This window comes from Lithobates pipiens, unplaced genomic scaffold (assembly GCF_037356315.1).
Source record: "Lithobates pipiens isolate NorthernLeopardFrog02 unplaced genomic scaffold, aLitPip1_a1.2 Scaffold_30, whole genome shotgun sequence".
Taxonomy (NCBI): domain Eukaryota; kingdom Metazoa; phylum Chordata; class Amphibia; order Anura; family Ranidae; genus Lithobates; species Lithobates pipiens.
The window spans coordinates 90332570-91486002 of record NW_027507791.1 but is presented as its reverse complement, the minus strand read 5'-3'; the positions used below and the strand labels follow the sequence as shown (position 1 = coordinate 91486002).

The window sequence follows — 1153433 nt, the reverse complement described above, 5'->3', positions numbered from 1 at the left end:
AGTCTATTTACCAGGCATCCAAATGTGCCAACAACTAGGAACTTTCTCATAAGATCGCCTTAAGATGGTACCTCACTCCGTATAGAATTTCAAAGTTTGTACCGTCACACTCCCCAATGTGTTGGTGGGGCTATGGGGGCGTGGGGCAAATAATGCATATCTTCTGGTTATGCAAGCATTCAACAAGTTTTTGGAATAAACTGTTTCGTACGATTTCTGAAATAACTATGATAATCACTCCCCCCACGGCAGCTTTAGCGATCGTCAATATTGGCATAGACTCTTTTCCTCCTGACTGTCGCAGAATAGTCACTCATATTTTGCTAGCTGCAAGGATGCTTATAGTCAGGAAATGGAAAACAGATCTAGCGCCAAATGTATCAGAAGTCATTGACTTGGTGAAATATAATTTTACCTTCGAGCACATATTAGCATGTAGACAGGGTGCAAAATGGTCATTTGACTACCACTGGAAACTTTGGTCGTCCTGGGTAGAGCACCGCTAGATAGTTTGATCGCTAGATCGTTAGATTATGCCACTTGGCCTAGCAATTGGGTGGAGCATGAACTCCCGAGGTTGCCTATGCAGATTTCCAAGTCGAGATGTCGAGACTCATAAGTAGTTTTTAGTTATGTCACTGACTGTTATGTTTTTCTATTATTTCTCTTTCTTTATTTCCTGCATCATTTACCGTTTGCAACAAGGTCAATGTTATCTTGGAACTCCAATGGAACTGATCATTTTTGCTGATATGTACATTAAACTATTTGTAAACATGCTATAAAATCATATGTATGTGAAAACACATGTTAAGCTTCCTTGTCAACGACTTTGTTATTGTATGCACAAATTTTCAATAAAAACGCATGTAAAAAAAAAAAAATAATTGGTCTGCATTGCTGTTGTCCCAGAAGGACTCTTCTAAAGATGATGCACAAAAAAGCCTGCAAACAGTTTGCTGAAGACAAGCAGACTAAGGACATGGATTACTGGAACCATGTCCTGTGGTTTGATGAGACCAAGATAAACTTATTTGGTTCAGATGGTGTCAAGCGTGTGTGGCGGCAACCAGGTGAAGAGTACAAAGACAAGTGTGTCTTACCTACAGTCAAGCATGGCGGTGGGAGTGTCATGGTCTGGGGCTGCAGGAGTGGTTCCGGCACTGGGGAGCTACAGTTCATTGAGGGAATCATGAATGCCAACATGTACTGTCACATACTAAAGCAGAGCATGATCACCTCCCTTCGGAGACTGGGCCGCAGGGCAGTATTCCAACATAACGACCCCAAACACCTCCAAGACAACCCCTGCCTTGCTAAAGAAGCTGGGGGTAAAGGTGATGGACTGGCCAAACATGTCTCCAGACCTAAACCCTATTGAGCATCTGTGGGACATCCTCAAACAGAAGGTGGAGCGCAAGGCCTCTAACATTCACCAGCTCCGTGATGTTGTCATGGAGGAGTGGAAGAGGACTCCAGTGGCAACCTGTAAAGCTCTGGTGGAGTTCATGCCCAAGAGGGTTAAGGCAGTGCTGGAAAATAATTGTGGGCACACAAAATGTTGACTCTTTGGGCCCAGTTTGGAGTTATTTTGAAGGGACAGAAAATGTACACTGTTATACAAGCTGTGCACTCACTACTTTACATTGTAGCAAAGTGTAATTTCTTCAGTGTCGTCACATGAAAAGATCTAATAAAATATCTACAAAAATGTGAGGGATGTACTTACTTTTGTGAGATACTGTAACTAGGACATTGAAGGAAATGGCCAAAACTGGGGTCTGATGGTCTCCCAAGGGCATATTATCTTACATATATGGGCTTGCTATTGGGGCTATTGAGTGCTTACTTTACTTCTATTCAAGAAGGTGGGACGATGCCTCCTGAGGCCCTTTAAGACCTTGATCCCCAAGGATGATAAAGACCTTACTAAATGCCAACATGATAGGCTTATTTTCCTTCCTAATATAGGCACAAAGATTTTAGCTAACATCCCATATTTCTCATACATGGCTACTCCCATATTTTTCTTATGACAAATTTTCTTAAAAATGTCACTAATGTAATTAAGGTGAATCTGTCTTGTAGACTAAACTGTATACCGGACCTTAACTTACCTCCAAAGAATGATCACACCAATCCTCTTCAACTGTAAAATGCCAAAGCTTCATGGGCCAGAAGAGGCTGTGGCATTTAAGAATTAAATAACAAGAGATACCGGGATTTTTTTGTTTTATTGTCACTCCTTTGTAACCAGTCATCAATAAATTGTTATATGGACTACAGGCTCAATCTATCCATTAGACATTTGGATTATTTTCTTTTATACCCTATATATACACACACGAGCGCGCAAACGCGCACACACACACAGAGCAGTCACACTGTTTTTTTAAATTGGTGGTTCAGCATACACCTAACTACTGATATGGCAGCTCTCCTACTTAGACCCTGCACTCTGCAGTGCAGAGGATGCACTTGTGAACTGAAGAAATGCAATGGTTGAGTAAGTTATAAAGATTTTCAAACCTAAGAGAAAGTGCCATGGCTGATCCAGTCACTAGCAGATCACTGGCACTGAAGTGTCTGTGGTATGAGTAGGTGAGTAAGCACAAGTGTAGATACTAGGTACAGAAGATATCCTGAATCACCAATGTACAGGGCTCATTATGTAACAGGACTGTGGGATCCAATGGAGTATCTTGGATCTAGGGTCCCACCAATGCACAAAATAACTGGTTTGAAGCCAGGTTAAGGTACTTGCAAGTACCACAATGCACAAAAAATTAACAATTCCTCAGATTTGGTTTTTAAATTACAGTGATATTTTAGTAATGTACTGTAATTAATTTAAGGAAGTATATTAGGATGTAAACTTAAAAATGAAAACACTCTAGGGTACATACTGTATATTTATTGTGCAGGATACCAGTGATGGCTCCTGGATGTGAAATATGTGTCCCTGGTATTTGAGTTGTGGTTCCATTAAGGGGGAAATATAAAATACTTTTTTTGGAGTAGTCAGGGGTTCTCACCCATGCAACGTGAGGGGTTCTGGGGTGGTCTGGTTGGAGAGGAGAGAACTGACTTCACAAGACTGGTAAGTCCTCATTTGGCACCCAGAATTCAGAGACTTTGGGTGGGAACAAGCCTTTAACCCTCATTACAGGGACTGTGGGAGGATATCTATTGATCTATACATGCACTTACACACCTTTTTATTTATTTTTATTTTAATGGGCTGATATTATATACAGTAGTATAGATAGGCACACACAGTAGCAAAGGAGAGAAACCTGCTTCAGCAAAGCTAACACAACTACATTGTTTGGCTAAACTTTACTCCTATATGGTTTTAAGACTAAATACAAAAGCATAGTGCAATGCTAGACTATTTTAGGACAGTCTTCATACTATCTCTGGGGCCCTGTGTGTCTTGGTTGGAGCACTCAATGACTGAAGAAAAGTTTCCATTTGGCTGCATAACCTCTCCTGAAAACCTAAACGTGTCCTCTGATATAATGAATAGACTCTCATGTTGGCTCCTGGAAAACTCACAGTCACTGTGTGCTGGAAGCACACAGTCTCTGTCTCTAAAAATGGTGCATTGCCAGGGGTTATTGTTCCAAGCACCAGCACCCACAGTTCGAGATATTAGTTCTGTCCCTAGAGTCAGACAATAGAGGCATTCACAGGCTCAGACTTAGTCAGTGGTGTAGCTGGGGGGGGGGGGGGGGGCAGCTGCTGTGGTCTTCCTGAGCACAACCTTTAGGGGGGCGCAGATAGGGCTGGCGCCACCATAGTGCAAGCCAGGCAGCTGTCTTTGGGCAGCAGCACTAGGAGGAGGGGCAGTAACAGTACCCTGTTGAATATAATTCTACTCCACATTTCTTCCCTTGAGGCCTCTGCCTGCTTATGGTCTAATGAGCAGGGCCTTCTGATTCCTCCTGTATTTAATTGTATTGTAAATGTACTGTCTGTCCTCATGTTGTAAAGCACTGTGCGAACTGTTGGTGCTACATAAATCCTGTATAATAATAATGGTCTCCTTCAAGATGGCCCCACCTCTTGGTCTACAGCAAAACAACCATCCCAGATGTGTGGCTGAGGTACCTTTTATCACTCTGTCAATAACACAGGCAGGATCGATTTGTTTCAAAATATGAAAGATCGCATATGTGTATTTTATAAATAGTACTTGTGGTGAGCAGGTGGGGCCGTACAATAAAACTGCAGCGATTGTAGGCTATGGCCATTCAAGTATACACTGTACATATTCTGAGCAAGCAGTAAATAAACCTTAAAACAAGATGTCACTGGGCTGTGTAGCTGCAGGTACTGTGGAGTAATTCTCAAAGTTCACAAGAGAAGCAGTAAAACTGTTCAGGTCAGGTCACAGCCCTCTGCTCTTTCCCCTCTCCCTGTATTTTTTTCCTTTCATCCTAGGCAGGAATGAGGAGCAAAGCATCCAAGGTAGGAGAGGAGGGAAAACAAAATACTCTAGCACAGCACAGTGTAGTACTAGTATCAAAAAGTACCTTACCGCTGATATGGCTACAGAGGAAACCCGTTTGGATGACTCCATGCAAGATACTTCAGAGCAAAATGGGAACAACATGTGGTGGTCACAACACACAGGTTCACCGGCAATGTCAGCAGTCACAGTAAGCAAGGGGTGAACAAGGGAATCAACAGAAGGAGCCTTGGTGGTAATGTCAGAATGCAGGATAATGCTGGCAGGAGGGACCCTGGCTGCTGTGGGAGATGAGGTAGAGGAACTTCAGGATGCAGAGTTGTCTCAGCCTAGCGCATTATTAACAAAGGAAGGTATGTCCATTATGCTGAGCAAATAAGAACAATCTTTGAAAGTGGATATGGTGGCAATATAGGCAGGGTTAAGGAAACTGAAGAGCGATTGGATAAACATGCATGGGCAATCGCTGAGCTGCATATTCAGTTGAGATCTTTACAGAAAGCAGATAGAGTTGGGTTATAGAAAGTGGAAGACCAAAAGAACCATAGCTGCCGCAATAATTTTTGGATCCACGGGTTCCCGGTGGGAAAGACATATATACCCATTATTGGTGAGACCAAGGAGAGAGCCATTGATATTTGATAGAGCAAACAGAGCATTAAGCCCTCACAAACCAGCATTAGAAACCCCTAGAGACATAATAATCTGCTTCCATTACTATTAAGAAAAGGCAATGATTGTAGAGAAGCTGAGGAAGGTCCCTGCAGTAGATTATGGAGGAACGATACTTCAAGTATATTCAGATTTGCCCACATAGCAAGACACACAGCACTTAAGTCTCTCCTGGAGGTGATGTACACCGCTAATGTACAGTGTTACGGAACTGTCCAGCACCCAGCTTGGGTGCTTCCATCAAGATATATAACTTCCTCCAGTCTAATCCCAGAAACCAGATATTATAGCTGAGCATCCAAGACTAGTCGAGAACAGCTTAGATGCAAACTGGAACTGGACTTTATTGAAAACTCACACAAAATGTATAAACCACACAATATCAGGTGAGCCTGATCACATTATCGTATACAATATAAACTGTAAATAGGAATATAATTAACATAGCTAAGGAACAGCCAACATACACATAAAGTAAACTAATCAACATAAACATATAACGTCCCACAATGGGTCATAATAAATAGGTGACTCAATTAACAATGGAAATTCACATCTAGGCAATGTTTTGATTAATCAGGAATCCCAGACTGTCCAGCTACTACATTGGGGTACATGGAATAGAGGCCTAAGTGACCACCTCTTTCAATGAACATGTATAGTGCAGAATCAAACAAACCAGGAATAGTCTTTAGGGCAAATACAAGAAGCCAGTCCTTCATAAATGTAACAAAAAAAAGAAATATAGTAATAACAAATACCAGGGTGAATGTGGGCAGAAAAGGTCCCTTCAACCAGTGTCTGTGACATACAGTATCAATTGGGCTTTTCATCTTGACTCATAGAGAAGAAAGATGGATGAACAGCTATACTGAGGTTTCCCGAAGACCTGCAAAACCTGTAAGAGAACTGCTGTTGCACTCTGGGCGCATTTGCGCACGCATGCGCGCACAAGGGTCTGTACAAACCGCGGGCGTGCAAATGCGCGCCCTTGTGCGTGCGCGTTCGTAGGTGCGCATCCGTGCACCCTTTGGCGCCAGATGGCCTATTTAAGGGGCACGCTGAATTGTAACAGATCCTGACCGATCTTCAGCTGTTCCTGTACCCATTCCTTGTGATTCCTGCCATTGCCTGCCTGATATCTGTTGCTGAACCCCTGGCTTGTCCTGACCTTGCTTGATAATTTGGTACCTTGCTGCCCGCCTGCTTCAAAACCCGGCTATTCCTGTGATTACGCTCCCGTCTCCTGTTTTTGGCTCCAAGCTGTCATCCGGGTGTCCGCAACTTTGTTCCTGTGACCTGTTGCGACTTCCTGCATCCCCAAAGTAGCATCATCTGCCTCAAGCTTCCAGGGCTACATGTGCAGGCACTTGTGTTCCTCCTCTCCCTTGAGTCCTTCTGTCTCCATCATCAGAGGGACCCAGGTTGGAGATACAAGGGAGGCCGACCTCGTCTCTTCAGACTCTGACCAGGTATGTGACAAAACCTTTGTAGACAACTGTAACTTATGCCACCACTTAGTGTTAGTGTTATAAAGATCCCATTGTCAAATGAAAAATCCCCTTTTATGTCATTATCGTTACTAATCATACTGTGAAACCAGTGACAATTGGTGCTCCAGTTGAGAGGGGGGGCGGCAAACAATCGACCCGACCCCCCCCCCCCCCACCAGAGGGTGGTACTCACACGGTCGGGCTCTTGGCGGCGATGCAAAGCAGAGAGGTTGCTCCGAACAGGATGGCCATCTCCCAGAGCTCCTCGTACATCCTCCCTGCCCCTGGTACCGGCCAATATGATCGCTTCTCCTCTGCACCCCGAGCCCATCCTCATATAAAGCCAATAAAAGCCTCAGGCTCTTATAATGTGCTTAAAAAAACCCTTGAAATCCATGCATCCGCCACCATGCATGTAGATTAGGGGTCAGGCGCATAGATTAGAAAAAACAAAGAAAAATAACATGGCACCAAAGGTTTGGAGAGTGCCATTCACCCCTAATTGCAAAAATAAAAAGAAAAAGGTCTTCCCTGTGGTGGGGTTTTACATTTGGACAACAATATGTCTATGATATAATAAAAAGATATATATGCGAGTAGGGTTACTACAAACGCAGAAAATAGGGCAAGCTTATTATTTCAAAATATTTATTGAATAAAAAAGAGGATATAAATGACTAACATGATAGTCAAGATTTGATCTCCACTTGGCAATTAAAAACCTATATTATTGATGCACATATATAGACAACATGAACTATGTCACATAAACACCGTACATCTATATATACAATGCAACAATGACCCTGACACGTTTCAACCCTCACAGGGGTCTTCTTCAGAGAATCTGTCTATTGTGGAAGAAAAAAGACAACTATGAATAGATATAAAACAAAATTGTTCATCATACCATGTTAAGAACAATTCGCTTGTAAGCAATATATACATCTATCATCACAATGTTGTATATTTACCAATACATGTGCATCATACACCATAAAAGATGTGGTCCACAGTGGGAATCCTCATCAGGGAACACGTGTGGCTCAAAACACTCCTCTCCTGCCCTGCAAAGATGCGCCAAAGGTCACAAATTGGGCCCCAGTCACTGGCGTCCACCCCAAAAAAGGGGGAGGAAAGGAGAGGGGAAGAAGGGAGTCCAGAAGTGTGGCTTACGAGAGATCACATGTATAGGTCCACCTCCAATGTAACACACGGAGGGGAATATAGGTGTTGGTAGTCAGAGGCAGGATGGGACGCACCTGCGACAGGACGTAAAACAAACTGATTAGGCTGTTATCGACTCCAAAAGTAATGGAGAAGATCCCCCAATACTAGTAATAAGTGAGGGAACATAAAGTAGCATGCCATAATAAGTGTCCAATGAGACTGAAGCTGGTAAATAACACTGTGAGTGAGAAGAGAAGTTGAAAAGTGCACTCAATAGACAATGTAGCCACCATTGTTTTCAATGAGTGGTATCAAGGAGAAGGGAAAAGCTGAAAGAAGTACCATGAGGTGGAGAAAGGAAGTATGATGTGGTGAACAAGAGAAAACATCCAAGTATGGATGTGGTGTGAAGTGCACCAAAAGAGAAACATATGTAAATTTACCTAAATGCATCATACAATGAAGGAATTTTTTAGGAAATGGACCAAAATGCCCACAGTGCAAGTAGAGGGGAGACTGTCCGGTCCCGGCCTCAGGGGTCCAGAGTATGCTCACCCCACACCCTTAAATGGTTCGATAGGGTACAGAGGACCCAGGTCTGTGAAGAAAGTAATGGAAGCAGTAATGACCATAGTGATAAAGGAGTGTGGAAGGCAACAGGGGTCCAAAGGGTGATCCAAAGAGTGACTTACCCAGGTGTACAAAGGAATCTCAGCGACTACTGGTCTCCTTGGTGAGGATAGATAGATTACCCTCCCTCATTGTCAGATAAATATAGTGTATGGCTGAACCCACCTCAGCTGTGTCCCGTTTAACAATCGCAGATGGGCCCCACCCATTCCCTCCTCCATCCAACAAACCCGCATGGTCGCCAAATATGGCCGACCGCATGTGGTCTCCCCGGCGTTTTGGAAGTGCCATCACCGGAAGTGACGGGAATGGCAACAGTTCCGTCGCACAAGTGTGACGTCAGCACGTCACGCACATCCGCGAGAATCGCGCATGCGCGATAACGTGACGCGTCCGGAGCTGTTCCGGAATGCCACCGGCCGGGCAACGAATCCCAGGGAAGCGGGCGGTACCTACCCGCCTTAATCTCGGGAGCCTGAGCGGAGGGGCCGTTGCGCGCTCCAGTCCATCCCCCTGTCCGGCCGGGAAGCCACACAGCTGCAGTCCGCCCTCTAAGACAATGACAAAGGTCGAGGCGCCATCTAGAGGCAGGGAAAGAGAAGGCGACCATGCGGGTTTGTTGGATGAAAGAGGGAATGGGTGGGGCCCATCTGCGATTGTTAAACGGGACACAGCTGAGGTGGGTTCAGACATACACTATATTTATCTGACAATGAGGGAGGGTAATCTTTCTATCCTCACCAAGGAGACCAGTAGTCGCTGAGATTCCTTTGTACACCTGGGTAAGTCACTCTTTGGATCACCCTTTGGACCCCTGTTGCCTTCCACACTCCTTTATCACTATGGTCATTACTGCTTTCATTACTTTCTTCACAGACCTGGGTCCTCTGTACCCTATTGAACCATTTAAGGGTGTGGGGTGAGCATACTCTGGACCCCTGAGGCCGGGACCGGACAGTCTCCCCTCTACTTGCACTGTGGGCATTTTGGTCCATTTCCTAAAAAATTCCTTCATTGTATGACGCATTTAGGTAAATTTACATATGTTTCTCTTTTGGTGCACTTCACACCACATCCATACTTGGATGTTTTCTCTTGTTCACCACATCATACTTCCTTTCTCCACCTCATGGTACTTCTTTCAGCTTTTCACTTCTCCTTGATACCACTCATTGAAAACAATGGTGGCTACATTGTCTATTGAGTGCACTTTTCAACTTCTCTTCTCACCCACGGTGTTATTTACCAGCTTCAGTCTCATTGGACACTTATTATGGCATGCTACTTTATGTTCCCTCACTTATTACTAGTATTGGGGGATCTTCTCCATTACTTTTGGAGTCGATAACAGCCTAATCAGTTTGTTTTACGTCCTGTCCTGTTGCAGGTGCGTCCCATCCTGCCTCTGACTACCAACACCTATATTCCCCTCCGTGTGTTACATTGGAGGTGGACCTATACATGTGATCTCTCGTAAGCCACACTTCTGGACTCCCTTCTTCCCCTCTCCTTTCCTCCCCTTTTTTTGGGGTGGACGCCAGTGACGGGGGCCCAATTTGTGACCTTTGGCGCATCTTTGCAGGGCAGGAGAGGAACGTTTTGAGCCACACGTGTTCCCTGATGAGGATTCCCACTGTGGACCACATCTTTTATGGTGTATGATGCACATTTATTGGTAAATATACAACATTGTGATGATAGATGTATATATTGCTTACAAGCGAATTGTTCTTAACATGGCATGATGAACAATTTTGTTTTATATCTATTCATAGTTGTCTTTTTTCTTCCACAATAGACAGATTCTCTGAAGAAGACCCCTGTGAGGGTTGAAACGCGTCAGGGTCATTGTTACATTGTATATATAGATGTACGGTGTTTATGTGACATAGTTCATGTTGTCTATATATGTGCATCCATAATATATGTTTTTAATTGCCAAGTGGAGTTCAAATCTTGACTATCATGTTAGTCATTTATATCCTCTTTTTTATTCAATAAATATTTTGAAATAATAAGCTTGCCCGATTTTCTGCGTTTGTAGTAACCCTACTCGCATATATATCTTTTTATTATATCATAGACATATTGTTGTCCAAATGTAAAACCCCACCACAGGGGAGACCTTATGCTTTTTTTCAGGCGCATAGATTAGGGTGGTGGTGCCACTGCGCCTCTAATGGACTGGACGCCACTGTGTGAAACAATGTATTTAGATTTGACTTCCAGAACTTGTTTAACATCTTTTTTCTGATACAGCATCATTATTGTGTACCTGGCATTACCTTTAGTGATTTCTGTGATGTTGCAAGCTTTGTGCACTTGGCCTAGTATATCAGAGGGGCTGAGGTCTTTTGGGAGGTTGTGGCAATGAATGAAGGACCTGTGCTATCCAGGCTCTTGTGAGGGTAGCCCTATATAATGTTTAAAGGAATGTGTAGGGAGAGACCTCTAATTTAGGAGAGGGGGAAGAACGGAGCTCTTTAAGAGAAATACTGTGGGATGTATTACACACAGAGAAGATCCTCTTTCTTTCTTCCTTGTAGTTGTTTATTGAAATAAGGCTTGAGGTCAGGGAACTAGGAAATATTTTATACGTACGGGCCCTGCAGGGGTGTTTGGTTCTTGAGATGTTTCCCAGGGGCTGAATACTCTTGCAGGTTCGGTGCCCCTTTGGGGGTGTTAATCCCTCTGGGTGTATCGCACCAGGGCTTAAATTCCTATTGTGGGGAGAACCTGGAATCTGACTGGTGTCTCGGCGAAGACTTCTGGGAAGAGTGATCTAGTCATGCATGCAGGATTGGTGGTGGGTGATGTGCCTCCAGGTTTCAGTGTTGTTCTGAATGTAGCCAGAAGCTTGTGTCAGTTGTAGATTGAATTTTATTTACATATTGAGGTAAATACAAGAAAGTGATATGAAGGTGTTTATGTAGCAGATGGGAGGGGGTGCTTAGCTGTCTACATAAGGTCTCTCCTTATGGGTTTGCCCAGGTTGGGGGTAGACTGGTGGATCAGTATGTGCATTAAGGCCCCCCAAGTAAGCGGGACAATCAGGTATACCTTCAACAATTGACTCCTTACAATGGACCAGAAAATGTGTGGTGGTTAATGCACAAATGATGCCCGACCTGTACACCAAAGTGTCCAAAATGAAATTTTAGTCTAATTATAATATACAACAAGAGGTCTGTGCTGAGGGGGATTGATCTGTACTAAGGGCTCTGTACTGGGGGGGGGGGGGGGTTATCAAACTTTACTGAGGGGTCTGTGCTGGGGGAGAGATTGATCTGTACTAAGGAGTCTGTACTGGGGGGGGGGGGGGGGGGTCAGTGCTGGGGTGGTCAATCTGTACTGAGGGGTCTGAGCTGTGGGGTGATCAGTTTGTACTAAGGGGTCTGTGCTGGGGTGGGGTTGGTCTGTACTGGGGGGGGGGGTCAGTTTTTGCTCAAGGGTCTGTGCTGGCGGTCAATCTGTGCTGAGTGGTCTGTGCTGGGGGGTCCACCTGTACTATAGGATTTGTGGTAGGGGAGAGGGATTGTTTGTACTAACAGGTCTGTGCTGAGAGGTTGGTCTTTACTGAGGGGTCTGTGTTGGGGGGCTTGGTCTTTGCTGGGGGGAAGTTGGTCTATGCTAAGGGGTCTGTGCTGTGGGTGATCGATCTCTACTTAGGAGTCTGTGCTGGGGAGGTCGGTCCAGGGCAAGGGTAGGCTGGGAATGGAACTTAGAAATGCTAGGGGAGATCTGTATTGTGAGAGATATAGGCTGGGAAGGTGATTAGTAAATGGAAGGGATTTTGGTTGTACTCTGTAAAATGGCCTGTACTTTACATACTGCTGACCTCTGCACTATAGACACTTAATACACATCAATAGACTTGTATGAGTGAAACTTCAATTTACCTGCATGTATCAATTTTAGACATACATTCGCACTTACAGACAAATGTTACATACATCTAGTTTGTACAGCACAGAGTAAAATATTAAAGCTGAACTGATAAGCAAATGTCTAAATACAAGGTGCATGTGTATTATTCCTTGAATCTCTGTGTGTTTTGTTTATTTCTTTTAGATCTGTGTAGTAACTCAGTGTAAAACTTTACCTCTGTGCAGGAGCTTCCTATAATAAAGACTGGTAATCGCTGCTCTGCGCCTTCCGCAGCTATGCTACTTTTGCAACAAAATATCTGGCTGTGCAAAGGCATTTGGTGCACGCAAAGTGGATTTATATTCTTTGCAGCTATTGAGGAATATATGTAAATGAGAGTTTTTGGGCCCAGAGTTCAGCCTTTAAGGACATTATGGAGGAAGTAAACAAAAATATATTAAAAAATTACAATTAAAAACAACATCCCTGCAAACAAAAAACAAACAAAAGAAAACCATTCCTCGTTTCCCTAAGCTGCTTAAAAATGTGTGTTGCAGATCTATAAAATACATTTGGTACAAAAAGCATACAATATAGTTAGGAAAACCTAGAACAATGCTGCACAAAAAGGCTATACTGTATTAATGCTATTAGCATAGGCCACCTTTTTGATCAGTTTGCCTAGATTGCAAATTATAAAATTTAAATTGATTGCATTGCTCTCAGGTGGCAATCAAACACCTTTGGTATAAATGTGCCACATCCTACATAATCTATCAATGCTGAAATTTGGGAATAATGGACTTTGTAGGCACGTATAAAAATAATAGCACATTTTAATAGTTCACATAAAATTCATACATATACAACACATTGGGGGTTATTTACAAAAGGCAAATCCACTTTGCACTGCAGGTGCAATTGAAAGTGCACTTGGAAGTAAAGTTGCTGTAGATCCGAGGGGGACATGCAAGGAAAATAGAAAACAGCATTTTAGCTTGCATATGATTGGATGATAAAATCAGCAGAGCATCCCCTCATTTCAGATCTACCCCTTAGATTTAGAGCGACTGCACTTCCAAGTGCACTTTCAAGTGCATTTGCAGTGCACCTGTAGTGAAAAGTGGATTTGCCTTTCGTAATTAACCCCCATTGTTTATAAAAGGGGTGTGGGACACAGTGGTTTGTCCTAGAGGATATACTTGAGTCATATGCTTCCTGTGGAGCAATACTGAGAAAATGCCCACACTGAGATGTATGTATTCCTCTTGGTTGTTCCCACAGTCCTCATAGATTAAAAAGAATTGCTTGCTCTACATGTTTCGCGACCTGAACTGTCGCTTCTTCAGGAGCTTCAATATTTCTAGTTATAAAGGCATACTTTAATTAGAATACAGTACACAAATTTTTGTACCAAGATACAAGCGTGCACGTGTATACAGAACTATACATGAACTCACCAATATTATGGTGCTTAAACAAAAAGTTTCACCGCTCACCTACGCCAGGAGGATCGTGACTGCAAGATGACCCCCTCCAAGAGGAGGTTACAACTAGGGACACTGGTGCTGGGCGACAACCACAAAATAGACACGTGTCAGAATATAGGGATGTTCAAGGTAACTGAACGTAAAGAGTATTTGAATAAGAATTAACAGTTACTTCGATTAAAATTAAAATTTGAATAAGCTATAATGCTAGGTCCCATACTCACACATCGATTGATATGTAGCCACTACTGTTCACATCGCCTTCAACAGGTACCAATCTATAGAAGAAACCATAGAGTTGGTCCTCCCAGGGTCTTTAACTATGTGATGACACACTTTAACAAGTAACTTGGGCTGAGAAAGAAAGATGGTAGCTGACAAACCCAAAAATTCCTTTGTGAACGGATCCGAGATAGAAGGACTCAGTCGTAGTAATGTGTGCACATACACAAAAAGTGTGCACACATCCAACACCAGCAACACCAGAATGATGTCCTATCCTCGCTATTTGTACACTATGACTGAGCTTGGTCAGACTAGTGTCTGACGTCACTCAGCCCGGCCGCTAGTGCGCCGCGCATGTACCAATGGGCACATGCGCACTGGAACATCAGACGTGCGGGTCCCAGTTCCTGCTCTCTGCGGCAGCCGCGGTGAACCTAGGAGACACAAGTTGAAGAGTGTCTCCGTGGTTGCAGCGGGTAGATGCAATCCCTGGCTGTCCCAGGTCAGTATGACCTGGGAGAGTGGGCTGCAACCCCAATGGCTTGGGCGGGCACACATTTCGACTATGTCGATCATGGTGTCACACAGCTAATGCCCCCAGTGGCCAAAGGAACTGCGGTCAGAAATCCTGTTTACAAATGAGGGGAAACATATATTATATATTATATATATATATATATATATATATATATATATATATATATATACACAGTATTTCACAAAAATTTGTACACCCCTTACATTTTTGTAAATATTTTATTATATCTTTTCATGTGACAACACTTAAAAAAATTACACTTTGCTATAATGTAAAGTAGTGAGCGTACAGCTTGTATAACAGTGTAAATTTGCTGTCCCCTCAAAAAAACTCAACACACAGCCATTAATGTCTAAACCGCTGGCAACAAAAGTGAGTACACCCCTAAGTGAAAATGTCCAAATTGGGCCCAATTAGCCATTTTCCCTCCCCAGTGTCTTATGACTCATTAGTGTTATATGGTCTCAGATGTGAATTGGGAGCAGGTGTGTTAAATTTGGTGTTATCGCTCTCCCTCTTTCATACTGGTTACTGGAAGTTCAACATGACACCTCATGGCAAAGAACTTTCTAAGGATCTAAAAAAATGAATTGTTTCTCTACATAAACATGGCCTAATCTATAAGATGATTACCAAGGCCCTGAAACTGAGCTGCAGCACAGTGGCCAAGACCATACAGGACTTCAATTCCACTCAGAACAGGTGCTCAGCTTCATATCCAGAGGTTGTCGTTGGTTAATAGACATATGTGTGCTGCCAGCATTGTTGCAGAGGTTGAAGGGGTGGGGGGTCAGCCTGTCGGTGCTCAGACCATACGCCGCACGCTGCATCAAATTGATCTGCATGGCTTTCGTCCCAGAAGGAAGCCTCTTCTAAAGATGATGCACAAGAAAGCCCGCAAACGGTTTGCTGAAGACAAGCTTACTAAGGACTAGGGATTAGCTTAGTGTTCGAGTCGAATGCACGTTCGACTCGAACACCGTCTGTTCGCCCTTTCGGCGAATACCGAACATTATTGGCCGTTCGCTCCAAATTCGTGTGGCACTCACGGCCCACAATGCACTCGCCATCACAGTGCATTGCTGGCTCGTGATTGGCCAAGCATGCACTGTGACCCCGCATGCTTGGCCAATCACAGTGCCGGCAGCGAGGAGAGCCATAATTGGCCACAGACAGGATGCCTGTGGCCAATTATAGCTCAGGGGGTTTAGTACACGCCCCACACTATATAAGGCCGCCAGCGCAGCGGCCTTGAGTAGTGTGTTCCGGCGTGCAGGGAGAGAAGGATAGGCAGGGACAGTGTGTTCTTTTCTCAGGCATCTGCAGGAGTTAAAGTGGGTGTTGTGTGCCTCCAGCACAGTATACACCTGTATCTACCCTTTATTGCTGGTGTTCTCTAATACAGGCATCTGCAGCATTTACAGTGGGTGTTGTGTGCCTCCAGCACAATATACACCCAAAGCTACCCTTTATTACTGGTGTTTTGCAATACAGGCATCTGCAGGAGTTGAAGTGGGTGTTGTGTGCCTCCTGCACAGTATACACTACCCAATTGCTGGTTTTCCAATCTCCCTGCAGGCCATTACTATGTCTGAAAGGCCAACAAGGAGAGGCAGACAGTCACGAGCCAATAAAAGAGGGCAGGCAGGCTCTGTGTCTAGAGACAACAGTGCTGGTCGTGGACGCAGTGCATCATCATCAGCACATGGCCATGGGACCCGCTTGTCCTTATTTTCGGCAGCTGGACGCATTGAGCCGCATCATGCCAAAGACTTGGTAGAGTGGATGACCAAGCCCTCCTCATCCTCTCTCACCCACGCTCAGGGTACTAGCAAAGAAGCTGCCAACGCGTCCTCTTCCCTCGTCTCAATGTCATCAGTCACTTCTTCCCTAGACCCACCATGTCCTCCTGAGGAGTCTCCTGAACTGTTTGAGCACAGTGTTGGGTACATGCTCCAGGAGGATGCCCAGCGTTTTGAAGGCTCTGATGAGGATACCCAGTTAGAGGAAGGCAGTAGCGTGAGCGCAGAGAGAGGGGATGCTCAAGAAGGACAGCAATCTGGCAGTCATGTTCCACCAGCTGCAGCATACTGCCAGGTTTGCTCCAGTGATGAAGAGGGAGGGGATGATGAGGTCACTGACTCCACGTGGGTGCCTGATAGGAGAGAGGAGGAGGAGGAGGCACATCTCCAACGAGGCAGGATGCCCTCCGGGGGGCCAGCTTAGGGGCAGCGTTATTCCAAAAATTCTTTGGTATGGGCTTTTTTTGAAGTGAGTGAGACGCTGCTATTTGCAACATATGTCTCAAGCGTATTTCGCGTGCCCAAAACATCAGCCGCTTGGGCACCACATGCTTGACCAGACATATGTTGACCTGCCATGCAGCTCGTTGGCAAGCGTACCTTAAAGACCCACACCAAAGAACAAAGTGGACCTCTCCTTGCTCCTCATCAGCTGGGATCTCCAACCCCACTAGACCTTCAGTCCTCTCTGAAACCTGCACTGAGAGGAATGAAGGTGTAGAATTAGGTGTGTCACAGCCAAGTACTTGCGGGCACTCTGCTAACAGTACACCCATGTCTGATTGTAGCAGGCAAATTTCCCTGCCCCAGCTGCTGGACCGTCAAAAGAAGTTCACTCCCAGCCATCCACATGCTCAGCGGTTGAATGCTAGCTTGGCTAAATTGCTAGCACTTCAACTACTGCCTTTTCAGTTGTTAGACTAGGGCCCCCTTTTGTGAGTTTGTGCAATGTGCGGTTCCTCAGTGGCAGGTCCCCAAACACCACTTTTTCTCACAAAAGGCGATTCCGGCTCTCTACCGGCATGTGGAAGGCAATGTCCATGCCTCGCTGGACAGGGCGGTCAGCAGTAAGGTGCATATCACCGCTGACTCATGGTCCAGCAGGCATGGACAGGGACATTACCTATCCTTCACGGCCCATTGGGTCACTCTTCTGGCAGCTGGGAAGGATGTAGGACATGGTGCAGTAGTGTTGAAGGTGGTTCCACCACCACGCCTCCAAAATGCTACTACTGGTTGTGACACACCTCTCTCCTCCACCCCCTCCTCTTCTTCTTCCCCCATGGCCTCTTCCAGTGCTTTGTCCTTGGAACCAGCGGTGCTCAGTAGGCGTTCAAGGGGCTACACAAGTACGCAGGCAAAAAGATGCCATACCATGCTTGTGCTGGTTTGTTTGGGGGACAGGAGCCACACTGGGGCAGATATTTTGTCAGCTCTGCAACGGCAGGCCGAGAGGTGGTTGACGCCACGCCAGCTTAATCCAGAAATGTTGGTTTGCGACAATGGCACCAACCTCCTCTCTGCTCTCAACTGAGGGACTGATGGGACAACTGACCCATGTGCACTGTGTGGCTCACGTTCTTAACCTGGTGGTGCAGCAGTTCTTGGGCAGGTACCCGGGCTTACAGGATGTCCTGAGGCAGGCCAGGAAAGTCTGTGTGCATTTCCGCCGATCATTTAATGCCAGTGCTCGGCTGGCTGAGCTCCAAAAGGAGTTGAACCTGCCCAAGAACCGCCTTATATGTGACATGCCCACCAGGTGGAACTCAACGTTGGCCATGCTTCAGCGGCTACACATGCAGTAGAGGGCCATCAATGAGTACGTGTGCGACTACGGCACCAGGACAGGGTCAGGGGAGCTCGGTTTTTTTTCACCATGCCAGTGGGGCATGATCAGGGATGCATGCACTGTTCTGTCACCATTTGAGGAGGCCACGAGGATGGTGAGCAGTGACAATGCATGCATCAGTGACTCTGTACCTCTTGTCCACCTGTTGGAGTACACACTGCGTGGAATAATGGACAGGGCACTTGAGGCAGAACAGAGGCAGGAAGAGGAGGATTTCCTTGCCTCTCAAGGCCCCCTTTATCCAGACAGTGTTCCTACTGTCCCACCCATCACACAGGAAGAGGACGAGGAGGAGGAGGCTTGTGTCAGCATGGAGGTGGAGCCTAGCACTCAGCATCAGCAGCAGCAGTCTTTTAGGGATGATTTACAGTCCCAAGAAACACATGGACTTGTACGTGGCTGGGAGGAGGTGGCTGCGGATCATGTTGTCCTTAGTGACCCAGAGGACTTCGGACCGAATACCTCAGCTAACCTACGCTGCATGGCCTCCCTGATCCTACCTGCAGAAGGACCCTTGTATTCTTCTGATCAAGGAGGGGGAACAATACTGGCTGGCCACTCTCCTTGATCCACGGTACAAGGGTAAGGTTGCGGACCTTATCAGTCACTTCTTCCCTAGACCCACCATGTCCTCCTGAGGAGTCTCCTGAACTGTTTGAGCACAGTGTTGGGTACATGCTCCAGGAGGATGCCCAGCGTTTTGAAGGCTCTGATGAGGATACCCAGTTAGAGGAAGGCAGTAGCGTGAGCGCAGAGAGAGGGGATGCTCAAGAAGGACAGCAATCTGGCAGTCATGTTCCACCAGCTGCAGCATACTGCCAGGTTTGCTCCAGTGATGAAGAGGGAGGGGATGATGAGGTCACTGACTCCACGTGGGTGCCTGATAGGAGAGAGGAGGAGGAGGAGGCACATCTCCAACGAGGCAGGATGCCCCCTGGGGGGCCAGCTTAGGGGCAGCACACCGACTGAATCACACCGCAGAGCTCTGCCTGTGCAGGGCACTGCCTCTGTGCGTTATTCCAAAAATTCTTTGGTATGGGCTTTTTTTGAGGTGAGTGAGACGCTGCTATTTGCAACATATGTCTCAAGCGTATTTCACGTGCCCAAAACATCAGCCGCTTGGGCACCACATGCTTGACCAGACATATGTTGACCTGCCATGCAGCTTGTTGGCAAGCGTACCTTAAAGACCCACACCAAAGAACAAAGTGGACCTCTCCTTGCTCCTCATCAGCTGGGATCTCCAACCCCACTAGACCTTCAGTCCTCTCTGAAACCTGCACTGAGAGGAATGAAGGTGTAGAATTAGGTGTGTCACAGCCAAGTACTTGCGGGCACTCTGCTAACAGTACACCCATGTCTGATTGTAGCAGGCAAATTTCCCTGCCCCAGCTGCTGGACCGTCAAAAGAAGTTCACTCCCAGCCATCCACATGCTCAGCGGTTGAATGCTAGCTTGGCTAAATTGCTAGCACTTCAACTACTGCCTTTTCAGTTGTTAGACTAGGGCCCCCTTTTGTGAGTTTGTGCAATGTGCGGTTCCTCAGTGGCAGGTCCCCAAACACCACTTTTTCTCACAAAAGGCGATTCCGGCTCTCTACCGGCATGTGGAAGGCAATGTCCTTGCCTCGCTGGACAGGGCGGTCAGCAGTAAGGTGCATATCACCGCTGACTCATGGTCCAGCAGGCATGGACAGGGACATTACCTATCCTTCACGGCCCATTGGGTCACTCTTCTGGCAGCTGGGAAGGATGTAGGACATGGTGCAGTAGTGTTGAAGGTGGTTCCGCCACCACGCCTCCAAAATGCTACTACTGGTTGTGACACACCTCTCTCCTCCACCCCCTCCTCTTCTTCTTCCCCCATGGCCTCTTCCAGTGCTTTGTCCTTGGAACCAGCGGTGCTCCGTAGGCGTTCAAGGGGCTACACAAGTACGCAGGCAAAAAGATGCCATACCATGCTTGTGCTGGTTTGTTTGGGGGACAGGAGCCACACTGGGGCAGATATTTTGTCAGCTCTGCAACGGCAGGCCGAGAGGTGGTTGACGCCACGCCAGCCTGATCCAGAAATGGTGGTTTGCGACAATGGCACCAACCTCCTCTCTGCTCTCAACTGAGGGACTGATGGGACAACTGACCCATGTGCACTGTGTGGCTCACGTTCTTAACCTGGTGGTGCAGCAGTTCTTGGGCAGGTACCCGGGCTTACAGGATGTCCTGAGGCAGGCCAGGAAAGTCTGTGTGCATTTCCGCCGATCATTTAATGCCAGTGCTCGGCTGGCTGAGCTCCAAAAGGAGTTGAACCTGCCCAAGAACCGCCTTATATGTGACATGCCCACCAGGTGGAACTCAACGTTGGCCATGCTTCAGCGGCTACACATGCAGTAGAGGGCCATCAATGAGTACGTGTGCGACTACGGCACCAGGACAGGGTCAGGGGAGCTCGGTTTTTTTTCACCATGCCAGTGGGGCATGATCAGGGATGCATGCACTGTTCTGTCACCATTTGAGGAGGCCACGAGGATGGTGAGCAGTGACAGTGCATGCATCAGTGACTCTGTACCTCTTGTCCACCTGTTGGAGTACACACTGCGTGGAATAATGGACAGGGCACTTGAGGCAGAACAGAGGCAGGAAGAGGAGGATTTCCTTGCCTCTCAAGGCCCCCTTTATCCAGACAGTGTTCCTACTGTCCCACCCATCACACAGGAAGAGGACGAGGAGGAGGAGGCTTGTGTCAGCATGGAGGTGGAGCCTAGCACTCAGTATCAGCAGCAGCAGTCTTTTAGGGATGATTTACAGTCCCAAGAAACACATGGACTTGTACGTGGCTGGGAGGAGGTGGCTGCGGATCATGTTGTCCTTAGTGACCCAGAGGACTTCGGACCGAATACCTCAGCTAACCTACGCTGCATGGCCTCCCTGATCCTACCTGCAGAAGGACCCTTGTATTCTTCGGATCAAGGAGGGGGAACAATACTGGCTGGCCACTCTCCTTGATCCACGGTACAAGGGTAAGGTTGCGGACCTTATCTTGCCGTCGCAGAGGGAGCAGAGGATGAGACATCTCCGGGAGGCCTTGCAGAAAAGTCTGTGCAACGCGTTCCCAGAGACTGGGAGGTTACAAACTCCTGGTCCTGGACAACGTGTTGCTGAGGCTTCGGTCAGTCACAGAAGGAGCAGTGGAGAAGGTGGCCGTCTGACCGATGCGTTCAGACAATTTTTTAGTTTTAGTTTTTTTTAGTTCACAGCCCCAAGGTATGATCGGTTCCAGCAACCATCACCAGCGTCTGATTTACATGGTGCAGGAATACCTAGGGTGTCACGTACCTGGTTAGAGAGCCCCGACGTGCAGGGAGCGGCGCCTCGTAAACCACCGGCTCTCGAGCCCCTGGTGATGGAGACAGGGGTTCAGGAGCCCGGAGGACACAAGTGCCTAGCCGGATAGCAGATAGCGGATACAACTGGAACTGATGGTAACAGGAACGGCAGGTGCACCTGGCGTTGGATGTCAGTCAAGGACTGCTGGGCGGCTGGCACAAGTGGACCGGCAAGGTGGCAGAGTCAATGGGTGCCGGACTTCGGGCAGACAGGCGTAGTCAATCAGGCTGGGTCGGTAACTATCAGGCAGCGGAGGTACAGAAGCGAGAGGCAGAGGCGTGGTCAGTCAGGCAGGGTCGGCAACTATCTGGCAGCGGAGGTACAGAAGCGGGAGGCAGAGGCGTAGTCAATCAGGCAAAGGTCAAGGGCAGGCGGAATACAGGCAGAGTCCAGGAACAGGTCGGGTATAATATCAGGAACACAATCACGAACAAACAGCAGAAGTCTCAGGAACGCTGTAGACCGAACAGCGCCGAGGAGCAGGAGCTGTGGCCTTAAATAGTCTATTGGGCAACAGGATTGGTCGTACGGCCCGTTTGCGTGCCCCCGCAGGTGGCCGTGGTTACGCTCGTGACCCCGCGCACGTCCGTACGGTGCGAACGCCCGCTTGTGTCGGCGCGCACCTGCGAACGTCTGTTGGAACCTGCGTGCACCCGTGCGTGTTTGTTCGCGTCGACCCGCGTCCGAGGGCGTCGGAGATCCCGTCGTACAGGAACCCTGCAGGTACGTCTCTTCTGTACGATCGGGGTAGTGGAACGACCGTGACATTGCCCCCCCCCAAAGGGCAACCTCCGGATGCCCAACTGCATCATCCTATCAGGATGGGACCTCTTAAAGGCTTGGACTAGTTTTGCAGCATGCAGGTTGGACTCTGGTTCCCACGAGTTCTCCTCAGGGCCGTAGCCCTTCCACTTTACCAAGAACTGGATCTGGTTCCGTCTCTTCCTGCAGTCCAGGATGGACTCGACCTCGTACTCCAGTTCCCCATCAATTGTCACGGGCTCAGGAGGATTGGTATTCCGGTCAACAAAGGGATCAGGAACCGCAGGCTTCAGTAGCGAGACATGAAAGACCGGGTGTATCCTGAATGACTCCGGGAGTTTCAGCTCGACGGCCACGTCATTTAGTTTCCTTACGATGGGAAATGGACCCACAAACCTCGGGCCCAGCTTCTTGGATGGGCAGGCTAGCTTCAAATTTAGTGTGGACAACCAGACCAGGTCCCCGACCTGGAGGTCAAGTTCCCCTCTTCTCCTCTTGTCAAAGGCCTCTTTATAGCATTTCTGGGTCTTCGCCAGGGTCTCTTGAAGAAGCTTGTTATTGTTCAAAAAAAAATTAAGGTCCTCCAGGACTGCAGGTACAGAACATTCGGGGAGACTACCGGACAAAAAGGACGGATGAAAACCAAAATTTGCAAAAAATGGTGACTGTTTAGTGGCAGAATGAGTAGCATTATTATAAGCAAACTCTGCAAGCGGTAAAAGTGATGCCCAATCATCCTGAGAGAAAGAGGAGAAACAACGCAGATATTGCTCTAACGTCTGGTTGGTTCGCTCGGTCTGGCCATTGGTTTGAGGGTGATAGGCCGAGGAAAGACGGAGCTCAATCTTCAGGGCTTCACAGAGGGCTTTCCAGAACCTAGACGTAAATTGTACTCCTCTGTCAGAGGTAATGTCAGCAGGAACACCGTGGAGCCTTACTACTTCCTTAATAAAGGCCTTGGCCGTTTCTGTGGCCGACGGGGTCCCCCTCATCGGTATGAAGTGGGCCATCTTGGTAAACCTGTCTACCACTACCAGGATAGAGGAGAAGCCTTCAGAGAGAGGCAGATCCACTATAAAGTCCATAGATATCATCTTCCATGGTCTGTCCGGGATGGGTAAAGGTCTCAACAAGCCCCAAGCCCCTAATTTGCTACCTTTATTCCTGATGCAGGTGGTGCATGCCTCCACATATTCCCTGCAATGCTTCCTCATCTGGGGCCACCAGAACGTGCGCTGGAGCAAGTCCGTGGTCTTGGACACCCCAAAATGACCGGCCAATGGATGGTCGTGACAGGAACTGAGGACCGCCGTGCGGATCTCTTGGGGGACGAAGATTCGGTCCAGGTGCCAGAGAAGTCCGTCCTTGGAGGTTAAGGAGATGTCCGGTGGGATGGCTGGATCGCTGGAAGCCTGTTTAATTTGAGATAGGAGGCCTTCCTGGAGCAGAAGGAAGTTTCCTGGAGGCAGGATGGTGTCGGGGGTATGAGGTTCCACAGCTTCGTTGTACATCCGGGAAAGAGCATCAGGCTTCACATTCTTTGACCCGGGCCGGTATGTGATGTGGAACACAAATCTGGAAAAGAAAAGTGCCCACCGGGCCTGCCGAGGTTTCAATCGCTTGGCTGCTTTCAAATACTCGAGATTTTTATGGTCGGTATAGACCAGGATTGGATGAGAGGCGCCTTCAAGGAGATAGCGCCATTCCTCCAATGCTGCCTTGATCGCTAGGAGCTCCCGGTCACCGACATCGTAGTTGCGCTCGGCTTCTGAGAGTTTGCGGGAGAAGAAAGCCACCGGGTACAGAAGTGACTTGGGTCCCTGTCTCTGGGAAAGTACTGCCCCGACGGCCACTTCCGAAGCGTCCACCTCTAGGATATAAGGCAGCGAGGCGTCGGGGTGTTTGAGAATTGAGGCAGAGATAAACAGGTTCTTCAGAGTTTCGAAGGCCTCCTGAGCCCTAGGGGTCCACTGAAATTTCTGGTTCTGCTTGGTCAGCTCAGTGATGGGGGAAATAATGGAAGAAAATCCCCTGATGAATTTTCTGTAAAAGTTCGCGAATCCCACGAAGCGTTGGACCCCTTTCTTGTCCGAGGGAGCGGGCCAGTTTATGATGGCTGAAATTTTCTGTGGGTCCATCTCTATGCCGTTTACGGAGATGATCAAGCCCAGGAATTGGATACTCTGCTGTTCGAAAACGCACTTCTCCGGTTTGGCGTAAAGGCCATGGAGGCGGAGACGGGCCAGGACACTTCTCACATGCTCCCGGTGTTCAGCTAAAGAGGAAGAGAAGATTAAGATGTCATCGAGATATATAACAACAAACAAATCAAGGTACTCTCTAAAGACATCGTTAACAAAGTGTTGAAATGTAGCGGGAGCGTTACAAAGTCCAAAGGGCATAACTCGGTACTCATAATGTCCGAAGCGGGTACGGAAGGCGGTCTTCCATTCGTCGCCTTTGCGAATGCGAATGAGGTTGTACGCGCCCCGTAAGTCTAACTTGGAGAACACCTTGGCCGACCCCAGTCTCTGAAATAATTCGGGCACTAACGGTAGAGGATAACGGTTCTTAATTGTAACTTTGTTGAGTGCTCGGTAGTCCACACAGGGCCGTAAGGAATGGTCCTTCTTCTGAACAAAGAAAATCCCTGCGCCTGCTGGGGAAGTGGATGGTCGTATGAAACCCTTCTTCAGGTTATCGTCCAGGTAGGTTTTTAAAGCACCCAGCTCGGTTTCAGATAAGGGGAAGATCCTCCCGAACGGGATCTCCGCTCCCGGGAGTAGGTCAATAGGGCAATCGTATTGCCTGTGGGGAGGTAAAGTCTCTGCGCCCTTTTTACTGAATACATCTAAAAACTGGTGGTAAGCTTCGGGCACAACCCGTCGGAGCTCGGTGTCTGTTTCCATGCAGAGCAGAGAAGAAGAGGCAGGATCTGTGTTGGCGGCTGGGAAGCAGTTTTGATGACAATATGCAGACGGGAACTCTACTTCTCCAGTGAACCAGTTAATCAGAGGGTTGTGGGCCTTCAACCAGGGCATGCCCAGGATCACAGGAAACAGGGGGGATTTGATGATATCCAGACTCAGGAATTCCTGATGAGTTCCGGCTATGGTGACGAAAAGCGGGGACGTCTCCTGAGTAACGGGTCCGGATTTAAGGGAGGAGCCGTCGGCCAGAAAGATTGAAAGTCCCTTTACCCTAGGCCGAAGAGGGATGTTATTCTTCAGGGCAAAAGACAGGTCCATGAAGCCGCTGCAAGCTCCAGAGTCTATGATGGCGTCAACGCTGAGAGTCCCTCCGGAAAACTGTAGGAGAAGAGGTACAACCAGGTGAGAGATGGTGTTGGTGCTGGGCAGAATGGCAGGAGAAGCAGAAGGTGCAAGAAGGCACTTACGTGACTTGGCGGGGCAGGTGCGAACGTAATGTCCAGATTCCCCACAATAAAGGCAAAGGTTGCCAGTTCTCCGGCGTTGGCGCTCCTCGGGCGTCAAGGAAGGGCGAAGTAGACCCAGTTGCATAGGCTCCGAAGGATCCAGAGCAGGTGGAGCAGGAAGGACCGGAGGGTTGGGACTTGGAACCCGCGGCATCATCCAGACTGGGCGAGAAGTGGAAGTTGAGCGCTCTAAACGACGTTCCCTCAAACGCCTGTCAATCTGAATCGAGAGATCGATGAGGGCTTCGAGGGTTTCAGGGGTTCCCACGCGAGCCAATTCATCCTTTAATGCCTCCGAAAGTCCCATGCGGAACTGGTAGCGAAGGGCTGAGTTATTCCACTCTGTGTCGGCACTCCAACGCCTGAACTCAGACACATAGTCCTCTACTGGCCTGCGACCCTGCTGGAGTACATGCAAAGCTGCTTCTGCAGTGGCGGCGAGTTGCGGGTCCTCGTACAGTCGGGACATGGCTAGGAAGAAATCGTTCAAAGAATCCAAAGAGGGGTCCTTCCGTTCGAGGAGACGATGTGCCCAGGTCTGAGGTTCGTCGGTTAATAGAGAAATGACGAACCCCACTTTTGTTGCCTCAAGAGAAAAAGTCCGGGGTTGGAGGGCGAAAAAGAGCTCGCAGGAGTTCCGGAAGGCCCTGAACTTATTCCGGTTACCGGAGAAGCGGTCTGGTGTAGGTACCCTTGGTTCTGGCGGCAACATGACCACTGATGGTGGGCCTGGAGACCCAGAGGCAGCCGGGGCTGCGGCAGATAGGGCCTGGACCTGTTCCTCCAAACGTCCGTAGCCTTCTTGTAGGCTCTTCACGGCCTGGGTGAGGCCGGCTAGATGATGGCAGAGTTCATCCATGGGAGACGCTCCCTGCGAGGGCTCAGACATCCTGGCTGTTCGGTACTGTCACGTACCTGGTTAGAGAGCCCCGACGTGCAGGGAGCGGCGCCTCGTAAACCACCGGCTCTCGAGCCCCTGGTGATGGAGACAGGGGTTCAGGAGCCCGGAGGACACAAGTGCCTAGCCGGATAGCAGATAGCGGATACAACTGGAACTGATGGTAACAGGAACGGCAGGTGCACCTGGCGTTGGATGTCAGTCAAGGACTGCTGGGCGGCTGGCACAAGTGGACCGGCAAGGTGGCAGAGTCAATGGGTGCCGGACTTCGGGCAGACAGGCGTAGTCAATCAGGCTGGGTCGGTAACTATCAGGCAGCGGAGGTACAGAAGCGAGAGGCAGAGGCGTGGTCAGTCAGGCAGGGTCGGCAACTATCTGGCAGCGGAGGTACAGAAGCGGGAGGCAGAGGCGTAGTCAATCAGGCAAAGGTCAAGGGCAGGCGGAATACAGGCAGAGTCCAGGAACAGGTCGGGTATAATATCAGGAACACAATCACGAACAAACAGCAGAAGTCTCAGGAACGCTGTAGACCGAACAGCGCCGAGGAGCAGGAGCTGTGGCCTTAAATAGTCTATTGGGCAACAGGATTGGTCGTACGGCCCGTTTGCGTGCCCCCGCAGGTGGCCGTGGTTACGCTCGTGACCCCGCGCACGTCCGTACGGTGCGAACGCCCGCTTGTGTCGGCGCGCACCTGCGAACGTCTGTTGGAACCTGCGTGCACCCGCGCGTGTTTGTTCGCGTCGACCCGCGTCCGAGGGCGTCGGAGATCCCGTCGTACAGGAACCCTGCAGGTACGTCTCTTCTGTACGATCGGGGTAGTGGAACGACCGTGACATAGGGGCAAGGTCAGACTTGGACACCTTTCCCACCAAAAATCCTCTGGCTTACTGGGTCTTGAGGATGGATCACTGGCCAGAGCTTGAACAGTATGCAATTGAGCTACTGGCCTGCCCTGCATCCAACATTCTTTCGGAATGCACCTTCAGGCTTTGTAACCGATCACAGGGTGCGCCTGTCCACCGACTGTTGATCGACTGACCTTCATAAAGATGAATCAGTCTTGGATCACCACCAGCTACCAAGCACCTGAAGCTGATGTAACCGAACATTTTTTTTTAAAATGTCACATCCCTTCAAGACTGCCTATGCTGATGCTGAGTGACTGTCCTGTTATGTTGACTGGCTAACTTCTTCCTCCTCAATGATCCTGCTGATGGCTTGGAAGAACATTTTTGGTTCTGGGTGACGCCACCAGCCCAATTTTTCAGCCCCTGTTTAACAGGGGCATGTAATACAATTTTCGATGCAATGCTTTGCAGCAGGGCTCATTCCTGCACTCCAACTAGAGTATCTGGGAGAGGTTGCAGTGTCGTGGCACCAGCACCAGTGCCTAAGGCCCAATTTTTCAGCCCCTGTTTAACGGGGCATGTAATTACAATTCTTGATATAATATTTCACAGCAGGGCCCGTTCCTGCGCCCACCGAGAGTAACTGTGAGGACTTATTGTGTTATGGCACCAGCACCACCACCACAACCACCAAAGGCCCAATTTTTCTACCACTGTTCAACAATGGCATGTAATTACAATTCTTGATATAATCGTTCACAGCAGGGGGCTCCAGCGCCCATCAAGAGGCACTTTGAGGGCTTACAGTGTTGTGGCAACACCAACACCTTAGAGCATATAGGGCAGGCCCCTACTTTCAAACATCCAACTTACAAACGTCTCCTACTTGCAAACGGAAGGAGACAACAGGAAGTGAGATGAAAAAAGACGGACGGACAAAAAAAAATTATACAGGGGTGATAACCCTTCCCTATGTTTTCCAAAAAGCTTAAAAATAGATTTGCTGGTGCAGCATACATATGGGTTGTGACTCCGCCCCACAACCTGATTAACTATAAATCAAAGACAGACCTGGCTCGCAGCATACTCCTTTTTTTCCCTCACATGATCAGAACTGGAATCGTGAGGTATCCCTTACCGTTTATTGCCCCAGCCAGGTTCAGCCTCTCCTGGGTGGAAGTCCTTCCTGTACAGCCTCTAAATGAACTAGATGGTTGGAGCCCCATTCTGGTGATCTGGGGAGCATATTGCAGCCTCTCCTGGTGGAAAGCCTTCCTTTACAGCCTCTAAATGAGCTAGATTGTTGGAGCCCCATTCTGGTGGTCTGGGCATATTGCAGCCTCTCCTGGTGGAAGTCCTTCCTGTACAGCCTCTAAATGAGCTAGATGGTTGGAGCCCCATTCTGGTGGTGCAGGCTTCTCAAAGCTTTAAACAAGCTTTGATGTAAGTGACAGCGTTTCCTTTTTTTCTTTCCATATGCTTCTTACTTCTTTTCTCTGTGTTATGGGTGTTTGCCATTCCCAAGATGGCTGCAACAGTGCAAGTATACTCTGAGCATGAGAGGCAGGAAGTGATGCAGCCTCTGTGTTTCCTGGCTAGAGCTTTTCCAGGATGGTGATCTGAACAGGCTCAGGCACTGATATTATCAGTAATGGCAAATGTGAGTTTTAAATGGTTTTATGGCATTTTTGGCCAACAATGGTGCAGCTCTCTACTCATCATGCTGGATGCTTATGTGGTCATTGTTTGCACGTATGTTTTTCCTTTTTTATGGCTTTCACCTATGTTTTTTCCCCATCTCCTCTCAGTGTTGCTCTAGGTTCATTGTGCTCTTTATGGCATTCACCTGGGCTCTTCCTATCCCCTTTTCAATGCTTGCTCTGGGATTTCTGTGTTGGGCTCAGTTTCCACTAGTGCGACTTGTCACTGCAAAGTCGCATGACAAGCCGTACCCCATGATTTCCAATGAGTACCGTTCATATCCGTGTTCATAGACCTTAAGTATACAACAGGCATTGCTTCAAGTTGCATCAAATTTGCAGCAAAATCATGCGACTTTTGGGTCGCAATAGTGGAGACTTAGCATTATGCTGTTTTTAATTTCAGTCGGCTGCTTTGTTCTGTTTCTATGGGAAACGCTGTCCAGTCAGACCACCCATTGCATTTAAGGTATAGGGATTAGGTAAGTGGAGAAGATTGAGAAAAAGAGAGCCAATATCTATAGTCCTGTAAGGACTACAAGATGGAGGGAGCCTTCTGACGGTCAAAACAAGTCACCATCTAAGAACAAACATCCAGGCAATGTTGATTAAATCTCATCACCTCACCCCTCATTATCATTGCCCCCCGTTTACAAACATCACAAGTTACCAGCCCTAATGGTTTGTTGTGGAAAGTCATTGCCTGCCAAGCTAGTGTGTCAAATCTGCCTGGAACAAGCACTATACAGCCCTGCAAGGACCTCAAGATGAAGAGAGCCTGCTAAATGCCAGAACCGTCACTGTTCAAAGTGCAGACATACAGGCAACATTGATCAATGTCATCATCTCATCTCTCATTTTGTTTGCTCCCTGTTTACAAACACCACAGTTTACCGGCCCTAATGGTTGCTGCATTTGTGGTGGAAAGGCATTGCTTGACAAGCTACAGTGCATAAATTGCCTAGCATTTCCAACCAGAACCAGTAGGTGGTGTCCAAATAGGAACGCTTGCCATGAGAAGAAAGCGTTAAAGGGGCCACAAGCTTTGAAGATTGCCTTATAGAGACTTTTTGCAAGGGCAGGTAAGGATGCAATTGCCTGGGTTGAAGTGGAGGAAACTCTCCACAAGGTTAGAAAGTACTAATTTCCTTCACTGAACAACTGGAAGAGTTAATCCAGGAAGAGTTGAAGGGGTCAGAGAAAAATGCCCTTATAAACAGGCTGTCAAAACTGTATACCCTGGAAAAGCTGGAGGTCAACCGGCTGCCCCTTCGATGAGGGATGCATCATGACTGTAGTTGGCAAGACATGTCAAATTCAAGGAGGCTTTAGCCCGAAAATTAGATCTAGCTCTGAAGTGCTCCTACATACTGTAGCATCTGTAGGTGCTGGCACACCAGCAATAACCAGCCCATGTGCTGAATGAGTCTAATGGGAGTGGTTTCATAATTGTCAGCCAGCTGCTGCACCTGCAGGACTCCGAGGAAAGTGTCAGGGTCTGCATCCCTTTAGACGTGATTCCCTATTGGGAGTATCTTATCAAAAATGACATTTTTATTGCAGTGGATGCCAAAAAATCTGACTTTTATCTTGGTGCAGACTTCTGGGAAAATCAGTGAACCAGTCCTTCAAACAGTAAATTATGTTTCAGGGGGGTGTTCTGTACACATTTTATGTACAGAGCACCTCCAGATAGTAACGTTTTATCGCATTTTATGAAAAATTGCAGCCCTACAGATAAAAAAGAAAAAAGAAAAAGTGGAGTAACCCTTTAAATAAGCCCGTCTGGAAGAAATGAAGAGACAAGGTGGTAACAGCGTTGTAAGAGCTGAAATCGGCGACCTACTCCGTGGTGGATGTTTCAGACATCAATTGATGGTTTTTCAAGAGTGGTGTTCCCAGCGGTCACGGCAAAGAGTGCATTATGGTTGAAACCAAGCCATGGTTGGTGGATCCTTCCAAAAAAATAAAAATAATGATGCAAGACACCAGAACACAGATCCAATCTATTTGGGAGTAGACAGGATACAGCCATCTCAAGGGTGACCATTAGCAGGTCAGGGCAAATATCATCTGACAGAAACTGAAAATTCAAAGGTCCAGCATACAGGTGGCGGCTCCCAAGTAGACACCAGGAGGCAAATCCTCAAAACCGGGGAAAAGATTAGTAAACTAACTAGAGAAGTACCCAATCTTCTTTATTGAAGCCTTAAAGATCTAAGGCTCCTGTCTTAGGAGAACAGCGGAAGTGCTTTCTTAAGGGTGCACTAATCCAGGGGGTACCTGTGCGAAGCTTTGCGCACACACCTGGAGGGAAAACCTTAAGGATCAGTGGGCCATATCAGCTATATTGGCGTGACATTGGTGGAAGTTTAAGGGAGGTCCGCCTTTCTGGTACAATCATTTTTATTGAAAAAGTGTAACAGGACAAACTCATCCATGCAGGGGCATAATTCAATGAGCATAACGATCATATAACATTGACAGGTGGGAAGTCCACCTTTCAATCTCTTCCAGTCAGCCAGGCTACCGGGGGTTGATGGAAAAGTAAAAATTCTGTTCCAGTTTATACAGTGCCTTGCGAAAGTATTCGGCCCCCTTGAACTTTTCAACCTTTTGCCACATTTCAGGCTTCAAACATAAAGATATAACATTTAAATTTTTTGTGAAGAATCACCAACAAGTGGGACACAATTGTGAAGTGGAACGAAATCTATTGGATATTTTAAACTTTTTTAGTAAATAGAAAACTGAAAAGTGGTGCGTGCTAAATTATTCGGCCCCTTTACTTTCAGTGCAGCAAACTCACTCCAGAAGTTCAGCGAGGATCTCTGAATGATCCAATGTTGTCCTAAATGACTGATGGTGATAAATATAATCCACCTGTGTGTAATCAAGTCTCTGTATAAATGCACCTGCTCTGTGATAGTCGCAGGGTTCTGTTTAAAGCGCAGAGAGCATCATGAAGACCAAGGAACACACCAGGCAGGTCCGTAATACTGTTGTGGAGAAGTTTAAAGCTGGATTTGGATACAAAAATATTTCCAAAGCTTTAAACATCCCAAGGAGCACTGTGCAAGCGATCATTTTGAAATGGAAGGAGTATCAGACCACTGCAAATCTACCAAGACCTGGCCGACCCTCTAAATTTTCAGCTCAGACAAGGAGAAGACTGATCAGAGATGCAGCCAAGAGGCCCATGATCACTCTGGATGAACTGCAGAGAACTACAGCTGAGGTGGGAGAGTCTGTCCATAGGACAACAATCAGTCGTACACTGCACAAATCTGGCCTTTATGGAAGAGTGGCAAGAAGAAAGCCATTTCTCAAAGATATCCATAAAAAGTCTTGTTGTTGTGAATTCATGAAGAAATACATTTAATATTCGCTGGCAGAGATGAGGGATTTCAGTAGGCCTAAAAAAAGGTGGATGAACTATAATGTTGATATTATTGAACTGTGACCTCTTGGAGACCTTTAAAGCAAAGTACAAGATCTCACAGGTTTTTCCAAATGTTAAAAGGATTAGTTCTTTTTAAACTTTTACAAAACCTGTGTTGAAACAAGAGACTGAAACAATGGTATTTTCTGTCACCAAACAAAAAAGCTGTTTACTTATTTTGTTGGTTAGAGTGAGAATACCAAACTTGCATAAGTATTTATCGCATGGAAATAACCCTTAACTAGAAAACCCCATTGTGCGTAAGTAAAAAGACTGTTTGGACAATATACAACCATGCAAATAGCTGACACCTTATCCAACAAAACCTATTGAAGGACACAATTAAGCCATTTAATCATTTATCGGAAGCTCAGAGTTCATCTCAAAACATGCTGTAAGATTCATATACCAGTATCATCCATATTTTTCTAAGCCATTCAAATTATACATAGGTCGCAACAGAGATATTATAATGTTAGTATCTAATGATCTAAAGAACTTTGTCATAAAGAAATTATATATGAAAGTGTGATTATAACAGAAGTGTTTTAGCAACGAATTAGCATGATAAAAAAACATATAATCGTGATTATAACTGTATAAGAATTTAACCTATGTTTAGATAAACAAATATTGATTGGATACCCGAATTATACATGTATCCATATAGATAATAATTGTATGTGATATTGTTTGATATATATCTAACCTGTGTCCTTTAGAAATGGACTAAAGATTAACAGATATACATTGATATGCATATATATCACCATTTTATGCAAGTGATTTATCAAAATTATGTTAAGCGTATTTTATATTATGCCATCATTGCTGAACACTCGAGATATATTCGTTAGAACATATATAAACAACGAACGCATATTATAGAAATAAAAATATTAACTTAAAGAAATAAAACACCAAACACATGTGAGACACCTGGTGGTTGAAGGTGCTATTACCTTAAAATCACGAGACTACTGGGAAAGGTGATCATTAAGTCTGGCTGCCAATAGGAAAGGGACACATACCCTCTGGGCAGAACTTAGTATAATTTTATGATCTTTTTGTTTAAGAGGATATTTAAGAAACGAAAAAGATGGAAAAAAAAAAAGAGAGAGAAAGCTCGGAGGAGAGCTGGGGGGAGAGAGTCAGGGGGAAGCTTAGGGACCCCCCCTGAGAAGGGACACTGGAAGACTCCCAGACAGACTGACTCTCATGCACCATGCATGAATACCCATTTTTACATTCATGAAGATCCCTGCTCCTTGGAACTCGGAGGTCACACAAAGTAATTCCTCTGTAAATGATCCATGTTGAAGCCATGGCAGCCATCTTAAAATTCCTGGTAACCAACACTTCACACTAATAGCCATATTGAAAATGGGTAAATATATGTTTATCATCTATTCTATGCTCTCTTAAATATTGAATTTTTTGAATATTCTATTATTGAAAATATTTCTCCCGAATCAATAACTGTCTTTTAGATTTTTCTCTAAATTTAATTTTTCATTATAAATTTCTTTTTGCATAGATGCCAACTTTATTGACAAACAAATGTCTAATTTATTTCACATTGTTAACCACTTACTTACCTGCAGTATAGTAATGGTTGGATGTGTGAAATACAGACATTCTGTTTAATTGTCAATTATCAAAAGGTTATTGATTCTACCGAGAAGTGATAATGGTGATAATTGTGTCCAAGGTATTACTACGCCCAGTTTGAGGGTGTTTCCATTAATTGTCAAAATGATCAAGTAATGCAATCTGTATTTTAATATTTCATGTAAATATGTGTTTTCTGTCAACCAATAAATGTAGCTATTTTGTATGATCACTTGTCTCCGTGAATAAGTTTCACATGTATAGACTGTGTCATATAGATTGATTCTGTATCTTAAAAATATCTTCGTTAAAAATTACTTAGTAAATATTGTGCAGGAAAATGTCCTTAAAAAGCACAACATATATAAATGGAGGCACTGCGTGAGATAACGTCGATATTTTGTACAGGATCAGTCATAGTTACGGTGGTGACAGAAATAATATTTTGCATGAAATTATTAATTATTAACTTTTTAAAAAAAATATTTTTGCCAAGAAAAATGTCTGGTCAAAGTGAATTTTATGTTGATGGGGATTATCAAGAGTCAGCCCTTAGTGGTAATATGAGTACTCAGACAAAATGGATACAAGTACAGGAAATGTTGGATATAATGTCAAAAATTAACATGATAAATCATGCCGAAAAAAGTTTGTCTAACGAGACTGGTCTAGAAGCATGCATTGAAGGCCTTATAAACCACGCCCGTCAATTAATAAAAGACGTGTGGAACGTGGAAGGTCAAAGCGTTGAACTCACAGACAGCTCATCTGAGACAAAGGAAATAGAAAGGCCTGATCACATGCATTTTGAATTAAGCACTAACCTGATGTATCTTTATAGTGAGTTTAAACGTCAAGATACCCAACAAGAGAGTGATATCTTAGAATCCCAGTCTCATTTAATAGAAGGGGAATGTGAGCTCACGAAAAAGCTAAAGGAGATTAATGACAAGGCAGATTATTATGATGAGTCTATAGTGACAATGATGAAAGATGAAACAGAACAGATGCAAAATAATGCAATAACGCCGGACGAATGGCACCAATTAAATAAAGAGTGTAAACAATTAAGAGAGAAGAAGAGGTTTTTACAGGAAACCCTAAATAAGCAATCAGAAATAATAAACAATATAAGAGAGGAGAAGGAGAATTTTCTACAGGAAAACGAGTCTCCTGAAGAAAGTTGCCGAGTAATAGGCTGTGGAAATTTAAAAGGTTGCCGAGTAATAGGCTGTGGAAATTTAAAAAGTTGCTGAGTAATATGCAGTGGAAATTTAAAAGAAGAAACAAATCAGCTTAGGTCAGGACAGGAATCCCTAATTAAGCAACCAGAAGAATTAAAAGAACAAGGGAAGTGTATGCCCCAGGATAACGCTCAGATGCTTAACCCTGAAAGTATAGAGTCTGACAATACTCCAAAATCTGACTCTCAACCTAAATTTTGGGAGTTACATAATGAAAAAGAATTAGAAAAAGAAACCATATTCTACCCCAAGCCATCTGTAGAGCAAAGGGGGGTAAAAATTGAACCACCACATGAAAGTATGCCTAATCAGTTTTCTTTGGGATCAGAGAAAAATACAGGCACCTCTAAACAGGACGCCTCAGAAATAATAACATTTTTAAAAGATGCTGTTTAAGGAAGAGGGATCCATGTGCATTATTGACCACATTGAGACCTATGAAAATGCTTTATCAGTTTTAGGCCTAAATGATGACCAATCGAGGATTAATTTCTTACCGTGGGTATTTAAAACCAAACACCGTCCATTCTGCGAAGATGTAAAAAGTCTGTTGGGTACTGCTTGGCAAGCAATTAAAAACGCCTGTCATCTAGGATTTGTCCCACACAAAAATGTTAACGCGGCTAGAGAGGATATACACAATATCACATGTACCAGTAATCAAAGCCCCACCGAAGTTATGGCTGTGCTCAAAGGTGCTGTCCACTTAGCAGAAAAGGAGCCAAGTTATAATAAACTTGGGTTTGAACCCATGTTCTTCGAGGCCCCGCCTACCCACATAAAAGTGAATTTAGCGAAAGACTACAAAGGGGGGTGTTCACTGGAGTCTTTGGTAAAAGAGAGTAACAATTTGTACTCTATCCAACAAACTGGCGAAAACAATGGAAGGCCTGAAAGCCCTATAATGAAATTTGTGGATGAATTTTATGTATCTCCTCAATCATTACAGTCCAAAACCAAGAAAAAGAGATTGAGCCAGTAGTCCCCAGAAAGTACAGAAACCGGGTCCCACGACCCAATTCTGATCAGCCTGTAAGCAATACGGAAGCCAAAATAGATCAAATTATGGATATGTTACACGGTTTCATTGCTATACGGAATGTGAATAACACTTCTTCAAGGGGCAAATCCTGTGGCCAGCCCAAGGGCCACAGAGCCTTTTAAGCGCCTATGTTAAAATAAATCAGAGGAATGCACTGAATAAAGATATAGGAAGCAGAGATTATAACACCATGTTTTTCCCCAGGTTACACTAATGAGGATCCTGAAATCCCTACCGAGGGATTGTGGTTGTTAGATATTAATTATTCTCCTATTTTTCAGTGGTCACTTCATTCCTCTGACATAAACAGGTCGCTCCAAACAGCCCAATTTCAAGAAGTCATCAAAGACGGTAATTCCAGAGGAAGACCGAATCCTAAAGACATTAATATCAGGAGGCCTAAATGGTTTGATATTTTGGTAAAAGATGAGGAGTCACCCGCATAAGGTAGTTTGATTGCCTCAAATGACTTGTATTGACACCCCAAAGGGGGAGATTTTATCTGTTTTATTCCTCCCAAGTAGAAGGTTGACTATGATGTCAAATATTTTGTTACTGACAGTAAGTGTCACATGTCAAACTGAAATGTTTTTAATTGTTATTATTCCAGAACCGCTACAATTAAGCTAAAAAAAAAATGGTTCTGAAGAACGTGAGTCAGTCATAAATGTCTGGTATCCACAGATATTAATAAATGGCCTCATGATAATGAGCCCTGGAGCTTGGTCTCCCATAGCCAATGTGTCATACATTGTCTTGATTTCGAGAGTGTTTAGTTAAAGGACTGATAACACAATAGGAAAGAGGGGGGCTCTGAGGATGCCCAGGATACCAGCTTGACACTGAGATCTCAAACACAGATCATGTAAAAAAAACTTATATATCTTTTCTCATGGAATCCATTTTCCTTTAGAGGACTAAGATGTCCATGAGCCGGTCAACCGAACCGAGAGTCCAATGTGTGTGAAACATCCAGAGAAGGAACCGTATGGGGGATCCAGGGACACCACTGATGGCCAGTCTACATGGACAAAACCCACCAGGACGGCCAAGACTAAAGGTGCCCGGAATGATCCATTTCCCGCCAAACAACAGATGACAGCCCTGAGATGCACACATCGATCACAAACCCATTTTGTTTTTCAAAGAATTACACTCATCTGCAGGTGTCTATACCTCTTCAATATATATATCCATAATCCAGATCCATCTTCACAACTCAACTTACAAGGCCCGAGCGAAGCCATATTTCTTCAACCTGTTGCATTGGTGAAGTCTTTCAAACGACTTCCGGCATTTGAACACTTCACAAGGGGGGCTTTATTGTGAATTCATGAAGAAATACATTTAATATTCGCTGGCAGAGATGAGGGATTTCAGTAGGCCTAAAAAAAGGTGGATGAACTATAATGTTGATATTATTGAACTGTGACCTCTTGGAGACCTTTAAAGCAAAGTACAAGATCTCACAGGTTTTTCCAAATGTTAAAAGGATTAGTTCTTTTTAAACTTTTACAAAACCTGTGTTGAAACAAGAGACTGAAACAATGGTATTTTCTGTCACCAAACAAAAAAGCTGTTTACTTATTTTGTTGGTTAGAGTGAGAAGACTAAACTTGCATAAGTATTTATCGCATGGAAATAACCCTTAACTAGAAAACCCCATTGTGCGTAAGTAAAAAGACTGTTTGGACAATATACAACCATGCAAATAGCTGACACCTTATCAAACAAAACCTATTGAAGGACACAACTAAGCCATTTAATCATTTATTGGAAGCTCAGAGTTCATCTCAAATCATTCTGTAAGATTCATATACCAGTATCATCCATATTTTTCTAAGCCATTCAAATTATACATAGGTCGCAACAGAGATATTATAATGTTAGTATCTAATGATCTAAAGAACTTTGTCATAAAGAAATTATATATGAAAGTGTGATTATAAATAGAAGTGTTTTAGCAACGAATTAGCATGATAAAAAACATATAATCGTGATTATAACTGTATAAGAATTTAACCTATGTTTAGATAAACAAATATTGATTGGATACCCGAATTATACATGTATCCATATAGATAATAATTGTATGTGATATTGTTTGATATATATCTAACCTGTGTCCTTTAGAAATGGACTAAAGATTAACAGATATACATTGATATGCATATATATCACCATTTTATGCAAGTGATTTATCAAAATTATGTTAAGCGTGTTTTATATTATGCCATCATTGCTGAACACTCGAGATATATTCGTTAGAACATATATAAACAACGAACGCATATTATAGAAATAAAAATATTAACTTAAAGAAATAAAACACCAAACACATGTGAGACACCTGGTGGTTGAAGGTGCTATTACCTTAAAATCACAAGACTAATGGGGAAGGTGATCATTAAGTCTGCTTGCCAATAGGAAAGGGGCACATACCCTCTGGGCAGAACTTAGTATAATTTTATGATCTTTTTGTTTAAGAGGATATTTAAGAAACTAAAAAGATGGAAAAAAAAAAAGAGAGAGAAAGCTCGGAGGAGAGCTGGGGGGAGAGAGTCAGGGGGAAGCTTAGGGCCCCCCCCTGAGAAGGGACACTGGAAGACTCCCAGACAGACTGACCCTCATGCACCATGCATGAATACCCATTTTTACATTCATGAAGATCCCTGCTCCTTGGAACTCGGAGGTCACACAAAGTAATTCCTCTGTAAAAGGATCCATGTTGAAGCCATGGCAGCCATCTTAAAATTCCTGGTAACCAACACTCCACACTAATAGCCATATTGGAAATGGGTAAATATATGTTTATCATCTATTCTATGCTCTCTTAAATAATGAATTTTTTGAATATTCTATTATTGAAAATATTTCTCCCGAATCAATAACCGCCTTTTAGATTTTTCTCTAAATTTAATTTTTCATTATAAATTTCTTTTTGCATAGATGCCAACTTTATTGACAAACAAATGTCTAATTTATTTCACATTGTTAACCACTTACTTACCTGCAGTATAGTAACGGTTGGATGTGTGAAATACAGATATTCTGTTTAATTGTCAATTATCAAAAGGTTATTGATTCTACCGAGAAGTGATAATGGTGATAATTGTGTCCAAGGTATTACTACGCCCAGTTTGAGGGTGTTTCCATTAATTGTCAAAATGATCAAGTAATGCAATCTGTATTTTAATATTTCATGTAAATATGTGTTTTCTGTCAACCAATAAATGTAGCTATTTTGTATGATCACTCGTCTCCGTGAATACGTTTCACATGTATAGACTGTGTCATATAAATTCTGTATCTTAAAAATATCTTCGTTAAAAATTACTTAGTAAAAATTGTGCGGGAAAATGTCCTTAAAAAGCACAACATTGTCTAAAGTTTACCACAAGCCACCTGGGAGACACACCAAACATGTGGAAGAAGGTGCTCTGGTCAGATGAAACCAAAATCGAACTTTTTGCCCACAATGCAAAACGATATGTTTGGCGTAAAAGCAACACAGCTCATCACCCTCAACACACCATCCCCACTGTCAAACATGGTGGTGGCAGCATCATGGTTTGGGCCTGCTTTTCAGCAGGGACAGGGAAGATGGTTAAAATTGAGGGGAAGATGGATGCAGCCAAATACAGGACCATTCTGAATGAAAACCTGTTGGAGTCTGCAAAAGACCTGAAACTGGGACGGAGATTTATCTTCCAACAAGACAATGATCCCAAACATACAGCAAAATCTACAAAGGAATGGTTCACAAATAAACGCATCCAGGTGTTAGAATGGCCAAGTCAAAGTCCAGACCTGAATCCAATCGAGAATCTGTGGAAAGAGCTGAAAACTGCTGTTCACAAACGCTCTCCATCCAACCTCACTGAGCTCGAGCTGTTTTGCAAGGAAGAATGGGCAAGAATTTCAGTCTCTCGATGTGCAAAACTGATAGAGACATACCCCAAGCTACTTGCAGCTGTAATCGCAGCAAAAGGTGGCTCTACAAAGTATTAACGCAAGGGGGCCGAATAATTTTGCACGCCCCACTTTTCATTTTTTTATTAGTTAAAAAAGTTTCAAAAATCCAATAGATTTCGTTCCACTTCACAATTGTGTCCCACTTGTTGGTGATTCTTCACAAAAAATAAAAATGTTATATCTTTATATTTGAAGCCTGAAATGTGGCAAAAGGTTGAAAAGTTCAAGGGGGTCGAATACTTTCGCAAGGCACTGTAGCTGGATTAAAAGGGGAAAAAAAATTAAAAAATTAAGAGCAATCGTGAAGGTTCCAGTTACCCATAGGTAATCTGTGCCCAGTGCTAAAGTTAAAAAAAATTAATAAATAATAATAAAAAGATTTGACAAGCAGCACAGGAAGTTGGAGTTGTGCAAGATGGAAAACCTCCAATCAATTATAATATTCATAAATCTGGGAAACTGGATTCTCCCGTAGGTTTATCAGACACCTACTTGTCCCAATTCTTCCTCAATTCCTCTACCAGTTGAGTTCCTCCCCTTCGGTCTGTACATCTCCCCCAGGGCATTCACAAGGTCTTACTGTCTGCAATGATGATGGGAACAATTCAGTAGAACTTGCACAAGGGAATTTCCATTCTCTGATAGAGAAAGCCAAAGGTGCTTTGGTAGTGAAGTCTCTTCCAGCAGAACAGTGCTGGAGTATCCTTGGTTCTTCGTACCTGACCAATTTGTTTTCAGATGGAACATTATCGCATCAGACCCCAGCTAGAATGGTTGGGTGACTAATTTCAAAGACCAGGCTGCTTAAGGTCATGGGATATTAGACTTATGAGGAATAGTATTGAGTTTTCTTGAACTGAGTAGTGTTCAAAGCACTAGTGATGAACGAACTTACGATGGGACGTTTCGCAAACGCGAACCGCGAACGTGGACCCCATTGACTTTAATGGCAGGCGAACCATAAAAACCTCCAGGTCATATTTTCAGCCAGAAAATACTTACTAGCTGTGCACACAGTCTCACAACATGGACACTGACATAACAAAAGTATTAAGTGAATCTGGGATCGACAACGACAATTTTGACAATTCAGGAGCGCATTAAGGCCATGGAGGAGAGGCAAGGTCAGGCCATGCTATGAAGGGGGTGCAGGAGATGATCAGTGCCACAGTCAGGGCAGCGCAGTCTTGTGCCAGTGTCTCAGTGTGCCAACCTGTGCTTGAGCCCCTCCCTCTGCCCGGCCCTTACCCCCACTTATGCGGGGCTCTACTGCGGTGGCCCTGAGGGGCCAGTCCAGTGCTGATCCTCAGCCATGGTGCTGGCACTGCCTGCTGATTGGCTTCTGTGCTGCTATCTCCCTCACTGTCTGAAACCAGAACCGCGATAGAGACTGAGCACTGACACCAGCACCGTGATAGAGAGAGAGCACTGACACAAGCACCGTGATAGAGAGAGAGCACTGACACAAGCACTGTGATAGAGAGAGAGCACTGACACCAGCACCGAGATAGAGAGCACTGACACCAGCACCATGATAGAGAGCGCTGACACCAGCACCATGATAGGGAGCGCTGACACCAGAACCATGATATGGAGCGCTGACACCAGCACCGTGATAGGGAGCGCTGACACCAGCATTGTGATAGGGAGCGCTGACACCAGCACCGTGATAGGGACCGCTGACACCAGCACCGTGATAGGGACCGCTGACACCAGCACCGTGATAGGGAGCACTGACACCAGCACCGTGATAGGAAGCACTGACACCAGCACCGAGATAGGGAGCACTGACACCAGCACCGTGATAGGGAGCACTGACACCAGCACCGTGATAGGGAGCACTGACACCAGCACCGTGATAGGGAGCACTGACACCAGCACCGTGATAGGGAGGGCTGACACCAGCACCATGATAGGGGGCACTGACACCAGCCCCGAGATAGGGAGCACTGACACCAGCACCGTGATAGAGAGCACTGAGACCACACCAGCACCAAGATAGAGAGAGAGCACTGACACCAGCACAGAGAGAGAGAGCACTGACACCAGCACCGAGATAGAGAGAGAGAGAGCACTGACACCAGCACCATGATAGGGAGCACTGACACCAGCACCGTGATAGGGAGCACTGACACCAGCACCGTGATAGGGAGCACTGACACCAGCACCGAGATAGGGAGCACTGACACCAGCACCGTGATAGAGAGCACTGAGACCACACCAGCACCAAGATAGAGAGAGAGCACTGACACCAGCACCGAGAGAGAGAGAGCACTGACACCAGCACCGAGATAGAGAGAGAACACTGGCACCAACATCGTGATAGAGAGCACTGACACCACACCAGCACTGACACCAGCAACTCGCTGCGGGACCCAAAAATATGACACCGCTCAACCTCTTCAAACAGGAGGCTATGGGCATATAGTACGGTGTGCTTTTTTTGTACAAGGAAGTGAGCCAAAGGTAGAAAAAAGGTCCGTGTGCTAGATTAAATAAATCGTTTATAGAGTTATGCATATACATGGTCTACTGGTCACATGTGTTGAATTCCTCCAAGATCCATACCTCACTCATTTTTATAAATGTGAGGTAGTCAACACTGTCGTGAGCTAGGCGAGTGCGCTTATTGGTCACGATCCCCCCTGTTGCGCTTAACGTCCTTTCGGGCAGGACACTGGATGAGGGGCAAGCCAACAGTTCCATTGCAAATTGGGCAAGCTCTGGCCAGAGGTCAAGCCTGCCCCCCCAGTAGTCCAGGCGTTCATCATTTCTCAGAGCGTCCACATCGGCCGTTAACCTGATGTAGTCGGACACCTGACGGTCTAGGCGTTCCCTGATGCTGGATCCGGATGAGACCTGTGAATGGGTCGGCTGAAAGAATGATCTCATATCATAAGTCACCAACACATCTTCAAACCGCCCTCTTCTTGCAGGCGCTGTTGGATTGGTGCCCGCAACTCTTTCTCTGGGAGTGGGAAATCCTCTGCCAGCGCAAGCAAAAGCAGAATGCAGCATTTCTCAAAGCAAGGCCTGTAAGTGCTCCATTCTGACAGCCCTCTGTGATGGTGGTAACATTTCTGCCATTTTGTGTTTGTACCGAGGGTCTAAGTACGTTGCCACCCAGTACTGGTCCTTGACCTTTATGCTTTTTATACGGGGGTCCCTGTTAAAACACCGGAGCATGAAGGTCCCCATTTGCACTAAACTGGAAGCGGTGTGGTGGCCTGGCCTCCTGCTCATCATCCAGGATAATGTCGTCGTCCTCGTTCTCCTCTCCTCATCCACGAACAACAACAGGGATCCCAGAAAGGTTTAAAGCATGCTCTTCTTGCTCCTCCTCATCCGCCCCGGCACCATCCTCCTCTGACTCCTCTTCAGACTTCTGTTGTTGACTTGTCTCAGAGTAGCCCCCCTGGGAATTCATCCAGCAATGAGACTTCCTCATCTTCCTGCTCCTGCTCCTCCACGGCTTTATCAATGACACGCTCCATAAAGAAGGCATAAGGTACGATGTCACTGATGGTGCCATGGCTGCGACTGACCAGTTTGGTGATCTCATCAAATCAGAAGTCTGCATGCGTCACGCATGAGCAGCCACTGGCGCAGTGAAAAAACCAAGCTCCCCAGAACCTGTTCTGCCGCAGAGTTCGTACAGGTAGTCGTTAACTGCACGTTTCTGCTGGAGCAGCCTATCAAGCATATAGAAGGTTGACTTCAATTGCGTCGGGCAATCACAAATAAGACGTCTGACCGCAGATAGTGTCGCGGCTGAATGTCAGCCATGGCCGTGTAAGATCTTCTGAAATGGGCCGAGAAATGGGCCGAGATTTTCCTTGCCTGCCGCAAGATATCCTGGACCCCAGGGTATTTGACAACAAATCGCTGCACAACCAAGTTTAAGACGTGTGCCATGCATGGCACGTTTGTAATTTTGCCCTGTTTAAATGCGGTAAGCAGATTGGCACCATTGTCACACACCACTTTACCAACTGTCAAACTGAGCGATGTAAGCCACTGATCTGCCTATGAACGCAGAGCTGAAAGGAGTGCAGGGCCAGTGTGGCTCTTGGCTTCCAGGCACAACAGACACAGCACAGCATGGCAACGTCTCACCTGGCATGTCGAATAGGTTCTGGGGATCTTGGGCGGCGCAGCGGAAGAGATGCTAGCAGCGGAAAAGGAGGAGCCAGCCGAGGAGGAGAGGGAGGATAGAGTAGGAGGATGAAAAGAAGAGCCAGGTGTGCATGCAATCCATGGCGGTAAAACCAAATCTACACGGGTCTACTACGTGTTTGTGGTCAGATGTATCTTGGCACCGACACTGTGTGCCAGAGATACATTCACTTGCCGCTGAACATGGCCATATAGCTCTGGGATGCCCTTCTGTGAGAAATACTTCCTTCCTGGGACCTTCCATTGTGGTGTTCCAATGGCCACAAATTTTCAAAAGGCCTCCGAGTCCACCAGTTTATATGGCAGTAGTTGGCGGGCTATCAGTTCTGACAAGCCAGCAGTCAACCGTTGGGCAACAGGGTTATCCGGCAACATCATTTTTTTACGCTCGAACATTTGGCCCACGGAAGCCTGCCTTTTCCAAAAAAAGATGAGGATGGCATGATGAAAGGTGGAGTGGAGGACAATTGTGAGGAGAGAGGAGAAGGAGAAGTAGAAGATGAGGCTGGATGGTGAGAGCCTGGAGTGTGGTTTTGTGGGTTCCGTTTCTCCCACTGGGCTCGGTGATGGCAGCTCATGTGCCTTCTTAAGGCGGTCATCCCTAGGTGAGTGTTGGGCTTACCTCGACTTATGCTTTGACTGCAAAGGCTGCAGATGGCAACACTATTGTCAGTAGCGGACACGTTAAAAAAAGCCCACACTGCAGAGCCATGTGCTGGCATCCTGGGAGCGCCAGATGTGACCGTACATGGTTGATGCCTCACTCCTGATACATTAGCATTACATTCTGGTTTGTCCCTCCTGTGTAATGTAAGTTTCGCTTGCTTCTCCTCCCTATCTTCTGGTCCATATCTCCCTCTGAACTCCTCTCCTCTTCCTCTCTTGTGGGCACCCACGTGACATCACTAGACACGTCATCATCGACATCACCTTCCCCACCGCTATAATTAGAGATCTCGGAGTAGGCAGCAACACCGGGGACCAATCTCCTCCTTGGGCTGATCTGGGTACTGTCGTCACACTGCTGAGTGGCGGTTGTTGCTACCTCCTCTTCCTGATCCAATGCCAAGAGTGGCTGCGCATCGGCAATGTCTTGTGATGGATCGGAAAATGATTCCTGTGACTCAAGCGGAGGGTATATGGTGGTGGTGGTGTTGGTGGTAGTGTCTTTGGGGGTGCACACAGCAGAGTGAAGAAGAGGGTGCAGATTGAGAGGATGAGGAGGGTGCAGAAGAGTAAAGCCGCGTACACACGGGCGGACTGTCTGGCCAACTAAGTCCGTCAGACAATCCGACAGACAGTCCGTCCTACTTTTGAATGAACGAACTTGACCACACACGATGAACAGACAGTCCGTTGAAAGCTTGCGCGATGACGTGTACAGCACGTACGACGGGACTAGAAATACGACGTCCAATACACTGCAATGCAACCTTCGGCCGTGTAAATCCTTTCTGAGCATGCGCCATACTTAGTCCATCCAACTTGCCTACTCACGAGCGGACTGTCCGCTGAAACCAAAGTTGGACGGACAATATTACGGAAATTCCGAAAGACTTAGTCCGCTAGACTGTCCGCTGAAAAAGTCCGCTGAAGCCCACACACGAGCGGACTGTCCGCTGAAATGTGTTTCAGCGGACTAAGTTGGACAGACAGTCCGCCCGTGTGTACGCGGCCTAAGGCTGAGTGAGCCACTCAACCAAGTCTGGTGCGTCCTTTGATGTAATCAAACGCACCTTCTGCAATTTGCCACTTTGGCTCAAGCCTGTTGCTCCTGCCCTACCCCTACCACCCCTGCGGAAGGGCCTGCCTCTTCCTCTGCCTGTAATTTTTTAAATGACCCTGTGACAAAAGTCTCTAGAGAAGTGCAGTATATGTGGAAGAAGGTATATAACACCCCGCTTCAATCTGTCGTTTTGGGGGGGCACTGGTCTATCACACCAGTTATAATACTTTTTTCTAATTGCGTTTGTCACTCTTTGTAGTATCGCTGTAGAACCGCTCAGCAGTCACAATGCTGCACAGTGGAAATGCACTATGCTTTCTATATTTGAAAGTATTTTATATGTGTATTACACCCCTATATACTGCACACCAAATAGTACACCTATACCAGTCCTTAAAATGACCTTTGTGGACCTAATAGTAGCTAGCTAGTAGCTAGTGAATTGCAGACTGTCCCTGCTCCAAACACCAAACTGTCCTTACACTGAGAAACAACAGCTGCAGAATCGATCAGCAGCACTGCATGCAGTGCACTATAATATGTTTTCTATATTTGAAAGAAATTATATTATACATGTATTACAACCCTATATACTGTACACCTATACCAGTCCTTAAAAGGACCTTTGTGGACCTAGTAGTAGCTAGCTAGTAGCTAGTGAATTGCAGACTGTTCCTGCTCCAAAAACCAAACTGTCCCTCCCTACACTGAGAAACGACAGCTGCAGAATCGGTCAGCACTCAGCTCAGCAGCACAGCAGTGAAGTATAATATGCTTTCTATATTTGAAAGAAAATATATTTTACGTGTACAACCCTATATACTGTACACCTATACCAGTTCTTCAAAGGACCTTTGTGGACCTAGTAGCTAGTGATTTGCAGACTGTCCCTGCTCCAAACACCAAACTGTCCCTTCCTACACTGATAAAAGACAGCTGCAGAATCAGTCAGCACTCAGCAGCACAGCAGTGCACCATAATATACTTTCTATATTTGAAAGAAAGTATATTATAAGTGTATTACAACCCTATATACTGTACACCTATACCAGTCCTTAAAAGGACTTTTGTGGACCTAATAGTAATAGCTAGTGATTAAACTGACTGTTCCTGCTCCACACAGTGTCCTTTCCCTACACTGTCAAAAGACAGAAAGTAAAATGGCCGCCAGATCAGGTCTATTTATAAGGTGGGGGTATGTCCAATTGTCCATGTGCTGAAATGTCTCAATTGGCTGTTCTGTACCCCATGATGGATGTGTGATGGATCAAAGTTCTTCACAATGTAAACACATATGTCCGTCGCACGAACAGCGGCAGAAGTTGACCGGTTTGGCGAATCGCGAACTAGCAAAATTTGCCGCGAACCGACCGCCCTGCTAACCGCAAGGCCATCTCTACAAAGTACTTCTGTCATTCACTCCTTTTTGAAAGAGGAGCAAGATTTGTACTGTGCCTAGACAGCAGTGGGAGGTTAGAATTCTTATGCTGTCAGTGGAGCTTCCTGTATCAATAATTGCAAATATACTATTTTGGCTTAGGAGCTTGTGTGTGCGTGTCTCTCTCTCTCTCTTAATCTTAAGCATTGAATTACCACCGCCATTTCCAGTGATGACAGATTCACTCTCTCATGGACAGTTTTGCCATCCAGCTCCAAGAGATTACTTTTGATGGCCTGGAAGTTGAGAGGCAGTGGTTACCAAGTCAAGTATGCTCAGTGCAGGTAGTGCCTACCCTGTGTCAAACCAGAGAGGTCTTCATGAATAAGATCTACCTAGGAATATGGGAAAACGATGCAGTTCTCACACAGCAAAAGCTTGGAGTCCTTTCTCACCTAAACCAGCCAAGGTTCCACAATTCTTACAACTGGGGCTGAACTGGGGCCTAGGTTCAAATATGTTTAAAGCTCAAAGTTCAGCCTTGACTGCATTTGCAGGGGGCTAAGGAGTCCTTAATCCTTTAGTGATGCAATTCTTAAAAGGCTTGCATGAAGTTATAGGCCTCCCAGGAAACCATTGTTCCCTATGTGGAACTTGCTTATGGTCTCCATTTCTATCAAGGCCTCATTTCTGTCCTACAGAATTAACTACACTCTGCAAACCCTAAAGACCATATTTCTGGTTGCTACAACCTCTGTGAAGGATATCAGAACTGCAGGCTTTGTACTTAGGGAGCCTCACTTATCATTATACCCGGACAGAACAGAATAGTCCTAAAACTCCAGACTGCTTTTATCCATGGGGTGTCTTTCTCCTTCCAATTTAACCAGGAAGTCAATTTGCCATCTTTCTTGGTTGAGTGAGAGAACCACATCACCTGGATGTTGAGCTAATGCTGGTGACCTGCTTTGCAGCTACCTTTCCATTCAGGAAAGCTGAAATATGTTCTTGGTTCCAGTGTGGCTTAAGACAGGATCAGTCAACATCAACACATTCAGTCACCTCCTAGATTAAGACAATTAAGAGCCTACTCTCCAGGGCCTTCCTGTTTTGGAGATCTTAGGAGCACATTTTAACTAGGGCAGTGCAAGCTCTGTGGACAGCTCAGAGCTGAATGTCTCCTGAGGTTATCTCCAAGTCAGCAATATGGTCCTCCCAGGACACCTTCATTACACTTTTATAGGTGAACCCGGCTCACGACAGTAAAATTTGGAAAAATTGTGGTGCATACTTGCGCTACTGATAATTACAAATTTTTCTTGCAGCCTCCCGTATGGCGAGTTAGTCCCCATATGTATGCTGCCATGATGCACCAGGAAAACAGAAAATTGTATACTCGCCTTTCTGTAATTTTCCTTTCCTGGTGCATCTTCATGGCAGCATACAGATGCCCACCCAAATGGTGAGAGTTACAGAGAATGCTGTGAGCCGGGTCTGTCTTTGATTTATAGTTAACCAGTCCTATCAGGTTGTGGGGGCTGAGTCACAACCCATATGTATGCTGCCATGAAGATGCACTAGGAAAGGAAAATTACAGAAAGGTGAGTATACAATTTTCAGTTTTTTTGACTGGAGTTACACTTTAAAAATGTACCAGTTCAAAATTACAAATAGATTCTACTTAACACAACAAACCTACACAGTCCCTGTCTTGTTTGCACCACCTGTATACTGCTGTTCTAAGTATATATGGGGTCCCACGCCTTTCTTTTTTTAAATTTAGGTATGGGTTTTCCCTTAATATCCGTACAAGACACAAAGGGGCTGGTAATGGGCAGGGGGGCTACCCATGCAATTTTTTTCTCAATGATTTTCATCCGTATTGCCGGAACCAGACATGACATTAAAACCGCAAGCAGTTTTAAATTACTTTTTTTCCGTTAAATATGGGCTTTGAGGCTTTGCAACCCTGTTTGGCAAGATAGCACAACTGGCTTTCTGAGATGACTTCAACAGTGGGTAAATCAGCTGCACAGTGGAGAAGGTCATCAACATATTGGAGGAGAGTCACTTCCAGGTGATCCTCTTATGTGTCAAGGATGATAGCCATAGCGTTTGCAAACTAGCTTGGAGAGCTCTGTGCCCCTTTTGGCATAACTGTCTAGGTATGTTGCTGTCTTTTCGTGGGTGAATGCAAAAGGTACCAACCGGAGGAGTGTGGGTGGGCACTGAAGAGAGCGTTTGCATGGTCCACCACTGTGAGGTACTTTGCAGAAGCGATCTGAATCAGATGTCCCCTGACCATTGCCTTGTGGGCTTCCCAAGGCGACCGGAGATTCGACGGAGCCCACATTTTCCGCAAAGCAAGTTTGGATATGTGTTTGTACCTGGGTACATGTATCCTGCGTAGTCAGGAGAGATTTGTTAATCCGCCAGAGATAGGCCAGGCGGGAGAATCCAGCCAGAGAGATTCCAAGAATCAGGGGGTCATGGTCAGACCACAGAGAGGTAGAAATAATCTTATGTACCAATGGCAGGGAGCTGAGTTGCAGAAACACATGATCCATTCTACAAAAACTCTGGTGGGGGTTAGAAAAGAAGGTGAATTCCCGAGACATTGGGTGCTGCTCGCGCCACACGTCCACCAAGCCATATGATTGGAAAAGAGCGCATAACGCTTGTTCTTGGGAGGCATCGTGGGATGGAGGCACTTCTCTGAGACTACATCTGGAATTGAAAACAGAATTTGAGTCTCCCATCATAATTAGCAGGCCCTTTTGATGCCTGGTGATTAATTGAAAGGAGATGCGAGAAGAACCTCTGCTGAAATGAGTTAGGGGCGTAGTACCCAACCAAAGTGACCTCTTGATCCCACAGGGTGCCTTGCAAGAATAAAAATCTATCCGTAGGATCCGCTTTTTCCCTAGAATAGTTAAATTGGAGGTTACACTGAAAAGCCATCAGCACCCCTCTATGCTTTGCAGAAGCGGAGGCCGTAAAGAATACTGGGTAATGGGAGGACAGATATTTGGGAGATGAGGATTGGGAGAACTTCTTTTCCTGCAGACAGACCACATCAATAGATTGAGATTTTAAGTGGTGGAAGACCTTTGACCGTTTGATGGGGGAATTGAACCCATGGATATTCTGCAAGAATATTTTCAACGCATTCTGTGCCATCTTGGGGGGGGGGGGGGAACGAGATTCATATAATTATAAAAAGACAAACTGGTCAGGTACCTACCCCGATCCCATGGCGAGGCAATCCGAGCCTGAGTGGGGCGGGGGGGGGGAAGGGGGTGGAGTAAAGAGAGGGAGAAAAGAGAGAAGACACAGATTTGGCATGTAGTACACATAATCGCCACACCTGGTGGGCATTGCATCCTGACTATAGGACGCTTAGGGGGGGTGGCTCTACCACCAGCCACATGGCTTGTAATTAAATGAAATATAACAGTAATAATACCGCCCCTGCACGGGGGCTATTAAAACTATAACAAAAACAGGGAAGATGAGCTAGGCCCATCTCACGGAACCATCACCAAATTGCAATGAACATAACAAATGATGTAACTGGAAACTTTTCCCGTCAGGCATCCCCAAGCAGCGAACGCCCGAAAGGAGACTGTAGCCCCGGTCCTCAACTGTGATTCCCATGCTGGGATGCCACTGAGCCGCCAATGGTCCAAGAAAAAGGTGGACCCTGCAAGGCTCAGGGCAACAATCCAAGGGGAAGTCACCAGTATGGACCTTGACCTTCATCCCTGAGGGGGAGATAAACCAAAAATAAAACCATGACTTAAACCGGGCAAGAAGGGAACGTGGGGGGGGGAATGGAGGGATTGGGAAAAGATAAGGGGAGGGAGGTGAGGAGGAGGGAGGAAGTGGAGGAAAGGGAGGGGGAAGGGAAGGAATAGGAGGGGGAAGGGAGGGAGTAGGAGGGGGGAAAGGGAGGGAGTAGGAGGAGGGGAAGGGACGGAGTAGGAGGGGAGGGAAGGGAGGAGAGGGGAAGGAGGCCAGGGAAGGGAGGAGAGAAAGGTATTGGAATACTGGACAGGTCCCAAGTTCCTTCAGATAACCGGTATGCATAAAAGTATCAGCCTTGTATATAGCAATCCCTGGCATAGGCCCTTAAAGAAGCTGCGCCTATTTCACTTGGGATATTGTCCTTCAAAGGACATATGTCCCAGGTTAAGGCCCTTGAATTATCTGGAAAGCCTGGGCGAAAACAGTCCTCGGAGGGCCAGTCCATTAGTAAAGCACTAAGTCCCAGAAGAAGGCACATGGAGGCCTGTGAACTGAGTAAAAAATAAATAAAAAAAAAAAAAAAAAAACAGGGGGTAGGGGGGAGAGAGGTGAGGGCAATAGGGATATGGTCATAACAACCTGGTAGAAACCGAGTTTCAGCAAAAGAAAAAAAGAGTACATCAGGGGCCTGGGAAAGGCAGCTGCACAAAAAAAGAGTAGTAAATGGGCTCCCCCGTGCAGCATTCATCCTGGATCAGAGCGAGGGGATCGTGTAGGTGGCGGGTTGCCGAGTAGGGCCCGCTTTCGGTTGCTGACCGGTTCCCACACACGGCCCATTTGCCTAGAAGAGGACCGGGGACCCGGAGCCTTCTCCCGGTTGTTGGGGTTATCTGGAGGGGGGAGCAGATGTAATGCTTCAAAAGTTGCCTGGGCCTCCTCCACGGTGCGCACAGAGTAGCTCCTTCCCTGGTGAGCGAATGCAAGGTGAAAAGGAAAACCCCAGGCGTACTCAATGTGGCGTTCCAACAGGACTGAGGTGTATGGTTTCAGTTGTCTCTTTTGCACTGTGGTGGGAGCCAGATCAGTGAAGAGTTGGTACTTGTGACCCTGGAAGCATAGATCAGGCTTTTCCCGTGCTGCTTTAAGGAGTGTTTCCTTAGTGCAGTAGTACGTAAACTTGATAATAATGGGGGCCCCCCTCTTTCCTTGGCCCCAGAGCCCGATGGATCAAACTCCATGCGCTCTATGGGGATGCCTGGGATTAATTCTTGGAACAGGGCCATGGCAGTAGAGGTTAAATCCTCAAATCGTTTCGGGGAGTCCCCTAAGCCGGAGGTTCCCTCCTCTGGACCTGTTCTCAAAATCCTCTAGTTTAGGAGGGCTGCATCCAGCTCCCAGCGCAAGTCTTGCAGGTCCTGTTCATGGTGGTCTATTACCGTTGCCGCAGCCTCCATTCTGTCCTCCAGAGCATTTGTGCGGCTGCCCAGCTCACGGATGTCCTTTGTGAGATGTGTGGCCAGCTTGGAGGTGGTCGTCGACAGTTCCCCCTGCAGCATGGTTTTAAAATAAGCCAGAAGGTCAGCGTCCCTCAATGCCGGCGTTATATAGGGCTGCTGGGCTCCCTGCAGGCTCTCTGCATCTGAGCAGGCCTCGAGCTCCCCTGAGAGCGGCGGGGGTGAAGACTCCATGTCCGAGGCCTGTATGTCCGGCGGGAAGGCCGAGAGGCTCGTACGTGCAGCTTGTCTCCTCCTGGACCTCCGTGCTGTACCTGATCTGCGCCCCATATAACCAGCGGTGATTCCAGGGGGTATTGAGCCCATAAAGACGTGCCAGAACGGTGGTATCTCAGCCGGCGTGGTTGGCGGTGAAGGAGTGCGATTAGCTTGCGGCCATCTTGGTTCGCTGCTCGTGAGCGCCCCATGCCAACTCATTTTTAAAAAGCACTGCATCAGGGTATGATTATTATTTTTATTGTATTTTTATGTAAATTTGTATTCTCATTTAACTTCTGATCATACTTGTACAAACATTCATATATTGAATACATTTGTCATATATTGCCATTTGTCACATACTCTGCTGTCCCCAGCCCTTTTTCTACATACAGATATACACATTCATATTTTTTCTATTTTTCATATTTTCATATTTTTTATGGTCCATTATTACACTTATATGTGACATTACTTTGCTGCTGCTTTTTATCCACATAATTTGTTACTTATGTTTCTGTTTGCAATTTTATAGAAGATGTATTATTAGGTCTTGACACTTGACACTCTAAATACAAGTACACTGCTACTCTCTCAGCTGCTGCTACTCACTCTGGTCTCAGAAAATGGCTGAAATAGTTAAATAATACTGTTTGTTGAGCTTGGGGAGGATCTTATGATGTTATCTTAACTAAATGCTTCTAAATGCAAACGCGGTAAAACGCCGCTAAATGCAGCAAAATGGACGTTTTAAATGCCGGTTTCAAGGTGTCAAAAAAATCAAGACTTTGCCTCAGCGTACCGTGTACATGGAGCCTTAGAGGGTAGGCTGATGTTGGCTCCTCCACTAAGGTTCCTTGGCTCATCCTGCTCTCTTCTCAAGGCCTTTTCATATCATTCTGGATAGACTGGATAGAGACTTCAGTGCCTCCTACTAATTTATCCTTATTAAACTGTGCTACACTATGCCTGCTTGGCGCTTCTTTTACCTGCCCTCTTATATTACAGATTGTGGATCCCCAGCCCATTTTTCTATAGAAGCCTGCAAGCATCCACTTGTGTTAGGCAGAGCTTTACACATTTTAACATAACTCTGGGAATACGGACCTTTCTTATTGATCTAATTTTAATATTATTTTAGCTTTTGTTAATGGGGTTGGCACAGAGATAGCACTGTAATATATTGTGCTTTGTCTTAAATTACCTGGTACTGTCTAAAGTTTGGTAGATACTGGTTAGCACATATTTCTGCAGTTATAACTTTTCTGTAATTTCAGCATATTCACATAAACTTTAATAAATCAGCTCCCTAGACTCCTTTTATGTTGAATCAGTTTTATTAAGTTTCAAGTATTTTTTTTTAGCATTGAATAACCATAGGCAAGATATAACATAATTCCATTGAATGAACAAGTATACATTAGGATCAGAAGGACATTAAAAGAACATGTATCACATAAGCATAGTCAAGTTGATATCATCAAAGAGTGTAGAAATAAACCAAGTAATGGTAAATCAAGTATCCAGTAGATCACATTAAACAATGGTGTTGAAAACTGAAAAAAACAAGGCTCAACACATATGGCCTGAAAGGGTGGTGAATCTACCGGTAAGATTACTTTAATCTTAAGAAGGTAAGGGAGGAGGAGTAGAAAGGGTGGAGAAATATGAAAAGAGAAAAAGCAATAAAAAGGGGGGGGGAGGAGGGTATAAGAAAGAAAGGGAAGTGGGGGATAAGGTATATCAAGCTATTCATGATAAGGCCCAGGGGGAGCAGTAACGGCTAGAGAGGGGACCACTGGTTGATGTCAAGGTCTAGCAATAACTGAATATGCAGCAGTCAGCCAATTGCGAATTAAGCTCTTCTTGATTTGTTTGTTTGTATGACCCCGATAACATAGATAGGACTGTTAAGCAGGGTTCATTAGGGTATTTTTCCCCTGCAAGTTTGTCATACAGCTGGAGAATCTTGTCCCAAAAGGGGTTAACACATGGGCACATACCCCAAATGTGTGTCATGTTACCCCTGGAGCCTGCAAGCATCTCCATCATATGTCCGAAACATTAGGATTAAGCTTGTGTAAAACAGTGGGGCACTGATACCACATAAAGAATATACGATAATTCCATTCTTGGGCGTGAGATGAGATGGATAATTTAAAAGAAAGCGGCATTGTTTTGCCCTATTCCATATCTGGAGACAGGTTCATCGCCCTTTCCCATTTTCAAAGGAATGTTGGTGGGTTTGGATAAGTGGCCTGAATCAGTATCTGATATATCAGGGATAATGAATGCTCTGGTCTATCTGACTGGGATAACAATGACTCAAAGGCTGTATGTGGTCTTGTCAAACCGTAAATGTTCAGTATTTTGTTTATAAGGTGCGTTAGCTGAGTGTGTTCAATCCAAGCCATAGAAGAGTTGTGGCAGGAAGAGAGCAAGTCAAATAGGGAAATTGCTTTTCCAGCATGGATCAGATGTTTTAATAGAGGGGCCTCTGTCTTTTGCCAAACAAGAAATTTAGATTTAGCACAAGTCAGAGGGAAAGAGTTTATATCAAATAATGGAGTCAAGGGGTCTTGAGGACAATAAACCTTTGGTAAGGTAGCTGTCCCAAATTCGCAACGTAGTGGAAGACACTAGGGGCATTAGGTCTGTAGGAGGTCTGTGCGTCGGGTGTGTCCATGGAAGGGATGTGAGGTCAGGGGATACTCGTTCATTTTCTAATGATGTCCACAGTTTAGGGAAGGAGCCATGGTACCAATCAACTATTCTGATCAAGGATGCTGCGTGAAAGTAAAGCCATAGGTCAGGGAGAGCAATGCCTCCTCTATTTTTTCAATCACATTTTTTTTTCTTTATCATGCTTATTCCATACAAAAGAAGAAAAGTTATTTTTAAACGAATAAACAACATAAAAAAATGACCATCATTTCATTCTTAATATACATATACACCAAACAAAAGAACAACAAAGACACTAAAGATACCAAAAACCCAAAGTAAACGAACAAGAAAAACCAACAACATACATACACCTCTGTATTCATTTCCAATTGTGTTTATATTGTTCAATTCTCATCATCTTAATTTGTTATAGATCAATCTCCTCATCCCCATCCTCCCCCCTCCCCCTCACCAGCCCCTCCACATGAATCATCATACAGTAAATTACTCGAGTCAAGCCAGTAATGACATATTATAATATATTTTTGAGGGACTCCTCTATGTTTGTATGTTACTGTTTCTTTTCTTAATATATAATTTATTTTATTACCCCATTGTTTGAGTTGGTGGAGAATTAGCAATCCACTTTTGTAGAATGAGTTTGTGAGCTAGAGATAGAGATCTAGTCCACATTATATCCATCTCTACAGGTAGAATTCCATCTGAAATTATTCCAAGTAGTGATAGTTTGGGGGTATTTGTTATTTCTGTCTGTGATATTGTATTTAAGGTCAAAAATACTTTCTCCCTGTATCTATGGAGTTTGGGACAACGCTAAAGCATATGAATAAGGGAACCGTTGGATACTGAGCATCACGGACATAAAGGCGCCTCCTCTATTTTTAGGCAAAGCTAAAATATGAAAGCCAATCCTGGACTTCCTATGGCGCAATATGAAGTCCCGAGCTAGACTCTTTTAAGCCTCCCTTCAAGTTTCTACTTACCATAGTGTTATAAAAATCCCGATGTTTACATAGATCAATAGCTACAGCAGAAATGTACACAGAGAGCTGAATGAGTCACGGGGGTGACTTATTCCTAATTAAAAAATGATAACAAAGAAAAATTATAATAATATGACTCCAAAAGTAGGTTAGTTTGTCTTTAACATTATTATGCAAATCAAATAAATGAAAAACAAAATAGATGTACTGAACACATCACAACAAAACTGGAACTTCTGTATGTTTGCTACAGTTCCATAGGTTGTGAAGTGGCATGACACACATTTTAATTTACTTAATTAATTCTAGTTCTAAAGATCTCCTGATGATTCTGACCTTTAATATGTCATTAATGCATGATAATGGCTTAGGTATTTAATAATACATGAGTTCATCAAAACATCACATACTATTCCATGTTGCTGCTACAGGAACATGGTTACAGAAACACCTTTTGTTCCCAGAAAAAAAAATATTTCTTTAGAAATATGTGCAAGATATGTAGGTGAGTGGTGCATTTGACATAGTTATAGCCCTTGTTAGAAAGCACACATGCAGGTGCTATAATACTGTACAAACATAGAGAATCAATTTCACTCTTTAGTGTCCTAGTAATCGGAACACACCTGCTTGATGTAACGAAAAGGACTTAATGACAGAAATGTTTTAAATAGGTCTAGCCTAAAAATACATCAAATAGTATGCCAAGTTGTGAATCTGAAATAGATCTAGAACGTACAAATATAATTAGTGCAATGCAAACAGTTTATAAGTGCATAGCTAGCTTCATAGTTATTGAAAAATACGTTTAAAACACAATGTTAAATTGATGAAAAATACAGATAATTTATAGACGTGCATTCGTTTTCGTCCGAATGCATTTTCGTCCGAATTTCAGGTATTTTCGGAATCATTTTGACAAAAGATAATGAAAGCACAGAGTCCGAAAAACGAAAGATCCGACATAAATAAATGCTTTATTTTTGCTTTAGTTTTGACACAGTTCGATACAGATAGGAGATTCAACGTGACTCTAACAATAACAATCTGTGTTTATTGAACTTGTATCATAACGGTCCATTCATTCACTCAGAGGCAACACGACTTCCAGCACGACTTTGGGAGGCAACTTGGACACGACTTGAGTGTGAATCACAGCGCGACTTACAACACGACTTTAATGTAAAAAAAAAAAAATGCCATGGGTTCCCCTTCAAGAGCATACCAGGCCCGCGCCAAAAAAAAAGACGTGGGGGCCCCCCTCAAAATCTAAAATATGTATTTTAAGGGGAAACCCGTGCCAATTTTTTTTTTTTTTAAATGGCGTGGGGGCCCCCCTCAAAATCCATTCTAGACCCTTATCCGAGCACACAACCTGGCAGGCCACAGGAAAAGAGGGGGGACGAGAGAGCGCCCCTCCTCCTGAATTGTACCAGGCCACATGCCCTCAACATTGGGAGGGGGCTTTGAGGTAGCCCCTCAAAGCACCTTGTCCCCATGTTGATGAGGACAAGGGCCTCACCCCCACAACCCTGGCCGCTGGTTGTGAGAGTCTGCGGGCAGGGGTCTTATTGGAATCTGGAAGCCCCCTTTAACAAGGGGACCCCCAGATCCTGGCCTCCCCCCTGTGTGAAATGGTAAGGGGGTACAAAAGTACCCCTACCATTTCACCAAAAAAATCTTCTTTCTTCCGGTCTTCTTCCTTCTTCTTTTCTTCATCCTTCGGTTTCTTCCTCCATCTTCTTCCTCCGATCCGCTTCTTCTTGGTCCGGTGTTCTCGTCCAGCATCTTCCTCCGCGGCGTCTCTACTTGGTTCTCTGGCCACAACGCGCAATGGGAGGCTCCCGCTGTGTGGCGCTTCTCTTCTTCTGACAGTTCTTTTATAATGGAGGGCGGAGCCACCCGGTGACTCCGCCCCCTCTGACGCATGGAACTGTGCTCACACTTGAACGCTTCACCGTTGGTGCAGGTGCACCTGGATGTGCACCTGGGATCCCCCTCTCTCAGGCTGGATGTCCAGAGGCCTAAATCACATGGTGAAATCAACTGGGAGGCAGTACCTCTCCCTTAGGTCTGATCTCTTCTCCCGCCTCTTGCTGTCTGAAAATCCCTCAGCAAAGCAAGATGGAGTCTTTAGTTCCTCTTCTCCAGAGCATGCTGGCTCTTGTAGTTCCATACAGTTCAATCTGAATGTGAAACTTGAGTCCAGGAACTACAGACCCCTTTATGCTTTGCTTCCTGGTGGTGATCACTCTGCTGACAGGATGTGATGACACAGAGTCTTAGCTGGCACTGGAGAGAAACAGTCTCACTGCAACAATGTTGCAGAGTGTCTTCTAATACTGCAGGTAAGATAGCCTGCTACATCAGAAAGATGATAAACTGAATACGTCAAGTAATTGGGTTTTCCTAAACCTTCTGAAAAAACCAAGACACCCTCCATTTAAAAGACTTTCACTTTGAGTCCTGCATAAGTTTCATCTACTTTCTGCTAAAGCTGTACTCTTGGATACTCCCGGATAAGTAAATATCATCTAAATACAAAAAGCATGCAGAGTAGTAAGAATGCTTTAAAAAATACATATTTTAATTGTTTATTTTTAGCAATTTACAATATGCAAAGTGATCAAACAGAAGAAAAATCTAAATACAATCAATATTTGGTGTGACTACCCTTTGGCTTCAAACTAGCATCAATTTTCACACTTGCACACTGTCAGGGATTTTGTAGGATTCACGTCAGGTGTACAATTAATAGACATGTGCATTCGTTTTCGTCCGAATTTCGGGTATTTTTGTTATTGTTTTAACAAACGATAACAAACATGCAGCATCCGAAAACCGAAAGATCCGACATAAACAAATGCTTTATTTTCATTTTTGTTGCGACAACAGTTCTAGATAGATAGATATAGATAGGAAATTCAACATGACACTGACAATAGCGATCTGTGTCCATTAAACCAGTGGTCGAATGTGCCTAACCTTAGCTCTATTAGTCCAAGATTATGCTACATAGAGAGAAAAGATTCGACATAGGGAGAAAAGATTTGACATTATAGAGACAATAGCAAAAACGGTTGAATGTGCCTAACCTAACTCTATTAGTCCAAGATTATTCGACATAGAGAGAAAAGATTCAACATGAAGATTCGACGAAGCAGTCGCCACGGGCGGACATTTATGGTCAAATGCTCCACCTATAGGCTATAGAAGAATTCTAATGTTGGTTGACTAGTAATAATAATTAATAAATATAATTATTACTAGTGTCATACAACATTAGAATTCTACTATAGCTTGTAGGCGGAACATTCGCCCGGAAATGTACGACATTGTACAGTTTAGCTGCTCCGTCGAATCTTCTTAGAACATTCAACAGACACCATGAGCCTTCAATGACAGATTCAACCTTAATTATTTTGGATTTTTAGATTACATTTTTTAACGAAACAAAATAAATAAAAACTAATTTCGGGAGTAACTAAATACATTTTTTGGACGAAAACAAAATTACGAAATGAAATATTTCAGTGTGCACATGTCTAATGATTAACCAATTATACCAAGCAGGTGATAATGATCATCAATTTCATATGTAGGTTGAAACACAGTCAATACGAGGGCGCATGCGTGGAGTCTAGCGAGGCAGACATGCATCGCTATAGCTCCGCACCACTGAGGAGAGGAGAGAAAGACAAAGCAGAGTTAGCAGGCTCAAAAGGTACCCAGCCGAACCTCCTTGCCCCCCAGGAATAAACTGTGGCAGTTTGGGCTGAAATTATGGTACCGGGGGTAGCCGCTGGCAAATCTAAAATTGCGCCGGTTCCCTCATCATTCACAGCCTCAGTGCGCTCTCATAGACAGAAACTAGTCACAACAGGACTCTCCAATTGAGTCAGAAAATGAACAAATCATCTCACGAAGCTCCACACAAGCCTCCTCAGCATCCTCAGCATTATTATTACAATTTGAACGAATGCCCCATAAAGCATTGAAACAGACCTCAGAACAAATAACCAGCAGCCTAACTAAAGAAATCAGAGAGATCGGTAATCGCACTGCACCTTTAGAAATTAAAATGGATGAAATTGAAAACACAAATATGACTGAAATGGAAAATCTAAAAGAATAGAATTTAACACTCCAAGCTAAATTAGAAGGCTACGAAAATAGAGCCAGACATTCTAATCTGCGCATAAGGGGAATTCCTGAATCGGTGATTGACTTGCAAACTACAATCACAGCCTTATTTGAAGCCCTATTTTAAGAATTGTAACCAGCTATTCCAATCGAACGTTTGAAATTGGACAGAGTGCACAGAGCCCTCACAGCTAAAAAGATGGATGGATGCCCACGTGATATAATCACAAAGTTTCATTATTACAGGACAAAGGAGCAAATACTAGCAGCAGAAAGAGAAAAAAGAGATCTAAATTTCCAAGGCCCCAATTATCAAATTTTTGCTGACCTATCCCAACTTACTATGAAGTCCCAGCTAATGGAACTGCAACGTCACAACATTATGTACCAATGGGGATTTCCCTTTTCTGTCAGATTCACCTACCAAGGTACAAAATACAGGAGTACATCTGCAGATTAACTACAACAGACCCTTTTGAAGCTGAACCTGACGGAACCCACATGCAGTAATTCCTCTTCACTCAGAAGAATGGCCTCATCTTCACCTCCAAAAAGCACTCAGAAAATTTTGCGGCAAAATGGAAGTCACCATTCCCACAAGAGAAGTCGCTTTGCCCCTTCATCCTTGGACCAAGAAGACTCCATGGACTAACAACTTAAATCCTACTATCTCTTCAGTACACTCACTTAGAGCAGGGCCGTCTTTAATATTGATTGGACCCTGGGCAAAAATTTTCTTGGGCCCTCCACCCCATGCTATTTCGCTCTCCATCTGCTCTGAGACATATAATAAATAGCAGCTAGACTTAAAATCAGTTTGTATCAGATCAGGCAGCAATTGCAATTGATTGCCAGCTGTTACAGCATATCATTACTGCTTACTGACTGGTTGCTAGAGGTTACAGCACACATTACGGCTCACTGATTAGTTGCTAGAGGTTACAGCACATGATTTCTGCTTGTTAATTGGTTGCTAGAGATTACTGTATAGTAATACTGCTCACTGAATGGTTGCTAGAGGTTACAGCACATCATCTCTTCACTGCAGGGGAGCATGATACACATATGAATGCCGCTTTTATTTACATATCAATGCCGCCAGCCGCAGCTATTTACTTAGTAATGACACCACCTTCTACATATGAATGCCGGTTATTTACATGTAAACACATGGTCTGCAGGTGAGTCATCTGTACACAGCAATAGGGCAGAGCTGGGCAGCATTGGTAGCAGCACTTCACACTGAGACATCAGAACACAGCATGGGACTAAATCTTCAAGGGACAAGGGAATTTAAACGGGGATAGTTGGCAAGTATGAGGCAGCTGCTTTGGGCCCCACAACAATGACAGGGCCCAGGGCAGCTGCCCCTTTTGCCCTGCCTTAAAGATGGCCCTGACTTAGAGACTGTTCTCTAAAAAAAATTTTATGAACATAAGACTAACTGTGACCTTGTCCCAGTATTCGCATACTATATAAGATCATGTTAGTACAAGTTATATGTCTTATTAATACTGGCTCTTAATGCTTTAGACCCTAACAACACAATAGGGATGTTTTTTTATTCAGTCATTTAATTCTATCTATAATAATAGATGAATTATTACCAGCTGCATCAGTGCAGAAAAGGATCCAAGAGTAATGGGGGGGGGGGGGGGGGTTCTTCAAACTAAGTATATAATTACCACTTTTTCTTTTGAATTCATACTGATCCAATTAGTTTCAACATACTCTGAAACTTCTGAAATTATCATACTTATGTAAAAACATGTGCTTGAAATATGTGACAGTTTATTTTTGATTGTTCTAGGTTTTTAATCTTAAGTATAACAGAAACAGTAATTACTATACATATGTACATAAAAAGTATGTAAACAACTTTATAGTATCTTAATCTCCAATTTAGTACAGAATTCCAATAGGTTAAATTTCAAAATAATATAAAATAGTCATTATCCCTGCTAAAGTTCTAAATGGTACATCATTGACCGAATTAGTCAACCTTAGTTGATAAAAACATTATACAATCACCAAGGAACAACTAATACTATAAATATTAGATAACCTGCACTCCAACCATTGAGGCAACCCTTTGATGCTTTCTGTTATAAAACTTCGCTCCTAAACGTGGAAGATCCGTGTGCCCCGTTAGCCTTCCTCGTTATCCCACCCGTAATATGTGGGAGTCTGATGAAGGCATTTTTTTCCCTGATAGAGATCTTTATTATCTATCACGGGCAACTTGCAATTACTTATACTTATCGATTCAAAGAATGTATCATCTAACATTATATGTTTTTTGTTTCTTGTTCACTCCAGACTCCACTGGATTCTCCTCTACCTTTTCACTTTCTAAGTCCACACAGGTCGATCCACACAGTCAGTATGGTACAATAATTGGATAAGTTTTAGGATAAAATGTATGCTAAACTATTAAAATTAGATTTTTTTTCTTTATGCTTTTAATGCTAAAAAAGAAAGAATTTAGGCAGCAAGGACCAGATGAAAAGTTAATAGTAAAAATGGGTTATAATTCAAGGAGTGATTCTAGCAGCATCAGCATTATCTAAAAATCCATTTGAGTATGTGGGTGAGCTGAAAGACAAAATATATGTCAGCTTTCTTTGCGCTAAATTTAGTATCCACATGTGTCAAAGGTTCCCCAGCAATCTGGTTTTCAGTGGAAAGCACCCAAACATTTTAGAAAATGCACCTACTGTATATAAAGATATTTCTCTCCAACAGGAAAAGTTTTAACATGGAAGAAACAGTAAAAAAGATGGAACAGAAAGTGAGTAGATAGAATTCTGAAGTGGCTGGCAATATATTTGTAACCCAATAATCTCTGTAGATAGCGTTAAACTAAGAAATGATGACCCTAATATGAAGTTGGAGGGTTATATTTTATGAATTAGTCATTGTAAACCTATTCCTTTTTTAAATAGCAAACATGTCATGCATATTTGTTCTATGCAATGGTTTTGCTCAGAGTAGTCATCCTCATAGGGGTCTTGAGCTGACTGCAGTTCCAAGTCATAACCAACTTGAGTGGGCAAATGCTTACATTCGATGGCGTCTGGCACTTTGGAGAGGCATTCTCTTCATGGGTGAATCACGGTTTTCACTGTACAAGACAGATGGCAGACAGTGTTTATAATAAAGCAAATAAAAATCCGCGCTTAGAACAAGACAATAGGCTTGCAGCCTCCCCTACTACGCCCCCCTACTGAGGGCAAGGAAATAATTAATGACAAAAAGAATGGGGTTGTTGGCGCTACCTGTGCAACACCACAGCTCTGAGCCTATCTATTAGGATTGTGGCTTGCATGTGGATTTTCTGAACACAAGTGGAGAGTTAATAACCAGGAGTTGAAAACAGGAGTTAAGACAGGAGTCTCTAACCTCCATCCTCCCCTCCATTTTAAAGATCCCACTGCAAGGGGCAACCAGACAGCTTTCCAGAAACGTCAGGCTGACAGCAAGCCAGATTCACCGGAACCAGAGTGTTTAAAGGGGACAACCGCAACCAGGTAAGCTCGCACCTCCACTCCCCCCCCCCCCAGTGATTGTTCCAGGGACTCCGTCCGACCGCCTACGGGGGTCAGGAAGGAATTTTTGCCCCACTGGTGCATTTGGCTGCTACTGTCAGGGGGTTTTTCGCCTTCCTCTGGAACAACCATAGGTTAGCATACCCCTACCTCCGGCCTCCTTTCCATTTTTTACGCTATCCTAGGACGACTATTCCAGATCACAGCCAGACTTCTTTTCTAAGCGGAGACCTCAACCTTAAGTAAAGGCAGCTGGAACAGCCAGCAACCGAATACAACAACTCCTTCCGCATCCATATAGGCATCCCCTGATCAACTTGCGCGCTAATAGCCTCAAGCACGGCGGCAAGTCTGATACCTAGCCCCACCTCAGGATCAATACCCTGATCAGGATCATCATCTTAGGCCCATAGTACCATCAACAGCATCCACAAACCATGTGCTACTTCAAATACTCAGCTGAAGTTCTGCACAGACTAAGGAACATCAACACCACATTGCCATCTTCCATACAAAAAATACTTCAAAGAGAACAACTATTAAAAACCGGACGACAACCAGCTCCCAACCACAGGAAGACATCTACTCGACCACTACAATTAGATTGCGCCTTGATTAACGCCAGGTCTGCAGTCAAACATAGACTGGAAGTACACGACTTCATCATCGAGAACAATGTAGACTGCCTCTTCATCACCAAAAGCTGGTTAACCTCTGATTGCAACACCATCCTCACCGAATTGGTGCCGGAAAACTACAGGATCCTAACTGAACACCGGATAGGGAAAAAAGGAGGAGGCCTAGCAGTGATCTTTAAAGGTCACCTTGATCTCACTAAACCATCATCTCAGAACCCAGTGTCTTTTATGGAAACCCTGACGCTACATTTTCAACCAACACCCCATGACACCACTCATATTCTACTGTGCTACAGACCACCGGGACCAAAGTCCAATCTTCTTTCACCCCTCACGGAATCCTTTGCAATGCACACCCTAAAATTCAAAAATTTCCTGGCACTCGGAGATTTCAACCTTTGGGCAAACGAGCCTAAAGACCCCATCGCGACTGCCTGCATCAATCAACTAGAAGAACTGGGTCTACAGCAACTGATAAAGACTCCCACTCATGGGTCAGGACACACCCTGGACCTCATTTTCAAACAGAACATCGACGTCAACATACTCGACAACATAACTCTGCCATGGACGGATCACCACGCCATCAAATTCAAAATCGCTACCAACATCACCAACGCAAAACGGAAACCTGTAACAACGCACTGGACCAGATCGCATAAAAAACTGTACTCCGAAGCCTTCAAAACCACTCTGTCCAAAAAAATATCTACAATAACCTTAAACCACTCTACGGAGGAAACACTCAACTCCCTGAACAAGGCATTACTGCAATCAGCAGACTCGGTAGCACCAAAACGCAGGGCTCTCATCAGGAAGAAAAATGCTGGATGGTTTAATAGCTCCCTCTCCATACTAAAGCAAGAACGCAGAAGAGCGGAAAGAACATGGAGAAGAAATCCCACGGAGGAAAACCTATTTAACTACAAAGGTCTGACAGAGAATTATCGGAAAGCAATCTTCAAAGCCAAAAAGGACCACTTCTCATATACAATCTCAACGGCCGCAAACCAACCACGGGAACTGTTTAAACTGGTTAATCAATCAATGAATCCGGTGTGCCTAGAACCCCCAGAAAGTGAATCCCAGGATTACTGTGACAAACTGTCGGATTTTTTCATCGATAAAGTCAAAACCATGAGGGAAACAATTTGTCAGAAGAAAACATCCAACCTCAGCCAGCAAATACATAAAGAGGATGTCCGCACCAACATACCGCAACCGCCAAAATTTTCACTATCCCCAATTACCGTAGACACCGCAAAAAACATCATTAATAAACTGCGTGACAGTACCTCACCTATTGACATCATCCCCACAAAACTACTGAAAGAATGCTCCGACATCGTGGCTCCAACCATAACCCACCTCATAAACCGATCATTCCACGAAGGGATTGTTCCCAGCATCCTCAAACAAGGCATTGTCAAACCTCTACTCAAGAAACCAAACCTGGACCCTCAGGATCCAAACAACCGTAGGCCGATTACAAGCCTCAACACCATTTCTAAGATCATGGAGAAAGCTGTAGTACATCAGCTACAACTTCACCTGGATACTCACAAACTCCTGGACCCGCTGCAATCAGGCTTCCGCCCGGGTCATGGAACAGAAACAGCTCTCCTCAAGATTTGGGATGACGCCCTCGAAGCAGCAGATGACGGAGAGCCGTGTCTCCTCGTACTGCTAGACCTAAGTGCAGCGTTTGATACAGTAGATCACAATACTCTACTCGTCCGCCTCACAGAAGTAGCCGGAGTCCAAGACATAGATCTCCATTGGTTCGCGTCCTTCCTAGGAAATCGGTCACAGACAGTGAAACTAGGAAAATTCCTCTCCGAAACTCGGGCAGTCACCTGCGGAGTCCCTCAAGGCTCTCCATTGTCACCCGTTCTCTTCAACATTTACATTCGCCCACTCCTTCAAATCATCAGATGCTCAGATCTCTGCTTCCACTCTTACGCTGACGACACGCAACTTTATTTCCGGATCAATGGAAAAAAAGATCACCAACAACAACTTGAAAACTGCCTCAAATCAATAGAGGACTGGATGACCACCAACTCCCTCCAGCTGAACCAATCAAAGACAGAGCTTCTTATCTTACACCCAAATCATAAGCCCGCAACCAAAACCTCCTGGTCTCCACCAACCGTCTTTGGGCAGACTATCTCCCCAAAGACCAAAGCGAAGAGTCTCGGGGTTATTTTAGACGCACAAATGTCAATGGATGCGCAAATAGGATCTGTAGTCAGTCGATCTCACCATCTACTGCGCATGCTTCGCAGACTCATCCCTTTTATCCCAAAGAATGACAAAGCAGTGGTAGTTGGAACAATCATTAATTCAGGACTGGACTACGCAAACTCGCTTTACATAGGATTACCACAATATCAACTTGCGCGATTACAACTGATCCAAAACACGGCGGCAAGGCTGATAACAGGAAAAAAAACCTGGGAATCCATTTCTCCTTCACTGAGGAGCTTACATTGGCTAACCGTAAAAAATCGGATCACGTTCAAGACCCTTTGCCTCACCCACAAATGTGTGCATAGAGAAGCTCCGCAATACCTAATGGAGAAAATAAATCATTACACACCAAACCGCAATCTTCGATCAGCCAACAAAAACCTCCTCCTCGTGCCCAAAGCCCGGTATAAATCCAAGGGTGATCGGAGATTCGCTGTCCAAGGGCCTCTGCTATGGAATGCTCTACCAATCAACATCCGCCTGGAAGAAAATCACCTGGCTTTTAGGAAAAAACTCAAGACCTTCCTCTTTTAGCAGATGATCAAAGCTCGCCACAGCGCCTAGAGGCGATTCAGTTCGCATTGTGCGCTATATAAGTATTTCATTCATTCATTCATTCATTACCCCTGTAGTTTCTTCTGGGAAGTTTTCCTTGCATGGAACTTGTGTTTTTATATATATTTTTTGTTTTTAATCAGCTTTAACTTTTAAATAAAAACATTCCCGAATTTTGAATACTACAACCGCCTTGTCTGGATATCGGAGGGAAATAGCGGAGAAATAGGAAGGATTCTGTCTGACTGACCGGCTTTTGGAAGGATCATCTATACCTGCACACCAAGTCTGTCCTACATGCGAGATACCCCTGCAGGGGTTAGTGGAGCTGGTGAGTGGGGATCCATGAGGGGGAGCACGAAAGTCACCTGGCTACCTCTGTATTTACAAGTTTCCTATAAAGACCTTTTTTCTAATATATATATTATTTGATATATACATTTGTTTCAGCACCTATGAACTTTTGGACTGGTTATATATATTTTTGTTCTGGTTTATATGAACTCATGGTCATTGCCATTTCACCATATACTTACAGTTTTCCATTATTTATCACGTTTATTTATATTTTATAAAAACACAGGTCACTCCTTTAGTGGAGGCAGCACATATTATTTAACACTGCCGTCACTTTAATTATGGGAATTTAATCTCATTCACTGTATGCACTTTAATTTGGGTATAGTTTGTTATTAAGGGAAGTGTTACACCTATACACATTACCTATACTAACTGGAGATACACCATATATAGAGTGATCTCGGTCTTTCACTTTTCAATATATAGGTAGCGCCAACAACCCCATTCTTTTTGTCACTAAAGACAGCATGTATGGTGGCATGTGGGTGAGCGGTTTGCTGATGTCAGCGTTGTGGATCGAGTGACCCATGGTGGCGATGGGGTTATGGTATGGGCAGACGTATGCTATGGACAATAAACACAGGTGCATTTTATTGATGGAATTTTGAATGCATAGAGATACTGTGACAAGATCCTGAGACCCATTGTTGTACCATTCATCCACGACAATCACCTCATGTTGCAGCATGATAATGCACTACCCCATGTTGCAAGGATCTGTATAAAATTCCTGGAAGCTGAAAACAACCAGTTATTGCATGGCCAGCATACTCACCGGACATGTCACCCATTGAGCATGTTTGGGATGCCCTGGATCAGCGTATATGACAGTGTGTTCCACTTCCTGCCAATATCGCACAGCCTTTGAAGAGCAATGGACCAACATTCCACAGGCCACAATCAACAACCTGATCAACACTATGCAAAGGAGATGTGCTGCACTGTGTGAGGCAAATGGTGGTCACACCAGCTACTGACTGGTTTTCGGATCCCCCCCCCCCCCAATAGAGTAAAACTGCACATTTCAGAGTGGCCATATATTGTGGCCAGCCTAAAGCACACCTGTGCAATAATCAAGCTGTCTAATCAGCATCTTGATATGCCTCACCTGTGAGGTGGATGAAGGAGAAGTGCTCACTAACACAGAAGTGCTCACTAACATGGTCATTACCGGCTGCTCTGGCACCATTATGTGCTGGTGGGAAGATGACGCGGGTCTCCGTCACCTAGCGTAGGACGGGATCTCTGGCCCTGGTGGGCAGTACCCAAGCGCCTCATGGACTCAGTGTTCTGTGCTGGGCATGTCATGGCCTACTGCCTGCAGTGGTGCCGCTCGCTCAAGGGTGGGCATGTCCACCTGTTGCCAGTACTGGTCTGCACCTAGGCTGATGCCCCACCCGTTCGTTAGGGGTATTCTCCCATTGCGTCCTCCCCTTCCTTTTTCTCCTTTTCCTCCCTTACTCCAAGTACTTAAAAGCCAGCAGGTGCTAGTGCACACTCCTGTTGCCTCTTTTGCTACAACCATTCCTGCTGAGAGCAAGGATATTCACATGATAGGCCACCTATGGGGAAGGTTTTATCCATATCATTATAGGTTCTGGCCCAATGAGGATATATTTATAGTCCGTTTATGGGGTTTGGGTTTGCCTTTCTGTCTGGATTTAACATTTTAGGTCACCCTTTAAAATGTTTGACCATTAGGTTGTGTATAGTTATTGGATGTTCATGTGCATGTTGATAGATTTATTTGAACTTGATATATGCACAGATTGTATACGCATTATGTATGCATTGTTGATAGCAACTTACTGTCTTCCACCACCTATTATAGATCTAACCCACTGATTAAAGATCTAGAGAGTCACTCTCAAAGGCAATTCTCCAGGCACTCCCCTTTCAGTGCAGACTGTTCCCCTGTAACATCAACTCTAAAGTAAGCTGTTCTATACATTCTTTTACTTGTTTTACTCTTTTGTGTTCAATTTTGATACTATGGATCATTAGTGTGCATATTTATGTACATTGTTCTCTACATACCTATATTTTACTGTCTTTATTTGTAGACTAGACAAACTAGCAACAAGTTCTTATCCCTTGGCCTTACACTGTATATCTACTAAGGGAGGTGGGTTGAGGCATCGCACTGGAGAAACAACCTCCTCCTGTTTTTTTCTTTCTCCTTCCTTCTCTTTTTTCCCCCCTTTCCACCTCCATTTTCTTTTTTCTTTTTTATTTCTTCTCTTCTCTTTCTTTATTGCCCCCCCCTTTTTTTCCTACTCTTTGAATGGCTTTGGGGTCTTGTACACACCCTGTAAATGCATGTAATTTATATGTGCATACACCATCATCAATTAATTTACATATATACTTAGTGTTAGATTTTTCAACTTCTTCTTCAACCTGATGTGGACCCGGTTCCTGGTTGGGGCCTTCCCCTCTCTTGCCCCTCCTTTTTGCCGTCGCTGGGTTGGCCGTGCCCATCTCCATCCTTCGTGGACACTGTGAGGCTAGCACCATATTTTCTTGTTTTTCTCCTTTTCCCTCCTTTATTCATACAAAAATTCTTGATGTGACATACCAAGACATCTGCTTCTATATGGTCAGTAGACAATGTATTTAAAATATATATATATTGCTTATCTGAAGACAAAACTTTTGTCTAATTATATGTATGCATATATTTTGTACTTATTGTTTTTCTTTATGAATTGTAGATATTATATCATACCACCTTCTCCTGATGAAGAGGAATAATGCATGACCTTGAAACGCGTTGAGTATTACTCTGTCTATTCATACATTTTATTATATCTTTTCATGTGACAACACTGAAGAAATTACACTTTGCTAGGATGTAAAGTAGGGAGTGTACAGCTTGTATAATAGTGTACATTTGCTGTCCCCTCAAAATAATTCAACACACAGCCATTCATGTCTGAACCGATGGCAACAAAAGTGAGTACACCTCTAAGTGAAAATGTCCAAATTGGGCCCAATTAGCCATTGTCCCTCCCCGGTGTCATGTGACTCATTAGTATTATAAGGTCTCAGGTGTGAATGGGGAGCAGGTGTGTTAAATTTGGAGTTATCGCTCTCACTCTCTCATACTGGTCACTGGAAGTTCAACATGACACCTCATGGCAAAGAACTCTCTGAGGATCTAAAAAAAATAATTGTTGCTCTACATAAAGATGGCCTAGGCTATAAGAAGATTGCAAAGACCCTGAAACTGAGCTTCAGCATGGTGGCCAAGACCATACAGTGGTTTAACAGGACAGGTTCCACTCAGAACAGGCCTAGCCATGGTCGACCAAAGAAGTTGAGTGGACGTTCTCAGCGTCATATCCAGAGTTTGTGTTTAGGAAATAGACATATGAGTGCTGCCAGCATTGCTGCAGAGATTGAAGGGGTGGGGGGACAGACTGCCAGTGCTCAGACTCAGGCACACTGCATCAAATTAGTCTGCATGGCTGTCATCCCAGAAGGAAGCCTCTTCTAAAGATGTTGCACAAGCAAGCCTGCAAACAGTTTGCTGAAGACAAGCAGACTAAGGACATGGAACCAAGTCCTGTGGTCTGATGAGACCAAGATAAACTTATTTGGTTCAGATGGTGTAAAGCGTGTGTGGCGGCAACCAGGTGAGTAGTACAAAGACAAGTGTGTCTTGCCTACAGTCAAGCATGGTGGTGGGAGTGTCATGGCTTGGGGCTGCATGAGTGCTGCCATCACTGGTAGCTACAAGTCATTGAGGGAACCATGAATGCCAACATGTACTGTGACATACTGAAGCAGAGCATGATCCCCTCCCTTTGGAGACTGGGCCCAGGGCAGTATTCCAACACGATAACGACCCCATATGCACCTCCAAGACCACTGCCTTGCTAAAGAAGCTGAGGGTAAAGGTGATAGATGGGGCGTGGCTGGGATGGCGGAGTGAACAGACGTGCTAGCCGAGCTCTCCTGGAGTACGATCCATATATATATCCGTATCTGACACTTAGGATCACTTGGTGGACTCAGAGGCCTCTGGATGCCTTCCAGGACCCCGGGGACCCAGAAGAGGGGCAAAAAGAACAAATTTCCTCTGTGTACCCAGCCCGAAGCTAGCGCGGCCTCCTCTGCCCAGGGACAGGCTGTGCGCCACTGCAACATGGCGTCGCAAACGGACCACGAGGGGGACCAGATGTCGGAGCCCCAGGGGTTGCCGGAGATCCTGTCAGCAATTACTTCATGCCGCGCTGCAGTGACTGACTGTCAATCCATACTGGCCTCCAAAATCGAGGGGGTCCAGCTGGACATCGGTCTGATCCGGCAAGACTTGGACAAGATAAGGTCCAGGGTATCTGACACCGAACGGCGGGTGGGAGAGACGGAGGATGTTGTGGCAGACCACTCGGCATCTATACGTACGCTTCAAATGAAGGTAAAAGCACTTGAGTACAGGGCCGAGGATGCTGAGAACCGGAGCAGGAGGAACAACCTCCGCATTGTGGGTTTGCCTGAAGGGGCTGAAGGACGCTCTCCTGCCCGGTTCGTGGAGGGACTGCTGCGGTCCCTGCTGCCGGCAGCCTTCCTCTCTCCGTACTTTGCGGTGGAGAGGGCCCACCGGGTCCCGGACTTACATCCTCCGGTTGCTAAACTTCCGCGACCGCGACGAGCTGCTCAGGGCCACCCGTGCGGCGAAGGATCTTCCCTACGAGAACGGCCGACTTATGATGTTCCCGGACTATACTGTGGGGACCCAACGCCCAACGCCGCTCCTTTGATGCAGTAAAAGCTGCCCTGCGGAGAAAGGGACTTAAATATAGTGTCTTGTTCCCGGCCAAGCTCCGTGTGGTGGATGGCGAAACGGTCCATTTTTTTGCTAACCCTAAAGAGGCGTCTGCATGGCTGGAGACCCTTCCATAGTGGACAGTGATGGATCCCTTTCAGAGTGGATGGACATGGGGCCTGATTGTTACTATCACTAGCGGATGAGCCAGATATCCTTAACTATACTCTAACTGCACAAGGTATGGATCCTTGGACCTTTTACAATTGAAGTTGGAGCTGGCTGCCCTGTCGGTTGTTTTGTCTTAGCTGTCCATCCCCTGGCCTACTCTTAGTTCTCTGGGAGGAGCGGCACGCACTAGGAAGGACCCTTGGTGGGTGGCATCCCCCCTGCAGCCGTGACTACAGCCGAGGTGCGGGAACATATAGGAGGTGATACGAGCTCCTGTCCCCTGCATTCCGTGGCCTACCTCCTGGGATACTTCTACCTAAGTCAGACGCTGTTTCAGCCGTAAGGCTGCTACTTTACTCCACAAGCTCTGGACATAATCTGTTTTGTTTTTTCTTTTCTTTATTTTAGCCTAACTTTGTTGGCACAGTGACTATGGAATGATGCCCCATCCCAGTTACACAACCTTAACTTAGGTTACTGATTGCTGAATGTTGGGGGTTATGGGTGATAAGTGCTCCTTGTTTTTTTTTTTAGGATGCACGGGGTGGCTGTTGCTGCCCACTTTTGATGGTTTTAAAGGTTCTTTTCTGTTTTTTTTCTACTGTTTTATTGTGGTTGGTCTTTGGGGGAAGGTGGTGAGTACTTCCTCATTGAACCCGGATTTGGCTTGGATGGGAGGGGAAGGGCGACCTGCGGTTCTCGGGGGTGGCGGCACGCTGGGCCGCCGCCCATGGAGAGGCCGCTGGGGAGACCCCCTCACACATTGATTGGATGAAGGCACAATGGCACAGTGTTTAGCGGTGTCGTGGAATGTGCGGGGGCTCAACTCGGCGGTTAAGAGGTCGCTGGTCCTTAATTATCTCCGCAGATTGCGCCCGCAGGTGTGCTTTCTGCAGGAGACCCACCTAGTGGGTTCCCAGATGCTTAGCTGGAGGAGGGCATGGATAGGAGCGCATTATCATGCCACATACTCCAACTATGCAAGGGGAGTCAGTGTGCTGATTCACCGGGCGCTGCCTTTCCAGTTGCTGGATGTTAAGACTGATCCCGGAGGCAGGTATGTCCTTCTCCACGCTCTCCTCTCGGGGGTCCCTATGGTGTTGGTGGGGATTTATTTGCCTTCCCCGGCCGATATAAGGGTGTTACATGACCTAATGCAAAAGATCACTCTGTATGATGTTGACAATGTTCTTATTGCTGGTGACTTCTACATGGTGATGAATGGTGATATGGACAGGCTGCAGGCCTCGGCCCCTCAGCGGGACGATCTCTCCCGCTGGGCCTCGGTCTTCGGCCTGTCGGACCTTTGGTGCCATTTCCACCCCCCTGACAGGGAGTTTACATGTTTATCTGCCACACACCAGACTATGTCCCAGATTGATTTGGCTTTTGCCTCTTTGAGCTTGCTCCGTAGGGTGACCTCTGCTGAGATCCTCTCGCGGGGCATATCGGACCATGCTCCGGTGTCAGTGGGGATTCAGCTCTCTGGGGGGGATGGAGAGGATTTGGCGTTTGTCCAGATTCTGGGTGATGGACCCGGAGAGCCAAACGGAAATTCCTGAGGCTATGTGTACTTTTTGGCTTACTAATGGAGAATCAGCTAACCCCTTAATTGTCTGGGACACATTTAAAGCTTGGCTCAGAGGGGAATACATGACCCGAATATCTGTGTGGAAAAGGCAGGCTGGGCAGTCTCTGGGGGCGGCGGAGGAGCAGGCCAGGTTGATGGAGGCTGAATATGTGCGTCGCCCTGAGCGAGGCAGGAAACTCTAAGGCACCTCTCGTTAATTAGAGTAGACCTTACCCACAAATCCATGGTTGAAAGTGCCCAACGGGTGTTTGAGTTCGGGGACAAAAATGGGAGGCTGCTTGCATGGTTGGCCAAGGGTCAGAGCAGCATGACCCATGTCGCAAGGGTGAGGGATCATATGGGCAGGCTCCTGACGTCGCCTACTGATATTGCGATGAGATTTCTTGAGTTCTAACAGGCTCTGTACTCCTCTAGGGTGACCTATGACGATTCTCACCTGTCTCAATATTTAGACCGGATTGAGCTCCCTGTCTTGGATCCGCACAAATGTGCTGAGCTTGACAAAGATATCACCCTGGAGGAGGTGCAGGAGCCTCTAGGGTCTATGCAGTCAGGGAAAGCCCCGGAGCCTGATGGCATACCCATCGAATTTTACTCCGTGTATCAGGAATACTTAGCCCCTAGATTTACGTCTCTCGTCCAAAAGTGCTTGGAAGAGGATGCGCTTCTGGAGTCGCTGGCTGATGCGGTTGGGATATTGGTGCCCAAGCCTGGTAAGGACCCTGAGGAGTGTGCGTCTTACAGACCCATCTCCTTGATCAACGCAGATGCTAAATTGTTGTCAAAATTTTTAGCCCTTAGACTGCGAAGAGTAATAGGAGATTTGGTGCATGTGGATCAAACCGGCTTTATGCCGGACAAGGGCACTGATGTCAATATCCGCCGGATATTCCTGAATCTGACTGCTCGACATGACAACAGTGGGACGAGAGTCATAGCCTCTCTGGACGCAGAAAAGGCTTTCGACTCCATAGAGTGGAGGTACCTCTGGAAGGTACTGGAAAAATTTGGGCTGGGGCCCAAGTTCCTCCACTGGCTGAGTCTGCTGTATCGGACCCCGAGAGCATGGATTAGGGTGAACGATTCCCTCATGGGGGCTTTTCTCCTCCAGAGGGGCACCCAACAGGGCTGCCCGCTGTCTCCTAGTCTATTTGCTTTGGCTTTGGAGCCGCTGGCGGTGCTGGTTAGGGAGTCCGAGCGGATTGTCGGACTCAGGGTGGGCCCTCTGGAAGAGAAAATCTCCCTATATGCGGATGACGCCCTGCTATATTTGCATGATGCGAAGTCATCATTACAAGCTGCCCTTGAGTTATTCGATGAGTTTGGCAGGTTCTCAGGGATTTGCATTAATTGATCCAAATCATTGCTCTTCCCGTTGGATGCGCGGGCTACAAATTCTGCAACTCAGTTAGTGCTGAGGTGGGTTGAGGAGTTCACTTATCTGGGTATTAGAGTAACGAGGGACCTCCAATCGTTTCAACAATTAAATCTCCACCCCATAGTGATGCAAATGAAGGACCACTGCTCCAAGTGGACTACTCTCCCCTTAAATTTACTGGGACGCATTAGTATCATTAAAATGATCTGTTTGCCTAAATTTCTTTACATTTTCCGGAACTGTCCAGTGTGGTTGCCCCGGGCTTTTTTCAGGGAGCTGGAGGGTTGCTTTGGAGGCTTCTTATGGCGGGGCTCTGCCCCTCGGATGGCCAGGGCTACTCTGCAGCTGCCGACCAGCGGGGGAGGGCTGGCGATGCCTAATCTGCTGGTGTATTATTGGGCGGCCATGTTGGTAACGGTACGGTGGTGGCTCAAACGGTCCAGGGCGAACACGGCAGTTTGCCTGGAGGCTGCCATAATTGGTTCCCTTATGGAATTGAGCAATCTGGTGCATCGTGGGTCCTCACATCGCCCTGCCCTGCCGAGCCCCACCAAAGTTACGGTACAGATCTGGGAGGTGGCTAGGAAGCGTTTCATGGCCCATAATAGATGGTCCCCCCGCTGCCCCTTGTGGGGAAACCCATTACTTCCCCACTTCAGGACTATCCTGGACCCACAGTTGTGGGCCAGGTATGGTGTCAAGACCTTGAGGTATGTGGTTTCCAATGGGACCCTTGTCCCTTTCCGAGAATTGGCGGAGATGCATGGTATGCCTGGGGGCATGCTCTTTAGGTACTGGCAGCTACGGCATGCGTTCAGGGCGCAGTTCCGGGAACCGCCAGTTCTTGGGGTGGATGTACTGGAGGGCCTGCTAGATCAGGAGTCATTAGTGAAACCCCTCTCTGCATTGTATTCGGTGCTGATCAGTAGGGAGTCCCCTAGAATGGAAGCGTTATGGGACCAGTGGAAGGGGGACATCCCAACTTTGGATAAAGAGGCCTGGGAAGACTGCTTCGAGAGGAGTATCAGGGTTATGATATCCTCTAAGGATAGGTTAATACAAATTAAGTGTTTACATAGAGTGCACTTCACACCTCAGAGACTGCACAGAATCTATCCGAATAGATCCCCAAACTGCCCTAGATGTTGCTCCCCTGAGGGTTCGCTTTTACATATGTTTTGGGAGTGCCCACGCATATCACAGTATTGGTCTGCGGTTATGGAATGCAATAATGAGTGTCTTCAGTTGAACATTCCCCTGACAGCAGAGCTGGCTCTGTTAGCTATTCATGACGATGAACAGAGGCCCAGATACACCAAAATGCTGATCTCATTGCTGCTTTTCTATGCAAAAAAACAAATACTTATTAACTGGACCTCACCCCTCCCACCTACAAGAAGAGCTTGGAAAAAGTCCATTGATGAAGTGCTGCCAATGTATTAATTGACATATGCCAGTAGGGGATGTCCCCAGAAATTTATAAGAGTATGGCAACCTTGGGTAGGCTCGATGTAATGACTGGATGGGGGTTTCTCTTTGTCCTGTTCCCTGGGGCATCGGGTGGTAGATGTTGGGTGGGTTGTGCTGGCTGCCCCCCCTCTCTCCCCTCCCCCCTTCCCCCCCTCTTCTCCCCTCCCATCTCCCCCCCTCTCCCCTCCTATCTCCCCCCCTCTCCCCTCCTCCCTCTGCCCCCTCCTTCCCCCTCCCCTCCCTCTCTTCCCCCCTCCTTCCCCCTCCCCTCCCTCTCTTCCCCTCCTCTTGCCCCCCCCCCCCCCCCTCTCTCCCTGTCTTCCATTTGGGTTGTGTGGACCCTATTGAAGCGCAATGGATGAATCTCTGGGAGTTCAATGTGACTGTGTACACTGCTTTGTATATGTTGTAAGAAACTTTGCTATGTATTACTTGGATTTTGTACAATCTCTTTCTAATAAAGACCAACCTTTTTGTTAAAAAAAAAGGTCATGGACTGGCCAAGCATGTCTTCAGAACTAAACCCTATTGAGCATCTGTGGGGCATCCTCCAACGGAAGGTGGAGGAGTGCAAGGTCTCTAACATCCACCAGCTCTGTGATGTCGTCATGGAGGAGTGGAAGAGGACTCCAGTGGAAAAATGTGAAGCTCTGGTGAACTCCATGCCCAAGAGGCTTAGGCAGTGCTGGAAAATAATGGTAGCCACACAAAATATTGACACTTTAGGCCCCATTTGGACATTTTTCCTTAGGGGTGTACTCACTTTTGTTGCCAGCGGTTTAGACATTAATGGCTGTGTGTTGAGTTATTTTGAGGGGATAGCAAATTTACACTATTATACAGGTTGTACACTCACTACTTTACATTGCAGCAAAGTTTCATTTCTTCAGTGTTCTCACATGAAAAAATATAATAAAATATTTACAAAAATGTGAAGGGTGTACTCACTTTTGTGAGATACTGTGTATATATATATATATATATATGTGTGTGTATATATATATATATATATATATATATATATATATATATATATATATATATATATATATATATAATTTTTTGTGATATATCTGTGTTTTGATTTTCTAATTACATATATTAATCAGAACTTTCTATGATATTCAATTTACTCAGGCGCTCCCTCGAAATGCGTAGACCAGCCTACTATTGATCGCGTATATCTAAGATCTGTATTATGTGTATATTTTAATTGTGTGTTGTATGGTACATGTTATGATACCTTTTTAATGTTTATAATTTATTATTGTTCGTAATAATAACAGCGCTGCTGTAAGATTTATTTGAAGGCAGAGTATGGTTTAGAGTTTTCAGAACAATTCTATCCTGCACAAGATGCAGAGTCATGTTTCCAAAATAGTGTGGATTTTAGAATTGGATACACCAACCGATGTGTTCTTTGAATATCAACATCTTTTAAATGTAAGCCTCTCTTTAAGAGGAGGGAAGGCCTTTTCATTTATTTCTGTTTTTAGCAGAGAAGCTAATGGGAATCTTTAAATAACTGTAATTAGCAATGTCAGGGATTCCAACAATTATAATTTACAGTTTGGTATATTAACATATTTAGAACCAACCATTCAGATGCTCAGACGGTCTCAAAAGAAAAGCCATCCTAGGTCATGGGTTTTGTAGTTCTGTGTACTACCATTTTCAGCAATGAAAGAAGCTCCTGCAACACGGAGACAGTAATAGATATTAATTGGGTCATGTCTAGATAACATTTTACAGGTAGTTCATTGTTCATAGGCTGGATAATTAACCAGAAAATATCAAATCTAGTTTCAGCCTTATATAAAATAATTCTTAGATACACTGATAGATATGTGCAGGCAGATGTCCTTTCTCCCAGAGGCGAAGAATTGTGTTTTTTTGTTTCCCAGGTAGTCAGCTTGCTGACAGTATGGAAGCAATTTGCGTTCAAACTTTTTTCTCTTTCCGGAACAAAGCAGTCAGGATTATTCCCACTCTTCAGTTTGCCATTATTATAAAGTAAATTAGCAAACCTGAAAACAAAAACAAAATCACCAGTTTTATTGGATCAAGTAGTCCTGTCCTCTGGCAGAAAATCAGCTCAAGTAATTCACAAAAAAAATCCTCAGAGTCTGATGCCACGTACACACGACCAGGCTTTCCAGCAGACTAAGTCCGACGGTCTTCCCGCTGGACTTTCGGCAGAGTTCTGATGGACCTTCCGAATGAACGGACTTGCCCACAGACAAACGGACTAAGTCCGTTCCAAAGTCCATTCATTTTGAATGTGATGAAGTAAGATGGGACTAAAATAGGAAGTCAGTTGCCAATAGCTTCCCTTGCGTCGTATTTGGTCCGTCAGACCAGCATACAGACAAACAGTTTTTCCTGATAGGAATTGAGTCAGATTTGAAACATGTTCTATTTCTAGGTCCGTCTGATTTTTTTATGTAAAAAACGATCGGGTTATCCCACACATGATTGGATTGTCCGTCGGACTGATTCCATCTGACCTAGTCTGCCGAAAAGTCTGGTCGTGTGTACGCGGCATTAGAGATCAGATTAATGTGAAAGTGGAGAAAGGAGGGAGGGAGAGTGGCGCAAGGCCTAGGCTGGCCTCTCTGAAGCTCAGGCAGCAGCACTGCAGCAAGCAGCCAGGATGTCGAACTGCGTACACAACTCCTTTCACAGCCCTCTAGTCACACTGAGCTACCTTGTCTGCATATTTCACTGATGCTAGCCATAGTGTGACAGAGTATCAGAGAACCCATGTTCCCTGTTCACTCAATGTACTTCTATACCAGGGAGTAATGCCTTACTTTACTTCTGGGTGGGGTAGAGGTGCAGGAATGAACAGTAAATGCTAGTTTCTTACATCTCTATGTGGCTGCAAAAGTATATGTATGAGGCCAGTGTTTCCCAATTTTTTTTCAGTCAAAGTTTAAAAGTGTGCAAAATCATGAGGCATCCCATTTCCAAATTGTATTTATTAAGCTGAAGGACACTGACATCTGCATTGAATGATTATGTTAACCTCCCCTTCATGGCACAGAAAGCACCCCCCTTCACACAAGAGTCCCCCATTACTTTGGAGTTCTTCATTCAAATAAAAGTTCCCCTCCCCCTATTAAATCAGAATCCTTCTACTACACCAATCCCCCCGCCCTTTTATATCAGAGTCCCTTTCTTCACACCAGAGTTCCCCGCTTCACACTTTAGTCAGGCCCCTTTCACATCACAGTCAGCCCCTGTTACATCAGAGACCCCCTATACACCAGTGTCCCCTCATCACACCAAAGTCCCCTTATTACATCAGAATTCCTCTGCTTCACCTTACATTGCCTTATGACAGCACAGTCAGCCCCTATTACCTCAGAGTGCTCCTTTCCTCAGGCCTCCCTTCACAAATAAAGTCCTATTTTCAGATCCTCATAATGACTGTGGCATCATAGCAGAGCGTCGAGGTAGACCTGGAGTGAAACGGAACATTCTTTTCCGAATGTCCACTCTGAATCAACCTTGCACCATAGCAAAAAATTACTCCATGCATTCTTTTTTGGTTCCCTGCCCCAAGGAAATAAAAGATGTGGTGTGTCCCCAAGGCAACATGATGCCCCATGGCTCCTCCACTTCCTGATACTGACATCACTGTTCTTGGAGGGGGCATGACTGAACTCTGAGGGAGTGCATCCACCCTCAGCACCCTGCTAAATCCAGCCCTAGTGGGTGGATATATCCAATAATTTCCTTTCCTAGTGGGAATTCTACTTGTTGATTTTGTTAAAAGCAAACCTGGCTAAACATGAGTAGAAATTTTAACAAATTCCAGTTCAAACGATTATTCAATATTCACATGGTTAATGTTTATTTTGACTTTCACCATTTAACCAAATAAAAAAAGGTTTTGCTGGAATTTTTTTTTTAAATGCACAAATTTCAAGCCATTACTGGCGCAATCGTTCATAAAAAAAATGTGAAAAGTATAATACGTGAGAGCTCTTTATACAGGGTCAGATCCATTGATCCACCTGACCCAGATGGATTGGATTCTCAAACTGTGGACTGTGTTGCTTCTTTTGAGTAGGGCAGAATAGATCTGCCTTTTGTGAGGTTTAAAAAAGGAAGGATTCCCCCTTATCGGACTTTTAGGGCCCTGGTGATTGTTACAAATACTACATAGTAATAGTAAAAAGTAAAAAAGTATGAAAAAATATAAATGATTTTATTATACAAGAGTAAAAAATGTTAGCAAAATACATGTAAATATGATGTGTGGCTGTGCAAATGCACGCCAAATGACACAACAATGCCGTATACTACTGAAGGATTCCACACCACTGTAATGGAGAAACAGAGTCCTTATCCCACACCCAATGCCTTGCAGAATTTCTTCTTTCTTCAAGGGTGTTTTTTATATAACAAGAGGGGTGAACAATAGTCACACTAAAATGTAAACAAACAAATTTTAGAGAACAGTATGGCATACATCATGCATAGTACAAAGAGCAAAAAACTTGCTCACGATAGTAGTTGTGTCCAAGTAAACTCTCATGTTGATGAATTAAAGACCATAGAGCAGGCACAACAATTTTAAAAGCAGTGAAAATTCATCCAGGGATGCCTCAACACCCAAATCCAACTCACCACACCGACAGGTCTGAACTTGTAGGCCCAGCAAGATCGGGTAGAGGAACGCCCCCCAACGAGGTGGGTGTACCATAGGGAGATTGTATCATGTGCGGTTTGGAGTCTATGCAGAAAAAAGGGGGAGGTGGGATTATATATGTAGTATAGTAAATTGGGTAAAATGTATAATCCAAACACCCTACCAATATTTACGCCAATCCCCGCCTGCCAGCCCTCATATGACATCCTTGACTTTGTGCGGGGGTATCTGAATGATGCCTTCAGCTACAGGCATCATTCAGATATCAGCTTTTTCAGCCGGCGATTCCCTATACCAGTGATGGCGAACCTTGGCACCCCAGATGTTTTGGAACTACATTTCCCATGATGCTCCACTACACTGCAGAGTGCATGAGCATCATGGGAAATGTAGTTCCAAAACATCTGGGGTGCCAAGGTTCGCCATCACTGCCCTATACCATAAGAACAACCATAGTGGCTGTTCCGCTGCTTGATCATTCTTTCGGGAGGAGAGAGGGGGCAAACCCCCTCCCGCCACCCTCTGGTGCTTCTACCGACTCACCGCTACGATCGAAGCCAGGATCATTTTTTAAATTTTTTATTTCAGGCTTCCCAGCCTAGAGGTGAGATGTGGGGTCTTATTGACCCTATATCTCACTGTAAAGAGGACCTCTCATGCCATATTCCTATTACGAGGGATGTTTACATTCCTTGTAATAGGAATAAAAGTGATCAAAACATTTTTTTTTGGCAAAAAAGTGTCAAACTAAAATAAATAAAGTAAAATGAACAATAAAGGTGCGTGTCCAAGATGGAGATGGGAGCCGACGTCTTTTAACTCTGCGGCCTGGATCATCCATCCTGCTATCCCGCGGTGCTGGGAGCCCATCCCCCGCCCGAACACCTTCACCTCAGCTCCAAAAATCTGAAGTACAGCATGCTATTCGCCGCCAGACTTCGGGTTCAAGATGGTAAGCGGGTGAGATTCTTTACTTCACCGGAAGAGGCGTCGATTGAACAAATAAGAACAAAAACAATTATTTGAAAGTGCCCATAATGGTGTTCAAATACTTGTGAGGTATTGCCGCGATCCTCACATCGAGAGAAATAATTATAGCAAAAGATCTCCTCTGTAACTCTAAACTGGTAATCGCAAAACAAAAATTCCATGCTCATCTATAGTGATTCTTAAGTACCGTAGTTTCTCGCCATTCCAAGAGCATTTGCAATTTTAAACCATAACATGTGCGATATCTTTTTACTTGGAGTAACATCCTCTATCGCAATACCACAAAATATTGGGCTAAATTACATTTTTTCCCAAAAATTGCTTTTGAAAGGCCGCTGTGCAAATATATATATATATATATATATATATATATATATATATATAGATGTTATATATATAGATGTTTGTGGTTCTTAGTAATTCTCTAGCAAAAAATAATGATTTTAAATTGTAAACAATAACTGTCAGAAATAGGCTTGGTTCAGAAGTGGTTACCTTAACTCTTTTATTCTATCTTTAACAGAAAGCCTGAGTCATATCCCGGACCCTCCAGCGTCAGCTTCTGTCAGGAAGCAGCGGCCCATTACTCCTCAATGTATGTAGAATATGCAAGCTGCCAATATAAAGAAACAGGACACAAGGCACCATCACCATCCACACTTTACAAACAGGCATTATAAAACACATAAAAAGCTATTTAACAACCATCCATTTTTAAGTTCATACGCACACACCTCAAACTAGGGGTCGACCGATTATTGGTGTCCACTTTTTTGTAATCGTTATTATTGACAAACTTACCCAATATAGTGGTTCAAGGTGTTGTACTGGGGTGATGCTTGCAGCGGCAGACATCACCCTGTACCGTTTTTTAACAACCGATGTGGCTAAACAGCCGCTTGTCTGTTATTACAAACAGCCGGAGGGGATGTTCTCCCCAGAAGTGCAGTCGCTGTAAATCTGAGGAGAAACTCTGAACTGAGGGGAAGCTTTGCTGATTTTATCGACTAAATCGTGTACAAGCAAACATTCAGTTTTTTTATTTTCCTTGCATGTCCCCCTCAGATCTACAGTGACTGAACTTCCAAGTGCACTTGTAGTGGAAAATGTATTTTCCTTTAGTAAATAGACCCCACTGTTTGTATTGTAACCTATAATTGTTTATTCTATTACTACAATATTTGAAAATGCATCTGATCTTAGCATCCGACCGCCACTACAATCGGCCACCAGTAACTAGGGTGGAACTTAGAAAAGAGTAGCGAAAATAAAATATTTGCTATATAATGACAAGAAAAAGAAACATATGTTTCTTTAAAGCGTTTGTTAACCTAAAAAAAAAAAACCTGTTCCCTTAACAACTTAAGGAAGGACGAGCCGCCGCAGTTATATGTCGGCTGTTTGAAGAGGACCACCATTGTTATGGCAGCAGATAGCTGCCATAACCCCGGTATCTTCTTCAGCGAGCGGTCTTCTTTCAGATAAAAGTGGTCACTGCGGCGGACTTGCCGTGAGTTCACTTTTATCAGGGGCAGGAGAGGCCCACCACGCTCCAGTCGCCTCTGCCGCTTACCAGTAGCGGTGGAGACGATCAGGTCCACTTCTGCCCTCCAGTCTTAAAGGGGCTTTTTTTGGGGGGGGGGGGGATATGACAATTCTTTTTATATTAATGTTTTTATTGCATTTTAGTGTAAATATGAGATCTGAGGTCTTTTTGACCCCAGATTTCACATTAAAGAGGACCTGTCATTCTTTTTTTTCTATTACAAGATATGTTTACATTCCTTGTAATAGGAATATATGCGACACTAAATTTATTTATTTTTTAAAGGACAGTGTCAACATAAAAAATAAAAAGTAAAATAAATATTTTTATTCTAATCTCTAGAAATCTATTTCTTTGAATGCTATCATCAACATTGGCTATCTCGTTTATTTCAGATCAACAAGACCAGTCAGAGGGGAGAGTGCAGTGCAGCCCGCCTCGCTCACCTGTCCTTATTTGCGAGGGCATTGAGCTCCAGAATGAGCCAGAGCTGACCCCTGTGATTCCCCAGACTCCTGTCTTCTCCCCATGGCCATAGGAGGAGGGCACGGCCATGTTTCCCGCATCCTGCCACCATCTGATGCTGCCCCTGGTGTGCCGGACCCGGACCATAAAAACTTGCAGCCAGGCAACAGACTGACCATATGGAGATTATGTTGGCCCAGTAAACCAACAGCAGAACCAGGCAATGGGGCATTTGAGACTCTCTTTGATGGAAGCAATTTCCAGGCACAATGCTCCATTGTCTGGGAGCTCGTCTGCTAGTACTCAGAGCAGCAGAGAACCCTCTCCTTCGGAAATCTGAGGCCTAGTTCTTCCTCTGCTCCAGGACCCAAGGCAGCTCAGCTCACCTTTTTGTTAATAGTTGTATATATGTATACATGTTAAAATACATGTTTTTTTTTCTACGTTTGTGCAAATAAATAAATGCAAATCATTTTTGCCTAATAAAAGCATACTTAATGCTTATATATTGATTATTATGTGACATGGTACACTTTATTATATATCTGGTTGCTTAATAAAAACTCACACGCTATCACACATAGTAATCAACTTAAACAGTTAAAAGAACATCCTTGCCAGTTGTCACCAACAACTTCATTTAGGTTTAGCTAAGTATTATACTGCCTCGCTGACCTTAGTATTCTCTTTCTTTTTCCGCATCATTATATGTTGTAGTTCAAAGTTGCAGTAACAGAAATGGAAATAGTATTAGTCGTGATGACTAATACTATTTCCATTTCTGTTACTGAAACTTTGGACTACAACATATAATGATCTGGAAAAGTGTATAAGTGTTCTATACAGCTGTCTTGATTTTATGTTTGAAAGGAACATGCATTACTTGAGATTCCCTCTACGTAAGGATAGGTCTGATACCGGTATTGGATACGAGTAATCTTTTATCTGTGCTTGTCAATAGCAAATACCATTACCTGGCTCATGGCAACGCAATTACAGTCTTTCCTTCCTTGTCGTGGGTGCTGACTTTCCAGAGTGCCAACTTACAAGTGCCATGTTGCCAACACTGTGGCCTGGAGATTACATGAATATCTTGGTGGACTAGATATATTAGCAGAAAATTCAGAGGGTGGAAAGAAAAAACATTTTGGTGGTAGGAGTATAAAAGAATCGTAGTACCATTATAGGCCTTCATTTTCCTGTGTCTGTATGAATATTAGCAGCAGACTCAGTATCACCACTATTTCCACCACCAGTACTACAAGTATAAGCAAGCAGCCTGGTTGGCAAGCTGTATAACAAAACAACAACAGATTTAACTTAAAAAATACAAATAATGGTTTAACTACTAACTAGGAGAAAATCCAATGGTATTCTGTTTAAAGTGCACTGTTTAAATTATGAAAATGACTGGAATTATTTTATAACATTATATCTTATAAGTACATAAATACAATAGCTTGAGACAGTTTTGACACATGTCCAGGTAGTGAAACCCTAACAGGAGGCAATCCTCCAAGGTGCTTTTTGCACTCATGCGTGGTCTGTGCTTTCCTGATATATTGCATTACCATGTGCGCAGTCGCACTGACAAACGGTTTGCCTTTCACCCTCATGGTTCTGCTTATACTGAACTTAAAGGGAATGCGTTTGTATACCAGTGTTCTAGGTATTCGAGATTTGAGAAGAAGGCAGGTGGAATGGAAATAGCAGGACTATTGCAGCAGGAAAGTTTCACAAACTGAATGGTTTAAAGTTTTAATTTAAATGTACAAATTATACAGCTGTCCCATTTATTTATTATGCTACTAAATGACACAGTTGTCTCAAAAGGACAACTATTTAAATTATAATACCATGATCAGTAGCTAAAACCTTGGGCAGTAAAATAGCAGGGCAGGAGGTATGAGGTGGGACTCAGTAGGGGATCATTCCATGCCAAATCATCACAAACCAAATGGAACTTTGTTTTCAACCTGACCATCTCAGATGTTCATTAAATTTGATAGAATGGTATAGGGCAGACATGGAGTAACTACCATATCTGACATTTAAGCCCTCACGGAAATGGTCAGGATGGGACATGTGATGATTTCTGGCATGGAATGAGGGCCTTAAGGGAGATGTGGGACTGGGTCAGGGGGAGAATTGGAGATTATGTTATCATGGATGAGTATTATTTTTTTATGCAGCATCAAAGTCAAGAGCAGGGTAACCAAGCTTTGGCAAGTTGATTTTTAAAAAAGCCATTTTTTGAGCTGAGGGATCAATTGTGAGCGCTGAGGGCATAATATATTTCCTGTTACAGAAAACACCCGCTCACTCTGGACCGTGGTTGAGGGACAGAAAAGAAGCTCCTGGGCTACCGAGGACAAAGCAGGCCACACATCCTTCTTCTCATCCCAGAAACTCAAGGGATCTGTACTGGGGGCAAAGGAGGTTCCACTAGGTAAGCCCTAACTATGTCACCAGCAGTTTTTTCTTTTCTAGAGGGCTGTTCAGTGGGTCCCACCAAACTGTCAAGTGCCTCAGCCCAAAAAGCTGATGCTCTGGTGGAGTGAGCACTAGCAGCAGTGCTGCTAGTACCAGCTAACGGAGTATCATCAGACATCTCCAGCTCCTCTTCTTCTCGCTCCTCTAACTGTATTCTCATTTTCCTTTCCCTCTCATGTACCCTCTCTATAAATCTATCCCTCCAGGTGGTGAGAGTATTTCTGCAGAGTGCTATCTTGCCTTTAATTCTGGGGTCACAAATTGTGGCTAACATGAACTCGGTGCGAGAGTTGGTGAGCTCTTTTATGCGCCAACTGAGTTGCTCCTTCAGCCTCCTCAGAAGGGCATCAACTTCAGCAAGTATATTGCCACCAGGCAATCGTTCCCTATTGGAAAGGAAGGAATCAAGTTTATTTGAAAGGTGTGCAAAGAGGGGAACCACTTGGGCCAGGCTAGCACTCTTTTGGCTTAAATTATCAGTGACATCCTCAAAAGGCCTGAGCACTGTGACAACTTGGTCAATCATGACCCAGTCCTCCCTGCCTAGTGGTCTGGCAATACCAATAAAATGTTCACATGCCATTGAGTGAATTGCCCTCTGTTGCTCAAGTATACACTCTAGCACATGTAAGGTGGAGTTCTACCTCATTCCAACATCCTGTTTGAGGCAGTGCTCCACAAGGCCTGCCTTTCTCTGTTCCTGCCTGAGAAGGTGGCTATCCTTCACACTACAGTGGAAGTGACCAGCAATTTTGCGGCACGACTCTAAAAGTGCTGCTAACCTTCCACTGTTAGTGTTATCATTGAGAGCAGACCTAACGACTAGATGCAGGATGTGTGCACAGCAGCGCGCACCAACAAATCTTCCATCATGGATAGCATTGTCATGTTAGCTTCGCCATCACTGACAACAAATCCCATTTTGACATTAGTGCCTGCCTGTTCCCCTAGCCACCTCCCTATCATTTTCTGAAGTGCATTTAGAATATTCTGTGATGTGTGCTGCTGATCCATCACCTCAGCATGGAGGAGGAAGGAGTGCAATCCTGTCTTGTGCACTGTGGCAGCGGCCACAGCCCTTGAGGTTTTTCTTGACCTTGTAATTGTTTGTGGTGGTGGTTGTATATCTTGCGACTCATTGGGCTGCCACCAATGGGCAGTCAAGGACAGGAAGGCATGCTGGCCGCTTGTAGCACTCCATAAATCAGTTGTAAAGTGAACTGATTGGCCAGCAGCCTTCCCCAGCAAATCCTTCAAAACCCCAACATATGACCGGTACAGCGAGGGCACTACAGTTCTACTGAATGTGGTGCATGAAGGGACCTGGTATTGTGGTGCCACATCCTGCATCAGCTGCTTGAAGGACTCCCCTTCCACAAAACTGAAAGAAGCCCCCTCAACAGCTATAAGTTGTCCAATGAGGTGCATAAGTTTATGGGACTGCTGTTTTGACATACCCTGGTAATGTACCCCTCCAAAATGTTCAATAGTGGGCTGTATGGATTTATTTAGCATTTTACTACCTGCAGCTCCAAAAGTGGCTGTGACTTTGACATTGCTGCTGGTAATAGTGGTGGTAGATGGGGGAGCCACACCCATTTCTTCCCTCAGCACCACTGGCCTATGGTGGCTAAGCATGTGTTGCTTCATCCCAGCATTCGTGAGATGACCCAACAGTCTCCAATGGCTGACTTCTCTGCTGCATATTTTACATGTAGCTGTGCGGCCATCACCAACTGTCATGAAATGTTGCCAAATTTTAGAACGACGGGTGCTGCCACTGTGTGGTGAAGATTTTTTAGAGAGAGTAACTTACTTAATTTTGGTTGTAGCCTGGCCTGTGCACTATGCTGCAGTGATTTTGTGATAAAATGGGAGGTGGCCTCATGTCAGGGATAGTGAAGGAGGTTACTTGATTAACAGTTGTGCTGGCGGCTCTAATTTTTATGGGAGACTCAACCGAAACAGGAGAGGCAGGTGCCACTGGTGTCAGGGGAATACAACAGTGGGGAATCAAATTTAATATGGGAAGGAGAATATTCTGGCTCATAAATATTTGGTTCCTGATAGAGATTAAAAAGTAAGGTATAATCTAAATCTTCCCTCTCTGACCTTTTTTGTTTGGAGGGTGGCCTTAGCATAGCATTACTGATAGTCAAAGCATCAGAGCTAGGCCTTTTGCAGCTGCTAGATCTGCCTGAACGCTTTGGCTGAGGCACTGAAACAGGACAGGCAAGCTGCCTCATTTGCCTCCCCTTTGAAAAGGTACACCTGTGAGACCTAACACGACTACTGGAACGTTGTGTAGTACTGGTGGTGGAAGTATAACTGTCTGGGCCTGGCAATACAGATGCTGACATACATGACACAGACAATGGTGGTACAAACTCACAGGTGCTGGTAGTGGTTGTTGTTGCTGTGTCACTGCTGCTGCTGGTACCAGGAGGAGGAACCTCATGTTGAGAGCTTGAATCCATCTTGACAAAAAAATTTACTAGACTGGACTCTCTTCTGCTACTTCTCAAATATTGTCTCCCCTCCTCTGCTCTAACTCCCTTTCTCACTCAGTTACCACTAGTGGAATGTACAATGCAGTGACATTTTGCCCTAATCCAACCTCCAGCACAAAATGAATCAGCTGATTGGACTTTAAATTACTCCATGCCAGTAATCCAGCCCCCAAGGAATCAACTGATTGGCTTTAAAAACTGTAATTCTCTAATATCCGGAATAACAAATGCATTCACATTGAAATTCGTCTGAATTTTGCAACTTTCGGACATTCGGATGTATTCGAATTCGTCTGAATTTTGCAACTTTCGGACATTCGGATGCATTCAAATTTCCATTCAAAGCAATTACGAATAAAACCGAATGCGAAAAAAAATTATCTAAAATAGCGAATGGCTTTGGTGTAACTTGTTGATGCTTTAACTCGGCCTAATGCAACACCAAGTCGACTCGTGGTTTTGCATAATGAATGATTTCATTTCACTATTCGTTAAATTTAGCGGACATTCTGATGAATCAATTTCTTTCCAATTGTTAGTAGCTCACTAGGGAATAAAACAAATCGATTTGAATATAATAAAATTATTGGTTATGCGATTACGATCACAAGTTGACTTGCTGTTGCATTAGGCCACGTTAACGCATTAACGAATTATGCTGAAGGCATTCACTATTTATGATAATTTAGTTTGGATTCGGTTTTATTTGTAATTGCTTTGTTCGGAAATTCGAATGCTTCCAAATGTCCGAAAGTTGCTAAATCCGGACGAATTTTGATTTGTTACGAAACAAATTGCACAGGCCTACTTGGAATGTCTTCTTTCCAAAAAGGGGTCATTTGGGGGGTATTTGTACTTTTCTGACACCAGCACCGTGATAGAGTGATCTGACACCAGCACCGTGATAGAGTGATCTGACACCAGCACCGTGATAGAGAACACTGACATCAGCACCGTGATAGAGAGCACTGACATCAGCACCGTGACATAAAGCACTGACACCAGCACCGTGATATAGAGCACTGACACCTGCACCGTGATAGAGTGCACTGACACCAGCACCGTGATAGAGAGAACTGACATCAGCATATAGTACGATGTGCTTTTTTTGTACAAGGAAGTGACCCAAATGTAGAAAGAAGGTCTGTGTGCTCGATTAAAAAAATCGTTTATAGAGATATACATGGTCTACTGGTCACATGTGTTGAATTCCTCCGAGATCCATGCCTCATTCATTTTTATAAATGTGAGGTAGTTAACACTGTCGTGAGCTAGGTGAGTATGCTTATCGGTCACGATCCCCCCCTGCTGCGCTGAACGTCCTTTTGGACAGGACGCTGGACGAGGGGCAAGCCAACAGTTCGATTGCAAATTGGGCAAGCTCTGGCCAGAGGTCAAGCCTGCCCACCCATTAGTCCAGGGGTTCATCACTCCTCAGAGCGTCCACATCGGCCGTTAACCTGATGTAGTTGGACACCTGTCGGTCTAGGCGTTCCCTGATGCTGGATCCGGATGACACCTGTCGATGGGTCGGCTGAAAGAATGACCTCATATCAGAAGTCACCAACACATCTTCAAACCGGCCTCTTCTTGCAGGCGCTGTTGGATTGGTACCCGCAACTCCTTCTCTGGGAGTGGGAATTGCTCCTCTGCCAGCGCACGCAAAAGTAGAATGCAGCATTTCTCGAAGCAAGGCCTGGAAGTGCTCCATTCTGACAGCCCTCTGTGACGGTGGTAACATTTCCGCCATTTTGTGTTTGTACCGGGGGTCTAAGTATGTTGCCACCCAGTACTGGTCCTTGACCCTTATGCTTTTTATACGGGGGTCCCTGTTAAAACACTGGAGCATGAAGGCCCCCATTTGCACTAAACTGGAAGCGGTGTGGTGGCCTGGCTCCTGCTCATCATCCAGGATAATGTCGTCCTCTTTATTCTCCTCTCCCCATTCACGCACAACAACAGGGATCCCAGAAAGGTTTAAAGCATGCTCTTCTTGCTCCTCCTCATCCGCCCCGGCACCATCCTCCTCTGACTCCTCTTCGGACTCCTGTTGTTCACTTGTCTTAGATAGAGTAGCCCCCCCCTGGGAATTCATCCAGCATTGCGACTTCCTCATCTTCCCGCTCCTGCTCCTCCACAGCTTGATCAATGACACGCTCCATAAAGAAGGCATAAGGTACCATGTCACTGATGGCGCCATGGCTGGCCAGTTTAATGATCTCCTCAAATGGCCGCAGAAGTCTGCATGCGTCGCGCATGAGCAGCCACTGGCGCGGTGAAAAAAAACCCAGCTCCCCAGAACCTGTTCTGCCGCAGAGCTCATACAGGTAGACGTTAACTGCACGTTTCTGCTGGAGCAGCCTATCAAGCATTTAGAAGGTTGAGTTCCATCGCGTCGGGCAATCGCAAATAAGACGTCTGACCGGCAGATTGTGTCGCCGCTGAATGTCAGCAAGGCGAGCCATGGTCGTGTAAGATCTTCTGAAATGGGCCGAGATTTTCTTTGCCTGCCGCAAGATGTCCTGGACCCCAGGGTATTTGACAACGAATCGCTGCACGACCAAGTTTAAGACGTGTGCCATGCATGGCACGTGCGTAATTTTGCCCTGTTTCAATGCGCTAAGCAGATTGGCACCGTTGTCACACACCACTTTACCAACTGTCAAATTGAGCGGTGTTAGCCACTGATCTGCCTGTGAACGCAAAGCTGAAAGGAGTGCCGGGCCAGTGTGGCTCTTGGCTTCCAGGCACAACAGACACAGCACAGCATGGCAACGTCTCACCTGGCATGTCGAATAGGTTCTGGGGAGCTTGGGCGGCGCAGCGGAAGGGACGCTAGCAGCGGAAAAGGAGGAGTCAGCCGAGGAGGAGAGGGAGGAGGATGGAGTAGGAGGAGGAGGAGGAGAAGAAGAGCCAGGCCTGCATGCAATCCGTGGCGGTAAAACCAAATCTACACGGGTGCCACGGGTTACATGCTTGACGGCCGTCAGAAGGTTCACCCAGTGGGCAGTAAAAGTGATATACCTTCCCTGCCCGTGTTTGCTAGACCACGTGTCTGTGGTCAGATGTATCTTGGCACCAACACTGTGTGTCAGAGATACATTCATTTGCCACTGAACATGGCCATATAGCTCTGGGATGCCCTTCTGTGAGAAATACTTCCTTCCTGGGACCTTCCATTGTGGTGTTCCAATGGCCACAAATTTTCCAAAGGCCTCCGAGTCCACCAGTTCATATGTCAGTAGTTGGCGGGCTATCAGTTCTGACAAGCCAGCCGTCAACCGTTGGACAAGAGGGTTATCCGGCGTCATCATTTTTTTACGCTCGAACATTTGGCCCACGGAAGCCTGCCTTTTTGCAGAAAAACGTGAGCTTGGCGTGATGGAAGGTGGAGTGGAGGACAATTGTGAGGAGAGAGGAGAAGAAGTAGAAGAAGAGGCTGGATGGTGAGAGCCTGGAGTGTGGCTTTGTGTGTTCCATTGCTCCCATTGGGCTCGGTGATGGCAGCTCATGTGCCTTCTTAAGGCGTTCGTCCCTAGGTGAGTGTTGGGCTTACCGCGACTTATGCGTTGACTGCAAAGATTGCAGATGGCAACACTATTGTCAGCAGCGGACACGTTAAAAAAAGCCCACACTGCGGAGCCATGTGCCGGCATCCTGGGAGCGCCAGATGTGACCGTACATGGTCGATGCCTTGCTCCTGATACATTAGCAGTCTGCTTTGTCCCTCCTGTGCAATGTAAGTTCTTCCTGCTTCTCCTCCCTATCTGCTGGTCCATATCTCCCTCTGAACTCCCCTCCTCTTCCTCTCTTGTGGGCACCCACGTGACATCACTAGACACGTCATCATCAACGTCGCCTTCCCCACCGCTATAATTAGACATCTCGGAATAGGCAGCAACACCGGGGACCAACCTCCTCCTTGGGCCGATCTGGGTACTGTCGTCAGACTGCTGAATGGCGGTTGTTGCTACCTCCTCTTCCTGATCCAATGCCAAGAGTGGCTGCGCATCAGAAATGTCTTGATATGGATCGGAAAATAATTCCTGTGACTCAAGCGGAAGGTATGTGGTGGTGGTGGTGTTGGTGGTAGTGTCTTTGGGGGTGCACATAGCAGAAGAAGAGGGTGCAGATCGAGAGGATGAGGAGGGTGCAGAAGAGTAAGGCTGAGTGAGCCACTCAACCAAGTCTGGTGCTTCCAACCTTCTGCAATTTCCCACTTTGGCTCAAGCCTGTTGCTCCTGCCCTACCCCTACCACCCCTGCGGAAGGGCCTGCCTCTTCCTCTGCCTGTCATTTTTTAAATGACCCTGTGACAAAAGTCTCTAGAGAAGTGCAGTATGTATGTGAAAGAAGGTATATAACACCTCACTTCAATCTGTTGTTTTTGGGGGCCACTGGTCTATCACACCAGTTACAATACTTTTTTTTTGGATTGTGTTTGTCACTCTTTGTAGTATCGCTGCAGAACCGCTCAGCAGTCACAATGCTGCACAGTGGAAACGCACTATACTATGCTTTCTATATGTGCAAGTATTTTATACGTGTATTACACAACTATATACTGCACACCAAATAGTACACCTATACCAGTCCTTAAGGACCTTTGTGGAACTAGTAGCTAGTGATTAGCAGACTGTACCTCAGTCCCTACACTGATAAAGGACTGCTGCAGAATAGGGCAGCAGTCAGCAGTAGTGCACCTCAACCCTATATATTGTGGACCTATACCAGTCCTTAAGGACCTTTGTGGAACTAGTAGCTAGGGATTAGCAGACTGTACCTCACTCAACCCTATATACTGTACTACTCTATACCATACCAGTCCTTATAAGGACCTTTGTGGAACTAGTAGCTAGTGATTAGCAGACTGTACCTCACTCAACCCTATATAATGTAGTACGCTATACCTTACCAGTCCTTATAAGGACCTTTGTGGAACTAGTAGGTTGTGATTAGCAGACTGTACCTCAGTCCCTATACTGATAAAGGACTGCTGCAGAATAGGGCAGCAGTCAGCAGTAGTGCACCACAACCCTATATATTGTGGACCTATACCAGTCCTTAAGGACCTTTGTGGAACTAGTAGCTAGGGATTAGCAGACTGTACCTCAGTCCCTATACTGATAAAGGACTGCTGCAGAATAGGGCAGCAGTCAAGTATAATATTCTTTCTATATTTGGAAGAAAGAATATTATACGTGTACAACCCTATATACTGTCCTACTCCTATACCATACCAGTCCTGAAAAGGACCTTTGTGGACCTAATAGTAACAGCTAATGATTAAACTGACTGTCCCTCCCTGCTACACACAGCGTCCTGTCTCTCTCTACACTGACAAAAGACAGGCTGCTGCAACAATCACTTGCACAGCAGTGCACTCAACCCTATATCCTGTACTACACCTACACCATACCAGTCCTTAAAATGACTTTTGTGGACCTAATAGCTAGCGATTTGTGTCACTGCAGTCTCTCCCTGCTCCACACAGCAACCTCTCCCTATAGTGACAGAAGAAAGAATGTAAAATGGCCGCCGGATCGGGTATATTTATAAGTTAGGGGGAATGTCCAATTGTCCATGTGCTGAAATGTCTCAATTGGCTGTCCTGTACCCCATGATGGATGTGTCATCATGGGTCAAAGTTCTTTCACACTGTAAACACATCAGTCCACCGGGCGAACAGCGGCAATAGTCCGCCGATCGGGCGAATCGCGAACAGGCAAAATTCACCGCGAACCGACCGCCGGGCAAACAGTTCGGCCATCCCTAGTTAGAAGTTCTACAGTTGCCCAATTGGTTATTTGCTAGATGTGCATATGTATTTGTATATAGGTATAAAGCAGGCCCTTCGCGAAAGGACAGGCAAAACAAGCAATTGTTTGGGGCCCCCGAGCTGGCCTGGGGCCCCAGCCGCACCACCAGCTGCCGCTTCCTATAAGCGGCAGCCTGTAGCGTGGCTGAGCTCCTCTTCCTTCCTCCTGGAGTCCACGCGGTACAGGAGATTCAGTTTCCTGTTCCCGGCCAGATTGATAGGAAGTGCAAACATTGGGTGCTCACTTCCTTTCAGTTCGGCCGGCCGGGGACAAAAAACTGAATCTCCTGCCACGCGGTACGCGGTAGGGAGGGGACTAAAAAGAACACGGGGGGAGTAGTAAGGGGGGGGGGGGAGACGGTCATCAAGACCCATTTAGTAATCAAATATGGTAGCTTGCTGACCATAATAAAAACAATTACCATAGCTTTCTTTCCATTTTCTTTTACCATCCCATTTCCATCGTATTGCTTCTTTTTTGAATCAGGTAATATATATTAAAGCTTTTTTCAAAAATGTACAAAGCAGAGAAAAGACTCTACAGTAGAGTGTACTGTAGAGTCTTTTCTCTGCTTTGTAAAATTTTGAAAAAGGTTTAATAAATATTGCCTGATTCAAAAAAGTGCGGGGGGGGGGGGGGGGCTCCATGTCCATTTTGCTTGGGGCCCCCAAATTCCTTCAAACAGCCCTGGTCACAATTACTCAAAAACAGCCATTTAAAAATATTCTATCGCTGCCAGATTTTGTGATGTTTAAGGGTTGGTTAGCTCAAGTGTAGTGCACACCAGTAAGTACAGTCTACGCCAGATATGCCACTCTTATTAAACATCTACCGCTGGGTAATGTACTCGTACATTGAGACATTTTAAAGGGTTACTAAACCCTCATGTTTTTTTTTTTTTTAATACCAAACATGTCATACTTATTTCCACTGTGCAGTTCATTTTGCACAGAGTGGCCTTCTGGGGTCCTTTAGCGGCACTAGTAGCTCCTCCCCACATCAAGTCACCCATCAGAGAAGCGCTCTCCTATGAGACACCCGTGCGGGTGTTCTCCTGAGTCCTGGATCTGCGTCTATTGACAGAACTCGGCCCCCGCCCCCCTGGTGCCTGTGTCATTGGATTAGATTGGCAGCAGTGGAGGCCAATGGCATTGCTATCAATCTATCCAATCAGGACAGGAGACACCAGCTAGAGCTGGTGTACTCGTCCCCAGGGAGAAGAAAAATTGGTTCAGGTAAGTAAAACTGAGCCACTGGGGGGCTGCAGCACTACAGAAGGTTTTTATGCATTAAGGTGAAAAACCACAACAATTTATAATCTTTTTAAAGCCGGAGTCCGCCGGGACTCTGCGTTTTTTTAATTTTTTTAAAAGCCAGCAGCTACAAATACTGCAGCTGCTGACTTTTAAAATAGTGACACTTACCTGTCCAGCGCGCCCGCGATGTCGGCACCCGAAGCCGATCTGTAGATCGTCTCTCGGGTGCTGCCGCCACCATCTTGGGTATGGGAATCAGGAAATGGAGCCTTTCGGCTTCATTTCCCAGTTCCCTACTGCGCATGCGCGAGCCGCGCTGCGCAATAAGGACGGTCCCCGTCCACTTGCGGAAAGGGGCGGGCACTTGCGGAAAGGGGTGTAATCTACGCCCCTTTCCGCAGAGAGCTATCCCGGAAGTGGGTGCAGATACCTGTACTGTACAGGTATCTGCACCACCCTCCCCCCTGAAAGGTGCCAATTGTGGCGCCGGAGGGGGGGAGGGTTCCGATGAGCGGAAGGTCCACTTTAGGGTGGACCTCCGCTTTAAGTGGTTATATTGGGATGATGCCTCCAGTTGGTATTTTTTTTTAGAGCAAGTGGTGTACTTTTATTTAAAAACAATCCTAGCATCCAAACAGCTGCTAGGTTGCTTTTACAAGCGGCAAAAGGGAGTTCCCCCCATCCCACCTGCCTTCCCAGGCTCTCCCGTCCCACCGGGGAACCTGAGATTGCAGCCAGCAATCCTGCCAGCTTACCACAGAGCTGATCAGGGAGCCCTGATCATGTCTATGGTCTAAGAAACCGGAAGTGATGAGTATTTTGTCACTTCCAGTTTCACTGATTGTAAACAAACCATTACTGGTTCGAGAAAGGCATTGGATCATACCGATCTTGGTGTGATCCAAAGATTTTGAGGGCAGAGGAGAGAAATGGGATCTTATAGACCCCAGATGTCTCAGTACAGAGGACTAGTCACTGCCTATTTCTGTCACAAGGGATGTTTACATTCTTTATGATAACAATAAGAGTGATAAAAAAATAAAGGTACAGTCTAAAATAAATAAATAAGGTTTTTTTAAAGCACCCCTGTCCCCTGATGCATGAGCGCAAAGGCGAATGTCGCGAGGCCGCGCATAAAAATCGATTGCACCACACATGGTAGGTATTACCAGGAACTGCAGGTTGAGAGAAATAATTCTAGCACCAGACTTTCTGTGTAAATCTAAAGTGGTAACCTGTAAAGGCTTTTAACGACTTCCCGCCTAGCCTATAGCAGAATGACGGCCAGGCGGTGGTTCAGTTATCTTGACTGGGCGTCATATGACGTCCAGCAGGATAACAGCCACCGTGCGCATCGCGGCAATCGGTGGTGCGATGTGTCAGCCTGATGTGTCCAATCATGGCTGATCACAATGTAAACAGGAAGAGCCGTTGATCGGCTTTTCCTCACTCGAGTCTGACAGATGCGAGGAGAGAAGAGCAGATCGGCTGCTCTGCTGACATGGGGGGTTTGTGCTGATTGCTTATCAGCGCAGCCCCCCCTCAGATCCTGCCCAGGACCACCATCATGCAGCCCAGGACCGCCAGGATGGACATCCACACTGGACTATCAGGTATGCCCCCTAAGACCACCAGGGAATAGCAAATCTGTGCCAAGGCAGCTGCCAATCAATGCCCATTCACAATGCCTACCACTGCCAGTGGCAACATGGATGCCTATCAGTGCCGTGTATAAGTGCCCATCAGGGCCATGTATCAATGCCCATCAGTGCCCAGCAGTGCAGCCTATCAGTGCCCATCAGTGACGCCTATCAGTGCCACCCACAAGTACCCAACTTTGCAGCCTTTCAGTGCCCATCAATGTTGCCTATCAATGCCCATCAGTGCCCACCAGTGCCACCCATGAGTGCCCATCAGTGTCACCTATCAATGCTCATCAGTGCTGCATATCAATGCCACCCATCAATGCCGCCCTCAGTGCCCATCAGTGCCGCATATCAGTGCTCCTCAGTGCCTGCCAGTGCCCGCTCATTGGTGCCGCCTTATCAGTGCCTGTCAGTGGTTCCTTATCAGTGCCCATCAGTGAAGGAGAAAACTTACTTATTTACAAAATTTTATAACAAAAGCAAAAACAAAATTTTTTCAAAATTTTTTCGGTCTTTTTTTATTTGTTTAGCAAAAAATAAAAACCACAGAGGTGATCAAATACCACCAAAAGAAAGTTCTATTTGTGGAAACAAAATGATAAAAATTTTGTTTTGGTACAGTGTAGCATGACCAAGTAATTGTTATTTAAACAGTGACTGAGCAGAAAGATGAAAACATATCCACCCCTGAAGAGCAAGTCACATCTCACAAAATGCGTTGGGTGTATTAGATGTTATGTATTTCATATGTAATGTAATCTTTAACCATGTGCAAAATTGTATCGGCTTTGCCTGTGTTTGTGCTACTCTTTCATGTGTGATCATTTCTGCAATAAATGTTTTTATTGTATTTATATGTGTCAATTTCATTGGCCAATTGTGCACACCTCATACAAAGTCCCAAAGAGCGATACCCATGTTTTTAATGTACAAATACTATGCCTCTGCTAGCTCTCCTTCTGGCAGCTCCCTGCTGCTCGGCCCTCAGGCATGGGCTGTTTGTTCTATTACAGGTTACACCATGCAGACATCCACACTTCTGGCTACCACCTTGCAACCACTTGGACTCCTCGAGAGGATGGAGTCCAAATCTACCGCCAGGTTCCAGACTACAACAGGTGTCAACACCTGTGCCATCAGTGTGTCAATTGCCTCCAAAACCTTGTTCCAGGATTGTAGATTTCTCCCTCTCAAATCCCTATGAAATCTCTAGGCTCCAGGTCCCAAACCTGGTTTTACCAACCACTGAGGAAACTGCAAACCTAGTTTCCTCTGGACTAAATATGCATCCTGGAGCCCCTCTTCTGCCTAGTTTAGAATCCTGGGTGACCTAAAACTCTTTTAATCATTAAGGGGCACCACATCGTCACACATCCTTCCCTCCTCCTGGGTTTGAACCCAGAGAGCGAAACACACAAGTCCCTCCTTTTGGCATCTCTGTGCCAGCTAACATTTACGGTCCATTCTTGTTTAACCAACTTCTCTTGTCCCCATAGGAGAATGTTACTCACTGCCACCATTGGGGTCTCCCTGTAGGTCCCATTGCCACTTCGTTATGGGCTCTAATGAGACTTTCACAATTCTTTTTTTGAGTGTACTTCCTTATTCTAAAGTTTTAATGTGGTCCCTCTGGTCTTCCTATCAATCATTCTGCCTCCTTGTTTGGGGTTCCCAGGTCACAAGACTGTAGGGGGTCTACTTCTATGGCATCTGTTAGGGAAGCACCCCTCTTATGACCTATATCAGCCTCCACCAGCTGTTTTCTAGGTTTGCAACCAATTCCTCCATGTATTATTCTGTTCAATACCTCGTATGCCAGATGTCAACACCTATTTTCCCAGTGTTTGCTAGGCAGTGTCTTCAGAAGAGGGCACACTCTCAAGTGGGCGGCCATCATGCACTAGAACCCTTTCAGATACCACCTCCCCTCTTGTCAAGTCCTCTGCAGGCAGCTGTCCTACCATCTGATTGTTTCCCATGCAACCTGGGTCTCCATCCAGATCATAAACAAACAAGACCTTGTCTGACCCATTGTGCCAGTTTTCACACTCTATGTTTATTATTTGTTCCTCTATATCAGGTGTCTCATCAGTTTTGTCACCTTAACCTATTTTTGTACAGGTGATCCCAGTCTCTTTAACCACATTTGTCTGAGTTAAGCCCCATACACACTATCATATTTTCTGCTGATTTTTTCCTTCAGATTTACCAAAACCATATAATATGAGGTCAAAAGTTAGGAGTTTCAATGTGTATGCAATCAGGCAGGCCCTTGCACGACATGGGTTTGGTAAATCTGAAGACAAAAATCAGCAGAAAATCTGATAGTGTGTATGGGGCTTTATGGTAAGCATTTATGCTGTTTTTTGGTCCACGCTCCATCCTTCCATCTCAAGTGGTTTGCTGAAGTACATGTGCCCATCCCTGACACCAACAACTGACAAGCATCACCCTGGACCACAGCAGCAAGAATTCTTTCTGTCTGGCTGTCATAGGGAGAAACCTCTGCCATTTTTTAGGTTGAATTTATTCTCTATTATTACAGTATATGAAAGTCAAAACAGGGGAATATCAGGTAACAAGTGTCATCACTGTATGAAAGGTATCAAAATCATTTGAACATCTTATAAATGTTACATCAGATGTTAAGAGCAAAATATTGGAGGGGTCTGTGAGTCCTCTATCTAAAGGGCCCGGGGGGGGGGGGGGGGGTGGAGTGGTTGTGGGAGAAGGAAAAAATAGGAAGTAAAAAAGAAGGAATAATTAGGTTGAAATTAGTTGACACAATGTGGTCAATAAAAAATGTACAACTACTAGAGATCTCCACTAGACAGGTTGGCCTATAGAGAGAATAAAAAGGGAGGAGAAAGGCAGGAGGAAAGTTATTAAAAGAGCAGGAGGTGGGGGTGGAGATGGGTAAATCCAAACTCTGACATTTTTTTGAGGTTTTTAATTTCACCAAAGCATTTTACATATATCATATTTTCAAGAAGTAGCTCAGTAGCGTATCAAGAGACAACTTTCAACATTATTAATTGTGATGGAACCATCCAGTACCTAGCTTGGATGCTTCCATCGAGATATATATAGCTTCCTCCAGTCTGGACATAGCAGCCAGATATTATAGCTGAGTATCCAAGACTAGCTAACAATAGCTTAGATGCAAACTGAAACTCGCTTTATTGAAAACTCACACAGAATTTATATACCACCTAATATCAGGTGAGCCTGATCACATTATCGTATACAATATAAACTGTAATCAGGAATATAATTACCATAGCTAAGGAACAGACAACATAAACTTATATAAGTAAGCTAAGCAATAGACATGTGCACACTGAAATATTTTGTTTGCGAATTTCGGTTTCATCCGAAAAATACATTTATTTAGATACTTCTGAAATTCATTTATATTTATTTTGTTTCGTTAAAAAATGCATTTGTACGAAAATCCAAATGAATTAAGGTCAAATCTGTCAATTAAAGGCTTATGGTGTCTGTCGGATGTTATAAGAAGATTTGACAAAGCAACTAAACTGTACGACGACGCGATCGTACATTTCCGGTTGAATGTTCCACCCACAAGCTATAGTAGTTCCAAAATTCTAATTATTAATTATTATCACTAGTCAAACAACATTAGAATTCTTCTATAGCCTATAGGCGGAGCATTTGATCATAAATGTCCGCTTGCGGCGATCGTATGTTTTTAGCTGCTTTGTCGAATGGTATTATACATATTTTTGATAGTATTGAATGATACGATACTTATTTGTTTCTGTTCATGTCAAACAGTCTACCCCAACACATTGCTTAATAATTCAGATTTTCTGTTAACAAGCAAATGGACCAGATAAGATTGACTGTGTTTTTCCCTCTCTGCTAGCAATCGTAAGTGAAAGTAAGTTGGCTGTACATGTGTACTTAAGGTCTAGCTATTTTACTGCTCCTCCTCTTTGGTTACAATCGGTCAAAAAACATTTATCATCATCATTTTACTTCCCCCACCCATTCCAGCAACGACCACTAACAGCTCTTACTATTGTCTCTATAATGTAAAATCTTTTCTCTCTATGTCGAATAATCTGGGACTAATAGACTTAGGTTAGGTCCATTTGACCGCAGGTTCGATAGACACAGAGCACTATTGTCACCGTCATGTTGATTATTCTATCTACCTATATCGAACTGTTGTTGCAACGATACAAAAATATAATGGATACGTAAATAAAGCATTTTTTTTATTTCAGGTCTTTCGGATTTTGGATTCTGTGCGTTCCTTTTCGTTTAGTTAAAACTAAAATCCCAAAGTTTGGAAGAAAATTTGGACAATAATGAATTCACATGTCTACTAATCAACATAAACATATAACATCCCACAATACTTTGATAACAAGTTAACGTGGACACAATATTAATCTCATCTTCAAGGTGAGCAGACAGACAGAAACAATAGGTGACCCAATTAACAATAGGAATGCACACCTAGGGGCACACAATGGAAGAAAGACACTTAACACATAACTCCTTAAACAGATTATATCAGAAGATCCCAGAAATAGGTTGCTTTGAGCTGATGATAATAACATCTGCTCTGAGTATCACAATCTAAAACAGTCATCGCTGGTTTTGGGCATAGAAATGTATAAAATTAAAATGTATATGGGTCCCCCAGTTCCCAGAGTCTGTGTGTTTTGGGGAGAAATTGACTTGAATCAGAAACAAGACCACTCCAAGGGTCCCCCAGGCACACACTTTCCAAAGAGTAGTGTTTTTTTAAAAGCCAGGGCCCATAGTCAGTAGTCAAGAGGCCACCCTGCAGTCCTCTCCAAAAGCCTCTGTCCTGGTTAGGTCTGTCACGTTAATACATTCAGTACCAAACTATTCCTGTCTTGTCCTCCTTTGTTCAGTACAGCCTGCTATTCTGAGCTCCACCTAGTGGTGCTCCGCAGTACAGGAACGTCAAATTGTGGAGGAGACACTTCGGTATAGACCTCTTGGACATCCCAAATTTCGTGCATTCCCTTTAACATTTTTGTTACAAAATATCCTTTCGATTCTTGACCTACAGTAAGTCCTTCCTGGAGCCTTTTATGACACTGTGAACACAGACAGACTCATTCGCTGAGGATTGAGAAGTTGCAACTTTTCAAGGGACCTCCTCCCTGCTGGAGTGTCAGGGCTGGGCTCAGCTGTTCCTTCTCTGAGCTGGCCGCTCAGCTGTTGGCTAATTGCTAGCTCCTATCTCTCCACAGTGACTCATCTGTTGATGATATCCTGCTTGTCATTCCTGCCTACTTAAGCCGTCCAGCCCAGATGATCTCTGCCTTCGCCTTGGTCAACATCACAGATATGCCTATGTTCCTGTTAAAGACTTGCTTGGCTGAAATTCCTTCTGGCTCCAGATTCTGCTTGCTGTTCCAGTACGCTGATCCCTGGCTCCCTGACTTTCTGGCTTGTCTGACTATCCATTCCGGTTCGCAAACTTTGGCTATGTTTTTACTACGTTTGTTCTATTTACTTGTATTCTTAAACAAGTGTGATTCAGCTGAACTTCTGTCTTGGTCTGATTCATGGTTTCTGACATGGAGGTAACCACAGATTTTTGCTCTACCAGAACACTGCCAGGTGCTGGACCCATCTCAATTTCTCAGACTAAGCATCAGTGAGCTGCTCCCTATCATTACCAGTGATAATGTAAATTTCAAACTCCATACCGACATCATTTTTGTGGGTCACGAATAAAGTCCCTGCTGTGTGATTGCCCCTTTTCTGGATCTTTTGTCTCGCGAGGGTTAACCTCTGCAGAAACCACTGCACCCTTAGCTATATGTTCTACTGCAGATCATCCTGCTAGCACAATAAACAGTGTCCAAATTTTTTTTATACACAACAGATTTGTCTACCATTGTTATTAGGCTTTTGGGTCAACTATCCAAATCCTGATGGGCTTAGATACCAACCCATTGCGCTAGTCATTGTGAATCATGCCAGACTGTGACAATACATGTTTTCCTGCAGCAGGTTGCTATACACCACATCCATCAACTTGCTTTGGTGCTGTTTCATGCACATTTGTATTTTCAGCAGGCTTTCTTAACTTGCTATTTAACTAAACACGTTCATGTGACTGAAAAAAACATACTGGAGCACTTCAAGCTGCCTATTTGAAAATCCTTGGTGACCTAAAATCCTTTTAACACCCTTTTAACACTGTGACATGGCATCCCACTCTCACACTTTGCATACCCTTTTCCCTTTTGCAGTTATTGCCATACCCAGTGTACCCAAAACTGGATTCATGGCTTTTTGTTACATAATACTAATTGTAAATGGCTAGGTAGTGAAAACTGCTGTGCATAATAGTCTTTGGGTTACTTCTAGCTTTGCTATGCACTGTATACAGTATATGTAAAGGGAAATAAGGACATGCTCAAGGTATATGTAATGGTGGGTAATCCACAATGGCATTACTAAATGTCCCAATTAAGGTATATATTTTTTATGTACAGTTTACAATTTCATTTTATTTAATTAATAATTAGTAATTCGGTTACACCAGTCAGCTGCATGAAATACAGGTGTGAGCGGACAGACATGCACTTCTCAGTATTCCTGTCAATGCTGTGAGATCACGGTATGCACCTGTGTTTCCATGGTGGAATTATATGATAATTCCTATTATTACTGCCAATACACTTGATTTCCTTAAAGCCTCACTGAACCTTTTTTATAATTATTATGTAGTAAGGCTGCATTTGCAGAAAAAAATATGCTTTTCCTCTATGTTCTTTAAATTACTAAGGGCTACAACAAAATTTAAAATATCTTGTGCTAGGAACACGCTAGAGAACTGACTTCCGCTCTTACACACAATGCAGCAGGTCTCCAAAGATCTAACACACACCGTTTTCAGCAATTTTCACCTTTTTTTTGGCTTTTCCCCTTCCTCTTCTTTCAGGCACTTCCTGTCCACATACACTTGCTCCAGCATTGGTTGCAAATCATTTTAACTGGACCAGCTTCCTTAAAGTGAAACAGGTTTAGATTAGAATTTTTTTAATAGTTTCAACAATTAGTTAGGGGTGTGTTGGGGATATGGTTGGGGTGGGGGGAGGGTAGAGAATCCCTGGTTAAAGTAGGCCTGTAACAATAAATGTAGTCTCATTTCGTTTTCTCTACAATAGAGTTTTAACCATCTCTGGTTAACTTCTTTAGGCCAGAGCATATAGCCTTAGTATTGTGAATATGCCCCACTGGTATTAGCCACTTACTGGGCACTTAAACCCCCCCTCCTGTCCAGACCAATTTTCAGCTTTCAACGCTGATGCATTTTGAATGGCAATTGCATGGTCATACAACACCGTACCCAAATGAAATTTTTTATAATTTTTTCCCCACAAATAGAGCTTTCTTTTGGTGGTATTTGATCACCTTTGCGGTTTTGATTTATTTTCTTTATTTTTTTATATTTTGTCATAACATTTTGCAAAAAGGTAATTTTTGCTCCTTCATTGGTATACGCTGATTAGGCGGCAGTGATAGGTACCAATAGGTGGCAGTGATGGGCACTGATGGGTGGCAATAATGGGCACTGCTTACACTGATAGGTGGCACTGATTGGCACCACTAGTGAGCATTGGTAGGTGGCACTTGTGGGCATTGATTGGTGGCACGGGTGGGCACTGTGGGCACTGGCAGGTGGCAATAACAGGTGGCACTGGCAGAGGGTACTGATTGGCATAGATGAGGTGCCTGTGATGCTTCCTCTTCGGGACTGATGTCCCTTTAACATAAGCCGGTGATCGGCTTTTTTTTCTCCTCACGCTGTTAGCGTGAGAAAAAAAACGATTACCGAGCTTTTGTTTACATCATGTGATCAGCAGTCATTGGCTGACAGCTGATCACATGGTAAGGGGCCAGGACCGGCCCCTTACTTGGATCGGTGATCACCCGAGTCTCAGTGACTCAGTGATCACAGTGCGCTCCCCGCACGGCCTGCAGGGTGCATGCCTGAAGCGTGCACAGGGGAGGATGTCCTATGACGGCCTCCCGGAAATTGAGGTCCACGCTGTAGCCATCATTCAGCTATGGCCCAGATCTCAAGTAGTTAATGGAAGTACTATTTCTCTTTCAGGACCATGGAAAGTGATGACTATATTTGATTATTTAATTGGTTTGTAATGCATTTCTTTTATTATTTGCAATACAATATGATAATTTTATATATGTATATTTGTAACAGAAATATTTTATAGCCACACGTTTCCCAGGACCGCAAACCAATATAGTGAATCCCAAATCAAATGATTACAAAATGGCTTCAGCTGGCTCTCAACCAGGAAAGGAAACAACAAAGAAAGCTGGTCTAACATGTTTTATCCACGTAGGGCTTAATCATAGATATTAGTGTGCAGTCCTGGGAAATATTTGTGGCTACATAAACAGGCTTTATGTGCTCTTATCCTTGATCCAGCACCCAGCTGCTGTCTGCTGTGCCCCCTCTGATCATTTATTCAGAGTGGGGGCACTCTAATACAGGAGGTGTGTTACTGCCCAGATCATAGGTGATGAAAAAGCCAAAAAAAACAAAACTAATTTAGTTTACATACTGCAATATGGAGTTACTTAGCTCAGTGATAGTTGCATTTGTATTGAGTCCATGCAAGTCAGAACTGTGGATAAGGGTTTGCTGGCTCACATTTACTGAAAAAGGAAAACTAAAGTCCCTACAGCATGTTGCCCATACAGGGAAATTTCAACATCTAAAAACAAGAAAAGAAAATGCTGAGCCACCTGGCTCCCTATTCAGCAGTACTACTGCTCTTCTTATGGATCCCTCTGACAGTGTCAACCAACTCTTCTGGTTCTCCTGGCTCACTCAGCCTACAGTTACAGCACCCTTAGTCCACGTCACAATAGGATTACAAATGGATGCTCCTTGCATCCAATGTAATTCCAAGTGCCAGCCTGATCAGTGCAAACATGCACTTGCTGCTCCCTGCAGCACAGGCCCACTCCCTGACCTCTCAGTGAGGGTTCTTCTGATGACTTATGCTGCGTACACACGACCAGACTTTTCAAGGGACTAGGTCCAACGGTCTTTCCAACTGACTTTCCGAATGAACGGACTTGGCCACACACAATCACACCAAAGTCCGACGGATTTGAACGCGATGACGTACGACAGGACCAGAATAAGGAAGTTCATAGCCAGTAGCCAATAGCTGCCCTAGCGCCGGTTTTTGTCCGTCGGACTAGCATACACACAAACGGATTTCTCGGTCTGGCGGAAAAATTCTAAAGTCCGCCGGATTTTTGGCAAGCAAAAGTCCGATGGAGCCCACACACGATCGAATTGTCAGATGGACTTGTTCTGTCAGACCTTTGCTGTCAAAAAGTCCGGTCGTGTGTACACGGCATAACAGATTCTCCCAGTCCCCTGGGCTTGCCTAGTTGTCCCTGCTTTCTCAGTCTCCCAGTCTTACGTAACCCCCTCAACTTGCTAAGTCTGATGAGCAAGGAATCATTCAAGCATGTAGTCCCTCGAGTAGAGTACCCCTGTCCTCTTGCAGAAACACACATCCCTTCTGGCTGGTGTACACAAAACTCTTCTGATGGGTCCCTGAGCTATGGTCAGCTCCTTGTTTCCTTTGCCTTCCCACATCGTTTACTTCCCGCATCTTTTACCACTTTCTTACAATAGAATTGGATTATTGCTTCACCAGTAATATAATAATATCTCACATACTGCTCATATATTTATACACATTTTTATATTCATTTACAGATGTTTTCATTCACAAACCATGCACACAAATGGATTTTGGTGGGGCCAACTCCCCCAGTCACACTTCACCCTTCAGGATTCCCCGTTGCTTTTCCATTGTTTTTGCCACCTCTGCTCCCGTGGGAGACAATTTTCCGCAGCTTCGCTGTGGCATCCACCGCCGCACTCCACATTCATTGTTGACCTGTAAGTATGGGTGAATGTTCCATCATTCCCCCTTCCCCATCTTATATGTGTTCAGTTTACTCACTGTTCACTTCACAATTTTTTAGACATCCCTACAGCGTCTGCTCCTGATGAGTGACGGTCACGAAACGCGTCGAGCTATAGATGCTAAAATCATGGTTATACATCCAGTTGTTTGAACCAACAATGCTGCTACCTTATGTTTACAGTCAGTGACTATTTTATCACTATTGTATCGGACATCATATACAATTGTACCTTATGTTTACGTATTTATATTGCATATTATAAATTATGCAACTCAACTTTAGATGGCTTGCGGGTCTCAATGGATCTCTGTTCCAGTAATGTATTGTATTGTATGTTGTATTTATGGAATAAAATGAATTTTGTTAACCTTTAGTGCCTCCTTGCACTCCAGCTGCATGCTTCATTCAAAGTCCTAAACCCTTTCTCTCTTTTTGCTGCGCAAAAGCCAGGATGGAGGTACCTCTGACTTCTACTTCAGAGGCCTCATTTAAAGTCCCAAACTCTTTTCTTTTTCATTAGCTCCTTGTTTATACCAAGTGTGTACACCTGCACACTCACACAACCCACAGGTCTCCTTAAAGTGGGGTGCCCCTAAAAAAAAAAAAAAAAATTAAAAGTCAGCAGCTTACCTGTCCCAGAGTCCAGCGATGCGGGGGAACGAAGCCCCCCCTCGTTCCCTGTCGTGATACGCCGCACAGTCACCTGGGACACGTGACAGGTCCCAGATGACTGTACGGCGCGAGGGGAAGTGATGGGGAAGTGATGTCACCAGCCCGGGCAAGGAAGAAGGCAGATTACGAGGAACCCCCAACAGGTATTTAGAGGTGAGTAAAAAAAAAAATTTCCAATTATTTTTTAAGATTTTTAGTCACTTTTTTTATTTTTTGGTGGCAACACCACTTTAAGACCTGGACACAGGATTGGAGACTACTTCCCACCTCCGATCTCTTTGAAGCCCCCAGGCTCCAGGCCCTGATTCAGGACCATGAAACCCGGTGAAAACTGAAACCCCAGTCTTTTTCCACACAGATGCAAATCTTTCACTTTATGCAGGTAAATCTTAGGAAAAGCAATGTGAGAATCAAATTTTTCTATTCCCAACAAGTAAAGCATACGTTTAAGTGGACATGGTGGCATTTAAATTGAGAATGATCAACAGGTGTTTTTTTTGTTTTGTTTTTTGTTAATTTGAACAGTTTTCTTTGGTCTGTACAAATGTTGGTTTTGTAGCACTGCGGCAGGGCCGGTGCTACCACTAGGCGGACTAGGCAACCGCCTAGGGCGCACTGCCACCTAGGGCGCCCGGCCGCTGGTTATTTTATTCCTGCACTGTCCTTGCCATGTCAAGCAGCGTCAATACAGTGTCCCGGAATGATAGTGACAGAGTGAGCAAACACTGGGTAGCGCAGGTGCTCACTCCGCCTCCGCCTAATGCTCTACTGGCCACTGGTTGCTACAGCCGCCTGGCGTGTAACAACCAGTGATGTAATGGATGCGACTCTCTGCTCAGCACTCAAAGCGGAGGAGGAGTTATCTTCCTCCTCCTTCTCCGCGCCTAGTGCTCTCCACCACGCTGGATGACTTCCCACCTCCTCTATCTTCTGGCAAGTGGCACTGCATCTGGGCCAGGTGTCAGTGAGGGGCTCCACTCACGGCATCCCAAAGAAGAGTCTCTGCTACTTCACTTCCAGTCTCCACAGAGAACTTTACTGGGCACCTGACCCTTCACAGCACAGAGCAGCTGACACCAGCCCAGCGATGTTCCCCGATCAGTGTGATCGCACAGTGAGTGTTATTCTAGTAGGGGGGAGCAGCCAGCCTGTGCCCACACCATAAGGGGAATCGCCGGGGACACTCTGGATTGTCAGAGGGAGTTGTAGGAGTTGTATAAAGCTGTCTGTTAGATGGATGAGCCTGTGCCTCCTTGTCCGTCAATTTCTTCACCTCCCCCTCCCTAACCCACCTGCTTGGAATGCTCCATGGGGACCGTGCTAGAAGAATCATCAATCAATCTGAGAGGACCATGGAGCAGTGCTCGGGAGGGAGAGGGGAATGTACAGCTGCCAGTGTGTTTGTACATGTCTACTGCCTGTGTGTGTGCTACACTGAGACATGGGACAACACTAGCTGTGTGCAGAGAGACCCCTCCCCCACTCACAGCACGTCACAGTCCCTGACCTTTAGACCAGTCCCTCTCCTTCACCCACTACTGTGTATGGCATTGTCCCTGATTAATAGGGACAGTCCCTGTTTTATAAACCAGCCCCTCTGTCCTTTAATTGTCTTCTGTCCCTCTACCAAGTGTAACTATCATAGTTCGAATCCACTTTGGTAAGCAGTCCCTGATGTATAGAGAAGGTCCATAGACAGTCCATTAAAGAAACAGTCCTTATTATCCACTTGCTCTCCAAAAGATTTACCCCTCCTTAATGACCAGGCCATTTTTTGCAAAAAGTCACTGCGTTATTTTAACTACTATTTTAACTGCAACGCTGTAACCAAATAAAAATAAAAGATGTCCCTTTTATTCCCACAAATAGAACTTTCTTTTGGTGCTATTTGATCACCTCTGCGGCTTTTATTTTTTGTAAAATAAACAAAAAAAGAGCGACAATTTTGAAAAAGAAAAATTTTTTTTTTAAACTTTCTGCTATAAAACATCCAATAAAAAAATTGAAAAAATCTAATTTCTTCAAAGTGACACATAATGGACTACTATGCGATGCAATGTGATGCGATGCGATGCATAGTAGTCCATTATGCTTTACCTTTGCAGGGAATGAAAGAGGAAGTAACACTCATCAGGGTTTACTTCCTCTTTAATGAGATTGTATATGTGATGACAATCAAATGTAATTTTAAAATGTGTGTGAGTGTATATGTATTCTATTGACTGATCTACCAAATGTCCCCCCCGAGTCTGTATTTGATGGGCACTGGTGAGGCGGCATTGGTGAAGCGATATTGATGGGCGCTGATGAGGCGGCATTGATGGGCACTGGTGAAGCTGCATTGATGGACACTGGTGAAGCTGCATTGATGGGTGCTGGTGAGACTGCATTCATAAGCGCTGGTTAAGAAGCATTGATGGGCGCTGGTGAAGCGGCATTGATAGCCGCTGGTGAGTCTGTATTTCATGGGCACTGATGAGTCTGTATTTGATGGGTGCTGGTGAAGCGACATTGATAGCCACTGGTGAGTCTGTATGTGATGGGTGCTGGTGAAGTGGCATTGATGGGCGCTGGGGGAGCGGCATTGATAGCCGCTGGTGAGTCTGTATTTGATGGGCACTGGTGAAGCGACATTGATGGGTGCTGGTGAGTCTGTATTTGATGGGCGCTGGTGAAGCGACATTAATGGGTGCTGGTGAGTCTGTATTTGATGGGCACTGGTGAAGCGGCATTGATAGCCGCTGGTGAGTCTGTATTTGATGGGTGCTGGTGAGTCTGTATTTGATGGGCGCTGGTAAAGTGGCATTGATGGGCGCCGGTGAGTCTGTATTTGATGGGTGCTGGTGAGGCTGTATTTGATAGGCACAAGTGAGATAACATTTGATGGGCAGAGGTGAGGCTGCATTTAAAGGGCACTGGTGAAAACGTTTACAAATAAAAATCTGCTATTTTATCGTTTATAGTTTTGAATTATTTGATCTGAAAGCTGGTTTGGGGCCAAAACTGTAAAATTTCCACAATTAGCTGGTCTAGCAAAGTGTCGCATGCAAAATAGTAGTGGTCATTAAAAAGGTGGGGTGTACATGGGAAGGGCAAAGGGGGTGGAGTCAGGGGTGGGGCCAAGGGGGGCGGCAAAATGAGGTTTCGCCTAGGGTGTCAAAAATCCTTGCACCAGCCCTGCACTGCGGATATCATAAAATGTCTGCCAAAGCCATATTTGCATGCTATCTACAGATAAACATGCTCATTGTACCTATTTAGCATTTCTCAGTAAATACTGTTACATATTTCTGCTCCACTTTGCAAAATACTATGACTTTTCACGTAGTATTTTAGAGAATGAAAGCTGTATGCTTCCATCACATCAACAGTCACCATAATCCTCCCCCCTTACGTGACCTCTCTAATCTTCAACCTCCAACACACTGATCCTGATCATCCTTCCCCTCCTGCATACAAACAGCAGTGTAAATCCCTCTATGCTCTCAAGGTTTTCTATGATAAATTCACGCTGTTCCTTGTGCCTCTGTAACATACAATATAATGACAAAAGACCTAATAAAAAGTTTAGTATTTACATCTTGTGCAATCAGTCTAAAACTGAAATGTTCTGTGACCAAGACTGAATTGTGTTTGTGCGACCATAGGGAATATAAACTACAGGTCCCTAGAGCATGAGTGTAAACGTATCATTTAGCGTTAATGCTATAAATTTTCTTCATTCCCAATACTGCAGCCTTAGCATAAAATGATTTAGCTCATTTTGAAGCTTACAGATGGATGGTGCTAAAATAATTGTTTCATCTCTAAACAATTTAATTGAAAATCACACCATGAGACTTTGGGGGTTATTTACTAAAAGAAACTCCACTTTGTACTGCAAGTGCATTTGAAAGTGCACTTGGAAGTGGAGTCTCTGTAGATCTGAGGGGGACATGCAAGGAAAATAAAAAACAGCTTTTTAACTTGCACACAATTGGATGATAAAATCAGCAGAGCTTCCACTCATTTCAGATCTACCCCTTAGATTTAGAGTGACTGCCCTTCTAAGTGCATTTTCAGTGCACTTTCAAGTGCACTTGCAGTGCAAAATGGATTTGCCTTTCGTAAATAACCCTCTTTGAGTTTTCCAGAACCTGGGCAATTTCACTGGCTAAGGACACTTAGCATAAAGAGAGAATTTGGGACTTTATAAGAAGCAAATGGTAACATAGCATGGACCAATTGTATGATTGTATGGTTTTATTACATATGAATCACATAATAGAAAGATAACATAGTAACATGTGGGTACATGACAACAACATGATAAAAGGGAACCGCCAGACTCTAAAATCAAAAGTTCACATATTGTATCAGGTCCATGGCAGCTTGGTATAAAAACAATATAATATATGGAGAGGGTCATTGATAGCTCATCTCTGCAACTAGTTACTTTGTACAGTACCACGAACTCGAGCACGTACATGTCAGAACACCCTATGCTGAAAATCAGAAGCAATTGCAGTAGAAATAGATTTGTCTCATCTACAAGCGATATCCACACAATTTGATTTTAGATGGACGAATTCATATATAAGTTATTTAGAAACAAAAATGTCAAAAAAGCTAAATGAATTGTTTGAACTTAACTATATCCCATTGGTAAGACAGATTAAAAGTGATCTTCAAAAATGGGACAAAGAGATCTTTATGTGGTTTGGGAGAACCAATATTATTAAGATGAATGTGATGCCAAGACTTCTATACTTAATACAAACTATACCGATTAAGATCCCTCCAAGCTTTTTTAAGGATCTTAGATCAAGATTTATGAAGTTCATCTGGGCTGGGAAACCAGCAAGAGTACGTCAAGATATCTTAGTACTCCCCAAAGGAAAAGGAGGGTTAGGACTCCCAGACCCAATAAAATACCAGGAAGCTTCACATTTAGCTAGAGTAATGGAATGGTGTAGGCTCAAAAACGAAAAACCGTGGATACAGACAGAACAAGCAGCGATAGATATCCCATTGGAAGGACTAGTGTGGATCCCAGATACAGAAGTGCCAGCAGGAGTGAGAAAACATCCAACACTAGGTGAGACATTACGAACAACTAAAAGAGTATTTTGAAAAACATCTATTTCAAGAATTCCCAGTCCGCTCCTCCCCATCCTGGGTACCCCAGCATTTGAACCGGGAATAACGGATCCAAAATTCAAAACAATACGAGACAGAGGTATGGGCAGAATTTGTCATTTCTCGGTAGGTAATCGGTTAATCACAAAAAAAGATATTGAAAAAGAAATGACATTAGAGTTAGATCCCTTCAGAGTGAGGCAATTGGAAGCCTTTATTAGATCTAAATCAAAAGTATGTGTAGAAATAAGGGTACTGACTGAGTTTGAAGAGATCTGTTTGAAAGGAGATGAACTGAGACATTTGATGTCTTATTTTTATAGTATGTTAATAGAACAGGAGACTCCACAAGAACTTCCTTTTCTTCAGGCCTGGAAAAGATTTAGGTAATACGTTCTCCCCAGAACAAAAGGATAAGATGTTGCTGTTTAATCAAAAGGCCTCGATGGCAAGCAGATATCAAGAAGGGGAATATAAGATCCTTACTAGGTGGTATAGAACACCAAAAGTGCTACATCAAATTTACCCCCAGATATCAGAGACATGTTGGAGATGTCATGGAGTGGAGGGAACATTATTACATATTTTTTGGGAATGTCCAAAAATTAGAGTGTTCTGGGAGATGGTAGCTGATAGTATTGTAATGATAACAGGAATTGACCTTGGAGATAAACCGGCAACTTTTTTGTTGCTGGATATTCCAATGACAATAGAAAGATTCAAAAATTCTTTGCTGAGACACCTATTGATAGCAGCAAGGGCATGTATTCCACCTCTGTGGAAAAAAAGCAACCCTCCAGCTAGAGCACAGTGGTTTTTGAGAATTGCAGAAATCCAACAAATGGAAAATTTGACAATGAGAGATCAAGATGAGAAATATCAGAAGATTTGGGCAACATATCTAAATTGTAGAGAAAGTATGATGCAAAACATTTGAAATATGGTAGAGCTGGCGGATTGTGGGGGGGGGGGGGGTGAAGGGGATTATTATTATGAAAATTTCCTTTTTTTGGGGGAGGGAAGGGTGAGGGATGGGGGAGGATGATGTGGAATTGAGCTATAGATTGAAATATTGTAAGATATAGCTGTTAAAGAAGTTCTAGGTATATAACGAAATGTAATGTGAAATTTATGGAAAGAAAAGATGGAAAAATAAAGAATTAAAAAAAAAAAGAACACCCTATGCTGTTATTAAGTTTTTACTGGTTAAATCTCTGTTCTAACAACACATGTATGTCACAATGCTCAGACTATGTACAACTGCCTCATGATAACTTTAATAAAACTTTATTTGGAAACACAATATAATATAAATGAAGCCATCTATACAGCTTGATGCCTCCAATAACCTCAAAATTTCAGGGGCAGATGCGCAAATCGGTATCTATAAACATATCAGAACTTCACCTATTTACACAACATTTCTACATATCTCATTAATAGTACATATCTATAATCACATGCACATCCTATTTTTTTAGTTAGTTCACCGCCTCAGCTCCGTGGACTGATGATATCCTTTTTCCCCCAGTCGGTCCCAGCCCATGGCGCTGTCACCTACACTCACAGTTTATCTGTAAGTTACCTATGGGTGATTCATTGTTATCACTCTAATTATCTAAAGCAATCTTTCTCTCACTCTCCCTCCCTTCCTTGGCCAGTTATAGTAATACATTTTACAAAATGTTTATAGATACTGATTTGCACATCTGCTCCTGAAGATTGGAGGTTATACATGAAATGTTTCGAGTTATATAAATACCTTCATTATGATTTTTTAAATTCAAGAGTGTTATCTAATCAACTTATAATATTATGTTGTTTTTATTGGCCTATACCAAGCTGTCATGGACCTGATACAATTTGTGAACATAAATTTTAGAGTCTGTCGGTTTCCTTTATGATAGCTAGACATGTGCAGACTGAAATATTTTGTTTCGGAATTTAGTTTTCGTCTGAAAAATAAATTTATTTAGTTACTACCGAAATTTGTTTTTATTTATTTAGTTTCTCGTTAAATTGCATTCGCCAGAAAATCCAAATGAATTACGGTCGAATCTGTCATTGAAGGCTTATGGTGTCTGTCAGAATGTTTAAAGAAGATTCGACGGAGCAGCAAAACTCACTTATGATGCTGCAATCATACATTTCCGGTCGAATATTTCGACTACAAGCTATAGTAGGATTATAATGTTGTACGTCTTCTATGTTTTTTTTTAAAGGCTATTTGCATTGCACACAGGGCATTAGCATTAAGAAAAAAAAATGCGTGGGAGTCCCCCGAAATTCCATACAAGGCCCTTATCCATGCACGCAACCTGGCAGGCCGCAGGAAAAGAGGGGTGGATGAGAGAGTGCCCCCCCTCCTGAACCGTACCAGGCCACATGCCCTAAACATTGGGAGGGTGCTTTTTTAGGTAGCCCCTCAAAGCACCTTGTCCCCATCCTTACAACCCTGGCCGGTGCTTGTGGAGGTCTGTGGGCGGGAGACTTATCGGAATTTGGAAGCCCCCTTTAACAAGGGGACCCCCAAATCTCGGCCTCCCCCCGTGTGAAATGGTAAGGGGGTACAAAAGTACCCCTACCATTTCACCAAAAAAGTGACAAAAAGTGTTAAAAATGACAGGAGACAGTCTTTGACAGTTCCTTTATTAAAGTCTTTCATCTTCTTTCTTCTGGTCTTCTTCCTTCTTCTTTTTTTCATCCTTTGGTTTCTTTCCCCATCTTCTTCTTCCTCCGATCCTCTTCTTCCTCTGATGCACTTCTTCTTGGTCCGGTGTTCTCGTCCGGCATCTTCCTCCACGGCGTCTCTTCTTGGTTCACGGGCCGCTCCGCGCAATGGGAGGCTCCCGCTGTGTGACGCTTCTCTTCTTCTGACAGTTATTTTATAACGGAGATGCCATATCCTATCTGTATCGAACTGTGTCAAAACAAAAATAAAGCATTCATTTAGGTCGGATCTTTTGTTTTTCGGACTCTGTGCTTTCGTTATCGTTTGTCAAAACGATAACGAAAATACCTGAAATTCGGACGAAAATGCATTCGGATGAAAACAAATGCACATGTCTAATGATAGCAGAAATAAAACACTCCTCTGGGATCCCCCTGCCAACTAGACAGAATTCAGAGCGCACATCTTGATCTAGTTCAGGAGGGCATAGAGGCATACAGTGCAAGCACATATATACGTGCAAGCGGTACACATCTATATACATGTATGCGCACATGCACAAACTCTATGTGCACGTGCCCAAACTGTAGCCGAAGGAAGAAGACTAATTCTGCACAGTATAAATACACGGGCTGCACAGACCCATATAAAAAATCCATGTATATACATTAAAAAACACAGAACGTGTGTTCATACATATAATATGTGCAGAACAAAGCAAACAAGACACGTAAATTGATAAAATATCGAATGAATCAAACGGTATAAAAATTTATTAAAATTAAAAGAAAATCAATTAAAATCTTATCCAAATCTAAAGTAATAATAATAATGGCAATATCTTCATTAAAAATTTGTGATTACTAGAGAGATGATGATGTTACAAGAAAAAAATATTTGTATATGTACACACGTACATTAAGCCATAGCAGGTATCAGAGTATGTGACCATACTCCACCACAAGGGGGGGATGGAAAGGGGGAGGACAGAAGAAAAATCTTTGGGGTTCAGGGGAGGGGTTGGGGAGTCTCTCCTGACTACTTGATGACATAGAATAATATTTATTACTAAAGGAGGGGCAAGAAGTACACTTTTCCCAGAAAAAAAAAAATATGTTTAGCATTTCGTCCCAGTGTTTATTCATATTCATGTTATTACGCAATTTTATGTATTTCAGGATGTTCGTTAAGACCTCCAGGAGTAAGACTCCCAAGGGTGAAGATCCAGTAGGCTACGCAAACAACATGGAGTGTGTTCCAGACACAGGAACAGGCCACGAGGATAGCTGATAAATGGCAACATGGAGGAGAGAACCTCCATATTCAGGTGGTGTATGGAGCTGGCAACCAGCATTGCTGTGGGACAGTGCTTCTGGTCTCCCCTGGTGGTGGCGTGTGACGGTGACCGGCAATACAGGCTGAGCCTCATGCAATAATAATCAGGGAACTACTGTGGCCATCTGGTCCCTTACCTTTCCACAATACTTTTCCACACTACTGGTATCTAGATTGTGTGTATTTCATGCATGAATGCCATTGTTTATACCATTTTCTGCAATTAACACCAATTAACATCAGTCCACAGACACAGATTGTTGCTAACTTGTAACAACATGTCAAATACGTTGCCCCCTCTGTACGAATTTAATCAACTTTATAAGTCGATTGTTCACCTATGTGGGTCTTACTACTACTATTATTTAGTGGGTGTCATCCTTTGGTGGGTGGTGTCTCTGGATCCCTTTGGGAGGTGCCTTTTTGAATGCATATTGGTGCATATGTGTATATATATATATATATATATATATATATATGTATATATATATATATATATATATATATGGGAAGCTGAAGGAGGCAACACTGCTAGGCTCTGAGGAAGAAGGTAATCCTTCGAAACACATGAGCCAGCAGTGGCCTCTGAAATCTCCTCTGTTACCATCTGGAGACTGTTGTCATTTAGACCAATTGCTGTCATCTGAAGATTATTTGTATTGTGAGTTTTCTTCCATACATTTGTGAGTAATTTTTTTACTTAACCACTTCAATACAGGGTATTTATACACCCTTCCTTCCCAGACCAATTTTTAGCTTTCAGCGCTCTCACACTTTGAATGCCAATTACTCAGTCATGCAACACTGTACCCAAACAAAATTTTTATCATTTTTTTCATACAAATAGAGCTTTCTTTTGGTGGTATTTAATCATTACTGGGTTTTTTATTTTTTGTGACATAAGTGAAAAAAGAGGGAAAATTTTGAAAAAAAAAACACTTTTTTTTGTTTCTGATACAATTTTGCAAATACCGTATTTATCGGCGTATAACACGCACCCCAAGTTTAGGGGGGCATTTAAGAGAAAAAAACTTTTAGGAGGGAAGTTTAAGGAAAAAAACTTACATTTAAATGCCCATCAGTGCAGCCTTGTCAGTGTCATTTACAGCCTTCCATTGCAGCCTTGTCAGTCACTTGCAGCCTTGCATTTAGCCTCGTCAGTCATTTGCAGCCTTGCATTTAGTCTCGTCAGTCATTTGCAGTCTTTTCTGTGGCTTTGTCATTTAAAAATGGTGCCGGCTATTTTCGGCCGCAGTCGGCTATTTTTGGCTGTTCTCGGCTATTTTCGGCCACAGTCGGCCATTCTCAGCGGCTCTCAGCTTTCCGAAAGTCGCCGAGAACAGCCAAGTGAGGCCGAAAATAACCGAGAATGGCCGAAAATAGCCGAGAAGCCGCAGAGAGCGGCAGAAAGGGTTAAAAATTGTGGAGGATCAGCGTATAACACGCACCCCCACTTTCCCCCTGATTTTAGGGGAAAAAAGTGGGTGTTATACGCCGATAAATACGGTAATTTGCAACATTGGCAAAAGGAATGTTGGGACTTTATATGAAGTGCAGCTAAGAAAATAAAGATTAAAATCACGTGATCATGGGCTCCAAAAATATAAACATTACGTCAAAAAATAACATAGTAGTATGGTTCAATAGAATCTGAGTAATTTAATTATACATGATAATGACATATTGCATAGCAAAAAATATAAAATAATAATACAGAATGGAAGTTATCGTAATAGAAAAAATTCATGAAAACATGATTATGTTGATAATGGTAAAATATAAAACCAGTCTATTGGTAATAGAAACATTGGTACACGGTAATGTAATTATATTAATTCATAAACAACAATCATGTAAACAGTAAAAAAGATAGATAAAGTAAATGAAAAATAAAAAATAAAAAGTGATAATAAAATTAATATCACTAATTGCAGAGTCTCAAGATCACATGATGTTGAAGATGTAGCATAAGGCTAAGGCTCTACGCCTTTCGTGGGGACTCCCACTCATCAGGAGCAATAAACAAGTGCAACGATCTATGATAAAAGGTAAAAAATCACAAGGTGAACATTTGCTGGACAAAAAGGAAAGAAAGGCAAGAGTGTACTCAACGTTCTTACCTATAGTTACATAAAAGTATAATATAATTCAAAGTGGAGGACACCATGAGGGAAACAGAGCCTCCCCCGGAGCTGAGGCTACACAGGTAGGGCCACATCGAGGCACAGGGCAGCAGCAGGAGGAACACCAATAGTAAATGTTTGATGATGGAGTGTGTGGATACCAATAACTGTGAAAATTCTGTGGAAAGAGTGATTATGGTAAGTGTATACAACCTATCCATGTGCCCAAATTTGGTTGTAGGTTGTATACCTGATCACACCTGACGGCCTATCTCATTTCCTGAGGCTCTGAAATGTCAGGCAAATTTCAGTACAAATACCCCCCAAATTACCCCTTTTTGAAAAGTAGACAGTCCAAGGTATTTAGTAAGAGGCATGGTGAGTTTTTTGAAGTTGTAATTTTTTTCCCCACAATTCTTGGGAAAAAGAAGAATGTTTTTTTTTTTGTTTTGTTTTACAAAATTGTCAAAATAACAAGTTATTTCTCATACACAGCATATGCATACTTCCAAATACATTACATTCTGCAACTCTTCCCGAGTATGGCAATACCACATGTGTGGGACTTTTACACAGGCTGGCCACACAGAGAGGTCCAACATGCAGGGAGCACCGTCAGGGGTTCTAGAAGCATAAATGACACCTCTAATTTCCTAACAACCTATTACATTTGTGAAGGCCCTGGAGCACCAGGACAGTAGAATTACCCACAAAATAACCCCATTTTGGAAAGCAAACACCCCAAAATATATTCTATGAGGCATAATGAGTCTTTTGAACAGTTCATTTTTTTTCACAAGTCTTCGGAAAACGTGGAAAGAAAATGAAAACATTTTTTTTTTTTACACAAAGTGGTCAGTTTATAAGATATTTCTAACTCAAAGCATGTACATAGCAAAAAGTACACCCCAAAATACATTCTGCTTCTCATCCTGAGTATGGCGATACCACATGTGTGTGACTTTTACATAGCATGTCCACATACAGAGGCCCAACATGCAGGGAGCGCCATCAGGTGTTCTAGGAGCATAAATGACACCTCTAATTTCCTAACGACCTATTACATTTGTGAAGGCCTTGGAGCACCAGGACAATGGAATTACCCATGAAATGACCCCATTTTGGAAAACAAACACCCCAAAGTATATTCTATGAAGCATTATGAGTCTTTTGAACAGTTAATTTTGGCGATAGCACATGTGTGAGAATTTTACACAGCCTGGCCATATACAGAGGTCCAACATGGAAGTGGTACCTTCAGGCGTTCTAGTAGCATAAATTACACATCTCATTTCGTTCCTACCTATCACACTTTTGAAGGTCCTGGAGGACCTGGACAATGGAATTACCCACAAAATGACCCCATTTTGGAAAGCAAACACCTCAACGTGTATTCTATGAGGCATGGTCTGCAAATAGGTACTCGGGTACTCTGACGGGCTGGTGACAGGTACTCCGTTACTCTGACGGGCTGATGACAGGTACTCCGTTCCTCCGCCGGGCTGGTGACAGGTACTCGGGTACTCGGACGGGCTGGTGACAGGTACTCGGGTACTCGGACGGGCTGGTGACAGGTGCTCGGGTACTCCGGGATGGTGACAGGTACTCGGGTACTCCGACGGGATGGTGACAGGTACTCGGGTACTCCGAGGGGCTGGTGACAGGTACTCGGGTACTCCAACGGGCTGGTGACAGGTATTCGGGTACTCAGATAAACTGTGACAGATACTCAGGTACTCAGATGGGCTGTGACAGGTACTCGGGTACTCAGATGGACTGTGACAGGTACACAGATGGACTATGACAGGTACTCGGGTAATCAGATGGGCTGTGACAGGTACTCGGGTACTCAGATGGGTTGTGAAAGGTACTCAGGTACTCGGGTACTCAGATGGGTTGTGACAGGTACTCGGGAACTCGGGTACTCAGATGGGCTGTGACAGGTACTCAGGTACTCGGGTACTCAGATGAGCTGGGATAGGTACTCGGGTACTCAGATGGGCTAGGACAGGTACTCAGGTACTCAGGTACTCAGATGGGCTGGGACAGGTACTCAGGTACTCGGGTACTCAGATGGGCTGGGACAGGTACTCAGGTACTCGGGTACTCAGATGGGCTGACAGGTGCTCAGGTCCTCAGATGGGCTGTGACAGGTACTCAGGTACTCGGGTACTCAGATGGGCTGACAGGTACTCAGGTACTCAGATGGGCTGACAGGTACTCAGGTACTCAGATGGGCTGACAGGTACTCAGGTACTCAGATGGGCTGACAGGTACTCAGGTATTCAGATGGGCTAACAGGTACTCGGGTACTCTGACGGGCTGGTGACAGGTACTCCGTTGCTCTGACGGGCTGGTGACAGGTACTCGGGTACTCGGACGGGCTGGTGACAGGTGCTCGGGTACTCGGGCGGGCTGGTGACAGGTGCTCGGGTACTCTGATGTGCTGGTGACAGGTACTCGAGTACTCCGACGGGCTGGTGACAGGTACTCGGGTACTCCGAAGGGCTGGTGACAGGTACTTGGGTACTGCAATGGGCAGGTGACAGGTATTTGGATACTCAGATGAACTGTGACAGGTACTCGGGTACTCAGATGAACTGTGACAGGTACTCAGATGGACTGTGACAGGTACTCAGGTAATCAGATGGGCTGTGACAGTTACTCAGGTACTCGGGTACTCAGATGGGTTGTGACAGGTACTCAGGTATTCGGGTACTCAGATGGGCTAGGACAGGTACTCAGGTACTCAGATGGGCTGTGACAGGTACACTGGTACTCAGATGGGCTGACAGGTGCTCAGGTACTCGGATACTCAGATGGACTGTGACAGGTACTCAGGTACTCAGATGGGCTGTGACAGGTACTCAGGCACTCGGGTACTCAGATGGGCTGACAGGTACTCGGGTACTCAGATGGGCTGACAGGTGCTCAGGTACTCGGGTACTCAGATGGGCTGACAGGTGCTCAGGTACTCGGGTACTCAGATGGGCTGACAGGTACTCAGGTACTCAGATGGGCTGACAGGTACTCAGGTACTCAGATGGGCTGACAGGTGCTCAGGTACTCGGGTATTCAGATGGGCTGACAAGTACTCGGGTACTCAGATGGGCTGTGACAGGTACTCGGGTACTCAGATGGGCTGGGACAGGTAATCGGTTACTCAGATGGGCTGGGACAGGTACTCAGGTACTCAGATGGGCTGACAGGTACTCAGGCACTCGGGTACTCAGATGGGCTGACAGGTACTCAGGTACTCAGATGGGCTGACAGGTACTCAGGTACTCGGGTATTCAGATGGGCTGACAAGTACTCGGGTACTCAGATGGGCTGTGACAGGTACTCGGGTACTCAGATGGGCTGGGACAGGTAATCGGGTACTCAGATGGGCTGGGACAGGTACTCAGGTACTCGGGTACTCAGGTGGGCTGACAGGTACTCAGGTACTCAGATGGGCTGACAAGTACAAGTACTCAGGTACTCAGATGGGCTGTGACAGGTACTCGGGTACTCAGATGGACTGTGACAGGTACTCAGGTAATCAGATGGGCTGTGACAGGTACTCGGGTACTCAGATGGGCTGTGACAGGTACTCGGGTACTCAGATGGGTTGTGACAGGTACTCAGGTACTCGGGTACTCAGATGGGCTGTGACAGGTACTCGGGTACTCAGATGGGCTGGGACAGGTACTCAGGTACTCAGATGGGCTGTGACAGGTACTCAGGTAATCAGATGGGCTGTGACAGGTACTCGAGTACTCAGATGGGCTGTGACAGGTACTCGGGTACTCAGATGGGTTGTGACAGGTACTCGGGTACTCAGATGGGTTGGGACAGGTACTCAGGTACTCGGGTACTCAGATGGGCTGTGACAGGTATTCGGGTACTCAGATGGGCTGGGACAGGTACTTGGGTACTCAGATGGGCTGGGAAAGGTACTCGGGTACTCGGATGGGCTGGGACAGGTACTCGGGTACTCAGATGGGCTGGGACATGTACTCAGGTACTCGGGTACTCAGATGGGCCGGGACAGGTACTCAGATACTTGGGTACTCAGATGGGCTAGGACAGGTACTCAGGTACTCAGATGGGCTGTGACAGGTACTCAGGTACTCGGGTACTCAGATGGGCTGACAGGTGCTCAGGTACTCGGATACTCAGATGGACTGTGACAGGTACTCAGGTACTCAGATGGGCTGTGACAGGTACTCAGGTACCCGGGTACTCAGATGGGCTGACAGGTACTCAGGTACTCAGATGGGCTGACGGGTACTCAGGTACTCGGGTATTCAGATGGGCTGACAAGTACTCAGGTACTCAGATGGGCTGTGACAGGTACTCGGGTACTCAGATGGACTGTCACAGGTACTCAGGTACTCAGATTGGCTGTGACAGGTACTCGGGTACTCAGATGGGTTGTGACAGGTACTCAGGTACTCGGGTACTCAGATGGGCTTTAACAGGTACTCGGGTACTCAGGTATTCAGATGGGCTGTGACAGGTACTCGGGTACTCAGATGGGCTGGGACAGGTAATCGGGCACTCAGATGGGCTGGGACAGGTACTCAGGTACTCGGGTACTCAGATGGGCTGACAGGTACTCAGGTACTCAGATGGGCTGACATGTACTCGGGTATTCAGATGGGCTGACAAGTACAAGTACTCAGGTACTCAGATGGGTTGTGACAGGTACTCGGGTACTCAGATGGACTGTGACAGGTACTCAGGTAATCAGATGGGCTGTGACAGGTACTCAGGTACTCGGGTACTCAGATGGGTTGTGACAGGTACTCGGGTACTCAGATGGGTTGGGACAAGTACTCAGGTACTCAGATGGGCTGGGACAGGTACTCGGGTACTCAGATGGGCTGTGACAGGTACTCAAGTACTTGGGTACTCAGATGGGCTGGGAAAGGTACTCGGGTACTCGGATGGGCTGGCACAGGTACTCGGGTACTCAGATGGGCTGGGACATGTACTCAGGTACTCGGGTACTCAGATGGGCTGGGACAGGTACTCAGGTACTCGGGCACTCAGATGGACTGTGACAGGTACTCAGGTACTCAGATGGGCTGTGACAGGTACTCAGGTACTCAGATGGGCTGACAGGTACTCAGGTACTCGGGTACTCAGATGGGCTGACAGGTACTCAGATGGGCTGACAGGTACTCAGGTACTCGGGTATTCAGATGGGCTGACAAGTACTTGGGTACTCAGATGGACTGTGGTACTCAGATGGACTGTGACAGGTACTCAGGTACTCAGATGGGCTGGGACAGGTACTCAGGTACTCGGGTACTCAGATGGGTTGTGACAGGTACTCAGGTACTCGGGTACTCAGATGGGCTGGGACAAGTTCTCGGGTACTCAGATGGGCTGTGACAGGTACTCAGGTACTTGGGTACTCAGATGGGCTGTGACAGGTACTCAGTACTCGGGTACTCAGATGGGCTGGGACAGGTTCTCGGGTACTGAGATGGGCTGGGACAGGTACTCGGGTACTCAGATGGGCTGGGACAGGTACTCGGGTACTCAGATGGGCTGGGACAGGTACTCGGGTACCTGATGGGCTGTGACAGGTACTCGGGTACTCAGATGGGCTGACAGGTACTCAGGTACTTGTGTACTCAGATGGGCTGACAGGTACTCGGGTACTCAGATGGGCTGACAGGTACTCAGGTACTCAGATGGGTTGGGACAGGTACTTGGGTACTCAGATGGGCTGGGACAGGTACTCGGGTACTCAGATGGGCTTGGACAGGTACTTGGGTACCTGATGGGCTGTGACAGGTACTCGGGTACTCAGATGGGCTGACAGGTACTCAGGTACTCGGGTACTCAGATGGGCTGACAGGTACTCAGATGGGCTTTGATGGGTGATGACAGGTACTTTGATGGGTGGTGACAGGTACTTTGATGGTTGGTGACAGGTCCTCTTTATTGGGGTGGTAATCAGTGTGTGTTGGTGTGTACACTAGGCGGTAATGAGATGTTACCGCAATCTCCTCCTCACACACGATCAGTGTGTGAGGAGGAGAACCCGGTAACATCTCGTTACTGCGGTTTGTTTACATTCTGTGACCAGCTGTGATTGGATACAGCCGGTCACGTGGTAAAGAGCCAATTTCATTGGCTCTTTACTGCGATCGGGGTTGGGCTGTGTCAGGGTGACAAGCCGCATCCCCGATCGCCGCTCTGCACACGCCCTAGGCGCATGCATGAGCACTGAGAATGCACAGTACATGTGACCTGCTGTGATTGGACACGGCCGGTCACGTGTATCGCGGGGGTGGATGGGGATGAAAATCCCACAGATCGGGGATGGGCTGTGTCCGAGGGACACACCTCATGCACGATCGCCGCGCTGCAGGCACCCGGGGGCCGCAGGAGCGGTAAAATACCGAGGACGTTATATGACGCCCACCCAGGGTGGGAGATCCCATCTGTGGGCGTCATTTGACTATGGCCCGGTATTGAAGTGGTTAATTTTGAATATAATAAAATATATCCAAGGATAATGCATAAGGCTGGTGCGCCCTTTTTTTCTTTCTTCTCTTTTTGGTTCCCTTTTATCATGTTGTTAAAGTAGAGGGCCACCCTGAAAAACAAAAATACATTAAAATTTAGAAAAAAATCTGAAAAAAAGGAAATTTTTTTTTTTTAACTTACCAGAAATGCCTGTTGCTAGGCACATCGTCCTAATCTGCCTCTTCCTCCTCCACGGTGATCTTCTGTCTTCTCTCCTCCGTGTGGCATCTTCTGGGTAATGGGTCGCGCTGTGTTCTGGGAACTGTGTGTCCCAGAACACAGCACGCCCCATTCACAAAGTGCTGCGCGACTCGCGCATGCGCAGTAGGAAACGGGCAGTGAAGCCGCAAGGCTCCACTGCCTGTTTCCCTTAGCTAAAATGGCGGCGCCGGGACCCGAGAACCGAGGGACGGGTCAGCCTCGGGCGGCTGACATCACGGGCGCCCTGGCCAGGTAAGTCTGCTTATTAAAAGTCAGCAGCTACAGTGTTTGCAGCTGCTGACTTTTAAAAAATTTTTTTTAAAACCGGCCCTCCTCTTTAATGTCATGTACCCACATGTTACTATGTTACTATGTTATCTTTCTATTATGTGATTACCATGTATTAAAACCATATAATCATGCAATTGGTTCATGCTATGTTACTTTGTACATGATATAACACAATGCAATCAAGCATCTACTATTTTATACTCGCTATACACTCCCTGATCATATTGTCCAATTCAGCCGTTTGCTTCACATAAAGTCCCAAATTCTCTCTTTCTGCTAATTGCAAATAAGGATGGAGGCACTTGATGTTCCATGTCTTGGCCTCATATAAAGTCCCCTTTTTTTTCCTTAAATAACCCAATAGGGATGGAAGCATGCATTTCCGCTTACCATATCTACCTTTTCCTTGGTATTTTCCACTAACCGTTAAACTAGTAAGGTTATTACTTTATATCTCTCTTTTAGTTCCTGGCCCAATGTTTTTTTTTCCTTAGACAGGTTCTAGGGGAGTAGCTTAGTTTACCTTTACATCAATTAGTTTTGTCCCTTCCAGCTATCTCTAGGGTTGGGTGTGGGAGGTTTGGGTTATGGGTATTGGCTAGGGATCTCAGTCCCAGGAGCTACGATGTGCACTGTGTGCCCTCCCCGCCCTTGTGATGTGGGGGATCGGGCGGACGTCACATTGTCGCCATGTCCCCAGTGATGAGCATATGACATCAACCTTGGAGTTTTTGCTCCTATGCTGTATATACACCCAAGCGGCTTTCATGAGGAAATCATGGTGCCAACTGCCAAGCAGTTACTTCTGCTCAGGTGGGGACCCCTTCCTTCTAATCAGCCATCCGTATGACGTTGGTGGTTACCCATTGGCTACATTAGAGTATTTATACTCCTCCTAGCTGATCAGACTTCCCCTGTAGAGTGTTATGTCAGTGGCCAATATGCACCAGCTGGGCCATATGGGATGACATGGGACACTTAGGTAACATTGTGATTTATTTGTTTGGTTTGTTCCATACAGAACTTATTTTGGTGGCTTGGTTGCAGCCTTTTTTCACATACTCTTCTTCATTGGGCCACACTGTCACTTTCTTTGCTTACCTCTTATATCTATCAGAAGTTCACCTATTTACACAACACTTCTACCTATGGCGTTAATAGTACATACTTTGCATTTATGTAATACCATGTGATCTTCTTACCTCTAATCACATACACATCCTATTTTTCTTAGTTAATTGTTTTTATGATTGTCTCATTCTAGGTCACATGGGGTTAATCTCCCCAGGAATGTCTGTTCTTTGCTGGCTCTCAACCATCTGGCCCCTGGGGTTCACCGCCTCAGCTCCCGGGACTGATGATATCCTTTTTCCCCCAGTCTGTCCCAGCCCATGGCACTGTCACCTACACTCAGGCCGCGTACACACGGGCGGACTGTTCGCCCAACCTTGTCCGCTGAACAGTGTTTGGGCGGACAGTCCGCCCGTGTGTGGGCTTTCAGCGGACAGTTTCAGCGGACAGTTGGACGGACAAAGTCTTTCGGAAATTCCGAAAAACTGTCCGCTGAAACTGTGTTTGAGCGAACAGTCCGCCCGTGTGTAGGCTACTTTCGAAATGAGCAAACTGTTCCCGCTCGGAAAGTCCGCCCATTTCGAGCGCGTGTACAGGTAGGCGGGGCCCGCGAGGGAGACGTCGCGGGCTCCGCCGCCTGGAATGGGCTTAAAGGGGAACCCCAACGCCGAAAAAAATCGGTAGTGGGGGTTCCCCCAAAGTCCACACCAGACCCTTGTCCGAGCACGCTACCCGGCCGGCCAGGAAAGGGGGGCGAGCGAGCGCGCCCCCCCTCCTGAGCCGTACCAGGCCGCGTGCCCTCAACATGGGGGGGTGCCTTGGGGAAGGGGGGGCCGCGCGGCCCCCCCACCCCAAAGCACCTTGTCCCCATGTTGATGAGGACAAGGGCCTCTTCCCGACAACCCTGGCCGTTGGTTGTCGGGGTCTGCGGGCGGGGGGCTTATCGGAATCCGGGAGCCCCCTTTAAGAAGGGGGCCCCCGGATACCGGCCCCCCACCCTATGTGAATGAGTATGGGGTACAATGTACCCCTACCCATTCACCTGTGAAATAAAGTACAAAAAAAAACACAACACAGGGAAAAAATATTTTATTGCACAGCTCCGGGGGTCTTCCGTCTTCGGGGGTCTTCTCGCCGGACTCCTCCGCTATCTGTGTGTAGCTCTTTTACTAGCGGAGGAGTCCGGCTTTCTTCCTCCCCGCCGCCGGCCTCTTCTCCCGACTTCGGGGGTCTTGTCCCCCTCTTCGGTTCTTCTGCCGGGCCACCGCGCCTTCTTGTAGCTCTTTTGCAGGCGGTGGCCCGGTCTTCTGTCGCCGCTGCCTTCCGTTCTTCTGTCGCCGCCTTCGGTTCTTCTGCCGGGCCACCGCGCCTTCTTGTAGCTCTTTTACAGGCGGTGGCCCGGTCTTCTGTCGCCGCTGTCGTCGCCGCCGCCTTCCGTTCTTGTTCTTCTTCTTGTTGTTCTTCTTCTTCTTCTTCTCCTGGAGATGTTGACTCGACGAGCTCTCCGGCCGGAATGCCAGAGCCGCGCTGTGCGGTCACTTATATAGTGACAATGGGGCGGTGTCACATGGTATATGTCACATGGGTTGGTCACATGGGTTGATGTCACATGGGGACTATGACATCGTAAGGGGGCGGGGTCACCATGTGACCAACCCATGTGACATATACCACGTGACACCGCCCCATTGTCACTATATAAGTGACCGCACAGCGCGGCTCTGGCATTCCGGCCGGAGAGCTCGTCGAGTCAACATCTCCAGGAGAAGAAGAAGAAGAACAAGAAGAAGAACAAGAACGGAAGGCGGCGGCGACGACAGCGGCGACAGAAGACCGGGCCACCGCCTGTAAAAGAGCTACAAGAAGGCGCGGTGGCCCGGCAGAAGAACCGAAGGCGGCGACAGAAGAACAGAAGGCAGCGGCGACAGAAGACCGGGCCACCGCCTGCAAAAGAGCTACAAGAAGGCGCGGTGGCCCGGCAGAAGAACCGAAGAGGGGGACAAGACCCCCGAAGTCGGGAGAAGAGGCCGGCGGCGGGGAGGAAGAAAGCCGGACTCCTCCGCTAGTAAAAGAGCTACACACAGATAGCGGAGGAGTCCGGCGAGAAGACCCCCGAAGACGGAAGACCCCCGGAGCTGTGCAATAAAATATTTTTTCCCTGTGTTGTGTTTTTTTTGTACTTTATTTCACAGGTGAATGGGTAGGGGTACATTGTACCCCATACTCATTCACATAGGGTGGGGGGCCGGTATCCGGGGGCCCCCTTCTTAAAGGGGGCTCCCGGATTCCGATAAGCCCCCCGCCCGCAGACCCCGACAACCAACGGCCAGGGTTGTCGGGAAGAGGCCCTTGTCCTCATCAACATGGGGACAAGGTGCTTTGGGGTGGGGGGGCCGCGCGGCCCCCCCTTCCCCAAGGCACCCCCCATGTTGAGGGCACGCGGCCTGGTACGGCTCAGGAGGGGGGGCGCGCTCGCTCGCCCCCCTTTCCTGGCCGGCCGGGTAGCGTGCTCGGACAAGGGTCTGGTGTGGACTTTGGGGGAACCCCCACGCCGATTTTTTTCGTCGTTGGGGTTCCCCTTTAAGCCCATTCCAGGCGGCGGAGCCCGCGACGTCTCCTTCGCGGGCCCCGCCTACCTGTACACGCGCTCGAAATGGGCGGATTTGCCTCCTCCTTACGTGGGCGAGTCCGTTCATTTCAAAAGTTGAGCGAACTGTTTGGCAAACAGTTCGCTGAAACAGTCCGCTCGTGTGTGGGCAAGTCCGCTCATGCAAATTTTGAGCGGACTGTTTGCCGAAACTGTTTGACGAACAAGGTTGGGCAAACAGTCCGCGCGTGTGTACGCGGCCTCACAGTTTATCTGTAAGTTACCTATGGGTGATTCATTGTTATGAGCTTAATTATCTAAATCTTTTTCTCACTCCTCCCTTTCTTGGCCAGTTATATTAATTCATTTTACAATATTTTTATAGATACTGATTTGTGCATCAGCGCCTGAAGATTGAGTTATCTAACCAATTTATAATATTATGTTGTTTTTATTGGCCGATACCAAGCTGTCATGGACCTGATACAATATGTGAACAATGATTTTAAAGTCTGGCAGTTCCCTTTTATCATGTTGTTAATGTTATGTACCCACATGTTACTATGTTATCTTTCTATTTTGTGATTCATGTGTAATAAAACCATATAATCATGCAATTGGTTAATGCGATGTTACTATGTACATGATATAACACAATGCAATCAGGTTATCTACTATTTTATACCCACCATACACTCCCTGTTCATATTGTCCAATTCGGCTGTTTGCTTCACACAAAGTCCCAAATTCTCTCTTTATACTAATTTCAAATAGGGATGGAGGCATTTGACGTTCCATGTCTTGGCCTCATATAAGGTCCCAAACCTCTTTTTTCCTTAAAGGACAAGTTCACACTATGCTGTTGCTGTATTGTGCGCATTACTACAATATGTGGCAACGCATGTTGTGTGCTTTGGTGTAATGCAGTGGCATTGTGACCGAATGATACTCCAACACATCTGGCATTGGAAGTGTGTTGCGTGGCAAAACAAATCGCAGTAACACGGTAATGTGTTTGTTGTGCTCAGTGGCGGCTGGTGAAGTTTTTAGATGGGGGGGTGCCAGACCCCGCCCACCGTGACCCCGCCCATCGTGTTGGCCCCTCCCACTTCTCATAAAACACGCCCCTTATGTAATCTGAAAAAAAAATTGGCGTGGGTTCCCCCCTCCGAGGGCATACCAGGCCCTTAGGTCTGGTATGGATTCCATGGGGAACCCCCTACGCCGAAAAAACGGCGTGGGGGTCCCCCAGATCCACACCAGACCCTTATCCGAGCACGCTACCCGGCCGGCCAGGAAAGGGGGTGGGGACGAGCGCGCGGCCCCCCCCTCCTGAGCCGTACCAGGCCGCGTGCCCTCAACATGGGGGGGTGCCTTGGGGGAGGGGGCGTGCGGCCCCCCCACCCCAAAGCACCTTGTCCCCATGTTGATGAGGACAAGGGCCTCTTCCCAACAACCCTGGCCGTTGGTTGTCGGGGTCTGCGGGCGGGGGGCTTATCGGAATCCAGGAGCCCCCTTTAATAAGGGGGCCCCAGATACCGGCCCCCCCACCCTATGTGAATGAGTATGGGGTACAATGTACCCCTACCCATTTACCTGTGAAAAAAAAGTACAAAAAAAACACAACACAGGGTTAAAATATTTTATTGCACAGCTCCGGGGGTCTTCCGTCTTCGGGGGTCTTCTCGCCGGACTCCTCCGCTATCTTCTTGTAGCTCTTTTGCTAGCGGAGGAGCCCGGCTTTCTTCCTCGCCGCCGGCCTCTTCTCCCGACTTCGGGGGTCTTGTCCCCCTCTTTGCCGGGCCACCGCGCCTTCTTATAGCTCTTTTACAGGCGGTGGCCCGGCCTTCTGTCGCCGCCGCCAACCGTTCTTCTTCTTCTTCTTCTTCTCCTTCTTCTCCAGGAGATGTTGCCTCGACGATCTCCCTGGCCGGAATGCCAGGGACGCGCTGCGCTGCCACTTATATAGGGACAATGGGGCGGTGCCACATGGGTTGATGTCACATGGGTTGGTCACATGGGTTGATGTCACATGGCGACTGTGACATCAACCCATGTGACCAACCCATGTGACATCAACCCATGTGACACCGCCCCATTGTCCCTATATAAGTGGCAGCGCAGCGCGTCCCTGGCATTCCGGCCAGGGAGATCGTCGAGGCAACATCTCCTGGAGAAGAAGAAGAAGAACGGGCGGCGGCGGCGATAGAAGACCGGGCCACCGCCTGTAAAAGAGCTATAAGAAGGTGCGGTGGCCCGGCAGAAGAACCGAAGAGGGGGACAAGACCCCCGAAGTCGGAAGAAGAGGCCGGCGGCGAGGAAGAAAGCCGGGCTCCTCCGCTAGCAAAAGAGCTACAAGAAGATAGCGGAGGAGTCCGGCGAGAAGACCCCCGAAGACGGAAGACCCCCGGAGCTGTGCAATAAAATATTTTAACCCTGTGTTGTGTTTTTTTTTGTACTTTTTTTCACAGGTGAATGGGTAGGGGTACATTGTACCCCATACTCATTCACATAGGGTGGGGGGGCCGGTATCCGGGGCCCCCTTATTAAAGGGGGCTCCCGGATTCCGATAAGCCCCCCGCCCGCAGACCCCGACAACCAACGGCCAGGGTTGTCGGGAAGAGGCCCTTGTCCTCATCAACATGGGGACAAGGTGCTTTGGGGTGGGGGGGCCGAACGCCCCCCCTCCCCCAAGGCACCCCCCCATGTTGAGGGCACGCGGCCTGGTACGGCTCAGGAGGGGGGGGGGGCGCCCGCTCGTCCCCACCCCCTTTCCTGGCCGGCCGGGTAGCGTGCTCGGATAAGGGTCTGGTGTGGATCTGGGGGGGACCCCCACGCCGTTTTTTCGGCGTAGGGGGTTCCCCTTGGAATCCATACCAGACCTAAGGGCCTGGTATGCTCTCGGAGGGGGAACCCACGTCAAATTTTTTTTCAGAAATTTGGCGTGGAGTTCCCCCTTCAGAGCTCATTCTCTGATTGGCCACGGCAAAAGTCGCCTGGCCTGGGGAAACCTTTCTGGCTGTGAAAGCTTTTTGCATTCATTCAGCTAAATGCATGAACATTCTCAACAAAGTAGAAACTAGAAAGCCTTTATGCGGTGACTCACCTGTCTCACTGTCTGGCAGCTCCGCTCGGGCTAAGGAACGGAGCTGCCGACGTCACTTCCGGGTTTTGTGAAGCAGCCGAAAGCCGGAAGTGACTGCCTGTCTAAGAATGACAGTGCTCCCGCCCGTAGAATCACAGTGATTTTACGGGCGGAAGCTAGCCGGCGTTCTGCAGTGCGCCGCAAGGCGGGTTTTTAACCCGCAAATGAAGCGCCATGGATGCAATCTTGTGATTGCATCGACGTGGCGCTTCTCATAGTGCACTGTGACCGGCGCCACAGTACACTATGTCAAATTGTTAAATTACATTTTTTTTTTTTTTTTTATTTCTTAAAGGGCCCGTTTTTTTTTTTTTAACTTTTTTTTTTTTTTACACCTAGGGAGAGGGGGGGGCGGCACCCGGGCACCCCCTATGGGCGGGCCGCCACTGGTTGTGCTCCCCAAAAATAGTGGATTGTTATTAATGTAATGTTCATCATAAATCGCAAATAATTAGCACTGCTTCACACCAATGCAATAAATATGCATTGCTGCCAATTGCAGTAATTTTTGCTGTAACATGCTTTACGACAAAAACATGATGTGAACAGGCCCTAATGAAGGCTGAACACAAGGAAATACACAAAATATTTGTTCTATATGTGCTCTGTTCACACTATTTATGTGCATTGTATAAAAATGCAGCATATCTAAATTTTTATGCAACACACAAAAATGCATTGCACCTCACCACACTTTGTCACAATGTGCTGTTATGCATAAGTTTGAATAAAGTGTAATTCTGTGACATCTCAAAAAGTTTTTAAAAAGGAAAAACAATAAACACAATGCACACTAGCATGTGAGTGGGGGCTCTTTCACACTGGCGAACTCTGCCAGCGGATCCACCTGCACAGTGGGGGGGATCTCTCTGCTGATCTCCGCTGAACAGGTGGATCACAGGTCCATGTCCACACCGCTTATGCACAGTGTACATGGACATAGCCCACTTTCCACTATGGGCGGTCTGTTCACATCCTACTGTCATCCGATCCACCAGATGGATGGGGAATGGATCCTCCATCCGTCTGTTTTTTGTTGATATGATCGAATGTCGGCTGGTGTAAATGGTTACATTTACATCCACCGCCCTATAGAGGACAGTGGATGGTCCCAACAGGTCCACCTAAATAAAAGACAGGCAGACCTGAATGCACTGCCTATGTGAAAGAGCCCTTATACCAACCATATTGTGTACCTACTGACACTCCAAAGCTCAGAGAGATTTAGTATGTAATATTACTGCTCCTATATAATATGAAAGGGAAAAGGTATGTGCAGTTTTAACATGTTTACAGTTTCTTTTTAAAGCACAAATTATAAAATGCAGCCTTACATGCTATGCAATCCAAGAAAACAGTCACAAGGTCAATGCAAAATATTATTACTGGATTACAGACAGAAAATATTTTGGGTCAGGAAATGGCAGCTCCAGTCAGAGCCTTTTCACACAAGTGCTTAACTTAATGTATACATCTTCTAAAAAATAGCAATAGTTAATAAAACAAGGCTAGAACTAGATGCAATACTTACAGATGTAAAGTGAAAAAAAATAAATTCTGCACCTTGGATATGTGCTACATTACATAAAAGCTTAAGGCTTCTTTTACACTGAGGCGGGCGGGCGTTGGCAAAGCGCTGCTATTTTTAGCGCCGATTTATCGTCATTTTAGCGGTGCTATAAGGCCGAAAAATGGTTAAAACGGCCCCACTTAAACAGTGCTCATGTCACATTAACCATCCATTATTTAAATTAACGAAATTAGTGAAAAAAGTATTGGGATTGGTGGTACCTTGCCCCAGGAACTACTATCTAGCAGCGCAGTTGCAGCACCTGGTGGGGGGGTGATCAGAAGGGGGAGGGTAACTTAAATGGTAGAGCAATGTTGATAGAAGCTCCACATGAAACGCTGGTGGATGCGCTAGAGGCAAGTTCTTTTCAGTGTAAGGACCCAGACATGATGAGCAAAGTATGGAAAACTGCAAAAAAACTGATGGGATGTACAGGATGGTCAGAATACACGCCCCTGTGGGACAATAAGAATCTGCAGGAAGTATTGTTAATTGGGAAAATTAACACATGGGAGGAGAAGGGTATAACCAGGCTGAGTCAAATATACGATGGTAGAACTTTGAAAACATTCATGGATCTAAAAAGGGAATATAATATACCGCAGCAGACATTCTATCGATATTTACAGCTCCAGCACGCTCTGGGAGCACAGTTTGGCTCTCAGATACCTGAGTGGGATAAGACACCCCTACCACAGAAGATACTTAAAATTTACAAGTCTAGGGGATTTATATCCACCTTATACGAACTATTATGTAAAGGCCCCGTTAGGGAATATGGCCTGGCTAAGCAAAAGAAGAAATGGGAAGAGGACATAGGAGAAATCACAGAGGAACAGTGGAGGAGAATACTGGAGCTGGGACCATTGATATCGGTTTCTCCATCACAAAAAGTATCACATTGGATGTTGGTACATAGAGCCTATTTCACCCCTAAGAGGTTGCTCTCGTTTGGAAGGAGGACGGACGCTAACTGCCCTAGATGTCAAGGCTTTGGAGACCTCATACATATAATGTGGAGGTGTCCAAAGTTGTTTCGGTACTGGGAAGGAATAGTTTAAACTATAAATAGGATTTTTGGGACTAAGTTGGACTTGGACCCTAAAACCTGTATATTAGGATATAGGAGAACTCTGGGGGAACAGAAGAATACTCCACTTGCAGTTATACGCTGCTTATTTCAAGCACGAAAACTGATAGCACAGAAATTGCAATCTGTTAGGCCGCGTACACACGCGGGGACTGTTCGCTCAACTTTGTTTGTCAAACAGTTTCAGCGGACAGTCCGCTCAAACTTAGCATGGACGGACTTGCCCACACACGATGAACGAACAGTCCGCTGAAACCGTGCGCGATGACGTGAACGGCACGTATGACGGGACTAGAAAACGACGTCCTATACACTGCAATGCAACCTTCGGCGTGTAAATCCTTTCTGAGCATGCGCGGAACTTAGTTTGACGAACAAGCCTACACACGAGGGGACTGTTCGCTGAAACAAAGTTTCAGCGGACAGTTTTTCGGAAATTCCGAAAAACTTTGTTCAGCAGACTGTTCGCTGAAACTGTCCGCTGAAAGCCCACACACGAGCGGACTGTCCGCTGAAACACTGTTCAGCGGACAAAGTTGAGCGAACAGTCCCCGCGTGTGTACGCGGCCTTAGAGCACCACTTCTGAGTGAATGGATCATTATTAATGATCTAGTGTGGAAGGAGAAGACTGTATATATACGTAGGGGAAACCTTAGAGGATTTGAGAAAATATGGGGACCCTGGTTGAATGAAATAGGGTATCCACCTGATCAATAATAGTAGAAGAGGAAAAGGATAGATAAGTGACAAGGTAATTTAATAACTGTGATGTGAAATAATTGAAGTTAAAAAAGAATTAGATGGTGACCAACTGGGAATAAGGGAGAGATTAGAAGAAAAAAAAAATATCTTTTTTTACCACTTGCCGAACGCCTAATGCCGTGTACACCCGAGCGGACCAGAAAAGGTCCAATGGAACCATTCCGTCGGACATTCCGCTCGTGTGCGGGCTTCATCTGACTTTTTTTTCCAAAATTCTGATGGACTTAGAAATAGAACATGTTTCAAATATTTCTGCCGGAACTCCGCCGGAACCAGTTCCTATCGAGAAAACTGTTCGTCTGTATGCTGTTCTGACGGACCAAAAACAACGCATGCTCTGAAGCAAGTACGAGACGGAAGAGCTCGGTCTGGTAAAACTAGTGTTCGTATTGGAGCTAGCACATTCCTCAAGCTGCAAATTCTGTGGTCATTTAATGTAGCGCATTATTGTCTTCTTTATGATGCTAGAAGAAGGAAGTTGTTTTGCTGCTCATATTCACACAGAGTTCTCACAAACAGATTTCTGGATTATTTCTCCTGATCTCATGAATAATATTGTATTTTTCCCAGAGATCAAGACCAGCAGCAGATGACATATGTGTTCCCAGGCTGTGGTACTACACCAGCCTGTGTCTTCTGTCAGACCAGATTGAACCCAGGTCATCAATTTCTTCTCTTGGCTGAAGCCTTCCCTCCACGCTGCCCTGCAGCCTTCCCTGCAGCCTTCCTTGGAGGCTGTGGCTCTGGTGGTGGACTTGTGGCAGGAGGAGGAGGGCTTGCTCAGATATCTGGCTGGTCTCAGTTAGCTGGCCCCTCAGCCTCTTCTGAAGGGCATCAAAAATAATGCTCTCACAGAGGAGGTGTTGGCCCTTCTCCAGTTCGAGCAATCTGGTGGCTATATAGCAGCCATAGGCCTCTTCAGGCTCGAGTCCTGAGCACATTCGTAGCTTCCCTAATGAGGCACAGTGATGCCTCCTCTGTCACCGTCCCCTTCCTGGGCCTTTTTTTTGAAGGCGGGGGGGAGGCACTTGTGATTGGGTGTGGCTCCTACTGGGCCCGGCCACCTCCTGGCTGTCACAGGGCACAGCCTCCTCCTGGCTGTCACTGGGCCCGGCCTCCTCCTGCCTGCCACTTTCCACACCTTCCCCCTGGCTGATCTCATCCTGTGTATAAAAAAGGGGCATAGTTTTAGTTTTTGGTTCATCAATCATACACAATTTTCAGCTCATGACTTGCAAATTCAATGTTAATACATATAAAAGAGTATCATTCTGACCCCAGCATTTTTTTTCAAGCTGTGACAAACATTTTTGGCCACAACTGTCAATTGAAATGTATACATATTTTTTTGGATAAAATCATTAATAGGTAATCAATTATAACATCTAGTTAACGTCATTAATATTAGGGCACTAAATATGTAGAAAAATAATATACCTGGCTCCAGTTGGTCGCATCCGCTTCTTCCAGGATGGAAGGCCCAGGTTTTTCCTTGTCAGCCTCTGTTGGGGTGGAGGGAAGGGTGGAGGGAAGGCTACAGGGAAGGGTGGAGTGAAGGGTCGAAAGAGATTCCCTGGCTTCAGTCTGGTCATTAAGAAAATGCAGTTTTTGTAAGTACCACAGCTTGGGTGCATATACATCATCTGCTGATGCTCCTGATCTGAGGGAAGAATGGATCTTATTGTGCTCCTTTCTGTACATGTTCCTCAAGATCCCAATTTTAATTTCCAAAAACTTCATGTTTGCCTCTGGGATCCAAGTCTGCACAAATGCCAGAAGTTGCTCCAGCATTGCCTTCCTTACTTGTTTGTTGTAATAAAACTAGGGTTGTTACTGATTAAAATTTTCGTGTTCGATTAATCTATTTTTTTAATCGATTAATCAACTCATTTCGATTAATTATAACGCACATACAGATCCAACTACTTTTAGCTGATCTCCTTGCATTGCAATTCTGCATTAGTCAGTGGTAAATGTGGTATACACTATATACAATCACCCAACACTAGTTAGTTTCCACAATCCATGACTTAACTTCACAGTTCACACAAATACGTTTTAAATTCTAACTGTAGCACTGACGTAAGTAATTGTTGTTATTAAACTTTAAGAAAAATGTAGAAAGTTAGTTTAACTTTAGTTATAAAACTTATCTAGTATATTGACTATCAGTCACTTTATAGTAGGCAAATAGGCATCACTTTAGTCAGTCACGCAGACATACTGGAGTGTTTACATTTTGTTTTGTTTTTTACAACAATGTTAAAAACGGAGGTTATCAAATTTGCCTACACTTAGCTCACTGAATGAACCCAGTTAACCACATCCATATTGATCATCACTTTCCAGGCTGTCTGGTGACGTCAATGACATCGACGTCACCAGACTCCTCCCTCGTCCCTTTGTTAGCAGACGGAGGCCCTTGGGGAAGGGGGGAGGAGTGTGGTGACGTCCATGTCCGTGACGTCACCGGATCTGCAACGGAACTCCCTGAAGACCCGGAAGCCGGCGGAGAGGTCAATACCAATCAAAAGAAACACTAATGTTAGCCTTAACTCTCATAATCTTTTCCCAACATAGGCCTCAATCTTTAAGCAGTATAGGTCACTGATGTTGTTCGAAAATTGTTAAAAAATTACCTTTGTTTCGGACACTTGCAACTTCCATTCCTCTTTCCTCCGCGCAGGTACGGCACGTGTGAAACTCTGCTTGCGTCACCCGCCCCTGACGTTCTTTTTCGCGAATATTACCCGCCCCTTCTCTCTACGGTGCGCAGTAGGAGCAACATGACGGAGACACAGCAGGTAAATTATTCCAGTAATGAGCAAAGCCCGGAGCCCGAAACATCCGGATCTGGGAAGAGAAGATTTAAGGCCTCTAATATAGCCTTTGAAGAAATGCTGGAGATGGTGAACATCTTGCAGAGGAATGATTATAATGGGAATCATGGACCGTACACTCATCTGAATTTGCGCAAGGACAAAATCATGTCAAAAGTTGTGAAGACTCTGCATCAGAATTTTGGGGTACGATGCTCCAAAGACCAATTAAGGAAACGCTGGCCTGACCTTAAACTGAGGGAGCTTGATCAGTACAGAAGAATAAAGAAAGTGCTTCAAAAAAGTAAGTACTTGTCGTGTGTTCCTATTCTGATTATTAACTTGCATGCTGCTCTATATGCTTTTCTTTACTGTTGTACAGTTTTAAATGGCTATTTTCATGTTTGTGGACACAGTAATCGTTGGTAGGAAACATCGCTTGAAAATATATACAGTGTATTTAGTTGAAACAGGGTTTAAACAACATTTTTGTCTTGCTATTTTTTCTTATTAAAAGAAGTTTAGGGCATTGTTGTCTAGATGCCTTTGGGACTAGAATGAATAGCACACTTCATTCAATGGAATGTAAGGAGAGGACACTCAGCAGCTGTTTACACATCTGGACTCAAGAGCACTAGTTTTTATGGTAACCCACACAGGGGCTCCAGGGGATACTTGGGGTGTCTCCATCTGTGAAACTTGGCCAAAAAAGGTAAGTATTGCAGTTTGGTTAAAAGGGGATTTTAATCATGTCTTCAACTTGGATCTCTTCCCAAACAGACAATTGTACACCACTTCAAAGCAATGTTTCATATTCCTATTTCTGGTCTCAAATATCTGTGTGCCAAGTATACCTTTTGGTTCATTCTCATAGGGGAGAAAAGACTCAGAGGAAACCACTCAGAGGACACCAGGGACCCCCACATCACCATGAAGGGGAAATCGGCCCACAAGGATCTGGAGGAAAGAAAGGTGGAGGAAGTGGGCGAGATTGTCACCCAAATAGGTGAGTGTCTGACACCCCAACTTCAGGTAATCTATGTATGCCTGCATATTTATAATACGTGTTTTTTAACCAATTTTTAGGTGATGTGCTGGTTGTTGAACAGCAAGCTGAACCTTTCACAAGTGACAGCGCACAAACTCTCGACATCATGCTGTGGAATGGCGAAATAGATATTTTAAGGAAGAAATTGAATGTTATGGAACAACAAATAAAGAACATGATAGATGTGTTGGGGAGAATATAAATTGCTTTCAAATCCCATCCATTTTCCCATTTGTTGGACTGAATTTTTTTTTTTTACATTTTAAAAGCCACATTTTTAAGATGCACATGTTATGTCAACATGTGCTATCTTCCATCAGGGGATCTCAATGTAGGCGTTTTGTGGGTGCAACCCCTTCCTCATAACGCTAGTAGGTGAGAGGAAGGGATTGCAACCACAAACAAGTCTATTGATCCTCATGATGGGAGATAGCACATGTTGACATTACCCATTTGGAATCCCAATTTGTGTGCATTTTCAAAATTTGGCTTTTACAGGGGTGACATCACCCCATCTGATTTATGGCAATATCAATACATTTTTGACACTATAATGTCTGATATTGCCTTCATTTTATAGATGTTGAACTTTGTAAGTTCCAGAGTTGTGTGTATGTTATTTTTTAAAACATGCCTGCACTTATAGACCGGACCATTTTGCTGGTCAAAGACCAGACCACTTTTTGCGATTCTGCACTGCGTCGCTTTAACTGACAATTGCGTGGTCGTGCGACGTGGCTCCCAAACAAAATTGACGTCCTTTTTTTCCCACAAATAGAGCTTTCTTTTAGTGGTATTTGATCACCCCTGCAGTTTTTATTTTTCGCACTATAAACAAAAATAGAGTGACAATTTTGAAAAAAAAACATTATTTTTTACTTTTTGTTATAAAAAATATCCCCCAAAAATATATAAAAAAACATTTTTTCCCTCAGTTTAGGCCGATACGTATTCTTCTACATATTTTTGGTAAAAAAATTGCAGTAAGCGATTATTGATTGGTTTGCGCAAAAGTTATAGCGTTTACAAAATAGGGATAGTTTTATGGCATTTTTATTAATAATTTTTTTACAAGTAATGGCGGCGATCAGTGATTTTTATTGTGACTGCGACATTGCGGTGGACACATTGGACATTTTTGACACATTTTTGGGACCATTGTAATTTATACAGTAATCACTGCTATATAAATGCAGTGATTCCTGTGTAAATGACACTGGCAGTGAAGGGGTTAACCAGTGGGTGGCAGTGTAGGGGTTAAGTGTTCCTAGGGGTGTGTTACTAACTGTGGGGGGGCTGGGCTTTCATTTAGAGAACACTGATCTCTGCTCCAATCACATGGAGCAGAGATCAGCGTCACTAGTTGCTAGGCAGAATAGGGAAATGCTGTTTACATGGCATTTCCTCCATTCAGCTGTCCCGTGAGACGATCGCGGGTATGCCCGCGGCGATCGAGTCCGCGGGACCCGTGACCAGACTCACGGGGGTCCCGACCGGCGTGCTCGCGATGGCAGGGCGGCATTAGAGATTGGATGTACCTGTACGCCAATATGCCTGCCCGTGCCATTCTGCCGACGTACATCGGCATGCGCTGGTTGGGAACCGGTTAAAAAAAAAGTTTTTTTTAAACAAAAAAAAATATTGTTTTAAAAAAATATATATTTACATTTTTTTATAAACGCACATGTGAATGTGCACAGATTAAAAAGTTTGCTAATCAACAATGTGTGGCTTCTTCTCTCAATGCTCAATACCATTTACTTGGTGGTTACAGTGACAATGTGGCTTATTTACTAAAGGAAAATACACTTGGCACTACAAGTGCACTAGGAGAACCTAGGAGACAACCAAAAAGAAAAGCAAACAATAAATAAATTTCTAGATTTTATCTGATCATTTTTTTTATTAATAAAAATTAGACATTGTCTGGCACTGCAATGGCCCCTCCACCCGAAAAATAATTAACATATTTCTCCCTAACTTCACGGGCGCTTTGGGGGGGGTCAAGCCAGTACAGCCAGTATCCAGGCCCGTCAGTAGATTCTCGGTAATAAGTCTGGCCTCAGGCCCAACTGAGGCAATATAATTTCTAGAATTTTTTCTTAAAAAATTGTGCAGGATGCAGCATGCTAGGACGATATGATTAAGTTTGTAGTCCGCCATATGGATTGCTGTCAGAAACAGGGGGAACCAGCTGGCCATTATCCCGAAGGTATTCTCCACAACTCTTCTCGCTCTGGCCAGCCGGTAGTTAAAAACTCTCCTCTCCGGGGTGAGTGTACTTTGGAGGAATGACCTCATCAGGTGCTCTCCCAGACCGAAGCCTTCATCCGCAATGAAGACAAAGGGGAGTCCTTCCATGTTATCCACATCAGGTTGTAACCCCAGGCCACCACTCTGGAGACGCTGGTAGAACTCAGTCTGGGTGAAAACTCCTCCATCCGACATCCGGACATTCTTTCCCACGTCCACATACAGAAATTCAGATTATGCCAACACCACCGCCATTAACACGATACTATAAAACCCCTTATAGTTAAAATAGTATGACCCCCAAATGGGGTGGTGGCACCATATGGATGTGCTTCCCATCTATAGCCCCTCCACAGTTGGGAAAGTCCCAATGGGTGGCAAAATGGGATGCCACAGTCTGCCATTCCTGTGGCATTGAAGGAAACTGGGGAGTCAAACAAGAAAAAATATATAAAAGTACTTTTGCACATAGCATTGCAAGCACATTAGACAAAAAACATTCTTGCTCAACATCAGTAGAACATTTATTTTAAGTATTATTTAAAGACTAAAATATAAGGCCCACTTATCAGATTCCTCACCCCCTCTGATGGCCCATTGATAAAATTTAAGGGGAGGGGGGGATTAAAAATGAATTTAACCACTTTCAGACCGGACCATTTTGCTAGCTTAAGACCAGACCACTTTTTGCGATTCGGCACTGCGCCGCTTTAACTGACAATTGCGTGGTCATGTGACATGGCTGCCAAACAAAATTGACGTCCTTTTTTTCCCACAAATAGAGCTTTCTTTTGGTGGTATTTGATCACCCCTGCAGTTTTTATTTTTTGAGCTATAAACAAAAATAGAGTGACAATTTTGAAAAAAACACTTTATTTTTTACTTTTTGCTATAATAAATATCCGCCAAAAATATATAAAAACAATTTTTTTCCTCAGTTTAGGCCAATACGTATTCTTCTACATATTTTTGGTAAGAAAAATCGCAATAAGCGATTATTGATTGGTTTGCGCAAAATGTATAGCGTTTACAAAATAGGGGATAGTTTTATATTTACATTTTTATTAATAATTTTATCTTTACTAGTAATGGCGGTGATCAGCGATTTTTATTGTGACTGTGACATTATGGCGGACACATTGGACATTTTTGACATATTTTTGGGACCATTGTCATTTATACAGCAATCAGTGCTATACAAATGCACTGATTCCTGTGTAAATGAAACTGGCAGTGAAGGGGTTAACCAGGGAGTGGCAGTGTAGCGTTTAAGTGTGTCCTAGTGGCATGTTACTAACTGTGGGGGGCTGGGCTGTGTGTTAGTGAACACTGATCTCTGCTCCAATCACATGGGATCAGTATCACTTGTTGCTAGGCAGAACGGGGAGATGCTGTTTACATTGGCATCTCCCCGTTCAGCCTCCCTGTGAGACGATCGCGGGTATCCCTGCGGTGATCGTGTCCGCGGGGCCCGCAACCGGACTCACGGGGGTCCCGACCACCACATGCATGCGCCGCCGGCGGCACGCATGCGATGGCAAGGCGGCAAATACAAATGGACGTACCTGTATGCCAATTTGCCGGTCAGGAAGTGGTTAAGGATACACATACCATTTGGACACATTTTAAGGGGGGCTTATAAATTAATTTAAGGATACACGTACCATGTGGACACATTTTAAAGGGGGGGGTTATAAATTAATTTACGAATACACATACCATGTGGACACATTTTAAGGGAGGGCTTATAAATTAATTTATGGATACACATACCATTTGGACACATTTTAAGGGGGGTTTTAGGGTAAAGCACTACAATGGAGCTGACAAAATACATTGTTAAGTGACTAGACTAGGTGTATATGGGCCCAACATAGCATGCTGGGGAGGTTAGTGAAGGCAAATATGCATGAAGGACAAAAAAGGAGCATTAAAAGATTACAGCATGCATGAGGACGAAGGGAACATTCACAGCATATTGCAATTATGGTAATTAGGGATTGAGGGAAGAAATACAATACATTAGCAAACATTAAATACAATAAAATGTGATGTTAAAGGATAAATCTTACCTCAATATAGCCCTTCTGCAGGACCTGAATGATGGCAGAACAGGTCTCTGGGATAATGATCCCCAGAGCCTGGGGGGAGATGCCTGTCGAGAACTTGAGATCCTGCAGGCTTCTCCCAGTCGCCAAGTACCGTAATGTGGTGACTAGCCTCTGCTCCTAAGTGATGGCTTGCCTCATGCAGGTATCCTGCCTGCTGATATAAGGGGTCAGCAAAGCCAACAAACGGTGAAAAAAGGGGTCAGTCATCCTGAGAAAGTTCCTGAAATCATCAGGATTATTCTCACAGATCTCACGAATAGCAATGGACGAACTTCCGACGGGACGTTTCGCAAACACGAACCGCGAACGCGGCCAAAAGTTTGCGAACCACAAAGTTTGCGGCGGGCCCCATTGACTTTAATGGCAGGTGAACCTTAAAAACCTACAGGTCATACTTTCAGCCACAAAATACTTACTAGATGTGCACACATAGTCCCACCACATGGACACTGACATAACAAAAGTATTAAGTGAATCTGGGATCGACAACGACAAGCATTCTTTTTTTATCTGTGAAATTTTGACAATTCAGGAGCGCATGAAGGCCATGGAGGAGAGGAAAGGTCAGGGCAGGCTATGAAGATGGTGCAGTAGATGATCACCCGAACCGTGATAGAGAGCACTGACACCAGCACCGTGATAGAGAGCACTGACACCACACCAGCACCGTGATAGAGAGCACTGACACCAGCATAGTGATAGAGAGCACTGACACCAGCACCATGATAGAGAGCACCAGCACCATGATAGAGACTGTCCCTCAGTCCCTACACTGATAAAAGACAGCTGCAGAATCGGGCAGCAGTCACGTATAATATTCTTTCTATATTTGAAAGAAAGTAGATTATACGTGTACAACCCTATTGTCATGGATCTGCCACCTAGGGGTTAAAATAGTGCAGACTAATTTCAGTGATTGGTAACAGGCTGCCTTATTTAAACACCTCAGCAGCACTGTGTCTTTGCTGTCTATTCTGCAGCTCATACCTGTTCCAGTGACTTCCTGTTCCTGTGATCCGATCTGTTTCCTGTGTTTGACCCGGCTTGTTTGACTATGATTTGATCTCTGCTATCCTGACCCTGGCCTGCCTTGTAACCATGCTCTGCTCTACACTGCTTGATATCCTGTTGCCGAACTTTGCCTGTATCCTGACCATTCTCTGCCTGTCATCTATATCTACATCTGATCACCTGTTAACAAACCCGGCTTGTCTGACTACGTATTCAGTGTCTCCCCAGCTTACCAGCCTGCTTCCTGTTTCCTGCTGCACCAGCTGAACTGACAAGACCAAAGACGAACCAGGCACCCATACACCGCCAGGCTCTTGCGGCCACTGTTGCAGCATCGGTGGCCCTTGAGTCGGGGTTGTACGAGAGAGCCTTCCCACTGCACGTCAGGCTCATCCGGCAGGTACGTAACAGTACCAGACAGCCATGTCTGAGCCTGCAAGTGGGAAGTTGGCCATGGATGACATCTGTCAGCATCTTGCAGCCCTTACCCAAGCAGTCAAATCTCTACAGGAGGGTAATACACAACTGGAACAACGTGTACAGACTATAGCTACACCAGCAAGCACTGCTGCGCCTTCTGCCTCAGGGACTGCCACTGCAGCAACCTCAGTGGTGATGTTGCCCCCTGAACCCAGAGTTCCAGCACCAGAGAGATTTTCAGGTGACCGGGGGAAATTTCGATCCTTCCGTAATGCATGTGAACTGTATTTTGCCTTGCAACCTCGAACTTTCTCCCTTGAAGCCACCAAAGTAGGATTCATCATATCACTGCTTCAGGGTGAGCCCCAGTCCTGGGCTCATCGGATGTTGGAGAAGAATGATGTCTTGTTACAGTCAGTGTCTGCCTTCTTTGGCGCGATGGCCGAATTATACGACGACCCGCAACGGACAAGCACAGCAGAGGCTGCCCTTCATGCACTCCAGCAAGGCCGCAGAATGGCCAAAGATTACGTTACAGACTTTAGATGCTGGAGTGCAGACACACAGTGGAATGACGCAGCCCTGCAACACCAGTTCCGCTTGGGGTTTTCAGAAGGTCTGAAAGACGAATTGGCACGTGTCGGAGTCCCAAATACCCTCGAAGCCCTTATCACACTGACCATTCAAATTTACCGTCGGTTCCGTGAGTGACGATCCGAAAGATCAGCCCAGCAGCCACGTCAGGTCTGGATGATGCCATGGATCCCAGCTCCTACTCAGTCTGCACCTGTTTGCTTCACTCTAGTTCAGCCAGCTCCTGTTACTATTGCCACTGAAGCACCGGAGCCTATGCAAGTTGGCCTAATACGCCCTCCCTGTCTCCAGAGGAACGCCTGCACTGACGACAGAACAACCTCTGCCTATACTGTGGGGAAGCGGGCCACTATGTACAGTGGTGTGAAAAAGTGTTTGCCCCCTTCCTCATTTCCTGTTCCTTTGCATGTTTGTCACACTTAAGTGTTTCGGAAAATCAAACCAATTTAAACAATAGTCAAGGACAACACAAGTAAACACAAAATGCAATTTGTAAATGAAGGTGTTTATTATTAAAGGTGAAAAAAAATCCAAACCATCATGGCCCTGTATGAAAAAGTGATTGCCCCCTAAACCTAATAACTGGTTGGGCCACCCTTAGCAGCAACAACTGCAACCAAGCGTTTGCGATAACGTGCAATGAGGCTTTTACAGCGTCCTGGAGGAATTTTGGCCCACTCATCTTTGCAGAATTGTCCTAATTCAGTTACATTAGAGGGTTTTCGAGCATGAACAGCCTTTTTAAGGTCATACCACAACATCTCAATAGGATTCAGGTCAGGACTTTGGCTAGGCCACTCCAAAGTCTTCATTTTGTTTTTCTTCAGCCATTCGGTGGTGGACTTGCTGGTGTGTTTAGGATCATTGTCCTGCTGCAGAACCCAAGTTCGTTTCAGCTTGAGTACACGAACAGATGGTCGGACATTCTCCTTCAGGATCTCTTGGTAGACAGCAGAATTCATAGTTCCTTTTATCACGGCAAGTCTTCCAGGTCCTGAAGCAGCAAAACAGCCCCAGACCATCACACTACCACCACCATATTTTACTGTTGGTATAATGTTCTTTTTATGAAATGCAGTGTTCCTTCTACGCCAGATATACTTGGACACACACCTTCCAAAGAGTTCCACTTTTGTCTCATCGGTCCACAGAATGTTGTCCCAAAAGTCTTGGGGATCATCAAGATGTGTTGTGGAGAAATTGAGACGAGCTTTGATGTTCTTTTTGCTCAGCAGTGGTTTTCTCCTTGGAACTCTGCCATGCAGGCCATTTTTGCCCAGTCTTTTCCTGATGGTGGAGGCATGAACGCTGACCTTAACTGAGGCAAGTGAGGCCTGCAGTTCCTTGGACGTTGTTGTGGGGTCTTTTGTGACCTCTTGGATGAGTCGTCGCTGCGCTCTTGGGGTAATTTTGGGCGGCCGGCCACTCCTGGGAAGGTTCACCACTGTTCCATGTCTTCGACATTTGTGGATAATGGCTCTCACTGTGGTTCGCTGGATTCCCAAAGCTTTGGAAATGGCTTTATAACCCTTTCCAGACTGATAGATCTCAATTACTTTCTTTCTCAATTGTTCCTGAATTTCTTTGGGTCTCGGCATGATGTGTAGCTTTTAAGGATCTTCTGGTGGACCTTACTGTGTCAAGCAGCTCCTATTTAAGTGATGCCTTGATTGTGAACAGGTGTGGCAATAATCAGGCCTGGGTGTGGCTATAGAAATTGAACTCAGGTGTGGACAACCACAGTTATAGTATGTTTTAACAAGGGGGGCAATCACTTTTTCACACAGGGCCATGATGGTTTGGATTTTTTTCACCTTTAATAATAAACACCTTCATTTACAAATTGCATTTTGTGTTTACTTGTGTTGTCCTTGACTATTGTTTAAATTGGTTTGATGTTCCGAAGCACTTAAGTGTGACAAACATGCAAAGGAACAGGAAATGAGGAAGGGGGCAAACACTTTTTCACACCACTGTACGTTCCTGTCCAACCAAGACACGTAAGTGGCGGATGTTTTCTTCCGTTAATAACTTTTCTTCATCTACCAATGCCACCAACCTAACCCTTCCCATCTCTTTCCAGCTGCTAGAAAGGGAAGTGCCAGTTACCGCAATCATTGATTCCGGGGCCTGCAGTTGCTTCATCGATCTAACCTTTGCAACACAACAATGTATCCCCTTAAGACCTAAAGCACAAGGACTTTCTGTTTTTCTAGCTCACGGGTCATGTATCAAGTCCGGACCTGTGACCCAAGAGACATTTCCCTTACCCGTGTTGGCCTCCTCCCAACATAAGGAAATCCTAAGCCTCAATGTCATCTCTTCCCCACTATTCCCTGTTATTCTGGGCCTACCCAGGCTGCAGGTGCATAATCCATGAGTTGACTGGGCCACAGGGAGAATTGACTTCCACTCAGCCTATTGCCAGGAACACTGCCTTCCAAGAGCCCCAGCTTCTTCTACAACACTACTTTGTGTGGACTCTGAGTCTGAGGTGCGGCAAGTCTTACCTGAACCATACCATGAGTTCCTGGATGTCTTTAGTAAGCGAGGGGCTGACACTCTTCCCCCGCATTGGCCATACGACTGCCCAATTGAACTGCTTCCAGGGTCTGAAATCCCTTTTGGTAGAATCTTCCCCCTCGCTGAATGAGAACAGGAGGCACTAAAAGAATATATCCAAGAAAACTTGAAAAAGGGGTTCATCTGACCCTCTACCTCCCCAGCAGGAGCAGGAATATTTTTCATTGAGAAAAGGGACCACTCCCTACGACCTTGTGTGGACTATCGGGAGCTCAACAAAATTACAGTTAAAAACCGGTATCCTCTCCCTCTAGTACCCAAACTATTTCAGAGATTAAGGTCGGCAACCATTTTAACCAAACTAGATCTATGGGGGGCCTACAATTTAGTCCGCATCCGTCAAGGGAATCAGTGGAAGACAGCTTTTCGCACCCGATTCGGCCACTATGAATACCTGGTGATGCCCTTTGGACTATGCAATGCCCCGGCTACCTTCCAACACTTTGTCAATGACATTTTCCGAGACTTCCTGGATATATTTTTGATAGTTTACCTAGATGACATTTTGATTTTTTCCATTTCCCTAGACTCCCACCGAGATCATATTAAAAGGGGGCTGAGCCGGCTCCGCCAACACAGACTCTATGCTAAAGGTGAAAAATGAGTTTGAACGAAGCAGCATCCAATTCCTGGGACTGATAATCTCACTTGAAGGCATTAAGATGGACTTTGAAAAAGTTTATGCTATCTTAGACTGGCCTGCACCTACTGGCAAGAAGGGGGTGCAGCGTAGGATTTGCCAACTTTTACAGGAGGTTCATTAGGGGCTTCTCTGCTATCATAACCCCTATCACACAGCTGACTAAACAGAACCTCCGCTTCTATTGGACACCCGAGGCACAAGCCGAATTTGATACCTTGAAGGGACTGTTTACTTCAGCACCTGTTCTTGGTCACCCAGACCCATCTCTGCCTTATACACTCGAAGTAGACGCATCTGAAGTCACTATTGGAGCAGTCATCTCCCAAAGCCAAGGCCCTAAGGATCTGATGCATCCAGTAGCCTTTTTCTCCCACAGACTGTCTCCAGCAGAGAGAAACTATGACGTTGGGGACTGAGAATTGCTGGCCATAAAGGCGGCTTTAGAAGAATGGAGGTACCTCCCGGAGGGAGCAGTGCATCCCATATTGATCTATACTGGCCACAAAAATCTTCAGTACCTAAGGACTGCTAAACGCCTTAAGCCACGTCAAGCAAGTTGGGCCCTGTTCTTTTCCCGATTTGTTTTCCACATTACCTACCGGCCGGGCTTGAAAAATGTCAAACCAGATGCACTGTATCGTATGTTTGATGACCCCAAGGAACCACCAGTGGCAGTAACCATCTTGTCTGAAAATAACTTCTTACTTTTACAGGGCAACCTTCTCAACCGAATGAAGCAAGCTTCGACGGATGTTCCTAGCCCTCCAGGGGTCACGCTGACACTCCAGGAAGGATTGCTGTGTAACGGAAGCAAGGTATTTGTGCCTGAATGTCTATGTATAACCATTTTGGGTCTGTGTCATGATCATCCCCTAGCAGGTCATTTTGGGGTGCACAAGACGCTTGATCTCCTGAAACGCACGTTCTGGTGGCCAGACCTGGAAGAAACCTGTAAGAGATACGTAAATTCCTGTGCAATCTGCAACCGGAGCAAGGGTACAAAGAACCGAGCCTGGGGTCTACTTTGGCCACTGCCAGTCCCTGACAGACCATGGAGAATGATAGCCATGGATTTCATTGTGGAACTTCCCCCATCGGAAGGATGCACAACCATCTTCGTGGTAGTGGACCGATTGTCCAAAATGGCCCATTTCTTGCCTCTGAAGAGTACTCCCTCTGCCATGGAGACGGCTAATGTGTTTATCAGAGAGAGTTCACTTCCCGATTCTGGAAAACTCTGTGTGAAGCCCTTAAAATTGAAAGATCTTTGTCCTCTGCCTACCATCCCCAGACCAATGGACAGACAGAGAGGACCAATCAGACATTGGAGCAGTATATCCGATGCTTCACCACTTTTGTCCAGGATGACTGGGTATCGCTGCTACTACTGGCGGAGTTCGCCTACAATAATGCCACTCACTCAGCCACAGGTCAGTTACCCTTCTTTGAAAATTATGTTTTTCACCCATCCTTCTTGACCGACTTTATTCCAGAGACCACAGTTCCTGCTGTCAAAGACACAGTGGATTTCCTCAACCGCAACAATAAGTTACTTCAAGAAGTGTTTACCAAGGCACAAGCAACAAGCAAGAGGGCTTTTGACAAGAAAAGAAGGGGTGAACTGATTCTCCACCCGGGAGACCAGGTATGGCTGTCTACTATGAATCTCAGGTTGGCATGTCCCTCAAAGAAACTGGCACCTAAATTTGTGGGAACATTCCCAGTCAAGAAGAAACTCAATGAGGTTTCTTATGAATTATCTTCACCTGATTCACTTAAGATACATCCTGTCTTCCATGTTTCTCTCTTGAAACCCGCAGTCCCTGACTCTTTCCCAGATAGAGTATCCAGGCCACCAGAACCTGTGACCATCAATGGCGAAGAGGAGTACAAGGTAGAGGCCATCATAGACTGTAGGAAAAGAAGGAATCAGGTACAGTACCTAGTTAAGTGGAAAGGTTATGGCCCAGAGGATAACTCTTGGGAGGCTGAAGAGGATGTGCACGCCAGAGACTTGGTTAATGCCTTTTTTTGCAGTCATCCATAGAAGAGAGACCTGTTGGGCACCCGGAGGTTGCCCGTAAGAGGGGGGCAATGTCATGGATCTGCCACCTAGGGGTTAAAATAGTGCAGACTAATTTCAGTGATTGGTAACAGGCTGCCTTATTTAAACACCTCAACAGCACTGTGTCTTTGCTGTCTGGTCTGTAGCTCATACCTGTTCCAGTGACTTCCTGTTCCTTTGATCCGATCTGTTTCCTGTGTTTGACCCGGCTTGTTTGACTACAATTTGATCTCTCCTGACCCTGGCCTGCCTTGTAACTACGCTCTGCTCTACACTGCTTGATATCCTGTTGCCGAACTTTGCCTGTATCCTGACCATTCTCTGTCTGTCATCTATATCTACATCTGATCACCTGTTAACAAACTCGGCTTGTCTGCCTACGTATTCAGGGTCTCCCCAGCTTACCAGCCTGCTTCCTGTTTCCTGTTGCACCAGCTGAACTGACAAGACCAAAGACGAACCAGCCACCTATACACCGCCAGGCTCTTGCGGCCACTGTTGCAACATTGGTGGCCCTTGAGCCAGGGTTGTATGAGACAGCCTTCCCACTGCACGTCAGGCTCATCCGGCAGGTACGTAACACCTATATACTGTACACCTATACCAGTCCTTAAAAGGACCTTTGTGGACCTAGTAGCTAGTGATTTGCAGACTGTCCCTCAGTCCCTACACTGACAAAAGACAGCTGCAGGATCGGGCAGCAGTGCACTCAGCAATCACCAGCACTCTATATACTGTACACCTATACCAGTCCTTATAAGGACCTTTGTGGACCTAATAGTAATAGCTAGTGATTCAACTGACTGTCCCTGCTCCACACAGTGTCCTGTCCCTACACTGACAAAAGACAGCTGCAGAATCAGTCAGCAGTGCACTCAGCAATCACCAGCACAGCAGTGCACCAGAACCCTATATACTGTACACCTATACAAGTCCTTAAAATGACCTTTGTGGACCTAATAGCTAGTGATTTGTGTCACTTCAGTCTGTCCCTGCTCCACACAGCAACCTTTTCCTACACTGACAAAAGACAGAATGTAAAATGTCCGCCAGATCAGGTCTATTTATAAGGTAGGGGGAATGTCCAATTGTCCATGTGCTGAAATGTCTCAATTGGCTGTCCTGTACCCCATGATGGATGTGTCATCATGGGTCAAAGTTCTTTTACAATGTAAATGCATATGTCCGCCGGGCGAACAGCGGCAGAAGTCCGCCGGTTTGGCGAATCACGAACACGCAAGATTTGCTGTGAACCGACCGCTGGGAGAACCGCAAGGCCATCTCTACTCATGAAGCAAAGGCATGTGAGAGAATTGGTCACGCCGGAGCAACCAATTCTTCGTCCATGAACTCCTCCCCATCCTGTTCATGAACTGGGCTTGGGGTGAAGAATGAACACCAAGCCCAAGCAAAGCACGAACTCTACGATGAGTACGTACGCGCAACATGGCTTCAAAACGGTTGCCTGGTCAGAACGAACTTAACACTGAAGAACAGAAAGGCCTGTGAAGAGTGACCTGAAAATCAGCAACAAGGGAACAAGAATGCACTGAATTAACAAATGCAAACTGACTACACGCACTAAAAAGCAGAGACAAAACCCACAAGCACAAACTGAACAACAGTTAAACGATCTGAAAAAACACAAGTCTGAAAAGCGCGAATTGTCTCTCACCAAACTTCTACTAACATGAGATAAACACAAAATTAGCAGAAGGGGCCCAAAGGGTGGAGCACTCGCAATTGAACTTCCGCTTTATAGTCTCGTTGGACCTGGTGTACGTCACCGCGACTTTGGTGTGATCGTGTGTAGGCAAGTCCGTTTAGGCGAAACTCCATCGGAACTCCAGTCGAAAAGTCCTTAGTTGTCCAGTCCGACGAGAAGTCCGCTCGTGTGTACGCGGCATAACTGTAAATGTACATCATTACTTCGATGTTAAATACTGGGGTTAAGACAGCAGTTAGGTACCCCCTCCTGCCACTTCCCGATGTCTTCTTGGTTTACTGGAGCCGCCAGTAAACCCAGGAGCAACCCAGTTTGATTGGTGGTTGGTCAGGAAGCCGAGTAAGGGCAAGATAGCCCACTCGGCTCTATGCCCTTGGAGGACCAGAACGACATCTGACATCACTTCTGCGTCTCGGTATTAAAGGGGTAACTAATCTATTTACTCAGCATAACATACTCTTTCACATTATACAAAAAAATTGTGCTAACTTTACAGTTTTTTTACTTTAATTCATTAAAGTGTATTTTTTCCAAAAAATTGCGTTTGAGAGACTCCTGCGCAAATACAGTGTGACATAAAATATTGTAACAGCCACCATTTTATTCTGTAAGGTCTCTGCTAAATATATATGTGTGTGTGTGTGTGTGTGTGTGTGTGTGTGTGTGTGTGTGTGTGTGTGTGTGTGTGTGTGTGTGTGTGTGTGTGTGTGTGTGTGTGTGTGTGTGTGTGTGTCGCGGATGACATTTTGGACAAAGTGTCATACAGGTGTAAATTTAGTTTTTGCCTCAAAACAGAAGGGATTCTGAGGGTTAATTATATAGGTTGACCTTGGCATCAGTTTGGCTGGGCTATGTTAGACGTTCTGCTTGTGTGTGTGGTGAGGTACACATGACAAGCCAGAATCAGGCCTGGTTGGACTTTTTGGGTATCAGCCTTCTCGGAACCAATCAGTGGGTGTGCCGGGCCTCGCTGAGGAGTCTGGGAAGGGGTACTTAATATGTGGGGGGTCACATGTTTAGGGAGAGGAGTTTTTGAGGCCTGTGTGGTCTGTCCTGGTTCCAGGACCGGGGTATTCCTGTGGTGACAGGCAGTGCAAATGCCTGGCACCACAGGAAAGTCAGTTATCGGATTTCCTTTCCTCAGACACTGACATCGCTGAGGAAAGGAAATAGCAATAACCGGCATTTGTTTACATGTGATCAGCAGTGATTGGACACAGTTGATCACATGCTAAACAGCCGACATCATCGGCTCTTTACCACGATTAGTGATGTGCTGTGTCCGAGGAATACAGTGCACCACAGATCACTGCCCCACATGCCAAGAACAGGAAGACATCATATGACTTCCTCCCAGAACAAGAGCAGTCCCGCCTGATCGACATTCTACAATACAGTGGGCAAGAAGCAGTTAAAGGGGACATGCCCCACAAGTGCTATTGATCACGCTAGTATTAGGTGGTCATGTCCATTCGGTGAGTGCAAATCCATGTGGGGCACTGCACGCACAGCGGAATAGAGCACAAAGTTATGGGATGTATATTATTAATTTCTGTGAAGCACATTAATTGTATAAGATACTTTTTTTCACTAATTTAGTTGATTTAAATAATGGATGGTTAATGTGACACATGCGTTATAAAAAAATAAAATAAAAAAAAACTATTTAATACTACAGATGACGTGTATAAGCACCCACTATTGGTTAACCGCTTTTGGACCGCCGCACGCCTATGTATGTCCCTACTGTGGGGACGGATATCGTCGTTATGGCAGCAGCTAGCTACCATAACCCCGGTATCCCTGTGTTCGGCCAGTGGTCCAGTACAAGTTAAAAGTGGTCTCTGCGGGGCGTAGCCTGACCTTGCATGGCATAGGACGTGTATCTCCGGAGCTCCGCTGAGTAATCCTGTCTCCCACACTAATCCAGAGACACCACAATAGCAGAGGCTGTCACAATACCGCCGCCATGTAAGTGAGGAGGGGGAGGAAAATGGCGGCACCGAGGAGACGGGAGGACCGCATGAGGCGGGTGACACAGACAGGCTTCTTGAGGCTATTACACTATGCCGCACATCCCTTACATCACAAATCGAGGAAGTGCAAATGGACATCTCCTTAATGCGGCAGGACATTCAGAAACTGCGTGACCGGGTCAGAGATACTGAGGCCCGTATTAGCAGTGTGGAGGATGCTCTCCCGCCATTACAAAATTATTCTGACCACATGCAGAAACAAATAGACCTAATGCTTGCTAAGCAAGACGAAATGGAAAATCGCATATGCAGATGCAACATTCGATTGATTGGTCTTCCAGAAGGAGCAGAAGGTAAAGACCCAACAACTTTTCTGGAACAATTGCTGATAAACACATATGGCCGAGAGTCTTTCTCCCCCATGCTGGCGGTGGAACGCGCGCATCATATGCCTGCCAGACCTCCACCGCAGGGTGCACCTCCACGCACCTTTATTGCAAAGCTCTTGAACTATAAGGATAGAGATGCTGCCCTGCGTATGGCCAGGGAAAAGGGTAACATACCTGTCGGCAATACTAAAGTGGCAGTCTTTCCTGATTTTTCTGCAGAAATCCAGAAACGGCGACAGAGCTTCATGGAGGCAAAAAGATTGCTACGTGTGCAACAAGTGAAATATTCTATGCTATTCCCAGCGCGCCTCAGAGTGGAGCCCGGAGACCGGGCACTCTTCTTTGAACAACCCAGGGAGGTCATAGCATGGCTGGAACGCAGAGCGACTCAGGATAGAACTGTCTGAGAAACTGCTGGATGGGTGAGCTAAGCTCTTTTCTTTTTTTCCCTTAGCGTCCTGGAGCCATAGCATGTTACCCGATTTCCTTATCCTGCTCCACCATCGCTAGTATGCTGGCTCCGAGGCGTTCCGGGACTGGGCACATATTTGGCGTCCAGGACTTATGGGCCCTTTATACTTTGAGGTCTTCTAGACCTAGACAGAAGCTTTCCACCCCCAAGACAGAAGGAGGAAGAATTCTCACGCCTGCTGCTGGTGTCAACGTTTATGGAAGTTTTTCCTTTTTTTGGTGTCCCCACTGAGGGACTTTTTCTACATACATACCTGTTCGTTTTATTTCAAAAATGTTTTTTTTCTTTTCTCCCGGAGCAAGGGGAAATATGTTAGTCCTACGGACCAATTGCATAGGGCAGTGAAAAACTGCTCTATTGTCTGCTGGGACTTCTTATTGCAATGATGTGGTTGACCACTGGGACTGGACCTCAACTGACACTTTTGCCTCTTTACACAGGTCACCGGTGTGTACCTTTATGCAGGGTGGCCTGTCTCGTTTAGCCTTCTGGTACTGGTGGCTACAACTCTCTCTCAGGTTTATTTTCATATGTTTTTTTTCTGATTCGATGAAACTGGTTTTCCCCGACAGGAATATACCCGCACAAGTTGGGGCAGGTGCAGGGTAGGGCGGGGGGAGGGGGGTAGGTTGGTTTGGGTTTTTATGCAGAAGATTACTATAAATGTGTTGGAGAACATAATTGGACTATGTGTTGCTTTTACCGAATGTTTATTACAAATAATACATATGCAGTCCCTAGCTGTGCTTGATCGAGAACTATTGTATGTGGGTGCGATTACAGGGGAGCTTTTATGTGGAACGCTGGCTGTATTTGTTACTGTATATGACAATGCATGGCATCTGTACAATTTCTTACCTGGAACGGCAGCCTTCACATTCCTTAAGAAACAGAGGGCGGAGGTGATGGTATTGGTTGAGACACACGTGGAAGGTGGAATGCAGATGGCCCTTAAGCGCCCTTGGATTGGGTGGGCGTTTCATTCCACCTACACGTCTCACTCGAGGGGGGTTTCGGTGCTTATAGCTAAGTTTGTCCAATTTGAGCTCTGCGATGTTCTTACTGACCCGCAGGGCAGGTTTGTTTTTCTGCATGCTAAGCTGTATGGGGAACCCTACCTTATTATGGCCTTTTATATCCCCCCTCCATTCACTATGTCATTAATTGTTGAGGGACTGTCCTTTATGACCAGGCACCCAGCGATTCCTGTAATCTGGTTGGGGGATTTCAACACTACGATTAATCCTACACTGGATAGGCTCAAACCCCCCGAGTTGATGGCAGGGCAAGCAGGAACCACTAGGCTCTCCAAGCTCCTAGCCACCATTCATCTCGTAGACACTTGGAGACACAAATTCCCTCAAAAGAGAGAATACTCATGCTTCTCACCCACCCATGGTTTCCTATCGCGTATTGACTTTATATTAATATCTCAACAACTTACTCCCAGGCTCATGGAGGTAATGTTTTGCCCCAGACTACTTTCGGACCACAGCCCATACTCTGTAGTGCTTGGAGTACCCCTCAATAGGCCCCCACGGACGTGGCGGTTAAATCCGTTCTGGTTGTCACTGTTGCCAGAGGATGACACCATAGAGGCAGAGTGGATAAGGTTCTTTGGGGAAAATGACCACACGGCCTCAGTTCCAGCTGTGTGGGACACATTTAAACTGCATGCTCGTTCGGTACTGACTACCCACATTAATAGACTTAAGGCTGACTCGGCGAATGCCTTTTATAAGGCTGTGGCGGATTTAAGCTCCATAGAACACACATACATAACAGATCCATCTCCGGCGAACGCGGACGCACTCAGACTACAGTCGAGGGTAGTTTCCTAAATACAACATGAAAAGGCTCGGCAGAAACTTTTTTTTACTAAACAAAAACATTTTGAAACCGGGGAAAGAGCTGGAAAGCTGCTCGCGTATTTAGTGCATAAGGAAGATAGACCCCCGATTGTTATCTCTCTGTGTGGACAGGGAGATACGGTGATCACAGATCCTTCTGAGGTAACAGCTAGATTTCGAGACTTCTTCGCGGACTTATACACCACTACGGTATCCGACGACACTACCCCGATGGACAGATTCCTAGCACAAGTTTCCCTCCCCCAAGTAACTGAGGATCAGGTGCAGGCTCTTGAGGCTCCTCTAACTACTGATGAAATAGTATGTGCCACTGCGGAATTTGCAAGATCCAAATCCCCGGGGTCAGATGGTCTTCCCATCGAATTTTATTCCCGTTACCAAGAAATACTGGTGCCAAAGCTTCTCGCCCTCTACAAATGTCTTTTTGATACCCTGACATTACCGCCCTCTATGAGGGAAGCAACGATAGTTTTAATACCCAAACCAGGCAAAGACCCAGGTTTCCCAGAATCCTACCGCCCAATCTTCCCATTGCAAGTAGATATTAAGATTTTAGCCAAGATACTTGCTCAATTGAACGGCGTGATCCTTACCCTGATTCAGGCTGATCAAGCGGGATTCATGCCGGGTCGGAATACGTCGTTCAATCTACGCAGGCTATATATTAATCTACAGGCTACACATGAGGAAGTGGGTGAGCGGGTGGTGGTGTCGCTCGACACGGCCAAGGCATTCGACTTAGTGGAGTGGGGGTACCTGTGGAGGTGCCTGGAGGGCTATGGCTTTGGACCTAATTTTATTAGGTGGGTGAAGCTGCTGTACCAACACCCAACAGCCAAGGTGGTGGCAAATGGATGGTCCTCCCAGGCGTTTGGCCTCAGTAGGGGTACCAGGCAGGGGTGCCCACTATCCCCACTACTTTATGCTTTGGCTGCAGAACCCTTGGCGGTGTCGATCCATGCAGACCCTGAGATCAGGGGACTGACGGTGGGTCATCTGACTGAAAAAATCAGTCAATATGCAGATGACACGCTGCTATACCTAGCAGACTCTGGCCCCTCCCTCGCAAAAGCCTTACGCATGATCGAGTGGTTTGGTAGCTTTTCTGATCTTCGCATAAACTGGGGAAAATCCCAAATCTTACCCATTGACAGTTTTCCACCGTCGGAATCTCAGGCCAGTCTGCCTCTTCAGCGGGTTGGAACTATTAAGTATCTGGGTGTATATGTCTCTAGGAATCCGGCAGATTATATAGCGTTGAATATAGAACCTTTATTCCCCCTAGTTCGCACTAAAATTCAAGCCTGGTCTCGTCTCCCCCTTGGAGTTTGGGGGCACAATAATTTGATTAAAATGGTTTTATTACCTAAACTACTATATATGCTGTGGCACACCCCGGTATACTTACCGCTAAATTATTTTAATTCCCTTGAAAGTCTTCTTAGGCCCTTTGTATGGGGGACTAATAGGCATAAGCTTGCATGGCAGGCTCTGAAAAGCCCGACAGATATGGGTGGTACGGCCCTTCCCGATCTAAATCACTATTATGTTGCCTCACAATTGTCCCAACTCTTTCATGTGGACAAGACTGATAAACAACACTTTCTTACTCTTCTCTGCCCCCCTTGGGTGCAAATTGCTGATGATCCGATAGCTGCTATTTCGATAGGAGTTGGGGGCTCGACACTAGGACCAGGTAAACACTCCATGCTTTTTCACTACAGGAGAATTTGGGAACTAGCGTTAACTAAATTGAATGTAATGTCACCAAATGACTATACCCCACTTTGGCATAACAAACAATTACCAGAACTTCAAAAAATCCAGGGTGTTAAGTTATGGGTCTCAAGGGGAATATACTACATGCATCACCTGATTCACGGTGGAACTGTTAAAACGTTCCAAACACTGCAGGAGGAATTTGGTGTTCCATGCAATATGCTATTTCGGTACCTTCAGGTTCAGCACGCACTTAGGGCACAGTTTCTGCAGACACCGCCACAGCCTGCTCCCAACCCTATTATTGCAATAGTGAAGGATACAGACTCCAAAAAGCTTATTTCATGCTTCTATGGTATGCTCACGGCCCCCGTCTCGGCGAGACTAGCGTATGCTTTAAAGTCTCGTTGGGAGGACGATGTAGGTGAACTGACAGATGAGGAATGGCAGGAGGCTCTGGAAACGTGCAAGATGGTGTCCCCCAGGCTCCAAGATAGGCTTTCTCAAATTTACATAGTTCATAGAGCATACCTTACCCCCCTTAGGACCGCCAAATATAATACAAATCAATCTGTGCTATGCCTGGTATGTACCCTTGAGACGGGGACTTTTTTCCACCTTATCTGGTCTTGCCCCAAACTCCAGGAACTTTGGAAACAAATAGTATCCTTTCTACACGACGTCATGGGTTCACCCTTGGCTCTTGACCCCAAACCCTGTCTCCTAGGGATATTTCCCTAAGTACTGGATACATTTACCAAAACTTTCCTACAGGAAACCTGGTTTTCTGCTAGAAAAGTGATAGCTAGACAGTGGATGAGACCCCTTCCACCCAAGGTAGAAGATTGGAAACGGGAAGTTAATCTAACACTCCCATATAAAAAATTCATATATAAAAATAGGGGATGCCCAGCTAAATACAATAAAATCTGGGATAGTTGGTTGCAAGAGGCTGGCACTGTTATTAGGAACTTTGGAGTACTGTTGAAATGGATGACATGTCTGTGATATAACTTTGCTCAGCTATGATACCTATTGTCTATTGCGATGAAGAAATATTTCTTTATGTACTGTTATGGCTATGGTGCAGCACTTTTTGAATGTTCAGTGCTTTCTACTGTGATTGTAATCTCTGCAATATTGTTCAATAAACAACACCTGTTTAACATAAAAAAAAAGTGGTCTCTGCGGAGGATTCGCAGCGAGATCACTTTTATCTATGGCGGGAGAGGGCCCCCCCTACCTGTCACGCTTCAAAATTGCACCCGCTTATGAAATGGCGATTAACTTGTACCCTTAAAAATCTCCATAGGCGACATTTAAAAAATTCTACCAGTTACATGCTCTGCGCTACAGAGGAGGTCTAGGGCTAGAATTATCGCTCTCGCTCTACCGGAGCCGTCGGTCGCGTCTGTCCCCTGGGCTGATATGGAGACGAGTGTGGGTAAGATGGCCCCACCCGTCTCCATGACACTGCAGGGCGGAAGCGACGTCATAATGTCAATTCCACCCATAGCTCTTAAAGGGGCATTTAATTTTTTACATTTTTTTAAAAACAATTTTTTTTCTTTTTTTTTATTGTATTTTAGTGTAAATATGAGATCTGAGGTCTTTTTGACCCCAGATCTCATATTTAAGAGGCCCTGTCATGCTTTTTTCTGTTACAAGGGATGTTTACATTACTTGTAATAGGAATAAAAGTGACAGATTTTTTTTTAAAACAGTGTAAAAATAAAACGTAAAAGGTAAAATAAATAAGAATTTTTTTTTTTTAAATGTGCCCCGTCCCACCGAGCTTGCGTGCAGAAGCAAACGCATAAATGAGTAGCGCTCACATATGAAAACGGTTTACAAACTACACATGTGAGATATTGTCGCGATCGGTAGAGCGAGAGCAATAATGCTAGCCCTGGACCTCCTCTGTAGTGCAAAGCATGCAACTGGTAGAATTTTATAAATGTCGCCTATGGAGATTTTTAAGGGTAAAAGTTTGTCGCCATTTTACAAGTGGGCGCAATTTTGAAGCGTGGCAGGTTGGGTATCAATTTACTCGGCATAACATTATCTTTCACAATATAAAAAAATTGGGCTAACTTTACTGTTGTCTTATTTTTTTAATTCAAAAAAGTGTATTTTTTAAAAAAAAAGTGCGCTTGTAAGACCACTGCACAAATACGGTGTGACAGAAAGTATTGCAACAACCGTCATTTTATTCTCTAGGATGCTAGAAAAAATGTATAATGTTTGGGGGTTCTAAGTCATTTTCTAGCAAAAAACTGTTTTCAATTTGCAAACACCACATCTAAAAAAGAGGCCCGGTCTTAAAGTGGTTAAGAATAAACACTACTTGAAAAGTAATAAACAATAATCCCTACTGGCTGCGTAGATTTAAAAATCTGGAATATAAACTGATCAGATTAAAAATTCCAAGTCAATACTATAGGGGCTTTTTTACTCTTGCTTCAAAACAAGGTGTATAACACACTTTTTTTTAAAACACTCTGAATGTTAATCAAAGAACTTGTCACTTAATAAAATGGTTACCAAGTCCTGTTCACACTGTTGCATTTTCTCTTCTGCGCTTCAGGATACTCACTTTCACTTTCACCCTGCTTCAGTGCTTCTCTAAAGCCCTGCAGCGGTACAAGGGCACTAATTCAGCTTTAGCTTTACATTATTATCACTTTTTTTAATTCCGCATTTGTTCCAGGAATGCTTTGATAAGAAGCCATTGAAGTCCTGGCCTGTATAGGACAGGGACCGGTATTATCCTGGGACATCTTATATTGGGATATGTAATTAGTGGGAGACTGCTGTGTACATAATTTTATACGGATTGGAGCAGGTGAATTTTTTGTTGGTGATCAGTCAGTACTACTCTGTTTCTACTCTTTTTTTCTTTTGTATATTATTAAGTGTAACTGGTATTATGTTGACCTGATTGGCCTACCTGCCCAAGTTAGAAAGTAATCCAATGGTATGGTTTATTATTTGTGTGTCTATGGCTATTTTTTGACATATATACAATTGAAAAATTGAGGGAAGGGACAACAGAAATCAAAGGTTGTGGTATCTAACACATGCTTTTCCAGCAGAACACCTTATTATAGTTTTAATCACCAAGGTCTCTCAAAAAGTTTCCTATTTTAGACTTTATCATCACATCTTCCTTCCTCTTTGTGTTTTTATTGAGGGTCCTAAACTATTCAGGTAGAAAGTGTTAAACAGGTTCGGATAGTTTAAAAAAAAAGGCCCTGGGCTTTCTTATATTGGGATTTATATATTTTTTTTCTTCGTACAATCACAAGCTGAATCCATTATTGTGTACAAAATTCTGAAATCTTTTCCCATTTGATCTTATGGTCATTGTTCAGAAAAGAACAACCACGTAGGCCTCAAAGTGAGATTTTGGACTGAAGGTATTGTTCACCCATTGCTGGTTGGTGGAAGTATTAATATCCCAATTTTTCGGGAATTTAGTACATATATCCCTATACCTTAGACCAGACAATGAACAGTCAATAGAGAAGAGATTATGGGGTTGATTTACTAAAGGAAAATAGACTTTGCACTTTGCAAAGAGCATTTGCACTCTGCAACAGCAGTTGCACCAGAGCTTGGTAAATGAGGAGACGCTCTGCTGACTTCCATCATCCAATCATGTGCATATTTTCCTTGCATGTGATTAGGTATTCTTTGTAAAGTGAAACTTTGCCTCACTTACTAAGATCTAAGAAAGTGTGCAGTCTGTTTGTCTTTAGTAAATCAACCCCTATGTAAGAAAACAGCATACAACTCATTCAAGATGCCATATTTGGCCGATTCAATGTAGAAATGTAGATTCAATGTAGAATAGAAAATGCTGTGAAACAGCACAAAGACACCCAGAATGCTAAACTTCACACGCATTAACATACTTCAAGGGTAATAAACAATATGGGTAAATAATATTGCAAAATGGGTTTAGCCTGACCAGATGTAGTAACTGCTATACCCCATTTTGTGGCACTCTTTAACAATATGATTTATTATATAATATTGTCCTCTTGCAACCCACGATAAACCATCTCTGCCAAAGGAATAAATTCTCATTGACCGGGGCCGCTATTATAAATCACAGGGTCCCTCCCCTCAAAAAAAAATCAGTTATTTTTTTTTTTTTCAATAAAAATACACTTAAATCATTATTAGTGGACACAAACATAACTTACAAACTTCCTACTAAATTGAATTACATTACTTGACTCCTGCAATCCATATCTAGGCTCAAGTTTGAAGCCCATCCCACTTCTAGTGCAATTATCGCACACCACCCCCCCCCCCCCCCCCCATTATGTCCTCATTCTAACAACATTTTGAATTTTAACATTTTAGCTAGAAGGTAGAGAAGAGTAATGATCCTGAAGTGTCATGCAACAGCAAGCACTCCAATATGGGTAGCTCTAGAGGTGATAGAGTGTGACCTAGTTTACATAGAAATGGATTGATCTGATGGATAAACCAAAGATATCCAACCCTATATTGAAACACACTATAAAGGGTTTAAAATACCCACAGATATTCTGGAGGATTACAATTGACTTCATGGCTTTTGCTAACAACCTAGGTTTTCTTCAGCATCCTAATTTCTAGCTTTGAAGCCTGGACAATGGTAAATGTGACCCGGGTTTTTAAGCTGACCACAGCCAAAGGTGTACATTTTTCCGGTCATTACAACAAACCTTGCACTTGACATCCATGAAACCTTTACATAACGTCAAATAAAAAAAACATTTTCTAGAGCATAACATTACATTTTCAGACAGCCCTTTGCTCCTAACTGCATTTGAGCAATGATTCCAAGATAACCAGGCCTGATAACACTCATTTACATGCTCGGATATGCTGTTGTCCCCCTTGATATCTCATCTCAGCTTCCAGCATACACTCAACAATGTTATACTGATTAAGGCCGCGTACACACGGGCGGACTGTCTGCCCAACTTAGTCCGCTGAACAGTGTTTCAGCGGACAATCCGCTCGTGTGTGGGCTTCAGCGGACTTTTTCAGCGGACAGTCTGACGAACAAAGTCTTACGGAATTTCCGTAAGACAGTCCGTTCAAACTTGGTTTTGTCCGTCCAAACTTGGTCTCAGCGGACAGTCCGCTCGTGTGTAGGCAAGTTGGACGGACTAAGTATGGCGCATGCTCAGAAAGGGTTTACACGGCCGAAGGTTGCATTGCAGTGTATAGGACGTCGTTTTTCTAGTCCCGTCGTACGTGCTGTACACGTCATCACGCACGCTTTCAGCGGACTGTCTGCTCATCGTGTGTGGTCAAGTCCTTTCATGCTAATTTTGAACGGACTGTCTGTCGGATTGTCTGCCGAACTTAGTTGGGCAGACAATCCGCCCGTGTGTACGCGGCCTTAGGGACAGCTATAAATGATGAAGAATGCATTCAAATTTGGAACACAAATTTGGCTGTAGAAGCAAATTATATAGTCATGACATGATGATGTATTGTACCAGTCTGAACAACTCATGTACCTGATTTTTCTCCTTCATGTTTTTGGCATGTGGACAATTGAGAACCTTTTAGCAATACTGGACTGATATCTTCTTTATTCTTACTATACCTATGGGACAATAGATCCTCTCAATTCGCTCTTCTGTTTGTCAGACCACCTGACTTTTTCAAGGATCAATTCAAGCTTATAGTCTCCTCACTGCTGCTAAACAGACAATTTGTAAAGCCTGGAAAACACCTACTTTTTTTTCTCTTTTTCAGTAGTTGAAACCAATTGAAACCGGGTCAAGAATCACACAGCTTATGCTACAGCAGAGGGTAGAGGCAGAGAGTAGAGGCCAGGATATCCGACATGATGGAGAAGTTCTTGGCTATCTGGTACCCTTGGTTCACTCATTTATTTCGCCTTGAATCAGATGCTGGCCTACTATATCTTTTAATAATGTCTGACCATGACCATAGCTACCAATCTCCCTCCCCGTATCCTCTCTGTACAGTATATTCTCCAATGTACTCTTTTTTGTATGAATCCACATTTCTCTCTCCCTTCTTTTCCATGATCATCCCAATGATGATATGATCTGATGAGCCAATAAAATCTGTTCTTCTTATGTAAATTTTTTTCAATAATACATTAATTACTTGTTTTTCTTTTTATCTATGACCAGTTGGATTGTAGGTCAATTTCTGTTACTGTTATTCTTATAAAATGGTATAGGTTTTCATTACTGTTTTCGGTCTGTATAATATACTGTCTGAAATGAAATGTAAAACAAAACCCAATAAAAACAACTGAACCAAAGAAAATAGCAAAAAGTTTTTTTAGAAAGATAGGAAATTCCCCTTTTCAGTGGTTTTCTGTTGTGGTGACGGATAGAAGCATTTAAATCTTAACACTATGTGATTAGTTTTAGAATGAGTCATGTAAGCAGGATGCTTATCTTATCTTGAAAACTCATTTTAACTATTTTTTCTGCTCTGGAGGCACACACCAGTGGTGATTGTAATTTTCCATTTGCAGGTTTAATGTGCTGGTAAGTAGCACTGAACATATGAAAGGATCAGTACTATGCTAACAATATGGTGCTGTCGCAATTATAAGAAGCTAGTTGTTATCGATTATAAATTCTACAGATGCAAATGTACTGCCACCTGTACACTGGGCACTGGAAACTGAAATAACAGAAAAAGTATATATTCTCTCTATTTAAAAAATATAGAAGTTAATATGCAGTTATTTGTAGTCTTGGAGAAAAAAGGCTGTAGGAGATTGTATTTACAACTTTTATGCTTGGATAAACAATTAGTAGCAGTGGTCCTGCTGCCTTCTGAATGGGTGATTTTTTTGTTTGCTGTTTTTTTTTCCAATCTAAAATAGGACAGACACATTCATTAAAATGGTGCCGCCTATCAAACTTGGCATGACAAGATAAATTTGCCATGGCAATGGCATGTGTACAGCAACTTCTGACAGCATGTTATGTTTTAGGTAGGCAGTCTGTGGTGGTTTTCTTGGTTCAGTTAGACGTTTCTACTGCACCTTGCCTGCTCGCATGAAAGAGACCTCACTGCAAATCATCACCTGATTAGCGTGTGCTTTGAAGCAGTGGTGACTACACTTTCTCTTGAGACCACAGAGCACTTAAAGTGACACTAAACTCGGGTTAAAAAAATCCTATTGAATTATGTATTTCTAACTGAAAAAAGTACCTTTTATAGCTTTCTGCCTTCTCCGAATTCTATTTTTTTGTTTTTTGTTTACTGTGATCTGATTTCCTTTTAGAGGCTGTAGAATGTTGCTATAGAAAGTGTATACAAGTAGAAAAGAGTAGACTTGCCATACCAGATTGAAGCCACTCTGGACGAGTCTGGACAGGCAGCTGACAGCAGGCTTAATTATTCACATATTTGTTCACTGTAGCAAAGGTCATTGGCAGCAGTAGACTGTAGAGGTATCCAGTAAAGTAAAGGTTAATAACAGGGACAAACAGGCAAGCACAGAGGCACTGGTTAATGATGTTTAAATAAGGCAACATAAGGGTCTGGAAAGCTGCATCCCTTTGTCCAGCAACTGAGACACTATTTTAAAGTAGAGGTGCAGTGCTATGTTCCACTTCTCCATACACAAGACTCAGGCTGCTGCTGGGAGGAGAAAGTGTTATGAACCAGACATGCTGCCGGCAGACAGGTAAGTATGTAGGCATTCTAAAATGAATCTTCTTTGAGGAGAGGCCTCTGGACGTTTAGGAGCTGGTTTCACTGATTGGGATTGGTGGAACCTGCTTACTAAACATTTAAAATTAACTGAAAATGTTGGGACCTCGGAATGTTCTTCAGGCCTGTAGCCTTTCCAATGAACAAAGAAAGTTTCTGACCCTTCTGAAGTCTACGATCCTTTTGTATCTTATACTCTTCTTGTTCACCTATGAGTCCTGATGATCTGGAGGCCACTGAGTTCTGAGGTTGCACCAGTTTCAGTAAAGAGATGTAATGGGAATCTTTAAAGGACAGAGGCAATCTGAGATGGAACGAAACAAAATTGACCATCTGAGTAATCCAGTGTGGCCTACACTGGCCTACACTGTAGGTACAAACTTTTGCGATGGCAGTTTGATAGAAATGTTTTTGCTAGAAAGTCACAAGTCACTGACCTTGAACTAGATGGGTAAAGATGAACATCAGGACAGGTCTTTTCGGAGGATGCTACAGATGTTGAATTGTTATAGACATTTTTAGATGGACATCTGTGGTGGAACAAGGGACATTGAAAGACAAGTTCAAGAATGAGCAGGTCTTCAGATGGTGTTGGTAGACACAAAAATAGAGATGAACCCTGGATGAGGAATGTGGATGGTTATGATGGGCATATTCTGCCCAGAGCAAATGTGATGCTGTTAAGTATCGGATAAGACCAGAACTGTGTGGACTGCAACAGAGGAAACCCAAACGTGTATAAGTGAAATATAATGATTTATTGAGGAAAGTGAATAATATAAATACAACCACACAGTGCAATAAGTCAACCAACAGAGACCCCCAAACAACAACAGATAGATATGTACAATAAATGGGAAATACCAGGATCATAAACGATAGGCAGGCCAGGGTCATGCACGGAGGATCGGTAGATAAACAAGGGCAGTCCAGAATCAGAGATACAAGCCAGGCCAAGGTCATACACGGGGAGATCAGCAGATGGGGTAAGGAACACAGGACAGGGAGAGGATGGACGGGTCAGACTGCAGGACAGGGATCATGGTAACAGGTGGGACAGGGTAGGGACCCGGACAGGGAAACAGGATCAGAACCACGGGTCACAGGTTCAGGACGCAGGAACAGGTTCAGAATCAGGCTCAGGATCACAAGCAGCAGGTCAGGGCATAAGGAGCAATACCAAGGCAAACATATGAGTGCTTGCCAGCTATTTATAGGCCTGTGATTGGCCTCAAGTGACACCTGATTGCAGGAGGTGCTACCTGCTCCATACTGCCAGGATCCATCCGCTGGTGGACGCCAGTACTGCAGCCCAAAGATGATATAACCTCAGCAGGGAAAAGCTCTCCTGACAGCTCAAAACTGACAGGAGACACCTGCTGGTGGACCTCAGTACTGCATGCCAAAAGACAGATATTATCAACGGATGGAATATTTCCTGACAGTACCCCCCCTCAAAGGAGCGGCCTCCGGACGCTCCAACTAGCTGCTGCTGGGACAAGTCCATGGCATCAAGCTGGGCAGCAGGCGGAGTCACATTAAGCTGGATATGAAGACAGTCTAAAACATTAAACCAGGCAATGGGCATCTCAAGCTGGACAGCAGGTGAAGACATAACAGGTTTAGCAGCAGGCACATTGAACTGGGCGGCAGGCTTCGGGTCGTTGGGTTGGGCGGCAGGCTCCAGGTCATCGGCAGGGTCCGTATTGTCGGACTGGGCAGCAGTCACCTGGAACTGTGCAACAGGCACATCAAGCTGGGCAGCCGGCACAGGCACATCAAGCAGGGCAGCGGGTACATCAAGCTGGGCAGAAGGCACCGCAAGCTGGGCAGAGGGCACAGGCGCTTCAAGCTGAGCAGCGGGCACTTCAAGCTGAGCAGCGGGCACTTCAAGCTGAGCAGCGGGCACAAGCACTTCAAGCTGGTGCAGCGGGCACCGCAGGCTGGACAGCGGGCACCGGAACTTCAGGCTGGACAGCAGACAGGAACACCTCAGGCCGGGAGGCTGGCACATCAGACCGGGAGGCTGGCACATCAGACCGTGAGGCTGCAAGGCAGGCAGCGGCACGGCAGGCTGGAAGGCAGGCACCGGAATGGCAGGCTGGAAGGCAGGCACCGGAATGGCAGGCTGGAAAGCAGGCACATCAGACTGGAAGGCCTCAGACTGGAAGGCCGGGACATCAGACTGGAAGGCCTCAGACTGGAAGGCATCGGGCTGGAAGGCAGGGACATCAGACTGGAAGGCTGGGACATCGGGCTGGAAGGCATCGGGCTGGAAGGCCGGGACATCAGACTGGAAAGCATAGGACTGGAAGGCCAGGACATCAGACTGAAAGGCATCGGACTGGAAGGCCGGGACATCAGACTGAAAGGCATCGGACTGGAAGGCCGGGACATCAGACTGAAAGGCATCGGACTGGAAGGCCAGGACATCAGACTGAAAGGCATTGGACTGGAAGGCCGGGACATCAGACTGAAAGGCATCGGACTGGAAGGCCAGGACATCAGACTGAAAGGCATCAGACTGGAAGGCCGGGACATCAGACTGAAAGGCATCAGACTGGAAGGCCGGGACATCAGACTGAAAGGCATCAGACTGGAAGGCCGGGACATCAGACTGGAAGGCATCAGACTGGAAGGCCGGGACATCAGACTGGAAGGCATCAGACTGGAAGGCCGGGACATCAGACTGGAAGGCATTAGACTGGAAGGCCGGGACATCAGACTGGAAGGCCGTGACATCAGACTGGAAGGCATCAGACTGGAAGGCCGGGACATCAGACTGGAAGGCATCAGACTGGAAGGCCGGGACATCAGACTGGAAGGCATCAGACTGGAAGGCCGGGACATCAGACTGGAAGGCATCAGACTGGAAGGCCGGGACATCAGACTGGAAGGTCGGAACATCAGACTGGAAGGCATCGGACTGCAAGGCCGGGACAACAGACTGAAAGGCCTCAGACTGGAAGGCCGGGACATAAGACTGAAAGGCATCAGACTGGAAGGCCGAGACATCAGACTGAAAGGCATCAGACTGGAAGGCCGGGACATCAGACTGAAAGGCATCAGACTGGAAGGCCGGGACATCAGACTGGAAGGCATCAGACTGGAAGGCATCGGACTGGAAGGCCGGGACAGCAGACTGGAAGGCCGGGACATCAGACTGAAAGGCATCAGACTGGAAGGCCGGGACATCAGACTGGAAGGCATCAGACTGCAAGGCCGGGACATCAGACTGCAAGGCATCAGGCTGCAAGGCCGGGACATCAGACTGCAAGGTATCAGACTGCAAGGCCGGGACATCAGACTGCAAGGCATCAGACTGCAAGGCTGGGACATCAGACTGCAAGGCATCAGACTGCAAGGCCGGGACATCAGACTGCAAGGCATCAGGCTGCAAGGCCGGGACATCAGACTGCAAGGCATCAGGCTGGAAGGCCGGGACATCAGGCTGGAAGGCGTCAGGCTGGAAGGTCGGGACATCAGGCCGGAAGGCGTCAGGCTGGAATGCGGGGACATCAGGCTGGAAGGTGTCAGGCTGGAAGGCCGGGACATCAGGCTGGAAAGCGTCAGGCTGGAGCACAGGAACTCCAGGCGGAGACACTGGCTGGATAGCAGGCAGATGTTTGGCAGAATCAGGTGGGTGATCAGGTTCAGCTGGCATGCAGGCAGACTGGAGCAGGTTGGTTGGTGTGGAGGCAGGTTGCGTTACTGGCAGGATCAAATGGGTAGGAAAGAACTTCCGTCTCTTTTTAGATTTAGTTACTGAAGTCCTGTAGGTAGCTGCAGATCTATAGGTAGGGGGTGAAGCAGACTGGAGAGAAGGGTTGGAATATGGCAGGGAAGAGGTAACAATGGCTGGGGGAAGTTCTTGAGGGATAGTGGGCCACGGGAAAGAGGCAGTTGGATTAAAGACAGGATATGTGCAGCAGGAAGAAACAGGGCATTGATATTTGGTGGGGAGTAGAGTATATTGGGCTAAAACTGAGGTTGCCATAGGTGATGGAGGAAGAGACTCTTGGGCAGGCAGGCGTTTGATAGCAGAGATGGTTTGTTGTGGGCTGGCTGTGGCTGATTGCAAAATACCAGACCATGCTAAAAGTAATGGTTGTACAAACTGCGGGTTACATACTGCCTGTCTAATGCCGCGTACACACTGGCGGACTGTATGGCGTACTTAGTTCGTCATACAATCCGACGGACAGTCCATCGTACTTTCGACTGAACGGACTTGACCACACACGGATACCCAAACAGTCCGTCGAAAGCTTGCACGATGACGTGTACAGCACGTACGACGTGACTAGAAATAGGAAGTCCAATACACAGCAAAGCACCCTTCCGCCGTGTAAATCCTTTCTGGGCATGCGCCATTCTTAGTCCGTCGAACTAGCATACTGACGAGCGGATTGTCCGCTGAAACCAAAGTACGACGGACAGAATTTTGAAAAATCCGAAATACTTAGTACGCCAGACTGCACGCTGAAAAAGTCCGCTGAAGCCCACACACGAGCGGACTGTCCGCTGAAATGTGTTTCGACGGACTAAGTACGCCATACAGTCCGCCCGTGTGTACGCGGCATTACAAGGGATTGTACGGAATCAACACATTCTATTATCATCTGTTGGGAACAGGCTGTGTAATGCTCAAAAAAGTAAGGGGAATCATCTTCCAGAAGCCATACCAGTGATGTGACTTGATTAATACTGAAAGGGGAGGAAAAATCATCATGGCCCCCCAGGATGCAGGGCAGGGCCAGCTCTGTGCAGATTTTAATTAACGGCTGAACATCCCCAAACAGCATACAGCCCTGATCAACCCAGGAGTGAGCTAAATGAATGGTTTCCAACAGCTGATCACTGGTCCACTCTTTCAGTGTCTGGCGGAGATAGTCACTACTCTCTAAGCATTATAACGAATCACCTCTCAATTCATTTCAGTAAGCAACCTGAACCAAGATGGTTCCTCTGTGTAGCCACTTCTGGTCAGGGATGGCCTTGGTATTCTGTTAAGTATCGGATAAGACCAGAACTGTGTGGACTGCAACAGTGGCATCTGTGGTGGAACAAGGGACATTGAAAGACAAGTTCAAGAATGAGCAGGTCTTCAGATGGTGTTGGTAGACACAAAAATAGAGATGAACCCTGGATGAGGAATGTGGATGGTTATGATGGGCATATTCTGCCCAGAGCAAATGTGATGCTGTTAAGTATCGGATAAGACCAGAACTGTGTGGACTGCAACAGAGGAAACCCAAACGTGTATAAGTGAAATATAATGATTTATTGAGGAAAGTGAATAATATAAATACAACCACACAGTGCAATAAGTCAACCAACAGAGACCCCCAAACAACAACAGATAGATATGTACAATAAATGGGAAATACCAGGATCATAAACGATAGGCAGGCCAGGGTCATGCACGGAGGATCGGTAGATAAACAAGGGCAGTCCAGAATCAGAGATACAAGCCAGGCCAAGGTCATACACGGGGAGATCAGCAGATGGGGTAAGGAACACAGGACAGGGAGAGGATGGACGGATCAGACTGCAGGACAGGGATGATGGTAACAGGTGGGACAGGGTAGGGACCCGGACAGGGAAACAGGATCAGAACCACGGGTCACAGGTTCAGGGCGCAGGAACAGGTTCAGAATCAGGCTCAGGATCACAAGCACCAGGTCAAGGCACAAGGAACAATACCAAGGCAAACATATGAGTGCTTGCCAGCTATTTATAGGCCTGTGATTGGCCTCAAGTGACACCTGATTGCAGGAGGTGCTGCCTGCTTCATACTGCCAGGATCCATCCGCTGGTGGACGTCAGTACTGCAGCCCAAAGATGATATAACCTCAGCAGGGAAAAGCTCTCCTGACAGCTCACAACTGACAGGAGACACTTGCTGGTGGACCTCAGTACTGCACGCCAAAAGACAGATATTATCAGCGGATGGAACATTTCCTGACAGATGCCCAATGTACTTGGTTATCTGGGACAAAGTACCAGAGGAAAAGTTCTAGACACAAATTAGTCACTTCAGTCTGCCCATTAGATTGCGGGTCATAGAAACACCTAGAAGAGAGCAGATGGCTCGCCAGAACTTCTAATTCCGCGTACACACGACCGGTTTTCCCATCGGAATAAACTCCAAAGGTTTTTCCAATAGAGTTCCGCTGAAACTGTCGTGCGTACACAAGATCACACCAAAGTCCGATCGTTAAGAACGTGGTGATGTACAGCACGTACGACGGGACTAGAAAAAGGAAGTTCAATAGCCAGTAGCCAATAGCTTCTGTCTCGTACTTGTTTCAGAGCATGCGTCATTTTTGGTCCGTTGGAACAGCATACAGATGAGCGGTTTTCCCGATAGGAAATATTTTTTAAAAATATATTCTTTATTTTATTTTTTAAAACAATTATACAAATGTCTTTCTTTTGAACACACATCTTATCCCCTGTACACGCGGTCGGAGATTTTGCCAACCAAATCCGTCGGATTTTGCCCGTCGGATTTAGTCCGACGGATTGTGTCCGAAACTGTTGCATACACACGGTCGGGCCAAGTTGGCGAAAAATCCGATCTTTCAGAACGTGATGACATAATTTAGTTACGATGGGACTACATTCAGGCCAGTAGCCAATAGCTTTGATGTAGGAATTTGATCTGAGCATGCGTGGCACTTGGTCCGATGAAAATGCTCTACACATGATCGAATTAGGTCAGTCCGGCCCAGTTGGTTGGGAAATATTTCCAACATGTTGGAAAATTGGGTCGGACGGAGATTCGGACGGAATCAGTCCGATGCATACCACACACAGTCGGATTATCTGACGACACGGTCCAATAAGACTCATTCCGACAGATTCTCCGACCGTGTGTACAAGGGCTTAGACAATTCTGCTTAGCATCACATTTGACACAACTTTTCTTTCCCCCTCATCCACCCTCCCCCTGTGCCATAAATAAAAAAGAAAAAAAAGAAACGCATTGACCCCTCCCCTTATCTCACTCCCCTCCCTCTCTGTCCATTATACCCTCTAGAATTGAAGAATATCTCTCCTTTTTCAGAAATATAAGCCATTGTTTCCATATCTTTTGGTATTTTTCTTTTGTTTCTTCTATCGTGTGTATCAACTCTTCTATGATTCTAATCCGCTTGACCCTCCCAACCCATTCTTTTATTGTCGGGACCTGCTGGGTTTTCCAGTGATGAGGAATCAAAGCCTTAGCTGCGTTCAATAAGTATGGAATTAATGTTCGTTTATATTGTACAGCCCCCTTCTCTGAGTCATGGAACAAGCATACCCATGGGTGTTTTTCAATCCTTTCCCCTGTTATCAGGAATATTGTTTCTATTATTTTATCCCAGTAAGGTGTTATTTTAGGGCATTCCCACCACAGATGTTTGAAAGTCCCCAGTGCAGTACAACCCCTTCAGCAGGTAGGTGAGACATCTCCTGTAATCCTCTGTACCCTTAGGGGAGTCATATACCACCTAGCTAGTAGCTTATAGGACATTTTGATCGTTTGTAGGTCTTTTGGTAGTGAGTGGGTCATTCTAATTATTTTATTCCTATGGTCATCATTTCTTAGTGGGCCTATCTCCCTTTTCCATTTTTCAAGGTAAGCAGGATACTCATGGTCTGCCTCCTCTCTTAATATTTTATATATTTTTGATATTCTTCTCTCAAGGCTTTGAGATGACTTCAATAATTTCTCCAATGGTCTCAGATGTGTCGTACCCCATAGTGGCTATGGTAGGCCTTGTGCAAAGTGTAAGATTTGAGTGTGTCTCCATCTATCTAGTGGTTTGTGCCCCCATTCCTGTATAATTTCCCTATAAGTGCATATGCTATTCCCTTTCATCACATCCCGTAGTGTTATTTCCTCCCTATTTGCTCACCTACTAAAATATAAGCGCTCCTCCTTCCCCTGTGGAAAATAATATGTATATAATAGTGACATTAGTGGAGAATTATAATTCCATTTGTGTCTCTTATTTATTCTGTCCCAAAATTTTTATGTGTTCCTTGTTAAAGTGCTCGTACTTACTCCTAGTTCTCGAAACTGAGGTGGTATCCATATCATCTTACAAATATCCGTCATGCTCAACGTAATTTCCAACTCCGCCCAACTCTTCTCTTTCTTGTTGTGGCCAGTCAATTAATCTAGAAATCACTATTGCTTCATATTTTTTAAATTCTGGTAATGCTACTCCTCCTCTATCTTTGTCTTTCACCAAAATGCTATAAGCGATACGTGGGCTTTTACGAGCCCAAATAAACTTCACCACCAAAGATTTTAATTTGCTAAAATAGCTCTGAGGGAGGGGGACTGGAACTATTTGAAATGTGTAGATTGCCATAGGTAATATAAACATTTTGATTGTGTTTCTCTTACCCATTCATGTGAGTGCTTTATACTGTATGCTATTCAGATGGTCTTTCATTTTATTAAGAAGGGGTATATAATTAGCTTCATACAAATTGGTCATTTGGGCAGTCAATTTTATGCCCATATAACTCAATTCTCTTTCACTCCACTTGAACGGGAGATGAGCTGAGATTGCTCTCCGCTTCCGCCAAGTTCAAGTTCAAGATCTCTGACTTGGACATATTTATTTTAAAATGAGATAATCACCCGTACTGCTCTAGCTCTTTAAGGAATGTCGGGATAGTTGTTCTAGGGCTGGTTATATATAATAATAAGTCATCTGCGAACGCGGCCCCTTTATATTCTCTCCCACCAACCTGAATGCCCTGAATATCTTGATTTTTCAGGGTTGCCACCAGGAGGGGCTCCAATGTAATTATAAATAGGAGTGGTGAGAGTGGGCATCCCTGTCTCGTCCCGTTGAACAGTTCAAGGAGGCGAGACAGGGAGCCATTAACTCTAATTCTGGCCGTCGGATGGGTATAAAGTGACTTAAAGTGGTTGTATACTCTTTTTTGTAACTTTTACCTACAGGAAAGCCTATAATAAGGCTTACCTGTAGGTAAAAAAAATATCTCCTAAACCTGTATGGTTTAGGAGATATTCCCCTCGGTATGCGCCGCTGACTGCAGCGGCGCATGCGCACGAGGGGATTCTCGGCCTGAAAATCCGGCAGTGGCCGGCGGCCGGAAAGAAATCTCCAGCGCGCACGCGTGACGCTATCGCGGCTCCGGCCACTCACAACGCCGGAGCCGCGATACCCGGAAGAAACGCAGAGGGAGCATGTCAGCTCCCTCGGCGTGGATCGTGCCAGATGTCGGGGCCTCGTTCTAAGGTAAGTATTTCATAATGAGCTAGTATGCGGTGCATACTAGCTCATTATGCCTTTTGCTTTGCAGGTGTTAAAAAAAAAAAATAGCGGGTTTACTACCGCTTTAATCCATCGCTTTAATCCATCCCATCATCCTCTCACCCATCCCCAGATCCTTCAACGTATCGTACATAAACTCCCAATCGACTCTGTCAAAAGCCTTTTCGGCATCTAAAACCATGAGTACTGTGGGGGTTCCCCTCCTGGTAGCTTCCCGGATCAAAAATATGGACTTCAGGAAATTGTCTCTCCCCTCCCGTCCTTGGACAAACCCCACCTGGTCCGTACGTAACCATTTCGGGAGAAATACATCCAACCTATCTGCCATTATTTTTGCAAAAATCTTTATGTCTGTATTTAATAATGAAATTGGTCGGTAACTCTCCTGAGATGCTGGGTCCTTATCCTCTTTCAATATTAAGGTAATATGAGCAAGAAGTCACTCCTCCCGGAAGCCCTCCCCTACTCCAATTGCGTTAAAATACTCACACAATTTGGGGGCTAGATACCTTAGAAACTTCTTGTAACACAGAATGGAGTATCCATCGGGGCCTGGGCTTCCCCCGAGGGCCATATTTTTTATTGCTCTCTTGACTTCCTCTGTCTATATGGGAGCCTCTAGTGCCTCCATCTCTTCCTTCTCCCCTCTGGGGAAGTCCAGGCTCTGTAAATACTCCCTTATTGCTTCATTCCATTCTACCTTATCTCCACCTCTTGGGCTTATATTATAAAGAGCACTATAGTAAGCAGGGACATTTTCCGTGATTTCCGGAGTGGCGAATCGCATCTCCCCCCTTCTATCCCTTACCATTGGGATGAAGGTCCTGTTCTTATGTCCCTTCACTCTCCATCCATTTGCCTGACCTATTTCCCCACTGGTATCTGTCCTTGTTTATATTATGAAATGCTGACTTCCTCTCCTGTTCTACGCACTCCTCAAACTAGCTTTTTTTTAGCTGTCAGCTCTTGTCTTTCCCGAAGCCCCTTGGGTCTAGTTTTTTTCTCAAATTCCTGGATCTCCCTATATAGCTGGACTTTCTTTTTCTCCCTTTCCTTCTTTTTCCCAGCTCCAATCCCAATCAGGATCCCTCTTATGACAGCTTTATGTGTTTCCCAGAGCTTAGCTCTGGCAATTTCTACCATATCTTTCAACTCAAAAAAAATCGTCAACTCCTGCTCAATCCTACCAATCACTTCTTGGTCCTGAATGAGTGAGTCATTTAGCTTCCAAGTTCTCTCTACTCCCCTATCTACTGGTACCTCTTAGCCCACGTACACACGGTCAGAGATTTTGCCAACCAAATCCGTCGGATTTTGCCCGTATGATTTAGTCAGACGGATTGTGTCTGAAACTGTTGCATACACGCGGTCGGGCCAAGTTGTCTGATTTTGCGGTTGCCAAGAACGCGGTGACGTAAGCCGTGTACGGCAGGACTAGAAAAAGGAAGTTCAACACCACGTCCGTTTGGGCTCCTTCTGCTGATCTCGTGTTTTAGTAGAAGTTTGGTGAAAGACGATTCGCGCTTTTCAGATTAGTGATTCAGATCGCTACTGCTCTTCAGTTTCTGCTTGTCTTTGTGTATCTGATAATCAGTGCGTGCAGTCATTAAGTATTTGCTTCTCATTGTGGACTCTATCTTGGTATAGTACACTTTGAAAGGCATTTTTTATTGTCTGCTTGCTTCTGCTATTCAGGTCGTCCTTTCAGGCCTTGCTGTTTAGCGTTGCTTTCTGGTGTCCGTTCTGAACAGCCGACTGTTTTCAAAACATGTTTCGTCTACGTACTCATCGTACAGTTTGTGCTGTGCAGGGGTTCTTACTTTGACTTTGACATAAGCTAAAGGGCTTGTGTCAAAGTCAAAGTAAGAACCCCTGCACAGCACAAACTGTACGATGAGTACGTAGATGAAACATGTTTGGACGACCAAGAATTGGTTGCGCCAGCGTCACATGCCTTTGCTCCGTGAGATCCGCGAGAATAATCCTGATCATTTCTGGATTATTCTCAGGATGACGGACCCCGTTTTTCACTGTCTGCTGGCTTTGCTGTCACCTTACATCACCAGGCAGGATACCTGCATGCAGCAAGCCATCACTCCGGAGCAGAGGCTCATCGCCACGTTGCGCTACTTGGCGACAGGGAGAAGCCTTCAGGACCTCAAGTTCTCTACAGGCATCTCCCCCCAGGCTCTGGGGATCATTATTCCAGAGACCTGTTCTGCCATCATTCAGCTCCTGCAGAAGGACTATATTATGCTAAGTTTTAACCTTAAACATCACATTCTATGTATTTCATGATTGCTAATGTCTTGCATTTCTTTCCTCATTCCCTAATTACCATCATTGCAATATGCTCTAATTCATATGCTCTGCCCCTTTGTCCTCATGCAGATTTGCCTCACTAACTTCCCCACCATGCTCTTCTTGGCCCCTAAAACTATAGTCTAGTCACTTGACAATGTCTTTTGTCAGCTCCATAGTATTGCTTTCCCCTAAACACCCCCTAAAATCTCTACGAATGTGATTTGTGTGCTTCAATTCATGCAAAGTGACCTTTTTATTGTTTTTTTTGGAGTTGTGCCAAACTCATTAGTAACCCCCCTCTCCCCAAGTTACCTCAGCTGATAGCAATCTTCTTTCTGATGACTTGACCCAACCCAATACACACTCTAAATACCTTTTTCATGATAACATTTATGGAACAATTCACCAAAGCATGTAGTGTAAGGGCCTCAATACTTTCAAATGCTATTTTGATTTTTTTAACACATTAATTTTCTTGCTATGTAATAGCAGAATGTCAACATGTGCTTCCATTTTGTTATTATGACACTTCTTACCTGTCCGGTGTGCTGCCAATAGTGTAACTAAGGAGGGGCTTCACAAAGTATCACATATTATTTAGGCATTCAGCTCTCAATCAAGTGGAGAGGGTTACCTGTCCTAAACATCCCCCCTCATTTTTTAGCAATGGCAACTTGTGGCAAGTGACATGGCAGGTGGCAAGTGACGTGGCAAGTGGACAATCCACAACTTGTGGCAAGTGACATGGCAGGTGGCAAGTGATGTGGCAAGTGGACAATCCACAACTTGTGGCAAGTGACGTGGCAGGTGAAGTGGCAAGTGACGTGGAAAGTGGACAATCCACAACTTGTGGCAGGTGACGTGGCAAGTGACCTGGCAGGTGACGCGGCAAGTGACCTGGCAGGTGACGTGGCAAGTGGAAAATCAACAACTTGTGGCAGGTGACTGGCATGTGACGTGGCAAGTGGACAATCCATAACTTGTGGCAAGTGACGTGGCAAGTGGACAATCCACTTGTGGCAGGGGACGTGGCAAGTGACGTGGCAAGTGGACAATCCACTTGTGGCAGGGGATGTGGCAAGTGACGTGGCGAGTGGACAATCCACAACTTGTGTCAGGTGACGTGGCAAGTGGACAATCCACAACTTGTGGCAGGTGATGTGGCAAGTGATGTGGCAAGTGGACAATCCACTTGTGGCAGGTGACGTGGCAGGGGACGTGGCAAGGGACGTGGCAAGTGGACAATCCACAACTTGTGGCAGGTGATGTGGCAAGTGATGTGGCAAGTGGACAATCCACTTGTGGCAGGTGACGTGGCAGGGGACATGGCAAGGGACGTGGCAAGGGACGTGGCAAGTGGACAATCCACAACTTGTGGCAGGTGACGTGGCAGGTGATGTGGCAAGTGATGTGGCAGGTGATGTGACAAGTGGACAATCCACATCTTGTGGCAAGTGACGTGGCAAGTGGACAATCCAAAACTTGTGGCAGGTGACGTGGCAAGTGACGTGGCAGGTGACGTGGCAAGTGACGTGGCAAGTGGACAATCCACATCTCGTGGCAAGTGACGTGGCAGGTGATGTGGCAAGTGACGTGGCAAGTGGACAATCCACAACTTGTGGCAGGTGACGTGGCAGGTGATGTGGCAAGTGGACAATTCACATCTTGTGGCAAGTGACGTGGCAGCTGACGTGGCAAGTGACGTGGCAAGTGGACAATCCAAAACTTGTGGCAGGTGACGTGGCAAGTGACGTGACAGGTGACGTGGCAAGTGGACAATCCACAGCTTGTGGCAAGTGACATGGCAGGTGGCAAGTAATGTGGAAAGTGGACAATCCACAACTTGTGACAGGTGACGTGGCAAGTGATGTGGCAGGTGATGTGGCAAGTCACGTGGCAAGTGGAAATCCACAACTTGTGGCAGGTGATGTGGCTGGTGACGTGGCAAGTGGACAATCCACAACTTGTGGCAGGTGGCATGGCAGGTGACATGGAAAGTGGACAATCCACATCTTGTGGCAAGTGACGTGGCAGGTGATGTGGCAAGTGACGTGGCAAGTGGACAATCCACAACTTGTGGCAGGTGATGTGGCAAGTGACGTGGCAGGTGATGTGGACAATCCCTAACTTGTGGCAGGTGATGTGGCAAGTGACGTGGCAAGTGGACAATCCACAACTTGTGGCAGGTGACGTGGCAGGTGACGTGGCAAGTGGACAATCCACTTGTGGCAGGTGACGTGGCAGGGGACGTGGCAAGGGACGTGGCAAGTGGACAATCCACAACTTGTGCCAGGTGATGTGGCAAGTGATGTGGCAAGTGGACAATCCACTTGTGGCAGGTGACGTGGCAGGGGACGTGGCAAGGGACGTGGCAAGTGGACAATCCACAACTTGTGGCAGGTGATGTGGCAAGTGACGTGGCAGGTGATGTGGCAAGTCACGTGGCAAGTGGACAATCCACAACTTGTGGCAGGTGATGTGGCTGGTGACGTGGCAAGTGGACAATCCACAACTTGTGGCAGGTGGCATGGCAGGTGACATGGAAAGTGGACAATCCACATCTTGTGGCAAGTGACGTGGCAGGTGATGTGGCAAGTGACGTGGCAAGTGGACAATCCACAACTTGTGGCAGGTGATGTGGCAAGTGACGTGGCAGGTGATGTGGACAATCCCCAACTTGTGGCAGGTGACGTGGCAAGTGACGTGGCAAGTGGACAATCCACAACTTGTGGCAGGTGACGTGGCAGGTGACGTGGCAAGTGGACAATCCACAACTTGTGGCAGGTGACGTGGCAAGGGACGTGGCAGGTGATGTGGCAAGTGACGTGGCAAGTAGACAATCCACAACTTGTGGCAGGTGATGTGGCAAGTGACGTGGCAGGTGATGTGGCAAGTCACGTGGCAAGTGGACAATCCACAACTTGTGGCAGGTGATGTGGCTGGTGACGTGGCAAGTGGACAATCCACAGCTTGTGGCAGGTGGCATGGCAGATGACGTGGAAAGTGGACAATCCACATCTCGTGGCAAGTGACGTGGCAGGTGATGTGGCAAGTGACGTGGCAAGTGGACAATCCACAACTTGTGGCAGGTGATGTGGCAAGTGGACAATCCCCAACTTGTGGCAAGTGACGTGGCAAGTGACGTGGCAAGTGGACAATCCAAAACTTGTGGCAGGTGACGTGGCAAGTGACGTGGCAGGTGATGTGGCAAGTCACGTGGCAAGTGGACAATCCACAACTTGTGGCAGGTGACGTGGCAAGTGACGTGGCAGGTGATGTGGCAAGTGACATGGCAAGTAGACAATCCACAACTTGTGGCAGGTGATGTGGCAAGTGACGTGGCAGGTGATGTGGCAAGTCACGTGGCAAGTGGACAATCCACAACTTGTGGCAGGTGATGTGGCTGGTGACATGGCAAGTGGACAATCCACAGCTTGTGGCAGGTGGCATGGCAGATGACGTGGAAAGTGGACAATCCACATCTCGTGGCAAGTGACGTGGCAGGTGATGTGGCAAGTGACGTGGCAAGTGGACAATCCACAACTTGTGGCAGGTGATGTGGCAAGTGGACAATCCCCAACTTGTGGCAAGTGACGTGGCAAGTGGACAATCCAAAACTTGTGGCAAGTGATGTGGCAAGTGACGTGGCAGGTGATGTGGCAAGTCACGTGGCAAGTGGACAATCCACAACTTGTGGCAGGTGACGTGGCAGTTGGACAATCCACAACTTGTGGCAGATGACATGGCAAGTGACGTGGCAGGTGATGTGGCAAGTCACGTGGCAAGTGGACAATCCACAACTTGTGGCAGGTGCCGTGGCAAGTGACACGCTAAATACAAGTACACTGCAGCTCTCACAGCTGCTGCTACTCACTCTGGTCTCACAAAATTGCTGAAATAGTTAATTTTTGAGCTGGGGAGGGTCTATGATGTTAGCTTAACTAAACGCTTCTAGACGCAAACGCGGTAAAACGCGGTAAAACGCCGCTAAATCGCGGTAAAAATCGCGGCAAAACGCGCGTTTCTAAACGCCGGTTTCAACATGTGTCCAGCAGCGTTTGCATCTGCGTCTGGTGTGCATGAAGCCTAAAGGTTTTTACAACAAACCAAGATATTTTGGGGATCCAAAACCGAGTTTAATCATATTTATTTTTTAGTTGTTTTTTTGTGTAAACAGGCATGTATCAAAGCGTAAAATACAGAACACAGGAACTTACAAAGTTCAACTTGGAAAAGTGAAGACAATATCAGACCTGAGTATGTACAAACTGGGCTGATATTGCCTTCATCACATGGGGTGTGACCCCTGAAAAATACAAATTTGGAAGATGCACACAGTGTGTCAACATGTGCTAACTCCCATCATGGGGGATCAATGTACATGCTTTGGGGCTGCAACCCCTTCATCTCAGACACTTTCCACAAAACATGTACATTGATCCCCCATGATGGGAGATAGCGCATGTTTCCATACTCTGTGCATCTTCCAAATTTGGAATTATGCAAAATACAACATTTTTTGGATAAAAAGCAAAAATAAAACCCTATCTAGTTTTTTCCTTTTCACACTCTCCCCAAAACATCAATGATGTTCTTCATTTTATTTTTAACATCATTGATGTTTTGTTGTACAATTTCCAAATCCCTATTGCACCCCATTATCTCCCCGATCAAGATCTGGGCACTTTCACTGGTAAAACGGGAATCTTCCTCCACATCACCTAGAAAAAACAAAAACAAACACACCATGTAATCCAAATATGGTGATATACATTGATGAGCTTACCGGAAGCTGTGTTCTCCGACACTCACCTGTTGTGGTGACAATTTGGCCAACCTCCACGATCTCTCCTTCTTCCTCCTCCTCCTGCTCCTGCTCCTGCTCCTCTGTTTCTTCTTTTGGAAGTTGCCCTTCTTTGGGAGGGGTGTGGTCCCTGGTGTCCCTGGTGTCCTCATGGTCCCTGGTGTCCTCATACTTGCCGAGTCTTCTCTCCCCTATGAGAATGTAAACAAAGATTAATTAGCACACAGAGGGCATAAATAGGAATATGAAACATTGCTTTGAAGTGTTGTACAATTGTGTTTCTGGGCCGAGTTACAAGGTGAGAACATTATTGGGGCCACTTTGTTAAGCTGGAATACTTCCCTGCAGAACTATGTTTCCTACGAACGAACGAAACCATGACCTTGAAAGTGGCCATTTTAAAATGCACAACATGAAATCCAAGCACATGGAGCATGTATGCAAGCAAGAATAATCATATGAACACACGACAACACGCTTGATCCTTAGGTACTGCTCGTGCTCCCTCAGTTTCAGGTCTGACCAGCGGTTTGGGTAAGGTCCATACTTCCCATCATAGTCGGTCCTGTTCAATATGTCCACCATCTCCAACATCTCTCCAAAAGACATATTTGAGGCCTTAAATCTTGTCTTCCTGGATCGGGACGTTTCAGGCTCCGGGCTTTCCTCACCCTCCTCCTCATTAGTGGAACTATTATTTCGCACCTGCGTTCTCTCCGCCATGTGCTCTCCCCACTGTGCGGGAAGCGAAGGGGCGGGGAATAGTCTGGAAAGAACGTCAGGGGCGGGCGGAGTTTCACGCATGCGCACTGTATATAAAACGCCACACATGTGTATCGTCCGTACGATCTGGGAGGAGAGTGTGAGTCACGGACGCGGCGAATGTGGAAACGAAGGTAACATTTTTAACTTTGTGCTTCACTAGACTAGACTGCTTGTATCTAGGCCGCTGTTGGGACAAGATTAGGAGGGATTTTAATTGCATTATTAGTATTTGAGGGTTTGTCTTGTGTTGTGTCTTGCAGAAAAAATGGACCCATTCAACAATGCCAACTTTATGGGGCTTTTCCTCGAGCTCTACATGGAGATGCCCTGCCTGTGGCAGTTCCACAACAAATTTTATAATGACAGATCAAAGAGGAACGCAGCACTGGAGAAACTGCTTGCTTTGGTGCAGATCAGGGTCCCCACGGCAGACATTACATATTTGAATCGCAAAATTGTGGCCATGAAGCTTACATATTTCAGGGAGAGAAAGAAGCACCTGGAGTCCTTGAGAGCAGGAGATCTAGATGCTGTTTATTACCCCAGGATGGTGCACTTTGACAGGCTGCATTTTCTGGTAGAACAAGGGGTACCCAGGCCACCACTCAGGCCACCACTCTCCATGCTTCCTCCAAGGCATCCTTCACCCCCAGCTGAGGCTTCTGATGACCAACCTGGGCCTTCCAGGCAGCACCATGTGGTGGGGCCAAGCTTGAGACAGGTATTGCATTGTTGAACATATTTCTTGTGTTACATTTAATGATGTTAACTAGATGTTATTATTGATCAGTAAGTTGAGATTTTTCCAAGTGGTTTACATCTCAATAGACAGTAGTGACCAAAAATGATTGGGACGGGAAAGAAAAATGCTGGTGTTAGAATGATAGTCTGTTCTATTTGGTAACAGTCAAATAGCAAAAGCCAGGAGCACAAAATGTTGTGATTGATGATCAAAAAACTAAAACTATGTCCCCTTTTCATACACAGGAAGACCTCAGTTGGGGGGAGGCTGTGGCAAGTGGCAGCCAGGAGGTCCACCAACGCCCTCCTTCTCCTCCTGCCCCAGCTACAGGAGCCCAGCCACAGCCTGGAAGGATGCCTGGTGGGAAGTCCCAAAGGAAGACCAGAGAGTGATGGCCTGGGATGAGTCTGGTGTGCCAGAAGATGCAGCCTCTTCAAGATCACCATCCTGGGGACAGAAATGGCATCTGAATTTCCTGCTCTCTAGGACTTCAGGAGCAGACTTCTCTCCCTGAGATATCTACTCCTCAGGCCACCAATTTTTTTATATCTTATTTAGTCATGTCTGCCCTGGGGGCCAAAGGCTGCACCAAAGTTAAGAAGTTTCTCCAGTGCTGCGTTCCTAGTTTTATTTTCGAGCAAACAAAATAAATTTTATTTTTGTTTGATGAAATACTTGTGTAATGTGTTTTCCTTAAAAAAGTAGAGTTTATTTGTGAGCAGGCAGGTACATTTCCAAAATACAAAGTGAACTAAAGAACAAGGGGTACCAACACTAAACAACCTCCTGTAGATTAAAAAAGAAAAAAAAATATAAAAAATACAATAATGTTGTTGTTGTAAGTTTACACCCAAAAATAAAAAGTAGAAAAAAGGATAAATGACCAGTGTGATTAAAGGAGATTTTTAGGGAATCCCCCCCCCCAAAAAAAACATCCAAAAAAAACCAAAAAAAAACATTGTGTAGATGTGACTTAAACTAAAATTGTATTGCTGAAATGGTTAAAAAAGAGTAATGAAATCCGTTCGGGAGAAGAGTGTGTGACTATGAGCATCAAAAGAAGTTGGTTCTTGCAGCATTGTAAAGAACAAGAGAATGCGCTTGATGACTGATTTTTTAACATTGCAGCGTGACGAATGTGCTATATCGCTTACGAGCAGTAGTTTTACCTGAACGAGCGCTTCCGTGTCGGAATTTGAATGTGAGCATGCGTGGCACTTGGTCCGATGAAAATGCTCTACACATGATCGGATTGGGTCCGTCCGGCCCAGTTGGTCGGGAAATCTTTCCAACATGTTGGAAAATTGGGTCGGACGGAGATTCGGACGGAATCAGTCCGATGCATACCACACACAGTCGGATTATCTGACGACACGGTCCGATAAGACTCATTCTGACAGATTCTCCGACCGTGTGTACAAGGGCTAACTGTATTTCAACTGGGGCATGATCTGACAGAGTAGTAGATTTAATTTATGCCTTTTTAAGGTTTTTCACTAGTTGGTGTTCTATTAATATGTAATCTAATCTGGAGAAAGTATTATGGACAGCAGAGAAGTAGGTATAGTCCCACTCTTTTAAGTGGTTGATCCGCCATGAGTCTTGTAACTGCCAATTGGCCAGAGCTTTCTTGACTGCTCTTTGTCTCTGCTCAGACACTCGAGTTTCTCCCCCTGAGGTATCTAACCTTAAGTCAAAGATCCAGTTCAAGTCCTCTGCAACAATCAGTTTACCATCCTTAAAGTCCTCCAGTCTTTTTAGGACTTTCTTAAGAAATCTATCCGGGTTCTTATTTGGTGCATATACATTTACTATTGTGCATTTCATATTAAACAATTTACCTTCCCTCTGGGTCAGCCAAGCGCTCCTCTACTTCAAACCTAGATGTCCTATTGAAGCCAATGGCCACTCCTCTTGAGTGTGCCGATGGCGTATCTCCATAAAACCACAGTGGAAATTGAAATGAAGCTAATTTGATCCCTGAGGCATGCGTGATATACGTCTCCTGTAGACATACTACATTCGCTCCCAAAGTTGAAGTTCATTATTCATTTTGTACCTTTTTTTCTTTGTATTTAGACCCCTAACATTATACGTAATCACATTTACCGCTACCATGGATTATTACTCAGGAAAGTTCACAGACCTGTCTGCACTGACCCAGAAGGCACCTAACTGTAGGACAGAGAGGGAGTGAGGATGAAAAAAAAAAAGCTTTTCATCCTCACTCCCGATAGGAAATATTTAAAACATGTTCTATTTCTAAGTTTCTAAGTTCGTCAGAATTTTCGTAAAAAAAAAAAAAATTGATGAGGCATACACGCGATCGGAATATACGATGAAAAGCTTCCGTCTGAATTTTTCTGTCGGACATTCTGCTCGTATGTACGCAGCATAAATGTATTCAGAATCATGGTCAGAAACAATGTCTTAAGGAGATCTCATGCAGTGTGTGTATGAACAAGGCTGCCAGTTTTTTAGCTTAACTTAAGTTAAGAGGTTAACTTGATCTACTGTGACCCACAGCTGTGTGGCCAAATGAATGATGAATGTCTACGGTACAATCCTTTGAGAGGTTGGTCCATGAATTGCTGGAAATGGAAAAAGGCAGAGTAGGTTTCGGCTAGGGAACTTGGACTTGGCACAGACTTCACAAAATTGAATGTACAAAGTTAAATCTTTTCCCAGCATGGCCCACAATAAATCATTGAGATTGAGATGATAGAGAGGTTCTATGTGATGTCAGGATGCCCTACTGTACAGAAACCCCCCAAGACGGAAGACCACCAGAGCTGTCCAATAAATTATTTTAAAAACATGTGTTTCTTTACACTTTTTTTCACCAGGTGAATGGGTAGGGGTACATGGTACCCCAATACTCATTCACATAGGGTGGGGGGCCGGCATCTCCGATAAGCCCCATGCCCGCAGACCCCGACAACCAACTGCCAGGGTTGTCGGGAAGAGGCCCTTGTCCTCATCAACATGGGGACCTCCTTCCCCAAAGCACCCCCCCATGTTGAGGGCACGCGGCCTGGTACGGTTCAGGAAGTGGGGGGCCGCTCGCTCGTCCCCGATGAAAATGGACTTCCTTCGCTAGTCCCGTCTACCTGGAGTCACGTTCAAAATGAACAGACTTTTCTCCGTGTGTGGGCAAGTCCGTTCATTTCAAAAGTCCGGTCATGTGTGGGCAGGTCCACTCATTTAAAAAGTCTGGCGGACCTCCGCTGCAAAGTCCGGCAGTTTGTCCGCCGGACTAAGTCCGCCAGATAGTTCGATCGTGTGTACGCGGCATTAGTGTTTAACACCACAGGGGCAAGGCTTTGCTAATTAGGGCATAGAGCATCGTCAGAGCCCTGATTGGGCAAAGTGATGATGGCTTTGTCCAACCACAGCTCAGTGCTCATAGTCCCACCCCACACTATAAAATGTTCCTTCCCACAGGAACCTTTTTTAGTGTGTTGTTGGAGTGGAGATAGAGCAGGGCTCAGTGATAGCTAGTTAATGTATTATTGTGACTCTGAGTGTAAGGTGTTAGCGTACTGATAGTATAGTGTGAGTATAGTGTGTCAGTATAGTGTAGTATGAGAATAGTATGTCAGTATAGTGTAATGTGAGTATAGTGTGTCAGTATAGTGTGAGTGTAGTGTAAGTGTAGTGCGTTAGTGTGGGGGGTCTTCTCGCCGGACTCCTAAGCTATCTTCTGCACTTTTGCTAGCTCTTTTACTAGGGGAGGAGCCCGGCTTTCTTCTTCGTCGCCGCCGCCGTCAGGGGGTCTTCTTCCGACTTCGGGGGCCTTGTCCCCCTCTTCGGTTCTTCTTGCCGGGCCTGCGCTTTCTTCTACCAGCTCTTTTACTAGCGTTGGCCCTGTCTTCTGTCACCGCTGCCTTCTCTTCTTCTTCCTTGAGATGTTGACTCTACTCTCTGTGGCCGCAATGACAGGCACGCATTGTGCGACGACTTATATAGGGACAAGGGGCGGGGTCACAGGTGATGCTACATGGTGATCCCGCCCCCTTATGATGTCACAGTCCCAGCATCCTCCGGGACTGAAGACCGGGCCAACGTTAGTAAAAGAGCTGGAAGAAGAAAGCGGAGGCCCGGCAAGAAGACCCGAAGAGGGGGACAAGACCCCCGATGTCGGAAGAAGAGAAGGCGGCGACAGAAGACTGGGCCACCGCTAGTAAAAGAGCTATAAGAAGATAGCAGAGGCCCGGCAAGAAGAACCAAAGAGGGGGACGAGACCTCCGAAGAGGGGAACAAGACCCCCGAAGTTGGAAGAAGATCCCAGACAAACAAGAATGCCAGGCTCCTCCGCTAGTAAAAGAGCTAGCAAAAGAGCAGAAGATAGCGGAGGAGTCCGGCGAGAAGACCCCCAAGACGGAAGACCACCGGAGCTGTCCAATAAATTATTTGAAAAACGTGTTGTGTTTTTTCTTTACACTTTTTTTGACCAGGTGAATAGTTAGGGGTACATGGTACCCCAATACTCATTCACATAGGGTGGGGGCCGGTATCTGGGGGCACCCTTATTAAAGGGGGCTCCCAGATTCCGCTAAGCCCCCCCACCCCCAGACCCTGACAACCAATGGCCATGGTTGTCGGCAAGAGGCCCTTGTCCTCATCAACACCCCCCCATGTTGAGGGCACACGGCCTGGTATGGCTCAGGAGGGGGGCGCTCGCTCATCCCCACCCCCTTTCCTGACCAGCCGGGCTGCGTGCTCAGATAAGGGTCTGATATGGACTCTGGGGGGACCCCCACCCCGTTTTTTCGGCATAGGGCTTCCCCTTTAAGTCAATACCAGGTGACAGGGCTCGCGAGGTGTCAATCTCGCCGATGGAGGCGGCAACATTGACCTCCTTCGCTTGTCCCATCTACCTGGAGCCACATTCAAAATGAACGGACTTTTCTCTGTGTGTGTGTGGGCAAGTCCGTTCATTTTAAAAGTCTGGTGGACTAGCACGCAGACGGCCGGCAGTCCGGCAGACAATTTTGAGTCAAAACTTCTTTCTAAGACCGCCGGAATTTTGGAAAGGAAAAGTCTGCCGGAGCCCACACACGAGCGGATCGTCCACCGGATAGTCTGATCGTGTGTACGCGGCATAACTCTACCCTCTCCCCCAGTTGACTATGCTGCTATCCAAGGGTGTCTCTGTTGCTCCTCCATCTAGAATAGAGACATTCAAAGGCAGGAAGTGTATTACTGCCAGATCTCCAGGTGAAAATAATTTGTGAAAAAAAGCCTTAAAAGAGAAAATGAATGCAGCCACCACATTTATTAATTGGTAAGCGGCAATATATAAAATTGTTGTTTTGGCTTTAAAACTGCTTTAATCCAGCATATGTATCAGGGCCTATTGGTACCCAGGAAACTAGCCATGGCTTTGCTGAAAATGTGGACAGCTTTATAACAGTCTCTACCTCCTTTAAACCCAAGCTCAAGTAGATGTAAAGCTGCACACATTATGTTATACAAAGAGGGTTCTAAGGATTAAACATCATGTGTCCCCTTCCTTTTACTAATAGCCAATCCTTTTTTTCCAGCAGGAGATTTAAAGGCTCCTTTCAAGACTTGCCATGGATGAGGGATTAAAACTAGAGAGGATTTTATTGATAGCTCTAATGATCGTAGGTTTTTGCTTAGCTTTCTTAGTAATGCAAGGTGCTATATTAAAAACAACGTAGGGCTGTTTATATATTCACTAATATCATCATATTTCATTAGAACTCCTCAAAGTAGTATCTGTCTCTAAAATACCTGTATAATTTACTTATATTTTAAATCTCTTAAATCTCTGTAAATATATGTAGCATGGCTTTTAAATACATTGGAAGTCTTCAGTGCCCATTCACACTATTTGTTTAGTACCTGTTTCAGGTGTGTTCGTAACATGCAGTGTACATGTGTTTTTGAGGGTTTCTTATTCATTCCCTAATGCATATCAACATAGCAAACAACTCACCTGACCCTTCAAGATGACACTATGCATATATGTAAATGCCCATATGTTATTGTGCACTGTTTAATTTAAAAAATATGTCAGGATTATTTATTGGTTCGTGGACTCAGGTTAAGGGTCCATAGAATATTAATGGGTTCATGCAAAGCAACAAGTTAAAAGTCTCGGTGGGTAAGCCAGTTCCCAGATGGGGGCCCATGATACAGCTTTGCAAGTTTGGGTGGAAAGGGAAGCTCCAACTACAACCAGCCAGCTCCACCACACACTCAGCTTCCATTTTCGATCTGTCTTAGGCCCGGGCAGGAGTCTCTTGTTACACCTAAAATGGGAGGCTTCTGCTGTACCCCTGAATCCAGGTTCAGGCCTAAGGAAAGTCACTTTTCCCAACTGGAGCTCATGTGAGGCCAGGTGCACCATAGGAATTTCACCAGCCTCTGACTGACCTTAATGTGGCGTACACACGATCAGACTATCTGGTGGACAACCCGTCGGACTTTGCAGCGGAGGTCCGCCGGACTTTCCGAACGAGCGGACCTGCCCATACACGACCGGACTTTTCCGGAAGACTAGGTCCGGCGGACAATCTGCCGGACTATGGCGGGAGTCTGTCGGACTTTTGAAATGACTGACTTGCCCACATACGGAGTAAAGTCCGTTCATTTTGAACGTGGCTCCAGGTAGACGGAACTAGCGAAGGAAGTGAATGTCACCACCTCCATCGGCGAGATTGACACCTCGCTAGCCCCGTCGCCTGGTATGGATTTAAAGGGGGAAGCCCTATGCTGAAAAAACGGTGCGGGGGTCCCCCCAAAGTCCATAGCAGACCCTTATCCGAGCATGCAGCCCGGCCGGTCAGGAAAGGGGGTGGGGACGAGCGAGTGCCCCCCCTCCTGAGCCATACCAGGCGGTGTGCCCTCAACATGGGGGGGTGCTTTGGGGAAGGGGGGCCCTGCGGCCCCCCAACCCAAAGCACCTTGTCCCCATGTTGATGAGGACAAGGGACTCTTCCCGACAACCCTGGCCGCTGGTTGTCGGGGTCTGCGGGCGGGGGGCTTATCAGAATCCGGGAGCCCCCTTTAATAAGGGGCCCCCAGATTCTGGCCCCCACCCTATGTGAATAAGTATGGGGTACAATGTACCCCTACCCATTCCCCTGGGGAAAAAAAGTGTAAATAAAAAACACAACACAGGTCTTTAAAATACATTATTAGACAGCTCCGGTAGTCTTCTTCCATCTTGATGGGGTATTCTCGCCAGACTCCTCAACTATTTTCTGCTAGCTCTTTTACTAGCGGAGGAGCCCAGCTTTCTCCTTTGTCGCCGCTGCCATCCGGGGGTCTTCTTCCGACTTCGGGGGTCTTATCCCGCTCTTCGGTTCTTCTTTCCGGGCCTCCGCTTTCTTCTTCCAGCTCTTTTACTAGCGTTGGCCCGGTCTTCTGTCACTGTTGCCATTGCCGCCTTCTGCTTCTTCTTCTTCCTTCTTCCGATGTTGACACAACGCTGTCTCCGGCCATAATGCTGGGGACGCGTTGTGCGGCGACTTTTATAGGGACAAGTGGCGGTGTCACCGGGTGATGTCACATGGTGACCCTGCCCCTTATGATGTCACAGTCCCAGCATCCTCCGAGAAAGCGTTGTGTCAACATCGGAAGAAGGAAGAAGCAGAAGGTGGCGGCGACAGCGACAGAAGACAGGTCCTACGCTAGTAAAAGAGCTGGAAGAGTGTACACCACGGCTAATCTGCCGCCATCGGGCTCTTATAACACCACTTTCCACCTGGAAACCTGCCTGGATGATCGTCTGGGCTCCCCAGCAGTGCCCGAAGTGATTATTGTCCAGGGACTCTGCGGGCAACACCCGGAAGAGACTGCATCAGTCCTCTCGCGGCCGCCGCCATCTTGCTACTCCCAGGCCTCCCGGGGAATCACCACAGCCCCCGGGCTAGAGACTAATTGCTACAGAGGCTGCAGATTGTGACACTGTGCCCGGGGCCCACTGCACCAAAGAGATCCCAGCCCTTGGGCCTCACTGTCTGGCCTTTCTCTCCTGGCCTATTGGTGAGACTGCAGGGAGGCACGGCTATTGGGGAAGGTGGGCCTGTGGCGCCGGGAGGCATACCTGACTGCCCCTCAACAACTGCCCTGGACCAAGAGTGTCAGAGAAAGGGGGCATCCAGAGAAGTCCCTGTGAACCCTACCATGACCGCACTCCTCCCCGGGGGCTGTGACTTGAAGATGGCTGGGTGAAGACAGGCGCTGGGGGGACCCCCTGCCTGACCCGGACCATATGGGCCACAACACAACTACACCTGATGTGACCTTGGCATGACCACTCCCAAAAGATACAGGACAAGATCAGCAACCCGCGGTACCCACAATCGACCTTCACAGCCCGGTATTCAACGTTTCTTCAGGGGGAACCCATGCACTTCACCTAGTGTCACCGCCGATACGCCTCGGGTGCCCCAATTGGAAATAGTCCCCGCTGGGACACAGACCATCCCCGCTACACCCACATCAGATGATCTTTCAGGGACTCCGGCTGTGATCTGAGATGGGCAGCTCCTCCTCAAACCAGGGGAACCTTGATGATGACCTCCGCAGTATGCTACAAGCTCTGCCTACGAGGGCGGACATCGAGGCCCTCCCTACGAGGGCAGACATTGAAACCCTAATCCTACGGATAGAGAAGGCACATTATAGGGACATACAAGAGGTGAGGACGGAGCTGCATGCCATAGAAGACTGTGTCTCTTCAGGGGAAACCCAGCTCACTTCCTTGGAGGCCAGGGTGCAAGCACTGGAACACGCACAGGATACCCATGCGGTGGTGACGCAGGAGATGCAGCTTCATCTGGAGGAAATAGAATAACTTGCGACTGCGGGGTATCCCGGAGGCTACGGGTCAAGAAGATCTGGCAGAGACTGTTACTGCTATCTTTCACAGGCTCCTGGGCGACCTGCCTCCCTCCCTGGAAATTAACCGAGTCCACCGGGCACTGGGCCCCCAGATCCACCGATCCGACACGACCTCGCAATGTTCTGTGCCGCTTACACAGGTACGCACAGAAGGAAGCGCTTCTAAAGAGGGCATGGGATCATGGGGTCATTGACTTTGACGGAGCTCAGATTCAGATACTCCCGGAACTATCCAGGGCCACTCTACAACGCTGCGCCATGCTGAAACCGATTCTTGAAGTTGCAAGACGCCAGGGTTGCACATACAGATGGGGTTACCCCCTGACAGTCATCTTCCGCTCGGATAGCGGATCCTTTACATTACGCACACCGGCAGACCTCCCGCCCTCTTTGCTTTCCTGGGGGCAGAACCAGTCCAGGTACCAAACTGCCTGGTAAGGATCCCACACCCGGCAGGCCGTTTGGGCCCAGCGTCGGGCGGCGCCGCCCCACCAGCTCGCTCCCAGGGGCCCAGAGGTCGGTCCCGCAATACGCCCGCATCTGTGAACAGGTCACGTGAGTCATAATGGCTCCCATCAGCACTTACTATGTTGTTCTACACTGGTTGACACCTTCACCCCTCCTCCACAATGATTTCTTGTGATCTACATCCCCCCTATCAGGATTATCCCCTGCCGTGTGGCCGTCCTGGCCCCTGACGCCGCGATGGGGACATGTGAAGCGGTGCCGTGCTGTGATGGCCCTGGACGCTTCTATATGTATGTCACCATCCGGGGAGAACACGGGGTGGCTCTTGCAAAGCCCTGGTGGAGCGCTGTCGGTCCCCTGGAGGCCCGCGGCGGCCCCCACCCTCAGGGCCCTCCACGACCCATCCACATGGACCCCATGACTATTGTGCTCCTGCGGGGGGAACGGAGTGGGGTGACATAGCGGAACATGTGGGGGGATCAGGTGGGTTATTGTAGCAGGTTCTGCACTGCAGTTGGGAGGGGGCTGGGTGGTGGCTCTTGACTTTGGGATGTGGGGTGGGGGTTGTTAGGGTGGGGCCTTCTTTTCCTCCCTCCTCCGTTCCCTCCATCCCTGCCTCCCTCTCTCCCCTCCCCCCTTCTCTATTTCTCTCTCTCTGGGACCTGTTGGTGTCCCCCGGATGGGGTGGGGGGGGGGGGGATGTGCCGCATTGCTATATATGGGGAAATGTATGGGGAAATGTTTGTTTAGAGCTGTTATATGTTTTTTTCGCTCTAGTTAGCGTACTGTGTTTCCAGCCAGTGTAGTTACTTTGTAGATAACTGTGCAACATTTTAATTTGTTTAGTTATATGACATGTTAAGTGCTCATGAATCCTGGACGACCCCTATTCCTCTGCGCATATTGTCCTTCATACACAGAAGTCACTTAATTGCCCACATCTACACATACATATAGGGCCCGAGGCCCTGGGGTGGCTCTGGGAGCTCCCTGTCAGCCCGCACTGATCGCTCCCCCACTTAGGTTAATGCTTTTCATCCAGGCATTCCTGCTGGGCGTTGAAGCAGCATTTGGCTGCACTTTAGTACTCCAGCTCCGCTGGACAGTAACGGCTGAGAGCCTTCCCCTCTTAGTCGCTACCTATTTTCTGAAAAGTCTGCTCCCTATTTCTTTAACCTTTCACTTTCACACTCCGCTACTACACTCTTCCACCCTTCAGTTTTTCCCCTCCCTCTCCTCCCCCCTCCCATACCTTTTATCCTGACACGAACATGTGCTTAATATTGTTACCCTTAATGCAAAGGGACTCAATGTCCCTGAGAAGAGACGCATGCTACTAAATGATATGAAACGAAAAAACGCGGATATTTACTTGATACAGGAGACGCACTTTAGGGAGAACAGGTTCCCTATCTTGACAAACAGATTTTACCTGACAGTTTATCACTCCACATACTCGGAGGCCAAATCTAGAGGGGTCTCCATTCAAATATCAGCCAAGGTCCCATGGACTCTGATAGATTTGATGACAGACCCTGAGGGTCAGTTTTTATTTCTCAAAGGTCTGATAGGTAGTGTGAAGGTCACCATCGCTAATCTCTATGTCCCTAACAGCAGACAAGACCGGTTTGTGAAAAAACACTTGAACTTGCTACAAAACTTTACGGAAGGACAACTGATCATAGGCGGGGACCTAAACATCCCATTAATATCCGCAGAGGACAACTCTACTGGGCTGTCCTCCATCCCCCGTGGCACACGGAAGGCTGTCCAGACAGCCCTACATGCCGCACAACTGGTGGATGTTTGGCGCCTCTTCCATCCCGGTGAACGGGACTACACTTTTTTCTCTAGGCCGCACCTCGGCTATTCACGTATCGATTATTTTTTGATGCCACACAACCAACTTCAGGCGGTCAAAGGCTCCACTATTGGGTCTATCACATGGTCAGACCACGCCCCAGTTACATTACATTACGCTTTAACCGACTTTTATAGGGGGCATAAGAAGCCATGGAGATTGAATGAGAGCCTCCTCCAAGACGCCAAGGTACTAACAGATGTAACAACAGAATTATCACACTACTTTCACTCTAACAACACAGGGGACTGCGACGCGGGCCTAATTTGGGAGGCGCATAAGGCGGTGATTCGAGGGATACTGATAAAACACGGCGCACGAATCAAAAGACAAAGAACCGCTCAATTATCACACCGACTACTCCCTTAGGTAGTGAGCTGGACGTTGTACGCACTCAAATAACTGACTTCCTCCACTTTAAAGCTAAGGCAGCGCTCCACATTTCCCGTAAAAAAAATCTACGAATCAGGCAATAAATGTGGCAGACTGTTGGTGCAATCTCTGAAAGCCCAACGAACAGCTTCTTATATACCTCACGTCTTGTCTTCCTCCGGGAGGCGAGAGACGCTGCCCCGACAAATTACCAACACATTCAAGTCCTTTTACGAGACTCTATACAACCTAAACATAGCCCAGCCAAACCAGGAACATATAGCAGACTACAAAGCCTCCTCCAACATGCCCACCCTGCAGACGGAAATACGGGACACTCTAGAGTAGGGATGAGCCGAACACCCCCCGGTTCGGTTCGCACCAGAACTTTAGAACGGACCCCAAATTTGTACGAACGTTAGAACCCCATTGAAGTCTATGGGACTCGAACGTTCGAAATTAAAAGTGCTAATTTTAACGGCTTATATGTAAGATACTGTAAGATACTGTCCTAAAAAGGGTTTGGGGACCTGGCTCCTGCCCCAGGGGACATGGGTCAATGCCTAAAATGTTTTTAAAAATGGCCGTTTTGGCGGGAGCACTGATTTTAATGACGATTAAAGTGAAAAAAAAAGTGAAATATTCCTTTAAATATGGTGCCTGGCACAAAATGACATTAAACGGAAATAACACCATTTAAAACTGCTTGCGGTTTTAATGTTATATCTGGTTCCTGCAATATGGTTGAAAATCATTGAGAAAAATGGCATGGGTAGCCCTCTCTGCCTATTACCAGCCCCTTTGGGTCTTGTACGCATATTAAGGGGAACCCCGTACCCATATTAAAAAAAGGAAATGCGTGTGGCCCCCAGGCCCTATATACTCAGAACAGCAGTATACAGGCGGTGCAAACAAGACAGGGACTGTGTAGGTTTGTTGTGTTAAGTTGAATCTGTTTGTAATTTTCAACTGGTACATTTTTAAAGTGTAGCTCCAGTCAAAAAAACAATTTTTAAGCTTTTTGGAAAACATAGGGAAGGGTTATCACCCCAGTATAATTTGTTTTGTCGTCCATCTTTTTTCATCTCACTTGCTGTTGTCTCCTTCCGTTTGCAAGTAGGAGATGTTTGTAAGTTGGATGTTTGAAAGTAGGGGCCTGCCCTATATGCTCTGCAGAAATGGCGGAACAAGGTGTTGGTTTTGCCACAACATTGTAAGCCCTCAAAGTGACTCTTGGTGGGCGCTGGAGCGCCCTGCTGTGAACGATTATATCAAGAATTGTAATTACATGCCATTGTTGAACAGTGGTAGAAAAATTGACCTTTGGTGGTTGTGGTGCTGGTGCCACAACACTATAAGTCCTCACAGTTACTCTGGGTGGGCACAGGAACGGGCCCTCCTGTGAAATATTATATCAAGAATTGTAATTACATGTCCCTGTTAAACAGGGGCAGAAAAATTGGGCCTTAGGCACTGGTGCTGCTGCCACGACACTGCAACCTCTCCCATATACTCTTGTTTTAGTGCAGGAATTAGCCCTGCTGCAAAGCATTGCATCAAAAATTGTAATTAAACGCCCCTGTTGAACAGGGGCAGAGAAATTGGGCCTTAGGCACTGGTGCTGGTGCCACCACACTGAAACCTCTCCCATATACTCTAGTTTTATTGCAGGAATTAGCCCTGCTGCAAAGCATTGCATCAAAAATTGTAATTAAACGCCCCTGTTAAACAGGGGCAGAAAAATTGGGCCTTAGGCACTGGTGCTGGTGCCACCAAACTGCAACCTCTCCCATATACTCTAGTTTTATTGCAGGAATTAGCCCTGCTGCAAAGCATTGCATCAAAAATTGTAATTAAACGCCCCTGTTAAACAGGGGCAGAAAAATTGGGCTGATGGCATCACCCAGAGCCAGAAATGTTCTTCCAACATATCAGCAGAGGAGGAAGAGGATAGACAATCAACATAACAGGACAGTCACTCAGCATCAGCATAGGCAGTCTTGAAGGAATGTGATATTTCAAAAAAAATTATTCAGTTACATCAGCTTCAGGTGCTTGGTAGCTGTGGGTGATCCAAGACTGATTCATCTCGATGAAGGTCAGTCGATCAACTGATTCGGTGGACAGGCGCACCCTGTGATCGGTAACAAAGCCACCAGCAGCACTGAAGGTGTGTTCCGAAAGAACGCTGGATGCAGGACAGGCCAGTAGCTCAATTGCATACTGTGCAAGCTCTGGCCAGTGATCCAACCTCAAGACCCAGTAAGCCAGAGGATTTTCGGTGGGAAAGGTGTCCAAGTCTGACCTTGCCCCTAGGTATTCCTGCACCATGTACATCAGACGCTGGCGATGGTTGCTGGAACCGATCATACCTTGGGGCTGCGGACTAAAAAATTGTCTGAAAGCATCAGTCAGACAGCCACCTTCTCCACCGCTCCTTCTGACCGATGCCTCAGCAACACGTTGTCCAGGACCAGGAGTTTGTAACCTCCCAGTCTCTGGGAACGCGTTGCACACAGGGGCGGATCCAGGGGGGCAACGGGTCAATTGCCCCCCCCCGAGAATACCGGCAGGCTGGTTCCGCGGGTCCAATCGCGGCCGGTTCCGCGGGTACCAGCGGGCCGGTTCCGCGGGTACCAGCGGGCCGGTTCCGTGGGTCCAATCGCGGCCGGTTCCACGGGTACCAGCGGGCCGGTTCCGCGGGTCCAAACGCTGGGCCCGCGCTGAGTGGACGGTGAGGGGGGGCAGCTGGGCGGCTTAGGAGGGCTGCTGGCCAATCAGGAAGCCAGCAGGCAGGGGAGCAGGGAGATGACATCATCTCTCACTGCCCTGCATCCCTCCAGTTCCGACCTCACTGTGTAGGAAGCTGTGTGCAGCAGAGAGATTGCAGAAAAGTGATACAGTAGGTATCCGCAATGTGTGGCAGGCTACGTGGCAAGTGGCAATCCGCAATGTGTGGCAGACTACGTGGCAAGTGGCAATCCACAATGTGTGGCAGGCTACGTGGCAAGTGGCAATCCGCAATGTGTGACAGACTACGTGGCAAGTGGCAATCCACAATGTGTGGCAGACTACGTGGCAAGTGGCAATCCACAATGTGTGGCAGGTGACGTGGCAAGTGACAATCCGCAATGTGTGGCAGGTGACGTGGCAAGTGGCTATCCGCAATGTGTGGCAGGCTACGTGGCAAGTAACAATCCGCAATGTGTGGCAGGCAACATGGCAAGTGACAATCCGCAATGTGTGGCAGGTGACGTGGCAAGTGGCAATCCGCAATGTGTGGCAGGCTACGTGGCAAGTGGCAATCCGCAATGTGTGGCAGGCAACGTGGCAAGTGACAATCCGCAATGTGTGGCAGGCTACGTGGCAATCCGCATCTGGTGGCAGGCGACGTGGCAAGTGACAATCCGCAATGTGTGGCAGGCAACGTGGCAAGTGACAATCCGCAATGTGTGGCAGGTGACGTGGCAAGTGGCAATCCGCAATGTGTGGCAGGCTACGTGGCAATCCGCATCTGGTGGTAGGCGACGTGGCAAGTGACAATCCGCAATGTGTGGCAGGCAACGTGGCAAGTGACAATCCGTAATGTGTGGCAGGTGACGTGGCAAGTGGCAATCCGCAATGTGTGGCAGGCAACGTGGCAAGTGACAATCCGCAATGTGTGGCAGGTGACGTGGCAAGTGGCAATCCGCAATGTGTGGCAGGCTACGTGGCAAGTGGCAATCCACAATGTGTGGCAGGCAACGTGGCAAGTGACAATCCGCAATGTGTGGCAGGCTACGTGGCAATCCACAATGTGTGGCAGGCAACGTGGCAAGTGACAATCCGCAATGTGTGGCAGGTGACGTGGCAAGTGGCAATCCGCAATGTGTGGCAGGCTACGTGGCAATCCGCATCTGGTGGTAGGCGACGTGGCAAGTGACAATCCGCAATGTGTGGCAGGCAACGTGGCAAGTGACAATCCGTAATGTGTGGCAGGTGACGTGGCAAGTGGCAATCCGCAATGTGTGGCAGGCAACGTGGCAAGTGACAATCCGCAATGTGTGGCAGGTGACGTGGCAAGTGGCAATCCGCAATGTGTGGCAGGCTACGTGGCAAGTGGCAATCCACAATGTGTGGCAGGCAACGTGGCAAGTGACAATCCGCAATGTGTGGCAGGTGACGTGGCAAGTGACAATCCGCAATGTGTGGCAGGCTACGTGGCAAGTGGCAATCCGCAATGTGTGGCAGGCTACGTGGCAAGTGACAATCCGCAATGTGTGGCAGGTGACGTGGCAAGTAACAATCCGCATTTGGTGACAAGTGACGTGGCAAGTGACAATCCACATTTGGTGGCAGGCGACATGGCAAGTGACATCCTCAGGGCTCCCACTGATTCTGCATTATGGTGAGTTGAACCATTTAATTTTATATTACAATGTATTAATAGAAATAATGCGCTTCAATCATCCTGACACCATAACAACCATGGTGCCGTAATGATTGAAGCGCAAATACCAGCCATTTCCCATATAAATTGCCCCCAAAAAAACATATTTTATAGCAGTGCCCCTCCCGAGATTAGACTCTGGATCCGCCCCTGGTTGCACAGACCTTTCTGCAAGGCCTTCCGGAGATGTCTCATCCTCTGCTCCCTCTGCGATGGCAAGATAAGGTCAGCAACCTTACCCTTGTACCGTGGATCAAGGAGAGTGGCCAGCCAGTAATGGTCCCGCTCCTTGATCCGAAGAATACGAGGATCCTTCTGCAGGCTTTGCAGGATCAGGGAGGCCATGCAGTGTAGGTTAGCTGAGGCATTCGGTCCGGAGTCCTCTGGGTCACTAAGGGCAACATGATCCGCAGCTACCTCCTCCCAGCCACGTACAAGTCCACGTGTTTCTTGGGACTGTAAATCATCCCTACAAGACTGCTGCTGCTGATGCTGAGTGCCAGCCTCCACCTCCATGCTGACACAATCATCCTCCTCCTCCTCTTCCTCCTCCTCATCCTCTTCTTGTGTGATGGGTGGCACAGCAGGAACACTGTCTGAATAAAGGGGGCCTTGAGAGGCAAGGAAGTCCTCCTCTTCCTGCCTCTGTTCTGCCTCAAGTGCCCTGTCCATTATTCCACGCAGCGTATGCTCCAAGAGGGGGACAAGAGGTACAGTGTCACTGATGCATGCACTGTCACTGCTCACCATCCTTGTGGCCTCCTCAAACGGTGACAGGACAGTGCATGCATCCCTGATCATGCCCCACTGGCGTGGTGAGAAAAAACCGAGCTCCCCTGACCCTGTCCTGGTGCCGTAGTCGCACAGGTACTCATTGATGGCCCTCTGCTGCGTGTGCAGCCGCTGCAGCATGGCCAACGTTGAGTTCCACCTGGTGGGCATGTCACATATAAGGCGGTTCTTGGGCAGGTTCAACTCCTTTTGGAGCTCAGCCAGCCGAGCACAGGCATTAAATGATCGGCGGAAATGCAGACAGACTTTCCTGGCCTGCTTCAGGACATCCTGTAAGCCGTGGTACCTGCCCAAGAACTGCTGCACCACCAGGTTAAGGACGTGAGCTACACAGGGCACATGGGTCAGTTGTCCCTGTCGGAGGGCAGAGAGGAGGTTGGTGCCATTGTCGCAAACCACCATTCCTGGCTTAAGCTGGCGTGGCGTCAACCACCTCTCGGCCTGCCCCTGCAGAGCTGACAAAACATCCGCCCCAGTGTGGCTCCTGTCCCCCAAACAAACCAGCGCAAGCACGGCATGGCATCGTTTTGCCTGCGTACTTGCGTAGCCCCTGGAACGCCTACGGAGCACCTCTGGTTCTGAGGACAGAGCACTGGAAGAGGCCATGGAGGAAGAAGAAGAGGAGGGGGTGGAGGAGAGAGATGTGTCACAACCAATAGTAGCATTTTGGAGGCGTGGTGGCAGAACAACATCCAACACTACTGCACCTTGTCCTGCATCCTTCCCAGCTGCCAGAAGAGTGACCCAATGGGCCGTGAAAGACAGGTAACGTCCCTGTCCATGCCTGCTGGACCATGAGTCAGCGATAATATGCACCTTACCGCTGACCGCCCTGTCCAGCAAGGCAAGGACATTGCCTTCCACATGCCGGTAGAGAGCCGGAATCGCCTTCTGTGAGAAAAAGTGGCGTTTGGGGACCTGCCACTGAGGAACCGCACATTGTACAAACTCACGGAAGGGGGCTGAGTCTACCAACTGAAAAGGCAGCAGTTGAAGTGCTAGCAATTTAGCCAAGCTAGCATTCAACCGCTGGGCATGTGGATGGCTGGGAGTGAACTTCTTTCGCCGGGCCAGCAGCTGGGGCAGGTACATTTGCCTGCTATAATCGGACGTGGGTGTACTGCTAGCAGAGTGCCCGGAAGCGCTTGGCTGTGACACACCTAATTCTACACCTTCATTCATCTCAGAGCAGGTTTCAGAGAGGACTGAAGGTCTAGTGGAGTTGGAGATGCCAGCTGATGAGAAGCAAGGAGAGGTCCGCTTTGTTCTTTGGTGTGGGTCTTTGAGGTACGCTTGCCAACGAGCTGCATGGCAGGTCAACATATGTCTGGTCAAGCATGTGGTGCCCAAGCGGCTGATGTTTTGGCCACGTGAGATACGCTTGAGACATATGTTGCAAATAGCAGCGGTGCGATCTGATGCACTCGTCTCAAAAAAGGCCCACACCAAAGAACTTTTAGAATAACGCGCAGAGGCAGCGCCCTGCACAGGCGGAGCTCTGCGGTGTGATTCAGTCGGTGTGCTGCCCCTAAGCTGGCCCCCGGAGGGCATCATGCCTCGTTGGACATGTGCCTCCTCCTCCTCCTCTCTCCTACCAGGCACCCACGTGGAGTCAGTGCCCTCATCATCCCCTCCCTCTTCATCGCTGTAGCAAACCTGGCAATATGCTGCAGCTTGTGGAACATGACTGCCAGACTGCTGTCCTTCTTGAGCTTCCCCTCTCTCTGCATTCACGCTACTGCCTTCCTCTAGCTGAGTGTCATCATCAGAGGCTACAAAACACTGGGCATCCTCCTGGAGCATGTACCCAACACTGTGCTCAAAGAGTTCAGGAGACTCCTCAGGAGGACGTGGTGGGTCTAGGGAAGGAGTCACTGATGATGACATTGAGACGAGGGAAGACGATGCGTTGGCAGCTGCTTTGCTAGTACCCTGAGACTGGGTGAGAGAGGATGAGGAGGATGAAGAGGGCTTGGTCATCCACTCTACCAAGTCATTGGCATGTTGCGGTTCAACATGTCCAGCTGCTGAAAAGAAGGACAAGCGTGTCCCATGGCCACGTGCTGATGACAATGCACCGCGTCCACGACCAGCACTGTTGTCTCTAGACACAGAGTCTGCTTGCCCTCTTTTATCGGCTCGCGCCTGTCTGCCTCTCTTTGCTGGCCTTCCAGACATGGTAATGGCCTGAAGGGAGTTGGGTAAAACAGCAGTTGGGTAGTGTATATTGTGCTGGAGGCACACAACACCCACTAACTCCTGCAGATGCCTTTATTATAGAACACCAGAGATAAAGGGGTATACTGTAATGGAGTCACACAACACCCACTAAGCCCTGCAGATGCCTTTATTATAGAACACCAGAGATAAAGGGGTATACTGTAATGGAGTCACACAACACCCACTAAGCCCTGCAGATGGCTCTATTAGAGAACAGCAATAAAGGGTAGATACAGGTGTATACTGTGCTGTGCTGGAGGCACACACAACTTCCAATAACTCCTGCAGATAGCAAGTGGGCTCAAATAGAGAAGAGCTATGTAGGTGGCTATAGCGGTGTAGGCAGTGGCGGAACTACCACCATAGCGACCCGTGCGGTCGCTACGGGGCCCGCAGCTGAGGAGGGCCCGGTGAGCGGGCGGCAGGTGAGCCGCCGAGCTCCCTGTCCGCTCGGCGCTCGTACAGTCACACTGACTGTACGAGCGGACACAGCCAGGTGACTCGGCGGCGGCGGGGGGTTGTTGGGGAAGCTGCGGGGAGGCTTAGTGGGTGGCCAATCAGCGGGTGGCGGGGCAGAGAGATGACATCATCTCTCACCGCCCGGCGCCCGCCCTGCAAACTGCCAGCTCCGCTCTCACTCACTGTGCAGGCAGCAGAGATTACATCCTCTCTCTGCTGCCTGACTCAGACTGGCAAACAGAGCGACTTTAACAGGAAAGTGACAATCCGCAATGTGTGACAGGTGACATGGCAAATGGACAATCCACAATGGATGGCAGGTGACATGGCAAGTGGAAAATCCGCAATGTGTGGCAGGTGACATGGCAAATGGACAATCCGCAATGGATGGCAGGTGACATGGCAAGTGGAAAATCCACAATGTGTGGCAGGTGACGTGGCAAGTGGACAATCTGCAATGTGTAGCATGTGACGTGGCAAGGGGACAATCTGAAACTTGTGGCATGTGACGTGGCAAGGGGACAATCTGAAACTTGTGGCAGGTGACGTGGCAAATGGACAATCCGCAATGTGTGGCAGGTGACGTGGCAAGTGAACAATCCGCAATGTGTGGCAGGTCACGTGGCAAGTGGACAAACCGCAATGGGTGGCAGGTGACATGGCAAATGGACAATCCGCAGTGGGTGGCAGGTAACGTGGCAAATGGACAAACCGCAATGGGTGGCAGGTGACGTGGCAAATGGACAATCCACAATGTGTGGCAGGTGACGTGGCAAGTGGACAATCCGCAATGTGTGGCAGGTGACGTGGCAAGTGGACAATCCGCAATGTGTGGCAGGTGACGTGGCAAGTGGACAATCTGAAACTTGTGGCAGGTAACGTGGTAAATGGACAATCCGCAATGGGTGGCAGGTGACGTGGCAAATGGACAATCCGCAATGGGTGGCAGGTGACGTGGCAAATGAACAATCCACAATGTATGGCAGGTGACGTGGCAAGTGGACAATCCACAATGAGTGGCAGGTGACATGGCAAGTGGACAATTTGTAATGTGTGGCAAGTGACAATCTACAACTTGTGGCAAGTGGACAATCTGAAATGAGTGGCAGGTGATGTGGCAAGTGGACAATCCACAATGGGTGGCAGGTCACGTGGCAAGTGGACAATCCGCAATGTGTGGCAGGTGACGTGGCAAGTGGACAATCCCCAATGTGTGGCAGGTGACGTGGAAAGTGGACGATTTGCAATGTGTGGCAGGTCACGTGGCAAGTGGACAATCCACAATGGGTGGCAGGTGGACAATCCGCAACTTGTGACAAGTGACAATCTGCATCTGGTGGCAGGTGACACACTCGAGGCTCCCACTGATTCTGCATTATGGTGAGTTGAACTATTTAATTTTCTATAACAATGCAATAATAGAAATAATGTGTTTCAATCATCCTGACAGCATAACACAAATGGTGCCGTGATAATTGAAGCGCCAACATCAGCCATTGCCCCAATAAATTGCCCCCATAAAAGTATTTTCTATCAGTGCCCCTCCCGAGACTAGAATCTGGATCCGCCCCTGGGTGGGGGGGGGGGGCCCATACAACATTTTGCTATGGGGCCCTGTGATTTCTAGTTACGCCCCTGGGTGTAGGGTACAGAGCATGCAGACAGCACGCACAAGCTCCTAACACTACTGACTGCAAGCTTTATTATAAAAGATAGATCACTAGCTATATAGGTGAGGTGAATATATCGGTGTATACTGCGATCAGAGCACACAGACAACAACCACTACAGAAGAGCAAGATCGAAAATCGGCCGATAACGATCGGTGTATACTGTGTTGAAGGTACACAGAACACCCACTAACTGGTTCAGACGCCAACACACTACACAAGGCCACCGCGCTGGCGGCCTTATATAGTGCGGGGCGTGTACTACACAGCCTGAGCTATGATTGGCCACAGGCATCCTGCCTGTGGCCAATCATGGCTCTGCTCGCTGCTGGCGCTGTGATTGGCCAAGCATGCGGGGTCACAGTGCATGCTTGGCCAATCATGAGCCAGCAATGCACTGCGATGATGCAGTGCATTGTGGGCCGTGAGCGCCACACGAATTTGGCGCGAACGGCACATAACGTTCAGAATTCACCGAACGGGCGAACAGCCGATGTTCGTGTCGAACGTATGTTTTCCGCAATATATACAACACCGTCGGCCAGGGTTAGGGCTAATGGGGTAATCTCCGAACACTTTCAGATTACAAACGGTACGCAACAGGGATTCCAGCTCTCACCCCTCCTTTTCGCGTTGTCACTCGAGCCATTCCTATGCCGCATCAGATCAAATCCGAACATAACGGGAATATCGATTAAGAATACTCAATACAAAGTGTCGGCCTACGCTGACGACTTGCTATTCTCACTCTCAAACCCGGTGATATCCCTTCCCAATTTGATGCAGGAGTTTACAACCCATGGGGCGCTCTCAAACCTGAAGATTAATTTTGCGAAGTCGGAGGCAATGGGGGTAGGGATACCGACCATACAGCTCACGCACATTCAAACCAGCTTCCACTTGAAGTGGACAGACAAGGCTCTGAAGTACCTAGGTACATACATTCCCCATACGTTCTCGAAACTGTATGAACTTAATTTCCCACCACTACTGTTGGAAATAAAAACCCTTCTGACCTAATGGCAATCGGGCATGCACTCCTGGATAGGCCACTGCAACATCTTAAAGATGTCTATCCTTCCAAAAATCCTCTACCTGATGCAGGCACTACCTATACACATCCCAACCGCTTTCTTTAACCACTACAATACAGGGCACTTTCGCCCCCTTCCTTCCCAGCCCAATTTTCAGCTTTCAGCGCTCTAGCGCTTTCAGTGACAATTGCGCGGTCATGCTACACTGTACCCAAATGAAATTGTTATCATTTTGTTCGCACAAATAGAGCTTTATTTTGGTGTTATTTATTCACGACTCCGTTTTTTTTTTTTGCGATATAAGCGCAAAAATAGCGGAAATTTGGAAAAAAAACAATATTTTCTTTTTTCTATTTGAAAAGAAATCCAATAAAATCTAATTTTGTCATAAATTTAAGCCAAAATGTATTCTGCTACATGTTTTTGGTAAAAAAAATTCCGTTAAGTGTATAATAATTGGTTTGTGTGATCACGGACATATGTACGCAAATGATCATGTACATATGTGTGCAGGTGATCACGTACATATGTGTGCAGATAATCTTTGGGACATGTGATTTTAGTGGGACATATGTGGGGGACATGTTTTTATTATTAGGGACATGTGTTTTTATTATTTGGGGACATGTATGTTTTGGGGACATGTGTGTTTTGGGGACATGTGTGGGGACTGTGTTTGTACTGTGTGGTGTGTTGTGTGTTTACACTACACTGATGATCAGTGGGTAAAAAGCTGTAAAAAGCAGCCCATACTCACTGATCATCAGCCGGCTGCAGCGTTCTGCTCTCCTCTCCTCAGCGGTGACTTCCGTGTGAGGAGAGGAGAGCCGATTGCCTAGCAACCGGCTGTTTGTTTACATCACATGACGGCCGTGATTGGACACGGCCGTCATGTGATCAGGAGGGCCAATCACAGAGCCCTCCTGCCGATCTGAGATGTGCCGTGTCCGGGTGACACGAGCACATCGGGATCGCGCCGCTGCGCGGGCGCGCGCGCGCGCGATCCCGCTACTCCTGAATGACGTTCCTGACCGTCCTATCAGGAGTAGACGGCTCCCACCCGGCCGTATATATGCATTGGCCGGGTGGGAAGTGGTTAAACGGGTGCAATCTGTATTTACAGATTTTGTTTGGGCACACAAAAGGCCTAGACTCACCAATAAACTTCTTGTTCTCCCCAAATCTCATGGTGGGCTAGCTCTACCGAATATCTGAGCCTACTATCAGGCTGTACATTTGGGGAGACTCATAGATTGGTGCCGCCATCAGGGAATCAAGCTATGGGCCAAGCTGGAACAGTCCCAAAATGTGATCCCGCTACGGGGGGCGCCATGGTGCTACCCGGCACTACCAACAGAGTTAAAACGTCACCCACTGATTGGTAACTCGGCGAGAGTCTGCGCCCGGATAATATCGCAAACGTCCCTCTCCTCCCCGAATTCGCCCCTTTATCCTATAATAGGCAACCCCCTATTTACGCCGGGTCTTTACGATGGTTGTCTCAGGGGTCTAGGCGAGGCGGGCCTACATCATGCCTCCCACTACAGTTTTGCCTGGACTTCCTGAGAACTCTCCAACTAAAGCATTTCCTTTCTACGATCCCACCTCCCAATGCAGATGCCCAGATGCTTACAACCCTGGAGGTGCTATGCACTGACACGGGTGCCCTACCTTATACATGTTTGTTAACCTATAACCTTTTAAATGCTCCCTCAGTAGACTTCACACCCCCGGGATTGCTTAATTAGGAAAAAGAGCTAGCTTGCCAATTCAATGCCCCCAAGAGACAACGTATTCTCCGATTTACACACAAATCCTCAATCTGTGCCAAGATCCAGGAAACAAATTACAAAATTCTCTCACGTTGGTATAGGACCCCCTCGGTACTTCACCAGTTCTACCCGACTACACCGGATCTGTGTTGGCGCTGCCACACAGACAAGGAACCATGTTACATATCTTTTGGTCATGCCCGAAACTAACGCACTTCTGGAAAATAGTGCGTGAGACAATACAACAATTCATAGACCAGCCCATTACAGACGACCCAGCATTCTTTCTCTTACACGCCTCCAATATCCCTGAGAGGAAATACCAGAAATCAGTGATTCGCCACCTACTTGACACAGCTAAGGCCTGCATACCACTCCAATGGAAATCAGCTCTTCCGCCGACCATTGACCTCTGGCTTCGTAAGGTAGAGGACATCAGGAAAATGGAGGACCTTATCCTCACAGCACGACACAGAGAAGAGGTCTTCACTAAAACCTGGCAGGGCTGGAATATGTTTATATATTCAGCTGAGGGCCAGGCCCTGAGAGGGTCTGACAAGGACACATAATACGGCGGGTAATGACAATAGTATGTTGAGTTCAGTGGTCGTAGACATAGACCCCGTAACTGCGAATCTGATCAGATTTCTGCACATTTCATGATCGGGTGCCACACTGTTCCCCCCTTTTCCCTCCCTTCCCCCACCCCTCTCCTGCTACCTCCCACATACTTAATGCTCTCCCGCTCTTCTCCTTTCCCATCTGACCCCCCTGTTTTCTTTCTTGCTTCACCCCCCCCCCCACACCTTGGGGGTTGTATCCGAGTAGTTGCTCATTTAAAAAGGCCTTGGGAGGTGTGCCCACGAGACGGTGATAATCAACTGAATTCCGCGAAGATGGCATTTGCTGTTATTGATATTAATGTTAGAAGAGACTTGCTGTTATATCACCTGTTTTGCCTTCTACTCTGTAAGACATGTAGAACGTATGTATCTTGTTGGTCTATGTGGACCCATCTCCTGTTGTGCAAGAAAAACGGGACAAGACCCCCGATGTTGGAAGAAGACCCCGGACGGCAGCGGCGAGGAAGGAGAAAGCCGCACTCCTCCGCTAGTAAAAGAGCTAGCAGAAGATAGCGGAGGAGTCCGGCGAGAATACCCCATCAAGATGGAAGAAGACTACCGGAGCTGTCTAATAATGTATTTTAAAGACCTGTGTTGTGTTTTTTATTTACACTTTTTTTCCCCAGGGGAATGGGTAGGGGTACATTGTACCCCATACTTATTCACATAGGGTGGGGGCCAGAATCTGGGGGCCCCTTATTAAAGGGGGCTCCCGGATTCTGATAAGCTCCCCGCCCGCAGACCCCGACAACCAGCGGCCAGGGTTGTCGGGAAGAGGCCCTTGTCCTCATCAACACCGGGACAAGGTGCTTTGGGTTGGGGGGGCCGCAGGACTTCAACGCCACGGGAATGGCAGACTGTGGCCTCCCGGTTTGCCCAGCGTGGGATTTTCCTAACTGCGGAGGGGCAATCGATGGGAAGCACGTCCACATTGTCCCACCACCCCATTCGGGGTCATACTATTTTAACTATAAGGGGTTTCATAGTATCGTGTTGATGGCGGTGGTGTCAGCGACATATGAGTTTCTATATGTGGACGTGGGGAGGAATGGCCAGATGTCGGATGGAGGAGTATTTACCCGGACCGAGTTTCGAGAGTGATGGCTTGGGATTGCCACCCCCAGAGGAGAATGTCGAAGGACTGCCATTTGTCTTCATAGCAGATGAGGCTTTCGGTCTGGGTAACCATGTAATGAGGTCCTTCCCCCAGAGGACCCTCACCCCTGAGAAGAGGTTTTTTAATTACCGGCTGGCCAGAACCAAAAGAGTTGTGGAGAACGCATTTGGGATTTTGGCCAGCCGATTACGCCTGTTTCAAATGGCCATTAATATGGCGGAATACAAACTTAATACCATCGTCTTATCTTGTTGCATCCTGCATAACTTTTTGAAAAGAAACAACCCAAATTATGTGGTCACAGTTGGACCTGACGCCGGACTTCAACAAACAATGATGTCTCTGGAAGCGGCTCATCCTGGCTTGTCCCCCCAAAGCGCCCGTGAAGTGCGACAAAATTATATGCAAAATTTTTCGGGGAGGGGGCCATTGCTTTCCCAGCACATGTTGAACACATTTTACATTTAATCTGCAAAAATCTGGATTTTGATTTCCTGCTTGTGTTTCTTTTTTCTGTCTCCTAGTGCACTTGTAGTGCCAAGTGGTTTGTACATTATTATCTAAACCCATTGACACTGTAAACACCAATTTAAACACAAAAAATGGTATTGATCATTGAAAGAAGAAGCCACACATTGTTGAGTAAAAATCCTTTTTCTCCGTGTACATTCACATGTGTGCTGTAAAACATTTTTTGTAAAAAAATATAACATTTTGAGTTATCTACATATTTTTTTTTGTTTTAAGGTTACATAAACAGCCATGTTTCAAAACAGAACATACGCAACTCTGGAACTTACAAAGTTCAACATTGAAAAACTTAAAAGGCAAGATCACATATTATATTGTCCTAAATGTGTGGATCTTGCCTTCAACAGATGGGGTGAAGTCACCCCTGTAAAAGCCTAATTTTGAAGAGGCACACAAATTGGGAGTCAAACTGGGGATTTACTTGCTGATCCCATGCCTAATGTCAACATTTGCTATCTCCCATCATGGGGGATAAATGGACGTGTTTTAGGGGTGCAACACCTTCCTCTCCCCTACCTGAGTTTTGAGGAAGGGGTTGCAGGCACAAAATGCGTACATTGATATCCCCTGATTGCAGACAGCACATGTTGACATACTGTGTGCAGCTTCAAAATTAGGCTTTTTAAAAATGTTGTCAAAATTTTTTGCAAAAAAAACAAAATGGTGCCAATTTTTTGCGAAATTAAATTCTTCCAAGGACATCAATCATGTTCTTAAGTTTTACTTCAATATCCATCACTGGTGTGATTGTTCTTCCACAACCTGTACATCACCTAAAAATCTAAAAAACACACCATGTATTATAAATATGCAAGCATACATCTCTTATTACCTGAAGCTGGGGTGTCACTCACCTGTTGTGGTCTCAATCTCCACCACCTCTCCTTCCACCACATCCTCAGCTTGTGACCTCTGTTCCCCTTGTTCAGGAGGTGAGGGGTCCCTGGTGACCTCATATTTCTCGATGCTTTGCTCCCTTATGAGAATGAAACGAAAGGTATACTTAGCACACAGATATTTGAGGCAACAAATATGAATGATAAACATTGATTGGAGGTGGGGTACAATTGTCTGTTTGGGCAGAATTCCAAGCTGAAGACATGATCTATGCCCCTACTAAAGCTGGAATACTTACCTTTTTGGACCCCCAAGTATCCAATGGAGTACCTGTGTTTGACACCCTAATTAATTTGTTCTTGTGTCCCACACTAGTGCACCTGAGTCCAGATGTGTAAACAGCTGCTGACTGTCATCTCCATACATTACACTGAACCTAGTTTGCTATTCCTTCTAGGTTCAAACACATCTAGACAACAATGTCCTAAACCTCTTTTATTAAATTCAAAAATAACACTGTACACTGTATTTATTTGGGAAACAAACAATGTTTACTACAACTGATTACTGTGTGTATGAACATGAAAGTAGCCAGAAAAACACATGGCGCAGCATGCAATATTAATAATAATAGGAGCACACGACAAATACTTACTTTTTCGAAGAACTTTCTTGATCTTTCTATACTGATCCTGCTCCCTTAATTTGAGGTCCGACCAGCGTTTCCTCAATTGATCCTTGGATCATCGTACCCCAAGATTCCTGTACAGACTCTTCACAACTTTAGTCATGATCTTGGCCTTTCTCCGATTTGGGTTTGGGTATGGGCCATAAGTCCCATCATAGTCGTTCCTCCTCAAGATGTCGACCATCTCCAATATCTCAGCAAAGAACATTTTTGTGGCCTTAAATCTCCTTTTGGATCGGGACATTCCTAGTTCCGGGCTTTCCTCCTCGTTACTGCTATTATTCTGCACCTGGTGTGTCTCCGCCATGTTCCTCTCCCACTGCGACGAAACAGACGGGGCGGGGAATATTCTAGAAAGAACGTCTGGGGCGGGCGACGCGGGCGGAGTTTCACACATGCGCAGTGTATATAGAGCTTAAACACGTGCATGTCGTAACTACGCTCTGTGTGCAGAGGAAGGGGGAACGGAATTGATGAACTTTATAACGAAGGTACGATTTTAACTTTGGTGACATGAGCAGACTATACTGAATATAGATTGATGCCTATATTGGGTTTCAAGATTATCCTGAGATGAGTGTTTTTGTCTTTTGTTTGGTCTTGTTTGGTCTTGCAGAGAAAATGTATCCATTTAAAGACCAAGAATTCTTGGGCGAATTCCTGGATAAATACTGTGATATGTGCAATTTATGGGAGGTGAAAAACCAGTTATATCACAATAAAGCAACTAGGAAGGCAACGCTGGAGAAGCTGCTTGAATTTATAAAGACCTGGGCCCCCAATGCAGACATAAGGTCTCTGGAAAAGAAAATTGGTAGCTTGAGAAATACCTATAGGAATGAGTATCAGAAAGTCCAGCAATCCTTGAGGTCAGGAGCAGCAGCAGATCAGGTGTGGTACTATAACAGGATGCACTTTCTTGGTGACCAGATTGAGGGCAGGGAATCGCTTTCAACTCTTCCGGCACCCCTTCACTCCAGCCTTCCATCCAGCCTTCCATCCAGCCTTCCCTCAACCCCAGCTGAGGCTTCTGTGGTCCAACCTGGGCCTTCCATCCAGGAGGAGATTGAGGAGCCCAGTTGGAGCCAGGTATAGGATTTTTATACATATTTTTGATATGAAAATTATGGTTGTTAACTAGATGTTATTATTGATAAGAAATGAATGATTTAACAAAAAGTGTTTCACATATCAATAGACAGTCGTGGCCAAAAATGATTGGGGCAAGCATGAAAAATGCTGGGCTCCGAATGATAGTCTTTTCTATTTAGCAACATTAAATTTGCAACAGCCATGAGCTGAAAATTGTGTGTTTGATGAACAAAAAACTAAAACTATGTCCCTTTTTCATACACAGGAAGACCTCAGTCGGGACGAGGCTTTGGCAAGTGGCACACAGGAGGAGGTGGGGGAAGGTGTCAGCCAGGAGGTGGCAGGGCCCAGTAACACCCAATCTCAGGTGCCTCCCCTCCTGCTTCCATACAAAAGGCCCAGGAAGGGGACTAAAACAGAGGAGACAGCACTGGCCCTCATCAAGGAGGCTAATGACGCCCTGAAATCCCCCCTTAATGCCTATGGCATCTACATAGCCTCCAATTTACAGCAAATGGAGGAGGCTCAACGGCGCAAATGTGAAAAAATAATTTTTACAACCGTGCACAAGGGGTTGAGTGGTGAACTAACTGACGACGACCACCTGTGTGCACTCCCCCATCCTCCTCCTCCTGCCACAAGTCCACCTCCAGGGAAGGCTGCAGGGAAGGCTGCAGGGAAGGCTGAACGGAAGAAAAGAAAGTGATTGGCTGCCTTCAGTCTGGTCTGACAGAACACACAGCCTGTTGTAGTACCACAGCCTGGGTACATATGTCATCTGCTGCGGTTCCTGTTCTCTGGGATTCCTGGACCAGACTTACCTCCTTTCTATATGGACTTCTCAAGCTACCAAGTTTTTGAGCCACAAAGTTCATATGTGCCTTGGGGGCCAAAGGCTTCGCAAATTCAAGCACTTTCTCCAGCGTTGCCTTCATCTTTATGATGTTAAATAAATTGTGATTTTTTTTTTCCAGAAAATACTTGCCTATGTGTTTTTCTTCAAATCGCAAATATAAACATTTTTTTTGGTGAGTAGGCAGGTACATTTGAAAAATACAATGTCAAAATTAACAAGGGACACCAACACCAAACAGGTTTACAAATACAACATAATAATGGTGTTGTGGAAACGTGACATAAAAAAATAAAAAGGAGAGCACAAGAAAATAATACAATAATCCAAAAAATTATATTAATGAAAAAAAAGGATTTTACAAAAATATATATATATTATGTAGATCTGGCTTAAATTAAAATAAAGATTATTCAGGAGTAGGGATGAGCTGAACACCCCCTGGTTCGGTTCGCACCAGAACTTTCGAACAAACCGAAAATTTGTGCAAACTTTAGAACCCCATTGAAGTCTATGGGACTCGAACGTTCGAAATAAAAAGTGCTAATTTTATTGGCTAATATGCAAGATATTGTCCTAAAAAGGGTTTGGGGACCTGGCTCCTGCCCCAGGGGACATGGGTCAATGCCTAAAATGATTTTAAAAACGGCTGGTTTTTCGAAAGGCACTGATTTTAATGACGATTAAAGTGAAAAAAAAGTTTAATATTCCTTTAAATATCATGCCTGGGGGGTGTCTATAGTATGCCTGTGAAGTGCCACGTGTTTCCCGTGTTTAGAACAGTCCCTGCACAAAATGACATTTAACGGAAAAAAAGTAATTTAAAACTGCTTGCCGTTTTAATGTAATATCTGGTTCCGGCAATATGGATGAAAATCATTGAGAAAAATGGCATGAGTAGCCCCCCCTGCCCATTACCAGACCCTTTGGGTCTTGTATGGATATTAAGGGGAACCCCGTACCCATATTAAAAAAAGAAAAGACGTGAGGCCCCCAGGCCCTATATATGCAGAACAGCAGTATACAGGCGGTGCAAACAAGACAGGGACTGTATAGGTTTGTTGTGTTAAGTAGAATCTGTTTGTAATTTTGAACTGGTACATTTTTAAAGTGTAGCTCCAGTCAAAAAATCTATTTTTAAGCTTTTTGGAAAACATAGGGAAGGGTTATCACCCCTGTATAATTTTTTTTGACGTACTTCTTTTTTCATCACTTCCTATTGTCTCCTTCCGTTTGCAAGTAGGAGACATTTGTAAGTTGGATGTTTGAAAGTAGGGTCCTGCTCTATATGCTCTGCAGAAATGGCAAAACAAGGTGTTGGTGTTGCCACAACATTGTAAGCCCTCAAAGTGACTCTTGGTGGGCGCTGGAGCGCCCTGCTGCGAACGATTATATCAAGAATTGTAATTACATGCCATTGTTGAACAGTGGTAGAAAAATTGGGCCTTTGGTGGTTGTGGTGGTGGTGCTGGTGCTGGTGCTGGTGCTGGTGCCACAACACTATAAATCCTCGCAGTTACTCTCAGTGGGCACAGGAACAGGTCCTGCTGTGAAATATTATATCAAGAATTGTAATTACATGCCCCTGTTAAACAGGGGCTGAAAAATTGGGCCTTAGGCACTGGTGCTGGTGCCACGACACTGCAACCTCTCCCATATACTCTAGTTGTAGTGCAGGAATGAGCCCTGCTGCAAAGCATTGCATCAAAAATTGTAATTACATTCCACTGTTAAACAGGGGCTGAAAAATTGGGCCTTAGGCACTGCAACCTCTCCCATATACTCTAGTTGTAGTGCAGGAATGAGCCCTGCTGCAAAGCATTGCATCAAAAATTTTAATTACACGCCCCTGTTAAACAGGGGCTGAAAAATTGGGCTGGTGGCATCACCCAGAACCAAAAATGTTCTTCCAAGATATCAGTGGAGGAGGAAGAGGATAGACAGTCAACATAACAGGACAGCCACTCAGCATCAGCATAGGCAGTCTTGAAGGGATGTGATATTGCTGGAACCGATCATACCTTGGGGCTGCGGACTAAAAAATTGTCTGAACGCATCGGTCAGACGGCCACCCTCTCCAGCGCTCCTTTGTCCAGGACCAGGAGTATGTAACCTCCCAGTCTCTGGGAACGCGTTGCACAGACCTTTCTGCAAGGCCTCCCGGAGATGTCTCATCCTCTGCTCCCTCTGCGATGGCAAGATAAGCTCCGCAAGCTTACCCTTGTAGCGTGGATCAAGGAGAGTGGCCAGCCAGTAATGGTCCCTCTCCTTGATCCGAAGAATACGAGGATCCTTCCGCAGGCTTTGCAGGATCAGGGAGGCCATGCAGCGTAGGATAGCTGAGGCATTCGGTCCGGAGTCCTTTGGGACACTAAGGACAACATGATCCGCAGCTACCTCCTCCCAGCCACGTACAAGTCCATGGGTTTCTTGGGACTGTAAATCATCCCTACAAGACTGCTGCTGATGCTGAGTGCCAGCCTCCACCTCCATGCTGACACAATCATCCTCCTCCTCCTCCTCATCCTCTGCCTGTGTGATGGGTGGGACAGCAGGAACACTGTCTGGATAAAGGGGGCCTTGAGAGGTAAGGAAGTCCTCCTCTTCCTGCCTCTGTTCTGCCTCAAGTGCCCTGTCCATTATTCCACGCAGTGTATGCTCCAACAGGTGGACGAGAGGTACAGTGTCACTGATGCATGCACTGTCACTGCTCACCATCCTTGTGGCCTCCTCAAACGGTGACAGGACAGTGCATGCATCCGTGATCATGCCCCACTGGTGTGATGAGAAAAAAACAAGCTCCCCTGACCCTGTCCTGGTGCCGTAGTCACACAGGTACTCATTGATGGCCCTCTGCTGCATGTGCAGCTGCTGCAGCATGGCCACGTTGAGTTCCACCTGGTGGGCATGTCACATATAAGGCGGTTTCTTGGGCAGGTTCAACTCCTTTTGGAGCTCAGCCAGCCGAGCACAGGCATTAAATGATTAGCGGAAATGCACACAGACTTTCCTGGCCTGCTTCAGGACATCCTGTAAGCCTGGGTACCTGCCCAAGAACCGCTGCACCACCAGGTTAAGGACGTGAGCCACACAGGACACATGGGTCAGTTGTCCCTGTCAGAGGGCGGCGAGGAGGTTGGTGCCATTGTTGAAAACCACCAATCCTGGCTTAAGCTGGCGTGGCGTCAACCACCTCTCGGCCTGCCCCTGCAGAGCTGACAAAATATCTGCCCCAGTGTGGCTCCTGTCCCCCAAACAAACCAGTGCAAGCACAGCATGGCATTGTTTTGCCTGCGTACTTGCGTAGCCCCTTGAACGCCTACAGAGCACTGCTGGTTCCAAGGACAGAGCACTGGAAGAGGCCATGGAGGAAGAAGAAGAGGAGGGGGTGGAGGAGAGAGGTGTGTCACAACCAGTAGTAGCATTTTGGAGGCGTGGCGGTGGAACAACCTCCAACACTACTGTACCTTGTCCTGCATCCTTCCCAGCTGCCAGAAGAGTGACCCAATGGGCCGTGAAAGACAGGTAACATCCCTGTCCATGCCTGCTGGACCATGAGTCAGCGGTAATATGCACCTTACCGCTGACCGCCTTGTCCAGCAAGGCAAGGACATTGCCTTCCACATGCTGGTAGAGAGCCGGAATCGCCATCCATGAGAAAAAGTGGCGTTTGGGGACTTGCCACTGAGGAACCGCACATTGCACAAACTAACGGAAAGGGGGCCGAGTCTACCAACTGAAAAGGTAGCAGTTGAAGTGCTAGCAATTCAGCCAAGCTAGCATTCAACCGCTGGGCATATGGATGGCTGGGAGTGAACTTCTTTCTATGGTCCAGCAGCTGGGGCAGGGAAATTTGTCCGCTACAATCGGACGTGGCTGTACTGCTAGCAGAGTGCCCGCAAGCACTTGGCTGTGCCACACCTAATTCTACACCTTCATTCCTCTCAGCGCAGGTTTCAGAGAGGACTGAAGTTCTAGTGGGGTTGGAGATCCCAGCTGATGAGGAGCAAGGAGAGGTTCCGCTTTGTTCTTTGGTGTGGGCCTTTGAGGTACGCTTGCCAATGAGCTGCATGGCAGGTCAACATATGTCTGGTCAAGCATGTGGTGCCCAAGCGGCTGATGTTTTGGCCACGCGAGATACGCTTAAGACATATGTTGCAAATAGCAGCGGTGTGATCTGATGCACTCGTCTCAAAAAAGGGCCAACCCAAAGAACTTTTAGAATAACGCGCAGAGGCAGCGCCCTGCACAGGCGGAGCTCTGCGGTGTGATTCAGTCGATGTGCTGCCCCTACGCTGGCCCCCGGAGGGCATTCTGCCTTGTTGGAGATGTGCCTCCTCCTCCTCTCTCCTACCAGGCACCCACGAGGAGTCAGTGTCCTCATTATCCCCTACCTCTTCATCGCTGGAGAAAACCTGGCAGTATGCTGCAGCTTGTGGAACATGACTGCTAGATTGCTGTCCTTCTTCAGCATCCCTTCTCTCTGCACTCACGCTTCTGCCTTCCTCTAGCTGAGTATCATCATCAGAGCCTACAAAACACTGGGCATCCTCCTGGAGCATGTACCCAACACTGTGCTCAAAGAGTTCAGGGGACTCCTCAGGAGGACATGGTGAGTCTAGGGAAGGAGTCACTGATGATGACATTGAGAAAAGGGAAGAGGATGCGTTGGCAGCTGCTTTGCTAGTACCCTGAGCCTGGGTGAGAGAGAATGAGGAGGATGAAGAGGGCTTGGTCATCCACTCTACCAAGTCTTCAGCATGATGCAGCTCAACACGTCCAGCTGCCGAAAAATAAGGACAAGCGTGTCCCATGGCCACGTGCTGATGACGATGCACCGCGACCACGACCAGCACTGTTGTCTCTAGACACAGAGCCTGCTTTCCCTCTTTTATCGGCTCGTGCTTGTCTGCCTCTCCTTGTTGGCCTTCCAGACATGGTAATGGCCTGAAGGGAGATGGGGAAACCAGCAATTGGGTAGTGTATATTGTGCGGGAGGTACACAACACCCACTAACTCCTGCAGATGCCTTTATTATAGAACAACAGGAATTAAAGGGTAGATACCGGTGTATACTGTGCTGTGCTGGAGGCACACAACACCAACTAACTCCTGCAGATGGCAGATGGCTCAATTAGAGAAGAGCAAAATAGGTGGATAAAGGTGTATACTGCGCTCAGGGCACACAGACAACACCCAGAAACTCCTGCAGATGGCTGATAGCTCAATTACAGAAGAGCAATATAGCTATATAGGTGGCTAAAGGTGTATACTGCACTCAGGTCACACAGACAACACCCAGAAACTCCTTCAGATGGCCGATAGCTCAATTACAGAAGAGCAATAACGCTAAATAGGTGGATAAAGGTGTATACTGCATTAATGTCACACAGGCAACACCCAGAAACTCCTGCAGATGGCTGATAGCTCAATTACAGAAGAGCAATATAGCTATATAGGTGGATAAAGGTGTATACTGCCCTCAGGTCACACAGATAACGCCCAGAAACTCCTGCAGATGGCTGATAGCTCAATTACATAAGAGCAATATAGCTATATAGGTGGATAAAGGTGTATACTGCACTCAGGTCACACAGACAACATCCAGAAACTCCTGCAGATGTCTGATAGCTCAATTACAGAAGAGCAATATAGCTATATAGGTGGATAATGGTGTATACTGCACTCAGGTCACATAGACAACACCCAGAAACTCCTGCAGATGGCTGATAGCTCAATTACAGAAGAGCAATAACGCTATATAGGTGGATAATGCTGTATACTGCGTTGAAGGTACACAGAGAACACCCACTAACTCCTGCAGACGCCAACACACTACACAAGGCCGCTGTGCTGGCGGCCTTATATAGCGTGGGGTGTGTACTACACAGCCTGAGCTATGATTGGCCACAGGCATCCTGCCTGTGGCCAATCATGGCTCTCCTTGCTGCCGGGCGCTGTGATTGGCCAAGCATGCAGTGTCACAGTGCATGCTTGGCCAATCATGAGCCAGCAATGCACTGCGATGGAGCAGTGCATTGTGGGCCGTGAGCACCACACGAATTTGGCGCGAACGGCCGAACAGCCGGTGTTCGAGCCGAACATGCGTTTGACTCGAACACCAAGCTCATCCCTATTCAGGAGATACCTAGAAATAATAAAAAATAAGTTTGTGATAACTCTGTGTAAATATGAGCAGCAAAACAACTTCATTCTTCTAGCATTATATAAAGAAGAGAATGCGCGGCATTGAACAATTTAAAAATTTGCAGTGTGAAGAATATTTGCTATCTCCATTACGAAAGCTAGTTTTACCAGACCAAGCGGTTCCATCTCATACTGGATTCTAAACATGCGTGATTTTTGGCGTGCCGGAATTGCATACACACAATCGGAATTACCTATAGAAAATTTTTCCCTCAGGAAAAATGAGAACATGCTATAAATTTTTGGCTGGCAGGAATTCGGACAGCTAAATTCCGATGGAGCATACACACGGTCGCATTTTCCGATGAAAAGCTCTCATCGTTTTTTTTCTATCCGGAATTCCGATCGTGTGTACGCGGCATAAGTCCGCCGGACTTTTGGGAAGAAAAAGTCAGCCGGAGCCCACACACGGGCGGATTGTCCAGCGGACTCTTGCCCGCTGGATAATCCGATCGTGTGTACGCGGCATTAGAAGCATCAGGAAACTGGCATTACTCTATACCAGGGTAAGAGTCCTCACTTCTGTCAAAGACTCCACCTTCAATGTATTTTGTCACTTGTTTTGTGACTTCCTCCTCAAGATACATTTTGTGAAGTTTTTATTTGAGGAGTTTCTACCACCATCCATAATAGTAGTTTATGATACATTTTGCACTTTGTATATGTTTTATTTGAGTATTCGGATGAGACAATGATGTATATTAACCACTTGCTTACTGGGCACTTAAACACCCTTCCTGCCCAGACCAATTTTCAGCTTTCGGTGCTCTCACACTTTGAATGACAATTACTCAGTCATGCAACACTGTACCCAAATTAATTTTTTGTCCTTTTTTCCCACAAATATAGCTTTCTTTTGGTGGTATTTGATCACCTCTGGGGTTTTTATTTTTTGCGCTATAAATGAAAAAAGACCGAAAATTTTGAAAAAAAACACATATTTCTTTGTTTCTGTGACAGAATTATGCAAATTATAAATTTTTCTTCATAAATTTTGGCCACAATTTATACTGCTACATATCTTTGGTAAAAATAACCCAAATTAGTGGATATTATTTGGTCTTTGTGAAAGTTAGAGAGTCTACAGGCTGTGGTGCGAAACGCACAAAATTGATCACATCTGACGTACTGGTGGACTATCTCGCTTCTTGTGACCCGAACAAGTCAGGAAAGTACAAATACCCCCCAAATGACCCCTTTTTGGAAAGTAGACATTCCAAGGTATTTAGTAAGAGGCATAGTGAGCTTTTTGATGTTGTCATTTTTTTCCCACAATTCTTTGCAAAATTAAGATTTTTCATTTTTTTTTCTCCACAAAATTGTCATTGTAATAGGTTATTTCTCTCACATGGCATGTGTATACCACAAATGACACCCCCAAAAAAATTCTGCTACTCCTCCTGAGTATTACAATACCACATGTATGGGACTTTTTCACAGCCTGGCCACATAGAGAGGCCTAACATGCAGGTAGCGCCATCATGTATTCTAGGAACATAAATTACACATCTAACTTGTTGACTATTTATTACACTTTTGAAGCACCAGGACAATGACACGTGACACGTGACACTGATGACAGATGGCACTGATACGTGGCAATGATGACACTTATACGTGGCACTGATGACACGTGGCACTGATGACAGATGGCACTTATACGTGGCACTGATGATACGTGGCACTTATACGTGGCACTGATGACATGTGGCACTAATACGTGGCACTGAAGACACGTGGCACTAATACGTGGCACTGATGACAGATGGCACTAATACGTGGCACTAATACGTGCCACCGATGACAGATGGCACTAATACATGGCACCGATGACGCGTGACACTGATGACAGATGGCACTGATAAGTGGCATTGATGACACGTGACACTGACAACATATGGCACGTGACACTGACAGGTGGCACTGATGACAAATGGCACTGATACGTGGCACTGATGACAGATGGCACTAATACGTGGCACTGATGACAGATGGCACTATGTGGCACTGATGACACGTGGCACTGATTAGAGATGGCACTTATGCGTGGCACTGATGACAGATGGCACTGGGGACAAATGGCACTGACAACAGGTGGCACTGGGGGCAGGTGGCACTGGGGGCAGGTAGCACTGGGGGCAGGTAGAACTGGGGTGGATGGCACTGGGGTGGATGGCACTGGGGCAGGATGGCACTGGGGGAGGATGGCACTGCTGGGGGAGGATGGATGGCACTGCTGGGGGAGGATGGCACTTTTATTTTTTACTTTTTTTTTATCAAAACAAAGGAAAGCAGAAGCTGCAGCCGTTCATCACTCCCCTCTCACACTCGGTCTGTGTGAGGAGGGAGAGCGGCGCTGAGAGATGATCTCATATGTTTACATATGAGATCATCTCCCATTGGACACGCCGATCGCGCTGTAAACGGCCGCTGTGATTGGCCGTTTACAGTGATCTGTGTTTGCCTGTCCCCGGTGGACACGGCGAACACAGAACTTCCGCGATGCGCGCCCCAGCGGCACGCATTGCGGAAGTAAACATTAGGACGTCCAGGGACGGCGCGCCTGCCCTACGGCCGTCATTCGGCTATAGGGCGGGCGCGAGGTGGTTAAAAGGAGAGGTTCTCATCATTCACATATGACATACTGCGTATCAAAAAGGTTGGAATTGCACCTTCATTGCACTTCAAATGTCTTATGCATAGTCCCTAGTGTTAATCACTTTGTATGCTAACTTATGTTATTACCATGATTAATCCATTTAAATGCTAGTCTATTTACCAGCCATATTGGGTGACAATATATTAAGTTTGCCTTTACTGCCTGGTTTTGTGCCTGGATTATTTGATATAGCAATACTATAGGGCATTAAAACTTCTGCTTTTCCGGTGTCACATTTGGTACCTTTCAGGGGGGAGGGGGGTGCAGATAGCTGTCTAAGACAGGTATATGCACCCACTTCCAGGCATAGACTCTCACGGGAGTCTATGCCTCTTCCCGCCGCACTGTCTGATGGGACACACACGGATTCCAGAGACAGCAGGGACCATTTGGATTGCACTGCGTGACTCGAGCATGCACAGTAGGGAAATGGGAAGTGAAGCCGCAAGGCTTCATTTCCTGATTCCCTTACCGATGATGGTGGTGGCCGCATCCAAGGACTGAGGGACGGCTCGGCCTCAGGTATCAACATCTCTGGACCCTGGCACAGGTGAGTGTCCTTATTTTAAAAGTCAGCAGCTGCAGTATTTGTAGCTGCTGACTTTAAAAAAAAAAATTTTTGCGGGACTCCCGCTTTAAGTATTACTTTCAGTGAAGGTCAAGGCAGAGAACAGAGGACCCATCCTATCCAGAGGCTACTATGGGGACAGCACTACATTTTTCCCCACAAAACAGAGAGAATTGGAATTGAAATGCTCTTCCTGTATTTTCTTAGAATTCCTCCAGGTGCTCCTGTTTACTCCCATAATCTAAAATATACTGGTATGTAAGTCAATTACCTAAAATTGTATGCATGTGTGTTAAAGCCCAACTCTAGTGCACCTATTAGAAATGATTTCCCCTCACTTGTTGTCAGGTGTCATAGAGACAGGAATATGGTAAAACCTCCACAATGGGGTCACAGACGTAAAAAAAAATGACAGAAATAAAATGCTTTCCCCGCTGTATTTTAAACTGTAAAAATGACTAGGGATGGACTTTAAGGGCCCATTCACACTAGAATGCTGTGCAGAAAACCCACTTTCCTTTACGATTTCCTGCACCTCATTCAAATCGCACTGCTCTTGCAATCTGCAGCGGGTGCAGTGCGGTTTCAGCCCATTCAAAATGAGGAACACACAGAGCCATCCTGTACAATTCACATGCAGTTCCTAGTGGGAATAGACTATATGTCATGAAAATCGCATGAAGAGACTGACCTCCAGGTCTTCTGATTTACGATCGTCGCAGGTACGCACGATCGTATGAACGCGCATGCGTTCGTACGCAGGTGCGCGTGCGCGGGCACGTGCGCGGTCGCGTGCGTGCGTGCGTCCGTGTTGGCGCCAAACGGCCTATTTAAACTAGCCTCTGGCTAATGGTCTCTGCTGTCTGCTCTACAGCGTTATACCTGTGAGACCTGATCCGTATTGTTTGTTCTTGTTTGACCCGGGCCTGCCTGTGACCCATCTGCTATCCGCCTGCACCCGACCCCGGCTTGTTGTGACGATTCTCCTGCCTGTTCCCTTGTACTTCGTTCCTGTCTGATATCCGATCCGGCTTGCTTTGACCATCCGTCTGCTAAAGGTGAACCTGCTTATACTGAACTGTGTCATCTGCTGCAAGTAACCTGCTTGTATTGAACTGTTCACCTGCTGTAAGTGCCTGCTCATATTGAACTGCTTATCTGCTGCAAGTACCTGCTTATATTGCGCTGTTTGTCTGCTTCAAGCCACTTGTCATATTGCGCTGTTCATCTGCTTCAAGTCACCTGTCTTATTGAACTGTTCACCTGCTGCAAGTGCCTGCTCATATTGAACTGTTTATCTGCTGCAAGTACTTGTGTATATTGCACTGTTCATCTGCTACAAGTTGCCTACTTCCCTGCACTGCTTATCATCAAGTTACCTGCTCCATTGAACTGTGTTATCTGCTATAAACTACCTACTGAACTTCACCTACCCATCCTACCCATCTGTTGATCCTGCCAGGCACCTGTACCCCTCCTTACTCCTGTGTTCCCTGTTACATTGCCAGGAAACCGGTAGTGGGAGTCGTAAGGGAGGCCTCTCTCCGCAATCCGGGCTCGCTACTAGAAGGTACATGACACTATAAAAGTAATAGACTGTTAACAAGCAGGTTGTAAAAAAGATTAAAAAAATAACAAAAGAAGTGTGTATAAGTGTGTGTGTATACAAATGTGTTAAGCATAACAACTTTAAAATTTTCCACATTTTGTCACGTTACAACCAAAAATTTTAATGTATTTTATTGGGATTTTATGTGATAGACCAACATAAAGTGGCACATATTTGTGAAGTGGAAGGAAAATGATAAATGGTTTTCCAAATTGTTTACAAATAAATATCTTAAAAGTGTGGCGTTCATTTGTATTCAGCCCCCTTTAGGCTTAATGTAGATGGGACATTTTAACCACTGCTTAGTGCTTACTGGGCACTTAAACACTCCTCCTGTCCAGACCAATTTTCAGCTTTCAGTGCTCTCTTACTTTGAATAATAATTACTCAGTCATGCAACACTGTACCAAAATGATTTTTGTGTCCTTTTTTTCATACAAATAGAGCTTTCTTTTGGTGGTAATTGATCACCTCTGGGTTTTTTATTTTTTGCGCTATAAATGAAAAAAGACCAAAAATTTGGAAAAAAATAATTTCTTAATTTCTGTGATAACATTTTGCAAATTAGTAATTTTTCTTCATAAATTTGGCCACAATTTATACTGCTACATATCTTTGGTAAAAATAACCCAACATTTGTGGAAATTATTTGGACTGTGTGAAAATTTTAGAGTCTACAAGCTATGGTTCAATCATAAAAAAAAATATCACAACTGATGTACTGGCAGCCTATCTCATTTCTTGAGACCCTAACAAGCCAGGAAAGTACAAATGCCCCCCAAACTACCTCTTTTTGGAAAGTAGACATTTTAAGGTATTTAGTAAGAGGCATGGTGAGTTATTTGAAGTTGTAATTTTTTCCCACAATTCTTTGCAAAGTTAAGATTTTTTTTTTATTGTTTCACAAAATTGTCATTGTAATAGCTTATTTCTCTCACATGGCATGTGCATACCACAAATGACACCCCAAAATACATTCTGCTACTCCTCCTGAGTATAGAGATACCACATGTATGGGACTTTTCCACTGTCTGGCCACATACAGAGGCCCAACATGCAGGGAGCACCATCAGGTGTTCTAGGAGCAAAAATTACACATCTCATTTCTCAACCACATATTACACTTTTGAAGGCCCTGGAGCACCAGGACAATGGAAACACCCACAAAATGATCCCATTTTGGAAAGCTAACACCCCAACGTATAATCTATAAGGGAAAATGAGTCTTTTGAACGGTTAATTTTTTTCCAGAAGTTTTTGGTAAATGTGGAAAAAAAATGAAAACACATTTTTTTACACAAAGTTGTCTGTTTATAAGATATTTCCAACACATAGCATTTAGATAGCAAAAATTACACCCCAAAATACATTCTGCCACTCCTCCTGAGTATGGCGATACCACATGAGTGAGACTTCTACACAGCCTGGCCACATACAGAGATCGAACATGCAAGGAACTGCGTCAGGTGTACAGGGACACATAGCATGCACATACCAAGAATTACACCCCAAAATACATTATGCTGAGCAAAGTGGAAAGAAAAGATTACCTGTGATTGTAGTAGTGCAGTTGTACACAGGAGGATAGCACTGGTCCAGGCAGCAGACAGGGACTTGGTCAGCAATGGCAAACACAATTGTCCAGGCAGCAGGCAAGAATACTTTCCATATACAGTCCAGGGTCATTGCAGGCAGAGATATTGTCAGAAGTGCCAAAAATATTGGTCCTGGTAGTAGGTAGGAACATATGGTGTGGTCAGTGCGACAGGCAGAGACATAATGGCAGTAAGTCCTTCAGGCAGCAGGCAGAAGTAGGGCCTCGTTCAATGTTTTCTTCATCCAGAAAAACAATTCTGAAGCCCCTCACATATGTGAGACCCCTGTGTTGAATCCCATTAGTCCAGTAGCAGGGTACAAGATCAGTCCATGAGGCAGGCAAAAAACTTGGTCAAACAGTCTAAGATAAGTTCCAGATCAAGCAGAGGTATGTACAAAATCGTTAGGCAGAAGCATGGTCGAATAACAGTCCAGGGTCAGGCAGAGGTATGTACAGAATCGACAGACAGAAGCGTGGTCGAATAACAAGCCAGGGTCTGTTACAGAGCAGGCAGTGGCATAAGGGGTGTGAAGGTGTGTGAAGGCAGGAACTGGGGATTACATTTACCGTACTTCATTAATAATTCCCCTTCCCGCAGAGCGTACGCAGATGTGCGTACTCGGCTTCCGGGGGTTATTCCGGGATGATGCCTGCACCTGCAGGCATCATCCCGGTACCGTTTTTCACAGGGGCGATCGGCTATCCAGCCATAACAACCAATGCGGCTAAAAGCCGCTCGGCTGTTATGCCGGAGGAGCGGGAGGGGACGTCCCGCCGCCTCCCGCCGCTCTTACCGGTGCTCCCGCTCAATCAGGAGCACCGATGCACGATCGGATGCCTCTGGCTGCTGGGCGGGGACTGGAATGAAGCCGCTTACGTCATGACGTCACTTCCTGTTTACTCAGCTGCCAATGGCGCCGGTTTTAAAAAAATATACAGTATTCAGAATCGCCGATCTGAATACATTGAAGTGTAAAGGAGGGATTGGGGGTCTTTTAGACCCCCGATCCCTCCATAAAGAGTACCTGTCACCACCTATTACTGTCACAAGGGATGTTTACATTCCTTGTGACAGCAATAAAAGTGATCAAAAATTGTATTTTTATTTTTAAATAATTTATTAATTTTTAAATAAATAAAATAAATAAAAAATAAATAAATACATTTTTTAAAGCGCCCGCTGTCCCCGCAGGCTCGCGAAGCAAAGAAAACGCATACGGAAGTCGCGCCCGCATATGCAAACGGTGTTAAAATCACAAATGTGAGGTATCACCACGATCGTCAGAGCGAGATCAATAATTCTAGCACTAGATCTCCTCTGTAACTCTAACCTGATAACCGTAAAAAAAATTTAAAGCGTCGCCTATTGAGATTTTTAGGTACCGTAGTTTGTCGTCATTCCACGAGTGTGGGCAATTATAAAGTGTGACATGTTTGGTATCTATTTACTCGGCGTAACATTATCTTTCACATTATGCAAAAATTTGGCTAATTTTACTGTTTAGTTTTTTTTTAATTCATGAAAGTGTCCCTTTTCCCAAAAGTTGCGTTTAAAACACCGCTGCGCAAATACCGTGTGACATAAAATATTGCAACAATCACCATTTTATTCTCTAGAGTCTCTGCTAAAAAAAATATATATAATATTTGGGGGTTCCAAGTAATTTTCTAGCAAAAAATATGGATTTTAACTTGTAAACACCAAATGCCAAAAATAGGCTTAGTCATGAAAGGGTTAATTTATTGAAGTATGGTAACGGCGAAAACATTCACCTATGCAGAGGCCTGGTTGGGAAGGACATTGTGCACAATAATAAGATGTGTCTCTTCTGACTCCTGCTCTGGTACACACATTCACTTTTTTTTTTACGTCCATCTTGTGGCAAGGTATGGTTTGAGCATTTGGTCATTAAAGTCGACTCCCCCCATTGAACAAATTATATTCATAGATGCATTTTGGTATTTGGATGGGGCCATTCCTTCTGGGGATTTCCACAAAGGTATCATTGTGGATAGAAGACAACATGTAGACATCCCTTCTGTCCCTCCACTTCACTGCACTGTAAAAATGAAATAAAAAAAATTGATTGGGGAAAAATTCTCCGTGTCCACCCAGACTCCTGGCTGGGCAGTGAAAGGGGGAATGTTGGCTTCTTCTGAATTAGGAGGAAGCCACAAGGGGTTCTGAAGGACATAGGGAGGGCTTTCAATGGGTCCTTGCCCATTCTTGCCGAGGTACTGCAGTGCTGGTGGATGGCACTGCGGTGCTGGTGGATGCCACTGCCTTCTCACCAGATCGCCTTTGTTTGGCAGGCAGAATATCTTCCTCCTCTGAGTTACTCAGTGTTTCACTACTGAGGACTGGCTCATAATTTACGTCCGACTTAGAATTGGAGTTTGAAAGGGAATCCGAAAAAGAGAGCTCCCTGCTGCTCTTGTCGGCCTGGGAAAGTATTTGATACGCCTCCTCGGCGGAAAAGCATCTTTTGGACATGGTTGCTGGTGGTGATATAACTACACAGGTGTGTGCTAAGCCTGCACTGATGGGCACTGATGAGGCGGCACTGAGGTGGCACAGAGGGACACTGATGAGGTGGCACAGAGGGGCACTGATGAGGCGGCACAGATGTGCACTGATTACACAGATGTGCACTGATGAGGCGGAACAGATGGGCACTGATGATGCTGCACAGATGGGCACTGATGAAGCTGCACAGATGTGCACTAATGAGGCGGCACTGATTTATGGCACAGATATGCACTGATGAGGTGGCACAGATGGGCACTGATGAGGTGGCACAGATGGGCACTGATGAGGAGGAACAGATGTGCACTGATGAGGAGGAACAGATGTGCACTGATGAGGTGGCACAGATGTGCACTGAAGAGGTGGCACTGATGAGGCGACACAGAAGTGCACTAATTGCACAGATATGCACTGATGAGGTGACACAGATGGGCATTGATTGGCACAGGTGGGCACTGATGAGGTGGCACAGGTGGGCACTGATTGCAAAGATGTGCAGAGATGGCACAGATTGGCACAGGTGGGTACAGACTGACACATGTGGGCACTGATTGGCACAGATCCCAAATAGGCACTGTACTGATGGAGCACTGTTTGGGCACTGGTTTGGCACTGTAAATTGTGTTTTAACTCACTGGAGCACAGATCACTGTCAGATCCTCTCTCTCCTCACACGCGGTCTCTGTGTGAGCAGAGAGAGCCGGCAACGAGAGATGATCTCATACGTTTACATACAGATCACCTATCATTGGCCATGCAGATCGCGCTGTAATCGGCACTATGAGGGCTGTGCTGTAGCCATCATTTGGCTATGGCCCGGACTCCAAGTGGTTAAAACCTCTCCTGAACGATTAAACTTGACAGATAGTAAACAACGTTTAAAATTTTCAGTTTTGCCACATTTACATACTGCGTTTAGCCGCATTTGCGCTTAGAAGCGTTTTTTTTCTTTTTTTTGCAAATAGTAAAAAATGTAAAACGCCTGTAAACGAAGCATGGCTAAATGCGAGTTACCGTGTTTGCTTCTAAACTCAACTGCCTAGAAACTACTATAAACAACCCTGATCAGTGATCCTGGCTGGTATTTTGCTGAAGAGTAACTATAATGGAACAAGAGTGCCTAGTTTGTTTGCCCATTCTCTCTTTTTGCAGTGTTTACCTTTCTGATCTACTTTAGTCTGGTTGCCATAGTAACCTTTCAATTCTCTGTAGAGAGAATGGATTAGCCCACTCTCCCTGTCTAAATTCATTAGTTGGTTTCTCCGTGTTCCCCTCCTGTTTAGCCTAGTCCTCTGTTCTTTTTCACTCATGGAAGGCTCTGTAAGCAGTAAGTACAAGCTGGCAAACCTTGCAATAAGCATTCTGTTTATTACCTCCTTCCTTGGATAAGCACTCCACATAGAGAAGCTCTCTCTTAAAGTGGTTGTAAACCCTTACAACACACTTTGACCTACAGGTAAGCCTAGATTAAGGCTTACCTGTAGGTCCAATAAATATCTCCTAAACCTATACGGTTTAGGAGATATTTGCCCAAAGACAGGCACCACTGTCTACGGCGCATGCGCCGTAGACAGCGGCGCGCAGGCGCACTGAGCGCTGCATTTCCAAGAATGGAGCTGCCGCGCGTGTCGGCTCCCTGCGCATGCGCGGGAGTGACGTCATCACGGCTTCGCCGAATGACAGCGGCGGAGCTGCGAGACCCCACCGACAACATGGATGCGGCAGACTACAGGGGACAGCGGTGACATCGCTGGCTCCTGTGTCAGGTAAGTGACACATAATGGACTACTATGCGATGCATAGTAGTCCATTATGCTTTGCCTTTGCAGGGAATGAAAGAGGAAGTAAACTCATCAGGGTTTACTTCCTCTTTAACACCCTGCAAAATCTATAAACTCATCTACAAACTCTCTGCTGTTATTTCACAAATAAAGTTAAGAAAGTTAAAGGACTTTGTTCTGCTTTGATAGAAAGGTGAGTAAAACTATCTGGCCTTATTCATATCCTCGCATATGACAATGGTGTTGCAGAATAGTAAAAAACTGATTGCTGTGCTTTGAAAAACAGCCTAGAAAGCTCCAGCTTCACACAGTCCTTATGCTAGTTATGCCGCGTACACACGGTCGAACTGTTTGGCCGCGTACACACGGGCGGACTGTCCGCCCAACTAGGTTCGTCAAACAGTCCGTTCAAAATTAGCATGAACGGACTTGACCACACACGACGAACGAACAGTCCGCTGAAAACTTGCGTGATGACGTGAACGGCATGTACGACGGGACGAGAGATTCGAAGTCCTATACACTGCAATGCAACATTCGGCGTGTAAATCCTTTCTGAGCATGCGCGGAACTTAGTTTGACGAACAAGCCTACACACGAGCGGACTGTCCGCTCAAACCAAGTTTCAGCGGACAGTCTTACGGAAATTCCGAAAAACTTTGTTCGTCAGACTGTCCGCTGAAACTGTCCGCTGAAGCCCACACACGAGCGGACTGTCCGCTGAAACACTGTTCAGCGGACAAAGTTGGGCGAACAGTCCGCCCGTGTGTACGCGGCCTTAGACGTACTTAGTCCGTTGAAACACATTTCAGCAGACAATCCGCTCGTGTGTGGGCTTCAGCGGACTTTTTCAGCGTGCAGTCCCGAGTACTAAGAATTTTGGTTTTTCCAAAAATCTGTCCGTCGTACTTCGGTTTCAGCGGACAATACGGTCGTCAGTATGCTAGTCCGACGGACTAAGAATGGCGCATGCCCAGAAAGGATTTACAGGGCTTTGCTGTGTCTTGGACTTCCTATTTCTAGTCCCGTCGTACGTGCTGTACGTCATCGCGCAAGCTTTCGTCAGACTGTTTGTGTATCCGTGTGTGGTCAAGTCCGTTCAGTGGAAAGTACGCCGGATTGTCCGTCGGATTGTATGACGGACTAAGTACATCAAACAGTTCGATCGTGTGTACGCGGCATAACAAGCAACAGCGACAGAGCTCTCTGACAAAGGGACTGCAAGCAACCTTACAACAATTCTGTCTTTTCGTAATCCTCTCTCTGCATAGAGATACAGTGAGGAGCAGCCATCTTACCTACCCTGCGCACGCCACCATTCAGCTGCCAGGATAAGGGTCAAGCACCAGGATACCTGTGAGTTCAGCTACCTCTATGCTGACCATTGCAGGACATTGAACGGCAACATCTGAGACTGTCACCCATCGCTGACTAGGTAACAGACCGCACGCCACACACACTGGCTAAAGGCCTACACACACCAGTAGCATGGCAGAACGCAGACCCTCACTAGACACCGCACAGCACAGTGATAACTTGGACACCAAAACCATTACACAACTGCGAGAGACGCAAGAAGGCACAGTGCCTAACCCAACGACCGTGCACCGCGCCAAGTTGGAAAGGGCTTGGGTAGACACAATACTTGAAATATGTAATGCCACAGGTGCTACCAGTCAAGAAGAACAGATTATGTAAGCCATAACTCAGATTAAGCACTATCACAGACTTACTTCACCTATCTGACTAGAATGAAAAAAAACGTCAGCCTGCAAGAACGTGACCTGCAAAAAGCGATCGACCTGGAGTGAGAAGGCATTGTGGAGACCGCCATCAGGAAAGCGCAAAAAGAAAGAAAGGAGCTCCTCCTGGAGACAGTGTCACTGCGCTCTAGCACATCCAGACACTCCTCAAGGTCAGGCAAATCAGTGCAGTCAAATGCATCCATTGCAAGAGCAAGTTTTATGAAGGCTTGTGCCACCGCGGAGGCTGCACGTGCAAGAGCCAAATATGCCCAGAAAGAGGCAGTCATAAGAGCTGAGGGAGCACGGATAGAAGAGGAGGAGCAGATATGCGCTGCCAAAGCAGGCGCTGCCAAAGCAGCCGCTGCCACTGCTCGCAAAAAGGCTGAATTGGACGCAAATTTGGAAGCCCTAAGTAAGGAATAGGATGCAGCAGCCGCCATAGCCCAGGCTGAAGTCTTGGAGGCAGCTGTGCAACTAGACGGCAGGGAGCTAAAATATGACCTGGCACCACCAGAGGAGACTTCTCCCTTTTCTTTTCTTTTCAAATGTTTTTATTGAGATTTTTAGCAGAGTTAGTTAAAACAAGGGTTACAAAACAAAAAAAAAAATAATATATAGTAATAAAAGTAACATAACACAGTATAATGTAGTGACAGGGTTTACTCAGCATAATATAGCATAGAAACAAATAATCCACAATAAAGAATAAAGTAGTATTCCTAAGTATCTAATATTCATAGTCATAAAGGGACTCGAACAAGAGTAAGTCTCTTAAAATTTGTATAATAAAGTCTGTAATATAATTATTGTAAGATTTATAAATAGCGATATGGATAATGGCCACTTCTGGACCCCAAGACACCCCTCACAGGGATCTATCTGTGTCTTGGAGTACCTAGGCCAACATCCTAAAGGAAATTCAAACACAGTAGTTATCTTTTATGAAGGAAAATAAAGATCTATTCTTACTCCGCAGCTCAATTCAGATAAACAAATATGTGATATATTTGTCACTTTGCTATGAAATTATTTTTAAAGCCATCCAAAAAAAAAATATTAAAACGCACAGGAGTTCTTTCTTTTATATGATTAAAGAATCAGCATTATCTAAATTGTGGAAGTATAATTTTTGTACCATGTACTCCAAGGTTCCCATAGTTGTTGTTCCTTAATATATAGGGATTTGTCATTAGGAAATAACAATTCATAGGAGTGGTGGAGTTGGGTTAATTCTATAACTTCTGTCATAGTAGGAAGAGAGTCAGTTTTCCATTTTCTAGTTATGGATAGTCTCGCAGCTAAAAGTATATGTGTTACTACTTTACGATATTGTTTGGGAATCGTATGTAAATTCATATTCAGAATGGCTAGTTCTGGTGAAAGTTGAAGGACAATACCTGTTACGGAAGTGAGTAAATGGGAGATTGCCTGCCAGTAGTTATGTAAGCTTGGGCAGTCCCACATAATATGAAATAGGGTCCCCAATTGGGTACAATTTCTCCAGCAATTAGGTGACGAGTTCCCCTTGAATTTTGCTAGGATATGTGGAGTCAGGTATTGTCTTTGAACAATTTTTTGTGCCAGTTCCCATAGTGTAACACATGCAGTGGCCCTATATATGCTTCGTAGGGAAGCCATCCATTGTTTAATTGAAAAGTCTTGCCCCAAATCTTGTTCCCATTTAAGGAAGGAAGGTAGTTTGCTGGGTATGTTTTTTTCGAGACTTCTCCCTTTTAATCTCAGTGCAGTGAGGGCGAAATATCTGACACCAAAGACTTACTAGACCAGACAAAAGACACTGTTCCTCCAAGGGTACTAAGTGCCTGGGATATCAGCAGTCAAAGAAATCATCCAAATGCCAGTATTCTCATGACTGCACCACCACAGGCTCGCAATGTGGCTATGCTAACACAGAGATACAGCTATACACACTGGCCAGCAATCAAACACTTGCATCAAAGAGAAGGTGATTACAAGACCCTTCCAGGGAACCACGGCAGAACAAGATCAGCACACCAATCTATCAGGCCTGACCGACATGGGGAAGTATATGATCCGGCGTGACATGGTGCAGACGGGACTCACCAACTTCAATGACCGTCCGAGAATTACAGAATATGCAAGTTCACATTCAAGGACACTATTAAGAGTCTGGGCTTCTCCACCAGGGAGGAACTCAGCCTGCTGACCAAATGGCTGGGGAAAGAATCCATGGAACATGCTAAGAGGCTCAGGGCAGCCATTGTGAATCATCCCCAAGTAGGTCTGGATTTAGTATGGGAAAGGCTAGAGGAGTGCTATGGGAGCCCCGAGGCAGTCAAAGATGCATTCTTCAAGAGGGTCGACAATTTTCCCAGAGTTACTGCCAACTCGGGGATTTGCTGCAGGAGCTGCAGTCTGCAAGAACAGATCAATCCCTAACAGGCCTCAACGTCCTGGACTCCGTTCGCGGAGTGAGACCAATCTTGGAGAAGCTACCCTACAACCTCCAAGAAAGATGAATTTCACAAGGTTCCAAATACAAAAGGGAGAAGCAGGTCACCTACCCCCCCTTTCTCTTTCTTCTTGAGCTTCATTCGCAAAGCAGCCCACACAAAGAATGATCCCAGCTTAATTGTGGGTGCACAGACCACACTCAGTACAAGTAGCCTGAAGGATGAAAGACCAATGGCAAGACATGGCACTGCTAGAACATCCCTCTCGGTTCACAGGATGGACATGTTCCCCACATCCCACACAAGCTCTGACCAATCAGCCACTGGAGTCCAGAAGCAAAGAGACATAAACAAAGAATGCCCCATGCATAAAAAAACACATCCGCTTAACAAGTGTGTCGGGTTCAGGGTGAAATCCATAGAGGAATGCAAAAACTTACTACAAGAGTTGGGAGTTTGCTTTAAATGCTGTGCTTCTACAGGACATCTATCCAAGGAATGTAAAGAAGCCATAAAATCCACTGAGTGTAAGTGATAGGCATGTGACAGCTCTACACCCAGAGACATTTAAGCCTAAAACAGTCAAGGCCCCTAACCCTATAATAAGGCTGGATGGGGAGGAAGAAGAGGTTAAGACACCTCCCCCATCGGTAACATCTAAATGTACTGAGATTTGTGGAGATGGAGGCGAAGATATGCCTTGTGGCAATGCACCCAGAGGGACAACTGGAAAGAGCTGTAAGAATGTATACTATCATCAATGATCAGAGCAATCGATCATTGGTTAGATCATAATTCTTTAACCTATTCAACATACAAGATAACGCCTCCCCTTACACGCTTCGAACGTGTGTGCGGGACGAATAGAGACAACAGGGAGTAGAGTAAACGGCTACATCATATGTTCCGTGGACGGTAAGGTAAAGATACCACTCCCCACACTTATTATGTATAATCACATGGTGGAGGATAGGAGTGAAATCCTGACACCAGACGTGGCACGCCACCACCCTCATCTCAAGGCGATAGCTGACTGCATCCCATTACTAGACGAAAGTGCCCAGATCTTGCTGCTACTTGGTAGGGATATCATGAGAGCTCATAAAATCCGCAAACAACGGGATGGTGAACATGAGGACCCATGCGCCCCAAGGGTTGACCTAGGATGGGTGATAGTGGGCGAAGTATGCATTGACAGGACATGCAGGCCTGACAATGTAGAAACCCTACGTACAAACTTGCTGGAAAACGGTTGTGCATCTATCTTTAAGCCATGTCCGAACCACTTTCATGTTAAGGAGATGCTTAGGAGCAAAGGGAGAAATAGGCATGTCCTCGGAGCACAACGAGAGATTCCTGGGTTAGAGAAATGCACCGATAACCTAGGATGCACAGTGTTCCAGACTATAAGGGACAATTACAAACAAGCACCTTTGATAGAAGATAGAGAATCCCTGAGGTTGATGGACAAGGAGCTCTACAAAGACAAATCAGGTAGTTGGGACTCCCCATTACCTCCAGAAAGACTAAAAGAATGGGAAACGTGGAAGGATTCTTTGAAGTTCCTTGAACAACTTGAGATCCCACGCCCCTACTCACTGACATCTCTCACCGCTGTACACAGAAGAACTTTGTGTATTCTCGGATGCCTCAACCAAGGCAATAGCAGCGGTGGCCTACCTAGGAACTAAAGATGCAAGTGGTAAACACCATACCAGGTTCATCCTAGGTAAAGCTAAACTGGCACCACAACCCAACCATACCATACCCAGATTTGAGTTATGTGGCGCAGTATTGGCAGTAGAGTTGGTGGAAATCATTGAAAATGAAATAGACTGTAAATTAGATGCTATAAGGTTCAACACCGACAATAAAGTGGTATTAGGTTACATATGCAATACGAAAAGATTCTGTGTATATGTGGCAAATCGGGTGGAAAGGATCAGGAAGTCTACCCAATCAAAACAATGGCACTACGTGTTCACAGACCAAAACCCTGCAGATATTGCGACCAGATAAGCACATCTACAGGATACGTCATGGCTCACAGGACCAACATTCCAAACACAGGTAGATGGTATACCATCAACTCTAAATAATGACTTTCATCTCGTATATCCCAAAAGAGACCTTGAAGTAAGGCCCCAAGTGTCTTCCTGCTTGCCAGTGTATTTGGTTCTCATCGTTTTCATCGCTTTTCAAGGTGGACAGCTGTCCTGCTAGCAATAGCACACCTTAAACACATAGCTATCGCCTTCTGCCAATCGCTTGGTGAGAAAACAACCAACTGCCACAGTTGGCATATCGGAAGATTCTTTGCAATCAGGGAACCAGTCAAAAAAACACGTTCCGACCGTGGAACCAATTTCATTGGAGCATGTGAGGAATTACAAATAGACACTGAGGAAATTAAAGATGACATAATCCAAAAGTATCTGCGTAATCAAGGGTGCATGTGGATACTCAACTCTCCTCATTCCTCCCACATGGGTGGAGCATTGGAATGCATGATCAGAGTGACTCAACGCATTTTAGACTCTATGATGATGACTAATAGCTTAGCTTGACTCACCCATGAAGTGCTAACCACATTTATGGTCCAAGTGTCAGCCATTGTCAATGCAAGGCCTTTGATTCCAGTATCAACAGATCCAGAATCGCCAAGCATTCTGACCCCCAGCAATGCTCCTCACACAGAAGATAGTAGACATTCCCACTCCAGTCGGGGACTTCAATTCAAAAAACCTGTATAAACACCAATGGAGACAGGTGCAGTGCCTCGCTAGCACCTTTTGGGACCATTGGAGGTGCGAATATCTTGTGACACTTCAGGAACATCGCAAATGGCAAGCTGCCAAACAGAACATTCAAGAAGGAGATGTCTGTTAAGAGACAAGCAGGTGCCGCAAAATGAGTGGCCTATAGGTCCCATCATTAAATCCATCTCTAGCGCAGATGGGAAGGTCCTTAAAGTCTAAGTAAAAATTGGCAGACAAGGGACTGTGAAAATCTTTACAAGGCCCATTACAGAAACCATCCTTTTAATGGCCAAAGCGGACTATAACAAAGAAATGGACTGAATACCCATTCTGGGAATCTTCAAAGACATTGTGGCGCACTCAAGCAACCTGAACAGTGCACCCCGCTGGCCTCAATTGCTGGAAGGGACTTTGGAGACTTGATATTGCATTAATTTGTGTACATGATGTTATGCACTGTTGTTTTGTTTTCACATATGTACCACATAGTTAGTAATAGTGGTATCTCCAGATACCAGACGGGGAGTATCATGGAACAAGAGTCCCTAGTTTGTTTGCCCATTCTCTCTTTTTGCAGTTTTTACCTTTCTGATCTACTTTAGTGTAGCACTGACCCCCGAAGGAACTGCTGATTTAAATTGGGCCTGCACTCTACTGAGAAACCCCCCCCTTCTGAATGACTCTGTCCCCTTGGCACAGCTGTGGTGCAATAATAATACAATACAGTTTAAACAATATAATGTACCTGTGTCTATCCCTCAGGATCTTCTGGCTCCACCTGGTGGGGAAAGACAGTAAACCACACACTTGTACTCTTAAACAGAAATACTTTTACTGAAAATATAGCAAATAGGTGGTTACAGAGTTTGCACTGTCGTTCCAACGTAGAACGTCAGCACAGCAGGAATCAACAGTCAAATACAATAAACAGCATGCAGGTATGTTACTATCTAGACCTGGGAGCTCCCCTTATCTAAAGTCTAACGTGAGGCCTCACCTAATGTATTTCCTCCTTTATCTTCTTTCTTCGCTAGCTTAAATAGTTTCTCAAATAATTGTAATCCAAAGGGGTAAGTAGAGAAAGTTCATTTAGAACACTCCAGGTGTAACTCCAGAAACTTGTAATCACACTTAGATACCAAAGTGTAACGGGCCTTGGGCCTATTAAGTGTCAGTTGCTCAGTTGCACTTCGGTGGAACAACAGGTTCCAGCAAGGCCTATTAGTAAGTCTAAGTATGTGTAATAGAGTAAACGGTGGGGCGCAACCCGCTCACCAATCGGATCAGAGTTCTGAGTGATGGCTTGAGTCCTACGGCTTCAGCTTGCTTCCGCTGACTAGGCCAGATGCTCTGTGTCACTCCACTGACTGGATACGGCTCTCCGCTACTCCAACAAGCTTCTCGATCCCCATCGGTCTGATCACCAGCTCTTGGCTCTGTCCAGTCACCCAGCAAACAGTCTGGTTTTCACTCCACAGTGACTATCTAGCAATGCGTCCGAGAACCCCACACACAGTTCTGCACAGGCAGGCAACGTGGTTCCCAGAGACCTAAAATGGCTGCTGCAGTCCCTGTTATACCCTACCCAGCATGCACTGCATATCAAAGTGTTCATGGGTAGGTCACACATACTCCTGGGTAAATGAGGTCAGATGACCAAAGTAAACACAGTCACTTCCTGTTATCTTTCCACACCATAGAAAAGGAAAATAGCTAAAGTCCATTTCCAGTTTTGGTCACTAGATGCCATCCAATACTAGTGAATAACATTGTCCATAGATTTACATTGTATTTCACATTAATTGCATTAATACACAATTATATCCCCGCTACACACTCCCCCTGCTTTAACTCTTTGGTCCCCAAAGAGGCTCAAATTGCTGGCTCTATCCTGTATCTTAGCATCTATACGATCATACAGTATGAACAGAGGAGCTTCCTACCAGTTGTCATATGGTGAGGAGCTATCCTATGCACTCACAGCTGATACTACCATATCTTGTACAAATGTGCCAAGGGGTAAGGGGGGGCTGTCCCCTACTGAATCAGTAGTAGAGGGACCAGGCAGTTCAGAGTTTCTTTTGCTGACAAACTGTGATGCTTCAGAGCATTCGTCCAATGTATCATAAGTCAGTCTGCGGGGTGGGCGATTGTCTCTCTTTGCTCTTTGTACTTTCGGGGTGTCCACTTCTTTCTGACAAGTATCTTAAACCCCTCTCTCAGTGTCAGCAGGTGGAGAGTAACTAAGAGTACTGAGTTCCTCTGTAGGAAAAGTTGCTGGTACAAATTCTGGGGCCTCTGCCCTGAGAGTCCCGTTACTATCTTCCTCCACTTCTGAAGTGACATCAGCACAGCATCTACTTCTGAAGTTTCTGTAGGCCACAGCCAACTCATCTCTATTTCCTCATCTTCATTTGCAGAGGGTGCAAGCTGAGATCTGGTTGCTGGCCTACACACATCGGTGGATGTGGATGGGAGTTCCTCTTCGGCACTTATCCTGACTGCCTCAGTGAGCGGCAAGAGGGGATTCCGATGCCAGGTCTTCTCTGGCCCAGTGTTTCCTTCCGGCTTAATTTCATACACTTGGAGCCCTGGAAGTTTCCTACACACAACATAAGGCTGTGATCTCCAGTGATCAGCCAGCTTATGCTTGCCTGGGATGCCTAGATTCCTCAGCAAAACCCGGTCACCTGGTTGAAGGTCTTGGACTCTCACTTTCAGGTAAAAGTTCCTCGTGTTCCTGTTTTCTCTGGAGCTCGATGTGGCTCGGGCCTGCTTGTAAGCAATTCTCAAGTTCTTCCTCAGCCTATCCACATATCCTCTATGGGAGGTCTCTGAGGTGTGATCCAAGGAGGTTCCAAAAGCCAGATCCACTGGTAGTCGGGCTTTACGGCCGAACATCAATTGATAGGATGAATACCCAGTGGCGTCACTTTTGGTGCTGTTGTAGGCGTGGACCAGTGCAGCGATGTGTCTACTCCAGTGGGGTTTCTGCTCTGCAGTTAATGTTCCCAACATATTCAGAAGGGTCCTGTTGAACCTTTCCGGCTGAGGGTCCCCTTGTGGGTGATAAGGAGTAGCAGTCCTGGACTTCTGTATGCCTAGTAAATCCAGCAGCCTCTTTATCAATCTGCTCCCGAAGTCTCTTCCTTGGTCTGAATGTATCCTTTGAGGTAAGCCATAATGAACAAATAACTTTTCAATGAGAGTATTGGCCACTGTGGTTTCTTGCTGGTCTCTAGTGGGAAATGCCTGGGCATACCAGGTGAAGTGATCTGTCACCACTAAGATGTCCCCTTGCCCACTTAGGTCTGATTCTAAGCAGAGAAAGTCTATGCAAACTAAGCCCATTGGGGCAGCCCTCTGAGGCAATGTTTTCCATTTTATGCACCTGAGGCAGGAATAACAGTAACTCTCCACTTCTGTCCTCATGTAGGGCCAGTAGAACCTGTCCCTTACTAACTGAAGAGTCCTTTCGGCTCCTAAATGGCCATGGTGGTTGTGTAGGGCAATCTCTCTGTGCTTTTCCGGCAAGAACAACTGCCACTTCTCTTCCGGATCATCAGAGGGGCCCCTTCGGTAGACCACCCCCTGGTGCAGCTGCAACCGATCCCATTCCTTCAGTAACAGCCGGGCTTCTCCACTTGGACTCTTCTTCAGTACCTCAGACTGTTTGTGTTCCAATGCCTTTAGCACTATGCCGCACAATGGGTCTTCCTCTTGATCTCTCCTGAGATCCTTCCTGGATAGCTTGGGAATACCTTCTTGTACAACCTGGGAGACATTGCAATAGCACCTGGGGACTCCCACTGAGGACACTTCTGCTCACATAGGCAATTGGTCGCAGATGTCCTTCATGCTCCTGGTAGAGCACACCTCCTAGGCCATCTCAGCTGGCATCTACGTGTAGTTTGTAAGGCTTGGCAGGGTCGGCATAGGCTAAGACTGGAGCAGTAGTAAGGCTCCACTTAAGCTGTCTGAAGGCTTCTTCACATTCTGGAGTGCACTGATCCTGGATAGACTCTTTTTTCCTGGGCCCTTCTTTCGGCCTTGCCGACTGATCTGGGTTTTCATTGGCCTCTTCCTGATTTTTCAGAAGCTCAGTGAGTGGGTAGGCTATCTTTGTGAACCCTTCCACAAATCTTCTATAGTAGGAGCAGAATCCTAAGAATGACCTGAGTTCAGTTACGTTGGTAGGCCTGGGCCAAGAAGTGACAGCTTCTAACTTCTTGGGATCAGTCGCTACTCCCTCTTCAGACACAATGTGTCCCAGATAATTCACTGAGGGCTGATAGAACTGACATTTCTCCATAGAGAGTTTCAGGCCTTCCTCATGAAGTCGCTTCAGGCCTTTTCCAGGTGTTCTTAATGTTCTTCCAACATTCTTCCAAACACTATTATGTCATCCAGGTAGACCAGTACTTATATTATTCATGTCTCCCACGTTTTTTTCCATCAATCTCTGGAAAGTCGCTGGGGCCCCAGACAGTCCTTGTGGCATCTGGTCGAACTCGAAGAACCCCACCGGGGTGATGAAAGAAGTCTTCTCTCTATCTTCAGGGCACATGGGGATCTGATAATACCCACTTTTCAGGTCCAGCACACTGAACCACTTTGCCCCCGACAGGCTCTGCAAGGCATCTTCTATCTGGGGTGTGGTGTATTGGTCAGGAATGGTCCTCCGGTTCAGGGTCCTATAATCTTACCAGCATGCACTGCATATCAAAGTGTTCATGGGTAGGTCACACAGACTCCTGGGTAAATGAGGTCAGATGACCAAAGTAAACACAGTCACTTCCTGTTATCTTTCCACACCATAGAAAAGGAAAATAGCTAAAGTCCATTTCCAGTTTTGGTCACTAGATGCCATCCAATACTAGTGAATAACATTGTCCATAGATTTACATTGTATTTCACATTAATTGCATTAATACACAATTATATCCCCGCTACATTAGTCTGGTTGCCATAGTAACCTTTCGATTCTCTGGTAGAGAGAAAGGATTAGCCCACTCTCTCTGTCTAAATTCAGTAGTAGTTGGTTTCTCCCTGTTCCTTTCCTGTTTAGCCTAGTCTCCTGTTCTTTTTCACTCATGGAAGGCTCTGTAAGTACAAGCTGGCAAACCTTGCAATAAGCATTCTGTTTTTTCCTCCTTCCCTGGATAAGCACTCCACATTGAGAAGCTCTCTCTTAACACCCTGCAACATCTACAAACTCATCTACAAACTCTCTGCTGTTATTTCACAAATAAAGTTAAGAAAGTTAAAGGACTTTGTTGTGCTTTGATAAGAAGGCGAGTAAAGCTATCTGACCTTATTTCTATACTCGCATATGACACTGGGGTGGCAGAATAGTAATCAACATGGATGAGCAGAATATGGTGGTCGAATTAGAGCAAGGCACTTGTCTCTAAGGTACCTGTGTTATGAGAGAAATAACAGGTGGCCATGTCTAACTTCTGAGAAAGACAGTTGCCTGGCCCTGTCTGACTTTAATACTGTTGTCCCAGTGACCCTAACAGGAATGTAGTAAACACAAGACAAAGAAAAGTCAAATTTATGTGTGTTTTAGATCAGTGACTTAGAAATTGTAAAAGCCAAGCATGACGACCAGGGAGCTAGCTTTTGCAGGAGTTAAGATGATATGGCCACAGCTCATGTCCGGATATTTAAACAAGGTTTCTGTTAAAATTAGTTGAAACATTTTTCATTTATTTTTATAATTTTAAGGTTGAATTTTGTTTAGCCGCATTTGCGTTTAGAAGCATTTTTTTCTTTTTTTGCAAATAGTATAGAATTAAAAACGCCTGTAAACAGAACGTGGCTAAATGCGAGTTACCGCGTTTGCACGCATGTACAAGCTATAACAGGCATTTGGTGTTTCAAATGCCTCTGAACATCCGTCCTGAATGCATTTTTTTACATTTCAAAAAATGCTTCTAAACTCAACTGCCAGGAAACGACTAAAAAACGACTCTGTGTACCAAGTATATGCAGCCACTTGTGTCAATCAAATCCAGCCACTCGTGCCCTTCATATGCAGCCATTTGTGCCCATCAAATGTAGCCACTTATGCCCATCATATGCAGCCACTTGTGCCAATCAAATGCAGCCACTTGTGCCAATCATATGCAGCCACTTGTGCCAATCAAATGCAGCCACTTGTGCCAATCATATGCAGCCACTTGTGCCCAGTATATGCAGCCACTTGTGCCAATCAAATGCAGCCACTTGTGCCAATCATATGCAGCCACTTGTGCCCAGTATATGCAGCCACTTGTGCCCATCAAATGCACCCACTTGTGCCCATCATATGCAGCCATTTGTGCCTGTCAAATGCAGGCACTTGTGCCCATCATATGTAGCCATTTGTGCCAATCAAATGCAGTCGCTTGTGCCAATCAAATGCAGCCACTTGTGCCCAGTATATGCAGCCACCTGTGCCCAGTATATGCAGTCACTTGTGCCCAGTTTAAGTAAAATTTAGTACACCCCTCACGTTTTTGTAAATATTTTATATCTTTTCATGTGACAACACTGAAGAAATGATACTTTGCTAAAGTAGCGAGTGTATAGCATGTATAACAGTGTAAAGTGTTGCACTGTACTTTTATAGTGATGTGATCTTTCTCAAATAAAAAACATTTGTATGAGATTGACAATCCTTGGTGTGCTGGCAAATATCTACTTAAAAGAGAAATATGGTATTTTTTTTTTATCCCATAATCATACTTACCTAGGTGGATGCAGCATCGGCCCAATGATGCATCTGTCCCTCGCCACCTCTTCACTGAGAACCAAGCCACCGAACACCGCCGATCTCTCGGTTCTCTCACCTCCCCGAGCAGGGAGCTGTTGACTGTCAATCAGCAGCTCTACTGCTCTGCTCCTCCATACTCACTGGAGCGCTGAGCTGTAGAAGGGCAGGGAGCAGCCATCTCAGCGGCTCACTGAGAGGCTGAGACATCTATCAGTCCAGGCACCTGGCGGATCCAGATTCCCAGAGTTGGGATGATGCAGTGCCTGGACTGGTGACGCTGGTTAGTTATTTAGTCATTTAGGTTCTCCGTCAGGTTTTTATATAGCGTCAGGGACCCCCATATACTACCTAATAAAGGTTTTAACCCCCTGATTGCCCCCAGCTAACCCTTTCACCCCCTTTTTGCCAGTGTCACTAAGCGATCGTTTTTCTGATCGCTGCATTAGTGTCACTGGTGCCGCTAGGTAGCTAGTTATTTTTTAGGTTCACCCCCAGGTTTTTATAGTGTTAGGTACCCCCATATGCTACCTAATAAAGATTTTAACCCCCTGATTGCCCCTAGAGTTAACCCTTTCACCAGTGATCACCGTAGTGTCACTGGTGACGCTGGATAGCCAGTTAGTTATTTAGTTATTTAGGTTCCCCGTCAGGTTTTTATATAGCGTCAGGGACCCCCATATACTACCTAATAAAGGTTAACCTATAAGTGTTACGGGTGACGCTGGTTAGTTATTTTGCTTTTTATAGCATCAGGACACCCACCATTTATTACCCAATAAAGGTTTAACCCCCGATCACCCGGCGGGTAATATCAATTAGGTTTTAGGGTCAGATAGGGTCTGCGTTGCCCCAGGCAGCGCTAGGTTAGTGCCAGCACCGCTAACACCCACGCGCAAAGCATACACCTCCCGTAGTGGTATAGTATCTGAACAGATCAATATCTGATCTGATCAGATCAATACTAGCGTCCCCAGCAGGTTAGGGTTCCAAAAAACCGCAATGTTAGCGGGATCAGCCCAGATATCTGCTAGCACCTGCGTTTTTCCCCTCTGCCCAGCCCATCCAAGTGCAGTATCGAGCGATCACTGTCACTTACAAAACACTAAACACATAACTGCAGCGTTCGCAGAGTCAGGCCTGATCCCTGCGATCACTAACAGTTTTTTTTGGTAGCATTTTATATTTAAATCCTGAAGGCAGTGCTTGGTTTTCGGGGTCCCGTACGCAGCTAGGCCCCCAAAAAGTCCCCACATGTGGTATCCCCGTACTCAGCAGAAGCAGCAGAATTTATTTTGGGGTGTAATTTCACTTATGCCTATAGCATGTGTGAGCAATATATCATTTAGTGACAACTTTGTGCAAAAAAAAAAAAAAGTTAGTAATATTCCCGCAACTTGTGGCAAAATATAAACTATTTCATGGACTCAACATGCCTCTCAGTAAATAGCTTGGGGTGTCTACTTTCCAAAATGGGGTCATTTGGGGGGGGGGGGGTTGTACTATTTTGGCATTTTATGGCCTTCGAAACTGTGATAGGTAGTGAGGAGTGAAATCAAAAATTTGCACCCTTAGAAATCCTGAAGGCAGTGATTGGTTTTCGGGGTGCCGTATGCGGCTAGACTCCCAAAAAGTCCCACACATGTGGTATCCCCATACTCAGGAGAAGCAGCAGAATATATTTTGGGGTGCAATTCCACATATAACTATGGCATGTGTGAGCAATATATCATTTAGTGACAACTTTTTGTAAACTTTTTTTTTTGTCATTATTCAATCACTTGGGACAAAAAAAATATTCAATTGGTTCAACATGCCCCTCAGCAATTTCCTTGGGGTGTCTACTTTCCAAAATGGGGTCATTTGGGGGGGGGGGGGGGGTTTGTACTGCCCTGCCATTTTAGCACCTCAAGAAATTAGATAGGCAGTCATAAATTAAAAGCTGTGTAAATTCCAGAAAATGTACTCTAGTTTGTAGACGCTATAACTTTTGCGCAAACCAATAAATATTCGCTTATTGACATTTTTTTTACTAAAGACATGTGACTGAATACATTTTGGCCTAAATGTATGACTAAAATTGAGTTTATTCTATTTTTCTTATAACAAAAAGTAGAAAATATCTTTTTTTTTTCAAAATTTTCAGTCTTTTTCCTTTTATATTGAAAAAAATAAGAATCGCAGAGGCAATCAAATACCATCAAAAGAAAGCTCTATTTGTGGGAAGAAAAGGACGCAAATTTTGTTTGGGTACAACATTGCATGGCCGCGCAATTACCAGTTAAAGCAGTGCAGTGCTAAATTGTAAAAAGACCTCTGGCTGACAATTGGTCCGGGGCTTAAGTGGTTAAACATGGATTCTGTTAAAATTAGTTGAAACATTTTTCATTTATTTTTATAATTTTAAGGTTGAATTTTGTTTTGTTTGCCAAAAAAGACACTGGACCCAGAATCCATCATTTAAGATTAAAGCTGAATTCCATGCAGATTTAAAAAAAAAAACACCATTGAATGCAGGTACTGTAGCTGTTTATGAGCAGTTCAGATTTAGGCTGGGTTCACACCGCTGCGGGGGGAGAACCGGATGTGATTCGCACAGCAAATCACATCCGATCTCCGTAGCGCTGCGAGTTCAGCCATACAGATAGTATGGCTGAACTCGCAGCGGTCCCGCAGCAAACTCGCACGGGACCCTTTTTTGGGTCCGCAACGGAATCGGATCGCATGGGGGTTCACACCATGCGATCCGATTCCTGTGCGAGTCGGCAGATCGCACTGCGATATGCCGACGGATCTGGGGGTGTCATTAACATAACATTGACACCCCCAGCCGTCCGCATAGGGCAGTGTGAACTGCCGGCGGGAGGTATGCGATGCGGGAAAACGCCGCGGATTCGCGGCGTTCCCGCATCGCAGCAATGTGAACCTAGCCTAAAGGCTAGTTTTACCTGGATACATTTTGATATCTCAGTTGTGCAACTAAAATCCTGAAAGACTGAGTGATTTTATTGCATTGCATTAATATTGCATCACATTACTTTTAATGTAATCTTCTGTACAAGAAGATAGTTATTACACTAAAGAACGGTTAATCGTACATTGCTGCAACTCAATCATATAGCCAAATATAGTGACTAATTTCCTCTGCTGTATAGATGAGGAAGAAAATAAAACATAGATAATTAAACTCATTTGATTTCATTTCTGCTTATTTAGGAGGGTTTTGAGTAATATAACACCTTACAGTATACACCTACACTATTGTCTCATGAAAGAAAATCCCTTAAATATTGATTCTGCAGCTGGTAAGGTATCACTGAAATGCAACGGACACTGCCTATGGAAGTCACTGCCTTGCTGACTAGAATGTCATAAAATCTTGTAAGGGGACTGTAAGGGAGCCACACTTTAATGAAATGGTCAGTGAGGGAGCAAAACCATAGAAGAATATTAGTTGACCAACAGCAATTGCATCGCTGGCAAGTTGTTGCTAGTGACAGAATTGCTAGTGTGACATGGATCTGAAGCTACCCATACACAGGATAAGCAAAACTACACGTAGAGCCTATGAATACAGGTATAAGGGAATGGTAGTCAGATTAAGCCTTCTCAGATGCCTCCTACTCAAGCTTGCTCATGGTAACAATAGATTTTCCTAGCCAATTAATTTTGTGTCCTCCAAGAGAGCCAGCATGTGTAGTGCTCACTCTTTCCGTGGGCACAAATATTCATGGTTGCTGTATACAAACTTGCATTTTTGTATGACAGTTGCTTGTAAAAATGATCATTAAGAGGTCATATTTGGTATGTATGACTGGCCAAAGTCCTAAAGCATCAATGGAATGACAATTAATATATACTCTAGTGAATGTATAGAGTGCCAAGACCTGCCACTATCCATATCCAACAGCAACAGTGGTGTACTTTAATTCTTCCATCCTGTCCACAGGAAAAGGATAGATGTTCTTGCAAGTTGGAAAATATCCCTATGCAGTGATAAGTGCATCTGACCGCAGTAGGAGTTTATCTTTATCTTAGAGATCATGCTTACAAGCCAGCTCTAGCCCCAGCATCTTTGAACGTATATAAATAGGACCCCAACATTGGATGACACTAAACTTGAAAGCTTTGTCAAACACGTATTGAATAATATTTCTCAATGTACTTTTGCTGTCCCTAATGGCACTTAATGAAGACAAGGAATGCCTGCCAAGCTTCCCATTTGATGCATGAGTGTCTTGTGTCTAATTAACTACATAGTCAAAAAAACAAGAAATTGGAGAAAATCTGCAACAGGGACACAAACAGCAGACAAAAAAATCTGACAAGGGGTTCCTGCTTTCCTTAATTATACTAATTTAAAAAAAGCAATTTTTATTTCTCTGTGTTGCTGATGGAAAATGTCTCTCACTTTCTGTGTGGTGAAACTATTGTCACGGTCAGTCAGTGTCAATATATCGCTGACTGTATTCTCTGTAATAGAACCATGAATAGCAGTAAAATCCCGCCAGGTATTCTTATGCAATCCCAACTCCATCCAAAACTAGAAAATTGTTTTGGTTAGATATACACTTTAATATCCTCCTTGCCAACTAAAACTCCTAGTTCTTACAACTTATTTCACAGCTCCCAAAATTACTTTATGTAAATGTAGCAGTAAACTACCTGTGTTTAATTCTCTCACACAGTCTAATACCATGTGAAATCTGAAATTCTGCATATTTTACATAATGGAGCTGTGAACTCAGCAGTTAGTATTATTTCCATATCAAGAGAATTGGGTAAAAATATGTCATGTGTAATACAGTATAACTACTACATAGAATACACTGTAAGTAATGTATTTAATAATGACAGTAGCTTGCTTTTGCTGTCTCATGGGATGCCAGTCCAGTACTTACTACAGAGTTCATTTCCTCTCTAACAGGGATTCTGTCCAGCTCCACAAAATAATTGCTTGTATTTAGAAGGCTGCCATTGTGCAATCACTCTCTGTGGACCAAAATATTCAGATTTGTTTTCTCCAGGGATCAAGAGAGTATATGTGAACAAATAATTATATTCCATCCATGTCTAAAAAGTGTCATGGTGCCATGCCCCTAAAGTAATATAAATAGGAAAAAAGATGGACGGGATTTTGAGGCATGATTCAATGACAACCATTATATAATTCATAAAATTCTCCACAATTTTATTAATACAAAAGTCTTTAAAAAGAAGGACGCGTCCTGGATAGGTGAATAACTCTTTGCCCTATAACAAACATTATTTGTGTCAGGGGTTGCCCAAACAAATAGAATAAGATTTAGAATAGATAGATGGTTGCAGGCTGCTGTCACATGCACCTGATAAGTATTATCACTGGTTTATTCTATACAGTAGTGTATTTAGGTTTTGTGCTGCTATAGGCCTGACTAGCACGTGCACCCCCTAATTTAAATACAACCCACCCCTTCCTGCCAAGGACACACCACTTACTGTTTAAGACCCTCCCTGAAATTTCAGAGTGGGGTCACTAGTTCTGAGGGCCTGGGGGGCAATGGATTCCCCTCATTTGCATAGATTTCATCTCACTTTCTGGATGACTATGGGGCAGGAAGTGAAGGGAAGTCTCTGCAATGAGACAGGGATGGTAGAAAATAAACTGACAGGGGCTAAGACCCTCCCTTACTCTATCCAAAAAAAAAAATAGTTGCCTCTAGTTCTACTTTAACCACTTCCATACCAAGCACTTTTACCTCTTTCCTGTCAATGACAATTTTTAGCTTTCAGCACTGTCGCACTTTGAATGACAATTGCGCAGTCATGCAACATTGTACCCAAACTAAATTTTTATCATTTTCTTCCCACAAATAGAGCTTTCTTTTGATGGTATTTGATTACCTCTGCATTTTTTTAATATTTGCGCTATAAACTAAAAAATGTTGACCATTTAAAAAAAAAACTGATGGACACTGGCAGCACTGGATAGGCAGCACTGATGAAGAGCTACTGACAGGCATTACTGAGTGGCACTGATTGGCACTTTGATGGGGTACTGGTAGGCATTACTGATAGGGCACTGGCACTTTTTTGGCACTGTTGTGGGCACTGATTGGCACTGATATCTGTTTATTATGGGGACAGGCTGGCAGGTATTGGGCACTGATTGGCAGCTGATGGGCACCTTTTGATGGGGGCTGTGCTGATAATGTACTGATTATCAGCACAGCCCCCCTCTGACAGGGAGATCCGCCAATCGGCTCTCCTTGTCAGTGAACTGAAGAGAGACATTTACTGGAACTTCCTGGTTCACGCAATACTCAGTTGTGATTGGTAACAGCTGATCACGTGGTAAAAAGCCTCTGTCAGAGGCTTCATACTGCGATCAGAGTTGCAGTGTGTCAGACGGCGCACACCAGCACTGTTATCCTTATCAGACAACCACTTTGCCACCGTCATTCTAGTATATGGCGGGCAGCAAGTGGTTAAGCACCCATTTCTGATAATTTTATGGAGAGGAATAAGAAGATATATATATATATATATATATATATATATATATATATATATATATATATATATATATATATATATATATATATGGTGCAGCAGAACACATATAACACAGTGAGGAAGGTTTTTGGTCGAGGATGACAGAACAGTCAAAATTAGAAGCGGAATGCTGACTGCCCGCATACCGGAAGCAGTGCAGCCACTTTATGGGGGCGCTAGACTAATTTTCCTCTCAGCCCAGTCTGCTACATTAACAGTGTAGGACAAGCCGGCAGGGACTTTTTCTTTGCTGCCCCCTGCAAAGTGCTGCCCTAGGCCTGGGCCTTGTCGGCCTAGGCCAGGATACAGCGTTGATTCTATACTACACTACAATGCTTCACCTTTTCCCCCATACCCCGGAGTGGATGTTCTTTTCCACAACTTGCTCACTTTTACTATGCCCACATGTACGAGATGACTCTCATGCATTTTGGTTTCCTTATACTGCTGTATTTTATTGATCAATGTCATCCTTATTGTGGTTATCCCTGATTTTTATGTTGCTTATTAATGGAGCAGGTGTCACCGTGCTTTCTTGTTTTCTGATTGAGTTTTATTACATGAACAGTACTTGTATTATGTTTATACATTAATAAAACTTTGTTATTTTCAGAAAAAAAGAAGGGACCAATGGTCACAGCAATTGTTAAAAACAAATACCTCATCATATCCATAAATATAACAATGAATCATCAAGTCCACATTTTGAAATAAAGAGCCTGTAGATTTAACAATGAGCTTAAATACATTTCAACATTCAAATATTGATGAGTTGTGAAAATAAAAACTTTAACAGTAGACCAGAAATAATAGTACAAATCCATTATACAAAATGTAGCAGATGACATTTTGGACAAAGTGTCATTTATGTGTACATTTTTAGTTTTTTGCCTCAGAACGATAATGGGGTTCTGAGGGTTAATTATGTAGGTTAACTGTGACATCAATTTGGCTGGGCTGTGTTAGAGTTCTGCCTGGTCATGTGTACGGTGAGGTGCACATGACAGGCCAGAACCAGGCCTGGTTGGACGTTTTGGGTATCAGCTTCCTCTAAACCAATCAGTGGGTATGCTGGGCACCGCTGAGGAGTCTGGGGAAGGGTACTTAAGATGTTGAGGTCACGTGTTACGGGTGGTTCTTTCGTGAGGCCCTAGCGGTCTGTTCCTGTTTCCTGGACTGGGTAGCCCCGCGAGGGGTCCTGGTCACGGAGCGTTCGACGCTCCACAACATGCTTCTGTTGGTTACCCCCGATAGACCGCCTGGTCTGGGGTAGGGATCCGTCTGTTCCCGAGTCTCAGAAATGGCTGGTCTGAGGCACAGTAACTGAGGGAGGATTGAAAGCGTCCGGGTGTGCTTGGAGAGGCACCACAGCTCGTGAAAGTGACCGGGGGAGGACTCTTCGCAGGAGGGCCAACAAGCTGGCATCCTGGGAAGTGCCTGGTTACTGAGTTGGGAAGGACATTGACGAATCCACTTTTTTTTTTTCAGTACTCTCAAGGAGACAGAGAATGTTCCAGGTACTGAGGAAAAAGGTTCCTGATCACTTTCAGTTACAACTTGTTCAAGGTCAGAGATTTTACAGTTCTGAATCAAAGTGCTGATTGCCGCAATCTCAGGCTAAAGAATTGTTCAGCCTTGAAGCACCCAGCTGCGAGTGGCTACTCTCTGGGTGGTACTGGAGACTTTGTTATATCTGCAGTTCAAGGTGCCTGAGTTTTTCACCCCTGCCCTCTGTTCCCATACGAGACTGTGTTGTTGGATGTTACCCCTGCAAAATAAAACCTTTCAAAAGGACTTTATTGGTGTCAGCGTCCAAAGTTGTTGGGTATCAACCCTGGGAACCCCTAGACATGGAAGAACAAGCCAAGCGGAGGTAACCGGTAAGCCCAAAAAGTTAAGGCTGCCCTGCAAAGGGTTATGGCCACTACAAAAATATATATGCCACCACTCACAATGATCAAAAGGTCAAATAATTATTGAAATAGATGCATTTGCCTGGTATAATGTTTACTGGATTGAGACACAAAGGATGCCACTATTGCCACAACCATCTAAATAAAGAAAAAAATAACAATGCACAGGAAAGACTGTAATGATGAATTGTCCACAACATGGGTCAAAAACAAGTCCTTAGAGACCACCCAACCACAACGTACAGTTAAAAAGAAAAGGATGACAGACCTCGCTGGCACACATTACCGTTCTCCCAAAAGAGGGGAAAGACCCCACCCAACCACAAAGCTACCGCCCAATTTCCCTCTTGAACACGGACCTCAAAATCTTCTCCAAAATTATGAAACAGTTGCTACCGGAGTTAATTCACGCTGACCAGACAAGCTTTATTATGCGGCGGGAAGCCAGAGAAAACTCCAATAGAGCCCTCCAGCTTATTCACTGGGCACGTGCCTGCGGTCGGATGCCTCCATACCTGATTCTGTCTACAGATGTGGAGAAGGCGTTCGAACGCGTGGACTGGGATTTCCTGAACGCAGTGCTACAGGGAATGGGACTGGGCCCACATATCCTACAATGGATCTCGGCCCTTTACGTGTCTCCCACTGCCCAGGTCAAGGTGAATGGAGGCCTCTCCTCACCGTTTCCTATCCGAAACGGCACGAGACAGGGATGCCTGCTCTCGCCCCTCTTATTTGCGCTGGTTTTAGAACCATTACTGCAGAGAGTCAGAGACAATCAAAACATCAGGGGGGTGATGGCAGGTTCCCTTGAACACAAACTTTCTGCTTATGCAGACGATATACTGTTTCATGTAGTGGACCCCCAGGTCTCGTTGCCGAATCTGATGGGAGAACTAACGGCATATGGAGAGGTATCCAATTTTCGGATAAATTACTCCAAATCAGAAATATTGCCAGTCACCATTCCACCGGCCATAACGGAAGCCCTGAAAGGTTCATTTCCATTTACATGGACAAGCCCCTCCATGAAGTATTTAGTAAACATGGGCGCCGTCAATAAATTTGTTTCGTTCCGTTCTGTTATGGTTCATATTAAAATTAATTCGTACTTCGTATTTCGTGTCCAAAATTCAATTTCAATTCGTATAAAATACGAATTGTCATTAGGTTCGTTAACTTGTATGAACGTTCTTTACGATGAATAAAGGCAAAAATATACCTCAATATAACAGTCGATGCTGATGGAAGTTTTTTTAACCAAAATACGAAATTCCGTTGAAGAATTTCCTATCCGAAATACGAATTTTCGTCAGATGAGGGGCTCCCACCATCCCTGTGCTGTGCTGACTTCCTCCTGGGGATTTGTAAACAAAAGTTTGTATTTCATACAAAATTCGAATGCGTGGCAATTCGTATTTCGGATCCTCCTGAACGTACGAATTTAGGGAAATTCGTACGAATTTGAGATTCGTACGAAACTAATCGCACATGTCTAGTATTTAGGCATCCAACTCACAGACAGTCCTGATTCCCTGTACATGCACAACTACATGCCCTTACTTAAGAAGATCTCGACTGACCTATCCACATGGGACAAATCACTCTTTACCTGGGTAGGACGAACAAACATTTTGAAAATGACAATACTGCCCCGCATACTGTTTCTCCTGCAAATGATACCGATACACCTACCACAACATTTCTTCTCGGATGTACGTAGCCTTTTTATTAAGTTCGTATGGGGTGGAAAGAAGCCACGTCTGGCTATAGCAACGCTCCAAAGAACTAAGTTGAAGGGGGGCCTAGGCGTACCCAATAAACTCCAATACTACCAAGCGATCGTATTACAACGGATCTTAAACTGGAGGTTCCACACGTCCCTTAAGCTATGGGTTCCCCTGGAGAAAACGATGGCAGACAGAGACTTAGCCTATGCACCCTGGGTCCCCGCAGGGGACAGGGGGCTCTCTATATGGGTCTCCCCATTGACAGTTCACTCCCTAGAAGCATGGGATAGAGTAAACACGCGCCTAACACTGGCACCGCAAATATCCCCATTGACACCAGTGAGTGTGTACCCGTGGTTTCCCCCAGGGGAACAGATGGCCTCGCTCGGCATGTGGACGAGGGACGGGAAGGTCAGCCTGGAAAGATGGGTAGAGGGGGACTCGGTGATACCGCTTTCTACCCTGAGGGAACGATATGGTAGCTTCCCCTTCAATTTCTGGAGACACCGGCAACTAGAGACCTTCATAGCCAAATGCCACAGATAAACACAACCCCGAACTACACTGACAGACTTCGAAAACGTGTGGGCATCCACAGAGCCACTGACACACATGATTTCGGAGATGTATGGTTCGCTAGAGTTAGCCACACCCAATCCCAAGCCCCACTATATCACAGACTAGGAAAAAGACCTCCAACATGATTTCACAGAACACCAACTACTTCATCTATACCGCCTGATACACACCAGCTCAATAGACTCTAAGACCCAAGAAAATAATTATAAGATTCTATCGAGGTGGTACAGAGTGCCCGCCACTTTGTCCAGAATTTTCCCAAGCACCTCCGACATATGCTGGAGGGGATGTGGAATATTTGGTGGGAGTGCCATGTGTTAGTGCCATTTTGGACTATGGTCCGCAGACACATCTCAGATAGCCTGGGTATAGATATCCCGGCCCTACCAAAACATTTCTTGCTCCACATCCCCCCTATGCCTCTATCGCGATACAAAAGGAGCGCCAGGGCTCAAGTTCTGCTGGAACGCACGGGAACGGAGTTCCTGTACTTTTTCCACAGCAGGAACTCAGCAGTCATTAGCAGCCGTGTCCTGCAAGACTTTGAAGTATGCGAGCTGGGTGGCAGGTGCTACATCAGCAGCTGCCGACACAGCTCGCAATAGTAAGTGCCGCACACCAGAGGTGGACTGACCATTCAGGCATTGCCAGTAGGGGGCCCCATGACAGCTTCTGATTTGATCTACCTGTCAATTACAGCTAGCCGACGGGTGGATCAGGTCCCTGCTGCTAAGAGATTGTATTTAGTCAGACCTCTCGTGATGCGCTCCTCCCCGCCAGCCCCTCCTGATTTTCTGTCTCCTCATCTCCCCCCAGTCTCCTGCATACTTGTTCTGTGTGTCCCACTGAATCCCCCCTCCTCTATCTTCACTGCCACATGATGAGAGAACCCAGAGGAGGAGCACAGCTATTCTGCTCACAGGACATGCAGGGAGAGAGGTGAGCTGAGGGGGGAACATCAGTTTGGGGTGGTAAGCTGAGCACAATACCTGCCAAAGTTTAATGCCAGGAGGGAAGTTTATGTGGAAATGTGAAGGGTTGGAATAGCAGCAAGTGTGTGTTGGAGCCCTGCAGAGTTTTCAGCCCCCCTAGCTAACATACATCTCCTAAGCAGGAACACATCACTATCTCCCCAAGCATTCTGTCCAGATAATGTGCAGTTAATTGATGACCTTTCCATTTAACCCTGTGTTATCCAAACTGTTCAATGAAAATTGTAAACTCACCACATAAACACTCTATATACAAAATAAAATTCCCCAATAAAGATCAGAACATGATGTTCACATTTGCATGGAAGCACAATTGAATGAATGCTGATTATTCAGAGCATTACCGTATTTATGTTTATTGAGTATTGTTTTTTTTTAATGTACTAACAGTTAAGCTTCATACACACAATATGAAAATTGAATGAAAAATACCACTTTTGAAGCGTTCGTGCATATGAGCGTATCATTTTTTATTTTTTTTGGTGGTGGAGTGGATCTTGGGTGGGAGTTCCCATGCTTTTTTCCCCCAGGACTTGACCCCTGACGAGCGCCCTCCCCCACCTCCTCAACGCGGCCAAACGTTTAATACCACTACACTGGAAAAGCTCGCAGACTCCAAGCGAGCAGGACTGGTTGGGGAAGGTGGGTGAGATTATGGAGGCAGAAAGTTGGCTAGCCACCTGTAGAAATACCGGGGAAAATTTGAGCGCACATGGACAGCTTGGAAAACCCATGTACAGAACACAACTGTGGCATCGTCCAGTCTAGACGTTGCTCTTCTTGCTCTAGCGGATCCATTATTTGGGGGACTTGTCCAGGCGAACCTTCCGTCAACAACTACAGGCTCTATTCGAGAGTAGACATCAGTGAATCCGGTGAGACACGACGATTACGCTTCCTCCTCCCTTCCCAACTTTCTCCTCCTTTTGTTCCCCCCTCGCTACTCCCTTTATCCTACTGGTTAAATGTTTTGTTTTTGTTCTTTTGCCCCCTATCTGCTTTTTGTATCACCCGACTGGTCATTGGATTTTAGACCATCCCGGGTACTCCGAGTTCATCTTTGTTATATATATAAGGTGGGAGTCATTTGTAAAAGACCTCTTAAACTACGACAGAAGAACACTCCACCCTCCTCCAATATGGAGGAAGGGATTGCCCATGTGGACCGAATGTCTGGGACAGGAGGTGTGTTGGTCTGGGCATTATGTATGGAAATGCCTCCCTGTTGATATGTACGTCCACCTGCACTTGGACCATGTTGTATGTATACCTCACCCCTTCCCCCTCTCCCCTACTACCTGCCCCCCCCCATATCCCTCATTTAAGTTGATTTTCTGTGATGTTCTTTTTTTTGTTCAAAACTTGAAAATGAAAATAAAAATTATACAAAAAAAAAAGAAAATCACATCACATCCCTTGAAATTTTCCAAATTTTGTCATGTTACAACCAAAAACATGAATGTATTTTATTGGGATTGTATAATTGTATGAGTTGTCCTATGGACAGATTCTCCCACCTGAGCTGTGGATATCTGCAGCTCCTCTAGAGTTACAATAGGCCTCTATGCTGCTTCTCTGATGAATGCTCTCCTTGCCCAGCCTGTTAGTTTAGGTGGACAGCCATGTCTTGGTAAGTTTGCAGTTGTGCCATAGTCTTTTCATTTTTGGATAATGGATTGAACATTGCTCTGTGAGATGTTCAAAGCTTGGAATATTTTTTTATAACCTAACCCTGCTTTAAATTCTCCACAACTTTATCCCTGACCTGTCTGGTGTCTTCCTTGGCCTTCAGGATGCTGTTTGTTCACTAAAAGTCTCTAACAAACCTCAGATGGCTTCACAGAACAGCTGCATTTTTACCGAGATTAAATTAAACACAAGTGGACTCTTACTAATTAGTTGACTTCTGAAGGCAATTGGTTCCACTAGATTTTAGTTAGGTGTATCCGAGTAAAGGGGGCTGAATACAAATGCATGTCACACTTTTCACATATTTATTTGTTAAATTAAAAACCATTTATTTTTTTCCTTCAACTTCACAATTATGTGCCACTTTGTGTTGGTCTAGCACAAAAAACCCCATACATATTTGGCTGTAACATGACAAAATGTGGAATATTTCAAGGAGTGTGAATACTTTTTCAAGACACTGTATGGGCACAAAACATCATCTTACACACAGATCCATAGACCCATACTCCCAGTGACAGAATTATACCACTTACATTTTTGTAAATATTTTATCTTTTAAAGTGGAAACTGTGATATTGGGGTGTTTAGCTCAAGTGTAGCACCCGCTAGCGAGACCAATCCACACCAGAAATTCAATTTCAGGGCTTTTTGACCCACTTTTATTAAAAAAGAAAATGTCCATCAAGAATTCCCATGCAGGGGTTTCAATTTCACAGCATTAATAAATGAAAACATACCAAGCCACCTGGCTCTCTCATCAGCAGTTCCTCTGCTTGCTCTTAACAGAGTTTATGCTTTCCAGCCCCCTGGACTCACTGGCTTCCTTAGTCTTCCCGACTCTCAAGGCTGGCCAGCCTTTCCCAGTCCCTGGGCAAAGAATCCCCCGTACACGGGCTACAGTCTCCCACAGGGTAGACCACTCTCCAGATACAGGTCTATCTTCACACAGCCACAGCAAGCTGCTCACACTCCACCTTCCTCCACCCTCTGTTCTCACCAGCCCCTCATCATATGGGCTGTGGGCACCTGGGCACACAACCTGCTTGCTGTCCACAAGACCCAGACACAGGGTTGGAGATCCCATCCCACCCAAGACTCTGAGGGATCTCCAAACTACAGAGCCCCATAGGGAATTAGCAAAACCTGGAGAAAACTGTAGCTCTACACTCAGCTGGTATGCATACTCTGTGTCCACTTTAACCCTATTTTCATAGGGACAGAGCCTCGCTCTGCCACACAACACTGAAGAAATGACACTTTGCTACAATGTAAAGTAGTGAGTGTATAGCTAGTATAACAGTGTGAATTGGCTGTCCCCTCAAAATAACTCAGCACATAGCCATTAATGTCTAAACCGCTGGCAACAAAAGTGAGCACACCTCTAAGTGAAAATGCCCAAATTGGGCCCAAGTAGCCATTTTCCCTCCCCAGTGTCATGTGACTCATTAGTGTTACAAGGTCTCAGGTGTGAATGGGGAGCAGGTGTGTTAAATTTGGTGTTATCGCTCTCCCTCTCTCATACTGGTAACTGGAAGTTCAATATGGGACCTCATGGCAAAGAACTCTCTGAGGATCTAAAAAAAATAATTGTTACTCCACATAAAGATGGCCTAGGCTATAAGAAGATTACCAAGACCCTGAAACGGAGCTGCAGCACAGTGGCCAAGACCATACAGCAGTTTAACAGGATAGGTTCCACTCAGAACAGGCCCCGCCATGGTCGACCAAAGAGGTTGAGTGCACGTGCTCAGAGTCATATCCAGAGGTTGTCTTTGGGAAATAGATGTATGAGTGCTGCCAGCATTGCTGCAGAGGTTGAAGGGGTGGGGAGTCAGCCTGTCAGTGTTCAGACCATACTCCACACACTGCATAAAATTGTTCTGCATGGCTGTCATCCCAGAAGGAAGCCTCTTCTGAAAATGATGCACAAGAAAGCCTGCAACCAGTTTGCTGAAGACAAGCAGATCTGTGATCTGATGAGACCAAGATACATTTATTTGGTTCAGATGGTGTCAAGCGTGTGTGGCAGCAACCAGGTGAGAAGTACAAAGACAAGTGTGTCTTGCCTACAGTCAAGCATGGTGGTGGGAGTGCCATGGTCTGATGAGTGCTGATGAGCATGAGCAGTGCCGACACTGGGGAGCTAGAGTTCATTGAGGGAATCATGAATGCCAACATGTACCGTGACATACTGAAGCAGAGCATGATCCCCTCAAATTCAGAGACTGGGCCACAGGGCAGTATTCCAACATAATGACCCCAAACACACTTCCAAGACGACCACTGCCTTGCTAAAGAAGCTGAGGGTAAGGGTTATGGACTGGCCAAGCATGTCTCCAGACCTAAATCCTATTGAGCATGTGTGGGGCATCCTCAAATGAAAGGTGGAAGAGTGCAAGGTCTCTAACATCCACCAGTTCCGTGATGCCGTCATGGAGGAGTGGAAGAGGACTCCAGAGGCAACCTGTGAAGCTCTGGTGAACTCCATGTCCAAGAAGGTTAAGGCAGTGCTGGAAAATAATGGTGGTCAAACAAAATATTGACACTTTGGGCCCAATTTGGACATTTTCACTTAGGGGAGTTATTTTGAGGGGACAACAAATATACACTGTTATACAAGCTGTACATTCACTACTTTACATTATAGCAAAGTGTAATTTCTTCAGCGTTGTCACGTGAAAAGATATAATAAAATATTTACAAAAATATGAGGGTGTACTTACTTTTGTGGGATACTGTAACGAATATCCCCAGGTATATCCAATTCCTCATTATTATAAGTTACCTAGTTCCATCATTTATTATAAGTGCAAAATGGTCCAGAGAAAGGCAACGTCCAACAGATAGCAACAGTCAGCCAGTAAACCACAAAGAGGGGAGGACCGTGAATTCAACTGTTATTTCCAGGCTATAGAAAACACAGAAATAAAACCCAGTCAAATTACACAAATCTGACATCAAAGCAACACATGACCCATAGTAATATAAAAAAATTTTGACCAAAAAACATTTCATGACCAAAACTTTGCATACACTATACAGAAACCATTGTTTGTATTGTCCTTTTCTGTATGTCTATACTATATAATCTGAATGAATAAATGTTTTTGATTACGAAGGTTCTAATTTTGTGTGTTACTTTTCTTATTTATAATTTAGTTTGGCTCGATAATAAATAAGAGAAAAATTCAATTCTTCATTTCCATTTTTTCTTAAATATGAATATAATGAATATATTTTAAAATGATCATTGGTTTGTCTCCATTAACCATTAGAAACTGACATTTGATAAACAAACGTTTTGAAAAAATATTCTAATTGTGTATAACCACTTTTAGTCATGCAAGTGATTACGTAATTACATAATTACGTAGTTGGTCTGGTTGAAAAAAGACACAAGTCCATCCAGTTTAATCATTAAAAGGGGGAAAAAATAAAAATTTACAATCCTATACCCACAATTGATCCAGAGGAAGGCTTCTGGTTGAAGCGTGCTCTTATAAATTCTTAGTAAAGAGATTGTTTAACCAGAGGTCAAGTCCTAGGGAAAAAAGTGTGGGAACTCCCACCCAAGATCCACCCCCCCACCAAAAAAAAATAAAAAATGATACGCTCATATGCACGAATACTTCAAAAGTGGTATTTTTCATACAATTTTCGTACTGTGTGTATGAAGTTTAACTGTTAGTACATAGAAAAGAAAATCCTCAATAAACATAAGTATGGTAATTCTCTGAATAATCAGCATTCATTCAATTGTGCTTCCATGCAAATGTGAACATCATGTTCTGATCTTTATTGGGGAATGTTATTTTGTATATAGAGTGTTTATGTGGTGAGTTTACACTTTTCATTGAACAGAGTTTGGATAACACAGGGTTAAACGGAAAGGTCATAAATTAACTGCACATTATCTGGACAGAATGCTTGGGAAGATAGTGATTTGTTCCTGCTTAGGAGATGTATGTTAGCTTGGGGGGCTGCAAACTCTGCAGGGCTCCAACACACACTCGCTGCTATTCCAATCCTTCACATATTTCCACATAAACTTCCCTCCTGGCATTAAACTTTGCCAGGTATTGTGCTCAGCTTACCACCCCAAACTGAAGTTCCTACCTCAGCTCACCTCTCACCCTATGTGTCCTGCAAGCAGAATAGCTGTGCTCCTCCTCTGGGTTCTCTCATCATATGGCACTGAAGATAGAGGAGGGGGGGATTCAGCAGGACACACAGAGCAAGTATGCAGGAGACTGGGGGGGGGGGGATGAGGAGACAGAAAATCAGGAGTGGCCGGCGGGGAGGAGCACATCACGAGAGGTCTGTCTAAATACAATCTCTTAGCAGCAGGGACCTGATCTACCCATCAGCTAGCTGTGATTGACAGGTAGATCGAAAAGGAAGCCGTCATGGGGCCCCCTACTGGCAATGCCTGAATGGTCAGTCCACCCCTGGTGTGTGGCACTTACTATTGCGAGCTATGTCGGCGGCTGCTTTTGTAGTACCTGCCACACAGCTCGCATGCTTCAAAGTCTTGCAGGACGTGGCTGCTAACGGGAACTGAGTTCCTGTTGTAGAAAAAGTACAGGAACTCTTGAGCCCTGTGTTTAACCCTTTTTTATACATAGTGTCTTTTTAGATATAGGGCAAGTCAAATTTGGTAGTTTAAAAACAAGAACATTTGTCTCCGTGCACCCCTGGACTTCCTAGAAAAAAGTTTAAAAAGGTGAGATACCGTCCTATTGCACCTGTCCGACTTTGACGTTAGAGAGTGGATCCTGGTCTCATGGCCGCATGTCCTGACTTGTCGGCAGTCCTAAATATCTTGCAACAGGCCTGGAACTCTGCTATCAGTGGATCATTTATGCTTTTATCTGAGGCACAGGTGTCCCCATCAGAGATTGCCTTTCAGCCAAGGCACAGGTGTCCCTGTCAGAGATTGTCAGCTTCCTCACTGTGCAATGACCTAGCCACATTAAAGCATTCATCCCTCACTTAACCCCTTGTGAGTGCATTTCTTATGATTTTTAAAACATTTTCTGGATTTGACTTTGACTCTCCCATTTTTTTCTTATATGAAAAGTAGTTCTGGGGGTCCTGGAGGATGTTATTCCTGAGGAATTGACCACCAGGATCACAGTCTCTAGAGCATTATTTCTGGCCAGAAAGCGTATATTGATGGCATGGAAGTCAACCTTACCACCTAACACCGCCTCCTGGATAGCCCATATGGGGAATACTCTCATTATGGAAAAGTATATATACCAGCACAGGGGAAGCCCGGGCAGGTTTGAACGAATTTGGTCCCAATGGTTAGACACTCCTGGCTTGAGCCCCAGGGAGCTAGTGTTGTCCAGAATTCTACAATGTCCATAAAATGAACCTATATATGTGTGCTAAACTTAGAAATGCAATATTGTGGTGCTAGTGCTACACCTAGGCATTCATCTGGTATATGTATGCAAAGTGAAATCTCTGTCAAAAAAGAAAAGTAGTTGTTAAGTGGGGATGTTACTTTTATATAGGTTCAACAACCATTCTCATATTATTATACTGTGATTAGTAGGTTCTTGTGCATAGGGCAGCCTATTGAAATGAACGCCCTTAATAAAATGCACAGAAACAATCAAAAAAGCATGCACACTCTGTGATGGATTAGGTAAAATGCATATCTCACTATGTATATGTAGCGCACTACTCCATGGGGAGCTGCAAAGTTGTTCATTACCTTTATGTTAGCAGGTTCCGTTCTTCCTCCCCCTGCAAAGTTTCACAAAACACTAGACAGTCTTTATATTCTGTAAAGCTTTATTCTTGAACGTGAGTGGATGTTACAATTGTGTAAAGGATACAAGTTGCCTCTATTAGTTCTGGTTCCTGACTCTGATCCCTTTTGTGAACTGACCAACATCACTCTGAATAATACTGTGGGTTGTAGATTCCAAAGTCCCAGCCCTCACCGCTTAATTCCTTGACTCTTGCAATCAACCCCAATGTCAGTTCTGGAAAGTGTCTCTCACTAGGTCCTTGGACACATAGTACCTTTACGGATAAGCACCACTGGGTTGCACTACCTTTGCTCACTCCCATCGACAGTCCATGTTTCCCACAGAAGGTAGATGCCAGTTTCCGCATGGTGCAGTGCATCCCCAGCTGGGACACCCGGTTGCTCTTCCGGACTACATAGCAACACCTGTTCAGGTTATCCAGCACTGGGGTCTCTGAACCCCCAGGCCTTCAAACCCACTCCTGCTATCCGGCACTAGGGTCTCTGAACCCCCAGGCCTTCAAGCCTGCTCCTGCTGCACTCTCTACATCTTGAATTCTCTCCTCGCCCTAGGAGCATGTGACCCCCAGCTTATATGCGAGTCCTGCCCCTGCCAACACAATTTAATGATTGGTCCAGAGCTCTCCACATAAGCTACCTGCCACTCTAGTCCCAAATCCTGCTTCCTTTCCAGAACATTTCTACTGAAATGCTGAGGGGATTTCCTTGAGACAGAGTGTAGGTGGCCACACCCCCCTCTATTCTAGCACTCCCCTCTCCCAAATAAACAACCAGGCCTACAAAGTGCAAGGCCCTGGCAAAATTTACCTATCACTATTTACAAAAACCCTATTAAGCACCCACCTAAATGGGGTGGGCGCTACATTCACCCCCCTCTGAAATCACAACTGTCCTCAGTTGTGGAAGAAAGAATCCACAAACCTGAGAACTATTCTACTCTTTCTTACCCCTTAAAAAAAACATAATGAGGCATCTCTTATTCTCTTTTGGTGAAAATGTGTGTGGCATAAAAGTTACACGAGTGAATTATATAAAAGCAAAACAACATTAAATCTGGACATCACATTCAACAGTACCTAACTATAGGTCCCTATAGTTAACAGTCCATACAAGCGGAACCAGAGCACTGCTCCTGAAGGAGGAATACTCTGGTTGCCACAGGTCTTCATCTGTTTTCTTCAACCAGGATAGACAGCCGTCCCATCTGAATGTTCCTAAATGAAATAAAGAAAGATATACATCCTATTCTACAAGCTAACTACATAGAATCAAGTTGGCATGGGTACTTCTGTCAGTACTGTCACCCCCTCAAAAGAAGTCTAGAGGACTCCTGCAGGATGCAACCTGAACAGACACGCCAGAAAATATATACATATGTCCATAGGCCAAGCTACTTTCTGTTTGGCTTCTAAACAGAAGTCCTATATTTTTTTTTTCCCCCAACAAACAAAGGGGAAAATGACAGGGACAGCGCACTGTAGTGTCCATAACACTCCCTTGTTAGGCACTTGAAGCTGTAGCCCTCTATAGGCAGTCAATGTGACAACCCACCCCAATCCAGCTGCTCACTTGCAGTCTATGGATATCTTCCAGTATATCTGTGACTACCTCTCCTGCAGTCCCGTTTACAGATAACACCAGGGGTCCAGCAGTCTTTTACGGATGTCTCCTTCCCCTCTTACCGAGATGGAGTAGCTCTGGGTATGCTGTCCCACTTTAAAGACCAGGACTTTGTCCTTGTAGATTGCCCTCCCGAGCTTCCACTCTCGGTGTCCTGAAACCTGATCCACACTTCACTGTCAGGTGTCCTTTGAGGCTTGGGAATGTGTAAATAGTGCCAGACTAGATTGTTCTCCCACTGTTCCTGGGAGGCCTCAACAGTTTCCATGACCTGGTCTGGCATGTACGGGTAGTCAAAACCCCACTCCTGTGCAACTCTCCTCTGGACATCCCGTTGAAATCTGGACAATCGGGGCAATTCCTTAGGCCTTCCCTGCCCAGGCAGAACACATGGGTCCGGGGCTCGGATAGCCCGCTGTTAGTAGGTAGCTACTCAATTGTGAGGAGCATATGCTGAGAGTTGGATGGGGGGTACTGGGGGTTTTGGGAAGGTGGAGGTGCTCTCCGGAGCCCCGGTAGAAGCCCCTGCAGAGGTGGAGCTTTCCAAAAACCATGCATCCTCCTCACTAGAATCACCTTCCTCGGGAGAAGACCAGATGAACAGGTGTTCCATGGACCCATATCTGTCCAACACTTCTGGTGACCCCCAATCTATAGCCCGGTCCTTGCCTACCCTGTCCGGCTCACCCAAGGGATCCCCCTCCTGTAACTGTGGCTCCTTCCGGATGAACTCAGCAAGGGGCTTACTTGGAGTCAGCTCTTCAGGGTGGTCTTCCAGAGACTGCCCACTAACACCAACAGTCTCCAGGTCCCTGGCCAGGCCACAGGCTTCCCCCACAGGTCCTACCTGAACCTCCGGTTTCTCTGATTCCTTTGAACCAATCGGGAGCTCCTCCGCTGCAGACACAGGTGACACACGGCCCTCTCCGGGTCATCTGGACTTGAGACAGACAGAGTCCGATAGTAGGGCTGGCAAAATAATACTGTACCTTCTGCTGCACAGGTCCCAGGTGCGTCAGCTGCATCCCGCAATACCCACATCGGTCCCAGGCGCTGACTCCTACAGTAGGCCTCCGACAGCCGGGACATAGCATGCAGAGTCTCTCCATTCCTCAGATTACTCCTAGAGCCAGCCCTCCAGTGAGTTCCAGGCAAATACCAGTGTCCACGAGGACCTGGTCCTGCAGATCAGGTAACCGCTGTGTGGTGGGTGCACTCTTCTTCCACTGTGTATGTATCGTGTGGCATGCTGAACGCTGGAGTCTTTTCGTCCTGGGCATGGCTCCAATTCCTTCACTTGTTGGTCCAGCGTGAGAGGAACTGTAACCTTACATTTTCTTGATGCACCCCAGCGACACCTGATGGCAGGCACTGTAGAATCGCAGGTTAAGAAGACAGCAGTCACTGTTTCACAGTAGAAATGTCCCTTGTGATGTCCCAACTATAAGGAACCAACTTCTCTGTAGTTCCTGGCCATACCACCCCTTGTGTCCATGTTTCCCAGGGCTACAGCGACATCCACAAGCCCCAATCACATTTCCAACTGTGGTGTAGGACAATTTTTGCAGACAGGGGCAGTGTTAGTGCTATCCCCACGCCAGACACCTCTGTAAAATAATGGCACAGTGCCGCTTGCGATGGTCACGTATGACTACACAGGTTACAGTCACTGAATGCTGAGATCTGTCTTTGTGTTGCTATGGGTAACGGGTTAACAGTAAAGATAATCTCGTGAAACCTCCATGTAGCGCACTACTCCCTTGGGAGCTGCAAAGTTGTTCATTACCTTTATGTTAACATGCTCCATTCTTCCTCCCCATGCAAAGATTCACAAACACCAGACAGTGTTTATATTCTGTATAGCTTTATTCTTGAACATGAGTAGACGTTACAATTGTGTAGAGGATACAAGTTGCCTCTATTAGTTCTGGTTCCTGACTCTGATCCTGTGTATTTCCCTTTCATGAACTGACCAACATCACTCTGAATAATACTGTGGGTTGTAGATTCCAAAGTCCCAGCCCTCACCTCCTAATTCCTTGACTCTTGCAAACAACCCCAATGTCAATTCTGGAAAGTGTCTCTCACTAGGTCCTTGGATACATAGCAAGTTTACGGATAAGCACTACTGGGTTGCATCACCTTTGCTCACTCCCATTGACAGTCCATGTTTCCCACAGAAGGTTGATCCCAGTTTCCTATGTCCACTTTACACCTACTTCCTCCTCCGCATGGTCTGGTGCATCCCCGGCTGGGACACCCGGTTGCTCTTCCGGACTACATAGCAACGTGTCTGTTTGGGTTATCCAGCACTGGGGTCTCTGAACCCCCAGGCCTTCAAGCCCACTCCTGCTATTCAGCACTGGGGTCTCTGAATCCCCAGGCCTTAAAGCCTGCTCCTGCAGCGCTCTCTACATGTTGAGTTCTCTCCTCCCCCCGGAAGCATGTGACCCCCAGCTTATATGCGAGTCCTGCCCCTGCCAACACAATTTAATGATTGGTCCAGAGCTCTCCACATAAGCTGCCTGCCACTCCAGTCCCAAATCCTGCCTCCCTTCCAGAATATTTCTACTGAAAGGCTGAGGGGACTTCCTCGAGCCAGAGTGTAGGTGGCCACACACCCCTCTATTCTAGCACTCCCCTCTCCCAAATAAACAACCAGACCTACAAAGTGCAAGGCCCTGGCCAAATTTACCTATCGCTATTTACAAAAACCCTATTAAGCACCCACCTAAATGGGGTGGGCACTACATATATAAAATGCCTATTTTTCTATGTATATGTGTACGTGTAAAAGTGCTTTCTTATTCCTTTCTCAAAATGGCCCCTAGCAGCAGTCCCCTCCCATCGAATGAAGTATAACTAAGATGGACTACACCCAAAGAGGACTACACCCAGGTCTTGGAGGAAGTTACCTTATATGGACATGACCAGTCAGAAGCTACTAGTCTATGCTAATGATGCATTCCTTCACAGTACTAGCTGCCCACCTATAAAGCCCCCTGTGACCAGGAAGAATAAAGAAGTATCAAATATCTGAACACAGTCTCAGTGTGTGATTCCTCATTGTGCATGCACCAAAATTACATAGGCCTAATCAGGATGGGGACAGATACTCACCAGACGGTTGGGCTGATCCATTTCAGCTGGCGCCCAAACGTGGGGCCCCGGGTTTTGAACCAACACAGCCGATCGCAAGGACGCCAAGGTGGACCAATGCGGATGGCTGGAGACTGATCACCTCCAGAGTACGGTAAGACATACCTTACAGTACCTTACCAGTACGTGACCCATCTCCGTTGTTGGTCTATCTCTGTGTCTGATGTGGCTGCCGGCAGTCCCCAGACACAGGTCATTTCTTCCCCGGGGTCTAATTTGCATCGAACCTGTACCTGAGTATCTGTTGCTCGGTTTGTTTCTGTATATATGTGTCGCTTGTCAGAGAGAGAGAGAGAGAGACCGGGAGAGTGGGTTGGTGCACAGAGGGACTAATTTGACACGGTAACTCTCCTGCCGGTAGCAGCATGGTGTGCGCGGCACGGGGGAGGGGTGTCGGTTTATGCGTCACAGGTGGCAGCGCGGTTTGCGCGTCACGGGGGTGGTTGCGGCGTTGTGATTCTGTGAAATCCGCTCCTGAGCATCTCTCTCCTCCCGTGGCACTGATTAGTAAGTCATGTCCTAAATGTGTGCAATATTTGATTTTTTTAAAGTATGCAATGTGATGAAACTTTAGTTATGAGCCTGTCAAATTTTTTATAGTGCATATCACTGATGGGTCTAGCAAAAGAGAATTATATCAGGCAACGTAAATGTTTGAGAAGCCTGTCTGCAGCTCTGCCCTCACCCCCCACCCTTGTGTTCCAGTGGTAAGGATAGAAGTGCCCCCCCTTCAAATTCCTGTGTGAGAGACTGCATGAAAAAAGTTAACTCTTGACCAGCTATGTGTTAGGAATCTTCCCTTGTGATCAGTCAAAACTCCAGATATTCTGAGAAGCAGACAATTTATTTCTGATGTGGCCCACAACAGGGAGACATGCTTACAGGACAAAAGCTGAAGAAAGATGTCTCCCAAAAGAAAGTGTCCCGCCTCCTCATGCCCAACAAGAAAAACACCTCTATGCTTCTATTGGCTGAGAAAACATAAATAACGTTGTCATGGTACAAACTGGTACCTTTATTTTTTGGCTATTCATGTTCCTGTACATTCTTAGGCTATCATATTTAGTTAAATCTAATGATTCTACAACTTACTATGGAGTTAATTAAGACAAAACAATACAATGAGTTAATACAATAATGTGCTCAGAAGTAAGCTTTTTAACAAATCAGTTTAGGACTATTGTTTTTCTAATAGTCACAAAATAAACATTTAAAACTTTTCTAACATTCCCTCCTCTTTGTGTGACTATTTTATCTCAACACATTTCGATGATAGTCCCTGTGTTATACACTTTCGGACTGTATGTCATTAAGTTGAGCTTCAATGTCCACATAGGTCTCCTCAGAGTTAGAAAGGGTTTGATACATTGTTCTTGAGACTGCAGTTTCAATGAGTTTTTGTGAAAGTCCTCGAATACAGGGAATGCAGCAGCATCCGCAAGTGACCAAAACGGCCAAAGCCACAGCGATTGAGATCAAACATGATGTGATAAATCCAGTCCATTTACTGAACCATCCTTCAAGCCAAGTTGTGAATGGATCATTAATACCTGAGTTTTCCGCCAATTCATTCGATAGCGCAGTCAGTCCTTCCAAGGCTCTGGCCACTGTCCCTCCAGGAGCTGTATTGTTAGGGATAAAGGTACAACACATGCTACCAAACATTTTGCATACCCCTCCTCTTTCAGCTAAGACCATATCTAAAGCCATTCGGTTCTGCCAGGCCATTAGAGATGTGGGGGCTAACTGTTCTGCTAGGCCCTTCACAGCATCCCTAGTATAGTTTACAAATCGTTGTTGGTTATAATATATATAATTAATCCAGTCAACATTTTTATTTATAATCACCCACCAGAGAAGAGACTCAAACCCAGCTGTCACCTGATTCCTGGCTTTAAACTCATCTGGCACCCTGCGAGGAACCCCAATCTCATCTATGTAGATCTGAGAGTCAAATGACCCCAAGGGAGAGGTGTCCCTACGATACTGTCGGTGACTCTTAGTCCACGGGTATTCTGACAGGATTCTTAGGGGCATAGCCAGCTGGACCATAGCGCAATCCCCTTGGGCATTGACCGGTAGTCTAGCTCGCAGTTTCTTATCCCCACACATCCACCGGACATCAACTCTCTGAATGTCATGTTCAACCCAGTCACCGTTGTCCGTGTTAATCCTCTCCACACAGTAGTCATCAGGTAGTGACCCAAGATCCACCGCGCTACGGTTCCCTGGGAGTGCAAAACAAGTAAAGTTGCCCGGATAAGCGGTAACCGCTGGAGGTATCTGAGGTCTCTGTACTGGGGGAAACAACAAACTCAATGTGTGACAAGTAGAATTTGCTTCAGGTTTATAGCTCTTATTATACAATTGCAACATACATTTTAAACCTTCTGGATCTGTATTGTGCTATAGAGGAAAAGGAACTGTTGCTAAATGTGGTCTGGCTCCTGCACAAACCAAACAGTTTTCCTTTTTCAGAGTTCTAACCGTGTACCTCAACCATTCTAACCACTCATTTTTTTCTTGGTAGCCCGTCTCCAAAGCTATGGCATCTTCTATTGTTAGGTTAGTGAATCTTATAGTTTTACTCAGAACTTCTATTTTACTATGGCCTTCTTTTTCCCTTCTGAGTCTACCTTTTCCTGTTGTCTAGTTTTATTTGGTGGTAATACCTCAAGGAAAAATGTTCCTGAGGGATCAGTTCCTGACACCCATGCTCCCATGGAATACAACCGCTGATCTTCCTTCCTCGGCTCCTTTAATGTTATTAATAGTTGGTTACAGTTCTTACTATTTGTGCAGGGGGAGTTGGCCGCTTTTGTGATTATGAGTCTCTCCTTTATTCCACTATTTTTAGCCCCTGGTTGATTATACCCCCAATCTTGATGCGCTGTAGTCCACAGGGCCTGATCCCATGCTTGACATCCTGCCTTATTCCAGAGCCAGCAGATATATTTATCTGCCCATAAAAGTCCTCTAGCCCCAGTAGTATCCCCACAATCTGCAATCTGACAGAAGTCTACCAGTATAGTGCTAGTTATTCCCTCTATAAAGGTTAGATTTAATGCTTTTCCTGTTCTTTCCCAATCCAAAGGTTCCTCTACTCTTCCGTAGCGCCTACCCCCTCTTATGGATGCCTCTCCTAGAGTCACCAGTAACCCAAGGATAATTACTGTCCCTTTCATCCTAACCAGCTACAGAGTTCCAGCGGATAGGATAGGGGAGTTGGAAGGGGAGGGAGACTTCACCGGTTTGAGACAAGTCCCACCTTGTGTGAGACCTCCCTTTGTAGCCGGATTTTCTGGACCTCTTGTAGCCAACTGGCCCTACTCTGCCTGTAAAACCTTTTTACAATGGGACTGGTGAATCCAGGTAGACCTCTCTGTTATCCTTATAGCCGTGGGAGTGATGAGAAGAACTTTATACAGTCCCTCCCACTTAGGTGAGTGCCAGTGCTTTCTCTTTATTATTTTTACCAGGACCCAGTCTCCAATATGGATTTTCTCTTCTCCTTGGATTGGACCTTCTGGAATAGAACAGACTTCATTAATTTGCTTCTGTTTCAACAGATTAGACATATATTCTGATAGAGTACGTTCAGATTCTTCAGCTGGTGTTTCATTTGGCAATAAGGGTATTCTATATGGCCTTCCATATATTATTTCAAATGGGCTCAAACCTTCTTTTGTGGGTGTAATATGCATACTAGTCACCGCCAATGGCAAGCAGTACATCCAATTTTTACCAGTTTCTTCCATAGCTTTTCTCAGCTTATTTTTTAAAATTCCATTGTGTCTCTCCACCAATCCAGCTGATTGGGGGTGGTAGGCGCAATGGTTTTTTATTTGGATACCCATCACTTCTGTCAAATGTTGTATAGTTTTATTTACAAAATGGGGTCCATTATCACTGTAAATCCTTTCAGGGATTCCAAATCTAGGAATAATATCTCTTAGTAATGCTTTGGCTACAGTCTGTGCATCTGCACTTCCTGTCGGGAATGTCTCCACCCATTTAGTCAGGGCGTCTATAATTACCAAACAATATTTCTTCCCTTCACATTTGTCTAATTCAATAAAATCCATGCAAATGTGTTGGAATGGATATTGCGGTGTAGGGAACTTCCCTTTCTGTGGTCTTATACCTCCCTGAGCATTGTGTCTTGCACATATGAGACATTGAGAGCAAAAAGTTTTTGAGTAATTTGTGAATCCATAGGCTGTACATACTTTATTTAACATCTCAGTCATCCCCCTGTTTGACACATGCGTTACTCCATGTGTCAATACTGCTGCATACCTAAATAAAGATTTTGGTAATACCGGTTTCCCTTCAGGTGATGTGTAAATGTCATCAATTATTGTGCAATCCTTTGTTTTCCAATATTGTTTTTCCCCAGGGGGGCATTTTTCTGCATATCAGTAAGGACTGTATGATCTATCACTATGATTTCCTGTTCTGTCATTATTTTATGCGTTTCTTGTGCCGCTATTTTGGCAGCTTCATCTGCCCTTTTATTTCCCTTTGAGATGGGGTCCGTATATTTTGTGTGTGCTTGACATTTACAGATTGCAAGCTTTTTTGGTAACTGTATTGCATCTAGGAGTTCTAAAATGAAGTCCATATGTGAAATTGGTTTACCACTGGAGGTGACCATCCCCCTGTTTTTCCATTGTTGTGCAAAAACATGTACTGTTGAAAAGGCATATTGACTGTCAGTGTATATGGTTACAGATTTTCCTTCTGACAGTATACATGCTCTTGTCAGTGCTACAAGTTCTGCAACTTGTGCTGAATAATGTTTTGGTAGTGGCCCGCTTCCAAAATCTCATCATGTGTCACTACTGCATATCCTGTTGCATTTGTGCCATCTGGATTTTTCTTACTAGAACCATCAACAAAAAGTATCATGTCAGGGTTAGATAATGGTACATCTTTCAGATCACTTCGTGGCAGTACCTTTTCAGCGATGGCAGCAGTGCAGTCATGTTTATACCCGTCAGTAGGAAGTGGTAGTAGTGTGGATGGGTTTAATGTAGTACACCCCTGTATTGTTAAGTGAGGTTGTGTCAAGAGTATTGTCATACAGGAAAGGTGTCGTGCTGGGCTCAAATGTGATATCTTTTGTTGTAACAGGATAACAGACACTGCATGTGGTACCTTGAGAGTCAGTGTGTGATACAGCAATATAGATGCTGAGGCCTTGACTGCTTCAGCTGCAGCGACCACTGCCTGTACACAGGGTGGAAGTGCTCTAGTTACACTGTCTAATTTTGTAGAGTAGTAGGCAATCGGCCTCTGGTGGCCGCCATGTGACTGTGTAAGTACTGATGTCATGTGACCTTCCCTTGAGTCCACTGTTTGTTCAAAAGGTTTGTCATAGTTTGGTAAGGCTAACACTGATGAACTAGAAAGGACTTGTTTTAAGTCAGTAAAAGCAGTCTCTGTTTCCTCACTCCATTTTATAGCATCCTGGGGGGCCATCGGGCTCCCATATATTGCCTGTAGCAATGGGGCCGTCAGTATTGAATACCCAGGAATCCAGGCTCTACAGAAATTTGTCATACCCAGAAAGGACATCATTTGTTTCTTTGTCTTTGGTTTTGGCAGCTGGAGGAGTGCTCGTATTCTCTCCTCATCCAGGTGCCGACCTTCTTTTGAGATGTTGTACCCCAAGTATTTGACCTGCTGTTGCCACAACTGGAGTTTAGCTCTATTTACCTTATGCCCTTGATCATGGAGAAAATATAACAGAGCCATTGTATCAGCCCTACAAACCTCCTCTGTGGAAGACGCCACTAAGATATCGTCTACATAGAGGAGGAGCTGGCTTCCCCCTGGGGGTACAAACTGAGCCAAGTTTGAGGACATTGCTTGTGAAAAGATGGTAGGGGACTCACAATAGCCCTGGGGCAGTCTGGTGAAGGTGTACCTTTTTCCCCTGTAGGTGAAAGCAAACCAAAATTGATGGTCGAGGTGCACCGGAATACTAAAGAAGGCATTACTTATATCAATCACAGAAAATAATTCATTCCCTGGATCTAAATCATTCAGTAATGTGTGTGGATCTGGTACCACAGGAGCTCTTGGTATAACTGCCTGGTTAACAGCTTCGAGATCTTGTATCATTCTCCAGCCTGTAGAAGGCGGAGCCTTCTTAACAGGGAAAAGAGGAGTATTGCAAGGGCTGTCAGGACATGGAATAATCACCCCAGTTTTTAAAAGTTCATCTACTACAGGGGCTATACCCTCCTCTGCTTCCTTCTTAAGGGGGTATTGTCTTAGGTGGGGTCTGTAGTGTGATTTTGGAGTGATGGTTACTGGTTGGACTCCTTTCATGAGTCCTACATCTGCTGGACCTCTAGTCCACAGTGTCTCTGGAAGCCCATCTAACAGGTGATCCTCTTGTGCCAAGTATAATTCAGTTCCTACAGCCCACATGTGTGCTGAGGGTGTTGTAATGATTTCGTGTCCCAAGGGTTTGTGACAGAAATAACCTATCGACTTAGTTTTGTATAAATCAGGTAGGCCCACAGGAGCCCAATCTCTTAGGTCTTGACATTCCTTCACAAACTCTCCTACATCTTTCCAATCTCGGCTTTTAGGTTTAGCTAAGGATAGATGTGGGGCAATTTCTCTAAACAGAACCTGTTCCTCGGGGGGTATACAACATGCTGATACACAGAATCCCTCAACACTCCAGTAAACATTAGTTAATTGCAGGGTAACTTCCTTCTTTAAGAAAAATCTGGAGGCATAATACCTATCAGGCCCTGGTGTTCTCTTAAAATACATTGTGCAGTGAGCTCTATTTGGTGTCTGTAAATCCACTGTCCTACCTTCCATCACAGTTTCAGCATAATTAATCATTTTGTCAACAGTATCAACTGTCTCCTTGTCTTTCATATACACATCTAAGGAGTAATAGTAGTGTGTATCTTCTATTGGGTTAATGGGTCCCTGTCCTACCTGGACTGCAAACCCATTATTTTGTGCACTGACTGACATGCACATGGCTGACATTAGGTCTCTACCCAAGAGATTCACAGGGCAGACAGTAGATAAGATCACTCTGGTTGTGATCTTGACCCCTGTCTCTGGTTCCTCAATGGTGACATACTCAGACAGTAATTCCCTCACCAATTTTCCACTTACTCCTTGTACCAAAATAGATTTTGTAGATTTATCAATATGGGGCGCATCTGCAGGGTGAATTAAGGTCCTCGAGGCGCCAGAATCCACATTTTCTCTCTACCATTAACTCGACCTGTGGTAAGCTTTCAACATACCCTATCTTTTCCAGGTGGCTCACACATACTGTTTCTAGTCAATCCAATTTGTGAGGGCCTGGCCCCTCAGGGCAGTCCCTAGCCAAATGTCCCTTTTTTTCACAATCCCAACATTCCCTTCTTTCCACCCATTCTTTATTCCTCCATTGTCCTCTACCCCTTCCTCTTCCTCTAAAACTGTTCCTTCCTCTAAAACCACCTGTGCCTCTCCCTCTATGAGACCCCTCTTGTTCTGCCTCAGCAGTGTACTCTTCTGCATCCTCCTCTCCTTCATCACCCTGCACAAAAACGTTTACTTTCACATTCTTTTTTGCTTTTGTTTTCAAATACTTTTCAGAATGCTTAGCATATTGTAAAACATCTAAAACTGATGCAGTTCGGTAAGTAACCATGTTTTTAACAATGTAATCCTTATGATCCTGTTTCAATCCATTTAAAAAAGCAATCTTTAGCTGTTGCTGATATGCACTATTCACATCCTCAGCTTCGGGGAGCCCAGAGAACACTCTAAAAATCTCTCGTAATTTATTTAGGTAGTCACTGACACTTTCTTTGTCTTCTTGTACTGTCATATTTATTTTTTGCCAATCAGTCCATTGTACCCATCTAAGCTGGCATCTGTTCAGTAAGGCAGTCAACCTGTTTCCTAAGTCTGGGCTTTCTGGAGGCAATGGATCCCCCCGTCCATGTGCATTTGCTGGGGCGCAGGGGTCCCAATCCCCCTTTACCGAGGCCCAATCTGATCCTAATACTCTCCTCAGGGCTCTCTCTACTTCCACCCCATTCAATTTATAACTGTTCCGTAATCCCTCTATGTTTTCAATGAATTCAGCTGGACCTAATTTTGGATGTTTTATGTGTTCTATAGCCTTTTGTATATCACTGTCAGTCCATGGTCGAAAAACAGTCATAGTCAAGGGATATGGCTGGCCCAGTGCATCATTCTGTCCTCCCCTTGGGTTTGGGACCTCTATCAAGGGGTATTCCTCACCGTCCTCCACACCATACCTAATAGGAGGTTTACTTAGTCTCTTGGCTCCTGCTGGGGCACCTAGTGCATGAGTTATGACGTCAGTTAATGTTTCAAGGATCGATCTGTTCATCTCCAGGACTGAACTACTGTCTGGAGAGATTGAGGAAGTGGAGTTGGGGTTTTGTTCAGAGGCGGTTCCTTTGACAGGGGTGGATGTCACAGGGAAGGTGTTACTCTGGGCAGTTACTTGCACCTGAGGGGGAGGACCATTATAAGGAGGTGGTCTCTGGGTATAGCAAATGAGATCATCCTCTTTGTCCACTAGGGACAATTGGGCTTGGCAATTTCCCTTTGTTCTTCTTCCTTCTACCCTAATTCTAGCATGCTGAAGCCAATACTCCGCCATTTCCAACCCATACCTTTTTTGATCTTTAGGTCCTAACAACTTAAGCTTATCCACCAACTCCTGACACCCTTTCACAGTTAATTTACCATTAAATCCAAACTTCCTCTCCCACTTAGCACAATATTGAACAGACTTTGGGTCATTGCTATGCATACATTTCTTATCTCCTTCTAAGGGCACCTCAGGGACACAACAACAGCATAAACAAGCACAAGATATTCTCTTACAAAGGTTACTTCCCATTGTCAGTGTCTGTCTGGTCTCTCATTAACCTATAAAACACTGGAATAGTGACTCTCGGTTCACGATAACAAAAGGAATATAAGAAGAATATAAACATCAACACTCCCCACACTATAGGGAGAATTAGAAAATAATTAAAACGTATCTCAGCAGTACCGTTATTCAATGAGCTTGCAACATCAACAGAAAAGTTAAATATGAGAAAAGAGAAAGTGAACACACTGAGAAAGGAAAAAAAGTTAGCCTTGCGATCTTTTTAGATCACTTAACTAAATAGCTCTTAAATAGTCAGGCATTCAACCTCTAACGTTCGGTATACCTCAAATCTTTTTGTTATCTGTCCGGACAGCAGGCGACGTAATTTTTTACCTTAGACAACGTCCCCAAGTGTCTCTACGAGCACTGGAATAATCTAGATATTATATGATCAATACCAATGTCGGCAATTACAACACATTGAACCAGAATCAAAGAGAAAGAGAAGAAAACACTCTTAGAAAGAATTAAGAATAATTTAAATTATCTTACCTCTCAAACACCTGGATTGGATCACACAAGGTTCGGAAACAGACAGTGGAATCCAGATCTTAGGCCCCCCGCCCCTTTTTCACCAAAATACATTGAATGGGGGGTCTATTATTTTCAGTGAGCTCCAAAGTCCAATACTCACCGAAGTTTTGTCGGGGCCGTCTGATCTGAAAACCAGCGTGTTGTTTCCGGCTCAAAGGACCAAAAATGTTAGGAATCTTCCCTTGTGATCAGCCAAAACTCCAGATGTTCTGAGAAGCAGACAATTTATTTCTGATGTGGCCCACAACAGAGAGACATGCTTACAGGACAAAAGCTGAAGAAAGATGTCTCCCAAAAGAAAGTGTCCCGCCTCCTCATACCCCACAAGAAAAACACCTCTATGCTTCTATTGGCTGAGGAAACATAAATAACGTTGTCATGGTACGAACTGGTACCTTTATTTTTTGGCTATTCATGTTCCTGTACATTCTTAGGCTATCATATTTAGTTAAATCTAATGATTCTACAACTTACTATGGAGTTAATTAAGACAAAACAATACAATGAGTTAATACAATAATGTGTTTAGAAGTAAGCTTTTTAACAAATCAGTCTCAGGACTATTGTTTTTCTAATAGTCACACAATAAACATTTAAAACTTTTCTAACACTATTAAATTACTAGTATAACATGTGATGTTTAAATAAGACCTGGTTGATGTATTATTTTAGCATGCCAGAATATTAAAGGAATTATGCAGGAGAGAAATCAGAAGGAATGTTGTAGAATTATTAATGAGGATTGCTGGATGTGGGACACAAAAAGGCTGAGGATGTTTTGATTACTTTAAATGTGGCAAAGGCCATCCACAGAGAACAATGGATAGAGCAGGAGGTGCAGCAGGGGAAACTGATGTGTATCATCATCAATGCATTGACAAAAATGAACCGTTATGTGTGCTGGCTGATAATAACAAGCCACCGCCCTATAATGACTGTAACACCTGTAACTCCACTGAGCCACGCCTGCCATCACACGCCCCGTTGCTGCCCGTACCTCCGCCCACAGCCCAACACACTCCTTCCAGCGGCCATCTCAGTACACCCAGTCAAGATGCTGGAAGACTCCTTGTGACCTCTTCCGGTGGCCATCTTAGTACACCCAATCTAGATGCCAGAAGACTCCCTATGACCCCTTCCAGCAACCATCTTGGTACACCTAGTCAGAGCACCGAAGACCTACAGGCCCTATAACCTCCATCTACCCAGTCATAAGGGTGGACGGTACCTTCTACACACTTCCCCTACCGACCGGAACTCCTGACTTGCCCAACCTAGTAGGACCGTATGCCACCGCTCCAACAGGTGGAGTCCCGGCCTTTCCCCACACAACGGCAAGGCCAGATGTGAGTTTAAATTTATATACACATCCCCCGATGTCCATACCAGACACTTTCCCATCCTCTTTATGGGATGAGGAGTTAATTACTTGGAACCCCTCCACTCACCCCAATGCCACGGGCAATGCTAGTAGTTCCTAGGCCAGGGGCCAATGCACCTGTGATGTATGTCACATTCACTCCATCCCAAGCATCCACCCTGGTGACCATTATGCCAGACCCAGAAAAACAACCCATGCCCTTTTACCGTAGGTTGGCCCAGATCCAAAAAACCTACTCAGCAGCATGGAGAGATCTAGTCAGTTTAAGTGAAATAAAAGCTGGAGACGCTTACTGGCCCGTCATGGAGAAAAATCTTCATGATGCTAGGATTGTCGATGACAATACCTTTACTTCTGGTGTGGAATTCTGTGAGCAGCTGCGCGAGTAGGTAAGGGACAGACTAGTCGACCAAGCCACAAGTATCCAAGATGTTACTCAAGACAAAACGGAGTCAGTGGAAAAGTATTACAGCAGACTGTTAAAAGGTTTTCAGATTTGGGATTCACCACCCATAACAAGGCACACCGTCAGATGCTGTCTTCAGCCTTCGTGGCAGGCCTCAAGGATTCAATCCGAAAAGATCTCGCCATGGCCCATGTGTTGCCCCTAGACACCCTCCTTTTGGTAGCAAAGGGTCTAGATTCTTCTCAGATCACCAAGAAAACCACACCACTTATGGTTACAGGGACTACCCCATACACACCGAGGTCACCACCAACCTGTTTCAATTGTGGAAATCCTGGACATTACAAAGGGACTGTAAAGCGTCCAGACACCCTAGGCAGTTTCCCCCACCAGGGAACCCAAATGCACAAAATCAATATCCTCAGCAACAGTACCAACATCAGTAGCAACAAGATCAAAACCCTGGACGTTCCACCTCGGAACACCTAAATCTCCTATGCTAGGAATTGAGCAAGCCTGTGTCACTCACCCCTGTCATGGCAACCTCTTCAAAGAGCTCAGAAGGCCCATTAGCGAGGATGACCCTGCCCTTTGAGGGACATCCAACCACTTTCCTAATCCACACAGGTGCAGCCAGAAGCGTGATTAGAGAAGAGGATTTACCTGACCACTTCTACCATTCCGATATTGATATATCTTGTGTGAGTGTAGATGAAACTTCCAGAACTAACCCATTGACTCGCCCCCTACAAATTGCAAAGTACCCAGACCTTCTGGCTCAATTTGTTGTCTCTTTCACCTGTCCACTCAATCTCTTGGGAGCAGATGTATTGTCTAGACTTCAGCCTTCCATTGTCTTCTTTGAAGATGGATCTGTTACTGTCTCTTCTCTACTGAGCATTAAGGACACTTCTGCACTGTGTTCCATCCCTCTGCTAATGTCTATAGAAGAATCACCTACTACTGCAATTCCACCTGATGTGATGGACAGAATTTCATATTGTCTATAGTCCACAGGAGCTGAGGATGTAGGACAATGAAAGGTGTAGTTGAAACCTGGAGCTCCCCTGCCCCAGAAACCACAATACCCTCTAAAGTTAGCCAATCTGCAGCTATTTCAAAGCATGTCAAGGCCCTTGTGTCAAATGGAGCCCTGATACCCTGTACATCTCCATGCAACACACCTCTGTTCAGTTTGAAGAAGAGAACCACTAAGGGAGAAACAGACAAGTACAGAATGGTCCAGGATCTCTGAGCAGTTAATGAAGCTACAGTCTTAGACACACCAATTGTCTCAAACCCTCACACTCTACTTGCGGGGGTGCCTCCAACAGCAACATACTTCACAGTGGTGGACCTTGCAAACGCATTCTTCAGTGTCCTCCTTCACCCCTCCTGCTGGTACCTTTTTGCATTTACCCACAAAAAATAATATACCTGGACAGTTATGCCACAAGGGGCATAGAACTCTCCAAGCCAGTTTGCAAAAGCCATGGCTACCATACTTGACACATGGCAAAAAGACCATCCGGAAGTGATTTTCCTCCAATATGTTGATGACCTTCTCTTCTGTGCAGATGACTTACCCACTGCTGAAGCCACCTCAGAAAGGCTGTTGTGCTATCTTGCCAGCCAGCAAAGCCTCAAAACCCAAATTGCAGTGGTGCTCAACATCTGTCACTTTCCTTGGACACTGTCTGTCCCACGGAACAAGACACCTAACAAGAGACAGAGTGAAAACATTAACAAACATTCTACTGCCATGAGGCCAGAAGCCCCCTTACGATTTCCTCGCGCTGATATCCTATTGTAAAGTATGGATTTCGGAAGCCTCCTTACTGATGCAACCCCTTTATGATGCCCTGAAGTCTGACCCCTTCCAAATGTCCTCAGAGGCAATATCCAACTTCGAGGCCCTCAAACAACCCATTTCATCAGCTCTGGCTTTAGGGCTCCTAGACTATGTAAAATCGTTCAAGCTCTTTGTGTCCAAATGTCTGGGACATGCTGCGAGTGTGCTCATCCAATCACATGGCCACCACCTGCGCCCCATAGGATATTATTCCTGTCGGCTGGATGCGGTGGCAAAAGGAGGTCCATCGTGTCTGCAAACTGTCTTTGTTGCACAAGCCTTGCTTGACAAAACTCCGGACTTGGTCCTCGGACACTTCCTCATTCTGCTTGCCCCGCATGACATTGCTGCCATACTCAACCAGATCCAGTCGAAACATCTGTCCACTGCCAGATATTTGAGACTCCAATGCTCCCTCCTTCTACCGGACAACATCACTCTATGACATTGTCAAACACTGAATCCTTCCACTTCCCAAGGGGGGCATAGAGGAGGAGCTAAGTCCTGACTCGTCACCCCATGACTGCTTTGAATTAATGTGGCGGGAAACCACAAATCTCCCCACCATGAGTGAAATACTCCTAACAATTTTTGTTGATGGCTCCCGATTTGCTGATGAATGAGGCAAATACCACACAAGATACGCGGTCACTACTGAAAACACAGTTCTACGAGCTGAAGTCTTACTACCAGTGATGTCTGCACAGGAGGCAGAGCTGCAAGCACGCACAGCATGTAAACTGGCAGAGGGAAAAAGAGCCAACATTCATACAGACTCAAGATATGCTTTCGGCGTTGCCCATGACTTTGGTGTTATCTGGAAGGACAGAAGATTCCTGACAGCTGCAGGAACACCTGTAAAACACAGTTCAGCTATCAAAGACCTGATGGAAGCCTTATTTCTCCCAACCCAAGTGGCTATTCTGAAAGTAAAAGCACATGGCAAATTGAACTTGAAGGAAGCTTGAGGCAATCCCTTAGCCGATTCAGCTGCCAAACAGGCAGCCAGCAGTCCACAGAAAGTGGAAAGCAGGGTGGTAGAAGAAAACCACCCTGTACTTGCCTTACAGACTCTCCCAGTGGACAGAGTTTATCTGAAAGTACTACAGGAAGCCGCAAGTCCAGATGAGAAGGAAAGCTGGAAGCAGAGGGGAGCAACCCTCAAGGATGGACTATTCAAGTGCAACAAGAAACCTTGCTTGCCCAGGAATATGTACCCGGCTGTGATACAATGTGCACATGGAGCTGCCCAGCTGTCAAAGACTCTTATGAATTCCCTCATCAACAAATACTATGTAGCACCAGGAATCACTCCACTGACTAGCAACTTCTGTAAGTCATGCACCATTTGTGCAAAGTATACCCGGGATGCACAGAGAAAATGCTGCAGAAACACCTGGCAAAGCCCTTGTACCCTTTCCAGCGGATACAAATTGACCACATCCAAATGCCAAAGAGTGGACAATTTGAGTAAGTCTTAGTAGTTTCACACACCCTACCACCTCAAGAGTAGCGGGAAGGTAGAAAGAATGAATGGCCCACGAGACTGGTATGAGCTGGCCAGACAGTCTGCCCATTGCCCTGTTCAGCATCAGATACACACTAAGGAGAGAACATTCCCTATACCAGTGATGGCGAACCTTGGCACTCCAGATGTTTTGGAACTACATTTCCCATGATGCTTAACTACACTGCAGAGTGCAGGAGCATCATGGGAAATGTAGTTCCAAAACATCTGGGGTGCCAAGGTTCGCCATCACTGTCCTATACCCTTAAGAGATTTTGTTTGGTTCAGCCCCTAGACTTGGTTGTTATTTTCCACAACAGTTATAACTGCAGTCTGATGTGTTGACTAACTATACAGCCGTATTTTCACGAGAATTAACCCGAATAAATGTTTTCTTCCATTCCAGATCCTAAATTAGATACAGAAACACACCAACTACTGCCTGGAGATTGGGTGCTGGTAAAGAAATTCATGAGAAAACATTCCTTTGAACCCAGATATGATGGTCTCTTCCAGGTCCTGCTGATCACAACCACATCTGTTAAGTTGGCTGGGAAGAACACTTTGAGCCACGCCTCCCACTGTAAGAAAGTCCCAAACCCAGAGGACAATACATTGACTGCACCATGATGTCTATATTGTATTTACTTTTTATATCCTTTTCCTGTTAAATCTGGTGAGGAACCATCAGGTGGCTATCACTAAGAGGAGGGCTCCTGAGAGAAGTTTTAACCCACATGTGTATATAGATGCCATAGGGGTCCCAAGGGGGTCCTGGATGAGTTTAAGCTTGAGACCAATTAAAGGCAGGTTTTGAACCTCTGATTCCCATAATCACTGTCAACAAATATGTAGACTGGATAAATTACATATATTACAATCAGCAGTGGTTTGTGAATTACACCAGAGATGCCCTACAGGGGATTGCTGACTAGGGATGAGCCGAACACCCCCCGGTTCGGTTCGCACCAGAACTCTCGAACGGACCCCGCGTTCGTAACGAACGTTAGAACCCCATTGAAGTCTATGGGACTCGAACGTTCGAAATGGAAAGTGCTAATTTTAACGGCTAATATGCAAGATATTGTCCTAAAAAGGGTTTGGGGACCTGACTCCTGCCTCAGGGGACATGGGTCAATGCAAAAAAAAGTTTTAAAAATGGCCGTTTTGGCGGGAGCACTGATTTTAATGACGATTAAAGTGAAAAAAAAAAAGTGAAATATTCCTTTAAATATGGTGCCTGGGGGGTGTCTGTAGTATGCCTGTGAAGTGCCACGTGTTTCCCGTGTTTAGAACAGTCCCTGCACAAAATGACATTAAACGGAAATAACACCATTTAAAACTGCTTGCGGTTTTAATGTTATATCTGGTTCCTGCAATATGGTTGAAAATCATTCAGAAAAATGGCATGGGTAGCCCTCCCTGCTCATTACCAGCCTATTTGGGTCTTGTACGCATATTAAGGGGAACCCCGTACCCATATTAAAAAAAGGAAATGCGTGTGGCCCCCAGGCCCTATATACTCAGAACAGCAGTATACAGGCGGTGCAAACAAGACAGGGACTGTGTAGGTTTGTTGTGTTAAGTTGAATCTGTTTGTAATTTTCAACTGGTACATTTTTAAAGTGTAGCTCCAGTCAAAAAAACTATTTTTAAGCTTTTTGGAAAACATAGGGAAGGGTTATCACCCCTGTATAATTTGTTTTGTCGTCCATCTTTTTTCATCTCACTTGCTGCTGTCTGATGTTTGTAAGTTGGATGTTTGAAAGTAGGGGCCTGCCCTATATTCTCTGCAGAAATGGCGGAACAAGGTGTTGGTTTTGCAAAAACATTGTAAGCCCTCAAAGTGACTCTTGGTGGGCGCTGGAGCGCCCTGCTGTGAACAATTATATCAAGAATTGTAATTACATGCCATTGTTGAACAGTGGTAGAAAAATTGACCTTTGGTGGTTGTGGTGCTGGTGCCACAACACTATAAGTCCTCACCGTTACTCTGGGTGGGCACAGGAAGGGGCCCTCCTGTGAAATATTATATCAAGAATTGTAATTACATGTCCCTGTTAAACAGGGGCAGAAAAATTGGGCCTTAGGCACTGGTGCCATCACACTGCAACCTCTGCCATATACTCTAGTTTTATTGCAGGAATTAGCCCTGCTGCAAAGCATTGCATCAAAAATTGTACTTAAACGCCCCTGTTAAACAGGGGCAGAAAAATTGGGCCTTAGGCACTGGTGCTGGTGCCATCACACTGCAACCTCTGCCATATACTCTAGTTTTATTGCAGGAATTAGCCCTGCTGCAAAGCATTGCATCAAAAATTGTACTTAAACGCCCCTGTTAAACAGGGGCAGAAAAATTGGGCCTTATGCACTGGTGCTGGTGCCACCACACTCCAACCTCTGCCATATACTCTAGTTTTATTGCAGGAATTAGCCCTGCTGCAAAGCATTGCATCAAAAATTGTAATTAAACGCCCCTGTTAAACAGGGGCAGAAAAATTGAGCTGCTGGCATCACCCAGAACCAAAAATGTTCTTCCAACATATCAGCGGAGGAGGAAGAGGATAGACAATCAACATAACAGGACAGTCACTCAGCATCAGCATAGGCAGTCTTGAAGGGATGTGGTATTTCAAAAAAAATTATTCGGTTACATCAGCTTCAGGTGCTTGGTAGCTGTGGGTGATCCAAGACTGATTCATCTTGATGAAGGTCAGTCGATCAACTGATTCGGTGGACAGGCGCACCCTGTGATCGGTAACAAAGCCACCAGCAGCACTGAAGGTGCGTTCCGAAAGAACGCTGGATGCAGGACAGGCCAGTAGCTCAATTGCATACTGTGCAAGCTCTGGCCAGTGATCCATCCTCAAGACCCAGTAAGCCAGAGGATTTTCAGTGGGAAAGGTGTCCAAGTCTGACCTTGCCCCTAGGTATTCCTGCACCATGTAAATTAGACGCTGGCGATGGGTGCTGGAACCAATCATACCTTGGGGCTGCGGACTAAAAAATTGTCTGAAAGCATCAGTCAGACGGCCACCTTCTCCACCGCTCCTTCTGACTGATGCCTCAGCAACATGTTGTCCAGGACCAGGAGTTTGTGACCTCCCAGTCTCTGGGAACGCGTTGCACAGAGCTTTCTGCAAGGCCTCCCGGAGATGTCTCATCCTCTGCTCCCTCTGCGATGGCAAGATAAGGTTGGCAACCTTACCCTTGTACCGTGGATCAAGGAGAGTGGCCAGCCAGTAATGGTCCCTCTCCTTGATCCGAAGAATACGAGGATCCTTCCGCAGGCTTTGCAGGATCAGGGAGGCCATGCAGCGTAGGTTAGCTGAGGCATTCAGTCCGGAGTCCTCTGGGTCACTAAGGACAACATGATCCGCAGCTACCTCCTCCCAGCCACGTACAAGTCCACGTGTTTCTTGGGACTGTAAATCATCCCTATAAGACTGCTGCTGCTGATGCTGAGTGCCAGCCTCCACCTCCAGGCTGACACAATCATCCTCCTCCTCCTCTTCCTCCTCCTCACCCTCTTCCTGTGTGATGGGTGGCACAGCAGGAACACTGTCTGGATAAAGGGGGCCTTGAGAGGCAAGGAAGTCCTCCTCTTCCTGCCTCTGTTCTGCCTCAAGTGCCCTGTCCATTATTCCACGCAGCGTATGCTCCAAGAGGTGGACAAGAGGTACAGTGTCACTGATGCATGCACTGTCACTGCTCACCATCCTTGTGGCCTCCTCAAACGGTGACAGGACAGTGCATGCATCCCTGATCATGCCCCACTGGCGTGGTGAGAAAAAACCAAGCTCCCCTGACCCTGTCCTGGTGCCGTAGTCGCACAGGTACTCATTGATGGCCCTCTGCTGCGTGTGCAGCCGCTGCAGCATGGCCAATGTTGAGTTCCATCTTGTGGGCATGTCACATATAAGGCGGTTCTTGGGCAGGTTCAACTCCTTTTGGAGCTCAGCCAGCCGAGCACAGGCATTAAATGATCGGCGGAAATGCACACAGACTTTCCTGGCCTGCTTCAGGACATCATGTAAGCCGGGGTACCTGCCCAAGAACCGCTGCACCACCAGGTTAAGGACGTGAGCTACACAGGGCACAGGGGTCAGTTGTCCCTGTCGGAGGGCGGAGAGGAGGTTGGTGCCATTGTCGCAAACCACCATTCCTGGCTTAAGCTGGCGTGGCGTCAACCACCTCTCGGCCTGCCCCTGCAGAGCTGACAAAACATCCGCCCCAGTGTGGCTCCTGTCCCCCAAACAAACCAGCGCAAGCACGGCATGGCATCGTTTTGCCTGCGTACTTGCGTAGCCCCTGGAACGCCTACGGAGCACCGCTGGTTCTGAGGACAGAGCACTGGTAGAGGCCATGGAGGAAGAAGAAGAGGAGGGGGTGGAGGAGAGAGGTGTGTCACAACCAATAGTAGCATTTTGGAGGCGTGGTGGTGGAACAACCTCCAACACTACTGCACCTTGTCCTGCATCCTTCCCAGCAGCCAGAAGAGTGACCCAATGGGCCGTGAAAGACAGGTAATGTCCCTGTCCATGCCTGCTGGACCATGAGTCAGCGGTAATATGCACCTTACCGCTGACCGCCCTGTCCAGCGAGGCAAGGACATTGCCTTCCACATGCCGGTAGAGAGCCGGAATCGCCTTCCGTGAGAAAAAGTGGCGTTTGGGGACCTGCCACTGAGGAACCGCACATTGTACAAACTCACGGAAGGGGGCCGAGTCTACCAACTGAAAAGGCAGCAGTTGAAGTGCTAGCAATTTAGCCAAGCTAGCATTCAACCGCTGGGCATGTGGATGGCTGGGAGTAAATTTCTTCCGCCGGTCCAGCAGCTGGGGCAGGGACATTTGCCTGCTATAATCGGACGTGGATGTACCACTAGCAGAGTTCCCGGAAGCACTTGGCTGTGACACACCTAATTCTACACCTTCATTCCTCTCAGAGCAGGTTTCAGAGAGGACTGAAGGTCTAGTGGGGTTGGAGATGCCAGCTGATGAGGAGCAAGGAGAGGTCCGCTTTGTTCTTTGGTGTGGGTCTTTGAGGTACGCTTGCCAACGAGCTGCATGGCAGGTCAACATATGTCTGGTCAAGCATGTGGTGCCCAAGCGGCTGATGTTTTGGCCACGTGAGATACGCTTGAGACATATGTTGCAAATAGCAGCGGTGCGATCTGATGCACTCGTCTCAAAAAAGGCCCACTCCAAAGAACTTTTAGAATAACGCGCAGAGGAAGCGCTCTGCGCAGGCGGAGCTCTGCGGTGTGATTCAGTCGGTGTGCTGCCCCTAAGCTGGCCCCCGGAGGGCATCCTGCCTCGTTGGACATGTGCCTCCTCCTCCTCCTCCTCCTCCTCCTCCTCCCTCCTTCCAGGCACCCACGTGGAGTCAGTGCCCTCATCATCCCCTCCCTCTTCATCGCTGTAGCAAACCTGGCAGTATGCTGCAGTGTTAGGTGTGACCTCAACAAGTCACCTATTTGTCAGGTTATGTTACCGTTTCCCAATTGTTAGTTAGAGTTCTTATCCAAGCAAAGAGACACGGAGGTATTATTCAGTATTTCTGCTCAGAAGTCCGTCGTTAACTCTGACTGTCTCTGACTGACTCTGGCTCTGAGGCTTCTTTATTACATCTTTTATAGACAGAAAAGGGCAAACATCAGCAAATGTAAAAAAAAACAACATTTTCAAAGAAAAGACAATTCTCCGGGTGTTATCAGCTGATAAGACAATCTTCTGGGCGTAGACTGCTTTTTAGGGCTGATGCGGCCTCTTCTTGATGAGTACGTGACAATAGATGACGAATCCTTATTTTACAGAGAAGGATAGAAAAATACATGTATTTAGTAAGACATACGGTCAACCATTTTGTTTCAACATATACCTTAATCCTTACATTTCCCCCTTTGACATCACCCCTCCCTCTTGCCCTGGGTCCACCTGAACAAGTTCTAGTCGGCCTATATCCAGAGTACTCTCCCTGACCGCGAGTTGTCAGAGGGGTATACACCCATCCCCCTGGACAGTACCAACATCTAAAATTCAGGAAGAGTGGCTTTTCTGACAGATGGGTGATGTCAAGAAACTAAATCTACCTATCTTCACAAAAGTTCCATCTTTTCTGCATCATTTACCTTGGCTTTCTTGCAAAAGCACATGAGCAGTTTAAAGCATGCATAAAAGAAAAATACGAATAAGAGCACCACTATAATCGTCATTGCTGCCTTCTTAACCCAAGAGAATAACCCTGAGAAACTAAAAGTTCCACCAAACGGATCCCAGTCGCGACCAATATTTCGGGCCTTCTCTTGTAAATTCTTTACTTCCGTACGGTGTTGTGCAATGATGTCATAATAGTCAGGTACCTCAATGCTGGTGTTATGTATCCAAGTACAGCACTCATAGTCCTCAGTAGTTTCACAGAGTCCTGTCAGTGCTGCACTCATACTTTCAATTGCCAATTCATGTAATTCTAATTGTTGTCTGATGGCTCTGGTCTCCAGATTTAACTTAGTAATGTCATCAGAGTTTTTCTCCAAAACATCATTAATAATTCCTGTATAGTTATTTAGTCGTTTCATTAAGTCTATACCCCATCCTGTCCAGGACGGGAACCAAGCCCATGCCATGTCCTTCTTCAGGAATATTTCTCTTTTACTACGATACCTGAGGGGATATCTAGGGTGCATGCTAGCTTCTAATAGGTGATCACCTCGTTCATCACCTACTACTCCCATTACTGGTACTAAACTTGCGAGGTAGCACCATCCCTGAGCTCTTCTAGGTATCCAAGTATAACATTTATCCTCACAACAGATATATATATTATTTCCTAGAGCTACTGATCTTGAACTGATATCATTTCTATAACGAGAGGTGTATCCATAGAGGGATAAGTTGGATACTAACCACCTAACATTATTATCCACAATGTTAGTGAGGAAGTCAGATAATGTCTGGTGTGTGCTGGAATTACTGGGATAGAAGCTTCCATTTAATACGACAATGGACAAATTAAACTTGCTGTCTTGGCATTCTCCATTTCCTCCCGTTGTGTTCCCTAAGCTGAAACACCAATCAGGGGAAAAGGCGAGACCATTTGACTTAAACATTACTGTCTCGCTGGTATTTGTTCTAATTATGTTAATGCTACTGTTAGCAAGATCAGTATAGTTTATAGGAACTGCCATCAGTGGTATACTTGCTGTGCTGGGGTGTAATTTGCTACAAATCCAACATTTCTCATATCCTGACTTCTGGGCATAAGCATATTTAAACTTCAGTAATAACATTTTTTTAGAAAATCCTTCATCCTTGTGTATTTTATTCTGTGAGGTAACCAAACTATTAGCCAGAATTACTGAAACAATAAAAAGATACATGTTGTCATTTGCCAACTGGCTCCTTTTTACAATGAGAAGCGTGGATCCAGGTAGGTTTCCCTTCCAATTTCACTGAGGTTGCTGTAATCAATAGCACCTGGAAAGGACCTTCAAACCTTGGTTCCAGTGTCTTTCTGGTATGTTTCTTTACATACACATAGTCTCCTGGTTGTAGATCGTGAGTACCTGTGACAGAATTAGGGTCTGGAAGAGAAGAATACACACTCTTGTGGATTTTAGTCAGACGCTGTTGCAACTGTATTACATACGTAGTTAAACTATCACATTGTAATTGCATACTTTGAGGAAAATATAAACCTAATCTAGGTGCACTTCCAAACAGTATTTCATATGGGGATAACCCTGTTTTTCCTGTTGGGGTGTACCTAATAGAGAACAAAGCTAAGGGTAGGCACTCAGGCCATGGTTTGTTCAACTCCTGCATAGCTTTTTGTATTTTCAGCTTGATTGTACCATTTACTCTTTCTACTGATCCTGAACTCTGTGGGTGGTAAGGAGTATGAAAACTTTGTTGAACCCCTAACATTGCCATCACATTTTGCATTATTTCTCCTGTGAAATGTGTCCCCCTATCTGATTCTATTGTTTCTGGGAGACCAAACCTAGGTATCAGCTCAGTAATCAGTTTCTTGGCGGTGGCTTTTGCCGTAGCTGATTTCACAAGATAACTTTCGGCCAGCCTGAAAATAGGCAGATGCACACGAGAACAAATTCAAAGGGGCCGCTCTTAGGCATTTGTATGTACCGTATATACTCGAGTATAGGCCGACCCGAATATAAGCCGAGGCCCCCAATTTACCCCCAAAAAAACTGGCAAACTTATTGACTCGTGTATAAGCCGAGGGTAAGACATGCCTGTCCATCCCTGTGTGTGTGTCCGTCCATCCCTGTGTGTCCGTCCATCCCTGTGTGTCCGTCCATCCCTGTGTGTCCGTCCATCCCTGTGTGTGTGTGTCTCCATCCATCCATCCATCCCTGTGTGTGTGTGTGTATCCGTGTGTGTGTGTGTGTGTGTGTGTGTGTGTGTGTGTGTGTGTGTGTGTGTGTGTCCAGCCTACCTGTGTCCTGAGCCTTTGTCCCGAGCCTCCGTCCCGTGCCGAGCCTCCTTGCCTCCGTGCCTCGCCGCCGTGCCTCGCCGCCGTGCCTCGCCGCCGTGCCTTGCCTCCGGTCCCGTCCCGTCCCGTCCCGTGCCGTGCCGTCCTGTGCCTTGCCTCCGTCCCGTGCCCTCTTCGTTCGTCGGCGGCCATTGTAAAATTCAAAAGCTGCGCCGCCGCCTTCGCCTGTGATAGGCGGAACACTGAATTTCCCAGCAGCCTGTGTTCCGCCTATCACAGACGTCGTATCATCCTCGTCCGTAGTACGAGGATGATACGAAGTCCGTGATAGGCGGAACACAGGCTGCTGGGAAATTCAGTGTTCCGCCTATCACAGGCGAAGGGGGAGCCGGAGGCGCGGCTTTTGAATCAGAATGGCCGCTGTCTGTCTGCTCGACACGCTGATCGAGCGGGCAGACAGCGATGACTCGAGTATAAGCCGAGGGGGGCACTTTCAGCCTCAAAAAAGAGGCTGAAAATCTCGGCTTATACTCGAGTATATACGGTAGTCAATCTGCAGTCTCTGAAAGGGATATTGGGCCCGGACCTGATGTTTACGTGGGGTTTTCACTCTCTGTCCTGGGTTATTAATCAGACAGATTTGGCATGCAGCACAGTAGTTCCTTGCAGTACTACTGAATCCAGGGGCTAGCCATCCTTGGCTTACAATCCTATACATAGAATTGGAGCTGACATGAGTGGGTAAGTGAACAGCCGCTGCCATTGCGGGGTATAGAGAAGCGGGTAGACATATTTTGTCTCCTTCTCTCCATACATTGTCAAGGCCTGGTGCAGCTCCCTCCTTAACCCAACGGTCCTTCTCAATAGCCCCTGCTTGTTCCTGTAGTTCGATTAGCTGCTGCCATGTGGTTTCGGGCATACTCACCTGTACCGTGGCTAAGGTCTCAGGGCTTACTTCCCCTAGAGCTGCCTTCTTTGCAGTTAAATCTGCAAATGCGTTTCCTTTTGCCTCAGTTGTTTTTGCGCTCGTGTGTGCCGCTATCTTCATGATGGCTACTCTTATAACCTTTTGAAGATTGTTCAGGACTCTTTTGATTCCTTCACCATGTTTAACAGGTGTGCCTGCTGCTGTAAGGTAACCTCTAGCTTTCCATATGTGGCCATAATCATGTGCAACACCGTAGGCGTATGCGGAATCAGTGTAAATGTTCCCTTCTTGTCCCTCCAAGTGTTCTAGGGCTTTCTCTAGAGCGGTTAGTTCCGCTTCTTGTGCCGACATGTGTGCTGGTAGTGACTTTGCCTCAATTACCTGTGTGTCCGTTACCACAGCATAACCTGTGTGATATTTACCTTTGTCATCGGCAAATCTACTACCATCTATGTACAGTGTGTGTTCTGCATTTGCAATGGGTATGTCTGTGACATGTGGGAACCCCGTGGTTTCTTGTTCCATAAGTTGGAAACAATCGTGTTCATCAGATGTTATGTCCTGAAACGAAAGTGTGTCAGAATCCTGAGTATCTTGTGCTGTCAAATCTGTCTGTAATGGTAAAAGCTGTGCTAAGTTAAAAGAAGTGCATCGCTGAAAGGTAACATTGGGGGGTAGGAGCAAAGTGCATTGTAGACGCAGCTGCCTTGCCATTGATATGTGTTTTGGCTGGACCTGTGACAAGATGGCGTGTATGTCATGTGTGGTATGTACCACTACAGGATTGTCTAAGACAATTTCTGAGGATTTGTCAATGATAATTGACACTGCTGCAACTGCTCGTACACAGGACGGTGATCCTCTAGAGACAGGATCGAGAGCCGCCGAGAAGTATGCTACCGGCCTTTGTTTGATGTGTTGTTGTGTCAACACCCCTGTTGCGTGTCCCGTGCTTTCAGCAATGTACAAATGAAATGTTTTGGTATAATCAGGGATCCCGATCGCAGGTGCCGAAATTAGTAACCTTTTTAAGGTGCTAAAAGATTCATGACCTGCTTCTGTGAGTACATAGGGTACTATTTTCAAGCAATCATATAATGGCTGCATCAGAGAACTGGCATGTGGTATCCATTGTCTACAATATGACACCATTCCCAGAAACATACGAAGTTGCTTAAAATTGCGTGGGATATTCATTTGTCTTATGGCCTGGACTCGGTCTTCAGTGAGATGTCGAGTACCCTGGGATATACAGTGGCCCAAAAAGACAACCTTTTTCTGGCATACCTGTAACTTAGTTCTATTCACCTTGCACCCTTTTTCAGCCAGGAATTGTAACAATGAGAGAGTGGCTTTTAAACAAGTATCGTTATCCGGACAACATAACAATAGGTCATCTACATATTGCAACAATACACAAGTGTCAGACGGTAGCCATTCCCCCTATTTTTACTTTTTAAGGTTTAGTCAGTGGGGCATCGGACAAAAGACCGTCATAACCACTTATGGGTATGGTGTCACGGGACGTCATGTGTGGAGGGACTACTGAATCAGACAACAGACTGCGTGACGCTCCTGTGTCAACCAAACAAGGAATATGTTTACCTTCCACCTTCATCAACATGTGGAGCATTTTGTTCTCTGATTCAGCTAGGACTGGGGCAAGTCATGCGGTCGGATCGTCCCTATCATTGGTACGCCTCTGTCTGTAGTCCCTCGTGTCTCTGTCCGTGTTTCCTTCCTGTTCGTCTTTTATCCTTTTCCTACAGTCTCTTTTTATATGTCCCACCTTGTTGCAGTAATAACAGGTAAGAGGTTTACGGGAGGAATTCCCTCCTTCATTGACCCGGGCAACAGTGTTAACTCCCGGTGTCCTTCTGGGTTTAGTTTCTGATAAATCAGCCTCTATGCCTTGTGCTTTCTGCAACAATGTTCCTCTGTCCCGTATGGCTCTCCATTCGGGAGTACATGCCTTCAGTTTGTCACCTATTTGGGGTACTAGTCCTTCCATAAACTGTCGATTGAAAGCCCTAATGGTGACGGGTAAGGCTAAATCTAGACCTTCGTCAGCCATCATGCTTTCCATGTTGAGGTAAAATTCTGTAACAGTCTGACCTGGGGCCTGTTTTATGGGCGCTGTCGAACCCCTTTCCTGCTGTTTCCCTTGGCAAAATTCTCGTAACTGAGCTATAAACAGGGGTCTAGAGTCTATATGACGGGGATGTATTCCTGGTGGATCTGTGGTAGGATCCCCATTCGGTCTATGTGGAGCAATTTCATTCATAAATTGATTAAACATTGTCAGTGTCATTTTATGTCTACACAAATCTTCCCCATCTTGCCAAGTTGCTTCATGTGTGTCTAGTAATTGTGTCACGAATCTACAGAATGCGGCAGGTTTTGCTACGGGATCAGGAGCATTCTGTATTAATGCCATAAGAGTGTCAGCCGACCAAGGTGTCCATGTCCTCAGAACGACTTGTCGGGTCACTGTAGGTGGCTGTCCTGCTTGACCCGCATTTGGATTATTTACTTGTATTACCCTAGTCCGACTATGGACTGGAGCTACGGGCTCTGGTATTTGAGCGCCGCAATGCACACATTCCTGTGCCCAGTCTGGGTTCTGGATACCGCATACTCGGCATACCCATCCTCTTCCTCTTAAGGAAGGATAAAGTTTTGGTCTTTCATTACCTGGTGTGGTAGTGTTATAAGGAGGTGGAGTATCTCCCGTATTTACCCTATCGCCGGGAGCAGAAGGAAGACTTTTGTGTCGGACCTTCATATCCCATCCACCCTTTTCCTGACAATACTCCCATCCCTCCTCTTCAGCCCTGTTGGAAACCTTAATTAAACATTGTATTTGTGATACCCATCTGTTCTGCAATATCTCTCCCTGTCTGTCTTTCTTTATTTCTTCCCAACCTTCTACACTTAATCCATTTTCTCCATCCATCCCCAATTTCTTGAGAATCCTATTTGTGCCCTGTGCCTTATCCTTCCCATACAACATTGTAATTATGTCTTTAACAGCATAACATTTCTGAGATTCCTCCTGGGGTTTACCATGTGTCTGGCCCATTTTGACAGTCCTGCCTAGGTGGCGTTTGGATCACTTACTAAGTGTCTCGTTGCCTTCTCCTCCTAGGGTGCCAAAATACTAAAAACCTCTCCTGGATGAGATTTCTGAAATCGAATTACCTTATATGCTAGCCAACTGACAAATATTATGACCAGACTGACGGCTACAACATATACAAGCATTCCCTTTTGGTGGCCAAACACATATGACTAGATCTCCGGGCTTTGTGGAGACCTTTATTCCCTTCCCATTACCATGGAATCTCTCAGCATTCGTTTCTTATTCCTGCTTTATCGAGGCAGTCAGGACTTATACTTTCAACCCGTTTTTAGGCTCATGAATCAAAAAGCGTATATCAAACTTAAGTGTCGGACCCCCAAAGTACTCTTACGAGTTAAGGGCGCATTCCGTTACCCATTGGGATGATATATGTTTCAATTCACACCATACAAACAGGGCTTATCTCAGTCACAACAGACAGATGACAAGTAGACAGACAAGAAACAACGGTAACATAAGCCAAAATATTAAGTTCAAGACCCGCTTACTACAGAGGTTGGTTTTTACCTGAAGAACAATTCAGACAGATCAGGTGGGCACAAATCTAAGAAGCACAGAGTTTATAAGAAAATAAAGCTTTTCTTACCTGCGCAGGATTTGTCTGTGGTTCTTGATGTGCCCGACCATTTCGTTCCGTCCTTATGTTCGTTCGCCTCTTGTAGTTTCTTCAGCGAGTCCCTATTCGCGGCGCCAGAAATGTTAGGTGTGACCTCAACAAGTCACCTATTTGTCAGGTTATGTTACCGTTTCCCAATTGTTAGTTAGAGTTCTTATCCAAGCAAAGAGACACGGAGGTATTATTCAGTATTTCTGCTCAGAAGTCCGTCGTTAACTCTGACTGTCTCTGACTGACTCTGGCTCTGAGGCTTCTTTATTACATCTTTTATAGACAGAAAAGGGCAAACATCAGCAAATGTAAAAAAAAAAAACATTTTCAAAGAAAAGACAATTCTCCGGGTGTTATCAGCTGATAAGACAATCTTCTGGGCGTAGACTGCTTTTTAGGGCTGATGCGGCCTCTTCTTGATGAGTACGTGACAATAGATGACGAATCCTTATTTTACAGAGAAGGATAGAAAAATACATGTATTTAGTAAGACATACGGTCAACCATTTTGTTTCAACATATACCTTAATCCTTACATGCAGCTTGTGGAACATGACTGCCAGATTGCTGTGCTTCTTGAGCATCCTCTCTCTCTGCGTTCACGCTACTGCCTTCCTCTAGCTGAGTGTCATCATCAGAGCCCACCAAACACTGGGCATCCTCCTGGAGCATGTACCCAACACTGTGCTCAAAGAGTTCAGGAGACTCCTCAGGAGGACGTGGTGGGTCTAGGGAAGGAGTCACTGATGATGACATTGAGAGGAGGGAAGACGATGCGTTGGCAGCTGCTTTGCTACTACCCTGAGACTGGGTGAGAGAGGATGAGGAGGATGAAGAGGGCTTGGTCATCCACTCTACCAAGTCGTTGGCATGTTGCGGTTCAACATGTCCAGCTGCAGAAAAGAAGGACAAGCATGTCCCATGGCCACGTGCTGATGACAATGCACCGCGTCCACGACCAGCACTGTTGTCTCTAGACACAGAGCCTGCTTGCCCTCTTTTATCGGCTCACGCCTGTCTGTCTCTCCTTGCTGGCCTTCCAGACATGGTAATGGCCTGAAGGGAGTTGGGTAAAACAGTAGTTGGGTAGTTTATATTGTGCTGTAGGCACACAACACCCACTAACTCCTGCAGATGCCTTTTTTATAGAACAGCAGAGTTAAAGGGGTATATACAGATGTATACTGTGCTGTGCTGGAAGCACACACAACTTCCAATAACTCCTGCAGATGACAATTGGGCCCAAATAGAGAACAGCTATGTAGGTGGATTATAGCGGTATGTACTGGGTACAGAGCACGCAGACAGCATGCACTATCTCCTGAGTGACACTACTGACTGCAAGCGCTATTGTTAAAGATGGACCACTAGCTATATAGGTGAGGTGAATATCACGGTGTATACTGCGGTCAGGGCACGCAGACAATAACCAGAAAACAGCAGAGTTAAAGGGGTATATACAGATGTATACTGTGCTGTGCTGGAAGCACACACAACTTCCAATAACTCCTGCAGATGGCAATTGGGCTCAAATAGAGAACAGCTATGTAGGTGGATATAGTGGTATGTACTGGGTACAGAGCACGCAGACAGCACGCACTAACACTACTGACTGCAAGCTCTATTATTAAAGCTAGATCACTAGCTATATAGGTGAGGTGAATATAGTGGTGTATACTGCGGTCAGGGCACAGACAGTAACCACTACACAAGAGCAAGATAGTAAATCAGCCAAAAACGATTGGTGTGTAACTGTGTTGAAGGTACACAGAACACCCACTGCTTCAGATGCTAACTAACACACTACACGAGGCCGCCTCAAAGGCGGCCTTATATAGTGTGGGGCGTGCACTACACAGCCTGAGCTATGATTGGCCACAGGCAGGATGCCTGTGGCCAACCATGGCTCTCCTCGCTGCTGGCGCTGCGATTGGCCAAGCATGCGGGGTCACAGTGCATGCTTGGCCAATCGTGAGCCAGCAATGCATTGCGCCATCGCAGTGCATTGTGGGCCACACAAATTTTGCCGCGAACGGCCCAAACGTTCGGAATTCGGCGAACGCACGAACGACCAATGTTCGACTCGAACACGAAGCTCGTCCCTATACATGACATTTCAGAATAGGATGGCCCTGGACATACATCCCTGAAAACACTGGTCCAAATGGTAAGATCACCCTGGCCATAAAAAAGTTGTAAAGCCAAGAAAGAATTCAGGTATCTCAGACCCATGAGACAAATATTTTAGCTGGATAAGCGGGTGGAAAAAAAATATATATTTTAGCCCAAATAGGTATAGCTGTTTTCATAATTTTGATCATTCTCGCTCTGATGGTTTGTTGCATTTTACCTTGCCTGAAGAAGTTGGTGAAGAAAACTGTGCAAAATAGCAACCCAACCTTCTTGAACCAAGGAGGAGAGTTTGATGAGACAGATGAGAAACTCTACACTCCATTGCAGTACCTCCCTGTGAAGTACAATGCCATTAGGGACAGTATCTGACTTGCTTATGTGCAAAGTCTGTGGCAAGGTGGTGATGGAAAAGCCATCACCCATCTAACGTGCAGCACAAAAGATTTCCAAGGCACATATAGACAGATGAGTTTCGATGATTAGGGACAGTTGAAAATAGTAATTTTAAGGGGGGACTGTGATGGATTAGGTAAAATGCATAGTTCTCTATGTATATAAAATGCCTATTTTTCTATGTGTATGTGTAAAACTGCTTTCTTATTCCTTGCTCAAAATGGCCCCTAGCAGCACCCCTCCCATTGAATGAAGAATGTATAATTAAGATGGTGCCTCTGTCCAGGACTACATCCAAAGAGGACTACACCCAGGTCTTGGAGGAAGTTACCTTATATGGACTTGACCAATCAGAAGCTATGAGTCTATGCTAATGATGTATTCCTTCACAGCACTAGCCGCCCACTTATATAGCACCCTGTAACCAGGAAGAATAAAGAAGTATTACATATCTGAACACAGTCTCAGTGTATTGTTCTTTATTGTGCATGCACCAAAATTACATAGGCCTGATCAGCAGGACAAGGGGTGGGCAGGAGGGACGGCTGCCCTGGGCACTCTGGTATCATGGGCGGTGGGGGGGGCACCACAAGGAAATAGGGGGGAGGGGATTTGTGTTGGAAAGGGGGATTTGGGGGGCAGCAGGGAGTATTGTTCTAGGAGAGGAAATTTGGGGGGTATGCTAAAATGTAGGGTTGAGAAGGAATGGGGGGAAGAAGATTTGTGCTAGGAAGGATGATTGGGGCGCTTTGTGCTGGAAGGGGGATTTGCATTATTGGGAGGGGTAATCTTAGGGTTAGATCATTTGTGCATGGAGGAGTGATTTTTTTGGGGGGAGGGGGCACTTGAATTGGGGGAGATTTGGGGCATGGGGGGGTAAGATTTGTGCTGGGAGGGGGGATTTCAGCAGGGGAACAGATTTGCACTGGGAGGAGGGGGGATTTATGCTTAGGGGGTGAAAAAGATTAGTGCTCAGTTTTTTTTGATGACGCATAATGCTCATACACCTTGGGAGCGGGGGGTGCAGTTTGACATGTTTGCCCTGGGCTCTGGATGACCTTGTCCCGGCACTGCTAATCAGGATGGGGACAGATACTCACTAGATGATTGGTCTGATCCATTTCAGCTCTATCCCACCTTCTGGTGTGAATGGAGACTAAATGAAAACTTCTTTATATCTTTTTTTCTTGTTAATATATTTGTGCTATCCAGTTCTGTATTTTAAATTGTTTACCTTTAATGTAAAGCATGGTTTTCATGATTAGCACTATACACGAGTGAAAAGAATTATCTCTTTTCTTCAAGATACACTTCAGTGATTTTGCTTAAGTGCACTAATACTATGGCAGTGAAAAGCTCAAATATCTCCTTTCTCCAACATGTGGAAGAATAAAAGAATTATTTAAATGAATGGAAATATGCATTTTATTTAAACTGTGTCAGTCACCAGAGCTTACTGTGGAACAATTTCAACAAAACGATAAAAAAAATAAAAACCTTCTGACTTCCAGACCAAGCATATAGAATTACTGTATGTAGAACACCTGGTCTGTATTGTGTTCACTAATCAGCTTCACCTGTATGCCTAGAAGACCATGGTTACCAAGATTGCTGCTATTTATGTATAGGGTGGATATGAGGTCTTTGTACAGTTTTACACATGATAGAAGCACACAATAAACAAAATTCAAAAGCTTAGATCTTGCTGTTTTAGTAATGTTTGTTAACTTTTGTTTGGTAAATAAAACCATGTTCTTTTGATGAACTTAAAGGCAGAACTATGGCAAGAATAAAAAATGACATACTGTATATGATATAGGCTACCAACCGCATTTAAGGAAAAGTAAAGCCAAAGCTTTTTAGGCTCTAATTCTCATATGGATCACAGAGCTGCAGGAGTTTGTTCTGCACTTCTTTGACACATTTTCAGCTGACATCACAGAGCCAATCTAGGCTCTGAAAAGATCCCAACCATATGGTTGGGATCCACCCAGATGCCTGGACAAGCAGCTGGCAAGTTGAGACATGTACAAAAGAAAAAAATTTTTTTGCTTCATTTTGATTCGTTATTTAACTAATGTCATTTAGTTGGATATGTTGAATTCATTTAACAGCTTCAGCCCTGGAAGATTTACCCCCTTCCTGACCAGAGCACTTTTTGCGATTCGGCACTGGTAGATTTAACTGACAATTGCGTGGTCATGCAACGTTGCACCCAATTAAAATTGACGTCCTTTTTTTCCCACAAATAGAGTTGTTTTCGAATGAGGTTGAACTGTTTAGAATGTGGTTAAGATGTTTTTGAATGTGGTGAAATTCAGAAATTCGAATACGACTAGACAAAACAAATTCCAAAAACAAATTAACCACTTGCCGACCAGCCGACGCAATTGTACTGCGGCAGATTGGCATGGCTGGGAAAAACAACGTTATGTTACGTTGGTATGTTTTGGTGGTATTTGATCACCTCTGCGGTTTTTATTTTTTTAAACAAAAAAGAGCAACAATTTTGAAAAAAATGCAACAAATATCCCCTAAAAATATATATAAAAAAATGTTTTTTCCTCAGTTTAGGGCGATATGTATTATTCTACATATTTTGGTAAAAAAATCGCAATAAGCATATATTGATTGGTTTGCGCAAAAGTTATAACGTCTACAACAGAGGGGATAATTTTATGCCATTTTTATTATTATTTTTTTTTTACTAGTAATGGCAGCGATCTGTGATTTTTATTGGGGCTCTGACATTATGGTGGACACATCAGACAATTTTGACACATTTTTGGGACCACTGGCATTTATATAGTGATCAGTGCTATAAAAATTCATGAAAATGACAGATCGCTGTTCATACTCTGTATGAACAGACGATCTGCCTCTTCTCCCCTGAGAGGACCGGAAACTGTATGCTTACACACACAAAACCCAGTTCTCCATGTGTCAGCAGCAATTGTGGGAGCCTGGTGGTGATCGCGACCGCCGGGCACTCGCATCGACTCCGGGTGCGTACAGCGGCCCTAGTGGCCACAGGGAAAAGCGACGTAACATAACGTTGTTTTGCCCAGCCATATCAATCTGCCGCAGTACAACTGCGGCGGCTGGTCGGCAAGTGGTTAATTTGTTTTTGGAATTCGTTTTGTTTTGTTTATTCATATTTGAATTTCTGAATTTGACCACATTCAAAAACATTTCAGCCACATTCAAAACATCTTAACCACATTCTAAACATTTCAACCTCATTCGAAAAACATTTCAACAGATATTTTGTGACAGATGTTTTGGTGTGTGCTGGTTCACACTGAGACAGATGTTTATGGGACACTTGTTGTACAGGTAGCCCTTGTACAATGCACATATATATTTAATTTAAGCACCTGAATACTGGACAATTCTTTCCTGACCAGGCCATTTTTCAGCTTTCACATCGGATGTTGCTGGGACACTAGTAGTACAGAGGTTTTATGCAATGGTACACTGCGTGTGACAGATGTTGTGCACTGGTACACACTGAGACAGATGTTGATGGCACACTAGTCATACAGATGTTTTTGTACACTGGAACATGCCTACTGTAACAGTTGATTGGTTGCACTGATAATCTCTGACAGATGTTGATTGGACACACACTACTACTACTACTACTACTACTACTACTACAGATGTTTTTGGGTACAGGTATACTATGACAGATGTTGATGGGGTACTAGTAGTACACCTGACCTAGAGACAACATTTTAAAAAAATAATTTTTTTCATCAGCAGGAATATGATGTACTCATTTTGATTCTGTTTTCAAATTCTAATCGGTTGGAGTTAGTAACAACTGGAATATTGGATTGTTATTTCTGGCAGCTCAGGTAGCTCCTGTACAATGCACATATATGTTTCATTAAGCACCTGAATATTGGACAATTCTTTCCTGCACAGACCATTTTTCTGCTTTCACGTCAGATGTTGCTGGGACACTAGTATTATACTGGTTTTGTGCAATGGTACACTGTGACAGTTGTTTTGGTATGCTCTAGTACAGTGAGGTAGATGTTGATGGGACACTAGTTGTACAGACGTTTTTGTGCAGTATTAGTAGAAGTAGTAATTATTGTTGTTTTTCTATTCTATTCAATTATTTTCTATTCTAAGCTATGCTTTTATTTTTATTCTGTTCTAATCTATTATTTTCTATTCTATTCCAATTCAAATTTATTATATCTGTAATTCAAATTTTAGAAAAGGGCTATATTCTTTTCTATTTTATTCTATTCCTTTATTTTCTATTCAATTTTATTCTGTTCTTTTATTGTCTATTCCATTTTGTCCTGTTTTACGCTATTCTTTTCTATTCTTAGATTTTCTATTCTATTGTATTCTATTCTGTTCTTTTGTATTCTATTCATTTATTTTCTATTCTATTTTACTATTTTATTGTATTTGTAAATTCGAATTAGAATCAAATTCAAAAATGATTGGAATTTGGGGGGCGTGACCAAGATGGCGGAGTGAACGGACGTGCTATCGGAGCTCTCCTGAGGTGTAATCCGATATTTAATCCGCATCTGACACACATTCCTTGTTAGTGGGCCCGAAGCTCTCTGGATGCCTTCCAGGACCCCAGGATCCCAGAAGAGGGGCAAGAAGAATAAATTCTCCCCGTCCGTCTGGCCTGAAACTGCTGCGGCCTCCTCTGCCCAGGGCCTATCATCGCTCTTCTGCAATATGGCGTCGCAGACGGAGCACGAGGAGGTACAGCCATCAGAAGCCCCGGGTTTGTCGGAGATACTGTCGGCGATTACCTCCTGTCGAACAGTGGTCTCGGACTGCCAGTCCACCCTGGCCTCGAAGATTGAGGGGGTACAGCTAGACATTGGGCTGATCCGTCAAGATCTGGACAAGATCCGCTCGAGGGTGTCGGAGGCAGAACGGCGGGTCGGCGAAACTGAGGACGTAGTGGCTGAGCACTCGGCCTCCATTCACACGCTGCAACTAAAGGTGAAGGCCCTGGAGTATCGGGCCGAGGATGCTGAGAACCGCAGCAGAAGAAATAACCTTCGCATCGTGGGCTTGCGGGAGGGGGTGGAGGGCCGCTCTCCGGCTCGGTTCGCTGAAGGTCTGCTCCGCTCTCTGCTGCCGGAGGCTTCCCTCTCCCCGTATTTTGCAGTGGAGAGGGCCCACCGTGTGCCGCTCAGACCTGGCCCGGAGGGAGCCCCCCCCAGAACCTTCATACTCCGTCTGCTGAACTTTCGTGATAGAGATGAACTGCTCAGGGCTGCTAGAGTGGTGAAGGACCTTCCCTATGAAAACAACCGCCTTATGATGTTCCCGGATTATACAATGGAGACCCAACGGCAGTGCCGTTCATTTGATGGAGTTAAGGCGGCCTTACGTAGGAAGGGTCTGAAGTACAGCGTTCTGTTCCCGGCTAAGCTCCGTGTGGTGGATGGGGAGACGGTCCGTTTTTTTACTAATCCTAGGGATGCCGCAGCCTGGCTGGAAACTCTTCCGTAATGGGTGGCTGGAGCTTCCCAGATGCTGTATTGGCTACCCGGCCCGTTCTATAGACTGTGCCAAAAAAGACGCTGTTTTCCTGTTTGGTTTGCCTGCAGTGCTTCTATGCCCCTGTGACTTTTCTGACTATACCAGCTGCATTTGACTCTGCCTGAGTTGGGGATACGGATACCCTGTCTGGCTGCTCTTTCGGGCATTGTGAAGCTGCCTGCGTGGAGGCCACCTGTCCCCTGTAACAGTAGCTGTTGCTAGCTGCCGAGATGATACCTACTCGGACGGGTGGAGGATGTTGCACACGGGGCCTTCGGGCTCTGCATTACACACTAACTGCTTTTGTGTCAGAAGCTGCCATAGCCGCATGGCGGCTGTTCTACTTCAGAAACTCCGGACGGAACTTGGTTCTAAGGGGGGTTTTTTCCTTAGTTGTTGCTCAGTTGTTAAACCCCTTTTTTGTTTCCCCCCTTTTTTCTCTTTTTGTTTTTCTATGACTTCTTGTCTTGTCTACATACGGTGGACGAGTCCCTGGGTCAAGGTGTCCCGTCCATGGTCTGTGCCCCTAACCTAGGTTATTGCTTGCTCAAGTTGGGGTTTTATGGGACTTATGTGCTCCTTAGTGTTTGGGAAGGTGCACGGGGAGGGGGGTGGGGAGGCCCGTTGTGGCTATGTTTGTTTTGGGGTGGGGGTTCTGTGAGGGAGGGGTTTTTTCTTTTTCTTTTTTTGTTTTGGTTCTGTTTTTGTTTTTCTAAGGGTTGGTCTTTGTGGGTGACTGGGGTACGCTATGATTGGTTATTTGATGCTTGGGGGATGGGCGGGGGGACCGATCTGCGATCCCCACGGGTGTTGGCGCGATGAGCCGACGCTCGTGGGATGATGGCCGGGGGGGCCCTCTGCACATTGTTACGCTACTGGTGTTATGGCTCAGTGTGTAGTCGTGTCGTGGAATGTGCGGGGGCTCAACTCGGCGGTTAAGAGATCGCTGGTCCTTAACTACCTCCGTAGGTTGCGCCCGCAGATATGCCTTTTGCAGGAGACGCACTTGATGGGTTCTCGTGTGTTGGGCGTTCGGAGGGCGTGGATTGGGCAACATTACCATGCCACATATTCCAATTACGCGAGAGGGGTCAGTATACTAATTCATCGGTCCCTGCCGTTTCAATTATTGGATGTTAAAACTAACCCGGGTGGCAGGTATGTCCTCCTCCACGCTCTCCTATCAGAGATTCCTGTGGTAATAGTTGGTATCTATTTGCCTCCACCGGCGGATGTACAAATGCTTCATGACCTAATGCAAACAATTGTTCTATACAATGTTGACAATGTATTAATTGCTGGGGATTTCAATTTGGTGATGAATGAGGATCTGGATAGGCTGCAGGCCTCAGCCTTGGGGCGGGATGATCTCGCCCGTTGGGCTGCGGTCTTTGGCCTCTCGGACCTTTGGCGACATTTTCATCCTCCTGACAGGGAATTTATCTGCCTGTCTACCACGCATCGGACTTTGTCCGGCATAGATTTGGCGTTTGCTTCCTCTGGCTTGCTCCGCAGAGTGACCTCGGCTGAGATCCTCTCGCGGGGTATTTCAGACCATGCTCCGGTGTCGGTGGTACTGCGGCTCTCTGGGGGTGGGGGTGTACGGACTTGGCGATTGTCCAGGTTCTGGGTCATGGACCCGGAGATCCAACAGGATATGCCCGAGGCTATGTGTGCTTTTTGGCTAGCTAATGGCGACTTAGGTAATTGTTTGGTGGTCTGGGACACTTTTAAAGCTTGGCTACGGGGGGAGTATATGTCCCGTATATCTGCAAGAAGGAGACTGGCTGGGAGAGCTTTGGGGGAGATGGAGGAGCGGGCTAGACTGCGGGAGGCGGAATTCGTGCGCCGTCCGGCTGAGGCTCACTACGTGGCCTGGCAGGACGCCTTACGACACCTCTCACTGCTCAGAGTGGATCTCACGAAAAAATCTATGGTTGAGAGCGCCCAGAGGGTGTTTGAGTTCGGAGACAAGAATGGGAGACTCCTTGCATGGTTGGCCAAGGGCCAACGGGGTGTTACCCATATTGCTCGGATAAAGGATCGGTCTGGTGGACTCCTGACTTCGCCTTTGGCTATTGCAGAGAGATTTCTTGAGTTCTACCAGACTCTCTACTCCTCTAGGGTGAACTACGACGATTTGCAGCTTGATCAATATTTGGAGCGGATCTCTCTCCCGGTCTTGGAACCGGAACAGCGTGCTGCACTTGACAGAGATATCACCCTAGATGAGGTGCAGGTAGCTTTGGGTGCCATGCGCTCGGGGAAGGCCCCCGGGCCTGATGGCATACCCGTTGAACTATATTCTGTATACCAGGAGTTCCTAGCCCCTAGATTCACTTCTCTAGTCCATAAGTGTCTGGAGGCGGATGCGCTCCCGGATTCCCTAGCTGAAGCGGTGGTGGTGTTGGTGCCTAAGCCTGGTAAGGACCCGGAAGAGTGTGCGTCGTATCGGCCTATCTTTTTGATTAACGCGGATGCTAAACTGCTGGCCAAAGTGTTGGCCCTCCGCTTAAGTGGGGTCATTGAGGAGTTGATACATATGGATCAAACCGGGTTTATGCCGGGTAAGGGCACCGATGTCAACATCCGACGGCTTTTCTTAAACTTGTCTGCCCAGCACACAAACCGGGGGAACAGGGTCATAGCCTCTCTGGACGCAGAGAAGGCTTTTGACTCTGTGGAGTGGAAGTTCCTCTGGCAGATACTGCATAAGTTTGGGCTGGGTCCTAGGTTTCTCCAGTGGCTGCAATTGCTGTACAGAGCCCCGAGGGCGAGAATTCGGGTGAATGACTCTCTCACGGATTCCTTTCTCCTCCAGAGGGGCACCCGGCAGGGTTGCCCGTTGTCCCCCAGCCTTTTTGCCCTGGCTCTGGAGCCGCTGGCGGCTCTGGTCAGGCAGTCTGACCGTATAGTTGGATTTAAGGTGGGCTCTCTGGAGGAGAAGATTTCTCTGTACGCAGACGATGCGCTATTGTATCTGCAAGACGCTGAGGCTTCTTTGCAGGCTGCCCTTGAGACGTTTGACGAATTTGGTCGGTTTTCGGGTATACGGATCAATTGGTCCAAATCGGTATTATTCCCATTAGATGGCAGGGCGACGGGTCTCGAGCCTCGGCTGTCGCTGCGATGGGTTGAGGAATTTACTTACCTGGGCATTAGAGTGTCAAGGGACCTCCAATCGTACCACCGTCTGAATGTCCGCCCCCTGGTGCAGCAGCTGAGGGATCATTGTGCCAGGTGGACCTCTCTCCCTCTGAACTTATTGGGACGAATTAGTATTTTTAAAATGGTTTATCTACCCAAATTTCTCTATTTCTTTCGTAACTGTCCGGTGGGCCTGCCCCGCTCTCTCTTTAGGGAATTGGATGGTTACTTGGGAGGGTTTCTGTGGCAGGGTTCCCCCCCTAGATTGGCCAAGGCTACGTTGCAGATGCCGGTCAGTAGAGGGGGGCTGGCGATGCCCAATCTGCTGTTGTACTATTGGGCGGCTGTGCTAGTCACGGTGCGATGGTGGCTGGGGGGGAATAGGGGGAACGCTGCGGCTCGTTTGGAGGCGGTCCTGGTGAGTCCCCTGGTGGAGCTGGGGGGGGTGCTACATTCAGGAGCGATGCATCGCCCTGCACTTGCGGGTCCCACTGGGTCAGTGGTGCGGATCTGGAGGGCCGTGGTGAAGCGATTCCCTGGCTCGGGTAGGTGGTCCCCTCGCTGTCCCTTGTGGGGTAACCCGTTGCTTCCCCACTTCAGAACCATCCCGGACCCGCAGCTGTGGATTCGTTACGGTATTAGGACTCTGGGGGATGTAATTTCCAATGGGGCTCTGGTCCCTTTCCGGGGGCTGGTGGAGAGGCATGCTGTACCTGGCAGTATGCTTTTTCGGTATTGGCAGTTGCGGCATGCCTTTCGGGCGCAGTTTCCGGAACCGCCTATCCTTGAACTTGATGCACTGGAGGACCTCCTGGCTCAAGACTCACTTACAAAGCCCCTCTCGGAAGTATACGCAGTTCTGATCAATAGCTCGTCCTCTAGGTTGGAAACTTTATGGGACAAATGGAGGGGGGACATTCCAACTCTGGATAGGGAGGACTGGGAGGACTGCCTGGAGGAGAGTATTAGGCTGTTAATATCTTCTAAGGATCGGTTGATACAAACGAAGGTCTTACATAGAATACACTTTACGCCTCAGAGGCTACACAGAGTATTCCCGGACAGGTCTCCGCTCTGCCCTAGATGCCGCTCCTGTGAGGGCTCCTTCTTGCATATGTTTTGGACGTGTCCACGTATATCGCAGTATTGGTCTGCGGTGATGGACTGTATTAACGAACGGCTCCAGCTGAGTGTCCCACTGACGGCTGAGCTGGCACTCCTGGCCATACACGATGATATACAGAGACCCAGACCCACCAAAACCTTGATTTCGTTATTACTGTTCTATGCCAAGAAGCAAATCCTTCTCAAGTGGATCTCGCTTCTTCCGCCTACTAAGAGGGCCTGGGAAAAGGCTGTAGATGCTGTACTACCTATGTATAAATTGACTTATACTAGCAGGGGCTGCCCGCAAAAGTTTACGAGGGTGTGGCAACCGTGGGTGGGTTCTACAGAATAGTCGATCCTGTTTTACCTTCTGTCTATTGTCCCCTATCTGGGGGTATGACTTTGGTGTTGATATACTGACTGGTTCTGTGATTTTTCGCTCTGTTATGTGGCGTACCTTGCATCTGTATTGTATATTGTGTCATATACTGCTTGTAATTGCTTGCTTTTTTACTAATAAAGACCAACCTTTTTGTTAAAAAAAAAAAAATGATTGGAATTTGAAAACTATTCACATCTAATTATAAAAGAATTAGAAAAAATGTATTTGAATTTTGTCCGAAATTTTGTTTCATTATTTCAGATTAGTTTAAATTAGTTACTAGTTTAATTCAGATACATCCGAATTTACGAATAATGAAAAATTTGCCCGAATTTCGATTTGGTACTAAATGAACCACACATCTCCAGCGGCTCCCGCCTCCTCCTTTGCCCAATGCTCCAGTGCGTGCTGGAGGGGCAGAGCAGTGAGCAGATGAGTGACAGTCCCAGGCAATCTGCTGACTGAAGGCTGAGACTGGACCGATGCTGCATCCACCTAAGTGAGTATCGTTTTTTCCCCCTAAACCCATACTTCTCTTTTAACACAGTAGTCTTTGTTTTTCTGAGTCTCCCCATCACATAGTTCTACTGTATTGTAACGGGACAACGTGTATTGTCACCTTCTCTTTGGCGCCACATGGAGGAGTCCCCATTACTTTGGAGTCCTGCTATTACATCAGAATCCCCACACCACATCAGTACATCAGATTCCCCCTAACAAAAGAGTCCACCCATCACCCCAAAGTCCACCATTACACCAGAGTCCCCATTTCACGCTGGAGTTCCTTTCTTTACACCAGAGTTCCACCCTTCACACAAAAGTCAGCCCCATTCATGTCATAATCAGTCCCCATCACATCAGAGTCCCCCTTTACAACAGAGCCCTCAGTCCCCTTCACAAAAAATCTACCTTCAAATCTTCACCACGGCTGCAGCATAATGGAAGAGGTTGGGGGGAAGAGCAGGTCTGGACTAAAGCAGGCCTCCTCCTCTGACTGCAACCTTGGATCAACATTATTCATTTACATGGTATGGGTAGGCTGGCTGCTGGAAACATAGCAAACAATGATGCCATGCATACTGGTTGCCCCCCTGCCCCAAGGAAACAAATAGTGTGGTGTATTGCGGAGGCCGCACAGTGCACCCCGGCCCCTCCCCTTACTAATACTTACACTGGTTTTGGGGGGGCATGACTGAGCTTTGGGGGCAGGCGACCCCAGCAGCCCATAGATCCAGCTCTGCATCTTGGACATCCTGTGGGCAACCCAGCCTTCTCTACCCGGAACCCAGGTTCTCTGATCTAACCTGCAATCTCTTCCTGTTAGCCATAGTTCCATTTATTCTGCTAGACACAAGCCCATATTCGAAAGTAGTCCCCCACTGGCCCAGATTAAACAAATTGAAAATAGACATAGAAGAGATGGACTTTATAGGCACCCAAATAAAAAGACCTAATAAAATGTTTTTCTTATTTTATTAAAAATAGGTATAAAAAAGAAAAGTTGAAGTATAGTTATTATAATAACATATAAGATATAGTTAGTTTAATAGTATACCCTGTACATATAGACATTGACATCACATAGTAACCATATTCATAATCATAAGTCACGTTCAAGACCCTTTGCCTTACCCACAAATGCGTGCATAGAGAAGCTCCGCAATACCTAATGGAGAAAATAAATCATTACCCACCAAACCGCAGTCTTCGATCAGCCAACAAACACCTCCTCCTCGTGCCCAAAGCCCGGTATAAATCCAAGGGGATCGGAGATTCGCTGTCCAAGGGCCTCGGCTATGGAATGCTCTACCAATCAACATCCGTCTGGAAGAAAATCACCTGGCTTTTAAGAAAAAACTCAAGACCTTCCTCTTTTAGCAAATGATCAAAGATCGCCACAGTGCCTAGAGGCGATTCAGTTCGCATTGTGCGCTATACAAGTATTTCATTCATTCATTCAAGTCAGGAGCGGCCCCTAGAGCACTGTCTGACATGGGTATCTGGTGAGTTATGTGTCCCGAGTCTACATCCGGGTATATCAGAAATTTCAATTCAGAGGCTCGACATGTTGCGCGTGAATCACACTTCCTCAGGAGCAGCAATTTTCATGATAGTAGGAGGCTAGAAATACATAATAGATGCCACGCAGCCTGGGCAGTTGCACAGGACTCTCAGCGTTGAAGTATGTAATATAATAATATAGCCACAAAAAACACACGGGTTAAGCTTCAAAAATTATTTTTCATTAAAAAAATGACCATAAAGGCAGGGAGATGATCCCATCAATTTCTTATAGGCATAGGTGAGGGTAATATAGAACCCATCCAATATTATTGTGCCTTGTTAATAAAACAAACGTATCACCGCACAGCATCAAGTCATCACCGTTCGATTAAAAACGTCAATCTACGCTGAGAGTCCTGTGCAACTGCCCAGGCTGCGTGGCATCTATTATGTATTTCTAGCCTCCTACTATCATGAAAATTGCTGCTCCTGAGGAAGCGTGATTCACGCGCAACATGTCGAGCCTCTGAATTGAAATGTCTGATATACCCGGATGTAGACTCAGACACACAACTCACCAGACACCCATATCAGACAGTGCTCTAGGAACCGCTCCTGACTTATGATTATGAATATGGTTACTATGTGATATCAATGTCTATATGTACAGGGTATACTATTAAACTAACTGTAACTATACTTCAACTTTTCTTTTTTATACCTATTTTTGATAAAATAAGAAAAACATTTTATTAGGTCTTTTTATTTGGGTGTCTATAAAGTCCATCTCTTCTATGTCTATTTTCAATTTAGTTACTTTCGGGACGCTGGCACCCCACTACTGGTACTTTCATAGTGTCACCCTATGTTAAAGTACCCCTTTGAGAATTTAACTACATTTAGCCAGAATAAACAAAGTCCAAACCAAGCTTCTTAAAAAGATGTTCGACTTCATCAGAGAATGCTAAGTGAACAATCAGCCATGTAGGATTATGGCGGCACCACACTTGAACAAGTTGCAACAGTTCTTGCAATACTGCAAAAAAAGGAAGAGAAAGACCCATGCCCTTACAGTGGATAGAACAAATTTTCCTCAAAATGCTTTATATCTAGCTAAAACTTATTTAGGGAATCTCTCATTGCATGTGTAGTGCTACCCAGTAGGAGACGCTTAAATCAACTGGTCCTTTCCCACTACAGTGCAAAGACAGCCAGGCACACAGCAACAGTCCATTCACTTCGACTGATCAATCTACGGGTTTGCCCTTTTCCACATTTTTTTTTTCAAAGGAATTGGGGAGTTCATTTGGGGTGGTGTGGGATACTTCAAAACACTTGGACACAATTCCATGGAGGACAACTTTCTGGGAACCATGAGATATTTTGTAGACCAGATGCAGCAAGACTGGAACAGTCTATAGGTTCATGGCTTGGGACCAAGAACTATCTTTCAGAACAGAGAGGCTAGACTGAAACAGTCCATAGGTTCAGAGCTAGGGACCATGAACTAGCTTCCAGAACAGAGAGGCTAGACTGGAACTATAGGTGCAGTGCTGGGGACCATAAAGTAGCTTGCAGAGCGGATAGGAGGCTCTACTCACAGAATAATGGGATCAATAAATTAATAGGATCAGGCCCATAGGTTTAGCTTCTTGTTAGTAGCTCAGCATCCAGTCCCAGGGGTGCCAGGGGTGAGTGGCCCCCTCCTCCTTTCAGTATTATATACCCTCAGGTGAAAGAAAAGACAATCTCCAAACTATTTAACAGCTTTCCCAGCCACCAAATGGGAACATCTTCCCAGGGATTGGCTGGTCTTTTGAATTCTCCCTCACTAAACTCAAGAAATGTCTTTTAGAGGTAGGGGGAAGCAATCAAACTCTCAGCCTGTGCAGCCTTGAGCAAACCAGAATAAACAATTACTGTTCTTCTGGCTACAGCAGGAGCCAAAAACAATATTTGCCTATTAGCCTAACTTGTTGAGTGCAACACATGTATTCAGTCTCTGACACATTTCTGTAGCTTTGCATTTACTGAAATTATGTGTAACCTTTAGGTAACGTCAAGTGCCAAATAACCCCTCAAGTAAATTGACCACAACTGCTTTGAAGCTTCTCTAGTACAGTTATTTAACATGAGCATACACAAAAATGACGCCATCCCTTAAGTGGGGTTGCATATGTGAATGCCAGTGTTTTCACTGATTAAATGCCACACAGAGTATTTCCAGCAGAGAGAGAGTTATCACCAACAGCTCTGGGTTTTGTAATAACGATCAGGAAACAGGAGGACCGGCTCTCAATCACATGATCACTGTGTAAGCCTGTGGTTGGCTATCGCATTGATCATTCACTGTATAGTCCACCCATGTTCTTTTTCCTCTTGAATTGAGAAAAAGATACACTATATTTTTTCTCTTCTTGCTAGAGGAGAAAATTGTAAACAATAAAAAAGTATAAAAAAACATAAAATAGCTAGATCAGTTTTTGATTTTGGCCAGGGTTAGGGTCAAAGGTCACAATGTGGGACAAAGAGCAGGGTCAGTGTGTTTTAGGTAGGATTAAATAAAAAAACAAAATGAAAGCTATTGTTTCTGGGCCCTACTATGGGTACAACCAACAAATAACCTATGGGGTATCGCTGCAAGCGCTAGAAGTAGGAGAATTTGTTTTAGGTTGTTCTTTGGTGGTAGATCGTAATGACGGAAATAAATAAACAGTTACATTTCAAGAAAAATGGTTTTACTATTTTGGGCCAGTTTTACTTTGGTAATAAAAAAAATCAATCATGACGCTATCCAGGATCTGGATACACTAAGTAGTTGCAATGATATGTACAGTTTTACTAGCATGTAGATTTGCAAAACTTCATTCAGGTGTTAAAGCATTAATTCACCTTAATTCACATTTATAAAAAATGATACATGCACATCTTTTTTCAGGTAATAATGTGGAAAGCCATGCGGGACTCCTGCAGACTTGTCGGTGTATCTGTCTTCTCGTACTTCGTACAGGCAGACAAATACACAATGACAGGAAGAGACAATTAACTACCTCAACCACACCCTAGTAGTACATTGAGCACTACAAGCAGACAGCCACAAAGGTTGTTGGTACTCGTAGTTTATCATTCACAGAACATTAAATAAATGATGCAACTGGGTGGGCAGAACCCTGCTTAGCCGCATTTTTTAAAAATAGTGACAGTGAGCAAGGGGAGAAGATCCCCCGCTTGCTGTCACTAGATGCAGTGGATTGGGAAGATGCTGCAGGAGTGGGAACATGTTACATGTTCCACCCTAAAAAGTGACTTTGAAGCCGACATCCTTGCATGACTTCATCATGGCTTGCATATGACTTCTTTAACAGAAGATGATGTAGGTCGTAGTAAAGTTGCCCCAAAGTAGTGCAGAAAACTTTTTCTAAGTTGGCACGACTTGAGTCACACCGATTAGAACGGTTCCATTGCCATTAATGGGGCGCAACCTGTCATGTGACAAGTGTGTCATGTCTTTGTTGCAAGACAAGTCGTGTCAGTTGTAACGAGGGCTTAAAAGAGAAGTACAGCCAAAGCTTGTTTAGTTGTGCTTTGCCTATGGCTCTGGCCGCTCCTTCCACAGCCCAGCGCTCCAGTGAGCACATTGGGGGGGGCAGAGCAGAGAGCTACTGACTTACAGTCTGCAGCTCTCTGCTCATGGAGCTGTGAGAACTGACCGATCGGCAGTGTTGAATCACTCAGGTCTCAGTGTTAGAGGTGGCGGGGGACAGATGCAGCATCAAACTGATCCTCCAGATCAACAACCCAACTGATCCTCAGCATCCAAAGCTCATGTAATCTCAACCTAAAACAATGCTGAGTCCTATTGTAATATGATTCCTATTATAATGAACATATTTACTACATACACACTTTAAAAAGTTAGATGGCTTGGCTGGCAGATAGCTTTGGTGTACACATTACAGCATTTTTGTCTCATCTTCAGCTCCCTTTTAGCCTCTATTCACACTGGAGCATTGCATATGTGGGTGATTTTGGGCCCTTTTTTTGTATGTTTTTCCCATGTTTTTAGAGGTGATGCTGTACAGGAGCTCTGACAGAGCGGAATTGCACTTTTTTGGCCCCATGAACTTTTATTTTGGGAGCACATTTTTTTTGTGAGCTCCGATTGAGGTCAACAGGGAAAAAAACAACCCATTCTGCTTCCTGGGTCTGTTTACACATACTGCATAAAAATGCTTGAAAAATAGATGTGCATTACCTTCCATTGATATGTGTTAATGTGCATTCTTATGGGCGTTGACATAAGACTTTATGTGTGTTTATGCTACATTTTGCAGGTTATTTCCTCCAACATCACATCCTTTTCCTGTTTGTGGGTTGAGAGAAGGAGTGAGGAAGAAAGGAGTGAGAGACAGAGACAAACACATTTTTATTTTGGAGAGGCATTGGCAAACAGGATGTCCATTGTTACAGCTCTAATCATTGTGAGTGAGCTAGCTATAATGAGGAGTAGGAGATTTGGGCAAGCTAAACAGCACTATTGAGTGTATCTATTGCTCACACAACATGAGAGTAAAGGGTAGTTTTGGAACTTTTAGCGGGATTTATCATGTCACTCATCTATTTCTATAAACCCTGCCATTGAGACACCTCACAAGCCAGCTTTCCACTCTCTACCATGCTCTCTAAGATGGCTGCTGCATGGGTCCTTGTAAGGGGAAAAAACAATAAAAAGCTTATTTTCCTCAATCTATTTACATTGTGTTAACGTGTTTTTACAAGCATTTATGTGCGTTGTGTTGTGGCAAAATGCATTCATGTAGAACTTTAGTCCAACACACCACACTGCATATGACATCAGTGCTGTGATGTGAACAGGACATATAGAAAACAATTGTATTCTATATGCCCTTGTGGTGACCTGCCTTCTTCTAGTGCAGTAAAACATAGGTGGCTGAAGTATGTGTGAACATGGCCCAAAGGTAGGTCAGGTACCTTCTGGAGCTTCAGGCTACAGACAACCTAATCAGGGACAATGTAAAGCCTCGTACACATGATTGGATTGTTGGCCAACAAAACTGTGGAATTCTGTCTGAAGGGCGTTGGCCCAAACTTGTCTTGCATAAACACGGCCACACAATTTTCGGCCAACAATTACAAACGTAGTAACGTACTAGACGTACTATGTAGTTTTTCCACCCTTTGGACTCCTTCTGCTAATATCATGTCAGTAGAAGTTTGGCAAGTGTTGATTCGTGCTTTACTTTTCGAGTTTTTAATTTCACGCTTTTCAGTTTGTGCTTTTTAGTTTGTTTCTGAACGGCCGTTTTGTCAACCAGACATGTTGCAGAATCGGAGGAGATAACGTGTTATTTATAATTGGCCTTGGAGTTATTGCTTTGACATTATTATTTTGGTTGAATAAGGATTTGATTTGGTATATTTTCTATATTTTTGGATGCATAGAATGCACTTTTTGGTTAAATTCTATTGGCAGATAGCATGTCTAATTTTATTTTATTTTTTTAATGCACAATAAAAAAATTGTGTAGCATAATACTTGGCTATGTGTTTTACTTTAAATGGCGTTTGGGAGTAGGCAGTTACAGTTAAAAAAATACAATGTAAAATTGACAAGGGACACCGACATAGTTGTATCTTTGATCTTAAAAACTAGTGGTGTTGTGGTAACTTGCCCAAATAAAAAAAAATAAAAAAGCATAATAATATTATTCTTGATATCACTAGAAAAAAAAGTCTTTGGAAATTAGTTTGCAATAACTCCATCAGTATAACCAGCAAAGCAGCTTCATTATTATCCCATTAAATAAGAAGAGCATTGTGCGCTGCATTTGCAGATATAAATATAAATTGTGTATAATAATAATAATTTGTTTGTGCAGAAGAGGCTCATGCACCTTTTTTAGGCCGTGAGCTTTGTGTGATTTAAACAAAAATATTACAGCGCACACATGCAAAACTGACATTTACCTCCAGCAAGGCTATTTTAAAACACCTAGACATTTTCAAAAAACATTATCAAAAAATATGGGGATTTTGTCACACCATATTGCTATATGGTGCTGAAAGCCGACCTCCACCCTAAAGTGGAAGTTCCGCTCATCGGAACCCTCCCCCCCCTCCGGCGCCACAATTGGCACCTTTCAGGGGTGAGGGGATGCAGATACCTGTATAATCCAGGTATCTGCACCCACTTCCGGGAATAGCTAGCCGCAGCTAGCCACAGGTGCCCTGCCCACCCCCATTGTGTTCTGGGGACAGGGACCAGTGAAGATGCACAACGTAAATGTGCGCATGCGCAGTAGGGAACCAGGCAGTGAAGCCGCAGCGCTTCACTTCCCGATTCCCTGACAGAGGATGGCGGCGGGGGGCAGCCAAGAGACGATGCTGCCGACATCGCTGGACCCTGGAACAGGTAAGTGTCCATTTATTAAAAATCAGCAGCTGCAGTATTTGTAGCTGCTAACTTTTAATATTCTTTTTTTAAGGTGGCACTCCTCTTAAAGCCCACTTACTGCAACAACTGGTCTTATGGCAGCACCATCTTTATGCATTTTTTAGGGTGTGCCCCCCAAATATCTTGTTTGTCTTTGTGTGATTTGGTCACGCCTGTTTATGACTTGTGAAAACAGTAAAACATAAGAGTGAATGGCACTCAAACACGTGTCTCGCGTGTTTGACGCAATTTCAGTAAAATTTGGAATCGCTGGCAGAACTGCGCCGATTCTGCCTGCGATTCTAAATGGCTAGGTGTGAATGGGGCCTAAACACATTGGGGGTTTGTGTTTGCTGAGTGCGTTGGAGGTGTGAGCTGAGGTGTGAGGTGAGGGCTCTATGATGAGCTGTGATAGACAAGCCCGCTCCCCTCACCTCCAACCGCTGATCCCATCGTACACATAGGGAGGAGCGCGCACAGCGCCATCTAGCGGGCGGCCGCTCCCGCTGAACATGCACACCCCGGAGAGGGATGAGGGGGATGTTGTCTTCCATACCATAAAGCTCCATAAGAGAGCGCTCCGGCTACTGCAGCATCCTCTGTGCGGGAGGAGGAGGAGGAGGAGGGGGAAGCAGCTTGTCCTGTTTATTCTATCCATCCATCCTCAGCCAGTGTTCAGCACGCACAGGGATGGACCTGTCTCCGGGGGACCCCGTGGCTTCCTTCCCACCTCCCTCCTTCCACTGAGCAGGTGTCGGGGCTGCAGCCCATCTCTTGTGAGGATCATGTCCCGGGCTCCCCGCACATTCCTGTGACAGGGAGAGCACAGAGAGCCGAGGAAGCCGCCACTGAGGAGGAGGAGGAGAAGCGGATTCTCTGGTTGCTAAGGTAATCCCAGCTGGTCCTCTCCTGGGTTCCAATGTATGACAGCCCGGGTCCCTGATCCTTCCTATGGGGTAATCCTCCTTTGCCCATCCATTCTCCATCACCCACCATGGCAGCCATACAGATGCCAGGAGGGGGTGGGTGCTGCTTGTGCTGGAATTTATGTGGGGGGGCTGCTTTGTCTGTTTTGGGGATGGATGTTTATTTCTTCTTCCATTCATGTCACTTGTTGGGAAAGGCTGGGCTGTGTTACATGGAGGATCCTGAAATATGGCTATAGGAGCCCATCAGTGTGGATTGTCATTTGTGTCATTTGTGTTCTTTACCAGCTGCGCCTACATGGCTTACTCCAATCTATGAATGGCTGGAAGGAGGACGGCTGATGGTTGGGGGAGGCTGATGTGGATTTAGTGTGTATAGTTTTTTTTTTTTTTCCTGACAGTGAATTTGTAGTGTTTATTATGTATATGATGCCTATGTAGACTCACTCTTTGTGATCGTAAATCGTTCCATAAATCTGAATTGTTTTGGGAACGGTTGGGTGTAATCCTCCTGTTTTTAGACTATTTGTAGGGTAAAAGCAGTTTATAATCCCCGGACGTATCTTGACGTATCGGTGTAGCACATGTGAACATTTATACCATATCCATGTACACATATGTGCTAATTTTATGGACACACTAAAATATGAAAATAAACATTCAAACTGAATACATGGGATACATTCAGCATTCATAACCACATATTTTTCTATGGATAGTGCCATGGTGTAAGAAAAGTCATCCATTCTATCTACAACAGCTTGGATAGGTGACCAGTACAAGGTTGGGGCTGGACTGTGAAATGTGTATGTTTGGAGGGTTTGTCATGTTGTTTATAAATTGCATTGTATGTTACTGTGCGGGGTTGTGTATTTCATTCTGCTTGTGTTATTGCATTTTTATGCATGGATTTGTCTGTATTTTAGGTGATCACTTGTATGTGGATATTTGCATTGACATAACAGTAGGACAGTGACTATGTTGGATTTGTGTAGTGCCCTTGAAATGACGAGATTATTAAAGCAGTTAGGTGGAACAGTTAATATATTCATCTTTGGGTGTATGGATTAGGATTAATGTGTTTCCTTAGATAATTATACCATCACAACACTGGAAAATCCATTACTTTATTATTTATTTTTCATTTTGTGGATTGGATTAAATGAACACACATACTATAATAAGGTTTGGCCTTAGGTAGTGCAAATATCTCCTAAACATGCACAGTTTAGTAAATATACATACATAAATAGACAAAAACACACAAATATATCATTTGTGTCTTTTTATGTTACTGATTAGGGCTTATTTAGTATGTTATTACAAAGTGTAGTGACTGTGTACAAAGTACAGTACCCCATAGTGCCCTATTAGAAGGTAACTTTGCAATGGTTCTGGAAATTATCACAAATAGCCATCAAACGCTTTAAAAATCTCCTCAAACACCCCAGGAGCCCTGAATACAGAAGAACACTGATATGGAAATTCTGACACTTTCCAGCAGTGCTTAGAGCCGGCCTGTCCATCTCACACCTTTCTGTAGACCATTATAGTGGAAGGCCAATCAGATGGTCCAGGAGGTGAGGGAGCAAGGCTCAGCTTTTAATTTACATATCAATCTATGTCGCTGGCTTTTCTGTACATGTACACTCATCTTTTTTTACTGGAAAAATCAAAAGGAAATATGCCCTTGGGACTTTTATGAGTGGTTCTTAAAGAGGAAGTAAACCTCCGTCTTTATGCTTACCCTTAGGTAGTGCAAATATGTCCTAAACATATAGCACAGTTTAGTAAATATTTACTGTACATTCAGCCAGTGAAATCGCATGTACTCTGAAGGAATGGCCACCTGTGCCGTTTCTTCAGAGCCCTGTGCAGTGACCGGTGGCTCCCACGAGCATGTGTGGTAGGTAGGTCATCGCGGTTCCAACCAGTCACAGAGCCAGAGTCCGCGAACCCAGAAGCAAGAAGGATGAAGATGGAACCTATCTCCAGTGATGACATCGCATCTCTGGAAAGCTTCGTTTTGAGGAAAGTTTCACATAATGTGCTAGTATGCGATGCATAATAGAACATTATGCCTTTGCTTTGCAGGTAAAGTAAAAAAAGGTGCAACGGTGTACAACTGCTTTAAGAAAGGTCCAATAAGGTATTAAAAACTTACAAAATATTACTACAAAATATTTAAAAAAGAAAACAGTACTGTGGTTCAATTTAGATATTATCAATATCCACACATCAAACATGTATGTACAACATTTCACCCATAATTGGTGAAACGTGTGATTTTCAATTCAGGCTTAAAGCTTAAAGGCTTTCTATGCGTTTCATGGGGCAGCGCCCACTTCTTCAGGAGACAGCCAGATTTAATTTCTTTGTGTGTATATATCTGTGGAAAAACCATGTCATGAACAATAACGATTTGAATAGTTTGAAACTGGTGCATTTAAATTGAGAAAATACATCCTGTTATGAGAAAAGTTCCAAAATGTATATGAGGAATATACTCGCACAAACATGGAAGAAATGGAGCATACGCAAAACAATGTGGACTGGTTGAGTTATTTCATGTTACACAAGATCATTGCATTTTGCACTAACCTTAAAGAAGAACTCCATATTTTTTCCCCATGCAGTATCTAGGGGCATAAGGGAAAGCTGTACGGTCCTTCGATCCACCGGAAAATGTCACTCCCCCACATCCAGCGGTGGACTGTTCCTGCCATCCTCACGTCCTGAGCCAGTCTATGGGCGTGTCGACCTGCCACAGTATAATGATGGCGGCTGGTTGGCAAGTGGGCGTGAGGATGTCAGGAACAGTCCATATATCTGCGCTCTGCAATCCTCTAGACGAAAATGAGTAGTTAATCCTTGCAGTGCAGGCAAAGCCCCACTGCATGGGAAAATATTTCTTCCCCCGGAGTTCTTCTTTAAATAAGCCTGACAGGTATATCTAGATGATACAACTGTATTGGTGGCCGTACTTGGTTAGAAAATCGTTATACATTTTTTTTATAGGCTCGAACGTTCCACTTTCAAAATGTTTTTGGGCTCATTTTGATTTTCTCATTTTGAAAAAAAAAAAAACTGAACCGTCATGTCAGATGTAGCATGAACGATCAATTTTCTGTTATCATTAAATTACCTTGGATTTTTGAGCGTTTGGCGCTCTCATTGGTTTGTATGTGTGTGGATTGTCATCTCTGGGTCTTTTCCCTTTTTCCTAAAGGTGGTCCTTTTCTTGTGGAGTACTGCCAAACCAGAGCCAGTGTGCCCAGTGACAATTTCAGCAACTCTTAGAAAATCTGAACCCAGCACCCTGTTTGTTGTTGTGTTTAGTGACCAGTGACACACATGTTAAAGGTGCCTTTACAGTTAGTGACTGACAGCTGAAGGGAAGCAGAGGAACTTTTACATCAAGGCCAGTAAGGTGAGAAGGTCCAAGTGGGATGTCCCATCACAATCCTGATATGAGAGATGGCGACTGTTGTTGCCGCTCCTGTGATGATCAAATTTTTTAAAATGCAGTTATAGGTACCCTCAGACTTTATCTGAGCTTATATTTGTACATTTGCAGTGGCCACTATAGATTACATTTAATCTATTATTTAAGGATCATTAAAATATTAGCATGATTTGATGCACTAGATGCTGAGGGAAATAGAGAGGATTTACCTCCAAGCAAATGTTTATTTATTCACACCTGTCATGTACAGATTTCATTTTCAATATGAATGAACAGAAGAATTCCCTGCAATCTTTATAGTCTTGGCTATATTTTGGTATTTACAATGTTCAATTGGCTTATTATGTCTGCGCTGCATGAAACAAACTGTTTTTGCTTGAATTGGGCTTTTCCATTCACCGGTACATCTCTGGAAAATGCATTTATAAACATATTTCCCCAGCATATGGAAATGGTAGATGAGCTGATGTTATTTATAATTCTATTACTTTCTCTCCCCTTTTCTTTCCCTCCTCGAAATGAAATACAGTGTTCTACTTTTCACACTAGGGAAAAACCCAGTGCTTAAATAAGCATTTATCAGACTGAATACATTAACACCGATTTATTGCAAGTAATTAAAAGTCTGCCTTTTTTTATACTGATAATTTTATTTTGTGTTTCAAACATGTTAGGGTTGTAAGATGTTGGTATATTTTATTACAGCTTTTTCACAATACATATTTAGTATTAGTGTAAATATGATGCTGGGGAGGATTTCTTGAATCATAAAGGTTCTTAGTTAGGAAACTTCCATTAAACTTGGATGACCACAGCTTTATAGACTTGTGGGACACATTTACTCTAAGCATGCATAATACAAAATGTGTTTTGTGTAAAAGGTGTTGCAAGCTAATTTAAAAGGAGCCACCTGTGTTTTGTGAGCAATTGATGGAGTATTGTTGTTGTATTGTGCATACAAATATGCACTACCATTTACAGAACGTGTATTACATTCCATGGGCCAAACTGAACGTGTGCTTTGTCCATTTAGGGCAAAGCAGTAGGTTCACATTTATGTCAACCCCGCCAGCTGCTGTGACTGACCCCCATACTCAAGAGGAGCATGTCCGCCGCATAAGCTTTCCTTGCCCGGTACCAGCACGATTCAAGATCCCTTAGCCCACCCAGTTACTTGTCGAGACATCAGTGTAGGGTGGTAAAAAAACATAAGACAAGCACAAAGTGATATAAATTTAGGGGAAATCCCCTCTTCTTTTGCATAATGACACAGGGTAGGATAAACTACATTCAGTAACATGACACACAGGAAGCCTTTAGGAAGGTGTGTTAAAAATAGGAACAGAGGGGCACCAGACTGAGTTCAGTATTAATTAAAATAGTATTAAATAGATGGTCTGATGAAGAAACTGTAGCTTTGAAATGCATTACCACCCCTTGCTATTGTGAATAATCATACTTCCTGTTCCTGTGATGTCAGGTCCGTCCCGGCGCCATCTTGCTACCCTGCAGTTCACGCTGGTCACGGCCATGATCAGCTGCTCTCCATTTCCTGCTTCCTGGTTCTCAGCTCTTTTTTGCACCCTTGCAAGAGAACATCAGTGCCCCAGGCTGCTAAGGATAATAGGATGCTATATAGGATGTTCCATAAGACTCCAGGGCTGGTGATTTTCACTACATGCTGACCTCATTCATTTTAACTATGAGTTAGTACTTGTTTTTATTAAAATCATGATTAATACTGCACTCAGTCTGGTGCCCCTTTGTTCATATTTTTAACACAGGGCTCACTGCTTCACTCTAAGGGTGCTGTCTTCAGGTGCTGATCACACAAGATAACACACTATTTATGGACTTTAAACACATGGTTTAATATTTATATGTGTACAAACACAATAAATACAATTTATGTATACGTATACGTATATTCCAGTTGCTATATAAATTTATGCTATCACACCATCTAGCACCGCTGTTCACCCTTGTTTTTAGCCTTTAGGAATGGCTGCAGGAGAAATCCCCCCTCCCCTCTAGCAGCTAATCCACATATGCATATATCCCATCCCATAATAGGTTGCTCCCAAGGTAGACAGAAACAAGAGAACAATGGGATACAGCCACTTAACAATAAACATAACAAACCCCTGCCCCGCCTTAGACTATCTCGCAATGGTCTGAGACACTCCTACAATATTCTAGCAGTCAAAAAGGTGGAATATTTTATCTTCCATATATTTCTTGAGCGATATTGTTCATGAATATTAATGTCCTAAGTGAAAGTGCCCCTTCATTCTTTCAACATAAACCACACATATAGAACCCAGGATACCAGAGGTAACACAAAATGCTGAGTCCGGTGTGGTTGTACTAGGAGTCTGGTTAGGGCAAACCAGACTATGCTTCTCAAGTCACTCTGTGCCCCTTATAGAAGAAGGGTGACTTACACATAAGAGGGGCCTGGGGGGCTGGTATATGGGTTTCCAGAGCTCTCTAAGGTAAGCTGGGTTCCACGAGCCCCCTGCTGAAAGTGACTCCCATCACAGCTATCGCTCCTTCACTTCACCGCTGCTTAGTTCCACCACTGGAAGTTCCTTCTGCCCCTTGTAAAAGTGCTGGACATCTAAGCATCCAATCAAAAAGCACCAGATGAAATGTGGGAGAAAGAGCAATAGGTCACATGCTTTTCCATAACTGGAAATATTTTTCTTCACCCAAAAGTGAGCATTATGGAGCAACAGGGTAGAACTATAGGCAAAACTTTTTTTCATTTTGGATAGAGCAAGGGAGGCTTATAGCCCCCGTCTGATTTTTTTCACCACTTGTGTCCCATTGTGGAGATTTCCCTCCACTTCCTGTCTCATAGCCAAACACTAAGTGAAAGGAAATCCCTGCAAATTAAGGGAATTCTTTGGGTACCTCCAGTTCACAAGAACTAGTATCCCCATTGGAAGATTTGCCCTCTACTATTTTTCTGGGGATAACCCAAAATTTGTGATTTTCTTTTACTTTCACTTTCATTAATAATGGTAAAAACAAAATATTGAGAGGGCGAATCTCCCTAACGAGGGCAGAGAAAGCAATGAAATCTGACAAGTGTTCTAATCCCTCTCCACTCTATCCAAAACAAAACAAAAACCTTTTGCCTTTAGTTATACTTTAATGTATTACACTATGTGTTTTTGCCTTTGTGTAAAATGCATGCATGTTTTTATATCAGATTGCTTTTGTTACAGCTTTTCTGTGGCAGATATGCTTCTTTTGATGCCTCAGTGCCTCTGACAGTCTATTTATATATACAGTTAGGTACATATATATTTGGACACAGGCACAATTTTAGTTTTTATCAGGTATTTACCAAAACATGTTCAAGCTATAGTATGGTATGATCTGAAAGTGCACACTCTCAGGTTTAATTTGAGGGTATGTACATCCAAATCAGAGGAACGGTTTAGGAATTACAGCTCTTAAGAATAGCCACACCCCTTTTCAAGGGACCAAATGTAATTGGACAGTTGAATCAAAAGCTGTTTCATGGCCAGGTGGGGGCTACTCCTTAGTTATTTCTTCATCAATTAAGGCAGGTAAAAGGTCTGGAGTTGATTCTAAGTGTGGTATTTGCATTTGGATCTATTGCTGTGAACCTACATGATGCATTCAAAGGAACTGCCCATGCAAGTGAAACAGGCCATTGTAAGGCTTCAAAAATGAAACAAATCCACCAGAGAGATAGCAGCAACATTAGGAGTGGCCAAATAAACAGTTTGGTACATTTTGAGGAAAGAAGAATGCACTGGGGAGCTCAGCAACATAAAAAGGCCTGGACGTCCAGTAAAGACAACAGTGGTGGATTATCGCAGGATCCTCTCTATGGTAAAGAAAAACATATTCACAATATCCAGACAAATGAAGGACATTCTCCAGGAGGTGGGTGTATCGTCAATGTCTACAATCAAGAAAAGGCTTCACGAGAGCAAATGCAGAGGGTTCACCACAAGGTGCAAACCATTCATAAGCCAGAATAATAGAAAAGCCAGATTAGACTTTACCAAAAAACATCTAAAAAAACCGGACCAGTTCTGGAAAGGCATTTTGTAACAGAATGATGGGAAGAAAAAAGCGTGGAGAAGGTTTGGAAGAGCTCATAATCCAAAGCACACATCTGTAAAACAGTGGAGGCAGTGTGATGGCATGGGCATGCATGGCTTCCAGTGACACTAGGTCATTGGTGTTTATTGATGATGTGACAGAAGAAAGACACAGCTGGATGAATTCTGCAGTGTTTAGAGATATACTGTCAGCCCAGATTCAGCCAAATGCAGCAAAGTTTATTGGATGGCGCTTCACAGTACAGATGGACAATGATCCAAAATACATTGTAAAGGCAAGAGCTTTTGAAGGAAAAGAAGTGGAATATTCTGCAATGGTCGAGTCAGTCACCTGGTCTCAACCCAACTGAGCATGCATTTCATGTGTTAAAGGCAAAACTAGAGGCAGAAAGACCCACAGACAAAGAACAACTGAAGACAGCTGCAGTTCGAGTCTGGCAAAACATCAGAAAGGAAGAAACCCAGTCTTTAGTAATGTCCATGGGTTCCAGACTTCAGGCAGTCATTGCCAGTAACGGATTCTTAACAAAATCTTAAAAAAATTAACATTTTATTATTATTCATTTGTCCAATTGCATTTGAGCCGCTGAAAATGGGGGGGGGGGGGGGGGGCGTGCAGTTGCACTTTTCACAGGGTGGAACACCATTTTGGTTACAGTAACATAGGACCTCGGTGGACACCGGAGCACATTGGGACTTATATTTTGCACTTCTAATTATGGACTTTATCACCTTTATTAGCTACACTTTTATGTGTTTATATTGATTGATTTTTTCTTGTTTTTCTTTTCACTGGGATAAGCATTTATATATTTTTCAGTTATTTTGATATACATATTTCAGATTGTCACTTTCGATTCACCATTTTTTGTTCTTTTTTGGTTCATATACCAATATTATCCCCATCCTTTTTTGGGGTCACGCTGTACTCATCTGTTACACATGCGTGCACATATGTTTGTATATTGTTGTATTACTTTAAAAGTTATATACACATAAGTTGGGCGCTTACACTTTATATCTTTGACATTTTTCCCAGCTAAAAAGATCCCAATTTTAGCGTGTTAGCAGCCTTTAGCTTAGCTTTATTTCTCTTTTGCCGACTACTGCGCAGTATTGTTGTTTTTATATATATATATATATATATATATATATATATATATATAATTTTTATTTTTTTCAGGATAGCGCTGTAACTTGGAAAAAAGGAAATTGGAATAGTGTGCCAATAGTCGCAAATTAGGTGTGAGACTGGCTGTCAGGGTTGTAGACAGCATTTGTGTTACCTAGGTTTCTTACCTACACAGGCTTTGTGTCTAAAGGAGAAAACAGGCTTTCTGTTTTCTTAGTTTTCTTGAACCTTAGTAAGTTTTGGTCTGGGTCCTGGCCCCTAGTTGCTTTGTATTGTTTTGTGTTTAATAAAGCCTGGCAGCCAGTGTCTCACTGATTGTTAAGCTATGCTCATGTTCTTTTGTTTGGGCGCTGAAGGTTCTGTATGTGAATAGACACTAGTGGTGTTTCTGTTCTGGCCTCAATGAGAGTTGACCTGAGCAGGCCAGTGCCTACAAGACTAAGTTCAGTTCCTGTGCTAAATGAGGACCTGAGCAGACCATTTATCCAACAGGCTAAGGTTATGTTATGTGATGCTAAAAACACCTGTGTGGGCAATCTTTTCTGTAAATTAACTTTTCTCTTAAACAAAAGGGCAGGAAAGTCCTTAAAGCGAATTTTGGTGAGTGGACTAAGTCATTGAGATTCTGCCTTTTGGCTTGGAACCCTTACAATTAGTGAAGGTATGCAAAAGTCAGAAAGTGGAACTCACTTTTGCAGAAAACTGTTCATCCACACTAAAGAAGTATGTGATGAACTGTGTATGCTTTATGCTAAGGAGTCATTGACTGAACCAGCACATCATGTGTAGCAAGTGTTCTGTACTTGAAAAAGTTACAGAGAGCCGACTATGAAGTGACACTTTGCCAGTTTGCTGTAACCATTGATGTCGACTTATAAACAGTGTTCTGATATTGATGGATGCTAAAAGAAAGGACAGTGCTAAAATTATCATTTTGTAGCTGGAGTGTGTTTTAACACATGGACAAGCCCCACAGTTATGTGCACTGCAGTAATCCTTTTTTTTTCAGCAGTGACCTCAGCTACAGAGGTTGGAAATTCAGACTTTTTGACATCAGTGTTGCCTACTGATGATGTATGAGACTCGCATTACCTTTGTGGAGGTTACTGTGTGGAAATCATGGCTCATACATGCTGATACAATTTTGTTAAACTTACTGGCTTATGGGCCAAGCCCACCACAACTATGACAGGTTTTAAGCTGAGATTCTTGGAAGAACGATCTGGCACAACTGGGAAAGGAACAAACCACAAGGAAGGAAAAACCTTCTACTCTAGCAACAGGAAAGCAAGTGGGTTGCTAAAGTCAACACAAGCTCACCAAGTTGGCATGGAATAAGTGTCGGCGGTCACCCCTATCAAAGTGGAAAAGTCCCTGTTAAGCCTGCAGGAGGTGACAAGGTGCATGTATTGTCTGTGGCTCTTTCTTCTTGTAGCTTCATTAGTGTAATGACAGGTCTAAAGAAACAGAGGAGTTGTTTCATCTCCAGCACTCTCAGATAAAGAAGGCAACACCTAAAGCAGTGGCTGATAAGCTTTAAACTTAGTCAGACTGGTGATGATACTGTTTGTTGCAAAGTGGTATTGATTCTAGTTGGGGGACCCACGATGTATCTGGAATAAGCATAAGCATGTGCACGGGTGTGCTGGGTGTGCCTGGGCACCACCTAATTACCCCGTGTAGCACCGATTCCTGGTGCAAGCTGTCTCCCCCCTACAGTGCTGCCAGTTTCCCTCCTTTCCCTCCAGCTGCTGCTGGAGTAGTTTCACAGTTGATTGAGGGCGAAGGGGCCAGGTAATAATCTCATTTACCCACCCCTTCCTTTTATGAATGAACACAGCGATTGATCTGCACTGATCACTAATGTGTTCATTCTTAGCTGAAGTATAGTAAACTATGCTGCTCAGCACAAAGCACTTTGCATTCCTTCACTGTCTAATGCAGCTGAGGCTGCAGAGAAAGCGACTGGGGAATCGCTGTCCTTGGTCTATTTCTCTGTCTCAAAAGTGAGGCATCAGGGGGTCTAGATCTAGACCCTTGATATTGTACCAAAGCCCCCCCCCCCCCCCCATGGGGCTCCTACAAAAAATTGTAAACAAATACAAATATTAAAAAATAATATTGTAAATAATAAAAAAAAATGTAAAAAAATATATAAAAAAATAACAAAACAAAAAAAAACTATTGACACTGTCCACTGCCCTACTGACACCAATCTCTGCTCTATTGACGCCGTCCACTGCTCTGCTGATATACACGCATGTGTGTTTGTGCTCTGGGGTGCACACCCTAATGCAATAGGCACTAATGGGAATAAGACTTTCCTCTGTGCAGTTCTCTGTATAGTGGGGATACAGGGGTTAAAAGTGAACCTGAAAGTGGGATGTTTAATGAGGAAAAACCCTTTGTGTGTGCACATCACTTAGTCATTTATTTTCAAATGTGGTACCTGAGCCATTTAGGCAGAGTGCTGAGGTAAATATGATAGGGGAAACTACTGAGGAAAGTGTGCCACTTCCCTTAACATCTGTATCAGGTGCAATAGAGATATCACTAGAAACCTACAAGGGGTCGGGAGTGCCAGAGATAGAGGTTCTTTAGGACAACTGATTACGCTGTCATGGAGGAGAATGTTCCCTCAAAAATTGAAGCAAATATGCATGTTTTAAATAAAGAGCCATGGCCTCATGATGTTGAAATATGTTATGATGTCTGATATGACTGAAGATGTTGTGTACCAAACCTCTGGTGAGATTGTAAAGCAACTTGTTGCTGCTGAACCAGGGATGTTGATAAAATGGAGAACTTCAAGCTAAGTTGGTTATGTATAAGGCTCCCACCAGCTTGGAAGAGGTTCCTTTAAAAAATGCAACCTCAAGAGCTTCAGCAACTAAGTATTTCCACATTCTCAGTCACAGGAGAGTCCCCAGGAGGACCTTATGTGTTTGAATTCTGGGTCCCCCTTTTAGACAGACATGTTGAAGGGAATGTGATGATAAATGTATATCTCTGTGTCTCCTCCTCTGACTTTTGGGTAGGTATTGTGGAGAACCAATAATTGGAGTAAAAGCTGTACTATCTGGCACATACAAATATATGAATTAACCGTGAAGATGACCTTTATTTACAGTTGAACACACCTGCCCCAGGGGTAACGTTTTAACAATTAATGAGTTATGAATATGTGTTTGAGCCAGGAGTTCCGCTTTAATAATTAGTGCTCTGAGAAGAAGATTGAAGAAGATTGATCTGAGTGTCTTTTCTGTAGGCTATGATCAGCCCCTCCATGTCCTATGTTTGTATATAAATTAATTATTTTTAAATTAACATTGTAATAAATAATTGATTTATTGATGCAAGTAAAGAGAGCAATGGATTGTTGCATGTTCAGGTATATCATAGAGCACTCATGTAGATAATATAGCTTAGAGGGGCCTAAAGCTTTTTTTTTCCTGTGCTCTGGGCTTCTGCTCTCTGTCATATTACTTATCAGGCACAAACTATAATTATGTTTCTGTGTCACCGTCAATCTGAAATTGGAAATGCATGATGGATTATCAGTGATGTGAGCTAAACACTCTCCCAATGTTTGCAAGGCCTCAGGCACTTGCTGTTGTCTTTCTTATGAAGGGTGAGCTAAGGCTCGGTGCTGTAGGAAATCTCAGCAGCATATTACATTTACCCCCCGTCACCTTTTAAAACTGGGAAATATTGGAGATATTATATTAATGATCTTGTTGCTGGTTTACCACATGATAAGCTTTGAATGACTTGCATCTTATGTGTTTATCTTATTAATTCTTCCAAACATAGATTGTTTTGCTTGTTGCTACCAAAATTGCTTAAACACTGTAGAGCAAAGCATTTTTCTTGTTACATAGTTACATAGTAGGTGAGGTTGAAAAAAGACTCAAGTCCATCAGGACCAACCTATGTGTGTGATTATATGTCAGTATTACACTGTATATCCCTGTATGTTGCGGTCTTTCAGGTGCTTATCTAATAGTTTTTTGAAACTATCGATGCCCCCCCCCCCCCATTGAGACCACCACCTGTGGAAGGGAATTCCACATCCTTACAGTAAAGAACCCTCTACGTAGTTTAAGGTTAAACCTCTTTTCTTCTAATTTTAAGTGGCCACGTGTCTTATTAAACTCCCTTAAGCAAAAAAATGTTATCCCTATTGTGGGGTCACCAGTACAGTATTTATGAATTGGAATGTAAAGTTTAATCCATAAATATAATTATAAAATAATTATATAACAATAGAATTATATGCATAACGTTATAGGGTTACATTTGTAGCAAATACATGGACTTTAAAATTCCATATACTGTATTTTACCAATCTTTATACTGTGTCTGGGCATAATCAAATAAAATAAAAAAACATATTAACCACTTCAATACTGGGCCATAGTCAAATCAGATGGGATCTCCCATCCTGGGTGGACGTCATATGACGGCCTTGATATTTTGCCGCTCCTGCTGGCCTCCGGGGGCCCACAGCGCGGCGATCGTGGATGAGGTGTGTCCCTCGGATACAGCCCATTCCCGATCTGTGGGATTTTCATCCCCATCCACCCCCCCCGATACACATGACCTGCCGTGTCCAATCACAGCCGGTCACATGTACTGTGCATTCACAGTGCTCGTGCACGTGCCTAGAGCACATGCAGAGCGGCGATCGGGGATGCGGCTTGTCACCCTGACACAGCCCAACCCCGATCGCAGTAAAAAGCCAATGAAATTGGCTCTTTACCACGTGACCGGCTGTGTCCAATCACAGAATGTAAACAAACCGCGGTAACGAGATGTTACCAGGTTCTCCTCCTCTTACACTGATAGTGTGTGAGGAGGAGATTGCGGTAACATCTCGTTACCGCCTAGTGTACACACCACACTGATTACCCTCCCCCAATAAAGAAGACCTGTCATTACCCATCAAAGTACCTGTCATCACCCATCACAGCCCATCTGAGTACCCGAGTACCTGTCCCAGCCCATCTGAGTACCCGAGTACCTTAGTACCTGTCACAGCCCACCTGAGCACCTGAGTACCGGTCAGCCCATCTGAGTACCCGAGTACCTGAGTACCTGTCAGCCCATCTGAGTACCCGAGTACCTGAGTACCTGTCAGCCCATCTGAGTACCCGAGTACCTGTCAGCCCACAGCCCATCTGAGTACCCGAGTACCTGTCCCAGCCCATCTGAGTTCCCGAGTACCTGAGTACCTGTCACAGCCCATCTGTGTACCCGAGTACCTGTCACAGTCCATCTGATTACCCGAGTACCTGAGTATCTGTCAGCCCTTCTGAGTACCCGAGTACCTGTCAGCCCTTCTGAGTACCCGAGTACCTGTCCCAGCCCATCTGAGTACCCGAGTACCTGTCCCAGTCCATCTGAGTACCCGAGTACCTGAGTACCTGTCACAGCCCATCTGAGTACCCGAGTACCTGAGTACCTGTCACAGCCCATCTGAGTACATGAGTACCTGTCACAATCCATCTGAGTACCTGTCACGGTCCATCTGAGTATCCGAGTACATGAGCACCTGTCAGCCCATCTGAGTACCCGAGTACCTGAGCACCTGTCAGCCCTTCTGAGTACCCGAGTACCTGTCCCAGCCCATCTGAGTACCCGTGTACCTGTCCCAGCCCATCTGAGTACCCGAGTACCTGAGTACCTGTCACAGCCCATCTGAGTACCCGAGTACCTGAGTACCTGTCACAGCCCATCTGAGTACATGAGTACCTGTCACAATCCATCTGAGTACCTGTCACGGTCCATCTGAGTATCCGAGTACATGAGCACCTGTCAGCCCATCTGAGTACCCGAGTACCTGAGCACCTGTCAGCCCTTCTGAGTACCCGAGTACCTGTCCCAGCCCATCTGAGTACCCGTGTACCTGTCCCAGCCCATCTGAGTACCCGAGTACCTGAGTACCTGTCACAGCCCATCTGAGTACCCGAGTACCTGTCACAATCCATCTGAGTACCTGTCACGGTCCATCTGAGTACCTGTCACAGCCCATCTGAGTACCTGAGTACCTGTCACAGCCCGTCTGAGTACCTGAGTACCTGTCACAGTTCATCTGAGTACCTGAGTACCTGTCACAGTCTATCTGAGTATATGAGTACCTGTCACAGTTCATCTGAGTACCCAAATACCTGTCACCAGCCCGTCGAAGTACCCAAGTACCTGTCACCAGCTCGTCGGAGTACCCGAGTACCTGTCACCAGCCCGTCGAAGTACCCGAGTACCTGTCACCAGCCCGTCGGAGTAACAGAGTACCTGTCTCCAGCCCATCAGAGTACCCGAGTACCTATTTGCAGACCATGCCTCATAGAATATACGTTGGGGTGTTTGCTTTCCAAAATGTCCTGGTGCTCCACAACCTTTAAAAGTGTGATAGGTAGGAACGAAATGAGATGTGTAATTTAGGCTCCTAGAACGCCTGAAGGTACCACTTCCATGTTGGACCTCTGTATATGGCCAGGCTGTATAAAAGTCTCACAGATGTGGTATCGCAATACTCAGGAGGAGTAGCAGAATGTGTTTTGGGGTCTAATTTTTCAGGGCTTCACAAATGTAATAGGTCGTTAGGAAATTAGAGGTGTCATTTATGCTCCTAGAACACCTGACTGCACTCCCTGCATGTTGGACCTCTGTATGTGGACACGCTGTGTAAAAGTCACACACATGTGGTATCGCCATACTCAGGATGAGTAGCAGAATGTATTTTGGGGTGTAATTTTTGCTATGTACATGCTTTGAGTTAGAAATATCTTATAAACTGACCACTTTGTGTAAAAAAAAAAAATGTTTTCATTTTCTTTCCACGTTTTCTGAAGACTTGTGGAAAAAAATGAACTGTTCAAAAGACTCATTATGCCTCATAGAATAGACGTTGGGATGTTTGCTTTCCAAAACGTGGTCATTTTGTGGGTAATTCTACTGTCCTGGTGCTCCAGGGCCTTCACAAATGTAATAGGTCGTTAAGAAATTAGAGGTGTCATTTATGCTTCTAGAACCCCTGACGGTGCTCCCTGCATGTTGTACCTCTCTGTGTGGCCAGCCTGTGTAAAAGTCCCACACATGTGGTATTGCCATACTTGGGAAGAGTTGCAGAATGTATTTTGGGGTGTAATTGGAAGTATGCATATGCTTTGTATGAGAAATAACTAGTTATTATGACAATTTTGTAAAAAAAAAAATAAAAATCATTCTTCTTTTTCCCAAGAATTGTGGGAAAAAATTACAACTTCAAAAAACTCACCATGCCTCTTACTAAATACCTTGGACTGTCTACTTTTCAAAAAGGGGTCATTTGGGGGGTATTTGTACTTTCTATACATTTCAGAACCTCAAGAAATGAGATAGGCTGTCAGTGCATCAGGTGTGATCAGATGTGATAAATTTTCAATGATTTGCACCATAGCTTGTAGACTCTAAATTTCAAAGAGACTAAATAATATCCACTAATTTGGGTTATTTTTACCAAATAGATGTAGCAGTATAAATTTGGGCCCAAATTTATGAACAAAAAGTACTAAATTGCAAAATTTTATCATAGAAACTAAAAAAAGGTGTTTTTTTTCCAAAATTTTCGCTCTTTTTTCACTTATGTCGCAAAAAATAAAAAACCCAGTGGTGATGAAATACCACCAAAAGAAAGCTCTATTTATATGAAAAAAATGATAAAAATGTTGTTTGGGTACAGTGTTGTATGTCTGAGTAACTGGCATTCAAAGTGTGAGAGTGCTGAAAGCTAAAAATTGGTCTGGTAAGGAAGGGTGTATAAATGCCCTGTATTGAAGTGGTTAAATACATTTGGGTTGCATCGGCATTTTCAGCCCTGCCTCTTTCTCCCTTCTAGACCACAGAATATTTTCTGTAGTCCAGTTGAAAGGCTTGACAACACAGCTTACAATTTTAGTGCAGCAGAGATTGCGTTATTAACCCGTCACAGGAAGTTCACTGGATTTCTCATAAGATCAACGTGCATTTTCTGTATTTGCAGCATTTTTAAAGGCTAAGTTCACCTTTTAGAGTAGAATTGCACTTTTCATAATAGAATAATTTTGTAATATCGTTTCAGGCCCAGCCATCCCAGTGTTCTTACAGTACTAATTACCTTATCCACAGAAGGTTTGAAATTTCTTGTTTCTGAGTTTAAAAAAAATATTTCTGCTTGCATCACTTCCTGTAGGTCAATCCCATCATTCACTGTGCTGTTGCATCGCAGAAAAGGGTGTGATAGGACATGTATTACCAGTGTGGACCACACCTCCCTCATTAATATACCACTACCTCTTGTTTTATTTCTACCCACTTTCCAACTTCTTCCCTTAAGGTGACCATACACATTACAATCTGATTGTAAAGGCTCCCATCAGCTATATAGTACAAGAGACTGCCTAATTCGATACAAATTGAATGGATTGTTCAGGTGGGACTTCCTATTTCATGGTTCTCGCAAATCTAAAGGAAATTATACAGTCAGATGGCCAGCTTTGCACAAGTACATAGGAAGGAGTGGATGGAGACATTCAGCTGTCAGGCCTGGTTCACATCTTCACATAGCGGGAACTCATGATCTTGCATAGGCCAGCCCATTTACTTGAATAGGCTGCCCAACACGCAACGATTGCCCCAAATAAGCTCCAGAACTTTTTTAGAGTGAACCATGATGTATTTATTACCATTTTTTTTGGTGCATTTGCAGCTGGCTTTTGAAACACATGGCAAAGCGCGTATATTCTGTGCAGTTTGCCATGTGTTCGAAAGCACAAAGATGTGAATGGAGCCTCGTTGTTCTTGTGTGAACGCACCAATTTCACTTTCAGGCAACATTCATGCTTAGAGTAGTGGGAGCGCTTGTTTTTTGTCAAATTTTTCCCATGATTTCAATGGGCTGCCCTACATGTGGCAAAGTAGCTTATGGGATACACTTTGGTGTGTTGAATGAATGAATGAAATATTTGTATAGCGCACAACGCGAACTGAATCGCCTCAAGGCACTGTGAAGAGCTTGGTTGTCCATCATCTAGAAGAGGAAGGTCTTGAGTTGTTTCCTAAAGCCCAGGTGGTTTTCTTCCAGGCGGATATTGGATGGTAGAGCGTTCCATAACCAAGGTGCTGGTTGCATGTTTTTTACTGTGTGTTTTTCTGCATTTGTCGCTCATTTTTTCACTTGCCAAAATGTGTGTTTGCTTCTCTGGTTCACTGTAAATAGAGTGCCTTGAAAAAGTATTCACACCCCTTGAAATTTTCCACATTTTGTCATGTTACAACCAAAAATGTAAATGTGTTTCATTGGGATTTTATGTAATAGACCAGCACAATGTGGCACATAATTGTGAAGTGGAAGAAAAATGATAAATGGTTTTCAAGATTTAAAGTAAATATGTGAAAGGTGTGGCGTGCATTTGTATTTAGCCAATACTTTGTAGGACCATCTTTCACTGCAATTACAGCTGCAAGTCTTTTTGGGGATGTCTCTACCAGCTTTGCCCATATACAGAGTAAAAATGTTGCCCATTCTTCTTTGCAAAATAGCTCAAGCTCTGTCAGATTGGATGGAGAGCATCTGTGAGCAGCAATTTTCAAGTTTTGCCACAGATTCTTAATTGGATTTAGGTTTGGACTTTGACTGGGCCATTCTAACACATGAATATGCTTTGATCTAAACCATTCCATTGTAGCTCTGGTTGTAGAGTCCTGGTCCTGCTGGAAGATGAACCTCCCCTCAGTCTCAAGTCTTTTGCATACTCTGTTGCCCCATACACACGGTCGGACATTCCGACCACAAAAATTTTGTCCTAAACTGGTGTTGCATACACACGGTTGGACAAAGTTGTCGGAAAATCTGATCGTTTGGAACGTGATGATGTTCATTTTTTGCGACAGGACTACGTTGAGGCTAGTAGCCAATAGCTTTGGTCTCGTAATTTGATCTGATCATGTGTGGCACTTTGTCCGATCGGAATTCTCTACAAACGATCGGAAAAAGTCTGATCGGATTTTTTTGTGGGAAAATTTGAGATCCTGCGCTAGTCTGATAGAGCCCACACATGATCGGATTTTCCAACAATATAATCTGATCGGACCTTTTCCGTCTGAATTTCCGACCGCGTGTACAAGGCATAACAGGTTTTCTTCTAAGATTGCCCTGTATTTGGCTCCATCAATCTTCCCATCTACTCTGACCAGCTTTTCTGTCCCTGCTGAAGAAAAGCATCCCCACAACATGATGCTGCCACCACCATGTTTCACGGTGGGGATGGTGTGTTCAGGGTGATGTACAGTTTTAGTTTTCCACCACACTTAGCGTTTTGCTTTTAGGCCAAAAGGGTGAGTTTTGGTCTCATCTGACCAGAGCACCTTTTTCCACATGTTTGCTGTGTCCCCCCAATTGGCATCTCTCAAACTGCTAACTGGACTTCTAATGGCTTTTTTCTAACAATGGTTTCTTCTTGCCACTCTTCCATAAAGGCCAGATTTTTGGAGTGCACAACTAATAGTTGTACTGTGGACAGATTCTCCCACCTGAGCTGTGGATCTCTGCAGTTCCTCCAGAGTTACCATGAGCCTCTTGACTGCTTCTCTGAATAATGCTCTCCTTGTCTGGCCTGTCAGTTTAGGTGGCAGTTGTGCCAAACTCTTTTCATTTTCGGATGATGGATTGAACACTGCGCCAAGAGATGTTCAAAGCTCGATATTTTTTTATAACCTAACCCTGCTTTAAACTTCTCCACAACTTTATCCCTGACTTGTCTGGTGTGTTCCTTGGTCTTCATGATGCTGTTTGTTCACTAAGGTTCTCTAACAAACCTCCGGGGGCTTCACAGAACAGCTGTATTTTTACTGAGATTAAATTATGCACAGGTGGACTCTATTTACTAATTAGGTGTCTGTTGAAGGCCATTGGTGCTACTAGATTTTAGTTAGGGGTATCAAAGTAAAGGGGGCTGAATACAAATGTATGCCACACTTTTCAGATCTTTATGTGTAACAAATGTTGAAAACCATTTATCATTTTCCTTCCACTTCACAATTATGTGCCACTTTGTGTTAGTCTATCAAATAAAGTCCCAATAAAATACATTTACGTTTTCGGTTGTAACATGCCAAAATGTGGAAAATTTCAGACATCCCCTGCAGCAAAAATGCAATTTTTGGTAAGATACTCCCAGTAGGAACACGTCTAAGGGCCGGTTCACACTGCAGGCAAGGCGAGGCGACTCCGACTTGCCTCGCCGCGACCTGCCGCGACCTCAGCGGCAACTTGCAGATGACTTCTGTATAGAAGTCAATGCAAGTCGCCCCGAGGTCGCCCAAAAGTAGTACAGGAACCTTTTTTCTGAGTCGGAGCGACTCGAGTCGCTCCTCTCAGAACGGTTCCATTGTACAGAACGGGGGCGACTTGCGAGAGCGAGGCGAGGCGAGTCGTGTCGCCTCGCATCGCCCGCTGTGTGAACCGGCTCTAATGGTATGCAGACCCTGCAATTTTGCTCATTAGAGCCCTGCAGGTGCAGCAGCTGATTGATAAATATGAAACCACTCCCATACAGATTCACTCAGGACATAGACACAGACAAACACAGATGGATTTATTTAGAATAACAAAAGGTAGGAATCTGCAATAAAGTTTTGTAAAATCCTTGCAATGTACATAGATTACCCAAAGGGGAATGCTTTTTTTCTCAACAAAAATTGAGTTACTCTTTAAATACCACTAAAAGAAAGCTCTATTTGTATGATATAAATTTAATTTGTGTACAGTGTTGCATGACCGAGCAATTGCCAGTTAAAGCAGCACAGTGCTGAAAAGACTTCAGGAGGTCAATTGGTTAGCATAATAGAAAACTGTCCTTGTTGGGGAAGATTACCTAAAATGTTATTGCTTGAGTTATATGTTAGCCCACTTCTGCTGGTTGGGGAAATAGATGGACTGTCTGTAAACTTGCATGACAACAAGAACATTTATGAAGAGTTTATAGCAGAGTTCAGGAGAGGAGGTGTACACAGACTTGGCTTCCTTCCAGATGTCACTACTGTCACACTGATTAATGAGTGACTTAGCTGCATGTCTGCTCTTCCTCAAGCGGCTGCATCACATAGTGTAATGGAGATCCAGGCTCTTCAAACAGCTGCATATATAGTAAACAGTTATTCCTGTAATTATAATGACTGCAAAATCATTATTATTGATTCCTGCAAATCTTCTAGGCCCCTTATCAAGCAACCGACTCCCGGTGAAAGGCATTCATCTGGAAGCCCACATGCTTTGGATGACTTGGCTGCTTTCATTATGTACACGGTTGCCAACCGCTTTGATAAACCCCTGTTGTTTTCCTTCATAAGTGTTTTCACCTGGCAACAGAGGAAAAATCCCTGAGCTTAATGTCCCACATCATTTTGTAGTTTTAATGTAGTCTTCAAAACACTGACTTTAATTGTGTGCCATAACTAAAAGCAAGATTACAATGTGGAGTTTTATTAAATGAAACATAAATTGGCTTTAGGCGTGTTTTTTTTTCAATGGCCAGTAATTAAAACAGGTTACAAATATTGTTTTAGGGCCAGTTCACACCAGATGCAGTTCCGTTCAGTTCCGTGTGCTTTTTTTCTGCACAAAATGCACGCACAGTGTTTTCCATGTATTCCAATGGCTCTAATTTACACCATGCAGTCAGTTTTAGGTCAATTTCTGGTGCAGAAAAAATGGAACTGCACGGAACTGCATCTGGTGTGAACTGGCCCTTAGACAGTCAGAAAAATATTGCATACAAATACTTTGTATTCACTATTTGAGCTAGCAGGTATAGCATTTAGCTCCAGGCTCCTTAGTATGTTTTAGTGCTCATGCACACGGACGTTTTAAAAAACTGGCTGCAAAGCTAGCTCTGACACCTGGAAAAATCAGTGTTAAAAACTTGATTTTTACCGCGTTTTGCATTGGCGTTTTTGCGCGTTTTTTAGCGTTAAGTAGCGTTTTTTAAAGAAACACATCTCTTGGCTATAGCACTCCCGAATTTCCCACAATGCCACAGAAAACAAAGAAAATATGTTATGCGTTTATGCACATTTTTTCGCGCTTTTCCGCGATTTGCGTTTTTACAGCTCTAGCTCCGCGCCACGGAACGCACTGGTCCTGTTTTTTTTTTTACAGCTTAAAAATGCCTATGCCATTTACAGCTCAAAAATGCCTAGGTGGGCATGAAGCCATAGACTAACAATAAACTAATAGACAGCTGTTTTTAAGCTGCAAAAAAAGCTTAAAAAAACAGCTGTAAAAACGTCCGTGTGCATGAGGCCTTAAGCCTCATGCACACGAGACGCAGTTAAACGCGCGTTCAGATGCAGTTGGACAGTTTTTTCAACTGCACCTGAACTCATTCAATGTTATCCTATGTGTCCATGCACACAGTCTCGTTTTTTTCCGTTTATATGCAGTTGCGTTTAGTCTCGTTTTTCCAGAAGCAAAAAAATGCGTTCAGAAACAAAAATGTCTGCGTTTCAGACGCAAAACGCGGCAAAACGCGGTAAAACGCGGCAAAACGCCGCTACCGCGTTTAGCCGCGTTTGCGTTTATATGCGTTTTTAAAGGTGACCTTTTTTTTTACATTAAAAATCTCAAAAATGATTGCAAATGATGAAAAACCATTAGAAAAATATTTTAAACAATTGCAATTGCAAGTGGACAATCCACAACTTGTGGCAAGTGACGTGGCAAGTGGACAATCCACAACTTGTGGCAAGTGACATGGCAGGTGGCAAGTGATGTGGCAAGTGGACAATCCACAACTTGTGGCAAGTGACGTGGCAGGTGAAGTGGCAAGTGACGTGGAAAGTGGACAATAGACAACTTGTGGCAGGTGACGTGGCAAGTGACCTGGCAGGTGACGCGGCAAGTGACTTGGCAGGTGACGTGGCAAGTGGAAAATCAACAACTTGTGGCAGGTGACTGGCATGTGACGTGGCAAGTGGACAATAGACAACTTGTGGCAGGTGACGTGGCAAGTGACCTGGCAGGTGACGCGGCAAGTGACTTGGCAGGTGACGTGGCAAGTGGAAAATCAACAACTTGTGGCAGATGACTGGCATGTGACGTGGCAAGTGGACAATCCATAACTTGTGGCAGGTGACGTGGCAAGTGACGTGGCAAGTGGACAATCCACTTGTGGCAGGGGACGTGGCAAGTGACGTGGCAAGTGGACAATCCACTTGTGGAAGGTGATGTGGCAAGTGACGTGGTGAGTGGACAATCCACAACTTGTGTCAGGTGACGTGGCAAGTGGACAATCGACAACTTATGGCAGGTGATGGGGCAAGTGATGTGGCAAGTGGACAATCCACTTGTGGCAGGGGATGTGGCAAGTGACGTGGCGAGTGGACAATCCACAACTTGTGTCAGGTGACGTGGCAAGTGGACAATCCACAACTTGTGGCAGGTGATGTGGCAAGTGATGTGGCAAGTGGACAATCCACTTGTGGCAGGTGACGTGGCAGGGGACGTGGCAAGGGACGTGGCAAGTGGACAATCCACAACTTGTGGCAGGTGATGTGGCTGGTGACGTGGCAAGTGGACAATCCACAGCTTGTGGCAAGTGACGTGGCAAGTGGACAATCCACAACTTGTGGCAGGTGACGTGGCAGGTGACGTGGCAAGTGAACAATCCACAACTTGTGGCAGGTGACGTGGCAAGTGACGTGGCAGGTGATGTGGCAAGTGACGCGGCAAGTAGACAATCCACAACTTGTGGCAGGTGACGTGGCAGGTGACGTGGCAAGTGAACAATCCACAACTTGTGGCAGGTGACGTGGCAAGTGACGTGGCAGGTGATGTGGCAAGTGACGCGGCAAGTAGACAATCCACAACTTGTGGCAGGTGATGTGGCTGGTGACGTGGCAAGTGGACAATCCACAGCTTGTGGCAGGTGGCATGGCAGATGATGTGGAAAGTGGACAATCCACATCTCGTGGCAAGTGACGTGGCAGGTGATGTGGCAAGTGACGTGGCAAGTGGACAATCCACAATTTGTGGCAGGTGACGTGGCAGGTGATGTGGCAAGTGGACAATCCACAACTTGTGGCAGGTGATGTGGCAAGTGATGTGGCAGGTGATGTGACAAGTGGACAATCCACATCTTGTGGCAAGTGACGTGGCAGCTGACGTGGCAAGTGACGTGGCAGGTGACGTGGCAAGTGACATGGCAAGTGGACAATCCACATCTCGTGGCAAGTGACGTGGCCGGTGATGTGGCAAGTGACGTGGCAAGTGGACAATCCACAACTTGTGGCAGGTGATGTGGCAGGTGATGTGGCAAGTGACGTGGCAGCTGACGTGGCAAGTGGACAATCCAAAACTTGTGGCAGGTGACGTGGCAAGTGACGTGGCAGGTGACGTGGCAAGTGATGTGGCAAGTGGACAATCCACAGCATGTGGCAAGTGACGTGGCAAGTGGACAATCCACAACTTGTGGCAGGTGACGTGGCAGGTGATGTGGCAAGTGACGTGGCAGCTGACGTGGCAAGTGGACAATCCAAAACTTGTGGCAGGTGACGTGGCAAGTGACGTGGCAGGTGACGTGGCAAGTGATGTGGCAAGTGGACAATCCACAGCATGTGGCAAGTGACGTGGCAAGTGGACAATCCACAACTTGTGGCAGGTGACGTGGCAGGTGACGTGGCAAGTGAACAATCCACAACTTGTGGCAGGTGACGTGGCAAGTGACGTGGCAGGTGAAGTGGCAAGTGACGCGGCAAGTAGACAATCCACAACTTGTGGCAGGTGATGTGGCAAGTGACGTGGCAGGTGATGTGGCAAGTCACGTGGCAAGTGGACAATCCACAACTTGTGGCAGGTGATGTGGCTGGTGACGTGTCAAGTGGACAATCCACAGCTTGTGGCAGGTGGCATGGCAGATGACGTGGAAAGTGGACAATCCACATCTCGTGGCAAGTGACGTGGCAGCTGACGTGGCAAGTGACGTGGCAAGTGGACAATCCAAAACTTGTGGCAGGTGACGTGGCAAGTGATGTGGCAGGTGACGTGGCAAGTGACGTGGCAAGTGGACAATCCACAGCTTGTGGCAGGTGGCATGGCAGATGACGTGGAAAGTGGACAATCCACATCTCGTGGCAAGTGACGTGGCAGGTGATGTGGCAAGTGACGTGGCAAGTGGACAATCCACAATTTGTGGCAGGTGACGTGGCAGGTGATGTGGCAAGTGGACAATCCCCAACTTGTGGCAAGTGACGTGGCAAGTGGACAATCCACAACTTGTGGCAGGTGCCGTGGCAAGTGACACGGCAAATGCAAGTGTACAACTGCTCTCTATGCTGCTGCTGCTCACTCTGATCAAAATAGCAGAAATAGTTAAAAAAAATGCTTTGAGAGCTTGGGGAGGGTCTACATGATGTTATCTTTATAAACGCGTCTAAACGCAAACGCGTCTAAACGCGTCTAAACGCGTCTAAACGCGACATGCAAACGCTTTTTTTTAACAGAGGTTTCATCTGCGTCTCGTGTGCATGAGGCCTTAGTGTAAATAATAATGGTGCAGCGCTAAAAAAGAACACACCCACATATATATAGTTTTCAGTTATATTGTGTTAGAAAAAACTAAAATATTAAATATAAACACAATGCAACTAATATTATTATAAATTCCTATGTGTATAAATTGCTAGTGCTCTGACAGTGTCCCAGAAGAGTTGAAGCTGTTATAGCTGTAAAGAGTGGGCCAACTCAATATTGAACCCTACAGACTAATGCCCCATACACACTGTTGGACATTCTGACCACAAAATCCGTCTGATTTTTTCAGACGGATTTTTGGCCGAAACTTGTGTTGCATACACACGGTCGCAACACAAGTTTCGGCCATGGGGCATAAGACTGGGATATCAATAAAGTTCATGTGCATGTAAAGGCAGGCATCCCAATACTTTTGGTAATATAGTGTACAGTATCTCACAAAAGTATGTACACCCCTCACATTTTTGTAAATATTTTATTCTATCTTTTCATGTGACAACACTGAACAAATTATACTTTTCTACAATGTAAAGTAGTGAGTGTACAGCTTGTATAACAGTGTAAATTTGCTGTCCCCTCAAAGTAACTCAACACACAGCCATTAATGCCTAAACCGCTGGCAACAAAAGTTAGTACACCCCTACATCACAATTGTAGCTCAGCCCAACATGTTTCGTCAGTATGACATCTTCGGAGGATCAATGGTCGAGCCATGAGCACTTTGTGAATGAGCACCTGTTTTTAACAGGCACTTAATTACACGTTTGCACAGGAAGATATATTTGTGAACGGCATTCAAGGACACTATAAGAGCACTTTCAATTCTTGTGGAATTAATATGTGGTACACAAATTGGAACATTAGCACTTTATACGCATAGGAATTCATATTATTATTAATTACATTGTGTTTATATTTATTATTATTATTATTATTTTTTTTAGCATAATATTGCTATAAACTATATATGTGAGTAGGTTCTTGTTTAGCACGGCACCATTATTATTTACACTATTTGCACTATTTGAATTCCCCAAATGGGATTATAGGGAGCTTAGTAGGTTTAAAGTGTAAGTAAACCCTCCTATCGTTTTCTGTCAAGGAAGCTACCATCTTTGCCTCTGTTTAATCTACAACTGCCATGATGCTGCAAATGTGATCCGTTATGGCATCAGCCATAAGATTGTTTGACCGTTTAGTTGAGAGCACAACCAATAGGAGTGTTACATTTCCGGCACATGCCGGAAATGAAACTGTTTTATGGATGGGTTTACTTCTGCTTTAAGAAGTGAGGTTCACCAAAAGTGCAGAGTTTTGTTCTTTTTTTATCCTTAGTATGTTTACTGGTAAAAAGCCTGCTTTTCCCTGAACTCAAACACACTTGCTACAATTTACCCTAGGTTCACATTGATGTGATTTGACATGCGATTTGATGCTGGCTATTGCTGGCAATGGCACCGTCCGAATCAGTGCGACACCGACTTTGTGGCGCCACACCGATTCCAAAAAGTAGTTTCTATACTTATTTTGCCAACTTTGGTTGTGATTTCCATAGACCTCTGTGCAGGAACCCGCACAGATGTCTCTGAAATCGCCCCCTAACTCACACAATTTCAGTCCCGCTCCAATGTGAACCTAGGCTGACACATAATTGGATGAGTAATAGCAGCGACTCCTCCTTTGCTGGATGGCTAAATCTGATATTCCAGTCAGACAGTTTCTCAAAGCGTGCAGATTTTGCTGTCACTGTAGATAACCCAGTGTTTTGGTAATCCTTTTTCATGTAGCAAGTGTTTATTTGTAAAACAAATATTATATACATATATTTAAATTATAGCAACTTTTATTAAATATACAAAAACATTTTTTTTAAGCTCTTAGAAGCTATTATGAGCATTTTGTCCATCTATGTGTCCATGCACACTATTTTATGCTAGAAGCATTTTTTGAGCTTCAGTGTTTAGAAGCAGAAAAAAATAGTTTTTGTAGAGTTGTTGGGACCATTTTCCTGGCAGAACAAAATGCTAAATGCTCCTAAAAGCTACTAAAATGCTACTACAAGCCGTCACAAAAACACTATTATGATTGTTTTTCATCCAGTGTTTTTTCTAGCATTTTTTGAGCTTGTTGGAATCAGACAGGAATTATTATTATACATCTACACAGCTGTTTGTACAGCCGAACTCAGCCATAGTGATGCCAGGCAGTGTCATATGTGTGAAAACAAGGAATGTGACACAACTTGAATAGCAGGATGAGTTTCTATTCAGCCCACCTGGAATGTACGGAACTTCAAAGAGGATATGGCGCCGGCTTGTCTGCAAGAACAGAGGGACAGTTGGTGGGGCGTCCGAGATCAGGCCACGAGATAGCAATCCAGTCGGAGCAGTTGCAATTATGGGCAAACACTGCCCCCAGAGGCCAAGTATGGCAGGACTGGTAGCCTGGGGGAGGAGACGCCCCAGAGACGCTGATTGGTCTATGGGAAAGAGTAGGATGGGCTATGGGGTGTGGTATGGCTGAAGTATGTTTGACAAAAAGGGTTGTGACCTGAGCTCTGTCCCTCTGTATTCCATCAGGAGATCCAGTCATGAGGTGTGGCTGCGAAGGTCGGATAAGTATGGCTTAGATTGCACTGTGATTGTATGCTATGTATTATTGTAACTCCTGTTAATACCTTATGCACGCTGTATTATTTCCATGGGAAATAAATAAGATTTAATTGACCTTAAACGTGTATTGATTTCATAGCCAAGGGTGATAGCATTGTGATAGTAACAATAACATGTGCTTGGCTTATTGATTGATAGCTAAACTATAGGGACTAAACAAAGGAATACATAACTGATAATAATAAGAATAGAGTGTATTGATCAGTTACTTCAGAGCTCATAAAAAACACTAGTATGCATGGAGTCTCAATAAGGTGCCAAGTACTCTGTAGTCTTCTACTCCACTAAATGTTGCCAGTCTTTTGGGTTGCATGATGGGCAGCATCATTCATCCCACTTTCTCTGAGCCCAACTGTCATGCTTTAGGGTTTGCATCATCATGATGGCTTGGACCTAAAGTACTACTAAACTGAAAAGAACAAACACCCTATAATGTGAACGCCCACCACTGCTACTAGAGAAGAAGACAAAGAACCCATATCATTGCTGGACCAGCCAGAACAAACTTGTAAATAGTGATGGCCGAACGGTTCGCCCGGCGGTCGTTTCGCGGCGAATTTCCGACTTTCGCCGTCCGCGGGTTCGAACGCCTTTTTCCGTCGTTCGCCCCGGCGGACTTACGTGTTTAATGTATACAAGAACTTTAACCTTTCGTGACACGTTTATCATGTGTTACAGGACAACCAATTGAGACATGACAGCTCATGGACACTTGGACATTCCCCCTAACCTATAAATACACCCGATCCGGTGGCCATTTTACATTCTTTCTTCTGTCACTGTAGGGAAAGGATCCTGTGTGGAGTAGGGACAGAGAAAACGCTAGCTATTTGGTACACAAAAGTTCTTTTCAGGACTGGTATAGGTGTTAGGTCAGCAGCCTGAGTTTCTTTTGTCAGTTTAGATAAAGGGACAGAGCGCTGTATGCTGCTATTTTAGGGACAGCTCAGCCAGATTAGTCTTTCTTCATCATCATCATCATCATCATCATTAGCTGTTACTATCAGGTCCACAAAAGAGCTGTTCCAGCTAATCGTTCCAGCCTACTCTTTTTTGCCAATTTGTATAGGGACAGGCAGGAAGCAGTGTGTCAGGCAGTGAGGATAATTTTAAAGACTTGCTGTTACTATTAGTTCCACAAAGGTTCTTTTCAGGACTGGTATCAGTGGTACGGTAATAGGCTTGTACACGTATAATATTCTTTCTTCCAAATATAGAAAGAATATTATACTTGACTGCTGCCCTTCTGCTGCAGTCTGCTAATCATTCACAACTCACTTGTTCCACAAAGCTCTTTATCAGGACTGGTAACTTGGTCTGTCTAGGGTGCTACGGTACATAGGCTTGGGTGCGGTACAGTCTGCTGTTCTGTAAGGACCGCTATCGGTCCACAATACATAGGGTTGCCGTGCACTACTGCTGACCGCTGCCCTATACTGCAGCAGTCCTTCAGCGGTATAGGGACTGACGCACAGTCTGCTAAACACTAATACACAACCTGCTTGGTCCACAAAAGTTCTTATAAGGACTGGTAACTTGGTATAGGGTGCTACGGTACATAGGCCTGAGTGCAGTACAGTCTGCTGTTCTGTAAGGACCGCTATCGGTCCACAATACATAGGGTTGCCGTGCACTACTGCTGACCGCTGCCCTATACTGCAGCAGTCCTTCATTGGTATAGGGACTGACGTACAGTCTGCTAATCACTAACACACAACCTGCTTGGTCCACAAAAGTTCTTATAAGGACTGGTAACTTGGTATAGGGTGCTACGGTACATAGGCCTGAGTGCAGTACAGTCTGCTGTTCTGTAAGGACCGCTATCGGTCCACAATACATAGGGTTGCCGTGCACTACTGCTGACCGCTGCCCTATACTGCAGCAGTCCTTCATTGGTATAGGGACTGACGTACAGTCTGCTAATCACTAACACACAACCTGCTTGGTCCACAAAAGTTCTTATAAGGACTGGTAACTTGGTATAGGGTGCTACGGTACATAGGCCTGAGTGCGTTACAGTCTGCTGTTCTGTAAGGACCGCTATCGGTCCACAATACATAGGGTTGCCGTGCACTACTGCTGACCGCTGCCCTATACTGCAGCAGTCCTTCAGCGGTATAGGGACTGACGCACAGTCTGCTAAACACTAACACACAACCTGCTTGGTCCACAAAAGTTTTTATAAGGACTGGTAACTTGGTATAGGGTGCTACGGTACATAGGCCTGAGTGCAGTACAGTCTGCTGTTCTGTAAGGACCGCTATCGGTCCACAATACATAGGGTTGCCGTGCACTACTGCTGACCGCTGCCCTATACTGCAGCAGTCCTTCATTGGTATAGGGACTGACGTACAGTCTGCTAATCACTAACACACAACCTGCTTGGTCCACAAAAGTTCTTATAAGGACTGGTAACTTGGTATAGGGTGCTACGGTACATAGGCCTGAGTGCGTTACAGTCTGCTGTTCTGTAAGGACCGCTATCGGTCCACAATACATAGGGTTGCCGTGCACTACTGCTGACCGCTGCCCTATACTGCAGCAGTCCTTCATTGGTATAGGGACTGACGTACAGTCTGCTAATCACTAACACACAACCTGCTTGTTCCACAAAAGTTCTTATAAGGACTGGTAACTTGGTATAGGGTGCTACGGTACATAGGCCTGAGTGCGGTACAGTCTGCTGTTCTGTAAGGACCGCTATCGGTCCACAATAGATAGGGTTGACGTGCACCACTGCTGACCGCTGCCCTATACTGCAGCAGTCCTTCAGCGGTATAGGGACTGACGTACAGTCTGCTAATCACTAACACACAACCTGCTTGGTCCACAAAAGTTCTTATAAGGACTGGTAACTTGGTATAGGGTGCTACGGTACATAGGCTTGAGTGCGGTACAGTCTGCTGTTCTGTAAGGACCGCTATCGGTCCACAATACATAGGGTTGCCGTGCACTACTGCTGACCGCTGCCCTATACTGCAGCAGTCCTTCAGCGGTATAGGGACTGACGTACAGTCTGCTAAACACTAATACACAACCTGCTTGGTCCACAAAAGTTCTTATAAGGACTGGTAACTTGGTATAGGGTGCTACGGTACATAGGCTTGAGTGCGGTACAGTCTGCTGTTCTGTAAGGACCGCTATCGGTCCACAATAGATAGGGTTGACGTGCACCACTGCTGACCGCTGCCCTATACTGCAGCAGTCCTTCAGCGGTATAGGGACTGACGTACAGTCTGCTAAACACTAATACACAACCTGCTTGGTCCACAAAAGTTCTTATAAGGACTGGTAACTTGGTATAGGGTGCTACGGTACATAGGCTTGAGTGCGGTACAGTCTGCTGTTCTGTAAGGACCGCTATCGGTCCACAATAGATAGGGTTGACGTGCACCACTGCTGACCGCTCACCTATACTGCAGCAGTCCTTCAGCGGTATAGGGACTGACGTACAGTCTGCTAATCACTAACACACAACCTGCTTGTTCCACAAAAGTTCTTATAAGGACTGGTAACTTGGTATAGGGTGCTACGGTACATAGGCTTGAGTGCGGTACAGTCTGCTGTTCTGTAAGGACCGCTATCGGTCCACAATAGATAGGGTTGACGTGCACCACTGCTGACCGCTGCCCTATACTGCAGCAGTCCTTCAGCGGTATAGGGACTGACGTACAGTCTGCTAAACACTAATACACAACCTGCTTGGTCCACAAAAGTTCTTATAAGGACTGGTAACTTGGTATAGGGTGCTACGGTACATAGGCTTGAGTGCGGTACAGTCTGCTGTTCTGTAAGGACCGCTATCGGTCCACAATAGATAGGGTTGACGTGCACCACTGCTGACCGCTGCCCTATACTGCAGCAGTCCTTCAGCGGTATAGGGACTGACGTACAGTCTGCTAAACACTAATACACAACCTGCTTGGTCCACAAAAGTTCTTATAAGGACTGGTAACTTGGTATAGGGTGCTACGGTACATAGGCTTGAGTGCGGTACAGTCTGCTGTTCTGTAAGGACCGCTATCGGTCCACAATAGATAGGGTTGACGTGCACCACTGCTGACCGCTCACCTATACTGCAGCAGTCCTTCAGCGGTATAGGGACTAAGAGTTTTGTCACAGGGTCATTTAAAAAATGACATGCAGAGGAAGAGGCAGGCCCTTCCGCAGGGGTGGTAGGGGTAGGGCAGGAGCAACAGGCTTGAGCCAAAGTGGGAAGTTGCAGAAGGTGCGTTCAATTACTTTAAAGGATGCACCAGACTTGGTTGAGTGGCTCGCTCAGCCTTACTCTTCTGCACCCTCCTCATCCTCTCGATCTGCACCCTCTTCTTCACTCTCTGCTATGTGCACCCCCAAAGACACTACCACCAACAACACGACCACCACCACCACCACCACATACCTTCCGCTTGAGTCACTGGAATTATTTTCCGATCCATATCAAGAGGACATTTCTGATGCGCAGCCACTCTTGGTATTGGATCAGGAAGAGGAGGTAGCAACAAGCGCTACTCAGCAGTCTGACGCCAGTACCCAGATCAGCCCAAGGAGGAGGTTGGTCCCCGGTGTTGCTGCCTACTCTACTTATAGCGGTGGGGAAGGTGACGTTGATGATGACGTGTCTAGTGATGTCACGTGGGTGCCCACAAGAGAGGAAGAGGAGGGGAGTTCAGAGGGAGATATGGACCAGCAGATAGGGAGGAGAAGCAGCAATGACTTACATTGCACAGCAGGGACAAAGCAGACTGCAAATGTATCAGGAGCGAGTCATCGACCATGTACGGTCACATCTGGCGCTCCCAGGACACCGGCACATGGCTCCGCAGTGTGGGCTTTTTTTAACGTGTCCGCTGCTGACAATAGCGTTGCCATCTGCAATCTTTGCAGTCAACGCGTTAGTCGCGGTAAGCCCAATACTCACCTAGGGACGACCGCCTTAAGAAGGCACATGAGCAGCCATCACCGAGCCCAGTGGGAGCAACGGAACACACAAAGCCACACTGCAGGCTCTCACCGTCCAGCCTCGTCTTCTACTTCTCCTTCTCCTCTCTCCTCACAATTGTCCTCCACTCCACCTTCCATCACGCCAAGCTCACATTTTTCTGCAAAAAGGCAGGCTTCCGTGGGCCTAATGTTTGAGCGTAAAAAAATGATGACGCCGGATAACCCTCTTGCCCAACGGTTGGCGGCTGGCTTGTCAGAACTCATAGCCCGCCAACTACTGCCATATAAACTGGTGGACTCGGAGGCCTTTCGCAAATTTGTGGCCATTGGAACACCACAATGGAAGGTCCCAGGAAGGAAGTATTTCTCAGAGAAGGGCATCCCAGAGCTATATGGCCATGTTCAGCGGCAAGTGAATGTATCTCTGGCACACAGTGTCGGTGCCAAGATACATCTGACCACAGACACGTGGTCTAGCAAACACGGGCAGGGAAGGTATATCAGTTTTACTGCCCACTGGGTGAACCTTCTGACGGCCGTCAAGCATGTAACCCGTGGCACCCGTGTAGATTTGGTTTTACCGCCACGGATTGCATGCAGGCCTGACTCTTCTTCTCCTCCTCCTACTCCATCCTCCTCCCTCTCCTCCTCAGCTGCCTCCTCCTTTTCCGCTGCTAGCGTCTCTTCCACTGCACCGCCCAAGCTCCCCAGAACCTATTCCACATGCCAGGTGAGACGTTGCCATGCCGTGCTGCGTCTGTTGTGCCTGGAAGCAAAGAGCCACACTGGCCCGGCACTCCTTTCAGCTTTGCGTTCACAGGCAGATGAGTGGCTAACACCGCTCAATTTGACAGTTGGTAAAGTGGTGTGTGACAACGGTGCCAATCTGCTTAGCGCATTGAAACAGGGCAAAATCACGCACGTGCCGTGCATGGCACACGTCTTAAACTTGGTCGTGCAGCGATTCCTTGTCAAATACCCTGGGGTCCAGGACATCTTGCGGCAGGCAAGGAAAATCTCGGCCCATTTCAGAAGATCTTACACGGCCATGGCTCGCCTTGCTGACATTCAGCGGCGACACCATCTGCCGGTCAGACGTCTTATTTGCGATTGCCCGACGCGATGGAACTCAACCTTCTATATGCTTGATAGGCTGCTCCAGCAGAAACGTGCAGTTAACGTCTACCTGTATGAACTCTGCGAAAGAAACGGTTCTGGGGAGCTGGGTTTTTTTTCACCGCGCCAGTGGCTGCTCATGCGCGACACATGCAGACTTCTGCGGCCATTTGAGGAGATCACCAAACTGGTCAGTCGCAGCCATGGCGCCATCAGTGACATGGTACCTTATGCCTTCTTTCTGGAGCGTGCATTGCGTCGTGTCATTGATCAGGCTGTGGAGGAGCAGGAGCGGGAAGATGAGGAAGTCGCAATGCTGGATGAATTCCCAGGGGGGGCTACTCTATCTGAGACAAGTCAACAACAGGAGTCTGATGAGGAGTCAGAGGAGGATGGTGCCGGGGCGGATGAGCAGGAGCAAGAAGAGCATGCTTTAAACCTTTCTGGGATCCCTGTTGTGCGAGGATGGGGAGAGGAGAATGAAGAGGACGACATTATCCTGGATGATGAGCAGGAGCCAGGCCACCACACCGCTTCCACTTTAGTGCAAATGGGGGCCTTCATGCTCCAGTGTTTTAATAGGGACCCCCGTATAAAAAGCATGAGGGTCAAGGACCAGTACTGGGTGGCAACGTACTTAGACCCCCGGTACAAACACAAAATGGCGGAAATGTTACCGCCGTCGCAGAGGGCTGTCAGAATGCAGCACTTCCAGGCCTTGCTTCGAGAAATGCTGCATTCTGCTTTTGCGTGCGCTGGCAGAGGAGCAATTCCCACTCCCAGAGAAGGATTTGCGGGTACCAATCCAACAGCGCCTGCAAGAAGAGGCCGGTTTGAAGATGTGTTGGTGACTTCGGATATGAGGTCATTCTTTCAGCCGACCCATCGACAGGTGTCATCCGGATCCAGCATCAGGGAACGCCTAGACCGTCAGGTGTCCGACTACATTGGGTTAACGGCCGATGTGGACGCTCTGAGGAGTGATGAACCCCTAGACTACTGGGTGGGCAGGCTTGACCTCTGGCCAGAGCTTGCCCAATTTGCAATCGAACTGTTGGCTTGCCCCTCATCCAGTGTCCTGTCCGAAAGGACGTTCAGCGCAGCAGGGGGGATTGTGACCGATAAGCGTACTCGCCTAGCTCACCACAGTGTTAACTACCTCACATTTCTAAAAATGAATGAGGCATGGATCTCGGAGGAATTCAACACATGTGATCAGTAGACCATGTATATGTCTATAAACAATTTTTGGAATCAAGCACACAGACCTTCTTAATTCATTTGGCTCACTTCCCTGACCCAAAAAAGCACACCGTACTATATGCCCCTACCCTCCTCTTTGAAGAGGTTGAGCGGTGTCATATTTCTACTGGGGCTGCTTATTATGAGGGGTTCCCACCATCCCTGTGCTGTGCTGACTTCCTCCTGGGTGTTCTTATTATGAGGGGCTCCCACCATCCCTGTGCTGTGCTGACTTCCTCCTGGGGGTTCTTATTATGAGGGGATCACACCATCCCTGTGCTGTGCTGACTTCCTCCTGGGGCTGCTTACGGTGCTGCTGTCAGCGCTGTATGTCACGGAGCTGCTGTCAGCGCTGTATGTCACGGAGCTGCTGTCAGCGCTGTATGTCACGGAGCTGCTGTCAGCGCTGTATGTCACGGAGCTGCTGTCAGCGCTGTATGTCACGGAGCTGCTGTCAGCGCTGTATGTCACGGAGCTGCTGTCAGCGCTGTATGTCACGGAGCTGCTGTCAGCGCTGTATGTCACGGAGCTGCTGTCAGCGCTGTATGTCACGGAGCTGCTGTCAGCGCTGTATGTCACGGTGCTGCTGTCAGCGCTGTATGTCACGGAGCTGCTGTCAGCGCTGTATGTCACGGAGCTGCTGTCAGTGCTGTATGTCACGGAGCTGCTGTCAGCGCTGTATGTCACGGAGCTGCTGTCAGCGCTGTATGTCACGGAGCTGCTGTCAGCGCTGTATGTCACGGTGCTGCTGTCAGCGCTGTATGTCACGGAGCTGCTGTCAGCGCTGTATGTCACGGAGCTGCTGTCAGCGCTGTATGTCACGGAGCTGCTGTCAGCGCTGTATGTCACGGAGCTGCTGTCAGCGCTGTATGTCACGGAGCTGCTGTCAGCGCTGTATGTCACGGTGCTGATGTCAGTGCTCTGTATTACGGTGCTGCTGTCAGTGCTCTGTATCTCCTGCACCCTCTTGTTTGCCTACCCTGGTCCCTGACCTTCCCTCTCCTCCATTGCCTTCATTAGCTCCATAGTCCTGAATTGTCAGAACAATTTCCCAAATAAAAAAAAAATGCTTGTAGTTATCGATCCCAAATTCACCTCATACATGTATTATGCTATTGTCCAGGTGGTGGGACTACGTGCTACCCCCTAATAATTACCCCGTGGCCGCAAATTCGACCTAAAGGTTTGCGAAATTCGCCTCCCATTGAAGTCAATGGAGCCCGCGGCGAACGGTCGTTTTCGCGAACGTTTGTGTCCGTTCGCGTTTCGCGTTCGCGAAACGTCCCGTCGGAAGTTCGTCCATCACTACTTGTAAACATGGTATGGGCAGTGGATATAAAATGTCTACACACCTCTGTTAAAATGTCAGGTTTCTGTAAAGTAAAAAATGAGACAAAGATAAATCATTTCAGAACTTTTTCCACCTTTAATGTGACCTATAAACTGTACAACTCAGTTGAACAACAAACTGAAATCTTTTAGGTGAAGGGAAGTAAAAGTATAAAACTAAAAAAATATGGTTGCATACGTGAGCAGAACCCTTAAATTAATACTTTGTTGAAGCACCTTTTGATTTTTTTACAGTACTCTTTTTGGGTATAAGTCTATTAGCACAGCACATCTTGATTTTGCAATTAATTAATCAATTAATTTGCCCATTCTTCTTTGCAAAAACACTTCAAATCTGTCAGATTGCGAGTGTAAGCCCTTGTACACACGGTCGGAGATTCTGACAACCAAATCCGTCAGATTATGTCCGTCGGATTTTGTCCGACGGATCTTGTCCGAAACGTTTGCATACACACGGTCGGACAAATTTGTCGTAAAATCCGATCTTTCAGAACGTGATGACGTAATTTTGTTACAATGGGACTATGTTCAGGCTAGTAGCCAATAGCTTTGATGTAGGAATTTGATCTGAGCATGCGTGGCACTTTGTCTGATCGGAAATTCTCTACACATTATCGGAGTATGTCCGATCGGAGCATTTTGTCGTAAAATATTTCCGGCAAGTTGGAAAATTTGGTCTGACGAATATTCAGACGGAAACAGTCCGATGCAGACCACACACAGTCGGAATATCCGACAAAACGCTCCGATCGGACACATTCCGTCGGAATCTCCGATCGTGTGTACAAGGGCTATCTCCTATGCACAGCCCTCTTCAAATCACCTCACAGAATTTAAATCGGATTCAGGTCTGGGCTCTGTCTGGGCCATTCCAAAACTTTAATCTTCATCAGGAGAAGCTATACCTCTGTTCATTTGGATGTATGTTTTAGGTCGTTGCCATGCTGAAAGATGAAGTCTGTCTTCATGTTTAGCTTTCTAGCAGAAGCCTGAAGGTTTTGTGCCAATATTGACTGGTATTTGGAAGTGGTCATAGTTCCCGCTACCTTGACTAAGGCCCCTGTTCCATCTGAAGAAAAACAGCCCCAAAGCATGGTGCTGCCACCACCATGCTTCACTGTGGGTATGGTGTTCTTTTGGTGATGTACAGTGTTGTTTTTGCGCTAAACATATCTTTTGGAATTATGACCAAAAAGTTCAACCTTGGTTTCCTCAGACCAGATGTGTTTTTGCAAAATTTAGCCAGGTTTTGATGTTTTTATTCATACGAAAAGGTTTCCGTCTTGCCACTCTACCCCATAGCCCAGACATATGAAGAATATAGGAGATTTTTGTCACATGTACCACACAGCCAGTACTTGCCAGATATTCCTGCAGCTTCTTTAATGTTGCTGTAGGCCTCTTGGCAGCCTCCCTAACCAATTTTCTTCTCGTATTTTCATACATTTTGGGGGGTTGTCCAGTTCTTGGTAATGTCACTGTTGTGCCATATTTTCTTCACTTGATGATGACTGTCTTCACCGTGTTCCATGGTATAGCTAATGCCTTGGAAATTCTTTGGTACCCTTCTCCTGACTGATACCTTTTAACAATAAGATCCCTCTGATGCTTTGGAAGCTCTCTGCAGACCTTGGCTTTTGCTGTAGGATGCAACTAAGAAAATGTCAGGAAACACCTACTAGAACAGCTGAACTTTATTTGGGGTTAATCAGAGGCACTTTAACCACTTGCCGACCGCCGCACGACGATGTACGTCGACAGAATGGCACGGGCAGGCATAAGGGCTTACATGTACGTCCTTGCCTGCCCGCCGGTCGGGGGTCCGATCGGGCCCCCGCCCGGTGCCTGCGGCGGTCGGTATTCGTTCGGGAGCGATCCCGGACGAGGGGACGGCCATTCATTCATGGCCACCCCCTCGCGATCGCTCCCGACGAATGAAAATGTCCCGTGACATCACTTCCTCTCCTGTAATGTAAACACAGGAGAGGAAGTGATGTATTCTCTCCTCCGTGTCGGTATTTTTCGTTCCGGCACCGAGGAGAGAGCATCGGTGAGTTGCACAAGCACTACACTACACAGTAGAACATGCCAGGCACACTCACACCCCCCCTTTACCCCCCGATCACCCCCCAATTACCCCTGCCCCCCCCAGTCACAGTGACACCAATTGCTTTTTTTTTTTTTTTTTTTTTGCATTGGTGTCATTTGTGACTGTAATAACTGTTAGGGCAGTTAGGGTTAGCCCCCTTTAGTTCTAATGTGCCCCCCTAACCCCCCCAATAAAGGTTTAACCCCGTGATCACCCCCCGTCGCCAGTGTCACTAAGGCTGGGTTCACATTGCAGCGGTTTATGAGAACGAATGTGATTCGCACCGCACTGCAGTGCAAATCACATCCGATCTCTGTGCGATTCGAGTTCAGCCATACAGATAGTATGGCTGAATTCGTGTCGCACCCGCCGCACCCGCCGCAAATTCGCACGGGACCCTTTTTTTGGCCCGGAGCAGAATCGGATCGCATGGGTGTTCACACCATGCGATCCGAGTTTGCAGATCGCACTGCGATATGCGAACTGATCTGGGGGTGTCATTAACATTTCACTGACACTCCCAGCAGTTCGCATAGGGCAGTGTGAACTGCCGCCGGGAGGCATGCGATGCGGGAACCCGCCGCGGATTCATGGCGTTCCCGCATCGCTCCAGTGTGAACCCAGCCTAATAAGCGATCGTTTTTCTGATCGCTGTATTAGTGTCACAGGTGACGCTAGTTAGGCAGGTAGGTATTTAGGTTCGCCGCAGCTTTTTATAGCGCCAGGGACCCCCATATACTACCGCATAAAGCCCCCTGATTGCCCCCTAGTTAACCCTTTCACCAGTGATCACCATATAACTGTTACAGGTGACGCTGGTTGGTTAGTTATTTTTTTATAGTTTCAAGGCACCCGCCATTTATTACCTAGTCTCACTAGTGTACCCCTAAATTTAGGGGTGTCTACTTTCCAAAATGGGGTCATTTGGGGGGGGTTTGTGCCATCTTGGCATTTTATGGCCTTCAAAACTGTAACGCCCTTAGAAAGCCTGAAGGCGGTGCTTGGTTTTCGGGGCCCCGTACGCGGCTAGGCTCCCAAAAAGTCCCACATATGTGGTATCCCCGTACTCAGGAGAAGCAGCAGAATTTATTTTGGGGTGTAATTTCACATATGCCCATGGCATGCGTGAGCAATATATCATTTAGTGACAACTTTGTGAAAAAAAAAAAAAAGTTTGTAATTTTCCCGCAACTTGTGGCAAAATATAAAATATTCCATGGACTCAACATGCCTCTCAGCAAATAACTTGGGGTGTCTACTTTCTAAAATGGGGTCATTTGTGGGGGTTTTGTGCCATCTTGGCATTTTATGGCCTTCAAAACTGTAATAGGTAGTGAGGAGTGAAGTCAAATATTTACGCCCTTAGAAAACCTGAAGGCGGTTCTTGGTTTTCGGGGCCCCGTACGTGGCTAGGCTCCCAAAAAGTCCCACATATGTGGTATCCCCGTACTCAGGAGAAGCAGCAGAATTTATTTTGGGGTGTCATTTCACATATGCCCATAGCATGTGTGAGCAATATATCATTTAGTGACAACTTTGTGTAAAAAAAAAAAAAAAATTATTTTTTGTCATTATTCAATCGCTTGAGGCAAAAAAATAAAATATTCAATGGGCTCAACATGCCACTTATCAATTTCCTTAGGGTGTCTACTTTCCAAAATGGGGTCATTTGGGGGGGTTTTGTACTGCCCTGCCATTTTAGCACCTCAAGAAATGAGGCAGTCGTAAACTAAAAGCTGCGTAAATTCCAGAAAACGTACCTTAGTTTGTAGATGTGACAACTTTTGCGCAAACCAATAAATATACAATTATTGACTTTTTTTTTACCAAAGACATGTGGCTGAATACATTTTGGCCTAAATGTATGACTAAAATTGAGTTTATTGGATTTTTCTAATAACAAAAAGTAGAAAATATCATTTTTTTTCAAAATTTGCGGTCTTTTTACGTTTATATCGCAAAAAATAAAAATCGCAGAGGCAATCAAATACCATCAAAAGAAAGCTCTATTTGTGGGAAGAAAAGGACGCAAATTTTGTTTGGGTACAACATTGCATGACCGCGCAATTACCAGTTAAAGCAGCGCAGTGCCAAATTGTAAAAAGACCTCTGGTCATTTACCAGCAAAATGGTCCGGTCTGAAGGTGGTTAAATGATGGCAGGTGTGTACTGACTCCTATTTAACATGAGTTTGAATATGATTGCTTAAAGCGGTAGTAAACCCGCAATTTTTTTTTTTTTTTTTTTAAACCTGCAAAGCAAAAGGCATAATGAGCTAGTATGCACCGCATACTAGCTCATTATGAAATACTTACCTTAGAACGAGGCCCCGACATCTCGCCCGATCCACGCCGAGGGAGCCGACATGCTCCCTCGGCGTCTCTTCCGGGTATCGCGGCTCCGGCGCTGTGAGTGGCCGGAGCCGCGATATCGTCACTCCCGCGCATGCGCGCGGGAGATTTAAATCCGGCCGGACGAGCGCTGCCGGATTTTCACGGAGAGAACCCCCTTGTGCGCATGCGCCGCTGCAGTCAGCGGCGCATACCGAGGGGAAAATCTCCTAAACCGTACAGGTTTAGGAGATATTTTTTTTACCTACAGGTAAGCCTTATTATAGGCTTTCCTGTAGGTAAAAGTTAAAAAAGTGGGTATACAACCACTTTAATTCTGAACACAGCTACATCTCCATTTATAAAAGGGTGTGCACATTTATGCAACCACATTATTTTATTTTACTTGCCCTCCCCCTAAACGATTTCAGTTTGTTTTTAATTGAGTTGTAAAGTTTATAGGTCAAAGTAAAGGTGGAAAAAGTTCTGAAATAATTTATCTTTGTCTCGTTTTTTTACATCACAGAAACCTGAAATTTTAACAGGGGTGTGTAACTTTTTATATCCACTGTATATGTGGAGGAGGGATGTGGGTTTTATGGAGAACTACTGGAGTTCTGCTTTTAACACAGTATAGGAACATCACTTTAAGACCCCTTTCACACCAGGGCATTTTGCAGGCGCTATAGCGCTAGAAATAGTGCCTGCAATCCACCCTAAAGAAGCTGCACAATTATGTGTAGTGTGAAAGCCCGAGGGCTTTCACACAACAGCGGTGCGCTGGCAGGACGTCAGGAAAAAGTCCTGCCAGCAGCTTCTTTGGAGCGGTGAAGGAGCGGTGTGTTTACCGCTCCTCCACCGCTGCTCCCCATTGAAATCAATGGGGCAGCGCTGTAATACCGCCGGCAAAACGCCGCCATTGCGGCGTATTGCCGGCGGTTTTAACCCTTTCTCGGCCGCTAGTGGGGGGTAAAAATGCCCCGCTATCGGCCGAAATGCGCCGTAAATCCGGCGGTAAAACGCCGCTAAAAATAGTGGCGTTTTACCGCCCACGCTATGGGCCGTGTGGTGTGAAAGGGGTCTCAAAAGTACAGTATTAACTAAAATAAATAAATACATAAATTTGACTGAAACTATAGTTACCTTGTAGTGACCTAAAATGACATGTATGTTTATAATAGCTTCCCACTATGTAGACTGTGCTGATTGTGTATTACAAGAGAAACAATAGCAATCACAAAGTGATGGAAAATCACAAGTGGATGACTGATTCTTCTTACAATATTGCCAAGGCCAGGGCATGTCTGCACAAATGTATTACATTTTGTACTGCATGGAATAAACAAAGAAATTATTTACAAATATTTCCTTTAAGGCCTCATGCACACGAGACGCAGATGAAACCTCTGTTAAAAAAAGCTGAAACGCGCGTTTAGAAACGCGCGTTTTGCCGCGTTTGCATGTCGCGTTTAGACGCGTTTAGACGCGTTTAGACGCGTTTGCGTTTAGACGCGTTTATAAAGATAACATCATGTAGACCCTCCCCAAGCTCTCAAAGCATTTTTTTTAACTATTTCTGCTATTTTGATCAGAGTGAGCAGCAGCAGCATAGAGAGCAGTTGTACACTTGCATTTGCCGTGTCACTTGCCAGGGCACCTGCCACAAGTTGTGGATTGTCCACTTGCCACGTCACTTGCCACAAGTTGGGGATTGTCCACTTGCCACATCACCTGCCACGTCACCTGCCACAAATTGTGGATTGTCCACTTGCCACGTCACTTGCCACATCACCTGCCACGTCACTTGCCACGAGATGTGGATTGTCCACTTTCCACGTCATCTGCCATGCCACCTGCCACAAGCTGTGGATTGTCCACTTGCCACGTCACCAGCCACATCACCTGCCACAAGTTGTGGATTGTCTACTTGCCGCATCACTTGCCACATCACCTGCCACGTCACTTGCCACGTCACCTGCCACAAGTTGTGGATTGTTCACTTGCCACGTCACCTGCCACGTCACCTGCCACAAGTTGTGGATTGTCTACTTGCCGCGTCACTTGCCACATCACCTGCCACGTCACTTGCCACGTCACCTGCCACAAGTTGTGGATTGTTCACTTGCCACGTCACCTGCCACGTCACCTGCCACAAGTTGTGGATTGTCCACTTGCCACGTCACTTGCCACAAGCTGTGGATTGTCCACTTGCCACATCACTTGCCACGTCACCTGCCACGTCACTTGCCACGTCACCTGCCACGTCACCTGCCACAAGTTTTGGATTGTCCACTTGCCACGTCACTTGCCACGTCAGCTGCCACGTCACTTGCCACGAGATGTGGATTGTCCACTTTCCACGTCATCTGCCATGCCACCTGCCACAAGCTGTGGATTGTCCACTTGACACGTCACCAGCCACATCACCTGCCACAAGTTGTGGATTGTCCACTTGCCACGTGACTTGCCACATCACCTGCCACGTCACTTGCCACATCACCTGCCACAAGTTGTGGATTGTCTACTTGCCGCGTCACTTGCCACTTCACCTGCCACGTCACCTGCCACGTCACCTGCCACAAGTTGTGGATTGTCCACTTGCCACGTCACTTGCCACAAGCTGTGGATTGTCCACTTGCCACATCACTTGCCACGTCACCTGCCACGTCACTTGCCACGTCACCTGCCACAAGTTTTGGATTGTCCACTTGCCACGTCAGCTGCCACGTCACTTGCCACATCACCTGCCACGTCACCTGCCACAAGTTGTGGATTGTCCACTTGCCACGTCACTTGCCACATCACCTGCCACGTCACTTGCCACGAGATGTGGATTGTCCACTTGCCATGTCACTTGCCACGTCACCTGCCACGTCACTTGCCACGTCAGCTGCCACGTCACTTGCCACAAGATGTGGATTGTCCACTTGTCACATCACCTGCCACATCACTTGCCACATCACCTGCCACAAGTTGTGGATTGTCCACTTTCCACGTCACTTGCCACTTCACCTGCCACGTCACTTGCCACAAGTTGTGGATTGTCCACTTGCCACATCACTTGCCACCTGCCATGTCACTTGCCACAAGTTGTGGATTGTCCACTTGCCACGTCACTTGCCACAAGTTGTGGATTGTCCACTTGCAATTGCAATTGTTTAAAATATTTTTCTAATGGTTTTTCATCATTTGCAATCATTTTTGAGATTTTTAATGTAAAAAAAAAGGTCACCTTTAAAAACGCATATAAACGCAAACGCGGCTAAACGCGGTAGCGGCGTTTTGCCGCGTTTTACCGCGTTTTGCCGCGTTTTGCGTCTGAAACGCAGAAATTTTTGTTTCTGAACGCATTTTTTTGCTTCTGGAAAAACGAGATTAAACGCAACTGCATATAAACGGAAAAAAACGAGACTGTGTGCATGGACACATAGGATAACATTGAATGAGTTCAGGTGCAGTTGAAAAAACTGTCCAACTGCATCTGAACGCGCGTTTAACTGCGTCTCGTGTGCATGAGGCTTAAAGGTGTAGCTTCTAGCTATGGAAGTGAATCTCTCTGAGATTCACATCACTCACCCTCCAGTAGATCAATTTCCTTTCATTTAATAAAAACAAGGGATCACAGGTAGAAGCTGCTGACAGATATGATTTGTAAGGCCTCATGCACACGAGACGCAGTTAAACGCGTGTTCAGATGCAGTTGGACACTTTTTTCAACTGCCCCTGAACTCATTCAATGTTATCCTATGTGTCCATGCCGTTTTTATGCAGCTGCGTTTAACCTCGTTTTTCCAGAAGCCAAAAAATGGGTTCAGACGCAAAAAATTTCCACGTTTCAGACGCAAAACATGGCTAAATGTTTATATGCGTTTTTAAAGGAACCCAATTTTTTGGACCTGAAAACTCAGAAATATGATCTGAGAATTACATTTTGTGAACCGACTTTGGGGGCCCATATCTTGGGGCCAATTATTGCCAGGAACCCCAAATTCGGTATGCAGACACAGTCGAACTAGCACTACAACATATCCAATTTGAGGATCCTATCACCAAGTGACCCCGAGATAGGGGGCCCCAAAGTCGGGTTGCAAAATGTCATGCACTTTTCTGCATCAGAGATACATGGCCTCAAAGTCAACTGTGACCATCTGCGGCAAATGTAATTTGGTCATTAGGGTTGGGTGTTATGGTAAGTGGTTATCCGTTAGGGTTAGGGTTATTGTTTAGGATTAAGGGTTGGATTAGGGTTAGGGTTGTTTAGGGTTAGGGTTAGTGTAAGGGATAGGGTTAGCTGTTAGGGGTAGGGTTAGTGTTAGGGTTAGGATGAATGGTTAGGGTTAGGATTCTGGATATTTTAATAAGGCATTTAAAAATATTATACCACCATATACAGCAGCAAAGAATTAAAATTTATTAATCAGTACATATTTCACAAAAAATATATAAAAAAATTGGCCAAATAAATGTAAAACAATTATAAAAAATCTAATTAACATAGATTTGCTTTTAAATAAAACAATTTTAAACTAGAAAAAATGAATATAAACATACATTAAGATTAAAAAATAAATAATGAACTATTTTAATATTGTTTTATATTAGAAATAATGAAAACAGGTTAAAAATTGCCACAAGAAAATTTTCGAAATTGGATAATTTGCTATAAATAGACATTATTTTTTTTTAAATAAAGGACAGAGAAAAAAATTCATTTGTACATCTATAGATAAATATATTTTATAAATATATACACATACCTGATCGTTACCAACAGACGTTCCTCTGGTGACACACTGTTTCTCATATTGGTGTCCACGAATGTCAGACCAGGTCGTACTTTTTCTAAGAGCAGATCAAATGTGACAATGGACATCCGGCTAAAATTAAAAAACTTGTCGGGGTAGGTACATAGCTGCACATACATGTTTGTGAAATATCCAACGGAAATTCGCTGTCCCATCAACGGATGGGTCCAATATCGACGAGCTCTGACTCTGGACCTCTCACGAAATTTGCGACGACGTTGCTGTCTCATCAAGAGCAACATCAGGAGCATTTCCTGACATATATTCAATATGGGATCCATTTCAAAATATATACCACAGAAAGAGAGGCAAATGCAAGTGTACAACTGCTCTCTATGCTGCTGCTGCTCACTCTGATCAAAATAGCAGAAATAGTTAAAAAAACATGCATTGAGAGCTTGGGGAGGGTCTACATGATGTTATCTTTCTAAACGCTTATAAACGCAAACGCGGCTTAACGCGGCTAAACGCGGCAAAACGCGCATTTATAAACACGCATTTCAGCTTTTTTTTTTTGCAGAGTTTTCACCTGCGTCTCGTGTGCATGAGGCCTAATTGTTCATCTCTAGAAACAAGTTACAGAAATTAGGAGTTACAAAAAATTTCTTAACCTCTCTAGCAGTATGATTATTTCAGATTTTAGGTGCTGAAAGCGGTACCATTATTTTGCTTCGAAATTTGGCGTTTTATATTGTAGGCCTGTAAATTTTAGAAATAATTCACATAAATCCGTCCAAACAAGAGTCTAATAGACATCCCAGGTATGATAAAATTTGAAATATAAAATCATAAATTATAATATAATATTATATATATATATATATATATATATATATATATATATATATACAGTGCCTTGCGAAAGTTTTCGGCCCCCTTGAACTTTTCAACCTTTTACCACATTTCAGGCTTCAAACATAAAGATATAAAAATTTTATTTTTTGTGAAGAATCACCAACAAGTGGGACACAATTGTGAAGTGGAACGAAATCTATTGGATTTTTGAAACTTTTTTTAACTAATAAAAAAATGAAAAGTGGGGCGTGCAAAATTATTCGGCCCCCTTGCATTAATACTTTGTAGAGCCACCTTTTGCTGTGATTACAGCTGCAAGGGGTATGGGGTATGTCTCTATCAGTTTTGCACATCGAGAGACTGAAATTCTTGCCCATTCTTCCTTGCAAAACAGCTCAAGCTCAGTGAGGTTGGATGGAGAGCGTTTGTGAACAGCAGTTTTCAGCTCTTTCCACAGATTCTCGATTGGATTCAGGTCTGGACTTTGACTTGGCCCTTCTAACACCTGGATATGTTTATTTGTGAACCATTCCTTTGTAGATTTTGCTGTATGTTTGGGATCATTGTCTTGTTGGAAGATAAATCTCCGTCCCAGTTTCAGGTCTTTTGCAGACTCCAGCAGGTTTTCATCCAGAATGGTCCTGTATTTGGCTGCATCCATCTTCCCCTCAATTTTAACCATCTTCCCTGTCCCTGCTGAAGAAAAGCAGGCCCAAACCATGATGCTGCCACCACCATGTTTGACAGTGGGGATGGTGTGTTGAGGGTGATGAGCTGTGTTGCTTTTACGCCAAACATATCATTTTGCATTGCGGGCAAAAAGTTCGATTTTGGTTTCATCTGACCAGAGCACCTTCTTCCACATGTTTGGTGTGTCTCCCAGGTGGCTTGTGGCAAACTTTAGACGAGACTTTTTATGGATATCTTTGAGAAATGGCTTTCTTCTTGCCACTCTTCCATAAAGGCCAGATTTGTGCAGTGTACGACTGATTGTTGTCCTATGGACAGACTCTCCCACCTCAGCTGTAGTTCTCTGCAGTTCATCCAGAGTGATCATGGGCCTCTTGGCTGCATCTCTGATCAGTCTTCTCCTTGTCTGAGCTGAAAGTTTAGAGGGACGGCCAGGTCTTGGTAGATTTGCAGTGGTCTGATACTCCCATTTCAAAATGATCGCTTGCACAGTGCTCCTTGGGATGTTTAAAGCTTGGGAAATCTTTTTGTATCCAAATCCGGCTTAAACTTCTCCACAACAGTATTACGGACCTGCCTGGTGTGTTCCTTGGTCTTCATGCTGCTCTCTACGCTTTTAACAGAACCCTGAGACTATCACAGAGCAGGTGCATTTATACAGAGACTTGATTACACACAGGTGGATTCTATTTATCACCATCAGTCATTTAGGACAACATTGGATCATTCAGAGATCCTCGCTGAACTTCTGAAGTGAGTTTGCTGCACTGAAAGTAAAGGGGCCGAATAATTTTGCACGCACCACTTTTCAGTTTTTTATTTACTAAAAAAGTTTAAAATATCCAATAGATTTCGTTCCACTTCACAATTGTGTCCCACTTGTTGGTGATTCTTCACAAAAAATAAAATTTTTATATCTTTATGTTTGAAGCCTGAAATGTGGCAAAAGGTTGAAAAGTTCAAGGGGGCCGAATACTTTCGCAAGGCACTGTATGTATATATATATATATATATATATATATATATATATATATATATATTTATATATATTTATTTATTTATATATATATATGTATATGTATATATATATAAAATAAATAACTTTAAATAATTATAACAAATAATAATATAATAATAATAAAAATGATTCAATAATGTAATCATATCAAAAACACTGAAATATGCTGAGTTGCAGAATTGTCGCTGTCATTACTTTTAGTGTTTGATGACGAATTTCCTCACGAATTACTATCGCTCAATTCTGTGAGTGATTCTAATTTATTATCGCTGGTTTCTAGCTGGTCTATAACCACTTTAATGTAAACGGACATTTTTTGGTTGCTATGGACAATCTCCAGTTTCCTGGCATAAAGAACAGTATTTATAATATAAAACCATGCAGGACACTGGACAAACCACTAGGGACAAAGGGGATGTATAATTAATTGATCTGTAAGATTACTGTATCTATACTGTGTATTTTACTTTTTGAATTTGGCGCCGAACTCCATCCCCGTGCGTCGCAACGCTCGCAGGGAACGGAGCCCGGCGCTGCCATAGATCGAGCGAGGCACGGCGGCTCGCTGATCACAGTGGGGAGACATCGCTGGATCCAGGGGACAAGGTAAGTAACCCCCTACATAGATCCAACGATGCAATTCCGAGTCTGGCTCGGGAATACCGCTTATGGTAATTAAATCTCACCCCGAGCCAGACTTGGGAATACCACCAGGGAGGCTACAGCGGGAGTAAACCCGCTAACATTTTTTTTTACAGACCTGTAAGGCAAAAGGCATAATGAGCTAGTATGCACCGCATACTAGCTCATTATGAAATACTTACCTTAGAACGAGGCCCTGACATCTCACCCGATCCACACCGATGGAGCTGACATGTTCCCTCGGCATGTCTTCCGGGTATTGCGGCTCCGGCGCTGTGAGTGGCCAGAGCCGCAATGTCATCACTCCCGCACGTGCACAGGAGATTTCTTTCTGGCAAAGTCCGGCGCCTGCTGGGCTTTCAGCCGAGAATCCCCTGTGAGCATGCGCCGCTGCAGTCAGGTTTAGAAGATATATTTTTTTACCTACAGGTAAGCCTTATTATAGGCTTACCTGTAGATAAAAGTTCATAAAAAGACTATACAACCGCTAAAAGCTAACCTACTTTTCATGGTGAATAATAACTTGCCATAATTACAACTCTACATACTCTCTCCCCCCCCCCCTCTCTCTCTCTCTCTCTCTCTCTCTCTCTCTGTATATATATATATATATATATATATATATATATATATATATATATATATATATACAGTATACATATATTATGGCCTGACCGCTAAATAATACATAATGTTCTATTATACAATTGTCAATTGTTTTGCAGTAGCAGAATTATTTCTATTGGCAAGGCCTGGAAGCAGTATTTAACATTCCAATATAATATAACAGCAATAGCTAAATGTTTCTTGTAACATTGCAACAGTTCCTAACATGACAGTTTCTTGTGACATGCATCACTCTCATAACTGCTAGTCTCTTGTTCTTTACAAAAATCTCTTGTTTTGTAACAATGTAGTCTTTTGCAATGTGACAGCTCTCTTATAACATGGCAGCCTGTTGTAGCAATGGTAGCAGTATATATACATTTTAAGTAGGGTGCTCATAACACCTATTATCTTGGAACAAATGGGTGGGGCTTTTGGGGTACACAGGTGGCATCTGTGCTTCAGATAGCAACATCAGCTTTATTTGCAATGGCAATCTCACTGTCTGCATTACCCCTCTGATTAGAAGAAGCAGGGTCAGATTAAGACTATCATGGGCCTGGTGCTGAGGATTTTGCTGGGCCTTTTTATGGAAAGTAAACAGCAGCTCCACCATATGTGAAGGTAGGTGCCCACTTCCTCCATACCTCCAGCATATGTTGGAAAACCAGCATCTGATCAATGTTAGCAGCCAATGGCAGGAGGGCAGTCCCCCTGTCAAAACAAAAAAGGCACAGCGAGAGAGATCGCTGCACTAACATCACATGTATAGTACATCGGTCTCACCATTTTTTTTTCCGTTCCACCTGCTGGGTTGACAAAAGCAAATATTCTGTTGTGTACCAAGCTTAAATGAGATGAAGCATCACTTCGCAAATAATACCCAATCAGATGCAAGGCAAATAAAAAAACAGCATTTTTGCTTGCACATGATTGGATGATGGAAGTCAGCAGAGCCCCCCCCTCATTTACTAAGCTCCGGAGCAGCTGCATTTGCAGAGTCTATTTGTCTTTAGTAAATCCACCCCATGTATTCATGCACACAAAGGCATTTAGACTAAGTTTAGACATGTAGCTGGGTGGTGGTAAAAATGTGCAGTTGAATTGCATTTTTATTGCCTCCCAACTGCTCCCCCTTGAACTACAATAGGCAATGGATGGGGGTGTTTACATGCCACGAGCAGTATCTCCTTATCACATACATCTCTCTGGGTTCAGTATCGGAGACAGCTCACTCACGCGGCTCTGTTTTACTGGACATGACCACTGGCAGAATTGTCTGTGATGCCCGTATCTCTCCTCGCAGGTGATCTGTAGGTGACCTGCTGTGTGCTACCAGAGGGGAGGAGCACACCCATGAAAGAGGGCGGGGCTTCCGAGTCACATTTATACAGGAGGTGTGAGTCATCCATGCATGAGAGTATCAGGGCTTATCCATAGAAGTAGTGGGTCAGCCAGGTCTCATCGATAGAGGAGAGCAGGGCTATCACCTGGCCCAGGCAGTCACGGTGCGTGCAGAATGTAGGACTAGTCAGCGAAGATCTTTGCCGTCGGTCCATTGCTTTCCACATGGCACGGGGCCTATTCTTTTGCGCTTCTGGGACTATATTAAGGGAGGGGCCTTAAGCTGCACCTCAAATAGCTCCTATGTTTCATCCTCTGCCAGTACTCTACTCTTTTTTACTACTTTTTATAGTTCACTTTTTTGTGTATAAATGGGGTAAAGGTTTGTCAGTGACCAAAGTTATAGCAATGGTTTCCAGTGGCTAACTCAGATAAAGGTACTAAATTCTGTCTCTTGCAAAATAAGCCCTGCTTTTTCTGCCTTTGGAAAGCAAGGATCATACAGTTATTCTTCTAAATAACAACTAATGTCAAAGCTTTATAATCATATTGACAAGCAGTCCGCACACGTTTCTTCCTTAACCACTTCAATACTGGGTATTTTCATCCCCTTCCAGGCCAATTTTCAACTTTTAGTGCTGTCGCACTTTAAATTATAATTGTAACACTGTACCCATATGAAATAAAGAAAAAAATGTTTTTCTTTGTTTCTGTTATAAAAATTTTATAAACATCAAATAAGTAATTTTTCTCCTTCCCTGAAGTGCACTGATGAGGCTGTACTGATGGGCACAGATATGAGGCAGCACTGATGGGCACTGACAAGCCCTGGGTACATGGGTTGTACCTGAATGTTCCTGGGTTCAGTTTGAGGGTGGGTAACACTTTACTAAAGTTTGGGTGGCAAATCCCAACCCTATTGAAGTCAATGAATGCGGAATGCTAAAAAACATTTCCATTTTCTTGGCTAATACGCAATGGATTGTCAAACAAATGCCATGTTGCCAGTGATGTCACCCATGATACCCTGTCCTGTTTTTATCAGCTGTCATCAGCCAGAACTGTCATTCAGAATAAATGAAATGGCAGGACAAGAGGTGTATTAGTGGTCAGTAGGTTATTTTTCTTTCTGCGGGTCGTTGGGCTTTGGGCATGGTAATTGATGTGGCTCTGCACCACTGGACAATGTAATTGACAATGGATGTATAGCAATGCACTTGTTGTTTTTCTTTACTTAACCACTTCGGTACCGCGCTATTGCCAAATGACGGCATTAGCGCGGACCTACATTTCCGGGACTACGTCTATTGACGTCGTCCCGGTTACGAGGGGCGCGCGCGGCGCGCTCTGTGATCGGCGAGTCCATGAGACTCGCCTGATCACCGATCTGTGCAAGGGGTCGATCCCGACCCCTTATCACGTGATCAGCTGTCAGCCAATGACAGCTGATCATGTGATAGAACGGAGCCGGTAATCGGCTATTATTCCTCCTCGCGCTGACAGCGCGAGGAGAAAAAAAAAAAGCCGATCACCGGCGGCCGTGATCGGGACATCAGTCCCGATCACGGCCATCAATACAAGGGACCACCTGCCACCTGCCAGTGCCCACCTGCCTCCCGCAGTGCCATCCTGAAGTAAAATAAAAAGCAAAAGTAAGTGCCCCCCGTCAGTGCCCCCCGTCAGTGCCCATAGTGCCCACAGTGCCACCCACAGTGCCACCCACAGTGCCACCCCACAGTGCCACCCACAGTGCCACCCAATCTGCCTCAAAGGTGCTGCACCCCAGTGCCGCCCATCAGTGCCCAGCAGTGCCGCCCATCAGTGCCCAGCAGTGCCGCCCATCAGTGCCCAGCAGTGCCACCTATCAGAGCCACCTATCAGTGCCACCTATCAGTGCCCATCAGTCCCATCTATCTGTGGTACCTATCAGTGCCCATCCGTGCCACCCATCCGTGCCACTTATCCGTGCCACCCATCCGTGCCATCTTATCTGTGCCCATCTTTGCCCATCAGTGCCGCCTTATCTGTGCCCATCGGTGCCGCCTTATCTGTGCCTATTAGTGCCGCCTTAACTATGCCTATCAGTGCCCACCAGTGCAGCCTATCAGTGCCCACCAGTGCAGCCTATCAGTGCCCACCAATGCAGCCCATCAGTGCCCACCAATGCAGCCTATCAGTGCCGCCTAATCAGCGCACTTCAATGAAGGAGAAAAATGACCCGTTTGCTAAATTTTATAACAAACTATTAAAACATGATTTTATTTTTTTATTTTTTTGCATCTTTTTTTGTTTGTTTAGCAAAAAATAAAACTCCGAGCTGTAACTAAATACCACCAAAAGAAAGCTCTATTTGTGGGAAAAAAATGATAAAAATTTCATTTGGGTACAGTGTTGTATGCCCGCGCAATTGTCATTCAAAGTGCATCAGCGCTGAAAGCTGAAAATTGGTCTGGGACTGAGGGGGGTTTAAGTGCCCAGTAAGCAAGTGGTTAAAGGACTTGTTAAAAACTGTGTTTGCTTTTTGCACTGTACACTTTTTTGTGAATGAGTAGGAGTAGATTTTGATAGCCCCCCCTGTCTTCAGACCGGTGGAACCATTAGGCCGGAGTTGTCTAGAAATTATCCTTGTCTTTATCAACATGGCTTGGTATGGTTTAGGAGGCTTTCCAGACTGCATGCTTGGACAAGGATCAGGTGTGGATTTTTGGAGGGGACCTCACACTTTTTTTTCTTATTTTTTGCATGGGATTCCCCCTTAAAATCCATACCAGACCCGAAGGGATCCCACAATGCTTCATGTTCTGCTAATAGGCAGGAGAGACCTGTTATTCAACTGCTCCACCACCCATTCATAAAATGCAGTGCATTGTGGGTTTATGAGAAAATGAGCCTCACCCCATTCACTTAGCTCCAAAGAAAATTGTCATGCAAAATACAACATCTCTTGCAAAGTGAACCGAGTGAGTCTTTTTGGCTTTAGTAGATCAACCCTCATGTGTATGGTGCTGTATCTCAATATATATTTTTTTTATTAAATGTCAGCTTTAAGTATATAAAGCATTAACTTTTTTCCCTCACTTTCAGTACCTAACAGTGAGAGAAAATGAATCTTACAAGCAGGGCACAGACAGCAATATAAAACTGACAGGGTTTTTAACCTCTTAACACCTCTTAACACTCTGTCCAGGACATTAGATGCACTTTACCTGACCACCCACTGACGCATTTCACCATTTGTTTGTAGAGACTAAGTGGTAAAATGCTTCCTGTTGGCTGGTCTCTGGACAGGGAATAAGATCAAGGTCTTTGTTTGAATAAAGCCCCTAATGATTGGATACATCATCAATATGTGGCTGCCTTCTTTGGAAAAACTTGGAGCATGGATGACTTCCTTGCAACTAGCACCCAAGCTCTGGGAGATAGCTGGAGTGGGGTGCCTAGAGCAGAAGAATTTTGCTTGTTACATCCAGTTGAGACGAAGTTGAGAAAGAGAGAGCTTCACACACTTTTTAATAATCCTTTACTTTGCAGCCACTAGCAATAATCGCATGTAACAGGCTGGTTGCACTGATTAATCGATCAACTTGGGTACATTCACCCTGCCCATGCATGGTTTGAATCTCACCCAGGTTCAGCGGGGAATTAGGTCCCTTTCCAGCTTCTTTCAAGCAGTTCAAATCTCAGGACTGCTACCTATTGTGCTTATTACAAACCAAGAGAAAGAATTCTGATGATAAATGTTTTCACACGAGATTTACACAGTTTTCACACAAGAGTTATACATTTTTATAATTAAGTTAAAGTAGGGAAAATGTATGAATTCTGGCTGAGAGTTGTGAATCTTGTGTGAAAACATTTATAAAGTGTCAACCCCCCTTCTGAATCTTTTATGATAAATGAATACTTGGCGCTTGATCAGTGCCACTGGCTATAACCAGCAGCACTGATAAGTATATTGTGACAGGGGGAAAGTCTCCCCCCCATTAGAACACAATAGCTCAGGGAGATTAATTCCCCCATATACCTCCTGGATGTGGATGGAGGAATTCTTTCTTTTTTTTTTTTGTCCAACCATCTGGTTATATAAAAAAATAAAAAAAACGGAATCATTTAGGCTGTGTTCACACTTGAGAATGCAGCAGCTCACAGCTGGAGTCTGGTGCATCCCTGATCACCGTTTCAGGTCCAAATTCAGCCAAAATATTGGGCTGAATTTGGACCTGAGATAGACCAAAAGATGCACAGGACCCAGTGCAATTCGCACCGGAGCCACTGCGGAAATGTGTGAATCGGCTCCATAGAGAGCCAATCACAGCCTCCGGCTATGTGAATTGAATGCGAGGAAATCCGCATCCAATTTGCAGTAGTGTGAACCCAGCCTGTATATGGTGAGAAGCTGATGGGTGATTTACCACGCTTCCTTCTAAAGATCAGATTTGAGGGGACTTGAAAGTCATTTCTCTTATTTGCACCCATTTAATCTGTTAAAACAAAATGCAAGGAATAGGGATTTTTGTAATGTCTAGTGTGTTAACGCATTACCTCTGCAATAAAGTTTGCCATGGCCTGATGCTGCTCTGTACTTAAATTCAATCTGGCTTTATTGAAGGAAAGAGAGTATACAAAGCACCAATATACAGTGGTGTGAAAAAGTGTTTGCCCCCTTCCTCATTTCCTGTTCCTTTGCATGTTTGTCACACTTAAGTGTTTCGGAACATCAAACCAATTTAAACAATAGTCAAGGACAACACAAGTAAACACAAAATGCAATTTGTAAATGAAGGTGTTTATTATTAAAGGTGAAAAAAAATCCAAACCATCATGGCCCTGTGTGAAAAAGTGATTGCCCCCCTTGTTAAAACATACTATAACTGTGGTTGTCCACACCTGAGTTCAATTTCTATAGCCACACCCAGGCCTGATTATTGCCACACCTGTTCACAATCAAGGCATCACTTAAATAGGAGCTGCTTGACACAGTAAGGTCCACCAGAAGATCCTTAAAAGCTACACATCATGCCGAGACCCAAAGAAATTCAGGAACAATTGAGAAAGAAAGTAATTGAGATCTATCAGTCTGGAAAGGGTTATAAAGCCTTATAGGTTATAGATGCTGCTAGCAGGACTTTTCTTATCGCCCTGCCAGCGCACGTGAAGCGCAGTGAAATTAGCTGCTTTTTTCAGGTGCTATACAGGCGCTATTTTTAGCTCTGTAGCGCCTGAACAACGCCTCAGTGTGAAAGGGGCCTAAGAGAGCATAATGCAACTGACAAAAGGCTAACATTAAAGAAGTAAAGAATTATTGGGCCTTTCAGGGCTAAACCATCTGGTTAATGTCTACATAAATTGGCAGAACTAAAGAGTTAAAAGGCAGAGCTGCTCTGTACTTTAAAATCTATATTTTTCTTTATGCCACATAGTATGCCTTATGCTGCGTACACACGACTGGACTTTCCGGCAGACTGGGTCCGATGGAATCATTCCGTCGGATATTCCGATCATGTGTGGGATAGTCTGATCTTTTTCTTTAGAAAAATTCAGATGGACTTAGAAATAGAAGATGTTTCAAATCTGTAAGACGGACTCAATTCCTATCGGGAAAACCGTTCATCTGTATGCTGGTCCGACAGACCAAATACAACGCAAGGGCAGCTATTGGCTACTGGCTATTGAACTTCCTTTTCTAGTCCCATCGTACGTCATCACGTTCAAAACGAACAGACGTTAGTCTGTTTGTGTATGGGCAAGTCCATTCGTTCGGAAGTCCATTATATTGGGACTACAGAACGATTTGTCTTTATGTTGTAGACATACAATATGGGGTAGGCATGAGAAGGTTTTACAAAAGAAAACTGGGCAGAGGTGACGCTGTTTAGACTACAAAAATGCTTTGTGTTGTCAGCTCAGAGACTTGGGGGCTGAGTGCATTACTGGTAGATGAACAAATGTTTTTCTGTACTTGCAGGATCTGCAGGATTTGCCTTGACAAGATATCTTAACTACTGTATTTGGGAGTTTTATTATTTTATGTATCTTCCTTTCTATGTTTTGTTTAAGGTTTGATAGTTTGAATAAATTCTGAGTCTGATGTTTTTTGTGATGGTGGTGACCATTTAACTAAGATTTTTATTATTACCCTAAACTAAACCTAATTTAATATTAAATTAAGGTTAAAGTAGATAAGCATATTGCATAGCTGGGTGCCTGCAATATGAAGCAGATGTAGCTTTGAAGCTACCTGAAATATGAATGTTTTACCGCAGGAGGTGATTGCGAAGCAAAGAATGGTTGAAACAAGTTTACTAGGAATAGCATTCTGCAGATTTTGAGTCGCCTTATACATTCCACTAGTGCATGATTATTGAGAGTACCAAGCTAAGCAGACATGACAAATGTATTGTCTGTTTTCTATTGCACTGTATTTTTGTACTATATTAATATGTATATTGTGTAAAACTTTCACCTGAAAGCCAAAGCGGCCAATAGTTTTCAGAAATATGATGGAGAAGTCTAATCACCATTCAGGCCTTACTTTAGGCACAGAATTCAACCTGTATTTACCTGGGGCTACTAATCTTTGAATAATTATGTTAAGATACATCTACACAGATCAGATGTTCATTTGTAAACTATGGTCAAACTGAATGCAATTCTAGTAAGTTAAGTTCAAGTGTCAGTAAATCTGAAATTAAAAAAACACAGGTTAATGCAACATACTGTTTTGTAAATTTAAGTTTGCCTGAAGCTGCAGTTTGGCTCAGACTAATTATTTCAAAGTTCTGGTTTCTGTATTGGGTTGTAGCTGGGTTGTGCTAGTTTCCACTTGGCTGTTGGTGTAGCTGTCACCACCGGTAAGTGTTGGAAATGCAACAGGCTGAATGCATTGGGTACCCCTTTTACTCGGAAATAGCCCAGTGGGAGTGGTTCACCTGCTGTGCATTCTGGGTAGGGGTACTTAAGGTACAGTCGCCATATTTTTGGGTTTGTTATCCCAACCTCATGGCCCTCCTGGCCTGAGGTGTGTGCTGCCTGTCTCTATGTCTCGGGGCTAGCTGGCCTGAAGCTTTGTAACTGAAAGGGTGGGCCCAAAAGTCTTGGGGCCTACCGATCCAGGGGTGGTCCTGAGCTGTCTTGCCTGCGGGGAGAAGCCAAGCGACTGGAGGATCCAGGGGAGGACTTTTTCAGAATAGGACCGAGAAACAAGGCTGGTATCTCTGGAAGAGCCTGGAGACTCAGTTGGAGGACGCATCCCGGGTCACCTATCACACACAGTATCGCCGGCTCGGCTGAAGGAAACTGGTATTGTGTGACAACCCTATAATTTCTCAACAAGTTGCTGATTGTGCTTTCCTGTGGCAAAGGATTGCACAATGATTTTGTTGAATTGACAAGTCTGTGGCAGAGAATTTGTTCAAGCATCTCACCGGCTGCTAGGTCAGTGAGAGAGGCCTATCCGGTGGTTGCTAGATCTAGCCTGTGGAAGCTGTTTGTCCTCTGGATCAAGGAAATACCTCTAACCCACAATTACAAGGTACCTGAACTCCCCTTAACCCTCTATCCCTCTATTGCAAAACTTCATGTTTCTTTCAAATAAATCTTTGGAAAAAGGACTAAGTGTCGGAGCTAACATTCTTTAATCCACTTTACAATGGGACCCCTAACCCCCTAAGACGGACACAGTGAGCAGGTGAGGTAACGGTAAGCCCAACAAAAACCAGCAGCTCCTTCGAGGATTAGTGCTACATATAAATGATGCACAATAAGACCCCTTTCACACCACGCCGCCCATAGCGTCAGCAGGTCTGCTCGTTCGGACAGTCCGGCGGACTTTACAGCGGTTTGTCCGCCAGACTAAGTCCGCCGGATAGTCTGATCGTGTGTACGCGGCATTAGACTTTTAAACATCAAGATATGTTAATATTTGCAGCAGGCGTAAATGCACAGTCCTCTAACTTCTTCATAAATCATAATCTAGCACAATCGTACATGTTTATGCAGAGATCATTTTAGGCTGAATGATTTTTGAGCCTTGTAATAAACTGTCAGGTAAAATACTGCAGACAGTGGGTAAGAACTGTCAGACTATATACTGCAGACAGTGGGGAAGAACTGTCAGACTATATACTGCAGACAGTGGGGAAGAACTGTCAGGTAACATACTGCAGGCAGTGGGGAAGAGCTATCAGACTACATAGTGCAGAGAGTGGGGAAGAGCTATCAGACAACCTACTGAAGACAGTGAGAAAGAGCTGTCAGACACTATACTGCGGACAGTGGGTAAAGCCTTGTACACACGATCGGATTATTGCCCAACAAAACTGTGGACTTTTGTCCGAAAGGCGTTGGCCCAAACCTGTCTTGCATACACACGGCACGCAATTGTTGGCCAACAATCATAAACGTAGTAACGTACTACATCGTTTTTCAGCTCTTTAGCGCCACCCTTTGGGCTCCTTCTGCTAATTTCGTGTTAGTAGAAGTTTGGTGAGTGTTGATTCACGTTTTTCATTTCGCACTTTTCATTTAGCGCTTTTCAGTTCGTTTCTGAATGGCCGTTCGTCAACCAGACATGTTGCAGAATCTGAGGAGATAACATGTTATTTATTATTGCGTTACATTAAAAAAAATACAATGCAAAATTGACAAGGGACACCAACATAGTTATATCTTTGAAAACCACAGGATAATGGTGTTGTCGTAACCTGCCCCAAAAAATAAAAAAACGAAAATATTATACTTGATATCACTAGAAAAAAAAAGATTTTGAAAATTCGTTTGCAATAACTCACTCAGTATCACCAGCAAAGCAGCTTCATTTTTCCATTAAAGAAGAGATTTCATAATTTGCCATGTCATGAATGTTAATTCTCCATTACAAACGCTAGTTTACAAGACCCACCGTTTCTGGCTCGTCCTTGCTTCCAAGCATGTGTGTTTGTATTTTGGACTTTTGTCTGATGGACTTGTGTACACACGCTCAGAAAATCCGACAACAGACATTTGTCCGCGGAAAATTTTAAAACCTGCTATCCAACATTTGTCCGCAGAAAATCCGACAATTGTCCGATGGAGTGTACAAACGTTTGGATTTTCCGCCAACAGCCTGTCATCATACATTTCCCATCGGAAAATCCGATTGTGTGCACGAGGCTTAAGAGCAGTCAGACAACCTAATACAGACAGAGGGAGGAGACCAGTGAGAAATGCTCTAGTGGACAGTGTGAGGTCCGCTACGACTGAAGCTGTGCAGACACACATGAATGCAATGCACATAAGTATGACTCTGGGACCAAAAATCAACCTTTGATCACCTGTCCTTCCCCATGCCAAAGACACTTAGAAAAAAATGCATGGCAAACACACGTAAATGCTTGTGAAATGCATGCAAATGCTCTTGTGTAATGCAAGACAAACACACAAATTCTGGTGTGAATGGGCCCTAAATGTGTGTATGCATAAAATTTTTATTATTTTTGTTCTGTGTTCTAACTGGCAAAGCGCCAATTATGGATGTAATTTTCAATGGGTTTCTTGTCCCATTTGTATGTTTTTTTTTTATTTCATACACAAATTCCTGTGTATTACACTGAACACACAAACCTTTTGCAATACTAAACTAGGTCTCAGATTTCCAATGTTCTAGATAAATTATCATTACTGCAGACATTTTTAGAGCCATTTCTGTTGTAGTCAGTAGAAGCATAGACTCTCTGCCTCCTTCCATTAGATTGACTGGCCCCTGAATATTACCTTTATATGTTTAATGACTGCTTATGTTTTACATACATAAAAATATTGTAAAATACCGTAGTCAGACTGACTGTGTATTTTACTTAGGGATGCTGCATTGTTATGCATCACTTTTTAATGTTGCTAGCAGAGGTGATGAAGTGTGTAATGCAGTATTAGGTGAAAAATAATTGACTTACCGTAATTACATTGCTGGCTGTAATGATGTAATGTTATGTAGAGGATAATTACCTTCATTAATATTTTGGCAGTGTATAATATAATATGGGTTAACACCTAATTACTTTTATTTATGCATAATGATATATATGGCACAAGACAAATAACTTTAGGGCCGGTTCACACAGGGGGCGACACGAGGCGACACTACTTGGGAAGCCAAGTCGGATCCGACTTGTATCCGACTTAACAGCGCGACCTGGGGCGACTTACAAGTCGCCTCCAGGACAGGGAACTGTACAAGTGAGCTTTCACCCCTTGTGACATCATTCCTGTTCCTGTCTTCTTCCTTGTTCCTGTTTTTGACAGTCTTTCTGTGTCCAAAATGCTCTCTGTGCGTTACCTTATGTCAGCTGTCCTAACAGCTGGTTTGGCAGTACTGATGGAAGAGGAAGAAGAAGAAATGAAGCGGAGGAGGAGGATGGGAAGAAGACGTCGCTACTGGATCCATCCAATCATTGCCAATCGACATAACAGAGGGCAGTTCTGGGCTATGTATGAGAACTTGCGTAGGTTTGATGACAAGTTTTTCAAGTATACACGGATGTCGATCACAAGGCAAGTACATATGCTGTATGTCAGTGTCCACTTTCCACGTCACTTGCCACAAGTTGTGGATTGTCGATCTGCCACGTCCCTTGCCACATGTGCCATGTCACATGCCACGCAATGTGCCGCGCTTGGCACAAGACGTGCCACGAGACCTGCCACGGGTGCCACGGGAAGTGGCACGGGTGCCACGGGACCTGCCACGGGTGACACGGGACGTGCCACGGGTGACACGGGACCTGCCACGGGTGACACGGGACGTGCCACGGGTGACACAGGAAGTGCCACGGGTGCCACGGGACGTGCCACGGGACGTGCCACGGGTGACACGGGAAGTGCCACGGGTGCCACGGGACGTGCCACGGGTGACACGGGAAGTGCCACTGGTGCCACGGGTGCCACGGGACGTGCCACGGGTGACACGGGAAGTGGCACGGGTGCCACGGGACGTGCCACGGGTGACACGGGACCTGCCACGGGTGACACGGGACGTGCCACGGGTGCCACGGGACGTGCCACGGGTGACACGGGAAGTGCCACTGGTGCCACGGGTGCCACGGGACGTGCCACGGGACGTGCCACTGGTGCCACGGGTGCCACGGGACGTGCCACGGGTGACACGGGAAGTGCCATGGGTGCCACGGGACGTGCCACGGGTGCCACGGGACGTGCCACGGGTGACACGGGAAGTGCCACTGGTGCCACGGGTGCCACGGGACGTGCCACGGGACGTGCCACTGGTGCCACGGGACGTGCCACGGGACGTGCCACGGGTGACACGGGAAGTGCCACGGGTGCCACGGGACGTGCCACGGGTGCCACGGGACGTGCCACGGGTGACACGGGAAGTGCCACTGGTGCCACGGGTGCCACGGGACGTGCCACGGGACGTGCCACTGGTGCCACGGGACGTGCCACGGGTGCCACGGGACGTGCCACGGGTGACACGGGAAGTGCCACTGGTGCCACGGGTGCCACGGGATGTGCCACGGGACGTGCCACGGGTGACACGGGAAGTGCCACGGGTGCCACGGGACGTGCCACGGGTGCCACGGGTGCCACGGGACGTGCCACGGGTGCCACGGGTGCCACGGGACGTGCCACGGGTGTCACATGACTTGGCACAGATGGGACATGACAAACCAGAAGTAGTGTGTTTGCTAGCAGTAATTGTTCACAAATATGTGGCCTTAATGTCATGTTGCTAAAGCATTTTTCAAGAGTAAAATAGAGTAGTTTTCCCCTTCGACATTACCTGTCACAGGTGTCACACATTCCACACTTTGTGTATTGTCTACTTAACACATGACTTGCTACGTCACCTCACCCTAGCTAAATCCCTTCAATCGGATGATTTATATTTGGCATATTGTTGATGCGATAATGTGTGTGTGTGTGTGTGTGTGTGTGTAGATACCAGTGGTTTATATTTATTATTTTCTAACATAGATGATTAACAAAATTTTTTTGGTTTGTTGCAGTTTTGATGAATTGCTTGGTCTGGTTGACATCCATCTTGAGCGACAGAACACAACATACAGGAAGAGTATCTCAGCCATTGAAAGACTAATTATTACATTAAGGTAAACTGTCTTTCTGGTGCGCAATACACTTTGCATCCTCACAGCTCAGCGCTACAATTAGCGTGGAGGAGCAGAGCAGGATAGCTGCTGAGTGTCAGCAGCTCTCACATCTTGGAGGGGATAGAAGAGACCCATTGATGTTTGATTATTATTTTTTGTGTGAAGGAGCAGCAGATGAAGCTTTGCTCCAATGCTGCAGCCACCTAGGTAATTATTTTTGACCTAAAAAAACATAGCATGTAATTAAATGTAATATACTCAAACATACCACACATTAGCAAAACATAAACTTTTTTTAATATGAACAAAATTTTTGAAAAAAGCATCAACAAACAGTAACTTTTAAAGAAATAACATTAGCACTTTTATTCTACGAAAAATCAAGACATTAGAAAAACTATAAATTGTGGTACGATGGACCAAAATTGTCACCTTCAGTGGAAGGAATGGGGGAAGGTGTGGGTTGGACACTTTCACGTGTGGCCATTGCAGGGGTAGGAAATGGATAGGGCATGGGGGGATTTGCGCTTTGTGTGTTGTTGCCATACTCATCACAATATGGCCTATAACGAGGGGAATAGTAGGGGTGGGTTCTGGGTGGCGGGGGATTGTAATAGTTAGGGAAGGGTACAGATGGGGGTGGTGGTGGGGCAAACGCTGGAGAGGGGGCACTGGTGGCAGGCTGGTGGGCTATATTTGCCTCAAGCATATCTATAATGTTTTTCATAACATATGCCTGGCGCTCCTGCGGGATTTTTTTGAGCATTGCTGCCACCATAATACCAAATCCGCTTTCCGCACTCTCCATTTCAGTTAACTTTGTATTCATCCGCTCCATCAGTGACGCAAAACGTTCCAAGTTGTTCTGCAGTCTAATCGGTCTTCCCGATCTTCCATGGAGAGCGGGACGGTCTGGTTCCTGTCTGCCCTCAGGTTCCTCGACCTCAGCCATGCTGAGATTGGCCGCCTGGGAATCCTCAACTGTTTCAATAGAGTTTAGGCCAGGACTCTGTATTAAGGACGGAGAAGGTGCCCCTTCCTCTCCGCTGGGAGCAGTGGCCGCCGCAGCACATTGGGCCGATGTACCTGGCTGTTCCAGGTGCGGCATACTGGATTGTGTTCTGCATGAAAGATAGAATACAATTATTATAACCTTATCCAACTGTATAGTATCACTGTCCTAATATGAAAGATATTATCTTACGCTCTAAGATCCATGAACGGCCTCAGGAATTCCATCTCCTCCGCATGGATATAGGGTGCTACTCTTTTCCCCCCGGAACCACTTCGTTGGTTTAATATTTTTTTTAAGTAGCGATTGTAGCAATCGCGGAGCCCCTTCCACCTGGTTTGTAAGATGGTCACTGCAAAACATAAACAGGAACATAATCAATTCTTTTGTTTTTCAGATACCTTGCAACAGGTCATTCAATTGTAAGTCTACATTATGAGTTCATGGCTGGCAAGTCGACTATCAGCTATATCATCCGAGACACCTGCAAAGTTTTATGGGACGTGCTTAACACCATGGTGATGAAGAGGCCGACACCTGAAACATGGCGTGATATAGCAAATAAATTTTGGAGTAGGTGCAATTTTCCCAATTGCATTGGAGCTATCGATGGGAAGCATATACGTGTACAAAAGCCTGTGGGTAGCGGGAGTATGTACTTTAACTATAAAAAATATTGCTCCTTTGTACTGCTCGCCGTTACAGATTCCAACTACTGTTTCACATATGTAGACATTGGATCCTATGGAGGTAGCTGTGATGCAAGGATTTTTGGAAATTCATCCTTTGGTGAAAGACTACGGGAGAATCTACTTGGTATTCCTGAAAATTGCCCCCTTCCTGGCACAGCTGAACCTGCGCTACCCTATGTGTTTGTTGCGGATGAGGCCTTTGCATTGGGTGAACACATGATGAGGCCTTACTCTAGTAGGAACCTGTCCACTCCTAAAAGGATTTTCAACTACCGGTTAACAAGGGCAAGAAGGGTGGTTGAATGTAGTTTTGGAATTCTAGCCAATAAATGGCGCTTTCTACATACTACAATAAGCTTAAACATTGAAAATGCTATAACTGCTGTAAAAGCAGCATGCGTGCTGCACAATTTTGTCAGAGTCAGGGACGGATATTGTTTTGAGGATTCTCTACAACACGACATGGAAAGTGCACGCATCAGTGCTACAAGGGGATCCACTGATGGTGCCACAGTGCGCGATCAATTTAGATCCTATTTCAATTCACCGGATGGTGAATTGCCGTGGCAGATGGACGCCATTTCATAATCAAATTCATAAATATTTTTACACAAATGTTTTGATTTCATATCAAGTATCTTTTTGGGAATTTTTGAGTACGGTTGTTAACATGTGCTGATATGGATTATTGTTTTGTAATTAAAGTTGTCTGATATGTTTTTTGTTATTTGTTATTATATGTTCAATAAATTTCATATGTTAAAATTAGGTTGAAATTACTTTTGATGTGGTTATATTGTTCAATCATTATTGTAATAAAATTATCATAGTGCTACACATCAGTGATAGACTTCCCAATGTTGCTCCGTAATCTTGCCCTAGAGTTAATAGGCACCATTATGAACCCCAAGTGCCATGTGACCTGTAATGAGCGCCATGTAAAATGTTACATGTGGCACGTCCCGTGGCACCCGTGGCACCCGTGGCACGTCCCGTGGCACGTCCCGTGGCACCCGTGGCACGTCACGTGGCACCCGTGGCACGTCCCGTGGCACCCGTGGCACGTCCCGTGGCACCCGTGGCACGTCACGTGGCACCCGTGGCACGTCACGTGGCACCCGTGGCACGTCCCGTGGCACCCGTTGCACGTCCCGTGGCACCCGTGGCACGTCCCGTGGCACCCGTGGCACGTCCCGTGGCACCCGTGGCACGTCACGTGGCACCCGTGGCAGGTCACGTGGCACCCGTGGCACGTCCCGTGGCACCCGTGGCACGTCACGTGGCACCCGTGGCACGTCCCGTGGCACCCGTGGCACGTCACGTGGCACCCGTGGCACGTCCCGTGGCACCCGTGGCAGGTCACGTGGCACCCGTGGCACGTCCCGTGGCACCCGTGGCACGTCCCGTGGCGCACGTGGCACGTCCCGTGGCACCAGTGGCACGTCCCGTGGCACCCGTGGCACGTCACGTGGCACCCGTGGCAGGTCACGTGGCACCCGTGGCACGTCCTGTGGCACCCGTGGCACGTCACGTGGCACCCGTGGCACGTCACGTGTCACCCGTGGCACGTCCCGTGGCACCCGTGGCACGTCACGTGTCACCCGTGGCACGTCACGTGTCACACGTGGCACGTCACGTGGCACCCGTGGCACGTCACGTGGCACCCGTGGCAGGTCCCGTGGCACGTCCCGTGGCACTTCCCGTGGCACCCGTGGCACTTCCCGTGGAAGGTCCCGTGGCACGTCCCGTGGCAGCCGTGGCAGGTCACGTGGCAGCCGTGGCACGTCACGTGGCACATCAATTTGGTATTGAAACAATGCTTTTTTGAAGCAAAAACGTGGGGAATACAGTTCAGACACTATTAGAACAGTCAATTCATCTAATGTTCATGTAATTGGAGCTTTTGTTGCTCTGGTGTGATATTTTTGATGGCAGGGGGATCTAGGGAGAGGAACCAAGGACTGTTGTGAAAGGGGGCATTTATGCACCGATTCCCTGTGCAAAAGAAGACCTACAAGACCTAAATTGAACTACAAGAATCATGCATAGTGAAGGAGAAAAGAAATATAAACTTACTTTTTGCAGAGCGGTCGGCCTGTGACAAGACATCCCAGTCTTCGAAAGAGAGTCTGCAGATTTCCAGCCAGGCACTCTCTCTCTTTTGGATTAGCTGGTACGCTTTGTCTGTCTTTGCGTACAGACACCTTCTCTCCCTAACAAGGCGTATGAGGGACTCATTGTCCACTGGTTCTCTCCTGTTCATAGCAGACATTTTGCAGGACTGAGCTCTTGGTCTTTGTGAGTTGAAGATGGTCTGTGTGAGTTGAAGATAAGGGGGAAAACGAAACTAATGTGTATGGAAAGGAGGGGCTGCCTGCAGTGGGGGCTGGGTGACTTCCTGTCAAGTAGCTTGCAAGTAGCCTACAGATGAACAGGAGAGGCGACTTACATTGACATGAATGGGTACAAGTCGCCTAGAAGTCGTTTCCAAGTAGTACAGGAACCTTTTTTAAAAGTCGGAGCTACTGCAGTAGTGTATATTAAGACAGCTCCATTGACTATCATTGGTTTTAATGCAGCGCGACCTCGAGGCGACTTGGGGCGACCTAGACCGACCTGAAGTCGGATCGCAGTCGCCCGCAGTGTGAACCGGCCCTTAAGGAGCTTATACCTAAAATTCAAGTTGATGTGATGGAATCATACAACTTATTTTTAAAAATCAACTGATGTTATTAAAACACACAATTTCAATGCAGATTAGGTGACAAAAGTTATAGTGATTTATAAAAACTGCTGAAGTAGAACAGTTCCTCATTTTTTTTGAAAGAGGAAAATTTATTGACTGCAAATTGCAACAGTTAAACGTTTATAGCGTTCTGTTTTTCTGAAGTTTTTTCATATACTGTTTACTTATGTGTCTGCATCTATGGTGTCAGTTTATTCAAAGAAGTGTGCCCATGTCCTGTAGTCCATTTTGCACTTTGCTATGCAGTCCACCACCCAGTAAGAAGATCACTGCTGTGAAGTGATAAAAATGTGATAAGGCAACAAAGACCAGTTTTCGCCACCCTTTCATCCCTGCTTTTAATTGAGAGTAATGGCCAAATTAAGGCATTAATACAACAGTTTACCAGCCCCACGCTGCAAGACAAGCGACTCTGCAGTAAAGAAGAAAGATCATTCCAACAGTAAATCTGGCTCTGTCTAGAGGTCTTCAGAAATTTTCTCTGAGAACAGTACTGTGTGCTGCTATGAAAGGCTGTTGTGTCACCTTGACTCTTGCTTGTTTTAAGTAATTTAAAATGATATTGGACAAGGCTGGGCAAAATCAGGCCTGATTGTGCAAAAACTAAATTCCAATTGCTGCCTTAATTAGATTGATTGAAGAGGTAATTACATTCTCACACCTGTGACTGCATATTTTATTATCTAGTCACTTTTTGCTCTCTTGGGTATCATTCATATGTTTCTAGATCCGACAAAAAAGGTTAGATCCAAATTCATGTTAAAAAAAATACTGCAAAAAAAAAAAGAAAAATATTGTAGACAGCAAATACATTTTCACAGAACTGCAACTTTATGAGATTGTTATGTGACCCCTTTTCCAACTAATGATAATAATGTATATTTAAAAAAAAATAGCTCCCCAATTTTGCCTTAAGTTTAGTTAAAAATGTAAATATATTGCCAAATGACACCGTAGCCCTAAGGAAATTAAGAGGATCAACAGAGCTAAAGTATGGACCTTCTTAGCACATTCTGGTAACTGTCTTGCATTAATGATACCCTTTTCAAACTGAGAAGTCTTGATAACATACCAACAGACAAAGAGAAAAGACCTAGTGAAGTACCTGGTAATTATGCCCTGTGGAATTTGTCCTAGCCCTGCATTGCAGTGTGCTGCGATAAAATGCACACATGCTGCATTTTATCGCAGCCAACCGTGCCAAATCACACAGAAATATACAGCAACGCAGCACAATGCACTGCTGTACATTGTCTTGAATCAAGTGGGGCAATTTGGACAATTCAAATAAAGTTCATACAAAACAATAAAAAGGGAGCCGTGTGATGCGCTGAATCACACATCACACTGTCCCCTACTGGTAAATTGCTTCGGCAGGTGTCCAATGCAGGGTAAATTAGGCCTCATACTAAGGGGATTAGGTGCGGCAGCCATTTTTCTGGGGCATAGCAGCCTTTTTTCTTGTTTTCCCAGCAATGGACATTTTATCTAGTCTAGTGGTGGCTATTTTATGAGGGACTATTCTGGAGGCTCTGGGTGCTCTGTTTTTTCCCTCACAGACAGAGATTACAATTGTGGCCATCTTGGATTTCCCCTGGAGCTTCCCCCTCTCATGTTGAGTGGGTCTTTACTGTCTTCTGGACAGACTGGCGTGCTTTCCACATAGCCTCTGTGCCCTTCCTACGGTGTGGATGGCTTCCAGTCTCCTCTATCCAGTGCCTGTTCAGGCAGGGGAGAGTTCGGCTGGACTACCTTCCCTCTCTCTGCTTTGGCCTGGTTTGGAGTGTTTAACATTCCCGTTTGGCTAGTGGGTGATAGCCTATTAGTAAGCTTTTCCTTATAGACCTTATAGAGTCTCAGGATTACACCTCTGCACCTGACCCCTCTCCTGGAGGTGGCGAGTCCTTCTGTGCCCTCGGTCCCACTTGATGCATTGTTGCTAGTCTTGATGTCCTTTGTCTCCTCTGTGGAGGTGGCGTTTTCGGTGCAAGTTGATCAAACAATCCCTGCCCTCCTCTTTGGTTTCTTTTGAGTATGGATCCAGTTCTGCTGCCTGAGAGACCTGACAATGCAATTCCCAATCCTTCTGGATGTGTCTTCTGCTTCTGTCACTGCACACAAAAAGACACTGGTGGCCACACTTATTACTTCAGTGCAGGATACTTTGAAGATTGAGGATACCTGTGGGGCTGTGGAGGACATGGCTGTCCCCTTGAATATGCACATGTTGCCTTGTGCGGCTAAGGGTCCCCCAGCCCACTTATTTTGATAAATTTATTTACAATGATTGGGAGCACCCAAAGCCCCCTTTTGTGGCCCTGAAATGTTTTTCCATGCATTACCTGTTCGATGAACCCCTTCTGAAGACGTAGACCTCCCCTCCTGTCATGGACCTCCCCATTCCAAGGTTGAACAAGGAAATCGTGATACCAGTGGAGAAGTCTTCTTCCTTTAAGCATCCAACTGACAGGAAGGTGAAACTGGTAGCCAGCACAATGTTTACTATTGCCAGTTTGACGTTCCATCCGGCCACAACTCTGGTGTTTCAGACGCTTACTGAGTGGGCCAAGTTCCTACACCACAGTTTGGGTGGGGAGCATGTGCCCCAGCCTATGCAGTTGGTCCAGGGTCTAAATGTTGCATGTGTAGTGTGTCCTTGGATGTGGCATCTCACTTTCCAAGCTCTCCATTTTGGCTGGGGAGTTTCAGCTTCTGTTGTGGCTCAAGTGTTGGTCTGCAGACCAGATGTCCAAAAAGGTTCTGGTAAATTTGCCCTTCTAGGGTAAATGCCTATTTGGAGCTACATCATCAACCACCTTACCAGGGGGATGAATAACTTCCACTCGCAACCCAGGATGGGGAAGAAACCCATCTGCAAGTGTGGTCCTTCTTTCTCTGTGTACAAGATGCATTTTTGTCCTTCTGGATCCTCAAACAAACGATCTGAGCCCTTCAAGGTCCCCCAAATGGTACTAAGCAGTCCTTGCCTAATAAGCCTGCCAAACAGGCAGATATGTTCTCTTTAGCATGAAGGCTCATCCCCACCTAATGAGGGTGGAGAGTCACATTCACTGGTTCACAGACCTGTGGGCCTCCTGGCTTTCCAACATGAGTCTATGAACTAATTTTGTCTGGCTAAAAAAATACAATTTTGTTCCTGTGCACCAGAGAGATTCTCTCATTCCAATCTTTGTCTCTCACCATCTTGCTTGCAGGCTCTCTATGGGGCAGAACCTATTGCTCTAGGGGTTAATTGCCCCAGCTCTGGATTCAGAGAGGTTTTGGGGGTTTTATTCCAACCTCTATATGGTTTGAAAGGAAGGGTCTGTCCGGTTCTGGACCTCAAGGTCCTGAATTTTATCATGAGGGCGCAGCAGTTCAAGATGGAATCTAACCAGTCATTGGTGGTCTCCCTTCATCAGGGTGATTTCCATAGACATGAAGGATGCATACCTGCACATTCCCATCTGTGCCAGGCACCAGTGTTTCCTATGTTGTCAGAGACACACATTATCAGTTTGTGGAGCTGCCTTTTGTCCTGGTCTCCACTCCTCGAGTAGCTACCAAAGCTCTGGTTGGCCTTGCTGAGACATTAGTGGATGGCTATGATTGGTTACCTAGATTACCTGTTTCTGCGGACAGAGACTCACTCAACATTGACGGATGACGTGACAATCAAAATCCTCACTCTGCAGGAGTTCAGGTGGATCCTGAAAGTCCAGAAGTTTGCTCTGATCCCAACCAGGAGGCTGGAATATCTGGCTCTAACTCTGGACTCAGCACAGGCCAAGGTGTTCCTTGCAATGGACAAGCTCTCAAAGCTTCAATCAGGGATTACTGCTGAGGTTACTGCTGTCATGCAAGGTGGTCCTCTTTCCACACTTGCATGCAGGTTCTGGGTCTTATAGTGTCTACCCTCAAAGCAGTTCCATATATGTAGTTTCACAGGATGGTCCAGTAGAAGGAAATATTATCCAAATGGGACAAGTCCCCCAAGTTCCTGGACACCCAGATTCAGTTTTTTCCCTTGCTCGCCAGGCGGGGAAGTTGTTTCTTCCTTTTACAATGGACAATGTTCATGACAGAGGCCAGCCTGTCCAGCTGGAGGGGAGTTCTGGGGTGGAGCTTGGCCCGGGGTCGTTGGAACCTGGAGGAATCTCAGCGCCAGTCACTGTTCTGAGAATTTCAGGTGATCAGACTATGCCAGGAACAGTGAACAGAGCTTCTTCGGGCATGCCCGGTCAGGATCCAGTCGGACAATGCCACAGCAATGCCACAACCAACAAGGCGAGACAACGAATGCGATAGTGTCGCTGGAGGTCTCACGCATTCTTTGGTGGGTGGAACGTCACGTGCCAGCTCTATCCATCGTGCATATTAGGAGTGTAGAAAATTGACAGGCAGATGTTGGATCAAGGAGAGTGGTCTCTGCATCTGAACGTGTTTTGCCAGATTTGTCCGAGGTGGAGACCTTCTGGCATCCAACCTGAACAGAAAGTTGCATCGAACACTTTGGTAGTGCGATGGAGACAGTATTGTCTCATTTACACGTTCCTCTCAAGTTTCTGCCATGTCTAATGCTCAGGACAGATACTGAAGGATTCCAGTTGTTCTGGTAGCCCTGGCTTGGCCTCATTAGCCTTGGTATACTGACATGGTACAGCTGGTTGCAGACATTCCCTGGTGGCTGCCTCTTAGGGAAGATATTCTGACTGCATTACTGTTGGTGGCTTTGATGCTTTCACTATTGAAAGCCAGGTTGTGAGGGACAGAGGATTATCGGGGTCAGTGATATTTGTCATGCTGGAAGCAAAAAAATATACCTCTAGTAATATCTACCATCGTACTTGGAAGGCATACATATTGTGGTGTGAAGCAGTGCGTGTCCATCCACAAACTTTTTAGGTGACTTGGATGTGGGGTTTCTTCAACGGGTCATTGAGTAAAAGCTTGCCTTAAAGTGGTTGTAACCCCACTTTGTCATTTTCATGCAATGCCCTGTCTTCCAATATGCTGTGTGCCCCTGTGTATGTGCCTTATTAAAAAAATGCCTCTGTATACCTTATTTCCTAGAGCAGCTTGGCGCTCACGTGACCAGCCACCTCTCTCCTCTCTTGATCTGACAGCTATAGCGGGAGCATTATGGAAGACAGGGGATTGCATGAAAAGGGCAGTTATTTCTGCAGCAGGAGGGGAGGGGCACGGCAGACACTGGTACGATCTGACGGGGGAGAAGAACAGAGAAGAGCTGCGGATGATGGAGGCACGTAAACTGACCACCGTGTCAGGGCTCAGCAGCCATGATAAACTGTGGTCAGTTTACAGGGGAGAGAGCACAACCAGGCAGGATCAGCCAGGTATAGATGATAGGTGATAGAAGGGGACAAATGACACAGCACATGCACTGTTCTGTAAAACATTCTTTAAAGGAACAGGATCCGTTTTATTTTTTTATGGTAACAAACACTTTAAGTACAATTAAAAGCCAGGTTTCTGCTTTTTTAATTTTCTTCCAGCATCACCTGGTCCCCATTTTTTGATCTGTACCTTCATCTAAGGGGTTTGACATGTGGCACCTCCTGTGTGTTCACTATTACCATCGCGGTACTTGAATTTGATTCTCTTAGTCCTTCAGAAGCCTCCATTTGAAAACATCCCCTTGCTTACTCTCTGTTAGAAGGTAGCCTTTTTGGTGGCTATCACTTCTGCACGCAGTGTCGGAGCTGGCAACCTTGTCCTGTAAACAGGGATAATGGGGTTCTCTGTTCATGCCCTTTCTTTCTTCCTAGGCTGCTTTCACACTGAGGCGTTCAGGCGTTTTAGCACCTGTAAAGCGCCTGAAAACTGCCTCACCTACAGCCCCAGTGTAAAAGCCTGAGTACTGAGTGAAAAAAAACAGTGTGGGGTCCCCCCAGGTCCATAACAGGCTCTTGGGTCTGGTATGGATTCGGAGGGGACCCCCCCACACCAAAATGTAAGATGTCGTGCCCCAAAATCCATACCAGACCCTTATCCGAGCATGCAGCTTGGCATGCCAAGAAAGGGATGGGATGAGGGAGCACACTCCCCGAACCATACCAGGCCACATGCCCTCAACATAGGGGGGGGTGGGTGCTTTGGGGCAGCGGGGCTCTGTTCCCCTGCCCCAAAGCACCTTGCCCCCATGTTTATCGGAATCTGGAAGCCCCTTTTAACTAGGGGTCCCCCAGATCCCGGCCTCCCCCTATGTGAATGAGTATGGGGTACATTGTACCCCCACTCATTCACCCAAAAAAGTCCTGTAGTGTTAAAAAATACAGTAGACAGTTTTTGACAAGTCTTATTAAAAATAAAAATATCTTCTTCCCCCGCTTCTTCCTCCGGTCTTCTCCTTGTCCCGCTGCTTCTTCTTCCGCTCTCCTTTTTTCTTGTGTCTTCTTCTTCCTCTGTCGCCACTCCCGCCGACGACCCTCCTCCGATGCTGCGTCCCACTGATCTGTCCGCGCCAATGTCAACCATTTCTTAGATAATGATGGGGGCATGGCCATTGGATTACATCATTCGGAGGCCCCGCCCCTTTGTGACATCACTGCCCGGAGCATGATGGGTCCGTGATGTCACAAGAAGGCAGAGCCGGATGATGTAATCTGATTGCCATGCCCCATCTTTATCTATCTCATTCATTTATCTCATGCACATGGGGGGGGGGGGCTGGGATCTGGGGGCCCCCTTGTTAAAGGTGGCTTCCAGATTCCGATAATTCCCCCTGCAAATCCCGACATCGGGTAGATGCCCTTGTTCCCATCAACATGGGGGCAAGGTACTTTGGGGTGGGGGGGCTCAGAGCCCCCCTTACCCCAAAGCACCCATCCCCCCATGTTGAGTGCATGCGGCCTGGTATGGTTCAGGAGGGGGCCGCTCATTCGTCCCCTCCCTTTCCTGGCCTGCCGGGCTGCATTCTATGATAAGGGTCTGATATGGATTTTGGGGGGAATCCCCATGCCATTTTTGAAAACATTTTGGTGTGGGGGTCCCCTCCAAATCCATACGAGACTCAAGAGTGTGGTATGGACTTGGGGGGAGCCCACTCTGTTTATTTTTCACAATTTTTTTTAGCCGGCAATTCTTTTTTTTTACATTCAACGGGGAAGCCCACTGACAGCTGATGACTCATCGGTTGTTAAGGACAGCTTCCTGGCCCCCTCTTTAGCAACCAGCTATATACAGTGTAAAAAAACATGCAAATCATGGCAAAATCGCTGTAAAAACGTGTGTCCAAAAACGCGGCAAGCACCACAAAAAGCACCGCAGAAACGCTGAAAAGCAACATGCATATATGTGAATCGAGCCTAAGTGATTGGGTTAAAGTCACAAATCTGAAATTTCTGTACAGGGTTGTCTAATTGTTGCTGGCATAGGATCTCTTTTGGAGGATACCGAGATAAATCAAGCTGCCGCTGTGCCAATTAAATGCTGCCACTGTGCCATCAAACTCCGCCATTGTGCCATCAAATGCTGCCACTGTGCCCATCAAACACTGCCACTAAGTCATCAAATGCTGTTAGTGTGCCCATCAAATGCTGCCAGTGTGCCCATCAAATGCTGCCAGTGTGCCCATCATATGCTGCCAGTGTACCCATCAAATGCTGCCAGTGTTCCCTTGAATGCCCCCGTCTGCCAGGCACTTACCCTGTCTTGGTGGGGCAGTGGTTGACGGTGATGAGTGGGGTCCTCCATGCGTCTCCTGCCATCCTCATCTCCCATCCTCTCCTCCTGATAGGTGTCCAATAGTGGTGCCTGTCGTTTCAGCCAATCAGGTGATAGGTAACAGACCTGAGCACCTGATTGATGGAGAGGCATTTTAGTGTTAGGAAAGCTCTGCATGGCGCTTGCAGGTCACCTCTTTTGACACCTATTAGAGCCTATGGCTCTAATCAGGTGTTTCAAAAACACCCCCTGCGCCTGAAAAGGGGCTAGGTGCCGGAATAGGGGGTGGCAGCGGCGGCCATAGACAGATTCATGCAATGCATGAATCTATCTATTGGTGCTAGAGGGGTAGCAGGAAAGAGAGGGCTGCGCCCGTGTGCCCTTAATGCGCCTGCCGCCTTTGGTACACACACAGGAAAGCTTCAAGTATTTCTAATGTTAACTGTGGAATTTTATTTCATATATCATTTATTTTTATTTTATGGGGTTTTTTACCTGCAAAAGTGTGAATCATCGATGGGACCCACATTTCTCCATTTTGAGAAAATTTTTACGTGTGGTTCCTTATTTTTACAGAAAACAACTCCTCCAAAAAACATATACACTATATTACCAAAAGTATTGGAATGCTTTACACACACATGAACTTTAACCACTTTCAGACCGGACCATTTTGCTGGCTTAAGACCAGACCACTTTTTGCGATTCGGCACTGCGTCGCTTTAACTGACAATTGTGCGGCCGTGTGACGTGGCTCCCAAACAAAATTGACGTGCTTTTTTCCCCACAAATAGAGCTTTCTTTTGGTGGTATTTGATCACCCCTGTGGTTTTTATTTTTTCCGCTATAAACAAAAATAGAGCGACAATTTTGAAATAAACGCATTATTTTTTACTTTTTGTTATAATAAATATCCCCCAAAAATATATAAAAAAACATTTTTTTCCCTCAGTTTAGGCCGATACGTATTCTTCTACATATTTTTGGTAAAATAATCGCAATAAGCGATTATTGATTGGTTTGCACAAAAGTTATAGCGTTTACAAAATAGGGGATAGTTTTATGGCATTTTTATTAATAATTTTTTTTTACTAGTAATGGCGGTGATCAGCGATTTTTATTGTGACTGAGACATTATGGCGGACACATCGGACATTTTTGACACATTTTTGGGACCATTGTCATTTATACAGCAATCAATGCTATACAAATGCATTGATTCCTGTGTAAAGGACACTGGCAGTGAAGGGGTTAACCAGGGGGTGGTAGTGTAGGGGTTAAGTGTTCCTAGGGGTGTGTTACTAAGTTTGGGGGGCTGGGCTTTGTTTTAGCGAACACTGATCTCTGCTCCAATCACATGGAGCAGAGATCAGCATCACTTGTTGCTAGGGAGAACGGGGAGATGCTGTTTACAATGGCATCTCCTCGTTCAGCCGCCTTGTAAAAAAGATTGCGGGTATCCTCGGAGCATTCGAGTCCGCGGGACCCGCGACCGGACTCACGTGGGTCCTGACTGGCCGGCCGCGGCGCGCACACGATAGCAGGGCAGCATTTTAAAATTGACGTACCTGTACGCCAATATGCCTGCCCGTGCCATTCTACCGAAGTACATCGGCGTGCGCCGGTCGGAAAGTGGTTAATGGCATCTCAGTCCTAGTCTGTAGGGTTCAATATTGATTGGCCCACCCTTTGCAGCTATAACAACATCAACTCTTCTGGGTAGGCTGTCCACAAGGTTTAGGAGTGTGTCTAAGGAAATGTTTGACCATTCTTCCAGAACGCATTTGTGAGGTTAGGCACTGATGTGGACAAGAAGGCTTGGCTCGCAGTCTCCGCTCTGATTCAGCCCAAAGGTATTTTGTTGGGTTCAGGTCAGGACTCGCTCATCCATGTCTTATAGACCTTGCTTTGTGCACTGGTCCGAATCATTTGGCGGAGGGGGGACTATGGTGTGTGGTTGGGCTTGGCCCCTTAGTTCCAGTGAAGGGAACTCTTAAGGCGTCAGCATACCGAGTCATTTTGGACAATTTCATGCTCCCAAATTTGTGGGAACAGTTTGGGGACGGCCGCTTTCTGTTCCAACATGACTCCGCACCAGTGCACAAAGCAAGGTCCATAAAGACATGGATGAGTGAGTTAGGGGTGAAGGAACTTGATTGACCTGACCTCAGCCTGATAGAATACCTTTGGGATGCATTAGAGCAAAGACTGCGAATCAGGCCTTCATGTCCACATCTGTGCCTGACCTCACAAATGTGCTTCTGGAAGAATGGTCAAACATTGTTACAGACACACTCCTATGCTTTGTGGACAACCTTCCAGGAAGAGTTGAAGCTGTTATAGTTGTAAAGGGTGGGCCGACTCAATATTGAACCCTACGGACTAAGACTGGGATGCCTTTAAAATTCATGTGCGTGTAAAGGCAGGTGTCCCAATACTTTTGGTAACATAGTGTATGCTAGTATGGTAGATACATTGACAAGCTTTTGATAGCATAGAATGGAGATAAGGAGCGCCTGTGTGTGACTTTGTAGATTATTTCAACAACAATGACCTAAACCTGCATTTCTCATATGAATGGAATCATGAGGTCATCAACATTTTAGATGTGACATTGATGGGTAATTCAAAGACAGGCTAGGTGAAAAGCTTTTGCTGGTAATCACAAGCTCTTAGCTTTGATTTTGTCATCCCTCACACACTGAAAGATTGATACCTGTTGAAGAGTTTATACATGTCAGAAAGAACTACTCAACTGATGATTTGTTTGAGTTATATTCACACACATAGGTTGGACTTGATGGACTTTTTTGTGTCTTTTTTCAACCTCACCTACTATGTAACTATGAGTTAGAATGTGTGGTGGCGGGCGGCCAAAGCAATCAAAACTATTAGGTTGATATCCATTGTTGCCAATGTTACATTATTTATGGGAATTTATAGGAATCATCAAATATGTCTTTGCATACTTACCTTGCAGTTATGCTTCATATAAAGTTCCATAACCTTTTCTCCTTTGAATACATTATCAGGGATGGAGGCAGATGAACCTACCCACTCATTGCCTCATATAAAGTCCCAACTCCCTCCTCCTCCCCTCTTCCCTACTTTGTAACTCTGAGTTAGAATGTGTGGTGATAGGGAAAAGACTGAAGGAAATATGTTACACTGGTCCATAGAAAGGGGCAAACATGTAGCTTGTAATAGAGATAGGGATAGTAATTTGAGTAACAGCAAAAAGCACACTATGCCCTCATCAAAACAATGTAGACCAGCATGTCATTTTTATGACTACTTTTCCTGCTCAATTCCATGAAATCGTATTGTTAACAGACATTTATGGAATTTTCATAGTAAAAAACAGCTTTTCATCATTTTGAAAAACCATTGTTGGTTTTCCATTAGGAGGGCCCCTATTTTGGGATCATCATTAACTCCTAGCTATTATAGATTGGAATAAAAGGTTAAAAATAAAACTGGCAGTCATCCAAGGTTCATAATGTTGTGGGTTTAAAGCAGTGTTAAAACCCAAAAGCAAATATGTATTATATTGCAGCTTACAAATTTCTAGATGTGATGGCTGCATTCATTTCCTTTTTTCATTTTCTTTCTTTGCTCTATTTTCATTTAGTGATACCACCAGCAAGTCTGTTGTTTTTCAAAAGCACAAGCTCTCCAACAGAATGTAGCAGTTTACATGGATGAGACAATTGCTTAACACGGACAGGAGTGATTCAAATGAACAGCTTTTATTTATTCATCCAAAAATCTTTATCCCAAAATGAAAAAAAATCAGTTTAGTGTAGCTGATTATAAAGTGTGAGCTGGAGTTTGGTGTTGATTTGTTAGTGTATCTAAATTTTCTAATACATTTAACACTACCCCTACATACTGACAGTGCAGCTGTCTGCTGTGCCTCCTGTTCTCATTCATCCAAAATTGTGTCTCACTAACAGTGGGGATGTGTTACTGGCCAGGTCACTAGGTGAAAACAGAGGGGAAAAAGCCAAAGAAAAGAAAATTGATGTTGGCACCACATCTAATGATTGGTATTATAATATCCTAAATTGTAAGTGCCAACTAGTAGGGCCCTCTGATTCTTTCTGTATTAAATTGCATTGTAACTGTACTGTCTGCCCTCATGTTGTAAAGTGGTATGCAAACTGTTGTCACTATATACAGTGCCTTGAAACAGTATTATTAGTTGAAATTGTTCACATTGTGTCATGTTACAGCCAAAACCTAAATGTATTTTATTGGGATTTTATGTGATAAACCAACACAGTGCCACATAATTGTGAAGTGGAAGGAAAATGATAAATGATTTTCAACCATAAAAATCTGGAAAGTGTGGCATACATTTGTATTCAGCCCCCTTTACTTTGATACCCCTAACTAAAATCTAGTGGCACCAATGGCCTTCAACAGACACCTAATTAGTAAATAGAGTCCACCTGTGTGTAATTTAATCTCAGTACAAATACAGCTGCTATGTGAAGCCATCAGAGGTTTGTTAGAGAACCTTAGTGAACAAACAGCATCATCGAGACCAAGGAACATACCAGACAAGCTTTGAACATCTCATGGAGCACTGTTCAATCCATCATCCGAAAATGGAAAGAGTATGGCACAACTGCAAACCTACCAAAACACGGCCGTCCACCTAAACTGACAGGCCATCCAAGGAGAGCATTCATCAGAGAAGCAGTCAAGAGGCCCATGGTAACTTTGGAGGAGCTACAGAGATCCACAGCTCAGGTGGAAGAATCTGTCCACAAGACAACTATTAGTCACGCACTCCACATATCTGGCCTTTATGGGAGAGTGGCAAGAAGAAAACCATTGTTGAAAGAAAGCCATAAGAAGTCCCATTTTCAGTTTGCAAGAAGCCATGTGAGGGACACAGCAAACATGTGGAAGAAGGTGCTCTGGTCAGATGAGACCAAAATTGAATTTTTTGGCCTAAAAGCAGAAGCTATGTGTGGTGGAAAACGAACACTGCACATCACCCTTAACACACCATCCCCATCGTGAAACATGGTGATGCCAACATCATGTTATGGTGGATGATTTTCTTCAGCAGGGACAGGGAAGCTGGTCAGAATTGATGGGAAGATGGATGGAGCCAAATGCAGGGGCAATCTTAGAAGAAATCCTGTTAGAGTCTGCAAAAGACTTGAGACTGAGGCAGAGGTTAACCTTCCAGCAGAACAATGACCCTAAACATACAGCCAGAGCTATAATGGAATGGTTTAGATCAAAGCATATTCATGTTAGAATGGCCCAATCAAAGTCCAGACCTAAATCCAATTGAGAATCTGTGGCAAGACTTGAAAAATGCTGTTCACAGACACTCTCCATCGATCCTGAGAGAGCTTGAGCTATTTTGCAAAGAGGAATGGGCAAAAATGTCACTCTCTAGATGTGCAAAGCTGGTAGAGACATCCCCAAACAGACTTGCAGCTATAATTGCAGTGAAAGGCGGTTCTACAAAGTATTGACTCGGGGGGCTGAATACAAATGCACGCCACACTTTTCAGATATTTATTTGTAAAGAAAATTTTAAATGTAACACTTGCAGGTAATGTAGAGTTCATACTAAGAGTAAGGAGATTACATTTTCTTTCTGTAGTGTGCAGAGAGTGCACACACAGAGTTGGTAACTTACACCAGAGGTTGCTTAAGTGGGAGGTTTAGTGGATTTTTAAACTAGAGCACCTCTAGGTTCAAATCACTGCTGGGATGTCAGTCTATATCACAAGTAATTTTATTATAAAGCGGTATTAACTTAAAACCAAAAATTTTATATTTTGAATCTTATCAGTCCTTAGATGGGGTGGTTGCATTTGTTTTCTTTTTAGGATTTGTTTCCCTCTATTTTCACCTGGTGATCCGAACAGTAATACCTGTCAGTGGTACATGGTTTGTCTCAATACTCTGCTACATTTTCACGAAAGCCTATTGTGTTGAAAAACAACAGTTACTGGCTGGATCACCATCTAAAAATAAAGGAAACGAATGCAGCCATTACATCTAAGGCAGGCCATACATTATACAGTTTTTCTTCCTTTAACTAGAGGGTTAAACCAAAAAAATGGGCTGATTTCCCCATCCACACATTTGAGGTAGATGTGGGGATCACTACCACTGTGCTGTTGTGTTATTGTGGGGAGACTTCCCCGCTGTCAAAACACAATGATTAGTTTTGCTAGCTACAGCTGGTGGCACTGATTATTCAGAAAAAAACAACAGGGTAGTTAAACAGAAGTTGATCAATAGATCAACTTCTGTACAACCAGGGTGCCCATAAATGAATCAAAATTTGACCTGTCTGTGATAAACCAGCTGAATTTTGATTCCTGTATGGCTTGCTTAGGAATTGGTAAACTTTTGAGTTTAATACCGCCATAAGTTTATCATACATTTTTATTAGTAATGCTGGACTCTTCTTGTTTCTTGTTCAGGCAGATATATGAGACCTCCAGCATTTGTCTGTTGGAGCCCATGTTTTATATTTTTGTTTTAATTTCACACATGCGGTTAATTGTAATCCCTCCCTTTAGAGCACAGGGCCTGAAGAACATTTAAAAGTAATTTCTGAAATTCGACAGGTAGCAATGAGTAAAACTGGCCATACAGTGGTGTGAAAAAGTGTTTGCCCCCTTCCTCATTTCCTGTTCCTTTGCATGTTTGTCACACTTAAGTGTTTCGGAACATCAAACCAATTTAAACAATAGTCAAGGACAACACAAGTAAACACAAAATGCAATTTGTAAATGAAGGTGTTTATTATTAAAGGTGAAAAAAAATCCAAACCATCATGGCCCTGTGTGAAAAAGTGATTAAACCTAATAACTGGTTGGGCCACCCTAAGCAGCAACAACTGCAACCAAGCGTTTGCGATAACGTGCAATGAGGCTTTTACAGCGTCCTGGAGGAATTTTGGCCCACTCATCTTTGCAGAATTGTCCTAATTCAGTTTCATTAGAGGGTTTTCGAGCATTAACGGCCTTTCTAAGGTCATACCACAACATCTCAATAGGATTCAGGTCAGGACTTTGGCTAGGCCACTCCAAAGTCTTCATTTTGTTTTTCTTCAGCCATTCGGTGGTGGACTTGCTGGTGTGTTTAGGATCATTGTCCTGCTGCAGAACCCAAGTTCGTTTCAGCTTGAGTACACGAACAGATGGTCGGACATTCTCCTTCAGGTTCTCTTGGTAGACAGCAGAATTCATAGTTCCTTTTATCACGGCAAGTCTTCCAGGTCCTGAAGCAGCAAAACAGCCCCAGACCATCACACTACCACCACCATATTTTACTGTTGGTATAATGTTCTTTTTATGAAATGCAGTGTTCCTTCTACGCCAGATATACTTGGACACACACCTTCCAAAGAGTTCCACTTTTGTCTCATCGGTCCACAGAATGTTGTCCCAAAAGTCTTGGGGATCATCAAGATGTGTTGTGGAGAAATTGAGACGAGCTTTGATGTTCTTTTTGCTCAGCAGTGGTTTTCTCCTTGGAACTCTGCCATGCAGGCCATTTTTGCCCAGTCTTTTCCTGATGGTGGAGGCATGAACGCTGACCTTAACTGAGGCAAGTGAGGCCTGCAGTTCCTTGCACGTTGTTGTGGGGTCTTTTGTGACCTCTTGGATGAGTCGTCGCTCCGCTCTTGGGGTAATTTTGGGCGGCCGGCCACTCCTGGGAAGGTTCACCACTGTTCCATGTCTTCGCCATTTGTGGATAATGGCTCTCACTGTGGTTCGCTGGATTCCCAAAGCTTTGGAAATGGCTTTATAACCCTTTCCAGACTGATAGATCTCAATTACTTTCTTTCTCAATTGTTCCTGAATTTCTTTGGGTCTCGGCATGATGTGTAGCTTTTAAGGATCTTCTGGTGGACCTTACTGTGTCAAGCAGCTCCTATTTAAGTGATGCCTTGATTGTGAACAGGTGTGGCAATAATCAGGCCTGGGTGTGGCTAGAGAAATTGAACTCAGGTGTGGACAACCACAGTTATAGTATGTTTTAACAAGGGGAGCAATCACTTTTTCACACAGGGCCATGATGGTTTGGATTTTTTTTCACCTTTAATAATAAACACCTTCATTTACAAATTGCATTTTGTGTTTACTTGTGTTGTCCTTGACTATTGGTTAAATTGGTTTGATGTTCCGAAACACTTAAGTGTGACAAACATGCAAAGGAACAGGAAATGAGGAAGGGGGCAAACACTTTTTCACACCACTGTAGATGATCGAAATTTGCCGCTCAATGGGAATGTTGGGAAATCCCATTAAGTTTCCCAATCAGTGGCTGCAGCTGATCAGTGTATTCTCAAAGTGCAAAGTCCCTGATATCAAAATACAATGTCTCAATGGAGAGGATCGGAGAAAAATAAAACGCGTAATCTATGCACCTTTGGTCCTCAATGGCTAAAACATAGCATCCCTGTCAGGCTGTTATTTGGGGATCAATACTGGAGTGTCGTCTCTCCTTGTCTTTTGGCTTATTTTAAAATACTTAGATTTGAGAAAGCTTTATGATAAACCATCATCTTATGTTTGTGGGTAGCTTGCTATTCAGTTCTTACTGTTACATTGTGCCTTGTGCTTCAAGATCAGATGGTGCTTTAATTGAGGCTTTCATCTGCTGCTCCTGAAAAAGCAAATAGAGTTCCAGTGTTCAAAATTCATAACAAATGCACCTTTTTTTTTAATTATGTTAACTCTTTTACGACTGCTCGACACATAAAGTATTGTGCAAACGTTTTAGGCAGGTGTGAAGAAATGCTGTAAAGTAAGAATGCTTTAAAAAATTTATATTTTAACTGTTTATTTTTATGAATTTACAAAATGCAAAGTGAGCGAACAGAAGAAAAATTTAAATCAAATCAATATTGGGTGTAACTACCCTTTGGCTTCAAACCAGTATCGATTCTAAAGCCTCATACATACGATCGGATTGTTGGCCAACAGAGCGTCAGACTTTTGTCAAAAGGAAGTGTGCCTGGATCTTGTCTTGTATACTAACGATGCACAATTGTCGGCCAACAAATACGGACATAGTGACATACTACGTGGAATTTTAGCTCTTGAGTGCCACCCTTTGGGCACCTTCTGCTAATGTCGTGTTTGGTGAGCATTGATTCCAAGCATGCGTGCTCGTACTTTGGACTTTTGTGTGATGGACTTGATGATATGAAAATCTGACAACAGACTGTTGTTCGCCAAAAATTTACTAGCCTGCCATCCAACATTTGTTGGCCAAAAGTTGGACGGTTGTCTGAAGGAGCGTACTAAGGCTTGGATTTTAGGCCAACAGTCTGTCATCACACAATCCCCTGCCAACAGTCGAATTGTGTGTACAAGGTTTTACACTTCCACACTTTTTACACCTGCAGAAAGTCAGGGATTTTGAAGGATTAGAGTCAGGTGTATGATTGACCAATTATACCAAGCAGGTGCTAATAATCATCAATTTCATATATAGGTTGAAACAGAAACAGCTATGTAGGAGGCTCAAAACTGGGTGAAGAACAGCCAAATTCTGCTACTAAGGTGAGGTTGTGCACAAAGAAACAGGCAACATTGAGGACCATAGATGCCGTGGCCAGCCATGGAACTTAAGGTCACACGATTGCCAATCCTTCCCACAAGTGTACTGAACTATTTAAAGAGATGCTGGGGGTATTGAGAGGTAGGAAGGGGTTAATCACTGTGGCGGAAATAAAAAGCTGGCCACAAAGAGTCAGATCTTTCATCTGTGGCCATAAATATTCTTAGACCTTATACTCTTGAAAATCATTTTTGAGGCTGCACAGTCAATCCTGAACAACAAATGCAGTGGCTCTCCTGGGTCTCGCTCTCCTCATTGGCTCACAGTGAACTTAAATTCCCCGTAGAGCTACTGGAGGCCGATGAAGTCCACGTGACAGTTTTTCAGGTGGACATGATCGGAAGGTCCATGCATTCCTATGGACAGGCAGGTGTAAACAGACTTGTGTCCGACCCAGTCAGTTAATAAAAAAAAATGGAAGGGTATTTGTCCTCTTCTGTTTAGGCAGGTCAGAGGGTAGGCAAGTGTAAACTGACAGCGGAGTCTGCTTACTCCCAGCTGCCCATAGAGCAAAGTAAGCTCTGTCCATGTCCACTTAGAAATTGAGCAGACAAAATCTACCCAAAAAAAAAAACTGACCTAACACTAACCCTGGCATTGACCTAGATCAAACCATGAACTAGCTATTTTTTTTTCTTTATTTTTTTCTTTGTTTTAATTTTGTTTTTTCTCTTTATTAGACACTTGTTAAGATACAGGAAGATACAATGTATCTTTCTCTCCATTCAAAAGAAAAAGTAAATACATGGGAGGACTGCACAGTGACTAATCACTGTGATAGCCAATCAGAGGTTAACACAGCATTCAGGTCACCCGGAACCAAAAGTCCTGAATCCCGATTGCTAGTATGGTGAGGATCTGGTCTCTGTGCTGGGAGTTTGCTTTGCAGCACGCTCTCAGCACAAAGACAGGTACGCAGATATGCAGCCCCACGGATAAAGGCCCACTTCTGTGAGGCTGTATATCTGTGTGCAGTTGGCAGGAAGGGGTTAAAATGATCAACCTTTCTAAATACACACTGGCCTGATTCACTTAGGCTGGGTTTACACTATTGTGAATTGGATGCGGTTTACCTGAATCCAATTTGCATGTCAGGAGATTGTTACCAGTTTTAATGGAGCCGATTCACACATCTCCGGAAATGTTCTGGTGTGAATTGTACAGGAGTGCTGTGCATCTTTTGGTCCATTTCAGGTCTGAATTCAGACAAAAATTGTGGCTGAAATTGGACCTGAAACGATGAATGGGGATGCACCGAACCCCTGCTGTGAGCCGTTCCGTCTTGCGTTGTGAACCCAGCCTTGGGCCCCACTTACACTGTTGTGTTTTAATGCCCTTGACTCGACATGCTTAACCGCTTGCGGACCAGCCGCCGCAGTGTTACGTTATTGTACGTGATCTCGCGAGGCTTGGCTAGCAGGCATGCCACCGGGGGCACTTGCGTGCCCGCTGCAAGCTCCGTGAGTCTGACAGCGAGTCCCGCGGACTTGATGTCTGCATACCTGCGATCACCTCACGGAGAGGAAGAACGGGGAGATGCTAATGTAAACAATCATCTCCCCGTTCTGCCTAGGGACTCTGTCACTGATCAGCTCTCCCTGTGATCGGGAACGCTGATCAGTGATGTGTCACACACAGCCCAGCCCCCCCCCCCCCCCCCACAGTTAGAGTCACTCCCTAGGGCACACATAACCCCTAAAGCGCCACCTAGTGTTAACCCCTTCACTGCCAGTCACATTTACACAGTAATCAGTGCATTTTTAATCACACTGACCTCTGTATAAATGTGAAAGGTTCCCAAAATAGTGCCAAAAGTGTCCGATGTGTCCGCCATAATGTTGATCGCCGCCATTACTAGTAAAAAAAAAAATAATAAAAATGCCATAAAACTATCCCCTATTTTGTAGACGCTATAACTTTTGCGCAAACCAATCATAAACACTTATTGTGATTTTTTTTAACCAAAAACATGTAGAATACATATCGGCCTAAACTTAGGGAAAAAAAAATTTTTTTATATTTTTTTGGGGGAGATTTATTATAGCAAAAAGTAAAAAATAATGTGTTTTTTTCAAAATTGCCGCTCATTTTTTGTTTATAGCGCAAAAAATGAAAACTGCAGAAGGGATCAAATACCATCAAAAGAAAGCTCTATTTGTGGGGAAAAGGGGACGTCAATTTTGTTTGAGATCCACATTGCACGACTGTACAATTGTCAGTTAAAGCAACGCAGTGCTGAATTGCAAAAAGTGCTCTGGTCTTTGGCCAGCCAAATCCTCCGGGGCTGGAGTGGTTAAACAGGTATCTGCTCCTATCTTAAATGCAACAGTGCTGCACATTTTTAAAAGTGTTACTGGTAGATTTTTTCCTGCATTTTAGTGCATTGAGAAGCCCCTAGATATAAACGGCAATGCCAGGTAGTAACAAACCTTGGTCAATGGCTGCTAACCCTATCCACTCCAAATTCTACTTTTAAAAATGCATTGAAAACACAAATCATTGTACCTTTAAAAAGCATAAAAACACACAAAGGAACCAACATGTTGATGCATGACAATGCACCTGCCTAACACTAAAATAACTGTAGCTCTTCATACAAACACAGATCTAAATTGACCCTAAGGAAGTAAACAAGGGAAGGGATAAATTGCCATGCTCACTGAACTTCTAAATAATACTGCCAAGATATAATCTTCTTAACATCTTCCTTGAAAAAATAAAAAAAATATATATAAAAATACAAAGGCCTAATCTGTCCATCTGTAATGTGTCAAGCAAAGTGGCAAGTCAAACAGCCACCCACATATCTTGCCCCTGGAGCAAAAAAGGCAGCTTGTATGTGGGTATTTATCATTTGAAACCTGTTCACTGGCACCAGTTGTCTATGCTTCCTGGCTGTAGCCACAGCGGGCTAATCAGCACACCTGCACTGTGATAACCCTACTACAGCATGCACTATGGCTTTTTTAAATTTTACAGTTTTTTTTGCAGTTGCCATCAGTTATGTCGGTATGCACTTTGCACAGTTTCGTTCCTACTTGAGATACTCTTGCAGAATTGATAGCAGTTAAAAAGACCAAAACACATTAACAAATAAATACCAGTTTTATTGTAGGCATACCGCTGCTTAAAGTATAACTTAATGTAAAACTTTTTTTTGTTTGTTTTGGATAGAATGGAGAAGAATTAGAACACCTGTCAGATTGTAAAAGAAGGGCACAACCTTTTGGGCCCTGCTTCATGGGTCCCCCGCCTTTCCCCTCATTTAATTTACAGGTATAGGGCAAGGGGTTGGTGGGTATGCTGCCCCTTTAGGAAGATTGCAGGTTTCCCAGGTGAGTCAGGTATGGCCAATGGGAACACCTGGAAGGTGCTGGAACAGGCAGGGAGCTGTTAAAACTGGGCCACAACAGGAAATGGACCTCTTTGGATCTTCTAGTAAGTAACTGAGCAGCACTGAACACTGCGCCTCATGATGGAGTTGCTGCTGAAACAGCTTACTCAGAAATCAGAGAGCAGCAGTGGAGAGACTTGGCTGAGGAGCTGCTTGGAGCTGGGTGCCGAGCTAGGGACAGCGGAGGAGCCCAGGAGCTTTGCGGCCAGCGGCGCACCTGATGCGGTCTTACTAGCACAGGAGATGGTGTGGGTGCACGGAGGAGCCAGCACCAGCATGTCAAGAGGAGCAAGCCACCAGAAAGAAGCCAGGATGAGGAGGCGGAGCCACGAGTGTCGGAAGGCAGCATGTGTGTGCCCATATTGGAGGGTGGTGCGCACAGACAGGGCAGAAGTTGTGGGCCCATCTCCTCCTCTAGCACGGACTGAGCAGTGGGAGAGAAGAGGCAGGTCCGGCATGCATGGAGGGAGTCAGCAGGTGGCACCACCCACTACTACAGCAGTTGCTAGGCAGCCTGAATATGCAGGATCATCACCAAGAGTAGCCCCATCTGTACGAGGAGCAGTGGCAGGCCAGGGATGGCAAGATGATGTAGCAACTTTCCTGCAGAGTGTTGTGTCCAGTCCTAATTTAGTAGGTTCACTGACAAAGCTAGTGCAGTCAATGTTTAATGTTAACCATGTCAATGCTGCTAATGTGCCTGCTCTGGTGACTGTCGCCCCTCCTGCAGTGTCAGCTAATAGTTTACTGACGGAGGTGGCGGTTCAGGGGCAGATGCTGGAGGTTTACTTAAAAGAAGTGTTGCCATGTGAAATTTCTCCTCTAGGCTTTCACCTACCAGCCAGTTTGAAGGATAAAATATGGAAAGGGGATTTTGTAGAGGTTCTGTCCCTACTGCCAGCAGCAAAGGATGTCTCCTTTAGGAGTGGGGGTAGATCTGATGACAGGTCGGATTAGGACAAGCGAAATAGGCCATTCCTGCGTTCATTTTTTAATTGGCTGCAAGCTTTTTGCATTTTTGCGTGTGTGTTCGCTGAAAAGCGTCCGGAGTTATGTGGCAGCCTTTTTCAACACGTCGATCATATCCTTGAGGCTTATAAGAATTTTGGGGGGTTTGGATGGTTTCACTACGATGAATCCTTTTATCAGAAGTCAGCCACCCACCCGTCCCTGCGTTGTTGAATGAAAGATGTAGGATTGTGGTTAAACTTGATTTTGCTGCACAAAGTAAGTGGAAATAGAGCGCCGTGGGGAATCAGGCTGCGGTTCCGGCATATCGCAAAGGGTGTGTTTTGTGTTTAACGAATGCGAATGAAGCACATTGTCACAAATGTTCATTTTGTTCAGGGGGGAATTCAGTAGCAAAGTGTTATACAAAAACTGATGCTACTGCTCCAAGTCAGCGGTATATTTTTCACAAGAGCCTGCACGCCTGTGAGGCTTCAAAACATGTGCCCGTGGTTGGAGCAGTATCCAAACAGGGAGAAGGTGCTTTTCTTGCTTAAGGGTTTCGAATTTGGTTTCCTGGAATTCGAGGGTGAAAGTTGTAAGATAGTGCCCAATTTACCATCTGTTTTGGCTTTTCCTCAGGTAGTAAAGGAAAAGGTTAGGAGAAAGATTGAGGAGGACCACTTTGCGGGTCCTCTCATATCCCCCCCTTTCCGAAATTTCAGAATTTCACCTCTTGGTGTAGTCCCCAAAAAGGAGCCCAATAATTTTAGGTTAAGAAGGTGCTTTTCTTGCTTAAGGGTTTCGAATTTGGTTTCCTGGAATTCGAGGGTGAAAGTTGTAAGATAGTGCCCAATTTACCATCTGTTTTGGCTTTTCCTCAGGTAGTAAAGGAAAAGGTTAGGAGAAAGATTGAGGAGGACCACTTTGCGGGTCCTCTCATATCCCCCCCTTTCCGAAATTTCAGAATTTCACCTCTTGGTGTAGTCCCCAAAAAGGAGCCCAATAATTTTAGGTTAATTCACCACCATTCTTTTCCTCCAGGGACTTCACTAAATGATGAAATTGACAAATCTTTGTGTTCAGTATCATATTCAACATTTGAAGATGCTATTGTTAAAATTCAGATTTTTGGCAGGGGTGCTTTAATGGCGAAAGCTAACATCAAGTCCGCTTTTTGGCTATTGCTGGTTCACCCTAATGCATTCCATGTATTAGGTGGTTTTTATTTTGATGGTTTTTATTTTTTTGTTTGATAAATGCCTGCAGGCTGTGCTTTATCTGGCGCATATTTTGAGGATTTCTCTTCGTTCCTGAACTGGGTGGTCTGCTTTGAAACAGGTTGGGAGAGAATTGTCCATTATTTGGACAAATTTTTGTTTATAGGCCCCCCGGGTACTAATGTCTGTGAGGGATTGCTGCAAATTTTTACTGGAATTACAAAGTTTTTTGGAGTGCCGCTAGCAGCAGAGAAAATGTTTTTTCCAGTAGCTGTTATGGAATTTTTAGGTATCACAATTGAAACGTCGTTGTTAGAATTTCGTCTTCTGGTATCTAAGTTAGATAAGATTAGGTAGTTGATAGTGTTTTTTCTGAGAAGGAAGAAGGTCATCCTTAAGGGCATGCAGACTTTGTTGGGCCTTTTGACCTTTACATGCAGGGTGATGCCCATGGGGAGGATATTTTCCAGATGGCTATACATAGCTACGTTAGACCCGAAGTCGCCCTATTCACATATACGTCTTACAGGTCCAATTAAGGAGGACTTGTTGGTTTGGTGTCTTTTAATCCCAGGTCCTTTTTTCAAGAGGAGTTTGTGGATTCAGATGCTCTGCAACTGTTCACAGATGCAGCAGGGTCGTGAGGCTTTGCGGCCATATGGGACACGCATTGGAGTTGTGGAATCTGGTTGGAATTATGGATTGTGAAAAAAGCTACCAGAAATATCGTCTTGCTAGAGCTCTTTCCAGTTGTGGTGGCGGTTGAATTATGGGGTTCGGATTTTGCTAATAAGCGTATTTTATTACATACGGATAACCAGGGTGTGATGTTTGCAGTAAATTGCTTGTCTTTCACGTCGCTATGTGTGATAAAGCTGTTGAGGCACTTGGTGTTCCTGCGTTTGAAATATAATATTTGGCTTAAAGTGGATGTAAACCCACTCTCATCCTTTCTAAACTACTGCAATATTGGTTATCTAGAAGGATATACATGCCTCCTGCATGTATACTTATCTGTCAAATGTCTCCCCTCTGTCTGCTATGAGACCCAAAAAACTGCAGATTTTGTGGGTCGGTTTGTTTTCCAGGGCTCAGTGGGTGGAGTCGTGATGTCAGTAGACTCCCCGCCCACCTCTACACTCCCCTTATCAACATGCATTTTCTCCTGTGTATTTCTTACACTGAATTTCTGCTATGATCATTAACATCCAGTCAAATCCCAGAAAAGTCCCCACATGACTTCAGCATGCCAAATTATGCTGATTTGTGGAACAGCCAATCCTTGCAGAGCAGCAGAAGAAAGGAGTGGGAGGGAATTAAAAAATAATGCATGTGTCTTAGGCTAGTGCACGAGATATGTAAATCACCTGTCACTCACAGCAAGGGGGAGGATTTGGCAAAGTTTTTCTCTATTTGTCAAGATTTATCTCACTGAACAATCAAAGAGGATTGCTTGAAGGTGGATTAACTCTTTGTGGCAAGACTGGGCTCAAATGATAGGAAATCTTATACTCTACATTATGACATTAAAAAAAAAACATTTTGGGTTTACATCCACTTTAAGGCGAAGTTTGTACCAGGGAATTTTAATATTCTCGCTGTTTCCTTGTCTCGATTCTAGATCTCGTGGATTCGGCAACTTCTTCCTGGGGCGGATCCAGTGGGTCGTGCTTGCCCAGAACATTTATAGGCCCTGATATGATGGCTATAAGGAATTCGGCCAACCTGCTTACTTGGGCAGACTATGTGTCTGCCTGGCACAGATGGGTTCACTTTACCGGTTTGTGTCCAGAGGCCCCTTCGGGAAGTGCCATATTGGCTTTTCAATCATCGCCATCGTCGATGTTGTTGCATTTTTCATATACTCATATAGTGAAAACACTGACTGGTATATCCTTTTTCTTTAATCTCTGGAAGCTCCCAGCCCGTACGCATTTTTTTGCAGTGAAACATGCATTAAAGGCATATAGGTCGGACTCATTATGTGCCAGATGGCAGGAGGCCCATATCATGGGTAATGCTGCTGCGGTTATGTGGGGCGACTGTGAGTATCTGTGAGTCAGAATTCGAGGCAGCCCTGTTCAGAATGGCATTTATACTGGTGTTCTTCGGGGCGTTTAGGGTTCCGGAGCTGGTCCCGCCCAACAAAAGGAGTCTGGAGGGTGTACGCCTAGATCAGGTCATGGTAGGGCAGTTGGTGCTTAAAGTTTTCATTCAGCGATCCAAGAGGGATCAACTAGGCAGAGGTTATTGGCTTGCTATTCCTGCTGATCCAGTCTTTGCCTGGTTGAGATGGTTCAGCAATATCATTCTATAAAAAATGGTTATGGCTACTGCGCTATTAAGGGCAATGAATAAGGTGATCACGTTTAACAAGTGCTGCACACACCGTATGAGTCAAACAAATCTCGTAAATAGTGCACAAAATATAGATAAATATGGCGCTGCGCTCCTGCCGTGTAAATAAATAAACTAAACACCCAGAGAAATCAAACAATAATCCCTGGCATGAAATAAATTAAATATATATAAATATTACTATTTCCAAATGCATGTGATGAATATAAAAAAACGCTAAATAATCAATCATCAAATATATAAGAAGTCAAAATATGAAAAAAGAGAATACATGTATAGCTACTAATAGTAACAGTCACTATTATAAAGATATAAAGTGCAATAGTGAATAAATACACATTAAAAAAGTGCAAATGAAATTGATAGGATATAAATAAATATTGTAGTGTTTCCCAATATAAGGTGCAAAAAAAGTGTAAATTAAAGTGCAAAAGACTGAATAGCAATCAATATATAAGAAGTCCTCCAATCACTACTAAAAAGATTTCATTCATCTATGCCAAACAAGTGTCCAGTGCAAATCCTCCAAAGTGTACACCAACCGCTGTATGAGCTAAACAATTACCTTACAGGTCAAACAGCATGAACACTAATTCCTTAGTGGATGGGGAGAGAGGGAAACACAATCCAATATCGCACTGCTCCTCCTCTCCTGGCACACAATGTCCGTAGTGGCTATGGGAGAATGCTTAAAAGACAAATAAGGGGCAGTATTTTGAATAAAACGCAAAAGTTTATTTAGAAACACACAGGCTACTCACAAATTTCAAAACGGTTTACACATAAAAGCAGCAGCGAACAGTCCGCTCGTGCATATACGTCACTTCCAGTGTCCGTCTGCTATCCTACGTGTTAAGTCACTGTCACGTGACTTTGACTGGGATCAGCTGAGGGCATGAGGAAGTCGCCTAATATAGGACAACGGGATCTGCGCGCCGCCTATTTGAATAATTGACAATGTAAACAGGTGCAAACGCCAAAGAAATATATGTATCTAACTGGGACTTTTATTTAAGCTAATTTTATTATTATATTGCAGCCCAAAAAGACAAATAAAATAGGGGGAATACATTTAATGACGTCAGTTTGAAAATGCCCATATCATGACTATCTTACTGGCGGCCATTTTCTTGGAGACTAGATTTAATGTACGATAAACACATTAAAAACATTTGATAAGATAAAATAATATATACAGCTATAAAAATATTGGTTAACAATATTAACCAGAGCTGTTCCAAAGCCCCTTTATAATATGTAATTATCTAGATGGAATGAATTATATTTATAACCATACCGGGCTAGTGGCCATTTTGTCATAGCCTAAATATGCAAACACACATAAACTGGTGTCAGCAAAGAATGACCGGTCTCCACAGATATTCAGAAGGACCTAAAATAGTATATATATATTTTATGTTGTACATAGGTTAAAATTATTATTTAAAAAGCCACTTACCAAAGTATGAGTACCGTATATACTCGAGTATAGGCCGACCCGAATATAAGCCGAGGCCCCCAATTTACCCCCAAAAAAACTGGCAAACTTATTGACTCGTGTATAAGCCGAGGGTGAGACATGCCTGTCCATCCCTGTGTGTGTGTCCGTCCATCCCTGTGTGTCCGTCCATCCCTGTGTGTCCGTCCATCCCTGTGTGTCCGTCCATCCATCCCTGTGTGTGTGTGTGTCCATCCATCCATCCATCCCTGTGTGTGTGTGTCTCCATCCATCCATCCATCCATCCCTGTGTGTGTGTGTCTCCATCCATCCATCCATCCATCCCTGTGTGTGTGTGTGTCTCCATCCATCCATCCATCCCTGTGTGTGTGTGTATCCATCCATCCCTGTGTGTGTGTGTGTGTGTGTGTGTGTGTGTGTGTGTCTCCATCCATCCATCCATCCGTGTGTGTGTGTCTCCATCCGTGTGTGTGTGTGTGTGTGTGTGTGTGTGTGTGTGTGTGTGTGTGTCCAGCCTACCTGTGTCCCGAGCCTTTGTCCCGAGCCTCCGTCCCGTGTCGTGCCTTGCCTTCGTCCCGTCCCGTCCCGTCCCGTCCTGTCCCGTGCCGTGCCTTGCCTTGCCTCCGTCCGTGCCCTCTTCGTCGGCGGCCATTGTAAAATTCAAAAGCCGCGCCTCCTCCTTCGCCTGTGATAGGCGGAACACTGAATTTCCCAGCAGGCTGTGTTCCGCCTATCACGGACGTCGTATCATCCTCGTCCGTAGTACGAGGATGAGACGACGCCCGTGATAGGCGGAACACAGGCTGCTGGGAAATTCAGTGTTCCGCCTATCACAGGCGAAGGCGGAGCCGGAGGCGCGGCTTTTGAATCATAGAATGGCCGCTGTCTGTCTGCTCGACACGCTGATCGAGCGGGCAGACAGCGATGACTCGAGTATAAGCCGAGGGGGGCACTTTCAGCCTCAAAAAAGAGGCTGAAAATCTCGGCTTATACTCGAGTATATACGGTATATAAAAACAGAAAATAAAAACAGAAAAAATGTTGAATAAAACCAGAAAAAATATATAGAGATGTTATTTAAAAAAATAAATAAAAAAAATCCATTAACCCTAAGGTATCTATACTATGACACTGAGAACTAAATTTTCAGGAATATATATATATGTGTGTAAAATACCCACAAACTTCACAGAGGTATACCCTCAGGTAAAGAAATGTAATGAATCTCAATAGAAAAGTTCTATACTATCATCTCACGGCCTGATCCAAGAATTCTTCTTGCTTGCTACAGTTTCTCCGTAATCTCATTAATTGACCCTTTGGGATATTAAATAGCCAGTTTTGATGATGGCAACTTGTCATGGGAAGGTAACTATTTTTGTCCACACTCTTAAAATGTGTCTTTGTGACTAGATCTCCATTCTCTTGTATTATTTTCAAGTCCAAATATGTCACCTGGTATTCACTCGTCTCCCATGTAAGAACTATGTTTCGATCATTTCTATTAAGTTTACCGTATATACTCGAGTATAGGCCGACCCGAATATAAGCCGAGGCCCCCAATTTACCCCCAAAAAAACTGGCAAACTTATTGACTCGTGTATAAGCCGAGGGTGAGACATGCCTGTCCATCCCTGTGTGTGTGTCCGTCCATCCCTGTGTGTCCGTCCATCCCTGTGTGTCCGTCCATCCCTGTGTGTCCGTCCATCCATCCCTGTGTGTGTGTGTGTCCATCCATCCATCCATCCCTGTGTGTGTGTGTCTCCATCCATCCATCCATCCATCCCTGTGTGTGTGTGTCTCCATCCATCCACCCATCCCTGTGTGTGTCTCCATCCATCCACCCATCCCTGTGTGTGTGTGTGTGTGTATATGTGTATGTGTGTGTGTGTGTGTGTGTGTGTGTGTGTGTGTGTGTGTCCAGCCTACCTTTGTCCCGAGCCTCCGTCCCGTGCCTTGCCTCCTTGCCTCCGTTCCGTCCCGTGCCGTGCCGTGCCTTGCCGTCGTGTCGTGCCTTGCCTTGCCTCCGTCCCGTCCCGTCCCATCCCGTGCCGTGCCGTGCCGTGCCTTGCCGTGCCTTGCCTTGCCTTGCCTTGCCTTGCCTCCGTCCCGTGCCCTCTTCGGCGGCCATTGTAAAATTCAAAAGCCGCGCCTCCTCCTTCGCCTGTGATAGGCGGAACACTGAATTTCCCAGCAGCCTGTGTTCCGCCTATCACTGCCTTCGTATCATCCTCGTCCGTAGTACGAGGATGATACGATGTCCGTGATAGGCGGAACACAGGCTGCTGGGAAATTCAGTGTTCCGCCTATCACAGGCGAAGGGGGAGCCGGAGGCGCGGCTTTTGAATAGAATGGCCGCTGTCTGTCTGCTCGACACGCTGATCGAGCGGGCAGACAGCGATGACTCGAGTATAAGCCGAGGGGGGCACTTTCAGCCTCAAAAAAGAGGCTGAAAATCTCGGCTTATACTCGAGTATATACGGTACTTTGAAAATCTATCAGGCTATTCTTATCCCCTTTCCATAATATCACAATGTCATCGATGTAGCGTCTGTATATTACAAGCTCCGCGGGCATATCTGAAAAAATGGCTTCCTCTTCCCATTTTGCCATGAAAAGTCCGGCTACACTGGGTGCGAACTTTGCACCCATCGCTACGCCAGTTTTTTGGTGGTAGTAGTTATGACCAAACCAGAAATAATTATTTTTTAAACAAAAATCTACACATTTGATCAGAAACTTTCTCTGCGAGCATGGTAATTCGGAATGTCTCCTAAGACCCCATTTTACAGCTTCACAAGCTAGATACTGTTGGATTATGGTGTACAGTGAGGAGACATCCGCCATTGCCAGAATCCATGGTCCCGCTTCCTTAGCAAGTTCTTCCAAAATTTGTAGGATATGCTTCGTGTCCCTTAGGTAGACCTTAGTGTCTCTAACGGCTGGTTGTAGGAAGTAATCAATGTATGCTCCCATCCTTGCCGTGAGCGAGTCTATCCCATTTACAATAGGTCTAGGAGGGGGATTCACTTTAACTTTATGTCGTTTCGGTAGATAATAAATTATCAAAGTTCGACAGGATTCGGGAACTAGGAACTTCGCTTCCTTTTTATTCAGAATAGACTTCTTTAAACCCAAATGTACTACTAATTCCAGTTCCTTTCTCCCTTTGAACACAGGGTTCTTTGTAAGTTTAATGTACGTATCTCTGTCACTCAATAATTTTTCCATAGTCTCATTGTATTGTGTCTTTGATAAAATTACAATACCTCCCCCCTTTATCCGCCAGGCGGATCACTATGTCTTTCCGCTTACTCAATCTCTTCATCCCACATATCATAAAATTGGGTTCTTTTACTTTCTTGGTATTCAGGGCTTTTAGGTCTTCAGCTATCACTTTCTTGAATACATCCACAAATTTATTATCACTCATTTGAGGATTAAACACAGATCTATTCCTCAGAGAGCTATGTACAAATTCTTGATCCGTATCCGATTTCCGTGTCTTTATGGGGTTGCTTATCAAATATTTCTTGATATTCAAGATTCTTTACTGGGGCAAACTTCAGACCCTTATCCAATACAGCGGTCTCCTCTGCAGTTAATGGTATGCCACTTAGGTTGAATATACCCTCTCCCTTTATTCTCTTTTTCTTTTGCTCTCTCTTTCCCGATCTTCTTCCTCTCTTCTTGCCCGGACTTCTTCTCATTTCTCTTTGTTCCTCCGGTAATCTTGGAGGATACTGATCCAGACCTCTCCCTAAAAAAGGTCTATTCTCGTATGGTTCAGGGTAGTAAGTGTGATAATATCTATCATCTCTCTCTGTATATGAATAATCTCTTAATGGGGCATTTTGGTTATAGGTAGGGATCGAGTATTGATCGTAGGACCTCTGATGTGTCTGTTGGGGCCCCCAATTATCTCTTTCCCTTTAATTGTTTTCATAATAGGGTGTATGGTTTCTTACTTGGGGTCCCTGTGGGGCATAGTAAGGTACTCTAGGTATATTTCGGGTTTTTCTGGTGTGGAATAGGCTGAAATGGGGTCCATCCTAACTAATTGACTCTGCCATTTGAACACTAGATCGTTCTTAAAATCATTTGTGTCCCTGATGTATTTTTTACTCTTTTTATTCTGCACCTCTTTGTCTTTCTTTATTAAATCTTTGTTCAATTGTGTAGTGAGTGCAATGAATTCTCCAGACTCCTTATGTGTCTCGAGGCGCTTTTTTATGTCTTCTATATTTTGTTCTATTATCTTAATTTTTCTCTGCTTCCTTTTCAACAAAAATTGGAGTAGCTCAAGTCCCTTTTCATTAAAGAACCTGAACCATTCATCAATGGATTCCTGGTCTAATAGACCGTCATTGGGTGGGATGTCCCATCTTAGTCGTCTGGGGACCAGACTATCCTTTAAATACTGTTCAAAGGTAGCTGTGTCCCACCAGAGGCTAACTCTCTTCTCCATATTATGTCCCAACTTTCTCATCAAACTCCCAACATCATTATTTTTGATTTCAGAGTTTGTGACACTAAAAACTTCTTCTAAGTTTACTTTCCTTTTTTCCAAGAAAGAAAAAACATCCATAATGGCAGCGGGAGTGGATATGCTTGTTAAATAGATAAAAAATGGTTATGGCTCCTGCGCTATTAAGGGCAATGAATAAGGTGATCACGTTTAACAAGTGCTGCACACACCGTATGAGTCAAACAAATCTCATAAATAGTGCACAAAATATAGATGAATATGGTGCTGCGCTCCTGCCGTGTAAATAAATAAACTAAACACCCAGAGAAATCAAACAATAATCCCTGGCGTGAAATAATTTAAATATATATAAATATTACTGTTTCCAAATGCATGTGATGAATATAAAAAACGCTAAATAATCAATCATCAAATATATAAGAAGTCAAAATATGAAAAAAGAGAATACTACTAATAGTAACAGTCACTATTATAAAGATATAAAGTGCTCTATCATTATAAAGTGCAATGGTGAATAAATACACATTAAAAAAGTGCAAATGAAATTGATAGGATATAAATAAATATCGTAGTTCATTCCAATATAAGGTGCAAAAAAAGTGTCAATTAAAGTGCAAAAGACTGAATAGCAATCAATATATCTTCTAGATTGTAAGCTCTAACGAGCAGGGCTCTCTGATCCCTACTGTATTGATTTGTATTGTAAGTGTACTGTCTGCCCTCATATTGTAAAGCGCTGCGCAAACTGTTGGCGCTATATAAATCCTGAATAATAATAATAATATATAAGAAGTATATCATTCTATACACCCGCGGGGGTGCGGGACACTTACTGGTCCATACTGACGGTCTGCTGCTAACTAGATATCAATTTGATTTTGTATTTAAGTAATGTTTACATTTTATAGGTATGCAGGGTTATAAATTTACACCCCATTCTTTTAGGATTGGAGCTACATCGGAACCCGCCAGGAGAGATAGGTCAGAGGCTGATATCAGAGCTCTAGGTAGGTGGGAGTCCAAGCGCTATCAAGTTTATGTTCATCCTAATCTTTTTCTTTAATTTCCCAGGTAGCCCATGTTATGTATCCTGGGGCACTCCTATGTTTTCTGGGTGTGCAAGAGAGCGGCTCATCAAATTTATTCTGAGAATTTGCTATTGCCGGGTGATCAGTTCATGGTGCTGTGGAAGGGTGTGCGGGGTCTCCAGTGGCAACAACTTGATTTATTGCTGTCCAGATTGTATCACAGCTGGCCTTCCCCTTCCGTGTTGATCATACATATGGGTGGTAATGATTTGGGGAGGATGAGAACGCTAGATTTGTTATTTACTATGAAAAATGATTTATGTAGATTTGAACTGACTTCTCTGAAGACTACTATTATTTTTTCAGAAATTGTGTCACGCCTGTCTTGGCTTTATCGTAATATTTGACGGAATGACGTCTGACCTTTTCTGCCGGAAAGTCCGGTCGTGTGTATGCGGCATTACAGGCACGTTGACCTTGAAGGTGGCATTGCAGGATTGTATCACCAAGACGGGGTGTATTTATCTGAAGTCGGGCTTGACATATTCAATATGGGATTACAGCCTTGCATTGAAATGGCTGCGGGTTTGGATTAGGCCGGACTTGTTCTGCGAACTAGTGCCAGCTGGTGGTGTTTTTTCTGGTAATAAATTGCTCGAGTTCCAAAAAACTGCCATAATTTATGGTATTGGTAAATATTTCATGGTTTTTGATTAATAAAAATTGTTGACAATATTATGTTTATGGATTTCTGGTAAACCAATAAATAGAGCTGCGGCCATTTCATGCTATTATCTCTGTATTGGACTTTTATTTAGGGTGTTGGGGGTTTTGGCGGTTGGGGGGTTGTGGCCTACGGTCCCATGTAAAAGGAGAGAACAACCTTTTGGCCCCTCCTTCATGGGTCTGTGGCTGCCCCCCCCTTTTCCCCTCATTTCATTTACAGCTATAGAGTAATGGGTTGGTGGGTATGCTGCCCCTTTAAGAAGATTGCAGGTTTCACAAGTGAGTAAGATATAGCCAATGGGAACACCTGGAAGGTGCTGGAACAGACAGGGTGCTGTTAAAAGGGGGCGAGAACAGGAAATGGTCCTCTTTGGACCTTCTTGCAAGTAGATTTCCCTCCCCCTGCTTGTCACTGCACATTTATATGGTTTTTCCGCCACCCTAGAATCAGGGTGGGCGTTTTTTCTAGTAATAAATTGCTCAAGTTCCGAAAACTGGGCATAATTTGTGGTATTGGTAAATATTTCATGTTTTTTTGATTAATAAAAATGATTGACAATTATGTTCATGGATTTTTGGTAAACAATAAATAGAGCCGCGACCATTTCATGCCATTATCTGTGTATTGGTCTTTTATTTAGGGTGTTGGGGGTTTTGGTGGTTGGGGGGTTGTGGCCTGCAGTCCCATGTTATTGCTGTCTGTATCCCCATTAGAGATAATCATCCTCACTATTTATCCTGTTAACTGTTATCACTAAAAGTGAACAGGAATAATTTGGAAATCTTCCCATGGTAATACGAGTTCAGGTGACCCTGGTGACTACCAGAAATTTTTCCCAATTTTTTTCTCACTTCCTGTTGTGACTATTGAGCAGGAAGTTAAGGGAAATCTCAGGGGTTATAACCTTCCCTTACTCTATCCAAGTGATCACTTTTCAGAGGGGTGGCAAGGACTGCTGCACATGTGAATGGGCCCTTTCTGTCTCAGTGACAATGGCCACAAGGACAAATACTGTAGAGGGGTAAATCTTCCCAGAGAGGACACAGACAACAATAAAAAATTAACAGATGATTTAACTCTCCCTCATGCTAAGGAAAACTAAAACACAGTTTCATCTTTACATATACTTTCAGTTAACAATATATAGTATGTGCTGAACAAATGTATTCCTTGAAGGCCCAATTGCATCCTCAGTGAGAGATTTCATATATTTGGAGTCTTCAATACTAAAACTTGCATTGATTGTATAACCTCAAAGATATTTTAAGGCCATCAATGTAAAAAAAAAAAAAACATGAAAAGTGGCAAGTCATAGCCATATATGAGGTTATATAAGCATTCTTTTAGGTACCATTTTTAAGGTTCAGTTGCATCTTTCAAGGATATGCAGTATGTATCCACAAGTATACCATTCTCTCTAGTAATATACAAGTCTGTGAACAACCTTGATAGCACTATCAAATGGACTAAATTAAGGTCCCAATAATTAGCTCCACTTAAGTCTTTCACAATAGCATCTTCATTAATGCTGAGTGCCAGTCTATATAGATGTTGGATAGCAGCTTGCAGAGGGCTGTTCTATGGCCAAACGTGTAAACAGGTTTTGATGATCACATAATTGTGAAGGGCTTAAGTGAATCTAACAATATAAACTGTAATTGGAGCCATGTAATTGTGCCTCAACGTGCATTTTTTGGCTTAGACAGCACAGCATTCAGGATACAAAACAATACATCACATTAATTGAAATAGGTCCCATTGAAAACAGTGTCCAAGCATTTTGCCTGTAGTGAAATACAAGTGCATGAGAATTAGTGCTAACAACTTAATCCTGGCCTCTGATTTTAATTTAAATAGTTTTTCTCCCGTTATCAAACATTTATTGCTTGCCTTAAAACAGTTTCCAAGGTAAACATTTAAAGACATGGCTACTCATGTGATTTTTCTACAAATCTCACAGTGTTACAGTGTTTTCTATTTATACCTTGTAGCAGGTCTGATAGTGGGCATTGTCACAGAAGTAATAATGCATGTACCTCCATAATTGATCTTTGGAGATTTTGATTGCACAGTGGTGAAGGCAGGTACTGCATGCACGCATAGTTTTGTCCTTAGAGCATTTTTAGTTATCAAGAAGAACGATTTTACAGCCATGATGAGATTTGCTTTGGCAGCTTCTCCATGAAGATGATTATTTAGTCAGAAGAACCTTACCTGTTTTCAGAAACAATTTAGTTGAAACGAGATACATATGTAGCACACTACCCCCTTAGGAGCTGCTGAGTTGTTCATTACCTTTTGTCAGATGACCCTGCTTTCGATCCCCCATGCAATTTCAGGACACCAAACAGTAAATTCTGGGTTTTATAAGGCTTTATTCTGGGAATAAATTGGTGGGCTGTTAAATGGAGTGTATGAGATCTGAATCCAATCCAAAAAGGGTACTGATTAGTTGCCCGTAGCATTGGGTAGTTTTCTATCTCGGGCTTTAGCCCTTCCAATATGGACAGATAAGCATCACTCTGAATAATGCTGTGGATGTTGACTCCGAAGTCACAGGCCACACTGCCTATTTCCATGACTTGTGTTGTTGAACCTCCCTCAGTCCTGGAAAAGGGCTTGATACTGTGGTCCTTGGACTCACAATATTTAGTTATGGATTAGTCCTACTGGGTTGCACTTCCTTTGCTCTCTCCCAATCAACAGTCCATGTTCTACTCACAGAAAGTCGATTCCCAGTTTTCTCCATCCGCTTAGCTTCTACTTCCTCCTCCACGCTGTCCGGCGCATCCCCGCATGGGACGTAGGTCTTCCTGCAGTATTACATGAGGATCCTTCCTCCAGGGGCCAGACTTCGGCCTCCCTGGACTTGCCTCTGGCTATCCAGCCCTGGGATCTCTGAACTCCCGGGCCTTCAAGCCTCCCTCAGAGGCTCTAGGGTCTCTGAACCCCCGGGCCCCTGGTCCTGAACCTCTGGACCTCGGACTCCTTCCTGGACTGCCCCAGGACTCCCCTTCGAGCATGTGACTCCCCCTTTTATGAGAGACCTCCCATTGACCAAATAAATTAACCATTGGTCAATTCTCTCACATGGGTTTCCTGCCACTCAGGTCTCAGTCCATCCTCTCCTTCCTGCAAAATCTACTGTCAAGCAGAGGACGAGCGTAGGCGGCCACACCCCCTTCTACTCTAACACTCCCATCCCCAAATAAACAACCAGGCCTAGAAAAGAGTAAGACCCTGGATAAATTTACCTGTCTCTATAGCCTATACTATCAAAAAAACACCACTAAGAACCTACTCAAACGTAGGGGGTCGCCACACATAGGCAATATTGTTACCACTTGGTATACTTAGAACCTTGTCTATTTTTCCTCTGAATACATTGATCTAACAAAATTTCTCAAAACAGGCAACAATAACTAATATATTTTCTTCAATGGATTGTGCATTGCATTTATAATATATAATATTCTTTCACTTTTCTGCTATATTGTTTTTCATAATTATCTGTATACGTTTTTAGGACTTTGCCAAGCACAACAAAAGTGTTTAAAGTCTGGTATGTTTCTCTGTAGGCCTCTAAAACAGTACACAGGCTAAATTATAGATCTGAGATGATTGTAGTGTAGTTTATTCCCACTTGTGCTTCACTTATTACTGTAAAAGAGCCCCGCTCTCTCTTTCATTAGATGACAAATTATAGTCACTCTTTACTGCCAAAGAGATCTGCAACACTTTTGAAAACAATGCTTCTGGCCTGCTTTAGATAAAGATATAAAAAGACGCAGCACATTTGACACATAGAGATATACAGAACAGGTCTCATACAGTTACAGCAAATTATCTGTTTCCCTGGCAGTCAACCAGTGTCAGATAGTGATGCAAAAGAAAGGACAGCATCTGATTGATGTGGAATTCCCTGCCAAAAATGGAATCTTTTATAAAGGGGCCTTTCAAAGGAGGCAGTGGGCTCCTCTTGACTATCGACTGGCTAAACGCCTGGAAACCAGTTGTCTTTCAGCACAGCTGACTAGCCTGCTAGAGTGGTATTTGAGCAAGAAGAAAAATTAATTCATATCACAAAAGGCTGCAACAAACAATTGCCCATCTTACTATAGTTTAAGCATTTATTTATTTTCCTGGCAATTACATTTTGTGCACTTCACATAGAGCAGTGGGCTAGATTCTAAAAAAATATCCTAAATAAGGGTAGCTATGAAAAAAAAAATTAATCCACATATTAATTTATTAGAAATCCTGTCTTATTAACAGCCTCTTGCATCCCCCGTTACATTGGGACTGCAGAGGGAAGGTCATCATTGTCCAATTGCTCAACATGAAGAGTAGTCTGCAGAAAGGTCTCACTGCGTCATAGGCCTGGCTAAGTAAAATTGCACACTGTTATAGAAGTTCAGCTATGTATTTAACTTTTTGTCTACAGTTCAGCTTTAAAGTGCAGAAAAATAATGTTCTGTATGTTGAATAGTTTGTAATGAATTTCATTTAAAGCTGCACTTTGGGCACATATAAAATACATAAATTAATACAACATTGTAATGATTAATACATCATAAAATGTATTTTTAAGTACAAGCAGGGTAAGTACCTGAGTATGACCTGGTATGAGCCTCTTACAGTCCCTGTATAGCAGGGCTGCAGTGTGAGAGGAAGAAGGAGCACATGTGATGACAAGAAATATACTGAAAGGAGCAAGGAGCAGAGTGACAGAGAAAGGGGCTAATCATTGTGCTGCATCTCTTTTCACTGTCCAGTAGCAGTCTGGGATGTGTTCAGGATTATCTGGGCTCATATGGAGTGGATGTAATTATGTCTGCTATGAGACTGAGGACATCTAGTGGCAGAAAAAATAAAAAGTACTGCAGGGAAAATCTGTGCACTAAAGCTGAATATTGCAGCAAAAGCAGGATCTATTTTTTTTTTTCTGGAATAGGCTAGTCATTTTTATTCTGTTATTTTTGGTTGGCTGGAGTTTTATGTAGAAGACTCTTTGCATTTCAAGTGAACTTGCTTATTATGGCTGTTGTTATACAGCACTGAAACACAAAGTATAGAATACTTAATTCTTAGCCTGCCAGATGTATGCTAAAAAACCTTACTCCTGAATAGTTTTTAGAAGTCCTTGAGGAAGTGCCAGCCAGTTAATCCTTTTCCTCTCTGTTGAAGCAGCTAACTGTTACTAAGCCCATTCCACTAGGGTTTCTACACATCTTTGATTTCACAATGGCTTTGATCATGACTGACCTGAAAATGAAAGGTTGCTTCAAAGAGTTCATGAGAAGAAAGCCCAAGAATAAGAAATTAGAAAATTAGGATCTCTCATAGAAGTCAAAATGTATATATATATTAATATTTATATAGCATTACAAAAGCCCTGTTAGTTTGAACCTAAAATGTGGTAAATAGGAGATAATATATAATGCATATACATACCACCCAACTGTCCCTGATTTGGAGGGACTGTCCCTGATTTGAAGCAATGACCCTCTGTCCCTCATTCCTCCTCATTTGTCTCTCATTTTGGTCTGATCTATATAGATGTATATAAAATGCACTTCTTATCTATCTTAAAGTGTTCCCCAGTGCCAAACCTTTAATCTGATTTCTAAATTGCAGCATTTGTAAATTCCTAAAGTCAATATAAAGGAATAGTAGTGGTAAAAAAAGCACTTGTGGTTTAACCAATCTTGTTTTTTTTGTACAATTTTCCTTTAAGGGGGCAGGGCCAGTAGTGTGTCCTATGCCTGCATACTTTTGCTGATAGGTGTCCCTCATTCCCATCTCAACAAGTTGGGAGGTATGCATATATAATCAGAGGTGGGTACAAGCATATATAATCCAACATATTTTAGAAGAAGAAATAACATTTTACCACAGGGGCCCTGAATCTCCCTAATTGGGGCACAGACAGTAATAAAACCCAATGGGTGTTCTAATCCCTCTCAACTCTATCTAAAATTATTTAAAAAAAAATACTTTTGTCTTTATTTACACTTTTATCTTTTGTTTCTGGGAATATGATGTCAAATACATAGAGGAGGCTACAAGACACCAACTTCCCCTTTCTGTTTTCAGACTCTGACTGTAGCTCACCATAATGCAGTCTTCCACCTTTCCACCTCCAACACACATGCCAGGTAACTCCTGTCTGGGCATATCAATTCACTAACTACTAATCATTACATAATTCTGTTACACTTGGTGACAGAAGTGTGAAACCTGTGTAAACTCTAAGCCCTTGTACACGCGGTCGGACATTCCGACAACCAAATCCATCGGATTTTGTCCGACGGATTTTGCCTGAAACTGTTGCATACACACAGTTGGACAAAGTTGTCAGAAAATCCGATTGTACTTAACGTGATGACGTTATTTCGTTAGGACGGGACTACATTCAGGCTAGTAGCCAATAGCTTTGGTCTAGGAATTTGATCTGAGCATGCGTGGCACTTTGTCCGATCGGAATTCTCTACACATAATCGGACAAAGTCCAATCGGATCATGTTGTCGGAAAATTTTATAGCCCCGCTGGAAAACTTGGTCCAGCGGATACTCCGACGGAAACAGTCCGGGGGAGCCCACACACTGTCGGATTATCCGACAACACGGTCCTATCGGACATTGTCCATTGGAATGTCCGACCGTGTGTACAAGGGCTTATACATATACTGTACCTTAGGCAGAATGATCCTTGCATGCATGAACTCTAATGCATAAAGACTATATTAAAATAACATTGGAAACGTTAAATATATAGATTAGGTTAATTTTTGCACATTTGTTGCAAGTTTAACTAGTTGCTGACCGCCGGCCGTCAAATGACGGCCAGGCGGCGCAGCTATTGTGGCGGGAGGCCGTCATATGACGGCCTCCCGTTTAAACAGGGATGCGCGCGATCGTGCGCGCGCATCCCTGTTTCTTCGGTGGCGGCGTGTCACGGAGACACCGCTCGCCACCGAAGGGGGTGAACAGCCATTCGTTATGGCTGTTTACCACGTGATCGGCCGTGATGAAGTCACGGCCGATCACAGATGGTCACACCCCCTACGTGCACGGCGCATGCGCGCGAGCGCGCTGCGCGTGCACGTCGGTGGCGGCGTGTTCCCCGGGAACACTGCTCGTCACCGACACTGGTAAACAGCCATTGGCTGGCTGTTTACCCACGTGATCGGCTGTGATCCTTTCACAGCCGATCACTAAAATGTAAACAAACCGCGGTAACGGGATGTTACCGGGTTCTCCTCCTCACACACCGATCGTGTGTGAGGAGGAGATTGCGGTAACATCTCGTTACCGCATACAGTGTACACCAAACATACTGATTGCCCCCCCCCCCAATAAAGAGGACCTGTCACCACCCCTCATAGTACCTGTCAATCACAGTCCATCAGAGTACCTGTCACAGTCCATCAGAGTATTTGAGTACCTGTCCCAGCCCATCAGAGTACCCGAGTACCTGTCCCAGCCCATCAGAGTACCCGAGTACCTGTCCCAGCCCATCAAAGTACCTGTCCCAGCCCATCAGAGTACCCGAGTACCTGTCCCAGCCCATCAGAGTACCCGAGTACCTGTCCCAGCCCATCAGAGTACCCGAGTACCTGTCCCAGCCCATCAGAGTACCCGAGTACTTGTCCCAGCCCATCAGAGTACCCGAGTACCTGTCACAGCCCATCAGAGTACCCGAGTACCTGTCACAGTTCATCTGAGTACCCGAGTACCTGTCCCGGCCCATCAGAGTACCCGAGTACCTGTCCCGGCACATCAGAGTACCCGAGTACCTGTCACGGCACATCAGAGTACCCGAGTACCTGTCACGGCACATCAGAGTACCCGAGTACTTGTCACGGCACATCAGAGTACCCGAGTACCTGTCACGGCCCATCAGGGTACCCGAGTACCTGTCACGGCCCATCAGGATACCCGAGTACCTGTCACGGCCCATCAGGGTACCCGAGTACCTGTCACAGTCCATTAGAGTACCGAGTACCTGTCACAGTCCATTAGAGTACCGAGTACCTGTCACAGTCCATTAGAGTACCGAGTACCTGTCACAGCCCATCTGAGTACCCGAGTACCTGTCACAGTTCATCTGAGTACCTGTCACCGCCCTTCAGAGTACCCAAATACCAGTCACCAAACCATCAGAGTACCTGTCACCAGGCCATCAGAGTACCCGAGTACCTGTCACCAGGCCATCAGAGTACCCGAGTACCTGTCACCAGGCCATCAGAGTACCCGAGTACCTGTCACCAGGCCATCAGAGTACCCGAGTACCTGTCACCAGGCCATCAGAGTACCCGAGTACCTATCTCCAGCCCATCAGAGTACCCGAGTACCTATTTGCAGCCCATGTCTCATAGAATATACGTTGGGGTGTTTACTTTCCAAAATGGGGTCATTTTGTGGGTAATTTCACTGTCCTGGTGGTCCAGGACCTTCAAAAGTGTGATGGGTAGGAATGAAATAAGATGTGTCATTTATGCTCCTAGAACGCCTGAACGTACTACTTCAATGTTTGGCCCATCTATGTGGCCAGGCTGTGTAAAAGTCCTACACATGTGGTATCGCCATACTCGGGAGGAGTAGCAGAATGTATTTTGGGGTATAATTTTTGCTATATACATGCTATGTGTTAGAAATATCTTATAAATTGACAATTTTGTGTAAAAAAAAATGCGTTTTAATTTTTTTCCACATATTCCAAAAACTTCTGGAAAAAAATTAACCATTCAAAAGACTCATTATGCCTCACAGATTATACGTTGGGGTGTTAGCTTTCCAAAATGGGGTGATTTTATGGGAAATTCCATTGTCCTGGTACTCCAGGGCCTTCAAAAGTGTAATAGGTGGTTGAGAAATGAGATGCGTCATTTTTGCTCGTAGAACGTCTGAAGGTACTACATCGATGTTGGTGCTCTGTATGTGGCCAGGCTGTGTAAAAGTCTCACACATGTGGTATCGCCGTACTCGGGAAGAGTAGCAGAATGTATTTTGGGGGGTAATTTGTTGTATACATATGCTGTGTGTGAGAAATAACCTGATAATATGACAATTTAGTAAAAAAAAATAAAAAATCTTCATTTTGCAAAGAATTGTGGGAAAAAATGACAACTTAAAAAAACTCACCATGCTACTTACTTAATACCTTGGGATGTCTACTTTGTAAAAAGGGGTCATTTGGGGGGTATTTGTACTTTCCTGACTAGTTAGAGTCTCAAGAAATGAGATACACCTGATGTACTGAAGGCCTGATCAGAAGTGATGAATTTTCAGTGATTGGCACCATAGATTGTAGACTCTATAACTTTCACAAAGACCAAATAATATATACTAATGTGGGTTATTTTTACCAAAGATATGTAGCAGTATAAATTTTGGCCAAAATTTATGAAGAAAAATTACTAATTAGCAAAAATTTATGACAGAAACGAAGAAAAAGGCATTTTTTTTCACAAAATTTACGTTTTATTTTATTTATAGCACAAAAAATAAAAAACCCACTAGTGATTAAATACCACTAAAAGAAAGCTCTATTTGTGTGGAAAAAAGGACGCAAGTTTCATATGGATACTGTGTTGGATGACTGAGTAATTGTCATTCAAAGTGTGAGAGCGCTGAAAGCTGAAAATTGGTCTGGTCAAGAAGGGGGTGTAACTGCACTGTACTGAGGTGGTTAAAGAGCATTTGGCTTCACATTTCATTAGTGGGGGCAGCGGGTACAATAGGTAATCATAGGTCATAAAGTATGCTTTCCAAGTTTTTAAATTTTCAAAGGACATTGGGGGTTATTTTCTAAAGGAAAATCCACTTTGCACTGAAAGTGCACTTGGAAGTATTTTGTTTTTATCAAATTCAGAAGTGAAATGTGAGTGTGTTGGTGGCAAAGCTTATATTTCCATCATTTTAAAAGTATGCGGTTCATAGGTATGCATAGGTTAATTAGAAAGCTGCCCCCAGCAACATTATCTTTATGTACTCAACTCAGGAGCCTGTATACATGTTCTTTGACTCTGAAAGCTTTCAGTAATTTCCACAGGGCCAGAACAGCATGTGGGGGCCTCCCGATTCCATTACACAGGTGCAGGGGTGAAGCGGCCAAGGGTTTTTTCGAGTCTCATGTAGAGATTGCGCCCACTGTGGCATCAGAAGGTCTGTTATTAAAAATTGTAATGATGCTATGCAATAATGTTTGCATCTTTTATTGACTTAAACCTTAATATGCTTTTAGGAACGTGCATATGTTATATTAGAAGGTTTTCTGTGTTCAATCAATAATGAATCTTTTTTTTCAGTAATAGATTTGGCTTCTCCTTCAAAATCTCCATTAATTCATTCTTGCTGACATAGAAAATGGTTAGTTTCTACTTCCACTTTGATGCATCAATATTCAGTATATTAGCTTTACCTAAATGGTTCTGAAAACCATAGAGGAACGTAACAAAGAGCAATTGAGTAACCTTGCAAACAAAAAAGACTCAGAGTACTTGCCGAAAATAACAGAGCTATAAATATGTAGAATAAGATGCTGGCTATATCCAGCTAAAACAATATTTAACAAACCACATTTTACCAGTCTTTCTAGAAGAGCCAAGTGGCTGGAAACTTTGCATATAGTTGATAGCATTTGTACAACGTGAGCACAAGCAATCCCATGCTCTTTTTGTTTTGTGTATGGTATGACTGGAAAGAGAGGGTGCAATGTAAAGGGGGTACGGTAATCTATAGGGGGGCTGTGATGTAAAGGGACTGCAGTATAAATGGAAGCACAATAATGTAAAGGGAGGCTGTGATGTAAAGGGGTTGCTTGCAAAGTACAGAGAGGGCTGCTATGTAAAGGGGAGGGCTGTGATGTAAGGGGGGGGGGGGCTGTATTGTAAAGAGAGGTGCTGTGATACAAAGAGGGGGGCTGTGATGTAAAGGGGAGTGCTGTGGTGTAAATGGATGGACTGTGATGAAAAGGGGGCTGTCTTGTAAAGGGAAGGGGGCTGTTATGTAAATGTGGGTGCTGTAATATAAAGAGGAGGCTATGATTTAAAGATGGGTGCTGTCATGTAATGGGGGTTATAACTCAAAGAGTATTTGTAAAACAAAGTGCAGCACTAAAAAAACGTGAAGTGAATGTGTATACAAATAACTGAAAAAAGAAAAACGTATATGACATATAATATAATGAAAATTATAAAGTCCCCTATAAACCCTTAAAAGGGAAAAAAATCCAGTAATGAAAAGTCCAAACATGTAACGTCCAATAAAACGTGAGTGATGCACAAAAACAGTCTTTAAAGTGGAAGTAAACCCATTGATTTAAACAGTTAAAATAAAAGGCATGCCGGGAATGCTAACTGCACATTGGCTGTGCTCTCAGCCAAACTATCAAACCATCCAATGGCTGGTATCATAACGAATCACATGTGCAGCACCATAGCAGTTGAAGATTAAACAGAGGCAAAGATGGCAGCTTCCTTGGCTGAAAACGAAGGGGAGTTTACTTCCACTTTAAGTGAATATGCAAATAAAGATGTGTGACAAAAGGAATCCACCACCAGAAGCAATAGCCGCTTACCAGAAAACGTGGACCCACCTAGATGTACACCTGGGGTGTCAAACAGGCTTAATATGATGACCCTGAATATACAGGTTTGCAGTATGGATGTAACTTCCAGGCAATCACTCTCATAGGCGTTGGATATAGTAAATTAGAGATGCATGGAGGAATAAACCCCACCAGGAAGATATGGAAGAAGGAGAAAGGGGCACATAGTGTAATTCCGTAAGGAATGTTTTATTAAAAAGTAATATAAGAACTGCACTTACAAACTCCACATAGATAAAAGTGCTTCAAAATACAAATCAGCGGTAATAAGGGGCCCGACGCATTTTGCTTCAAAAAGCATCATCTGGGGTGTATATTTGCTTTATAACTCAAAGAGTCTGTGAGGAAAAGGGGGCTGTATTGTAAAGGGGGGACTGTGACATAAAGGGGTAATAGAGAAACAGGACACATTAATGTAAAAGGGAGGACTGTGGTGTGAAAGGGAACACAAGGATGCTGGTGTAAAGGGAGGGCTTTAATGTGAAGGGGGGGGGGGGGGGGTGGTATGGACACTGACGTGAAGGAAATGAATCTTAGCACAAACATGAGGTTCAGACTTCTGTTGGAAGAACATTTTACTGGCTGGGCCACTGTGAATTTTAATTCAATACTCTGGTATAGAATCTATTGAAATATAACTTTGCACAGTTCATAGCCACTGTTGGATCATTTGTTTCTTGGAGCTTTGAGGCATTTTGTTAATATACAATTATCTAACAGTTCTTATTTTTTTTTTTTTATTGTTCTTTTTTGTTTTCATCTAATGCCCCGTACACACGATTGGAAATTCCGCTAGCAAAAGTCCGATGAGAGCTTTTGGTCGTAAAATGCAATCCTGTTTATGCTCCATCGGACTTTTGCTGGCGGAATTTCGCCAAAAAAAAGATTGAGTGCATGTTATCAATTTTTTGGTCGGAAAAAGTGCTGATCGGAAATTCTGATCGTCTGTAGAAAATCCATCGCGCAAAATTCCTACGCATGCTCGGAAACAATTCGACACATGCTCGGAAGCATTGAACTTAATTTTCTTGGCTCGTCATAGTGTTCGTCACCATATTCTTGCCGGTCAAAAGTTCAGAGAACTTTTGTGTGACCGTGTGTAAGCAAGCCAAGCTTGAGTGGAATTCCGTCTAAAAAAACATCCAAGTTTTTTCTGGCGGAAAAGCTGCTCGTGTGTACAGGGCATAACAGTTCTGATGTTGGTCTGTACCATAGACAGCATCAGAAAATTTACTGAGCTTAGTCACTGATTAAGTGACACACTCAAGCAGAGTGGGCGCACACAGCTAAAATTTGCAGTCCTACAACTGTTATGCGCATTTTAATGTCATGCTTTGTGGAGGATGAATAGGATAATATCCTCCTTTGCTCCTCCCCCAGTTGCTACATTTAAAAGTAATTTAGGGAGGTGAGGGGAGGTGTGAAGGAGATTGATCAGCACAGATAGTATTAGACAATGGCAGAAAAGTAAAGGGCTATGATGTGCAGGAGGAAAGGGGTGTGCTAGAGAATTGACACTAACTGAAGTGTCAGTTTCCCCAGCAAGTTCACATTGGTCAACAAAAATTGCAGGAGGAAGGGGGTGTGCTAGAGAATTGACACTAACTGAAGTGTCAGTTTCCCTAGCAAGTTCACATTGTCAACAAAAATTGCACTAATGCTGCAAGTAAGCATTTATTTAAAGCAGAAGTAGTGCTAAAGCTATTTAGGCCCTATTCTGCTGTGGGGCACAGGCGTGCATTTAATTCTGCACTCCTGTGACCCGTAATCAGCCGACAGCCAGCTAAACTCTACTGACAGCTGATGTCACTCAGCCGGTTCAGCCTCTGGAGAGATCCTAACTTTAATGTTGAGATCCACCCAGATGCCTTACTGGTAGATGACTCAGCCTCTCAGTGAGCTGCTGAGAGCCTGAGCCAGCTGCTCCCGCCCCTTCCACAGCCCAGTGCTCCAGTTAATGCTGAGAGCTTGTCAGTCACCGGCCCTCTGCTCACTGAAGACTGAGAACCAAATGATTAATTACTTGTTTTTTTTTTTTTTAATGCCTGAACTTCTATTTTAACCACTTCAGCCCCAGACCATTTTGCTGGCTTAAGACCAGACCACTTTTTGCGATTCGGCACTGCGTTGCTTTAACTGAAAATTACGTGGTCGTGCGATGTGGCTCCCAAACAAAATTGACGTCCTTTTTTTTCCCCACAAATAGAGCTTTCTTTTGTGCATGTTCGATAGAATAATATCAGGTGAACTGTCATGATCGGCTCTTGAAAGCTCTATACTAACAGTCCGATTATCGTACGATCACTTCAAAATCGGTATTTTCTGTACAATATTGTGATCGTGTGTACAGGGCATTAATGTCATCTTCCGCATAATGTCTCTTATAGAAGGGGGAAGGGGAGGGAGGCCAGATGACCAAAGTGAATGGAAAATAAATTCACTGAAGATTGCTCCCTGTTGAGATGCTTTCACACTGATCAGGTTTTGATGTGCTTTTGTTCAGTTCAAGGGCCCTTTTACACTGATCAGTTAAAAAAGCGAAAGAAAATTGTCTTTAAATCCTGTGGAAATCCTCACGCTGGTCAATTGTGTTTGCTGCTTGCTGCATTTTTGCAGCATGTTTGGTGCGTGTTAAAGAGGGAGTCCACTGGAAAAAATACAGCTGCTGACTTTTAATAAATGGACACTCACCTGTCCCAAGGTCCAGCGATGTCAGCGGCTCTCGGCAGCTGCCGCCGCCATTCCGGTGAGGGAATCAAGAAGTGAAGCGTTGCGGCTTCCCTTCCCGGTTCCCTACTGTGCATGCGCGAGTCACGCAGTGCAATGGGAATGGTCCACACTGTCTCTGCGACTCGTGTGTGTCTCAGCAGACAGCGCTGCGGGACAGGAAGAAGCATAGACTCCTGTGGGAGTCTATGCCGGAAGTGGGTGCAAATACCTGTCTTAGAGGGTTCCGACGAGCGTAAGTTCCACTTTAGGGTGGAACTCTGCTTTAATGTAATACGAATGTAGCAACTCAAAACAGGTAAGTTGTGACAGGGAGAAGTTAAAACAAGTAATGGACAGAATCAGACATCACAGCCATTTAATTAACCACTTGCTTACTGGGAAATGAAGCCCCCCTCCTGCCCAGACCAATTTTCAGCTTTCAGCGCTGTCACGCTTTGAATGACAATTGCACGGTCATGCAACACTGTACCCAAATTACATTTTTATAATTTTTTTCACACAAATAGAGCTTTATTTTGGGGGTACTTAATCACCACTGGAGTTTTTATTTTTTTCTAAAAAAAGACGGAAAATTTAGAAAAAAAATAAAAAAAATTTTTCACATAAAATGTAGCAAACAGTTAATTTTTCTCCTTCATTTATATGCGCTGATGAGGTGGCACTGGTGGGTGCTGATAGGCTGCACTGGTGGGCACTGATGGGCTGCACTGACGGGCACTGATAGGCACAGATAAAGCGGCACTGATAGGCACAGATAAGGCAGCACTGATGAGGACAGATAAGGCGGTACTGATGGGCACAGATAAGATGGCACTTATGGGCCCTGATGGGTGGCACTGATAGGTGTTACTGATGGGTACCATTGATAGATGGCACTGATGGAAACTGATGGGTGGCACAGATAGGTGGCACTGATGGGCACTGGTAGGTGACACTGATGGGCACTGGTAGTTGACACTGATGGGCAGCACTGTTGATGAGCCACTGATTGGTGACATTGATAGGTGGCACTGTGGGAACTGATAGGTGGCAATGTGGGCACTGATGGTCGGCACTGTGGGCACTGCTAGGTGGTGCTGGTGGGCACTGGAAGGTGGCACTTTTGTGCACTGGTAGGTGGCACTGGCAGGTGGCACAGGTGGGCACAGATGCACTGCCGGCTGCTTTTCTTGATCGGGACCGATGTCCCTCTGACAGCAGCCGGATTACTGGCTCTGTTTACATCACATGATCAGCTGCCATTGGCTGACAGCTGATTACATGGTAAGGGGTCTGAATCGACCCCTTACTCTGATCTGTGATCCAGCGAGTCTCAAAGACTCACTGATCACAGAGTGTGCCCGCGCGTGCCCTGAAGGGGAGCGTGCAGACCACTCGAGCACGAGAGGATGTCTATTGATGCCCTTCCGGCAGTAGGTCTGCCCTGTAGCCGTCATTCGGCTATAGCGCGGATCTGAAGTGGTTAATTACTATAGGAGTAAAGGCTCACATGGCTAAGGCAGTCAACAGGAAGTGAACACAATTAAACACAATTGTGTCTTTGGGAGGACCCAAAATGGGACATACTGTATATACCGTATCTCACAAAAGTGAGTGCACCCCCTCACATTTTTGTAAATATTTTGTTATATTTTTTCATGTGCCAACACTGAAGAAATTACACTTTGTTGCAAAGTAGTAAGTGTACAGCTTGTATAATAGTGTAAATGTGCTTTTCCCTCAAAATAACTCAACACATAGCCAGTCATGTCTAAATCGCTGGCAACAAAAGTGAGTACACCCCTAAGTTAAAATGTCCAAATTAGCCCAAAGTGTCAATATTTTGTGTGGCCACCATTATTTTCCAGCACTGCATTAACCCCCTTAGGCATGTAGTTCACCAAAGCTTCACAGGTTGCCATTGGAGTCCTCTTCCACTCCTCCATGACAACATCACAGGGTTGATGTTAGAGACCTTGCGCTCCTACACCTTCCGTTTGAGGATGCCCCACAGATGCTCAATAGGGTTTAGATCTGGAGAATAGGGTTTAGGTCTGGAAATGTGCTTGGCCAGTCCATCACCTTTACTCTCAGCTTCTTTAGCAAGCCAGTGGTCATCTGGGAGGTGTGTTTGGGATCGTTATCATGTTGGAATATTGCCCCGCGGCCCAGTCTCAGAAGGGAGGGGATCATGCTCTGCTTCAGTATGTCACAGTACATGTTGGCATTCATGGTTCCCTCAATGAACTGTGGCTCCCCAGTGCCAGCAGCACTCATGCAGCCTCAGATCATGACACTCCCACCACCATGCTTGACTATAGGCAAGGTACACTTGTCTTTGTACTCACCTGGTTGCCGCCACACACGCTTGACACCATCTGAACCAAATAAGTTAGCTTGGTCTTATCAGAACACAGGACATTTCCTTTAGCCTGCTTGTTTTCAGCAAGCTGTTTACTGGCTTCCTTGTTGAACAACAGCCATGCAGACCAATTTGATGCAGCGTGCGGTGTATGGTCTAAGCACTCACAGGCCGACCCCCTCAACCCCTACAGCAATGCATGTTTATTTCCCAAAGACAACCTCTGGATATGGACGCTGAGCATGTGCACTCAACTTCTTTGGTCGACCATGGTGAGACCTTTTCTGAGTAGAACCTGTCCTGTTAAACCACTGTATGGTCTTGCCCACTGTGCTGCAGCTCAGTTTTTAGGGTCCTGGCAACCTCTTATAGCCTAGACCATCTTTATGTAGAGCAAAAATTCTTTTTTTCAGATCCTCAGAGAGTTCTTGGCCATGGGGTGCCATGTTGAACTTCTAGTGACCAGTATGTGAGAGTGAGTGCGATAACACAAAATTTAACACACTTACTCCCTATTCACACTGGAGACCTTGTAACACTAATGAGTCACATGACACCGGGCAGGGAAGATGGCTAATTGGGCCCAATTTGGACATGTTTACTTGGGGGTGTACTGCCTTTTGTTGCCGGCGGTTTAGACATTAATGGCTGTGTGTTGAGTTATTTTGAGGGGACAGCAAATTTACACTGTTATACAAGCACACTCACTACTTTACTTGGTAGCAAAGTGTAATTTCTTCAGTGTTGTCACATGAAAAGATATAATAAAATATTTACAAAAATGTGAGGGGTGTACTCACCTTTGTGAGATACTGTAAATGGCAATTAATTGATTTTGAGAAAATTCACCTGGATTAACCACTTCGCGCCCAGGCCAATTCTGACATTTCTCTCCTACATGTAAAATTCCTATTTTTTTTGCTAGAAAATTACATAGAACCCCCAAACATTATATATGTTTTTTTAGCAAAGACCCTAGAGAATACAATGGCGCTCGTTGCAACTTTTTATCTCGCACGGTATTTGCGCAGCAATTTTTCTACCACATTTTTTTCAGAAAAAAAACTGTTTCATGCGTAAAAAAAAAAAAAAAACAGTAAAGTTAGCCCAATTTGTGAAAGAGGAGGATACGCTGAGTAAATAGATACCCAATATGTCACGCTTCAAAATTGCATGCGCTCGTGGAATGGCGCCAAACTTTGGTATTTAAAAATCCCCATAGGCGACGCTTTAAATTTTTTTACTGGTTACATATTTTGGGTAACAGAGGAGGTCTAGAGCTAGAATTATTGCTCTCGCTCTAACGTTCGCGGCGATACCTCACATGTGTGGTTTGAACACCGTTTTCATATGTGGGCGGGACTTACGTATGCGTTCGCTTCTGTGTGCGAGCTCACGGGGACAGGGGAGCTTTAAATTTTTTTTTTATTGTTAATTTTATTTTTATTTTTTTAGTTTTACACTTAAAAAAAAAAATTGATGACTTTTTTTCCTATTACAAGGAATGTAAACATCCCTTGTAATAGGAATATGGCACAATCGGACATATTTACAGTGAGATATGGGGTCAATAAGACCCCATATCTCATCTCTAGGCTGGGAAGAATAAAAAATAAAAAATAAAAAAACAATCCTGGCTTCCTAGCCAGATCAGCGCCGTTAATTTGAATACAGAGGCCGGGCGTGACGTCATAACATCGCGCCCGGCCTCCAAACGATCATAGAGACTCCGGGGACGATCTGGTCCACCAGAAATCTCTATGGTAACTTGCTGGGGCCGGCGGATCCTGTGACCGACTCACAGATGGAAACGGTGAGTCGGTACAAGCACCGGAAGAGCGGCGGGAGGGGAGGGGTGTCCCCTCCCGCCGCCCGTAAGAACGATCAAGCGGCAGAACTGCCACTATGATCATTCTTATGGTGCAGGGAATCGCCGGCTGAAAACGGCAATATCTGAATGATGTCTGTGGCCTCAGGCATCATTTAGATATAACCACTGAAAGCCCATGACGTCAATAGACGTAGTATGGGCGCCAAGTGGTTAAGCCTCATAATTTTTAAAGGTACAGTAATATGGAAGAAGTGCAAACTTGGAAGTAGATAATTGCTAATGTGTGTCAAATACATAGTGACGGTCAATTGATCTGTTTATAACCAGCAGAGGAAAGGTACACACAGTTGGGGCAATTCACTGCAGAAATACAGTGCAAAATTCCTAAACACTCATAAGCCTCGTACACATGATCAGATTTTAGGATCAACGTTTGTCCGTTTTTTGTTGCATGCTACTCTCATATCAAAAGTAAAGAGGGTAACTCAGCATACAAAAGTTCTCGTACGACAGAATTCAACCTCAGAAGTGCGGTAATGTGTTGAATAGTTTTACATAGTTAGTCAGGTTGAAAAAAGACACAAGTCCATCCAGTTCAACCACAAAAAAATAAAAATAAAAATATAATAATATCATGCAATCCCATATACCCAATTCTATACCCACAGTTGATCCAGAGGAAGGCAAAAAACCCCAGCAGAGTATGAAGCAGGGGAAAAAATTCCTGATCCCCCGAGAGGCAATTTGATTTTCCCCGTATCAACTTTACCTATAAATGTTAGTACCCAGTTATATTATGTACACTTAAGAAGTAATCCAGGCCCTTCTTAAAGCAATCCACTGAGCTGGCCAGAACCACCTCTGCAGGGAGTCTATTCCACATTTTCACAGCTCTTACTGTGAAGAAACCTTTCCGTATTTGGAGATGAAATCTCTTTTCCTCTAGACGTAAAGAGTGCCCCCTTGTCCTCTTTGTTGACTGTAAAGTGAATAACTCGACACCAAGTTCACTATATGGACCCCTTATATATTTGTACATGTTGATCATATCCCACCTTAATCTCCTCTTATCAAGAGTGAATACATTTAGTTCCTCTAATTTTTCCTCATAGCTGAGTTCCTCCATGCCTCTTATCAGTTTGGTTGCCCTTCTCTGCACTTTCTCCAGTTCCCCGATATCCTTTTTGAGAACTGGTGCCCAAAACTGAACTCCATATTCCAGATGAGGTCTTACTAATGATTTGAACAGGGGCAAAATGATATCTCTCTCTCTGGAGTCCATACCTCTCTTAATACAGGAAAGGACTTTGCTCGCTTTGGAAACCGCAGCTTGGCATTGCATGCTATTATTGAGCTTATGATCTACCAAAACCCCCAAATCCTTCTCCATTACGGATTCCCCTAGTTGTACTCCCCCTAGCATGTATGATGCATGCATATGCTTAGCCCCCAAGTGCATAACTTTACATTTCTCAACATTAAACCTCATCTGCCACATAGTTGCCCAATTAGACAGAGCATTGAGGTCGGCTTGTAAATTGGAGACATCCTGTAAGGACGTTATTCCACTGCATAGCTTGGTGTCATCTGCAAAGACGGAAATGTTACTTTTGATCCCAGACCCAATATCATTTATAAAGATATTAAAAAGTAAGGGTCCCAGCACTGAACCTTGGGGTACACCACTGATAACTTTAGACCATTCAGAGTAATGGGGCCACCGCTTGCAAAAGAGCTAGAAGAAGGCGCGGTGGCCCGGCAAGAAGAACCGAAGAGGGGGACAAGACCCCCCGAAGCAAAAAGACCCCCGGCGGCAAAGAAGAAAGCCGGGCTCCTCCGCTAGTTAAAGAGCTAGCAAAAGAGCAGAAGATAGCGGAGGAGTGTTGTGGTTTGTTTTTTTTACTTTTTTTCACAGGTGAATGGATAGGGGTACATTGTACCCCATACTCATTCACATAGGGTAGGGGGCCGGGATTCAGGGGCCCCCTTATTAAAGGGGGCTCACGGATTCCGATAAGCCCCCTGCCCACAGACCCCGACAACCAACGGCCAGGGTTGTCGGGAAGAGGCCCTTGTCCTCATCAACATGGGGACAAAGTGCTTTGGGGTGGGGGGGCGCGGTCCCCCCTTCCCCAAGACACCCCCCATTTTGAGGGCACGTAGCCTGGTACGGCTCAGGAGGGGGGGCGCTTGCTCGTCCCCACCCCCTTTCCTGGCCGGCCAGATAGTGTGCTTGGATAAGGGTCTGATATGGACCTGGGGGGGACCCCCACGCTGATTTCGGCATAGGGATTCCCCTTTAAGTCCATACCAGGTGACGGGGCCAGCGATGACTCCTTCGCTGGTCCCGGCTACCTGGAGACGCGCTCAAAATGAACAAGCTTTCCTCCGCGTGTGTGGGTGAGTCCGTTCATTTCAAAAGTACGGCGGATAGTCTGGTGGACTTAGTACACCGCATTAGTCCACCGCAAAAGTACCGTGTGTGGACAGGTAGCTCGTTCGGCAAGTCCGGCGGTAAGTCCACCGGATAGTCTGCTACGCGTGTACGCGGCATAACAGGTCTATAGTTACTTGGTAAAGACTTTGTTCCTTTTTTAAATATAGGCACCACATTGGCCCTGCGCCAATCCAGTGGTGCTATTCCTGTCATTAGTCCCTAAAAATTACATACAATGGCTTTGAAATTACAGAGCTCAATTCTTTTAGGATCCGTGGGTGGATGCCATCAGGTCCAGGTGCTTTATCCACCTTTATTTTGTCCAAATATTTCTGGACCATATTACTTTTGAGCCATTGTGGATTTGGGGCTGCGTCACTACCACCCCCATTATGGACATGAGCTCCCCCATGTTCCTTTGTATAGAAATCTCTATTTGTGGAAAAAAGGGATGTCAATTTTGTTTGGGTACAACATCGCACGACCCCACAATTGTCATTTAAAGCGAATATCCTGTATATTCAGCATCTTATATTTATCTGAATTAAAAAAAATGTTTTTACAATTACATATTTTATGCCTCAATACATTTCATACCTAAAAATATAGGCAAACACTCTGCATTTCCTTTAAACAAAATTCATAAAATGTAATCAGTGAAAGAACCAAGTACAACGTCATCCAGATCTTACCTCCTCCTTCACAGAAATATGCATTTTACAAAGTACAAATGAGATTATTATCATGTCAGCCATTTGTTAAATCTGTTTTCTTTGCCTTGTCTCATGTGCTGCTCTGCATTTATTATTGCAGTGTCAGTGAAAAATCAACCATGGCTCAGTCTTCTGATTCAAGTGTTGGAGTTACAGATCCTGAGGATAACACTCCAAACATGATTGTCTACAGAAAAGTAAGTCTTTTCCTTATCATCTCTGCTGAAAATGATCAAAAACCTTGTGATAATATGATAAATATATAAAATATCATTACTATTTCAATACCAAACTCCAGAAAAAATTGAAATAGGTTTAAAAGACTTGCTTTACCTACCAAAATATATGCAATTCCCTAAAGCCAGCATTTAACCCATACACCTCTGCCACACTACATAGCTCTGAGTTTTTTTGTAACTTTTTTCTTTTGTCACCTGTATGGTCTATGAACAACCAGTCAGTTCTATTAAGTAGGAAGCTGAGATAGGCTACAGTGGTGTTATTTGCCAAGCTATGCAGTCTGTTTATGTATATATATTAAAAGACTGGCAGGACAGAACTACAAATCTTTTGGCAGGGAAAAGTTAACGTATACATTATTTCAGTCAAGTGTTTGCTTGGCTGGAGGCCCACTTTAAATACTAAATTGACCTAAAATTGATAAATGACTGGTGGTTGAATCACTTAGTGGCTTCCTAGTTCTCTTGTGTGTCCAGGCGGCCCGTTATTCCCCCAAGGGTACCTGCATTTATCCCTCTCACCTCCTCTCTGCAGTTTCAACAAAGACAACAGCCTCATTTACCATGCTTCTTTCTCTTAAAGCGGTAGTAAACCCAGTTTCAAAAAACACTTAGATTCCCGGCATGCCGGAAATACTAACTTTCACATTGGTTGTGCTTTCAACCAAACTTTCAAACCATCCAATGGCTGGTTTCATAACTGATAACACATGCAGCGTTATGGCAGTTGAAGAATCATTAGAGGCCAAGATGGCAGCTTCCTTGACTGAAAACGATAGAAGGGTTTACTTCCACTTTAAATATAAAAGGAAGAAAGTTTTGTTATTGCCATGGCTGGTGGACAGAGCTAGGAACCCAGGTGTAAAAAAAACCCTTGCTAGTAGACTTTCTAAAAATGTATTGCTATCCATAGAACCAAAGAATGAACTTTTCTTTTACTTTCAAGCCATGGTCTGGAGAAATGGCTGTTGGATTTTTAATGGGTCCTGCCTAATGCAATGAATAAATAACAAAATAGTTTTGTATGAATTTACTCTCTCATATGTTTAAGGCTCTGGCCTTCTTTTTTTCAGTTGAATGTTATAAATGAAGGCATATTGACACAAAGGAGTTTATTTGCTAAAGGCAATTGGGCTTTTCACATTGGAAGGGAAGTTGCACTTTTTAAGAGAATTTGTTCCAAAGCTTAATAAATGCGGCAAACTTTCCCTTTGCAAAAAAACACCTAATCATGTTCAAGAAAATAAGAAAACATAATTTTTGCTTGTTCATGACTGGATGATGGAAGTCAGCAAAGCTTCACTGCATTCACTAAGCTCTGGGGCTAATTCCCTTGCAAAGTGCAACTTTCCTTGCAAAGTAAACACCCCTTTTTTATTTAGTAAATCAACACCATATATGTAGGATGTAAAGCTGAATTCCAGCAATGATCTGTATTGCATACTTACATTTGTCCAGCTTGGCATGATATAAGTATGCACATTTCATGCCTGATGGGCCACTGGGAAAGCTGAAAACACTGTAATAGTCAGAGCTCCTACAGCGATGATCCCAGCTCATTCACCAGTTTTCTTCTATTGCTTTCCGCGATCTGAAGCCACCAGCCTACCTTAGGTGGGGCTCAGTATACTGGTCACATATTTTACTTTCATTTTGGTGGGCTATACCAGTCTTTTTCAACCAGTGTGCCATCTAGGCTCTCCAGGGGTGCCTTGGCAAAATGCCTAAAATGACCTAATATTGCCTGATATTGTCCTAAAATTGTTAACAAGCCAGATCAAGCCTACCTTTTTTGTTACACAAAGCCACAGGTTTTTATTGTGTAGCATTACAACCTAAGAAACCATGTAGTCTAGCTTCTGGCGCCCTAACAACCAGTGAAGTCTTAGGTTAATATAGATGTTGGGTGCCTGACAACTTCCTTGTTTGCCCCTACCTTGTCCCTCTCTGTCAGCACTAAAATCATGTTAATTAGTGAGGGAAAGAAACTGAAGGAGAAAAGAAGCGCTGAAATACTAGTCTGTACCAGTGTGCAAAGAATTAATCACCTTTAATGATGGGTGTCTTTTTCGTGTGTAGATTCCGCTGCATTATGAAAAACTATAAATTAGTTTTTTGCATTTTAAAATGGGTTGCCTCGCAATTGTGCAGAATTTTAAAGTGTGCCTTGACTGAAAAAAGGTTGAGAAACACTGGTCTATACATAAACAACTAGAATGGATAGTGAACATATCCCAGAGATGTTGTGGGCTAATATTTTGGGTTACTCAATCTTCCAGATCCTGCGCAAGGGGTTTCCTTTCTGCACAGTAACTATAGGGGGGTTCACTCGCTTGGCACTGCAACCATTCATAAGTTTTTCAATGAATACAAGGCATTCTCTGATTGAACAAGGTATAGATCCTGACATCATCACCCCTCCTCCATCTTGTCCAGTTAGAGAATAACTTGTATTGATTGAAAAAATATAATGTGTTCTATGATTGGCAACAGTGCTGCACAAGCAGCCCTTTGTATTATGTATGCAGGGGTTCCGCTCACACAGAACCCCTGCAAGACTTGGATGATTGCAGCTATCACTGTAGTAGCCCCGACTACTCCAGCCATTTCCACCTTTCCCAGCAGCCCATCAGGTAAAATATGTATACTTACATTGTGCTTGGCTGGATCAATGTATGTATGCAATATAGGTCATTCTAGGAGTTCAGCTTTAAGAAATTGATCATGTTGCAATCGTTTTCAGCTTGTGTTTTCCTCCAATTTGCAGTCGATATTTGATGTCAAATTTTGTGTTTGTTCTTGGATACTCTGCATTGAGTTATTTTTTTGAAAATTCAAACTGCTTTAATATATTCATGGACGATGGTTTTCAGAAGTATATTTTTATTCAAGTGTTAATTCTGTTGTTTGCACAGTTTGGTTAAATCTTGTCACATAATTTCATGCATCTTCTTTTGTCTTTTTTGTTTTGCTTTTGATATGAATAATCATACTTATTATACTTTATAATACTACTATACTATTATGCTTTATAGTTTATACCTATTGACTGATTTTAACTCATGTTTGTATTACATTTTTGTGCTGACTAGATTGTGTTGGTACATGCTATGATAGATGGACAAGAAGCCATCAGATTATTTACTCATCACCAGGGCATATTTCAACACATTTCAATCCTCAAACAATGTCAAATCAAGGAGTTGGCATGTGTAGTAAATCATCGCTTTTCATGTAACTGTGACAGTTTACATGGACACATCAGAACAACCATACCGATTATATATTTCAGCATGTACTGTACTGCAGTGCCCTACTTTCTCTTTGGTGACTCTTGGGGAGTGTGTGTGTGTGTGTGTGTGTGTGTGTGTGTGTGTGTGTGTGTGGTGAAACCCTTAACCGTTTCCTGACTATGGGTATTTTGTGCCTTCACTGCTAGCTGAATCACTTAGTGGCATTTTTATTTCTGTAAGAATTCCTGCAAGAAATAAAACCTGTGATTGAAACTGTCGGGGAAAAGAACTTGTCATAATGAAAAAAGGAATATCATTGCTGGTATTATGAAGTCTTGGAAACTGATAGTCTCTCTCTTCACTTCTTCTGTCCAAATGCAGATCAGGAGATTGTTTTAGAACAAGGAGCTTCTGAAATGTTTGGTCTGAACACTTATACACTTTTCTTATTAAGCTGGGCACAGATAATATGCAAATAGTATATAATTCAGATCCTGACACCCTGGTAATCAATATGTTTGGGTATCGTCTTTAGCTATGTTGGGCTGAGTATTGAAGAATGTGAGGAGCTCCTGCTGCTGACTTTCAGATCTGCTGTTTCAGAAACATCATGGCCGTTTTTGTAATGTTATAAAGGGAATTATTAAGGCCTTTACTATGTGACCATTTTAAATAATGCTTAGGTAGTGTTTAGTGATTTGCAAAGCTTTACAGAAATTATTTATTGGTGGTCCTTCAAGATGAGTCTGACCAAATGCCCATAACTCCCACTGATTAAAATAAGATCTATAGCTGGAATGCACAGTGTCATCACTTAATGGATCTTGATGAATCACTGCTGGCATGTTAATATTATTAGATTAAAAGCTCTGTTGACAGTATGATAAACCTATATGTTTATGCTCAACAACAGCCAGCCTCTTATGCAGTTTAGTTCATCATCACTATAATAAACTATGCATTGAAAAGGAATGTACTTTCTCTGTTAAATGCATAGGGGTTGATTTACTAAAAACAAAATCTGGTACAGCTCTGCATATGCCAATCAGCTTCTAGGTATTTGTATGTGTCAAACCTAAATTGAACAAGCTGAAGTTAGAAGCTGATTGGCGGATGCACAACTGCAACAGGTTTTGCACTCTCCAGTTTTAGTAAATCAACCTCATAGACTACTTAGCTTTTTGTAGTCTAAAGAGTACCATGTACAACAAGCATGACTCTTATTTTGAAAATGCTAGATGTGTGGTTTTAATATTGATTCCTTTAATTTCTGAAACACATGTATCAAAAGAACCCCACTGATGGAGGATTTTGGCTCTAGTAGGTCAAAAGTGGTTTGACAAAGTTGTATCAAAGTATGATCTTAAGGGTCCTTTCACACGGGGCGGATCAGTTCTGATCCGCCCCGTGGATGTCCGTTTGCTCAGCGGGGATCACTCCGCCGATCCCCGCTGAGCAGGGAGATGACAGGTCTGTCTCCGCACACTGTGCAGGGACGGACCTGTCACAGCGCCGCTCTCCCCTATGGGAGATCGGATGACGACGGACCGCAGTGCCCGTCGTCACCCGATCCGATCCGCAGAGGGATGGAAAAATAGCTTTTTCCTCCGTCACACTTTTTCGGATCGGAGCGGGTCGGATGTCAGCGGACATGTCACCGCTGACATCCGACGCTCCATAGAGCTCTATGGAGCACCCGTTCAGGTCCGCCTGAAAAACTGACAGGCGGGCCTGAACGGGACGTTAGTGTGAAAGGGGCCTAACGGTGGAGCTGCTTTTGTAATCATAAACAAACAATCAAGTACAAAAGTATTAAGAAACAATATGGCCTTGTTAAGATATAGCACCTCTCTATAAATGGAACCCTTATGCCGCGTACACACGATCAGACTATCCGGCCGACTTAGTCTGGCGGACAAACCGCCGAAAAGTCCGCCGGACTTTCCGAACGAGCGGACCTGCCCACACACAACCGGACTATGGTGGGAGTCCGCCGTACTTTTGAAATTAACGGGCTTGCCCACACACGGAGGAAAGTCAGTTAATTTTGAACGCGGCTCCAGGTAGCCGGGACTAGCGAAGGAAGTCAATGTCGCCACCTTCGGTGGAGAGATTGACACATTGCTGGCCCCGTCACCTGGTATGGACTTAAAGGGGAAGCCCTTTGCTGAAAAAACGGTGTGGGGATCCTCCCAAGGTCCATATGAGACCCTTATCCGAGCACGCAACCCGGCTGGTCAGGAAAGGGGATGGGGGCGAGCGAGCACCCCCCCCCCCCCCCCGAGCCGTACCAGGCCTCGTGCCCTCAACATGGGGGATGCTTTGGGGAAGGGGGGCCCTGCAGCCCCCCCACCCCAAAGCACCTTGTCCCCATGTTGATGAGGACAAGGGCCTCTCCCCGACAACCCTGGCCGTTGGTTGTCGGGGTCTGCGGGCAGGGGGCTTATCAGAATCCGTGAGCCCCTTTTAATAAGGGGGCTCCCAGATACCGGCCCCCCACCCTATGTGAACGTCGTCGCCTTCTCTTTTCTCTTTTCTTCTTCTTCCTTGAGAGGAAGAAGAAGAAAAGACAAAAGAGAAGGCGACAACGGTGACGACAGAAGACCAGGCCACTGCTAGTAAAAGAGCTGGAAGAAAGAGCGGAGGCCCGGCAAGAAGAATCGAAGAGGGGGAAAAGACCCCCGAAGTCAGAAGAAGACCCCTGGGCGGCGGCGAAGAAGAAAGCCGGGCTCCTCTGCTAGTAAAAGAGCTAGTAGAAGGTGACAGGGCCAGCAACGTGTCAATCTCGCCGCCGAAGGTGGCAACATTGACCTCCTGCGCTAGTCCTGTCTACCTGGAGCCACGTTCAAAATGAACAGACTTTTCTCCGTGTGCGGGAAAGTCAGTTAATTTCAAAAGTCCGGCGGACTAGCACACAGACGGCCGGATTGTTGAGTCAAAACTACTTTCTAAGTCCGCCGGACTTTTGGGGAAAAAAAGTCCGCCGGAGCCCACACACAGGTGGATTATCCGTCGGACTCTGGTCCACCGGATAGTCTGATCGTGTGTACGCGGCATTAGTGTTGCCACATGGGCAGCGGGAAAACTTGGGTCAGTAACAGGTGGGCTGAACAACGAGTCTCACATCTTATACACTCCTTGTTTCTGCCAGTAGCAAACACTCTCTTGACGTCTGTTAGGAGCACATTACCATTCCCAGAAAGCTATGCTCTAATTATCACATGTTCAACTTTATTAAACTGTTAGAAATTACAGGTTTTGAAGCAATGCTCCACTTCCTCATCAGGAGGAACAGGCTTACTAACATGATACTCTTTTTTTCAGCAAAGCATTTACAACATTAAAAAATGACCACCCATACTGTGCTTCAAGGTGTCCATAAATGGAAAAATTGTATAGCATATTTATTGCGTTAGACCTACAATGCCTAGTATCAATCCTTGTACGGAGTGCAAACATATCAGAAAGTTGGTAGCCTAATAGCTATTGATTGAACAGAATGATAGATACAGTTGCAGGCAAGGAGCACATTTGCATGTACATGTCATCAATACTATCCAGGTCTGTTCTCCACAAAATTCAGTTAACCATCCCCACGTGCCACGTGGTCAAACACAGGCCTAACAAGCTCTGTATATGGACATGTGATTCCTAATAATTTCCTCTCCTCATCAGAAGTTAAGAAAAAGGGACAGTATTGAATGGAAAAAAAAAAGCATGGTGGGTTTGGATAAATTGCATTGGCTATTGGGCGTGACCCAAAGTAACATGGTTAAAAAAGGTCTGAGCCTACCTTCAGTACACATTGCACACATTGCAGTACACATTGCACACATATATGGCCTTTGCACCTCCAAAATACTCCCTAACTACTGTACCACAAGTGAGAGTTTCACAGACACACATAAAGGATCGTCTTTAAAAAAAAAATTAAGAATAGAATATGGACAAAGAGCTAACACTTTCTCTGAGACTACCTTAAGAAGAACGTCATTAAAATAGTTGGAATAAACTTGTAACTAGCAGCTGTTGAGACAACTGTTGAGTATGGTACAGCAGTAAACACTTTGTTATGTACAACACAATGTATAGAGTGCAGTGGTCAGCAGTATGTGTCATAGTCCCTCTTTTATTGCTGGTCAGCAGAAGGAGAGGCTGGCCAGTGTCTGGTGTCAGTGAAAGGAAAATATGGCTGTGTCTTGGTCAATGGGAGAATAAAAAATTCAAGAGAGGAAAAATGTCTGGCATCAAGGAAGGAAAAATGCCCAAATGTTGGTGGTCAGAGGGAGGAAAAAAAATTCCCCAGTGGTTCATTGGAGAAATAAATGCCCCAGTGGTGTTCAGTAGAGGGAGAAAGGAGCATTGGTGCTCAGTAGAGGGAGAAGGGGGGGGGCATTGGTACCCTATGGAGTTGTGATGCTCTGAAACTTTAACGCCATTTGAATACCAGTGCTCTGATTGCTGCATTACTTTGTATTTTATCAGAGAGCCTTCATATTTATTTACAAGGCTTTAGGATAGGTGAAAGTCTCAAATTCAGTTGTTCCTTGTAAAAAATGAGAAATATCTCTATTATGAGATCCTAAAAATATAATAACAGTGTAATATTTATGAGCTAACATATGTTACTGTTTACTGTTTTTACAGGCAAAGTAACCAAAAATGCGATATAAAAAATAATATGGGAAAAAAACACGCAGAAATAGCAATCAACATCTTAGCAAGGGCATATGCTAGTCCCAGCAGCAACAAAAATGAGAGCAGACAGAGCCAGGAATAGTTTTCAAAGCAGGGATTTAGGTCTCTTTCCCACTGGTTGCCTATAATGGGCTCTAGATCTGTCCTTGCACAGATGGCAGCATTTTAACTACATAGCAGAAATGACAGCCTAGGAGAATGTAAACATCAAGGGGATAGGTTAACTGCAGGGTGTTGATTGAATCCAAATGACACTGAAGTGTTGATCTAACACATGGTGGCACTTGGATAGTATATGGTAGAAATAAATGGGCCACTGTCCATTGATACCTAAGGGTTTATTTTTTTTTTAAATGGTACAAAAAGTAATAAATAACTCATTTGAATTTACATTTTTTGCTCAATAGTTTTTATTGGAGTTTTAACAAAGAGCAATGCAGAAACGTACTTATACATGTATTCAAATCCACAATAAAATGTCAACTCAAGGTCCACGAGTCAGTTATAGAAGGTGAGAAAATCTGGCAGCGTTCCAACCCCATGATGCATGAGCCATATCGTAACCTAGTCCAAGGCAGAAGACTTCTGCATTTGTCTATTAAAGTAGAACTATAGACAGAACTTTTTCATTTTGGATATAGCAAAGGAGGGTGATAACCCCTGTTGGTTTATTTTTTTGCCATCTGTGCTCCTTTGGGGAGATTTACATCCACTTCCTGTCCCATAGCCAAAACAGGAAGTGAGAGGAAATCACTTCAAATTAAGGGAATCCCTTGGATCCCCCAGGTCACCAGAACTTGTGTCCCCATTGGAAGATTTCCCCTTTATTACTTTTCTAAGGACAACCCGACATTTGGGATTTTTCTTTTCACTTTTAATGATAATGGTAAACAGGATAAATAGAGAAGGTTAATCTCTCTAACTGGGGCACAGACAGCAAAAAAAAAAAAACTGACTGATGTTCTAATCCCTCTCCACTCTATCCAAAATCAAGAAAAAGTTTTGCCTTTAGTTATACTTTAGCGTACAGTAAAGATTAATCTGAAACAGACTCAAACTAGTATTAACCCTCCTGGCAGTATTCCCGAGTGTGGCTCAGGGTTACATTTCAGTACCATTAGCAGTAACCCCGAGCCACGCTAGGGATTGCATTGCAGAATCCTGGTACAGCATGCTTACCTTGTCACCAGGATCCTGCGATGCCCCCACGCTGTGTCCTCCACCGTATCATCAATTGAAAAAGTACAAAAAACATAACACATGCAGTACACTGTAATTTTACAGATTACATTACTGTATCAAATAATTTCACCTCTCTTTTGTCCCTAGTGCTATCCAGTGCCCAGCATGCACTTTTATATTATATATACGGTTCTTTCTGCCTGGAAACTTGAGATTGTCCAAGGCAACCAAAAAGTGGCCCTTTACGTCAAAAGTGGTTTTAGACCAGCTAGAAAACAGCGATAGTAAATTAGAACAATTGCAGAATTGAGCAATAGTGAATCGTGGGGAAATTAATTTTATTATTATATTATTATTTTTTTATAATTAGTTATAGTAATTTATTATATTATAATTTATGATTTCATGTTTCAAACTTTATCATACCTGGGATGTCTACTAGACTCTTGTTTGGACAGATTTAAGTGTATTATTACTAAGAATTACAGGCCTACAATATAAAACGCCAAATTCTATGCTACAGTACAAGTTTATTTTATCTACTCTAACCAAAGGGAGTGCAAGAGGAATAAGTAAGAGACCATGCACAGAAAGTGTGAGAAAGCACTACATGTGAGAAGGAAGGGGAAAAAGGGGAGGTAAGTGAAGCAAGGTAAGGGGGGTGTGGAGTAGGGATGAGCTGAATACCCCCCGGTTCGGTTCACACCAGATCATACCGAACAGGCAAAAAAGTCTATGGGACATGAACATGAAAAATCAAAAGTGCTAATTTTAAAGGCTTATATGCAAGTTATTGTCATAAAAAGTGTTTGGGGACCTGGGTCCTGCCCCAGGGGACATGTATCAATGCATTTTTTTTTTTTAATGGCCATTTTTTCGGGAGCAGTGATTTTTTTAATACTTAAAGTGAAACAATAAAAATGAAATATTCCTTTATATAACGTGCCTGGGGGGTGTCTATACTATGCATGTAAAGTGGCGCATTTTCCCGTGTTTCGAACAGTACCACAGCAAAAGGACATTTCTAAAGGAAAAATTGTCATTTAAAAGTGACCACGGCTGTAATGAATTGTCATTGAAAGGGCATGGGTCCCCCCCCCCAGTCCATTACCAGGCCCTTTGGGTCTGGTATGAATATTAAAGGGAACCCCAAAACAAAATTTTAAAAAACAAATTTCGTGAGGGACACCCTAAAATCCATACCACGCCCTTCAGGTCTGATATGAAAATTAAGGGGAACCCTGTGTTAATTAAAATAAAACATGGCGTAGGGGTCCCCACAAGGGGACCCTGTGCCAATTTTTTTTTTAAATGTCGCAGGTCCCCCCCAAAATCCATACCAGACCCTTATCTAAGCATGCAACCTTGCATGCCATAGGAAAAGAGGGGGTCAAGAGAGCGCCTCCACTGAACTGTACCAGGCCACATGCCCTCAACATGGAAAGGGTGCTTTGGAGTAGCCCCCAAAGCACCTTGTCCCCATGTTGATGCGTGGGCAAGAGTTACAACCATTATCCAAAACTCAATCACTTTACTTTCTAGTCTTGCAGAAAATGTTTTACTAGACAAGATGTGAGGGGAACTTTCCAACTGCAACATAGACACACATAAAATGCTTTTCTCTTGTAGGAGAAAGCTAAAACCCCCGTCAGATCTATTTCTTTGTCACTGTTGTAGATATCCCACCATTTTCTCTCTGGTGAAACTGTTATGGCAGGACTGAAAGTGAAGGTAAATCTTTTTAATAGAACCCTGATTAGCAGTAAAACCTAACAGTATTTTTAATCCTTCCCCCATACTATCCAAAACGATAAAAAAAATTCTTTAATTGGTGATTATTTCCCTTTACTTCCTTTTCCATAGACCCATGGGGTTTATTTACTAAAGCTGGCGATCAGGCTCACTGCTGCATAGAAACCAATCAGCTTCCAGGTTTTATTGCCAAAGCTTAATCGAACAAGCTGAGGTTAGAAGCTGATTGGTTTCTATGCAGAAGTGAGCCTGATTTTGCACTCTCCAGCTTTAGTAAAAACAAAACAAAACGGAATCTCCCCAAAGGGAAGGGAAATCTCCTCGAGAGACAAACAGGATAAGCATACAGGGTGTACAAATTGTTAAAAAGTAGTGAACCACAACCTCACATTTGGATAAGTGTCTTGGGGCATAAAAAGTCTCCACAGTTCAGTGTGCAAAGATGCCCTGGAACTTCACAGAAGCTGACAAGCGTTTAAGAAATGTACAACTTCTTAACACATTCCTACACCCTGTCTGCTTAATTTGTTTGTAGCTGGATCACCCCTGATCATCCAAGGGCCTGCGAGAACTATTGTACATTCTCCCTTTATGAGTGTATGCACTCTATGGACTAAAAGGAAACATAAGACATTACATATTATATGATGTGAACTACCTCTGTATTTGTTTATGGGAAACCTCAGCTTAAACACTTGTCATTGAAAGAGACATTCCCATTTAGTTTAACCCCCCCCCCCCCCATCTTACATCAGTAGTCTACATTTAGTAAAAGGCCATTGATGCTCCGTTCGAAGATATGAATTCTGGTGATTAGAAGGGAGCAGCAGAAACACCTTACATAAAAAGGGAAGCCTTTTATTGTGCCTATGAGCTCCAAAGTCTGCTCAGCCACAATAAAACATGTTTTCATATAGTAACAAAGCACTAATATGTACACAACCATCAAGCTTGGAAATTTTGACTGCATAAACAAAATTTTACTGCTGTTCTCTATATATGCCCAGGGTCTCTGGCAAATCTTGTAAGGAAACACAGGATAAAACCATTATAGGCATATGAAGCCTTCAAACTGCTGTTCGCCTTGCAGATCTATAAAAATAGGTAGACATTGATGTCTTTTTTTTAACCTTGTATCATCCACTATAACACAATTGAATAGGAGGGTGAAGGAAGGAATTTTTGTCTCTTTCTTTAGACAAACTATTTTGGACTCCTCTGAAGTGAATGATCACACAGTAATTATCTGAAAACTATTTAAAACAGCTTTTCATATTACCGTCTGCTTAACGCACAAAACACTCTAATTAAAAGTGCTTTTAAATTTGGTTTATAGCTTGTATAAGATTGTGGCAGTTCTTACATGTTGGGATTCACATGATCAAGCTTTTAGTGGGATAATTATGTCTTTGAAATAGTCCATGCAGAAATGCACGCAATATGTGTTTTTGTATGTCCAGATCCATAAGGAGTTTATGACAGAGCTAAAACTGCTAAGCTATTAATGTCAGCTCCATTTACTCTATTGTGCTTTTATCTGTCAGCCTAATATGCTTATTTTACAGGAAGAAGCTTTTGGTACCTCCTGGGCTGATAGCAGATGCTGAGCTTAGCTTTTACTTCAGGAGTCACATATATCCGGTCCATTTTTTCCTTTTGGGGGGTAGTAATAAATGTACAGTAAAGCCCTGTGATGAAGAACTCCAGGGCACTCGACTGCTCCACGCTGTTTGGAATTAAAATCTCCAATCTGGGGTTTCTCCTGGATTGTCGTTTTTAATGCCACTCCTCCTCTAATATGAAGTCGACAAGGCATTCATTTTTTGTTTCAATGCAAAAAAAACAAGATGAAAAAAGAAATTGCATTTTTTTCAGAAATCATCCCTCCTAATATTATGTGTGAATAGCTGCAAGTCCTGATCTTACACATTTCTTATTTTATTTAAAACTGGTTTATTAATTCTAGATGACGCTGAAGATGCTCTCAAGAGATAAATAGAAATAGATTTAGCTTTCAAGATTATAGCCTTTCTGTATGAGGTCCCACTCACTTTGTTCAGTCATTTGTTTGAAACATATGTGAAAAATGTCCTTCTTATGGAAACATGTTTGATCTTTTCACCTGGGATATCTATAAACTGTAAAACCACCACATCCTTACTTTTTTACACACTGACTGGTTTGAGTTGCATGCATCTGTAAATTCCAGAGAAAGAATCTGGATGTAGAAAATGCAAACAGAGGGTCAATCATCAAGGGTAAAAGTAGTCATGGCAACAATAAAGTGACACGATTTACCATTTCAGTCCTATGCTTGGTCTGGATTGAAAGGATTTCTATTTCAGCATTCCTGCAGTTCTGTAAGAAGGAAGATATTTTTTTTTCTTTTATATACACAAATGGCAGGATATAATATTGACTCATTACACCTGGAAAGGTGAATTTGTAAAGAAATCTAATATTTAAGATGGCTGTGTGGAATTGCTCAAATGTGGCACTTCCAAGGACGCAGCCCACTTGCCAAATTTTTGTTTAAGGGCTGTTTTTCCCACTTTTATGCAAAGAAAATTTTGTAGAAAACAACAGAATTACCATCACAGGTGTTATTCAGCAAGTACTCATTCTGCCTCCTGGTTATCCATTGCAGCACCACTTCCCTGGCATTCAGGCTTAGGCTCTCTGTCTGTTCCTCCGCAGTCTGCTCAAACCCTCTGCATACACGCACACTGCGGATCCTAGCTGCACTGCCTCACCTTGTCTCCTGGGTAGAACCCTGAGTCGCTCTCAAGCCAAATGGGCTTATGTAGAGCTACAAAACCAGTAGGTGCTTGTTGGCAAGAAAGTGTGGATCTAGTGTTGGAGGCTTTATCCCACCTAAAACCTTACAAAGCCTTCTGGGTTCCAGTACACAGACCAGGACTTGCCAAGCCTTAAGAAAAACAACAGGTTTGTTTTCTCCTTATGAGACACATACCCTGGGGCCCCTTCCTGCAATGGGTGAGTACCCTAATGCCGTGTACACACGGTCAGACTTTTCGGCAATAAAATTCTGACGGAATCTTTTCATCGGATATCCCGATTGTGTGTGGGCCTCATTAGACTTTTTTTTCCGCAAATTGTGAGGGACCTAGAAATAGAACATGTTTTAAATCTTTCTGTCAGAATCAATTCCTATCGGGAAAACCTTTTGTCTGTATGCTGTTCCGACGAACCAAAAATGACGCATGGCCAGCTACTGGCTATTGAACTTCCTTTTTCTAGTCCCATCGTCAGTTTTGTCACCGTGTTCTAGACGATCGGACTTTGGTGTGATCGTGTGTAGGCAAGACCGTTTCAGCGGAACTCTGTTGAAAAAACTTCAGAGTTTATTCTGATGGAAAAAACGGTCGTATATACACGGCATAATTGACACCAGTCCCTTTTATGACCCTGAAATAGACATGTGCATGATGAAAAAATGTGTTTAGTTTCATTTACAATCTAGTTATTTTGTTTTGTTATATTCAGTTGATTCATTCAGTTTCTATAATCGGAAATTCATTTTATGTCTTTTTCAAATTTTCTTTGAATTTAACATTTTGTTTTTAATTTGAAATGTTCGAATCGATAAATTTCGAATTGGTTGAATCAAATTTTTTTTAATAAAGCTTCATCTTGAATGTCATATAGGAAAACTGAAAATTTCGAATAAATGCTATTATAAATTATATACTATGGGGTTGATTTACTAAAGGCAAATAGACTGTGCACTTTGGAAAGTGCAATTGCACTCTGCAAGAGCAGTTGCTCCAGAGCTTAGTAAATGAGGAGGAGCTCTGCTGACTTCCATCATTCAATCATGCGCAAGAAAAAATGTATTTGTTAAAAAAATTCTCCTTGCATGTGATTGGGTATTCTTTGCAAAGTGAAGTTTTTTCCTGTTTACTAAGCTCCTGTGCTTTTGCCCTTGCGCTTTGCAAGGTGCGCAGTCTATTTGCCTTTAATAAATCAACCCCCATGTGCCTTTACCCTAGAAAGGTAAATATGTCTATTTTACATTTGTTATACTATTTAAAAAATGTCTCTCACTGGCAACAATCTGTTTTGTGATTAGCCCCGTATAGCATTTGGAAATATGCAGGTGTATTCAGGGCTAATTCATGCTAGTGCATTGGTCTGCATATTACCACAACTGTAAAACGCAGGTCAATGCAAGGGCACCTAAAAAACTTTTTTCTTTTTTTTTTGTGTTCTGTTCACACTACATCACTGCATTAAAATGTATCATGTAAAATGTAATGTGTGTAAATTGCTGGTCAACACAGTGCAATACAATGCAAGTAAAGAAAAAATTTTTTGGCTTTGTGATTTATTCTGTTCCAGGCACCCATACCAGTGGCAATCTTTGGGGGATTGGAGAGTGAGAAAAAGAGGAGTGTGTGCAGAGCAGGTGCTTTTTTGGTCAGCATTATTGATGTTGACAAATTTGTTGCCCATGTTTGGCACACAAAATCATGTACGACCCCCAGCAAAAAGATTACAAGGAAGAAAGGGCCAGAATGATTAGAGCTGTTGTGCTGGACAGTTAGTTTACCAAAAACTCTCCAAAAATTTCCAAAACTCCTTCAAAAATGAATATGTCTAACATGCATAGCATTATTATGTGCACTAAAACGTGTGTCAATGCAGGTCAAAACGTGCATCAATACAAGTCAGCACATGTTAAAACGAACATAAAATTTATGGAAATGTACATCCATTTTTCCTGCATTTAACTGAAGTCAGCATATATATATAAATATATGTATATATCTATTTATTTATAATTGGGTATACACAGCTTGCTTGCTAGAATGGGAGCAGTAATTTCTCATAAAGGAAAGCTGTAATAAACAGAGATACTACAAAAATTGTAAGGAAGGTTAAACTTTTTTTTGGAGGGGGGGCTTACTAAAACTTTAAATGTGCATCTGTAAAATGCTTTAACACTCCATCTTACTCTTTAATATGAACTTGTGACTGTGAGGATTCAAATGGTTACACATACTTAATAGACAGTAAATCAGCTGTAAAACAAGTAATTACTGACCTCTGTAGCTGCAGGCCCTTAGGAGCAATTCATCTTCAAAGTTCCCAGCAACTCAGCTTATCCTGCTCTCCTATCCCAGAACACCTGTATTTACATTAGAGATTGGAAGTCTGAAAGGTTGCTGAGTCACTGCTAGAAGGGGGGGGGGGGGGGGGGGGTAACATTTGTAGTGATTCTGCTGTGACATTTGAGGATGGATTGCTTCACACTGCCTGCACCCACCTAAGTCAGCAAGGGCTCATTTACTGTTTGTTAAGAATACATAAATTGTTGCATTTAGTAATCAGAGGAATACATACTATTTAATTGCATTCAGTTCTGTTTATTGTGTTCACCACCTGATTGCCATGTTTTCATTGTAAAACTCGTTAATTTTGTGTTTTACATGGTGTGTTTTGGAATGCTCATAAGATGTATAACCGACTTTTTAATAAATTCGATTCTAGCAAATCTGAATCTTAGAGTTTATCCATATGCTTGCTTTTATCATGCTTGGCTGCCTTTAAAGTCAGAAGGCCTGGCGTTTCACTGAGTGTGTTATGGTGTGTCCCTGTGACAAATTGGGGATGTGTTTCCCTAGCAACAAGGAAATGAGGATTTATGACGCTGTCCCTCTGAAGATTAGTATGAAAGTAAGACAATCCCAGCTCTTTAGACTAGTACAATTCTTTTCTCTATAGTAGGAGAAAATCTGCCCATTCGAAATTGACATAATACATTATTTCCAGAGACTCCCTTGGTTTGGTTACCTTCTTGGTGATTATTCAGTTGTTGAAAGTAGAAAATTAAACTACTAATGTCACACTGTAATGTCCTTCGAAAAGCCTGAGGTAGGCCAGATGGGACACTTACCACACATTTCAGTGGAGTTAGGCTCTGTTCAGACCATGCAGTTGCAATGTTTTTGTGTATTTCTGTGCATTCCTGCACATCGTATTTGAAACAGCCTATTCATTTCAATGGGCTGCCCTATGTGTGAGAAACACACAAAAGAAGTGCCTGGCCCTTTTTCAAAAATTGTGCTGCTCTGAAACCTATGGTATTTTGTTGCTGTACGTTTTAGTGCACGTGAACATGTGTGTGTTAAGTTGTGTGAGGGTGCGATTAAGAATGAATGGCACTGCCATGCACTTGCAGAAGGTGTGCTTATTTTTGTGCATTGCGGGAGAGTGCACAATTTTGCGCTGGTTCCTGCACTGCACAAGCATGAACAAAGCTTTATTCCATTGGCTTTCAATCTTGCATTGGAAAGCTGAAAGTATCAGTATTTTATCAAAGATTTTAAGCTTTCCTTATCATTGCTTATAAATACATGTATTTCTTTAAAATGTTTAGCTAATTGGGAACACTATAGACAAAATTAATGCATTTTTATAGGTGCATTTTCTCATCCAATGCTGTTCATGTATAACACACGTGTATGTGCCTTTAGCATTTGGAACTCTGGTAAACTCAAGCTGTAATTAGGCATGGGATACACCACCAATGGAAGGTAAGCTACACCAGCAGTCCATCTCAATCTGCCCAGTCTAGACAGGGCACTGTATTTGTACAAACACTGCACCATGACACATGCTTCATGGGAACTTTTGGCAACCAAATGGCCATTTCATGGGTAGGGGTAGCCAGTGCTGGGACAAGGTCATCCATCTGGTGCCCAGGGCAAAAATGGCAAAATGCGCTCCTCTCCCTCCGCCTCCCCCCCCCCTCCGTGGTAAAGAGCGACTTATAGTGGGACCCAGTGACACTAAAGCTCAGTTCACACCTAGACGTTCCGGATTGCAGATGGAGTTGCTGTGATTCTGCCCGCAATTCCCAAATTGACACACAGACACGCTTGCGATCCCACGGTACGATTTTGTGCCAATTGTCCCTCCCAACAAATTGTGACAAAATTGCGGAACGCCTGTTGCCTAAAAGAAGCTCTGGAATGCCTAGGTTCTGAATGTAGCTTAATACACTGATCAGTGCTAATAATATGCACCGACATTGTACTAATGACAATGGCTGAGAAGTAGTTAATATCTAGGGACATCCTAGGGGTTAATTGTGTGCAGCCGAAACCCCAAGCCTAGGTTCACATTGTAGCAATGCGAGAAACAGTGCAATTTCAGCACCGGCTCTCGCATCGCATCTCCCCTGCAGGCAGTTCATGCTGCCCTCTGCAAACCGCTGTGGGTGTGCATACAATGTTAATAACACCCCCAGATCGGTTTGCAGATTGTAGTGCAAACTGTGGATTCGGACAGGAATCGGATCGCATGGGTGAGAACACACGAACATGCAATCTGATTCTAGTGCAGGAAAAAAAAGTCCCTGCATCTTTTTTGTGCAAATCCAATGCGAGTTCAGCCATACAGCTGTATGGCTGAATTTGCATTGCGCAGATATTGCATGTGATCAGCAGTGTGGGTGCAAATCACATGTGATGTCTGTGTTCGCTACAGTGTAACCCTAGGCTGAAACAGGCATTGATGGGTACGTTGCGGTGCTTGTAGCTACCACCCCATTGCAGTATATATACTGCGACGGGTTGGCAAGTGGTTAATTACCAATGGTATTTGTGATATGCAGCATGAAGGGGTTAATGTGTATTGTCAGTGCTGCATTAGTTACAAGTGGCAGTTAATTAACCCCTTTATGTTGCATTAGTGACATCAGTGTTAATTAACTGCTGCAGCATGCAGGGCTTAATTAACACAGACACTTGTGCCACTAATGCAACCCAAAGGGGTTAAATAACTGCCACTTGCCACTAATGCAGCAGTGATAATACACATTAACTACCCTTCATGCATATTAAAAAAATACCATTGGATATATATAAACCGCCCCCCCCCCCAAAAAGGAGTTAACAAATCCATCTGCAGATTGCTTCCTATTGCTTGGTTACTCCTCCTCTAGATCACACTCGCTCCGGAAGCACTCTATGCTCCTTTACACACCCACCTCCCAGCCAGCCTCTCAGCGATGTCATGCCGGGACAGGATTAGGAGATGGCAGTCGGGCGGAGATTGCTCCGCCTGACAGGGAAGTGAAGGGCTCGTCCTTGCTTGTGCCGGGTGCAGAAGCGCATGGCACATCATAGCAGCTCTGACTGGCTGTGCAGTATTCTAGTGCAGCCTGTGTGTACAGTCCAGCCACTTCACCTGCGCCCCCCTTCCTCTAGTAAATTGTCCCGCCCAGGGCATCCGCCCCTTCCGCCCCTGCTTGTACCGGCCCTGGGGGTAGCTTCCTAATTTTAAAGGCTTATATGCAAGTTATTACCATAAAAATTGTTTGGGAACCCGGGTCTTGCCCCAGGGGACATGTATCAATGCAAAAAAGTTTTAAAAACGGCCTCGTTTTTCGGGAGCAGTGAGTTTAATAATGCTTAAATTGACACAATAAAAATGAAATATTCCTTTAAATATCATGCCTGGGGGTGTCCTTAGTATAGGAAAAAAGAGGCAAAATTTGCGCTACAGAATAAAAGTGAAAACCTAAAAATTATTTTTATATAGATGCTGCAGTTCAAATATATACCAAAGAGTTATATATGTGTGTGAAATAGAAAAAAGAAAAAAGAAAAAAACTGCGCAATCCCTAATATCTCATATTAGGATTTGAACTCCCCAAAATAAAGTGAAGAATAAACATGTGCAATATTACATGAGAATACCATACACATCAAACCTATTGTGTGTCATACTTAACACACCACATATAGTGATAAATCTATAACAATGACACTAAAATGATGTTATTAAATGCATAAACAGTGAGTTTCGATAATAATAATGCTCTGAATAAACACAAAAGAAATTAAAAAACGTGCATAAATGGTTAATATGTCCTCATTATAATAGTCCTTGTGGGAATACAAAGAAGCAAAATATAAGTGCCGTTGCACTCTACACCAAAAGACTTTCACGTGTCCATAAAAGAAATGCAAAGACTCTGAATCTTGTGTTAACGTAGAATAAAACGAAGTGCACCACCACCAAAAGAATAAAATTGGCTCCTTACCAGATGCCCTAGTAAGGTGGGCTTATTCAAAGATCAGGTCAAACTATGCATCACGGTTGAATCGTCCAAACCCAATTCCGCTTTGAGGCAAAACTCAAATTTATTGCAACGGGAAGGCAAAATGGTTCACCATAGAAAGGAAAAACACTCCATATAGTGTAAAACCATTTATTAAAATAAAGTAAAGGGAAAAATTGCACTTACAGAATTAAAATGAATACAGGCATATCACCGAAAGGAAGCGTCGGCCGATCGCAACACCTAAGGCGTATCCAAGTTCTGCTGTTGTTTTAGTGAGGCAAAAACATAGCGTGTCACACCGCCCTACGCGTTTCGTGATAAATCACGTCATCTTAGGGTACGGGTGACACGCCATAATGCCTCCATTTTATAGTTGAATGTGGTCCAGGCCACCTCCTCCATTTTGGCACCATAAGCCGCACTTCCGGGTGCGCACCGGAAGTGATGCGTGTACGAGTATTTATTAATTCATATCCTAATATTGTTCTCACCGCGAGGGCTAGAGAGGGACCCAAAATAGATGGAACAAACTGTTCCACCAAGCATCCGAGGCTCAGAAATCGGGCCGTGGGGACAAAAGGAACTACTCGGCCTCATGCTTACAATCGGAACCAAGCCTCGATATCATTCACCAATCAGGTGCGAGGTCAATGGTCGACGCGACGGAAGTGACACGCATCAGCGTGATCACCCGTCCTTCAAATGCGGAACTCCGTGATCACACCCCGCCCACCCGTGCAGCTCGAGGTCACGCACAGAGGCTGGTCCCTTACGTCACTCCTATACAGGAAGAACGTACGTTTCTCATGGCCAAGCCTCACTCGCGCTTCCCCCAACAGGAAGTGCATGCGCTTCACTAAGCCAAGCCTCGTTACTACTATGTGAAGAATGAAAATTAAATATACAGGCTCGTCCCCTGGTTGTGCGGGAAGCTTAACGTCCCACCCCCCGCCCACCCCCACAACGTAAAGGGGACAGAGCCACAAACTCGGATCCCCACACTATGTGTCTCCAGACGCTGGGCAAAACCAAAGGAGGAGGGGACCTGTCCTAACGTCAAACACAATTTGACAATAAAGTACATAAACTCAAGTAAAAACAAATGAGTACAATACCCAAAGCATTAAAAAAAAAGTTATAAATGTAAAATCATGCGCCACTAATAGCTTGCTATTAAAATAATCACATGCCAATCTAATTAGTCTCCCATCCTATAATAGATGGGACACCATTGGATACAAAAGTAATTTATTACTATGTGACAGACTAAAGCATAGATAATGCACTGACAGGACCCATTAAGTTAACAAGGAAAGTTATATAAACTTGTATAAAGAACCAAGTGTGCCAAGACAAATAGAAATCAAGTAATCATTGGCAAACCTCATACACCTTTTTTCACTCATACGATAGGTTAAGCGTTATTAATAAAGGCATTCACATCAGTATCTGTGTTCATGCCAAAAGGGGCATAAGTTTTTAACCTATGTATCCAAGACATTTCTAAGCGTGAGATCTCTCTCACTAGTGCACCCCCCCTCCAGTATGGTTTATATTTGTCTATCCCCATATACAGCGTGTTAGAGGGATCTCTGTCGTGTTTCTCATCATAATGTCTCGACAGGGGATGCTTGTCAAAGCCCCGTTTGATATTGGCAATGTGCTCGTTTAATCTGACTTTTAGAGCCCTTTTGGTCCTCCCTACGTATTGGAGTCCGCAAGGGCATTGTATGAGATATACGACTGCTTCCGAAGAGCAGGTGATGAATGGCTCAACCGTATATCTTCTTTGAGTGCTCGTGGAGACAAAATCAGTAATCTTAGAATTTTTGTTCACATTGCAAGAGCAAACTTGACAATTTTTGCATCTGAAAAACCCTTTGATATTTTGAAAAAAACACCTATTCCTTTCGGGGGGATCTTGCACACTGGGGGCAACCTTACTACCCAACGTAGAAGCCCCTTTAAAAATAACCCTCGGAGTGTCGGGTAGAATGGTTCCTAAGATCGAATCACTGGTCAAAACATGCCAGTGTTTACGGATCAATTGTTTGACCTTCTGGTGCTGCATTGAAAAGGTGGTGACAAAGGGCAATACCATCCTATTCTCGTTCCTAACAGTCCCCCTTTCTGTCAGCAGACTTGACCTATCTCTATTTCGTGCGTTGTGAAACGCCTCGGTTAATAGGTCTGTTGCATACCCCTTCTCCCGAAAACGCTGAGATAAAACCATGGCTTGTTCGTCAAACTTAGTAATTTCAGAGCAGTTTCTCCTTAGGCACAAAAATTGCCCCAGGGGAACGGACTTAAGCCAAGAGTCCTGATGACAACTCCCCAAGGGAATATAAGAATTTCTGTCTGTGGACTTGAAAAAAGTGGATGTGATGAAACTATCTCCACTCACTCTAATATTCAAGTCCAAGAAATTAACCCCTTCCCTACTGGCTTCATAACTGAATCTAATGCCTCTATCGTTATTATTCAGCATTTCCATGTATCCCCGGAGGTCCTGTTCCTCGCCATCCCACAGGAGGAGGACGTCATCGATGTAGCGTGCCCAAAGCACTATCTCCGATCTTCTAGGGGAATCGACCACGTCCTCCTCCCATTTGGCCATGAATAGGTTGGCCAGGCTAGGGGCATATTTTGCCCCCATAGCCACCCCTTTGTCCTGACGGAAAAATTGGTTATCGAACCAAAAGTAATGGTGCCCTGCGGCAAATACCAAAAGCTCTAAGATGAAATCTATCTGTATCTGAGTCAAATCTGAATATCGCTCCAGATAGAGTCTGACAGCTTCAAAACCCAAATTATGGGGAATAATGGTGTATAATGATTTAACATCAGCTGTCACAAGCCACAGGCCCTGTTTTGGTTTGATACTAGCCAACATGTTCAAAATTTGCTTAGTGTCCTTAACATATGATGGGATTTTCTGCACTAGCGGTTGGAGAAAGTAATCTATATACTTGCCCACCCTGCACGTTAGTCAATACCACTGACTATTGGACGTCCAGGGGGGCAAGTAACGCTCTTGTGCAGTTTGGGGAGGTAATAAATTACTGGCGTTCTCGGAGCAATGGGTATTATAAAGAGCTTCTCTTTTTCTGTGAGGATCCCTTTACGAAAACCCTCCTCTACTATCCCAATTAGCTCCTTTTTGTATTTGACCACCGGGTCCCTATCAAGGATTGTGTAGGTCTCGCTATCATCAGTGATTCGATGTAACTCCTTCAAGTAATCGCTCCTATCATGGACAGCGATCCCCCCCCTTTGTCTGCCGGCCTGATAACAAGGGACTTATTGTTACACAAGGTATCCAAACCCTTTTGTAAATCACCCTGTAATCGTGCTTTCTTGACCTCCATCTTATCTAGGTCTTTTAACACTACGTCTCTGAAGACTTTAATATTGGGGGCTAATGTCCCTGGGGGATTGAAAAGTGATGCATTGGCAAGACCAGAATGTTGAAAACCTGAGCTTGATCCATTGCCCTCTCGAATGGGGTTGCCTAACATGTACCTTTTGATGTTAAGTCTACGCACAAATTTATGCACATCCATATATGTCTGAAACTTGCTCAAACTCCTAGGTGGAGCAAATTTCAGACCCTTATCTAAGAGCCGTTTTTCAGACTCTGTAAGTTCCTGTGTGCTAAGATTAAAAATTCCCTTACCTAGGGCCTTTTTCGCTTTAACTGATTGTATGCGCCTCCCCCCTCTGACTCCTCTCTTGGTTCTATAGGCCTTTTTCGGCCTCTGTTGTCCATGGGAAAATCCCACCTACGTTTATCCCTAGGGTCATAGTTTAGCTGAGAGGGTGTGAAGCCCGGACCGTAACTACCCCCATAGGGTCTATTTGGGTGTGGTACTCGCTGGTACTTGTCCACATCCTGTCTCCCAACATTGGGAACTTCAAAATCAGACAATGGGAAAAACCGATTCTGAGTCGGTATCTCATAAGTCTGGTTCCTTCTATTATAGTAGACCGATCTTTCCTGGACAAAGCCCTGGATGGAACCCCAGGGTCCATGACTCACTGGTCCTTGATTGGAAACTCGTCTCTGACTGTTGTTATAGTGAGAATTTTTGTTATTCTTATTTTAATTTTTATTGTTATTATTAATAGGTCCCCTCCCCGGAATACCTCCTACAGGTCGTTGGGATAACCAGGAAGGGGTCCCCCCTGATGATTGCTGTGGGAGTCTACCAGAATCCACACGATTCTCCGCCCTATCCTGCGCCCCTCTCATGGGGTAATGAGTTATATTTTCAACTAGAACATCCTCAAGGAGACCTCTCGAGTTGCTATTAGGAACATTATAAGGAAGAGTGTCCATCTGTTTTTACTTGAGTTTATGTACTTTATTGTCAAATTGTGTTTGACGTTAGGACAGGTCCCCTCCTCCTTTGGTTTTGCCCAGCGTCTGGAGACACATAGTGTGGGGATCCGAGTTTGTGGCTCTGTCCCCTTTACGTTGTGGGGGTGGGCGGGGGGTGGGACGTTAAGCTTCCCGCACACCCAGGGGACGAGCCTGTATATTTAATTTTTATTCTTCACATAGTAGTAACGAGGCTTGGCTTAGTGAAGCGCATGCACTTCCTGTTGGGGGAAGCGCGAGTGAGGCTTGGCCATGAGAAACGTACGTTCTTCCTGTATAGGAGTGACGTAAGGGACCAGCCTCTGAGCGTGACCTCGAGCTGCGCGGGTGGGCGGGGCGTGATCACGGAGTTCCGCATTTGAAGGACGGGTGATCACGCTGATGCGCGTCACTTCCGTCGCGTCGACCATTGACCTCGCACCTGATTGGTGAATTATATCGAGGCTTGGTTCCGATTGTAAGCATGAGGCCGAGTAGTTCCTTTTGTCCCCACGGCCCGATTTCTGAGCCTCGGATGCTTGGTGGAACAGTTTGTTCCATCTATTTTGGGTCCCTCTCTAGCCCTCGCGGTGAGAACAATATTAGGATATGAATTAATAAATACTCGTACACGCATCACTTCCGGTGCGCACCCGGAAGTGCGGCTTATGGTGCCAAAATGGAGGAGGTGGCCTGGACCACATTCAACTATAAAATGGAGGCATTATGGCGTGTCACCCGTACCCCAAGACGACGTGATTTTTCATGAAACGCGTAGGGCGGTGTGACACGCTATGTTTTTGCCTCACTAGAACAACAGCAGAACTTGGATACGTCTTAGGTGTTGCGATCGGCCGACGCTTCCTTTCGGTGATATGCCTGTATTCATTTTAATTCTGTAAGTGCAATTTTTCCCTTTACTTTATTTTAATAAATGGTTTTACACTATATGGAGTGTTTTTCCTTTCTATGGTGAACCATTTTGCCTTCCCGTTGAAATACATCCGAGTTTTGCCTCAAAGCGGAATTGGGTTTGGACGATTCAACCGTGATGCATAGTTTGACCTGATCTTTGAATAAGCCCACCTTACTAGGGCATCTGGTAAGGAGCCAATTTTATTCTTTTGGTGGTGGTGCACTTCGTTTTATTCTACGTTGACACAAGATTCAGAGTCTTTGCATTTCTTTTATGGACACATGAAAGTCTTTTGGTGTCCTTAGTATGCCTGTAAAGTAGCACATTTTCCCTGTGTTTAGAACAATACCACAGCAAAATTACTAAAGGAAAATATTTAATGTAAACTTACTTGCAGCTGTAATGTATTGTCGGGTCCCGGCAATATAGATGTAAATTATTTAAAAAAAACATCAAGGGTTCCCCCCCGCCCATGTATGGATATTAAAGGGAACCCCACATGCAAATAAAAAAAAAAAGCGTGCAGGCCCCCCAAAATCCATACCAGGCCCTTCAGGTCTGGTATGGATATTAGGGAGAACCCTGCACCAAAATAAAAAAAATGGACCCCAAGATCCTAGCCCCCCTATGTGAATGGGTATCGGGTACATTGTACCCCTACTCATTCACCAAAAAAAGTGTCAAAATGTTAACAGTAGACAATTTGGGACAAGTCCTTTATTGAAAAAAATAAATAAACTGTCCATTCATCTTCGATCACAGCGTCCGACAACTGGATAAAAAAATAGAAAATAACTCTGCCTTCATGGGAGGTTCCCGCTAACTGAAGCCTCTTCGCTATGACAGCTGTTATATAGCTGAGGGCGGGTCCACCCGGTGATGTAAACGGGTGACTCCCGCCCCCCTCTGACGTTATGTGATGCCACGTAACGTCATGCCCCAAGGGCCAGGTAAAGGCAAATAAGGGCCACATCAGGCCCCAGGGCTGCAGTTTGGGGACTACTGTCCTACAGAGTATGGTTTATTGTAAAATACCTTTTTATATATACAGTGTATGCAAAAAATTGTGATTGTAAGGGATTAATTGTGAATGTGGAAGTGTTTTTTGAACTGAAAAAGATGACTGCTGGTCTGTGAAAATAATATTGTCTCACTTAAAAAAAAAATTCCAAATAAGCTGCGCTATAATGATCCAAAAATACTATGTGAAACTAGTAAATGAATTAAATAAATCAAAAACAACAGTTTGACAAAATATAAACAAAAAATGCATATATATGTGTTCAAATGTTAGTCCTTTTCCCTGTCAACAGAGATTCTGCTTGTAGTCTCCAACGTGTTTTATCACACCACACCAATAAAGAAAAAGTGTCATCAGAGTTGCAGAGAAAGACTTCCACCACCAACAATACTGCCGCTTACCAGCTAAACTGATCCCATCTCAGAGATCAGATGTCGCCAATATTTGAACACTCCCTCTGAACATGGACTGCATGGAGGATGTATCTCTTTAGGCGCTTAGTTCAAGTAGTTGGTATAATCCTATGGCCACACCGCTCATTGCCCAGCACATACATAAATGTGAGGAATCGCCATAGTGTAATAAAGTCATAAAATGTAATGAATTAAAAAGAATCACACTTACATCAAGTAGGAAAAGAATTTGCTTTCTAAAAAACACAACAGGTTTGCCGGCCGGCTTCGTACAACGCTGCCCGTCGCTTCCGGGTTCAGCGTAGATCGCGGTGACGTCAATACGTCGCTCCTCCCTACGCCGTTTTGTTAAAAATAACGTCTTCCAGGGGCATTTAAAAAATACCATGCCATCATCACAAATTAGACATGTGCAAATTTGTTTCATTACATATTGAGATTTGGACGAAATCTTCATTATTCAGAGATTGGGAAGCATCCGAATTTTCGAATCACAATAGTAACAAAATTTGAAATAAATAATATTGAAAACAGTTAATTAATTCATATATATTTTTTTAATTCTGATGACATGATGTGACAGTTTAGGTTTAGGCCTTTGGTATTGTTTGAAGCATCCGAAATAACGTAACGGCATTACGAATTATCCCAATTCATTTTGATCCATTTGTTTTTATTCTAGTGCATAGCGTAGCGTGAATATTCCAATAAGATTCCTTTTGTATTGAGGTTGAACTTGAGAGACCATTAGTTCCATTTGTATGTGCATGGCCTAACAAAGTCAGTTGGGCAAAAGGAAATTACTTCAACTTAATAACATAATAAATGAATATGTATTAATTTGGATACATTTACTTTATTTGAATGATAGTGGCGCGTTAGTCTTCGACTCTTAGGTAATCAGACAATTCTTTTTGCATTAACATTTTTTGGTGTTATAAAAAATGCACTACATATAAAATGGAAACGAATTACAATAAATACAGTAAGGTTACTTTTGGATGCACGCAACTGCAGTCAATATCGTCCAATCAGCTTATTCCATTTTTTTGTGTGTTGGACTAGCAGGGATGACTCAGAGTATATAAGTAATCCCCCAAAATTACCACATTAAAATTAATATAGCCAATCTTTTAAAATAACTTCCGAAAATTCAGAACAAATAATATATGAAATAAATCTGAATATAAGAACAAATCTGAATAAACAAAACAAATCTATTTTAACATAACAATTATGACAAAACTAAATGATTTACTTAAAGAATTAATCCAAAACAAAACACATTTTTCCGTTGTGCACATGTCTAATAATCATTGTCATTCAATCATAAAGCTTCCTTTAAAGAGGAAGTAAACCCTGATGAGTTTACTTCCTCTTTCATTCCCTGCAAAGGCAAAGCATAATGGACTACTATGCATCGCATAGTAGTCAATTATGTGTCACTTACCTGACACAGGAGCCAGCGATATCACCGCTGTCCCCTGTAGTCCAGCGCATCCATCTTCTCGGTGAGGTCTCGCTGCTCCGCCGCTGTCATTCGGCGAAGGCGCGATTACGTCACTCCCGCGCATGCGCACGGGAGCCGACACGCGTGGCATCTTCGTCGTTGATGATGCCACGCTCAGTGCGCCTGCTCCCCGCTGTCTACGGCGCATGCGCCATAGACAGCAGTGCCTGTCTTTCGGCAAATATCTCCTAAACCGTGTAGATTTAGGAGATATTTCTTGGACCTACAGGTAAGCCTTAATCTAGGCTTACCTGTAGGTCAAAGTGTGTTGTAAGGGTTTACAACCACTTTAAAAAACACATTTCATAGATTTATCCTGCTTCAATTTCCTTTGTGATCCTTTGCATTCAGTTGTCTAACATCTCAGAACTGCAAAGGTTGTAGACACTGAAAGATCAAATGTCTGGACATAGAATAGATAGTTATAAAATGCCAAGCAGCTGCCATGGACCAGAAAGTCCCACTCTGAGTGAGGCCTGAATGTGAGTGCATCTCTGCTCAGAACCACCAGCCCAACATATATGTTTGATACTGGCCCACAAGGAAGCAGATATCCCTCAGCCCAGTCCTCCTCTGATGCAGATTATTGTTTTCTTTACCATAGAGGTTATTAATGTCTAAACTCACACTCTCTATACCTGCAACAAGAAAATAAACATCCAGTGTAATAAATATGTTGTGATGAGGTTTTAATGTGATTTGGTCCTCTGACAATAATGAGCCAGAGGCTTAGGTATACATAACACTTCAAGAGCAAAATGTCCCTGGACTTTAAAGATTATGGCAAGTGTGAAGTACCTCAATGTGTATAAAAATTTTGCTTTCTGAATTGTCAGCTACTTGGATCTATTTGTGAACAAGACAAGCAGTGTAACAGACTGAAGAATCCCTGCACTCTAATCACCAGTTTCCTATAGATAATTATGAAATTATATGTATATGGACCAATAACAGCTTTGCAAAAGCTTCACACATTAAGTTAAGTAAAGTGACTACTGTATAATGAGCCAGAGCCAATTAATTTGAAGATGGGAAGCTGAGAAAACATTTTTCATAACCACATATTGGTAACCCCGGGGTACGGTTATCATAAAATAATTATTCACAAGGGGGTATCTGTAGCATCCGGCAATCCTTTCAGCCACATAACACCTAAGGGGATCAGATAACTAACATTAATTAATCGTCTTGCACTGTGTTACGTGTAGTCGCGTAGTTCTCTATCATAAGTATTGGAGAGTGTAAAACGTAGTTCTGAACAGATAATTTAGTACTTACCATATACCGTTGAGGTAAATTCAAAAAACCTGGAAAGCAAACTGTAACTGTAGCCAGTATTAAGTGCATATTGCATATTCTCCATAAGTGTTCCTCATCTAGTTATTGGGTTTGATAAGCTTGTGCAAAATCTCATTAAAGTGGTTGCAAAGCCATATTTTTTTCCGTTAAAATAAAAAACATGTTATACATACCTGCTCACTGTAATGATATTACATAGAACAGTCCCATACCTTCTTTTCTGGGGTCCCCCACTGGTGCGCTCTGATCTTCCTCTTCTCCAAGTTCCCCTGAGCAAGCAATGTGCTGAGGGGAACTTGTATGGGCTTGTTCCTGAGCTGGGCTGTGTGTGTCTATAGCACCTAAGTGGCCCCACCAACACCATCAGGGATTTAACAAAACTGCTTACCAAATCCTTTGACCCCACTAGTACAGGATGGTCAAAGCCCTTGTACACACGGTCGGACATTCCGACAACCAAATCCGACGGATTTTGTATGAAACTGTTGCATACACACAGTCGGACAAAGTTGTCAGAAAATCTGATCGTATTTAGCGTGATGGCGTTATTTCGTTAGGACGGGACTACGTTTAGGCTGGTAGCCAATAGCTTTGGTCTAGGAATTTGATCTGAGCATGCGTGGCACTTTGTCCGATCGGAATTCTCTACATATGATCGGACAAAGTCCGATCGGATCATGTTGTTGGAAAATTTTATAGCCCAGCTGGAAAACTGGATACTCCGACGGAAACAGTCCGATGTAGCCCACAAACTGTCGGATTACTTGACAACACGGTCCTATGGGACATTGTCCATCGGAATGTCCGACCGTGTGTATAAGGGCAAACAGTGCATATGTAGACACAACATCCAGTTGCTAACAGGGCTTTCATGATATCTCTGGTATACAGTATATGCAGCCAACAGGACAGCTTTCGCTCAAAGCACATGCACTCCAAACAGAGAGGAAAGACTCCAGATTGTGCAGATTAATAATGTTTATTTTGCATAAAACCACAGAAATAACCCACCTCTAAGCTTCAGCTGAAACTCAGTGCTTAGCCTCTAGTTCTCATCAAATGTCACTCGTCCCAATTCTGCCCTACACATTCTTGCCAATCAGCTGTCAATCAGGGGTTGAGGAGGGGATTTACTAAAGAAGATAATAATAATAAAAGTGAACCTGTTAAAAAAACTGAATTTTACAAGATTAGTTAATTGGAGTAAACCCAGCTTCAATTTATTTACTAATCTCAGTGAAAATTTATATTGAGAAATAATATAATACATTTTAATAAGCTACCCAATATTCCTACAAACCATTGTTTTGAACAGGGGGGTCTATCTAAAGCCGCGTACACACGTGGCGGACTGTCTGGCCAACTTAGTCCGTCAGACAATCCGACGGACAGTCCGTCATACTTTCGAATGAACGGACTTGCCCACACACGGCACTTTTTGAGCGGACTAATATGGCGGACTAAGTCCGCCATACTATCCGCCCTACTTTTGAAATGAACGGACTCGCCCACACACGCGGAGGAAAGTCCGCTTATTTCGAGCGGGTCTCCAGGTAGGCGGGGCCCGCGACAGAGACGTCGCTGGCCCCGCCGCCTGGTATGGACTTAAAGGGGAACCCCAACGCCGGAAAAAACGGCGTGGGGGTCCCCCCCAAGTCCACAACAGACCCTTGTCCGAGCACGCTACCCGGCCGGCCAGGAAAGGGGGGCGCTCGCTACATGGGTAGCAAAAGAGCTACAAGAAGATAGCGGAGGAGTCCGGCGAGAAGCCACCACCTATAAAAGAGCTATAAGAAGGAGCGGTGGCCCGGCAGAAGAACCGAAGAGGGGGACAAGACCCCCGAAGTCGGGAGAAGAGGCCGGCGGCGAGGAAGAAAGCCGGACTCCTCCGCTAGCAAAAAAGCTACAAGAAGATAGCGGACGAGTCCGGCGAGAAGACCCCCGAAGACGGAAGACCCCCGGAGCTGTGCAATAAAATATTTTAACCCCGTGTTGTGTTTTTTTTGTACTTTTTTTCACAGGTGAATGGGTAGGGGTACATTGTACCCCATACTCATTCACATAGGGTGGGGGGCCGGTATCCGGGGGCCCCCTTATTAAAGGGGGCTCCCGGATTCCGATAAGCCCCCCGCCCGCAGACCCCGACAACCAACGGCCAGGGTTGTCGGGAAGAGGCCCTTATCCTCATCAACATGGGGACAAGGTGCTTTGGGGTGGGGGGGCCGCGCGGCCCCCCTTCCCCAAGGCACCCCCCATGTTGAGGGCACGCGGCCTGGTACGGCTCAGGAGGGGGGGGCGCTCGCTCGCCCCCCTTTCCTGGCCGGCCGGGTAGCGTGCTCGGACAAGGGTCTGTTGTGGACTTGGGGGGGACCCCCACGCCGATTTTTTTCGGCGTTGGGGTTCCCCTTTAAGTCCATACCAGGCGGCGGGGCCAGCGTCATCTCCGTCGCGGGCCCGGCCTACCTGGAGACCCGCTCGAAATGAGCGGACTTTTCTCCGGGCGGGAAAAGTCCGCTCATTTCAAAAGTACGGCAGACTGGCACACACACGGGCGGATTGTCCGCTGAAATGCGAGTCCGACGGACTGTATTACGGAAATTCCGAAATACTTAGTCCGCCAGACTGCACGCTGAAATGTGTTTCGGCGGACTAAGTTGGACAGACAGTCCGCCCGTGTGTACGCGGCTTAACATGGCATTCTTTATAGCTAAGCAGTCTTTTCATGTGTAAGTCTTCACAACTGTGCAGTCTGTCCACAGTGGCATGTTCTGCACCAAGGTATTATAGCTGTGACCTATGACTACAGCAGTTACAGCACGTAAGGTCAGAAGCTCTGGACTTATGACATTATTCAACCACCTAATTATTCAACTACACTGTGGCACATGGTGGATGTTGTCTTGATGTTAGTAGGGTTTAATGATTTGGCAAACTGCACTAAAATCAAGGCAATATCCGCCATTTGCCACAATGTCAATCGGCAGTATTGCCAAGCTGACAGATTGAAATTTACTGTCATGACACCCAAAATTTACTGACGCAGCCATGTTTTTACTGGCATTTCCAAAAGTTACAAAATTACAGTTTTAAGTTCAAATTTCTCTATTTAGGCTACAAACGAGTACAATATGTAATTAGCAATGTGATTTAAAGTAGCTAATAAGGCAAGAAACATATTTCTTATTTTATTTTCAATATAGTAAGTAGCTCAGGGGGAGGACACAGGAGGGCAAGAAATTAGAATGGGCAGAAAACACATGAAATTGACTCTGACAGTGATACTGACAGCAGTGTGCACCAGTACAGATTACCGACATGGCACATGCTCAGGCACTGCCTCCACCAGACCCACCTGAAACACACTGTAGCAGGCACCCTAGTAGTATGGTCTCGGCTGGCCATATTGTTTACTGGCAACCTTTTCTTTTTGTTGGCATTTACTGGCAGGGGTAAATTGCCTGTTTTTTACTGCTACCAGTAAAAATACTGACGGTTGGCAACACTGTCAATCTGCTACATATTCCAAGTCCTTTTACTCTACACACCTTTTAAGAAACACACTCCTGCTATGTTTAAATATCAGCAAATTGTATGTCCAGCTGTCATTTTACTCATATATGGGGATGTTCTCTCCAATGTTATGGAGAGAACACCACAGGCTCCATTAGGTGCTCTGCCATTTATAATTAAAATGTAAAATGCATGTGCAGGGTACAGCAATTAGAGCAATATCCTGTGGTGTGTGGAGCAGATGCTGCTTCCCATTTTAAATAGGGCCCCTTGGTGTTACTGCTTCACCAAAAAATAGCTACTAGTTACCCACAGCAGGGTCAATGGGGTCCACAGCCATGGATATTAATGACCATAGAATACTGGCAGATATTCAGTGCTGTCTCTGGCTCCAGGGACCCAAGCTGCAAGTTACATCGCTTCTCAGCCTTTTGGCTAAGATCAAGTATAGTATCTCTGATTATTGTTCTTTGGAAACAGAACAGCACCCTTTTGAACAGGGGGAATTGGTTACTAATTCCTGATATAATAAAGTGGGCACTGTGAGAAGTTTCCGCTCCTCTTGCGTTAAATCTGGCCTGGTTTACCAGACTTGCCTCTGGGTGTAGACAGGACTATCTCTAACATTTTATTGTAATTTCAGATGTTGTTCCCAATATTTAAAATTTCTAGCTTTCATTAAAATAATACCTAGTAAGCTCAACATATTGGTCCTTGTTCAGACACTTCTTGTTAAGGAGTGACAATTGTCCCCCAGTCTTGCTTCTATCACATGGGCCCCAAACTGAGAGTACAAGCAATTTTGCAGAGACAAATTGCATGGGCATGTTTTACTGCTGTCACCATCAGGAACCCAGCCCAGTGCAAAGATTAGCAGCCAACACTGGAGTGAATCCATGTAGATGAGGAGTAGCTGAAAGAGGTTGGAGGAGATCAACAGCATAGATATACACAAAAGGATGAAAAGGGGAAAATATGGCTGCTAGTTAAGATACACAGGTGTTGATTTACTAAAATTGATTAGTGCAAAATCTGATGCAGTTCTGCATAGAAACCAGCTTCCAGTTTCTTTTTTTAACAAAGCTTAATTGAACAAGCTGAAGTTAGAAACTGATCGGTTACCATGCACAGCTGCACCAGATTTTGCACTCTCCAGTTTTAGTAAATCAACTCTATCTTGTATTTAAGATAACAAAATGTCATCCAGTAAGCTTTTATATTTGCTTTTGGGCAAATATTACAAAACATCCCTTAGTTTAGTTAGGTATTTAAAATATGACTAGTACATAGCTGCCAATTACTCCTGATTTGGAAGTCCCTCAGTCCCTCTTTCCTCATTTGTCCCTTGTGGTCTAATATATACCTTTCTTTAGATTTCTAAATTGTTGCGTTTGCAAATTTCAAAAGCCAGTATACATAAATAGTAGTGGTAAAAAAAATCACTTGTGGATTTACCCAATAATTTTTTGTGTATTCTCCATGTAATAGGATGTGTCAGAGGTGTGTCCTTTGCCCACTTTTTGCTAATAATCCCTGTTTCCCATCTTAGAAATTTGAGAGGTATGCTAGTATATATGCATGAAAGTGATACTTTACAGTATTCATTAAAGTGACATTAAACCTTCAGCTTTTTTCCCTTTAAAATACCAAACATGTTATACTTACCTGCTCTGTTCAATGGTAATGCACAGAGCAGCCTCCATCATCTCCTCTCCTGGGGTCCCTCAGCTGCACTCTTGGCCCCTCCCCTTCGGCAACTTCCCATGGAGGCACTTGTGTGGGCTTGCTCCTGAGCTGCTTTGTCTGTGTCCATTGACACACAAAGGGCTGCTCGGCCCTGCCCCCTGCTCTCTCACCTCAGACTTTGGCACCTACTGCTATCAATCTGTGTAGTGAGGTGGGACAGAGCTGGGACAACTGTTCTCAAGAACACCACTTTATCATGTTCAAGCTCGGGTAAGTGTAAGGGGGGTTGGGCAAACACACACAGTAGAGGAGGTTTTGGTAAACCCTTACAGACCACTTTTACCTACAGGTAAGCCTAGATTAAGGATTACCTGTAGGTGCAAGAAATATCTCCTAAACCTACACGGTTTAGGAGATATTTGCAAAAGACAGGCACCGATGTCTACGGCGCATTGAGTGTGCCATTTCTAGTGGCGATCGTGCCATTAGTGGTGGCTCCCATGCGCATGCTATGCATACTAGCTCATTATGCCTTTGTCTTGCAGGGTGTATATTTTTTTATTTTTTTCCAGAGGGTTTACTTCCTCTTTAACAACTGCTTTATTGCAATTGCAGGAAAGGGAAGTCCATGTGGGAAAAGTCACTCTATACTGTGCCACTGAAATCTTTTCTATTTTGTGTTATATCCAATGGCATATCAAGAGTTGGGTAGTGATAGCAGTTCACCCCACGTACAGGCAATAGGAGGGTATATGTTCTGTGGTTAATTTAAAAACAATGTTACAAATGACATCTTCATGCCATCTTCACTGGAAATTCTAAACAATCAGGGTATCATCACAAGCAGGCAACAGAGGCATGTTTATTGATTTACCAGATCAGAGTCCTTTGACACCGAGGTTGAACCCTCTCCTCCAACTCTGTCTACATTGTTTCAATGCCAGTGTCACTTGGCAGAACCAAAACTTAGTGAATATACTTCCATTTTTGGCTAAGGACAGTCAGGGCAACCAGTGTGTAACATATGCTCAGCTTTGCGGGGTGGGCCCTATGTTAACTGCAATGCAATTATACTTTTGAATAAATGTGTTGTTAATGAAAAGTATAAAAAAAAACCGACAGTACTTTATATTGTAAACAACAATTCATTTCATTAGCTTCTCTAAAATAAGTGATTGTTATCTATGCATAGGTCTGCAATAGATTTACCACTGGAGATGAGATACATTTTGAAGACACACTATAAGAAACTGGTCAAGGGTAGGTTTTATTCTGCTGAAAAGCTACAGTGGGGAAAATAATTATTTTATCCCCTACAGATTTTGTAAGTTTTCCCACTTACAAAGAAATGAAGGGTCTATAATTTTTATCATAGGTGTATTTTAAATGGTGGCTACAGAAGATCATTCAAATTTTTTTTTTAAATATGATACTAAATTGAGTTGCAGTTCATCGAGTAAAATAAGTATTTGATCCCAAAGCAAACATGACTTAGTACTTGGTGGAAAAACCCTTGTTGTTAAACACAGAGGTAAGACGTTTATTAAATCCTTACGATTTCTTAGCTGTCCCTTGACAACTTGAAGTTTCAGCTCCCTCCATAAATTCTCTATAGGGTTAGGGTCTGGAGAGTGGCTAGGCCACTCCATGACCTTAATGTGCTTCTTCTTGAGCTACTCCTTAGTATGATTTGGGTCATTGTCATGCTGAAAGATCCATCCATGACCTCATCTTCAGAGGGAGGAATTTATGAATTAAAGCTTAAAGCTTTCATAAATATGTCTCATAATCTGTCTCATTGCTCCCGTTAAAGTGGTTGTATAGTCAATTTTTTTACTTTTACCTACAGGAAAGCCTATAATAAGGCTTACCTGTAGGTAAAAAAAATATCTCCTAAACCTGTACAGTTTAGGAGATATTCCCCTCGCTATGCGCTGCTGACTGCAGCGGCGCATGCGCACAAGGGGATTCTCGGCTGAAAGCCCGGCAGACGCCGGACCCTGCCGGAATGAAATCTCCCACGCGCTTGCGCGGGAGTGACGATAGTGCGGCTCCGGCCACAGCGCCGGAGCCGCGATACCCGGAAGAAACGCAGAGGGAGCATATCAGCTCCCTCGGCGTGGATCGGGCCAGATGTCGGGCCTCGTTCTAAGGTAAGTATTTCATAATGAGCTAGTATGCGGTGCATACTAGCTCATTATGCCTTTTCCTTTGCAGGTGGCAAAAAAAAACAACAACACATTAGCGGGTATACAACCACTTGAAGCACTGCTGTTCTGTGCGGGTTCAGCTGAACTCACACGATTTCACTCCAACATGTCAGTCCCTATTTAGGCCACCATTCGCAGCACGAAATCGCAAAAAGCAGTACAGAAACTACTTTTTGAAATCAGTGTGGCTCCAAAAATGCAGCGCCACACCGATTAGGACAGGCCATTGCTGGCAATTGCTGCCAATTTGCATGTCGCATGTCAAATGGTACCAATGTGAACCAGGGCTAAAGATTATTACCTAACTATCATTTATTGTTCTTTTTTTTTAAGGTACATTTCTCTTGGTCACATCTACGCATCATACAGTTACATCTGATGGCTTGTGAAGGTGTCATCGCCTAACATTTTCAAGGAACAGTAGCATGATATTTTCCCTCATAAGCCATGATGCCTGGAAACTGTGTAAACAACACAGATAACTTCTGCTACATTTATGGCGAGGTTACATTTGTATCTCAAAAGTGCAGTATAACAGCAGTGGTAAAAAAGGCATGTCAACTATATTTTGGATGAGGACAAGAGTAGGGCTCCTCAATATTGTTGCATTACATGTTGCATTACATGTGCAGTTTATCTGCATCATTGGCTAAACAGGAAGAAAAAGTCTATGCCTTTCACAGTCCCAATGGTGTGGAGGGAGCATAAAAATGTTACATGAAAAAGCACAAATGAATGGAAATTTATGTTATTGATATCAATAAAAATACATGTATATTTTTATACATTTATAATGATTGGTGTGGCACCATACTCATTGCTATATCACATTTTGCAGAAAAGTTATGGAGCATAATCACACACCCCCCTCGTAATTTTGAATTATTTTGATGCAATTTTGACTTGAAGCTGTATCTTGAAAACTGGAGCCAATTAATATTCAGGACTTAATTTTCCATCAGTGATCCAATTCTGGTAAAATGTTGCTACTTTCATTTAGAGGCTTTCTCCTTGTAGACCAGTGTAATTAACAGACCATATTGTGTCCTGAAAGATCTATGCCTTACTCCATGGAAACATAAATGTGTGATTGGAAGAGGCAAGTTCTGTCATTCATATGCCCATCCTACATTCACATAACCCTTATTTCTGGAAAGAATAGTGCAAGTTCTATGAATGTAGAAGGCAAACAGAAGGGGCGGTTAAGAGGTGCCACAGGGGTCCCTGCCATAAGGTCAGAATGATTAGTTAGACCGGAGTTGGAGGGATTTTCACGCTACTGTGGAAAAAGAAATTACTTACGTCAGTGTCACAGTTTGAATTTGAAACATATTTGTGTGAACTATGAAGTTACGTCATGGATTATGGAAACTAACTAGTGTCGTATATAGTGTATACCACATTTACCACTGACTAATGCAGAGTTGCAATGCAAGGAGATCAGCTAAACATAGTTGGATCTGTATGTGCGTTATAATTAATCAAAATTAGTCGATTAATTGATTTTAAAAAATCGATTAATCGAAAAAGAAAATTTTAATCAGTAACAGCGCTAAAAAAAATGTAACTAAACTTTAGCTTTAGGTATAACTCAGGGATTTGCACCAAATGGCTAACACTCGTATGCGATATTTTAAGATGTCTTCTTGTTTTAGATAAGGGGCCAGCAACTCTGCATTTCATTTGATGATCTTATCATCTGTATACTAATAATACAGTAATACAATAATACAGTAATTATTCTTTAAAAAGATGCATTGATTTAAGTAATGGCATAGACAAGGTCTAGTTCCAATAAACTGAATCCCCAGTATGGCTTATCGGCTGTTTTCTATCATTGTTGCATGCTGTAAATGTATTTATGTTTTTGGATACATTTTATTTTGCTTGCAAATGCCTTTAAATAGATAGTTTTCTACTAGTGAAATTGCATTCACTGCCCTTTCACTATAGTGTGCTGCTCCTCGGCAGTGGAGAATCTGTATAGCTTCTTCACAATTCCACCCCTGACAGGTCAGTCACAGAATGGTGGACAGTGCTGGCTGAGAATTTGGAATAGATAAGAAATGGCAGCATCTCTTGTTACAAGCATTCTACGGTGGAGCCTGAGTTTGTAAGACTGTGGGGTACACTGGGCAGTTTAGATCAACTCTGGTGCTGATTGGACTGCCCATTCATATTTTAAAAACCTGTGCAATATCTATACCAAAGAAGGTGGAGGTGGAGGTAAAATCATGAAAAAATGAGGTTGGTACATGCATCTATTTATGTACCTTTAAGGTTTTTAGCCTACAGGTGCTAGATGGTGGACATAGGACAATCCTTCTTATAGTGCCTTCTCACAGCAGCCCCTAGTTCTGTAACTGTGTATTGCTTATTTACTATTTCACTGGCTACGGCATACAACAGTTTTTTTTAAGCAGAAAGCAGCAATGAATTATAGTTTTGTTTTTTTTATCGAAAGTAGAAATGCCCCTCTAACCCATTTCTGTGGAGTTATCCATGAAAATGTATGATGGATTTTTAGCAGAGTAAAATAATATACAGTATTTATCAGCGTATAACACGCACAGGTGTATAACACGCACCCTAATTTTAAGAGGGAAGTTTCAGGAGAAAAACAGATTTTTTAAATAAACAAATTTGAATTAAAATAAGGGTCAGTGCCCATCAATGCAGCCTGTTTAGTGCTCATCTGCAGCCTTCTTATCTCCCATCAATGCAGCCTGAACAATGCCCATCTGCAGCCCCAATGCGGCCTGATCAATGCCCATCCATCTGCAGCACATGTCATCAATGCAGCCTGATCAATGCCCATCTGCAGCACATGTCATCAATGCAGCCTGATCAGTGCCCATCTGCAGCACATCTCATCAAAGCAGCCTGATCAATGCCCATCTCCATTTCATCCAACATTGAACAGTCAAGCGTTGGGAAAATTGCCCATGGTGGGTATGAAAATGTAGTAATGTGAAGTTACCCAAGGTAAGAATGTAGACATTAGCATTCAGCAATTTGTAGCTTGACTAAGGATGAGCTTGATTTCTGAATGCTGCATTTTGCATTCCAACTCGGTGCTGCTCAAATGCATAAATATGAGCAAATACATGTGTTTGCACCAAAAGCTGTACAGGCAGGTATCCCTTTGATCGCCTCTGATGTTAACTTCTTCCCTGCCAGTGTCCTTAGTACAGTGACAATGTATATTTTTTACCGATCACTGTATTAGTGTCATTGGTCCCAAAAAGTGTCAAAGGTGTCTGATTTATCTGCCACAATATCGCAGTCACTGATCACCACCAATACTAGTAAAAAAAAGTTTGTAGATGCTATAGCTTTTGTGCAAACCAAACAGTATATGCTTATTGGTATTTTTTTGCCAAAAATATGCAGTAGAATACATATTGGGCTAAATTGATGAAGAAATTTGATTTTTTACAGATTTTTATTGGGTATGTTTTATAGCAGAAAGTAAAAAATATTTTTTTTGTATAGAGCAAAAATTAAAAACTGCAGAGGTGATCAAATACCACCAAAAGAAAGCTCTATTCGTGGGAAAAAAGGACAAACATTTGGGAACAATGTTGCTTGACAGCGCAATTATCAGTTAAAGTAACTCAGTGCTGTAAAAAAAATGGCCTGAAGTGGTTAATCAAGCCTTCCCGGTCTTCTAATGCCTGCATGGAAGCAGTGTATATGGATCGGTGCAACCTCAAAAAAAACTTGCAAGTTGTACCCAAGCCACATGCTGTAGGGGCGGCCTGTAACGTTGCTTCGTGCACTGGATCCTGCATGGGTGCTCACGTGTAAAAATGGGGCTATGTTTGGATTAATTCAAACTTTTCAAACTTGGCTCTAAATTTCAACCACTCAGAGCTCAGTCTCAGGTGGATGACCAGATGTTACATCTCACCACTAGTAGCATACTTTAATACCACCTCAGTGTAGAGCCCTTATAATATATTCAGGGGCTTCCTCACACTTTTTCTCCTTGAGGATTCATTACAAGATGGTCTACACCTAGATTACTGCATACTCCTTACTTACACGCCTACCCTATACTCTGCACACTGTTCTATGAGTACCCCGCAGGAGAATAACCTCACTTGTAGCTATGGCAGAGACCAAGTGAAAGAGAACCAATGCAAAAACACAGCTAAACATTCGCCCCATCGTAGGCCTACACAACACTGAACCTGTTGGGTGGCACAGTGGTGTAGTAGGTAGCACTCTTAGCAGTAAAAAGGGTCACTGGTTTGAATCCCAACCATGGCCTGGAGTTTGCATGTTCTCCCTGTGCCTGCGTGGGTTTCCTCTGGGTACTCCAGTTTCCTCCCACACTCCAAAGATTTGCTGGTAATTTTGGCTTCTGTCCAAAATTGGCCCTGGTAGATGAATTTGAGTTGAGGACCTTGGATTGTGGGCTCCTTGAGGGTAGGGACCAATGTGAGTGTGTGATGTATGTGTAAAGTGCTGTGTAAATTGACAGCACTATATGGCTACCTTAAATAAAAATAATATGTAATAGAGGAGCATCTTAATGAGACACAATGTATAGGGATACGGACAATATATATATATATATATATATATATATATATATATATATATATATGTATGTATGTATATCCCTATATGTGCATTCAGAAATGTAAGTGGGATTAAATTGCGTAGATTAAATGAATAAAATGCAATCATCATATAGGAAATCCAAATGGAGAAAAATGTATAATGTATACCATTAGTATACAGTGTGTAGAATGGTGTGCTAACGTGTGTAGAAAATACTGGATCCCTACACGTGCATCCAAAGTAGAGTTACATTGAATAGATTAAATAAATAAATAATAAACAAAATCAATACATTTCATCATATAAATTGGGGATATTAATAGGGATATAGAACTTTTTTATACACTGACAGTGCACTATATTACACACTCTGTATGATAAAGTCTATTAGGGTGACCTCACTAATTGATTTATTTACTGTATTTATACATCACCTGCACATTACACTGCCTGTCTTATATATTTCATACAGCACTTGAACTTTAACGTGGCTAGTGGAAAATCACTCCTGGAGGTCACTCTTCAGGTGACGGGCAGCGCCACCCACCCATTTATAAAATACCTATAATTTTGGTGCTTTATTAGTGGAGCCCCTAGGGGAGGCAGCAGCCCAGCCTTACCAAAGCATGGATACCTACGATTTATACATCCTAGCCTCTAGAGCCAACAACAAACTATCTCTGTTTGTTGCCAGAACCAAGGTTTCAACCTCATGTGCATTGATAATCCCCTGGTCTCAGTACAGGCTAATTTCTGCTTTTCCTCCAATCCTACCTTGTCTGCTCAAGAAAAAAAAAAGAAAATGAGGAAAACAGTGATATTAATTGCAACAAACTGGCCCAAAAGAACCTGTTATGCAGACATACTCAGACTTCTAGGAGATAACCCCTGACTATTTTATGGCCCTCTATTCCCTCCTGCTTCTAGGTCTCTGGCAGTTAAGCCATGGCATGGTGGCTGAAATCCATGTATTACAGGATAGAGGAGTTTATGAGTCTGTGATTCCTACCTTGTGAAAAACAAGAAAAGCTTTTTCCAGGCTATATTATTGGCTATATTATTGCACTTGGAAATCCTTTTTTGTCTGGTGTGAAAACAGGCACTCCAATCCCAAAGATTACTCTCTGGTAGATTACTCTCTGTACCACACATTCTGGCCTACATTTGAGTCTTGACCAGAAATTTGCCTTAAAGGGTAACCTCTACTTTCGAAAAAACATAACAAAAAAAATAATAATATAGTATATACAATTGCTAAACTAGTCAAATGGTATTTTGATGTTATTAAAAATCACCTTTCCTTTTCATTCTGCAGCTGAATTTTCTCTAAATTTCAATGTAATATGGCAACCTGCAGGCCTTCTGTGCTCAGTTGGTGTAGAGAATTGCACCAGAAATGTCATTTCCTGTTTGTGTGATTGGCTGTGTGATAGGCTTACTGAATTTCTCAGAAGTCTGCACTAAGATACAAGTCAAAGTTTAGGCATTCTTTGCAATAGCAACTTCATTTTGGTGAGATACTCAGGAGCCACACTCCCAAGGACACAGTAGAACAGGCATATGTTTCTTAACAAAAGCAGGTAGGACTTTGCTATAACATTTGTTAATATGCCTGTTGTGTAAGTTTGCCACCTGGTGTTTTATTTATACTTTTTCAAAGGTGGACACACAATCTTTTGCTGATGCAGCTTTTGGCTGAAAGGTTCACACTCTTGCCCACCCTTCCTAATACCAATTCATTTCTTTTGGACATCCCATAGTGTATGCTCTATCTGTGTCTTGTACTGTGTGATTAAGATAAGGGAAATTTTGACTTACCTGTACAATTCATTTCTTGAAGTACAGTACAGGCCGCAGACCACACTCTCTTTCTTTCCTTGGTTTACTCTCCTTTGCTTGCTACAAAAGTGGGGGATCACAAGGTGGGCTAGGGTTATGGAGGTCCCAGGTGGTGTCTCCTCTAAAGCTTTGCCAATATCCAATCACTTGAAGGAACACTCCTATAACCCATGGTGTATGAATACGATGCATGTGCCTTGTACTGTGTACTCTATGATATGGAATTTAAAGATAAGTCAAAATTCCTCTTTTAGTTGGCCTCTCTTTAATTAAAGTCCCAATTGTATAGTATATAATGTATAGACCCTTGTCTAGAACCTTCTCTGTAATGTCCAGCATCACAGCCATTTAGCAGTTGCTTAGCAATCAACCTTTGCATTGTATACTGTATTTGAATTCCTTCAAAACAGGCAAATTGCTATTCTACACATTTGGATTATTTTTTTATGTGCTTAATGTGAGCCCATTTAGTGTATGTGTCAAATTTCTCTAGCTTGACTTTGTTTTTCATCACTAAATGATGGAAACTGTGATATGCAATATAAATGTGAAAGTTTTCTGTACGCTGAGTAAATAGATGGTGTTACGCCGATTAAATAGATACCAAACATATCACGCTTTCTAATTGCACGCTCTCTTGGAATGGCGACACACTTCGGTACCTAAAAATCTCCATAGGCAACGCTTTCAATTTTCTTTACGGTTACCAAGTTAGGGTTACAGAGGAGGTCTAGTGCAAGAATTATTGCTCTCGCTCTGATGATCACGGCGATACGTCACATGTGGGATTTGAACACCGTTTACATATGTGGCCGCGTTTTCTTTGCTGCGCAAGCTCGCAGGGACTGGAGCGCTTTAAAAAATGTTTTCTTATTTATTTTATTTATTTTTATATTATTAAGTTGTGTTTAAAAAAAAAATTTTTTGATCACTTTTATTGTTCACACAAGGGATGTAAACATCCCTTGTGACAGGAATAGGTGGTGACAGGTACTCTTTATGGAGGGATCGGGGGTCTAAAAGACCCCCGATCCCTCCTTTGCACTTCAAAGTATTCAGATCAGATCAGTTTTCGGCGATTCTGAATACTGTATATTTTTTTAAAACAGGCGCCATTGGCAGCCGAGTAAACAGGACGTGAAGTTGTGACGTCGCTTCCGTGTTTACAATCAGGAGACTGGCACAAAGCCTTTTCCGGCTTCGTGCCAGTCTGTCCTTAGCCACCGGAAGTGGCGGATCGTCGATTGGGTCCCCCGGCAGGTTTGTTCGGAGCAGCAGGAGGGGATTGGACGTCCCCTCCCACTCCTCCGGGAAAACAGCCTTTTAGCTGCATTGTTTGTTATCTCTGGATAGCCGATCACCCGCTCTAAACAATGGTACCGGGATGATGCCTGCAGCTGTGGGCATCATCCTGGTATAACCCCCGAAAGCCAAAGCTGCCCATCTGCGTACGCTCGGTGGGAAGGGGTTAAACCCCCAAACCAAAAATGCTATATAGTGCAGCTTACCAATCATTAGATATGGTGGCTGCATCCATTTCTTTTCTTCCTTTTTTCCCACTGTGATCTGGCCAGTAACTATATTAGAGTGTCCCCACTCTGGATGAAGGAGGGGGCATCTTTGGACAGCAGCATTGTCAGTCTGGGGGGGGATGTTAGATGTACTAGAAGATTTAAATACATTACCAAATTGAAGCCAAACTCCAGGTAATATTTTATAAACTGTTATAGCAAATATTTTTTGCTGCTAATTTTAAGTGGTTTGTCTCATCTCTGTAACTGAAGCATTCTACTGGAGAGCTTGTTCTTAAAAAAAAAACAGTCTCATCAGATGAAAATAGAAGTAAGAAAGCCTAAAAACAGAAAATGAATTTCAGCCATCGCATCTAAGAATTGGCAAGCTTAAATGTAATACATGTTTGCTTTTGGGTTTAACATCACTTTAAAATGTATAAGTAACATATAAATAGATAACAGCTGAGCACAATATGCGATTCATAAGATGTAAGCTGCATTATTTTGAAAAAAAAAAAACATTATTAACAATAGCCTTTTTTAATATACAAGCTGTAATGTAGTACAATGATCTAAAGTAAGGCATCTGGGGTACAGCAAAGATTGTAAACAGATTGTAAAGATTGTAAACAGTGACTTCAAGGAAGCTCTAATTTGTTTAGGAACCTTGGGTGCTGAAGGCGGAGTTGAGCAGTTAAACTGGCACAATAAAATAGAGAACATGCAGCTGATTAGGACTGTTAAGGTGCCAATTAATCAACAAATTATGTATGAAATAATTTTCTTTTCATTTCACCCAAAAGAATTAAAACTGATAACATTAAATAATTGATTTGATATGGCATGATATCAGTCATAAAGTTATGCAGGGCTGCTGATAAGGCAGTACAACGGGTCCTGTTGTACTGGGCCCAGGCCCCATCAGCTAAACAGGGCAGCTTTCTTGTTAATTTCTGACTAAATTAATAAATGGATTTCACTAGACCACACCCTCACTCCTACCTGCTTAACGGGGCTTAAATTACCTTTCCCTAGACCCCATCTGGTTAACAGAGAGGCCCAGGAGGTGAGATCAGAGGTGGGATGTTTTTTCATTTTTGGGGTGTGAACGGATAGAGTCAGTGGGGGGGGGGAGTTTAGGTGGGGTGTAGGCATAGTTGCAGGGAGCCCATCAGGAGGGCTGTATGGGGCCCCATGATTTCTAACATCAGCCCTGAAGATATGAAAAGTATAGTACCTTTATGGCCACCTTTAGTTATCTATAGCTCAGGGTTGTGTTTGTTACATATTTTCATTTGATGTGATGCTCTAGAAGTAATAGTATACTATTACTTCTAGAGCATCACATCAAATGAAAATATGTAACAAACACCACTAATACACATAACAAATATCTTTTTTTTAACAAAAAAAGTTCCTTTATTGAACCAAAGACATGGTACAAGATCATCAAAAATGGAATTAATTGAAAACAGCTTAATTTACTGACAATGACAAAAGTAGCAGCGCTTCTTCAACATATTAGGATACAGACATCACGGATAAAATAAAGTAAATTGCCAGTGTAAAATCCATGACATATCCATATCAGAAGAGATGAATAAAAGAGTACTGCAGCCTTCAACAGTCAACCAACATGATCTATGTGGGGTAAACCACCTCCACTAGGCTGTCCATGGCTGCCTTACCCTTTCAAACTTTTTAGGACAGTTTCTGTTAATATATGTTAACTTAAATAGAGGAAGAGCAACATTAATAGAGTTTCCCTATAAACCTACAGAGGGGGAGGAACGGGAGTTCCATTTAAGAATAATTTCTCGCTTGGCATAATAAAACATATATGAAATGAGCATTTTAGTGTATCTAGACCACTGCTCACCATCTTGAATCCCTAGTAATAGTAATGTCAGTTCCGGTAAAACTGGGAGAGACAGCTGAAGGCGAGCATTCACATTTTCAACTACCGCACACCAAAATCGGGCCGCCCAAAACATATGTAGGTATGTGCCCATACCAGATAACAGATATCTTTAGCTGACAAAGAGCTGATTCATTCTTCGGAACAGGAGCCACTTTTCTCAGTCCATTTGCCAAATCTGGCAATGTGCTTCTTTAGAAAATGTGTAGAGGCATGTCTACAACATGATATGAAAGAAAGTGAATTCACAGTATTTACAGCCCTATAAACAATTGTATAATACTTCAAAAGAACTATGTGAATAACCTCACTCTGCAAACCAGGATGTTAATAAGGAAGCATCCAACAGTAGGAAAATGACACCCAAGATCAGTAAACTGGCACAGATCAGTCACTGTGCATGTGAGGGCTTACATCTATGTTGCTGATGTCACATGTGGAACCACGTGATAGACATTGTGGCAGCAGGAGAAACTAAGAAAGAACCCGCAGAGCCAGTGTGCGGTGACTGTCTACAGTAACACATAGGGGAATGGCACAAGATTGATGGTGGGGATTAGTGGATGACAGGCACAGTTGGTTCTTGGGTGAGTCCTTTGGCCACTGATGTTTGTTTCTTTTTTAACAATCTTATACACTTTAAGGCCTCATGCACACTGGGATCCTTAGGGCATAAGATCCCAGCATTTTTTGTGGGCAGAAGGCACAGGTGCGCAGTCATGCCCTGCTGCCGGCAACCTGTACAACTCTGTAAGAGACTAAAAGTTGCTGCGGCTGTATGGAATTGGGCAGTGAACTGAGTGGCACTAATGATTAAAGCAGTATTCACCCAGGGACGGATACCCACAATGCAGACTGCTTGTGTTCAGTACATTACCCCTAGGTACACACTGCCCTAAATACAATATAAAGGAAAATCTGCGCTGTGAAAACAAAAAAAGTTGTGCGGCAGCTTTCACATACAGGTAGCATAACAAACCTAAAACAACATAAAAAAATGTGTAGCACCACTTAGAGATAGAAGTGCAAATTACATAGAAAACGATGTGCAAGATCAGTCAGTTCATAAACCACTGAAAATATCACAGTGAACAATATTCCTTATGAATGGAAACTGATAAAACAATTCACCACCTTCAGAAGTGAAATCATAGACCAGTCACCAATCCCCTGTGGAGTCAACACTCACCAGAACAGATGGCTGTCCTTGCGACAGCATGTATGCCTGTGACTCATGTCAGAACTGTGTGAGTGCAAAATGTCACAATCCTCTGCGTGTAATGGTACCTCCAGACAGAACCGAGCTGAGATAAATAAAGCTCCCCAGGAGCCAGGAATAATCTCCAATAGTTACTTAGTTAGTCGTGTTGGAAAAAGATACAACTCCATCTAGTTCAACCAAAAAAAAAAAACTACTGTATATACTTGAGTATAGGTCGATCCGAATATAAGCCGAGGCCCCTAATTTACCAGGAAAAAACTGGGAAAACGTATTGACTCGTGAAGATGAGACATGCAGCAGCTACTGTTACAGCTTAAAAGAGTGGAAAAGAAGGTCAACAATGCCCATCTGCAGCTGCATACCTCCCTGTGTACCTCCCTGTGTACCTCCCTGTGTCCATTGCAGCCTACCTGTGTCCTGTGCATGCCAATCTGCAGCCTCTGTGTCCTTCTGCAGCCTCTGTGCCCTTCTGCAGCCTCTGTGTCCTTCTGCAGCTCCGTGTGCCATTGTGTGCCATTTTGCACCGATCAGCATGTATCAGCATGTCATAAAAACATGCCAGGATTCAAAAGCCGCAATTCTCCTCCTCGTCTGTGACAGACGGCGGCCATTCCACTGTTCAAAAGCCGCGCCTCCCTGTCTGTGATAGGCGGAACACTCAATTTCCCAGCAGTCAGTGTTCCGCCTATCACGGACATCCTCTCATCCTCGTCCGTAGTATGAAGATGAGCGGATGTCCGTAATAGGCGGAACACTGGCTGCTGGGAAATTGAGTGTTCCGCCTATCACAGACAGGGAGGCGCGGCTTTTGAACAGTGGAATGGCCGCTGTCTGTCTGCATGACATGCTGATCAGATAGGCAGACGGCGGTGACTCGAGTATAAGCCGAGGGGGGCACTTTCAGCCTAAAAAAAGGGGCTGAAAATCTCGGCTTATACTCGAGTATATATGGTAGGTCCTCTTTCACACTTCCTTTGAGATCACTTCTCACATAGAGACAGACACCACCTCCCCTCCATTTTCCCTGTCTTTCCAAAAGAGAACATAGCCAGGAATATTAATAGCCCAGTCATGAGAAGAACGAAGCCAAGATTCAGCAATACCAATTAGATCATAGTTCTCCTAGTGCGCCAGAGCTTCCAACTCACCTATTTTGCTTGGCAGACTTCTGGTATTGGTGAACAAACACTTTAGTGTAGTAGTTTAATAGAACAAAATGTAAAAGCTATCCACATTGAAATAAAAGCATTTTTATGCTTACGTAAAAAGCTGCTGCTGACCCAGGATCATGCATTGGCACAGCGTCAGCACTAGAGACTCCAGCCCATCTTCCATTTTGTTGAAGATACTACTTCATTAGTGCAACATGAAGCACTAATTCGGCCAAGAACTGGGGAATCAATAAAATAATATCCCCAGAGATAATTTAATGTAAAGAATGATATCATATATGCAGATAATTCACTATATATTTAAATATACACATTAAAATTCATATAAACTTAAAAAGTATATATAAAAGTATGTGACCTATAAAAAATAATATCTGTAAAAAATAGAGGGACAAAGAAAAATATATAGTATAGATAATTCTGTTTGGTGTCAATAAAGCAATTAATGTCCCAGTCAGTGTTCAGGCCAAATGGGGCATACATTTTAAGTTTGGAAATCCATTTAATCTAATCTAATTTTAAAATTTCTTGGGTTTTGTTACAACCTCTCTAATGCAGTTTGAGTTTATCAATACCCACAAAGCTAATTTCACTCAGATCCAGTTTGTGAAACCTCCTAAAATGGTCTAAAAGGCTATGATTTTTAAAGCCACGTTTTCTATTATAGATGTGTTCCCTTAGGCGCTCTCTCAATCGTCTCATGGTTCTGCCATACTGTTTACCACAAGAACATTGAAGAAGGTAAATTACATAAGTGGGATTACAAGACATGAAAGAATCTATATTATAATTTTTACTTTGTGAGGTAAATTTAGGTCACTTCCTAAATGTTTTGCCTTTAACACCACATATCATACATTTCTTACGAGGGTGAAAGCCTTTACAAAAAAGCAATGAGGCAAATAGCTTTACAAAGGAGTGTGACTGTCCCCTCAATCAACAGTGTGCAGGCTCAGAAGCGTTGCAACACCCCCGGTGATGTCAGACGCCTCTGCGAGCCACATTCGTGCCAGCCTGTGCCTGTATATGGATCCATCTCCATACACAGAGCCAGTGGACGGCTCCTACATGTACCACAAGTGATTTGGCTTCCAGCACCGTGCAGAGAGACACACCACTGCAGGACTTACCTTTCCCATGCTGACATGGTTTTACCTCTGTGTGAGTATTTATTATTTGTATTATAGTCTACACTGTTTGCACTCAGAAGGCACTCCTTCCTTTGCTTTTTCTTACATGTTTGAAGTGTGCTTCTGCTTCCTTCAAGAGGCCTGCCCTGAGCTGAGGACTGTCCATTCTTTCTGCTGGATTTTTATATCCTCCCATCCATTTTATATACTTTGTCCCTGAACCCCATGCCCAGTATTGTTTACACAGACTAGGGTTTCTGGCATCACTGATTGCTGTGTGCTCCAAATGCTTTCCCCACTTTTACGTGAAAGCCCTTAATACTGGGGAAAAAAACTGTTTAAGTGCTGGGTTAACAATGTTAGGGGCAATCTTATCCCTATGAGGAGGTGCCCTGCTGAAAACAACACAGCTTATTAAGAACAGTATTTTGCTTCAGAATGCCCCAATGGTTCTGTACGATACACTTAACCTGCCAACGTTGAGTAGATAGGTTGGTAATAAAAGGACAGAATATTATTTGATCTATATTTTCGTCCTTATTGGCCAACAATGAGGGTCTAATTGTTACACTTCTTGTACTAAATTATCCAATTCTCCCCCTTATATACTTTCTGTAAATAAACCTCTCTTTCAGAATTTGACTCTGAAAATGATTCCTGCAATTCTTTTGGTTTGTAAGAAAAACATACTATCAAACCAAAAATAATTTTGGGACATGGCAGACTATCAAATACAAAATAAATTGTTTTTGTTATGAGAGATGCGATCTGCCTTATATAGAAAAAAATCAATGGCTTCTTAACCGTCTTTACGTGAAATATTAGTGTACAAAGAAGTGACATCTGCAGTTATTAAAAATTCACCCTCCTGTACTTCAATCCCACTTAAATCATTAATCACTTGTTTGGTGTCCTTAACCACTTCAATACCAGGCACTTAAACACCTTCCTGCCCAGACCAATTTTGAGCTTTCAGCGCTGTCGCACTTTGAATGACAATTGCGCGGTCATGCTACACTGTACCCAAATGAAATTTTTATCATTTTTTTCCCACAAATAGAGCTTTCTTTTGGTGGTATTTGATCACCTCTACGGTTTTTATTTTTTGCGCTACAAATAAAAAAATACCGAAAATTTTGAAAAAAAAAATGTTTTTTTTGTTTCAGTTTCAAAACTTTGTAAATAAGTATGTTTTCTCCTTCACTGATGGGCACTGATGGGGCTACACTGATGGGCACTGATAAGGCGGCACTGATGGGCACCAATGATGTGGCACCAGTGAAGTGGCACTAATGAGGTGGCATTGATGGACACTGATAGGCGGCACTGACAGGCGGCACTGACAGGCGACACGGATGGGCGACACGGATGGGCGACACGGATGGACACTGATAGGTGGCACAAATTGGCACTGATAGCTGGCACGGATTGGCATGGATGGGCGGCACAGATGGGCATGGATAGGCGGCACAGATGGGCATGGATAGGCGGCACAGATGGGCATGGGTGGGCACTGATAGGCGGCACAGGTGGGCACTGATAGGCGGCACAGGTGGGCAATGATAGGTGGCACAGGTGGGCACTCATGGCTGCCAATCAGTGCCAAACAATAATGTATGCCAATCAGTGATGCCCATTGTGGGCACTGATTGGCATCCATTATGGGCACTGATTGGCATCCATTGTGCTGACTGGCATCCCTGGTGGTCTAGGGAGGATTACCTTTTGCTTGGCATCCCTGGTGGTCTGGTGGCGTCCCTGGTGGTCCAGTGTGGGCATCCTCGGGGGGGCTGTGCTGATAATCGATCAGCACAGACCCCCCCTGTCAGAGGAGCAGCCGATCGGCTCTCCTCTACTCGTGTCTGACAGACGCGAGTGAGGAAAAGCCGGCTCTTCCTATTTACACTGTGATCAGCCGTGATTGGACACGGCTGATCACGTGGTAAAGAGTCTCCGTCGGAGACTCTTTACCGAGATCGTAGTTGCCGGGTGTCAGACTGACACCCCGCAACAACGATCGCCGCGATGCGGGCCCCCGGGGGTGCGCAGCGGCTCATAATCCTGATCACGTCATATGACGTCCGATCAGGATTATGAAACCACTTTGCCACCATTAATTTGTAATAGGGCGGGCGGCAAGTGGTTAATGTACAAGGCAGTGTTTGTAATCAGTGGTTGGAGAAAAAAAGCCACATAGTCTCCTACCCTGGATACCAAGGAATGTAATCAACTAATAATAGGCCTCCCTGGAGGTTTTTACAAGATCTTGGTGTATTTTTGGCAAATAATAAATTCTAGGAGAACTAGGTAGTATGTAGTAAGTATTCTTTTTTTTTCTTATTTGGTATTCCTCTCTTTGTTCTGCATCTGATTTTCTTTATTAATTGCTTTTTATATTCAAGAGTGGGGTCCTTCTTTAAGGGAGTATAAATCCCAGTATCCTCTAAAATATGGTACAACTCTCTTAAATATTCATTCTTGTTTAGCAGGACAACCCCCCCTTATCAGCTGGCCGAAATCCTTTCTTTCCAATAAGCCAACTTTTCTGCTTTTTCACTCAATATCGGCAGGTTAGGCATATCATCCAGCATCATTGGGGCATTCTGAAGCAAGATACTTAATAAAATACCCCACAAGTTGTTTTCAGAAGGACACCTAATTCTTCCATTATTAAGGGCTCTCACTCATGTAATACATGTATGTTATATGGTGTTAAAGGCCAATGATGTAGGAAGTTAAATAATGTTTCCTCACTAAGTACAGATAAAGAGTATATATATATATATATATAGATTCTTTCATTTCATGTAATTCCACTTATGTTGTTTACCTTCTTCAATTTTATTTGTGGTAAACATTATGTTGGCAGAACCACAAGGCGGTCAGAGACCGCCTAAGGCAGGGGTGTCCAAACTTTTTTCAAAGAGGGCCGGATTTGATGAAGTGAACATGCGTGAGGGCCGACCATTTTGCCTGACATTCTTTGAATCGTTAAAATTCAGTCTAAGTGTGTTCGTTCAAGCTCTAATACACTGCCCAACAAGAATTCTCTTGCCTTTGTGGCTGTGTGTGGGAAGAAATGAGCTTGGGCGTATTTGTACATACTGTATTAATTGGCGTATAACACACACCTTCACTTTAAGAGGGAAGTTTCAGGAAAAAAAAAAAGTTTAAATAAAGAACTGTGAAGCAAAATAATGGTCAGTGCCCACCAATGCAGCCTAATCAGTGCACATCTGCAGACCCACCTTTGCCAGGAACACACCCACCACAGCCAGGAATGCACTCACCATAGCCAAGAATGCCCCCACCATAGCCAGGAATGCCCCCCCATAGCCAGGAATGCCCCCCCCATAGCCAGGAATGCCCCCCCATAGCAAGGAATGCCCCCACCATAGCAAGGAATGCCCCCACCATAGCCAGGAATGCCCCCACCATAGTCAGGAATTCCCCCACCATAGCCAGGAATGCAGCACCATTGCCAGGGACGCAGCACCGTTGCCAGGGACGCAGCACCATTGCCAGGGACGCAGCATCATTGCCAGGAATGCCTCCCCAAATGCCTCACCATTGCCAGGAATGCCTCCCCAAATGCCTCACCATTGCCAGGAATGCAGCACCATTGCCAGGAATGCAGCACCATTGCCAGGGACGCAGCACCATTGCCAGGGACGCAGCACCATTGCCAGGGACGCAGCACCATTGCCAGGGACGCAGCACCATTGCCTGGGACGCAGCACCATTGCCAGGAATGCCTCACCATTGCCAGGAATGCCTCCCCAAATGCCTCACCATTGCCAGGAATGCAGCACCATTGCCAGGAATGCAGCACCATTGCCAGGAATGACTCACCATTGCCAGGAACGCAGCACCATTGCCAGGGACGCAGCACCATTGCCAGGGACGCAGCACCATTGCCTGGGATGCAGCACCATTGCCAGGAATGCCTCCCCAAATGCCTCACCATTGCCAGGAATGCCTCCCCAAATGCCTCACCATTGCCAGGAATGCAGCACCATTGCCAGGAACGCAGCACCATTGCCAGGAACGCAGCACCATTGCCAGGAACGCAGCACCATTGCCAGGAACGCAGCACCATTGCCAGGAACACAGCACCATTGCCAGGAATGCACTGACGAGCGCCAAAGGAGAATCTCCTGTTTACACGGCGGCTTCTTTAATAGAAAGTCCCGCCTCCTTTGATGGACAGAACAGTTGTCCAATGGCAGTGCAGGAGAAGGACTTCCTATTACAGAGGCCGCCCGTAAACAGGAAATTCTCCTGTGTACGGCGCTCGGTCCTGTCCTCCCTGTACCTTCCGAAGCATATATATCTTTTGTGGCCCTGGCGCTGGGAGATCGTCGGGGGCCACAAAAGATATGTATGTCCAAATAACCAGGCGGGCCGTTCAAAACCGGGCCGCGGGCCGCGATTGGCCCGCGGGCCGGACTTTGGACATGCCTGGCCTAAGGGAACACACCTATAATAGAAAACATGGCTTTAAAAATCATAGCCTTTCAGACCCTTTTAGGAAGTTTCAAAAGAGGGGCCTGAGTGAAATTAGCTTTGTTGGTATTGATAAACACAAACTGCATTGTAACAAAACCCAAGCGTTTTCAAAATGAGAGATACAGTGGACTTATGAACATAAAACGTATGCCCCATTTGGCCATTGCTTTATTGACACCAAATAAAATTGTCTATACTATATATTTTTCTTTGTCTCTCTATTTTTTTATAGATGCTCTACTTTTTGGTATACGTTCCCTATAAGATCTTATTTTTATTTTTGTATACTTTACCCCATACTATTAGATTTTTGCCTAAATTGTTTACCGATTGGTCTGCTGGAAATTCTAGTTCCACGGCCACACCCACATGCTCTCCATTGTTTATATATAGCTGTCCTCCTCTAGAGGGCAGCAGGGCAATAGAAGGAGCAGCCAGCTCCAAGTGTGTAGCCTTTCACTACTGCAGCCCTGATTGACAGGATTCCAACCCTGCCTGGGTCCAATCAGATGCTGGTGACATCACTTCCTGTTCAACGGTCCATGCTGGTCAGTGTGAAGCTGCTTGGTTTCTTTGCTCCTGGAGAAACACTGTGATCCATTCCAGCTAGATGCTCAATCCTTTCCAGCTATCCGGAACAGCGGTGGGACCTACAGAACCATGTGAAATGCCAGGATTGCACTTTACTTTGACGAGCATGTATCTTCTATCATATTGCAAGTGTTTTTAATCTTATCCTATTAAAGTCATTATTTCAATACTACACTCAGGTCGGCACCTCCCCCTCCCTGTTTTTTTCTTACATGTCTTGCAGAGTTCTGGACACACTCTGAAGGGTGGCTGCCTTCCTTTTTAACCCTTAATACCCCTTTCTATGGATACTCCCTTCCCCAGGCTTTATAGCAGCCATGTTTGATGCTGTGTGTTAGATTGGCAGCTCTGCTCACCGCAAACAGAGCCTGAGTAGCTTCTAGGGTTGGTCTGCACTTTTTCGCCTGTCCTACTGTGCAAGGGAGTGCAGGAAGCTCATATAAAGACAAATGTAGGTACTTATACTACCTGCCTTTAAAATACATTTAATTTATATTAGATAACAATATTGATTGGTTCTTTTTGTATATCTGCCCGGAGTTAAGTTACATTATAATTTACAGCAACCCTTTTGGTTGCCAATGTTTACAGAGACAACTGCCAAGGATGGACCATTCAGCTTACACATAACTCACTGGCACATTATTAGTGAACAAAAACTGTTCTCCAGCCTGCCCCATATACACTTATCCCCCCACATCTTGGCTCTTGCACAGCACAGAGAAAGTTAAACTAGACCTTCAATCACAGACCACAAATCAAAGGTGCCTTTGTTCTTCCTGTGACAGTCATGTGTGACTGCACTCTGCATATATTATCAGCCGCGGGTAGGGGTTACCGAAGGAGATGAGAGCTTAGCTGCTGATTTTGAAAACAAGACATTTGCATGTCATTCACAGCAGTGTTTAGGTTGCTTAAAGTGATTATAAAGCCTAAATATTTTTTACCTTAATGCATTCCTTGCAATTAAAATATTTAGGCATCAATATCCCCCTTCACCCCCCTTTTACTTACCTGGGTCCTCATTCTAGCCAGCACTACTGTGCTTGTCTGCAGCTCTTCTCTCTCCAAACTCCCTGGTCTCATGATGAGGGTGAAGGGGGTGCTCAGGAGCCAGAAGCAGTGAGGCTCAGGAGCGAGCCTGCACAAGTGCCCCATAACTTTTCTTTTTATAAATGCAGTCTTGCCTGTGCCCATCATTGCAACGTGACCAGTTCACACCAATGTACCCTCACCAGTGCCCATCATTGCAGACTGACCGGTGCCCACCAATGCAGCCTCGCCTGTGCCCATCATTTTGGTGTGACCAGTGCCCACCAATGCAACCTTGCCTGTGCCCATCATTGCAGCCTGACCAGTGCCCACCAATGTACCCTCACAGGTGCCCATCATTACAGACTGACCAGTGCCCACCAATGCAGCCTCACCTGTGCTCATCATTGCAGCGTGACCAGTGCCCACCAATGCAGCCTTGCCTGTGCCCATCATTGCAGCGTGACCAGTGCCCACCAATGCAGCCTCGCCTGTGCCCATCATTGCAGCGTGACCAGTGCCCACCAATGCAGCCTTGCCTGTGCCCATCATTGCAGCATGACCAGTGCCCACCAATGCAGCCTTGCATGTGCCCATCATTGCAGCGTAACCAGTGCCCACCAATGCAGCCTCGTCGGTGCCCATCATTGCAGCGTGACCAGTGCCCATCAATGCAGCCTCACCTGTGCTCGTAATTGCAGCATGACCAGTGCCCATCAATGCAGCCTCGCCTGTGCCCATCATTGCACCTGTGCAGAGGAAAAGAGAGGGCTGCCGGATCATCACAGAGTGGGGATTGCCCGTTCTGTCTGTCACAGGTGCCGGGTCAGGAGGAGGGACTGTGTGTGACCACGAGCGGACAGCAATTTAAATGAAAGCTGTTACAGCGGGCAATCCCTGTGATGATCTGGCCAACCCACACTCACCATAAATAATTTTCCACTCGCAAAATGCGAGTAAGTAAGTGGAAAATTTGAGGGCTGTCTTATACCGCTGATCTAAATTTCTGATGTGCATAACTACATAGCACTGCATTTAGAGGCATAAAAAAAATGCCAGATGCCTCTAACATTTTTTGTCTGTGTGCATGAGGCCTTAAAGGAGAAGTACAGCCAAAGCTCGTTTGGCTGTACTTCTGTGGATCACAGGAGTGCAGTTCGTTCTGCACTCCTGTGACCCTTTTTTAGCAGAAAGCAGGCTGAAGCCCGCTGTCAGCTAATGTCAGAGCTGGTCTAGGCCCGGGAAGGATCACAACCATATGGCTGGGATCCTCCCCCATGCCTGGACCAGTACTTGGTTCAGCCTCTCAGTGAGCCTCTGGAGGAGGAAAAATTGGGCAAAACAATATCTGCAAAAAAATCTGTCCACACACAAGAATTCAGGTCTCTCTAAAGAAAAATAGTCAAACATCTAACAAAGTTTATCTACCCATTCAATGAAACATTAGTTAAACCAGAATTTTACACTCTGAATCAACACTGAATTTTTAATCCTTATGGTGCTAGCATTAATAAATAGATAGGAAAGTATACAATATTTGTTTTAAACTTTTTTTTTACATTTCATCAGTTACTTCCTGGTTTTCAGGCCTAGGCAAATGCAGTAATGCATCCCAGGAGTCTTCAGGAAGCGAGGAGGGCGGGGGGGTATTTTTTCTGCATGCCTGGGCTAGGCTCAGATGGATTCAAGTTAATAATTGCTACATGATTCATCTGTCCTAACTCATGATGGTCAGAAATGCTAGGGGGTGTTTTTTTTAAGTTTTGCTTTGAATATTAACTGTGAATAATTAAATGTAACAGATCGCACCACAGCTTGAGTGGATTCTGGGAGGATGTCATAAGACGCCCACTGAGAACTGCTAACCCCCTGCCTGCCTCTCATTTTACTATATGGCAGGTGGGAGCGTTGCTGCTCTAGGTGGCTGTGCTTACTACATACCTTGGACTGTCTACTATCCAAAAAGGGCTCATTTGTCGGGTATTTGTACTATACTATCCTGGCATTTTCAGGCCTTAAGGAATGAAGTCGACAGAACATCAGGATTGATCTATTTTCATATATATATATATATATATATATATATATATATATAAATTTAATTTGGGTACATATAGGGGGTAATTTACTAAGATGAATGCGCTGCACCGGTTCATACCTTATTTTCTGCGCCAAATAAATTATTAAGTGAGCGTATGAACTGGCACACGCATAAGTGCAACAGAAAATATGCTGGCACACGCGATAATAATATGCCATTGATAATAGCGCACGCCGTATTATTAACAGTCCATTTAAACTGGGCAACATGACTTCCAGTGCGACTTTGGGAGGCAACTTGGACACGACTTGAGTATGAGTCATAGCGCGACTTGGGGCGACTTACAACACAACTTTAAATCGTCCCCAGGCCAGACGACTTTTTTTTTTTTATCAAAAAGGTGTTTATTGAAGTTACCGGTATACAACAATTTCCAGTGCACATTTATATCCACTTGGTACTCAGTTGTCAAAACATATACAGGCATTACATCAACCCATGACTCCCTCTCTCCGCTCCGAAGTCGCTCAAAATTCCCCAGCGGGTATATTATTTCCGGCCGAAGCATTCCTCGTCTGCCTTTTGCTATAAATTTTACAGTAATCTGGACAGTATTAACTCGTTTGGACTTAACCCAGGTGTATCTAGCCAATGTGACCACAGGCGCTCAAACCTTCCCGGGCACCCCCTGTGTTGATAGATATATTTCTCCATAATGAGGGTTCTGCCCATATGTGTTATCCAGGTCGCCACTGCAGGGGGCTCCACAGACTTCCAGCCCAGCAAAATAAGTTTCCTGGCCTGGAATAGCGACCTGGAGACCGCCACCCTGATTGGTTCCAAGGGCACCACATCCTCCAGGACCCCTAGAATACAGCATATGGGATCCAAAGGTATCTGCGTGTGAAACACCATGTTGATAGTGTCCACTACCTCCTTCCAGGCCAGACGACTTTAATAAAAAAAAAAACGGCATGGGTTCCCCTCCAAGAGCATACCAAGCCCTTCAGGTCTGGTATGGATATTAAGGGGAACCCTGTGCCAAAAAAAAATGGTGTGGGGGTCCCCCTTAAAATCCATACCAGACCCGAACACGCAACCTGGCAGGCCGCAGGAAAAGAGGGGGGGATGAGAGAGCACCCCCTCAAACCGTACCAGGCCACATTCCCTCAACATTGGGAGGGTGCTTTGGGGTACCCAAATTGTATTTGAAGGCACAGCAAACTTGCTCAGAGAAAGTTAACTTTCCGTTCTATTTTGGGCATATTTGTTACTTGGACAGTTATAACTATACTTCCTCACATCACCCACATCACCCCCATGATATTGGCACTTCCAGCTTCCTTTAATTCTGAGTTGAATAATGCGTGCGCCATGTCTATAGCGGCGCACAGATTGCAGCCTCCCATGCACCGGCATGTTAATAGTAAATGGGGAATTGCGCTGTGTTACAGACACAAATGCTTCGTGAATACAAAAACAGCCGCTGCACATCGGCATGCGCCGCAACTCATGGTGAAAGCCGTTTGTAAATCAGCCCCATAGTGTTGCATGTCTGCACAATTGCTGTTCAAAGTTTGACAGCACTGAAAGCTGAAAATTGGCCTGGACAGGAAGGGAGTGAAAGTTTCCAGTACTGACAGTACTGAATTGGTTAATATTAATATTATTAAATAATATTTCTGGTTTGTGGTGCTCAGATACAGTTACATAGTCACATAGTAGGTGAGATTGAAAAAACACATCAAGTCCAACCTATGTGTGTGATTATATGTCAGCATTGCATTGTATATCCCTGTATGTTGCGATCGTTCAGGTGCTTATCTAATAGTCTTTTGAAACAATCTATGCTCCCCGCTGATACTACAACCTGTGGAAGGGAATTCCACATCCTTCCCACTCTTACTGTAAAGAACACTCTATGTACTGGAAAATCAAAACAAATAAGGTAACTACTACCGAACAGAGCCCTCGAAAGCAAAAAGAGTAGCAACAAAGGTCACCTACTTATAAAAAATACTCACAGACTAAACTGTAAGTAATGCCTTGCTCCAGTATGAGAATAACCTGGTCGTCTGGAAATAGTTCTCTCAGGCAGGGTTGAGGTAGAGTACCACCCATTGCCCCTGAGGGAGATGACCGGAGAAGAGACCATAGCTGCATTGGGTCACACCTACCACTAATCTTTTAATACATATATGGGTGGTAGACATCTGCCTTTCAGTGACCTCATGCACATAACATTAATAGAATCATTTTTCATATATTATATTTGCATACTTGCCAACAGTCCCTATTTTCCCTTGACAATCCCGATTTTGGCACCCTCGTCCCGATTGGAGCTAGTCCCGATTAAATTCCCGGGATTTTGCTTTTTGTCCCGGGAAAATCGGGAGTGTTTTAGCAAAAACAGCCGACGGGCTACAAGAAGATGGCTGCCGCTGCCGCCATGAGAACTAATCCCCTTGTGTTCAGTGGAGAGGGGAGATTTAGTTCTGCTTTATGATTTATTGCTGTTCAGGTTTCTGGGCTTCAGCAAAATGGCAGCCTCCAGCAAGAAGAGACAGCAGCAATGCTGGAGACAATTTACAGCACACACTAATGTTGGTAGCATAATTATTAATGTGGAATGTATGTTCCTTGCTAAAATAACATTCTTTTTTTTATCAAGTTGTTATGGGTAAAGTTCCTCATGAAATCAGAATCTTTAGAGTTCTAGTGGCTGATGCATGGTTATTTTCAGGCTGGGTTCACATATGCTGCGGTCACAGCTCACAGCAGGGGGTTCCGGTGTGTCCCCTGTTCACTGATTCAGGTGCAAATTGGGTCTGAATTTTTGCCTGAATTTGCACCTGAATCGGAACTAAAGATGCACAGGATCCTTTCCAAATATGGACAGTGGCCACCCTGGAGCTGTGTGAACCGGCTCCATTGAGAGCCGTTCACACTCTCCTGTCATGCGAATTGGATGCAGGGAAAACCTGCATCTAATTAACATATATGTGAACCCAGCCTAAGGCCGATGGTTATAATAAGGTCTGTTTTTTTGCTAAACGCGCACATATGACAAATTGTGCGCCTCAAACCATGTCACCGTCCTAGCAAATACATTAAAACTCCTACTTCTATGTAACAAGATTGAAACAATTGAATTGCTTTGTAAAGGCCAGCTCAGAAGAAAAAACTCATAGCAGTTAGAAACTCCATTGGTATTTATGATAAGTCCTCGTTCACACAAGTGTACTACAGCGTACACCTGTGCAAGTCATATAGAAACAGCCCACACATTTTGGGGCCAACACCACTCCACCATCATCGGGGCTCAAGACAGGATAAAACTTGGATGGACTAATGGATTACCTCACAGATCTGTATTAGAACTAATATTAAACTCTCCTTCATCAATTTGACAACTAGTTGAAGAGCAGCAATAAAAAATTGCATACGCATAGTAGTTGGTCAAACAACTTTCACCAAGTATAGTATGGTGAGGATGAACAGTAATTGATCAAGCAAGTGTGACTAAGTATGATGAGGATGATGATCAATGGTACAGAGCTGAAATCCTTGCATTAAAGTGGTTGCAACGATCACTGTGTAAAACAACCCATTCAGTATAAAATAGAAATGAGAGCCAAACATTTTTGTACAGATATAAAAAAATATATATATTTTTTTCCTTCTTTTTTTATAAATGATCACATATCCTCTGTTCTCAGCTGCATACTAGCTGGGGGAGGAGAAACAGCAGCACACTGATCTTCCCTATTAAAGTCTGTGCAAGGGAATGCGTCTCAGCACCAGTCTCATTATTGGAGGAGAAGAGCTTGAGTTCCCAGCACAGTTAGAGAACTTACCACGGTGTATCCTCCTGCTTAATGCGGTCAGTTATTCATAGAAAAGCAGAGGCACTGGCAGGAACACCAGGGATTTCACACAAAGGAAGTAGACATACTTTTCATAGAAAGAGAACAGGATACTTTTTATAGAAGTACATGGTACAGCAGGCACTTATCATGAATATGAAATGTTCAGGTAACAGATTCTTTAAGCAGTCCTCATGTCATAATAGGACAGAAAGTGTGTTACTGTAAGGATCACTAGGGGAAAATAAAGGATAAAATGCATGAAAATAAAAATTAATGCAGTCACTATATCTAAGCGTCCTTTCACACCGAGCCGCCCATAGAGTATAGTATATATAGTATCGGTGGTAAAACGCCGCTATTTTTAGTGGCGTTTTACCGTTGGATTTGCGGTGCATTTCGACCGATAGCGGGGCGCTTTTAACCCCAGCTAGCGGCCAAGAAAGGGTTAAAACCGCCCGCAATGTGCTGCAATAGCCACGCTGCCTCATTGATTTCAATGGGGAGCAGCGTTGGAGGAGTGGAAAACACACCGCTCCTTCACCACTCCAAAGAAGCTGCTGGCAGAACTTTTTCTGACTCCCTGCCAGCGCAACGCTCCAGTGTGAAAGCCCTCGGGCTTTCACACTGGAAACAATGGAACAGCTGTTTGAGGGCGGATTGCAGGCGGTATTTTTTGTGCTATAGTGCCTGCAAAATGCCCTCGGTGTGAAAGGTTTGTTCCTGGGTTTAGACACACTTTGCAATGTACTGATGTTTCCGTTCTTATCTTCAAAATCACAGAACATGTGGGTATAACCATGCACAGTACAAGAGAAATGAAGCACATACTTGCACACTTAATGCAGAAATGCCTTAAGAATATCTAAGTAGTACAGCTAAGTGCTTCATTAAAAAGTTATGTCAGAATTAGGCTGCAAAAAAACCTTTTTTTTCCTCAAGAGTAGAAAAGTACATCCTGTGGCCACTGCCAGCAAATAAACTTTGTTTAAGTTTAGATTTCAAAAAGTCATGTGCTGTCAATCCATCAGACCAGAATGTGTCTAAATGTCTTCCTGGTTGAGAGAAGATCAATATCTCAATGATAATGGCCCTTGGCATTCCAGTCAGTACAGTGATATTCAGCAGGCGCTGCTGTCAACTTTCTAGTTTGTCTGCATAGTGTATAGAAACTGTAGACACTCTGTCTTTGACTTTATTTCTTATTTTATTTTCCTGGAGAATAAAAGATGATATATGATTGGTCATTATGAGCAATCCTTTTGCTGCCATTTTATTTTCTCCAGGTTTTTTATAAATATGTTATTGTTATAGCAGGATGACAAAATATTATAATGTGCAATGTTTTTTAAAGTGATAACACAATATCTGTCTTATATTAAAAAAAAGTAGTGCAAGTTGTCCTGATTATGCCTCCTCCCGTCACATCTTAGTACTTATCTCTTCTTGTAACATAACATGGGTGGGAAGCAGGGCACAATACATGGGGGGGGGGGGGGGGGGGGGGCAGAAAGGAACATTGCACGGGGACCGGGAACATTACATGAGGACATCGCACATTACATGAGATTGGGGCGTGTTAAATGGGAGCAAGGCACATTAAATTGGTTCAGGGCACGTTACAAGAGAACAGGGCAGATTAAATGGGAGCAGGTGCTTTTTCATGTAAGAAAGGGCACATTGCAGGGGGGCAAGACACATTACATGAGAAAGGGGCACATTATGGAGCACACAGCAGGGCACATTACATGGGGACAGGGCACATTACATGAAAATAGGGCACATTACATGGGAACAGGGCACACTACATAAGTACAGGCCACATTAATGAGAGCACGGCACATTATGGGGGAAACAGCAGGGCACATTACATGGTGATCTCACATACAAACACCTGCCATGAACAGAAGGGAAGGAGGGGCCAGCGGGGAGCAGCATCCCACAACCAGCACTATCACAACTGCTTCCTTGTGTTGCTTTGCATGTGTTGGTAGTGAGGATGCGATCTACCCATGAGCTGCCAGCGATTAACGAGTAGATTGTAGAAGAACCTCTGAGGACCTCTTGGAAGGCGTATACAGAGCCTTGAAAAAGTATTCACACCCCTTGAAGTTTTCCACATTTTGTCATGTTACAACCAAAAACGTAAATGTATTTTATTGGGATTTTATATATTAGACCAACATAAAGTGGCACATAATTGTGAAGTGGAAGGAAAATGATAAATGGTTTTCTTTTAAATAAATAAAGATCTGAAAAGTGTGGTGTGCATTTGTATTCAGAACCACCTTTCGCTGCAATTACAGCTGCAAGTCTTTTTGGGTATGTCTCTACCAGCTTTGCACATCTGGAGAATGACATTTTTGCCCATTCTTCTTTGCAAATAAAGCTCAAGCTCTGTAACATTGGATGACGTGTGTCTGTGAACAGCAATTTTCAAGTCTTGCCACAGATTTGCAATTGGATTTAGATCTGGACTTTGACCTGGCCATTCATACACATGAATATGCTTTGATCTAAACCATTTTGTTGTAGTCCTGGCTGTATGTTTAGGGTCGTTGTCCTGCTGGAAGGTGAACCTCCGCCCCAGTCTCAAGTCTTTTGCAGACTCTAACAGGATTTTTTCTAAGATTGCCTTGTATTTGACTTCATCCATCTTCCCATCAACTCTGACCAGCTTCCCTGTCCCTCCTGAAGAACAGCATCCCCCACAACATAATGCTGCCACCACCATGTTTCAAGCTGGCGATGCTGTGTTCAGGGTGATGTGCAGTGTTAGTTTTCCGCCACACATACCGTTTTACTTTTAGACCAAAAAGTTCAAACCATTTAGACCCCTTTCACACCACACCACCGATAGCGTGGGCGGTAAAACGCCGCCATTTTTAGCAGCGTTTTACCACTGGATTTGCGGCGCATTTCGGCCGCTAGCGGGGCGCTTTTTCCCCCACTAGCGGCTGCAAAAGGGTTAAAACCGCCGGCAATATGCCGCAATAGCGGCGTTTTGCCGGCGGTATTACAGCGCTGCCCCATTGATTTCAATGGGGAGCAGCAGTGGAGGAGCGGTAAACACACCGCTCCTTCACCGCTCCAAAGAAGCTGCTGGCAAGACTTTTTTCTGACGTCCTGCCAGCGCACCGCTGTAGTGTGAAAGCCCTCAGTCTTCCACACTACAGACAATGGTGCAGCTTCTTTAGGGCGTTTTGCAGGCGATATTTCTAACGCTATAGCGCCTGCAAAACGCCCTGGTGTGAAAGGGGTCTTATTATTTGCCTTTCTCCTAACAATTATGTGCCACTTTGTGTTGGCCTATCACATAAAATCCCAATAAAATACATTTACGTTTTTACATTTACGTTTTTGGTGGAAATGTGGTACATATACTTTAAGCATTAGTGGTAGGATATAGTGGTGGTTATCCCAGAAAGCATATGTTACAAAAATATTCTAGGCATATCCTTACCTAATTATTAAAACGTTACTCCACTTTTGTTGAGAAAAAAACATTCCCCCTGTGTGATCTATGTACATTGTAAGGTTTATAACAACCTTTGTTGTAGATTCCTACCTTTTGTTATTCTGAAGAAATCCATGTGTGTTTGTCTATGCCTCTGTGCCTAGTAGGTTTAATGGGAGTGGTTTCATAATTATCAGTCAACTGTGGCAGGTGAAGAGTACTAATGAGGAAATCTGCTGGGCCTGCATTCCTTTAGACGTGTTCCCTTTAGACATGTTACTATTGGAAATATCTCACCAAAAATGACAAAATTGAAAATTGGTGAGCCAATCACACAAGCAGGAAATGATGATCCTGGGGATTGATCAGTACACACTCTGTGTACAGAACAACTCCAGGTAGCCATATTGCATTGCATTTATAGAAAATGACAGGGGCTGCAGATTGAAAAGGAAAAGGACATTTTAATAACATTCAATTAAAATATGACTTGTATCACAAGTGTAGACGCTATATTATTTTTTCTTTATTTGCTATTTTTTCCCCAAAAAAGTGTAGTTACCCTTTCATTTTTAGCTGCAGAGATATTTCAGATTTTACTTGATATGATTCATATGCTATGTTGGTATCACAATAGTCTGTGTAAACTATGCCAAGCAATATCTTTGCTATAGGCTGCTTAGTTGGGGGTTTACACCAAACAATAAGAAAGGCCTTCGACTGTTGCCATGCTTCCGCAGCATGAAAGATGTGCTTATTCAGCCCTCTGCCTGTGCTTGGTTGTCTTTTGGATATGCTTGAAAAATTACATTTTGCAAATAAACCACAGGAGCAGAACAACTTACAAGAGAGTGAAAAAAACATGTAGCTCTGACATTTTTCAAATTACGTTTTTTTTCAAAAAATGAAAATGGGAAATGCAATAACACTATCCACTTTCAATTAAATGTATTACTAGGTGTCAGTTTTAGTTTGTCTCAGTTATTCTTGCTGACACAATGCGAAAAAGGTTAAAGAGTTGTGTATTTTTAAATCTAACATTCATTAATTCAAATCTATCCAAACAATATTTACGTGAGAAGGATACATAAGAGGAAAAATAAACACACAAGATGTTAAGTAACTTTTAATCAAAAATATAGAGCTTAGTCAGAACATTCCCTCACTGCATTAAGTAGGTAAAAAATGTAATTGGCCAGACTGGGCCAGGGTGGGAAATCTCGTCAAAGCTCATGGATATCAGATTTTTCCTAATGTTTTTTATGAAGTCAAATTGTACAGTAATTAGCCTTATAGACTATTCATATGAGTTGGCATAAATGGGATCCAAGACATTGGAGAGATCAATAAACAGTGTCTTAGGAGTTTTCATTTCAACTAACGATGCTGCCCATAACACCCAATCTTTTATTTTCCACAGCTTCTAAAAAGCTTAGAAAGCTGTTTGGCTATGCTCCAGTTGAGGCAAAGTTTTTTTCTCAGACACTTTTATTAATTCTGCCTATTATGTTTTTTATTGGAGTGGGTGTAAACCCACCTTTTCATATGTAACATGTTACCATGTTACCTTTCATACAAGTGAAAATGACATATTTGCTCTCATTCAACATTACTCATCAGTGTGCAAAGGGAGTTCAAATCAACGCTCCTTCCTGGAGCTCCTCAGTGGTTTTTACATGTAAGCCCTGTGTCACATTGACACGGTGGCAGCCACAGGACAACAGTTAGCACAAGCTCTGGAGTTATAGAGATGAAAAGGGGGTACTGAGCTAATGTAAATAACTACATTAGCACATTGTCTTGTAGTCCATTTGTGGACTTCACAAGAAAGGCTGATAGTGTTGCTTATTATTTTAATGCAGTAATTTTTGCCTTGTCAGCCTACTAACAGTGGTGTAATAAAAAATTGGAAAGATGAAAATGTGCATGTTAGGGATATTTAGGGATATTTTATTTATCTTTTTATGTGACAACACTGAAGAAATTACACTTTGCTACAATGTAAAGTAGTGAGTATACAGCTTGTTGTATAACAGTGTAAATTTTCTGTCCCCTCAAAATAACTCAACACACAGCCATTAATGTCTAAACCGCTAGCAACAAAGTGAGTACACCCCTAAGTGAATATGTCCAAATTGGGCCCAATTAGCCATTTTCCCTCCTCAGTGTCATGTGACTCATTAGTGTTACAAGGCCTCAGGTGTGAATGGGGAGCAGATGTGTTAAATTTGGTGTTATCACTCTGATTCTCTTATACTGGTCATTGGAAGTGCAACATGGCACCTCATGACAATTAACTCTCTGAGGATCTGAAAAAAAATAATTGTTGCTCTACATAAAGATGGCCTAGGCTATAAGAAGATTTACAAGACCCTGAAACTCAGCTGCAGCACAGTGGCCAAGACCATGCAGCAGTTGAACAGGACACTCAGGTTCCACTCAGAACAGGCTTCGCCATGGTCGACCAAAAAAGTTGAGTATATGTGCTCAGTGTCATATCCAGAGGTTGTCGTTGGGAAATAGATGCATTGATGCTGCCAGCATTGCTACAGAGGTTGAAGGGGTGGGGGGGGTCAGCCTGTCAGTGCTCAGACCATACGCTGCACACTGCATCTAATTGGTCTGCATGGCTGTCGTCCCCAGAAGGAAGCCTCTTCTAAAGATGATGCACAAGAAAGCCCACAAACAGTTTGCTGAAGGAAAGCAGAATAAAGACATGGATTACTGCAACCATGTCCTGTGGTCTGATGAGTCCAAGATAAACTAATTTGGTTCAGATGGTGTCAAGCATATGTGGCGGCAACCAGGTGAGGAGTACAAAGACAAGTGTGTCTTGCCTACAGTCAAGCATGGTGGTGGGAGTGTCATGGTCTGGGGCTGCATGAATGCTTGTGGCACTTAGGAGCTACATTTTCTGAGGGAATCATGAATGCCCACATGTACTGTAACATACTGAAGCAGGGCATGATCCCCTCCTTCCGGAGACTGGGCTGCAGGGCAGTATTCCAACATGATAACGACCCCAAATACATCTCAAAGACGACCTTGCTAAAGAAGCTGAGGGTACAGGTGATGGACTGGCCAAGTATGTCTCCAGACCTAAACCCTATTGAGCATCTGTGGGGCATCTTCAAACAGAAGGTGGAGGAACGCAAGGTCTCTAACATCCACCAGCTCTGTGATGTCATCATGGAGGAGTGAAAGAGGACTGCAGTGGCAACCTGTGAAGCTCTGGTGAACTCCATGCCCAAGAGGGTTAAGGCAGTGCTGGAAAATAATGGTGGCCACACAAAATATTGACACTTTGGGCCCAATTTGGACATTTTCACTCAGGGGCGTACTCACTTTTGTTTCCAGCGGTTGAGTTATGTGTGTTGAGTTATTTTGAGGGAACATGCTATACACTCCCTACTTTACATTACATTGCAGCAAAGTATAATTTCTTCAGCATTGTCACATGAAATGATATAATAGAATATTTACAAAAATGTGAGGGGTTTACTCACTTTTGTGAGATACTGTATGTATATATATATATATATATATATATATATATATATATATATATATATATATATATGTATATATATATGTATATATATATATATATATATGTATATATATATGTATATATATATGTATATATATATGTATATATATATGTATATATATATATGTATATATATATGTATATATATATATATATATATATATATATATAGATATAGATATATATGTATATATATATATACGCATACATATAGTACAGTTATCTTAAACAGCTAGATCTGTGATTAGAGGGGTTCTGATTAAGCACGGGACACATATTAAAAAAGAGCGAGAGAAACAACTAAAGTTGCTCCTACAGAAGATACATGACTTGGAAAAGGAACACAAGCGAAACCCGACAACATCACTAGAAGTGGAACTGCTGACCCTTTGCAAACAAACAGTAGATCTGTTACAATACCAGGCAAAAGCTCAATTGCAAACATGTAGGAAACTCACATACGAATCGGGAACAAGTGCGGGAAACTCCTCGCCAGAACAGTTAGACAACAGAGACTCTGTGCGTATATTCCCCAAATCATCTGTCCCTCAGGACAGAGGAAAGCCTTACCCACCCAGATTGCCAATGCATTCCGGGCCTACTATTTCTCCTTATACAATCTCTCAAAACAGCTACCCAGTGACGCTGCAGTAGGGGACTACCTTATTCAATCAAATAATCCCTAAATTCTCAGAGGAAGGCGCGGCCGCATTGGAAGAACCCATCACATTGATGGAATTACAATGCGCCATCAAAAACATAAAACCGGGCAAGGCATCGGGACCAGATGGGTTCACCCTTGCATATTACCAAACCCTTTTACCAATTCTGGGCCCGCACATGCTAAAACTCTTTAACAATTTCACAGACGTCGCCTGACTCCAGAGACACTTGTTAAGTGCCCACATCTCCCTCATACCCAAAGAAGGAAAAGATCCATCTGCCTGCAGATGCTATAGGCCCATATCACTCCTAAACATAGATCTCAAACTCCTTACTAAGGTACTAGCCAACAGACTATCCCGACATATGGCAGACTTGATACATTTGGACCAGGTGGGTTTTGTCCCCACAAGAGAGGCTAGGGACAACACCACTAAGGTGCTTAACCTAATACACAGGACCTCAGTGACTAAGACAGCATGTGTTTTTCTCAGTACAGATGCCGAAAAGGCCTTTGACCGGGTGAGTTGGGAATTTATGGCCTTGGTCCTTAAACACATCGGACTTGGTAGGCACATGCTAAACTGGATCTTAAACATATATTCTATATCAACAGAGCAGGTCAAAGCCAACGGAGTCCTCTCCGACCCCTTTTTCATCTCCAATGATGCCAGACAGGGTTGCCCCTTATCGCCCCTTCTCTATGCCTTGGTACTGGAACCCTTCTTATGAACGATATGCCGAAACCCGGATATTTCAGGAATCACCATCGATCAAACTCAGTATAAGATTTCCGCATATGCTGACGATCTTTTGTTTTCCCTGACAAACCCGGTCATTTCTCTCCCAAATCTAATTAAAGAATTTCAGAGGTATGGGAACCTATCTAACCTAAAAATTTACTTTGACAAATCCACAGCTATGGGCATTAATATTCCAGCCAAAAAATGTACCCCCCTGCAGTCTAAAGTTAACTTTAAATGTTCTGACAGTCACTTTACATATTTAGGAACCAATATTCCTAGAGATTTAAAACGCATGTTTGAATTGAACTTTCCACCAATGCTGTCCAAAGTAAAGGGACTGCTCGAGGAATGGGGAAAAGGCCTACACTCATGGTTCGGGAGGTGCAACCTTCTTAAAATGTGCATCCTCCCGAAATTCCTGTATTTGTTCCAAGCACTGCCGATCAGAATACCTTCTCTATATTTCAAATATGTACACTCAATGTTCATAAAATTTATTTGGTCACACTCGAAGCATCAAGGGGGTCTAGCCCTTCCCGATGTGAAACACTACCACCAAGCAATACATCTAGGGAGGATTATTGACTGGAACAGACACGAACAAACTAAATTATGGGTTCAAGTATAGCGCACCCAGACATGACGAAACATCTGATCATAGGGCGCCACACTATACATAGGCTCACTAATAATAAAGTCCACACCCTTGACCTCCAAACAGTCCCTATCCTGGGCAATCCAACATTTGCACCAGGTCTGGATCACTCAGAGTACGACACATCATTGACAAGTGACACTGGGGGTTTCCAGCTACCATTTTGGAAAGCGATCCATCTACACCACTTCATCCACTCAATTCCAGACCCTAAACATTTTAAACGTGACCTGACAACTCTAGAGGACTATTGTAGAGATGAAGGTACATTATCCCAGGTACTTTCCAAAACATATACGTTACTCAACACCCCAGCAGAACAACCTGATCTACTGTTCATGCAGAAATGGGAAAATGACTTATGTACTTTCACAGCCATACAAAAACCAAATATTCTCCAATTCTTCCTAAAGTCATTCAGCTGCACAAAAAATTCAGGAGACAAATTATAAAATCTTAACTTGGTGGTACTATACACCTCAGTTACTGCATAGATTTTTCCCCAATAGTTCAGATAAGTGCTGGAGGTGTCAGACAGACAAAGGGACACTTCTACATATATTCTGGTCTTGCCCAGTATTACAAAATTTTTGGACGACAATTGAAAAAGTCATTCAGAAGCTGATAGATTGCATAATTCAGAAGGACAACTCCCCCCCCCCCCCCCCCGCCACCCTCCGGTGCTTCTACCGACTCACCGCTTCCATCGGTGAGTCGAACACAGGATCCGCCGGCCCCCGGATGGTGATCATAGAGATTTCTGGTGGACCAGATGGTCGACGGAGTCTCTATGATCATTCGGAGGCCAGGCGCGATGTTATGACTTTACACCCGGCCTCTGCATTCAAATAACGGCGCCGCTTTGGCTGGGAAGCCGTGATCTTTTATTTTTTATTTTTTTATTTTAGGCTTCCCAGCCTTGAGGTGAGATGTGGGGTCTTATTGACCCCATATCTCACTGTAAATAGGTCCGATCATGCCATATTCCTATTAAAAGGGATGTTTACATTCCTTGTAATAGGAATAAAAGTAATACATTTTTTTTTAAAGTGTCAAAATAAAAAAATAAAAGTAAAATTAACAATAATAAAAATAAAAATTTAAAGCGCCCGTGTCCCTGTGAGGTCGTATACAGAAGCGAACGCATATGTAAGTCCCGCCCACATATGAAAACGGTGTGCAAACCACACATGTGAGGTATCGCCGCAAACGTTAGAGCGAGAGCAATAATTATAGCTCTAGACCTCTTCTGTAACACAAAACATGTAACCAGTAAAAAAATTTAAAGCATCGCCTATGGGGATTTTTAAATATCTACTTGTTTCCAGCAGGGTAATTTTAGTTAAGGGATGCTTTGAAAGTCTTTTAGTGTGCTCATCCACACCCAAGTATCCCCGTTAAAGGGTAAGAGTAAGTATTCATGTCCCTGGGAAACCCAGAGCTTGCGTGTCCCATGTCTACACCAGTGGACTACCCTTTCTATGTGTACAGCCATACAATAAAGGGCAGGGTCTGTAAACCTCACTCTGTCTTTGAGTTTAAGCTGTGCAGGGGTTTTTTCACTGTCAGTAAGAATGTGTAACTCTCTTCCACAAGTGGTGGGAGTATTGATATTTTTAAAAGACGCTTGGACGTGTGAATCATTATTTCCCAAGAAAATAAGAAATGCTAATATAAAATACCAAAGGAAAATATTACAAAGCATATAACAAAGATCATGAATGAATGAATGAATGAATGAATGAATGAAATACTTGTATAGCGCACAATGCGAACTGAATCGCCTCTAGGCGCTGTGGCGAGCTTTGATCATCTGCTAAAACAAGAAGGTCTTGAGTTTTTTCCTAAAAGCCAGGTGATTTTCTTCCAGGCGGATGTTGATTGGTAGAGCATTCCATAGCCGAGGCCCTTGGACAGCGAATCTCCGATCCCCCTTGGATTTATACCGGGCTTTGGGCACGAGGAAGAGGTTTTTGTTGGCTGATCGAAGACTGTGGTTTGGTGTGTAATGATTTATTTTCTGCATTGGGTATTGTGGAGCTTCTCTATGCACGCATTTGTGGGTGAGGCAAAGGGTCTTGAACGTGATCCGATTTTTTACGGTTAGCCAATGTAAGCTCCTCAGCGAAGGAGAGATGGATTCCCAGGGTTTCTTTCCTGTTATCAGCCTTGCCGCCGTGTTTTGGATCAGTTGTAATCAAGTTGATATTGAGGTAATCCTATGTAAAGCGAGTTTGCGTAGTCCAGTTGTGAATTAATGATTGTTCCAACTACCACTGCTTTGTCATTCTTTGGGATAAAAGGGATGAGTCTGCAAAGCATGCGCAGCAGGTGGTGAGATCCACTGACTACTGCTCCTATTTGCGCATCCATTGACATTTGTGCGTCTAAAATAACCCCGAGACTCTTCGCTTTGGTCTTTGGGGAGATAGTCTGCCCAAAGACGGTTGGTGGAGACCAGGAGGTTTTGGTTGCGGGCTTATGATTTGGGTGTAAGATAAGAAGCTCTGTCTTTGATTCGTTCAGCTGGAGGGAGTTAGTGGTCATACAGTCCTCTATTGATTTGAGGCAGTTTTCAAGTTGTTGTTGGTGATCTTTTTTTCCATTGATCCGGAAATAAAGTTGCGTGTCGTCAGCGTAAGAGTGGAAGCAGAGATCCTTCTATGATACTTATCATAAGGCAGTCCTCTAGATATTGTCTTATCAGCTGAGCTCAAAATGGCAAAAGAGAGCCATGAGGCTAATAGAAGCAAGAAAGAGAGCCAAGAGATCGATTTCCCTTCGGTGAGCACTTTTAACCTCCAATCATACACTGTCCAGACCCAGCCCCATTGCAGCCCATCTAGGTTTCTGATGACTCAAACTAGTTAATTATATTCCTGGCCTCTAGGGGCAGTCCATGGATCATTGCTATGTGACCTGGGTCATCTTCAGTGATAGCTAGCCCTTTGATCTTCTGTAATCATCTTGGCAGCCGTTGTTCTCTTTGAAGCCTGTCGGCAGATGTGGTAATTAAGGATTTAAGGATTTCAATCGTATCACACCAGTTGGTCAGGAGCCAAGCTTCTGTTCCCATAACCCCTTCCCCGGGGCATGAATCGACACCCTGCTGGGTCAGCTTTTAACTTCCAACTTAAGTCAACTGGTTGTATCAACCAGAAAGAAAACTCCAGAAATATGATATTAAACCATGTTGCCTTCCAACAACGTGCATCTTAAAGAATACAATACACCGTGATATGGGAAATGATTACTGACACTGACATACATACACCTACACAGGTTGAACTGGATGGACTGTCATCTTTATTTAACCTTACCTAGTATATATCTATGTAATTGGGGTGTCTCTGCTAATGCAAACTGCCTTCCCCTGCCAAATAAATCTGCTGAAATCAGTCCTGATTGAGCACAAGAAAAAATAAGGGCTACGATGCACCATGCCCATGATACATACTATAAGATATGTGGCATCACCTTCATTTTAAGAACATTACAACACCAGCATCAAGAGTAAGTTAAATGTTTCAATTTTTGGGGTTGGCTCTTGGGGAGTGGGAATTGCGGAGGGAATTGAATTAAAATATTAGGTATGGGCCTGAGATGCCCATCAAAATGGGAAATTGGGAGATGACAGAGTAGATGCTGGCATAGAAACATTCAGTGCTTTTGTTGTTTCCAAATTGACTTTGAATTCTGACAAGGAGCCTTCAAAAGATACTACCTAGCTGAAAGTTACCTGTAGGACAAAACTTTCTAACAAAGCAATAGATTGGATGTTTTTCTTACATAGAAAACATCTCTGGAAATTTTGTTTGCTTTAGGCATGCAGGACATGATACTTGTCAAACGTTGCAGTTCTTACTTGATACACACACAAAGTAAGGCACAACCTGGAAATCTATTTAATGGAGTGAAATAACTAATTGTGAGAAATGTCATACTAGACAGCTTAAGATGTTTCAGGTAAACATGAAATTAATATTGTCTTGAACTTCTCAGAAGAACTTTATGGAAAAATAGAACAGCATAAAATGAGAACAGTTTCAGCAGCTGGCAACTTTGAATGGACAGCTTGAAAAAGATGTGTCTATCTATTTCTTCTCCTATACCAATTGCATTGTCTCTTTTATTATATCTAGGAATACCAAGCAACTTTGCAAGTATAAACACTTAGATCTGCCTAATATTACTGCACTCTTTCAGATGCCATTGAAAAATAACACTTTCTGCAGTCTATGATGAATCTCCAAATTCAGAACAAAACAAGCGGCCAGAAAAATTAATCAGGGACTCAATGCAGACAACTTGATGGGGAGTAAACAAGGCTGCAAACTGTTGGTTGAAGTGGTTTAGGAGGGGCCAAATTTTGTAGAGCCGAAAAATCCAGGGCCACCCCGAGGACGACAGAGTTCCTTATCATTGTAAAAAAGAAAAAGTTCCTTATCATTGAAGTGCATAAACTGCAAGATCTGATCGTATCGTGTCCTGGTCATGGAGGTAGAGAACACGGGCATATGGTGAATTGGGTCAGTGGACCAATATGAGCGCAACTCACTCTTTTTAGTTACGCTCATGAGGAGGGATAGGCCCAGAAAGGTCTTAAATTCGGAAACCGTAATAGGTTTCCAATCTCTGGCAAGGCTCAGCTGGGGATTAGCAGCGATTAATTGACCAGCATATAAATTGCTTTGGTCCACAATGGATCTATAGAGATCTTTCATGGAAAACAGCGAATATAAATCAAGTGACGTAAAATCAACTGTTTCCACCTGAATTCCAGGTTGGCCAGTGAATGGGGGAGGTACGGGTGCTGCAGAAGTGGTGGGCTCCAAATTAGGATTGGCAAATGCAGCAGGAAGGGCACTATGGGCTCAGCGGGCCTGTCTTTATCTGTCTTTATCCTGTCTTTATCTTCTTGGTGGCTGCGGGACTCTACTCGTGCTAGCCACCTCACCAGCTTGAACTGCACTTATGTGACGTCACCATGCGATACTGCAGTGCTGGATGTACAACCAGGATGTACTAGGCCGCTGGTGCTTGCAAATTCACCAGAAGGATGAGCACCACTAGTACTGGCTCTCTGCTCCATACAAGAGCCCTGCGGTTCTTGCACCTCAACGACAGCATAAGAACAATGTCGGGTACTCCTGACCTTGGTAGGGACCACAACTCTGTCGTCAGAGCTATCTGTCAGGGTGCTGCTGCTGTCTACTGGTTTGTATTCTGAGCCTGAATCTGACAGATGAGTAACTTCCTCTTCACTATCTGTCATGCTCAGAAATGTGTAGGCCCCTCACTACTGTACCTTCGATTTGACATTTTGGTCTCTAAATTTACTGGTACAGTAGTGAGACTCACAGGAAAAAGAGCTCCTGACTGTCAGCGACTGCTTCAAAGGCTACCAAAAAAACTGTAAGCGTTCGCAGGGATCAGACCTGACTCTGCGAATGCTGCAGTTATGTGTGCTATGTTTTTGTAAGTGACAGTGATCAATTGATACTGCACTTGTGTTGGTTGGGCTGGGCGGAGACGCTAAATTCAGTTGCTTGCAAGTATCTGGGCTGATCCCGATAACGCTGCATTTTTGGGAACTGCTGGGGATGCTAATATAGTTCTGATCAGATCAGATATTGATCCATTCAGACACTATACTGCTAAGGGAGGTGTATGGTGCATGCTTGGGGGTTAGCGATACTGGCACTAATCTGACGCTGCCTGGGGTGACGCAGACCCTGACTGACGCTAAACTGATGTCACCTGCCGGGTGATCAAGGGATTGACCCTTTATTGGGTAATACACGGCGGATGCCCTGGCATTATAAAATAATATCTAGCTAACCAGCGTCACCCGTGACACTAATACAGTGATCACTGATGACAGGGTGATCAAGGGGCTAAAAGTTTATTAGGGGGGTCCCTAGACCTATGCTACCCTAGCCTGCCCATATACTACCCTAGCCTGTCTATATACTACCTTAGCCTGCCACCATACTGCCCTAGCCTGCCCCTTGGAATTTAACATAATGGTATGTCCTATCATTTTGCATATAGACAAGGTGCTGTTGTATGTAAATCTGGCTTCCTGATAAATTTAATTTTAGTTTTAATTATCATTATTTAAAATAATGGCTGTGGGGGCCTTTTGGTGGGCATGAGGGGCAGCATGTCATTCTTGGACCCAGGCAGCACAATGTCTTTGGCCAGCCCTGACTCTGACCACCTCCTAGGAAAAACCTAACCCTTTACCTTGTGTCAGCAGATACCACCCCATATGGTTGACCGGTGATTCAGACTAATGCAGCAGAAAATCGAGAAAGAAGAAATTACAGTCCCGTTATTATAAATGTACTTTATCTTAAGATGAGGTAATTAATACATATCTATATATACTTTATCTTAAGCTGAAATCATACCTAGTATAAATACTCCGCTTTAACCTGAAAATACTCAATGTCACTTGCCCTTTTAAAGCTCTCTGGGCGTATTTGCCATTATTGATTGACTGTATATTGTATCATAGTTTGTAGGTTGGATGTAATATCAGTTTACAGTCAATCGATGCACAAAATTATGTTCTTGACATATTACTTAAATCTAGTTTAGAAAAAAAATAATCATGTCAATATATTAGAACCATTTGCTTGTGTCTGTAGTCTTGCTTGATCATTGATGGGAAGTATGATTTTTCCACACAGCATAATGTTCTGCTGATCATCTTGATAGAGATGGCAAAAAATGAATTCCAAAGTAATACCTGTCTGAAAAGCAGTGAGCAGCCTGACAAGGATGATTCATTGTGGATTGTTTCAGCACCAGAAGCAACATCCATAATGCATTCACAGATCAGGGGCCAGTTCAGAGGACATACAAACACAATATCAGTAAGAATATTTATATATAATTTAAAAATAATGTTTGTTTTCTTTATATATTTTAAGAAGAACCCCAGCCCAAAAAAAGGAAAAAACAAAACAATAATAATCATAGCAATATAAAATAAAAGCACATTTTGCTACAGTATTTGCCTTCCTATCAGAGAATGCCCCAGAGATAAAAGAGTATCCATCTCCATCTAAAGGGTAGCATAATTTAATCCATTTTCTCTGAGTCCAGGTCATTCTGGACCTGCCCCAGCCTGGAGCTAGATAGTAAAAGAGAAGCAGCACAGTGATAAGCTCATCCCACTGTCACTGTTCTCCTCCTAGTGATCATTATTATTAGTGTTATTATTATTATTATCATTATTTGTTTTTCTTTTTTCAACACCCATATTCTTATTTTGGTTCAGCACTCATGTTTTCTTTTCTATGTAATTATTTTGACACTCTCATTACTATTGACTGTTTGGTTTTAATTATGACCCCATGGAGGGGACATTGTATTGATGTCAGATTGACATGATACTCTTCTTATGTTCTTTCTAGCCCTGATGAAGGGGGCACATAAACGCTTTGGCTAAGGGAATGAAGTTGTATCTGGACCTCTTAACAGTGGCCTGGCACTTAAATTTCAACCCTTCTTACATTGCACTATAAGCCAAGAAGACTGTGGAGATGATCTGGGGTGTAGAAGCCGCCTGCCCAGGAACCAAATTATTTACACCAACATCAATACCTTAAGAAAACAATAGCAGTAAAATAAACCTACAGGGCCAGCGCTATCTTTCCTCAACTGTTCTCCTGTCAGCATGCATCTTGTCAGAACATTAACTTATTGGCTTTTTGTGCTGCTTCTTCATCTCACACTCCAGTCCTGCTGTACAGGGACTGTAGAACACTGATACAAGGTCAAATTGAGGTATTAAACAAGTCTCCTTTCACACGGAGGCACTTTGTAGGCACTATAACACTAAAAATAACGCCTGCAAAGCGCCCTGAAAGAGCCGCTGCTGTCTCTCCAATGTGAAAGCCCTGAGGGCTTTCACACTGGAGCGGTGCGCTGGCAGGATGCTAAAAAAAAGTCCTGCTAGCAGCATCTTTGGAGCAGTGAAGGAGCAATGTATACACTCCTTCACCGCTCCTGCCCATTGAAATCAATGGGGCAGTGCGGTTATACCACCGGCATAGCGCTGCTGCAGCAGCACTTTAACCCTTTCTTGGCCAATAGCAGGGCACTTTTACCCCCCGCTAGCACCACAAAATTGACGGTAAAGCGCCGCAAAAATTAGCAGCGCTTTACCGCCAACGCACCCACCACCCCAGTGTGAAAAGGGTCTTACACTGCTTGCATTTAAAGCTAAACTCCAAGTATATTCTTTATTGCTCAGTTACATTGGTCCATCTTGGACCAATATAAGTATGCAAATCTCATCGCAGTTGAAGGTTACAATCACTGTAGTAGTTGCACGGCATCAGGCGAAGGCAGGACCGATGAGCAGGATTATCAACATTTGATTCACTGTGGAGAAATAGGAGCTGGCAATTAGCTGACAGCTGAGTGGCCAGCTCAGAGAAGGAAGGGCTGGGCCCAGCCCTGACAGTTTTTTTACAAAATTTACGCTCTTTTTAGTTTATAGTGCAAAAAATAATAACTACATAGGTGATCAAATACCACCAAAAGAAAGCTCTATTTGTGGGGAAAAGAAGGACCTACATTTTGTTTGGGTACAATGTCGCACGGCCACGCAATTGTCAGTTAAAGCGATGCAGTGCCGTATCACAAAAAATTACCTGGTCAGGAAGGGGGAAAATCCTTCCGGGGCTGAAGTGGTTAAAAAATAAATGTAAATATGGCGTTGTGTAGTTTTAAAGCGGTAGTAAACCCGCTAATGTTTTTTTTTTTTGCCACCTGCAAAGGAAAAGGCATAATGAGCTAGTATGCACCGCATACTAGCTCATTATGAAATACTTACCTTAGAACGAGGCCCCGACATCTGGCCCGATCCACGCCGAGGGAGCTGACATGCTCCCTCTGCGTTTCTTCCAGGTATCGCGGCTCCGGCGCTGTGAGTGGGTGGAGCCGCGATATCGTCACTCCCGCGCATGCGCGCGGGAGATTTCATTCCAGCCGGTCGGCCACTGCCGGAGTTTCAGACGAGAATCCCCTTGTGCGCATGCGCCGCTGCAGTCAGCGGCGCATAGCGAGGGGAATATCTCCTAAACCGTACAGGTTTAGGAGATATTTTTTTTACCTACAGATAAGCCTTATTATAGGCTTTCCTGTAGGTAAAAGTAAAAAAAAAGAGTATACAACAACTTTAACTGACAATTGTGAGGACGTGTGACGCTGTACCCAAACAAAATTGATGTCCTTTTTTCCCATAAATAGAGCTTTCTTTTAGTGGTTAATTGATCACCTCTGCGTTTTTTATTTTTTGCGCTATAAACAAAAAAAGACAGACAATTTTGAAAAAAAGCTATATTTTAACTTTTTGCTATAATAAATATCCCCAAAAAATATATAAAAAAAACTAATTTCTTCCTCAGTTTAAAAAAAATTGCAATAAGCATACCGTATATACTCGAGTATAAGCCGAGATTTTCAGCCCCTTTTTTTAGGCTGAAAGTGCCCCCCTCGGCTTATACTCGAGTCCACTGTTCAAAAGCCGCGCCTCCCTTTCTGTGATAGGCGGAACACTCAATTTCCCAGCAGTCAGTGTTCTGCCTATCACGGACATCCTCTCATCCTCGTCCGTAGTATGAGGATGAGCGGATGTCCGTGATAGGCGGAAAACACTGACTGCTGGGAAATTGAGTGTTCCGCCTATCACAGACGAGGAGGAGAGGTGCGGCTTTTGAATCCTGGAATGGCCGCTGTATGTTTTTATGACATGCTGATCGGTGCAAAATGGCACACGGAGCTGCAGAAGGACACAGAGGCTGCAGAAGGACACAGAGGCTGCAGATTGGCACACGGAGGCTGCAGATTGGCACACGGAGGCATGCACAGGACACAGGTAGGCTGCAATGGACACAGGGAGGTACACAGGGAGGTATGCAGCTGCAGATGGGCATTGTTGACCCTCTTTTCCACTTACAGTAGCTGCTGCACGTCTCATCTTCGGCTTATACACGAGTCAATACGTTTTCCCAGTTTTTTTGTGGTAAATTAGGGGCCTCGGCTTATATTCGAGTCGACCTATACTCGAATATATACGGTATATTGTTTGGTTTAAGCAAAAGTTATAGCGTCTACAAAATAGGGGATATATTTATGGTGAATGATTATTCCTGAGCTACTCCTAACAAAGGCTATTTATATGAATAGCTGCGTACACCGATATGGACCAAAACTGTATCCACTAAAGAAGACGTATGCAGTGAATTGGTGTCGCGCTATTCTAATTCAATAAATCAAAGGGGATTGTCTAACTTCCTCCTCTGTCTAATTCCCATACAAAATAGGGCATGGATAGTTCCAAACAGACAATGTTTGAGTATATAGTAGATAATTGTGTATAGCCTGATGTTGAGAAGAGAAAAAATCAATAAACATAAAAATAAAATATATATATATAAAAAGTGTACAATGACAATCTGCAAAAACAACTACAGAGGTGCTAACACCAAACAGTGTAGTGCATACGTGAATAAGTAGAATATAGTTGTATTAGAATCTAATATAGTAACACTTATATAAAAATAAATAATATTAAAATAAATAAACGCCCGCCAGAGGCTACTTATGCATATAATACTGTAAGTGATAAACTATGTATATCTATCTATAAAATACACTTTCCCGTGTAAAAAAGTGCCAAGTGCTCATTAACAAAGTGCAGCTATTCCAATATGTTGAATCAAAACCAAGAAATATCTACTTAAATAGCATTAGAATAGTGACCATATCAAAATAAATATCGATCTATATCGTAAACAGAGTGCTGAATAGATATAAAGTGCACAGTGATAAACTATAAACGCACTACAGAGGTGCTAACACTCAGCGGTGTTGGATGATCAAAAGAATAGTAGTATAAAATATTATCTAAATAAGATGCCAGTTATATAAAAAAAATGGAAAGAATATTTACAAGAGAAAATAAACTCCAAAGACAAATGTGCATATGAAACTGCAGTACGTGGTCAGATATACTGACCAAAAGGATGAACGGGTCTAATCTATTACAGCTATATGAAAAAACCTCAATCGGTAAAGGTTTAAGTAAATAAGTAGACTGTAAAGCAAATTGGTGAACACACTACAGAGCTGGTAGAACAGAGTGTGTATATAAAGATATAATAAAACCCAAAAGTCCAAAGAGAGGGAGGGGGAGTAGTCTCTTTAGGCCTCTTTCACACGGGGCGGATCAGTAATGATCCGCCCCGTGATGATCCGCTCGCTCAGCGGGGATCGCTCCGTTGTCCCCGCTGAGCCGGCGGCGGACAGGGCGGTCTCCGCACACTGTGCAGGGACCGCCCTGTCAGCTCTCTGCTCTCCTCTATGGGGATCGGATGAGCACGGACCGTACATCCGATCCGTTCTGCAGACGGATAGAAAAGGATTTTCCTCCAGCTGCAGAATCGGACAGTAGCGGAGGCGGACGATATCGGGTGACTGCGGATGCTCATCCGCAGACACCCGCTATCCCATAAGGATGAATGTATGCCCCTATTTCATCCGCAAACGGATGGATGAAATACGGACATACCATCCGCATGTGTGAAAGGGGCCTTAAAGTGCAAAGTGGTTTTCTGTAACAGACGATGTGCATGCAGATCAAGTGGCTGCTTCCCAGTGTTTCTTCCACACAATTAAGTAAGTAATGGCCCCTTACCTTAAAGCGGGATTCCACCCTAAAGTGGAACCTCCGCTGATCGGAACCCCCCCCCTCCGGTGTCACAATTGACACCTTTCAGGGGGGAGGGGGGTGGAGATACCTTTCTACGCCATTTCCTGCCCTGCCGCGCTGTCTGCTGGGACACCCACGGGTCCCAGTGACAGCGCGGAGATTTCCTATTGCGCGGCGCAGCTCGCGCATGCGCAGTAGGGAACCGGGAAGTGAAGCCGATTCGCTTTACTTCCTGATTCCCTCACCTCGAATGGCGGCGGCAGCAGCCGAGGCCCGAGCGGTCGATCGGCCTCGGCTGCCGGCATCGCTGGAACCCGGGACAGGTGAGTGTCCATTTATTAAAAGTCAGCAGCTGTAGTATTTATAGCTGCTGGCTTTTAATATATTTTTTTTGGGCGGAATCCCTCTTTAAGGCAAGGGGACAAGAGCATTTAAGTGAGGGTCTCTTTAAGGCTCCTCTTTATGGATCCACACTCGTCCTTCACTTTCTTTGTGGGAACACTTATGGCAATCTCAGCACAGGTGCGGGTCCCTTTAAGACACCTTTCTCCAACTCCACTCTCCTCTTTCAATATGTCTCCATAGAGCCAAAATTAATTAAAGAGAGCAATACCATAGTGTAGTGTGTTTTAAAATTGCACCCAATTTTATTAGAAAATAAACACAAGGTACTCACAAAAATAGTATCTCAAAAACAGCTTGTATCCTACGAGCAGCGAACTCGTGCAGTGCAAAACAGCATAGAGCGTCCTTCCCTGTCCCTTTGCGTGATGTCACACCATGTGACTTCATCAGGGGATGCCTGATTGGTTTGAGCAAAAGTTATAGCATCTACAAAATAGGGGATATATTTATGGCATTTTTATTATTATTTTTTTTTTACTAGTAATAAGATCTTACTTTTAACTAACATATCTCTCAGTTTCCCTGTAAACTGACAGGTTCACTGTGTAAAGAACTTTGTGTTGAATGTCAACACAGAGCTCTGGGCTGTGATTGCACACAGCCAATCAGCAGGTCCCGGCTGTGAATCAATGGCTGGGACTTGCTGACAGGCTCCCGCTGTGTACAATCTTGCCATTGGCTCCCACTGTTGTCAATCTCAGCCAGTGAACTAATGGGAGGGGGGGGGACCATGGCTTTTTGTGTCTTATGGACACATTGGGACCTTGCTGCAGAAATGTTTCTGTACCCGTCCCCAGATCTGTGCCTCAATACAATCCTCTATCGGAGGTCTACAGACGATTCCTTTGACCTTGGGTTGTGCTCTGATATGCACAATTAACTGTGAGACCTTATATAGACAGTTATGTGCCTTTATAATTCATGTCCAATCAACTGAATTTACCACAAGTGGACTCTAATCAAGCTGTAGAAACATCTCAAGGATGACCAATGTCATGGCAAAGGCTGTGAATACTTATGTACATGTGATTTATTTGTTTTTTTATTTTTAATAAATTTGCAATGATTTCAAACTTCTTTTACATTGTAATTATGGGGTATTATTTGTAGAATGTTGAGGAAAATAATGAATTGAATCCATTTTGGAATAAGGCTGTAACATAATAAAATGTGGAAAAAGTGAAGCGCTGTGAATACTTTCCAGAGGCACTGTACCGTTAGTTACAGATGAGTGGCCCGGTATGCAGACTGTTTGCGTCTGCGGCTGCTAATCTGACCTTGTCTTTGCTTTTCTTGCCCCATTTCTTCAAAGATTTACACTTAGAACCTTGAGGGACAAAAGGATAAAATATCTTAAAGATATCGCAAAGATGAGATATAAAATATGTTATATATTCATTAATCTTTAGGTTCTATATAGGGATATTGTAAAGAGGCTGAGAATTATAGGTGGTTCTCATAACAAAGGTCATGCAATGGTATAGGCCTGACAACATTTTCCAAAACACTGTTCATATATGCTCCCTCTCTGCTGAGCTCTCTCTTTTCTCTGAGCATCCTCTTCAGAAGTTACCTTTAATTCTTCATAGCCGAAAGGCTTTTATTAAATTAAAATATTTATAAGGATGATATCACTTTTATCTCCCAGGGCTGCTAATTTCTGACACCATATTTTTAGCATGAAAAGCATGTTCTTTATTGCTGCAGTCTGTGTTTCAAAGGGGAAAGTAGGACAGAAACATGCACCTGGTCTACTAAGGAGACGAAACAGTTTGTTTTATGCATGCAGTAGTAAACCTGTATAAATCAGCTAAGTCCAGGATTGTCACCCCGCTCTTTTAAAATGAGAACACTCCTGAAAATGTAGCACAGGTTTTAAGTGTGTCACCCCAGGATTTTCTTCTTCATTCTTTAATCCCTTCCCGACCAGCCACTGCAGTTATACTGCGGCAGCTTGGCTCCCCTCTCCCGTTGAGCCATTGTAGCTGTACATCGGCTCTTTAAGATGCTTTAGAAGACGTGCGTGAGCACCCCAGAGCCAAAGTGTGTGCCTGGCAGGCCTGATGACCGCTGGGCACCCACGATCGCCCGTGATAGAGCGAGAATCAGGATCTGTGCATGTAAACACACAAATCCCGGTTCTCTCATGGGAGAGAAGACAGATCATGTGCTCCTACTAAGTAGGAACACAGATCAATCTCCTTCCCTATTCAGTCCCATCTCCCCCCCAAAGTTAGAGCACACCTAGGGAACACAGTTAACCCCTTGATTACCCCCTGATGTTAACCCCTTCCCTGCCAATGACATTTGTACAGTAATCAGTGGCTATTTTTAGCTCTGATCGCTGTATAAATGTCAGTGGTTCCAAAAAAAGTGTCACAAGTGTCTGATCTGTCCGCTGCAATGTCTCAGTGCTAGTAAAAAAAACAAAAACAAACAAAAAATGCCATAAATCTATCCTGGATTTTGTATACGATATAACTTGCGCAAACCAATAAATATACGCTTATTGCAATTTTTTTACTAAAAATATGTAGAAAAATACATATCAGCATAGGATATCAGTTTTGTTTGGGTACAATGTTGCAATTCTCAGTAAAAGTGACACAGTGCCGTATCACAAAAAATGGCCTTATCAGGAAGGGAGCAAATCCTTCTGGGGCTGAAGTAGTTAAACTACAGCTAGGCTTTACAAGCTGGGTTAGAACTACAGGGGATAAATCTGCTGGATAGCCCCCAGTGGATTTATATCTCAGCACCAGCTGGAATTGATTCTGACATGATCATTTTGTTCTAGTTGTCAGAAAACCTGCATATGAGAGAAGATCATTTTCCAGCAAAACTGTTTAGGTTAAGCTATTGTTATATTGGTGAAGAGAACATTATGGCTCGGTTCACACTTGTGCGATGCGGGAACCCTGCAAACCCACGGCGGTTTCCCGCCTCGCACCCGACTCGCACAGCAGTTCACACTGCCATATGCGAACTGCCTGGAGTGTCAATACATTGTTAATGACACCCCGATTTCAGCTCACATGTCGCACTGCGAACTGTCAGTTTCTGACATGAATTGGATCGCATGGGTGTTCATACATCTGATTCTGGTTGCGGACCAAATAAAGGGTCCTGTGTAACTTTGGTCTGAATGCAATGCAACATCAGTCATACTATCTGTGTGAATCACATGCAGTCTCATATGCGATCTCTCAGAACGCTGAAGTGTGAACCGACATTTAGTCAAATGAAAAACTAAACCTGTGGCATTTCATGTACATTAGTGTAGCACTAACCCCCAAAGGAGCTGCTGGTTATTTTTGGGCTTACCGTAACCTTTAGTTCCCCTTGTAACATGTCTAGGGGATGTCCCGTGGTAGATGGCCCAGTAACTTGAGACTGACAATAGATACAGTTGAATGGATTTTATTTGCAAACATCAACCATTGAACAGTCTTTTAACTTGGGATCAGAGGGTTGGAAAGGAAAACTCAGGTACTCTCAGTGTCAAAGTCTACAAACGTTAAGGAACTTGCTTACTTTGACTACATCCAGAGAATAGCCATTCGCAGCTGGATGAACACTCAGGTTGGACAGTCTCTCTCTCACAAGGCCTAGCAGCCAACAAGGTGCTTACTAAGGAACAAAGTCTTTATCACCGACGTTGTAGCAGAACACGTAGGGAAACTAAGCTGTAGAAAACTTGTAGGATACCTGGATCTTTCAGCCCACTTGGTGATATCCCCAAGACCAGATTCTCTCGGTTACTTCAGCCCTTCCAGGCTCTTGTTAAGAAACCAACCTCATGCGTGGTATTCTTGTAAAGAGTCCTCCCCTGGAATGCTCGAAGTATTCTGGGTCTCTCCTGGACAGGAGACAGCACCCATCCACCTCATAGTCCTTCCTCAGTTCCCCTGCCTTGGGCTAGCCAGCCCCGAGGCATCAAAGTCAGGTGGAACCGCACCCCAGGCCATAGCCTTCCTGGGGGCTGGTCAGGGCGACCAGGACCATAAACTCAGCACAGCATACTGGACCGGAACCCAGAACCACATGACGTCCGTGTCTTAAATACCCTCTCCCAGAGGGCACAGCAGGAGGGCCACTCCCACTGATCTGACTCCAAGAGGGAATAATTCAAGCGCCTAACCAGACCATAGTTCCACGCCTGCCACCAGAGACAGTGCCCCCTGTGGCCAGGCTGAACATCCCACAGTCCAGTCAGACTGACACAGAGCCAAATTCAGTCAAAATAGGCCCAAACCAAACTGTAGATTGGGTAAAGCTTTTAATTTTGAAAACATAGCGCATGCTCTTCAGGAGCCCGCCGCTACACTAGCAATTATTTATTTGACACATTATGTAACTTGTATAAATAATTGGAACTTGTATGGCGGAACCACAGACAAAACAGCAGAAGTTTGAAGAAAACACTCTGTTTCTTAAGTGCAAGATCCATTCAAAATAAACACCTTTTATTGGCCTTGCAACCCCGTCCATTCAATTACAGATTTCACAGCATAAATGCCAATCATTCTGTAGTCTAAGCTAAGGTAAGAAAAGTAGGAGGGTTTATTGAGATAACGTATGAAGTGTGCATACGACAGGGACAACTGCATTTCTGACAAGATCGACAGTTTTTTTGCACTTAATAAACAATTATAATTCAATGTTTCCAATCGTATTCTAACTGTATAGTAAACAGAACAAACAAGAGCAAACAAGAGAAGTTAAAGTGTTGCTAAACCCAGGACCCTGCATTCACTAAATCTGGCTTCTCCCAGTACAAAAAACATGGAAATGCAATTATTTTGGTAAATATAAATTGCTAAATACCTTTCGTTTCTCATCAGCAGTATATAGTAGTCTTATAACCTCTACCAGTGTGCGGCCAAGCACTCGTTAAAGCTTGTAGGAAGAGTTTTTAATTTTTATCCTACTTTGAGTGTCCTATGAGGTTGCATGACCTCTGAGCCTCTGTCTAAACAGTGCTAACTGGCCCTGTGCTGATCACATACACCCTCCCAAAAAAAAAAAAAAAATTCTCAAAAAACAGCAGATGGCTTGAGGACAGTAAAAGAAGGACAGGATCAGAGAAGACAGGATCAAACAGCCTTTTTACACAATGCAGAGGATTATCCCCTTAGGTTCCACAGTGACTATAGCAAGCATGCTTTACTGTGTTTACAGACTGATTTTACTGTTGTGGGTTTAGTAACACTTTAATTGTTAGTATTTACATGCACTTTAATGTTCAAAGTTAATAAGCATTTAACCACTGTAACCAGAATCACAAAAAAACACAGTCACTTCCAGCGCTAAGAGGTCTTCTGAAGTGAAACGTAATATGGACAAAGGTATCCCAAGACTGGGTGGATGCTGCCTTCCTCAGATGGGGTAATCTGATGGAAACTACAAAAAAGACAAAATACAAGGTACGCGAACCTAGTGCATTACCAATGACAATTTAATTAGTAAACATCCATAGAGAGTGGATACTCACAAAGCACAAATCTCAATTAAGCCATAAAAACACACAGTGTGTAGACATGTGCAGGACCACAGCACAGGGTATAGCTGACACATTTTGGGGGCACACCCCCTTCCTCAGAGCTAGGCAAATCAGCTGATTAGCCTAGCTCTGAGGAAGGAGGTGACCCCCCAAAATGTGTCAGCTATACCCTGTGCTGTGGTCCTGCACATGTCTACACACTGTGTGTTTTTATGGCTCAATTGAGATTTGTGCTTTGTGAGTATCCACTCTCTATGGATTTTTACTAATTAAATTGTCATTGGTAATGCATTTCCATTTTTGTCTTTACTGTAACCAGAATATTGAGTCTTTATTATTATAATTGCAGAGATTTGCTATGAAATATTTACATTTATCCCCTCTTTAATTTGATATACTTTGCCTGTGTCTGAGTTTATTGTGGAGGCAGTTGGTTTGACAGACACTGCCTTGTCAACTGCCTGACATCAAACAGTGCACACTCAAAAGCATGGTGGCCTTGTAGGAGGTCAGGCAAATGACGGGACAGCAAGAGCCTTCAGAGTGACACTTCAACTACTGACTTGAAGAGCCCAAAACATGAAAAGTAAATAAGGAAACAAATATCATTTTTGCAATAATTAAGTTTACACATGTCAGGAGCGTGTAACTATCCTATTCTTTGGCAGCTGCTGGTCTCATTCCAGCATCCTCATTTTAACTGAGCTGCACTCTCCCTGTCTGATTGTCCACATGTAGGGTGATTAATGTAGACACAGCCTTTGGGTGGAGACCAAACCTGTTTTAAGCCTGCCAAGCCCTTTGGTGTCGTGCTTGTGATAGTGTTGGCAAAACGTGCTTCAAGCTCCCTGCTTACCTGCCTTGTTTACATACCTTGACCTTTGCCTTCACCTGATCCCCACCCTGCCTGCTAGTTTGGATTTCTATGTTATCAGCCTTGGTTTGAAATTTGGATTACTCTCCAACTCTGCCTGCCTTTTGACCACCGATTTGACCCTGACTACTCTCTGAATGTTGCCTGCCTTGAGCCCAGACTGCCATTGGACCACTCTGCCAACCGCACATACCTGTTTGCTGTGCTTAACTCATGCTTGCCCTGGCATGGTAGCCAGGCATTATAGCATTGTGGATAAAACCTGGGGGCAACAGAGTACAGGTAAGCCTGTTTGCCTTACAGGAAAGAGGGCTACTATAGGAAAAGAAGAAGAGGCAGCTATGGTGCCTGACCATCAATGCCAGAGGTAGGTGTGACAGCACAGATATAATTTTCTAAGGTTTTATAATCATCATTGTTATTTCACATTCATATTGTGTATTCCATCTTGCCATATGTCTTCCCTGCTTATATATAAAACTCACAGGGAACATACAAATCTCAGTGCTTACAAATCTCAGTGCTTACACGTCCTTCTGCCCATTTTGCATGTGTTCAATCTACAAATGAACAGTCACTACTTCTTTACCTCAACTGGTTGTTCACTGGCATTACTTTTAGTTCCATGCCACATTCCAGTTAAATCACATTGTATATGAAAGTACTCAAATTCTGATTTGCACCCCCCCCCCCCTTTTTGGCTCTCCCTGAACACCCTATTTGGCCTTTCGTATCTCTGTGATGTACTACAGGCTGCACAGCAATATGTTCAACTTTGGTCTCTTCATGGTATAAATTTACAGCTTTGGGAATTGGATGTCTAAGGAGCCAATATTGGTAGGCTCATTTGCATGTCAAATGAGAGCAATCACAAAATATTAAATATGTAAACTTCATTATGCAAATAATGTTCAGTAGGGATGGGCGAATGGTTCGGACCGAACATTGGCTGTATAATTAAATGTATAACAACCAAATCATTGTGGCATTCGACTGTTTGTTTGGCCTGCTGAATGACCACAATGCACTACGCCCTCACACAGTGTATTGAAAGCCCTGATTGGCTGAAGCAATGAAAGCTTTGCCCAATCAGGGCACGGAGCACTGTCAGAGCTATGATTAGAGGCTGTCATGATGACTCTATCCAATCATGGCTCATTGCTGTTAGTCCCACACTGTAAAAGCATCCTTTCAATAGCAACCATTTTCAGTGTGATTTCGGCGTGGAGAGAGATAGAACAGGGCTCTGTTCAGTACTATTAGACAGTTAGTGTGCTATAATGTGCTATTCTGATTCTGACCATTCATCTTTACATGAGTGTGAATATAGCGATAGTTCAGTCAGTGTGAGTGTAGTGCGACCACCATTCATCTTTACATTAGTGTGAATGTAGGGATAGTTCAGGCAGTGTGAGAGTAGGTACTGTTTAACACAGTATATTTCATTGCGTTACTGCAAGTTTAACGCCATATATTTCAGTGCATTATCTTCCTTTTAACATGGTACAGTTCAGTGCGTTACTGCAAGTTTAACGCTGTATATTTCAGTGCGTTACATGCCATTTAACGGAGTACATTTCTGTACGTTAATGCATGCTTAATGCAGTATATTTCAGTGCGTTACTGCAAGTTTAACGCCATATATTTCAGTTCATTATCGTCCAATTAACGCAGTACAGTTCAATGTGTTACTGCAAATTTTAACGCTGTATATTTCAGTGTGTTATCTTCTGTTTAACGCAGTACAGTTCAGTTCGTTACAGCAAATTTAACGCTGTATATTTCAGTGTGCGCTACATGCCAATTAACGCAGTACATTTCTGTACATTAGTGCACGCTTAACGCAGTATATTTCAGTGAGTTGTCTTCCGTTTAATTTCAGTGCGCTACGTGCCGTTTAACGCAGTACATTTCTGTGTGTTAGTGATCACTTAACGCAGTATATTTCAGTGAGTTATCTTCCATTTAACTCTGTATAGTTCAGTGCATTACTGTAAGTTTAACGCTGTATATTTCAGTGTGTTATCTTCTGTTTAACGCAGTACAGTTCAGTGCGTTACAGCAAATTTAACGCTGTATATTTCAGTGTGCGCTACATGCTGGTTAACGCAATACATTTCTGTGCGTTAGTGCATGCTTAATGCAGTATATTTCAGTGAGTTGTCTTCCGTTTAATGCTGTATAGTTTAGCGCATTACTGCAAGTTTAACTCTGTATATTGCAGTGCATTACCTTCTGTTTAACACAGTACATTTCTGTGCGTTGGTGCACTGACGCGGTATATTGCATTGCGTCAGTGCAGTTTTACTGCAGTATAATATAGTGTTTCAATAAGCACCTCCCCACCCCATCATGTCTGGGAGGACAAGGAGAAGCAGATGTTTCCATGGCACTGTGAGGGGGGCCAGCAGCGTATGTGTCCACAGGAAAAGATGGATGTGGTCAGTCCTAAGGTTGGGCATAATTTCTTCTGTTTAGTGATGTTGCTTGTGCTATCCAGCCACAGCATGCAGAGGTGATGTTGGACTGGCTTACTAAATCATCCTCATCCTCCTCATTCTCCGTCAACCAAGCAGCGACTGGAGCACAGTCCACTGCAGCTGCCAGAGTGGCTAAACCTGCCTCCTTGTCGACAGCTATTCCTGCCATAGCCCCAACATCAGACATTGAGGAGTCAGCTGAGTTATTTGAACACAGCTTCAGCCACTTGCCCCTTGACGATGCATAGCCATTACTTTATTCAGATGTTGGTTCTGAGGTTGCGGTTGAAGAAGGCAGGAACATGAGCCTACAGAGAGGGGAAAACACTGGTACACAAATTGGCAGTCATGCTCCTCCAGCTGCAGCGTATTACCAAGTTGTTTCCAGTGGAGGATGGAGGAGATGATGATGAGGTCACTGATGTTTGGGTGCCCCAACGAGGCAGTCATCATGGAAGAGTATAGAGCAGCCACCCTATTCCATCACATTGTGAAGTTGTTATCTCCAGGCCCACTTCCCACAGCTCAGCTGTCTGAGCCTTTTTTAGCACATGTGCAGCTGATCAAACGTGGCAAAAACACCAGCCATTTGGGTACCACATGCTTGACAAGGCATTTAACCTCCCACCACTCAGCCCATTGGCAAGAGCACCTGAAAGGCATGCAAAAAGGCTGTAAATTTGTCCCTCCTCCTTACTTACCTCAGTTTGTCCCTGTTATACCTCATGACCTCTCAGCAGCCTCCACTGACAGGGATGATGGTATAGCGCAGGGTGTCCCAGATCTTTGCAGCACACCACCAGCTGTAGACTATAGCTGGCAAATTTCTCTGCCCCATCTGCTGCAGCAAAAAAAAAAATACAGTCACTGCCACCCACATGCGCAATGTCTAAATGTAAGCTTATCAAAGCTTCTGGCTCTCAAAATTCTGCCTTTCCGTCTGCTGTATTCTGCCCCTCTTCTGTGAATTTGCATGTGCTGTACCACAATGGCAAGTTTCCACTCGCTATTTCTCTTCACGTAAGGCCAAAGGTCAAGGTCAAATGGAAAGGCAATGTCATGGCATCGTTGGGCCAGGCAGTCTTCTGCAAAGTCCATGTTACTTTTGATAGGTGGTCCAGCAAGCATGGTCACGATATATTTTGTTCACAGCACACTGCGTAATTCTGCTTGAAACTCGGAAGGATGCAGGACAGGGCTCAGTGCTGCAGCTTGTTGTGCCTCCACGTTTCCGCACATCTATTGGTGATGATGGCAGATTTGTCAGCTCTACCCTCTCCTCCTCATCCTCCGCCTCCATGTCCTCCTCTGCTAAATTGTCCTATGAACTACAAGTACCCCCTAAGCGTTCAAGGGCCTATTCAATGAGTCAGGCTATAAGGTGCCATGCAGTGCTTCAGCTGGTGTGTCTAGAAGACAAGAACCATATCAGAGCAGAGACTCTGGCAGCTCTGCAGGGACAGGCCCAGAGGTGGTTCATGCCACACCAGCTGGAGCCAGGAATGGTGGTGTGTGATAATGGCACAAACCTCCTGTCTACCCTTAGACAGGGAAGGTTGACACATGTACCATGCCTGGCACTAGTCCTCAATTTGGTGGTGCGGCATTTCCTAAATGGGTACCTAGGATTGGAAGATCTGCTAAAGCAGGCCAGAAGAGTCTGTAGCCATTTCAAGCAGTCATACACAGCCAGTGCTCGGTTGGCTGAAATTCAGCGGTAATTCCACCTGCCCGTAAACCGCCTGAATTGTGACATGCCCACCAAGTGGAACTTGACGTTGGCAATACTGCAGCAACTGCACATGCAGCAGAGGGCCGTCAACAAGTACCTCTGTGAGTATGGCAGAACAACAGGCTCAGACCGGCTCAGCTTTTTTACCCATGACAATGCCTGCTCATTAAGGATGCATGCACCGTACTGTCACCATTTGAGGAGGCCACAAAGATGGTGAGCCGTGATAATGCATGCATCAGTGACACAATCCCTGTTGTGCTCCTGCTGCAGCAGACTCTGCCTGGCATTATGGACAGGGCACTCAAGGCAGAGCAGCAGGAGGAAGAGAAGGACTTCTTTTCCTCTCAAGGCCCTCTTTATGCAGACAACATTGTTCCTAGGCCACAGAACGCAAGAAGAGAGGGAGGAGGAAGTTTCTGGCAATTTTGGAGGCATTGAAACAGAGGAAGACATACGTCAAACAGTAAGAGATGGTTTTTCATCCGCAGAACCCTTGGGAGTGGTACGTGGCTGGGAGGAGGCAATTCCAGATACTATAATACTCAGTGACCCAAAGGAGTCTGCTTCTCATGCCTCTGCAAATTTGTGGTGCATGGGCTCCCTCATGCTTCCAAGCCTGCGAAAGGACCCAGGAATATGTGCCATAAAAGAGCAGGATCACTATTAGTTGGTAACCCTCCTTGACCACCGTTGAAAGGGGAAAGTCTCAGAACTCATCCTGTCCCCACAAAGTGCAGAAGATGAAATCTCTTGACGACACCTTAAAGAGGAGTTTATCTAATGCTTTTCCCGACTCTGGTAGGTTACAGGGTCGTGGAAAATTTAGCTTTGAGGCTTTTGTTGGTAAAGAGAGGGGCGGAGGATGAAGGCGGCTGCCTAAGTGATGCATTTCACAATTTTTTTAGTTCTCGCCACCCAGGGCTGTCAGCTTCCACATCCCATCGGTAGCATCTGAATCACTTGGTGGGTGTTTATCTAGGGGTGAAAACAGAGATGGAGAGCATCCAGAGTTCTTTCTAAATGGCCATTCAGTGCTGCTGGAGGTTTTGTTACTGATAATAGAAAGCATCTGTCCACAGACCCAAAAATGAATCAGTCCTGGATTACCAGCATCTATAAATCCCCTGATGTCAGTGTTGCTGATTTATGCCCTGTACACACGGTCGGACTTTCCGATGGAAAATGTGCGATCAAATCTTGTCGGAAAATCCGATCGTGTGTGGCTGACTTTTTCCGGTGGAATTTCCAACACACAAAGTTTGAGAACAATTTTCCGACAACAAAATCCGATTGTTTAAATTCCGATCGTGTGTAGACAATTCCGACGGACAAAGTGCCACGCATGCTCAGAGTGAATTACGAGACAAAAGCTATTGGCTACTGCCCTCTTTATAGTCCCGTCGTATGTGTTCTACGCCACCGCGTTCTGAACAAATGGATTTTCCGACAACTTTGTACAACCGTGTGTATGCAAGACAAGTTTGGGCTAAAATCCGTTGGAAAATACCTGACGAATTTTGTCGTTGGAATGTCCGACCATGTTTACAGGGCATAAGTGTTTTTGGGATGTGGAATCTCTGCAGGACTTCTAGGCTGCCAAGGTTTGTGGGTGATGATTTCATCTGGGAGAATTGTTTTGGTGTAGGTTTCATGGGCACAATTAACACTCAAATACCAATTTTTCCACACCTGTTTGACAGGTGCATATCATTTTAATTTTTGATAGCAAGACCAATTCTTGCTTTTATCAAGAGCACCTGTATAGGGATACAGTGTGAAGATGCCAAAGACACCCAAAGACCAATTTTTCCACATCTGTTTGACAGGAGCATATAAATGCAATTTTTGACAGCAAGGCCAATTCTTGCTTTCATCAAGAGTACCTGTATAAGGTTACGGGGTGAAGGCGCCACTGAAACCCAAAGACCAATTTTTCCACAACTGTTTGACAAGTTTTCAAACAGTTGAAAGACCATTTTTTCTGCACCTGTGTACCTGTTACTTCTATCCAAAGTCTGTGGAATAGACACCAGAATTTATCCAAAACATCTCTAATCTTGTTCCCAGTGCACTACATTGTAGCCCCATCATACAGACTGGCTCTGAAAGCCATTGCTTACAAAATAAAGAAAGCTTGCAGGGAAAATGTCATTTTTTTGGCTTTAACAATGCAATTATTTCTGCAGCAGCTTCTATACACAGTGCCATTTTGCAGGTATGCTTTCACTTTAAATATCAATAAATCACTGCTCATTTAGAAATTACGTTTTTTACAAACTTTTTTTTTAATTGATGCATGGCCTCTAGGGCAGTGCCTGAACCTCCATAACCATTGTATGCCCAATTGCTTGCATATAAATCTTAAAAATGTTCACTTTAGCTTTTTCACGTTCGGGTCCCATAGACTTAAATGTTGTTTGTTATTCGCAATGTTTGAAAGTTCTGGTGTCAACCGAACTGGGGGTCATTCAGCCCATCCCTAATGTTCAGTATAAGATTTATCAAATAAAATTGGTATTTATCCAATTACATATGCTTGTAAACCATTAAGAAATTGTATTGTAGCCTACATCAAGGTCAAATCCAGCTAAAACTGATTTTTCCATTAATATAATTTAATTACACGCTGGTTTCTATGTCACACAGATATTTCAGTGGTGAAACATCACCAAAAGCCTCAGTTTCATGAAACTGCTTCAGTTACATTTATTAAAATTTGAGTGCATGTGTTTTTTTTTTTTGCACTATCACTTCTATTACACACCAGGGGTAGTGGGTTCTTTTATTTATTTTTTTAACATCTTAATTTTCCCTGTATAGATATAGCCTACACTAGTTTTGCAGAAAAGCATATATTTATTAAAAGAACGTTATCTCTTCCTCTCTCTGCATTCTGGTATTTGTTTCCTTTGTTGTAGGTTCATTGCGGATTGTTAATAAGTGATCTATCACTGCTACTTTAAGATCAGCAGTAGACTTCACTTGGATAAAGTGTGAGTAGGAAGATAAGCTAAAAGTAGGTCAGCTGTGAAGATACTCTTGTGTTAGTCTAATAAAGATTCCCTTGTATGAAAAGAATGGATTTTGCGCTAAATAGAAAGATGTTTATCATTTAATAGGAATTTAGTTAACTGGAGCAATGAAATCAAATTGCTGTGTTGTGGCTCTGTTTGTAGATGACTCTTCATTCACTTGCCTTTGCTACATTTCATGCAATGATGACAGTGAATTCATTGTCCTATCGTTTGCCTCTGTTTGTGGCTCGGCCTTAAAGTGTATTTCCACTTTTGCAAAGTTATCCATCTGTAATGTTAAGCACCTTGGAGTCTGATTGTTTGTCTGGTGTATTCCTTTACGATGTGTGTGTTTGCTATGAGTTGTATTTCTTGATCAACTCTGATTATTGTCATCTGTCAATAAAAAATAAAGATTTACAAAAAATTGCAGCTTACATTTTTAGATGATCTATTCTGGGTCCTCCAGCAAGAAAAAAATGCTAGGTAGTTTTCTTTGTTTATGAGGGGGCTAGCAGGCAGATCTTCATTATCAATTTATCTGGATTTGAACCTTGTCTGCCCTAGCAAAGGGTTAAAGGTGTAGAGGCTGAGCTTCATGCATTGTATGTTGATAAGCACAGACCTGGGACAGGATCACTCTAATTAAAAAAACTTGCAGTTAGCAATGACATCGCCTGCAAAGAAACATATGAAGGATGAATAGTTTAAAAAAAAACATTAAACATGCTGTTTGTATGGGAGCACATAAAAAACATATGATGAGGTTTTCTAAAATTTCTCAGTTTTCCTCTGCTAGTCTATAACACCCCCTCCTTTTCATATGTTATAGAGATGAGGTAGAGGGTGAGATGTTCTATAGTCCAGCAGACCAAAGCTGGAGAGGGCTGACAACATTGCTTGGGATTTCAGCTCAGCAAAAGCAGTGTTGTCAGCTCAGATAGGAACTTGTGAGTACACTGAATTTCTGTCTGGTCAACGGGTATTTTGTATGCATTTACAGCCCTTTAAAGAGATTAAAAATTGGCAAATTTTGCATGCATTGCAGAGATGTGCTGAAAATGTTTTTTTGCCTAGTTCGAAACTTAAACAAAATGGAAAACAGGTTTCTAGTGGTGGTTTAGAGTTTAAAATCCAAGAATAAATATCTAGAGAATGAGTAGTTTGTCAGAGACTATCCTCCTTTCATTGATGGAGCCCCAGATATGCGTACATTTGTTTGTTGATTTTCTGTTACGTTTTGTAAAGTATGGCTTGCCACATTATTTAATATATGACTTCCCCAGTAAATAATATTGAGTTCCTGAGGCTGTTTTTATTCACCAAAATATAATATAGCATTTGGTGGTAGGAAGGCACTTCTACCAAGGATGTAAAAATTGCTTAGGGAAGTGTTGGATGTGGATGCACCATTGAACCTTAAGATATATTTTTTGAAGTCCGAATGACAAGTATTATTTTCATAAATCTCAATTGTCACTCAAATGCGAGGACTGTCCGAATTTTGGAGCCAAGAGATGCGCCTGTACCTCCTTCCTTCTTAGTTATTCCTCTTTTTGGTCTATAGACCTTGATAAACAAATTTACTGTTTAACTATCAAATGTGTTACACTACATTAAACCTGTCATCATCCACTTAGCAAATTATAGTATTTACCTATTGAAAAAGATGTTTTATAAATTAGGGGTACAATGCCTAAATGTAATTAAATTTGGGAACCTTGGGCCACCTATTTCCTCTCAAGGGATTTCGACCATCGCTTCCTAGAAATTTGCCAAGATTTATAATGTGGAACTAATCATGGACTATGAACTCCTCTGACCACCTTCTTTTGCTTCCCCTTTACTTTTTCTCTCTTTTATTCTCCAGTCCTTACCATCTTCTGGCTTTCTCAAAATCGATATTCCTCCTCTTCTCTTCAGCTTATGACGTATTGTGATTTTTCATTTTTGCTTTACCATTTCTGAAACAAGAAACTTATCCAACACAAATCTCTATGTGATTTTCGCATGTTTCTGTCATACAGCTGAAAAGCCTCCACTGCATTTGTATACTTAAATGATGTATACTCCAACATCTACTGTTACATATCAAGGTATTTTTCTCTGGATAATTCTTGAAATTCCTTACTGTATGTTCTATGTTTTCACTTGAAATAAATAAAAAGATTGAACAAGAAAAAGGTATTTAATTTAAAAAGCAATAAAGGAAGAAATTTTTCAAAGTTGACAAAAATGTAATGTATCTATAAAATAGAAACATTTATTTCCAAGGCTTTTGATTCCTCTGCTCAGTTTTAACTAAAGTCTATAGACTTTCTTCTATACAACAACAGGTCAAAGCAACCTTCCAGTGACATTGGTTCAATTTTGCTGATAAGTGTTCCTCTCTATTAGTGATGGACGAACGTTTCGCCCGGCGGTCGTTTCGCGGCGAATTTCCGACATTCGCGGTCCGCACGTTCGAACGCCTTTTTCCGTCGTTCGCCGCGGCGGACTTACGTGTTTAATGTATACAAGAACTTTAACCTTTGGTGACACGTTTATCATGTGATACAGGACAGCCAATTGAGACATGACAGCACATGGACACTTGGACATTCCCCCTAACCTATAAATACACCCGATCCGGTGGCCATTTTACATTCTTTCTTCTGTTACGATAGGGACAGGTTCCTGTGTGGAGTAGGGAGAGATAAACCACTAGCTATTTGGTACACAAAAGTTCTTTTCAGGACTGGTATAGGTGTTAGGTGTTGATAGGTTTGCTGTGCTGCTGATTCTTGCAGCAGCCTGAGTGTCTTTTGTTAGTTTAGAGAAAGGGAAAGGACGGTGTATGCTACAGGGACAGCCAGATTAGTCTTTCATCATCATCATCATCATCATCATCATTAGCTGTTACTATCAAGGTCCACAAAAGAGCTGTTCCAGTAACCACTAATCGTTCTCTTTTTTTGCCAATTTGTATAGGGACAGGAAGGAAGCAGTGTTGTCAGGCAGTGAGGGTAATTTTAAAGACTTGCTGTTATTATTAGTTCCACAAAGGTTCTTTTCAGGACTGGTATCAGTGGTACAGTAATAGGCTTGTACATGTATAATATTCTTTCTTCCAAATATAGAAAGGATATTATACTTGACTGCTGCCCTTCTGCTGCAGTCTGCTAAACATTCACAACTCACTTGTTCCACAAAAGTTCTTATAAGGACTGGTAACTTGGTATAGGGTGCTACGGTACATAGGCTTGAGTGCGGTACAGTCTGCTGTTCTGTAAGGACCGCTATCGGTCCACAATAGATAGGGTTGACGTGCACCACTGCTGACCGCTGCCCTATACTGCAGCAGTCCTTCAGCGGTATAGGGACTGACGTACAGTCTGCTCACTTCCTTGACCCAAAAAAGCACACCGTACTATATGCCCCTACCCTCCTCTTTGAAGAGGTTGAGCGGTGTCATATTTCTACTGGGGCTGCTTATGATATCCCTGTGCTGTGCTGACTTCCTCCTGGGGGTTCTTATTATGAAGGGATCACACTATCCCTGTGCTGTGCTGACTTCCTCCTGGGGGTTCTTATTATGAGGGGATCACACCATCCCTGTGCTGTGCTGACTTCCTCCTGGGGCTGCTTACGGTGCTGCTGTCAGTGCTGTATGTCACGGTGCTGCTGTCAGCGCTGTATGTCACGGTGCTGCTGTCAGCGCTGTATGTCACGGTGCTGCTGTCAGCGCTGTATGTCACGGTGCTGCTGTCAGCGCTGTATGTCACGGTGCTGCTGTCAGCGCTGTATGTCACGGTGCTGCTGTCAGCGCTGTATGTCACGGTGCTGCTGTCAGTGCTCTGTATTACGGTGCTGCTGTCAGATGCCTCTATCACGGTGCATGTGTCATTCCGGTATGTCACGCTGCTGGTGATCATCTCCTGCACCCTCTTCTTTGCCTACCCTGGTCCCTGACCTTCCCTCTCCTCCATTGCCTTCATTAGCTCCATAGTCCTGAATTGTTAGAACAATTTCCCAAATAAAATAAAAATGCTTGTAGTTATCGATCCCAAATTCACCTCATACATGTATTATGTCATTGTCCAGATGGTGGGACTACGTTTTACCCCCTAATAATTACCACGTGGCCGCAAATTCGACATGAAGGTTTGCAAAGTTCGCCTCCCATTGAAGTCAATGGGGCCCGCGGCGAACGTTCGGTTTCGCGAACGTTTGGGTCCGTTCGCATTTCGCTTTCGCGAAACGTCCCGTCGGAAGTTCGTCCATCACTACTCTCTATTCCTGTTCTGGTAAAAACTAAAAATTTGACATTTTCCCTCATTTGACTCCTATGCCAATGCCCACCCAGACAAACAGAGAGAGAAAGTAAATCTCCCAAGTAAGGACAAAAACAGGAAAAAACATGACAGGAGTTCAAATCCTTTCAACCTCTAAGCCAAACTAAAAAAGAAAAACTTTGGGCTTTAAATATACTTGAAGGAAGAGCCAGATGTTGTAATGGAGCGATGGAGGGGCAGAGCAGAGAGCTAGTGTAGTGACTAACTAGAGTGAAAACTGAGCGATCAGTGGTCTTCAACTGCTCGGTTCTTGGTTGTAGAGGTTGCATCCAGCTAGGTGAGCATGTGTTTGTTTTTTTCAAAACCTACACTTCTCTTTTAATGTCTTGCAGCATTCCATAACATCATAGAAACATCCAGTTTAAGAGACCATTTCTTCTTCATGTGTCATCAAAACATAATGCTGCAGAAAAGTCAATTTTAGATTCAGGTAGTCTAATTAGAAATTAAATTAAATTAATCCCCTGGGATGAAGAAGAAAGCTGAATGGGAAAAGATAATTAAGCCTCTTCTCTTGTATTGAGTGAAATTCATGTTTGGCTTTGGCTAGAGTTATCAACATGTCAGCAAAAGGAAAGGATAATAAGTGGTGTTGGTGTATTATTTGCCTATTATATAATTTATGTCATCTTGTAATTTATAATGCCATATAATTTCTAGACTTGCTTTATATTTATAATTGTGTATATGTGGATGCGGTGGGCCATTGATATAGTAGATGCTTACAAAGGCACCCATTCTCTGTACTAATATGGGTGTATTTATAAAGTGGCAAATCTCAAATTTTTTGATCATTTCTGATTTTTGTGCCATCAAATATTTGTTGCATTTACAAAACAGTTCTAGTTGGATTTGCTCACAAGCTTTATGATCAAGTTTTTTTTGTATCTATGAGATATCAAGGTCACATTGCCATTAAGGCAGTAATCCTATATATTCACCACCTATGACCACTTGACCCAGTCCACATTTTCCCCAAATTGAATGTTCTGAAAATGAGGTCTAACCTAGAAGATCTAATCCTTCAATTGTGTGCAAGAGTTTTGTATGTGCTTTTAATAAAAACATTCCTGGTGGATTTGCACTACTGGAGTGTTTTCTTTGTTTTGTGAACATCGGTGGTGTGATGCGGCACTGTCAGTGCAAGTGGTGGCTGTGATCCAGTTGTGAATCCTGTATGGGTATTGTACCATACGTGTGCTTACATTGTCCTCTGTGCTTTGAGGTCTAACTTTCTATAAAGCCTTTGATTCAAATGTGGTGGTGGTTTCATGAGCAGCACCATAGCAACTGAAGATTAAACAGAGGCCAAGATAGCGGCTTCCTTGACTTTAAAGGATAGGAGGATTTTGTTCCACTTTAAGTCAGGTAAATTTGAAACATTGGCAATTAATATTTTGTTGTAAGTTTTAGGCAGGTGTGAAGAAATGCTGTAAAATAAGAATGCTTAAAAAATATATATTTGAATTTCTATTTTTTATCAATTTACAAAATGCAAAGAGAGCAAATCTACATCAAATCAACATTTGGTGGGACTACCCTTTGGCTTCAAATCAGAATCAATTATTCTAGGTACACACAGTACTTCTGCACACAGTTTATGAAGGAATTCAGCAGGTGAGTTGTTCCAAACATCTTGGAGAACTAACCACAGATCTTCTGTGGATGTAGGCTGCCTCAAATCATTCTTTGTCTTCATATAATCCCAGACATACTTGATGATGTTGAGATCAGGGCTCTGTGGGACCCAAACGATCACTCCCAGGACTCCTTGTTCTTGTTTATGCGGAAGATAGCTCTTAAAGAGGAACTGCAGTCTGCTCACATAATTTGTAATAAAAACATCTTTGCCATTCTGAAGCTTCCCTCCAACCACTTTGCATATTATTTAATTTATACTGTGATTCTGTACTTGCCAAATATGCTGCAGAAATCTCCCTCCACTAAGTCTGGCTGCAGCTATAGGTCTGGCTCCAGCTGTAGGCAGCTGAAGCTGCTGCCTGTTCACTTCCTGGATTTACACACACACACACACACACACACACACACACACACACACACACACACACACACACACACACACACACACAGAGGCACACCTCCAGCTCTGCAGCTCTCGCTGGTCCTCTTATGACTCACCCCCCTCCCTTCCTGGCAAACTCTCACAAGAGTGAGAGAGAGAGTTGTGCATGATGTCATAAGCTTAGGCTAATGACCAGTCAAGAAACAGGAAGTGGGCTGTATAAGGTATTTACTGGCAGAAAAAAAATTGTTTTACTATCCAAAGTTAAAACAACAAGGGCAGAAGATTTAATAGATGGAAAGTTGAAAAAATGACTAAAGGTCTGCTTTAATGACATTGATTGCATTTTTGGGGTCGTCATCTTGCTGAGGAGGTGTGGCAATATGGATAAGCATCTTCCTGTCTTCTCATAGATAGTAGCTGCTCTGCATTCACTAGGATCTTGCCTAGGAGTGTGATGTCACCGTTGTCTAGCTTTTGCAGACAAGAGACAACAATTATGTATTTATTGACATTTTTTCCTTTACAGGTACATTTTAAAAGTACTATTTGAAAGCAATTTTTACAGGAGTATGGGGTTTGAACCAAGCATACCTTGCATTTTGCTGCAAGGTCCACTTTAATGACAGTCAGTGTAACTTAATTAGTTTTCACTTTGGTTGCTGTGGATCACATGTGTCAAACAGAAGGCCTGTGGGTGAATCAGCCCCTCCAGACCATTTCATGTGGCCCTCACACCATGTTCTCCTGCAGCTTAGGCAACCCCCTCATTTCTGCCCCACCTTGTCTCACCAGTCGGCAGCAGAGAGGAGAACAGAATTCCTCCAACACATCCTGGACTTCTCTGTGCAACTGTGGAGAGGCTCGTCTCTGCCCTCCCCCCTTCCCCATCTCAGTAGTCAGCAGCAGAGAGGAGGACAAGACTCGTCCTACAGATATTGTGGCTCTCTGTGCAGCCATAGCACCCCCTTATCCCTACTTCCCCCGGTCTCATCATTTAGCAGACTCTGGCAGCTGACTCCAGCCCTTCTCTGGTCCTCCTCCAGACCCTGCAATTTCTGCTTCCCAACTTTGGCCCTAGCTTCTTTCTGGCAGCAGCACAAGGTAATGGGGTTCTAGTGCCATGTAAGAGAGGGTAGAGGACTTTTAACTTCTGATGGTGGGTGGCTCTTGACATCTGATTTAAGGGAGGAGTGTGGTGCTCCAGACATCTAGTCTTACAGATACAACCAGTCCTTTGAGGGCAACAATAAAGCTGATGCGGACTGCAGTGAAATTGTGTTTTACACCCCTGTTGTAGTAAGTCAGTAAATAAAGAGACAGTGGTTTGTTAACCAGTTCCCGACAGGTGCACGGCGATGTAGGCAGAATTGCACGGCTGGGCAAATGGGCGTACCTGTATGTCCCTTTGAATTTGCCGCCCTGCCATCGCGTGCACATCGATAAAAATCACTGATCGCCGCTATTGCTAGTAAAAAAAAAAAAGTTAATAAAAATGGCATAAAACTATCCCCTATTTTGTAGACGCTATAACTTTTTCGCCAAACCAATCAGTAAACGCTTATTGCAATTTTATTTACCAAAAATATGTATAATACGTATCGGCCTAAACTGAGGGAAAAAAACATTTTTTTAATATATTTTTGGGGGAAATTTATTATAGCAAAAAGCAAAAAATAATGCGTTTTTTTTTTCAAAATTGTCGCTCTTTTTTTGTTTATAGCGCAAAAAATATAACCCGCAGAGGTGATCAAATACCACCAAAAGAAAGATCTATTTGTGGGAAAAAAAGATGTCAATTTTGTTTGGGAGCCACGTCACACGACCGCGCAATTGTCAGTTAAAGTGACGCAGTGCCGAATCACAAAAAGTGCTCTGGTCTTTGGCCAGCAATATGGTACGGAGCTTAAGTGGTTAAAAAGAACCTATATTTTGGTATCTCACATCCTATTTCTTAAAGATCCCTCTGATCCAACAGTTTTAAGTGGGTATACATGTTCCATTTTTAGTTCAGAACATAGGACTGGCTGTTATATGCGGAATAGACTCTACTATGCGTTGTGAATATTATGGAGGAGAAGATAATAGTTTTAGGGTTACTGCCTTCTTACATGATAAGCAGGTGTCTCAGACATGGCAATCCTGGAAGATCTTCTAAACACCTTCTTATCACGTAAGAGGATAGTGCTTTTAACCCTATTAATGTAGTGAAGATCAGTTGTGCAGTGAAATGTTGCAGCAGTGCCATGTATTTGGCAGACAATTACAGCTCCAGCTTGCTGAATACTAAGTTCATGTGTGTTCAGTTGGTAGTAAGAGCATGGAAGTGTGAGTAGAAAATAATCCTGCCAAGCTCATATACCTTGGTAAACCATGTTCAGCCATTTGGAGCACTGATTTATAAACTATGTTTTATGTGAAAATTCAGCTTGTGCAAACGGTAATGGTGGCAAATATCAAATATAAATCAAATTTCTTAGGTCATTGTAAGCAGGTGAAACCTAAATTTCAGATGAAATTACTTCTTAAAAGTCATTCTTCTTTTTGCACATATCACTAAATTTGCTCATTAATTTCAAACTATGAGCTTAAAGTGATTGTAAAGGCAGAAGGTTTTTTTATCTTAATGCAGTCTATGCATTAAGATAAAAAAGCCTTCTGTGTGCAGCAGTCCCCCTCAACCCCCTTAATACTTACCTGAGCCCCATCTCGATCCAGCAACTCTCCCTCCTCATTGGCCGAGACAGCAGCGAAGCGCCATTGGCTCCTGCTGCTGTCATCAAAGTCAGTGAGCCACTAAGGAGAGAGAGGGGGCGGGCCAGGCCACCGCTCCATGAGGCTTTTGTTGGTAAAGAGAGGGGCGGCGGATGAAGGCGGCTGCCTAAGTGATGCAGGTGTAGGTGTGTATGCGTGTATACAGTGTGTGTGTGTATATATATATATATATATATATATATATATATATATACATAGGTAGCACTATATATATATATATAGGTGATTTGGTAAACTGCCACAATGAAATTAAATGGTTCAGAATTATTTTTATTTTTGTTTTGAATAGCATAGACTAATGAAGATCTTAAGCAACAGTCAGGATCATCATTTTCCACAGGACCAATCCCCGTTGGATGTTTACCCACTGTTTAATCACAATCACAAAAAGAAAGAGTGGATGACACTAGTGTGAACACTGACTTTATTTTCTTTTACAAGGATTCTATGTCTATTTCAGGAGTTGTAGAAGTAAAATGTAAAGGATTGGTCCCTGTAAATGCCCCCCGAACAGAATGGGACAGGGAGGGCGGATGGGCCTCCTGGAGCATGGGGCAGAGTCGCCATTGTGACCCCTGACACTACACCAGTGGTGGTGGTGGGGGAAAAAAGATGTCTCAACTATGTCTGAGGTACAATGAATACAACACTGAGTACAAAGATCTTTCTAAGGAAGGAGATTCAGCCTGCTGGCAGATATTCAGGAATTAAGTACATGTGGTTGATGGACCAACTTTTAATGTCAGCAAAGATCTGAAGGAAGTGTTCATAGGCAGAATTGATGTGCAGCAATTTGCTGATCATAAGAGGTGACACTAGTTTTCTGGCCTTCAAGACTTGGCTATGAGTAAATCATATTTAGAAAGGCTCAGGATACATTTTCTTCTCAAATTCCTCACAGTTTTAGACATTTGATTATCAATTGTCAGTTAATATGCAGTGCTTATTAAGAAGAACATTCATTTATTTTTATTTCTAACTGATTCCAACCATTTTACTCTTGGGTTTTGTCTCTTATCCCTTTTTCTTGAGATTGTATTTCATTAGAACAAAGGAATAATTCATTGCCCCAGTGGATTAAACTTTCAGGCTTACTAACTTCTCTGAGTATTAGAGATCTGTCTGTATTTTTAAAGCATGACAAAGCCACAGTGCTGGATAGATGTTGCGTCTTTTAGCATCTCCAGGAGAAATATCCCCAGGCAATTCAGCAATTGCCTGGCAAGTGATGTTGTAGATAAGATGCTGTAAGAGCATATTGAAAATACTACGGCATAAACTACAGGGAGATGTTTTTAAAAGACTGGGTGTAGTACGCAGGGATATATTCATGTGTCTCTAAAGGCATTGCCGTTTTTGCTCTATGTGCAGCAGGCTTGTTTATTTGATGTTAAGCAGAATATGCAGTTGCAGTTGGATCATCTTCTGACTTCTGTATGATACACTGGCTTTATGTTCCGGGCATCCAGAATATTTTTAGTTCTTGGCAAGGCATTAAAGGATGTGTTCATATGTCTAAGGCATTTTCTTTTTTTGCATGAACAACAAGGCTGTGCAATGTCTCCATAGAGAATTATAGAGAATGTGACCTGAGTCGGACCAGTCATGATTAGATTCTAATATGCTCTAACCTGTGGAGTAGTTTCATGAAAATTTTAAGAAATAAAAAGATCCTTTAGTGTCTGTAACAGCCAATAAGATTCATACATTTATTTTGATAAGCAGTAAACTACAGAGGGATGAATGACTGGTCATTCTTGTCAATGTAGGCACTCTGCCTCACTTTGCCCCTTAGGTTCTTTTTATTTTTTGTGTAATCATCTATTGCTTCAGGAGTCAGGACCTGACATAAAATGATTTTGGTGGAATAAATTTGTGATTACATTATATTATAGCTGCAAGCAGAATATGTACTGAGCACAACATGTGAATATTTCATTAGAAATGCCTGGTGTCCAAAAGTCAAATGTTAGATTTTACTGTTTAGTGATGCAGTCAGTTTGACAGAACCTGATCTATGATTGGTTTCTTCAGGTTGTGACATATTTTTGCATTAAGATAAAAAAAAATTCTGTGCAGCAGCCCCTCTCAGTCCCCCTAATACTTACCTGTTCTCCCTTTAGATCCAGCAATGTTGCATGAGAACCACGGCTGTCTAGGACTCTCCTTCCTGATTGGCTGCACCATTGGCTCCCGCTGCTGTCATTCAAAGTCAGTGAACCGATGAGGAGAGATGGGGGTAGGGTCGATCCTCAGCTCTGTGTCTGAATGGACATACAGAGCAGCAGCTTAGCTCGGGTTTCCCCATAGTGGGCAGAAGGGAGGGGCCAGGAGCTCCGACGAGGGACCAGAGAAGAGGAGGATCTGCGCTGCTCTGTGCAAAACCACTACATAGAGCAGGTAAGTATAACATGTTTGTTATTTTTAAACAAAAAAAGCAAGACTTTAATATCACTTTAAATAATGAAAGTCTGACAGTGTTTGTCTGAGGATTTTCTATTTGCAGTTTTGTAAATTTAGCCACTTTGTAAATTGTGCTGGCTTATTATGAGTTAAATCCAACCCGGTGCATGCCACCTTGAGGATTTATCTCTTTAATTTACAGCTTACATTTTTACTATGCATCAGGAGCATGGCTATCATTATACTTCTGGTGCTCCAACTCTTGACCTTTTGGTCTCAGCTTCTGTAGCTGCAGAGTCCCATGCAGCTCCTGTGTCCACCGCTTTGCTCCTGCTGTTCAGTCATAGAGTACTTTGTATTATGTGAACCCTTTTACAAAATACAAAGCCTTCTGCATAGCTCCCAACTGTCCCTGATTTCGAGGGACTGTCCCTGATTTGGAACAAAATCCCTCTGTTCCTTTTTTTTTCTAATAGTTGTCCCTTATTCCTATCGCAAAAAAGTTGGGAGGTATGCCTTCAGTGAATGAACAGCTGAAGGGAGAGGTGGGCAGAGATGCTGCGTAAGAGAAAACTCAGCTAACCAAAACTTTACCCCGTTTGTGTTCTATATCCAATTGGTAAAGGGACCTCAAGCGCTCTTTTTGATAAGCAAGTCACAGACTCCTTTATCCTAACACAGAAAATGAATATAGTTTATGACAAAACAGTAGATGATATAGATGACCATACACATTATATAGGATGTTCCTGCCAGTCACAGATCTATGCTAGTTTAGCGGTAGGAAGTCTGGGACGATGCTCCACATTTGGTCACCTGCCTGGGCACAAAACCTTTGTGGGATAGCATCTTTAGAGTCCATTCACACAGGAGCAACTTTGGATCCGACTTGAAGTCGTCCCAAGTTGCCTCAAGTCGCGCAACATGATAAAATCAATGTAAGTGAATGAGAGCTGTCTTAGGGCCGGTTCACACTGCGAGCCGCGGCGAGGCGTCTCCGACTTCCTCGCCGCGACTTGCAGGGGGGGTCAGCGGCGACTTGCAGAGGACTTCTGCATAGAAGTCAATGCAAGTCGCCCCCGAAGTCGCCCCGAAGTAGTACAGGAACCTTTTTTCTGAGTCGGAGCGACTCGAGTCGCTCCTCTCAGAACGGTTCCATTGTACTCAATGGGGACAACTTGCGGGAGCGAGGCGAGGCGAGCCGTGTCGCCTCGCCTCGCGCCGCAGTGTGAACCGGCCCTAAATGTACACTACTGAAGTTGCTCCGACTTCAGAAAAGGTTCCTGTACTACTTCAATCCGACTTCTAGGCAACTTGTACCCATTGATTTCAATAAAAGTTGCCTCCAAGTTTGATTCCCTGTCTTAACTGAAGCAACTTTCCAGGAAGTAAAAATAGTTTTCTAGGCAAACTCCTCCCTCCCACAGAGCTGATTATTATGTGATTGACCACTGGAAAAAGTCCCCTGTCCTGGAAGCAACTTCAAGTTGCCTTGTAAGTTGCCTCAAGTCGTGCTGTGATTCATACTCAAGTCGTGTCCAAGTTGCCTTCCAAAGTCTCGCTCAAAGTCGTGTTGCCCCTGTGTGAATGGACTCTTAGTGCCGGTTCACACTACCGCGACACGACTTGCGCGCGACTTATCGACGCGACTTCGACGCGACTTCGACGCGACTTTCGACGCGACTTCGACGCGACTTAGCGCGACTTCGACGCGACTTAGCGCGATTTACAAGTCGCCTCAAGCACAGGCGACTTTGCCTATGGCCAATCAGCGCTACTCAGCTCTTGTGACATCATTGTTGTTTCCTGTCGCTTCTTCCTGCTTCCTGTCGTGTGTCTTGTCCTGTCACCACAATGTTGTCATTGCCTTATTTGATGAGAGCTGTAGTAACTGCTGGTGTGGCAGTGTTAATGGAAGAGGAGGAAGAGAGGAAGCGAAGGATGAGGATGAGAAGACGACGCCGCTACTGGATCCATCCAATTATTGCAAGTAGAGACAGTAGAGGCCAATTTTGGGCCATCTATGAAAATTTGCGTGTTTTTGAGGACAAGTTTTACAACTATACCCGGATGTCAATTGCAAGGCAAGTACATATGCTAATAGACTATTTTGTCCCATTTATTTTTTATTTTTTGAAAGATATATTTTGTAGCATTTAACGTAGAGAATAAAATGGCGAAGATTGATATTCAGCAGAATTGTTTGTCATCTACCTATGCTAAACATCAACTGGGGTGATCGGCAAGCTTGCATGTATCACATTAAAGCGGTGCGCTGGCTGGCTGGAAGGTGAAAAAAGTCCTGCTAGCCGCATCTTTGGAGCAGTGAAGGAGCGGTGTATTCACCACTCCTAACCACTCCTACCCATCAAAATCAATGGGACAGGGCCGCACAACCGCTGGCAAAGCGCCTCTGCATCGGCACTACCCTTTTTCGGGCGCTAGTGGGTGTTAAAACCACCCCGCAAGTGCCCCCAGACCACCGCTAAAACGACGGTAAAACGCAGCTAAAAATAGCAGCCTTTTACCGCCGACGGCCGCACCAGCCCAGTGTGAAAGGGGTCCTAGAGGCATCAGATTTGCATATGTTATTACATCGGTAATAGTGTAGCTACAAATGTCAGATATTTCTCATGTAGAATATATCAAATTACATTTTTTATCCATTTTACAGTTTTGATGAATTGCTTCGTCTAGTTTGCAACCATCTGGAGCGACAGAACACCTCATATAGGAGGAGCCTCTCACCTACTGAAAGATTGATTATTACGCTCAGGTAAACTATCTATTTTTTTGATGCACATTACCATTATCACATTGTTATTATATGTGCAACAATCTAGCCTGAGCTCATTTGTCTTGGCTTCTCCTACGGGTCATATGAGTGCAATTATTTTGCAATCCTGTGCCCCTTTTCAGTGCAGAGTGAACAGAAGTCCACTTTCTGCAGATATCACGAAGATTAGTTGAGACAGCGCATCATCCTTCATTCGCCAGCAGCTGGCTGGACTGATGACAGTGGCAGCCTCTCAGCAAGCTGCTATCCACCCCTCCACATTGAGCGTGGGGGATCAGAGCAGCTGAGAGACAGCACCTCCCATCTTGGGGAGAGGACAGAACAGAGACATAGACGATGTATGTTGACTCAGTTCTGTGTGAAGAAACAGCAGTGGACAGTTGCATCATTGCTGCGATGTTGCATCCACCTAGGTACGTAATTCTTCCAAATAAAAATATTGTTGAAGAAATATTGCAAAATTTATCACACCAACATCCTTTTTTTTTGAAAAAAACTTTAATAATTAGAACAATATATAACCAAATAACAACAAAACAGAACATATGTTTAATTTTAAAATCTCACAGGTTTTGGTACACTGGCTCATATGGTGAGGAGCTGGTGGAAGGCATTGGTGTAACATTAGCTGAAGTTGCTGATGTCAGTGGGGATGGAGAGGGATAGGGTATAGGTGGATGGGCAGGATTAAGGGCATGTCCATACTCATTGGAGTAGGGACGGAAGTGAGGGGGATAGTAGGGATGGGTTCTGGGTGGTGGAGGGGTTGAGTACGTGTAGTAGGGTCCGGATGGTGGTGGTGGTCCAAACATGGAAGCGGATTGAATAGGATCATTTGTAATGCTCGCTTCTATGAGATCCATCACTGATTTTTTTACATCATTTTTCCTCTCCGGCGGTACTCTTTTTAGCATTTCGGCGACCATGATTCCAAAACTATGGTCTTCCGAATGCAGCTCGTCCAATTTCTGGTTCATCCGATCAACCAGTTCCGAAAATCGTTCTAGGTTTTGTGAGTTACTGCCCCTTGCTGGTCGACTTCGTTGTTGCCGGAGTCGGAGAGGCTGAGCCGGCTGCTGACTAGTGGAAGCCTCTCCCTGGTTGCGGTCCGCTTCTTCACTTTGCTGTTGTTCCAGCAGCAAAGGATCATCCAGGGAAATGGGCAACGAGCCTTCCACTTCTTGAGAAGCTGCCTCCTCCTGTGCTGCATCCTGCCGTTCACCAGCAACTGGCCAACTTGATTGTGTTCTGCAATAAACATATAAAAGAACAGTTACCCCCTTCTTATTTGAATTGTATAGTATCACTTTACAACTATGTAAGATTTTATCTTACTCTCTCAGCTCCAGGAAAGGCCGCAGAAACTCTAGTTCATCTGCGTGAACATAGGGGACAATACGCTTTCCTCCAGATCCACTCCTGGCCTCATTCAATTTGCGTACGTAGCGCGAAAAACAGTCACGCAAACCCTTCCAACGGATTTGTAAGATTGATACTGCAAAACATAAATAGGAACATAAAATGGTTTATGTCTTTTGTCTTTCAGATACCTGGCAACCGGTCATTCCCTAGTTAGTCTACATTATGAGTTCATGTTGGGCAGATCAACGATCAGCTACATTATCCGTGACACCTGCCAAGTCATATGGGATGTGCTTAACAGCATGGTTATGAAACGGCCTACACAAGATAATTGGCGTGATATAGCAGAAATATTTTGGCGTCGGTGCAATTTCCCAAATTGCCTTGGAGCTATAGATGGGAAGCATGTGCGTGTCGTTAAGCCTGTTGGTAGTGGAAGTATGTTCTACAATTACAAAAAATATTGTTCTTTTGTACTTCTTGCTGTTGTCGATGCAAACTACTGCTTCACCTATATCGATATAGGATCCTACGGAAGTAGCTGCGATTCGCGTATTTTTGCAAATTCCTCATTTGGTGAAAGGCTACGATCTAATCAGCTAGATATTCCTGAGAACTGTCCTCTTCCTGGCACAACTGAACCCCCAATACCCTATGTGTTTGTCGCAGATGAGGCTTTTGCATTGTCGCAACACCTAATGAGGCCTTACTCCAATAGAAATCTGACAACCCGCAAGAAAGTCTTTAATTACCGGCTGACAAGGGCAAGAAGGATGGTTGAGTGCACGTTTGGAATTCTTGCCAATAAATGGCGTTTGTTACATACGCCTATCGCATTAAACATTGAAAATGCAATTACTGCTGTCAAAGCAGCTTGCGTGCTGCACAATTTTGTACGGGTACGTGACGGGTACCGTTTTGAGGATTCCCTTATGCATGACTTGGAAAGTGCACATATGACTGCTGCAAGGGGATCCTGCGATGGTGCCACTGTTCGTGAAAAGTTTGCATCATACTTTATTTCACCGGCCGGTGACTTAGAATGGCAATTGGATGCCATTTCCTAACTACATTGCTCACTGCTTTGCATCTAGAATTTGCTAATGTGTTATTACGGTTATAATGTTTTCCTGCTATGTCATCTTTATTTCATGTAATAAAAATGATATGTTGGTTATTTTTTTTTCTATAATGTAATAATAAAAGAATCATTCATTCACGATCATTCATTATTAACATTTATTAACACTAGCAGTTAGCATCAGTGAAAGAATACACAAAAGTGACGTGGCAGGTGACGTGACAGGTAACGTGGCAGGTGACGTGGCAGGTGACGTGGCAAGTGACGTGGCAGGTGACGTGGCAGGTGACGTGGCAAGTGACGTGGCAGGTGACGTGGCAGGTGACGTGGCAAGTGACGTGGCAGGTGACGTGGCAGGTGACGTGGCAGGTGACGTGGCAAGTGACGTGGCAAGTGACGTGGCAGGTGACGTGGCAAGTGACGTGGCAGGTGACGTGGCAGGTGACGTGGCAAGTGACGTGGCAGGTGACGTGGCAAGTGATGTGGCAAGTGACGTGGCAGGTGACGTGGCAGGTGACGTGGCAAGTGACGTGGCAGGTGACGTGGCAAGTGACGTGGCAAGTGACGTGGCAGGTGACGTGGCAGGTGACGTGGCAAGTGACGTGGCAGGTGACGTGGCAAGTGACGTGGCAAGTGACGTGGCAGGTGACGTGGCAAGTGACGTGGCAGGTGACGTGGCAAGTGACGTGGCAAGTGACGTGGCAGGTGACGTGGCAAGTGACGTGGCAGGTGACGTGGCAGGTGACGTGGCAAGTGACGTGGCAAGTGACGTGGCAGGTGACGTGGCAAGTGACGTGGCAGGTGACGTGGCAGGTGACGTGGCAAGTGACGTGGCAGGTGACGTGGCAAGTGACGTGGCAAGTGACGTGGCAGGTGACGTGGCAGGTGACGTGGCAAGTGACGTGGCAGGTGACGTGGCAAGTGACGTGGCAAGTGACGTGGCAGGTGACGTGGCAGGTGACGTGGCAAGTGACGTGGCAGGTGACGTGGCAAGTGACGTGGCAAGTGACGTGGCAGGTGACGTGGCAAGTGACGTGGCAGGTGACGTGGCAAGTGACGTGGCAAGTGACGTGGCAGGTGACGTGGCAAGTGACGTGGCAGGTGACGTGGCAGGTGACGTGGCAGGTGACGTGGCAAGTGACGTGGCAGGTGACGTGGCAGGTGACGTGGCAAGTAATAACACCATGAATTTAATAAAAAGGTTAAACTTACATTTGTCACTACGATCGGTCGGCAGCATTGTTTCCCAATCTTCGAAAGTCAGTCTACATATTTCTAACCAAGCACTATCCCTCTTGGATTGATCCTTGTAGTCGGGATCTTGCTTGTTATATATGCAGGGTCGCTGCCTCACATGTCTGATGAGGGATTCATTATCTACTGGCTCCCTGTGCTGCACTTCTCTGCGGCCTCGGGATGACATGTTCTTCAATCTTCTCACAATCACAATCACAATCACTTCTTTTCTTCTTCACTTCACCTACCCACACTTCACACAGGAAGTGATCAGTGTATGGGAAGGGGGAGGGATGCCATTGTGTTCTTCTTCCTGTTAAGTCGCTTGGTTACAGACAGCGATCCGACTTGTAGGCGACTTGTATTGAAATGTATGGGTACAAGTCGCCTATAAGTCGCCTTGAAGTAGTACAGGAACCTTTTTTGAAGTCGCTCCGACTTGAGTAGCGGTCATTAAGACGGCTCTCATTCATTTTAATGGAATTACTATTGTCAAGCGACTTGGGGCGACTTGCGGTCTGACAAGTCGCGTCCCAAGTCGCGGTAGTGTGAACCGGCACTTACAGTGACCAAGTCACAGGTAGCTGGATTACAAATATGCCTAAAGTTGTACTCCTATCAAAGTGGGCTTCACTTCTAAAAGAAGGAATACACTTGTCTGTTTATCTTGTCTCTGCAAAAACAGAAATTGTACCTAGGCATGGGAAGACTTCTACAGCACCGCTAAAAAGAATGATTCCAGGAGCTTTGCCACCCTATACCGATGGAGTGCCTTTTGGCTCAATTTCATGACACACAGGATCAGTTTAATTCATTATGGAGCACCTGGGTTTCCCTAAAAGAGGTCTATGGTCACAAAATATGCATTCATTTTATAACATTAGCATTGTAATAATATTAACAGTAGTGTTTTTTTTTACAATCCAATATAAGCTTACCTGAAAATGTCCCTTTGTGTTGTGGGTGCTGCCTATTTGCTAACTAACTTTTTCCATAACTTCCTGGGTTCCATGTGTGCTTTGCAACTTCACCTCTGCTGTTTAATTTCAAACTCAAAGGACTATATGTCCCAAGGTATCTTGCTGCCCACAAACAGTCGTTTCTGTACTGACGCTACCTCCTGAGAGCTCCTCACAGCAGATCTGTAGTTCAGAAGGCAGGCTCTTTGAATTCTCTGACACAGCAGTGCCTACTTAAAGGGCTAATGAATTCATGTCACAGAACTGAAGGAAGTAAATGTGTGAGGATTGTCACAAAGTTAGTATACAAACATGAAGAACATTCAGATTATTAGTAGTAGGATAGAAATAATTGACATGTCATGTGGAAATTAATATATGACTTTATATTGGCCTTTTAAGACTTTTGCGCTTTATTTTATTGATATGCATCTTCTCAAGTAGGGTATTGCAGCATTGGGCCTAGTCCTCATCTAGTTATGTTTGCATGAAGGGAGTTGGGTGTTTTATTGCACTTGAAGAAAATGTGCTTAGACTCAAAATAACAACAAATACAGCCACCGCATCTAAGGAGTGATAAACTGCAATATATTACATTTTTGTTTTTGGGTTTAGATATTCTTTAATGCCAGTGGCAGAGCTTAATTTTATTTTGATCCATGTGTGGAAAGGTTTATACTCCCTATGACAGTAGAGAAATGCATAAAGTGACTAGAATTATATTCTTATCTTATTGCCACACTAGGCCTTTCCACAAATCTGGGCCTTTCTCTTAATATGAGATATACTGCAAAACCAGCGTTTATCTGTTAAGAGGCTATTAAGCTAAAAATCTGCAAGTCAAAGCTTGCTTTTAAACATAGGGTTGTGAGGTTTGAATAGTTATAAATCAATACATACATACAACCTTAAAATAAAGAATAAAATAAATATCTGCACATTCTCAATAGTTTTGCATTGACAAATAGTTTTTCTTTGTAATGAAATTAGGACTTTGCATTTGTCTGTTATGGTTTATTCTGGTAATCTATTATTTTGTTGACCATCTGCTCAGCACTTACACTTTTACATGAATGAGTGATCTCATCGGATTCTCATGCCAGCTGTCGCTTCCTCTGCGTGTCAGTGACCAGCTCAGGAGCATTGCTGCAAGAGGGCGGTCACACCAAGGCTCATCCAGAGGGCATGCAATCTGTACGTCAAAACAGTGTGGCTGGTCACTCCTTTTAGTGACATGCATGTGGAATAATTGTAACTATTATGGACATCTTTGATCTATGCAAGGCAACTGATATCTTCAGATATTTTACTGTGCAGTTGTAACTGTAACCTTTAAATAGATCTGTATGCAATTCAGATAGATAAAAATAAATGCAAACAGATTCATGCACTGATAGGAACCTTTTTATAAACACCCATATGTCTCATCCTCAATACAACATTTGCCTTTAACCTAGTTAAGGGGGCAATTCAACCAAAAGTGATTGTAACGAAATGTATCACACTCTGATTGAGTGCTTTTGTCATATACCGCTTCCTCCCAGTGAATATAGATATCAGATATTCCTATGTAAACAAGGCATTTCCCTGTTCTGCCTAGCAACATTACAGAGATCTACTGCTCCCTGTCATTGGAAGCAGTGATCTCTGTCATGTTCTAGTGTGACAAACCCCCCCTACAGTTAGAATCACTGCCTAGGACACACTTAACCCCTTTCTCGCCCCCTAGTGTTTAACCCCTACCCTGCCAGTGTCATTTACACAGTAATCAGTGCATTTTTATAGCACTGAACGCTGTATAAATGACAATGGTCCCAAAATAGTGTCTGATGTGTCCGCCATAATGTTGCAGTCATGATAAAAATCGCAGATCGCCGCCATTAGTACTAAAATAATAATAATGCTATACATCCATGCCGTATTTTGTAGACGCTATAACTTTTGCGAAAACCAATCAATATTATTGTGATTTTTTACCAAAAATATGTAGAAGAATACATATCAGCCTAAACTGAGAAATCATTTATTTTATATATTTTTGGGGGATATTTATTATAGCAAAAAGTAGAAAATATTGCTTTTTTTTCAAAATTGTCGCACTTTTTTTGTTTATAGTGCAAAAAATAAAACTGCAGTGGTGATCAAATACCACCAAAAGAAAGCTCTATTTGTGGGAAAAAAGGATGTCAATATTATTTGGGTGCATCATTGCATGACTGTGCAATTGTCAGTTAAAGCAACACAGTGCCGTATCGCAAAAAGTGCTCTGGTCAGGAAGGGGGTAAGTCCTTCTGGGGCTGAAGTGATTAACATGAGCAAGTTATCTAATCATTTACCCAGACTTGGGGATATGACCTTTCAGGGTAGATTTGCCATCTTTTCACTCAATTTACAATACACATAAGTATAAACACATCCCCCAATAGTTTTCCTCTGACTGTGTGAGTCTGTCACAGGGATGTTTTACTTATAGATAAAACCTGTTGTGAGGGCTTTTTATGTGTGTTTGATGTTCGCATCGTTAGATCTCCCTGCCATAATTCTTGACTCTGCTCCAACAGGAATTGTGGAAAAACCTTCATAATGGCCACAGCAGATATTTAGACCCAAGAACTGGAGACAGAGATTCTCACCAAGAATCTCCAAGAGATATAGGAAAGTATCAGTTTGTTCAAATACTCAGCATTTTGAAAAAATTTAAATATCAGTTTTGGGTGGTCTGGCCCTTCAGAAGGACCAGTTTTTAACGAACCAATATATTTTTAAGCCAACCATATACAATATCTCACAAAAGTGTGTACACCCCTCACATTTGTGTAAATATTTTATTATATCTTTTCATGTGACAACACTGAAGAAATGACACGTTGCTACAATGTAAAGTAGTTAGTGTACAGCTTGTATAACAGTGTACATTTGCTGTCCCCTCAAAATAACTCAACACACAGCCATTAATGTCTAAACAACTAGCAACAAAAGTGAGTACACTCCTAAGTGAAAATGTCCAAATTGGGCCCAAAGTGTCAATATTTTGTGTAGTCGACATTATTTTTCAGCACTGCCTTAACCCTCTTGGGCATGGAGTTCACCAGCGCGTCACAGGTTGCCACTGGAGTCCTCTTTCACTCTTCCATGACGACATCACAGAGCTGGTGGATGTTGGAGATCTTGCGTACCTCCGCCTTCTGTTTGAGGATGTCCCGCAGTTGCTCAGTAGGGTTTAGGTCTGGGGACATGCTTGGCCAGTCATTCACCTTTACCCTCAGCTTCTTAAGCAAGGCAGTGGTCATCTTGGAGGTGTGTTTTGGGGTCCTTATCATGTTGGAATACTGCCCTGTAGCCCAGTTTCCGGAGGACGGGTATCATGCTTTGCTTCAGTATGTCACAGTACATGTTGACATTCATGGTTCCCTCAATGAATTGTAGCTCCTTAGTGCTGGCAGCACTCATGCAGCCCCAGACCATGACACTTCAACCAACATGCTTGACTGTAGGCAAGACACACTTGTCTTTGTACTCCTCATCTGGTTGCCACCAAACACTTTTGACACCATCTGAACCAAATAAGTTTATCTTGGTCTCATTATACGACAGGACACTGTTCCAGTAATCCATTTCATTAGTCTGCTTGTCTTCAGTAAACAGTTTTCAGGCTTTCATGTGCATCATCTTTAGAAGAGGCTTCCTTCTTGGATGACAGCCATGCAGATCAATTTGATGCAGTGTGCGGCGCATGGTCTGAGCACTGACAGGCTGAACCCCCACCCCTTCAACCTCTGCAGCAATGCTGGCAGTACTCATACATCTATTTCCCAAAGACAACCTCTGGATATGACGCTGAGCATGTGCACTCAACTTCTTTGGTCGACTGTGGCGAGGCCTGTTCTGAGTGGAACCTGTCCTGTTAAACAGCTGTATGGTCTTGGCCTCCGGGCTGCAGCTCAGTTTCAGGGTTTTGTCAATCTTCTTATAGCCTAGGCCATCTTTATGTAGAGCAACAATTCTTTTTTTCAGATCCTCAGAGAGTTCTTTGCCATGAGGTGCCATGTGACCAGTATATGAGAGTGAGAGCGATAACACCAAATTTAACACACCTGCTCCCCATTCACACCTGAGACCTTGTAACACTAGTGAGTCACATGGCACCAGGGAGGGAAAATGGCTAATTGGGCCCAATTTGGACATTTTCACTTAGGGATGTACTCACTTTTGTTGCCAGCAGTTTAGACATTAATGGCTGTGTGGCAAGTTATATTGAGTGGACAGCAAATGTACACTGTTATACAAGCTGTACATTCACTACTTTACTTTGTAGCAAAGTGTAATTTCTTCAGTGTTGTCACATGAAAAGATATAATAAAATATTTACAAAAATGTGAGGGGTGTACTCACTTTTGTGAGATACTGTACAAGGAGAGATGCTCACCCATAAACTACAATGTAGCATTCTCTGTCATATAAAATACACTTATAAAAATCTAATGGGATAACTGAAAAAACCTTTATAATAGCCAGAGTAGGTGTGCACAGAGTCGTCACTACCGCCAGGTGAACTAGTCAGCCGCTTACGGTGCACTGCTGCCTAGGGCGCAGACATGGCTGCTGGTTTCCCTACTCTCTGCCGGCTTCCTAACACTCCGCTGGCTTCCCCACCCAGTCTGCCATAAGGCTGCATCCTGCTGCTTGCTGCTGTTGTGTACGCCTCCGCAACTTGTACCTGCATATTGTGTATGTCATTTGTTCTTTTTGAGGCTGTACCCCAATAGGAACAAATGACATACACAATATGCAGTAATGAAAGTGCATGCTGATAAAACATGGTGGACATTGGGGAGGTCTCCGGGGCACTGCTGGTCTCTTCCTCTTCCTCCTCCTCTGACTTCATGTAAGGAGGGCTCCAGGACTCCCAAGGGTTTGGAACCTTGTGATAGGACCCTCTCTCAGGAAAAACAGCAGCTGAAGATGTTGCAGGTGAAGCAACATGAGCCACAGATCCTTTCAGCTCCCCCGCCATGGCAGTATCTTTAGGGGCATCCCACAAAGCCCCGGGCTGCTCCTTGAGCTCCTCACAAGGGGCTGAAGGCCCTCACACCACCATGGACTGTGGCAGTTTCTCAGGGGGTAAGGCAGATGGCTGTACCTCTGATGGTCCCAGAGAACCACTTACCTCTGCTGGGTGTGCTGCTGTAGGTGGCGGTGCCGGTGCCTCAATTGCCTCCATGGATGGCACCTCTGATGCAGGGACCCCGCTGGCACTGGGAGGACGCTCAACCCCATGGTCCATGGGGGAGCCTGGTGGGTAATATCCTCCTCCACCAGGTCCGGAGAGCCTGGGTGCTGCTCTGCATATGTTTTGGCCATGGTGGTGACCTTAGCAGAAATGGTCCATAGTGCATTATGTCTTGGCAGGGTACCAGGTAGTCACATGGAGCCTCCCAACTGGGAGCACCTCAAAGAGGAAAGTGTAGCACTCCCCATAGTAGGCCCAGGATGTGAGAGCCAATGTCAGGGCTCCACACTAAGGACATACAGAGACCAAGGTTTCTGTGATCTCAATGCGGAACACTGCCAGACCCCTCCTGGGCATGACACAAAGTCCAGTGTCCAGAGAAACATCACAGATATCAGGTGATATAAAATGGGACAGTGTCACCCAAGCTACGGGCTTTTTAAATATTTTCTACTCTTTTTTAAAGTTTTATATTTTGGGGGATTTTGAGGGGGAGGGTGTAAGTAACTGGTCTTTTCTAGGGTGCAAAATAGTCTAGCACTGTCCTTGGGTGTGCATGCTCAAAGAAAAAAAAACTTGAAAAGACAAGACAAATATATACAAATAGAGATATTCAACCATTAGATGCAACTTAGACACTGCCATGCAACAAATACACAATCCCAGAAAGAAAACAACAAATTATTCTGGGGTGTCACTAATGGCCTCTTTCACACTAAAGACACTGCTTACAAACACCACAGCCTTTTCTGTGCTACCCATTATAATATTCGTAGCCTCAGAACTCATTAGTACAGGTAAAAAGCAATAAAAAAAGTGCTCACATTAAATTTATTATTAATCAAATGGACCAAAATGTATCTAGAGAGCTGGAAACAGTTTGCCAAAAAATAGGGGGGGAGGGGGGTAATTTACTAAAGAAGTAGAGACTGTCCACTTGGCAAAGTCAATATTTGTACATAAGAGAAACCTGAGTTCACTTTGAGCAAAACTCTTTTTTTCCCTGCACTGTTAGTAAAACAAGCCAATTGCTCTTTTGGAGTTAGAATGATTATTACTGAATAGACACTTATAGTGTTAAGTTATTCTGATGTACTAGATCTAATTTTTTTTCCATTTGCTGTATGTGAATCATTTAAACGGCTTAGTAAGCTAGTTTTGGGGTTGCTCACATAGATTTTGCATCAGTGGGGTCCAGTTTTGGTCACTGGCCCAAGAATATTTAATATCTACTGTTTATGTTTTTTTTTTAAACAGTTAATAGCAGATATTAAACATTATTGGGTATTTTTCAACACCCCTGTTCTCTGATGTAGAATGAATGGTGTACATAGAAAATGATTGCTTTCAATGTGCCTTTGCAGTGACCTGCATATATCAGGTGCAAAAAATTGTAAGTCAGTGCACATGGTTTAAACAAGCCCTAAATGTTACTATTTTGAACATATGCATAAGAGAAAGGATTGTCCCTTGGACGCAGATGACTTTCCATGCTGGTTGTTTGGAATCTACAGTAGGTGAATATCTTATGGCATTGAGGGTCAATTTATCTCTCCCATTCTGTAGATTACACATGGAATCATATACAGGCATACTCCACTTTTAACCACTACAATACAGGGCACTTTCACCCCCTTCCTTCCCAGCCCAATTTTCAGCTTTCAGCGCTCTAGCGCTTTCAGTGACAATTGCGCAGTCATGCTACACTGTACCCAAATGAAATTGTTATCATTTTGTTCGCACAAATAGAGCTTTATTTTGGTGTTATTTATTCACGACTTTTTTTTGCGATATAAGCGCAAAAAAAGCGGAAATTTGGAAAAAAAACAATATTTTCTTTTTTCTATTTGAAAAGAAATCCAATAAAATCAAATTTTGTCATAAATTTAAGCCAAAATGTATTCTGCTACATGTTTTTGGTAAAAAAAATTCCGTTAAGTGTATAATAATTGGTTTGTGTGATCACAGACATATGTACGCAAATGATCATGTACATATGTGTGCAGGTGATCACGTACATATGTGTGCAGATAATCATTGGGACATGTGATTTTAGTGGGACATATGTGGGGGACATGTTTTTATTATTAGGGACATGTGTTTTTATTATTTGGGGACATGTATGTTTTGGGGACATGTGTGTTTTGGGGACATATGTGGGGACTGTGTTTGTACTGTGTGGTGTGTTGTGTGTTTACACTACACTGATGATCAGTGAGTAAAAAGCTGTAAAAAGCAGCCCATACTCACTGATCATCAGCCGGCTGCAGCGTTCTGCTCTCCTCAGCGGTGACTTCCGTGTGAGGAGAGGAGAGCCGATTGCCTAGCAACCGGCTGTTTGTTTACATCACATGACGGCCGTGATTGGACACGGCCGTCATGTGATCAGGAGGGCCAATCACAGAGCCCTCCTGCCGATCTGAGATGTGCCGTGTCCGGGTGACATGAGCACATCGGGATCGCGCCGCTGCGCGGGCACGCGCGCGCGCGATCCCGCTACTCCTGAATGACGTTCCTGAACGTCCTATCAGGAGTAGACGGCTCCCACCCGGCCGTATATATGCATTGGCCGGGTGGGAAGTGGTTAAGTACACAATGGGGTTTATTTACTAAAGCTGGAAAGTGCAAAATCAGGCTCCCTTCTGCATAGAAACCAATGAATTTCTAACCCCAGCTTGTTCAATTAAGCTTTGGTAATAAAATCTGGAAGATCATTGGTTTCTATTCAGAAGTGAGCCTGATTTTGCACTTTCCATCTTTAGTAAATAAACCCCATTGTGTACTTAAATGTGTGGTATGCCTGTACAAACTTTGCTAAAGGAGGCAATGTTTTAGCTAAAGCCATGGTCTTGGTCTACCTTGCTTGTCCTACCTAATGACCCATCACCCCTGTATGGTGGAAATAGTAAACTGCCTCAGATTGCTACTTAGCATTATGCACTATTCTGATACTGGACAAACCACGGATACTCATGCTTAGCTGGAATCTTCAACCCTAAGACCTCATTCACACAGTAGAAAAAACACAGTTATAACATTTTTTTTATTTATGGATCTGAACGCAGATGCATTGTTTTCAATGGAGACATTCACACAGGTACTTAAATATGTACTGCGTTCAGATCCGTAACCAAAAATCTGCATTAAAAAGAACAGATCTACCTGCTAATCATTTATGCCTATTGATCAGAAAAATGTTTATTACCGTGCTATGCCCATGTGAATGTAGCCGTAAACAGCATCTTCTTTTTATATTATAGTTCATATTCATAGGATTAGTTCACCTTTTCAGAAAAAATTGCACTGGGCCTTGTGAATTTGTGGTGGAAGTTGTAGGGTGTTAGTTAACCTTTTAATTTTTTCTGAAAAGGTGAACTTACATCTCAATTTTATTTTTAAATGTATCAAGCAGCTGGACAGCTCAGCATTACAGTCAATAAATCTCTCAGTTTAGCTGGTTTTATTTTCAAACTGACCAAATTGCAAAGCTAGAAAATGATCTATGACATGCATGAGAAACTAAAATGAAAGAGGTGCTGAACTAAACATTTTTTAATTATATCTTTTGAATGTTTAGTAATTGACTTTCTGTTCTAAATATATTCAACACATACACAAGATCCGAAAATAGGACGAAAAATACTGCTTTCGACACCATCGTACGATAAACGGATCGTTAGTACAGAGAATTAGAGAGCTGGACATGCACGAAATTTTTTCTCATACGATACCAGATTGTGCAATTTTCATTTAATCAGTACAGTTGTCATCCGAAAATACAATACAAATACACTAAAACACATGACATAATTTCCGATTTTTCATTCTGTCGCACTAGAATTTTCGTAACTTTAGTAAACTTTTCACGTTCGATATACGACTAGCATGAAAAAAAGAATAAAACGTACGATCTGTCGTCCGATTTGTGGATCGTGTGTACGGGGCATTACACTATATTCCTCAATAGCCACAAAGGTTCTAAATTCATTTTATGTATACCCCATGCTTGATTAAACCCTCATCCTTCTTTGTTAAAAAAAAAAAAAAAAACATTGGCATTCTCATTGTGCTGTAAATAGCTTCTGCATGTAGGGGCCCAGCAGCTCCACCCACTATCAGCTGCCTGCAGAAAACTACAGGAGAGGCGGAGACAAGACCGGCCCCCCTGCACAGGGAAAGAGAGTATCAGTGACCGGTCTTTATTACAGGAGGCTCCTGCATAGAGTTCAGGTTCAAAAGAAAACATGGCCCTGAAGACAGCATTCAATTTAAATAAAGGAAAAAACAAAGAGCCAAAATGAAGACATAAGAAAGCCTATATGTGACCAACAAAATTGTATGACATACCTTGTCCAGAGAATATATCCATCATGTATCTTAACGGCATATATCAGAGCAGCACTTCAGTAATGCATTAGGATTTGTGAAGAGAGAGTAAGATAACTGAGCTTTGCATAAAAGAGGTTTTTCTCTATCCCCAGATTATCAAGCTTCTTGGGTAAGATGGGTGACAAACCTACCAGCAGCTATGTTGTCTGTCAATCTGCTTTGTACTCTTCATTGAAAAATTGTTTGTGTTATTCTAAGTGCATTTCAGTTTCAATTCCATATGACGGCATATAACATTATAAACTCATTTCTTTTTATTACTGTCTATATTTCTTCTAGTACATCTCCTCTAACAGACATGGTGGTGTTCACCTTGTCTGTTCCAGGCTTGTTGATTCAGAGTTTAATATACCATTGTATCTGAAATTCTAAGCAGTCTCAGCTAGGGGTAGGATCCACAAACTTCACAGCATACTAATATTGAGGCATGCACAGAGATGGGCAGCATTGCTCGACCCCTCCACGGTTCTTTGTTATGCAGAATTAATACAAGGCTATCTTGAAGATAAAGCAGTGCTGTGCCATAGTTCCTTCTAGTCACAAGGCAGAACCTGAAATGAAACCACCCGTCAGGAGATGAAATTGAGTCAGAAAGTTATTTTCCATATGCAAAATAAAGAGTGGCAGACAGGAGAGATGATGGTTTAATGTAACTTCAAACCTGAATAAATTTTTTATACTATAAACCATGACATCAAACAGCAATACGCCTGTGAACAGGGACAGTAGCAAGGAGAAATAAAGAAATATAGGTTTGACACAAAAGAGATAATTTATTTATGATGTTTGCAGTATTGCCTAATTAGGCTTATGTGTGAGTGCGAAAAGCAATCGTTATACGCAGACACAGTAACCTATACCAAGTAATTGGAGTTCAGTTTTGTATGTACAACTTATGTAAAACTACACTGAGCAAAATTATAAATGAAACACTTTTGTATTTGCCCCTATTTCTCATGAGCTGAACTTAAAGATCTACGACTTTTTCTATGTACGCAAAAGACCTATTTCTCTCAAATACTGTTCACAAATCTGTCTAAGGCTGGGTTCACACTGCAGCGGTTTATGAGTGCAAATCACATCCGATCTCTGTGCGATGCGAGTTCAGCCATACAGATAGTATGGCTGAATTCGCATCGCATCCGGCCCAAACTCGCACAGGACCCTTTTTTTGGTCCGCAGTAGAATCGGATCGCATGGGTGTTCACACCATGCGATCCGATTCCTGTCCGAGTTTGCAGATCGCACTGCGATATGCGACCTGATCTGGGGGTGTCATTAAAGTTTCACTGACACTCCCAGCAGTTCGCATCGCTGCAATGTGAACCCAGCCTTAATCTGTGTTAGTGAACACTTCTCCTTTGCCGAGATAATCCATCCACCTCACAGGTGTGGCATATTAGACAGCATGATTATTGCACAGGTGTGCCTTAGGCTGGCCTGGATAAAAGGCCACTGTAAACTGCAGTTTTATCACACAGCACAATGCCACGGTGTGCAATTGTCATGCTGACTGTAAGGAAAGTCCACCAGAGCTGTTGCCCTTGATTTGAATATTTCTCTACCATAAGCTGTCTCCAAAGGCGTTTCAGAGAATTTGGCAGTACATCCAACCGGCCTCACAACCACAGACCACATGTAACCACACAAGCCTAGGTCTTCCTCATCCAACATCTTCACCCCCAAAATGGTCTGAGACCAGCCACCCAGACAGCTGCTGGAACTATCAGTTTGCATAACCAAAGAATTTCTGCACAAACCGTCTCAGGGAAGTTCATCTGCATGCTTGTTGTCCTCATAAGGGTCTCAACCTGACTGCAGTTACTCGTCGTAACCAACTTGAGCAGGCAAATGCTCACATTCAATGATGTCTGCTATGGACAATGAACACCGGTGCATTTTATTGATGGCATTTTGAATGCATAAGGATACTGTGACGAGATCCTGAGGCCCATTGTTGTGCCATTCAACCACAACCATCACCTCATGTTGCAACATGATAATGCGTGGCCCCATGTTGCAAGGATCTGTACACAATTCCAGGAAGCTGAAAACATCCCAGGTCTTGTATGACCAGCATACTCACCGGACATTGAGCATGTTTGGGATGCTCTGGATTGGCGTTTACAACAGCGTGTACCAGTTCCTGCCAATATCCAGCAACTTCGTACAGCCATTGAAGAGGAATGGACCAACATTCCACAGGCTACAATCAACAACCTGATCAGCTCTATGCGAAGGAGATGTGCTGCACTGCATGTGGCAAATGGTGGTCACACCAGAAACTGACTGTTTTTTGGACCCGCCCCCCCCCCATCCCCCCAATACAGTAAAACTGCACATTTTAGAGTGGCCTTTTATTGTGGCCAGCCTAAGGCACACATGTGCAATAATCATGCTGTCTAATTAGCATCTTGATATGCCACACCTGTGAGGTGTATGGATTATCTCGGCAAATGAGAAGTGCTCACTGACACAAATTTAGACAGATTTGTGAACAATATTTGTGAGAATTCTCCATAACTGGTGAATAAAAATATGGTGCAGCTCTGCATAGAAACCAATCTGCTTCCAGGTTTTTTTGTTAGTTTTAGTAAATCAAACTCAACAACTCTTAATACCTGGCACCACGCAACTGCTATGTGTTAATGGGAATTCTCCAAAGTGGTATTTTGCTTTACAGTTTTATATTTCCTGCATTTATAAAACTCTGTAAAATAAGGTCTCTGCAGACTTTACCTCTGTACTTTTTGTATTGTAATTATCATAGTATTTATCAAGTTCAGAACTACTACACTCTACACTGCAAAGTCCAAGCAATTATATGAATGATATTCTAAACAACTAGAGGCTGTTCAGTTATCAAATCGAATGTTCCCTTTTCATAGTGAATGTTGCTAAATAACCTGTGTTCCCTACATCATCCAAAGTTTGAGAAAAAGGTTTAGGTTATACATACACTTTAAGTAAATCAACTCTCATATATGAAGATATGTGAACTGTAAAATTAGATGAATTAAAATGTACAGCACCCCCCCCCCCCCCCCCCCATCCCCCATAGCAGGTTTTGCCAGCTTTCAAAAGTTGGCAGCTTTTTTTTTTACTATATTATTATTATTGATATCAGTCTAAAATATTTTCAGGGAAGACAAACATAAAGTCAATTGCCCCTTCCAAAAATTCTGTACGTTTACAACCCCCGAACATTCCATTGACCTTTTTGCTGAGCCTGGCATGTAGCATGTGCTTTTACAACATCTTGGGACAAGAATAAAAGTAAATGTTGTGAACTGAAAGCCTGACACCTTTAATGTCTCAGTTATTGGCTGCACATTGCTAACTGTATCAGCAAATTCATCATCACTTACCCTGAGTGACCTACTTATATAAATATTGACAGCCAAATTCTGACACTGTGTACTTTATGAGGCACTTGATGGCTCTTAAAATCATGGTGGAATTTGTATAGAGAAGCCTTGTTAACAATGTTACAAATGAAGCCAAGCAGAAACATAACTATTATTCCACTGCTATGAAGAAAACAGGTTAATGTAATAATTTTGGATTGCTGGCTTTCTTCTTGGCCTGCTTATTGCAGACTGCTGCATTCTGCTGCTAAGCATGTGTCTGACTTAGAGAACATGTTTTGATGTAATTATGATTTATAAAGCATTTGCATGATAATATCACGTCTATTTCACATTTATTTCAGGAGAGTCCAACATGACGATTCAGATATTAAAATCTAAAGGTCACTTTTGGTGCTGATGTACAGTATGTGATAATCTTGAAAATTAAATCGCTCAACCCAAGTATAAAACATTTCTAAAAAAATCTAAGAGGCCAATTATAAAAGCATAACAGAGCACAGCATTGCTGTGATCATAGCACTGCTTTTAAAGAAAAGGCAAATGTATAGTTTACAATGCTTTGCTTTGCAATGGTGCTTAGCCCTACACTTGCTTTGGAGTCCTGAAGCAAACAAATGCTAAGCACCTTTGCAAATGGCAGTACTGTGGTTAAATTTGCATCTACTTTTGCACAACATTTAATTTATTTTTTGGTACAAAATGTTGTTTGTGCTGATGGATGTAATATTTAATCTTTTGTTTTGTACCTAAAATGCTTCAAAGGGTAGAAGGTTTGTTATCTTAACCACTTTCAGACCGGATCATTTTTCTGGCTTAAGACCAGACCACTTTTTGTGATTCGGCACTGCGTCGCTTTAACTGACAATTGCGCGGTCATGCGACATGGCTCCCAAACAAAATTGACATCCTTTATTTCCCACAAATAGAGCTTTCTTTTGGTGGTATTTGATCACCCCTACGTTTTTTATTTTTTGCGCTATAAACAAAAATAGAGCGTCAATTTTGAAAAAATGCATAATTTTTTACTTTTTGTTATAATCAATATCCCCCAAAATATATAAAAAATACTTTTTTTCCCTCAGTTTAGGCTGATACGTATTCCTCTACATATTTTTGTTAAAAAAATTGCAATAAGCGATTATTGATTGGTTTGCGCAAAAGTTATAGCGTTTACAAAATAGGGGATAGTTTTATGGCATTTTTATTAATAATTTTTTTTTACTAGTAATGGCGGCGATCAGCGATTTTTATTGTGACTGCGACATTATGGCGGACACATCAGACATTTTTTACACATTTTTGGGACCATTGTCATTTATACAGCAATCACTGCTATACAAATGCAGTGATTCCTGTGTAAATTACACTGGCAGTGAAGGGGTTAACCAGTGGGTGGCAGTGTAGGGGTTAAGTGTTTCTAGGGGCGTGTTACTAACTGTGGGGGGCTGGGCTTTGTTTTAGTGAACACTGATCTTTGCTCCAATTACATGGAGCAGAGATCAGCGTCACTTGTTGCTAGGCAGAACGGGGAGATGCTGTTTACAACGGCATCTCCTCGTTCAGCCACCCCGTGAGACAATCGCAGGTATGCGCATCGCAGCGGCGTGCTCGCAATGGCAGGGCAGCATTTAAAATTGGACGTACCTGTACGCCAATATGCCTGCCCGTGCCATTCTGCCGACGTACATCGGCGTGCACCGGTCGGGAAGTGGTTAAAGTGTAACTAAACCCAGGACTCTGCATTCACTATCTGGTCTCCCACAGAACACAGAACATGGAAATGCAATTATTTCATTAAATATAAATTGTTAAATACATCGTCTCATCAGCAGTATATAGCAGTCTTGTGACCTCTGTGAGAATCCAGCTCAGCACTGTAGTGCAGGTAAAGTAGTGCAGTGCCAAACTGCAAATGGTCATAAAGGGGGTAAAATCTTCCAGAGCAAAAGTGGTTAATGCGAGTGGACAAAAACTGTCTAAGCCCTTGTACACACGGCCAGATATTCCGATGGACAATGTCCGACAGGACCGTGTTGTCAGATAATTCGACAGTGTGTGGGCTCCATCGGACCGTTTCCATCAGAATATCCGACGGACCAAGTTTGAGAGCTTGGCTATAAAATTTTCCGACAACATGATCCAATCACGTCAGTTCCGATCGTGTGTAGCCTAGTCCGACGGACAAGGTGCCACGCATGCTCACAATAAAATTCTGAGACGGAAACGCTCGCTCTGGTAAAACTACCACTCGTAATCGATATAGCACATTCATCACACTGCAATGTTAAAAATTCTTTAATGCAGCGCATTCTCTTTTTCTTTACAATGCTACAAGAATGAAGTTGTTTTGCTGCTCATATTCACACACACTTCTCCCAAGCGTATTTCTTTATTCTTTTTACTCATTTCATGAATACAATATTTTAATTCGTCACATCTCCCCAATCTTTTTTTTTTCTTTTTGCTATTAAATTTGGTGGTTGTTTTTTTTAATCAACATCTCCTTTTTTGACAGTTTGCTTATCTTTGCATTTTTTTTGGTGTGTTTTGTGTGTCAACTTACCACACCATTATTATATTTTTATTTTATTGTTTTCTTTTTTAATCTAGAGGAGGTTGTTTGGTGTTGGTGCCCCTTGTTATTCATTTGACTTTGTATTTTTGAAATGTACCTGCCTACTCACAAATAAACTGTCCTTAATGACGTAAAACACATAGGCAAGTATTTCTTCAATCAAAAAAAAACCTTTATTTAGGTGTCAAACAAATAAATAGGAAGGCAACGCTGGAGAAACTGGTCAATTTGGCGAAGCCTTTGGCCCCCAGGGCAGACATGAACTAATTTGAAAATGCAAAATTGGTGGCCTGAGGAGTACATATCTCAGGGAGAGCAGTCTGGTCCAGAAGTCCAAGAGATCAGGAAGAGCAGATGCCATCTATGTCCCCAGGCTGTGGTCCTACAAGAGGCTGCATTTTCTGTCAGACCAGACTGAACCCAGGCCATCACTCTCTGGTCTTCCTTGGGCACTTCCCTCCAGGCTTCCTTCCAAGCTGTGGCTCGGCTCCTGTAGTTGTGGCAGGAGGAGGAGGAGGAGGGCGATGGTCGACCTCCCGGCTGCCACTTGCCACAGCCTCCTCCCGGCTGTCACTTGCCACAGCCTCCTCCCGGAGGTCTTCCTGTGTATGAAAATGGGACATAGTTTTAGTTTTTTGGTCATCAATCACACAATTTTGTGCTCATGACTGTTGCAAATTGAATGTTACCAAATAGAACAGAGTATCATTCTGAGCCCAGCATTTTTCATTCTTGTCCCAATCATTTTTGGTCACTACTGTCTATTGAGATGTAAACCACTTTGTTAAATCACAACTTACTGATCAATAATAACATCTAGTTAGCATCATTAAATGTACAACAAGAAATATGTTCAACAATGCTATACCTGTCTCAAGCTGGGCCCCTCCACGTGTTGCTGCCTGGAAGGCCCAGGTTGGACATCGGAAGCCTCAGCTGGGGGTGAAGGAAGCCTTGAAGGAAGACTGTAGAGTGGTGGCCTGGGTTCCCCCTGGTCTGCCAGAAAATGCAGCCTCTCATAGTACAACATCCTGGGGACATAAATGTCATCTCGATCTCCTTAACTCAGGGATTTCTGGTGCTTCATTCGCTCCCTGAGATATATACTCTTCAGGGCACCAATTTTGCCCTTCACATAGGTCATGTCTGCCATGGGGACCATGATCTTCACCAAAGCAAGCAGTTTCTCCAGCGCTGCCTTCCTCTTTCTTAGGTCATTATAAAAGGGGTTGTTCTTCTGCCACAGGCAGGGCAGCTCCCTGAGCATATCAATGGATAGCCCCGTAAAATTTGATTCCTTGAAGGGATCCATCTTGTCTGCAAGACACAACACAAGACAAACCCTAATAATAATGCCATACTAAACTCTCCTAATCTTGTCCCAACATAGGCCTATATAGAAGCAGTATAGGCTAGTGATGTACCAAGTTAAAAATTGTACCTTGTTTGCAGGATCGGCATGTCAGCTCCTCACTCTGCTCACAGATCGTACGTACGACACACGCATCTTGCGTTTTATATACAGTGCGCATGTGTGAAACTCTGTCCGCCCCTGACATACTTTCTAGACTATTCCGCGCCCCTTCTCTTTCGGCGCAGTGGGGAGACACAGCAGGTGCGCAATAATAATTCCACTAACGAGGAGGAGGACGAGGAAAGCCCGGAGCCTGAAAGGCCTCAAATATGTCTTTTGGAGAGATGTTGGAGATGGTGGACATATTGAAGAGGAACGACTATGATGGGAAGTATGGACCTTACCCAAACCCAAATATCAGAAAGGCCAAGATCATGACTAAAGTTGTGAAGAGTCTTCAGAAGAATTTTGGGGTATGACGATCCAAGGATCAATTGAGAAAACGCTGGTCAGACCTGAAACTGAGGGAGCACGATCAGTACAGAAGGATCAAGCGAGTTCTTCAAAAAAGTAAGTAGTTGTGTGTTCATATTGTTATTATTGCTTGCATACTGCTCCATGTGCTTTAATTTAATGTTGTACAGTTTAAAATGGCCACTTTCATGTTCATGGGTCCAATCATTCGTAATAAACATCGTTCGTTAGCCCACTCCAAAAACGATGTTTTGCCAAATTGCACTTCACTACATTTGTTCACACTACAGGTAAGTATTGCAGCTTTCGAAAGTGTCAAAAATAATGTTTTCACCTTTGAACTCTGGCAAAAAACACAATTGTAGGACACTTCCAAGCAATGTTTCATATTCCTATTTCTGCCCTCTGTATGCTAAGTATTCCTTTTTTACATTCTCATAGGGGAGAGAAGACTCGGGATGTCTGAGGACACCAGGGACCCCACACCTCCCAAAGAAGGGGAAATACCAACACCAGAAGCAGAGGAGGAGGAGGAAGGAGAGATTGTTGAAATTGGCGAAATTGGCACCACAACAGTTGAGTATGGGAGACCACAGCTTCAGAACTTGCACTGTTGTTAAAAAAAGGCCCAAAAAAACAGCAAAAATACCTATGAGACACCTAAAACTAAGCCAAGCAGTAAATGAAAACAAAGATTATTGGAGTTTCAAAGAAAAATTTATTAAAATAATGCCTCTCAGACATTGTCTGGCATATCAATGGCCCCCCTACTCACAAAGTACTCCATGTATTGGTTTCTGACCTCGTGGGCGCTTTGGGGGGGCAAGCCAGAACGAGCAGCTTCAAGGGCCGTGAGGTTGACATTTTCCGGAAAGTCTGCATCTGGGCCAACTGAGACCACATAGTTTGATGAATGTTTTTCAAACAATTGTGGAGAACACAGCAGGCAAGCATAATGTGATTTAGTTTATATTCCGCCATGTGTATTGGCATCAAAAATATGCGGAACCGGCTGGCCATTATTCTGAAAGTGTTCTCCACGACTCTTCTGGCTCTGGCCAGCCGCACATTAAAGATCCTCTGATCTGGGGTGAGGGTCCTCATCGGGAAAGGCCGCATCAGGTGGTTTGACAGAGCAAACGCTTCATCCGCAACAAAAACAAATGGGAGTTATTCTACATTCTCCTCTGGAGGTGGCAAGCCCAGACTGCCACTCTGGAGACGCCAGTAGAATTCCATCCGTGCGAACACTCCACCATCCGACATCTGGCCATTTTGCCCCACGTCCACATAAAGGAAGTCATAGGTCGCTGACACCACCGCCAACAGCACGATACTATTAAACCCCTTGTAATTATAATAGTACGACCCCGAGTTGGGGGGTGGGACGATGCGGACGTGTTTCCCTTCAATTGCACCTCCACAATTGGGAAAGTCCCAACGGCTGGCAAAGTGGGAGGCCACAGTCTGCCATTCCTGTGGCGTAGAAGGAAACTGTGAAGTGAAACAAGAAAAAAAATAGTAATCTGTTGTTGATGTTGCACATCAACATTGCAAGCAGATTAGACACAAACATTTTTGGACAATATCAGTATAACATTTTGGGAAATTAGTATTTAAAGCCTAAAGTATAAGGTCCCCTTATCAGATTCATCACCCCCCCCCCCCCCTCATCTGATGGGCCATTGCAAAAAATGAGGGGGGTATGTTTTGGACAGGTAACCCTCTCCACTTCATTGAGAGTTGAATGCATAAATAATGAGTGATACTTTGGCCAGCCCCTCCTTACTTACACTATTGGCAGCCCATCGGATAGGTAATAAGTGTCATAATACAGAAAAAAAGGAACATAGGGAAGCACATTTTGACATTCTGCTATTACCTATCAAGATAATAATAGGAGAAAAAAAAACTTTCAACTGTAGAATTTTAAAGTATTGAGGCAGGCCCTTGCACTACATGCTTTAGTGAATTCATCCATAAATCTGACTAGAAAAAAGGTAGATATAGTGTGTATTGGGTTTGGCAAAGTCAGCAGATAGAGGATTGCTATCAGCTGACCTAGCAATTGGGGGGAGGGGGGTTCCTAATGAGTTTGGCCCAACCAAAAAAAAAAAAAAATGGCACTCTGCATGAATTTAAGCACACACATAACATTTTTACACATTTTAGGGGGTGTTTAGGGGAAAGAAATACTATGGAGCTGACAAAATACATTGCTAAGTGACTAGACTATAGGTTTATGGCCCCAGAAGAGCATGCTGGGGAAGTTAGTGAAGGCAAATATGTATGAAGGACAAAAAAGGAACTTGAAAAGCTTTCAGCATTCATGAGGACAAAGGGACACAGCATATCAATTAGAGCATATTGCAATGATGGTAATTAGGGAATGAGGAAAGAAATCCAATACATTAGCAATCATGAAATACATAGAATGTGATGTTAAAGGAGAAAACTTACCTTCATATAGTCCTTCTGCAGGACCTGAATGATTGCAGAACAGGTCTCTGGAATAATGATTCCCAGAGCCTGGAGGGAGATGCCTGTCGAGAACTGGAGGTACTGAAGGCTTCTCCCTGTCGCCAAGTAGCACAATGTGGTGATGAGCCTCTGCTTCGGAGTGATGGCTTGCCGCATGCAGGTATCCTGCCTGCTGATATAAGGGGACAGCAAAGCCAGAAGACGGTGAAAAACGGGGTCCGTCACCCGGAGATAATTCCTGAAATCATCAGGATTATTCTCCCGGATCTCACGGAGCAAAGGCATGTGCGAGAACTGGTCACACTGGAGCAACCAATTCTTGGTCCATGAACTCCTCCTCACCCTGTTCATGGACTGGGTTTGTGTCAAAGCTAAAAGCCCAACACCAAGCCCCTGCGCAGCACAAACTCTACGACAAGTACATACGCTTGAAAATGGTCGGCTGGTCAGAACGGCAGAAAGCACCGATAAACAGCAATGCCTGAAAGAAAGACCTGAAAACCAGAAACGAGCAGACAATAAGCAATGAACATCAAAGCGTACTATACCAAGATATAGTCCACAATGAGCAACAAATGCTAACTGACTACATGCACTGATAAGCAGATATGCACCGACAAGCAAAACTGTAGAGCAGTAACGAACTGAAGCACAAATCTGAAAAGCGCAAATCGTCTCTAACCAAACTTCTACTAACACGCGATAAACACAAGATCAGCAGAAGGAGCCCAAAGGGCGCTGGATGTGGTGCTGAACTTCCTTTTTTTAGTCCCATCGTACGCGGCTTACGTCACCGCGTTCTTGCCAACCGGAAATTCCGACAACTTAGTCCGACCGTGTGTATGCAACACCACTTCCGGACCACTTCTGGACTAAATCCGTCTGAATTTATCCAACGAATTTGGTTGTCGGAATGTCCGACCGTGTGTACAAGAGCTTAGGGGCCAACATATAAAGTCGCAGCATGGCTTTGCCACAGCCATAACATAGATTTAAAAAAAAAACACATTTATAATTTACAGTGTTGTGCTTTGCAAAAATGTTTAAAGCTTTGATTGCTTCAGGACTCTAAAGCAAGCAAAGCCGCAGTCAGATAAATTGATGGGGAAAAAAGCAGGGGGGAGGAGTGTCTGGCCATATGACGTACCAGTGTTATGCAATACTGCAGGCTGCATACCATGCTTTGCATATTATTACAGGCTAAGTAATGCAGAGAATCTTGTTGCAGTTTTTTTTTAATTATTCAGATATACATCCTCATAACTCATACTCCTAAGCGTTATGGATAGCTCCAGTTAAGAACCCCAACCTTACAGCTTCCTTATAAATGCCTCAGGTCCTTTTTACTGTAGTACTAAGGCCTTGTTTACATTGGCTTCAGCTTGTATGAGAGCTGTGTGTACAGCAAGCTTTTGTGAAGTATTCAACCAACTGTGTCTAAAAACTTTTCAGTTAAATTTTAGAAAAGATTAAACATCTGTATGGAAAAACTGACCTTCCCTTTACACAAATTACCAATAGGCTTTTAGCAAACTTCAAATACGGTAGTGCCAAGTCTCACTGAAAAGTGCTATCAGCTTGTTTAAGATGACAGTCAACACTCTTATTAAGATTGGTGTTCCAACATATCTGCTGCCAAAAGCAAGTTTCCTCTAGTACCAGTGGCATCTATTAGTAGATTGAGTGTATACTTCTATGAAGCTGTTCTGTACAGAATCTTTAGTTTCATGAGAGTACGCTTCATGCCTCGTACACACGATCAGACTATCCGGCGGACTTAGTCTGGCAGACAAACCGCCGTAAAGTCCGCCGGACTGTCCGAATGAGCGGACCTGCCCACACACCTGACTTTTCCGGCGGACGGGAAAAGTCTGTTCATTTCGAAAGTACGGCGGACCAACACACACGGCCGTATTGTCCCCCGGACTTCAGGTCCGGCGGACATATTTTGGTGCAAAACTACTTTCTTAGTCTGCTGGATTTTTGGGTAAAAAAAGTCTGCCGAAGCCCACACAGGGGGGATTGTCCAGCGGACTTTTCCACCGGATTGTTTGATCGTGTGTACGCGGCATCAGACACACAGACAATTAGACCCTTAAAATACACTATATGGCCAAATGTATTGGGACACCTGCCTTTATACGCACATAAACTTTAATGGCATCCCAGTCTTCGTCTGTAGGGTTCAATATTCAGTTGGCCCACCCTCTGCAGCCATAACAGCTTCAACTCTTTTGGGAAGGTTTAGGAGTGTGTCTATGGGAATGTTTGACCATTCTTCCAAAAGTGCATTTGTGAGGTCAGGCACTGATGTGGACGAGAAGACCTGGCTCGCAATTTACGCTTTAATTCATTCCTAAACCTTGTGGACAGCCTTCCCAGAAGAGTTGAAGCTGGTATAGCTGCAAAGGGTGAGTCAACTCAATGTTGAACCTATGGACTGGAATGCCTGTAAAGTTCATGTGTGTAAAGGCTGGCCTCACAATACTTTTGATAATATAGTGTTTGTCTAGCGTAAATTTCCAGCCATTTTCCTAATCCCAGGGAATGGCAGGGTAAAGTTGGCCATAGAAGTGAAAGACTGTACACAGCCATACTCATACAGGCACACGAAAAGCCAGTGCACAGAAGTGTTAGCATTTACATAAGTACAACAATGAGCAGCCATTAACCTGGGGGCTGTATGCATCACTTGCAACTCCACAGGCACCAGAAAACTCTGGGAAATTTATATTTTCTGTTTTCAGCCTCTCGCCATCCAAGAGGACTTAAAGTGAACATTTCCTTTACCTACTGCAGGGAAAAGTAACAGGTACTCTTCCTTCATTTAGCCTCGGAAGTGAAATAAAATACCCAACACTTCTGGTTATGGCTGAAAATGTGACTTGCTCCCCTCTTACATGTGACATCCCTGTTGCCTATGTGGTTAAAGGAAAGGTTCACTTTAAAGAAGAATGCTGGTTCAAATAAAAAAAACGTTTTTGTTGTTTCTAATGGGAAATGCTTTTGATTTGTATAATCTATGGTTGGGCACGCACAGCAATTGTTGGTCACACATCTATCTCTGGGGAAAACAAAAATCCTTCCTTGCAGTATGTCTGCCCCTTAAACTACAAGCAGTGTTACTTACCTGTTCCCCATTCCTGCAGAAGCCATCATTCTTCTCTTCACCCCTGTGCTCTGGCTTGTGTTCGGCATCCTCATTTCCAATATTGGGCTATGAGCCTTGTATTGTGGATGATGACGTCAGAGCGCATGGAGGGAGCATGTGGGAGTGGGGGATTGGATAAGTAAAAGTGATTTTTTTTTTCATTCCTTTGACTTAAATGTGTAGTTAATCCTTTAACTGTGGAGGCATCCCCATTGCAAGAAAGGATTTTTGTTTTCCCTGGGGTACAGCTTTAAGCACCTGCAAGCAATTTTTACTAGGCAGGTTTTTACAGAAAATATGCAAAAGTTGAAGGTTGTGCTCCCTGCTGTAGGAAATGTAGTGTGATTTGCTATCTTGCTATTATTTATGGTTTCAGTGTTTTCTATATTTTAATGTGACTGTGCAAATAAAAACTGCTCATGTGCTCCTAGCCTTAGTGTAGGTTATTAACAATTTTATCTCAGTTTCTGGGATGAGTGCCAGTAAGAAAATTAGCTCTACTGCTAAAGCAAATACCCATGATTATTTTGTGTTTGTAAGATGATTACGAGTCAAAGGGAGCATGCAGGGCCACCAAGCATGGGATCCTATGGAAAATCAAAGTTCACAATACAAGTTACTAATCTGAGTGTACAATCTCCTTGGATTTACCAAAACTTGTGTATTAGGAGAACTTGCACAGACTATCCCATTCAATTTGTATCCAGTCTGGTAGGCTTCTCTGTTGCATAGTTTTTGGTAGATCTAAAGAAGATTGTGCAGCCAGATTGTAATGAGAGTGGTGAACTAGTTTTTGTTTTTCTCAAAGTACATTTTTGGTTGTTATGTGGATATCTGCCTCTCTGTTCTGTAACAGCAAATATTTTGAAATGTGTTTTTATCTACAGGATCTTACAATAAATTAGTCAGATTGTTTAATTATTTTCATTTATTGCTCCTATATTATGTTTTCTTGAATAGTTCAACGTCATTGCACATAGCTCAGGTGAATAATCAATGTATTTTGCTGCCCTTGGGAACAGCTATTTTTTCCCTAATAAAGACTACAGCAAACCTTTATTTTCTCTCTTTATTTTCTGTTGTCACTAAAGATGAGACTGTAAACCTTGTGTAAGTCAGTAGAACAGCATGTACAGCGTAGAATGTGTGGTTGTAGGTCTCTGGTAAATCTAATCTACGGAAACACAGAATAACAAACAATCTGAATGGCAGGTAAATAAAGGAGCTCTAATGAATGAGTGAAGGTAAATATATCAAGTATCTTGATATATTTATTATTTCTTTGTTTTCATATTAACTTTCACATCTGAGCAAAACCGGTGCTGTTATTAAAAATCAGAGAATTTTTAAATGCATATTTAAGCAACATATGAAATGATGGGAGCACCTTAATATATAGGCAATCTGACTGCAGATGTTTCAACTCCTTCCCAGATCTAAACAAAACAAGAAATGAAATACTTTGACTGGAGCAAGGCTTTGACATAACTCCAACTCCTTCGGTCGTACTCACATGGCACTGTGGCGCATGCAGTGTGAATGAGCACCTTGTTTGTGTGGCTGGGGTGGCCTGGAGCTGCATGTAGGCAGGCCATGTTTATTATGTATGGACATAGCTGCTCATCCATATTTTGCACGCATGCAGGTGTGGGGTGACCCCAGTGCACATTGGGGTTGATCTTCTAAAACTGGAGAGTTCAAAATCTGGTGCAGCTGTGCATAGTAGCCAATCAGCATCTAATTTCAGCTTGTTCAAGCTTTGAAAAACACAATTGGGAGGCAGGAAATAGTTTCTATGCAGGGCTGCACCAGATTTGGACTCTGCAGTTTTAGTAAATCAACCCCACTGTCTGCATTTGAAGCCACTCACCCTTTTCTGCACACTGATGTGTCCCCATAGAGAAACAGAGCTGCCTCCATACAGCTCCAGGTGGCTCCAGCCACATACATAAGATGCTCATTCATGATGTACGGGCCACATCGCTTATGTGATAGAATCCTTAATCTCATTTTCTTTTCACCTTCCACTTAAGTAAATCAGGCTCTTTGTGTCTTTATTTTACCCTTTACTTGTATATAACTCCTAAATTTATTTTCGCCTATACGTGTGTATTTTTTTATTTTAATGTAAGTATCTGTCAAATGTAGCCTATTCTCTTTTTATTTATCTGTTTCCTGTAAAATAAATGGTGATCCATTCAGTTCCCTTTCTGTCCTGATGTGGTCCACACCAAACACAGAAGCAGATCTGTGCTAGCATAGTCAGTGAGCTTATCAGTTCTTCCCTCTTGGAGATACAGGATGCCATGCTGACATATAGTGTGCTTGTATCTCAGTTTGGCTGCCACATTCCCTCCCTAGCCTGCCTTTCTGACTTAAAGTGTTACTAAACCCACAACAGTAAAATCAGTGCACTGATACACTGTATATGCAATAAGGCATGTTTGTTATAGATACTGTGGAACCTAAGGGGTTAATCCTCTGTATTGTGTAAAACGGCTGCTTGATCCTGTATGCACAGATCCTCCTCTTCTCCCCCTAACTCCAGAACATATCTGGATAATACAGAGCCTTTGGAGTCAGGCTGCACATGCTCAATGTGTGTATTGCTAGAGAGTTTTTTCTTGGCAGAGTTCATGTGATCAGTACAGGGACAATCAGCACTGTCCAGACAGAGGGTTGGGGGTCCTGCAACCAGTATGAAAACCCCTCCTACAAGCTTTAACCAGACACTGATACAGGTCATGAAACTGTTATATACTGCTGATGAGAAAAGGTAATTAGCAGTTTATATTTAGTAAACTGGTTGCGTTTTCATGTTCTCTGTACTGTGGGAGACCAGATATACTGAATACAGGGCCCTGGGTTTAGTGACTGCCCAAAAAAAAGTAACAAAAAAAACCCAGATAATAAACTTTTATTTTTTTTAAAAAGTAAATGCAATTGCAGTCTTGAAACAGGCTTTAATTATAGTGTGATCACAAATAATCTAAAGTATATCTGATGACAACTTGTTTTCTTCTTTTGTTTTGAATAGACCAGGAAAGAGCTGTCAGTGTTTCTGCCATTGAGATTTTCCATAGACACAACAGCAAGTGAAAGGGTAACCTTTTCAATGTTCCAGAAATCGACTCTTAGACCCCTTTCACACTTTCACACTGGGACGTTTTTCAGGCACTAAAGAGCTAAAAATAGCGCCTGTAAAGCACCTGTAAAATGCCTCCCCTGCAGCCTTAGTGTGAAAGCCTGAGTGCTTTAACACTGGATTGGTGCGCTTGCAGAATGTTAGAAAAAGTCCTGCAACCAGCATCTTTGGAGCAGTTTAGGAGCAGTGTATATATACCGCTCCTCCACCGCCCCTGTCCATTGAAATGAATGGGCACCGCTGCCAAAGCGCCTGCAAAGCGTTTCGGCAGCGGCGCTTTTCGGGCACATTTAACCCTTTCTTCGGCCGCTAGCTGGGAGCTTTTAATCCGAAACGTGAAAAGCGCCGCTAAAACAACGTTATAAAGCACTGCTAAAACTAACTCCGCTTTACTGCTAACGCAGCCGTGCTGTGAGTGTGAAAGGGGTCTAAGAGTAATTAACACATTGCAGAAGAAGTGTTCCCATTAGAAGTTTTCCCTTCTGTTCTGGTGACAACTCAAAATGTTGGAGTTTGCATTACTTTTAGCCCCAGTGTCACAAGTGTAAATTGGAGAGGATGATTCTCCCAAGCAGAAACACTGACACCAATAAAAACATTATAGGGTTTCTAACTTTTCCCCATGCTTTACAGAATAAAGATGTACACTGGACCTTTTTACAGCTGCTCCTAGGGGCATCTGACATTTTTTTCCTGCCTCTAAGCTCCCCTGCATGTTAGCCTATGTGTCCATGCACACATAGGCCTTTAGCAGCATTTAGTGACAGGAGAGTTTAGAGGCAGGAAAAAAACATCCTGGAGCAGCAGATATTTTGGGCAGGAAAAAATGTTTGATGCACTAAATGCGCTTAGTGTTTAGGCGCATTGCTAGAGCATTAATTTCAATGGCCAGAATAAATGATTTATTCTGGCACTGTAGTTATTATTCCTCTCTTCGGGCACATCAGTGGTATACAAGGCAAATTTTGATTACATGCCATAGACTGAAGTCCATAAACAGCATCCACAGGTGCAGCAGAGAATATTTAACAGAGTTCACCTTGCTTGCGTTGTGAGAAATCCAACAAGTGGGTCTTGGAGTCTCTCCCCTCCGTGCATCACATTACCCCCCTTAGTTTTTAATTTCTGCGGATTGACCGCATTTTTCTTTTGTTTTTACACTCCAGGAAAGCCCAGAAGGACCGGAAAGAGAGAAAGGAAGGCGGGAACACAGCAGAGCGAATGGAGAAGGAAGAGAAAGGGAGAATGAAAAAGAAGGGACAAAAAAAAGGGGGGGGGTGAAAGAGTCAGTCATCTCACAAGGCATGCAGGCACATGTGGTTGTCCGAGATAAGCCCTCTTACAAGGTGTTGAGAGCTACCCTGTTATATTTCTCAGAGTATCTGAATTTGTGCCAGTAAAACCATTTTTTGGTGTATTTTTCATGCAGGCCTTTATCAGTAGCTACCAAGTCTTCCAACGCACTAATGTCCGCCACCTTTTTAAGCCATGTGGCAATTGGGGGCGGCTGTTCCTGTTTCCAGTATAGCGGGATGCATTCCCTGGCAGCTGTGACCAAAAGAGGGAGGACGGATTTCCTGTACATCCTACTGGGAATGTCGTGATGGTGGAGAAGGAAGAAGACCGGGTCCTTCGGTATCTCTCTATCGGTAAACTTTTGAATGATTCTATGAACCTCAGACCAGTAGGGTTGTATAAGGTGACATGACCAGAAGATGTGGAGGAGGGAGCCGATCTCCTCCCCACATCTCCAGCACAGATTCCAGCATTGGGGAAACATTTTGTGGATCTTCACCGGGGTGTGACACCACCGAGTGAGCACCTTGAACCCCGCTTCCTGATGTTTGGCACATATCGAGGTTTTGTAGGTGAACAGGAAGATTCTGGCCACCTGTTCCTTGGTCATCTTCGTCCCCATCTATTCTTCCCATTTTGTAATATATGGGGGTCTGCTGTCATCTGGTGGTTTTATCAGCATTTGGTATGTCTAAGGCCGCGTACACACGGGCGGATTGTCTGCCCAACTAAGTTCGTCAGACAATCCGACAGACAGTCCGTTCAACTTTTGAATGAACGGACTTGACCACACACGATGAACAGACAGTCCGCTGAAAACTTGCGCGATGACGTGTACAGCACGTACTACGGGACTAGAAAAACGACGTCCAATACACTGCAATGCAACCTTCGGCCGTGTAAATCCTTTCTGAGCATGCGCCATACTTAGTCCGTCCAACTTGCCTACACACGAGCGGACTGTCCGCTGAAACCAAGTTTGGACGGACAAAACCAAGTTTGGACGGACAAAATTACGGAAATTCCGAAAGACTAAGTCCGTCAGATTGTCCGCTGAAAAAGTCCGCTGAAGCCCACACACGAGCGGATTGTCCGCTGAAACACGGTTCAGCGGACTAAGTTGGGCAGACAATCCGCCCGTGTGTACGCGGCCAAAGAGACTGCATAGGATAGAGTAGACTTGTCCAGGCACAGCCTCTCAAAATCAGTGAGCTGTCTCTGAAACAACGATGGGGGGGATAAGGATCGTAGAAAGTGTGACAGTTGGACTCTCTGCCAGAAAGATAATCCCGCCAGGCCTATATCGTTCATAATTTGTTCTCGTCAGCCAACTTCCCCCCGAGATGAAGTCAGGCGCCTGTGATCTTCCCGTGGTTCTCAGGCCATAAAATCTGGGGTCATGCAGACCGGGCCTGAATGCTGGATTCCCCACAATGGGTAGGAGTGGCGACGGTAATGGTGCTAACAAAAAGTCCTGAAATGCCTTCAGGGCCAATCTATTCATTTCCCCCTACTGTGGGATGGTCCACGATCCGCTGGGGGATTTTTTCCTGACACCAGGGGAGGGAGTCATGCGGTATCCCTGCCAGAACTTGTTCCACCTCCACCCTCTGCTTTAATGTCCTATGAAGACACCAGTCCAGGACCCTGGTTAGGTGGCAAGCCATGTGATACAGGCTGATGTCCGGAAACGCCATGCCACCCCTGAGTTTGGGGAGTCGGAGAATAGATTGCGCCAACCGAGGTGGCTTCTGTGCCCAGAGGAATTTGACTAGGGCTCGATTCTTTGATAAAAGAGGTTGGGATCTTAATAGGAAGCGCCTGTAACTGGTATAGAAGGCGAGGGAGTATGTTCATTTTTACTATGTTGCATCTTCCAAGCCACGAAAACATGCCACCCCGCCAAGACCGCAGGTCGTTCTTAATTGTGGACAGTAACGTGCGTTTGAAAGATGGCCATTGACCTTCACCTGAGCAGAGGGGTGAGAGTATATAGCCTGGACCCAGTGGAGCATTCCGTCCCCCAGGCCTATAAAGCGCAGCATCTCTGACAGGAACATCCAGTCCACCCTGTCAAATGCTTTTTCGGCATCGGTGGAGAGAAGCATGAGGGGGGATCGGTGACTCCGGGGCAGCATAAATTAGATTTAGCGCTTTGGTCGTATTATTCCTGGCTTCCCTCAGTGGTACAAATCCAACCTGGTCAGAGTGGATGAGGTGGGGTATGTGTCTTATCAGTCGCATGGCCAATATTTTGGCGAAGATCTTTAGATCAACGTTTAAGAGAGAAATCGACCTATAATTTTGGCATAGCAGGGAGTCCTTCCCCTCCTTCGGAATCACAGCGATATGGGCTCTAAGTGTGTCTTTTGGCAAGATCCCTCCCTCGCCTGCAGTGTTATATGAGAGATTGAAGTGCAAGAGGCAGTACAGACTAATGCAGATGGATGCACCAACACTGGTCAGTAAGGGCAGAACCTTTAATTAACCACAAAGCCAGGACAGATAAGAACATGTGTTAAAGAGCAATTATACACACAGATATGAGAATGGAACTGATAGGGAAGAAATTTTGCATGTAAAATACATTATATTCCTGGGAAACTATTAGTTTCCTTACGCAGTGCAAAACATATCCATACACAAAGGGCACTGATTGTTTTTTTAGTAGGAATCATGAGACCTGAAAAGAACCCTACTGAATAGTGTTGTGGTTTAGAAATCCATGAGGGAACACATGGGGTGACAGCTATAGCAATTTCCCAGCAATTTTCCATTATGAGGGCTCAACAGCACATTTAACAGCACAGATATTCGTATGAACTGTATTAGATCAGATGATATGGCAATTCATGCCTGTGACTGTGCTGTTTATGAATGTGGCTCTGTATGTCATGGTGCAGCACTGAATTTACTGCATGTACATACAACAGGATGACTCATAGGTGTATAGTAGGCTATTAATCATACAGTGAATGGTCTTAACTGCTTTGTTCTCTCTGAATCCTTTTATTACAGTTACTTTACCAGTACAGAGAAATGTTAGTGAAAACCATTCATGGTCTAAGATTGCTGAGAGAAATCCAGTGGAGCATGGAAGCATATCCTCCTCCCCTCTCCAGTTCCTCGCTGCTGTGTTATTCTGAGCTGGTTGTCAGTCAGCCTCAGGCACCAGTCCTTGCTGCACCTTTTTTTCCAGACACATTTCAGTGCACCGAATCTTAAATTCTGCCATGTTTAAAATGCACATACTCTCAGCTGAAGAATGCCATGGAATTAAGAATACATTTAAATTAGAGAACAAATCTGATTCCATCAAGGCAAACTAGCTTTAAAATGGAACTCCATAAAAAATATTTTTTGCTGTGTGCTGAGTCCAGCTTAGTTACCTGTAATTCCTATTATACTACATCCAGAGGGTTGAGGAGGCATATCACTGTCGGCTTTAATCATCCAGCTTAGCTGCTGTGAGTTTTGCCACTCATACAGCGATGGTAGTGCGCTGCTCACTTTTCAGCTCCTCTGAAAGCTGTTGGCTTTAATCTTATGACTCGGCTGCTGTGAGTTTTGTCGCTCCCACATAGTGGGTCACTCGCTCTTCAGCTCCTTCAAAAGCCTTTAATCTGCCCATCAGTGTCATCTACCAGTGCCCATCAGTGTCACCTACCAGTGTCCATCAATGCCACCCATCAGTGCCCATCAGTAACACTTATCAGTGCCCATCAGTGCCACCCATCAGGGCCCATGAGTGCCATCTTATCAGTGGCCATCAGTGCCGTCTTACCTGTGTCCATCAGTACCGTCTTATCTGTCCCTATCAGTGCCATCTTAACTGTGCCTATCAGTGCTGCCCTATCTGTGCCTATCAGTGCCCATCAGTGCAGCATGCCAGTGCCCATCAGTGCTGCCTCATCAGCGCATATCAATGAAGGAGAAAAATTACATGTTTGCAAAATGTTTAGCAAAAAATAAAAACCCCAGTGGTCATTAAATACCACCAAAAGAAAGCTCTATTTGTGTGAAAATAAAGGATGCAAATTTCACTTGGGTGCAGTGTTGCATGACCGTGCAATTGCCATTCAAAGAATGACAGCGCTGAAAGCTGAAAATTGGTCTGGGCAGGAGGGAGGTTTAGGTGCCCAGTAAGCAATGGTTACAGTGCTTCTAAAGGCAGAAGGCTTTTTACCCTAATGCTTTTTATGCATTAAGGTAAAAAACCTTTTGGGTGCAGCTCCCCCTCAGCTGCCCTTTACTTCTCTGAGCCCTATTTAAGTCCAGCGATGTGCATGAGAGCAGCAGCTCTCCTGGGTCTCGCTCTCCTCATTGGCTCACACAGCAGCGGAGCAGTGGTTGGGAAGTGTACACATGCTGCGGCCAGAATGCTTTGCTTTATGGCAGTGGCAGGAATTATATCCCCTGTCACTCAAGTGAATGGGGCTGCTATGTAAGCATCAGAGAATAGCCTGAGGTTGTGATGCACTAGTGCGGGGTTCAAGAGATTAAAGCAAGAGGGGAGCAGGCAGATGACAGGTCAGTCTCCACTCACTGTGCAGTGAGTCCTGCTGTTCTCTATCGGGAGATTGGATGAAAACGGACCGTCTGTCCATTTTCATTCAATCTGCCAGACGAATGAAAAATAGGGTCTCCATCCATCTGGATTTCATGGACAGGATCGGATAAGATAGCAGCAGGTGTCGGCAGACATGACACTCCTGACATCCTCCGCTCCATAGGAGTGAATGGAGGCACCGATCAAGTCTGCCTGAAAAACTGAAAGCCCCTGTGAAAGGGGCCTTAAGGTACATCTGTGCTCAGTCTAAGGTATAAGTCTGATGCGTGCCTATGATAATGTTTGATCTTTATGCTGAAATTCCAAAGGGGTTGTAAACCCTTGTGTTTTTTTCACCTTAATGCATCCTATGCATTAGGGGGAAAAACCTTTTGTAATGCAGCATCCCCCCAGACCCCCCCTTTTACTTACCTGAACCTGTTCTTTCTCGCCCCAGGGACGAGCACAACAGCTCTAGCCGATGTCCCATGTCCTGATTGGATAGATTGATAGCAATGCAGCCATTGGTTCCCACTGCCGTCAATCAAATCCAAGGACGTGGGGATGGGCCTGAGTTCTGCTGTCTGTGTCATTAGATGCAGCAGCTGGTCACGAGAGTGTGCACGCATGGGTCCCTCGAAGGAGAGAGCTTCTCTGATGGGGCACTCGAGAAGAGGAGGAGCCACAAGCGCGGCTGAGGGATCCGAGAAGAGGAGGATCGGGGCCACTCTGTGCAAATCTAACTGCACAGAGGAGGTAAGTATAACATGTTTGTTATTTAAAAAAAAATAGGATTTGGTAACCCTTTAAGCCATACTCTGATCTAGCCAGACTATGTCTAGATCTGCAGAGACATTATAAATCTGATGAAGCTGCACCAATTATCTCAGCAGCTGGAAGGTATAATATTGGAAAGCACATGCTGTTAATAAAAACACATTTAACCTTTAAAAAGGCAAAGAGCAATGATGCAGTTTATCAAGGTGTTGGAAATATTTTTGTCTGAAAATAGTTATCCAGTAGAAACCAATCAGACTTAAAGGTTTTTGTTCCTGTTAAAACTACTTCTTTCTCAAATCAAGTCAATAGGAATGCAAAATCAGCTTGAAGCAGGTTGATGCAGCTTGGAAGGAAATCAAAAGCAGGTCAGAAAGAGACAAGTTAAATGCACCTGTCAATGAACTAAGAATGATTTTGGAATTATCTCAAACTGATCTTGAGCCTAAGTTCACACTGCTGTGGGATTGAAATTGTGCAAGCTCATCTGAACTCGCACAATTTCATACCGGCATGTCAGTTCTACTTCGGGGGGCGATTTCAGAGACATCTGTGCGGGTACCTGCACAGATGTCTATTGAAATTGCACCCGAAGTCACCAAATGTAGTAGAGAAACTACTTTTGGGAATCAGTCACACTAATTCGGATGGTGCCATTGCCGGCAATAGCCATGGTTTTGGCATGCGATGTCAAATCACATGCCAAATCGCAGTAATGTGAATCTAGGCTAAATGCAAATTTAAACAGGATTCATTTGCCCATTATCAAAGGCCTAAGCCACGAGACAAATACATCACTGAGTTTACAAATGTATTGACACAAACATGGAGATATTGTAAGTAAATGTAATAATGAAATTATGTAGATTTTATAATGTTGTAGCGCTACCCCCATAGGAGCTGCTAGAATACTCTCTTGCTTTTTCTCTTCAGCCAGGGCCAGGCACACAGTATTTTCCACAGCCAGGCACACACTTAGGCTAATTTCTTGATTAATCAGTGTTTTGATGTTTTATTTGAGAATTTGGATAGGGAAGGTAATGTAGTTGGATACTCCAGATACAATTAATTACAGGGAAGACAACTTCTTTAACTTGACTGTGGAATTCCTATTTGCAACAACATACATTCTTGAGCAATTCCTCTATGAGAATGACTGACTATTGCTCTTCAGGACATTAGCTTAGTTTCCTGTTAAGCATTTTGCATTTTTTTTTTTATAAATTTTGACTTGATAACTAAGTAACGTCTTTGATATACAAGTAGCGTCATGTCACAAACGAGTATAAGAGATAAGAAAGAGAGGTGCCTCTAATGCCGCGTACACACGATCAGACTATCCGGCGGACCAGAGTCTGGCGGACAATCCGCCCGTGTGTGGGCTCCGGCGGACTTTTTTCCCCCAAAAGTCCGGTGGACTTAGAAAGTAGTTTTGACTCAAAAATTCCGGCCATCATTTCTGGAAAATCGGCGATAGAAGACCAGGCCACTGCTAATAAAAGAGCTGGAAAAAGCAGTGGAGGCCTGGCAAGAAGAACCAAAGAGGGGAACAAGACCCCCGAAGAGGGGGACAAGACCCCAGAAGTCAGAAGAAGACCCCCGGGCGGTGACGAAGAAGAAAGCCTGGCAAAGTCTGGCAAGAAGAACCCCCAAGACGGAACAAGACCTCCGGAGCTGTGCAATAAATGATTTTGAAAGCTTGTGTGGTGTTTTTTTTTACATTTTTTTCACCAGGTGAATGGGTAGGGGTACATTGTACCCCATACTCATTCACATAGGGTGGGGGGCCGGTATTTGGGGGGTTCCCGGATTCCAATAAGCCCCTCGCCTGCAGATCCTGACAACCAATGGCCAGGGTTGTTGGGAAGAGGCCCTTGTCCTCATCAACAAGGGGCGACATTGATCCCCTTCGCTAGTCCCGGCTACCTGGAGCCGCTTTCAAAATGAACTGACTTTCCTCTGTGTGTGGGCAAGTCCATTCATTTCAAAAGTCCGGCGGACTCCCGCCATAATTCGGCGGTTTGTCCGCCACACCTAGTCCGCTGGAAAAGTCCGGTCGCGTGGGCAGGTCCGCTCGCTCGGTAGGCCCGCACGAAAGTCCAGCAGACCTCCGCTTCAAAGTCCGGAGGTTTGTCCGCCGGACTAAGTCCACCGGATAATCCGATCGTGTGTACGTGGCATAAGTGTAGCAATATGGTTACGTTTAATGAAGGTACAACATTTAGTAACTCACATGGTTGATGATTAAAACAATCACATCTAAGTATGCATGCATCCTGGTTAAAGCTGTCCACATAGACCATCTTCCACACCTCCATCGAGGGCATCCCTTCTATGCTACTCTCCGTGAGCACTTCAGGCCTCACTTTCAGATCTCTCTACTGCAGGGGAGTCTTCCCGTTCACGATTGCAGACTGACATCGGTGAGAGCCGGCGGAGCAGGGGATGGTCTATGTGGACAGCTTTACCCTGGATGCCTGGATACTTAGATGTGCCTGTTTTAATCATCAACCATGTGAGTTGCTAAATGTTGTACCTTCATTAAATGTAACCATATTGCTACATTTAGAGGTTCCTCTCTTCTTTTTTATACACTGTAGCTCCTGCTGGATTTTGTGTCTAATCCTCTTGTGGAGGTTGGTATTTGTGAATGGACATTTTATGGTTACACAACCTATCACATTGCTATAATCTTTTTACATGGGCTATAAACAGAAAGACCTATGAATAAATGGTTGTGGAACGAATCATATGAGTTTTCATTATTTCTTATGGGGAAATTTTTGATATACAAGTGCTTTGGATTACAACCATGTTTCCAGAAAAAAATTATGCTTGCAATCCAAGGTTTTACTGTATATACATCCTAGCAACCTTCCGAGGAGGGTGCTACAGTGTGTATAATAATGCCCCTTTACACAGTTTGCTTAGCACAAACCTTGATTTTTTTAAATTATTGTACGTTAATCAACCAGCTATGAGTAAGCACTAGCCTTAGAGCGAAACGCGTCAGCTGTTAGCATCTTTCGTTGTGATGTCATTTGCTGTGTCTTAAATATTATTTGAATAAAGCTTAGTTTTAGTATTGGAGTGCGGCCGTCCAGAGTTCTGTCATTATCCACATTATCTGCATGCTGTGGCTCACACCCGGATCCCTTCACCTGGAGCAATTATCTCTGAGTTCCCAGGACCTGCATTTGAGCGGTGGTGTATATCTCTCTTGTGATTCTCTGGACTTTTGCACACAGAACTATATGTCGTTAAATTGGCAGTAACGCACACAGAAGTAAATGGCGTTAAACTGGCAGTAACGCACACAGAACTATATGGCGTTAAACTGGCAGTAATGCACACAAAACTATATGGCGTTAAGCTGGCAGTAACACACAGAACTATATGTAGTTAAACTGGCAGTAACGCACGCAAAACGATTTGACATTAAAATGGCAGTAATGCACACAAAACAATATGACGTTAAAATGGCAGTAACACACACAGAAGTAAATGGCGTTAAACTGGCAGTAACGCACAAAACTATATGTCGTTAAACTGGCAGTAAGGCACACAGAACTATATGGCGTTAAACTGCCAGTAATGCACACAGAATTATATGGCATTAAACTGGCAGTAACGCACACAAAACTATATGGTGTTAAACTGGCAGTAATGTACACAAAACTATATGGCATTAAATGGCAGCAACGCACAAAACTATATGGCGTTAAACTGGCAGTAATGCACACAGAACTATATGGTGTTAAACTGGCAGTAACGCACACAGAACTATATGGCGTTAAACTGGCAGTAACACACAAAACTATATGGCGTTAAACTGGCAATAACACATACAGAACTAGATGGCATTAAACTGGCAGTAACACACACAGACCTATATGGCTTTAAATTGGCAGTAACGCACCCAGAACTATATGGCATTAAACTGGCAGTAACACACACAGAAGTAAATGCCGTTAAACTGGCAGTAAAGCACAAAACTATATGGCGTTAAACTGGCAGTAACACACACAGAAATACATGGCGTTAAACTGGCAGTAACACACACAGAACTATATGGACTTAAACTGGCAGTAATGCACACAGAACTATATGACGTTAAACTGGCAATAATGCACAAAACGATATGGCGTTAAACTGGCAGTAATGCACACAGAACTATATGGCATTAAACTGGCAATAATGCACAAAACTATATGGCGTTAAACTGGCAGTAATACACACAGAAGTAAATGGTGCCAAACTGTCCCTACTAGCTATACACTAACAATTACTGACACGGCCTCACTATACTACAGTGAAACTATCTGAGCTGTCCCTACTCTAGCTGCACGCTATGCAAAGCTGAATGATGGTCCTCCTCAGTACACTCACACTATCCCTAGACTGACACTGAAATAATATTCTACACTGACAATTGAAGCAAAATAGCACAGTATAGCACACTAATAGCACTGAAAAGAGCCCTGTTCTATCTCTCTCCACGCTGAAATCACACTAAAAATGGCTGCCATTGAAAGAACACTTTTATAGGTGGGGCGGGAATGAGCCATGATTGGATAAAGTCATGATGACAGTGTCCAATCATGACTCTGACAGTGCTCTGTGCCCTGTTTGGCTGAAGCTTTCACTGTTTCACCCAGTCAGGGCTTGCAATGCACTGCTCAGTGCCGCAATACATTGTGGTTGGTTCAGGGGGCTGATACAAATGGTCAAATGACCCGTTTGTTCGGCTGTTCGTTGAACGTCTGAAAAGCAAAAGTTCGGCCCAAACTTATGCTTGGACTGAACCATTCGCCCATCCATACCTAGTTAAATTAACCACTTGACAACCGCCCCATAGTCGAATGACGGGTACAGGGCGGTTTCTTAACTCCTGGGGCACGCACTCGAGAGCATCCGTGGACCCGGCGCATCACGGATCACGGTAAGCGGCCGCTCATCGCGGCTGTTTACCGCGCGATCACTCCGCCAAATGACAGAGTGATCACTTGTAATCAAACCGGTGTCATGTTATGACGCCGGTTCCTCCCTCTCCTCTCTGTAGCGATCGGTACAACGGAGGGGGAAGAGATTGGTGTCAGCAGTGCTGTGGGCTGCATCTGCAGTGCCCACATCGCTGCTCACCAAATTTAACCCCTCAATTCCCTGCCAATACTCTGCAATACCCTGCCAATACTCTGCAATACCAGCTAATACTCTGCCAATACCAGCCAATACTCTGCCAATACCAGCTAATACTCTGCAATACCAGCTAATACTCTGCAATACCCGCTAATACTCTGCAATACCAGCCAATACTCTGCAATACCAGCCAATACTCTGCCAATACCCGCCAATACTCTGCAATACCCGCCAATACTCTGCAGTACCCACCAATACTCTGCAGTACAATACCAGCCAATACTCTGCAATACCCTGCCAATACTCTGCAATACCCTGCCAATACTCTGCCATAAATTGCCATACCCGGAGATACCCTGCCATACTCGGAGATACCCTGCCATACCCAGCCATACTCGGTGATACCTTGCAATACCCAGCCATAGACCTCCGGTGCTTCTACCGACTCGCCAATATGATCAAAGCCAGAATCTTTTTTTTATTTCAGGCTTCCCAGCCTAGAGGTGAGATGTGGGGTCTTATTGACCCCATATCTCACTGTAAATAGGACCTGCCATGCCATATTCCTATTACAAGGGATGTTTACATTCCTTGTAATAGGAATAAAAGTGATCAAAAAATGTATTTTTGGGGGAAAAAATGTTAAACTAAAATAAATAAAGTAAAATGAACAATAAAAAAAATAAAAATTTAAAGCGCCCCTGTCCCCATGTGCTCGCATGCAGAAGCGAACGCATACGTAAGTCCCGCCCACATATGAAAACGGTGTTCAAACCACACATGTGAGGTATCGTTGCGAACGTTAGAGCGAGGCCAATAATTCTAGTTACCTCCTCTGTAACTCAAAACATGTAACCAGTAAAAAAGTTCAACGCTTCGCCTATGGGGATTTTTTAAGTAGCGACATTTGGCGCCATTCCACGAGCGTGTGCAATTTTGAAGAGTAACATGTTAGGTATCTATTTACGTGGCGTAACTTCATCTTTCACATTATGCAAAACTTGGGCTAACTTTACTGTTTTTTTTTTTAAGCACAAAACTGTTTTTTTTTTTTAAAACGCGTTCGAAAAATTGCAGCGCAAATACTGTGCAAGATAAAAAGTTGCAATGACCACCATTGTATTCTCCAGGGTGTTTTCTACAAAAACATATATAATGTTTTGGGGTTCTATGTAATTTTCTAGCAAATAAATTATGATTTTTACATGTAGGAGAGAAATGTCAGAATTGTCCTGGGTGCTCCAGAACGCCTGATGGCGCTCCCTGCATGTTGGGCCTCTGTATGTGGCCACGCTGTGTAAAAGTCTCACACATGTGGTATTGCTATACTGAGGAATAATAGCAGAATGTGTTTTGGGGTGTAATTTGTGGTATGCATATGCTGTGTGTGAGAAATAAACTGATAATATGACAATTTTGTGAAAAAAAGAAATAAAAATCTTGATTTTGCAAAGAACTGGGGGAAAAAATTACAACTTCAAAAAACTCATCATGCCTCTTACTAAATACCTTGGAATGTCTTCTTTCCAAAAAGTGGTCATTTGGGGGGTATTTGTACTTTTATGGCATGTTAGGGTCTCAAGAATTGAAATAGGCCGTCAGTACTTCAGGTGTGATAAATTTTCAGATATTGGCACCATAGCTTGTGGACTCTATAACTTTCACAAAGACCAAATAATATCCACCAATTTGTACTTATTTTTACCAAAGATATGTAGTGGTATAAATTTTGGCCAAAATTTATGAAGAAAAATTACTAATCTGCTAAATTTTATAACAGAAACAAAGAAAATTTCACTTTTTTACAGAATTTTCGGTCTTTTTTCTTTTATAGCACAAAATATAAAAAACTCAGCGGTGATTAAATACCACCAAAAGAAAGCTCTATTTGTGTGGAAAAAAGGGACAAAAATTTCATATGGGTACAGTGTTGCATGAGTAATTGTCGTTCAAAATGTGAGAGCACCGAAAGCTGAAAATTGGTCTGGTTATTAACCTCCCTGGCGGTACGATTATTTCGTATTTTAGGTGATAAAAGCGGTACAATTATTTTGCATGGAAATTTGGTGTTTTATATTGTAGTCCTGTAATTCTAAAGCCGCGTACACACGGGCGGACTGTCTGGCCAACTTAGTCCGTCGGATTGTCTGACAATCCGACGGACAGTCCGTCCTACTTTCGAATGAACGGACTTGACCACACACGGATGCACAAACATTCCGTCGAAAGCTTGCGCGATGACGTGTACAGCACGTACGACGGAACTAGAAATAGGAAGTCCAATACACAGCAATGCAACCTTTCGCCGTGTAAATCCTTTCTGAGCATGCGCCATACTTAGTCCGTCAAACTAGCCTACTCACGAGCGGATTGTCCGCTGAAACCGCTGAAAAAGTATGACGGACAATATTACGGAAATTCCGAAATACTTAGTCCGCCAGACTGTACGCTGAAAAAGTCCGCTGAAGCCCACACACGAGCGGACTGTCCGCTGAAATGTGTTTCGACGGACTAAGTTGGCCAGACAGTCCGCCCGTGTGTACGCGGCTTTAGGAATAACTCACTTAAATCTGTCCAGACCAGAGTCTAGCAGACATCCCGGGTATGATAATGTTTGAAAAATGAAATCATAAATTATAATATAATAAATAACTATAAATAATTGTACCAAATAATAATATAACAATAATAAAAATTATTCAATAATGTAATCAAATCAAAAACACTGAAATGTGCTCAGTTGCAGAATTGTCACTGTCATTACTTTTCAGTATTTGATGAAGGATCTCCCCACAAATCGCTATCGCTCAATTCTGCGAGTGATTACAATTTATTATCGCTGTTTTCTAGCTGGTCTAAAATCATTTTTGATGTAAAGGGACAGTTTTGGTTGTTATGAGCAATCTCCAGTTTCCAGGCATAAAGAACAGTTTTTATTATATAAAATTGCATGCAGGACACTGGGCAGACCACTAGGGACAAAGGGGATGTGAAATTATTACATACAGCAATGTAAGTTGTAAGATTACATTATATTGTATGTATAGTGAGTGTTTCACTTTTTGAATTTGGCGCCGATCTCCGTCCCCGTGCGTGATAGATCGAGCGAGACACGGCTCACTCGTACAGCGCGGGGACATCGCTGGATCCGAGTGAGAAGGTAAGTAAACGTCCTCCTGGATCCAGCAATGCGGTCCCGAGTCTGGCTTGGGGTTACCGCTTTTGGTCTAAAAATTCAACCCCGAGCCAGACTCGGGAATACGGTCCGGGGCGTTAAGGGTGTTTAAGTGCCCAGTGGTCAAGTGGTTAAGCTCTGGTTCTGTTAAAGAGCTCTGTCCAGATATTGTGCACTAAAGAGAAGGGACTTTGTTCTACCGGTTCTACTACTACTACTACTACCTAAGCATAAAGGTAGAAAGGTATTTTGGAGTATCCTACCTCTACTCTCATCCCTATTCAATTTCTCCAAAAATAAAAAAGCAACATCTCCTAGACTTAAGGGTGAATGAGCCTGTTGTGTGCCTGCCTGCGGGCCTGAAGTTGGGAAGACCTGAACAAGTAAAAATTGACTTGGAAAGTATTGAAGACAGTCAACTAGCCTGTATTTTTAGTAGAAAATCACCAATGGCAATGGTATTTTGAAGCTGGCAGCCTTTTGTTGTGTGTATGTAAAATACCTTTTTAATGCTAGGCATTATTTCATATCTTATGATGAGCCATTAAAAATTGATTTATTGCAGGGCCCTTCATGCTCCAGCTTTACATTGATGCTTGCAATTGTTGGTGAAGGCAGAAAGCAGAGTTATCACAAAAAAGTTCTCTATTCTAGTATTTAAGAGAATTTGTATGTAAGAGAATTTATTTTAAAATATAATCAGTGGTATTAGCCTTTATTATTAATGGCTCCTGTCCAATATTATTTGTTTCAGACATATACATCCTTGCTAAGCATGTGATCCTGTGCTTAGGATCTGTTTAGTAACTATTCCATTGGGTGCTTGGCATTCTCTGTGTGAACATCTCTTAGGTTTTAATACTAACCTCACAAACTCTTTAAGGTATCAGTGTGCATAATGAAAATAGATAAGGTTGGCTTGCAGCGGTGTGTAAACATATTCTTCCGTACACCCGGTTCTTGTTGCCTGGATACCTACATGAGGTGGATGTGTACATTTGCAGAAGCATGACTTGCTTTGGGAAGGTCTGGCCATCAACCAAATGTGAATTGGCAGCTGGAAGCTTTTATATTTATCCACACAACATGACTCAAATCAGATCCTTAAATCTACGTAGATAGTTTTTGCTAGGTGTGTAACATATTTATTGTAATCACAGTAGCATCTTGTTGTGCCGGATCTGTACAAATCTTTCTGTTTTAAAAGTAATGTGTATTTTGATCTCAAAGCATTGTTTATTATGCACTCTTTATTTTCTTGGTGCTCTCATCTGTGACAGTGGACAAATCGGTAAAATCCCCAAAATGGGGAAGGCAAAAGCAGAGGCCCACAGGAGAAACACATATTTGTAGAAAAACAATCAAGACTAATGACACATTAAATAAAAATATTATATATGATGTATATACATTATCCTTAGGTTATTTACCTTTTTTCCACAAAAGTTTAGAAGAGGGTGAGTGCTTTTTTGTGGAAACCCATGTATTTTCCTGATAAGGGACTTGTCATTGTATACTTTTGTCCTCTGAAGTAAACCCTAATTAAATTACATTTAGGGCTATAATGTACGTATGAATGATGCACTGGAAAACTTGCTCAGTCAAATTATTTACCGTTATTCTCATAGCATGCCAGGTTTAAAATCACCCAATTTGTAGTTGAATGAGTGTGCACCAAGCACTCAGCAGCAGCCTGTGAACAGCCATCAAAATCTGCAGCATCATTTCAATACTAGATAGCTTAACTGCCATATTTTTTCAGATGTAAAAAACAAAACAGCACCCCACCCCACCCTCTGCCTAGCCTAGAGCAAAAGAGGACACTGAGAAAGTCACGCAAAGACTCTTCACATCCACTCTTCTGGGTAAGTTGTATGCCTACATCCCCTGCATAGGCATGTGCACGCCCTTATCCCCCCTGTGAGGCATGGAATCCTCCTGCTGCCTGGGCGTGTGTCATTTACCAGCTACTTCCTTTTCTGAATGAGCACAGTGAGTAATTGGTACAGGTGACTCACTGTGTTCATTCATAACTGAAGCCTAGAAAACTGTTTACAAGGCTTCAGTTTGTGAATGAACAGGATGCCCCGCAGTACAGAGCATCTACCATTCATTCACTGCCCAGTGCAGCTGACGCTGCAGAGAAAGAGGCTGGGGAATCTATGTCCTCAGACCTTTTCTCTGTCACAAAGTGAGTCTCTTTAGACCCCTGATATTTCACTAAAGCCCCCAGTAGGGCCCCTAAAAGAATTGTAGATAAAAAATGCTGTAAAAAATAGTAAAAGATAAAAAAAACAAAAAACTACTGACACTGCTCACTGCCCAGCTGACACCAATCCCTGCACTACTGACACTGTCCACGTTTTAATACACTTTAAAATGTTTGTTTACATTCATAAGTGTGTGCTGGTCTGTATATGTGTGTATATATATATTTATATATATATATATATATATATATATATATATATATATATATATATATATATATATATATATATATATATATATATATATATATAGAGTAGCTCACACAAGTGTCCCCTTAAAATAACTCAACATGCAGCCATTAATGTGTAAACCGCTGGCGACAAAAATGAGTACACCCCTAAGTGAAAATCTCCAAATTGGGCCAAAGTGTCAAAATTTTGTGTGACCACTATTATTTTCCAGCACTGCCTTAACCCCCTTGGGCATGGAGTTCACCAGAGCTTCGCAGGTTCCCACTGGAGTTCTCTTCCACTCCTCCATGATGACATCACGGAGCTGGTGGATGTTAGAGACCTTGTGCCCCTCCACCTTCCATTTGAGGATGCCCCACAGAAGCTCAATAGGGTTTAGGTCTGGAGACATGCTTGGCTAGTCCATCACTTTTACCCTCAGTTTCTTTAGCAAGCCAGTGGTTATCTTGGAAGTTTGGGGTCCTTATCATGTTGGAATACTGCCTTGCGGCCCAGTCTCTGAAGGGAGGGGTTCAGCTCTGCTTCAGTATGTCACAGTACATGTTGGCATTCATGATTCCCTCAATGAACTGTAGCTCCTCAGTGCCAGCAGCGCTCATGCAGCTTCAAACCATGACACTCCAACCATCATGCTTGACTGGAGGCAAGACACACTTGTCTTTGTACTCCTCACCTGGTTGCCGCCACACACGCTTGACACTATCTGAACCAAATACTTTTATCTTGGTCTCATCAGACCACGGGACATGGTTCCAGTAGGCCATGTCCTTAGTCTGCTTGTCTTCAGCAAACTGTTTGCCGGCTTTCTTGTGCATCATCTTTAGAAGAGGCTTCCTTCTGGGATGACAGCCATGCAGACCAATTTGATGCAGTGTGCCGCGTATGGTCTGAGCACTGACAGGTTGATCCCCACCCCTTCAAACGCTGTAGCAATGCTGGCAATACTCATAAGTCTATTTCCCAAAGACAACCTCTGGATATGACGTTGAGCACGTGCACTCAACTTCCTTGGTCGACCATAGCGAGGCCTGTTATAAGTGGAACCTGTCCTGGTTAACCCCTGTATGGTCTTGGCCACTGTGCTGCAGCTCAGTTTCAGGGCCTTAGCAATCTTATAGCCTAGGCCATCTTTATGTAGAGCAACCACCTTTTTTTTTAGATCCTCAGAGAGTTTTTTGCTATGAGATGTTATGTTGAACTTCCAGTGACCAGTATGAGAGAGTGAGAGCGATAGCACCAAATTTAACACACCTGCTACCCATTCACACCTGAGACCTTGTAACACTAACGAGTCACATGACACTGGGGAGGGAAAATGGTTAATTGGGCCCAATTTGGACATTTTCACTTAGGGGTGTACTCATTTTTCTTGCCAGCGGATTAGACATTAATGGCTGTGTGTTGAGTTATTTTGAGGGGACAGCAAATTTGCACTGTTATACAACCTGTACACTAGTAGTGTACTCACTACTTCACATTGTAGCAAAGTGTAATTTCTTCAGTGTTGTCGCATGAAAAGGTATAATGCAATATTTACAAAAATGTGAGGGGTGTACTTACGTTTGTGAGATACTGTGTATATACACCCTACACCCTAATGCAATAGTCTGCGCACACCAAGGATTCCCTGCCATGAGCTGTAGCTCCATCCACCAGCCCCTACATTATTACTTTGTCTTGTAGTGATGCAGGAGTCAGGCAATGGAGCAACGTTGTGCAGAAGGGGATCAGGCATCTGACACACCCAGAAGTGTGTTGGATATAAAGATTATTTGCAATAAACATATAAAAAAAATCTCACATAACGACTACTGACCACCTCATGAAATAGCTATCAGATTTTCTACTGATTTTTGTCTTCAGATTTACCAAAACCATATAATATGAAGTCAAACCTTAGGAGTTTCAATTTGTATGCAATCAGGCAGGCCCTTGCACTACATGGTTTTGGTAAATCTGAAGACAAAAATCACAGGCTTCATTAAGCTTGGTAAAGCTTTTAAAGTACTATTCAACTCCAGTTTATAAATGTTGAGCACAGGAGCATTGACTGCCACTTTAAGCAAGCTGCTAGCAGGCTTCAGCAGGCTTTCAACAAGCTGCAAGAAGTGCTGAAGCCTGCTAGAAGAGTGTTTAAAGTGGCAATAAGCAATCCCATTAAGATATATGTTCAACATTTACAAACTGGAGTTGAATGGCACTTTAACAGCTTTAACAATGCTCCCACTTCCACTGTACTCAGTACACAGCTGGTAAATATGGGAAGTGACCATTGTCTTTTAGCCCCTCAATCTCATGGGCCTAGAAACAGTTTTATTCTCGGTACCCCCTGTGCCCCTCTCCCCCAGTTGGTTGTAGTTTTTTTACCTAGGTATTTAAATATAAATTGCAGACAAATAAACATATAAGGGGAGATTTACTAAAGATAGGTTCACACTAGTGCAGTCCGTGCATCCCACATTTGCTTCTGGATGGCATCCCATTAATTTGAATGGGCTACTGTGCCAGATGAACAGCACAAAAAATGTGGCCACAGCGAAACCGCATGGTCTTGTTGACCAAGCGGTTTCCCTATGGTTCCCCCACCTGCAAACGTGCTGCAGGCTGAGATGCGTGGGGGTGCCTTGCAGAATGAATGGCAGCCCCACATGTCTTGCATGTACAGTGAGATTCAGGTGCGGAAATCTATGTGATTCCTGCAACCAGAACACACAGTGTGGGCTAGTGTGAACCTAGCCTAAAAGCGGAGCACTCAGTATCAGCCGTGCAAAGTAAACAATCAGCATCTAACTTCAGCTTGTTCAATTAAAGGGATTGTAAAGTAAATTTTTTTTTTTTTTTTTAAATAACAAACATGTTATACTTACCTCCACTTTTGCACAGAGTGGCCCCGAACCTGCTCTTCTGGGGTCCCTCAGCGGCTGGGGCCCCTCAGCGGCTGTCTCTGCTTCCTCCTGCAGGTACTTCTCACGTTCATGCGAGCTCCCTCGCATGGTGAGAAGCACCTGTGGGCATGCTCCTGTGATACAGCCGGCGGCTATAGCCGCTTGCTGTATCACACGGCCCTGCCCCCCCGGCGCGCTGCGTCATTGGATTTGATTGACAGCAGTACGAGCCAATGGCTGCGCTGCTTTCAATCCATCCACTCCAGCCAATTAGCAGCCAGGTTGAGCGGCAAAGAAGACGGCAGGGGCAAGCGGGGACTTTCGAGTGGTCAGGTAAGTAAAACGGGGGGACTGGGGGCGCCGGCAATGTGAGATGTTTTTTCACCATTAAGGTGAAAAAACATTTACCTTTACAACCCCTTTAAGCTTTGATAATAAAACCTGGAAGCTCATTGCATTCTATGCAGAACTGCACCAGGTTTTGCATGCTCCAATTTTAGTAAATACCCCCATATGTATTAGTCTAATTGCAGCTACTGTTTCATTTTCTGATTATGAGCTGCATCAGTGATTGCACACTGAGCCTAGGTTCACACTTGTAAGATGCGGGAACCAGCACGATTACAGCGACAGTTCACGCATCGCATCACTTCCCTCTGTGAACCGCTGCGGGTGTCAATACATCGTTAATGACACCCCCAGATCAGGTTAACAGATCGAAGTGCGAATTGTGAACTCGCACAGGAATTGGTTTGCATAGATGAGAGCACCCATGCGATCCGATTTCAGTGTGGGGGAAAAAGAGTCTCTGCACCTTTTTTGTGTGAATTCAGTGCGAGTTCAGCCATACAACTGTGTGGCTGAACTCACATTGCACAAACATTGCATGCGATCACAAATCACATGGTATGATTTTTAAGTAATTAATTTGCATTTTATTGCATGACATAAGTATTTGATACATCAGAAAAGCAGAACTTAATATTTGGTACAGAAACCTTTGTTTGTAATTACAGAGATCACACTTTTCCTGTAGTTCTTGACCAGGTTTGCACACTCTGCAGCAGGGATTTTGGCCCACTCCTCCATACAGACCTTCTCCAGATCCTTCAGGTTTCGAGGCCGTCGCTGGGCAATATGGACTTTCAGCTCCCTCCAAAGATTTTCTATTGGGTTCAGGTCTGGAGACTGGCTAGACCACTCCAGGACCTTGAGATTCTTCTTACGGAGCCACTGCTTAGTTGCCCTGGCTGTGTGTTTCGGGTCGTTGTCATGCTGGAAGACCCAGCCACGACCCATCTTCAATGCTCTTACTGAGGGAAGGAGATTGTTAGCCAAGATCTTGCGATTCATGACCCCATCCGTCCTCTCCTCAATACGCAGTCGTCCTGTCCCCTTTGCAGAAAAGCAGCCCCAAAGAATGATGTTTTGCCACCTCCATGCTTCACGGTTGGTATGGTGTTCTTGAGGTTATACTCATCCTTCTTCTTCCTCCAAACGCGGCGAGTGGAGTTTAGACCAAATGCTCTATTTTTGTCTCATCAGACCACAGGACCTTCTACCATTCCTCCTCTGGATCATCTAGTTGGTCATTGACAAACTTCAGACGGGCCTGGACATGCGCTGGTTTGAGCAGGGGGAGCTTGCATGCGCTGCAGGATTTTAATCCATGATGGTTGTAGTGTGTTACTAATGGTTTTCTTTGAGACTATGGTCCCAGCTCTATTCAGGTCATTGATCAGGTCCTGCCGTGTAGTTCTGGGCTGATCCCTCACCTTCCTCATAATCATTGATACCCCACAAGGTGAGATCTTGCATGGAGCCATAGACCAAGGGAGATTGACCGTCATCTTGAACTTCTTCCATTTTCTAATAATTGCACCAACAGTTGTTGCCTTCTCACCAAGCTTCTTGCCTATTGTCCTGTAGCCCATCCCAGCCTTGTGCAGGTCTACAATTTTATCTATGATGTTCTTACACAGCTCTCTGGTCTTGGCCATTGTGGAGATGTTGGAGTCTTTTTGAGTGTGTATACAGGTGTCTTTTATACAGGTAATGAGTTCAAACGGGTGCAGTTAATACAGGTAATGGGTGGAGAACAGGAGGGCTTCTTAACGAAAAAATAAAAGGTCTGTGAGAGCCGGAATTCTTACTGGTTGGTAGGTGATTAAATACTTATATCATCCAATAAAATGCAAATGAATAATTTAAAAAATGTGATTTTCTAGATTTTTGTATAGAATCTGTCTCTCACAGTTAAAGAGTACCTATGATAAAAATTACAGACCTCTACATGCTTTGTAAGTAGGAAAACCTGCAAAATCGGCAGCGTATCAAATACTTGTTCTCCCCACTGTACATATCCACACACAGGCATTGCTGAATGCTAAGATTCCCTGATGTACTAATAACTATTGGATTCTAATTGGCCCATCAGTGCACCAGGGCAGTAATATATGCTCTGCCATAGGATGGCAAAGTTTATCTGTGACCCAATCTAGTGTAATTCCCTGACCTGAGCTGAAGCTAGAACCTGGACTAGCAGGTTGGAATGCTAAGAAGTTATGGCAGATTACATTTAGTACCACGCATGCCATATATCATCACAAATTTCCTTGTGTCCCTTTGTAGGTACTCTCCAAAGCTTAGGCTTACCCTTAAAGCGGTTGAAAACCCATACATATACCCACTGACATGACCAGCCGCAGATGATACATAGAGATTAAACAAACCCATCCACGTAAGTTGTGCCTGTTTATCTGGAGCCTTCTCTTCTCTACAGACTTCCAAAACACACATTTTACACACAGCATTTTACAGCCCTGAAAAGTAGGGGGAGGGGATCTAAAGTCTCACACTGCAGTGCGGAGAGCTCTTAGCCTTGATTGGAGGGAAGGTACACACCCCCTTCTTCACAATGTACTGGGACATGCAAAGTTGTTGCTGTTGATCACAGGCTGTATGCTGGAGCTCTCCTCCCTGTCATCAATTAACTCAGGAAAGTCAGGAAAAGCTGTTAGATGTAGCTGAGCAAATAACAGAGGAATGAGGCAGCGGAGAGAAATCAGAGAGGAATCAGACTCGGTGCTTTGGTGAGAGATACGTACACAGTATAGATGGGCTTTGTTAATTTTTCATGCCTGGGGTTTACATTCACTTTAAGCACTGCAGAGTACCCAGCAAATGGGGGGGTTGTGAAAACAGACAACACGTCCGCTGCCTTCCTTCCTTCCTACAATGCAGTGTTCAGAGCTCATTGGTGTAGAGATGGTGCAAAGAAAATGGCAGGGAGTTTGGAACTGGGTCTTATCCCACAATAAAATAAGAAATGTTAAAATCGCTTTAGCAATAACTTATTGATTGACCATTGAGAGATCAAGCATATCTGTCAGCAAACAGTACAAGCTTCAAAATGCTGATGTGTGAAGAGGTGCCACGTTATGTTCTATTCTGGAAATCTTTGTAACAAAGATTAGAACTGATTGCAGGACAGAACAGGGTCTCTCGCTGGTCACATTCATTAATGCAAGTTCAAAATAAAACCCCTGATTATTAAATTATCCCTTGCAATTATGATTCTGGCTACATGTACATACTTAATTAGACTATGTCAATAAAAATGTAGATGAATATTCTCTGTGAAAATGGTAAAGTGACAAGAAAAGTCAATCATTTATAAATATAGTATTTATACAGATAGTATAATTTTCAGTCTGGTTTTAACTGCTGATTATAAAATTGGCTCTATATTTCAGCTTTGCTGTTTGACTGAGATATCACTTGCATGAGTAACAGGAGAGTTTCCAGGATGACTAATGTTATGGTTCGCTTTCTCTACTGGGAAAAGCTGCACTTCTTGAAGTCTATGAAAATATGCATTAGTCATACAGAGCTGTATCCAAACAGGTTACTCAAATGTGGTTAAGTGAGGAATAGTTTAAACGCCTCACTACCACCATCACCAGTTTTCAGTGGTGTGTTTTCCATTCCCCTTTCTCTCCCCACAAATTTAAAACTAGCTGCTGTGTCCTGATATAGGTACGCTACCTTATATGTTGATACTTTGTTGTTCATGTGTTATTGAACAAGCAACAGAAATCTAAAAAAGATTAATTTGTTTTATAACTACCAAATTGTAGTGGGAAGCAATAAAAATCATTAAAATGCTCAATACACAAAAAACTAATTAAATGAAAGCCACAATCCACACCCCAACCATTTAAATGGAGGCACAAATGACCATGGGTAGAAGCAGAAGCCAAAAATTCTATTGCAGTATAGAGTTTGCTGATACGGCCCATATAACTTTAGCACGCAAAGCAAAAAAAAGAATAAGTTCCACACTAATACTTTTTAAACACAATTATTCATGTGCATATAAATCAATTTTCTCCCAAATATTGAACATTGTTTTTTGTACGGTCTTATGCTTTCTTTTGATATTATTCCAATATGTATGTTCTTGTTTTTTGTATGCTGAAAAATCATCAGATTGCCAGTTGAAATTATTTTCAATAATTCCACTCCAGTACCATGGAGCCCAGCACTATGGTCCCTTGCAATCTGTTACAATAAACTTACATTTTTGGTGAAAACCATTAGTGGCAGGTTGTTGTGGACCCTTCAGTGGCATGCAATTGTCTTTTCATACAAATGCTGATAGACTCTTTAAAGTGACATTAAAGTCTTTTTTTTTTTTTTTTGCCAAAATAAAAAATATGTTCTGCTTAGCTGTTCTGTGATATTGCACAGAACAGTCTCTTACCGCCTTTTCTGCAGTCCCCTGCCAGCGCTTTCTGCTTCTTTTTGTCCTCTGGGAGCCCACTTGAGGGGGCACCTGTGTGGGCACACTCCAGATCCGGGCTGTGTGTGTCTATAAACAAACAGCTCCAGTAAGCCCCATACCTCCTACTACTATGTCTCCCACTACTGCCTGTGTCTCCTGTTTTTTACACAGAATACATTAAGGTAAATAAACAATTAGACTTTAAAACCACAAGGAATTGTTGCCACTTGTATGTATAGCATAACACGAATTCACATACTTTACATTTAAAATTTAATTTTGGATAAGGTAAAGGGAGGGTTATAACCCTGATCATTTTTTTGCCATCTGTGTCCCATTGGGAGGATTTCCCTTCACTTCCTGTCCCATAGCCAAAACGGGAATTGAAAGAAAATCCCTCCAGGATGAGGAAATCCCTGGTTGTTCACCAGGGTCAACAGAATTAGTGTCCCTAGGACCAAGTGGTGCAGGGGATGCTAAGAGAAGTCATAGGTCTCTTTGAAGTCCTTGCTTTGTTTGGTGGCTCTTGACTGGTATGCTGTATGGTATAACAGCAGACCTGCATATCACATTTGGTATTTCTCCTTTTTTCCATAACTATATATTAAAAATGATGTTAAAAGAATTCCATCATCCCTATGTATCTGGGAAAGTTTGATCGGAAATACACACTTTCTTTAGGCCATTCCTCCAATAAATTTTGAGGGAAAACACTGAATTTCAAACATTAGGTGTAAAAGAAAATGGCATTGCCCATAGCATCCATTCAACTGTTTGAATTAATTCCCCAAACAATGATAAACAATGTATGTAAAGTGGCCTTTATGAAACTGCATAAATGCCTTTATTTCCTTCAGTCTTCTTACTTGAGCCTCAGCATTTGAAGTCTGGAAGACACAGTTGTGTACAGTGCCAATTTACTGTTCATGTGAGGAAATGCTGCATGAAATAATGGAAAATAAACACATTCTGAAAAATGGGAGGGAGAGCAACCACAATCTAATGAGTTCAATTACAAGGGTCCTTTTTACTTATAATTATCTCACAGAACACAGATGGAACAGCAGGATAAACAACATTCATTCACGGTTCGATAAGACTGCTTAATACAAGCTACACAAAATGTCAGGTGTTGCTGGTACCTTGGACAGCTCCATTAGTGCTAGGGGGAGCTCCAGTATTCTTGGAATTGCTATCCACAATCTTTGGAGACGACAGAATGTAATACACTATTTTTGTGAAATCATGGCCATTGAGTAAACTCTACAATTACTTTTCCCAGTGTTTAAAATTGACCTATCATAACATTTCAAATACATTCTCCCACCATGACTCATTTAGTAAAGGCATTAAAGAAAGGTTACATGTACACTTTTTAGTTGTGTTTATAGACCTATTTCAGTGTCAGTTTACAAAGTCAGATGTGTTTTTCTTTTACATCCATTTGTAATAACCTTGTGGTTATTTTCAAGTCACAAAAATAACTATTGAGTGGGTGTGGAGTCCTAATTTTTCTGCTTGAAATTAACCTTTTATTATATTGCTATCTTTTATTTTCCATGACTCTGTATTTTAATCTGAGGAGTCCTTTTTTTATCTCCACTTAGAAATATTGCTCTCGACAAGAAACACTTCATAAAAACATACTGTTAATGCCAGCCAACCAGTGGTGGTATTTATAGGAGTTAAAACCTGAGCGAGACTATTTTCTAATTTACTTTTATGCACAAAATATCACCCAAATCAATCATGCATGCAGTAAATTGAGCAAAATAAGTGTTAAAACAAAGAAATAACCATGCATGTAATACCATATCTGTTAGATTTTGTATCACATAACTTGATAAGCAATGGGATATAAACCGCAACAATGAAGTTCTCTTATTTGATAAGTGAGCAGGCCTAGAACACAGTTGGGTTGATTTACTAAAACTGGAGAGTGCAAAATCTGGTGCAGCTGCACATGTTAGCCAATCAGCTTCTAACTTCGGCTTCTTCAATCAAGCTTTGAAAAAAAGAATAATAATAATAAGTTGATTGGTTTCTATGTAGACCTGCACCAGATTTTGCACTCATCAGTTTTGGAAAATCAATGTGATGTTCTTGGCTAGCAAGGTGTATGTACCACAAGAATGGCTAGCCAGATTTACACATTTTTTATCAGATAAACCTAAATTATTTATTTACACATTTCCCCAGAGTTTTATTTTAAATCCATCCATGGTCAATGTAGCAGAATGTTCTAGCATATAGTATTCTCAAAAACAGTAACCACTTCCATTTATCTGACAGTGATATCGGCTATGTGATTTGCATTCTGCTTAGAATTGCACCCATTCTAACCCTACAACCAACCTCACGAATGGCAATACAGCCATCAATTAATGTTTTTTTTTTATTTTGGATAAATACATTTAACACATAAACACGCAAACAGTAGTGCTTTTAACAAGACCATTTTTTTCCTTGAACATTTGTACTGTTCAGCAAGAATTTGTTTATTAGGCATTGACTTTAAAAAAAAAAAAATACACATACAGTCTTAAAAGATGTAAACTATGTGCAAATGTCATTGAAAAAATAATTCTGCATATAGGAAAATATAGGATTGTTTGCATTTATTTCTTATTCTATCCTCAGGTTCAGATATAGGCTAACTAGGAGAAGCAATTAGCACATCATTGAAGGTGTAAAAAATAACACCTTACGTGTCATCTCTTTGTGAATGCACTGGAGATGAGAGGGAGACTGGGGAATCCCTTGTTACATAGGTTTGTAAGACAGAAAAAAAACAAAAAACAGGGACATTCACAGCAATATATGGCAGGTAGTAGTTCTAATTCATTGTCAGCATGACCAGTCCTGTTGTTGATGCTTTTATTTGCTGTGTTTAACGGTTCACACTGAGCTGCGGGAATGAAGCCGTGCGAGTTCAGTTGAACTCACGCAATTTCACTCCCGCATGTCAGACCTGATTTCGGCGGCGATTTCAGAGACATCCGTGCAGGTTTCTTCACAGATGTCAATGTAAATCTCAAAAAGTGGTATAGAAACTACTTTTTGAAATCGCATTTCAAATCGGCGGCAATTGTCAATGGCACTGTCCTAATCAGTGCGACGCCACATCTGCAGTGCTGCACCGATTTCAAAAAGTAGTTTTTGTACTACTGTTTGCGATTTCGGGCTGCAATTTACATTGACATCTGTGAAGAAACCTACACAGATGTCTCTAAAATCGTGGACGAAATCCGGACTGACATGCGGGAGTGAAATCATGCGAGCTGATCTCACACGGCTTAATTCCCGCCGCTCAGTGTGAACCTGGGCTTAAAGCAAGTACATAAGGCTCGTTTGTACACACTATAAGAAAATCGGGCAAACATTTTTGTCCAAAGAATTTTTGTACAGTGTGTACACAACTTTTGACAGCCGATTCCAAATTTCTGTGCTGAAATTCCCGAAGGGACAAACTCCAAAATTTTTCTTGTACGGGAACAAAACAAATAATTTTCGTTTAATGTGTACCGTTTTCGTGTGATTTTTGTACAAGAAAAATCAGACTACGCATGATCAGAAACAATAAACAACAAAAAAAAGCCTTTGTCGTATGAGAATATCCGTAAGAATTGTTTTATGAGTTTTCTTTCATCGATTCCGATTTGCTGTGAAAACATCGAGAAAAATGGGACGAAAGTTTGCCCGATTTTCTTATAGTGTGTACCCCACTTAAGTGAAATAAGGAGGCTGTGACTGATAATCTCTTATTTTTAATGTACTTGTTACCTGTCATGCTGATCCAAAGGCTTCAATACTAAGTTACTAATGCCAAATAAGTATGGAAGTGTGACTTCACTTGCCACTTGCTTATTCCAGGTCAGTGACTAGGAAAGTAGTTGAAGTTGGAGACAGCTAAGTATTTAGCCAAGCAATTAGCATTTTCAAAAGGCACTCAAGAATGGCAGATACCATTTATTTATTAGTACAGGATTTAAATTATGACATATGCAGTAATGTCTTTGGAAGGTATGCTGTATAAAACTCTTCACTTCTGGCAAACAGATTCTTTTTTCCCATAATTCTGTTGAAAATGAGTCATGAATTCCAATAATTTTCTCCTTCCTCAATGCTCAGTGGGAAAGCCTGCTTGATATAGACAGTCACAGTGTTAATATAAGTAAAAAACAAAAAAGAAAAAACAGTAAAAAGTAATGAGTCAAACACACAAATAGGAAATTACATTTTTTTTAGGTTTTGTACACAAACACTTTGCAGAACACTCTAACTACTGCTGTCATTACAAGGAAGCAACAGTTGAGTTTTTTTTCTACAATATCCTAGCTGGCTGCAGGCTGAAATAGAGAGGTATGTAACAATATCACATCGCAAAAAGGCATGTGTAAAAACAATATATAAAGTATGTCTTATAAGTTTTCTTGTGCAAGTAAAGCATTTCCATTAACCGCTTCAGGCCCAAAAGATTTCAACCCCTTCCTGACCAGAGCACTTTTTGCGTTTCGGCACTGCGTTGATTTAACTGACAATTTCGTGGTCGTGCGACATTGCACCCAAACAAAATTGACGTATTTTTTTTCCCCACAAATAGAGATTTCTTTTGGTGGTATTTGAACATTTCTGTGGTTTTTATTTTTTTGCGCTATAAACAAAAAAAACCCGACAATTTTGAAAAAAGCAACATTTTTTACTTTTTGCTATAATAAATATCCTCCAAAAATATATATATAAAAAACATTTTTTTCCTTAGTTCTTCTACATATTTTTGGTAAAAAAAAAATCACAATAAGCATATATTGATTGGTTTGCGCAAAAGTTATAGCGTCTACAAAATAGGGATCATTTTATGGCATTTTTATTGTTCATTTTTTTTTTACTAGTAATGGCTGCGATATGTGATTTTTATCAGGACTGCGACATTATGGCAGACACGTCGGCCAATTTTTACACATTTTTGGGACCATTGGCATTTATACAGAGATCAGTGCTATAAAAATGCATTGATTACTGTAAAAATGTCACTGGCAGGGAAGGGGTTAACACTAGGGGGCGATGAAGGGGTTAATTGTGTTCCCTAGTGTATGTTCTAACTGAAGGGGGGAGGGGACTGTGTAGGGGAGATGACAGATCGCTGTACATACTCTGTATGAACAGACAATCTGTCTCTTCTCCCCTCAGAGAACCGGAAACTGTGTGTTTAGACACATAGATCCCGGTTTTTGGTGTGCCCCGAGCGATCGCGGGAGCCAGGCGGTGATCGTGACTGCCGGACACTAGCATCGGCTTCGTGGGCGAGTAGGAGGTGTGCGCCGCCGAAGCAGCCAAAAAAGCAAGCGACATAACATGACAGCAATTCGTGCAGCCGAGCTATGTTACCACAGTTTGCACTGTGCAAAGTACAAATGCACCAGAGCTTAGTAAATCAGTAGAAGCTCTGCTGACTTCCCTCATCCAATCATGTGCAAGCAAAAATGCTGATTTCCTTGCCCTTGATTGGGTATTCTTTGCATAGTGAAGCTTTACCTCATTTACTAAGCTCTGGAGCGACTGCACTCGCAAAGTGCACAGTCTGTTTGCCTTTAGTAAATCAACCACACTGTCACCTGTCTGTTCAGGGTAAAGTGACAGTGCTTCCTGAAAGCAATCTTTTCCCTCTTCCACTCTACAATGTGCAGTTTTATCACACAGCACAATGCCACAGATGTCGCAAGTTTTGAGGGGGCGTGCAATTGGTATGCTGACTGCAAGAATGTCCATCAGAGCTGTTGCCCTTGAATTGAATGTTAATTTCTCTAACATAAGCCGTCTCCAAAGGCATTTCAGTGAATTTGGCAGTACATCCAACCAGCCTCACAACCTCCAGACCACGTGTAACCACACCAGCCCAAGACCTCCACATCCAGCATCTTCACCTCCAAGATTGTCTGAGACCAGCCACCCAGACAGCAGCTGCAACAATCGGTTTGTGAAATGAAAGAATTTCTGCACAAACTGTCAGAAACCATCTCAGGGAAGGTCATCTGCATGCTTGCCATCCTCATCGGGGTCTCAACCTGATTGTTCATCGTCGTAACTGTACCAGGCACTGTACACTGTACAGGCCAGATGGCAGACAGTGTGTATGGCATCATGTGGAAGAGCGGTTTGCTGATGTCAACATTGTGGATCGAGTGGCCCATAGTGGCGGTGGAGTTATGGTATGGGCAGGTGTATGCTATGGACAACGAACACAGGTGCATTTTATTGATGGCATTTTAAATGTACAGAGATACCATGACGAGATACTGAGGCCCATTGTTGTGCCATTCATCCACGACCATCGCTTCTTGTTGCAGCATGATAATACATGGCCCCATGTTGCAAGGATCCATATACAATTCCTAGAAGCTGAAAACATCCCAGTTCTTGCATGGCCAGCATACTCACCGGACAGACATGTCACCCATTGAGCATGTCTGGGATGCTCTGGATCGGCGTATACGACAGCGTGTTCCAGTTCCTGTCAATATGCAGCAGCTTGGCGCAGCCATTGAAAAGGAAAGGACCAACATTCCACAGGCCACAATCAACAACCTGATTAACTCTATGCGAAGGAGATGTGCTGCACTGTGTGAGGCAAATGGTCATCACACCAGCTAATGAGCCCTGGGGCTTTCACACTGGTGTGAATTGAGCCAATTTTTTAAGGCGCTATACAGGAGCTATTGTTAGCACTGTAGCACCTGAAAAACGCCTGCAGTGTGAAAGGGGTCTTAGAGTTCACCTCATGATAAATATGGGCAAACACATAATTTTATAATTTTGCTCAGTGTACGAGGAAAAGCCTAAACACTTTCAAATTGTATGCAATCAGGTAGGCCCTTGCACAACATAGTTGAAGGTAAATCTGTGTAGCCAGCTTAACTATGAGCTGTGACATTCAAAAACCTACCAACATTTGAAAATCTCAGAGCAACTCATATTCCCATAAACCATCGCTGTGACCCCATAGCTCTAGCCCGAGAGGCTGCATTTTTTAAATATCAGCATTATGTCAACACACAGAGCATTTGGAACTAAGCAGTCGCTTTCCTAAGTAAGGGCAGGTAACTGTGTGCATTATTCAAACAGTGATAACATTTCATTATTAGGTATGTTAAAAATCAGTTCCTATGATTTTGGCACATTCTAACAAAACAAAACAATGCCGTATAAAGGTTACAGTATAGCAGGTTTATGTATGAAGTGGTTTTAGTAATATGTAAAGTTTATAAATTTGGACCATTTGTAAAAAGTAAAATGAATAAAGCATATTTCTCAAACAATGTGAGTTGTACTACTGGAGTACTATGTGAGAGAGAAATGTTCGAGGAATCAATAAAGGAAAGAGGTATTGTATACCCCTTCTCCCCATCCTCCTCCCCCTTCCTATCCCTCCTCATGGTACCCCTTTGATGCGAAATATGCTAAACTACCGACCATACCCTAATTTGGTCGATATTTGCATTGTATTGACTTTTTGCCTCGTTTGGTGTACATTTGTCTTTGTTTATGTAATAGTACTGGAGTTGGCCTTTCCTGCTCCAGATGTCTTTTCCTTCTCTGTGAAGCCTTCAACTTTTACCCATATAGCTCAATAAAGATTATAAAAAAAAAAAAGAGGAAAGCCATTATAGTCACAAGAAGCTGATTCTGGTACAAAACACTTTGGATCGGTTAAAGTGATACTAAACACACAGTTTTACTAAAACTGGAGAGTAGAAATTCTGGTGCAGCTGTGCATGGTAGCCAATCAGCTTCTAACTTCAGCTTGATCAATTAGGCTTTGACAAAAAAAAATTGGAAGCTGATTTATTTCTGTCTGATGGTGTCTGCCCACCTGAGATCACACCCCCCAAGGCGCTATACAGTATGTACCATGGCATTTTTAATCTATATCGGTGTATAACTTGCACACACTATTTTCCCTCTTTCAGTCAATAAATACATAATATCAATAAACTGATTTAAAAAAATCTTATGTTTCGATTAAAAGAGAGGTGAAGCCTCCATGAATCATGTACATGTAATATCCCACCCCCATTTTATTTAGCTGGTTAATGGGCATGGAGAAGGAGGGAGGGAGTGAGTTGTCCTTACCACTGGGTATACTCCCACATGTGTGACTCTATAGTAACATGGGCTGCTCAGATGTAATAGGGAGGAAATGCTGAGCATGAAAAATCACTGAAACATGTGCATGTGCAGAGCTGCCAACACTGCTCTGCAAAATCCCTAGCTAAATTGGGGACTTGAATAGAACCAGTTTTTTTGCAGAATACAGAAAGCGACTCTTAGCCCTTGTACACGCGGTCGGACATTCCGACAGAAAATGTCCGATCGGACCGCGTTGTCGGATAATCCGACCGTGTGTGGGCTTCATCTGACTTTTTCCGTCGGAATGTCTGACCAACAAAGTTTGAGAGCTGGATATAAAATTTTCCGGCCACATGATCCATTTGTAGAGAATTGCGATCGGACAAAGTGCTACGCATGCTCAGATCAAATTCCTAGACCAAAGCTATTGGATACTAGCCTGAACGTAGTCCTGTCGTAACTAAATAACGTCATCACGTTACGAACGATCGGATTTTCCGACAACTTTGTCCGACCCTGTGTATGCAGCACCAGTTTCGGACAAAATCGGACGGATTTTGTTGTCGGAATGTCCGACCGTGTGTACAAGGGCTTATAGTGACCGAATGAGTATGACCAGCATGTAATACACTGTTTACGGTTAGTTTTTTATGATGTGGGTTTAGTGACACTTTACAGCTGAACTCAGGAAAACTGCTTAATATGCATCTGAAATACATATAGATGGACTGTTTTGCCTTTTTTAGCCAAACTTGTAACCTGGGCAGTTTTTTTTATTACTATTATATACTATACTATACTATTTCTGTTTTGCAACTAAAAAAATCTAGCTGTCCCCATGCTGTAATTGGATAATGATGCATAGGCATACACTTGGTCAGATCTCTGCTCTGTCATCCCTAAGTATTTCAGTGTGTTTATTGTTTTATTAGCACTGTGTAAATCTTTGAAGGGCTCTGGGTCCTGCTCCTCCAGTGCCAGTGTAAAGTGCTTTTGTACATCGGATTTCAGGAGGGTGATATCAAAAGTTTTGGTATTTATGCTAATCATATGTAAAATATATGCTGATTTTTCAAATGGATACTTTCATTAATAATTTAAGTTTCATTTTTGTGTATTAAATTATTTTGTATTATTGATTAAGGAGACTCTGTTGCCAGACCATTCATGTCGACAGTGGGCTTCCCATATGATTATTTGTGCATTTAATGTATTTTATGAATGCTATTTACTTGTAAAAGTTTCCATTGTGCAGACATCCACAAGCTGAGTACCTCAATCTTGGATGTGATGTCAGCAGCCACAGCTCAGAGCTGTCACTCAAGTAACACCCTATGGCAGTGATGGCGAACCTTGGCACCCCAGATGTTTTGGAACTACATTTCCCATGATGCTCTGGCACTCTGCAGTTTAGTGGAGCATCATGGGACATGTAGTCCCAAAATATCTGGGGTGCCAAGGTTCGCCAACACTGCCCTATGGTATTCCCCTTTACTCCTCCCTAGCATCTACAGAAAAGGTTATGTAGGGAGGAGAGGGAGGGGCAGAGGAGCTTGGCCAGCACTGTGAGTAATTAGACACTCTCAGAAAAGAAGAGGGCTGTGCTAGGAAACTGGCTAGTCACATTTTCTAGCAAGGTCAAAGGGAATAAATAAAAAACGGTTATGGAAAGAAAAAACACTGCAAGTAATCATTTAAAATATTTAATTCACCTGAACATACGCTGAGTCATAAATAGTGTTTGCACAAACCCACACTTTTTTTAACTAAGGTCTGGATAGCGTGAGGAAGGGTAGAACCTCTGCCAAGTTTTTAATTTTAATATTTCGTTATTGGTTTTATCATAACATGTCATAACATATTACTGATACAATAGCAGTGGGTATGTGGAATTGTTACATACTTGTAGAAGTACATATCGTACATTGAGTTGTTATATAAGATATTACAATCACATATCTTTTTATAAATTGTGTTTGCCATCTACTGTATCAGCATAATAATTCCCCTGTCAATGCCAGGGGTTGGTAATATAAAGTAAGGGATACCAAAAGGTTGAAAATACAGTTCTGAAACTAGTGCTCCTAATGGAACTTTGCGCAACCAACAAAATGATCAAAAAAAGAAAGAAACGTTTTTCCATCCATCACATTAGCCCAAATCAGAGAATTATTTCCTCATTAGGTATCGAAGTATTACCGTACTCCAGCGTAACTCTCATACCAAACCGACCATGGTTTCCACCTCAGGCCAGCCCCATGAAGCTGACCCTGTGTAGAAGCAAACATAAGCTTGTATACGCCGTGAGTGTGAGCAGTCATTATTACTTCTTGTATGGCGGAGCTACATGGTCTTTCCAGTGGCGGGTTAACACTAATCTAGAATTTAGCAGTAAAATATGAGTGACTACCGTTCTAGCTTCTATAGGGATTGGCTCAATGGTTAGTGATAGAAGAGCCAGGCCTGAATATAAGGTTTTTTAATTTTTAAAATTTGTGTGAGCAGTTGAGACACTGCCTTTCAATATTTAGCTAAAGCTGGACAAGACCCTCTGCCAAGTTTTTATTGTAGTCTTGTTGTCCAGTGATCATCTGGTACAATTTGTCAAAACAAATTCTAAAGCCCCATACACACTATCAGATTTTCTGCAGATTTTTTCCTTCAGATTTACCAAAACCATGTAGTGCAAGAGCCTGCCTGATTGCATACACATTGAAACGCCTAAGCTTTGACCTCATATTATATGGTTTTGGTAAATCTGAAGGAAAAAATCAGAAAATCTGATAGTGTGTATGGGGCTTTAAGTTTGGAGTTGTCATCGAAACAGGAGATGTGAGGAAATCTTCTGATGTAGACACCTTTTCTGGTAACAGATGTCTAAGAGGAGATACCCCATGCTTTGGAATTTTCTTTAGCTTCTTACCCAATCCCTACTCGGTCTAAAACTTAAAAAACCTTTGTCACGTACACTTAAAGGCTGCCTCATATGAAAACCAAAGTTCATTTTATTGTTAGCTGCACCAGGTAGGAGCGTGGAAAAGGCCATCTTTGTGCACTCTCAGTGGTAAAGTCAAGCTGCTACACTCCCAAAATGAATTGTGCAGTATAGCAAACTTGCTGATAAAATGAGACATTCTAGCATCTTGCACTACTACATTGACAATATAGCTCCAAAACTGTCTCAGCCTTTACAAGGCCACCAGATGGTGCCATTATCCAGAAAAATAGATAAATAATTGAGAAATTTAGTTGAGGGTGTCATCTTAGTTATGGCATTATGGTAGAAGGTTGAACATAAACTATTGCAGGGAATCCTTACCTCTTTGTTCTATACATATAGAAAATTGATATGTAATTCCACTGACCAGAGCTCACACACACACAAAAAAAAGATTTTTGGTAGAGGTTCTTTTAACCCTTTTTCCTATTTAAGATACAGTTATTCAGACCAATCTGTCTTCTGCTTCAGCTTATATTTTTTCATTTACATTCTGCCTTTCCAACCTGTCCCCCAATGGCCAGGCCCTGATTTGCATTGTAAAGGCTACTCCTTGGCTTTCAGGGTTGTATGAAGCCACTCTTGAATGCATGTTCTTGGCAAGAGAATTACTGAGGGGCATACATATGCTGCCTGTCACAATAGGAAAGGCTGACTGGGAGCCATAGAGGCAATAAGACATGCCTCAGTTTCTCTGATTGACGGTGGCTTGCACCTTGGTGGCACTTTGAATTATGAGATCTGTAGTGCCGAAGAAGGAGAATCAAGTTGATGTATATGAATGGATTAAATCAGAAGTTCAGGGACCCAGAGGTCATGTTTTGCAGCTTTAATTTCATGTGCTGTGTTGTATTTTTCAGTATAGAGTAATTAAAATCATTCACCCATCTACTTCTCTTTCCTGCCTCCCAGTGAGTGTTCTGATGTAAGGGTCTCTCTTTCTCTACCCCCCCTCCCTCTCACCCTCTCACCCTCCCCTTCTCACCCTTCCTCCCTCCCTCAGACCAGGATCCCCCAGTTTCACTCCAGTTTTCCTCTACCCACCCCTCATCTCCTACCCACTTCCCCCTTTTTACTCCCTCCTTCTCCTCTATCCCATGGTTCCCAGTCCCATCCCCCATACCCACCCCCATACCCACCCTAATTCTTTTAGGGGCTAAAGAAGAACCTCAATGCTCCATATTATTACTGTTGTTGTCTGTATGGGTGGGATGTGTACTGCACCAGTCCTTGCTGACCCTCTTCTATTCATCCCATGTGTGGCGCAGTACACATCCCACCAAAACAAGCAGCAGCAGTAAAAAGATGCTCCACTTCAGGGTTCTTCCTTAACCCTTACAAAGGGCGTAAGTGGGGCCTCGTGTCTAAATTTTGCCTAAGACTTTACAAAGCCTAGAGCCGCCTCTGATTGTCAGTGCCAAAAAGCAACAAAATGGCCTGGGTATGAAGAGGGGAAAATCTTCTGGAGGTCAAGTGGTTATTCATTTATGTAAAACCTTTATCCCAAAAGAAAAAAAAAAACTACTACAACTGCATATAATGTATTAGCTGGAGCTCAGCTTCAATTCTATAAAATCCTCCCATTCCATCTGTAACATAACAATAAGTGCCCCTGTGCCTGTGTTATATAAAAAAATATGCTGATCTGTACCTGTATCACAGCAACTCCCGGCGATAACGTGACTCCTCGGCTCTCTCCTATGCCCAGCTGACAGCTCCAGTGGGCGGGGCCGAGCACTGCCGCTGAGGAGAGGAAGAGAGGAGAAGGAGCCAAGGAGTCAGTTGATTGCCAGAAGCCGCTGTGATATAGGTACAGATCAGCATTTTTTTATATAACACAGGCACAGGGATTTTTATAGTAATTAAGATAGCAGCAGGAGGGGAGGGGGCGGGTGCTGACAAGAGCAGACAGGTGGGGGGGGGGGGGGAGTACAGAGAAGGACAGAGCATAGCTGCGGATGACAGAGGCACGTAAACTGACCACAGTGTCGGCTCTCAGCAGCCACGATAAACTGTTGTCTGTTTACAGGGGGGAGGGTATAGCCAGGCAGGATCAACCAGGTTTTTTAGGTGATAAAAGGGGCCAAATTACACAGCACAAGCACTGTGCCATATAACATGCTTTAATGGACCAGGATCTGTTTTTTGTTTTTTGTTTTTTAGGTTAACAAACGCTTTAAAGTGGAGGGCCACCCTAAAAAAATAAAAGATCATTAATATTCTTAAAAAAAAAAAATTGAAAAAAAATAAATGTTTTACCTTGTCAGAAATCCCTGTTGCTAGGCAGTCTTCCTAATCTGCCTTCTTCCTGCTCCTCGGTGACCTTCGGCCTTCTCTCCTCCTCCGCGTTGTCTTTTGGGTAATAATGCGTGCTGTGTACTGGGAACTGTGTGTTCCCTAACACAGCGTGTCCCATTCACAAAGTGCTGCGCGACTCGCGCATGCGCAGTAGGAAACGGGCAGTGAAGCCGCAAGGCTCCACTGCCTGTTTCCCTTAGTGAGGATGGCGGCGCTGGGACCCGAGAGCCGAGTGACATGTCGGCCTCGGCGGCCGACATCGCAGGCGCCCTGGAAAGGTATGTCTCCTTATTAAAAGTCAGCAGCTACTTTTTTTTTGAGCTGCTGACTTTAAAAAAAAAATAATTTTACATTTGAAACACCGCTTTAAGTCTTTCTAAATCTGCTAGTCTGACACTACCCTCCACACAGATTGATAATGCTGCTGTCCAAAGGTGTCTGCTTTATTACTTAATCCAGAATGTAGACACCCTAGATAGGAATTGTGTTACTGTATGGATCACGAGGTGAAATAAAAGAAAATCTTTAAAAAAATAAAAAATGCAACCACTACATCTAAGAATTGCTAAACTCGTTGCAGTCACATTTTTGTTTTTGGGTTTAATACCACTTTAAGTATACTTGATGAGTTATATAAAGTTGGCTATGTTTGTTATTTATAGTTGCATAGATGTCTACAGACAGACCTAATTTACATCTACAGTGCCTTGAAAAAGTATTCACACCCCTTGCATTTTTCCTAATTTTGTCTTGTTACAACCAAAATTTTATTTATTACTTTAATATATTTTCTGCATTAAAGTAAAAAATATCTCATTACTTGTACCGCCCCCTCACCTTCCTAAATATTTATCTGAGCCTGATCTTGATCCAGTGCTGTGTCTGTTTGCAGCGGCTTGCTCCTTTCTGTCTGCTCAGAGAGACAGTAGCAGGTGCCATTGAAATTATTGCAATACCATTGCACAGAGCAGGTGAGTATAACATGTTTATTATTTTAGTTTAAAAAAAAATAAGCATTACAAATGATTTAGGCTTTCCTGGTATATATTATTGAGGTTTGTTTTTCCTTGAGTCCTTTCTAACTGAGCAAAATAGTTATCAATCAGCTTATTATGTCTGTTGATCAGAAGTCAAAGAAAAAATAATGCAATTAGACAGCAAAGATGATATGAAGTGGCATAAAGCAATGGCTGTGGTTCTAGACAAATTTATGATTAAACTAATAACATTCATCTAAAGATAACCCATTTTATTTTGTCTCCCTTCCCTGACTCGTAATTAGGTATTTCCATCTTCATTTTTAACGCAGAGTAAAAGGCTGTACATTGTATAGAAAATAATTGACATATTTGGGATACTGCAGAAGCTTGAGACCTGTTAAATGTTTTAGAACTCCTGAGGTCTAATGACAGCTGATGTAGAAATTCTGACACAGAAATGACTCTAACGTTAAGCATTCAATTTAGCTTTGTATTAATGAAGCAAAAGAGAAGAAAAAATGTCAGATTGCTTAAAATATCTTAATTCAAGGTTACCAAAGTCTCTTTGTTCACTTGTTCTATAGTAAATTAAAAAATGATGTTAAAAATAATGACACAGAAGTTCCAACACTTCAAATACTCGTAAATTTTGCATATTCTTTTAAAAATGCCTTATTATTATGCAAATGTGCCGATAATTCAGATTAACAATGAGGCCATCCAAGGCACTTGGGAGAAAACCCAGTTATCCTAATAGAAAGGGAATTGATATTCTACTTAGGTATCATCAAAACACCTTTAATCAAAATGGTCCCACTTACCCAGTTCTAAGTAATTGGGACATTACCCATAAAAATGCAAAATTACTGTCACATTTCAAACAAATTTAGGTCACATCCTCATTTCTCCTTTTTAGGGTTTAATTACTCCTTATTCTTGACTGGTTTATGTAAGACATCATGTTTTTCATCTACAGTATAAATTATATGTGTATTGACATTGGATTTTTGGGCAGGCCATACAAGAATAGTGATACACCTTCAATACTACTTGTGGCAGTGCCTGTTTGATGGTATTGCTACTTACTTTTACAATAAAAGTTGGTTACTTGACTCCTGGGCAAAAATAAGCATACCCGACCCTTGGTACCACTGGGGTAGCACTAAGTAGTTGGTCAATACACAATTCTTCATGTGTTTGCTGTTTTTGTGTTGCTTATGCTCTTATCCCTGGTAGAACCCATTTTACCTAACATGCAAACTGAATGGACAGAGGTTGCCAGACCTGTCCCCTAGTGATATCTGAGCTAGCCATTTTTAGCTGTATTAGTAACAAAAAATCGAAATTCACTTTCAGGTCATTACAGAATGCAAGGGGGCACTGCTTACGTTTGGAGGAAAAGAGATTTAACTTTCACATGCAAAAATGCTTCTTTAGAGTAAGAACTGTGAAAATGTGTAATAGACCCCCTCAAGAACTAGTTCTGGTCAGCTCAGTAGGTTTTAAAAAAGAGCTGGATGCATTTCTAAATGCACAAAATATATCTAGATACTAATTAATGCCGGGGTAGTTGATCCAAGGAATATCTGATTGCCTCCTGGGGGATCAAGAAGGAATTTTTTCCCCCACTGGAGCAAATTGGATCATGCTTTAGTGCACTTTTTTGCCTTATTTTGGATTATCAAGGGGTATAGGAAATGGTATATAGAGATTTTCTATATGTATGTGTGTGTGTGTGTGTGTTCTTTTTTTCATTGGTTGAACTGGATGGACTGGTGTCTTTTCTCAACCTGACTAACTATGTATCTAGAAATGTTTACACCTCATACAATTTTATCAGTGCATGGTTTACTGAAAAGTTAAATACTTTGACAGATGTATTGCAACCCTGTCAGGGAGGAAAACACATTGAAAGAGCATAAGGTTGTGGAGGAAGCAGGTTTATACTTACAGCACGGTCTGGAATCAGACTGGGAGGCCAGTGGCTGTAGCAGTTGAGTGATTCATGAGTACTGTAGTCATCTGGAATAATACACAAACAGATTGACTAGCGGATGATGGAGGCTCACCCAAAGGCGTAGCGTCTAAGCACTAGTTGGTCTTCACCAGAGGTCTTGATGGTGAAGATGGATTTTGCTGCATGTTAATGCCAAGCCGAAGCCCTCGGTGTTGCTCCAGCAGGAAGAGAGCAAGCCGGAGTCTGGTAGCGGATAAAACAGTTAAGCACAAATGGAAGTGTAGTCAATAAACCAGGGTCAGTAACGAATAGTAGCTGGATGGAATTAGATGGAAGTGTAATAGATGAACAAGCCAAGGTTGATAACAAGTGGTGGCGAAGATAAAGACAGCTGCAGGTATGCAAAGAGCAAGATATCGGCTGCGGAGAGCACAATAATCTGGCAAACAGAAAGTGCAGAGCCATGGCTTAAATCAGGAAGTTCATGGGAGGAGCAAAGAGTTCAAGGTTCACCAGCAACAAGACAAAGTTTTCCAAAGGATCAGGCAGCATCTTAGGTGGCACAGCAAGAAGAGCTACAGCCACCTTATGTTTATTGGACTCATTTTGCATAAGTGGATTGGAAATTTCGTTGAAGGCTTGGAAAGTAATCTGCAGGATAATACTCACCTATAATTGTTCCTGAAGTGCTGGATATTCTTTAGAATTTTTACTATTTAGAGAATGTTTTGCAATTTCTAAATGAGTGCAAAGTGTTCTCTGATTGGAAACGGTGGAGAGGTGTGACGGTGACGTCACAATCTTCTCCATCATCCAATCAGAGAACACTTTGCATTCATTCAGAAAATGCTAAACATTCTTTGAATGGTGCCCATGCCGAGCGGCAGACCTCCTGTGTTCAGAATGCATCAGGCCAGCCTCTCAGCATGGGACTCGGAAGCAAGTGTAGGTCACCCGAGTAGTGGTGACTACTTCTGGGATTTCCAGCTTCTAGAGGGATCCCACAGGTATGGTATGGACCAATGTAACAATGTAATAACGTACCATATCTGGAGCTTGTGTAAAGAGAATTCCCCTTTGATATATGATGTGTAACCGGATATCATAAGAAGTGATATTATTGGCTCAGTGGAGTTTATTTACTAAAGCTGGATAGCTTAATTGAACAAGCAGAGGTTAGAAGCCGATTGGTTTCTATGCAGAAGTGAGCCTGATTTTGCACTCTCCAACTTTAGTAAATAACCCCCTATTTGTATTTGCCATTACTGTGCTTGTTAGAAATGTAGGTGGTGACAGGAAGTGAGTAAAAATCTGTAAAGGGGACACACACAGCAATATTAAGCTGATAGGAGTTCTAGCATTTCTCTGCTTCACTGAAAAAGAATACATTTATTTTATTTATTACATTTTTCTGTGCTGCTGTTGAGGATGTTCCTGCACTTCTTGACTGGTGAAAGCTTTATCGTTGGAGGAAGTGATAGAAACCTAGTTTGGCAGTGTTTGCTTTATTAATAAAATGTTTCAGCTGAACATACGACTAAATGTTTATATTTACCGTAGGTTTGTCCGTTAATTGTGTTAATGCTCTTACTTACTCTTGCAGGTTTTTTTTTATTTTATTTAAAAGGATTCCAAGGTTAACCAAGCTAAATTATGGGATAATAGCATTGTGAAAAAAATAGTAAAGAACAATCTCTATGTAGTACTGCAAGGCAGGAAGAAGAATGTATAAGGTTTAAAGCAGAACACCAGTTGAATATACCAAAATAAAAATGAATAGCCCATTAACCGTTTGCCACCCGTATAACATAGATATAAGGTGGGGCTCAGCTGTGCTAGATCGTGTACACTGGCACTGCCGAGTAGGGGGCGTGCAAGCACTGTGTCGGGGACCCAGCCATGCTCTGTTTAACACAGCAATGGTCGATCAGCGGGTGTCGGTCAATGGATTACTGCTAGCACCCGCCAATCACCATGAATTTACACAGGACAGAGCCCTACCTATGTAAACAAGGCAGAGCCCTGTCCTGTCAGCGGGGACGTAATAGATTTTCTTTCCCACAAAGCAGGGAAAGAAAATCCATTACTTGCTTTAGTAAAAGTACCTAACTCAGTACACCAAAACACTGGCTAGGCTTAGCACTGATCACTGTATTAGTGTCACTGGTTTTCAAATAGTGTCAGTTATGCCGCGTACACACGTATCAGACTATCCTGTGGACTTAGTCTGGCAGACTTTCCGCCGGACTGTCTGCCGGACTTTCCGAACGAGCTACCTGCCCACACACGGTACTTTTGCGGCGGACTAGGTACGGTGAACTAAGTCCGGCGGACTATCCGCCGTACTTTTGAAATGAACGGACTCGCCCACACACCCGGAGGAAAGTCCGCTCATTTTCAGCGCGTCTCCAGGTAGCCGGGACCAGCGAAGGAGGCGTCGCTGGCCCCGTCACCTGGTATGGACTTAAAGGGGAATCCCTACGCCAGAAAAACGGCGTGGGGGTCCCCCTCTAGGTCCATATCAGGCGCTACCCGGCCAGCCAGGAAAGGGGGTGGGGACGAGCGAGCGCCCGCCCCCCCTCCTGAGCGGCCCCCCACCCCAAAGCACCTTGTCCCCATGTTGATGAGGACAAGGGCCTCTTCCGGACAACCCTGGCCTTTGGTTGTCGGGGTCTGCGGGCGGGGGGCTTATCGGAATCCGTGAGCCCCCTTTAATAAGGGGGCCCCCGGATCCCGGCCCCCCACCCTACAATGTACCCCTACCCATTCACCTGTGAAAAAAAATGTAAAAAAAAAAACACAAAAAAATAAAATAGTTTATTGCACAGCTCCAGGGGTCTTCTTCCGTCTTCGGGGGTCTTCTCGCTGGACTCCTCCGCTATCTTCTGCTAGCTCTTTTACTTCTTCGCCGCCGCCCTCTTCTTCCGACTTTGGGGGTCTTGTCCCCCTCTTCGGGGGTCTTGTCCCCCTCTTCGGTTCTTCTTGCCGGGTCACCGCGCCTTCTTCTAGCTCTTTTAAAAGCGGTGACCCGGTCTTCTGTCGCCGCTGTCACTGTCGCCGTCTTCTGTTCTTCTCTTCTTCTCTTCTGGAGATGTTGCCTCATCGCTGTCTCCAGTCACTATGACAGGACACGCGACGTGCGGCGACTTATATAGGGACATCACCGGATAATGTCCCCGCCATTATGATGTCACAGTCCCAGCACCCCCCCATGTTGAGGGCACGCGGCCTGGTACGGCTCAGGGGGGGGGGGGGGGCGCTCGCTCGTCCCCACCCCCTTTCCTGGCCAACCAGGTAGCGTGCTATGGACCTGGGGTGGACCCCCACGCCGTTTTTTCGGCGTAGGGATTCCCCTTTTAGTCCATACCAGGTGACGGCGCCTCCTTCGCTGGTCCCGGCTACCTGGAGACGCGCTCAAAATGAGCGGACTTTTCTCTGGGTGGGAAAAGTCTGTTCATTTCAAAAGTACGGCGGACTGGCACACACACACGGCTGTACGGTCCGCCGAAATGCGAGTCCGGCGGACAGATTGGTGTGCAAAATTCTAATCTTAGTCCGCCGGACTTTTGGGTAAAAAAAGTCCGCTGGAGCCTACACACGGGCGGATTGTCTGACTTTTCCACCGGATTGTTTGATCCCTGTGTACGTGGCATTAGTGTCCGAATGTCTCCTGCAATATCGCAGTCCACCTATAAGTTGCTGATTGACGCCATTGCTAGTAATAAATAAATAAGAATTCCAGTATATATCCCATAGTTTGTAGACGATATAACTTTTGCACAGACCAATCAATATATGCTTAATGGGATTTCTTTGACCAAAAGTATGTAGCAGAGTATATATTGGCCTGAATTTATCAAGAAATTCGATTTTTTTAACTTTTTTTTAATTAGATATGCTTTATAGCAGAAAGTACAAAATATTGTTTTTTTTTTTCAAAATTGTCAGTACTTTTTTGTTTATAGCGCAAAAAAATAAAAAAGTGAGTAGTGATCAAAAAAAGGACATTTTTTGTTTGGGTACAGTGTCGCATGACCACGCAATTGTAAGTTAAAGTAACGCATGCCTTATCGCTAAAAATGGCCTGGTTATGACGGGGGGGGGAAATCTTCTGCAAATTGTTTAAAGATACAATAAAGACAGCTTTTGCTTCAAAATTTGCATTCAACCCATAGATTTCTCACACAGTACTTATTTCTGCATCTGCAAGTCCTCAGTCTCATGAACAGTATCATTCAACCGCCTTCCTTTGAGCCCAGGTCATCCTGAACTCTCTGCTCTGCATTTCCACTGACCATGTGAATACCTACCACCCGAGGGGAAAGGGGGGGCGGGGTCAGGTGGTCTTATTGCTTCCTATCAGCATGTTTCTTGTCAGCACATGAACTGGCTGGTGCCTTGTGCTTCTTCTTTTTCCCACACTCTGTACTGTAACTGTAAGAGTTACCAGGTCACATTAGGGTACCTACACTGCTTGCATTAAAAAAAAAATTGTAAGCGGAACTTTAGTCTGAAAAATAAGCCCTGATAGATCACTTTATGTTGGCCCCTTTTGCAGGAATAGTTATGGAAAACATTAAAAATAGGTGGTTATACTGTTTAAAATCCAGTAATGAACTGCCTTAATAGTTGCTCTCTATTTTCAGCACTGTGCCTAAAATCAGAACCACTAGAGGTTGATCACCTGACTGCTTTAAGATATACAGTCGCTGAAGGGGGGAAAAAGCAACAGTAAAAAAAACTAGGCAGAGAAAACACAGATTTTGGATTAAGTAAAGAAAAGAGCGGTGACAGGACGAATTCTAGTAATACAGAGATACAAAATATCATAGTTATCGGTGTAAAACACGCACTTTTTCCCCCTGAAAATAGGGGGGAAATTGCGGGTGCATGTTATACGCCGACAGTGTACCGCAGAGGGGAAGGGGGTGGGGGTTGAGTGCCACCGGAAATCACCGAGCTGTCTTCGGCTCTCCGCTCGGCTCTCACACGGCTCGCACGTCACACACATAGTCCCACCTCCACCACCAGCATTGGACCAGTGTTCTGTCTATTACAGGAGCTAGTCCAGTGCCGATGGCGGAGGCGGGACTGTGTATGTGACTGTCGACTGAGAGCCGAGTAAACAGATGATGGTGCTGTGATTTCCTATGAGAGATGGTGAGTTGCAATGATGGGGCAGATGAACGCAGAACAGGCTGCAGATGGGCACAGAACAGGCTGCAGATGGGCGCAGAACAGGCTGAACTGAAGCTGCAGATGGGCACAGATTAGGCTGCATTTAGGCTGCAGATGGACACTAATCAGGCTGCATTGATTCTCAATGACCATTATTTTGCTTCAAAGTGGTTTATTTAAAAAAAGTTTTGTTTCCTGAAACTTCCCTCTTAAATTGGGGTGCGTGTTATATGCCAATAAATACGATAGTTACATTTACAGGGATAGTGAATTATATTGTCTTCCTGGTACTCTCTCCTTTTTACCTCATTCACAAATCCGTGAACTTCATTTCTGTAAAGCATCTGTCAGCCTTGCTCTCTAACTGAGCCAAGATATACAAGCAAGGCTGGAAATTTACATATTGTCAAAAATGATGTTTTTAAGGCAAAGGAGAGGGGGCGAGTTTCCAAAAAGGAAGTGACTGCTCTGGCCCTCAATAAAATGTCAGCCTCCAGCAAGAAGAAACAAGAGCAATGCTGGAAGCAATTTACAGCACACACTAAGTTTGGTAGCATAATTACTAATGTGGAATGGGTGTTCTTTTGTTAAAGAGCATTATTTGTTATTAAACTGTTATGGGTAAAGTTCCGCTTTAATGATGTATTAACGTTTAGAGCATTGCATTAATGTGTGTCTTTTATATTTATATGCCCAAAAATGGGCTTTAAGAATGCCTCATATACGTACAGTATATAATATTTTAAAAGACTGTTTATTACCTTGTGTCTGCTTATTAGTTATTCATTGTAGTATTGTGATGATACATGATTTCATAGTGTTGCATGAATATATCTTCTATACACCTGATATACAATTGCATATTCAAGTTTACTGGAATCTTTGTGGATTGTTCAATGCCTTTGCTTAGCAAGATGTCCCAGTTTATAATCATCCATTGGGAAATATTCATCATTTTCAAGTGCGTGTGACATTCAGTTTTGTTACAGGCTAAAGCTGGAATTTTTCCCAATGCGACTTAAGCAGCTTTTTGACAGCCAAAAAAGGTTTAAGGATTTTAGTTGCCTTTTTGGGTTCTGTGCTTTGGTGCTAAGGCAGAAAATGCAGTGTCGTTATTGAATTAATTATGTTTTTATTAACTTGTGCATGTCTAGAGATTGACATGAAGCATTTTATATATATGTGATAAGACAAACCAAATAATTTCAGTCAATATAAGTTGTAGTTTAGCACTAAAGAACAGAGTCCGCTCTAAGCTATGTGCCCACATAGGTTATATTTATTTAGTTGTACCCTGAGACATAAGATCTTTCTGACCACATGGTCACAAAAAAAAGATTCATTGGAAAGGGTTAAACCCTCCATGTGAACCAGGCATTAACCTCAAACAGGCAAATTTGTGGCTACTCAAATATACACTATATCACCAAAAGTATTGGGACACCTGCCTTTACACACACATGAACTTTAATGAAATTCCAGTCTTAAGCCCTGTACACACGGGCTAAATGTTGGGAGACAACAGACGGTTGAAAAAAATGGCCGACATACGGTGTGTTGGTCTGTCCAACAGAAGCCAGCCGGCTTCTGTCGGATGTGCATGCTAGAAAACTAGCAGCCAACCGACTCCTGATCAGTGCTCTCAGTTAATGGCAGAGAGTGCTGATCGGAGTGTTCTGGCGGGGGGGACATATCCCTGTCGGAACACAACAGCTCAGCAGGGAGATCACTGGACAAACCTTGCAGTCTTTAGTCAGTAGGGTTCAATATTGAGTTGACCCATCCTTTGCAGCTATAACAGCTTCAACTCTTCTGAGAAGACTGACCACAAAGTTTAGGAGTGTGTTTATGGGAATGTTTGACCATTCTTCCAGAAGGGCATTTGTGAGATCAGGCACTGATGTAGACTAGAAGGCCTGGCTTGCAGTCTCTGCTCTAATTCTTCCCAAAGGTGTTCTATCGGGTTAAGGTCAGAACTCTGTGCAGGCCAATCAAGTTCCTCCACCCCAAACTCGCTCATTCATGTCTTTATGGACCTTGTTTGTGCACTGGTGTCATGTTGAAACAGGAAGGGGCCATCACAAAACTGTTCCAAAAAGTTGGGAGCATGAAATTGTCTTGGTATGCTGACACCTTAACCACTTTCAGACCGGACCATTTTGCTGGTAAATGACCAGAGGTCTTTTTACACTTTGGCACTGCGCTGCTTTAACTGGTAATTGCGCGGTCATGCAATGTTGTACCCAAACAAAATTTGCGTCCTTTTCTTCCCACAAATAGAGCTTTCTTTTGATGGTATTTGATTGCCTCTGCGATTTTTATTTTTTGCGATATAAACGTAAAAAGACCGCAAATTTTGAAAAAAAATGATATTTTCTACTTTTTGTTATTAGAAAAATCCAATAAACTCAATTTTAGTCATACATTTAGGCCAAAATGTATTCAGCCACATGTCTTTGGTAAAAAAAAAGTCAATAATTGTATATTTATTGGTTTGCGCAAAAGTTGTCACATCTACAAACTAAGGTACGTTTTCTGGAATTTACACAGCTTTTAGTTTACGACTGCCTATCTCATTTCTTGAGGTGCTAAATTGGCAGGGCAGTACAAAACCCCCCCAAATGACCCCATTTTGGAAAGTAGACCCCCTAAGGAAATTGATAAGAGGCATGTTGAGCCCATTGAATATTTTATTTTTTTGCCTCAAGCGATTGAATAATGACAAAAAAAAATTTTTTTTTTTTTTTTACACAAAGTTGTCACTAAATGATATATTGCTCACACATGCTATGGGCATATGTGAAATGACACCCCAAAATAAATTCTGCTGCTTCTCCTGAGTACGGGGATACCACATATGTGGGACTTTTTGGGAGCCTAGCCGCGCACGGGGCCCCGAAAACCAAGCACCGCCTTCAGGCTTTCTAAGGGCGTAAATTTTTGAGTTCACTTCTCACTACCTATTACAGTTTTGAAGGCCATAAAATGCCAAGATGGCACAAAACCCCCACAAATGACCCCATTTTAGAAAGTAGACACCCCAAGCTATTTGCTGAGAGGCATGTTGAGTTCATGGAATATTTTATATTTTGCCACAAGTTGCGGGAAAATTACAAACTTTTTTTTTTTTTTTTTTTTTTTCACAAAGTTGTCACTAAATGATATATTGCTCATGCATGCCATGGGCATATGTGAAATGACACCCCAAAATAAATTCTGCTGCTTCTCCTGAGTACGGGGATACCACATATGTGGGACTTTTTGGGAGCCTAGCCGCGTACGGGGCCCCGAAAACCAAGCACCGCCTTCAGGCTTTCTAAGGGCGTAAATTTTTGAGTTCACTTCTCACTACCTATTACAGTTTTGAAGGCCATAAAATGCCAAGATGGCACAAAACCCCCACAAATGACCCCATTTTAGAAAGTAGACACCCCAAGCTATTTGCTGAGAGGCATGTTGAGTCCATGGAATATTTTATATTTTGCCACAAGTTGCGGGAAAATTACAAACTTTTTTTTTTTTTTTTTTTTTTCACAAAGTTGTCACTAAATGACATATTGCTCACGCATGCCATGGGCATATGTGAAATGACACCCCAAAATAAATTCTGCTGCTTCTCCTGAGTACGGGGATACCACATATGTGGGACTTTTTGGGAGCCTAGCCGCGTACGGGGCCCCGAAAACCAAGCACCGCCTTCAGGCTTTCTAAGGGCGTTACAGTTTTGAAGGCCATAAAATGCCAAGATGGCACAAACCCCCCCCAAATGACCCCATTTTGGAAAGTAGACACCCCTAAATTTAGGGGTACACTAGTGAGACTAGGTAATAAATGGCGGGTGCCCTGAAACTATAAAAAAATAACTAACCAACCAGCGTCACCTGTAACAGTTATATGGTGATCACTGGTGAAAGGGTTAACTAGGGGGCAATCAGGGGGCTTTATGCGGTAGTATATGGGGGTCCCTGGCGCTATAAAAAGCTGCGGCGAACCTAAATACCTACCTGCCTAACTAGCGTCACCTGTGACACTAATACAGCGATCAGAAAAACGATCGCTTATTAGGCTGGGTTCACACTGGAGCGATGCGGGAACGCCACGAATGCGCGGCGGGTTCCCGCATCGCATGCCTCCCGGCGGCAGTTCACACTGCCCTATGCGAACTGCTGGGAGTGTCAGTGAAATGTTAATGACACCCCCAGATCAGTTCGCATATCGCAGTGCGATCTGCAAACTTGGATCGCATGGTGTGAACACCCATGCGATCCGATTCTGCTGCGGACCAAAAAAAGGGTCCCGTGCGAGTTTGCGGCGGGTGCGGCGGGTGCGACACGAATTCAGCCATACTATCTGTATAGCTGAACTCGAATCGCACAGAGATCGGATGTGATTTGCACTGCAGTGCGGTGCGAATCACATCCGTTCTCATAAACCGCTGCAATGTGAACCCAGCCTTAGTGACACTGGCGACGGGGGGTGATCACGGGGTTAAACCTTTATTGGGGGGGTTAGGGGGGTACCTTAGAACTAAAGGGGGCTAACCCTAACTGCCCTAACAGTTATTAGTCACAAATGACACCCGCCGGGTGATCAGGGGGTTAAACCTTTATTAGGTAATAAATGGCGGGTGCCCTGAAACTATAAAAAAATAACTAACCAACCAGCGTCACCTGTAACAGTTATATGGTGATCACTGGTGAAAGGGTTAACTAGGGGGCAATCAGGGGGCTTTATGCGGTAGTATATGGGGGTCCCTGGCGCTATAAAAAGCTGCGGCGAACCTAAATACCTACCTGCCTAACTAGCGTCACCTGTGACACTAATACGGCGATCAGAAAAATGATCGCTTATTAGGCTGGGTTCACACTGGAGCGATGCGGAAACGCCGCAAATCCGCGGCGGGTTCCCGCATCGCATGCCTCCCGGCGGCAGTTCACACTGCCCTATGCGGACTGCTGGGAGTGTCAGTGAAATGTTACTGACACCCCCAGATCAGTTCGCATATCGCAGTGCGATCTGCAAACTCGGATCGCATGGTGTGAACACCCATGCGATCCGATTCTGCTGCGGGCCAAAAAAAGGGTCCCGTGCGAATTTGCGGCGGGTGCGGCGGGTGCGGCGGGTGTGGCGGGTGCGGCGAATGGCTGAACTCGAATCGCACAGAGATCGGATGTGATTTGCACTGCAGTGCGGTGCGAATCACATTCGTTCTCATAAACCGCTGCAATGTGAACCCAGCCTTAGTGACACTGGCGACGGGGGGTGATCACGGGGTTAAACCTTTATTGGGGGGGTTAGGGGGGTACATTAGAACTAAAGGGGGCTAACCCTAACTGCCCTAACAGTTATTAGTCACAAATGACACCAATGCAAAAAATAAAAAAAATAAAAATGACATTGGTGTCACTGTGACTGGGGGGCAGGGGTAATTGGGGGGGTGATCGGGGGGTAAAGGGGGGGTGTGAGTGTGCCTGGCATGTTCTACTGTGTGTGTAGAGTGTTGGTGCAACTCACCGATCCGCTCTCCTCCGTGTCGGAACGAAAAATACCGACACGGAGGAGAGAATACATCACTTCCTCTCCTGTGTTTACATTACAGGAGAGGAAGTGATGTCACGTGGGATTCCTATTCGTCGGGAGCGATCGCGTGGGGGTGGCCATGAATGAATGGCTGCCCCCTCGTCCCGGATCGCTCCCGGACGAAAACCGACCGCCGCAGGCACCGGGCGGGGGCCCGATCGGGCCCCCGACCCGCGGGAGGCAAGGGACGTACATGTACGCCAATATGCCTGCCCGTGCCATGCTGTCAACGTACATCGTCGTGCGGCGGTCGGCAACTGGTTAAGAGTTCCCTTCACTGGAACTAAGGGGCCAGGCCCAACCCCTGAAAAACAACCCCACACCATAATCCCCCCTTCACCAAATGATTTTATACCAGTGCACAAAACAAGGTCCATAAAGACATGGATGAGTGAGTTTGCAGTGGAGGAACTTGACTCTCCTGAACACAGTCCTGACCCCAACCTGATAGAACACATTTGGGATGAATTAGAATGGAGACTGCAAGCCAGGCCTTCTTGCCCAACATCAGTGCCTGACCTCGCAAATGCACTTCTGGAAGTATGGTCAAACATTCCCATAAACACACTCCAAAACCTTGTTGACATCCGTTGCAGAAGATTTGAAGCTATTATAGCTGCAAAGGGTAGGCCAACTCAATATTAAACCCTACAGACAAAGACTGGGATGCCATTAAAGTTCATGTGTGTAAAGGCAGGCGTCCCAATACTTTTGGTAATATAGTGTATGTGGAGATTTCCCAGTATGGTCTGCTCACTTCCCCATCCTCCTGAAGTAAACAGGTAAAGAGGAACATTAGACCACTTAATGATTCAATCTGACTCTCTTAAAACACCCTTTACTTCACCTATGTGGTAATTAAAGTGACATTAAAGGCTTGTTTTTTATTTTTTATTACAATACCAAGCATGTTATACTTACCTGTTCTGTGCAATGGTTTTGCACAGAGCAGCCCCGATCCACATCTTCTGGGGTCCCCTGCCAGCCCTCTAAGCCCCTTCTCTTAGTCAGATGCATCCATGTGTGCTCCCTCCCGAGCCCCGCTGCTGCTTCCATTAACACAGACAGCTGTGAGACGGACTCGTCACATCATTTGATTGACACAATCTGCCCAATGAGGAGGGAGACAGCGCCTGGAGCCACTGTTCTCGTGCACTTCGCTGTATTGGATTGGTCTCAGGTAAGGGAAAGGGGGAGGGGGTTTGGAAGAAAGCTGCAGCACAGAAGGTTTTTCACCTTAATGCATAGAATACATTAAGGAGAAAAAACACATGGCTTTAGAACCACTTTAAGTATGGCACTTACATGGTGGGTGAATTATTTAGCTGCATTGATGTAAGTTGGTCAATACTTACAACCTGATAATTAAAATTTCTATTAAGTTTTAACATTAATTTTCAATATAATTAAATCTGGGGCTTCCATTAACATATACACGATAAACCAGTCATCAAGGTTCCTGATTTACTGGTTCCTATTGTAGGGTAATAGCCATTGCTGGCGTGCATGTAGACGTGAAGTGACTGCAAAGAGGCTGCATGAGTCAGCAGCACAGAGATGCAGAACAAGATGAAGAAAAAAAGGTGAAAACAAATATGTTGCTAAAATGGCAGTGGTTAGTTATGCACAATGATTTAGCAAACTAAATGCAATTCAGTTAGGGTTACCAGTTACTTATAAGGTCAAGTGGCACTGTCAGTTACATAATCAGGGAATCCAAATAAACTAACATTGTTGGTGATGTACTTCCCTATGGGGTAAATTATGTCATAACTTTGTAAGGAGACAAGGAACCAGCCCATGGACTTTTTAAGCAAGTAATGTAGAGGTAAAGTGTCCCAAGTATACTATTCTTTTCATGAATAGACAAGGTTTTTTTTGTAATAAAATAATTTTAAAATAGTTATTTTTTAACAAAAATGAGAAAAAATAAATAAACAATAGGAAGCAAATTGCTACAACCAGAAAGAGGTTACACGGCTAACTTCTTCAAATCGCTTGGAAAAGAAAATTCCCTCGTATTCTACTAGTATTCTTAGTATTTTAGCAAAGATCAGAATACTAATTTACTGTATATGGTCCTCCACAGCTCTTCCATAGTCTAACATTGCATTGGTTGTATGTGCAGATAAAGTAATTGATTTACAACTACTATGAATCAAGTTTGACATTTACAAAAAGACTCATGGATTTTATAGGTGCCAATTCACATATGAGGAACATACACACAAACTTATAAAAATATTTTTAACTATTAATAACACTATTAAAACTGGTCCATTAGTACTTTAAGTCTGGTGATAATACAGTATCCACAATAAACATATATATATATATATATATATATATATATATATATATATATATATATATATCAGCACGCACATACAGCTATTCCTTTAAAATCTGCCCTGGTTACACTTACCCTTCAGCCTCTTAAATTTAATCGAGCGGCAGAACAGGGAGGTGCCTATGTAAACAAGGCATTTCCCTGTTCTGCCTAGTGACAAGACAGAGATCTACTGCTCCCTGTCATCGGGAGCAGTAATCGATGCCATGTCCTAGATAGCCTATCCCCCCCACAGTTAGAATAACTCCCTAGAACACACTTAACCTCTTGATCGCCCCCTAGTGTTTAACCCCCTTCCCTGCCAGTGTCATTTATACAGTAATAAGTGCATTTTTATAGCACTGATTGCTGTATTAATGACAATGGTCCCAATATAGTGTCAAAAGTGTCCGATGTGTCCACCATAATGTCGCAGTCATGATACAAATCGCAGATCGCCACCATTACTATTTAAAAAAATGTAATAATAAAAATGCCATAAATCTATCCCTTATCTTTTAGATGCTGTAACTTTTGCTCAAACCAATCAATATATGCTTATTGCGATTTTTTTTGCCAAAAATATGTAGAAGAATACATATTGGCCTAAACAGAGGAAAAAATGTGTTTTTTTGTATGTTTTTGGGGGATATTTATTATAGCAAAAAGTAACAAATATAGCTTTTTTTTCAAAATTGTCGCGATTTTTTGTTTATAGTGCAAACAATGAAAACTGCAGAGGTGATCAAATACCACCAAAAGAAAACACTATTTGTGGAGGAAAAAAGGACGCCAATTTTGTTTGGGTGCAGCGTTGCATGACCGCGCGATTGTCAGTTAAAGTGACGCAGTGCCGAATCGCGAAAAGTGCTCTGGTCAGGAAGGGGGTAAATTCTTCTGGGACTAAGGCTGGGTTCACATTGCAGCGATGCGGGAACGCCGCAAATCCGTGGCGGGTTCTCGCATCGCATACCTCCCGGCGGCAGTTCACACTGCCCTATGCGAACTGCTGGGAGTGTCAGTGAAATGTTAATGACACCCCCAGATCAGTTTGCATATCGCGGTGCGATCTGCAAACTCGGACAGGAATCGGATCACATGGTGTGAACACTCATGCGATCCGATTCTGCTGCGGACCAAAAAAGGGTCCTGTGCGAGTTTGGCCCGTGTGCTATGCGAATTCAGCCATACTATCTGTATGGCCGAACTCGCATCACACAGAGATCGGATGTGATTTGCACTGCAGTGCGGTGCGAATCACATCCGGTTCTCTTAACCGCTGCAGTGTGAACCCAGCCTAAAGTGGTTAAACAATCATTTTTGGTTATTTGATCAATTCAGATCCACAGTAATCCTATGATTAGGATCAACCAACACATATTGTTTTTCCAAAAAGAGCAATAATATGATGATATAAATTTCCTTAATTCCCTTAAAACACACTTTTCATTTTGTGGATTCAGGATAAATAGGTACTCAAGTAGATGATGCAGTTATATAAGCAGTTTCACCTTTTAAATGCATCACTTTATCTAGAATAAGTGGTTTGTGCAATCATACAGTAGACTTACAAGTACTGGTGTACAAAGCCAAATCTTTATATGATTATTTTCCAAACTGTAAGAACAAATAACATATTTCCAGTTCAGATTAAAAATGTTTTTCTAACCAGTGCTGCATTACTAACACCATGATATGTGAATCAAGAAAAACAATTTCTCAACTATATTAGGTAAAGATAAATGCTAAATTAATTTTTTCTTTTGTGGAATTCCATAAGCAAGGATCAGAGTAGAAGTCAGAAATGATTGTGGCATGTAAATGTAACAGGTCTACGCAAAAAAAAAAAATCTAACACTTTTTTCCATGCACTATAACCACTTGCCGACCCCAATACATATATATGTTGCGGTTTGCAAGTGCTTTACTTGGGTTATGGCTAGTAGACATGTGCGCCGTCAATAAATTTGTTTTGTTTCGTTCAGTTCAGTTTCGTATTATAATTAATTAGTATTTTGTAATTTGTGTCCAAAGTTCAATTTGGATTCGTACGAAATACGAATTTTTGGTAGGTTTGTTAACGTTTCGTAACAATTACGAATGTTCGTGATGATGAATTTATCATTATGAGGGGCTCCCACCATCCATGTGCTGTGCTGACTTCCTGGGTTTTTTAACTTCATCATAACAAATAATCATAATTAATGAACATTCTTATTTTGTCCGATTCTGAATCTCCCATCGACTACCAGTACCAGTCTCCCACTCCCATATTAAAAAAGGGAATTTTCCCAACCCTCACTCAGCAGCAGAAGAAAACCTCTGATTGGTCAACAAAACACCAGTCACGTTTCTGTTGTAACGGAATTTGGATCCGAAATTCGTAAACTAAATTTCGTATTTCGTACAAAATTCTGAAGCATAGAAATTTGTATTTCGCCTCCTCCCAAATGTACGAATTTATGGTAATTCGTACAAATTTTCGATTCATACAAAACTAATCTCACATGTAGAAGAGAGATGTGGGGTCTTTTTTATGCTAAAGTGAGTGCATGTGGACAGAAGATGTCCATAAATAAAGGATCAAAAATGTTGGAACCTTATTTCCTTCTCATTAAAACCTTGGACAGAGGGGTGGCGGTGGACGTGGTATACTTGGATTTTGCAAAAGCGTTCGATACAGTTCCCCACACACGGCTCATGTGTAAGGTAAAGTCTACAGGTTTGGAAATATCAGTTTGTAAATGGATAGAAAATTGGCTAAAAGACAGAATTCAGAGAGTAGTGATTAATGATTCTTACTCTGAATGGTCTAAGGTTATCAGTGGTGTACCCCAAGGTTCAGTGCTGGGACCCTTACTTTTTAACATCTTTATAAATGATATTGGGTCTGGGATCAAAAGTAACATTTCTGTCTTTGCAGATGACACCAAGATATACAGTGGAATAACGTCCTTACAGGATGTCTCCAATTTACAAGCCGACCTCAATACACTGTCTAATTGGGCGACTATGTGGCAGATGAGGTTTAATGTTGATAAATGTAAAGTTATGCACTTGGGGGCTAAGAATATGCATGCATCATACATGCTAGGGGGAGTACAACTGGGGGGATCCATAGTGGAGAAGGATCTGGGGGTTTTGGTAGATCATAAGCTCAATAATAGCATGCAATGCCAAGCTGCTGTTTCCAAAGTGAGCAAAGTCCTTTCTTGTATTAAGAGAGGTATGGACTCCAGAGAGAGAGATATCATTTTGCCCCTGTTCAAATCATTAGTAAGACCTCACCTGGAATATGCAGTTCAGTTTTGGGCACCAGTTCTCAAAAAGGATATCGGGGAACTGGAGAAAGTGCAGAGAAGGGCAACCAAACTGATAAGAGGCATGAAGGAACTCAGCTATGAGGAAAGATTAGAGGAATTGAATTTATTCACTCTTGAGAAGAGGAGAATAAAGGGGGATATGATCAACATGTTCAAATATATTAGGGGTCCATATAGTGAACTTGGTGTTGAGTTGTTCTCTGTACGGTCAACCCAGAGGACAAGGGGGCACTCTTTACGTCTAGAGGAAAAGAGATTTCATCTTCAAGTACGGAAAGGTTTCTTCACAGTTAGAGCTTTGAAAATGTGGAATAGACTGCCTCCAGAGGTGGTTCTGGCCAGCTCAGTAGATTGCTTTAAGAAAGGCCTGGATACTTTCCTGAATGTACATAATATAACTGGGTGCTAACATAGGTAAAGTTGATCCAGGGAAAATCCGATCGCCTCTTGGGGGATCAGGAAGGAATTTTTTTCCCCTGCTGTAGCAAATTGGAGCATGCTCTGCTGGGTTTTTTTTTTCGCCTTCCTCTGGATCAATTGTGGGCATAAAATTGGGTATTTGGATTGTACGATTATTTTTTATTTTATTTATTTGTTTTTAAGGTTGAACTGGATGGACTTGTGTCTTTTTTCAACCTGACTAACTATGTAACTATGTAACTATGTAAGATACCATTGGGTTATACTTGACTGTTGGTTGTCTAGAGGCGGAATGGACACTGACAAACAGACAAATCAAAAGCAAGCTCCAAGTATAACCCCTCCTCTACCTCATTTTGCTAGTGTCCGAGGAGGATAGACGTCTTTACTCTAGCTCTGGTGAGAAAAGTCTAACCTATTTTTGTCCTATCCTTATTTCTTTGTTTTTGACCTCGTTGTACCTATAGCAATCTGGTCACCACTGTCCTCCTGACCCTCATCAGCACCAGCTGCCTGGGTTTGTGATTACCTGATGCATTGCCTCACACTTTGTGCCTAGTTGCTTTATTGCTGTGGGAACAATGTGCAACAAGTGACCCCTGCCCGTACTCTCCTAGTGGGTTCTGTATGTATCTATTTGGTATCCTGCAAGGGCACAGGTGCTTGTGTTCTGAAACATGGTACTCTTGTAGTTATAGGGTCTTCTTCTCCTCAGCTGTGGCAGAGCCCCCCTGTTCTCAAAGACCTCCATGTCCATTCAGGAATTTTTGACCAAATGCGCAAAGAGCCCTTTGCTCACATAGCTCTAAACACATCCCTGAACCATCCCCTAAAGAATCTGTCTCTTACATTCCTAAACCTTTAGATCAGGCAAGGCCACTGGTTCCTGGGACCATCTCTTACTCAGATTCAAAGCTATTTCTGAACAGACTGTTTTTGAGGAATTGCAGTCTCCTTCTCTCACCTCAGAATTACAGGAGGTTGTGTTGGACCTTATAAATGCAGTGTATACTACCCTGTATTTGGAGGATCAGCTAGGATTTATACCTTGACCTAAGTGTTAAGGATACCATTCAGGCAACTCCTGGGCAGTCCTCTTAGTAAGGTCTCTTTCAGTTTTTGCTGTGTTGTCCACCCATTGGTTTGACTGCTTTTGGATACCCTGGCTGCATATGTATCCCTGCCTCCTTCAATGGATTTTTGTACTTACTGTAAAATCACTTTTCTGAGTCCATTGAGAGGTACAGGTCCCACCCTTTATTTATTTTTTCATATGCCAAGGCTGGCCATATATGATACAATTTTCTAGTACAATTTTCCTTTACATTTACCAAAACCATACACTCTGGGGCCGATTTACTAAGATTCCCAGGAAATACTGGGCACTCTACATGTAATAGCACCCATTTCAGGCAAGTTCAACTAGGTGAATGTGCGAATGAAAATTAGCACTATTAGCGCTTAACGTAGTTACGTGGTAGGTGAGGTTGAAAAAAGACACAAGTCCATCAGGTCCAACCAATGCGTGTGATTTTATGTCAGTATTACATTGTATATCCCTGTATGTTGTGGTCGTTTAGGTGCCTATCTAATAGTTTTTTTAAATTATCGATGCTCCCCGCTGAAACCACTGCCCATGTAAGAGAATTCCACACCTTAAACACTCTTACAGTAAACAACCCTCTACGCAGTTTAAGGTTAAATCACTTTTCTTCAAATTTTTGTGAATGGCCATATGTCTAATTAAATTCCTTTCTGTGGAAAAGCTTTATCCCTATTGTGGGATCAGCAGTACATTATTTGTACATTGAAATCATATCCCCTCTCGAGCGTCTCTTCTCCATAGAGAATAAGTTCAGTGCTCGTAACCTTTACTCATAACTAAGGTCCTCCAGTCCCTTTATTTCGTTTTTTGTTTTGTTGCCCTTCTCTGGACTCTCTCCAGTTCCAGCACATCCTTCCTGAGGACTGGGGCGCAGAACTGGACAGCATTCTCCAGGTGCGGCCAGACCAGAGTCTTGTAGAGTGGGAGAATTATTGTTTTACAGTGGTGTGAAAAAGTGTTTGCCCCCTTCCTCATTTCCTGTTCCTTTGCATGTTTGTCACACTTAAGTGTTTCGGAACATCAAACCAATTTAAACAATAGTCAAGGACAACACAAGTAAACACAAAATGCAATTTGTAAATGAAGGTGTTTATTATTAAAGGTGAAAAAAAATCCAAACCATCATGGCCCTGTGTGAAAAAGTGATTGCCCCCCTTGTTAAAACATACTATAACTGTGGTTGTCCACACCTGAGTTCAATTTCTCTAGCCACACCCAGGCCTGATTATTGCCACACCTGTTCACAATCAAGGCATCACTTAAATAGGAGCTGCTTGACACAGTAAGGTCCACCAGAAGATCCTTAAAAGCTACACATCATGCCAAGACCCAAAGAAATTCAGGAACAATTGAGAAAGAAAGTAATTGAGATCTATCAGTCTGGAAAGGGTTATAAAGCCATTTCCAAAGCTTTGGGAATCCAGCGAACCACAGTGAGAGCCATTATCCACAAATGGCGAAGACATGGAACAGTGGTGAACCTTCCCAGGAGTGGCCGGCCGCCCAAAATTACCCCAAGAGCGCAGCGACGACTCATCCAAGAGGTCACAAAAGACCCCACAACAATGTCCAAGGAACTGCAGGCCTCACTTGCCTCAGTTAAGGTCAGCGTTCATGCCTCCACCATCAGGAAAAGACTGGGCAAAAATGGCCTGCATGGCAGAGTTCCAAGGAGAAAACCACTGCTGAGCAAAAAGAACATCAAAGCTCGTCTCAATTTCTCCACAACACATCTTGATGATCCCCAAGACTTTTGGGACAACATTCTGTGGACCGATGAGACAAAAGTGGAACTCTTTGGAAGGTGTGTGTCCAAGTATATCTGGCGTAGAAGGAACACTGCATTTCATAAAAAGAACATTATACCAACAGTAAAATATGGTGGTGGTAGTGTGATGGTCTGGGGCTGTTTTGCTGCTTCAGGACCTGGAAGACTTGCCGTGATAAAAGGAACTATGAATTCTGCTATCTACCAAGAGATCCTGAAGGAGAATGTCCGACCATCTGTTCGTGTACTCAAGCTGAAACGAATTTGGGTTCTGCAGCAGGACAATGATCCTAAACACACCAGCAAGTCCACCACCGAATGGCTGAAGAAAAACAAAATGAAGACTTTGGAGTGGCCTAGCCAAAGTCCTGACCTGAATCCTATTGAGATGTGGTATGACCTTAAAAAGGCCGTTCATGCTCGAAAACCCTCTAATGTAACTGAATTAGGACAATTCTGCAAAGATGAGTGGGCCAAAATTCCTCCAGGACGCTGTAAAAGCCTCATTGCACGTTATCGCAAACGCTTGGTTGCAGTTGTTGCTGCTAAGGGTGGCCCAACCAGTTATTAGGTTTAGGGGGCAATCACTTTTTCACACAGGGCCATGATGGTTGGATTTTTTTTCACCTTTAATAATAAACACCTTCATTTACAAATTGCATTTTGTGTTTACTTGTGTTGTCCTTGACTATTGTTTAAATTGGTTTGATGTTCCAAAACACTTAAGTGTGACAAACATGCAAAGGAACAGGAAATGAGGAAGGGGGCAAACACTTTTTCACACCACTGTATCTCTGGAGTTAATCCCCTTCTTAATGTACGCCAATATTCTATTTTATTTGCTTGCAGCAGCTAGGCATGGCATGCCATTGCTTAGCCGTGCCTTAGTAAATTCGGAATCGGCTCTAATCAGCAATTCTGCGGACCTGCAAGTGCCAATTGCTACCAAGTTATTATATAGCACTGCACTGCAATGATCCATGTATGTGAACACAGAAAACATTTTTTATGTGAGATGTGCTCTACCTCGTGTGCATCTATTGATGTACATTGCCATTAGTATTGCTAGTTTGTTTTCTTCTTTTGCTAACAAATGCAGTTATGAATGAGTATAGCAGAGTAATGTCTGCTATTCTGTAAAGTTACATGTATTGAACATTTACACTTACATATCTGTTGTATGCTATTTTTTTCAGGTTATTTTTTTTCAATTAGGCTACTTTAAAGCCTTAATTATTCATGTTCATTCTTTAATCATACTACACTATCATGCAGGTCTCAGTATACGTAGCATAATAGCTTGGTGGTCTGCTCAGATGTCTCTAAAGCACTCAAGTTATGAGTTCAAATCCCAGCGAACCCACCAGGTTGGTTTATTTTTCCAGTGTACAAGCAATTAAAATAAACAAGCAAAAAAATGTAAACTGCCTGTTAACTAGTATGTGATGTTTGGAATTCCACATCATAATTTTATTGAATACTTACATATCATTGCATGCATTTTAAAGAGTTAATATAATAGAATCGACCAAACTAAAGTGCATTGACTAATTGGTATTTGCCTATTTTCAGCATATGCTGCTGTGGCTAATTGGCATTTGCCAATTCTAAGCAATACAATCTTTTAGTATCCTTATGTGGGATTTGAACTCATGAGTCCTTCAAGGCCTGAGTCTGTCAAGGTAGAAGTGCTGACCACTAACCTATTGGACTGAGCACAATTGTACCTAGAAAATACTTGTACTAGCGTTTGATTGTTTTTAATTCTATACAATATAATTTAGCAAATGAGCCATTAATATTATGGAAATAACCATGCTCATGCTGATGTGGCATTGGCTATTAGGAGAAAAAATTGGAAAAAACGGCATAGGGTTGCCCCCCCTCGGGCAATATCAGGCCCTTCGGGCCTGGGATGGATTTTAATGGGAACTTAATGCCAAAATTTAAAAAGAAATTGGCATAGGTCCCCCCCCCCAATCCATACCAGGCCCTTTGGGTCTGGCATGGATTTTACGGAGACCTCCACACCAAAATGTAAAAATAAATCGGTGCGGGGCCCCCTAAAATCCATACCAGACCCTTATCCAAGCATGCAGCCTGGAGGTCAGGATGGGGGGGGGGCGAGTGAGCCCCCCCTCCTGAACCATGCATGGGGAGGGTGCTTTGGGGTGCCTCTTCCTGACAACCCTGGCCGGTGGTTGTCGGGGTCTGTGGGTGGCTTATCGTAATCTGAAAGGGGGCCCCCAAGATCCCAGCCCCCCCCTATGTGAATGGGTATCGGGTACATTGTAAGCGTCAAAAAATGCAAACCACAAGAGACAATTTTTGACAAATCCTTTATGAATTTTTCTTTTAAAGTGTCCCGCGATGTATATCCAATTGCCAATCACAGCGCCTGACGGTACCTGAAAAATAGAAAAAAATCAAAAAGCTCTGCCTCGATGGGAGGGCTCCCGCTGCATGTGCTCTGTGCGCTTTGACAGTTCTTTTATAGGCAAGGACGGGGCCACCCGGGTACATCACCCAGTGGCCTCAACCCCTCCGATATCATGTGATGTCATGTGACATCAGAATGGGTGGGGTCAGCCGGTTACATCACTGGCCATTGCCATAATATCACCTGTCAAAGCAAAGAGACAGCAGTTGGGCGGGAGCCCTCCCATTGAGGCAGAGAGTTTTTTTTGCTATTTTTCAGGTCCATTGGGTGTCATGATTAATGATGGATGTACATTGCTGGACAATATTTTTTTAATAAAGGGTTTGTCAAAGTCCAGACCTAAATCTAATTGAGAATCTGTGACAAGACTTGAAAATTGTTGTTCGCAGATGCTCTCCATCCAATCTGGCAGAGCTTGAGCTAGTTTGCAAAGCAGAATGGGCATAAATTTCACTCTCTAGAGGTATAAAGCTGGTAGAGACATCCCCAAAAAGACTTGTAGCTGCAATTGCAGTGAAAGGTGGCTCTATAAAGTATTGATTCAGGGGGGCTGAATACAAATGCACACCACACTTTTCAGATATTTATTTGGAAAAAAAATGAAAAACCATTTATAATTTTCTTCCACTTTACAATAGACATGCGCACACTGAAATTTTTTATTTCGGAATTTCGCTTTCTTCTGAAAAATAAATGTATTTAGTCACTCCTGAAATTTGTATTTATTTATTTTGTTTTTGTTAAAAAATACATTCATACGAAAATCCTAAATAATTAAGGTCGAATCTGTCATTGAAGGCTTATGGTGTCTGTCGAATGTTCTAAGAAGATTCGACGGAGCAGCTAAACTGTACGACGCCGCAATCGTACATTTCTGGTCGAATGTTCCGCCTACAAGCTATAGTAGAATTCTAATGTTGTATGACACTAGTAATAATTGTATTTATTAATTATTATTATTAGTCAACCAACATTAGAATTCTTCTATAGCCTATGGGCGGAGCATTTGACCATAAATGTCCACTCGCGACAACTGCTTCGTCAAATCTTCTTGTCAAATCTTTTATCTCTATGTTGAATAATCTTGGACTAATAGAGCTAAGGCTGGGCACATTCGACCACAGATTTGATGGACACATCGCTATTGTCAGCGTCATGTCAAATTTCCTATCTATATCGAACTGTTGTCACAACGAAAACAAAAATAAAGCATTTGTTTATGTCGGATCTTTCGGTTTTTGGATTCTGCACGTTTGTTATTTGTTGTTTGTTAAAACGATAACGACAATACCTAAAATTCGGACGAAAATCCATTTGGACGAAAACAAATGCACATGTCTACTTTACAATTATGTGTCAGTTTGTGTTGGTTTATCACATAAAATACCAATAAAATGCATTTACGTTTTTGGTTGTAACATGACATAATGTGGAAAATTTCAAGGGGTATGAATACTTTTTCAAGGCACTTTATCTCTTCTCAGACTTAAAGATATTTCAAGGCACTGTATGGACTGCCTAATATTGTCTTTTTTGTGGTAGATGTTTATTCTGCACTAAACATTGTTAAGTTCAACTGTGGAAGTGCCACACCTGATCTAAAGCTTAATTATCTGGCAGTGAAAATCTTTGCAATATTTTCTAATCTTGTTAAGATCCACAAGTTTGCAAAAGCATTGACTAATCCTTGGAGAAGTGCAATATAAATAATATCCTGGCCTTATCAGACAATGACGTTATGCTAATGCTCTCCTAGCCATTAACCTCTTTCCCAAATCTCATTAAGGAAATTGAGGACTTTTGGCTGGGATTCCATTTTCAAAGTCACTTGTTACAATAAAGAAGATTTCTGTATTTATATTTGCTTAGTATAATAGCTACAAAAGAAATGTATTATTTTGCTGCTACTTCTCTTGTTTTAACCACTAGGGATCCGCGCTATAGCCGAATGACGGCTACAGCGCGGACCTACTTTGCCGGGTCTATTGACGTTGTCCCGTGCACGAGCGGCCTGCGCGCCCCCTGAGGGGCGCACGCGGCGCGCTCTGTGATCGGCGAGTCTATGAGACTCGCCTGATTACGAATCGAATCAAGGGGTGAAGCCTGACCCCTTACCAAGTGATCAGCTGTCAGCCAATGACAGCTGATCATGTGACACAACGGAGTCGGTAATCGGCTATTTTTCCTCCACGCGCTGGCAGCCGATCACCGGCGGCCATGATCGGGACATCAGTCCGATCATTGCCAGCTTACCAGTGCCCACCTGCCCCCTGCCAGTACCACCTCAGTAATAAAAAAGTGCCCCCCATCAGTGCCCACAGTGCCACCCATCAGTGGCCACAGTGCCACCTATCAGTGCCCACAATCTGCCTCAACAACGGTGCTGCACCCCAGTGCCACATATCCGTGCCCATCAGTGTCATCTACCAGTGCCCATCAGTGCCGCCCATCAGTGCCCAGCAGTGCCACCTATCAGAGCCACCTATCAGTGCCCATCAGTCCCATCTATCAGTGGTACCTATCAGTGCCCCTTAGTGCCACCCATCCGTGCCACCCATCTGTGCCACCCATCCGTGCCATCTTATCTGTGCCCATCTTTGCCCATCAGTGCCGCCTTATCTGTGCCCATCAGTACTGCCTTATCTGTGCCTATCGGTGCCACCTTATCTGTGCCTATTAGTGCCGCCTTAACTATGCCTATCAGTGCCCACCAGTGCAGCCTATCAGTGCCCACCAGTGCTGCCTCATCAGCGCACTTCAATGAAGGAGAAAAATGACCTGTTTGCAAAATTTTATAACAAACTATTAAACATGATTTTTTATTTTTTTTGCATCTTTTTTTGTTTGTTTAGCAAAAATAAAACTCCCAGCTGTAATTAAATACCACCAAAAGAAAGCTCTATTTGTGGGGAAAAAAAGGATAAAAATTTCATTTGGGTACAGTGTTGTATGACCGCGCAATTGTCATTCAAAGTGCATCAGCGCTGAAAGCTGAAAATTGGTCTGGGCAGGAGGGGGGTTTAAGTGCCCAGTAAGCAAGTGGTTAAACAAGGGCTTTGTTTCAGTATATAGTGCAATACAAAGTCCAAGGGATACAGTAAGGAACAGTGAGGTGTACTTTGAATTCTGGTCACAGCTAAACCCAGCCACTTGCCTAGACCCGGACTGGAACAAAAAATAGGCCTAGGCATTTTAGACTGAGCAGCCCATTTTTTTTAAAAACCATATTAAAATAATTACAACTTCTAGTTTCTCTATGTCTTTTAGTTATAATTAGCCTGCTTCAGTCACTGTTGCCGCAGAAAGAGACCTGCAGGTGAGAACCAGGTGCATAATATATGCGATATATAAAAACCCAACAGGGGTTCTGTTGTGGAAATTATGAGCTTCGCCTATATGTAAGCAAATAATTCTGCTGCGCTAATAAGCACAATTACAGCTCTTTCCTATAATCCGAGAAAACGCGCTTGCATAAAACCAAGTAAAACACACACAAAGGCTGGTATCACGCTGGGAGGTCAGTATAGTCTTCGTGACCTAGGACTGTCCTGTTTATTTTAGGGCTGAACAGGGATAACAAAGAGAGGTGGTGGTTTCACAATCAGCCAATCAGGCACTTGTATACATTCAAAAAGATATCAGGTAGTGACGTATGTGATCGTTCACGTGCAGAGCAACATGTGCAGTTTTCTGCTGAAATGTGCACGCAAGCATCCAAGGCAATGCGCCTCGCATTGTGCCGGGTGCAAACACTGCGCACATTACTCTGATCAGAACTGTGTGCATATTCTCACCATTTACTATTGGCGTGAACCGTACTTCATGAGGTTCAGCGAGCCATGTTTTGTACGATTATACTATTGTTCCCATGTTCATGGGTCTGTTTGCCGGGAGTGTAGATGCAGTCACCATGAGGTGGCCAGTCTCTTGGTGAGGCATAAACGAACACCTCTTAAATGGCAAACGGATCTCTGCGTCCACGAGAAGGTTTCCGCAACTGTCTTTCACTGGTGTCTATATGTGCGGACACGCTCTCATGAGCGTATTGCAGCAAAACTGACACTCAGAGACATCTGACAATATACATTTATAAAAACTTCCACAACAGCCCCTCCTTTCTGTAATATGGTCCCATGTGTCCCTCAACAAGTCTTGTTCTTACACCTGGAAATGAATCAGTCTTTATAGTCCATATGAGTCCATAAAAAGAAAAACACGGATTGACTCATAGACTGTTCTTCAGGAGGGGTGACTCAAAGGGAGGATATGAAGTGGGGAGCTGTAGTGATCGCCGGTCGGTCCGGGATCCTCTGCGTCTGGTACATGGGTGGGTTGGACTTTGGGGCGTCTCATCTCAGTGAGGAAGATGTGGTCATCTGCTCGGGCCCTGTTGACTCAACCAATCAGGCAACAGGAGCACCTCATCACGGCATACAGAAGGAATAGAAACTCAAACAACACACGTATATATACCCCATACTTCCTTCAACCATGATCTGATGGAAAATAAAAAATCCCCAAAGTTTCCCAGACCCTTCAAATGATTCTAACTTTCACTAGCTATAGCTCTGGCTTTGCCTTGCAGGGATCAAATCTTATCCATATGGGACTTTGTCACTAGTATCCTCGATACTGGTACAACAGTCGTCTCCCATGAATTCACAGAAACCCCCCTCAGATACCAACAGATAATTAAGGGCCATCTTTTACTGTAATAGAAGGATCTTCATCTGTCAGTTCCTGTGAGATCTCCCTTACAGTTTCAACAGTTTAAATAAACATTCCATCCACAATGGATGAGAAATTGTTCAATTGTTTCATAAGTTCAACCCCCCACCCTGTCGAAGCAGGAAACCATGCCCAGACCAGGTCGGAGTTGGTGAGCAATTCCCTTCTAGCTCTCCCTGTCGTTCACACCTTCTCTCACGCCATTAGATCCTAATGATCGGCTGCGACGTAAGATGCTGGGAGAAGTTTCACCAGGACGCATGAACATCTTGCATTAGGGGGAATTACCTTATAAGCTGTAGAACTGAAGAGGTAGTAGGGGCCAGTCATAGTCGCACAGGGGGAATCACTCTAACGCTCACGTGGTCACGTGCATTGAGTAGTAACAGGATAGATTGAGGATTGCTCCCTCGGTCTGAACGTCACACCTTTCCTTCCAACAGATGTAATCTGGTCTAGTGGTATTATTAAAAAGGTCATGGTTTTCATTGGTAAGATTAACTATTATACCTTCCTTACAAGTGGGGGATCCTACAAAGTTATCACCTTTACCAAAACTAAAGTTGGAGCACATTTGTGAGCTACATAGTTGTCCCAATACCCATACTGGTTTTGTGAGGAAGGGACAAAAACCAGAGTTAATGGTGTCTGTTCAGTCTTTAATAGTTTTCAGTTTTCCTCATACCAATGCTGACATCAAATATATATATATATATATATATATATATATAGCATGTACTGCTGCCATTGCCGAAGTATTAAGGCTCGGTGGGGGTTTAGAGCATACCCAGCAGTTGGTCCGATTTGCCAAAGCCAACTGGAGGTGTATTTTAAACAATAAATTGGGATGCTTTTCATTGAACCCTTGCTAAAATACACTAAGCTAAAGATAAAAATAAAAAAGATACTTCTCATTCTTTGGTGTAGTTCAGCAGCTTCTTGCAGTGGCTGGCATGGATCCAGTTATCCCATTCCTCAAGCTTTAGAGAGGTTGGCGTGGCCAGCTGAACCTGGACTAGCCCAAGGTATCACCTCTAGTCTTGTCTTCAGATGTTTCTTTAACCACTTCAGTACAGTGCAGTTACACCCCCTTCCTGACCAGACCAATTTTCAGCTTTCAGCGCTCTCACAGTTTGAATGACAATTACTCGGTCATCCAACACTGTATCCATATGAAACTTGCGTCCTTTTTTCCACACAAATAGAGCTTTCTTTTAGTGGTATTTAATCACTAGTGGGTTTTTTATTTTTTGTGCTATAAATAAAATAAAACGTAAATTTTGTGAAAAAAATGCCTTTTTCTTTGTTTCTGTCATAATTTTTTGCTAATTAGTCATTTTTCTTCATACATTTTGGCCAAAATTTATACTGCTACATATCTTTGGTAAAAATAACCCACATTAGTGTATATTATTTGGTCTTTGTGAAAGTTATAGAGTCTACAATCATTTCTGATCAGGCCTTCAGTACATCAGGTGTATCTCATTTCTTGAGACACTAACAAGTCAGGAAAGTACAAATACCCCCCAAATGACCCCTTTTTACGAAGTAGACATTCCAAGGTATTAAGTAAGTAGCATGGTGAGTTTTTTTAAGTTGTAACTTTTTCCCACAATTCTTTGCAAAATTAAGATTTTTTTTATTATTTTTTTTTTTTACAAAATTGTCATATTATCAGGTTATTTCTCACACACAGCATATGCATACAACAAATTACACCCCAAAATACATTATGCTACTCTTCCCGAGTATGGCGATACCACATGTGTGAGACTTTTACACAGCCTGGCCACATACAGAGCACCAACATTGATGTAGTACCTTCAGACGGCCAATGGCTGTTTACCAGCGTCGGTGACGAGCAGTGTTCCCGGGGAACACGCCGCCACCGACGTGCACGTGCAGCGCGCTCACGATCGCGCGCATGCGCCATGCACAGTGGGGGTGTGACCATCTGTGATCGGCCGTGACTTCATCACGGCCGATCACGTGGTAAACAGCCATAACCAATGGCTGTTCACCCCCTTCGGTGGCGAGCGGTGTCTCCGTGACACGCCGCCACCGAAGAAACAGGGATGTGCGCGCACGATCACGCGCATTCCCTGTTTAAACAGGAGGCCGTCATATGACAGCCTCCCGCCGCAATAGGTGCGCCGCCTGGCCATCATTTGACAGCCGGCGGTCAGCATCAAGTTAAACAACCCAGTCACCTGGTTGGATAGAATGTAAACCGGTTATCGAGTCAGGGTCTGTAAGGGACTTGTGAACCCTGTGGTGGATTTTTTGGAGATCACGTTACAGGGACTGCACATACAACCCTGTTTTTGGTGGACTTCTGAACAAAACCTCATATGGAGATACCCCTTAAGGTAGTCTAGGGGCATTTCTGATGGAGTGGAGAGCTATGGGGAGACATTCGGGCCAGGGTTTTCCAGTATCGGCTATTGTGTGATTTTCCCTAGGTTCCTTATTTTCATAAGGTTCATAAAAATGTTGAAAACTTTTCAGGGTGGCATATTATTGCTAATATAGAAAGTTTAGTTAACCTGATTGAAACCATTAGATTAAGTCTTGCCAGCTGTTTGATCTTGATACAGGACATAAATTGGAGGTTTTGTTCTATTATAAATGGTAAGAGGGGTATAGATGGCTATCGCTTGATCTTAGCTCTTTAAATATTTGTAATGAGCATAAGTTAGGGACCCAGGCAGTTTGTTTCTTTCTATCCAAATCATTATTGTTGCGTGTAGTTTAACCTCTTGCCGACCGCTTGCCGTCAGTTGACGAAATGGCACTCCTGTGCAAATTGCCGTAGCTGTACGACGGGAGCTTTAAGGAGTATAGGGCACACGTGCGCCCGTCGCATGACGTAGGAGCCCATGCGTGTGGCTGCTGGCCACGATGGCAGTTAATGGTGAGGAGCGCGATCTGTTGTTCCTACTGCTTAGGAACAACAATCGGTCTCCTTTCCCAGGCAGCCCCATCCCCTCCACAGTTAGAATCACTCCCTAGGACACACAGTTAACCCCATTGATCACTCCCTAGTGTTAACCCCTTCCCTGCAAGTGACATTTACAGAGTAATCAATGGCTATTTATAGCTCTGATCGCTGTATAAATCAGTGGTCCCAAAATAGTGTGAAATTTGACTGATTTGTCCGCCACAATGTCGCAGTAGCAATAAAAATCGCAGATCGCAGCCATTACTAGTAAAAAAAACTAATAATAAAAATGCCATAAATCTATTCCCTATTTTGTAGACGCTATAACTTTTGCGCAAACCAATCAATATACGTTTATTGCGTTTTTTTTAACAAAAATATGTAGAAGAATACATATCGGGCTAAACAGAGGAAGACATTTGTTTTTTATATATATTTCTTGGGGATAGTTATTATAGTAAAAAGTAAAAAATATTGCATTTTTTTCTAAATAGTCTTTTTTTGTTTATAAAAAATAAAAACTGCAGAGGTGATCACATACCACCAAAAGAAAGCTCTTTTTGTGGGGAAAAAGCAGGTCAATTTTGTTTAGGTAAACGTTTAAAACGACACAGTACTGTATTGCAAAAAATGGTCAGGAAGAGGATAAATTCTTCCGGGGCTGAAGTGGTTAATGTAATGTCATTTTAGTTCACTTTTTTTTTTCTAAAATCCAGCTCTCCTTTGTACCAATATACCATTCAATGTACCTCGGTTGCAGAAAAATAGAAGCTTTCTATGATTACCTTAGCCCTTGCTGTGTTTCTTAGAAAGCTTTAGAGACTCCCTGGTATAGATTTTGGACGGAGAAACCAGTAAGACACAGGAAGAAGTTTACCAGCTCACCTCATTAGTACACACTCTTCACTCATCAACTATGGTTTCATAGCATCCCCGGCATTTCTGCACGCATGCATTTGCCTGGCTGTCTCACAGTTCCTTCAGATGGGCTCAGGTTGCATGCTAAACTCCCTGGGGTGAAAGAATGAAAGAATGGTGTGAAACACGTTAGCTGTATTGCCTACTGTATCTTATTCCCTCGCTTGCTGTATGGACTGTCATTTTTTATGGTTTTTGGATTCAAATATATGTGATTTTATTGGAGTGTGGCCATCCAGACATCTCTTCCTTACTCCATACCATCTGCTCACCTCTGTATCCCTTTCTCTGCTTACCTTTGAACCCCCTGTTTACCTTTGTACCTCAGATCTTACCTCTGTTCACCTTTGCAGCTCAAACCCTCCTGCTTTGTTCAGTTTTGCATCTCAAATCCTCTCTGTTAATTTTTACACCCGTTACCCTATTTGCCTACAACTTTTGAACGTTTCCTTTATTATGAGTTAGCTCTCTTGGCTTTGTGGCTAAATGCAGCAAGAGAATTTAGTTTTAGAAAAAAATATAAAATCTATTTTCCTATTATTTAATGGTCTGTGCAGATTAAAAATACCTAGTGCTTTCTAGGAATATTCCAGTACTTCTGCTCTACCTCAGGTGGTCCAAAATACCCAGTGTTTCTGGTAATGGGAGAGTATGTTATGTCCTCCTGCAAGATATTTCTGGGTTTGAGGGAGCATGGTGGAGGGGGTGATGTCACCACTTTCTGTATTTTCCAATACCAGCCAACATTGTAGTAAAATAGATTTGTTTTAATTTTTTTTATTGAGAATAGTAGTATAAAAAAGAGATTACAATACAATATAACCTTGAAATTTTACAATAGAATCACAGTTTAGACATATAAGATTGAGAACATATCAACACTAGAGGGTCTGTAATCCTAGATCTAAGTAACAGACATAAAATCCCAATCATAGTACAGTTGCTTATACATTTGTTTAGATACACTCCTCAGGAGTAATGGGAAGAGGTCTTCTCTAGTTCCTATAAGAACTGATTGTGTAGTTCCACATGAGCAGATTGATGAGCTTTAAAGACATGTATATTGCTGTGTGTGCTGCCCTAACACCCAGACACCCCTATCGGGCTCTAACTGTGTCCGGGTGAGGGAGCTTAGGCTCTTGACCTGCCACGTCGATATAGGGGTAGTTCACCTGTAATATGGGTTCCGACACTGAGTGTCTGTAGGATAAGAAAAATGGGTGGTAGGTGCCATGGGGGGTCAGACTGGGGAGGTGTTCAAGGAAGGTGTATTATGGGGATATCGGATAGTGGAAGCTTAGCGTCAACATCAGTCTTTAGCAGGTATGTGCATTAGGGAGGAAAAGTAGAGGTAGGTGGAGAACGTGTTTCTAGCATTTGTTAAGAATGAGTATATAGCGAATCGCGGAGTACCCCGGGCAGAGTTGCGTTTAATTAGCCTAGGGAATTATGGTAGTCGGCTGTTGTTTTAAAGTGTGTCCAGCAAGCCCATGTTTTATGAAACTTTGTAGGGTCCTCTCTAGCCTGGTAAATAGTGGCTTCCATTGCTGCAATTCTTTCTATGCGGTGAAACCATTGAAGAATCGTTGGGGGGTTAATCTGTCGCCATAGCACAGGTATGCATTGTTTGGCTGCATTGACGAGGTGAAGGGTAAGGGATATTTTGTATGCCAAAAAGGGTATGGACGTGTGATGAAGCAAATATTGAGCTGGGGTAAAATCCGGTGTGTAAGTTGTGATTTGGATGGTGAGTCCATGTACTTCCTTCCAGAAAGGTTGTAGGAGAGGGTATGCCCACCATATGTGGAGAAGGGAGCCTGGAGATTTATTACATCTCCAGCAGAGTGGGGTTATGTTTGGGTGAAATTTATGTATCTTGATCGGGGTCCTATGCCATCTTGAGTAGAGCTTATATCCGTTTTTCCTGTAGATACATTGATATAACCTTTATGAATGTGTTCAAAGATCTGCTCCCAGTCAGTGTTAGTTGTGATTGGTCTAGTGCGAGTTCCTTTTCCCAATGCTGGCTAATTGCATTAAACTTGGGGCTACAATCTGAGAACAAAAGTGCATACAAGGTTGAAATCAGATGGGTCTCTGGGGTTCTGAAGATGTGCATATGTTCTCAAAGGGTGTGTGTTCCCTGTGCCACTTGATGGGTGGTTTAGAACTGTGCAAGAAATCTCAGACCTGTAGATACTTGAAGAAGGGGAAAGGATGATCGGGAAAGCGGGAGGATAGGTTCGTGTACGTCATAAACTCTCCGTTAAGGAAGAGTTCATGAGCCCCAGTACTCGCATGCAAAAGCGGAGCGACGACCACTTGCGGTTCATCAGCAGTTTTCCCGCTGATCTGAGAGTCTGCAATTTGTCTGAAGGGAGAAAAACTCTCGCTTCCCTGGAGTCCAACAGCAAGCCTAGGTACTCCAGACACGGGGTTGGCACAATCACTGACTTTTTGAGGTTCAACAGCCACCCAAATTCTTACAGGGTCTGCATGGTGATCGCCACATCCTCCCCTAATTCTGAGGCAGAAGATGCCCTCAGGAGGAGATCGTCTAGGTATCCCACGATCACGATTCCACGTTGTTGCAGCAACGCCAAAACTGGAGCCAGTAACTTGGTAAAGACTCGGGGGGCTGATGCCAGACCAAAAGGAAGAGCTACAAACTGGTAGTGGGCTTCCCCGACTGCAAATCGCAGAAACTTTTGATGCTGAAGGCAAATGGGTATGTGCAGGTATGCATCCTGGATGTCTAAGGACGCCAGGGAGTCCCCTTGATGGAGTGCAGCGACTACTGAGCAAACTGATTCCATTCTGAACCTTTGCACTTTCACAAAGAAATTGAAGGCTTTTAGGTCCAAGATCGGATGTACCCCTTCCTTCTTGGGAACCACAAACAGATTTGAGTAGAATCGTTGGAAGCGTTCCGAGACCACAACCGGTACAATCACCCCGCTATTCAGCTATCCCTTACTGCCCCCAACAGGGCCTCCTGGCGAACCGGGGATACGGGTATGCTGGAGGGGAAGAATCTGTTTGGCAGCCAAGAGAGAAACTCTATCTTGTAGCCTGTGGAAATCAGATCGCAGACCCGTTGGTTGGATAACCGGGAGGACCCCCAGGCTCCAAACTCCCGAAGGCGACCCCCCACCCGAGACATGGGTAGGGGCAAACCTTCATGCGGTAGCACTTTTATTTGCAGGCTTGTTAGGCTTGTGGTTCCAGGGATGTTTCTGACCATCCGTGCGCATCCTGTCGGCCTGGGGACATTTTGTCAAAGCGCCGGGCGGACGAAAAAAATGTTTGTGAGCAGAAAAAGAGGGCCCTTGCCTACGGTGTGGCTCCTTGGCCTTCCTGGCCTGTGGGAATAGAATACTCTTAACATCAGTGGCATTTTTAATAATGTCATCTAATGAGGCTCCAAAGAGCTTGTCGCCAAGGAAGGGAAGATTCGTCAGGGCTTTTTTGGATTCCTGGTCAGCAGACCAGCATTTTAGCCAAATTAGGCGCCTCAGCACCACAGCTGACACTGAAGCCCTGGATAACAGAGGGAGAGTATCCAGGGCCGCGTCACAGACGTATTTAAGGCCTTGCACTAATTGGTCTGCTAGTTCCACGCAGACAGGGGAAGCCTGTTGCTCTCCCAATTTGTGGTGCAAAAGTCCTTCATTGGGTGAGTCTAATGCCGCGTACACACGGGCGGACTGTATGGCGTACTTAGTCCGTCATACAATCCGACGGACAGTCCGTCATACTTTCGACTGAACGGACTTGACCACACACGGATGCACAAACAGTCCGTCGAAAGCTTGCGCGATGACGTGTACAGCACGTACGACGGGACTAGAAATAGGAAGTCCAATACACAGCAAAGCACCCTTCCGCCGTGTAAATCCTTTCTGGGCATGCGCCATTCTTAGTCCGTCGAACTAGCATACTGACGAGCGGATTGTCCGCTGAAACCAAAGTACGACGGACAGAATTTCGAAAAATCCGAAATTCTTAGTACTCCAGACTGCACGCTGAAAAAGTCCGCTGAAGCCCACACACGAGCGGACTGTCCGCTGAAATGTGTTTCGACGGACTAAGTACGAAATACAGTCCGCCCGTGTGTACGCGGCATAAGTGGGTGTGTCCTTTACTGGGTGGGTGAGCAATCCTAACTAGGTTATTTAAGAGGGCTGCATTTCTGGCGGGTGTTCAGCCTAAGAACAGGCCTGAATCTTTCTTTACAGTTTGTATATTGGGTTACAAATAGACATGTTTGTGTGTTTTTTTAGGGGGGTGTGCATAATTACTGACCCACACCCCACTAAGGAGGTTGTTTGATGATTTCTTCTAAATCTCACATGCTAGTCTTACAACTGCTATGTAATGGTTTAAATTAAAATAAGGGTCCCTGCTAATTCATTCCTGCAGTGTACAATGTAGTTTGTGCACTGCCTTTTTGGCTTTTGTATTATTTTTTTCTGTTTTTGCTTATGATAATCCTGCCATTTTACTTTTTGGGGGTTTGGGGCGAGGACTTCTGATCACAACAAAGGTTTGTCATGGTTGTTATTAGCTTGATTTGTATCCCTACTTTTCTAATGTGATTTGTTTAATGTGTCTAATTTTTAGTGTCGTACCCTTGTAGATTCTTTTGAGCAGGGCACTTCTAACTATATTGTCAAATGCTGGAGCATCATTTCCATTTTTTGGCCAAAGTACATTAATGTAACAAATGTTTATACTAATGTTGAAATAAAAAGTTGATTGTTTTTTGCTTTATGTTTGACTATTGCAGATGCAGAATACATATTTTATAAGTGCAAACTATTCATACCCCTTCATATTTGTTTTAAATCTAGTTGCATACAAAAGTATTTGGCTGTGCACACATGCTTGTCCTTGATTAGAAAGTCTTTCTCCTGCTTCTTCTTGCCCCACTTCTTTCTCCGGTCTTCTCCTTCCCCTGCTTCTTCCTCCGGTCTTCTTATTCTTCTTCCTCCGCCGCCACTGACCTGTTGAAGATACAAAAACGACCCTCTTCCGACGCTGCAGCCCTCCCATCTGTCCACTTCCATGGCTCACATTTCATATATAACTATGGGGCGTGACCACTGGATGGCGTCATCCAGAGACCCTGCCCCTTTGTGACATCATGGACCCATCATGCCCCAGCGGTGAAGTCTCTGAATGAAGTCATCCGTTCCATTGCAGCATTGGAGGAGGTTCTCTTTTTAGAAGAAGACCAGAGGAAAAAGCAGGGAAAGGAGAAGACGGAGGAAGAATGGAGGAAGAAGCGGGGAAAGAAGACATTTTTAATAAAGGAATTGTCAAAAACTCTTTTGTGGTTTTTACTTTTCCGGTTATGGGGTACCCCATACTCATTCACATAGGGGGCAGGATCTGGGGGCCCCCTCATTAAAGGGGACTTCCAGATTTCGATAAGTCCCCCCCACCCGCAGACCCCAACAGCCACCGGCCAGGGTTGTCAAGAAGAGGCCCTTGTTCTCATCAACATGGGGACAAAGTGCTTTGGGGGGTCCCCTCCATTATTGCTGTGTCATGTACATATGTGCCACTTTACAAGCAGACTAAGGGGAACCCCCAGGCACGATATTTAAAGGACTATTTGTCAAATTGCATGACAAGTCGCAGCAATGTGAATGAGGGCTTATTGTCCAAGCTTAATTGAACATGCTGATGTTAGAAGCTGATTGGCTACCATGCACAGTTTTAGAAAATCTTCCCCAACCTGTGCTTAGCACTTGAAGCTAACCTTTAAAGTGATTCTAAATTCAAAATGTTTGTTTATCTGAATGCATTATCTGCATTGAGGTAAAAAACTCCCCACTACTTAATCTACCCATCCCCGTCACCAAACACTTACCTGAATGAATCACAAATCCACCACTGTCCCAGCTGCAGCACTGCTCTCCTCTCTTCCTGGACTCACAAGAGAGCAGCAGAAACCATAGGCATCTGCTGCTATCAGTCAACGTCTGTAAGGAGGGAGTGGGTGTATGTCTGTGGACGCACACACCCTGACTTAGACGTGTGCCTGTACAGGGGGCTCCTAAGCATCTGATTTGCTGAGGGGGCACCCACAGAAAGGAGGAGCAGACAGCGCTGGCAGGGGACTGAAAAAGGGGAGACAAGGGACCGTTCTGTGCAATAGTGCACACAGCAGGTAATATAACATCTTTTTTAATTTTATAAAAAATAAAATAACCTTTACAATCACTTTAACACTCTGTACTGACAGTCATGGAACCTGAGCAAAGCAGTGTATCTCTCTCCAAAGCTGCCATTGCTCTCTGGTGTTTCGTTCTACTGTTATCAGTATGAGTCACTTCTGAGAAGTTTTCCAGATACCTGAGATAAATTTGTGTCGGGAGGGAGAGCTCAGAACATAGCTTGTATATTCAGATCATAGTTCTGCTGTGTGGAGGGGGGTGAGTTCCTTTCCTCCAATCAGCTCTCACACACTGTAACTGCAGTCTCGCTGCCCCCTCCTTTGTGCTCCTGACATATAAAGAAATATTTTTAACACAATCTGCTCTTTTGAGGAGGTATAGAGAGGGGAATATTGTAGATAAAAAAAGTAAATCCTATGTAGGAGGATTTGTTTCATCGCTGTGTATCATCTGTGGCTGTTCACTTCACTCGGTATATATGAGGATTTACATCTACTTTATTGTATCTGAGTGAGCATGTTCTTGGTATGTTTGGTCACATATAGAAAGCCAAATACTTGTATTCATGATTCCTCTGTAACATTCTTTAAAAGAAATCACAGTTCTGAGAGATTGTAATCTATAGTCTTTCATAAAACAGGGACAATTTCCAACATAATTTCCGGCACTCTCTAAGTGCCGGTTCACACTAGCGCGATGCGAGAACCCTGCGAATCATGTGCGGGTTCCCGCATCGCTCCCGACACGCACGGCAGTTCACACTGCCATATGCGAACTGCTGGGGAGTGTCATTATATGTTAACGACACCCCCATTTCAGCTTGCGTATCGCACTGCGAACTGACAGTTCGGACATGAATCGGATCGCATATGTGTGAACACACATGCGATTCGATTCTGGTCCGAACAGAAAAAAGGGTCCTGTGCGTGTTTGGACCGAATGCGGTGCGATATCAGCCATGCTATCTGTCGCATGTAATGTGAAGAGCAGTGCGCTGCGAATTACATGCAATGTCTGGCATCGCACTAGTGTGAACCGGCACTTAAAGAAACAGTAGCTGTGTCATTTATTTTGATTTTAGAGTTCTTGTACACAGAGTATTTGTGTACAAAAATATCTGTCAATATACAGTGCATCTGGAAAGTATTCACAGTGCTTCACTTTTTCCACATTTTGTTGTGTTACAGCCTTATTCCAAAATGGATTCAATTCATAATTTTCCACAAAATTCTACAAACCATACCCCATAATGACAACGTGAAAGAAGTTTGTTTGAAATCTTTGCAAATTTATTAAAAATTAAAAATAAATCACATTTACATACAGTATCTCACAAAAGTGAGTGCACCCCTCACATTTATGTAAATATTTTATTATATCTTTTCATGCAACAACACTGAAGAAATCACACTTTGCTACAATGTAAAGTAGTGAGTGTACAGCTTGTATAACAGTGTAAATTAGCTGTCCCCTCAAAATAACTCAACACACAGCCATTAATGTCTAAACCGCTGGCAAGAAAAGTGAGTACACCCCTAAGGCCGCGTACACACGGGCGGATTGTCTGGCCAACTAAGTTCGTCAGACAATCCGACAGACAGTCCGTCCTACTTTTGAATGAACGGACTTGACCACACACGATGAACAGACAGTCCGCCGAAAGCTTGCGCGATGACGTGTACGGCACGTACGACGGGACTAGAAATTCGACATCCAATACACTGCAATGCAACCTTCGGCCGTGTAAATCCTTTCTGAGCATGTGCCATACTTAGTCCGTCGAACTAGCCTACTCACGAGCGGATTGTCCGCTGAAACCAAGTTTGGACGGACAATATTACGGAAATTCCGAAAGACTTAGTCCGCCAGACTGTCCGCCGAAAAAGTCAGCTGAAGCCCACACACGAGCGGATTGTCCGCTGAAACACGTTTCAGCGGACTAAGTTGGACGGACAATCCTCTCGTGTGTACGCGGCCTAAGTGAAAATGTCCACATTGGTCCCAAAGTGTCAATATTTTGTGTGGCCACCATTATTTTCCAGCACTGCCTTAACCTCTTGGCATAGAGTTTACCAGAGCTTCACAGGTTGCCACTGGAATCCTCTTCCACTCCTCCATGACAACATCACAGAGCTGGTGGATGTTAGAAACCTTGTGCTCCTCCACCTTCTGTTTGAGGATGCCCCGCAGATGCTCAATTGGGTTTAGGTCTGCAGACATGCTTGGCCAGTCCATCACCTTTATCCTCAGCTTCTTTAGCAAGGCAGTGGTTGTCTTGGAGGTGTGTTTGGGTCCTTATCATGTTGGAACACTGCCCTGCAGCCCAGTCTCTGAAGGGAGGGGACCGTGCAGTATGTCAAAGTACATGTTGGCATCCATGGTTCTTTCAATAAACTGTAGCTCCCCAGTGCCAGGAGCACTCATGCAGCCCCAGACCATGACACTACCATCATGCTTGACTGTAGACAAGACACATTTGTCTTTGTACTCCTCACCTGGTTGCTGCCACACACGCTTAACTCCATATGAACCAAATAAGTTTATCTTTGTTTATCTTGGTCTCATCAGACCACAGGACATATTTCCAGTAATCCATGTCCTTAGTCTGCTTGTCTTCAGCAAACTGTTTGCAGCCTTTCTTGTGCATCATCTTTAGAAGAGGCTTCTTTCTGAGATGACAGCCATGCAGACCAGTGTGATGCAGCTGCAGCGTATGATCTGAGCACTGACAGGCTTACCCTCCTCCCCTTCAACCTCTGCAGCAATGCTGGCAGCACTTACACGTCTATTTCCCAAATACAACCTCTGGATATGCGCTGAGCATGTGCACTCAACCTCTTTGGTCGAACATGGCAAGGCCTGTACTGAGTGGAACCTGTCCTGTTAAACCGCTGTATTTTGGCCACCATGCTGCAGCTCAGTTTTAGGGTCTTGGCAATCTTCTTATAGCCTAGGACATCTTTATGTAGAGCAACAATTCTTTTTTTCAGCTCTTCAGAGAGTTCTTTGCAATGAGGTGCCATTTTGAACTTCCAGTGACCAGTATGAGAGAGTGAGAGTGATAACACCAAATGTAACTCACTATCATGGCTGGGCCCAGCCCTTCCTTCTCTGAGCTTGACACTCAGCTATCGGCTAATTGCCAGCTACTATCTCTCCACAGTGACCTGTTGATGATCCTGCTCGTCGGTCCGGCCTAACTTAAGCCCTCCAGTCCAGATGATCTCTGCCTTCGCCCTGGTCCCATCTCTAGAGACGCTCTCCTGTGTTCCTGTTAAAGACTTGCTTGGCTGACATTCCTTCTGGCTCCCTGACAATTTGGCTTGTCTGACTATCCTTTCCGGTTCCTGAACTCTGGCTATGTTTTGACTATGTTTATTTTGTTTACTTTTTTTTTATTATTATTAACCACTTCGCTCCCGCGCTATAGCCAAAAGACGGCTGCAGCACGGACGCTATCTGCCGGGAGGCCATCCCTGGACGTCCTCCCTTTAACTTCCCCAGTTTAAGTTCTGTGCTGCCCGTGTCCCCCGGACATAGCCAGTCACAGATCGCTGTAAACGGCCAATCACAGCGGCCGTTTACAGCGTGATCGGCGTGCCCAATGAGAGATGATCTCATATGTAAACATATGAGATCATCTCTCAGCGCCGCTCTCCCTCCTCACAAAGACAGTGTGTAAGGAGGGAGAGATGATGAAAATGAAGAAGATGCAGTGCCCATCTGTCCCCACTGCCACCTGTCCTCACTGCCCCCACTGCCATCTGCCCCCTGTCAGTGCCATCTGCCTCCACTGCCCCCTGCCAGTGCCATCTTCCCCCACTGCCACCTGTCATCAGTGCCCACTGCCACCTGTCATCAATGCCATCTGTCCCCAGTGTCATCTGTCATCAGTGCCACCTGTCCCCAGTGCCACCTGTCCTCGGTGCTATCTGTCCCCAGTGCCATGTATAAGTGCCATCTGTCATCAGTGCCACCTGTCATCAGTGCCACGTGTCATCAGTGCCACATAGTGCCATCTGTCATCAGTGCCATATCAGTGTCACGTGTCATTAGTGCCACATTTTAGTGCCATCAGTCATCAGTGCCACGTATCAGTGCCATCTGTCATCAGTGCCACCTGTCAGTGTCACTTGCCATCTGTTATCAGTGTCACGTGTCATCAATGCCAGGTATCAGTGCCATCTGTCATCAGTGTCACGTGTCATCAGTGCCACGTATTAGTGCCATGTGTCATCAGTGCCACGTATTAGTGCCATGTGTCATCAGTGCCATGTGTCATCAGTACCACGTATAAGTGCCATCTGTCATCAGTGCCACATATTAGTGCCATCTGTCAGTGTCATGTGTCATCAGTGCCACGTATTAGTGGCATCTGTCATCACTGCCACGTATCAGTGCCATGTATCAGTGCCATCTGTCATCAGCGCCACGTCAGTGTCACGTGTCATTGTCCTGGTGCTCCAGGGCTTCAAAAGGGTAATAGGTAGTCAACAAATTAGATGTGTAATTTATGCTCCTAGAACACGTGATGGCGCTCCCTGCATGTTGGGCCTCTCTAAGTGGCCAAGCTGTGGAAAAGTCCCACACATGTGGTATCGTAATACTCAGGAGGAGTAGCAGAATTTATGTTGGGGCATTATTTGTGGTATACACATGCCACGTGAGAGAAATAACCTATCACAATGACAATTTTGTGGAAAAAATTAAAATAAAATAAAAATTCTTCATTTTGCAAAGAATTGTGGGAAAAATGACAACATCAAAAAGCTCACAATTCCTCTTACTAAATACCTTGGAATGTCTACTTTAGGTCATTTGGGGGGTATTTGTACTTTCCTGGCTTGTTCGGGTCACAAGAAATGATAGGCCACCAGTACATCAGATGTGATAAATTTTGTGTGATTCGCACCACATCTTGTAGACCAAATAATATCCACTAATTTGGGTTATTTTTACCAAAGATATGCAGCAGTATAAATTGTGGCCAAAAGTTATGAAGAAAAATTAATAATTTTAAATACCACCAAAAGAAAGCTCTATTTGTGGGAAAAAAAAGGACAAAACATTCATTTGGGTACAGTGTTGCATGACTGAGTAATTGTCATTCAAATTGTGAGAGCACCGAAAGCTGAAAATTGGTCTGGGCAGGAGGGGTGTTTAAGTGCCCAGGAGGCAAGTGGTTAAACAAATGTGATTTAACTGTACTCCTGTCTCAGTCTGATTCATGGTTTCTGACAGTAGGCAAAGGCCATGAATTCAGAGGATGCAGTCAATGCACTTGTTGGTAATATTTTTTCCAGATTGGATGAGCAGGATCACCGCATGAATCAGTTTTCCATGGCGTTACAAACACTCCTGAGTCGCACGGCTCACCTGGAATGTCCCACTGTGGCTGCTCCAGTACAACCTGTGTTGCAGGCCATCCCTTTTGCTGCTCCAGTCTCTGTACAGGCACCCGCCTCAAGTATTACCTCTATAAGGTATGTCTGGTTCCGCTTCGCTTCTACAGCGATTTAGGAATGATCCAGTCCAATGCAGAGGGTTTCTCAACCAGGTTGAGATATATTGAGATGCTGCCCCAGGCGTTTCCCACGGACAGAAGCAAAGTAGGTTTTGTGATATCTTTGCTTTCTGAGAGAGCCTTGCCCTGGGCAAATCCTCTATGGGAGATGCAAAAACCTGTTGTCTTGAGTTGCCCTGAGTTTGTAGCCTCTTTTAAAAGGGTATTTGACGTTCCGACATGCTCTGCTTCTGCTGCCAATTGCCTCATGTCCATCAAACAGAACTCTTGCTGATTATGTCATTGAATTCCATACTCTGGCAGCAGAGGTTGCTTAGAACAATGAGGCCCTCGTGGCTTTTTCTCATGATCTCTCGGATACCATCAAGGATGATATTAAATAAAAAGACAATCAGCGCAAACACATACAAATAAACTAGAAAATTGCAAGCAGAACACCCAAAGGAGCAAGTCACAAACACCTCAGTAGATCAATAAAATACAAAATGGTGCAGCACAAATGAAGTCCAATATCGATCATGTATTATTATGTAGCGATATATAATATTTAGGAGGAAACACCACGTAGTGAGGGAAGTCTTCTCTTCAGAGTGACATATCCTTCCACCAGTAAAAATATATACTCTTACCAGCTGAGATGGACCACTGAGTGCTCAGATGGTCAGAAAGGCAGGATCACACATATGATATATAAAGATCAGACTGCTACATTCCCAAATGTGGACAGGGTGTTATAAGTGTCGTCTCTTCAGTGTTGTTACATGAAAAGATATAAAACATTTACAAAAATGTGAGGGGTGTATGCACTCTTTTGAGATACTGTAAGTAATCACGACTTTGCCATGACACTCAACATTGAGCTCAGGTGCATCCTGTTTCCACTGATCATCCTTGAGATGTTTCTACGACTTGATTTGAGTCCACCTGTGGAAAATTAATTGATTGGACATGATTTGGAAAAGCACACACCTGTCCCGCAGTTAACAGTGCATGTCAGACCACAAACCAAGCTATGAAGTCCAAGGAATTGCCTTTAGACCTCTGAGACAGGATTGTATCGAGGCACAGATCCATGGAAGGGTACAGAAAAATGTCTGCGGCATTGAAGATCCCAATGAGCATAGTGCCCTCCATCATCCATAAATGGAAGAAGTTTGGAACCACCAGGACTCTTAGTATAGCGCCTGGCCAAACTGAGCGATCGGGGGAGAAATGGTCTTAGACAGGGAGGTGACCAAGAACCTGATGAGCACTGACAGAGCTCCAGCGTTTCTCTGTGGAGAGAGGAGAACCTTCCAGAAGAACAACTATCTCTGCAGCACTCCACCAATCAGGCTTGTATGGTAGAGTGGCCAGATAGAAGTCACTCCTCAGTAAAAGGCACATGACAGCCCACCTGGAGTTTGCCAAAAGGCCCCTGGAGGACTCTAGCCATGAGAACCAAAATGCCCTGGTCTGATGAATCAAACCTGGCCAATACCATCACCTACAGTGAAGTATGGTGGTGGCAGCCTCATGCTGTGGGGATCTTTTTTAGCGAAAGGAACCGGGAGACTAGTCAGGATCAAGGGATAGATGAATGCAGCAATGTAAGAGACATACTTGATGAAAACCTGCTCCAGAGCGCTCTGGATCTCTGACTGGGGCAGAGGCTCATCTTCCAACAGGACAATGAACCTAAGCACACAGACAAGATAACAAAGCAGTAGTTACTGGACAGGTCTGTGAATGTCCTTGAGGAGCCCAGCCAGAGCCTACAGTTGAACCCAATTGAACATCTACGGCGAGATCTGAAAATGGCTGTGCATCGATGCTCCCCATCCAACCTGATAAAGCTTGAGAGGTCCTGCTAAGAAGAATGGGAGAAACTTCCCAAAAATAGGTGTGCCAAGCTTGTAACATGATACTCAAAAAGACTTGAGGCTGTAATTGGTGCCAAAGGTGCTTCAACAAGTATTGACCAAAGGCTGTGAATACTTACAGTATGTACATGTGATTTTTTTAATTTATTTTTTTATTTTTAATAAATTTGCCAAGATTTCAAACAAGCTTCTTTCACATTGTCATTATGGGGTATTGTTTGTAGAACTTTGAGGAAAATAATTAATTAAATACATTTTGGAATAAGGCTGTAACATAACAAAATGTGGAACAAGTGAAGCGCTGTGAATACTTTCCAGATGCACCGAAAATGTTGAAAAAAAATTATACTGTCTGCTTTTTGTTATAAGAAAAATCCAATAAACTCAATTTTAGTCATACATTTCGGCCAAAATGTATTCAGCCACATGTCTTTGGTAAAGTAAAAAATGTCAACAAGCATATATTTATTGGTTTGCGCAGAAGTTATAGCGTCTACAAACTATTGTACATTTTCTGGAATTTATACAGCTTTTAGTTTATGACTGCCTATCTCATTTCTTGAGGTGCTAAAATGGCAGGGCAGTACAACCCCCTCCAAATGACCCCAATGAAATTGCTGAGAGGCGTGTTGAGCCCATTTAATATTAAATTTTGGGACTTTTTGGGAGCCTAGCCGCGTACGGGGCCCCGGAAAGCCAAGCACCGCCTTCAGGATTTCCAAGGGTGTACATTTTTTATTTCACTCCTCACTACCTATCATAGTTTTGAAGGCCATAAAATGCTAAGATGGCACAAAACCCCCCCAAATGACCCCATTTTGGAAAGTAGACACCCCAAGCTACTTGCTGAGAGGCATGTTGAGTCCATGAAATATTTTATATTTTGCCACAAGTTGCGGGAAAATGACAAACTTTTTTTTTTGCACAAAGCTGTCACTAAATTATATATTGCTCACACATGCCATGAGCATATGTGGAATTACACCCCAAATTACATTCTGCTTCTTCTCCTGAGTATGGGTATACCACATGTGTCCGACTTTTTGGGAGCCTAGCCACATACGGGGCCCCGAAAACCAAGCCTAGCCCTAGCCTAGGCCATCTTTATGTAGCACAACAATTTTTTCAGATACTCAGTTCTTTGCCATGTTGACCTTCCAGTGACCAGTATGAGAAAGTGAGAGCGTTAACACCAAATTCAACACACCTGCTCCCCATGCACACCTGAGACCTTGTAACACTAACGAGTCATAAGCTCTAACGAGCAGGGCCCTCTAGTCCCTCCTGATTGATTTGTATTGTAAGTGTACTGTCTGCCCTCATGTTGTAAAGCGTTACGCAAACTGTTGGCGCTATATAAATCCTGTATAATAATAATAATATGACACCAGGGAGGGAAAATGGCTAATTGGGACAAATTTGGACATTTTTACCTAGGGGTGTACTCCCTTTTGTTGCCAGCGTTTTAGACATTAATGGCTGTGTGTTGAGTTATTTTGAAGGGACAGCAAATTTAAACTGTTATACACACTGTACACTCACTACTTTACATTGTAGCAAAGTATAATTTCTTCAGTGTTGTCACATGAAAAGATATAATAAAATATTTACAAAATGTGAGGGGTGTACTCACTTTTGTGAGATACTGTATGTGCCCAGGTGAGACTTCATGAATCGGGTTTACAGCCACTTTAATATACTGCAAAGCTTGTGATAGCAATACTTTTAAAGCCCAGGCCAAGTTATTGTTCCCATTTCCCCACTTTTGTGGCCAGCCAGCTGATGATCTGTCAAGATCCTACAGCAAGGGAATTCAAGTTTGCCGTAAAAAAGATCACTACAGTCAGAGTATAGAAAAAAACATAACAGTACTCTCAAGTCTTATGTTAAACATCATCATTGCCTGGAGGGTTAATTCATGAAATCCATTAGTCTTCCACTCTTTCCTTCGGCGATTTCGCTTGTTAGAAACAGAGCACTTGTTTTTTTGGACATCGACCACCCCCCTCTGCATACCATTGACATACAATTAGAAGGGCCTGTCTCTTTTTGTTAAGGGTGCATTTATAATAAGGAAAAAAAGCCTCTCTGCCATTACCATGGAAACATCTACGTCTGGCAATGTCTGTAACGTGAAAAAGAACTTTCTGCCGCTCTGCACAATCAGTGACTCAGTGTCAGGTTATGTGAATCCGTCTCTGCTTTCTTTTGTTTCACTTTAGAATCCCAAAACCTGCAAGGAATGTTCACGTAGTCCATAACCAGGGATGCTCACTTGATACAGATTTAGTAAGTTGTTTTGTTTACACTTGGCTTTCCTGCAATAGATATTGTGCAGTCATTTTCATTCCTCTGTGAAGTAATTTGCAGTATAAATGAGCAGCTTGGATAGACAGAAATACCAGACCTCCTATGAGACATTCCCAGAGCTCCTGTGAACATGTACATACAAGCCTGAAACTCAGACGGTTTATTTAATGATACAGTGCAAGGAGCACCAGGGCATAGTAATCCATGGCTACCAATCAAAATTCTTCTTTTAGCAGCTTGGACTGGGAAGGTTAGTGAAAGCCTGTTTCTGCTTGCCTGACACTACTTTGTACCATTGTGCTTTATACCAGGTTGTCAGTTAAAGTTATTGTAAAGGACCGTTTTTTTTTTGTTTGTTTTTTTACATAACAAACATGTCACACTTACCTCCACTGTGCAGCTCGTTTTGCACAGAGTGGGCCGAACCTCGTCTTCTGGGGTCCCCCGGTGGCTCTCGTGGCTCCTCCCCACATCAGATAACCCCCTGGGAGAAGTGCTCTCCCGAAGGGGTTACCTTGCGGGTGCACTCCTGAGTCCAGCATTTGCATCCATAGACACGAATGCCAGACACGTCACTGGATTTGATTGACAGCAGCGGGAGCCAATGGCTGCACTGCTATCGATCTATCCAATCAAGAGCCGGGACCCCATGGAGAGAAGGACAGTGCATCCCCGCCGAACAGATGAAGGGGCTCAGGTAAGCAAAATGGGGAGGCATTAAGGTGAAAAAATTGTATATATAAAGTTGCGCTAAAATTACATGAAAAATGAAAGTGAGAAATCTAATACAAATCATTAAGATTACAAATCAAAAAACATCCTGTGTAAAGTTCAATCAAGAAAGAAGGAGTCTTTTGTAATCAGGGACTCTCTGTTTCCAAGAAAAACCAATGAATAGGGAAATCGATCCTTTTTACGAATTCAGTGTAATCTTCTTACAAATCCAATAGAGTGTCTCATTCACCAACAATGCAGCCTACTCACCGGAGGTTCTGACCATTTATTGATATGGTTTGCGTATTGAAAAACCTTGACATCGGACGATTCGCTGGGGAACTATAAATAAACTCCAGACGTACAGGGAGATCGGATAGCCACTCTTTACGGTGATCGAGAGAGGAAGTAGGACGTACGGAATCGTTTTAGGCTGGTTACTTCCGAATGATCCGCATCTATCCATGCGTCTAGTAGCACACCGGAACGGATTACACGCAAAAGAACCCTGCAGAGGGCTGTCTGCTCGCGCTAACGACTCCGTTGATTTGGAGTCCACCCATTGTGGTAAGAGTCAAACCTTTTTCAGCTCTGGATTTGTAAGAAGATTACACTGAATTCGTAAAAAGGATCGATTTCCCTATTCATTGGTTTTTCTTGGAAACAGAGAGTCCCTAATTACAAAAGACTCCTTCTTTCTTGATTGAACTTTACACAGGATGTTTTTTGATTTGTAATCTTAATGATTTGTATTCGATTTCTCACTTAAATTTTTCATGTAATTTTAGCGCAACTTTATATATACAATTTTTTCTGAGTTTATCCATACCTTGATATTAGATGGTTTTTAGTTGCAGCTTTTAGGTTTACCCCAAGCGCGATATTTTTGTTTTTTTCGTTTTTACAGTATTAAGGTGAAAAAACATGAGGGTTTAAAACCCCTTTAAGCCCAAAATATGCTGACATTTTAGGAACCCAGTCAAAATTTACATACTAAATGTTGATGGATTTGGGCAGTATAGACAATTACACTTATACATTGATTTGTGGGCATTTAGAACATGTGTTGCTGCTATTAATTCAGTATCATCTTACAAGCACTACTGCTTGCAGAGGCAAGTTTTTAGGCAATGCTGAAAGGGTCAGCTAGGGTTCAAACCAGTTTCTGGAAGAAGAGCTTTGACTTTATGGTGAAGGTAAGTCTTCAGCATAAAGCAGGCATACTGCATTGGGTACACTGAGGGAACCAAAGACTAGCTGCAAAAAAATGTTAGTGGATGGCCATTGAAACCATTCCAAGGGTCTGTTTCGACCGGATTTGAGCTTGTGTTGATGGCATTAGTTTGACACCAGTTTTAAACGCTTCTGGGATCATTTCATTGACAAGTGCATTTAACCTCCTTTTGACCTTCATTTGACTTGCTGCAAATGGAATTTGCATTTTCAAAAACTTGTATGAAAATGCAAAGCCTGCCTGAGGCTAACAAAAGCCAGTTGAAAAATGTATAAATATCCATGCTATGGTGTATAAATAATAAATAATCAATTAACAGTAATCAATTAATCAATAGTAGTGATGCCAATTATTATACTCAGAGCAGCTCCAAATTAATATTCTTAATAATCAATAAAATATATCCTTAATAAACAAATGTATAGTGCAATTAAATACATATAGTGCAAAATTGTGCAATAAAGTGCAAAACTGCATAAAGTCCTTTCAAAACAAAATACACGAGTAGACTCTTGCTTTTGAGGATTCAAGTGCCACACTGTGCTCCCCTCCTGGGTCCCCACTCACATGTACCAAATGAAGAGAGTGATACACATAGCGTAATATTGCTAAAATGTATTGTTAAAATCACAAAAGAAATGCACTTAAATCCTTTTCCTTAAATGCACAAAAAATCGATGCCTTGGCCTGCTGCCTGCCATCACTGAACCTTGTGTGTATGGTCCTTGCTTGATGCGTTTCACCCCTCCCACTGGGCGTCCTCAGACGCTAAGGGGGGCCCGTGACTGGCTGTCTATGTATTTACTAAATCCCGCCCACTACACCCAAACCTACTACTCTCTCCCCCTACGATGTTTATAATTGCATTTCCTGTTATCTCAGGAAGTGTAACGGTCTCCATCTTACTACTCTCCTTGGTGGGCGTCCCATATAAACATGAAGCCACATCAGCCATGCTTATACTCCCTGTGATCACTTATTCGTGCACACTGAAAGTATAGCAGCTGCCATATTGGTACTCACATTCAACCCTTCCTGCTTCCTGTATAAACAGGAAACCGTATGGATATCTTATTGGTACTTCTTATTTGATCTACTTTGCATCGTGGTTGCCATCTTGGCACTCCTGCATGTTAGACAAGATTTCTAGTGACATGAATTATAATACAGATGCTTACTACATTGTTTTCATTTGTTAGGAGGTGTATTTAGAAGTTTGAATAGTTATATATTGCAATCCCCAAATTTTGAGATCGCAGCACACACGTATACTACACGTATACACGCTCATTGCGGCCGTTTACCACGTGATCGCTCCGTCAAATGACGGAGTGATCACTTGTAAACCAACCAGCATCATGTTATGACGCCGGTTCCTCCCTCCCCCTCTCTGCACCGATCGGTACAGCGGAGGGGGAAGAGATCAGTGTCAGCAGCGCTGTGGGCTGCATCTGCAGTGCCCACATCGCTGCTCACCGAAATGTAACCCCTCAATTCCCTGCCAATACTCTGCAATGCCAGCCAATACTCTGCAATGCCAGCTAATACTCTGCATTGCCCACCAATACTCTGCAATTCCCACCAATACTCTGAAATACCCGCCAATACTCTGTAATACCAGCCAATACTCTGCAATACCAGCCAATACTCTGCAATACCCGCCAATACTCTGCAATACCCGCCAATACTCTGCAATACCCGCCAATACTCTGCAATATCCGCCAATACTCTGCAATACCAGCTAATACTCTGCAATACCCGCCAATACTCTGCAATACCAGCTAATACTCTGCAATACCCGCTAATACTCTGCAGTACCCACCAATACTCTGCAGTACCCACCAATACTCTGCAGTACAATTCCAGCCAATACTCTGCAATACCCTGCCAATACTCTGCAATACCCTGCCATAAATTGCCATACCCGGAGATACCCAGCCATACCCGGAGATACCCAGCCATACTCGGAGATACCCATCCATACTCGGAGATACCCTGCAATACCCAGCCATAGACATCCCCTCCCGCCGCCCTCCGGTGCTTCTACCAACTCGCCAATATGATCAAAGCCAGAATCTTTTTTATTTTTTTTTATTTCAGGCTTCCCAGCTTAGAGGTGAGATGTGGAGTCTTATTGACCCCATATCTCACTGTAAAGAGGACCTGTCATGCCATATTCCTATTACAAGGGATGTTTACATTCCTTGTAATAGGAATAAAAGTGATCAAAAAAAATATTTTTGGGGAAAAAAATGTCAAACTAAAATAAATAAAGTAAAATGAACAATAACATTTTTTTCTTTTTAAAGAGCCCCTGTCCCCATGCGCTCGCATGCAGAAGTGAACGCATACGTAAGTCCCGCCCACATATGAAAACAGTGTTCAAACCACACATGTGAGGTATCGCTGCGTCCTAGACCTCCTCTGTAACTCAAAACATGTAACCAGTAAAAAAAATTAAAGTGTCGCCTATGGGGATTTTTAAGTAGCGACGTTTGGTGCCATTCCACGAGCCTCTGCAATTTTGAAGAGTGACATGTTAGGTATCTATTTACTCGGCGTAACTTCATCTTTCACATTATGCAAAAATTGGGCTAACTGTACTGTGTTTTTTTTTAAGCACAAAAAGCATTCGAAAAATTGCTGCGCAAATACCGTGCGAGATAAAAAGTTGCAACGGCCACCATTGTATTCTCCAGGGTGTTTGCTAAAAAAAAATATATAATGTTTTGGGGTTCTATGTAATTTTCTAGCAAATAAATGATGATTTTTACATGTAGGAGAGAAATGTCAGAATTGTCCTGGGTGCTCCAGAACGCCTGATGACGCTCCCTGCATGTTGGGCCTCTGTATGTGGCCACACTGTGTAAAAGTCTCACACATGTGGTATCGTCGTACTCGGGAGTAATAGCAGAATGTGTTTTGGGGTGTAATTTGTGGTATGCATATGCTGTGTGTGAGAGATAAACTGATAATATGACAATTTTGTGAAAAAATTAAAAAAAGTAAAGAAAATCTTGATTTTGCAAAGAATTTTTGGAAAAAATGACAACTTCAAAAAACTCATCATGCCTCTTACTAAATACCTTGGAATGTCTTCTTTCCAAAAAGGGGTCATTTGGGGGGCTATTTGTACTTTTCTGGCATGTTAGGGTCTCAAGAATTGAAATAGGCCGTCAGTACTTCAGGTGTGATGAATTTTCAGATATTGGCACCATAGCTTGTGGACTCTATAACTTTCACAAAGACGAAATAATATCCACCAATTTGTACTTATTTTTACCAAAGATATGTAGTAGTATACATTTTTGCGAAAATTTATGAAGGAAAAATTACTAATGTGCTAAATTTTATAACAGAAACAAAAAAAAATTAATTTTTTACAGAATTTTCGGTCTTTTTTCTTTTATAGCACAAAAAATAAAAAAACGAGCGGTGATTAAATACCACCAAAAGAAAGCTCTATTTGTGTGAAAAAAAAGGACAAAAATGTCATATAGGTCCAGTGTTGCATGACTGAGTAATTGTCATTCAAAATGTGAGAGCACCGAAAGCTGAAAATTGGTCTGGTTATTAAGGGTGTTTAAGTGCCCGGTGGTCAAGTGGTTAAAGAAACAAACACTTTAAATAAATGTTAAGCAGCTTAGATATATGTTTTTTACAATGAAAATGCTACAAATGAATGCTATATTCAGTTACAGAGCTCAGCTTTTCTATCTTGTAAAAGCTTTGCTGAAGACAACACCTTGCCTTGAAAAAAAAAAACTTAATTTGGATCTTAATTTAGTGAGATTGAGGTACTTTCAGCAATCAGATCAGTAACATGCAGTATGAAATGTGAAACTAATTACTTAACATCCGTGTCTCTGTGGATCTTGCAAAGAGTGACTAGATAGGCTTTGCAAAAAGAGTTAGTGAAATTAATTCCAATGATCCATGAAGAGATTCAAAAATGATTAATAGCTACTGGTCAAATGATCATTTTATAGTTTTTCTAATTTGAAGCTTCAGTATGAACTAATAGTGAACATGTCTAAACCTTCTATTCAAATTACTCTTTTCTTCTTAATCTGAAATATGTACTTAATTTTTTCATAATATTTTTATTGAAAGTTTCATAATAATACAGAAAAAAAGTGAATAGACAAATGGAGTGTGTACATATAATCATTACAGAGAATCACACAGTGCCCCTGCCAACTGGACCATCTAGGCACTACAGAGGGCATACCAATATACAGCAGAAAGGTATTGTCAGTGACGGGAAATCAGCCAGGGGCAACCCCGGCCCAATGCCAGTAGATGACTACCGAAGATATTAAACAGTGGTGGTTTTTATTTATGTCCAGTTATAGGTTGATGATTCTCTTGTGTTTTTTGAACACTTTTTGATTATCTTTCACTATTTTCCTTCAATTGTAATTGTATGCATAAAGTAGAAGAAAAACTAAGTGGTTTAGACAGGAAAAACACCTATGGTGTCACAAATCAAGGCGTTTGGGCTTAGCCTCTGGCTACCCCAGGTCACTTAATAGATACTGGCAATCATGGAGGAGGGTAGGTGTTGGGTATCGAGGAACTGGTGTCATGGTTATGCAGTGATCTTCCTGTGTTTGCTTACCTTCCCTCATGTCTTCAGACTAAGGAGCCAGCTACTTCCACCTGGTGGTTTTTATAACCTCTCCTTTAAGCATGGCTCCACCCCAGGCCCTATCAGGGAGCCTATATAAACCTGTGCACTGCAGGGCTCAGTGCTGATCAACCATTGTGTATTCCTTTGTGTATTAGCTTCCTGTTTCCTGTCGTGTGCTCTGCTACTGATTTCCGTTACCGACCTTGGCGTGTTCTGACCATCCCTGCTTGCCTGTGACCCTGACCTATTGGCGTGTACCCGACTATTCTGTTCTGCTTGTGGCCCCGACCTTGGCTTTGTCCCTCACCATCCCTATCCTCCTGTTGCCTACTGTGGGTGTGAGCTGGGGGACCCTGGGGGTCGCGACCTGGAGCCAGTTGCAGCCAAGACCATCTTCACCACTCGAAGCTCTGGTGAACACCAGCTGGCTCTTAGACTCCGCGCCCCAGGGAATCTCACGCTCTATCCCCAGTGGGATCTGTCCCCGTCTGCAGCAGTCAGCCGTAGGGTCCACAACCTCGCGGTGCACTCCGCATCCCTACGGTGTGCACCTGTCACCTCGCCTCAAGGTGACCTGACAGTTTGATCAGCCATGGACCCAGCTGACGTGCCGCTTCCTGCAGATGATCCATTGCAGAGCTTAGTTCGGCGACTTGAGACCCAAGAATCACATCAGACACAGGTGATGCAATTCCTTCAGGATTTGGCATCCCGTTTTGAACAGGTTCAGGCCTCATTAGGACCCCCAGTTCAACAACCTCAACCACTATCTGCGACTGCACCTATCGCACCAGTCGCATCCACGCATTCATTAGTACTGCCAGCTCCGTCCCGTTTCTCTGGGGACTCCAAGGCCTGCAGGGGCTTCCTCAGCCAATGCACAATTCATTTTGAACTTCAGCCCCAAAACTTCCTGTCCGATCGGGCAAAAGTCGCATATACCATATCCCTCCTGTCTGGCGAGGCGTTGGCTTGGGCCGCCCCTCTGTGGGAACTGAATGATCCAGTGGTTTCTAGCCTGTCTGATTTCTTGAAACTTTTTCGGAATATCTTCGAGGAACCAGGTCGTGTCTCCTCAGCGGCTAGCGCTCTTTTAAGTCTCCGTCAAGAGGCCGCTTCTGTGGGACAGTATGCTCTTCAGTTCCGTATCCTCTCAGCTGAATTGAGCTGGAATAATGAGGCCCTAGTTGCAACCTTTTTACATGGCCTCTCTGATAGAGTGAAGGATGAATTAGCAGGAAGATCCCTTCCTGCTGATCTGGACAGTGTCATCACCTTGTGTAACCAGATCGATGTTCGCTTTCAGGAGAGGGCCCTGGAAAAAAGACGCCAGCACTCCCCGTTCTTTAGGCATCCTGAGTCCCCAGTCCCTTCTCCTCGATTCGAGGAGCACCCCCTGCCTACCGAGGAACCTATGCAGTTGGGCTGGACTAAGTTATCTCCCGAAGAACGCGCTAGGCGCAGAACTCTGGGCCTATGCCTCTATTGTGGGGCTAAAGGTCATTTCCGTGACACTTGTTCTCTTCGTCCGGAAAAACGCTCAGGGCTAATACATCTGGAAGGTGGAGTATTAGACCCTGAAATATCACCTTCACCGTCTCGTCTTCTCCTTTCTGTGTTGCTTCATGTCGGTGCTTCCTCTCGTTCGGTCTCAGCACATCTTGATTCCGGAGCCGCTGCCAATTTCATGGATTGGGAAACTGCATCCTCCATGAGACTTACCCTTTTGCCCCTTACAACACCATTGGTGGTCTTGGCGATTGATGGCACGGTTCTCCCAGGGGGTCCTATCCGCTTCCAGACTATTCCTGTTAAGATGTCAGTAGGGACACTCCACCAGGAGTGGATATCCTTCCTTGTCTTACCTAAGGCTTCATCTCCTATCATATTAGGTCTTCCTTGGTTTCGGCTCCATTCTCCACATGTTGACTGGTCTGCTGGACGGATCCTGGCTTGGGGTTCCTCCTATTCCTCTTCCTGTCTACTCAAGGGTACCCCAAAGGAGAGACTTCCCGTTACCACCACCCCAGTATCTTCTGCTTTTCCTGCTGTATATGGCGATCTCTGGGACGCGTCCTGCAATAGTCGGACTGGTGCACTCTCTGGGTCATGTGATACTCTGGATGAGGAGCCCACCTATGAACCTGAGTCGATCATTCGCTCCAGTTCGCATAACCATTTACCTCTGCCTGTCCCTAATCTCCCTTGGACGCACAGCCAGGCTAACTTGTCTGCAAGTTCCAGAGTCGCTATGCCTTGTGATGCGATTGAGATGGTCGCTACATCTGACAATACTAATCAGTCGGCCTCCACACCACTTATGCCAGTCCAGCCCATGCCCTATGAGCTTCCTGCTTCTTGTTCAGGACCTTCTGTGACCCAGTCTCACCCTACTACTACTATGTCCGTTCAAACCCATTTAAGAGGCTCAATCCATCCTTTGGATAGAATACCTCATTCGGCCAAGAGGGGTTTTCAATCTTTTTCTCAGGGTTCTGTTTGTGTTTCTGCTATCCAGCTTAAATCTTGCGACATGTCACCCTCTAACCAACCTGACCTCAGGGATCCACTGACCTCTGCCCAGTTTGGTGGTCCTGTGATGGATGCCCAACTCAACTTTAAGGGTGAGGGGGTCCCTGCTCAGACTCCTGATCTTCTCATGCCCTTACCCATTCCTAAAAAGCCTTTAGTCCTCAAGTCCTCTTGTCCTCTCCCTACCTCTGCTTTGGTTTCTGAGGATAATCTAAAATACGAGGTTAGTCAAGTTTTGGATTCCCGGCTCCGTAAAGGCATTCTTCAATACCTCGTACTTTGGAAAGGGTTGGGTCCTGAGGAGAGGTCTTGGATCACTGCATCTGAGGTCTTTGCTCCCTGTCTGTTAAGGAGGTTCCATCTGGAGTTTCCCTTTAAGCCTGGACCCAGGCAGGGAAGGGGGAGGCCTCGTAAGAGGGAGGGTACTGTCATGGTTATGCAGTGATCTTCCTGTGTTTGCTTACCTTCCCTCATGTCTTCAGACTAAGGAGCCAGCTACTTCCACCTGGTGGTTTTTATAACCTCTCCTTTAAGCATGGCTCCACCCCAGGCCCTATCAGGGAGCCTATATAAACCTGTGCACTGCAGGGCTCAGTGCTGATCAACCATTGTGTATTCCTTTGTGTATTAGCTTCCTGTTTCCTGTCGTGTGCTCTGCTACTGATTTCCGTTACCGACCTTGGCGTGTTCTGACCATCCCTGCTTGCCTGTGACCCTGACCTATTGGCGTGTACCCGACTATTCTGTTCTGCTTGTGGCCCCGACCTTGGCTTTGTCCCTCACCATCCCTATCCTCCTGTTGCCTACTGTGGGTGTGAGCTGGGGGACCCTGGGGGTCGCGACCTGGAGCCAGTTGCAGCCAAGACCATCTTCACCACTCGAAGCTCTGGTGAACACCAGCTGGCTCTTAGACTCCGCGCCCCAGGGAATCTCACGCTCTATCCCCAGTGGGATCTGTCCCCGTCTGCAGCAGTCAGCCGTAGGGTCCACAACCTCGCGGTGCACTCCGCATCCCTACGGTGTGCACCTGTCACCTCGCCTCAAGGTGACCTGACAACTGGACCATGAGAGAGGCATGCGGCACTGGAAAGCTGGAAGCAGTTATTGTGGCTTGGTTATGAGAGTGCAGGTAAAGAGTAAGGAATCGGGGGGTTGTGTTGGGCATCAGAAGCTAGGAGGTAAGCTTCATCGATACAGCAATTAAATCTCATATAGATACTACCAATGGCATTTGAACTTGTGCTGTTTTTATGTTGTATTATTGCATGATGCTATTCTTGAACATTCATCCTGCATTCATGTTTTTCTTATTCAATATGTTTATTGAAACGTCTTTCCAAAAAGGACACAAATTGTAGGCAAAGAATGACATCAAAGGATAAGGCCCACAACAGAGGTGGAACATAGCAAAACATCAAGAATGAATATAAAAAGGATTCAAGTGGTATACCAGTCATCTTCAACACAAATAATCGCCATATAAAGTATAAGTTCAACATAAAGATGACATTTTTTTTATAAAAGCATACAAAAATCCTACCTAATATGAGAACCTGTACTTCCCGCCACCCACTGACTAGCGAGCATGGGTCTTGAGTATACAAAGTGTTCTACAAAGAGTGTTATCAAAATAACTAATTGAAAATGAAGTGCAAATAGAAGAAGAGGACTGAAAAGGAAAAACAGAAAGGGGGAGGGAGGAAGTAGAAAGGGAAAAAAGAGACAAGGAAAGGAACAAGAAAGGGGGAAAAAAACGCTCGCCTCCTCTGCCCACAGTCCTCAGTCAGCTAGAAGTTGGAGATACTTAATCCAAGGATCCCAAACATGATCAAACTTAGCAGTCTTATCCTTCAAAACCAATTTTTGCCGCAAAAAACATAAAGTGGATTAAAGTCTGAACATGCTTGGGAGCGTTGGCAACAGACTCGTTAAGAAAAGCCACCTTGGTGTTTTTAACTATATTCATCATTGTTACAGAATAGATTAGGGAATTAACTCTTATTTAAAACCGGCGCACCTTGGTACAGGTCCACCACCTGTCAAACATCGTACCAGGTTGGCCCCATCTCCAAAAACACAGAAAGGAGGCCCCTTGATACATTTTCGAGTCTGACACCAGGTACCATATAGAGAATATCTTACACAACATCCTCCCTCTGCCAGGGCTGTATTCATGATACCCTTATATGTGCATTCATGTTTTTAGTTAAAACTGAACTTCAGGCAAACAGCTACGTACATAGATTAAATAAATGAATTAAATAAATGTGAAAAGTTTACCTGCCAAAGGATTTGTACTTTTTGTTTCCATCCAGGCTTACAGTGACCATTTTCACTAAGGGCAGGTTAATCTATCTCACTTTACTTTCTGTAAGTCTGGCTGGAACTCTGTGTTGTGCCTGTACACATGATTAAATAATTAAAGTAAATATTAAATCAATTTTTGGAGTGAAGATTCTCAATTACTTTAGAAAATCAGCCTACTAAAGGAAAGCTGCAGGAAATTAAATGGACAAGGGTAATGTGCATATTTTTGCAGCTCCTTAAAGTGGTGTTGCCACCAAAAAATAAATAAAATAGCTTGAAATTCATAAAAAAAATTTAAATTGAAAAAAAAAAATTTTACTCACCTCTAAATGCCTGTTGCTAGTGGGTCCCTTGTAGTCTGCCTTCTTCAATGCCTGGGCTGGTGACATCACTCATGCCACACAGTCATCTGGGACCTGTCACGTGTCCAAGATGACTGTGCGGCGTGTCACGGCTCCTCTTGCGCATGTGCAGTGGGTGCCAGGCTGTGAAGCCACAGCCGGGTGCCCACAGTAAGAATGCCAGCACTGCAAGCGGGGAATGGGGAACGGGGGGGGGGCTTCTTTCCCCCCCATCGCTGGACCCTGGGACAGGTAAGTGTCCGATTATTAAAAGTCAGCAGCTGCAGTATTTGTAGCTGCTGACTTTTAATTATTATTTTTAGGGGGCACCCCGCTTTAACAAGGGAAAAGTGAAGGTTGTCCTCCTTAACAGCCTTGAAGGCCACACAATTTTGTATATCTTTAAAACTTCTGCGGTGGCATGTGTGCTAAAATCTTGAATCTAGAGCTACCCAGGTTCCCACTAGTGCAACAACAGCCAGGCATACAGCGATGTTCACTCCTCTAGCTCAATAACAGTCTAAGCCCTTGTACACACGGTCAGAGAATCTGTCGGGATGAGTCTTATCGGACCGTGTCGTCAGATAATCCGACTGTGTGTGGTATGCATCGGACTGATTCCGTCCAAATCTCCGTCCGACCCAATTTTCCAACATGTTGGAAATATTTCCCGACCAACTGGGCCGGACGGACCTAATCCGATCATGTGTAGAGCATTTTCATCGGACCAAGTGCCACGCTTGCTCAGATCAAATTCCTACATCAAAGCTATTGGCTACTAGCCTGAATGTAGTCCCATCGTAACGAAATTACGTCATCACGTTCTGAAAGATCGGATTTTTCGCCAACTTGGCCCGACCGTGTGTATGCAACAATTTCGGACACAATCCGTCGGACTAAATCCGACGGGCAAAATCCGATGGATTTGGTTGGCAAAATCTCCGACCGTGTGTACGTGGGCTAAGGGTTGCCTTTTTAAAAAAAAAAGTTTATTGCAGATTAACTTGGATGGGGTTTAGGGAGCTGTGATATACTCTAGAACACCAAACAGGAATGTGAAGACACTCTTCCCTTGGCAGCAGCTTCTTAACACAGACCCCCAAGCAATGTGACATGAAGTGGGCAGCACTGGTACAACATTAGAAATGTTCCAGGTCAAACAAGCCATGAATTCAGTGTAATTGTCAGGGCTGGGCCCTTCCTTCCTCTGAGCTGGCTGCTCAGCTGTCTGCTAATTGCCAGCTCTTATCTCTCCAAAGTGACTCACCTGTTGATTATATCCTGCTCGTCGGTCCTGCCTACTCAATTTGTCCAGCCCAGATGATCTCTGGCTTCGCCTTGGTCAACATCACAAAGACTCCTGCGTTACTGTTAAAGACTTGCTTGGCTGACATTCCTTCTGGCTCCAGATCCTATTTGCTGTTCCACTACACAGATCTCTGACTTCCTGACTTTCTGGCTTGTCTGACTATCCGTTCCGGTTCCCGAACTTTGGCTATGTTTTGACTATGTTTGCTCTATTTACTTTTATTATTAAACAAGTGTGATTTAACTGTACTTCTATCTTGGTCTGATTCTCAGTTTCTGACAGTAACAAGGGGTTAACAGCAGTAATAGTCACTGAGATCCATCTCCCTTAGGTCTGTACTTACAGTATCCCCAGGGCTTGAATTTCTCCCTCAGAATCAAGCAGGCAGAATCCGCTGTAAAGCTCCCATATCAGATCCTCAGTGGCACCCCTCTTCTGGCTCCCAGAGCACTTGTAGCTGGCTAGGCCCCCCAGATAAGCACATCTGGGACCTCGATGAAATAGGTAGAACCCTCAGCAGGATGACCAGGAAGGGCTGGTAGCCTTTCTGGCTGGGAATCTCTCCTCCTGGAGAAGAACCCTGCTCACTAAAGCTCTAAACTATGCACCTCCCAACCACCATCCGGGCACACCTCCCCAGGGATTGGCTGAAGCTGCATAAATATTCAGGCTGCTTATTTCCCTCTCCCACTCTCTATGTTCTGTAAATCTCAGGAAAACAGGGGGAAGCAATCAAACTTGTAGCTTACAGAGCCCAGGGCACCCTAAAGCAATCCCATGGCACTATGCTGATTACAGGAGAGACAATTAACTAAATTTACCTAACCAGACCTAGCAGCCTAATTAGGAGGTTGCTACATACACTATAACATTACATCTTCTGGGAAAAGGGAACCCAAAACCTACATGTATTATAACAGATTAAGCCTGGGTTCACACTGATGCAAATTTGATGGGTTTGATGCGTTTAGGAACACACAGATTTGCAGGTCATGTAAAAAGCATAGTATTCCATGGCTTTGGTTCAAATCTATGTGTTGCGAATTTGGTGCAAGGACAAAGGTCCTGTGCTTGTTGACTGTGAGCATGATGCAAATTCCTATGGTGCAGTGCGAATTTTATCTTCATAGGCTTCAATTGAACTTGCAGTAAACTTGCAGCACACAGTTCACATCTCTAAATTGTGAAAAGTATTTTAACCCTCATCTAAGATGAAAAGAAAAAATCCCATGATTAAGTCTGTATGACGAAACATGTCAGGGAATGGTGTGTGAGGCATATATATTTGGTGAGTGCGTTTTCTGAAGGGAGCGGAATCACTGTGTGGTGGATAGGAAGATATTACACTGAAATCATTTTACTGAATCATTTTACTGGATTATTTTTATGGACTCTTTGTTATAAGATTTATTTATTTATTTTTCACTTGTCACAGGGTGATAATACTTTATTATTTTTGGTCACATTTATTTTTGTTATACTGAGCATTTATGTATAATTTTAATATTGTGATTTAAGCATCACTATTTTTTTCTTTTCACATTTGATGAGGGTTAAAATACTGTTCACATTTCATATTATTTAAAGTGGCAGCTCTACCAATTTGAGACATTTTGTTCTGAGGCGCAGTGGTGGAACTTCAAGTGTGGGTAGGTTGAACCATCAGTTTTACACATCGCTAAATTGTTATGCCTGCTGAAATTTGCGGTAAAATCGTGGTACATTTGCACCTGTCTACCTCAAAACACAAAGGCAAATTCACACCTTACGCAGGAGAAAAAAGCAGTTGATGATTCGCTGTAGTGTGAACCTAGGCTAAAGGTTGCTTGGGCTGTTGTTATAGCACTTGGAATGGGATTTTGGGATGTCCAGCTTAGAAGATGTTCAATGCTTGGAGCAGAATTTTCTTGGATCATAGCATATCAGGGTTACACAATTGCACAAAGCAGTATTAGCAAATTATGTAAATGTTGCCATTCTACTCAACCTTTTGATGCTTTATTTCAAGTATTAATTTAATTATAATACCTAGAGAATACTGAGGTGTAAATGAAACTATATAACATGCATGCGTATTTATTATTGACATACTGTAGACAGTACTGGTATAAATAGAGAGATATTGCATTTTTATGATTATGGAGCTATATGTTATTAGAGTTAATTGAGCAATTACGATAATCATGATTGAAGAAGCATCATTAATATATCTGAACAATCCTGTTGTAGTTTGGTATTACATTTCTGCATGGGAGAATTTAGATTAACTACATTTTAAAAGTGAATTCTTTAGATATAATTTATAATTAAGAAGAATGCATCCATGTTATTGATGTTAGGAAATTAAGAGAGTTACTGATATTATTGATTTTTTCCACGCTAAATGGAGTATGGGAAAGAATAATGAGAACCGTATCTTAATTTGAAAGATAATTGCTTTGAAAAATACTTCATATGATTTATTTTCATATTTACAGGGCTAGTGAAAAATACACTAGGAATTCCTAGTATTTTGTAAAACTGAAAGCAACACTAAACTCAAATTTTTATGAAATAAAACAATAGCAATATGTTTAAATCTAAGGAGTGTGTACCTTTCTATCTTTCCCTTCCTTTGTTTCATCTCTCAAATGCAAGCTTTTTTCTGCTATTATCAGACTTTGTGTTCTGGGGTAGCTACATTTCTACTCCATACCCCCCTTACATGGAAAGGAAAGGATGTTTTCTGTATTCCTAGTCTAATTTCAAATGAACTGTACACAATATGATAAATGATGAATCTTTGAGTCCTTCATTTCCCATTAGCGACAACTGTAAGTGGTGAAATTTATTTTAAAAGACAACTATTTTATTATTATTTATTTTTATTTCCAGCTATTTCTTCCTTCCCTGCACTTTATAAAATAGTGATAGATGTACATAAAAATATGTTTTATTTGTTCTAGGTCTTATTAGCAATACAACAATGTTTTAAAATGGGGAGTTGTTGAAATTATTGACTCTACCCAGTTAACCCTCTAACACCATTTCAATGGAAGATAATCCAATATGTGAATTACCCACACTCAGCTCTTCAAAATCATGGAAAATTATGTAGGAACCTAGCTGAATAAAGTCCGGTTAACCCACCTTGAATAAATAAACTTTCTTAGAACATTCTTTCCCTAAAAAAATTTATTAGAAATTCTACCCATCTTTGGCCAGTTTAAGAACGCAGATGGAGGAGTCACAAAAGGCTGCACTCCATTCCTGCATATTTGTTGCAGATCAGTGATTCACTAGGCAGAGAAGCCTTGCCTTAGTTCCTTATCTGATACTAAGAACCATTCATCTGCTATTTAGGACTTATGCATTTAGCGTTGATAAACCATTTTCATTCGACTAATGACCACTGATTCATGTAAAGAGCTCAGTGTAGGATCATAGGTTCCAAAAAGTTTCACGTGTTTACTCTGCTGCCAATTTAAATTTTTCTTTACTTCCTATTATTTGTTGGATAGTCAACTTTGCTTGGATCTGGACTTTCCTGTTAAATCACCATCAGATTAATTCGAGTGTAATGTTACTAGTATTGCTTCTGTTTGACATCTGTCATTTCTTTCATGTATTTTTTTGGCTTATTTCGTATTGAGTATCATAACCATATGAGGACTTTAGGCATATGACTCATAGCCTAAAAAACTTAGACAAATTACAAAATGACCTTAGGTGTATGCTGAATTACCTGTTCCTCTGAGAAAAACAACGTTTCTGAAGAACGTTGGAATAGTTTGCAGAAGCTTCACTGAGAAATATGATGTTCAGTAACATCTTTAATGTTACATGGTACACTGTTTCATTAAATTAGAATTTTTTCCAAAATCTGTCTACTCTTCAAACTGTCCATTTCCCCCTCATATTCTGACTAACTGTTAGGTACCTTGGTGGTGAGCCTGACATGGTGGAAGAAGACTTCTCTTGCGACTCTGGTTCAGGGCCCACTGGAGTGAAGACAGTGGTCCCGTGAGCGCAGCGGGGTAGGAGTGTCTGAGCCGGATGCAGCAGCTGGTGCATGTGGTAGAGATGGTGCTCCAGATGGCTGGAACTGCAGAAGCTGGCAGAACAGGAGGATGGTCAACAGCCGGGTTGAAGAAGGCGCAGGAACAGCAGCGGATCCTGGATAGAACTCAGCACACTTGGAACAAGCAGAGGGTTGGTCAGACAGGCCGGGTCGGAGCAGATAGGCAATCAGGCAGATACGGTAGGCAAGGCAAGGTCACAGGCTAGCAAAGGTTCAGCATCAGAGATAGGTAGTCCATCAACAGAGTCAGGCAGGCCGGGATCAGGGCAGGAGAGATCAGCAGAGTCAGACGTAAGCCGGGTCAATAATAGCAATCAGACAGGCAGGTAACAGAAGTCTCAGGTACAAGCTGCAGACAAACAGCGCTGAACAAGTGCAGCTGTCACCTTTAAATAGGGACACTGGCGCTAAACCACGCTAGCATGCACACGCGTGCGTGTGCAGTGCACGCACACGTGCCCACTGCACATGCACGCGCGCCTGAGATGCACACTGGCGCACACACTCGCCGATGCTTAGGTTGCCTGGCGCACGCAGATTCGCCCACACATCGTGAGCAGAGCCCTGACCCTAACCCTTTTAAAGAAAGATCTGCATACTTATCTATTTACAAGCCACTCCTGTGATCTCCCATATGTCAAGCAGGTTGGCTGCAGGGGGGGGAAGAGAGTGCTCCAAGAACAACTGGTAATGCCTGGGAGCGTGACGCCACCCATAGGCTCCAATGGCTTATCTGTTGTCAGCGCTCCCTCCTCTCCCCTGCAACTGCGCTGGCTGACACACTGTGAAAATAGGTAAGTAAATTCCTTCCTTACATAGGTTAGTTATCAAAAGTGTTAGGAGGGGGAGGGAACATTGTTAACACTAGTTCGGGTTTCACTGGAACTCCACTTTAAGAGGAACTATACCCACCTTTTCTTTACATCCAAAGATGTCACCATCTTAGCTTCTATTTAAATCTGAAGTTGACATGGTGTTGCACATGTGACCAGCTATGAAACAAGCAGTTTGAGGTCTTACAAAGTATGGTTGGCAACAGGTAAAAGCACATTGAGAAATGTGACAACGGCATGCCTTGAATGTAACTGTTTTGGTAAACAGTTAAAAACAGTGGGTTTAGTTATGCTTTAATGTAAAGATTAAAAGGGACAAACTTTGATCTGCATATTATGTCAGTCATAGCAATCTTTTTTTAATTTAAATTAATCTAAAAAGGTACGACCTTCATATGTGTTGGCTTCTGCATGCAAAGACGAGGGGATGGGGGGCGCTTTCAATTTTTTTTTTCTTTACAATGTCCCTTTAAAAAATGTTTTATCACTTTTATTCCTATCACAAGAAATGTAAACATCCCTTGTGATAGAAAGAAGACATGTCAGATGCTTTTTATGGAGACATCTGGGGTCTATAATCATATAATATCCTCTACTCTGCTGCCTATTTACCCCATTTCATTTGTGAGTAATTTTAACCTTTTAATAAAGTAGTGATTTTTAAAAACATACTATACTATGGTTGCTCTTATACTTATTCTCTGAGCTATATTGGAACATCTTGCTGGAGTATACTGTGACGGAGATCTGAGAGTGACCCCCTGAGGCCCCCCCTTCCACCCCCTTTCCTGGGACTCCTGGTATATCCAAGAGGAGGCTGCATATACGCTATATTTTATATAGCGGGAAGGTAATTACCCAGTGTGCACACTTATGCGTGGAATCACTTATGTGGAGGAAGAACCTCTGAGATATTTCCCAGCACAGAATCACTTTAGATGTTTATGTGACATCATCACAGGACTGTGTTCACGTCATTAACAGCTGGATATAGTCCAATTTTTTGCACTCAGCACTTTCTGTTTATGGAGTTTTGTTCTATAGTTCGATTATTATATGTTTTTTATTAATATTTTGTGTTACACTAAGCACTTTGCTTGCATTTTTTGCACTTTATTTTTGCTTGCTTGCATTTTTTGCACTGTAGTTTTGCATTTTTTGCACTTTATTATTGTCACTAGTTTGCGCTTACGTAGCCAGTAACTGTTTATATTTCAGTCACTTTGGTTTTGCTATGATCCACTCAGCACTTTCTGTCATAGAAGTCTGATTTATAGTTAGACCACTGTATGTGGTTTTGCACTTAGCACTATTTTTATATCATAGAGATATAAGTCGCACTTGGGATTGTGACAGTTATTATTGTGTACACACTGTTGCAGGCACTATTGATAGAAGAATTTCTACATTAGGATAATTAGGATACTACTTTACCATACTAGTTTGAATATATACCATCTGACATATCTCCATCTGAATAATTAGCTCTATAACATTTTCGTGTAAGGTCCCATTTTTTTGGAAGCGCAGCACCACCATTTTTTCTTTTAGTCTATATACATGAGCTGGTGTCTCATGAAAGTGCTTGCGGCATCCACTAAATAAGAGCATTCCTCACAAATCCCATTTAAGCGCAGGAGTCCATTGAATATTTACATTACCATAAATTCATAAAGTAAATAAAATAGCTGCTGCTGTGCAGATTATTAAAACAAACAATATAGCGCAAAATCGTGAAAATCATCATCAGGTGCTAAATATTAAATAATTGAATGAACACTAACTAGTGTAAAATGGTGCAAGATTATCATAAAGTGCAGAGTATCAAATGATCCTTTGTGTACACCTTTAAGTGTGTAGGTGTACCAATTCAGTCCTTTTTATTTTGAATAGTGATACCCATAAAAGTTCATCCATAAACAGTAAACGTGCAAAATAGTGCAAAAAGTGCTGGTGTGCAGCAATGTGACAGGCAAACCTTTCTAGGTGAAATCCACTGTGTACTCTTCGTGTGCTCCACTCAGTGCTCTCTATGCGCTTACCTCTAAATGGGTAAGAAATGCCACTCAGATATTTCTAATGATGAGCCCTCTTGAGTGTGGTAACCAGAGATGATGTCCTTAAGAGTGCTGTATTGCAATAATGGCTCCCAGTTGGTTAGTTCGCCTGTTCATCCATGGCAAATGAAAGTGGGGAATAAGCAGGAAGATCCCATAGCGTAATGTGTCTCAAATAGGTTTATTTATGTTTAAAAAATGGCTACTTACAACAATGCTGAAAACAGCAAGCAGATCAAACAATGTGCGGTGTTACAAACATCTCTATGCATCACTTCCGGTTGCTCCTTAATCCAGTAACTTCCCTATGAATTACGTCACAGGTTGTGACTTCATCAGGGGACCCCCTGATGAAGTCACGGCCTGTGACGTAATGCATAGAGGTAAGCTAATAGAGAGCACTGAGTGGAGTACACAGTGGATGTCACCTGAAAAGTTTGCCTGTCACATGTAGTGATATATTATATATAGTGGGTCGATGAATAGTTGTTAGTATAAGTACTCTTCCACGGCAACCCAGTTCTTCCAGAGAGATGCACTTTATTGACTTCCAACACAGAACAAAGTCTTGCAACAGATGACACAATCCAAGAGTAAATCTTACAAATCTAGAACATATTCAGAGCTCCATGTTCCTTAGTCCTTGGTGCCTTCATAACCACACACCCAGACAAGACTGAATGCCATGTTATATCCCCAACACATTGAATGGCTGAGAAATTTGATTGGCCCTTTCCATTAAATGCTTTGATCTCTTTCAGAGTGACAGAAGATGACCCCTAGCCATGGACAGCTGTAGTCATAAACTGCCCTAATTCGCATTCTTGCATATTAACATCAACAAGTTTCCTTCAATATGCGCAATTAGATTAACAGATACCACCTTAACAACCTTTTGGTCAACAAGCCCCCTTTGATATGTGTAATTGAGTTGGCTTGGACAAGTCACTCAGTCAACTGAAATGTACTGTATGTGTCCATATAATACCATATATATAAAATACATGGACATATATATATATATATATATATATATATACAGTGCCTTGCGAAAGTATTCGGCCCCCTTGAACTTTTCAACCTTTTGCCACATTTCAGGCTTCAAACATAAAGATATAAAATTTAAATTTTTTGTGAAGAATCACCAACAAGTGGGACACAATTGTGAAGTGGAACAAAATCTATTGGATAATTTTTTAAAAACTTTTTTAGCAAATAAAAAACTGAAAAGTGGTGCGTGCAAAATTATTCGGCCCCTTTACTTTCAGTGCAGCAAACTCACTCCAGAAGTTCAGCGAGGATCTCTGAATGATCCAATGTTATCCTAAATGACTGATGGTGATAAATAGAATCCACCTGTGTGTAATCAAGTCTCTGTATAAATGCGCCTGCTCTGCGATAGTCTCAGGGTTCTGTTGAAAGCGCAGAGAGCATCATGAAGACTAAGGAACACACCAGGCAGGTCTGTAATACTGTTGTGGAGAAGTTTAAAGCCGGATTTGGATACAAAAAGATTTCCCAAGCTTTAAACATCCCAAGGAGCACTGTGCAAGTGATCATTTTGAAATGGAAGGAGTATCAGACCACTGCAAATCTACCAAGACCTGGCCGTCCCTCTAAACTTTCAACTCAGACAAGGAGAAGACTGATCAGAGATGCAGCCAAGAGGCCCATGATCACTCTGGATGAACTGCAGAGAACTACAGCTGAGGTGGGAGAGTATGTCCATAGGACAACAATCAGTCGTACACTGCACAAATCTGGCCTTTATGGAAGAGTGGCAAGAAGAAAGCCATTTCTCAAAGATATCCATAAAAAGTTGTGTCTAAAGTTTTCCACAAGCCACCTGGGAGACACACCAAACATGTGGAAGAAGGTGCTCTGGTCAGATGAAACCAAAAATTGCAAAAAAATGCAAAACGATATGTTTGGAGTAAAAGCAACACAGCTCATCACCCTCAACACACCATCCCCACTGTCAAACATGGTGGTGGCAGCATCATGGTTTGGGCCTGATTTTCTTCAGCAGGGACAGGGAAGATGGTTAAAATTGAGGGAAAGATGGATACTGCCAAATACAGGACCATTCTGGATGAAAACCTGTTGGAGTCTGCAAAAGACCTGAAACTGGGACGGAGATTTATCTTCCAACAAGACAATGATCCCAAACATACAGCAAAATCTACAAAGGAATGGTTCACAAATAAACGTATCCAGGTGTTAGAATGGCCAAGTCAATGTCCAGACCTGAATCCAATCGAGAATCTGTGGAAAGAGCTGAAAACTGCTGTTCACAAACGCTCTCCATCCAACCTCACTGAGCTCGAGCTGTTTTGCAAGGAAGAATGGGCAAGAATTTCAGTCTCTCGATGTGCAAAACTGATAGAGACATACCCCAAGTGACTTGCAGCTGTAATCGCAGCAAAAGGTGGCTCTACAAAGTATTAACGCAAGGGGGCCGAATAATTTTGCACACCCCACTTTTCATTTTTTTATTAGTTAAAAAAGTTTAAAAAATCCAATAGATTTCGTTCCACTTCACAATTGTGTCCCACTTGTTGGTGATTCTTCACAAACAATTTAAATTTTATATCTTTATGTTTGAAGCCTGAAATGTGGCAAAAGGTTGAAAAGTTCAAGGGGGCCGAATACTTTCGCAAGGCACTGTATATATATATATATATGTATATATATAATATATAACAACATATAATATATATATATTACAACATCACATTGCTGCACACCAGCACTTTTTGCACTAATTTGCATGTTTACTGTTTAGGCCTCATGCACAGACATTTTTACAGCTGCTTTTTTGAGTGTTTTTTGCAGCTTAAAAACACCTGTCCATGTTAGCTTCATGCCCACCTAGGCGTTTTTGAGCTGTAAATGGCATAGGCGTTTTTAAGCTGTAAAAAAAAAAACAGGACTAACGCGTTCTGAGGTTCCAGCGTTAGAGCTGTAAAAATGTCAGACGCCGGCAAAAGGTGTTAAACGCAAATTAATGAGGCTTAATGCTGCGTTAAGCCTCATCTAGCGTTTCTGTCTTAATTCAAAACCAATGGTTCCCTATGGGTGCCCACTGATTTGAATAGAAGTCGTACCAGAAGTTAGATCAAGATGATCCGACTTGCGGTGTGTCTTGTGTGCTGAGAATCTTGAAGGGGAACCCCGCGGAAATAAAAAAATAAATTGCGTGAGATTCCCCACCAGGACGATACTAGGCCCTTCGGTCTGATATGGATCTTAAGGGGAACCCCCACACCGAAAAAAAAAAACTGTGTGGGGGTGCCCCCACGATCCATACCAGACCCTTATCCCAGCACGCAGCCCGGCCAGTCAGGAAAGGGGTGGGGACGAGCAAGCGCCTCCCCCCCCTCCCGAGCCATACCAGGCCGCATGCTCTCAACATGGGGGTGGGTGCTTTGGGGAAGGGGCCGCCCTGTGGCCCCCCACCCCAAAGCACCTTGTCCCCATGTTGATGAGGACAAGGGCCTCTTCCCGACAACCCTGGCCGTTGGTTGTCGGGGTCTGCGGGCGGGGGTCTTATCGGAATCCGGGAGCCCCCTTTAATAAGTGGGCCCCCAGATCTGGCCCCCACCCTATGTGAATGAGTAAGGGGTACATGGTATTTTTAAAGTAATTTACTAACCACTTCACGCCGGGAGGATGTCCTGGGATGGACTCGACTTTCCAGGGGTTATATCTGAATGATGCCTGAGGTTACATCACATCATTCAGATATCGGCATTTTCAGCCGGCGATTCCATGCACCATAAGAATGATCATAGCGGCTGTTCCGCGGCTTGATTGTTCTTACGGGTGGTGGGAGGGGAGGGGACGTCCCCCCTCCCACCGCCCTCCGGTGCTTCTACTGACTCACCACTTCCATCGGTGATTCGGACACAGGATCCGCCGGCCCCGGATAATGATCATAGAGATTTCCGGCGGACCAGATGGTCGCCGGAGTCTCTATGGTCGTTCGGAGGCCGGGCGTGATGTTATGACGCCACGCCCAGCCTCGGCATTCAAATAATGGTGCCGTCTCGGCTGGGAAGCCATGATAGTTTTTTATTTTTTATTTTAGGCTTTCCAGCCTAGAGGTGAGATGTGGGGTCTTGACTTGGGATATTGGGATATTGACCCCATCTCTCACTGTAAATAGGTCCGATCATGCCATATTCCTATTACAAGGGATGTTTACATTCCTTGTAATAGGAATAAAAGTGATCACATTTTTTATTTTTTTTAAAGTGTCTAACTAAAAAAATAAATAATAAAAAAATAAATAAAGCGCCACTGTCCCCGTGAGCTTGTACGCAGGAGCGAACACATACGTATGAAAACGGTGTGCAAACCACATGTGAGGTATTGCCGCAAACGTTAGAGCGAGAGTAATAATTCTAGCCCTAGACCTCCTCTGTAACGCAAAACATGTAACCAGTAAAAAATGTTAAAGCGTCGCCTATGGGGATTTTTAAATACCAAAGTTTGGCGCCATTCCACGAGCGTGTGCAATTTTGAAGCATGACATGTTGGGTAATAAAGGGGGCTCCCGGATTCCCAGATTCCAATAAGCCCCATGCCTGCAGACCCCGACAACCAATGGCCAGGGTTGTCGGGAAGAGGCCCTTGTCCTCATCAACATGGGGACAAGGTGCTTTGGGGTGGGGGGACCGCAGGGCCCCCCTTCCCCAAAGCACCCACCCCCATGTTGAGAGCATGCAGCCTGGTACGGCTCGGGGGGGGGGGGGGGGCGCTCGCTCGTCCCTACCCCCTTTCCTGACCGGCCGGGCTGTGTGCTGGGATAAGGGTCTGGTATGGATCGTGGGGGGGACGCTGTTTTTTTTCGGTGTGGGGGTTCCCCTTAAGATCCATACCAGACCGAAGGGCCTAGTATCGTCCTGGTGGGTAACCTCATGCAATTTATTTTTTTAATTTCCGCTGGCTTCCCCTTCTAGATTCTCAGCACACAAGTCGCACCACAAGTCGGATCATCTTGATCCAACTTCCAGTACGACTTGTATTCAAATCAATGGGCTCCCATAGGGAACCATTGGTTTTTTAATACAGACAGAGAAACGTGGCTGAAAGTTAGCGTAGCTTAACGTGCATTGAATTCAATGCAAAACACAGAAAAAAATCAAGTTTTTAACCCTGCTTTTTTCCTGGCGTCTGTACTAGCTTTACAGCCCATTTTTTAAAACGTCCGTGTGCATGAGGACTTATGGATGAACTTTTATGGGTATTGAAATGGATATTTTGATGATAGGCAACTCCTATCCTCATATTGATTAGTGGTTCCAAATTAATAACTACTGCAGTAGGGAACAGACACAAAAGATACGCTCAGCATCTTTCCAAATAACCGTTCTCCTTTATTATGAGGCATTTGAAGGCTTTTATACACATGATTACGTAGGTATCACATTAATATTACAATTGTACGTTTATGGTAACAAGGGGCGTTACATAGGCAGGCTTATTCTAATCAGAACTCGAAAGAATGCAAAACATGTACTGAAAACATTGTTAGTGCCGTGTGCACAGTGAGGGCATTGTGCAATACATGTAAAATAGAATACAATTATATACAGAACCTACAAATTTCCATTACAGTATCACTACTCAATATAAATAGGACTGAATTGCTACACCTACACACTTAAAGGTGTACACAAAGGATCATTTGATACTCGGCACTTTATGATAATCTTGCACCATTTTGTACTATTAAGTGTTCGTTCAATTATTATTTAATATTTAGCACCTGATGATGATTTTCACGATTTTGCACTATATTGTTTGTTTTAATAATCTGCACAGCAGCAGCTATTTTATTTACTTTATGCATTTATGGTAATGTGTTGTGCATTTTTTGAAAATCATTTATTTGCGTAGTTTGCACAGTAGCAGTTTGCACAGCAGCTAAATAATTGCATGCACAGCAAATAATTTATTTGCGTAGTTTGCACAGCAGCTAAATAATTGCATGCACAGCAGCAATTTGCACTAGGACTCACCATTAGTATTGGTATAATTATTGATTTATCACTTTATCTATGAGGTAGAATACATATCAAACAAAGATATTCCATCTTTGTAGTAATATATGGTATATAGTTTGCGCTGATCATCTTTTTGTGCATGGTATGCACTTTAGGTCTAGCAGCAATCTAACCAACATACCACATTCAGATACTTTTCACTTTGATAGCACGAGGGAACCCCATTTTTTCTATCATCCAGACATTACCACTTCAAGGCCATGACATCATATGGCGTCAATAGCCAGGAACTGCTTAACAACCATCAACCATTAGGAAATTAAACACCTTGGTTAGAAGTATGTAATGTACAATCTAGTTTATATAGTGAAGGAGCTTGTTATGAAGTTCATACATGGTTATTTTTTTAATTTGTTCAGCCAGCAGCAGATTCCTCCATCAACACAAATTAGGTGGATTGAGGAATCTTCCCGTTGGGACATTGTATTCTGACAGAAGCAATAGACACTGTCAGAATACACTGATCAGTAGCTGTAACTGATTGGCTGCAGCTGCTGCTCAGTAAGGACTTCTCCAACATGTTCTTTCAACAACAGTCAGTCAAACAACTGACTTCTGCCTGACGAGGTCAACCACATGCCAATCGAAACTCTTAATGTTGTTCAGTGTCTGGCAAGCTTACCGCACAGTGATGTAGTCAGTGCCAAGTTCAGTAGCACATGATATACATCATATACGTATCAGGAACACAATCCCCCCCCCCCCCCCACAATCTATTTCTAGCACAGACCCCCCCCCCCCCCCGCCTGAAATCTATCCTCTAACGCAAATCCTCTCCCCCTAAATCTCCCCTTCTAGCCCTAATCTTGTCCTGGCCAAACCCCACAACTAGGACAAATCTCCCCTCCTAGCGCTGACCCCCCCCCCCCTCCCATCCCCAACCCAAATGCGCCCTCCCAGCATAAATCCTCTCACTCTGCAAACCATTCCCCCCAGCACAAATTCTCCCCCAAATGCCACCACAAATATTCTACTCAATTCACCCACAGCTCAAGTTCTCTCCTCCACAAATCCCCCCTACCTAGCACAATCCTCCCCCAGAACAAATCCCCCACCAAATTCCTTCCATCGGGAATTAATCCTCTCCCTGGCCAAATCTCCTAAGTAACACAGAAAGTTCAGAAGTCAGGATTAAAGTGGTTTTAAAAGCAGGTTTTTTACCTTAATGTATTCTATGCATTAGGGTAAAAAAAAAAAACTTCTGCAAGCAGCTCCACCACAGCCCCCCATAAATAATTACCTGATCCCAATCTTGATCCAGGATGTGCAAGAGAGCAGTGTCTCTCTTGGCTCTCTCTCCTCGTTGGACAGAGGGGCAGCAGTGGGAGTCATTGGCGCCTGCTACTGTCGATCACAGCCAGTGAGGAAATAGTGGTGGAGGGCCTGGGCCATTCTCTGTGTGTGAATGACCACACAGAACTAGCTTGGGATCGAGCAAGTGCCCCCATAACAAGCGGCTTGCTATGGGGGCACTTGGCAGAGGGGGAAAAAGCCAAGAATGGGGGACCTGCGAAAAGGCCATTGCACATAGCAGGTAAGAACACATTTGTAAATATTTTAAAAATAGACTTTGCCTTTACAATCAGGGTTAAGTAACACACACAGTTCAGCGAAAAGGATTAAGTAAGACACAGAGTTCAGGAGTCATTTTAAGTAATGCACAGAATTCAGGAGTCAGAATTAAGTAACTCGCAGAGTTCAGTGATCAGGTCAGGAGCAAGTAACTCACAGATTGTGCTTGGTGTCCCCTACGTTCAGATTAGACCTTCTGTTTCCTGGTCATCCCTAATATCATTGAGTAATAATTGCTGTGTGCAGGTGCCATTTTGGATTGACAATTGATTTGGAGTCTGCACACTACATTGCACTATGGTGCCTGGCTCCCAGGGACACCTCTATTCCAGTGACAGACCCCAAAAAATAGTATATATACTGTATATAGGAAATTGGGAAGAATGGTAACCATAGACAATGCCCCCCTATTTCACCACCTCCTCCACTTCATAACAAACATTCAGAGGAGGAGGATCCTGTCATTCATCTGCCTTTTTAACTCACAGAACATTTTGCATTCCAAGAGAATCAAAACAAAAAGCCTGTCAGTGTCAGAGCAAGAAATATTCAAGCTGTGGCTGCATTATAAAGAAAATGAACTGTATATTTTGTTTTGATGCAACTTTAATACAGTTAAAAAATAAAATAAATTTAGTAGCGTATTTAGGCTGAAGGTTTAATGGGGTATTAATAAAAAAAAAAAGTGCAATAACCCAGAGTAACTATAGTAAGCAGTAAGTATTGTTGTTCTTTGCATGGCCTAATCACTGCCTAATTAAATGAACCTGAGAGCTACACTGTAAAAGGTAACATATTCACTTTACACTGTGTGTGCCATCGTGTGTGGGCAAGCACATGTGTAAGTGTATATGTACTGTATAGTATAGCTACCAGATGACATTCTGCTTGTAACCCCCTTGTACAGCATTTTTTGAATACAGTAATACTTTACAAATAAAAGCTAAGAGGGTAAAAGAAAAACACTAATAACAGACTGAACCCCCGACTGAACCCAGTCCAAAAAAAAAAAACATTTTCAAATAAATGTCTCTATAAGATTGGATGGTATCAGGCACCATTCAGAAATCTTTAAAGATAACATTTGATTAGTATTAATAAGCATGTTATGAATTCAAGCTATACTGAAAAATGTATAAATACATATCTGAGAGATGTTATATTTATCTTGTATAGAGCTTAGATTTAATTAAAAAAAAAAACACTACCATGGTCTTAAAAGTGGATGTAAACCCTCACATATACCCAGTGAAGTGAACAGCCTCAGATGATACACAGAGATGAAACAAATCTCCCTACATAACTTTTACATGTACATCTGCTGTCTTCAGCTTACTATTTTCTTTAAAATTCTTATATCTTGGTCAAATTTTTACTTCCTCATTCAGCAGTAGGAGTCGATTCTTGACATATACTGTGTGACAGCTGATTGGAGGGAAGGTGTATACCCTCGCTCCACATAGGCAGAAGAACAATGATACTTTCTGAGCTGTGTTGCAGCAAGACAAACTCTCTGCTAATCTATTTATAGCACCCACCCCGACAAAAATGTCAGGTTAGTTTTATCTCCTGTGTTGGAGAACTTGTCAGAAGTTATCATGCTGATAACAGAGGAACAAAACAGCATAAAGATTCAGAACTTAGGGCTTTGGAGATAAATAAACATTACAGATATATGTGCCTAAGTCAAATTTAATGAATCTGGTTTACATCCACTTTAAGACTCCTAATGTGTATTCTTGGCTGAGAACTATAGATTTTAGTGTCCTACTGCAGTATATCACAAAGGTTCCAGCAAGTATGTGGTACTAGTATGTTATATATAATGCTTTCTGATACCTTAATTATTTGTAGACACACACAGACCTTAAAATGTACAGCATGTAAGTGCAAATTGAAAATTGAAAATATTTCTCAATGTTGAATTCCTTTAAAAACAAGTACAAAAAAATATTTGTTGATCTGCCACAAGCCCGGTGTACCCAAAATTACTGTTTTTGATGACAGAATGGTACTTCTACTACAATCACCATTGTCAGCACAGCCTGCTGGACTACAGAACTCCAACAATCCTCATCCCGCTCTGTCACTCTGCACATGCTTAAATTGATTTATTTCCCAACAAAGCAATGCTGCTGCCTTGACACAGAAGAGCATATGTGTAAAGAGCAGAAGGTGTGGGTGCATGATAGGCAACAGTGATGGTGTTGGAAAGGGGCCTAAACTAATTTTCGACATAGGCAGGGATCCCTGCAGCTTGTGAGCCCCACTGTATAGACATCATTCATTAGGATGTACATTTGGAACTTCATAGGAAAAATATAGCCACAGCTTCACCCATCCCCCCATACCTCTTCCACCATTTCTCCTGAAACCCCTTCCCACTCTCTAGTCAACTTACATCCTTTCTGTTTTCCATTTTTTTATCAGAAAGCAAATATCTACTATGATGAATTGCCAATGTACAATATTATAACACTATAGAGTACTATGATGTAACATGTATTGCCTTTATTGTATGTATACTGTAAATCACCCCTTCTTTTACACTGTACACTATAAATCACAAAAATGTATCTGTTACTTAAAATACTAAACAAGAAAAGATTGAGCAAGAAAGTATAGCCATGTGTTTTTTTTTTTTCACTGAGAATAGTTTTACTTACAAAATAGAAAGGTATGCTGTGTCAATATAGGTATGTCATCATATCAATGTAACATTGGCCATAGACTTATATATGATATTATTAAGGGAAAACACTAATTCTTTATGTGAAACTGTTGTGGGTTTTTACCCTGACATAGATCCTTATTATCCGTTGGGCCGTGCTGGCCACTTGTGCTAATCTATGACTCACTTATGTTTTGTGTTTTTTCTTTTTTGTGTTATTACTGGACGTGTGTCATACTTATACTATGTTCAGAATTGAAATATAAAGAAAAAAAATTGGCCATAGCACGATCTGCCATCTCCTCTATAGGAATACTGTTGCCGGAGGGTAGCACAGCACACATACTTTTCCTGCTATGTAGTTTCCCCCAAACTGATGATTGCAGATGCCACAAAAAAAAGTTAGACTTTTGTTGAAAATAGTTGGATTGGGCAACTGCCATTATTTCGAGCACCTTTACTCACATATGGCCTTTCAAATCTACTGTCAGTAAACTCTTGAAAAAAAGTAGACAATAAAAACAGAGGGTTTCAAAATGGAGTAACTTGTTTTGTGTAATCAAAATGGGTAATATCTAATAAAATAAAATGTTGTACTTATTTTTCATACTTGATAGTCCATGAAGTGGTAACTCCTTGTTTTATTATTACAGATTGAAGATATTATCACCAGAATGCAAGATGATAAAGCTGGTGGAGTACCTATCCGAACAGTTAAAAGCTTCCTGTCGAAAATCCCAAGTGTGGTTACAGGTAAAGACATTTCCTTTGCCTTCCTTTGATGTATACATTTTTTCTAGAACACAGAAGGAACATGAAAGTTAAATCAGGTGAATACTTCCAGCAATGTTGTGGCATTTGGAAACCTCATGCTGATTGGAAAGATAAACAAATTGGCAGAGCATTCCTTGCAAGAGGTATAAGCAGTTCAGAAGTAATATAATTCTATTATAACATTTTAAATCAGAACTTGAGGCCAATATATAAATTACACCAGTTAATCTAGTTATGTATTCATTGAAGCACCATGCAATGTATACTTGAATGCAGCTAATGAAATTTGACTTGCACAAGCCTCTTATAATTCCCTGTACCAGTGGTAGCCCATTCACTGTGGGCGCGGCCCCCCCATCCATGCGCCCGGCCCCTTTCAGGACACCGGACACATAGATTCCTATAGCGGGGGGTGGTACATTCTGAAGCACCTGATTAGAGCTAGAGGCTCAAATAGGCTTCAAAACAGGATGGGCTGAGAGTGCACCCTGATCCCACCCAATTGTGTGACCATAGCGAATACATTTTCGCTATTTTCACACTAATCTTCCTCCCCGCCAATCAGGAGGCAGGACATCAGACCTGCTTCCTGATTAGCCAAAAGCGCCAGGCCACCCTATTGGATGCCTGGTGCTTAGAAAGAGGAGTGAGGAGACTTGTGCTGGGGCCACCGCTCTAAGAGGTAAGCCCCCTCGGTGCCAGAGCCGCGATTTGAGTGCAAGGGGGTGCCAGAGCTGCGATCCATGCGTGTGAAGCTGGGTGGGGGAATCCTGCAAGAGACCCGCAAACCCCGCGAGTGGAGCGGGTCAGTGCACACAGTGGCTACATTTGATGGGCACAAGTGACTGCATTTGATGGGCACAAGTGGCAGCATTTGATGGGCACAAGTAGTGGGATTTGATGGGCACAGGTGGCTGCATTTGATGGGCACAAGTGATGGCATGTCATGGGCACAGGTGGATGCATTTGATGGGCAAAGTGGCTGCATTTTATGGGCACAGATTGCTGCGTTTGATGGGCACAGGTGGTTTGCGTTTGATGGGCACAAGTGGCTGAATTTAATGGGCACAAATATCTGCGTTTGGTGGGCACAATTGACTGAGTTTGATGGGCACAGGTGGCTGCATTTGATGGGCACAAGTGGCTGCGTTTGATGGGCACAATGGTTGCGTTTGATGGGCACAAGTGGCTGCATTTGATGGGGACAATCGATACGTTTGATGGGAACAAGTGGCTGCGTTTGATGGGCACAAGTGGCTGCATTTGATGAGCACAATGGCTGCATTTGATGGTCACAATGGATGCGTTTGATAGGCACAGTAGCTGCATATGATGGCACAAGTGGCTGAATTTGATGGGCACAAGTAGATGCGTTTGATGGGCACAATGAATGCGTTTGATGGGCACAATGAATGTGTTTAATGAGCACAGGTGGCTGCATTTAATGGGCACAGGGGCTGTGTTTTATGGGCACAATGGCTGCATTTGATGGGGACAAGTGGCTGTGTTTGATGGGGACAAGTGGCTGTGCTTGATGGCCACAAGTGGCTGTGTTTTAAGGGCACAATGGCTGTGTTTGGTGGGCACAATGGATGCGTTTGATGGGCACAATGGATGCGTTTGATGGGCACACATGGCTGCATATGATGGACACACGTGGCTGCATTTGATGGGCACAGTGAGGCTGCAATTGATGGGGGGGTTGCAGTATTTTTCAGTTTGTTTGCGCCCCCCCCCCCCCAAAAAAAATTTTTTTAGAGCACCAGTCGCCACTGCCATGTACGGCATAATTTAGACCTGAAGGGAGAGGATCAGTATTTGGAGTAGGTCAGGTGTGCTACATGTACATGTACTGTATTTCTAACTAACAGGCTAATAGAAGGAGAGGGAGCAGAGGGATGGCTACTATGTATTCTGCTGGTTCTTAACCACAGGCTTCCAATCACAACAAGGTAAACATTTTACCTCCACTGTAATGCATATTGAATATTAAAGTGGTTGTTAAAGCGTCTGTCCGCGGCACGGGCATTGCAAGTGTGGGCACTTGCAGCTTCACAGCTGGGTGTGCACTGCACATTTGCGAGTTGCACTGCGTGTCTTGAATGGCTGGGCAATCTTCTGGGACCTGTGATGTGTCCCAGAAGGTTTCAGGGAGGGAGAGGGAGAAGAGAGGTTGCCTATGCGGTGTGGGTGGCAGTGGGAGCCGGGTACATGTTAAAACTAGCTACCAACCCCCCCCCCCCCCCCCCACAAAAAAAAATGAAATGCCAAATGTGGCATCTGAGGGGGTTAGGATACCTAAAAGTGGAAGTTTGAGAAAGGCTGAATAGATGAGCACTGGTGAGGCTGCATTGCTGGGCACTGGGCAGGCTGCGTAGATGAGCACTAGTGAGGCTGCATAGATGGGAACTGTTGAGACTGCATTGCTGGGCACTGGTGAGGCTGTATAGATGGGCACTGGTAAGGCTGCATAGATGAGCACAGGTGAGGCTGCATAGATGAGCACAGGTGAGGCTGCATAGATGGGCACTGATCAGACTGCATTGCTGGTCACTGGTCAGGCTGCATTGCTGGTCACTGGTCAGGCTGCATTGCTGGGCACTTGTGAGGCTGCAAAGATGGGCATTGATGAGGCTGCATAGATGGCCACTGGTGAGGCTGCATAGATGGGCACTCATGAGGCTGCATTGCTAGGCACTGGTCAGGCTGCATACATGGGCATTGGTGAGGCTGCATTGATGGGTACTGGTCAGACTGCATTGCTGGACACTGGTGAAGCTACATAGATGGGCGCTGGTGAGGCTACATAGATGAGCACTGGTGAGGCTGCATAGATGGGCACTGGTGAGGCTGCATAGATGGGCACTGGTGAGGCTGCATAGATGGGCACTGGTGAGGCTGCATAGATGGGCAAGGTCAGGCTGCATAGATGGGCACTGGTGAGGCTGCATAGATGTGCACAGCTGAGCCCTGCATTCTTTGTAGTGCACTCCTGAGCCCTGCATTCTTTATGTAGCACGCTCCTGAGTAGAAGTATCTTTTTTAATCTCATGGACAAAATATGAGAAATAACATATATATATATCCTAAATCATTCCATAAACGCATGCAACATACACTGCATATATAATTTGAGGTAAATATTCTTATAAAAGAGTTAATCTGTGGATAGTATAGGAAAGGAAAAAAGAAACGGAGAACATTGACCTGAGGTGTGCCGAGGTCACGTGGTCAGTATGCCTAAAAGGGAGCAAAAATAAACACAGTAGGATGACAACTTAACAAAGGAATTATTACAAGCTAAATTAACATTCAAAAAGCCTGGAAAACATTTCAAGCAGTGTCATAAGCCTTCCTGGTATTCAAAAATAAAGTTTTATGAATAAAGGCTGCTGTGTCAGCCCAATGGGAACCTAATCCATCACTAATTTCTGGAACCGAGGAGAAAGTATGGCACAGGCATCTGCGTCCAGGACCTGCCGGGCCCTCCTGTACCGAGGGAGTTCCAGAATCCACTAAAACCCCTGGGCCAGTAGAAGCCGCTGGAGCTGCATTAGGCTGACTTTACAACACCTCCACTCTATTACGCAACTCCTGGCAGGACATAGCTAGGGAATTTAGAGCAGTGTGGATTTTGAAACCTGAAACCTGAAACGTGTCAGGCTACTGAAGTAAATGGTAACATGTAATTTACAGTGGTGTGAAAAAGTGTTTGCCCCCTTCCTCATTTCCTGTTCCTTTGCATGTTTGTCACACTTAAGTGTTTCGGAACATCAAACCAATTTAAACAATAGTCAAGGACAACACAAGTAAACACAAAATGCAATTTGTAAATGAAGGTGTTTATTATTAAAGGTGAAAAAAAATCCAAACCATCATGGCCCTGTGTGAAAAAGTGATTGCCCCCTAAACCTAATAACTGGTTGGGCCACCCTTAGCAGCAACAACTGCAACCAAGCGTTTGCGATAACGTGCAATGAGGCTTTTACAACGTCCTGGAGGAATTTTGGCCCACTCATCTTTGCAGCATTCAGCAGTCACTGGACTGCCACTGGGAGATACACCATATCACTGGGGAGGAGACAGACCGCACCAAGTAAGATGCTCCTTCAGCCAATCAGTGCTCAGCTAACATGACACTGCACAGCTGGAAGGAAGTTATGTGTGTGCAGTGTGCCCAGCACCAGCTGATCACCTCCATCCCTCCCCTGAACACACCTTGTGATGGTGCTGTGCCTGGAGTGTAACCAGGGAAAAACACACACACCCCAACCCCCCCACCGGGATCCAGCCTCCGATCACTTCTGACAGGGGGACAGCACCTACTATTGGGGAAGGATGGACATTACCATCTAGCTATGCCTGTACTGGGGAGGGAAGCACATCACCATTGCACAGTATGTGTGCCTTGAACGACAGGATGGACCCCCCCGAGCCAACAACCCCCGCGATTGGTCTGACCCTCCCGCTGAGAACAGGCGACATGTGGACACTCCCATCGGGGAGCGATGGGGCAACAAAAGCACAAAGTAATGTCCAGGATGACCCCCCCATCTGACATTCCCCGATCGGCTGCGATCAGGCCAACTCCGCCCCCCCCCCCTGGTTGAGCTCAGGCCGGCACCTGAGCAGGATGGGTGGCATCCAATGCGGGCCCTTCATGGATGCCACCCGTCCGCACCTACTGGAACCTCAACCACCGGGAGAGGGAACCGGCGAGATTCCTGCAGCCGACTACGCTACTGCTCTGCTGGCTGAAACCGAAAAAAGAAACTTGACATAACCAAGAATGTAACAACCACCCCCAAGACTTACCTGAGACCAACCAGCCCCCCACCCCTGAAAAACACAATGTAAGAACAGGACTGATGCATGCCAGTCTATTACAATTACCAGGCCGAGTTACCTGAGATGCAACACGCAAATTAAAAATGTAAACTCAGGCCTTGAAACCTGAAACGTGTCAGGCTACTGAAGTAAATGGTAACATGTAATTTACAGTGGTGTGAAAAAGTGTTTGCCCCCTTCCTCATTTCCTGTTCCTTTGCATGTTTGTCACACTTAAGTGTTTCGGAACATCAAACCAATTTAAACAATAGTCAAGGACAACACAAGTAAACACAAAATGCAATTTGTAAATGAAGGTGTTTATTATTAAAGGTGAAAAAAAATCCAAACCATCATGGCCCTGTGTGAAAAAGTGATTGCCCCCTAAACCTAATAACTGGTTGGGCCACCCTTAGCAGCAACAACTGCAACCAAGCGTTTGCGATAACGTGCAATGAGGCTTTTACAACGTCCTGGAGGAATTTTGGCCCACTCATCTTTGCAGAATTGTCCTAATTCAGTTACATTAGAGGGTTTTCGAGCATGAACTGCCTTTTTAAGGTCATACCACAACATCTCAATAGGATTCAGGTCAGGACTTTGGCTAGGCCACTCCAAAGTCTTAATTTTGTTTTTCTTCAGCCATTCGGTGGTGGACTTGCTGGTGTGTTTAGGATCATTGTCCTGCTGCAGAACCCAAGTTCGTTTCAGCTTGAGTACACGAACAGATGGTCGGACATTCTCCTTCAGGATCTCTTGGTAGACAGCAGAATTCATAGTTCCTTTTATCACGGCAAGTCTTCCAGGTCCTGAAGCAGCAAAACAGCCCCAGACCATCACACTACCACCACCATATTTTACTATAATGTTCTTTTTATGAAATGCAGTGTTCCTTCTACGCCAGATATACTTGGACACACACCTTCCAAAGAGTTCCACTTTTGTCTCATCGGTCCACAGAATGTTGTCCCAAAAGTCTTGGGGATCATCAAGATGTGTTGTGGAGAAATTGAGATGAGCTTTGATGTTCTTTTTGCTCAGCAGTGGTTTTCTCCTTGGAACTCTGCCATGCAGGCCATTTTTGCCCAGTCTTTTCCTGATGGTGGAGGCATGAACGCTGACCTTAACTGAGGCAAGTGAGGCCTGCAGTTCCTTGGACGTTGTTGTGGGGTCTTTTGTGACCTCTTGGATGAGTCGTCGCTGCGCTCTTGGGGTAATTTTGGGCGGCCGGCCACTCCTGGGAAGGTTCACCACTGTTCCATGTCTTCGCCATTTGTGGATAATGGCTCTCACTGTGGTTCGCTGGATTCCCAAAGCTTTGGAAATGGCTTTATAGCCCTTTCCAGACTGATAGATCTCAATTACTTTCTTTCTCAATTGTTCCTGAATTTCTTTGGGTCTCGGCATGATGTGTAGCTGTTAAGGATCTTCTGGTGGACCTTACTGTGTCAAGCAGCTCCTATTTAAGTGATGCCTTGATTGTGAACAGGTGTGGCAATAATCAGGCCTGGGTGTGGCTAGAGAAATTGAACTCAGGTGTGGACAACCACAGTTATAGTATGTTTTAACAAGGGGGGGCAATCACTTTTTCACACAGGGCCATGATGGTTTGGATTTTGTTGTCCTTGACTATTGTTTAAATTGGTTTGATGTTCCGAAACACTTAAGTGTGACAAACATGCAAAGGAACAGGAAATGAGGAAGGGGGCAAACACTTTTTCACACCACTGTATGAAACAGAAAAGATGTAAACTATGTAACATGGATGAGGAGACTTGCCACTGCACAAGCCAATTAAAAACGAGCAAATCAATCTGTGCGAACCTGAAAATGAGTCAGGTAACTGCAGTGGAGACACCATGATTTAACAGTGAAGATGTGAACTCAAAATGGCGAAAACATATGAACGGTTCCCAGCAAAATTATGAAGATAGCAACCACGAACTGAGTGAAAATGACATGTAACTAGGTGAGCATTATGAACTGCGTGAGAAACGTGAGCAGACTGAGAAAAGTAACCTGCGACAGGAATATAAGCTGCGTGAAGGAACGTAACTGAATGAGAAACGTGAGTAGCGTGAGCCGATGAAACGTGAACAGCATGAGAACCGAGGCTGCATGAGAAAAGCAAACTGCATGAGAAGTGCAGGTTGCGTGTGAACATAAATTGTATGAACAATGTGATATACATGAGAAACGTGAGTAACACTGGGAAAACATGAGAAACATGGAAAAACATGAGTAGCATGGGAAAACCAAATAACATGGGAAAACGTGAGTAACCTGGGAAAATCCAAGTAACGTGAAAACATGAGTTGCGTGGGAAAACATGAGTTGTATGAGAAAAGTAAATTGCACAAGAAACGTAAATTGCATAAGAAACTTTGATGGGTGAAAACGACCAGAGAACATAAAACAGACAACCAGCCCACAAAATAACACCTCTTAATACCTGACATGTGGGTGCAGAAATGACAAATTCAATAGCGCATGAATGTGAACCTAATGACAACGACTACCCTAGTGTATGCAGTAAGTGAGCCCGAGCAACCTGCAGCGCCAAGACAGGTAATTAAAAATGAACGCTGAGGGCTGAGGTACCCACAGGCTGTGGTGGGTAGTAGTAAAGGTGTAATGATGTGCATGTATGGTAAACAAAACCTCAGCCCGTATGGATTTGTAGGCATGACAGATCCTAGATGTGAGCACTAGCTAACGGAAATGCAGCAAACAAAAGGCTACAACATGAAAAGAAGGCTACCACATGAAATGCTATGACATGAAATGCTACAATATAAAAAGCCATGGAATGAAAAGCCACGAAATGAAATGCCACAAATTAAAATGCTACACAGGAAATGCTACAAACGAAATGCTACGAATGAAAAAATATCCAAAACAAAAACCTATGATTGAAATGCTACAAATGAAAAGCTACAAAAGAAAACCTATGATCGAACTGCTACAATCGAAATGCTACTATAGAAATGCTATGAAAGAAAAGCTACGATAGAAATGCTATGAATGAAAAACTACAAACGAAAACGTATGAACGAAATGTTGTGACAGGAAATGGAAACTGACAAAGGCCTAAAGGAGGATTTATCATAATTAGAAGTAAGCATAAGTCGGACTAACAGGAAAATAAAATAAAATACATACACACACACATATATATATATATATATATATATATATATATATATATATATATATATACTAAGCTTGAGGGACCAGCATTAGTGAAGTGTCATGGATGGATAAGAAGGGCTATGTACGCTATAAGCAAGGCTGTGCTTTTAATGAGCTGAAAGGAGATTCATGAAATTAGCCTAAAGGGAAAGAATATAATAGATATATGAAGCACTAATGCCCTGTACACACGACCGGTTTTCCCGTCGGAATAAACTCTGAACGTTTTTCCGACAGCCTCTTGTATCGTACTTGCTTCAGAGCATGCGTCATTTTTGGTATGCAGACGAGCGGTTTTGCCGATGGGAATTGGTTCTATCGGAAAAATATAGAACATGTTCTCTTTCTAGGTCCGTCAGAATTTTCAACATAAAAAGTCAGATGGGGTATACACATGGTCGGAATATACAATGAAAAGCTCCTGTCAGACTTTTTCTGTTGGAAATTCCACTCATGTGTACGGGGCATTAGGATGGGCAACTAGAATGATGGCGCACTAAAGAGTTCATGGACTTAGTGAACTGGGAATAATTTAGATGGGCTTGGAATATGCGATTCACAGGAAAGGCATATATCTGTACAGTGATATAAACATGTGGAATCACATTGGCTTGGTGTATGCATTTGGTGTTCATTATTGTCAAACTGATAGGGCAATAAGTTAAGTATGTGATACCCATACATGGCAGCGACAGATCAACTGGCTTCTCTGACCCCCTCCCCTACATGCTTGTTTGCTATGGCTAAGTGCTCGCTGAGTATGCATTTAGTTGCATATCATGCATGAATAGCATTTCTTAGTGATTAGCAAGCAGAGATGCTAGGCAAAACGCAACGCAAAAATGTATGAAAAAGCAGGTCTGAAAAAGCAAATCGTATTGCAAAGCGTGCCTGAAAATAACAACCTCGTAGATGACAGGGTAAGGAGACTGACTAAAGCAAATACTGTTCTATGGGCCAACAAAGGCCGCACTGGGAGACGGCCAGTAAGAATGCTGTGTAGCCGTCTGCCCAGTGTGACAACAGCGAGTCCTCAGCATTCAGCAGTCACTGGACTGCCACTGGGAGATACACCATATCACTGGGGAGGAGACAGACCGCACCAAGTAAGATGCTCCTTCAGCCAATCAGTGCTCAGCTAACATGACACTGCACAGCTGGAAGGAAGTTATGTGTGTGCAGTGTGCCCAGCATCAGCTGATCACCTCCATCCCTCCCCTGAACACACCTTGTGATGGTGCTGTGCCTGGAGTGTAACCAGGGAAAAACACACACACCCCAACCCCCCCCCACCGGGATCCAGCCTCCGATCACTTCTGACAGGGGGACAGCGCCTACTATTGGGGAAGGATGGACATTACCATCTAGCTATGCCTGTACTGGGGAGGGAAGCACATCACCATTGCACAGTATGTGTGCCTTGAACGACAGGATGGACCCCCCCGAGCCAACAACCCCCGCGATTGGTCTGACCCTCCCGCTGAGAACAGGCGACATGTGGACACTCCCATCGGGGAGCGATGGGGCAACAAAAGCACAAAGTAATGTCCAGGATGACCCCCCCATCTGACATTCCCCGATCGGCTGCGATCAGGCCGACTCCGCCCCCCCCCCCCCCCCCCCGGTTGAGCTCAGGCCGGCACCTGAGCAGGATGGGTGGCATCCAATGCGGGCCCTTCATAGATGCCACCCGTCCGCACCTACTGGAACCTCAACCACCGGGAGAGGGAACCGGCGAGATTCCTGCAGCCGACTACGCTACTGCTCTGCTGGCTGAAACCGGAAGTGACGCGAACTGCCCTGAACCCAGAAATGACGTGTTGGCTAATGAGAGCCTATGACAACAAGGAGAGGAGGCAAAGGAGGGTAGGCTTTATGCCGTTTGACTCCTGCTACAGGCTTACACTTATCATTTGGCAATAAAAAAAACGTGTCCCCGGATTTCATTTTAAAAATCTGGTCACCTTACTCTGAGGTCATTGAACAATGTTATTGGCTTTACTGGCACTGGTGAGTTTAATGATCAGGACACTGTTGGTGGCTTATACTGAATTTGGGGACATTATGCTTGTGTGGCTAGCAACCAGGACAGTGTTCCTTCATTAGACTGTCTCTGCTGACACTGTACTGTGGCTAGCCGTCAGGACCTTGTTGCTGGCTTACACTGACTCTTGTTACATTGCACTTGTGTAATCACTGTTGTTGTCTACACTGGTCTGGTGACACTGACACCAGTGCAGCTAGTAGTCAGGCGCACTGTTGCTGGCTGCACTGGCTCTGGGGACAATATGCTAGTGTGGCGGTGATCAGGAACACTGTTACTAGATGCACTGGTCTGGGGACACTGGCACTGGTTTGGGGACAATTAGGAACACTATTGCTAGCTTACATAGGTCTGGTGACACTGGCACTGGTGTGACTAGGGATCAGGGACACTATTGCTTACACTCATCTGGTGGCGATCAGGAACACTCAGGACCGTTTTTAAGGCAGGGTAAAAGGGGAAGCTGCCCTGGGCCTCATCATTGTTTACTTACACTTTAAGTCTAACATCAGTCTGTTCTGCAAAAGTAAGCAAATTGGAGGTGGAACCCTTCTTCAAAATAACATGGTGTTACAGCACCCAGAATTTGGGTGCATGTGAATACGCACATCTCAGCAGATGCATAAGGGTGTCATTAACAATTAATGGCACTGCTGTGTATCTGCTAAAGGGCAGTATGTTTTTGTGGTGTTGGGAAAGGGATTTTGCATGTATTCCCGACACACACAAATGTGAATGCAAGCTAAATGTCTCAGTTACATTGGTGGTCAGTGTAAATCCCTCTTTACATTGGGGGTTATTGTGAATGTTCCTATTACATTAGTGGTCAGTCTAAATCCCCATTACATTGGTGGCCAGTGTAGAAACTCATTTTTTTTATTGGTAATATTGGTTAAAAAATTGAAGCATGCATTTGTGGTCAGTTTTGAATCCTCTGTTACATTGGTGGTCCATGTAGAAGCCCCTTTTAAATTGGTGGTGAGTGTGGAAATCCCCCTTTATTGGCTGTTGATGTCAAATCCCCCATTACATTGGTTGTCAGTGTAAACTCTTCATAACATTGGTGATCAGTGTACATTTCCCTTTACATTGGTGGTAAGTGCAGAATTGCCCTTACACTGGTGGTCAGTGTAAATCCCCCTTTACATTGGCGGTCAGTGTAAATCCCCCTTAACATTGGCTGTCGTGTAGAAGTGTCACCTTACATTGGTTGTCAGTGCAAATTCCCCATTATATGAAGGTCTGTATATTCCTCCTTACACTGGTGGTTGGTGTAAATGCTCTTATTACATTGGTGCCAGTGAAGAAATCCCTCTTTTCTATTGGTGGGTGGCGTAAAATACCTGTAACATGTTGGTCAGTGCAAATTCCCCCTCACATTCATGGTCAGTGTAAATACCCCCACACATTGGTGGTCATTGTAAATTCCCCATTACATTGGTAGAATCCCCCACTATATACTTGCCAAAGATTTACAGCTTTGCTCTACATGATTCAGAATTTTCCACAGTGTACTGTCTCCTAACTAATCCCATTCCCCCACCACTGTTATTGATCCTTTCAACCCCCCCCCCAGCATTTCCACTGATCACACCCCCTCCCCTCCCCCAGCATTGCCACTGACCCCAGAAGTCTTAGGATTCCTAGGAGTTGTCTGTCTATTGATGGGTCCCCTTACCTCCCCAGTCTGTGGTATGCAGGCAGTGAGGAGATGATGTGCTGTAACCTCTTGCAACCAATCCTTGAGCAGTAAGGATATGCAGTAACATCTAGGAACCAATCAGTGAGCAGTAATAATGTGCAGCAACCTCTAGCAACCAATTAGTGAGTGGTATAGATGTCTGGTTACCTCTAGCAATCAATCAGTGAGCAGTATTGAGGTACAGTAATCTCTAGCAACCAATGAAAAAGCAGAATCATGTGCTGTAACCTCTAGAAAATAAACAGTGAGCCATAATGTGTGCTGTAACCTCTAGCAACCAGTCAGTGAGCAGTAATGATACACTGTAACCTCTGGCAAACAATCACAATCGCTGCCTGATCTGATTCAGTAAACTGATTTTGAGTCTAGCTACTATTTATTGTATGTCTCATGGTATGTGGAGAGAGAAAGTGCATGGAGGGGGGCTCAAGAAAATGTTTGCCCAGGATCCAATCAATATTAAGACGGCCCTGGGAACACTTTCTGGCAGCATTGGTCTGGTGACACTGGCACTGGTATGGCTAGTTATCAGGAACATTGGTTCTGGTTTATACTGGTCTGTTGATACCGGGACTGGTGTGGCTTTTGATCAGGATCACTGTAGCCAGCCATGCATAAATGTGTCCAGTTCAGCAGGGAGCGGCTGGATTTTGATCCATGTATGGGCACCACTAGTTGAACGAATAAAACTGAATAATGTATGGGCTGCATGTGGCTGGCTTCATTAGCTCTGGTGATGTAAATATGTTGCTGGTGATCACAGGTTAGGAGCATTGTTTCCTTTCACAGCTAATCAGTGTGGCTACAAAAAGCAGCACTTGTTTACATTTGTGATTGCTGTGCTTGTTCAATCCACTTTGTTGTCTACACTGTCCAATGGACACAGTGATCTCAAAGCGCTAGAGGTTGTACATAAGCACCACAAACGGTAGGTTGATCTAAGACAGTCTCCCTTCCTCAGGAAGAAGCTGCAACAGCCGGATGAGTTATTACTCACAGATTTGAAAATGCGTTTTCTCCTCATTGTGGTGGCCAGTTCTACCATTAGATAGTGAAATTGATGGCTCTTGCTTGTGATTCCACCTTGCATGCTAGCATGGCTAGCTGGTTAACGTCCCTTTAAAGGGAACGCTCCTCCACTATGATTGCTTGCTTATAGTACACATAAGAACAAATAATATATAAATAGTGCTGAGCTTAACAACAACTCAGTAATAAATAACAGTTGTACGTTTTATACTGTGATAAAACTGGTTATATGAAATATAGACAGTGTTCAAGTAATTGTCCACCAAAGTCCATTGTGAAAAAAGTGTTCATAAAGTGAAAAAAAACAATAGAATCCAAATCCAAAGGTACTTTTGCAGACACTGGCTTCTTATAGTGCAGTGTGTACCACCTCCTGAACCACCACTTGTGCTTGTGAGTCTGCTCACCTTCATAGAGACCTCCACATTATAAGACGTTTCATGGTTTCGATGGTATAATTCTCAGCATTGCCTCAATCTGCTCCCCCATATGGACAGGGAATTCCCAAAAGTTTACTCTCACATGCGGCCACTCGATTTACTCCACTTTCTGATGGGAAATTCTCAAAGCAATCATACCAGATCAAGTCACATACTTAAACCATAAAAACCTTAAAGCTGGCATAAAGAAATCAAATATACAACTGGATCCGCTTCTTTAACCATTGCTGTAAGACCAGAGGCAAAAAACGCTGCCATTCAGTATTCAGTCGTGTATGGCCGTGGGTACTGACGTCACTCTTAGGCCGCGTACACACGGGCGGACTGTCTGTCCAACTTAGTCCGCTGAAACGTGTTTCAGCGGACAGTCCGCTCGTGTGTGGGCTTCAGCTGACTTTTTCAGCGGACAGTCTGGCGGACTAAGTCTTTCGGAATTTCCGTAATATTGTCCGTCCAACTTTGGTTTCAGCGGACAGTCCGCTCGTGAGTAGGCAAGTTGGACGGACTAAGTATGGCGCATGCTCAGAAAGGATTTACATGGCCGAAGGTTGCATTGCAGTGTATTGGACGTCGTATTTCTAGTCCCGTCGTACGTGCTGTACACGTCATCGCGCAAGCTTTCAACGGACTGTCTGTTCATCGTGTGTGGTCAAGTCTGTTCATTCAAAAGTAGGACGGACTGTCTGTCGGATTGTCTGACGGACTTAGTTGGACAGACAGTCCGCCGTGTGTACGCGGCCTTAGGCTCCACTCTGATGCGTTGAGTCCCTAGGTGGGAACTTCTTCAGAAGGTAGAGGATGTCAGCACTCTCTCGCTTACATACACAACTTGATCTCCAAGGAAACAAGTGAATCTAAACCCATGCCATTACCAATCCAATGGTCGGACCCATTGGTCGGAAACAATGGTCTCCTGATTAACATTGTGGAAATGTGGATGATGTGGCTATCTCTATAGCATTGGACCATCCATCTGGAGAGTCATCCGATCTGGATTCATTCAAACAATACCGCAGCAGTGGCATACATCAACCATCAGGGAGGAATGGGAAGTCATACTGTGGCAAGAGAGTTCGTTTGGTAGTCTTGTTGTCAGGGCAGGGATCAGCCCTTCCTTCTCAAAACTGGCTTGCTCATCTGTCGGCTAATTGCCAGCTCCTTTCTCTCCACAGTGACTGATGATATCCTGCTCATCAGTCCTGCCTGCTTACTCTGTCCAGCTGAGATGATTTCTGCCTTCGCCTTGGTCACATCTCTAGAGACGCTCTCCTGTGTTCCTGTTAAAGACTTGCTTGGCTGACATTCCTTCTGGCTCCAGATCCTGCTTGTTGTTCTACTACGCTCATCTCTGGCTCCCTGACATTTTGGCTTGTCTGACTATCCTTTCCGGTTCTTGAACTCTGGGCATTTTTTGACTATGTTTACTCGGTTTACCTTTTTATTAATAATAAACAAGTTTGATTTAGCTGTACTTCTGTCTCAGTCTGATTCATAGTTTCTGATACTTGTCCTGGACAGAACTTCATGTTTCCACTTTTTCCGCTCTATACATTTCAGGCGTAGACAATGGCAGGGGGACCTCCTCAGTTGGCCTGGGCAAGGGGGAGTGGTCCCTAATCCAACAATATTCTAGGGCTTGTGTAGTAGGTGGGGGAAGTTGGCCGTTGCCCTCATGGTTTCCAGGCTCAACAGCAAGCTGGACAGGTTTGTCTACAGGCGCAGGGATCCTTTAGCTGAAGCAGTGAATGCTCTGCTGGCTCTGTCAGATCTATGTTCTTCTCTCCCTGAAACTTCTTCCTTATCTGCTTTGCAAGATCAATATGTAGATTATTATTGGAATGAACTGACTCAGGCAGATGTTCTGTGGGCTTTGTTCGATTGCCAGGGAACAATTTGCCATCCAGCTTCTCTGGCTTTATTGACATGGCTGTTGAAGCCTTGTTTATTTTATGTCAGGAGCATCTCTAAATCTATGTTTCCTACAGTGTTATCAGCTAGAAAGGATACTTCCTGTAAGGTCTGTCATCAGACATGAAAGGCATACATGACTTAGCGTGAGTCTAAGCTTGCACGCGTGTAAAGTTTCTATATATCCTGAATCATTTCCTTCCTGCAACTGGTTCTGGACCAGCATTTACCTCTCTCTCTATACACAAGGTGGTGTTTCTCATAGGCATCACAGCACTGGCAGCTTTACCTTTCCCTTTCTGGTTTTGCACAGGAATAAGATGTGGTTCAGGCCCAGGACTTCCTTCTTGCCTAAGGTGGTTCTACCTTCACCTCAACCAGGACAGTGTCCTCCTCTTCTGGCTCTAGGTCAGGAAAAGGCATATCTTCTCCATTGTGTGGATTTATTTCTGACCGTGAGAACCTATCTCTCAGCCATTGCTTCTTCAGGGAGAATTTTTTTTTGGTATTCTGGATGAATCCTGCAAGAGTACACCAGCTTCTCCCTCCAGCATCCCTAGGTGACCCAGGCTGACCATCATCCAAATTAATGGTCTTTAGGATTGAATTCCACCCTTTACTGTCAAGGTGTACACTCCTAGAAGTGCTTTTTGGCCTTTTCAGTATCAAGCACCCTTTCCAAGTTTGCAAGGCTACCATCTGGTCTTTTATTGTTTTCTAAGTTTTGCAAGGTGCATATTCAGGTCTCCTCTGATGCAAGCGTTAGCATTGCATTCTTTAGATTTCATCTTGAGCTGCAGGGAGTTTACAGTTTAATGTTGTTTTCCTTTGGTATGTTAGCTTTTGTTGCCCACCCCTCTGTTAAACTGCCTCTGGATATCCCAACAGTCTAAGAACTGTGTCCCTCAATGGATGAAAAGCCAAATAGGATTTATGTAACCCCCCCCTTAAAATACTTTTCATGGAGCCCATCGCTGGATACAAGTCTCTTGGTTTGTGTTTTTTTTTTTTCAATACTACTTTGTTACAAATTGTGGGAAGGGTTATCCTGTGCTTGCCAATCTTTATATGTTGCTGGCGTCCATTTTTGCTGTAGACGACAATAAAGCCCAACTGTTTAAAAAGTCATGTTTCCCTCCCTAAATACAGAAAAACATAATTTTCGTTCGAAATCAGCAACCAATTTTTCAGGTTAATATAATCGACAGCTTAAAAGCACTTAGTGTGGCTCATTATAAAGGAAGCAAAATGGAACTAGAGGTAGATAGCAGTCAGTACAATGAAAATTAAAGCAAGGGTTTAGTTAGTAAACATGGGCAACGCCATCCATTCCTGCATTTTCATTAATACATTTCAAATGATTTCTCTTTTAAAGCACTGGCATCCTTGTAGAAACCTGTTCCTATTCTTTGACTGTGGAAATAGAAATGCTCTGCACACACCACTACAGCAAGCAGTCAGAAAAAGACATTCTGCATATATATAGCTCTGAAGAAACATTAGTAAGAATAAGAATCACAGCCTGACTATTTTACATGCTGTTTTCGAGGCACAAAACTGCAGCTTTCTTTGTTACCCAATTAATTCTGCTTGAGCTACACGCTGTCACGGGGACTTACTCCAACAGATAATAGCAGTGGCGTTTCTTGAAAAATGTCAAAATATCACGAGTGTTAAACTAGACGATGATACATTTCATCGTTATTTATTACAGTTCCTTCTGAAAAAGGGAAATGCTCTAGCCTGCTTTCTGCCCCGGAGCAAACAAAGGGAGGCGTCACTTGCTATTTATTCCTAATTTTATGGTACAGCGCTCACCCCACCTCTGCAGCAATCATGGTTTTAACCACACTGCATCTTTGCTAATCCTATGCTACAGGAATTTGGCTGTGACCCATTTTCAGTAGGTCTGCTCCACAAATACTGGCCCTACACAGCTAGGACTTCTTAGAAAGGCTGCACTGTAAATATCAGATGTTTTAAGTAAACATGGCTCTATGTTGTAGGTATTTCAACTGTTTAAAATAAAAAAAGGGCACAACACAGCAGACAAGTAGTGATTTTGGCAGTTTAAAGAGCAGTAAGGATTTCTACAGTGCAATAATCCATAACAGCCAATCAGAATTGTGATAACTAAGGTCAGATAAATAAAGGATACATTATGTTTTATTGCTACTTTGTGAGTTTGAATATTGCTATTTATCTTATTACATAAGCGTGTTAGAATGCAAGTGAGGTTGGTATGCTTATCAAATAATTTAATTAAGATTGAACCACTTACTGACTTTTACTTTACTTTTACTGCTACAGGGCGGCAGCTGTGTGCAGGATCACATATATATATGTAGTTGTGCACTTCTGGCTGCAGGGGGTGCTCTGCTGCTGTAATTATTTACAGCAGAACTCTGCTGTCATTATTTACAACAGAACAGAGCTCTGCCTATTTAAACAAGGCAGTTCTGTTCTGATAGGGGGAAAGAAATGGGTTCTGTGTTCCTGCAAATCAAATCTCAGGGACTATATTTTTAGAAGTACTGAGGTGCAGGAGGTTTGATAGATTTTCTTCAGGCTTAAACCTAGACTCTCCTGACTGAAGGCCTTCAAGGGAGCTAGCCAGCCCAATTCCTTGCTATTTGTTAAAACCCCAGTCCTGCAGGACACCGACCACCTAACTGGGAAAATACATCATTACTTTTTTATTAAAAGACATTTAATACCATCCCTACACGGTGGTTATCTCATATTCCGCCCGATCTCACCCAGGTTTTGCAGAACTTAGAACATATCAGCCGTATGGAAAAGCTTACAGCCATAGTCCACGATACTATGCCCCAGTTCTCTAAGATTTGGGATCTGTGGAACCGCTCCAAACTGAATACTGCTGCGTAATTCAGATTACTACTCCACGCCCTCTTACGATGAGTTTAAATGCTCAAATTAATCGACCAAACCATGTCATATAATTCTGAAAGGAAGAAATTCCCACGCCCCCGGCTCACTGAGACTTGGTTATTTGAAAGTGGCATTTACGGATCTGTACTGCAAATAACTGATAATCTTTTGAAGACATAATAAATATGCTGAACTATTATGCCCCACCCTCCTTCTCCCCCCCCCCCCCCTCCCCTTTGCTTCTCTTTTTTTTTTTTTTCTCTCTTCTCCCTTCCACCCGTCTCCCCCCCCCCCCCCCCCCCCCTTCCCTTGTTTTTGATTTGTCTCATATGTCAAACTTACTGTTTCTATGTACACTTGTACAAGTGTAAGATACTGTATTCTTGTTATATTTCTATTTTCAATAAAAAATAAAATTTGAAAAAAAAAAAAAAGAAGACATTTAATACCAGGGTTATGGCTGCAGCTAGATGCCATAACCTCTGTATAATTTTTTCCTTCAGACGTCGGTCTTTCGCATGGATAGTGGTCCCAAGCACCCCCCGATTCAGCACTGGCAGCAGCTGGGCATAGAGATGAGCGAAGGAAAGATGGCCTCCACTAATCTCTCTGTCCTAGTAGGACCGGAGTGACATTATGACATCACTTGCGGTTCCGGACACATGTAAACAAGGCCATTTTTATTTTTTAAAGCAAAAGATCAAAAACATTTTCTTCTTTTAAAGAGACATTTGGGGTCACGGTGATCACATGGCCAATCTCAACCCATCTATACCATGTGATTAGCTGTGACCAATCACAGCTAATCACAGTATTACACACTGAATGAATGGATTTCATTCAGACAAAATTGTTGCTTACAACAGTGATTATCACTGTTAATAACGATCATAGTGTGTGAAAAAAATCCTGATCACCTCCCCAGAACAGTACAGTGTTACTATGGTAACATTGTATTACTCTGGTCACAGTATGTAATATATTAAATATTTTTAAAGTTGAAAAAAAATCAAACCTTTTTTTTTTTTTGCATACTGTCATCAGTCAGTGTTCCAATAACTGCCACACCAGTTATATGATGATGCTGTACTGAACTAGTGACAATATTTAAAAAAAATAATAATAATAATTTAAATTTGAAGAAAAACTATTTTTTTGTAATTTCTTAATCACAAAGCATTTTCACCCCCTTCCTGTGCAGGCCAATTTTAAGTTTTCAGCACTGTAACATTTTGAATGACAACTGTGCGGTCATGCAACACTGTACCCAAATTACACTTTTTATTATGTTTTTTCCCACATATAGAGATTTCTTTTGGTAGTATTTGATCACCTCTGCGGTTTTTATTTTTTGCGCTATAAACAAAAGAAGAGTGACAAGTTTGAAAAAAAAACACAATATGTTTTAATTTTTGCTATAATAAATATACCAATTTAAAGCAAACAAAAAAAAATCGCAATAAGTGTATATTGATTGGTCTGCACAAAAGTTATATCACCTACAAAGTAGAGGATAGATATATGGCATTTTTATTATTATTATTTTTTTCTACTAGTAATGGCAGCGATCTGCGATTTCTATCGTGACTGTGACATTGCCGCAGACATATCGAAAACGTTTGACACTATTTTGGGACCACTGACAGTGCAGTAAATATGCACTGATTACTGTATAAATGTCATTGGCAGGGAAGGAGTTAACACTAGGGGGTGATCAAGGACTTAAATGTGTTACCTAGGGAGTGATTCTAACTGTGGGGGAGGGGAATGACTAGGGTAGTAGACCGATCGGTGTTCATACTTAGTATGAACACACGATCTGTCTCCTCTCCCCTGACAGGACGTGGATCTGTTTGTTTACACACAGATCCACAGTCCTGCTCTGTAACGAGCGATCTCGAATGCCCAGCGGACATCGCCACCTCGGCGACGTGGCGGGCGTGCGCGCCCCCTCTACCGCCAGGAAGCCGAGGACGTCATATGACGCCCGCCCAGGATGGGAGATCCAAACTAGGTAGGCAGGTAGGGAAGTGGTTAAATTTCCAAAAAATTGTGACAGAAAATTACAACTTCAAAAAACTCAAAATGCCTTTTACTAAATACTTTGGACTGTCTACTTTCCAAAAAGGGGTGATTTAGGGGGGTATTTTTACTGTCCTGACATTTTCATGCCTCAAGAAATTATATTTTCAGATATACATACCATAGTTTGTGGATTCTATTACTTTTTTACAGACTAAATAATATACACTGGTTTGGGTTATTTTCACCAAAGAAATATAACAGTATACATTTATCAAGAAAGATTATTTATTTGCAAAATTATATAACAGAATCAAATAAAATGCTTTTTTTTTTAATTCGTTTTTTTTGTTTATTTAACAGAAAATAAAAAACCCAGTGATGATTAAATACCACCATGTGATAAAAATGATAAAAGATTTCATTTGGGTACAGTGTTTCATGACCGCACAATTGTCATTCAAAGTGCGACAATGCTGAAAGAGGGGGCAAAATAGTCTGTGAATCCTCATACCCTATGGGTTGGATAATTCTGACAGATACTAAATCAAGTCTCAGCTTGTTCTCGAGGTTCGAGGTCTGTGAGTGTCCTTGAAAAGAGACGTATGCTATTACATGATTTAAAACGCGTAAAAGCAGATATTGCGTTTATTCAGGAAACCTATTTCAGAGACGAAAAACTTTACCTACTCAAAAACAGGTTTCCACAAACTCTGTAGCTAAATTAAAGGGAGTCTCCATTATGATATTAGGGAGAATGCCGTTGACGTGTCTACATACTCTTATCGATCCTAACGGACGATTCCGCCTTCTAAAAGGCACGATTGGTGGCATCAAGGTGACACTAGCCCCTTTCTATGCTCCTAATAACCAACAAGACCTCTTCATTACTCATAGACGTGACAAAAACTCCTCGAGTTTGCTGAGGGACAAATTATTACTCGAGATCATCCTCTGTTCCTCCTGGCTTCCGCAAGCAAATCGCACAAGCCCTGTACAAGACGCAGCTGGTACATGTGTGACACATATTTCATTCGGGTGAAAGTGATTACACGTTTTATTGCTCACCTCATAAACTATACTTGCGTATAAATTATTTCCTGATACCTCATTGCAAACTACGAGTGGTTTTAGACTCCTCTCTTGGCCTCATTACATGATCAGATCACTCACCCATGATTTTGTCCTATGCTTTATCTTACTCTTCAAAAACTTGGCTGTGGAGGCTAAATGAGAGCCTCCTCCAAGAAGTTCTGGCACATGTTACTAAAGAACTTTAATGCCCCGTACACACGAGAGGGATTGAGTCTGACAGACCTCCAAAGGAGTTCCGACGGAGTTCCGACGGAGTTCTGGCGGACTTTTCGACCGAACGGACTTGACCACACACCATCACACCAAACTCCGACGGAGTCGAACGTGATGACGTACGACTGGATTCGACGTAGGAAGTTCATAGACAGTAGCCAATAGCTGCCCTAGCGTCGGTTTTAGACCGTCGGAGTAGCACACACACGAGCGAATTTTTCGAAGGGGACCGGGTCCGGCGGAGTTCCGTCGGGAAAATTTGAAGCATGCTTCATTTCTAAAGTCCGTCAGACTTTTGCGAAGCTAAAGTCCGTTGCAGCCCACACACGATCGGATAGTCTGACGGACTCGGTCTGACGGACTTTGGATGTTGAAAAGTCCGCTCGTGTGTACGGGGCTTTACTTTCAAATTAATGACACCCAAGACTGCGATCCCGGGATTATCTGGGAAGCCCACAAAGTGGCTATCGGGTGTGCTTATTAAGCATGGCTCCCAAATTAAGAAACAACGCAGAGCACAATTGACCTCTCTTATTCAGGGACTACATGCATTAGAATCACGTCATAAATATTCCATGGACCAGGTGTGTTTTGTCCACTCACATGAAGTCTGGGATAACACCGTCAAAGTCCTTAATCTGTTACATTTGGCCAATGCAACTCATACCCCATGCATATTTCTAAGTACCAATGCAGAAAAGGCATTTGACGGAGTGAATTGGCATTTTCTGTTTACAGTTTTACGATACGGAGGGTTTGGAGATATGCTCAGTTGGATTTCTAGGATTTACTCCAATCTTACGGCACAGGTCAAAGCCAATGGGATTTTCTCTGAATATTTCTCAATGGGATGAGGCAGGGATGACCACTATCACCCCTTCTCTTTGCCCTATCGATTGGAACTCTTTTAATGTAAAATACACCTGCACCCAGACATTACGGACATTGACATCAGGGGGGCTCAACAGAAAGTGTCAGCTTATACCGACGACATGTTATTCTCCCTTACAAATTCTCCTATCTCACTCCCAAACATCCTTTGCAAATTTGAGACACATGGAGCATCGTCTAGTCTAAAAATGTATTTCACAAAGTCCCAAGAGATGGGAATAGGTATACCGCAACCCCTTCTTCGAACTCTGCACTAAGCTTTAAACTCAAATGGACAGACTCTGCTCTAAAATACTTAGGCACAATGATCCCCCCCCCCCCAATTCTATCACATTTTTTAACTTAATTTCATTCCACTCTTAAAGAAAATTTGTATCTTACTAGACAAATGGCATACCGGCCTCCACTCTTGGTCTGGCCAATGTAATTTCATTAAAATTAGTATCCTTCCCAAATTTCTGTAACTATTTCAGACCCTACTGATATTCATCCCTCTTCGCTACTTTAGGCAGGCCCATTCATTATTTCTGGATTTCATATTAGCTCACAAACGGCCTCGCCTTGATGGAAACTTTCACTCCCCAAACAACATCAGCACAGTGGTGTAGTGGTTAGCACTCTCACCTAGCAGTAAAAAGGGCCGCTGGTTTGAAGCCCAACCACGACACTACCTGCCTGGAGTTTGCATGTTCTCCCTGTGCCTGCGTAGGTTTCCTCCGGGTACTCCGGTTTCCTCCCACACTCCAAAGACATGCAGGTAGGTTAATTGGCTTCTGTCCAAAATTGGCCCTAGTATATGAATGGGGACCTTGAATTGTGGGCTCCTTGAGGGTAGGGACTGATGTGAGTGTGCGATGTACAGGGATAGGGACAGTTGTAGTCACTCACTCAGGTTGAACTGGATGGACTAGTGTCTTTATTCAACCTTACTAACTATGTAACTATGTAACATGGGGTGTTGGCAGTGTCGGACATACTTAAATACTACCAAGCAACTCACCTTAACAGGCCCTACTTGACAACGGTCGGTATCAGGCCTCCCATTTTTTGATATTGGATAGCTGGCCATCGATATCTTCTCTTACAAACCTGTCAGGTTTCTTTCACCTAGACTTCCAGCGAGCCCTCCAATTACATCATTTCTTACGTTCTCTGCAATCCCCAAAAATTTATGTCAACACCTTACCACTTTTGAAGAGTACTGTTCTGACAAAGGCATACTACCACTGGTACTTTCTACTACTTATAAACTGTTGATGGCACCTCCAGAAAACCAACAACCATCTTGTCTAGTTAAATGGGAGGAAGATCTAAATCGCTCTTTCACCTCAGATCAGCGGACCCACATCATTCAGTTTAAGCATAAGTCCTCTATATGCACGAAAATACAAGAAACCAACTATGACGAGATTGTATAGTACACCATCACAGTTACATAAATTCTCCCCGACTATCACAGATCACTGTTGGAAATGCCAGGAGGAGTGGGGGACATTTCTTCACATCTTTTGGTCGTGCTTCAAACTTGAAAACTTTTGGAAAAAGGTTTAAGAGATTGTGCAGAAGTTCACAAAACATCCAGTCCCTGATGACCCAGCCATTTTTCTGCCCAACGCCTCTACTATCTCAGCTAAAATGTATAAGACATCTGTCATCTGCCATCTCCTTGATGCTGCCAAAATGTGCATTCCTCTCACTTGGAAGCGTCCGAGGCCACCAACCATTGATCTTTGGCTCAAGAAGGTTGAAGACATAAACAAAATGGAGGATTTAATTCTGTCAGCATGACATCAACATGAACGCTATTTTAAAACCTGGACACTGTGGAATATGTTTGTCTTCTCTGAAGAAGGGAAGACTCTCTTTGGAAATGATACTGCTGACTTAGAGCCATTCCTGACCATTTATATGAGATCTGGCAGGATTAACTGACTAGTGTCAATGCCAGCATCACCCTCCCACATCCCTTTCTCCCACACCTCTGCCCTCACCTACCCCTCCCTTCCTGCTTCCCCCCCCCCCCCCCCCAGTCTTCTAATCCTCTCCTTTCTGTCTGCCAGGGCTAGCTTAGCCCTTCTTTCTCTGGGCTGGCTGCTCAGCTGTCGGCTAATTGCCAGCTCTCATCTCTCTCCACAGTTACCAGCTGTTCCTGATCATGCTCGTCTGACCCGCCTACTTAAAGCTATCCAGCTCACTTCATCTCTGCCTTTGCCTTGATCACATCACAAGAAACCATCTCCTGCAGTTCTGTTTAAAGATTGGCTTATGCCGCGTACACACGATCAAACAAGCGGGTGGAAAAGTCCGGCAAACTCAAGTCCGCCAAACAATCCCCCCGTGTGTAGCCTCCGGCATACTTTTTTGACCCGAAAGTACGGCGGACTTAGAATGTAGTTTTGCACTCCAATCTTCCCGCCGGACTCGCATTTCGGCTGACAATCCGGCCGTGTGTATGCCAGTCCGCTGTACTTTTAAAATGAACGGACTTTTCCCGCCCGGAGAAAAGTCTGCTCATTTCGAGCGGGTCTCCAGGTAGGCGGGGCCCGCGAAGGAGATGTCGCTGGCCCCGCCACCTGGTATGGACTTAAAGGGGAACCCCAACGCCGAAAAAAATCGGCGTGGGGGTCCCCCAAAGTCCACAACAGACCCTTGTCCGAGCACGCTACCCGGCCGGCCAGGAAAGGAGGGGCGATCGAGCGCCCCCCTCCTGAGCCATACCAGGCAGCATGCCCTCAACATGGGGGGTGCCTTAGGGAAGGGGGGGCCGCGCGGCCCCCCCACCCCAAAGCACCTTGTCCCCATGTTGATGAGGACAAGGGCCCCTTGTCCCTATATAAGTCGCAGCGCAGCGCATCCCTGGCATTGCGGCCGGAGAGAACGTCGAGTCAACATCTCCAGGAGAAGAAGAAGAAGAACGGAAGGCGGCGGCGGCAGCGGCAGAAGAACCGAAGAGGGGGGACAAGACCCCCAAAGTCAGAAGAAGAGGGCGGCGGCGAGGAAGAAAGCCGGGCTCCTCCGCTAGTAAAAGAGCTACAAGAAGATAGAGGAGGAGTCTGGCGAGAAGACCCCCGAAGACGGAAGACCCCCGGAGCTGTGCAATAAACTATTTTATCTTGTGTGTTGTGTTTTTTTTGTACTTTATTTTACAGGTGAATGGGTAGGGGTACATTGTACCCCATACTCATTCACATAGGGTGGGGGGCCGGTATCTGGGGGCCCCCTTATTAAAGGGGGCTCCCGGATTCCGATAAGCCCCTTGCCCGCAGACCCCGACAACCAACGGCCAGGGTTGTCGGGAAGAGGCCCTTGTCCTCATCAACATGGGGACAAGGTGCTTTGGGGTGGGGGGGCCGCGTGGCCCCCCTCTTCCCCAAGGCACCCCCCATGTTGAGTGCACGCGGCCTGGTACGGCTCAGGAGGGGGGGGGGGCGCTCGCTCGCCCCTCCTTTCCTGGCCGTCCGGGTAGCGTGCTCGGACAAGGGTCTGTTGTGGACTTTGGGGGGACCCCCACACCGATTTTTTTCGGCGTTGGGGTTCCCCTTTAAGTCCATACCAGGTGGCGGGGCCAGCGACGTCTCCTTCGCGGGCCCCGCCTACCTGGAGACGCGCTCGAAATGAGCGGACTTTCCTCCGTGTGCGTGGGCGAGTCCGTTCAGTAGGGCGGATAGTACGGCGGACTTAGTCGCCGTATTAGTCCGCTGAAAAAGTGCCGTGTGTGGGCAAGTAGCCCGTTCGGAAAGTCCAATGGACAGTCTGGCGGGAAGTCCGCCAGACTAAGTACGTCGGATAGACGGCTCTAAGTACGTCGGACAGACGGCTACGTGTGTACGCGGCTTTACTGACATCCCTTCTGGCTCTTTATCCTGCTTGCTGTTGCTCTACTTGGATCCCTGACTTCTAGGCCGGCTAATTACCCAATCTGGTTATTGAACTCTGGCCTGGCTGACTACTCGATCCGGTTACTGGACTCTGGCAATGCTTTGACTACGCTTTCTCTATTTACATTTTTATTTTTATTTAATAAACAAGTGTGATTTAATTGTACTTCTGTCTTGGTCTGATGCATGGTTTCTGACACTGTCCTAATCTTTCCTTCCTTCTCTTTATATATGATTTACCCTTTTCTGAAAAATGTTTAGACAGATTTGCGTGTCTACAATAATGGGCTCTACGCCTGAAATTCGCCTCCCAAATGGAGATGGAATGCAATATTTTGAAATCACTTTGACTGAACATGTTCTACTCATATTACCAATTTGGCTTATTTATCTGTTACCTTACATGATGTTATATTGTACCTTTACTTTCATACATTCTTTTGATACCATGGATTCTGTCTTTAGAGTAAAATAAAAAATTAAAAAAAAATTCTAATTATATGCTGCTTGATTATTTAAATCATGATCCATGATATTACTTTTGCTTAAAAACTGGGAGATCTTTAAAGCATATTTTAGCCAGAAATTAAATGCCCTTTACCCACATAAGGAAATGTATTCTCAATACATAGATATGGGATAAATCCTCTTTTTGGCAATCACCCCATGCATTCCTAATGATTGAAATTCTCTCTGTGCCAGTTATGGATCTATCAGCATCTGCAACATGCATACATTTATTTTTAAGCCTGAGTCATTTGGCATATTATTAGCAGGAAGTCTTGAAGCATACTCAACTGCATTTACATTTTTGTTTGAATACAAGTGATTGTAAAGTCTCGTTATTTTTTTCCTATAAAAATAACAAACATGTCATACTTACCTGTCCTGTGCAGTAGATTTGCCTAGAGCAGCCCGAATCCTCCTCTTCTCGGGTCCCTCTTTGGTGCTCCTGGTAAGGCGGTCACATTTTTAAAATTAAATGCGGGGACATATATATATATTTTTTTTTTATTGGCAAATGGTAAACTAATTTATAAGCATATTTTCATCAAATTATATATGCAGTATATGTGTTTATTGTATGATATATATGTTATTTTCCACATTTCGTCCATGAGATAAAAAAAATAAAGATACTTAGAAATGTTAAGAAGATGAGATAGAGAAAAAAAAATGTCAGTGCATATTTTGTTTTTTAGTCTTACCAAAGAATTTAGGTTCACTGATGTGTGCTGGTGAGGCTGCACTGCTATGCAGCAATGATGGGCACTGAGTTGCGAGAGGCACCAGGCAGGGGGGATCTGAAGGCAGACAGAGGCGCAGCCGAAAGGAATTCTCACTGGGTTGAGGATAGCCAATTGAGTGGAGCGCAGTCCTGGAACTTGATCCGGTATTAGCTCCATCCCCAGGAGTCAGGACAGATTTACTGGATGGATGGATGGATGGATCCAATCCAGGGACAAAACTGGGTACAGTGTCCTTAGTCCAGGGACTGTTCCCAGAAACTGGGGACGTGTGGTCACCCTATACAATGCTATGCTATGCTATGTCCATTCAGACACAAAGCTGCAGTTCTCTCTCCTGATTGGCTAACTGACTTTTATTGACAGCAGCGGGAGCCAATGACGCCCAGAATATCAACTCTGAGTGAAGGAAGGTGTATGTTTTTATCTTTCTCCTAGTTCTGTAATGCTCAAATCAGGGGCTGGAGCTTGGTGGCTCCCGAAGTGCTTTGGGAGGAAAGGAGTCTCCAACCCAGTGTTGGCCAGCAGTCTGAGTGTGCAGGTGTTAATATCCTTTATAATCTAGCACCTGGCAGCAGTTAAGGGCTCCATCTGTGAGACAGGAGGCCTCTGCACAGGGATCAGTGATGCTGCCTGGGGTAACCAGAGTGTGTATGGCTGCATGGTGCAGGTGCAGTTGGTGACAGAGCAGCAATGAGCTGGAAAAGAGCCAAGGTACAGAGTTTGTACGTGAGTTTGTACGTGAGCACTGATTGCTGTGTTTGATGGTTTGGAGGACCAAGGAGGACCAAGGCTACACACTAGAGCAACAGTGCTGCTTGAAAGAGCCACGAGGCTGAACCTCATTTATGTTCATGTTGATGGTGGAAACCTCTGCGAGGGAAACTGATTTTCTGTCTGAACGTTTCTGTTTTCTAAATAAAAGTGGACCAACAAGCCTCTAAACAGCATTTCTGCAGTGAACTAAACTTACTGGGAAGCACTACCACTGAAATAAATTAATATTAAAGTGTTACTAATCCCACAACAGTAAAATCAGTCTGTATATGCAGTAAAGCATGCTTCATAGTTAGTTAGGTTGAATAAAGACACCAGTCTATCCAGTTCAACCCGAGTGAGTGTCTACAATTGTCCCCATCCCTGTACATTGCACACTCATGTCAGTCCCCACCCTCAATGAGCCCACGATCCAAGGTCCCCATTCATATACTAGGGCCAATTTTTGACAGAAGCCAATTAACCTACCTGCATGTCTTTGGAGTGTGGGAGAAAACCAGAGTACCCGGAGGAAACCCACGCAGGCACAGGGAGAACATGCAAACTCCAGGCAGGTAGTGTCATGGTTGGGATTCGAACCAGTGACCCTTCTTACTGCTAGGTGACAGTGCTAACCACTACACCACTGTGCTGCCTGTTATACTCACTGTGTAATCTATGGTGTTAATCCTCTGCATTGTGTAAAAAGGCTGCTTGATCCGATCTTCTCTGATCCTCCCCCTTTTCCACTGTCCCCAATCCATTTCCTGATACGATAGAGCCTTTGAAGTCACTCCGCACATGCTCAGTTTGGTGTGTATTTCTAGAGAGTGTGGATCAGCACTGGGCCAAGCGGCACTGTCCGGACAGAGGGTTAGGGGTCCTGCAGCCTCATAGGATAGTCAGAGTAGAATGAAAACTCCTCCTACAAACTTTAACCAGACACTGATAGGAATCACAAGACTGCTATATACTGTTGAAGAGAAAAGATATTTAGCAGTTAATATTTACTAAAATAATTGCATTCCTTTTTTCTGTGTATTGTGGGAGACCAGATATAGTAAATGCAGAACTCTATGTTTAGTAGCACTTTGACTAGTCACCTGTCAGTCTTCTTTTGTACATACAGAGATCATAAAACAATGCATATCCCCCCAGTTTATGAAGAATGTTTTTGAAGCCCAACTGCTGTCATATTTCTGTTATGTATGAAGTGGCGAATAAGTTACAGATTTTGCCAGGTTTTTTTATTCCTATATGTGACCCCAAATCTCAAGTCCCTCAAGAAGACTTGAGGGACTTGAGATTGTCCCGCAAGTCTTGTTCCTGTGACCCCAATGCAAGAAATTAGGGAAGGGGCATTCATTATAAATGGGCATAGTTTTACAAGCGCCATATCGGTAACCTAATGCCCTACTTTAAATAAACATATAAGAGAGCTATAGTTATAGGGCCCTTTCACACGTGAGCATCTTCTGTTCCAATCAGCAGCGGATCTATCTACGGGGGCAGGGCAGATGACAGGCCCGTGTCTGCTCAGTTTATACAGAGCGGAAACTAATAGAACCTGCTTTGCTTTATGGGTCTGAAAAACTGACAAATGGACCTGATTGGATCACCTGTGTGAAAGGGCCTGTAGGGTTAAACAAAGGGTGAAACAAATAGTAAAATAAACAAAAACAAGAAAGCACTGGCAGTAACAGTAAGGATGTAAACAATCATTCTGCACATTAAAGAAAATCAGGTGAAAAATCACCACATACATAAAAATTAAGTAATAAAGTTACCTTGTGAAACATAATATGCCCAACAAGTAGATGGTGAGAATGATGTACCTAGCATAGGTAACACCCAGGTGGATTATACTGCTTGGGCAGTGGAATAGCAGGTTAGGGGCAATATATTGTCAGCTTTGGGCTGTAAAATGTCAAGCTGGCGCAATTTAGTGACAGGCTAGGGCTGTATAATGTCCGGCTTGGGCAGTATAGTGACAGGCTAGAGCTGTATAGTGGCAGGTTAGGGCAGTATAGTGTCAGGTTAAGGCAGTATAGTGTCAGACTAGAGCTGTATAGTAGCAGGTTAGCGCAGTATAGAGACAGGGCACTCAGTCACTTACAGCATGGCTGGTGATCAAGGACTCCTGGGACTGCTATCCCCGTTGCTCCTCATCCCCATCTTCAGCTGCAGGATCAGCTACAATGAAACAACTAGCATGTGGGAGGAGTGGTGGAGGCAACCACACTCCTGACCCCACCTACCAACTCCGAATGCATGGGGCGATATTGAAGAGGCAGGAGAGAGCTATAGACAGCCCCTCACTGAGCCAACTGAAGCCATGATCATCAGTTTATCCGGGCAATGCACAAATTTGCATTTACTGCATTTACTAAATAGTTGCAGTAGCATGGAAAGTCCAGCTGTACCTGCTGCAGGGATCTCAGGACACTGATCGGGACAAAGCTGAATTAAAGGATGTGACTGTCTTGCTAAATCCGGTACTGTTGCCAATTATGGGTTTGATTAAGGCCCCTTTCACACTTGGGTGGGAGCAGCGTCGGCGGTAAAATGGCAATATTTTTAGTGCCGCTTTACCATCGTTTTAGCGGCGGTATTCGATCGCTAGCGGGGCAGTTTAACCCCCCAGCTAGCGGCCGTGAAAGGGTTAAGACCACCACAAAGCAGTGCTTTGCCGGTGGTATAGCCACACTGCCCCATTGATTTCAATATACACCGCTCCTTCACCACTCGAAAGATGCTGCTAGCAGGACTTTTTTTAGACCCCTTTCACACTGGGGCACTTTGCAGGTGCTACAGCTCTAAAAATAGAGCCTGCAAAGAACCCTGAAAGAGCCACTGCTGTGTCTCCAGTGTGAAAGCTTTGAGGGCTTTCACAGTGGCGTGGTGCACTGGCAGGATGGTAAAAAAAAAATCCTGCTAGCAGCATCTTAGGAGTGGTGTATACACCACGCCTTCACCGCTCCTGCCCATTGAAATAAATGGCGCGGCGCTACTATACCGCCAGCAAAGCACTGCTGCAGCAGCACTTTGCAGTGGTTTTAACCCTTTCTTGGTCGCTAGCAGGGGGGTAAAACGGAATGCTGCCGCTAAAACTACGGTAAAGCAGCACTAAAAATAGTGGCGTTTTACTGCCGACGCCGCTCCCGCTGCAGTGTGAAAGGGGCCTTATCATCCTGCCAGCGCACTGCTCCAGTGTGAAAGCCCTCAGAGCTTTCACACTGGAGACACAGCAGCGGCTCTTTCAGGGTGCTTTGCAGGCGCTATTTTTAGCTCTGTAGCACCTGTAAAGCGCCCCAGTGTGAAAGGGGTCTTACTAATACTGGAGAGTGCAAAATCTGGGTCAGCTCTGTATAGAAACCCATCAGCTGCCAGCTTTTTTTTTTTTGTCAAAGCTTGATTATAAACAAGCTTACGTGAGAAGCTGGTTGGTTACCACACACAGCTGCACTAGATTTTGTATTTTCCAGTTTTAGTAAATCAACCCCTAAATATTTATAAAGCAGTGTATGTAACTTTCACCAAACATTCACTGGTGATGAGTCAATTGCTGTCATGTAAAACAATTGCACCAGGAAGATGCACCGTTAGCCAATGGTTGGTGAATGTCAAATCCTCTGCTTTCTAAATGTATCCTATGTCTGAAAAATAGATTAGTTTGTAACAGAAGTTTATTTGGTAACATTTTTGTTAATATATGTTTACACATACAGTACCGTATATACTCGAGTATAGGTCGATCCGAATATAAGCCGAGGCCCCTAATTTACCACAAAAAAACTGGGAAAACTTATTGACTCGTGTATAAGCCGAGGGTGAGACATGCAGCAGCTACTGTTACAGCTTAAAAGAGCATCTGCAGCTGCATACCTCCCTGTGTCCATCCCTGTGTCCCTCCCTGTGTCCATCCCTGTGTCCCATCCATCCCTGTGTCCCGTTCATCCCTGTGTCCATCCCTGTGTCCCGTCCATCCCTGTGTCCCATCCATCCCTGTGTCCCGTCCATCCCTGTGTCCCGTCCCTCCCTGTGTCTATCCCTGTGTCCCGTCCCTCCCTGTGTCCATCCCTGTGTCCCGTCCATCCCTGTGTCCATCGCAGCCTACCTGTCTCTTTGCCTTCTGCAGCCTCTGTGTGCCATGCCGCACCTCTCCTCCTCGTCTGATAGACGGCGGCCTTTCCACTGTTCAAAAGCCGCGCCTCTCTGTCTGTGATAGGCGGAACACTCAATTTCCCAGCAGTCAGTGTTCCGCCTATCACGGACATCCTCTCATCCTCGTCCGTAGTATGAGAATGAGCGGCTTTTGAATAGTGGAATGGTCGCCGTCTGCCTACCTGATCTGCGTGACTCGAGTATAAGCCGAGGGGGGCACTTTCAGCCTAAAAAAAGGGGCTGAAAATCTCGGCTTATACTCGAGTATATACGGTATATCCCTGTACTTTGACTAATGTAAAACATTCTGATACAGTTGACCATGGGGATTTTAGTGCTTGCTGTGAACATAATGATTAAGCCCAGTGGACAATTTGGAGCACTCTTAATTGATAACAATTTATTAGTGTAGGAGGAATTAGAGAGCCCCTTACTCTTTCTACTTATTTTTATTTATGTTATGTCCTTTTATTTGTATTCCTTAGATTTTTTAATGTAATATTTCATATTATCTATTTATATCTGTTAACCTTGGGACACCGTCAGATCTTTTGTTCTGCAATTTGTTCTGGATAGTATTCAAAATAAAGGTAAATGCCAGGAAATGGCAGAAATTACAACCAGCCTGTCCAATTTTACATGTGATTATTGCTAGTGTCTGTTATAGGTGTTAGCAGTTATCACTGTTCTCCCGGCAGCCAAACCCCCCCCCCCCCCCACTGGCAGAACACAAAGACACCACAGGAGGGGTTGCAGGAAAGAAAATCGCTATGGCCAGCTTTAAAATACATCTATTTACTGTTTTAACTGCCAAAGGCTTTATAACTGCATTCAATGTATTTATGCCTCTGTCGCAATGGGGGAGATTTACTAAAACTGGTGCACTCATAATCTGGTGATAAACAAAAAAAGTCCTGCGCAAAATATGCCAAAATTATAGAGTCCAAAAATTGCTAAGTGCATGACCAGAGGATATGAAAAAAAAGTGCTTTGGGGGCTATTGCATCTAGCACAGAGGGGATTACAATTGGGTTTGTGTTTGGCTATTCGCCTTGGTGCCAGGTAAGTTCTGTGTAGGATGTATAGTTGTGTAAGACGGTCAGAGAGCTCAGCCGAGACCTTTTTGCTACCCCCCCAGTGCATCCTCCCATTCGCCATCCTCCAGCTCCCCCACATCTCCGACCCAGCGCCCCCTAAGTCCAGGGGTCTGAGCTATCGCTGGGGGTCTAATTAGAAGGGTATAGAAGCTAGAAGTTAGTTTACGTGGGTCATGTCCCATTATAATGTTCATCATGTCTAGCCTCTCCACGTTGGGCGGGGCATTCAAAAACTGTGCCTGAAGAGTATGGCAGAGCTGGAGGTAGCGAAAGTGCATCCTATTCAGAAGAGCAAACTCTTCTTTTAGTTGTTGAAATGATTTCAATACCGGTCCCTGGTACATATCTGAGAGGTATCTGACCCCGTAGTGGAGCCACAGCGTATAATCAGGTAACAGCTGTAATTCGCTCAACCCAGGATTATCCCATAGTGGTGTGTGTGAATGTGTCGCAGGAAGCTTCAGTTTCCTAATTACCTCCCAAACTCTGCAGTGGTGGTAGAGCAGTTCTTTACGGTTTCCCAGGGGCCCTGCTGTGGCGTTATCCCTAAATATAATCTGGAACGGATGGGCAAGCGCACTGCCGCGCATGGGGCATATGAGTGTCAGATATCGGTCTTTGTCCTGTTTGTCTAAATGGTAAAGGTGGGACATCTGGGCTGCCAAATAGTACAAAGCAAAGTCTGGAAGGGCAGCTCCCCCCAGATCCCCAGGGCCCTTCAGCACCTGCCAAGAGAGCTTGTGGCGATTAGAGCCCCAGACGAAGGAGTTGAGCATGGCTTCAATGGATTTGAACAACCTAAGGGGCAGGTATATGGGAACATGCCAGAGGACATACAGAAATCCAGGGAGGAGAATCATTTTTATCAAATTTATGCGGCCCATTACTCCCAATGGGAGTTTGGCCGAATCTTAGCTTTCATATCCACTATCAGGGGGTCTATGTTTTGTCTAACGTAGTCTTCTGGGGATCGAGTAATTGTGACGCCTAGGTATTTTATGGCACTGACCCTGAGAAGTGGAGTGGAAGCCTGGAGCTCCGATGGAGCACCTATGTCTATAGGCAGTATCTGGGACTTCTCCCAATTAATTTTAAGCCCAGAATACGTTCCAAATGTCTGGATCGTTTTGAGAGCTGCCTGGATAGAGGGGCCTGTGTCCGCCAAATATAGCAGCATGTCATCCGCGTATAGGCTGATCCTCTCTTCCAGGGCCCCACATCTCAGCCCCCTGATGCTCGGATGCTTTCTAAAAGCTGAGGCCAGGGGTTCTACGGCAAAGGCATAGAGCAGCGGCGACAGGGGGCAGCCCTGTCTAGTGCCCCTAGAAAGGGGAAAGGAATCAGAAATTCTCCCATTGACCAAGATCCTGGCACAAGGGCCACTGTACATGAGACAAATCCATTTAATAAAGCAGGGCCCGAAGCCAAAGCATTGCAGGCATCCCCAGAGGTACCTCCATTCCACTGAATCAAACGCTTTGGCCACGTCAAGGGACACCACCGCTCTGGATCCCATTTGATCGTGATGTGCCTGCAAATTCATGTGGAGCCTTCTCAGGTTAAAGGCCATATTCTTTTTAGGCATAAACCCCGTCTGATCAGGGTGGATAAGTCCGGGGATAACTGTGTTTAGGTAGATCGCCAACACCTTGGCCAGAATCTTAATGTCAAGCTGGAGTAGGGAAATGGGGCGATATGACTCCAAATTCTTCCCAGATTTGGGGATAAGTACAATATATGCTTCACACATAGAGGGGGGGCAAAGTTTCAGATTCGAATATGTATTGGAAGAGCTCCTGGAGCCTAGGTGTTAGGGTCTCGGGGTATGTAGTATAGAATTCGAGAGGAAGGCCATCTGAACCAGGTGCCTTTGATGTGTTCAGTAGGGACATAGCCTCTGCAATGTTTTCAGTAGTGATGGGGGCCTCCAGTAACTCCACCTGGGTTTGTGTGAGTGTGGGTAGATCTAAGTCCCTTAGAAGCGCGTCTGTGCCTTCCCCAGGGTCAGTGGCTCTCGAGGAGTACAGGGATGCGAAGAACGTCCGGAACTCTCCAGCCACCGCATCAGGGTCAGTAACTAGTTCCCCACTGGGGTTGTGTAGAGAGACCACAGGTGGAGGTTTGTGGTCCAGATGAGCCAAGTAGGCCAAGAGGCGGCCGGCACGCTCTCCGCATTCATACGTCCTCTGACATAAAAAATGTTTCTTTCTGCTTTTTAAAAGTGTAGGCCGTTTACCACCCTAGACTGCAATCTGAGACGGTCTGCCGTAATGGGGGAGGGATTGCCGAGGAACTCGCGTTCATCAACAATCAATTGTTGTTCTGCTTGTAACAGTGCCCGTGATGATGTCTTTGTGTATTGGGATATCTTTTGCGCTAAGTATAGTCTGGCATGGGCCTTAAACGAGTCCCACACTATCGCGAATGGGGCTGTGTCGCGGTTTACTTGGAAAAAGAAATCCCATTCTAAACCAGCCTCCTCCAGTCCAGGGGTCACCCCCAGCCAGAAGGGGTTAAGTTTCCAAGTGTAGGATGCGGGTGGGCCCTCAAGCCTGAGCTCTATCCAGTATGGAGCATGGTCAGATAATATACGGGGTTAAATCCAACCTCTCCCAGACTGGGGAGGAGAGTGCGGGATATAAATATTAAGTCAATGCGCGACATAGTGGTATGTGACGTGGAAAAGCACGAGTATTGCCTGTCCGTGGGGAATTTGGCCCTCCAAGTATCTACCAGGGCAAGATCCAGAAAAAATTTACCAAACCTGGTGTGCCCGGGGTTCTGTGTGGCCAGGGGGGTCAGTGTGAGCCTATCCATCTCCCTGTGCGCTATATTGTTAAAGTCCCCCATCCACACCGCCGGCACAGTGGGGAATTGGGACATAAACGCTAACCCCTTGTTCAGGATGGTGAATTGAAAGGGAGGGGGTATGTATATTGCCAGCAGTAGCAGCTTCAGACTATTTATCATAGCATGCAGAAACAGGTATCTACCCTGGGGATCCGACTTAAGCAGCAAGAGTGAAAACTATGCGGATTTCGCAACTAGGAGCGCTACTCCTCTGGAATTGGTAGAGTATGGGGCCTGATATACCCAGCCCACCCAGGGTTTTTTAAGTGTCATCATGAGTTGGCCTGTCAAATGTGTCTCCACCAACACCACTATGTCTACTTTTTGAGCTTTGAGATAAGACAGGACTACGCTGCTCTTCGGCTTTGCTCTAATCCCCCTAACATTCCAGGTGAGACACTTCAGACTACCCATAACAGCAAGGGTACATAACAGTGCTTAACGGATTTCCATTTCCCCCTCCCGCCCTCCAGCTCCCTGCAGATCATGAGCATATAACATGTCACCCTCTTGTGCATAGTTTTCATCCACCATGTATCTCCTGTATTTTTACACAATAAACACCAGCGTTTTAGAACAACAGTCCAACTATAAACTGTGAACATTGCTAGAGAACATACACCAAGCTGTCCGGCACGGCCCCACCCCAACCAGTAAGCGAGGGTGACGATCCAGCGCCGGCCAGCCCAGGGAAACCAACCTTGTTCATAAGAACTATTAACATAGGTCCTGCGAGACCAGTCCAAGTTTCCACTATAAATTAAAACTAGTGGGGCAAATAATCGCTGCAAAACAGACAGCAGCGCGAGGGGTATGGCCCCCGGGTATATCCTCTGAAAGTCAGGTATAAAAAGGATACAGCATAGAGTCAAAGGTTCTGTACCCACCCCGGGTGCCATGTTGAATTTGAGCCTGCTGCGACATCAGGGGCTAGGGGGCTTAGTATGCAGGCATTTTCCCATCGGTAAGTAGGACACGGGCCAGTCCGGGTACAGGGTTAGGGGCCAGTCCGGGCGCCGAGACAAGAGGAGGGGGGGAAGAGAGAGAGGAAAAGGGGAGAGGGGGAGAACAGGTGGAACACAGGGCTGGGGACTTCCAGGGGGATGTAGGATGGGGAAGATGGATAGGAGCGGTGTCCAATAGCAGGGTGCAGACCCAATTTGGGCCCGAGCAGCACTAAACGGTGTGAGGTGGACGATGCACAGTACCTTTCAATGGGTCAGTTCATCTCCCCACCCGGGAAGACAGGATTGAAGGGGCGGTTCTTCGCAGGTCCCTCGCTGTGTAGCCAGCAGGGCTCCGCGACGATGCAACGGGGTCTCAGGCTGCGTCTCGTGCTGGTGCTGCCCTGCTCTCCAGCCTTGCAAACACCACCTCTGGGGTATCGAAGAAGTGAGCCCTGTCATCTCCCACCACCCGGAGCCTGGCCGGGAAGAGCATAGCATACAAGTAGTGGCGTACTCTCAGTTGCCGCTGGGCTTCAGTGAAAAGTGCTCGCTTCCTTTGGACCTCCGCCGAGAAGTCTGCAAAGACCTTGATTTCAGCATTCTTATAAGGGATGTTTCCCTTCAATCTCATTAAATGGAGAACTGCGTCCCGGTCGCGGAAATTCAGCATCTTGGCGATAAATGTCCTAGGTGATTCACCTTGTGGAGGAGGTCTGGCCGATAGTCGGTGGGCCCTCTCTACCACCAAGGATGAGGAGAACTCCGCCCAGCCAAAGAAGGTAATCAGCAGTTGCTCCAGAAACGTGGGGGGGTCATTCCCCTCTTCTCCCTCAGGTAAGCCAACAAAACGCAAGTTGCACCTTCGTAGGTGGTTTTCCATATCGTCTTGTTTCGCCATAACCGCTGACAGTTGGTGTTGCAGGCGCTCAGCGGTGGTTGGCAGCAGCGGCAGTTCGTCTTCCACGTGGCTAATACGGTTCGGGGCCGTCTCTGTAACTCTCTCTCTGAGCTTCTGCATATCCTGCCAGAGCAGGGATACATCCACTTTTACCTCCTCGATTTTGCCCATCAGTGCGCTCTTATGCCCCGTACACACGAGAGGACTTATGTCCGACAGACTTCCAAAGGAGTTCCGCCGGAGTTCCGCCGGAGTTCTGACAGACTTTTCGGCCGAACGGACTTGGCCACACACGATCACACTAAACTTCGACGGATTCGAACGTGATGACGTACGACTGGACTCGAATAAGGAAGTTCATAGCCAGTAGCCAATAGCTGCCCTAGCGTCGGTTTTAGTCCGTCGGAGTAGCATACACACGAGCGGGCACAAAGGGGACCGGGTCCGGCGGAGTTCCTTCGGGAAAATTTGAAGCATGCTTCATTTCTAAAGTCCGTCAGACTTTGGCGAATCAAAAGTCCGTTGCAGCCCACACACGATCGGATAGTCTGACGGACTCGGTCCTTCGGACTTTGGATGTTGAAAAGTCCGCTCGTGTGTACGGGGCATTACAGTCTAATATAGCATCCAGCACTCTGGCGTCCGGATCGGCCGCGGAGGAGGAGGGGGAGCCGGCGCCATCTTCAGCTATATTGTCCTTCCCTGCGTGGCAGTATTTGGCCAGTTTAGCGGCTTCCAGCTTTGCTTTCGATGGGGACATGTCCCCCTCGGATGCAGGATGTCAGGTAGTCCGTCTCCGTGCAAATTAGCAGCAGTGACCGCCTCAGGATAGTCATTGTTGGATGTATATCAAGCAGAGCTCTCACTCAATGCTCCTCACGCCATGTCGGTCCAGGCCACGCCCCAAACGTGAGTTCATGTGAAGGGGTCAGTTCACAATTCAAATAAAAATCAAATTATAAAGTAATAAATTCATATATATATATATATATATATATATATATATATATATATATATATATACATGCATTAAGAAGGGCATGGTGGTACATAATAACTTGCAACAGACCAATTTCTTAAAACCAAATTGACATAGTATGGGATACATCATGGTAAAGAAGTCATATAGTCAAACATATTTGTAGATGAAATTCAGGAAAATAAACACAGGTAGCATCTGGAGCTCAATGCATTTTTCATGGCTCACTGCCACTCATCAGGAGCAGATGCAGAAGAAGTATCTAAAAAGTATATGGGTAAACAATAAGTCGGACTAATTAAAGAAAAAGGAAAAGAAGGAATAATGAAACATCCACCTATACTTACAAGCTGACTATGGATATGGAGTATGGCAGCGAGCACCAAAGATGAAGTGGGGGCATCATCTAGCACGGGAGCTGAGGCGGTACAGCCCATGACACAACAGCGGGGTAGTCATGAAAGGAGACGTGTAACTGGAAGGTGGCCCCCACCATACAATCAATGGTGGTGCATTGTTGATCACCATGATATCTGTGAACAAATGTGAAATTTTGTGTATTTGTTAATGGTAAATTTCTGATAAAGAGATTAATCCTGTGCTTGTACTACAAAGTGATGAAAAGTGTGGAAGAAGAAACATACTGTGATGGTGGGTGAACCAAAATATGGATAGAAAGCAGTGTAGAAATAATCTAGCAGGGTGACAAAATAGTATTTGGTGTGCCCCAACAAAGGGGAGACTGAGTGAGGAATTGAAAAAGAACCTAAAAGGAGAATTATAGAGACAGAGAAGAACTACCATGGGTATTACCTTATATTGCTGTGTGAAAAACAATCCCAGAACAATGCACAGTTTGCCAGAAGACACAGGCCAAACAAGAGTGCAGGTTACTGAAAAGGGGAGTATAAATACTCAGCTGTGAGGGCTGATAGCCGCCAACGTTAAGCGGGCGAATGATTAGAAGGAAGGCACCCTCACCTGAGTGGGTACCGCTCGGTAATTGACGCCAAAGGAACATTACCTCATGTAAGATGCTGATGGTAACACACAAAATGACGGTGTCATGGCGTCGACATGGTCGACGTCATACGTCCAGCGTGGTGGGCGTAGAGTCGATGCGCAGCAGGATGCCCGCCTGGACCCCCAACTGCCATGGGCGCATCGCAGCTCCCAGAACTAGATAGGGCATGTACAGTATCTCACAAAAGTCAGTACACCCCTCACATTTTTGTAAATATTTTATTATATCTTTTCATGTGACAACACTGAAGAAATTATACTTTGCTACAATGTAAAGTAGTGAGTGTACAGCTTGTATAACAGTGTAAATTTGCTGTCCCCTCAAAATAACACAACACACAGCCATTAATGTCTAAACCACTGGCAAGAAAAGTGAGTACACCCCTCAGTGAAAATGTCCAAATTGGGAGCAAAGTGTCAATATTTTGTGTGGCCACCGTTATTTTCCAGCACTGCCTTAACCCTCTTGGGCATGGAGTTCACCAGAGCTTCCCAGGTTGCCACTGGAGTTCTCTTCCACTCCTCCATGATGACATCAAGGAGCTGGTGGATGATAGAGACCTTGCGCTCTTCCATCTTCCATTTAAAGAAGCCCCACAGATGCTCAATAGGGTTTAGGTCTGGAGACATGGTTGGTCAGTCCATCACCTTTACCCTCAGCTTCTTTAGCAAGGCAGTGGTCGTCTTGGAGGTGTGTTTGGGGTCGTTATCATGTTGGAATACTGCCCTGCGGCCCAGTCTCCAAAGGGAAGGGGTTATGCTCTGCTTCAGTATGTCACAGTACATGTTGGAATTCATGTTTTTTTGCATCATCTTTAGAAGTGGTTTCCTTCTGGGATGACAGCCATGCAGACCAATTCGATGCAGTGTGCGGTGTATGGTCTGAGCACTGACAGACTGACCCCCTACCCCTTCAACCTCTGCAGCAATGCTGGCAGCACTCATAAGTCTATTTCCACCTATCCAGAGGTTTTCCCTGCAGTACTTTTTCTCTCACTAAATGCCTTAAAAATCTTATGGCCAGCTTCATTTAACCACATCCTATGAGCCCATGTTCCACCCCAGCCGATGACTGGACAGTGAAGGGAGAAGCAGCTCAGGGATGAGCTTGTTTTTCTGTGGCTCTGCTTTGTCTTTCTATCAGCATGTTTCTTGTGAGTACATAAATTGATTGGCTCCTTTACTGTTTCTTCCACCTGTCACTCAGCAAAACTGGCAGGTTTAGATAAATGAAATTAGCCCCTGAGGCAGCATATAGCTTGTTAAATTTAACACATTGTAAACCAGAACATTTTAAATAGTAATGCATTTCTGAAGTTCTTGCTTAAAGTGATTGTAAAGCTTCAAATATTTTTTATTTAAATAACAAACATGTCATACTTTTCATTTTGCACAGACTTGCCCCGAACACCAACTTCTGGGGTCCCTCGGCGGCTCACAGCTCCTCCTCGCATCAAATAAGCCCCTGGGAGAAGAGCTGTCCCGGGGGGTTACCTTGCGGGCACGCTCTTGAGTCCAGCATTCGGCGTCCATAGCTGCTAAATGTATGACTCAGCCCTGCCCCCATGACGCCCTCTTCATTGGAGTTGATTGACAGCAGTGGGAGCCAATGGCTGCGCTGCTATCAATCTATCCAATCAAGCGCCGAGAACCCTGGTCAGAGGGACAGTGTGTCCACGCCACTGGAAATTCCAGGGCTCAGTTAAGTAAAACTGAGGAGCTGGGGGGGTCGTCAAGGTTAGGTGTTTTTTCACGCAAGCGTTTTTTACAACCCCTTTAAAGCTTTGTTTTATCTTTCATCATGAAGGGATTCATGATTTATTAATAAATTCAGAGCTGCATATATTAGTGTCTTGTATACCTGCCCAGAGCTCATCTTTAACAGCATTCACCTTTGGTCGTTTAACATATCAATGTGTTTTTGGAATGGCATCTTTGAAAGAAAAAATGGTAGTTATACTTTTCTTTTCAGGGAGAATAAAGGTGAAGGGTGGGGCATAACATGTCCCTAACCCCACCACCTATGGCAGTGATGGCGGACCTTGACACCCCAGATGTTTTGGAACTACATTTCCCATGATGCTCAACTACACTGCAGAGTGCATGAGCCTCATGGGAAATGTAGTTCCAAAACATCTGGGGTGCCAAGGATCTCTATCATTGACCTATGGGATTGTGGCAGATGAAGAAACTTCTAGAAGTTGTTTTAAAAAAAAAAAATACTTGCCAGTGATTGGTTCAGTAGTTGACAGTTGCCCAAAAACAGTCGCCTATAAAAAGAGAGAGGATGCGTCATTAGAGAGGCAGAATATGGTAAGAACCAGAAGACAGCACATCCCACCCTCTCATTCCTTGTCGTGGCCCTTTTTATAAGGTTTTTCCCTTTCTTAGAAAGGGGATGTTAAGTTGATTTTAAATTGGTAGCTCGAGCATCAATAGCTGAGCTGTTTGGTTATGTAAATGGTTAATACTATGTTATGAGTGTTGATTAATTGATTGAATTAATTTTTTAAGTATTTACATTCATTGGAGGGATATAATAAATAAATTATTTATTTATAACTATAATAAAAGGCCATGGACTGATCAATCCACAGGTTTGAGTCAAGAGTGATTATTTATTAAAACCCCTTTCACACGGAAGGCATTTTTCTGGCACTGGGGCAGTGCGCTTGCAGGACTTTAGAAAAAGTCCTGCAAGCAGCATCTTTGGAGTGGTGTAAACACTGCTCCTCCACCACCCCTGCCCATTGAAATGAATGGGCACCGCTGCCAAAGAGCCGAAAAGCGCAGCTAAAACCACGGTAAATCGCTAACGCGGCCATGCTGTGAGTGTGAAAGGGGTCTAAAGTTTAAGAGTTCTGACTACGATCCCTATTCAGTATTAAAGTGATTGTAAATGCTAAAAAAGTAAACCAGGTTTATACTTACACAGAACAGCCCTAAACCTCCTCTTCTCAGGTTCCCTGCTGGAGCTCCTTGCGCCTCCTTTTCCTGCAAGTGCCACTTTCTATGAAGGCTTTCATCTGGGCTTACTCCCAAACCCAGCTGTCTGCATCTTTAGACACAATATTACTTGTTGTTTTTTCATGGTGCTAATTATGGATGGTCCATGCCTGCCTGGTGTTTGCCATGTGCAATGGTGGCCCTCTTGTGAATGTTTATTACATGGTTTGTTCCACTTTTTTTGTGTAATTTGCCATTTTCATGTAGGAGCTATTTTTAATAGCTTGTTTTATCCTCTTCTACATAAACTGTGGCAGGGGGGCCGGCAGCCAAAATTACATTTTTTCCAAATAAGCTGCGCTATAATGATCCAAAAATACTATGTGAAACAGGTAAATAAATAAATAAATCAAAACAACAGTTTGACAAAAAATAAACAAAAATGCATGTGTTCAAATGTTAGTCCTTTTCCCCATCAACAGAGATTCTGCTTGTAGTCTCCACCGTGTTTTATCACACCACACCAATGAAGAAAAAGTGTCATCAGAGTTGCAGAGAAAGACTTCCACCACCAACAATACTGACGCTTACCAGCTAAACTGATCCCATCTCAGAGATCAGATGTCGCCAATATAAAAACACTCCCTCTGAACATGGACTGCATAGAGGATGTATCTCTTTAAGCGCTTAGTTCAAGTAGTTGGTATAATCCTACGGCCACACCGACATGATCAAGATCATTTGCCTGCAGCAAGTCAGTAATCGTATGATCAAATAACTCTGCCGATTTCTTATTGCATATTTGCAGGGCTATGGTGACCGTGAACTTGTTGTAAGGCAGCAGCCCATACACATCAGTTGCAGGCTAAAGGCAGTCTTTCTGGGAATTCTGCAATCCTCCTAGCAGAGTGCTGCCCTATGTTGCAAGAGAAGTGCTAGCAGACTTTGACATACCTGTACGTAATTTCAGGCACAAGGTCTGGGGCGCACGCACACGCCACTGGTGACCCGCTCCTGTTGTGATTCAGCGGATCCCGCCTGCCGGGCAGCGGTGATCAAATATCACCAAATGAAACCTCTATTTGTGGGGAAAAAAGGCATACATTTTATTTTGGTACAGTGTTGCACGACCGCGCAATTGTCAGTTAAAATAATGCAGTGCCGTATCGCATAAAATAGCCTGGTCATTAAGAGGGTAAAACCTTCCAGGGCTGAAGTGAAGCTAGGATTTTGTATATTTTTCTTTTTTGATTAACTATTGTGATTTGCTCCTTTTGTGATCTTTCTTTGACCTCTACCCTGTGTGTCTTTTAACCCTTGCACAGTGTGAGTGGGGCTTTGGGTTTATTAGTCTGTTCACTTCCATGTTGTAGTGCAGGGGTACCCAACCTTTTGAAGAGCGAGGGGCACTTAAGCGACTTGGTAACCGATCGTGGGCCACAATGAGTGGAGCAGAAGCATGACAGTTCCATGTCCACTGTGCATATGCAGAGCCAACACGGATCCAACCCACTCTACTCCCAGATAAAAGGGGATGGATTGGATTGAAGGTAAGTGGGGTGTAAACAGCCACAAGTCAATTTATATCTGTGGCTCGATAGAGGTGAACGGAGGGTCAGACCAATAGTGTCAATGGGGCCTAAGGCTGTTTTCTCAGCTGTGGTTTACCCACACAGAGGGTGCAGACAAGTTCATCTGTGGCTTTCCTGCAGGTTAGCTGTACTTTGCCATAGACTTCTATTATATCCTGCGGGTGTGGTGCACTTTCTGAAAGTGCACTAAACTTGCAGGTAATAACAGAAGTCTATGGCTCAGTGTAGATATCCCGCAGGTGTTCTGCGCTGCACCTGCGGATCAGTTTGAAAGCAGCCCAGTAACCACTGCAGAACAGATATGCCCATATATGCACTGTGATTTAAGTAATAAACTTACCTTTAATAACAGTTTTCCATTCAGGTATCGCTGGCTGTTGTCCCAGGCAGATCGCATTTGGTGTCACTCCACCTGTGATAGGAGTTGGCTCTATACAGGAAGCATCGGCTTATGCGGTTCTGCAGCCACTTGCTTCCTCTACCAGTGGCTTTTTTTTTTTTTAACAGAAGGCCTACCAGTGGATTTATTCACATCACTGATGCTCTGTGATGGTGGGCTGGCAACCCTCAATCTGGGCTCGCAAACCCGCCATCCTAGAGCAGAAGGTTGCAGGCCACATCAGAGGGCTCTGCGGGCCACTGGTTGGGCACCACTGTTGTAGTGTCTTGAGAAAGATGGACTGAGCCGTTGACAATAAAAATGCTGCTGTTTTTGATCTTCTTCCTGTGCAAGACCAGTGAGTGCCTCTAAACCAGTTTGGGATTTGTATGGATTTCTTTGTGGGTGAGCACCTGGGCGTTTAATTCAAACATAGAGTGTTGTGGCTTCTCTTGGAACTAGATGCTTGCTCTTGATTGTTCTTCTCTGGCTGGTGTATGGCTGCAGGCTGGTGTCTGGGGCTGGCCCATTGATCACATGGAATTCTAGTTCCCTGTGTACTTGATTAATAGATAACAATGCACACATTCAGGCTTTATGTAATGAAATTATGGCCCTGTGTTAGACTTGCAGCCATATTTATTATTAAGTGTTTGCTGTCAATTTGATCAGAAACTAGATATACAAGTAATAACCTTTTCCAAAATCATCTGTTATTCATGCTACAGCAGGAGCACATGGTTTTGACATGATAACTATCATTTGGTATTATTCAGTGAGTCTGTTTCTAAATCAGCGTGTTCTTGTTCTGTAAGCTACAGAGTACACGAATACTGCAATTTATAGCACTAATAGCACAATTTTATTTTATTTTATGCTTTCTTTGATACTATCTCAATAAAGACTTTCTTTTCAGCTATCCTCAGATATTTTAGACTGTACTGTTTATCCAACACTGAATGTCCCCTTTTATAAAACAGTGGCATGGTCTTACTGTGGCCATAACGCTCCTAAAAAAAGAGGGGTGGCAGGAGGAGGAGGAGGAGGAGGGACCAGTCACATGATCTGTCAAAGCAATATAATTGAGCTCTTCTTTTATCACAGAATTTTCTCTGCATGGTTGTTAAAATACAGAGTGCAGTCAACACTTCGGCATCCTGTATGCCATCCTGAAAATGCCTGATCTAACTGAGCTATCTGGCAGAGGGGCTTACAAAACCAGGCTGGCAGAACAAAATGATAAAATCCCTTAAAATGTATTTAAACTGTAAATTTAGCTGTTTGCCTGAAGTTCAGCTTTGCAGTAATAAGCTTATTGTGTTTAGTTTATTTTTTTATATAGGGAGGACATTCTTTAGCACTTTGCAGAGGTGAAAGAACCATATGTAAAGAACAGTGCACTCCAGGGAAAACTTAGATAAACCCCAGTTATACCACCAGCATATTTGCCACTTTTAAAATACAGTAAAAATCTTGTCTGTGTGTATGCACTTGACAGTGGTTTTGTGTGTTCAGTGTAATTTTGTCTCTTGGTTCTCTTGGTCAGCAAGTAAATATGATATCCCGTATCATAATTATGAGGCTAATAAGAAAAACATTTTCTACGTAGACACCATTGCTAGATCTTGTTGCTTGTTGCACACTCTAGTCTCTGATCTTCACTGACAGAAAGAAAGTATGTAACTAAAGCATGAGGCTCCTCCTTCTGACACGTTTCGTCATACAGGACTTTTCCCATCCAGCCTATGCACATCTTTGAAACCGTTTAATTGAAAGCATTTGCAGTGAGCTGCTCACCATTACTAAACTGTCAGGTAAGAGATGCGGTTTAGAATTGAGAGTGCTGCGGCCAGCATGCGCTGGGCTCTCTGCAGTGTCTCCGGAGTGGAGACAGAAGAAGGATGTATGGACAGCGCTGGACTGAGAGATCCCCCGTCGCTGGATATGATCATCCATCGCTGGACCCCGGAGACCCGTTGCTGGATAGCAAGAGTGGATTAGCACCGCTGGAATCTTTTTTTTTTTTTTTTTTAATAAAGGAATTTTTCAAAAGTGTGTTTGTCTTATTTAACCATTTTAACACTTTCTTTGTGAAATGGTAGGGGTACTTTTGTACCCCCTTACCATTTCAAACAGGGGGAGGCCGGGATCTGGGGGTCCCCTTGTTAAAGGGGGCTTCCAGATTCTGATAAGCCCCCCGCCCGCAGACCCTCACAACCAACGGCCAGGGTTGTGAGGATGAGGCCCTTGTCCTCATCAACATGGGGACAAGGTGCTTTGAGGGGTCACAGACCCCCAAAGCATCCTCCCAATGTTGAGGGTATGTGGCCTGGTACGGTTCAGGAGGGAGGGGGGCCGCTCTATCGCCCCCCCCTCTTTTCCTGCGGCCTGCCAGGTTGCATGCTCGGATAAAGGGTCAGATATGGATTTTTAGGGGGATCCCCACGTCAATTTTTTTTTAAATTTGATGCAGGGTTCCCCTTAATATCCATATCAGACCTGAAGGGTCTGGTTATGGATATTTAGGGGGACCCCCACGTCAATTTTTTTTTTTAATTTGACACGGGGTTCCCCTTAATATCCATGTCAGACCTGAAGGGCCTGGTAATTGAATTTAGGGGAACCCCCACGCTTTTTTTTTTTATCAATGAATGAATGAATTGTCGGCTAATGCAGAGAACACTCATTGAGTGTTCTCTGTATTACGGGACCCGACAATAGCCGCAAGTGATTTTAAAAGACTTTTTTTCCTGCACAAATGACACTTTGTGCAGAGACAGTTCTAAGCACCAGAAACATGCACCCCTTCACAGGCATACTATAGATACCCCCCAGCTATGAAATTTAAAGGAATATTACACTTTTATTGTTTCACTTTAATCATTATTAAAATCACTGCTCCTGAAAAAACGGCCGTTTTTAAAACTTTTTTTTGCATTGATCCATGTCCCCTGGGGCAGGACCCGGGTCCCCAAACACTTTTTAGGACAGTTACCTGCATATTACCCTTTAAAATGAGCACTTTAGATTGTGAACGTTCGAGTCCCATAGACTTTAATAGGGTTCTAAAGTTCACACGAAGTTTAGGTCTGTTCGCAGGTTCTGGTGCGAACCGAACAGGGGGGTGTTCGGCTCATCCCTATATGTGAGTTTTATGGGGAGTGAGGACCGTATTTAGAGACCCGCCCCTGCTCCCTCTCCCCCCTCCCCTTCCTCACTTTTTTTTTCTTTTTACACTGGAGGGGGAGAGGGGTGAGTTGGTGGAATCGCTCCAACTTTTAAGATTTTCCCTTTTTCCCCTATTTTGTAGACGCTATAACTTTTGCGCAAACCAATCAATATATGCTTATTCATATATATTGTAGTACGCTGTGCTATCAAAATTAAATATCCAAATGTGCTGTAAATCATCCACAATAAAGTGACAATAGTGCTTCAATATACATGCAATATTGCAAATAACGTGTATTCTCATGAAAATTATCATAACATCCTTATAGTGAAAGAATATATATAAATAAATAAAAAATATCAAACAAAAAAATTCATGTATATATTAAATATGTGAAATAAAATAAAAAGTGCTATAGTGTGCTGTGCAAACTTCACAATTTCAGTCCATAAGTGCTGCAAAATCCTTCATGAGATTCAGTGGATGTTGTGCAACCAGATTCAATAATAAAGTGCTGTGTTCACACTCCAGTGCCCCCCCTAGGTATTTGCCTTAAAGCGTGTGACCCTGCTGTTTAGGCTAGGTCAATGCATGCCTTGGAACCTAAAATGGTCCAGCAATATATCTGGAATCCTAAGTGGACTTCACATATATCTCAGTGTACCAGTGGGGTCCCTCTTGTGCCTCGATATAATAATAGAGAGATGAGGAGGACTTCATAGTGTAGTATATAAAGAACGTTTATTGAAAACACATTAAAATCCCACACAGGGTAATCACATTACCATAGCGTGTCAGAGCGCCACTCTAAAACAGCATGAAACAGCGGGATATGCCGGCCATTAACGGGCTGGGGTGCTGATCGTATTCGGCAGGTACACTGCCTAGCTTTCCGTCCTGTCCCCTTCCCCAATGCGTGTACATACAAGGGATTTTCCGTATCTTCCTCAGTGGGCAATGTGATTGGCTGGTCAATTCATATAGATCGTCAGCGGCCATTTTGTTGTGGTCTGAGGACACTCTAGTATTGAATTAATATGTTTCAATGGTAATTACATCTATGCATCTAATAGATGGATACGCATGCTGTGCTCTATTGTTTACAAAAACTCCATTTTGTTTGTGCCCTACGGTGTCCTAAATATAACATTAAACCTAGCAAATTTCTAAATATAGAAAATATTATAATAATATACACAGGACAAGTGTGAGATCAGCATCCCATACGTTAATCGACTATCCCAATGACACTATATACTATGGATCATTATAAGAATGGAAAATAAGTATACATTATGCGTATATATATATATATATTGTGCTACAATATATTTGAATTCTTTTTGCATGACTTATGACACATGTGCAACGCTAACAGCTGATTCAAAATAGGAACAGTGTTTGGTAACCCCATAGGGGCACAAAGTTAGTGGTGGCTCACAGGACATTCTACTATCAATATATGCTTATTGCGATTTTTTTTTTTACCAAAAAAATGTAGAAGAATACATATTAGTCTAAACCAGTGAATACATTTTTATTTTTATTTTTTTGGATATGTATTATAGCCGAAAGTAAAAAATATTTTTCTTTTTTCAAAGTTGTCCAAAAAAATGTAGAAGAATACATATTGGCCTAAACCGGTGAATAATTTTTTTTTTTTGGGGGTATGTATTAGACATGTGCATTTGTTTTCGTCCAAATGCATTTTCATCTGAATTTCAGGTATTTTCGTTTTCGTTTTGACAAACGATAACGAAAGCACAGAATCCGAAAACCGAAAGATCCGACATAAATAAATGCTTTATTTTTGTTTTCCTTGTTACAACAGTTCGATATAGAATAGGATATTCGACGTGACTCTGACAATAACAATCTGTGTCTATAGAACCTGTGGTCGAATGTGCCTAACTTTACCTCTATTAGTCCAAGATTATACAGAGAAAATATTCGACAGAGAAAAAAGATTTGACAGAGAGAAAAGATTCTGCAAGTTACTGTTCTAAAAAGTGTTTGGGGGCCTAAGTCCTGCCCCAGGGGACATGTATCAATGCAAAAAAAAGGTTTTAAAAACTGCCGCTTTTTCGGGAGCAGTGATTTTAATAATGAATAAAGTGAAACAATAAAAGTGTAATATTCCTTTAAATTTCGTAGCTGGGGGGTGTCTATAGTATGCCTGTGAAGGGGCGCATGTTTCTGGTGCTTAGAACTGTCCCTGCACAAAGTGTCATTTATGCAGGAAAAAAATTCCTTTAAAATCACTCGCAGCTATTATGAATTGTCGGCTCCGTAATACAGAGAACACTCATTGAAAGTCATTGATAAAATAAATAAATAAATAAATAAATAAAAAAGCGTGGGGGTCCCCCAAATTCAATTACCAGGCCCTTCAGGTCTGGTATGGATATTAAGGGGAACCCTGCGTCAAATTTTTTAAAAATTTTTTACGTGGGGTTCCCCCTAAATATCCATACCAGACCCTTCAGGTCTGGTATGGATATTAAGGGGAACCCCGCGTCAAATTTAAAAAAAAATTGACGTGGGGTCCCCCTAAAAATCCATACCAGACCCTTTATCCAAGCACGCAACCTGGCAGGCTGCAGGAAAAGAGGGGGGGACGAGAGAGCGGCCCCCCTCCCTCCTGAACCGTACCAGGCCACATGCCTTCAACATTGGGAGGATGCTTTGGGGGTCTGTGACCCCTCAAAGCACCTTGTCCCCATGTTGATGTGGAGAAGGGCCTCATCCCCACAACCCTGGCCGGTCTGCGGAGGGGGGCTTTAACAAGGGGACCCCCAGATTCCGGCCCCCCCCTGTTTGAAATGGTAAGGGGGTACAAAAGTACCCCTACCATTTCACAAAGAAAGTGTAAAAAATAGTTAAATAAGACAAACACACTTTTGAAAAATTCCTACCCATACACGGGTATGGACCCGTGGGACTTATAGCAAGATGGCATCTGCTGTAGATCAGTGATAAGGCACATTTTCACGACTCCTTGGCTAGTTCACACCTGCCCCTCCATAGAGGACAATAGAGTTTCGGTCTGATCAGAATGTTTGTGTGAAAGGGGCCTAACACTGTTCAGAGCTACTTGTCACTACTGGATACATTTAAAGTGATTCTGTTCTGATACAAATATGTGCACTAACTTGACTGACTTTTTTTTATCATTTGGCATTTTCCTGGCTGTAATACATGAGGCTGCACTACCTAGCGAGTCACTGGCTTAGAAAAAGCATTGAAGCCAGTAAAGTTAGCTCATGCCTGCATGTTTGTTTTGGGCAGTGACTCAATGTGTAGTGAAACCACAGGATGGGCATGGTAGCCAGGAAGTCCAGACTTATTCAAAAGCATGTATTAAAGTGGCCAGCTGTGATTCTTTAGTGACTTAAAAGTTATTAAACTAGGCGCAAAGCTGAACCATACACTACAATAATTAATTTAAAAGCATCACAGAAGCCTTTGAGAGAGCCTATGCCAAGACCACCTTTCTGAAAGTCAGCATTTGATATTTTCTGCCATATTCTCCTTTCCTTGTGTGCTTATGCTCTTGCATGGCAATTGGTTGTACAGGAAGTACTATCATGATAACCATATCCATATGATAATCGATATCCATAACCTGGAAGTGGAAATTCAACAGGGCTCGCAGAGATTTTCCTTATATTAACTGAATTAATATATTAATTTAGCGAAAAATATAATTTGTTCATATTTGTCTCTACTAGACTTGAAAAGGAAGATTATCTCAAATACAAGCTAGAAAATCAGTATAAGCTATATACATATGTGCTCACATTCTCCTTTACATTATGCTGTTAATACACAGTGCACTTAAATAGCATAAAAGAAGACTAATATATCATTAAAATTGACTTGACTATCAGCTGCTATCTGGTCCCTGTATCTGCTTTGTAGGCCCATTTTCACTCTATTCTACACATCAGTCTCATATGAGGACATCTCAACTGTCTTTGTAATCTTACTAATTTTGCCTGGTAATCTATCCTCTCCTTTAGTCATTGAGTTTCCCAGTGACTACAGTAATTGGATTCACTCCCACTTGTGTACTGATCTCCTCATCCCTATGGTCAGTTTTCACTTTCACCTCATCATAAACTCTTAATGCCTGCTCATTCACTAGCCCATTAGTCTCTCTTCTAGCTGTTAAGCTTTGGCCTCGCTTGCCCAGTTTGGCAGTCTTTGTTTCTCCACCCATACCATCTGTTGGGGTTGCTTTTCTATACTCATCACACCTATCGCTCTTATTTTTCCTTTCCTAACTAATTGCACAACCTTGTACACAAGACTCATCTTCCTTCTGGAGTCCTGTTTGTCGCACCTGTCTTTTGCTTATTTCTCCCCCAGTCCCATCTGTCAGTTTCATTGTGTTTTAAAGGTTAAGTTCACTTTTTTTAGGCAGCTATTCGTTTTTCATAATACATAGAAGCCTTTTGCTCGTCTCCCACTTATCTAATATATGGCAGCTTTAATCTGCACTTCTTGATTCAAAATGTAAAAAATAAAAATCATTCTGGCCCCATCACTCCTTGTGGCATCATGTGACCTCGCAGGAACCTTCATATCCCATCATGCACTGCCTTACTGGATTCCAGAATAGGATGTATGTTATTTCTGTGGACCACACCTCCCTCATTGCTATACCACCTCTTTTTTATTTCCATTTCCTACTTCTTCCTTTATGGTGGCCAAACACTGTACAATCTGATTGTACAATCTCCTTTAGACCTCCCATCAACCATTTAGTTCAAGGTCCTGTCTGATTTGATACAAATTGAATGGATTGTTCAGATGATTTCTCCTATATTATAGTTTTGGTAAATCTAAAGGAAGTTGTACAGAGCTTGTACAACCAGTTTGCATCGTGTATGACCAACTTGATACAAGTACACGGGAAGGAGAAATTAAGCTGTCAATGTTCTTCAAATCAAGGTCCAGCTCAGTGAGGGGGGCGGTGTAAACACAACAATTTAACTTTCAGGCCCCATTCACACAGCATAGTGCGAGTACACGTTTTTTGGTGTTTTTCTTGTGATGCACATAGGGCAGTCCATTAATTTTAAAATGCTTCCCTATGTGGGCCAAATGCAACATAGTAGTTCATGAAGCATTTTGGTGCGTTGTGGTTTGCACATATTTTACTGCGCATTTGTCGCACATCTTTGCATTCAACAAAATGCATGCTTGCTTCCATGTTTGTTTGGGGTGCTGTTATCAATTAATGGCACAGAAAGCACAACTAGTTCATTTTAGGTGACTAAGGGTACTTTCACACTAGGGCAGTCAGCGGTGCTAAATTTTAGCGGCGCTTTACCGCTGTTATAGCGACTGAGGAAAGGGTTAAAAGTGCCTGTGTTGCGGCGCTGCCAAAGCACTTTGCAGGGTGTTTTGGGAATGGTGTATACACCGCCCCAAAGATTCTGCTTGCAGGACTTTCTTTCCTGTCCTGCAAGCGCACTGTCCCAGTTTGAAAGCACTCAAGCTTTCACACTGAGGAGGCATGAGAGGCACTTTTCAGGTGCTTTATAGGCGTTATGTTTAGCGCTAAAATGCCTGAAAAGCATCTCAGTGTGAAAGTACCCTAAAGGTGGCCATACACTTTACAATCTGTACAAGATTTACCAAAACTACAGTTGTGCTCATAGGTTTACATACCCCGGCAGAATTTATGATTTCTTGGCCATTTTTCAGAGAATATGAATGATAACACAAAAACGTTTCTTTCACTCGTGGTTAATGTTTGGCTGAAGCCATTTATTATCAATCAACTGTGTTTACTCTTTTTAAATCATAATGACAACATAAACTACCCAAATCACCCTGATTTGATTGATTGATAATAAACGGCTGTGGCCAAACACTAACCATGAATGAAAGAAAAAGAAAAGTTTTTGCTTTATCATTCATATTCTCTGAAAAATGGCCAAGAAATCATAAATTCTGCCAGGGTATGTAAACTTATGAGCACAACTGTATATAATAGGAGGCCACACCTATTTATCCAATCACTCTGTATCAAATCAGGCAGGTCCTTGCACCAAATAATTGATGATAGATCTAAAGGAGATTGTACAATTAGACTGTATAGTGTTTGGTGAGCTTTACAGACTTATGCTTCAGTGTGTACACTCTGCCAAATAAACAGTTAATGTAAGATGAAGCTAATGTTTAGAATGATCGATCAGCAGAGGAGGACACTGGCTGTTTATTTAGTTAGAACAGTGCTCACTGGCATTGCCTACATTGGAAAAGTGTGAAATTCCAGAGGTAGGTGGGAGCAGTCCTTTGGGGGGGGGGGGGGGGTGCATTGTGTGTTAATGAGGTAAGCTGCTGTAGTACTTCCTACTAGTGGTTTTCAAGTTCTAAGGACGAGCACCAGGAAGTAATAGTGGTTTTTCTATAGAGACTGGAGATGCCTGCTCTAGAATACATAGTATATAGAGAAAGCTTTTTATTTTCTGCAATATATGTACACTAATGGCATATAGGTATATTAGGAAGCTGGAGTAAAGAAAAAAGGTAAACTTAGCCTTTAAAAGAAAAGTATGTTTTTTTTTAAGTGGATGCATCTGTCCCCTGCCTGGCTCTAAGGCTGAGAACTGAGCGATCAAACTCCACTGATCGCTCAGTTCTCACTGCTCCATGAACAGAGAGCTGGTGACTACCCCCCCCCCCCCCCCAACGCTCACTGGAGTGCTGAGAGGCTGAGCCAGATGCCAGTCAGAGCCCTTGGTTGGATCCTGACCATATGGTTGTGATCTTTCCCCAGCCTGGACCGGCTCTGTGATGCCAGCCCGCTGTCAGCTAAAAACAGGTCACAGGAGTGCAGGATGAACTGCACTCCTTTGATCCACAGAAGTACAGCCAAACGAACTTTATGTTTGTTTTTTTTTCACATTTTTTTTTCCTGTCTCATTTTTTACTTCCTCCTTCCTAGCCAGCATGGCCTTCCCTCTTCGGAGTTGTCTGGTAGTCTTGTCTTTCTAAGGCCGCGTACACACGGGCGGATTGTCTGCCCAACTTAGTCCGCTCGTGTGTGGGCTTCAGCTGACTTTTTCAGCGGACAGTCTGGCGGACTAAGTCTTTCGGAATTTCCGTAATTTTGTCCGTCCAAACTTGGTTTTGTCCGTCCAAACTTGGTTTCAGCGGACAGTCCGCTCGTGTGTAGGCAAGTTGGACGGACTAAGTATGGCGCATGCTCAGAAAGGATTTACACGGCCGAAGGTTGCATTGCAGTGTATTGGACGTCGTTTTTCTAGTCCCGTCGTACGTGCTGTACACGTCATCGCGCAAGCTTTCAGCGGACTGTCTGTTCATCGTGTGTGGTCAAGTCCGTTCATTCAAAAGTTGAACGGACTGTCTGTCGGATTGTCTGACGAACTTAGTTGGGCAGACAATCTGCCCGTGTGTACGCGGCCTTAGTCTGTTTTGTATTTTGGTATTGTTTTTTCAGCAGTCAATCTTTTTTCTTACGCCAACTCATTTGTCAGTCTTAACTGTTTATCCCATTTGTTCTGAAATTTTATAAGTTACTCATTCTGAATACCGTCCGTAAAACATTTTATTTTCACTAAGATACAATTTTTCATGACAAGCTTTTGGGGGAATGTCCCCTTCTTCAAGATCCAAGCAGTACTAAATTACAAAGTTTTAAAAGCTTGTCCCCAAAAACTTGTCCTGAAAAATTGTATGTAAGTGTAAATAAAAAAAGTATCACAGACAGTACTCAATTGTTTCTTTCGCAAGTACACTAAAACGGCTACAATCACCTGCTTATTCATTCTGTAGTTCCAAACCCCCATCTTTATTCACCCCTCTCATTTTTTATATCTGCTTTGTCATTTGCACATCTCGTCAGTGCCTTCCCATTCAGCCCTCTGTATTCTCCAGACATCCTCTATATAAATTGAATATTTCATCTAAAAGTTTTTCTATTACATTTCATTCTTGCCTCTCCTACCTAATTTAACCACCCATCATTTTTAAGTACTTTTTTGACTACTAGCATCTCATCTTTACAAACCTACTGCTCACCATGTTTTCTATAGCAGCTATCTGAGGCATATTAAACATTCTGTACACACAATCTTAGATCCTATCATCCTTGAAGTTAAACCTTAAAAAGATCCTGTTCATTCACAAGGCATCTTTATCAAATCCTACACCACCAGTTATTTAAATTCTATCTATACTAAAACAGTGCACAACATTTTCACACTTGCCAACTTTCTGCAATTACCAGGGAATTCCAGCTTTTTTTTTAGCTGTCCTGTGAAAGCTTTGTCCTGGGATCATAGCCTTTATACAACTTAATTGTACAATTTTCCTTTAGATTTACCAAAATCATAATATAAGGTCAAACCTAAATACTTTCAATTTGTAATCAGGCAGGCCCTTGCACTATATAGTTAAAGGTAAATCATTACAGTGTTGTTACAGTTGTTACAGTATTCTGAGAATTTCCGAGGCCCTAACGAAGCGGCTTAGCCCGTGAAATGCATCAGTAAATCAAGCCCGATCTCTTAGCCAGGATGGTTATACCCTGGAAAACTAGCTTGAAACTTTGATTTTAATCAATCCTGTTTCTCTTTTAAACAAACTAGTTGTCATTTTCAATAAAATTGTTGTTTATTTTTAATCATTTGGTTTAGCATGTATTAAACCCTTGAGAATACATGTAAAGTCCCACAAATTTCAATGTATTGTCTTATATGTATTGTATGGGAAGGTACTCACCTAGGGTTATAGTTATCTTACACTTTTTTTTTTTAAATTTATTTTTATTGAACGTTTTTCAACACAGTAATAACATACAAACATAAACATAAACATAACCCCCCCCCCCCCCCCCCCCCGCCCTTCCCAGCCACTCCCTCCCCCCACCCAACAAAACTCCCTCCCGTGCAGCCCGCCATTCTCCTTCTGGAGCTCAGTCTGTGATCATCGACAGTATCACACAAATAAGAAACACATTAATTGTACCGTTACTGAGTATTAGGTTACCCAAGATGGGGATGTAAGCCAACCCAGGGAATAGCACCTCCCTACCCCTCCCCTCACCCGACACACAAGGAGTACACCACCCGCCTAGCGATCAATTCACAGTGTCAGCGGCATCAAGCCAACACCTCCACACCCTCTCAAATTTGTTAGGACACCCTCTGTTGAGATAGGTGGCTTTGTATAACGGTAGAGCTTTATTAATTAAACCTTTCCAATAAGAAACCGTAGGAGGTTCGGGTTTCTTCCAACATAGCAGGATAGATTTGCGTGCATAAAACAGCGTCAGAGAGATCAGAGTCCTCTGCGCCTTTTGAGGTGCCAACTCCTCCACCAATCCAAGCAAACATACCGCAACTGTGACTGGAATTGGCATCGAAAGGACAGATTGTATAACCTGTGTCACTCCCCTCCAGAACTCCTCAATCCGCGGGCACTGCCAAAACACATGGTCAAAATCAGCTCGGTCAGCTGTGCAGCGCCAGAATCCCCCCGTCCCCGTACCGTAAATTCTAGCCAGTCTGGCTGGGGTGTAGTATACTCTATGCAGGATTTTAAACTGGATAAGTCTGTCTCTAGCCGATACTAAGGTCTGGAACGGGTATCCCCACATGTCGTCCCAATCCTCCCCTCCAAAGTCGGGTACCAAGGCACTCCACACCTCTCTACATTGTTGGACAGGTTTTGGCCTGTCCAAGAACAACATTCTGTACACAACGGAGAGAGGCTTTTTCAGGTCCTCTGTTCGCAGCACCATTTCCAGGGGCGACACTCCCAACCGCAGAGCCCCAGGACCAAACTGAGAGAGAAAAGCGTGCCGCAACTGTAGGTACCGAAAAAAATACCAATTGGGAAGATCATGTTGTTCCTTAAGCTGATCAAACGTCAAAAGCTGTCCCCCTCCCACCACATGTTTTAACTGTTTAATACCTACCCTGGCCCATATCACCGGATCCGGTATGCCCCCAAAATGTGACAATTTAGGATTGAACCATAGAGGAGTGTCAGGAGACCAGCTCCCTTCTGGCTGTTTCATCAAGGACTGCACTTTCCCCCAGGCCCGAATCATTGCCCGCATAGAGGCCGTCAGAGCTGGTGAAGCCCCTGGACCTCTATACACCAAATAGGACAGGCTCTCATATGAGCCCACAAGGGCCGCCTCCAGTACATTTGCCGAATTCCCGTCCTCCCGTGTCAGCCACCGTCCGGCGACCACCATTTGCCCAGCTAAATAATATTTAAAAAGATCCGGTAATGCCAAGCCACCTTGACCCCATGGCTCCTGCAAAACCCTGAGACCTATCCGAGGGTGCGAAGCAGCCCACAGAAAGGATCCAAAGAGACCGTTAACCCTTCGAAAAAACGAGCAAGGAATCCAAATAGGGGAATTACGTAAAAGGTAAAGGAACACAGGAAGAACCTTCATCTTGAGCAGGTTGACCCTACCAATGAGGGACAGTGGCAGATGCTTCCATGCTTCCAGCTGCACCTTAACCCTGGCCAACAAGGGGAGGAGATTCAGAGACATAAAGTCGCCCACTCGTGGTGAAACTTTCACTCCCAAGTATTTAAATTCTTGCACCCAGGCGATGGGGACCCTAGTGGTCGCCAACTCTCGTGCCTCCCCATCAATAGCCAACACGTTGGATTTCTCCCAATTAACCCGGAGCCCGGAGAACTCAGCAAATTTGTCGAGCACCCCAAAGACCGCCTCCAGAGATGGCCCTGCATCCTTCAAGAAGAGGAGCATGTCATCTGCATAGAGTGCTATACACTCCCTAATGCCCCCCACCTCCAGTGCTCCTACCCCAGGCGATAGCCTCAGGGCTATAGCCAGTGGCTCTATGGCTAAAGCAAATAAGAACGGGGACAGAGGACACCCCTGACGTGTGCCCCTGTGGACGCGGAATTGAGGTGAATAGTTATCTTACACTTATACCTCGCATTTCTTTACCTTGGATACATATAATTTGAGGTCAAACCTAAATACTTTCAATTTGTAAGCAGGCAGCGCCTTGCGCTACGTAGTTAAAGGTAAATAAAAAGCAAATTGAGCAAGAAAAGTTAATGCTGTATGTCCAGCCTTAGGGGGGCAAAGCTGGGTCCTGGTCTGAGGCTGGAGCAGCACTGAGAAGAGGAAGTAGTAAAAGAACTGGTGGGAGTGAGAGATCTGGGATTTTGCTTACCCACCTTATGCACTTAAACTATCCAAACTGTGAACACACACAAACAATCGGGCACTGGAGATCATCTTTGGGAGGTGGAAAAGAGGGACTAACTATTTTAGAATGGAAGTGGAGGGAAGGGGGGTCTATTACTCAACTTTCTTACACCAACTTCAGGTATATTTTCTCCCACTGATCAGTAGTCAATACTCACAATGACTATGGGCAGCGGTCCCATACACTATATACACAAGTTGTACATTACAGGCAGTCCCCGAGTTACAAATATCCGACTTACATATGACTTGCAGCCCATCCATAAGGGGCGTAAGGGCGCTGCCCCCCTAATCCATGTGCCCGGCCCCTAATCTACATGCAGGGTGCAAAGTCAAGCAGTGGTTCAGGCAGCAGCCTGGTCCTCTCCAGAAGTGTGACTAACTTATCCAGACTCAGCTCCCTTTTCCAGGGATGGCTCACCCGCAGCCACATCCAACGCTCCCCTGCTCAGACAGTGAAGGGAGGAGGGGAGGACAGACCAGGACTCAGTGTCTCCGGGCTCCTCCAAACACTCAGCAGTGTGGTGTTTTGTGCAGAGCCCAGCCTGCACTGTCTGTCCTAAGGTGGCAGGGTTTTGTTGGTTTTATTGACCCCCCCCCCCCCCAAAATATCACCACTGATACAACTCATACTTACAAATGGAGTGGGACACCAGGAAGTGGGAGCAAATCTACCCCTAGGTAAGAGTTATCATGGGAAAAAGGTGTCTCCACTGAAGCTTTATCACCAAATCTTGCTTCCACAACAACCCAAAATTTTCAAAATCCGATTGTCACAGGGACAGAAAGTGAGATGAAATTTTCTGAGCAGGGGAGCAGTCAACAAAGTAAATGTTACCGGGATGTTAACCCTTCCTTGTGCTATATTTAATAAAGACAGTTATTGACAGTGTCTAATGACAGAGCATAGCATCCACATCCCTAATTAATTAGAAAAAAAACAACAAAAAAGGACAGATCAGAGACCTGTCCCTTAGGACTGATTGGGATATTCAAAGATGCATGTATCTGTCAAGAGGTAAGCATATCAACACACGTTGTTTTGAAAAACATTAATTTTATTATAAAAAAAGTCGTAAGTTAAGAACAACATTTGTCATTAATCAAATGACCCAAGTTAGTAAAAACAAGGCAATTGATGCTAGGGTATATTATACAGCCAACACGTTTCACAGTTGTAGTCACTGCTTCCTCAGGGCTATATCCTAAGCATCTATATAAAGTTACAAAAAAGACATTTAACGTTAGTTCCAAGAAACTATATTTTAATTTATTACATATATCATAACAATGCAGATAATCATTGCTTACCCATGTAGTAAGTGGCGGAGAGTGAATGTAGTGCTAATAAAAAATAAAGTTGCATAGCTTTTAATATGAATACTCCAACACGGTGCAAATCCTGCAAAATAGAAGGTAAAAATACAACCAGTTGAAATGGTGGGCATACTATGTAGAAGACACATCCCTCTACACTTTAAATAGATCGCTCTATATACACACATAGGCGTACAAAGGGGCACTAGTACTTTTAACTACACATCACAAACAGGTAACAGGATAAAGGATTAGGGCATAGCTATTTTAGCATAATTTACCTTGCATTGTTAATATCTCCAAACTGGCCAAGCAGCAGTATATCGATCGATGAAAAGAAAAAGCAATCAGGAATTCCAACTGGTAGTCAAAGCCAGGGGGAAACCCCACCTGAAGTCCAAACACTGATAATCGCCCAGTACATCCGCGTACTTCCCCCCATGCCACCGCAATATGAGTCACAGAGGCTGGATGGAACATGGCTTACCTTTTAACACATGGTTCCACCCGGAAGTGGAAACCGCTCGCTGACATCACTTCCGGTGCAGAGGTCCCCTGGGTAGCGTATGCACAGCAAGATCCGAGTCGCCGGAATCCGGCGAGTCTGATAAAAGCTGTCAGCACCATCCGGCTGCCTAAAGGGAGAAGGCAGTCGATAAGTGAGGCGACCAGAAGATCTCCTCCCTATCAGGGGACATCTGTACATCGCACAATAAAACCTACATAGGAATGCTGCTCCTGTCTCCACCAATGCAGAACATCCTGGGTGCCAGCAACAAAAAAACAATAGAGAATATGTTATACATTAGTAGCCATCTTAACCACCTCGCGCCCGCCCTATAGCCGAATGACGGCTGTAGGGCAGGCGCGTTCATCCGGGAGGCCGTCCCTGGACGTCCTAATGTTTACTTCCGCAATGCGCGCCGCCGTGGGCGCGCATCGCGGAAGTTCTGTGTTCGCCGTGTCCCCCGGGGATAGGCGAACACAGATCGCTGTAAACGGCCAATCACAGCGGCCGTTTACAGCACGATTGGAGTGTCCAATGGGAGATTATCTCATATGTAAACATATGAGATCATCTCTCAGCGCCGCTCTCCCTCCTCACACAGACAGAGTGTGAGAGGGGAGAGATGAACGGCTGCAGCGGCAGCCGTTCTGCTTTCCTTTGTTTTGATAAAAAAAAAAGTGCCATCCTCCCCCAGCAGTGCCATCCATCCTCCCCCAGCAGTGCCATCCATCCTCCCCCAGCAGTGCCATCCATCCTGCCCCAGTGCCATCCACCCCAGTGCCATCCACCCCAGTTCTACCTGCCCCCAGTGCTACCTGCCCCCAGTGCTACCTGCCCCCAGTGCCACCTGTTGTCAGTGCCACCTGTTGTCAGTGCCATTTGTCCCCAGTGCCATCTGTCATCAGTGCCACGTATAAGTGCCATCTGTCATCAGTGCCACATAGTACCATCTGTCATCAGTGCCACGTATTAGTGCCATCTGTCGTCAGTGCCACGTATCAGTGCCATTTGTCATCAGTGCCACCTGTCAGTGTCACGTGTCATCAATGCCACTTATCAGTGCCATCTGTCATCAGTGTCACGCGTCATCGGTGCCATGTATTAGTGCCATCTGTCATCGGTGGCACGTATTAGTGCCACGTATTAGTGCCATCTGTCATCAGTGCCACGTATTAGTGCCACGTATTAGTGCCACGTGTCATCAGTGCCACGTATAAGTGCCACGTGTCATCAGTGCCACGTATAAGTGCCATCTGTCATCAGTGCCACATATTAGTGCCATCTGTCATCAGTGCCACGTGTCATCATTGCCACGTATCAGTGCTATCTGTCATCAGTGTCACGTGTCACGTGTCATTGTCCTGGTGCTTCAAAAGTGTAATAAATAGTCAACAAGTTAGATGTGTAATTTATGTTCCTAGAACACATGATGGCGCTACCTGCATGTTGGGCCTCTCTATGTGGCCAGGCTGTGAAAAAGTCCCACACATGTGGTATTGTAATACTCAGAAGGAGTAGCAGACTTTTTTGGGGGGTGTCATTTGTGGTATACACATGCCATGTGAGAGAAATAACCTATTGCAATGACAATTTTGTGGAGAAAAAAAAAGAAGAAAAATCTTAATTTTGCAAAGAATTGTGGGAAAAAAATGACAACATCAAAAAGCTCACTATGCCTCTTACTAAAAACTTTGGAATGTCTACTTTCCAAAAAGGGGTCATTTGGGGGGTATTTGTACTTTCCTGACTTGTTCGGGTCACAAGAAGCGAGATAGGCCACCAGTACATCAGATGTGATCAATTTTGTGCGATTCGCACCACAGCTTGTAGACTCTCTAACTTTCACAAAGACCAAATAATATCCACAAATTTGGGTTATTTTTACCAAAGATATGTAGCAGTAGAAATTGTGGCCAACATTTATGGAGAAAAATTAATAATTTGCATAATTCTGTCACAGAAACATAGAAATATGCGTTTTTTTTCAAAATTTTCGGTCTTTTTTCATTTATAGCGCAAAAAATAAAAACCCCAGAGGTGATCAAATACCACCAAAAGAAAGCTCTATTTGTGGGAAAAAAGGACAAAAAATTCATTTAGGTACAGTGTTGCATGACTGAGTAATTGTCATTCAAAGTGTGAGAGCACCGAAAGCTGAAAATTGGTCTGGGCAGGAAGGGTGTTTAAGTGCCCAGTAAGCAAGTGGTTAATACAAATAATTCTTTCAAAAAACATATCATTAAAATAACAAACGTGGTATTTAAAAAAACATAAAACAAATGTTTTTGCCTGCAGTTACACTTAAAAAATGTACCTGTTCCAACTTACATACAAAGTCAAAATAACAACAAACCTACAGAATCTTGTTTGTAACCTGGGGACTGCCTGTATACACATGTCCTTTTCTTAGTATATGCTATGTTGTACATTATACTCCTGATCCCTGCAGTGTGCACACTGTTTTGTACTAGATACTCTTGACTCCTGGGTTGCTTCACTACTGTACTCTGTATATGCTATGTTGCAAATTATACTCCTGACTCCGGCTCTGTATACACTCTGTTGCACATTATGTAAAACTAGACTTGAAGTCCTAACTAGTTTTATTATAAAGGATTGTTGCCACGTACTAAACCTTCAACCCATCAGGAGCCACAAAATACATCACAGTACTTAGCAGAATGGTCAGTGTTAAATTATGTTTTCCAAATATGTTTTGGCAAATTGGTGTGCAGTGTAATTGATTTCTATGCAGAGACTAAGGCTCGGTTCATATTGCCGCCACTTGGGATCCGAGCCTAAAAGTTGTATCTAGCTTAACAAATATGTAAATCATTTTACTAATAAACAATACTTTTTGTGCATCTGTTTCTGTCACAATTATGATAAACCTTCCTGCATATAGAGCATTTGTCTGGATGCACAACAAAAATGTTGGTCCTGGAAATTATTTTTGAAATGTTGGCAACTACGCATTTTCAGAAGCTCTTACCAAACTATCTGTGTAACCCATAAACCCATTTTTAAGCTGGGTTCACTCTGATGCAAATTTTCCCTGCATCCAATTCGCATGACAGACTGTGACCGTCTCTCAATGGAGCGGGTTTACACGTCTTCGGGGCAGCCACAGAGCGCATTGTAAAAGAGTCCTGTACGTCTTTGACTCAGTTTTGAGTCCAATTCAGGCAAAAATTCAGGCTTGATTCATCCCTGAAATGGAGAGCTGTGAGCTGCATCCAAAGACATTGTGAACCCAGCCTAAAAGTTATGTCTAAATCCAGGTGCTCATGTACAACTCAGTAAGGTTTTACAATACTAGAACATTCTAGTATTTACCAGTTTAGCTTACTTTCACCCTTTGGCTCCCTTGAACCTTGGTGAAGTATTAAGTATGCAGTAATCATATAATGTAAAGATGGGTTAATATGTAGGTTATCACCTATGATATTTACATAGAACAAAGGAAATAAAAAGGCAGACTTTATGGTACCCATACAAGACACTTATAGTAGTATATAATATAATAGTATAATATAATAGTGTATAAAATCATTACATTTTATTAATAAACAAATAATACACACTAAAAACATTATATCGTATTGTTTCCAATCACATTTAAAAAAAAGGCCTCAAAGTATTTTTTGTCCCAATCCAACATGTAATAACTATCCATACTAATGTAAAAAATAGGCAGTAGGATGTATATTTTTTTCTACACGTTTTTTGAATGAAAAATTGGCTTTATCAGGAGCATAACTGAGTCTATTAACTATGATTGTAAATTCTGTCCTAGTGTGATTCTGTTGGAACCTACAATCATAGCACCTGAGTACATAAATATGTGAAATCTTATGAGCTGCTATGTTAATCTAATTAAATTTGCCAGCACTAAACACATTTCCTAAACATCTGAATAATCAAACTAAAAATTAAAATAAGAGCAGCACTAAATACAAAGTATCCCCTGAGGGATACCGTATATAGGTGTCCGTTTAGTAAAATTTGATAAGCTGAGATCAGGATGATCTCTGCTTATCTCAGAGCATTGCAGGTTTAATATACCGAGATCAGTGCTGGAGAACTATTTTTTCTCTTCTCATCTCAGAACACAGAACGGCTGCATTGACTGCAACAGAAACGGCATGTTTAGTATACAGAGATGCCAATTTATCTCTGTGCTTCTCTTTCAAGTTCTCCTTTCTGGCTTCTCCAGCCCAGAGGTGGAGATATCAGGAGATCTCTGCCAGAGAATAGCTTTTTCCTTCTCCCGTGGCCAAAAATGAAAGTAAAAACTTTCTTAACTGCAGTGAAAAATACACCAACAGCAGGTTACAAATACATTAACTATACAATTACACACAGAGATTATATATATATGTATATATATGTATATATATATATATATATATATATATATATATATATATATATATGTATATATATATATATATATATATATATATATATATGTATATATATATATATGTATATATATATGTATATATATATATATATGTATATATATATATATATATATATATATATATATACACACACACACACACACATATATACATATATTTATATGTGTATATATATATATACATACAGATATATATATATATATATATATATCTGTGTGTGTATATATTTATATTTGTGTGTGTATATATATTTTCAAAAAACTCACGAAACGGATCGTTCCTGGGATCAGAGTCACGGATTGGATCATTTTTCGGATCAGTAAATAATAATTGGCTGAGCATGACCGGGTATCGCTGAGTATGGCTGGGTATTACCGAGTATGGCTGGGTATTGGCAAGTATTGGCTGGGTATGGCAGAGTATTGCAGAGTATTGGCAGAGTATGGCAGGGTATTGGCACGGTATGGCAGTATTGGCAGGGTATGGCAGAGGATTGGCAGAGTATTGGCACGGTATTGGCGGAGTATTGGCACGGTATTGGCAGAGTATTGACACGGTATTGGCAGAGTATTGACACGGTATTGGCAGAGTATTGACACGGTATTGGCAGAGTATTGGCATGTTATTGGCAGGGTATTGCAGAGTATTGGCAGGGTATTGGCACGGTATGGCAGTATTGGCAGGGTATGGCAGAGTATTGACAGGGTATGGCAGAGTATTGGCACGGTATGGCAGAGTATTGGCAGAGTATTGGCACGTTATTGGCACGTTATTGGCAGGGTATTGGCAGGGTATGGCAGTATTGGCAGGGTATTGGCAGGGTATGGCAGTATTGGCAGGGTATGGCAGAGTATTGACAGGGTATGGCAGACTATTGGCATGGTATGGCAGAGTATTGGCACGTTATTGGCAGGGTATTGGCAGGGTATGGCAGTATTGGCAGGGTATGGCAGAGTATTGGCACTGTATTGGCGTAGTATTGGCACGGTATTGGCAGAGTATTGTCACGGTATTGGCAGAGTATTGGCACAGTATTGGCAGAGTATTGGCATAGTATTGGCACGTTATTGGCAGGGCATGGCAGGGCATTGTAGAGTATTGGCAGGGTATTGGCACGGTATAGCACTATTGGCAGGGTATGGCAGAGTATTGACAGGGTATGGCAGACTATTGGCACGGTATTGGCAGGGAATTGCAGAGTATTGGCAGAGTATGGAGGGATGACTGTGACTGCAATTGTTACAGAGCAGCGCTGTGGACACTACAGATCCAGCCCACAGTTAGGGTTGCCATCTTTTCTTCAAGTCAAACCCGAACACTTTTGCGGCGCACAGCAATTTTTTTTATAGTATAAACTATATATATATATATTGCTATTAAATAACATTTCTAATCATATGAAGTTAAGAACAAGAGCCCCCCCTTTACATCAGAGTCCACATAGTTCCCCTTTTACATCTGAACTCGCAGAGTTCCCTTTCACTGTAATAGGGGACTCTGCAGACTCTGATGTAAGGGAGAACTCTAACATAAGGGATGCTCTAGGAACCCTGATTTAAGGAGGGACCCTGAGAACTCTGATGTACGGAGAAGACTCTGATGTAAAGGGGAAACACTGTGGCCTCTGGTGTAAAGGGGAAATCTGATGTAAGGGGTGCTCTGAGAACCCTGATTTGCCTTAGTGTACTTACTCAGAGGCAGGAGAGAGAAGGGGGGAGACTTCAGTCACAGACAGGGATAGATGGTGAGCTCACTCACCACCTCTCATCCAGATGTATCTGAGGCTGCTGAACTTCAAATTTCTGGCCCCGACTTACTTTCCTATTCTGGGGCTCAGCACCAGGGATTGGAGTGTGGGCAGACACTCCTGTGTATGTTTGGGGGGGATTGTTAGTGCTGGCTTTGGGCAGTGTTAAAGAGTGTAACAGGTACTCTCAGCTTAGACAACTGCATGCAGCAACCCGGCTGGGAGGCCATAGTCCAGTTTAAATAATGTGTCCGGGTTTCAGGCAGTCTGAAACCCGAACGCATGATTCCAAACCCGAACTGTCCGGGTGAATCCTGGACAGGTGGCAACCCTACCCACAGTGCTGCTTCTATCCGATCTCTCCCCTCCACTTTACAGAAGGGAGAGAGGAACCCACGTTTGTTTACAAGTGATCGCTCCATCATTTGACAGAGTGATCGAATCGTAAACGGCTGATGGGTGCACTAAGATAGCTGCCGCTCCAGAGCTAGGCCGAAGCCACGACCTTTCCTAAGGCCGAGACCGCGGATCGCTGCGTGTGCCGATCCGAACAGGGTGACCCATTCGAATCACGGATCAGTGACGATCTGTTGCACCCCTAATATATTATATATATATATATATATATATATATATATATATATATATATATATACATACACACAGACACACACACACACATACACTCACACAGATATACACATATATATAGGCATATATATAAAGGCAGTGTTGTGGCTACAGAAGTACAACTGATGCTGTAATTTTGACAGCTGCGCAGATGATGCATCGCTGATAACGCAAGGTGGCTGTAAAATTCAGAGCATCAGATGAGTCCAGTACGCACTGCGTTTGCATAAGTGTATATGTTAATACGCCGGTATTATTTATTTTTTATATTTATTATTATTATGTATTTATTTATTATTATTTTAATTGTTAATTTAATATTTTTAATATTAATTAATATTAATATAAATTAATTATATAATATTAATTAATTAATATTTTTATTGTTATGCTTTTTTAAAATTACTTTGAACTATTTAATATATATATTTATTGTTTTTATATGAATGGTGCATATCTGCATGACAAATAGGGTACTATCATTTCAGAATACACCATTCGCATAAGTATGCACATATGTTATGTATTAATTAGAATGTTTTACAGTTATGGGGTGTCTGTTTATTGGGTAGGGGGATTATATCTTTATTATTAACTTAATATGTGCAGTGTATGTGGAGTGCTTCGTATTTCACTTTGGGATTCTGATACTGAAATCTCCTGAGCTATTTGTGAGATTACAGAAACAGAAGCCGTTCAGGGTTCTCAGAGCGTTTGTAGATCACTTCTATTCTCAGTGGGAGAAGTGATCTACATGATATACTAAACTGCCACATGGGTGAGAACAAATATCTCTGAGAAGAGCAGAGAACTCCAGAGATGTAAAATATCAAAATATACTAAACGGACACCATAGTGCATTCAATAAATGATGTATAAATAAAGTGCAGTATGCAAAATGTTTTCTTATGTAAATCAAACAATATAATAAATGTTAAAGTGTAATATGCAGGCCTTGTCCATATAGAGTCCTTATAAAAATCAATCGATGGTGAAAAAATCGTCCCAATCAATTATATATACAAGTGCTGTGCATAGATGAGTACATAAAGAAACATGTGATTCTCATTACTGAGAACCCTTCACGTCTTTCAAACTGTAAATGCCCTCTCATTCCATATAAGGAGAGCAAGGAGTGGTACATAACTTTAAATCCGAGACTAATATTTACCTTGGCTCAAAGTGGCTTCCCTAACACACATACTGTTAAAAAGTAAATCTAGCAGTAGGAAAACTTGGAAGGTTCACTGTTAGTATGACTAAAGCAAATACCGTAATGGTGCATTACAGAGCAAAAACAATAATACAAGGAAATCCATCTGACAGGAAAATTGTTATTTTCTTTCTGGGAACAGCAACTCCTGAAGTTGTAAAAATGCTGGTGGTTGATAGAGACCTTGCGCTCCTCCACGTTCCATTTGAGGTTGCCCCACAGATGCTCAATAGGGTTTAGGTCTGGAGACATGCTTGGCCAGTCCATCACCTTTACCCTCAGCTTCTTTAGCAAAGCAGTGGTCATCTTGGAGGTGTGTTTGAGGTCGTTATCATGTTGGAATACTACCCTGCGGCCCAGTCTCCAAAGGGAGGGGATCATGCTCTTCTTCAGTATGTCACAGTACATGTTGGCATTCATGGTTCCCTCAGTGAACTGTAGCTCCCCAGTGCCGGCAACACTCATGCAGCCCCAGACCATGACACTCCAATCACCATGGGTAGGCAAGACACACTCGTCTTTGTACTCCGCACCTGGTTGCCACCACACACACTTGACACCATCTGAACCAATTACATTTATCATGGTCTTATCAGACCACAGGACATGGTTCCAGTAATCCATGTCCTTAGTCTGCTTGTCTTCACCAAACTGTTTGCAGGCTTTCTTGTGCATCATCTTTAGTAGATGCTTCCATTTGGGACGACAGCCATGTAGATCAATTTGATGCAGTGTGCGGCATATGGTCTGAGCACTGACAGGCTGATCCCCCGTCCCCCCCAAAAACCTCTGCAGCAATGCTGGCAGCACTCATACATCTATTTCCCAAAAACAACCTCTGGATATGATGCAGAGCATGTGCACTCAACTTCTTTGGTCAACCATGGTGAGGCCTGTTCTGAGCTCAGTTTCAGGGTCTTGGCAATCTTCTTATAGCCTGGGCCATCTTTATGTAGAGAAACAATTCCTTGCCATGAAGTGACATGTTGAAATTCCAGTGACCAGTATGAGAGAGTGAGAGCGATAACACCAAATTTAACACACCTGCTCCCTATTCATACCTGAGACCCTGTAACACGAATGAGTCAAGTCCAGAAAGGGAAAATGAGAGGTATTATGACATTAATTAATTTGCTGTGTGTTGAGTTATTTTGAGGGGCCAGCAAATTGACACTGTTATACAAGCTGTATACTCACTACTTTGCATTGTAGCAACGTGTAATTTCTTCAGTGTTGTCACATGAAAAGATATAATAAAATATTTACAAAAATGTGAGGGTGTACTAATTTTTGTGAGATACTGGATGAAAATTTGCTGAATCTGGAGGCAACACTGCACATAAAATGCTAAATTAAATTAGAATCCAGGGTTCTGCTTTCACCAGTTATAGTGGCCTTGAATTATCAAGCTACAACTGCACTTAAGGTGCGCTAAGTAGCACCTATGGCATCACAAAATGCTCTTTCAGTATTCAAATATTTATAGGCCCATGTCTTCGGTATGTGACCAGATGCTTGATATGATAGAAGTTCAAGATCTGTTGTTTGGTATGGAGTCCATGATTATAGACTGACCGTGTTTTTGCAATATATCCAGCATGCCCATGTTTTAGTATATTTGCCTAGCCTGCCCTGTGTGATATGTGTAAATTCCTTCATTTCAGTGATTTTATTCAGTCTTGACGAAAGGTGTTTCACTTACTTAAAGCGGACCTTCAGTCATTTTTTCAATTTTCCACACATTAAATCTTCTGCCCTTGTTGTTTTAACTTTGGATACTAAAATTTTTTTTCTATCTACCTTACACAGCCCACTTCCTGTTTCTTGTCTGGTCATTAACCTAGGCTTATGTTATCATGCACAGCTCTCTCTCTCACTCTCATGAGAGTTTGCCAAGAAGAGAGGGGGGGTGAGTCATAAGAGGGCCAATGAGAGCTGCAGGGCTGCAGAGCTGGAGATGTGCCTCTGTGTGTCTGTGTAAATCCAGGAAGTGAACAGACAGCAGCTTCAGCTACCCACAGTTAAATGATTGCAACCAGACTCAGTGAAAGGAGATATAATGCAAAGTGGTTGGAGGGAAGTTTCAGAATGGCAAAGATGTTTTTATTACAAAATGTGTGAGCAGACTGTAGTTCCTCTTTAACATAGTTGTTGCTCTAATTCCGATCGTGTGTATGCAATTCCGACACAAAAAAATCACGCATGCTCAGATTTAACTATGAGACGGAAGCTATTGGCTACTGGCTATTGAACTTCCTTTTCTAGTCCCATCGTATGTGTTGTACGTCACTGCATTCTTGGCAGTCGGAATTTATGTGTGACCGTGTGTAGGCAAGGCAGCTTGAGCGGAATTCCGTCGGGAAAACCATCAGACCTTTTTCCAACCATAAGTCCGATCATGTGTACGTGGCATGAGTTCTTTAAAATATATCTTATGAAGGCTACTTTCACACTGAGGCAGTTTTCAGGCAATTTAGCACTAAAAATAGTGCCTGTAAAGCACCTGAAAACTGCCTCTCATGCCTCTCCAGTGTGGCAGCCCGGGGGCTTTCACACTGGGCCGGTGCGCTTGCGGGGTGGGTAAAAAAGTCCTGCAAGCAGCATCTTTGAGGCGGTGTGGGAACACTGTATACAGTGCTCCTAAACTGCCCACCCATTGGAATAAATAGGCAGCACACAGGCGTTATTACCCATTCTTTGGCTGCTAGCGGGGGTTAAAAGCACCCCGCTAGCGGCAAAAAAGCATTGCTAAAATGACGGTAAGTCGCCACTAAAACTAGCGCCGCTTTACAGCTAACAGACCCACCGCCCCAGTGTGAATATACCCCAATTCTTTCTCATTTGTCATGATGGTGGACCCTTTTTATGAGTTTTATGTTAACTTGATTAGCATTACAATTTTTTCTTGTCAAAAAGATTTTATTGAACATACAATAGAGTATTTGACAATAGGTTAAGTACATAATATACAACAGAAGTAATGAAGCTCAGAGTTATATATTCAATACAATGTAAATTATATATTCAACTATAATTACTACTATAACAATAACGCATATTAATGGTATGGTTTATTAGAGGAATTAGCTTCTTAAGTAGGAAAGAGCTTCAAAATCATAATAGGAATAGATAGAGAAGAAAGGAAAGATAGGAAGAAGAAAGTAAAAGGAAGAAAGAAAGGAAGAAGAAACTAGGAAGGGAAGAAGAGAGGTCCGCAGGGTCGAGTCGAGGACCGCCATATCACTCAGAATCCATATACTGTAATCACTTACCCATTGGGTGAGCTACCATGGTAATAGAACTTCTTTGTTAAAATTTGATGGTAAATAATTCTTTATCCACGAATGCCATACTTTTTCAAATTTGATAAGCGTGTCAGCTTCAAGAGCTGCCATTTTGGCTTGCGTCATTGTGTTGTTCATCCTATTCACTACCTCATCCACAATCAATGAAGGGGATTTCCAGGCTCTTGCAAGTGTTTGTTTTGCTGCGGTGAATAAATTAACAATTAATTTAAATTGGGTGTGTGTTAGTGGGGCGTGGCCGGATGCGGGAGTGAGAGAGTGAGTGTGAAACCAGGGCGCGCTGTTCCTGTCTCCCTTCGCTTCCCCTCGATGGGAAGAAATTAGCCTGGAAACGAAAGTTGCAGCTAGCTATGCGCTGAGCCCAACACAGCGGTCCCTTCCTCACTCCGTCTGAGACTGCGGAAACTAGCCAACCCGAGCAAGCATTGTTCGTGACGCTGGAGTGAGCTGAGGGAGATCTCGCGGGCGGCCGTATTATCGCGAGTCCCTGGCTCGGCTCGACTGCGAGGTAAAAGAAGGAGTGAACCGAAGGAACCCGAGCGAGCTACTCAGCGGCTGCGGGATATCGCGAGTTACGTCAGGCAACTCAGCAGCGCGGGCCGCTTGAAAACCAAAACTGAAGGAAGCGATCGAGTGAGCAGAGGGCCAGTGGAGGAGCTTCTGAGTAGCCTAAGGCAACTGCCTAGGCCAACGGTAACACGGGAGAGAGACGTGGGGGAGAGATGAGAAAGGAGGAGGGGGCAAGAGCTGGGGAATATAAAAGCAAATGTTAAATGAACTGTACCAGCTGTGCCGTTTGCTAAGCATAACTTGCCAGGAGGATGCAGCACGCAGGCTTGTGTGCAGCGGAGGTTACTAGAGAGGTTTAGCAGCCCTGTCCCTCTTGGTGGAACCGGTGGAAATTCTCTCCCTTTCTCTCCCCCCCTATATAATCAGCTTGTCGTGTCCTTGGACCGAGGAATTGAGTCCCAGCAATTGCATAGCTCTTTACTATAATGGTGGAGAAGACAAGTGCGAGTAGGAAGTGAGAGTTGGGAAATGTCCATAGTCACTGTTGCTCTTACAAGCTAATATAACATCTCCTCCACTCCCTCCATCGGTCGCTCTGGCAAAAACTTTTCTTTCCTTTGCATGGCTAGCTGGTTGTGCTCCTGAACTGAGGACATTGTATTACATTAAACTACATCAAACTGCATTGCACTGCACTGTTTAGCAATTAACTATACGGACCATTTAAAAAGACAAGTTGCAAGGAAATAGAGCTGCCATTGTGCACCCCCCCTTCTCCTGTTAGTAAGTGGGCCCCTCCTTACCCCACTGGCCATACTCACCCCCCTCTTTTTTTTTTTTTGTCTGGAGGGGTAATTTGTGATATCTCAACAATACTATTAGCCAAGCATATATTAACCCTGCCTGTTATACCATGCTTAGCAAAAGGGCCACAGAGGACGGATCGCTTAGCGAGGGGAATCAGAAAACCCGGGCCGCCAAAGAAAAAGCGAGCCAGGCATCTGCAGTAGCAGCAGCTAAACTGGAACGCTTTGCCCATGCAACCTCTCCTACCAGAAGGGGAATCCATCAGTCATCTGGGCAAACAAGACCGCAGGGGGCTGCTCCGGATAGGAGAAGCTCCAGTCAATTAGCACCAAACCCAGGTCGATCACCCATTGGAAGTAAGATGAACGACTCGGTTCTGGTAGCAAGCAAGACAGTACATAATATAACAGCTTTAGCGGAACTCCCTATGCTAGGGAGTGGTGAACCTACACTACGCGACATACTGCAAGCAGTTAACGAATGCAAAGATTCTATTTGTGGGCTCGATAACCAGCTGAGCAGTATTAGAACTGAATTACACTCTATGAGCCAATTATTGAGTAATACAATGGAAAGAACCACGGTACTAGAAGGAAGATTAAGCATAGTTGAAGACGATCTCCTCCCATTACAGCAAAAAATTTCCGGGTTACAGAAACAAATAGCTACGCAGGCATTAAAATTAGACGAAATGGAAAATAGAAGTCGCAGAAATAACGTTCGCCTGATTGGTCTTCCAGAGGGGAGTGAGGGCCCCAACCCTATAATTTTTCTGGAAAAATGGTTTAAAGAACTTCTGGGTGATATCCCTTTTACTCCACTTTTTGCCATAGAAAGGGCTCATAGAGTCCCCTCAAGACCTCGGGCATCAGAGGAACGCATCAGGCCATTGATTTTGAAATTCGTGAACTATAATGATCGCACTATTTTGATGCGTAGGATTAGGGAATTGAGGGACATCTTTTATAAGGGGACCAGAGTGTCGTTTTACCCAGACTTTTCTCCAGACCTACAGAAGCAGAGAGCTGAGTTTATCCCTATTAAGCGAACTCTTCAAAAACATAAGCTAAGCTACGCATTGTTGTATCCTGCTCGGTTACGCATAACTGCTCTGGGTTCAACCTTTTTTTTTGGCACTCCACATGAGGTGGAAAAGTGGTTGGAGGAACATAAAAAAGAGCTTTAGCTCTCCCTAGGATTATCATGCTTGGAAAACTCGTTTTTGGAGAGGTCTCTCCTCTCCACCCTTGTTCCCCCCCCCCCCCCCTTTAATTTCATATATATATTTTTTTTTTTTTCCTCTATGGGGTCTTTGTCTTTCAAAATGAGAACTGCACAATATTCGCACGTGGAACATTTTATTAATTAGCAATATTGAATGTATAAATGGATGTAATAGTTTCAAGGAGTGTTGAGTCACTAAAGGGTCACTTATTAGCAGGGAGGGGGGTGGAAGGGTTACGGAATGAACAGAATTATATAGGATAAATTTCACCATAAATGTTCAATAGGAAGGTATTGGCGGAGTAGTATTGAGCAAAAAAGAAAAAAGAGAGAAATTTTTTTTTTCTTTTTTCTTTTTTTTTAAGGAAGAGAAGAGGGTAAAGGGATAAGGGGCGTAGGAGGAAGCAAGGGAAGGGAAGGGAAAAAGTAATAAGAAACTAAATAGCTGTGGGAGGGGAGGTATTTAGATTTCCTCTCCATGAGACTGGCACATGACTTGGATATTCACTGGGGGGGGGGGGGGGGGGAAGGGAGGCGAGGAAATATGGGCACTTATATTACACAAATGATAATGTATAAGTTTATATAAGTTTATTGGTAAGGCACTCCCTTTTTTTTTGGGAAAGTAGTTAAGTAGCTTGTATATTTATTGAGAGGAGAGGCGTTTTGATTTCCTCTCTATGAGATTGAACAATATTTGAACACCCATTGGGGGAGAGGAGGTTATGAAATACGCGAACGGGCGCATTGCACAAAATACAATATATAAGTTCATTAGCAAAGCACTATCTGGGGGTTCTCCCCCCCCCCTCCCTTTTTTTTTTTTTCTCTTTTTTTTTTTTTTTCCCTCTTTTCCTCTCCTCTGGAAAAGTTGGTTGTAACGGAAGGGTAGCTTAAGTTTATGTTATTCAAATGTTACTTAAAGAGGAGGGAGAGAGTGAGGATGAGGGAGGGAAGGCTAGGGGGCTTTTGAGTTTCTAGGTAAATCGGGGGAGAGGGGGGGGCGGGGTTGTGCGCTTTGGGTTCTGAGTGTATGGAAAGTCGGGCCACAACAGTGACCCCTAGGGGATGCCCTGATGGGCATGGGGGGGTGGGGGGAAGGGAGGGGAGGGAGAGTGGGAGGGCGGGGGGTGAGTGGGAGGGAAGCGGGGACGGAGGGGTACTTCGAGCACACACTGAGGGTATGGGAGGTTCAGGTGGAGGTGGGTGGGGGGCAGGGACCCGTCGAGGGAGGACGGGTCCCCTTCCCCCCCTCCCCCCTTCCCTGGCCGATTTAGCAACTATCGACGATCATGGGTAGTGTACATATTACTTCATGGAATGTGAGGGGGCTGGGGGATTCAAAAAAGAGAGCAGCGGTCATGTTGGAAACAGAGAGGGGAGTTCCTGGTTTCCTCTTTCTCCAAGAGACGCATTTAACCCCCAGTACAGCCCCACTGTTAAATAACCGGAAATTTCTGACATACTATCATTCCTTCCATACATCATATTCTAGGGGTGTGAGCGTCTTGGTCAGAAGGGGCACACATTTCCTGTGTAAGGAGTCCTCTATTGACGAGGAGGGGAGATTTGTTTTCTTATATGGACTGTTGGGCGGGCAGCAATATGTCCTAGCCAATATTTACATACCTCCCCCCTTCAAGTTGGAGGTTATGTATAAATTATTGGGGTTTTGCTTAGACAAACCAGGCGTTCCGTGGATAGTATTAGGGGACTAAAAACGAAACGTTGGACGGGCGCTTGGATAGGTTTCCTAAACCAGATGGGGTCAGAATAGGGCGTCTACAAGGTTTCTTATCCGAAATAGGATTAAACGATCTGTGGCGAATACGACATCCTCAGGAAAGGCAGTATTCTTGTTTTTCTAGGACCTACCACACATTATCAAGAATCGATATGGTTTTTGGGAATAAAGAGGCGGCGGAGGTGGTACAGGACATAGAATACGGGGCAAGGGGGATTTCAGATCATTCCCCCCTGTCCATGATAGTGTCTTTGGGAGCTAGACCAGGCTTAGGGGAATGGAGGATAAACCCTGGCTGGTTGGAATTAATGGGCAGCACAAGTCTCCTCCTGGATAAGATAAGGGAATTTCTCCAAATAAATAAGGGCACAGCTCCACCTGGTATAGTCTGGGATTCCCTAAAAGCTTACATCAGAGGCACACTAATACAGCAAGTAGCAATAATTAAGAGAAAAGACCGTGAACAGGAGCTAGTTATAAAAAATGAAGTCATTTTGGCGGAGAAATCATACATAGAAGCCCCATCGCCCGTTAGCCAGAAAGTATGGCTTGATAGCCAACAAGTGTACAAAATGGCTCTTTTAAAAAAGGCAGAGAACAGGCGTATATTTCAACGCCAGCATTATTTTGGCGAAGGGGAGAGGGTGGGTAGAGCCCTCTCCCTTTTGGTCCAAACTAATGGCTCCCCAACAGTAGCTCAGGTGATTAAGTCGCCAAATGGCGATCTTGTTTCTAGTCCCCCTGCGATCATGAGGGTACTTCATGATTATTATAAAAACTTATACAAATCAGCTACGCAGGGTCAAGGCAGCCCCGTTCCTGACTTCTTACTTCAACCAGCAATTCCAACACTACCAGAACAGGACAAATTGTCCCTTGAATTACCTCTTACACTGGAGGAGTTAAAAAATGCAGTAGCTGAAATGCCCAACTACAAATCCCCAGGCCCAGACGGGTTACCATCAGAAATTTACAAGCGTTATGGGGAAGTGCTATTGCCGGAACTCCTGGAGACATTGAACCAGGCATTAGAGGTGGGTGAACTACCCGCCTCGATGCTAGAGGCCAATATTATCTTAACACTTAAGGAGGGGAAGGATCAACAGGAAGTCTCATCATACCGGCCAATATCTCTGTTGTGCTCGGATGTTAAAATACTAGCCAAGGCCCTAGCAATCCGCCTAAACAAATACATCCATAAACTAGTACATCCAGACCAGTCGGGCTTCATCCCGGGTAGGGCAACCAGCACTAACATCAGAAGAGTTTTCCTCAATGTTCAAATACCCAGGGATAATGCCGGGCTGGGAGCTATTCTAGCTCTGGATGCTACTAAGGCCTTTGACAGCCTGGAATGGGGCTATCTGTGGAGAGTGTTGGAGAGGTTTGGTTTTGGCCCCTCATTTATCCAATGGATAAAATTGCTGTACAACAAACCTAGGGCCAAAATCAAGATGGCATCTGAATTTTCTGAAGCATTTCAGTTGGAGAGGGGAACAAGACAGGGGTGCCCGTTGTCCCCCCTTTTATTTGTATTAGCTATGGAGCCCCTGGCGGTCCTGGCAAGATCCCGCCCGGACATCCAGGGATTCCGACGTGGAACAGTAGAAGATAAAATTGCCCTATTTGCGGACGATGTCCTGTTTTTTATTGGAGATACAGACTCTACCCTGAATAGAGTTGTGCAGTTGATGAGGGAGTTTGGGCAACAATCCGGTCTAGAAATCAACTGGAGTAAATCAGCCCTCCTGCCATTGCCCAGACCCGGTGATCAAATGGTGTTGCCAACGATAGCGGGCCTGGAGACGGTGGCTAGGCTGAAGTACTTGGGCATTTGGATCTCTGGGGAAGTAGACCAATATGTTAACGAGAATCTAGCACCACTATTGGCGAAAATGAAGCTGAAACTTAACAGATGGTGTGGCCTCCCTCTCTCCGTGGCGGGCCGCTCCAACCTAGTAAAAATGCTTTGGCAGCCACAAATATTATATATTCTACATAATTCCCCAATTTGGATTAACCAGAAATGGTTCCAAAGAATGGATTCACTTATCCGTGATTTAATTTGGAAAAAGGGACATGCTCGGATAGGGTTACATACGTTGCAGCTCCCCGCCACGGAGGGAGGACTGGCCATACCTCATCTGGCTGCATATTTCTTGGCTGCCCAACTCCAGCATTTAGCAGGGGCGGGGCTCCAAGAGGGAGGGTCCCCAAACCATAAACTGATGATGGTGGGGGTACCCCATAAGTTATTACCTGAAGTTTTGGAGGCTAATTCATTCGCCCATAGATGCCCCACCAACGTTTTAATGAGGAAGGTATGGCAGAAAGCAAAGCAAAAGTTGGGTTATGTGGGAGTAACCGACTACACCCCCTTATGGCATAACCGCCATCTGAGTGAAGTAAACAAGATAGATAGATCTCTAGAATGGAACAGACAGGGGATCAATAGACTGGTGCACTTATATGAAGGTAATGAACTGAAATCTTTTGAAGATATTAGACAGGAATTTAATATTTCAAACAGGACGTTTTATAAATATCTACAGTTGAGACATGGAATTCAAGCCCAATATGGGTCACTCGCTATTGAGCGGACTGAAATTCCCCTGCTTCAGGGTCTTATGGTCCGAAGTCAAGCAAAAGGCCAGATCTCTCGGTTATATACGAAGATCAGAGGAAGGATCTTGAAAGGTGAGGGCCCAGCTAAGAGCAGACAGGGCTGGATAGGGAATGTAGGCCCGATAACCCAAGAACAATGGGGTGAGACGCTGGAGCAGGGGAACTTGGTCTCTATATCCCCATCCCAGCGTGTGTCCCATTTGTTCCTAATATATAGGGTATATTATACCCCCTATAAGCTGTGGAAAATGGGTAGGAAACCTAGTGATGAATGCCCCAGATGTGGGGCATCGGGAGATCTCTTCCATATGGTATGGAAATGTCCAAAATTGTATAGCTACTGGTTAGAAATAGTTCTTAAAATAAACAGGGTTTTTAAGACCACCCTGAAACCTGAGGCTAGGATTTGTCTATTGGGGATATTTGAGGAGGATAGAATTTCCCCTCTAACTAAACAGTCCGTCCTGAGCTGTTTGTACCAGGCCAGACGGCTGATAGCAATAAATTGGCAAGCCAAAAATCCCCCGTTATTTAGACAATGGGTCAACGCAATCAATTCTACAGTATGGTGTGAAAGAGCAATGTTTGTAAAACAAAACAACATAAAAAAATTTGAGATATTATGGAACCCCTGGCTGACCAGCATGGGCTACCCCCTGGATAGGTCTACTGAGAAGGCGGACTAGCACCTGCTTGGTGGGCAGGAGGTGGGGGGTCCTTTTTCCCCTCCCCCTCCCCTCCCGCTCTCTTGTGGGGAGCCCTAGGGAGGGGGGGGGTCTCTTAGCCTGCTTGTTCTCTTTATATTTTTTATTTTTTTCCCCTCCATGTTGTTTGGTGCCCATCACTATCCAGTTGTGACCGGTATGACAGGTGCCAGCAGTGTGTGCTCGAAGAGAGGTGGGGGGGTGGGTGGGTGGGACGGGGGGGGGGTTGAAAAGGAGCATGGCGCGTTTATGGTAACGGGTGTGTTGGACGCAGCTTCGCCACTGTATTACCTTGTATGCAACGAAGTTCTTTTTGTATTGTATATAATAATAATAATATTGTTACATTGTTACTTTGTACCTGAAAAATCTTTAATAAAGTAGTACCAAGTTGAAAAAAAAAAATAAAAATAAATAAAATTGGGTGTGTGTTAGAAAGTCTGGCTTTCGATTGATGAGTGCCATTGAGGGATCTGGGGTAATGGATATTCCTAACATTTTAGATGCTATAGTAAAGATCTCATTCCAATAAATTTGAGCTTTGGGACATGACCACCAAATGTGGAAATGTGTTCCTAACTCAGCGCATCCACAGTAACAATCTGATGAGTAGTTATGCACATATTTCACTATTCTAGCCGGTACAAGGTACCATCTTATTAGTACTTTATAATTCGCCTCTGCCACTAATATATTGGGAGAGGCTGTTTTGGTTGTTAACCAGACTTGATTCCATTCTGTGGTTTCCAGTGTTTGTTCTAAGACCACCTCCCATTTCTGTACATAAGCTGGTTTTACTGTTTCAAGTTTAGCTAACAATTGAACATATAAGGTCGAGATTATGCCCCTAGCATGAGGGTCGTTTTTTACAATATTTTTCAAAGTTAGTTAAATTAATTAGTGAACTGTCTGTGGTTAAAAGAGGCATAAAGACATTTTTGATCTGGAGGTACCTAAATAGTTCTGATTGCGGTATTCCATAATTATCACAGAGGGTTGGGAAAGGGATAAAGGATGAGGAATTCACAAATTTGTGCATCTGCAGCATATCGCTTCTAGCCCATGCTCTGAAAGATCTAGGAGATACCCATGCTGGGTAAAATGCAGAGTTTTTGTAAAAAGATAGTAGAGGATTATGTAATGATTGCAACTGATTTCTGAATTTGTATCTGCCCCATAGGGAAACAAAATGTTTTGTAATTGGATTACGCAACCCTCTACGAGCTCTCGGTGAGAGCCAAATCAGGTTTGCCATTGACAAGGGATCACATTCAGTAGATTCGATCGATACCCATAGAGGGGATTCTTGTAGTGCATGATATTTAGTTAATGATGCTATATGTGCTGCTCTATAATAAGATGCGAAATTAGGACAACCTAGACCTCCATTTAATTTAGGGAGGTAAAGTGTGTGTTGCTGTGTACGTGCTCTAGAAGAACCCCATATAAATGCATTTGCCTTTTTCTGTATAATTCTCAGGTAATAGGCAGGAATTGGAATTGGTAAGACTCTTAAAAGGTAAAATAATTTGGGTAAGACTGTCATTTTTATTGTGTTGATTCTTCCGAACAATGATAAAGGAAGGTGGTTCCAAGATTTCTAAATATTTGTTATATTTTTTAACATTGGAGGGTAATTAGCTGAAAAAAAGGTCCAAGAGTGTTGCAGTGAGGTGTATTCCTAGATATGGAATGGATTTATCTGCCCAGGTAAAGGGGAGACATACCTTAGCTGAACGTAATTCTAAATTTGAAAGAGATACATTTAGTGCTACACATTTCTTGGGATTAATAAAAAGGCCAGAGAACATAGCAAAGTCATCAAGTATTGGCATTCGGTTAGGCCCTGATATTTGCGGCGATGAAAGAAATAGGAGGATATCATCCGCGAATAGACAAATTTTGTGTTGAAATCCCCCTACTTCAATACCCGTTATGGTGGGATCTGATCTGATCCATTGGGCAAGTGGTTCTATAAGAAGTGCAAATAACAGGGGTGAAAGCGGACACCCCTGCCTAGTGCCCCTTTCAATATTAAAGGTATCAGATTTATAACCTGCATATTTAACATATGCTTTAGGTTTATTATATAGTGCCCTGATCCAGTTAGTAAAATTTGGGCCAAAACCCCACTTCTGTAATGTGTAATACAGGTAGGACTAGGCTATAGAATCAAAAGCCTTTTGAATATCAAGTGAGAGAAAGCAGGAGGGAATGCGACGTGTTTTGGCAATTTGTGCTAAAAGAACTGTTCGGCGTACATTATCGCCTGCTTGTCGTGTTGGCATAAAGCCAACTTGATCACGATTTATAAGTGTGCCAATGAATCTACTTATCCGGGATGCTAAGATCTTTGCAAGAATTTTGATATCAAGATTTAACATTGATATAGGTCGGTAGTTAGTACAAGAAGTATCAGCGAAATGGGGTTTGGTAATCATACATATGATCGCCAATAAGGATTTATTTTCGAGTAAATCATTGAATGCCTCTGCCAATATAGGGGAAATGGAGTCTGAAAAGGTGCGGTAGTATAATGCAGAATAACCATCTGGTCCTGGTCTTTTATTAATTTTCAATGCCCTTTTCTACTTCCTCTGCCGTGATAGGTATCTCTAGTTGTGTTTTTTGTGAAACAGTTAGTTCAGGTAGGTTAATTTCTGAGGAGAAGGAATCTGCTTTGTTTGAATTGAATGTATTTGATTCAGTGTAAAGTGTATTTAAGTGAGAACAAAATTTGTGAACGATTTTAAGGGGGTTGCTTGTATATATGTTTTTAGATAGTTTTAATCTAATTGGTTTAAATTAGTTATTTGTTGATCTGACTGCCCTCGCCAGATATGTGCCTGGTTTGTTAGATTTCAAGAAGAAAGCATGTCTGGAATGACACAGTAATTTATCAGATGATTCTGTAAGAAAAAGATCATATTCCAGGCGTGCCTTCTCTAAATAATTTTTAGTAGTTGGATTAGGATTGCTTTCGAAAGCTAAGTAAAAGGAGTTAAATTGTGTTTCTAATTTACGTGCAAGATTTCTGCGTTCTCTATTGAGTATTCCATACTGCTGCTGAAGTGTTCCCCTCAAGACCGGTTTATGTGCTTTCCACAATGTTATTGGGGACATTTCTGGGCTTTTGTTGAATGTTAAATATTCTTTCAGAGCATGTTCAATTTTGTGACAATATAAAGGGTTTTTAAGTAATATCTCTGGTAAATACCATGTTTTATCTTGTGCTTTAGGTATGGTTGATGCAATAGTTGTTAGGACTGCATTATGGTCAGACCATGGGATGGGGAATATATTTGATTAGAGAATCTCAGGTATCATTCCTGTGGTTAGGAAAATGTGGTCAATACGACTGAATGTTTGGTGAGAGTGTGAAAAGTAGGTGTAATTTCTTTTTGTTGGATTATTCTCTCTCCATGAATCAATTAAATTGTGTTTGGAAAGGAGTTGGGAGAGAGATATTTTAGAGTGGTTACGAGGTGGAGTATATGGTGTTTTGTCCAGAAATGGTAGGAGAACCTGGTTGGAATCACCACATACAATGATTGTTCCCAGTCTATGTGCATTAACTACTTGTAATAGATGTGTTAAGAATGGAATTGGCTGTTTGTTAGGTGCATAATAAGAGACCACAGTTACTTCTGTGTCCAAAATGTGTCCCATAAGGATTAGATATCTTCCTTACGGATCCTTAATTTCCGAATGAATTGTGAATGGAGTGGACTGGTGGAAAGCCACAAGAGTTCCACGTTGTTTGGTATTGGCCGAGGCAGTGAATATTTGTGGATAGGCTGAACTAAAAAATGTAGGCATTGATTTTACTGTAAAATTAGTCTCTTGCAGGCACACAATGTGTGCATTTTTTGCTTGGAATGACCTAAACACTTTAGTGCGTTTCTGTGGTACATTGAGGCCTTATACGTTCAGGGATAAAATGTTTAAGGGGGCCATGGTAGTCAATAGGCAGCACTCACCCGTTTTTCCAACCTGACGATTTCTCGACTCAACCCATATGGACTTGAAAAGGCAAAAAAGAAAGAAAAGTCCAGTGTTATCTAGATTAGGAAAGAAGGAAAAGACAGATACGTTTACATTACCTAAGCTTAATAATATAATATGAAAATGTACCCATGGTGAAGGATAAAATCCCCCAACAGGGGACAAGAGGCCCTCGTCTAGTCCCCCCATATAAAGGGGGACCAACGAAGCCGTAATCGGCTTTGCTCCAGTCTCCTCATAGTAAACACGGAAGCGACGTCATGACGTCACTTCCCGTTTACTCGGCTGCCAATGGCGCCGGTTTTAAAAAAATATACGATATTCAGAATCGCCATTTTCAGCAATCTGAATACATTGAAGTGTAAAGGAGGGGTGGGGGGTCTTTTAGACCCCCGATCCCTCCATAAAGAGTACCTGTCACCACCTATTACTGTCACAAGGGATGTTCACATTCCTTGTGACAGCAATAAAAGTGATCACATTTTTTTTTTTAAAACAATTTAGTCATTTTAAAATAAATAAAATAAATAAAAAAATAAAAAATTTTTTTTTAAAGCGCCCGCCGTCCCCGCGAGCTCGCGAAGCAAAGAAAAAGCATACGGAAGTCGCGCCCGCGTATGTAAACGGTGTTCAAATCACACATGTGAGGTATCGCCGCGATCGTCAGAGCGAGAGCAATAATTCTAGCACTAGACCTCCTCTGTAACGCTAACCTGGTAACCGTAAAAAAAAAGTTAAAGCGTCGCCTATTGAGATTTTTAGGTACCGTACTTTATCGTCAATCCTCAAGTGCGTGAGATTATAAAGTGTGACATATTTGGTATCTATTTACTCGGCATAACATTATTTTTCACATTATGCAAAAAACTTGGGCTAATTTTACTGTTTTTTTTTTTAATTCATGAAAGTGTCCCTTTTCCCAAAAAGTTGCGTTTAAAAAACCTCTGCGCAAATACTGTGTGACATAAAATATTGCAACAATCGCCATTTTATTCTCTAGAGTCTCTGCTAAAAATATATATATAATGTTTGGGGGTTCCAAGTAATTTTCTAGCAAAAAATATGGATTTTAACTTGTAAACACCAAATGGCAAAAATAGGCTTAGTCATGAAAGGGTTAAGAGTTAAACTACTGTCTATGATACTCCATTTTCTACTGACTGCAGGCTTCTTTGACCAATAGTACAAAAAAATGCATCAGTAAGTACATATTTCTCTCATTACAGATTTCCTATAATAACATGCTGTGCTGCCTTCAATCTCCAATAATCAATAGATATGATGTATATGGGTTTTTGTTTGCTGACAATGCTTACAGTATAACATGCAAGTTGGTTCCTTTTCCCTCTAACATTCAGAAGAGGGAGCTGAAATTCCCAGTCTGAAAAAGGGAATTGAGGGCTATACTGTTTTGGTTGAAGGTGAATAAAGAAAAAACTGTTCTCGACAGTAACACCTTTATTTAAATTCTATCAATAATATCCCATTCTGCACTAGAAGCATGAACAAAAAAACACTTTTTACAAAAGAGCAGTTCCACATACACTTTTCATTATAAAGTCAATTATTCCTTCTAAAACTTTCTACGGACATGTTTGTGTAGACAATACATTGGGACAGTTGGTAGGAAAAGCCTAAACTGGGGCTATGACTCAAACATTGGCAATTAAAGGCAATATACAGACAGGGCAGTGCCAATAAACAGGCAAATGTAACAAATAGACACAGCAGTGTTAATATAAAGGTAACTGTTACATATACAGACAGCCTATTGAAAAGGTACCGAAGATTTTGGTATATTGTCAACTCTATGGCAATGCACAGGTCTCTCAGGAGCATTGTGCAGGCAAATTATGACATATTCACACTGCACCAAGCAGCAAGTGCATGCCTTCTGTGTAAAATCAGCATATATATTCCACTGGCTATTTACAGACCCAGTTAATTTTCCACACTTCCACCAAAATATAGGTCTTCAAAGTCTGCTTCCCCATGTATAGCACAGAATACCCCACCTACACAGCCAGACCCTTGATATATATAGAATCATAGAACTTTACTGGCTGATGGCCTTATCCTTCATGGGCAGCTCTCAGCTATAATGGCTAATGTGCGTGAGTTTCAGCAGTATCTATACACTTCTACAGTAGTAGATGTTAATGCCAAGTCATCATTCAATCGATGGAGGGAATGGAGTTTTTACAAGAGGGGCTGAATATCTGCTAAACTATAATCTGTTGCTAAATGTCAGAGGGTTCCTGCCTCCGCACATTACAGATGTCTTTTTTGCTTGCACTCACCAAGGCACTGCTGGCACTAAGACTTGCAGGAACAAAAGGTTTTCTTCTGCCTGTTCCAAGGTTTACAACTGCCTGTTGTAAACAAATGTAAGAAGGGATTTACAAGGGGTCCCACTGTAATTGGAATGCTGTGTTTCCATATATAGCCCAATCTGGTTACAGACGGTGCCACATCCCAGAAATTGAGTGAATAAAAGCAAAAATTGGGGATTTTAAGGGGACCAAGAAGTCTCATAAAAAATTAAAAAACAAAATATTTATAATAAAAAATTAAAAAACACACAAAAAACACTGTGCGTATAAAAGCAAGATAAAGACCGGTCTATAATCAAATGTACAATCCCCAGTGAGATACATGAGCATAAAAATGAAAACACTGACGCGTATAAATTCTTGACACAAATCTTCATTGGGGGATGTATCACAGTGGTTAAATCTAAAATGTAAGTTAATTTGTCACATATACAATATATCAAGAATAACCCTAAAAGGAATAGCACAGAGGTAATTATTAGGGATGAGCCGAACAGACTTTTCCGAACACCGCGAAAGTTCGGACCCGAATAACGAACCCCATTAAAGTCATTGGGACCTGAATGTCAAATATCAAAATTGCCCATTTTGAAGGCTTATATGTAAGTAATTGGGCATATAATGGTTATAGGTTTCCAGGTCCTGCCCTGGGGGACACACATCAATAAAAAAATAGTTTGTGAAAAATTTCCCGACCAGCGCACGCCGATATACGTTGGCAGAATGGTGCTGGTGGTCAAAAGGGCGTACAGGTACATCCCCTTTAAGAAGCCGCGCTGTGTACGCATGTGCATCTGCCATGTTCCCCGTGACCGCAGGTCCCGCAAACTCGATGTCCGCCGGGTGCCCACGATCGTGTGACGGAGTGACAGCTTGAATGAGGAGATGGTTTTGTAAACAATCAATATATTATTGCGATTTTTTTTTTTTTACCAAAAATATGTAGAAGAATACATATCAGCCTAAACTGAGGAAAAATAATAGTTTTTTTATATATTTTTGGGGGATATTTATTATAGCAAAAAGTAAAACATAATGCTTTTTTTCAAAATTGTTGCTCTTTTTGTGTTTATAGTGCAAAAATTAAAAACTTCAGAGGTGATTAAATACCACCAAAAGAAAGCTCTATTTGTGCAAAAAAAAGAACGTAATTTTTTTAGGGGTAAAGTGTCGTAGGACCGTGCAATTATCAGTTATATCGACGCAGTGACGAATTGCAAAAAGTGCTCTGGTCAGGAAGGGGTAAATCCTTCCGGGGCTGAAGTAGTTAAATTAGCAGTGATTTTTTTGATTTTTAAAATGAAAGCCTAAAAATGAAAAAAACCTTCAAATATAGTGCCTAGGGGGTCCCCTTAGTCTACCTGCAAAGTGGCAGATCTGTAGCATGTCTAGAATCTGCTGCAGCAATGATTGCATTTATAAAGCCAAAAAAATGAAATTTTCCCTGCAAGCTGCCTTCATGTTGCTGAGCAGCAGCTGAGGAGCCAGTGTGTATGATGAGGCCACAATGTAATACACTGGGAATAAGATTAGAGATTTCTTGGAAACATTCTGGTGTCACTTTGATATTGTATAGAAGTTACGGGGGCGTAAAAACTGATCTTTGGTTGTCGGTGGCACCTTACCACTGTAACCCTATAGAGGTACTCTTGATGAAAGCAAGAATGATATGCACCTGTCAAACAGGTGCAGAAAAATTACTCTTTGGGTGTCGGGGGTGCCTTCCCACCGTAACCCTATAGAGGTGCTCTTGATGAAGGCAAAAAAAATTGCAATGATATGCATATAGTTGGTGTTTTTGCCACGTTTGATGTTCCTGAGACAGTTTGCTGATAGCAACAGTGCTATCTGCTACAAAAGTGCTGAAAAAGGCACAGACAGCTAAGCTTTGGGGAGTGGGCCAGGAGATAATAGCTGCAGAATGTGATGGAATAGTGTGACTGGTCTCTACTCTTTCTTGATGTCGGCCTCCTTGGGGTTGTGCCGCCTCACCTTCAGTTTCCTCCTCTGCTCTATCTGGCACCCAAGTCGCATCAGTGACCTCATCATCATCATCATCTCCATCTCCTCCATCTTCATCATTACCACTGGCGACAACTTGGCAATACGCTAAGGCTTGGGGAAAATGAATGCAATTTGTCTACCATTGTTCCTCCCTTTCTCTAGGCTCATGTTCCTGTCATCCTCAACCTCAGAACCAACATCTGAATCCAGTAATGGCTGACGCTGTAGTCAAATAACTCAGCTGACTCCTCAATGGCTGATGTTGGGGCTATGGCAGGAATAGATGTGGACAAGGAGGCAGGTTTATCCACTCTGGCAACTGTAGAGGACTGCGCACTTGTCTCTGCTTGTGTGACAGAGGATGAGGAGGTTATGTGACAGAGGATGAGGAGAAGTTTAGTAAGCCAGTCCACCACCTCCTCTGCATGCTGTGGCTGGATAGCATGAGCAAACTCACTAAACAGAGCAAATGCCCTGCCTGAGGACTGACCACCACGCCCACCTTTGCCCGTGGACACATTTTTTCCTGGCGCACTTTAATTTGAGTACTGACACTACACAGACACACTCCACGGATATAATATAATATAATGCGCCAAATGTACAGTGAACTATATGGTGTTAAACTGGCAGTAACGCACACAAAAGTAAATTGCTCTAAACTGCCAGTAACACAACAAAGCTATATGGCATCAACCGTCACTACACAGACGCTATCTAAACTGTCCCTACTCTAGCTATACACTAATGTAGAGATTACTGACACGGTCTCACTACACTGACACTATATGAGTTGTCCCTACTCTACACTAATGTATGTATGAATGACTCACTACACTACAGTAAAACTATCTGTGCTGTCCCTACTCTAGCTGCACACTATGCAAAGCTGAATGATGGTCCTCCTCACTACACTCACACTATCCCCAGACTGACACTAAATATTGTACACTGACAATTGAAGCAACACTAATTAACTAATAGCACTGAACAGAGCCCTGTTTTATCTCTCTCCACGCCGAAAGCACACTGAAGATGCCTGCTATTGAAATACTTTTATACTGTGGAGTGGGAATGAGCCATGATTGGATAAAGTCATGATAACAGTGTCCAGTCATGACTCTGACAATGCTCTGTGCCCTGATTGGCTGAAGCTTTCACTGCTTCAGCCAATCAGGGCTTGCAATGCACTGTTCTGCGCCTCAATGCATTGTGGTTGGTTCAGGGGGCCGAACAAACGGTCGAACATCTGAACAGCAAAAGTTCTGCCCAAACTTATGCTTGGGCCGAACCGTTCGCCCATCCCTAGTAATCATCAACGACTTACAAGACCAATGGTTGCATAGACATCATATTACCTGAAAACTCACCAGAGAAATAAGTTTAGGCTATTGGAGCACAAAAGACATCATGGAGTTTCCCACTAATGTCGCGTACACACAATCGGACTATCCGGCGGACTTGGTTTGGCGGACCAGAGTCCAGCGGACAATTCGCCCATGTGTGGGCTCCGGCTGACTTTTTCTTCTCAAAATAGTCAGCCGGATTCGGCAGTCCGGCAGACAATCCGCCCATCTGTGTGCTAGTCCGCCAGACTATTGAAATGAACGGACTTGCCCACACACGGAGTAAAGTCCGTTAATTTTGAACGTGGCTCCAGGTAGAAGGAACTAGCAAAGCCCAGCCGGTCGGGAAAGGGGGTGGGGACGAGTGAGCACCCCCCTCCTGAGCCATACCAGGCCACGTGCCCTCAACATGGGGGGTGCTTTGGGGAAGGGGGGCCCTTGTTCCAAAGTTGATGAGTAAAAGGGCCTCTTCCCGACAACCCTGGCCGTTGGTTGTCGGGGTCTGTGGGCGGGGGTCTTATCAGAATCCGGGAGCCCCTTTTAATAAGGCCCCCTACCCTATGTGAATGAGTATGGGGTACGACATACCCCTACCCATTCACCCAGGGAAAAAAGTGTACATAAAAAACACAACACAGGTTTTTAAAGTACTTTATTAGACAGCTCCGGGGTCTTCTTCCGTCTTCATGGGGTCTTCTCACCTGACTCCTCCGCTATCTTCTGCTGTTTTGCTAGCTCTTTTACTAGCGGAGAAGCCCGGCTTTCTCCTTCGTCGCCGCCACCGTCCAGGGGTCTTCTTCCGACTTTGGGGGTCTTCTTCCGACTTCAGGGGTCTTGTCCCCCTCCTCGGTTCTTCTTGCAAGTCCTCCGCTTTCTTCTTCCAGCTCTTTAACTTGTGTTGGCCCAGTCTTGACGCTGTCGCTGCCGCCTTCTTCTTCTTCTTCTCTTCGTACGTGGCAGATAAGCAATCTATAGAGTCTCTTAGTTCAGCTGGTTGATCATTCAAGTGTGACAAAACTGACATGCAGTGTGAAGTTCTGTTCCATAAGTCTGACAGATTGCTGGAGAACTCATCTCTAGTGGTTTCATAGTTTTCTCTGAGTTTCTGTTTGGCAATATCTGCAGAGTCTGATCCCTGTACATCTGTGGGTTCAGAGGCATGATGAATCTGTGTTGGTTCAGCCACAGAAGGGTGCTCAGAGTCTTGTCTAGACATGTTTCACATTTTTGCAAGAAATGGTACTGTCTCTTTAAGAAGACGAACAGCAGCTTAGAGAAACATTTTTTTAACATTCACATGAGGTGCAGTAAACTCGTGCAACCATGTGCTTCACAAGATGGCGGATGGAACTGAGCTTGATTGCAGATCAGGCGCACACATATACACTGCATGCTGTGGGAATTCTATTCATCTTTTGACTATTCTGACTCTGATTATTGTGTATCCCTTGTGAGACCTCTATGCCGGGCCTGTATAAGCAGATATAATCACTGAGGGCAATCCTCATCAGATTGCTTGAACTCACCAATACCGATTTCCATCCACAGATGCTTTATTCTGATCATCAGATTACAGCAGATGAAAGGATACAAACAGATGAACAGATTGTGGTATTGTGCGGTCAAAAGGTGATATTGTCCATAGCTTACAATGTACATGTGCTCTGCTACATGAGGCTTGTTACTTCATTGATGTCACAGGCGATACAAAACACAGGATGTACAAAACACAGGAAAAAGGGTGGAGCATTACATACAAAGGAAGTATGTCATATCATAATGGAAAAAATAAGCTTAAGAGAAGAATAAAAATGCCTTACCACAAAAGGTCACTAGATGGCAGCATGTGAACTAAACTTAAACCTCCATAGAAAAATGGTTATAAAAACAATATATATATATATATATAAATTCTATTCCCCGTTGGGGCAGCACACTATGCAAACTAGCACTATATGCGCATCATAATCTTACAAAACAGTGTTACACAGCTTTTATATTTTACGTCATTTATTAGCCAGGTAGAGTGGTGAGGAGCACAGTGTATGTTCTGGTACCACAATAGTCACAATATATAAGCAATTGTGGGGGGCGGATTTTAGCACAACGTCAGACAGCCTGTCAACTCTTAGTTGTGGGATACTGTGTTGCAGCAAAATGCAGAGGAGGCATGATGATTGTCTGAGAGAGTGGACTGTCTGAGAAATGCTTGCCAACTATCTGGAGACACTGCATCTCCAGTTAAGAGTACAAACATGCTAATTTTTGCTACTGCAATGGTTTGAAGAGCAATTCTTGCTGTTACCTAAGTTTGAAACTAGTTGTTAGTATTAAAATTGTTACTATGTTACTAGAGATTGCTGCATTTAAAGAGATGGCATTGCATAATTGAAACTGAAGTGCCTGCACTTTGCAAAATTATGTTAAGAAGAGAAGTATTGTTAAAGGCCCAGTGTTGTACTGATTCAAGTTACTCTGAAATATGCATCAAGGGTGAGTAGGCAACATAAACTTCTTATATTGGTTCCAATGTAGAATATGATTTAAATATAAGTAGTAAAAGTGTGCTATTTGTCATAATGCAAGTCATTTGCAATAGAGAGCTCTGATACTGTAGCTCTCTGGTGGCTTATGTCTCTTACATTCTACCATTCCAGCACTACAAGAGACGTTTCAGCATACTTTCTTGAGTGTCAGATGCTACTGTTAGTTTCCTCTTCTGACCTCTACATCACTGCTTGGTCGTTTAGTGATGAAGGGGTCGGAGAATGGAAATACTGGACACAATGGGGGACTCAGGCACCCAACATTCTCAGAAATGTTGCATGCTAAAAAGTTTTACAGAGACTGCAGTACTGGAACAAAGAAGAAAAGAGACAGAGACTGCTGAAGCAGTGAATTTAATACTACTTCTGTTGCAGGAGACTTGTCTCACAACAATTTCAAGACTGACAGGGTTTCTTAACCACTTCCCACCCAGCCAATGCACATATACGGCCGGGTTGGAGCCGTCTACTTCTGATAGGACGTTCAGGAACGTCCTTCAGAAAGAGCGGGATCGCGCACACGCGTGCCCGCGCAGCGGCGCAATCCCGATGTGCTCGTGTCACCCGGACATGGCGCATCTCAGATCGGCAGGAGGGCTCTGTGATTGGCCCTCCTGATCACATGACGGCCGTGTCCAATCACGGCCGTCATGTGATGTAAACAAACAGCCAGTTGCTAGGCAATCGGCTCCTCCTCTCCTCACACAGAAGTCATCGCTGAGGAGAGGAGAGCAGATCGCTGCAGCCGGCTGATGATCAGTGAGTTTGAGCTGTTTTTTACAGCTTTTTACTCACTGATCACCAGTCTAGTGTAAACACACAACACACCACACAGTATAAACACAGTCCCCGCATATGTCCCCAAAACACACATGTCCCCAAAACATACATGTCCCCAAATAATAAAAACACATGTCCCTAATAATAAAAACATGTCCCCCACATATGTCCCACTAAAATCACATGTCCCAATGATTATCTGTACACTTATGTCCGTCATCACCTGCACACATATGTACATGATCATTTGCATACATATGTCCGTGATCACACAAACCAATTATTATACACTTAACGGAATTCTTTTTACCTAAAACATGTAGCAGAATACATTTTGGCTTAAATTTATGACAAAATTTGATTTTATTGGATTTCTTTTAAAATAGAAAAAAGAAAATATTGTTTTTTTTCCAAATTTCCTTATATCGCAAAAAATTAAAAACGGAGTCGTGAATAAATACCACCAAAATAAAGCTCTATTTGTGCGAACAAAATGATAAAAATGTCATTTGGGTACAGTGTAGCATGACCGCGCAGTTGTCACTGAAAGCGCTAGAGCGATGAAAGCTGAAAATTGGGCTGGGAAGGAAGGGGGCGAAAGTGCCCTGTATTGAAGTGGTTAAAGCGGTTCTGCACCTTAAAAACAATATTAAAAGCCAGCAGCTACAAATATTGCAGTTGCTGACTTTTAATAAATTGACACTTACCTGTCCCAGGGTCCAGCGATGTCGGCGTCAGATGACGAGCGCTCGCTCGTCTCTCTGCTGCCCCCACCGCCACCCACTGTCAGGGAATCAGGAAGTGAAGCGTTGCGGCTTCACTGCCCGGTTCCCTACTGCGCATGTGCGAGTCACGCTGCGCGTCTCTGCTGGTCCCTGCTGTGTCCTGGGAACTGTGTGTTTCCCAGAACACAAGGAGGGGGCGGGGCATCTGCGGCAGTCTGCGGCGGTCTGTCCCGGAAGTGGGTGCAGATACCTGGATTATCCAGGTAACTGCACCCCTCTCCCCCCTGAATGGTGCCGATTGTGGCACCGGAGGGGGGGAGGGATCAGATTAGCGGAACTTCCACTTTAGGGTGGAGAACCGCTTTAAGCTCAGATTCTTCATGGTATTTTCAAAACATCAAATTTTTTCAATGATACAATCCAGCAGAAATATAATATGAAAATCCCTTCTTAATTATGGCCTCCTATCATGGTATTATTTTTACCCATAACTTCTACATGCTGCTTAGATTTCTTAGTTACTATCTCTGTTACAAATAATTTTTTTCTCCTGAGGCCACCATTCTCCAGGATCACAACATGAACTCGTACTTTGCCACTTGAAAATACTTACCTCAGGTGCATTGCTAGATACTTGAGTGTGTTTAAAATATCTGTTATAATCTGCTTTATCTTTGAATTAATACTTATCTCCCATGCTCTTTTAAAGATACTTACATTTATAGGTACTTACATTTTTTCATATTTTCAGAGATAATTAACACATGTAGTTACATTTAACTTAATAGGTAAACTAAAAAACAAATATTATTAACCATTGTTTAATAAGAATTGGTATTCCTGTACATAGCTTTTCATTACTTTTAACCACTTCAGCCCCGGAAGAATTTACCCCCTTCCTGACCAGATCACTTTTTGTGATTTGGCACTGCGTCGCTTTAACTGACAATTGCGCGGTCGTGCGACATGGCTCCCAAAAAAAATTGACGTCCTTTTTTCCCCACAAATAGAGCTTTCTTTTGGTGGAAAATATATATATATAAAAAAAAAATTTCCTCAGTTTAGGCCGATACATTTTCTTCTACATATCTTTGGTAAAAAACAATCGCAATAAGCGATTATTGATTGGTTTGCGTTATAGGGTTTACACAATAGGGGATAGTTTTATGGCATTTTTTTTTAAATGGTGGCAATCAGCGATTTTTATGGTGACTGGGACATGGCAGACACATTGGACATTTTTGACACATTTTTGGGGCCATTGTCATTTATACAGCAATCAGTGCTATACAAATGCACTGATTCCAGTGTAAATGGCTCTGGCAGTGAAAAGGTTAACCACTAGGTGACAGTGTAGGGGTTAAGTGTGTCCTAGGGGCGTGTTGCTAACTGTGGGGGGGGGGGGCTGTGTTTTACAGATCACTGATCTCTGCTCCAATCACAGGGAGCAGAGATCAGTGTCACTGTTGCTAGGCATAACAGGGAGATGCTTGTTTACTTTAGCATCTCCCCGTTCTTCCTCTCCGTGAGGCGATCGTGGGTATCCCTGCGGTGATGGCGCCCCCACCACCTCTTAAAAGGCAATGTACAGGTACATGATTTTGCCTGTACATGCCCTTCTGCCAACATATATCGGCGTGAGATGGTCAGGAATCGGTTAACCAATGTGTGTATCATCCTTTAATTGTCCGATTTGCAGCAATCAGCTTCTATTCTGTGACCACACAGTAATTGAGACCAAATTTTACAACAGAGACACTAACAGCAATTAAAGCACTGTTTTTAACAAATTGCATAGCCATACACATAACATTTGAGAGCAATTGGTGCTAGATGCAATGATGGACACCACTGCAGGGGTTAAATACTTAAGTCTAGCAGTAGAGGAATAAGGTGTGATTCTTACTTTATTCCTTACTCCAGTGGAAGGAACACCAGACCAGGATAAAAGAGACTATATTAATTTATTGATTTATACTAAAATAAATTCAATACGTTTCAAAGGTCAGAAAAAACTTCCCCTTCATTAGGGCTACAACAAAACACAGTATAATGTAAATTTAAATGCAACTGGTATAATCAAAGTCTCATGCCGCATACACACGATCGGACTATCCTCCGGACTTTCTGAACGAGCGGACCTGCCCACACACAACCAGACTTTTCCGGCGGACTAGGTACGGCAGACAAACCGCCGGACTATAGCGGGAGTCCGCCGGACTTTTGAAATGAACGGACTTGCGCACACATGGAGAACCAGGTAGACCAGACTAACGCAGGAACTCAATGTTGCTGCATCCATCGGCGAGATTCACACCTCGCTGGCCCGTCACCTGGTATGAACTTAAAGGGGAAGCCCTACGTCGAAAAAACGCAATGGGGGTCCCCTCCAAAGTCCATATCGGACCCTTATCCGAGCACGCAGCCCGGCCGGTCAGGAAGGGGGTTGGGGGCAAGCGAGCGCCCCCCCTGAGCCGTACCTGGCTGCGTGCCCTCAACATGGGGGGGTGCTTTGGGGAAGGGGGGCCCTGTGGCCCCCCACCCCAAAGCACATTGTCCCTACGTTGATGAGGACAAGGGCCTCTTCCCGACAACCCTGGCCGTTGGTTGTCGGGGTCTGCGGGTGGGGGGCTTATCGGAATCCGGGAGCCCCCTTTAATAAGGGGGCCCCCAGCTACTATGTACCCCTACCCATTCACCTGGTAAAAAAAGTGTAAATAAAAAAACAACACAAGTTTTTAAAATAATTTATTAGACATCTCCGATGGTCTTCCGTCTTGGGGGTCTTCTCGTCCGACTCCTCCGCTATCTTCTGCTAGCTCTTTTACTAGCGGAGGAGCCCGGCTTTCTTCTTCGTTGTCGCTACCTGCCATCCGGGGGTCTTCTTCCAACTTCGGGGGTCTTGTCCCCCTCTTCGGTTCTTCTTGCCGGGCCTCCGCTATCTTCCAGCTCTTTTACTAGCGGTGGCCTGGGCTTCTGTCACCACCACCTCTTCTTCCGACTTTGGGGGTCTTCTCCCCCTCTTCAGTTCTTCTTGCCGGGCCTCCGCTTTCTTCTTCCAGCTCTTTTACTAGTGATGGCCTGGTTCTGTTGCCACCGCCGCCTTTTCTTCTTCTCTTCTTCTTCCTTGAGATGTTGACTCAACGCTCTCTCTGGCCACAATGACACACACACGGACTCTGGTCCACCGGACCAAGTCCACCGAATAGTTTTATTGTGTGTACGCGGCATAAGTCTAACTATGATAAAAAAACATGGATAATATATTTAAATACATATAGGTGCATATATAAATACACATACATGTACACATGCATATAAATAAAAATGAAGGAATACCAGCAGGTAAGTGATAGTGTTTGATGGTTTAGCTGTGGAATTATTATTATCAGATGCTACATGTGTGTGTGTGTATTTATATATGCACATACATGTACACATGTACTGTATATACAATGCCTTGAAAAATATTCACACCCCTTTACATTTTTCACATTTTGTCATGTTACAACCAAAAACGTAAATGTATTTAATTGGGATTTTATGTGATAGAATAGACCAACACATAACTGTTAAGTGGAAGGAAAATGATAAATGGTTTTCAATTTTTTTACAAATAAATATCTGAAAAGTGTGGTGTGAATTTGTATTCAGCCCCCTTTACTCTGATACCCCTAACTAAAATCTAGTGGACCCAATTGCCTTCACAAATCACCTAATTAGTAAATAGAGTCCACCTGTGTGTAATTTAATCTCAGTGTAAACGTAGCTATTCTGTGAAGCCCTCAGAGGTTTGTTAGAGAACCTTAGTGAACAAACAGCATCATGGAGGCCAAGGAACACACCAGACAGGACATACATGGATAAAGTTGGGCAGACACGACAGGGATAAAGTTGTGGAGAAGTTTAAAGCAGAGTTAAGTTATAAAAAATATCCCAAGTTTTGAACATCTCACGGAGCACTGTTCAGTCCATCATCCTAAAATGGAAAGAGTATGGCACAACTGTAAACCTGCCAGACATGGCTGTCTACCTAAACTGACAGGCTTCTCATTAAGATGCTCATCTATTATATTATTATTTAATTAAGGTACCCATATAGCGCTGACAATTTTACACAGTGCTCCACACATACATCGGTCCCTACCCTCATGGAGCCCACAATCTAAGGTCCTCAACTTACATGCGACTTGTATAATCAAAGTCTAATTCTAACTCTAAGGTCCCCAACTCATATTCATATACTAGGGCCAATTTTGGACAGAAGCCAGTTAACCTACCAGCATTTCGGGAGTGCGGGAGGAAACCCATGCTGGCACAAGGAGAACATGCAAACTCCAGGCAGATAGTGTCATGGTTGGGATTCAAACCAGTGACCCTTTTTACTGCTAGGTGAGAGTGCTACCCACTGCACCACTGTGCCAGACTTAGAGCTTTAATTGCAGGGAAAGGTGGTTCTACAAAGTATTGACTCAGGGGGGCTGAATGCAAATGCACGCCACACTTTTCACATATTTATTTGTAAAAAAAATTGAAAACCATTTAACATTTTCCTTCCACTTCACAATTATGTGCCACTTTGTGTTGGTCTATCACATAAAATCCAATAAAATACATTTAGGTTTTTGGTTGTAACATGACAAAATAAAACATTGAGTTGTATGCAGAGAATTTATCCTGCCTGACAACACAACCAGTCCATTCTGTAATCTGATTTTACTGTAATGGACCTGCTGGTGAGGCTAGATCAGCCTTTTTCAACCAGGGTGCCTTGAGGTTTCTTCAGGGGTGCCTTAGCAAAATGCTTAAAAATTTCCCAAAAATTGTATACAAGGCGGCGGGTGGTGAAGCATGCCTTTTAGTTACTATTATGACCTTCTAGCTGCCAACCTCCTATAGACCAATGACATCATCAGTTGATAAGGAGGATGTCAGTCGCCTGTATAGCATCCTTGTTTGACCCTCCCTTGCCTCTTTCCATTGGCTTTGGGGTCTCGGGTCTCATTAACTGAGTGATGGAGAGAAACTGAAGAAGAAGAGAAACAATGGAATACTAGTCAATACCAGTTTGCACCTCTAAAGTTGGGACTCCTGCGTGTGTGGATGTTGCTGCAATATGTAAAACTATTTGGGGTTGTTTCAAGACTGCCCATAATTTTAAAGGGTGCCTCGAGATTCTTCATAATTTTGGAGGGTGCCTCAAGATTGTCCATAATTATAAAGCGTGCCTTTACTAAAAAAAAGGTTGAGAAACACTGGGCCAGATCACTTTCCTTGCTTTCTCCAACTTACAGCATGCCTGGTTTCTCATAGCACCCAAATGGTTTCAAACCTACCTTGAAAGTATGTATGTGACTGATGATGCAGGAAGGAGAAAGAGAAGAAGGTAAACATCAACCCCCCCCCCCCCCCCCGGACCTTCTATGGATCGATCAGTGCACATAATCTGCATGGAACTACACAGAACTCAGATAAAAGTAAACTGATGAACTTTCTGTTTTTTATACAATCATTGTGTTTACAGGATAGTAGCTCATTTGCTGAGTTCACTTGTTTGCTGAAATTGGCCTTTAATCATTTAAATAATAGTTTACTATAGTCTAATTACAGGGCTAAATGCATTTAATGCATGTAGTACAATGCATTTAATACAAATCTAAACCAGTTATAGCTTGGCTAATGGCAAACCATAGCTATGATAGAATAGGCTGATTCATTATCTGGAGAGACAATATTAATTTGGGTCTCTCCGTAGTGATGCTTTATTCCAAGAATGATCGAAAATCAAAAACAGTTTACCATTTTTTTCTGGAGTGTAGTAACAATTACACCTGTCTGCATTAATATTTCAAATCCTGTTTGAAGCATGGTCATAATACAGTTTTTCCTCTTTATTTTGTTGATTTATGTGCCCTGTGGCTTTACAGTAGCCATTCTACAGTAAGCCTCATGATGTTTGTATGTAATGCATCAATTAGTTATGAACATACCCATACACAACTTTGACTGAAAGGTTTCAGCAGCTCAGCAATGGTGTAGTAATGAAAATTTGTTTTCAATGACCAGGCTGTAACTAATGTTGTCTGCTCTTATTCTAGCAGTTTCTATTCTGAGAATAACATTAGGATGTACTCAGAAATTCTGAATGTTATGAACTGGCATGTTTTAATCTTTCTTGAGTAGATATTGATCTTGCACAAATCAAAATTACCCTGAATGGGTTGACTGTACAAGTCAAACCATTAGTGCTTTTTTGTGCTGAGCAGTAATTTCCTGTAATATGGAATATGTGCATAACTTTTGGATACCTTGACAATTTCCTTAGTGGTTTAAAGAACTGTATTAAGTCCTACTTATTCCTAAATCAGGCACACAACAATGATTAGAATTTAAAGTAACTACTTTATACATAGGTTTAAAATAAAAAAAAATATTTTTTTAAATGGATAGAAATTTGAGAGGTTATTAGCCCTGTCAGTTTTTATGAGTCCTCACTGAGTAGATTCATAGTTACATAGTTGGTAAGGTTGAATAAAGACACCAGTCCATCCAGTTCAACCTATGTGTGTATATACAGTGGGGACGGAAAGTATTCAGACCCCCTTACATTTTTCACTCTTTGTTATATTGCAGCCATTTGCTAAAATCATTTAAGTTAATTTTTTTCCTCATTAATGTACACACAGCACCCCATATTGATAGAAAAACACAGAATTGTTGACATTTTTGCAGATTTATAAAAAAAAACTGAAATATCACATAGTCCTAAATATTCAGACCCTTTGCTGTGACACTCATATTTAACTCAGGTGCTGTCCATTTCTTCTGATCATCCTTGAGATGGTTCTACACCTTCATTTGAGTCCAGCTGTGTTTGATTATACTGATTGGACTTGATTATGAAAGCCACACACCTGTCTATACAAGACCTTACAGCTCACAGTGCATGTCAAAGCAAATGAGAATCATGAGGTCGAAGGAACTGCCTGAAGAGCTCAGAGACAGAATTTTGGCAAGGCACAGATCTGGCCAAGGTTACCAAAAAATGTCTGCTGCACTTAAGGTTCCTAAGAGCACAGTGGCCTCCATAATCCTTAAATGGAAGAAGTTTGAGATGACCAGAACCCTTCCTAGAGCTGGCCAAACTCAGCTATCGGGGGAGAAGAGCCTTGGTGAGAGAGGTAAAGAAGAACCCAAAGATCACTGTGGCTGAGCTCCAGAGATGCAGTCGAGAGATGCGAGAAATTTGTAGAAAGTCGACCATCACTGCAGCCCTCTACCAGTCGGGGCTTTATTGGCAAAGTGGCCCGAAGGAAGCCTCTCCTCAGTGCAAGACACATGAAAGCCTGCATGGAGATTGCTAAAAATAAAACACCTGAAGGATTCCAAGATGGTGAGAAATAAGATTCTCTGGTCTGATGAGACCAAGATAGAACTTTTTGGCCTTAATTATAAGTGGTATGTGTGGAGAAAACCAGGCACTGCTCATCACCTGTCAAATACAGTCCCAACAGTGAAGCATAGTGGTGGCAGCATCATCAGGGGTGTTTTTCAGCTGCAGGGACAGGATGACTGGTTGCAATCAAGGGAAAAATGAATGCGGCCAAGTACAGGGATATCCTGGATGAAAACCTTCTCCAGAGTGCTCAGGACCTCAGACTGGGCCGAAGGTTTACCTTCCAACAAGACAATGACCCTAAGCACACAGCTAAAATAACAAAGGAGTGGCTTCACAACAACTCCGTGACTGTTCTTGAATGGCCCAGCCAGAGCCCTGCCTCAAACCCAATTGAGCATCTCTGGAGAGACCTTAAAATGGCTGTCCACCAACGTTTACCATCCAACCTGACAGAACTGGAGAGGATCTGCAAGGAGGACTGGCAGAGGCTCCCCAAATCCAGGTGTGAAAAACTTGTTGCATCTTTCCCAAAAAGACTCCTGGCTGTATTAGATCAAAAGGGTCTGATGTGTGATGCAAAAATGTCAACAATTCTGTGTTTTTCTGGCAATATGGTGTGCTGGGTGTACATTAATGAGGGAAAAAAATGAACTTAAATGATTTTAGCAAATGGCTGCAATATAAAAAAGAGTGAAAAATGTAAGAGGGCCTGAATGCTTTCCGCCACCACTGTATACACTGCTCAAAAAATGAAAGGAACACTTTGAAAACATATCAGATCTTAATGGGTAAAATATCATGCTGGATGTCTATACTGATATCGACCAGGTAATGAAAGGATGCCACATTGTTTGATGTAAATGAAAATGATCAACCTATAGAGGGATGAATTCAAAGACCGAAAATCAAAGTGAGAAAATTATGCAGCAGGCTAGTCTATTTTGCTGAAATTTCATTGCAGCATCTCAAAATGGTACTCAGTAGTTTGTATGGCTCCACGTGCTTGTATGCATGCCTGACAAAGTCGGGGCATACTGCTAATGAGACGACTGATCGTGTCCTGGGGTATTTCCTCCCAGATCTGGACCAGGCTATCACCAAGCTCCTGAACAGACTGAGGTGCAACCTGGTGGCATCGGATGGACCAAAACATAATGTCCCAGAGGTGTTCTATTGGATTTAGGTCAGGCAACCGTGGGGGACATTCAACGGTATCAATTCTTTCATCCTCCAAGAACTGGCTGCATACTCTCGCCATATGTGGCCGAGCATTGTCATGCACCAGGAGGAACCCAGGACACACTGCACCAGTGTAGGGTCTGACAATGTGCCCAAGGATTTCATCCTGACAATGGGACCAAAGATTTTACCTCGATACCTAATGGCAGTCAGGGTAACATTGTCTAGCCTGTAGAGGTCTGTGTGTCCCTCTATGGATATGCCCCACCAGATCATCACCGACCCACCACCAAGCCAGTCATGCTGAATGATGTTACAGGCAGCATAATATTCTCTGTGGCTTCTTCAGACCCTTTCATGTCTGTCACATGTAGTCAGGGTGAACTTCATCTGTGAAAAGCACAGGGGGCCAATTACTTACAATTTAGTAACTACATACATGTTGGAGCCAGTTGTGAAGTCGCCTCCTGAGTGGCCACTCAATCTGTTACTGTAGTTTATCTATAGATCCAACTACCCCACACTTTGTTAACTTTTTGTGGTATGCCCCTACTAGTGTATGTTGCCTTGTACAAGGAAGCTGCCTTGTTAGCCACTGCTTTCCACGCTGATACTGTTGGAGGGTTAGGTTTTTTCCAGGATAACACTATCATTTTTTTAGCATAGTAAAGTAGGATCGTCAGCAATGTATGAGTCACTCTTTTGAGGGCTAGATTGTCGACCAGGCCCAGGAGACATATGTCCACTGAGGGTAGTATAGGAATGTCTGTTACTTCAGCTATACACTCAGTCACCCCCTTACAAAACACCTGAATTGCCGAACAGTTCCAGAAGATATGCATGAAATCTGCTGTGACGGAACTGCACCACCAGCAACCGGGCAACTGAGTAGGGAACATTTTAGCCAATCTAACCAGGGTAAGGTATATGCGGTGTAAAAATTTCAATTGAATAAGCTGATCTCTAATGGATACCAATCTAGTAAAGTTGATATTCCATATATTATCCCAGTTGTCACCGTCCATCTGGTGGAATACCGCCTCCCATGCTGCTCTACACCATGGAAGGAGATTTCCACCAGAGATTCTAGATCACTCATTTTCAGATTAATGCTAGTATCTCCAAATTGGGTATGCATGTCCGAGTTGCAGATAATGAAACAAGTGAGTGTTGGGAAGGTTAAAATTAGTTTTCAGGGTGTTAAATTGTAGAAGTTTCCCATTACCCACTATATATTTTATAGTCTTAAAGAGGAAGTAAACTCTCCCACTCTAATGCTTCTTTTCATTTAGTCCATTATAATAAGTAATTATCAAACTATAGTCACTGTAATCCAGCCCAAATCGCATATTACTTACTGTTTAAAGAAACTTTAAAAATCTTGTTTCCAGGGGTTAGGCAGCGCCATCTTAAGTATTGTTTTCTGAGTCCACAGTGGAGTGTATTTCCACCCTTACATTGAGCACTTCCTGTACTGTTAACCAAGCCTCCTTCTCAATCCAACATTTCTATGGCAACCCTGCTTCCCTGTTCATAGCTGACTTGTTTTATTTCATAGTATTTACTTGTGCTGATTACCTAGTGTTTGCCTGTATGAGTCCTATCAGCTTCAGCTGATAAGACTGCAGTTATTTCTGTCCCATGCCCTGCTTTACACTGTATGTGAGGTCACATTGTCACATGGTGTGTAGGAGGAAGCTCTGAGTGATTAGCAGCCTCCTGGGAGTTATGTGTTGTGTGCCGTAGGAAGTCCTGATAACAGATAGATAAGACATAGAGCGTGTGCCATAAATCAGGGGAGAGCTAGGCATGCTCAGTGACTTCATTCTAAAGAACAAAAAGGATTACAACGATACTAAGCAAGTAAGGAGATATCTACAAGCAGTGTGTATTTGGGTTTTTTATGCTGATTTACATGGGACAAAGTTGTGGGGGAGGGTTTACAACCACTTTAATACCGTATTTGGTCCAAATAATTGGATCAGGATACTCACAGAAGTGTGCCAGTTTAGGATTTTTCCATAATGGTGTGTGAGAGGATATCTCTGAGGTGTTATTCATCTTAGTGACTACTACCTATGCTCTACTGGTTGCACGCATAGATATTGTAAGCCTGTACGGAGCACTGTTACCACAGAGCAGAGGTTGTTTCAGTGCCTCATAGGAGCCAACAACGACCACCTCTAGTGTATTGGCGATGTCATCCTTGGGAAGGCTAAACCACCTGTGTGAAAATACGAGTTGACCCACCAGGAGGTAGCAGTGAAAGTCCGGAACCGCCAGTCCGCCCTGTTTCCACAAAAGCTGCAGCACCCGGAGTTTAATTTGGGGGTGTTGCCCCTGCCATAGGAAAATTTTTACGAGCTGATCTATTTTCTTGAATACATATCTCGGTATCCAAACAGGGGAATTACGAAATATGTAAAGAAATAGAGGTAAAAATTTAATTTTCACCAAATTCACCCTGCCTATGATTGTTAAAAGTAAATTCTGCCATGCCTGTAACCTGGATTTTAATTTAATCAAAAGTGGACTGACATTCAAGGCAATAAAATCTGACACTGAGTTGGAGATTTGCAACCCCAAATATTTGATCACCTCTACTCGCTGCAGGGGACAATCTGTGAGGCCGCGTACACACGCGGGGACTGTTCGCTCAACTTTGTCCGTCAAACAGTTTCAGCGGACAGTCCGCTCAAAATTTGCATGGACGGACTTGCCCACACACGACGAACGAACAGTCCGCTGAAACCGTGCGCGATGACGTGAACGGCACGTACGACGGGACGAAAAATACGACGTCCTATACACTGCAATGCAAACTTCGGCGTGTAAATCCTTTCTGAGCATGCGCGGAACTTAGTTTGACGAACAAGCCTACACACGAGGGGACTGTTCGCTGAAACAAAGTTTCAGCGGACAGTTTTTTGGAATTTCCGAAAAACTTTGTTCAGCAGACTGTCCGCTGAAACTGTCCGCTGAAAGCCCACACACGAGCGGACTGTCCGCCGAAACACTGTTCAGCGGACAAAGTTGAGCGAACAGTCCCCGCGTGTGTACGCGGCCTGAGAATCTCGCAGCTAAAGGACGGTGTCCTGAGTGAGGGAATCTGGGATTTCCCCCAGTTGACCTTCAGGCCCGAGAATTTTGCGAAGGAATTTAAAATGGCTAAAGCTGCCGACAGGGAATTTTCTGAGTCACGTAAAAAAAGAACCATGTCGCCTCCATACAGTGCCGTTTTTTCAGTCAAACTACCCACCGTTATTCCCTGTATCTCCTCGGAGGCCCTCAATGCCGCCGACAAGGGTTAAATCATGATGGAGAAAAGAACTGGGGATAAAGGACATGCTTGGCGAGTGCCCCTACCCACCAGAAAGAACTCTGATAACATATTGTTTAGTTTTATGGCCGCCGTAGGGGAGTGGTATCTTATACCTAGTTTAATACCACTCAGTTTCCTGTACTGAAATGTTTAAATGTTCGTGTGAACTGTATTTCTTGTTATGGACATTCCCATGCTCAGTCGGTACAATTTAGCTGCAGGAGTACCAAATGTTGACTGATGTCCACACGAATAATTGTCCTTTGTAACCTGCAGTCCCCCTAACTATTCCTCCCTTCCCCAATTTCCTCCTACCCTCCCCCCCACCCCTACCCCTTACCCCATCCCTTATATTCCCCCCACAATTGCCCCACACCTTCTTTTACCTCCTTCCCCTACCTTTCCTCCCCACCAAAGTTACATCCACTAGATGCCTGATGACACAGTTGTAGTCTGTTATTTTAGTAACGGTTGTTTAAGTAAGATACCAGCTCAAAAGTAGTAACTGAGTTTAATGTTATGCTGTTGATTTGTTTTTCTCGTTTGCATTGGGGAGCTGTCACTGGTCCCTCTTTCCACGGTGCACTCACTCTTTGGCTAGCTGGCTGGCGGAGGATTGAGTGCACTGCCTGGTCGGGCAATAGAGCTCAACCTTTTAGGTATTTGTTACTCAATTGTTTGAATATTCTCCCTGTTCCTCAAAATTTTTCTTCTCTCCCCTTTTTCTTCTTATTTTCTCTTTCTTTCTCACTGTGGTCGGTCGGTTCGCATGGGCCTGATGTCCCCTTATGACGATTTACCCAGATTCCCCAGATGGTCCCCCTAAACACTCTTTCATTAAATGTTAAGGGGCTCAACTCCCCAAACAAGAGGGTTAAAGCCTTCCAGTCCTTTGCGTCTCTGAAAGCTGGAGTAGTAGCTCTTCAGGAAACACACTTTATGACGCGCTGTACTCCAAAATTCTTTAGTCCTCGCTACGCCCGTGTATTTACTTCTTCTGCTGATGCAAAACAAAGAGGGGTCCCATTAGCCTTCCATCACACCCTACCACTTACCCCCTTACTGAGATCAAGGATCCTGAGGGCCGATACATTGTCCGTGTGGGCTTGCTGCAGGACTTTGAAACTACAGTCATCTCATACTGCGCCCCTAACAATAATCAATTTTTTCTCACCTCCTACAGGTTGTAAAGACACACTGTAGAGGAACATTATACATGTGCGTGGACTCCAGCCTAATATTTCATTCACATCTCGATAAATCCCCATATCCCCCCAGAACAACATTTTCCCTCCCTACAGTTCTGCAGACAGCTCCAACAGGCCCCCTTACTTGACACCTGGAGAGAGTGTAACCCCTCTAGAAAGAACTACACATTTTATTCCTACCTACATAAATCCTTCTCTAGGATAGGCCATATGTTTGTCCCAGTAGCGTCCTCACTGATTTTGCTGCACCCCTGCATACACCCCATCGCATGGTCTAATCATTGTGCAGTAATCAGTACTGTCTCATCGTTGACCCCTCAAGATAGGGACCACACCTGGTACATTAACGATGCACACCTAACCAACAAATCCTATTGCTTTGACATCCAGCTCGCCCTTAAGGAATATCTTTTACATAATGTGACACAGGAGATTTCTCCCGTCCTTTTATTGGAATTGCATAAACCAGTGATCTGAGGTACATGTCTCCACACACCTTAAATGCAATAAAAATATTTAACTACAGCAGCTTGAAACAGAGTACCACCGCCACTTCCTCCAATTTCATTCTTCCCTTACTGAATCCAACAGAATCAACCAGAATTGGACTTACTATTAGCTGAATCAGCAGATAAGGCCATACATAGATCCAACCATACTATATACACAAAGGCCAACAAACCAGACACCTTCTTGGCTCTGCGTTTTTGTCGACCGGAACAGGTCCATAATCCCATTAGACTCAGATTGGCTAAAGATTGGCAAAATATATTAATGCATTAAAATGTTTGTTCATCAATGCCAGAAAAATGCCAAGCAAAATAGGTGAGTTGTAAACTCTGGTGCATCAGGAGAGCTATGATGTAATCAGTATTGCTGAAACTTGGCTTCATTCCTCACATGACTGGGCTATTAATATTCCTGGCTATGCATTTTCGGAAAGACAGAGTAAAAAGGAAAGGTGGAGGGGGCTGTCTGTATGTGAGAAGTGATCTCAAAGCGAGTGTGAAAGAGGACCTGGTGGATGGAGAGTGTGATGAGTCTGAAGCATTATGGGTGGAACTGCATTCATATGTGCGTAGTTCGAAGTTAATCATTGGCGTTTGTTATAGACCACGCAATGTTAATGAGGAGGTGGAGACTCAGCTCCTTGCACAGATAGAAAGGGCTGCAAGGGCTGGGACAGTGATAATAATGGGTGATTTTAACTACCCAGAAATTGACTGGAGTAATGGCACTGCTGGGACAGTTAAAGGGCAACAATTTATAAACCTATTACAGGACAATTTTATGGTCCAGTTTATTGAGGTCCCAACTAGGAATGATGCTCTGTTGGACCTGGTAATCTCAAACCATGCAGAGTGTATTACTAATGTTCAGATAAAGGAACACCTGGGTAGCAGCAACCATAACATGATTTCATTTGATGTTAGCTGTAAGCAAAAATCACATACGGGAAAAATAAAAACACCTAATTTCAAGAGAGCAAATTGTCCAAGGATGAGGGCTGCTCTCCAGGACTTAGACTGGGAAAGAATATTGGCATCAATGGGCACAGAACAGAAATGGGAATTCTTCAAAAAGACTGTTTGTGAGCTCACTGCAAAGTATATTCCCATATAAGTTTATAAGGCTAAAAATAAAACCCATGTGGCTCATGGCCAAAGTTAACAAAGCTATAAACTATAAGAAAAGACCTTTTAAAAAATAGAAAAATTAATAATTTAAATGCTACAAACAATATAACAGAATATGTAAAAAGGAAATCAAGGATGCAAAAATTTAAAACGAAAGACAGATTGCAAAAGATAGTAGGACAAACCCCCAAAAATTCTTCAAATATATTAATAGTAAAAAGTTTAAGTCTGAGTGTGTAGGCCCTTTACAAAATAATCTGGAGTGGGTGACTGGGAACAAAGAGAAGGCTAATTTATTAAATAATTTCTTCATCTCTGTGTATACAAAGGAGCATGGGGGAGTGTCAGGGCTGGCTTAGCCCTTCCTTCTCTGGGCTGGCTGCTCAGCTGTCGGGTAACCAGCTGTTCCTGATCATGCTCGTCTGACCTGCCTACTTAAAGCTGTGCAGCTCACTTCACCTTTGTCTTCGCCTTGGTCACATCACAAGAAACAATCTCCTGCGGTTCTGTTTAAAGACTGGCTTGCTTACATCCCTTATGGCTCCTTATGCTGCTTGCTGTTGCTCTACTTGGATCCCTCACTTCTGGCTTGGGTGATTACCCGATCTGGTTATTGAACTCTGTCTTTTTTCAACCTGACTAACTATGTAAGATGTACACTAAATAGTAAAAAATGATTCCTTCGCTACCATTGGCAATAGGTTAATATGAGAACTGCTGTGCCCACCGGAATGGATCAAAACCATATCCACTTTGTATTGGAGTAAGGGGTATATTGGTGTCGCGCTGTTCTAACACTAAATTATTTGTCTGGGGAGTATTTCTTTCTCCCACCTCTAAATATCTATGCGTTAAAAAAGTTATAAAAAAAAGTATATCCAGGACAGAAATAAGACAATATGCTGAACAATACAATTGATGAAATGAATCAGGTATCTAATAGTCAATAAATAATCAATCAGTTGATGACTATACTATGAACTAATATAAATCAAAATAAAGCATAAATATATTATAAACAACGTATGAAGTGCAAAGTGGTTCAAGATAAATCCAAATCAGACATAAATAGATTGTAAGACAACATCCATAAAGTGCTAAGTGCTTGTTAACCAGAAAGTGTATCCGCTAAGTTCAAAATAAGTAAACACACTGCAGAGGCAACTAGAAACAAGGTAAAAACTGAAGGTGAATAAAAATAGATGCCAAAATCTACACGTGAAAATCACATCCTAAAAAGATGTATTGATTTGGTGCAAACAGAAAAAAGTAAACGCACTGCAGAGGCAGCTAAAAATGCATAAAATAAATCAATCCAAAATCTGTGAATTAGGTATCAATACTTGTTACAGTCTTTTGGCCCCCATTAACGATCGGTAACCAGGACCAGCTCCTGATCATGTGACCACTGTGACAGCCATTCATAGTGGTCAGATAATTGCCAATCCTTCCTTAGGTGCGTTTGTGCAACAACATTTTTTTTGAGATTTTTGGCTAATTATTTTGCTTTGTGATTGCTATCCACTCCTATGCATTTCTAGAGCTATTTTGGTTACATTTGATTATTGGTTTCTTTTATCATATGGATTTAGTCAGTCTGGTGATGTTACACTGCTGATTCTTTTGTTTATTAATTTATTCAGCTTGACCACTCACCTTTCCTTACAGTCTATAAAAGATATAAATATATAAGTGTTCAATTCATAGGTGATGTGAAGAAACCAGCTTCTTTAAGTGCAAGTGCTTTTCTGTGCAAACTGTGCAATCTCCGTAAAGTGACAACTTCCAGGTGTTCTATTACTCTGTGAACACACGCTTTGGTAGGCAATGGCCCCTCACCTTATGGTAAGGAGATAACCGCATATAAATATAGGTCACTGGATCTCTTTGAAACTCTTCTCCCCAAATCCACAAAAGTAATTTCTCCTTTAAAATCTTTATCTCTCGGTGGGAGCCATTACCAATGCAGCAGCCGTTGCTTCTGTGGTTGTAGTGAGAGAGGCACACACGCTCACATATCGTGGTCGTGCCCTGTCGCACAACACTTTTGAACAAAAACTTTCATATGGCTTCTGCTTTGCTCCGAGTTCCCTTAGACCCAGACCCATCCCTTGCACTATTGAACCATGTCACATTGGACTGTACTAAAGCCCAGATCCGCTTCCTTCTCCAACTCACTACTGCGGCCGAGCAAACAATAGCTAGAGCTTGGAAAACCTCGAAACTAAACACAGTTGAAGTCAAAAATAGAATCACCCAAGCTATGATACATAGCAAAATTGAGTCCACAATTTTAGATAGAATCCCCCACACCTCAAAATTTGGCGACCCTGGATAGAGCAGTTCTTACCTCCAGATTTTGACAAAACTCTCTTGGAACCTTAGCCCCCCGACCTCTCAGGATTATAACACAACAAGACGAAGGCCTGTGCAATCCCCTCGACCACCCTCCCTTGCAGCTCTTGCTTCTCCTCTCTTTCTTCCCTTGCTCCCCTGTTCTTTCCTCCTATCTTTTACTCACTCCCCTACCAAATGTACATCATTGGTAATGTAATCTATTGGTGTAACATCTCTAAGCCCTTGTACACACGATCGGAAATTCCGACTGAATGTTTCCTATCGGACCGTTTTGTCGGATATTCCGACTGTGTGTGGTCTGCATCGGACTGTTTCCGTCGGAATATCCGATGGATCAAGTTTTCCAACTTGCCGGTAAAATTTTCCAACAAAATGCTCCTATCGGAAATACTCCGATCATGTGTAGCCTACTCCGACGGACAAAGTGCCACGCATGCTCAGATCAAATTCCTAGACCAAAGCTATTGGCTACTAGCCTGAACGTAGTCCTGTCGTAACGAAATAAGGTCATCACGTTATGTACAATCGGATTTTCCGACAACTTAGTCCGACCGTGTGTATGCAACATCACTTCCGGACCTCTTCCGGAATTAATCCTTCAGAATTACTCCGACGGATTTGGTTGTCGGAATCTCCGACTGTGTGTACAAGGGCTAACAGTCACCCAGCTTCCACCTCCACAGAGTGATTCTTCTCTTCTGTTTTTACTGCAACAATAGGCTCTCACCTCCAACGTCTTAGAACTCCTTGGAATCCGTCAACTTATAAATGCTTGCGTAACCCTGCATTATTCTGTATCCTCACAACCAAGACATTTTTCTTTGTATTTCTTGATTGCTAAACTCTTTGTATTTTATCATTGCCTTCAAATGAATACATATATTTATTGATTGTTACCAATAAAAAATTTGAATGGAAAAATGTGGCTAGGTTTTAAGACTTCTGCTCTGCTGCTTTGATAATAATCTACTTGCTATATGCCTCAAAAAACTAAAGCCACAGTAAGCCTTACCAGTAAAGTAAAGAGACAGGAACCTCAAAAAGACTGTGTATTCCAAAAATGAATACATAACCTGTCACTACACAGATAACAAAATAGTGAAAACAGTAAAAATGGCAATTGTCTATGAATCATAGTGCTTTAGCTTTTTTGTGATCCAGTTAGGTTTCAAATCAACTATGTGGACCCTTTTTTAAAACAAAAATAGCACAAATATTAAGCAAAAAGTTGAAAATGTATAAAAACAATATTGATAGTATATAACTTTGAGATAAGAGTATTTAAAAGAGAAGTATGGCCAAAGCTTGTTTGGCCATACTTCTCTTGTGGTCACAGGAGTGCGCTTACTTTTTTTCTCCTTTGACCCAGAATCAGCTGTCGTCATGGGGGAGTAGAAGAGGATTCCAGTGGCAACCTGTGAAGCTCTGGTGAACTTCATGCCTAAGGGGGTTAAGGCAGTGCTGGAAAATAATGGTGGCCACACAAAATATTGACACTTTGGGCCCAATTTGGACATTTTCACTTAGGGGTGTATTCACTTTTTTTCCCAGCACTTTAGACAATAATGGCTGCGTGTCGAGTTATTTGGAGGGGACAGCAAATGTACACTGTTATACAAGCTGTACACTCACTACTTTACATTGTAACAAAGTGTCATTGTTGTCACATGATATAATAAAATATTTACAAAAAAATGTGAGGGGTGTACTCACTTTTGTGAGATACTGTATGTTTATATGAGTACTACTATCGTGATACCTTTTTTATTTGCACTAACATCCAAAATTTCAGGACTTCTTCTTAAAGGCCCAAACAGTATCTTTTCCTAATGGAATATATTGTATTTTCTGTCTTGTGGCCCTGTAATTTTTTATAATGAACCTCAAAGAAACCCATTTTTTCATGTCAAAGAGACCGATGAAGAATAAATAAACAAAGCAAGAGCACTGTATAGTGTATCACCTAATGTCACATAATGGTTTGTTTATGTCTTTCTTTTGCTAAAGGGTGAAATAGATATTGTATTATATGAACAGCAGGCTGTATTTGCTTGTCACTAGTCCTTTAAATCACAGTAGCCTGCAGTCCTTGCTAGAGAAAGGAGGCAGAAATAAAACTTGCATCAGTTGACCTGAAAGAGCTTGTACTTTACCTTTCTATAATGAACACTTGCTGTTCATACTTCCTTGCTCCCACAAGACTTTATAGCCAAAGAGGAAGAAACCTGCTGGGCTTTGCTTTGATTGAACCCTCATTGTACTGGCCTTGACAGCCAAATAAAAGAGATATTCTTAGTAACAAATAAGAGAAAAGAGATGAGGAAGCAGAACTTCCATCAAGATGTGATACACATATAAGATGGCATTACAGTTGTTAATCTAGGCATGTATTATGTACTGGCAGTATTTTATTTAGTTAAGGCCACATTATTGTGTTGCATGAGTTTTTATTTTTGTGAGTTGCAGAGAATGGGCAGCAGCATTATTATTTCAGGAGAACAGAAGCAATTAGCTGATTAGTTTGCAGCCTAAATGATCAATTATTTCCCTGATACAGATCAGCCAGAATGTTATATGTTGCCCATACACACTCTTTTTTTGAACTATCAAAATATATTCTAACAGATTTTACATTTATGGAATATTTTGGTGGGTATCTGTCTGATATGTGTAGAATCAGTGATTCGGGAATCCAGTAAATCGTAATTCAAAAACTGTTTCAGTATTTTATTTCTATTGTATACTTCTGAAACAGTGAGATCTTTGAAATCGTATCTGCAAGGATTAATAGGCTGAGGTTTGGCATGAACCAAAATTAGTTCCCACTTTTGTTTGGGTTGGTTGTGAGGGGTTCAACCATTTAGGTGCAGTTTCACAGGAATTGGGGGTAGGAGTCATTTATAAATAGCATATCTTACCTGGATGAGTCTACATTAATATATTTAGGCAAATCTACAAATTAGCTGCAAACAAAGAACAGTTTGGAAATACCGATCCACTGGAGAATGGAGTGCACTTATAGGTTAAGTATTAGAGCACTTTTATATATATATATATATATATATATATATATATATATATATATATATATATATACTGTGAGGGGTTAGCTCGGCAGCGGGTGTGTGTGACCCCCTGGATGGGTTCACAACACAAAATCAGGCACAGCAGACAGCGTTGTAGGTGCAAACAAACAAAAGATGCGGTTTATTCATGCTACATGCAGTGAAACATATAACAGCCAAACAAAAATAAAACATGAAAATAAATCCTTGGTCAGCTTGACCTCTAATTACACACTTAGATTCCCTATCTAACAACTGAGTGCAGCCTTGTGCAGCACCAGTCCCTGTCTCTGTTGTAGAGGTTTGCCACACAGGCGTTAACTCACCGCACAGAACAAGTGTCACACTCCCCAGTCTATACAACACAAAATTGGTTCCAGGATGGAGCATCTCCCTAAGCATGCTGGGGTTTTTTGTAGAGGTCTTAATGAGCCCACTTACTTCAGCTGGGCTCATTAACTCTTCCCCTCTAATTATACAAGTCTGCATAAAGCCTGAATCTAGGGCACACATATTTCCCATCCTGGATACAACCAGGTGACTTTACCTGCATGCTGCCACATACCCCCCCCTCTTGTTTCAACCTTGGGGTTGTAACACAAGCAGTCAGACATGCATGTATCCGAGACAAAGCATCCACATTCCCCATTTTAACACCAGGGCGATGCTTAACTGTAAAGCTAAATTCTTGTAGGGCCAGGAACCACCTATTTACCCTTCTATTGGTCTCCTTGTTTTGAGCCATCCACTTTAAAGGAGCGTGATCAGTCACCAGGTCAAAGTGCCTACCTAGCAGATAGTACCGAAGGGAATCTAGAGCCCACTTCACTGCTAAACATTCCTTCTCAATTGTGGCGTAATTTACCTCATGGGACTTCAACTTCCTGCTGAGGTAAATGACTGGGTGCTCTTCCCCGTTCCAGACCTGGGATAACACTGCTCCTAACCCAACGTCTGATGCATCAGTTTGTACCACGAAGTCCTTAGAGAAGTCTGGTGAGTACAACACTGGCTGGCTACATAAGGCTGTTTTTAAGGACTGAAATGCTTCTTCAGCCTCTGGGGACCATTTAACCATGACCGACTCTTTCCCTTTTGTTAGGTTGGTGAGGGGCACAGCCTGAGAAGCAAAATGGGGAATGAATCGTCGATAATAGCCAGCGATTCCCAGAAAGGCTCGTACCTGTTTCTTGCTGTTGGGACGTGGCCAACTCTGTATGGCCTCGACTTTATTGACTTGGGGTTTTATCACCCCCCTCCCAATAGTGTACCCAAGATATTTGGCCTCCTCCTGTCCAATGGTACACTTCTTTGGATTGGCCGTAAACCCAGCTTCCCGGATAGAGTCTAGGACTGCTTGTAGTTTTGGCAAATGTGAGACCCAGTCTGTGCTATGGATAATCACATCATCCAGGTAAGCTGCAGCATATTTCTGATGGGGCCTCAGAATCTTATCCATTTTCCGCTGGAACGTTGCCGGTGCATTCTGTAACCCAAACGGCATTCTCTTATATTGGAATGCCCCATCTGGGGTTACAAACGCAGTTTTCTCCTTGGCCGACTCTGCCAGGTGGAATTTGCCAATACCCTTTGGTGAGATCAAGAGTTGTCATATATCGGCCTGTTCCCAGCCGGTCAATCAACTCATCTATACGCGGCATGGGGTAGGTGTCAAATTTTGTAACTTTATTCAATTGTCGAAAATCGTTACAAAACCGCCAGCTCCCATCAGGTTTGGGCACTAGTACGATAGGACTGGACCAGTCACTCTGGGACTCCTCTATCACACCCAATTCCAGCATCGTTTGAACCTCCCCACGTATTGCCTCCCGTCGGGCCTCTGGTATTCGATAAGGTTTTAGTTTTACCCTTTCTCCTGGCGGGGTGATAATGTCATGCTATACGCCAGATGTTTGTCCCGGCAGCTCAGAGAAAATCTCTTTGTTACGAAGTACAAACTCTTTAACCTCCTGTTGTTGGACTTTCGATAAGGTGTCTGCTATTCCAACCTCAGGAACTAAGCAATCAAGCTGTGCTTGTGACAAAGTCTCTGCGACTAGGGATTCCCTATCCCTCCAGGCTTTCAGCAGATTGACGTGATATATCTGCTCCGGCTTTCGCCTTTCTGGCTGTCTAGCCCTGTAGTTCACCTCACTAATTTTTTCAATTACTTCGTATGGACCTTGCCATTTGGCCAGAAATTTGCTTTCAACCGTAGGGACTAGCACCAAGACCCTATCCCCCGGGGAAAAAGTACGGGTCTTGGCCCCACGGTTGTACACTCTCTGCTGTGCTAACTGCGCTTGGGTCAAATGTTCCTTTACGATTGGCATTACCTGTGCAATTCTATCTTGCATCAGGGCGACATGCTCAATCACGCTCCTGTGAGGAGAACTCTCATTTTCCCAAGTTTCCTTGGCGATATCCAGCAGCCCTCTTGGGTGTCTCCCATAGAGCAACTCGAAGGGTGAGAAACCCGTAGAGGATTGGGGTACCTCCCTAATGGCAAACATCAGATAGGGTATTAGACAGTCCCAATTCTTTCCATCTCTATCCACCACCTTCTTTAACATTTGTTTTAGGGTTTTGTTGAATCTTTCAACCAACCCATCTGTTTGGGGGTGATACACAGATGTACGCAATTGTGTCACTTTGTACAACTTGCATAGTTCTTTCATAACCCTGGACATAAAGGGTGTACCTTGGTCCGTAAGCAGTTCCTTACAAATACCCACGCGGCTAAAAACAAGAGATAGCTCTTTGGCTATGGTTTTGGCCGAGGTATTTCGAAGAGGAATTGCTTCCGGATAACGGGTAGCATAGTCCAATATCACCAAAATGTACTGATGCCCCCTAGCAGACTTCATTATCGGACCTACCAAATCCATTGCGATCCTCTCAAAGGGGACCTCAATGATAGGAAGAGGTACCAGCGGGTTACGGAAATGTGGCATAGGTGCCCACTTCTGACACACAGGGCAGGAGGAACAATAATTTTCTGTTTCCTTCATGACCCCAGGCCAATAGAATCTCTGCAGTACCCTCTCTCTGTTTTTTTCGGTCCCCAGATGACCTCCCAGAATGTGCCCATGGGCCAATTCTAACACCAACTTCCTGTAAGGTTTGGGCACCACAAGTTGCTCAATGGTTTCTTCTGCCCTTTGAGCCACTCGATACAGCAGGTTCCTTTCCATAGTGAAGTACGGATAAGTGCAAGTCTTATCTGGGTTCACTAACTCGCCATCTATTTTCACCACATTTTCCCGTGCCTTTATTAGGGTGGGATCTTTTAACTGTTCTGTGGCAAAATTTTCCCTGTGAACCTCAAGATCTGAAAACTCCACAGACGGCATGTTTTCATCTGAGGATGTTGGCTCCTCCCCAGTTTCTCGAGTTTCCCCCGCCAATACCGACAAGGGAAATTCAGGAGAGTCCTCACCACTCCCAGAGGACTTCTGGTCTATAGGGGCACCAGTGGGGGGCTCAGGACAATCCCAGAGTTCCCAGAATTTTGGAAAATCCCTTCCCACAATAGCATCATGTGGTAAGTGAGACACTAACCCCACCTGATGAGAGAGGTTACCTTTGGGGGTCTCAAAAAACACTGAAGTTACAGGATACTCTCGGGTGTCCCCATGCACACAAATAACAGCCACCTTGTTCTTCCCAGAGACCTCTGTAGTAACTAATTCAGCGTTTATCAATGTTACCAGGCTACCTGAATCCAGAAACACATCAACATTTCTACCATTAATACACATTTTACATAAATGTTTCTCAGGTCCCCGAATGGCAGTGCATGCAACTGTCGCAAACAGCGACTGACGTCTCTCCCTTATAAAGTCACATTGCATAGGCTCATCTACAACTGGGCAATTGGCTGCAATATGTCCCTCTTGCCGGCAACGGTAGCAAATAATCTTTTTCGCTGCCTCTTGCAGCCTGGGCTTCCCGGGCTGCTCCCGCCAGACCTTAGGTAGAACTCCCATCCTCTCACTCTCTCCACCCTCACCCCTTGGAGTCATCTTACCCGCCACTGGGGATGATCTGGTCTTAGGATGGAAAGTCCGTGAGTCCCTGGAAGAGGTGGTCAAGTTCTCTGTAGCCAAGTACCTCTCAACCAGATCCACAAGTTTATCTGCATTTTCTGGGTCTCCATGGCTTACCCATTTTTGGATGGCAGTAGGAAGAGCTCTCAGGAAACGATCCATAACCACACGTTCCACAATGTTTGGTGCGGTCAAAATCTCTGGCTGCAGCCACTTCCTGCTCAGATGAATGAGATCATACATTTGAGATCTGGGGGGTTTTCCAACCTGAAAAGTCCAATTATGCACACGCTGAGCCCGGACGGCCAGGGTGACACCCAGCCGTGCCAATATTTCTGTTTTTAGTACCACATAGTCTTTTGCTTGGTCAGGCTCTAGGTCATAATAAGCTTTCTGCGATTCCCCAGTTAACAGAGGGGCCACCAGTCCAGCCCATTGCTCCTTAGGCCACTTTTCCCTTTCAGCAGTCCTTTCAAATGTGGTCAAAAACACCTCCGGATCATCCTCTCCAGTCATTTTTGTCAGTAAACGGCTCACACCAAAGGATGCGGTATTATTGTAACCACTTGCTTCATTGGTCTGCGGACGTTGCTGTATCAATGTCTCTATTTGCTGTTGAAAACTCTGCTCTTGCTTCTGCAACAGGTCTATGAGGCGGGCTTCAGATCGCTGCTGGGCTTCTTGCTGAGCTTCCAAACTCTGCAGGTGAGCTTTCTGCTGAGCTTCCAGACTCTGCTGCAAAGTTGCATTTGTCTGCTGCTGATTTGCATTTGTCTGCTGCTGGGCTTGTTGCTGAGCTTCCAAACTCTGCAGGTGAGCTTTCTGCTGAGCTTCCAGACTCTGCTGGTGAGCTGCAAGGCTCCTTTGTAAACCCGCATTTGTTTGCTGCTGATTTGCATTTGCTAGAGCCAGCTGTCTCAGTATCTCCTCCATGCTGGCCTTAAAAAAAAAAAAAAAAACTGCCAAAATTCTCCACCAACTGTGAGGGGTTAGCTCGGCAGCGGGTGTGTGTGACCCCCTGGATGGGTTCACAACACAAAATCAGGCACAGCAGACAGCGTTGTAGGTGCAAACAAACAAAAGATGCGGTTTATTCATGCTACATGCAGTGAAACATATAACAGCCAAACAAAAATAAAACATGAAAATAAATCCTTGGTCAGCTTGACCTCTAATTACACACTTAGATTCCCTATCTAACAACTGAGTGCAGCCTTGTGAAGCACCAGTCCCTGTCTCTGTTGTAGAGGTTTGCCACACAGGCGTTAACTCACCGCACAGAACAAGTGTCACACTCCCCAGTCTATACAACACAAAACTGGTTCCAGGATGGAGCATCTCCCTAAGCATGCTGGGGTTTTTTGTAGAGGTCTTAATGAGCCCACTTACTTCAGCTGGGCTCATTAACTCTTCCCCTCTAATTATACAAGTCTGCATAAAGCCTGAATCTAGGGCACACATATTTCCCATCCTGGATACAACCAGGTGACTTTACCTGCGTGCTGCCACAATATATATATATATATATATATATATATATATATATATATATATATATATATAAAACATTATTTGAATTTAATTTCTGATTGGATAAGAGCAGGACAATCACACTGATTTGGGGGTATCTACTGCTTTCCTCTATCTCCATTATCCTGCATTTCTAAACACAAACATTTTCAGCTCCATCCATTACATTACATCCATACATTAATGTATCTAGTACACCAATACCAACCCCCCTCAAACCAGCATTTTTCTTCATTTGAAAAAAAAAAATGTGGTAACCAATTGATGTGTTTACTTTCCAAAAAGCAAATCATTTCAGGGGTGTTTGTGCTGTTCTGGCATTTTTATTACGAGAATTAAAAAATATATATTTTTTCTCTCTTTCTACAGTAAAGAATAAAGAAACTATCCGTTATTAAATATCACCAAAAGAAAGCTCTGTCTGCCTATAAAAATTCTATGACATTCATTTGAGTTGTTTCTTGTGTGAAAAGTCAAGTCAAATATCACAGCACTAAAAATAAAAAAATGTCCTGGTAATGAAGCGGCATTACAGCCTAGTACTAAAGTGGTTAAGCAGTTAATAATCACTGGTCAGTGAACTCCAATTAGATATTGGTTTAATGTTGTTATTGCATTGATTGTTGTATATTTGCTTCAATTGATCTTGTCTTCTAATTTCTACTCAATTAATAACCCTGATTATATTTCTTCTTTTAGGAGCAGACATTGTCCAGTGGCTGATTAAGAACCTCAACATTGAAGATCCAGGTAAATAAATCTATGTAAAATAATATCCAATGAAAAAAATAGATGAAGGTAAAAAGAAAGTGCCGGGTAAATAATAATTTAGGTTTCTTGGGCCGCTGATAGGGGGGACCACTGGACAGAGAGAGGGATCAGTGTGGCAGGTCAGTTACAGGAACGATGGACTTTGCTGCACTCCCTGCAACAGCTGAGAGACGGTTTCTCCACTTTTCCCTCCTGCTGGCATTCAGCTGCTGGAGGGAGACACACACAGTGCATATTTCCTGTAATTGGCCCCTCCTATCGCCCCACCGATCCTCCTCCCTGTTCTGCTCACATCTGATCCCCCCTGACCTCTATGGTCCTAGGCTAATAAACAATTCATTGACATGGTCTCTAAAAATATTATCTGAAAACACACACAAATTACATACATTTATTAAAAGTGTAAATACTCAATACAAGTCTCATTCATAGTTGCATTGTTTAAACTGTCAATAAAAATATATGGGCTAAAGTTATTACAATATATATTATACAGTATAAACACAAATACAAAAGGGAGTTGTGAACCATGCTTAACCTGTTTAATCCGCATAACATACTGTATATGTGCACTGGAAAAAGGGTGGGCTTTAACGCCCACATGCCGCACTTATGCATTGCTGAGCAGCCGATGTTTCTATCCTGAGAGCATGTTCACTGCACTCTCCCAGCACAGTGTCAAAGCTGTTGAAAACAGCTTTTGGCCCCCATTAACGATCGGTAACCAGGACCAGCTCCTGATCATGTGACCACTGTGACAGCCATTCATAGTGGTCAGATAATTGCCAATCCTTCCTTAGGTGCGTTTGTGCAACAAAATTTTTTTTTGAGATTTTTGGCTAATTATTTTGCTTTGTGATTGCTATCCACTCCTATGCATTTCTAGAGCTATTTTGGTTACATTTGATTATTGGTTTCTTTTATCATATGGATTTAGTCAGTCTGGTGATGTTACACTGCTGATTCTTTTGTTTATTAATTTATTCAGCTTGACCACTCACCTTTCCTTACTGCAGTTAGCATCACATATTTATTTTTATTTCATTGCTTTTTGTGCGGGAACACTTTTTTATGTTTGGCAGCTTCTGTTGGTCTGCGTGGATTTTCCTTAACTGTTCACTTTGGTTTGCGCATTAGTCTGCCTTTATTTAGTAATTGTCCATTGGCAGAAGAAAGGAGACACTGGTCAAGAAGAATCAGACAGCATGACAGGAGAGATGTGCAAACCTGTCTGGATTCAGTTTAAGCTGGCTTTTGCTATTAACCGCTTCAACCCCAGAAGATTTTACCCCGTTTCTGACCAGAGCACTTTTTGCGATATGGCACTGCGTCGCTTTAACTGACAATTGCGCGGTCGTGCAACGTGGCTTCCAAACAAAATTGACGTCCTTTTTTTCCCACAAATAGATCTTTCTTTTGGTGGTATTTGATCACCCCTGCGGTTTTTATTTTTTGAGCTATAAACAAAAATAGAGCGACAATTCTGAAAAAAATGCATTCTTTTTTACATTTTGCTATCCCCAAAAAATATATAAAAAATTTGTTTCCCTCAGTTTAGGCCGATACATATTCTTCTACATATTTTTGGTAAAAAAATAAAAAATATATCGCAATAAGCATTTATTGATTGGTTTGCGCAAAAGTTATAGTGTTTACAAAATAGGGGATTATTTTATGGCATTTTTGTTAATAATTTTTTTTTCACTAGTAATGGCAGCAATCAGCGATTTTTATCGTGACTGCGACATTATGGCGGACACATCAGACATTTTTGACATGTTTTTGGGACCATCGTCATTTATACAGCAATCAGTGCTGATTCCTGTGTAAATGACACTGGCAGTGAAGGGGTTAACCACTAGGGGGCATTGTAAGGGTTAAGTGTGTCCTGGGGAGTGTTTCTAACTGTGGGGGGCATGGCTACGTGTGACACATCACTGATCTCTACTCCTGATCACAGGGAGCAGAGATCAGAGATGCTGTCACTAGGCAGAATGGGGAGATGCTTGTTTACACTAGCATCTTCCTGTTCTTCCTCTCTGTGAGGCGATCGCAGGTATCCCTGCTGCGATCGAGTCCGCGGGACCCGCGACCCAACTCATGGAGGTCCCAGCCGGCGCGGTCCCGGGTCCAGGAAAAAACAGGTATAAATGGTCATACAGTATATGGTCAATGACATTACCTGGAATCCCTGTTTTTTTTGTTTTGTTACATTCTAGCAGCTGGGGATTGGTCATTTTTGCAATAAGAATGCATCAGGAAAACATTGTCAGGTGGCAGGTTGTTATGGTGGCCGAGAACCATTGTGAGGTGGTGGGTTTTCATTGTGGATGATGGATTTGTATCGCTGGATGATGGGAATGACAATGGATTTGCATCAGGGGATATTATTTACATTTTGTCTGTCTTTTTGTCAAAATACTTGTTTTAATTCTTTATTTTAACCACTTGCCGCCCGCCCTATAGCAAATGGACGGCGGCAAAGTGGTTTCATAATCCTGACCGGACGTCATATGACGTGATCAGGATTATAAGCCGCTGCGCGCCCCCGGGGGCGCGCATCGCGGCGATCGTTGTTGCGGGGTGTCAGTCTGACACCCGGCAACTACGATCTCGGTAAAGAGTCTCCGACGGAGACTCTTTACCACGTGATCAGCCGTGTCCAATCACGGCTGATCACAGTGTAAATAGGAAAAGCCGGTGATCGGCTTTTCCTCACTCGCGTCTGTCAGACGCGAGTAGAGGAGAGCCGATCGGCTGCTCCTCTGACAGGGGGGGGCTGTGCTGATCGATTATCAGAACAGCCCCCCCGAGGATGCCCACACTGGACCACCAGGGACACCACCAGACCACCAGGGATGCCAAGGACAAGGTATGCCACCCTAGACCACCAGGGATTCTAGTCAGTGCCCATAATGGATGCCAATCAGTGCCCACAATGGGCATCACTGATTGGCATGCATTATTGATTGGCACTGATTGGCATCCATTAGTGCAATATATTATAATACAATGCCGCCTATCAGTTCCCATCTGTGCCGCCTATCAGTGACTACCCATGCCCACCTGTGCTGCCTACCCATGCCCACCTGTGCCACCTACCCATGCCCACCTGTGCCGCCTACCCATGCCCACCTGTGCCGCCTAACCCATGCCCACCTGTGCCACTTATCCATGCCCACCCATGCCAATCCGTGCCAATTTGTGCCACCTATCAGTGCCCATCCGTGTCGCCCATCATTGCCACCCATCAGTGCCGCCTATCAGTGCCACATATCGGTGTCCATCAATGCCACCTCATCAGTGCCACTTCATTGGTGCCACCTCATCGGTGCCCATGAGTGCCGCCTTATCATTGCCCATCAGTGTAACCCCATCAGTGCCCATCAGTGAAGGAGAAAACTTACTTATTTGCAAAGTTTTGAAACTGAAACAAAAAAAAACATTTTTTTTTCAAAATTTTCGGTATTTTTTTATTTGTTTAGCAAAAAATAAAAACCGTAGAGGTGATCAAATACCACCAAAAGAAAGCTCTATTTGTGGGAAAAAAATGATACAAATTTCATTTGGGTACAGTGTAGCATGACCGCGCAATTGTCATTCAAAGTGCGACAGCGCTGAAAGCTCAAAATTGGTCTGGGCAGGAAGGTGTTTAAGTGCCTGGTATTGAAGTGGTTAATCTCAAAACCAATACAGGATTGAGGCAGTTTGGTTAACAAACAAGTACCATAAAATGTCATGTCAACTAGTAGGTTGTACAAGAGTAGTCAGAAGTATGCATGCACATGGACCAATTAGTGCAAATCTAACAGCAGAAGATTAACCCCCCTGACGGTTTTCCCGAGTCTGACTCGGGGTGGATTTTTCATACCAAAAGCGGTATCCCCGAGTCAGACTCGGGACTGCATCGCTGGATCCAGGAGGAGGAATACTCACCTTCTCCCTCGGATCCAGCGTCGTCTCCCCGCTGTACGAGCGAGCCGTGTCTCGCTTGATCTATCACATCGGCGATCTCCGTGCCCTGCGAGCGTTGCGACGCACGGGCACGGAGATCGGCGCCAAATTCAAAAAGTGAAACACACAGTAAACATACAGTATAATGTAATCTTACAGATTACATTGCTGTATGTAAACATTTCACATCCCCAGTGTCCCTAGTGGTCTGCCCAGTGTCCTGCATGCAGTTTTATATAATAAAAACTGTTCTTTATACCTGGAAACTGGAGATTGTCCATAGCAACCAAAACTGTCACTGTACATCAAAAATGATTTTAGAGCAGCTAGAAAACAGCGATAATAAATTAGAATCACTCGCAGAATTGAGCGATAGCGATTTGTGGGGAGATTCGTCATCAAATACTGAAAAGTAATGACAGTGACAATTCTGCAACTGAGAAAATTTCAGTGTTTTTGATGTGATTACATTATTGAATAATTTTTATTATTGTTATATTATTATTTGGTACAATTATTTATAATTATTTCTTATATTATAATTTATGATTTCATTTTTCAAACTTTATCATACCCGGGATGTCTGCTAGACTCTGGTTTGGACAGATTTAAGAGAGTTATTCCTAAGAATTGCAGGACTACAATATAAAACGCCAAATTTTCATGCAAAATAATGGTACCGCTTTTAGCACCTAAAATCCGAAATAATCGTACCGCCAGGGAGGTTAAGAAGAGTAGCAGAAAAGTGTGGGTTGTACATGACATTCAATAAAACTATTCACAGATGATCATTGGAATGGTATTTTAATATGACAAGTACAGCATAGGTGCATTGGTGAAAAAGAGAATACTTGAGTCACAGAGGATGTATGCATTGAGATTGCAGATCAAATAAATCAAATGCACAGCTGTTGAGGAGATCCGTACAACCAACTTTTAAGTAGCCTGACAGAAACAGGTGTGAGGGGTAAGCTAAAGATAAAGGGGGGGGGGGGACTGATAATGAAAAAGAATCTATATTTAAGGGAAGCCAAGAAATTCCCATAGGGAAAATAAGGGGGTGAGAATCCATATGAGAAATGTGAGACGAGGAAAGGGGTAGAGAGTGAAAATAAGAAAAAATTGAAATAAAAATCTATCTGTAACGGAAGCCAACAAATTCCCATTGGGAAGAAAAGGGTGTAAGACAGTGGTTCTCAATCTCAGTCCTCAAGTACCCCCAACCATGTTTTCCTTCACTTCACACAGCTGCTTTAAATGAATATCAATGACATTATATTGATAAGAACTATTTTATCTAAGGGAAGTTCCCAAAACATGGCCCGTTGAGGGTACTTGAGGACGGAGTTTGAGAACGCCTGGTGTAGGAGACAATGTGTCACAGATCAGCTGCGGAGCTGATCTGTGTCTCACCTTTACTGCTGTAGGTCAGCTGGCACCTGTTGCTCCACTAGCTGGTGTTCAGCTCTGTGCACTCTGCAGCTATGGCTGTTGCCGCCCCTCACCTGTTGCCTAATATATGTTTCCTTCCTGCTACTTCCTGTCCAGCCCCTCATGTGCTTCTCTATTTAAATCCCTTTCAAACCAGCTGCTGGTTGCTTGAGCAAAATTTGTTTCTGAGCTCCCTTCGTGTAACCTGGTTTACCTGACCTCTCAAGAACTGATCTCTTGTGTACTGACCCAGCTTGTTCTGATTACGTTGTCTGCAGCCTGCCCTGACCTTGGCTCACTATCTGGCTCTCCTTTGCTTCATCCATCCATCCATCCTTGTCTAACAGTGTCTTCTGGTACTTCCCTAGTGAGCAGGGTGAACCCGGGGGTCGTGACCTGGGGTCAGCACGCAGCTAAGCCCAAACCCTCATGAGGGGCTCCCTGGTGAATACCGGCTGGCCTTAGACTCCACCCCCTGGGGGATCCCGTGTCACCTGCTAATCTGTGGGCTCACTGTAAGTAGTACCGTGACACAATGTGACTGGGGGATGGAGAGTAGAGTGAAGGGAGTCCTGACCCTCAGTAGTATGGGGGTTATGATATCCAAGAACTCTATACCTTCAGTCTCTCTTTCTGATTACAATATCAGACAAAGCCCTCTGAAAGATGCACTCAGGGAGGGGTGAGGAAGGAGGATGAATTACTCCCTTGATCTCTCAGTTGAGAGTAAAAATTTTAGTTTGAGCTATTGAACCCTGTAAACAACAGGCTTTTTCAGCAAATAATTTAGGATAGACAGGTAAACATATAAAAAAAAAGGGACAAAGGGCACCATGTGCTTGAAAATTTTAATGTAAAATATTAATGGCAGTATTACATATTTATGAAAATTTTAAAAATCAATTATTAAAAAAGTTCTTCAAAAAATTCATACACATTAATTATAAGTCCCAAATAAATATAAAGTGCTATAAGCAAAGTTGATAACCAAAGAAAATAGTGTGTCGATACAGCAGCTCAGATGATCCTATAAACGAGCAGGCTCTTCACCACTTGTGAAGACCAACAATCAAAAACTGCTTAAGAGCAATCAAAAACTGCTCGGCGGGAGGCATAGATCGTGGTATACCCGAGATGCTGTTTTATTCTTTTTACTTCTGAGTAGTTGCCTTATTTTAATAAAGTGTGTTTTTATAATACTGCACCATAATGCCACGTACACACGATCGGAGTTTCCGACAGGAAATGTTCGATGGGAGTTTGTTGTCGAAAATTCCAACCGTGTGTATGCTCCATCTGGAATTTTTTGTCTGAATTTCTGACAACAAAAATTTGAGAGCTGGTTTTCAAATTTTCTGACAACAAAATCCATTGTTGTAAATTCCGAGCATGTGTACACAATTCCGATGCACAAAATTCCATGCATGCCACGTAAAACTAGCGTTCGTTATGGAAATAGCACATTCATCATGCTGCACATTTTTTAATCTTTAATGCCGTGCATTCTCTACTTATTTATAATGCTAGAATTATGAAGTTATTTTTCTGCTGATAGTCACACAGAGTTCTCACAAACTGATTTCTTTCTTAATTCTTGTGATCTCATGAATAATATTATTTTTTTTTTTCGGCAGATCTCCATAATAATGTTTTGAATTTATTTTTATAGTGATCTTTTTTTATTTATTTTTTGTGATAATCTCTAGCTTTTTTTTTTTTAATGAAGAGCTCCATTTTTTTTTGTTTTTTGTTTATGAAGATCTCCGTTTTTTTTTTTTTTATGAAGATCACCTTTTTTATATTGATCTATTTTTTTTTTGTTTTTTTTATCAAGATCTCCTGTATTTTTTTTGATTTTTTTTCTACTGATCTCCATAATATTTTTTGTCGTTTTGTGTGTCAAGTTACCACAACACCAATATTAACTTTTATTTTTTAACCTCAAGGAGATTGGTTGGTGTTGGTGTCCCTTGTTAATTTGACATAGTATTTTTGAAATGTACATGCCTACTTATAACCAAATTGTCCTTTTTGAAGTAAAACAAATAGGCAAGTATTTGTGAAAAAAAATAGCCATTTATTATGGGTCATATCCAAATAAAAAGGAAGGCAACGCTGGATAAACTGGTCACAGGGCTCAACTATTTTACATCCAAAATTGGTAGCATGAGGCGTCTGTATAATAGTGAGCACAATCCAGTCCAGGACTCCAGGAGATCAGGAACAGCAGCAGATGACATACATGTCCCCAGGCTGTGATCTTACAACAGCCTGCGTCTTTAGTCAGACCAGACTGAACCCAGGCCATTACTCTCATGTCTTCCTTCCATACTTCCTTCCAGGCTTGCTTCCAGGCTGTGGCTTTGGTGTTGGAGTTGTGGCAGGAGGTGGAGGAGGAGGATGGTCAAACTCACAAACCTGGCTTTGGCTTGTGAGTTTGCCCCTCAATCCCTTATTTAGGGCTTGTAAGATAACTTCCTCACAGAAGAGGCGTTGGCCCTCCTCCATTCCCTGCATTTTGCAGGCTGTCATGCAGGCATAGTCCTATTGAAGATTGGAGGGGTTCTGAGGGCTGCAGTAGCCCCCCAAAATAGCCTAAGTGCTCCTTTCTCCAGGTTCCTCCCCTTCCTGTGCCTTTTTTTTTGAAGGCGGAGGGGAGGGACCTGGGATTTGGTCAGGCTACTGGGCCCGGCCACCTCCTGGCTGCCACTTATCCCCGCCACCTACTGTCTGCCACTTTCCACAGCCTTCTCCTGGCTGTGACTTTCCTGTGTATGAAAAAGAGACATATTTTTAGTTTTTGGTTCATCAATCACACACAATTTTCAGCTCATGACTGTTTCAAATTGAAAGTTAATAAATAGAAAAGACTATCACTCTGACCCCAGCATTTTTCATTCTTGTCCAAATCATTTGTGGCCACTACTGTCTATTGATATGTAAAACACTTGTTAAATCTGTAATTAGTGATCAATAATAACATCTAGTTAACATTCATTTTTTGACAAGAAATATGTTGAACAATGCTATACCTGGCTTAAGCTGGGCTCCTCCACATCTTCCTGGCTGGAAGGCCCTAGTTGGATGTTGGAAGCCTGAGCTGGGGTGGAAGGAAGCGTTGAAGGAAGACTGGAGAGTGATAGCCTGGGTTCCCTCAGGTCTGCCAGAAAATGCAGTCTGTCATAGTACCACAGCCTGAGTACATTTCATTTGCTGCAGCTCCTGATCTCTGGGAATCCTGGACCTCCTTGCACTCCCTATTATAAATGTTCCTCATGCCAACAATTGTGGCCTTCAAATAGGTGATGTCTGCCATGGGGATCTGCGGCTTCACTAATTCCAACAATGTGTGCGTTTTGTGGTTGCAACTCCTTCCTTGCAACTAAAGCAGATGAGAGGAAGGGATTGTACCCCCGAAACACGTCCATTGATCCCCCATGATGGGAGCTAGCACATGTTGACATTAGGCATGGGATCAGGAGGGAAATCCACATTTTGACTCCCAATTTGTGTGCATCTTCAAAATTTGCTTTCACAGGGGTGACATTACCCATCTGATGAAGGCAAAATCAACACAGAGTGGATATACTCATGTCTGATATTGCCTTCAATTTATCAAAGTTGAACTTAGTAAGTCCCTGAGTTGTGTATAGTTTTATGGTTTTAAAAACATACCTGGTCACCACAAAACAGGATATTTCTACTGTCAAAAAAAATAGAATTCCAAAAATATGTTGGTTCAAAAACCCTTTTCTAAACGCACATGTGAATGTGCACAGAGTAAAAAAAATTCTACTCAACAATGTGTGGCTTCTTCTTTCAATGCTCAATAGCAGTTTTTTGCTTAAGTTGGTGTTTACAGTGGCAATGGGAGTTATTTACTAAAGGCAAATACACTTTGCACTACACTTGTAGTGAGTGCAAAGTGGAGTTCCCTTTAGTAAATAACACCCACATACATACAATGTATGAAGGAGTAAAATAGTGTTATGATCACCATGTATAAATACATAAGTGGTCAATATAGAGAACTCGGTGTATATGTACTTACTAAAGGTCATTTTAAACGCATAAGGACCGCCTCCTGCACATTTACGTCAGCATAATGGCACGGCTGGGCACAATTACGTACAGGTACGTTGCTCTTTAAGTGCCCAGCCGGGCCTGAGCTCCGTGGCCGCGGGACCAGCAGACCCGATCGCCCCTGGTGTCCCGTGATCAGGTCACAGAGCTGAAGAACAAGGAGAGGTCTATGTAAACAAACCTCTCCTCATGCTTCTTACTGAGCCTGTCACTGATCGTCTGTTCCCTGTTATAGGGAAAAATGATCAGTGACGTCAGACGCTAAGCCACGCCCCCTACAGTTAAAAAACCCCACACACACTTAACCCTTCCCCGCCCCCTAGTGGTTAACTCCTTCACTGCCAGTGTCATTTACACAGGGATCAGTGAATTTAAATAGCACTGATTGCTGTATAAATGACCATGGTCCCAAAAATGTGTCAAAAATGTCCAATGTGTCCGCCATAATGTAGCAGTCACAATATAACAAAAAAAAAAATCGCTGATCGCCACCATTACTAGTAAAAAACAAATATTAATAAAAATGCTATAAAACTATCCCCTATTTTGTAAACGTTATAACTTTTGTGCAAACCAATCAATAATCGCTAATTGCGTTTTTTTTAACCAAAAATATGTAGAAGAATACGTATCGGTGTAAACTGAGGAAAAAAAATGTTTTTTTTTATATATTTTTTGGGGATATTTATTATAGCAAAAAGTAAAAAATATTGCATTTTTTCAAAATTGTCGCTCTATTTTTGTTTAAAGCGCAAAAAATAAAAACCGCAGAGGTGATCAAATACCACCAAAAGAAAGCTCTATTTGTGGGAAAAAAAGGATGCCAATTTTGTTTGGGAGCCACATCGTACGACCGAGCAATTGTCAGTTAAAGTGATGCAGTGCCGAATTGCAAAAAGGGGCCTGGTCCTTTGGCTGCAAATTGGTCCGGGGCTTAAGTGGTAGCATGTAACCTTTAAATACAGTGCCTTGCGAAAGTATTCAGCCCCCTTGAACTTTTCAACCTTTTGTCAAATTTCAGGCTTCAAACATAAAGATATAACATTTTAATTTTTTGTGAAGAATCGCCAACAAGTGGGACACAATTGTGAAGTGGAACGCAATCTATTGGATAATTTAAACTTTTTTAGCAAATAGAAAACTGAAAAGTGGTGCGTGCAAAATTATTCGGCCCCTTTACTTTCAGTGCAGCAAACTCACTCCAGAAGTTCAGCGAGGATCTCTGAATGATCCAATGTTGTCCTAAATGACTGATGGTGATAAATAGAATCCACTTGTGTGTAATCAAGTCTCTGTATAAATGCACCTGCTCTGTGATAGTCTCAGGGTTCTGTTGAAAGCGCAGAGAGCATCATGAAGACCAAGGAACACACCAGGCAGGTCCGTAATACTGTTGTGCAGAAGTTTAAAGCATGATTTGGATACAAAAAGATTTTCCAAACTTTAAACCTCCCAAGGAGCACTGTGCAAGTGATCATTTTGAAATGGAAGGAGTATCAGAACACTGCAAATCTACCAAGACCTGGCCGTCCCTCTAACCTTTTTGCTCAGACAAGGAGAAGACTGATCAGAGATGCAGCCAAGAGGCCCATGATTACTCTGGATGAACTGCAGAGAACTACAGCTGAGGTGGGAGAGTCTGTCCATAGGACAACAATCAGTCGTACACTGCACAAATCTGGCCTTTATGGAAGAGTGGCAAGAAGAAAGCCATTTCTCAAAGATATCCATAAAAAGTCTCGTCTAAAGTTTTCCACAAGCCACCTGGGAGACACACCAAACATGTGGAAGAAGGTGCTCTGGTCAGATGAAACCAAAATCTAACTTTTTGCCCACAATGCAAAACGATATGTTTGGCGTAAAAGCAACACAGCTCATCACCCTCAACACACCATCCCCACTGTCAAACATGGTAGTGGCAGCATCATGGTTTGGGCCTGCTTTTCTTCAGCAGGGACAGGGAAGATGGTTAAAATTGAGGGGAAGATGGATGCAGCCAAATACAGGACCATTCTGGATGAAAACCTGTTGGAGTCTGCAAAAGACCTGAAACTGGGACGGAGATTTATCTTCCAACAAGACAATGATCCCAAACATACAGCAAAATCTACAAAGGAATGGTTCACAAATAAACGTATCCAGGTGTTAGAATGGCCAAGTCAAAGTCCAGACCTGAATCCAATCGAGAATCTGTGGAAAGAGCTGAAAACTGCTGTTCACAAACGCTCTCCATCCAACCTCACTGAGCTTGAGCTGTTTTGCAAGGAAGAATGGGCAAGAATTTCAGTCTCTCGATGTGCAAAACTGATAGAGACATACCCCAAGCGACTTGCAGCTGTAATCGCAGTAAAAGGTGGCTCTACAAAGTATTAACGCAAGGGGGTGAATAATTTTGCACGCCTCACTTTTCATTTTTTTATTAGTTAAAAAAGTTTAAAAAATCCAATAGATTTCGTTCCACTTCACAATTGTGTCCCACTTGTTGGTGATTCTTCACAAAAAATAAAAATTTTATATCTTTATGTTTGAAGCCTGAAATGTGGCAAAAGGTTGAAAAGTTCAAGGGGGCCGAATACTTTCGCAAGGCACTGTATAGAAAGGCTGTAAACATATGGAACAGACTTCCTCAAGAACTAGTTTTGGCAAGAAAAGGCTTGGATTATTTTGTAAATGCACACTATATAACTAGATACTAATATCTTTTCCTTCTTCTGGATCAACTGTGGGTACCGTATATACTCAAGTATAGACCGACCCAAAGATAAGCCGAGGCACCTAATTTTACCACAAAAAATGGAAAAACTTATTGACTCGACGTTTTAAGCCTAGGGTGGGAAATGCAGCAGCTACCGGTAAATTTCCAAAATAAAAATAGATACCGATAATGTTTTTGTATATTTCAAGTGTAAGTGGAAAAGAGGGTCAATAAAAACAATATGGTATTAACAATAACTTTAAAAGTACAAAAACCTTAGCTTAATCAGCAACCAGGCTAAAACACAAGAGTTAAAATCCTTCAAAACTGGTTTCCTCCTCATCATCTGTATGTCCAAACAGAGCTTCAGCATTATCTGGTATGAGGTTATCAGCATTGACATTGTCAATTTGTCATCATCACTGAGTTCGCCGTCACCATCACTGCTGTCGTTCTCATACAAAGCACTGTCTTCACTGCAATTCTGTGTCGGGCTTCATCAGATTTCCAACTTTTGTCAGTCGGGTTTGACCAGATGGCATCCATTCAGGCCACATCTTTCGCAGGGGCTGCAATACAGATGTCAGCCCACCTGGAATAAAGGCCAAAGTAACTCGACTTTGCCAATTTTTTCATCAGATGTGTGGGCTCTGAACATATCCCAAACTACCAATGATGTTTTTTTCTTGAGATTGTAGGACCCACCTCTCCCCAGACCTACCTATAATACCTTAACTAAAATAAGACCACGAGACCATTATTTAATTTTGGCAAAACTTGGCCGCGGCACCTTTATTGGTTTTCAACAGTGTATTTATCATCACCATTTATTAAATCACGTAACCAGAAATTCAACCAAATCGAATTCTATCTGCTCAGTTTTTAGAACTCGAGCAGTAGCACAATTTAAATATAAATAACAGTCCCCCCCAGAATCCGGGGTGACCCAACCACATATAGGTGCTCGCGACTGGGGCGGGAGGGAGGGAGCTCCAATCTTCTTGGTGGTCCACAGTCAAAGAGGAATACCCCTTCACCTGTTAACCTTTTATAACCTCAGGAAAGCTTCCAGCACATTTCCTTAAACCAGATTGGCCCTTCCCTAAACACCTGTTTTCACCTTCTTAAAGGGGCCTCACCCAGCTAAACTAATCTTTACTGTCCAGCTAGCTGCACTCATCTGTAATAGCTGACAGGGGGGGAATTATGGGGAGTCCACAATCTTAAAAAAGTGGATGCATAATGCGTCCCCTTTTTTCATGAGATTGTAGGACCCACCTCTCCCCAGACCTACCTATAATACCTTAACTAAAATAAGACCACGAGACCATTATTTAATTTTGGCAAAACTTGGCCGCGGCACCTTTATTGGTTTTCAACAGTGTATTTATCATCACCATTTATTAAATCACGTAACCATAAATTCAACCAAACCGAATTCTATCTGCTCAGTTTTTAGAACTCGAGCAGTAGCACAATTTAAATATAAATAACAGTCCCCACAAGCCGGCCTTGACCTCAAGGACGGCCCACCCCACCTGCCGCGGCCACGGCCTCCTCTATGCTATGTTGCAGGCCTAAATTGAATATATCTAAACCCACCTCTGATAAGTGCACCCCATCAAGTCTATACAGTCCCGGATAGCCACCTTCTAAGTCTACATGCCGATAAGATAGACCCCCAAGCTGGGGCATGAATTTCTCAATTGCCCTATTAACTCTTTTCCTCATCTTTTCCATAACCCTCCCCAGGTCAGAGGAGAGCCAGGAAAGACGAGGGACTATCTCTGAGAAGACTAAAATTGTGCCCAGGAAAATAGTGCTAAAACGAAGGAGGTCCCTCTTGATCATAAAAATCAAATCTAAAGTTCTAAGGTTCCCCAAATCTTACCGCCTAAATGTATTACCAATATAGAGGGCGAGGGCCATATTTGACATAACCTGTTTAACTGAAAATAGAGTTGATACCACTGAAGTCCTCTAATGCCCTTCCAAAGTAAGTGAAAAGATTCTGGTTGTAATGACAGATTCGTTGAATAACTGCGTTGAGCCGCTCTTTTTTGCGCCCAGTATATAAACGAATGTCCCAATATCCACACCGTGTGTTGTGCACCTGGAAATTAAACAAAGAGATTAGGACGTACATATAACCGTAACATTGGGACTTCCACCTCCCCATTTCTTTAATGTCCGCATCCGGGAACCCTGACCGGCCCGCTTCAGAAGCTGCATCTATCCTAAATGAGTGTGATGAGAATGTGATTGAAATCACTCAAACCCAGCCGTTCTAAACATTTTTTGAGTACTGCATCAAATTGATATTTTGTCAGAGGCCTAAAATCTGCGTGAATCAGGAAATGCCCCATTCCCGGGGGTCTAATAGCCAAGAATTGTTTAACAGCTGCTACTGGGCACACTAATATATCCCCGAATTCCTGCAAATGGACCCACTTGCCCTTGCCACATTGATCCGTCTTGGAATATTGCAACCAAATGTGTACTCCATAGCTATCCACCACAACCTGTTCATTCCTAATACCTGAAACACCCAGTCTATTTGCAGGCACCAATTCCGAAATGCGAAATGCTCTGAAAAAGGCCAGTGTAAATGCTGTCTTGAACAGTAAAACCTCATAAGCGGAGAAACATATGACTTCAGTCATCTTACAAAGGCCACCAAGGATGTCGAGGGAGATCGGTCTTCTATCATCCGCCAAAGTTGTTGACCTCCTGTAACCCTTTAGTGCCTGTTTCAAAGAAAAATAAGAAGAACAAGGTTGCAGACCCCTCAGCTTAAAGAAAAAGGAGATACCAGCCAAAGCTTTCGTTATATAACTATATGAGTAGCTTTGCTGCATTAAACTATCCATGAAGGCTAAAAGCCTGTCTTCGGATGGTTTGTAAACACAAAAACCTCCCACACTGGCAAAGGACAGCCAACTTCTCCAGGCTGCTGAGTAATCGGCCCACGTCTTGGGCGCTAAAGACCTCTGAATGGCTTCAGATACTTCCTTCATACCACTTCCCACAGATAGTCTGGGCATGGAATGCCATCTCTGTCCGCTTCTGGGAGCAACAACCGAAAACGGTCCATCTGAAAACGAGATAAATAATCGGCTATGTTATTCAAAATCCCCGGAGTATACTTAGCCTTCAGCCAAATGTTGAATTTAAGGCACCTGAAAACCACCTGCCGAAGAACTTTAATCACTAATTCAGAACTAGATGATAAACAGTTCACTGCATACAGTACTCCTTTATTATCTGTCTTCACTAGTAAACGCTTATTCGAAAAATTTGAACCCCACAGTTCCAGAGCCACCAAGATTGGAAACAATTCCAACAAAACCACATTCTTAGTAACGCCCTGCTGCACCCATGACTCAGGCCGGCTCGCACAGCACCAATGATTCTGCCAGATAGCACCGAATCCTTTTGCGCCCGCTGCATCCGTGTCGGAAATCTGGGGCAAAAATTAAATTAGACTGAAAGAAAGACCGGCCATTATAACCCTCTAGAAACCTAAACCACACCAATAAATCCTCCTTAATCGAGACAGTCATGCGAATGTGAGCCATAGGGGATTTTTATACCTGAAATAGCCAGGTAAAGGCGTCGTGAAAAAATTCTGCCCACTGGCATAATTCTGCAGGCAAAAGCCAGAATACCAAGGAGAGACTGCATGTCCCTCAACTTGATTTTCTTCTTTTGCAGAGCTTTGGTAATCAGACCTTTCAATTTGCTAAGTTTCGCCTCGGGTAAACGAAACTCCATCATACATGTATCAATTTCAATGCCTAAAAACTCTAAGGCTCCATGCACACTGAAGCTGATAAACTGCAGTTTATTGGAGTTTGGGCGTTTTTTGTAAAAGCCCATAAACTCCACTCTATGTTAGCCTATGTGTCCATGCACACATGGACGTTTTTCAGCTTTAATGAGCAGTGGAGTTTATGGGCTTTTTTCTGAACGCCAGAAATTCGCGTTCAAAGTGCCGTTTTTCAGCACCAAAAAACGACAAACGCTGATAAACGCTCATAAACGCTTGTAAACGCTCATAAACGCTCGTTCATTAGTGTTCGGCATTCTATTTTTCAATGCATTGTGGGATTTTTGGAGTGTCCTCTGTGTATTTTTATAAAAAACGGCCATTAACGCTAACGCTGTAAAACGCTCATAAACGCTAGTATAAAACGCTGTTAAAAGCAGGTTTTTCAACCAGCGTTTTCTGCCAGCAATCTGGCGTCCAGAAATAGCTTTTTTGAGCTTCAGTGTGCATGGAGCCTAATACCTTACCAGGCAAGCGTGTCTTTTCCTCAGCCAGTGGAACACCGAATTCCCATGCAATAGCTTTAAATAACTCCAAAAATTCAGCACAATGCAAAGAGTCTGATGGTCCTACAAACAAAAAATCATCCAAATAGTGTATAACACTATCCGAACCAGATCTCACACCCAAAACCCAATGTAGAAAAAAACTCAAAATAGGCGCAAGACAGTGAACAACCCATAGGGAGACACTTGTCAAAAAAAATATTGCTTCTCAAAGAAAAACCCTAGGGAATTGAAAGCCTCCGGGGAAGCAGGCAGGAGATGAAAAGCTGATTTTATATCGGCCTTTGCCAACAAAGCCCCAGAGCCGCACCTCTTAATTATATTGATTGCATCCTCAAATGTCGCATAGGAAACGGAGCATAAGTTTTCATCAATATCATCATTCAATGAATCTCCTTTCGGGTACGACAGATGATGGATAATGCGGAAAGCATTAGGCTCACGCTTAGGAACTACTCCCAATGGGGATATCCGAAAATTAGGAAATGGCGGATGCTCAAAGGGCCCTTCTATACGCCCTTCCACCAATTCCTTACACAACTTATCCCTAACTATCTGAGGGTACAAGTCTACTGACTTTAAATTTCCCACTAATATACAGCCAACGCCTGAAAAAGAAGGTAAAGGAAAGCCTTTAGAAAAACCTTCAATGAGGAAACGTGCCCTCTCCTTGTCTGGGTAGCTGTCCAGCCATGGGCGCATTTTTTTCAGCCTCACTGGAGTGCAGGCTTTTTGAAAAAATATCCCTCTGCGCCGGACCAAGACTGGCATTCACATTCTTTTTAAAACATTTTGCTGCTGGGTGTGTACCTGCGCAAATTGAACATTCATGTCTGTATTTACAAGCCAAATTCCAACGACACTGACTTTCATTGAAAGCAAAACAACAGCCTTTTCTAAAAGCCGGATTTGCAGCGGTAAATGCAGCTGGCCTGGGTGACACCGACTTCTGAGGGAGTATCAAATTGAGCCACAAACCAACATCCTTCATTCCCCATTTTAATGCTGGGTGTATGGACAGTTTCTGGCGAAAATACTCATCATAGTAAAACCATCCCAGGCCGCCAAAGCTCCTATAAGCCTCTAATATATGGTCCAAATGTTGGAAAAGACCCCCACACAGCTCTGGGTGCTTCACCGCTAGTATGCCCGCATAGATACAGAAGTCCTGTAGCCAATTGTTAAAAGACCTGGGGATCGGCCTATGCCTATCTTCCTCACCTCTCTCTTCCCCTTTCTTATCTGATCTAATCATAAATTCCTTGTAGGAAGGGAGGAGCGAAAGTATGTCTATATATTCCCCCTTCCATATTTTATCTTTTACTGATACATTTAAATGACATCCTAATGGTGACATCTCACATGGCATAACCCCTTTCATGCATGTTTCAGGTACATTCAGTGCATTAGAAGGTGCAGCTGTGTGTAATGATTCAGGACCTGTAATGTCATCCTGCAATCCCCTATTGATATTCCCAATGTGAACTGTGAAATTATTAGGAGCAGGAGATAGCACAGCAACAGAGGGGTTAACAGGCAGCGATGCCACAGCAGAAGAGGGAGGCACAGACACCTGAAAAAGAGATTGAACCAGAGAAGACAAAGATCCTACTAACCCATTCAGAATATGAAGTTGATTTAACTCACCAGCTGCTGAAGGCTGTCCCGCATCATGCGGTGTTTCCACCTCCAGAAGTGCTGCTGGGTCTGGGGGTTGCAAGGAATACCCAACCTGGGACTGCTGAGGCACCTCAGCTCGCCGAGTGCCTTGCTGTGTTATTTCAGCTGCAAGCTGCCTTGAGAGGTGCTGCACTGGCTTTCTCCCCGTTGGTTCTGCTGCTGGCTGCTGTACTTGACTCCGCCGACCGCCTTTGTCTGCTGGTGACTGGGAGTAAGTTTGCCGTTTCTTCGAGCCGCGACGGCCCCTTGACACACCGACCGAATCTTCCGACCGTTCGCGAGGTCCGCTCTCCTCTTCGTCTGCCTCCACAGCCTGCCGAAAATGTTCGGGAGGAGCCCTTCTCCTCGTTCTTCCGCGAAGGGGTGGCTCTTTCTCTCTCCTCCCTTCGCCATTAAGACCAGCCTGCTCGCCGCCCACCGCCGAGTCTCCGCCTCCATCTTCTTCCAGCTGTACGGCTGAGTCTGACTCTAAACAGCGGCAAAGCCATTCCTCTCCTCCTGCACTGCCTGTCTTCTCCAGGAGCTGCCGTAATAAGGATTCCATTATGAGGAGAGCTCCAATCTTCTTGGTGGTCCACAGTCAAAGAGGAATACCCCTTCACCTGTTAACCTTTTATAACCTCACGAAAGCTTCCAGCACATTCCCTTAAACCTGATTGGCCCTTTCCTAAACACCTGTTTTCACCTTCTTAAAGGGGCCTCACCCAGCTAAACTAATCTTTACTGTCCAGCTAGCTGCACTCATCTGTAATAGCTGACGGGGGGGGGGGGGGATTATGGGGAGTCCACAATCTCAAGAAAGTGGACGCATACTGCGTCCCCTTTTTTCATTAAGTCCGTTCCAAATTTCTTCCAGCCATTTTTTTGTTTCGTCTTCATTCATCCAGCCTTTAATATGTGTGCGCACTGTAATTCATGGTGGGAATTTGACCTTTTTAGGTAAGGCCTTTCTTTTAAAAATAATGACAGGCCGCAGCTTAGTTCCATTAGCCAAACATGACAGAACCACTGTAAAATGTTTTTTTTTTTAAATTTCCTGTGGTTCTGAGAAAAATAGTTTTGTCTCCCAAACTTGCCACAGTTCTGTTGCTTGGAAGATCAAAGGTCATAGGTGTTTCATCTATATTTCCAATATCTCCCAGGTCATAGTTATGGATCCTTCTTTGTTTTATGATGAATGAATGAAAAGACATCACTTTTTCATCAAGGTCTTTTGGCAACGTCTGTGAAATTTTTGTTCTTTGCCACATACATAGGGCAAACCTATTCATGAAGGGGGTACACCATCCTGCTGACGCAACAACATTTTTAATGCCTGGTGCTTTTAATTTGTCATCCATATGAAGGGCACGTAAGTGAATTCTAATGCTTGTTACGCAGTAATCATTTTGACGACACTCAATAACCCATTTATGCAATTCAGTCTCTAGAACCCCATATGAAGTTGTTATCAAGCTTTTTTTTCCCTTGATATCTTTTCCAAGTCAGCTTTTATTTTCCGCCATTCCCTCACTTGTTTTTCATCAACACAAATTTCCCTACTTGCAATACTGTTATTGCTTTCTTCTGCTCTTGACACAACCTTAAAGTTTGAAACCAGCTTCTCATGACCTGCGTTTTTCGTTTGGTCCAGGATTGGAAGTATTGTGATCCATTTCTAACAGGATAAAAAAAAAAAAGACTTGTATAGTTTGAGGCCTGATCAGGCTGATGATATTACAGAATGTAATGACATGACTATTTGCATAGAGCAGCCTTAGGGCTCATAATACACATTCTACCAGTGCCCATGAAATGCAGCCTGCCAGTGCCCATCATATACAGGCTATCAGTGCCCATGAAATATGGCCTGCCAGTGCCCATCATATACAGCCTATCAGTGCCCATGAAATGCAGCCTGCCTGTGCCCATCATATACAGCCTATCAGTGCCCACGAAATACAGCCAGTCAGTGCCCATTAAAAAAAAATAAAGCCTGCCAGTGCCCATTATATACACCCTACCAGTTCCTGGTAATAAGATGTAACGATGTGTCAGGTCTGATCAGATCGCTGGTGTCAGAATCACCGTGCTGCCGCGGTAACGATGTCTCACCTCCTATGACACATGGCACAATGATTCCTAGCACTGGATCACTGTGCCGTCAATCATAAGAGGTGGTCTAGGAGGTGGGACATCGTTATGTGGCTGCACACACTGACACAACATGGGAGGGAGGGTAAACTCACAGGGGCACTAGGTTGATTCATGAGCGTCACCTAGCGGCACGGCTCGACCCTTTTTTCGCCTCCACTTCAGACATTTTTTTTCTTATGCCCCATACACACGGTCGGACATTCCGACCACAAAATCTATCGGATTTTTTCTGACGGATTTTGGCTGAAACTTGTGATTCATACACACGTTCGCACAAAGATGTCGGAAAATCCAATCATTCTGAACGAGGTGACGTCAAGCACGTATGTCGGGACTATAAACAGACCAGTTGCCAATAGCTTTCATCTCTTAGTTTATTCTACGCATGCATGGCACTTTGTTTGTCGGAATTGTCTACACACGATCGGAATTTATGCGATCGGATTTTGTTGTCGGAAAATTTTAGATCCTGCTCTCAAACTTTGTGCGTCAGAAAATCTGACGGAAAAATTCAGATGGAGCCCACACACAGTCGGATTTTCCAACAACATGATCCAATCACACATTTTCCATTTTCCAAATCCAACCGCGTGTATGGGGCATTAAGCTGACATTCACTCAAGTATAAGCCAAGGTGGGGGTTTTCAGCCATTGGGCTGAGAAACTCAGCTTATACGGTATAAGATTTTGTATATGGAGGTTTTCTCTTTGTGTGTTTTTTTTTCTTTCTTTTTTTGATTGAACTAGATGGACTTGTGTCTTTCTTCAACCATACTAAATTTACTATGGAAAACAGGACTAAACTTAGAGATACATTTTTTTCAATGTTAAGATGCTTGCAAATTTGCGTATCTTCCCCGTGGCTTCTTTCCGGTGCCGGTCCTTAGCCATCTTGATTGGCTGCCATAGGATGACATCACTCCAATGCATATCCAGGAATTCAGTCATCCCAGCACATAAGCGCAGTGCTGGAATATAAACATGTAGATTCTGCAGAAGACACTGAACCAGCAGGTGGGTTTATTATATTGCAAAAGAGACTTTGCATGTCTCTTCTGCTATAAAGAATTTACCTACCCACAGATTTTTAATATTAGACTTTAGTTCTACTTTAGACAGAGATTAACTGTGGATATGCTTGTCTTCAGATAGTAAAGATGGTTTAGCAAAGGATCAGATTAAATCCTTGAATCTTACTTAGGGGATGTTTGTGTGTAATACTTGTGACTATTGGGCCAAAGACCACCTTTTATTATGTTCCTTGGTGGACATCTATGAGACCATATGTAGATTGCAATAGAAGTAGTGGAAGATTGAGCCTGATGAACAGGCATGGCTCTCAATGTCAGGGAATGAAAATGCCAACATTCTTACTGTACACTCAGTCAAATACTGCGGTTTTATCAGAATCATCCACAGTGCTTAAAAAAATCAATATCTAAAATATGTCTTTGCAGCTCTTGCACAACCAATGGTAGCAATAAACGAATTTCTTCTGACCGGGCAAGAAAGAGCTTTCTATTAGTCTGCCTTGATTGTATATACAGAGCCTATAGGATGCATGTCTTCTACACTGATTAATCATGTCTGAAATAGATTTCTCCCTTGAGACTGCGTTATTTTATAGATTTCTCCAGTTAAAAGTACCATTAAATGTGCTTTAATGCATGCCACACCAATCGTCATCACTCTGCCTGAAGCTAGATGTACAATATAACCTATTTATCCACGAATCCTATTCTCCTTGTGAATCATCCTTTAACCGTGCATTATTTTCTTTGCAACATTTTAATTGGCATTCTTGCATACTGTATTGTTATTATAGAATGGTCACTTTAGTGCTCTAAAGTGACCAAGTCAAGCTTGTCTTAACTAGTTATGCTGTTTTTTTTTGCTACTTTATGCATTGACATACCTCCTTGGATTCATTTTGCCTGGACAGTATGGTCACCTGCTGACTTTGAAATATCCAGAGGCATCTTTATTCTTCAATAAGACACAGAAGTAGAATCCAAGGCAACTTTACTTCAGCTAATTGCAATACTGATAATGTTTTTCCAGTCTTTTGAAGTGTAAGAAGACAATGACTTTCCTAAGCCCATCTCTGCAAAGTACTAACACTGACAGAGGGAGAAGCCAACATCCTATATTAAAGAAGTTATTATTATTATTATACAGGATTTATTTAGGGCCAACAGTTTGCGCAGCACTTAACAAAATGAAGGCAGACATTACAGTACATTACAATTTGGTACAAGAGGAATCAGTGGACCTTGCTCGTTAGAGGGCTCATCACCCAAGGTCAGGAGTCAGGTAGGCTCTTTCTGTATTAATAGTTCAGGGTGTAGGCCTGTGCAGCATAAAGCTGCAAGAAAGAGACCAATGAAGTCAGAGAGTGCCAATGAGTGCCTTGATTTACATCAGACGGGATGTCTCAAAGCAGAAGGCTGTACAACCAGGCAGGCATTTTTGTTTGCTGCAAAAGTAAAGGAGACTTTGTGGTGAATCCGGGCAGAGACTGACTCGGGAGTGGCACAGTTTTGTTAGCCAGGAGGGTGAATGATTTTTGTTGAACTGATGCACCACTGACAACACCTGCGAGGGCAACTATTTTTGGATGAACTGTCTTTTGTCTAAACCGCTGGCAACAAAAGTGAGTACACCCCTAAGTAGGGTTGGGCCGAGCAGACCCCTGTTCGGTTTGTACCAGGACTTTCGAACACTGCAAAAATTCGGACCCGAATAACGAACCCCATTAAAGTCAATGGGACCCGAATGTCATAAATCAAAAGTGCCCATTTTGAAGGCTTATATGCAAATAGTTGGGCATACAATGGTTATAGGGGAATGGTTACCCTGGGGAACATGTATTAATGTATTAATAAAAAGAAAGTTTGTGAAAAACTTCATTTTTAAATGAGCAGTGATTTTTTTGATTTTTAAATTGAAAGCCTAAAAATGAAAAATTCTATCCAATATAGTGCCTGGGGTCTACCTGTAAAGTGGCAGATCTGTACCTTGTCTAGAATCTGCTGCAGCAATAATTGCATTTATAAAGCCAAAAAAAAATTTAATTTTCCCTGTAAGACTGCCTTGATTTTGCTCAGCAACAAACAGCTGGGGAGCCAGTGTGTATGATGAGGCCACAATGTAGAGCACTGGGACCAAGATTAGAGATATTTTTGGATACATTTTGGTGTCACTTTGACTTTGGATAGAAGTAACAGGTGCATAAAAATTGGCCTTTGGGTGTTGTGGCGCCTTCCCAACATAACCCTAAAGTTGTACTCTTGATGAAAGCAAGAACTGACCTTGCTGTAAAAAATTGCAATGATATACACCTGTCAAACAGGTGCAGAAAAATTGGTCTTTGCGTGTCGGTGGCGCCTTCCCAACATAACCCTAAAGAGGTACTCTTGATGAAAGCAAGAATTGACCTTGCTGTAAAAAAATTGCAATGATATGCACCTGTCAAACAGGTGCAGAAAAATTGGTCTTTGGGTGTCGGTGACGCTTTCCCACCGTAACCTTATAGAGCAGGGATATGCAAATAGCGAACCTCCAGCTGTTGCAAAACTACAAGTCCCATCATGCTTCTGCCTCTGGGTGTCATGCTTGTGGCTGTGAGAATCTTGCTATGCCTCATGGGACTTCTAGTTCTGCAAAAGCTGGAGGTCCGCTAATTGCATATCCCTGCTATAGAGGTACTCTTGATGAAGGCAAAAAAAATTGCAGCGATGTGCACCTGTCAAACAGGTGCTGAAAAATTGGTCTTTGGGTGTTAATTGTGCCAATGAAACCTATACCAAAAATATTGTTCCAGAGGAAATGATTGAACACCCTCAAAGCTAGGCAGCCTCGAAGTCCTGCAGAGATTCTACATCCCAAAAAGACCTACCGTATATACTCGAGTATAGGCCGACCCGAATATAAGCCGAGGCCCCCAATTTACCCCCAAAAAAACTGGCAAACTTATTGACTCGTGTATAAGCCGAGGGTGAGACATGCCTGTCCATCCCTGTGTGTGTGTCCGTCCATCCCTGTGTGTCCGTCCATCCCTGTGTGTCCGTCCATCCCTGTGTGTCCGTCCATCCCTGTGTGTCCGTCCATCCATCCCTGTGTGTGTGTGTGTCCATCCATCCATCCATCCCTGTGTGTGTGTGTCTCCATCCATCCATCCATCCATCCCTGTGTGTGTGTGTCTCCATCCATCCATCCATCCATCCCTGTGTGTGTGTGTCTCCATCCATCCATCCATCCATCCCTGTGTGTGTCTCCATCCATGTGTGTGTGTGTGTGTGTGTGTGTGTGTGTGTGTGTGTGTGTGTGTGTGTGTGTGTGTGTGTGTGTGTCCAGCCTACCTTTGTCCCGAGCCTCCGTCCCGTGCCTTGCCTCCTTGCCTCCGTCCCGTGCCGTGCCTTGCCTCCTTGCATCCGTCCCGTGTCGTGCCTTGCCTTGCCCCCGTCCCGTCCCGTCCCGTGCCGTGCCGTGCCTTGCCTTGCCTCCGTCCCGTGCCCTCTTCGTCGGCGGCCATTGTAAAATTCAAAAGCTGCGCCGCCGCCTTCGCCTGTGATAGGCGGAACACTGAATTTCCCAGCAGCCTGTGTTCCGCCTATCACAGACGTCGTATCATCCTCGTCCGTAGTACGAGGATGATACGATGTCCGTGATAGGCGGAACACAGGCTGCTGGGAAATTCAGTGTTCCGCCTATCACAGGCGAAGGCGGAGCCGGAGGCGCGGCTTTTGAATAGAATGGCCGCTGTCTGTCTGCTCGACACGCTGATCGAGCGGGCAGACAGCGATGACTCGAGTATAAGCCGAGGGGGGCACTTTCAGCCTCAAAAAAGAGGCTGAAAATCTCGGCTTATACTCGAGTATATACGGTAATCAGTGACATCGTCATCATAGCTGGTAATCCATGACTGATTCATTTTTATAAAAGTCAAACAGTCCATGGAGTCTGTGAACAGGCACGTTCTATGATCAGTAACAAAACCTCCTGCAGCATTGAATGCCCATTCTGAAAGCACACTGGATACAGGACAGCCCAACAACTTAATAGCATACTGGGAAAGTTCTGGCCAGTGGTCTATTCTCATGACCCAGTAAGTCAGTGGATCGTCAGCTGGAAAGCTCTCCATCTCTGTTTTGGCCCCCGAGGTAATCGTCCACCATGTGATGCAGACGCTGCTGATGGTATGTGGAAGCTCACAGCCCTGGTCGGCGAGGAGTAAAATAATCCTGAAATGCCTCACTTAGGTGGACGCCTTCTCCAATGCTCCTCTCTTGACCAACAGAAGACTCAAAACTATGTTTTCCACAACACTGTAACCTACTGGAGTCAGAAAGAACATTCAATAAAATCCTCTTTAACATGTCCTCAAGAGATTTAATCTTCTGCACTCTCTGTGGGGACGGGATGAGTTCTGAGACCTTTCCCTTATAACAGTGGTCAAGGAGGGTTGCCAACCAGTAATCATTTTTCTCCTTCATGCCACGTATTCTTGGGTCCTTTTGCAGGCTTTGAAGCATGAGGTTGCCCAAGCACCTCAAATTTGCTGAGGCTTGAGAAGCAGACTCCTCAAGGTCACTCAGGATGACATCATCTTGAACTTCCTCCTCCCAGCCACGTACTACTCCCAAGGGTCGTGGGGTTGGAAAGCCAACACTTAGAGGTTGATGCATGTCTTCCTCTTCTTCGAAGCCTAATAAAGTGCTCGAATCCTCCTCCTTATCCTCCTCCCCTCTCTCCTCCTGTGTGTTTTGTGACATAGGAATGATGGTGTCTGGATAAAGTAGGCCTTGGGAGGAAAGGAAATCCTCCTTTTTCTCCTGCTGCTCTGCCTCCTGTGCCCTGTCCATAATGCCACTCACAACACAACACAACAGGGATTGTGTCACTGATGCATGCACTGCCACGGCTCACCATCCTTGTGGCCTCCTCAAATGGTGACAATACAGTGGGGGTAGAGCTCACAGGTCTGGCATCATCACCACCAACTGTATGGAGACGTGGGGGCACAACAAGCTGTAGCACTGAGCCCTGTCCTGCATCCTTTCGAGTTGCAAGCAGCGTTACCCAGTACGCTGTGAACAAAATATATCATCCCTGCCCATGCTTGCTGGACCACGTGTCAGTAGTAAGGTGGATTTTACAGCTAGCTGCCTTGCCCAACGGTGACAGAACATTCCCTTCCACGTGATGGTAAAGAGATGGAATGGGCTTACTTGAAAACTAATAGCGATTGGGAACCTGCCATTGTGGTACAGCACATTGCGTGAATAAACAGAAGAGGGCAGAATCCACCAGGCTGAGAGGCAGAAGTTGGAGAGCCAACAGTTTTGACAAGCTTGTATTTAGATGCTGGGCATGTGGGTGGCAGAGAAATTTGCCAGCTACAGTCTACAGCTGGTGGTGTGCTTCTGGCAAATGTGCTGCTAGGACCTGGGACACCCTGTGCTATACCATCATGCCTGTCAGTGGAGGCTTCTGAAAGGTAATGACTGGGTATAGCAGGGGCAGACTGAAGTGGGTAAGGAGGAGAAGGGACAGATTTGTGCCTCTTTTGTGTGGCTTTTAGGTGCTCTTGCCAACGAGCTCAGTGGTTGGATGTTAAATGCCTTGCTAAGCATGTAGTACCCAAATGGCTGGATTTTTTGGCCACGTTTGATGTGCCTGAGACAGTTTGCAGATAGCAACAGTGCGATCTGCTGCAGATGTGCTGAAAAGGCCCAGACAGCTAAGCTTTGAGGAGTGGGCCGGGAGATAACAGCTGCAGAATGTGATGGAATAGGGTGGCTGCTCTCTACTCTTTCTTGATGTCAGCCTCTTTGGGGTTGTGCCGCCTCACCTCCAGTTTCCTCTTCTGCTCTGTCTGGCATCCAAGTCACATCAGTGACCTCATCTCCTCCATCGTCATCATTACCACTGGAGACAACTTGATAATATGCTGCAGCTGGGGGAACATGAATGCCAATTTGTCTAGCAGTGTTTTTCTCTCTCTCTAGGCTCATGTTCCTGTCATCCTCAACCTCAGAACCAACATCTGAATCCAGTAATGGCTGGGCATCAATCATCAAGGAGGATGAGGAAGGTTTAGTAAGCCAGTCCACCACCTCCCCTGCATGCTGTGTAGGGATGAGCCGAATATTATGTATATGTATATATATATTATATATATATATATATATATATATATATATATATATATATAATATATATATATATATATATATATTTATGGTCCAGAGCCCTCAGACCGATACGGATAAGGATGACAAACAAGGTTAACATAAACTCGCTTACTTGAAATGGACCTGAAAGTGTGCCCTGGTCTAACGTACGGTATGCCAAAATAAGGGGGCATACCTTAAAATGAAATGAATATGAAATGGGTGAAATGTGTACTCACTTGAGGAGTATGCTTAGAGAAATGCCCTGATAAAGGGCATGGGTGGGCGGGTATCGCGCACCGGAACCGACGAGGAAGACGGGCGGACGGCTGGTTATATACTCCACCGGGCTCCTCCCATAATTTCAGGCCACCATACTGGCCTTTCTATTTATGGTCCAGAGCCCTCAGACCGATACGGATAAGGATGACAAACAAGGTTAACATAAACTCGCTTACTTGAAATGGACCTGAAAGTGTGCCCTGGTCTAACGTACGGTATGCCAAAATAAGGGGGCAAAACATCCAGGTAGGGGTTGCACTTTGTTGAATCAAGACTGTCACTGGGTGAGTTTGACAAAGGCCTGGGCCATCTCTATTTGCAGATTGGGTATGTAACGGGCAAAACAGGAGGACTTCCATCTACCCAATTTCTTGATAACATGGACCGGGACCCCTTGGCGGGAGGCCGTAGAAGCTGCTTCGATACGGAATGAATGTCCGGAGTAGTGAGCAGGATTGAGGTGAAAGATGCCCAGGAGTATCCTGACATGCTCCATGCACTGGGCTGCGTTGAGAGTTTTCGTGTGAAAAGGCAGAAGCGGGCCAGTTCCTGGTTGGTTGGCCAAAAAGGGGCAACAAGCGGATGAGAACAGTGGCCGGGCACCAGCGGTTGTTGGTTTTATAGAAGTGTATGTCCATACCCGAGCCAAGCTGCCGCGTCTTGGAGACTGCTAAGTGTAAGATGAAATGGTCTTCGTATCGGACCAGGTGGTGCTTGTACAGCATGCGTGCTGTGAGGCTACTACAAGTAAACTGGCTTGGCCGTAAGAAGCCGTAGAAGGCCAGGTGTATGGCTGCTTGTAAATGCCACTCATGTGGAGACCGTAAGGTGAAGTGGCCAGGATATCTGACATAGTTCTAGAACATCTCCTGTGAAAGGCGGTGGTTTGGTGCCGGCCATCGGCTGGCGCTTCTGGACACTGCGCATACCAGCCCGAACGGTGTGGTAAGAAAATAAGGAGGGTACGGTAGGGCCCTGGAGGGACGTGAAATGTTGTACACCGGTCAGGTATAGCCGGATCGTATTAACGGATAACACCAACTGCGAGTGGCAGTAGGAAATGAAGGCTACGACTTGCTTGACACGGGACGTCACTGTGCTGTGATACGTGATGAAGCGATTAAAGGCCCTCCAGGCTGACTGATAGGCCTTGAGGGTATTGCGGGAAAGGGAGTGATCGATAAGTTGGGTAGCCGCTAGGAGGTGAGGGGCTAATCCAGGGTTAGTTGAGACCAGTCCGGGATAGCTGCTGATGTTGGTCCGGCTCCGGGTACCTGATCGGAAAAGAGACAAGGTTAAAGCGGGAGAGGGCGTCCGCTGCCTGATTGAACTTACCGTGGATACAGGAACAATGGATGTTGAACTGAAACAACAACAAGAGTTGGACCAGTTGACGTAGGAAGGACATAATCAACAGAGAGGACGCCTTGGCGCAGCCAGGAATTGCCAGTAACAGGGGAGGCCGGGGAGCTGCGAGCCGGAGGTGGCCAAAAAACAGCCGCAAGCCCGTGGAGGCCGCTGCGTCGGTCATCACCTGGGGCGAAAGGGAAGACACGGAGGGAATGAACAGGGAGACGCCATTCCCAGACGACAGGAATTCCTCCCGCATAGCAAGGACTGCTATTGCCGTGGGATCCAGGCTGAGGACTTGCTCTGGATCCTGTGAGAGGGACAGTAAGACCAATAGGCGTGACACAAGGCGCGACCCTGAGGGATGATGCGCATAGCGAACTCAAGATGCCGTGTAGGGACTGTAGGTGTCTTTTGGACGACTAGACTGGAGAATATGCGAGGATATAATATGCCCCTAAAGATGGCAGTTGTGATGGCGAGCGTTTGCCGTTGGCTATGGGCTGATGCCTCTGGACGCCTCGTGGTGGGGATCTTGCTGTATGGGCCGTAACGACAGATGGCTCTCCGTGCACTGTAAGGATAAGAAATGCTGAACGCTGGCTAGAAATAGCCTGGGCGTGCTACAGGAAGAAGCCAGTTGCGTGTGACAACATGATCCTGGTGCGGGACGGAAGCTGAACTCAACTGTCCTAAGGAAGAGACGGATAGACAGACAACAGTGAGTAGTTTGTAAGAAAAGCCACAGGAGACGAGTGGCCAATTAAGTGCTGCTGAAAATGACGTGTAGCCAGTTTGTGTGCCACTGAGAACGTGCTTGCCAACGAATGATTGCAAGAAGTTATGCCAAGTCGCGAGCCTTGGTATGACTAAAAGTTGCGTCTAAACATGTGCTTGCGACAATTGCCCGGGAGTTTGTCACTGGAGATGTATACGTAGTGACTGTGAGCAATTCGTGTTACCGCATGTGCACTGCGAAGACTACAGGAGTTGTGCTTGAATGCATGTTTGGATGCGTGCTTGCGATGATTGCAAGATGTTACCCAGGATGCGTGCTTGCCACGACTGCAAGATGTTATGCTAGGATGCGTGCCTGCAACGACTGCAAGGAATTATGGTAGGCTTCATGAGTAGCCAGGCCGGAAAAGACAGAAGTCCCTCCGGTCCAACCAAATCAAAATAAATAAGGTATCACACCCCCGACACACCCAATTCTACGCCCGTAGCTGATCCAGAGGAAGGCAAAAAACCCCCAACAGAGCATAGGCCAATTTGCTACAGCCGGGGAAAAAATTCCTTCCTGACCCCTCGAGAGGCAATCGGATTTTTTCCCTGGATCAACTATACCTATAAATATAAGTACCCCGTAATACAACGTACATTTAGGAAGGTATCCAGGTTTTCCCTAAAGCAATCTATTGAGCAAGCCAGAAGTGCCTGCCAGCAATGATTGCAACAAGTTGTGCCTGGACACCTGCTTGCAACGATTGCAAGAGGTCTATGCTCGAATGCGTGCTTGCCATGATTGCAAGAGGACTATGCTCGAACGCGTGCTTGTAATGAGTGCAAGAGGTCTATGCTCGAATGCGTGCTTGCAATGATCGCCAGAGGTCTATGCTCGAATGCGTGCATGCAACGATTGCAAGAGGTCTATGCTTGAATGCATGCTTGTAATGAGTGTAAGAGGTCTATGCTCGAATGCGTGCTTGTAATGATCGCGAGAGGTCTATGCTCGAATGCGTGCTTGCAGCGATTGCAAGAGGTCTATGCCCGAATGCGTGCTTGTAATGAGTGCAAGAGGTCTATGCTCGAATGCGTGCTTGCAATGATTGCAAGAGGTCTATGCTCGAATGCGTGCTTGCAACGATTGCAAGAGGTCTATGCTCGAATGCGTGCTAGTAACAAGTGCGAGAGGTCTATGCTCGAATGCGTGCTTGTAATGATTGCGAGAAGTCTACGTCTGGATGCGTGCTTGCAACGATTGCGAGAAGTCTACGCTTGGATGTGTGTTTGCAACGATTGCAAGAAGTCTACGCTTGTATGTGGAGAAAACAGCGAGACACGCCTAAACAAAGCTGTGTTTCCTCTTTTGAGGCAATCTATAATGAAATGAGGCCGAGGAGCAAGGCCCCCCGGCAGGCATCCAAACATTGAAGAATCAACTGGACCCAAGCCGGGAAGCGGTATGTGACAGTGAAATGAGAGAACCTGCCATGACAGAGATCCGGATCGCCATGCCACAACTTGCGACCGAGCACGAAACGGATTCTGGAGCATGTACTGAAATGAGGCCATTCCTGGGGCACGCCGAGACGAATTTGGTACACAGATGTGACTATTCGTACCGGAACGTGATAGGTGAAATGAAATGAAAACCCATGACAAAGACAAGAATCAGAGGACGAGCCCTTGAACCAAACAGATGAATCCTGTCTTTGGAGCATGTACTGAAATGAGGCGTAGCAGCTGGGCACACCAGAACGAATCGGTGCATAAGGAATCCGACAGGATTCGAATTGGAGCGTAATAAGTGACAGAAATGATATGCCATGACAGAGACAAGATTCAACGACTGGACTGATGGTTACGACAAAGAATCCGTCTCTGGAGCATGTACTGAAATGAGGCATAGCAGCTGGGCACACCAGAACGAATCGGTGCATAAAAGAATGCAACAGGATTCGAATTGGAGTGTAATAAGTGACAGAAATGATCTCCCATGACAGAAACAGGATTCAACGACTGGACTGTAGGTTACAAAGAATCCGTCTCTGGAGCATGTACTGAAATGAGGCGTAGCAGCTGGGCACACCAGGACGAATCGGTGCATAGAAGAATGCGACAGGATTCGACTTGGAGCGTAATAAGTGACAGAAATGGTATGCCATGACAAAGACAAGAATCAGGGACCGTGCGTGATCCTGCGAGTGACTCAGTCTCTGGAGCATGTATAGAAATGAGGCCGAACCCTGGGGCACTTCAAAGCGAATCGGTGCACCAGAGGTGCGACAAGATTCGCGCCGGAGCGTGGCTAGTGACAGAAATGACTTGAAACGGTAGAAATGAGTAGGACTGAAATGATTTGAACGAGACAACATGAGATACATAACACAACTGTATGAATGATGAGACATGTCGAACTGGGGCAGACCAACCAATACGTGCGGACTGCTTGCTTTGTCGTAACAAGCAGTCGGCTGTGAGTCGAACGATTCGACCGATACTAATAGAATGGAGCCGAACGGTTCCTGCGAACGAATCGCCTGACGTGCCATGATAGACCGAAGGTGATAACGACTACATCGAAAGTAGAAACAGTGACATGCGTACGAGAGCCACAGTAAAACATTCGAGCGGTTCGTGAGTTCAGGGAATGTTTGCATTGTAATACATAAAAAGGGGGTGCCGAAGCCCTACCTGCGACAGCCGGCCCGACGTGTAACGACAAATTCGATGGCAAGACGACACTCCGACGGCGAAACCCACGGACGCTGATGAACGGGAAGATGGTCAAGACGGAGACGAACAACGCGGGAACTCACGAACGGGCTCACTGCGTCTGGTCTAGGATAGTCGGCCCTTGATATCTGACGTATCAGGTATCGCGCACCGGAACCGACGAGGAAGACGGGCGGACGGCTGGTTATATACTCCACCGGGCTCCTCCCATAATTTCAGGCCACCATACTGGCCTTTCTATATATATATATATATATATATATATATATATATATATATATATATTTATTTATTTATTACCTCACAAAAATGAGTACACCCCTCACATTTTTGTAAATATTTTATTATAACTTTTCATGTGGCAATACTGAAGAAATGACACTTTGTTACAATGTAAAGTAGTGAGTGTACAGCTTGTATAACAGTGTAAATTTGCTGCCCCCTCAAAATAACTCAGCTATTAATGTCTAAACCGCTGGCAACAAAAGTGAGTACATCCCTAAGTGAAAATGTCAAAATTGGGCCCAATTAGCCATTTTCACTCCACGATGTCACGTGACTTGTTAGTGTTACAAGGTCTCAGGCCTGAATGGGGAGCAGGTGTGTTAAATATGGTGTTATCGCTCTCACTCTCTCATACTGGTCACTGGAAGTTCAACATGGCACCTCATGGCAAAGAACTCTCGGAGGATCTGAAAAAAAGATTTTTTGCACTACATAAAGATGGCATAGGCTATAAAAAAATTGCCAAGACCCTGAAACTGAGCTGCAGCATGGTGGCCAAGGCCATACAGCGGTTTAACAGGGCAGGTTTCACTAAGAACACGTCTCGCCATGGCCGATCAAAGAAGTTGAGTGCATGTGCTCAGCGTCATATCCAAAGGTTGTCTTTGGGAAATAGACGTATGTGAGTGCTGCCAGCATTGCTGTAGAGGTTGAAGGGGAGGGGGGTCAGCCTGTCAATGCTAAGACCATACGCCACACGCTGCATCACATTGGTCTGCATGGCTGTCATCCCAGAAGGAAGCCTCTTCTAAAGATGATGCACAAGAAAGCCTGAAAATTGTTTGCTGAAGACAAGCAGATTAAAGACGTGGATTACTGGAACTGTGGTCTGATCAGACCAAGATAAACTTATTTGGTTCACATGGTGTCAAGCGTGTGTGGCGGCAACCAGATGTGGAGTACAAACACAAGTGTGTCTTGTCTAAAGTCAAGCATGGGGGTGAGAGTGTCATGGTCTTGGGCTGCATGAGTGCTGCTGGCACTGGGGAGCTACAGTTCATTGAGGGAACCATGAATGCCAGGATGTACTGTGACATACTTAAGCAGAGCATGATCCCCTCGCTTCAGAGACTGGGGTGCAGGGCAGTATTTCAACATGATAACGACCCCAAGCACACCTCTGAGACAACCACTGCCTTGATAAAGAAGCTGAGAATAAAGGTGATGGACTGGCCAAGTATGTCTCCAGACCTAAACCCTATTGAGCATCTGTGAGGCATCCTCAAACGGAAGGTGGAGGAGCGCAAGGTCTCTAACATCCACCAGCTCGTGATGTCGTCATGGAGGAGTGGAAGAGGACTCCAGTGGCAACATGTGAAGCTCTGGTGAACTCCATGCCCAAGAGGGTAAGGCAGTGCTGGAAAATAATGGCGGCCACACAAAATATTGACATTTTGGGCCCAATGTGGACATTTTTACTTAGGGGTGCACTTGCTTTTGTTGCCAGGGGTTTAGTCATTAATGGCTGTGTGTTGAGTTATTTTGAGGGGACTTCAAATTTACACTGTTTTACTGTACACTCACTACTTTACATTGTAGCAAAGTGTAATTTCTTCAGTGTTGTCACATGAAACGATATAATAAAATATTTACAAAAATGTGAGGGGTGTACTCACTTTTGTGAGATACTGTATGTATATACATGGTCATACCATGATAAAAAGTGTATATAAAGAAAAAGTGTATCTAAAGACGGTTAACCACTTAAGCCCCTGACCATTTTGCTGACCAAAGACCAGACCGCTTTTTGCGATTCGGCACTGTGTCGCTTTAACTGACAATTGCGCGGTCATGCGATGTGGCTCCCAAACAAAATTTATGTTCTTTTTTCCCCACAAATAGAGCTTCCTTTTGGTTTTATTTGATCACCCCTGAGGTTTTTATTTTTTGGCGCTATAAACAAAAAAAGAGCAGCAATTTTTTAAAAAACGCATTCTTTTTTACATTTTACTATAATAAATATCCCCCCAAAATATATTAAAAAAAACATTTTATTTCCTCAGTTAACGCCGATACGTATTCTTCTACATATTTTTGGCACACGATGGCACAGCGGCAAATTTAAAGGGACGTACAGGTACGCCCATTTACCTGTCTGTGCCATTCTGCTGACGTACATCGGCGTGCGCCGGTCGGGAAGTGGTTAATGTTATTCCACAGAGTAAAAAGTAATTAAAATTGTGTATATATATATACACACACACAATTTATATATCAGACATACGCACGTCTGCATACATTGGAAGCATACACAATGCAACATATATCAAATAACAAAATGGGTGCTCATTCGTGTATTTGGAGAAGCACCCGACAAGTAAGCACCCACATAGCTCAGTGGGGTACGTACATAAGTACAAGAATAAAACACTAACGCAATGAAGCTGCAAAACTTCTCCTCACTGGAGTGAGTTGAGGAACGTGCAATTGCAATAGATATAGAGAAATATCCATAGAAGATGTACGAGCATATGTATGTAAGAATACAAAGAGTACAGAATTACTAAAATGCAAATGTACAGCAATACTGAGATACGACACTCATGTATTCAGTAACAACAGTGATAGAAGTCATAACAATACATAAATGCACAGCTATATGTATTTATATCTATGTATATATATTTGCATCAATGTGAAAAGTGAATTGAACTTGTGTAGCTGTATAAGTAGGCTCATGCAAAGGGAAAGCATGTGAGTATGCTAGCTTAGTAGTACAGATGATTTTATAGCAGACAGTGCAAGGTGGACCAACTGAACGGTACCAATTGTGAAGTAGTGACATGAAGTACTTTTTTGATTGAATAGTGTCTGCCTGTTTCCAGATGAGACAGGCAGATCAAACAATTGGTGGTTTGAAAGGGATAAATTGAACTGGATCCTACCTTGGTTCCGTATGGTATGTAGGTAGTTGTAGTTCATTAGTTGTTAATGTTGGTCATCTGGACCTATGGAAGTAGCAGTCATACAGGTGGATGATGACAAAAGTAGTGATCAGATTGTTAACCTTTAAAATCTAGATATGATATGGGTTAAAAGAGAATTCTATTGACAAGGAAAAGAAAGGTTTAACATAACACCATTTATTAAAAGTAGTTGAAAGTCTAGCTAACACCCAAATCTCTATCTATGGTCTTACATCAAGGAAGAAAATACTAGGTTGAAATATAATATTTACATGCAGGAATACAAAGTATATTCTCTAAGACAGTGATCTACAAGCATATTTCGTTACAAGCAACACCTTAACCATAATTACCCATCCTTACAAAGTTCCCACTCCGATGACTGGGTTCCCAAAAAGAGACCGTTACCCCCTTTGCTCGGAGTATATTCCCTTCATACTGATGCCCCATAGGCTGCCTTAACTCGAGCATGATTGGAGGGCTTACTACAAAAGTCGGCCCCCTTTCATGCAAATCCTTGTGACTATTCTGGGAAGAAGATTTAATTGGATTTCCCCAGGAACTTAGCAATTGATTATGGTTGCCTCCCTTCATTGCATACCCCAGCATGGGGTCCTTTGAAGTGAGTAGGTGTAGAACAATGGAATTTGTTCTCCATGGTTGGAGTCTCGGCCTCGCTTTGTCTGCTCTTAACAAGCACCTGGGGGGAGGCATTTTACCTGGCTTTCATAGATGCCAGCCAAATGAGATCTATTTCTAATTACAATATTTTACAGATATTAATGAAGATTTCACATAAACTCATAAGGGAACAAGATGTACCAGTATATAGATACATACATGCATAAGCACATACACACACACACATATCGGTCATAGGTTGGGATGGAGTGAGCCATCTACATAAATAACCTGCACACCGACTGGTGAAGGAGTAGCAGCTTGTATAAAATGGCTACAGGTCTGGATCGATCATTGGCTGACCCTGCAATCCATGTCAGTTTGCTGATCCTCCTGTCAGAGTGTTGTAGTGTGCTGAATCTGACTCTGTGATGGTCTCCAGCAATACAGCACTTTGGCAGCTTTCCTGTTTAAATGCAGAGCTGTGTGGGGCGGGGTGGGTGGCTCCGTGGAGAAGCCATGTGACTGACCTAGGAGAATCAGGAAGTGATTTAGATGATCACTGGAATACACGCTGTCATCTGCGTGGGCGTGGCCTCGCATTCCAACTAGATCAGGAAGTGATTCAGCTGGTCCATGAGAAGCACGCCGTCAGTCGTGTGGGTGTGGTCACTTGTTCCTTTTACCGCACCAACATCCAATAGCCAACCTTATCCTTGGTGTCCAGCCTAGGGGCCAGCCCACATGGGCGGTGACCTGCAAGGAGCTAAATCATCAATAGCTGCATGAAGCCGTGCAATGAGAGGAAGGAAGAATGGAAATAAAACTAAGACTGTAGTGTGTAAACAATACAGTATTTATCAGCCTGATTGTATGTAATATCTACTGCTGGAATGTCATTAGCCATACTAGTCTCATTGGTACCAGTGACACTGCAGATGAGAGTGAAATATGAAGTATGTTAGGCTAAACGGGCATGTAATTGCATAGGAACATGGAGATAAATAGTTCACATGGATACATACACACACAAATATCCGTGTACAAACAGATGCATCCACATACATTATATATATATATATATATATATATATATATATATATATATATATATATATATATATATATATATATATATATATATATATATATATATATATACACACATGTACACACATAAGCGTGGGGCAGACGGATCTAGGCATGTGACGGACTGGCTGGAGAGACCAGCGGGAAGGACCAGATTTGCATTATACTATCCCATGGACCTCAATGTCTTCGTTCACTCCAACAGGAGCCAAAAAACCGAGGGTGAGCATCCAGAAGGTTTATCTTCTACATAGCTTCTGGAATCTTCTTCCCGCGTCTGAGTCTTTTTTAATGGCTTCTATGTCGAATACTTGTAAACCTGTTGGAAGTCCATTGTGGCAGTCCTTAAAGTGCTGTGGGACTGAATAGTTATGTCTCCTCTTGTTTTTCATGTTGGAAGTGTTCACACTGTCATTTATGATATTGCATTTATGTTCACTAAATCTTACTCTTAGTAGTGCGTGCAACATAGAGTAGGCTGCAGGGGCAAATGATGCCATAAACCAAGTACCAGGTACCACAATTGATGAACTGATCAATTCTGTGGCTATGGCCATCGGACCTCATAACCTCTTTTTTACTGTGTGACATGAATGCCCCACGGTTCTTGACTCCACATTTATAGTACCCTTTTTGATTGAATATTGATGTCCAGGGACTGGTGGGGACCTTTGTTATGTTAAGGGCTTTGCGTATTCTGCTCGGTGCAATCAAACTTCTGAGGTCTCTAGGTTTATGGAACACAACTTCAGGTCTAGGGGGCAAGATTTGCTTTAAGATGGGGTCTTTTTTCAAAATGCTCCAATTACGTTGAATTGCTCTTTGAATATCAAAAGCTTTAGTGCTAAATTGAGTACTGAATCTGATAGAGTCACACGAGTCTTGTTTCTTGCAGGCCCCTTTGTTCTTTTGACTTGTAGTGGCATCTTTCACCATGTAATCTGAGAAATCCTCAGCATACTGTATCAAATATTTGAAGTAAGCTTGTTTAACGTGGTCTTCCTTGTATCCCTTTTCCAGGAATTTTCTTTTTAAAACAGAACCTTGCTTCTCGTAGTCACTCTTTCTGGTGCATGTTCTCTTTAGTCTACAAAATTGCCCGTATGGGATGCTATAAATCCATTTTGGGTGATGGTGGCTTTTAGCGTGGATGTAGGAATTTCCCGCACTTGGTTTAAAGTGGGTTTTGGAAAATATGTTGCCTGCCTTATCCACCTGCAGTTTAAGATCTAAAAACACAAGTGATGATTGGTCAACAACATGGGTAAATTATATACCAAATGGGTTGGAATTGCAATGTTCAAGAAAACTATTCCGATCTGTTCCAAATGATCAAGATATCATCTATATATCTTGCACAAAGAGCAAGCTTTGCCTTAAAGGGATTATTAGCCCAGATGGAATCGTCCTCCCAAAGACCTATGAACAGGTTTGCATAGCTTGGAGCAAATCTGGCTCCCATGGCTGTCCCTCTGTTTTGTCTATAGAATTCTCCCACATAGGAGAAATAGTTATTGGTCAGACAAAACTCAATAGAGTCAAAGAGAAGATGTATATTACTTTTGGATAGATAGTATTCAGCAAAGTATTTATTAAGTCATTTTTAACGAGGATATTTTTAAGATACAAAATCAATCTGACAAAATGACACAGTCTATACATGTGAAACTTATTCACGGAGACAAGTGATCATACAAAATAGTTGCATTTATTGGTTGACAAAAAACAAATATTTACATGAAATGAAAATATTGATTGTGTCACATGAACACCTTGACAATTAATGGAAGTAGTACCTTGGACGTAATATCACCATGATCCCTTCTCAGTAGAATCAATAACCTTAAGATAATTGACAATTAAACAGAGTGTCTGTGTTTCACACATTCAACCGTTACTATACTGCAGGTAAATAAATGGTTAATAAAAATAAATTAGACATTTGTTTGTCAATAAAAGTGGCGACTATGCAAAAAGAAATATATAATGAAGAATTGAATTTAGAGAAAAAAATCTAAAAAGCGGTTATTGATTCGGGAGAACGATTCTCAATAATAGAATATTCAATACATCGATATTTAACCACTTTGCGCCCGCTCCATAGCCGAAAGACGGCTACAGCGCGGACGCTACCTGCCGGGAGGGCGTCCCTGGACGTCCTCCTGTTTACTTCCGCAATGCGTGCTCCTGAGAGCACGCATCAGGAAAGTTCTGTGTTGGCGTGTCCCTTGGACACAGCCAATCACAGATCGCTGTAAACGGCCAATCACAGCGGCCATTTACAGCACGATCGACGTGTCCAATGAGAGATGATCTCATATGTAAACATATGAGATCATCTCTCAGCGCCGCTCTCCCTCCTCACACAGAGACAGCATGTGAGGAGGGAGAGATGAACGGCTGCAGCGGCCGTAAGTTGCAAAAAAAGTTAAATCCACTGCCATCTGCCCCCACTGCCACCTGTCCTTACTGCCACCTGTCCCCAGTGCCACTTGACCAACCCATGTGACATAAAGCCATGTGACACCGCCCCATTGTTCCTATATAAGTGGCCGCACAGTGCGTCCCTGGCATTCCGGCCAGAGAGATCGTCGAGGCAACATCTCCTGGAGAAGAAGAAGAAGAAGAAGAACGGAAGGCGGCGGTGACGGCGGCAACAGAAGACCGGGCCACCGCCTGTAAAAGAGCTATAAGAAGGCGCGGTGGCCCGGCAGAAGAACCGAAGAGGGGGACAAGACCCCTGAAGTCGGGAGAAGAGGCCGGCGGCGAGGAAGAAAGCCGGACTCCTCCGCTAGCAAAAGAGCTACAAGAAGATAGCGGAGGAGTCCGGCGAGAAGACCCCCGAAGACGGAAGACCCCCGGAGCTGTGCAATAAAATATTTTAACCCTGTGTTGTGTTTTTTTTGTACATTTTTTCACAGGTGAATGGGTAGGGGTACATTGTACCCCATACTCATTCACATAGGGTGGGGGGCCGGTATCCGGGGGCCCCCTTATTAAAGGGGGCTCCCGGATTCCGATAAGCCCCCCGCCCGCAGACCCCGACAACCAACGGCCAGGGTTGTCGGGAAGAGGCCCTTGTCCTCATCAACATGGGGACAAGGTGCTTTGGGGTGGGGGGGCCGCGCGGCCCCCCCTTCCCCAAGGCACCCCCCCATGTTGAGGGCACGCGGCCTGGTACGGCTCAGGAGGGGGGGCGCTCGCTCGCCCCCTTTCCTGGCCGGCCGGGTAGCGTGCTCGGACAAGGGTCTGTTGTGGACTTCGGGGGGACCCCCACGCCGTTTTTTTTCGGCGTTGGGGTTCCCCTTTAAGTCCATACCAGGCGGCGGGGCCAGCGACGTCTCCGTCGCGGGCCCCGCCTTCCTGGATACCCGCTCGAAATGAGCGGACTTTTCTCCGGGCGGGAAAAGTCCGCTCATTTCAAACGTACGGCGGACTGGCACACACACGGGCGGATTGTCCGCTGAAATGCGAGTCCGACGGACTGTATTACGGAAATTCCGAAATACTTAGTCCGCCAGACTGCACGCTGAAAAAGTCCGCTGAAGCCCACACACGAGCGGACTGTCCGCTGAAATGTGTTTCGGCGGACTAAGTAGGCCAGACAGTCCGCCCGTGTGTACGCGGCTTAAGAGAACATACAAGATATAATCAACATGGATTGCTGGTTCCCAGGATTTAAGACGGCGGTTCAGGAATTTGATGAATGTTAAAATATGTATTCATGCATGGTGCATGAGTGTCAGTCTGTCTGGGAGTCTATGTATCTCCCAGTGTCCCGTTCTCAGGGTGGGTCCCTGAGTTTCCCCATCATTGCATCTTTCTTGCTTCTTAAATATCCTCTTAAACAATAAGATCGAAAAATTATACTAAGTTCTGCCCAAAAGGTATGTGTTCCCTCCTCATTGGCAGGCAAAATGTAATGGCTACCTTTCCCAGGATTCTAATGATTTTAAGGTAATAGCACCTTCAACCACCAGGTGTCTCACATGTATTTGGTGTTTATCTCTTTAAAGCGGTCTTGTACTCAGTTTTTCAAGTTGATATAATTGAATTCTCTTAGGACCATAGATGCTCAAATGACCTTTAAAAAAAATAATAATGCCGTAATTACCTTTTAGTAGTAATTAGTTTCCTGACTTCCGGGCTCTCCTCCCGTGGGAGTAGGCGTGTTTATCGCCTTTCCCCGGCCTCGCAAAGCCCCCTGGGAGCTTTGTTAGTCTTCCCAGGAATCAGTGGGGAACGGCGTCATGCCGAAATCTCGTGAGATTTCGGAACCAAGACACCGGTCACGTGACGAGGGCGTGTCCGGAAAAGCCATTTTAGAAGCGGGCAGGCAAGTATTTATTTGGTTGCCATCACAACAGGGCGGGAACTTCCGACACCGCCGCCCGTTGTGATGGCAACCCGAAATCTTACGGCGCTGCTCGTTGGTGTCAATGAGCATCCGCAGGATCGAGCGGTGAATGCTGGGAGCACAGCATTCACCGCATCCCGGAACTAAATGCTTGTGGGCTTCAAATACCCAAAAGCAAAATGGAAACAGCCGGGAGTAAGTTTTATAACTTACATTTGCACAAGAAATCGGCAAGCCGGGGAGAATAAAACTACAAGTTGTGAGTACTAGAATTACATGACAAACTAATTACAATGACACAGGAAAAAAAAAAAAAGATAGGTCAGCGGAATCCCGCTTTAAGTTAATATTTTTTTTTATAATATGCATTCGTTTTTATATATGTTATGAATATATCTCTAGTGTTCAGGAATGATAGTAACCGATATAATAGAAAATACGCTTAACATAATTTTGAATACTCCCCATTGTATAAAATGGTTATGTATATATGTATATCAATGTATATCTATTAAATCTAGTCTATTTAAAAAGAACACAGGTTATATATATCTATATGAATACATGTATAATTTGGGTATCCAATCAACATTTGTTTATCTAAACATAGGTTAAATTCTTATACAGTTATAATCATGATTTCATAATACTAATTTGTTGTTAAAACACTTCTACTTATAATCACACTTCCATATATATTTTATTTATAACAAAGTTCTTTAGATCATTAGATACAAAAATTATAATATCTCTTTTGTGACCTACATATAATTTGAATGGCTTATAAAAGATATGGATGACTTTTGTATATTTTCCTTGATTCTTATAACATCCATTGCAACATAACATATTATATGTCCATATCATATGTAGATACATGTATTTGTCATTTCACATTGGTTTCTGTAACTGTTGTCATGCTGGCTTATAATTAACTGAAGTTTCCTGCCATTGTCTTATGAGAAGCTGAGACAATACTGGCTACTTTGCTTTGTGAGCCATCTTACTTTCTGAAACAATGGGATATTTGTTCTAGCTATTCAGGTTTAATGACTGTTAGTCACAGGTAAATTCTATGTATGACCCAAACCTTGCCATATATTTGCACTGCTTTCCTTGTCCATTCGACAAGGACAGATAAATGTTTTTCTGGTGTCTGTGACAAAAGGCCCTATTGTTCAGGCAAATCTCTGTCCCTGCATCTGCTTGTAAAAACCTTAAATAGTTGATATATTTGAGACTTGTAAAAGAGAAAACAAGCTCATCTGCTTTTCAAGAGCAATAGTTCACTTCATTTTTTAGGCCTACTGAAATCTCTCATCTCTGCCAGAGAATATTAAATGTATTTCTTCATGAATTCACAACAGCCTTGATGCCATATTTGTGTTGGCTAGAGGTGTAAAGTGATGATACATCAAGCGACAGCCACTTATACTAGGGGGGGCTAGGAGAAGGTTGAAAGGATCTCAAGCATGTGTCCTGAGTCTTTGACAGCCTAGCATATTGCTTGTTAGGCTGTCTAGCCCAGCAATAATGGGTCTACCTGTCACGTACCTGGTAGAGGAGCCCAGAATGCAGGAAGCGGCCTCTCGTAAGCCTCTGGCTCGAGAATCCCTGGAAGTGGGAACAGGAATTCTAGAGTTCAGAGGGCACAAGTGCCGAGCTGGTGAAGGACAGATCCGGACCTTGAGCTGACAGCAGACAACAGCAGGCACAGGTGGTCAGACTGGAACAGCTGATAGCAGACAGCAGACAACAGCAGGCACAGGTGGTCAGACTGGAACAGCTGGTAGCAGACAACAGCAGGCACAGGTGGTCAGACTGGAACAGCTGGTAGCAGGCAATAGCAGGCACAGGTGGTCAGACTGGAACAGCTGGTAGCAGAAGCGAGGCCAAGGTACAAGCCGGGTCGGTAACAGGCGGGCAGCAACGGTACACAGGAGGAGACAGAAGCGTGGTCAAACAGGCCGAAGGTCAGAGGCTGGCAGCAAGCAGACGTCGTCAGGAACAGGCCGGGTAGCAAGAATCAGGAACAATCAGGTAGCAGAAGACAGAATAACCGGACACGCTGTAGACTGGACAGCACAGAGGCACTGTAGCAGGTTCCTTAAGTAGCCCTTTGGGCACCAAGAACGGTCGCACGGCGTGTCTGCGCGTGCCCGCGTGAAACCGTGCAGCCGTTCGTGACCCCGCGCACCCGCGTGCGCCCGTTCGTACCATCGCGCACCCGCCTGCGCCCGTTCGTACCAACACGCACCCGCGTGCGTCCGTTCGCGCCAACGCGCGCCCATGGATACTGGTTAATTCTCAATGAGGGGATTCCGTGGGCAGGCCTTCCATAAGCCACTGGATTCCGGGGACGACCATGACATTGCCCCCCCCAAGGGGCAGCCTCCGGATGCCCAATTGGGCCATCTTACCCGGATGAGACCTCTCAAAGGCAAGTATCAGTCTCCTGACATGGATATTGGACTCAGGCTCCCAGGAATTTTCTTCAGGCCCGTCCCCCCTCCATTTTACCAAAAATTGGATTTGATTGCGTCTTCGCCTGCAGTCCAGGATGGATTCTACCTCGTATTCAACTTCACCGTCGATGATCACGGGTTCAGGTGGAGCAACCTTCCGGCTGTCAAAGGGATCTGGAATGGCTGGCTTGAGCAAAGCCACGTGGAAGACAGGGTGAATCCGAAACGATTCTGGCAACTTTAGTTCATAAGCCACGTCATTCACCTTCTTCACAACTGGAAAGGGGCCCACAAATCTTGGACCCAACTTCTTAGATGGGCAGGCCATTTTCAGGTTCAGAGTGGATAGCCAAACCTGATCCCCGACCTTGAGATTAAGTTCTCCCCTTCTCCTCTTATCGAACACCTCTTTATTATAGTTCTGGGTTTTCGTCATGGTCTCCTGCAGAAGCCTGTTGTTGGATCTGAAAAAGTTTTTCTGAACCGTTGGTACCGGACATTCTGGAAGATCGTTGGACAAGAACAGAGGGTGGAAACCGTAGATTTGCGAAAAACGGGGATTGTTTCGTGGCTGAGTGGACGGAGTTATTATATGCGAACTCGGCAAGAGGTAATAAGGGAGCCCAATCATCCTGAGAGAATGAAGAGAAACAGCGCAAGTACTGTTCCAACGTCTGGTTCGTTCGTTCAGTTTGCCCATTGGTTTGAGGATGATAGGCAGATGAGAAACAGAGATCGATCTTCAGGACCCCACAAAGTGCCCTCCAGAACTTAGAAGTAAACTGTACTCCCCGATCCGATGTGATATTCGCAGGAATGCCATAAAGTCTCACGATTTCCTTAATGAACATCTTGGCTGTTTCTGCGGCGGAGGGAGTACCCTTCATTGGTAAGAAGTGGGCCATTTTAGATAACCTATCCACAACCACAAAGATCGTGGAACAACCTTCCGAAGGTGGTAGCTCGACAATGAAGTCCATGGAGATCATCCGCCAGGGTCTTTCTGGGACAGGTAGTGGTTTTAACAGATCCCAAGCCCTGGACTTACTGCCTTTGTTCTGGATGCAGGTGACACATGCCTCCACATATTTCTTACAGTCCGACTTCAACTGTGGCCACCAGAATGTTCGTTGAAGCAGTTCAGAGGTCTTATGAACCCCAAAATGGCCAGCCAGCAAATGGTCATGACAAGAGCTGAGGACCGGAACTCGCACTTCCTGAGGAACGAAAATCTTGTCCTTGTACCAGAAGAGTTCGTCCTTGGCCAGAAGAGTGATGTCAGGTGGTAGAACAGTACTAGCGGATGCTTGCTTGACTTGGGACAGCAAATTTCCTTGAAGCAGAAGAAAGTTCCCTGAGGGCAGAATGGTGTCCGGATGCGAGGAGATTTCAGGTTCGTTGAACATACGAGACAAAGCGTCCGGCTTGGTATTCTTTGACCCGGGCGGTAAGTTATGTGGAAGGAGAATCTGGAGAAGAAAAGTGCCCATCTGGCCTGACTTGGTCTCAATCTCTTGGCAGACTTCAGGTACTCCAGATTCTTATGGTCAGTGTAAATAAGGATCGGATGGGCCGCTCCTTCTAGCAGATAATGCCATTCTTCAAGAGCCACCTTGATGGCTAATAGTTCCCGATCTCCGACATCATAATTGCTTTCTGCCTCGGATAGCTTGCGAGAAAAGAACGCAACTGGGTGCAGAAGAGATCTTGGTCCATGTCTCTGAGAGAGTACTGCCCCAACCGCTATCTCGGAGGCATCGACCCCCAGAATGTATGGCAAAGTTGGGTCCGGATGCTTAAGAATAGAGGCCAAAACGAACAAGTCCTTCAGAGTGGTAAAGGCCATTTGAGCTTCGGGAGTCCACTGGAATTTCAGGCCCTGTTTGGTTAGTCTTGTGATGGGAGAAATGATGGTGGAAAATCCCCTAATAAACTTTCTATAGAAGTTTGCGAAACCTATAAACCATTGGACCCCTTTCTTGTCCGTAGGAGCAGGCCAATCCCGAATGGCAGAAACCTTCTGGGGGTCCATTTCAATGCCATCTACCGAAATGATCAGGCCAAGGAACTGAATACTTCGTTGCTCCAAGATGCATTTTTCCGGCTTGGCGTATAATCCATGAAGGCGGAGTCGTGATAGAACGTTCCTGACGTGTTCCCGATGTTCGGCCAGGGAGGAAGAGAAGATCCGGATGTCGTCTAAATAGATGATGACAAATAGATCCAGATAGTCTCTAAAAATATCGTTTAAAATGCTGAAACGTGGCGGGGGCATTACACAGGCCGAAAGGCATGACCAAATACTCAAAATGCCCCAAGCGAGTGCGGAAAGCAGTCTTCCACTCGTCTCCACTCCGAATGCGAACGAGATTATAGGCACCCCGAAGATCCAGTTTGGAAAACACTGCTGCGGATCCCAGTCTTTGAAACAGTTCAGGCACAAGCGGCAAAGGATAACGGTTTTTGATGGTAATTTTGTTGAGTGCCTGATAGTCAACGCAGGGACGTAAGGATTGATCCTTCTTCTCTACAAAGAAGATTCCCGCGCCTGCCGGGGAGGTAGAGGGACGAATGAATCCCTTCCTTAAGTTGTCGTCCAGATAAGTCTTCAGGGCTACCAATTCTGTTTCTGATAATGGGAAGATTCTCCCAAAAGGAATTTCCGCACCCGGAAGCAGTTCTATCGGGCAATCGTATGGCCTGTGGGGAGGTAGAGTCTCAGCACCTTTTTTGCTAAAAACGTCCAGGAAGCTGTGGTAAACTGGGAGCACGGCTTGACGAGTTTCTGCGTCTATTTCCAGGCAGAGCAAAGAGGAGGAGGCTTTGTCGATTCCCGACAAACAATGTTGGAGGCAGTAGGGTGAGAGGAATTCCATCTTTCCAGAGGTCCAGTCAATTTGGGGATTATGTGCTCTCAGCCAGGGCATGCCTAATATGATAGGAAATAAAGGGGACTTGATGACGTCCAAACACAATAACTCCTGGTGAGTCCCGGCAATGGTGGTAAACAAAGGCAAAGTCTCTTGAGTTACTGGACCAGACTTGAGAGTTGAACCATCGGCCAGATGTACGGAAAGTCCCTTTGCCCTAGGCCGAAGGGGAATGTTATATTTTGAGGCAAAGGACAAGTCTATGAAGCCACTGCAAGCTCCCGAATCAATAATTGCGCTGGTTCGGATATTCCCTCCTGGGAGCTGCAAAAGAATGGGTACAGTCAGATGGGAAGTACTACTCGGCAAGTCAGGATTAAGGGCAGGAGACATGGAAAAACACTTACGAAGCTTTGCAGGGCAAGTGCGCACGAAGTGTCCCGGTTCTCTGCAGTACAAACAGAGGTTTCCTGCCCGACGGCGCTGGTGTTCCTTAGGTGTCAGGGAAGGTCTAAGTAAACCCAGCTGCATGGGTTCAGGAGGGTCCTGGTTCACTGCGGTGGAATTAGAAGAGGCTGGATGGGGGGAGTTAGGTACCCGAGGTAGCATCCACACTGGACGAGAGGTTGCTGTGGAGCGTTCCAAACGACGCTCTCTTAAGCATCTGTCTATTTGGATTGACAAATCCACTAGAGCTTCCAAAGTCTCAGGAGTGCCCACTCGGGCTAGCTCGTCTTTCAGGGGTTCCGAAAGACCCATACGGAATTGATAACGAAGTGCCGCATTATTCCAGTTTGTGTCAGCACTCCAACGTCTGAACTCCGATACATAGTCTTCCACGGGTCTACGGGCTTGCTGCAGTGTATGCAAGGCTGCTTCAGCGGTAGCAGTTAATTGCAGATCTTCATATAGCCGGGACATGGCCTGAAAGAAGGTGCTCAGAGTATCGAGAGAAGGATCCTTCTTCTCCAGTAGACGATGAGCCCAGGACTGGAGTTCGCCTGTCAACAGGGAGATGACAAATCCCACTTTGGTGGATTCGAGGGAGAAGGTCCTTGGTTGTAAGGCAAAGAAAAGTTCGCAGGAGTTTCGGAATGCCCTGAATCTTCCCCGGTGGCCTGAGAATCTTTCGGGTGTGGGTACCCTAGGCTCTGGCGTCAACATCACCACTGAAGGTGCAGCAGAAGCCCCGGAAACAGCTGGTGTGGATGCAGACAGGGCCTGGACACGTTCCTCCAACTGGCTATAGCCTTCCTGTAGGTTCTTCAACGCTTGAGTAAGTCCAGCAAGATGGCGGCAGAGCTCGTCCATAGGAGAGGCTCCCTGCGTGGGCTCAGACATGGCTGTCGAGTACTGTCACGTACCTGATAGAGGAGCCCAGAATGCAGGAAGCGGCCTCTCGACCTGGCTTGAGAATCCCTGGAAGTGGGAACAGGAATTCTAGAGTTCAGAGGGCACAAGTGCCGAGCTGGTGAAGGACAGATCTGGACCTTGAGCTGACAGCAGACAACAGCAGGCACAGGTGGTCAGACTGAAACAGCTGGTAGCAGACAGCAGACAACAGCAGGCACAGGTGGTCAGACTGGAACAGCTGGTAGCAGACAACAGCAGGCACAGGTGGTCAGACTGGAACAGCTGGTAGCAGGCACAGGTGGTCAGACTGGAACAGCTGGTAGCAGAAGCGAGGTCAAGGTACAAGCCGGGTCGGTAACAGGCGGGCAGCAACGGTACACAGGAGGAGACAGAAGCGTGGTCAAACAGGCCAAAGGTCAGAGGCTGGCAGCAAGCAGACGTCGTCAGGAACAGGCCGGGTAACAAGAATCAGGAAAAATCAGGTAGCAGAAGACAGAATAACCGGACACGCTGTAGACTGGACAGCACAGAGGCACTGTAGCAGGTTCCTTAAGTAGCCCTTTGGGCGCCAAGAACGGTCGCATGACATGTCTGCGTGCGGCCGCGTGAAACCGTGCAGCCGTTCGTGACCCCGTTCGTACCATCGCGCACCCGCGTGCGCTCGTTCGCAACATCGCGCACCCGCGTGCGCCCATTCGTACCAACACGCACCCGCGTGCGTCCGTTCGTGCCAACGCGCACCCATGGATACTGGTTAATTCTCAACGAGGGGATTCCGTGGGCAGGCCTTCCATAAGCCACTGGATTCCGGGGACGACCATGACACTACCTGGTGGCTTTGACAGATCCTTATGGATCTTAGGGATTTGGTAGAAGTGGGGTGTTAGTGGATGTGTTTTTTTTTTTAAATAAGTATTCACTTTTGGTGATGAATTAAGACGTTGTTCAAGAGTGACTGCATAGCCTGACAGTTGATCAGCTGGAAGTTTTTCATATTTGTCCTTATCGCCTAGGAGTCTCCATGCCTCAACCATATAGTCATCTTTATCTTGAATGACTAAACCTCCTCCTTTGTCAGCCTGCCTCATAATGATGTTTTCTCTATCTTGAAATCTCTTGATAATTTCCTTTGGTACCTCCCAGTCATTGCTCGGAGTGTGTTCAAGTTTTCCGCCTTTTTGGCAAATTTTTATCTCATTCATCACCACTTTATAAAAGATTGTAATGAATTTTGCTTTTGCCCAGTCGGGATGAAAGGAATACTTATGTTTAAAGTCCATGTGTGTGATCTGTTTTTCCATGAGATACATAAGTTCTGGTTCCATTATGAGATCCTTGCAGGTCGCCTCTAGATACAGGCTCTCCAAGTCTAGGAGCGCGGTGTCAGACTCTTCTAGATTGCTGTCCGATGAGGTACTTGTAGAAAGTGGGGCCGTTTTGTGGGGTAATTTCAGAATAGCAAAATATCGTTTGAGGGTGAGATTCCTCACATATTTGTTAAGATTTACGCAAATCTCAAAGAGATTTGGAGGGTTTTTGGGGGCAAAATTGAGTCCCTTTCGTAGTACATTAAGCTCTGTATCATCAAACACTGAACTGGATAGGTTATAAATTTTGATCGTAGTATGTGTAGAGATTATCTTTCCCCTCTTTTTGGTGTTCTTTCCTTCCCGTTGGCCTCTTCTTCTCCATCTTCTCTTTTTCTTACCATCTTCAATAGTGGGTCCAGATGACTCACCTGTTGAGCCGTGGGACTCCAATTTCCCACATCTCCTTCCTCTAAAAAAGTGAAGGGAGACACACTTTCCAATGGATTTGTCCTTGTTGGTTTGTCAACTGCCTGCTGACCGATGGCATTGTAGGGAGTGGTGGTGTCTAATGGTAGGGCCTGACTTGCTTTTTTTTATCATTCGTTTCTTTCGTTGTGTTAGCAGGATTGTTCGTTTGCTCTTTAAATTGTTGTTCCTTGGCTCCTGAGGGCAAAGTCGGACCAGTTTCTCTGTTGGATTTTTTTACCCAATTAGTTTTGGTATTAGGGTGAGAGTGGGGGTAGGTCGCCCTTTGCCTCTCTCCATGGGAAGAGTCTCCCCCCCTCCCGTCCCTCCTGGGTATGACTGGCAGAGTTCCTAGGGTTGCCCTCTTGGTAATTGTTTTGAGACCCTCCATTGTGCCTCTGTCTGTTATTGTTCCCGGTGCTTTTTGAATGATGTGAGGGTGCCCTACGATGAGTTCTGCATATGTGTGTAAGTATTATCAATTGTCCTTTTCTATTCAAACTCACACCCATGTAAATAGTCTAGTCTGTCTCTTTCAAATATGCCAGGTTTTTGCTGATGAGATTAGTTTCAAAACTAACCATTTGATCATTTACTTTCTTGTCCTAGTCACCAAAGGTTGTGAGATCTAGAAAGGAAGCTAGCTTGTCCTGTACCTCCTTCAGGTCACTATGGATCTTGTTTAGATTTCTTTCTCTTTGGGTGATGATTCATTTAAGTAGTGTTTTATTAAATTCTCTCATATTAGTCACCCATGTATTTTTGAGGTCATCATCCAACCAAGTGCATATCTTGGTTAGTCTCAGTCCTCTGGATACTCTGGATACTAATAGTAGTATATCCCACCATTGTGTAATTTTTTTTCTGTAAAATATTTCTTATTTTATGGAATAGTGTTATCATGTGTTCTTCCCTGCTAGGGGTAGCTTCATGTTTGGCGGCAGTCTCAGTGACTTTACAGTGCAATTTGTGTGCCTCAATGCTATTGGGAAAACCTCTTGCAAGAGAGGTCCGTCTTAATTCTCTTTGTTCTTTTAATAGGCACACAAAACTATATGGCGTTAAACTGGCAGTAACGCACACAGAAGCAAATTACGTTAAACTTGCAGTAACACACAAAACTATTTGGCGTTCTCACTACACTACACTGAAACGATCTGAGCTGTTCCTACTCTACACTAATGTATGTATGAATGACACAGTCTCACTACACTACAGTGAAACTATCTGAGCTGTCCCTACTCTAGCTGCATACTACGCAAAGCTGAATGATGGTACACTCACACTAACACTAGACTGACACTAAACTAATATTCTACACTGACAATTGAAGTAAAATAGCACAGCATAGCACACTAACAAACTAATAGCACTGAAAAGAATCCTATCTCTCTATCTCCACGTCAAAATCACACTGAAAATGGCTGCCATGAAAGAATCCTTTGTACTGTGGGGTGGGAATGAGCCATGATTGGATAAAGTCATGGTGACAGTGGTGTCCAATCATGACTCTGACAGTGCTCTGTGCCCTGATTTTCTGAAGCGTTCACCGCTTCAGCCAATCAGGGCTTACAATGCACTGTTCAGCGCCGAAATGCATTGTGGTCGGTTCCGGGGGGGGGGGGGGGGGGGCAAACAAATGGTCAAACGAACCGTTTGTTCGGATGTTCGTCAAATGTCTGAACAATGAAAGTTAGGCCCGAACTTATGCTTGGGCTAAACCGTTCACCAATCACTACTCCTTAGTGAAAATATCCAAATTGGGCCCAATTAGCCATTTCCCTCCCCAGTGTCATGTGCCTCGATAGTCTTGGAAAGTCTTAGATGTGAATGGGGAGCAGGTGTGTTAAATTTGGTGTAATCGCTCTCACTCTCTCATACTGGTCACTGGAAGTTCAACATGGCACCGCATGGAAAAGAACTCTCTGAGGATCTGAAAAAAAAGAATTGTTGCTCTACATAATATATTATCAAGACCCTGAAACTGAGCTGCAGCACAGTGGCCAAGACCATACAGTGGTTTAACAGAACAGGTTTCACTCAGAACAGGCCTTGCCATGGTCGACCAAAGAAGTTGAGTGCACATGCTCAGCGTCATATTTGAAGGGGTGGGGGGGGGGGGGTCAGCCTGTCAGTGCTCAGTCCACATGCCGCACGCTGCATCAAATCTCATGCATCAAGTCTGCATGGCTGTCATCCCAGAAGGAAGCCCCTTCTAAAGATGATGCACAAGTAATCCTGCAAACTCTCAAAATCTTTCCTGCAGACAAGCAGACTAAGGAAATGGATTACTGGAACTGATGAGACAAAGATAAACGTATTTGGTTCAGATGGTGTCAAGCGTGTGTGACAGCAACCAGGTGAGGAGTACAAAGACAAGTGTGTCGTGCCTATAGTCAAGCATGGTGATGGGAGTGTCATGGTCTGGGGCTGCGTGAGTGCTGCCAGTACTGGGGAGCTACAGTTCATTGAGGGAACCATGAATGCCAACATGTACTGTGACATACCGAAGCAGAGCATGATCCCCTCCCTTCAGAGACTGGGCCCCAGGACAGTATTCCAACATGATAATGACCCCAATCCCAACTCTAAGATGACCACTACCTTGCTAAAGAAGCAGAGGGTAAAGGTGATGGACTGGCCAAGCATGTCCCCAGACCTAAACCCTATTGAGCATGTGTGGGTGGAAGGTGGAGGAGTGCAAGGTCTCTAACATCTGCCAGCTCCATGATGACGTCATGGAGGAGTGGAAGAGGACTCCAGTGGCAATCTGTGAAGCTCTTGTGAACTCCATGCCCAAGAGGGTTAAGGCAGTGCTGGAAAATAATGGTGGCACACAAAATATTGACCCAATTTGGACATTTTCACTTAGGGGTGTACTCACTTTTGTTGCCTGTGGTTTAGACATTAATGGCTGTGTGTTGAGTTATTTTGAGGGGACAGCAAATTTACACTGTTATAAAAGCTGTACACTCACTATTTTACATTGTAGCAAAGTGTAATTTCTTCAGTGTTGTCACATGAAAAAGGTATAGTAAAATATTTACAAAAATGAGAGAGGTGTACTCACTTTTGTGAGATACTGTATATATATATTGTCCTTATGTTGTGATTTTCCAAAGTGACTTGTGCAAAAAAATAAAAAATAAATCACCTTTGTGAGATACTGTATATATATATATATATATATATATATATATATATATACAGTACAGACCAAAAGTTTGGACACACCTTTTCTCATTCAAAGAGTTTTCTTTATTTTCATGACTATGAAAATTGTAGATTCACACTGAAGGCATCAAAACTATGAATTAACACATGTGGAATTATATACTGAACAAAAAAGTGTGAAACTACTGAAAATATGTCTTATATTCTAGGTTCTTCAAAGTAGCCACCTTTTGCTTTGATTACTGCTCCGCATACTCTTGGCATTCTGTTGATGAGCTTCAAGAGGTAGTCACCTGAAATGGCTTTCCAACAGTCTTGAAGGAGTTCCCAGAGATGCTTAGCACTTATTGGCCCTTTTGCCTTCACTCTGCAGTCCAGCTCACCCCAAACCATCTCGAATGGGTTCAGGTACGGTGACTGTGGAGGCCAGGTCATCTGGCACAGCACCCCATCACTCTCCTTCTTGGTCAAGTAGCCCTTACGCAGCCTGGAGGTGTGTTTGGGGTCATTGTCCTGTTGAAAAATAAATGGTGGTCCAACTAAACGCAAACCAGATGGAATAGCATGCCACTGCAAGATGCTGTGGTAGCCATGCTGGTTCAGTATGCCTTCAATTTTGAATAAATCCCAAACAGTGTCATCAGCAAAGCACCCCCACACCATCACACCTCCTCCTCCATGCTTCACGGTGGGAACCAGGCATGTAGAGTCCATCCGTTCACTTCTTCTGCGTCGCACAAAGACACGGTGGTTGGAACCAAAGATCTCAAACTTGGACTCATCAGACCAAAGCACAGATTTCCACTGGTCTAATGTCCATTCCTTGTGTTCTTTAGCCCAAACAAGTCTCTTATGCTTGTTGCCTGTCCTCAGCAGTGGTTTCCTAGCAGCTATTTTACCATGAAGGCCTGATTCACACAGTCTCCTCTTAACAGTTGTTCTAGAAATGTGTCTGCTGATAGAACTCTGTGTGGCATTGACCTGTTCTCTAATCTGAGCTGCTGTTAACCTGCGATTTCTGAGGCTGGTGACTCGGATGAACTAATCGTCCGCGGCAGAGGTAACTCTTGGTCTTCCTTTCCTGGGACGATCCTCATGTGAGCCAGTTTCTTTGTAGTGCTTGATGGTTTTTGCCACTGCACTTGGGGACACTTTCAAAGTTTTCCCAATTGTTCGGACTGACTGACCTTCATTTCTTAAAGTAATGATGGCCACTCGTTTTTCTTTACCTAGCTGCTTTTTTCTTGCCATAATACAAATTCTAATGCAGGCCATACACGGTTGAATTTCGAACGAATTTTCTTTTCAAAATCAGAAAATTCTTTTTTTTGTGATCCGATGATGCCACCATTGATTTTCGAAATTCGGCCGACCAAGCCTTCAATTTCACCTCATGTTGCTACAGAAAAGAATTTTCTTGGCTGGGAATCTTCTTTTCTTTCCGTACATTTTCTTTTATCTCCGTACATTTTCTTTTATCTCCATACATTTTCTTTTCTTATTACGTTTCTCGCACGATTCTCCCATCATTGATTAGAAAATCGTTTGTTTTTCTAAAAATTTCCAACATGTCCGATTCCTCAAATTTTATTTCCGCACGAAAATCGGCTGTTGCTGCAGCCCACTAATGGTGCGAAATTCATACGAAAATTCTTAGATACGATTTTCAAAAGAAAATTCTTTCGAAATTCGAACCGTGCATGGCCGGCATAACAGTCTATTCAGTAGGACTATCACCTGTGCACTGTATCCACCTCCTGCACAACACAACTGATGGTCCCAACCCCATTTATAAGGCTTGAAATACTTATTAAACCTGACAGGGCACACCTGTGAAGTGGAAACCATTTCAGGTGACTACCTCTTGAAGCTCATCAACAGAATGCCAAGAGTGTGTGAAGCAGTAATCAAAGCAAAATGTGGCTACTTTGAAGACCCTAGAATATAAGACATGTTTTCAGTTGTTTCACACTTTTTTGTTAAGTATATAATTCCACATGTGTTAATTCATAGTTTTGATGCCTTTAGTGTGAATCTACAATTTTCATAGTCATGAAAATAAAGAAAACTCTTTGAATGAGAAGGTGTGTCAAAACTTTTGGTCTGTATTGTGTATATATATATATATATATATATATATATATATATACTCTACATTTAGTTTAGACTAGATATTCAGTGTAGACCCTATATTTAGTCAGTGCAGGCAGTTTAGTATATATAACAAAGTGTATTGAAGAGCCCTTCAGCACTGTATGGATTTTAAGAGGAACCTCGTGCCAAAATGAAAAAAAAAATGGTGTGGGGATCCTCCAGAATTCCATACCAGACCCTTATCTGGCAGGTAACCTGGCAGGTCAGGATAGGGGTGGCGAGCGAGTGCCCCCACCTGAACCATACCAGTCCCCTTGCCCTCAACATGAGGAGGGTGCTTTGGGGTCCCCCCAAAGCACCTTGTCCCTATGTTGATAGGGACAAGAGCCTCATCCCCACAACCCTTGCCTGTTGGTTGTGGGGGTCTGCGGGCAGGGGGCTTATCAGAATTTGGAATCCCCCTTTAACAAGGGGGTTGCCAGATCCCAATCCCCCCCATGTGAATGGGTATGGGGTAAAAAAGTGTCAAAAAGTAAAAACCACAAAAGACAGTTTTTGATAACTCCTTTATTAAAAAAAAAAAAAAAAAAATGCCCCCAGCAATGTCCATGCTTCTTCAATCACGGCACAGATGAACCCGAAAAATAGAAAAAAAAGCTCTGACTCGATGGGAGGCATCCCGCTGACTGCTGTCATATGCCGTCAGACCCCCCACAAACACCAGGCAAAGCTTGTGGGAATGAGGCCCTTTTCCCCATTAACATGAGGACAAGCACCCTCCCCATGTTGAAGGCATGTGGCCTTGTATGGTTCAGGAGGGGAAGGGCGCTCCCTCGCCCCCCCCATCTGCATGCTCGGATAAGGGCCTGGTATGGATTTTGGGGGGGACCCCCACGCCAATTTTTTTTTATTTTGATGTGGCGTTCCCCTTAAAATCCATACCAGAACCTTTGCTTGTCCTCCGCTCCCTTGGTGTCGGTCTCGGCCTCCCATAAACTCTCCCATCTATATCTACTGCATATGGTTTATAGAACGCCAGTTAAACTGCACAGCTGGGGTGTTAGGGAATCCCCCCTTTGCCCAAAATGTATGCGGGACCATGGTGATCTCCTGCATATGTTCTGGAGGTGCCCAAAACTAAAAAGGTATTGGGATGAGATCCTCGACACTATCTCTTCTGTATTCTCGGTTAGTATTCCGAGGTGTCCGTTGATCTGCCTGTTGGGAGCCCTAGACGAAGAATCGCTAACGCCATCGGCTCATACAGCCATTATTCGGTTATTATATGTAGCCAGGAAATTAATAGCATGATTGTGGATAACACACAGGGTTCCCACCAGGCAGCAATGGACAGACCAAGTGAACCAGATAGTGATCAGGGAAAAAATAACCTACCAACACAGAAATGCACCGCACAAATTTAATGCTATGTGGCAGGGGTGGCTCGAGGTTCCGGGGCTAGCCCCTCACCAACTTATACAGGACAGACTTTTACAGGGCTGAATGTGGGTCCAGGGTCATATGCACGGAGGCACATAGACAATAATAAAACTCATAATGGGGCTACTCCTATGTTTCTCTCTCTCCCAGCATGTATGAGGGGAAAGAGTAGGGACCAGCAGGACTAGGTAATTGGATGCTGGACGTTGTGCATAATACTGAACTTATATAGCTGTTACAAAATGCAATGTGGTCTCAGAGGGAACGCCATTTTTGTTTATGTTCTTGTTTTATTTCCCTTTTTTTTTTTTCTTCTCTCTGTTCTGTCTCTTTTTAGTTTTAATTGCACTTCCTATGTCTCAGTGGTTTACAAGCCGGATTTATTTTATACTTTGTACTACCAGTATTTTTATATCCGCAAAAATCAACACTGCTGTACGACTGCACTACCTGTCTATGTTTGGCTTGTACCATATATGTTTTGCAATAAAAACTTATTTGATTTAAAAAAAAAATCCATACCAGACACAAAGGGTTTGGTATGGATTTTGAGGGTAGGGGGCACGCTATTTTTTTAAAAATTTGGTGTGGAGATCCCCTTAATATCCATACTAGACCCAAAGGGCCTGGTATGGACTGCGGGTGGGAACCCACGCCATTTTTTTCCTTGATTTTCTATCTATATTACCCGGAGCCAGCAATACATTACAGCCGCGAGCAAGTTTACATTACATTTTTTCCTTTAGAAATTTCATTTTGCTGCGGCACTGTGAAACACATCAGACAGATGCGCTACTTTACAGGCAGACTAAGGGGAACCCCCTCCCCCCACAATATTTAAAAGAATATTTCTTTTTTATTATTTCACTTTAAGCATTCTTAAAATCACTGCTCCTGAAAAAACGGTTGTTTTTAAAACTTTCTTTTGCATTGATACATGTCCCCTGGGGCAGTACCCGGGTTCCCATATACTTTTTTTATGGCAATAATTTGCATATAAGACTTTAAAATTAGCACTTTTGATTTTTCATGTTCGTATTCTATAGACTTTAACGTGTTCGCATGTTTGCACAAATTTTCTGCCTGTTCGCATATTCTGGTGCAAACTGAACCAGAGGGTGTTTGGCTCATCCCTACTGGGTATATGTGAAGGATTATATCCACTTTAAATATAGTTCCTGTCTAGCCTGAACCAGTGGCAGCTGGTGTTCAACATTTTTTGGGGGCGCAAACGAACAAAAAAATTCTGAAAAACACTGAAACAAAAACATCAATTGCAGGCACTGTGCTCATCATATGCAGCCACTGTGCCCATAATATGCAGCCAACTGTGCCCATAATATGAACCCAACTGTGCCCATAATATGCAGCCTCTGTGCCCATCATTGGCAGCCTCTGTGCTCATCAAATGCAGCCAACTGTGCCCCATCATTTGCAGCCTCTGTGCCCATAATATGCAGCCAACTGTGCTCCATCAATTGCAGCCTTTGCGCCCATAATATGCAGCCACAGTGACCCCCCTCCCGCCCACTGTCTGCCTGGTACTTACCCCATAGTGGTGGTGAGTCAGGCAGCAGGTCAGGCGGCGAGCTGTGGGACGCGTAGCATTGCGATGGATGCAGGACTCCTTCATGCATGCCTTCTTCCCGTTCTGCACGGCGGCCAATGGGATCGCCTCTAAATATTAATTTGCTTTGCTAACACACCTGGGTGCACTGTGAGCGCAAGGGTTTGCGCTCGCAGTGTAACTTTTTTGAATCCTATTAGAGCCTATAGCTCTAACCAGGTGCTTCAAAAACAACCCCCCCTCAGCTGTAATTCAGGCGCCTTGTGCCCAAAAAGGGGCCTGATGCCCAAATGGGGGTGGCTACAGCAGCCCTGGATAGATTCACTAAACTATCCATAGTACACAGAGGAGGTGGCTGGAGAGAGGGGGCGGCGCCCGAGCGCCCATAATGGACACCGCCACTGGCCTGAACTCAATTTAACAGCTCTACACACTTTGAGTGGTATGTATCACAGACTCATGAATAAAATGAAAATGATGAGAGATGAGTTTCATGCACCACTATGACCTTTGTGTAGTTTACAATTATGCTTTTTAACAGATAACTAATACAAGGAAAATTCCTTATTTCACACTTTCGCATTATTGCTTAGATTCATTTATAAATGATTTCATTGTTCTGTCTTGTTCTCCAGCTCCCCTTGTTTTTTTTATTTTTTTATATTTACCAAATGTTCTTTGATGTCCACTGCACTTGTATGTGATTTTTCAGTTATTGATTTGACACTATGAGGTTATTTACTAAAGGAAAATCCACTTTTCACTAAAAGTGCACTTAGAAGTAAACTCGTTGTAGATCAGAGGGGGGCATGCAAAGAAAATAAAAAACAGCATTTTAGCTTGCACATGATTGGATGATAAAATCAGCAAAGCTTCCACTCATTTCAGATCTACCCCTTAGATTTAGAGCGACTGAACTTCCAAGTGCACTTGCAGTGCAAAGTGTATTTGCCTTTCGTAAATAACCGCCTATCCCTAAGAGAACTGTGTATTCTCAAAACCTGTCACAGTATGATATATTCATACTAACTAGCTAGCTAACAAGGTATTACCTATATTTTTACTTTCCTGTGTTACATATTGTCTTGTATTTCCATAAAACTGTGTGCTGTGGCTCTAATGAGATTTTTTTTTGTTTACTGGGTTTGAAAGCATAGAGTATCTGACATCTGCTTTCTGACACCTCTAATGCCCCGTACACACGGTTGGACTTTCCGATGGAAAATGTGCGACCGGATCATTTTGTTGGAAAATTTGATCGTGTGTGGGCTCCATCTGACTTTTTCCGTCTAAATTTCCGCCACACAAAGTTTGAGAGCAGGATCTAAAATTTTCCAACAACAAAAGCCGATTGTTTAAATTCCAATTGTGTGTTGACAATTCCGACGGACAATGTGCCACAGATGCTCAGAATAAATTACGTGACGAAAGCTATTGGCTACTGGCCTGTTTATAGATCCGTCGTACGTGTTTTACATCATCGCGTTCAGAACGATCGGATTTTCCGACAACTTTCTGCGACCATGTGTATGCTAGACAAGTTTGGGTCAAAATCCATCAGAAAAAATCTGAAGGATTTTGTTATCAGAAAGTCCGACCGTGTGTACAGGGCATAACAATATGTGATAGCTGAGATAGCTTGCATAGTGACGAACGTTATATGTTAAATGAAGTAAAGGATCTTCAATGCTATCGGAGTGACAAATGCTAGAAGTTAACATTAAGGATAGAAGCACACAAGATCCAACATATGAATGCAGTAAACTTACATGAGCTGTGTTCTTAAAAGAATCTTCAGTAAAAGTAAACCCTTGAACTGATATGCATTCAGTTAACTTAAAATGGAATTCCAGGCTTAACCCTAACTAAAAACTACCCCCTGCCCTTTCCCAACGCCTATGCTTAAAGTGGACCTTCAGTCATTTTTTCATCTTTCCATCTATTAAATCTTCTGCCCTTGTTGTTTAAACTTTGGATAGTAAAACATATTTTTTCTGCCAGTAAATACCTTATACTGCCCACTTCCTCTTTCTTGCCTGGTCGTTAGCCTAGGCTTGTGACATCATGCACATCTCTCTTTCACTCTGGTGAAAGTTTGCCAGGAAGGGAGGGGGGTGAGTCGTAAGAGGGCCAATGAGAGCTGCAGAGCTGAAGGTGTTCCTCTGTGTGTCTGTGTAAATCCAGGTTCTGAACAGGCTGCAGCTTCAGCTGCCCACAGTTAAAATGGATGCAGCCATACTTAGTGGAGGGAGATTTCTGCAGCATATTTGGCAAGTACAGAATCACAGTATATATAAAATAATATACAAAGTGGTTGGAGGGAAGCTTCAGAATGGCAAAGATGTTTTTATTACTGAGCAGACTGCAATTCCTCTTTATTAACCTGTGTATGAAAGGTCAAATATATGGACAGGGGACAGCATCAAAATCTACAGGAAGTATGGCACCAACATCCCTTTATAAATAGAGAGAAAGTTTTGGAGATATAGGACTTTATGGGTGCCTTTTAACACAGAAATTAATCGAAAGTGTATGTAAAAATATATACAAAATTTAAAAAGTAATTCAATGAATTAATACTTTTTCACGTTTTATTGATATTTATCTCAGTGTTTACATGTAGACCAAGCTGGAGCTGGCCTGAAAAAGGGACAGTGACAGGGTATGGGACAAACTAAAAGGACAAAGTGTTATAGTATGTCTCACCCCCTTTATTATCACCTTTTGCTGGGCAGCTTGGTCTACTTGCTAATACTGTATGGAGAAATAAGCAAAAGAAATTATCTTAAAAAAGGGTAATTACGTAAGTAATAACCACATAGAGTTATAAGAATGCAATATTCATCACAATGGTTATCCTTTCGTTTCATAAGCTGTCAAAGTGGTATTCCAGGCTTAAAGCATTTGCACAGGCATTTTTTTAAATTAAAATAATAAATGTTACACTGACCTGCTCTGTGCATTGAGCAGCCCTGAACCTCCTCTTCTGGGTCCCCTACTAGTGATATTGGCGCCTTCTCTTTTGTGTCTGCCCTCATAGCAAGCGCTTTCTATGGGTCACACATGCAGCCTCGATCCCAAGCCAGTCTGTGTGTGTCCATTGCCAAACACAGCACGGCTCAACACCAACCCCCCACTCTCTGCTAACAAGGGCTCCCGCTGCACTTAGCCAAGCTAGGTGCAGCCAGAATGCTCTTTCCTCTACCCTGCAGCGCCACTAGCAGACACGGGAAATCACGTGACCAGACTGGAGCGGGCTGAAAATGCATGTACAAATCTTTTGTACACAGAGAGAACATTTTGGAGATATGGGACTTTATGGGGGCATTTCAGCACAGAAATAATTTGAAAGTGTATGTAAAAATATATACAAAATGTATTAAAAAATGAACAATATCATAAATCCAATGCATGCAATACAGTCATAGCCATGGATGTGCCCAAACATCCTATTATTGACAATGATTTACTGTAGGATAACCATTGTGATGAATGTTGCATTCTTATAACTCTATGTGGTTATTACTTATAATTATAATATTCAGTATAATAATTCCATTTTTTGAGATAACTTATTTTGTTTATTTCTCCGTATTAACAAGTAGACCAAGCTGCCCAGCAAAAGGTGATAATAAAGGGGGTGAGACATACTATAACACTTTGTCCTTTTAGTTTGTCCCAAACCCTGCCACTGTCACTTTTTAAGGCTAACTCCAGTTTGGTCTGCATGTAAACACTGAGATAAATATCAATAAAACGTGAAAAAGTATTAATTCATTAAATTACTTTTGTTACATGTATGACCTGTATACAGATACAATATACAGTATTTTGTGACATTGTCCAATAAACCTACACTTTCTGTTAAAAAATCAAGATATATTACAGTACAAAATATATTATGAGCTAGGGCTGCAACTAATGTTTTTTTTCATAATCGATTAGTTGGCTGATTATTGTTTCGATTAATCGATTAATCGGTTAATAACCTTTTAAAAAAAAAAAAGTAATTTTGCTGCGATTTGCATTTTTACATATTTTTTTGGCCACTTTGTTGTTGGGCAGATTAAAAAACACAAATTGTGTTATTAAATGCTTTTCTGCAGCTTCTCCATTGAAGTATATTGAACTGAAAAACCAAAATAGCACCATCTTGCGTTAAAAAAAAAAAAAGTCCTTGTCTTTTCCAAATACGCAGCAGCTGAAAAAATCATGGATGTGAACATGTCCCATAGGAAACCATGTAAATGAACTGTGTTTCTGCAAAAAGCACCAAAAAACACAGAGGTGTGACCCAGGCCTAACATAATAGAGTTAAAAAAAAAAAAAATTGTACAAAAAGAGCAAATAATCGCAACTGTAATGCCGCGTACACACGATCGAAATTCCGGCCAGAAAAAGACCGATGAGATCTTTACATCGGAAAATGCAACCGTGTGTATACTCCATCTGAATTTAGCTGTCCAAATTTCCGCCAGCCGAAGATTGATAGCATGTTCTCAATTTTCCCAACGGAAAAACTTTCTATCGGTAATTCCAATCGTGTGTATGCAACTCTGACACGCCAAAAATCATGCATGCTCAGATTCAACTACAAGACAGAAGCTATTGGCTACTGACTTTTGAACTTCCTTTTTCTAGTCACGTCCTATGTGTTGTACGTCACCGCATTATAAATGATCGGAATTTGATGTGACCGTGTGAAGGCAAGACAGCTTGAGCCGAATTCCATCGGGAAAACCATCAGAAATTTTTCCTAAGAGAATTCCGATCGTGTGTACGCAGCATAAGGGGTTCATTTTTTACTATGGTACAGTGAAAGTAATATTTACAGTAGCAATTTGCTCTTTTTGTACTATAAAGGTCCCATACATCCCAAATCCAAAAAATTACCAGCATAACAAAAATAAAAATCCAAAGTGCAGGTACATAACCAATGATAGGCTAGTCAGAGGGCAATGTAAAGCATCAAAGTTCTAAGCTTGGGATAACCTAACCTTTAAACTTCTCTACAACCTTATCTCTGACCTGTCTGGTGTGTTCCTTTGCCTGTGTGATGCTCTTTGTTCACTAAGGTTCTCTAACAAACTTCTGAGGGCTTCACAGAACTGCTGTATTTATACTGAGATTAAATTACACACAGGTGGACTCTATTTACTAATTGGGTGACTTCTGAAGGCAATTGGTTCCACTAGATTTTAGTTAGCGTTATCAGAGTAAAGGGGGCTGAATACAAATGCATGCCGCATTTTTAAGATATTTATTTGTAAAAAAAATTTGGAGAAACAATTTATTTTCCTTCCACTTCACAATTATGTGCCACTTTGTGTTGGTCTATCACATAAAATTCCAATAAAATACATTTACGTTTTTGGTTGTAAAATGAGAAAATGTGGAAAATTTCAAGGGGTATGAATACTATTTCAAGGCACTGTAGGTGAGACTATGTATTCCTCAATGTGTGGTAAATGCACCTCCTGATGGAAGAAGAGTGATTACAAGTGTTAGGCCGCGTACACATGCGGGGACTGTTCGCCCAACTTTGTCCGTCAAACAGTTTCGGCAAATAGTCCGCTCAAAATTAGCATGGACGGACATGGCCACACACGACGAACCAACAGTTTGCTGAAACCGTGCGCGATGACGTGAACGGCACGTACGACGGGACGAAAAATACGACGTCCTATACACTGCATTATAACTTTCGGCGTGTAAATCCTTTCTGAGCATGCGCGGAACTTAGTTTGACGAACAAGCCTACACACGAGGGGACTGTTCGCTGAAACAAAGTTTCAGCGGACAGTTTTTCGGAATTTCCGAAAAACCTTGTTCAGCGGACTGTTCGCTGAAACTGTCCGCTGAAAGCCCACACACGAGCGGACTGTTTGCCGAAACACTGTTCAGCGGACAAAGTTGGGCGAACAGTCCCCGCGTGTGTACGCGGCCTTAGTTTCACAGTGCATCAATAGGATACAGTGTCTACTTTACTAGTTTGTTAACAGCCATACTCTGGTACTAAAGGTGATAGCACATCCCTAAGTTACATAGTTCTAACCTTTCTTCATCACAGATTGCAATGCCTTGCTTTATTTGTTTTCAAAGTGAATGCCTTCAACTAATTATACTATACTGTCTTTTTTCAGTGGAAGCAATACATTTAGGAAGCCTTATAGCAGCCCAAGGTTACATCTTTCCCATATCAGATCATGTCCTCACACTGAAGGATGATGGAACCTTCTATCGTTTTCAAGTAAGTGAATCAAACAATAATTTGCAATAGAAAAATGCTTCTTAACACTGAGAAAAGCTAAATGTTTTTCTGCTGTAACACATAATGGATAAAACTATTAGTGATAATTGCTTATTATCTCAAGAGATCATTATGGATCTTTAAAATTCTATATTTTCAGGTATATTTGTACCCACAAATTATAAAAATATTTGATAAAAGGATGAAAAATAAATCAAAGTAATAATTATAAGAAGTGCACTCAAAATGTCTTTAATAATCACACATGGAAATGCTTTTTACTGTAGCCACTGTAGGTATAGTTGAAAGATCTGTCCATCACAACAGGGAATGTATAGAGGCTCCTACTTTTTTTGCTATATGCACCAGTTTTCCACAATAAATTTTACTGTAATGCCCCGTACACGGTTGGATTTTCCAACGGAAAATGTTCAATGGGAGCTTTTTTCAGAAATTCTGTGTAGGCTCCATCGGAACATTTTCCATCAGTTCTCAAATTTTCCAACAACAAAATCCATTGACGGAAATTCCGATCATGTCTACACAATTCCAACGCACAAAGTTCCACGCATGCTCGGAATCAAGCAAAAGAGCCGCACTGACTATTGAATTTCATTTTCCTCAGCTTGTCGTATGTGTTGTACGTCACCGCTTTCTTGGCGTGCACAATTTTCAACCAACTTTGTGTGACCATGTGTATGCAAGACAAGTTTGAGACAATATCCGTCTGAAAAAATCCATGGATTTTGTTGTCGGAATGTCCGATCAATGTCCGATCTTGTGTACGGGGCATAATGCTTTGAATAGTCAAAATAGTCAGTGCAATTTCATCACTCCAAACACCACCAGAATAAATGACAGATTTTTAGGCAGTCAGCAAGGGAAAACAGTGCTGGCCTTTCTGATTAGTAAGCAGAACATTACAGAATAACTAGATGTTTTGTAATGTAGATACCCTGAATTAAATGTAATATAAAAGTTCATCTTATAATCTTGTTAGGATTAAAAAAGATCTCTCAGCTAGTACAACTTTTTGCTCAATGTGTGCCCAGATGATTTGGCTGTGTGGTGTTTGGGCTTTGCCTATTTGGATTGTGGCATTTGTAAAGCGACGGAAGGTCCCCTAAACTGCAGTGGGTAGTGGCAAGGCTTTCTACTATTACAGGAATTCACTCCTTTTTTGTTTTAATTTTTTTATTTTTTTGTCAGTAAAAGATTCCAGGAGAGATGCTGTGGGATAACCGAGAATGTGAGGATACACAAAGAGTAGGAAATACACAGATGTGATAACTGGAGATTAGGAGCATTGTGCTAGGAGATGTAAGCTTGTGATGCAGGGCTTCTGTATCATACTCATGCAAGGGACTCTTGTACCTTCTGTGCTGTAAGCTTACGGGAAGTTGTTGGAAGAAGTGCTCTCCAGAAATGTGCAGATATAGTGAAGAGATGAGGTAGGTGAGGAAATGCACCTCGAGCCAAGACATAATAGTTTAATTCTTCCTTTATTGGACTGTTGAAAAAAATTCTAGCTCATAACCAGTGGCATGTAGTTGCCATCATCCCTTCTAATGAGTGCAAATTTTGAAAAGATCTCTGTTTGGTGGGATTGTAAAGGCAACAATACAAAAAAGAAAAAAAATATAAAATATATAAATTTATTAACATTGTTATGTATATTTTGACTATGTTAATACATTTATATATTTTATATTTTTTTCTTTTTTGTATTGTTGCCTTTACAATCCCACCAAACAGAGGTCTTTTCGAATTTGCATCTTATAGGACTGTTAGGGGAACTTAGCTAAATGTCCATGCACTTCAAGAACTATGAGATAGTGAGCTTCCACAGGACAAACTGTGAAACCTTCATCGAGTGTTATTGTGTGTATATATAGAGTTGTATTATCCGGCTCAAAGTAAGGTGTTACATCCAGATTATAAGATATACAAAGACAAAAGAGAAATCAGTATGGACTTTTAAGATGACCATTAACCATATATGTATAAAATCATAATTTTTATTTGATGATGCTCCAAGCCTGAAATAGACAGACATACTGAGGGTGACCTTCTTAGTCTCCTATCTTGAATCCCATTCTGTGTGTCAAGTAAATTAAGCGTTTGCTCTTTTGGGTGGCTGTTGTGCTTTGGGGGTCCGTGTACTTGGCCCGCTTCCTTGGGGGCACCCTTTCATGTTTGGGATATTTTGACCCATCCTCCTCCCCCATCTCGTCCACCTGTTTTCAGGGGGATTCCCTAAGTGTACAATACCATTTCACATTTATTTGTTCTCTGCTCTCCTGAAGCTCCTCTTTGCTAAAGGCATGGAGATGCAATCTCACATTCATCAATAACCCACTGGTGCCTCGGAAGATATCACAAGGAATCAGAAATGGATTTATTATATTTATGTTATGTTATGCTAGGAAAAGCTATTGAGCTTTATGGGATGTTTTGAGGTTATATGCAGGGTACTATATATGTGTTTATGGGGATGTACTGTACAATTTTTGTTGTACTGCACCTTGAGGTACATTTTAGCATTGGCACAGTAAATTATTGTTTTTATACAATTTGCGTGAGTTCCTATAAAGTCCTATTCTTTGTTTCTTGCTTCTTTTATCAAATAATTGTGCTAAAAAGGGATGCGGTACACAGTACATACATTCACACAATTATTTAGATTTTTTTAAACCAATGGCCGTAAAACAACATTACTACATCTTTGTTAAGAACATACAAAGGACCCATACAGTATAAGCAATTAGATTTCATTTTTACCAACTACATGTAAATATTGCATGACTGGTATACATAATCAAACAACTTCCTCATTCTCAATTAAGAAGTATAATATAGGTAGTTCGACTTGATGTATTTTTTGGAAAGTTGTTCCTTTTTTTCAGGAATGTACAGATATATGCGTAAGTACAGGGTAAAAAAGTAGGATCTGCAGTGGAGGTAGAGAGTGAGGTAAATGACCTCCAATCTATTAATGCAATCTATTAATACACACCACAAGTATTTTACAAAGGGTATTATTGATGGATCTGGAGCAGCCTCAAGTGAAATTCTGAAACCATTCAGTCTGTGCATCAGCTGAAGGAGAATACGTCTCATTCCCTTTCAGCTGACTTGCAGCCCGGATGGTTTCACAATTATACTTAAGGCACTCAGGGAAAAAAAATTCCGTGGCTGTTCCAGGTCCACCAATAATACCCTTTGTAAAATGCTATTGAAGGATGGCCCTCTAAGAAATTTTAGGTACTTTACCTTGTTCTCTGCCATCACTGCGGGCCCTAGGGTGGTGATAGTGAAAACCTTTTTACCCTGTACTTACAAGCATATCTGTACACTCTGAGAAATGCACAGAACTGCCTATCGTATACCGCTTAAAAAGAGGATTGTGGAGTTCTGTGGTTATACATACCATTTATGCAATATGTACTTAGCGACAATCAAATTGCATTTACATGTTCTTTGTACAGTATGTTTTTAACAATGATGTATTAATGTTGTTTTTATGACAAATGTTTAAAATAAAAATTATGATTTTATACAATTATTGATTGATACCGTAAAAGTCCAAACTAGTTCCTCCTTGTCCTTGTGACAAACCAATCAGCTTCCAGTTTTGTTTTTGTTTTGTTTTTGTCAAAGCTTAAAGGCGTTGTAAAGGCAGAAGGTTTATATCTTAATGCATTCTATGTATTAAGATAAAAAAACCTTCTGTGTGTAGCAACCTCCCCAGCAGACCCCCCCCCCCCCCTTCCCAATATTACCTACCTGAGCTCCTTCTCTCTCCAGCAATGTCCATGATCCCCTCAGCCATCCGGTACACTCCTCCTGATTGGCTGAGACAGAGCAGCGGCACTATTGGCTCCCACGGCTGTTAATCAAGGTCAGTCAGCCAATCAGGAGAGAGAGGGGGCAGGGCCAGGTCGGAGCTCCGTGTCTGAATGGATACATGGAGCTCTGACTCAGCTTGGGTGACCCTTGTAGCAAACTGCTGGCTGATGATTACCCAAATGAAGGAGGGACCAGGAGCAACAAAGAGGGAACTGAGAAGAGGAGGATGTGGCTGCTCGGCTGCTTTGTGCAAAAACCAGCTGCACAGAGGAGGTAAGTATAACATGTTTGTTAATTATTTTTTTAAACAAGCCTTTACAATCTCTTTAATTGAACAAGCTGAAGTTAGAAGCCGATTGGCTACCATGCACAGCTGCACCAGATTTTCACTTTCCAGTTTTAGTAAATCAACCTCACTGTTGTGTACTATAATTCCATAAGATATACTACACAGCAAAGTGTTTTTAAAGCCCCAATTCAGGGAAAATATTTTTTTCCCACCCCTCCCTCCTACCCACCTCTATCCAATCCTACTAAAGGAACATCTCTCCAATGGGATGCATACAGCACAAAAGACAGGGGTTGTAACCATTTTCTAATTAATATACAACTTAGAAAAAAGTTTTGACTTTAGATATACTTTAAAGGATATTTCAGTTTAATTAATATCATAATATCTATATTGTGAGAATCCAAGGGCATTACTTGTCCTGAGCATACAGGGCACATACCTCCAATTCTCACCTGTGTTAGAACATAATAAATAGGCCTTTTAAATACACATCTCTCCAGTCTCCACCCCCTCTGCCAATAGTGTACCATGGGCTGTATGTACATATAGGATTGTTTGAGGATTTGCATCGTTTAATTTACAGAACATGCCCACAACTTTGAAGATGTTGTTTTTTTATTGTGAAGTAAACAACAAATAGGACAAAATAACAGAAAAAGTCAATGTGCATAACTATTCACCTCCCTAAAGTCAATACTTTTTAGAGACACCTTTTGCGACTATCACAGCTCAAAGTCGCTGTGGATAAGTATGAGCTTGCACATCTTACCACTGGGATTTTTGCCTATTCCTAGTTGCAAAACTGCTCCAGCTCCTTCAAGTTGGATGGTTTGCGCTTGTGAACAGCAATCTTTAAATCTGACCACAGATTTTCTATTGGATTGAGGTCTGGGCTTTGACTAGGCCATTCCAACACATTTACATGTTCCCCTTAAACCACTCAAGTGTTGTTTGATTGTTCATTGCCCTGCTGGAAGGTGAATCTCCGTCCTAGCCTCAAATCACACACGGAGTGGTACAGGTTTTGCTCAAGAATATCCCTGTATTTAGCACCATCCATCTTTCCCTCAACTCTGACCAGTTTCCCAGTTCCGAGTGCTGAAATACATCCCCACAGTATGATGCTGCCACCACCATGTTTCACTGTGGGGGCGGTGTTCTTTGGATGATGTGATGTGTTGGGTTTGCACCAGACATAGCTTTTTCTTTGATGGCCAAAAAGTTCAATTTTAGTCTCATCAGACCAGAGCACCTTCCTCCATACATTTTGGAAGTCTCCCACATGCCTTTTCGCAAAGTCAAAACGTGCCATTTTGTTTTTTTGCTGAAAGTAATGGCTTTCTTCTAGCCACTCTGCCATAAAGCCCAACTCTATGGAGCGTACAGCTTATTGTCGTCCTATGCACAGATACTCCAGTCTCTGCTGTGGAACGCTGCAGCTCCTCCAGTGTTACCTTAGGTCTCTGTGCTGCCTCTCTGATTATTGCCCCCCTTGCCCAGTCCCTGAGTTTTGGTGTGTGGCCATCTCTTGGCTGGTTTGCTGTTGTGCCATGTTCTTTCCATTTGGTTATGATAGATTTGATGATGCTCCTAGGGATCATCAAAGATTTGATTTTTTTTTATAACCTGTGACTTGTACTACTCAACAACAGAGTTCATGCACAAGAGTTCCTTGGTCTTTATAGCAGTGTTTGGTTAGTGGTGCCTCTTGCTTAGGTGTTGCAACCTCTGGAGTCTTTAAAAAATGTGCGTATATGTAATGACAGATCACGTGACACTTAGATTGCACACAGGTGGACATCATTTCACTAGTTATGTGACTTCTGAAGGTAATTGGTTGCACGGAGCTTTGTATGGGCTTCATAACAAAAAGGGGGGAATACATACGCACATGCCAACTATCATTTTTTTATTCATGAAAAATAGTTTTATATATATATCTTTCTAATTTTACTTCACCAAATTAGAATATTATGTTCTGATCCATCACATATAATTCAGATTTAAAAAAAAACATTGAACTAAATGGCTGCAATGTAACAAAATAAGTAGAAAGCCAAGGGGGGTGAATAATTTTGCAAGACACTGTATCATTAAGTAATTGGCCACTGACAATAAAAGCTGCAGGGACATCCCCTATATAGCACCTCACACTCCCAGCAAGACTAATTTTTTTAGCTAACATTTTAGATAAGGGATGTCTTCTCTCTACTGATAGGAGCTTGAAGACAGATGTAGTTTGGCTTCCCTGCACGGCTGACACTTTTAGGCGACTTTTAGGCGACCACCGTTCAGAGAGAGCAGAGTACAATTCCGTAGGTGTCACGAAGTGAGCAGCTGTCCGGTTGGAAACTGCTGCCCCTGCTGACCAGCTTTAGTGTGGGCAGTGCTAATAAATAGCATTGTCCCCCTCCAGCTGGCAAGCATTTTGAGAGTGGTCAGGTCAGGGATGTCACTAGTTAGGGATAGATTGTCTAGCGTAGGGACGGGTTCCTGTGGAGGAGGGACAGAATAGGGACCTTCGCTGTATCTCGGGCAACAACCATCCCTTTCTCCATTGCTCAGTTGCAGGACTGTCTCCTTTGTCAGATGCTGTCAGGGGTCATCATTGTATATGGATAGCCTCTGTAAGGTTCATTGTACGTGGGCTCCAGTAACAAAGCAGTATTTTCTTCTTTAAATTTTTCAGTAAAATATCTCATATCGTTTTTTAGAAAGTTTTTTTGGCATTCACCAAAAAACGCTACTAAAATACCACATGATTTATTTTATGAAGTCATGCAGTATTTTAGTAGTGAAAACATGCAATAAATTAACACCTAGCAGTAGCCAGCATGTTTATTATCAGTAGTAAATATTGCGTTGTCAAGGAGCGGGCAGCCACCAGCGTCCTTAACAGCCAGTAACTGTCAAAGTAATTTTTAGCAGGGGTTCCCTGAGATTGGAACATTATTTCAAAGGTTCCTCTGTGTTGAAAAGGTTGAGAAAGGCTGCTCTAGATGTTGAGCAGTACCAATAGTTGCTGGACCAGTTGGCCATACCCTTCCAGGAATACCCAGTTCCCCAAAAAACACCTCCTGCATCAGCTGTTGTAAAAACACCTGTTAGTCTTTTCAATTGGTCCTGAAGATTATGGATGCACCGAGGACATAGGCCATCCCATACCTAAGGGGAATACACCTCCCATTTGAGAGAGATAAGGACACCTGCCATCTGCCAAGAGTTCAAATACCCAATCTGCAACATGCTGCAAAGTGAGATAATCAAGGAGAGCCACAGCCTGTGGGCCACCCCTGTTTTTTTCCCGCTTCTGTGTGGACTATTGCAAGCTCAATACCTGTACCCACGAGATGTCTCCCCACTGCCCAGTGCAGTGGAGTCGCTGATAGCACTAGGCCAGGCCTGTTACTTTCCCATCTTGGACTTGGCTAGCGGGTACTGGCAGGTCCCAGTCTGGAAAAAGGACTGGGAGAAAGCAGCCTTCATCACCCCACTAGGACTGTACAGGTTAAATCACATGCCTATTGGGCTGAGTAATGCCCCCAGCACTTTATAAAAACTTCTTGGTTTTGAACAGTACGGCAGAATTGTTGTGCTTCTATCCACTTTCTTTCAGTGGTGGCATCAGGAGTAGATATATAGGCTTGTTCTGCCCTATCCACTACAGTACTGGCATATTTCTTGAATGCATAACCCTCTGATGTATGCTTTTAGGGCATCCCATATTACAATAGTAGAGGTCGAGTTTCTGTTCTCAATTAGCAAGCCTTTGATTGGTGATCATATGCGATCTAACAGGGTTAAAAGAAAGTTAGGTCAGAACCCAGAGCTAGGTCTATGTGTGATAGGGTAGAGTGGGTTAGAGAGTAACATGAGAACTGCGCCCTAAGAGGGTACCTACAGCACCAGAGGTCAATTAGCCCTATTTCCAAAATATAGTCATGGGAGACCTAGTGCCTTGTGGGCAAAATTTCTTAGATAAATCCAGTGATGTATCTAACATGTTAAAATCTCCCATGACAATCTCAAGGATTTGAGGATGGGCAGCAATAAAGTCAGATAGTTCAAGACTGGTGTAAAAAGGTGGCGGTATATATACATTCCCAATAATACACAATCGAGAGTCCCAATATCCATCAAAAATATGAATCTGTCTTGAGAGTCAACTTGTGTAAGGAGTACTTTTAACGGAGCAATTCTTGATATTAGGATATTTACTCCTCTGGAGTATTGTGTTGGCATAGAATGATATTGTATAGGGTATTTTGAGCAATTCAATAGCTGTATTAAATCCCTGGTCAGGTGTGTCTCCTCTAGGCAAATAACAGTAGGCTCATGTTGGTTAATAAAGGTGAAAACTGAGGTCCTCTTCTCGCCTTCGTGCAAGCCTCGCACATTCCAGGAGAGGATATTGTTAGCGTGTGAACTCATATTTAGTGCAATTGCTTATATAGCGTCTCCAAGGAATGTCTCCACTAGCAAGTATTGTGATATCCCGTCGTGCTAGGAAGACAAAACTCTGAGAGAGTGGAAACTGTAGAGAAAAGTCCACGAACCTCCTTCCCAATAGTATTCATAAAGAGTGGCATTTAGTATACAGTACCGTAATGACATCTGGAGGCTATATTCACAAGGTAATTTATAGGTTCTTGTGTCATGATAAAGACATATCAATGAGCTGCTGCGTGTAATTGTCTTTCATTACAATTCAACCAATTGCTTGCTGTTACAGGATGCTGTGGACAGTGCCATCTGCCACCACTCATAGTTTAGCAGGGTACAGCATTGAGTATATCACCGGGATAAGGCGTAGCTGTTTTTTAACTTCTGTGAATGTTGCTCTCTGCTTTTGAATTGCGGTCGAGATATCTGGATACATTGCGATCTTGGCTCCCTGAATCTCCATGTTAGGCGTCTGCCTGGGCAGTCATAGAATTATATCCCTGTATTTGTAGTGCAGTAATTTCAGTAAAAATGGCCTGCCAGTGCCCTCTGGTGGTGGAGCTCAGGTGGATTTATAAAAACTTTGAGACGGTGCTAATTTACTTAGATGACAGCCTCATTTTCTCTACGACTTTTAAAGACCACAGAACACTTAGACTGGGTGCTTACTCATCTATCATAGTATAGGCTAAAGCTGAAGCCCATTAAATGCCACCTAATGTGACAAAGGATCCAATACTTGGGGTATGCCATGGAAGACAGGGAGTCTCTTCAGATCCTGCAAAAGTTAAATTCGCCCAAGAGTGGCAGACCTTGAAGACTCTCACAGAGTTACGTTCCTTTTTAGGACTCGTGGGGTATTACAGATGGTTCATCCCCAAGTTTGCCCAGCACCTCTCACCCAGCTGCTAAGCAGACAACCTCCCCGGCAAAAGAGAAGACCTTCACCCCCTGGACCTTAGCAGCAAGCATTTGATGCCCTAAACATAGTCTGACATCGGCTTCTCTTTTGGCTTAAGTACTCCTAGGTATATAGAGATGGAAGCCTGCAAGGCCTAGGTGCTGTACTCGCTCAAGAGCAAGACGGGCGTTACCCAGTTGGTCCACTACAATTATAAAAAAACATTAGAACCCCGGGCGACTTGTAAAGACTCAAGGTTTTTTTACCTTCATGCATTTTATGCATAAAGGTAAAAAACCTTCTGTGTGCAACAGCCATCTCGATTTACCAATGTGCATGAGAGCAGCGGCTCCCCAGGGTCCCTTCCTCCTCATTGGCTGAGACAGCAGTAGGAGCCATCGGCTCCCACTACTGTCATTCACAGCCAGTGAGCCAACAGGGAAAGAGTGGGGGCCAAGCCACACTCCCTGTGTGAATGGACACACAAAACAGCAACTTGGAAACGAGACAGCTTGGGTGCCCCCATAGCAAGCTGCAAGTGGGCAGTTGGCAGGAGAGAAGGACCAGGAGCATCAGTCAGGGACCTGAGAAGAGGCGTGCAAAATCACTGCACAGAGCAAGTATGTATAGCATGTTTGTTATTTTGTTATATATATATTTTTTAATCTGCCTTTATTATAACTTTAACCATCACGCGGATGCCCTCTCTCGTTTCCCATTGGAGAAACCCTCTGGTGACTGAATAGAGAGGATATAGAAGTCACCCAGTGGTGGTAGTGCCCACTGAGGGTCAAACCATGGTGACCACGTCTAAAATGTTCTGGAACCGCGTGGTCTAGCCGCTTGAGTGTCATAAACGCATTCCTGTCAGACCAGGTTGTACATACCACCCCATATCATCTCCAGGGTAATGCTGGATATGCTGCATGCCCTGGAACACAGACATTGAGACCACTGGTACCAACATGTGGGCAATGTAGTATGGGCTTACAACAACCATGTCCATTAATGCCCTGTGCATTGTGCAAAGAACATTCCTCAAAGCAATCGGCCAGCTGGGAGGATCCTGGCTCCTCAGACATTCCTCCGATCAACTAGGTCCCAAAGAAGAGGTACCTACTAACCCTAGAAACAGTGGCAACAAATTCCACTGGACCAGAAGGTAAGGGTCCAGCTGGCCCTCCTGCAGAGAGCAGAGTACAAGGGGGAACCCATGTTCCTATGAATCCTCTGTAGGTGTCATCAGGTGAGCAGCTGTACGGTTGGATGCTGCTGCCCTGGCTGACCTCTGCAGCCATCTTTAGTGTAGACAGTGCTAAAAAATAGCACTGTCCCCCATCTGTTGGCATGCATTTTGCTAGTGGTCATGTCAAAAATAGAACCCCCGCTGGCTAGGACAGTGATATAAATCAACTTAATAGAAGCAGGATCCTAAACCAGGTTCTGTTTATATCCACATATGTGCCTTAAACCTGCTCTTATTTTAAACATGGCTATTATTTTTTGTTATAGCATGCTATACTTATTATTAGTCTTTTTCCTGACACATCTAGGTTAAGTCAATTACAACCATTGCAGGTCTGCTGTTAATCACATGGCCTGGACATGTCAATAGATGTGAAGTTGATTAATTGTAGATAACAAAAATAGAATTAAAATGTAGCATTGAACAGTTAAGCCTCAATAACTAAGGGTTTTGGTGGCTGAAAATCTTCCATGTTCATAGTTTAATTAATGCACTGGCTTTAACTTTACACAAGCAATCAAGAAACATATCTAACTCCCCTTATTTGACCTCCTAGTTTTCCTAAGGCAACACACAAACAATATGAACAGCCACACCACTTACATAAGGCTTAAACACATATATTGCAAAATACACTAGAACCCTCCTCATAAAAGAACCAAGGATAAAGTACATTTTTTTGCAAGATACAAGTTATTGGTTTGTAGATGATGAAGGGTAACAGGCACATGGTGGAAACATTACAATCAATAAATTAGAACCATAAGAATTTGCTTAAATTTTGTGTATAATTGTTTTAAATTCAAAAGAGGCAGTGCTTTTATTCCTACTATTAATAATTATAGATTAACATAACGAAAATGTGTAATACATTTTTCAGAACATAGCTTAATGTGTTTTTATGTCAAAGAATATTTTTGATTAAAAAAAAAGTATGCGTAAAATATGACTAACATAAATCACAAGCTTTAAACATACTTTTCTGTATTTTTCATAAAGCAACACTCTGCGTATATTTATATTCAACATTTATTTACCAAGCCCCATCTAATTAGCAAGTAAGCAGGGGTCAGACAAGGGCAATATCTATCTCAATAGCTTTAATGTGTGTCCCACCATGCCACTCCAGGATTGCTTTACCCCCTAGGACTTTATTTGTTGTATCTACCATTATTTATTTATGTATATTTTAAGGTTACCAAATTCCTATGTCTTTTTTTTTTCCTTACACAGGAGAATGCAACTGTGTTTATCCTTTTATACTTACCATATATATAACCCCTGTTCTATTTTAATTCGACTTTCTGTACTGTAGCCAGTTGTGTCATTTATATTGTTAAAACCTTTTCACAGGAAGGATATGTATAATGGGTTCACATTTAGAATATTCTAGTTCCACAGCAGGGCATGCAGGTGCTAGGAGGTCACATAAAAGCAGATCAATAAGTCGGTAGGCAAACAATTTTTAGCACAAAGTTTACAGAAAATATAACAGCGTCAGGGAGACGGCAACTGCACTAACTATATTAAAGCGGGGTTCCACCCTAAAGTGGCACCTCCGCTGATCGGAACCCTCCCCCCCTCCGGTGTCACAATTGGCACCTTTCAGGGGGGAGGGGGTGGAGATGCCTGTCAAAGACAGGTATTTACACCCACTTCCGGGCATAGACTCCCGTGGGAGTGTACGCCATTTCCTGTCCTGCCGCACTGTCTGCTGGGACACACACGGGTCTCAGAGACAGCGCAGACAATTCCTATTGCGCTGCGCGACTCGCACATGCGCAGTAGGGAACCGGGAAGTGAAGCCGATTCGCTTCACTTCCTGATTCCCTCACCTAGAATGGTGGCGGCAGCAGCTGAGAGCCGAGCGATCGATCGGCCTCGGCTGCCGGCATTGCTGGAACCCGGGACAGGTGAGTGTCTGTTTATTAAAAGTCAGCAGCTGTAGTATTTATAGCTTCTGGCTTTTAATATTTTTTTTGTAGGTGGAATCCCTCTTTAAATATAACTATATACAAGAAACTGCAGTCTGGGCCCCAGCAGGTGCCTGGAGTAGATTTCTAAAGGATTATGTTTGCTGGAGGACACTGTCCTGAAGTCCTGATCTGGAGAAGGATCTTTTGACTTCTTCACTGAAGAACTACTTGTGGATGCTGTGTGGCAGACAGCTCCTGGGACATTGTGATTAAAGATCTTGCTATATCAACTGGGATTGAGTTTATGGAGTCCTAGATATACTGGCCATCCCATTTTACCTCCAGGAAAGGCTGCTTAGACAAGATTAGCGGGAAGCTATCCTCCGATTATTTCTATTATTGTTTGGAGTATTCTGATCCCTGATCCCCTCTCCTGTTTCAAGTTATTCAGCAATAAATTCTGAAAAGACATCCCCTGTATTGTCAGTGTACATATGAAACTGCTTGTGACTGCCAGCCTCTGTGCTAGCCAGGGGGACCTTGGCATATTCTCAGCAGGCCCTCCGGGGGTGAACGCTACACGAACAAACCACCAGGACTGGATAGCTTACACCCAAGAGTTCTCAAAGAATGTAGCCATGTGATAGCCAGGCCAATATTCCTAATTTTTAAGGGAAGTTTACTGACTGGAATGGTACAAGCTGGTTGGAGAAAAGCAAACGTGGTATCAAGTACCCAAAAAAGAGGCAGAGATATATTCCTAGAAACTAAAAACCAGTCAACCTAACATCAATAGTATGTAATCTATTGGAATTAGAGTTGCCACTGATTCTGATATCTGTGCCGATACTGAACATTTGCATGAATACTCGTACAAATGTTCCGATACCCAAACCAATACCTTTGCGGTGCAATTTGATTCCATACAAAATAAATGGGCTAAAATTGCACTGCACAGAATCGCATTCAATTTGAAACGAAATCTGGTATGATTCCTGTCGAAACTGCACAAGGCTTCCTGCACCGCTCCTGTGTGAACCTAGACTTGTCATAGTGACTTCAGCCTTGGTTCACACAGGAGCGGTGCTCGAAACAACATGCGATTTGGACTGGAATCACACAGCATTCCTGTTCAAATTACATTTGATTCTTTGCAGTGCCATTTGAGCCCATTCATTATATATGGGCTCAAATCGCATCACAAATTAGCGAGTACGTGGCCGAAAGTATCAGTACTCGTACTCGCTGGTAAACAAACAATATCGATGCAGCCCTAACTGGAAGGGATGATTAGGGACCATAGCCAAGAATATGCTGATGAGAATAGTATCATTAGTAGTAACCAAAATTGATTTATGAAGAATCTTTCTTGACAGACCAACCTCATAACATTCTATGAAGAGGTGAGCTGTAATTTGGATAGAGGAAAGCCTGTGGGCACAAGGGCACAAGGTATCTATATTTCACTAACACATTTGATACAGCACTTCATAAATGCTAGGGGTTGTAAACCCCCATGTTTTTTAAGCTTAATGCATCCTATGCCCCCCCATTTTACTTACCTGAGCCCGTTCGTTCCCTCGGCAGAGACATGCTTACTTTCTCTGCTCGGGGTTCTCAGCTCTTGATTGGATAGATTGGTTTAGATTGATAGCAGCACAGCCATTGGCTAGATTGGATAGATTGATAACAGCGCAGCCATTGGCTCCCGCTGCTGTCAATCAAATCCAATGATCCGGGGACGAGACTGGTATTCTGTGTCTATGCACGTAAATGCTGGACTCTGGAGCATGCCTGCAAGGTAACCCCCGCTTCTCCCAGGGGGTTTATGTGAGGAGGAGCCCCTAGTGCCTCCAGGGGACCCCAGAAGATGAGGTTCAGTGCCACACTGTGCAAAACAAACTGCACAGTGGAGGTGAGTATGATATGTTTGTTATTTAAAAAAAAAAAAAGAAGGTTTACAATCACTATAATTTACAAATTGAGGTCCTTTGGCATTGATGAGATCGTATGTACCTGGATAGAAAACTGGTTGCAGGAGGGCATCTAGAGGGTGGTAATAAATGGCATATTATCTGAATGGTCTGGAATTGTGAGAAACCAATTCTCAGTGAAAAACTGAAGCCACATTATATAGGAAGAGCACCATAGAAAAAGCACCTAGCAAATCAACAGTACACAATTTAAAAAATATAAAGAATAAAACAAATATCAAAACAATGTTCATGTGAATTATTATGGGTGTAATTTTCTATGATAGGTTATTACTGTGCTTGTCATTGACATGCAACAGATTATTATCTGTAAATATTAATGGACATAACAGAGGTTATTCACGTGATCATTATGTGCATGATTCCTATGCAATAAAATAATTAACAGATGGCTTATGGTTACTAAAGGTACAGAATCCATATAGCTAAAGCCCAAAAAAATGTGAAGCAGAATGGGAGTATTACAGGAAGAACAGAGGTGTGCCAAGGCTAAAATATTGTGCTCACCTCTAATTCTTCATTCAAACAACCCTGTGAAAGGGTGTCGAGTGTATATACCCAGTAGCTATCTCGTGGGCAAAGCCTGTGAAAATGCTCTGCAGCAGGGAGGTCCTTGGGCATAACCTTGATCACCCACACATGTAGGCCCTGGGTACATTTATTATATTATATTCAAGAAAGTAGCAGGGCACACTATGTTTATAAATACCCTCTTCAATGATCTCTTCCTAAGTGTTCTGATTGTTCTGACAGGGTGTAAAAGTCATCAATTTTATAAGTGGTACCTTTAATGTGCAAGTCCTTCTGTCTATGCTTTATGAATTTACATGTCTTGAAAAAAGGTTTGCGCCACTGATATAAGCTGGATATATATTGAAAAAAGTCAATGAAGGGTTGCCAGATGCTTCAGATTTTAATTTACTAGAGGATATATTATTCTTTATTTAGGAGCCTTTCTATAGGTGACTCTGGGTTTGTCAGGAGCTGACTTACACAAATGGGAGTCCTACATTAATATGGGCCAATGTTTTTTGAGTATATGTTCTATCTGTCGATAGCAGCAGTGGGACTAAGTAGTAAATCTAACCAACTGATTTTCCTCCTTCGAGGCTTCTCTAGATGTATCGTGACCCTCAATATAGTGGGGAAAAAGCCTCATTTACTGAAGAATCATGGTACCCTTTTTACAAAAACTTTGTTTTTAAAGAGGCATCCTGGGCAACATAATTAGACTCCCTGGTACAGTTGTGTCTAAGTCGGCAAAACTGACTTATGGTGGGTATTTTGAATCCACCGCGGGCAAAGACAGCTGTTGAAATGTAAAAAAGAATTATCCATGGTGGGCTTTATTGTAGTTCTTGGCAAAGATGGAGTTACTCTCATGACACGTGTCAAGGTAAAGGAATGTTAACCTTTCTCTACCTCTTACTGAGGTAAAGGATAAACCCAAATTATTTTTATTGCAGTAATGTCTAAATTCATCAATTAGCCCTTCAGGCCCATCCCAGATAATAGTAATTTCGTCTATATGACTAACATAAAAAGCAATATAGAAAACAAACGGGTTTCTGCATAAAATAAAACAGGACTCACAAATTTGCATATGAGGGTGCAAAATTTTCCCCTATAGCGGGCCCATACACTTAGAGATAATAATCCCCAATGAATAAAAAATAATTGTGTGTCCCAGAAAGAAAACAAGTGTGTAGAAAGTAGTAAAAAACTACATACTCTACACTTCCTAGTAAAATACATTTTACTCTACTTTACTTTATTCTACTATACTCACAGGGGCGTTTCTGAATGAATAGCAAAGTCTTTGTGTAATATGCAAATCAGTATCCCTTCTCGTAAAGGGTGTGTAGCGGACATATGTATGTCTTTATCCAAGGCCGCATTTGCAACGTACTTTCAGGAGAAGAAATTGAAGAATCCTTTGTTCGTTCAGTACTTCAACAATAGTTGTTTTATTGTTCAGAAAGATAAGCAAAGACAAGACTGACATCTGGTTACATATGGCATGGTGATGGCTTCAGAAGGAGGAAAAAGGGCATCTGATCTACATTCTCCAAAGTGTAGAGTTCTTTCTCTTCCTAGCTCTTTCCCTAACTCTCACAATCCAACTCCATTCTTATACTGTTTCATGATGTTATGTCAGCATATCCTAATAACACCCATATTTGCATATATACCTAATATGGTTCAGTCTAAAGATAAGTAGCATAACTCCACCCATTGTCCTGGCATAGTAACTCAAAAATAGAAGTACCTACTCAGCAAAACCACTCCTCTCTGTACTCTGTGTTGTTCTATGACCTTCAGAGACCATCACTTATTACTGTACATATAACTGAGACAGAAACTTTTATCATTTAAAATATTAATTAACTCAAAAACTTCTAACAATTCCCCCTCAATGCACTATATTCAACAAATATACAAAAAGTTCATTCATCTTAAATAATAAATGTCTCTGATTCTCTTTTCTCAATACAAACAATACAATAAACACATTTTAGTGTGTCAGATATTGTACATAAACATTTTCCAAAACTGAGATATTTCTATGAAAAATATTTAAATATTTCATTCCATTGAGAAAGTATAAATTATTATATTTATTAATTTTAATTAATTCTCCATCTAAATCATGTAATATTAAAAAATTAATTTTTTCAATTTTATAAATTTACTTAACTTCTTGTGAAACTCTTATAAATTTAACCATATCATTTAACTATTTTAATATAAAGAAGAAATAAATATCTTTGAGATATCAAATTATATCGCTTTGTAATATAAATTAATTAATAAATAACATTTCTTCCATTCCTGGAAATTTCAATAACGAAATAATTTTTATAATATAAGTTTTTATACATTATCCTTGACACTAAACAATTATAAACATAATAAGAAATCTACTTGTCTGTAGATACATAAAAAACAAAAAAACTTTCCCATTATTTGATTGTCATATTTTTATATATTCCATCTATCTTTTTATTTATTTTTCTATATATTTATCCATTTATCCATGACCAGCAAGCAACTGTTTCTAATTTTTTTTTTTTAAACATTCCAAAATTATTTAATTCAACAATAACTCTGTTTAGACACATTAAATCCTTTTCTTCATATACTCTAATTATACCTTTTTGTCTTTCCTATGGAAACATGGGACATGGAGAAACCACCAAACAACCACTGGATAACCCCAGCAACAATGGAACAAAAGCATCCTAATTAAAGGGCCAGTCCCAAAGATTATTTAGGATTTACAACATCAAATACAACAGAACCCCCTAATGAAGGGTCAAGTGCTAACTTCTTGGCAATTCAATCCACTGATTCAGAATGACACAAAAGGATGATGAAACAGGGAAAAATCGGCACATCAAATGGCTCCGCCTGAGAGGGCCACTCCGGTTTAATCCATAGTGGGATCCTCTCTAAATGATGCCCTGGGTGTCCATATGACCACCCATCCAAAATGACAAGCCCTCATGGACCCGATAGTCACAATCCTAGCAGGAACAGCCAGATGATCTGAAATATGTTTATAAATATAATCATCTATGGTAGTGGTAACCACTGTAGATGATATGCATTAAAACATGAATATAGAACAATAAGGCCTTTTATTAGGGGAACAGCTTCTTAGAGGAATGGTTTGGAGCTAATGGTTTCATTTAGCCCCGGATACCTGGTATCCATTTAGTCCTGCGTTGCAATCGTGATTTATTAATATCCCGCCCCTTTCATGTTGGAGGATGTGCTCTAAGGCAAACATTTTAATTTTGGCTGCATCTGATGCCAGGATTTCTCCATAATGCCACAAACCTGGTTATGCTGGCCCGAATAGCTGGTGACCAGTCTTACATTGGAATAATCGGATTTGTCTTTTTTCTTGTGTATTAGTATCTCTCTATTCTGGGTATTGGCTCTTTGATATTTACCAATATACAAAGCCGTGCTTAGGTTGACAATCCCGGTGGCTGTCTCCCCAAAAACAGAAGCTCCCCTAGAGGAGCTCCAGATATAAATGAAAAACGTGAAAATTGGGGTGAGTGGCGCTACCAATAACGTGAGTTAGTTTTCTTCAGGCATGCAAAAGACACCTATGTGTTAATTCAGATGGGGTAACAAAAAATAGTAATTATAATTATGTATATATGTGTGATGATCCCACCTAAGCACTCAGTGCTATCCAACTCTTACCTATTGGAAATGACTAAAGTGATGTATACTAAATATATATAGACTTAATAATGGTACTATATCCAATATCCTAAAAGTGCAGCAATATACGTGATATAATGAGTGTCATTCCATGAAAGATAACTCAAGCAAAAACAACTCAAGCAAAAAAACCCTATAAGAACCTTAAATTTTTTTTTTTACAAATAGCAAAAAACAAAAAACAAAACCCAAAGAGACCAAAAAAGAAAGAAAAGAACCAAAAACCCCACCCAGCTCTGTATGACGCAAAGCTGTATATAATATGGCCAAAACTATACAGTGGCCTATATAATTGCCCACATCCAAAAGGCTAATACAGTGTAAGTAAACACTTAATATATGCTGGCAAATATATGTAGTCCATACAAAATATTTACATTTGCACTATGACCCGCATGCTTTGGCCAATCACAGCCCAGAAAAAATGGGAAGAGCCATGAGTGGCCAAAGCCAGGGTGGCTTTGGCCAGTTATGTCTCAGGAAGTTTAGTACACGCTCCACACTATATAAGGCCGCCTGCGTGTGTGTAGTGTGTTGCGGTGGCGGAGAGAGATAGACAGAGAGACAGTGTCATTTGATTTAAGTTAGATAGAATAGGCAGGCGAGTCAGTTAGATTCAGTTACATTGTGTAGAGCTTTAACTGAATACAATTGCCGGAAGTTCTCATACAAATGCAGGCTGGGAGCTGCAGGAGTTTGTTTTAGTGTCCTTTGCACAGTGTGCCCCTAAAGCTTTACCTGAATACAATTGCAGGCATTCTCATATAAATACAGGCAGGGAGATGCAGTCGTTTGTTTTAGTGTTCTTTGCACAGTGTGCACCTAAAGCTTTACGTGAATACAATTGCCAGTGTTCTCATAAAAATACAGGCAGGGAGCTGCAGTATTTTGTTTTAGTGTCCTTTGCACAGTGTGCACCTAAAGCTTTACCTGATTACAATTGCCAGCGTTCTCATACAAATACAGGTAGGGAGCTGCAGTATTTTGTTTTAGTGTCCTTTGCACAGTGTGCACCTAAAGCTTTACCTGAATACAATTGCCGGTGTTCTCATACTAATAATACTACAGGCAGGCAGTTGATTGCAGGCCATTAGTATGTCTGGAAGGACAACAAGGAGAGGCAGACAGTCACGAGCCAATAAAAGAGATCAAGCAGGCTCTGCGTGTAGAGGCAACAGTGCTGGTCGTGGACACGGTGCATCCTCATCAGCACGTGGCAGTGGGACACGCTTGTCCTTTTTTTCGGCATGCTGGCCGCGTTGAGCCGCAACATGCCGAAGACTTGGTAGAGTGGATGACCAAGCCGTCCTCATCCTCCTCATCCTCTCTAACCCAGGCTCAGGGTACTTTGTCTGGCAATGCAGCTGCCAACGCAGCCTCTTCCCTTGGCTCAATGGCATCATTCACTCCTTCCCTAGCCCCACCGTGTGCTCCTGAGGAGTCCCCACAACTATTGGACCACAGTGTTGGGTACATGCTCCAAAAGGATGCCCAGCATTTTGAAGGCTCTGATGATGGTACCCAGCTAGAGGAAGGCAGTAATGTGAGCCCAGAGAGAGGGGGAGCCCAAGAAGGACAGCAATCTGGCAGTCATACTGCCAGGTTTGCTCCAGTGATGAGGAGGGAGGGGATGATGACGTCACTGACTTCACGTGGGTGCCTGATAGGAGAGAGGAGGAGGAGGCAAATCTCCAACGAAGCAGGATGCCCTCCAGGGGCCAGCTTAAGGGCAGCACACTGACTGCATCACACCGCAGAGCTCCGCATGTGCAGGGCGCTGCTGTCTCTGCGCGTTATTCCAAAAGTTCTTTGGTGTGGGCCTTTTCTGAGAATGCATCAGATCGCACCGCTGCTATTTGAAACATATCTCTCAAGCGTATCTCGCGTGACCAAAACATCAGCCGCAGACATATGTCAACCTGCCATGCAGTTCTTTGGCAAGCGTACCTAAAAGACCCACACCAAAGAACAAAGCGGACCTCTGCTTGCTCCTCATCAGCTGGGATCTCCAACCCCACTATACCTTCAGTCCTCTCTGAAATCTGCACTGAGAGGAATGAAGGTGTAGAATTAGGTGTGTTGCAGCCAAGTACTGGCAGGCAATCTGCTATCAGTACACAACCTCAGATTGTACCAGGCAAATTTCCCTGCCCCAGCTGCTGCGCCGCCGAAAGAAGTTCACTCCCAGCCATACACATGCCCAGCGGTTGAATGCTAGCTTGGCTAAATTGCTAGCACTTCAACTGCTGCCTTTTCAGTTGCTAGACTCTGCTCCCTTCCGTGAGTTTGTTGAATGTGCAGTTCCTCAGTGGCAGGTTCCCCAATGCCACTTTTTCACACAGAAGGCGATTTCGGCTCTCTACTGGCATGTGGAAGGCAATGTCTTGGCCTCACTAGACAGTGCGGTCAGCGGTAAGGTGCACATTACCACTGACTCATGGTCCAACAGGCATGGACAGGGACGTTACCTATCTTTCACTGCACATTGGGTGACTCTGCTGGCAGCTGGGAAGGATGCAGGACAAGGTGCAGTAGTGTTGGAGATTGTTCCGCCACCACGCCTCCAAAATGCTACTAATGGTGATTCTGACACACCTCTCTCCTCCACCCCCTCCTCTTCTTCTTCCTCCATGGCCTCTTCCTGTGCTTTGTCCTCGGATTCTGTGAGCTCTTCAGGGGCAGGCTGAGAGGTGGTTGACGCCACGCCAGCTTAAGCCTGGAATGGTGGTTTGTGACAATGGCACCAACCTCCTCTCCGCCCTCCGACAGGGACAACTGACCCATGTGCCCTGTTTGGCTCACATCCTTAACTTTGTGGTGCAGTGGTTCTTGGGCAGGTACCCTGAGGCAGGCCAGGAAAGTCTTTGTGCATTTTCACCGGTCATATAATGCCAGTGCTTGGCTGGCTGACCTCCAAAAGGAATTTAACCTGCCCAAGAATCGCCTAATCTGTGACATGCCCACCAGGTGGAACTCAATGTTAGCCATGCTGCAGTGGCTGCACACACAGCAGAGGGCCATCAAGGAGTACCTGTGTGACTATGGCACCAGGACAGGGTCAGGGGAGCTTGGTTTCTTTCCCCCAGAGGGCCATGATCACGGATGCATGCACTGTCCTGTCACCATTTGAGGAGGCTACGTGGATGGTTAGCAGTGACAGTGCATGCATCAGTGACACTGTCCCTCTTGTCCACCTGTTGGAGCACATGCTGCATGGAATTAATTACATGCCATTGTTGAACAGTGGTAGAAAAATTGGACCTTTGTTGGTGGTGGTGGTGATGCTGGTGCCACAACACTGTAAGTCCTCACAGTTACTCTTGGTGGGCGCTGGAACGGGCCCTGCTGTGAAATATTATATCAAGAATTGCAATTACACGCACTTGTTGAACAGGGGCAGAAAAATTGGGCCTTTGGTGGTGGTGATGTTGCCACAACACGGTAAGCCCTCAGTTTCTCTTGGTGGGTGCAGGAATGGGCCCTGCTGTGAAATATTAGTTTAAGAATTGTAATTACACGTCCCTGTTGAACAGGGGCAGAAAAATTGGGCCTTAGGCACTGGTGCCACATCACTGCAACACCTCACAGAAACTCTAGTTGGAGTGCAGGAATGAGCCCTGGTGCAAAGTATTGCATCAAAAATTGTAATTACGTGCCCCTGTTAAATAGGGGCTGAAAAATTGGGCCTTAGGCACTGGTGCTTTTGCCACAACATTGCAACCACCTATAGATATTGTAGTTGAGCGCAGCAACGAACCCTCCTGCAAAATATTGCATCAAGAATTGTAATTACACGCCCCTGTTAAACACTGGTTACTGGTGGCGGAGCCCAGAACCAAAAATGTTCTTACAAGCTCTCAGCATGATCATTGAGGAGGAAGAGCATAGTCACTCAGCATAACAGGATAGTCACTCAGCATTAGCATAGGCAGTCTTGAAGGGATCTGACATTTCAAAAAAATTATTTGGTTACATCAGCATCAGGTGCTTGGCAGTCCAAGACTGATTCATTTTTATGAAGGTTAGTCGATCAACCAAGTCGGTGGACAGGCGCACCCTGTGATCGGTTACAAAGCCTCCAGCAGCACTGAATGTGCGTTCCGAAAGAACGCGGCACGCAGGACAGGCCAGTAGATCAATTGCATACTGTGCAAGCTCTGGCCAGTGATCCATCCTCAAGACCCAGTAACCCAGAGGATTTTCGGTGGGAAAGGTGTCCAAGTCTGATCTTGCCCCTGGGTATTCCTGCACCATGTAAATCAGAAGCTGGCGATGGTTGGTGGCACCAATCATGCCTTGGGGCTGTGGACTAAAAAATTGTCTGAACGCATCGGTCAGACAGCCACCTTCTCCATCGCTCCTTCTGTGACTGACCGAAGCCTCAGCAACACGTTGTTCAGGACCAGGAATTTGTAACCTCCCAGGCTCTGGGAACGTGTTGCACAGACCTTTCTGAAAGGCCTCCTGAAGATGTTTCATCCTCTGCTCCCTCTGCAATGGCAAGATAAGGTCCCCAACCTTACCCTTGTAACGTGGATCAAGGAGGGTTGCCAGCCAGTAATGATCCCTCTCCTTGATCTTTGCAGGATCAGGAAGGCCATGCAGAGGTCCGTTCACAGGTTCTGGTGCGAATGGGGGGGGGGGGTTTGGCTCATCCTTATTGAGGAGGTCTATGACCATTCATTCATATTTACAAGCTACATTTTTAGAGTTACAGAGGAGGTCTAGTGCTAGAATTATTGCTCTCACTCTAATGATTGCGACGTATGTAACCTGTGTGTATGTGGCTCTGAGACTAGTCAGTGCCTCACCAGCCACTGACCTCACCGCACATCCCTGCCAATCACAATCTCCAGACATTCGAATTTCACTGCATCCAATTCGCACTGGTGTGAACCCAGCCTGACTGACTGGACTGAATGGCGTTCACATAACATGTGAGCACTATGCAATATAGTAGTACTAGTGTGTCCAGTGAGTGTAATGATATCCACCCCTTGGTGGGGCCATGACAGTCTGTGCCCAGAGGAAGTGCATTGAACGACACTGGTTTTCACTCAACCATAAAGACTGAGGACATCGAGTGGTAGAAAGGAATTACTGTACAGAATAGGACTGAATGTCCATAATGCAGTGGCATTTTCTTTATTTATTTTTTAATATGGCTATTTTATTTATTTTAGCCTCAAATACCTAAAAGTTTTGTTCCCTACATTTTCCACAACATGAGTCTATGAGCCTACCTAGAGGAATATATTTTGTGCAAATGAGACATTTGATATTATTTTGTGTTCCATTGCTTTCTTGCCAGTTCCACAACAGTACTTAACCACTTAACCCCCGGACCATTTTGCTGGCCAAAGACCAGAGCACTTTTTGCTATTCGGCAATGCGCCGTTTTAACTGACAATTGCGTGGTCGTGCAACGTGGCTCCCAAACAAAATTTACGTCCTTTTTTTCCCACAAATAGAGCTTTCTTTTGGTGGTATTTGATCACCCCTGAGTTTTTTATTTTCTGCGCTATAAACAAAAAAGAGCGACAATTTTGTAAAAACATTTTTTTTTATATTTTGCTATAATAAATATCCCCCCAAAAATATATTATAAAAAAAAATTTTCTTCAGTTTAGGCCGATACGTATTCTTCTACATATTATTGGTAAAAAAAATTGTAATAAGCGTTTATTGATTGGTTTGCGCAAAAGTTATAGCGTTTACAAAAAAGGAGATACTTTTATGGCATTTTTATTAATAATTTTTTTTACTAGTAATGGCGGCGATCAGCGATTTATATCATGACTGCGACATTATGGCGGACACGTCGGACATTTTTGACACATTTTTGGGACCATTGTCATTTTTAGAGCAATCAGTGCTATACAAATGCACTGATTCTTGTGTAAATGACACTGGCAGTCAAGGGGTTAACCACTAGGTGGCAATGTAGAGGTTCAGTGTGTTCTGGGGTGTGTTTCTAACTGTGGGTAGGCGTGGCTGTGTGTGACACGTCACTGATCTCTGCTCCGATGACAGGGAGCAGAGATCAGTGACACTGTTACTAGGCAGAATGGGGAGATGCTTGTTAACATTAGCATCTCCCCGTTCTTCCTCCCCGTGAGACGATTGCGGGTATCCCCACGGCAATTGAGTCCGTGGGACCCGCAATCCAACTCACGGAGGTCTCGACCAGCGCACACGATGACGATGGCGATGACATGGCGGCAAATTTAAAGGGACGTACCTGTACGCCCATTGGCCATTCTGCCGACGTATATTGGCGTGCGCCAGTCAGCAAGTGGTTAATACACATCTCCTGCAATCAGGCTCAAGTGATGCCTCATCAGAGGAGATGATGTTGGCTCCACACTGCCAGGCACCCCCCGCTGGTGGGCGCCAGTACTGTGGCCCTTAGATCAAATAATACCACCAACAGGAGAGAGCTCCCCTGACGGTTCCAGACTGGAACAATTTCTGACACCTGTACACACGATCCAGAAATCGGACGACAGATCTTCTTTTTTTTTTTTTTTTATTGCATGCTAGTAGTATATCGAACCTGAAGAGTTTACTAAAGTTAGGAAAATTCTTGTACGACAGAATAAAAAAATCTGTGAATTTCTGGTACTGTAATCTCGTATAGTCTCACAAGATTCCAGTATCAGGAGCCGTTCTACACTGTTTGAAGCATTTGTAGATCGCTTCACTCCTCCAAAGGACAATCGATCTACAAAGCTTCATAAACTGGCATCCAGAAGAGAACAATCTCCTCTGTTAATGCCTGAGAATGGAGCAGTGAAATTTTTTCACTGCTTCGTAAACGGACACCTAAGTCAGTTATGATTTCCATTATATATTTCTTCAAGCTTCTGCCTTTGCCTTTATTTTCATAATGTATTCTCCATCACAACAAAGGAAGCCGAATTTTTAACCTGAGAAAAAAGCTAGCACACCATATCTACTGACAGCCAGCTAATTTACTTACATTTTTTAGGTCAAAAGAAGTAATTTAAAATTATAAGTAAATGGCATTCACCTCCAGGGATTTGCCTTGCAAATAAAAGTTTATTCTACCTCCAAAGATTCAACCTTGTGTTACACATAGCATATAGCTCTCTGGAGAAAACCATGCTAAACGTGTGGGTAATGAACCTCTAGGCTTCGACCTACAAAAACAAAATATATTGTTGCTGGGAGCTGCCAATTTAGGTTTAGGTCAGTGCGTTGAAAACCTAATAAACCCATTAAGTAATTTTTGACTGTATCTACAGATTCTGAGCATCAAACCTTACACGTGTAGCGCAACCCCCAAATGAGCTACGGTTTAGGATAGGTCCTCTGTTCTTGGCCTCAAAATTCTCTCAGCCCCTCGACACACCAGACTAAGTGCACAAGCACACAATATCACAGAAAAGCACTGACAGTAACTGTAAGCACCCATCAATAAAGCTATTTCAAAGAAACAGGGACTAAATCAATTACAGGCGGTCCCCAGGCTCCAAACATCCGACTTACAAATGACTCCTACTTACAAATTAAGGGAGACAACAGGAAGTGAGAGGATACCTACCCCTAGGAAGGGAAAATTACTCCTGTAAGAGTTATCATGGGGAAAAAGTTGTCTCCACTGAAGCTTTATCACCAATCCTTGTTTCTACAACATCCTAAAATTTTCAAAATCCAATTGTCATAGGGACAGAAAGTTAGGTGAAATCTTCTGAACAGGAGCAAAGACAGCAAAACAAATGTTACAGGCGTTAACCCTTCCCTATGCTATCCAAAAAGCGTAACAATTATTTTTTTGGTTAGAGCTACACTTAAAATATGTACCTGTTCCGAACAAATTCAACCTTTGTAACCCAGGGACTGCCTATAGTAAAGGCAAACTTACGGTAGTATATTGTCACTCAACAAAGTTAGTAACAAGGCAAGCAAATCAAAGAAAGGTAAATTAATAACAATGGTAATAACACACTTTGGTATGCAGAGTTATTAGCAAAAAGGACAAGGCAAAGGATGACACTTGCCATCCAAATCAGCACAAACAGTAACAACGGCACTTGAAGTGCAGCAGTGAACAGTAATATGACTTGATCTATCAACCACTGAAGTTATACTGCCAGTGTGCACTAATGGCAGCTATGTTAGGCCTAAAACTGTCTGGCGAACATTGTGAGTATTTGAAATGACACAAATGGATATGGGGGGATAGGGAGCTCGGGTGATTTGCGGGCAGGTTATGTGACAGGGCAGTCCTTAGTGTATTTCTTATCCCAGCTATCGGGACCCAATATGAAATGTTGGTGAACTTAACAGCAGTCATAATACACCTGCATGCTGTAAGTGGGTACTTTATGTGCAGTATAGTTATTGCACAGATGCAGAGTAGATGCAAGTCGGAAGCAGTGATAGTTCAGTGTAATGGTGGTATAGAGTTGGTATGGGTGCAGTATTGATTTTATGGAGGTGCTGTGTGAAGCTGCGGTATGTACAGTGTGCAGTTGTTGTCCTGGTCTCAACAACTCAGTCTCTGTAAGTGTTGGTAATAGGTAGATAACCCTTTAACCAGTTCTCAGGCTACAGCTGCAGACACCCATGGCAGAAGTGCCCCCCCGGTCTCTCTCTACCAAACCTCCAACAAAGGCCAGTAAATCAGCATGCAGCCAGTGGCCCCCTATATCTCTCCCTCTCAGTACCAAAAAGCCACAAACCATAATTTAACCATAGTTTATTGGGATTTATAGTTTGGCAGCCATCCCACACAGTGCAGCAGTCCCTCCACAAAACTATATATCCCAGGGTGCATTGCAGCTTGTGTGACCTTCTTCTGCTGATTGGCCTATGAGCGGCATGCTCGGAGGCAGAAGACAGAGTGAGCGGTGGATGAGGAGTGACTATCACACAGACACACGCTATGCAGAGGCGGGTGCAGATGGGAGATTGCACAAGACAGCCAGAACCCAACTACACATGTTCTAATTTACTGGTGCATTACTTTTGCCTTCAGATCTCGATTGTTAAAGTCTGTTTTTGGAGTGTCCAAATTGCCAGGTTGGGAATACATTATATCGGGCTTGCCATTTCCGTCTACTGTCCCTTAATTCCAGGAAAATGCTATAGATTTGAAACAATATCCATTGTTAGCTATTTAGGTGGATTAAACCATATCTTTGGATTGCTACTATGACTGAAAAGACTTGATATTTTGCAGATTTTTCTTGTAGTACTGTGCATTATACAGTTTTCTGTGACATATCCCAGGGTCTGCACTGCAGTCTGCATTTTATGAATGTGCAATACAATTTTGTGATGCACAGAGGATAGTAGTATCTGGTCTCCACTATATATATATATACACACACACACACACACACACACACAAAATCATTTTATATATATATATATATATATATATATATATATATATATATATATAGAGAGAGAGAGAGAGAGAGAGAGAGATTTATATATATATATATATATATATATATATATATATATATATATACAGTGGGGCAAAAAAGTATTTAGTCAGCCACCAATTGTGCAAGTTCTCACACTTAAAAAGATGAGAGGCCTGTAATTGTCATCATAGGTATACCTCAACTATGAGAGACAAAATGTGGAAACAAATCCAGACAATCACCATGTCTGATTTTTGAAAGAATTTATTTGCAAATTATGGTGGAAAATAAATATTTGGTCACCTACAAACAAGCAATATTTCTGGTTCTCACAGACCTGTATCTTATTCTTTAAGCCCTTGTACACACGATCGGAGATTCCGACGGAATGTGTCCGATCGGAGCGTTTTGTCAGATATTCTGACTGTGTGTGGTATGCATCGGACTGTTTCCGTTGGAATATCCGTCGGACCAAATTTTCCAACTCACCGGAAATATTTTCCGACAAAATGCTCAGATCGGACATACTCCGATCATGTGTAGAGAATTCCGATCAGACAAAGTCCCACGCATGCTCAGATCAAATTCCTACATCAAAGCTATTGGCTACTAGCCTGAACGTAGTCCCGTCGTAACGAAATAACGTCATCACGTTCTGAATGATCGGATTTTCCGACAACTTCGTCCGACCGTGTGTATACAACAGATATATAACAAAGTATTGAGATGAACTTTTGATATTGACCAAATACTTATTTTCCACCATAATTTGCAAATAAATTCTTTCAAAAATCAGACAATGTAATTGTCTGGATTTGTTTCCACATTTTGTCTCTGATAGTTGAGGTATACCTGTGATGACAATTACAGGCCTCTCATCTTTTTAAGTGGGAGAACTTGCACAATTGGTGGCTGACTAAATACTTTTTTGCCCCACTGTATAGATATATATATATATATATATATATATATAATTAGAGTGCCCAAATATTTGTTCACATTTTTTACAGTGTAAATGTTAGATTTTTTTGGAACATCTAATGAAAAGAAAAAAATGCATACCAACATTATTTTGTAAGTATGTAAAAGTTTCAATAAAGTGGTTGTAAAAGCTTGAGGTTTTTTGCCTTCATGCATTCTATGGGGGGCCAAGAGCACCGAGAGGAGGAGGTTTAGAGTGGCTCTGTGCAAAACCACTGCACAGAGCATGTAAGTATAACATAAAAAAGAAAGCCTTTAACCACGTTCGGACCGGACCATTTTGCTGGCTTAAGACCGGACCACTTTTTGCGATTCAGTACTGTGTCACTTTAACTGACAATTGCGTAGTTGTGCGACGTGGCTCCCAAACAATATTGACGTCCTTTTTTTTGCCACAAATATAGCTTTCTTTTAGTGGTATTTGATCACCCCTGCAGTTTTTATTTTTTGCACTATAAACAAAAAAAGAGCAACCATTTTGAAAAAAAACGCATTATTTTTTACTTTTTGCTATAATAAATATCCCCCAAAAATGTATAAAAATACATAGGCCAATACATATTCTTCTACATATTTTTGGTAAAAAAAAATCGCAATAAGCGATTATTGATTGGTTTGCGCAAAAGTTATAGCGTTTACTAAATAGGGGATAATTTTATGGCATTTTTATTAATATTTTTTTTTACTAATAGTGGCAGCGATCAGCGATTTTTACTGTGACTGTGACATTCTGGCAGACACATCGGACATTTTTGACACATTTTTGGGACCATTGTCATTTATACGGCAATCGGTGCTATACAAATACACTGATTCTTGTGTAAATGACACTGGCAGTGAAGGGATTAACCAGGAGGTGGCAGTATAGGGGTTAAGTGTGTCCTAGGGGCGTGTTGCTAACTGTGTGGGGCGTGGCTGTGTTTTACACATCACTGATCTCTGCTCCAATCACAGGGAGCAGAGATCAGTGTCACTGTTGCTAGGCAGAACGGGGAGATGCTTGTTTATTTTAACATCTCCCCATTCTTCCTCCCCGTCAGATGATCAGGGCTATCCCCGTGGCGATTGAGTCCGTGGGACCCGCAATCGGACTCACGGAAGTCCCGACCGTCGCATGCGTGTGCCACCAAAGGGCCGTACCTGTACGCCCATGTGCCTGTCCATGCCATTCTGCTGACATACATCGTTGTGTGCTGGTTGGGAAGCGGTTAATATCACTTTAAGGATGAGAGGGAGCCCAGAAACTAGCTTTATTGCAAAGTTTTGATTTAGTTTTTGTAACAATGAAACAGTAGCAAAGATGACACATGGGGGTAAGAGCTATCGGACATTGATATCCTATTGATAGAAAAGTTGAACATCACTATAAGGACCATTAACCTTCCACTAGCCTTGTCTTGTTAGTTCACACCTTCTTCATAATTTGCAAAATACTTCTTTTCAACCTGAATTATCTGCTTTCATAGATGATCTAATAATAATGCAAACAGAAATAGTTTGACAGTTATTTAATTGAATGTCTTTCTAGGCTCCATATTTCTGGCCTTCAAACTGCTGGGAACCTGAAAACACAGACTATGGTAAGTGTTAATGTAAATTATAGTTACAAAATTGGTAAGGTTGAATAAAGACAATAGTCCATCCTGTTCAACCTATGTTGGTGTGTGTGTTTGGCTTAATGTACACGGGACGTTTTACAACTTCCCCTGAACTGAATCTAACTTGACAGATAGTAAACATCTTTTAAAAACGTCAGTTTTGCTACGTTTACATGCCGCGTTTAGCTGCGTTTGGGTTTAGAACGTTTTTTTTCAAATAGTTAAAAATGCATGTAAACGAAATGCGGTTAAATGTGAGTTACCGTGTTTACAAGCTGTTACAGGCATTTGGCATTTCAAATGCCTCTGAACATTTTTGCTTTCCAAAAAATGCTTCTAAACTCAACTACCTGGAAACTACTATAAATTACATGTACAACAGATAAGATAACATAGAGTAGAGTTCAGAGGCAGCTGGAAAAACATGTCCAACTGCTCCTAAACGTCTGTTTATCAGCAGCAGTGTATGTGAAGCTTTTGTGTAGATAATTATTTCCCATACCCCTGTATGTGTGTATTGTGCACATTCAAGAGTCTTTTGAGTTCCACATCCTTACTGCCGTGACAGTAAAAAACACCCTACGCAGCCTAAGGTTAAACTGCTTAAATCAAAATATAAGTCTACACACTCCTGTTAAAATGTCAGGTTTCTGTGATGTAAAACAATGGGACAAAAATAATTTCAGAACTTTTTTTTACCTTTAATGAGACCTATAAACTGTACAACTCAATTGAAAAACAAAATGAAATCTTTTAGGGGGAGAAAGCAAAAATAAAAAATGAAAATAATGTGGTTGAATAAGTGTGCACACCCTCTTATAACTGGGGATGTAGCTGTGTTCAGAATTAAGCAATCACATTCAAACTCATGTTAAATAGGAGTCAGTACACAACTTCCATCATATAAAGTGCCTCTGATTAACCCCAAATAAAGTTTAGCTGTCTTTCCTGGCATTTTCTTAGTCGCATCCTACAGCAAAAGCCATGGTCTGCAGAGAGCTTCCAAAGCATCAGAGGGATCTCATTGTTGAAAGGTATCAGTCAAGAGAAGGGCACTAAAGAAGTTACAAGGCATTAGATATACCATGGAATACAGTGAAAACTATCCTCATCAAGTGGATAAAATAAGGCACAACAGTGACATTACCAAGAACTGGATGTCCTTCCCAAATTGATGAAAAGAAGAAAATAAAACTGGTCAGGGAGGCTGCCAAGAGGCCTACAGCAACATTAAAGGAGCTGCAGGAATATCTGGTAAGTACTGGCTGTGTGGTACATGTCACAACCATCTCTAGTATTCTTCTAGGCTACGGGGTAGAGTGGCAAGACAGAAGTTTTTTCTTATGAAGAAAAGCATCCAAGCCCAGCTAAATTTGGTAAAAACACATCTGAGGTCTCCCAAAAGCATGTGGAAAAATGTGTTCTGTCTGGTCTGATGAAACCCAGGTTGAACTTTATGTCCATTATTGCAAAAGACATTTTTGGTGCAAAAACAACACTGCACATCACCAAAAGAACACCATACATAAAGTGAAGCATGGTGGTGGCAGCATCATGCTTTGGGGCTGTTTTTCTTCAGATGGAACAGGGGCCTTAGTCAAGGTAGAGGGAATTATGAACAGTTCAAAATACAATACAGAATTTGCACAAAATCTTCAGGCTTCTGCTAGAAAGCTGAACATGAAGAGGGACTTCATCTTTCAGCATGACAACGACCGAAAGCATACATCCAAATCAACAAAGGAATGGCTTCACCAGAAGAAGATTAAAGTTTTGTAATGGCACGGACAGAGCCCAGACCTGAATCCAGTTGAAAATCTGTGGGGTGATCTGGAGAGGACTGTGCACAAGAGATGCCCTCACAATCTGGCAGATTTGGAATGTTTTTGCAAAGAGTGGGCAGATATTGTCAAGTCAAGATGATAGACCCAAAGCTAAAAAGACTGAGTGCTGTAATAAAAGCAAAAGGTGCTTCGACAAAGCATTAGTTTAAGGGTGTGCATACACTTATGCAACCATATGATTTTATTTTATATTTTATTTTTACTTCCCCCCACCTAAAAGATTTCAGTTTGTTTTTCAATTGAGTTGTACAGTTTATATGTCACATTAAAGGTGGAAAAAGTTATGAAATATTTTATCTTTGTCTCATTTTCTTACATTACAGAAACCTGTCATTTTAACAGGGGTGTGTAGACCTTTTACATCCACTGTATGTGTGTGTGTATGTATGTATATATATATATCAGTGTAAATTTGCTGTCCCCTCAAAATAACTCCAGAGGCGTATCTAGTGAAAATGGCACCTTTGGCAAGCACCGAAACTGCACCACTGTCAAAACATTTGAAAACCATCTTTCGGATAACCTTAACAACAAAAAAAAGTAGAAAACTACAAGTCAAGCTCTTTAATCTTTCAATTAACAAATTATGGATTGAGCTGCACTAATAGGCACTGATAGGCAGCACTGATGAGCTGCACTTATGGGCACTGATAGGCAGCACTGATGGGCTGCACTAATAGGCAGTACTGATAGGCAGCACTGATGAGCTGCACTGATAGGCAGCACTGATGAGTTTCACTGATAGGAGCACTAATCAGATGCTCTTAAGGGCACTGATGGGCTGCACTGATAGGCAGCACTGATGGGTTGCACTGATAGGCAGCACTGATAGGCAGCACTGATGGGTAATGATAGGCTGCACTGATGGGTTGCACTGATAGGCAGCACTGATCAACTGCACTTAAGGGCACTGATAGGCAGCACTGATGAGCTGCACTGATAGGCAGCACTGGTGAGTTGCACTGATAGGTAGCACTGATGAGCTGCACTGATGGGCACTGATAGGCAGCACTGATCAGCTGCACTTAAGGGCACTGATAGGCAGCACTGATGGACACTGATAGGCTGCACTGATGGGCACTGATAGGCAGCACTGATGAGTTGCACTGATAGGCAGCACTGATGAGTTACACTGCTAGGCAGCACTAATGGGTTGAACTAAAGGAAAGCACTGATAGAAAGCACTGATAGGCAGCACTGATGGGCACTGATAAGCAGCACTGATGAGCTGCACTGATGAGTTTCACTGATAGGCAGCACTGATGAGCTGCACTGATAGGCACTGATAGGCAGGGCTGATGAGCTGCACTGATAGGCTGCACTGATAGTCAGCACTGATGGGCACTGATAGGCAGCACTGATGGGCTGAACCGATGGGCACTGATTTGCGGCATTTATGGGCACTGATAAAGGCAGCACTAACACTGATAGGTGGCACTGATAGGCAGCACGGATGGGTTGCACTGATAGGTTCTGATAGGCAGCACTGATAAGCTGCATTGATAGGCAGCACTGATATGTAGCACTGTTGGGCACTAATGAGCTGCACTGATAGACAGGACTGATGAGCTGCACTGATAGCCAGCACTGATGGGCACTGACAGGCAGCACTGATGGGCTGAAGTGATGGGCACTGATAAGGCAGCACTGATGAGGCAGCACTAACACTGATAGGTGGCACTGATGGGCACTAATAGGTGGCACTAACAGGTGACACTGATAAGCTGCACTGATAGGTGGCAGTGATAGGTGACACAGGCACTGATAAATGACACTGGCAATGACAGGTGGCACTGATAGGTGACAGTGGTATTGATAGGCACTGGCACTAATGAACACTGGTAGTTATAGGCCTAGGAGACACTGACAGTTCCCCTGACCATCCACCCTCCCTCTCAAACAATTAACCCACTTCAGCCAGAGCCAGTACACTGAGCTGCACTTATCTGCCCGACTTCCCGCAGCCCCATGCAGAGGCAGAGCTTACTTGTTCTTCTACTTGTACGGCGCTTCCTCCAACTTGCTTGCAGCGGCGCCGGTGCCGCCCACATCAGCCTCTTGGGCCAGTCTATGGATGATGTCATGCTGCGCAGGACATCAAGGGGAGGAGCACGCTCAGCCTCAGTGCACTAGTACAGAGGCTATGCAGCGAAGCATTCTCTGCAAGGCAATGTATGTAGTAGGTGCCGCCATAGGCTGTCTCACTGTCTTGGGCCTATAATTCAGCTGTCTGGTGAGATTGCAAGGCAATGTAGCGGCTGAAGACGAGCCGGTAATTGTGTGTAGAAACTATAATCCGGCCCTGGGAAGAAGAGTTTCCCCCTCTTCATATGGTGCCCATGGCACTTGCCATATGTGTCATACCCTGGATAAGCCACTGGTCACCACACACAGCCATTAATGTTTAAACTGCTGGCAACAAAGTGAGTACACACGCACTGCCTTAACCCTCCTGGGAATGGAGTTCCCCAGAGCTTCACAGGTTGCCATTGGAGTCCTCTTCCACTCCTCCATGATGACCTCATGAAGCTGGTGAATGTTAGAGACCTTACGCTCCTCCACCTTCCATTTGAGGATGCCCCACAGATGCTCAGTAGGGTTTAGGTCTGGAGACATGCTTGGCCAGTCCATCACCTTTACCCTTCTTTAGCAAGGCAGCGGTCATTTTGGAGGTGTGTTTGGGGTCGTTATGTTGGAATACTGCCCTGGGGCCCAGTCTCCGAAGGGAGGGGTTCATGCTCTGCTTTAATATATCACAGTACATGTTAGCATTCATGGTTCTCTCAATGAACTGTAGCTCCCCAGTGGCGGCAGCACTCATTCGGCCCCAGACCATGACACTCCCACCACCATGCTTGACTGTAGGCATGACACACTTGTCTTTGTACTCCTCACCTGGTTGCCACCACACACGCTTGACACCATCTGAACCAAATAAGTTTATCTTGGTCTCATCAGACCACAGGACATGGTTGCAGTAATCCATGTCCTTTGTCTGCTGGTCTTCAGCAAACTGTTTGCGAGCTTTAGAAGAGGCCTGCAGACCAATATGATGCAGTGTAATGTCTGAGCACTGACAGGCTGACCCCCCACACCCCTTCAACCTCTGCATCAATGCTGGCAGCACTCATACCGCTATTTCCCAAAGACAACCTCTGGATATGATGCTGAGTATGTGCACTCAACTACTTTGGTTGACCATGGCAAGGCCTGTTCTGAGCAGAACCTGTCCTGTCCTGTTAAACCGCTGTATGGTCTTGGCCACCATGTTGCAGCTCAGTTTCATGGTCTTGGCATGTTTCAGGGTCTTCTTATAGCCTAGGCCATCTTTATGTAGAGCAACAATTCTATTTTTCAGATCCTAAGAGAGTTCTTTGCCATGAGGTGCCATGTTGAACTTCCAGTGACCAGTATGAGAGTGTGAGAGCGATAATGCCAAATTTAACATACCTGCTCCCCATTCACACCTGAGACCTTGTAACACTAACAAGTCACATGACACCGGGGAGAGAAAATGATAATGATATTTAGATGATATTTAGACATTTTCACTTAGGGGTGTACTCACTTTTGTTGCCAGCGGTTTAGACATTAATGGCTGTGTGTTGAGTTATTTTGAGGGGGCAGCAAATATACACTGTTATACAAGCTGTACACTCAGTACTTTACATTGTAGCAAAGTCTCATTTCTTCAGTGTTGTCACATGAAAAGATATAATAAAATATTTACAAAAATGTGAAGGGTGTATTGACTTTTGTGAGATACAGTGTGTGTGTGTGATATATATATACAGACTTCAAATTTTCCACTCGCATTTTGCCAGTGGAAAATGAGGGCTGTCGAGAATGGGCTGCCTGGAAGCGGGGATGGGGGAGGGGCAAGCACCGCCGGCATGCTGGCTTGAATGGGAGCCGTTCTCTCAGTGATCGCCAAGGGAAAGAGAGGAGAGCAGCGGGCCGGATTATCAAGACATGTCTTTAACAGCTTACATTTCAATTGCTATGTGTTCCACGCACTTGCCATCACATACAGCCCCACCTCCTTGCACTGATACTTTGATAGACTGATCCCCCTTCCAATCCCAGGATGTGTGACGTATATCAAAGTCCCTGGGCCAGGAGGCAGGGCTGTATGAGATGGTGAGCAGTGGGAACACACGGCAATTGAGATGTAAGCTGTTACAGCAATGTCCCCGCTGTCTGATAATCCAACCACCTGCTTTCCTCACTCTTCCTCTGCACAGGTAGACTGCGTTGATGGACACAGGCAGGCTGCATTGATGGACACAGGCAGGCTGTATTGATGGACACAGGCAGGCTGTATTGATGGACACAGGCAGGCTCCATTGATGGACACAGGTGAGGCTACATTGATGGACACAAGTGAGGCTGCATTGATGGACACAAGTGAGGCTGCACTGATAGGCACTGATAGAGTTGTTGTTAATATTTATTTTTAGAACTTAATTCTGCATAAAACTTTTAAGTGTCATTTCATGAGATAATTTATGAGGGCATGATTAAGGGTGGAATTAGGGGAGGGGCAGGGTAGGGGTTTGGTGGGACAACTGGTGTTGAGTAACCCTTGAGGCCTGGCTAGTAGCTCAGGACTTGAAATTTTGAGCCATGTGTGTGTGTGTTTGTGTAGCAGTTTAAATGTGCTGTCCCCTCAAAATAACTCAACACACAGCCATTAACGTCTAAACTGCTGGCGAAAAAAGTGGCAACAAAAATGAGAACACCCCTAAGTGAAAATGTCTAAATCGGGCCCAATTAGCCATTTTCTCTCCCTGTGACTTGTTAGTGTTATGCCGCGTACACACGAGCGAATTGTCCGGCGTACTTAGTCCGGCAAACAATCCGGCGGATAGTCTGGCTGACTTTCTACCGAACGGACTTGGCCACACACGGACACACAGAAAGTCTGGCGTTTGCTAGCATGATGACGTACAGCACGTACGACTGGACTAGAAAAAGGAAGTTCAATAGCCAGTAGCCAATAGCTTCCTTTTTCGTACTTGCTTCTGAGCATGCGTCATTCTTAGTCCGCCGTACTAGCATACTGATTAACGTATTGTCCGCTGAAACCCAAGTACGACGGGAAGATTGGAGTGCAAAAATATCTTCTTAGTCCGCCGGACTTCACGCTGGAAAAGTCAGCTGAAGCCCACACACGATCGAATTGTCCGCTGAAATGCGTTTCGGCGGACTAAGTACGCCGGACAATCTGATCGTGTGTACGCAGCATAACAAGGTCTTAGGTGTGAATGGGGAGCAGGTGTTTTAAATTTGGTGTTATCGCTCTCACTCATACAGTGTTTTAACAGGACAGGTTCCACTCAGAGCAGGCCTCACCATGGTCGACCAAAGAAGTTGAGTGCACATGCTCAGTATCATATCCAGAGGTTGTCTTTGGGAAATAGACATATGAGTTCTGTCAGCAAGGTCTTAGGTGTGAATGGGGAGCAGGTGTTTTAAATTTGGTGTTATCGCTTTCACTCATACAGCGGTTTAACAGGACAGGCTCACTCAGAGCAGGCCTTGCCGTGGTCGACCAAAGAAGTTGAGTGCACATGCTCAGTGTCATATCCAGAGGTTGTCTTTGGGAAATAGACGTATGAGTTCTGTCAGCGTTGCTACAGAGGTTGAGGGGTTGGGGGGGCAGCCTGTCAGTGCTCAGACCATACGCTGCACACCGCATCAAATTAGTCTGCATGGCTGTCGTCCCAGAAGGAAGCCTCTTCTAAAGATGATGCACAAGAAAGCCCACAAACTATTTGCTGAAGACAAAAAGACTAAGGACATGGATTACTGGAACCATGTCCTGTGGTCTGATGAGACCAAGATAAACTTATTTGGTTCAGATGGTGTCAAGCGTGTGTGGCGGCAACCAGGTGAGGAGTAAAGAGACAAGTGTGTCTTGACTACAGTCGAGCATTGTGGTGGAAGTGTCATGTTCTGGGGCTGCATGAGTGCTGCCAGCACTGGGGAACTACAGTTCATTGAGGGAACCATGAATGCCAACATGTGACATAAGCAGAGCATGATCCCCTCCCTTCGGAGACTGGGCCACAGGGCAGTACTCCAACATGATAGTCATACCAAACACACCTCCAAGATGGCCACTGCCTTGCTAAAGAAGCTGAGGGTAAAGGTGATCGTCTGGCCAAGCATGTCTCCAAACCTAAATCGTATTGAGCATCTATGGGGCATCCTCAACTGGAGGGTGGAGGAGCGCAAGGTCTCTAACATCCACCAGCTCCATGATGTCATCATGGAGGAGTGGAAGAGGACTCCAGTGACAACCTGTGAAGCTCTGGTAAACTCCATGCCCAAGAGGGTTAAAGCAGTGCTGAAAAATAACGGTGGCCACACAAAATATTGACACCTTGTGTCCAATTTGGACATTTTCACATAGGGGTATACTCATTTTTTTTTTCAGTTATTCTACTTTAACCACTTAAACCCCGGACCATTTTCCAGCTAAAGGACCAAGCCCCTTTTTGCTATTCGGCACTGCGTCACTTTAACTGACAATTGCGCGGTTGTGCGACGGGGCTCCGAAACAAAATTGACGTTCTTTTTTTCCCACAAATAGAGCTTTCTTTTGGTGGTATTTGATCACCTCTGCGGTTTTTATTTTTTGCGCTACAAACAAAAAAAGAGCGACAATTTTAAAAAAAAAACCACATTATTTTTTACATTTTGCTATAATAAATATCCCCAAAAATATATAAAAAAAAATGTTTTCCTCAGTTTAGTCCGATACGTATTCTTCTACATATTTTTGGTAAAAAAAAAATCACAATAAGCATTTATTGATGGGTTTGCGCAAAAGTTATAGCGTCTACAAAATAGGGGATAGTTTTGTGGCATTTTTATTAATATTTTTTTTTTACTAGTAATGGCGGCGATCAGCGATTTTTATTGTGACTGCGACATTATGGCGGACACGTCGGACAATTTTGATACATTTTTGGGACCATTGGCATTAATACAGCAATCAGTGCAATTAAAAATGCCACGGTCATGGAGCTCAGGACCGGCTGCCGGCATCTGCGCACTCGCGACCCACGGCTGGGCACTTAAAGAGCAACGTACAGGTACGTGCTTGTGCCCAGCCATGCCATTCTGCTGACGTACATCGACGTGAGGTGGTCCTTAAGTGGGTAACTTAACTTACTGCCTTGCCAGTGCCCAAATAAGCTCCTAAAATGATTGTATACCCAGAATAAAAAAAAACAAAAAAAAAAACCTATAAGGCAAAGGCATAATAAGCTAGTATGCACCGCAATAAATATGGGGTCAGATAGGCTCCCTAGTTCAGGCTCATTCTTTGGCTGGTTATATATCTTTCATCTTTTCAGGACCCTAGTACTCTTTCCTCTGATGGTCGCCCTTGTTCTGACTCCCTGCCTCTGTCTGGTCATTCAGCAGGCCCATCCACCACTCCAGGCTCCTCCTTTGGATGTAATTTCCGGCCTTATTGTGGCCATACAGTAGATAGCCGGAGCCACATCTGTGCCCCTTTAACTTACTCTCCCTAATTGGTCTTTGACTTTGCCCTTGAGCTAGATATAGTGGAAGAGGAAGAGGTGACAGTGGAGAAGGGCCCCTTGCCTTCTGAGTCATCGGATCAGGATGATACACCTGCTACAAATATTTCTCTTAAACCAGTGGTTCTCAACCTGGGGATCAAGACCCCCTTGGGGTTGAATGATGATTTGCCAGGGGTCACCAAATCTTGGGCTGTTTCTGAAGCCCACTCTCCCAGTCTTTTGGCGGCCGCCCATCAGGGCTGTCCCTAGAGCCTGTGGCCTTTCAGCTGGGCTGTTCCTGGAGCCCGCAGTCGCCCACTTAGCCTCTTCGCAGCCACCCATTCAGGTCACAGCATGGCTGGGGGGGGGGGCAGAGACTAGAGGTCAGCTGACTGGTGAGGAATGTGAAGTGGGAGGGTCTGGAGGAGACCCTATATCTTGATTTTGGCATAGGTGTCACTGCTATGAGACACCACAAAGTCTGAGACACAGCGAAGCCGGAGACACAGTGAGTAACGCTACCTGTGATTATAGTTTCCATTAAAAGTCCCCACTACAGTTCTAAGATCAGCAAATGACCTTGATCAAGAGCACCTAAATTGACTGATCAGAACTCCCCCCAGCACTGCCACCCATCTCAACTCTCCGCCAGCACTGCCACTCATCCCAATACCCCCACCCCCACCAAAGAATAAGAGAAGAAATAAAAATAGAGAATACATGAAACGGAGTGGAAAAGGGGGGGGGGGCAAAGAAAAAGGGAGAGGAAGAATGAGAGAAAGAACAAGAGATGGCTAGAGAGAGGGATGGGGGGGGGGGGGGGGGGACAGGAAATTAGGATAGAGAGAGATAAAAGGGAAATATAAGAACTAAGAGAAAGAGTGGTACATTCTAAAACGTACCATAAGGGGTTTTAAAACTGTACGAGTGAAAGGGACTCAGGGAGCGCTAAATGTCTGTGGGTTAGGGGCGCAAATTACTTTTCTTGCCATGCTACGAAAATAATTTTACAGTTAGGGGTCCCCACAAATTGGGAAATTTTATCAAGGGGTCACGGCACTAGAAAGGTTAAGAACCACTGTCCTAAACAAAAATAGACTATTTCTATGCTTACTGAAACTTGCCCAAAAGTATCCAGTATGGGGTCTCTAAAATACTGTACAACAGCTAAGACTTTTCTGGTCCACACTAGTTAAGCCTGTCCTGTATGGAAACTAGCCTCTCCTTGGGGAAAAATTTTCTCCACCAAAAGATATTGCCCTACAGTATCCTATTGAGGATAGTTTCCTAAGGAAATGGGCTCTTGCCTTAACAATACCCACATGACTTCCATGGAGGATAATCCTGCATTCAAGGTCTCAGTAGATAAGAGGTTAGAGGCACCCCTAAAGCTATCATTTCCTTGGTGGGGCCTTCCATGCAACCTGTGGTTCTGTCTATGGCAGGCCTTGAGACCACTGCTGTCTAAACCAAACATGGCCCGGAATCCCAGTTTCATTCTTATGGATTCCTCTGTCTATAATCGACATACTGCCCCAGAGAGTTTAGCATGCGACTCAGGCTTATCTGGAGGGAAGCTGAGCATACCGTGCAAGTATAGCAGCCTTGGTGGCCAACACAGACAAGCCTGCCTCATGTGCATCTGTAGGGACATTGGGGATGCCGTGCAAATATAGCAGCTGTTGCAACCTACATTGGCAAGCGAGGAAATTGCATGCATGGCTGGAAGCCAGGGCTGCCATGTCTGTAATAGCACTGGCAGCAGGGAATGCAGGGGTACCAGATAAGTAAATACAGTACTAGATCAGTCATCAAGGAGACACCAACAGATGCAATGTTTTAAGAGAAGTAGACTTTATTATTTTATAGGCAGAACTTAACGTTTCAGCTGTGTCTGTTGTCCACATCCAAGGCATGGCAAATTAATAGGTGGATTTTATCACATGTCAGTGTCTGAATCTTTGGTAATGTGTTCTGCATCCATATGACTTTTAAGACATTTGGCACAGGTGGGGGCATTATATATGAACTCACTGGTATCCGGTTTCATTAACAAACTAGACAGTCTTTTTGCCAGGTCTAGGGACCCCTGGGCCTTCGAAGTGAACCCTCTGGTGATGCTGTGGGATCAGTTAAACCTGGTCAATGCCTTTCAATCACTTTAAATTCTCCCTTGTCTTCTAAACAAGATCAAGAATGAGATTAGATCAGATTGCGTGGACCTCCTATCCCAGTGATGGCGAACCTTGGCCCTCCAGATGTTTTGGAACTACATTTCCCATGATGCTCAGCTACACTGCAGTGTAGCTTAGCATCATGGGAAATGTAGTTCCAAAACATCGGGAGTGCCAAGGTTCGCCATCACTGTCCTATCCCGGGGGGGGGGGGGGGAATGTTTCATCCTGCTCCTCAGTGAGTGGCTTTAACAGCATGTATGTTGAATGCATGGTTCTGAGGGACAAGGGCCTTTCAAATGTAGTCTTCCCTACTTCCTTCAGGTACTAGGTAGTTGACTTCTCGTATCATCTACTAACACACCTGGAAGGCCTACTCTGATTGCTGTGAGTTGGGGAACTTTCACATCAGAGTTCTCCATGGAACCTATTCTTTACTTCCTCCAGTCCGGTCTGGACCAACATTTGGCCTTGAGTACCATTAAAATATAATTAAAGGCAAAATGTATTATTTTGTTTTGGACAGAGTGGATAAGTTTTTATTGCTGCCTGGGCCCCCATTACAAAGATTTAACCTCTATATTTGTTATGCTTACTGTTATCATCAAAAGTGAAGGAAAATACCACATTTTTGGTTGTCCTTAGAACGGTAATAGAGAGAATTCTTCCAATGAAGACACTAGCTCTGGTGACAGCCAGGGATTTCCTCACTATGGAGGGACTTCCTTTCACTTTCTGCTTTTGGCTATGAGACTTGAAGTAAAGGAAAATCACCCCAGTAGGACACAGATGGCAAAAAACTGGTTATAGCCCTCCCTTACTCTATCCAAAATGAAAAAAGTTTTGCCTTTAGCTCTACTTTAAGGAACAAACATTGGCCTTGACCATTCTGCATCAGAGTCCTTTGTCTTCTCACTCTCTAGCTATGACCTTTGTTCAGGGTGTAGCTTGGATTTCTCCCCCTGTTAGTTCCCCAGTATATCCTTGGGATCTCAGTCTTATTGTCTCACTCTTCAAAAGCAACTCTTTGAACATATTATGGATATTCTATTGTCTTTCTGTAGGTGTGTGTAAGGTATTTTTCTGGTAGCAATCACCTGTTCAAGCAGAGTCTTTGAGTTAGTGGCCTCAAGTAGCCTTTCCAAATATAACATAAGGACAAAGTGGTCTTCAGGCCCAAGGCTCCCTTCTCCCTGAAAATGGTCCCTTTTGATTCCAGTTTTTGGAGCAAGGTGCTACAAGTTGTTGTTTGTGTCTGTCTCAGCTTTTTTTTACCTGTTTGTTATGTGGGCCTGTTGACATTGTTGCGCAACCTTCAGCTGGACTGCTTATGGGTGTTATTATCGTAATGATTTAACCGCTAGCTCTCTGGGGCTATTTTCAAATGATTCACATACATGTTAAAATCTGTATTTTTTGCTGGAAGATAACTTAGAATCCCCAAATAGTACCGTATATATTTTCTAAAAGCAGAGAGAATAATATGGTGGCTGTTTTTATGTGACATGATATTTGCTCAGCTGTTCATCAAACTTTTCAAGTGAACAAATCAACTTATCAAATTTTCAGGAAAAATAAACTTAAATGAGTTTTAGTACACATAAACACAATTTAATACTCAGTAAAATATAAGATATAAAAGGTAATGTTTTGTCGAGTAAGTAAATACCAAACATGTCAAGATTTAAAATTGCCCATGGAATGGCAACAAACTACAGTGCCTAAAATTGACCATAGAAGTGAAGCTTTTCAAGTTAGCGTTAATCATTGTTAGAGCCCCAGAATTAATGCTCTCACTCTGATGTTCATGGCAATATCTCACATATGTGGTGGGTGCAGTCATCATTTATATATATTTACCTATTTTGTTACATTACAGCCTTTAGTCTTTCAGAAATATATATTCACCCCCTTTGTTATGAAGCCCATAAAAAGCTCTGGTGCAACCACTTACCTTCAGAAGTCACATAATTAGTGAAATGATGTCCATCTGTGTGGAATCTAAGTATCACATGATCTGTCATCACATATACACACCTTTTTGAAAGGCCTCAGAGGCTGCAACATCTAAGCAAGAGGCACCACTAACCAAACACTGCCATGAAGACCAAAGAACTCTCCAAACAAGTAAGGAACAATGTTGTTGTCAGGGTTAGGTTATAAAAAAATATCCAAATCTTTTATGATCCCTAGGGGCACCATCAAATCTGTCATAACCAAATGGAAAGAACATGGCACAGCAGTAAACCTGCTAAGAGACAGCCGCACACCAAAATTCACAGACCGGACAAGGAGGGCATTAATCAGAGAAGCAGCACAGAGACCTAAGATAACCCTGGAGGAGCTGCAGAGTTCCACAGCAGAGACTGGAGTATCTGTACATAGGACGACAATAAGCCATACACTCCATAGAGTTGGGCTTTATGGCAGAGTGGCCAGAAGAAAGCCATTACTTTCAGCAAAAAACAAAATGTCACGTTTTGAGTTTGCGAAAAGGCATGTGGGAGACTCCAAAAATATATGGAAAACGCTATGTCTGGTGCAAATCCAGCACATCACATCACCCAAAGAACACCATCCCCGCAGTGAAACATGGTGATGGCAGCATCATGCTGTGGGGATGTTTTTCAACAGTCGGGAATTGGGAAAATGGTCAGAGTTGAGGGAAAGATGGATGGTGCTAAATACAGGGATTTTCTTGAGCAAAACCTGTACCACTCTGTGTGTGATTTGAGGCAAGGACGAAGGTTCACCTTCCAGCAGGACAATGACCCCAAACACACTGCTAAAGCAACACTTGAGTGGTTTAAGGGGAAACATGTAAATGTATTGGAATGGCCTAGTCAAAGCCCAGACCTCAATCCAATAGAAATTCTGTGGCCAGACTTAACGATTGCTGTTCACAAGCGCAAATCATCGAACTTGAAGGAGCTGGAGCAGTTTTGCAAGGAGAAATGGGCAAAAATCCCATTGGTGAGATGTGGCAAGCTCATAGAGACTTATCCAAAGCAACGTTGAGCTGTGATAGTCGCAAAAGGTGGCTCTACAAAGTATTGACTTTAGGGGGGTGAATTGTTATGCACATTGACTTTTTCTGTTATTTTGTCCTATTTGTTGTTTGCTTCATATTAAAGGAAAAAAAAATCTTCAAAATTGTGGGTATGTTCTGTAAATTAAATGATGCAAATCCTCAAACAATCCATGTTAATTCCAGGTTGTGAGGCAACAAAACACGAAAAATACCAATGGGGGTGAATACTTTTGCAAGGCACTGTACATGCTGGACCTAACAATTTTTTCATGTTCCTGTATGCATGGGGGGACAGGAGTGCTTTACATTTTTTAAAATATTTTTATTAAATTTTATTATTTATTTTAGTTTTTTTTTTCTTTTAACTTTAGCTTTATCACACGTGGGTAGGTGACAAGTTCTCTTTATGGAAACATCAGGGGTCTTTTAGACCCCAGTGTCTCCCCTGTCTTTCAAAGCAGCTGTTCAAAAACAATTCTTGTTTGATCAGCTGCTTTTCCTGGCTGTAACAACCAGGAAATTACAGCGCTGAAAAAACAAAAAGTGATAACATCCTTGTTGCTTCTGGCTTCATTAATCACAGAGAAGATCAGTTAATAGATGTCCCTCCATGTCTCAGCCGCTTACTGTGGTCCTGGGCTCCCTGGAGGAACAGGAGAGCTCAGGAACCACACTGGGTGGTGGTGGGGGAGAGGGCCGTCCAAGTGCTGCAAAACCACCCAAATATATTTTACCTATATATATATTTCAGACGGGAAGTGGTTAAAGAAGCCTGTGTCCTGTATTGTACTATCAGAAAAAATAGGATTTTTAATTTCCCCAAATCTGTTTCCAAGAGTATAGGAAAGGACACATAACCCTAACCTCTGTTCTTTCACTCTTCTTATTGCTTGCTACAGAACTGAGGCTAGCTGGGAGTGGGGGGGAGTTATATATATGGAGGTGCCTGCAGTTTTTCTTTTTTTGCCAATCGTATGAAAGTTGTCTGCATATAACCCAATCATAACAATTTAAAGGAGTTCTAAAGGCAGCAGGTCTTTTTATCTTAATACATTCTATGCATTAAAAAAAAAAAAACCTTCTGTGTGTAGCAGCCTCCCAAGCAACCCCCAATTTCTTACCTGAGCTCCAGCTCTCTCCAGCGATGTCCACGAGTCTCTTAGGCATCTGGGACTCTCCTCCTGATTGGCTGAGACACAGCAGCAGCGCCATTAGCTCCTGCAGCTGTCAATCAAAATCAGTTAGCCAATCAGGGGAGAGAGAGGTCGGGGCTCTGTCTCTGAATGGGCACAGAGAGCTGTGACTCACCAGGAGCAGCGGAGAGGGACCCAAGAAGAGGAGGATCTGGGCTCCTATGTACAAAACCAACTGCACAGAGGAGGTAAGTATAACGTAATGTTTGTTATTTTTTTAAATAAGTCTTTACAATCACTTTAAAGGAACTTGTGTCCTGTACAGTACTACAGGAAACAGATTTTATTGATAAGTGAAAAATCCTATATTTCACCGCAGCCAAGTAAATCCTTGTGTGAGCCATAAATTGATCCTACCCACAATCACCCAAGATAAAAGGAATATTACATTACCCTACTGACATTTTAAAAATGTGGATACGTGTGGCCCAGACACGTCACGTCCAGTAACACGCTCCCCTTGCCCTTCCCTTCATTCCCCTCGTACTTGTCCCTCCCGCCTATCTATCGGTCTTCTTCTCTTTCCTCAATCACACCAATCCTTACCTCTTGTTCTCACTTTAAGATTTGTATACCTGGATATGGAACTAATCACTTTCAGTCCATATGCTATATTTGCCATTTTTACTATTGTACATTCTGACTGAATATAAAAAAAATGTTTCACAGACCTACAACACCTGAAACACCAGTTTCCCTAGATGATCTATAACGTATATATAATTTGTATCTGGACTTGTATTTCCATTTTGCATTTTTGTAAATTAGATTTTGGGTTAAAAATATTATGCAAAAAATGTTGTGATGTTAAAGGGCTTGTCTGATTAAAGGGTGGTCTGTAAAAAAAAATATATTAGAGTAAATGTCAGTTATAGTAATGGCACCAACAACAAAAAATAATTTTAATTCTAGAAGGCTGCTTTATACTATGGATGGATGCATATGGATGTTTAGGACGACACATCTTTGTCAACAGTTTTGTAGTTATTGTTTAATATATTTGATATACAGTATTTGTTTAATATATTTGATTGAATGGCTGGTTGGTCAACTATTACATCAAAAGCATACGATATTGTATTAAAGTATAACTCCATATCTAAGTAATTTGGCTTTTGTATTCCTATTTAAATCTATAGACTAAAAGTATCCTAAAAGGTTTTTGGCTTGGCATACACTTTAACTAAATGAGTGCAAATTATGCCTATGTAAAAAAATTATGTTTAAAATAATCAGAATATAACATTAGATTATGTTTTTGAAAAAAAAGAGGTAGATTAAATAATATATACTGTATGAATTCCCCTTTAAATGTGACCTATATTATGGAAGCTGTACACATAAAAGGAAAGCAGGCAGCAAACAAGCAAGCCACCATTTTCATCTATAAGCTCCCTACGGCTGATCTGTTTCCTTATTACTGACTTACCATGCCTAGCTTCACACTGTGTCTCTGGCTGGAGGTGGCCACCTTTGTAGAAGAGCAGGGCTTTGCTTCCCCGGCTGCCACATTGGTGACTGGTGGGGTGATGATCAAAAGGCAACAGGTGAGGTGGAGAAAGAAGGGATCTACAGAATTAATGAAGCAAAACAGAAAGCTTCTTGCACTTCAGGTCTTCACATACAGATTTTTGTCCAGCTAGGAGAACAATACAGCAACACCAAATCTCACTCACAAGTCTAGAAGTCAATGGCAACAGTTTCTAAGATAATTTCACACTGCAGATATACCATTAAGAGGCTACAGAACAAGAGTGCCTAGGAACAGTCATATGTGAAGATGCAGACTGCAATTTTTTAGGAGGAGCTAAAGGCAAAACATTGATTTTTTTTAAGGTACTAATTAGGTCTCATGCACACAGGGCATTTGAAAAAGCCATTCTGAATGCCAGAACCACTGGCAGTAAAACATTGCTGAAAAAACATGCATTTAGCTGCATTTTGCACGTGCGTTTATTCCCATTTAACAGTGTCAACGTTTATAAGCATTGTTTCCTAAATGCCACCCTCTAGGTTGTTTTTCACTCTCAAATGCTCACAATGCACTGGAAAATAGTTAATTATTAATTTCCCAAATAATCTTTCCGAAATATTATTTTCCAAATAATCCCTTGGGAGCCATTTTGTGAGAGCAGAGAGAGCACTGTATTTAGCAGGAAGCTGTCTGTCTTTTCTGGCTGCATTCATTATGGATCCAGTCATCAACAAGATTGAAAAAATACTCCTGCTGTTTCTGTTATGGAGGGTGAAAAAGATAGAATTGAATGAGAAGGGCAGAGTTTGTCACTACTGTACCCATTCCATGACGTCTTAGTGTTTATCTTCAGGATATTTCACTAACATGTATGTGGAGCTGCGGAACTCTTCAACTTCACAAGAATGTCTCTTGGCACCCTAATTGATCTTCTGGAACATCTGCGACCCCTTCTAACTTGCATAGACACCCAGATAAAGATGAGCGTGTCATCTGGGCAATGTCTCCTGGCGACACTCAGGTATGTAGTTATGTAAAAGTCAATGTATTTCTTTTTTTAATATTTATGTGAAAAAAATCTATATTTTTTTTGATATTCAATTTTTTTTTAAATGGTAATTTTTTAATATGGTTATTTTTTGATGATCATTTTTATCTATTATAGGTTTCTGGACAAACCTTTGCATCTCTACACCATTTTCACCTTATGGGTGTAAGCATGGTGGCAAAAGTGACTTGGAAAACCTGCTTGGCACTGTGGAAGGATTTACAGAATGTTGTTATGCCTCAGCCAACAGAAGAGATGTGGGAAGAGGTTTCTGATACATTTTGAGAGAAGACTCTGTTTTCCACTGCATAGCAGCCCTGGACAGAAAACACATTTGGTGAAAATGCCACCTCAATCTGGTACAAGGTATTTCAATTAGAAGAAATACTTTTCCATAGTACTTTTGGGATAGGTGTATGCTCACCTGTGATTCATATGCATTGACATGGGAGACTATCGGGTCAGGGGGATGCAAGAATCAAATGTCTGCAATGGGGCATTGGCTATATGAAAGATGTCTCGGTCTCGGGATTCTCGCAAGGAGGCCTCTTCCATGCACAATGGAGCCAAGAGGAAGAAGAAGGGGGACATGCCATGGTTGCAGATTGGCACATGTGTGGAGGACCAGTGCCTAGAAAGCTTCCACCAGGAGCAGCTGGAACGAGTGGCAGTGGCAGACCACTCCTTTGTGCTGCCCTGGAGGCCAAGTAGTTAAACTATTCTCTCCTCAGCTTGTGTGCTCATCTCTTGCCCTCACTCTCACTGACGACGCGCAGATCCAAAATTGGGGGACGCAGTTGTACAGCTGCGGTCAGCTGGGACAAGCTCACATCCCTAACCATTGTGTGTGTGTGTCTCTTTCTCTCTTTTTGCAGCTGTGTGGACACCAGGGCAGGGCAAGGTCACAGGAAATCTTGTACAGACAAGATTTCCTGGATTGTCACCACCATCAAAAAACAATTCAGTAAACTTTTAAAACTCCACCTAAATGCTTACGCAACTAAATGTAAGAGGTGTTTAGGCATGTTCAACTTTGTTATGCTCGAATGTTCCTACTCTGAACGCAGTTTTGGTGCATTCAGATTTCTACTTCTAAAAGCTCCTGCCTCTTCTCTAAATGCCTATATGTGCATGGACCCATAGGATAACAGAGGGGCATTTAGGGGGTTTGGGAAAAATGCCAAATACATATAAACCATCAGTTTACAAGTTGCAGTATGCATTACACTTTCTATATGTTCCCTATTTGAGTGAAAACCTTCAGTATGGGACCACTTTAAATGTATGGCACTTAGATAAAACTATACAAAACTTTTAAATTGTAAGGGAAAACTTAAGCTGGGGGAACATTTTTAAATGAAAAATGAATGCTATGTTTGTATGCGTTTACATGTTCTCTATGATGAAAAGTTTTGAATCAAATTTTGTATGTGCGTGTGTTTAAGTGAAAATATTTTGTTATTGATTTTACTGAATGATCTTACATTAACATTTAATACCTTTACCAGACATGACTGTAAAGACAATAAATGTGCAAAGTGCAGTAATTCATAGCAACCAATTTGAAAGAATCATTCACAGATATGGTTTCAGGAAACTGATATCTGATGGTTTTCTATGTACATCTCTATTACTTCTTGTATTGATTTACTGAGTAATCCTATATGCAGAAAATAATTTTGTATTTAGCCAAAATAATTGTGATATGTGTGGATAGCAGTAACATAGTACTGTGGGCTTCACAAATATTTATTTATTGGCCTGTCTTTTCGTTTACCTTATTAATTATATAAATCTCAATGTACTATTCTCACATAACAAAAGCTGTAAAATGTGCATGTTTTAGTGGTTTCTTATGCCGTGTACATACGACCGGACATTCTGGCAGACTAGGTCCGACGGTCTTCCTGTCTGAGTTTTCAGCGGAGTTCCGACGGACTTGCTGAAAGAACGGACTTGGCCACATACAATCACACCAAAGTCTGACCGATTGGAACATGATGACGTACGACTGGACTAGAATAAGGAAGTTCATAGCCAGTAGCCAATAGCTGCCCTAGCGTCGATTTTCGTCCGTCGAACAAGCATACAGACGAACGGATTTTTCGACCGGACTCGAGTCCGTCGGAAAGATTTGAAACATGTTCTAAATCTATAGTCTGTCTGTTTTTTAGACAGCAAAGGTCCGATGAAGCCCACACACAATTGAATTGTCCGGTGGATTCGTTCCTTAGAACCTTTGCTGACGAAAAGTCCGGTCGCATGTACACGGCATAAAAGAAAATTGCATCGCCTTGTTTTAGCATAGATGAAAACATACCCATTCTATGGAACACCTGGTGGTAATTGTAGCAGACATGAGTTATGCAAATTAGTCCTTATTGGCCCCTTAGGTAGAATATAAAAGGAGTAACAATTTCACTTTAACCTGATAAGGCTTAAAGATAACCACCTTTCTTTTCTTAAAAACAGCTCTCATACAATTTGGGTCATATTACACGTTTACATTTGCAATTCTTAGCTGACAAGTATCATTTAATGGCCAGTTAGTTTCTCTCCAAAAAGATCTTTTTATTGATCCATTAGACTGATATATTGTTGTGTTTTTGTATGGCATTGTATAGATTCTATAAAAAAAAATACTAATATGCTGGTTAAAGTTTAAGTTGTACTTTTAGGTCTAAAATACTGTATATTATATGAATATAATAAAACAGCAATAGTGTATCAGTACAGTTACATAGTTAAAGGATGTGTAAATCCCATTCCCAAAATCTCACAAAAACCTTAACATGGTATTGCAATTGAAAAAGTAATGTTTAATATTTTTAAATCTTTAACAAGTTACTAAACCCAAAACTGTAAAACCAGTCTGTATTAGGCAGTAAAGCATGCTTGTTACTGTGGAACCTAAGGGTTTATTCCCCTGCATTGTGTAAATAAGCTATTTGATCCCATCTTCTCTGGTCCGCCCCTTCTTTTACTATCCCCAATCCATCTGCTGATAGAACAGAGCCTGAGGGCACTCTGCACATGCTCAGTTTGGTGTGTATTGCTAGAGAGTTTTTTTTTGGGGGGGGGGGTGCATGTGATCAGCACAGGCCAATCAGCAATGTCCACACAGAAAGTCAGGGATCATGCAGCCCTAATAGAACAGTCAGAGCAGAATGAAAACTCATCTTACAGGCTTTAACCAGTGCTTGGTCTGACACTGATAGAAGTCAAAAGACTGCTATGAGAAAAAGTATTTAGCAGTGAATATCTGCTCAAATTATTGCATTTCCATGTTCTGTATACTGTGGGAGACCAGATATAGTGAATGCATGGTCCTGGGTTTAGTAACATTTTAAAGAGGAGCTGCACCTAAAAAAAAAATATTAAAAGCCAGCAGCTACTAATATTGCAGCTGCTGACTTTTAATAAAATCACACTTACCTGTCCCAGGTTCCAGCGATGTCGGCGGCAGATGACGAGCGATCGCTCGTCTCGCTGCTGCCACCGCCGCCATCCTCTGTCAGGGAATGGGAAAGTGAAGCATGACGGCTTCACTGCCCGGTTCCCTACTGCGCATGTGCGAGTCGCGCTGTGCGTCTCTTATGGTCCCCCGCTGTGTCTCTGGGAACTGTGTGTTTCCCAGAACACAATGGGGGGGGGGCGGGGCGTCTGTGGGGGTTCTGCGGCGGTCTGGCCGGAAGTGTGTGCAGTTACCTGGATTATCCAGGTAACTGCACCCCCCTTAAAGGTGCCGATTGTGGCACCGGAGGGGGGGAGGGATCAGAATAGCGGAACTTCCCCTTTAGGGTGAAGAACCGCTTTAATTATGGTCTGAGATGGAGGGAGAAATGAAGGGAGAAAGAGAGGGAGAGAAAGAAAGAGATAGAGAGGGAAGGAGAGAGAAGGAAGGAAAGAAGGAGGGTTGGAAGGACAGCAGGCCCAGATCCTACACCCCAATAGAAATATGTGTATTCCAGAAAGTTTAACAATCAGCATATAAAGATACTCCAAACACCTGGTGTTAGTGCTTCAATCATCACGGCACCATGGTTGTTATGGTGTCAGGATGATTGAAGTGCATTATTTATATGATTAAATTGTAATATAAAATTAAATAGTTCAACTCACCATAATGATGAATCAGTGGAAGCCCTGAGCGTGTCACTTGCCACCATCACCTGCCACCAGATGCCATCTGTGACGGAGTCAATTTGGGTGAGGGGGCCCGTGGAACCCAGACTCCCTTGGGGTGGTAGGGAAAACCTTGTTTCAGCTCCCCATGCACATCCTATGTCTAAGTCACCCTGTGTCCCTAATAGGGGCACAGGGTGACCGAGAAATCCAGTCTGATCTGTATTAATCGGACTCACTGTACAGCCAAACTGGAATGTTGTGTATATATAGATATATTGTATATTGTCTCATTTTGTTGTGTACTCTTTGCTGGGTTGTGTAGCTGTATTCCAGTGTTCTATTGTGTCTGTCTGCCTTGGATATTATGGGATGTGTATGTAAATTAGCTGTGAGATTGGTGGGGGCAAATTCCTCCAAAAAGCTCTCACTGCTGATTGGACAGTCTACCCCGCCTGGAATGCAAAGGTGGGGTGATTGTCCACAATATTACCTGTGTACATGTGTTTTCAATAAACTGATCTCTATATTCAGACTGGGAGGAAGCGGTATATGACGAAAGCACTCGAGCGGAGTATGGGATGTTTTGTTACACCATCAGTCTACCTCCACCTCCCAGCACACCCTCCCACCCCCTTTCAGAGAATATGGAACCAAGTATCATTCTGTGGTTATATATAAAAAAAATCATGGAATGTTTTCATATGTGGTAAAATGTACAAAACAAAAGAAATATACAGCAGTTTCGAAAGTAATCTCAGAGGCACCTCCAATTATTTCTACATTCTTGTCGCAAAAATACTGTGTATATATAATATATAATATATATGTATACAGCGGATAAAATAAATATTGGACAGGTCATCATTTTTCTGGGTAAATATATTTCTAAAGGTGCTATTGACATGAAATGTTTACCGTATGTGGGTAACAACCCATGCAATCCATACAAAGAAACCAAAATAAATAAGTTCCGAAATTAAGTTATCTGTAATACAATGGAATGACACAGGAAAAAGTATTGAACACATGAAAAAAAGGGAGGTACATCGAAAGCCAAGACACTAGCTGAAATCTATCAGTAATTAGAAAGCAATCCTGCCTATTGTCAGTGAAAATTAATATCAGCTGGTTCTTTGTCAACTTATGGCCTGTAAAAAAGTTTCTCATTACCAAGGTGTCACACAAACATTTCATGATGTGTAAAAGCAAAGAGCTCTCTCAAGACATTTGCAACCTTATTGTTGCAAAACATACTGATGGCATTAGTTACTGAATGATTCCTAAACTTCTGAATGTTGCAGTGAGCACTGTTTTGGTCATAATCCGGAAGTGTAAAGAACATAATTTCACCATAAATCGGCCACGACCAGGTGCTCCTCGCAAGATTTCTGACAGATGAGTGAAAACTACTATCAATTGTGGAGAGTTTCAGAATTGTTTCAAAGAAAGCAATAAGTAGTGCACGCAACCACCGTGGCCTGTATGCACGCTTACCATGCAAGACTTGTTTGCTGAAGAAGGGAGAATATAGTCTGGTCAGATGAGACCAAAATTGAACTCTTTGGATGCCATAATACACACCATGTTTGGAGGTCAAATGACAGTGCACATCACCCCAAAAACACCATACCAACAGTGAAGTTTTTTACATCATGGTGTGGGGCTGTTTTTGAGCATACAGTACTGGCAAGCTTCATATCCTTAACCACTACAATACAGGGCACTTTCGCCCCCTTCCTTCCCAGCCCAATTTTCAGCTTTCTTCGTTCTCACAATTTCAATGACAATTGCGCGGTCATGCTACGCTGTACCCAAATTAAATTGTTATCATTTTGTGTGCACAAATAGAGCTTTATTTTGGTGTTATTTATTAACGACTCCGTTTTTTATTTTTTGTGATACAAGCGAAAAAAGAGCGGAAATTTGGAAAAAACACAACATTTTCTTCTTTCTATTTTAAAAGAAATCCAATAAAAATCTAATTTTGTCATAAATTTAAGCCAAAATGTATTCTGCTACATGTCTTTGGTAAAAAAAATTTGGTTAAGTGTATAATAATTGGTTTGTGTGATCACGGACATATGTACGCAAATGATCATGTACATATGTGTGCAGGTGATCACAGATAATCATTGGGACATGTGATTTTAGTGGGACATATGTGAGGGACATGTTTTTATTATTAGGGACATGTGTTTTTATTATTTGGTGACATGCATGTTTTGGCGACATATGTGGGGACATTGTGTTTATACTGTGTGGTGTGTTGTGTGTTTACACTAGGCTGGTGATCAGTGAGTAAAAAGCTGTAAAAAACAGCTCATACTCACTGATCATCAGCCGGCTGCAGCGATCTGCTCTCCTCTCCTCAGCGATGACTTCTGTGTGAGGAGAGGAGGAGCCGATTGCCTAGCAACCGGCTGTTTGCTTACATCACATGACGGCCGTGATTGGACACGGCCGTCATGTGATCAGGAGGGCCAATCACAGAGCCCTCCTGCCGATCCGAGATGCGCCGTGTCCGGGTGACACAAGCGCATCGGGATCGCACCGCTGCGCGGGCACGTGCGCGCAATCCCCTCCTTCTGAAGGACGTTCAGGAACGTCCACTCAGAAGTAGAGAGCTCCCACCCGGCCGTATATGTACATTGGCCGGGTGGGAAGTGGTTAAAGGAAGAATGAATGGAAAAATGTACCAAGACATTCTTGATAAAAATCTGCTGCCATCTACCAGGATGATGAAGATGAAATGAGGAAGGACGTTTCAGCAAGACAATGATCCCAAACACAAAGCTAAGGAAACTTTCAATTGGTTTTAAAGTAAGAAAATAAAGCTGCTAGAATGATCCAGCCAATTATTATTATATTATTATACAGGATTTATATAGCGCCAACAGTTTATGCAGCACTTTAGAATATAAAAGGAGACAATACAGTTACAATACAATAAAATACAAGAGGATGAAGAGCCCTGCTCAGAGGAGCTTACAATCTAATAGGGTGGGGCAGGTGGTACAAAAGGTTATAATGAGCTGATGGAAGTGGTAGGAGATTAGTTAGAGACATGGTAGGCTTCCCTGAAGAGATGAGTTTTCAGGGATTGCCTGAAGGTAGTGAGAGTAGGGGATAGCCGGACCAGTGGAGGTAGTGAGTTCCAGAGAATGGGAGAGGCTCTGGAGAAATCCTGGAGACGAGCATGGGAGGAGGAGACGAGAGAGCTTGAGAGTAGGAGGTCTTGAGAGGAGCGGAGGGGATGATTTGGGTGATATTTGGAGACAAGATTGGTGATGTAGCTCGGGGCAGAGTTGTGAATGGCTTTGTATGTTGTGGTTAGTATTTTGAATTTAATTTGCTGAGTGATTGGGAGGAGAATGTTGGCAGACACTGAGCGGTTGGTAAGGTGGATAAGTCTGGCAGCAGCATTCATGATAGACTGAAGAGGGGATAGCCTATGGAGAGGTAGGCCAATGAGAAGGGAGTTGCAATAGTCAAGGCGAGACATAACAAGGGAGTGAATAAGGAGCTGTGCTGTTTCATTTGTTAAAAAGGGGTGAATTTTAGAGATGTTACGGAGGTGAATTCTACAAACTTTTGACAACGATTGGACTTGGGGCTAAAATGACAAGTCGGAGTCTAGGATTACACCTAATACCCTGGCATGAGGGGAGGGCCTGATGGTTGCATTGTTGATTTTGATGGAAAAGTCATGGAGGGGGACATGTGCAGGGGGGAATATTAATAGCTCAGTTTTAGAGAGATTCAGTTTAAGGAAGTGGTGCGACATCCATGCTGATATGTCAGTTAGTAAGTTAGTAATGTGAGAGGAGACTGAAGGAGTGAGGTAAGGAGTAGATAGATAGATTTGGGTGTCATCGGCGTATATAAGTGGTATTGGAAGCTGTGGGCAGTTATCAAGTGACCAAGGGAGGAGGTGTAAATAGAGAAGAGAAGGGGTCCAAGGACAAGAACAGAGCCTTGGGGGACCCTCACAGAAAGGGGCAATGGAGAGGAGCAGACAGAGTTGTAGGTGACACTGAAGGAGCGCTGTGATAGATAAGCAGAGAACCAGGATAGAGCAGAATCATGGAGGCCAAGGGAATGTAGAAGGAGCGGGTGGTCAACAGTATCAAAGGCCGCAGAGAGATCAAGTAGTAGGAGTATGGAGTATTGGCTGTTGGTTTTAGCAGTTAGTAAATCGTTAGTGAGTTTCAGTAAGGCAGTTTCCGTGGAATGCTGTGAACGAAAGCCAGACTGTAATGAGTCAAGAAGGTTATTTTCACAGGTAGGAGCTAAGACGATTGTAGACTAAGCATTCTAGAAGTTTAAAGGTGAATGGGAGCAATGAGATGGGTCTTAAATTGTTTAGATTGGTGGGGTCCAGTGAGGGCTTTTTAAGTAGGGGAGTGATCTGCGCATGTTTTAGAGGGGAGGAGAAGGTGCCACTAGAGAGGGAGAGATTGAAGATGTGAGTGAGGGAGCATAGGATAGAATAAAAGGGTGACCTTAGTAGTTGTGAGGGAACAGGATCAAAGGGACAGTTAGTTAGGTGGGCATCTGATAAAAGTTTTGTAACCTCTTCAGTAGTAGCAATTCAAAAGAGGGGAGTGTTGAGTGTGTTGTTAGGCAAGGTATGTTGGGTGGAGAACGCACAATGGAGGTGTCCTCACAAATTGCATCAATCCTGTCTTTGAAGTGATTGGCAGCATGGAGGCAGGAATTGTATTTTAGAAGGGCAGATTTATATAGGGTGAAGACTTGTAGGCATTTGATTTTACACCACAGTCGTTCAAGAGCGCGACAATGTCTCTTGAGATTTCTAGTGTTGTCAGTTTGCCAGGGTTGTAACAGTCGGGGCCTGATTCTGTTTGTGATTAGAGAAGCAAGTGCACCTGAGTTGAATCCAATAGAAAATCTATGGCAGGGATATGCAATTAGCGGACCTCCAGCTGTTGCAGAACTGCAAGTCCCATGAGGCATAGCGAGACTGACAGCCACAAGCATGACACCCAGAGGCAGAGGTATGATGGGACTTGTAGTTTTGCAACAGCTGGAGGTCCGCTAATTGCCTATCCCTGATCTATGGAAAGAACTAAAGATCAGAGCTCATGCAAGAGAGCTCATGCAAGAGGCCCACAGAACCTTCAAGATTTAAAGCCTGTTTGTGTGGAAGAATGGGCCAATATCACATCTGAGCAATGCATGCGACTAGTTTCTCCATATGGAAGGAGTCTTGAAGCTGTCATTACCAACAAAGGATTTTGTACTAAGTATTAAAGCGGGATTCCACCCTAAAGTGGAACCTCCGCTGATCGGATCCCTCCCCCCCTCCGGTGTCACAATTGACACCTTTCAGGGGGGAGGGGGGTGGAGATACCTGTCAAAGACAGGTATTTTCACCCACTTCCGGGCATAGACTCCCGTGGGAGTCTACGCCATTTCCTGCCCTGCCGCGCTGTCTGCTGGGACACACACGGGTCCCAGTGACAGCGCGGATATTTCCTATTGCGCAGCGCGGCTCGCGCATGCGCAGTAGGGAACCGGGAAGTGAAGCCGATTCGCTTCACTTCCTGATTCCCTCACCTAGAATGGTGGCGACAGCAGCCGAGAGCCGAGCGATCGATCGGCCTCGGCTGCCGGCATCGCTGGAACCCGGGACAGGTGAGTGTCCATTTATTAAAAGTCAGCAGCTGTAGTATTTATAGCTGCTGGCTTTTAATATTTTTTTTTTGGTGGAATCCCTCTTTAAATAGATTTCAGTTAGCATGTTCAATACTTTTTCCCTATGTCATTCCATTTTATTACACATAACCTAATTTCTAAACGTATTTGTTTTGGTTTCTTTGTATGGATTGCATGGGTTGTACTGACATGTAGTGAAAATTTCATTTCAATAGCACCTTTAGAAATATATTTATCTAGAAAAATAGTGATGTGTTCAATACTTACTTTACCCGCTGTATATATATATATATATATATATATATATATATATATATATATATATATATATATACACACATACAGTACATACTAGCTCTCTGACCAAAGCACACACATACAAGTGCACACAAAGAAAAACCACAGATACCTACAGATCTGTAAACACACTACCACCCTTGCATATGCATCTGCACATTCAAAGTTCCCTGCACTTAAACGCATGCACACACCTTCTCAAACACTAACACCCTCACACACAAGCATATATGCACGCACACAAGTGCACTTACACACGTGCACCTGTGATTATACAGCACCCTGACAAGCATCTGCTCACAGCTCTTGCATAAGCTGAAAATATATGTTCATGGATAAAGGAATTTAGCAGTAGCAGTAGTATGGAAACAACAGGAGAAACTAGGACTAATAATTTCATGCCCCTCATGAAGATCTCTCTCATAATAAATCAGTCATTTGATTTCTGTCAATTTAGTAATGAATCCTGATACATGAATGTGCCCTCTGCAACCCCCCACCCCCAGCCCTCCTATGTTTGGGGATTGCATGAGCATGCACTCAAGAGACAACTCTTGCTTGTCTCTTACTTGTCTCTTGCTGGCAGACTTTCACTTTCCTGGCAGACTTTCAAAATAGCCCTACTGCACAGGGCTTGCAAAGACTGGCTTGCAGCAGGGTGAGGAGCTGGTGCCTGAATCAGTGGCAGCCTCTGCTTCTGCCATTGAGTGACAGTGTTGCTTAGTGACCAATTTGATGCTTAGTAGGTCCTACTAAAAAGGAAGCAGAAGAACGCAAGGACCAGGGTTGCTAAAAAATAAAAATAAAAACATTCAAAAAAATGAGTACACCCACACAAAAATGAATTTGTTGTGGATAGCTGCTGCTCTTAACTGTGTATGTTCTTACATAACTTAAACATAACTGCACAGAGTACCATTCACTTTTAGCACTTTCCTCCCTTCTTGGCCAGGCCAATTTTCAGCTTTAAGAGCTGTCACACTTTGAATGTTATTTATTCAGTCATGCAACACTGTACCCAGATGACATTTTTATATATTTTTTTGGGACAGAGGCTTTCTTTTGGTGGTATTTAATCAACGCTAGGTTTTTCATTCTTTAGCAATATAAAAGAAAAAATACCCCAAAATTTGGAAAAAAAGCTTTTTTTTCTCCTTTCTGTATGTATTCTGCTACATTTCTTTGGTACAAATAACCCAAATCAGTGTATATTTCTTAGTCTGTGTGAAAGTTATAGAGTCTACAAACTATGATATAGTGTACATATTTAAAAATTTATCAATCCTGATGTGCTGAACATATAGCATCTATCTCTCACACAAGGCCGATGATAGAGGTGACGCTACTCCTGTCAGATTGACAGTTTTATTTTTGTACGTTTTAAATAAACCAAGGGATTTTACTCTATGAGAAGTCTTTCTCTCATTATTGCCTGCTATACACTATCTACATCTGAAACCCGGAGGACACCATTGGAGGTATTCACCATAGATACCCCACCTGGAGGAAATTGTTGGGATCGCACGGGGATAGAGGATAAACCTGGAGGAGATTACAGGAAGACAGCAAAAGTCGTGTACGAAACTTCCAATATGAACGCTGACTGCACTGCTGTACATTACTATTTACTGTACCATGATATAAAGGAGACTGCAATCTCTACTGTTAAAGGCTTCTATTGTAACCTTTGGGTCTTGCCGAATTTTGTTATTTTTTTTTTCTGTTTTTGAAAACTTAATAAATATATATTTGAAAAAAAAAAAAACCTGGAGAAGATCGCACTGGGATAGGTCCCCCCCATAGTGAACTACAAGCACGATTGACTCCTTTAGCTATAAGGCAAGGTAGTCCAACCTATCTGGAGAGTGCGGACCTGTTACCATTACCCCCGGGAGGTGGAAGAACGGACGCTGATGGGACATGGCGCACTATAGCACTTAAATAGACATTGATATTGCACTATTGTCATTTTATAGCACTTACCATTTGGCACTTTTTAGTACCTTCTTAAATACATTGTTTGCACAGTTTTATATGTATGAATGCACTTTAATATTGTTTAAAAGTTACAAAATGTACATATCTAATTAAGATACACATACACATAGGACTATATTGCCGCATACACACGACCGGACTTTCTGGCAGAAAAGGTCAGACGGAATCATTTCATCAGATATTCCGCTCATGTGTGGGCTTCAGCAGAATTTTTTTTTTTTTCAAAAAGTCTGACGGACCTAGAAATAGAACATGTTTTAAATCTTCCTGACGGAATCCATTCCTATCAGGAAAACCATTTGTCTGTATGCTAGTCCAATTGACCAAATATGAGGGCAGATATTGGCTACTGGCTATTGAACTTCCTTTTCTAGTCCCGTTATCGACTTCGAAACGAACGGACTTTGGCGTGATCTTGTGTAGGCAAGTCCGTTCGGTTGGAACTCCGTTGGAAACCCTATTGGCAAGACCGTCAGAGTTTATTCTGAAGGAAAGTCCGGTCGTGTGTACGCGGCATATTAGTATTAAGGTGGAGCTAGCACAGTCTGTTTTTTTAATTCACTCATCTGCTGACTGTATATCTAATTTCTTGAGACCCTAAAATGCCAGGACAGTACAAATACCCCCCAAATTACCCCTTTTTGGAAAGTAGTCAGTCAAAAGTATTTAGTAAGAGGCATGGCGTGTTTTTTGAATCTCTAATATTTTGTCACAATTTTTTTGGAAAAAGAAGAAATTCAACTTTTTTTTATTACATACTGTCATTAGAGCAGTACAGTGTCATCATATGACTAGTGTGATGGTGATTGGGGATATTGACTGGTGACTGCATGTAAAAAAAAAATATATATACATTTTATTAATTCAACTCAATTTTTTTTTCTTAACTTTTTTTATTTATTTTTTACTATTTTGTTTTTACATACTGTGACCAAAGCAGTACTGTGTTACCATAGTGAACTACTCTGAGGAGGTAATAAGGATATTTTTTTCACACCACGATTGCTTATAACAGTGTGTATTATTGGATTTCACTGTTATAAGCAACCATTTTTTCTGAATGAAATGCATTCAGTCAGTGTTGTGATTGTGATTAGCTGTAATTGGCCACTGCTATCAAATGTCACATATTATCACTATGTGATTGGCTCTATCTGTACCATGTGAGCACTGTGACTATTCACAGAGATCATCATAATAATAATAATAACAAGCAATTTGCACTGTTTTACATTGAAATAGTCAAAACAGCATGACAAAATGTGAGCCTAACTAGGATTATGAAGACCTGGGGCACTCTGGGAAATAACGTAGAAATCAATGAACAGTGGGCAGCACAAGAGGCCCTGTCCACCGTCTAAATCCCAGGCATGGAAAATTGGTGGGCAGACTTGCACAGTCATTAGCATCTGGATCCGTCAGAATAGGCTTTCCACCCAGAGATGTTCCAAGCCCTTTGCTGCAGACATCTAGAGCAGCTCTGATCCTCTGTTCACATCTATGCAGTTGATGTGAGTATTATTTATAGGGATGTTTATTCTGTCCCTTACACCCATTACTTACCCCTATTATTTAGCTACAATATTATACCATATTGTTATGTCTCTTTATAGATCACCGTTGCATTTGTCCCTGAAGAATTGGTATACCCCAATGCAACGCAGATTATTTTGTATGTCTTTTACATTGTTCCACTCAAGACTTTTAAATACCATACAACCCTTCCAGTGGCCTATGTTGTGTAGGATTTGCCTTCATCCCATGATATGCCAAAGTACCATGATGTCAATATGTGTATGTGGTTTTTAGCATGCCTTGCGTTTATGTGATTTTGTGTATGGAAATTTTTGTCATTGCGTATGCTGTATATGATCTCACAAGGTACAGTGAAATATTCTTTGCAATGACTGCTTTTTGTTATACATCTCTCGTTTAAAGTAAAAAAAAAAAAAAAAACCTTTGTGTTGGATATTATGTAATAAACTCATACAAGCAATACTGTGCTTTATATTTATATATGTGTTTACTCTATATAGGGAATGGCCTCATTCAAAGTCCCCCTGACCAAATTCTCTTTCTTTCTGTACAAATTTGGGATAGAGGCCAATTATTGATGGTGCCACGGACCACATAATTTCTTTGCTGCAGATGGTTTGGATGCTAGACATGTGCAATTCATTTCAGTCCAAATGTAAATTCGAATGAACCTTTGGTTATTAACCTTTGGAACCTTTAGTTGAAATTCATTATATTTTGTTTTGTTTATTCGTTTTCAGCGAATTCCACATTTTCAGAACGATTTGAATTCGGATAGGTCGAAAAATTATCGACCGATTCAAATTTTGTGTGAAGAATAGCTGGTTGTTAAGGAGCGTCCGCCGTGTCCTTAACAATCAATGACTTATTAACTGTCAGTGGGCACCCTTGCGGAGAGCTGAAATGTAAACAAAAGAATGGCGGCAATAGAAAATTCTGAATAAAACAGCGTGCTATAGGATAAAAACCGCTGTGTTTAGACGCCTTCTCACATCACTTCCGGTCAGTGACGCTCTCTGGCCACTCCCTACGCATTACATCATAACACGTGACTTCATCAGGGGACTGATGAAGTCACGCGTCATGATGGAACGTGCCACGACTCCGGAAGAGTCACGGACCAGAAGTGACGTGAGAAGATGTCTAAACGCCACGATTTTTATCCTATTGCACTTTTAATGTTATTTTTATAAGCTGGTAACACATCATATAGAGGAGCCTGTGGTGATACATTGTATCCTGTAGCCTGCAGGCTGGATATTCCTATATCTTTGAGGCTGGTTATTCACTGCATAGAGGTGAGAGTTCTGAAAGCACTTAACAGTTGTGTGAAGGCACGGGATGAATATAATTTATTGGAGGAAGTTTTATTATTAAGGACTGTTTTCACTTCATTCACTGATATTTGGCCTTTTTTTGCTGTGATTTGTGGACCATGATCGCACATTATTTCACTGCTTGTGATAATATATTACTGCGCAAGATCACTTTTTTCCTCATCTGGTTTTCCAGCATGCTCGTCCCACAGAAGCCAGCCAAACAGCCGGCTTCTGTCGGATGGGCTGAAATACACACAGGACGAATGTGCGGTTGTGGGTGGGGAGGGTGAGTTCCTGCACCTATATATATATATATATATACACATAGTATCTCACAAAATTGAGTACACCCCTCACATTTTTGTCAATATTTTATTATATCTGTTCATGTGACAACACTGAAGAGGTGACACTTTGCTACAATGTAAAGTAGTGAGTGCACAGCTTGTATAACAGTGTACATTTGCTGTCCCCTCAAAATAACTCAACACACAGCCATTAATGTCTAAACCACTGGTAACAAAAGTGAGTACACCCCTCAGTAAAAATGTCCAAATTGGGCCCAATTAGCCATTTCCCTACCTGGTGACATGTGACTCATTAGTGTTACAAGGTCTCAGGTGTGAATGGGGAGCAGGTGTGTTAAATTTGGTGTTATTGCTCTCACTCTCTTATACTGGTCACTGGAAGTTCAACATGGCACCTCATGGCAAAGAAAAAAAATTTTTTTGCTCTACATAAAGATGGCCTAGACTATAAGAAGATTGTCAAAACCCTGAAACTGAGCTGCAGAATGGTGACCAAGACCATATAGGGTATAACAAGACATTTTCCACTCAGGACAGACCTTGCCATGGTCAACCAAAGAAGTTGAGTGCACGTGCTCAGCATCATATCCAGAGATTTCTTTTAGAAATAGACGTATGAGTGCTGTCAGCATTGCTGCAGAGGTTGAAGGGGTGGGGGATCAGCCTGTCAGTGTTCAGACCATACGCCACACACTGCATCAAATTGGTCTGCATGGCTGTCATCCCAGAAGGAAACCTCTTCTAAAGATGATGCACAAGAAAGCCCGCAAAAAGTTTGCTGAAGACAAGCAAACTAAGGACATGGATTACTGGAACCATGTCCTGTGGTGTGATGAGACTAAGATAAACGTATTTGGTTCAGATGGTGTCAAGCATGTGTGGCAGCAACCAGGTGTACAAAGGCAAGTGTGTCTTGCCTACAGTAAAGCATGGTGATGGGAGTGTCATGGTCTGGGGCTGCATGAGTGCAGCCAACACTGAGGAGCTACAGTTCATTGAGGGAACCATGAATGCAAACATGTACTGTGACATACTGATCCCCTCCCTTCGGAGACTGGGCCGCAGGGCAGTATTCCAACATGATAACGACCCAAAACACACCTCCAAGATGCCCGCTGCCTTGCTAAAGAAGCTGAGGGTAAAGGTGTTGGACTGGCCAAGCATGTCTCCAGACCTAAACTCTATTAAGCATCTGTGGGGCATCCTCAAATGGAAGGTGGAAGAGCGCAAGGTCTCTAACATCCACCAGCTCTGTGATGACTCCAGTGGCAAACTGTGAAGCTCTGGTGAACTACATGCCCAAGAGGGTTAAGGCAGTGCTGGAAAATAATGGCCACACAAAATATTGACAATTTGGACCTAATTTGGACATGTTCACTTTTGTTGCCAGCAGTTTAGACATTAATGGCTGTGTGTTGAGTTATTTTGAGGGGACAGCACATTTACACTGTTATACAAGCTGTACACTCACTACTTTACATTGTAGCAAAGTGTAATTTCTTCAGTGTTGTCGCATGAAAAGATATAATAAAATATTTACAAAAATGTGAGGGGTGTACTCACTTTTGTGAGATACTGTATATATAGCTATCTATATATAGATATGTATGTATGTATGTGTGTGTATATATATATATATATATATATATATATATCTTCTCTCTTCTTCCGATATTGACATGACGCTCTCTCCTGCTGAAATGCCGTGTATGAGGTGCACAATGACTTATATAGGCATGGGGTGTGGTCACCGGGTGATGTCACACCGTGACCCCACCCCTTATGACGTCAAGTTCCGGGTCATGCTGGGACTGTTACGAAGAAGATAGAGGAGGAGCCCGGCAGAAGAACTGGAGAGCAGGAGAAGTGGCCGGAGACCGGGAGAAGAGGCCGGAGAGAGCAGTGGAGTCGAAAGAGACCCCGAAGTCGGAAGAAGACCCCCGAAGCTGACAACTTTAGAAACCTGCAGTGTGTTTTTTTATTGACACTTTTTTCCCCCAGGTGAATGGGTAGGGGTACGATGTACTGCATACCCATTGACATAGGGTGGGGGTCCGGGATCTGGGGGCCCCCTTATTAAAGGGGGCCCCCAGATCACGATACGCCCCCCGCCCACAGACCCTGACAACCAATGGCCAGTGTTGTCGGGAAGAGGCCCTTGTCCTCATTAACATGGGGACAAGATGCTTTGGGGTGGGGGGGCCACAGGGTGCCCCCCTTCCCCAAAGCACTCACCCCCCATGTTGAGGGCATGCGGCCTGGTATGGTTCAGGAGGGGGGATGCTCGCTCGTCCCCACCCCCTTTCCTGACTGGCCAGGCTGAGTGCTCGGATAAGGGTCTGGTATGGATTTTTGGGGGACCCCCACACGTTTTTTCTGCGTAGGGGGTTTCCCTTAAAATCCATACTAGATTTAAGGGCCTGGTATGCTCTTGGAGGGGAACCTATTCCGGTTTTTTATTTAAAATTTGGCATGGAGTTCCCCCTCAAGAGCTGACTATTCTGTGATTGGCCACGGCCAAAGTCGCCTGGCCTGGGGGCGACTTAAAGTCGCATTATAAGTCACCCCAAGTTGTGTTGAAGTCACCCCAAGTTGCGCTGTTATTCATACTCAAGTCATGTCCAAGTTGCCTCCAAAAACCGCTCTGGAAGTCGTGTTGCCCCTGTGTGAACCGGCTCTTAGGTAGTGTCTCACCATAAATATCAATCCTATTGCAGAAGATGCCTAAAATGTTACTTGTATCTTAGTGTCAATCACACAAGCAGAAAACCAATTGTGTACAGATGACCTCCAGGTTGCCATAATGCATTGAATTTTACAAAACATTACAGTGACTGCAGATTAAAAAGGAAAGGAATTTTTTTAACATTCAATGAGAATATGGCCTGTTTATCAATTGTTTATGCTATATATATATTTAATTTGCTGTATTTTTCACAAAAGTAGAGTTACCCTTTAATTGTGTGGTAGTCCTAACTACAGGCTAATAAAGGGGAGTCTTCGTCCCAGAAACAGGCGCCTGCTGACTGACTGACAGTACTTGTAGGATCGAGGCCTGGGGAAGAATTTATGATACACTTCAAGTTCCCCACACCAATGCTATCCAGCGCTCTCTCCTTTCGACTGTGACTTGCTTCCCCTGCCTGTAGCTAGGTGGCAGAGGCTGGAAGGCACTCTCTCCTCTGTTTGTACATGTGTTTGGCTCCATTGATCTAGGGCTTTTTATTTTTGTGAGTGTATTTGACATTTCTTTATAATAAAAGGTATATCATTACTTACTCTATTGCAGAGTTTTTTTACGCTGTTCTTTTTTTGCTATTATCTTACATTATTAAAAGCTGATCAAGTATAAATGTGTATAAAATGTGTTCACTAACTATTGAAAATTATGTTTTTTTATTTTCTTTAGCTATTTATCTATGCAAGAGGACGATGCAGAACAAAGCAAGACTGGAGCTAGCAGATTATGAAGCCGTAGGTATACCAAGTTTACAGCCTGCAGGAAAAGAGGGTGAAAGGATAGAATGAATAAAATGTGTGTTGTTGTTTGTCTGTAGCAACAGACAAAATAATAAAAATTGTTATTGATGTTCCTTACATTGAATGAGTGTATTTAACCTTTTAAAGAAAGATTTTTCCACATCGCTACATCTTAAAATTTATCTTTATTAAAACTCCCAAGGGGCCAAGTGCATGTAGTACTTGGTCCTGATTTGATCCATCCTGCGATTTCTGAGCAGCATGGTCAGACAGCTCGCTCCTCTCTCTCCACTGCTGTCTGGCCATGCAGCTCACAAGGAAATGTTTAGTTAATGAAGGCTTATTGACAGTGCTTACCTCTGGCAGCAGGCTTATTCTGCAGATGAAGACAGCCATTCAGCACAGTAGGAGGAGGGGGCATCAGCTCTATTCATAACACAAGGAACTAGAAAAAGATCAGTTAGTGCTGCAGGCTGTGTGATGTTTCTACCAATGCAGTGTATGTTTACTAGCAGCCGGCAGATATAACACAACCTCCAGCCAGTGCACAATGTTTCCAGAAGCAGTTGCTAACCCAGCACAGGCAAACAAATTGCACAGGTGCGCCTGTTTAGGGTAATAAAGGAGGGATGGGGACCCATCCCATAGGGTTTCCACCTGTCCGGGATTCTCCCGGACAGTTCGGGCTTGGAATCTTGTATCCGGGTTTCTCTCTCTTTCATGCTGCCCAGAGCCAGCATTAACAATCCCCCCACACACAGACAGGAGAGGAGAGAGGGCTCAATCTGCTCCTCTTCCCGCCACCCCTACCCTGCTGTGTCTGCCCACACTCCAATCCCCTGTGCCTCAGAAAAGGAAAGTAGGGGCCAGAAATTTGAAGTCCAGCAACCTCAGATACATCTGGATGAGAGGAGCTGACTGCCAAGGGGTGAGTGAGCTCACCATCCATCCCTGTCTGTGATTGAAGAAGGTAAGTCAGGGTTCTCAGAGCACCCCTTACATCAGAGTTCACCTTTACACCAGAGGCCACCGTGTTCCCCCTTACATCAGAGTCCTCTCCGTACATCAGAGTTCTCAGTGTTCCCCCTTAGATCTGGGTTCCCAGAGCATCCCTTATGTTAGAGTCCCCAGAGTTCTCCCTTACATCAGAGTCTGCAGAGGCCCCCCTTACAGTGAAAGGGAACTCTGTGAGTTCAGATGTAAAAGAGGAGCTCTGTAGTGAATCTGTAAAAGCTGTAAAAGAATAACTCTGGACTCTGATGCAAAGGGGGATATTGTTATTAACTTCATATGATTAGAAATGTTATTTAATAGCAAAATATATGTATAATTTATACTGTAAAAAAAATTGCTGTGCGCCGCTAAAATGTCCGGGTTTGACTTGAAGAAAAGGCAGCAACCCTACCATCCCCTGCTATGGAAAAAGCAATCCAGCAGGGTTTTACTAATGTAGTTGCTCTTTCGGCTGTCCATGAAAACATAATCAGAGCTATCATTTGCCTCCCCAAAAATAATGAACTGTCACTTGATATAAAAGAGTGAGCAGTTACTAGTACTGTACTTTAGCTCTACCCCTAGGAACATTGAGGTGGATTTTAGCCTGAGCTAGCACAGGCAGAAATAAATAAATATAAATAAATATATAAATATGCACATAGCACCGGGGACCCCTCAGGGTTCAAGAAGGATTTTTAGGTTGTGGTGATACTCATTCCTTGTGGCCCATTTACAAGCATGCAGAAATGTTGGATTTAGATGATCTGACTAAATTGTGACAGTAGAGGAAAGGCCATGCTAAATGTAGGTTGACCAGAGCAATGCTTTAGTTAATAACAAATATTAAAAGGCAGTGTGATAAAGTGCAATATTTGAATATTCTCAGAATTTTATCTCTCTGACGATGGCCACAGACTTATGAGGATCATTGCCCAGTGTAACTGATTACAGTGGGTCTAGAAATGACTATACGTACAGTATGAACATTTTCTGTGGAACTGATCTTTGTTGGGGAACCCTGCATCCAGCATTTCAGTAAATCAAAAAATTCTCAGCATTGTGAAGAAAACACACACAAGGTGCTTTTAAGATATGGCCCTAGACAGATCTTTGAAAGTATCAACAATAGTCTAACCCTGGAATTAATAAAGACTGGCACAGGCAGATTTTGCAAAAGTGCCTCTCATGCATTCTAAAAGTAGTGAAGTTCGTGCCAAATTCATGTACCTGTTTAGAATTTGGCTCATGCTGTGCCGCTTTTAGATTGCACGAGAGACACTTTCACAAAATCTGTCTGAGCCAGTATTTCTCTCTATACACCAAAAGAGATTTGGTCTTTATTAGCTCCACTTTTACATTTGGTGCATTCAGTGCAACACAATGTAAATGTGATGCATTCAATGCAACAAAATGTAAAAGTGGTGCATTTTAGTTTCTGTCAGAACCAATAGTGTCACAAACATTTCATTTGGCGCATTACATTAGGGGTCTCCAAACTGCAGCCCGAGGGCCAGATGCGGACCCAATGTTAGCCTTTATCTGGCCCTCGGGGCACTATTGCTCCTAATGATGGGGCACTATTATTCCAACCGACACCAATGACAGGACACTACTCCTTCCATTGTTCAGAGGTCAAGAATATGTAAAGCATAGAGTGAAGGGGTCAGAAGTAATGCACATTGTGCAGGAGTAAGGAGTAATTCAAAAATTTCAGTGGTCAAGAGCAAGTAATGTACAGCATGCAGGGATCAACCATAGACAATGTACAGACTGCAGGATCAAAGGTAATTAATCCTAGAAAGCAGTATATTTTATATTTATTTGTTTATTACATAGAGCACACTTGCAGCTTGCCACCAATGAAATACATATGCCCAAACTAACATATATACACACACTGACATACATAGACATGCACACACATGTGCACTCACTTCCCCCCATTATATACACACTCACAAAGCTACATATAGCTCCTTCAAAAAACTTGCATTCACCATATCTAGCTGACCCAATTGTCTTGGCTGTCTTTCTCTCTTAGATAAACACCTTCAGGTTCAAGGTGGGTTTCAGCAGGGCATGGTACCGGTTGGGATATACACAGCTAAGACTTGAGAGGCAAAGTATCCATGATTGGAGAGGCACAGCGGCTGGGATTCAGGAGGTGGAGCAGATACAACTTTCCCTCTGTCCATTTCATGCTCTGTAGAGTGCTAAAGGGATTAGTGATCAGTGAACAGGCGGTTGTTTCTTGGAGACAGACCCCTCTAAATAAGGACTCTTACTGGGAAACAGGTAGAAATGGTAGCCAATGTTTAGATATGCTTGACAATAACGCGCTATCAAACCCAAAAGCAAACATTTATTATATTGCAGGTTACCCATTCTTAGATGTGGTGGTTGCATTAGTTTTCTTTTATAGGCTTTCTTATCTTTATTTTCACATGATGATCTGGCCAGTAAGTCTGTTGTTTTTCAAAAGAACAAGCTCTCTTGCAGATGCATCAGTTACAGGGATGAGACAAACCATTTACCACTTGCAGGGGTGCTACAATGATCAGCCCTTATTTATATAAAACCTTTATCTCAATAGAAAACAATGTTTTGCTGTAACTGCAGTGTTAGCTGAAGTTTGGTTTCAACTTGATAGCGATGATCTAAATCTACTAGTAAATCTAACTCTCCACCTCCCCAAAGACTGACAATGCTTCTGTCCATAGATGCCCCCAGTCCTCCTTCATCCAGAGTGAGCGTACTCTAATGCAGGAGGTGTGTTACAGGAGGTATGTTACTGGCCAGATCACAAAATGAAAACAAGTAAAAAACCTAAAAAAAGAAAACGAATGCACATCCAATAATTGTTAAGCTACAATATATTAAATTTTTGGTTTGGGTTTCCCCTTTCACACTGCCAGCATTTTTCAGGCACTACAGCGCTAAAAATAGTGCCTGTATAGCACCTGAAAACAGTGGCTCCTTTGACTCCAGTGTGAAAGCCCTCGGGCTTTCACACTGGAGCGGTGCGCTAGCAGGGTGTCACAAAATTCCTGTCAGCAGCTTCTTTGGAGAGGTGAAGGAGCGGTGAACTCACCGCTCCTCCAACGCTGCTCCTCATTGAAATTAATGGGGCAGTGCTGTGATACCGCCGGCAAAACGCCGATCCGCCAGCGTTTTGCAGGCGGATTTAACTCCTTTTCGGCCGCTTGCAGGGGGTTAAAAAACTGTGGTAAAGCAGCGCTATAAAAAAAGCACCGCTTTACCGCCGACGCTTCCCGCGGCTCGGTGTGAAAGGGCTCTAAAGGCAAATAGGCTGTTCTCTTTGCAAGGGAAATTGCATGTTGCAAGGAAAATTTCCAAAGACCTTAGTGAAGTAGAAAAGCTCACTTTTCAAAGAATACCCAATCACATGCAAGGTAAAATAACAAATTGCATTTTTGCTTGCACAGATTGGAAAAGGGGATTCAGCAGAGCTTCACCTTATTCACTAAGCTCTTTGGAAAGTTCTCTTGCAATGTAAACAGTGTATATGCCTTTAGTAAACCAACCTCGCAGAGTCAACTCACTTTCTACTTTCAGAAGTCAGAGTAAAAAGGGACAGTGACATAATCAGTCCCAGTATTGTAATAAGAAAAACACTGTATGGAAAGGTAAACATCCAACTACATGAGCAGGCAATGACATTTCTGAAGGAGTAATATACTCAAATAGTGTATAGAGGTTTCCATGTTTTTGTCATGGTTGCCTTGCTTGTAAGGAAAATATATTTTTATGTTTTGCCAGTTATGGTATGTCATAGCTGGCTCATAATGAAATCAAAAGATGATATTAATTGGATCAAATATCACGTTCTTCAAAGTTTCGAGATAACAAGGTAATAGTTATTAACAGTAAATTACACCCTCTGCAAAATTCACCCCTTAAGCTACAGTTCAGATCAGATACATTAGTAATATTATTAATATATTTTCAATAAAAATATCAAGTACACTTTCAAATCAACCTATGAAATTGAATTTGGGCTGAACTATGAATTCCCAAGCAAGAAAAATAGAAATGTCCCTTATTTCAACTAGGTTTCCTGATCCATTTTCCCATTGAAGATCAGAGAATGAAAGTTGTATCTAATTGGTTATTCTGAACTCTGATCTTGTATGTAATGTGCTGCAGTTTCCATAAATCATCTCCTTTGGGTCCCAGCTTAAAAAGTTTGCTCATCTCTATTTTGCAAAATAATGTCAGATGGGAGCTAACTGATATCCTACAATATGCATGCTTATATTAATATGTATAAATGAGATGAAACATAGAACTTCCTCTCTGATCAAAATGATTCAACAGGTTTATATGTTCTAAAACAAAATGCCCCTGTCAGCTTAAAATACAGGATTTGAACTGAAGACCAGCTTTTCATTTACATCATGTGTAGTAAGTGCACCAGATAAGATGTTAGAGCAATTTAATATCTATAGTTGTCTGAAGCCAATGTCTAATGGTTTTGCATTAGTAAAAAAACAGTGCCATCACAGTAGTAGAGTATAATGCATTATTTACATGCTCTTTCCTTTTTTCTTTATCCTTGTTTAACCTTTGTCAGGAAAATTTAGCAAGACTACAACGGGCTTTTGCAAGAAAATGGGAATTCATCTTTATGCAAGCAGAGGCACAAGTCAAGTGAGTTTCAGTTTAAATTACAGTGTGTTTCCTTATCGGCGTGTCTTCAGTTACACCAGAGATTAGCAGTTTGTAGCTTAACTGAGGGGGGTGGTGCAGGGGAGCTATCAAATTTATTGCAAAGAGAAGCATTGAAAAAGAAATACAGAGTGGAGTTTTGTCTCATAAATAAGGAAAATATACTATGAGTTTACAACTCAAAAGGCTCACTAAACTTTTTTTTTATGATTTCCCACAGTCAAAAGCAATACTGTACCAGATTGATAAGTACCCCTCACCATGTATAGGCAGTGGTAATTTTATCGAAGTTTTTTTTGTTATTAGAGTAGAAAAGAGTAAGGGCCGGTTCACACAGGGGGCGACACGAGGCGACACGACTTGCCGTGCCGCGACCTGACAAGTCGCCCTCGTTCTGTACAATGGAACCGTTCTGAGAGGAGCGACTCGAGTCGCTCCGACTCAGAAAAAAGGTTCCTGTACTACTTTTGGGCGACCTCGGGGCGACTTGCATTGACTTCTATACAGAAGTCATTTGCAAGTCGCCGTTGAGGTCGGGGCAGGTCGCGGCGAGGCAAGTCGGTGTCGCCTCGCATCGCCCCCTGTGTGAACCGGCCCTTAATATTCCTGTTGAGATTTACTTCTATCTGTAGTGCTTTTAGAAAATATTTACGCTTACCCAGCATCAATAAAACCATAAAGAAGTGTGCTTTTTTAGCAGTATAGAGAAAAGCCAATACCATTGCTTTTAGAAAATATTTATGCTTACTTCCAAACCCTATCCTATCCCGTTTTTTATCAGACAGGAAACGAGGAAAAATCCCCAGCATCAATAAAAACATAAAGAAGTGTGCTTTTTTAGCAGTATAGAGAAAAGACAATACCCTTGTCAGATTTTGTTTTTTGTGCCCCTTTTGGAGATTTTTGTCCACTTTCTGCCTGGTAAAAAACCATTGTCACTGGGACAGAAAGTAAAGCCCCATACACACTATCAGTTTTTCTGCTGAGTTGTTCTTTTAGATTTACCAAAACCATATAATATGAGGTCAAACCTTAGGAGTTTCAATTTGTATGCAATCAGGCAGGCCCTTGCACTACATGGTTTTGGTAAACCTGAAGGAAAAATGCAGCAGAAAAACTGATAGTGTGTATGGGGCTTAAGAGGAAAATCTCCAACAGAGGCTTTGGATAGAAGAAAAACTGGATGAGTGTTCTATTCCTTCCTTGATCCATCCAAGATGTAGGTAACCTCTTTAATGGCTCTGGCTGACCAATTGTCCTACCGGTCCAAATTGTCCACCACAGTTTTCCTACATGTTAATAAAAAGAACATTTTTTTTTAGAACAATGATGTGCACGTTTTAGACAGATAGGATAACTAGTTTGCAGGAGGCTTGAAAAAGGGCATCTACATCAAACTGAAAAACAACCATTCCTAAACAGTGGTGGGAGCCTTTGACACCATCTGCCATCTATATGTAATGCCAATCTAACATCTCTACACTAGAAATTGTCAACAATTCACACCTTTATCCATGTAAATCGCAGGATTGACACCTATGCATGCTCCTGACCCCAAGAGATGGTATTATGTATTTGGAATAGAGTGGTTCTACAAATTTCACACTTTCCATTTTGTTCTTGAACAATCAATATCTACTTTGACACATTATATGGTTATTAGATTAAGGTGTAAGTGCTGTCTGTGAACATAAATGCTGGGGTAAGATCCTGACATTCACGAAAACTGAAGAAATGGCATGGATAAGCTGTGAAATATCTTCACAATTAAAGAACAAGTCTAGTTGCATGTCCAGGCCCGCTGATAGGCCAGTACAACTGGCCCTGTTGTACCGGGCCTGACCAGCAGGGGGGCCCGGGCAACCTTAACAGAAAACAAATTAATGTAATGTAAAAAAAAAAAAAACTCTTCCAGCCACCATGACCTAACATCGTCCCCCCCCCCCCGGCCACCTATCACGACCGCTTCACACACAACCCTCATGCTAGCTTAAGTCCCGGCCAGCACGTACTCTGTAGTGTCTTCCCTGGCGCCGCGGAGTGATTCCTCCCCCTCTGCTCTGTTCCTCACTCTGCCTGAGAGTAGAATCAGTGAGGCGTCTGGTGGCGCCGACGCGAGTAAAAAAAAAAGCAGCTCGCATCTGAATCAGATAGTTCATGGACACTCCAGTCCAGGCAGCAGGATCAGGGAGGAAGTGACTCCTGGGAACCGTCTAACAGGTGTGTGCTTGCTTGGGGGGAGGATTCAAGATCTACTACTACTGCAGCAGCATCTATACATTACAGAATTGATGGCACTGTCTCTGCAGGCAGCACATGCGGTATGGGCCATAAAGCATGTGCTGCCTGCAGACAGTGCCACCCATGCCGCCAATGCCGTAATGTGCTGCAGACAGTTCTACCCATGACGCTATTGCCATAATGCACGTGCTGCCTGCTGAGACAGTGCCACCCATGCTGACAATGGCATTATGTCATTGGCGGCATGGGTGGCACTGTCTGCAGCACAATATGGCATGAGTGGCACTGTCGGCAGGCAGCACATGCGTTAAGGCATTAGCGTAATGGGTGGCACTGTCTACAGCATAATATGGCATTCGTGGCATGGGTGACACTGTCTGCAGGTAGCACATGCGTTATGGCCCATACCGCATGTACTGCCTGCAGAGACAGTGTCACCCATGCCGCCAATGCCGTAATGTGCTGCAGAGACAGTTTCAAGGCGGGGTCTGGGAAGGGGCCACGGGCGGAGCCAGGGGTGGGGCTGAAGGAGGGACCAGGGGTGGAGCTGAAGGGGCCCTGTCAGGTAGGCTGTACAGGGCCCCATGATTTCTATCAGCGGCCCTGTGCATGTCACTAGGAAACATCCAGGAGTAGTCCTAAAACATGTAATGTTTGCCTAGACCATAAATGATCTAAGAGTTCAGAGCTGTGTTTTTTTTTTATCCCTGGCGGAAAAGAGGTTTTGAAAGATAACTGGATTTTTTTTACCATAAAATTCCATTCTCGGTTTTCATTAATGGACATAGCTCTTCTATTCTTGGCCATAGGGTTTATAACACCATCTACAGGAGTAGAAAGAGAGCGCTTGTTTACAGGAGTAGAAACGCAATATTCCCCACTCGCACGTTCCTGGAAAGGCCTGTTCAGTAATATTGGGTGCTGTAATGACCACAGGCTTGAAACCATAGACAATCAAAGTGAAGAAATGTCATCAACACACCAAGAATTTCTCAAAAGGGTCCAAAGCTTTCATTTCGTGGTCACATGGTAAACATAAGGCAACATTTCAGAGCCACGCATGGCCCCTTCGTCAAGCTAGACAAAGTCCAGTTGTGGACCCACCTTTAAAAGAATGAGAGAGGTCCACAGGCTCACAAACCAGCAAAGACAACCCCCCACCCAAACAGGTGGGAATGAGCCTACATGCTTAGGAGGACCCGTCCGTGGCTTTGGAACCATATGAGACCAGGGGCACTTGGCGAGCCTTGAAAGGCTCTGTGGCCTTGTCTAAAGGGACCAGAAGGATGAAAAGCCGTTGTGTACACAGAAGGAAGGACCAGACTAACGACATGGTTCTGTTCCCTTTGTGGTTTGTGGGAAGAAGTAATCATGCCACCCATAAGGATCTTGAAGATCATCTAAGGTTGCACTGCAGAAGCGTTCACCCTGGCAAGGTAATCCCGCCAGGACCTGCTTAGACTTCTGGTCAGCGGATCAATGCTTAAGCCAAAGTGCCTGCCAAGCACCATCCCCAAGACAGAATGCTTAGAAAAAAATGTGGCTGCGTCTACAGATGTGTCACAAACATGCTGTAGGCCCTACACTAACAGATCCACAGTTCCACATGCCCTGGGACACCTGTCCCAAATGCAAATCTTGTGATAACATCTCAAAGTGACTGCGATATAAGGGCTGGGGCCAACACAGACCACAGTGACAAGCTGAAGATGGTAAACATATTGTGGACAAACAAATCTGCTGCATGGGCCATAGGGTACTTAAAGGAGGCAAATTCCTTCATCTAAAACATGATTGCTTGCTCAACCTAGGGATGGGGGGACCCACCACAGGAGGAAAGGTCCCCTTCTGGTCTGCAAACCAACCGAGGGAGGGGGAAGGGAACCCACATGCAATTAATTCACCAGACACTGGCAGATCTCTTCTGTCCAAGACCAGGGGGCCACCTGTCTGTCCGGGGATACAGACTACACATGGAAGCAATGGGGCCCCAGAAAAAAAACCCTATCCAGTATACCAGATGCCAGACCTGCTGCAAGGGGAGGGGGTAAGGTACAGGAGCCCTGGGCTGTAGGGGAGGAAGAGAACCCTGTAGGAACCAGCCATTCCAGAGAACACCCGTGCTCCACGCCATGTCTAGCAGAGCTTGTGGGTAACTCTCCCAAGACAGATCCCCTCTCCACCGAACTGGGGGCTGTTGGCCAGGGTAACACTGTGACACTATCATGTACCTGGTAGCAGAGCCTGAAATTATGAGTAAGGCCTCGCTTACACCTCTGACTCAGGACCCCTGGTAGTGTGAACAGAAGGTGCAGGAGTGCAGAGTGGCATGATTGCCTGTAGGTCTTGCCAGTAGCAGAGCAGGTATCCAGGCAGAAGAATTCGCCAGTAGTCCTCAGTGAAACAGGCAGGCTGATAGACAACTGGAGGATGGCAGACTGTAGAAGGCTGGTACTGGTGAAATCAGGCAGGTGAGGCATGCACTGGTTGCAGACTGTAGAACACCAGCCACAGCAGGATGTGTCAGAAAACAGTCAGGCAGCCCGGATCATATACTGGCAGGACGGATCAGGTACAAAGGCAATAGCGTGGTCTAGGTACAAGCTGGGTCAGGAGCCAATCAGTGAAATAGAAGCAAATAGATAAGACAGAAGTGGAGGCCAAGGACAAGCAGGGACAGGTGCAAGCAGAGTTCAGAGGGTGGTCAGGCAAGTTGGGTCAGTAACTGGAATAAGGATACAGAATCTCAGGATCACAGGATGCAGTGAAGGCTAAAAGACAAAGCAGCACTGATCCGGAGCACTGGCTAAATTTAAATAGCCTATTCGGTGCCCCCATCTGTCACAGGTGCACCTGTGCACCATGATGCACGAGAATGCACGATGGACTGTGCGTGTGCAAGTATGCACATTTTCATTAGCCAGTGCCCAATTCTTGCAAGCATGAAAGGTAACATGTTTTAGCCTGTGCACAGAAGGACTTTCCTTGCACACTCCGGCACCCATACGTGACCCCATGAGACCTTTAACTTGCTGGCTTCCCTGGTCCAGGATGGGGCTGTCACAGCCGACCCAGCAAGTAGCTAAAGGTCTGGGTGCGCTCATTGGCTAGACTGGGGAGATCACTGGATCTAGATTATCCAGCCTGTCGCCCAGCCTGGCTGTGGATTTTCGCAGGAGAAAACCCCAGAAAAAGGAAAAGAGAGAAAAAAGCTATGAAACCACAGGTCCCAGCAGGGAACATGGCTTTTGCTTCTGAAACACTAGCAGAGATAACTGGCTTCCGAGAGGGGTTATACCAGCTAGGACTACCCGTAGGTGGTCCTGTCTTCTTTTTTCCATCTAGTTTCCTACTCTTGTAGATGGTGCAATAAACCCTAGGGTCAACAATAGAAGAGCTGTGTCTGTCAAAGAACATAAGAGAAAAAATAGGATTTTTGTACTCACCTTAAAATCCTTTTCTCTGTAATTCACCGACCGACACAGCTCCTCTCTGTAACTACATGGGTTGTATAGCCTGCCATTAGGAGAAACTAGGCAAAATTGTTACACAATACACAGAACTTTAATCCCGCCCGGGGGGCGGGCCCCCTGCTATCAACCCTCCTCCTGCTGCTAGCAGCTTCAGTACGTCAACAAGCAGTATAATGTAGAAAGAAGGAGGGGTGGGTGCTGTGTCGGTCGGTGAATTACAGAGAAAAGGATTTTACGGTGAGTACACAAATCCTATTTTCTCTTATATTCACCAACCGACACAGCTCCTCTCTGTAACTACATGGGAGTTCCCCAAGCAGTGCCAAACGAGGGGTGGGAAAAAACATCCACCATGGCAAGTGGGAACTAGTGAAACTAAACCCACAAAAAACAGTAGTGTGTGGAAACTCCACCACACACCCGGGCATCCTCAACGGGAGTGATCCCCCAGACCGCAACCTTGCGGAAGTAATGTAACAATGCAATAATGAAACAGTACAGTGTTTTTATCGAAAAACCAGGGAAAAAACTAAATGGCAACTACACGGACGCCTGCAAAACTTTGCGGCCAAAACCAGCGTCAGCCGATGCACTTGCGTCTGCCTTTTAAAACTTGGTAAACGTATGGACAGACGACCAGGTCGCCGCCTTACACACCTGAGCGTCAGACGCTTGGTGTCGGAAGGCCCAAGACATTCTGATTGCTCTTGTAGAGTGGGCCGTTACTGGAAAGGGAGACACTGGCCCCTTCAAGGCTTAGGCTTGGACTACAATCTGTCTGGTCCACCTGGAAATGGTGGCCGACAAGATCGCCATACCCTTCTTAGGACCAGCCACTGAAACAAACAGTGAGTCTGACTTCCGAAAGGAAGCTGTGACAGGCAAGTACACCTTCAGAGCCCTAACCACATCGAGAGAGTGAAGGGCCACCTCTTTCGGCTTAGGGCACAACGATGGTAATACAATGTCCTCATTGATATGAAATGCCGAGACCACTTTCAGTAGAAAGGATGGTTGCGGATGCAACACCACCTTATCCCTGTGGATGACTAATAAGGCGACTTGCAGGACAAGGCCGCCAGTTCTGAAACCCTCCTGGCTGATGTGATGGCCACTAGAAAGAACACCTTCTGTGAAAGGGTCAGCAGAGGAATCTCCTTGATATTCTCAAACGGCGACTTCTGAAGCGCCGACTGTAAGGGTAGGGAGAGTCACCCTTTAAGTTTATGCTCATTTTATTATACTAGAAACTGCTTGCAAAAATATATACATATTTGATATATATGTTTTATAAGGAAATAGCTTCACCTGCAAAGCTTTTGCAAGTTCCTTCTGAAGTGCAAAATCGCTCGGAAAACAGGATGCGCTTGTGGTCGCAGCTGCCATTTAAAGTTTTACAGACATAGAACATTGTAAGGCGAAATTAAATATTGTGGTTTTATGTTCAAATTATGATAGACAGCTTAAGGTCATAAAAACATATTTTTATATATATATATATATATATATATATATATATATATATATAAAAGAGGGCCAGTATGGTGGCCTGTAATTATGGGAGGAGCCCGGAGGGTATATAACCACTTCAGCTCCGGACCAATAAATACCTTAAGGACCAGAGGTCTTTTTGCAATTTCGCACTGCGCTGCTTTAACTGGTAATTGCGCGGTCATGCAATATTGCACCCAAACGAAATTTGCGTCCTTTTCTTCCCACAAATAGAGCTTTCTTTTGATGGTATTTGATTGGTATTGAATCTGCGATTTTTTTTTTTTTGCGATATAAATGGAAAAAGAGCGAATATTTTGAAAAAAAAAGATATTTTCTTCTTTTTGTTATAAGAAAAATCGAATAAACTAAATTTTAGTCATACATTGAGGGCAAAATTTATTCAGCCACATGTCTTTAGTAAAAAAAATGTCAATAAGCGTATATTTTTTGGTTTGCGCAAAAGTTATAGCGTCTACAAACTAGAGTACATTTTCTGGAATTTACACAGCTTTTAATTTATGACTGCCGATCTCATTTCTTGAGGTGCTAAAATGGCAGGGCAGTACAAATCCCCCCCAAATGACCCCATTTTGGAAAGTAGACACCCCAAGGAAATTGCTGATGGGTATGTTGAGCCCATTGAATATTTATTTTTTTTGTCCTAAGGGATTGAATAATGACAAAAAAAAAAAAAAAAAATTTTTTTTTACAAAAAGTTGTCACTAAATGATATATTGCTCACACATGCCATGGTTATATGTGGAATTGCACCCCAAAATATATTCCGCTACTTCTCCCGAGTATGGGGATACCACATGTGTGGGACTTTTTGGGAGTCTAGTCACGCACGGCACCCCGAAAACCAATCACCACCTTCAGGATTTCTAAGGGTGCAAATTTTTGATTTAACTCCTCACTACCTATCACAGTTTCGAAGTCCATAAAATGCCAAAATAGCACAAACCCCCCCCAAATGACCCCATTTTGGAAAGTAGACACCCCAAGCTATTTACTGAGAGGCATGTTGAGTCCATGGAATATTTTATATTTTGCCAAAAGTTGCGGGAATATTACAAACTTTTTTTTTTTTTGCACAAAGTTGTCACTAAATGATATATTGCTCACACATGCTATGGGCAGAAGTCAAATTACACCCCAAAATAAATTCTGCTGCTTCTCCCGAGTACGGGGATACCACATGTGGGGGACTTTTTGGGAGCCTAGCCACGTACGGGACCCCGAAAACCAAGCACTGCCTTCCGGATTTGAATATAAAATGCTACCAAAAAACCTGTTAGCGATGGCAGGGATCAGGCCTGACTCTGCGATCGCTGCAGTTATGTGTTTAGTGTTTTGTAAGTGACAGTGATCGATCGATACTGCACTTGGGTGGGCTGGGCAGAGGGGCAAAACGCAGGTGCCAGCAGGTATTTGGGCTGATCCCGCTAACAATGCGTTTTTTTGGAACCCTAAACTGCTGGGGACGCTAGTATAGATCTGATCAGATCAGATATTGATCTGTTCAGATTCTATACCACTACGGGAGGTGTATGCTTTGTGTGTGGGTGTTAGCGGTACTGGCACTAACCTAGCGCTGCCTGGGGCGACGCAGACCCTGACCCTAAAACCTAATTGATATCACCCGCCGGGTGATCAGGGGGTTAAACCTTTATTGGGTAATAAATGGTGGGTGCCCTGATGCTATAAAAAACAAACTAACCAGAGTCACCCGTAACACTTATACGGTGATCAGTGGTGAAAGGGTTAACTAGGAGCAATCAGGGGGTTCAAATTTTTATTAGGTAGTATATGGGGGTCCCTGGCGCTATATAAAAACCTGACGGGGAACCTAAATAACTAACTGGCTAACCAGCGTCACCAGTGACACTTATACTGTGATCGCTGGTGAAAGGGGGTGAAAGGGTTAACTAGCAGAAATCAGGGGGTTAAAACCATTATTGGGTAGTATATCGGGGTACCTAGCGCTATAAAAACCTGGCGGTGAACCTAAAAAAATAACTAGCTACCTAGCGACTGTAGCGACACTAATGCAGCGATCAGAAAAACGATCGCTTAGTGACACTGGCAAAAGGGGGTGAAAGGGTTAACTAGCAGAAATCAGGGGGTTAAAACCATTATTGGGTAGTATATCGGGGTACCTAGCGCTATAAAAACCTGGCGGTGAACCTAAAAAAATAACTAGCTACCTAGCGACTGTAGCGACACTGATGCAGCGATCAGAAAAACGATCGCTTAGTGATACTGGCAAAAGGGGGTGAAAGGGTTAACTAGCGGCAATCAAGGGGTTAAAACCATTATTGGGTAGTATATCGGGGTACCTAGCGATATAAAAACCTGGCGGTGAACCTAAAAAAATAACTAGCTACCTAGCGACACATGCAGCGATCAGAAAAATGATCGCTTAGTGACACTGGCAAAAGGGGGTGAAAGGGTTAACTCTAGGGGCAATCAGGGGGTTAAATCTTTATTGGGGGGTGATAGGGGGCTACCCTGGACCTAACACTAACTGTCCTGACAGTTTTTACTGTCACAACTGACACTGAATGCATTGATCAGTAAAGAAATGATCAATGCAATCAGTGACACTGTGACTGGGGGGGGGAGGGGGGCGATCGGGGGGGGGGGGATCGGGGGGGGGTTGTGTGCCTGTGTGTACCTACATGTCAGTGTAGTGTTGGTGCACACTTACTTTTACTTTTCTCCTCGTAGTCCGGTCAAAAAGACCGCCCCGAGGAGAATGACATCACTTCCTCCTTCCTGTGTAAACAATAAACAGGGGAGGAAGCTTCTCATTGGCCAGGAGCGATCCAGAGGGGGTGGCCGAAAACCAACGGCCATCCCCTCATCACGGAGCGCTCCTGGACCGAATCGGACCGCCGTAACCAGCGGGAGGGGGTCCGATCGGACCCCTCACCCGCTGGAAGGCAATCACGTAGATGTACGTGATTGTGCCTGCCTGTGCCATTGTGCTGACGTACATTGGCAATACGGCGGTCCTCAAGTGGTTAATCAAACCACCCACAATGGTCTGTGTCGGTTCCAGTGCAAGGTACTGCACATCAAGGGGCCGACTCTTCTCAGCTCCCTCACGGTCGTCTATCTGTGTGTCCAAATGCAGGTGCACTTCGGCTTCTTCATTTCTTCGTCGGCGGTTCCCGCTCATGGTCGCAGATAAGTAGTATCCGAATCTTTTCATATCATGTGCAAACTTGCGGCTTATCATGCTTACTATCCTGCACCCCTTTCGCAAAACCTACCTCTGAGTTGTTGACACTCATGTCCCGACATCTTTCAGCACAGGCATAGTACATTCGTAAATTCCTTGTACCAAACATACGATTCATTCATAGATCCAAACCTCCGAGTCGCTGTCGGTCGTTCTCCAAATATCACTCGCCATAGGCTTCACTGGTTATAAAGCCGCGTACACACGGGCGGACTGTATGGCCTACTTAGCCCGTCATACAATCCGACGGACAGTCCGTCATACTTTCGAATGAACGGACTTGACCACACACGGATGCACAAACAGTCCGTCGAAAGCTTGCGCGATGACGTGTACAGCACGTACGACGGGACTAGAAATAGGAAGTCCAATACACAGCAATGCACCCTTCCGCCGTGTAAATCCTTTCTGAGCATGCGCCATTCTTAGTCCGTCGAACTAGCCTACTGACGAGCGGATTGTCCGCTGAAACCAAAGTATGACGGACAGAATGTCGAAAAATCCGAAATACTTAGTACGCCAGACTGCACGCTGAAAAAGTCCGCTGAAGCCCACACACGAGCGGACTGTCCACTGAAATGTGTTTCGACGGACTAAGTAGGCCATACAGTCCGCCCGTGTGTACGCGGCATTAGATTCACTGTTCTCATCCTTTTTTGAGATAAACAGGTATTGTTTGTATGGGTTTCTGTGGCTGATTGAGGTGTAATTAAACCCACCTGATGTCTTTCCTGCACTTGACTAGCCTGGGGGGATGGGTGGTTGATAGGTGTTTGGTTTCACAGTAAGGAATGGCATACACTCTACAACAAATTCGTATCAGATACTCCTTACTGCCAATTTATATCAGATTCATCTCATACATTTTTTAAGCTGATTCGTGTCAAATACATTGCACAGGCTGACTCTGCCAACTCACTGCGTGTCCATGTAGTTGTACCTTCGAGATCGGTCGTATATCTTCATCGATTGTCCCACGCTCGCACCGCTACACACTCGCTGTCGCAGGTAGGACTTTGTTGTTACCTCTCCTCTAAACTCTAGTAGTTACGTTATCATGTTCGTTTATCATGTTCGTTTTGCAAAAACTCGCACTTACGCCACCGTAAGTCTTTCTATGTCATCTTTCATGTATTTCATGCTTTCTACCCAACGCGGGTTTACTCGAGCCGTTCACTTCACGGCGATGCGGTCAAATCCGACATTCAAGCCCCTTACTCACCTTGCGTCTACGGCCGATTCGAATCTAGTCGCAACTTCGCTTCTATGTTTTGGATCCTTGGCAATCACAAAGCCCCTTCAACTGCCATCACCATTTAGTTGATTCGAACCCAGCCATATCATCGGCAATACGGTCAGATCTGTCATACGAGCCCCGTAGTCACCTCACATCTATGGCCGATTCGAATCTAGTCGCAACTTCGCTTCTATGTTTCGGATCCGCGGCAATCACAAGCCCCTTCAGACCACCATCACCATTTAGTTGATTCGAACCCAGCCATATCATCGGCAATACGGTCAGATCTGTCATACGAGCCCGTAGTCACCTCACATCTATGGCCGATTCAAATCTAGTCGCAACTTCACTTCTATGTTTCGGATCCTCGGCAATCACAAGCCCCTTCAAACCACCATCACCATTTAGTCGATTCAAACCCAGCCATATCATCGGCAATATGGGCAGATCCGTCATACGAGCCCTGTAGTCACCTCGCATCTACGGCCGATTCGAATCTAGTCGCAACTTCGCTTCTATGTTTCGGATCATTGGCAATCACCAGCCCCTTAAACCACCATCACAATTCAATCAATCCGAACACAGCCATATCCTTAGCGATACGGTCGGATCCCATATATGAGCCTCTCAGTTGCATCTACGGAGGATTCGAGTCTAGTCGCAGCATTGGCGCAACGATTCCAGTCCTTGCCAAACGCAACTCTAACAACCAAGCCGAATCCTTTTGCATCTCCGACTGAAATTAGTCAAATCTTTCGCAGACTATTCCATAGCTATAACCCAGTTCAAACTAGTCACATGTACGAATTCAGCAGTACTTACGTTTGACTTCTCAGTCTATCCATACATGATCATACACAATTCTCTCCACCAATTTGCTCAGTGTTGCGCACGGTCATTCCTACATAATCACATTTCCTCTATAAACCTTTTCTTTCGCCTTTCAACAAAGCTCCTTGCAATCGCTGCAAGCATCAATGCAATGGCTCAAATACGGCCACTCATCTCCAGTTGCAGCACGGCTGCTCTCCTCATTCCTACACACTTATAATTTAATTTATAGATTCAAATAAAGCTGCTTTCTTGCAATCGCTGCAAGCATCTCTGCAATAACTTAATACGGCCACTCATCTCCAGTAGCAACACAGCTGCTCACCTCATTCATCCATTCATTCATTCTCACCTCATAATTCAAATAAAGCCGCTTCCTTGCAATCGCTGCAAGCATTTCAGCAAGTGGCTCAAACTGCCACTCATCGTCTCCAGTAGCAACATGGCTGCTCATCATTTTCTCTGTCGCTTTCCCCTTTTTAGGCCAGTTAGAACACCAGTTAGCAGTTAGTCCACCCTGCACCAGGTTTGGACAGTATCTCCCAAAAAAAAAGAAAAAAAAAACCATTGTCGAGGGCTTGCATCTTCACCAGGGGGCCAGCTTTGCCCCAAAGAGCTCTTTGCAATCCTCCTTGTCAAAACGAAATTCTCATGTCACCTTACTACAGGCTCCCGGTCAACTCAGTTCTCGACCCCAACCAGTCGACTTCACAACTAGTGCATAAAGTCAGGTGTTTAGTTCAATGGGATTCCCCCTTTCTCTTAAACACTCTTTCACTACATATTTTTACTTCACATACAGAATTTGACCTGCTCCTGAGGCGTTAGCAACTGTCACATACTTCTGTGCACTTCACTCTGTTTTCGAAGCACAAGCCTTCAATACGCAGACAAGGGCGCCTAATCTCCATACTTGCTGGCAGTGCAAGCATTAGTAGACCGAACCCACGTCAATTAACTACAGATCGCAACATTCCTACTTAGTATACCAGACTTCAGCTACCCACCCCTGTCCGCCCTGGGGCGCTCTGGTTCATTAGTCTGTGCCGAGCACAGACTGACACCCGAGCTATCGGTTACCTAGCCAGTCACCTCCTGGCTCACCTCGGTTGTCACGCATTCTTTTGAGTTTTCTAAAGTCACACTCAACAGCGCTCGAGCGCAAACCAACTGTCACTATGGCTGTCGTTCCTTGTCCTATTCTTGTTTCCTTCCGCCTTTCATCTTATCTACCCAACGCAACTATCCCCTCCTACCTTTGCAACTTACCTCAAACATACGCACCCCCCCTTGCTTTTAGTTGACGCCATGTCGCAGGCAGACAGTGAGGACTTTGCCTCAGCCCTGCCATCACCCTTTACGGGCTCAGCAAATGGCGGTTTACAGTCTCACAAGAGCTTGGACCAATAAAAAATAAAAAAAACTCATAGCAGAACGGTGCCGAAGGAGTAAATCCTACCCTGCCGCAGCCAGGAAACCAAACCTTTAGGCTACTGTTTCCACCGCCACTGGCACCCCTTCCAGGCACCACTTCAGTCTATCTTCTTTGCGACTACTCAGCGGCACTCCTGGGTAACCACATTGTCAACAGCAGTTGCCGAAGTCCAAGCAGAGTGACAGCCCTGGAGGTACGCCCAGCCGTGCCCCTACCAGCTCCAGTCACCACCGTCATTCCCGTACCTTCACTTACAGATACACCCAACTTCTACACCATCGTCTTCCCTGCACACCTTGTCCTAGCAGGGCATCTAGGAGGACATCTTGGATGACAACGACGTTAACTTAGCATCCCTCCTCATAGCAGTACACAACTTGGCCTAGAACAAGTCATATTCGCAGGGGAGATGTCTCCGTCATCCTGAAGGCCAGAGACCCTTTACTTAATCGCAAGCTCACTGTCACAGAGTTTGTGCTGGCCTTGGGGACAGTCAGAGACATGTTAGGCAGAGCAACCCCAACAGGAGGGTAGAATTGGACCCGTATCTGCATGCAGCAGGTCACAAGTTCGCAGGGTGCCCATCCTTTGACTATCACCGCTCATTTTCAGCCAAGGCAGCAGCCAGACTCAAGGGGATCCTTTACCTCCCATTTTAGTGTTTCTCTTCCAGGTAAAGACCCTGACTAAATCCTTAAATTAAGATGTGCCAGCTATAGCAGATCTGCCCATGGGAGTCGAATTTCTCACAAATTGGAATGGCATGCCAATGTGCATTCCCTCAGCATCTCTCTCTTCATCTCAGGTAGTCATGGTCACCACAGCCTCCACAGGTCCTCGCCTCAATTTTTGGCCAAATTGGGTTTATAGGGCCATGGCCGTCAGAAATCCTCTTAATTCCTGGGTTCAGTTAGTCCTCCTCTTTGTTCGACCTCTACCCCATTGTCGCAGCAGCTCAAGTCTGGTGCAACAACTGGGCAGGACAAACAGCGACGTTCGCCACAGACAACCAAGCCACAGCCAGTACTATGAATAAAGGAGGTCCTAGTAGCCTGCCATCGTGGCCTTCCTGCGCAGGCTGGTGCCACTATCCCCACAGCACCAATCTAACGTCCTATGCGTCCACATCCCAGACAAACACAATAATCTGGCCAACGCACTACCCATTACCTTGCTTCGTTATTTTTTGCAGGAACCTGGAACCGACCCGACCATGTCTCTTATCCCACACTGGTCGTAGCTAACCTCGGATTCAAACAACACTTTCACGACGCTTCCTGCCTTATTAATCTTTCACTATCTCACAACACCCTGAAGGCCTACCGTGCAGCCTAGAGGTTCTACAGTGGTGTGAAAAAGTGTTTTCCCCCTTCCTCATTTCCTGTTCCTTTGCATGTTTGTCACACTTAAGTGTTTCGGAACATCAAACCAATTTAAACAATAGTCAAGGACAACACAAGTAAACACAAAATGCAATTTGTAAATGAAGGTGTTTATTATTAAAGGTGAAAAAAAATCCAAACCATCATGGCCCCGTGTGAAAAAGTGATTGCCCCCTAAGCCTAATAACTGGTTGGGCCACCCTTAGCAACAACAACTGCAACCAAGCGTTTGCGATAACGTGCAATGAGGCTTTTACAGCGTCCTGGAGGAATTTTGGCCCACTCATCTTTGCAGAATTGTCCTAATTCAGTTACATTAGAGGGTTTTCGAGCATGAACGGCCTTTTTAAGGTCATACCACAACATCTCAATAGGATTCAGGTCAGGACTTTGGCTAGGCCACTCCAAAGTCTTCATTTTGTTTTTCTTCAGCCATTCGGTGGTGGACTTGCTGGTGTGTTTAGGATCATTGTCCTGCTGCAGAACCCAAGTTCGTTTCAGCTTGAGTACACGAACAGATGGTCGGACATTCTCCTTCAGGATCTCTTGGTAGACAGCAGAATTCATAGTTCCTTTTATCACGGCAAGTCTTCCAGGTCCTGAAGCAGCAAAACAGCCCCAGACCATCACACTACCACCACCATATTTTACTGTTGGTATAATGTTCTTTTTATGAAATGCAGTGTTCCTTCTACGCCAGATATACTTGGACACACACCTTCCAAAGAGTTCCACTTTTGTCTCATCGGTCCACAGAATGTTGTCCCAAAAGTCTTGGGGATCATCAAGATGTGTTGTGGAGAAATTGAGACGAGCTTTGATGTTCTTTTTGCTCAGCAGTGGTTTTCTCCTTGGAACTCTGCCATGCAGGCCATTTTTGCCCAGTCTTTTCCTGATGGTGGAGGCATGAACGCTGACCTTAACTGAGGCAAGTGAGGCCTGCAGTTCCTTGGACGTTGTTGTGGGGTCTTTTGTGACCTCTTGGATGAGTCGTCGCTGCGCTCTTGGGGTAATTTTGGGCGGCCGGCCACTCCTGGGAAGGTTCACCACTGTTCCATGTCTTCGCCATTTGTGGATAATGGCTCTCACTGTGGTTCGCTGGATTCCCAAAGCTTTGGAAATGGCTTTATAACCCTTTCCAGACTGATAGATCTCAATTACTTTCTTTCTCAATTGTTCCTGAATTTCTTTGGGTCTCGGCATGATGTGTAGCTTTTAAGGATCTTCTGGTGGACCTTACTGTGTCAAGCAGCTCCTATTTAAGTGATGCCTTGATTGTGAACAGGTGTGGCAATAATCAGGCCTGGGTGTGGCTAGAGAAATTGAACTCAGGTGTGGACAACCACAGTTATAGTATGTTTTAACAAGGGGGGCAATCACTTTTTCACACAGGGCCATGATGGTTTGGATTTTTTTTCACCTTTAATAATAAACACCTTCATTTACAAATTGCATTTTGTGTTTACTTGCGTTGTCCTTGACTATTGTTTAAATTGGTTTGATGTTCCGAAACACTTAAGTGTGACAAACATGCAAAGGAACAGGAAATGAGGAAGAGGGCAAACACTTTTTCACACCACTGTATGTCAGGTTACTAGCCTCAAACCCCAGAGCAATACCAAGAGTTCTCCATCACATCCTGGTCTTCATATTATGCCACCACACACAGTTGGCATTGTCACACAATACCTTAGACCCCACTCAGCTGACATCCAGTATTTCATCCCCTTATGAGATCCTAACAAACCGTCTTGTTTGCCGCCCATACGGTCAAGACCATGTTGTGTGGTATTCACAGGCAATGACCCCAAATCAGTATCAAACGGCTACCCGTCACCAGCGCCATATTCCGAGACGTGTCTTTCATCCTGTCACATTCCCCTTTGGCTAAATTCAGCCTGGTTGTTCAAGCAGCCATCTACCTGGCTTTCTACAGCTTCTTACGCCCCAGTGAATACTGTCACCATCCCAGTTGTAAAGTGTTACGTAGACGCCACCTCACACGCCATCAGACTTCATCTTGCTCCTCAGGGTGTCCAAAACACAATAGTCCGGTCCAGGGGTTGACATCAAACCTTTCCAAACTCTCAAAGCCTGGTGCCCGTGTCCATCCTAGATCAATTTTTGCCCCATATGTTTGATCCCTCGCAGGACAGCCCATTACTACCGTTCCCGATTAGTACCCCAGGCAGCAACCAGTTCATTAGTCACGTCAGGTTCCTTTTGAGCAAATTAGGCCAGGACCTTGGTCATTTTCTTGGACATTCTTTCGCATTGGAGCAGCATCAGCAGCCTCATGAAACGGGGTCCCAGTCCACGCGATCAAAGATGGGCAGGCGGGAATCCACCTGCTTTACTCGATACATCTCCAAACCACAAGTGGAAATGTCCTGAGCCTTCAGCAACTTTGCCCCGTAGTGTCTTGTTGTACATAAATTAATAATTACCCTCCTAAACCAAGTCTTTTGCGGCCTTCTCTTGGCATATCGCCCAGCAGACCAGGGCTCACCGCCCAGCTCACCAGGGCTTATCTTACAGCAGACCAAGGGCACAATTCAGGTCTATTTTATGTTGTTAGTCTTGTGACGTGTTTATGTGTTCTTTCATATCTCTTAGAGCGGAGGGCTCCGACCATAAATATATATATATATATATATATATATATATATATATATATATATATATATCTGGGGACCTTTTCTTATCAAAATTCCCCTAAAAAATTCCGCTTAATGTATTACGAACATAAATGTGGATGTATATGATTGGTCATTCAAAAGGCCATTATGTCTTGTATGTCTTGTATAATTTTGATTGGCTGACAAGAGGCCTTCCCTCTGTCTTTATGCAATGTTTGAAGCACATAAAAGTGGTATACAGGAAATAAAGAATTCGTATTCATGATAACCCATTCACGTGTATGGTTGTCTTGATTTACCCAATCGATTGAGAGGGCTTTCCAGTGACCACTAAAGTCCAGCTCGAGCTAATCAAGGAGGGGCGCACCTTACAGAATTAACCTTAATGTTTGTATCCACGGTGCACCTTCACGGAACAAAGGACCCCTCTGAACGTCTGCACTTTTACAAAGTGATTTAGGGCTTTTAAGTCCAAGATTGGACGTACCCCTTCCTTCTTGGGAACCACAAACAGATTTGAGTAGAACCCCTGGAAGCATTCCGAGTCTGGAACTGGTACAATCACCCCCTGATTCAGCAAGTCCCTTACTGCCCCTAGCAGGGCCTCCCGGCAAACCGTGGGCGTGGGTATGCTGGAGGGGAAGAATCTGTTTGGCGGCCAAGAGAAAAAACTCTATCTTGTATCCTGCGGAAATCAGATCGCAGACCCATTGGTCTGATAACCGGGAGGTCCAACGGGCTGCAAACTTCCGAAGACGAGCCACCACCTGAGACAAGGGTGGGTCATTAACCAGCCTGTCACCCAGCCGGCAGTTGATCGAAGATCTCAGGATCTCTTATCTTGCGCAAAAAGCAGCACACCTGCAGTAAAAATATGGACCGAGAGGTCCGTAGGGTTTCCTAGGTCATTCTCCTTGCTAGGCAAAATAAAAACTGAAGCTGCTAGCAGCAGGAGGAGGGTTGATAGCATGGGGCCCTCCCCCAACACCCCCTCCCCCCGGGGGCGGGATTAAAGTTCTGTGTATTGTGTAACAATTTTGCCTAGTTTCTCCTAATGGCAGGCTATACAACCTATGTAGTTACAGAGAGGAGCTGTGTCGGTCGGTGAATATAAGAGAAATTTTTTTTTTGATAATATGCACATGTTCGCTTATGAGCCATGCCATGTGTAATGTTTAATGATAAATCCATATTAAGTGTAAGGCCAGCTTAAAAGTGTTGCAACAAAAGATAGGTAAAAAAAATATCTGAGACCTTACTGTGTGTTTCCGCCTATGTACTTTCTGAGCTGAGCATTCATACATAATCCAAATCTGAATGCTCTAAAGTGATTATTAACTTTCAGTACCAAATGGTTATTTTGCATTCATCAACTTTATATATAAATATATAATGTTTAAGTCTCCAAATGTCCTCAATTTATACAAAAGTGTAGAAGGTTTAGGTCAGGGGTGTCCAACCAGTGGCCCGCGGAGCCCTCTGATGTGGCCCGCGACCTCCTTCTGTGGGATGGCAGATTGGCAAGCCCAGATCATTGCTAACAGAACTGCCATTGCAGACCATCTGTGTTTTTAATGAAGCCAGCAAAGCAAGCAGCTGTGGAGCAGAGCTATATAAGCTGATGCTTCCTATATAGCGCTGTTTCCTGCCACAGGCGAAGTGATACCAAATGCACTCTGCCTGGGTCAGCAACAGCAGGCGATACCTGAATGGAAGACTGTTATTAAAGGTCTGTTTTTACTAAAATTGCAGTGTATGTATGGGCATAACTGCCCAGTGGTTACTGGGCTGCTTTCAAAATTATCTGCAGGTGCAGTGCACGTTAAGGTTACCTGCATTGAGCCATAGACTTCTGTTATTACCTGCGGGTTTGGTGTGCTTTCAGAAAGTGTATTACACTTGCAGAATATAATAGAAGTCTATGGCAAAGTGTAGCTAACCCACAGGAAAGACACGGTGGACCCTCCATTCACCTCTATGAAACAGCAGATTGTGACAGACCTAGCCAGGACAGAGGCTGTTGGAGGGGACAGAATGCGAGCCTCTTGCCTTGCGATTATGGGCCCTGGCATTTGAGGGAATGGTGCTCTTTGTGAGCTGTATGCCTGGGGACCCCTGAGGTGGTGTTACTTGGATTCAGATCCATGTCCCTCCCAAGACACACAGACTCTGGATATGAATAGACTGATTCACACTGTTGGGACACAAACTGTTAGATGCTAATGTCATCAACTCCAGCCACCTGTCTGTTGTGTAAATGAGTCTAGTCTGGCTTGTAAGGATATTCCACACGGTGTTGTTTGTGCTAATTAACCCTGTGTTTATGTTTATGGTAATGTGCATTGAATAGTCAATCAGTGAGCTAGGAGACAAAGTCTTACCCTGAAAAGTCCTATCTCTCAGACAACTAGTCTGTGTCAATGATTAGATAATTATCTCATGCTATATATATATATATATATATATATATATATATATATATACACATACACACACATACACATTTTTGTGGTTGGCCCCGTACTTTTGTCCCTGTCCCACCATGTGCCCCCCCCCCTAAATATGAAAGTTGTAGATGCCACTGGGAGGAGGAGGAGGGGGGGGGGGCAAAGGAACCAGTGGTGCACATCGCAGTCCCCGGAATAGATAAAAACTGGACCGGCTGGCAGCTACGATCAAGTCACCATCAGCAACCAAACACAGCATGCAGACAGTGTCCAGTCATATAGAGTATAAAGAGGGGAGGGCTTATGGATCCCATTCAAAATCATGTTCTCTGCAGTATATGGGAGGAAAAAGAAGGAGACGGGAGGAACCAAATCAATTATATACATAATGCGCATATTATGTATAAAATGACAGCGCAGAACTATGTGCTTGCATCCCTAATAATATTTAAAAACTATTGTCGTGTTTTGGGACTTTATATGAGGCGATGGCGTGAATAAGGTCATGTGCCCACTTTCCCTGATTATAGCAAAGAAAGGGGGGTGGGGGACAACAAGTTGAGACTTTAAATGAAGCACGTAGCTGCAAAGAAATACAATGGTTATATAAAGACATATTTATTAATTGATGAAATCTGTAACATGATAAAAGATATAATACATGGTAATGGTAAATTCCATAATATAATTCATATGTACAACCATATTATAGGATGCATACAAATCTATAGATAACAAGGTAATAAACGAGAGTACATAAATATGATAAATATCTTGTTATAATTCATATATATATATATATATATATATATATATATATATATATATATATATATATATATATACGCGGTGATACAATGCAATAGCAAATTGGTTGATTGTGTATAGTCTCTAGACTAGCTCCTCCACATAAACTGCAATGGAATAGAACCCCATAATATGTGACATATAGATCCTAGATCCACATGATATCAATATCAATATGGCATAATGGGCATATATGAATATAGAATTGGAACACGGCTTCTAGTAAGCTTGGCGCATTTGGTGGCTTGGTAATTACCACTCTTCAGGAGCAAGCACGTGATCTGAAATATAATACAAGGATTTCCATAAGGATCATAACCCATCGGGAAGAAGCTACAATAAATCAGTTTGGACCAAACCCTACTAAGTTACTTACAAACAATATAGCGTAAATAAAGCGTGATCCAGGGGGTGCCTGATGCAAGAGAGAGCCAAACGAGGACACTGGGCCATCCATAGATGGACTTCTATGGGTACAGCCACAGCACATCCCAACATCACACACGTGCAAGGGAGGGGGGAGGGAGTCACCATCTAGACGTCATGGCCGTCCAGTAGTAACTGCCAAAATTCCCCTTGTGGAGCACGTGGATGGGAGGAGGAACCTCCAATGCAGTGGCACCACAAAAGTGACGCCACTTGTGTGGTGGGTGCCCCCACCCCAGGTCAATCAATTAGGATAGAGGAGGAGGGGGGGAAAGGAACCCGCTGTGCACATCCCAGAATGGCTAATAACCGGACCAGCTGACAGCTATGTTTAAGTCACCACCAGCAACCAAACACAGCATGCAGACAGTTTCCAATCATATAGTGTATAGAGAAGGGGCTTATGGATCCTATTCAAAATCATGTCCTCTGCAGAAAATGGGAGGAAAAAGAAGGAGGAGGGAGGAACTAGGGATGATCGAACACCCCCAGGTTTGGTTCGCACCAAAACATGCGAACAGACAAAAAATTTGTGATGGGAACACCGTTATAGTCTATGGGACCTGAACGGGAAAAATCAAAAGTGCTAATTTTAAAGGCTTATATGCAAGCTATTGCCATAAAAATTCTATGGGGACCTGGGAACTGCCCCAGGGGACATGTATCAATGTAAAAGAAAAGTTTTAAAAACTGATGTTTTTTCAGGAGCAGTGATTTTAATAATGCTTAAAGTAAAACAATAAAAATTAAATATTCCTTTAAATATTGTGGCTGGGAGGTCCCCTTAGTCTGACTGCATTTTTCCCATGTTCATAACAATCCCACAGCAAAATTACATTTCTAAAGGAAAAAATGTCATTTAAAATTTCTCACGGCTGTAATGTATTGCTGGATCCCAGCAATATACATAAAAAATCATTGAAAAAAACAGCGTGGGGTCCACCCCAAAAATCCATAAAAGGGCCTTCGGGTCTGGTATGGATTTTAAGGGAGATCCTGTGCCAAAATAAAAAAAAATGGTGTGGGTTCCCCCTGGAATCCATACCAGACCCTTATCCGGGCATGCAACCTGGCAGGCCGCAGGAAAAGGAGGGAACGATGGAGTGAGGGAGCCCTCCTGAACTGTACCAGGCCACATGCCCTTAACATGGGGAGGGTGCTTTGGGGTCTCCCCAAAAGCACCTTGTCCCCATGTTGATGGAGACAAGGGCCTCATCCCCACAACCCCTGCCCAGTGGTTGTGGAAATCTGCGGGCGGGGGGCTTATCGCAATCTGGAAGCCCCCTTTAACAAGGGAGCCCCCAGGTCCTGTCCCCATGTGAATGGGAGGGGCCCTGCTGACTGACATCTTTTTGCTTTGACAGCTCTTATATAGCCAAGGGCGGGGCCACCCACTGATGTAACTGAGTGACGCCGCCCCTTCTGACTTCATGTGACGTCAGAGGGGGTGGGGTCACACGTTTACGTCACCAGGTGGCCCTGCCCTTGACTATCTAAGAGGTGTCAAAGCAAAAAGATGGCAGTCTGCAGGACGCCTCCCATGGAGGTGGAGTTTTTCCATTTTTTGGGAGGTTTTCGGGACCGTCTGCTCCGTAATTGAAGATGGATGGACATTGCGGGACACATTTTTTTAAAATAAAGGAATTGTCCAATACCCCATACCCATTCACATGGGCGGGTGGGATCTTGGGGGCCCCTTGTTAAAGGGGGCTTCCATATTCCGATAAGTCCCCCACCCGCAGACACCCACAACCACCGGGCAAGGGTTGTGAGGATGAGGCCCTTGTCCCTATCAACATGGGACAAGGTGCTTTAGGGGGACCCCAAAATACAGTTTTACATACCCTGGCAGAATTTATGATTTCTTGGCCATTTTTCAGAGAATGATAACACAAAAACTTTTCTTTCACTCATGGTTAGTGTTTGGCTGAAGTCATCATTAATCGACTGTGTTTACTCTTTTTAAATTATAATGGCAACAGAAACTACCCAAATGACCCTGATCAAAGGTTTACATTGATTTTTACCTGATAATATGCACACAAATTGACACAAAGAGGTTTGAATGGCTATTAAAGGTAACCATCCTCACTTTTGATCAGGGTCATTTGGGTAGTTTTTGTTGCCATTATGGTTTAAAAAGAATAAACACAGTTGATAATAAATAATAATAATAATAAATGGCTTCAGACAAACACTAACCATGAGTGAAAGAAAAGTTTTTGTGTTATCATTCATATTCTCTAAAAAATGGCCAAGAAATCATAACTTGTGCCAGAGTATGTAAACTTATGGGCACAACTGTATATATATCAAATACATTGCCTGTGCGCCACTAACTAAGCTACCTAATTTCTCTTCATTCATTACACTATATGGTCACGGTGTAAGCAGCAGGCTTATATAGTGTGGGGTGCACCCTTTGGCCAATTATGGATCTCTCAGCATGCAGCTCAGGTGCATGCTTTGGCCAATCATCATACAGCAATGCACCACAAACACACAATATGTTTGGTTTGTTTTAGAACGAACGACCACCCGATGTTCCAGTCAAACTCACGTAGTCTCGAAGTGCGGGCTCAAGGGGGAAAGAGAGTCACACTCTGGACAGCATGGCCGCCCAGTAGTAAACGCCAAAATTCCCCTTGTGTAGCACGTAAATTGTCACAGAAGCCACTGAGAGATTGGTCTTCCCAACACTCTCGAGTCCAGGAAGATCCAGACAGTTTGGATGCCTGTCCGCCTCTGATGGTGCTTCAGGTTGGGTTGCAGTCATGGATCACATGCCACAGTTCCTGTGAATGATGTCCCCAGTGGACTCCAAGCTCCTTGCAATGCACCTCCAACACACAGCTATATTGTTTGTAAGTAACTTATTAGGCCGCGTACACACGCGGGGACTGTTCGCCCAACTTTGTCCGTCAAACAGTTTCGGCAAACAGTCCGCTCAAAATTAGCATGGACGGACATGGCCACACAGGACGTACGAACAGTTTGCTGAAACCGTGCGCGATGACGTGAACGGCACGTACGACGGGACGAAAAATACATGCGCGGAACTTAGTTTGTCGAACAAGCCTACACACGAGGGAACTGTTCGCTGAAACGAGGTTTCAGCGGACAGTTTTTCGGAAATTCCGAAAAACCTTGTTCAGCGGACTGTTCGCTGAAACTGTCCGCTGAAAGCCCACACACGAGCGGACTGTTTGCCGAAACACTGTTCAGCGGACAAAGTTGGGCGAACAGTCCCCGCGTGTGTACGCGGCCTTAGGGTTTGGTCCAATCTGATTTATAGTAGCTTCTCCCTGAAAGGTTATGGTCTTTATGGAAATCCTTGTATTATATTTCAGATCACGTGTTTGCTCCGGAAGAGTGGTAATTACCCAGCCACAAAATGCATTAAGCTATCTAGAAGCCGTGTTCCAATTCTATATTCATATATGCCCATTATGCCATAGTGATATCATGTGGTTTTAGGATCTACATGTCACATATTACGGGGTTCTATTCCATTGCGGTTTATGCGGAGGATCTGGTCTGGAGGCTATGCACAATCAGCCAATTTTCTATTGCATTGTAGGATCCCATATGTGCATATGTATGATAAATAAGTTATTTATTTATGTATTTATTGTACTCTCATTTATTATCTAGTTATCTATTGATTTTTATGCAATTTTCTATTGCATTGTATCATCCCATATGTGCATATGTATATATATGAATTATTACAAGTTCATAATTATGTACTCTCGTTTATTACCTTGTTATCTATAGATATTTATGCATCCTCTAATATAGTTGTACACATGAATTAGATTATGGAATTTACCATGTATTATATCTATTATCATGTTACAGATTTCATCAGTTAATAAAAATGTATTTATATAACCATTGTATTTCTTTGCAGCTATGTGCTTCATTTAAAGTCGGTACAATTATTTTGCATGGAAATTTGGCGTTTTATATTGTAGTCCTGTGATTCTTAGGAATAACTCTAGCAGACATCCCGGGTATGATAAAGTTTGAAAAATCAAAATCATAAATTATAATATAATAAATAACTATAAATAATTATACCAAATAATAACAATAATAAAAATTATTCAATAATGTAATCAAATCAAAAACACTGAAATTTGCTCAGTTGCAGAATTGTCACTGTCATTACTTTTCAATATTTGATGACGGATCTCCCCACAAATTGCTATCGCTTAATTCTGCAAGTGATTCCAATTTATTATCGCTGTTTTCTAGCTAGTCTAAACCATTTTTGATGTAAAAGGACAGTTTTGGTTGCTATGGACAATCTCTAGTTTAGCATAAATAGCAGTTTTTATAAGATAAAACTGAATGCAGGGCACTGGACAGACCACTAGGGACAAAAGGGATGTGAAATAATTACATACAGCAATCTAATCTGTAAGATTACATTATACTGTATGTAATGTGTGTATTTAACTTTTTGAATTTGGCGCTGTTCACCATCCCCGTGTGTCGCAATGCTCGCAGGGAATGGAGCCCGGCTCCGTGATAGATCGAGTAAGACACGGCTCGCTCGTACAGCGCGGGGACATCGCTGGATCCAGGGGACAAGGTAAGTAAACCTCTCCCTGCATTCAGCGATGGGGTCCCGAGTCTGGCTCAGGGGTTACCGCTTTTGGTACAGAATCTCCACCCCGAGCCAGACTCGGGAATACCGCCAGGGGGGTTAAATCATATCTATAGTCAAAATGTTTATGCTTGTTTTGAAGAAGGAACATTTAGAACCCTCTTCAGGCTTTCCTTGGCTTTTGTTTAAATCATTATATGTCTGTGCTTGGTGAGATTCAACAAGGCTTATTTAGTAAAGAATTTGAAAATGTTCACACAACAAAGTTTGTGAATATTCACTTTAATTATCCAATTGTGGACAGGTGAAATAAATAAACAGGAGTTTTCTTTTCACATACAGTGCCTTAAAAAGTATTCATACCCCTTGAAATTTTCCATATTTTGTCATGTTACAACCAAAAACTTAAATTGATTTTAGTGGGATTTTATATGATTGGCCAACACAAAGTGGGCCATAATTGTGAAGTGGAAGGAAAATGCTAAATGCTTTTCCAATTTTTTTTACAAATAAATATCTGAAAAGTGTGGCGTGCATTTGTATTTCGCCCCCTTTACTCTGATACCCCTAACTAAAGTGTAGTGGAACCAATTGCCTTCAGAAGTCATCTAATTAGTAAATATAGTTCACCTGTGTGTAATTTAATCCCAGTATAAATACAGCTGTTCTGTGAAGCACTCAGAGGTTTGTTAACTAGTTGCTGACTGCTGGCTGTCAAATGACGGCCAGGCGGCGCAGCTATTGTGGCCTCCCGTTTAAACAGGGAATGCGCGCAATCGTGCGTGCGCATCCCTTTTTCTTCGGTGGCGGCGTGTCACGGAGACACCGCTCGCCACCGAAGGGGGTGAACAGCCATTGGTTATGGCTGTTTACCACGTGATCGGCCGTGATGAAGTCACGGCCGATCACAGATGGTCACACCCCGACTGCATGGCGCATGCGCGCGATCGTGAGCGCGCTACGCGTGCACGTCGGTGGCGGCGTGTTCCCCGGGAACACTGCTCGTCACTGATGCTGGTAAACAGCCATTGGCCGGCTGTTTACCCACGTGATCGGCTGTGATCCTTTCACAGCCGATCACTAAAATGTAAACAAACCGCGGTAACGAAATGTTACCGGGTTCTCCTCCTCACACACCGATCGTGTGTGAGGAGATTGCGGTAACATCTCGTTACCGCCTACAGTACACATCAAGCACACTGATTGCCCCCCCAATAAAGAGGACCTGTCACCACCCCCCATAGTACCTGTCAATCACAGTCCATCAGAGTACCTGTCACAGTTCATCTGAGTACCCGAGTACCTGTCACAGTTCATCTGAGTACCCGAGTACCTGTCACAGTTCATCTGAGTACCCGAGTACCTGTCCCAGCCCATCAGAGTACCCGAGTACCTGTCCCAGTTCATCTGAGTACCCGAGTACCTGTCACAGTTCATCTGAGTACCCGAGTACCTGTCACAGTTCATCTGAGTACCCGAGTACCTGTCACAGTTCATCTGAGTACCCGAGTACCTGTCCCAGCCCATCAGAGTACCGAGTACCTGTCCCAGCCCATCAGAGTACCGAGTACCTGTCCAAGCCCATCAGAGTACCCGAGTACCTGTCACGGACCATCAGAGTACCCGAGTACCTGTCATGGCCCATCAGAGTACCCGAGTACCTGTCACGGCCCATCAGAGTACCCGAGTACCTGTCACGGATCATCCGAGTACCCGAGTAGCTGTCACAGCCCATCAAAGTACCCGAGTACCTGTCACGGTTCATCCGAGTACCCGAGTACTTGTCACAGCCCATCTGAGTACCCGAGTACCTGTCACAGCCCATCTGAGTACCCGAGTACCTGTCCCAGTCCATCTGAGTACCCGAGTACCTGTCACAGTTCACCTGAGTACCTGTCACAGTCCATATGAGTTCCTGTCACCGCCCTTCAGAGTTCCCAAATACCAGTCACCAGGCCATCAGTGTACCTGAGTACCTGTCACCAGGCCATCAGAGTACCCGAGTACCTGTCACCAGGCTATCAGAGTACCCGAGTACCTGTCACCAAGCCATCAGAGTCCCAGAGTACCTATCTCCAGCCCATCAGAGTACCCGAGTACCTATTTGCAGCCCATGTCTCATAGAATATACGTTGAGGTATTTGCTTTCCAAAATGGGGTCATTTTGTGGGTAATTTCACTGTCCTGGTGGTCCAGGACCTTCAAAAGTGTGATAGGTAGGAATGAAATGAGATGTGTCATTTATGCTCCTAGAATGCCTGAACGTACTACTTCAATGTTTGGCCTCTCTATGTGGCCAGGCTGTGTAAAAGTCCTACACATGTGGTATCGCCATACTCGGAAGGAGTAGCAGAATGTGTTTTGGGGTGTAATTTTTGCTATATACATGCTATGTGTTAGAAATATCTTATAAATTGACAATTTTGTGTAGAAAAAAATGCGTTTTAATTTTTTTCCACATATTCCAAAAACTTCTGGAAAAAAATTAACCATTCAAAAGACTCATTATGCCTCACAGATTATACGTTGGGGTGTTTGCTTTCCAAAATGGGGTCATTTTATGGGAAATTCCATTATCCTGTGTGGCAGCACGCAGGTAAAATCACCTGGTTGTATTCAGGATGGGAAATATGTGTGTCCTAGATTCAGGCTTTATGCAGACTTTTACAATTAGAGGGGAAGAGTTAATGAGCCCAGCTGAAGTTAGTGGGCTCATTAAGACCTCTACAAAAAACCCCAGCATGCATAGGGAGATGCTCCATCCTGGAACCAGTTTTGTGTGTATAGACTGGGGAGTCTGAGATCTGTTCTGTGCGGTGAGTTAACGCCTGTGTGGCAAACCCCTACAATAGAGACAGGGACTGGGGCAGCACAAGGCTGCACCCAGTTGTTAGACAGGGAGTCTACGTGTGTAGTTAGAGGTCAAGCTGACCAGGATTTATTTTCTTGTTTTATTTTGTTTGGCTGTTATATGCATCACTGCATGTAGCCTAAATAAACCGGACCTTTTGTTTTTTGCACCTACACCGCTGTCTGCTGTGCCTGACTTTGTGTTGTGAACCCATCCAGGGGGTCACACACACCCGCTACCGAGCGAACCCCCTCACAGTTGGTGGAGAATTTTGGCAGTTTTTTTTTTTTTTGTTAAGGCCAGCATGGAGGAGATACTGAGACAGCTGGCTCTAGCAAATGCAAACCAGCAGCAAGCAAATGCAAATCAGCAGCAAACAAATGCAGCTTTACAAAAGAGCCTTGCAGCTCAACAACAAGCCCAGCAGCAGGCAAATGCAAATCAGCAGCAGACAAATGCAACTTTGCAGCAGAGTTTGGAAGCTCAGCAACAAGCCCAGCAGCGATCTGAAGCCCGCTTCATAGACCTGTTGCAGAAGCAAGAGCAGAATTTTCAACAGCAAATAGAGACATTGATACAGCAACGTCCGCAGACTAATGAAGCAAGTGGGTACAATAATACCGCAACCTTTGGTGTGAGCCGTTTACTGACAAAAATGACTGGAGAGGATGATCCGGAGGTGTTTTTGACCACATTTGAAAGGACTGCTGAAAGGGAAAAGTGGCCTAAGGAGCAATGGGCTGGACTGGTGGCCCCTCTGTTAACTGGGGAATCGCAGAAAGCTTATTATGACCTAGAGCCTGACCAAGCAAAAGACTATGTGGTGCTAAAAGCAGAAATATTGGCACGGCTGGGTGTCACCCTGGCAGTCCGGGCTCAGCGTGTGCATAACTGGACTTTTCAGGTTGGAAAACCTCCCAGGTCTCAAATGTATGATCTCATTCACCTGAGCAGGAAGTGGCTGCAGCCAGAGATTTTGACCACACCAAACATTGTGGAACGTGTGGTTATGGATCGTTTCCTGAGAGCTCTTCCTACTGCCATCCAAAAATGGGTAAGCCATGGAGACCCAGAAAATGCAGATAAACTTGTGGATCTGGTTGAGAGGTACTTGGCTACAGAGAACTTGACCACCTCTTCCAGGGACTCACGGACTTTCCCCCCTAAGACCAGATCATCCCCAGTGGCGGGTAAGATGACTCCAAGGGGTGAGGGTGGAGAGAGTGAGAGGGTGGGAGTTCTACCTAAGGTCTGGCGGGAGCAGCCCAGGAAGCCCATGCTGCAAGAGGCAGCGAAAAAAATTATTTGCTACCGCTGCCGGCAAGAGGGACATATTGCAGCCAATTGCCCAGTTGTGGATGAGCCTATGCAATGTGACTTTATAAGGGAGAGACGTCAGTCGCTGTTTGCGACAGTTGCATGCACTGCCATTCGGGGACCTGAGAAACATTTATGTAAAATGTGTATTAATGGTAGACATGTTGATGTGTTGCTAGATTCAGGTAGCCTGGTAACATTGATAAAAGCTGAATTAGTTACTACAGAGGTCTCTGGGAAGAACAGGGTGGCTGTTATTTGTGTGCATGGGGACACCCGAGAGTATCCTGTAACTTCAGTGTTTTTTGAGACCCCCAAAGGTAACCTCTCTCATCAGGTGGGGTTAGTGTCTCAGTTACCACATGATGCTATTGTGGGAAGGGATTTTCCAAAATTCTGGGAACTCTGGGATTGTCCTGAGGCCCCCATTGGTGCCCCTATAAACCAGGAAGATGACCAGAATTCCTCTGGGAGTGGTGAGGACTCTCCTGAATTTCCCTTGTCGGTATTGGCGGGGGAAACTCGAGAAACTGGGGAGGAGCCAACATCCTCAGATGAAAACATGCCGTCTGTGGAGTTTTCGGATCTTGAGGTTCACAGGGAAAATTTTGCCACAGAACAGTTAAAAGACCCCACCCTAATAAAGGCACGGGAAAATGTGGTGAAAATAGATGGCGAGTTAGTGAACCCAGATAAGACTTGCCCTTATCCTTACTTCACTATGGAAAGGGACCTGCTATATCGAGTGGCTCAAAGGGCAGAAGAAACCATTGAGCAACTTGTAGTGCCCAAACCTTACAGGAAGTTGGTGTTAGAATTGGCTCATGGACACATTCTGGGAGGTCATCTGGGGACAGAGAAAACCAGAGAGAGGGTATTGCAGAGATTCTATTGGCCTGGGGTCATGAAGGAAATAGAAAATTATTGTTCCTCCTGCCCTGTGTGTCAGAAGTCGGCACCTATGCCACATTTCCGTAACCCACTGGTACCTCTTCCTATCATTGAGGTCCCCTTTGAGAGGATCGCAATGGATTTGGTAGGTCCGATAATGAAGTCTGCTAGGGGGCATCAGTACATTTTGGTTATATTGGACTATGCCACCCGTTATCCGGAAGCAATTCCTCTCCGAAATACCTCGGCCAAAACCATAGCCAAAGAGCTATCCCTTGTTTTTAGCCGCGTGGGTATTTGTAAGGAACTGCTTACGGACCAAGGTACACCCTTTATGTCCCGGGTTATGAAAGAATTATGCAAGTTGTACAAAGTGAAGCAATTGCGTACATCTGTGTATCACCCCCAAACAGATGGGTTGGTTGAAAGATTCAACAAAACCCTAAAACAAATGTTAAAGAAGGTGGTGGATAGAGATGGAAAGAATTGGGATTGTCTAATACCCTATCTGATGTTTGCCATTAGGGAGGTACCCCAATCCTCTACGGGTTTCTCACCCTTCGAGTTGCTCTATGGGAGACACCCAAGAGGGCTGCTGGATATCGCCAAGGAAACTTGGGAAAATGAGAGTTCTCCTCACAGGAGTGTGATTGAGCATGTCGCCCTGATGCAAGATAGAATTGCACAGGTAATGCCAATTGTAAAGGAACATTTAACCCAAGCGCAGTTAGCACAGCAGAGAGTGTACAACCGTGGGGCCAAGACACGTACTTTTTCCCCGGGGGATAGGGTCTTGGTGCTAGTCCCTACGGTTGAAAGCAAATTTCTGGCCAAATGGCAAGGTCCATATGAAGTAATTGAAAAAATTAGTGAGGTGAACTACAGGGTTAGACAGCCAGGAAGGCGAAAGCCGGAGCAGATCTATCACGTCAATCTGCTGAAAGCCTGGAGGGATAGGGAATCCCTAGTCGCAGAGACTTTGTCACAAGTACAGCCTGATTGCTTAGTTCCTGAGGTTGGAATAGCAGACACCTTATCGAAACCCCAACAACAGGAGGTTAAAGAGTTTGTACTTCGTAACAAAGAGATTTTCTCTGAGCTTCCGGGACAAACATCTGGCGTAGAGCATGACATTATCACCCCGCCAGGAGAAAGGGTAAAACTAAAACCTTATAGAATACCAGAGGCCCGACGGGAGGCAATACGTGGGGAGGTTCAAAGGATGCTGGAATTGGGTGTGATAGAGGAGTCCCAGAGTGACTGGTCCAGTCCTATTGTACTAGTGCCCAAACCTGATGGGAGCTGGCGGTTTTGTAACGATTTTAGACAATTAAATAAAGTTACAAAATTTGACACCTACCCCATGCCACGTATAGATGAGTTGGTTGACCGGCTGGGAACAGCCCGATATATGACAACTCTTGATCTCACCAAAGGGTATTGGCAAATTCCCCTGGCCGAGTCGGCCAAGGAGAAAACTGCGTTTGTAACCCCAGATGGGGCATTCCAATATAAGAGAATGCCGTTTGGGTTACAGAATGCACCGGCAACATTCCAGCGGAAAATGGATAAGATTCTGAGGCCCCATCATAAATATGCTGCAGCTTACCTGGATGATGTGATTATCCATAGCACAGACTGGGTCTCACATTTGCCAAAAGTACAAGCAGTCCTAGACTCTATCCGGGAAGCTGGGTTTACGGCCAATCCAAAGAAGTGTACCATTGGACAGGAGGAGGCCAAATATCTTGGGTACACTATTGGGAGGGGGGTGATAAAACCCCAAGTCAATAAAGTCGAGGCCATACAGAGTTGGCCACGTCCCAACAGCAAGAAACAGGTACGAGCCTTTCTGGGAATCGCTGGCTATTATCGACGATTCATTCCACATTTTGCTTCTCAGGCTGTGCCCCTCACCAACCTGACAAAAGGGAAAGAGTCGGTTATGGTTAAATGGTCCCCAGAGGCTGAGGAAGCATTTCAGTCCTTAAAAACAGCCTTATGTAGCCAGCCAGTGTTGTACTCACCAGACTTCTCTAAGGACTTTGTTGTACAAACTGATGCATCAGACGTTGGGTTAGGAGCAGTGTTATCCCAGGTCTGGAACGGGGAAGAGCACCCAGTCATTTACCTCAGCAGGAAGTTGAAGTCCCATGAGGTAAATTACTCCACGATTGAGAAGGAATGTTTAGCAGTGAAGTGGGCTCTAGATTCCCTTCGGTACTATCTGCTAGGTAGGCACTTTGACCTGGTGACTGATCACGCTCCTTTAAAGTGGATGGCTCAAAACAAGGAGACCAATAGAAGGGTAAATAGGTGGTTCCTGGCCCTACAGGAATTTAACTTTACAGTTAAGCATCGCCCTGGTGTTAAAATGGGGAATGTGGATGCTTTGTCTCGGATACATGCGTGTCTGGCTGCTTGTGTTACAACCCCAAGGTTGAAACAAGAGGGGGGGGGTATGTGGCAGCACGCAGGTAAAATCACCTGGTTGTATTAAGGATGGGAAATATGTGTGTCCTAGATTCAGGCTTTATGCAGACTTTTACAATTAGAGGGGAAGAGTTAATGAGCCCAGCTGAAGTAAGTGGGCTCATTAAGACCTCTACAAAAAACCCCAGCATGCATAGGGAGATGCTCCATCCTGGAACCAGTTTTGTGTGTATAGACTGGGGAGTCTGAGATCTGTTCTGTGCGGTGAGTTAACGCCTGTGTGGCAAACCCCTACAATAGAGACAGGGACTGGGGCAGCACAAGGCTGCACCCAGTTGTTAGACAGGGAGTCTACGTGTGTAGTTAGAGGTCAAGCTGACCAGGATTTATTTTCTTGTTTTATTTTGTTTGGCTGTTATATGCATCACTGCATGTAGCCTAAATAAACCGGACCTTTTGTTTTTTGCACCTACACCGCTGTCTGCTGTGCCTGACTTTGTGTTGTGAACCCATCCAGGGGGTCACACACACCCGCTACCGAGCGAACCCCCTCACACCTGGTACTCCAGGGCCTTCAAAAGTGTAATAGGTGGTTGAGAAATGAGATGCGTCATTTTTGCTCGTAGAACGTCTGAAGGTACTACATCAATGTTGGTGCTCTCTATGTGGCCAGGCTGTGTAAAAGTCTCACACATGTGGTATCGCCGTACTCGGGAAGAGTAGCAGAATGTATTTTGGGGTGTAATTTGTTGTATGCATATGCTGTGTGTGAGAAATAACCTGATAATATGACAATTTTGTAAAAAAAAATCTTCATTTTGCAAAGAATTGTGGGAAAAAATTACAACTTAAAAAAACTCACCATGCTACTTACTTAATACCTTGGAATGTCTACTTTGTAAAAAGGGGTCATTTGGGAGGTATTTGTGCTTTCCTGACTTGTTAGTGTCTCAAGAAATGAGATACACCTGATGTACTGAAGGCCTGATCAGAAGTGATCAATTTTCAGTGATTGGCACCATAGTTTGTAGACTCTATAACTTTCACAAAGACCAAATAATATATACTAATGTGGGTTATTTTTACCAAAGATAGGTAGCAGAATAAATTTTGGCCAAAATTTATGAAGAAAAATTACTAATTAGCAAAAATTTATGACAGAAACAAAGAAAAAGGCATTTTCTTCACAAAATTTACATTTTATTTTATTTATAGCACAAAAAATAAAAAAACCCCTAGTGATTAAATACCACTAAAAGAAAGCTCTATTTGTGTGGAAAAAAGGACGCAAGTTTCATATGGATACAGTGTTGGATGACTGAGTAATTGTCATTCAAACTGTGAGAGCGCTGAAAGCTGAAAATTGGTCTGGTCAGGAAGGGGGTGTAAGTGCACTGTATTGAGGTGGTTAAAGAACCTTAGTGAACAAACAGCATCATGAAGACCAAGGAACGGGATAAAGTTGTGGAGAAGTTTAAAGCAGGGTTATGTTAGAAAAAAAAATCCCAAGCTTTGAACATCTCACGGAGCACTGTTCAATCCATCATCCGAAAATGGAAAGAGTATGGCATAACTGCAAACATACCAAGACATGGCTGTCCACCTAAATTAACAAGCGGGGCAAGGAGAGAATTAATCAGAGAAGCAGCCAAGAGGCCCATGGTAACTATGGAGGTGCAGCAGAGATCCACAGATCAGGTGAGAGAATCTGTCCACAGGACAACTATTAGCCCTTGTACACACGGTCGGAGATTCCGACGGAATGTGTCCTATCGGACCGTTTTGTCGGATAATCCGACTGTGTGTGGTATGCATCGGACTGTTTCCGTCGGAATATCCGTCGGACCCAATTTTCCAACTTGTTGGAAATATTTTCTGACAAACTGGTCCGATCAGACATACTCCAATCATGTGTAGAGAATTTTGGTCGGACAAAGTGCCACTCATGCTCAGATCAAATTCCTACAACAAAGCTATTGGTAACGAAATAACATCATCACGTTCTGAACGATCGGATTTTCCGACAACTTGGTCCGACCGTGTGTATGCAACAGTTTCGGACACAATCCGTCAGACAAAATCCGTCGGACAAAATCCAACGGATTTGGTTGGCAGAATGTCCGACCGTGTGTACAAGGGCTTAGTCGTGTACTCCACAAATCTGGCTTTTATCAAAGAGTGGCAAGAAGAAAGCCATTGTTGAAAGAAAACCATAAGAAGTCCCATTTGGAGTTTGCAGGGGCACAGTAAACATGTGGAAGAAGGTGCTCTGGTCAGATGAGACCAAAATTGAACTTTTTGGCCCAAAAGCAAAACGCTATTTGTGGTGGAAAAAAACACTGCACATCACCCTGAACACACCATTCCAACTGTGAAACATGGTGGTGTCAGCATCATGTTGTGTTGATGCTTTTCTTCAGCAGGGACAGGGAAGCTGGTCAGAGATGTTTGGAAGATGGGTGGAGCCAAATACAGGGCAATCTTAGAAGAAAGCCTGTTAAAGTCTGCAAAGGACTTGAGACTGGGGCAGAGGTTCATCTTCCAGCAGGACAATGACCCTAAACATACAGCCAGAGCTACAATGTAATGGTTTAGATTGGAGCATATTCATGTGTTAGACTGGCCGAGTCAAAGTTCAGGCCTAAATCCAATTAAGAATCTGTGGCAGGACTTGAAAATTGCTGTTCACAGATGCTCTCCATTCAGTCTGACAGAGTTTGAGCTATTTTGCAAAGAAGAATGGGAAAAATTTCACTCTAGATGTGAAAAGTTGGTAGAGACATACCCAAAAAGACTTGAAGCTGTAACTGCAGCGAAAGGTGGTTCAACAAAGTATTGACTCAGGAGGGCTTAACACAAATGCACACCACACTTTTCAGATATTTATTTGTAAAAAAATGTTTGAAAAACATTTCCTTTCACTTCACAATTATGTGCCACTTTGTGTTGGTCTATCACATAAAATCACAATAAAATACAGTCACATTTGTGCTTGTAATATGACAAAATTTGGAAAATTTCAAGCGGGGAGCATCCTCTGGGACTGACATCATAATGGGCGGGGACATCACCCGGCGATGTCCCTATATAAGTCGCCAGGCACCACGTCCCTATCATTGTGGCCAGAGACAGCGACGAGGCAACATCTCAAGAAGAGAAGAACAGAAGAACAGAAAGCGCTGAAGACAACAGCGACAGAAGACCGGGCCACCGCCAGTAAAAGAGCTGGAAGAAGGAGCGGAGGCCCGGCAAGAAGAACCGAAGAGGGAGACAAGACCCCAAAGTTAGAAGAAGACCCCCGGGCAGCGAAGAATAAGAAAGCCGGGCTCCTGCGCTAGTAAAAGAGCTAGCAGAATATAGAAGAGGAGTCCGGCGAGAAGACCCCCCAAGACGGAAGAGGACCCCCAGAGCTGTGCAATAAACTATTTTTAACCCTTGTGTGTTGAGGGCACGCGGCCTGGTACGGCTCAGGAGAGGGGGGGGCGCTCGCTTGTCCCCACCCCCTTTCCTGACTGGCCGGGCTGCGTGCTTGGACTAGCGAAGGAAGTCAATGTCGTTGAGGGGGAAGCCCTACGCTGAAAAAACGATGTGGGGGTCCCCCCTAGGTCCATATCAGACCCTTATCCTAGCACGCAGCCCGGATGGTCGGGAAAGGGGGTGGGGATGAGGACAGCTACCGATTACCAATACTTTTTTTAATGTCATGACAGTTTTCACAGCACAATACCGACTAATAATATCCCTGCAACACTGATAGGTGGCACTGACTGATGGGCACTGATATGCAGCACTATTGGCTGGCACTGATAGGTGGCACTGACTGATGGGCACTGATAGGTGGCACTGACTGATCGGCACTGATAGGTGGCACTGACTGATGGGCACTGATTTGCAGTACTGATAGGTGACACTGACTGATGGGCACTGATATACAGCAATAGTGGCTGGCGCTGATAGGTAGCACTGATATGCTGGCTCTGATAATTAGCATTTATGGGCACTGATAGGTGGCACTTATGGGCACTGATGGATGGCACTTACGGGCAATGATAGGTGGAACCGGTGGGCATGCAGTGGCAATAAAATGATTGCATTGGTAATTGCTGGCAGCCTGGTAAAACAAATAAATGATGAGAGACAATCAATAACAATTCAAACTTTCTCCAGTATACAAGTGCTGTGACGCCCATCTTGGTACACAACGGCGGCCCGTGCATTGTGGGCGCACGAGCGCCACCCCCCTCTGACACCTCCGCCGCCCTCCCTATTCATGTGCCTGGACCCCTTTCAGGAAGCATGAAATACTATGTCGGGGATAGGCAGGGGTGTGTATTTTGAAGCATGTGAATAGAGCCAGAGGCTCCAATAGGCTTCAAAATAGGGTGAGCTTGGGGCGATTGGCCAAAGCGATCCTATTGGATGCCTAATGCTTTGGAGGAAGAGGAGACATGGCAGAGGAAGCTTGAGGAGCCGAGTGGACACTGGAACCATAGCCGCTTCCCGCCGAGGAGAGCCTCGTCACTCCAGGAGAGGAGCAGAACCCCTCCACACGAGCGGTAAGTGCCGCCGGACCGGCCTTGGGGGGGGGCATGGTTAGTGAAGTGACAGCTGAGCTGGGGGATGTGCCTGGCTGCATGGAACCCGGCACAAGTGGCTGCATATCCTTGGCACAAGTGGCTGTATATGATGGGCACAAGTGGCTGCATTTGATGGGCACAAGTGGCTGCATTTGATGGGGCACAAGTGTGGCTGCATATGATGGGCACAAGTGGCTGCATATGATGGGCACAAGTGGCTGCATTTGATGGACACAAGTGGCCACATATGATAGGCACAAGTGGCCGCATATGATGGGCACAGGTGGCTGCATATGATGGGCACAAGTGGCTACATTTGATGGGCACAAGTGGCTGCATTTGATGGGCACAAGTGGCTGCATTTTATGAGCACAATTGGCTGCATTTGATGGGCACAAGTGGCTGCATATGATGGGCACAAGTGGCTGCATATGATGGGCACAAGTGGCTGCATATGATGAGCACAACTGGCTGCATATGATGGGGCACAAGTGGCTGCATATGATGAGCACAAGTGGGTGCATTTTATGGTCACAAATGGCTGCATATGACGAGTACAAGTGGCTGCATATGATTGGCACATGTGGCTGCATATGATGAGCACAAGTGGCTGCATATGATGAGCACAAGTGGCTGCATATGATGATGGGCACAAGTGGCTGCATATGATGGGGGGCAGTGGCTGCGTATGATAGGGCACAAGTGATTTTGTATGATGGACACAAGTGGGTGCATATAATTGACACAAGTGGCTGCATATGATGGGGCACAGTGGCTGCATATGATGGCCACAAGTGTGTCCGTCATATGCAAACACTTGTACCTGTCATATGCAGCCATTTGTGTCCGTCAAATGCAGCCACTTTTTCTGCATTTGATGGGCACAAGTGGCTGCATATAGTGGCTGCATATGATGGGCACAAGTGGCTGCATATGATGGGCACAAGTGGCTGCATATGATGGGCACAACTGGCTGCATATGATGGGGCACAAGTGGCTGCATATGATGAGCACAAGTGGCTGCATATGATGAGCACAAGTGGCTGCATTTTATGGTCACAAATGGCTGCATATGATGAGCAAAAGTGGCTGCATATGATGATGGGCACAAGTGGCTGCATATGATGGGGGACAGTGGCTGCATATGATAGGGCACAAGTGATTGTGTATGATGGACACAAGTGGCTGCATATGATGGGGCACAGTGGCTGCATATGATGGCCACAAGTGTGTCCGTCATATGCAAACACTTGTACCCGTCATATGCAGCCATTTATGCCCGTCAAATGCAGCCACTTTTTCTGCATTTGATGGGCACAAGTGGTTGCATATGATGGGCACAAGTGGCTGCATATGATGAGCACAAGTGGCTGCATATGATGAGCACAAGTGGCTGCATATGATGAGCACAACTGGCTGCATATGATGGGGCACAAGTGGCTGCATATGATGAGCACAAGTGGCTGCATTTTATGGTCACAAATGGCTGCATATGATGGGTACAAGTGGCTGCATTTGATGAGCACAAGTGGCTGCATATGATGATGGGCACAAGTGGCTGCATATGATGGGGGACAGTGGCTGCATATGATGAGCACAAGTGGCTGCATATGATGAGCACAAGTGGCTGCATTTTATGGTCACAAATGGCTGCATATGATGAGCACAAGTGGCTGCATATGATGATGGGCACAAGTGGCTGCATATGATGGGGGACAGTGGCTGCATATGATAGGGCACAAGTGATTGTGTATGATGGACACAAGTGGCTGCATATAATGGACACAAGTGGCTGCATATGATGGGGCACAGTGGCTGCATATGATGGCCACAAGTGTGTCCGTCATATGCAAACACTTGTACCCGTCATATGCAGCCATTTATGCCCGTCAAATGCAGCCACTTTTTCTGCATTTGATGGGCACAAGTGGCTGCATATGATGGGCACAAGTGGCTGCATATGATGAGCACAACTGGCTGCATATGATGGGGCACAAGTGGCTGCATATGATGGGGCACAAGTGGCTGCATATGATGGGGCACAAGTGGCTGCATATGATGAGCACAAGTGGGTGCATTTTATGGTCACAAATGGCTGCATATGACGGGTACAAGTGGCTGCATATGATTGGCACAAGTGGCTGCATATGATGAGCACAAGTGGCTGCATATGATGATGGGCACAAGTGGCTGCATATGATGGGGGACAGTGGCTGCATATGATGGGGGACAGTGGCTGCATATGATGGGGGACAGTGGCTGCATATGATATTGCACAAGTGATTGTGTATGATGGACACAAGTGGCTGCATGTAATGGACACAAGTGGCTGCATATGATGGGGCACAGTGACTGCATATGATGGCCACAAGTGTGTCCGTCATATGCAAACACTTGTACCCGTCATATGCAGCCATTTGTGCCCGTCAAATGCAGCCACTTTTTCCCATCATATGCAGCCACTTGTGCCGATAATCCTATAGAAAATTTATGAAGGGAGCTGAAACTTTGAGTTGCCAAGTGAGAGCCAAGAAACTATAAGGATTCTAAGAAGATCTGTAAAGAAGAGTGAACCAAAATCCCTCCTGAGATGTGTGCAAACCTGATAACCAACTACAGGAAACGTCTTACCTCTGTGCTTGCCAATAAGGGTTTCTCCACCAAGTACTAAGTCGTGTTTTGCTTGGGGATCAAATACTTATTTTACTCACTGAAATGCGACTCAATTTATAACATCTGTATTGTGTTTTTTTGGGATTTTTCGGCTGATATTCTGTTTCTATCATGTAAAATACACCTATGATAAAACATTAAAGACTGTTAATTTCTATATAAGTGGGCAAACGTACAAAATCTACAGGGGATCAAATAATTATTTTCCCCACTGTAGATGATGTCATAGAAGTTCATTATTACATGAGATTATCATAAGACTTTCTTGTTTTTGGAATTGGGTTTTGGCATCATATGTCGGTACATGGGACCTATTAAATAATTGTACCCAAATAGTGCAAGAGATGCTTTTCCATGTTTTCAAACACAGCGCAAAGCACAAGCTCTGTTTTTGATTCAGGATTTAATTTTAAATATGCAGCTTTTCTTTAAAAAAAAGTGCTAGTTGTCCTTACGGTTTGGGCTTCAGTACTTTGAGACAGTGACCCAGAGTAACTTATCACAAAAGTCACACTGAAGTCCGAGCTACTAGTCGGCATATTTATTATAGGTCTGTGACCAATGAATCAACGTGACAAGGGGAAACTAGTATTTTCTAGACTTCTTTAGAATATTTTTCCTTTCAGTAATATTACAAAACTTTTTGTTGCCTTCTCACAAGAACATTTATGTATACATATTTCATTATACCTTTTCTGCATGCAGAAACAAACATCCCTGGGTGAAAAATGACAAAATATTCTGACTTTATTATGTTAAGCCAATTGATTCATGTTTCTTTCATAGGATTGACAGAAAAAAAGATAAAACTGAAAGGAAAATTCTGGACAGCCAAGAAAGGGGATTCTGGGATGTGCATCGACCAGTGGTAAGGTCACTCTCCGGTGTTTAATAATAAACTCCAATCTTCAGGTACCCCTAACTCCAGGTTGTCATGCTGATATGTTCACCTTTTGCAACATGTTAGATGTTACACCTATATTCAAGGTGTAGCATGTAACATGTTACAGATTCACCAGCCACAACACCCCTCAGATCCCCCATTTTGACAGCGAGTGGGGAATCTTCTTCACCCGCTCGCTGTCACAATCTAAAAAAATAGCGGCTGTGCGGGGTTCCTGTCCACCTGACTGCATCGTTCATTCACAGTGTTCTGTTTACGGCTGTCGGCTTGTAGTTCTTAATGAACTACCAGGGAGCTTTTGAGCGCTGTAGTAGTTCATTGAGTCTTCCTGTCAGTATGTAACTGCCTACCTATATTGGAGGTATGGCAGACAGCTACATAGACAGTCTGCAGGACTCCCACAATCTGCTGATCAGGGATGCAACTCTTTAGCGGCTCCTAACAAAAAACACAAAAAATAATAAATGCATACTTTGTTTACCTGCAAAAAAAATTGCATTTATCTATTTTTTGTTATCCTTAATGGTAACAGCCAGGGTAGCTTTTGGTTTCATGTACATTTTGTTTACTGCTTGCATAAAATCTTATGGGCCACATAAGAATTCCTCCTACTGTAATTTGATGAGCCTCCTTTAACAAGGGGTTTTGTTTGTATTCTGAACTATGTTTACTACTGCAGATTGTTCTCTGAGTCAAAAAAAAAAAAAGCCAGGCTAGGCCTCTTTCATACAGACAGCAGACTTTACCTCCCTGTCAGGAACATAATCCAGCATGCATATCCACACAGGTAGCATAGTCACCTTAAGATGATGCTACTTTAAAAAAATAAAAATAAATCCATCCATGTATGTATTTTGCTGTAATCCAATTTCCTGTTAAAGGGTGGCTATGTTCATTTTTTATGGTCCCACTGAATGTAGGAACATTACCACCTTCTCTCGCTCACTCCTGATATTGACTAGGGACTATCGACTATGGATATGCATAGAGCAGTGTGAATGTAAGCAGGTTACAAAACTAGTTAGATGCTGTTCCGGCCAGGAGGGTAGAAGTTCATACATTTCCCGATTTTTTGGTATTTTGGTGGGTTCTTCTCTGGGTCGGGCCTACTAAGTCTGTGATATATATTGGGACTGGATTCCGGTACAGAGAGCTTGCTTGCAGATGTGGAGCCAGAGTCCCCTAAAAGAGCAGTTGAGGTCGTTTCGGGTTCGAGTTATCTCCAACAGCGTGTTCCCGACAAGGGTCTAGTGGAGAGTTAAGACCGAGACACATATGGGAGAGAGATGGCGAATGACACCAGCAAGGAGCAGGAGGGTGTCACTCATCACTGCTTGGATGTACTGTAAAGTCATCAGAGCCTGGGGTTCACCCTGAAGACACAAGCTCTAGGGGAATGCCTCTGTTGGACTCTGTGTTACACAATCACTACTTTTGCAGGTATGCCGGGGCAGTGCACAGCCTGTAGTTAGAATTAGGGAAGAATTATACCTTTGAATGTTGGACTCTGTAATTCTCTTTGTACCTTTCTAAGTAAAGCGTTTGAAATGTTGTCCCTGCCATGCCTAAAGTTACTGAAATGGGTGTAATGCAAGTAACTGGCACACATAGTCTATGGAGTGGGTCTTAAACACATTTGGGTATGAAGCCATCGGTGTAGAGTGAAGTAGTGTGAAGATGCAAATGGTTACCGTATTTATCGACATATAACACGCACAGGCGTATAACACGCACATTAATTTTAAGAGGGAAGTTTGAGGGAAAACATTTTTTTAAATAAGGAACTTTGAAGCAAAATAAGGGTCAGTACCCATCTGCAGCCTAATCATTGCCATCAATGCAGCCTGATCAATGCCCATATGCAACTTCACAAGTGCCATCAATGCTGCCTTATTAGTCCACTTCAATGCAGCCTCACCATTGCCATCAATACAGCAGCCTCGCCATTGCCATCTATTGACTTCCTATTACAGAGGCCACCAAGTAAACAGGAGATTCTCGCTGTATGTAATCTGATGGCGCTTGTCCCACCCCCCTCCATGTTCCCTCCGAGGCAGCTAAAATTTAAGTATTGGTGTAAAACACGCAAACACTATTTGCACCTGATTTTTATGGTGCAAAAGAGAGTGTTATACGCAAAATAAATACAGTCCTTACAGGTAACGGAAGTTGTCGGAAGTTGTGGCTACTAGCAGCGAGGGGGATATTGTTGCCACTCCTTCCACATCGGTCTGCCTCCCAAAGCAATGGGAGCAGATCAGCACCGCCAAGTCCCCTTCTTGTACAGAGGTACAGAAGTTAAGTGCACGTGTGGAGCATGGCAGGGCTCACTTCACTACTGTGGAATGGTAGTGGAAAATGCTGGACATTTGGATGTGGACAGGGCTCAGCATGTCCCTCCTAAATGCATATTACAGAGAAGGTGTAAACTGTCACGGGGGACCCAAGAATTAACTTAAGAACAAGTGCAAGTGCACATGGTGTAAATTCATTTCTTAGAGCTAGTTCACACCAGATGCAGTTCCGTGCACTTTTTTCTGCACTACAAATTCATGCAGTGTTTTTCATGTTTTCCAATGGCTCTAGTTCACACCAGTGCAGTCAGTTTCCGGTGTAGAAAAAAAAGTAAAGCATGCTGCATTTTTTCTGCACAGAACTGCTGTACTGGAACCTTGCAAATTGTATCAAAAACACACTGGAACTGCGTATGGTGTGCACTACAAGCAAAAACTGATCCAGAACATTTTTTTTGTATTTTTGTGGTGTGAACTGGCCCTAAAAATGCATGCACAGTGTTTTCCATGTATTCCAATGGTTCTAGTTCACACCAGTGCAGTCAGTTCCAGTCAGTTTCCTGGAAAACAAACTGACTGGAACTGACTGCATTGGTGTGAGCTAGAGCCATTGGAATATATGGAAAACACTGTGCATGCATTTTTAATACAAAACAAAAACGCGCACGGAATTGCATCTGGCGTGACCTGGCCCTAAGGCTAGATTCACACCTATGCATTTTTAGTGCTTTTTGCATTTTGCAGATTTGCACTACAGTCCATTTACCATGGTTTATTATGGAACACTTTCTGTTGTGCAAATCTGCAAAATGCAAAAAGCACTAAAAATGCATAGGTGTGAATCCAGCCTAAGGCTCGATTCACACTATGCGATTTTTGATGCATTTTGCAGAAATGCAAGGAAATTTTTTAACATGGGTTCCTATGGAACATGTTCACATTTTTGTGCCTCTGCGTTTTTGGAAAGGGTCGGGAACTTTTTTTCATGCAAAATGCAGCGTTTTGCATGTAATAGAAGTCAATGGACCTGCATCAAAAACGCAAGTACCGCGTTTTTACCGCGTTTTTGCCACGATTTTGCCGCGATTTGCTTTTTGCGTTCTTTTTTTTCACTGTATATATCTGGTTGCTAAGCAACCACAGTGTAAAAAAAACGCAAAATCGAGGTAAAAACGCGTGTCCAAAAACGCGGCAAGCACCGCAAAAAGCACTGCAAAAACGCTCAAAAGCAACATGCATAGATGTGAATCGAGCCTAAGAGTAGAGGACAGCCTGAAGGTCGAGTATGCAGCCTCAGCCTTGTCCCAAGGCATTGATGAAAATGACACAAAGCAAAAGGTACCCCATGTGTAATAAAGGGACCCTGTACAAAGTGCCTAGTATAGGGGTAGGCCACCCCAGGATAAGCCTCTCGGGTCCCTTGCTTGGAGCCCAACGAGGAGGGAAACGTGGAGGATGTGACAAACAGCTACCAACCCCCTACCCTTACATACATTGCCACAACTAATGTGCACTGTTTGTTACAAACAATCAGAAGCGAGGAGAAATAGGAGATGTTTGGGATCTTATGGAGGACATTACAAGGAGTCAGAAAAAACAGTAAAAATTATTTAATAAAAAAAAAAAGATTATAGAGAAATTAGATAGTGGAAGTGTATAGATTATTTTTAGAGAATAAGAATATCTTTTAGGGCCCCTTTAATTCACCATAGAGTATGTCAAGGCTCATGTTGATGGTCTATTAACAGGGTGGTTCCACAACTTTCCACCTCCCATTCTGTCTTGGACAATCAACATTTCCTTTGACACATTCCATTGGGCTTGAGCACTCCTTCTGTAGACATCACTCAGCCGGTCCAGGCTCAGAAATTATCCCAAATTTACAGTTGAGATCCACCCTGAAAACCTGAGCATCAGCTCAGCTTCTCAGCAAGCCAATGGGGGACTGAGCCAGCCGCTCCCTCCACAGCCTGGTACACCAGTGAGCGCTGGAGGGGCAGAGCAGAGAGCCTATGACTGACAGTCACTGGTTCTCTGCAGGCAGAAGGCCAAGAACTTAGTGACCAGTGTTGTTTGATTACTCAGTTCTCAGTTTTAGAGGAGGTGAAGGACAGCTGCAGCTGGGATTGGTGCAGCCTTCTAGGCAAGTATGTTTTTAAGTAATACTTATATTTAACTGGTAAGTGCTGCAGCAATATATAAAGTTAGACCCTGGCTCTCTTATACAAAGCAGCGGTCTATTTGTTTCCCAGATGATCCCCCCAGAGAGTGGCCGAAACTGCTCAGGTAATAACAGCACTGTTTGTCTGCAGCAGAGCCAGGCTACTGCTTTGTGTACGAGAGCCACTGACCACCTCTCTAGATTGATGCAACACAGCATAATTGAACCCTTGTGACAGCATTTATCAGCCTGGCTGCATTACAGTAACACATTTTGAGGGTTTGATTGGGCTTCATTCAAGAGCTCTGGAGTTAACATGTTAACATTAAGTACATCTTAACCTGTTGCCACCCGCCCACCATCATATGACATTATGGACTGAGCTGGGATAACTGAATGATGCCTGTAGCTACAGACATCATTCAGATATTACTGTTTTCAGCCTGCGATTCCCTACACCATAAGAATGATTATAGCGGCGACCCCCCCTCCCGCCACTTCTACCGACTCAACGCTACGATCGGTGAGTCGGAGACAGGATCCGCCGGCCCCGGATATTGATCATAGAGATTTTGCCGGAGTCTCTATGAACGTTAGAGGCCGAACGCGATGTTATGACGTCATGCCCGGCCTCCGCATTCAAAAAAACGGTGCCACCTCGGCTGAGAAGCCGTGAACGGTTTAACTTTTTTTTTTTATTTCAGGCTTCCCAGCCTAGTGGTGAGATGTGGGGTCTTATTGACCCTATATCTCACTGTAAAGAGGACATGACATGTCATATTCCTATTACAAGGGATGTTAACAATAGGAATAAAAGTGATCAATTTTTTTTTTTTTCAAAAAAGTGTCAAAGTAAAAAAAATAAAAAAAGAATATATAATATAATAAACATTAATTAACATGTCTTCATGTGCACGCATGCAGGAGCAAACGCATATGTAAGTCCTGCCCACATATGAAAACGGTATTCAAACCATACATGTGAGGTATCGACGCGAACGTTGGAGCGAGAGCAATAATTTTGTCCTAAACCTCCACTGTAACTAAAAAAATGTAACCAGTAAAAAAATTTCAAGCGTCGCTTATGGGGATTTTTAAGTAGCAAAAACTTTAGCGTGACACGTTAGGAATCGATTTACTCAGCATAACTTCATCTTTCACAATATGCAGAAACATTGGGCTAACTTTACAGTTTGTTTTTTTAAAGCACAAAACAGTTTTTTTTTTCCCAAAAAGAACTCGTTTGAGAGATTGCTGCGCAAATACCATGCAAGAAAAAAAATCTGTAACAACCGCCATTGTATTCCCTAGGGGCTTTCCTAAAAAAACATATATAATGTTTGGGGGTTCCCTGTAATTTTCTACCAAAAAAATGATGATGTTTACATGTAGGAGAGAAATGTCAGAATTGGCCTGGGTGGCAAGTAGTTAAAGGAAACATTAAATTTTTGTGTGTGTTAGAAGAATCGACTCGAAAGTACTTCAATATCTATCTATATCTATATATATCTATCTACTGTATCTATCTACTTTTACATTACATATATATTTTACATTACATTACATTTACATTACATTCCAGTGGATGATTGCCCTCTTGTGGTCATGTCATAGAACATATCCTATTTCTGTAAAACAATTTGTACACATATAAAAACGGTGTTCAAACCATACATGTGAGGTGTCGACGCGAACGTTGGAGCCAGAGCAATAATTTTGTCCTAAACCTCCACTGTAACTAAAAAAATGTAACCAGTCAGAGCAGTGGAGACCCCTTCTCTGACCTATCAGAAGTGGCTGACCAGGACCGTTCGGACAGTGAGGATGATTCCCCGTCAGGGTCCGGGTGCGACAAGGCGCTTCTTGGAGCACTTATCACAGCTGTGCGTGATACCCTGAAGATTCAGGAGCCAGCGGATTCCTCTGCTGATGTACCGGTCCCTTTTGGGTCCCACAAGCCAGCACGTTCACCTAAGGTGATTCCGTATTCGACTTATTTTGACAAGTTCATCTACAGGGAATGGGGGAAAGCCTTCTCAAAAAGTGGTCAGCTCCTCCGGTCGTGGACCACCCATTGTCTAGGTTAAATAAAGTAACCACGATCCCGGTTAAGGGGACTCCTGCATTCAAGGATCCCACGGACAGGAAGGCTGAAGCAGTGCCTCGTTCCTTGTTTACGGTTGTGGGGTCAGCCGTGCGACCTGTACTGGCATCCGCACTGGTGTCGCAGACACTGACTGAGTGGATAAAACTTTTGCGCCGTGAATTGGGAGACCAGAATGCCTCCCCTGTCTGCGTGGAGTTAGCAGATCAACTAGTGCATGGCCTTAAGTACGTTTGTGACGCGGCCCTGGATACTCTCCCTATGTTATCCAGGGCCTCAGTGTCAGCTTATTTGGCCGAAATGCTGGTCCACTGACCAGGTATCCAAGAAAGCCCTGACGGATCTTCCCTTCCTTGGCGACTGGCTCTTTGGAGCCTCGTTGGATGACATTATTAAAAATGCCACGGGTGGTAAGAGTACACTACTCCCACAGGCCAGGAAGGCTAAGGAGCCACGCCGCAGGCAAGGGCCCTCCTTTTCCGCTCACAAACGTTTTTTTCTTCCGCCCGGTGCTTCAGCAAAACGACCCCAGCCCAACAGGACGCCCACGGATGGTCAGAAGCGTCCCTGGAAACGCAAGCCTAACAAGCCTGCAAACAAAAGTGCTACCGCATGAAGGTCTGCCCCCACCCACATCTCGGGTGGGGGGTCACCTTTGGGAGTTTGCAGCCCGTTGGACCTCCCGGTTATCTGACCAATGGGTCTGCGACCTGATTTCTACAGGCTACCAAATAGCATTTCTCTCTTGGCCGTCAAACAGATTCTTCCCCTCCAGCATACCCGTGTCCCGGGTTCGCCGGGAGGCCCTGTTAGGGTGTCAGGAAAGGGTCCATCCGCTGGTAAGATCCATCATTTGGCGTGCAGTGCTAAGGTCCACCAGCAGGTGTCTCCTGGCAGTTTGTAACTGTCAGGAGAGACTTTCCCTGCTGGTGTTATGTCATCATTGGGCCGCAGTACTGGTGTCCACCAGCGGACGGATCCTGGCAGTATGGAGCAGGCAACACTTCCTGCACTCAGGTGTTACTTGAGGACAATTACTGGAGTCTTATAAATACTCGACAAGCCCATGCATGCTTGCCTTGGTATCTCTCTCCCTGGATTCTGACCTTGAGCCTGCTATCCTGACCTTGAGCCTGTATTTGACCCTGAGCCTGTACCTGACCCCATCCTGGACCTGTCCCTCCTGTTTGCCTTGGATCCCTGTTCTACAGCCCATCCATCCATTCGTCCTCCCCCTGTCCTGTTGATTCCCCATCCTTACCCATCTGCTGACCCCCCTGTGTATGACCTCGGCCTGGCTTTTGTTTTCCGATTCTGGTATTTCCCATTATTTGTATATATCATTGTTGTTTGTGGGTTTGGGTTGGTTGTTGCACTGTTATATTCACTTACTTATCACCTATGTAAATAAACACCATTATTATTCACTTACGTGTGTTTCTGGTTTCCTCTGTGCAGTCCACACAGTCTGGTCTACTAATTTCCTGACATAGGGGCAGTGAGGGACTTGCTGAATCAGGGGGTGATCGTACCAGTTCCGGAATCGGAGCGCTTCCAGGGGTTCTACTCCAATCTGTTTGTGGTTCTCAAGAAGGAAGGGGTACGTCCAATCTTGGACTTAAAAGCCCTCAATCACTTTGTAAAAGTGCAAAGGTTCAGAATGAAATCAGTTCTCTCAGTAGTCACTGCACTCCATCAAGGGGACTTCCTGGCATCCTTGGGCATTCAGGATGCCCACTTGCACATACCCTTATGCCTTCGGCATCAAAAGTTTCTGCGTTTGGCAGTCGGGGAAGCCCATTACCAGTTTGTGGCTCTTTCCTTTGGCCTGGCATCAGCCCCCTGAGTCTTTACCAAAGTACTGGCTCCGGTGTTGGCGTTGTTGAGACAACACGGGATTGCTATCGTGGGTTACCTAGATGATCTCCTCCTGAGAGATTCTTCCGCCTCAGAATTAGAGGATGATGTGGCGATCACCTTGCAGACCCCGCAAGCGTTTGGGTGGCTGTTGAACCTAATGAAGTCGGTGGTGGTACCGACTCAGCGTCTGGAGTACCTGGGGCTACTATTGGACTCCAGGGAAGCAAGGGTTTTTCTCCCCTTAGACAAATTGCTGACTCTCAGATCTGCGGTCAAACTACTGTTGAACCGCAAGTGGTCATCACTTTGCTTTTGCATGTGGGTGCTGGGGCTCATGGTGGCTTCCTTCGAGGCAGTACCTTATGCCCAGTTCCACACCAGAGTCCTGCAGAAGGAGATCTTGACAAAATGGGACAAATCTCGGTTGTCCCTGGATCGGCAGATCCAGGTGAGCCAGCCAGTCAGGGACTCCCTGATCTGGTGGTTGAGGTCCCCGGTGATTCAGGCCGGAAAATTGTTCCTTCCTCTGAAATGGACGGTGGTCACCACGGGGTGGAGTGATGGAGATTCAGTCGGCTCAGGGCCTCTGGTCGACGGAGGAATCCAAGTTGCCGATTAATCTGCTCGAATTGAGAGCGATCAGGCTGTGCCTTCACACATGGTCGGCGTGTCTTCGAGGGCGTCCAACCAGGCTACAGTAAGACAACGCCACAGCTGTGGCGTACATAAATCACCAAGGGTGAACAAGAAGTTCAGCCGCTGCTCGGGAGGTCGCTCACATACTTCGGTGGGCAGAGCGACACGTCTCGGCCCTGTCGGCCATTTACATCCCGGGGGTGGAAAATTGGCAGGCGGACTATCTGAGTCGTCAGATGTTGGATCCAGGAAAATGGGTTTTGCATCCGGAGATATTCAGGCGGCTGTACCTGAAATGGGGCACACCAGATGTGGATCTATTGGCCTCCCGGCTCAATCGGAAGGTGCTGAGATTCGTGTCCAGGACAAGAGATCCATGGGCAGACGCGTCAGACGCGCTGGTGGCTCTGTGGGATCAGTACCAGCTGATCTACGCCTTTCCTCTGCTAAAACTGTTGCCCCCTCTGCTTCGCAGAGTGGAAGCCGAGGGGATTCCAGTAATCCTGGTTGCCCCGGATTGGCCTCAGCGGGCCTGGTACGCAGACCTGGTGCGCCTGGTGGCAGATGCTCTCTGGCGACTGCCGTTGAGAAAGGACCTCCTATCTCAAGGTCCAATCCTTCACCCTGCTTTACAATCACTGGCTTTAACGGCCTGGCTTTTGAAAGCCAGGTATTGAGGAACAGGGGTCTGTCGGACTCGGTGATTCCAACTATGCTGAGGGCGCGGAAATCTTCTTCCAGGAAGATATACCATCATACTTGCAAGGCCTACATCTCCATGTGTGAGGAGAAAGGGTGGCATCCGCGCTCCTTCTCTGTATCCAGGATCCTGCTGGTTCTGCAGCAAGGTGTAGACCAGAGGTTGGCGTTGAGCACCATCAAGGGGCAGATTTCAGCTCTGGCTGCCTTTTTTAAAAGACCCCTGGCGTCTCACTCATTAGTGAGTACCTTTGTACAGGAGGTGCGACATGTAGTCCGTCTGGTGATTTGAACCTGGTGTTGTCGGCGTTTCAGAAGCCACCATTTGAGAATATCAGGGAGATTCCTCTGCTGACCCTTTCACAGAAGGTGGTCTTTCTAGTGGCCATCACATCGGCCAGGAGGGTTTTGGAACTGGCGACCTTGTCCTGCAAGTCGCCTTATCTGGTCATCCACAGGGATAAGGTGGTGTTGCGTCCGTAACAGTCCTTTCTGCCGAAGGTGGTTTCGGCCTTTCATATCAATGAGGACATTGTATTGCCATCATTGTGTCCTAAGCCGAAGCACCACAAAAAGGTGGACCTTCACGCTCTAGAGGTGGTTAGGGCTCTGAAGGTGTACTTGTCCGCCACAGCTTCCTTTCGGAAGTCAGGCTCACTGTTTGTTTTGGTGGCTGGTCCTAAGAAGGGCATGGCTTACTCGTTGGCCACCATTTCCAGGTGGATCAGACAGATTGTAGTACAAGCCTATGCCTTGAAGGGGCAGGTGCCTCCCTTTCCAGTCACGGCCCACTCTACAAGAGCAATCGGAACGTCTTGGGCCTTCCGACACCAAGCGTCTGTTGCTCAGGTGTGTAAGGAGGCGACCTGGTCGTCTGTCCATACGTTTACCAAGTTCTACAAGGTAGACGTCAGTGCATCGGCTGATGCCTGTTTTGACCGCAAAGTTTTGCAGGCGGCCGTGTAGTTGCAATTTAATTTTTTTCCTGGTTTTTCGATAAAAACGCAGTACTGTTTTGGTTAATGCACTGTTGCATTACTTCCACAATGTTGCGGTCTTGGGGATCACTCCTGTTGAGGATAACCGGTTATATAGTGGTGTTTTTCCACACACTGCTGTTTTTTTTGTGGGTTTAGTTTCACTAGTTCCCACTTGCCATGGTGGATGAGGTTTTTATGCTGTTTTTCCCACCCCCTCATTTGGCTCTGCTGTCCCATTTAGTTACAGAGAGGAGCTGTGTCGGTCGGTGAATATAAGAGAAAATAGGATTTTTTGTACTCACTGTAAAATCCTTTTCTCTGTAATTCACCGACCGACACAGCACCCACCCCTCCTTTTTTCTACGTTATACTGCTTGTTGATGTACTGAAGCTGCTAGGAGCAGTGGGAAGGGTTGATAGCACGGGACGAGATTAAAGTTCTGTGTATTGTGTAACAATTTTGCCTAGTTTCTCCTAATGGCAGGCTATACAACCCATTTAGTTACAGAGTTGTGTCAGTCGGTGAAATTCAGAGAAAAGGTTTTTACGGTGAGTACAAAAAATCCTATTTTTTTCCCCAAAAATAACTAGTTTGAGAAATTGCTGCGCAAATACCGTGCAAGATAAAAACGGTAACAACCGCCATTGTATTCCCTAGGGGCTTTTCTAAAAAAACATATATATATGTCCCATGTTTGGGGGTTCCCTGTAATTTTCTACCAAAAAAATTATGATGTTTACATGTAGGAGAGAAATGTCAGATTTTGCCTGGTTGGCAAGTAGTTAAAGGAAATATTACATTTTTGTGTGTGTTAGAAGAATAGACTTGAAAGTACTTGAATATCTATCTATCTATCTGCTGTATAAATATATATATATATATATATATATATATATATATATACATATTATTATTTTATTTTTATTTTTTTACATTACATATATTTTTTACATTACATTCCAGTGGATGATTGCCCTCTTGTGGTCATGTCATAGAACATGTCCTATTTCTGTAAAACAATTTGTACACATATAAAACTGTCGGATGAGAAATATTTGAGATAGTTTTCAGATATCATCACATTTTTTAAACATGTATATCACGACCATATGTAAAATGAAAATATAATTTCTGAAAACTTTAGACTTTTTCTGTGGGGTAGTGGCAGGGCCGGACTGGGCATAAAAACCAGCCCTGGAAATAATTTCATAGCAGCCCCAGTGGCGTAGAGTGGGTTGTAAGCACATGGCACGGGAAATGGCCAGAGACTGCAGACATGGCACGGGAGATGGTGAGAGACTGCAGCCATATTACAGGAGATGGTCAGAGACTGCAGCCATATTACAGGAGATGATCAGACTGCAGACATAGTATAGGAGATGATCAGAGACTGCAGACATGGCACAGGAGATGGTCAGAGACTGCATTTAACCACTTCGCATCCAGGCCAATTCTGACATTTCTCTCCTACATGTAAAATTCATATTTTTTTTGCTAGAAAATTACATAGAACCCCCAAACATTATATATGTTTTTTTAGACAATGGCGGTCATTGCAACTTTTTATCTCACACGGTATTTGCGCAGCAATTTTTCGAAAGGCGTTTTTTTCAGAAAAAAAACAGTTTCATGCTTTAAATAAAAAAAAAAAACTGTAAAGTTAGCCCAATTTTTTGCATAATGTGAAAGAGGAAGATACGCCGAGTAAATAGATACCCAACATGTCATGCTTCAAAATTGCACGCGCTCGTGGAATGGCACCAATCGTTGGTATTTAAAAATCCCCATAGGCGACGCTTTAAATTTTTTTACTGGTTACAAGTTTTGGGTTACAGAGGAGGTCTAGGGCTAGAATTATTGCTCTCGCTCTAACGTTCGCGGCGATACTTTACATGTGTGGTTTGAACACCGTTTTCATATGTGGGCGGGACTTGCGTATGCGTTCGCTTCTGCGTGCAAGCTCACGGGGACAGGGGCGCTTTAAAAAAAAATTATTGTTAATTTTATATTAATTTTTTTAGTTTGACACTTTAAAAAAAATAAAATACATTTGATTACTTCTATTCCTATTACAAGGAATGTAAACATTCCTTGTAATAGGAATGTGGCACAATCGGACCTATTTACAGTGAGATATGGGGTCAATAAGACCCCATATCTCACCTCTAGGCTGGGAAGCCTAAAATAAATAAAAAAAAAAAACGATCCTGGCTTCCCAGCCAAAATGGCGCCATTAATTTGAATGCAGAGGCCGGGCGTGAAGTCATAACATCGCGCCCAGCCTCCGAACGATCATAGAGACTCCGGGGACGATCTGGTCCACCTGAAATCTCTATGGAATCATCCGGGGGCCGGCAGATCCTGTGACCGACTCACCGATGGAAGCGGTGAGTTGTTACAAGCACCGGAGGGCGGCGGGAGGGGGGGCATCCCCTCCCGCCGCCCGTAAGAACAATCAAGCGGCGGAACAGCTGCTATGATCATTCTTATGGTGCAGGGAATCGCCGGCTGAAAACGCCGATATCTGAATGATGTCTGTGGCCTCAGGCATCATTCAGATATACCGCCACAAAGCCCATGACGTCATATGACGTAGTGTGGGTGCCAAGTGGTTAAAGCTGAACTCAGTGTACAGGTATATAGTATTGCAGGGTTGTTCCACTCTATTTAAACCATCTCTGCAAGATCAAGTCAGTCATTTTCCTTTGAAAAGTACAACCAAGTGACAGAAGAAAGCATTCACATCCAATTTCCAAAATACTAATTTTCTTGCAAACACTGCAAACACTGAACTGCTCAAGATTAGTGTAGGACAGTAACCAGTTAATGGGTCTGTGAAGCTTTTAGCCTGATCCAGCTGTAAATCCTCCAACAACAAAAAAACTCCTATCAAACAAACTGTGCAGCACACACAGAGGGAGCTCTGGCTAAATAGCTGATTATAAGCTGAAATGGTTAACAGCCATGTGTCCCTGGTCTCATAGAAAGCTGCTGCAGTGTCTTCCAGAGATCTTATCAGTGTGATCAGACAATGTGCAGGTCAGGGTTGGCAGATATAAAAAAAAGTAACCACTGAGACAAGAGGGAGGAGAGGCTGATTGGTAACCTGTACACTGCCTGATCACATAGATATCTGGAAGACGCTGCAGCCGGCCAGCAACATGTCACTGTGCTCCCGACGATCCTGTTTTTTCCATTCAGCCAGAGTTCTGTGTCTTGCAGAACTTGTATTGTTGTAGTCATACCTCCTTTTATCTCCCTCCTGGTGTCCCCATTCAGCCCGGCTCCAGCACTTACAATCAAAGGTGAGCAGGGGGAGGGCTACACTGCCTGCTGATTGGCTGTGGATGGACGGGAGGAGGAGCAGGTCCTCCCTTGTATTCTCCTAAGCAGCGCTATTGGTTAGCCCAGTGAACACACAGTAAGTCTCCATGCTCCCTCCCACCTGCATTATCCACACCAAAGACCCGCCTGCCGCACGATAGCCACATGCTTCTCCGGTCCTCCGCTGCTAGAATTTATTTCCTCAGCCAGCCCCGCCGCCTGTTCACAGCTCCTAGCTGACAGTGGCCCCAGGGAAGCCAGCTTACCAGGAAATTTCCCGCTATCTCAGTAGGCCAGTCCGGCCCTAGGTAGTGGTAAACAAAGCTTGTATCTGATCATGAACAACTAAGCCAAATGAAACAATGGTAACAATTTTCTGTTAGAGCAAATAACGTAGTGACTGAACATAAAGATGGATCAATAACATACAATCTGTGGGTGATTCGTCAGTCCAGAGGACTGGATGGTGGTATGATAAGGCAGCTGCTGTCCTCAGAGAGCGCTAACTCTGTATACAGAAAAGACAGGAGAGCACAGGAAGCGCCACCTCAGTGCATTATTACAAGCAAATTTTAATGACAAAGTAGCTGTAAACACTCACAAGAGGAAGTAAAAACATAGGCTCATATGTAATCTGATGTAGTGGGATCCCGGGGCTCCAGGTGTCCAATAAAGAATCCAATGGGCTCCAATGTGGCCGGAGTGTCACCAACATGTCCTGTGGCCACCAGGAAGGCGCCTGGAACCAGCATGAAACGCATGGAAATGACATCACAGGCAGCTGGGTTGCTTCCGGGATCACTGTTACAGTTTGATGCGATGGGCAGACAGGCTACGCGCTCGGAGCTCAGCTCCTTCTACAGACCTGTAGCCTGTCTGCCCATCCCATCGAAATGCAACAGTGATCCCAGAAATAGTCCAGATGCCCCTGACCTTATTTCCATGCGTTACACGCTGGTTCCGAACGCCTTCCTAGTGGCCACAGGACGTGCCGGTGACTCTCTGGCCACATTGAAGCCCAGTGGATTCTTTCTTGGACACCTGGAGCCCCAGGATCCCACTACAACATCAGATTACAGACGAGCCTATGTTTTTACTTCCTCTTGTGAGGGTTTACAGCTACTTTGCTATTAATATTTGCTTGTAATAATGCACTTAGGTACATGGCGCATCGTTCAGGTACAGAGGCAAGATCAGGTACAGAGCTCACAGGTTCAGGTCAGGGCACAAAGAAGATACTGAGGCAACTGTGTGTGTGTTGCCTGGTATTTATACTCATCTCCTGCACTCAGGCTCAGGTGACGCCTGATCGCAGGAGATGATGTCGGTTCCACACTACCGGGAACCACCCACTGGTGGACGCCAGTACTGTGACCCAAGGAACAGATAGTGCCACCAGCAGGTGAAAGCACCCCTGACAGTTCCAGGCTGCAAGGAGACACCCACTTGTGGACATCAGTACTGCAAGCCAGATGTCTGAAAGCGCCACCAGCAGGCAGAACCTTTCCTGTCAGTACCCTCCTCGAAAGAGTGGCCTCTGGACTGTCCAACTAGCTACTGCTGGGAAAAGTCCATGGAATCAAGCTTGGCAGCGAGCACAGGCACATTGAGCTGGGCAGCAGGCACGGGCACATCAGGCTGGGCAGCAGACAGCGGCGCATCAGGCTGGGTGGCGGACAGAGGCACATCAGGCTGGATGGGGGACAGTGGCACATCAGGCTGGATGGCGGACAGAGGCACATCAGTCTGAGCGGCGGACAGAGGCACATCAGGCTGGGTGGTGGACAGAGGCACATCAGGCTGGGCGGCAGACAGAGGCACATCAGGCTGGGCGGCGGACAGAGGCACATCAGGCTGGGCGGCGGACAGAGGCACATCAGGCTGGGCGGCGGACAGAGGCACATCAGGCTGGGCGGCGGACAGAGGCACATCAGGCTGGGCGGCAGACAGAGGCACATCCAGCTGGATGGCAGGCTCTGAGTCATCTTGCTGGGCAGCAGGCTCCATGTCATCTGGCTGGGCAGCAGGCTCCAAATCATTTGGCTGGGCAGCAGGCTCTGGGTCATCTGGCTGGGCAGCAGGCTCCGGGTCATCTTGCTGGGCAGCGGGCTCTGGGTCATCTGGCTGGGCAACAGGTTCTGGGACGTCTGACTGGGTAGCAGGCTCCAGGTCATCTGGCTGGGCAGCGAGCACCGTATCAGCAGGCTGGATAATGGGCACCAGCCCAACAAGCTGGGTAATGGGCACCGGCCCAGTAGGCTGGTTAACAGCACCGGCTCAGCAAGCTGGGTGACGGGCACCAACTCACCAAGTCAGATGATGGGTACTGGCTTAACAGACCGAGTGACGGACACCAGTTCAGCAGACTGGGTAGCGGGCACCGGCCCCGCAGGCTGGGTAACGGGCACCGGCTTCACATGCTGGGTAACGGGCACCGGCTCCACAGGCTGGGATATGGGCACCAGAACTTCAGGCCGGAAACAGACACTGGAACTTCAGACCGGAACACGGGCACGGAACTTCAGACCAGAACACGGCACCAGAACTTCAGACTGGAACATGGGCACCAGAACTTCAGACCGGAACACGGGCACTGGAGCTTCAGGCTAGAACATGGGCACCGGAACTTTAGGCTGGACAGCAGGCAGAAAGTTGTCAGGGTTAGGTTCAGTATCATCAGAGGCCAACTTGGCTCCATTGGTAGTCATGGAGGTAGATTGGAGCAGGTCGGTCGGTGCGGAAGCAGGCTGGAGCAGATTGGCTGGTGTGGAGGCAGGTTGGGTTACTGGCAGGATCCTATGAGTTGGAAAGAACTTCCATTTCTTCTTTGGCTTAGCTACTGAAGTTCTGTAGGTAGCTGCAGGACTGTAGGTAAGGGGTGAAGCAGACTGGAGAGGAGGGTTGAAATATGGCAGGGAAGAGGGAACAGTAGCTAGGGGAAGATTTTGTGGGGTTTTTGTAGGCAGCAGAGAAGAGGCAGGTGGATTATAGGCAGGATAGGTGCAGGGAGTAGAAACAGGGTATTGGTATTTGGTGGGAAGCAGAGTGTACTGGGCTGAGACTGAGGTTGTCATGTGTGATGGGGGACATTTGGGTAGTCAGGTGTCTGGTAGCAGAAGTGGTTTGTTGTGGGCTGGCTGAGGCTGATTGCAATATATCAGACCAAGCTTGGAGCACTGGTTGGACAAAAAACGGTTCACATGCTGCTTGTCTAATAATACATTCTAATAGCACTTGTTGAAGACAAGTCATCCTCTAAAAACCACGCTAGAGACTCCACCTGATCAGCACTGAAGGGGGGGAGAAAAATCATCACGGCCCTTTGGAACACAGGACAGGGCCAGCTCAGTACATATCTGAATTAAAGGCTGCACATCCCCAAACAGCTTACAGTCCTGATCAACCAGGTAGTGAGCCAAATGAATGATCTCTAGCAGCGGGTCACTGGTCCACTCTTTCACTGTCTGGCAGAGATATTCACCACTCTCTGATGCCAGCAGAGCATAATAAACAGTCACATCAGATTTAATCTCAGCAAAGTAAACAGAACCAAGATGGTTCCTCTGTGCAGCGACTTCTGGTCAGGGATGGCCTTGGTATACTGTCATGTATCAGGTGTGACCAGAACTACGTGGACAGCAAAACCAAAGAGGAAACCAAACGCATGTAAAGTGAAAATATTGTGATTTATTAACCACTTGACCACTGGGCACTTAAAGCCTCTTCCTAACAAGACCAATTTTGAGCTTTTGGTGCTCTCACATTTTGAATGACAATTACTGAGTCATGCAACACTGTACCTATATGAAATTTTTGTCCTTTTTTCACACAAATAGAGCTTTCTTTTGGTGGTATTTAATCACCACTGGGTTTTTTTATTTTTTGCATTATTAAAGAAAAAAAAGACAGAAAATTCTGTAAAAAAAAATGCATTTTTCTTCATTTCTGTTATAAAATTTTGCAAATTAGTTATTTTTCTTCATATATTTTGCCAAAATTTATACCGCTACATATCTTTGGTAAAAATAACCCAAATTGGTGTATATTATTTGGTCTTTGGGAAAGTTATAGAATCCACAAGCTATGGTGCCAATCTCTGAAAATTGATCACACCTGAAGTACTGACGGTCTAATTTCTTGAGACCCCAACAAGCCAGGAAAGTACAAATACCCCCCAAATGACCCATTTTTGGAAAGTAGCCATTCCAAGGTATTAAGTAAGAGGCATGGTGAGTTTTATGAAGTTGTAATTTTTTCCTACAATTCTTTGCAAAATCAAGATTTTTTTTTTCACAAAATTGAAATCACAAAATATTATTAGATTATTTCTCACACACAGCATATGCATAGCACAAATTACACCACAACATACATTCTACTACTCCTCTCAAGTATGACGATACCACATGTGTGAGACTTTTACACAGCGTGGCCACATACAGAGGCCCAACATGCAGGGAGCGCCATTAGGCGTTCTTGGAGCATAAATTACACATATAATTTCTTGACTACCTCTTACACTTTTAAAGGACCTAGAGAACCAGGACAATGAAAACGCCCTAAAAATGACCCCATTTTGGAAAGAAAACAACCCAATGTATAATCTATAAGGAATATCGAGTCTTTTGAACATGTCATTTTTTTCTACAAGTTTTTGGAAAATGTGTAAAGAAAATGAAAACGCATTTTTTTTACATGTTGTCCATTTACACAATATTTCTAAAACATAGCATGTACATAGCAAAAATTACACCTCACATAGAGAGGCCCAACATGTAGGGAGCACCATCAGGTGCTCTAGAGACATACGTTTCAAATCTAATTTGACTACCTATTACACTTTTGTGAGGCACTGTAGTGGCATGGATGATAACTGATGTGGCATGGATGGGCATGAATGGGGATGGATGAGCCGTGGATGGGGATGGCTGAGCATAAATGAGTATGGATGGGTATGGCTGAGTATGGCTGGGTATAGATGGGATGGCTGGGTATAGATGGGATGGCTGGGTATAGATGGAATGGCTGGGTATGGCTGGGTACGACTGTGTATGGCTGGGTATGACTGAGTATGGCTGGGTTTTGCTGTGTACGGCTGGGTACGGCTGAGTATGGCTGGGTACGGTTGAGTATGGCTGGGTATGGATGGGTATGGCTAATTATGGATGGGGGTGGATGGGATGGCTGATTATGGATGGATGAGTATTGCTGAGGATGGATGGATGGCTGAGCATGGATGGATGGATGAGTATGCTGAGTATGGATGAGGATAGATGGATGAGTATGCCGAGTATGGATGGGTATGCTGAGCATGGATGGGTATGCTGAGCATGGATGGATGAGTATGCTGAGTATGGATGGGTGAGCATGGATGGATGGATGGATGAGTATGCTGAGTATGGATGGGTATGCTGAGCATGGATGGGTGAGCATGGATGGATGGATGGGTATGCAGAGTATGAATGGGTATGGATGGCTGTGGATGGATGGATCTGTCACTGAGCAGCACTGTGGGCACTACACATGCAGCCCACAGCGCTGCTGCCACCGATCTCTCTCCTCTCCACTCATACTGGATGGAGAGGGGAGGGAGGAACCGGAAATCACCCTGGTTTGTTTACATGTGATCACTCTGTCAAATGACGTGGTAAACGGTCGTGATCAGCAGCCATTTAACGTGATCCGTGATGCGCCGGGTCCAGAGGATGTCCTTGGGTGTGCCCCCCAGGGAGAGAGCGGGATTCTGGGAGGACGTCACTGTACGTCCTCCCAGAGTTAAGCAACCGCCCTGTATATCCATCATTTGGCTATGGGCCGGTTTCTAAGTGGTTAAGATAAGTCAAAAATATAAACCTCCAATATAATACAGTGCACAACAAACCAATTCACAGACAGAGACCCACAAATAACAATAATCAGACAGGTATATATAATAATGGGAAATACTGGAATCATAAACGTAGCCAGGCCAGGGTCATAAACGGGAGATCAGCAGCTGGGGACAGGGAGCAAACAAGACAGGGAGAGGATGGATGGACAAGGCTGCAGAGCAAGGGTAAAGGTAACAGGTTAACAGGAGGGACAGGTTTAGGTACGGAGACAGGATCAGGAACAGAGCTCACAGGTTCAGGTCAGGGCGCAAGGAAGATACCAAGGCAACTGTGTGTGTTGCTGGGTATTTATACACATCTCCTGCATTCAGGCTCAGGTGACGCCTGATTGCAGGAGATGATGTTGGCTCCACACTGCCAGGAACCACCCACTGGTGAACGCCAGTACTGCGACCCAAGGAACAGATAGTGCCACCAGCAGGTGAAAGCTCCCCTGACAGTTCCACACTGCCAGGAGACACCCGCAGGTGGACATCAGTACTGCAAGCCAGATCTGACTGCGCCAACAGCAGGCGGAACCTTTCCTGACATAGACTTAAAATATGTCCAATCCTAATTAATACATTATTCATCAAATATACTTTATTATGCCTCAATATCTTTATCAAACCTTGTACAATTACAAGCGCATTCTTTTAATTAGATACAACACCCTCCCCTTGCTATTAGGATGCCCTCCATGTTATTACATTCAAGATCAAAATTATATTTCCAGAACAAAAACTTCCATCTGAGCTGACATTTCACCTGTAATGCTCACAATTTGAAATCAAAATCATTTCCCCCACATTGTCCTACTCATCTTGATCATCGCCTCAACATTGCTAGTTATTTTTTTCTTTAAATCAGAAAAGGTTTTATTTGAGATTACATTGTCACATGCCACAAACAATCAAATAATGTCATAACATAACAAAGCAATCGGTATCTGACATACATGTAACAGTAGTCCACAAGGGACTATAGTACGGTAGATTTACACATTTCTAGTGGCTGTGTGAAGCAAAAAACAGAAAAAGAACAAACGAGAAAAACAAAAAAAAAAACGTTCAGAACAAGTAGCTTATATGGTATAAAGGATTGGGTATGTTCCCTGAGCCCTGTGGGTTTAGTACAGTTTTCCAGGTTGCCTCACCTATCGCTATCCTCATCATTGTACAATCGTAGAGTAATTATTCTTTAGGCCCGGTGTTTCGTTATAACTAATTCTTATCCCTGTAATAATCTATAATTAATCAGCTGATGGGGTGCTAGTCCTGGAATATCCAACCATTCCTGCCACATTGTGTAAAATTTGCGGGGTGCATTTCTGTGTTGGTAGGCCAGTTTTTCCCTTATTAACATCTTGTTTACTTGGTCTATCCATTGTTGCCTGGTGGGGACCCTGGAGGTAATCCATAGTTGCGCTATTAATTTTCAGGCAACATAAAGTAATCAGATTATTGCCGTGTGGGCAGTTGGAGTCAACGTCTCCTCCTCCAAGGCACCCAGCAGGCACACTACCAGAGTTTTTAGAATGATGACAGTAAATACCTGAGAGATAATTTCAAGAATCCCATTCCAGTACTGGACAAGTTTTGGGCACTTTCAAAACATGTGTAGGAAGTTGCCATGATCCCTCATGCATTTACACAAGGGTGTATCATGAAGGCCCCAACTATGGAGTTTGACAGGTGTTCGGTAGACTCTGTGTAATAAATAGAGGTGTTACAGTTTTTGGGAGGCCGACACTGAGACCAAGGGGGCAGAGGCGAGGCAAAGATGTCTCTCCTCTCCATCGGTCCCAGATCTCCCTCCCATTTTCGCCTGCATGGTAATTTGGCTGAATCCTGAAGTACATTGAGAATAATACCACATCCTCTAGAAATCATACCCTTTTTTTTGCTCTCCATTAGGATCAATTGTACAATGGCATGATCAGTCAGTGGAGCGGTGTAATTCTGGACTGCATATGTAATGCATGCCTCAGTTGTAGGTATTTGAAGAAGTCATTTGAGAACATGACCGCTGTACAATTGTGACAAAAATCGTATGCCCTTCGCTTTCCAGTTGCTGAACCCCTAAAGCTTTAATAGCTTGTGTCTCCATATGGAAGTGAGAGCAAGAAAACCTCTCACTTCTAGTAGTCGTTTAACATATGGCCAAAGTGTGTTCAGTAAGTTTATGGTTGGGGTACCCCTGTCTAGGTGCGTATGTCCTGCCTCTAGGTTAGGAAGTGCTGTAGAGTCATCTGCAGAGATACCTAGTATTTTGCATATTGGGTCTAGTGGGTCTTCTAATCCCCAGCCTCCCAGTTGTTGTAGCTGGGAGGCGAGAAAATATGTCCTAGCGTGTGGGACTGCCAGTCCTCCTTTTTTGTATTGTAAGGTAGTTAGGCTGAGTCTTGCTATCTTTTTACACCATATTAGTTCCCTGAACTGGGAGTCTATCTTATCAAACCAGCGCTTAGGTATCCATATCGGGGAGTTATGGCAAATGTATAGAAGTTGTAGTTCCCATACCATCTTTATAAGATTAGCCCTTCCACTACAGATAGTGGTAATTTGCACCATGCCTTGCATTTTTCTCTAAATTTAGTTAATAGGCGGATGAGGTTGAGGGGGATATATTGAGAGACATCCGGGGATACCTGTACACTAAAATAGCAATAAGAGGACACTATTTGAATCATGGATGTGCAGTCAGGCAGGGGTACCGTTAGTGGGTCTAAGGGCATTAGCACCGACTTATTTCAATTTATGGAAAAGCCAGACAGTGTGACGATTGTTTTAATTAGGTTCATAGTTGCAGTCAGAGATGTTTGAGTATCACCTAAGTATAGTTGGGTATCATCAGCATACAATGATACCACATCTGTTCCCGTGGGCCTTCTGAATCCTACAATCCCACTATCCCCTCTTAGTCTTGCCGCCAGTGGTTCCAGTGCTAGGGCAAATAGCAGGGGTGACAATGGACACCCCTGCCTGGTGCCCCTGAACAGTAGAAATGGCTCAGATATCTCCACATTGACTCTAATTCTGGCTGATGGTTGAGCATATAATAGTTTAACCCATCTGATAAATGTGTTGCCCAGACCCCTTACACTCTAAGCCCTTGTACACACGGTCGAAGATTCCGACGGAATGTTTCCTATCGGACCGTTTTGTCGGATATTCCGACTGTGTGTGGTCTGCATCCGACTGTTTCCGTCGGAATATCCGACGGACCAAGTTTTCCAACTTGCCGGTAAAATTTTCCAACAAAATGCTCCTATCGGACATACTCCGATCATGTGTAGCCTACTCCGACGGACAAAGTGCCATGCATGCTCAGATCAAATTCCTAGACCAAAGCTATTGGCTACTAGCCTGAACGTAGTCCCGTCGTAACGAAATAACATCATCACGTTATGTACAATCGGATTTTCCGACAACTTAGTCCGACCGTGTGTGTCACGTACCTGGTGGAGGAAGCCCGGAATGCAGGGAGTGGCCTCTCGTAAGCCTCTGCTCGAGAATCCCTGGAAGTGGGGACAGGAATTCTAGAGTTCAGAGGGCACAAGTGCCGAGCTGGTGAAGAGTAGAACCGGCCCTGGAGCTGACAGCAGACAACAGCAGGCACAGGTGGTCAGACTGGAACAGCTGGCAGAAGAAGCGAGGTCAAGGTACAAGCCGGGTCGGTAACAGGCGGACAGCAACGGTACACAGGAGAAGGCAGAGGCGTGGTCAAACGGTCCGAGGGTCAAAGGCTGGCAGCAAACAGGCGTCGTCGGGAACAGGCCGGGTAGCAAGGAACAGGAACAATCAGGTAAGCAGGAGGCAGAGTAACTGGAATGCTGTAGACTGGACAGCACCGAGGCACTGAAACGGATTCCTTAAGAAGCCCTTTGGGCGCCAAGAATAGTCGCACGGCGTGCCTGCGCGCGCCCACGTGAAACCGTGCAGCCGTTCGTGACCCCGCGCACCCGCGTGCGCCCGTTCGTATCATCGCGCACCCGCGTGCGCTCGTTCACAACATCGCGCACCCGCCCGTTTGTACCTACTCGCACCCGCGTGCGTCCGTTCGCGCCAAGGCGCGCCCATGGATACCTGTTAACACTCAATGAGGGGATTCCGTGGGTAGGCCTTTCATGAGCCACTGGATTCCGGAGACGACCATGACAGTGTGTATGCAACATCACTTCTGGACCTCTTCCAGAATGAATCCGTCGTAATTACTCCGACGGATTTGGTTGTCGGAATCTCCGACCGTGTGTACAAGGGCCAAGACCTTCCACAGGTAAGGCCATTCGACACTGTCGAAGGCCTTAGCTGCATCCAGTGAAAGACTGGCCTGGTTACCGGGATTCTCCACTGGAATTTGATATTTAGAAAGAGACGTCTTATATTTTGGCCCGTGGATCTCGTGGGTATAAATTCTGCCTGGTCCCTATGGACCAACTTTTGTATCACTTGGGATAGCCTCATTGCTAGCACTCTTGCCAGCAATTTAACATTGGTTGTAAGCAGGGAAATGGGTCTATAAGAGTCAGGAGATGTAGCTACTTTGCCCAGTTTCAATAGTATGATTATAACCGCTTTCCTTCATGGAATCTGGTAGTGTTCCAACATCTAGTGCTTTGTTAAACACCTTCAAAAGTGTGGGCAGTAATGTGGCAGCGTATCTCTTGTACACCTCAGATGGAAGACCATCGGCCCCTGGGGACTTATTATTATGGGTTTGTTCCAATGCAAGAGCTAGTTCGTCCGCTTTTATTGGGACGTCTAACATGGCTGCATCTGAGGTAGAAAGATGAGGGAGCTCACATTTTCAAAGGAAGTCTGCTATATCATTTTCGATAGGATGTACTTTGGAGGTGTATAAGTCCGCATAAAATGAGCAAAAGATTTGAAGTATTGTAGAGGTGTCTGAATGGCTTATCCCTTGGGTACCACACAAGGAAGAAACCATAGGTGTGGAGCCCTGGGCCCGTGCCAGCAATGCCAACATATGCCCGGTGGATTCCCCCCGCCCCCCCCCCCCTCAAAATGTGTCTTATGCAGAAAAAATCTTCGGACAGTTGGAGTGCAAGCTGGCTGGACATGGATTGTGCCCCCAACCAGGCTTTTTTTGTTTCCTCTGTGGGGTTGTTAATATAGGTATCATCCAACTCTCTAAGTACCCTGCATGCTTCCCTTTCCCAGGCTTTAGTGTTTGTTTTTATACCATTAATTGCTGTTATGAACTGGCCTCGTAAGAAGGCCTTTGCGGGAAACCAGACAGTTCCCAGCGGGGCTGAGTCTAAGTTGTCCTGTAGAAAAAATGTAAGTCTTTCCCTTATTAGGTCAGGTGATGTGAATAGTGAAAACCAGAAAGGGTTAAGTTTTCATCCTTTAGGTTTAATACTAGTGGGTAATGTAATCTCAACCCAGAAGGAGGAATGGTCAGATACATGCCATCCCAGTATCCAGAATTTGCAACCATTGGGAGTAAAGCGTTATTTCCTAGTCCCAGGTTATACCTAGACAAACTCCCGTGAGCTGTGGAGCAGCATGAGTATTGTCTATTTTGAGGATGATTTCTTCTCCACACATCGGTCAGGCCAAGTTCTGTAAGCAGATCCGCAAAGGTAGTGTTGCCCCCAGAGCGGATATATATGGTAGTGGGTATAGGCACTTTATCCCAATTATGATTCAGATAATTATTAATATCTCCCACTGCTATCAGGGGCACATTGGGGAACCGTGCCATAAACCTGACTAGACAGCTAAGGACTTCTGCTGAGAGGTGGAATATATATGTTAGCTATAATGCATATCATATGAGCCACTGTACATAGCAAAAAAATGTACCTCCCTCCTGGATAAATGATCTGTTGGGAGCAGTTAAAGTGGGTGTCTGGACGAATCAGAACACTCATTCCCCTGGCGTACACGGAATACGTAGAGTGAAATTGGGCAGTATAAACCTTAGGGCTAAGACTAGGCATAGTGCCTGGAGCAAAGTGGGTCTCCTGCAGACATACAATTCCCGCCCCATAGCCTTAAGGTGACTCAAAACTGCTATTCTTTTCACAGGATTACTTAGTCCCCTGACGTTCCATGATAATAGCTTAATAGTTGCAGACATTTGTGTGTGCTAAAATTATATGTATAGTCACTATGGATATTAGCGTGTGGTCAGTGGCGTAACTAGAACCTTCAGGGCCCCGATGCAAGAAACCATGAAGGGCCCCCCTGAACCGCCAGGGCCCTTCCCTCCGAGTCATGGAACTCCAGGGCGTGGTCTAGGTATGACCTTTGTGAGCCCTGTAGTTCCACCACTGGTAGCAGTAGTTTTTTTTTATTATTATTATTTTTTATTATTTTTAGGTGCCCCATTGGGGGACTGTCCCTAGGCAGGATGGGGTCCCCGTCCCCAGAAGAGATGAGGTCCTTTTCTCCAGGGAATATGAAGTTACTGCCCCCCGGTGAGAAGGGGTCCCTGTCCCCAGGGGAGGTGGGGGTCCCTGTCCCCACGTGAGAAGGGGTCCCCGTCCCCAGGGGGAGATGGAGGGGGTATGTAATGGTGTGTGGGGGATGAGGTCCTCTCACTCCCCATGACCAAGCTGCAGGCCGCTCACTCATCCATGTTGGCCTGGGCTCCATCCAGTGTGCTGGACGGGCAATCGGCATATCTCCCAGAAAGACCTTTAATCATCTGTATATGACGGGGGAGGAGGGGGGCTGGCAGACAAGCCTGCAGTGTCCTCCGGGGAGCCAGCTCTCATAGGGCTGCACTGCATCTGTGTGCTTAAAGTTTGTTTACCCGGGAGAAGTATGCAGTGCATTTTGGCCCGGACTCGGGGGGGGGGCGGGACTCTGGCTGGGGAGAACAGACATCGGACTGAGCGGCAATGCATGGAGCAGGAAAGGGGTACACTGAGGAGCCGGCCGAGGACACAGGTCATGCGGGGAATGCACAACTAAAGAGCAGCCAGTGCGATAGTCGAGCATGGAGCTTTGCTAGTCACCCTCCACCTCCAGCCACCCATGTGCATGGTGCACTGGTACCCCTAGCTGCCTATGCTGCTGCCAGCCATATGTAGAGGGGGCTGCATGGGCCCCCTGCATCACAGGGCCCAGTTGCGGTCGCAACTGCCGCACCCCCTATAGTTATGCCCCTGCGTGTGGTGACTAGAGCAGGTAAATACACTTGACCTTAAATCAACAAATAAGGTTATCCTGGTTACAGTGGTACCTGAGACCCCTCTATATAGTCCGTGAGTGACAAATCTGGTGGAAGGTTGCAAAGGCAACTCCATAAGATCAGGTAGACAGTCAATGTCTCGTGTTGTTCTGAAGAAAAAAGAAAACAAAAGGAAAAGAGAAAACAACCAAAGAATGCAAAACTATTAAAGTGTCATTTGCGGAGCCAACCGGGCTCCCAGCCTCTATGGCTAAAAGTAGAAAAGGCCCAGTTCACAGTTCACAAACAATGAAGTTTGGAAGTATTCCTGAGCCCATGCAGTGATATCCATCAAAGAATCATGTCTGTTTTTAATACAGTACCGTTTGAGAGCCCAAAGGTCACGAGCATCCAATATTGCATTTCAGCCTTGCGCACATGCGCAGAGAAATCTTTTGATAATATTACGTACTGCAGATGATGATATATTTAAAGTATTTACAATTTTACATTGAGGAACATTATTTTGAACTTGTTCCACCATTTTTATTCACAGCTTTTCAAAGATTAGTGAACCTCTGCCGATCTTTACTTCTGAGACACTCTGATTCTCTAAGATTCCTTTTTTTTACCCAATCATGCTGATGGTATGTTGCCAATTAACTTAATTAGTTGCAAAACGCTCTTCCAGCTCTTCCTTCTTAGTACCGCTTACTTTGCCAAATTTTTGTTGCCCTGCCCAACTTTTTTGGGGCAGCCATCAATTACAAAATTACTATATATATATATATATATATATATATATATATATATATATATATATATATATATATATATATTTATTTATTTATTTTTTTAAATGGTACATTTTCTCATTTTTACCCAGGACCGAATATAGCCTGTCTGATATGAGGTGCAGTAAAAAAATGTCAAGGGGCCAGTACAATCCCCATAATAATTGCCCAAATGTTTACTAAATCACTATTTTCACAAAAAATACACTCAAATCATTATTAGCACACATAAACACAACTAACAAAATTCCTGTTAATTCCTACTAAGGCCCTGTTCACATGGGGCGTAGGCTCATATACGGGCCATGTTTTATGCACATGGGAATGCACAGGTGTTTCGTGCATCCCTGTGCAGGCAGTCCCATTCATGTCAATTGGGATGCAGTGGTTGCATGGATACAGTTGCTGCACCCAGTCCGACATCCGTATGGGTGCAGATAAACAGCCCTAAGGGGTAGGATCTATCTACAGAGTTAAGTCTCCCTGTGGCTCCCCTTCAGACATAAGTCTAACACTACTTTATCCATTTAAAAAAAAAAAACTGCATACATATACCTTGTACTTACTCATTATGGTAGTTTTTATTTTATTTTTTTACGTACCTGCACCTACATATCTGCACAGAAGTATTTATGCCATGCAGCAGCTTCCACAAACTATTTTCCATTTTGGAGACAACACATCTATTTCACCTTAAGAGCATCAGTTCATAAACTTTTCTTCTTCACAACACATAGTTAAGACCCCTTTCACACTGAAGGCGCTTTCAGGCATTTCAGCGCTAAAAATAGCGCCTGTAAAGCTTCTGAAAAGTGTCTCTCAAGCCTCCCCAGTGTGAAAGCCTGAGTGCTTTCACACTGGGGCGGTGCACTTACAGGACCAAAAAAAAGTCCTGCAAGCAGCATCTTTGGGGCTGTGTGGGAGCGTTGTATACACCGCTCCTAAACCACCCCTGCCATTGAAATCAATGGGCAGCACACCTGAAATGCCTGCAAAGTGCTATTTGCTAATTGGTCCCCAAATCTTGCCTCCTCCTTCTCTAAGTATGAGTGTTGCTGTATAAGGGATAGCAAGGGGCAGATACTGAGTCAAATTCAGGAATATAGGTACTTACACTAGCTGCTCCTAAAAAATGTTTCATTATTTATTAATGAATATCTAGCTGCATTAATTTGTGTCTTTTATATATGTCTGGAGTTTCACTTTAAAGGTACACTTAAAAAAAGTGAGGATTAATACATGCTTTGTCCTAGGGGTAACAACACTCTTAAAGTGAGAGACGGATAGGCGGTTCGTTTCCATCCGACAGCCCCATAGAGCAATGTTTCTCAACTCCAGTCCTCAAGTACCCCCAACAGGCCATGTTTTTAGGATTTTCCTCAGATGAAACGCCTGTGGTAATTACTTATGCAATGAAACTGATCAAATCACCTGTGCAAAATGTTGGGAGTACTTGAGGACTGGAGTTGAGGAACATTTCCATAGAGTACAGCGGGGCTGTGTCCATGACCTCTCTGCATCAGTGGAGTGGACACGGACCTGTCATCCACCTTCTCAGCGGGGATCAGAGGAGATAGATAGATAGATAGATAGATAGATAGATAGATAGATAGATAGATAGATAGATAGATAGATAGATAGATAGATAGATAAAAATCACAATTTATTTGCTTAGAATAAAATGATCATGAGTCGCTCATGATTCTCGTGACGTAAAATCTTTCACATTATACAAAAAAAATTGGGCTAACTTTACATTTAGTTTTTTGTTTTTCTTAATTCATTAAAGTAATTTTTTCCCAAAAAAATTGCATTTGAAAAACCCCTGCGCAAATATGCAGTGTGACATAAAATATTGCAACAACCACCATTTTATTCTGTAGGGTCTCTACTAAAAAATATATATATAATGTTTGTGGGTTCTAATTTTCTAGCAAAAAAAAAATGGATTTTAACTTGAAACCAACAAATGTCAGAAAAAGGTTTAGTGTTTAAGTGGTAAGTTTCGGAAATCGTATCTAAGAATTCTTGTACAAATTTTGCACCATTAGTGGGCTACAGCAATGGCCGATTTTCGTGCGGCAATGAAATTTGAGGAATCGGACATGTTGGAAATTTTTCGAAAAATGAACGATTTTCTAATCAATGATGGGAGAATCGTGCAAGAAATGTAATAAGAAAAAAAATGCGCATGTGCAAGAAAAGAAAATTTACGGAAAGAAAAGAAGATTCCCGGCTAGGAAAATTCTTTTCTGTAGCAACATCAGGTGAAATTGAAGGCTTGGTCGGCGGAATTTCGAAAATCAATGGTGGCATCATCAGATCACTAAAAAAAAAAAAAAAAACTTTCTGATTTTGAAAAGAAAATTTGTTTGAAATTTGACCATGTATGGCCTGCATTAGTTCTACTGCTAAAGAATGTTGTGATTCTTCCTTTCTTTTGATGGCTGTTGCTTCAGAAGAGCAGACAGAATTCTTTTCATAGCAAAAATCGTGAAACACTTTTGTCAAGATCACGACGGGGGGAAAAAATTGCGATAACGATTCTTGACGATTAATCGATGCAGCTCTAGTAGATACACAGATAAATGATTACCATGCATATTATCAAGAGCAACTGCTGAATAAACAATACATCTCTGTTTAGCTTAGTTTTTAATACAATCCCCCTGGGTTAATTGCATTCAGGTTTCCCAAACCAGACAATCACAATGCATCTGGGAATGAGACCAACCTATTGTAAGTGAATTATCTGCAATGCAAACCTCCCCCTATAGATCGACATCTCCTTTCATGTAGTGCTAGCCTTACGACACCATTTGCATAGATGTTTAACCACAATTCGAATCCCAGTGGCAAGAATTCACTCATTCCTGCAGCTGGGATTAACAGCTGTGTGGGGATTGCAGCCTGTCATTGTTCACAGCTGTTTGCACAACCAGCGATAACGTGCAATTGTGACTTTACGCACATCAGTTACAATCATCGCTGGCCGTTTGAACAGTCACAAATAGTTGTGGCCGCCAACAGCCTGTCATTGCAGTGTTGGGGCTCGATGGACGCAGCTATCCTCACTGGGAATCGCAGCTGCAAGAACCAATGGATTCTTTCCGCCAGGGTTTGCAGTGTGATTAAACACCTGTGTGTGAATGAAGCCTAAAATGTAATGGAGTTGCACCAGAGGTGTAAATAGTTAATTTTTTTCCTGAATGACCACATACTATATGTAGCACCCTGGTCCTAAACACGACCGCTAATAAATCTAGTTGGTCTATGTAGTAACTAGCCTGGCTAATTTGTCGGTTGATCCACTGATCCCGGTCCTAAGTCTGAGTTTAGGGTAGTCTCTCTCTTCTGTCAATAGGTGGCACTGTTGCTTTTGGTATTAGAATGATGGATTACCATAAATTCAGGTAATGGTAACTGGGTTGTCTCAGCCAATCAGCAGGAGTTTCTTTGACTGCTGTATATGATGGGATAGGCTATTTATTTGGGAGGAGTCAGGTGATCGGAGTTCTTCACGCCCAAGGCTGCAGCCTGAGTGGGTGTGTGTTGAGAAGCTCCTGGTTGCTAGGCCTATCCAGGAGGCATGCTGGCTGCTAGGTCCCCTAAGGCCCATCTAGCAGTTCTAGGTTCTACAAATGAGGAGCAGCCAAGGTTAAACTGGAAACCTGGAGTGGAACCGCATGTGTTAGAGGCTCGGCCTGAGGGGGCTACCACTCCTGTTACAGTAGGCAAGTTTGGAAGGGATGAATTTCTGAAGGAGTACTAGAGCAGATGCTTCACTAGCCGGGGACAGTGAAGTAGCGGGAAAGCTTCAGTGGAGACTAATCCAGGAAGGCAGCAGGTAGCTGTGAGTAAAGCTTGAAGGATTATGGCGGGTAGCTGTAAGTAAAGCTTGAAGATAAAGTAAAGTACAGTGGTTAGCTGTGGGTGAAGCTCGGGAATCCAGCAGGTAGCCCAGAGTCCAAGAAGTCTAGTAAAAGACGGGGAGCTGAGCTTAAGGATCTACAGTGGGTTACTGTGAGTTAAACTGGAAGATCTGCAGTAAGATAATGTGAGAGAAGTTGTTGCCATAGGAGACAGTGGTTGCTACCAGATACAGATTGCTGCATTCAGCTTAAAGACCCTCATTCTGTATTGCTGTCTGCCCAGTTCTATTTTTGTCTGCGGAGTTTGCCTTAATTGCTATTGCATTTGCCTCTGGGTGTTCTGTGCCTTAAACCCTCTCTCCCCACCATTCCTGTTAAGAGAAATAGAACTCTCTTTGTTCATTTTTACAAAAAGTGACTGGCGCCCAATGTTTCCAGCTTGCACTACACCCACTATGCCTAGTAACCTGCACCCTGAGGAGGAATGTCAGTTCTCCCTTGCTCTAGGGGTTACCATTAGGCCCTTGGAAGTCGGGGAGACCACTACATGTATGTGCCAAATTAGATGGAAGAAAAACTTGGATCTTGTAAGATCCCAGACTCAGAATTATGTGATAGCAAAACATCAGGTTAGTGACAGTTAGATACAGAGTGAAATGTTTTTATGTTTCTCTTTCGTTCATTGATGGACACAGCTCCATTAATCTGTAGGATTATTACGCCACCTTCAGGAGAGGACTAGGCAGAACATGTAATACATGTGAAAAACAACAGAACTGTACGGTTCCTCCCAGGGGGCGGTCCCTCTGGTTATAATCCCTCAGCCTGCTTCCTGCAGCTCAGTTTTTTCTGCCTAGTGAAGGAGAAGGACCTAGGCTCTCTGCCGGGGGATTTTTTCTGGATTTTTGCCTTTTGCGCAAGATTTAAGGATCCTGTGATCTTCTATCAACAGCTGGCTGGGTGACAGGCTGGATAATATAGATCCTTGTAGTCTCCCCAGCCTGGCCATCGAGCGTGTGCAGACCCTAGGCCGAGACATGTCCCTCAGGCTCCAGGGGCGGCCGGTGAGCGCAATGCTCCGGGGCACACATATGACCGGACTACAGATGTCTTTGTCACAGTGTGACATGGCCCACAGCCACCCTGTACTGCTCGGGTGTGGGTCTGTGATGGGATGCCTTTAGCTTGTTCAGATGGTAAGTACAGCTCTTCCTGCCTCGGCGGGATTGAGCAGCTGGGCATTTGGTTGATTAGGGAGTCCCTCTCCTTCCTTTCTTCTGTCCCTGTCCCCCCCCCTGTGGGGGATGGTGCATAACTGGGCTGTTGAGCGGTGTGTGTACCTGAGCCAGGGGCCCTCCAGGGGGCTTTGATCCTCGATTGGGGACTGCGCTGGCTGTCTGTGTCCCTGGGCTGTCTCTCTGCTGGTGTCTGTGGGCTCTGTATGTGCTGCCGCCTTAGCGCTGACTGCCACCATTATCTGTGTATATTCTCTGTGTACAGTTGCTCGTCTGCCATTTTCTGTTAGTCTCTGTGAGAAACATGGTCAGCGGCGGCCATTTTCCCTGTGATCTTTCTCTATACAAGGCACCCGGCAGCCATTTTCTTGTAACCTCAGCAAGGTTTTTCTCCATATTGCTGGCTCCTGTACCTCAGAACAGCACGTTTTTTTTGCTCTGGACACCTGGGAGCTGACACTGGGCACAGGTATCTGTAACAGCATGGCGCAGCGCTCGGTCGAGTGGTGGGGGCCCCTCAGTCTGCAGCAGCTAGGAGGGTGGCATTGAGCACCTTCACCTAAGTCCTCAAGGGTGGCAGACAGGGTGGGTCAGCATTGCATTAAAAATATTTCTTCCCCAGACCTCCCTGCAATTGCAACCGGCTCGTCTGCAAACAGTGCAGTGCCTTTGGACGCTTTGTCGGCGGTCCTTGAAATGTTTGTTGCCAGGGTGGAGGCGGTGTGCGGGTGCAAAGGCAGTAAAAAGCGGCCCCTGCCCCCCGTCCTCCGGGGAGAGTTCTGACTCAGACTCGGGCCCGCAGTGACTGGCGGCTCCTGCTCCGATGTGTCAGAGGACGCTGACCAGGACCGATCGGACAGTGAGGATGATTCCGCATTCGGGTCCACGCAAGACAAAGCACTAGTTGGAGCACTTATCACAGCTGTGTGTGATACCCTGAAAATACAGGATGCAGCAGGATCCTCTGCTGAGGTAGCGGTCCCTTTTGGGTCCTGTAAGCCAATCCGTACACCTAAGGTGTTTCCTTATCTGACTTATTTCGATAAGTTCATATACAAGGAATGGGGAAGCCCGCAATGGACCTTTTCAGTCCCAAAAAGAATGGCAGTGCGTTACCCCTTTGAGGAGAGCCTTCTTAAAAAATGGTCTGCTCCCCCAGTCATGGACCCCCCAGTATCCAGGTTAAATAAAGTAACCATGATCCCAGTAGAAGGGACTCCTGCATTTAAGGACCCTACAGACAGAAAGGCCGAGGCAATGGCCTGGTCCATGTTTATGGTAGTGGGGTCAGCGATACGACTGGTACTGGCCACAGCATTGGTATCGTAGACACTTACTGAGTGAGCAAAACTATTGCACCGTGAATTGGAGAAGCAGCATTCCTCTCCTGTCTGCGTGGAACTAGCAGACCAGTTAGTGCACGGCCTTAAGTATGTCTGTAACGCAGCCCTGGATAAACTTCCCTTGCTCTCCAGAGCATCAGTTTCAGTAGTGGTGCTGCGGCACCTGATTTGGCTGAATTGCTGGTCTGCGGACCAGGCATCTAAAAAAGCCTTGACGGATTTACCCTTTCTTGGTGAGCGCCTATTTGGAGCCTTGATGGATGACATTATTAAGAATGTCACAGGTGGGAAGAGCACTTTGCTCCCACAGTTCAGGAAGAGTAAGGAGCCACGCCGCAGGCAAGGGCCTTCATTTTTCGCTCAAAATAGGCTTTTTCGTCTGTCCAGGACTTCAGCAAAATGCTCCCAGTCGGACAGGGCGACTACTGAGGGACAGAAGTGTCCTTGGACTCGCAAGCCATCAAGCAAAAGTGCTACCGCATTAAAGTTTGCCCCATCACTCGGGGGGGGGGGTCACCTTTGGGAGTTTGCAGCCTGGTTGGCCTCTCGGCTGTCTGACCAATGGGTCTGCGAACTGATTTTATCGGGCTACAAGATAGAGTTCCTCTCTTGGCCACCAAACAGATTTTTCCCCTCCAGCATACCCTTACTCCTGACTCGCCGGGAGGCCCCGTTTGAGGCTGTAAGGGACCTGCTCAGCCGCGGGATGATAGTGCCTGTTCCAGAAATGGAAAGGTTTCAAGGATTCTATTCCAATCTGTTTGTAGTCCCCAATAAGTAAGGGGTACGTCCAATCTTGGACCTAAAATCCCTCAATTGCTTTGTGAAAGTACAGAGGTTCAGAATGGAATCATTCGCTCCATACTCACTGCACTCCATCAGGGGACTCCCTGGCATCCCTGGATATCCAGGACACGTACCTGCACATACCCATATCCCCCAGACATCAGAGGATTCTGCAATTTGCAGTAGGTTAAGACCACTACCAGTTTGTGTCTCTCCCCTTTGGCTTGGCTTCAGCACCCCGAGTCTTTACCAAGGTATTGGCTCCAATTTTGGCGATGTTTCAACAACGCGGGATCGCAATCGTGGGTTACCTAGACAATCTTCCTCTGAGAGCAGCTTTCGCCTCAGAATTAAGGGAGGATGTGGCGATCACAATGCAAACCCTGCAGAAATTTGAGTGGGTGAACCTCAAAAAATCGGTACTTGTGCCGACTCAATGCCTGGAGTACCTAGGCTTACTGCTGGACTCCGTGGAAGCGAGAGTGTTTCTCCAGACAAACTGCAGACTCTCAGAGCCACAGTATAGCTGTTGATGAACAGCAGGTGGTCGTCGCTGCGCTTCTGCATGCGAGTCTTGGGCCTCGTGATGGCCTCCTTCGAGGCAGTACTGTACGCCCAATTTCACACCAGAGTCTTGGAGAAGGAGATATTGACAAAATGGGACAAATCTTAGTTATCCCTGGATCAGCAGATTCAGGTGAGCCAGTTAGTCAGGGACTCTCTTCTCTGGTGGCTGAGATATCCAGCCCTTCGGTCCGGGAAATCGTTCCTACCGCTTCATTGGACAGTGATCACAACAGAAGCCAGCCTGACCAGCTGGAGTGGAGTACTGGCAGTACAATCGACCCAGGGCCTCTGGTTGAGGGAGGAATCCCAGTTGCCGATCAGTGTGCTCGGACTTCGAGTGATCAGACTATGCCTCTCCAGATGGTCGATGAGACTACGAGGGCGTCCGATCAGGATCCAGTCAGACAAAGCCACACCGGTGGCATATGTCAACTATCAGGGAGGAACAAGAAGCTTGGCTGCAGCACGGGAGGTCGCTCACATCCTTTGGTGGGCAGAGCGGCACGTACCGGCCCTGTCGGCCATATACATCCCGGGAGTAGTAAACTGGCAGGCGGACTATCTAAGGCGACAGATGCTGGACCCAGGAGAGTGGTCACTGCATCAGAAAGTGTTAAGGCTTCTTTGCCTGTGGTGGGGCACACCACACGTGGATCTCCTGACCTCTCAGCTCAATCAAAAGGTGCGGATGTTCTTGTCCAGGACAAGAGATCCCTGGTCGGACACGTCAGACGCATTGGTGGCTTCATGTGAGCAATACCGTCTGATTTACAACTTTCTAAAACTGTTACCACGTCTGCTCCGCAGAGTGGAGGCCTAGGGGATTCCAGTGATACTGATTGCCCCAGATTGGCCTCGTCGTCCTTGGTAAGCTGACCTGGTACGCCTGGTGGTGGATGCTGCTTGGCGGTTACCGATACGAGAAGACCTTCTGTTACAACGTCCGATACTCCATCCTGCTTTACAGTCACTGGTTTTAACGGCATGGCTGTTGAAAGCCAGGTGTTAAGGAACTGAGTTTTGTCTGACTCTGTGATTTCCCCTATGTTGAGGGCATGAAAATCTTCTTCTCGGAAGATATACCATCGTACATGGAAGGGTTATATCTCCATGCGCGAGGAGATGGGGTGGCGTCCACACACCTACTCGGTGTCCATGGTCCTGCTGTTCTTACAGCGTGGAGTAGACCAGAAGTTGGCCTTAAGCACCATTAAGGGACAGATATCAGCCCTGGCTGTCTTTTTCCAACGACCCCTGGTGTCTCACTCTTTAGTGAGCACCTTTGTACAAGGGGTCCGGCATGTAGCCCCTCCGGAGCGTCCACCCTTACTTCCGTGGAATCTGAACCTGGTGTTATTGGCGCTTCAGAAACCGCCGTTTGAGAACATCAGGGAAATCCCTTTGTTAATGCTCTCTCAGAAAGTGGTCTTTCTAGTGGCCATTACATCTGCCAAGAGGATTTCGGAACTGGTGGCCTTGTCTTGCAAGTCACCCTATCTAGTTATCCACAAGGATAAGGTGGTGTTGCGTTTGCAGACTTCTTTTCTGCCGAAGGTGGTTTAGGCTTTTCACCTCAAAGAAGACAATGTGTTACCATCTCTGTGTCCAAAACCGACACACCCTAAGGAGATGGCCCTTCATTCCCTGGACATGGTCCGGGCTCTAAGGGTATATCTGTCTGCCACGGCTCCCTTCCGGAAGTCAGATTCTCTGTTCGTTTCGGTAGCTGGTCCTAAAAAGGACTGGCTGTCTCGTTGTCCACCATTTCCAGTTGGATCAGAAAGATCGTGGTCATGGCTTACGCCTTGAAGGGGCAGGTGCCCCCTTTCCTGTCATGGCCCATTCCACCAGGGCAATTGGGACCTCTTGGGCCTTCCGACATCAAGCGTCAGTCGCTCAGGTGTGTAAGGTGGCGACTTTGTCGTCCGTTCACACTTTTACAAAGTTCTACAAAGTTGATATAAGCGCATCTTCTGATGCCTGCTTTGGCCACAAAGTTTTGTAGGCCGCCGTGTAATGTAATTTTACACTCTTCTGGTTAAGAAAAAGTTACCTTTTTGAATTCCAATGCACTCTGCTGCATATGTTGACCGCAAGTTCTGATGCGGTTGGTTCAGATGTTGACTCCCCCATAAGGGAGCACCTCTGGTTGTGGGTGAAGTTATGTTGCTGTTCCCACCACTCGTTATGGCACTGCTTGGGGACGTCCCTACAGTCAAGATTAATGGAGCTGTGTCCGTCAATGAACTTGATAAAAGGATTTTACGGTGAGAACAAAAATCCTATTTTTCAAAACAATCCCAAAAAAACACTTCATAGATAGTTTGTGTACTTTTCCATATTTTTCAGATTGTCTGTAGTGTACTTTTTAACTGTCAAGGTAACATGCTCATACATAGGCTGTTTAAGGTACTGGGTTTAAAAACTAAAAGCATAACCTTTCAAATGGAAAATTATGTGTAACTGCTTTGGATGATTAGATGTATTTTTTTCTAATGTGTTTAATGTCTCTTTAGCCTGGATGTGTAAATACAACGGAAATGGACATAAGAAAATGTCGTCGAATGAAGAATCCCCAAAAGGTCAAAAAGGTTTGTTTTACATTAGGCTCAGTACCTTATACTTTTCTTGCTTTCAAAGGGTTTAAAGAAATAAAAACAAAAACATATGATTCAAATAACAACAGTGCAACAAATCACTGTACATAGCTTTGTACTAGATGGATGAGTGCAAACAGTAAAGAGATTGCAACAAAAAAAGCAGGTAGACCAAAAAAGGAACTTCATTCTTTAAGATATTTCCACTTTTGCAATGACATTTTAGAAAAAATTGCATTTTTTAAGTGTTCCTGTTCAAGCCGCATACCTAAAAATAAAGCCAAGCTTCTAGATCTTCAACCTTGTGTTCGGACAGACAGAATTCAAATCTAGTTTACAACTGTTAATGAGATCTGCCAGCACATTATAGACAGGGTTATTATGGTAAATTATAACTCCCCAGGCCCCTCATGAACATTACACAGAAAGAAAAGCTAAGCAGCATTTTTCAGTCCTGGAGTTTTCAGAAAAGAGCATTTAAAAATCTAAGCAGCAATTTTTAACCAATCGACCTCTGGAAGGTTTCACTCCCTTCATGACCAGGGCATTATTTGCTATTCAGTATTGCACTACTTTAACTAGCAATTGCTCGACCATGCAACACTTTACCCTAATTAAATTTATTTCATCTTTTTTTCACACAAATAGAGCTTTCTATCACTACTGGGTTTTTTCGTTTTTCCTGCATAAATGAAAGAATATGTTTTTATAAAAATAATCCAGACCAGTGAGGATTATTTAGTCTCTGTGAAAGTTGTTGAGCAAGCCTTGGTTTGCACTGCATTCCTGTTCAAATCACATGCAATTCTTTGCAGTGCGATTTGAGCCCATGCATTTAGCATGGGCTCAAATCGCACCGCAGTGGTATCGGTTTCAGGTATCAGAGCATTTGCACGAGTACAAGTACTCCTGCAAATGCTTAGTATTGGCACTGATTGCACTGAATTGTGCAACCCTAACAAACACTGTATACACATTTATATGCACACGCACATACTTACACCTCTGGTGCCATGGCTGGTAGAAGGTCTCTTCCAGCCTCTTCCAGGTGTAAAAGAAAAAGTGATACGTACGTATCTAAAAATCTAAGGGGCATTATATTATATCAATTTAAATATATATTATCAAATGGTTACAGCTAGCCCATATTATAGGCTTACAGCAGCCCATATTATAGGCGTATGGCTAAATATGGGGGGGGGGGGGGGCGGGGAGGTACACGGCATAAAAAAGATTTAAAAAATAGGACTTAAAAAAATAAAGACTATCAAAAGGGATAATTGCAAACACAATCACCGGGGTTATATGTAGCATATAAGTAAAAAGAAAAAGAGGAGGGTAGTTATGGGCAGGTAATATTACAGAAAAACAGATTTGACTTCACTTAGCCACATCTGCATGTATACATGAAAAAAGAGATTGCGGGCTGAAAATATTCAAGTGCCGCCTATATCGATCGGACTTTGTAGGCTCAATATGGGAGAACACATAAATAAATTCTATAAAATATATATTTATTCAAAAAAGTATTACAATTCATAGATAAAATATAGGCATAAACTGCCTCTGCAAGATCCAGATGTTGACAAAATCAAAATCATATGCCCCACCTTAGGTACCAGAAATAATAAATAAGTTGTATATACAGCAAGATATGGTTGTACATACAGTACAGAAATCTGTATATATCCGGTAGTCAGATCAACAGGTCAACGCAGATTCTTTGTGGTGCATTTGGTGCTATTGGGTGCCTTTGAAAATGAAAAGCACCACACTGCACCGCACCTCACCGCATAGAATGAGTTACTATGCTTCACAGTAAAGTGTGGTAAAACACTCCTTTTGCAATATGTTACCACAGGACAAAGGTGTAAATCTGTTTATAAAGATAGCAAAAACTATGCATGCTTAACCATATGGGGACCTGTAGAAGTCACAGATAATCACAAGAAACTCCAGGACAATTTCTTTGTATAGTTGGGTATGGAATTTTTATAAACACTTGTTCTTTTCGTCATCCTCATTGTTGTCCTATGTGTTTCTCCAGTCAGTATATGGGGTATCAGAAGATTCTCAGTCACAGAGCCCAGTCCACATGGCATCCCACGTGATTAGGAAAACGACAAAAGATGACCTACGAAAACAGGTTGGTAGTTCTTCGGAAATTACAACTGCTTTGCTTAAGACTGTAAGTGAGGGAGAACAAATGCCTAAAAGGTACAGAGATGGGATTATCATATTATGGAAAACAAAATGTGTTTGAAAATGTGTTTTACCTCTGCGCTTCATTTAAGTGGAATTACCATTATGTTGAAAAATTACAGCATGTAAAGGGAGTATGAAAAAAGTGAATTAATGTCTGTTAGCAATGTTGCAGAAATCAGGGCATGTATTTTTGGGGCCACAGTAATGAAGGCAAGATAATTCCATGATACCTTTTTGTGACAAACCAGTTTTGTCCCTCTCCTCTTTGCAGAAGTTAACCAAATTATTTATGCTGCATGGGGTGTACTGAACCCCACATCGCTTTTTTTTTATGACCTAATACATATGTTGTGGAGATGCCCAAAGCTATTCCAATATTGAAGAGGGTTTTGGATGCTAGTAGTCGTATTTTTCAAACTAATATTACATTTTAGCCACTAACTTGTATCTACGGGTTGAAAGATGAGAAAGATGGTGCAGTGAATATTCGCATAACCGTTACCAGATTTCTCTTCTTAGCACATAAACCCATAACCCAAACGTGTATCTCTTCCTCTCTGCCAACCATTGAAATGTGTATATTCCCAAAATATCAGTGCACTAGGACTAAAAAGTCCCTTAAACAGTAGAAATGAACCCCAGCTGCTGGATTACCTCTGCTCCTTAACAGAAAGATATATACAGGTGCATCTCATAAAATTAGAATATCATCAAAAGGTTCATTTATTTCAGTAATTCAATTCAAAAAGAGAAACTCAGATATTTTACATAGATGTGTTACACTCAGAGTAATATATTTCAAGCCTTTCTTTCTTTTACCATTGATGATTATGGCTTACAGCTAGTGAAAACCCAAAATTTTGTATCTCATAAAAATAGAATATTACATAACAGCAATAAAAAAAGGATTTTTAGTACATAAATGTTGGCTTACTGAAAAGTATGTCCATGTACAGTATGGTATGCACTTACTTGGTTGGGACTCCTTTTGCATGAATTACTGCATCAATGCAGCGTGGCATGGAAGCGATCAGCCAGCCTGTGGCGCTGCTGAGGTGTTATGGAAGTCCAGGTTGCTTTAACAGCAGCCTTCAGCTCATCTACATTGTTGGGTCTGGTGTCTCTCTTCCTCTTGACAATACCCCACAGATTCTCTATGGGGTTTAGGTCCGGTGAGTTTGCTGGCCAATCAAGCACAGTAATACCATGATCATTAAACCAGGTATTTGTACTTTTGGCAGTGTGGGCATGTGCCAAGTCCTGCTGGAAAATGAAATCAGCATCTCTATAAAGCTGGTCAGCAGAGGGAAGCATGTTTTTTTTGTGTTATGTAATATTCAAATTTTCTGATCTCATCAAAATTAAAAGAAATAAATGCTTGAAATAAATCACTCTGTGTGTAACGCATCTATATAAAATATAGGAGCTTCACTTTGTGTATTGAATTACTGAAATAAATTAACTTTTTGATGCTATTCTAATTTTATAAGATGCACCTGTACATTCAATAGTCAGCGCTTAGAAAATATCAATTGCCCTTAAAAATTCAGCAAAATGTTCTCACAATAGTCTTCGCCAAATAAAATGAGAGCATCCTCATTCATAAATCAGAATAAATACATCCATGAAAAATAAGATGCATCCTGAGGGATGACTGTCAGCCTGCAAAGTGCAGGTAGCTCTATAATGGATTTATTGGCATACAAGGTTGCAGGAGGCATTTAAAAATAACCATAAGTGGTTTATTGGATATCTATAGCACACCAGTGACTAGAGCTGATAGTTTTACCAGGCTATAATTATTTATCCAATGCCCGAAGACATGCGTGGTACTAGTTTTTTCTTCAGGATGCATACATACTCACATTCCTAGTAAAGTATGTATGTTTTCTGTTCTTTCCTAAATTTTTTTATTTCTTTATTGAAGAAATGTTTGGTGTTCAGATTGTTCCCTAGTATCCAAACATCATCTGATGTCCGTGGGAACCTTTACACAGATATTTATTTATGATAAGATACATTTAAAATTTTAAATATATAAATAATGGCATGAATTGATGTTAAGTTATTCTCTTTGCAGATTCATTTTCTGAATGTTCAGATAGATCGGCATTGTTTAAAAATGTCCAAAGTAGCTGACAGGTAAGTTAACAAAGTAAACTGTGTTATATAAGGAGAAAAGTTCCATGACTGTATAACAGTGTACCAACTATACAAAATATTTTTTTAATTATTAAAATGCTATAAACTATGTTAACACTGTATTATCCTCATTGCATTATAATCATCTTCCTTTCATGTAAGATTTGGCTTATTATTTCTACAATTTTTCCTTTCTACAGCTTTATTGCTTACTCCGAACAATATAATGAATACGATCCTTTCCTTACCCCAGCTGATCCTTCTAATCCATGGATAAGTGATGACAGCATTTTCTGGGATTTAGAAATAAGGTATAGTGTACAAACATCATTCAGTTGAACTTTGGGCTACAGAAGAGAACAGTTAAAGAATAAAATAGGTCAAAAACTAAAATTCAATATGTGATAGAACTTAGTAGACTGTAAAACATATCTGTCTTTGTTTGTAATGTAAATGTCAGGATACAGAGAAATATACCTGCTCCCCCTCCAGCTTGTCAGCTTCTTTCACTGTGCGGGCAACGCAGCTTCCTCACTTTCCAAATGGTTCCATTGTCCTCTTTTGTGTTATGCTGTTATTTAAGGAACTCCATGCGTTGCCGTGACATCATTGGGGGGGCGTTGCTTAATTTCCTTAGGAAGCCCTAGCGTGTCAGTCATCTTTGAAGACACTCCAAGGCTTTGCTCACTTCTCACGCTCGGCCTGCCTAAGCCTTGCCTATGTCACTGCCAATTGCCCACTGAATCATGAGAACTGAAGTTTCCTGTGGGAGATGCAGATGCTAGCATAGTGGAAGGCAACAACATTCTAGCTCTGCGAAACTCCTCCCACCATCACTATCAGGATCCAGCAACGGAGACACAGATGGGGGGGGGGGGGATTAGAGCAAGCAGATGGGTGTATGCTGAGGTAATTATGATTTTATTTATATTTATTAAAATGTGGCACTTTTCACAAGCTTTATTCACAGTACAATAAAATATGTAAGCTGCCTTTAGTTGCACTTTAAGCTGTATTCACACAGGAACAGACAGCTGCCAGAGCGCTTTACCTCTCCAGCAGCTGTCTGTTCCAGACTGCAGAAGAGGGCAGTGCAATTCATTACATCACACATAGATCCAATTTTTTTTTGTATTTGAACAAACTTTATTTAAAGTGTACAAAAGTACATTTCATTCAAGTCGCTAAACAGCAGCGGGATACGTTGCAGTGTGAATAGAACACACAGGAAACAATTGTTTTCGGTGTGTCCTTGTGGTGACAGGCATTTTACAATGCAGTGTGAATTAGTCCTCAAATTATATGCATGCATTGTTTGATGCCTGCATTGCAATGCAGAAGTCTGTTTTAGTAACCTTTGAGCACTGTTACTTTAACTGGTGTGAAAGTAAATAGTACTGCAGAAGAATGTTCAGTTTGTTGAGAAAAAGAAGGTCATCAAAAATTCAGTTATATACATTTGATTTTAGAAAACTTTATTGCAGATACCTACTTGATTCTATTATGTAGGTATTAAGCTATGCCATTGCAGTACACTAAATGTTAAATGGGGGGACCTGTTTTCATATCACCTGTTTACACATTGCGGGTGATGCTATATTTTACTCCAAAGGCTACTTTCCGTATAAATTAACCTCCACCTCTTTACAGATATTTGGGGCAAGAAGTGAGCCATGGGAAAGCATTATAGAACAACAACCAATTAATCAATGTGTCATATCTTGAAACTATTATGGGATTGGAGCATTGTTGACTAGTCAAAAATGTTGTTATAAAATGCTGAGGGAATTTTCTACTAGTTCCTGGCTTCATTCAATTGCTTTATGGCCAAAGGCTGTTTTATACAAAGACCCCCTCTGTAAGACCCCATGCACACTATACAACTTTTATTATCTGATATCCTTTGGATTTACCAAAACCAGCAAGGGCCTGCCAGATTGCATACAAATTGAAAGTGTTTAGGTTTGACCTCATATTATATGGTTTTGGTAAATCTAAAGGCAAAAAATCTACAGTGAATTGTTTAGTGTGTATCCAGCTTAAGTTTACGTTGTGGTGGACAATTTTGAAATATATGTTGAAATATAGCGAATTTACATCCCAGCTTGTCAGGTTGAAATAAAATGCCAGCTTTTCATTAATAGCAGCATGCCATTACTAAAGAGGTTGACCTCCTCTGTTTATTTTAAAGCCAAAAAATTGGGAACATATGTAGTTAACTTAACACCACTCTTTGCCACCTTCATAATGGTAACATATTTTTTTCAACATACTCCTCTTTTTGATAAATACTGTGATGAGCAAAGTACAAAAACAACTGAACTCAAAGTTCAGCAAAGCAAGGATTATTGAAACTTGAGCCCCCTGCCCGCGGACCCCGACAACCAACGGCCAGGGTTGTCGGGAAGAGGCCCTTGTCCTCATCAACATGGGGACAAGGTGCTTTGGGGTGGGGGGGCCACGCGGCCCCCCCTTCCCCAAGGCACCCCCCATGTTGAGGGCACGCGGCCTGGTACGGCTCAGGAGGGGGGGGGGGCGCTCGCTCGCCCCCCTTTCCTGGCCGGCCGGGTAGCGTGCTCGGACAAGGGTCTGTTGTGGACTTGGGGGGACCCCCACGCCGATTTTTTTCGGCGTTGGGGTTCCCCTTTAAGTCCATACAAGGCGGCGGGGTCAGCGACGTCTGCTTCGCGGGCCCCGCCTACCTGGAGACGCGCTCGAAATGAGCGGACTTTCCTCCGCGTGTGTGGGCGAGTCCGTTCATTTCAAAAGTAGGGCGGATTGTATGGCGGACTTAGTCCGCCGTATTAGTCCGCTCAAAAAGTGCCGTGTGTGGGCAAGTCCGTTCATTCAAAAGTTGAACGGACTGTCTGTCGGATTGTCTAACGAACTTAGTTGGGCAGACAATCCGCCCGTGTGTACGCGGCCTGAGAGACACTTTGTTTACTGAATTAGCAAAGGGGGTTATTTACGAAAGGCAAATCCACTTTGCACTACAAGTGCAAACTACAAGTGCAAAGTGCACTTGAAATTGCACTGAAAGTGCACTTGGAAGTGCAGTCACTGTAAATCTGAGGGGTAGATCTGAAATGAGGGGAAGCTGTGCTGATTTTATTATCCAATCATGTGCAAGCTAAAATGCTGTTTTTTATTTTGCTTGCATGTCCCCCTTGGATCTACAGTGACTGCACTTCCAAGTGCACTTTCAGTGCAATTTCAAGTACACTTTGCACTTGCAGTTTGCACTTGTAGATACATTAATAGTATATTGGTACATAGGAGAGCTGGATTTTAGGGGGAAAAAAGGCAAACTTTGCCTTTAATCATAAGGTTATATTTATATTGTTTGTGGTCATATATATTGTTTATATTAATTGATGTATTGTGTTTAAATAAAAGCAACATGTGGATGATTTAAAGCGGAGGTCCACCCTAAAGTGGACCTTCCGCTCATCGGAACCCTCCCCCCCCTCCGGCGCCACAATTGGCACCTTTCAGGGGGAGGGGGGTGCAGGTACCTGTACAGTACAGGTATCTGCACCCACTTCCGGGATAGCTCTCTGCGGAAAGGGGCGTAGATTACGAAAGTCCCGCGCTGCCTGCTGGGAAACACACAGCTCCCAGAGGCAGCGGGTCCATCCTTATTGCACAGCGCGACTCGCGCATGCGCAGTAGGGAACCGGGAAATGAAGCCGAAAGGCTCCACTTCCTGATTCCCATACCCAAGATGGCGGCGGCAGCACCCGAGAGACGATCGAGAGATCTTCGGGTGCCGACATCGCGGGCGCGCTGGACAGGTAAGTGTCACTATTTTAAAAGTCAGCAGCTGCAGTATTTGTAGCTGCTGGTTTAAAAAAAAAAAAAAACGCGGATTCCCGGCGGACTCCCGCTTTAATTTATAACTTTATATATTGTTTATATATTTCTATGCATTTTGTATTATTACAAGCACAACACATTTATTTATCCAGATAACTAGAATAAACACCACACTGGGAGGGGAGCTAGCTCTCAATTTGAAATGTTTCCATTCCAAAACAAAAAATTCCACATCCGAAAAAGTATGAATGAGGCAGTATTATTTCATTATTATTATTATTATTATTATTATTATTATAATACAAGAGCACAATTACAGTACAGTTCAATACAGAAGCGACAGGAGGACCCTGCATGTAGAGCTTACATTCTAAAAGGAAGTGGTGGTGGTACAAAAGGTAACAGATGTGCGGAATGATTTGATGCGGTTGGCTCGGGGACAGTTGTTAGGTGGGTGTGGGATAGGTTTCTCTGAATAAGTGAGTTTTCAGGGATCTCCTAAAGGTGAACAGGTTAGGGGCTGATTGGATATACCAGGGCAGGGAGTTTCAGAGAATGGGAGATGCTCTGGAGAAGTCTTGAAGGTGAGCATGATAGGAGGTAATAAGGGAGCTAAAGAGCAGGAGGTCCTGGGAGGAGCGGAGGGGATGATTAGAGCAATATCTGCAGATGAGGTTAGTGATGTAGCTGGGGGCGATGTTGTGGATGGCCTTGTATGTTGTGGTTAGCATTTTGAATTTTATACGGTGGAGTAGGGAAAGCCGGTGAATTATAACCTACGCTGGAACACAGCTACGATATGACTCAGGGGCAAACACTGGGACAAACCCATAGAACTCAGAAGAGAATAATACCAATATTCATGTGACATATGGACGACCGTGTGTTGATACAATTTCCAATATTAACCCGAATGGAATCTATATCAATCTATTGAACTTGCTGTTCTTAAGGCGAGCACCAGCTGGGCATCTCCATCTGTCCTGAGGGATTCTTCTGGTGCAGGATTGCTGTGTGGCTGTTCAGAGACCTGGCTTCTTCCCCAATCTGCTTACTTAGACTGATAGAGTTAACTTCTCCGATGAGGTATAAGCATATTTTTTACACTGAATTGGTAGTTTTCTTGTAAAAAAAAAAAAAACTATGAGTACCTGGTCTAAATTTTGAGGCTAATATAGTCCATTTGGGTTAATATAGAAATTGTAGCAGCACATAGTGGTCTCTATTTGACATAAGAAAATGTCGGCATTATCCGCTTCTGTGTTTGCTCCTTGGGTTTGTCCCGGCACTCACCCCTGAGTCATATTGTAGCTTTGTTTCAGTCTAGGTTATAATTATGAAATAATATTCCTGAGCAAGCTGAATTTTCTGTCCAGGATATGTGTTGAGTTGAGAACCAGCTCCACTCCCACTTTTGTGTTTATTCTAGGTATCTGATTTTCTGCTATGATTGATCATAATAACTACATTTAGGTTAAAATTATACTCAAAAAGATAACATTGAGACTGGGAATGGGATTGAACTCTCTTGAATTAGGATGCTGAACATTGAATTTTTAATGTTAACATAGGTGTTTTTATTATATCATCAGGATATTTTATGGATATGCAAATAAATATTGGATTTTAAACTATATGAGTTTTCGGGTACCATAAAAGTCCTAGTTTCTTGTACTTTCTGTTAGGATACTATTGATTTGATCCCAGGTTTGTAACTGGATCCAGGTCTTGTACTCCCTACGGCTTACATCAGCAATCCGGAAACAGATTTTTCCTATTGCTCCTGGGATAAGACAGGAGATGCCTCCTGATCCCACCTCTTTTTGCTCTCACAATCAAACCTTTTATCCTAGGTCATCCACCAACATAACTACATACAATGGATCAAGGCGGGAGGTTATCTAGCGGCCTTGTATGAAACCCTATATCAGGCCAATTACTTAAAACTGTTGACTTACCTGAGTTCCTTATTGACCTCTTGGGATAAACATAATATGACTGGGAAGGATCGTGGCCATCAAGCTGACATTGTTGCCTATATTTTTGTACTATGCTTCTGTTTTGCCAATCTCCTTCCCATTCTACCATATTTGAGGGTTGAAAAGACAGGTCTTAAAATTTGTCTGGAAGAGTACCTCTCCACTGTAGGCCAAAATAATTTTACATAGACCTTAATCATAGGATGGGGCTTTGCCTCCACTGTTCCCACTGCCACTGCACACTGATGGGTGCTGGCCCTGTGTGTCACAGGAATCCCAATGTAAAGAAAGTCTGGATGACCATACCTCCTTAAAATCACCTTTATTGATGCAGAAAAATCACAACGACAATCCACAGCTAAAGCGTTTCATGCCATTTTTAGTACTTAATCATAGCTTGAGCTATTAAGTGCCAAGAATGGTGTAAAATGCATTAGCGGTCATGCTATACCCCTCATTTGTACATTGTGGATTGTTGTTGTAATTTTTTTGCATCAATAAGGTGATTTTAAGTGCGGCCAGCCAGACTTTCTTCACATGGGGTTTGGGATTAGTCTACTTTCTTTTGATGACATAGGCTTCTATTACTCTTCCCTCTTATGCTCTCAAAATAAAGGAGAACTGGGAGGGAATATCACATTGGATGATTGAAACCAGGTTTGGCTCTGTGCAGCCAGTATCTCAGCACATGCCTATGCAGTGGAGGCCAACTACAAACACCTCCTATACTGGTAGCTGGTCCCCTAATGTTTATCCTATACTATTCCAACCTACTCTCCCTTAAGTTAGCTATCGCAGCTAAGCTATCAGGTAGTGGGTTTTCTCAGACATTCTTTGTGGAATTTTCTGAAAGTGCAGCAATTATGGATCAGAGTTTATCAAATGATATACATGGTTATCAGAAAATCCTTCAACAAATAACCCTATGAAGCCCTACTGGATAAAATATCTGAAGTATGTACAAAATCCCAATTCAAACTCATTACACATATCTTTACTATGGCCAAATGGTTCATTACTTCAGTGTAGAACTCCAATCTGTCCTCTTATAGAAGCCAAGCACCAGGTTTCCCAAGTCATGTTGAAAAACTAAGCCAAATGACACAACGAAAAAAAAATCTGTAAAGTGTGGGAACCATGGATCGAATTCTGTTTCCCCCCAAATTTCAATTTAGATTGGGTTTGATATATTAAAGGCAAGTAGGCTGTTAACTATGCAAGTGAATTTGCCCCAGAGCTTAGTAAATTTTAGTCAATCATTAGTAAGGATTTTTTATTATTATTTTTTTTTTTTACTAGTAATGGCAGTGATCTTTTTATCGGGACTGTGATATTGTGGCGGACAAATTGGGCACTTTTGACACATTTTTGGGACCATTGACAATTATACAGCGATCAGTGCTATATGCACTGCTTAAAGTATAAATGTCACTGACAGGGAAGAGGTTAGCACTTGGGGGTGATCAAGGGGTTAACTGTGTTCCCTAGGTGTGTTCTAACTGTAGGGGAATGGGACTGTCTAGGAGGAGAGAGAGAGATCAGTGTTCATACTGAACACATGATCTGTCTCTTCTCCTCTGAAAGAACCGGGAGTTGTGTGCCAAAAGGCGAAGCGACATAAGGTAACGACGTTTCGCCCAGCAGTGCCAATTGCAACGGCTGGTCGGCAAGCGGTTAATAAATATTCCCTAGCTGTATTTTTCTGGCAAATTTGCAGCTGTAAAATTACTATAATGAAGCGGATATAACTAAAGTCAAAACTTTTTTTTAGTTTAGGATGGAGTAGAGATGAATTAGAACCCTTGTCAGTTTTGTATTGTTCTCTGTGTCCCCGTTAGGGAGATTCGCCCTCTCTTTTTGGCCTGTTTAACATTATCATTGAAAGTAAAAGAAAATCCCAAATGTTTGGTTGTCCCCAGCAATGGTTTTGATGGTCTGGGGGTCCCCAAAAAATTCCCTTAATTTGCAGGGATTTCCTCTCACTTCCTGTTTGGATATAGGACAGGAAGTGAGGGGAGATCTCCACAATGGGACAGAGATGGGGGAAAAAAAATCTGATAGGGGTTATAACCCTCCCTTACTCTATCCAACATAAAAAAAAAAAAAAAAGTTCTGCCCATAGTTCTACTTTAAATTAACAACACTGGATTAAATAAGTCATAGCATAGCTGCACTTGTTATGTAAATCTGTAACATGTAATGTAATATTTGTTTAAATGTTCAATGCATCTTAGTTACCCGTTACAGTTTTCTTTATTACAATGAAAGAAACTCTCAAACAAATTCTTGGAACTTTATACAATTGGTTTGACTAATTAAATAAAACTTTTCCCTCCCAAAAAAGCAAAGAGCCTAGCCAGCAGCGTGTGAAAAGGTGGGGCTTCTCACTTGATGAAGTTTTGAAAGATCCAGTAGGACGAGAGCAGTTCCTTCGCTTTTTGGAGTCAGAGTTCAGTTCTGAAAACCTCAGGTAAGGCATTGTCAGCCTTTACTTGTGTTCCATGTTCCTTCAGACATATACTGTGTATTCTAATAGAAAAGTATTTACTTAAATCTTACTTCATCTAAAACCAGAAAGTTAGAACTTTTGTCAGATGTTTACAGTAGCCCCTATGGGGAAGAGTTGCTTTTTTTTTGTCCTGGTTACCATTGTCATTAAGACTAAAGCCCTGTGCACATGATCAGACTTTCCGACGGGAAATGCTGGATGTCAAGCTTTTGGCGGAAAATCCGACCGTGTGTATACTCGATCGGACAATTGTTGTCAGACTTTCTGCCAACAAATGTTGGCTAGCATGTTTTCAATTTTTCCGCCAACAAATGTGTGTTGCCGGATTTTCCTAATGTGTGTATTTTTGGACAAAAGTCCAAAGTACAAACACGCATGCTCGGAAGCAGAAGCGGTCGGTCTTGTAAACTAGCGTTTTTAATGGAGAATTAACATTCGTGACAGGGCAAATTATGAAATCTCGAAATGCAGCGCACAATTCTCTTCTCCTTTAATGGGATAATAATGAAGCTGCTTTGCTGGTGGTGATACTGATGGAGTTATTGCATACAAATTTTCAAAGGCTATTTTTTCCTAGTGATATCAAGAATAATATTAATATATATTAATATTTTTAATAAATTTAAAAAATGTTGTTTTATTTGTTACCACAGCACCATCATCCGGTAGTTTTTAAGATGAAAGATACAATTATGTTGGTGTCCCTTGTCAATTTTACTGTTGTATTTTTTGAAATGTAACTGCCTGCTCACAAATTGTCGTTTGAATTAAAACACATAGTATTATTCTACACAATTTTTTTATCATGCATTAAAAAAAAAAAAATTACGCAACCTATCTACTAATAGAACTTAACCAAAAAGAACATTCTATGCATCCAAAAATATAGAAAATATACCAAATCAAATCATTATTCAACCAAAAAAATTATGTGAAAGCAATAACTCCAAGGCCAATAATAAATAACACGGTATCTCCTCCGATTCCGCAACATGTCTTGTTGACGAATGGCCGTTCAGAAACAAACTGAAAAGAACTAAATGATAAATGTGAAAAGAAAGGCACAAATCAACACTCACCAAACTTCTACTAACATGAAATTAGCAGAAGGAGCCCAAAAGGTGGCGCTAAAGAGCTGGAAAACCACGTAGTATGTCTAGTACGTCACTATGTTCGGAATTGTTGGCCAACATTTGTGTGGCCGTGTCTATGCAAGACAAGTTTGAGCCAACACCCTTCAGACAAAATTCCACAGTTTTGTTGGCGGAAAGTCTGATCGTGTGAGGCATAAGAAGGGAAAACTCAAAATCCCTCAAAGTTTTCTCTTTCAGATCTTCCAGGTTCCAAGGTCATGGTGTCATAGTGTACAGGATTTTTGCTGTAAAGTCCAAGTCCAGTCATTTTTATATTTTTATTATTATTTTTTTAGTTATAGATAGCATGGATAAGGGCTAGAAACTCTGCCAGGTTCAAATGCTGTTTGTTTTGCTGTTGATTGGATTTTCCCTCAATTTCTGTTCTGTCTAAACCCTGTAGCTTTTACAGGAAATGGGTTGAAAAACTGCAAGATATCCTCATATTTTTGTCACATGAACCTTACTCGCTTATACAATCTATCCTCTGCTACTACTATCCATACCTTTCCAGTACTATGTGAAACCTTTGGGTTACCTAGAACAGAAATATTCAGTTATTTACAAATTAAAGATTTATACAACCCATTTCTTAGTACAGGCTCAACTCTCAACCAAATGAATTTGAGTGGATATGTATAAGCGACCCACACATTCGAGGACTTATCTCATTGTTATATCATCAACTAAATGAGATCTCCAGCAAATTTTTACCCTCATACGCTACTAAATGGGCACAGGATATGAATTGAGAGTTCAATAATAAAGATTGGTCCAATATATGGTTAGCCACCAAAATTTCCTCTCCAAACTGTTTTTCTGTAGAAAAAAATTATAAGGTTCTAGCACGTTGGTACCCAATACCAGCTAGAATAGCTAAACTCATCTCCACATATTCACCTAATTGTTTTAAAGGGTGTGACATGCCAGGTACACATTTCCACATATGGTGGCAATGTCCAGTTGTTGAAGAATTCTGCAAGAACATATTTCTTATGGCTTCTAAAGCTCTTGAAATTACAATTCCTCCAGATCCTGTTACGGTTCTTCTTAACTTTAAGCCTACTATACTCACCCACACTCAATTTCAATTGTTTATTTAACTTAGTACTGCAGCTAAACAAACGATTGTCAAGGCTTGGAAGTCTCAAACTCTAATTGTTGCCGAAGCTAAACACAGAATGAACAGAGCACTCATATACGCTAAGATGACTGCTATAGAAGAGAATAAGATCAATACATTTTGCAAGATCTGGCAAACACTACTTCCCCACCGATTTTGACCAATCTTTGTTGTTACCACACTAGGTTATATCGTTTATTTACCAATTAAATGTGCGTATATACCATGAGCCAGGATACCACCCCTGGAAACTCCTCTCTTCTATCTTCTCTTTCCCCCCCCTCTATGTTATTTTCTTTTCTTGATTTTTTTAAGCTTCTTTCCCATTAAACTAGTATATAAAGAAATGATATATCAGTTACATATCCCTTTCTTTTTTTTTGTATACAATATATAAAATAGGGATACTCATTCTTTAACTTTCTTTCGCTGCTTATCTTACGATTGGACAATTATATTTAGTTATTAATTATCTTTATCCTTGCGTCTTTTATCTATAGTGTGTATAAAGTAAAGACAGTTGTAGGATAGTACAAAACTTACTACTATAATGTAACATATTTTGAATGTATGCTATGTATCCATGTTTTATATTCCTTTATTTTCCTTTGTGAAAACTCAATAAATATATTTAACAAGAAAAACTGCAAGGTGTAGTACAGATAACCATATATACCTGACAGAGATTTTACGCCTTGCTTACTCTGCTAGAAAAAAATATTTTTGAATGCTCTCTGTTTTTCCCTTGGGAGATTTCCCTTAATGTCCTCTTTTGTCTGACACGTGTCAAGTAGAGAGGAACTGACTCTATCGCCTACCTTCACCTCCTCTAGTTTGGAAGTTTTAGTAACACAAAAAACCTTCTAGCATGCATACTATACTGTACATTTCCAAATTAAAAAAAAGAGAATTATCTTAAGGGAGCTTGCTATGTTATTCCAATGCAAGTGAACAAACAGAAGGCCATTCTTTTCACATCCAGAATAGCAATGTTACCATTTATTAAAGTAACACTTTTACAATCTTAAAATATATACTGACTAAGCATAACATTTAAATATGTGACAGAATAGTTAATTACACTTTACTTAGTGATAGCATTAAAATGTTTTGCTTTGTGCCATACTCCCAGGACTCATAACTGTTTTTCAATCATAAATAATTTTGTATTAAGAAATATATAATTCCTGGAGATAAGCATTATCAACAGTGAACAGATCTTTCCACTAGAGGACATCATTGTAGCATAGTTCATTGTCTTTTCTAGCTCAGTATACTCTAGTCTTCTGCATAAATGTAATCAATATTGTAATGTTAGTCCAACAGCAGTAAATTGCTTAAATGACTTCAGAGTTACTTATTTTCCTAAGGTTTTGGCTCGTTGTCCAAGATCTGAAGAAGCAACCCTTGCAAGAAGTTCCAAAAAGAGTGGAAGAAATATGGCAAGAGTTTTTGGCCCCTGGAGCACAAAGTGCCATCAATTTAGATTCCCATAGTTTTGAGAAGACAAGCCAAAATGTGAAGGATGCAGGGAGGTACACATTTGAAGATGCCCAGGTTTGTAATTTTCAACATTATAGTAACTCCTATGCACTTGTCATTTATATGAATCCCTTGCCAAACAGTTTTTGACTGGCATAAACAGTTGGAAGCCAATTTGGAAACAATTGTTTTTTATGTACCCTAGAGGTCACCCGTGTTTGTCCAGTGTGAAAAAATGCAGAACACTGCAGATAGTGTGAAAGAGCCATAATGGTTTTGCTAAAGTGTGGAAGTATAAAAGTGTGCAGTATGTTACTCCAAAAATGGAGAAGCAATATATGTGTGTGTATATATATATATATATATATATATATATATATATATATATATATATATATATTTATATATATATATAAAGGTATTACACATAGGGATTAGAAAATCTATTTAAAGTTTTTATTTATTATTCCACTTTTTTTTAAAAACCTGAAGATCCTGCTAGTTCTTTGTGCTTTTTTTAGTAAGGGGACATCCTTCTTTACATATCGACAGTTAAGAAGTTCCTCGTCTCTGAATTACATCACGCGCAGTGGGCGGGCGGTGGGTGGAATTATGTCACACAGAAAGCTGGCTGGTGAGTGAATCGACAGGAGGCTGGAAGGATTATGTGACCTAGTGGGCTAGCGGGCAGATGGGCTTACATCACACGTATAGCGTGGCAGAAACCTCCCCACCTGTGTCTTCCCAAACCAACTAAAGTTTTGACAACGAGGCTCCAGCTGGGAGTCGCTGTCTTATCTGCAGCTGGTTCTGGAATGAAGCCCACACACATACAAGGAAGTTCCCTCTTGTGTGTTTTGTTAGCCCACTTGCCTGCTATGTCATATAAGCCCACCCACCCACAAGCCTACTGTGATGTAATCCCACCCACCATCCGCCCAGGTGAGCCACAGATGGGGAACTTACCCACTGTGCATTTGTAAAAAAAAAAAAACTCCCTTTTAGAAAATAAACAGGCCTCTCACTGTGATGAAGGGGGCCTTAATGAGGCTGTGCGGTCAAGTGACCAGAAAAGATAAAAAAAGGCAAAAAATGTTTTTAAGAATGTAAATGTGTTTTTTACAAAAACTGAATTTAAAAATCTGATTCAACTCAACCACCAGAGGAAAGGACAACATAAATATGGATGCACAAATTATAAAAATATAAAGGCCTTGTCACTCAAATAGAAGGTAAATTATTAAAGCGTACCATCATCCAAAATGATATGAAATTAAAAAATCGAGAAACCTGGTTCCCCTATCAGGCTTATCGAGAACAGAGGGGAGATAAAGGACTATTGTGGTACAGGTAAAAATATTGATAACCAGTAATTTAAACCAGAAAAATATATATAAAGTTTATTCCAATAATAAAAACAATTGACAGTATACAAAGTGGTACAGGTGGTGACGTATTTCAACTAGTTTTGCTCTGACTGAGCTTCTTCAGGAAATACATACGTCTGTGAAAAACACAAGTATAATAAATAGAACAGGAAAAAACAATAATCATCTAAAATGCATTGTGAAAGATGTAAATGGGAACTATTATACAACACAAGATGTGGCTCTTACCCACGACGGAGTACCACCGAAGCGCCCAAGGGCCCCGGGAGTGTCTCCCCCGGCGACTGGGGGAGGTATTAGAAAAGGACAGGCCGATGTCTAGGAGAAATGCATGGTATTAGATTGTATTGTATTGGGTAAAGAGATGGCTAATTACAGCCAGATTAGTATAATATTATGGGTAGTGTGTTCAAACCACTTGTACAACCACAAAGTGCTCACGAATAGGTGTACTGGTGCAAGTAGTGTTTGTGCCCGTGAACAAAAAACTAAATAGGTAACTCATACTTGATAGATAAATATGTGTGGGAAGGGAAAGAAAGGGGGGGGGGAGAAAGAAAAGAGGAGGAAGGAATATGGAAACTGACTGGACTATATTAAATTGTCACTTTATTGATTATCAAAGGTAATTAGAATGTACAAATAAGTATATTAAAATGGTACCACACACACAAAAAACATACCTAAAAAATCACACTCTCTCATAACAAAAAATATTTACCCTTTATTAAGCAGTATAGCTGTAATTTCTAATTTATATATGTGTGTGTATGGGGTAAGAGGTGGTGGTCCTAATATTAGAATGAGTTCATTTCTGGTCACAAATAGGTTCTTATGCACGTAAATCCTAGTTCATAGCACCCAGCCAAAGATAGCATATCTGTCACAGTTGAAAATCAGAGATGGATCCAAGATTTGTGGTGAAATGATAAACAAATACTCAGTTCTAGTATGAATTAAAGTATGATGTGGTCCAGGGTAGGATCAATGGTCACAGATTATATACAATTGTATCAACTTTGCACATGTAGAGGCATATAGCCACAGCAGTAATGAATGAGCCAAGAGATATATGTGAACATAGATATTCCCTACTTTGCACACCAATCATGTTCCAGGTTGTACAGAGTAGATGTAGTCCATCACCAACATGGAAATCAATCCTCAATGACGTAAATGTCCATGTGTGTTACAGAGACCAGATTGTCATAGATTGTTCTATAGGGTGCATGCATGCATGTTATACTTATCAGTCCAGATGTCTAAATCAGACCAGGATTGCCATTTCAGGAAGATTCCTACTTGCATGTTAGAACTCCCAAATCACAGGGATGAGGATCACCAATACCCCAGGAAAGAGGGTGTATGTGGAATGTGAGGTTAAGCCTGGCCGGTTTTGCCAGACCTAAGCCGGCTGCTTCAAAAATGGAGGCTAACTCTGTCACTGTGCTAATGTCATGTGCTAATTTTTTTTTTCAATTTGACCGCCAAATGTCATGTAGTCACGTATGTGGTGATATCACATTGAGCATACAAATGTGCCACACCGCACGTGCAAACGAATGATGTCACTGCGCACGCAACCCGTCACGTGGAGTGGCAGTATCTTATTAAAGAAAAACTAGCTCCGACATATAAAGGGCCAGGATTAAAAAATTGTCAATATATATAAAAAATATATATAAAAAATATATATATAAAATAATCGACAGCAGTGCACATGCAATATGGTTGTACTGCTGGTGGACTTTTATGAACAACAGTTACTTCAGATAAACCAAGACATTCAGGAGACTCTGGATTCCCTAACCCTATTTAGGCAGAGACCCACCTGTGAACAAGAAAAAGACATCCACCTTTTAATTGAAAAAAATAACAAAGAGATAGTAAACTCTAAAAATACTAAATTAGAGAGGGATAGGTATGCATACATTACCAATAGCGCATACAGGTGGAACTTTGCATACAATATGGAGAAACGGGGAGTAACCCATAGGAAATATAACATAAAACAATGATAGTACTCCATCCGAAGCTGAACCAACATGGGAGGGCAGATCAAATCAGCCATCCTATCGTGTTAGAGGAAGGGGTCAGAATAAACATAGCAAACATAAAGAGTTCAATCCCTATAAGAGAAAGTGTATAGTCTTGGAAGATGCTGATAGTATTTATACATCACAATTAGAGGATGGGGGTGAAACAGGATGCATAGAATGGGAAAAGACCCAAACAACCACCATGGTACAAGTACACAGTACATTAAATCCACACTCCCTGAGCCCACAGTCCCAAACATGCAGGCATTGTCCACCCCCATTTAAAAAAAGTAGGGGATGGATCAATACCTGACCCCCAGGGGGGACAAGATGAACTAAGGATTATAAATAAATCAACCTGTCAAATAACTGAAGCACAAGATTTCCTCTTGGCCAAGAGCCTTACCTTTTGTTCCATGGCAAGGGGCAGTTATTTAATTTGGTGAAGGACATTTACCTATTTGCTAGAAGGCTGGTTTTACAGGTATTACATGAGAGGAAAGGGACCTTTGGGTGATTGGTCCAGTTTGACCAGACAGAAGTACCCCATACACACATATATATTAGATATTACAGCTACACAGCTTAATACAGGGCAAGTGTTCTTTGTTATGAGAGAGAGGTGTACAGTATGTGTGACTTTAGGTGTGTTTGTTGTGTGTGGTACCATTTTAATATACAGATTTGTACATTCTAATTATTTTTGATAATCAATAAAGTGACAATTTATTATAGTCCAGTGAGTTGCCTTATTTATGTTGTCCTTTCCTCTGGTGGTTGAATTGAATCAGGTTTTTAAATTCAGTTTTTGTCTAATGGTCCTTACCAATGCACTTCCACCGATTTGAGGAATGTATTATTAAATATATATGTTAGCAATAGGGAGAAACTGGAGTGTCTAATTCAGTGTGTATTAAATGTGTTTTGGCCAATGTAATTAGATTTGTGATATTAAAATGGGTTTTAAAATTGCCTTGTGTTCACAAATAGTACAAGATAACGTGCTTGTGGCAACAATGATGTAGATAAGATACTATATTCTACTGCTTTTTGTTTCAGTCAGTTATTGGACCCATGCCCTGGCATTGCAATAACATTGTAATCCTGAATTATTTAAAGTAGCGCTCCACCCACCTTTAAGCAATCCACCTGAACTCTTTGGGGGGGGGGGGGAGCAGTTACCTAGAATGCATTAAGGGAAAAAAACTTCTGTATTTAGAACCACTTTAACACAGTGGACCACATCAGAAACAAGTAAATTGGCCTTTTTTGTGTTGATGTATGGAAGGTTTAGGAAGAAAATCACTGGACCTGGACTAAGGTTGAGAGCCAATGCACTAGATGATGCTGTGCACAGAACAAGTATATCATCTGCAGCAGAAAGAACCACTACCTAGATATTTTGTGAATTCCAGAATCACATAACCATCAGGTGTTTATCAAGAAAATAAAGAGGGATCTGCTGAATCTACTCTAATTGGGTGATTAGTTCCTATTTTTTTTATAATACATTTTTACAGAAATGAAGGGTGGCTATACTTTAAAAAAAAATAGTAAAAATGCTTACAAAATATCTTTACTGCCCCAGTAGTTTTGATCACCTACAGCCAAATAGGAAGTTATCCCTTGCAGTGAAGCTATACTTGCCTGATTCTCTGCTCCTCCGCACAGGTCCCTGCAGCTTCTGCACCTCTGCGCTCTAGCGGTCTTGGGTCCTGATGTCATCAAGACCAGAGCCGTATCCATATCCCTGCATCAGGGATATAACGGGGACGCTCATTTGCAATTATTCTGTTTTTACTAGATACTTTCTAAACAGAAAAACCTGGCTGTAATAAAATATTTTAGCTTGATTATGTGTGTTCTGTTGCAGGAGCATATCTACAAGCTTATGAAGAGTGATAGTTATGCACGATTTCTGCGCTCCAATGCCTACCAGGACTTGCTCCTGATGAAGAAGAAGGTAAAGTTGGGGTGGACATGCTTGCATCCTCCGCACATTACTGATTCTGGCCTGCTGCTTGCTAACAGTGTGGAAATGAGAACCGTGTCCCTTGTTTGTAAATTCATCTTCTTTGCACGAGGACTAAATGTCATCTCCCTGCCAATTGTTTTAACATAATACAATTACTTATCCCATTGCATAAACTAGTGAAATTTACATTGTCTGTTATTTGATATATTTCATACTGTTAGATCTGTTAAGTCTTTGGTCAATGGTCATACAGATATGGAATTTTAGAAAAGGCTGTTTTACTCCATGCAAAGCCATCTCAACTATTAGAAGGCATGATGTGTCATTTGTGGTGAACATAAGGCCTTTTCATTGACCAGTCTTGTTTTTTGAACTAACTTGAAACAAATGCTGGTATTAGTGCAGGATAGGATGTCTTCATGCTTATGCTGTATAGCCTGACAAAGCATTTATGGCAGGCAGCTATGCATTTAACAACCGTGTGTTGTATACATTTAGCTGGGTAGCGCAAGACCCTATACATATCAGATGTTATTAAATGCAGTTTTCTGCATTTTTAATGTAGCCAAACTGCTAGATGCTTTAAAAATCAGTTTATATTATTGGAGTCTGTTCCAACCCGTGATGAGTTGCAGTGAATTTGCAAAATGTGCTGCAGGTTTCTGTGTGTGCTGACCTGTACTTCCCCATTCAAGCAAGTTAAATCGAGACTTTCACAGCCAAATTACTTTTGAAAACTAATAGCAGTTTGTGTTAAGTTGCATATTACACTGCAAGTATTTTCAGTTTTAGCTGGTATAAATGAGCTTTAAAAGCCATGTCTATCTACTATTGACAAGTCAAGTTGTTGAAGCTCAGAAACAAACATGCAGATACTCCAGGGCTTTAGGACCCGTTTCTATTGTGTACAGATTAGTTTGCCAATTAGCTATAGTAGAGTGAGCCTATTGAAACCTTAGTGGGATTAAATACAAATTCAGGGAAAGTAGCTCAATTATTACTATTGGTGCTGAATGGTTTCCCAAAGCCATATGTCTTAGCCCCTGTACACACGGTCGGAGATTTCGACAACCAAATCCGTCGGATTTTGTCCGTCGGATCTTGTCCGAAACTGTTGCATACACACGGTCGGACTAAGTTGTAGAAAAATCTGATCATTCAGAACGTGATGACGTAATTTCGTTACGATGGGACTACGTTCAGGCTAGTAGCCAATAGCTTTGATGTAGGAATTTGATCTGAGCATGCGTGGCACTTGGTCCGATCAAAATTCTCTACACATGATCGGAGTATGTCCGATTGAACCAGTTGATCGGGAAATATTTCCAACAAGTTGGAAAATTGGGTCCGACAGATATTCCGACGGAATCAGTCCGATGCATACCACACACAGTCGGATTATCCGACAACACGGTCCGATAGGACACATTCCGACGGATATTCAGACGGAATCAGTCCGATGCATACCACACACAGTCGGATTATCCGACAACACGGTCCGATAGGACACATTCCGACGGATTCTCCGACCGTGTATACAAGGGCTTAATCATCCATGCTACAGCTCCAGAGAGTTGTTTCTGTCATTTATAGGGAAGTAAGCAGTTTTTGTATGATTCCCCATCCTAGCTTCCATTGATTACTAGTCTATGTTATTTTTTTATGATCCCTGAGATCTCATTTCAATGACTACCTTTTTTGGTTGTACAAATATCTGTACCTATTATGAAGAGATGTGTTGTGGATAGCATCAATTGCAGATCCTCTTCTTATGAGAATTATTTTGTAGCAAATGTTAGACAGTCGCTATACCAAGTCAATAAAAGCCTCATCAATCTGTTATAAAAGCTAAAAACACATTTTCTGTTTTGTTTGTACTCAAGTGGTTGAATTATTTGCTGGCTTCTTATTTCTCTTGGTGGTCTGGCAGCTAGATCTTCCTGTTGTACGGTATGACTTTTCTTCCTCATTTCTATATCGATTCTTTATAAATCCAAAGACAGAGGTCTCACTCCTCTTGTTGCAGGCAGTTAATGTAGTGCACAATACAGATAAGTGAATAAATCCGCTAATCTGGCAGTTTTTTTCTTTCATGAATCGGGTCAATGGGGCTTCTTTTCTGTGAATCAAAATGTTTCAACTCCCTGGTTTACTCACATGCTGATCCACTCTACATTCTAAGAACTATGTAATGAATAAGTTCTGCTTGCCCTGATTCATGAATTGCACAGTTTCCCACAAATGTGTAGGTAAATATTAAGGAGAAATTTACAATTACTTGAAAATTATCAGTCAATCAGTCTACTGATGTTTGGATTGATTCATTCATCTGTTGTGAAGGAATTTAAGACCCCTTGTTAAAGCGGAGCTCCACCCAAAAGTGGAGGTTCCATTTATTTGCCTCCTCCCCCTCTCTAATGCCACATTTGGCACCTTTCAAGGGGAGGGGAGAGCAAGTACCAGTTTTTGACAGGTACCTATCCCCACTTCAGAGAGATCTCGCCACAGCAAGATCACGCTAAAGTTCAGCCCCCCTCCTCTTTCCCCCACTGAAAGGCCATTCAGAAAGCACAGCGGCGCTTTGCACATGCACAGTAGGGAACCGGCTATGACTGCCGGTTTCCCTTACAGACAGCACCCGAGAGCCGATGGAAACATCGGCTGGGGAGCCGACATAGCTGGATTCCAGGACAGGTAAGTGTCCTAATATTAAAAGTCAGCAGCTACAGTATGTGGGGGTGAGACTCCGCTTTAAGGCCGCTACAAATAGACACAGCTGGGATCTCATGTGAAGGCATCTTGTTGCTGAAGTTCTAAAGAGGTATAAAAAGCCAGTGGGTTATTTAACTCGCCAACAATATTGTTTTAATGTGTATGTATAAGCAAATGTTAGGGAAATTTTTTAAAGTAGTTTTGTTTGCTGTCTTTTGCCCTCACTGGGAGGATTCAACCTCTCTCTTTGTCCTGGAGACCATTGACCATTAACCACTTCAGCCCCAGAAGATTTGGCTGCTGAATGACCGGGCCATTTTTTGCGATTCGGCACTGCGTGGCTTTAACTGACAGTTGCACGGTTGTGCGATGCTGCACCCAAACAAAATTTACATCCTTTTTTTTTCCCACAAATAGAGCTTTCTTTTGGTGGTATTTGATCACCTCTGCAGTTTTTATTTTTTGCGCTATAAACAAAAAAAAGCATACATTTTGAAAAAAAACACTATATTTTGTACATTTGCAATAACAAAAGCAATTTTTTTCTCATTTTAGGACGATATGTATTCTTCTACATATTTTTGGTAAAAAAAAACACAATAATCATTTATTGATTGGTTTGCACAAAAGTTATAACGTCTACAAAATAGGGGATAGATTTATAGCATTTTTATTATTATTTTTCTTACTAGTAATGGCGGCAATCTGCAATTTTTATCGGGACTACGAAATTATGGTGGAGACGTCTGACACTTTTGACAAATTTTTGGGACCATTGGAATTTATACGGTGATCAGTGCTATAAAAATGCACTGATTACTGTAAAAATGCCACTGGCAGGGAAGGGGTTAACACTAGGGGGCGATCAAGGGGTTAACTGTGTTCCCTGTTATGTGTTTCTAACTGAAGGGGGAGGGGACTGACTAGAGGAAGTGACAGATCGTGGTTCCTAGCTAATAAGAACACACGATCTGTCACTCCTCTCAGAACAGAACAGGCAAGTGTGTGTTTACAAACACTCGTCCCTGTTTTGTCTCTCATGCTTGCGAACGCTTGTGGTCGGTGGTCATTGCGACCATTGGCCACCAGCATCGGCACCACCTACTGTGCAGCGGGTGCGCGCACCTGCTATCCAGATCCTGCAAGCTGACTTATAGCTACAATGGTTCGCGGGATTGTGCCGACCTGCTGCAGTAAAATGATGGTGGCTGGTTGGCAAGCGGTTAAAAATTCTATGATATTTCTCTTTGGAACTTTGGTTGAATATTACCCCCAAAGTTTATATCCATATATTATTGAAACCAAGACTGTGTGTGCTATATATCCACGTTCTTATAAATGTTATATTCAGCAAAACTATTTGGTAGTCATGGAGTTTATGGGGACTATATAGAACACACTAAGTATCATAAAAACAATTCTTTATTAAATCTTATTAAATAATCACAACACATGTTAAAATACTATCTGCCTAGAGGTTCACATCATGTACAGATTCCAACATAATTCACATGTAGACTCAATATGTTTTGGGAAGCCTTCTTCAGGAGGAAACGTAAAATGATCAATGCACTGGAACCTGTGCTTAGAGATGTATAGACACTAAAACTGCAGACTCCCCTTCTAAAATACTAGTTACCTGGTTATAATCCTGATCTAATGAGTACTTTCTGAGTCACTGATCTGGAACAAGTACACAAAAACAAGAGTTCAGACATTGCTATGACTTAATTCACAGTATTATTCGCCAAGATTAGTGACTGATAGGTTATTGAATGAAGATTTAGCATGGCAGCCAGGCAATCAAAACTTTTCACAAATGGCAACACCCAACTATATCTCAGCATAGATTTTCTTTACAGTCTTGTTAGTGCAAAGGTCTGGTGTTATGACGACGATGTGTCCAGGGTCAACAGTGGTTACCAGGACAAATAGAAAGAGTGCATTTTACTTATCAGGACAACAAAAACAAGGGTTTTATCCCTTGACTGCTCTATCCACAGCCAAAAGAAACTTTAGATACACTTGTATAAATTAGAACTATGCGATTAATAGTGGGTGTGTGAGAAGGCATGGTCACTGTGATGTTACTTTCTAGGGTTAATGTCAAAAGGACAAACCCTTGTTACCAGTTTGATTTTAAAAGTCTGCTTGTTGTGGCACAAGGGCTTAAGAAAGAGTCTAATGCCCAAAGCAGCTGGTCAATAGACAAAGTGCATTGTTTTATGAATTTGATTAAAAAGAGTAACTCCACTTTTGTTGGGAAAAAAAACATCTGGGTGATTTATGTACATTGCAAGAATTTTACCAAACTTTGTTTCAGATTCCTACATTTTGTTATTTTAAAGAAGTAACTGTCTGTGTCCATGTGAATCGTTATGGTAGTGGTTTTGTAATTATCAGTCAGCTGCTGCACCTGCAGGGTTTTAATAAGTGGCAGGGCCTGCATTCATTTAGATGTGCATTCCCTTTGGAAGTATCTCACCAAAAATGACATTTTTGTCACAGGGGATGCTCAAAATCTGACATGTGTCCTAGTGCAGATTTCTGGGAAAATCCGTAAGCCAATCACACAAGCAGGAAATAAAATTTTCAAGAGGTGTTCTGTACACCAGCTGTGTACAGAAGGCCTCCAGGTAACCATATTACATTGCATTTTACAGAAAATTACAGTGCTGCAGATTGAAAAGGAAAGGACATTTTTAATAACATTTAATCACAATTGTATATGCTATATTATTTTTTGTTTACAGTATTTGCTTATTTTTTTCCCACAAAAGTGGAGTCCTTATCCTTATGTCTATTTGGTGACATGTGGTGATCTGCATGAATAGGAGTATCTTTTACATAGGTCTGTGTACCTCCACTGCTTGATATATATTGGTTAACTAATGCAACTGCTCTTTAAAGTTGGCATATATGCTTTTCTTCAGTTGACATTATGAAAATTCAGAAGAACTGCATTTAAGGATAGGATTTTTTTCATCTTTGCTTTGTTGATGTGTCTTTTACTATAACAGTTTTCCAAATTATTCAGGCATTTGGGATCAGTGATTGATTCACAATTGACACAGCAGACACAATTTTTTTTAGAAAACTGGCTTGTCCTTTTATTTATTTTATTTTGTGGTGTGTTAAATACTACATAGAAAGTAGTAGCCTGGTACATTTTTTATTTACCAGGAATGCACTGAAAAACATTTCACAAAAACCAGGAGCAAAAACTTGCTTTGGTATGTTGGAAATATGTAACTTCTTGAACAGTGCCAAATCAATGGCTCAAAATATTGTATAAATCATGTAATCTTGTTTTTTTTCTTTTCCTTTTTTTCTCTTTTAAAAAAAAAAAAAAAAACAATAATACACATCCTACACTACAGGCATACCCCACTTTTAAGTATACAATGGGGTTTATTTACTAAAGCTGGAAAGTGCAAAATCAGGCTCACTTCTGCATAGAAACCAATGTGCTTCCAGGTTTTATTACCAAAGCTTAATTGAACAAGCTGAGGTTAGAATCTCATTGGTTTCTATGCAGAAGTGAGCCTGATTTAGCATTTTCCAGCTTTAGTAAATAAACCCCATTGTGTACTTAAAAGTGGGGTATGCCTGTATAGTATTTACTTTCTTTAACAAAGAAGTGTTTAATTGATGGTTCAATATAAATTACGCTTTTTTTGTGTGTATGTGCCCTTCCTGCTATTATACTACTTTTTTACTCCAAGTTGTATGCACACTTTATATTATTGGTGCTATGTTATGATTGTACTATCACAACACATGTTAATTTTTTTTTAGACAGTTATTGGCCAGTGCGATAAATATTGCATTCTCAATTGTCTTCTTACCTATTGCCATTTTTTTATTTTTTTATTTATTTATTATTATTATAATTATTTATTATTATTTATTTTCTTTATTTTATTGGCAATATGCCAAAAGGAAATACACATATTTGGCATCATTACAACAGGTCTGGTCTCAAGTGAACATGTAGGTTTAGAGCGATTTACCATAATCAGGATGGCTCAAAGTATTAGTAGACAGTAATTGGTAAAATGATAGTGAATTTGTTGAGAACAAGACAACCCCTGAGGATACGTGGGTAAAAGTAAAAAGGTAGCTGCCTAGAACACAAGTCACAGGCAGAGAGGGGAGATTTTACTTCCCACACAAAGGGTATTATGTTTTCAAAGAGACATAAGAGAGAATAAAGGTGTAGAAGGCGCCAGAAAAGCAGACAAAGAGAAGCATGGTGAAGAGGGGAAAAAAAGGTGGGGTTGTATTTGGGGAGGGTGAGGCTAAACATAATGAGCTCCAGGTATCACTCAGAGAAACTAAACTGAGTCCAGTATAACCTCCTCTTGTAGATGTGGGCCTCTTGTTTCCGCAAAGATGAAGTAAGATCCTACATACGCATTATATCATTCACCAATTTAATCCACTATGACACAATAGGAGGGGACAGGCATTTCCAATGTGCCACTATACATGCCCTGGCCGTATTAAGGAGATGCCCCACCAATGAGTGGTCGTACTTTTGTTTGAATATAAGAAAATTACTGTGAGTCTCTGTGAGTTGGAATACACAAGGACCCACTTAATGGCATAATATAGATATATAGAGGTACCACATCCTGATATAAATAGACACAAGAGACATTCTCACAGGATATTAATGGAGGATGAAGGAATCATAACACCATTTCTAAATATACATACACTAAAAAAACTATTCTATATACAATAAAGAGAAAACAATTATACAAAAGTGATAACCAAATCAGCAGATTCTGACTCACTAAAATATTCCAACCATAAGTAAGGTGACTCAAGGGAGTTTCAGGTGTGTCAGCATCCTGGGACAATCGTGGAAGCACACATCAAAGGGGTCCTAAAAAAACAGCCATACATGATTTATCAAACCACCACCTGATCAAACCCCTATAAAGCAAATATAATCCAATATGAAAGAAAGCCCACCTGTATACACGCTATAACATCTATAAGGACAAGGTAAGAAATAATACTCAAGAAAAGGCTCAGCTACGGTTTTAATTCTCCAATAACTGTAATAGTGATGGCATGTTGAAAAAGGGAAACCACGTTGATATTAAATGCACAGGAAATGACATAGATGTCATATCTCTTAAGCTTGAATTGCTGCTTAATACTTTGTTAGGTAGCAGGCATTCAGCTGGGTCTTGTTCATGGGAAAGACCAGTAATGAATCAAGGCACAGAAATCTTGCCAGAAGGGGTGGATCCACAGACATGACTAAAATATGTGGAATATCGTACCCTAGCCATGCCACATCTCAAATAGTCAGTGCTGATGTCTGGTAATATGTGATGTAGTCTCTCTGGAACTCTATACCACCGGGTGAGAAGCTTATAGCATGATCCCTGGAGCCTCAAAGATTGAGGATTGGTGTGTAAAAAAAATGAATGAACTCTCTTTGTTCAGGTGTCAGATGTAGGACCAAATCCTTTTCCCATTCAGCGAGGAAATAATAATTATTATTATTATATAATAATTTATAACCCAGGGAGGAATACCGGGTGAAGATGGATTCCCTGACAGCGGTGACGGCGCACTGCTGGAGGGATCTTTGTTTAGGTAAGTCTGTCATAATGTGCTAGCATGCGGTTCATACTAGCACATTATGACATGAGCCTGCGGGGGACCATTTTTTTAAACATGGTTTACTACTGCTTTATTATATGTGGACCCCACTTATAAATTGCATCACATGCTCCTACTTTTTAATCCTGTAATAGCAGGGCTTAAAATTTCAAGTCCTGAGATACTAGCCAGGCTTTAAGAGTTACTTTCCAACCAGTTGCCCCACCCAACCCCTACCCTGCCCCAACCCTAATTCTCCCCCTAAACACACCCTTAAACATGAATTAGAATTAACTCCCGGATGTCAGTGGACATAATTATAACCCCCAGAATTGGTGTCAATGGACACCATAATACCTCTCAGCATTGGTGCCAGGGACCCCATAATAACACCCAACACAAGTATCAGAAGATACATTATTAACTCCCAGCATTGATGTTAGTGGACGCATTAATAACCCTCAACTTTGATGTCAGTGGACACCATAATAATCCCCAACACTGGTATCAGAGGACGCATTAGTAACTCCTAGCATTGATGTCAGTGGACGCATTAATAACCGCTAACATAGGTGTCAGTATTATTAACCCCCTCCCCCACATTGGTGGTCAGTGGCATTGAAATGTAACCCCTCCCATGACCCCCAATGTGGGGGGAGGGGGTTAGCTTTTACTGACATTACCATAAATGCAAAAGGGGGATGGTGGGTTAACCTCTCTGGCGGTATTCCCGAGTCTGGCTCGGGGTGAGATTTAATTACCATAAGCGGTATTCCCGAGCCAGACTCGGGATCCCATCGCAGGATCCATGTAGGGGTTACTTACCTTGTCCCCGGGATCCAGCGATGTCTCCCTGCTGTGATCAGCAAGCCACCATGTTTCGCTCGATCTGTGACAGCACAGAGCTCCGTTCCCTGCGAGCGTTGCGACGCACGGGGACGGAGTTCAGCACCAAATTCAAAAAGTAAAAAACACAGTATAGATACAGTATACTGTAATCTTACAGATTACAGTACTGTATCAAATAATTGTTATTTATTATTATTATTCAGCTTTTATATAGCGCCAACAGTTTGCTCAGCGCTTTACAGCATGAGGGCAGACATTACAGTTACATTACAATTTGGTACAAGAGAAATCAGAGGGCTCTCAGAAGACTGGTGATTTCCGGCTGATGGGGGGGGGGGGTGGAGCACCATGACGTAGGCACGCGGTGAGGACGATTCCTTCCTCCCGCTTCCCTCCTCCGTCTGACCCACAGGATCCCCGCGTTAGGCTGCAGCCTATGACGAGTGTCGGCATATGAGGTGAGCGACGACGCCGGGCCCAAGAACGAGGTTGAGACGCTCGGAAGGACCTAGCAGCTGCGCGGCGTACTCTGCGGGGAGAAAGAAAGGGGAAAAAAGTTCACCAGAGCCTCGACCCAGTAACAGCGTCCCCCGACCCACTAGCTGGTGGAGAGGGGTGGAGCAGCCCGGCAGCCCGGCAGACGGGGAGACGAGTTAAGAGGCATAGGAGCCAGCCGTTCGGTGAACGGAGCGACCATGGAACCCAAACGGTAACCCATAACAGGCAGAAGTGCTGAGCAAGGACCCGGTGGGCGGAAGCAGCAGGGGACGGAGCCTCAGAGGAAAGGTACCGAACGGGGAGGGGGAGAATGACCAGGAATATGAAGTGAGTAGATTATTCGCAAAGAGCACAATAAATGAGGACTGTTACAGAGATGACTACTGGTGATGTCTAGAGATATGAGTCAAATCGGCTGAACATGGTTTGTTAACAAGAAGGGAAAAGGTGTTATCTTTCCCACAAGCTGTTCAAAGGGCAATATTATACTCAGTATATGACTATCCCCTATATGTCAATGTGCACCAGGTATACTATGCAAGAAGCAAGAAAGACAAGGACTGTGGCTAGCTTTGAAAATTCATAGGCCATCCCGGAAGCACATAGGTGGACACCAATCTCGGTGAATACTCCTAGAAGGTTTCAAGCTATATTCTGACCAGACCCCCCCCCCCAAGAGCGAAGGTACCCCCCCGCCCGAAAGGTGAGAGAAAGGACTGAGGTAACTGTAAGGAAGTGATTTGCCTGGATTTTTAAAGTGGGGAGTTAGAGTGTCTGTATCCTTCCTAGTCATCGGTGGATTAGAGGGCCTCTCTCCCAGTGTATGGACAAGCATTGATTGGGATACTCATAACCCCTTGTTCTCTTTGTGTTTGCCTCCCTAAACCCCGCCTCAGAAGAGTACGAGGGTATTAATACCTCTCCCAGGAAGTAGCAGGACTTAAGTTTCGACCATCTCATCTACCGAGCCGAAGGGAGAGGCACAGAGACAGAGATATGGAACACCTCCCCGCCTAAAAGGAGGGAATCGTGAAAGGGATAGGAGAGTACAGGCTGGGTAACCGGAGAAACTTTGGAAGACCCCGCAGTCCCAATATACCTTAGTATAGATTATCTGACTGACCCCTCCAGGAGATAATTTCGTCAGCCCAGCTTGATTGACTGGGATGGACACTACCCTCCCATTTCTGTATTCTTCCTCTGGGTATATTGAAGGTTTATATTCACATTTCTGTATATTTCTGTGTATATAAAGGGGGCACAGGTGGATCCCAGAAAGGATCAACCCTCCAGGGGTCCAGACGAGTCCCTTAGAAAGGACTTTAGGATATAGAAAGGTGGGACAGCCGTAGGAATAGATCAGGAAAGGAAGTAGGGAGGAAGGAAAAAGGGAGGGGAAAGAAAGAAAAAAAAAATGAGGGGGAAGACAAAATCAGGTAAAAGCGCCCCCCCGATATCCAGCCCCGGAGGGATCCAGAGATACATGGCATGTAACAATGTGAATACCAGTACGCTGGAGGAGGGGCAGGAAAGCCCAAAACAAGGAGTGGGAAGGAGGTCAGGTCCGAGTAGACAGAAGTTAGGAGAGGAAGGTAAAGGTGCGAAAGCAGACGGGGCTAGAAGTGGGGGGACGAAAGAGACAAGCACCACAACTCAAAGCTTGACCAGAGGCCAAGGAGAGAAAGAGGGGGAGAGAGCAATGGGAGAGCCTATCCCCGAGGAAGGGACCCTGCGATCCGGTCCCCAAGTGGAACCTACCCTGATAAAGGAGATGCTGGGGGAAATGTTCGCAAAAATGGAGGTGGCCCTAAAGACAGAAATAGCTGGAGTGCGTGCAGACATAGGTAGAGTTCTGGAGAGTGTAGAGGAGATTGAAGATAGAATGGACAACCAGGAGCTGAGGATAGAGGAGATAGCAGAACAGGTACAGAGCCTTCAGAGAACAAATAGGTCCCTCCTTTACAAATTAGAAGATCAGGAGAACAGGAGTAGGAGGAAGAATGTACGCATTAAAGGTATCCCTGAAAAATATGGTGCCGCAGAGCTGGGTAAAATAGTGCAGCAGGTCTTCAATCCGCTATTACAAAGAGAGCCAACCGAAAGTATAAAATTAGACAGGGTTCACAGGATCGCAGCCAGGGGAGGAGTAAGTAGGGAAGCCATACGGGATGTGATAGTCAGGTTTCACTACGTAGAGGAGAAGGGGCAAATAATGGAGAAATTAAGGGCAGTGTCAGGGATTCCCTTTGAGGGTGCAGAGCTGCGAGTGTTTTCAGACTTAGCCCCAGAAACGCTGAGGAGAAGAAGATTGCTAAAACCCCTAACGGAAGCTATGAACGCGGCGGGCGTCCCATATCAGTGGGGCTTCCCAGCGTGTTTGAGGGGGCGAAGAGATGGCCGCTCGGCGGTGCTCCGCTTCCCAGAGGATTTAAGAGGGTTTTGTGAGAGCCTAGAGATCACCCCCCCTGCGCTACCAGGTTGGCAGGAAGAAATAGATATGCACCCCCCCCAAAGAAAGCTAAGATGGCAGAGAACGAGAATTAGAGAGAGGAGTGATGGAGAGGGGGACAACAGAAACAGGGGGCAGCAATGTTGAGGGTCAGACAGGTCTGGGGAGGAAGGAGGGGGGGGTGGGGGGGGAGGGAGTTGTCGTCGCTGGGTAGGTGCTACCAGGTACGAACCCCCGGGTAAATATGAAGTATAGACGTTATCAGAGAGATAGGGTCGGGTTCATATACACACAAAAGGGGGGAGAGACCCCGACCAACGGCTGCAGTTGCAGAGTTGGGGGGGAGGGAGGGAGGTGGGGGGGTATGGGTTTTTTTTTTTTTTTTTGTATGGTGTCCTTCGCGTCCTCCCGGTCCGCCGGAATGGGAAAGCCCCCTCTGGGTCAGCTCTCGGGAAACGATAGAATAACATAATAGAGGCCAATGGTTCTTATTAATGTGATAACATACAATGTGAGGGGACTAAACACAAAGGAAAAAAGGTATAAAATCAACAAAGAACTCCAATTTATGGGGGGAAAAGTTATGTCTCCAAGAAACATATATTACCAGTAGTTCAGGGATAAATTTGTCATCCCACCAATTCCCAATGTGGTTCTATGGAGACTCCACCTCCACGCACTCCAGAGGAGTAGCAATTGGCTTTGATAAATCAGTAAGATTTGAAATCGAGGAACGATTGACTGACCCAGAGGGGAGATATTTATTCTTAAAGGGTAAATTGGGAATTATGCAATGCACTATTGTCAATGTGTACGCACCAAATAGTAACCAAGAGAAATTTTTATTGAGAGTATTAAGTAAACTGGAAGAATTTAGAATGGGCATGGTAATTTTAGCAGGAGATTTAAACCGGTGTTTAGACCCCAAGCTGGACTCCTCAGGGGGTGGTATACGGGGGGCAGAACACCGGTACAGAAAAATAAATAAAGCATTTACCAACGCCCAGCTACACGACAGTTGGAGGATTAACCATCAGAAAGAACGGGACTATACCCATTTCTCCTCAGTACATAAAACCTTTACAAGACTAGACTATATTTTTGTAGGACAACAATTGGTGGCCAATTTAAAAAAAGCAGAAATTAAATCAATCACTTTGTCCGATCATGCCCCGGTAAAAATCCAACTAGAAATACAGGGCCATATGGGGACAGGAAGTGCCTGGAAATTGAATGACTCACTTATTCAAGAACAAGATGTAAGCATAAAAATCTTGCAGGAATTAAGCGATTTCTACGAGACGAATGACACAGGAGAATGTTCTAAGGCTACTATTTGGGAGACGCATAAGGCGGTTATCAGAGGGATTTTGATTGGAATTGGTGCAGGGAAAAAGAAAGACAGGGAGAAGGTGAAGGTACAGCTATATAAGGAGATTGAGGAATTAGAACAAATGACCAGACCCAGAGGGCTCCAGGAATCCCAGGAACTACAAAAAAAAAAAAGAGAGTTAGAAGAATTTCTAGAACAAGAGAGGAGGACAGCTTTCCATAAAATAAATAGGGAGAGACACCTGTGGGGTAACAAGTCAAGCAAGTGGCTAGCCAGAAGAGTAAAAGAACAGAAAAACAGGACCTATATACCGAAGATTAGAGATAAAGAGGGGGAGATGAAGTTTGCAACACCGGACATTGCTGAGAACTTCCAGTCATACTACAGCGCTTTATATAACATAGGCATGAGAAGGGAGGAAGGGGGGAAAAGGAAAGAAGCGATCAGGGAATACCTAGAGAAGCTCGACTGTTTAAAAGTGATACGTGACGAATTACAGGAACTAGAGACCCCCATCTCAGTTATGGAAGTGGAAAGGGCAATTAAAGAAACAGCTCTTGGGGGAAGTCCTGGCCCGGATGGCTACTCTATTTTATATTATAAAAATTTTCAAAATTTTCTAGCACCCAAGCTCTGTGAATATTTCAATGAGGTGGGGGACAGGGGGGCTTTCCGCGAAGAGGCCCTGCTCGCCCACATCACATTGATTTTAAAGGAAGGTAAGGACCCAGCAGCGATGGAGAGTTACAGGCCGATTTCATTGTTGAATACAGATGTAAAGATCTATGCGAAAATTTTGGCCGAGCGATTGAAAACACTCCTCCCCGAGTGGATCCATACCGACCAGGTGGGATTCGTTAGGGGACGAGAGGGGAGGGATAACTCTTTGAAGTCAATAATGCTGATAGAAGGAAGCAACTAGAAGAGAGACTCCCACGCTGCTCTTGTCGGTGGATGCCGAGAAGGCATTTGATAGAGCAGATTGGGAGTTCATAAATGAGACTTTAGAATATATGGGGCTGGGTGGGAGAATGATGCAGAGGGTAAAAGCATTATATAATAACCCGACAGCTAGGATCAAGGTGAATGGCTCCCTGTCTCGCCCCCTTGAATTATGCAACGGGACGAGACAGGGATGCCCCTTGTCCCCGATCCTCTTCGTGATTGCCTTGGAGCCGTTATTGGCAGCGATCCGGGGTAATCGGGACATACGAGGAATCGCAGTGGGAGGTAGAGAGTACAAGGTCTCTGCATTTGCGGATGATCTGCTATTGTATGTTACACACCCCAGAATATCAATCCCGGCGGTAGTGAAGGAAATGGAACAGTATGGTCGAATATCAAACTTTAAAATCAATCTATCTAAAACAGAAATACTAAATCTGAATCTATCTGAAGAAGATCAGAGAGACTTAACCGCCAGCTTACCTTTTAAATGGAGTGGAGGGGAACTGAGCTATCTAGGGATAAAATTAACGGTAAAAAGGGCGAATTTGTACGAAGCAAACTATATACCTCTACTTAATAAAATCAAATCACAAATGGAAAATATGAAACATAAAGGAATATCTTGGATAGGCAGAGTGAACGTAATAAAAATGTTCATACTGCCGACGGTATTATATACATTTCAAATGGTCCCCATCTCCCTGCCGGGAAGTTTTTTTAGAAAATTAAAATCTCTTGTCCTTGCATTCATATGGCACCCAAAAAAAACGCGTATTGCACATAAGGTCCTTGTAAAAGAGAAGGAAAAAGGAGGAGTGGGTCTCCCAGACTTTAAAAAATATTATGAAGCCATAATACTATCCAGGATAGTAGATTGGATATACAACTTAGAAGGGAAAAGTTGGGCAGAGCTGGAAACTAGATTAAGTGGGACGGACTTAGCAAAAATGATTTGGATACCGGCCCAAGTAAGGAACCTAGGAACAGGCACCAGTATAATCAAAAGGCACACACTGAGAACATGGGATAAAATAAATAAGTTACACAACTGGACATGTAATTCCCCCTTAATGTCACTACTAGACACAAAATATTTTTTGCCAGGAATGGAAGAGCGGATGTACTATAGCAGATGGGCACAGAAAGTAGAAGTAACACTGGGAGAGGTGATGAAAGGGGATAAGATCTTAACGTATAGGGAAATCACTCAATAATGGGGACACAGACCTTTAGACAAATGGAGATATAATCAATTATTACACTTTACACAAGGGCTTCCACATCCCCTACGAGGAATGAATGAGTTAAGGCCACTAGAAAAATTATTTAAGGATGCACACAGTATAGTGAAAAGGGTATCTAAACTATATAAAATATTAAGAGGTGAGGGAGAAGGGGAATTACCCGTATATTTAGGGAAATGGGAAGGGGAACTGGGGACACTTAGAAATGATGAACACAGAAGGAAATTATTAATAATGACATATGCACTAGCGAAAGATTCACGAACATATGAAATGGCATACAAATTAATAGCGAGGTGGTACATGACACCCTTAAGAATGCAGAAGCTAAGAAGGGGAGAGGAATTGATGTGTTGGAGGGAATGTAAAGAACAAGGCACGTTCAAACATATATGGTGGGATTGCCCAAAAATAAGACCCTTCTGGGATAAGATAATTGAAAATATATACTTGATAACCGGAAAGAGGATTAGGAAATGTCCATGGGCCTGCCTGTTCCACGATACAGACATGGGAGTAAGGCAGTACAAAGCCACCCTTATCCCTAATCTTTTGAATGCAGCCAAAGCCTTAATACCAAACCATTGGGGAGACCCCCAGGGGCCGACAATTCTTGAGTGGGTGAAGAGGGTGGAGCAGAGTAGACTGATTGAAGATTCGATCAATAAAACCCAGGAGCCAGAAAGTGAAATCCAAGGGAAATGGCAAAAATGGCTGACATTCATAGAGAGTGGGAACTGTCATGTCTGATTAGTAGGAGCAGGGAACAGGGGAGGAGGACGAAGGACACGGGCGGAGAATGGGGGGCACAGCTCCGCCTTGTTTTTTTTTTTTGTGCCCGAGGGGGCTTTTAAATGTACTATGTAAGATGAGAGGTGTAAGGAGTCTTTGTCTCTGTGATACACTGTATGACTCCACTCTCGAGACTTGTATAAACATGTTTGAATAATATACGAAAAATAAAAATAAAGAATATATAAAAAAAAGGAATCAGAGGGCTCTGCTCATTAGAGCTTACAATCTAAAAAGGAAGGGACAATTGATACAAAAGGTAATAGCTGTGGGGGGGATGAGCTGATGGAGGAAGTAAAACAGTGTTAGTTAGAAGCAGGATAGGCTTCTTTGAAGAGAAGTGTTTTCAGGGATCGTCTAAAGATGGATAGATTAGGGGACAGTTGGACAGATTGGGGTAGGGAGTTCCAAAGGATGGGAGAAGCTCTGGAGAAATCCTGGAGGCGAGCATGGGAGGAGGTGACAAGGGAGCTAGAGAGCAGGAGGTCTTGGGATGACCGAAGAGAGCGGCTTGGTTGGTATTTTGGGACTTGGTTAGTGATGTAACTAGGGGCAGAGTTATGGATGGCTTTGTAAATTATTGTCAGTACTTTGAATTTTATTTGTTGGGTGAGTGGAAACCAGTGCCGGGATTGGCAGAGAGCGGTGGAGGACACTGAATGGCTGGTAAGGTGGATGAGTCTGGCAGCGGCATTCATTATGGACTGAAGGGGGGATAGTCTATGTAAAGGTAATCCAACACGGAGGGAGTTGCAGTAGTCGAGGCGAGAGATGACCAGGGAGTGAATTAGAAGCTTGGTGGTGTCATTAGTTAAAAAGGGGCGTATTCTGGAAATGTTGCGGAGGCTAAGGTGGCATGATTTGGACAGGGCTTGTATGTGGGCCTGAAAGGACAGTGTGGAGTCTAAGGTTGCCCCTAGCACCCTGGCATGTGGGGACGGACTGATAGATGTGCCATTGATCTTGACAGAGAAGTCAAGCAAAGGGGCACGTAGGGGAGGAAATATTAAGAGCTCGGTTTTAGATAGATTAAGTTTGAGGAAGTGGTGTGGCATCCAGGCTGATATGTCTGTTATGCTGCGTACACACGTAGCCAACTATCCGGCGGACTTAGCCTGATGGACTTCCTGCCGGACTGTCCGCCGGACTTTCCGAACGAGCTACTTGCCCACACATGGCACTTTTTTCAGCTGACTAATACGGCATACTAAGTCCGCCGGACAATCCGCCGTACTTTTGAAATGAACGGACTCGCCCACACACGAGGAGGAAAGTCCGCTCATTTTGAGGGCGTATCCAGGTAGCGGGGGCCAGCGAAGGAGGCGTCGCTGGCCCCGTCACCTGGTATGGACTTAAAGGGGAATCCCTACACCGAAAAAACAGCGTAGGGGTCCCCCCCAGGTCCACATCAGACCCTTGTCCAAGCACGCTACCCGGCCGGCCAGGAAAGGGGGTGGGGAGGGACGAGCGCCCCCCCCCCCTCCTGAGCCGTACCAGGCCATGTGCCCTCAACATGGTGGATTGCCTTGGTGGAAGGGGGGCCGCGCGCCCCCCCCCACCCCGAAGCACCTTGTCCCCATGTTGATGAGGACAAGGGCCTCTTCCCGACAACCCTGGCCGTTGGTTGTTGGGGTCTGCGGGTGGGGGGCTTATCGGAATCCGGGAGCCCCCTTTAAAAAGGGGGCCCCCGGATACCGGCCCCCCACCCTATGTGAATGAGTATGGGGTACAATGTACCCCTACCCATTCACCTGTGGAAAAAGGTAAAAATAAAACACAACACACAAGGGTTAAAATAGTTTATTGCACAGCTCCGGGGGTCTTCCGTCTTCAGGGGTCTTCTCCCCAGACTCCTCCGCTATCTTCTGCTAGCGGAGGAGCCCGGCTTTCTTCTTCGCTGCCACCGCTGCCCTCTTCTTCCGACTTCGGGGGGTCTTATTAAAGGGGGCTCCCGGATTCCGATAAGCCCCCCGCCCGCAGACCCCGACAACCAACGGCCAGGGTTGTCGGGAAGAGGCCCTTGTCCTCATCAACATGGGGACAAGGTGCTTTAGGGTGGGGGGCCGCGTGGCCCCCCTTCCCCAAAGCACCCCTCCATGTTGAGGGCACGCGTCCTGGCACGGCTCAGGAGGGGGGGGGGGGCGCTCGCTCGTCCCCACCCCCTTTCCTGGCCGGCAGGGTAGCGTGCTCGGACAAGGGTCTGATGTGGACCTAGGGGGGGACCCCCACGCCGATTTTTCGGCGTAGGTGTTCCCCTTTAAGTCCATACCAGGTGACGGGGACAGCGACGCCTCCTTCGCTGGCCCCGGCTACCTGGAGACGCGCTCAAAATGAGTGGACTTTACTCCGGGCGGGAAAAGTCAGTTCATTTCAAAAGTACAGCGGACTGGCACACACACGGCCGGATTGTCCGCCGAAATGCGAGTCCGGCGGAAAGATTGGAGTGCAAAACTACTTTCTAAGTCCGCCGGACTTTTGTGTAAAAAAAATCCGCCGGAGCCTACACCTGATTGTTTGATCGTGTGTACGCGGTATAAGTAGATCAGTGATGCGTGAGGAGATTGATGGGGTGAGCTGAGGGGCAGAGAGATATATTTGGGTGTCATCAGCATATAAATGGTAGTGAAAGCCATGGGAGGCTATCAGCTGACCCAGGGAGGATGTGTAGATCGAGAATAGTAGAGGTCCAAGGACAGAACCTTGGGGGACCCCAACGGAAAGGGGAGTTTGTGGCTTGTCCTGTGCCCTGCATGCAGTTTTATATTATAAATACTGTTCTTTATGCCAGGAAAATGGAGATTGTACATAGCAACCAAAAAATGTCCATTTACATAAAAAGTGGTTATAGACCAGCTAGAAAACAGCGATAATAAATTAGAATTGAGCGATAGTAATTCGTGGGGAAATTCGTCATCAAACACTAAAAGTAATGACAGCGACAATTCTGCAACTCAGCATATTTCAGTGTTTTTGATTTGATTACATTATTGAATAATGTTTATTATTATTATATAATTTATGATTTCATATTTCAAATTTTATCATACCCGGGATGTCTATTAGACTCTTGTTTGGATGGTTTTAAGTGAATTATTTCTAAGAATTACAGGCCTACAATATAAAACGCCAACTTTCCATGCAAAATAATGGTACCGCTTTCAGCACCTAAAATCTGAAATAATCATACCACCAGGGAGGTTAAAATGACACTGTCACTAGGACCAATGCAAAGTGGGGGATGAGGGGGTTAACATTCACTGCCATTAAGACCAATGCATGTGGGGGATGGTGGGGGAACTTTCACTGCCACTGACCCCCCCTTCCCCACCTGCATTGGTGGACATAGCAGTGTTAACCCCTTCCTCATCCCCCACCTTCAGTCCCATTCCCCTAGTGCTCTGGTGCTGAACAGGGAGCAAGAAACAAGTACAGTCAGCTGAGCTTAACTCAGCACACACTCACGCCTGGTAAGCTCATATCTCCCTCTTCTAGGAGTGCAGGCAGGTGGGTGACCGGAAAGGTGGGAGGTTTAGGCAGGCGGGTGGGTGGTTCAGGCAGATGAGCAGGTGAGTGGTTGGTTCAGGCAGGTGAGTGGACAAGCAGACGGGCTGGATCTCAGAAGCTAGCCGCATCCCTATCCTGCCCACACAACAAGCAGCCAGAGCCTGAAACTGCCAGAGGAAGTAGGCAGAGGAGATCCAGTCCCAAAGCTGGAGGAATGGAGGAGCAAATCCTTCCTCCAGCAGCCATCGCAGCTTGGACCGTGTTCTGTCCAGAATGATGGGTATGACAGCAGCGTCATTCAGGCAGCTGAAGAACTGGGCACTCATCCGCTCTCAGCCCCCCATTCACTTGCCCTCAGCTTATTTACACTCACCAAATGTGAGCAGGCAAATGGAAATTTTGAGGGCTGGTAATAGTTTGGGTTAAATAGTGGGTAGTCTTGGTGATTAATACATTTGAATGGTTGACCCTTGAAATCGTTCAGGTTTCAGCAAACACCTGCCATTACTATGTCTATTCCTCATATAGTGATTAGTGGAAAAAAATGATCCTTACATTGGTGGCCATTGGGAATTATGATCCATTTAAAGATAGGTAAGTAACTACTGGTTCCATAGATATTAGCTAAGAAGCAGAAAGTACTCTTTGCTCCAAAAGCCCCTATAAACCTCTGAGTGAACCCTAGAGTTAAGTTGACCCTGGTTGAGAAAGGCTTCACAATATTAAATATAGGAAATACTTTGGCAAAGTTTGTGGACTTTACATTTTAATTGTGGAGAAAGTATATAAATACCCATTGCCACGTGCCGACTAATGTTAAAGATATTTTGTAACTTTCTAACCCTACCTATGCCAATTTGTTTTGAAATTGTGTCACGAAAGTAAATACTGTATTCTGATTCCCATTTTAAAAATGAAAAAATGGTCAGAATAGGTGCAACTCAAAAGAAAATTACATTTGAAGAACATTCACTGGTAGATTTCTGACCTTTTCTCCCTGTAACACTTCATATCAACATGTGTCCCTTTGTATAATAATTACTAAAATGGAGATTTTGATCATATTATTTGATGATCAAGTAATGTATGAGGAGAGGGGAGCTCTTGTTAAAGTACTTATACTTTAAATTCCTAATTAGCCTAGCTTAAAGTGGATGTGAACAGCCTCAGATGATATATAGAGATGAAACAAATCTTCCCACATAAGACCCCTTTCACACTGGGGTGTTTTTCAGGCGCTTTAGCGTTAAAAAAAGCGCCTGTAAAGCGCTTGAAAGAAGCCTCATCTGCAGTCCCAATGTCAAAGCCCAAGTGCTTTAAGAGCCCTTTCACAATATCAGCGCCCGTAAAACGCTCGTAAAGGGCCGCTTAAACTAGCAGTGCTTTACCAGCGTTATTGGGGCGCTTTTAACACCAGTGGCCAAATAAAGGGTTAAAAGCGCCCACAAAACGCTGCTGCCAGTAGCGCTTTTCAGGCGCTTCCCATTGATTTCAATGGGAAGGGGTTCTTTAGGAGCGTTGTATTCACCGCTCCAAAAGCGCTGCAAAGGAGCTGCTTGCAGGACTTTTTTTGACGCCCTGCCAGCACAGAGCCTCAGTGTGAAAGCACTCGGGCTTTTACATTGGAATTGCAGTTGCGGCTTCTTTCAGGCTCTTTTTTTTAAAGCTAAAGCGCCTGAAAACGCCCCAGTGTGAAAGGGGTCTCAGTGCAAAAGCACTCAGGCTTTTACATTGAAATTGCAGTTGCAGCTTCTTTCAATTGCTTTTTTTAACGCTAAAGTGCCTGAGAAAACACCCCCGTGTGAAAGGGGTCTAAGTATTACATGCATATTTGCTGTCTTCAGCTTTATATATGCTTTAGAACGTTCACATCCTGTTTAGAGATTCCTGTTCAACACTGAGTGTAAAGTCTGGGCATACAGCCAAGACAGCTGATTGGAGGAAAGACACCCCCCCCCCACTCCTCATAGGCAAATACTCTCAGAGCTGTTTTGTGAATAGATTAGCTGTCTGCTAATCTATTTTATAGCAACCTCCCTGACACAAAATTCAGCCTGGTTTTTTCACAGTTGATGAAGAACTTGTCAGAAGTTATCAGACTGCTAACAGAAGAATGGTGCAGGAGAAAGAAGAGAGAAAGGGAAATACTGTAGATATATGTGCCCAGCTCAAAATTCATTAATCGAGTTTACATCCACTTTAAAGACACTATCTTCATAAATGTGATTACCTTCTACTACTGACATGCATACAAGCATGGAGGAGTCTGACCTGATGTAGCCTTCTTTTAAACTACAGTGGAAAATTCACCTCATTCATTTTGCATCATTTGGAAAACCTGAGCCAAACCAAGTGAATATTGTAATTGTCCTATGAATCATTTGTATCCTATGTCTGCTTTGCAAAATTTCAACTGCAGATGGGGTTCCAAGTGAAATCTCTAATACTGGTGTAGCAGCTCCCTGTTCTTAGAAAATCTGCAAGCTGCAGAAAGTCTGGCCTTCTGTGTTAATGAATTGAAGAATTCCAGAACAATTCCAGTAATAAGTGTGAAACATGGAAGCAATGAGCTTTTTTTACTAAAGGAGCAGAGGATGTTTATTTTCAAAATAACTTTTCACTGAATGAATTAGGCGAGACAAAGTCAAAATTCACTTTGCAAAGAATACCCAATCATATGCAAGGAAAATCTAAAAACTACAGGATTTTTGTTTCCATGTGATTGGATGATTAAAGTTAGCACAACTTCGCCTAATTCACTAAGCTAAATCGATTTTCTTGCAAAGAGAATTTAATTTAGTTTAGTGAATCAGGTGACCTCAATCATCTTCCAATCATGTATAAACATAAATCCTGTTTTTTATAATTTCTTTGCACATGGTTCAGTATTTTTTTTTTTTATATATTTTTACTTTCTCGCCATTCACAGTTCAAAGTTAAATGAAAATGCCTTTCCAGAGTAAAAATTAAATTTGTAAGGTGGAAATTACCTTTGAAAGTGGGCATCCTCTACTCCTGTAGTAATTGGGGTGGGTGTCTGACTTTTTTTAAAGAAAGTAAAAAGTTAGGGGACTATTTATATTTTTTTTTACACAAGATTGATGCAACTTTCACCCAAGATTCACACATTGTCTAAATTGTAGACACGTGCGATTAGTTTCGTAAAAAATAGGAATTTTTATGCATACGAAATCCATACGAAATTTCATTTACAAATTTCAGATCCAAATTCATAACGAAAATTTGTAATTGTTACGAAAAGTTAATGAACCTAAAAGTTAAAAACCCAGGAAGTCAGCACAGCACAGGGATGGTGGGAACCCCTCATAATGATAAATTCATCATAACGAAAATTCATAATTGTTACGAAAGTTAAATGAACCTAAAAGTTAAAACCCCAGGAAGTCAGCACATGGATGGTGGGAACACTATGGGAATTTCTATGCTTACATATTTTGTACAAAATAGGACATTTTGTTAACAAATTTCGGATCCAAATTAACAGAATTGTGACTGGTGTTTTGTTCACCAATCAGAGGGAGTCGGCACAGCACAGGGATGGAGGGAACCCCTCATAATGGGCTCAGTGGGTGTACACTCAGACCTGGGAACTCAGCACAGGGATGGTGGGAACCCCTCATAATGGAAACAGCAGGTGTACAGATCCGGGAACTCAGCACAGGGATGGTAGGAACCCCTCATAATGGGCATAGCAGGTGTACAGACCTGGGAACTCAGAACAGGGATGGTGGGAACCCTTGATAATAGGTACACAGTAGGTGTACAGACCTGGGAACTCAGCACAGGGATGGTGGAAACCCCTCATAATGGACACACAGCAGGTGTACAAACCTGGGAACTCAGCACAGGGATGGTCATAATGATAAATTCATCATAACGAACATTCGTAATTGTTACGAAAAGTTAACAAAACTAAAGGTTAAAAACCCAAGAAATCATCACAGCACAGGCATGGTGGGAACCCCTCATAATGATAAATTAATCATAACTAACTTTCGTTATTTAAACAAAAATTTTACGAATCTAACGCAAATTCGTATTTCATACAAATCCGAATTGAATTTCGTACACGAATTACGATTTTTTTTAGTATGAAACGGAAGGAAACAAAACAATTTTTTTGACGGCGCCCATGTCTATTAAATTCACTCACTTGGGAAATGTGTGAATTCTGGGTAAAAGTTGTTTAACACCTTCCCGCTCGGCCTATAGCAGATTGACAGCCGGGCAGGACTTTCCTTCTACTGAGTGGATGTCATATGACATCCTGTTAGAAGGCGCCGCTCACGTGGCAGTGCAGCGCCGCAATCTGTCACCGGTTGTGTAGACCAGACACAGCCAATGATTGATCAGTGTACTGACTCGCTGCCAGTACCAGGTGACCGCTTTGACCACATGACAGATCACATAACAGTTGTAAACAATGGATGGCTTCCTTTCATGCCATCCATTGTGTACAATTGTGTTTCTAGCTGTGATTGGTCAATGTGATCACATCCGACAGACAGGGCCAATCACAGCCCATCTGTACCATGTGATTTGCTCTGGCCAATCACAGCTAATCACTACAAAACAAACTGAATGAATCGGTTTCATTCAGTAAAATGCTTGCTTATAGCAATGAAATTCACTGCTATAGCTCGGTTGTTCGCGGGGGGCCCCCCCGGGCTGGCATTTGCCGGCCCTGGGGGGCCAACTGGGATGGGCCAAGAGGTGGGTGGTCCCTGCGGCCTACTCTTTTCTGTTCTAGCTGTTTTATTCTGATGTAGTAATGCATGACGTGTAATGCACTTTTTGAAAATAAATAAACATGTTATTTGAAATTCACTGCTATAATTAATCATAATGTTGAAAAAAAAAACTGATCTCTTTCCTAGAGTAGTACAATGTTTTGATGGTAACATTATAGTGCTCTGATCATCTGATCACACTGTGATCAGATGATCACAGTGTGTTATAATAAAATAAAATAAAAAAAAATGTATAAAAAAAATAAAAAGTAATTAAAAATTGAGAAGAATTATTACAGTTTGGGGTTTTTTCGTACTGTGACCAGTCAGTGTTCCTAATCACCACCACACCAGTTATATGATGATGCTGTTCTGCACTGGTGACAGTATGTAAAAAAAAACATTTTTAAATTGTGAGTTTTATTGTCATTTTTCATTTTACAAAACATCATGACAAAAAATCATGACCTTGGACTGGCTACTTTCCAAAATGGGGTCATTTGGGGGATATTTGTACTGTCCTGATATTTTTGGGCCTCAAGAAATGAGGCCACCATTACATCAGGATTGATAATTTTTCAGATATATACCTTAGTTTGTGTACTCGTGTATAACTTTCCTACTGACTAATCAATATACACTGATTTGGGTTATTTTCACCAAAGAAATGTAGCAGAATAAATTATAGTCTAAACTTATGAAGAAAAATTATTTATTTGCAAAATTGTATAACAGTAGCTAAGAAATACACTTTTTTTCAAAATCTTAAGTCTTTTTTCATTTATTTAGTAATTAATAATAAAAAATAAAAAAAATCAATGGGCAATAAATACCACCAAAAGAAAACTATTTGTGTGAAACAAAATTATAAAAATTTAGTTTGTGTGCAGTGTTGCATGACAATGTAATTGTCATTCAAAGTGTGACAGCACTGAAAACTGGCCTGGGCAGAAAGGAGGTAAAAGTGTCCAGTATTGAAGTGGTTAAAACATTCTTAAGCAGACCCCTTTGTGTTAGAAAATGATCAAGTGTTGTTGTAACATCTTAAGCATTATCCCTAGTTTATTGTTACATGGCTGTAGTTAGCGTATCTCCACACCTGAAGGAGTCAGCCTGAATCTCTGCAGCTGTTAAATGCCATATATGTAAGGCATGCTGGCTTTTGTAGTTGAACAATCACTAAGAAGCCTATGTTGTATGATATCTGTGCAAGTCTTACAATAGAACAGGTTTAACAAAGATTTCCATGGTATAAAATGAGAGTTTTCAGTTTTATTAATGTAAGGTGGATTATACCTAACCATTCTGTAGCTTTGTCTTATAGCTAAGCATTGCTGCATTAATCTTACCTGCTTTCAGCAATATCAGCATATATTAAACTCTGCCAGTCTGTGTGCATGTTTGTCAGCTGCTTGGATGTTAATTGTATTAGCTTCCATTCATAATGTTTGGTAAACTTGTGGCTGCCTTGCTGTGGTCCTCTTTGAGTCATGCATAGTGATAGTGTGCACATTTTTCCCATACTAATTTACAGATTATACTATACACTGAGGTACAAACATACTTTAAAGGAAATAAATATATAGGAAATTAGTTCAATGTATATTTTTAAATATTTGTTTTGTTTTTAGTATCAATAATGGAGTTTTGTTATAATTAATATGTATTACCGTAAGTATAGAACAAAGCCATGCCCAGCTTAAAATATTGCTGTGCAAAATTATATGAATGATTAATATTACCAATGTAAGTTAAATACTTAATTGCAAATATTGCTACATTACTAATTGTATTACTGTTAATCAACAGTCATAAAATCAATGTAATAACCAGTTCCCATGTTTAAAATGAAGGTTATAACACTATTTAAAAGGCAGCTATAATTTGTTATTCATTTATCCATAATAATAATTATAAAGAAAATGCAACTTCATATATTATTGTCCCAGTATTCTCATGATATCCCATGGATACACACAGGGACTGCTTTACTACTTCACCTGAGCCAGTGTTCTCTTTAAGCTTGGCTAAAGCTAGGGCTACAGTGATGATTAAATTTGTTGCTGGGAGATGTAAAGGTGAAATACAGGCAGATATAAAGGACACCGATTCATTCAGTTCTGTATCCATGAATACATCCTTAACCTTATTTTTTGAAGCAGTGCAAAAACTTAAGTCTTATGTGACAACCTCCAGCAGTTCCTGTAAAGCAGAGCTCGAAGTGGAAAAGGAAGAAGTAGCACTGAGAGCATGCTGATAGGAGGGAAAAAACTGTGACAGAGAGATGATCTCACCACTGTTTTGCTTCTCCCTAATTTGCCAGAAAAAGGGAAATTCCATGACAGCCTGGGCTTAAAGCATTGGATTATGCTGGTTATCATTCAATGCAGAAAACTGAGGCCAGTGGAAGCATTTTGTAATTAGCCCAAGCTGTTTAGTAGACTAAACAGCACTGATACAGAAGCCCCATTTTACACTTTCTTCTTATGTTCCCCATATGCATATAGATCAAACACGCCATTGTACTGATTTGACATATTAAATTGACTCACACACGTTCAAAAAAGTTAAGCACATTTTAAAAACAAAGAGACTGGTAGGACTCTAGGACACAGAACAATGGGGGTTATTTATTATTTACTAAAGGAAAATCCACTTTGCGCTGAAAGTGCACTTGGAAGTGCAGTCCCTGTAGATCCGTGGGGGACATGCAAGGAAAAAAAAAAAAAAAACATTTTAGCTTGCACATGATTGGATGATAAAATCAGCAGAGCTTCCACTCATTTCAGATCTACCCCTTAGATTTAGAGTGACTGCACTTCCAAGTGCACTTGCAGTGCAAAGTGGATTTGTCTTTCATAAATAACCCCCCCATGTGTAGCATGGCGTGCAAATATTTAATTGCTTTAACTTATTCTGTCTGCTTTTAACTGGTAACATCTGAAGTGTAACTCAGCTATAAAAACATCTTTACCCTGGGCATCCTTCTATTAAATGGACCAGTAAATACTATGTGAACAATCTAAGACTCTTAAAAAATAGCTGTAATTTACAATTAAACTACAATAAATAAAACATACAGTAGTTCTAACAAAGTTACAATGGAAGAATAATTTGAAATCCAGGGAAATCCCTTAGGATCTAAATATAAATAAATTAATAAAAAATCATGACATTACTGCTTTTGCTACTGCGGCAAAAAACATTTAACGCTACAGTTCGTATTCACAGTTTGCATTTCATTTTTATTTTTTTTTGGCTTTTCTAACATTGATAGCATAGTGAGCACACACACTTCTGAAGGTTGAAGGTTTTTTTTCCTGTATTTTTTCTTTCCCAAACCCCTTTTTGTTTTTGAAGACTGAGAATGAGCAAGGGCGTAGAACCTCCCTAGAAAAATTCACTCGCAGTGTGGTAAGTCTTGGAGGGGTCATATTTCAATTTTTTGCACACTTAAGCTGTCAAATAAAATAGAAAATACCAGTATTTTGTTGCTTGCAATTTTGTGATTCTACATGTGATTACATTTTCATTTATATTGCCTATTTTGTCAGAATGTTTTGTGTGATGTCTGTTTTGCCTATATAAAGTTTGCCTATATAAAGTTTACTATAGTGCTGAACACTATCAAATATTTTATCACAAACTTAATATAAACAAGTCTTATACTTTGCATTTACGTAAAACTTTAAATATCTACGTTTATCTGCACTTTAGGAATATGAACATTTTGTCATATCTGTATGAATTTATCTGAATGCATTTATGAAATGTATTTTGGTAGTATAAATGCATATGTTTACATTGACTACACTACTGAGATCTAAAGGAAAAAAAAAACACAGTTGAAAGTATAATAAAAGATGTTACCATAATACATAAAAAATTTGCAAGATGTGACCTATTATCCGGATTTCAGAAATGCTTTTAATTGCTACTTCTTCTGTGCAGTACTTCAAGGGAATGCTTTCCTAAAGGCAAATACGCTTTTCATTATGCAAGTGGAATTGCACTCTGCAAAGGAAAATTTCCCCAGAGCATAGTGAATGTAGTGAAACTTTACCTTGCAAAAAATACCCAATCACGTGCAAGGAAAATAAGAAAAAAAAACATAATTTTAGATTTAGATTAGATGATGGAAATCAGCAGTGCTTAACTTCACTTAGTTCAGGGGAAAATTCACTTGCTGAGTGCAACAGCACTGCAAAATTAGCAGTCTATATGCCTTTAGTAAATCAATCACCAAGAGTCTAATCGTATTAGAATATTAGAATATTATTAGAATATATTAGAATATTAAATAGAGACCTCTCACCTAAAATATCCAAGGACAGTTTGGGGTTGGTTTACTAAAGGCAAATAGGCTGTTTAATATGCAAGGACATTTTTCTTAGCTTAGTTAATGTGGTGAAAATTCACTTTGCAAAGAATACCCAATCATGTGCTTGCACATGATTAGATGATAGAAATCAGAAGAATTTTACCTCATCTAACAGAGCTAGGTAAAATTCCCTTGCAAAGTGAATGGTATCATTTAGTGAGTTAACCAATTTATGTTAGCAGCAGTAGATGTGAACTCTTCAAGACACAGTTGTGACACAAAAAAAAATAATTAAGGCTGGCAGCATGTGAGATATAGAATGGATTAAATGGTGCAGGTAACAGACTGGCAGAATAAATCAACGCTCACAGGATACCTTAATGTGGTTGTAAAGGCTGAAGGTACCTGATCTCGATCCAGTGCTGTACCCGAGAGCAACAGTGCTGCGCTCTCTCTCCTTCTTCACGAAGGTATACGTTTATCAAACAGAAATTATTTATCTCATTTCAGTTCTCAGCAGTTCTCAGAGAAAAACCTTCTCCTCTGGCCCCCTGTTTATGAAGCGAAGAACATTTGTTCTCAGAAGGAGAAGAGAGGAGAAGTTTTTCCTTGGAGAACACCTGAGATCTGAGTAGAAGGGGAAGGCTGCCTGTGTGATTACAGAGCAGCTGAGTTTTAAAAGGGAAACCAAAGTTAAAAAGACTGTGTAATTATATGAAAATAATAAGCACTGCCGCTTTTTTACACACATTTTGGCACATTCTTTAAATGTGTATTTATTGCTCGTTTTGGCATTATTTACAAGCATTTTGCCATTTTTTTTTAACATGCTGTATTTTTTTAACATGCATCTGGCTGTGGGTTTTTTAATTGTGCATCTTGGCGTTTTTTTCAACACACATTTTGCCCCTTATGCGCACGTTTTGGCACAGGTTATTTTAACACGCATTTTGGTGTGGTTTGTAATGCACATTTTGGCTATTCTTTTAGCATGTAGTTTGACACTTTTTTAACATGCATTTTGATGTGCTTTTTGTGCGTATTTTGGCAAGCAGCACATTTGCTAGCCACTTTTGGGGTGCACTAACAATTAATGGCACCGCAAACATATTATGCATTTTGCATGTGTTTCCGGATTGCACACGAAATGCAGGTTAAACATTTGCTAAAATACATGTTAAAAAAGCATCAAAACACACATAAAAATGTGCTAAAATGCGTTTTTTAAAAAAAAGGCCAAAATATGTGTTGAAAAAAGCAGCAAAAAGTGCATCAAAAACCATACTAAAATGCGCACAAAAAAGGCCCTAAAAGCCAAATTGAACATTTTTTGGGTATGCAAACATTGTGCATTTTGAGACGTTGGTAGTGTATTTGTCAATGACAAAATGTGATTGATTACCGCTGCAGTTTTTATTTTTTGCGCTATAAACAAAAGAAGAGCGAAAATTTTGAAAAAAAAAAAAATCTTTTACTTTTTGGTATAATAAATATCCCAATTTAAAAAAAAAATGTTCCTCAGTTTAGGCCAATGTGTTTTCTTCTACATATTTTTGGTAAAAAAAAACGCAATAAGCGTATATTGATTGGTTTGCGCAAAATGCATCTACAATATAGGGCATAGATTTATGGCATTTTTATTTTATTTTTTTACTAGTAATGGCGGTGATCTGCGATTTTTACACATTTTTGGGGCCAGTGACAATTATACAGCGATCAGTGTTTTAAAAAATGCATTGATTACTGTATAAATGTCACTGGCAGGGAAGGGGTTAACACTAGGGGGTGATCAAGGGGTTACCTGTGTTCCCTAGGTGTGTTTCTAACTGTTAGGGGGATAGGACTGACTAGGAGTGGAGAGAGATTGGTGTACACACAATCTCCTCTCCTCTGAGAGAACCGGAATCTGTGTGTTTACACACACAGATCCCGGTTCTCACTCTGTCACGACTGATCGCAGGTTCCCCAGCACTTATCGCACCTGCCGAGTGGCAAACAACGTAAGGTAATGTAGTTTCGCCCAGGGGAGCCAACCTGCCGCAGTACAACTGCAGAGGCTGGTCGGAAAGGGTTGCTATTGCGGAAATTAGGAAGAAAGAAGCCTTCTTCCTCACATCACAGCAGCTTCTCAACCATATTCTCCACCTCTGAGCTGGAGAATCTGGGAGGGAGATATTTTGCAGAGATGGCCAGTGGGATCTTCAGATCTCACCTTCATAAACCGGTCATCTGTGTAAAAGTGAATGACAGAAGGGTGTGTCCTGTGATGAAAAGTGAAGAACATGTTCTCTACTCCTCATTTTAGTGTCATAAACTGGCACACCTGAGAGATCAGCTGTGATCATCAGGATCTCAGATCTTCTCTGTTTGATAAACGTACACTTTTGGCCACATCCTTATTGTGAGTGAAATATATATGTCTTCTGTTTAAAAATGGCACCCAAACATATGTGGCATTAGTAATACATATTGGAAGCACATGGAAATGTATTATTTATCTGCAATGGAAGAATTCATATATGGAATCTCCAATTGTGTGTGTGATTGAGGTCAGTTTGGTCTTAAGTAGGTGATGTTTTTTTCTTCTTTTTTTTCGATTATCTGTAGGGTTTTGTATGAAAATAGGATGTCCTGTTGGAAGAGAGACATAAAACCATACAGAAAAAAATAGCCTATTCATGGTACACTTAATAAGGCATAGATCCTGAGGAAGCGAGTCTCTCACGAAACACAATGGTTCCAGATGCCAAACACCATTACATTGATCATATACACAAACTCTGTATTTTTAAGCATATTCTTTGTCCTATTTGTAATTTTTAGAATTATGTAATCATTTTTTTTTTTAAATTCTGTGTGATTTTTCAGTTACACATATAAAGTTCTTTTTACCTATCCTAGCTTTTTTTTTGGCAGCGATGTTTTTTTTGTGTATATTCCGAAGTTACTTACCTTCCTTACACTCCAGCACTGTCCCTTGTTTCCTCCTCTGTCCAGTGGCAGCGGTCCTCTTAGGGGAGAATGGCAATGCCCTAATGTCCTAGTACTTCTAAAGTCCTGAAAGAATGCCTGCACCCCTCTCTCCCCTGATTGGCTAGGTGACTTCAATTGACAGCAGCGGCAGCCAATGGCACCGCTGCTGTGTCTCAGCCAATCAGGAGGGAGAATCTCGGATGGCTGAGACACTCGTGGACATCGATGGACAGAGAGACCTCAGGTAAGTGTTAGGGGGGCTGAGGGGGGCTGCTGCACACAGAAGGCTTTTTATCTTAATGCATAGAATGCATTAAGATGAAAAACCTTCTGCCTTTACAATCCCTTTAATCACACACAAGGAAAATAAAAAACATTATTTTTGTTTGTACATGATTGGATGATAGAAACCAGCAGAGCTTGCTCTCATTTCAGAGCTTCCCCTCAGATCTAGAGCAACTGCACTTAAAGTGCACTTGCAGTATACAGTATATTTAATTTATATTTAGTAAATTAACCTCACTGTGCTTTATATAGCGCATTATCCTTTCCATTTTATTCCTTACTACCCTTTCGGGTCACCGGGCACATGAATTACAGTGGCCAGGTTTTTTTTTGAAGCTCCTGATTAGAGCCTAAGGCTCTAATAGGCTTCAAAATCAGGTGGTCTCGGGTCCCAGAGGATGCGTTCGGAGCCCACCCAGGTGTGTTGCAACACTGATCTTCCTCCCAGGCCAGTCGGGAAGCAGGTATGCAACCGTTTCCCGATTAGCCATTCCTATTGGATGCCTAGCGCTGGGAGGGTCAGAGAGGAGATGCACCGTAGAGAGGACGTCAGGAGAGGACACCGGAGCCCGCCACACTGCTCTCACCGCCTGCATCCACGGTAAAGATAGTGGGTAGTGGGGGGTGTTAGCGCTAGTTGTACAAGTGCCTGGGCCTGGGGTTGTTTGCCACGCTCCCAAAAAAAAACACCAGCCGCCACTGCTACTGACAATATTTTTAGGATTCTTCATCAGCACCAAAGTTCAAAAGCATCAGTGCATTTCCTGATTTGTTTCTTCATTGTCTGTCTTTCACACCCATGGAAAGTGACCGAAAATTCCAACGACTGTAATCTTTGTACTTACAGACACTTCAATGCAGCTCGTTCCTAGGTCTTTTATTCTTGCTTTTGGAAAAAACAGTCTGTGTCACAGTTCTTGACTGCTGGATCCTTTGTTGTTAATAATTGATTCAATAGGACTAAAGCTATCTACAATTTCTATGTCTTCCTTATCAGTTCTAAAGTTAATTTTCTTTTCTGCTGTCATAACTTTGGTTTTCTTGGTATTTAGAAATCCCATCTTTTCAATCTATTTTTTAGCTTTCTTTATGAAACTTTTGATGATATCAAAGACAATCAAAGGTTGTTGATGTTTCTTTCACCATTTTTGAAACCTTTGCCATCTTCTTCTAACCCTGTTTCTCTCATTTAATGTTCAGCATACATGTTAAATAAGTATGGTTAGTGTATTCAGCCTTATCTACATCTTTGTCTATCTTGAGCCAACCTGTGTTTCCACTTTTTGTCATGACTTCTGAAACAGTCTTAAAGAGCCTTTCAAAAGGAATAATGAGATGTTCAGTTACACCCATATTTCTGAGAACATTTCATATTTTTACGTGGTCGACACTGTGGAAGGCTTTGCTGTAATCAGTAGAGCACATTTTGACTTTCTTCTCATACTCCCTGGCATTTCTGATTATCCCGTGTGCATCTGGAATAATTTCTCACCTTTTTGTTTAAATCTAGCTTGTACATCTTGTACACATGCTATTGCTGCTCTAAGATGAGTCTGCACCCGGGCTATGTGGTCTGTGTAGTCTGGGGTACAAGCCCAGTCGCAACTGTAGTCATTCAAGTAACAAAGATCCAGATGGTTTTGAGAAAGCACTGCTATAGTGTGAAATGCGTTAACCTCTTCTCTCCCCTGTCTGTACATCTGTGTTGTTTCTACATGTGGTATTACAATAAAGGCTATTTTCTAGATCTTAAATTGGGTGTGCAGCCATCCGGGTCTTTGTTACTTGTACATCTAGTAGTTCTTTTTTAATGTAAGGTTTTAGTCTATCTTAAATAACCTTTAGCATAATCTTGCTGGGGTGTGATATGAGGAAAATTGTTTGAGAATTTGTGCAGTCTTTCATATCTCTTTTCTTTGGTATTGAAATATAAACCAATCTCTTCCATTATTTTGGCCATTTAGTGTTTTTTCCAAACTTGTTGGCATAAGTTCATTAGGATTTTCATTGATATTTCTTCAGTTGCTTGCAGAGATTCTGATGGCAACGTTATCAATTCCTGTGGCCTTCCTTTTCAACGGTGATCTTAGCACCAATTGGACTAGTCAGTTCTCAGAAAAGTGTCTAGGTTATTTATGGCTTTTCTATAAAAGTTTTTTAATTATCTATTCCATCCTTTGGTTTATCTTAATTCCATCAGTGATGATTTTCCTATCAACAATCTGGAGCATATGTACTTTGATTTTGCGGATATTCTGAAAGGCGATCATTGTTTTTCAAGTTTTGTTTTCATCTTCAATGTCTGCTCAAATGTATTTGTAATATTGGTCCTTATCTTTCTTGGCATCTCTCTGCATAATATAATTCAGTTTGTTTTTGTTTTTTTTACAAGATTGTTATCTTTCTTGACTGCAGCTTTTCTTTTTTAATTTGTACTCTTCTGTCTTTCACATCAGTTTCTTTGTCTTTTGTTTATCTCTTGCATGATAACTTTGAATTTAAAGAGGAAATGACTGCTGCTGCTCCCAACCAGCCAAGGTGAATAAACAATAAAGAGCCAAAGCCATACACCCTGATGCATTTCGCCCTGCCGGTGGGTGGGGTGAAATGCATCAGGGTGTGTGATTTGGTGGAGAAATGTAGGTTGTGGCCACTCTTCATTGTTTATTCACCTGGGCTGACTGGGAGTAGCAGCAATCTTTTCCTCTTTACTAGGGATTGTCCCGTTTGAACATAAGTGGGGCATTCGAGGCAAACATATTTGAGATCGCAGTGCATTGATAGCTGCTGATTGGCCAAAGCATGCACCTGCCCTGCATGCTTTGGCCTTTAGCCAATTATGTCTCAGGGAGCTAAGTCCACGCCCCACACGATGTAAGGCTGCTTACACAGCAGCCGTATATAGTGTTATAATAACGTGGAGGTTGAGAGAACGTTAGCTAGAGGCAGGTTGGTTAGTGGCGTGCAGGCAGTTTAGTGAGTGTATTGAAGTGGTTAAGGGGAACCCTATGACAGAATTAAGAAAAAAAACAGCATGGGGTCCCCCCAAAATCCATACCAGGCCCTTTGGGTCTAGTATAGATTTTAAGGGGAACTCCGTGTCAATTTTTTTTTAAACTGTTATGGGGGTCCCCCCAAAATCCATACCAGGCCCTTTGGGTCTAGCATAGATTTTAAGTGTAACTCCACGCCAAAATTAAAAAAAATGGCATAGGGGCCCCCCAGAATCCATACCAGACCCTTATATCTGAGCAAGCAGCCTGGCAGGCCAGGAAAGGGGAGGACGGAAGGAAGGGGGTCCACCTCAAAGCACCTTGTCCCTATGTTGATGGGGACAAGGGCCTTGTCCACACAACCCTGGCTCGGTGGCTGTGGGGGTCTGTGGGTGGGTCCCGACAAATAGAAGAAAAAAAAGTAGCTCCACCTTGATGGGAGGCCTCCCGCCGACTGCTTTCCCTTGGCTCTGACCGCTGTTATATAGGCAAGGGCGGGGCCACCCTATGATGTAACCAAGTGACCCCGCCCCTTCTGACATAATGTGACGTCATCCGCTTACGTCAGTGGATGACCCGCCCTTGCCTATATAACAGCTGTCACAGCCAAACGACAGCAGTCGCCAGGAGGCCTCCCATGGATGCAGAGTTTTTTCGTATTTTTTCCTATTTTTCAGGTCCATTGGGTATCGTGATTGCCGTCATTAATAAACGAATTGTCAAAAACTGTCTATTGTGGTTTTTCACTTTTTGACACTTTTTTGGTGAATGGGTAGGGTACAATGTACCCCATACCTATTCACATAGGAGGGGCTGGAATCTAGGGCACCCTTGTTAAAGGGGGCTTCCAGATTCCGATAAAACCCCCACCCGCAGACCCCCACAACCAATGGGCCAGGGTTGCAGGGACAAGGCCCTTGGGGACAAGATGCTTTGGGGGGCCTCAAAGCACCCTCCCTATGTTGAGGGCAAGCAGTCTGGTATGGTTGAGGAGGAGGGCGCTCACTCACCCCCCCTTTCCTGGCCTACCAGGCTGCTTGCTCGGATAAGGGTCTGGTATGGATTTTGGGGGGGACCACACGGCAATTTTTTACATTTTGACGTGGAGTTCCCCTTAAAATCTATGCCAGACCCTAAGGGCCTGGTATGGACTAGGCGGGAAACCCATGCTATTTTTTTATTGCTTTTTCATCTATACTGCCAGGAGCTGGCAATACTGTACATTATAGACGCAAGCAAGTTTAACCACTTCCCACCCGGCCAATGCACATATACGGCCGGGTGGGAGCCGTCTACTCCTGATAGGACGTTCAGGAACGTCCATCAGAAGGAGCGGGATTGCGCGCGCGCGTGCCCGCGCAGCGGCGCAACCCTGATGCGCCCGTGTCACCCGAACACGGCACATCTCAGATCGGCAGGAGGGCTCTGTGATTGGCCCTCCTGATCACATGACGGCCGTGTCCAATCACGGCCGTCATGTGATGTAAACAAACAGCCGGTTGCTAGGCAATCGGCTCCTCCTCTCCTCACACAGAAGTCATCGCTGAGGAGAGGAGAGCAGATCGCTGCAGCCGGCTGATGATCAGTGAGTATGAGCTGTTTTTTACAGCTTTTTACTCACTGATCACCAGTCTAGTGTACACACAAATCACCACACAGTAAACACACCACACAGTATAAACACAATGTCCCCACACATGTCCCCAAAACATACATGTCCCCAAATAATAAAAACACATGTCCCTAATAATAAAAGCATGTCCCCCACATATGTCCCACTAAAATCACATGTCCCAATGATTATCTGCACACATATGTACGTGATCACCTGCACACATATGTACATGATCATTTGCGTACATATGTCCGTGATCACACAAACCAATTATTATACACTTAACGGAATTTTTTTTACCAAAACATGTAGCAGAATACATTTTGGCTTAAATTTATGACAAAATTTGATTTTATTGGATTTCTTTTAAAATAGAAAAAAGAAAATATTGTTTTTTTTCCCAAATTTACGTTTTTTTGCGCTTATATCGCAAAAAATAAAAAACTGAGTCGTGAATAAATACCACCAAAATAAAGCTCTATTTGTGCGAACAAAATGATAAAAATTTCATTTGGGTACAGTGTAGCATGACTGCGCAATTGTCACTGAAAGCGCTAGAGCGCTGAAAGCTGAAAATTGGGCTGGGAAGGAAGGGGGCGAAAGTGCCCTGTATTGAAGTGCTTAAATAACATTTTTCCTTTAGAAATGCAATTTTGCTGCAGCACTGTTCTACACATCACACAGATGTGCCACTTTACAGACAGACTAGGGAGAGCCCCCCAGGCACGATATTTAAAGGAATATTTAATTTTTATTGTTTCACTTTAAGCATTATTAAAATCACTGCTCCTGAAAAACATTTTTTTTGCATTGATACATGTCCCCTGGGGCAGTACCCAGGTCCCCATACACTTTTTATGTTAATAATCTGCATATAAACCTTTAAAATTAGCACTTTAGATTTTTCATGTTCATGCCCCATAGACTTTAATAGGGTCTGCATGTTCGCTCAAACTGTTTGCCTGTTCGCATATTCTGATGCGAACCGAACCAGGGGGTGTTTGGCTCATCCCTACTCTTTACATTTACTAACCCCCTGGATTGGTGTCAGGACAAGCCTACACCCCATGTTCTGGGACACAGGGATATACTTTCAGCTCCACTTTGAACAGCGCCATGAGGAATCTTTCAATTTAATCCACAGCTTATCAGGTTCTCTGTCAATAATGTCTAAGATTGTATCTCGGAAGATGGATCATTAAAAAAGTGTTTTTTTTTTTTTTTTGTAAATACAAAGAAAAGGGTGTTGTTCTGCTAAACAGATATTATACAATACTTAAAAGTGAATAAAACAATATGTGCATAAATGACAAGAAAGGAACTGATAAGTGCAACAAACTATGTGTACTAATAGTATAATATATATATATATATATATATATATATATATATATATATATATATATAACATTGCTTTGAACAATAAAGTATCAGAATCATCTATTGGACACATTAATAGTGATAGTAATAATAAAACACACACAAAGTAGTAACTTATAAAACAATATATATGAATCAGTCTCTTTTTTAAAACATCCACTATTAAGAAACTGTGACTTCTTCAGTGCACATAAAGGCTTTCCAATATGCCAGTTATAGATGTGCTCATGAGTAAAACACACATGCCACCACTGTTCTCTCTGGACTCTCACCTCCAATTATGAATAGAAGATGCCAGTACATGAGTGAAATAAGTATCTAGCCCAAAATCATGGGTTGCATTTGTCTATTTGCAACCCATTTATGAATGTAAAGACTGTACTTTTTTTTACACCTCAAGTAAGGTTAAAGTTTTTACTCTCTTTATAATAATAGATGTATATATGTGTATACAAACTAGTGGAAAGGAAACATGGAGATAGTCATTTATAGCTATAGGCAGCAAATCCACTTTTTACCTAATTGGTTATTTTGTTGAACACTTGGTTGCATATGATTTTCACAAAATGTACTCACGAGCAAACTGCCTAAAATTTCAACTGCAGTTTTATAAACCATCATTTCTGTACTCCTTTTCACTTACGGTAACTATGTGTCCTCCACCGTCAAAGATAGTAGAAACTTTGATTTTAGTGACAGTTAGACATGTGTGGTTCAGTTCCTTTCGTTCTGAATAAATATTCAGACAAATTTTTTGTTATTCGTAGATTTCATATATATCCAAATACCCGAATTACAGTATAAATAAAGTTAACTGAATGCTCCGAATAACTAAAGGAAATTTGTCCGAATTTCGAATTGAAATTTAAATAGAATTTACATCGAATTCCATTTGAATTAGAACTGTAAAAAAAAATCTGAAATCAAAGACTATTGGGTTTATTTACTAAGGGAAATCCACTTTGCACTGAAAGTGCACTTGGAAGTGCAATCGCTGTAGATCTGAGGGGGACATGCAAGGAAAATAAAAAACAGCAAAAAATGTTATTCGATCGATTCTAAATTTATTGCTTTAAATCAAAAAAATCGGTATTTTTGATAAAATACATAAAATGAATTCCGAATACAAATTCTAAACACGACTCCCGAATATGAATTTAACAAATCAACCAAATTTACCAAAACGAAATAAATAGATTAACGAATCTAAATGAAACAAAACACATTTTTCATCATGCACATGTCTAGTGACATTACAAGTACTGCCACGGAATTCAATAGATATACTCATAAGAGTATAGATGCTCATAGTAGAGTGTAAGAAGTTTTACAGAGTTTTGCAGGTCCCCACCGCTGCGCGCACGCGATGGCACGGCGGCAAGTTTAAAGGGACATACAGGTACGCCCATTGGCCTGCCCGTGCCATTCTGCCGACGTACATCACAGTGCGCCTGTCAGCAAGTGGTTAAGAGGATAGATAACACAACAATACCGCTGGGATTACAAAATTCGGAACAACAGCAGGAGGACAATAAATGTGTGATAAACTAAGGATTAAACTATACAAGGGCGTTCATCGTTGTGGCCAAGAATCAGGATAATCATCATGAGGTAATTAAAGATCATAAGAACTTGTCCACATCTTGAGAAATGGACAGCAAAAAGTCATAATCTAAAAAGAGGGATCCAGAGTAAAAAAGAGGATAAAGGTAAGTATATACAAAGATGGCGGCACCGAAGCCGAAAACAAGCAGTCACACTATTACCTTTATCCTTTTTTTTTACTCTGGATCTCTCTTTTTATATTGTGACTTTTTGCTGTCCATTTTTACAATGCTAAACCTTTCATCCAATATCTACATTTCTGCATTTATAAGTTCAAAAAGCCAATATAAAGGAATAGTGGTGGTAAAAAAGTGGGTTTAAGCAATAGTTTTTTGTACAATTCTCTTTTAAGGGGGTATGGTGTACTTTTGCTAATAGGTGTCTCTCATTCCTAATTTAGAGAGTTGGAAGTTATACTCAAGGCATGTACCTCACTCATGTCTCTGCCCTGCCCTTAGTGCACCCAAACCCTGGACTCGTTTGTGTTCTTATTACTAACTGTGCAATAAAAAGTCCCCTAATAAGCAGCTTGGTTCTCCAATGACTTTCTTTTCAGGGAGTCCCTTTCCCCTGTACTTTTATTTTTATCATTCTGTAGTGTACCTGAACTCTGCACCCTGTACTAGAACAGTCCTGAATTCTGCACGCTATATGTAACACACTCCTGGAAATAAAAAATATAGGTAAATATGCAATATTTAGATATATACTGCAAAATTTAAATATGCTAAATTTTATAATTCTTTGTTTAAAAAGAAAAAAAAATCTTGTTTTTTAGTACTTATCGTCATAAATAAACAATATATATATACAAAACAAATACACATTCCCCTTAAAAGTAAGTTATCACAGCTTAGCATTTCTAGGCAAAAATTCTGCTATGTGTGATTTTATTATTGCATAGTGCAATAAAAACTTATTTAAAGAGGTACAAAGGGAATATACAGAGCTGCGCAACAGAAAAATACAATAAAAACTCTGAAAGGGGCAGCTGCTATCCAGTTTTGATGTAAACCATCAAACCAATAAAAATATAACCAAATGAACAATGCTATCACCATTAAACTGAAATCTGTGCTCATACACTGTAAATTATATTATAATTATATATATACATGCATACAGTGCTCAGAAAACCTTAACTTTCCTTTCTGAAACAACATTTTCTATGGAACATACTCCCAGAAATTGGGGCCATGGCTTGCAGCCAAGATTTGTTAATTTGCACACAAAAGTATTTTTCCAACAAATTCATTCAAGACCATGTTGCAAATATGAATACACCCCAATAAAAGTAGCACAGCTACTGATTAACAAGAATTCAACTACAGGTGTCCAGCAGACAGCATATTTTAAAAGGGCGTTACTTGAAGAAAACCCCTATCCATTTCATGCAGTCAGCAATGGCACCACATGGAAGAGAAATATCACAAGGCCTGAGAAAGAAAATAATTTCTTTACACAAGAAAGGTGAAGGCTACAAGAAGATCATCAAAGCTTTACTTATCAGTCAGAATACTGTAGAAAAGGGATCCAAAAATTAAACAAAGGTGGAACTGCAACCATCCACAGAGATGTCCAGGTCATCCACGGAAGTTCACACTTGGACAGGAGCGTCTTTTGATGAGAAGTGTTGAAGAAAATCGCCATGTGAGTTCACTGTAGTTAGCTAAAGAAGTAGAAAGCCAAACTAGGGTGATTGTTTTCCGTGACACTATACTGTGTACACTGCAGAGGAATGGCATGCATGGGTTTCGTCCACGAAGGAAGACTCTCCTAAAGCCTGTGCACAAAAAAGCCTGCCTAGTATTTGCCAGGGCCCATGCTGAAAAAGAAGAAGACTACTGGGACTCTGTACTCTGGAGTGATGAGACCAAGATAAATGTTTTTGGAACTGATGGCTGTGGTGTCGCAAAGGTGAGGAGTACAAAGAAAAATGCATGGAGCCTACAGGTGGTGGCAGTGTCCTTCTGTGGGGCTGCATTAGTGCTGCTGATGTCGAGGAGCTGCATTTCATTGATGGTATCATGAATTCACGGATGCACTGCTCTATATTGAAAGAGAAGATGCTATCATCACTCCGTGTCCTTGGTCATCATGTACTTTTCCAACATGACAATGATCTAAAACAAACATCTAAGGCCACTGTTAAATTTCTGAAGAAGAACGGGGTTAAAGTGATTCAGTCGCCAAGTATATCTCCTGATATGAACCCTAGAAGACTTGGTGCTGTCCTTACAAATCATGGAGGTCATACAAAATACTACATGTAGTAGTTTTTTTTGTGGGGTGTATTCATTTTTACATCAACTATTTTGAGTAAATATATTATTAACCTTACTTTCATGTAATGAGCCAAATAAATGTTCTATAAGATATAAAAATCCTAAATTCTAGAAATTGTTATTGTGTTCATTGAGATATTGATTAAAATCTTAATTTTCAAAAGGGGTGTACTTATTTATGCTGAGCACTGTATATGCAATAAAATGCTACGTGCAATGTGCAAAATACAAAATTATGCTCATAAAAACATAAATAAAATATAACCATTTAAATAAATGTGCAAAGTTCATGCATAATATATATAAATATATATATATAATATATATATATATATATATATATATATATATATATACAGTGCCTTGCGAAAGTATTCGGCCCCCTTGAACTTTTCAACCTTTTGCCACATTTCAGGCTTCAAACATAAAGATATAAAATTTTTATTTTTTGTGAAGAATCACCAACAAGTGGGACACAATTGTGAAGTGGAACGAAATCTATTGGATTTTTGAAACTTTTTTAACTAATTAAAAAATGAAAAGTGGGGCGTGCAAAATTATTCGGCCCCCTTGCGTTAATACTTTGTAGAGCCACCTTTTGCTGCGATTACAGCTGCAAGTCGCTTGGGGTATGTCTCTATCAGTTTTGCACATCGAGAGACTGAAATTCTTGCCCATTCTTCCTTGCAAAACAGCTCGAGCTCAGTGAGGTTGGATGGAGAGCATTTGTGAACAGCAGTTTTCAGCTCTTTCCACAGATTCTCGATTGGATTCAGGTCTGGACTTTGACTTGGCCATTCTAACACCTGGATATGTTTATTTGTGAACCATTCCTTTGTAGATTTTGCTGTATGTTTGGGATCATTGTCTTGTTGGAAGATAAATCTCCGTCCCAGTTTCAGGTCTTTTGCAGACTCCAACAGGTTTTCATCAAGAATGGTCCTGTATTTGGCTGCATCCATCTTCCTCTCAATTTTAACCATCTTCCCTGTCCCTGCTGAAGAAAAGCAGGCCCAAACCATGATGCTGCCACCACCATGTTTGACAGTGGGGATGGTGTGTTGAGGGTGAGGAGCTGTGTTGCTTTTACGCCAAACATATCGTTTTGCATTGTGGGCAAAAAGTTTGATTTTGGTTTCATCTGACCAGAGCACCTTCTTCCACATGTTTGGTGTGTCTCCCAGGTGGCTTGTGGCAAACTTTAGACAAGACTTTTTATGGATATCTTTGAGAAATGGCTTTCTTCTTGCCACTCTTCCATAAAGGCCAGATTTGTGCAGTGTACGACTGATTGTTGTCCTATGGACAGACTCTCCCACCTCAGCTGTAGTTCTCTGCAGTTCATCCAGAGTGTTCATGGGTCTCTTGGCTGCATCTTTGATCAGTCTTCTCCTTGTCTGAGCTGAAAGTTTAGAGGGACGGCCAGGTCTTGGTAGATTTGCAGTGGTCTGATACTCCTTCCATTTCAAAATGATCGCTTGCACAGTGCTCCTTGGGATGTTTAAAGCTTGGGAAATCTTTTTGTATCCAAATCCGGCTTTAAACTTCTCCACAACAGTATTACGGACCTGCCTGGTGTGTTCCTTGGTCTTCATGATGCTCTCTGCGCTTTCAACAGAACCCTGAGACTATCACAGAGCAGGTGCATTTATACAGAGACTTGATTACACACAGGTGGATTCTATTTATAACCATCAGTCATTTAAGACAACATTGGACCATTCAGAGATCCTCAATGAACTTCTGGAGTGAGTTTGCTGCACTGAAAGTAAAGGGGCCGAATAATTTTGCACGCACCACTTTTCAGTTTTTTATTTGCTAAAAAAGTTTAAATTATCCAATAGATTTCGTTCCACTTCACAATTGTGTCCCACTTGTTGGTGATTCTTCACAAAAAATTAAAATTTTATATCTTTATGTTTGAAGCCTGAAATGTGGCAAAAGGTTGAAAAGTTCAAGGGGGCCGAATACTTTCGCAAGGCACTGTATATATATGATATAATTACTATGAAAAAACTTCATGCAATAAAGTTCATAAATGTCCCAAGTGGCATCAAACCCAAAAATACTGAAATCTTGAGTGAATTCACAAATTCATATAATGTTCACCAAACAAAAAGTGCTCTCCACCACCATAAGTACTACATGAACTCACCAGCGCCTGATGTTGGTAAAATTATAAACCAGCTTTTGAGCATAACACTCTCTGAGTAATGAACTGCAGAGTGCCATTTATAATTTTACCAGCATTGGCCTCTGGTGAGTTAATTTAGTACTTGTGGTAGAGAACACTTTTGTTTGGTGAACATTACAAGAATTTGTGAAGAATTCACTCAAGATTTATGGTTTTCTGCACATGTAGCACTTTGCACTTTTATATATAGTAAATTCATATAAAGGCTCTCCTCACTTAATGACCAAGTTCCGTTCTAGCAACCATGTTGTTAAACAAATTGGTCGTTAAATGGGTTGCCACAAATAATCAATATTTTAAGCATTCTTAACTACTGTGCTATACTCTAAAAAAAAAAAAAAGTATAAACACAAAACTGCAACTCAATAATGTTGATTTCATTTGCATAACTACAGTACACAAAAATATAAATAACAAAAATTGGCCGTAAGTCTGAGCGGAGCAGGAGCAGCTGTATATGTATCATTTTACAGTGTATGAGGCATTTGTAAAGTTGTAACGAATATTAATATTTACGCAACAAATTATTCTTACTACTATGATTTTAAATTTATGTAGGTTGCTTTTTTTTTTCATTTTGGGTTGTGTACACTTCCTGTGAGTCTTTGCATTTGTATGTATATTATGGCCACAGTATGGTTTTCCGTGCATGCACAGTGTGTGTGATGACCCTATGATGCCATGTGCGTTGTAACTTCATGCTGTTTTGGTGCCAATGGTGGCCATTTTAAGTTTAAATATAGGTATAATAAAGACAGCTAAGGAAGTTTATGTCAAATATACCTCTGATGCAGCTGGTGTGACTGGCGAAACCGGTCAGGTTTTATTTCAACCCCAGTGCAACCCCAGCACCCTAGAGAGGTTTTTCCTCTAAGTTTCCTTTAACGATCAGACCAGGAAGACTTTATATGGACATATTGGAATACAAGTCCCTTATGTGAAGCCGGACCAATCATGCCTGGAGTGGATGGCTAAGTTTTATTTTCACCATATATATGTTATGGGCCAGCTGGTGTCTCTGTTATGTGCAATCATGAATTTATTCTACACCATGTATGCTTGGTATGTACAGTGACCCCTGATGTGAGGGTGGCGGTTTCTTATTAGGAAGTATTTACCAACCATTATACATATGAAGTTTTACGGAGTCACTTTAATGGACTGAAATTAATCTCCTTGTCTCTCTCCCTCTTTTTTGGACTGTTCATGTGTATTTAAATTAATTTTAGATTAATTTTTGCACTATTTGCAGTCACATTATTATTTTTTTGTTTTTAAAAATAGGATATATTATGTCATATTATTATTCTGGTATTTTATAAGTTCTAGCGCAGCTTTACTTTTGGATTATTGTGTATTGTGGGTATCTCATATTGTGTTGCGGCAAGAATTTATGATTAATAGTATTATTACTATTATTTTAAATCTTGTCTCACTGGCACAGGTTTTTTTGATTATTCAAGTATTTTTTGGACAGCACTGTTTTCCAATGATTTTTTAGGGTATAATACATATAAGTGCATGGATTCACATATGCTTCCTGTGAAGTCTTCCAGGACAAATGTACTCATACATGCATACAGAGTCTATGGGGTTTATTTACTAAAGGCAAATACAATATGCACTACAAGTGCACTTTGAAGTGCAGTCACTGTAGATCTGAAGGGAAGATCTAAAAAGAGGGGACGCTCTACTGATTTCTATCGTCCAATCATGTGCAAGCAAAAATGCTGTTTTTTATTTTCCTTGCATGTCTACCTCAGATCTACAGCGACTGCACTTCTAAGTGCACTTGCAGTGCACAGTGGATTTGCATTTAGTAAATAAACCCCTTTGTGATCATGGTGTTCTATTGAGGCTGATGCCTGGGACTTTTGGTACCCTTCTTCAAAATTAAATATATTATGGAGTACTAAGGCCAAACACATTATGTGGTCTGGTGAAAGCTTACTCATCTCTATGTGGAGCTATACACACTACCCATGGATAATGCAATAGATCCATTTTTCGTGCATATGGAGGATTTATGCTACAATACTTATTAATACATGGAATTACATATAGAAATAAGGGAGGGTAAATGGCACTGCCAATCTAAGATGTGTGTATGGCCCCAATGGTGTCAAATCAGAATCCTAATGATTGTTCATTAGCATATACCTTTATCAAATGTCATCAAGTGTAATACATAAACGGTGCTAAAAAAAATGCAATATGCTAATATGTGCAAAAAAATCCAAAGGTGAGCATCAATTAATTCCACCGAATAATTCATAATGTAAAAAAAATATACTGACTGACAAAATATATATACAGTGTTTCACAAAAGTGAGTACTCCCCTCGCAATTTTTTCATAGAAGCTATTATTGATTTTTTTGCACAAGTCACTTTAGAAAATCACAACATAAGGACAATATATATACAGTATCTCACAAAAGTGAGTACACCCATCTCATTTTTGTAAATATTTTATTATACCTTTTCATGTCACAACACTGAAGAAATGACACTTTGCTACAATGTAAAATAATGAGTGCACAGCTTGTATAACAGTGTAAATTTGCTGTCCCCTCAGAATAACTCAACACACAGCCATTAATGTCTAAACCGCTGGCAACAAAAGTGAGTAAACCCCTAAGTGAAAATGTCCAAATTGGGCCCAAAGTGTCAATATTTTGTGTGGCCACCATTATTTTCCAGCACTGTCTTGACCCTCTTGGGCATGGAATTCACCAGAGCTGCACAGGTTGCCACTGAAGTCCTCTTCCACTACTTCATGAAGACATCACGGAGCTGGTGGTTGTTAGAGACCTTGCACTCCACCACCTTCCATTTGAGGATGCCCCACAGATGCTCAATAGAGTGTAGGTCTGGAGACATGCTTGGCCAGTCCATCACCTTTACCCTCAGCTTCTTTACAAGGCAGTGGTCATCTTGGAGGTGTGTTTGGGGTCGTTATCATGTTGGAATACTGCCCTGCATCCCAGTCTCTGAAGGCAGGGGATCATGCTTTGCTTCAGTATGTCACAGTACATGTTGGCATTCGTGATTCCCTCAATGAACTGTACCTCCCCAGTGCTGGCAGCACTCATGGAGCCCCAGATCATGACACTCCCACCACCATGCTTGACTTTAGACAAGACACACTTGTCTTTGTGCTCCTCACCTGGTTGCCACCACACACGCCTGACACCATCTGAACCAAATACGTTTATCTTGGTCTCATCAGACCACAGGACATGGTTCCAGTAATCCATGTCCTTAGTCTGCTTGTCTTCAGCAAAATGTTTGCAGGCTTTCTTGTGCATCATCTTTAGAAGAGGCTTCCTTCTGGGACAACAGCCATGCAGACCAATTTGATACAGTGTGCGGTGTATGAGCTGAGCACTGACAGAGTGACCCCCCCACCCCTTCAACCTCTGCAGGAATTCTGGCAGCACTCATATGTTTTTTTCCCAAAGACAACCTCTGGATATGATGCTGAGCACGTGCACTCAACTTCTTTGGTCGACCATGGCGAGAACTGTTCTGAGTGGAACCTGTCCTGTTAAACCACTGTATGGTCTTGGCCACCATGCTGCAGCTCAGTTTCAGGGTCTTGGCAATTTTCTTATAGCCTAGACCATCTTTATGTAGAGCAGCATCTCTTTGTTTTAGATCCTTAGAGAATTCTTTGCCATGAGGTGCCATGTTGGACTTCCAGTGACCAGTATGAGAGAGTGAGAGTGCTCCCCATTCACACTCAATACCCTGTAACACTAACAGGTCACATGACACCGGGGAGCGAAAATGGCTATGTAGACCCAATTTTAAATTTTTTTACTTAGGGGAATACTCACTTTTTTGCCAGCTGTTTAGACATTAATGGCTGTGTGTTGTTATTTTGAGGGGACAGCAAAGTTACACTGTTATACAAGCTGTACATCCACAACTTTACATTGTAGCAGTGTCATTTCTTCAGTGTTGTCACATGAAAAGATATAATAAAATATTTACAAAAATGTGAGGGGTGTACTCACTTTTGTGAGATACTGTATATATATTGTCCTTATGTTGTGATTTTCCAAAGTGACTTGTGCAAAAAAATCAATAACAGCATCTATGCAAAAATTGTGAATATACCAGAGGATACTCTGCTTACATGCAGTCTAAGTGTTTTTTGGTGAGTTTGAAACAGAGGGGGGAGCACAAGTGGAATTCTGTTATTGATTTTTTTGCATAAGTCACTTTGGAAAATCACAACATAAGGACAATATATATATATATATATATATATATATATATATATATATATATATATATATATATATATATATATATATATTTATATATATTTATTTATTTTGTCAGTCTCTGCTGCGGTTATTTGGACTATTATTTTAGATATATATTTTTTTTACGTTATGAATAATTTGTTGGAATTAATTTATGGTCACCTTTGGATTTTTTGCACATATTAGCATATTGCATTTTTAATAGCACTGTTTATATATTACACTTACTGAAAGTTGATGAAGATATATGCTAATGAGCAATCATTAGGATTCTGATTTGACACCATCGGGGCCATATACACATCTTAGAGATTGGCAGCGCCATTTACTCTCCCTTATTTCTATTTTTTTAATCACTTTACTTAGACCCCTTTCACACTGGGGCACTTGTAAACTGCCAGTAAAACACTGAGCACTTTTGAAGAGCTTTTCAGGCGCTTTTGAAGAGCTTCTCAGGTGCTTTTGAGGAGTTTTTCAGGCACATTTAAAGTGCTTTCCATTCATTTCAATGGAGAGGGGCATTTTTCACCACCCTGCCAGTGCACTGCCCAAGTGTGAAAGCATTCATTGATTTTAGTGAATATAGGTTTTTGTGAGCTTTTCATGCGCTTTTTTTAGACTGAAAGCACCTAAAAAGCTCCTCAGTGTGAAAGGGGTCTTAGTGGAGTTTTTGGGGTAGGCAGCAGCCACATTTATATTATCTAAACGCGGAATTAAACACATTCATGGAACTACTTATACTTTTTGTGGAGTTCTTCAGTACAGTTCATTTATATATGCATGATAAGCTTATGGAGTTCCATTGAGGCTGAAGTCTAGGATTTGCCGAACCTTTCTCTAAAGTTGTAGATACTATGGAAGATCATGGTCATATGTAACAAGTGGTCTGGTGGAAGCCTCATTTTTATGTGGGACTGCATATACTATTTTGGATATATGGACTTTTTTAAGCAGACGTTTAGTCTACATTGAACACATATTAGGTTTTTTGAGGGGTGCCTTTTCTTGCAACTGCAGTTTTTTTTTCTTTTATATATATTTGGCCAATTATTTTTAATTGTGTGGTTAGTATGTTTTGTAATATATTTCCTTTTGATATAAATAAAGTTGATTTTTGCATAAATATAGTGTTGAGCTGCCTCCCATGTACCATTACTATGATTATTGGTATGAATTAATCATAGAGGTGGCGCCTCAGTCAGGTTTTTTAATTATATATTTTAATGAGAGCCAAACCACTCGACTTTCCTCAAGGCTTTAAGAACAAATATAAAACATAATCACAATTATGGAGAATTGTGTACAAGTGTGTCTGTGTATATGAAACCCTGAGTAGGGTTTCCATTGTAGGTTCTTGTAGCTTTGTCTGTACCTATATGCTCTAGGTAAAAACGGATTTATTCTTGGCTGAGGAGCATTGATTAGTTCAAATGTGCTCTGGAAATAGAACCGTTGTCTGATATTTTATGGGGGGAGAGCAAAGCCATATGATATTGCTGTGGAGGAATATAGACAAGGTAGTAGACTTTAGAGATGCTGTAAACTGGGCATGCAAGAATGGTAGGTGAATGCTGGTAACTTTGAGGAAATATCACAAAATTTACTGTTACTTTTTGTCACACATTGGCATATAGTGTGGAAGGGAGCATGGGCTACTGCACACAAATTTAATGTAATGTGTACAATTATACTTTGCCAGTTTTAGGTATGATAATGTGTTTCTTGGCATAATGCTTGACCAGTAACTGTTTTCAAAGCTTGCTGATTGTTGTGTTCATAGGATTATGGTCTTCATCATCTGCAATGATGAACAAAGTTCGTCAGGTGTATCATATTTCTGGTTTACAGCCCAATATTAGCAGCATATGAGTACAACAGATTATTGATAATCATTAACAATACATTTTTTTTTTATCAGACAAGTTTTTTAATGCAGTAAAGAACAATGTCCAAACCACAATAACCCATAGCAACCAATCATGTCATTGTTTTTAAGGTAAAATCTTGCTATGGCTTCTGTACATTGTTGTCTTTCCTCTGTCATTACCCTCTTCAAGACACTCTGCAGTGTGTTTTTATTATTTTATATTTTTGTTATTTATTAAAAATATCCAACAAGAACTTACTATTTGTTTTTGCTCTTTTCTCCTGTTTCTCTTCCACAGGGGAAGTCATTGACATCTAAACGCCTCACTGGCCTCATGCAATCCTCCTGACAACCCAAGACAGAGGCGCTGACATTGAGCACCTAACACTCTCCAGGAAATGGTTTAGGCATGAAAATGGGTCACTGTGAAAGAAAGAAACCTATGAAAAAATGGGAATTTTCCAGTTTAAATCAGATGTTTTTTTTTCGTCCCTCAGTTACATCAACAAATTTTGCTTGAGCAGCTTTCCAATGACCCTGAGTTGCCAAGTATTTTCTTTTTCATTTGTGTGTTTTAGTTTGAGATTTGGTTTCCCCTCAACACAGTAAGAGGAGTGTTGGCAACTGAAGAAATCTTTAGACTAAATCAGCAATAACTGGAGACGAGTCCGAGATCGATGTGAAAATGTCCATCTCTGTTCTCCACAGCATCTCAGCAGCAATGGATATTTTCACCACCAAGAAAACTACCTTTGCATCAGTTTGAAAAAAACAAGAAACTGATTATTCTTAAAACATTAACAAGTCTGTTTCTCCTGCGTCCTGGACTGCAGGCATCTGACTTATTTTATGTGTGTGTCCCTGTCGAAGAGACTATTGAAAACATTTGCTCTGCATAGTCTTATCCTTCCAAGCGCATGATGCTGCTCCAAAGATAGCATTACAAGTCAAGGTTAAACACAAGGTTGTTGAAGAAAAAATTATAGCAAGTCATGTTGATTTCTCTTGAATTTTTTTTTTTTTTTTTCCTTTTTTTGCCACTGCATGCATTTCAAGTAAAATCTGCACATTTGTTCACAGTATACGTCATTTTCTCTTCCCCTTAGTTCATCTGCGGTGATCAGACACAAGCTAGTATGCTTGTGACGGGGGGGGGGGGGTGGTCAGCAGAAGACTTAGACTTTCTAAAGAATCATTCCAACTTTGTAGCTCACAGTTCAGCAAATAATAAGCTGAGATATATTCATGGTAACAAAAAAAAAAAATCATAATCACTTTAGTTAGTAGGAGTGCAAGACATTTCCAAGAGTAGTTGAATATTGCATAAAATACTTAGTATAATCTCAGTGAAAAGATACAACTAGACATGATCAATTTGTCACCTGTTGAAGCTATAGGGTTATATTTTGAAAGATTGCATTGTCATCATTAAATGCCAATGGTATTGTGGGCTGCTGTAGCAATCTGGGTTCCTTCAAGAAAAAAAAAATTACAGTAGTAAAAATACTATCTGAAAGCAAATGATCTTTGAGTTAATACACATGTAGTATTCTTGTGCATATTGTTATGAATTATTTTGTTTCAAAGTCAATAACTGGAATCGTTTCATGCACAAAAAAAGGAACAACTAACTAGTTGTGTTCCAGTGTACAGTGCACCAATTGCCAATTGCTTTGGACATCAAAGTTTTTGTTGAAAGCCTTCAAGGGATTATTCATTTATTGGGAAACACAGACCGTAGGAGCTGAATTTTAATGAGTTAATCAACTTGGCTGTGCAAAGTCATCATGACACAGATGTTCTTGTTTGCAGCTTATGAAGTCCTTGTTTGTACAGTACAGATAACAGCATATTTCTGATGATGATATGGTACACTGCCTTATGGGCACAAATAGGACTTTGTAAAGTCCAGATTACAGCTTCTATCTCATCATAAAATACAGGATTACTTTACTGGTCCATGTTATTAGGGAAATTAAACATGTGCTTTAAGAGTAAACTGTTATTCAGTGCAAAGGATTCCTTTACTAGTTTACATAATACTGGTGATCCACAGTGAATCACGGATTCAGATTTACCTGATCACTAATGGGGTGAAATATTAAAGTTCTTCAATGCATCCTCCCATCTATCCAATGATACAAGAATATATATTGGTCCATTTACTCTCTAAGAGTTTAATCAAACGGATTCACTCACTGCTAGTTCTAAACATATTTGGGGCAAATATTCACACAGTTGCATTGTGTTAATGCATGTTATTCACATTGGTGCACCGTGGTGCCATTCATGAATGGCAGCGCAACAAACCTAAGTTCCCTGTCTTTAGTTGCTGATGAACCTCCAATCTCCTTCCTCACTGCAGCTTTTTTTTTAGCCACACTTCAGAGCTGTCCCAAATTTTTTTTTAGCTAACACTGACTTCTTATGGTTTCTTGTCTAGAAACGTAAAGACCCTGGTAACTCCCTTACTGGTGTCTGTTTGGAAGCTTGAGTGACTAACACAAGCAGGCTGTCTGCACTGTCAAGAAAAACGACCTGCTACTCAACACATCTAGCAGACACAGGTGGTGTTTACTGTCATGCATCTATAGAGTCTAAATGTTTCTTACTTGACTGGAATTGCAAAAATCTCTATGCAGCTGGTTGAAACTGAACGTGGGATCTGCATTCACTTTACACACTTGCCCCAGTGGAACATTACTCAGTCCAAACATAAACTGGTCACTAAATCACATGCAAGGCCATAGCATATTGTGAGAGGGTTCCCCTTCCTTTTGGGACCAGGCAAAAAAAAAGTTGGAGCGCCACGGTGGCTGATGAGATGACATTGTCCTCTAGTCAAGGTTACTCTGTCTTCTGGAGGCCTCAACAGCACTGACCGATGGGCATCTCCCAATAGTGTATAAAGGGCTAGCATTGCTTTGTGCTCTAAGGGCACATTACACGGGCAAACTAAACTTTCCCGTCCCTCTGACCACATCTCTAGCCACAGACTGGCACCGTCAAACTTTAGGACATTGGCAAGATGTCCATCAAGGGTACCTCACTGGTAGTAACAGATGTATTTGGAGCCTCCATGTTCTTAAACTAGATTGAGCTATCCTGCCGACTACACCAAAATTGTAAACAAGGCTTGGCAGATAATAATTAGCTCAATATAAGAAGTAATTACTTAATGGAAGAGTCTTAACTGATAATACGATGGTCTACTCTTTAATGAGCAGGTCTAGAGAATAAATCTGGCAAGCAACATAAACTTTCAGTCCAATTACAATGCATTCGCTAATATTCATGTCCATGCAGCAGTACATTGTGTTTACCAGTCCATTTTACTCACACTTACAATTTGGAGACTTCCTTAGAGGCAGTGGCGTAGCGTGGGGGGGCTGCCAGGGTGGTGGTCCCAGACGCAATATCTAGAGGGGCGTGAAAATGTCCCGACTCCCAAGTGTGCCACTGTCTGCGCCCCGCCTTTGCCGCTTTCTACGATCTGTGCTAGTGCTGCCTGAGCCTGCCCAGGTGTCTGTGCTCAGCGATGCAGCAGACAGACGTGACTTTGGTGGGTGATCATGGTTGGTGCAGCTTCCTCCTCCTGCCTTGCTGTCTGCTGGCTGGGTGGGCTTCACCACACTCAGCATGGGAGACAAGAAGAGCCCAGGTGAGTGGTGGCCGTGCCTTCCCCCTGCCCTCTTGATGTTCCCTCCCCTTCAGCCCAGCTGAAGTTTGTCCCCTGCCTAGCTGACATCCATCCCCTGCCTAGCTGATGCCCATCCCCTGCCCAGCTGACACCTATTCCCTGCCCTGCTGACCCCATACTCTGTCCTGCTGACCCTAGTCCTCTCCCTTGATGACCCTATTCCTCTGCTAGCCTTGTCCTTTGCCCTCCTGACCCTGTTCTCTGCCCTGCTGACCACATCCTATGGTCTGCTGACCCCATTCTCTGCCCTGCTGACCTCTGTCTATCACCCTGCTGACCCCTGTACACCGTCGTATCCATTCCTGTCCACCGCACTGCTGACCCCCTGTCCTCTGACCCCTGTCTTCTGCTTTGCTGACCCCTGTCTTCTGCCCTGCTGACCTCCTATCCTGTGCCCCCTGACATTTTTTACTACAGCCCCACATCAAACAGGCAAGATCCGGTCCTGATGTTTAGTCTGCAAGCTGCCAGCTCTCAATTTGGACTGGAAATTAACCAGCTATTGGGAACAACTAATTTAGAGGGGCAAAAATTGGAACGATCTGAGGTGTGAAGGCCCAGGAATTTGGGCTGATCAGAGATGTGAAGGTGCAAGAACTGGGGGTGATCTGAGGTATAAAGATGTAGGAACTGGAGAAATCTGAGGTATAAAGATGTAGGAACTGGGAGGATCTGTGGTTTGCTGGTGCAGGAATTGGGGCTGATCTGAGATGTGAAGGTGCAGGAATTAGGGTGATGTGAGGTGTGATGGTGCAGGAACTGGGGCTGATCTGAGGTGTGCAGGAATTGGGCTGGTCTGAGGTGTAAAGGTTCAGGAATTGGGCTAATCTGAGATGTGAAGGTACAGGAACTGTGATGATGTGAGGTATGATAGTGAAGGAATTGGGGCTGATGTGAGATTTGATGGTGCAGGAAATGGGGCTGATCTGAGGTGTGATGGTGCAGGAACTGGTGCTAATTTAAGGTGTGCTGGTGCAGGAATTGGGATGATCTGAGGTATAAAGGTGCAGGAACTGGGGTGACCGGAGGTGTGCTGGTGCAGGAACTGGGGTGATTTGAGGTGTGGTTGTGCAGGACTTGGGGCTGATCTGAGATGGGAAGGTGAAGGAACTGGGGTGATCTTAGATGTGATGGTGCAGGAATCGGGGTGATATAATTGGGTGACCTGAGGTGTGAAGGTTCAGAAATTTAAGTGACCTGAGGTGTGAAGGTGCAGGAATTGGGGTGACCTGAGGTATGTAGGTGCATGAATTGGGATGAACTGAGGTGTGAAAGTGCAAGAATTGGGGTGTTCTGAGGTCTGTTGTGCAGGAATTGGGCTGATTTGAGGAGTAAAGGTGCAGGATTTACGGCTGATTTGAGGTCTGATGGTGAAGAAATTTAAAATGATCTGAGGTGGGAAGATGCAGGATTTGTGGTGATCAGAGGTGGGAAGGTGCAGGATTTGGGGTGATGTGTGCAAGGCCCAGGGGACTTCCACTCGGTGAGTCTCTTGCTTCTCCTACCACCATTTTCCTGCACCTCCTGGGCGACACACCATCCCACAGGGCTGACATTGTAGGTAGGCACTATTTGCACTACTCTGGATAAAGCAAAATGAAAAATGAAAATAATTTGAGTATACTAGTATTAGTTTAATTACATCAGTATTTTCTTAATATACAATACATGTGCTTAGGTAAGGGGTTTAGTGGAAAAGACTCAGGTAGTGCTAAAGGTTCATGGGTTAGGGAGGCGCAAATTACTTGCCTTGCCCTGGCGCTGACAACCCACGCTACATAACTGCTTAGAGGTGTGAGAGTTTTTTAATGACCCTTTAAGACCTCATTAAAATGTGCATTTGGAGACGCCGCTGAGTCTCCAGGGGGAATTTGTAGAAGCCTAGCTCCAGCACATTCCATCCAGCAGATGTCCTGTAAGCCCAGCAGCTGCATTCAGCGCAGAAGCCTTTAACCTTCCTTCTAATGTAATCTCTCTGCTAGAATGTTCTTTCCCTGCATTGCCTTTTCCCCTCCCAGCACAATGACTACAGCTGTGCCCTCTGCCCCCAATCGACGTCACATTTGTGTCTGCACCCCCCCCCCCCCCCACCCCTGTCCTTTCGTTGCTGATAAACATAAAATCTCCCACCTCACTCCAGCTCTTTTCTGACCACACTTCACAGCTGCCCAGCATGTCCTTCCCTCTCTGGCCTAACCCCTCCCCTTAAAGTGCACCTAATCAAAACATAAAAACAGTCCTTGGTGTAGTCGCTGCATTTGTTTTCACATTTTTCCAAGCTTGTTTTGCTTTATTTTTAACTGGTGATCCTGTAAAAAAAAAACACTTCCTGTCCCAGGTTACATTACCTGTCCACTGTATCTATAGAAGGAGCCATGGTTGTCACCCTAGGCTACTCACTTGATATGAACTTCAAACATGTCCACATCTCTTCAACTCCATTACAAGAGCAGGGCGATTGGTAGTTTATGGGATTTACAGTGCCTTGCGAAAGTATTCGGCCCCCTTGAACTTTTCAACCTTTTGCCACATTTCAGGCTTCAAACATAAAGATATAACATTTTTATTTTTGTGAAGAATCACCAACAAGTGGGACACAATTGTGAAGTGGAACAAAATTTATTGGATTTTTGAAACTTTTTTAACTAATTAAAAAATGAAAAGTGGGGCGTGCAAAATTATTAATACTTTGTAGAGCCACCTTTTGCTGCGATTACAGCTGCAAGTCGCTTGGGGTATGTCTCTATCAGTTTTGCACATCGAGAGACTGAAATTCTTGCCCATTCTTCCTTGCAAAACAGCTCGAACTCAGTGAGGTTGGATGGAGAGCGTTTGTGAACAGCAGTTTTCAGCCCTTTCCACAGATTCTCTATTGGATTCAGGTCTGGACTTTGACCTGGCCATTCTAACACCTGGATACGTTTATTTGTGAACCATTCCTTTGTAGATTTTGCTGTATGTTTCGGATCATTGTCTTGTTGGAAGATAAATCTCCGTCCCAGTTTCAGGTCTTTTGCAGACTCCAACAGGTTTTCATCCAGAATGGTCCTGTATTTGGCTGCATCCATCTTCCCCTCAATTTTAACCATCTTCCCTGTCCCTGCTGAAGAAAAGCAGGCCCAAACCATGATGCTGCCACCACCATGTTTGACAGTGGGGATGGTGTGTTGAGGGTGATGAGCTGTGTTGCTTTTACGCCAAACATATCGTTTTGCATTGTGGGCAAAAAGTTTGATTTCGGTTTCATCTGACCAGAGCACCTTCTTCCACATGTTTGGTGTGTCTCCCAGGTGGCTTGTGGCAAACTTTACACGAGAATTTTTATGGATATCTTTGAGAAATGGCTTTCTTCTTGCCACTCTTCCATAAAGGCCAGATTTGTGCAGTGTACGACTGATTGTTGTCCTATGGACAGACTCTCCCACCTCAGCTGTAGTTCTCTGAAGTTCATCCAGAGTGATCATGGGCCTCTTGGCTGCATCTCTGATCAGTCTTCTCCTTGTCTGAGCTGAAAGTTTAGAGGGACGGTGTTAAGTATCAGATAAGACCAGAACTGTGTGGACTGCAACAGAGGAAACCCAAACGTGTATAAGTGAAATATAATGATTTATTGAGGAAAGTGAATAATATAAATACAACCACACAGTGCAATAAATCAACCAACAGAGACCCCCAAACAACAACAGAAAGATATGTACAATAAATGGGAAATACCAGGATCATAAACGATAGGCAGGCCGGGGTCATGCACAGAGGAACGGTAGATAAACAAGGGCAGTCCAGGATCAGAGATACAAGCCAGGCCAAGGTCATACACGGGGAGATCAGCAGATGGGGTAAGGAACACAGGACAGGGAGAGGATGGATGGATAAGACTGCAGGACAGGGATGATGGTAACAGGTGGGACAGGGTAGGGACCAGGACAGGGAAACAGGATCAGAACCACGGGTCACAGGTTCAGGGCGCAGGAACAGGTTCAGAATCAGGCTCAGGATCACAAGCAGCAGGTCAGGGCACAAGGAACAATACCAAGGCAAACATATGAGTGCTTGCCAGCTATTTATAGGCCTGTGATTGGCCTCAAGTGACACCTGATTGCAGGAGGTGCTGCCTGCTCCATACTGCCAGGATCCATCCACTGGTGGACGCCAGTACTGCAGCCCAAAGATGATATAACATCAGCAGAGAAAAGCTCTCCTGACTGCTCAAAAAACTGACAGGAGACACCTGCTGGTGGACCTCAGTACTGCACGCCAAAAGACAGATTATTATCAGCGGATGGAACATTTCCTGACAGACGGCCAGGTCTTGGTAGATTTGCAGTGGTCTGATACTCCTTCTATTTCAAAATGATCACTTGCACAGTGCTCCTTGGGATGTTTAAAGCTTGGGAAATCTTTTTGTATCCAAATCCGGCTTTAAACTTCTCCACAACAGTATTAAGGACCTGCCTGGTGTGTTTCTTGGTCTTCATGATGCTCTCTGCGCTTTCAACAGAACCCTGAGACTATCACAGAGCAGGTGCATTTATACAGAGACTTGATTACACACAGGTGGATTCTATTTATCACCATCAGTCATTTAGGACAACATTGGATCATTCAGAGATCCTCGCTGAACTTCTGGAGTGAGTTTGCTGCACTGAAAGTAAAGGGGCCGAATAATTTTGCACGCACCACTTTTCAGTTTTTTATTTGCTAAAAAAGTTTAAATTATCCAATAGATTTCGTTCCACTTCACAATTGTATCCCACTTGGTGATTCTTCACAAAAAAATTTAATTTTATATCTTTATGTTTGAAGCCTGAAATATGGCAAAAGGTTGAAAAGTTCAAGGGGGCCGAATACTTTCACAAGGCACTGTAGCTAAGGAGGAAAATAAGAGGTACAAATCACAGGAAGTGACAAAGACAATGCATTTCTAGAAAGATTAGCAAGTATTTTCTGTATTTGCCAAAAATGTTCCTAGCTTCCAAAAAAAATTTAATGCAGCCACCACATCAAAGGACTGTAAGCTGAAATATATTACATTTTTGAATTTGGGTTTAGTTATCCTTTAACAGCTCCTTAGTATATGATTTCCTGCCTTCCACAAGATTCTAGGCCCTTCTGTCTCTATAGCCTTTCAGACTAACGAATCTGACCAGATCTACATATCTACATTACCCAAGCTGTAAAGCTATTTTAAATCAATAAAACAAATTGAGATCTTCCTATCTACTGTCTTACATTTAGGATACAAGCATGTCCAAGTGTTTGTAAAAAGAGAATGTTCAGTGGTAAAATCGTTTCCTGATGTCTAAACTCCATGTCTAGCTTTTACCCACTACTCTGTGTAAGCAACAACAGGATGAGATTTTATTGTAGCTGAGGAAGTGGGTTGTATGGTTTCCTCCATTTTGCAACCAAGGGTGAACATGTACGAGCTTTTATCCCTGCTTTACTCTTTTTTTTTATTATTTGTTCTTTGTTCTGTCGAGCAAACACAAAAGAAATCAAGCAAAACATTAAAAAGTTGAAATCATCCCCTGTGAAAACACTAATGCCCCGTACACATGATCGGACTTTCCGATAACAAAACCGTGGAATTTTGTTTGAAGGTTTTTGGCTCCAACTTGTCTTGCATACACACAGTCAAAAAATGTTGCCCAACAATTACGAACGTAGTGACGTACTAGACGTACTACGTGGTTTTTCAGCTCTTTAGCGCCACCCTTTGGGCTCCTTCTGCTAATTTCGTGTTAGTAGAAATTTGGTGAGTGTTGATTCATAATTATTTTTTTTTTTATTTAGCGCTATTATTATTATTAATATTGATATCACTAGAAAAAAAAACCTTTGAAAATTCGTTTGCATTAACTTGATCAGTATCAAAGCAGCTTTATTATTATCCCATTAAAGAAGAAGAGAATTGTGCACTGTATTTGGAGATTTCCTAATTTGCCACATCACAAATGTTAATTCTCCATTACAAACGCTAGTTTACAAGACCAACCACTTCTGCTTCTGAGCATGCGTTGACTTTTGTGCACGGACTTGTGCACACACGATCGGACTTTCCGACAACAAAGTTTTGTTGGCGGAAAATTTGAGAACCTGCTAGAAAACATTTGTTGGCGAAAAGTCCGACAGAAAATGTTCAATGGAGCATACACACAGTCAGACTTTTTGACAACAAGCTCACATCCAACATTTCCTGTCAGAAAATCTGACTAGTTGCATGGAAAGCATCAACATAACTGAATTTTCTTTAAGACACAGAACATTAAGTACAAGATAGATGCAGATTCTATTATGTTGTTACATCATGCTCATTTGTTAAAATACCCTCTTTGCCCTGAAGGTGAGCGGCCCATGAAGTCTTCACAAAAGAACAGTTATTTAATTTCAAGGCTCTGTGCTACTTAAAACATATTTGTTGAAATGAACACATATAAAGCAATGGGACAACACAGGAATACATTAGAATTCATTCCTGTGATTACTGGAATCACTGTATGCAGTATAGGTTTACAATGAAAGAAAAACAAATCAAATTCAAAATAAAATTAAAAAAAATTGAAATGCTGTATGTCATAAAAAAACACAGTTCAATTGTATTACTTTTACAATATTTTTACCAAATACATACATGTGTACTTCTGATATTCAGTATGTATAGCTGCATACCCAGCATCTAAGGCCCCTTTCACACATGCAGACCGTTCAGGTCCACCTGACAGTTTTTCAGGTGGACCTGAACAGACGCTGCATGCAGGTCTATGGAGCAACGGGTGTCAGCAGTGACATGTCCTCTGACATTTGAAGTGCTCTGCTCCGATCTGCTGATTCCAGACGGATGGTGGTCCTATTTTCCATCCATCTGGCAGGTCGGAAATGGATGAAAATGGACAGGCGGATCCGTTTTCATCTGATCCCCCATAGAGGAGAGCGGGGCTCTGACAGGACCGTCCCTGCACACTGAGCAGAGACGGACCTGTCATCCGCCGGCTTAGCGGGGATCAATGGAGCAATCCCTGCTGAGCAAGTGGAGTCCGTCAAAACGGATATGTGTGTGTAAAAGGGGCCTAAAAGAAATCCTTTTTTTTTTTAATTTAGGGAGATTCCCTCTACTTTCTGTCGACTCAACAGGAAGTGAGAAGATATATTTTAGGTCGGGTTCACACTGTTGTGTAGATCGGCTCACAGAAGGGTCCGATTTAATTTTTTTGAGAGGTGGACTTTAAGTGATTACTGTGGTTTTACTAAAGTAACAGCAATGTGCTTGCATCCTTTTCTGAATGTATTCTTACTGATTTTTGCTTGCACATTATTGGATGGGTGAAGTCAGCACAGCTTCACTGCATACACTAAGTTTAAGCTGGGTATATACTAGTAAAATTCTGTTCAGCGTTTTTTCCCACAGTGATGAGAAAATTAGAAGTAGCAGGATGGAAAGTTTTCTTGAATGTATGAATTTCTAATGCCGAGTACACACGATCGGACTATCTGGCGGACTTAGAAAGAAGCCGGACTTTTGAAATGAACAGACTTGCTCACATGGAGTAAAGTCCATTCATTTTGAAGGTGACTCCAGGTAGACGGGACTAGCGAAGAAAGTCAATGTCGCTGCCTCCATCGGTGAGATTGACACGTTGTGAGCCCTGTTGCCTGGTATGGATTTAAAGGGGAACCCCTACGTCATAAAAACGGCGTGGGGGTCCCCCCAAAGTCCATACCAGACCCTTATCTGAGCACGCAGCCAGTGAGGAAAGGGGATGGGGACGAGCGACTGCCCCCCCTCTTAAACCATACCAGGTCGCGTGCCCTCCACATGGAGGGTGGGTACTTTGGGGAAGGGGGGTGCCCTGCGGCCCCCCCACCCCAAAGCACCTTGTTCCCATGTTGATGAGGACAAGGGCCTCTTCCCGACAACCCTGGACGTTGGTTGTCGGCGTCTGCAGATGGGGGGCTTATCGGAATCCGTGAGCCCCTTTAATAAGTGGGGCCCCCAGATCCCGGCCCCCCACCTTATGTGAATGAGTATGGTGTACATTGTACCCCTACCCATTCACCTGAGAGGAAAAAGTGTTAATAAAAAAACACAACACAGGTTTTAAAGTACTTTATTAGACAGCTCCAGGGTCTTCTTCCGCACTTTGGGTGTCTTCTCCCCCCGGGGCTCCTCCACTATCTTCTGCTCTTTTACCGCTCTTTTACTAGCGGAGGAGCCCGGCTTTCTCCTTCGTCACCGAGCCCATACGGGGGTCTTCTTCCAACTTTGGGGGTCTTGTCTCGCTCTTCGGTTCTTCTGGCAGCCTTCGCTATCTTCTTACAGCTCTTTTACTAGTGTTGGCCCGGACAAGTCCGCCGAATAGTCTGGCCGTGTGTACGCGGCATTACTGTGTATTTGGTTTTCATTTGGTAAAGACCATTCATTCCAAAATCTAAAGTTAAAAGCAAAGTCCTGAACTTCTTTCAAACGACATTCAAATGTATTGAGAATTTTCCAAAGAACGTTCATTGAAATTTTTCATTGGAAATTCTACTAGTATATACCTAGCTCTTCTCCTTTAGTAAACTGACCATATTGCCTTTATTTTGACTGTACTGACCATTGATACTATTGTGCCTCCCTATCACAATAAGCTATGGGAATGTAAAAATCTAAGTAATCCGTTATCTTCATCTATTTTTTTTGAATTATGTTAAACACATGGGTATGTCTGACTAAGCTAAGATGAACATCTATAAAGGTGAGTTGAAACAATAGATGGTATCTGTTCTGTGAGAAAGATATGAACTGTCATTGCAAACGGTTAACCTGATAGAGTTTGTCAGGCCACTAGCATTTTTTGTGTCAACTGTGGTAGCCTATATACTTTTCTTACTTCAGGTTTTGAGTAACGCCCATGCTTTTATGTAGCACACATTTTTAATATTTGTTTTAATTTCTTAAAACAATTTATACTTATCTAAGGGTATATTCACAGATACTTTCCTTCTGCCTTTTACTGTGGTGTACTGTATCTCTCAATGCAATCAATTTTATAGTTTAGTATCAATGCCTGTTAAAAGGGTTAAAAAACCCTCATAGTTTTTAACCTGCAGCTCCCCCCTATCCCCCTTACCTGAGCCCGATCATTCCAGCGACAGGGACGAGCACAGTAGCTTCAGACGCTGTCTCGGGTCTTCATTGGATAGATTGATAGCAGGGGGAACCATTGGCTATCTTGTTCAGATTTTTCTGAACAAGATAGGATATATAATCAAAGAAGTGAAAACATAGAACTGCCTCCTTTTTGCTGCAAACCCTTAATTTTTTCTTCTTGGTACAGGGAAGAGATATGTTTGCTCTATACAGTCCATCTGTGTAAACTGTTTTCTGTTACATCCAGTTCACTGAAAACAAACTAGTCAAAACACAACTGTCACTTTCTAGTATGGGTAAGAAAATAATAACTGACGGTTTGCTAAAATAGGAAATAGCATAATTTATCTTGTTATTTTAAAATGTTGCTTTCTGCTGCCATTCAAAGCTATCAGTCAACAAAATGGAAAATGTCCTATCACATACCGTAATTCTCCTTTCCTGATGGACTCCATGGCAGCATACGTAGGGGGTTTAGCCCCGCCTCCTCATACCTCATAGGACCCCACACCCATAAATCTTGGCTCTGAGCCAGAAGCTGTGTTCCGTAACTTAGCCTACTCCAGCCAATGGAAGGGAACTCCTGCTGCCATGGAGTCTATCGGGAAAGATAAATTATGGTAAGTATTTAATAGGAAATTTTCAGTTTTCCTGACAGACTCCATGTCAGCATATGTATAGGAAATATCTAGCCATACACGTCTGGGTGGGCAAATGCTATCCAAAAAAAAAGGTTTAATTGGTACCATCAGGAACAGACAGGATATGTAAACCAAAGTTAACAGAAGATAAAGAGTCCGGTTTGATGTAGTAATGCGACATAAATGTGTTAATTGAAAAGACCACGAGGCCACCTTGCAAATCAATTCAGGGGCAATGTGTCGGGAAGCCGCCCATGATGTAGAGACGCTTCTAGTTGAATGAGCAGTCACCACCTCTGGAGGCACCAAGCCCTTAGCTTTATAGGCCCACTGAATGGACTGAACAATCCATGCTGCAATGGATCTGGAAGAGGCATGCAAACCCTTGTTTTTCCCATGGAAGAGGATGAACAGATGGTCAGACTAACGAAAAGGATCAGATATCCTATATCAAGGGGCAGCTCTACATCCCTGTCCAGCCCATCTGCACCTGCTGGCTTGGTTCTTGAGAGGGGAAGGGTGGATGCCCTAGGTTGACCAAGTGGAGCCATCTCCACACTCCACGCTGTTTGTTATCACTTCGGGGGACGCACTTTAAGTAAGTTTTTTGAAGCACGTGTGCACTTTATTTTTCATGGTGTTGGAGCATAAACAAGAAGATTTGTTCACATATTATTAATTAGCAAATAGTTTTTTTGTATTGTGGCGCCGACACCCAACATTTTCCCCCTTAAACTGAATGCGGACCTGGTCTACAGCGAAACAAAGAAATCTCTGGAAATCTTCTGCTATCGGGACATGGAAATAAGCATCCTTTAGATCTATAGGCAGGAGCCAGTCGCCTGGCTGAACTACCCGACGGATTGTAAATAGAGTCTCCATTTAGAAATTTAGAATTTCTCTTTTTTGATGAAGGGATTCAAGTAGGCCAGATCTATGACTAGTCTCCAGGAGCCGTTCTTCTTCAGAACCACGAAGAGGGATATGTAAACACCTTAAAATCTTTCACCGGCCAGAGCTGACACGGCTGCACCCTGAGCAACCAGTGAATCCACGTAGGACAGAAGAACTTGCTTTTTCTCTTCGGAGTGTGGCAAGGGTGTGGGTACAAACCGGAGTGTGGGTGGGCTGCTGAATGCCCAAGCATGGCCTGAGGAGACAATTTTAACGGTCCAGTAATCCTTGATCGAGGCTGCCCAACGTGCTGAAAGCGGAGTAAGCAAGCTCTGACCTGGTCTGCCTGGGCAGGCCCAATATCAAAAGGACTTAGGGCTTCCTGTTCACCGAAAGATGCTGCCTTCGAAAACTTTCGGCCTGATGGTGGGTTTCTCTTCCAGGTCTTCCTGAACTCACGCACATGTCTATGGCGGCAAACATCCCTCGCACGATCCGGACCCCACCTCGGCTGAGCTCTTTTCTGGCCTAGCAGGCGATAATCCTGGGGTAGGAATTCTGACTTACCATCCATGGCACGGGTGATGGCATTATCCAGTTTGTTGCCGAAGAGAGAGGAACCCTCAAAGGGAATCCTACACCACGCCTGTTTAGAGGCAGGGTCGGCTACCCAAGGGTGCAGCCACAAGGCACGCTTAGCAGTGACGGAAGATAGCATGACCCATGCCACTAGGTGGATTGTGTCGAGGGAAGCCTCCCCCAGAAAAGCTGATGCCAGCCTAAGCTCATGTACAGCTGAACTCCTGGCCTATTTTTTAGAGATGCTTCTCAGGGTCGCATCCACGTTACCCATCCAGGCCTCCATTGCTTTGGATAAGGCTGCAAGAGCCAGGGCTGGTATACAGGCCATACCTGCTATTATATAAACATGCTTTAGGTCAGTATCGATTCACCTCTCAAGGCCATCCTTGAAGGATACCGTATTATCTAGCGGGAGTGAAGTGTCTCACCAATCTCAGTAAGGCTGCAACAAGAGGAGCTGACTCCAGATGTTTCATGTCCTCACTTTTGAATGGATACATCTTTGCCACTTTGGTTAGCAAGGAATTCTTCGTCTCGACGCCACCCCACTCATCTGTAATAATCTCACCAAATTCACCCAGGAAGGGGAAATTTAAGCTTTCTTTCTTGAGGTGTTTGAAATATTTCCTCTGTTTAGAGCTCGTCTCCACTGGTATCAAGGCAAAATCGAAACCTGCACCAGGGTTGTATTCCTCTGCCTCGCTGTCTGAGGCTTCAATTGAAGAGTGGCTGTGACGGACCCGGAGCCTCAAGATTGTCCCCTACAGGGGCAGACACAATGCCGACAGAAGGGCTGTGAGTACAGCCGGAGCCCAATTTACTTAGGGATTCCTGGACCACCTGTCTGACCAGTGACTCCACCTGCTAGTCTCCACCTTCTCGCTCACTCACGGCCCGAGTATAGCATGTCTCACAGATTGATTTGCCTTCAGGGACCTAAGACCCAAATCCCTAGCAAGCCTTCCTCTCAGAGCGGCTGGAGTGGTGCCTGGATGCGGTTTTGGAATCTTCCCCATGTGGCCTAGACCTAGAAGGCGATCTATGGCGCCTAGAACGCGAAGAGGAATGATGGCATTGTGACCTAGGATAGTCCTTATCTTCACGTGCCGCATGTTGCTGTTCAGACCTAGAAGGGTTGAGAGGAAATGGAAGGGTTAAAAAGCTCCTGGTCAAAGAACCTGAACCAGACACGAAGAAAGGGAACCCAAGCTTACCTGCAGCATAAGGGTTGGCCACAGTGGGGCGGTGACACATCCATAGCAGATCAGGGTATTAACTGTAAACCAATCATCAAGTGACATAAGAGAGAGTAATAACAGCCTGCAGCCCAGAGAATCTGAAGCAAAGTGCACTCACCTCAGCTACAAGCTGTAGTGCCTGGGGACGCAGCCGCACAAGCCTGCAGTACATCCCAAGGACTAGCTGCTTTGGCAGCTGTTTAAATCTGCCACCCACTGATGACGTGACCGTGCCCCACAGTGCGCCTGTGCGACCCTCGCCATCTTGCTGGAACCGTGCAAGCACGGGCCGAACCTCGGTTTCACCCACGGCCCGCAGCTACTCAGATGGGTGCTGGAAACCACCGAAGTGGCAGACTGAAGCACAGATGTGTTCCAGTCACCATGGCCTTTAGACCAGAGCCAGAGGGGAGAACAGGGACAGACAAGACATATAAAACTGCTACCATAAATGAGTGTACCACAACCAGACCTGGGACCGGAAGCTGCTGTTTAAAGGCCTCCCGCTAATAGCTGGGATGTTTGGCCATATTGCCACTTGTCTGCCAATGGCCAGGCTAGTAAGCTCTTTGTGGCATTGCATTCATTGCCCGCATCCACCCCGCTAATAGCTGGGGATTACTTGGAATCTAGAGGAAACACCGCCTGATTCCATAAAATCATGTGCACACCGCCAGGTCTGGATTAAGGATATCTTTACAAAAGGTAAGACTTCACCATGGTCCTAGGAGGAGGACAAAAAGGAACATGGCCTCTGGCTCAGAGCATAGATTTATGGGAGTGGGCTCCTATGAGGTATGAGGAGTCGAGGCGAGGCTAAACCCATGCATATGCTGCCATGGAGTCTGTCAGGAAAAACAAATTTTTCAAACACACAAATGGGTATTAAATTAGAACTCCCCTTTAAAATCCAAAAAAGGAATAATAACCCAAATATGACAAAAGGTGAGAAAGTGAAAAAGCCAGATTTCCTTATGTAGCGGTACCCCCATAGGTCCTTCTGAATTGGATTGTCTGTCACCCTGCCCAGCCTGATTTTCACTCCTCCAACACTCAGAGACATAGAACAGTCCACATGCTTTGTTTTTTTTGTTTTTGTTTTTATTGAGGGGATTGAACTTGGATGGGGTAAGTGAAATATGGGATGCCCAGTAGAATTAGTAGAACTTGCTTGGGACAACTACAGCGCCTTGAAAAGTATACCCCTTGAAATTTTCCACATTTTGTCATATTACAACCAAAAACATAAATGTATTTTATTGGGATTTTATGTGATAGACCAACACAAAGTGGCACAAAATTGTGAAGTAGAAGGAAAATGATAAATGGTTTTCAAAAATGTTCACAAATAAATATATGAAAGGTGTGGCGTGTATTTGTATTTAGCCCCCTTTACTCTGATACCACTAACTAAAATGTAGTGCAACCAATTGCCTTCAGAAGTCACCTAATTAGTAAATAGAGTCCACCTGTGTGTAATTTAATCTCAGTATAAATACAGCTGTTCTGTGGAGCCCTCAGAGGTTTGTTATAGAACCTTTGTGAACAAGCAGCATCATGAAGGCCAAGGGACACACCAGACAGGTCAGGGATAAAGTTGTGAAGAAATTAAAGCACGGTTAGGTTATAAAAAAATACCCCAAGCTTTGAACATCTCACGGAGCACTGAATCTGAATATAGAAAGAGTATGTCACAACTGCAAACCTACCAAGACATGGCCGTCCACCTAAACTGACAGGCCGGTCAAGGAGAGCATTCATCAGAGAAACAGTCAAGAGGCCCATGGTAACTCTGGAGCAGCTGCAGAGATCCACAGCTCAGGTGGAAGAATCTGTCCACAGGACAACTATTAGTCATGCACTCCACAAATCTGGCCGCTATGGAAGAGTGACAAGAAGAAAGCCATTGTTGAAAGAAAGCCATAAGAAGTCCTGTTTGCAGAGAAGTCATGTGGGGGATACAGAAAACATGTGGAAGAAGGTGCTCTGGTCAAATGAGACCAAAACTCACCTTTTTGGCCTAAAAGCAAAACGCTATGTGTGGTGGAAAACTAACACTTCACATAACCCTGAACACAACATCCCCACGTGAAACATGGTGGTGATAGCATCATGTTGTGGGGATGCTTTTCTTCAGCAGGGACAGAGAAGCTGGTCAGAGTTGATGCGAAGATGGATGGAGCCAAATACAAGGCAATCTTAGAAGAAAACACACGGCCAGACTTTTCAACAGCAAAGCAATTCGACCGTGTGTGGGCTTCATCGGACCTTTGCTGTGGAAAAAACTGAAATTTAGATTTAGAACATGTTTCAAACCTTTCCGACTGACTCAAGTCCGGTCGAAAAATCTGTTCATCTGTATGCTAGTCCGAGGGACAGAAATTAACGCTAGGGCAGCCATTGGCTACTGGCTATGAACTTCCTTATTCTAATCCGGTCATACGTCATCATGGTCGAATCCGTCGGACTTTGGTGTGATTGTGTGTGTCCAAGTCTGTTCATTTGGAAAGCTTGTCAGAACTCCGCTGAAAGTCCGTTGGGAAGACCGTCGGACCTAGTCTGCCGGAAAGTCCGGCCCTGTGTACACGGCATAAGATTCTGCAAAAGACTTGAGACTGGAGTGAAGGTTCACCTTCCAACAGGACAAAGACCCTAAACATACAAGAGCTACAATGGAATGGTTTAGGTCAGGGATATGCAATTAGCGGACCTCCAACTGTTGCAAAACTACAAGTCCTGTGAGGCATAGCAAGACTCTGACAGCCACAAGCATGACACCCAGAGGCAGAGGCATGATGGGACTTGTAGTTTTGCAACAGCTGGAGGTCCACTAATTGCATATTCCTGGTTTAGGTCAAAGCATATTCACGTGTTAGAATTGCCCAATCAAAGTCCAGACCTCAATCCAATTGAGAATCTGTGGCAAAACTTGAAAATTGCTGTTCACAGACACTCTCCATCCAATCTGACAGAGCTTGAGCTATTTTGCAAAGAAGAATGGGCAAAAATGTTACTCTCTAGATGTGCAAAGTTGGTAGAGACAGCCCCAAAAAGACTTGCAGCTGTAATTGCAGCAAAAGGTGGTTCTACAAAGTATTGACTCAGGGGGGCTGAATATAAATGCACACCACACTTTTCACATATTTATTTGTAAAAAAACTGTGAAAAACATTTATCATTTTCCTTCCACTTCACAATTACATGCCACTTTGTGTTGGTCTGTAACATAAAATTCCAATAAATTACATTTACGTTTTTGGTTGTAACATGACAAAACGTGGAAAATGTTAAGGGGTGTGAATACTTTTTCAAGGCACTGTATACACAGTCCAAAATATACTCTCCATTTCTCCTCCTGCGCATCACTTCCTCTCTAATCTTCAGGTCTTTCTCCTCCAGCATATGGCTTCCTCTTTTATCTTCCGAGCACAGCTAGCACAAAGTAATTTCACTTGACAATGGCCCAGCCAGGGCCCACAGGCCCCTATAGTGTAGCAAGTAGTCTCTGGTACTAACTGTCCAACACATGGCTACTGAGCCCAGTAAGCCATCTTCAGGCCCTGCCAGCTCTCCTGGCTGCAGCTGCCTCTCTCTACTCCCTCATTTACTACAGTCCACTCTTCTGGTTCTGCACCCGTCTCAGACTGCACTCGACCAGTCCTCTCAGGCATGCATCCCCAGTCCTCCCGACTGTGCATCACTCACCAGCCCTCTTGGCTGTGACCAGTTGTCCTTCCTGTCGTTTTTTAGAGCTGTACTCTCTCCCACTGTCCTCCCTTTGCTTTCTATTGTGCCTCTGGTCCAGGACCTCTTCATGGTTTCTTGAAGGTGCACCCAAGTCCAGGCCCAAGGTCACCCCCCAGACTGGGGAGCTCACTCAAAGGCTCTGACAGCCTCCACACTCTCTCACTCCAGCTCTTCCACCCAACTCCTCCCCAGCTGGGCTGACCCTGGGTATTTTAAGGAGGCTTGCCCCCTGCCAATCCAAGTTGGGGATTGGTCAAGGCTCCTCAGAACACCCCAGGCAGCTCCACCTCTCCTCTCTTGCTCTTTTTCCAGAATCTTCTGGTAAGAAGAGGGAGGTCTCAGTGATGCTGCCTGTGAGTTACCAGCTGCTACCCTGAGCCACTCCCAGCCCAGAATTAAAAACAAACAAACAGGCATGACTACCAGCCAAGCCTTCCTAAATGTATCTGTCCAGAAAAATCCTACCTTTGGCACCTACCTTTTATTATAGTCTACTTTTTCTCCTCAAATTTTTTTTTTTTACATAAGATTTAGGCCTGTACAAACGATCAGAAAATCGTAAGACAAATGCCGCTTTCTTATCGATTGTACGATAATCTGAACATTAGTACACAGCTTTCGAGAGCCGATCATAGCATTTCACCCGATATTATCCAATGGGACAAACATGAACATTTTTCTTGTATGATACCAGATCGTATGATTTGTAGTACAGTTTTTGTCCAAAAATACAACATCCAATTTTTTATTCTGTCGTACGAGAATTTTTGTAACTTTAGTAATCTCTTCATTTTCCATATGAGATTAGCATGCAAAAAAAGAAAGGATAATTATTCGTCTGATAATTTTATTGTGTACCAGGCATTAGACTGTTGCTTCAAGTGGCAATGGGCAGACTAGAATCTGGTAGATACAGGTACAGCTTAATAGAGGCTTATCTGTAATAGTGACTCTTTTGAAATGGTACTATTGTTCTTTTTTGCTTTGTAAAGAAACAAGATGATTGAATTCTGTCAAATTTTGATTGTAGTCTGTGTCCCCATTGAGGAGGTTTCTTTTTATTTCCTACGTGGATAGCAGGAAAGGAGCCAAGGAGATTCACCCCAATGAGGTCACAGACAGAAACTGAAACCTTACATTCAATCTAACCCTTTCACACTCCGCTGACAACAGGAACTGGAAGTTAGGACACATTTCCCATGTGTGGTCACATACAGCAGTATAAACCTGCAAGTCATAGCTCTCTCCCACTCTATATTTTCCTTTATTTTAATAATATAAATAAAAGAAGAACAAACACTATGTAGCTTTAACTCTTCTGGGAAGGCTTTTTACAAGGTTTAGGAGTGTGTCTATGGGAATGTTTGACCATTCTTCCAGAAGCACATTTGTCAGGTCAGGAACGAGAAGGCCTGGCTTGCATTCTCTGCTCTGATTCACCCCAAAGGTGTTCTATCGGGTTGAAGTCAGGACTCTATGCAGGCCAGTCAAATTTCTCCACTCCAAACTCGCTCATCAATGTCTTTATGGACCTTGCTTTGTGCACTGGTCCAAATAATTTGGTGGAGGGGGGAATCATGGTATTGTGTGGGGTTGTTTTCAGGGATTGGACTTGGCCCCTTATTTTCAGTGAAGGGAACTCTTAAGGCGTCAGCATACCAAGACATTTTGGACAATTTCATGCTTCCAACTTTGCTGAAACAGTTTTGGGATGGCCCCTTCCTGTTCCAACATGACTGCGCACCAGTGCACAAATCAAGGTCCATAAAGACATGGATGAGCGAGTTTGGGGGGGGGACTTGATTGTCCTGCACAGAGTCCTGACCTTAACCTTTGGGATGAAGAGCGTAGACAGCGAGCCAGGCCTTCTCGTCCAACATCAGTGCCTGACCTCACAAATGCGCTTCTGGAAGAATGGTTATATGGCTAAACCTTGTGGACAGGCTTCCCAAAAGAGTTGAAGCTGTTATAGCTGCAAAGGGTAGGCCAACTTAATATTAAACCCTATGGACTAAGACTGGGATACCATCAAAGTTAATTTGCGTGTAAAGGCAGGTGTCCCAATACTTTTGCCAATATAATGTATTTTTTTCCCTGTCAGAAGCCCTGAAGGCTTCCTGCACCCAAACACTCTCAAAGTGGTTGGTTTAATAGGACTAGAGACCACTCACTTAGCAAAGTGAATGTTTACCTTCAAAGGTGTATGTTTAATTAGGTAAATGAGATGAAACTACATTTACTTCAATCATCCAATCATACTCAAGCAAAAATTGTGATTTTTTTATTTCCCTTACATGTGATTGGGTATTCAAACAGAACACAATTGTACCTTTTTTTCAAAGCTAAGTGGGCTTTACTTTTCAAAGTGAATTTATAATTTTTAATGTTTAACTGCTTGCCACCCACCAACTGTCAAATGATGGTGGGGCGGTGCAGCTCTTGTTCTGGGATGCCGTCATATGACGGTGGCCCAGAACAGCCGCTCTCGCGCGCCCGCGGGGGCGCGCAGCGTGGCGATCGCCGCCGTGCCGTGTTGCTAGCATGACCCCGATCTGTGTAAAGAGCTGCGTCCGCAGCTCTTTAACCATGTGATCGGCTGTGTCCAATCACAGCCGGTCACATGTAAACACGGAGATGCCAGTAATCGTCTCTCCTCGCCTCACACTGACAGAGTATGAGGAGAGGAGAGCCGATCAGCAGCATCTCCTCACAGGGGGACATCTAGGGATGTAATCAGGGCACTGATCATCAGTGCCCCGATTACCATAAAGAAATAAAGTGTAACAATACAGTGCCCACCAATGCCAGCATACATTGCCCACCAATGCCAGCATACAGTGCCCACCAGTGACAGCAACCAGTGCACACCACTGCCCACAAGTGCCACAAATCAGTGCCCATTAGCCATGCCAGTCAGTGCTGGCAATCCGTGCCACCTATCAGTGCTGTCCATCAATGCCCATCAATGTCGCCCATCAGTGCCACCCATCAATGCCCATCAGTGCCCATCTGTACCGCCTATCCGTGCCCACCAGAGCTGCCTATCAGTGTCCACCACTGCCGACTATCAGTGCCGCCTATTAGTGCCCATCAGTGCCACCTAACAGTGACCATCAGTGCCGCCTATCAGTGCTCATTAGTGCCACATATCAGTGTCCATAGGTGCGTCATATTAGTGCCTCCTCATCAGTGCCACCTCATCAGTGCCCATAAGTGCCACCTCATCAATGCCCACCAGCTCAGCCTATCAGTGCCCATTGGTGCCACCTCATGAGTACACATCAGTGAAGGCAAAAAAAATTACTTAGTTACAAAATTTACTGACAGAAAAAAAGTAAAAAAACATTTTTTCCAAAATCTTTGGTCTTTTTTTTTTTGTTGTAAAAAATAAAAAACGAGCAATGATTAAATACCACCAAAAGAAAGCTCTATTTGTGTGAAGAAAAAGATAAAAAATTGTTTGGGTGCGGTGTAGCATGACCGCGCAATTGTCAAAGTGCGACTTCGCTGAAAGCTGAAAAATGGCTTGGGCAGGAAGGGGGTGTTAGTGCCTGGTAGGCAAGTGGTTAATGTTTATTTATTTCACTTTCTTTCTTTTCTGTGTTGCACTCCAACCCCATGCACCTCTCATCTTTTTAGTGTTATATTCTCCTCCTCTATGGCCCCTTTCACATGGACGATCCGTTCAGGTCCGCCTGTCAGTTTTTCAGGCGGAACTGAACGGATGCTCCATAGACCTCTATGGAGCGTCGGATGTCAGAAGTGACATGTCCGCTGACATCTGACCCGCTCCGATCCGAAAAAGTGTGAAGGAGGAAAAAGCAATTTTTCCATCTGTCATCGGATTGAATCTCCCATAGGGGAGAGCAGCACTGTGACAGGTCTGTCCCTGCGCAGTGTGCAGAGACAGACCTGTCATCTTCCTGGACCGTCCTTTCACACGGGGCGGATCAGTGCTGATCCGCCCCGTGGATATCCGCTTGCTCAGCGGGGATCGCCGGAGCGATCTCCGCTGAGCAGGAAGATGACAGGTCCGTCTCTGCACACTGCGCCGGGACGGACCTGTCACAGCGCTGCTCTCCCCTATGGGAGATCCGATCCGATGACGGATGAAAAAAAAGCTTTTTACATCAGAAAGATATTCATATATGTAAGGCATTGGTGTCCATGTATCATATTTGCCTACATTTGAAAATAATTGGCAGAGCCACCCTGAAGGGTCCAAGAAGAGAAGTGTCTCACCAAACACAAGGAGGTAGCCAAAAACCAGGCTTCAATATATATGGCTTGTAGCGTTACACCTTTCCTTCTGCTTTGCTATGCTGTGGATAAAAAAAGGCTTAGGTCACATTGAGATCATTTAAAGCAGAGTTCCAGCTTTTTTTTTTTTTTGATGGTCTCAAATAGTCTTATACATACTGGATTTACCAAAAATTTAGGTTTTCAAATTTGTTTTCTTTGTTAAAAAAAATTTACTCTGCTCTCCTCAGTGAGACTGTGGGCATCTGAAGCCCACTTGTTTTTTCTTCCAGGATACGGTGCTGCTAGTTACCCAACATAAACCTCCCGATCTTGCCCATGCACATATTGTACAAAGCGTGGAAAGGCAATGCTACAAGTGGCAGATGCCTATTGACTCCTGGAATTTATGACACTCATATCCCAGGAGCCAATAGGTGGGAAGACATTATGTACCTCTCCGCGACGAGGTACAGTGGAAACTCAATTTTTTACTTAAAAATAAGGTACTTACATTGAAGAAAAAAAGGTCCATGGAGACAATTTAAAGGAATCACGAACGCGGGGGTGCAAAGTTTAAAAAGAGTGTGGAACTCCGTTTTAAGAATAAAATAGGTTCTGTTGTTTGTATCAGTGTACCTAAATCGAGCCACAACATGTGTCAGTAGAGGTAAAATATGTCCCAACCTTTGTGTCACTGAGAGTACAAATAAGCTCTATATTAGTATCAATGTAAGTAAATAAATCGGTCAGTGAAATACCGCCGGAAGCGATGTCATGAAGTCATTTCCTGCTCTGGCAGATGTAAACACTGCCTTTTTTTCCCCCTGAAAAGCAGAGATCGAGAGATCTGGGGTCTTATAGACCCCAGATGTCTCCATAAAGAGGAGTTAATTTTATCACAAGCGATGTTTACATTTATTGTTATAGGAATAAAAGTGATCAAGAAAAAGAATTAAAAGCGCCCCCGTTACCTCATGCTTGTGTGCAGAAACGAAAGCATATGTAGGTCGCACACGCATATGTAACCCGGGTTCATACCACACATGTGAGGTATCACCGCAAATGTTATGCCTAGAGGAATAATTCTAGCAGGAGACTTCCTCTGTAATCCTGGCCATACATGGTTCCCGCTGAACCAGCCGAGATTTGAACCGTCAGTGGGCAGGCTAAATGTACAAAGTTGGTTGATCGATCAACTTGGGTGCAACGAGCCTACTGGATTCTCTTGCGATTATCGCTAGCGGCCACTATAGCCGCTAGCAATAATCACTGTCTTCTCCTCGCAGGGATGGCTTAACCTGCTGAACTCGTATGATTTAAATCCTGCTGTCAATGTGAACCTAGGCTTATTCATGTGCAATTTTAAAGTGTGACATGCTAGGTATCTATTTACTCAGTGTAACATCATCTTTTATATCTCACCAGAAATTGGGTTATAGATTGTATTTTTTTTGCATTAAAATTAGTTAAAGAGCATTTGAAAAAACACTGCACAAATTCCGTGTGACATAAAAAATTGCCCACCATTTTATTCTCCAGGCCCTCTGCTTAAAAAATATATAGGATGTTTGGGGGTTCTGAGTAATTTTCTAGCAAAAAAATATATATATTTTTACATATAGGAGAGAAATGTCAGAATTGACCTGGGTGGGGAGTGGTTATTGGTTAAACCCATAAGTCGTTTTTTCTTTTTCCCCTACTGTTCCTTTATACTGGCTTTTGAAATTTACAAATGCAGCAATTCAGAAATTGGATGAAACGTTTTGCACCGGGGAACACTTTTTGAAAAATAAATAGGGCATTTGATATACACTATATAGGTCAGTCCAAAATGAGGGACAAATTAGGAGGGAAGAGGGACAGAGGGACTTTGTTCCAAATCAGGGACAGTTCCTCAAAATCAGTGACAGTTTGGAGCTGTATAAGAGCCTTAGTGTGGACCTCACGGCCTGCGTTTACTGCTGTGCCGCATGAAACGCACAAAAAAGGTACATGTACCTCTTTAAAAATGCAGCCACAGGAAATGCATGGTCTTTTTGATCATTTGGTTTCCATGCGGTTCCCACATCTGCGATCATGCTGCAGGCTGAGATAAATGGGGTGCAATTTAGAATGAATGGGAGCCCCACGCATCTTATGAGAGCAGTACGATTCGGTTGCGGGTGCGAGAATTTATGCAATTCCTGCAACCGGAACACACAGTGCGGGCTTGTGTGAACCTAGCCTTAGGGAGACTCTGGTGGGGACTCTGATGGAGACATTGGTGTAAGTGCAGAGTTTGATGAGGACACCAATGCAAGGGGTAAGAGGCTGATATCGTCTCCAAAGTTTTATTGACCGCTTGCGGCGGCTCTCCTGTGCAGGATCATGTACCTGTACGTGATCCTGCACTTCCGGGGTCTGGGGTGTGCACGCGCACCGCCAGCGAACCACTCGCGCTGTGATTGGACACAGTGGGTCCGGCGGACTCGATGTCCACCAGGACCCACCGATCATTCGGAGCAGAAGCAGAACGTCAGGCTGCCTATGTAAACAAGGCAGACTGCCATTCTGTCATTAGGGAAGTTAGTGAACAAAGTAAAGCAGGAACATGGATCTTTGCCTTCCCATAGTACCAGCTCTCCCTCACAGTATCCAAACACATGTTAAGAACACATTTAACCCTTTGATCCCCTCTGATGTTAAACCCTTCCCCGCCATTGTCATTAGTACAGTGACAGTGCATATTTTTAGCACTGATCACTGTATTAGTGTCATTGGTTCTCAAAAAGTGTCACTTTGTGTCTAATTTGCCCACCGCAATGTCACAGTCCCTCTATAAGTCACTGATTGCCACTATTACTAGTAAAAAAAATTAAATAAATAAAAACTCCATAAAAATATCCCATAATTTGTAGACACTATAACTTTTTTGCAAACCAATTAATATATGCCAACTTGGAATTTTTTTTTACCAAAAATATGTAGCAGAATACATATTGGCTTTTTTTTTATTGAATTTGTTTTATAGCAGAAAGTAAGAAATATATTTTTTTTTTTCTCAAAATTGTCAGTCTTTTTTTATTTTGTTTATAGAGCAAAAAATAAAAAATAAACGCTGAGTGTCGCACGATCGAGCAATTGTCAGTTAGTGTTTCTCAAATCCAGTCCTCAGGCCCCCCCAACAGGTCATGTTTTCAGGATTTCCCTCAGATGAAACGGCTGTGGTAATTGCTAAGGCAGTGAAACTGATCAAATCACCTGTGAAAAATAATGGAAAACCTGAAAACATGACCTGTTGGGGGGGGGCTTGAGGACTGGATTTGAGAAACACTGAGTTAAAGTAATGCAATGCCGTATCACCAGAAATGGCCTGGTCATTAAGAGGGGTAAATCTTCTGGAGCTCAAGTGGTTAAAGTTCTTTCTGTTGTGTTGTATCAATCATCATTCATTCAAATTTTATTCATTCATTTATAAAACTGATTTTTTTTTTTCACTCTATGAGTTCCTGTAAAATATACAATGTGGTACTAGAAGCTTTGGTGGCTCCTGGCCTAAATAAATCACATCTTTTCATACCAGCTTGGCTCAGCAGAGCACAGAGAAAAGCCCAGGGCTCTATAGGCACACACAGGTGGCAGGTTTTGTGGAAGATGATTGGTCGGAGCGCAGCGTACTGCCGGATAGCTGCAGTATTGTTCGGCAATGCCAGCTTTCCTCGCTTAGCCTGTGTCCTGCAGGGGGCGCTATGTACCCGGGCAGTCGGAGATGGCGGTAATCCCTGAAGTAATGAGCCGTCTGAGGTAATCGGTGAGTGCGGGAACGTGCTGCTTGCTGTCTTCAAAAACTAAACGGAGTCATTGTAGAAATATGGAGCACAGGTAGGAAAGTGCGGCGTTCTGTAGGAATGATGTACAGCCTTTATGAACAAACACCGATAAAGCACGGACAGCTCTGATAGAGACCCTGATAAGAAGTATATCCTGCAATTGCTCCCTTCGCCTTTACTCCTTCATTAGTACCTTGCTCGTTGTGGGTGTGAGGAGGATGTGGGGAGTGAGACAGAGGCAGCTAGAACTCTATGGAGGTCACAATGGCGGCTGGCACCCAAAATTTTTTGGGGGGCACAAACAAACTGAAAAATTCTGAAAAAAAACATCAATTGTAGCCTCACTGTACAATAAACGCAGCCACAGTGCCCATCAATTGCTGCCATTGTGTTCCCATCAATTGCTGCCATTGTGTTCCCATCAATTGCTGCCATTGTGTTCCCATCAATTGCTGCCATTGTGTTCCCATCAATTGCTGCCACCGCGTTCCCATCAATTGCTGCCACCGCGTTCCCATCAAGCGCAGCCACCGCGTTCCCATCGAGCGCAGCCACCGAGCCCCCATCAAACGCAGCCACCGAGCCCCCATCGAGCGCAGCCACCGAGCCCCCATCAAACGCAGCCACCGAGCCCCCATCGAGCGCAGCCACCGTGTTCCCATCAATTGCTGCCATTGTGTTCCCATCAATTGCTGCCATTGTGTTCCCATCAATTGCTGCCATTGTGTTCCCATCAATTGCTGCCACCGCGTTCCCATCAATTGCTGCCACCGCGTTCCCATCAAGCGCAGCCACCGCGTTCCCATCGAGCGCAGCCACCGAGCCCCCATCAAACGCAGCCACCGAGCCCCCATCGAGCGCAGCCACCGAGTCCCCATCGAGCGCAGCCACCGAGTCCCCATCGAGCGCAGCCACAGAGTCCCCATCGAGCGCAGCCACCGAGTCCCCATCGAGCGCAGCCACCGAGTCCCCATCGAGCGCAGCCACCGAGTCCCCATCGAGCGCAGTCACCGAGTCCCCATCGAGCGCAGCCACCGAGCCCCCATCGAGCGCAGCCACCGAGCCCCCATCGAGCGCAGCCACCGAGCCCCCATCGAGCGCAGCCACCGAGCCCCCATCGAGCGCAGCCACCGAGCCCCCATCGAGCGCAGCCACCGAGCCCCCATCTAACGCAGCCACCGCGTTCCCATCGAACTCAGCCACCGAGCCCCCATCAAACGCAGCCACCGCGTTCCCATCAAACGCAGCCACCGCGTTCCCATCAAACGCAGCCACCGCGTTCCCATCAAACGCAGCCACGGCACCCCCATCAAGCAGCCACGGCGCCCCCATCAAGCAGCCACGGCGCCCCCATCAAGCAGCCACGGCGCCCCCATCAAGCAGCCACCGTGTTCCCATCAAGCGCAGCCACTGCGTTCCCATCAAACGCAGCCACCGAGCCCCCATCAAACGCAGCCACCGAGCCCCCATCAAACGCAGCCACCGAGCCCCCATCAAACGCAGCCACCGAGCCCCCATCAAACGCAGCCACCGAGCCCCCATCAAACGCAGCCACCGAGCCCCATCAAACGCAGCCACCGCGTTCCCATCAAACGCAGCCACCGCGTTCCCATCAAGCGCAGCCACCGCGTTCCCATCAAACGCAGCCACCGAGCCCCTATCAAACGCAGCCACCGCGTTCCCATCAAACGCAGCCACGGCCGCCAACCCATCAAGCAGCCACGGCGCCCCCATCAAGCAGTCACGGCGCCCCCATCAAGCAGCCACCGTGTTCCCATCAAGCGCAGCCACCGTGTTCCCATCAAGCGCAGCCACCGCGTTCCCATCAAACGCAGCCACCGAGCCCCCATCAAACGCAGCCACCGAGCCCCCATCAAACGCAGCCACCGAGCCCCCATCAAACGCAGCCACCGAGCCCCCATCAAACGCAGCCACCGAGCCCCCATCAAACGCAGCCACCGCGTTCCCATCAAACGCAGCCACCGCGTTCCCATCAAACGCAGCCACGGCGCCCCCATCAAGCAGCCACCGCGTTCCCATCAAGCGCAGCCACCGAGCCCCCATCAAACGCAGCCACCGCGTTCCCATCAAACGCAGCCACGGTGCCCCCATCAAGCAGCCACGGCGCCCCCATCAAGCAGCCACGGCGCCCCCATCAAGCGCAGCCACCGTGTTCCCATCAAGCGCAGCCACTGTGTTCCCATCAAGCGCAGCCACCGCGTTCCCATCGAACGCAGCCACCGAGCCCCCATCAAACGCAGCCACCGCGTTCCCATCAAACGCAGCCACCGCGTTCCCATCAAACGCAGCCACCGCGTTCCCATCAAACGCAGCCACCGCGTTCCCATCAAGCAGCCACGGCGCCCCCATCAAGCAGCCACGGCGCCCCCATCAAGCAGCCACCGTGTTCCCATCAAGCGCAGCCACCGCATTCCCATCAAACGCAGCCACCGAGCCCCCATCAAACGCAGCCACCGAGCCCCCATCAAACGCAGCCACCGAGCCCCCATCAAATGCAGCCACCGAGCCCCCATCAAACGCAGCCACCGAGCCCCCATCAAACGCAGCCACCGAGCCCCATCAAACGCAGCCACCGCGTTCCCATCAAACGCAGCCACCGCGTTCCCATCAAACGCAGCCACCGCGTTCCCATCAAGCGCAGCCACCGCGTTCCCATCAAACGCAGCCACCGAGCCCCCATCAAACGCAGCCACCGCGTTCCCATCAAACGCAGCCACGGCGCCCCCATCAAGCAGCCACGGCGCCCCCATCAAGCAGCCACGGCGCCCCCATCAAGCAGCCACCGTGTTCCCATCAAGCGCAGCCACCGTGTTCCCATCAAGCGCAGCCACCGTGTTCCCATCAAGCGCAGCCACCGCGTTCCCATCAAACGCAGCCACCGAGCCCCCATCAAACGCAGCCACCGAGCCCCCATCAAACGCAGCCACCGCGTTCCCATCAAACGCAGCCACCGCGTTCCCATCAAACGCAGCCACCGCGTTCCCATCAAACGCAGCCACGGCGCCCCCATCAAGCAGCCACCGCGTTCCCATCAAGCGCAGCCAAAGCGTTCCCATCAAACGCAGCCACCGAGCCCCCATCAAACGCAGCCACCGCGTTCCCATCAAACGCAGCCACGGCGCCCCCATCAAGCAGCCACGGCGCCCCCATCAAGCAGCCACGGCGCCCCCATCAAGCAGCCACCGTGTTCCCATCAAGCGCAGCCACCGAGCCCCCATCAAACGCAGCCACCGAGCCCCCATCAAACGCAGCCACCGAGCCCCCATCAAACGCAGCCACCGAGCCCCCATCAAACGCAGCCACCGAGCCCCCATCAAGCAGCCACCGTGTTCCCATCAAGCGCAGCCACCGCGTTCCCATCAAGCGCAGCCACCGCGTTCCCATCAAGCGCAGCCACCGCGTTCCCATCAAGCGCAGCCACCGCGTTCCCATCATGCGCAGCCACCGCGTTCCCATCAAGCGCAGCCACCGCGTTCCCATCATGCGCAGCCACCGCGTTCCCATCATGCGCAGCCACCGCGTTCCCATCATGCGCAGCCACCGCGTTCCCATCATGCGCAGCCACCGCGTTCCCATCATGCGCAGCCACCGCGTTCCCATCAAGCGCAGCCACCGCGTTCCCATCAAGCGCAGCCACCACGTTCCCATCAAGCGCAGCCACCGCGTTCCCATCAAGCGCAGCCACTGTGCCCATTTGGAATGTGCCACAAAGCAGATCAAAAGCCTGCAAATGAAGCACCTCACCTGCAATCTCATGATGGCATTGACGTGGTGCTTCCCATAGTACACTCTTTGGTGCCCGAACACAGTGCACTTAAAGAACATTTTTTGTTTCTATTTCTAAAGGGACCTTTTTTTTTTGACTGCTGGGTGGTGGGTTGACGCCCATGCACCCCCTATGGACGGGCCACCACTGGAGGTCAGTAACATCCGCTGGATATATATGGGATATACAGCTAATTTTCATCTAGGAGTCATTCAGATGAGCGATTAAGCCCTCCTCCATGTAGAGTTGAGCGGGTGTAGGACAGGCTGGTGGCACTTCCTACATATTCCCCATTGACTCGTTGGGAGCCAAGCGTGGTCCACATAGATGAATGGGGTCACTCGTCCTAGCACAGGGGAAACACTTTGCCCACAGACGTGCTCACCAGTGCTTGGGTCAAGGCGAGGGCCACAGTCAAACGTTAAGGCAGCCCCCCAACTTGGAGATGAGCCACTTGTGTGTAATGTTGTATTCAGAGTTCCTCCAAATGATATTGTCCTACACACTTGTAGAGGTGTATGTGTTGCATTAGGAGGGACATGCATAGCTTATGTTCACTCCACCAGTAAGCGTACCTCTGATATCTCACTCCCAGTAACCGAATGGGGACCCAGCAAGTACATGGCATTGACCTCATGCATTCGCTCAATTAATTCTTCTCGTTCCATACCAAGTGACCAGGTATTTGGTCTCTGTAAAGCTAATCTGCTCTCCGTGACCAACAGAGACAGACAGCATACCTCCCAACAGTCCCGCATCCCGCTGTGAAGGAGGTATGTCCGGCATAATTGTTTTCGGCCAGGGATACAGGGAAATTTCCCGGCTGCAGCAGGTCTGATCATGGGCGTGGAAGTTAATATGCATCAGAGTCCTCCTCCTCTTCTTCCCTCCTCCTCCTCCTCCTCCTCCTTCTCTGCTCTCCTCTCCAGCAGTGAGCTCCCTCACTATCACTCAGCTTTGCTCTGAATTGGTCGGCGGTACTGTATCAACCACTTAAGCCCCAGACCAATTTGCAGCCAAAGGACCAGGCCTCTTTTTGCGATTTTGCATTGCGTCACTTTAACTGACAATTGCGTGGTTGTGCGACGTGGCTCCCAAACAAAATTGGCGTCCTTTTTTTCCCACAAATAGAGCTTTCTTTTGGTGGTATTTGATTACCTCTGCGGTTTTAAATTTTTGCGCTATAAACAAAAATAGGGCGACAATTTTGAAAAAAATGCAATATTTTTTACTTTTTGTTATAATAAATATCCCCAAAAAATATATAAAAAAATTTTTTTTTCCTAAGTTTAGGCTGATACGTATTCTTCTACATATTTTTGGTAAAAAAAAAATCGCAATGAAAGATTGATTGGTTTGCGCAAAAGTTATAGCGTTTACCATATAGGGGATAGTTTTATAGCATTTTTATAAATTTTTTTTTTTTACTAGTAATGGCGGCGATCAGCGATTTTTTTATTTTTATTTTTTTTTTATTTTTTTTATTTTTTTTTTTATTGTGACTGCGACATTATGGCGGACACATTGGACATTTTTGACACATTGACATATGACCATTGTCATTTATACAGCAATCATTGCTATATAAATGCATTGATTCATGTGTAAATGACACTGGCAGTGAAGGAGTTAACCACTAGGGGGTAGTGTAGTGTTATGTATGACGTTATGTGTTTTTTGTTTTTTTTATTGTAGGGGCGTGGCCTGGCATGTGATGTCACTGATCGTCCTTCCCTATAAAAGGGAAGAGACGATCGGTGACAGCCACACAGGGAAGCACGGGGAGAAGTTTGTTTACACAGACCTCTCCTCGTTATTCAGCTCTGTGACCCGATCGCGGGACACCAGCAGTGATCGGGTCCGCTGGTCCCGAGGCCATGGTCAAGGAGCACAGGACCGTGCTCCCGACCCATGGCTGGGCACTTAAAGAATCACATACTGGTACGTGATTGTGCCCAGCCGTGCCATTCTGCCGACATATATCGTTAATATAATATGAGTTAAGTGGTTAAGGTCCCGCCTAGACTGACGGCTCCTATGACATTTCTCATACTGACCCAATGTCGGGAAATTGGATCAGTGTGACATCTATCATAAGAGCCGCCAGTCTAGATGGCGGGACCTAAATACAGCGCCACCGAGCAATTTAGAGCAAAGCTGCATGATAGAGAGCTCACCGCTGTGTGTGATCATCCATGTGGGCACAGGTAGGGGGCACTGGTAGGTGGCATTTGGTGGGCACTGATGAGGCTGCATTTGGTGCGCACTGGTGAGGCTGCACTCTGTACGTAGCTAATCCCAGAACCCTGCACCCTGTAGGCAGCTCATCCCAGAACCCTGCAACCTTTTTTTTAAATGAATGTGCTGGGGTTTGTATGTATCCATGAGACTCTCTTACTTGTGGAACAATAATAAAAGTATATTTTATAGGTACAAGGGAGCCCAAGTTTTGTTTAATGATGCCCCTTAAGCACCTCCCACTGTCAATGGTTTGACCACACCCACATTTGCCACAGTGCGCTATGCAAGGTTACTTCTGTCCCTCATTCTGAAATTTTAAAAATTGGGAGGTATGAGACAGCCAGAGAAGGAGCTGAACACCAAACCCCCTCACTACCGGAGAACCTATTCAGGTACCATGCCAGTGACTGGTTGCTGTTTCCTTCTGTGGTTACCCACGGCAACTTCCTTTGCGAGTTAACCCTTTGTTGTAGTGTTGCTCACAGACCCCCATGTGCTAATGCAGACCCTGGTTCCTTAGAGAGATGCCAGGACCCCACATACACCCCTTGAGTAATTAAGAACAGGCTTTGAGCAGTATAAACAACTTTGATCTTTTGGGATTGTCTTTTTACTAAGGCTGGGTTCACACAAATGCGAATTTGAACTGCGTCTCTCCGCTGCATTCAATTTGCATGACAGGCAAGTGTTACCAGCTCTCAATGGAGTCAGTTTACACATGTCCAGAGGGTCCAGTGTGTCTTTGGGTGTGGTTCAGTTTCGAATTTGGGCAACAAAATCTGGATCGTACTGGACCCCAGGCACAAACCCACGACTGCACATGTGTGAACCCGGCCTAAACCGTAAACCTAAACCTAAAACTGTGGCTGCCCCAGATACCTGTACAAGTGTAGCATCTTTGAGAGGAGTCCAAACTGGAGATAACTCGAACAAAGTTCATATCCTAGCGAGTATACCTATGGCTCAACGTTCTGACATAATTCTGAGTGTGTATCCCTAGCCAGTTCTAGGGTCCCCCGCTTGTTTAACCACTTGAGACCCGCGCTATAGCCGAATATCGGCTACAGCGCGGATCTCCTTTGCCGGGACTACGTCTATTGACGTCGCCCCGTGCACGAGCGGCCTGCGCGCCCTGTGATTGGCGAGTCTATGAGACTCGCCTGATCACCGATTCGAGCAAGGGGTCGATCCCGAACCCCTTATCACGCCAATGACAGCTGATCTAGTGATACAATGGAGTCGGTAATCGGATATTATTCCTCCTCGCGCTGACAGCGCGAGGAGAAAAAAAAAGAGCCGATCACCGGCGGCCGTGATTGGGACATCAGTCCCGATCACAGCCAGCCCTGCCAGTGCCCACCTGCCCCCTGCCAGTGCCCACCTGCCCCCTGCTTTGCCACATCAATAAAAAATGTGTCCCCCCCTGTCAGTGCCACCCAGCAGTGCCCACAGTGCCACCCAGCAGTGCCCACAATCTGCCTCAACTAAGGTGCTGCACCCCAGTGCCACATATCTGTGCCCATCAGTGTCATCTACCAGTGCCCATCATTGCCCAGCAGTGCCGCCCATCAGTGCCCAGCAGTGCCACCTATCAGAGCCACCTATCAGTGCTCATCAGTCCCATCTATCAGTGGTACCTATCAGTGCCCCTTAGTGCCACCCATCCGTGCCACCCATCCGTGCCCATCGGTGCCGCCTTATCTGTGCCTATTAGTGCCGCCTTAACTATGCCTATCAGTGCCCACCAGTGCAGCCTATCAGTGCCCACCAGTGCAGCCTATCAGTGCCGCCTCATCAGCGCACTTCAATGAAGGAGAAAAATGACCTGTTTGCAAAATTTTATAACAAACTATTAAACATGATTTTTTTTGCATTTTTTTTGTTTGTTTAGCAAAAAATAAAACTCCCAGCTGTAATTAAATACCACCAAAAGAAAGCTCTATTTGTGGGAAAAAAATGATAAAAATTTCATTTGGGTACAGTGTTGTATGCCCGCGCAATTGTCATTCAAATTGCATCAGCGCTGAAAGCTGAAAATTGGTCTGGGCATGAGGGGGGTTTAAGTGCCCAGTAAGCAAGTGGTTAAGATTCTCATTCCAAGGATTGAATAAATTCCCTTTATATAACACAGGAGGGAGGCTGGACCCCCGAGCAAAACCCACAACACAAGGAAAGGCAGCACAAGCATTAACCCCCTTCCTCCCAACCTGGGCAGAGGGTAGACTGACTAACAAAGAGTAGACAACCTTCCTACAGGCTGGCAGATGTGTGTGCATCCACCTCTGAACTGTGTGCAGGCAGATCATAGAAGTAGGTGCGGTTGCACGGACATAATCATGTCAACGTTTGACATGCAGGAGGGGGTGCATGGATCCAATCACAGAGGCTCTGCGTTCAGATCTCCTGCCCACATGTCAAACTTTGACAAGCGATTGTGTCAGTGCAACTGCTGTGAGTGCATGCAGCTCTGATTTG

General features: G+C 43.8%; 1 protein-coding gene, 2 long non-coding RNA genes and 1 pseudogene across 5 annotated transcripts; 3 read left to right on the top strand and 1 right to left on the bottom strand.

Annotated features, from left to right (window-relative positions):
* The first annotated feature begins 321545 nt into the window (after positions 1-321545).
* RGS6 (regulator of G protein signaling 6) lies at positions 321546-1118506 on the top strand. Of its 3 annotated transcripts, XM_077464598.1 has the most exons (18): positions 321546-321888; positions 444067-444163; positions 705482-705581; positions 825977-826027; positions 890768-890874; positions 921668-921719; positions 958714-958778; positions 964375-964451; positions 1006272-1006353; positions 1044578-1044652; positions 1046706-1046804; positions 1048944-1049005; positions 1049206-1049316; positions 1057145-1057270; positions 1060936-1061122; positions 1066348-1066437; positions 1094515-1094568; positions 1117246-1118506. In XM_077464598.1, the coding sequence occupies exons 2-18, from the start codon at positions 444086-444088 to the stop codon at positions 1117294-1117296; spliced, it is 1467 nt and encodes a 488-aa protein (XP_077320724.1). In that variant the 5' UTR covers positions 321546-321888; positions 444067-444085; the 3' UTR covers positions 1117297-1118506. The 3 variants fall into 3 exon arrangements, with proteins under 3 accessions (XP_077320724.1, XP_077320725.1, XP_077320726.1); XM_077464599.1 differs by lacking the exon at positions 1094515-1094568 and having other exon boundaries at positions 321550-321888; XM_077464600.1 differs by lacking the exons at positions 321546-321888; positions 444067-444163 and adding an exon at positions 494472-494490.
* On the bottom strand, positions 385264-386334 carry LOC143943076 (uncharacterized). Its single transcript, XR_013264879.1, has 2 exons — positions 386128-386334; positions 385264-386044 (listed from the first exon to the last, which is right to left on the bottom strand). It is a non-coding gene; the product is annotated as an uncharacterized LOC143943076 (long non-coding RNA).
* LOC143950452 (U2 spliceosomal RNA) lies at positions 477612-477718 on the top strand (annotated as a pseudogene).
* LOC143943075 (uncharacterized) lies at positions 554437-558227 on the top strand. Its single transcript, XR_013264878.1, has 2 exons — positions 554437-555625; positions 557193-558227. It is a non-coding gene; the product is annotated as an uncharacterized LOC143943075 (long non-coding RNA).
* Positions 1118507-1153433: the final 34927 nt, after the last annotated feature.

What these genes read in the sequence shown, in the direction of transcription:
- RGS6 (XM_077464598.1), top strand. Translation starts at nt 444,086, where the DNA reads ATGGCTCAGTCTTCTGATTCAAGTGTTGGAGTTACAGATCCTGAGGAT. An exon ending in ACATGATTGTCTACAGAAAA is followed by an intron (nt 444,164 to 705,481) that starts GTAAGTCTTTTC and finishes TTATTATTACAG; the next exon opens with ATTGAAGATATTATCACCAG. An exon ending in AAGATGACCTACGAAAACAG is followed by an intron (nt 1,046,805 to 1,048,943) that starts GTTGGTAGTTCT and finishes TTCTCTTTGCAG; the next exon opens with ATTCATTTTCTGAATGTTCA.